The sequence below is a fragment of the Mastigoproctus giganteus genome, chromosome 11, assembly GCF_048544385.1.
Source record: "Mastigoproctus giganteus isolate SK-2022 chromosome 11, ASM4854438v1, whole genome shotgun sequence".
Taxonomy (NCBI): domain Eukaryota; kingdom Metazoa; phylum Arthropoda; class Arachnida; order Uropygi; family Thelyphonidae; genus Mastigoproctus; species Mastigoproctus giganteus.
The window spans coordinates 58145088-59238736 of record NC_143585.1 but is presented as its reverse complement, the minus strand read 5'-3'; the positions used below and the strand labels follow the sequence as shown (position 1 = coordinate 59238736).

General features: G+C 38.1%; 5 protein-coding genes across 6 annotated transcripts; 3 read left to right on the top strand and 2 right to left on the bottom strand.

Moving 5' to 3' along the window:
• Positions 1 to 24495: 24495 nt before the first annotated feature.
• On the top strand, positions 24496 to 138543 carry mRpL22 (mitochondrial ribosomal protein L22). Its single transcript, XM_090384680.1, has 6 exons — positions 24496 to 24729; positions 63606 to 63826; positions 90674 to 90739; positions 108731 to 108808; positions 122618 to 122687; positions 138237 to 138543. Exons 1-6 carry the CDS (start codon positions 24708 to 24710, stop codon positions 138452 to 138454), a joined length of 675 nt encoding a protein of 224 aa, XP_090240806.1. The 5' UTR covers positions 24496 to 24707; the 3' UTR covers positions 138455 to 138543.
• Positions 138544 to 203035: 64492 nt separating this feature from the next.
• LOC150078032 (putative phosphorylase b kinase regulatory subunit alpha) lies at positions 203036 to 811802 on the bottom strand. Of its 2 annotated transcripts, none has more exons than XM_090384728.1 (32): positions 811739 to 811802; positions 784618 to 784778; positions 760904 to 761062; positions 743213 to 743429; positions 723345 to 723427; positions 711717 to 711797; positions 676168 to 676266; positions 658270 to 658311; positions 629180 to 629284; positions 620743 to 620796; positions 611223 to 611345; positions 584961 to 585056; positions 571647 to 571754; positions 544529 to 544607; positions 536103 to 536237; positions 528985 to 529094; positions 485990 to 486134; positions 464275 to 464347; positions 459065 to 459156; positions 443817 to 443999; positions 423284 to 423584; positions 380126 to 380207; positions 358159 to 358236; positions 316562 to 316638; positions 287890 to 287968; positions 268671 to 268800; positions 250642 to 250740; positions 236167 to 236210; positions 233161 to 233322; positions 226819 to 226872; positions 212871 to 213074; positions 203036 to 203648 (listed from the first exon to the last, which is right to left on the bottom strand). In XM_090384728.1, the coding sequence occupies exons 2-32, from the start codon at positions 784693 to 784695 to the stop codon at positions 203442 to 203444; spliced, it is 3579 nt and encodes a 1192-aa protein (XP_090240854.1). In that variant the 5' UTR covers positions 784696 to 784778; positions 811739 to 811802; the 3' UTR covers positions 203036 to 203441. The 2 variants fall into 2 exon arrangements, with proteins under 2 accessions (XP_090240854.1, XP_090240853.1); XM_090384727.1 differs by lacking the exon at positions 485990 to 486134 and adding an exon at positions 496443 to 496587 and having other exon boundaries at positions 203037 to 203648.
• A 183-nt stretch (positions 811803 to 811985) lies between these two features.
• UQCR-Q (Ubiquinol-cytochrome c reductase ubiquinone-binding protein) lies at positions 811986 to 866263 on the top strand. Its single transcript, XM_090384828.1, has 3 exons — positions 811986 to 812093; positions 828521 to 828689; positions 866048 to 866263. The coding sequence occupies exons 2-3, from the start codon at positions 828536 to 828538 to the stop codon at positions 866140 to 866142; spliced, it is 249 nt and encodes an 82-aa protein (XP_090240954.1). The 5' UTR covers positions 811986 to 812093; positions 828521 to 828535; the 3' UTR covers positions 866143 to 866263.
• A 44228-nt stretch (positions 866264 to 910491) lies between these two features.
• On the bottom strand, positions 910492 to 942613 carry Nxt1 (NTF2-related export protein 1). Its single transcript, XM_090384900.1, has 4 exons — positions 942412 to 942613; positions 938595 to 938681; positions 927866 to 928010; positions 910492 to 910682 (listed from the first exon to the last, which is right to left on the bottom strand). The coding sequence occupies exons 1-4, from the start codon at positions 942424 to 942426 to the stop codon at positions 910492 to 910494; spliced, it is 438 nt and encodes a 145-aa protein (XP_090241026.1). The 5' UTR covers positions 942427 to 942613.
• Positions 942614 to 962819: 20206 nt separating this feature from the next.
• LOC150078029 (xaa-Pro aminopeptidase 3-like) lies at positions 962820 to 1086734 on the top strand. The gene is made up of 5 exons (XM_090384341.1): positions 962820 to 962881; positions 1013679 to 1014650; positions 1069759 to 1070000; positions 1079908 to 1080028; positions 1086479 to 1086734. Exons 1-5 carry the CDS (start codon positions 962833 to 962835, stop codon positions 1086634 to 1086636), a joined length of 1542 nt encoding a protein of 513 aa, XP_090240467.1. The 5' UTR covers positions 962820 to 962832; the 3' UTR covers positions 1086637 to 1086734.
• The last annotated feature ends 6915 nt before the right edge of the window (positions 1086735 to 1093649 follow it).

The following is a 1093649-nucleotide window of genomic DNA, read 5'->3' as shown; positions in this document are numbered from 1 at the left end:
CTTCGGCAGCTACTGCGATTCTTGCAACCAGCTCCTCAGCATTGTCAACAGGGGTGTCATAAACTAGCGATTTCATATGACCCCAGAAATAAAAATCAAGACATGATAGGTCGGGTGACCGAGCAGGCCAACGCACGGGACCACCACGTCTGATCCACTGTTGACCAAATGTGACATCCAGGTAGTTACGAACATCTCCGCTATAATGGGCAGGGGCTCCATCGTGTTGGAACCACATTGTCTGTTGCGTCGATGCAGAAATCTGTTCATCTCTCAAAAGTTGTGGCAATACTTGCTGCAGAAAGATCAAGTAGATAGGTCCGGTTAGACGACACGGTAACAGGTAAGGTCCGATGAGGTGATCTCCCATAATACCGGCCCATACATTGACCGAAAATCGAATCTGTGCTGCACGACGTCGTATTGCATGCGGGTTCTCGATCGCCCAGATATGGTCGTTATGCGTGTTGAAAATTCCTTCCCTTGTGAAGGATGCCTCATCGGAAAACAACACTTCAGCAGGAAAAAGGGGATTTGTAGCACATTTTCCAAGGTACCACTGTGCGAAAGCAATACGAGGTGCATAATCCTCCGGTTGCTGTGTCTGGACACGCTGCCTGGAGTATTCCAGAATGTTCGGATGTCCATGCGTCGGAGATGTGAGGCGTGCATTGTAGCCCGTGGAAGAAACTTCGAACACTTACTTTAATCCATGTACCTTTTGCTTCTTTTCATGTATTATTAAAACGATTTCTCACTTACGGTCTCTTTTCTTTATGGTGCTTCTGTGTACAACACCGCTTCAGGAAAGCATTTCCGACCCCACATTGCTATATGATTTCGAGTTGTCAGGATGTGCCCTACCCCTCTTAGAAGTTCTGAAACGTTTAACTGAAACACCCTGTATATACAAAGTCCATACACTTTTAAATCTCTGGCTTTTCCAGTCAACTGGTTCACCCACAATGTAAACTACGCGGAGATGGGGGAAACCCCTGGTGCCGCTTGACCCTAAACACACTTTACACTTAATGGTTCTGTCTACACACAACCAACTATCCACCATGCTCAACGGCAGCAAGTATGGATATAACCTCAAAGAAGGAAGGAAGAAAGAACCTGTACACCCTCACCACCTGATGCACATGGATGACATCAAGCTCTACTCGGCAACCGAGAAGCAACTCCAGCAACTACTCCGGTTCCCCCGAAGAATTCAGCAAGGACATCACCAGGGAAAATTAGTTGGCCGAAACTACCGAAGCTGCTGACTTGTTAAGAGAGAGAAGCTATCACAGAAGGAGAGACCTACAAATGCCTAGGGATGATAAACGTGAGCAGTTAGAACACAAAGAAATCAAGAAGTGTCTGACCGAAAAATATCATCAGAGACTCAGAAGACTACTGAAAGTAAAATTGATCGAGGGAACACAGTTAAAGCCATAAACACCTATGCAGCTCCAGTACTAACATACACATTCGGGGGCCATAGATTGGACTAACACCGAGCTAGAAGATATCATGCGAAAGACAGGGACAATGATGACCACGAGTCGCCAACATCACCCAAAGTCACAAGTGGAGAGAATAACAATATCCTGGAAAGAGGGAGAAAGGGGCCTGATAGACCTGATGGAACAACAGAAAACAGCGATAGTTAATCTGAAGGATTACTTCTAGAACAACACAGCACCTCCACCATAAGGAAGATAGATAAGTGGTATACCCACTCAACTTAAGCGAGGAAACTCTCCCACCCAGACGGTACAACAAATGAAGTTAGAAAGATGGGCAAAGAAGACACTCCATGGCAGACACTACAATGACCTCCATCAAGATCACATCGATAACATTGCTTCCAATGCATGGCTCACAAGCGGGACGCTCTTCCCCGAGAATGAAGGATTTGTGCTGGCCATCCTACACCAGGTAATCAACACCAGAAACTATAAAAAAAATACATCGCAAAGGAGCCCGGAAAATCAGATGACACATGTCGACGATGCCACCTGGCCTCAGAAACGATCCAACACATCAGCGCAGGGTGCAAGGTGATCACCACAGACTAAGTACACTCATAGACACGACCAGGTAGCCAAGATAATACATCAGAAGCTAGCGAGGAAATACCAGTTGACCAAAGAAAGTGTACCATACTACAAGTACGAACCCCGGGTAGTACTAGAGACCCGAACCCACACGATGTACTAAGACCGAGCCATAATAACGGATAAGACCATCCCGCACGACATACCGGACATAACCATTGTGAATAAGACGGAAAAGGCTATCTAACTGATTTACATAGAGGTGTCCAACACTAGCAATGTCCAGAAAACCCATGAGGAAAAAATTAGGAAGTACACGAACCTCAGACATGAAGTCAAAGACATGTGGCATATGCAAGAAGTATCGACCAACCACCGGTATGGTGCCAAAGAATAGCAGCCTAGCAGCAGGTCTCCTAGAGTACACCTACAAGGAACTCCAGAAAGTCACAATCCTGAACACTTGTAGGATAGTCAGAGATTTCCTCGACCAACAGTAACAAAAGACATTACAACCACCTTGTGTTCTTGGTAGCAGTACCAGTCACGGAGTGGAATCCCCCAATCAGGGTGAAATAATATAAGAGCAACAATAATAATAAGATTTATATTGTAAAAAATAATTCCTTGATAACAATGTGAAATAAGATGTCAAAAATGTTTTATGTTTTCTGACTTAAATAATAAAGTAGTAATAAAACTTTAAACTTATTCATTGTACAATAAAAATGGTATAAAAATATAATTTAAACAATTAACAAGTTAATTTTAAGTACTATATTCTTTTATATTACACGTTTTCTTGGTTTATTATTATTTTTATTATACATTTTTTATCACTAATTTAGAAAATATTTACACTGAAAATGAGGCCCCTCTTCGGGTGAGGCCTGCAGCCATAGCCTCTTTGGCTGTAGTTATCGCTGCCCTGCCACGCAATTTGTGTTTAAGTTACTTAAACTTGTTAACATTATTATTTTTTTTAATTTAAGTATTTATTTCATTATAAAAAGGTACATCCTTATAATTATATTATTATAATAACTATCATACAATATATTTTTTAATATTATGGGGCTCACATCTGGTGAGTATGAACGTGGCACACCCAATGGTCTTGAGCTGGATATCATCATTCTTCTCTTTTTTGGTGAGTTCTTTCTACTTCTCTCTCTCTCTCTCTCTCTCTCTGGGTAACTCAGAATTTTTTTTTTTTTTTTTTGGTCAGTGCAGCATAAGCCTCAGGCTTCCTTGCACCTTATGGTTAATAATAATAATAATAATTATTATTATTAATTGTAATTATTTATTATTATTAATTTGTTGATTATTAATTATTAATTTATTGTAAAGAAAAATAAATAAATATATATAATAATAATAATGTCTATATATTATTATTCTTCTTCTTATTATTATTATTATTATTATTATTATATATAAACAAATAACAGGAAACCCTCGCTAATCCGGAGTAACCAGGGAGAGATCATCCAGCGTTAAGCGATAATCCGTATTAGTGAAGAAAAAAGACAAACGACAAAAGCCCCAAAAAAGTCTCTAAAAGACACAAAAAAAAAACTTAGGACACAAATAATTGGAAAATGTAATGATATAGGTAGTGCTGATGTAAATAAATAAAAAAATATATCACTGTAGACCCTTTATTTAAAAACTTTAAAAAGACAATACATTTAGACATCAATAGATCATAAATGCATATAGTGGGATTACTTACTACTCTGTGGATAAATGTATTTTCTTTTTTACATTTATAAGGTGGCGCTGGCGTGGCACGCCACGCCACTTCATCGTTGCTGTGAACGCTAGATAAATACAGTTTCGTTTTGAAACACTTCTTTTCGCTTTTTGAATGTAGTAGTAGTAGTGGCATGTGATGCAAGAAAGCAAGCGTATGAGCTTATGCAGCATCAGCCAAAAAAAAAAAAAAAAATCACACCATTCCCTCCATATGCCTGTCCAGATCCTCCTTAAATTTATTTAACCTGTCAACTTCCACAACGACAGATGGAATTTTCTTCCAGCAATTAACCACCCGCTAGCTAAAGGCAAATTTCCGCACATCTATTCTACATCTGTCTTTTCTTAATTTGAATTTATGCCCCCTTAGGTTCGTAATCTGAACAAGTGGAAGGATCCCATCAGAATTTAGCGTGCTCAACCCATTCAAGGCCTTATACACCTCAATCAGATCACCGCGCAGATGCCTAGTCTCCAGCCACTGCAATTTGCAGAACTTTAGCCTCTCTTGGTAAGAGGATCCCTTCATTCCCCTCATCAATCTTGTTGCCCTTCTCTGTACACGCTCAAGTAAATCTACATCCTTCCTAAAATGAGGCATCCAGACCTGTACGCAGTACTCAAGGCGTGGCCTGACCATTCCCTTATACACAGGGACAATGACCTCCTTTTCCCTGCTAGCAAAATTCCTGTATATCATTGACAAAACCCCATGACCTGCCTTAGCATCCTGTCTGCATTGCTCAGAAACTTCATATCTGACCGCACAATTACTCCCAGGTCTTTTTCATTTTCTACCACCTTAAGTGTAGTACCACACAGTTGGTACATTTCTCTGGGGTTACTTCAACCATTATGCAGTACTTTGCATTTGTCAAGGTTAAACTTCAGTTGCCAATTCTTAGCCCATCTGCCCAAATTAACTAGATCCTGTTGCAGTAGCACACTGCCATTACTGTCATTAATAACCCTGCCAACCTTTGCATCATCTGCAAACTTCGACATTAAGCCAGATATACCTTCATCAATATCATTGATAAATACACAAAACAACAGTGGACCTAACACCGAACCCTGTGGGACTCCACTAATAACATTATTCCACGAAGAGCAGCACCCATTGATTACCACCCTCTGTCTTCTCCCACTTAACCATCCTTTTATCCATTGTAGCAACTTACCCTTGATACCATTCTGCTGCGATTTGTACAATAGTCTTCCATGCGCAACAGTGTCAAAAGCTTTCCTGAAATCCAAATATATGATATCAAAATTATTTTTTGCATCCAGTTCCTTTGTAACCACATCATAATATGCTATCAAATTTGTCAGACAAGACTTTCCCTTAACAAACCCATGCTGTGTCTCAATTATTGCTGCAGTCTTGTCTAGATGATCCTGCAATGCATCTTTAACCAGTGACTCCATTATTTTACCTGGAACAGAAGTTAAACTAACCGGTCTGTAATTACTCCTGTCACCCTTCGATCCCCCTTTGTGAATTGGGGATACATTTGCACATCTCCAGTCCGTGGGAACCTCCCCTGAGTCCAAGGATTCTTTCATAATTATGGCTAACGGTTTGCTTAGTTGCTTTGCCTCCTCCCCTAATATAACTGGATAGATTCCATTCACCCCAGGTGCTTTTCTTATGTTTAACTTCAACAATTTCTCCTCCACTTTGCACTCAGTTATTAGAAAATAATTAAGTATCCTGCTACAATTTGATAACCTTCTGCCATTTTCAAACCTTAATAATTCCTCATGTGTGAATGTAGATGCAAAATACTCATTCAGTTTTTTGCTATCTGAGCAGGATCATCAACAGTGGAACCATCGATGTCAAGTGGACCAATCAGATTCATCCAATTCCTTTTAGAGTTTATATAAGTAAAGAAATCCTTGCTGTTTTTCTTAGCATCTTTTGCTAAGGATTTCTCGTAATCTGCCTTCGCCTGCCTAACCTCTTTTGTGACTTGATTACAGACTAGCTTATATCTGCCATAGACTTCTGAGTCGCTTGATAATTTATATGCATCCCATGCATTTTTGTTCTCTGTTACGAGTCTCATTAGTTCTTTAGTTCATTAGTTCCATTTGTCGTTGTGGAAGTTGATAGGTCGAATAAATTTAAGGAGGAACTGGACAGGCATTTGGAGGCAATGGTGTGATTTTTTTTTTTTTTTTTTTTTTTTGGCTGATGCTGCATAAGCTCGTACACTTGCTTTCTTGCATCACATGCCACTACTACTACTACTATTACCTCCTTTGTGACCCGATTACAGACTAGCTTATATCTGCCATAGGCTTCTGATTCGCTTGATAATTTATATGCATCCCATGCATGTTTTTTTCTCTATTACGAGTCTCATTAATTCATTAGATAACCATTTAGGCCTAAACCTTGAACAATATTTCTTAATAGGTATGAAACGTTTAGTAGCTTCCACGATTAATTCCTTGAATGCTTCCAACTTAGAATTTACTGTTGGAAACATCGTCAGTTGATCCCACTGTACAGAATTGAAAAACTGTCGGAGACCACTGTACTCACCTTTACGGAAGCAAAAACCCTTTCCTTTACCCCTGATGGTAATTAAATCTTTAAGTAAGTCCCACATCAGTATACTGTGATCACTGCCATCTAGTTGTTCCTTTATCTGCAAATTCTTAATACACGAATGATCACTGCTGATAACCATATCAAAAGTATTACTTTCTCTGGTTGCCTCTCGGACATGCTGCTGCAGAAAACAATCATCGAATAAATCCACAAAAGTCTGACTAGTGTGTGAGTGACCAACCCACAAGTTCCAGTCAATATCTGGGAAGTTAAAATCCCCCATTATACGACATTCCGATTTACTAGCCCACTCTATTTCTCTGCACAATTGTTCATTGTACTTGTTCGAGTCAATAGGCCTATAACACACTCCTACTATTATTTTTGCTTTCGCAGTGCTTATGTCACACCAAACTGACTCAACAGTGCACTGTTCAACTATATCAACTGGGTGCACTTCTTTTGATTTTATGTTTTTCTTAATTAACAGCATAACACCTCCTCCCTCTCTATCCTGTCTATCCTTTCACTAGCATTCCTTATATCTGTGTGACACCACGTCTCTGCTATCCCAACAATATCCGCCTTTGATGTCTGTGTATTTGATACACTGCTATTATCACTCCCCACATCGACTTTTAAAGCAAATGTCTTTATAGATTATTATCATTTTATTTATTTTTTTAATATCTGACACAGTCTCTTAGCCAATACCAAATTGCTGACTAGGCTAGCCAGGTGATAAAGTGCCTGTCTTTTGGGAACCCAAAGGTCGCAGGTTCGAATCCCGCCTCGGGCTTGGATCAGAATTAAAATGCAAAAACTTTGCGAGGTGCATTATGGTTACAGAAGCCGATGCGCCAACAAAAAAAAAAAAAAACCAAATTCTTCAACAAACCTTTTCCAGGAACACCATTTTCAAGTTGTTCTATCATTCTGAACTTGTAAATGATGGTGAAAAAAAATTGTTTTCTTTTTATTTCACTTTTTAATTCTTTAGAACCCATAATTATATAAAATATGTTAAGTTATGCGCTTAAAGAAGTACGCAAATGAAGCGATGTAAGCAATAACATCAGTCCGACTCAGAGTCAACAACGATATTGAACAACACGTAATGTATGTTCCTTCTCCCTGTCTCTCTCTCTCTCTCTGCACAGTAAATCAGTGTGCAGTCAGAGATACTCATCTGTATTCCTAAATCCCTAATTCCCAATTCCTAAACTGTGAACAGAAATTTTCATATTTCGATCCAGATTAACTGTAACTGGGTTAGCAAGAGTTTACTATATATATATATATACAGGAACTCCTTTACTTACGTAAGGGCTGCATCCTGCGGAATGCTACGTAAGTCGGGGAATTTCTCATACTTGTGCAGCACTAGTAACTCAGCTCGCTGAATCAAATTGAATTGATTTGATTGATTGAATCAAATAATTCTATTTACATGTTCGATGAACATGTAAATAGGATTATTTATTGTATTTATTCAAATTTTTATCTGATGCGCACGAAAAATTACAAAAGCATGCAATTTAAAAAAATTTCAAAATTGAAAATTACAAAAAACGAGAGGAGACAGGCATAATGTCAGTAAGTTTTACCTCTCGAGCATTGTTGCCAGAATCGACGTCTTCAGCCGATAAGTACGCCGCTGCCGAGGTTGAAGGTTGTGGAGATTTTGAAGCCACTCAACCTTAAGAAAGAACATATTAATGGATGACTGGACGGTGGCTTTTTCCTTTTCATCGTAGATTTCTTTGTAGCAAGCAAGCATATCATTCACCCTTCTGTTAACTTTTAAGAATCGTTGGCTGTCAGGATTCATCCAAAATCCAAAAGCCGGGTAAACCAATCACATGTCCCAGAGGCTACAGGCCTATTTCTTTGTTAGGTAATTTAGGTAAGGTATTTGAAAGGTTATTATTGGTGAGATTGGACACTTTATTTCTAGATAGGTGGTTAGAGTTTCCATTTCAGTTTGGATTTATAAAGAAGTGCTCCACAGAAGACGCCATTCATAATTTGATTGATTTCAGTTTTCAATCCAGTGTAAGCATGTTTTGGCCCTCTTTATTGATTATGAGGGCGCCTTTGATACAGTTTCTCACGAGAGTGTGCTTCTATCGTTCATTGCTTTAAATTGCCCATACCTGCTGTATAAGACCACCAAAAGTTATTTGAGTCAAAGAATGATAACGGTTAGGTCTCAGCACCTAAAATATTAGCGGGAAATTAATAGGGGGTGCCCTCAAGGATCAGTGCTAGGACAAATATTTTGGAATCCTAGTTCTGAACATGTGGTTAGAAAAAGATTGTGTAGACTGCCATAAAATTGCTTACGCAGATGATTTAGTTTTGTGTGTGCAAGGCAGATCCAGACAAGATATACAAAATAAAATTGGGGTGGCTGTTGACAGTTTGGTGAAATAAACTTCTAATAATAGACTTCAGATTTCTTCAAGTAAAACTGTGATGATGTTTTACTTGAAGTAAAACTGTGATTAAGGGAAAGTTAGATTACAGGCCTCCTAGATTGGTTGTTAATGGAAAACAAATATCTCTGGTTCCTCAAGTCAAATACATAGGGATCATTTTAGACAATAAATTGTGTTTTACTGCGCATTTGGATCATTAATGTGTTAAAATTAGGAACTTTACGGCCTCAATTGTTAGGATTACAAGGAAAGACGGGGGGGGGGAATTGTTAAATGCGTCCTTAGTCTTTACTATAAGGCCATTTTTTTTTTTTTTTTTTTTTTTTACTGATTAACCGATTATGGCCTATGCAGCATCCGTTTGGTTTAGGAGGGTAAGTGTGATTAGAATTAGGAATAAAGTTAATTCAGTACAAAGATTCATGCTGCTAACTATTTTAAAAGTACAGCATGCAAAACAGTATCCCCAAATGCGTTGCAAGTCATTGCTGGTGCCTTACCTTTAGATTCGTTTATCGTATATAGGACATTTAGTTATTTTTTAAGAAGAGGTAAACAGATCACATTTATGGGTATAACAAATAATATTTTGGTTGTAGAGAAACTGAGAAAAAATATATATTGTTAATATTACGAGAAATATGGCAAGACCGATGGAATATAAGTGATACTAGAGCAATCACCAGGTTGTTCATTCCAGATGTAGGTTTTAATGTGGGGAAAAGTAATAAATGGTTTTATCCAACAATGGAAACCTCTTACTTGCTTACGGAGCATGGTTCATTAAAATCCAAATTGTGTGACTTATGTTTGGGAACAGATCCCCTGTGTTCTTGTCGGTCTCCAGAAACTTGGGAGAACGTCTTTTATGACTGCCCGATTTATGAGGGATGCAGATGTATTTTGAGAACTAATTTGTTTGAATTAAGCAGGGGTACTGTAACGCAATGGCTGTCTAGTTTTAACAACTTTGCTTTGTTTCAGGATTATTGTAGGAGAGTATTCCATAAACGGAAACGATTGTCTGTATTAATTCATGTTGTTTAAAATTAGAGTTTCATGACACTGTATATAATATATATATGTTTTTTTAATTTATTCTTTTTCTGCCCCCATCCCAGATTGAATACTGACTCTCTGGGGGGGATAGGACAATTATTTTTGTTGTTTTGTGTTTCGCACGAGTCTATATTTTTAAATATCAGGAAGATAATGTTAATATGATTTGCACTATTGCGGGTATGTATGGTGTTTTTTTTTTCTCGCAGGTGTTGGGCAGATTTTGCTGATGCGGGATATCGATCTTGCGGGTTTGTTAAACACTTTTTTTTTTTTTTTTTTTTTTTTTTTATGGCTCCTTTGGTGTGGGCATACTGCGAGCGAGATTGCGAGCACCCATCAGTCTTGCACTATTACTGACGGGTGCGGAATTGTGTGCTTACAGCGTAGAAGGTTTAGTGGACCCGGTTTCGGCTTTGCAAGCCAGGAAGGGGCGCCAGGTAATGGATGCCTTGGTGGCGTCTGCTCCCTGGTGGCTAAGTGGCCTGCCAAAAACACGAAAATTACACTACACTACATTTACACTGCAGACCTATATGTGGAAGATCCACCCGAATAAACAAGATACAAGGTGGAGACAGGCATTAGCGTGGGTGCCGCCAAAGAAAAGTTCACATACGATACGATACCCTATGCTGCTCCTGTTTGGTATAACAGAATTAAGAACGTCAAACTGAAATCAAAACTACTCTCCTTGCAAAGATCCGTGATTCTTACAATGCTCCGTGCCTGCAGGACTGTCTCAATTGATGCCTTGCAGGTCATAGCTGGAGTATTACCTTTGGACTTGCACATTTTACATCGTAACTTCTGCTACTTTCAAAAACATCAGACCTCCATGTAAATTTATGGAATACAGAATGGTGTCTTTTCAGACACCAAAGCTGAAAAAATCCGGATTTGATCTGCTTTAACAAAAATTTGGCAAGATCGTTGGAATACAACCCCTAAAGGCAGAACTACATATACATTTATACCAGACGTCTCCTTTACTGCCAACAAGAAAAATTCCCTATGGTTCTCTCCAAACCTCTACACATCATTTATCATAACTGTAAATGGATCTTTCAACGCCAAACTCTTTCAGTTCAGAATAAGAAATACCGATTCTTGCCTTTGTCTCCAACTGGAAGACTGGAACCACTTGCTCTATCACTGCCCTCTTTATTCTGACCTACGGAAATCCCTACAAGACCGTATAAACACCTTCTCACCCGACAATGAAAAACATCTAGTAGAATCTGCCTCACACCTTGAAATCATAGAACATTCTGATTTATTTGCTAGAAGAAACCTTCTGTTGGCCAATCTCGTTTCAGCTCCAAACCCTTTGGTGCCTCCAGCACCTTCAATAATGTCAGCCTCAACAGTGAGCAGTGTCTTGCAAAGATAAAATATTGTCTCCTTGAATAGTAGACAATATTTTGTCTACTATTCAAGGAGACAAAATATTGAAGTTCATATAGATCCAGTTTTTTTTTTTTTTTTTTTTTTAATCCCCTCAGGCGTGGGCAACCCGAGGATTGCTGGCACCCATTGGTATTGCATTGCCTCCAGTGGGTGCAGGATTTGTCCAATCTTAGACAATTCACTTTTATTATTTTTTCTTTCTTTTAAATTGATTTATATATATATATTTTTTTTATTTATTTATTATTTTTTTAAAAATGTATTTTATTCATTTATTTTTTCTTCTACTGTATTTTCTTTAGCTCAAACAGCTAAAGAGAATAGAAGTCTGGGCAACTGTTTTTTTTTTTATTTGTTTTTTTATTTATCTTATTTTATTTTATTTATCTTTTTATTTTATATTTACAATCATTACTTATTTATATATTATTATTTTATTGTTTTTTCTTACATTTATTTATAATTTTTTATTATAATGTTATTTATTTTATATAATTTTACTTCACTTTAATTAATTTATTTATTTATTTTATTAGTAATTTCTTTTTTTTTTTACTTTGTATCTATATATATATATATTTATATATATATCATGTGAGGTAAAAGTTAGGCAAAAGTAATAAAAATAAATAAATATGGCTATGTAGCTATCATTAGAGGCAGCAAATGCACATCCTCCACATGATGCCTAATTATATCTGATAATTAAAATAAATATGATATTTAAAATAAAAACATCAGCCAGTAGTACGGCAATAATGCAGAGCGAAAAGAAACGGAAAATAATATAAATTAAACAAACAGGGAAGGGAAAGTAGAGATAATAGGACAAAAAGGTAGTCGATAATCCCCTATATAATTTAGTCAATTAAGTCATTTAAACCCAATTAATAAAATGATGTAAATTTAAAATAATGCCAATTATAAATAATTTAGCGGTACCCCCCTCGAAGGTACCAGTTCCAAAAGACGTGAAATATCACCAAAAAAGGTTAAAGAAACTACCAAAAACTAAAATATCAAAATGATAGACTGACCATCATGCCCCATATCGACAGAGGACCACGAGGCCAATAATGGTCATGGAATCGCTGCATTTCAATCGTCATACAAATCATCGCAAAGGCAGAAATATCGAAGAACCAAACCATCCCTCCATTCTCCGATAGATCAACCAATGCAGAGGATTTGCATAGCGGTGGTCCTTATGCAGCGAAAAATAATCTATAGAACAGACAGCACTCTTGATCAGAGCCACACCACTGACATAATGCAAGCTTAACCAGCTTATATAATAGAAGCATCGCCTGTGCCGCCATCTATTCTTTTCCTTTCTATTATATAAGCTGGTTAAGCTTGCATTATGTCAGTGGTGTGGCTCTGATCAAGAGTGCTGTCTGTTCTATAGATTATTTTTCGCTGCATAAGGACCACCGCCATGCAAATCCTCTGCATTGGTTGATCTATCGGAGAATGGAGGGATGGTTTGGTTCTTCGATATTTCTGCCTTTGCGATGATTTGTATGACGATTGAAATGCAGCGATTTCATGGCCTCGTGGTCCTCTGTCGATATGGGGCATGATGGTCAGTCTATCATTTTGATATTTTAGTTTTTGGTAGTTTCTTTAACCTTTTTTGGTGATATTTCACGTCTTTTGGAACTGGTACCTTCGAGGGGGGTAGCGCTAAATTATTTATAATTGGCATTATTTTAAATTTACATCATTTTATTAATTGGGTTTAAATGACTTAATTGACTAAATTGTATAGGGGATTATCGACTACCTTTTTGTCCTATTATCTCTACTTTCCCTTCCCTGTTTGTTTAATTTATATTATTTTCCGTTTCTTTTCTCTCTGCATTATTGCCGTACTACTGGCTGATGTTTTTATTTTAAATATCATATTTATTTTAATTATCAGATATATATATATATATATATATTATTTGACTTCTTTTTTTATTATTTTTTTAATAGTTTTATTTAAAAAAAAATTTTTTTTCTACTCATCTATAAATTTTTATCTTAGTTTATTTTATTTTACTTTTTATTATGCTTTTATTTATTATTATTTTTTTTTTCTCTATGCTGGTACCCTTTTTTTGAGTAACTGTGGGTACGGAATTTGATGGCACCCAGTGGTATAGCACTATCTCCGGTAGGTGGTGGACTTTGCCCTTTTCAAGGCAGACAAAGATTGTGGCACCTCCGGAGCCAGGTGGGCAGGAGCAGCAGTGCGTAGCACACGCTTCTTGATTAGACCGGGGTTCGAGCCTGTGACCACCAAATACGGAGGATGCGGAAAGGTCAGGGAATGACCACCGCATATCCCCGGAGCAATATGGCCTTAGTTGCTAATGCTCCTAAAAACCAAAAATAACAATAACAATAACAATAACAAAGATTGTAATGGTCTATCTTCACTTGACTAAGGACATATCTAGTTGTGGCCCACCTCCTCATGGTGTAGACGGCACCGGGCACGCTTTCCAGGAGATCGCTTGCCCGGTGGCAAAGAGGCCAGAAACAACTAAACAACACATAATATATACAAACATAACACTACACGTTTCTGGCCGCTCTACAGAGTTTTGTATCATCATAGAGTAACATGGCAGAGATGAACTTATGTTCCTGGAGCCGCTGTACAGAAAATACTATACATGTCTACAATGCTGGAAGAGCTTGGAGGAAATCTGTTTCATGGATCATTAGCTAGATGGAGTGTTAACTCCAGAATGGTGGTGGAAATTCCTCTCTTTGTGCGATATGCAAGGCCATGATAAGGAGACACAGTGACAAAGTGTTTTTAACAAGCGGCACCCGTGCTTTTGCACAACCCGCATTTGGATCTCTTGTGAAGTAAGACATACTGTCAAGGCCAGATAGCATATGTTAGTGTATGTTCATGTTTGCTTAATGTGGGTTATGTTGTTCGACTGGCCGTTTAGCCTAGAGTCTGTGGAGCACCACAGACCGCTAGTTACCGTCACTGGGAGTCGGACCAGGTAAGTAGGAAGAGAACTCTGGCGGACCAACTCCGGGGTTAGCCTGAGCTTCCCAGGGAGGGCCCAAAAAAAAAAAATTTTTTTTTAAAATAGGAGAAGGGACGAGAGCCTGAGGAGAAGAAAGAGGGTGAGGTAGGCTGAGCTCCCCCCAAAGACCCTAACTCAGAAAGAGGAGAAAAGATTGTGGGGTCAAGTGACCCACAAAGTCTGGTTGCCTAATGGCATGACCCTGCATTGGACAAGTCAAATTCCAGTCCCACTCCCGGAGGAGTATTTATGTGAGTTCCTACTCAAGTATGAAAATCAGATATTGTCCTACACCTTGATGAGGAGGCGCCAGAAAGTGTGTGGATCCTACCCTGGGCAAGGGCCCAGCGTCAGCAATTAAATCTTCTTCGGCCAAGGGTAACTTGTAGGTAATGTGCAGTGTCCCACGCAGTGGATTTGGATCATCTTCTCAAGTTAGGGGATGAGAGGAGGCACAGGGATTCATGAAGCTCAAGGATTGCTTGGAGTTCTTGTGTCTATTGTAGAAAAGTCGATTTGGGTTGGTGGGTTTGTAAGAGAATTTTCTTTGTGACGTCGAGAGATTCCTGTTATGTCAGGATAAAGATTAATATCCTGTTGGTGTTTTCTTTGATTCCATTCAGGAGATGTTCTGTGAATTGAATTTTGGGTACATTATAAGAAGGGGATACGCTGAACAGTTTGCTGTAGGTGGATTTCACATAGTAGTAGTAGTAGTGATGCAAACAAGCAAGTGTATCAGCTTATGCAGCATCAGCCAAAAAAAATTACAAAACAATCCCCTCAAATTTTTGTCCAGTTCCTCCTTAAATTTATTAACCTATCAACTTCCACAACGACAGATGGAAGTTTGTTCCAGCAATTAACCACCCGCTGGCTAAATTTCAAATACAGTCTGGGCAAAAGTAGTGAAGGCTTTGTAGTTGGTTTCGTTAATTATGTAGAGATGTTCCTGCCCATAGGGTATATTTCCACTTCTGGTAATTAAGAGACTTCTGAGTAAATCATAAAGAGGGAAATTATGATTAAAATAGGGTGCGCGAAGGAATAAGAAGTAAAAACAAAAGAGGCGAAAATATCAGAGAAGAAGGAAAGCAAGAAGGTACGAATCGTCCTCGTATTACACTAATAGCCTCAACAGACGGGAAAACAAAGGATAAAAAGTGAAGAAAAGCATCTAAAGGATACTAGGCAAGCTGGGTGTGTAAATACTCAACACACCTTGTTGAGCATTTACACAACCTGTTCAGCAGGCGTTGGCTGAGAGAGTGTTAGTTGAAGGAGAAAATAAAACCAAATACCTGTGATATGTTTAAAAAAGAGAGAGAGAGAGAGAGAGAAAGCCAATTTGGTGATCAAAAGTGACAGGCAGTGGTATTGAAACGGGAAATAAAGCAAGGTAAGGGAAGGATAAATGTAGTGAAGATAAAAGAGGCGAAAATAGCAAAGAATAAGGAAAGAAAGGTTGTTCGATTCGCCCTCGTATTTCATTAATAGTTCAAAGGACGGAAGAAAGAAGAATAGAAAGCAGAAAGATAAAATGAAAAGAAAAGAGTTTAAAGGATACTAAGCAACTTACATTAAACTGTTATGTAAGAAACATAACAGTTAAATGTAAAGATGGATGTGTAAGTTACACAGAATGTCAAAAGCCGAGAAGAAAAGGTAGGTTGTATCATAAACAGGATTATGATACAACCATTCAGAAGAGTCTCTCTAACAGAGTCTCTCCACTCGCTCTCTCATAGACGTACTGTGTCTGCTGCATGCCTTTTCTACAGATACTTCCATGGGCACTATTCTGAATTGGCTTCTATGATTCCCGCTCTCTCTTTCAAAACAGTCCGAACATGTGCCGCCACCAGCCAACATCCATTTACTGGCCAACTTCAAACTACAAAACGAACTTTTCATCTCCCTCGTTTATTCATTCGACTGCAGTTTTCTGGAATAACTGTGAAAATGTCTTCATTTTCACTTAATTTGGTTCACCTTTAGAGTGAGAGCAAACGCCCCATACTTGTGTCACTGGCTGTATGTGTAAAACGATCGGGAGAAGTCTGTGTTTTACTTTCGTTTTCATGTACAATTGACACCGCACCAGAGAAAGATTCGTGAAACATTACACCACCGTTACGTGTCCGCTAGTTAGTAGCCAGAGGTCGTCATTCGTGATTGTTGTCTGCAAATAAGTAGAATTGATCAGACTTTAGATCTAGTGATTACAGCTGGACAGTCTTGAGACACAACCTGATACAAATATGAAGGTCCCCTATGCCCCTCATGAATTCCATTTTGTTTGCCTCAGATTTCCGGCACAGTAGTCTCTGGGAATTGCTTTTCCCCACGGAATTAGCCTTTTGACCAATATGAGGATTCAAAATTAGAAAAGGGGGGGACATATATATATATATATATATATTGAGGAATACAAAGAAAAAGGGGGGTAGTTGGTTGCGTATTTTGATGTCTTAGAGCGGTTGTGGAAAGTGGTAGCGCAGTTTTAGGCAGAGAAAGGCGTATTTTATGAAGGAAGAAGGGGAATATCCGATGGATCGTTGTGAGGAATCTAAAATCTCTGAGATAAGGCAGAAGCTTTTCGGTAAGTCGTCCCTCGTTGCTTGATGGCATACCAAATTAAATTGACCAACATCAAGTCCTACACTTTACTTAAATATTAAGTCCCTAACAGACATTTCTCCTCCAAGGTATACACTATGACGAATGTTGAGTTTATAGCACTTGAACCTTAAAACGTATTATTAATGCGACCCATTATTAAATGTAATATTGTTAATCATTGTTGAACCCACATGCTAATTAAACACTAGCACCCAAAACTTGAACAGCAAGATGTTTATCAGTTCCTGAGAGTACGAGTAGTAGCTGTTTACAAATGTCACAGGAATAACGCAAACCAACTGATATACTTGTACCATTTATATTTTAACCCTTAGTACGTTGTGTAACCTTCAGTATATAGTGACGAAGGTATAGAGTTATCTTCTTTTAACATGAAGATGCAATAAGTCATTCCTTATATTCATTTAGTGTAATATGTGTTTATGTTTAATAAATCGTGTTTTGTTTGTTTACTCCTGCCTCTTGACCATTCTCTAGTTACACATAAGTCACTGAATAAGTTATTGTAAAAGAACAACAATTTGCGGCCGCTCTGGAATCTAATCATCAAAAGGGACCAGAGTGGAAATCACAGCGCATCTTGATGTTGCAGTTTACTCTTTACTTCTCATAGTAAATTTAAGAACACAGGATTCAGTCCTAAATAAACCACCAGATGCTCATATAAATCCCAGCCTTTCTGGAATCCTATTTTAGTGTTTGAAGCTTGCCTAGAAATCTCGTTGTTCATATTAAACATTGTCCAGCAAGGGCCCAACACTATAACAGAAAAAGCTGTGGAACATAACCTTCTTTCATACGTATTTCCTTAAAATCACAGTCTACAGAAGTAGTAGCAGTAGTGGCTTGTGATGCAAGAAAGCATGTGTATGAGCTAATGCAGCATCAGCCAAAAAAAAAAAAAAAAAGTTCAAGTCAACAAATATCTTCTTTGTCTTCTCAACCTCCAACCCAAGCACGGTACTAAGTACTATAGGTTCTAATACCTTTTGTGTTTGGGGTTTTCATAAAAATACATATAAAAAAAATATTATATGTCTTTTTATTTAATTCACCTTTTCACAAATGTAATAATTCACAAATTATTAGAAATATATATACAAATAATCACGATTATACTCGTATTATTATTTTCAAAGTATAACCTGAAAATAATAATTAAAAATTAGTAATAATTACCTATTTCCATTATCGTTTTTATAACTATCTACTTTTATTTTTAAAATCATATTCTTATGTAGTCAGTTAATTTTTTCATTCTTTCTGAAATAAAAAAAAATCACTGCTGGTATATAGAACAATGCTAGTATCACAGATCTAGTATCTGTGGCTAGTATGTAGTCAGTGTCACGAATGCTCAATCAAGTCTGTCAGAATATGAATACGATTCACGCCAAGTAGGAGGTGGCGGTGACCTGCGGGCTGACTGTGAATCACGACACTAGCTAGCACGATTATCTTATTATTGATACAAGGTATCACTCGAACTTTTTTTTTTTTTTTTTTTTTTGGTTCAAGTTTACAGAGGTGGATTTAACGGCGGGCGCGCGCCCTGGGCCCCGACTTCTGAATGGCCCACACAAAACCCCAACAAATTAGTTGAACATATTAGTTCAAAACTTTGTGATTATTATTATGCTATTATTAATTATATTATACATATATTATATTCAAATTTTATTGGAAATAAAACATTAATAGTACATAATATTTTTTATTTATTTAAAAAAAATGGTTAACATGTATTTTTATTTTCCCTGTCTCTCTCTCTTTTTTAAGAAGCCCAATATTTTCTTCAGCGCCCGGGGCCTCAACCGACCTTAATTCGCTCCTGCGAGTTTACAATAGGGTACTGATACCCTAAATTTTCCGAGGGCGTGGCCTGATGCCGTGTTTGACAAGCGTTGCTTCTCCGACGAGGTCACGTGGTGTTTATGACGTCACTTCCGATCATGTGACCTTATCGTAATTTGGTCGTGACATACGTGAGGAGATAACTGACGAGTTTGCGCATTGCCGTAGTGAGCTGGTCACATGACTCTGTGACATCATTGGCGTTATGCCCGCGCATTTCTTCGAATTCAGCAACCGGCAGTCTGACAGAATGTATATCAATGGCGTTATTCCACTGTTGCTTTCCTCGGATGTCGGCAACAGCTGTCTGAGAAAATGCGGTCATCCTCTGGTACACATGCGGGAAGTAGCGCTAAAATGGATGCATTTTTTCCACCGGCTGCGTGCTTGCCAGGCACACGTCCACATTACTGACCAAAGTTTCAAAAGCTAGTCACGTGGTGTCACACGTCATACGCAGACTGGTCATGTGACATGCCGTTGCTGTCTCGGATTTCACAGAAAAGTAAGATACTGTATCTTACTTCTCTGTGTTCTACACCTTCGTAGAATGCCACGCAAGTGCTCTACGGTGAATGCCGTCTTTCCCCTGACTTGTTTCGTTGGCGCTAAAAGGAAAACACAACAAAGAGAATATTTACGATAAAAACACATCAAAAATCCATGGAAGGGATACCCGCTTATAAAAATTAACATTCGTAAGATAAAAAAAAAAATCCACAGGAGAAAATTATTTTCTTCGTTTTTTTCTTGCACGAAAAGCTATGCATAATCACTGCAGCTTAAAAAACTTTATTCACTGATATACACGTCAAGGTACCGTGAATATATCTCCTGTTTAGAAATATTGATTCAAAAAGGAAGTTCAATGATGATTTTTTTTAAAGAGGAGTATTTCCATTTGTAATGGGAGGCTTGCAGGTTGAGGAGTATTCCCATTACAAATTCCATTTGTAATGGGAATTTTTTTTTTTTTTTTTTTTTTATGTGAACCCCAAACACGAGAGGTATTAGAACCTATAGTACTTAGTACCGTGCTTGGGTTTGAGGTTAAGAAGACGAAAGAAGATATTTGTTGACATTGGACTTGAACTTCTGTAGATTGTAATTTTCAGAAAATACGTATGAAGGAAGGTTGTTCCAGAAAACGGCAGTTGAATGAATAAATGAGGAAGATGAAAAGTTGGTTCTGTGGGTTTGAAGTTGGACAGTAAATGGATGTTGGCTGGTGGCGGCACGTGTTCGGACTGTTTTGAAAGAGAGAGCAGGAATTATAGAAGCCAATTCAGAAGAACAGTGCCCATGGAAGTATCTGTAGAAGAGGCATGCAGCAGAAACAGTGCGTCTATGAGAAAGCGAGTGGAGAGACTCTGTTAGAGATGAATCATTAATTAACCTAACTGCCCTCTTCTGAATGGAATCAAGAAGCCGGAGAGAGGTTTTGGGGGCACCACCCCAGATATGGGAACAATATTCCATGACAGGGCGAATTTGCGATTTATACAGAGTGAGCAGCTGTTTGGAAGAAAAGTAACGCCGAGAGCGAAAGAGAAAACCAAGTTTTTTAGATGCAGAGGAAGCAATATTTGTAATTTGTAATGTGCTTGTGCCAAGAGAGATTAGAAGTCAGGGTAATCCCCAAAAGAGATATATCATTTTGCCTAGAAATCGGAGTGTCACTAAAGATAAGCATAGGAGTAGAATCCTTTTTGCGAGATATAAGACAAGACTGAGTTTTAGTAGGGTTGAAATCAACTAAGTTGTCTTTGCCCCACTGGAGAATTACCTGAAGATCGGAATTTAAGGAATTGGTAGTAGATTTTCGAGAAGTTGAAGCTGATTGAGCAGGACAAGGTTTCTCAAAATGGAAAGTTGAATGCAATGTGCTATCATCGGCAAAACTATGGATAGGATTTCCAGTCAATGGAAGAAGGTCATTGATATACAAGAGGAAAAGAGTGGGGGAAAGAACTGAACCTTGGGGGACACCTGCATTAGTGGAGAAGTTAGAAGACAGAGAGCCATCTACCATCACCCTCAGTGAGCGATCAGAGAGAAAACTGGATAACCAATTAATAAAAACAGTTGGCAAACCATAAGATGGAAGCTTGTTTAGAAGTCCTTTATGCCAAACACGATCAAAAGCCTTTGAGATGTCAAGAGCAACTACTTGTGTTTCACCGAAACTTTCCATTGAATTAGTCCATAAATGGGTAACATAAGCCAGAATATCTCCAGTGGATCGACACTGATAGAATCCATACAGGTGATCGTTGATCAGACGGAAGGTTTCTAGGTAGTTTAAGAGTTGGCGGTTAATTGATTTCTCCATTACTTTAGAAAGAGTAGAAGTAATTGCAATGGGACGATAATTGGATGGGAGGGATTTGTCACCCTTTTTAGGAACTGGCTGGATATGAGCAAATTTCCAAGCAGAAGGAAAAACACCTTTGGAATAAGAAAGTGAAAAAAGGCGGCAAAGAATAGGAGTAAGTTCAGGAGCACAGGTTTTGAGAACAAGTGGAGAAATACCATCAGGACCTGGAGCTTTCTTAGCATCAAGATTCATCAAAATCCTTCTGATATGCTTTTGACGGAAGACCACAGGAGGCATTGAATGGAGCGTGTTGGGAATGGTGGGAGGTGTTTTACCAAGATCATTAATACATGAGCTGGAAGAAAAATGGGATGCTAGCAGGTCAGCTTTATCCTTGGCTGAAGTGGCAACAGAACCATCTGGTTTGGACAGAGGTGGGAGCAAAGATGGGCAAAAGTTGCGGCCAATAGCTTTGGCAAGAGACCAGAATGCTCGGCTACCATTAGGGCAAGAAGCAAGTTTTCTACTCTTAGCCTGTTCAAACTCTAGTTTGGACTGGTTAATAACTGCTTTGCAACTGTTGCGAGCTTTGGTGTAAGCAGAAAATGAAACTGAAGAATTAGAAACAAGCCAATTACGATATGCAACATTCTTCTCTTGGACAGCCTTAGCACATTTATTGGAAAACCAAGGTTTAGATAAAGGACGAGATTTTAAAGTGGAGTGTGGGATAAAGGATTCCATTCCTGCAAGAATAATTTCACTGACACGATCTGAGCAAACGTTGACATCAGAAGTTTTGAAACAGTAATCCGACCAAGGAAAAGAAGAAAAGAAGTCTCGCAGGTCATCCCATTTTGCATTCTTATAATGCCAAACAACACGTGGTTGGGAATAGCCATGAGATAAAGGTTCCATTGGAGAAGAGACAATCACCAAGTTGTGATCTGAAGTGCCTAAAGGACCTATCACTTCGACCGTGTACTTAGAAGGGTTGTTTGTGAGAAAAAGATCAAGCGTATTGGCTGTATGATTAGGATTGTCCGGTATTCTTGTAGGTAAATGAACAATCTGTGCTAGGTCATTAGTAATTGCAAAAGCCTCGGCATCTCGACCTGCTGGGTCGGTGTGACTAGAAAACGGAAGCCAGCTGGAGTTGTGAACATTAAAATCACCAAGGAAAATTACTTCACTGTTAGGAAAGTTGGACTGGAGAAAGTAAAGTTGCAAAGAGAGGAAGTCAAAGAACTCCAAGTGATTAGTGGAGTTGGGAGAACGGTAGAGACAACAGATGAATTTGACACAATGAGGTAGAGAGATTTTTAAGCCAGAGAAGATCAAAGAGAGGAGATTCCAAATTGCCAAGTCTCTGACAGGGAATATCAGAACGGACATATGCACAAGTACCACCTTTGAGGCGAAAGGAATCATACAGCGAATAATTTGGGCATCTGAGATGAGCAGTAGATGAATCAACCGATAACTGAGATTCTGTCAGAAAAAGTATATGGGGTTTGGCAGACTGCAAGTGGAAATGGACATCGTTGAGATTAGAATTGAGACCACGTGTATTTGTGAAATGAATTAGGAAGTGCTTGGGAGGTTTAGATCTTTACGCAGATAAGCTTGCTCTATTATTTTGACAATTCATGGTGTATTCAATAGTAAGGAAAAGTAGGTGGGACATGCTGTATGAAGTAATGAAATTTTTGGATATGGCGTACATGTGGTAAGAATATACCCAGATCCTTGACATAACGTGGCCTCGACAATGCTCCCCGTATACACACTACTCGGACTCCCTCCAGTCACTATCTGGCAGAGTAGAGGCAGCAAGATTATACACTAGCTGATCCGGAAGCTTCCTAGAGAGTTACCAATAGGTTCAGTCCGGTGTACTAACTAGCGGCTGGCCTGCGAACACCGTTTTAGAGCTGTACCCTCGAAATGTAAGGAATATTGGATCTCGCCACGACGTTCATCATAACCTCAAAAGTCATCAATCATACTGCATGATGGAAGAGATAGGGAAAGGTTGACCGGAACTTAGCTCTAGAGACTAAACATGGGTTCCACCATTTCAAGCCTCCAATAAGCAAAGTGGTGGTATTTCACCGGTTGATGAGAGTCATCTACCACCTAGTACTGCCTGGTAACATAGAGGGGCGGCGTTCCTCCATGTGGTGTGGGCGCCACACCTCGACCCCTGCTTACGTTGGTTCACACCTGGGTGGTCACCCACCATGTACTTGTGGATGGAGGTTATACCCAGGATTACTAACAGTCCCACCATCGTGAAGGTGCAAGCAGAGGATTTGGCTGTCACAGACCGTCCGGACTTCGCCGAAATTGGGTCCACTTGACTTGAGTGTCACCCGAATATCAGTTCCATCAGCGTTTTAGACTCCCAGATAGCAAGTATAGCTTATCTGGCATATCTGAGAGAATGTCTGTGACAACCTGAAGGACCAACCTCAATGGGAATACATGTACAAATGGAATTTGTACATGTATTCCCATTACAAATTCCCATTACAACATGTATTCCCATTACAAATTCCATTTGTAATGGGAATACATGTACTCCTCAGCCTGCAAGTAATTTTTGGTGGTAATTTTTTACCGCCAGAAAGTGAGATTCAAGGCGTCGTGGTCACCGACTGTATGTCGGCATACCGTTTTCCATACATTCGTAAAATGCTAAATTCGTAAAGCAGGGGTGGCCAACGAGTCGATCGCGGATTTAATTTCTGTAGATCACGACCGTATCGCTAGCAGTCGGAACGCTGTACCCGATACTGAATCTCGACCCTTTGAGATGGTAGATCGCGGCACATTTTGAAGGAAAAAAGTAGATCACATCACAAATTAAGTAGGCCACTCCTGTGCTAGAGAAATGGTGCTGCCCTGATGCCGAATATCAAAGGGATTTGCACAAGGGTATACCCCTTCCGTGGATTTTTGATTTTTTTTTTCGACTGCTTACTGGAGGAGATACCCGCTTATAAAAATTAACATTCTTTTTAGATAAAAAATGCACATTTAAATAGTGCAAGATGCAGGCTACACACGTTGCAAAACTGTTACAAGGAATATAATTAGACTCCCAGATAGGTGGTCTAACCTGTGGTCTAAAAATCAATTTTAGCAAGACAGAAATGTTGTCTTCAGGATCAGGACACGTTCTAAACATCGAAGATTTCCAAATTAAATTAATTAGTCTATAAATTCAAATAATTTCTTTTTAAAAACTGTTAGGAGATATCTTCGCAATCGTTGAAATTTATACTCGTTCTTAACTAAAGCTCGCTTCGGCGTCGGTCATGTGACAGAAATTGAACAGCAGTGGGAGGAGCGAAAGTTGTCGATCAGTGCAGTGACGTACGCCTCCTCCCTCAACTAAACCGGATGTACCACTGAGAAGTAAGATATGTTACTACTCTGTGGGAGGTATTAGCTCTTAAAGATTAATTAACTAAACAATGCTTCTGTGACTGGTAAAAGTTACACAGCATTTGAAGCCCATCTATTTTGTGATTTGAAGAGCAAGATCTGTTTGCTTGATATGAAACAATGGCAACTGGAAGATGTTTAGGTGTGTTTTTATTATACGAATACGTTTTGCACCAACCCATATCAAAATAGTTTCCTTTTCAATTTCTGTATAATAGTTTAGTTATGATTAGTGAATAAAGGTTATGTTTGAACTCGACTTTGGGAGGGAATCGAGAAAAACGGTCGTTGGTTACGGCTAATGACCGGTCTTTGCTTGAATTCTATTAGTTTTATTAGTTATGCGTAATTGGAATGTGTAGTTTCAGTAACCGCAAATAATTTTTGTGTGTTATGCATAACAATACCTTCAAGTTTACGACACCAGATAATAATTAATAAAATAGCTTATTTTTAATTAAATATACAGGTGGGTTTAGTATTAGTAGAATAAATGATGCAAAAAAATTTCAGCATCAGACAAAAAAAAAAAAAAACACTCCCCATATCGCCTCTCAAACAGTTTGTCTAGATCTTCCCTGAATTATTCAAATTACCTCTTTCTAACAAGAGATGGCCTCTTTCTGTACACTGTGAGTGTGATAGTGGAGATTGTAAAAAGAATAACAGAACAACATACAGTTTTTCTGTTATTTATGGATTACAGCTACCCATATAAAACATTCTTGCATTTGACTGTGTTAAACTTTAACTGCCATATCTCAGCCAATCTGCTTAACTTACCTAGATTTTGTTGCAGTAGCATACCTTGATTACTGTTATTAACCACCCTACCAACCTTAGACAACCTTTCAAATTTAAACATTAGGCCTGATATGCCTTCATCGATATCATTAATAATAAATACCGAAAACAGCAATGGGCCCAGCATTGAACACTATGGACATTATTAAATAATGTCCATACTTTGAATAATGTCCATTGATAACAAATCTGGTCTTCTCCCACTCAACCGTCCATTTATCCATAGCAGTAGCTTGCCCTTAATGCCACATTCCCCCAATTTTTGCAGCAGTCTTTTAGGATTAGCATTAGTTGAGGCATATGATGTAAGAAAGCAAGCTTATACAGCATCAGCCAAAAAAAAAATAAACAAAACCCTTCCCATTTCACCCATCCAGTCACTCCAAATGTTTGTCTAGTTCAGCCTTAAATTTATTTAAGGTATTAACTTCCACAAAGATGGAAGTCTATTCCAGCAATCAACTACCTGCTGGCTAAAGGCAAACTTCCGCACATCTATTCTACAACTGCCTTTCCTCAATTTGAATCTATGCCCCTCAGGTTCTTACTCTGAGCAAGCAGAAGTATCCAGTTCTTTGAGCCTGCTCAAACCATTCAAGGCCTTATACACCTCGATCAGATCACCTCGCAGGTGCCTTGTCTCCACATGCTGCAACTTGCAGAACTTAAGCCTTTCTTCGTAAGCGCACCGCTTTGTTCCTCTCACCAATCTTGTTGCCCTTCTCTATACTAGTTCTAGCAACTCTACATCCTTCCTAAAATGAGGCTTCCAGACCAGTATACAGTACTCAAAGTGTGGCCTGACCAAAGGGATAATCACCTCAGTGTCTCTGCTAGCAAAATTCATTCCTATATATCATCTACAAAACTCCATGACCTGCTCTGGCAGCCCATCTGCACTGCTCAGAGAACTTCATATCCGACTACACGATTACCCCCAGGTTGTTTTCGTTCTCCACCTCCCTGAGTGTAGTACCACACAGTTGGTATGTTTCTCTTGGGTTACTGCTACCCATATGGAGTACTTTGCATTTGTCAGTGTTAATCTTCAGTTCCCACTTCTCAGCCCATCTGCCTAACTTTTCTAGATCTTGTTGCAGTAGCATACTGTCTTTATTGTCATTAACAACCCTGCCAACCTTTATCATCTGCAAACTTGGGCATTTGAAATTTCATTTATGTGAAACAGTATCAAAAGCTTTTTATCAAAACTAGGTAGATAGTGTCAAAGTTATTTTTTGCATCCAGTTTCTTTGTCACTGTGTCATTATATCTAATCCAATTGGTTAGACAAAAACCACCACTTAAATCCATGTGCTGACTTCAGTAAAATGTATATTCCTGTCTAGATGGTCCTGCATGCATTGTTAATTAGTGACTGTGTTATTTTCCTTGAAACCGAATTAAAGCTAACAGGTCTGTAATTACTGCCAATCTCTTTGTGAATTGGGATTACATTTGCACGCTTCCAGGCCCCTCAATCTAAGGATGCTATAATAATTGTGACTAAAAGTTTGTTAATCTCTGTGACTGCCTTCCATAATATAATTGGATAGATTGCATTCATCTCCAGGTGCCATTTTTTTTTATTTTGGTTCAACATTTTTCTCTTCTGCTTCTTTCTCAGTTATCACAAAATTATTTACTTCCATATTAGATTTTGATACACTTCAGGTATCCCATTCCCAAAAGCATTTCTCATGTGTGAAAGTAGATGCAAAATGCTTATTCAGTTTGTCAGTGATCTCAACAGGTTCATCAACAGTTAAACCATTTATATGAATATACCAATGTGATTCATCCCCATTCCTTCTAGTGCTGACATTTAAAAAGTATTTGCTGTTTGTTGTTGCATTTTTTGCGAGAAACTTCTCATCTGTCTTAGCTTGCTTAACTTCCTTTGTGTCTTGATTGCAGACTAGTTAGATCTAATATAGGATTCAGTATCACCTGATATTTAGCATTAGTTGAGGCATATGATGCAAGAAAGTCAGCTTATATAGCATCAGCCAAAAAAAAACCCCTTTCCATTTAAACCATCAGGTCACTCCAAATTTTTGTCTAGTTCAGCCTTAAATTTATTTAAGCTATCAACTTCCACAATTATATGCTGGCAAAGGCAAACTTCCGCACATCTATTCTACAACTGTCTTCCCTCAATTTGAATCTATGCCCCCTCAGGTTCTTAATCTGACCAAGCGGAAGTACCTGTCAAACCAATCAAGGTCTTATACACCTTGATGAGATCACCTCGCAGGTGCCTTGTCTCCAGATGTCAGCAGAACTTAAGCCTTTCTTTGTAAGTGCATCCACTTTGTTCCTCTCACCAATCTTGTTGTCCTTCTATGTACTCGTTCTAGCCAATCTACATCCTTCCTAAAATGAGGCCTCCAGACCTTTATACAGTACTCAAGGTGTGGCCTGACCATTACTTTATACAAAGGGATAATCACCTTTGTAGAAGGTGATTATACAAAACTCCATGACCTTCTCTGGCAGCCCATCTGCACTGCTCAGAGAACTTCATATCCAACTGCATGATTACCCCAGGTCTTTTTCGTTCTCCACCTCCCTGAGTGTAGTACCACTCAGTTGGTACGTTTCTCTTGGGTTACTGCTACTCATGTAGCCAGGTGGGAAGGAGCAGCAGTGCGTAGCACACGCTTCTTGATTAGACCGGGGTTCGAGCCCGTCACCACCAAATACGGAGGATGCGGAAAGGTCAGGGAATGACCACCACATGTCCCGGAGCAATATGGCCTTAGTTGCTAATGCTCCTGAAAACCAAATAACAACAACAACAAATAAATAACAACTGCTACTCATGAGGAGTACTTTGCATTTGTCAATGTTAAACTTCAGTTGCCACTTCTCAGCCCATCTGCCTAACTTTTCTAGATCCTGTTGCAGTAGCATACTGTCTTTACTGTCATTAACAACCCTGCCAACCCTTTGTATCATCTGCAAACTTGGACATTAAGCCTTATATACTTTCATTGATACCATTGAAAAATACACAAAACAACAATGGGCCCAGCACTGAACTCTGGGGGACTCGGCTAATAACATTAGTCCACATAGAGCAGTAGTAGTAGTAGTAGTGGCATGTGATGCAAGAAAGCAAATGTATGAGCTTATGCAGCATCAGCCAAAAAAAAAAAAAAAAAAAAATCACACCATTCCCTCCAAATGCCTGTCCAGTTCCTCCTTAAATTTATTCAACCCATCAACTTCCACAACGACAGATGGAAGTTTGTTCCAGCAATTAACCACCCGCTGGCTAAAGGCAAATTTCCACACATCTAATCTACATCTATCTTTTCTTAATTTGAATTTATGCCTCCTTAGGTTCGTAATCTGAACAAGTGGAAGGATTCCATCAGAATTCAGCGTGCTGAACCCATTCAAGCCCTTATACACCTCAATCAGATCACCGCACAGGTGCCTAGTCTCCAGCCACTGCAATTTGCAGAACTTAAGCCTCTCTTGATAAGAGGATCCCTTCATTCCCCTCACCAATCTTGTTGCCCTTCTCTGTACACGCTCAAGTAAATCTACATCCTTCCTAAAATGAGGCCTCCAGACCTGTACGCAGTACTCAAGGCGTGGCCTGACCATTGCCTTATACAGAGGGGCAATCACCTCCTTTTCCCTGCTAGCAAAATTCCTACATATCATTGACAAAACCGCATGACCTGCCCTGGCAGCCTGTCTGAATTGCTCAGAAAACTTCATATCTGCCTGCACAATTACTCCCAGGTCTTTTTCATTTTCTACCACCTTAAGTGTAGTACCACACAGTTGGTACGTTTCTCTGGGGTTACTTCTACCCATATGCAGTACTTTGCATTTGTCAAGGTTAAACTTCAGTTGCCACTTCTTAGCCCATCTGCCCAAATTATCTAGATCCTGTTGCAGTAGCACACTGCCATTACTGTCATTAACAACCTTGCCAACCTTTGTATCATCTGCAAACTTCAACACTAAGCCTGATATACCTTCATCAATATCATTGATAAATATACAAAACAACAGTGGATCCAACACCGAACCCTGTGGGACTCCACTAATAACATTAATCCAAGAAGAGCAGCACCCATTGATTACCACCCTCTGTCTTCTCCCACTTAACCATCCTTTTATCCATTGTAACAACTTACCCTTAATACCATTCTGCTCCAATTTATACAATAGTCTTTCATGCGCAACAGTGTCAAAAGCTTTCCTGAAATCCAAATATATGATATCAAAATTATTTTTTGCATCCAGTTCCTTTGTAACCACATCATAATATCCTATCAAATTTGTCAGACAAGACTTTCCCTTAACAAACCCATGCTGTGTCTGAATTATTGCTGCAGTCTTGTCTAGATGATCCTGCAATGCATCTTTAACCAGCGACTCCATTATTTTACCCGGAACAGAAGTTAAACTAACTGGTCTGTAATTACTCGTGTCACCCTTCGATCCCCCTTTGTGAATTGGGGATACATTTGCACATCTCCAGTCCGTGGGAACCTCCCCTGAGTCCAAGGATGCTCTCATAATTATGGCTCAGGATTTGCTTAGTTGCTTTGCCGCCTCCTTTATTTTAACTGGATAGATCCCATCCACCCCAGGTGCTTTTCTTACGTTTAACTTCAACAGTTTCTCTTCCACTTTGCTCTCAGTTATTACAAAATCATTAAGTGTCCTTTTATTACCACTCTCTGCCATCTACCACTTGTCCAACCTTTATCCATTTCAGTAACTTGCCATTAATGCCATACCGTTCCAATTTGTATAGCAGTCTTCCATGTGCAACAGTATCAAAAGATTTCCTGAAATCCAAGTATATGATATCAAAATTATTTTTTGCATCCAGTTCCTTGTTGACCACATCGTAATATCCAATCAAATTGGTCGGACAAGATTTCCACTTAACAAACTCATGCTGTGTCTGAGCTATTACTGCTGTCTTGTCTGTATTACCTATTTAATCAGTGACTCCATTATTTTCCCTAGAATGGAAGTTAAACTAACAGGTCTATAATTATTTGTGTCACCCTTTGAACCCCCTTTGTGAATTGGGGATACATTTGCATATCTCCAGTCCATAGGGACCTCCCCTGATTAAGAATTCTCTCATAATTGTGGCTATCGGTTTGCTTACTTCCCCTGCTGCCTGTTTCATTATAACTGTATAATCATTATAACTGTATAAAAAAAGGCATCTGGGGCAGATTCCATCCGCCCCAGATGCCTTTTTTAGGTTTAACTTTAACAATTTCTCCTCCACTTTGCTCTCAGTTATTGCAAAATCACTTAGCTCCCTGTTACAGTTTGATAAACTTCTGGCATTCCCTTCCTTGAATAACTCCTCATGTCTGAATGTAGATGCAAAATACTCATTCACTTTGTCTACTTTGAGCATGATCATCAATAGTCGAACCATCTATGTTAAGTGGACCAATCTGATTCATCCCCTTCCTTCTAGAGTTTACATTAATAAAGAACTCTTTGTTGTTTTTCTTTGCGTCCTTTGTCGAAGATTTCTCATAATCTGGCTAACCTCCTCTGCGACTTGATTACAGATTAGCTTATATCTGCTATAGGCTTTTGTGTTGCCTAATAATTTATATGCATCCCATGCATTTTTCTTCTCTGCCATGAGCCTCATTAATTCATCCGACACCCATTTAGGCCTGAACCCTGAAAAATATTTCTTTTTTGGTATGAAAATCTTAGCATCCTCCAAGATTAAGTCTCTGAAGGCTTTCCATTTAGAATTCACAAATTGGTAACATCATCAGTTGATCCCACTATATAGAATTTAAAAGCTGTCTGAGAACACTGTAAACACCTTTACAAAAACAAAAACCCTTCCCTTTACCCTTGATGGTAGTTACATCTTTAAGTAAATCCCACATCAGTACACTATGATCACTGTCACCTAGTGGTTCCTTTATCTGCTATTTCTTAATGCATGAATAATCACTGCTGATAATCAGATCGAGCTATTACTCCCTCTGGTTGCCCGTCGAACATGTTGCTGTAGAAAACAATCTTTCAATAAATTCACAAAATTCTTGCTAGCATCCAATTGACCAATTGCAAGTTCAAGTCAATGTCTGGAAAGTTAAAATCCCCCATTACAAGACATTCTGATTTACTGGCCCATTCTATTTCTCTGCACACTGTCCACCCATGTTGAATGGATGTACTTCCATTTCTTAACTGATGGATGTATTTCCATCAGTTAAGAAATACATAGATTTTATGTGTTTCTTAATTGATAGCATAATCCCTCCTCCCTTCCTACCCTGTCTGTCCTTTCTGTACACATTGTACTCCCCAAATTCCAATTCTGCACTGCTTATATCTGTGTGACACCATGTCTCTGATATCCCAACAATATCTGTCTTGATCAGCACTTCAAATTCATCAAGTTTATTTACTACACTTCTAGCATTCAAGTGTGACATTCAAGTCAAGGGGACCCAATTTTGGTTAAGTCCAGACGGTCTGTGACAGCCAAATCCTCTGCTTGCACCTTCAGGATGGTGGGACTGTTAGTAATCCTGGGTATAACTGTACAGTCACACTGTGGGTGACTACCCAGGTGTGAACCAATGTAAACAGGGGTCAAGGTGTGGCACCCACACCACATGGAAGAAAGCTGCCCCTCTGTGTTACCAGGCAATACTAGGTGGTAGATGACTCTCATCAACTAAGGCCATATTGCTCCGGGGGGATATGCAGTGGTCATTCCCTGACCTTTCTGCATCATCCGTATTTGGTGGGCACGGGCTCGAACCCCAGTCTAATCAAGAAGCATGTGCTACGCACTGCTGCTCACGCCCACCTGGCTACGGAGGCGCCTTGAAGTGGTGGAACCCATGTTTAGTCTCCAGAGTTAAGTTCCAGTCAACCCTTCCTCATCTCTTCCATCATGCAGTGGCGCCTCCGTAGCCAGGTGGGAAGGAGCAGCAGTGCGTAGCACACGCTTCTTGATTAGACCGGGGTTCAAGCCCGTCACCACCAAATACGGATGATGCGGAAAGGTCAGGAAATGGCCACCGCATATCCCGGAGCAATATGGCCTAAGCTGCTAATGCTCCTAAAAACCAAAACAACAACAACAACCATCATGCAGTATGACTGATAACTTTTGAGGTTATGATGAACATCGTGGCGAGATCCAATCTTTCTTACGTTTTGAGGGTACAGCTCTAAAACGGTGTTCACAGGCCGGCCACTAGTTAGTACACCGGACCGAACCTATTGGTAACTCTTTAGGATGCTTCTGGATCAGCTAGTGTATAACCATGCTACCACTACTCTGCCAGATAGTGACTGGAGGGAGTCCGAGCAGTGTGTACTCGGGGAGGGGGCATTGTCAATGCCACGTTATTAGCATTAGCATTAGTAGAGGCATATGATGCAAGAAAGCAAGCTTATTCAGCATCAGCCAAAAAAAAAACAAAAAAAAACACACACCACTCCCATTTCACCCCTCCGTTCGTTCGAAATACCTGTCCAGTTGAGCTTTAAATTTGTTTAGGCTATCAACTTCAACAACAAGTGATGGAAGTCGGTTCCACCAACCAACCACCCGCTGGCCAAAGGCAAATTTCCGCACATCTATCCGACATCCGTCCTTCCTCAATTTGAATTTATGCCCTCTGAGGTGATTATTCTGAGCAAGATGAAGAATCCCATTGGCACTGAGCATGCTCAAACCATTCAAAGCCTTATACACCTCTATCAGATCACCTCGCCGGTGCCTAGTCTCCAGACTGTAATTTGCAAAACTTAAGCCTTTCTTCGTAAGAGCAACCCTTTGTTCCATTCACTAATCTTGTTGCCCTTCTCTGTACCCGTTCCAGCAGCTCTACATCCTTCTTGAAATGAGGCCTCCAGACCTGTATACAGTACTCAAGATGTGGCCTAACCATTGCCTTATACAAGGGAATAATCACCTCCTTATCCCTGCTAGAAAAATTCCTGTATATCATTGACAAGACACCATGAGCTACTCTTGCAGCTCGTCTGCACTGCTCAGAGAACTTCATATCTGCCTGCACAATTACCCCCAGGTCCTTTTCATTCTCCACCACTGTCAGTGTAGTACCACAGAGTTGATACGTTGCTCTGTGGTTACTGTTTCCCATATGTAGTACTTTACATTTGTCAATGTTAAACTTCATTTGCCACCTCTCAGCCCATCTGTTCAACCTTTCCAGATCCTGTTGCAGCAGCATAGCGTCAGTAGTGTCCTTAACAACCCTGCCAACCTTTGTATCATTTGCAAACTTATGTCAAGGATTTGGGTATATTTTTACTATGCATTAGATAGTATGAATCACAGCTGTAATACTCAATACGTTCTACGTTGATATTAATATTTGTAAAATAATAAGAGGAGTTTACCTCAATATAGCAGGTAGAACACTTCCGTATAATACTCTCCAGAAATTAAAACGAAAAAATCGAAAACTTACATTGGAGTAAAAAATAAATAATTAAAAACCAATTTAACACATTTAAATCAATTTAACACAATTAAAAAGGATGTAAAGAAAATATTCAAAATGATTTTCCTTCCATACTATTGAATATATGGATTATCAAACCAATAATTATCAAACTAATAGAGTAAGGTTATCTGTGAAAAGATCTAAACCTCTGAAAATCGTTTGGAATATTTTTGTTAGATTCTTTTTAATTTTTAATTGTGTTAAATTGATTTGAATTGTGTTAAATTGGTTTTTAGTTATTTAATTTTTACTCTAATGTAAGTTTTTGATTTTTTCGTTTTAATTTCTGGAGAGTATCATACGGAAGTGATACTCTCTGATGTTGTAGAGCGGATATCATCTTATAAGGGCACAAAAGGTGATATAGTTGTACACGTTGGCACTAATGATATTAAGAGTAGGAGACTGGCGGAATTAGTTAACAAGTACAGGTCACTGTTGAAAAAATGCCGTGAATTAGGGTTGAATTTGAAAGTGTTTGCAATTCTGCCCAGACACGATAGGAGGGAGTATATGTTGAGAGCCTTGTCGATCAATTCGGCCCTGGAAAGATTGTGCAAGGCTCAAGGGGTAGAATTTTTTTCAGCCTGGTCTGTACTTGTTAACAGGAGAGACTGCTTCTACAGGGATGGGATACACTTAAATAGAATGGGTGAAAGAATGTTTGCTGATGCTATCGAGGCAGTGTTAGGTGGTTCGGAAAACTGCTACCTTGGGGGTGGGGATATAAGGACTAATAGATTAACAGTAGCCACTGGCAGAGGTGAAAGTGATTCTTGCACTGCTTCTATTGGAATGAGCTGCAGCCTGGAAAATAAGATGCAGGATATTTCAGAGACTGCTGGGTATCATTGGGGTACAAATAAACACATAGGTTGTGTTAGGGTAGCTAAGAAAAAGAACAGGTGCATGTATACTTGCGTGTACATCAATGCTAGGAGTTTAGTAAATAAATTTGATGAATTTGAGGTATCTGCTGACGAGGCTAGTACGGGCCAGACGTGTTCAAAGCCGCTAAGTGGATTTTTCTTATTTATTGATTTGAAATTATTGTTTTTCTAAAACTTTTGATTTAAATTTAGTAGTATAGCATTATTTTGTGATATTTCTGATTAATCTGGTGTATTTATTCTTTACTCGGCCTTGTAATTGCATAAAAGTATCGGTAAGGGTATCAAATCCATGTGTTACAAGTTACAACTCCGCTGAACGAGAAGTTTTTTTAGCCAAATTTAGCCGCTTATTGAATATCTTTTACATCAAATTATTTTTTGTAAGTAGCTTATAGACCTAGTAAGGATCGTTGGTTTATTCTGAATTGGGACAGCGAGATTTGAAAGTTAATTAATACTTAAGTGTCCATAGATTACCGTTTGTAACTTCCGCCTTTGTCTTTGTCATACGATCGTTATATATCGAACCTAGATAGCGTTAGTATAGTATACGTTATAATATTTTCAGCGATCGGTAAAATCTATTAAACTTGTTCAACTTCGTTGGCATTTAAATTGCACTTTTAACTAAATACATATACCGACTTAGATTACAAACGCAACATAATTAATTAATACATAACTGATACGGAAGTTATATAAAGGGAACTCAGAGATAATTAATACTTGACTGATTGATTAATACTTGACGCCAAAAATATATATCCCGTTATATCTGTGTTGGGAGATAAGTTAGGGTTATAAACTGAAATTGAAATTTTATTTAAATTAAAAGTAATCATGACTCAGACCAGAGCAGCAAAACAAAAGGCTCAAGCTAATGGAAGTGCTGTGGCTCAGAGGAGAACTGAGGGGGGCAGTTGCATACTGAGTCACAGCCTTCTAAAATGCACAGCTTGCATGATGTTTGTGGAGCATTCGGGTACGGGACATGATATTGCCATGGGGGATGTCTTTGTGTGTGCACGATGCAAGGAGTGTATCGAAATCAGGCAACAACTCAGCGTTCTTATGGGCCTATATGAGAGCTTGAAGGACAGGGTGGATGCCCTCGAAGGAACTAAATTGAGGGGCCCATCAGGCTCTCAGCTGCCCACATCAACGCCAGAGCTTGCACTTGGTAATCGTGAAACACAGCGGCAACCCCCAAGGCAGAATGCGCTGGTCCCAAAGGAACTAGTAGTTGTTGGTGACTCTATTGTCAGGGAAACGGGGAACATGCTTTGTAAAAAGGATAGGTGGAACAGGACCAGGATATGTCTGCCAGGGGCAAAGGTTGATGACGTTGTAGAGCAGATATCATCTTTTAAGGGCACAAAAGGTGATATAGTTGTACACGTGGGCACTAACGATATCAAGAGTAGGAGACCGGCAGAATTGCTTAACAAGTAGGCCGCGGGGCGACCTCCCACTTATGCTACACCTCTCATGTCTCTTCACAGAGTCAGACTAGACAAGTACAGGTCACTGTTGAAAAAAAGCTGTGAATTAGGGTTGAATTTGAAAGTGTCTGCAATTCTGCCCAGACACGATAGGATGGAGTATATGATGAGAGCCTTGTCGATCAATTCGGCCCTGGAAAGATTGTGCAAGGCTCAAGGGGTAGAATTTTTTTCAGCCTGGACTGTACTTGTTAACAGGAGGGATTGCTTCTACAGGGATGGGATACACTTAAATAGAAAGGGTGCAAGAATATTTGCCGATGCTATCGAGGCAGTGTTAGGTGGGTCGGAAAACTGCTAGCTTGGGGGGATACAAAGACAAATAGATTAACAGTAGCCACTGGTAGATGTGAAAGAGATTCTTGCACTGCTTCTATTGGAATGAGCAGAAGCCTGAAAAACAAGATTCAGGATATTTCAGAGACTGCTGGGAGTCATTGCGGTACAAGTAAACACATGGGTTGTGTTCGGGTAGCTAAGAATAGAAATTGGTGCATGTATACTTCGGTGTACACCAATGCTAGGAGTTTAGTAAATAAATTTGATGAATTTGAGGTATTGCTCAAAACATCAAAGGCAGATATTGTTGGGATATCAGAGACTTGGTGTCACACAGATATAAGGAATGCAGAACTGGAATTTGGGGAGAACAACGTCTACAGAAAAGATAGACTGGATAGGAAGGGAGGAGGGGTTATGCTATTAGTTAAGAAATACATAAAATCCAAGGAAGTGAAGCCAGTCGACATTGCTGGACAGTGCAGTGTCGAGTCAGTTTGGTGTGACATAAGCATTGGGAGATCAAAATTGAGAGTAGGAGTGTGCTATAGGCCTAATGACTCTGATGAGTATAATAAGAAACTGTACAGGGAAATAGAGTGGGCCAGTAAATCAGAGAGTCTTATAATGGGAGATTTTAATTTCCCAGATATTGACTGGAATTTGTGGGCTGGTCACTCACACACTAGCAAGGCTTTTGTGGATTTATTGGATGATTGTTTTCTACATCAGCATGTTCGGGAGGCAACTAGAGGGAGGAATACTCTTGATTTGATTATCATTTGATAATCACAATCTCGCACCCAGATTGTGATTATCACAATCTGGGTGCGAGGTTAGCCTGTGCGGCCATTGCTCCTTAAAGCTCTTCAAACAGAGAAGTTTTTCCTGATTTATTTTCTGCTTTATTAGTTTAAATTGTCATATTAACTTATTTTGTAGAGTAGCTTTATATTCCTAGTTACATACTTAGTTTAAAGTTTAACTTAGACAGAGATTTTGTAGATATTACTTAGTATCGGTAACGGTATCAAATCCACATGTCACAAACCAAATTTTTTTTTAACCAAATTTAGTCGATTTATTAACCAACTGTTATATCAAATTATCTTCTATAAGTAGATTATAGAGCTAGTCAGCATCCTTAGTTTATTCTAAATTGAGATAGCGAGATTTGGAAGCTAATCAATACTTACGAGTCCGTAGAAATACTGTTCGTGAATTCCCGCCATTTTTACACGATAGCATAAGCTTAGTGTCGTATAGTGCATAATATAATATTGTCAATTAATCAGTAAATCTATTAATCTTGATAAACTTTATTGTCAATTAAATTGTACTTTTAACTCTATATATATATATATATATATATATATATATATATATATATATATAACGACTTAATCTAACAAATAATTAATACATAACTATAGTGGTACACGTGATACGGAAGTTGTATAAAGGGAACTCGTAGAAAACACTAGATACCGAAAAAAATATATATATAACATAACTGTTTTGGGATATAACTTAAGGATTTAATTTTTGTTTTGAATTTTATTGAATTAAATCGGAATCATGACTCTGACCAGAGCAGCAAAGCAAAAGGCTCAAGCTAATGGGAGTGCTGTGGTTCAGGGGAGAACTGAGGGGGGCAGTTGCCCTCTGAATCACAGTCTATTAAAATGCACTGTTTGCTTGATGTTTGCGGAGCAGTCGGGTACGGGATATGATACTGCCAAGGGGGTTGTCTTTGTGTGTGCACGATGTAAGGAGTGCAAGGAAATCAGGCGATAACTCAGCGTTGTTATGGGCCTTTATGAGAGCTTGAAGGACAGGGTGGATGCCCTCGAAGGAAATAAATTGAGGGGCCCATCAAGCTCTCAGCTGCCCACATCAACGCCAGAGCTTGCACTTGGTCATCAGGCAACACAGAAGCAGCCCCCTAGGCAGAATGCGCTGGTCCCACAGGAACTAGTAGTTGTTGGTGACTCTATTGTCAGGGAAACGGGGAACATCCTTTGTAAAAAGGATAGGTGGAATAGGACCAGGGTATGTCTGCCAGGGGCAAAGGTTGATGACGTTGTAGAGCGGATATCATCTTTTAAGGGCACAAAAGGTGATATAGTTGTACACGTTGGCACTAATGATATTAAGAGTAGGAGACTGGCGGAATTACTTAGCAAGTACAGGTCACTGTTGAAAAAAAGCCGTGAATTAGGGTTGAACTTGAAAGTGTCTGCAATTCTGCCCAGACACGATAGGAGGGAGTATATGATGAGAGCCTTGTCGATCAATTCGGCCCTGGAGGGATTGTGCAAGGCTCAAGGGGTAGAATTTTTTTCAGCCTGGACTGTACTTGTTAACAGGAGAGATTGCTTCTACAGGGATGGGATACACTTAAATAGAAAGGGTGCAAGAATTTTTGCTGATGCTGTCGAGGCAGTGTTAGGTGGGTCGGAAAACTGCTAGTTGGGGGGGATACAAGGACTAATAGATTAACAGTAGCCAGTGGCAGAGGTGGAAGTGATTCTTGCACTGCTTCTATTGAAATGAGCAGAAGTCTGAAAAACAAAATGCAGGATATTTCAGAGACTGCTGGTAGTCATTGCGGTACAGGTAAACACATGGGTTGTGTTAGGGTAGCTAAGAATAGAAACAGGTGCATGTATACCTGCGTGTACACCAATGCTAGGAGTTTAGTAAATAAATTTGATGAATTTGAGGTATTGCTCAAAACATCAAAGGCAGATATTGTTGGGATATCAGAGACGTGGTGTCACACAGATATAAGTAATGCGGAACTGGAATTTGGGGAATACAATGTGTATAGAAAGGATAGACAAGACAGGAGGGGAGGAGGGGTTATGCTATTAATTAAGAAACACATAAAGTCCAAGGAAGTGAAGCCAGTCGACATCGATGGACAGGGCAGCGTTGAGTCAGTTTGGTGTGACATAAGCATAGGGAAATCAAAATTGAGAGTAGGAGTGTGCTATAGGCCTAATGACTCTGATGAGTATAATAAGATTTTGTACAGGGAAATAGAGTGGGCCAGTAAATCAGAGTCTTATAATGGGGGACTTTAATTTCCCAGATATTGACTGGAATTTGTGGGTTGGTCACTCGCACACTAGCAAGGCTTTTGTGGATTTATTGGATGATTGTTTTCTACATCAGCATGTTCGTGAGGCAACAAGAGGGAGCAATACTCTTGATCTGATTATCAGTAGTGATTCTTCATGCATTAAGAACCTGCAGATAAATGAACCACTAGGTGGCAGTGATCACAGTGTGTTGAAGTGGGATTTACTCAAGGAGGTAACTACCATCAGAGGTAAAGGGAAGGGTTTTTGTTTTCGTAAAGGCGACTATGATGGTCTGAGACAGTATTTAAATTCTATACAGTGGGACCAACTGATGATGTTACCAACAGCAAACTCAAAATGGGAAGCATTCAAGGAACTAAACTTCGAGGCTACCAGGCTTTACATACCAACTAAGAAATATTGTTCAAGGTTTAGGCCTAAATGGTTGTCAGATGAACTAATGAGACATGTGGCAGAGAAGAAAAATGCATGGGATACATACAAATTAATGGGTGACATGGAAGCCTATGATAGATATAAGTTGGTCTGTAACCAAGTCACAAAGGAGATTAGGCAGGCAAAGGCAGACTATGAAAAATCCTTGGCAAAGGATGCAAAGAAAAACAGAAAAGAGTTCTTTACATACTTGAACTCGAAAAGGAAAGGGATGAATCAGATTGGTCCACTGGATATTGATGGTTCAACAGTTGAGGATCCTGCTCAGGTGGCTAACAATCTAAACGAATATTTTGCATCTACATTCACGCATGAGGAGTTATTCAGGAAGGAGAATGATGTAGGTAAAGTAAACATTGTCAGTGAGCTGGATGATTTTGTAATAACTGAGAGGAAAGTGGAGGAGAGATTGTTGAGGATAAACATAAAAAAGGCACCTGGGGTGGATGGGATCTATCCAGTTATATTAAAGGAGGCAGCAAAGGAAGTATGCAAACCCCTAGCCATAATTATGAGAGCTTCTTTGGACTCAGGGGAGGTACCTATAGACTGGAGATGTGCAAATGTAACCCCAATTCACAAAGGAGGATCAAAGGCTGACACAAGTAATTATAGACCTGTTAGTTTAACTTCTGTTCCAGGTAAATTAATGGAGGCACTGGTTAAAGAAGCACTGCAGGATCATCTAGACAAGAATTCAGTTATAGCTCAGATGCAGCATGGTTTTGTTAAGGGCAGGTCTTGCCTGACCAATTTGATTGGATACTATGATGTAGTCACAAAAGAACTGGATGCAGGGAATAACTTTGATATTATATATTTGGATCTTAGAAAGGCTTTTGATACTGTTGCACATGGAAGACTGCTGCACAAATTGGAGCAGTGTGGCATTGGAGGCAAATTGCTGCTATGGATAAGGGGATGGTTGAGTGGCAGAAGACAGAGAGTGGTAATCAATGGACACTGCTCAACGTGGACTAATGTTATTAGTGGAGTTCCTCAAGGTTCAGTGTTGGGTCCGTTGTTGTTTTCGGTGTTTATGAATGATATTGATGATGGGATATCAAGTTTAATGTCCAAGTTTGCAGATGATACAAAGGTTGGCAGGGTCGTTAAGGACAATACTGACGCTATGCTGCTGCAACAGGATCTGGAAAGGTTGAACAGATGGGCTGAGAGGTGGCAAATGAGGTTTAACATCGACAAATGTAAAGTGCTGCATATGGGAAACAGTAACCCCAGAGCAACGTATAAACTCTGCGGTACTACACTGACAGTGGTGGAGAATGAAAAGGACCTGGGGGTAATTGTGCAGGCAGATATGAAGTTCTCTGAGCAGTGCAGACGAGCTGCGAGAGTAGCTCATGGTGTCTTGTCAATGATATACAGGAATTTTTCTAGCAGGGATAAGGAGGTGATTATTCCCTTGTATAAGGCAATGGTAAGGCCACATCTTGAGTACAGTAATACCCCGACTTACGCTACCCCGACTTACGCGAACTCGGAGTTACGCGGTTCTTGATTTTTTTCGTTTGGCAACGCTGCCGCCCACTATCTTCAAGGTCGTTTTTCATATGTTATCGATATACGGTGCGACGGCGGAGAATGAGAGCGAAAGATGAACAAAATTCAACTTTGTTGCTTTTATGTTTTTTATATCAGTGAAGGGGAAACACATTTCACCATAATAACGTAAAAACCAACACAATTCCAGCTATCGGTATAATCGCAAATGCAATTAGATCGAGTTTACTACCAGTTTATAACAGATTTCACTAGCAGAAACGCAACTGGATTTTTATTGTTTTATGGTAGTAACCCCTAGAAATGTGAGGTGTTAATAGTGTATCTCTGCCTTTATGGTGTTGTTTATTCAGTTGCTACATGCGCGCAGCTTTGTTTATGCCTATCAAGCGTGCCTCCTCGTTTTGTAATTGTGCTTTATTCCCTAAAAATGAGTAAAATACTTAATTAAAAGGTGTGAAAAGGAAGCGTCCTGGTGAAGACACTGCAGATTCAGAGAGAAAAAGAAAAGCAATTATCGATAAACAGAGGCGGACTGGGTCAAAAATTCTTACCCGGGAAAATTTATAGTGGCCTCATACTATGGTTTATGGCCAAAATCACACTGGCCCACCGGGGTTTCCCCGGTAAGGCTCATGGCCAGTCCACCTCTGTAGATAGAGAAAAAATATGAAATTGTGAAACGCTTTGAGCGAAATGAAAGACCATGTAATATTGCACGTGCTACAGGCCTAAATGAAGCAACGGCGAAAAGCACATGACAATTGCAAACTTGACAGGTTGAAAATTGAAAAGGGCTCAATTGTAAAGGGCTTAAAAATTTTAGAAAACATAGACTCCAACGAAGAACGCGTTATAGCTACAAAGCAAGGAATAAAAAAAATTATTAGCTTGCTACGAAGAAATTCTGCGTGAAAAAAAGAACGCGCTGTGTCGTCAGACGAATTTGTTAGATTTTATGAAGCCATCGACATCGAAATAACTTTTTTACGTAAGTCATTTGTTTTTTTTAATACATATTTTGTATTAATATGTATAAAGAACTGCAATTTTATTAATATTTTTCTTCTAAACTAGTGTTTTTGAGTCCTTGGTCCCAATTAAGCAAAATTTATATGTATTTATATGCAAAGTTGTACCCCGACTTACGCGAATTCGACTTACGCGATTTTCGTCGGACCCACCTATCGCGTAACTTCGGGGTATTACTGTACTGTATACAGGTCTGGAGGCCTCATTTCAAGAAGGATGTAGAGCTGCTTGAACGGGTACAGAGAAGGGCAACAAGATTAGTAAATGGAACAAAGGGTTGCTCTTACGAAGAAAGGCTTAAGTTTTGCAAATTACAGAGTCTGGAGACTAGGCACCGGCGAGGTGATCTGATAGAGGTGTATAAGGCTTTGAATGGTTTGAGCATGCTCAATGCCAATGGGATTCTTCATCTTTCTCAGAATAATCACCTCAGAGGGCATAAATTCAAATTGAGGAAGGACGGATGTCGGATAGATGTGCGGAAATTTGCCTTTGGCCAGCGGGTGGTTGGTTGGTGGAACCGATTTCCATCACTTGTTGTTGAAGTTGATAGCCTAAACAAATTTAAAGCTCAACTGGACAGGTATTTCGAACGAACGGAGGGGTGAAATGGGAGCGGTTTTTTTTTTTTTTTTGGCTAATGCTGAATAAGCTTGCTTTCTTGCATCATATGCCTCTGCTAATGCTAATGCTAGCAGTGATTCTTCATGCATTAAGAATCTGCAGATAAATGAACCACTAGGTGGCAGTGATCACAGTGTGCTGAAGTGGGATTTACTCAAAGAGGTAACTACCATTAGGGGTAAAGGGAAGGGTTATTGCTTTCGTAAAGGCGACTACGATGGGCAGAGACAGTATTTAAATTCTATACAGTGGGACCAACTGATGATGTTACCAACAGTAAATGCAAAATGGGAAGCATTCAAAGGACTTATCTTGGAAGCTACTAGACTTTACATACCAACTAAGAAATATTGTTCAAGGTTTAGGCCTAAATGGATGTCAGATGAACTGATGAGGCATATGGCAGAGAAGAAACATGCATGGGATACATACAAATTAACACATGACACAGAAGCCTATGATAGATACAAGTTGATCTGTAACCAAGTTACAAAGGAGGTTAGGCAGGCGGAGGCAGATTACGAGAAATCTTTGGCAAGGCATGCAAAGAAAAACAGCAAAGAGTTCTTTATTTATGTAAACTCTAGAAGGAAGGGGATGAATCAGATTGGTCCACTTGATATCGATGGGTCAACTGTTGATGATCCTGCTCAGGTAGCTAACAAACTAAATGAATATTTTGCATCGACATTCACACATGAGGAGTTATTTAGCGAGGGGAAAGCCAGAGGTGTATTCAACTCTAGCAGTAAGCTAGAGAATCTTGTAATAATTGAGAGTAAAGTGGAGGAGAAATTGTTGAAGATAAACACAAGAAAGGCACCTGTGGTGGATGGGATCTATCCAGTTATATTAAAGGAGGCAGCAAAGGAAGTAAGCAAACCCTTAGCCATAATTATGAGAGCTTCCTTGGACTCAGGGGAAGTACCCATAGACTGGAGAAGTGCAAATGTGACCCCAATTCACAAAGGAGGATCAAAAGCTGACACAAGCAATTATAGACCTGTGTGTTTAACTTCTGTTCCAGGAAAATTAATGAAGGCACTAGTTAAAAAAGCACTGCAGGATCATTTAGACAAGACTTCAGTTATAGCTCGGACACATCATGGTTTTGTTAAGGGGAAGTCTTGCCTGACCAATTTGATTGGATACTATGATGCAGTCACAAAGGAACTGGATGCAGGGAATAACTTTGATATTATATACTTGGATCTTAGAAAGGCTTTTGATACTGTTGCCATTGGAAGACTGCAGCACAAATTGGAGCAGTGTGATATTGGAGGCAAATTGCTGCTGTGGGTAAAGGGGTGGCTGAGGGGGAGAAGACAGAGTGGTAATCAATGGACACTGGTCGTCGTGGACTAATGTTATTAGTGGAGTCCCTCGGGGCTCAGCGTTGGGTCCATTATTGTTTTCTGTATTCATAAATGATATTGATGATGGTATATCAAGCTTAATGTCGAAGTTTGCAGACGATACAAAGGTAGGCAGGGTTGTCAAGGACACTACTGACACTATGCTGCTGCAACAGGATCTGGAAAGGTTGAGCAGATGGGCTGAGAGGTGGCAAATGAAGTTTAACATTGACAAATGTAAAGTACTACACATGGGAAACAGCAACCCCAGAGCAACGTATCAACTCTGTGGTATTACACTGACAGTGGTAGAGAATGAAAGGGACCTGGGGGTGGTTGTGCAGGCGGATATGAAGTTCTCTGAGCAGTGCAGACGGGCTGCAAGAGTAGCTCATGGTGTGTTGTCAATGATATATAGGAATTTTTCTAGCAGGGACAAGGAGGTGATTATTCCCTTGTATAAGGCAATGGTCAGGCCACACCTAGAGTACTGTATACAGGCCTGGAGGCCTCATTTCAAGAAGGATGTAGAGTTGCTGGAAGGAGGACAGAGAAGGGCAACAAGATTAGTGAATGGAACAAAGGGGTGCTCTTACGAAGAAAGGCTTAAGATTTGCAAATTACAGTGTCTGGAGACTAGGCACCAGCGAGGTGATCTGATAGAGGTGTATAAAGCATTGAATGGTTTGAGCATGCTCAATGCTGATGGGATTCTTCCTCTCGCTCAGAATAATCACCTGAGAGGGCATAAATTCAAATTGAGGAAAGACAGATGTAGGATAGACGTGCGGAAATTTGCCTTTAGCCAGCGAGTGGTTGATTGGTGGAACAGACTTCCATCCCTTGTCGTGGAAGTTGATAGCCTAAATAAGTTTAAGGCTCAGCTGGACAGGTATTTTGAACGAACAGAGGGGTGAAGTGGAAGTGGTTATTTTTTATTTATTTATTTATTTTTATTTTTTTGGCTGATGCTGCATAAGCTTGCTTTCTTGCATCAAATGCCTCTACTAATGCTAATGCTAAAAGTTTTCTATGTACTACTATGTTGAGGTAAACTCCTTATTATTTTACAAATCCTTACCATGTGTAAGCCATATCCAAAAGTTTCATTTCTTCATACAGCATGTTCCCTCCCACATTTTCTTACTATTGAATACACCATGAATTGTCAAACTAATAGAGTAAGCTTATGTGCGAAAAGATCTAACCTCTGAAACACTTCCTCGTTCATTTCACAAATATACGTGGTCTCAATTCTAATCTCAATGATGTCCAATTCCACTTGCAGTCTGCCAAACCCCATGTACTTTTTCTGACAGCATCTCAGTTATCGATTGATTCAACTACTGCTCATCTCAGTTGCCCAAATTATTCGATGTATGATTCCTTTTGCCTCAAAAGTGGTACTGTGCATATATTTGTTCCGATATTCCCTGTCAGAGACTTGGTAATTCGGAATCTCCTCTTTTCGATCTTCTCTGGCTTAAAAGCTCTCTACCTTTGTCAAATTCATCTGTTGACTGTACCATTCACCCAACACCACTAATCACTTGGAGCTCTTTGACTTCCTCTCTTTACAACTTTCCTAACAGTGAAGTAATTTTCCTTGGTGATTTTAATGTTCAGAACTTCAGCTGGCTTCCATTTTCTAGTCACACTGACCCAGCTGGTCGAGATGCTGAGGATTTTGCAATTACTAATGACCTTGCACAGATTGTTCATTTACCTACAAGAATACTGGACAATCCTAACCATAAAGCCAACACGCTTGTTCTTTTTTTCACAAACAACCCTTCTAAGTACATGGTTGAAGTGAGTGGTCGTTTACGCACCTCAGTTCACAACTTGGCGATTGTCTCTTCTCCAATGGTGCATTCATCTCATGGCTATTCCCAACCTTGTATTGTTTGGCATTACAAGAATGCAAAATGGGATGACCTTGGATATTTCTTTTCCTTGGTCGGGTTACTATTTCAAAACATCTGATGTCAACATTTGCTCAGATCGAGTCAGTGAAATTATTCTTGCAGGAATGGAATCCTTTATTCCACACTCCACTGTAAAATCTCATCCTTTATCTAAACGTTGGTTTTCCAATAAATGTTTCAAGACTGTTCCAGAGAGGAATGTTGCATATCATAATTGGCTTGTTTCCAATTCTTCAGTTTCCATTTCCAACATGCTCCATTCAATGCCTCCTGTGGTCTTCCGTCAGAAGGATATTGATGAATATTGATGTTAAGAAAGCTCCAGGTCCTGATGGTATTTCTCTATTTGTTCTCAAATTGTGTGCTCCTTAACTTACTCCTGTTCTTTTCCACCTTTTTCACTCTTATTTTAAAGGTGTTTTTCCTTCTGCTTGGAAATTTGCTCATATCCAGCCAGTTCCTAAAAAGAGTATGAAATCCCTCCCATTGCAATTACTTCTCTTTCTAAAGTAATGGAGAAATAAATTAACTGTCAACTCTTAATCTACTTAGAAACCTCTCTGATCAATGATTGCCAGTATGGATTCCATTAGTGTCGATCCACTGTGATATTCTGGTTTATGTTACCCATTTATGGAGAAATTCAATGGAAAAGTTTGGTGAAACACGAGCAGTTGCTCTTGACATCTCAAAGGCTTTTGATCATGTTTGGCATAAAGGTCTTCTAAAAAGTCTTCATCTTATGGTTTGTTGACTGTTTTTTGTAATTGATTATCCAGTTTTCTTTGATCGCTCACTGAGGGTGATGGGAGATGGCTCTCTGTTTTCTAACTTCTCCACTAATGCTGGTGTCCCCAAGGTTCAGTACTTTACTCCACTCTTTTCCTCTTCTATATTAATGACCTTCTTCCATTGACTGGAAATCCTGTCCATATCTTTGCCGATGATAGCACATTACATTCCATTTTCCCTTTTGAGAAACCTTGCCCTGCCCAATCAGCTTCAACCTCTCGAATATCTGCTATGAATTCCTTAAATGCCTTAAAGTAATCCCAGGTTATCCTTCACTGGGGCAAAGACAACTTAGTTGATTTCAACCTTCTAAAACTCAGTCTTGTCTTATATCATGCAAAAAGGATTCTTCTGCTCCTATGCTTATCTTTGGTAACTCTGATTTATAGGCAAAATGATATATCTCTTTTGAGGATTACCCTGACTTCTAATCTCCCTTGGCACAAGCACATTACAAATATTTGGTTTTCTCTTTCGCTCTTAGCGTTACTTTTCTTCGAAACAGCTGTTCACTCTGTACAAATTGCAAATCCATCCAACCATAGAATATTGTTCCCACATCTGGGGCAGTGCCCCCAAAACCTCTCTCAGGCTTCTAGATTCCATTTAGAAGAGTGCAAATAGGTTAATTAATGACTCATCTCTAACAGAGTCTCTCCACTCGCTGTCTCATAGATGTACTGTTTCTGCTGCATGCCTTTTCTACAGATACTTCCATGGGCACTGTTCTTCTGAATTGGCTTCTATAATTCCCGTTCTCTTTTTCAAAACAGTCTGAACATGTGCTGCCACCAACCAACATCCATTTACTGTCCAACTTCAAACTCACAGAACCAACTTTTCATCTTCCTAGTTTATGTATTCAACTGTTCTGCAACATCCTTTCTTGATATGTATTTCCTGAAAATTAGTGTGTACAGAATTTCAGGTGTACAAAAGTTTCGTGTTTGAGGTTTTCACAAAACCTCAAACACGAAATTTTCCATGATGACTTGTTCCATGATGACTGCCAGCAGCTCTTGAAGTCCCCAGCAACTTCTCTCTTGGCTGCTGCTTATTACAATAGAAGCAGTGCAAGAATCACTTTCGCCTTTGCCTGCGGCTACCATTAATCTTTTAATCCCTCCCCAAATCTAGCAGTTTTCTGACCCACCTAACACTGCCTCGATAGCATCAGCAAATATTCTTGCACCCGTTTTATGTTAGCAAGCACAGACCATGCTGAAAAAAATTCTACCCTTGAGCCTTGTACAATCTCTCCAGGGCCAAATTGATTTACAAGGCTCTCATCATGTACTCTATCGTGTCTGGACAGAATTGCAGACACTTTCAAATTTAATCCTAACTTGTGACTTTTTTCCAGCATTAAACTGTACTTGTTAAGTAAATCTGCAGTTCTGTTACTCTTAAGGTCATTAGTGCCAACGTATACAACAATATCACCTTTTGTGCCCTTAAAGGATGATATCTTCACTATCATCAACTTTTGCACCTGGCAAACCTACCCTGGTCCTATTCTCCCTATCCTTTTTGCATAATATATTTCCCGTCTCCCTGACAATTGAGTCATCGACAACGACTAGGTACTGTGGGATCAGTGCATTCTTGGAGATTTACTTGTGTTGCTTGATGCACAGGAATGAGCTCTGGCGTTGAGTTGGGCAGCTGAGAGCTTGGTTGGCCCCTCATATTAATTTCTTTGAGGGCATTTACCGTACTCCTCAAACTCTCATAGACTCTCATCAGAATGCCTAGTTGGCACGTAGTTTCTTCACAGTCTCTCCGTCCTTGAGGTTGGTCACAGACATTCTCTCAGATATGCCAGACAAGCTGTTCTTGCTACCTGGGAGTCTAAAACGCTGATGGAACTGATATTCAGGTGACACTCAAGTCAAAGTGGACCCAATTTCGGCGAAGTCCGGACGGTCTATGACAGCCAAATCCTCTGCTTGCACCTTCACGATGGTGGGACTGTTAGTAATCCTGGGTATAACCTTCATGCACAAGTACATGGTGGGTGACCACCCAGGTGTGAACCAACATAAGCAGGGGTCGAGGTGTGACGCCCACACCACATGGAGGAATGCCGCCCCTTACCAGGCAGTAGTAGGTGGTAGATGACTCTCATCAACCGGTGAAATACCACCACTTTGCTTATTGGAGGCTTGAAGTGGTGGAACCCATGTTTAGTCTCTAGAACTAAGTTCTGGCCAACCCTTCCCTATCTCTTCCATCATGCAGTATGATTGATGATTTTTGAGGTTATGATGAATGTCGTGACGAGATCCAATATTCCTTACATTTCAAGGGTACAGCTCTAAAACGGTGTTCGCAGGCCGGCCGCTAGTTAGTACACCGGACTAAACCTATTGGTAACTCTCTAGGAAGCTTCCGGATCAGCTAGTGTATAATCTTGCTACCTCTACTCTGCCAGATAGTGACTGGAGGGAGTCCGAGTAGTGTGTATGCGGGGAGCATTGTCGAGGCCACGTTATGTCAAGGATCTGGGTATATTCTTACCACATGTACACCATATCCAAAAATTTCATTACTTCATACAGCATGTCCCACCCACTTTTTCTTACTATTGAATACACCATGAATTGTCAAAATAATAGAGCAAGCTTATCTGCGAAAAGATCTAAACCTCCCAAGCACTTCCTAATTCATTTCACAAATACACGTGGTCTCAATTCTAATCTCAACGATGTCCATTTCCACTTGCAGTCTTCCAAACCCCATGTACTTTTTCTGACTGAATCTCAGTTATCAGTTGATTCAACTACTGCTCATATCAGATGTCCAAATTATTTGCTGTATGATTCCTTTCGCCTCAAAGGTGGTACTTGTGCATATGTCCGTTCTGATATTCCCTGTCAAAGACTTGGCAATTTGGAATCTCCTCTCTTTGATCTTCTCTGGCTTAAAATCTCCCTACCTCATTGTGTAAAATTCATCTGTTGTCTCTACCGTTCTCCTAACTCCACTAATCACTTGGAGCTCTTTGACTTCCTCTCTTTGCAACTTTCCTAATGGTGAGGTAATTTTCCTTGGTGATTTTAACGTTCACAACTCCAGCTGGCTTCCATTTTCTAGTCACACCGACCCAGCAGGTCGAGATGCTGAGGCTTTTGCAATTACTAATGACCTAGCACAGATTGTTCATTTACCTACAAGAATACCGGACAATCCTAATCATACAGCCAATACGCTTGATCTTTTTCTCACAAACAACCCTTCTAAGTACAAGGTTGAAGTGAGAGGTCCTTTAGGCACTTCAGATCACAACTTGGTGATTGTCTCTTCTCCAATGGAACCTTTATCTCATGGCTATTCCGAACCTCTTATTGTTTGGCATTACAAGAATGCAAAATGGGATGACCTGCGAGACTTCTTTTCTTCTTTTCCTTGGTCTGATTACTGTTTCAAAACTTCTGATGTCAACGTTTGCTCAGATCGTGTCAGTGAAATTATTCTTGCAGGAATGGAATCCTTTATCCCACACTCCACTTTAAAATCTCGTCCTTTATCTAAACCTTGGTTTTCCAATAAATGTGCTAAGGCTGTCCAAGAGAAGAACGTTGCATATCGTAATTGGCTTGTTTCTAATTCTTCAGTTTCATTTTCTGCCTACACCAAAGCTCGCAACAATTGTAAAGCAGTTATTAATCAGTCCAAACTAGAGTTTGAACAGGCTAAGAGTAGAAAACTTGCTTCTTGCCCTAATGGTAGCCGAGCATTCTGGTCTCTTGCCAAAGCTATTGGCCGCAACTTTTGCCCATCTCTGCTCCCACCTCTGTCCAAACCAGATGGTTCTGTTGTCACTTCAGCCAAGGATAAAGCTGACCTGCTAGCATCCCATTTTTCTTCCAGCTCATGTATAATGATCTTGGTAAAACATCTCCCACCATTCCTAACACGCTCCATTCAATGCCTCCTGTGGTCTTCCATCAAAAGGATATTAGAAGGATTTTGATGAATCTTGATGCTAAGAAAGCTCCAGGTCCTGATGGTATTTCTCCACTTCTTCTCAAAACCTGTGCTCCTGAACTTAGTCCTATTCTTTGCCGCCTTTTTTCACTTTCTTATTCCAAAGGTGTTTTTCCTTCTGCTTGGAAATTTGCTCATATCCAGCCAGTTCCTAAAAAGGGTGACAAATCCCTCCCATCCAATTATCGTCCCATTGCAATTACTTCTACTCTTTCTAAAGTAATGGAGAAATCAATTAACCGCCAACTCTTAAACTACCTTGAAACCTTCCGTCTGATCAACGATCGCCAGTATGGATTCCGTCAGTGTCGATCCACTGGTGATATTCTGGCTTATGTTACCCATTTATGGACTAATTCAATGGAAAGGTTCGGTGAAACACAAGTAGTTGCTCTTGACATCTCAAAGGCTTTTGATCGTGTTTGGCATAAAGGTCTTCTAAACAAGCTTCCATCTTATGGTTTGCCAACTGTTTTTAGTAATTGGTTATCCAGTTTTCTCTCTGATCGCTCACTGAGGGTGATGGTAGATGGCTCTCTGTCTTCTAACTTCTCCACTAATGCTGGTGTCCCCAAGGTTCAGTTCTTTCCCCCCACTCTTTTCCTCTTGTATACCAATGACCTTCTTCCATTGACTGGAAATCCTATCCATAGTTTTGCCGATGATAGCACATTGCATTCAACTTTCCATTTTGAGAAACCTTGTCCAGCTCAGTCAGCTTCAAGTTCTCGAAAATCTGCTGCCAATTCCTTAAATGCCGATCTTCAGGTAATTCTCCAGTGGGGCAAAGACAACTTAGTTGATTTCAACCCTTCTAAAACTCAATCTTGTCTTATATCTCGCAAAAAGGATTCTTCTGCTCCTATGCTTAGCTTTAGTGACACTCCGATTTCTAGGCAAAATGATATATCTCTTTTGGGGATTACCCTGACTTCTAATCTCTCTTGGCACAAGCACATTACAAATACTTCCTCTGCATCTAAAAAACTTGGTTTTCTCTTTCGCTCTCGGCGTTACTTTTCTCCCAAACAGCTGCTCACTCTGTATAAATCGCAAATCCGCCCTGCCATGGAATATTGTTCCCACATCTGGGGTGCCCCCAAAACCTCTCTCAGGCTTCTTGATTCCATTCAGAAGAGGGCAGTTAGGTTAATTAATGATTCATCTCTTACAGAGTCTCTCCACTCGCTTTCTCATAGATGCACTGTTTCTGCTGCATGCCTCTTCTACAGATACTTCCATGGGCACTGTTCTTCTGAATTGGCTTTTATAATTCCCGCTCTCTCTTTCAAAACAGTCCGAACACGTGCCGCCACCAGCCAATATCCATTTACTGTCCAACTTCAAACCCACAGAACCAACTTTTCATCTTCCTCATTTATTCATTCAACTGCCATTTTCTGGAACAACCTTCCTTCATATGTATTTCCTGAAAATTACAATCTACAGAAGTTCAAGTCCAATATCAACAAATATCTTCTTTCGTCTTCTTAACCTCCAACCCAAGCACGGTACTAAGTACTATAGATTATAATACCTCTCGTGTTTGGGGTTCTCATAAAAAAAAAAATCTAGCACACACAAAGACATGCTCCTTGGCTAGATCATGTCCTGTTCTAGACAGTTCTGGAAATATTTCATATTTAGAGCATTGTTTTAGACTGTAATGCATTTTAGAATTACGTCCTTCGGTTCTCCACGGAACTCTTCGGTTCTTCGGTGAGCCACAGCACTCTGTCTGTTCTGTGAACGCTGCTTTGCTGCTCTAGTCTGTGTCATGATTCTCTTAAGTATAATTTAATTAACAATGAACTTTAATAAGATTAATAAATTTTAATGATTAATTGATAATAATAAGCTAATCTAACAGAATTCTAATACAGTTCTATGTTTTTCGTTAAACCTTACACTATTCCATATCGTATAACAATGGGAACAAGTTACGGACGTAAAATTTACAGACACTAGCATTTTTAGCATTGGCATTAGCATTAGTAGAGGCATTTGATGCAAGAAAGCAAGCTTATGCAGCATCAGCCAAAAAAAAAAAAAAAAAAAACCACTTCCCCTTCACCCCTCTGTTCGTTCAAAATACCTGTCCAGCTGAGCCTTAAACTTATTTAGACTATCAACCTCCACCACAAGGGATGGAAGTCTGTTCCACCAACCAACCACCCGCTGGCTAAAGGCAAATTTCCGCACGTCTATCCTACATCTGTCTTTCCTCAATTTGAATTTATGCCCTCTCAGGTGATTTTTCTGAGCTAGAGGAAGAATCCCATCAGTATTGAGCATGCTTAAACCATTCAAGGCTTTATACACCTCTATCAGATCACCTCGCTGGTGCCTACTCTCCAGACACTGTAATTTGCAAAACTTAAGCCTTTCTTCGTAAGAGCACCCCTTTGTTCCATTCACTAATCTTGTTGCCCTTCTCTGTACTCGTTCCAGCAGCTCTACATCCTTCTTGAAATGAGGCCTCCAGACCTGTATACAGTACTCTAGGTGTGGCCTGACCATCGCCTTATACAATGGAATAATCACCTCCTTATCCCTGCTGGAAAAATTCCTGTATATCACTAAGTATTAACTTTCAAAATTGCTGTCCAAATTCAAAAATAAGCCACAGCTCTTGGCTAGAACTATAAAGCTACTTATAGAAAAAAAATTTAGTATAGTAATTAAGTCAATAAAACAACTAAATATAAATGAGAACTTAGCATTCACCGGAGCTTGAAAAATCTCGGTCCACGTGGTAATAACCTCATACCCAAATAAAATTTTATATGAATCCCATGTATTCTTCTCTGCTACAAGTCCCATCAGTTCATCTGATGTCCATTTAGATCTAAGCCTTGAATAGTATCTCTTAATTGGTATAAAAATTGTCACAAATGCTTCCCAACTGAAATTTACTGATTTGTAACAGGAAATTTTAAATGGGAATCTGTTAGCTTGTTTCACTGTATAGAATTTAAAAACTCGTGAGACCACTATGGTCACCTTTACGAAAGAAAATGTCCTTCCCTTTACCCTTGATGATAGTTAGGCGCCTCTGTAGCCAGGTCGGCAGGAGCAGCAGAGCGTAGCACACGCTTCTTGATCAGACCGGGGTTCGAGCCCGTGACCACCAAATACGGAGGATGCGGAAAGGTCAGGAAAAGAAAACCGCATATCCCCAGAGCAATATGGCCTAAGTTGCTAATGCTCCTAAAAAAAATAAAATAAAAAATTGATGATAGTTACATCTTTCAATAAATCCCACATCATTGTCATCTAGTGGTTCTTTTATCTACAGATTCTTAATTTATGAAGGGTCACTGCTGATAATCAGATCAATATTATTGCTTTCTCTTCTTGCCTCTCTGATATGCTGTATAGAAAATTATCATTCAGGCAATCACAAAAGTGTTTATACTAGGAGTGACAAGCTCATGATGTCTTGTCAATATGCTGATGCTATGAGGCAGTGTTAGGTGAGTCTGGAAACTGCTAGCTTGGGGGGATACAAGGACTAATAGATTAACAGTATCCACTGGTAGAGGTGAAAGTGATTCTTGCACTGCTTCTATTGGAATGAGCAGCAGCCTGAAAAACAAGATGCAGGGTATTTCAATGACTGGGAGTCATTGCAGTACAATTAAACACATGGGTTGTGTTAGGGTAGCTAAGAATAGAAACAGGTGCATGTATACTTGCATATACACCAATGCTAGGAGTTTGGTAAATAAATTTGATGAATTTCAGGTGTTGGTCAAAACATCAAAGGCAGATATAGTTGGGATATCAGAGACGTGGTGTCAAACAGATCTGGAATTTGGGGAGTACAATGTATACAGGAAAGATAGAAAGGGAGGAGCTGTTATTCTATTAGTTAAGAAACACAAAATCCAAAGTGTTGCCAGTCGGCATCACAGGACAGTCCAGTGTAGAATCAGTTTGGTGTGATATAAAGCATTGGGAGATCAAAATTGAGAGTAGGAGTGTGTTATAGGCCTAATGACTCTGATTGAGTATAATAAAAAACTGTACAGAAAAATAGAATGGGCCAGTAAATCAGAGAGTCTTATAATGGGGTATTTTAATTTCCGGGATATTGACTGGAATTTGTGGTTTGGTCACTCACACACTACCAAGGCTTTCGGTATCACTACTGAAAATCAGATCAAGGCTTCCTTGATCTGATTATCAGTAGTGATTCTTCATGCATTAAGAATCTGCAAATAAAGGAACTACTAGGTGGCAGTGTGCTGAAGTGGGATTAACTCAAAGAGTTAACTACTGTCAGGGGTAAAAGGAAGGGTTTTTGCTTTTGTAAAGGCGACTATGGTGGTCGGAGACAGTATTTCAATTCTATACAGTGGGACCAACTGATTACATTACCAACAGCAAATTCAAAATGGGAGGCATTCAAAGAATTAATCTTGGAAGCTACTAGGTTTTACGTACCAACTAAAAAATATTGTTCAAGATTTAGGCCTAAATGGATGTCAGATAAACTAATGAGACGTGGCAGAGAAGAAAAATGCATGGGATACATATAAATTAATGGGTGACATGGAAGCTATGATAGATATAAGCTTGTCTGTAACCAAGTCTCAAAGGAAATTAGGCAGGCAAAGGCAGATTATGAGAAATCTTTGGCAAAGGATGCAAAGAAAAACAGCAAAAATTTCTTTACCTATGTAAATTGTAGAAGGAAAGGGATGAATCAGAGTGGGCCTCTGGATATTGATGGTTCAACTGTTGATGATCCTGCTCAGGTGGCTAATAAACTAAATGAGTATTTTGCATCTACATTCACACATGAAGAGTTATTCAGGTATTTTAATTCACCTCTTGGAAAGCCAGAGGTGAATTAAACTCTGGCAGTAAGATAGATAATCTTGTAATAACTGAGAGTAAAGGGGAGGAGAAATTGTTGAAGATAAACACAAGAAAGGCACCTGGGGTGGATGGGATCTATCCAGTTATATTAAAGGAGGCAGCAAAGGAAGTAAGTAAACCCTTAGCCATAATTATGAGAGCTTCCTTGGGCTCAGGGTAGGTACCCATAGACAGGAGATGTACAAATGTGACCCCTATTCACAAAGGAGGATCAAAGGCTGACACAAGTAATTATAGACCTGTGAGTTTAACTTCTGTTCCAGGAAAATTAATGGAGGCACTGGTTAAAGAAGCACTGCAGTATCATCTAGATAAGACTTCAGTTATAGCTCGGACACAGCATGGTTTTGTTAAGGGGAAGTCTTGCCTGACCAATTTGATTGGATACTGTGATGCAGTCACAAAAGAACTGGATATAGGGAATAACTTTGATATTATATACTTGTATCTTAGAAAGGCTTTTGATACTGTTGCATATTTAAGACTGCTGCACAAATTGGAGCAGTGTGGCATTGGAGGCAAATTGCTGCTATGGATAAAGGGGTGGTTGAGGGGGAGAAGACAGAGAATGGTAATCAATGGACACTGCTCATCGTGGACTAATGTTATTAGTGGAGTCCCTCAGGGTTCAGAGTTGGGTCCATTATTGTTTTCTGTATTTTTAAATAATATTGATGATGATATATCAAGCGTAATGTCCAAATTTGCAGACGACACAAAGGTTGGCAGGGTTGTTAAGGACACTACTAACGCTATGCTGCTGCAATAGGATCTGGAAAGGTTGAGCAGATGGGCTGAGAGGTGGCAAATGAAGTTTAACATTGACAGATATAAAGTACTACATATGGGAAGCAGTAACCCCAGAGTAATGTATCAACTCTGTGGTACTACACTGACAGTGGTAGAGAATGAAAAGGACGTGGGGGTAATTGTGCAGCCAGATATGAAGTTTTCTGAACAGTGCAGACGTCTGCAAGAGTTGCTTATGGTGTCTTGTCAATGATATACAGGAATTTTTCTAGCAGCTATAAGGAGATGATTATTCCCTTGTATAAGGCAATGGTCAAGCCACACGTTGAGTACTGTATACAGGTCTGGAGGCCTTATTTTAAGAAGGATGTAGAGCTGGTGGAACGAGTACAGAGAAGATCAACAAGATTAGTGAATGGAACGAAGGGTTGCTCTTACGAAGAAAGGTTTAAGTTTTGCAGATTGGAGTGTCTGGCGACTAGGCATCTGCGAGGTGATCTGATTGAGGTGTATAAAGCCTTGAATGGTTTGTACATGCTCAATGCTGATGGGATTCTTCCTCTTGCTCAGAATAATGACCTGAGAGGATATAAATTCAAATCGGGGAAAGACAGCTGTAGGATAGATGTGCGGAAGTTGGTATGTAAAGCCTAGTAGCTTCCAAGATAAGTTCTTTGAATGCTTCCCATTTTGAATTTGCTGTTGGTAACATCATCAGTTGGTCGCACTGTATAGAATTTAAGTACTGTCTCAGTCCATCGTAGTCGCCTTTACGAAAGCAATAACCCTTCCCTTTACCCCTAATGTTAGTTACCTCTTTGAGTAAATCCCACTTCAGCACACTGTGATCACTTCCACCTAGTGGTTCATTTATTTGCAGATTCTTAATTAACATTAGCATTAGCATTAGTAGAGGCATGCAATGCAAGAAAGCAAGCTTATGTAGCATCAGCCACAAAAAAAAAAAAAAAAAAAAATGCTCCCATTTCACCCCTCCGTTCATTCGAAATACCTGTCCAGCTGAGCCTTAAATTTATTTAGGCTATTAAAAGATGGAAGTCTGTTCCACCAATAAACTACCTGCTGGCTAAAGGAAAATTTCCGCACATCTATCCTACATCTGTCTTTCCTCAATTTGAATTTATGCCCTCTCAGGTGATTATTCTGAGCAAGAGGCAGTATGCATGAAGAATCACTACTGATAATCAAATCAAGAGTATTACTCCCTCTAGTTGCCTCCCAAACATGCTGATGTAGAAAACAATCATCCAATAAATCCACAAAAGCCTTGCTAGTGTATGAGGCCACAAATTCCAGTCAATATCTGGGAAATTAAAATCCCCCATTATAAGACTCTCTGATTTACTGGCCCACTCTATTTCCCTGTACAGTTTCTTATTATACTCATCAGAGTCATTAGGCCTACCAATGCTTGTGTCACACCAAACTGACTCGACACTGCAAACTGTCGAGCGATGTCGACTGGCTTCACTTCCTTGGATTTTATGTGTTTCTTAACTAATAGCATAACCCCTCCTCCCATCCTATCCTGTCTATCCTTTCTGCAGACATTGTACTCCCCAAATTCCAGTTCTGCATTCCTTAGATCTGTGTGACACCATGTCTCTGAGATCCCAACAATATCTGCCTTTGATGTTTTGAGCAATACCTCAAATTCATCAAATTTATTTACTAAACTCCTAGCATTGGTGTTCACGCAAGTATACATGCACCTGTTTCTATTCTTAGCTACCCTAACACAACCCATGTGTTTACTTGTATCGCAATGACTTCCAGCAGTCTCCGAAACATCCTGCATCTTGTTTTCCAGGCTTTTGCTCATTCCAATAGAAGCAGCGCAAGAATCTCTTTCACCTCTGCCAGTGGCTACTGTTAATCTATTAGTCTTTGTCTCCCCCCAAGCTGGCAGTTTTCCGACCCACCTAATGCTGCCTCGATAGCATCAGCATATATTCTTTCACCCTTTCTATTTAAGTATATCCCATCCCTGTAGAAGCAGTCTCTGCTGTTAACATGTACAGTCCAGGCTGAAAAAAATTCTACCCCTTGAGCCTTGCACAATCTTTCCAGGGCCGAATTGATCGACAAGGCTCTCATCATATACTCCCTCCTATCGTGTCTGGGCAGAATTGCAGACACTTTCAAATTCAACCCTAATTCACAGCTTTTTTTCAACAGTGACCTGTACTTGTTAAGTAATCCTGCTGGTCTCATTATTGAAAATGAGGGAGGTTCGAAGCAGACAGATAGACAAGGTTGAACATTTTAATCCCCACCAACACTACTGTCACCTATGAGCATATACAGACATTATTATTTGTAGGTGATACAAAATGATAGTGTCATATCTACTTCGCTAAGTTGCAGTAAGATATTTATTATGGGTAAACACAAAAACCTATATATGTGGATATTGTGACAATGTGAAATTTTAAGAATTTTATCTATCCAGAATAATGTTCTATTCAGAGTAACACCCTAAATAATTGGGTGTTACTCTGGATAGAACTGTTTCATGTAAACAGCATTTGGAAAAACTGCAGCAAAGATAAGAACTCGGAATAACATTCTTCAGAAATTGTGGTTCGACATGGGGATCCTGGGCAGAGACACTCCGCAGTACCCCAATAGGCTTAGTGTTCTCTGCTGCAGAATACTGCAGCCCATGTTTGGATAAACAGTTCACATGTCAAATCAATCGACACTCAATTAAACTATACTATGCGGTTGATTACTGGGACAATAAGATCGACCCCGACTTTTGGGCTACCAATTCTAAGCCACATACCTCCTCCACATCTGTGAAGATCTGCAGCTCTTCTCTGAGAATATAAAAGGATAATGGAGATCCCAAGTTTACCAATCCACAATGATTTTGCTGATACCATAATGGAAAGACTACCTTCTAGGAAACCTTCAGTCAGAACAGCATTGAAATTGATAAGTGCAAATTTTGATCTGATTACTGAATGGAAATGGGAATGGAACTCCTACCAATCACTAGATACAGCAGCCTTAACATGCATAACCAAGAAAATGGATTTGATCTACCTAGAAGAATGTGGTCAAAAGTGAATCGAATTAGGACTAAACATGGAAGATGTGCTGATGCATTGTATAAGTGGAAATGGATTGATTCCCCGGGATGTGATTGCGGTGACAGAAGGCAGACCGTCGAACACATCATACAAGACTGCCCCTTTAGGCTTACCAAGGGGATCCGAGAGACTTCCTGGAATTAACGCCTATGTCAATTGATTATATTAATAACTTGGACAAAGAACTATAGTAGTCCATATATATTATATATAAATTTTGTACAAATGTAGTAGTAGTAGTAGTGTCATGTGATGGAAGAAAGCAAGTGTATGAGCTCATGCAACATCAGCCAAAAAAAAAAAAAAAAAAATCACACCATTCCCTCCAAATGCCTGTCCAGTTCCTCCTTAAATTTATTCAACCTATCAACTTCCACAACGACAGATGGAAGTTTGTTCCAGCAATTAACCGCCCCCTGGATAAAGGTAAATTTCTGCACATCTATTCTAGCATCAGTGCTTTCTTAATTGGAATTTATGCGCCCTTAGGTTCGTAATCTGAACAAGTGGAAGGATCCCATCAGAATTCAGTGTGCTGAACCCATTCAAGGCCTTATACACCTCAATCAGATCACCGCGCAGGTGCCTAGTCTCCAGCCACTGCAATTTGCAGAACTTAAGCCCCTCTTCGTAAGAGGATCCCTTCATTCCCCTCACCAATCTTGTTGCCCTTCTCTGTACACGCTCAAGTAAATCTACATCCTTCCTAAAATGAGGCCTCCTGACCTGTACGCAGTACTCAAGACGTGGCCTGACCATTGCTTTATACAGAGGGATAATCACCTCCTTTTCCCTGCTAGCAAAATTCCTATATATCATTGACAAAACCCCATGACCTGCCCTGGCAGCCTGTCTGAATTGCTCAGAAAACTTCATATCTGCCTGCACAATTACTCCCAGGTCTTTTTCATTTTCTACCACCTTAAGTGTAGTACCACGCAGTTGGTACGTTTCTCTGGGGTTACTTCTACCCATATGCAGTACTTTGCATTTGTCAAGGTTAAACTTCAGTTGCCACTTCTTAGCCCATCTGCCCAAATTATCTAGATCCTGTTGCAGTAGCACACTGCCATTACTGTCATTAACAACCCTGCCAACCTTTGTATCATCTGCAAACTTCGACATTAAGCCTGATATACCTTCATCAATATCATTGATAAATATACAAAACAACAGTGGACCCAACACTGAACCCTGTGGGACTCCACTAATAACATTAGTCCACGAAGAGCAGCACCCATTGATTACCACCCTCTGTCTTCTCCCACTTAACCATCCTTTTATCCATTGTAGCCACTTACCCTTAATACCATTCTGCTCCAATTTGTACAATAGTCTTTCATGCGCAACAGTGTCAAAAGCTTTCCTGAAATCCAAATATATGATATCAAAATTATTTTTTGCATTCAGTTCCTTTGTAACCACATCATAATATCCTATCAAATTTGTCAGACAAGACTTTCCCTTAACAAACCCATGCTGTGTCTGAATTATTGCTGCAGTCTTGTCTAGATGATCCTGCAATGCATCTTTAACCAGTGACTCCCTTATTTTACCCGGAACAGAAGTTAAACTAACTGGTCTGTAATTACTCGTGTCACTCCTTCGATCCCCCTTTGTGAATTGGCGATATATTTGCACATCTCCAGTCCGTGGGAACCTCCCCTGAGTCCAAGGATCCTGTCATAATTATGGTTAAGGGTTTGCGTAGTTCCTTTGCCGCTCCTTTAATATAACTGGATAGATCCCATCCACCCCCGGGTGCTTTTCTTATGTTTAACTTCAACAGTTTCTCTTCCACTTTGCTCTCAGTTATTACAAAATCATTAAGTATCCTGCTACAATTTGATAACCTTCTGCCATTTTCAAACCTTAATAATTCCTGATGTGTGAATGTAGATGCAAAATACTCATTCAGTTTGTTTGCTATCTGAGCAGGATCATCAACAGTCAAACCATTGATGTCAAGTGGACCAAACAGATTCATCCCCTTTCTTTTAGAGTTTATATAAGAAAAGAAATCCTTGCTGTTTTTCTTAGCATCTTTTGCCAAGGATTTCTCATAATCTGCCTTCGCCTGCCTAACCTCCTTTGTGACCTGATTACAGACTAGCTTATATCTGCCATAGGCTTCTGAGTCGCTTGATAAAATATATGCATCCCATGCATTTTTCTTCTCTGTTACGAGTCTCATTAGTTCATTAGATAACCATTCAGGCCTAAACCTTGAACAATATGTCTTAATAAGTATGAAACTTTTAGTAGCATCCACGATTAATTCCTTGAATGCTTCCCACTTAGAATTTACTGTTCGTAACATCGTCAGTTGATCCCACTGAACAGAATTTAAAAACTTTTTGGACCACTGTACTCACCTTTACAGAAGCAAAAACGCTTTCCTTTACCACTGATGGTAATTAAATCTTTAAGTAAATCCCACATCAGTACACTGTGATCACTGCCACCTAGTAGTTCCTTTATCTGCAAATTCTTAATACACGAATGATCACTGCTGATAACCAGATCAAGAGTATTACTCTCTCTGGTTGCCTGCGCATTATAGCCTTAGCAGCTAATGCGCCAATAAAACCAAACAAACCTCTCTGGTTGCCTCTCGAACATGCTGCTGCAGAAAACAATCATCCAATAAATCCACAAAAGTCTGACTAGTGTGTGAGTGACCAACCCACAAGTTCCAGTCAATATCTGGGAAGTTAAAATCCCCCATTATAAGACATTCTGATTTACTGGCCCACTCTATTTCTCTGTACAATTGTTCATTGTACTCATTCGAGTCATTAGGCCTATAAAACACTCCTACTCTTATTTTTGCTTTCGCAGTGCATATGTCACACCAAACTGACTCAACAGTGCACTGTTCATCTATATCAACTGGGTGCACTTTTGATTTTATGTTTTGCTATGTTATACAGTTAATTTTTTAATAATTCTTTTAATACTATAAATATGACTAATTGTGAACTTAAACAGAATTGAGTAGACTCGTGTGGTTTGAGATATTGATGTAGTGGTTGTTGTGAGATGTAAGAATTGCCATCTGATAAATAAATAAATTTAAGAATTACCTTTGAAATCTATACAAAAAATTGACTGTGAACAGTTGATATATTAGTGGAGGTAAAAATAATGTTGTCCAGTTTTATTAGAGGAGATGGACAGGTGATGTTAGAAGTGTTTTTTTTTTTTTTTGGCTGATCTGTATATGCTTGTTTCAATGTATCATTTGCCAATTCTAGTGGAGTGGTGTTAGTACTGGCAAATCATGCAAGGAAGCTAGCTTATACAGCATCAGCCAATTATATAGGCCATTCTTACAAAAAACGTTTGAGGCAGCTGCTTAAGTTTCTTTGTTTGATAATGGTTACCTGTAATGTGTTTATAATTTGCATGCAATATGTAGTGGTCATTTAAGGTCACTGTTTCATAATGTTTTTTTTTTTTTTTTTTTTTTTAGCAATTGCATCAAGCCTTTTTGATTATTTTTCTCAAGTAACACGTAACGTCTGTCTGCGTAGCACTTTCGTAAATAATACAACACGTGTTTTGGGCACACGGAGCATCTCTACTAGTACATTTCAACGTTGTTTTGAAGGACACAGCTATCCTAGGAAATGGCCAGCCAAAAATACAGAAATATTTCCTCCACAACTACCTGATGAACCAAGAAGGCCTGCTGTATGTAATGTTATTATTTAGTTATAGTTCTATTGTTTTAAGTATTACTTATTGAACTAAATAGGCATAATGTTCTTAAATAATCATATTTCTGGCTGTGACTTTAATTAACTATTTTATTTAAGAATTATAGCAGTTGTATGCAACTTGTAATTTCTTCTTAATATTTTGCATTAGCATTAGTAGAAGCATATAATGCAAGAAAGCAAGCTTATATAACATCAGCCAAAAAAAAAAAAACCCTCCCATTTCACCCATCCATTCACTGCAAATGCTTGTCTAGCTCTGCCTTGAACTTATTTAAGTTATCGTCCTCCACTAGATGGAAGTTTGTTCCGACTATCAACCACCATCTGGCTAAAGGCAATTTTCTGCACATCTATTCTACAATTGTCTTTCCTCAATTTGAATTTGTCCCCTCAGGTGAGTAATCTGAACAAGAGGAAGAATCCTGTCAGCATTGAGCTGGCTCAAACCATTCAAGACCATATACATTTCAATTAGATCACCTGGCAGGTGCTTAGTCTCCAGATTCTGCAATTTACAGAACTTAAGCCTTTCTTGGTAACACCAACCCTTTGTTCCACTCACCAATCTCGTTGCTCTTCTCTGTACTTGTACCAGGAGCTCTACATCCTTCCTAAAATGACGCCTTCAGACCTGTATGGAGTACTCAAGGTGTGGCCCGATCGTTGCCTTATACAAGGGGACATCACCTCCTTATCCCTGCTAGCAAAATTCTGGTATATCATTGACAAGAAGCCATGACTATTCTTGCTGCCTGTCTGCACTGCTCAGAAAACTTCATACCTGGCAGTACAATTACCCCATGTCCTTTTCATTCTCTGCTACCCTGAGTGTAATGGAGAATGAAACTTGGGGGGGGGGTACTCTTGGGTTACTGCTACCCATATGCAGTACTTTACATTTGTCAATGTTAAACTTCAGTTTCCACCTCTCAGTCTATCTGCTCAGCTTTTATAGATCTGTTGCAGTAGTGTACTGTACTGTCATTAACAACCCTGCCAACCTTCATATTGTCTGCAAATTTGGATATTACCCTGATATACCCTCATCAATATCATTGATAAATACAGAAAACAACAAGGGGTGATACACGAAACCCTGGGGGACTCCACTAATAACATCAGTCCACGAAGAGCAGTGTTCATTGATTACCACTCTCTGTCTTCTCGCACTCAACTGTCCCTTTATCCATAGCAGCAACTTGCCCTTAATGCCATACTGCTCCAATTTGTACAGTAGTCTTCCGTGTGCAACAATATTGGAAGTCTTCTGTAGTATTGGAGTAGTGTTCCATGTGAAACAGTATTGTAAGCTTCTATAGTATTGGAGTAGTCTTCCTTGTGCAACATATATTTGAAAGCAAATAAAAAGCTTGGGTTACTGTAGATTTATTTAAAGATTGGTTTCTGAATTGTTTTGTGCCAGTTGTGGAAAACTATTTAAAGTGGAAAAATCTAGTTTTAAAAGTTTGATTACTTTGAAAAAAGTGTTCTATTGAATAACGTGCCAGGCCAACCTAAATATTTAAATCATCCAAATGTTGAAGGAATGTTCTTACCAGCTAATACAACTTCTTTAATTAAGCCATTAGATCCAGATATTATATCTACCTTTAAAACTCATTACATCAGAAAATTGTTACAATGGATTTTGGAAGAAACTGATTCTGAACATAGTGAAATGATGGAGGGATGGAAACATTTTTCAAATTGGACTATATCGGAATCATACCTTTATCACTCAAAGAAGTAAAACCATCAACATTAAATGCGTGTTAGAAAAATGTATGGCCAGAGTCAGGAAATATGGTTCAACCGGCAGAAAATGGAATCAGTGTGATAGTGGAACTTGCTAAGTTAGTAGGAGGGGAAGGTTTTGATGATATGACTACTGAAGACATTCAAGAATTACTGGTAGAAAAAGAGGCTGGCGAAGAGAAGCAGATTTGGTGGAAATGAATTCAGAGGATGATAACACAGATGACAATTCTGAATTTTCAAATTTTATACTAAACAGCATATGGGAAGGCATAAACTTACCTGCGAAAGTAGAATCATATTTTTTGAATGCAGATCCTTTGACTGAAAGGAGCACAAAGTTCAAAAGGGAGCTTCAAAAATGCTTATCTCCTTACCATTAAATTTACAAAGATCTATCAAGCAAAAGAAAACAAAACTAGATTACTGATTTTTTTTTTTTTGGCAGAAAATATGCTGCAATAGTTCAGAAGGTGAAGATATTCTGCAACAGAGAAAAACATTCTCATTCGATTGTGCTTAGTAGCGATGAAGAGGAAGATAATTAAATGAACAAATGTTATCTGACAGGTATGTATCACAGTTTGTAAGACTTTGTTCAGTTATTAGTATATTTAATAGATATTAAGTTTCCGATAGTTATAAAAAAATGCTGTACTTTTGTTAACTTTTGGAACATAATCTCCCCTATTTGTACTGGTTCTTAGTCTGATAGTTGAAGATTAATACAACAAAGGCACCTGGGGTGGATGGGATCTATCCAGTTATATTAAAGGAAGTAAGCAAACCCTTAGCCATAATTTTGAGAGCTTCCTTGGACTCAGGGGAAGTACCCATGGACTGGAGATGTGCAAATGTAACCCCCAATTCACAAAGGAGGATCAAAGGGCGACACAAATAATTATAGACCTGTTAGTTTAACTTCTGTTCCTGGAAAATTAATGGAGGCACTGGTTAAAGAAGCACTGCAGGATCATCTAGACAAGACTTCAGTCATAGCTCAGACACAGCATGGTTTTGTTAAGGGGAAGTCTTGCCTGACCAATTTGATTGGATACTATGATGCAGTCACAAAAGAACTGGATGCAGGGAATAACTTTGATATTATATACTTGGATCCTAGAAAGGCTTTTGATACTGTTGCACATGGAAGACTGCTGCACAAATTGGAGCAGTGTGGCATTGGAGGCAAATTGCTGCTGTGGATAAAGGGGTGGTTGAGGGGGAGAAGACAGAGAGTAGTAATCAATGGACACTACTCATCGTGGACTAATGTTATTAGTGGAGTCCCTCAGGGTTCAGTATTGGGTCCATTATTGTTTTCTGTATTTATAAATGATATTGATGATGGTATATCAAGTTTACTGTCCAAGTTTGCCGACAATACGAAGGTTGGCAGGGTTGTCAAGGACACTACTGACACTATGCTACTGCAACAGGATCTGCAAAGGTTGAGCAGATGGGCTTCGAGGTGGCAAATGAAGTTTAACATTTACAAATGTAAAGTACTACATATGGGAAACAGCAACCCCAGAGCAACGTATCAACTCTGTGGTGCTACACTGACAGTGGTAGAGAATGAAAGGGACCTGGGGGTGGTTGTGCAGGCAGATATGAAGTTTTCTGAGCAGTGCAGACGGGCTGCAAAAGTAGCTCATGATGTATTGTCGATGATAAATAGGAATTTTTCTAGCAGGGATAAGGAGGTGATTATTCCCTTGTATAAGGCAATGGTCAGACCACACCTAGAGTACTGTATACAGGTCTGGAGGCCTCATTTCAAGAAGGATGTAGAGATGCTGGAACGAGTACAGAGAAGGGCAACAAGATTAGTGAATGGAACAAAGGGGTGCTCTTACGAAGAAAGGCTTAAGTTTTGCAAATTACAGTGTTTGGAGACTAGGCACCGGCGAGGTGATGTGATAGAGGTGTATAAAGCCTTGAATGGTTTGAGCATGCTCAATGCTGATGGGATTCCTCCTCTTGCTCAGAATAATCACCTGAGAGGGCATAAATTGAAATTGAGAAAAGACAGATGTAGGATAGATGTGCGGAAATTTGCCTTTAGCCAGCGGGTGGTTGGTTGGTGGAATAAACTTCCATCCCTTGTCGTGGAAGTTGATAGCCTAAATAAGTTTAAGGCTCAGCTGGACAGGTATTTCGAACGAACAGAGGGGATAAGTGGAAGTGGTTATTTTTTATTTATTTATTTATTATTATTTTTTTTATTTATTTTTATTTTTATTTATTATTATTTTTTGGCTGATGCTGCATAAGCTTGCTTTCTTGCATCAAATGCCTCTACTAATGCTAATGTGCAACCAGTGGGGAGATAATAGATGAAAACAGAAGGCCCGAAAGGACCCCTCCTTGTGGGACTCCTGCAGTGACGGATCTTGTAAGGGTGCAATCTCCTGTATGAAGCTTTATAACTCTGTCATGCAGAAGAGAGGAAAGAAAGTATAGTATGTTTCCTGTGATCTGGAAGTGGCATTCCAGGAGGTGAGAAGTTAGTACCGATAGCTGGAATTCAGTGGATTTTCATGTTATTATGGTGAAATGTGTTTCCCCTTTCGTGAAATATTCATTCATATAAAAAACATAAAAAATTTTCAGAAACTCATTACTCTGTATTTCACTTGTGCATGCTGTGTTTTTTGTTATTAATTGCTTATTATTTTTACTGTTTTAAATTTTAAAAAATGAAAAAAAAAAAAATCATTGAACAGAAATATCAATTAGTTAGTATGTATTAATTAAGCTATGTACGTAAGTGTAAATTTATTTTTATTTTGCTAACTAGAAAATATTCTTCCAATTTTCACATATCATTTAACTTTGTTAATTGGTAAGGCAGCTTGCCGACTCTTTCGGGATTCCACGGCTTCCCACCTTAATCGATATAAAGCACAAAGTTAAATTTGTGCTTTATATCTAAGCGGGGGTCCACTGTATTTTGTTGGGAGATCCCTGAGTTAGGTTTTGTGCTATTGAACTTGTGCTTGTTTGAGACCATAAAATTGTGACTTCGAAGCATCCAGAAGGTACACAAAATCTAGATGCATCAGCATCAGCCAAAAAAAAAAAAAACAAAAAAAACAACCCTTATTTCACCCATCTCCTCGCTCCAAATGTTTGTCAAGTTCTGCCTTGATTCTATTTAAGCTATCAACTTCTACAATGACAGATGGAAGTTTGTTCCAGCAATCAACCACCCGCTGGCTAAAGGCAAACTTCCGCACATCTATCCTACAACCGTCTTTCCTCAATTTGAATTTATGCCCTCTCAGGCGATTATTCTGAGCAAGTTGTTGTTGTTGTTTGGTTTTTAGGAGCATTAGCAACTAAGGCCATATTGCTATGGAATATGCTTTCCACATCCTCCGTATTTGGTGGTGACGGGCTCGAACCCCGGTCTAATCAAGAAGCGTGTGGTACGCACTGCTGCTCCTTCCCACCTGGCTACGGAGGCGCCAGTCTGAGGAAGAGGAAGAATCCCATCAGCATTGAGCATGCTCAAACCATTCAAGGCTTTATACACCTCAATCAGATCACCTCGCAGGTGCCTAGTCTCCAGACACTGTAATTTGCAAAACTTAAGCCTTTCTTCATAATAGCAACCCTTTGTTCTGTTCACTAATCTTGTTGCCCTTCTCTGTACTCGTTCCATCAGCTTCCTGTATACAGTATTCAAGGTGTAGCCTGACCATTGCCTTATACAAGGGGATAATCATCTCCTTAAAAATTCCTATATGTCATTTATAAGACACCATGAGCTACTCTTGCAGACCATCTGCACTACTCAGAAAACTTCATATCTAACTGCACAATTACCCCTGGGTCCTTTTCATTCTCTACCACCCTGAGTGTAGTACTTTAAAATGCAGTACTTTAAATTTGTCAATATTAAACTTGGAGCTTGAATTTCACTCCAATTGCAATTACACTCAGTGCTCTCTTGGCGTTAGCAAATAGTGATAATATGTAAGTAATTACTGTTGACTTTCTGTTTTTTCCAAAGTTGAATGGACTATTTATAATTATCAAGGAGTATTAGAAGGAAAGCAAATCTAGCAAACATCCATAAACCTAGCAGTGGAACCGAGCTAAATACTAAAGGCAGCAGACCAATTCACAAAAATACAGTGAAACTTCTCCTAACGGACACCTCTCGTTAACGGACATCTCTCTACAACGGACATTTTCAAATTCCCCAACTCACCTCTATTGGTTTTAACGTATTTGCAGCTTCTGTCTAGCGGACTTTCTCTGTAACGGATGCGGACAGGCAATCTGCACTGTTTCGTTTAGATTAGCACTTAATTTGATCTCCCCATAATGGACAGCGGGCGAGCTTACGGCCCGTTTTCTAGGAACTTTTCTTCCACGTATTGCCTCAATCGTGTGTTTATTTTCTATTTCCGATTCTCTGAATTTTATCAAGGTTTACGTCGCGGTTCTTAAACCCTTTTTCAAGAATTTTAAGGCACGTGTAAAACTTCTGATGAATTCGGTGTGTGCAAGGGGGGGGGGAATATGGTCGGCCTTTCGTCTTTTCAGTTTCAGTTTTGTTCAGTGTCGCATGAAGTGCACAATGTCTTCTCGTAAACATTTAACTTTAAAAGATAAAGTCGAACTCATTAATGCGTATGATTGGCAAAAAAATAGTGTTCCCACTCTCTCTGCAAAATTCAAAATCGGGAAGATGCAGGTAAGCGACATCCTAAAGAAAAAAAATGAACTGCTCAAACAATTTTGGCAACACGGAAATGATCAGGTTCAAAAATCATTCCCGAAAACTGTTGGACTTCAAATTGACAATGTTACGTATACGAGTTGTTTTGTCGCGAACGTGCTAAAAAAATTCCCATTAATGGGCCTATTATTAGGGAAAAGGCTTTGGAGGTTGCGAGATCTATGGGAGTAAATGAGTTCAAAGCTTCTGTGGGATGGCTAGACAAGTTCAAAACTCGGCATAAAATTTCTTGGAAAACCGTAAGTGGTGAAGGTGGATCTGTTGATACTGGGGTTGTAACAGAGTGGACCGTCAAATTGGAAGATTTATGTCGTGATTTTGAAGCTAAGGATATTTACAACTGTGACGAAACAGGGTTGTTTTTTAAAGTTCTTCCTGAAAAAACAATGAGTCTAAAAAATGAAAAGTGCCAGGGCGGAAAAATTTCTAAGGAACACTTGACTGTACTATTGTGTTCAAATATGTTGGGAGACTTTGAACAACCTCTTGTTATAGGAAAACCACAAAATCCTTGTTGTTTCAAGGGCATAAAGTTGAATCTTGAATGTTGATTGGAAGTCTAATAAAAAAGCGTGGATGACACGAGGTATCATGAGCGAATGGATAAGTCACTTTAACCAAAACATGATTCGTCAAAACAGAAAAATTATTCTTTTCATGGATAATGCTGCATCTCACCCGCACATTGATTTGTCCAACATTCAAATCATTTTTCTGCCACCAAACACATCTGCAGAGTGTCAGCCCTTGGATCAAGGGATAATAAAAAATTTTAAACTTCACTACAGAAAACGTGTTTTAAGACATCTCATTGCAAACATGAACTATGTAACATGTGCGAGTGACCTTGCAAAGAAAATCAGCATCCCAGATGCGATTCAGTGGATTTCCTCTTCAGTAAACGCAATTACTGTCGTGAACTGTTTTGTAAAGTCTGGCTTCTCAAACGCAAAATTTGAAGTTGTGAACAGCAATGTGGAGCACCAAGAAGAACAAGAACTTCAGCATCTATTGATAATGTACGATACTTCAGCTACAAGTGACCCTGGCTACAAAGATATAGACTCGAACCTCACTACAGAAGATGGTGCTATAGATATCAACGACATTATCATCGATATTTTTCAAGAAGTTCCTCATGAGGATGAAGAAATGGAAGGAGGTCATTATGTCAAAGAACATATTAATGACGAACTACCGATGAAAATAGAAGCGCTCATACAAATCAATCGTTTAAAAATGTTTTTTGCCGCTGAAGTATCTTACTGAAGGACTTTCGATGGTTTCTTCACTCCAAACAAATGTTGAAAACAAAATTATCAGCCGGAAGAAGGTGCAGAATAAAATAAGTGATTACTGTATGTATTTTTCATAAGATAAAGTCATAATATGCATAGCACAATTGTATGTATATTATTTACAAAAATATTGTGCAAAATCTGTATATAATTTAATTTAATTTTACATTAAATGTTTAACGATTTTTCTTTATCTCTTGTGTATGTAATTGTATATTATTTACAAAAATATTGTTCAAAACCTGTATATATTTTAATTTAATTTTACATTAAATGTTTAACGATTTTTCTTTCTTTCTTTTTTTTTTCTCCCTCAGACTTCTTGTTAGTGGACACTTCTCTATAACGGACACATTTTCGTTCCCCATGGCTGTCCGTTAAAGGGAAGTTTCACTGTATTAGCATTCTCTGAAAAGTGTGGCTGAATAATTAATGCAGTGCAACAAAAAAAAAGATAAGAGTAGAGTAGAGTGTGAAACATCTTTAGGAAGTTCCCAACAGCACCAAATATTAATCGCTTTAAACAGGCTCAGGCAAAATCAAAAATATTAGACAGACCAGCAAAAGGAAAGAATGGAAGTCCCACACTCACAAAAATGCGAATAATGGGCCAAAATACAACTGTACTCCAGAACATCTCCACTTAACCTTCCCATGCTAACTCTCACTGTTTGTGATATATTACCAAACTGGAGGAAATAGCAACTGCTTTGAGTGAATTGTTTATTGAAATTTCAGCTATGACTTCTCAGACACAAAAAAAAAGCAAACTGAAAAACATCTTATCAACTTTGAACCAGTATCTAGTTGTGCATAACACCCACAATATCAGAATTTCACAATGCCCTAGCCTTCACCAAACTCAGTGCACCAGCAACACTAAATGAAATCCATTACGTCAAGATAATTTACTGAACCAGTATGACACAACGTTACTGTTCTATAACAGAATATTTACAGGAAACACCCTCTCAGACAAATGGCTTTATACAGTTGATTCTGGTTATTTGGGACACATCGGGACTAGTGCATTTTGGCCCAATTCAGTGGCTGCCCCAATTATCCGAAGTTTCACGTAAATAATTAAAAATACAATGGATCCCCGCTTTACATTTGATTCACTGTACAATCAAATCACGTTATGGCGGACTCACCATAGTAAAGTACCATTCACTATATGATGTGTAGTAAGCGCCGTCATTGTGATCATGTTTGTGAATTGAATTTTAATTCTCTTAAACGGCAATTCTAATTAGCCAAAATAGGAGGAAATTTATCCACAGGCTATAAAAGTAAAGATATATTAAGCACAGATTTACCTTTTACAATTAAAAAATTAAATGATACGTGAAAATTGGAAGAATATATGTGATAATTGGAATAATTAATAAGTACTGTAAGTACATACGAACTAGTTGACATTTCTGTTCACTGACATTTTTGGGTGGGGATTAAAATTTAAGACAGTAAAAAAATAAGCAATCAATAACAAAGAACACAGCACACACACAAATTGCAAGTAACACGATACACGCATCGTGTTAAGTGAGAACGGAGTAAAGAGTTACGAAGCTTTAAAAATAGGAATGAAGAGAAGATTCTGAAAATTAATTTTTTTATATGGAAGTGTGAACACATTTCACCATAATAACCCAGAGAATTCCAGCTGTCGGTATTATCACAAATTCAATAAGATCGAATTTACTATCTGTTTATGATAGATTGCTGATTAACAGGTGACTGCTAATTGTTTTATGGTTGTAACCTCCAGAAATCCGACTGAACCATGTGTACGGTCGGAGACAATCGTAGGGTAATCTCTAGTGCTGCGGTCTCGTGCCCCGATTAAACGGCATGTTGTCCCAATTAAGCGAAGTAAACCCTGGCTATTTTCTCGATTGGGTTCTGTTCTTTAAGATTTTTTAAAAAGATTCCTACAGGAAAAGAAAAGATTCCTACAGATCTGCCAGGAAAAGATTCCTACAGATCTGCAATATTACCGACATATTGTACTCACCAGGTGTATGAGCAAGGTCATGGAAAAAAAATAAAACAAAATACGATGTGGATGTCACAACTCATTCCCTACTTACATTGGTTTGTTTCTGGATGATCACTTCCGGAATACTAGGTGCAGTGCTTCAGACCTTACACATGGGAGGTAAACTCAGGGTTACTAAGTCCTACAATCATGATGGTGCATGCAGAGGATTTGGTTGTCACAGGATTAGACTTCACCAAAATTCAGTCCACTTTACTCACAATTGGAACCTGAATATCAGTTCCATTGCCATTTTAGATTCTTAGGGAGCAAGCCCTAGTTGTCAAACCTGGAAGAATGTCTGTGTCAAACCTCAGCTAATAAATCAATGGATGCTCTCATATTTATCGCTGAAGGTTTGCTTACCTCTTTTGCTGCTGCTTTTAATACAATTGGATAGATTCCATCAACCCCAGATGCCTTATTTACTTTTAGGTTCAATATTATCTCTTCCAGCTTTGTTTCATTTATCATAAAATCATTTAAGTCCCAGTTAGAATTAGTATGCTTGTGTCTCCATCCCTAAAATTATCCTCACGTTTGAATTTAGATTTATTCAGTTTGTCAGAAAGCTGAAAAATATCATCAGTAATTATGTCATTCATGTCCGCTGGACTAAGTGTTGTTTATCTCTTTCATTTTAATGTTAACATAAGCAAAGAATTCTTTGCTACTTTTCTTTGCCTTCTTAGCCAAAGACTTCTCAAAATCTGTCTTAGCAACTTGATTTTAAACTAGTTTATACTTATTCTAGGCTTCTGTGTCCCCCCCTGATATAAATTATAATTTATAATCATATCATGCATTTTTCTTCTCTGCCACTAGTCTCATCAGTTCGTATGACATTCATTTAGGTCTAAACCTTGAAGATTTTCTTAGGTGGTATAAAAAGTTTGGTAGCATCTACCATTACTTTCCATTTGCATTTTGTAACACCATCAGTTGGTTCCACTGAAAAGAAATTAAATTGTCTGAGACCATTTTAATCGCCCTTGAAAAACAAAATTCCTTTATCTTTACCCTTGATAATAGTTATTTCGTTAAATAAATCAAACATCTTTAGATTCTTAATGCATGAAGAATCACTGCTGAAAATCAGATTAAAAATATTCCTTTTTTCTTGTCTCTTTAACATGCTTATATAGTGTTGGTTCACTATACGATCAAATCACTTTATGATGGATTCTCCATAATAAAATACCGTTCACTATATGATATGTAGTAAGCGCCGGTCATTGTGGTCATTGTGAATTGAATTTTAATTCTATTAAATGCCGATTCAAATAAGCAAAAATAGGCGAAATGTTATCAACAGGCTATAAAAGTAAAGATATAAAGCACAAATTTTACTTTCAATTAAAAAAATTAAATGATATATGAAACTCGGAAGAATATTTTCCACAGGTTAGCAAAATAAAAATAAATTTACACTTACACAGCTTAATTAATACTGTAATATGTACTAATTGATATATTTGTTCACTTTTTTTTTGTTGTAAAATTTAAAACAGTAAAAAACTAAGTAATCAATAACAAATAACACGGCATGCACAAATTGCAACTGACACAATATACGCAAGTGAGATAGGGAGTAACAAGTTTATGAGGCTTAAAATATAGAAACAAAGAGAAGATTCTGAAAATTTATTTATGTTTTTTATATGATTGAAGATTTTATGAAAGAGGAAACTACGTATAAATATAGTGCAAGCACATCAGAAATACATAGCTATATCTGAATAAATCAGAATATTAGTAAAATGGCATTGTTTTAAGTTATATCTCATATTGCAAATACCTTCAGAACGAGTTGCCACGATATTGCACTACTTCGAGTAAGTAACACTTCACCTAAGGAGAAGACTAATTTCTGATGTGCTTGCACTATATTTATACATAGTCTAGACTCTCCCATAGCCTGAGGCATATGCCCTGAACACTTTAGAGTCTGAATACATGATACACCATCAGGCATCTCTCATATTGTAGAGTTATACTTCATAACAGTTTTGCCATCATTGCATCACTCAGGTACCTACCCACCCACCGAAGAAGGGCCAAATAGTCCTGAAACGGTGCCGTCTGGGTGGTGGTATCCATCTGAGAATAAGTAACATTAGTCTTCTCCTTAGGTGAAGCGTTACTTACTCGAAGTAGTGCAATATCATGGCAACTCGTTGTGAAGGTATTCACGATATGAAATATAACTTAAAACGATACCGTTTTATTAATATTCTGATTTATTCAGATATAGCTATGTATTTCTGATGTGCTGCACTATATTTATACATAGTCTAGACTCTCCCATAGCTTGAGGCATATGCCCTAAATGCTTTAGAGAAAGAGGAAACACCATAATAATGTAAAACCCCACAGAATTTCAGCTATCGGTATTATTACAAATCCAATAAGATCAAGTTTACTACCCGTTTAAATAGATTACACTAACAGAAAAGTCCAGTAAACCAGAAACTGCAAAATTTTTATTGTTTTAAGGTAAAAACAATAAAAATTGTTTTTACCTGAAAACAACCTCCAGAAATGTGGTTTAGAAAAATATCACAAAGGCATTCAAAATTGATTCTTATAACCGAACATATTATAACGATGAAAGTAATAGCAATAATAGTAATAGAGGCATGTGACGCAAGAAAGAAAACGTATGAGTTTATGTAGCATCAGCCACAAAAAAAAAAAAAAATTTACACAATCATTTCCTCTAAATGTTTGTCCAGTTTTTGTTCCAGCAATTAATCACCCAATGGCTAAAGGTAAATTTCTGCACATCTATTCTACAACTCTATTGGTGGCTGGAACAACATTGGATGTTACAAATTGCAAATTTTACAGGAGAGCCAATTTAATGGGAACGCAATAAAAGCTACATAGTTGTCAAGGAAATCTCACATCCAACGTTGTTCCATTGTAATAAACGTTTTCCAAAAAAGGAAAAAAAAAAGAAATAGAATTTTTTTTTTTTTTGAAATTTTTAATAAAAACACAGAGAAAAGTTTAATATTGTCCACAATTACATTGAACACTTACATTAGAATTCAATAAAAAAGCATCGAATTAAGTGAAATGAAATTTTAAAAATTAAAATAAAAAATCAGAAATAGCACACACATCAGATCCAAACATTAAAATTGGATATTCTCATGCACTTGGAATATTTTCCTAAAACTCGCGGTGTGTAGGGTCCATTAGGTATTTTGTCATATCCATAAGATCTTTCTTCTTCACTTTTAAGATAAGAAGAGGGGCTGAGTATAATAGTGGTAGTTCACAGTACTTAATCACCTTCGGTTTTGCTGGGAAAACAGGGTCATGGTGCCATGGCCTCAACGTGTTGTGTCTCTCTCTTAAGTTGAGAGTAACTGGGTCATCTGCGGTTATCTTCAACCACACATACTGGGTGATCTTCATTTCTGTCTTGATTTTTCTGGGCGCAATATAGTTGAGATCTTTGAAGTCGGCCTGGCTCATTTCAGTGATCATGAAAGGCCTGTTTATCCTGGCATTCGCAATGACTGACTTCCAGTCTGAAGGGACAAGAGGTTTGGCCTTTTTTTTAGCACGCTCAATAAGTGCGAAGTCCCTGTCACAGGGCAAAAAACTGTGCCCTGTGATTAAAAATTTTTGATGTATCTCAGTGAAGTAACGTAATGATATCAAGCCGGTACAACTTAATGATGTTCCAGTTGTTATTCTGACCCGTGCAGCGGTCAGACGACACAATCAGTTTTCTTTCTTGGCCAATGGGTAGAGGTTCGTATGATGAGGTCACATATTTTAATATGCACGATCCAATTTCTTTAGATCCACGCTTGGCTAAGCTTTCATGCCATAAGAGCATGTTAGCCTGATTTTCTGTCATATTGTGGATGCACAGATTGTATGTTGAATATTGGCACTGATAGTAAACATCAGAGTGCGTTAACTTGGGCGTAAATAAAACCTGTTGTAAGTCAACGCAAAGTGTGACAAAATTCGCATTTTTTGAATCATTGGCAAGGGTTTTATATGCTTGGTCAGCCTTCATGTGATGAATAAGACTTTCTTTTTCAATCTTATTCCGCTCTTCTTCGTTGTGAGCTAGAATCAGTCGGGCACAGTTTTTATCACACTGTTTGCAAGTATCTGACCGTAGTGAACCAAATCGCAAATTGAACTCTCTTTTGAAAATTTTTCTGTACTTTGTGGAATTTGCCGGACTGTCGGGGTACTTTTCTTGAAATAGGCGATACATTTTAGTTAAGTTTAAGTCAGGGCTCAAAAAAAGTTTCGATGAAACATTTCTACTGTAGTGACTAACTTCAGTTGGGAAAGAAGCAATATGCTCTCTGATATTCGAGTTTACAACTGCATCAACAGCATGTGGACGGCTGAAATGCAATCCCCTTTTATCTTTCGGTGCGACCTCCCTGTCTTGCATTTTTTTTGTTGTAATATCTGTACTCGTCTCAAGGAGATAGTAAATGCTTTGCACAATGTCTTCTGGCAAACAGGCTTCCCATTGAGACTATAATCAAAACCAGCCAATTGTGTTGAAGTCGAATCTGTTTTATTTGGACGTCTTATTTTTGGCTCTCTTAAGGTAATTAACTTGAGCAGTAAACGGGTTTGTTCATTGTAACTTACCTCGTGAAACTGTCGGAATAAATCAAGGACCCATGGAAGGGTGAGGTCACTGCACCCTTACTTCTTGCATGTTGCTAAACAACCTCGAGGACTGTACAGTGGTTTTTATCCGGAACAACTTTTCCCATACGCCGATTCACATAACTTTTACCACTGTCTTTCAAGCATTTACGCTTTTTGTCTTTCCACTCCGCAATGTTCAACACCCATTTACGGTTGTTAGTACTGTCTAAATCACTATTAGATACCTGCATTTTAGCAACAAAATTGACAGAACTGAAACCAAAATGAATTGTAACCTCTGGCTCACTGTTACACATCCAACGTTGCTCCACAACTTGAAATCGAGACATGCACTCTTTAAACCGATTTATCACTATCTACCGGTGAGTTTGAGAACTAAAACTTTACACATTCCGATTCAGTGAGTCACAACCAACGTTATTCCACAAAAAAAAAGACTTTGCCAAAATAGTCACATCCAACGTTGTTCCAGCCATCAATTGTACTCAAGACGTGGCCTGAACATTGCCTTATATAAAGGGATAATCACCTCCTTTTCCCTGTTAGCAAAATTCCTGTATATCATTGACATCATCATCATCAGCCATTTTCAATCCACTGCAGGATGAAGGCCTCTCCAGCAACTTTCCAGTTCCTTCTGTTTTGAGCACTGGCCATCCATTTACTACTCAAAAACTCATGAATTTCATCTATCCATCTCCGCCTTTGTCTTCCAGGTTTTCTTCTAGCTCCTCTTGGGTACCATTCTGTTATTTTCTTAGTCCATCTGTCATCATGTCTTCGAGCTATGTGTCCTGCCCAAGACCATTTTAGTTCTTTAGTTTTGATAAGAATGTCCTTTACTTGAGTTTGCTGCCTAATCCATGTGTTTCTCTTCTTATCTAACAGTCTGATTCCCAATATAATTCGTTCCATTCTTCGCTGTGTAGTTCTTAGCTTCTCTTCCATTCTTTTGGTGAGTGCCCAAGTTTCACTTCCATAAGTCATGGTGGGGAGTATACATTGATTCATTATTTTACGTTTCAGACAAACTGGGATATTGCTCTTCAGTATGTGACTATATTTCCTGAATGCTATCCATCCAAAATTTATTCTTCTCTTGACTTCCAGCCATTTATCATTATTACAGCTAATAACTTGTCCCAGATAAGTATATGACTCCACCTTTTCAATTACTGCTCCTTCAATCATTATTTCCCTTTCCGTGGCATACTTGTTCATCATTACTTTTGTTTTAGCCATATTCATCTTTAGTCCAAAATCCTTACTAACTGTGCCTAACTGATTAAGATTTTCCTCTAATTCTTTGGGATCGTGGCTTATGACCACAATGTCATCTGCAAATCGTAAATGGTTTAGGTACTCTCCGTTCACATTGACTCCTTTCTGCGACCAGTCTAATCTTCTGAAAGCTTCCTCAAGGGCAGCAGTAAACAGCTTCGGAGATATTGTGTCTCCTTGTCGAACTCCTTTCTCGATTTTAAATTTGCTACTGTCTTTGTCTAGTCTAATAAAGGATGTAGCACTCTCATATATTTTCTTCAAAATCATAATATATGGAGTATCTATGCCTTGTCTTTCCAGTGCCCGAAACATTGCCTTATGTTGTATGGAGTCAAATGCCTTTTCATAATCCACAAATGCCAGGTATAATGGTGTTTTATATTCATTTGCTTTCTCCATTAGCTGTGATATTACATGAAGGTGATCCATAGTTGAGAATCCTGTCCTAAAGCCAGCTTGCTCTTTCGGTTGATTCTCATCAAGTATTCTTTCTAATCTGTTAGTAATGACCCTTGTGAACAACTTGTAGATGTGGGATAACAAGCTAATTGGTCTATAATTTCCAATTTCTGATTTATCTCCTTTCTTATGCAGCAAAACTATGATTGCATTATTCCACTGCTTAGGCATCGCACCTTTTCTAATGCACTTTGTGAAGAGCCTTGCCAGTTGTTGTGTTATGTCTCTTCCTCCCAATTTTAACAACTCTACAGTAACTTCATCTTCCCCCGGGGCTTTCCGATTCTTCATTTTCTTCAATGCATGTTCTACCTCATCAGGAAGAATATCGGGTATGTCGTACGTGTTGCTACTTTGCAATCCATCTTCCCCACTGCTGGTATCATTCCCTCGCTCCTTGTATAATTCTCTATAGTAGTCTTCTGCTATTTGAATTATGCCTTCTCTGCTGTTTATAAGTACACCATCGCTATTCTTCAGTTTCAGTATCATTTGTCTTTCTGTATTACTGCTCATGGCTGCTGATTTAAATCCTTTGTTTTCCCTTAATGCTTGTTCTACTTTTCTTGTGTTAAATCTTTTTATGTCCTCTCTGAGTCTCTTTCTAATGGCTTTGCATAACTCAGTATACTCAGTTTTCTCCATGTCAGTGTTTTTCTTGCTCTTCATTTGTCGTCTTTGGTTCATCATGACAAGTGTTTCTTGACTAATTTTTTCTTCTTTGGATTTCTGTTTCCCTATAGGTTTCTTGGGCTTTATCACTTTCAGAAAGTTGTAATATTCCTCATCGATATCTTGGTCCTGAGCAGTCTGCAGAAGCTCAAACTTGTTCTTAACTTCCAGTACATACTGCTTTTTCTCCTCCTCTGTTATTTCAAAGACCTTTGTATTATTTACTCGAGTCAGTTTTTTCCTTTCCTTTCCTACATCTATATCAAGTGTACATCTTACCATTCTGTGATCACTTCCAACATTTACCTTATTCAGGACGGTAACATCAGTCACAATATATCTTCTGTTAGTGAGGATGAAGTCGATTTCATTAGTTGTTAATCCATTTGGACTCTTCCATGTCCACTTTCTGTTCTCCCTTTTCTTGAAAAAAGTTTTCATTACTGACATTCCTTGAGATTCTACAAATTCCACAAGTCTTTCACCTCTTTTATTTCTTTCACCAATTCCAAAATTTCCTATAGTTCCTCTTTCTGTGCTGTTTTGCCTTTTTCCAACCTTAGCATTGAAGTCCCTCATAATAATAGTGTAGTGGGTTTTCTGCTCATCTAGAAGACTCTCAATTTCAGTGTACATTTCTTCAACCTCTTCATCATCATGGCTCGATGTTGGTGCATAAATCATTATAATCTTTAGCTTGTACCTCTTAGAAATCTTGAGTATTAGTCTTGACACCCTTTGTGATGTACTTTTGAATTCCAAAATGTTGTTTTTAAAATCTTTATGGACCAGAAACCCAACTCCACCTTCAATCCTTTCACTGTTTCCATTGGTGTACAGCAGATTTCCACTTGATAAACTTATAAGTGATTCATTTCTTCTTCTTGTTTCAGCCAAACCGATGATATTCCAATTCACACTTTCTAATTCCTTTTCCAGCTCTAATATCCTGTCTTCACCGATGAGTGATCGTACGTTATAACAGGCCAAGTTCAATTTCCGTGCAATGCAGCCTGGTCGTACCCAGAGATTCTTAGCACCCTCTGCTTCCACTCTGATCCTCTCGCTGCCGTAAGAGGGAGAGTGAAAGCTGCTGCGGACTGAGGGCCATTTGTATTGTTGTGCTCATTGCTGGAGGGTTTGGTCTTTTCCTCTTCACGCTGACCAGGCGTCTTGAAGAGAACCACTCTACACGTTCGTTGCCACCTAAGTGACGTAACAGGGCTTACCATCGAGAAGGTGTGCATGAGTGGATTTTAGGGAGGCAGGCCAACCGGACTTCTCCTAAATCTTCTGTAATAGAGAGATATTGGATCCATCAGTGTTTTAGGCTGAGTGTCTGATAACACACAGGATACCTGTTCCCCTCTAAGCCCCTATATCATTGACAAAAGCCCCTATATCATTGACAAAACCCCATAACCATATCTGACTGCACAATTACTACCAGGTCTTTCTTATTTTCTACCACCCTAAGTGTAGTACCATACAAATTGAAGAAAGACAGTTACTGTCTTTCTTCAATTTGAATTTATGCCCCATTAAGTTCATAATCTGAGCAAGCGGAAGAATCCTATCAGAATTCAGCGTGCTCAACCCATTAAAAGACTTATACACCTCAATCAGATCACCTTGCAGGTGCCTAGTCTCCAGCTGCTGCTGCTGCAATAGACTTCTTACCAAGAGACTTAAGCCTCTCTTGGTAAGAAGATCCCTTTGTTCCCCTCACCAATCTTGTTGCCCTTCTCTGTATATATTCTCAAGCAAATCTATATCCTTCCTAAAATGAGGCCTCCAGACGTGTACACAGTACTCAAGACGTGGCATGAACATTGCCTTATATAAAGGGATAATCACCTCCTTTTCCCTGTTAGAAAAATTCCTGTATATCATTGACTGCACAATTACTACCAGGTCTTTCTTATTTTCTACCACCCTAAGTATGCAGTTGGTACATTCCTCTGGGGTTATTTCTACCCATATGCAGTACTTTGCATTTTTCAATGTCAAACTGCAGTTGCCACTTCTCAGCCCATCTGCCCAAATTTTCTAGATCCTGTTTCAGCAGCACACTGTCATTAACAATCCTGCCAACCTTTGTATCATTTGCAAACTTCGACACTAAGCCTGAGGCCGACCGGGCTAGCCGAGTGGGTAAAGTACCTGCCCGGCAACCCAAAGGTCGCGGGTTCGATTCCCGCCTCGGGCTTGGATCAAAGTACTGCAAAAACCTTGGGAGGTGCAATATGGCCACAGAAGCCGATGCGCCAACAACTACCAAATCAAAAAAAAAAAAAAAAAAAAAAACTAAGCCTGATATATCTTCATCAATATCATCGATAAATATACAAAACAACTGTTTTGTATGTTTACAAAACTGTTGTAAATATACAACAGTGGGCCCAACACCAAACCCTGTGAGACTCCACTAATAACATTAGTCCACGAAGAGTGGCATCCATTGAAGTGTAGTGCATTTTAATGATTTGAAGTGTTTTTTTTTTTTTTTTTTTTTTAAATTTGAATTTATAAATGGTGATGGTTAACCGGTTCCTACTTATTTCACTTTACAGTGGACTCCAACCTTTTGTTTTTGTTTGTTTTAGTTGAAGTGATTTTTTGTGTCTTTTTTTTTTTTTTTTTTTTTTTTTTGAAAACCCCAAACACTAGAGGTATTAGAACCTATAGTACTTAGTACCGCACTTGGGTTGAAGGTTGAGAAGATGGAAGAAGATATTTGTTGATATTAGACTTGAACTTCTGTAGACTGTAATTTTCAGGAAATACCTATGAAGGAAGGTTGTTCCAGAAAATAGCAGTCGAATGAATAAACAAAGAAGATGAAAAGTTGGTTCTGTGAGTTTGAAGTTGGACAGTAAATGGATATTGGCTAGTAGCAGCATGTGTTTGGACTGTTTTGAAAGAGAGAGAGAGAGAGAGAGAGAGAGAGAGATGGAATTATAGAAGCCAATTCAGAAGAACAGTGCCCATCGACTTATCTGTAGAAAAGGCATGCAGCAGAAACAGTACATCTATGAGAGAGCGAGTGGAGAGACTCTGTTAGAGATGAGTCATTAATTAACCTAACTGCCCTCTTCTGAATGGAATCTAGAAGCCTGAGAGAGGTTTTGGGGGCACTGCCCTAGATGTGGGAACAATATTCCATGGTAGGACGGATTTGTGATTTGTACAAAGTGAACAGCTGTTTGGAAGAAAAGTAACGCCGAGAGCGAAAGAGGAAAACCAAGTTTTTTAGATGCAGAGGAAGCAATATTTGTAATGTGCTTGTGGCAAGAGAGATTAGAAGTCAGGATAATCCCTAAAAGAGATATATCAATTTGCCTAGAAATCGGAGTGTCACCAAAGATAAGCATAGGAGCAGAAGAATCCTTTTTGCGAGATATAAGACAAGATTGAGTTTTAGAAGGGTTGAAATCAACTAAGTTGTCTTTGCCCCACTGGAGAATTACCTGAAGATCGGCATTTAAGGAATTGGCAGCAGATTTTCGAGAACTTGAAGCTGACTGAGCTGGACAAGGTTTCTCAAAATGGAAAGTTGAATGCAATGTGCTATCATCGGCAAAACTATGGATAGGATTTCCAGTCAATGGAAGAAGGTCATTGGTATACAAGAGGAAAAGAGTGGGGCTAAAAAATAATCCTTGGGGGACACCAGCATTAGTGGAGAAGTTAGAAGACAGAGAGCCATCTACCATCACTCTCAGTGAGTGATCAGAGAGAAAACTGGATAACCAATTACAAAAAACATTTGGCAAACCATAAGATGGAAGCTTGTTTAGAAGACCTTTATGCCAAACATGATCGAAAGCTCTTGAGATGTCAAGAGCAACTGCTTGTGTTTCACCGAACATTCCCATTAAATTTGTCCATAAATGTGTAACCTAAGCCAGACTATCATCAGTGGATCGACACTGACGGAATCCATACTGGCAATCATTGATCAGATGGTAGTTTTCTAGATAGTTTAAGAGTTGGCGGTTAATTGATTTCTCCATTACTTTAGAAAGAATAGAAGAAATGGGATGATAATTGGATTGGTGGGATTTGTCACAAAAGGCAGCAAAGAACAGGAGTAAGTTCAGGAACACAGGTGTTGAGAACAAGTGGAAAAATACCATCAGGACCTGGAGCTTTCTTAGCATCAAGATTCGTCAACATCCTTTTGACGGAACACCACAGGAGGCATTGATTGGAGCATGGTGGGAGGTGTTTTTCCAAGATCATTAATACATGAGTTGGAAGAAAAATGGGATGCTAGCAGGTCAGCTTTATCCTTGACTGAAGTGACAACAGAACCACCTGGTTTTGACACAGGTGGGAGCAGAGATGGGCAAAAGTTGCGGCCAATAGCTTTGGCAAGAGACCAGAATGCTTGGCTACCATTAGGGCAAGAAGCAAGTTTTCTACTCTTAGCCTGTTCAAAATCTAGTTTGGACTGATTAATAACTGCTTTACAATTGTTGCGAGCTTTGGTGTAAGAAGAAAATGAAACTGAAGAATTGGAAACAAGCCAATTATGATATGCAACGTTCTTCTCTTGAACAGCCTTAGCACATTTATTTGAAAACCAAAGTTTAGATAAAGGATGAGATTTTTAAGTGGAGTGTGCAATAAAGGATTCCATTCCTACAAGAATAATTTCATTGACACGATCTGAGCAAACATTTACATCAGAAGTTTTTAAACAGTAATCCGCATGTCATCTGATTTTGTATTCTTGTAATGCCAAACAACACGAGGTTGGGAATAGCCATGAGATAAAGGCTCCATTTTAAAGCTGCTAAAGATCGTGTTACAATTCTTTTAGGCAGCAATGCAACAGATTTTAAAATGAAATCACTTGTCATCTATCATTCTGAAAATCCATGTTGCATGCGCCTCTATAAGAACAATAAAAATTTTCTTTCCATTATTTTGGAAGAGCAACCGCAAAGCTTGGTGGGTGACACAAACAATTTTTGAAGACTGGTTCAAAAATTATTTTTGTCCGTTGGTTATGGATTATTGCTCTAAAATTGGTGTTGAACCTCAAACTTTACTGTTATTAGATAATGCTCCTGGTTATATTAATTTGGAATCACTTAGTGATTTTCCATCTCAAATTGAATTCCTATCTCCCAACACAACATCAAGGAGTAATAGCCATGTTCGAGGCATACTATTTAAGGTGAACATTTCAACAGTCAATTGCAGACTCTGATGGTCAAGGCAAGGACAGTATGAGAGAGTGGTGGAAAAAATTTAGCATCCTACAGGAAGTTCGTAACATAGATGAGTCATGGAAAGAAGTTTCAACATCTTGCTTAAAAGGAGTATGGAAAAAATTATTCCCAGAAAATTAAGAGAGCTCGCTCTCAGATACAAGTCCCGGAATTCTCGAAGAGATCAGTAACATGGCAACTGAAGCAGGAATCGAAGAGCTGCAAGACCTAGAATTTAATGCGGCATTCATAGAAAAGGAATCTGAATCGACACCAGAAAAATAATTGTCAATTCAAATTCTAGAAAAGGCTATATCACTGCATGAACGGTGCATGAATTTATTAGAGGAACGTGATAGTGATTTTGCAAGGGTAGACACAATTAGACGAGGTCGCAATCAGATGATGGACTGTTATAATCAAATTTTACAAAAAAAAAACCAGGAAAGTGAGGTAAACTACGTTGGATTTGTATTTTCGGAAAAAATAAAACAGTTCAAGATATTTTGTACACTGCATTAATATGAGAAAAGGAAAAAATCAATCAATAAAACTGTCAAAAAACGTGAAAAAAAATGGTATCCCTGTTTAATGCTGAAATTCTCTTTATATGTGGTTTTCTTGGGATGCATCCCCTGTGTAATATCAGGGTTGCCTTTATTGAATTCGTGTACATATAACATTGTGTAAACTGATAATATTGGCCCCTGAAGAGGGCAGTAAGAAGAAAATTTCAACTTCCAGGGTCTTGGATCGAATTACATTAAAACAGTGTGTTATTGGGTTCACATTATGATATTTTTAAGATATAGTGGTGTCTGGAATGGATTAATATCATAAAGCAGGGGTCCACTGTATATAAAACAACCCTCCAGTAAATTCAGAAACATCATGATAATATTGAGTGAGTGAGTGACCTATCTATGAGTTCCAAATGATATTCAGAAAGTTAAAATCCCCTGTAATAAGACATTATGATTTACAAGCCGATGTTATTTGTGTTCATTATAGTTATCACAGTCACTTGATATATAACATTCTCCCACCCTTGTTATCCCAGTGTTATTAGATAATGTTGAGTCAGTCACACCAGACTGACTCAACATTATATTAGCAACCCATGTTATTTTGATATTTTGTTTTAGTCTGTTTTAGATTTCCTTGTGCCGGGCTGAGTATTATGGTCTTATCACATGAAGAAGCTTGAGTTTAGTTCCCTAATAATTGTGGAGGGTATGCAGATTCTGATCAGATCTTTTAAGCTTTTAAAATCAGAATTGCATCTGCACAATTGGAAATATTTATTCTATAGTTATACTATCTATAGATTCCTATATTACTTATGAGAGGGTTAAAAAAAAGATTTCCATTCATCTAGAAGTATTTGTGATAGAAGGTTGAAAAAACACCATGTATTACGTTTTTTCAACATAGTCACCAGACAAAATGGCACATTTTTGTCACAACTCGATACGCTTCTGTGGGCTGATTTTGTAGAAGTCTGGCTGTCCTTCGAATCACAGCTCAGCAGCAGGAATCATCTCATCATCAACAAAGTGTTTTCCGCAAAGAAAGAACTTCAGGGCAGTAAAGAGGAAGAAATTCAAGAATGCAAGGTCAGGTGGGGGATAAGCAGGATGTGGCAATATTTTAAACCCACATTCGTGAGCATACCTCACTGCAGCATGTGAGAAATGTGTAGGGGCTTTATTGTAGAGAAGGCGCGCATATGTACACACATCTTTTAACAGTTATCCTGTCTTTTTTCTTTTACAGCACATAGAGGTTGCCATCACAGTACAGCCTTTCTGACAGCATTACCTTGCCAGCACTTGGTTGTACCTTTGCCTTTTTTTGGAGGGGGGGTTATTCTGCATACCTCCATTGTTTTGACATTTGTCATGGTTATAGTGATGGATCCAGGTTCCATCCATTGGTGACTAGCCATGAAAAAACTCCTCATGCACTTCCTGGCACATTGACAACATTTCATGTGCATATTGTGCCCTTTCATTCTTCTTCTGGTAATGGTTCAAAAGTCTCGCAACATATCTAACATACACTTTACTCGTATGTAACCATTGATGGATAATGTTCTCCACAGACTCAGCACTAATCTGGAGCTCTGCAACTAGTTCTTTGATGCTAATGTGGTGATCTTCTAGGATTAATGCCTTAATTTTTGCAATACTTTCTTTCATTACAGTAGTTTGCTGGGCGTCCTAGGCTTTCTTCATCATACACTGAGGTCCTTCCACTTTTGAATTGTTTATACCAATGTGCAACAACACTGTAACCTGGACAGTCTTCTCTATAAACTGCAGCTATTTTTTTGTGGATTATTTTGGGTGTTTTTCCTTGCAGAAAGAACTGAATCACTGATCTGTATTTCACTTTATTCATTGTGACACTTCGCTTCATTCAGAGCTGCTAAGGGAAAAAAATGAATTGTCAGATCGAAACCGAAATTTGTATGGTTGCTGTAGAAATTTCAAGGTATCAAACAAAAAAAATTTCATCATGGTGCTGGAAATAAATTATTTTTAGATGCATGCTCTACTGACATTATAATTAATAGAGCATTATAATGAATAGTAAATGGTTACAGGCTGTAAGAATATACAATAAAATCCTGTTACAAAGAACTTCACGGGGAAGGGGATGCACAAATACTTTTTTTGTGGTTGTACTGAAATTTCATTCTAATGAATATTGCTGAAAATTATTTCAAAAGACTCATTATTCGTTCAAGTAAATTCTTGCAGTGTATGTAGAAGTACTAATTTCTGCTGTATTTTACTTAAATACTGATCTTTAAAATCAGTAATAAATAAATAAAAAGGAAGAAATATGGGGGGGGGATGTTTAAAAAAGATTTATATTCATCCAGAAGTAGTTGTGATAGAAAGATGAAGTTTATTTGTTCGATATCTTGAAATACTATAGCAATAAATAATTTTGATTTCAATCTGACAGGTTTTTTTTGTAATGCCAAATGAAGTAACACAATGGATAAAGTGGAATACAGATCAGTGATTCAGTTCTTTCTGCAAGGGAAAACACCCAAAACAATCCACAAAAAAATGGCTACAGTTTTTAGAGAAGACTGTCCAGGTTACAGCGTTGTTGCACATTGGTATAAACAATTCAAATATGGAAGAACCTCAGTGCCATGAAGAAATCCTAGGACACCCAGCAACTGCTGTAACGAAAGAGAGTGGAAGATCCTGGAAGATCACTGTATTAGTATCAAAGAACTAGCTGCAGAGTTCCAAATTAGTGGAACATCATCCACTAGCAGTTGCATATGAGTAAAGTGTGTGCTTGATGAGTTCCCATTCCAGAAGGAAAGGCACAATGTTGTACATGAAATGTCAATGTGTCATTTCATGTAGAGTTTTTTTCATGGCTAGTCACCATTGATGAAACTTGGATCCATCACTATGATCCTGAAACTAAACAAAAGTTAAAACAATGGAAGCATGCAGAACCACCATCCCACAAAAAAGGCAAAGGTGCAACCAAGTGCCGGAAGGGTGATGCTGTCAGTTTTTTGGGTTCAGCATGGTGTAATACTGGCAGATTACCTTTAGAAGGGCTGTATTAATGGCAAAGTACTATTCCAACCTCCTTAAAGCAATGTACTGCTATTAAAGAAAAAAGATAAAATGGGGCAAGCTGTTAAAGGTGTATGTGCTTGCTCCATGATAATACTCCTGTGCATTCCTTACATGCTGCAGTGAGGCATGCAAAATTGGGCTATTCTGAAATATTGTGGCATCCTGCCAGTTTTTGCCATGGCAGTCTGAAATGATGTTTTTATTTATTTATTTTTCACAATTTCAAAATTTTACGTTTTCTTACCCAGAATGACGAAAGAAAATCACTACACTTTGAATTTTTCAAATTGATCCAGTAAAACTCAATTTGTTACAAAACAAGGTGATGCCGGCTAGTCACCTTGAAGCATTACCTGGTGGAGACTGGTACGTGCTGTCGCAACCGTGTGGTGGGGGCAATAACATAGTTACTTTCGTCACCCAATTTTGTGACATACATGCTGTGAGTTTACTCTGTGGCAAAAATTTGGGGAGTGCATATAAAGATGTTTCCCATCAAAAAGAAGTAACTACCAGGTACTCAAATTTGTAATTACACATCAGGTGTGTGTGTGTGTGTGTGTGAGAGAGAGAGAGAGAAAGGGGCTTTGCTAGAACACTGTACCTGTTGTATGCTGCAGAGGTGTGTGTGTGGGAGACATATGATTTATTCAAAAATGTGGAAAACATAGGGTGCGTGTAATATTAAATTCATTATCCATATTTTTCTTCAAGCTAATACTCCCATAACCATATATACGATTCCAGCTACACAATGGCATTCATAGGAAAAAAGTTTTCTTTTGTTGTAAACCAGTAAATTTAGGCATTGGGGGGCCTTTAAAATTAATCCACTGTTTGTCCTGAATTTTTTTGCCAAAACTGTTTGGCAAAAAAATTCAGTCAGGACCTAAAAATATTTTTGTTATAGTGAAAATTTTATTAAAACAGTATTCATTGTAATGGGATTTTGCTGTAGTGTGTGTGTTCATATATATATATATATATGTATGTATTTTATTTATTATTATTTTTTAAATTTTATTTATTTTTTTATTTTTTGCTAGTGGGTCTGTCACATGAGAACAAATATCAAGTATTCACCAGATAAAATGTGGTATATAGCATGTTTGGTAAGGAAATATTTAGAATTATTATTTTGAGAGAGAGAGTCTTTATTGCAGAAATTGCAGGTTGTCGTTCACAGCCATAAGGCCAGCAATACTGGACAAAAAAATTATCACCTGTGTAATTTTTCAAATCATTACATGTAATCCCTCCTTTAGCATGAATTATTTCATGAATTCCCATTGGTAAGGATTCAAACTTGACCCTTAAATAGTTTGTCAGTATTGGGCTATTCTGAAAACAATTGAGTCTGTAATTCATTCAGTTTTTATGGCTGCTGTTGTGTTTTAACTTTCCGTTCAAAATAGTCTTATGTTCTCTACAAGATTTAAATCATATGACTTGGCTGGCCAATTTAAATGCCCTACTATTCTCTCATTAGTGTAAAACATTACAGGCCTGGTGAATTGGATAGATGTCATCCTAGAGTACATGAATTTTGAAATTGTGTTCAGCAAGTGGCACAACCTGATCATTCAGAAAGTCTGTATAGACAGCCTGATTGATCCTGGTTGGTATTTTCAGTAGTGGATCCAAATAAGCTCTGCAGATATTTCAGTCATCCAGAATATTTAATCAGGCTAGCTATTTGTATAGCTAGCCTGATTCATGTTGGTTGGCATTTCAAGTAGGCAATCCACTTCATAATAAAACATCCCAAAAGCATCATGACTCATCACAAGCTTGCATAACACTTTGAACACAGTCTGGATGAAATGCTTCATTGCTGTTCATTGCCTGTACTTCAATGATACCTGGCATAATTGGAGTATAGGCAAAATTTGGATATGTCAGAATGTCACTTGCTTGCTGGGTTTTTTTATGTGCCGCTGTTAATGTTAGTCTTTTTTGAAGGGCCTACTTCAGAATACTCGTATATCCATGTTATGCAATTCTGTTGTTTGAAGATAATAAAGCACTTAAATCTAAGTTGGTATTATTATGTGGACTTCCGAATTGGAAATATGTACATAATGGGGTCAAATGTTTCGTTGTATTTTCTTACTACTTCTTCAGTGACAGCTGTCTTTGCAATATCACTATCACAAAAGATCACTTCGGTCACAAGAACTTTTAAGAAAATACCACAAAACATTTGTCCCCATTATGTACATATTTCCAATTCAGAAATAAACACAATACCAGTGCAGATTTTGAGTGCTTTATCTTCTTCAAACAACACAGTTTACTTACACATCTTGTTGTTCAAGGAATACCTAAGATTATGCAATTCTCTTTGCACTTCTCTCTCAGAAATCAGCTGAGGTGCTTGGTTAACTTTTTGTTGCAGTTTTTGTCTAATCTGAAATCATTTTTATTTACCAGATGCGATATTGCCATCAGCTACAATCATTTAGCACAGACTTTCATTTGCAGCTCTGCAACTGATATCTAGTTGATTTTGGCTCATACCATTCCTTAAAAACCAGTTCTTCATTTTTCTTTCTGAAACAGCAAATTCTGCTACTTCTTTAGAAAGATGTCCTGTAGATCTACCAAATGCATGCAATTGTTGCTTTTTTTTTTTTGCCACTCTCTCTCATATTTTTTATTTTCCCTGTCTTCCACGGGAAACCTTGCTTCTTCAGCCAGATTTTCACATTTTCTGTTTAGAGGTATACCACACTTAGTGGTATACCTCTAAATAATAATAAATAAATAAAAAAACACAGTATCCGTTTTCTCTGATTTCAATGCTGTAATCAAACAGTCATAGAAGTTACATGTGTTCAATCTGTTGGATGCTCTAAATACCACAATTGACTAATTTTTTTGTCTAGTGTCTATATGCTTTTATATTTATATATGTATAAATATCCAGTCATGTATTTATATATACACATAATACCATATATATGTATACACAGCAGTAATTACAAATACAGGTCGACCATCACTAATCCTGCAGCTTTGGGACCTGTGGGATGCCGGATTAGTTAGTTTGCCAGATCACTGGCAAACTTACTAATCGCTAAACTGCCTCACTGGTGGTTATTTTAGCACATACAGTTTACCCAACAGCTAACCACCTCCTCTTGCCATTAAAATGTTGACTACCAAGCTAGTTTAAGAAAAAAATTCCCCAGGGGCCAAAAAACATTTAGGAAATAATTTGATTAGTAATTCTAAAATAAATATTGTACTGTCAGTGTTGTTGTTTTTTCGCTTAAAATATAAAAAAAAAAAAGGCTTTTTTTATGTCGCATATATGTGGCCACATATGTTGGTTACGTTATTTCTTGAGAAGCCATGTCGGCCACATACGTGTGACACTGTTACGGCATACATATGAAGGTCGTTTGTGATTAGTTTATTGTGAGCGCTGCAATAAAACTAATTACGATAAAATGAACTCTCAAACATCGCAATAAGTTTGTCAGTATTATTAGAGATTTTGTGAAAACAAGTTTGTTAGCACGCTGTATTATCCATGCTGTACCAGCACTATGCATAGTGCTGGTACAGCATGGATGTACAGCACTATGCATAGTGCTGGTACTTCAAAATTTGAAGAGCTACTTTTTAAAATCTGTAAGGTATGGACGAAGGAGCTACCCTTCTGTCTGTTTAGTTTTATCTAAGTTTGGAGCAAAATATCTTTTTATCGGAAAAGATATATAATTTTAAAGAATACAGCCATTGATATGTTTGTTTGTTATTTAGTTTCTAGGAGCATTAGCAACTAAGGTCATACTGCTCTGGGGATATGCGGTGGTCATTCCCTGACCTTTCCGCATCCTCCGTATTTGGTGGCCATGGGCTCGAACTCCGGTCTAATCAAGAAGCGTGTGCTACACACTGCTGCTCCTGCCCACCTGGCTACAGAGGCGCCAGCCATTGATATATAATTTTAAAGAATACAGCCTATACAGTCATTATAGGAAGAATGCTGATAGTGCTAACAAAGGAAGAATGCAGTTCTTGGTGTCCTCTATATGTTTATGCAGCTTCGTCTATATTACTTCTGTGTCCTCTTTTGGAAATTCCTATGGTGATATAATATCATAAAAAAAAAAAAAATTGTTTATCAAATGGAGTCAGATACACACAGGGTTGATCTCACATGTGAAAAAATTTGTGGTGTTGAATTGAAAGAGGTTGAAGGTTCTGCAAATCTTGAAAGCGGTGCTAAAGAGTGTAATCTCATTGTTGGTACGGAGACACTGTCTGCAAATTTCAAATGCAAATTAAGGAAGAATTGGAATTCTTCACATAAACTAGAATTTCAAGATCCAAGTATTCTCAAGATAAATTGTCACTGAGTCAAAGCAAACAATCTTCCGAGGCTTCCATCTCTGGAGGTGTAGGTGAGAAGATGTTGGAATGGGAGGAGGTTCTCTCGAGTAATGCTGTCATATTAGCAGAATTAGATAGTGAGGGTAATAGGGATGATAAGGACATTGCACTTTTGACACCATGTAGATTTCCTGAATATTCCATCAAAACACGTCAAAGGCAGATGTGCTATGGTGGGGTAGAAAGTGCAGTTGGATCACTGTGTTCTTCGTGCAGTAGGTCTCCCGTTTTAAGACGAAATAATAGGAGGAAAATCAAGATCAATATGCCTAAGAATGGGCGCCTCCATAGCCAGGTGGGAAGGAGCAGCATTGTGTAGCACACGCTTCTTGATTAGACCAGGGTTCAAGCTCATCACTACCAAATACGGAGGATGCAGAAAAAAGTCAGGGAATGATCACCGCATATCCCTGAGCAATATGGCCTTAGTTGCTAATGCTCCAAACAAACAACAGGCTAAGAATGATTGGGATAAGGAATTATGTAAAGTTAAGAAAAATGTTGAGTGATATGGATTTGGCTGAGAAAAATAAAAATTCTTCAGCTAAAATTGCAGTAAGGAACAACACTGAAGTATCTTGTCGTTATGTTTAAGAGAAATTAGGAACAAAAACATGAATTTTAATCCTGTTGTCCGAAAACGTGACTTCTTTAGGGGAGAGAAACTGCCTCGCGCAGATGGTGATTTCGGAGGATATAGAAATAACATTTAAATTATGCAAAGATTTGGAACATTTCCTTTTTTCCAAGGGGAGTGGTATCAATCGGAGTTCAATCAGAGGGATACTGCCTAAATGGGACCTTCTTGAGGCCATGGTTTTGGAACTTGGAATACAGAATGAGAAATTTAAGGAACTGATACAATGTATGCATGAGTCTGTTCAGAATTATAAGCAAGTTTTGGATAACCAACAGAATCTGAAACTTTATAGTGATGTAGTTAAGAGTGACGTGACGTGACGTGACTTCTACTGCCAGCAACGTTCCCTGTTAATCCACTCTATAGCGATTGTTCTTATATTTCCAAGAATAAACTTATTTACTATTCCATTTTCATGCAATATTTGAACACAATTTCCCGTCGCACACTAAAAACCCTGTAATATATATTCTTTCTGACCCCCCCTTTTTTTTGTATTTATATATATTAATTCTTACCCTATACTTATGTATATGTAAGATTACATCTTACAGTAACATGCAAAAAATAGGAAAGAAGAGAGATTCTTAAAATTTATTTATGTTTTTTTTTTATATGACTGAAGATTTCAGTGAAGGGGACACACATTTAACCATAATAACATAAAAACCCACAGAATTCCAGCTATTGGTATTATCACAAATGCAATAAGATCGAGTTTACTACCCGGTTAGTAAACTCGATCTTTTTTAATTAGATGCACTAACAGAAAAGCCTAATAAACTGGAAAGTGCAAATTGTTTTTAATGTTTTATGGTAGTGACTTCCAGAAATGTGCTTAAGTAAAATGTGAGCTTGTGTGGGGTGATATAATAGTGAGTTTTTGCCTTAACCCTGTGAAATTCTTTAGAGAAAATTTCATTTTGACTGTTATCATGATGTCGACTAAGAGAATAAGTGACAGCAGTACTAGTAAATATACCAACAAAATTAAAGTGATCGATTTGGATCAGAAAATTAAAATAATAAGGATGTATGAAAATGGTCAAACATTAACAAGTATCGTGCCGAATTCAGATTTGTCGATAATAATATAGTAGCAATATGTTATTAGTCATTCCCGAGTTACATAAAACTCGACTTACGTAAGAAGTCCTGGAATGTCGGGGACTTCTGTATTTTTGGATTAACTGGGAAATCAATTATCCTGGATTTTTTTTTTTTTTTTTTACCATCTATCCCGGAAAATCAAGAGTCTGCTGTATATAAAAAAATAAGTATAATGTGAGTAAAATAAGTAATAAGTAAAAAAAGTAAAAATAATTTCATAATAAAGTTTTTGTAGAATATTCCAAATTTTTATTAAGTTCTCATCCGACACACTATGCAGACTTCTTTTCTTCTGTTTGTGTCTATTGCTGAATGAAGTTTCCGAAGCAGCCACAAATCGACATATTTGCTGGATCAAAGTGTGTCACCGGTGGGTCTACAATTTTAAGAAATAGTAGTGAAGAAATTGTTTTTGTCATCAACGAAGCTCTGGTTGGGCTGAAGATCAGATTCATTTGTGAAAATCGTCATTCACATTCACTCGATGAAATTGGTATCGTACTCAGAGCGTTCATCGAATGCTTCTATTCTTCCAAAACAGTCTTTTCAATTAGGAATCCACAAATTGCATCTCTTTCATTTAACTGTAACCTAATTGACAATTTTCTAATTTCATTTTCACCAACATTTGACGTTTAGAGGGTTTAATAACTTAGTTGGCCTCATTTTCTTTCTCTCATCATTGATATTGTCATTAGTTCTTAAATTTGAATTTTTTCTTTTCTTTTCTTTTTTTTTTTTTTTTGAAACTGTCCAAAATGTCAGTGTCATTCCGATATTCAGGTGCTGTGGCCATGTAAACGGAGATAGGGAAAATTTATGGAAAAATGTGGATAATGTACTTCCATGAAACAACACATGATTATTTGTCAGAGTAAAAGAAAATTCCTCTCTCCTAATTCTTAAACGGGGTGCTTACAGTTGATTCACAATAGTATCCAACCTACAGCCTGTGCGAAAAGTGAACCAAAACAGCATTTTAAATTTTGTTAATTATCAAAAAAATTTTCTCATTAAATGTTTTGCTCAATAAATGTAATTGTGTATTGTACTTAATAAAATTTTAGAATAGTTTCAATTTTACTTTTATATGTAGGAAGATATGGAAAATGTAACACACTAATTTTTCTCAAATCACTCAGTGCGGCCCACGAAAGAAATCTAACTTTGACATATTTTACAGGGGCCATATTTTTAATATGGCCCCTGTACAGAAAAATTTGATGAGCTTGAAGTGCTAGTCAAGACATCAAAGGAAGATATTGTTGGGATATCAGAGACGTGGTGTCACACAGATATAAGAAGTGCAGAATTGGAATTTGGAAGGTACAATGTGTACAGAAAGGATAGACAGGACAGGAAGAGAGAAGGGGTTATGCTGTTAATTGAGAAACACACAAAAGGAAGTGCATCCAATTCACATTGGTAGAGAGTGCAATTTTGAGTCAGTTTGGTGTGACATAAGCACTGGGAAAGGGAAAATGAGAGTAGGTGTATGTTATAGGCCTAATGAATCTGATGAGTATAATGAGCAATTGTACAGAGAAATAGAGTCGGCCAGTAAATCAGAATGTCTTATAATGGTGGAATTTAACTTTCCAGATATTGATTGGAACTTGTGGGTTGGTCACGTACACTAGCAAGACTTGTAGATTTATTGGATGACATGTTTTCTACAGAATGTTCGAGAGGCAACCAGAGGGAGTAATACTCTTGATCTGATAATCAGCAGTGATGACTCATGCATTAGGAATTTGCAGATAAAGGACCACTAAGTGACAGTGATCATAGTCTACTGATGTGAGATTTACTTAAAGATATAACTACCATCAAGGGTAAAGGAAAGGGCTTTTGCTTTCGTAAGGGTGACTGCAGAGGTCTCAGACAGGTTTTAAATTCTATACAGCAGGATAAACTTATGATGTTACCAATATTGAATTCTAAATGTGAAGCCTTCAGGGACTTAATCTTGAAGGCTACTAGGCTCTTCATTCCAACTAAGAAATACTGTTCAAGTTTTAGGCCTAAATGGATGTCAGATGAATTAATGAGACTCATGGCAGAGGAAAAAAATATATGGGATGCATATAAATTATCAGGCGACACAGAAGCCTATGGTGCATATAAAATAATCTGTAATCAAGTCACAAAGGAGGTTAGGCAGGCAAAGGCAGATTACATAAAATCTTTGGCAAAGAATGCAAAGATTAGCATTAGTATCAGCATTAGTAGAGACATACGATGCAAGAAAGCAAGCTTATGCAGCATCATCCAAAAAAAAAGACGCTCTGATTTCACCCCTCTGTTCATTCCAAATACCTGTCCAGCTCAGCCTTAAATTTATTTACACTATCAACTTCCACAACAAAAGATGGAAGTCTCTTCCATCAATCACCTACCAGCTGGCTAAAGGCAAACTTCCACACATCTATCCTACAACTGTCTTTCCTCAATTTGAATTTATACCCTCTCAGGTGATTATTCTGAGCAAGAGAAACAATCCCATCAGCATGAGCATGCTCAAACCATTCAAGACTTTATACACCTGAATCAGATCACCTCGCAGGTGCCTAGTCTCCAAACACTATACTCTGCAAAACTTAAGCCTTTCTTCATAAGAGCAACCATTTGTTCCATTCACTAACTTGTTGCCCTTCTCTGTACTCATTCCAACAGCTCTACATCCTTCTTAAAATGAGGCCTCCAGACCTGTATACAGTACTCAAGGTGTGGGCTGACCATGATAAGAAGATAAACACCACCTTTTCCCTGCTAGAAAAATTCCTGTATATCATTGACAAGACACCATGAGCTACTCTTGCAGACCATCTGCATTGCTCAGAAAACTTCATATCTGCCTGCACAGTTGCCCCCAGGTCCTTTTCATTCTCTACCACTGTCAGTGTAGTACCACAGAGTTGATACGTTACTCTTGGGTTACTGCTTCCCATATGTAGTACTTTACATTTGTCAATGTTAAACTTCATTTGCCACCTCTCAGCCCATCTGCTCAACCTTTCCAGATCCTGTTGCAGCAGCATAGTGTCAGTAGCGTGCTTAACAACCCTGCCAACCTTTGTATCGTCTGCAAACTTGGACATTAAGCTTGATATACCATCATCAGTATTATTTATAAATACAGAAAACAACAATGGATCCAACACTGAACCCTGAACAACTCCACTAATAACATTAGTTCATGAAGAGCAGTGTCCATTTATTAGTGTCCCACTCAACCATTCCTTTATCCATAGCAGTAATTTGCCTCCAATGCCGCACTGCTCCAATTTGGGCAGAAATCTTCCGTGTGCAACAGTATCAAAAGCCTTTCTAAGATTCAGATATATGATATCAAAGTTATTCCCTGCATCCAGTTCCTTTGTGACCACATCATAGTATCCAATCAAATTGGTCAGAAAAGACTCCGTAACAAACCCATGCTGTGTCCGAGCTATGACTGAAGTCTTGTCTAGATGATCCTACAGTGCTTCTTTAACCAGTGCCTCCATTAATTTCCCTGGAACAGAAGTTAAACTAACAGGTCTGTAATTACTTGTGTCGCCCTTTGATTCTCCTTTATGAATTGGGGTCACATTTGCACATCTCCAGTCCATGGGTACCTCCTCTGAGTCCAAGGATGCTCTCATAATTATGGCTAAGGGTTTGCTTACTTCCTTTGCTGCCTTCTTTAATATAACTGGATAGATCCCATCCATCCTAGGTGCCTTTCTTATGTTTATCTTCAACAATTTCTCCTCCACTTTTATTAAACAATTTCTCCTCTTCAGTTATTACAAAATCATCTAGCTCACTGCCAGAGTTTAGTTCACCTCTGGCATTCCCCTCCTTGAATAACTCCTGATGTCTGAATGTAGATGCAAAATACTCATTTAGTTTGTTAGCAACCTGAGCAGGATCGTTAACAGTTGAACCGTCGATATTCAGTGGACCAATCTGATTCATCCCCTTCCTTCTACAGTTTACATATTTAAAGAACTTTTTGCTGTTTTTCTTTGCATCCTTTGCCAAAGATTTCTCATAATCTGCCTTTGCCTGCCTAACCTCCTTTGTGACTTGGTTACAGACCAGTTTACATCTATCATAGGCTTCCATGTCACCCATTAATTTTTATGTATCCCATGCATTTTTCTTCTCTGCCACATGTCTCATTAGTTCATCTGACATCCATTTAGGCCTAAACCTTGAACAATATTTCTTAGTTGGTATGTAAAGCCTAGTAGCTTCCAAGATTAATTCTTTGAATGCTTCCCATTTTGAATTTGCTGTTGGTAACATCATCAGTTGGTCCCACTGTATAGAATTTAAATATTGTCTCAGACCTCCGTAGTCGCCTTTTCAAAAGCAAATACCCTTCCCTTTACCCTTGATGGTGTAATCTCTTTGAGTAAATCCCACTTCAGCACACTGTGATCACTGCCACCTAGTGGTTCCTTTATCTGCAGATTCTTAATGCATGAAGAATCACTACTGATAATCAGATCAAGAGTATTACTCCCTCTTGTTGCCTCCCAAAAATGCTGATGTAGAAAACAATCATCCAATAAATCCACAAAAGTCTTGCTAGTGTGTGAGTGACCAATCATCACAAATTCCACTCAATATCCAGGAAATTAAAATCCCCCATTATAAGACTCTCTGATTTACTGGCCCACTCTATTTCCCTGTATGGTTTTTTATTATACTCATCAGAGTCATTAGGCCTATAACACACTTCTACTCTCAATTTTGATTTCCCAGTGCTTATGTCACATCAAACTGACTCGACACTCACTGTCCAGCAATGTCGACTGGCTTCACTTCCTTGGATTTTATGTGTTTCTTAACTAATAGCATAACTCCTCCTCCCTTCCTATCCTGTCTATCCTTCCAGTACATATTGTACTCCCCAAATTCCAGTTCTGCATTCCTTATATCAGTTTGACAGCACGTCTCTGATATCCCAACAATATCTGCCTTTGATGTTTTGGCCAACACCTTATTTATTTACCAACTCCTAACACAACCCATGTGTTTACTTGTACTGCAATGACTACCAGCAGTCTCTGAAATACCCTGCATTTTGTTTTCTAGGCCGCTGCTCATTCAAATAGAAATTGGACAAGAATCACTTTCACCTCTGCCAGTGGCTACTGTTATTTTATTAGTCCTTGTATCCCCCCAAAGCTAGCAGTTTTCCGACCCACCTAACACTGTTTCGATAGCACCAGCAAATATTCTTGCACCCTTTCTATTTAAGTGTGTCCCATCCCTGTAGAAGCGGTCTCTCCTGTTAACAAGCACAGACCAGGCTGAGAAAAATTCTACCCCTTGAGCCTTGCACAATCTCTTCAGGGCCGAATTGATCAACAAAACTCTCATCATATACTCCCTCCTGTCGTGTCTGGGCAGAATTGCAGACACTTTCAAATTCAACCCTAATTTATGGCTTTTTTTCAACAGTAACCTGTACTTGTTAAGTAATTCCACTGGTCTCCTACTCTTAATATCATTAGTACCAATGTGTACAACAATATCACCTTTTGTGCCCTTACAAAATGATATCTGCTCTACAACGTCATCAACCTTTGCCCGTGGCAGACATACTCTGGTTCTGTTTCACCTATCCTTTTTACACCAAATTGTTAACATAAATGCGTTGACTATTGATGATCATGTTCAGGTAGCTGATAAACTGAATGAGTATTTTGCATCTACATGCACACATGAGGAGCTATTCAAGGAGGGGAATGCCAGAAGTTTATCAAACTCTAATAGGGAGCTAAGTGATTTTCTAATAACTGAGAGCAAAGTGGAGGAGAAATTGCTGAAGTTAAACATACGGAAGGCACCTGGATTGGATTAGATCTACCCAGTTATATTAAAGGAGGCAGCAAAGGAAGTAAGCAAACCCATAGCCGTAATTACGAGAGCTTCCTTGGACTCAGGGGAGGTCTCCATGGACTGGAGTTGTGCAAATTTGTCACCAGTTCCCAAGTGGGTTCAAAAGGTGACACAAGTAACTATAGACCTGTTAGTTTAACTTGTCTTCCGTGGAAAATAGTGGAGTCACTAGTTAAAGAAGTATTGCAGGATTATCTAGGCAAGACTGCAGTAATAAGTAAGACACAGCATGGGGTTTTTAAACAAAGGTCTTGTCTGACCAATTTAATTGGATACTATGATGCTGTCACAAAGGAACTGGATGCAAAAAATAATTTTGATATCATATACTTGGATTTCAGGAAAGCTTTTGATACTTTTGCACATGGAAGACTGCTGTACAAATTGGAGCGGTATGGAATTAAGGGTAAGTTGCTACAATGGATAAAGGCACGGTTGAGTGAGAGACGACAGAGAGTGGTAATCAGTGGACACTGCTCTTCGTTGATGAATGTTATTTGTGGAGTTCCCCAGGATTCGGTGCTGGGCCAATTGTTGTTTTGTGTATTCATCAATGGCACTGATGAAGGTATATCAGGCTTAATGTCCAAGTTTGCAGATGATACAAAGGTTGGCAGGGTTGTTAATGACAGTAAGGACAGTATTCTACTCCAACTGGATCTAGATAATTTGGGCAAATGGGCTGAGAAGTGGCAACTGAAGTTTAACATTGACTATGGGTAGCAATAACCCTAGAGAAACGTACCATCTGTGTGATACTACACTCAGGGAAGCGGAAAGTGAAAAATACCTGGGGGGTAATTATGCCGTCAGATATGAAGTTTACTGAGCAGTGCAGATGGGCTGCCAGGGGAGGTCATGGAGTCTTATCAATGATATTTAGGAATTTTGCTAGCAGTGACATGGAGGTGATTATCCCGTTGTACAGGATAATGGTCAGGCCAGACCTTGAGTACTGTGTACAGGTGTGGAGGCCTAATTTTAGGAAGGATGTAGAGTTTCTAGAACGAGTACAAAGAAGGCAACAAGATTGGTGATGGGGAACAAAGGGGTGCTCTTACCAAGAAAGGCCTAAGTTCTTCAAATTATAGTAACTGGAGAGTAGCCAAATGCAAGGTGTTCTAATTGAGGTGTATAAGGCCTTGAATGGGTTGAGCAAGCTGAATAATGGTGAGATTCTTCCTCTTGCTCAGATTAAGAACCTGATGGGGAATAGATTCAAATTGAGGAAAGACAGTTGTAAGTTAGATGTGCAGAAATTTGCCTTTAGCCAGCGGGTAGTTTATTGGTGGAACAGACTGACTTGTTGTGGAAGTTGATATCCTAAATAAATTTTAAGGCTGAGCTGGATAGGCATTGGAATTAAATGGAGGGGTGAAATGGGAGGGTTTTTTTTTTTTTTGGCTGATGCTGCATAAGCTTGCTTTCTTGCATTGTATGCCTCTTTTAATGCTAATGTATACAGCTTACCAGCTTCACATTGTTTATTCTGTGTTTTGCTTAACATTGTATTGTTAAAATGTTCAAGAGCCTGAATCTCTCTGAGAATTTGTGTATGAACAGTTTGCAACAAAAACTGAGAGGAATAAAATTACAGTATTTACTAAATGTGTATATTTGTATTTTAGTTGAAAGATTAGTGATCAGGACAAAACTTGGGTTTCACACTTGTGCTCTATTGCCTGCATCATAAAAGTATGGGTATAACCTTCTGGGTATATAACCTCCATGCACAAGTACATGGTGGGTGACCACCCAGGTGTGAACCAACGTAAGCAGGGGTCGGGGTGTGGCGCCCACACCACATACAGGAACGCCCTCCCTCTATGTTACCAGGCAGTACTAGGTGGTAGATGACCCTCATCAACCGGTGAAATACCACAACTTTCTTATTGGAGGCTTGAAGTGGTGGAATCCATGTTTAGTCTCTAGAGCTAAGTTATGGTCAACCCTTCCCTATCTCTTCCATCATGCCGTATGATTGATGACTTTTGAGGTAATGATGAACGTTGTGGCGAGATCCAATATTCCTTACATTTCGAGGGTACAGCTCTAAAACGGTGTTTGCAGGCCGGCCGCTAGTTAGTACACCGGACCGAACCTATTGGTAACTCTCTAGGAGACTTCCGGATCAGCTAGTTTATAATCTTGCTACCTCTACTCTGCCAGATAGTGACTGGAGGGAGTCCGAGTAATGTGTATGCGGGGAGCATTACCGAGGCCACGCTATGTCAAGGATCTGGGTATATTCTTACCACATGTACGCCATATCAAAAAATTTCATTACTTCATACAGCATGTCCCACCCACTTTTTCTTACTATTGAATACACCATGAATTGTCAAACTAATAGAGCAAGCTTATCTGCGAAAAGATATAAACCTCGCACGGACTTCCTAATTCATTTCACAAATATACGTGGTCTCAATTCTAATCTCAACGATGTCCATTTCCACTTGCGGTCTGCTAAACCCCATGTACTTTTTCTGACAGAATCTCAGTTATCGGTTGATTCAACTACTGCTCATCTCAGTTGCCCAAATTATTCGCTGTATGATTCCTTTCGCCTCAAAGGTGGTACTTGTGCATATGTCAGTTCTGATATTCCCTGTCAGAGACTTGGCAAATTGGAATCTCCTCTCTTTGATCTTTTCTGGCTTAAAATCTCTCTACCTCATTGTGTCAAATTCATCTGTTGTCTCTACCGTTCTCCCATCTCCACTAATCACTTGTAGCTCTTTGACTTCCTCTCTTTGCAACTTGACTTTCTCCAGTCCAACTTTCCTAACAGTGAGGTAATTTTCCTTGGTGATTTTAATGTTCACAACTCCAGCTGGCTTCCGTTTTCTAGTCACACCGATCCAGCAGGTCGAGATGCTGAGGCTTTTGCAATTACTAATGACCTAGCACAGATTTTTCATTTACCTACAAGAATACCGGACAATCCTAATCATACAGCCAATACGCTTGATCTTTTTCTCACAAACAACCCTTCTAAGTACACGGTTGAAGTGAGAGGTCCTTTAGGCACTTCAGATCACAACTTGGTGATTGTCTCTTCTCCAATGGAACCTCTATTCCCAACCTCGTGTTGTTTGGCATTACAAGAATGCAAAATGGGATGACCTGCGAGACTTCTTTTCCTTGGTCGGATTACTGTTTCAAAACTTCTGATGTCAACGTTTGCTCAGATCGTGTCAGTGAAATTATTCTTGCAGGAATGGAATCCTTTATCCCACACTCCACTTTCAAATCTCGTCATTTATTGGAAAACCTTGGTTTTCCAATAAATGTGCTAAGGCTGTTCAAGAGAAGAATGTTGCATATCGTAATTGGCTTGTTTCTAATTCTTCAGTTTCATTTTCTGCTTACACCAAAGCTCGCAACAATTGTAAAGCAGTTATTAATCAGTCCAAACTAGAGGTTGAACAGGCTAAGAGTAGAAAACTTGCTTCTTGCCCTAATGGTAGCCGAGCATTCTGGTCTCTTGCCAAAGCTATTGGCCACAACTTTTGCCCACCTCTGTCCAAACCAGATGGTTCTGTTGTCACTTCAGCCAAGGATAAAGCTGACCTGCTAGCATCCCATTTTTCTTCCAGCTCATGTATTAATGATCTTGGTAAAACACCTCCCACCATTCCCAACTCGCTCCATTCAATGCCTACTGTGGTCTTCCGTCAAAAGGATATCAGAAGGATTTTGATGAATCTTGATGCTAAGAAAGCTCCAGGTCCCGATGGTATTTCTCCACTTGTTCTCAAAACCCATGCTCCTGAACTTAGTCCTGTTCTTTGCCGCGTTTTTTCACTTTCTTATTCTAAACGTGATTTTCCTTCTGCTTGGAAATTTGCTCATATCCAGCCAGTTCCTAAAAAGGGTGACAAATCCCTCCCATCCAGTTATCGTCCCATTGCAATTACTTCTACTCTTTCTAAAGTAATGGAGAAATCAGTTAAACGGCAACTCTTAAACTACCTAGAAACCTTCCGTCTGATCAACGATCGCCAGTATGGATTCCGTCAGTGTCGATCCACTAGTGATATTCTGGCTTATCTTACCCATTTATGGACTAATTCAATGGAAAGGTTCGGTGAAACACAAGTAGTTGCTCTTGACATCTCAAAGGTTTTTGATCGTGTTTGGCATAAATCTCTTCTAAACAAGCTTCCATCTTATGGTTTGCCAACTGTTTTTAATAATTGGTTATCCAGTTTTCTCTGTGATCGCTCACTGAGGGTGATTGTAGATGGCTCTCTGTCTTCTAACTTCTCCACTAATGCCCGTGTCCCCCAAGGTTCAGTTGTTTCCCCCACTCTTTTCCTCTTATATATCAATGACCTTCTTCCATTGACTGGAAATCCTATCCATAGTTTTGCCAATGATAGCAGATTGCATTCAACTTTCCATTTTGAGATACCTTGTCCTGCTCAATCAGCTTCAACTTTTTGAAAATCTGCTACCAATTCCTTAAATGCCGATCTTCAGGTAATTCTCCAGTGGGGCAAAGACAACTTAGTTGATTTCAACCCTTCTAAAACTCAGTCTTGTCTTATATCTTGCAAAAAAGGATTCTTCTGCTCCTATGCTTATCTTTAGTGACACTCCGATTTCTAGGCAAAATGATATCTCTTTTGGGGATTACCCTGACTTCTAATCTCTCTTGGCACAAACACATTAGAAATATTGCTTCCTCTGCATCTAAAAAACATGGTTTTCTCTTTCGCTCTCGTCGTTACTTTTCTTCGAAATAGCTGCTCACTCTGTATAAATCGGAAATCCGCCCTGCCATGGAATATTGTTCCCACATTTGGGATGGTGCCCCCAAAACCTCTCTCAGGCTTCTTGATTCCATTCAGAAGAGGGCAGTTATGTTAATTAATGATTCATCTCTAACAGAGTCTCTCCACTCGCTTTCTCTTAGACGCACTGTTTCTGCTGCATGCCTCTTCTCCAGATACTTCCATGGGCACTGTTCTTCTGAATTGGCTTCTGTAATTCCTGCTCTCTCTTTCAAAACAGTCCGAACACGTGCCGCCACCAGCCAACATCCATTTACTGTCCAACTTCAAACCCACAGAACCAACTTTTCAACTTCCTCATTTATTCATTCAACTGCCGTTTTCTGGAACAACCTTCCTTCATACATATTTCCTGAAAATTACAATCTACAGAAGTTCAAGTCCAATGTCAACAAATATCTTCTTTCGTCTTCTCAACCTCCAACCCAAGCACAGTACTAAGTACTATAGGTTCTAATACCTCTCGTGTTTTTGGGTTCTCATAAAAAAAAAAAAAAAGTATGGATGTGGCTAACTGGAAAAATTAAAGATATGCCTTTTGGTGTCCCTGTGGTACAGTGAGAACTGTGCAACCACATTGTCGATTGCTGTTTCTGTTTGACAAAAATATCAGATATTCCCAGAAAAAGGAAGCACAGCATCAAATATCTTAACACATAATGAGGCTTCTTGTGTTACAGACTTTGCTGGACTGACCACTTAGGTTTGGACTACCAACCAGAAAATTATAAAGCACAGCACTGAATTAAGGAAGAAGAGTTGAATGACTTAATAAGTGATTTAAACTTATCTAAAGAGCAAGCAGAACTCATTCATTCTAGGTTACAACAGTGGAAGTTACTTGAAGCAGACATGTTTTGTTATGGAAGTGAATATGTGTTTTTGTAAAGATATTAGTTGTCTTCAGAACAAACTGGGAATTGAACACAATCCTAATGAATGGCTTATTTAAAAGTATTTTTATTGCATGGTGGAAATGCAGTCCCATCATTTCCTCTACTTAATGCTATTTTCTTGAAAGAAACTTGAAAAGTATTTTCAAGATCCTGAGTGCAATAAAGTACCACAACATTTTCTTGGAATGTCTGTGGTAATCTTAAGGTAATTGGATTACTTACTGGTCTACAGGGAAGTTTTACAAAATTCTGTTGTTTTCTATGTTTGTGAGATAATTGTTCACAGAAAAACATTATTGTTAGCAACTTGAAATAGAATGGAATTTTTACCTATAAGACATATAAAATATGTCTCACTGGAACCAAAAAAAGGTTCTTCTTTCACCTTTGCATATAGGCCTGGATTAATAAAGAACTTTAAGACTCTGGATAAAGAGGGAAGTGGATTCTGCTACCTAAGGGAAGTGTTTCCCAGTTTAATGAAAGAAGGAATTTTCATTGGGTCTCAAATAAAGAAACTCCTCAAAGGATAATGTATTTGAAACAAAGTTATAGAATCCTGAACTAGCAACTTGGTGATTGTTTCAAGTAGTTGTGCATGTATTTCTTGGAAAAGGAAAGAAGATAATTTGAACCTCTGGTGTCAACTTTACTGCAATGTTATAAAGATATGGATGCTGAATGTCTTTGAAAATTCGTTTTCTTCATTCCTAGTTTCTTTTTTCTCAAAATTTGGGAGATGTAAGTGATGAGAAAGAGGAATGCTTTCATCAAAACATATCCACAATGGAAAAGCAGCACCAGTGTGGCTAAGATACCGCCATAATAGGAGATTACTCTTTCTTAATGGGGAAAGCAAAATGAGCTACAAGAAAAACTCTCTGAGTGGCAAAAATTTCCAAGGAAATAGAATGTATTAGTGCATGTATTAGGACACATTTGCATATCTCCAGTCCATGGGGACCTCCCCTGCCCAAGGAAGCTTTCGTAATTATGGTTAAGGGTTTGCTTACTTCCTTTGCTGCCTCACTTAATATAAATGGATAGATCCCATCCACCCCAGATGCCTCTTTTATGTTCAATTTCGACAATTTCTTCTCCACTTTGCTCTCAGTTATTACAAAATCATTTAGCTCGCTGGTATAGTTTGATAAGCTTCTAGTGCAAGAGTTATTAGAGCATTATTACTGTCATTAGATAACATTAGATTATTACTATAATGATTATTATCATTAGAGCATTATTACACATGTGAGCCTGTAGGAAAAAAACTCCAACTCTTATTGTCTATACATATTGGAAAGGAGGTGGATAAAAGTATAAATGTTTTTTTTTTTTTTTTCTATTTTTTAGATTCGAGGTATGTCAGTTGATGAAGCTGTTAAACAGTTATCTTTTATTCCAAAGAAAGGGGCACAAATAGTAAAAGAGGTACAATATTGTTATTCTTTCATTTTCCTTTTATAAAAAAAAAAAATTATGTAATAAACATAAGTTTAATACTACTTGTTTTAATTGTTGCAGATACCATAAAAGAATTGAAATATAGAAATTGAACACAGACTGGCTTTACTTCATTACTAAATATAAAAAAAAAAAAAGTATATTGAAAAATGATTTGTTTTATTTTTGGAGAAATTCAAGTTTATTGGCATATTGAAAAGGAATAGATGGTGCTCCTGTGGCATAACATAAGTGAAAACTGCATTGCCATAATCGAATATGTGGTGAATTGATGCTTTATTCAGAATAAAGCATCAAAAGAACTCAAATGCAAATAAATACTTGGAAGAACCCCTTAGTGTGGGTTCTTCCAAGTGGGCACCTGTACGTGATGAGGGGATCTCTCTCGGTGATGCTGCTAGGCTTCCAGATTAGCATCACTGAGATCAAATGCTTACAACCTAGGTTCCTGGCCAACATCATAGAAATCCAGCATGTTTGCCATATGCTGTGACATGTGGAAACTTGGAAAGGGGGATCCTGGTGGTTGGGGGGGCCCAGCTTCAATACACCACTTTGGCCCCTGCTTTGATAAGACGGGTGGTCCTGTAAGGCCTGGCCAGGATCAATCGGCTAGTAGGTTCAACTGTGAGAGTCAACCATGTTCAATGCCATTTCCCTACCCTCATGGTCCGAGGGACAGGATTCAGTTTGGCGGCAGTGCGAGTGTAGTGTCTGGGTAATGGGCATCCCATTTGGGCTCCATGATGGGTGGGGCTGAATTTTATTCAGCCCAGCTGCTGAATAAAATCCTGATATTAGGATTTTATTCAGCACCTGATATAACCCACTGATATCAGCAAAAAAGACAGAAAACAAAGACAATATCAGGTCCAACACTCCATTACCTGATAATACACACTATAAGTGAGAAAGCTATAGAAGAAATGTCACCCTTCTTTATCCAGAAGGGTTTGAAGGGTTGGCAAGCTCTTCAAAATCTGTCAAACGGCTTCACTCGGGCAACATACTTGTAGAGACTAGAAGGTGAAACACATTCAGAACAGCTCCTCTGGGCTACGTCTATGGGAGAATGCCAATCACAATTCCCCCCCCCCACTAAACTCATCCAGTGGTGTCATCTCTAAATGGGATCTCATGAAAATGCCTTAAGAGGACATCTGTTCTGAATTAAAACCCCGAGGAGTGAAAGCTACGAAAAAAATATTCATGCATAAGGATGGGAAACTTGTTTCCACAAGAAACATCCTGACATTTAACTCACCAATGTCTCCTAATGAAATCAAATCTGGCTGTATTAATTGTCCGGTGTGTCTCCATATGTACCAAACCCTCTAAGGTGCTTTATGAGCCAGAAATATGGCACTCACAAATGGCTTGTTGTGGAGCCATGGCATGTGCTCGAAGTGCTGCAAAGGACTATGAAACTACATCATGTTCAGCTACAAAACCAACCTGTATCAACTGCCAAGGAGAACACCCAGCTTATTCGTGAGCATGCCAGAGGTGGAAAGAAGAAAAAGAAATTCAACGACCTAAGGCAGAACTGAACATATATCAGGCAAGAAAAGTGGTGAAACTTTTGTGCCAGAAATGTGACACTTGCAAATGGCTTGTTGTGGAGCCATGGCATGTGCTACAAAGGACCACGAAACTACCTTATGTTCAGCTACAAAAACAACCTGCATCAACTGCGAAGGAGAATACTCAGCTTATTCACGAGCATGCCATGGAAAGAAGAAAAAGAAATTCGACTTAATGCAGAACTGAACATATCATATCAAGCAAGAAAAGTGGTGAAACCTTTGAGTATAAGCAAACCCACCTATGCTCAGAAGTTAGCAAGGAGATATTCCTTCAGAACTAAAACAGAAATGACCATCCCACCAAAAGAGTCATTCACTCCCATCACACTACTTATTAAGCTCATAAAAACCTACAGCGAAGGATCAATCAGCTGCCACTCACATATTGGTATCTCCTAATGCTCCACCAGTAAAAAAGAATAAGAACCATGAAGCATCCCCTAGTTCCCAAAAGAAAATGGATATCAGTGAGGAGGTACCTGATGAAACAGTCTTGGAACTGTTTGCCGAGGAAGAAATGAACACAGAACAGCATCTGTACTTCCCCAAAAGAGAGAAATCCAAGACAGAGAAAAGTAAGCACCTTCCCATTTCACCCATCTGGTTACTCCAAATGTTTGTCTAGTTCAGCTCTAAATTTATTTAAGCTATCAACTTCCACAACAACAACAGATGGAAGTCTGTCCCAGCAATCAACTAACTTGGCTAAAGGCAAACTTCTACACATCTGTTCAACAGCTGTCTTTCCTCAATTTGAATCAATGCCCCCTCAGGTTCTTAATCTGAGCAAGTGGAAGTATCCCATCAGCATTGAGCCTGCCTAAACCATTCAAGGCCTTATACACCTCAGTCAGATCACCTCGCAGGTGCCTAACCTCAAGATGCCGCAACTCACAGAATTTAAACCTCTCCTGGTAAGAGAACCCCTTTGTTCCTCTCACCAATCTTGTTGCCCTTCTCTGTACTCGTTCTAGCAACTCTACATCCTTTTTAAAATGAGGCCTCCAGACCGGTACGCAGTACTCAAGGTGTGGCCTGAACATTGCCTTTTACAAAGGTACAATCACCTCCTTGTCTCTGCTAGCAAAATTCCTATATATCATTGACAAGATCCCATCTGCACTGCTCAGAGAACTTAATATCCGACTGCACAATTACCCTCAGGTCTTTATCATTCTCCACCGCCCTGAGTATAGTACCACACAGTTGGTACGTTTCTCTTGGGTTACTGCTACCCATTTGTAATACTTTGCATTTGTCAATATTAAACTTCAGTTGCCACTTCTCAGCCCATCTACCTAACTTTTCCAGATACTGTTGCAGTAGCATACTGTCTTTACTATCATTAACAACTCTGCCAACCTTTGTATCATCTGCAAATTTGGACGTTAAGCCTGATATACCTTCATCGATATCATTAATAAATACACAAAACAACAATGGGCCCAGCACCGAACCCTGGAGACCACTAATAACATTAGTCTGCGTAGAGCAGTGTCCATTTATTGCTACTCTGCCGTCTCCCACTCAATCATTCCTTTATCCATTGCAGCAACTTACCCTTAATGCCATACTGCTCCAATTTGTACAGCAGTCTTCCATGTGCAACAGTATCAAATGCTCTCCTGAAATCCAAGTATATGATATCAAAATTATTTTTTGCATCTAGTTTTTTTGTGACCACATCGTAGTATCCAATCAGATTGGTCAGACAAGACTTCCCCTTAACAAACCCATGCTGTGTCTGAACTATTACTGCCGTTTTGTCTAGATGATCCTGCATCACTTCTTTAACCAGTGATTCCATTATTTGCCCCGGAACAGAAATTAAACTAACAGGTCTATAATTATTTGTGTCACCCTTTGAAACCCCTTTGTGAATTGGGGATACATTTGCATATCTCCAGTCCATGGGGACCTCCCCTGAATCTAAGGATGCTCTCATAATTATGGCTAAGGGTTCTCTTACTTTCCTCGCTGCCACCTTCAATATAACCAGATGGATTTTATCTGCTTCAGTGGATGCCTTTTTTTATGCTTAACAAAAATTTCTCCTCCACTTTGCTCTCCATTATTACAAAATCATTTAGCTCCCTGTTAGAGTTTAAAAAACTTTTGTCCTTCCTTCCTTATAGAATTCTCTTGTGTGAATTGTAGATGCAAAATACTCATTCAGTTTCTCAGCTATCTGAGCAGGATCATCCACAGAAGAACCACTAATCTCAAGTGGACCAATCTGATTCATCCCCCTTCCTTCTAGAGTTTACATAAGTAAAGCCGTCTTTGTTTTTTTTCTTTGCATCCTTTGCCATGGATTTCTTGTAATCAGCATTCACTTGCCTAACCTCCTTTGTGACCTGATTACAGACTAGCTTATATCTGCCGTTGGCTTCTGTGTCACCTGCTAATTTATATGCATCCCATGCATTTTTCTTTTCTGCCACGAGCCTCATTACTTCATCTGACATCCATTTAGGTCTAAACCTTGAACAATATTTTTTAGTTGATATGGAAAATCTAGTAGCTTCCAAGATTAATTCACTGAAAGCTCCCCATTTAGTATTCACTGTTTTTTACATCATTAGTTGATCCCACTGTATAGAATTGAAAAACTGCCTGAGACCCCTGTAGTCACCTTTACGAAAACAAAAACCCTTCCCTTCACCCTTGATGGTAGTTACATCTTTAAGTATATCCCACATCAGTAAACTGTGATCACTGTCACCTAGTGGTTCCTTTATCTGCAAATTCTTAATGCAGGAGTCATCACTGCTGATAATAACATCCTCTTGCTAGCGTGTGAGTGACCAACCACAAGTTCCAGTCAATATCTGGAAAGTTAAAATCCCCCATTACAAAACATTCTGATTTTCTCGCCCACTATTTCTCTGCACAATTGTTCATTGTACTCATCAGAGTCATTAGGCCTATAACACACTCCTACTCTCAATTTCCCTTTCCCAATGTTTATGTCACACCAATCTGACTCAACATTGCACTGTCCACCCACATCACCTAGATGCTTTTCCTTAGATTTTATGTATTTTGTAACTAACAGCATAATCCCTCCTCCCTTCCTACCCTGTCTGTCCTTTCTGTACTCGTTGTACCCCCCAAATTCCAATTTTGCACTGCTTATATCTGTGTGACACCGTGTCTCTAATATCCCAACAATATCTGCCTTTGTTGCCTTGATCAGCATATCAAATTCATCATTGTAGTAGCACACTGCCATTACTGTCATTAACAACCCTGTCAACCTTTGTATCATCTGCAAACTTCGACATTAAGCCTGATATACCTTCATCAATATCATTGATAAATATACAAAACTACAGTGGACCCAATACCGAACCCTGGGGGACTCCACTAATAACATTACTCCACGAATAGCAGCGTCCATTGATTACCACTCTCTGTCTTCTCCCACTCAACCACCGTTTTATCCATTGTAGCATCTTACCCTTAATACCATTCTTGTACATCAGTTTAAAAAGCTTTCCTGAAATCCAAGTGTATGATATCAAAATTGTTAAGGCTTTTCAGGCTTCATGTCTGAATTCGCAGATAATACGATTCAAGGTAATAAAAGGTAATATGCATCAATTGAAATTTTTAAATCTATCTTTCCTTTTAGCACTTATTTCTAAATAGTAATGAATGTCTACCAAGTATTCATCTGCTTTTACAGGAAGGCTTCCAGCTTCCTTTAATAAGATGGAACAATTTAATAAGGTGACAAGAATAGTGTATTAGCACCAAGTGCTCAATCTCCTCTTTTAAATATCTTTGCTACTCCAGCTTTTATGCTTATCATAACAGGTGCGTTAGCAAAATTAAGTTCTAGACAGTTTTTTGAAGGAATTCCACGCTTTTAGGTTAGAAGAAGATGCCCAATGTTATATCCTGTAGAGTCTCCAGTGCTGGCAATGAGAGCAAGTTGCTTTCAATTTGACTCCCATCCCCATTTTTTTTTTTTTTTCGTTCCAAAAGGTTACCATATTGGATATAGCTAGGCTTCTGTAGAAGTCAAAAATGACCCATATATCAGAGCCATCACTAGTCTTCTTTCTGTATCCATGCAATTATCTGTATTCATGTATGTTGTATTCATGGATTCTGTATCCATGCAGTCTTTCTATATCTATGCCACACCTTGAGTACTGTATACAGGTCTGTATACTTATCATTTTAAGAAAGATGTACAGCTGCTGGAACAAGTACAGAGAAGGGCAATAAGATTAGTGAATGGAACAAACGGTTGTGCTTACGAAGAAAGGTGCAGGCGTTTTGCAAATTACGGTGTCTGGAGACTAGGCAAGGTGATCTGGTCAAGGTGTATAAAGCCTTGAATGGTTTGAGTATGCTCAGTGCTGATGGGATTCTTCCTCTTGCTCTGAATAATCATTTGAGAGGATATAAATTCAAATTGAGGAAAGACAGTTGTAGGATAGATGTGCGAAAGTTTGCCTTTAGCCAGCGGCTGATTGATTGCTGGAACAAACTTCCATCTGTCATTGTAGAAGTTGATAGCTTAAATAGATTCAAGGCAAAACTAGACAAACATTTGGAGCGAGTGGATGGGTGAAATGAGAAGGGTCCGTTTTTTTTTTAATGATGAAAATAATGAAATTTCTGATTATTTTCATTAATGAAAATAAACAGAAATTCGCAATTCTTTTAAAAAAGTCAATTTAATCAAATTTTACCTTTAGTCTTTTTCTTTTCGCAAAAAAAAAAAAAAAAAAAAAAGTAAAATTGAATTTTTGCAGAAAGATGGAAAATTTCTGTCATCAACTGTATTATGATGGTGAAACAGAGGGCCAAATTGAGTGGGATTCTGTCATAGATCTGGAAAGTTAGTACTATGTTTTGAAAACAAGTTAATTTGAGAACTGTGCAGTGGATGTTGAATTTTTTTTCTATTCCTTTTGAATGTCATTGGTGACACAGATACATCCAAAGTGGGTGAGCAATGAATAAAAAAGGAAGGAAAAAACACAAACTTGTTTATACTTTAGCACAATCATATGGCGAGAGACAGGTATCAAAAACTGTGGAAAAAGAGTTAAACTCTCTAAAAGAGATCTTATAAAGAAATATTTACAAATAGGTTTCAATTTCAAGATTCAGTGGATATACACAGTTTTTTTAGTTTGTTTTAAATTAATGCACTGACTTTATAACAAAAAAAAAAAAGACATCATTGAAGGCTACAGTACATTACCATCTCTGTAATTACTGTTTGAGTTATCTTTTATATTGTTTCTGAACGTTTGGCATAAAAAAAGTGTACTATTGCACATATGTTGTCATGGTTTTAATTCAATTTTTTCTACCCAATAATTGCTATTGGGTTGACAAATTACATTAAATAATTTGTTATTATTTTAAAATTGATATATTTAGCATAAAGTATTTATCTTTATTGTTATTATTATTTACTGTATTTAGTTCTGTTGATTTTGAACGGTATGTGCATTATGTTTGTGTGAAGTTACTTACTGGTAGTATGGAACAATTACCCATAAAAATAAGATCACCACAACACAGAATGCACATAAGCCACGGTCATGAAAGTACAGAGTTACTTTGTATATTTGAATCCATGTGATATACAAAATACACTAAATGCTCAACTCACATAAGTTTTAAAATACTGCTTTTTTTTTTTTTTTTTTTAATTTTCAGGATATACGTGTGAAGGAAGGTTGTTCCATAAAACGGCAGTTGAATGAAGAAATGAGGAAGATGAAAAGTTTGTTCTGTGAGTTTGAAGTTGGACTGTAAATGGATGTTGGCTGGTGGCAGCACATGTTCAGACTATTTTGAAAGAGAGTGCGGGAATTATAGAAGCCAATTCAGAAGAACAGTGCCCATGAAGTAGTAGTAGTAGTAGTGGCATGTGATGCAAGAAAGCAAGTGTATGAGCTTATGCAGCATCAGCCAAAAAAAAAAAAAAAAAAATCACACCATTCCCTCCAAATGCCTCTCCAGTTCCTCCTTAAATTTATTCAATCTATCAACTTCCACAACGACAGATGGAAGTTTGTTCCGGCAATTAACCACCCGCTGGCTAAAGGCAAATTTCCGCACATCTATTCTACATCTGTCTTTTCTTAATTTGAATTTATGCCCCCTTAGGTTCGTAATCTGAACAAGTGGAAGGATCCCATCAGAATTCAGCGTGCTCAACCCATTCAAGGCCTTATACACCTCAATCAGATCACCGCACAGGTGCCTAGTCTCCAGCCACTGCAATTTGCAGGACTTAAGCCTCTATTGGTAAGAGGATCCCTTCATTCCCCTCACCAATCTTGTTGCCCTTCTCTGTACACTCTCAAGTAAATCTACATCCTTCCTAAAATGAGGCCTCCAGACCTGTACGCAGTACTCAAGGCGTGGCCTGACCATTGCCTTATACAGAGGGACAACCACCTCCTTCTCCCTGCTAGCAAAATTCCTATATATCATTGACAAAACCCCATGACCTGCCCTGGCAGCCTGTCTGCATTGCTCAGAAAACTTCATATCTGACTGCACAATTACTCCCAGGTCTTTTTCATTTTCTACCACCTTAAGCATAGTACCACACAGTTGGTACTTTTCTCTGGGGTTACTTCTACCCATATGCAGTACTTTGCATTTGTCCAGGTTAAACTTCAGTTGCCACTTCTTAGCCCATCTGCCCAAATTATCTAGATCCTGTTGCAGTAGAACACTGCCATTACTGTCATTAACAACCCTGCCAACCTTTTTATCATCCGCAAACTTTGACATTAAGCCTGATATACCTTCATCAATATCATTGATAAATATACAAAACAACAGTGGACCTAACACCGAACCCTGTGGGACTCCACTAATAACACTAGTCCACAAAGAGCAGCACCCATTGATAACCACCCTCTGTCTTCTCCCACTTAACCATCCTTTTATCCATTGTAGCAACTTACCCTTAATACCATTCTGCTCCAATTTGTACAATAGTCTTCCATGCGCAACAGTGTCAAAAGCTTTCCTGAAATCCAAATATATGATATCAAAATTATTTTTTGCATCCAGTTCCTTTGTAACCACATCATAATATCCTATCAAATTTGTCAGACAAGACTTTCCCTTAACAAACCCATGCTGTGTCTGAATTATTGCTGCAGTCTTGTCTAGATGACCCTACAATGCATCTTTCACCAGTGACTCCATTATTTTACCCGGAACAGAAGTTTGTTATTACTAGTCTGTAATTACTCGTATCACCCTTCGATCCCCCCTTTGTGAATTGGGGATACATTTGCACATCTCCAGTCCATGGGAACCTCCCCTGAGTCCAAGGATGCTCTCATAATTATGGCTAAGGGTTTGCTTAGTTGCTTTGCCGCCTCCTTTAATATAACTGGATAGATCCCATCCACCCCAGGTGCTTTTCTTATGTTTAACTTCAACAATTTCTCCTTCACTTTGCTTTCAGTTATTACAAAATCATTAAGTATCCTGCTACAATTTGATAACCTTCTGCCATTTTCAAACCTTAAGTATCTGTAGAAAAGGCATGCAGCAAAAACAGAACATCTATAAGACAGAGTGGAGAGACTCTATTAGAGATGAGTCATTAACTAACTTAGTTGCCCTCTTCTGAATGAAATCTAGAAGCCTAAGAGAGGTTTTGGGGGGTACCACCCCCAGCTGTGGGAACAATATTCAATGATAGGGTGGATTTGAGATTTGTACAGAGTGAACAGCTGTTTGGAAGAAATGTAACAGCAAGAGTGAAAGAAAAAACCAAGTTTTTTAGATGCAGAGGAAGCAATATTTCTAATGTGCTTGTGCCAAGAGAGATTAGAAGTCAGGGTAATGCCCAAAAGAGATATATCATCTTGCCTAGAAATTGGAGTGTCACCAAAGATAAGAATAGGAGCAGAAGAATTCTTTTTGCGAGATATAAAACAGGACTGAGTTTTAGAAGGATTGAAATCCACTAAGTTGTCTTTGCCCCACTGGAGAATTACCTGGAGATTGGCACTTAAGGAATTGGTAGTGAATATTTGAGAAGTTGAAGCTGATTGAACAGGGTGAGGTTTCTCAAACTAGAAAGTGGAAAGCAATGTGCTATCATCAGCAAAACTATGGATAGGATTTCCGGTCAATGGAAGAAGGTTATTAATATGCAAGTGGAAAAGAGTGGACGAAAGAACTGAACCTTGGGGAGGAGACACCAGCATTAGTAGAGAAGTTAGAAGACAGAGAGCCATCTACCATCACCCTCAGTGAACGGTCAGAGAGAAAGCTGAATAACCAATTACCAAAAACAGTTGGCAAACCATAAGATAGAAGCTTGTTTAGAAGACCTTTATGCCAAAACACGATTGAAAGCCTTTGAAATGTCAGGAGCAACTGCTTGTGTTTCACCAAACTTTTCCATTGAATTTGTCCATAAATAGTAGTAGTAGTAGTAGTAGTGCCATGTGATGCAAAAAGCAAGTGTATGAGCTTATGCAGCATCAGCCAAAAAAAAAAAAAAAAATTTTACAAAAAAATTCCCTCTAAATGTTTGTCCAGTTCCTCCTTAAATTTATTTAACCTATCAACTTCCACAACGACAGATGGAAGTTTGTTCCCGCAATTAACCACCCGCTGGCTAAAAGCAAATTTCTGTACATCTATTCTACAGAATGGGTAATGTAAGCCATATCACCAGTGGATCGACACTGACAGAATCCATACTGGCTATCGTTGATCAGATCGAGGGTTTCTAGGTAGTGAGTTGGCGGTTAATTGATTTCTCCATTACTTTAGAAAGAGTAGAAGTAATTGCAATTGGAGAATAATTGGATGGGAGGGATTTGATAACCTTTTTAAGAACTGGCTGGATATGAGCAAATTTCCAAGCAGAAGGAAAAACACCTTTGGAATAAGAAAGTGAAAAAAGGTGGCAAAGAACAGGAGTAAGTTCAGGAACACAGGTTTTGAGAACAAATGGAGAAATACCATCAGAACTTGGAGCTTTCTTCGCATCAAGACTCATCAAAGTCCTTTTGACAGAAGACCCCAGGAGGCATTGAATGGAGCATGTTGGGAATGGTGGGAGGTGTTTTACCAAGATCATTAATACATGAGTTGGAAGAAAAATGGGATGCCAGCAGTTCAGCTTTATCCTTGATCGAAGTGACAATAGAACCATCTGGTTTTGACAGAGGTGGGAGCAGAGATGGGCAAAAGTTGCGACCAATAGCTTTGGCAAGATACCAGAATGCTCGGCTACCATTAGGGCAAGATGCAAGTTTTCTACTCTTAGCCAGTTCAAACTCTAGTTTGGACCTATTAATAACTGCTTTACAATTGTTGGGAACTTTGGTGTAGGCAGAAAATGAAACTGAAGAATTGGAAACAAGCCAATTACGATATGCAACATGCTTCTCTTGAACAGCCTTAGCACATTTATCGGAAAACCAAGGTTTAGATAAAGGACGAGATTTTAAAGTGGAGTGTGGAATAAAGGATTCCATTCATACAAGAATAATTTCACTGACACGATCTGAGCAAACGTTGACATCAGAAGTTTCAAAACAGTAATCCAACCAAGGAACAGAAGAAAAGAAATCTCAGAGGTCATCCCATTTTGCATTCTAATGCCAAACAACACAAGGTTGGGAATAGCCATGAGATAAAGGCTCCGTTGGAGAAGAGACAATCACCAAGTTGTGATCTGACCGAGTTGTGAAAGGACCGCTCACTTCGACTGTGTACTTAGAAGGGTTGCTTGTGAGAAAAAGATCAAGCATGTTGGCTGTGTGTTTAGGATTGTCCAGTATTCTGGTAGGTAAATGAACAATCTGTGCAAGGTCATTAGGAATTGCAAAAGCTTCAGCATCTCAACCAGCTGTATCTATATGACTCTAAAACAGAATCTAGCTGGAGTTGTGAACATTAAAATCACCAAGGAAAATTACCTCACTGTTAGGTAAGTTGGACTGGAGAAAGTCAAGTTGCAAAGAGAGGAAGTCAAAGAGCTACAAGTGATTAGTGGAGTTGGGAGAATGGCAGAGACAACAGATGAATTTGACAGAATTAGGTAGAGAGATTTTAAACCAGAGAAGATCGAAAAGAGGAGATTCCAAATTACTAAGTCTCTGACAGGGAATATCGGAATGGACATATGTACAAGTACCACCTTTGAGGCGAAAGGAATCATACAGCGAATAATTTGGACATCTGAGATGAGCAGTAGTTGAATCAACCGATAACTGAGGTTCTGTCAGAAAAAGTACATGGGGTTTTGGCAGACTGTAAGTGGAAATGGACATCATTGAGATTAGAACTGAGAACAGATTAGAACAGTATATTTGTGAAATGAACTGGGAAGTGTTTGGGAGGTTTAGATCTTTTCACAGATAAGTTTGCCCTATTAGTTTGACAATTCACTATGTATTTAATGGTAAGGAAATTGGAAGGAGTTATGCTGTATGAAGTAATGAAATTTTTGGATATGGTATACCTATGGTAAAAATAAACCCAGATCCTTGATATAATGTGGCCTCGGCAATGCACCCCACATACACACTACTTGGACTCCCTCCAGTCACTATTTGGCAGAGTAGAGGTAGCAGGATTATACACTAGCTGATCCTGAAGGCTCCTAGAGAATTACCAATAGGTTCTGTCCAGTGTTCGGTCAGCCTGCCAACGCCGTTTTAGAGCTGTACTCTCGAAATGCAAATAAGATTTGTTCTTTCCATGGTGTTCATCATAACCTCAAAAGACATCAGTCATACTGCATGATGGAAGCGATGTGGAAAGGTTGACTGGAACTTAGCTCTGGAGACTAAACATGGCCACCACCACCACTTCAAGAACTGCTGACCCTGGACAGTGGTTTCAAGGTATAAACAGAATCACAGTGAATTCAAACCTTTACTTCTGTAAACACATGCTGACCACTCAGCTATGGTCATGACACTGTTGTGTTATGAAATCAATGGTCCGCATACCGACTGGGCTACCTGGGTGGGTAAAGTGCCTGCCTGGCAACACAAAGGTTGCAGGTTCGAATCCCGCCTCGGGCTTGGATATTACGATGGTGCCACACTATTTGGTTGGATCTCACGACCACGATACACTAAGGAAACAAGAAAAAACTGGTTCCTTCGTGTATTGCTCACATCATGCAATAAAAGAAAAAAAAAATGTGGTCCACATGCAGTATATTTTATGAAATTATTATAAAACTACAGAACATAAATAAAGCATATTCACATTACACATACCAGAACGTAGGACTTTTCTTGTTTAAAAAAAAAGTCTGTGATACTTTTTTTGGGTATGACAGAAACTGTTCTCTTTTTTTAAAAATGTTTCATATTTGTTTGCCACATTTTCTGGTACCTATATTTGAGAGAACGCATTCAGTGTGCTGTAATTTTTTGAAACGTTGAGAAATAACATTTTAAAATCCTCAAGGTTCTGAAAATTATAAATAATGGTTGAAAAATAAAAAATGAAAAAAAATAATAAAAATCACTTTTAGCTATGGAATTCATAGCTAAAAGTGATCACTTGTTTTGTGTTGAGCTGTAAATCACAATGGTCAACTTTCTTCATCCAGATTAGTATTTTTTTTTCTTGATGTTAAGAAAAAACTAAATATTTTGGCTCACGGCATAAAAAAACATTTCCATTGTTTGTTTGTTTATTTGGTTTTTAGGAGCATTAGCAACTAAGGCCATATTGCTTTGGGGATATGCAGTGATCATTCCCTGACCTTTCCACATCCTCCGTATTTCGTGGTCACGGGCTCGAACCCCAGTCTAATCAGGAAGCGTGTGCTGCTCCTGCCCACCTGGCTACGGAGGTGCCTTTCCATTGTTTAGTAACCTATCTCATTGTTATTTTTATTTGCACATTAGAAAATCTTCTCCACAGTCCATTTGGACTTTCTTCCTGGTAAGGAAGTAACCTGGCTTGTCAAAACAATGTAACTGTAAACTACAAAAAAAAAAAAAAAAAAAAAACTATAAAGAAAAAGCCTTCAAAATAGCAGATTTAGTATATTTTTAAATGCAAAACAGTAGCATTTAATTGCATTCAACTATTGATAAATTTACATTTATTTATTTTTCTTTTTTCTTTTTTTTTTTTTTTGTGCTTGTTGTTCTGCAATAATACAGTTTTATAATTTTTTTTTTTTTAATGGCAGATTTTATTAGAAGCACAAGAACTTGCTGTTAAAGAACATAATGTTGAATTTAAGTCAAATTTGTGGGTTGGTAAGTTTGTATGATTTTTAATATTTTTATAGATAGTGAAAACAGGATAATTACACACTACTTTAAGTATTAGTGACATGCAGCATATTGTAAAATAAAATTATTTTTAAGTTAGAATATTAATAGTGAAGTCCACTAATATGAGCTTTATATTTTATTCTTATTAATAGACTTCACTAATGACAGAAGAAAAATGAATTACACAAATTTTATTATTTGTTAGAATTTTTCAGTGAAAGATTATAAAGAATTTTGTTATGTTAGTCTTAATTTTCAAGTTTATGGTCAGTTTTACTTTAATCCTGACATATAGTTGATGAAAGCTGAAATATTATGTGGATTTGAAATTTGTATCTGTACAAGGATTTTTCTAAAAATAAGCATATTGATTGATTTTACACAAAAAGGAAGGCACACAAACAAGAAAAATTCGTATGTTTCACCAGTGCAGGAAAGGTTGAAGTGCTGTGGTCAAGATTGTCCTTTTCTGCTCTGCATAACCATGTATGAATTGCTTCTTTTACTATGCCTTTGTCACAGTCAAAGAAGAGGTGCATATTCTGGTGCCCATCTCTGGGTTGTAAAGGAGGAGGGATTAATGAGGGAACCAAATTTTCAAGTTATTATTATTACTAGCCATATAGTGCAAGGAAGCCTGAGGCTTATGCTGCACCAGCCAAAAAAAGAATTTCTGAGTTACCCTGAGAGAGAGTCAGAAGTAGAAGGTAATCACCAAGAAAGAGAAGAATGATGATATCCAGCCCAAGACCCTGGGTGCGCCAAGCCTATACTCACCAGATGTGAGCCCGTGAGGTTAAATTTATTTGCATTATCGTGTGTGTGTGTGTTGGTCATGCTTGATGCAAACAGCTTAATTTTGGCTCCCTCATTAATCCTTCTTCCTTTACAGCTCAGATTTTGCAGAAACAGAATGATTCTGCATTTCTGTTTTAATTCATCAGTAAGCAAGTGGGGAACTCATGTTAGCACAGACTTTTAATTATTCCAAGGCAATTACTATTTCATGTATGGCATAGTGTCCAACACAGCCGTGATGAGATTTCCATTGCCATCATACACCAGTCCTTTTTGATGAATATGTTGACTTTCTGCTTATTGAGTTTACTTGTGTCTGTTCTTGTTCATCAATGGTGCACAGTTGATTAACGATGTCCATATTTATTTTCATCCCTGAAATGTCTTGTATCTTCTGACAACACTTGCAATCATGCAGGCATCCCCGTGTGCATCTTGAAGCCACCCGTGCCATGTGAATGAAGGAAACTCAGCAAGTATGTCAGCTATTGGGTTCCCCCCCCACAAAGAATTCAATCACTTGATGCTCATTACTTTCATTATGCACCATGCATTGTTTCAAGATCTGCGTAAATGAAAACTACACTAAGCTCCATGCTGTACCTGCACATTTGGATGTGTCTGCCATTCACTTCAATAGCATATCAATTCCCCTTCAGCTGATATGACACACTTCATCTTTCTAGACAACAAACGGTATATTGCAGGAGATATTATCCTCCCCATCTCTGGATCATTCTCAGTGTAGCCAGACACCACCAAAGAAACAAAAATGAAGGAAAACCCTACAGAACTGTGACCAGATACTGATATGGGAAATGTTGGTCTGGCCAGACCAACATTTCCCACATCAGTAGTCGAACTTCCCAACATTCTGTTTCATCCTGTAGGTCCATCTCATTGGATTCAAATTGAAACTATTTGTTGACCATTCGACTTTTGTATACTCGGGTCCATAAATCATTTTCAAACAGCACCAGCTGTATGGCATGGGGCATGTATGACATTATCTTGTTGCAACAAACATTGTTCTGTACCAAAGAACTGCCACATTGTAGGGAGTATCCTCTTGAAAGAGGGGAGTCCTACAGTTATCGATTGGTAATTGAGGGTGCTCTGGGTGGGGGATTTTTGGCTGCTGTAAAGGGATAAGTATTTCGTTAGTTTTACCGTATTCTTCATTAATTAACATACTACATTGTGTTTTACAAAGATATTAAATAGGTTTAGTAGAATTCGTTAGCTTCTTATTTTGAATTTAACTAGTGATTTTTGGAAGTTACGACTCCCGGTGTTGGCGCCAATATTGTTGAACTAGCCGCCATGTTGTAATCGATAAGAAATAGCACAATGTATATATCTCAAACTGATAGTGTAAGGTATAATGTTAAACTAAATAATGTAATACGAAGCAGTGTACGAGGAATCTGTTAGCTTAGTATAGTATTATTAATTAATCAAAAATATTTATTAATCTTATTAAATTCCATTTTTAATTAAACTGTATTTAAACGGAAATCATTACACAGACTAGAGCTGCGAAGCAAAGATCACAGACTAGCGAGAGTGCTGTGACTCGGGGGAAAAACAAAGGGGGCGATTCTCCAATGCATCGCAGTCTCAAAAATGTGCGAAATGTGAAATGTTTGCTGAACTTTCTAAAACAGGACATGATCTAGCCAAGGAGGATGTCTTTGTGTGTACTAGATGCCAGTGTCAAGAAATTAGGTGCCAACTCAGCGTTCTGATAGGCATCTATGAGAGCTTGAGGTGTAGGGTAAATGCCTTCGAAGAAATTAATATGAGGGGGGCCCATCAAGCTCTCAGCTGCACAGCTCAACGGCAGAACTGACTCCTGTGCATCAGGCAACACAGAGGCAATCTGCAAGGCAGAACATGCTGGTACCAAAGGAACTAGTTATTGTTGGTGACTCTATTATCAGGGAGATGGGGAATATACTATGCAAGAAGGATAGGTGGACCGGGGTATGTCTGCCAGGGGCAAAGGTTGATGAGGTTGCAGAACAGATATCATCTTTTAAGGGCACAAAAGTTGATATTGTTGTACACATTTGAACTAATGACATTAAGAGTAAGAGATCTGCAGATTTACTCAACAAGTACAGGTCAATGTTGAAAAAAAGTCATGAGTTAGGGTTGAATGTGAAAGTGTCAGCAATTCTGCCCAGACATGATAGGAGGGAGTATGTGATGAGAGCCTTGTCGATCAATTCGACCCTGGAGAGATTGTGCAAGGTTCAAGGGGTAGAATTTTTTCAGCATGGTCTGTGCTTGTTGACAGGAGAGACTGCTCCTACAAGGATGGGGTACACTTAAATAGAAAGGGTGTAAGAATATTTGTTGATGCTAATGAGGCAGTGTTAGGTGTGTCGGAAAACTGCTAGCTTGGGGGGGAAACACAGACTAACAGGTTAACAGTGGCCGCAGGAAGAGGGAAAAGTGATTCTTGCACTGCTTCTATTAGAAAATAAGGAAACTATACATGCACCTGTTACTCTTAGGGTAACTAAGAGTAACAGGTGCATGTATATACACCAATGCTAGGAGTATAAATAATAAATTTGATGAGCTTGAAGTGATAGTCAAGACATCAAAGGCAGATATTGTTTGGATATCAGAGACGTGGTGTCACACAGATATAAGGAATGCAGAACTGGAATTTGGAGAGTACAATGTGTACAGAAAGGATAGGAAGAGAGGAGGGGTTATTAGTTAGGAAACAAAACACACAAAATCTAAGCAAGTGCATCCAATTGATGTTGGTGGACAATGCAATGTTGAGTCTATTTGGTGGGACATAAGCACTGGGAAAGGAAAAATGAGAGGTGTGTGTGTTATAGGCCTGATGAATCTGATAAGTATAATGAGCAATTATGCAGAGAAATAAGAGTGGGCGTAAATCGGAATGTCTTATAATGGGGGATTTTAACTTTCCAGATATTGACTGGAACTTGTGGGTTGGTCACTCGCACACTGGCAAGACTTTTTTGGATTTATCGGATGATTGTTTTCTACAGCAGCATGTTTGAGAGGCAACCAGAGGGAGTAATATTCTTGATCTGATTATCAGCAGCGATTATTCATGCATTAAGAATTTGCAGATAAAGGAACTACTGGGTGACAGTGATCACAATGTACTGATATGGGAATTACTTAAAGTTGTAAGTACCATCAAGGCTAAAGGGAAGGGCTTTTGCTTTTGTAAAGGTGACTACAGGGGTCTCAGACAGTTTTTAAATTCTGTACAGTGGGATCAACTGATGATGTTACCAAAGTTGAATTCTAAATGGGAAGCCTTCAGAGACTTAATCTTGAGGCTACTAGGCTTTTCATTCCCACTAAGAAATACTGTTCAAGATTCAGGCCTAAGTGGATGTCAGATGAATTAATGAGGCCCGTAGCAGAGAAGAAAAATGTATAGGATGCATATAAATTATCAGGTGACACAGAAGCCTATGGTAGATATAAGCTTGTCTGTAATCAAGTTACAAAGGAGGTTAGGCAGGCAAAGGCAGATTATGAGAAATCCTTGACAAAGGATGCAAAGAAAAACAACAAAGAGTTCTTTATTTATGTAAACTCTAGAAGGATGTTTGTTTGGTTTTTTTTAAGAAGCATTAGCAACTAAGGCCATATTGCTCCGGGGATATGCGGTGGTCATTTTCTGACCTTTGCGCATCCTCCGTATTTAGTGGTGACAGGCTCGAACCCCGGTCTAATCAAGAAGCGTGTGCTACGCACTGCGCTCCTTCCCACCTGGCTATGGAGGCGCCTCTCTAGAAGGAAAGGGGTGAGTCAGATTGGGCCACTTAACATAAATGCATTGACTATTGATGATCATGCTCAGGTAGCTGATAAACTGAATGAGTGTTTTGCATCTACATTCCCACATGAGGAGTTATTCAAGGAGTAGAGGGCCAGATGTTTATCAAACTCTACCATGGAGCTAAGTGATTTTGTAATAACTGAGCGCAAAGTGGAAGAGAAATTGTTGAAGTTAAAAATAAGGAAGGCGCCTGGGGTGGATGGAATTTATCCAGTTACAGTGGAATCTCTATTTTTGTCATACCCTATATTCGTCACAAAAAGTCACCCACCACATGGTCATTCTAGCCTCGCCCAATCGCCCAAGCAGTCAGCTAGCCTTGCGCAATCGCCCACGCAGTCAGCTATCCTCGCGCAATCGCCCATGCAGTCAGCCATCCTCGTGCGATCGTTCAGTGCACATCACCTGTTATTTTCTCTTTAAAATTTTTTTTAAATTTTGCAATTTTTTGCAGTTATCTTTGTAAAAAGAAGTGACCATGGCCCCAAAAAAGTGTAATGAAGGAAAACAACGAAAAAGGAAAGCTGTGAGAACCACAATTGAATTGAAAAAAAAAAAATCATAGCTAAGTTTGAAAGTGGAACACGTGTTTCCTACTTAGTGTTAGAATTTAACATGCCGAGAACTACAGTAAGCAGCATAATTAAAAATAAAGAAGCAATTAAAGAGGCTGATGTGGCAAAAGGTGTAAAAATTCTTGCTGCTAAAAGATCACAAATGTATGAAGACATGGAAAATCTTTTATTAGTATGGATTACTGAAAAGCAAATGGCTGGGGATAGTGTTTCAGAATCTATCATCTGCAAAAAAGCAAGGCAGTTATATGATGACCTGCAACAAAAGAACCCAAGAACCAGTGGTGATTTCATGGCAAGTAGGGGCTGGTTCGAAAATTTTAAAAGGCAAATGGGCATTCATGGTGTAGTTAGGCATGGAGAGGCTTCAAGCTCGAATGTAGAAGATGCTAAAAAGTTTGTTGCAGATTTCAAAAACTATGTAGACACTGAGGGATTTATTCCTCAACAAGTTTTTAATTGTGATGAGACGGGCCTGTTCTGGAAAAAAATGCCTAGAAGAACCTACATCACAAAAGAGGAAAAAGCATTGCCCGGACACAAACCAATGAAAGACAGATTAACACTCTTGCTGTGTGGTGACGCTAGTGGAGACTGCAAAATTGAACCATTGCATGTTTATCATTCAGAAAAACCGAGAGTTTTTAAGAAAAACAATATCATAAAAAGTAAAATAAATGTGATGTGGAAGGGCTAACAGTAAGGCTTGGGTAACAAGACAGTTTTTCCTGGAGTGGATTCATGAAGTGTTTCCCCCAAGTGTGAAAGCTTATCTAGAAAGTTATAATTTACCTGTAAAGGCCTTGGTTTTGGACAATGCTCCTGCTCATCCCCCTGGCTTGGAAGACGATTTGGCAGGGGAATTACAGCTTTACTCGCATTAAATATCTACCACCAAACACAACTCCTCTAATCCAACCCATGGATCAGCAGATCATTGCCTGTTTTAAAAAACTTTATACAAAAGCCCTGTTTCAAAGATGTTTTGAAGTGACATCAGAGACAGAACTTACATTGAGAGAATTTTGGAAAAATCACTTCAATATCCTCCATTGTTTGAGGATAATTGATAAAGACATAGGGGGGAAGTGTCTTCCAGGAAAATGAACTCTGCCTGGTGGAAATTGTGGACAGAGTGTGTGTCAGAAAGAAACTTTGAAGGTTTTGGGTCAGAGCCTGTTGTTGATGAAATTGTGTCTCTGGGCAGGCCCATGGGATTGGAGGTTGATTGTGAGGATGTAGAGGAATTGGTGGAGGACCATGGAAGTGAGCTCACCACAGAAGAACTGTTAGACCTTCATAATGAACAGGAAGCTGAAGCAGTGGAGGAAATTTCATCAGAGGAGGAAGGGTCAAGTAAAGGCAGCATCCCAACTGCTGACATTAAGGAATTGCTGTCCAATTGGGCCAAAACGCAGATTATGGTCGAGAAGTGGCACCCAAACATTGCCGTAGTTAATCAAAATATAAATTCATTAACTGATAATGTGATTGGCTACTTTCGGAAAATTTTTAAAAAAGAGACAGAAACAGACAACATTGGACAAGTTTTTTGCTAAATCGATTGCTAGTGAATTGTTGGGAAAGGGACAAAAAAGACATCGATCACAAGAATTGGAGTTACCTGATGATTTAATGGAAGGTGACTGCCCTTCTTAAACAATAATTCCTTTCCTCCTCCTTGAGCTTCTGCCATCATTGCTCCTCAGTAAAGGTAAAGCTCTGGTTAAATTTTTATTTATTTATTTATGTATCAGATTCGGGACTGGGAACAGATTATTCCAATTTTAGTTAATTCCTATGGAAAAAATTGATTCTAAATTCGTTCATCCCTCAGGAACGTATTAATGACGAATATAGAGGTTCCACTGTATATTAAAGGAGACAGCAAAGGAAGTAAGCAAGCCCTTAGCCATAATTATGAGAGCTTCCTTGGACTCAGGGGGAGGTCCCCATGGACTGGAGGTGTGCAAATGTATCACCAATTCACAAAGGGGATTCAAAAGGTGACACAAATAACTACAGACCTTTTAGTTTAACTTGTGTTCCTGGGAAAATAATGGAGTCACGGGTTAACACGTTTGCTGCTGGTCATGAGTCAGCATGCTATCGTAAATAGCGCAGCATAGAAGGAGGTGACTGTCGCCAGAGGCCGACTGTGTTTCCATAACGAAAAAGCTTGAAAATTGGTAATAAGGGATTGTTAGGTATACCGTATCAATATTCAAGTGTCGTATAAGCAGTTTCCAAAAGATTTTGTGATAGGAACTGGAGGTCAAATTTGGCTGTAAATGCCACATCACACGTTGGCACGTGACACAAAAACATAATAATATGGTATGTAAATAATAAAACAAAAAACATTGTAACATTATTTCATACCAAACCAATACAGATTACAAATACTATGTGTAAGAATGTTACTTAGGTATAATGTTCGCACAATCTAAGCAATAGCCGGATGATCCTTCACAAACACTGCAGATATAGATTATATCCTTACGTTTCCCTTTGGAATAGCAACGTTTGCATTGCTTCCTCAATATCTTTCCACCTTTTCTTTCTTCCCGTGGTTTGAGCACGTGTTCCAGTTCAGGTACATCATGCACAGTATGAGGGAGATCAGGTGGCTGTTTCAATAAAGATCTGATCACTGATAAACGGAAGTCATAATTTTGTAGGCCACCTAATGGTTTTCCTTTCGCAAGGATAATAGGCAAGCATTTGATCTTGCTTGTCAATGCCTGACATAAACCTATTATATTCAATTATAGGCAATGGTTTTGATTTCAGTTCGCCTCGTTTGTTCTGCATTTCCACCATATCATTTTGGTATTCTGTAAATATGTAACTGACATCTCTTCTGTCCTTCCACTTAGGCAATCATTACACCCCGGGCACACCTTGATAAAGTTTCCCATTTCTTCAGCTTTTTTTCTCGAACCTTTTTCGGAAATGTTTTCCTGTTACTTCTGATTGTCCCAGTACAATTGGTTTGGGTTTGTCTGTCAGCGAGACACTTAGTGAGTTCATAGCTATTGTAATAATTGTCCATAAATATGCTATGTCCGACATCTAACATCCCATCAAGTAAGTTCATGATGACTTTTTGTGCATGTCCTTTTACACCAGAATCATCCAACATACCGGTATATACTTGAAATTTGATAACCATGCCAGTAGGCGTTGTGATCATATATAACTTGATGCCGTACTTACAGCGTTTGTTTTTAGCATTAGCATTAGTAGAGGCATTTGATGCAAGAAAGCAAGCTTATGCAACATCAGCCAAAAAAAAAAAAAAAAAACCCCACTTCCACTTCACCCCTCTGTTCGTTCAAAATACCTGTCCAGCTGAGCCTTAAACTTATTTAGGCTATCAACCTCCACCACAGGGATGGGAGTCTGTTCCACCAACCAACCACCCGCTGGCTAAAGGCAAATTTCCGCACATCTATCCTACATCTGTCTTTCCTCAATTTGAATTTATGCCCTCTCAGGTGATTTTTCTGAGCTAGAGGAAGAATCCCATCAGCATTGAGCATGCTTAAACCATTCAAGGCTTTATACACCTCTATCAGATCACCTCGCCGGTGCCTAGTCTCCAGACACTGTAATTTGCAAACTTTAAGCCTTTCTTCGTAAGAGCACCCCTTTGTTCCATTCACTAATCTTGTTGCCCTTCTCTGTACTTGTTCCAGCAGCTCTACATCCTTCTTGAAATGAGGCCTCCAGACCTGTATACAGTACTCTAGGTGTGGCCTGACCATTGCCTTATACAATGGAATAATCACCTCCTTATCCCTGCTGGAAAAATTCCTGTATATCATTGACAATACTCCATGAGCTACTCTTGCAGCCCGTCTGCACTGCTCAGAGAACTTCATATCTGCATGCACAACCACCCCCAAGTCCCTTTCTTTCTCTACCACTGTCAGTGTAGTACCACAGAGTTGATACGTTGCTCTGGGGTTGCTGTTTCCCATGTGTAATACTTTACATTTGTCAATGTTAAACTTCATTTGCCACCTCTCAGCCCATCTGCTCAACCTTTCCAGATCCTGTTGCAGCAGCATAGTGTCAGTAGTGTCCTTGACAACCCTGCCAACCTTTGTATCATCTGCAAACTTGGACATTAAGCTTGATATACCATCATCAATATCATTTATAAATACAGAAAACAATAATGGACCCAACACTGAGCCCTGAGGGACTCCACTAATAACATTAGTCCACGATGAGCAGTGTCCATTGATTACCACTCTCTGTCTTCTCCCGCTCAACCACCCCTTTATCCATAGCAGCAATTTGCCTCCAATGTCACACTGCTCCAATTTGTGTAGCAGTCTTCCATGTGCAACAGTATCAAAAGCCTTTCTAAGATCCAAGTATATAATATCAAAGTTATTCCCTGCATCCAGTTCTTTTGTGACTGCATCATAGTATCCAATCAAGTTGGTCAGGCAAGACTTCCCCTTAACAAAACCATGCTGTGTCTGAGCTATAACTGAAGTCTTGTCTAAATGATCCTGCAGTGCTTCTTTAACCAGTGCCTCCATTAATTTTCCTGGAACAGAAGTTAAGCTCACAGGTCTATAATTACTTGTGTCAGCCTTTGATCCTCCTTTGTGAATTGGGATCACATTTGCACATTTCCAGTCTATGGGTACCTCCCCTGAGTCCAAGGAAGCTCTCATAATTATAGCTAAGGGTTTGCTTACTTCCTTTGCTGCCTCCTTTAATATAACTGGATAGATCCCATCCACCCCGGGTGCCTTTCTTGTGTTTATCTTCAACAGTTTCTCCTCCACTTTACTCCCAGTTATTTCAAGATTCTGTAGCTTACTGCTAGAGTTGAATACACCTCTGGCATTCCCCTTGCTGAATAACTCCTCATGAGGCGCCTCCGTAGCCAGGTGGGAAGGAGCACCAGTGCGTAGCACATGCTTCTTGATTAGACCGGGGTTCGAGCCCGTCACCACCAAATACGGAGGATGCGGAAAGGTCAGGGAATGACCACCGCATATCCCGGAGCAATATGGCCTTAGTTGCTAATGCTCCTAAAAAACCAAATAACAATAACTCCTCATGTGTGAATGTCGATGCAAAATATTCATTTAGTTTGTTAGTTACCTGAGCAGGATCATCAACAGTTGACCCATCAATATCAAGTGGACCAATCTGATTCCTCCCCTTCCTTCTAGAGTTTACATAAGTAAAGAACTCTTTGCTGTTTTTCTTTGCATCCCTTGCCAAAGATTTCTCGTAATCTGCCTTCGCCTGCCTAACCTCCTTTGTAACTTGGTTGCATATCAACTTGTATCTATCATAGGCTTCTGTGTCATGTGTTAATTTGTAAGTATCCCATGCGTTTTTCTTCTCTGCCATATGCCTCATTAGTTCATCTGACATCCATTTTGGCCTAAACCTTGAACAATATTTCTTAGTTGGTATGTAAAGCCTAGTAGCTTCCAAGATAAGTTCTTTGAATGCTTCCCATTTTGAATTTGCTGTTGGTAACATCATCAGTTGGTCCCACTGTATAGAATTTAAATACTGTCTCAGTCCATCGTAGTCGCCTTTACGGAAGCAATAACCCTTCCCTTTACCCCTAATGGTAGTTACCTCTTTGAGTAAATCCCACTTCAGCACACTGTGATCACTGCCACCTAGTGGTTCATTTATCTGCAGATTCTTAATGCATGAAGAATCACTGCTGATAATCAAATCAAGAGTATTAGTCCCTCTAGTTGCCTCCCGAACATGCTGATGTAGAAAACAATCATCCAATAAATCCACAAAAGCCCTGCTAGTGTGTGAGTAACCAGCCCCCAAATTCCAGTCAATATCTGGGAAATTAAAATCTCCCATTATAAGACTCTCTGATTTACTGGCCCACTCTATTTCCTTGTACAGTTCCTTATTATACTCATCAGAGTCATTAGGCCTATAGCACACTCCTACTCTCAATTTTGATCTCCCAATGCTTATGTCACACCAAACTGACTCAACACTGCACTGTTTTGAATGTGCTGTTGAAAAACAAGCCTTCCACGCCACGATATCATAGACTTATTTAAGCTAATCTCACGTCCTGGATGATATATTTCCGACATTCGTGCATTGAACGGATTCACCATTTTTCGAATTTTATATAGGCGATCCCGTGGACATACCTCTTTCTTTTCTGGATTTTTTGCAAAATGCAATGCCTGCAGTATTAATAAGAAACGATTCCTGCTCATGTTATCTGCGAACACATGTAATCCGAACAGTTTATCTGTTTTCCAATAATCTTGTATGCGGTTCAGTCGAATGGGTCCCATATGTAAAATCAATCCAAAAAATACCAGCATTTCATCTCTAGTGGTGTCCTACATGCATTCATTCGAGAATGTTCTTTATTTTCTCGGGGAAGAAGTATTTCAGGAGCATAAACATTTGTCTGTGTAATTATTTCATCCAAGATATTGTCAGTCAATAAATGACGAAAGGAATCTGTAGGATTATCACCTGACACGGGTTGCAGCAAAGACTCGGATTTTGTAAAACGAAACTGTTTCATCGATGTTACATCATTTTCCCACGTGATGTTTTCCAACTCACCGGAATCCTGCTGTGGAAGTGTAGCCTCTTCCACAATATCTTCTTCATCTACACTTTCCGAATCCAAAGCATCCTTTGGAGGGATAAAATCTTTGTCATCGTAACTGACGTCACTGGGATATACGTCAGATAACTCTTCCAACATTTTTGCAATTTCTTCATCTGTAAGGGATTTTTTATATTGCACTTTTCTTCTTTTTTGGGTGTGACAGGCCTGCTAAACTATCATCTGCACAACTCATATTACAAGGCTTTTTCGCACGTCACGTAACAAAATGTTCAACACCACATACAACTACATATAGTTTACACTCTTTACTTGACGCCGAAACAACTATACACAGCAGAAACACAATGCCAACTGAAGTTGAGAACTTCATACTAATGTCTAACAAATCCCGCGCCTGCACTTGATCGGCAGCGAACGTGTTAAAGAAGCATTGCAGGATCATCTAGACAAGACTGCAGGATTAATGTCCAAGTTTGCAGAAGATACAAAGTTTGGCAGGGTTGTTAACGACAGTAAAGACAGTATGCTACTCCAACTGGATCTAGATAAGTTGGGCAAATGGGCTGAGAAGTGGCAACTGAAGTTTAACATTGACAAATGCAAAGTACTGCATATGGGTAGCAATAACCCAAGAGAAACATACCAACTGTGTGGTATTACACTCAGGGAAGTTGAAAGTGAAAAAGACCTGGGAGTTTCTGAGAAGTGCATACGGGCTGCCAGAGCAGGGCATGGAGTCTTGTCAATGATATATAGGAATTTTGCTAGCAGGGACAGGGAGGTGATTATCCCGTTATATGCCGACCAGGCTAGCCGGGTAGGTAAAGTGCCTGCCTGGCAACCCAAAAGTCGCGGGTTGGATATCCCAGCCATGATACACGAAAGAAACATTCATACGAAATAATAATAATAATAATCCTGTTATACAAGGCAATGATCAGGCCACACCTAGAGTACTGTGTACAGGTCTGGAGGCCTCATTTTAGGAAGGATATAGAGTTGCTAGAGTTGGTAGAGTTGCTAGAGGGGAACAAAGGGGTGCTCTCACCAAGAAAGGCTTAAGTTCTGCAAATTGCAGCGCATGGAGATTAAGCACCTGCGAAGTGATCTGATTGAGGTGTATAAGGCCTTGATTGAGTTGAGCAAGCTGAATGCTGATGGGATTCTTCTTCTTGCTCAGATTAAAAACATGAGAAAGGATAGATTCAAATTGAGGAAAGACAGTTGTAGAATGGGTGTGCGGACATTTACCTTTAGCCAGTGGGTGGTTGCTTGGTTGAACAGACTTCCATATTTTGTTGTGGAAGTCGATAGCCTCAATAAATTTAAGGCTGAGCTGGACAGGCATTGTTTTTTTTTTGTTGGCTGATACTGCATTAGCTTGCTTTCTTGCATCGTATGCCTCTAATAATGCTAATGCTAAATGGTATTTACCAGTGGAACTATTGGTAAATACCATCCATTCTAAATGGTTCTATCTTTAACCATTGGAAAGCATGAAACCATTTTTAGCAATCTAAAACCATGTGATTTTAGTTGTTATTTTCTATAATTAAATGTTTCTACGTGTTTTCAGCACAAGTTGAGATTAATTATAATAAACAGATAAGCCACCTCTTAAAAGTGTTCTGCTTTTTTTTTTGAAAAGCATTTTTTAAAAATCCACTTATGTCTATGTTATTAGCATAAGTAGAGGCATATAATTCAAGAAAGCAAGCTTATATAGCATTAGCCAAAAAAAATAAAAAATAAATAAAAATACCCTTCCCATTTCACCCATCCATTCACTCCAAATTTTTGTCTACTTCAGCCTTGAACTTATTTAAGTTATTGACCTACACCACAATAGATGGAAGTTTGTTCCAACTATCAACCTGGCTAAAAAAGGCAAATTGTTGCACATCTATTCAACAATCGTCTTTCCTCAATTTCAATTTATGTCCCCTCAGGTTTGTAATCTGAGCAAGAGGAACGATCCCATCAGAATTGAACCTGCTCAACCCATTCAAGGCCTTATACACCTCAATCAGATCACCTCGTAGGTGCCTAGTCTCCAGATGCTGAAATTTGCAGAACTTAAGCCGTTCTTCGTAACAACAACTCTTTGTTCCCCTCACCAATCTTGTTGCCCTTTGTACTCATTCCAGCAGCTCTATATCTTTCCTAAAATGAGGCCTTCAGACCTGTATGCAGTACTCAAGGTGTGGCCTGATCATTGCTTTATACAAGGAGGACAATCATTTCCTTATCTCTGCTAGCAAAATTCCTGTATACCATTGACAACACCCATGACCTGCTCTGGCAGCCTGTCTGCACTGCTCAGAAAACTTCATATCTGACTACACAATTACCCCCAGGTTTTTTTTATTCTCCATTACCCTGAGTATAGTACCACCCAGTTGGTACGTTACTCTGGGGTTTGTGCTACCCATATGGAGTACTTTACATTTGTTGATGTTACACTTCAGTTGCCACCTCTCAGTCCATCCATCAGCTCAACTTTTCCAGGTCCTTTTGCAATAGTGTACTATCATTATTGTCATTTACAACCCTCCCAACCTTCATCTACAAACAGAGACATTAAACTCGATCTATCTTCATCAATATCATTGATAAATACAGAAAACAATGGCCCAGTGCTGACCCTGGGGGACTCCACTAATAACAACATTAGTCCACGAAGAGCAGTGTCCATTGATTACCATTCTCTCTCTGTCTTCTCCCAGTTGACCATCCGTTTATCCTTTGTAGCAACTTGTCCTTAATGCCACACTTCTCCAATTTGTACAATAGTCTCCCATGTGCAACATTAGCGAAAGCTTTCCTAAAATCCAAGTATATGATATCAGAATTATTTTTTACATCCAGTTCCTTTGTGACCACATCGTAGTATCCATGCTGTGTCTGAACTATAACTGCAGTCTTGTCTAGATGATCCTGCATTGCTTCTTTAACCAGTGACTCCATTATTTTCCCTGGAACAGAAGTTAAACTAACAGGTCGGTAATTATTCATGTCACCCTTTGATCCTCTTTGTGAATTGAGTACAGATTTGCACATCTCTGACCCATGGGGACCTCCCTTAGTCCAAGGAAGCTTTCATAATTATGGCTAAGAATTTGCTGCCTCCTTTAATATAACTGGATAGATCCCATCTACCCCAGGTGCCTACCTTATTTAATTCATATATTCTTAAAACAGTATCCAGACCCCCTTCCCTGTTTTTTTTATAGTCTTCTGAACCTTCCTGGATAAACAGGTTGCTCATGAATAATGAGTCTTTGTGGAAGGCAAAAGTGATAAGTACATACTTTGGATGCAAAAATTAATATTGAAGTGGTACTTTTGTAACTGACTAAGGGTTCCTGAAAGAAATTTGCAAGTGTTAGTGTAGTGACACTTATCAGTTTCCTTCATTTTTAAAATAGTTATCAGTAAAGCCAGTGGTGAATATTGTCAGTTTTTTTTTTTTTTTTTTTGCAAAGCTATAAAATAAAACTGTTAACATACAAAAATTATGGAAATTGGAAAAGAAAGGTCAGATTTTGTTAGTACATGTAGTTTATTAACCTTTTATCTTAAACCAATAAAGTGATATTTACACCTAAACAATTTATATGGCATGAAATATTTTAATTTTAGCTTTCCTATTTAATCAGATTTGTAAGTCTGTTTTTGACATATTTCTCTTTCAGGAGAATCATTTGTTGGGAAAGGAATATATATCAAAGGAATCAGGAAACATGCACGCATGCGATTTGGAAAAGTGCTGTATAAACACTGTCACTATTTTGTTCGTCTAGTAGAGGGACCACCTCCTGAGCATTATTATCCACCAGAAATGACGGGTTATGAAAAATTAAAAGATTATATAGATAGTTTAAGAGCTCGTACTATTATTGGCAGTTTATAAGTATGAATTTCATTCTAGTTAAACACTTGAATAGGGCTGCAAAAAATAAAATAGTTGTGTAATGTGTATTAAAATTATATTCTAAAATATTTGTTCTCTGTGTTAACTGTCATGATCTCAGTAGTATGTGTGTGTGTGTGTGTCCTCGTTGCAGTTTAATATTCAAGTAACATTATCTCTTGAAATATGCAAGAATTTTTATTCAGAAATTTCAGATATTTATCTTAAATATTCATTGTTTTTTCCTATTAATATTCCTAATACTCATTCAGTAGTCAGCACCATATGACTTGTGGGTCGGTTGATGAGTATAATTTGCATGCACACACATAATAATAATATTCTTTTACATTCAAATATGATTAATATTACATTGTTAGAATTCCAAGATTTACATGGTTAAAAAAAAAAACTATAGTTTTTTTAAGTTTACATTACATATTTTTAAATAAGGTTACATACATTGTACTTTTTGAATTTCCCCACTAAAATGTTTACCATAATTATAGAAAGAAATTAGAGAAATTAGCTAATGTCAAACCATGTTGTGGACAAAAGTAGTCTAATGTTTTCAGTTTTGATTTTGTAGTGAAGAGAGAAAATCTGAATGCAACAAATTTTTTGGAATTTTCCAGAAAAAAAAAATGACTAGGTATCCACGAAATCAAAATCCCTTACACCAAGTTTGACAAGCAGCTCAATTTTTAAAAATGTGATTTGATGAATTAGAGAATCAGATTATTAATATTGTCAATCTTGAGAAGTACTGTACTGACACTTACTACTTTGTTTGTCTAATACAAGGACCACCCCTTATTATCCAACAGAAATGATCTATTAAGAAAAATAAATTAAACAGTTATGGAGATACAGTCAAACTTGGTTATAATGAGCATCAAGGGACCGACAAAATTTCCTTGTTGTAACCATTACTCACTATATTAGTTATGAGTTAAATCTACCTCCTATTTTTTTTTTTAATTCTCAATAACTTAATAAAAAGATAGATTCAAAAAACAAATGAAATATTAAGAGAAAAAAATAATATAACTATATACCTGCATATTATTTATATTAATATGCTTGTATAAACTACAATACATTTAATATTGCCCCCAAGGCAGAATGCGCTGGTCCCACAGGAACTAGTAGTTGTTGGTGACTCTATTGTCAGGGAAACGGGGAACATGGTATGTAAAAAGGATAGGTGGAACAAGACCAGGGTATGTCTGCCAGGGGCAAAGGTTGATGACGTAGAGCAGATATCATCTTTTAGGGGCACATTGTAGCAACTTACCCTTAGCAGAATGGTATTAAGGGTAAGTTGCTACAATGGATAAAAGGATGGTTAAGTGGGAGAAGACAGAGGGTGGTAATCAATGGGTGCTGCTCTTCGTGGACTAATGTTATTAGTGGAGTCCCACAGGGTTCGGTGTTAGGTCCACTGTTGTTTTGTGTATTTATCAATGATATTGATGAAGGTATATCAGGCTTAATGTCGAAGTTTGCAGATGACACAAAGGTTGGCAGGGTTGTTAATGACAGTAATGGCAGTGTGCTACTGCAACAGGATCTAGATAATTTGGGCAGATGGGCTAAGAAGTGGCAACTGAAGTTCAACCTTGACAAATGCAAAGTACTGCATATGGGTAGAAGTAACCCCAGAGAAACGTACCAACTGTGTGGTACTACACTTAAGGTGGTAGAAAATGAAAAAGACCTGGGAGTAATTGTGCAGTCAGATATGAAGTTTTCTGAGCAGTGCAGACAGGCTGCTAGGGCGGGTCATGGGGTTTTGTCAATGATATATAGGAATTTTGCTAGCAGGGAAAAGGAGGTGATTGTCCCTCTGTATAAGGCAATGGTCAGGCCACGCCTTGAGTACTGCGTACAGGTCTGGAGGCCTCATTTTAGGAAGGATGTAGATTTGCTTGAGCGTGTACAGAGAAGAGCAACACGATTGGTGAGGGGAATGAAGGGATTCTCTTACCAAGAGAGGCTTAAGTTCTGCAAATTGCAGTGGCTGGAGACTAGGCACCTGCGCGGTGATCTGATTGAGGTCTATAAGGCCTTGAATGGGTTGAGCACGCTGAATTCTGATGGGATCCTTCCACTTGTTCAGATTACCAACCTACGGGGACATAAGTTCAAATTAAGAAAGGACAGATGTAGAATAGATGTGCGGAAATTTGCCTTTAGCCAGCGGGTGGTTAATTGCTGGAACAAACTTCCATCTGTCGTTGTAGAAGTTGATAGGTTAAATAAATTTAAGGAGGAACTGGACAGGCATTTGGAGGGAATGGTGTGATTTTTTTTTTTTTTTTTTTTTTGGCTGATGCTGCATAAGCTCCTACACTTGCTTTCTTGCATCATGTGCCACTACTACTACTACTACAAAAGTTGATATTGTTGTACACGTTGGCACTAATGATATTAAAAGTAGGAGACCGATGGAATTACTTAACAAGTACAGGTCACTGTTGAAAAAAAGCCATGAATTAGGGTTGAATATGAAAGTGTCTGCAATTCTACCCAGACACGATAGGAGGGAGTATATGATGAGAGCCTTGTCGATCAATTCGGCCCTGTAAAGTTTGTGCAAGGCTCAAGGGGTAGAATTTTTTTCAGCTTAGTCTGTACTTGTTAACAGGAGAGACTGCTTCTACAGGGATGGGATACACTTAAATAGAAAGGGTGCAAGAATATTTGCTGATGCTATTGAGGCAGTGTTAGGGGGGTCGGAAAACTGCTAGCTTGGGGGGGATACAAGGACTAATAGATTAACAGTAGCCACTGGCAGAGGTGAAAATGATTCTTGCACTGCTTCTATTGGAATGAGCAAAAGCCTGGAAAACAAGATGCAGGATGTTTCGGAGACTGCTGGGAGTCATTGCGGTACAAGTAAACACATGGGTTGTGTTAGGGTAGCTAAGAATAGGAACAGGTGCATTTTTACTTGTGTGTACACCAATTCTAGGAGTTTGGTAAATAAATTTGATGAATTTGAGGTATTGCTCAGAACGTCCAAGGCAGATATTATTGGATTATCAGAGATGTGGTGTCACACAGATATAAGGAATGCAGAACTGGAATTTGAGGAGTACAATGTGTACAGAAAGGATAGACAGGATAGGAAGGGAGGAGGCGGAGGAGGAGGGGTTATGTTATTAGTTAAGAAACCCATAAAATTCAAGGAAGTGAAGCCAGTCGACATCGCTGGACAGTGCAGTGTCGAGTCAGTTTGGTGTGACATAAGCATTGGGAGATCAAAATTGAGAGTAGGAGTGTGCTATAGGCCTAATGACTCTGATGAGTATAATAAGAAACTGTACAGGGAAATAGAGTGAGCCAGTAAATCAGAGTCTTATAATGGGGGATTTTAATTTCACAGATATTGACTGGAATTTGTGGGGTGGTCACTCTCACACTAGTAAGGCTTTTGTGGATTTATTGGATGATTGTTTTCTACATCAGCATGTTTGGGAGGCAACTAGAGGGAGTAATACTCTTGATCTGATTATCAGTAGTGATTCTTCATGCATTAAGAATCTGCAGATAAAGGAACCACTAGGTGGCAGTGATCACAGTGTGCTGAAGTGGGATTTACTCAAAGATGTAACTACCATCAGGGGTAAAGCGAAGGGTTTTTGCTTTCGTAAAGGCAACTGTAATGGTCTGAGACAGTATTTAAATTCTATGCAGTGGGACCAACTGATGATTTTACCAACAGCAAATTCAAAATGGGAAGCATTCAAAGAATTTATCTTGGAAGCTACTAGGCTTTACATACCAACTAAGAAATATTGTTCAAAGTTTAGGCCTAAATGGATGTCAGATGAACTAATGAGACATATGGCAGAGAAGAAAAATGCATGGGATACATATAAATTAATGGGTGACATGGAAGCCTATGAAAGATAAAGCTGGTCTGTAACCAAGTCACAAAGGAGATTAGGCAGGCAAAGGCAGATTATGAGAAATCCTTGGCAAAGGATGCAAAGAAAAACAGAAAAGAGTTCTTAACTATGTAAACTCTAGAAGGAAAGGGACAAATCAGATTGGTCCACTGGATATTGATGGTTCAACTGTTGATGATGCTGCTCAGGTGGCTAACAAACTAAACGAGTATTTTGCATCTACATTCACGCATGAGAAGATATTCAGGAAGGGGAATTCCAGGGGTGAAGTAAACTCTGGCATTGAGCTAGATGATTTTGTAATAACTGAGAGGGAGGTGGAGGAGAAATTGTTGAGGATAAACATAAAAAAAGCACCCGGGGTGGATGGGATCTATCCAGTTATATTAAAGGAGGCAGCAAAGGAAGTAAGCAAACCCTTAGCCATAATTATGAGAGTTTCTTTGGAAGCTTAATGTCTAAGTGTGCAGACGATACAAAGGTTGGCAGGGTTGTTAAGGACACTACTGACAGTATGCTGCTGCAACAGGATCTGGAAAGGTTGAGCAGATAGGCTGAGAGGTGGAAAATGAAGTTTAACATTGACAAATATAAAGTACAATAGGCTGAGAGGTGGCAAATTAAGTTTAACATTGATAAAGTACTACATATGGGAAACAGTAACCCCAGAGTAACATATCAACTCTGTGGTACTACACTGACAGTGGTAGAGAATGAAAAGGACCTGGGAGCAACTGTGCAGGCAGATATGAAGTTTTCTGAGCAGTGCAGATGGGCTGCAAGAGTAGCTCATGGAGTCTTGTCAATGATATACAGGAATTTTTCTAGCAGGGATAAGGAGGTGATTATTCCCTTGTATAAGGAAATGGTCAGGCCACATGTTGAGTACTGTATACAGGTCTGGAGGCCTCATTTCAAGAAGGATGTAGAGCTGCTGGAACGAGTACAGAGAAGGGCAACAAGATTAGTGAATGGAACAAAGGGTTGCTCTTACGAAGAAAGGCTTAAGTTTTGCAAATTACAGTGTCTGGAGACTAGGCACCGTTGAGGTGATCTGATAGAGGTGTATAAAGCCTTGAATGGTTTGAGCATACGCAATGCTGATGGGATTCTTCCTCTTGCTCAGAATAATCACCTGAGAGGGCATAAATTCAAATTGAGGAAAGACAGATGTGCGGAATTTTGCATTTAGCTAATGGGTGAGTGGTTGGTTGGTGGAACAGATTTCTATCCCTTGTTGTGGAAGTTGATAGCCTAAATAAATTTAAGGCTCAGCTGGACATGTATTTCAAACAAACGGAGGGGTGAAATGGGAGTGGTTTTTTTTTTGGCTGATGCTGGATAAGCTTGCTTTCTTGCATCATATGCCTCTGCTAATGCTAATATTAATTTATTTGTCTGTAATTTTAAAAGCATTCACTTAATACTAACAATTTATTTCTCATAATTAAAAACAATAATTAATAATAAACACAATTTCAATTAGTCTTTTTATTTATGAATCTTAAAATTGATGTTTTTTTTTTAAGATTTCACTTTGATATTTGATCGTCGTTTTTGAAACACCGAGGTTTTAACAATTTTCTGATAAAAGTTTTATTTATCAGTTCTTGTCATATTTGTGCATATGAGCACTGTCAAGAGAGTCTAATTTTTTTCCATCACATTTTCCCCCTTTGAAACTTAAATGTATTGTCAGGTGTCAAATTATAAAAAAAAGTCCTTTGGCATTGCAGATATCTTCTTCATTGATCTGCAGATCGAGATTCTCCACTAATTTTTGCCTAAACAATGTTATGTCGGTTTTTAAAACTATCCAGCTAACCATTGTTACATAAAAAATCACTGCGTCCAAATTGTTTAGCAAATTTTTCCACTTGAGCCTTCAAGATCAGACCATCTATTGAAAACCCAGCACTTCTTTGTGTAGTAAACCATTGAAGCAATGCTTCATCAACGTTTATAACCCTGCACTTTCTAAATTTTTTGTTTTTGGTTATGTTCTTTTCCAATGCTGATATGTAAACATGTTTATTCTTCCATAATGTCAATACTGTTGAAGAGGACAAAGAAAACGTTTTACACAATTCAACATTTTTTGCCTCGCGGTCTAACTTGAATAGTTTCGACTTTTTCGCAAATCAAGAGAGACATTTTTTTTTGTTAGCTGACATGTTTCTGATGGAAGGGTTTGTTTCCGATTTCACTTTAAAATAACAGTAAAGTGATCTGCATACAAAGAATTATCGTTTCCAAAATTCTTAGAAGTCCCAAAATACAGCAGGCCCTCGTTATAACATGGTTCACTTTACGCTGATTCGCTATAATGCTGTTCTTGTATTATAACCCTTATCTGACTATAACGCTGTCACAAATCACTATAATGCCCTTTTATATATTGCATTTTTGGCATATTTAACGAAATCATTTCACTTCATGGAGTTGATAGCTTGTAAATGAATAGCAAAACAGCATTAAAACGCCAACTTGAGAAATTTTCTTGCAAGCTAATTTAATTGCAGTACAGTGATTTGTTATGTAGTTCCGAGATCAGCATTTTAAAAAATTATCAAGTATATTGCTTGTAATATTTTGCATTATATGCATTTATCCGAAGCCCAGTCATCACTCAGTACAGTATTAGTCATTGTTCGTAACAGACAGTTTACTCAAACATTGTATCATAATTAATTAATGCAACCAACGCAGTTACATATTCAAAGAGTTAATAATCGCGGAGAAGAATGAAAAAGCAACATCGTATGGATGCAGTACGAAGACTACAAATGTAAGAAAAAGACGAATTTGAAAATTAAATTAGATGTTTTGAAACGAATCAATTCCGGTCAACGACAAGCAGATGTGTGCCATAATTTAGGTCTGGCAGGTTTAACTATAAGAACAATTATAAAAAATAAAGAATTAATTTTAGCACCGGGAAAGACAGCTGTTCCACTGCAAGCAACTAGGCCGGCTATTAGGATTGAAATGGAGAGACTAATTTTATTGAAGATAATATCCAATGCAGGATTCAGTTCAGTTAAATATTATAAAAAAAAAAGAGAGAATGAGAGAGATTAGCCTATATGATGATCTGAAGCAAACTCACCTTAAAAAAAAAAAAAAAAAAAAATGTGGAACCATTTAAAACTAGTAAGGGCTGGTTTAACAATACGAAATTTTTAGAAATCTTCAAGTACCGTGTTAATAGACTAGAAAAGAATAGCGAAAGCTTAAAAAGCGGTACTCACCTTGAAATTAATCTGCGATGGTTTACTTAGGTAGCGTGGTTAATGTTTAAGTTGAATTGTTGAATTGAAAAATTAAAAGGGAGGGAAGTAGGTAAAAGTTGACTGAGTTAAATAGGCGCAAGGAAATAGAAGTGTACACATCCAACCCTTGGTTGTCATCGAAATAAAGAGAAGAATAATTAAAAACTATGTAAGTGAATCCGATGAAGCCAATAGTCTTTACGAGGACTTTCGTTAGTTAGAGAATGTCTTCAGTTGGCAATGTGTGGGGAGAGAACGCGCGTGATATTTTAAGAATAAAAACCACGCTACCTAAGTAAACCATCGCAGATTAATTTCAAGGTGAGTACCGCTTTTTAAGCTTTCGCTATTCTTTTCTAGGGCTGGTTTAATAGATTTAAAATCCAGGGAGAAACCGCAAGTGCAGATTAAGGAGCCGAAACTTTCAAAAAAGAACTTGTTAAAATTATTGAAGAGGGGTATTATGTGTTATGCTTCTCAACAAGTTTTTAACATAGATGAAGCAGGACATTTTTAGAAAGGAATGCCTAAAAAGTTTCATATTGAAAGCAGTAAAAAAACATGCCAGGTTTCAAAGTGGCAAAGGATCGGTTGACTTTATTGTTGGGTGGTAACGCTGCAGGGGATTTAAAATTAAAACCCCTTTTAGTTTACCAGGAAGAGGGTCAAGGCACAACCCAAAATCAACACATTTTTCATGATTAAATTCATCAATTAAATGTAATCAATTAAAATCAATTTAGATCAATTAAATTCATGATTTTAATTGGAATTTTAAGTTTAATTTTGGTACGCAAGTAGCTACCCCATAATTATATACGTATGTAATGCAGAATATTTTATGTGTACAAATATAAAATTAAATATTTGAATATTAAATATTAAATTTGAAAATTTAATATTAAATATTAAATATTAAATTTGAAAATTGAATATTAAATATTTTGACCGATATTTGTGCATCTTTTTACTACCGTTTATTATTGATTAGGAAATATCCTATGGCACCGACCGCAACTCACAAATACATATGTTACCTTATGGGAATGTGGCGCTTGCTTAGCACGGATTCACTTAGTGCTCTGTTTTTCCAGAACGAATTATCTGTGTTAAGTGTGGGTCACACTTAACGCAGATGAGTGAACCATTCACTGAACCATAAATTTAATAAAAAAAAAAAACCCATAAATTTAATAACGTAAATTTATGGTTCAGTGAATACAAGACAATCTGTAAATAGGGTAATGCGACCATAGAAATTACAAGCAAAACGCCAATGCACTATTGTATAGCCCCATCCCCGAAAGGACAAGGTTAGGTCATAAACCAGCCCCTAATCTGATGTGGTTAGTTATAAAAGATAAATTGCCCCTTTCATTTTTGTCTATTGCAAGAATTGGGTTTTTCGACTTCCTGAGCAATTACTAATGTTTGCGTAGTTACCAGAATTTGTACTGTATATCCATGTAATATGCTCGTTATAACAGTGAGGAATTGTATGGGATTACACGTAAATTGAAATCATTATGGCTTTTTGCTCATTACAGCTGTGATCTCGTTATTTCCATGCTCATTATAACCAAGTTCGACTGTAGTTTAAGAGCTTGCACTATTTTTGTCTATTTTATGTTTATTAGAATAATTTTTGCTTTTATATCTTACTTACATACTATACTTAATATTCTAAATTAATTGTTTAATGTGTGGGAAAAATTACCAGATATCAGCAGCATAAAGAATGGGAGCATATACCTTAATACTGTTATTGCAGCCTGGTTTTTTGAACCAGACAGCAATAACAGTATAAAGGTATATCCTGAATTAAGTAAGAATCCTGGGGATTCTTTCCCAAATAATTGCATACCACATTAATTTGTCTTATTAATACATTAATATGTCTTATTAATACATTAATAAGATACAAGTATCTACTGACATAAAAGGATTATTCATAACATAGATATTACATATATAACATAGATATTAGCAACATGTTTGAGAGGCAATCACAGGGGGTAGTAATCTTGATCTGATTATCAATAGTGATTCTTCATGCATTAAGAATCTGCAGATAAAGGAACCACTGGGCAAAAGTGATCACAATGTATTGATGTGGGAATTAATTAAAGATGTAACTATAATCAAGGCTTAAGGGAAGGGCTTTTGCTTTTGTAAAGGTGACTACAGAGGTCTCAGACACTTTTTGAATTCTGTACAGTGGGATCAACTGATGGTGTTACCAGCAGTGAATTCTAAATGGGGAGTCTTCAGGGACTTAATTTTGGAGGCTACTAGGCTTTTCATTCTAACTAAGAAATACTGTTAAAGGTGTAGGACTAAATGGATGTCAGATATATTAATGAGGCTAGTGGCAGAGGAAAAAGAATGTATGGGATGCATATAAAGTATAAGGCGATACAGAAGCCTATGGCAGGTATAAACTAGTCTCATCAAGTCACAAAGGAGGTTAGGCAGGCGAAGGCAGATTATGAGAAATCTTTGGCAAAGGATGCAAAGAAAAACAGCAAAGAGTTCTTTACTTGTGTAAACTCTAGAAGGAAAGGGATGAATCAGATTGGACCACTTAACATAGATGGGTTAACTATTGATGATCATGCTCGGGTAGCTGATAAACTGAATGAGTATTTTGCATCTACATTCACACATGGGGGAGTTATTCAATGAGGAAAGTGGCAGAAGTTTATCAAACGTTAATAGGGAGCTAAGTGATTTTGTAATAACTGAGAGCAATGTGGAGGAGAAATTGTTGAAGTTAAACATAAGGAAGGCACCTGGGGTGGACGGGATCTATCCAGTTAAATTAAAGGAGGCAGCAAAGAAAGTAAGCAAACCCTTAGCCATAATTATGAGAGCTTCCTTGGATTCAGGGGAGGTCCCCATGGACTGGAGTTGTGTAAATGTATCACTAATTCACAAAGGAGGGTGAAAAGGTGACACAAGTAACTGCAGACCTGTTAGTTTAACTTGTGTCCAGGGAAAATAATGGAATCACTGGTTAAAGAAGCATTGCAGGATCATCAAGACAAGACTGTAGTAATAGTTAAGACACAGCATGGGGTTGTCAAGGGGAGGTCTTGTCTGACCAATTTGATTGCTTACTATGATGTGATCACAAAGGAACTGAATGCCAAAAATAATTTTGATATCATATACTTGGATTTCAGGAAAGCTTTTGATACTGTTGTACATGGAAGACTGCTGTACAAATTGGAGAGGTATGGGATGAAGGGTAAGCTGCTACAATGGATAAAGGGATGATTGAGTGGAAGACAACAGAGAGTGGTAATCAATGGCCACTGCTCTTCGTGGACAAATGTTATTAGTGGAGTTCCCCAGGGTTTGGTGTTGGGCCCATTGTTGTTTTGTTTATTTATCAGTGATATTGATGAAGGTATATCGGTTTAATGTCCAAGTTTGCAGATGATACAAAGATTGGCAGGGTTGTTAATGACAGTATGCTACTCCAACTGGATCTAGATAAGTTGGGAAAATAGGCTGAGAAGTGACATTAATATTGACAAATGCAAAGTACTGCATATGGGTAGCAATAACCGAAGAGAAACGTACCAACTGGGTGGTACTACACTCAGGAAAGTGAAAAAGACCTGGGGGTAATTGTGCAGCCAAATATGAAGTTCACTGAGCAGTGCAGACTGGCTGTCAGGGCAGCTCATGGAGTCTTGTCAATGATTAGCATTAGCATTAGTAGAGGCATTTGATGCAAGAAAGCAAGCTTATGCAGCATCAGCCAAAAAAAAAAAAAAAAAAAAACCCACTTCCACTTCACTCCTCTGTTCGTTCAAAATACCTGTCCAGCTGAGCCTTAAACTTATTTAGGCTATCAACTTCTGTTCCACCAACCAACCACTCGCTGGCTAAAGGCAAATTTCCGCACGTCTATCCTACATCTGTCTTTCCTCAATTTGAATTTATGCCCTCTCAGGTGATTATTCTGAGCGAGAGGAAGAATCCCATCAGCATTAAGCATGCTCAAACCATTCAATGCTTTATACACCTCTATCAGATCACCTCGCTGGTGCCTAGTCTCCAGACACTGTAATTTGCAAAACTTAAGCCTTTCTTCGTAAGAGCACCCCTTTGTTCCATTCACTAATCTTGTTGCCCTTCTCTGTACTTGTTCCAGCAGCTCTACATCCTTCTTGAAATGAGGCCTCCAGACCTGTATACAGTACTCTAGGTGTGGCCTGACCATTGCCTTATACAAGGGAATAATCACCTCCTTATCCCTGCTAGAAAAATTCCTATATATCATTGACAATACACCATGAGCTACTCTTGCAGCCCGTCTGCACTGCTCAGAGAACTTCATATCTGCCTGCACAACCACCCCCAGGTCCCTTTCATTCTCTACCACTGTCAGTGTAGTACCACAGAGTTGATACGTTGCTCTGGGGTTGCTGTTTCCCATGTGTAGTACTTTACATTTGTCAATGTTAAACTTCATTTGCCACCTCTCAGCCCATCTGCTCAACCTTTCCAGATCCTGTTGCAGCAGCATAGTGTCAGTAGTGTCCTTGACAACCCTGCCTACCTTTGTATCGTCTGCAAACTTCGACATTAAGCTTGATATACAATCATCAATATCATTTGTGAATACAGAAAACAATAATGGACCCAACACTGAGCCCTGAGGGACTCCACTAATAACATTAGTCCACGATGAGCAGTGTCCATTGATTACCACTCTCTGTCTTCTCCCCATCAGCCACCCCTTTATCCACAGCAGCAATTTGCCTCCAATATCACACTGCTCCAATTTGTGCAGCAGTCTTCCATGTGCAACAGTATCAAAAGCCTTTCTAAGATCCAAGTATATAATATCAAAGTTATTCCCTGCATCCAGTTCCTTTGTGACCGCATCATAGTATCCAATCAAATTGGTCAGGCAAGACTTCCCCTTAACAAAACCATGCTGTGTCCGAGCTATAACTGAAGTCTTGTCTAAATGATCCTGCAGTGCCTCTTTAACTAGTGCCTCCATTAATTTTCCTGGAACAGAAGTTAAACTCACAGGTCTATAATTGCTTGTGTCAGCCTTTGATCCTCCTTTGTGAATTGGGGTCACATTTGCACATCTCCAGTCTGCAGGTACCTCCCCTGAGTCCAAGGAAGCTCTCATAATTATGGCTAAGGGTTTACTTACTTCCTCTGCTGACTCCTTTAATATAACTGGATAGATCCCATCCACCCCAGGTGCCTTTCTTGTGTTTATCTTCAACAGTTTCTCCTCCACTTTACTCTCAGTTATTACAAGATTCTCTAGCTTACTGCTAGAGTTGAATACACCCCTGGCTTTCCCCTCGCTAAATAACTCCTCATGTGTGAATGTCGAACAAAATATTCATTTAGTTTGTTAGCTACCTGAGCAGGATCATCAACAGTTGACCCATCGATATCAAGTGGACCAATCTGATTCATCCCCTTCCTTCTAGAGTTTACATAAGTAAAGAACTCTTTGCTGTTTTTCTTTGCATCCCTTGCCAAAGATTTCTCGTACTCTGCCTTCGCCTGCCTAACCTCCTTTGTAACTTAGTTACAGATCAACTTGTATCTATCATACGCTTCTGTGTCATGTGTTAATTTGTATGTATCCCATGCATGTTTCTTCTCTGCCATATGCCTCATCAGTTCATCTGACATCCATTTAGGCCTAAACCTTGAACAATATTTCTTAGTTGGTATGTAAAGCCTAGTAGCTTCCAAGATAATTCTTTGAATGCTTCCCATTTTGCATTTGCTGTTGGCAACATCATCAGTTGGTCCCACTGTATAGAATTTAAATACTGTCTCAGTCCATCGTAGTCGCCTTTACGAAAGCAATAACCCTTCCCTTTACCCCTAATGGTAGTTACCTCTTTGAGTAAATCCCACTTCAGCACAATGTGATCACTACCACCTAGTGGTTCCTTTATCTGCAGATTCTTAATGCATGAAGAGTCACTGCTGATAATCAAATCAAGAGTATTCCTCCCTCTAGTTGCCTCCCGAACATGCTGATGTAGAAAACAATCATCCAATAAATCCACAAAAGCCTCGCTAGTGTGTGAGTGACCAGCCCCCAAACTCCAGTCAATATCTGGGAAATTAAAATCTCCCATTATAAGACTCTCTGATTTACTGGCCCACTCTATTTCCCTGTACAGTTTCTTATTATACTCATCAGAGTCATTAGGCCTATAGCACACTCCTACTCTCAATTTTGATCTCCCAATGCTTATGTCACACCAAACTGACTCGACACTGCACTGTCCAGTGATGTCCACTGGCTACACTTCCTTGGATTTTATGTATTTCTTAACTAATAGCATAACCCCTCCTCCCTTCCTATCCAGTCTATCCTTCCCCAAATTCCAGTTCTGCATTCCTTATATCTGTGTGACACCAAGTCTCTGATATCCCAACAATATCTGCCTTTGATGTTTTGAGCAATACCTCAAATTCATCAAATTTATTTACTAAACTCCTAGCATTGGTGTACACGCAAGTATACATGCACCTATTTCTATTCTTAGCTACCCTAACACAACCCATGTGTTTCCTTGTACCGCAATGACTCCCGGCAGTCTCTGAAATATCCTGAATCTTGTTTTTCAGGCTTCTGCTCATTCCAATAGAAGCAGTGCAAGAATCTCTTTCACCTCTGCCAGTGGCTACTGTTAATCTATTCGTCTTTGTATCCCCCCCCCCAAGCTAGCAGTTTTCCGACCCATGATATATAGGAATTTTGCTACCAGGGACACGGAGGTGATTATCCCGTTATACAAGGCAATGGTCAGGACACACCTAGAGTACTGTGTACAGGTCTGGAGGCCTCATTTTAGGAAGGATATAGAGTTGCTAGAACGAGTACAAAGGATGGCAACAAAATCGGTGAGGGGGAACAAAGTGGGTGCTTTTACCAAGAAATTCTTAAATTCTGCAAATTGTAGTGCCTGGAGAGTAAGCACCTGTGAGGTGATCTGATTGAGGTGTATAAGGCCTTGAATGGGTTGAGCAAGCTGAATGCTGATGGGATTCTTCATCTTGCACAGACTAAGAACCTGAGGGGCCATAGTTTCAAATTGATGAAAGATAGTTGTAGAATAGATGTGTGGAAATTTGCCTTTAGCCAGCGGGTAGTTTATTGGTGGAAGAGGCTTCCACCTTTTGTTGTGGAAGTTAATAGCCTAAATAAATAGCCTAAATTGTTGGGTCCATTATTGTTTTCTGTATTTATAAATGATATTGATGATGGTATATCAAGCTTAATGTCCAAGTTTGCAGATGATACAAAGGTTGGCAGGGTTGTCAAGGACACTACTGACACTATGCTGCTGCAACAGGATCTGGAAAGTTTGAGCAGATGGGCTGAGAGGTGGCAAATGAAGTTTAACATTGACAAATGTAAAGTACTACACATGGGAAACAGCAATCCCAGAGCAACGTATCAACTCTGTGGTGCTGCACTGACAGTGGTGGAGAATGAAAGGGACTTGGGGGTGATTGTGCAGGCAGATATGAAGTTCTCTGAGCAGTGCAGACGGGCTGCAAGAGTAGCTCATGGAGTATTGTCAATGATATACAGGAATTTTTCCAGCAGGGATAAGGAGGTGATTATTCCATTGTATAAGGCAATGGTCAAGCCACACCTAGAGTACTGTATACAGGTCTGGAGGCCTCATTTCAAGAAGGATGTAGAGCTGCTGGAACGAGTACAGAGAAGGGCAACAAGATTAGTAAATGGAACAAAGGGGTGCTCTTACGAAGAAAGGCTTAAGTTTTGCAAATTACAGTGTCTGGAGACTAGGCACCAGCGAGGTGATCTGATAGAGGTGTATAAAGCCTTGAATGGTTTAAGCATGCTCAATGCTGATGGGATTCTTCCTCTAGCTCAGAAAAATCACCTGAGAGGGCATAAATTCAAATTGAGGAAAGACAGATGTAGGATAGACGTGCGGAAATTTGCCTTTAGCCAGCGGGTGGTTGGTTGGTGGAACAGACTGCCATCCCTTGTGGTGGAGGTTGATAGCCTAAATAAGTTTAAGGCTCAGCTGGACAGGTATTTTGAACGAACAGAGGGGTGAAGTTGAAGTGGTTTTTTTTTTTTTTTTTTTTTTGGCTGATGCTGCATAAGCTTGCTTTCTTGCATCAAATGCCTCTACTAATGCTAATGCTAAATTTAAGACTGAGCTGGACAGGCATTTGGAACGAATGGAGGGATGAAATGGGAGGAGTTTTTTTTTTTTTTCTGATGCTGCATAAGCTTGGTTTCTTGCATCATATGCCTAATTAGTATTAAGTCTTGGAGAAGGAGCCCAGCAATTCTTAATGGCCTTAATTAAGTCTCATTTAAACAGTTTTAGCAAATCTAGGTGAGTTTTTTGCGTTCTTGAAGCAGACACGATTATTAAACAGATTTTTACGTTTCAACTGCAGTAGTGAATAGAATCAGGCACAATATGGCCTTAGCAGCCTTGTGCCATTAAACAACAAACCAACAACTTTGTTGGTTTGTTAACAACAACATAAACATTTTTAAATGTTAGTTAAAATTACAATTGTCAGTAAGAACATCATTAATAGCAATTTCAAAATCAAAAGGTTAATCCAGTAAAAAAGAAGTTAATGAGAGCTGATTTATTTGGGATTAATGAATGTCCCAAAGAATTTCAAGTAATGAACAGAGAGGAATTTTCTTTGGCTTTTTTTTCCCCTTGGAGAAGATTGGCAGTATAGACACTATCTGAAAATGAGTTGTCAAGATTTTTGAAAATAGAAACATCTTCATATCAAAAGTGGATTAAAGCAGCCAGGTTGTTAACACAACTGCATCACGCTCAGTTTGGATGTAGAATCGGTATGGTGTGAGTTTTCTGTTGATAGCACTATTCTGTATTTTAAGAAAAGTTTTCTGATGTTTTACTGCTGATAAGAAATCTGAACTGCATTTTTAATGGAAATTTCAAAAGCTTTGGGATGATGTGGAAAGGTCTGTGGAAATGGCAAATAATAAAATACTGTATATATATATTAGTGGAGGTACTGGTTTATTTTGTATTTTTATTTTACAGATTTTACAAATAGGTTATTGTTATATTAAAAAATATGTAAAAACATGTCAAAAGCTATGCATAGGTGGCTGCAAACTGAATTTCTTATGCATTAGACTGGGTTAAACTTGTGGCGTTTTAGTTCCTTAGGTAGCTAGCTTCAATTGTTCCTCTTAGCATCCAGAAGTTGGTCATATTGACATTCCATCATCCCCTTTAGTATCTTTTTTTCTATTTCTTTCTTTTTTCTGTTATTGCAGCCTGGTTTTTTGAACCAGGCTGCAATAACAGAAATTACTGCTGCCTGGTTTTTTGAACCAGGCAGCAATAACAGTATTAAATTATATCCTGAATTAAGTAAGAATCCTGAATGACCTGCTCTCTGGCAGGTCACTCAGAATTCTTTCCAAAAAATTGCTTAGCACAGTAAAGCCAGTCAAAGCATCTTTCAGTGTGATGTCTGATTCTTTCATGGATTCTTTAAATATATAGTCTAGCAGCAATTTGCAGATTTCAGGATCAAAAATTTCTGCTTTGATTTTTTTTTCTTATGTAAGTGGTGGAAATTTAGTGCAAACATACACTAAGTGGGCAAAAATAGGATACCTGCCTTGTAACGATTAGGCCCACCTTTTGCCCATATAAGGGCAGTCACACTGCAAGGCATTGAGTCCACTAGTTCATGAAATCATTCCACAGCTGTTTCCATCCATGTTTGCCACACCACTGTCCATAATTCCGTCGCATTCCTGGGTGGAGGATCCAAAGCTCAGACAGACTTTTCCACAGCATCCCAAAGCTGCTTTACAGTGTTCATGTTCGGTGAACAGGGAGGCCATTCCATGGTGGTAAAATCTGCGGAATGCTCTTCACACCATGTTCTAGTCACCACTGTGGGGAGATGGATTGTCTTGCTGGAAGAGTCCCTTGCCCTGTGGGTGCACAATGATCATGAAAGGATGCAGATGGTCTGCAAGGATGGACACGTAACCTGGACCATACAGAGATACATCTAGACGTACCAGAGGCCCTAACATGTGCCAATTGAACACACCCCAGACCATTACTGACCGTCCACCTGCCTGAACAGTTCCTTGTTGACATAGCTTTGTGCACTTTCTGCCCGATGCGCTTTCTCCTATCCACTCGAATTAACTGGAAACAGAACTCATCGGACCAGGAGATCCGTCTCCAATCATCCAAGGTCCAGTGCGGATGTTTTTTCACCCAGTTGAGGCATATTGTTATGTTAGCAATGGGACTCTGGTGGGTCAGTGGTCCCATAACCTATTGTGGCTAATGATCACCTGGCAATTGATTGACAGTGATTTTTGCCACTGTCACTCCGGTTGGCTGAAACAATGCGAGACAGACGTCAACGGCCATGTTCATCCACCACCTTTTTCCGCCCACAGCGCTGTCCACCATGAGATGTTATTCCAGAAATGGCATATTCCCAATACACCCTTGATACTGTCGAACGGAGATAGTGCGATTTCTGTATCGCCTCCACAATAGTGACCCATGCATCGGCACCCGCTAACCTCCCTCTTTCAAAATCGGTTGTCACAATGTTTATCTATACTGACATTGAATTACTGTCTATGTGCCACTCCGCCTGGATTGTTCTAGACTGGTTTGCGGAACACGAGGAAGACTTCCAGGTGTTGCCCTGGCCTCCAAATTCCCCAGACATCAATTCCATTGAGCATCTGTGGTTTGTTGGAACAGCAACTCCGATCTGCAGCATCTCAACCACGGACCTTACAGGAGTTAAAGGATTCGCTGGTTACGTGTTGAAACCAGATACCACAAGACATTTAGAAATCTTGTAGTGTCCATGCCTTGCCGGGTACGAGATGTTTTGGCTGCATGTGGAGGACTAGTATATTAGGTAGGTGGTCAATGTTTTGGCTCATCAGTGAATATAGAATGTGTATACGAGAAAAAAGCTGTACATGATATAGCACTATACATGAATTAATTTTGCACTGCTGCACATTAATTTTGGAAACATCAAAACAGTATACCAGCATAATATAAAGTTGATAGAGTATGATTGTCGGAAATTCAATAAAAATCCCTTTAGGCAACTTAAATGGCAAGAAAGAATGGGTGACTAACTTAGCCCTTATTGATTAGAATTCATCACCATTATACTTAGTAGGATCCTTGGGGTACCTACAAAAATTTCAACTGAGTAAATCTCATCAGTCATGAAAAGTGCGTCACAAAAGTGAATCATCCACAACTTTTGCCAGAGGTGTTTCCAATGCTCCCACCACTAGCCTGTGCTGGGCACTGACTACTTTTAATTAGAGTATGTGACACATTTTTCACGATCGGTAAGTTATCTTGAGCTCTAGTGAACCGATTTACAAAATTCAAATGTCATTCGTTTGAATTTTGTTAAACTCTAATAGAAAAAAAAAAATTCATGAAACAAGCTTTATTTTATATGAAACCATTCTTGGCTTGGAAGAGGTTAACGATATCCAACCCAATAGTGCAATTAGCCATGTGTTGAATAGTATATCCCAATCATCATACTTCCCACAGTTACTACTGCATGAAATACAAGTATTTGTCATATGACTAACAATGCAAATATTTGTCAACTTTTTTGTTACATTCCATTGTTACGTGCCACTATAGAAGTTTTCACATCAATAATTTTGGAAATGGTGTTCGACGATGCCAAGGTCAAGTGCAGAGGGTTCTCGAGAATATCAAGCAAGAATGAAAGCAACAGGAGCTAAGAAAATAAGGACGAAAGTGGCAACGAGTTTTTATTAGCCATATGGTGCAAGGAAGCCTGATACTTATGCTGCACCAGCAAAAAAAATTTTCTCAATTACCCTGAGATAGAGAGAGAGAGAGCGAACAAGAGTCAGAATTAGAAAGGAATCACCAGGAAAAAAGAATGATATCCAGCTCAGAACCCTGGGTGTCCCAAGCCCATACTCATTAGATGTGAGCCCTGGCGTTATTTATTTTATTATTATTTTTTTTTTTTTGAGTGAGAATGAAAAAGTCTTGAGATTGCTAAAAATAAACAGAAAATCAAGCACTGGATTTAGCAGTGCCTTCAACCACCAATACCACTCCAGGTAACTGATGTACCAAAAGTGAGTATTAATTAGGTACAATGGAACATTTCTCCAATCTTACACTCATCTTTGGACATTTCTCCAAAGATGAGTAAGATTTATGAAAAATGAAATGTTCAAAATGTTAAAAAAAAAGCCGTGAGTTAGGGTTGAATTTGAAAGTGTACAATTCTGCCCAGACATGATAACAGTATATGATGAGAGCCTTTTCAATCAATTCGGTCCTGGAGTGATTGTGCAAGAATCAAGGGGTAGAATTTTTCTCAGCTTGGTCTGTGGTTAACAGGAGAGACTGCTTCTACAGGGATGGAATACACGTAAATAAAAAGGGTGCAAAATATTTGCTGATACTGTCGAGGCAGTGTTAGGTGGGTTGGAAAACTGTTAGCTTGGGGGCATACACAGACTAATTAATTAACAGTACCCGCTGCAGAGGTGAAAGTGATTCTTTCACTAGTTATATTGGAATGAGCAGCAGCCTGAAAAACGAGCTGGGGATTTCAGAGTCAGCTGGGAGTCATCACTGAACAATTAACCACATGGGCTGTGTTAGGGTAGCTAAAAATAAAAACAGGTGCATGTATACTTGTGTGTATACCAATACTATGAGTTTAGCAAATAAACTTGATAAATTTGAGGTGTTGGTCAGAATATCACACAGATATGAGGAATTTGGGGGAGTACAATGTGTACAGGAAGGATAGGAAGGGTTATGCTATTGTTTAAAAAACAAAGTCCAAGGAAGTACAGTGAGTCCACATGGCTGAACAGTGCAGTATCGAATTATTTTGGTGTGACATAAGCACTGGGAAAGCAAAATTGAGAGGAGGAGTGTGTTATAGCCCTAACGACTGATGAGTATAATAATAAAACTGTTCAGGAAAATAGAATGGGCCAGTAAATCAGCCTTATAATGGGGGATTTTTAATTTCCAGGATGTTGACTGGAATTTATGGGTTGGTCACTCACACACTAGCAAGGCTTTTGTGAATTTATTGGATGATTGTTTTCTACATCAGCATGTTCGGGAGGCAATTAGAGGGAGTAATACTCTTGATCTGGCTATCAGAAGTGATTCTTCGTGCATTAAGAATCTGTAGATAAAGGAACCACTAGGTGGCAGTGATCACAGTGTGCTGAACTGGGATTAACTCAAAGAGGTAACTACTGTCAGGGGTAAAAGGAAGGGTTTTTGCTTTCGTAAAGGTGACTACGGTGGGCTGAGACAGTTTAAATTCTATACGGTGGGACCAACTGATGATGTTACCACAGAAAATTCAAAAATCGGAAGCATTCAAAGAATTAATATTGGAAGCTACTAGGCTTTTCATACCAACTAAGAAATATTTTTCAAGATCAGGGCCTAAATGGATGTCAGATGAACTAATTAGATGTGTAAAAGAAGAAAAATGCATGGAATACATATAAATTAACAGTTGATATGGAAGACTAGGTTAGATATAAGCTGGTCTGTAACCATGTCACCAACTCAAGAAGGCAGGGAATGAATCAGATTGGTCCACTTGTTATCGATGGCTCAACTGTTCACGATCCTGCTCAGTTAGCTACCAAACTAAATGAAAATTTTGCATCTACATTAACATGAGTTATTCAGAGAGGGGGATGCCAGAGGTGTATTAAACTCTGGCATTAAGCTAGATAATGTAATAAGAGAGTAAGTGGAGGAGCAATTGTAGATAAACATAAAGGCGCCTGTGTTGGATGGAATCTGTCCAGTTATATTAAAGAGGCAGCAAAGGAAGTAAGCAAACCATTAGCCATAATAATAGTTTTTCCTGGACACAGGGGAGTTACCCATGGACTGGAGATGTGCAAATGTGACCCCAATCCAAAAAGAAGAATCAAAAGAAGACACAGGTAATTACAGACCTGTTAGTTTAACTTCTGTTCCGGAAAATATAATGGAGGCACTGGATAAAGAAGCAATGCAGGATCATCTAGACAAGACTTCAGTTATAGCTCGACCACAGCATGGGTTTGTTAAGGGGAAGACTGTCTGACCAATTTCATTGGATACTATGATGCACAAAGGAATTGTAGGCAAAGAATAATTTTGATATATATATATTTGGATCTTAGAAAGGCTTTTGATACTGTTGCACATGGAAGACTGCTGCACAAATTGGAGCACTGTGGCACTAGAGGCAAATTGCTGCTGTGGATAAAATGGTGGCTGAGGGGGAGAAGACAGAAAGTGGTAATCAATGGACACTACTCGTCGTGGACTGATGTTATTAGTGGAGTCCCTCAGGGCTCAGTGTTGGGTCCATTATTTTCTGTATTCATAAATGATATTGATGAGGGTATATCAAGCTTAATGTCGAAGTTTGCAGACGATACAAAGGTAGGCAGGGTTGTCAAGGACACTACTGACACTATGCTGCTGAAACAGGATCTGGAAAGGTTGAGCAGATGGGCTGAGAGGTGGCAAATGAAGTTTAACATTGACAAATGTAAAGTACTACACATGGGAAACAACAACCCCAGAGCAACGTATCAACTCTGTGGTACTACACTGACAGTGGTAGAGAATGAGAGGGACCTGGGGGTGGTTGTGCAGGCAGATATGAAGTTCTCTGAGCAGTGCAGACGGGCTGCAAGAGTAGCTCATGGTGTGTTGTCAATGATATATAGGAATTTTTCTAGCAGGGACAAGGAGGTGATTATTCCCTTGTATAAGGCAATGGTCAGGCCACACCTAGAGTACTGTATACAGGCCTGGAGGCCTCATTTCAAGAAGGATGTAGAGCTGCTGGAACGAGTACAGAGAAGGGCAACAAGATTAGTGAATGGAACAAAGGGGTGCTCTTATGAAGAAAGGCTTAAGTTTTGCAAATTACAGTGTCTGGAGACTAGGCACCAGCGAGGTGATCTGATAGAGGTGTATAAAGCCTTGAATGGTTTGAGCATGCTCAATGCTGATGGGATTCTTCCTCTCGCTCAGAATAATCACCTGAGAGGGCATAAATTCAATTGAGGAAAGACAGATGTAGGATAGACGTGCGGAAATTTGCCTTTAGGCAGCGGGTGGTTGGTTGGTGGAACAGACTTCCATCCCTTGTCGTGGAAGTTGATAAGCTAAATAAGTTTAAGGCTCAGCTGGACAGGTATTTTGAACGAACAGAGGGGTGAAGTGGAAGTGTTTTTTTTTTTTTTTTTTGGCTAATGCTGGATAAGCTTGCTTTCTTGCATCAAATGCCTCTACTAATGTTAATGCTAATGCTAACTAAAATATCGGTTATCGATCGGTGGATTACCTTACGAGCTGCCACTAGTCATTGAAAAGCCGTGTATTGTCACTGCCAATACATCAGTGGACATTACTGATGGGCTCACTAATGGCACTGATGTAAATTATCAAAGACGAATAATACAAAGAGCAAGAAATACAAAGATTATGGTCCGAATTTACCACCTTGCCTAAGATCAGAAAGCTTACAAGAAGGCAGTAAGATACATGCAAGCAAACGACATCAATTCTGCAACCGTGTTGCTCTGAAGACGAACCGTACAATCTGTGCCAAAAGCAACCACTTTTCTTTCATACCGGTTTGTGCAATGATGATACATTCGATACAGTGATTTACAGGTACAAAAAAAGGGCAGGAACAGATGGTTTATGTTGGCCGTAACTGACATCAATGGACTTTATATCGTCTCACCACCAGCGACAAGAGATTCTACATCGCCCTGAGAAACGCTACATCCACCATCGATCTACAAAATGAAGTTGCCAGGCTTACGACTAATCGGCTACAAACAAGACAGTACAGATTGCTCGAATTCATCCACAATAGGAAGGAACTCTCAGTTCTCTCACTCAACTGCCAAAGCCTACTGGCGCACCATGCTGACTTCACCGACACTGTTACACAGCAATGCCAAATCTTGCTACTATCTGAGATTTGGTTAGACAATCACCTAATAGTTCAGCATTCTGAACTTCGATTCCGTGGTTCAATTCAAGCGTGAAACCAAATGGACAGCTGAGTCGCAATATATATCAACAAGGTGGACGAGGTACACATTGTTACGCCATACTTAGATGTCATTTATTGACAAATGACTCGTTCGACAGTTAGTGCTCGGCTTGTTGGCGATATACTTCGAGGTGATATGCTGTGCTTTTTGGAATCACTTCTCAGTCACAGAATACTTATTCTCCATCGGCAGCAACATACCCTATCCTGCGACATTACTGCTGGAGTACCACAGGGGGGGTGTCCTGTCTGGTGTCCTGTTCACAGCCATCATCGTGCCCATTATTGCCTCAACGAATGGTCTCCTATGCTATGCCGATGACTTCAAACTGCTGACTCCAATTAACCCTGGCGACGACCCCGCCCAGCTTAGCAACAGGATCAATTCCCAACTTAAGGATCTAGAATTGTACCTGGCAAACTTCAATCTAAAAATCAACCCTCTGAAGTCTGCTCAGGTTATATTCTCCCTTAAATCCATGCCGACAGTACTCAACGTTTCACTCGCAGGGGTACGAATACCAAACGTACCCTCGCACACAGACCTTGGCGTTCTGTTCGACCAAAAGATGTCCTTTGTCCACCAGATCGACAAACTCAGTATCAGATTTTCTCGTCTACGGTGGATCTCAAAGCAGCTGCTACACGTCCGACATCCTGCCACTGTTAAAAGGTTCATCACCTCCACCGTCTACCCTGCCATTCTCTATGGTGCAGAAATATGGGCCTCTGCTGCACATACAAACCTTAAGCGGGTGTACACTGCTGAATACTGGCTACTGAAATGGGCGAATAACAAGCTTCGGCTACCTCCCGCTACCACAACTACCATGATGGCACAAGCACTCGACATCCCGAGGTTGAAGTTCCTGATCGTTGAAAAGAGGCTGGTCTTCACAGCCAAACTCATCTCAGGCCAAATATCATCTCCAAATATTTGGAATGCTTGCTCTTGGAGGATTCCACAGCCAAGGCTAAGGTCGGTACCAGCACTTGTGGCTCACCACAACAGGCTTGTACTCACCGAAAGATTTCTGCCCAAGCAGATGTTCGCTGCCCTCAACCGTGTGGACGCCGACATCGACACCATAATAAGTAAAAAGAAGGACAGACACAAGTTTATCAAAGCTCTTGAAACCTGAATCACTGCCAACTTGTATTTGTTTTTCTTTATTTGTGTTCAGCTCCTTGTTTTTATGATGTATTTGTATTTCTTTTTGCATTTGTAATCTGTATTTTGTAGCCTTTTGTATGTGTTCGCTATATTTTGTAGCCATTTGAATTTGTACTTATGTTATCTATATGTGAACCCCTGGCGCTCGTCGCCGTGATGGGATATTGTGCTGTAAATCTACTTCACAATAAAGATTTATTTATTTATTTATATATGTACAGCAGAGCGCCTGTTTCCCAACAGCCAAGTGATACTTACGATAGTTGTCTATATTTCCCTAAGTTTAACATACAGGATATAATTGACTTCGTTTCATATTGCTGCCGTACTCAGTTCAAGGCGCATCACTGTTAAAGAAAGATTTACATAAAATACCCATGATCATAAGTAGTGATTTCAACGTTAACTTTGGGTTGGTAGAAACTAAACCATTAATTACTTTCCTGCAAGAAATATTCGATCTAACTGTAAGCACTAATCCCTCAATTTCAACTCTGTCAATCGGATACCTCAATCAATGCTGTTTTCCAGAGATGTTTAGATAAGTTGCATTCGCAACTATATGTCTCTTACTTTAGTTATCATAAATCCATTGTATCTTGTGTTCCAGTTAAAATTAAGAAATTTTTGAATAATCAATACAATATTTACGATAAGTAAAAGAAACACGAAGGACTACCTCACGTGTTTGACACGCACTCCACTTTTTGTCTTTTTTTTTTTTTTTTTTACTTATTTCAACACGTCAGAGGGAGTACTCAAACAGCCTTGACATGGTCCTCACTAAAGATCTGAGTATTATCAAAGATATGACAGCACAGGAACCATTAGCAGTTGCAGCGCCAATGTTATAAAATAGGTAGCATCCAAGAAAATGTTGGTGTTCATAAACCATTTAGATGCCAGAAACAATTTCGGTGCTATATAACTAGATTTTAGTACAGAGCTTCGTACTGATCGGAGCATGGTAGGATAACTGGGAAGATTCTTAAAGCAGATCTTCGTTTGTCAGTGTGGATTATTAACAATCTGTATGTTATACCATTGATGATTCACAGAACATTTTCTAGGATGTAATAATTCCTCTTTATAAAATGGTGAGACTGCATTTGGAATATGCAGGTCATGAAGGAATCACTAAAAAACGAAACAGAATTTCTAGACACAGTCCACTGAAGGGCAATTAGAGTAATTGGAAGAAGCACTAAGGGTTGTCCACATTTTAGAAGATGGATTGAAGAGCAACCAGCAGACTAGTTACCTCAGTGGCTACATGATATTAGTGTTTACAGCCCTTAAACGGATACACGGAATGAATAAGGGTGATATTTTTGCATTGGAAGGTGAAATTAAATTAAGGAGGCTAATTAAAATTTTTCGATGCAGTGGAAGATTATCGATATTATGAAATTCACATGAAATTTACCACTGGAATTAGTTTCCACCATTCACAATTCAGAATAAAATTGGCAAGTCTAAAATTCTTCTTCATAGCATCAACAAAAGAAAACTCAAGTTTTTTGGTCATATAGTAAGAAGGGAAAACTTTCTGTTGAAGAATATAATGGAAGGAAAATCCGAGGGGAAGAGGTGCAGAGGAAGACCTGCAACTAGGTGGAAGGATGGGATCAGTGAACTGGGCATGACGCATTGCGATGCTGCTCGTATAGCACACGATCGATGCAGTTGGAGGAATTTGTTGGTGGCCACAACAGCTGCTCAGGGAGCTATGTGACTGGAAGAAGAAGAAGAAGACGATTCAGAATTGCAGGGTTATTATTTTTTTTTCATCTGTTTTTGGAGGGTGAACAATGCAGACTAAGTTCATTTGTCCATAAGATGCGAAGGAGCTTAAAGCTCATGCTGCACCAGCAAAAAAAAGAAAGAAAAAAAGAGTAAAATAATAATAATAATAATAATAAAAGAAAAGTAAATAGACAACCTATGCATTTCCGTCCTCCAGTAGATAAACACCCCACGGACTCACATCTGCTGAGTATGGACATGGCACACCCAGGATCCTGAGCTGGATATCATCATTCTTCTCTTTCTTGGTGATTCCCTCTCTCTCTCTCTCTCTCTCTCTCTCTCTCAGGGTAACTCAAAGATTTCTTTTTGCCTGGTGCAGCAAAAGCCTCAGACCATATGGCTAATAATGATAATAACTAGCCAGCTAATCTTTGAATTTTCCCAAACTGTCAGCCTCTACCACCCACGTAGGTAATTTATGCCAGTAATTTATAACTCGCTGGCTAAAATAAAACTTCCTGCAATCCAGTTTAAACATCTTCCCCCGTAAATTTAAATTATGACCCCCTAGTTCTAGTAATTTATAATTGCGAAAATTTCGCCCTCATTTATTTTGATTTTGCCTCTTAGAGCCTTAAACACCTCAATCATCTCCTCTCCTCTAAGGTGCCTAGTTTCCAAGCTGTGCAACCCATATATTCGAAGTCTTTCTTCATATGGATGCATTTTTTCTGATCTCACAAAGAGAGCTAACGACTTTGGATCGTTTCAAGAAGTTCAATGTCTTTTTTTTCGGCGCGGCCCTCATACTTGAACACAGTTTTCCAAGTATGGTATAACAATAGCCTTATATAATTAGCATTAGCATTAGCATTAGTAGAGGCATTTGATGCAAGAAAGCAAGCTTATGCAGCATCAGCCAAAAAAAAAAAAAAAAAAAAACCCACTTCCACTTCACCCCTCTGTTCGTTCAAAATACCTGTCCAGCTGAGCCTTAAACTTATTTAGGCTATCAACCTCCACCACAGGGATGGGAGTCTGTTCCACCAACCAACCACCCGCTGGCTAAAGGCAAATTTCCGCACATCTATCCTACATCTGTCTTTCCTCAATTTGAATTTATGCCCTCTCAGGTGATTTTTCTGAGCTAGAGGAAGAATCCCATCAGCATTGAGCATGCTTAAACCATTCAAGGCTTTATACACCTCTATCAGATCACCTCGCTGGTGCCTAGTCTCCAGACACTGTAATTTGCAAAACTTAAGCCTTTCTTCGTAAGAGCACCCCTTTGTTCCATTCACTAATCTCGTTGCCCTTCTCTGTACTCGTTCCAGCAGCTCTACATCCTTCTTGAAATGAGGCCTCCAGACCTGTATACAGTACTCTAGGTGTGGCCTGACTATCGCCTTATACAATGGAATAATCACCTCCTTATCCCTGCTGGAAAAATTCCTGTATATCATTGACAACACTCCATGAGCTACTCTTGCAGCCCGTCTGCACTGCTAGAGAACTTCATATCTGCCTGCACAACCACCCCCAAGTCCCTTTCATTCTCTACCACTGTCAGTGTAGTACCACAGAGTTGATACGTTGCTCTGGGGTTGCTGTTTCCCATGTGTAGTACTTTACATCTGTCAATGTTAAACTTCATTTGCCACCTCTCAGCCCATCTGCTCAACCTTTCCAGATCCTGTTGCAGCAGCATAGTGTCAGTAGTGTCCTTGACAACCCTGCCAACCTTTGTATCGTCTGCAAACTTGGACATTAAGCCCAATATACCATCATCAATATCATTTATAAATACAGAAAACAATAATGGACCCAACACTGAGCCCTGAGGGACTCCACTAATAACATCAGTCCACGATGAGCAGTGTCCATTGATTACCACTCTCTGTCTTCTCCCCCTCAACCACCCCTTTATCCATAGCAGCAATTTGCCTCCAATGTCACACTGCTCCAATTTGTGTAGCAGTCTTCCATGTGCAACAGTATCAAAAGCCTTTCTAAGATCCAAATATATAATATCAAAGTTATTCCCTGCATCCAGTTCTTTTGTGACTGCATCATAGTATCCAATCAAGTTGGTCAGGCAAGACTTCCCCTTAACAAAACCATGCTGTGTCTGAGCTATAACTGAAGTCTTGTCTACATGATCCTGCAGTGCTTCTTTAACCAGTGCCTCCATTAATTTTCCTGGAACAGAAGTTAAACTCACAGGTCTATAATTACTTGTGTCAGCCTTTGATCCTTCTTTGTGAATTGGGGTCACATTTGCACATTTCCAGTCTATGGGTACCTCCCCTGAGTCCAAGGAAGCTCTCATAATTATGGCTAAGGGTTTGCTTACTTCCTTTGCTGCCTCCTTTAATATAACTGGATAGATCCCATCCACCCCGGGTGCCTTTCTTGTGTTTATCTTCAACAGTTTCTCCTCCACTTTACTCCCAGTTATTTCAAGATTCTGTAGCTTACTGCTAGAGTTGAATACACCTCTGGCATTCCCCTCGCTGAATAACTCCTCATGTGTGAATGTCGATGCAAAATATTCATTTAGTTTGTTAGCTACCTGAGCAGGATCATCAACACTTGACCCATCAATATCAAGTGGACCAATCTGATTCATCCCCTTCCTTCTAGAATTTACATAAGTAAAGAACTCTTTGCTGTTTTTCTTTGCATCCCTTGCCAAGGATTTCTCGTAATCTGCCTTCGCTTGCCTAACCTCCTTTGTAACTTGATTGCATATCAACTTGTATCTATCATAGGCTTCTGTGTCATGTGTTAATTTGTATGTATCCCATGCATTTTTCTTCTCTGCCATATGCCTCATTAGTTCATCTGAGATCCATTTTGGGGTAAACCTTGAACAATATTTCTTAGTTGGTATGTAAAGCCTAGTAGCTTCCAAGATAAGTTCTTTGAATGCTTCCCATTTTGAATTTGCTGTTGGTAACATCATCAGTTGGTCCCACTGTATAGAATTTAAATACTGTCTCAGTCCATCGTGGGATTATGACGTCCTTATCTCTACTAGCAAATGTTCAATAAATCATCGATAGGACTCCATGGGCCTTCCTTGCAACCTGTCTACAATGCTTGGAGAACTTCTGTCTGACCGTGTCGTAACTCCCAAGTTCCTTTCTTCCAATACTGACTTTAGTACAACTCCACCAAGTGTATGTTATTTTGGATTTACGGTTTCCTAGGTGTAAGACCTTGCACTTTGCTGGATTCAAGTAAAGCTGCCTCTTTTCTGACCATCCCTGAATCTATCTAGGTCACACTAAAGAAACTCTGCTTGGCGGTGATCATTAACTACTCTACCAAATTACATCGTCTGCAAATTTAGATATCACGCTTTTCTATCCCTCCATCGATGTTATTACAGAGAATCAAAAACAATTGTGGTCCCAATACTGATCCCTGGGGAAAACCTACTTCTTACATTAACCCAATATGAGGAATAACCATTTATCACAATCCTCTACCTCCTGGCGTGAAGCAATCCATCTAAGGATTTTCCCTGTGATTCCAAGTCTTCCATCTTATAAAGTAACTGCTCCTGTGGGACTGAGTCTGATGCTTTGCTGAAATCTAAATAAGCAATGTCGAAATTATTCCCTAAATCCAGCTCTGGAGTAAACTTCTCAAAATAGCTAGCCAGATTTGTTAAAAACGATTTTCCATGTACAAAACCATGCTATGTATCATTCAGAACTCCATTTCTATCTAAATGATTATAAATTCCTCCCTTGATCATTGCTTCCATGATTTTTCCTACTACTGAAGTTACACTGAGCTGTCAGCTATGTATATCTTAGTGCACTTGCATCATTTATACACAGCCATATATATATTAGCAAATTTGCAATAGCCGCATCGTTTAAGTTACATCTCATATTGTGAATACCTTCATGACGAGTTGCCATGACATTGCACTACTTCGAATAAGTAACGCTTCACCTGAAGAAGACTGTTGTTACTTATTCTCCGTGTCGGTAACTGTAACTGGTCAGGAGAGATTCCAATCCAACGGAATCTCTCCTGACCAGTGATGTTCTCATAATTAGCGTCAATGATTCAATGCACTCACTTGCCACCTCCCTTAAAATTATAAGGTATATGCCATCAATCCTAGCAGCCTTTCACCCCTGTAGGCTCGAAAGCTTTTTCACTAAATAATCATGTGAAATTTCAATATCAGTAATTACATATTTTTGAACCTCACTCCCATAATTTCTCATTGACATAAAGGATTTTTCTTCTGTTGTTCTGTAAACAGCGATTCAAAGTAACTGTTGAGTTCATCTGCAACATGCTGTCTTTTTCTGCTCAAGTAATCTGGCAAGTTTATTATTTATCCAACTTGGAATCCTCCTCATGGAGTATTTTTCTAATGGTATATACGTTCAAGGCTTCTGTGATTGTTTTAAAGGTATACCGTAATTCAATTGTGTGATATCTGCCCAGTTAATAGAAACCATATAGCACTTTAAGTTGTCGTAATTTCCCTGCCTGAAATTATAACCCATTCCTTTGCTTTTAACTATCGCCCACTGTATAACTTTCTGATCACTTCCTGTTACTGGTTCCTGTACTGAAAGCGCTATTATATCATCTGGTTCATGGGTGTTGATCAGGTCTAGAATATTGTTTTCCCTAGTACTTTCTCGACACGTTGATACAAATAACAGTCATCTAGTTGATTTAAAAATTTTGTCCCCCATGTAGAGTTTCCTTTCCATTTGCTCCAATAATAGCAAATTAAAATCACCCATAGTAAGACATTCATGCTTACTTGCCCATAACATTTTCATGTAGAGGCCTTCATCATAACCTTTACAATCCTACACCTTGGTGAAAAGTAATATAAGTACGTCCCCATTATATGCAGGTAGTCAATCTTTATGAATTTATAAAAATTATTATTGCAATGATCAATGATTTGCATATATTTATTAATAAAATAATTTAAACAATACAATGAATATAACAAAACAAAAATATCAAAGAAAAAGAAACTTACAAATATTCCTTTATAGCTACAGAGACTTTGTTTCTATATAAACTACAAAGAAATTAAAAATTCACAGAATTTTTAATTTCTATAACGCTATTTCTATATTTGGATAAGATTAAATTAGACAATACTGATGAATGAATGAATCGGAGATGTTGTAAAGGGGTTACAGATTTTGTATCCTGTAGAATTGATAAAACATGATTTTTGAAACTTTTGATTTCTGTTGAAATATCTGACGTATTTAAATCTTTGTTCTATTTTAATGCAAGGTTAGAAGCAGACTTCTGCATGTCAGATTTATTAATTAACGCGAGCGAAGTTTCAAACAGAAAATCAAAATCTAGAGAAATAGTATTCAGTTTTTCAAATCTAGTGCTTAAGTCATTCATCTACCTCAGGGGCTAACATCTAGTGAGTATGGGCTTGGCACACCCAGGGTCCTCAGCTGGATATCATCATTCTTCTCTTTCTTGGTGATTCCTTTCTACTTCTGACACACTCTCTCTCTCTCTCTCTCTCTCTCAGGGTAACTCGGGAATTTGTCTTGGCTGGTGCAGCATAAGCTTCAGGCTTCCTTGCACAATATGGCTAATAATAATACTAAGAACATCCAAAACGTATTTAATTTCAATACAAAATTGTTGTTCCGCAGATAAATTGAAACTGTTCGCATATTCCTAAGGAATCATTCTTTTATTCTTTCTTCTTCTTTCATCTGAAATTGTAGCTGGTATATCCATTTTTTTCTGCTGTGGTAGCAGCATATCCGAAAATATCTTGAAATGTACTTTCCAGTATTTCTTGGAGATTTTTTTTATCAATCCGCTTATTAATCGGGAAGTGTCACATATGCAAAGCTTGTTAGCTTGCAATGCTTTATTTACACAGTCAGTATTACGAAGAATTTTATTCCATATAGCCAATATGCATAAAAATAGATAGTCTATTTGTAAACGCAGACTTAGAGCGATACTGATTTCCGCATTTGTAGACTTAACTTCAATATTAAATGATCCCAGTGACTGGTCAGAGACATAGTGGCATAGTGGCATAGTGTTTAGGTTCAGGCGCCACCGGTGGTTTCCCACATCTGCACCATATGTACTCTGTGATGAAATGCAGAACTACTGCACAGACAGAAAAAAAGTGTAATGTCTGGTTAATGTAGTATTGTGCTTTGTTCTGTTGTTGTGTCTGGCTGCTTGGCCGCGGGGCCCCTACTGGGACTCCACGTTGCCCGCTACAACCACTGGGAGGTGAGCCAGGCTGCCCATTATACTCTGGCTGCCTCTGCCAGGGTTGCCTAAGCTTCCTGACAGAAGCACTGGTCAGAGACAATAAAAGATTCTATAAGTGTTGAATTAGTTCAAATAGGACCACCCAAAATAGAAAAACCAAAACTCTATCCCACTGATGCTTATCGCCGACGGTTTACAACTGAGCATTGTTTCAGGACCTTGAAAAATGGCGAAAAGCTTAAAAGGACTAAGTTGATATACTCAGAAAAAAAGGACGCTATTTTGAGATTTCGCTGCAAATTATTTTGTGGTGCAAATATTCTCTTGAAAACTACTGGGTTCCGTTTTTGGCATCATTTACAAGATTGTTTAAGCTTGCACGAGAACTTTCAAAATCATAAAATATGCATGCAACAGTGAAAGGAATTGACAGCTCCGGTTAAAATCCAATAAAATTATGGATGCTGTAAATCCAAATTTGATGGAGAAAGAAAAAAGAAAAAAAATACGGGATAATGATTATGGAATGAGCAATTGAGATAATAAATTTTTAGCTTCGCGAAATTTGGCATTGAGAGAAAGCAATAAATAATGATTTGAACCAAATGATACAAAATTAGTTTGGGATAAATAGTGTCGTTGTTTAAATTTGATCTAATACTTAATGAATATATTTATCGAGTAGAAAGTAAAGAATATACATATGCACTTATTTGAGTAGTCGAACGAAAAATGAATGGATTAATTGAATTGATAGGTGGAATGGTATTAAAATAAATTTGTAGAAAAGTTTGCTAAGTATAATATTCAATTATTTTACAATAGATTGTACCTAGGACGTGTCACGTGGTCATAATTAGATTTGTTTCTATGTCTAGCTGCACTATAAAAATTTGTGAACATTTATTGGAATACTTATTCCAATTCAGTTCCTTTATGACCAGATTACAGTATCCAATCAAACAGAAACTATACTAAAACGTTAGAAACGAACAACATCGACGTAAGTAACCGCCGTGGGCAAAGGTATGATAAGGGCAGTGTGAAAATGCAACCATTTTCACTTATGACGGGACGTTTATGAAGAGAACAAGCGCCCCATACTTTTGTGACTATGCTGTATATTTAGAGCAACACCTGCTTGCGGGGAGAAGGCGGAAATATTTCTGGTCCCCGCACGTGCAGTGAAAGTCACCCCGTGGAGCGTCAGCCCTCCGCCGGTCGCCTGTTATCTAACAGCCGGAGGTCATTTGTCCGAGCGGAGTGGACAGGCGTCCGGGCGCATTTGTTGACAAAACAGCAAAGGAACGTGATTCTCGTGTGGAGATGCGAGGCTACATCTTCCAAATGACACTTTTGGGATAAACAGAATAAGACATCCACTGGAGGTTTGTGTTTTTGAAAGTCTGGTGTGAGGAAGTGAACGAATTTGTGGCCATCAGGCCTTTGTCCAGTCTGAAGGCACAAACCCTACCAAAATAAAGCCTCCTCCACACCACCTCCATAAATCCAATATTTTATGGGAGCAGAGCTCCAAAATCGACAGTCCCAAAGTTGTTGTTGAACCGTTGAAATTAACCAGAACAAATACGCAGGGGAAAGCAAGATAAGGGGGAGATATATATACGAACCTAGGGAAAAGCACAGGGAGTTCAGGTCGTGACGAGTTTAGAGTTGGCAGTTCGGAGTTCTGAGTTTGGTTTTGTTGAAGCGAAGTCTGAAAGTAGGAGAGAAGGTGTCTGCGCTCCTGAGAAAATACAGAATCCTGTTCGAGAGAAAGCAGATCCAACCACGGATAAAAGAGTAGCAGAAATGACCGAGATTGACGATCTTCCCAGAGTATCAACTCCTGAGGATATGCAGATTGAGTCTGGTAAGTCAACTTTCCATGTCCCATTAAACAACTGAACTAGATAGTGTAAAAGGCGATCCTATTTACCCTTACATAGACTTCTCTCCTCATAATAACTTATCTTGTTAAGTATAGAGAAAAAGTGATAGTTTGAACTTAAGGAATACACATCACATTATAAGTTTAATATTATGATCGCTTTACAGTTGTTTTGTTACAAACGTCATTAGTGTCTTACATGAACCACTAAAATGTTATTACCTCGACGGGATGTACTTGGAGTTTTTCTATAACAGATAGCAAGCACGAAACTACACGAAGAACAACACTACCACTACCATTCAGCTAGTAATTTACACTAAGAAGCTAATTATATATTAACGTAACGAGGAGTAAGCCAAATGTTACATGCCCTATTCAAAAAAACTGTACTTGTTTACTGAGTGTACATCTTATTTGTCTTGTGTAATAAACCATGTTTTGTTTAACAACCTTTGCCTATTGATTACTCTCTGATGACACATGATTTCTTTGAATGATTACTGATAAAGAACTGTTAAGGCGGCGCTTTTGATTCTGATCAAATAGAAAGGAGTCAAAGGTGAATAATCACAACCTGATCTTGATGTTGCAGATTTGCTCAACGTCCATCTGAGTAAGTTTTTAGAACACGGGATTTGTCCTAACTAACTACTAGACGATTACATGAAAGCCAGGTTTCTCCGGATATAAATATTAGTGCAACTCTTGCAAAGAACATTTGATACCTAACTGACACATCACACCATAACTGAGAATTGTTGGAACCCTAGCAAGTTATACTACAACGGAGAAAAGGCCTGCGCAACAGCAGTAATATTCGCATTAGCATTAGTTGAGGCATACGATGCAAGAATGTAAGCTTATGCAGCATCAGCAAAAAAAAAAAAAAAAAAAAAACCCTCCCAACCCTTCGAAATGCCTTAAAATTTATTTAGGATATCGACTTCCACAAGAAGACATGGAAGTCTGTTCCACCAATCAACCACCTGCTGGCTAAAGGCAAATTTCTGCACATCTATTCTACAACTGTTTTTCTTCAATTTGAATCTATGCCCCGTCAGGTTTTTAATCTGAGCAAGAGGAAGAATCCCATCAGCATTCAGCTTGCTCAACCCATTCGAGGCCTTATACACCTCAATCAGACCACTCGCAGGTGCTTACTCTTCAGGCACTGCAATTTGCAGAACTTAAGCCTTTCTTGATATGAGCACCTCTTTGTTCCCTTCACCAATCTTACTGCCCTTATTTGTACTCGTTCTAGCAACTCTACATCCTTCCTAAAATGAGGCCGTCAGATCTGTACACAGTACTCTAGGTGCGGCCTGACCATTGCCTTGAACAACGGGATAATCACCTCCCTGTCCCTGCTAGCAAAATTCCTATTTATCATTGACACGACTCCATGACCTGCCCATTCTGCACTGCTCAGCGAACTTCATATTTGACTGCACAATTATCGCCAGGTCTTTTTCACTTTCCACTTCCCTGAGTGTAGTACCACACAGTTGGTAAGTTTCTCTTGGGTTATTGCTACCCATATGCAGTACTTTGCATTTGTCAATGTTGAACTTCAGTTGCCCAACTTATCTAGATCCAGTTGGAGTAGCATACTGTTTTTAGTGTCGCTAATAACCATGCCAACCTTTGTATCATCATCTGCAAACTTGGACTTTAATCCTGATATACCTTCATCAATATCACTGATGAATAAACAAAACAACAATGGGTCCAGCACCAAACCCTGGGAAACTCCAGTAATAACATTTGTCCACGAAAAGCAGTGTTCATTGATTACCACTCTCTGTCGTCACACTCAAGCATCTCTTTATCCATTATAGCAAGTTACCCTTAATGCCATACCTCACCAATTTGTACAGCAGTCTTCTCTGTGCAACAGTATCAAAAGCTTTCCTGGAATCCAAGTATATGATATCAAAATTATTTTTGACATTCAGTTCCTTTGTGACCAGATTACAGTATCCAATCAAATTGGTCAGACAAGACATCCCTTTAACAAACCCATGATGTGTCTTAACTATTACTGCAGTCTTGTCTAGATGATCCTGAAATGCTTCTTTAACCAGTGATTCCATTATTTTCGCCGCAACAGAAGTTAAATTAACAGGTAGAGCTTACAATACCGGCTTCATAAATTTTTAATTTATGAAACTGGGATATCAGTATTCCAAAAACAAACATTTTTCTCAATAAATTTCGATGACAATTAGTTGCAATGAAGTAAGGAAAAAAAACATGTTTTAAACATGTTGAATTCATGTACTCCCTTTCGGATTCTATTCCAGTACTATTGTACTGAGATAATCGTAGACGATCTCAGTCCATATTTTCTAGGCTTTGAACTTTTTTAGTAAAAATAGTATTTCATTAATTTGCGACTAAAGTTCATATTTTAAAATCTCATTGGAGTCAGGCAGTTTCTTATTTTGGAAAGAATTTGCGGAACATTGATATTCTGTTCCATGTTGGTCTTCCATGGTTGAATTATGTTCATCATTTTCTGAAGGAGAAAGATGTTTTATTAAGCGAAGTATAATTTTCACTATAGTATATTTACTGAGTCTGGGAGAGAGCAAAGAGTGGGGGGATAAAGAATAAAGAAGAGAGCAAAGAGTGCAGTTAGGGAATTCTTCACATATATAAATGCAAAGAACAGAAGGACAAATCAGATTGGACACTTATGTAATGGACGTGGGTTAGTATTAGATACCATAGCTGAAGTTGCAGATGAACTCAACAGTTACTTTGCATCGATATTTACATAAAAAAAACCCTTTATGTCAATGAGGTATTATGGAACTGACGTTGAAAAAAATGTAATTAATGATGTTGAAATTTCAAATGATTATTTAATGAGAAAACCTTTGCATCTATAGGTGAGTAAGGCTCCTGTGGTTGATGGCATATACCCTATAATCTTAAAGCAGGCGGCAAGTGAGTGCATTGAACCATTAAGCATTAGCATTAGTAGAGGCATATGATGCAAGAAAGCAAGCTTATTCAGCATCAGCCAAAAAAAAAAAAAAAAAACCCTCTCCCATTTCACCCCTCCGTTCGTTCGAAATACCTGTCCAGTTGAGCTTTAAATTTGTTTAGGCTATCAACTTCAACAACAAGTGATGGAAGTCGGTTCCACCAACCAACCACCCGCTGGCCAAAGGCAAATTTCCGCACATCTATCCGACATCCGTCCTTCCTCAATTTGAATTTATGCCCTCTGAGGTGATTATTCTGAGAAAGATGAAGAATCCCATTGGCATTGAGCATGCTCAAACCATTCAAAGCCTTATACACCTCTATCAGATCACCTCGCCGGTGCCTAGTCTCCAGACTCTGTAATTTGCAAAACTTAAGCCTTTCTTCATAAGAGCAACCCTTTGTTCCATTTACTAATCTTGTTGCCCTTCTCTGTACCCATTCAAGCAGCTCTACATCCTTCTTGAAATGAGGCCTCCAGACCTGTATACAGTACTCAAGATGTGGCCTTACCATTGCCTTATACAAGGGAATAATCACCTCCTTATCCCTGCTAGAAAAATTCCTGTATATCATTGACAAGACACCATGAGCTACTCTTGCAGCTCGTCTGCACTGCTCAGAGAACTTCATATCTGCCTGCACAATTACCCCCAGGTCCTTTTCATTCTCCACCACTGTCAGTGTAGTACCGCAGAGTTGATACATTGCTCTGGGGTTACTGTTACCCATATGTAGTACTTTACATTTGTCAATGTTAAACTTCATTTGCCACCTCTCAGCCCATCTGTTCAACCTTTCCAGATCCTGTTGCAGCAGCATAGCGTCAGTAGTGTCCTTAACGACCCTGCCAACCTTTGTATCATCTGCAAACTTAGACATTAAACTTGATATCCCATCATCAATATCATTCATAAACACCGAAAACAACAATGGACCCAACACTGAACCTTGAGGAACTCCACTAATAACATTAGTCCACGTTGAGCAGTGTCCATTGATTACCACTCTCTGTCTTCTGCCACTCAACCATCCCCTTATCCATAGCAGCAATTTGCCTCCAATGGCACACTGCTCCAATTTGTGCAGCAGTCTTCCATGTGCAACAGTATCAAAAGCCTTTCTAAGATCCAAATATATAAATCAAAGTTATTCCCTGCATCCAGTTATTTTGTGACTACATCATAGTATCCAATCAAATTGGTCAGGCAAGACCTGCCCTTAACAAAACCATGCTGCGTCTGAGCTATAACTGAATTCTTGTCTAGATGATCCTGCAGTGCTTCTTTAACCAGTGCCTCCATTAATTTACCTGGAACAGAAGTTAAACTAACAAGTCTATAATTACTTGTGTCAGCCTTCGATCCTCCTTTGTGAATTGGGGTTACATTTGCACATCTCCAGTCTATGGGTACCTCCCCTGAGTCCAAAGAAGCTCTCATAATTATGGCTAGGGGTTTGCATACTTCCTTTGCTGCCTCCTTTAATATAACTGGATAGATCCCATCCACCCCAGGTGCCTTTTTTATGTTTATCCTCAACAATCTCTCCTCCACTTTCCTCTCAGTTATTACAAAATCATCCAGCTCACTGCCAATGTTTACTTTACCTACATCATTCTCCTTCCTGAATAACTCCTCATGCGTGAATGTAGATGCAAAATACTCGTTTAGATTGTTAGCCACCTGAGCAGGATCCTCAACTGTTGAACCATCAATATCCAGTGGACCAATCTGATTCATCCCTTTCCTTCTCGAGTTCAAGTATGTAAAGAACTCCTTTCTGTTTTTCTTTGCATCCTTTGCCAAGGATTTTTCGTAGTCTGCCTTTGCCTGCCTAATCTCCTTTGTGACTTGGTTACAGACCAACTTATATCTATCATAGGCTTCCATGTCAACCATTAATTTGTATGTATCCCATGCATTTTTCTTCTCTGCCACATGTCTCATTAGTCCATCTGACATCCATTTAGGCCTAAACCTTGAACAATATTTCTTAGTTGGTATGTAAAGCCTGGTAGCCACCAAGATTAGTTCCTTGAATGCTTCCCATTTTGAGTTTGCTGTTGGTAACATCATCAGTTGGTCCCACTGTATAGAATTTAAATACTGTCTCAGACCATCATAGTCGCCTTTACGAAAACAAAAACCCTTCCCTTTACCTCTGATGGTAGTTACCTCCTTGAGTAAATCCCACTTCAACACACTGTGATCACTGCCACCTAGTGGTTCATTTATCTGCAGGTTCTTAATGCATGAAGAATCACTACTGATAATCAGATCAAGAGTATTGCTCCCTCTTGTTGCCTCACGAACATGCTGATGTAGAAAACAATCATCCAATAAATCCACAAAAGCCTTGCTAGTGTGCGAGTGACCAACCCACAAATTCCAGTCAATATCTGGGAAATGAAAATCCCCCATTATAAGACTCTCTGATTTACTGGCCCACTCTATTTCCCTGTACAATATATTATTATACTCATCAGAGTCATTAGGCCTATAGCACACTCCTACTCTCAATTTTGATTTCCCTATGCTTATGTCACACCAAACTGACTCGACACTGCCCTGTCCATCGATGTCAACTGGCTTCACTTCCTTTGACTTTATGTGTTTCTTAATTAATAGCATAACCCCTCCTCCCCTCCTGTCCTGTCTATCCTTTCTATATACATTGTATTCCCCAAATTCCAGTTCAGCATTACTTATATCTGTGTGACACCACGTCTCTGATATCCCAACAATATCTGCCTTTGATGTTTTGAGCAATACCTCAAATTCATCAAATTTATTTACCAAACTCCTAGCATTGGTGTACACGCAGGTATACATGCACCTGTTTCTATTCTTAGCTACCCTAACACAACCCATGTGTTTACTTGTTACGCAATGACTACCAGCAGTCTCTGAAATATCCTGCATCTTGTTTTTCAGACTTCTGCTCATTTGAATAGAAGCAGTGCAAGAATCACTTCCACCTCTGCCAGTGGCTACTGTTAATCTATTAGTCCTTGTATCCCCCCCCAACTAGCAGTTTTCCGACCCACCTAACACTGCCTCGACAGCATCAGCAAAAATTCTTGCACCCTTTCTATTTAAGTGTATCCCATCCCTGTAGAAGCAATCTCTCCTGTTAACAAGTACAGTCCAGGCTGAAAAAAATTCTACCCCTTGAGCCTTGCACAATCCCTCCAGGGCCGAATTGATCGACAAGGCTCTCATCATATACTCCCTCCTATCGTGTCTGGGCAGAATTGCAGACACTTTCAAGTTCAACCCTAATTCACGGCTTTTTTTCAACAGTGGCCTGTACTTGCTAAGTAATTCCGCCGGTCTCCTACTCTTAATATCATTAGTGCCAACGTGTACAACTATATCACCTTTTGTGCCCTTAAAAGATGATATCCGCTCTACGTCATCAACCTTTGCCCCTGGCAGACATACCCTGGTCCTATTCCACCTATCCTTTTTACAAAGCATGTTCCCCGTTTCCCTGACAATAGAGTCACCAACAACTACTAGTTCCTGTGGGACCAGCGCATTCCGCCTAGGGGGCTGCCCCTGTGTTGCCTGATGACCAAGTGCAAGCTCTGGCGTTGATGTCGGCAGCTGAGAGCTTGATGGGCCCCTCAATTTATTTCCTTCGAGGGCATCCACCCTGTCCTTCAAGGTCTCATAAAGGCCCATAACAACGCTGAGTTGTCGCCTGATTTCCTTGCACTCCTTACATCGTGCACACACAAAGACATCCCCCTTGGCAGTATCATGTCCCGTACCCGACTGCTCCGCAAACATCAAGCAAACAGTGCATTTTAATAGACTGTGATTCAGAGGGCAACTGCCCCCCTCAGTTCTCCCCTGAACCACAGCACTCCCATTAGCTTGAGCCTTTTGCTTTGCTGCTCTGGTCAGAGTCATGATTCCAATTTAATTCAATAAAATTTAAAACAAAAATTAAATCCTTAAGTTATATCCCAAAACAGTTATGTTATATATATATATATATATATATTTTTTTTTTTTTTTTCGGTATCTAGTGTTCCCTTTATACAACTTCCGTATCACGTGTACCACGATAGTTATGTATTAATTATTTGTTACGATTAAGTTGTTATATATATTTATAGAGTTAAAAATAGGAACTAGTAGTTGTTGGTGACTCTATTGTCAGGGAAACGGGGAACATGCTTTGTAAAAAGGATAGGTGGAATAGGACCAGGGTATGTCTGCCAGGGGCAAAGGTTGATGACGTTGTAGAGCGGATATCATCTTTTAAGGGCACAAAAGGTGATATAGTTGTACACGTTGGCACTAATGATATTAAGAGTAGGAGACCGGCGGAATTACTTAGCAAGTACAGGTCACTGTTGAAAAAAAGCCGTGAATTAGGGTTGAACTTGAAAGTGTCTGCAATTCTGCCCAGACACGATAGGAGGGAGTATATGATGAGAGCCTTGTCGATCAATTCGGCCCTGGAGGGATTGTGCAAGGCTCAAGGGGTAGAATTTTTTTCAGCCTGGACTGTACTTGTTAACAGGAGAGATTGCTTCTACAGGGATGGGATACACTTAAATAGAAAGGGTGCAAGAATTTTTGCTGATGCTGTCGAGGCAGTGTTAGGTGGGTCGGAAAACTGCTAGTTGGGGGGGATACAAGGACTAATAGATTAACAGTAGCCACTGGCAGAGGTGGAAGTGATTCTTGCACTGCTTCTATTCAAATGAGCAGAAGTCTGAAAACAAGATGCAGGATATTTCAGAGACTGCTGGTAGTCATTGCATTACAAGTAAACACATGGGTTGTGTTAGGGTAGCTAAGAATAGAAACAGGTGCATGTATACCTGCGTGTACACCAATGCTAGGAGTTTGGTAAATAAATTTGATGAATTTGAGGTATTGCTCAAAACATCAAAGGCAGATATTGTTGGGATATCAGAGACGTGGTGTCACACAGATATAAGTAATGCGGAACTGGAATTTGGGGAATACAATGTATATAGAAAGGATAGACAGGACAGGAGGGGAGGAGGGGTTATGCTATTAATTAAGAAACACATAAAGTCAAAGGAAGTGAAGCCAGTTGACATCGATGGACAGGGCAGTGTCGAGTCAGTTTGGTGTGACATAAGCATAGGGAAATCAAAATTGAGAGTAGGAGTGTGCTATAGGCATAATGACTCTGATGAGTATAATAATATATTGTACAGGGAAATAGAGTGGGCCAGTAAATCAGAGAGTCTTATAATGGGGGATTTTCATTTCCCAGATATTGACTGGAATTTGTGGGTTGGTCACTCGCACACTAGCAAGGCTTTTGTGGATTTATTGGATGATTGTTTTCTACATCAGCATGTTCGTGAGGCAACAAGAGGGAGCAATACTCTTGATCTGATTATCAGTAGTGATTCTTCATGCATTAAGAACCTGCAGATAAATGAACCACTAGGTGGCAGTGATCACAGTGTGTTGAAGTGGGATTTACTCAAGGAGGTAACTACCATCAGAGGTAAAGGGAAGGGTTTTTGTTTTCGTAAAGGCGACTATGATGGTCTGAGACAGTATTTAAATTCTATACAGTGGGACCAACTGATGATGTTACCAACAGCAAACTCAAAATGGGAAGCATTCAAGGAACTAATCTTGGTGGCTACCAGGCTTTACATACCAACTAAGAAATATTGTTCAAGGTTTAGGCCTAAATGGATGTCAGATGGACTAATGAGACATGTGGCAGAGAAGAAAAATGCATGGGATACATACAAATTAATGGTTGACATGGAAGCCTATGATAGATATAAGTTGGTCTGTAACCAAGTCACAAAGGAGATTAGGCAGGCAAAGGCAGACTACGAAAAATCCTTGGCAAAGGATGCAAAGAAAAACAGAAAGGAGTTCTTTACAGATTGGTCCACTGGATATTGATGGTTCAACAGTTGAGGATCCTGCTCAGGTGGCTAACAATCTAAACGAGTATTTTGCATCTACATTTCACGCATGAGGAGTTATTCAGGAAGGAGAATGATGTAGGTAAAGTAAACATTGGCAGTGAGCTGGATGATTTTGTAATAACTGAGAGGAAAGTGGAGGAGAGATTGTTGAGGATAAACATAAAAAAGGCACCTGGGGTGGATGGGATCTATCCAGTTATATTAAAGGAGGCAGCAAAGGAAGTATGCAAACCCCTAGCCATAATTATGAGAGCTTCTTTGGACTCAGGGGAGGTACCCATAGACTGGAGATGTGCAAATGTAACCCCAATTCACCAAGGAGGATCAAAGGCTGACACAAGTAATTACAGACCTGTTAGTTTAACTTCTGTTCCAGGTAAATTAATGGATGCACTGGTTAAAGAGGCACTGCAGGATCATCTAGACAAGAATTCAGTTATAGCTCAGACGCAGCATGGTTTTGTTAAGGGCAGGTCTTGCCTGACCAATTTGATTGGATACTATGATGTAGTCACAAAAGAACTGGATGCAGGGAATAACTTTGATATTATATATTTGGATCTTAGAAAGGCTTTTGATACTGTTGCACATGGAAGACTGCTGCACAAATTGGAGCAGTGTGGCATTGGAGGCAAATTGCTGCTATGGATAAGGGGATGGTTGAGTGGCAGAAGACAGAGAGTGGTAATCAATGGACACTGCTCAACGTGGACTAATGTTATTAGTGGAGTTCCTCAAGGTTCAGTGTTGGGTCCATTGTTGTTTTCGGTGTTTATGAATGATATTGATGATGGGATATCAAGTTTAATGTCTAAGTTTGCAGATGATACAAAGGTTGGCAGGGTCGTTAAGGACACTACTGACGCTATGCTGCTGCAACAGGATCTGGAAAGGTTGAACAGATGGGCTGAGAGGTGGCAAATGAAGTTTAACATTGACAAATGTAAAGTACTACATATGGGTAACAGTAACCCCAGAGCAATGTATCAACTCTGCGGTACTACACTGACAGTGGTGGAGAATGAAAAGGACCTGGGGTAATTGTGCAGGCAGATATGAAGTTCTCTGAGCAGTGCAGACGAGCTGCAAGAGTAGCTCATGGTGTCTTGTCAATGATATACAGGAATTTTTCTAGCAGGGATAAGGAGGTGATTATTCCCTTGTATAAGGCAATGGTTAGGCCACATCTTGAGTACTGTATACAGGTCTGGAGGCCTCATTTCAAGAAGGATGTAGAGCTGCTGGAACGGGTACAGAGAAGGGCAACAAGATTAGTAAATGGAACAAAGGGTTGCTCTTACGAAGAAAGGCTTAAGTTTTGCAAATTACAGAGTCTGGAGACTAGGTACCGGCGAGGTGATCTGATAGAGGTGTATAAGGCTTTGAATGGTTTGAGCATGCTCAATGCCAATGGGATTCTTCATCTTTCTCAGAATAATCACCTCAGAGGGCATAAATTCAAATTGAGGAAGGACGGATGTCGGATAGATGTGCGGAAATTTGCCTTTGGCCAGCGGGTGGTTGGTTGGTGGAACCGACTTCCATCACTTGTTGTTGAAGTTGATAGCCTAAACAAATTTAAAGCTCAACTGGACAGGTATTTCGAACGAACGGAGGGGTGAAATGGGAGAGGGTTTTTTTTTTTTTTTTTGGCTGATGCTGAATAAGCTTGCTTTCTTGCATCATATGCCTCTACTAATGCTAATGCTAAATACAATTTAATTGACAATAAAGTTTATCAAGATTAATAGATTTACTGATTAATTGACAATATTATATTATGCAGTATACTACACTAAGCTTATGCTATCGTGTAAAAATGGCAGGAATTCACGAACGGTATTTCTACGGACTCGTAAGTATTGATTAGCTTCGAAATCTCGCTATCTCAATTTAGAATAAACTAAGGATCCTGACTAGGTCTATAATCTACTTATAGAAGATAATTTGATATAACAATTGGTTAATAAATCGACTAAATTTGGTTAAAAGACCTCCCGTTCAATTTGTGACACGTGGATTTGATACTGTTACTGATACTAAGTAATATCTACGAAATCTCTGTCTAAGTTAAACTTTAAACTAAGTATCGTAACTAGGAATATAAAGCTACTCTAGAAAATAAGTTAATATGACAATTTAAACTAATAAAGCAGAAAATAAATCAGGAAAAACTTCTCTGTTTGAAGAGCTTTAAGGAGCAATGTCTGCACAGGCTAACCTCGCACCACTGGACTCAGGAGAGATTCCGTTGGATTGGTGTAAATTGGAACATAAAGGCGGTTCTAGGAGTGTAACGGGAAATAATCGACCGGCCAGTCTAACTTCACTAGAAGGGAAAATCATGGAGGCAATGATCAAAGGTGGTTTCAGGATCATTTAGATGGAAATGAAATTCAGTAGGATACACAGCTTGGTTTTGTAAAGGGAAAATCATGTTTAACAAATCTGATTAGCCATTTTGACAGGTCATTCCTGAGCTGGATTTAGGGAATTATTTTGACATTGTTTATTTGGATTTCAGTAAAGCATTTGATTCAGTCCCACATGAGTGGTTACTTTATAATTTGGAGCAGGCTGGAATCATAGGGAAAATCCTTAGATGGATAGCTGGATGGCTTCAGGGCAAGAGGCAGAGGGGTTGTGATAAATGGTTATTCCTCAGATTGGATTGATATAAGTAGTGGGGTTCTCCAAGGATGAGTATTGGGACCACTGTTGTTTTTGATTATCTTAAATGACATCTATGAAAGGATGCAGGGCATGAGGTCTAAACTTGCAGATGATGTAAAGATCAGTAGAATAGTTAATGATCGCCGCCAAGCAGAGCTTTATCAGAGTGACCTAGATAGACTTCCAGGATGGTCAGAAGTGGCAGCTATGCTTTAATTCAGCAAAATGCAAGGTCTTACACCTGGGGAACAGCAACCCCAAAATAACTTATACACTTGGTGGAGTTGAACTAAAGTCAGTAGTGGAGGAACGGAGGCTTAGGAGTTATATTACGGTCAGACATGAAGTTGTCCAAGAATTGTGGACAGGTTGCAAGGGTAAGGTATGTTCATCTGGGATTTCTCCCATCTCAGCGTGTGTTCGCTGTATCGAGGACAGTACACTGTCAAGCCAGGGACTTGAAAGTGTGTGGGCCCGGTCTGTGCAGTGTGATGTGCCCATTGTTTGTCCGGCTTTTTAGCCACCTTGTGGGGACTGATGTTGCTCGTACCTCGCCACATGGAGGCTAGGCGGGTATGTCCAGTATCACAAGTTGCTCTGACAGGTCCCATCGCCTAGTTTCTTGGGATTTCAGTGGTTAGGACCTAAAAAAAAAAAAAAAAAAGAAAAAAAATTAAGCGTTTGACATCAATGCTTAATGGAATTGCTGTTAGAAAATCGCTGGGTGGGGTTGAACGCTAGAGATGTGTTAAAAGACCTAATAAGTAGGGCAAAATTTCGATGTTATTAAATTTAGACATGTGAGGCTATACACTAGATAAAAGATAGTGTTAGTTGTCTTAGAGATTTACACGAAACTGGCAGAATTTAGGCGTTGATTATAATTTGGCAGCATTGTTAAGGGGTACTCAGTTGGCTTAGTGAGAGAGAGAGAGGCTCCACCAGGCAAAGTATAGGGGAAGGAGACAGAGACCTGTCTCCTCCCTCGCCTGCTTTGGGATGGGGTTTTAAAGGGAACCCAGTTCAGATCGCCAATGGCGTATCGGCAGCAAAGCCGCAGTATCTTTGTCGGCGATGGTTGTCAAGTCCACGTACTGTCGAATCCAGTAAGGTCAAGCTATCCATCCCACTCCGGGGATGGGGTATGTTAGCTGGCAGCGGGAATCTCCCAGGCAAAGGGGTGGAGAGACACACATTTACTTCATTCATAATCTGCATTCTTTTTTTTTTTTATTACTTTTTTCTTATTTTATAATTTTTTTCCCCAAGTTTTATATGTATATAAATATATATTTTTTTCCACTCACACTCATTCATCTTTTTCTCACACACCATGGGGGAGATGCATGATGTGTAATGTAAATACTAATTAAAACTGGGGCTAGTGTATTTAACTGTAGCATTTATGGTGTGTTCTTTTTCTCAAACACTTACACTTTCATTCATTCTTCTAGCTCTCATTTCATTTATTCAACTCTTGCTTTCTGCGCTGCACTCTCTGGGCACCTCAACTTACTGTCACTCTCCAGTTGTAGCGCAGGCCTAGTTTTTTTGAAAGCCACAAGTTTTTTTGAAAGCCGGGGGAGAATGCAGTGATAGTGTTTATGTGGTTAATAAATGTTTGTTAGTATATATAAAGTAGTGTAAGTTATTTTTAACTTTGTATTCTTTCGGCCAATTACATTTGCTCTTCCACTCATTCGTTCTCTCTTTCCCTCATGGTAGGAAAACTGCCATTTATTCCCTTTTACCATAATTCCTAGTTCTCAGTGCCCAACCTATTCATTCTGTCTTTAATTCTCATTCATTCATTCTTCTTTCATTCTATATTGCATCTACCAGCTTACTGATATTTTTCAGCTAATCTGCTTCCCTGGCTGCCTGTATATCTCCCTCCCCTACATAGTTATTTACATGGGGTGGGACCCCAGATTCCTACACATGGCAGGGTAGTCCTGGGGAGTTTTGTCATGTCAGGTTTCTGCCAGGGCACAGAATGCGGCTATCCTGACAGTTTAGCATTAGTAGAGGCATATTATGTAAGAAAGCGAGCTTATGCAGCATCAGCCAAAAAAAAAAAAAAAAAAAAACACACTTCCATTTCACCCCTCTGTTCATTCGAAATACCTGTCCAGCTGAGCCTTAAATTTATTTAGACTATCAACTTCCACAAGGGATGGAAGTCTGTTCCCCCAACCAACAACCTGCTGGCTAAAGATAAATTTCCGCACATCTATCCTACATGTCTATCCTCAATCTGAATTTATGCCATCTCAGGTGATTATTTTGAGCAACAGGAAGAATTCCATCGGCATTGAGCATGCTCAAACCATTCAAGGCTTTATACACCTCACCGGTGCCTAGTCTACTGACACAGTAATTTGCAAAACTTAAGCCTTTCTTCGTAAGAGCAACCCTTTGTTCCAGCAGCTCTACATCCTTCTTGAAATGATGCCTCCAGACCTGTATACAGTACTCAAGGTGTGGCCTGACCATTGCCTTATACAAGAGAATAATCACCTCCTTATCACTGCTAGAAAAATTCCTGTATATCATTGACAAGACAACATGAGCTACTCTTGCAGCCCATCTGCCCTGCTCAGAAAACTTCATATCTGCCTGCACAATTACCGGCCCCCCCAGGTCCTTTTCATTCACTAACACTGTCATTGTAGTACCACAGATTTGATACATTGCTCTGGAGTTGCTGTTTCCCATATGTAGTACTTTACATTTGTCAATGTTAAACTTCATTTGCCACCTCTCGGCCCATCTGCTCAACATTTCCAGAACCCGTTGCAGCAGCATAGCATCAGTATTGTCCTTAACAACCATGCCATCCTTTGTATCATCTGCAAACTTGGACATTAAGCTTGATATACCATTATCATTTATAAATACAGAAAACAATTATGGACCCAACACTGAACACTGAGGGACTCCACTGATAACATTAGTCCAAGATGAGCAGTGTCCATTGATTACCACCCTCTGTCTTCTCCCCCTCAACCATCCCTTTATCCATAGCCGCAGTCTTCCATGTGCAACAGTATCAAAAGCCTTTCTAAGATCCAAATATATAATATCAAAGTTATTCCCTACATTCAGTTCTTTTGTTACTGCATCATAGTATCCAATCAAATTGGTCAGGCAAGACTTCCCCTTAACAAAACCATGCTGTGTCTGAGCTATAACTGAAGTCTTGTCTAGATGATCCTGCAGTGCTTCTTTAACCAGTGCCTCCATTAATTTTCCTAGAATAGAAGTTAAAGTCACAGGTCTATAATTACTTCTGTCAGCCTTTGATCCTCCTTTGTGAATTGGGGTCACATTTGCACATCTCCAGTCTATGGATACATCCCCTGAGCCCAAGGAAGCTCTCATAATTATGGCTAAGTGTTTGCTTACTTCCTTTGCTGCCTCCTTTAATATAAGGAAGTGACGCCAGTTGACATCGCTGGACAGTGCAGTGTCGAGTCAGTCTGGTGTGACAAAGCATTGGGAGATCAAAATTGAGAGTAGGAGTGTGTTATAGGACTAATGACTCAGATGAGTATAATAAGAAACTGTACAGGGAAATAGAGTGGGCCAGTAAATCACACACTAGCAAGGTTTTTGTGGATTTATTGGATGATTGTTTTCTATATCAGCATGTTCGGGAGACAACTAGAGGGAGTAATACTCTTGATTTGATTATCAGTAGTGATTCTTCATGCATTAAGAATCTGCAGATAGAGGAACCATTAGGTGGCAGTGATCACATTGTGCTGAAGTGGGATTTACTCAAAGAGGTAACTACCATCAGGGGTAAAGGGAAGGGTTATTGCTTTCGTAAAGGTGACTACGATGGTCTGAGACAGTATTTAAATTCTATACAGTGGGACCAACTGATGATGTTACTAACAGCAAATTCAAAATGGGAAGCGTTCAAAGAACTTATCTTGGAAGCTACTAGGCTTTACATACCAACTAAGAAATATTGTTCAAGGTTTAGGACTAAATGGATGTCAGATGAACTAATGAGACATATGGAAGAGAAGAAAAATGCTTGGGATACATATAAATTAACATGTGACACAGAAGCCTATGATAGATATAAGTTGATATGTAACCAAGTTACAAAGGAGGTTAGGCAGGCGAAGGCAGATTACGAGAAATCTTTGGCAAGGGATGCAAAGTAAAACAGCAAAGAGTTCTTTACTTATGTAAACTCTAGAAGGGAGGGGATGAATCAGATTGGTCCCCTTGATATCGATGGTTCAACTGTTGATGATCCTGCTCACGTAGCTAAACAAACTAAATGAATATTTTGCATTGACATTCACACATCAGGAGTTATTCAGCGAGGGGAATGCCAGAAGTGTATTCAACTCTGGCAGTAAGCTAGATAATCTTTTAATAACTGAGAGTAAAGTGGAGGAGAAATTGGTTAGATCCTCCTTTAATATAACTGGATAGATCCCATCCAGTTATATTAAAGGAGGCAGCAAAGGAAGTAAGCAAACCCTTAGCCATAATTATGAGAGCTTCCTTGGACTCAGAGGAGGTACCCATAGACTGGAGATGTGCAAATGTGATCCCAATTCACAAAGGAGGATCAAAGGCTGACACAAGTAATTATAGACCTGTGAGTTTAACTTCTGTTCCAGGAAAATTAATGGAGGCACTGGTTAAAGAAGCACTGCAGGATCATCTAGACAAGACTTCTGTTTGCTGATGCTATCGAGGCAATGTTAGGTGGGTCGGAAAACTGCTAGATTGGGGGGATACAAGGACTAATAGATTAACAGTAGCCACTGGCAGAGGTGAAAGTGATTCTTGCACTGCTTCTATTGGAATGAGCCGCAGCCTGGAAAATAAGATGCAGGATATTTCAGAGTCTGCTGGGAATCATTGGGGTACAAGTAAACACATGGGTTGTGTTAGGGTAGCTAAGAAAAAGAACAGGTGCATGTATACTTGTGTGTACACCAATGCTAGGAGTTTAGTAAATAAATTTGATGAATTTGAGGTATTGCTCAAAACATGAAAGGCAGATATTGTGGGGATTTCAGAGACGTGGTGTCACACAGATATAAGAAATGCAGAACTAGAATTTGGGGAGTACAATGTCTACAGAAAGGATAGACAGGATAGGAAGGGAGGAGGGGTTATGCTATTAGTTAAAAAACACATAAAATCCAAGGAAGTGAAGCCAGTCGACATCGCTGGACAGTGCAGTGTCGAGTCAGTTTGGTGTGACATAAGCATTGGGAGATCAAAATTGAGAGTAGGAGTGTGCTATAGGCCTAATGACTCTGATGAGTATAATAAGAAACTGTTCGGAGAAATAGAGTGGGCCAGTAAATCAGAGAGTCTTATAATGGGGGATTTTAATTTCCCAGATATTGACTGGAATTTGGGGGCTGGTCACTCACACAGTAGCAAGGCTTTTGTGGATTTATTGGATGATTGTTTTCTACATCAGCATGTTCGGGAGGCAACTAGAGGGAGTAATACTCTTGATTTGATTATCAGTAGTGATTCTTCATGCATTAAGAATCTGCAGATAAATGAACCACTTGGTGGCAGTGATCACAGTGTGCTGAAGTGGGAGTTACTCAAAGAGGTAACAACCATTAGGGGTAAAGGGAAGGGGTATTGCTTTCGTAAAGGCGACTACAATGGACTGAGACAGTATTTAAATTCTATACAGTGGGATCAACTGATGATATTGCCAACAGCAAATTCAAAATGGGAAGCATTCAAAGAACTTATCGTGGAAGCTACTAGGCTTTACATACCAACTAAGAAATATTGTTCAAGGTTTAGGCCTAAATGGTTGTCAGATGAACTAATGAGGCATATGGCAGAGAAGAAAAATGCATGGGATACATACAAATTAACACGTGACACGGACGCCTATGATAGATACAAGTTGATCTGTAACCAAGTTACAAAGGAGGTTAGGCAGGCGAAGGCAGATTACGAGAGATCCTTGGCAAGGGATGCGAAGAAAAACAGCAAAGAGTTCTTTACTTATGTAAACTCTAGAAGGAAGGGGATGAATCAGATTGGTCCACTTGAGATCGATGGGTCAACTGTTGATGACCCTGCTCGGGTAGCTAACAAACTAAATGAATATTTTGCATCGACATTCACACATGAGGAGTTATTCAGCGAGGGGAATGCCAGAGGTGTATTCAACTCTAGCAGTAAGCTAGAGAATCTTGTAATAACTGAGAGCAAAGTGGAGGAGAAATTGTTGAAGATAAACACAAGAAAGGCACCTGGGGTGGATGGGATCTATCCAGTTATATTAAAGGAGGCAGCAAAGGAGGTAAGCAAACCCTTAGCCATAATTATGAGAGCTTCCTTGGACTCAGGGGAGGTACCCATTGACTGGAGATGTGCAAATGTGACCCCAATTCACAAAGGGGGATCAAAGGCTGACACAAGTAATTATAGACCTGTGAGTTTAACTTCTGTTCCCGGAAAATTAATGGAGGCACTGGTGAAAGAAGCACTGCAGGATCATCTAGACAAGACTTCAGTTATAGCTAGGACACAGCATGGTTTTGTTAAGGGGAAGTCTTGCCTGACCAATTTGATTGGATACTATGATGCAGTCACAAAAGAACTGGATGCAGGGAATAACTTTGATATTATATACTTGGATCTTAGAAAGGCTTTTGATACTGTTGCACATGGAAGACTGCTGCACAAATTGGAGCAGTGTGGCATTGGAGGCAAGTTGCTGCTATGGATAAAGGGGTGGTTGAGGGGGAGAAGACAGAGAGTGGTAATCAATGGACACTGCTCATCGTGGACTAATGTTATTAGTGGAGTCCCTCAGGGTTCAGTATTGGGGCCTTTATTGTTTTCTGTATTTATAAATGATATTGATGATGGTATATCAGGCTTAATGTCCAAGTTTGCAGACGATACGAAGGTTGGCAGGGTTGTCAAGGACACTACTGACACTATGCTGCTGCAACAGGATTTGGAAAGGTTGAGCAGATGGGCTTCGAGGTGGCAAATGAAGTTTAACATTGACAAATGTAAAGTACTACATATGGGAAACAGCAACCCCAGAGCAACGTATCAACTCTGTGGTACTACACTGACAGTGGTAGAGAATGAAAGGGACCTGGGGGTGGTGGTGCAGGCAGATATGAAGTTCTCTGAGCAGTGCAGACGAGCTGCAAGAGTAGCTCATGGTGTATTGTCAATGATATATAGGAATTTTTCTAGCAGGGATAAGGAGGTGATTATTCCCTTGTATAAGGCAATGGTCAGGCCACACCTAGAGTACTGTATACAGGCCTGGAGGCCTCATTTCAGGAAGGATGTAGAGCTGCTGGAACGAGTACAGAGAAGGGCAACTAGATTGGTGAATGGGACAAAGGGGTTCTCTTACGAAGAAAGGCTTAAGTTTTGCAAATTACAGTGTCTGGAAACTAGGCACCAGCGGGGTGATCTGATAGAGGTGTACAAAGCCTTGAATGGTTTGAGCATGCTCAATGCTGATGGGATTCTTCCTCTAGCTCAGAAAAATCACCTGAGAGGGCATAAATTCAAATTGAGGAAAGACAGATGTAGGATAGATGTGCGGAAATTTGCCTTTAGCCAGCGGGTGGTTGGTGGGTGGAACAGACTTCCATCCCTTGTCGTGGAAGTTGATAGCCTAAATAAGTTTAAGGCTCAGCTGGACAGGTATTTCGAACGAACAGAGGGGTGAAGTGGAAGTGGTTATTTTTATTTATTTATGTTACTTTTTTTTTTTTTTTTTTTTTTTGGCTGATGCTGCATAAGCTTGCTTTCTTGCATCAAATGCCTCTACTAATGCTAATGCTAATAGCTCGGACACAGAATGGTTTTGTTAAGGGGAAGTCTTGCCTGACTAATTTGATTGGATATTATGATGCAGTCACAAAAGAACTGGATGCAAGGAATAACTTTGATATTATATACTTGGATCTTATAAAGGTTTTTGATACTGTTGCACATGGAAGACTGCTGCCAAATTGGAGCAGTGTGGCATTGGAGGCAAATTGCTGCTATGGATAAAGGGGTGGTTGAAGGGGAGAAGATAGAGAGTGGTAATCAATGGATTCTGCTCATCGTGGACTAATGTTATCTGTGGAGTCCGTCCTCTTTTGGGTAGGGTAGGGTTACCAACCGTCCTCTTTTAACCGGAGTTGTCCAGATTTTTTGTCTAAAATTTTTGTCCGATTTTTATAAATTTGTCTAAATGTCCGGATTTTTATATTATACGTCATTTTTTTATGCAAGCTTGATGAAAACTACCAAGTTGCGTTATACAGAATCTTTTTCGGAATAGGAGATGATTCTTCAATTCGAATTTCCGTGTTGACAATTAGGCGGAAGACCCTGATGACGCTCAGTTTAGTGCATTGAGATTGTTACCAACCCACGCCTGCTTCAGAATTTATGCACATATAAATTTTACATCCATTTTGCCTAAATCTTGAACAATATTGCTTAGTTGGTATGAAAAGCCTAGTAGCATCTATTATTATTTCTATGCATGAAAATGCATGGAACTTCCAATTCTAAATGGGGAAGCCTTCAGAGACTTAATCTTGGAGGCTGCTAGGATTTTCATACCAACTAAGAAATACTGTTCAAGGCTCAGGCCTAAATGGATGTATTAATGAAGCATGTGGCAGAGAATAAAAATGAATGAAATGCATATAAATTATCAGGCGGCAAAGAAGCCTATGGCAGATATAAGCTGTAATCAAGTCACAATGGAGGCAGGCGAAAGCAGATTACGAGAAATCTTTGGCAAAGCTCACAAAGAAAAACAGCAAAAAGATCTTCGTTTATGTAAACTCTAGATGGGGAGGAATCAAATTGATCCCCTTAACATAGATGGTTTGACTATTGATAATCCTGCTCAAGTAGCTGATAAACTGAATGAGTAATTTGCATATTAACACATGAGGAATTCTATAGGGAAGTGGCGGACATAAGCTTATCAAACTATAGAAGAGAGCTAAAGGATTTTGTAATAACTGAGAGCAAAGTGGAGGAGAAATTGATGAAATTAAACATAAGAAGGGTACGGACGGGATCTATTTAGTTTTATTAAAGAGGGCGGCAAAAGAAGTAATCAAACCCTTAGCCATAATTATGAGAGCGTCCTTAGATTCAGGGGAGGTCCCCATGGATTGGAGATGTGCAAATGTATCCCCATTTTACAAAGGGGGTTCAAAGGGTGACACAAATAATTATAGACTTGTTCATTTAACTTTTGTTCCAGGGAAAATAATGGAGTCTCTGGTTAAAGCGGTGATACAGGATCACCTAGACACATTTGCAGTAATAGTTCAAAGCATGGGTTTGTTAAGGGGAAGTCTTGTCTGACCAATTTGTTTGGAGACTATGATGTGGTCACAAAGGAACTGGATGCAAAAAATAATTTTGATATCATATACTTGGATTTCAGGAATTTTGATACTGTTGCACATGGAAGACTACTGTACAAACTGGAGTGGAATGGCATTAAGGGTAAGCTGCTGCAATGGATAAAGAGATGATTGAGTGGGAGACAGCAGTGGTAATAAATAGACAATGCTCTATGTGGACTAATGTTATTAGTGGAGTCTCCCAGGGTTCGGTGCTGGGCCCGTTGTTGTTTTGTGTATTTATCAATAATATTGATGAAGATATATCAGGCTTAATGTCCAAGTTTGCATTTTATACAAAGGTTGGCAGGGTTGTTAATCACAGTAAAGATAGTATGCTACTGCAACAGGATCTAGAAAAGTTAGGTAGATGGGCTGAGAAATGGCAACTGAAGTTTAACATTGTCAAATGGAAAGTATTGCGTATGGGTAGAAGTAACCCAAGAGAAATGTACCAACTGTGTGTGTTACTACACTCAGAGAGGTGGAGAATGAAAAACACCTGGGGGTAATTGTTCAGTCAGACATGAAGTTCTCTGAGCAGTGAAGACGGGCTGCCAGAGCAGCTCATGGAGTTTTCTGAATGATATATAGGAATTTTGTTAGCAGAGACAAGGATGTGATTATCCCTTTGTATAAGGCCACACCTTGAGTATTGCATACAGGTCTGGAGGAAGGATGTAGAGTTGCTAGAATGAGTACAGAGAAGGCCAATGCGATTGGTAAGAGGAATAAAGGGGTGTGCTTACAAAGAAATGTTGAAGTTCTGCAAGTTGCAATCAGATCATTTGTGAGGTGATCTGATCGAGGTGTATAAGGTCTTGAATTGTTTGAGCAGGCTCAATGCGGATGGGATAGTTCTGCTTGCTTGGATTAAGAACCTGAGTGAGCATAGATTCAAACTGAGGAAAGATAATTGTAGAATAGATGTGCTGAAGTTTGCCTTTAGCTAGTGGGTAGTTTTTTTGCCGGAACAGACTTCCATTTGTTGTTGTGGAAGTTGATAGCTTAAATAAATTTCAGGCAGAACTAGACAAACATTTGAAGTGACGAGATGGGTGAAATGGGAAGGTTTTTTTTTTTTTTTTTGGCTGATGCTGTATAAGCTTGTGTTCTTGCATCATATGCTTCAACTAATGCTAATAACATCTGTTTTGGCTTGAGTAAAAACTTTACTCTTGCAATCTTGTAGTCTCCCAACACTTGCTGACTTGGGCACTCTTTCTGCCTGGTGGGATTTGTTGATGGCAGTGGTTTCTACCTTTGTGGGATATTTGCATTTCTTAACATCGCTTTGCTGTTCCCGAAGCTTTACTTCCAAGTGGGATTGCTAATCAGTCTTCTCCATCACCATAGGATTCTTACTAGTAGGTGCTGCTTGTGAACACTGCTGCGACTTGGCTGAATTGGATATGCTCCACATAGCAAAGCAAAGCAAATCAAAGTGGGATTTGTTGTTAACTCTGTTAATGAAATGCTATTAGATACTTTTGCACTGCTACCCAAGTATTTTGAAGTGTGACTGGGGTTCAACCTGCCTTCTATTCCAGCTCACCAGAACGTTACTCATTTGGTTGATGGTGTGGAATTTTGCTTACTGTGGTATTTATTTCTCTTCTGACTCTGGCCTTTTGGTCTGGATCCTTGCTAATGCCAGGACTTATACTCATTTGGTTGATGGTGTGGAATTTTGCTTACTGTGGGATTTATTTATCTTCTGACTCTGGCCTTTTGGTCTGGATCCTTGCTGATGCCAGGACTTATAGCAGCAGGAATAAAAACTGGAATATAAGTACTGGCATTAGCAGTTCTGTTGGAGCTGAAGAGACAGTTAAAGCAGTAAAAGAATGAAGATGAGCTGCAACAATGGCAATCTACTCATAGCAGCAGGAATAAAAACTGGGATATAAGTAGATTGCCATTGTTGCAGCTCATCTTCATTCTTTTACTGCTTTAACTGTCTCTTCAGCTCCGACAGAACTGAAGAGCCAGAGCATAGGCAGTCTTTTAAGTGTCCAACTGTACTACCTGGTTTGGCTCTCTGTGCCATGGACAGATGTTGGGAAATTTCTTTCCTGGTGATTGACCTACCCAATAACTAAGAGGCCAACATAACTTTTTTCCTCACACACCCCTGCACACAATTTTGCACTACTTTTGTAAAGTAGAGCAACATCACAATGTAATTGATATAGTTTTGTGTGAAACCACTGGAAGTGCATTGCAATTACAATATAATTTAAAATGACATGCATTGCTGTAAGTTCATACAATATTTCACTGACATATCACTTATACAGTGGGATCAACTGATGATGTTACCAACAGTAAATTCTAAGTGGGAAGCATTCAAGGAATTAATCGTGGATGCAACTAAAAGTTTCATACCTTTTAGAAAGAAATATTCTTCAAGGTTTAGGCCTAAATGGTTATCTAATGAACTAATGAGACTTGTAACAGAGAAGAAAAATGCATGGGATGCATATAAATTATCAAGCGACTCAGAAGCCTATGGCAGATATAAGCTAGTCTGTAATCAGGTCACAAAGGAGGTTAGGCAGGCGAAGGCAGATTACGAGAAATCCTTGGCAAAAGATGCTAAGAAAAACAGCAAGGATTTCTTTACTTATATAAACTCTAAAAGGAAGGGGATGAATCTGATCGGTCCACTTGACATCGAGGGTTCGACTGTTGATGACCCTCCTCAGATAGCAAACAAACTGAATGAGTATTTTGCATCTGCATTCACACATGAGGAATTATTAAGGTTTGAAAATGGCAGAAGGTTATCAAATTGTAGCAAGATACTTAATGATTTTGTAATAACTGAAAGAAAAGTGGAGGAGAAATTGTTGAAGTTAAACATAAGAAAAGCACCTGGGGTGGATGGGATCTATCCAGTTATATTAAAAGAGGCGGGAAAGCAATTAAGCAAACCCTTAGCCATAATAGAGCATCCTTGGACCCAGGGGAGTTTCCCACGGACTGGAGATGTGCAAATGTATCCCCAATTCACAAAGGGGGATCAAAGGGTGACACGAGTAGTTACAGACCAGTTAGTTTAACTTCTGTTCCGGGTAAAATAATGGAGTCACTGGTTAAAGATGCATTTCAGGATCATCTAGACAAGACTGCAGCAATAATTCAGACACAGCATGGGTTTGTTAAGGGAAAGTCTTGTCCGACAAATTTGATAGGATATTATGATGTGGTTACAAAGGAACTGGATGCAAAAAATAATTTTGATATCATATATTTGGATTTCAGGAAAGCTTTTGACACTGTTGCGCATGGAAGACTATTGTACAAATTAGAGCAGAATGGTATTAAGGGTAAGTTGCTACAATGGATAAAAGGATGGTTAAGTGGGAGAAGACAGAGGGTGGTAATCAATGGGTGCTGCTCTTCGTGGACTAATGTTATTAGTGGAGTACCACAGGGTTCGGTGTTAGGTCTACTGTTTTTTGTATATTTATCAATGATATTGAAGAAGGTATATCAGGCTTAATGTCGAAGTTTGCAGATGATACAAAGGTTGGCAGGGTTGTTAATGACAGTGTGCTACTGCAACAGGATCTAGATAATTTGAGCAGATGGGCTAAGAAGTGGCAACTGAAGTTTAACCTGGACAAATGCAAAGTACTGCATATGGGTAGAAGTAACCCCAGAGAAACGTACCAACTGTGTGGTACTACGCTTAAGGTGGTAGAAAATGAAAATGACCTGGGAGTAATTGTGCAGTCAGATATGAAGTTTTCTGAGCAATGCAGACAGGCTGTCAGGTCAGGTCATGGGGTTTTGTCAATCATATAGTAGTAGTAGTGGCATGTGATGCAAGAAAGCAAATGTATGAGCTTATGCAGCATCAGCCAAAAGAAAAAAAAAAAAAAAAAAAAAAAAAATCACACCATTCCCTCCAAATGCCTGTCCAGTTCCTCCTTAAATTTATTCAACCTATCAACTTCCACAACGACAGATGGACGTTTGTTCCAGCAATTAACCACCCGTTGGCTAAAGGAAAATTTCCGCACATCTATTCTACATCTGTCTTTTCTTAATTTGAATTTATGCCCCCTTAGATTCGTAATCTGAACGAGTGGAAGGATCCCATCAGAATTCAGCGTGCTCAACCCATTCAAGGCCTTATATACCTCAATCAGATCACTGCCCAGGTGCCTAGTCTCCAGCCACAGCAATTTGCAAAACTTAAGCCTCTCTTGGTAAGAGGATCCCTTCATTCCCCTCACCAACCTTGTTGCCCTTCTCTGTACACGCTCAAGTAAATCTACATCCTTCCTAAAATGAGGCCTCCAGACCTGTACGCAGTACTCAAGCCGTGGCTTGACCATTGCCTTATACAGAGGGATAATCACCTTTTCCCTGCTAGCAAAATTCCTATATATCATTGACAAAACCCCATGACCTGCCCTGGCAGCCTGTCTGCATTGCTCAGAAAACTTCATATCTGCCTGCACAATTACTCCCAGGTCTTTTTCATTTTCTACCACCTTAAGTGTAGTACCACACAGTTGGTACGTTTCTCTGGGGTTACTTCTACCCATATGTAGTACTTTGCATTTGTCAAGGTTAAACTTCAGTTGCCACTTCTTAGCCCATCTGCCCAAATTATCTAGATCCTGTTGCAGTAGCACACTGCCATTACTGTCATTAACAACCCTGCCAACCTTTATATCATCTGCAAACTTCGACATTAAGCCTGATATACCTTCATCAATATCATTGATAAATATACAAAACAGCAGTGGACCTAACACCGAACCCTGTGGGACTCCACTAATAACATTAGTCCAAGAAGAGCAGCACCCATTCATTACCACCCTCTGTCTTCTAGCACTTAACCATCCTTTTATCCATTGTAGCAACTTACCCTTAATACTATTCTGCTCCAATTTGTACAATAGTCTTCCATGCGCAACAGTGTCAAAAGCTTTCCTGAAATCCAAATATATGATATCAAAATTATTTTTCGCATCCAGTTCCTTTGTAACCACATCATAATATCCTATCAAATTTGTCAGACAAGACTTTCCCTTAAAAAACCCATGCTGTGTCTGAATTATTGCTGCAATCTTGTCTAGATGATCCTGCAATGCATCCTTAACCAGCGACTCCATTATTTTACCCGGAACAGAAGTTAAATTAACTGGTCTGTAATTACTCGTGTCACCCTTCGATCTCCCTTTGTGAAGTGGGGATACATTTGCACATCTCCAGTCCATGGGAACCTCCCCCTGAGTCCAAGGATGCTCTCATAATTATGGCTAAGGGTTTGCTTAGTTGCTTTGCCGTCTCCTTTAATATAACTGGATAGATCCCATCCACCCCAGGTGCTGTTCTTATGTTTAACTTCAACAATTTCTCTTCCACTTTGCTCTCGGTTATTACAAAATCATTAAGTATCTTGCTACAATTTGATAACCGTCTGCCATTTTGAAACCTTAATAATTCCTCACATGTGAATGTAGATGCAAAATACTCATTCAGTTTGTTTGCTATCTGAGCAGGATCATCAACAGTCGAACCATTGATGTCAAGTGGACCGATCAGATTAATCCCCTTCCTTTTAGAGTTTATATAAGTAAAAAAATCCTTGCTGTTTTTCTTAGCATCTTTTGCCAAGGATTTCTCGTAATCTGCCTTCGCCTGTCGAACCTCCTTTGTGACCTGATTACAGATTAACTTATATCTGCCATAGGCTTCTATGTCGCCTGATAATTTATATGCATCCCATGCATTTTTCTTCTCTGTTACGAGTCTCATTAGTTCATTTGACAACCATTTAGGCCTAAACCTTGAACAATATTTCTTAATAGGTATGAACCTTTTAGTAGCTTCCACGATTAATTCCTTGAATGCTTCCCACTTAGAATTTACTGTTGGTAACATCGTCAGTTGATCCCACTGTACAGAATTTAAAACTGTCGGAGACCACTGTACTCGCCTTTACGGAAGCAAAAACCCTTTCCTTTACCCCTGATGGTAGTTAAATCTTTAAGTAAATCCCACGTCAGTACACTGATCACTGCCACCTAGTGGTTCTTTTATCTGCAAATTCCTAATACATGAATGATCACTGCTGATAACCAGATCAAGAGTATTACTTTCTCTGGTTGCCTCTCGAACATGCTGCTGCAGAAAACAATCATCCAATAAATCCACAAAAGTCTGACTAGTGTGTGAGTGCCCAACCCACAAGTTCCAGTCAATATCTGGGAAGTTAAAATCCCCCATTATAAGACATTCCGATTTACTAGCCCACTCTATTTCTCTGTACAATTGTTCATTATACTCATTCAAGTCATTAGGCCTATAACACACTCCTACTCTTATTTTTGCTTTCACAGTGCTTATGTCACACCAAACTTACTCAACAGTGCACTGTTCAGCTATATCAACTGGATGCACTTCTTTTGATTTTATGTTTTTCTTTAAAAAGGAATTTTGCTAGCAGGGAGGAGGTGAGGATGTCCCTGTGTATAAGACAATGATCAGGCCATGCCTTGAGTACTGCGTACAGGTCTGGAGGCCTCATTTTAGGAAGGATGTAGATTTACTTGAGTGTGTACAGAGAAGGGCAACAAGATTGGTGAGGGGAATGAAGGGTTCCTTCCACTTGTTCAGATTATGAGCCTAAGGGGGCATAAATTGAAATTAAGAAAAGACAGATGCAGAATAGATGTTTGGAAATTTGCCTTTAGCCAGCGGGTGGTTAATTGCTGGAACAAACTTCCATCTGTTGTTGTGGAAGTTGACAGGTTAAATAAATTTAAGGAGGAACTGGACAGGCATTTGGAGGGAATGGTGTGATTTTTTTTTTTTTTTTTTTTTTGGCTGATGCTGCATACGCTCATACACTTGATTTCTTGCATCACATGCCACTACTACTACTACTACTACCAAAGTTACTTAAAACATCTGATTATTAGTGTATATTACTTTAGTAGTTTAAATAAATTAATTTGTATATAGTTTATTGAGAAAAGTAATTATTTCACAATATTAGCACATATTCCTAGGATTTAAAGATCTGATGGGGAGGGATGCGAGGAGAGAGAAAGGGAGGGGGTAGTCAGATGGCTTGAAATAGGGAAGCCACACTGATGAGCCAAAACATTATGACCACCTTCCTAATATGATGTTAGTCCTCCATGTGCAGCCAAAACAGCTCGTACCCAGCGAGGCATGGATGCTACAAGATTTCTAAATGTGTCTTGTGATATCTGGTACCAACACTTAACCAGCAGATCCTTTAACTCCTGTAAGGTCCGTGGTTGAGACGCAACAGATTGCAGTTGCTGTTCTAACACAAACCACAGATGCTTGATGGGAATCGATGTCTGGGGAATTTGGAGGCCAGGGCAATACCGGGAGGTCTTCCTCATGTTCCGCGAACCAGTCTCGAACAATCCGGGCGGTGTGGCATGGCGCATTATCCTGCTGAAAGATGGCACTGCCAGAGGGGGAAAACTGTTCCCACAAAAGGGTGTACCTGGTCAGCAATGATGTTTAGGTAGGTGGTAGACGTCACAGTGCCCGGCACATGGATGACTGGACCCAGGTTATCCCAGCAGAATATTGCCCAAAGCATGACACCGCCACCACCAGATTGTTTGCCACCACCAGATTGTTTTCGTTCCATGGTGCATCCAGGCGACATCACTTCCCCAGATGCACACATTCACGGCCGTCAACATGCAACAGGAAATGTGATTCATCGGACCAGACAGCCTTCTTCCAATCACTCAAGGTTCAGTTTTGATGCTTATGTGTGCCCATTGTAGGCGCTGTCGCCAGTGAACCGTGGTTAGCATGGGTAGTTGGAGTGGCCGGTAGCTACGCAGCCCCATTTTCAGCAGGGTTCGATTATCCCATCACCAGCATTCCAATTACCAGTGAGTTGCACAACAGTCACCCTTCTGTTGCCATGTGCCATCCGGGAGATCCTTCGCTCACCTCGAGCATCGATGAGCCGTGGTCATCCAACACCTTGCCGGCACTTGGTGGGTTTCCCCTCATCAGACCACTTTTGGTAGGTACTAGCCATGGCTGACCGTGCACCCCCCCCCCCGGCCGTGCCGTTTCAGATATGCTCTGACCCAGTCGTCTGGCCATTACAATTTGGCCTTTGTCAAACTCGCTTGTCCGCTGCCTTTCCCATCCGAAGAATAAGAGTAACACTGATTAATGGAACTCAGTATCAGGTGTTTTTTATACCATGTCCCGACCCACAGATGCACCACAGTTCACCTAGAGTTGCTTCGATTTGCATAATGACTCACTGGTCATAATGTTTTGGCATTCAAAAAGTTTTGTAACTCAGGTATCAATTGAGCAGTCAACCATTTAAATATATAAATATTGTAGCTAATATTTCTGTACATATTATATGTAAAAAGGAATTTTTCAATTCACAATATCTAATGAAATATTTTATTTTATTTTCTACAGATAACAGAATAACAGAACAAAAGTTTAGATCTTTCATCAAATTTTTTTATATCTGTAAGAAAAATTTCTGACCATGTTTATAATTAAGGTATCCCTTATTATACTACAATGATCAGGTGGTACAATTAATTTAAATATGGCTAGATATATAGTGAAGACAATCTGAAGACCAATATGTGGAAGACCATCTGATGCTGTCAATAATGAAACAGTTGTTGTTGTAGAAAAATTAACCATATAGTTGAAGTATGATGGTTTAAGCAATTGCTAGACAGGTGCATATATTGACAGCTAATTTGGTAGCACAGAAAAAATCATTCATGAACATTTCATGTCTAAAATGGCTGCAAGGTGGGTCCCACAAAACTTGAAAATGTGCCTATGCACAAACAGTTGTAACTTCAGCAGGCATTAAAGAATATCATTATGAGCATTTAAATTATCCACCCCAGCGACTATTGTCTGTTCAGAATTCTTAAATCTAACCTCCATGGGAAGAAGAATTATGAAATTATTTTATATTTAAAAATAAAATTATAACTGAAGATAGTTTTTGTTTTCATGTCCAAAAAAATTACAAAACTCATTGGATGTCCCTAGAATCAATAGGGGTGAGTGCGTAATATAATAAATTATGATATTTTAATGATGTTGCAGATCTAGTGTCTAAGATCAGCTAACTATAAACAGATGTATAAGGTTCCATAACAAGTAAAACACACAATAAGTATTTCTGTAACCCTCCCCACTTTCGGGGGAACTAAACATGTTTACCTGAAACTGCAGCAATCAGTAGATGACATTTATTACATAAGCATTCAGTCAAATGAATAACAATTTTAGATTTTAATTACATAATCATAATTAATTTTATTTATATATACACACACACATGCATAACAATTATTTACATAAAGAAATCAATGCATGAAAAAAAACATGCCTTCTAATTTTTGGCATCTATCTTTAGCAAACACACCAGAATCAACTAGAGATAGAAACTCTGATATATTTTGGTATAAATTTATATGATTTAGCTTATAGTACAATCCAATTCATGTTTCGGCAAACAGTCTAGAGTTGAAGCAACAGCTCGAATTAAGTAAGTCATGGTACCATAGCAGCCACTAGGAGCACTATCATAGAAATATTGACAGATACCCACAGCACCACCACAAGGAAAGTGTCTGCTTGACAATGGAGCTAAGCAGCAAAGAGTGGCATCTCCATTTACTTTTTGCTGTAAAATGAAATTGTAAAAATATATGAAATTATAATTACTTCAAATTATATATAAAAAAGAAAAGCTGTTTTCAGTATATTCAAAATTTTGGTTATTTAAGTTGAAATTATGGTTCCTCTTATACTTATTTTTTCTTAATACGCATATTATACTGCTAACTTAATGAGTGAAAATCGAACAAATATTCTTTGAAAATATCAGCACCCGTGTTAATGCGAATAATCCACTGTGCATGATATACAAAAGACTTGTGTGCAGTGCATACAGTATTCAGTAGTAGGCAAAACAAGCTTCAATGGATGGTGTGAAGTGCTCATAAGTGGTATTGCAGAAAACATATCACTAAATGAAAAAAAGAGAAGAGTAAAACATATGTTTAAGTCAGCAGGAGGGTGACAGCGGAGGAACTTGCCATACAATTTGAAAGAAGACATGAACATAGGTTATTATTATTAACCATATGGTGCAAGGAAGCCTGAGGCTTATGCTGCCCCGGCCAAAAAAAATTCCTGAGTTACTCATTCCTGTGTGTGAGAGAGAGAGAGAGATAGAGAGAGAGAGAGAGAGAGAGAGAGAGAGAGAGAGAGAGAGAGAGAGAGAGAGAGAGAGAGAGAGAGAAGTAGAAAGGAATCACCAAGAAAGAGTAGAATGATGACATCCAGCGCTCAGGACCCTGGGCATGCCAAGTCCATACTCACCAGATTGTGATCCACTGGGGTGAAGGTTTTAGGAGGGAGGGAAGATGTTACCCAACACAGCATAACTACTGTATTGAGTACACTCGCTGTTTCTGTAGGCTAGCAAATTGATAGCAAAATATGTCCCCACACATCATTTTTATTTTATTTTTAGGCTATTATAGTTCCTCTTATACATATTTTTTTAATATGCACATTACATTGGTATATATGATTTTTTCTGATTGAAAACTATGAGCATAGATGGGATTATCAAAAACCAATGGAATATTTTTCAAACTGTCACCATTTTCAAAAAATGGCATTGCATCCAAATGATACAGAAATTATATTTCCTAATAATGAATGACGTGTTGTATGTGTTTTAATTGTTAATTTGTCATTAATATGTTATTATTATTATTAACCTAATATATTTTTTTCAAATAATAGAACATATTTGTCAGCAATCCTGAATCTTGCTATACCTTTGGAAATTTCCAAAATCAGAAAAAGACTTCTTAGATAACAATCAGGTTACAACACATTTTCTTGCACTTCTAGGCAAATGGAACAGTACAGATAAAGCTGATCACTGGATTAGAAAGACATGGCCAAAAAAAAAAAGGACTAACTGCAACCCGCAAGAAAAAAAAAAATGCCATGTATGAGCTGCTTTCTCTCCAAGGAAATTGCTTCTGTCATCACTGTTTTTGCACAACTGGCATACCTAATTACCATGTTGGAACTAAAGAAACAGTTTGTTCAGGCCACAGACAAAACAGGAGGCTGTTCTTGATCTAGTTTTAAAATTTCTTGAGATAAGTGATGTTGTTTTTTCTTGTACCACAAATCAGAGACCTGATGAAAGATGATAATTTTACAATTTCCACAGCTCATAAAGCAGTAGAGGCTTGGTTAGCATTCAACAGTGTTGTAAGTGACTTTTTTAAGCAATTATAAATCAAAGGACTATGAGAAGACTGTCAACAATGTTTGCTAGCTTCTAAAAAACCAAGTGCAACATGATTGTGAAGGTTCATTTTCTGCATAGTCACTCAATACTTTCCACAGAAAATAATGAGTGCAGTGAATGAAGAGCAGAGTAAATTGTTTCAAAATTTCCTCAGATAAGAGTGATTCTAAACTCTCTGATTGAACTACAAATTGGAGCATTGCTAATTGATAATTTTGCAATTTGGCATTCAAAGGTGTTGTAAAACACTTTTTTGGCATTTATATATCAGAGGATTATGAGAAGATTATCACAGTCTTCTATGACAATTTTCACTGTTTGTTCGTTTCAAAAAACTAAGTTGCAATCTAAGTGTGAAAGTTCATTTAGTGCATAGTCACTATGAATAGAACCTTAGTGCATCTTTGGTAAGAAGAGTCACAATCATAGCAAGAAATGTTGTATACCAGGTCATTTATTTGTGCTGCAAAAGAGGAAAGGACTGAGCAATTGTTCAGGTCACAATCTTAAATTTGGTATCTTTATAAAGAATATGTTAAGCTGTTTGTGTCACTGTTCAATGTATGGGACAAAAATAAAGTATTTTCTGTTACTATTGTTGGCTGGTGTAGTTTTTTGTATCCTATCCTTAGCTTGTACCTTAATTCAGTTTGCTGTAGCAAGGGGGTAACCCCAGTTTAACAATCTGCTGGATAATATCTGTATTTCTGAGTCTAAAGCAGATTCCATCATTGAATATTTATAGGTATTGGGAAACTGATTCAAGACAATAGACCGTTTGTAAGTGAATGGGTGATAGCTGTTATAATGCAGAAACATACCGGTGTTTGTTGGTTTATGACAGATGTTAAATTGGATTTTACTCGAGTCCCGAGTAAATTTAGAAAATTTAATGATTTAGTGTCCATATTTTCACTTTCTAATATAAAATTGAGACTAGGATGAATATTAATTAAATGAATATGATTATTAAATGAATGTAAAATGTCCTGATAATAAAATACTGATAGTAGCACTTCCACGTCAGTGCTACTATCAAGTAATAACAAGAACACCACCTAAATACCTCCAACAGTATGCGATACAGGGTAAAAAAGCGTCAAATATATTTTATTAGAATACCAAGACTATATCGCACGATGTGGCAAGTGATAGTTGATTTATGCCTGAAATTTTATGATTTAAATTGACCCTGGCAAACTTCGGAACAATGTTGTTTTGAAGGCAATATAGCACTTGACCCCAATTCCCTTTTACCATACCAAATTTACCATATTTCTTTAAATATGGTAAATTTGGGCTGATATCTTAGTGTTAATTTGATATCTTAATTTTGCACCAAAATGTTTAAAAAATCCCTCATAATTGTGTGTATCAATAGGTTATGCCTGGAGCGTAAGGAAGTGAATGAAATAGTCAACAATAGTCAAGTTTAAAATCTGAATTTGATAGTATAAACCAGAGCTATGATACTCAATACATTCTGTGTTGCTTTCACTATTTGTAGAAGGAAGGAAAATAATTTTTCAAAACTTACATTATACATTTTTAAAATTTTTAAATATGTTCAACTGATTTTTTTAATCAATTTTGTGTTAATGTTATATTCGTTTTAATTTCTTGAGAGTATCATACAGAAATATTCTAAGTATCATATTGAGGTAAATTTCTCTTCTTCTACAAATATTGAAAGCAACGTAGAATGTATTGAGCATCATAGCTGTGGTTTATACTAGAAAATTTAAATGCATCTGCATTTATAAAATATGGATTGGCTTTGCAATTTTTTTTTAGCATTAGCACTAGTAAAGGCACACACACGATGCAAGAAATCAAGCTTTAGCATCAGCCAAAAACAAAAACCAAAACAAAACCACAAACCTTTTAATTTCACCCATCCACTCGCTTGTCTACTTCTGCCTTGAATCTATTTAAGCTATCAACTTCTAAGACAGATGGAAGTTTGTTCCGGCAACCAAGCAGATGTTGGCTAAAGACAAACTTCCAAACATTTATCCTACAACTGCCTTTCCTCAATTTGAATTTATGCCTTCTCAGGCGATTATTCTGAGCAAGAGGAAGAATCCCATCAGCACTGAGCATGCTCAAACCATTCAAGGCTTTATACACCTCATTCAGATCACCTCGCAGGTGCCTAGTCTCCAGACACTGTAATTTGCAAAACTTAAGTCTTTCTTCGTAAGAGCAATCTGTTATGTTGTTATGTTATTTGGTTTTTAGGAGCATTAGCAACTAAGGCCATATTGCTCCGGTGCGGTGGTCGTTCCCTGACCTTTCCGCATACTCCGTATTTGGTGGTGACGGGCTCGAACCCCGGTCTAATCAAGAAGCGTGTGCTACGCACTGGTGCTCCTTCCCACCTGCCTACGGAGGCGCGTAAGAGCAATCCTTTGTTCCATTCACTAATCTTGTGCCCTTCTCTGCGCTCGCTCCAGCAGCTCTACATCCTTCCTAAAATAAGGCTTCCAGAGCTGTATACAGTACTTAAGGTGTGGCCTGACATAATAGGGATAAGGATAATCACCTCCTTATCCCTGCTAAAAAAATTCCTGTATATATCATTGACAAGACACCATGAGCTACTCAATGTTAAACCTCAGCTGCCACCTTTCGGCCCATCTGCTCAACTTTTCTAGATCCTGTTGCAGCAGCGTATTGTCATTAGTGTCATTAACAACCCTATCAACCTTCGTATCATCTGCAAACTTGGACATTAAGCCTGATATACCATCATCAATATAATTTATAAATACAGAAAACAACAATGGACCCAACACTGAACCCTGAGGGACTCCATTAATAACATTAGTCCACAAAGAGTAGTATCCATTGATTACCACTCTCTGTCTTCTTCCACTCAACCATCCCTTTATCAATAGCAGCAATTTGCCTCCAGTGCCACACTGCTCCAATTTGTGCAGCAGTCTTCCATGTGCAACAGTATCAAAAGCCTTTCTAACTTTGATATCATATATCCAAATATATGATATCAAAGTTATTCACTGCATCCAATTCTTTTGTGACTACATCAATATCCAATCAAACTGGTCAGACAAGACTTTCCCTTAACAAAACCATGCTATAACTGAAGTCTTGTCTAGATGATCCTGCAGTGGTTCTTTAACCAGTTTCTTCATTATTTTCCCCAGAACAGAAGTTAAACTAACAGGTCTGTAATTACTTGTGTCATCCTTTGATCCTTTGTGAATTGGGGGTCACATTTGTACATCTCCAGTCCATGGGTCTCCAGTGCCTGAGTCCAAGGAAGCTCTCATAATTATGGCTAAGGGTTTGCTTACTTCCTTTTCTGCCTCCTTTAATATAACTGGATAGATCTCATCCACCCCCAGGTGCATTTCTTATGTTTATCTTTAACAATTTCTCTCCCACTTTGCTCTCAGTTATTACAAAATCATCTAGCCCAGTGGTCTCAAACTGGCGGCCCGCGGGTCGTATCCGGCCCCCGAAGCAATTTTACACTGCCTGCAAATACATTTCAATTATGTATTTGTTGTAAATACGGTGCTTACAGTTTTAGAGACATAGAGATATGGACTGAACTTATGTGTGCGACTGCTATTGAAGGAAAAAGAGATAGAATGAATAGGTTGGGGCTTTGTCTTTGTCACTGTATGCTTGTGAACAGTTTTTTCGCAGTTGAAAATTAATAAGTCTAAGAAAAGAACCCTATTGACCAATGAGCATCTACAATCCGTGATGAAGATAGTTTCTAGTAATTTTTCCCCAAGGCTACAAACTTTATCAGAATCGAAATGCCATCACGTGTCAATTTGTAGTAAGAAATAAAGAAGTTTATAATTATTTACATACAAACATATGTATTTTTTCTGTATGTGTCGAAGAAAAATTTAATAAATAAAAGAATGTTTTTTTTTTTTTTGTGGTAGTTATTGGCGCATCGGCTTCTGTGGCCATAGTGCACCTCCCAAGGTTTTTTGCAGTACTTTGATCCAAGCCCGAGGCAGGATTCGAACCAGCAACCTTTGGGTTGCTAGGCAGGCGCTTTACCCACCCGGCTAGCCCGGTCGGCAATAAATAAAAGAAAGAGAATAGGTTGTCATTATTTATTCTCAAGTTTTGTCCCACTTGGAAAGTTTTCATAATTTGTTTATTTTTAGTTGTTAAAAGTAAGTTATTTAGTGGTTAATTCAACATATTAGAATTATTTGAAATAAAGGTCAGCCTGAAAATTTAATATTTAGCTGTGGATACGTTTGAATTACAAAGTGTAACCAACGGAAATTTCTTGCAGGTACCAATCTTTAGATTTCAGATAGAAAATAAATATAAATTTGAATTTTTTACTTTCGTTATTATTATTATTGTTTATGTATGTTTTTATAAATATTTAGTAAGTGATTGGGCATCTAAAGAAAATAGAAAAGAAAATTTAACCGAAAGAAAGAGTCTCATAATTTTAGCCAGGGAGAGAAGGAGAAAAATATAAGTTTGAGAAATAAAAAGTAAGTATAGAGAAAAACATTGTAGAAAATACAACTGAACATTATTGAAATAAATTTTCAATTAAACCATGTTCGAGGCAAATTAAATTTTAAAAGTAAAATTTCCAAACTTATTATAAACTTACACGCAACACACCACACACACGCGTCACACCAGGTTATAAAGGGATGGTATCCATACATTAGGGGTAAGTACGGTGCAATATATATATATATTCACTCTCATTTTGTTAAAAAAAAATTCCAGCCTGTCAGCTGCTTTCAGATTGTGCATTCCGCCTGCATGCAATTTGAATGAGACCACTGATCTAGCTCACTGTCAAAGTTTAATTCACCTCTGGCATTCCCCCCTCCCTGAATAACTCCTCATGTGTTAATGTAGATGAAAAATACTCATTTAGTTTGTTAGCTACCTGAGCAGGATCATCAACAGCTGAACCATCAATATCCTGTGGACCAATATGATTCATCCCCTTTCTTCTAGAGTTTACATAAGTAAAGAACTCTTTGCTGTTTTCTTTGCATTCTTTGCCAAAGGTTTCTCGTAATCTGCTTTTGCCTACCTAACCTCCTTTGTGACTTTGTTACAGACCATCTTATACCTATCATAAGCTTTCATGTCACCCATTAATTTATATGTATCCCATGTATTTTTCTTCTCTGCCACAGGTCTCATTAGTTCATCTGACATCCATTTAGGCCTAAATCTTGAACAATATTTCTTAGTTGGTGTGAAAAGCCTAGTAGCTTCCAACATTAATTCTTTAAATGCTTTCCATTTTGAATTTGCTGTTAGTAATATATCATTAGTTGGCTTTAGAATAGAATTTAAATATATAGAATTTAAATACTGTATAGAATTTAAATACTGTCTCAGACCTCCATAGTCGCCTTTATGAAAGCAAAAATCGTTCCTTTTACTCCTGATGGTAGTTACCTCTGAGTAAATCCCACTTCAGCACACTGTGATCACTGCCACCTAGTGGTTCCTTTATCTGCAGATTCTTAATGCATGAAGAATCACTACTGATAATCAGATCACGAGTATTACTCCCTCTAGTTGCCTCCTGAACATGATGCTATAGAAAACAATCATCCAATAAATCCATAAAAGCCTTGCTAGTGTGTGAGTGACCAACCCACAAATTCCAGTCAATGTCTTACAAAGAAAGGCTTAAGTTTTGCAAATTACAGTGTCTAGAGAATAGGCACCTGGGAGGTGATCTGATTGAGGTGTATAAAGCCTTGAATGGTTTGAGCAAGCTCAATGCTGACGGGATTCTTCCTCTTGCTCAGAATATTGCCTGAAAGGGCATAAATTCAAATTGAGGAAGGACGGTTGTAGGATAGATGTGCGGAAGTTTGCCTTTAGCCAGCGGGTGGTTGATTGATGGAACAAACTTCCATCTGTCATTATAGAAGTTGATAGCTTAAATAGATTCAAAGCAGAACTTGACAAACATTTGGAGCGAGTGGATGGGTGAAATAAGGGTTTTTTTTTGGCTGGTGCTATATAAGCTTGCTTTCTTGCATCATGTGCCTTTGCTAATGCTAATATCTGGGAAATTAAAATCCCCAATTTATAAGACACTCTGATTTACTGGCCCACTATTTCTTTGTACAGTTGTTTATTATACTCATCAGAGTCATTAGGCCTATAACACACTCCTACTCTCAATTTTGCTTTCCCAGTGCTTATGTCACACCAAACTGAATCGACACTGCACTGTCCAGCCATGTCGGCTGGATGTACATCCTTGGATTTTATATGTTTCTTAACTAATCACATAACCCCTACTCCCTTCCTATCCTGTGTACTCCCCAAATTCCATTTCTGCATTCCTCATATATCTGCGTGACACTATGTCTCTGATATCCCAACAATATCTGCCTTTGATGTTTTGACCAACACCTCAAATTCATCAAATTTATTTACTAAACTCATAGCATTGCCGTACATGCAAATGTATATGCACCTGTTCCTATTCTTAGCTATCCTAACACAGCCCATGTGTTTACTTGTACCGCAATGACTACCAGTAGTCTCTGAAATCCCCTGCATCTTGTTTTCCATTTTGAATGCATTTGCCAGACAACTCAAATGGCAAGCGCACTCCATATTTTCGAAAGGTGCGTGAGTAAAAGAGTGCCTGATAATGTTACATATTATGCACAACAAAAGTTCAGAATCATGTTATTTTGGATAAATCAATTTAATAAGATTCACATTTTAAGTGCTAGTTTTATTCACTTTTGTCAGTTGTCTGTTTTAGTCTTTAATGTCATTTGGTAAATGTTGATCTGTTTAGATTTAATGTATTAGGTAAAAATAACTTCAAAGTTAACTTACCTAAGAGCTGTATTGCTAGTTTGAGTTGATTGACAAATAATACTATATCTTTCAACATTTTATATTATATTACTTTTCACAAATTTAGCTGACAATTATTATTATTATTTGACATATAGTACAAGGAAGCCTGAGGCTTATGCTGTACCAGGCAAGAGAGAGAGAGAGAGTATCAGAAGTAAAAGGGAATCACCACCAAGAAAGAGAAGAATGATAATATCCAGCTCAGGACCCTGGGTGTGCCAAGCCCATACTCACCAGACGTGAGCCCCTGGAATTGAAAGTATGATTACAAAGAATGTCTGATGAAATGACCTAAGCATAATTAACACAAATAAATTTATAATATAGATATTAAAAATTTACAACTGCTGCCACTAATAGCTAATAGCTCAAAATTAAAAAATATCCAAACACATATAAAATTTTATTTAAACTAGCTGATAATTCAATAATACTGAATGGTAACTGGTTAATAAAGCTGGGGATAATTGATCCCCACATTTATTTTATTGATGTAAATAACAGTGAAAGAAATAAATATTAATCCATAAAACTTTTCTACTCTTTTCCCCTCTTCAGGAACTTAAGATGGTCATCACCCACAATTAGCAGTTAGCCTTGAGCAAGAAACTTACAACTATAGGAACCAGAAAGTAAGCTTTGCATGCTATAATAATTAATTATATATAATAAAGCCAGTATATTTACCTGGTCCTCCAGAAAAATGTGATTAGCTTTGTGTACCAAATGTCCTACTTGTATTATATCACCAAGATATGGTACAGCATCATGCTCAATTAAAAGTGTAAGAACCATTAGTGCTTCTACCATTAATTGGCGATATTCAGGTTGAGGAATGCTATTTAAAACATGTTCCACTTCAAGGGCGAATTTTAATTCTCCAGGGGTCATCTAATAAGAGTAAACAGAGCAGTAGATTAATCTTCAGCAATTTTTACATGGAAGTTTTAATAGTTTCACAACCTTGACAATGTTGGGTTTGTTATTTGGTTTTTAGGAGCATTAGCAACTAAGGCCATATTGCTCCGAGAATATGTGGTGGTCATTCCCTGACCTTTCCGCATCCGCCATATTTGGTGGTCTAATCAAGATCCCGGTCTAATCAAGAAGCGTGTGCTATGCACTGCCGCTCCTGCCCACCTGGCTACGGAGGTGCCCAACCTTGACAAGAATTGATTGTTTGTTGTTTTATGGTACATGGCATCTAAGGCCACAAAAACTGATAAACTTCTCAACAGACACCAAATGTATGGAGTTGCTTCCTGTTTGTCTCTACTTAAAAAAAATGCAGTAAATTTTATATTGCAGACTGTTGCCAAACTGGAAGCATGTTTCTTTACAGAGGCTGTTAAAACATGTCACGGTTCATAGTGGTTACACAATAATAATTAAAAAAAAAAAAAAAACATATATGTAATAAGCACCCAGGACAAAATGTTAGTTACCTGTGTAATTCTTTAATTCATAATGTGTAACCCCTCTGTTAGCATAGATCACTTTATAAATTCTCATTGGTAGAGATAGAATCTTTATAAATAGTTTATATTTAGTACCAGTAGTGGCAAATGATAAAGAAAGCAAGCTTATATAGCATCAGCAAAAAAAAAAAAAAAACCTTTCCACATCACCTGTCCATCTTCTTCAGCAGTTTTTCTTGTTTTTACCTGAATTTCTTCAAACTATCCACTTCCATAACAACAGATGAAAGTTTGTTTCAACAATCAACCACCCACTGGTTGAAGTAAAACTTCCACGCACTTATATTGCAAAAATCCTTCCTCAGTTTGAATTAATGTCCCCCTCATGTGTAATTTGAGAAAGTGAAAAAAAATCCCATCAGCACTGAGCTTGCTAGATCCATTCAAGGCCTTAAACACCTCGATCAGATTATCGATCATATCACTCACACATGAGATGCCTAGATTCAAGACTAGGCTATAGACGGGAGAGCTGTAGATGTCCTATCAGCACTGAGCTTGCTTGATCCATTCAGAGTCTTAAACATCATAATCAGATTACCTGTAATCAATCCAATTACATCAATCACCTGCAAGATGCCTAGATTCAAGACTGGGCTGTAGATGAGACTAGGCACCTGCAAGGTGATCTGATCACCTGCAGGTGCCTAGTCTCCACAATCAGATCTCATTAATATCATTGCCCTCCCCTGCATTCGTTCCACAGCTAAAATAAAGCCAACAGACCTGTATACAATATTCAAGATGTGGCCTGCCCATTGCTTTTTAGCATGGGATAGTCACCATGGGACAGTAATGGAGAAATCACTTAACTGTAAACTCTTAAACTATCTAGAAACCTTCCGTCTGACCAATGATCGTCAGTATGAATTCCATCAGTGTCGATCCACAGGTGATATTCTGGCCTATGTTACCAATTTATGGACAAATTCAATGGAAAAGTTCGGTGAAACACAAGCATTTGCTCTTGACATCTCAATGGCTTTCGATCGTGTTTGGCATAAGGATCTTTTAAACAAGCTTCCATCTTATGGTTTGCCAACTGTTCTTTGTAATTGGTTATCTCTGATCAATCACGGAGGGTGATGGTAGATGGCTGTCTTCTCACTTCTCCACTAATGCTGGTATTTCCCAAGGTTTAGTTCTTTACTCCACTCTTTTCCTCTTGTATATTAATGACCTTCTTACATTGACTGAAAATCCTATCCATAGTTTTGCCGATGATAGCACATTGCATTCCACTTTCCATTTTGAAAACCTTGCCCTGCTCAATCAGCTTCAAATTCTCGAATATCCGCTACCAATTCCTTAAATGCCGATCTCCAGGTAATTGTCCAGTCGGGCAAAGACAACTTAGTTGATTTCAATCCTTCTAAAACTCAGTCCTATCTTATATCTCGCAAAAAGGTTTCATTGCTCCTATGCTTATCCTTGGTGAAACTCTGATTTCTAGGCAAAATGATATACAGCAAAACCCTGCACAGCACTGATAATTGGTACCAAAACTTTTCTGTGTTATGTGAAACCATGCTGATTGAGGTATAATTATAATGGGTTTTAATTGAATGTGTAACAGAGAAACGGTCGCTACACAAATTATAATAAATCTATAAACAATTTGCGCTTGATACCAATTAAAAGAATTTGAAATAAAAAATATTGGAAAAATTTTATTAATGAAAAGGTAACATAATGAGAGATGAGAAAAAAGCTTTATGGTTTATTTGAGTATTTCAATAATGAAGTCTGGTGAAGTTGTCTCTTCTTTTTCTCAGCATACAAGTCTTTGTAGCATCGAATCCCATCTTGTAAAATTTGCCATATCTTGATGCTACGTTCAACATTCGGATTTCCATTCATAATTGCCTCACAGGCCATGTCAACCCTCCCTCGCAAAACTTACTCCAATTCTTCTGCTGAAAGTTCTTTTGTTGCAACTTCAGTGTTATCCACTTGTTTTCCTCTTTATCATATGCAGTGTGCTCATCAATTTCAGTGAGAGTTTCACCATCTAAGTCATATGCATGTGAGTCAATGCAGTCATCACGCTGGCAGTGTCGAAAGTTTTGAATCCCAAGTCTTTTCTGATCTTCACAATGTCTTTGGCAATTGTCTGAACTTGTGGTTCACAACCAGTGAAAACCAGCCAAATGGGGCAAAACATGCTGCCAAACAGAACGCATGTTGTTGGTAGTGATTTCTAGCCAAGATACAGATATATTTTCAATTGCATGCCTGATGTTATAGTTATAATTTTTCGAAAATGTTTGTAAAGATCATGATCCCACTCCTGTTGAAGCTTCAATTGCTTGGGAAAAAGTTAGCTGCAGATAACATGCCTTGAATGTGGCAATTACACCTTGATCCATTGATTGTAAGAGAGACATTGTGTTAGGTGAAGAAAGCATATTTTTATATTTTCATTGAGATCAGAAATTTCAGGTGGATGGCCTGGTGCATTGTCTAAAAGCATCAAAATTTTGAACTCCATCCTAACGTTCAACCGTCGGACAAAAATAATTTGTGAACCTTCTGTAAACAATTCTCTTGTAATCCATGCTTTCTTATTGGATTGCCAAATTATGGACAATGCACTTTTTACACAACCCTTTAGAGCTGTTGGGTTTTCTGCTCTGAACATGAGTAGAGGCTTCAATATAAAATCTCCAGATGAGTTTCCACCCAATAAAAGTGTTAAACGATCTTTTGATGCTTTATATCCAGGTTGGGCCTTTTCATTTTCAGCTGAAAAAGTTCGTGAGGGCATATTTGTTCAGAACAGTCCAGTTTCATCGACGTTGAAAATTTTTCGTTCTTGTAGCCCCCTTCTTAAATGATGTCTTTCGATTCACTGGGAAATCTTGCAGTAGCAACTTTGTTTGCACTTTCACCCGAGATACGAACATTGTGAAGCCCAATGCAGTTTTTAAATCGGAAAAACCAACCACAACTGGTTGTAAACATTTCTTTAGCCTCCTCCTCTTAATTTTCTTCTTTTTCCTTAAGTGTGTTATAAAGGCTCGTGGCTTTCGCTTGAATGATGTTTTGACTCAAAGGAATTCTCTTTTTATTACAATCTTCTCTCCATATTAATAAAAGACGTTCCATATTAATCAATAGCAAAATGCATTGCTTAGTTATCACTTTCATCATGTAAGATGTTGTAGACCTTCCTTGCTCTTTAACCTGATCCTTCTTTTAAATAATCGTTCACACTGATGTTTCATTCATTCCATTTTCCTGCACGATTTTAGCATATGATGCACCACCTTCATGGCACTTGATAATATCAAGTTTTTTTCCTAATGTAAGCCATTTACGTTTAGTAGCTCCACCGCTTTAATTACTTTTCCTTTTTTGACTCATTGGTTCATATTTAAAGGGGTAAAAAATAAGTTGCGAAATAAAGTTTAAAAAGCTATCACCCTGTCTCATCAGGATGGAACACTGAACACTGTTGCACACTGCTGCTGACTGCCCGAGGAGAGCTATTGGCACATGTGCATGTGAGACAATAGAGTTGGCACTGCAGCATATATGTAAGCGTACCTAGGCTGCGGCATATAATTATGTAGAGTACGTGTCTAGGCTATTAGTGTAAATTTTCGACTTAAATTTAGTCATAAAGTTTATTGCTTCCTCTGAAAACTAATAAATTTATTATAAGTTAAGATACAAAAATATAAATAAACAGGAGCTTTCGGGGTGATGGAACATTATAGTCATAAAGCAATAAATTTTATGACTATTATGGAACCTGATACCAAAGGCCTTTTCACAGACTTAAACTTAATTGAAAACCATGTTATAGTGAAACCCGTGCTGTTTCAAGCCATGCTAAGCGAGGTATTGCTGTATCTCTCTTGGGGATTACCCTGACTTCTAATCTCTCTTGGCACAAGCACATTACAAATATTGCTTCCTCTGCATCTAAAAAACTTGGTTTTCTCTTTCGCTCTCGGTGTATTGTCGAGGCCACGTTATGTCAAGAATCTGTGTATATTATTACCATTTGTATGCCATATCCAAAAATTTCATTATTTCATACAGTATGTCCCCCCCTTGAACGAAGAGAGAGGGGGTTGGAAGAAGATCCTGAGTTAACTGAAGTTTTTTATTCTACAGGAATTAAAATAATGCAGATTAATGGACAACGATCGAGATTGGTAGCGGACGAGATTAGGAAGATTAGTGAGGATTTTCAAATTGATTTGGTGGCAATACAGGAACCTTATTGGGCTAGAGTTCCAGGTGAGCAAACATCTAGAATATTTGGTTATCCCTTAACGTCACGAATAATACAACCGGTGCAGGAAGAGCCTAAAACTGGAATTGTGGTCAATAATAGAGATCTAGACGTGTTGGTTGTTCATAGGTTATGTAACCAGTTCGCTACATGTGTTATGGTGGCCTCGGCAAATGTTCAATTCTATTTTATATCTCTGTATTGTGCTCCTTCAATGGACTTTAATAATTGCGTGGATTATTTAGAGTATGTGTTGCTCATTTTAAGACCTAAACAAGTGATTATTTCGACAGACGCTAATGCAAAGTCTCCATTGTGGTATAGTGCAACATCTGACATGAGAGGTTTATTGCTGGAAGAGTTTTTATCGAGCCATAATTTATTTGTAATGAACAAGTCAAATCAACTCTCTACTTTCTGTGGACCAATGGGTGAATCTAATATTGATTTAACTATAACAACTTCTGGTATTAGACATTGTATTTGTAACTGGAAGGTAATGCCTGATTGGACATCAAGTGATCATCGAGCCATATTGTTTTATGTGAAGAATGTGCCGGATTTAACTGGTACTCAAGATCGGATACCACACATTGTTCGGTTTTCGTTGAAATCATTTGATTGGTCCATGTATGAAGCTTCTATTCTTCGGGACTTTTCCTCGGATAAACAACAACAGATAGTTCGTGAATCTGCAATATATTTAGCTAATACTATAGAGGATTCAATAGTAAGAGCGGCATATAAGTCAGGTAGGAAGAAGGTTATTAAACTAAAATCCTGCCCATGGTGGACAAACGAACTGACTGTCTTACGACGGGCTGTATATCGAGCTAGGAGACAGTACCAGCGACATCGGAATTGGGGTCATTCTGAGGTAGTTAGATTGCATGACAATTATGTATCTCTTAAAAATAATTACAAGAGAACCATGGCAACTCGGAAGAGAGAAACCTGGCAATTGTTTGTAAAACAATCGGGGAGAAACGATCCCTGGGGTTTGCTATATAAGTTGTCAAGAGATAAACTGAGAAGTTTGGAGGTATTTAATACAATTCAAGAGGATTCTACTGAGACTATTGGCTGGGAGGATTCAGTAGATGCAATATTAACCAGGCTGTTCCCGGTTGACGATCCCATCTTAGACTCACAGTGCCAATTCGAACTGCGGAGAAAAAATCAATTTTATGTAGCTAGAGGCAATACCATGGCGTTTACAATAGATGAACTAGCAGGGGTGTTAAAGAAACTTAATTTTGCAAAATGTCCAGGAATAGATTTGATTGAGAACGCATTTATAGTGAGGTTTTTTAAGTTAATACCTAACATGTTACTTTTGTTATATAATAAGTGCCTAGAGGAAGGACTGTTTCCATTGAAATGGAAGATTGCTTTATTGAGGCTAATTAGGAAGCCTGGGAAACCTTTAATTGAGCCTAAGTCGTACCGTCCAATTGCTTTGTTGGCTAATCTGGGGAAAGTGTTAGAGAGGTTAATGGCAATACGTTTACAAGAATTGTTAGAACGCCATGACATGATTACACCTAATCAGTATGGTTTTACACCGGGGAAATCGTGCGAGGATGCTCTTCTGGACTTTCATACATACATTTCAAACTCTGATTCAAAATATGAACTCGCTATATATATAGATTTTGAAGGTGCGTTTGACTCAGTATGGTGGGAGGCAGCTCTTTCTCAACTGTGTCGTGCTGAGTGTTCTAAGCAGTTATACAGTCTGTTCAGGAGTTATTTTTCTGAGAGATATGTGACTGTAAGGTCTAAACATTTTCTCCTTCAAAGACAAATCACGCGAGGTTGCCCTCAGGGCTCTGTATTAGGTCCTTCTATTTGGAATTTAGTGTTACAGAACTGGCTGGTTCGACCACAAGTAAATTGTCACGTGATAGCTTTTGCTGATGATGTCACATTAATTGTGGCAGGTCGATCACGACACGATTTGGAGCAAAATGCAAACCGTGTAATAAATGATATTAATACCTGGGCACAAGGATTTAAGCTTACCATTAGCCCCCAAAAGACCAAAATGATGCTTTTTAAAACCAAACTTGATTTGGGACGACCGCCGCAAATAAAATTAAATGGGAGACAGTTGACTATGGTTTCTGAAACTAAATACTTGGGGCTCATTATTGATCACAAGTTGTCTTATTATGCGCATATAACACATCTACATAGCAAGATTAGGAAATTTGCCGGCTATATTATAAGAGTATCAAGAGGAGATTGGGGTGTGTCCAATAAAACTTTATTTTTATATTATAAGGTGGTGTTTCTGCCTATGGTTACATATGCAGCGGGAGTTTGGTCTCACAGAGTGGCTCTTGTTAGATTTCAGGCTAAATTAAACTCACTACAAAGAACGATGCTTCTCAGTATATTAAGGGTATGTAGAACTGTAGCTACGACTGCACTTCAAGTGATGGCTGGGGCAGTCCCTTTGGATTTGTTCGTGGCTTATCGAGGGCTGTGCTATGGCATTAAGAAGAAAATATCTACTAGACTTGTTGGCATAGAAGTTGACATAAATTCTGATATTAAGAGGGAGAAGAGAAGATGTTTAAATGAGATTGTTAACTTGTGGCAAACAAGATGGGACACTGTATCTACTGGTCGAGTGACAAAGAAATTTATTCCGGATGTTACCTTTTTAAGTGACAGAACAGTTCGAAGTTGGTTTACGCCAAGTTTACAAACATCATTTTTACTAACAGGTCACGGCTCGATGAAAGCGAAATTATTTCAGTTGGGTCTTTCGGATACAGATCTCTGTTTTTGTGGTGAGAGTGAAAGTTGGCACCATATATTATATGTGTGTACAATTTACGATAATGTCAGGGAAATAATCAGGGAAATCATTGCTGAAAATGAGTTAGGTCGGGAAGAGGTGCTTGTATCTAATAGGAGTGCATTTCAATTATTCCAGGATTTTGCAAAGGGAGCCTTTGAACTGAGGAAACGCCTGTTAAACAGTTGAACCAGAATAGTGTGTTGAAAAGAATATTGAAGTGGGTCCAGAATGCCCAAGAGACTATTGGTGATGATGAGGAGGATTTTATTTATTTATTATTATTTTTTTTTTATTATTTTTTTAATTTATTTATTTATTTATTTATTTTTTTTTTTTTATTTATTTTTTATTTTTTTTTTTATTATTATTTATTATTATTTTTTTTTTATTTTATTTATTTATTTTTTATTATTATTTTATATATATATATATATATATACACGTGTGTTATTTATTATTATTATTATTTTTTTTTTTTTTTTTTTTTTTTTTAAGCTCTGGATTGGGCCCCCAGAGGGTTTTTTTTTTTTTTTTTTTTTTTTTTGTTGTCTCATAACCTGAGACCTTATGCGTCCCATCTACTGGAACTGGCCCACCTTCCCGTGGTGTGGACGAGTATCTAGAAGCAGCCTTCCTGGTGATAGCTGCTTCTCGGTAGCTAAGAGGTCAGCATAACACAACAACATAACATGCATTAAACTACACGAACATTGCACTACTACACGCTGGCCTGTTTTGCAGAGTCTGTTCAACGTACAAAGAAACGAGGTGGATTTGAACGGACGTTCTAGGAGCCACCCTACCTATACACACAAAAAAAAAAAAAAAAAAAAAAAAAGTATGTCCCCCCCTACTATTTATTACTACTGAATACACCATGAATTGTAAAATAATAAAGTAAGCTTATCTGTGAAAAGATCTACACCTTCCAAACGCTTCCTAGTTCATTTCGCAAATATATGATGTGGTCTCAATTCTAATCTCAACGATGTCTATTTCCATTTGCAGTCTGGAAACCCGATGTACTTTTTCTGACAGAATCTCAGTTATTGGTTGATTCAACTACTGCTCATCTCAGTTGCCCAAATTTTTTGTTATATGATTCTTTTCGCCTCAAAGGTGGTAATTGTGCATACGTCCATTCTGATATTCCCTGTCAGAGACTTGATAATTTGGAATCTCCTCTTTTTGATCTTCTCTGGCTTAAAATCTCTCTACATAATTCGGTCAAATTCATCTGTTGTCTCTACCATTCTCCCAAATCCACTAATCACTTGGAGCTCTTTGACTTCCTCTCTTTGCAACTTGATTTTCTCCAGTACAACTTTCCTAATTGTGAGGTAATTTTCCTTGGTGATTTTAATGTTCACAACTCCAGCTGGCTTCCGTTTTCTAGTCACACTGACCCAGCTGGTCGAGATGCTGAGGCTTTTGCAATTACTAATAACCTTGCACAGATTGTTCATTTACCTACAAAAATAGCAGACAATCCTAACCATACAGCCAACAGGCTTGATCTTTTTCTCACAAACAACCCTTCTAAGTACACGGTTGAAGTGAGTGGTCCTTTAGGTACCTCAGATCACAACTTGGTGATTGTCTCTTCTCCAATGGAGACTTTATATCATGGCTATTCCCAACATCGTATTCTTTGGCATTACAAGAATGCAAAATGGGATGACCTGCGAGATTTATTTTCTTCTTTTCTTGGTCGGACTACTGTTTCAAAACTTCTGAGGTCAACATTTGCTCAGCATCGTGTCAGTGAAATTATTCTTGTATGAATGGAATCCTTTATTCCACACTCCACTTTAAAATCTCGTCCTTTATCTAAACTTGGTTTTCCAACAAATGTGCTAAGGCTGTTCAAGAGAAGAATGTTGCATATTGTAATTGGCTTGTTTCCAATTCCTCAGTTTCATTTTCTGCCTACACCAAAGTGCACAACAATTGTAAAGCAGTTATTAATCAGTCCAAACTAGAGTTTGAACAGGCTAAGAGTAGAAAACTTGCTTCTTGCCCTAATGGTAGCCGAGCATTCTGGTCTCTTGCCAAAGCTATTGGCTGCAACTTTTGCCCATCTCTGCTCCCACCTCTGTCCAAACCAGATGATTCTGTTGTCACTTCAGCCAAGGAAAAACAGCTGTTCACTCTGTACAAATCACAGTCATAAGCCTTGCAAGGAAATTTGATGTATCTGCTCAAATATGATTTGATATCATCTTAGATATCATCTTTTAAGGGCACAAAAGGTGATATAGTTGTACACGTTGGCACTAATGATATCAAGAGTAGGAGACCGGCAGAATTGCTTAACAAGTACAGGTCACTGTTGAAAAAAAGCCGTGAAATAGGGTTGAATTTGAAAGTGTCTGCAATTCTGCCCAGACACGATAGGAGGGAGTATATGATGAGAGCCTTGTCGATCAATTCGGCCCTGGAAAGATTGTGCAAGGCTCAAGGGGTAGAATTTTTTTCAGCCTGGACTGTACTTGTTAACAGGAGAGATTGCTTCTACAGGGATGGGATACACTTAAATAGAAAGGGTGCAAGAATATTTGCTAATGCTATCGAGGCAGTGTTAGGTGGGTCGGAAAACTGCTAGCTTGGGGGGAGACCAAGACGAATAGATTAACAGTAGCCACTGGCAGAGGTGAAAGAGATTCTTGCACTGCTTCTATTGGAATGAGAAGCAGTGCAAGATCACTGCAGATCACATTAAAGAAGCACTGCAGGATCATTTAGACAAGACTTCTGTTATAGCTCGGACACAGCATGGTTTTGTTAGGGGGAAGTCTTGCCTGACCAATTTTATTGGATACTATGATGCAGTCACAAAGGAACTGGATGCAGGGAATAACTTTGATATTATATACTTGGATCTTAGAAAGGCTTTTGACACTGTTGCACATGGAAGACTGCTGCACAAATTGGAGCAGTGTGACATTGGAGGCAAATTGCTGCTGTGGATAAAGGGGTGGCTGAGGGGGAAAAGACAGAGAGTGGTAATCAATGGACACTGCTCGTCGTGGACTAATGTTATTAGTGGAGTCCCTCAGGGCTCAGTGTTGGGTCCATTATTGTTTTCTGTATTCAAAAATGATATTGATGATGGTATATCAAACTTAATGTCAAAGTTTGCAGATGATACAAAGGTAGGCAGGGTTGTCAAGGGCACTACTGACACTATGCTACTGCAACAGGATCTGGAAAGGTTAAGCAGATGGGCTGAGAGGTGGCAAATGAAGTTTAACATTGACAAATGTAAAGTACTACATATGGGAAACAGCAACCCCAGAGCAACGTATCAACTCTGTGGTACTACACTGACAGTGGTAGAGAATGAAAGGGACCTGGGGGTGGTTGTGCAGGCAGATATGAAGTTCTCTGAACAGTGCAGACGGGCTGCAAGAGTAGCTCATGGTGTATTGTCAATGATATATAGGAATTTTTCTAACAGGGATAAGGAGGTGATTATTCCCTTGTATAAGGCAACGGCCAGGCCACACCTAGAGTACTGTATACAGGTCTGGAGGCCTCATTTCAAGAAGGATGTAGAGCTGCTGGAACGAGTACAGAGAAGGGCAACAAGATTAGTGAATGGAACAAAGGGGTGCTCTTATGAAGAAAGGCTTAAGTTTTGCGAAATACAGTGTTTGGAGACTAGGCACTAGCGAGGTGATCTGATAGAGGTGTATAAAGCCTTGAATGGTTTGAGCATGCTCAATGCTGATGGGATTCTTCCTCTCGCTCAGAATAATCACCTGAGAGGGCATAAATTCAAATTGAGGAAAGACAGATGTAGGATAGACGTGCGGAAATTTGCCTTTAGCCAGCGGGTGGTTGGTTGGTGGAACAGACTTCCATCTCTTGTCGTGGAAGTTGATAGCCTAATAAGTTTAAGGTTCAGCTGGACAGGTATTTTGAACGAACAGAGGGGTGAAGTGGAAGTGGTTTCTTTTTTTTCTTTTTTTTTTTTTTGGCTGATGCTGCATAAGCTTGCTTTCTTGCATAAAATGCCTCTACTAATGCTAATGCTACTTGAATTGACAACTCTTGTTTGTATTTTTGATCTGCTGTGAATAATTTTGGGACCTTCATGCTGACATCATTTTAATGGTGAGAATCTCTCTTAGTATATGGTACACACATTCAGACGATATACCCAAAATGCTAGCAATGTATTGAACTGTCACTCGTCAATCACTCATCACCAGATCAGTGATTTTCCAGGCTCTCCCCTTCTCATTTAAATTCTGCTGTTCGCTTATTGACCATGGAATAGGAAGAGCTTCCTCCCCCAAAGTTGTAACCATATCCTCATGAATTGCCTTTGGTATTAGACTGTTTTTCCCAAATACTGGATGACTTCATGGTGACTTTTTTGTCCATCTTTCTTCAGTCACCCAACTTTGTTGACTCAGGACATGCAATTAAAAAAAGACATAACTGAAACTGCACGTAACTTGGTGGGTTATTATTTAAAGTGTTATACATTAAGTAAAGAAATTTTTAACTCTGTACCACTGTCCTTTCATACTCGGGCCACAAACTTCAAATGCCCCTCGTATTAATTTATTTTATACATACTGACTGGTTACGGGTTCTGACCAGGTATAATGAATAGAAATCTAGTGGTTATTTGATAAATGAGCTTGAAGTCTCTGTCAGTGCAGAGATTTCGGTTGCCAAGTGCACTGTGCTCATTTGGCAGTGGGAAATTTTGAACAAAAACCCAAGGTAAAATCCCATATATACAAGTAAAAGTTAAATATAAAAAAAAATCTAAATGTCTCATCAACAAGTATGCAAGTTATCCATTATTGTACTTTCTTTCTTCATAATTTTTCAGCAGTGAATCTGCTTTTGCTATTTGTAGAATTGGTCATATGGCCACCTGCAGATTTAGATTTTAGATGCAAAACACTATGAAAATATGCCAGTGGTTTAAAAAACAGTGTTGACTATGACAAACAATTATGGAATAACTGTAGAGAACTGATAGTGATGGCACTTAGTTGGATGAAGGTAGACTACACGAAAGACAGGCAATATGTAGGTAATGGATGGTCTGAATGACTGAGCTTAGTTCCAGGGAAGGAAAATATGTTATATAAGTCACTCATGCAGAAAATGTTGCTTTGGTTTCTTTTCATTATTAAATTGAGCCTAATGAAACACACTGTAAAAGCCATGAATAAGGATAATGATAAATTTTTATATTTATAGAATAAATTCCTGAAAATAAGTGAACAAAAAACCACAGAAATTAGAAATTAGAAAAAATGCAAGACAACACATCTGAACCATATAAAACCTAACTGAAAAAGCAGAATGAACTCTTTTAAAATGACAGCTGCCAATTTACAAAGCATCGTGAGAAAAGAAAATTGTGGTATTATTAATAAAGAAATGCTGAATGCTGTTAAAAATTTGGCTGCAATATGTCCTTAAAAATTCATTTTTCATTTGAACTTAAGTTTTCCCATCAGATCTGGCTGCTATCAGTAATGAACATGGCAAAATATTTCATCAAGACATATCTGATATGGAAAAGTGTAATCTAAATAAGCTGGCTGACTATTTCTGGATAGTAATCAGAAACTTCCTGAGTTCAGTTGTAAAAACAGAAAACTATGGACAAAAAAAAATAAAAAAATTTTTTTTTAAAATTACATTATTAATTATGATAAAATTATATTTGTATATAAATCTTTCATTTCCTTTCCCTTGAAAATGGTGGGTTGTTACAAAATTTTTAAGATTTGGTTTAAATTTGGCACTTTCAAATTTACTAAAGTAACCTAATTCTCTTTAAAGGAGAGAAGAAAAACATTTTTAATTTTGTTATTCAGTACAGTAAAATAATTTTTTTTTTTTTTTTTTTTGCTTACCATAAGTTTTAAACACGTAAAAGTAATAAAAATATAACTTATGTAACCAAGACAACCATTAAAATATTTGTATAGCAGCCTTTTACACTATACAACTAAATTAACTTTAAAAACTTATGATCTTTTAATAGGAACAAAAATTCAAAAATTTAGAACCATCAGAATTGATATTTTTATTTTATTTTGCCTAGAAATACATACTTACTTCTCGGGTGAGCTGTTGGGATAGCATTTTATCTTCAATTGAAATCCCCTGACACTGAAATTTCAAAAGTAGAATATAATAAATAAATCTTTGATATAGCTGTTATAAGTGCATTTTTTTTTTTTAATTATGGTCCTAATATTGATAAATAAAGTACACAACTCTGTATTCTAGGTAAAACTGATTTATTTGAAATTCAGAATTTGGAAGTGTTACATATAGAATCATATGCAGAAATTTAAAAAAGGGGAGGTTTTGACCTGTTAACACATTCAGTGGTCTGCTGCATATAAGCATTCAAAAAACACCCAAGCACTAAGTCATAATGCATATAGGCAGTCTTTCTTAAGTGGTCAATAAATGAGCAATGTAAAAGTAAAGGCATATGAAATTAACAACTTCTTGATTCCGTTGGCACACTAATGCCGACAGAACAGCATTATCTTGCTACCTCTGCTCTGCCAGATAGCGACTGGAAGGGGTCCGAGCAGTGTGTATGAGGGGAGCATTGTCGAGGCCACGTTATGTCAAGGATCTGGGTATATTCTTACCACATGTACGCCATATTCAAAAATTTCATTACTTCATACAGCATGTCCCACCCACTTTTTCTTACAATTGAATACACCATGAACTGTCAAACTAATAGAGCAAGCTTATCTGCGAAAAGATCTAAACCTCCCAAGCACTTCCTAATTCATTTCACAAATATACGTGGTCTCAATTCTAATCTCAACGATGTCCATTTCCACTTGCAGTCTGCCAAACCCCATGTACTTTTTCTGACAGAATCTCAGTTATTGGTTGATTCAATTACTGCTCATCTCAGATGCCCAAATTATTCGCTGTATGATTCCTTTCTCCCCAAAGGTGGTACTTGTGCATATGTCTGTTCTGATATTCCCTGTCAGAGACTTAGCAATTTGGAATCTCCTCTCTTTGATCTTCTCTGGCTTAAAATTTCTCTACCTCATTGTGTCAAATTCATCTGTTGTCTCTACCATTCTCCCAACTCCACTAATCACTTGAGCTCTTTGACTTCCTCCAGTCCAACTTTCCTAACAGTGAGGTAATTTTCCTTGGTGATTTTAATGTTCACAACTCTAGCTGGCTTCCGTTTTCTAGCCACACCTACCCAGCAGGTCGAGATGCTGAGGCTTTTGCAATTACTAATGACCTAGCACAGATTGTTCATTTACCTACAAGAATACCGGACAATCCTAATCATACAGCCAATACGCTTGATCTTTTTCTCACAAACAACCCTTCTAAGTACACGGTCGAAGTGAGAGGTCCTTTAGGCACTTCAGATCACAACTTGGTGATTGTCTCTTCTCCAATGGAACCTTTATCTCATGGCTATTCCCAACCTCGTGTTGTTTGGCATTACAAGAATGCAAAATGGGATGACCTGCGAGACTTCTTTTCTTCTTTTTCTTGGTCGGATTACTGTTTCGAAAGTTCTGATGTCAACGTTTGCTCAGATCTTGTCAGTGAAATTATTCTTGCAGGAATGGAATCCCTTATCCCACACTCCACTTTAAAATCTCGTCCTTTATCTAAACCTTGGTTTTCCAATAAATGTGCTAAGGCTGTCCAAGAGAAGAATGTTGCATATCATAATTGGCTTGTTTCTAATTCTTCAGTTTCATTTTCTGTTTACACCAAAGCTCGCAACAATTGTAAAGCAGTTATTAATCAGCCCAAACTAGAGTTTGAACAGGCTAAGAGTAGAAAACTTGCTTCTTGTCCTAATGGTAGCCGAGCATTCTGGTCTCTTGCCAAAGCTATTGGCCGCAACTTTTGCCCATCTCTGCTCCCACCTCTGTCCAAACCAGATGGTTTTGTTGTCACTTCAGCCAAGGATAAAGCTGACCTGCTAGCATCCCATTTTTCTTCCAGCTCATGTATTAATGATCTTGGTAAAACACCTCCTACTATTCCCAACACGCTCAATTCAATGCATCCAGTGGTCTTCCGCCAAAAGAATGTCAAAAGGATTTTGACGAATCTTGATGATAAGAAAGTTCCAGGTCCTGATGGTATTTCTCCACTGGAGAAATTGATGGTATTTCTCCACTAGAGATGAATCATTAATTAACCTAACTGCCCTCTTCTGAATGGAATCAAGAAGCCTGAGAGAGGTTTTGGGGGCACCACCCCAGATGTGGGAACAATATTCCATGGCAGGGCGGATTTCCTATTTATACAGAGTGAGCAGCTGTTTGGAAGAAAAGTAACGCTGAGAGCGAAAGAGAAAACCAAGTTTTTTAGATGCAGAGGAAGCAATATTTGTAATGTGCTTGTGCCAAGAGAGATTAGAAATCAGGGTAATCCCCAAGAGAGATATATCATTTTGCCTAGAAATCGGAGTGTCACTAAAGATAAGCATAAGAGCAGAAGAATCCTTTTTGCGAGATATAAGACAAGACTGAGTTTTAGAAGGGTTGAAATCAACTAAGTTGTCTTTGCCCCACTGGAGAATTACCTGAAGATCAGCATTTAAGGAATTGGTAGCAGATTTTCGAGAAGTTTAAGTTGATTGAGCAGGGCAAAGTTTTTCAAAATGGAAAGTGGAATGCAATGTGCTATCATCGGCAAAACTATGGATAGGATTTTCAGTCAATGGAAGAAGGTCATTAATACACAAGAGAAAAAGAGTGGGGGAAAGAACTGAACCATGGGGAACACCAGCATTAGTAGAGAATTTAGAAGACAGAGAGCCATCTACCATCACCCTCAGTGAGCGATCAGAGAGAAAACTGGATAACCAATTACAAAAAACAGTTGGCAAACCATAAGATGAAAGCTTGTTTAGAAGACCTTTATGCCAAACACGATCGAAAGCCTTTGAGATGTCAAGAGCAACTGCTTGTGTTTCACCAAACTTTTCCATTGAATTTGTCCATAAATGGGTAACTTAAGCCAGAATATCAACAGTGGATCGACACTGACAGTAAATTGATTTCTCCATTACTTTAGAAAGAGTAGAAGTAATTGTAATAGGATGATAATTGGATGGAAGGGACTTGTCACCCTTTTTAGGAAATGGCTGGATGTGAGCAAATTCCAAGCAGAAGGAAAATCACCTTTAGAGTAAGAAAGTGAAAAAACGCGGCAAAGAACAGGACTAAGTTCAGGAGCATGGGTATTATGAACAAGTGGAGAAATACCATCAGGACCTGGAACTTTCTTATCATCAAGATTCGTCAAAATCCTTCTGACATTCTTTTGGCGGAAGACCACTGGATGCATTGAATTGAACGTGTTGGGAATAGTAGGAGGTGTTTTACCAAGATCATTAATACATGAGTTGGAAGAGAAATGGGATGCTAGCAGGTCAGCTTTATCCATGGCTGAAGTGACAACAGAACCATCTAGTTTTGACAGAGGTGGGAGTAGAGATGGGAAAAAGTTGCAGCCAATAGCTTTGGCAAGAGACCAGAACGCTCGGCTACCATTAGGGCAAGAAGCAAGTTTTCTACTCTTAGCCTGTTCCAAATCTAGTTTGGAATCATTAATGACTGCTTTACAATTGTTGCGAGCTTTGGTGCAGGCAGAAAACGAAACTGAAGAATTGGAAACAAGCCAATTACGATATGCAACGTTTTTCTCTTGAACAGCCTTAGCACATTTACTGGAAAACCAAGGTTTAGATAAAGGATGAGATTTTAAAGTGGAGTGTGGAATAAAAGATTCCATTCTTACAAGAATAATTTCATTGACACGATTTGAGCAAACGTTGACATCAGATGTTTTGAAACAGTAGTCTGACCAAGGAAAAGAAGAAAAGAAAATTCGCAGGTTATCCCATTTTGCCTTCTTGTAATGCCAAACAATATGAGGTTGGGAATAGCCATGAGATAAAGGCTCCATTGGAGAAGAGACAATCACCAAGTTGTGATCTGAGGTACCTAAAGGACTACTCACTTCGACAGTGTACTTAGAAGGGTTGTTTGTGAGAAAAAGATCAAGCATGTTGGCTGTATGGTTAGGATTGTCCGGTATTCTTGTAGGTAAATGAACAGTCTGTGCAAGGTCATTAGAAATTGCAAAAGTCTCAGCATCTCAACCAGCTGGGTCGGTGTGACTAGAAAATGGAAGCCAGCTGGAGTTGAAATTCATTAAAATCACCAAGGAAAATCACCTCACTGTTAGGAAAGTTGGTTTGGAGAAAGTCAAGTTGCAAAGAGAGGAAGTCAAAGGGCTCTAAGTGATTAGTGGAGTTGGGAGAATGGTAGAGAAAGAGAGAGATTTGAAGCCAGAGAAGATCAAAGAGAGGAGATTCCAAATTACCAATTCTCTGACAGGAAATATGGGAATGGACATATGCACAAGTACCACCTTTGAGGCGAAAGGAATCATACAGTGAATAATTTGGGCAACTGAGATGAGCAATAGTTGAATTAACTGATAACTGAGATTCTTCAGAAAAAGTACATGAGGTTTGGCAGACTGCAAGTGGAAATGGACATTGTTGAGATTAGAATTGAAACCACGTATATTTTTTCGCAGATAAACTTACTCTATTAGTTTGACAAATCATGGTGTATTCAATAGTAAGGAAAAGTGGGGGGGGGGACACACGCTGTATGAAGTAATGGAATTTTTGGATATGGCATACACGTGGTAAGAATATACCCAGATTCTTGACATAATGTGTCCTGGACAATGCCCCCCACATATATACTACTCGGACTCCTTCCAGTCACTATTTGGCAGAGTAGAGGTAGCAAGATTGTACACTAGCTGATCCGGAAGCCTCCTAAAGAGTTACCAATAGGTTTGGTCCGGTGTACTAACTAGCGGCCACCCTGCAAATACAGTTTTAGAACTGTCCCCTCGAAATGTAAGGAAGATTGGATCTCGCCATGATGTCCATCCTAACTTCAAAAGTCATCAGTCAAACTGCATGATGGAAGAGATGGGGAAGGGTTAACCAGAACTTAGCTCTGGAGACTAAACATGGGTTCCACCACTTCAAGCCTCCAATAAGCAAAGTGGTGGTATTGTGCCTGTTGATGAGTCATGTGCCACCTAGTATTGCCTGGTAACACAGAGGGGTGGCATTTCTCCATGTAGTTTGGGCGCCACACCTCGATCCCTGCTTACTTGGTTCATACCTGGATGATCACCCACATTGGGCTTGTGCATGGAGGTTATACCCAGGATTACTAACGGTCCCACCATTCTGAAGGTGCAAGCAGAGGATTTGGCTGTCACAGACCGTCCGGACTTTGCCGAAATTGGGTCTACTTGACTTGAATATCACCCGAATATCAGTTCCATCAGCGTTTTAGACTCCTAAGTAGTCAGTACAGCTTGTCTGGCATATCAGAGAGAATGTCTGTGACATCCTCAAGGACTAATATTGACCAAGGTTAATGACAGAAATCAGGATATACTATTCCTATAATATCTAGAAAAACTAGGCACATCACAACAGATGCAATGGATATCATTGCTTATGAGGAAGGTGAGATGTGCCAATTTCCACTTTAAAAATAATGTGGTTAATTAGTAAGATATTTTGAGTATCATCTGTGTTATCTCTATGCTTCCTCAAAATCAGTATAATAAATGGTATTTGATGTTCTTTTATACAGGGTCATTGAAAAAAGGTGTCGTGATTTCCCTTTTAATTATCATCGGAAATATTTGATCGATTGCTGTGGTCATAGCAGCAAACAGTGTGGTAATTCACTAAGTTTTATTTGACACCTCAACAATGACCTTGGCTGCGCCATGAGTTTGTATAGAGTGACTCACATGTGCACTGCCTCAAGTCAGTGTCAGTAAGATGGCCGTGCAACAGAAAGTGCAGTGTGTACGCTGAATTTCAATACTGACATATGTCGGTATTGATGTTGCACTGTTATGACAGATTTAAATTCAGCGTATCACCACAACACACACTACACTTTCTGTTGCACGGCCACCTTATTGACATTGACTGAGGCAGTGCACATAGGAGAAATTTTACACACACCCACGGTGCAGCCAATGTCATTGTTGAGGTGTCAAATAAAACTTAGTGAGTTACCACACTGTTTTCTGCTATGATCACAGCAATCAATCAAATATTTCTGAAGATAATTAAAAGGGAAATCACAGACAGCTTTTTCGATGACCCATTATTTAAAAATAAAATAAAAAAGAGAAAAAACTAAAGAAAGATGATCTGAAAAATAAAGAACAAAACTAATAAATAATGATTAACTGAAGAAACCAAACATTAAGGGAATACTCCAGAAGAAAACTATTCAAATACATCATGCCAAATCTATATTCATTACATCTAAACATTATGAATGACCACTGAAATTCTTTACAAATTCTTACTCTTTCCAAGACAGACCAAATTCTGGGGTAGAAGCCACGAGGCACTCTGTTCAGAGCACCATCTAATCGCCTTCTTCTCAACCACTGACCTTGTCGATCGCTTTCAAAACTAATTTCATCAGTTGATGTCTCTTTACCAACAAAGCTGTCAACAACACTCTTCTGAAATCCACAAATATAAATTATTATTATTTTTTACTAATGAAATGTGAGAGTCTTAGAAACAGATTTTTAAAAATATTTTTATTTTATTTTCCCATATATAAAGCAATTAAAATGTGAATGCACTTGAAATATTTATTTATTGATTACATAATACATTACAGTAGCGACTTCATTTTGGAAATTTCTTATTTATTCTGAATTTAAACTTTTTTTTTTTTTTTTTTTCAGTTGTTTCATGTTTTATCTAACAAATATTAATTTTTTGAAGTCTACAATATATTCAAAGTTGACATTTACACTATTATTTCAAAAAAATTACTATTTAATGAAATGTACACAATTTTCGATCAATATATGTCACAATATGGTGAACTCTAAAATCTGAATTTTAAAATTTTTCAGATTTTAGAGAGGTAAACCTAGTGGGAACAGCCTCTGTAGCTGAGTGGTCAGAGCGGGAGTGCAATAGCACAAGCTCTTAGAGTAGACCAGGGTTCAAGCCCCTGACTGCTAAATATGGTCGATCTGCCAACCCGCACTAGACCAGCGTGGCAGATTACGATCCAGTTTCCTCAACATGAACCATTGAGGAGGCTACCATCCTGCAGTGGTTTGATAATGGCTGCATTTTTTTTTTTTTTAAACCTAGTGGTTGAGCAGTTCTGGAGAAGCACATTTCAATAAATATCAGCACCAAAAACTGCAACTTATTTAATTTAATTACATAAGCATTTATAATGACTATTTTGTCCTTCATTCAGAAATAAAGGATAAGATAGTTATAAATGCTTACAGGCATGAATAAGTTCAGGATTTAAAGCACATGGATATTGCAATAGTCTTAACTCTTATAGCAGATCAAACTTTCTTTTGTAATGAGTTGCTCTGCTATTGCATTACTTTCAGACAGGTGACAAAAGATTAATTGGCAATTTGTTTAAAATATGAGACTGCTATGACTACAGTTTATTTCAGAGATAACTAGCCCCTCATCAGATAGCAGGTATTTGTTAGTGACAAAACAGACAGCTTCAGCTGTATTAAAAATTTGAAAACTCTGATTTCCTGTATGGCATCTCACATCAAACAACTTCTTTACCACTTTTTTCTCTGTGTGTTGTCATTAGAGATACTACCTACTACCTGATGAGACTACCTACTGCCTACTTCCCTCAGCATGAATTGTTGAGGAGGAGGTTTCCATCCTGCAGTGGGTTGATAATGGCTGCACTTTACTTTTACCTGATGAAAAACTTAGTATTAAGCAGACTGTCATAGCAGTCTCATCTTTTAAATAAATGGCCAATTAACCTATTGTTGAATCAATTGCTTGTAATAAGAGCAATATCAGGACAATTCACTGCAAGGACAAGTTGGTTTTGCTTTGAGAATAATGATCATCACATTATCTATGCAATTTAAATCCTGCTGGACGCAAAAACAGATTAAAGGACAAAGATAGTCCTGCAAGGATCTTATAAAGAAAGAAATGTCACTCTTTTGTGAATGCCTCTTAAAGAGAAATATTACTGTTGATATGAGTGCCAAATTGTTTTTTTAATATTTATTGATGATTTTATTTTATTTATTTATTTTTTTTTTGTAAAATGTATTGGATTTCAAAGTATTCCAGATTGTAACGTGTGGATTTTAGAGATTTTATTCTATTTTGTTTCTTTCACATAAGCATTTGAATGGCAGCAACATCATGATCACAGCTTGTTAGTGTCATGCCATTGCCAGTATTCATTCAGGTGCTGTTTATGTTTACTGATGCACTGCCACTATTACCGGAGGGTAAAGTTATTCTTAAAATATTTCAACCATTTTGTGTGTGACGTTTATAAAATGATGCCAAAGGCAATTATAAGAATTGACTGGTCACCTTCTAAGTTCAGCAAAGCAGTTACACCATAAGGAAGGTCACACACACACACATGAAGAAATAGCAAAAACCTTGGAGGTGGAGCTACGATGCTTAAAAGTAACTGTTTTTCAAATGTATCAAAAATTTAAATGTAACTATGTATTTTATTCTAACTATAATGAATGTAATTTAAATTTTGCTATTTAGAATTAAACCTAAACTTTTGGCCTGATGATGGGATTGCACAGTTGATCCAGAAACAGCCTGTAGCAATTATTTTGCAAATAGTTGTTGTACTAGATGTCAGGTACTGTATGCTTGATATTTGCATGAAAATAAGCTTCTCCCTTCATTTTATATTTAAATTTTATTTTACTGAATTTGGAATAGAACTGAAATAGTTGCTTTTGCATTTTTTGTCTTAATATTTCTGTAATGTAAAAATATGATACTCTATTCGTGAATAAAAATTTATTCTTATTTCAATAATGTTATTATTTCATATTGCATAATAAATGCATAATACACCTAATGTCTTGAATAAAAATAAATGATAATAATAATAATAAAAAAAAAAACCTTATGTCAGAAGAGTTACACTACACTCTTTGCTTCTCATTTTTGTGTAGTCAAAAGTAGCTTATTTTATACGTTATGAAACATAAAAGAAATTATGTCTGTTAAACTTATGTTGTTGTTTTCAGTCGCAGGTTGGTGTTCAGTCGCAGCTGACATTTGGAGACTTTATGGGTGAGCTGCTTACATGCTGTCCGGTCTTCAACAGCTTCTTTCAAGTCCTTCATGCTCGTGCCAGTGTCGCTCTTGATGGTGTCGAGTTAGCATGTTCTTTGCCGACCTTTTCTCCTTGTTCCACTGACCTTTTCTAGCATTATGAAATTCTTGAGCTTGCTCAAAGTTTTCCGGTGAAAAATACTTATGTAACTGATAATAAAAAAGAAATAATGCATACTAACCTTGGTAGCTTTGACACTTGATAAAGATACTAATCCACTCCTTGCTATAATAAAACAGAATAATGAATAAAAAGTCAGCTGAAATGTAGAACATAAAATATGTAGAAATAAATAAAAATTTGGAAAACCAAAGAATTTTTAGATCTTTTGCTAAACATTTTTATGAAAATAGTAATAATGTAAAAATATTTTAACTCGACAGATGAATATTAAACAACCAAAGATCAAACATTTTTGAAACAATATCAAAAAACAACATACATATTGTCACTTTAAGGTAATATTTGGCTGTAAATTTTTATAATAAAGTTGCATTCATTACTCAGTTCTGTCAGCAAGTCAGCTTACAGACGTTGAAAATGGCATATAGATGGAAGATCTGTGTTGCGTTTATTGCTTTCAGACTCACAGTAAGTTCTAAAAATTGGAATGGCTCTTAGCTTTTATTTTTATAATAAGTCCTTTTTGTAATAGGTCACACTAGGAATGTTGTTTTATTTTGTGACTTTTTGTTTTACCACGACTTTTTTAATGACAGGTTTTTGTTTTCTTTCTGTAATACTGGTTGGAATAATTTTCTGCTTCAAGTATTTTTTGTATTTTGTGTAGGTGTCGACAAAATAGACATAGATCTGGTAAGGTGAGCCACTATCAGTTTGACAGATGATCAAATAACACGGTTCACTTGATTTGTCATAATAGTCAGTCTGTGAATTTTATCAGAATATGAAAAAGTTTAAAGAATAAACACTTTGTTCTTTGGTAGACTTGTTTTCTAAGCAACAATTTAAAATGGTTATACAGAGAATGATTAAGTGCCGATAAGCACTCGACTTTGGTTAGTTCTACCCTTGGATATAATTTCATATCATTTTTTTTTTTATTGGTTTCTCATAATTCTATAAATGGGAGGGGCATTTTTATTTATTTATTTTTTGTTTCATATCTAAAAACTTTTCTGTGGTGAAAGAAAGGAAAATACATTCTTGATTGATAAGACAGGCCTGAAAGCCGTGATTGATTTTTTCCCCCTTCTTCTTCTTTTCAAGTTGGTTATTGTAGGAGTTTATACTGATGCTCCAATCATTCCAGACCTCTAGGAAATTTTTAAGTTGGTTGTTGGAAATCTGCAATGAATCTTAAAAAGTTCTACTTTTGATTGATTTTAATTTGATTTCTAAGTTAGCTTAACTTGGTCTTGTGTCTGGCTTTATTGAGGAATCATCAGTTCTTGGTAGGAAGAACTAATGATTGAACTAATGGAAGAACTAAAGAATGCAGGATTTTTGCTAATTGCCGCATTAACATTTTTCTCTTTTCCACTCTGATCATTTATTCTTTGCTTGTTTTTACTATTAGGTCTTTCAGCAGTTCGTTAATTTCTCCTCACCTTCAGTGGCAGGTCTTTATCAAAACAGTTTTTGCTGATAATGAAAATCAGTTGGATTTAGCTGCATTTTTATAATTATAATCCCTGGCCAATACTTGCTGCTTTGTGTATTATTTCTGCTGTTTTTGAGTTATTAATCATTTGTCTATTGTCTCTAATAATTTAAATTTTCCTTAAATTTGTTCAGACTATCCACTTCCATGAAACTGAATGGAATTTTATTTCAACAATAAATTACTCTCTGGCTGAAAGAAAATGTTCACACATATACCATAACCACAACCATCCCTTTTCAATTTAAATTTGTATCTCTCCTTATGTTTGTGATCTGAGAAAAAGTAAGAATACTATCATCATTTAGTTCACTCAATCCATTCAAGTGCTTAAACATTTGAATCAGGTCTTCTCATAGGGGCCTAGTTACCAAATACAGTCCATTCTGCTATAATGCACATTTTTGCAATGCGAATTTGGTCCAACGCAACTGATATATTAGAGAACAATGCAAGTATAATGAGATTTTCGCATTGGCTCATGCGCGATTTCATCTGTGAGTAAACCAGGTGAATGCAAAACCCGGCACCAAGCTGAACATAGCAATACATACAAGTTTATGAAGCAAAAACCCGGCACCAAGCCTGAATAGCAATACATACAAGTTTATGAAGCTTAATAAATGTCAAATGTGTGACAGCTATATTTCCCATTTACTGTAGTTGTATTAGTAGGAGACACACTGTTGTTCGCTGTATTCATAAGATAACAGGTGATATTGTAGGCAGACTCATGTTTTCAGGAGCTCACATTTTTCTGTTCGAACAGAAATTTCGTGAGGCGTGATAGCGTGAGCAGAGGAGCACATTTCTGGAGGTCACTATCATAAAATAATAAAAACAATTTGCAGTTCCTGGTTTATTGGGCTTTTCAGTTAGTGCAATCTAATTATAAACAGGTAGTAAACTCGATCTTACTGCATTTGCGATAATACCGATAGCTGGAACTGTGTGGGTTTTTACGTTATTATGGTGAAATGTGTTTCCCCTTCCATGAAATCTTCAATCATATAAAAAACCTAAATAAATTTTCAGAATCTTCTCTTCATTTCTATTTTTTAAGCTTCATAAACTTGTCTCATTTGTGTAATTTGTGCTTTCCGCATTTGTTGTTATTGATTGCTTATCTTTTTTACTGTTTTAAATTTTACAATAAAAAAAAAAAAAAAAATGTCAGTAAACATATAAATCAAACAAACTTCATATCTTGTCAAGATAAAGTGTTATATTTACTGTAATATTTATTTATTTATTAGACATTTAAGATGTTTAAACCTGTGTTAGCAATTTTATTGGATTTCTAACTTTTTTTAGTGTTTTACTTACCAGACTGAAAATTTTTTTGAGTGCTCTGTGCCTATCCCCTATTTTTCCCATAAGCCCTGTTGTTTTTAATGCACAAAATACAATAATGTGGAAATTTTTAGTAACACATGTACCACACTATAGCAGAACTGACTGTACTACAATATACAGAATCAAACTCTTTCTTGGTAAGGGTATCCTATTTGTGTCCCCTCCCCAACTAATATTGTTGCTGTAGCTGATTCAGAGCAGGATCTGTGTAAGATGTTGGAAAGGCTATCATTACAGCTACAAGATTCACATCTAAAGATAAATGCACAAAAGACTAAAACACTTGTCATCAAACACTTGAACAACCTCAAACAAACATCAAAATGGGGAACAACAAAGTGGAACAAGTGAAAGTTTTGTTATTTAGGGAATTTCATTACCCAGGACAACCGGTGCGCTACAGAGATCAGAAGAAGAATCGCCCTTGCCAAGCAAGCTTTCAGTAACAAGCAAAATATTCTAACCAGCAGACACATCGACAGGGAGACCAGGAAAAAGTTTGCCAAGTCATTCGTTTGGAGTGTGCTGCTGTATGGAAGTGAAACCTGGACATTATGCAAGCAAGATATCAAGAGACTGGAGGCATTGGAGATGTGGGTCTGGAGGAGAATGTTGAGGATTAGCTGGACCGAGCAACGATCCTGTCTTGAACGAGATGCAAGAAAAGCGGCAGCTACTCACAACAGCGGCAAAAAGACAATCTAAATTTTTAGGCCACACCCTAAGACATAAATTTTTAGTGAACATCTCAGAAGGAAAAATATTGGGAAAGAAAGGAAGGGGACGACCAAGGAAGAAAATAAACTTTAGGGGATATGAGGAAATGAAAAGTTCAGCAGTAGACAGAAATGTATGGTTGCAGCGTCAAGGCGAAGAGTTTGAGTTTGATGATGAGTCTGCATCCATTCCAACATATCCAGATCCTTCTTAAAATGAGACTTCCAGATGTGTATGCAGTACTCAAGATGCAGACCAACCATTGCCTTATATAGGGAGATAATCATCTCCTTATCCTTGCTGACAAAGTTCTCATATCATTGACAGAACTAGCAGCTTGTATGCACTGTTCAGAGAATTTTATGTAGGAACCAGCCCAGGATTATAACTAACTTTATTCACTCTCGACCATCTTCAGTGTGGTACTACCCAGTTAGTATGTTATTCTGGAATTCTGCCACCAACGTGCAGTATCTTCTATTTATTACCGTTAAACCTCAATTACTACTTCTCAGGCCATCTTTTTTTTTTCTCTGGGTCCTGTTTTGATAGCATACCCTAATTCCTGTCATTAACCACTCTACCAACCTTTGTATCATCAGTAAACTTACACATTAAACTTCATATGCTTTCATCAATGTCATTAATAAATACTGCAAACAGTATGGGACTCAGCATGAATCATGAGGGACTCCACTAATAACCACTATGTCTCCTTCCTGCCACTCAACCATCCCTTTACACACAGCAGTAAATTGCTGCTAAAGTTGCACTGCTCCAAACTGCACAGCAGTCTTTTATGTGAAATATTATCAAAAGCTTTACTGAAATCTAGTACACAATATCAAAACCCTTTCTTTGTAACTAGTGTCTTTATTATTGCATCATAGCTGTTTGATTTAACGAAATCTATCCTTTACAAATCCATATGTGATTGCCATATAATTGCATTCCTGTCAAGAACCTGCATTACTTCTTTAACCACTGATCCCTATTACTTTCTTTAGAACAGATGTCAAACTTATAGGTCTGTAATTAACTCACTTAGCCCTTTGATCCATCTTTTATGAGAGACATTTGCATATTTCCAATCTGAGGAGAACCTTCCCTGAATCCAAGGATGAGTTCACAATTGTTGCAAAATGTTTTCTTACCTTTTTTTGTTGCTTCTTTTAATATACAGTAGAACCATGCATGGGAAGCATGTATAGATTATTCTATGTATCCACCTTGTTTATCAGTATATTTTTGCCATCATTCTTTCCAACTCACCTATGCAGTGTGGTAAAAGGATGGACCCTCCAGTTGAATCTGGCTTCTCATCACACAAAAAAAGTGTTTTCCATAAAGATATCTCTACATATGTTGAAATAGAAAAAAATCAGATGGAACCAAATCTAGGCTATATGCAGAACAAACCTCCCCACCCTAGGTCTGCAATTTTTATCTGAGTCATATGGGCAAGGTATGGCCTGACATTATCGTCACCATCATGATAATGTCAGGCCATGATAATGTAATTTAGTATCCTGTTAGAGCCTTCTTTTTTGTCTGTATAGCTCAATTAAGCTTATCAAGCATTTGGCAATATCTTCCCTAATTATAATCTGACCTTTCTTTAAAAAAAAAAAAAAAAAATCAACAAAAACTGTGCTTCTCAATCCCAGAACAATGTGGTGATAATTTTTTGTGATCTGGCAATTCAAGAGTTTTTCTTCAGTAGTGATGAAAAACTCTTGAATTGATGATGATGAAGCAGAGATGTGTCAATTCCATAGACTGGCACTTAGAATAAGGATCATAACAGAAGTTCCAGGTTTCATCAACTATAATTAAGCCCTTAAAATTTTTTTAAAAGTTATTCCACTAGTGCAACAGGTCTTGGCAGAGCTTCTGCCTAAGGAATTTCATTTCTCTTGTTGGCAGCTTGAGTATCAGTTTGGCACATTTTCTTATAATATAAGATGTCTCTCTGTATATAATTAATACACTTGCCTTTGAACATCCAAGTGCTTGCATCATTGCATATACAGTTATTTACCTGTCTTTCTGAATCACTTCATCCAAAATCTTAGTGTTTTTTCCTTCAAAACATAGATTTTAGCTTCAACTCCTTGGCTAATCATAAAGGTCAGTGAATCCTCTAAAATGTGCAAGCCATCTACAACCATTGATTATATCAATAGTGCATTGTTAGTATAATTTCCTAAATTTTTTATGGACGAGGGCAGTGGAGTTTTCTCTTGCCTTGAAAAAGAAACTGTTATCACTGACTGTTGGCATTAATTTTACTGCCCATAACTTCAGATCTGTAATAGACAGAAACTTTTCTTATACTAACCGTCATATAATATCTAACTGCCATAGTGAAGGTTTTTAATTTAAAATAAATGTAAAACAGCGGTATAATCCATGATATCAGCGTAGAATTCACTTTCAAAATGATGAACATAAACAAATACGACAATCACGTGACTTGCCATTTTCTTTTTTCGGCACCACAAGACATCTGTGCTGTATATAAACATCCAATCTAAATGTGCCGTTAGCTTAAATGTTCCATTATTTGGGATGCCATTATTTCGACAGTTTACTGTATATAACAAGGCTTGACAAGTGAATGTCAATGTCTGTTATTTTTTTTTTTTTTTTGGAGCATTAGCAACTAAGGCCATATTGCTCCGGGAATATGCGGTGGTCATTCCCTGACCTTTCCGCATCCTCCGTATTTGGTGGTGACGGGCTCGAACCCCGGTGTAATCAAGAAGTGTGTGCGTCAATGTCTGTAATAACCATGTAGAATCAACATATCCTATCCCAATCCAGACAATAAAATGGGCCAAAGAAACTACACAGAATGGAAGAGGAAACCCCATTCTACCCAATAATAAAAACTTCATCTTGGGCATGGCAAGTCAATCCTAACTAAAAGCTGCCTTGAAGCAATCTAGCATCTTCATTACTAGCCTTGACCAGAGTAGGTACAGAATCCCCCACAATATGGCATATGATCTGGAACTGCCTTAAAATTAATGCGAAGGTATTCAGAAGGAAGACCAGATACACCCTCATACTCATCTTTTCAGACAGTGTGTAGCGTGCAAGATGTAGCTGCACTCCTTTACCCCCAAATATGGCCCATAGGTTCAAAGGTTAGAGAATTCTTACCAGCTGATGTTTTAAATAACATATCTAGTAGATTGTTGCATTAAAATGTTTTTAATTTTCAAGTGTATGTAAGTTTAAACTATACAATATTATGAAAATGTATAATAACAATGATGTGAGTCTGGATGGATATTAGTCCAGAAAGCACTGTATTGTATGGTTAAATAAATGAAATTGAAAAATTTATTTTCTGCCTTCACTATAGCATGCTGTTAAAAACATATTATTAATAAATTAAATCAGAATAAAAGAAATTCAAAATCTTGATTTAAAAAAAAAATTCAAGGAGGAAACTTACTTCTATAAAAATAGATGGTCTTTTGGTTGCCCTGATGAAGTCACTGGTTTCAGCTTGAAGCATTAATGCCCTTTAATACTTCCACCTTTTTTTACTTAGTATGAATCAGAGCTATAATACTCAATACGTTCTACGTTGATATTAATTTGTAAAATAATAAGAGGAGTTTACCTCAATATAGTACATAGAACACTTCCGTATGATACTCTCCAGAAATTAAAATGAAAAAAATTGACAACTTACATTAGATTAAAATATAAATAATTAAAAAACAATTTAACACAATTCAAATCAATTTAAAACAATTAAAAATCAATTTAATGCAATTAAAAGGAATCTAACGAAAATATTCAAAACGATCTTCCTTCCTGAAGCTGACAACGCTTTTCGACCGTATGTCGTGATCACAGGAATGAAAATTGGTTTTCATTCTTGTGATCACGTGATTCCTGATTCCTGTGATTCCAAAATGAATAATTTTTAATTGTTTTAAACTGATTTGAATTGTGTTAAATTGGTTTTTAATTATTTATATTTTAATCTAATATAAGTTGTCGATTTTTTCGTTTTAATTTCTGGAGAGTATCATACGGAAGTGTTCTACGTACTATATTGAGGTAAACTCCTCTTATTATTTTACAAAAAACCTTTTTTTACTGTACATCTTGATGATTCCATTTTACATTCATCTAAAGGCTGAAGCAGTTCCACTAAGCATCTTATTTTTACTCTAATACTTGTCTCCTACTATTCCGTAGCCGAGTGGTCAGGAGTGGGAGTGCAGTAGCACACGCTCCTTGGGTAGACAGGGGTTCAAGCCACTAACTGCTAAATACGGTCGATCTGCCAACTGGCACTGGACCAGCATGGCAGATTATGGTCCATTTCCCTCAATGTTAATTGTTGAGGAGGCTTCCATCCTGCAGTGGGTTGATAATGGCTGCAGTTTTATACTGAACACATCCCATTGCTTCCCCTGGGTTTTCAACAGATTAATCTTTCGATTTTGTCTCTAGAAGTCTCCAGATCCTGATAGCATTCCTTTGTTTGTTCTTAAAACCCACACTACAGAATTATGTCCACTGATGAGTAATTTTTGTAGCTTTTTTTTTGCTCACTGTTATTCTACTCGTGTTTTATCTTCTTTATGGAAATTTGCCCACTTCCAGCCCATTAGTTTGTCAACATTTCTAAAAATGCTGACAAATCCTTGCCCTTATGCTATCTTGAAACCTTCTAAATAGTTAATGATTGTCAAATGGTATCCACATTAGTGATCATTAACCCTTGTGGATCAGTGTTGATCCACTGGAGCTACCTTGGTTATGTCACTCATCATATTTTGTGTTTTAAACCATCATTTTAGCACTCGTGTAACAGAGATGTCTGAAGAAAAATATTAAATCCAATTTAATAACTTGTGCTTTTCAAGGAAAGGAAATTAAATGGCACTAAAGTCACTAAAAGGAAGCAATTTAGATCTACCAGAAAAAAGTGATTCCCACTACAATGGTATATATTTTTTGAACTGCTTTCTTTCTAAAAAACTGGACGCAATTAATAGTAGTTGCTATGCCTAGGTTAGCCAAAAAACTTAAGACTAAGGAAGGAAGGAAGGGAGGGAGAGAGAGTGAAAAATCAGATGAATTTTATTACTGTTAAAGACATCAGGTATTACAAACTATAAGGAAGAGTTGCTACTCCATACTTACGAATCACTTCTGAAAGCATGCAATAAATTTCAGTTATTATCAAAAATGGTTCAGAATGAAAATATGGGCATTCAATTTCTTTACAATCAAAATGAAAAATTAAAGCTATATGAAGTGCTTAAATAACAAAATAATAATCTGTTTCCTCTGTTTACATCTGAGGACATAAGAAAAATGATCTGAAAATAATTCTTAATCTAACCAGGAAAAGATAAAACTCAACTTAAAATTTTAGAAGCTGTTCTTTTCTGTGTTATTCTTCATAAACAACATTATAACTTTACCATTTTCAAATTTCATTTCAATTATTCATTTAGACTGTTTAGTAGTTGTTTTTAACTTTAAAACAATTGTTATTATCAATTGTTTAAATTTTAATATATTGGTTTAAGTCTTGTATGTACTGATTATAAAGAGGTAATATATAAACTAAATTAAAATATAGTTTAATACCTGGATGTATTTGTACTGTTAAAATCTTCTTAGGATTTATTCTGCTATTACAACGGTTCTCCTTAACCTAAAATCGAAGTCATCCCTTTATTCTTTTTTTTCCATTTCTTCTATCTTCCCAATCTCCATCCACCAATCCTCTTCTATTCACAGCTGCTCTCACACCTTCTATCCACATCCTTCTTGGTCTTCCTCTTTCTCCTTGGCACCCATTCCATGGCTCCTCTAGGCAATCTGTCATCGTCCATTCTCTTCACATGGCCAAACTATCCCAATCTTTCTTCCTCTATTTTATCAATGATGGTTTTTTTGGATGTTCATTATATTCCTTATCATGTAATTTCTAACTTTTTCAGTCCTAGACTTTCTTGCCGATCTTCACCAGAAATCCATCTCAACAGCCAATAGTTTACTTTTTTGTTTTTCATTTAAGGTCCAAGTCTCACATCCATATAAAAAAAAAAATAAAAAAATATTGCATTACATATTTGATGTTTAGTTTTGTTAATAATATTTTTATTCAATAGCACAGAATTGAGCATTCCTATGACCTTTCTACCTTCACCCAGTCTTCTCTCAATTTCCTGCACAGATGATCAGTCAGCCTGAATAACTGCACAGTTTCACCTGTATTCCATTTAAATTAATCTTTCACTTTGATTCATGTACTCTGTCTTATTAAATTTACTGCCAGTCCTCATGTTTTATATTCCTCTAGTAACTTTCTGCCCATGTAATTTGCATCATCGTCGTCCTGTGCTACCACAACTTGGTTGTCCGCAAACAGTATATTGTAAAGGTACTTATTTTGACCAAGGGGAATTGAAAGCTTGAACTACACTTCTCTAACCACGGTCACAGAAAAACTTCCAGGTATAGCTTAAACAAGGCAGGCGACAAACAGCAACCTTGAAGTAGTCCTTTTGAAGTCTTAAATTTACTTGATAATTTCGAACCAATTTTAATACAGCATGTATTGTTCTTGTAGATTCTTCTAATTATATCAATTAATAGCTGGCTTATTGACTTTTTTTCCGTAGCCATCCACAGAAGATTTCTTGGCACATTGTCATAAGCTTTTTCTAAGTCTATGAACAGCATACTTACATCTTGGTTTGTAGAATGACATTTTTCCAGAATTTTCTTAATAGTGAATAAATGGTCAATACATGAGGGTCCAGTCGAAAAGTCACACTTCCTCAGAAATTATAATCTCTTGTTCCAGTTTCGATTTTATCACTTTCCCAAATAGTTTAGCAATAGAGCTCATAACGCAAATTCCTCTGTAATTGGAATGTCTTCTGTCAACTTTCTTAAAAATTGATGTAATGTTTAGCATTAGTCAAGGCATATGATGCAAGAAAACAAGCTTAGCAAGCATCAGACAAAAAAAAAAAAAAAAAAAAACACCCAATTCCATTTTACCCATGCGGTCACCATATGTTTATCTAGTTCAGCCTTAAATTTATTTAAGGCTGAACAACAGATGGAAGCCTGTTCCAGCAATCAACTACCCGCTGGGCCAAAGGCAAACTTCTGCACATCTATTCTATAACTGTATTTCCTCAATTTCAATCTATGTCCCCCCCCCCAGGTTCTTAATCTGACCAAGCAGAAGTATCCCATTAGCATTGACCCTGCTCAAACTGTTCAAGGCCTTGACACCTCAATCAGATCACCTTGTAGGTGCCTAGTCTCCAGATGTTGCAACTTACAGAATTTAAGCCTCTCCTGGTAAGAGAACCCCTTTGTTCCTCTCACCAATCTTGTTGCACTTCTCTGTACTCGTTCTAGCAACTCTACATCCTTCCTAAAATGGGGCCTCCAGACCTGTATGCAGTACTCAAAGCATGGCCTGACCATTCCTAATGCTAAACATTACATCAAAGCGATAATCACCTCCTAGTCTCTGCTAGCAAAATTCCTATATATCATTGATAAAACTCCATGATCCACTCTGGCAGCTCATCTGCACTACTCAGACAACTTCATATCTGACTGCACAATTACCCTCAGGTCTTTTTCATTCTCCACCTCCACAGGTGTAGTACCACACAGCTGATACGTTTCTCTTGGGTTACTGCTACCCATATGCAGTACTTTGCATTTGTCAATATTAAACTTCAGTTGCCACTTCTCAAGCAAACAACCTAACTTTTCTAGATCCTGTTGCAGTACCATACATCATTACTGTCATTAACACCCCTTCCAACTTTTGTATCATCTGCAAACTTGAACGCTAGTGGAACTCCACTAATAACATTAGTCCATGTAGAGCAGTGTCCATTTATTATCACTCTATGCAGTCTCCCACTCAACCATCTCTTTATTCATTGTAGCAACTTGCTGTTAATGCCATACTGCTCGAATTTGTACAGCAATCTTCCATGTGCAACAGTATCAAAAGCTTTCCTGAAATCCAAGTATATGATATCAAAATAATTTTTTCCGTCTAGTTCCTTGGGGACCACATCGTAGTATCCAATGAAATTGATCAGAAAAGACCTCCCCTTAACAAACCCATGCTTTGTCTGAACTATTACTGCAGTCTTGTCTAGGTGATCCTGCATCATTTCTTTAACTGGTGACTCCATTATTTTCCCCAGAACAGAAGTTAAACTACAGGTCTATAACTATTTGCATCACCTTTTGAACCCCATTTGTGAATTAGGAATACATCTCCAGCCCATGGGGATCTCCCCTGAATCTAAGGATGCTCTCATAATTAAGATTAAGGGTTTGCTTACTTCCCTTGCTGCCTCCTTCAATATAACTGGATAGATTCCGTCTGCCCCAGGTGCCTTTTTTAATTTTAACTTCAACAATTTCTCCTCCACTTTGCTCTCAGTTATTGCAAAATCATTTAGCTGCCTGTTAGAGTTTAGTAAACTTCTGTCCTCTCCTTGCTTACAAAATTCTTCATGTGTGAATGTAGATGCAAAATACTCATTCAGTTTCTCAGCTATCTGATCAGGTTAATCAACAGTCGAACAAGCAACATCAAGTGGACCACTCTGATTCATCCCCTTCCTTCTAGATTTTACATAAGTAAAGAAATCTTTGTTGTTTTTCTTTGCATTCTTTGCCAAGAATTTCTTGTAATCAGCCTTTGCTTGCCTAATCTCCTTTGTAACTTGATTACACACTAACTTATATCTGCCATAGACTTCTGTGTCATCTGCTAATTTATATGCATCCCACACATTTTTCTTCTCTACCACAAGCCTCATTAGTTCACCTAACATCCATTCAGGTCTAAATCTTGAACAGTATTTCTTAGTTTGAATGAATAGCCTAGTAGGCTCCAAGATTAAGTCTTTGAAGGCTTCACATTTAGAATTCAATATTGGTAACATCATCAGTTGATCCCACTGTACAGAATTTAAAAACTGCCTGAAACCACTGTAATCACCTTTACGAAAACAAAAACCCCTTTCCTTTACCCTTGATGGTAGTTGCATCTTTAAGTAAATTCCACATCAGTAGACTGTGATCACTGTCACCTAGTGATCCTTTACCTGCAAATTCCTAATGCATGAGTCATCACTGCAGATGATCAGATCAAGGTTATTATCTCCTCTGGTTGCCTGTTGAACATGTTGCTGTAGAAAACAATTCTCCAATATATCCACACAAGTCTTGCTAGCATGCAAGTGACCAACCCACAAGTTCCAGTCATTATCTGGAAAGTTAAAATCCCCATCACAAAAGAGATTGTGATTTACTGGCCCACTCTATTTCTCTGCAGAATTGCTCATTTTACTCATCAGAGTCTTTAGGCCTATAACACACTCCTATTCTCATTTTCCCTTTCCCAGTGTTTATGCCACACCAAACTGACTCAACATTGCACTGTCTACACATGTCAACTGGATGCATTTCCTTTGATTTTATGTTTCACAACTAATAGTGTATGGCTTAATATCCAAGTTTTCAGATGATACAAAGGTTGGCAGGGTTGTTAATGACAGTTATGGCAGTGTGCTACTGCAACAGTATATAAAAAAATTGGGCAGATGGGATGAGAAGTGGCAATTGAAGTTTAACATTGTCAAATGCAAAGTACTGCATATGGGTAGAAGTAACATTACAGAAACATACCGTGTGGTACTAGACTTAGGGTAGTAGAGAATGAAAAATACCTGGGAGTAATTGTGCAGTCAGATATGAAGTTTTCTGAGCAGTGCAGACAGGCTGCCAGAGCAGCCAGCTTCTCTTCACCGATCAGAGCAGGACATGGAGTATTGTCAATGATTTACAGGAATTTTGCTAGTAGGGAAAAGGAGGTGATTATCCCTTCCAAACTTTGCATGATCAGGCATAGCCTGATCATGCAAAGTTTGGAAAGTTTGTTCCACCAATTAACCAGCCGCTGGCTAAAGGCAAATTTCCGCACATCTATTCTACAACTGTCTTTCATCAATTTGAATTTATGTCCCCCCCCCCTTCTGGTCTGTAATCTGAGGAAGCAGAAGAATCCCATCAGAATTCAGTGGGCTCAACCCATTCAAGGCCTCATACACCTCAAGCAGATCACTTTGCAGGTGCCTAGTCTCCAGCCGCTGCAATTTGCAGAACTTAAGTCTTTCTTGGTAAGAGGACCCCTTCATTCCACTCACCAATCTCGTTGCTCTTCTCTCTACTTCATCCACCAGGTGTACATCTTTCCTAAAACCAATTCTCCAGACCTGTAAGCAGTACTCAAGGCATGGCCTGACCATTGCCTTATACAAAGGGATAATCACCTCCTTTTCCCTGCTAGCAAAATTCCTGTATATCATTGACCTGCTCTGGCGGCCTGTCTGCATTGCTCAGAAAACTTCATATTTCTCTGGGGTTACTTCTACCCATGTGCAGTACTTTGCATTTGTCAAAGTACTGCATATGGGTAGAATATATTTCTACCCGTATGAGTAGAATATATTTTTATATTCTACCCATATGCAATACTTATAATATATACATTTTTGAGTATTGGTAACAGGTTTGGATGCCTCATTTTAGGAAGGACGTGGATCTGTTGGAATGGATGCAGAGTATTTTGTTTGAGGTAAAAAGGCTAATCTTACTAAGAAGGAGTTGGAAACTTGTAAATTTCAGAATCCAAGTCTTTCTTAGTAAGGATTCTGCTAGGCACACAAATGAGCTTTTTGTACAATAACAAGTAAAATAAGCCATGTACAATAATAAACTCTTGTGGTATTGTTATGCATGGAAACAGGGTAAAATATTATAAGTACTCTATTACAATTTGTAGAAATATATTTCAAATATAATACTGAAAAATTAATTTTAAAAGTTTTAAAAAGCAGAAAATGAAATACTCACCACTTTTTACCACAAATTCTTTACCACTAAGGATATGATGAAGGAGAGTTTTCATTTCATATGGACTTAAATTCAGTAAGTGCTCAGATGCATCATCACCTTGAAATAAAACCAAAAAAAAAAAAAGTTTTTCTTTAATTCACACGCAGTAAATATTTGATATTTGTGGGGGAGGTGTTCCTGGAAATCACAACAAATATCAAAACTACAGATATGAAGATCAAAGGCTTTTGGAAAAATGACAGGTTGGCCTGCCTTTCTTACAGAAATCAAGGTGAATTAAAATGTAATTAACAATGCTTATTATAACAAAAATAAATGTCATGAATACATTTTATGCAAAGAATAATAAATAACAATGAAAAAAAGCAAATGGATTATAAATCCCTTTGCTGAATCATTGGAGCTTTTTTGAACATTTGCATCTTTCTTTGTGGGTCTCTCCTACAAAGGCCATTTTCTCTTAAGTGGGATCCATATGATCCTCCAATCCTTTTCAAAATTTAAACAAGGTGTTTGAAATGGCCCATTTCAAACACCTTGTTAGCAGTAGTGAAACTACAAATTCTTTCAAGAATGGCACCTCCCCATAGTTTTTAAAAACCATATGAAAACCAACTTTTCAGGCCCACTGGCCCTCTGAGTTCACCACCCTGCAGTGATGAACTCTCCTGTATGCAGTTTTGCTACTGTTGTTAGCCAGACTCTCTATTTAAAATATCTGCCAGTGCCCTTAAGCCATAGCTGAGGCATTTGAATCATATAACTCTCTTCTTCCTTGCTGCTTTCAGGAAGAGAGTGATATGAGAATGCCAAAACTCTCTCTTCTTCCAACATGACAAACTCACAATTCTCCACACCTGTTCTAATGATATGACTGTCAGTTTTTTGCTGTACCAAGCAACAGTTTTCTCTAGCGCAATTCCAAATTGATGGTTGATTTCATTTCATCTGGAGATTACTTTGTATTTGTTTTATAGTCAGTGGCATTGTATTTTCAAGCAATTGCTAACTAAAAAAGAGGAACTGCTCTCTCTCTCTCTGCCCATCTAATTAAGAATTCTCATAAATGTGTGGCAGGTGTAATACCATTTGAATGTTGTGATGAGACCCTGATCCACATCTCATCTACACCTCTGTCCATAACTACATAGAGACAAGTACATATATATGCTGGAAATACATGAGGTTGGCAGTCACAGAGAGTAGATATGGGGGTAAGCGCTCCAGTATTATATTCCAGAAGACTAAAAATCGAATTAAGAGATTAGTAGAAATTTTTTTGTTTTTCCTTAATTTGTTTAAATGCTTTATAATTTTCTTTTCTTTCTGTAATTTTCTAAATTTAATTTCAGTCATTTTGTGAAGTTATTTCCTGTAATATTTCAAAAATGTAATTCTTATCTTTTCTAAAACTAATTCTGCTAAATTACATTCTTTTCATTATCTTATGGCTTAATTTTTATCATAGTAGATAAAGTTTTGTTGTTTTTAAGGAGCATTAGCAACTAAGGCCATATTGCTACGGGGATATGCAGTAGTCATTCCCTGACCTTTCTGCATCCTCCGTGTTTGGTGGTCACGGGCTCCAACCCCGGTCTAATCAAGGAGCATGTGCTACATACTGCTGCTCCTGCCCACCTGGCTACGGAGGTGCCCTATAAAAGTTAATTCTGTAATATTCTGTTAGTTTCTTACCTTAGTAACGGTTGATAAAAGGTCCATATTAAATAATTGTTTGAGGATATTGTGAATCAGTCAGAAATGTCTGAAAGCAATTCCTGTATGAGTCACCAGTTCATTGCTTGCATAACTTGTCCCCAATTTTGCTCACAATGTAAGAAATACTATGTAAGAAATACTCTTACATTAATTAATATGTAAGAATTAATTAATGGAAGAATTTGAGTGACTGAAGAAATGGGTGCTTACACTAGAGACAAATATAACTGGGTACTCAACAGGGATTCAAGTATCTAGTGACCTGCAAGGCAGTGTACCCCTGATTGGGAGCCCAGTAATAAACTACATATATACTACTCCAGTTCAAGAGGATTCAGTTTTATTGGGAGAATTCATTGTCAATGAAATGGGTAAATTTTTTTGTAATAAAGACAGGTAAACTAGAACCAGGGCATGTCTGCCAGGAGTAACAAGTGATAGTCACCAACAGATAATCATACTTTATGAGTGGTAAAGAGAGTATTATTATTCATGTACAGACTAATGATATTAAACACACATGAATTGACAATTTTTTAGATAAATATAGGACCAGGAAAGAAAAATTTCTGAGTTAGGTCAGAATATTTATTTGCAATTCAGCCCAGGCATGATATGAGGGACTCTGCATTGCTTTTTGGAAGAAATTTTTTAGAAGGAATCAATTTTGTAGAGCTGGAATACATTTGAACAAAAGTAGTGCAAGGATTTCTACTAATATCACTGAGGATACTTTATGGGATTCAGGGAAATTACTAGATGAGGAAGGGACGAGGGGAAATACAGATATGCATTTTTCTGATGATATGGGTCAAAGTAATGCTTGCATTCAATTCAAAAGCACTTGCTTATTTAACGAAACAGACATTACTGGCAAAAGATGTACCAAGGGTAGAACATTTCAAACAAATGGGAAGGTAATGGTAGATATATAATCTTAAATAACTGCAAGAGGTGTGTCAGGGTAGTAAACTACATAAGACCAATTAGTCTTAACTATTCCAACAATAATGTCAGGAGCATTGTCAATAAAATGAGTGAATCCAAACTCCTAGTTAGGACAACTAATGCTGACATAATAGAGCCAATGAAAATGTGGTGTGAAAATAAAGGATAGACAAGACAGACTGGAGATGGGTGAGAGTGGGGGGGGGGGTCATGCTTCTTATCAAAAGCAGCTTGAGCATAAATAGATGCTTTTCAAGATTCAGAACCTATGCATACCTGTACAGAATCTGTATGTTGTAAAGTAGCTGCCAAAGATTAAAATGACAGTGGGATATGCTACCAAATGGAAGATTGAGAATATGATAGTAGCCTCTATATGCAGATGGAATGGGCAAGCATGTTTGAATTTCTTATTATGGGTAATTTCAATTTGCTCCTTACTGGAGCAAATGGAAGGAAAACGAAATAGATAATTATTATTTGCATCAGGGCAAAAATATTCTGGACTTCATCATCTCCTATGAACTAGATGACATCATAGAGCACACATACAGGAATAATATCAAGAAGTGGCCACACAGTCCTTGGTTGGAAGATGAAGAAAGAGGTGCAATTGTTAAAGGCGGCATGGTGTTTAATTTCAGGAAAGCGGAACATGTCAGTTTAAGATGCTGCATGGCCTCTATCAACTGGACAAATAGCAGAGGGTTAGTTAATATATTAAAATTATGGAAATTCTTTAAAGAAACAATAATCATTGTTTCTTTAAAGACAAACTTTCAAGCCTAAAGGCAAGAAAGGTTCCTACAACTAATAGTGCATACCTAGTAATGAAGGCATCATTGGATTTAGGAAATATTTCTTTGGATTGGACTGGCACATTTCTTTGATATGCGCCAGTGTATTGCAATTACATAAAGACCTTTCTAAGAGTGAAGTGGGTTATTACAAACCATTGTCAGTCTGACTTCATTGGTAGGGAAAATATTGGGGGCAATAATAAAGGGAAATCTAAAACTTTTCTCTGTAACTCCAATATATTCCACCTTATACAGTGAAACCTCATGAGAGACCACATCAAATGCTTTGCTAAAATGAAACAAACAATGTAAGTGTGCAAAAATAGCTAAATATGATTTTTCCCTTAATAAAACCATGTTGTATACCTTCAGATAGCTTACAGGGGCAGCTGCAGGGTAAGAGGCAGAGTTTTGTGATTAATGATAACTATTCAGATTGGTCTAATGTTAGAAGCGAGTTAGAAGGATATCCCCCCCCCCACCAAGGATTAGTTCTGGGACCACTGTTGTTTCTGATTTTAATAAATGACATTGATGAAGGGATAGAGGGTGGGTTATCAAAATTTGCAAACGATGTAAAGATCAGAAGAGTAGTTAATAATCAGTCTCCAGCCACAGCACTCCTTCATGACGGCTTGAATAAGCTCCAAAGATTGTCAGAAAAGTATCAGCTATGTTTTATTTAGCAAAATGCAAGGTCTTGCACTTTGAGAATATCAACAATAACATAATATACTTGGCAGAGTTAAAATAAAATACAGTGGTACCTTGGATTGCGAGTGTTTTGCAAGATGAGCAAAAATTTTTAATAAATTTTAACTTGATAAATGAGCGAGGTCTTGCAATACGAGTACAGTCAGTCCTCGTATAACACGTTTACACTAAACGAATTTGATCATACACGATTTATAAATAGGGGAACAACGTTGTATATAACACGAACAGAATTTGCTTATGCATGATTCGCCTTCAGAATCACACCAATCGAATGCAACACGATAGGAATGAAGAGAAGATTCTGAAAATATATTTATATTTTTTATATCAGTGAAGGGGAAACACATTTCACCATAATAACATAAAAACCGACAATTCCAGCTATCGGTACAATTGCAAATGCAATTAGATTGAGTTTACTACCAGTTTATAACAGATTCCACTAGCAGAAACGCAACTGGAAATTGTTTTTATTTTTTTATGGTAGTAACCTTTAGAAATGTACTTTAGTAAAATGTGAGGTGTTAATAATGTATCTCTGCCTTTATGGTGTTGTTTATTCAGTTGCTACACGCACGCAGCTTTGTTTATGTGTATCAAGCGTGCCTCCTCATTTTGTAATTGTGCTTTATTCCCTAAAAATTGTCTGCCGAGCGTCACGTGATCACATGCTGATTGGGTAATCGTCCCACATGCTTGATCTCAGTCAGCATACCTCATTCGTATACAGTCAACATTGTAGTCAACATTGTAGTGAACATTTGTGCTAGTGTTGTAACCACGTGTATGTGCGTAAAGCATTTTTTTATTTTGTGTTCAAATGTAGTGACTGTTCTTTATTAACTGTACACTACGAAAATGGCCCCAATGAAAAAAAAGGGTTGAAAAGGAAGGCGGTAAGAAGAAGGAGATGATTACGTTAGAAATTAAGAAGGAAATCATCGGGAAGCACGAACACGGTATGAAAGTGCCCACCATCGCAAGATTTTATAAGAAGTCTACGTCAACGATTTGCACAATATCAAAGAAGAAAGAACTAAGGGGACTAGATGTAGCAAAAGAAGTCACGAGAATATCAAAGCAACGGCCACATATTCTGGAAGATGTAGAAAAGTTGCTTTTGGTGTGGATAAATGAGAAGCAACTAGCAGGTGATACTGTGACCGAGAACTTGATCTGTGAGAAGGGAAAGGCCTTGTACACCGACCTCATAAGTAAACTGCCAGGTACATCTACAGAAAACGAAGAAGGCTTCAAGGCAAGCAGGGTATGGTTTGATAACTTTAAGAGAAGTGGCATCCATAGTGTTGTGAGGCACGGACAGGCTGCGAGTTCGGAAGCTAAGGCAGTTGAGGCGTTCGTTGCCGAGTTCCAGAAGCTCATGCTTTCCGAGTGTTACCTGCCGCAGCAAGTTTTTAATTGCAATGAGACGGGGCTTTTTTGGAAAAAGATGCCAACGAGAACCTACATTACAGGAGAAGAGAATACAATGCTCGGTCACAAGTCCATGAAAGACCGTCTCACCCTCTTACTGTGTGCTAATGCAAGCGGTGATTTCAAAGTCAAGCCCCTGCTCGTGTATCATTCTGAGAATCCACAGAGTGCAGAAGAACCAATTAAACGTTATGTGGAGGTCCAACAGCAAGGCTTGGGTCACTCGTATCTTGTTTGTTGAGGGGATGAACGAGGTCTTCGGTCCTGCAGTGAAGAAATACCTTTTAGGAAAAAAACTGCCATTCAAAGTCTTGCTGGTTATAGATAATGCTCCTGCTCATCCTCCAGGCCTTGAGGATGACTTACTGGAAGAATTTGAGTTCATTAAGGTCAAGTTCCTTCCTCCCAACACTACTCCATTACTCCAGCCCATGGATCAGCAGGTCATTTCGAACTTTAAAAAGCTTTACATCAAGGCACTATTTCAGCGATGCTTCGAGGTGACCGAAGGAACTAACCTTACCCTCCGAGAGTTTTGGAAAAATCATTTCCACATCGTAAACTGCCTCAAGATCATCGATAAAGCCTGGGATGGGGTTACCAAAAGAACCCTCAATGGAGAAAACTGTGGTTTGATTGCGTTGAGGGGTTTGCTCATGAACAGGAGCTGCCAGTTGTCGATGAAATTGTGTCCTTGGGGACGACCATGGGACTGGAGGTGAATAAGGATGACATTCAAGAGCTGGTGGAGGAACATGGCCAGGAGTTTACAACCGACAAACTGATGGATCTGCATTGCGAGCAACAGCAAGAGGTTATGCAGAAGATCTCGTCTGAGGAGGAGGAGAAAAAAATGGAGCCATCCCTCTCTTCAAATGAGATGTGGCAAAATTTTGTAGAAAAGCACCACCCGAATACGGCTGTGGCAGTGCGAGCGATGAATCTGTTTAACAACAATGCAATGTCATATTTCCGTCAAATCCTTAAAAGGAGGCAAAAGCAAGTGTCATTGGATAGGTTCCTTGTTAAAGTTGCACAAAAAGAAAAAGTCAACAGATAGCAGTGATTCTCTTAGTGACAGTGAAAGTCGTCCTACCCAATAATTAATAAATTCATTGCTTTATGTATATTAAATTTAAATATTATGTATGTATTTTGTATTAATCATTTTTACAGTGTATGAATATTTTTGAGTTTTGGAACAAATCATCTGGGTTTCCATTATTTCTTATGGGGAAATTCGCTTTGATATACGAGTAGTTTGGATTACGAGCACGTTTCCGGAACGAATTATGCTCGCAAACCAAGGTACCACTGTAGTAGAGGATAATTTCACATCCCACCACATCATAACTTCCAAAAGAATTTGGAAGTTATGATGTGGTGGGATGTGAAATTATCTAGTGAAGAAAATGGGGGGGGGGGAGAGGCAAGGAATGTCCATAGTGTCCTATGGACATTCTTGTCCATAGGACACTATGGACAAGAATATTTTATTGTAGAAATAGGAGCTAATGTAGAAATATTGTAGAAATAGTAGAATGAATGTTTTATTGTAGAAATAGGAGCTCATGTAGAAATATTGTAGAAATAGTAGAATGAATGTTTTATTGTAGAAATAGGAGCTCAAAATCATACTGTAAAGTCGGTCCTTGTATAACACGCATTTACACTACACGAATTCGATCATACACAATTTATAAATAGGGAAACGATGTCACATAACACAAACCGAATTTGCTTATGCACGATTTGGCTTTGCATTTACAAGAAATGGCAGTCAAACATGGCGGAATCAACAGCTGAACGCAACATTTACTGCATTGTTTACTCAGTTGCTACATATGCACTGCTTGTTTGTGTGTATCAAACGTGCCTCCTCATTTCTGTTCTTTCTATACTTTTTTCTGATTATTATTATTTTATTTTTTTCAAAAATTTTTTTACTTTAAATTTTTTATCTCTTTAACTTTTAATTCCTTTTATTTTTATAATTTATATTAATTTACTGTTTTATTTTATTTGTTCGTATTTTGAATGGTTTGGACATTCAGTACGTGACACACTCGAGGTTTGCTGCGGTTCATGCTCAGCTGTGGTCCACCTCCTCACGGCATAGATGGGTATCAGGATGCACCTCCCTGGTGCTTGTTGCTTCCTGATAGCAAAGCAGCCAGAAACAACTAAACAACATAACACATGCATGGCACAAACATAATATTACACACATTTCTGGCTTTTCTGCAGAGTTTTTGCAACATCACAGTATACCAGAGCAGAGTTGAACTAGTGTCTGGGAGCCTTATAAATAGGGAAACGATGTCACATAACACAAACCGAATTTGCTTATGCACGATTTTTTTTTTTCTGTAATTGTGTTTTATTCCCTAAAAATACTTGAAAACAGTGTGAAAAGGAAGCATGCTGGTGAAGATACTGCAGGTTCAGAGAGAAAAAGAAAAGCGCTAAGGTAAAGAAAGCCAACACAAGAACCACAGGAAACATGCTGGGCAAACTGGTTTGCTGCTACTGCAGTTTCTCCATGCATTCTTGGTAAACAGACAGTCCGTGTTATCGGTAGTGGCAATAGAAGTTGAGAACAATATATAGATTGACATGTTGGCGTGACGGATGAAGTTAGGAAACCTTATTTCCTAACTTAACCTTTACGGTTAGGTTAGGAACTAACATAACCTAACCGCTGAGAACAATTAGAAAGAATGCAGAGAAAATAAAAGCAACCATATAAATAAATAAATAAAACTGAAACAAACACAGTTAGTATGCTTATTGCCAATTAGAAAAACTGGTTACTGGCTAAACCATCATCTTTTGTTTCCACATTCTGGAATTTCTTTAAGGTCATCTCAAACATAAAAGGCTGGTGCAGCAAATAGTGTGCTGGAACTTTGGATGAGCCTAAAGTTAGCCTGTAACCCTACTGCTCCCGTACTGCCAAACAACAGTACTGTAATTTGGTAAATCTTTAAGTATTCACTATTAGGTCATTTGCTGCATTCAGACTGCGACCTGGTTTCCTAGTATAATAATATCAATATAATATAAAAAAGTATCATAATTTTTGGATGCTAAGGTACACACCAAACCACAAGACACACCCAGATTCTGGAAGACAAATTCTGTGGGGAAAAATTGAATATATATGAAAAACAAATTCACAACTTACTAAATAAAATTCCAATGTAGAATGAAAACTTTACTTGTAGTAGAAAGTCCAAAAACTCACTTTTACTACTGTCACACTTGCAATGATTGATGTTATCTAAAATTTCTGCTTTCTTCAAAGAGTGCAGCATCTTCAGTGCCATTGAAGATTCCACATTTTTCAAAAGGCTAGGCAACTACCTTGTCTTTCCCACAAATTTTTCATCCATTTACATTGACCTATGAGACTACTAGTCAATTCATTTGTCCTGTTAGTGTTGTTGTGATTTGGAACCTCTATCCATTTGGTTCCCCTCTCCTCACGTGTGGAAGTTTTCATTAATTGAGATCTCAAAAAATGACTGCAGTTGGCTAAGGCAGTTTGGAAATAATGGAGATGGCAGAAAAGGATTCTGTTTCCTCTGTTACATTATGATCTGCATTGGTCATACACTAAAGGAGTTAGCTTTTTAGAAGGGCAATCTGGTATCCTCATCACACTTTCTCTAACCACAACTAGAGATAAAAATATTTACTGCATCAATCTAGTATTATTTTAAGGAATTCCAAGCAACGTTTTCCAGGAAAAAAAAAGGACATTTTAGTTAAGAAACATTGAAATAACTGTTTTTCACTATCAGCAAGATACAACTTATCCAATGGGTAAAACCCATATGCACAAGCAGATCACATATCTTTCAGTAGATATTGCCATTATAATGGAAAAATCTATATAAAAAAAGCAAGAATCTTAATTAAAACTTTGAATATTTAATATGTAGTCTTCTGCAATGGTATGGCAGATTTTTCCAACTTGTTTGGAGAGTTCTGGGTTAAAATGCTGTCAGATGACTAGGTTCCCCAGCATGAGTTATTCTAGGTTTTCAGCCAGTACAACATGTAAATTGGTTCATAAACACACTTATGTGGACAAAATACACACAGTGCAATGTGGCCTTAAATGCTAAATGTACTATTTAACATATAAAAAGTTATATTAGGACCTATGAAATTATTTAGTAATATTGAAGATTACCTTGTCTTTTAAGGTGTTTGGCAGTTATCAGAATTTCAACTATCATAAGTAATGCTATGATCTTAATATTCAGAACAAACATCCCTAAATATGAGTTGGCTTGGTAAGTACTACTTTCAAACAGCATCACTGAAAGGCTAGCTAATTTGCTATTTTTTTTTAAAATACGAAAAACCACTATGAGAGACTTTAGAGAAGTTTTATCTTTGAAATTTTATTCATATCTTGAATCATCTTCTAACACACAAACAACTGATTCATTAATCACAAGTCATCAGAGATGTGTATGATGATGAGAGACCAATAAGTCTTGAAACAGGCTAGGCTTTCAGTATATTATTTATATAAAAGTAAGCACTTCTGAAGGCATAAGTAAATTTGTTCTTTCTTGGATATCAAGGTTATGGTGTCACTTATAATAAAAGAAACCCTGCTGGCTGCCAAATACTCAGGAGGAGGAGGAGTTATTCTTCAATATTATTTCCGTAGCCGAGTGGTCAGGAGTGAGAGTGCAGTAGCACACGCTCTTTGAATAGACTGGGGTTCAAACCCCAGACTACTGAATACGATCGATCTGCCAACCCGCACTGGACCAGCGTGGCAGATTATGGTCCATTTCCCTCAGCATGAATTGTTGAGGAGGCTTCCATCCTGCATTGGGTTGATAATGGCTGCAATTTACTTTTTTTATTATTAAGTATCTTAATTAATTACCAAATTCCAATATGTGTGATGTAAGGCAAGTTTAATTTCTAAGCATTGTATAATATTTGATTCAACAGTTCTATTTTAAGTAATAATGACCACTATAAATTTTAAAGTTCATAACTTTTATTATTTTAATATCTTTTTTATCATGATTTGTTTAAATATACAAAACATTTTTGTTGTTATTTTCTTCTGTAGTCATAACTGCTTACTTACAGAAAGGAATATTTGCATACTATTAGTTTCATTTATTTTATTTCAGTTTTAATGTAGAGTACAGCCAAATGCTAATACTATGTTTCTGTGTGCACGTGCATTGCTTGTAGTTTTTCAACTGCTGGATCTGCTCATGCAAGTTTATGCCTATACACCAGGGATTCCCAAATTATGGCCTATGGGCTGGTTCCGGCCCATGAAAGAATTTTATCTGGCCCGCGGATATTTCAATTAAATCATAAAAATTAATGTTTATATTAGATCACAATAAAATTTATGAAAAACACATTTTGCAGATCATTTTAACATTTGTTGGTTGATTAATAGTGTTGACATCTCTGTGTCATCAGCTTAGTCTTGTTATTATTATTTTTTTATTATTATTATCATTATTATGTCTAAGGTGGCACCTAGACTTCCCTCTATCTCCACCTGATAAACCGAATTTGTGCAGAACCTCTGCGAAACAGACCTGTATGGCAGGCCTCTTCGCCACCAGGACAGCTGCTCCCTAATGGCCACCCATAGTCACTTGGTACTGGGCCTGGTCTACTATTTTAACAGTGCCTCATGCACCAAAATCCCGTACCCACCGGAAGTAGTGCTATACCGGTGGGTGCCAGCGATCCTGCTCCCAGGCTGCCCACAACTGAGAGCCAGCAAAAAAAAAAAAAAAAAAAAATTATACACACACATACATATTATACACACATATACATACAATATAAACAAATTAAAAAAAAAAACATAGATAATCAAAGTGTATATAATCAAATCTTAATTAAGAAGCATTAGATTATTCCAATGTCTTTTCCGTTGAAAAACAGTTACACAGAACTCTTGCAGTGCTTGAAATTTAGCCTGATTAGCAATAAGATCACTTTCACAGCCTCTAACTAAATTACCAATCTTCACTTTTAGTCTTTTTCTATGTTCAACATACAAACTACAATCATATAATATATGACTCCAAGTCTCAGGTTGACCGCAAGTACATAAAGGAGAGCTGACTAGACCAAAGTAATGTAGTTTAAAATTTAATGACCCATGGCCAGTTAAAATAAACAAAGTTACCATAGAAGGAAAAAACCATTTGTTGTTACTATCATAAGTAAATATAACTGTTGGAATGAACAATCTAGTCACCTCCCCAGTTACACTAAGATCCCATCTCTGTTACCACATACTAATCAACTGTGTTAGAACATATTTCTTAACTTTAGATATCTCTATAGTGACATCAGATGTAATATTCATGAAAGAAACAACTATACCTTTTTTTAAGTTAATAACAAAGGGCCCGATACACAATGTGCAAGTCTAGAGGCTAATGCACGGCCAAAACCTGCATAGCATTCATTGAGACTGTTCTGCACATACTAGAAATAACATAAAGCATTGAGCGCTGAATCGATAACAATTTCTGTTTAAATTTAACATTAGTAACTCTGAAGTACCATGCTGATGCTCCGTATGCAACTATGGATAAGAAGACTGCCTTGTAGTATAAATTTAAAACTCTCCTTTTCAACACCCCCAATCTGACGTAGTTAATCGAATTATTGCTGCACTAAATTTTTAAACTTTTTCATGTAAGTAATTTAAATGTGGAGAAAAAGATAATCTATCATCAATTCTTATACGTAGATATTTCACCTCAGATACAAGGGGAATCTGGCTCCCCTTAATTAAAGCTTTTGGCGGTCGTGCATAATTTAGTTTACCCTTAAGAAGCATCATAACAGTTTTAGTTGGTAGATATCAATAGCTTATGCAGATCAGCCCATAACACTAGACTTTCTAATATCTGGGCCACTCTTATTTCAAGCACAGACCTAGATTTACCAGTAACACATAAAACCAAATCATCTGCATAAACAATCTTATGCAGATTTTCAACTGATTGTTCTAGCCATAAATTAAGCACTAAGTTCCAAAAAAGTGGGCTCAATACAGACCCCTGAGGACACCCTCTCGAAAGATTCCTATTAAACTGTAGATGCTTAGCTTTAAGTATAATTTTCCTACCATACAAATAACTCTGTATCGTTCTATACAATAAGTCTGGACATTGCATACCCCTAAATGCAGACAAAATACTCTCATGCCACACCACGTCAAAACCTCCAGTAAAATCTATAAAGATGGCTAATACATACTTATCCTCTGCCTGGTTGGTGAAATTCATGAGATCATTAATGGCATCTTCCGTAGAATGCGCTCTCTTGAAAGCATACTGATAAGGCAGGGTCAAACCATTTTTATCCATGACTTGGTCCAGTCTTAAAAATAACAATCTTTCAAAAACTTTGCCAAGATTACCCAATAACGAAATTGGTCTATACCCTCTTAGGTCATTTGATTTTTTACCTGGCTTAACTAACAGCTTAATCAAACCAACTTTCCAGATCCCAGGAAAGGTACCTTGAAGTAAGCATTTATTATATAAGTTTAACAAGATGTTAGGATAACGCTCAATCACTTTAAGAACAGTGATATTCTCTACTAAATCGATCCCCGGACCTTTGGAAATGTTAATTTGCTTAGAAACGGCTCTCAATTCCTCTAAAGTAAATAAGCTAATATCAACAGACACAAGGTATGTTACATTAGAGTCCCTGATACCTTCTTGCTCTGTTGTCTCCCCACCTTCTTCCTCATGAGGAAACAACCCAGATGTTATTGCTTGCACTGTTGTAATCCAATCAGTTGTTTCCACACCATTGATGATTACTGTATTCATTATCTCTCCAGGTCTTACTTTATTCATACTTTGTTTATAAATTAATCCCCAAGGATCTATATTGCCCACACTAGTAACTAGACTTCTCCAAGCCTTTAATTTACTCTCATAAATAGGCGTATAATAAATTTTATTTTTATTCCTATAACATGCATGATAAAATTGAGCCTCATTCAGCCCCCACCACCTATACCTCTGATATGCCTTCTTACATAAAAATACTTCTTTCCTTAACCTGGATAATTCCGCATTCCACCAATTAACAACTCGCCTCTTAACTGATTGTCTTCTTGAGGCACTTAAAAATTCGAATTAACCATATTGTCTCCTGAAAAATCTAAAGCCACTGACCATGCAAAACTAGACCAGTTAATCTTCTTATAAGTAAATCTAGTTAATTAATTATCAAAATCTAAAGTAGTATTTAAATCAGCCAAATTAATATGAAAAACCAAAGATCTATGATCACTATTCGTATAGTCTGTTTTCACAAGCCAATGACAGATTCGTCTGGATAACCCCTGAGTAACTAAAGTCAAATCAATGTTCGACCTGCCATGAACATTGTTAAAAGTATAAGGCTGACCTGATATATTGACTACACATAAATTATTCATTAAAATAAAGTCCTCCATTAAGCGACCCTCTGATCAGTCATGTCACTAAACCATAAGTTAGACTTTGCATTGGTATGTGCAGTGTTGTATAGAGTGGCCATACCCCAAACACTTAAAACATTTAGTCACAACTGTAACATGCCTGAATTTGTGTGACATATATCCAAAATACAACCAGTCATTACACATCAAATTTTCCAACATGTGAGGAGCTACCCCAATCACCCAATTATTAAACTTTGCCTTGGAACTGTTACTAAATCTAAAAACAATGCCCTCTCTGACCTCTTGCTCCTCATATCCATAATCTTGAAGATTTTTCTTATATAAATCCCTAATGATATTTTCCTGAGTTAATTCCTTAGGTACATCATATACTAAGATGGTAGGGTTCTGTAACTTTACTTTATCCTGATTAATACCCTTTTTAAAAAATACCTCTGCCTTACTGAGTTTACCCAAATCCTTATCATTATCTGTCTCAACTAAGACTCCTTTATTTCTTATAGCTCTTAGATTTCTAATTTTTATTTCTTGAAATTTTTCCTTTAATGTGTTAACAATTACCTCTTTAACTTACTGGCTTGACTTATACTGTTCTGAGGACTCCTCAGCCCTGAAAATAGCCTTATTATTTAATCTTGCCACTTTGCTCAGCTTCCTGTTATTATCCACCATACAGATATCATTTAATATTACCTGTTTACCTAACTGAGGCTGGCTGAATCCAGCTCTAACCTTGTCCGCATAAGTCCCCTTTTGTTCTGCAACATTAGATAGAAAAGGCTGCCTTCTTACAATGTCATCTAATAAACTGGCACGCACCTCCATCTCCTCTACCCTTGTTTTAAGACTTTCATTGTTGTTGATATAGTCTCCATGTTAATCCATGTGTCAAGTAAGAAATTAGTTGCAGCTTTAATCACTTTATTATTTTCACTAGTCATGTAGTCAATGACTTTTTTCTTCAAATTTGTTAAAAGCTCAAAAATAGTAGACACGTCAGGGTACCTCTGCCTCTGGTCCTGTATGTTAGCAACAATTATTTCACTCTCATGCACATTTGTGTCTGTATGTCTTCTCCCCGATTCCAAATAAAAACTATCTACATCAGAAACCATATTATCAGGCTGAATATCCGGAAAATCAGTTATCTTAACATTTGACAAATCATTTGTCAAATCTGTTACGATATCATCTTCTTCTAACTGCACCCCCTGTTCAACCATGCAGCCAACCTTAACTACGTTTTCTACACCACCTACCTGAATATGAGAATCAGCATTGCCAGACATCCCAGGTTTAGTATTCACACTAACAGTACTCAATGCACCACTTCCTCCACTACTTAAAACACTACTTGCTTTAATATTTTCAACTTTAGACGATTTCTCAGAAGCCTTCTTTACAGAATCAGTATTGTACAGCGTGGGAACTCTGGAAGGAAGTGGGGGGAAAGCTCCAATCTTCTCTTCCACCCCCCCCTCCTTTACCAAGCTTCTTACTATGAATTCTGCCTTCCATTAACTATAATAGTCGGTTCAAAGCAACAATATTATTAACTGAAGATTAGTCTTGTTAGATATCAATTCTGTTATTTCCACACAGAGATATTTTTTGAAACATCGTTAAAATAATCTGTTAATTTTGACCCTGTCATTAAATAGCAATAGTCATTAGAGACAGCAATTATGGATTTCCTAATCCCTTACCTTGGCTTGGGTGATGCTTGCGTCCCCTCCACAGACACCTATCCCTTTCGTAGTGGGGGTTACTTTCTGCCCATCACGTTGCAAATATTTTTCTTTAGTACTAAGTTAGCAGTTCACTTGTTAAGTTATAAATCAGTGGTTCCCAAACTTTTTCGGGTTGCTGCCCCCTTGGTTCCATAAATGCATCCTCAACACTGCCCAGTCCTAGTCAGAGTGGCAGATTGCACAACCCAATGAGGAAGATAACAAAAAAATATAATTCAAAACAGTAAGGATTAATTGCACATTTATTTCAAATCCAATAAAAGTTTTATTTTATTTAATTCAACATATTGAAATTACTGGGCTAGTGATCCTAGCTTTTCAAAATCTGACAATCATTTAACAAAAGTCTTAGAACGGCATTTAGTAACAAGTTCATTTTTCTGTAAATTTTTAATGCAAGGGATGGGCTCGATGACATAAAACCAGTTTCTCAATGTTCAGTTTAAAGTCGCTTAGAAGGAGTCTTAAATCACCATGTTCGGTAATCTGGAGTCGATTTCTTTGCTTGAAGATAAGTTGAATAACCACACTAAAACCACATTCTACTAAATATGAAGTTGCAATAAATATGAATGCAATAAATAGCTTCTTAACCACTGTCCATAGTGCAGGATAGTGATCAGAAATTTTCTTCTGTAACCAAAACTCTTGATAAGATTTCTTAAACTTCAGTTTCAGCTCAATATCATTTTGTAACTCAATTAGCTCTTCCTCTAATACCTCAACTTCCTCAATATCTAAAAATGGATTCATCACCCAATCTGGAATTTCTATCGAAAGAAGAGCCTTAAATCGATCAGACATATCTTTATGCAGTCTATCCAAATGGTCACAAAAGACTTGCAGATCATCATCCTGTATCCCACCAATCTTTTCTAGCTAAGACAGAGAGGGAAATTGATATAGCACATGAAGGCCTATATTGCACTTGAATAAAGTTAACTTTGAAATAAAAGTGGATACTATAGATTTGGCCTTAATAAGGTTAATATCATTTCCTTGCAACTGTAAATTCATTTCATTGAACTTTGCAAACAGTTCAGACAAATATGCAATGTCATGCCTGATATCTTCAAGTTTATCACTGAGAAAAGCATCCAACTTTCTCTTCAAAAAACTCCACAACAGAATCAAAAATGTTATAAAAACACTTACACAGTTGCCTTTTAATAGCCAACGAACTTCGGTATGAAGCAACAAATGTTGAAAATCTTCATCATTCTCAACAAAGCCCCTGGAATAAGTCTATCATTGAGAGCATGGGCTTTGATTTTATTAACACCAGCAATGACAGTGTGTAATGCCTTGTGAAGGCGATCAAGTTTTTTTGCAACCAGATGTTGGCGAAGAATGACAACAACACGAAATCTGTTTCTAACTGCCTTTCAAACTAACTCTTGAACTACACTTTCATCTTTTATAAAGTACACATATGCTAGAAGAAGATTCATTGCCTGGCAAAGTTGACTCATCTAGCTGTAATGCAAATTCTGTAGTGCTTAGCATGCTACACAACATATCTTTCACATTCTCAGCCATTTCATCTATACATCTCTGAACTGAATTGTTGCTTAGAGGAATACTCTTAATTACTTTATGTGGTGACTTATGTAAAACAGTACTCAGAACCTCACTTACTGCTGGTAAGATGAGTTCTTCACAAATTGGATGTGGCTTTTCAGACTTGACAATTAACAACGAAATATTGTACGATGCATGCAAACCATCAGTTTTTTGTTGTGAGGCATTACAAAATATACTTGACATTGTTGGCCACTTTTGCAATTCAGCATGAAGTGATTGAAAAAATGTTAAATTCTTGTCTGTCAATCACAAAGGAAGTAGTATTTCCTGTGATTGCTATATATTGTACATTTTATACACATTCCATGTATACATAATATGTATGTATTTTCTAAGATACATTCCACATTCCATATACATGGAATGTATCTTAGAAAAATCTTACTTTTTTGTGAAAAAACTGTAAGTGGTAAGTAAAAATGTTTTGCATTTTTAGAATTAGAACTAAAAAGTACACACAGAAATACAATGAATTTTGGAAACATCAAAGTTTATGCAGACCAGTGTTATAACTGTACTGATTAATTTCAAAGTATAAATTAAAAGTATAATTATTAATTTTCAAATGTTCTTTTCATTTACCAGAACATTTTAGAGAACGTGCCAATTCAGATGCCATTACTTGAATTATAAGTCCTACTCGAAGTCTCAACATCTCAAGAAATAGCTGAGGTTCTGTCCTTATGAACATTGCCAAATATACTAAGAGCTCCTATAAATAAAACAGAAAATTTAATAAAAGTTATGAGTTGTAACTTTAAAGTAAATATACTTATACATTATATAATGTATAAGTATATTTACATTAAAATAATATATAATATAATATATTATTTAAATTTTATATTAAATTTTATATTTATATTAATAAAAAATTATATTACATTAAAATAAAAATAATATATAATTTATAAAATTTCTTTTAAATTTTAAAAACCAAAAAGAAATGCTAAAAGGGCAGATTTCACTTATTCTTAATTTTTAAAATATCATCTGATAAGTAAATATACTATCAGCTAAGATTTAGTAAGCAAGTCTGATTTTGATATCAATTTTTTTAGTATTAATAGTAGTAGTAATAGCATGTGATGCAAGAAAGCAAGTGTATGAGCTTATGCAGCATCAGCCAAAAAAAAAAAAAAAAAAAAATCACACCATTCCCTCCAAATGCCTGTCCAGTTCCTCCTTAAATTTATTTAACCTATTAACTTCCACAACGACAGATGGAAGTTTGTTACAGAAATTAACCACCTGCTGGCTAAAGGCAAATTTCCGCACATCTATTCTACATCTGTCTTTTCTTAATTTGAATTTATGCCTCCTTAGGTTTGTAATCTGAACAAGTGGAAGGATCCCATCAGAATTCAGCATGCTCAACCCATTCAAGGCCTTATACACCTCAATCAGATCACCGCACAGGTGCCTAGTCTCCAGCCACTGCAATTTGCAGAACTTAAGCCTCTCATGGTAAGAGGATCCCTTCATTCCCCTCACCAATCTTGTTGCCCTTCTCTGTACACGCTCAAGTAAATCTACATCGTTTCTAAAATGAGGCCTCCAGACCTGTACGCAGTACTCAAGGCGTGGCCTGACCATTGCCTTATACAGAGGGATAATCACCTCCTTTTCCCTCCTAGCAAAATTCCTATATATCATTGACAAAAACCCCATGACCTGCCCTGGCAGCCTGTCTGCATTGCTCAGAAAACTTCATATCTGCCCACAATTACTCCCAGGTCTTTTTCATTTTCTACCACCTTAAACGTAGTACCATACAGTTGGACGTTTCTCTGGGGTTACTTCTACCCATATGCAGTACTTTGCATTTGTCAAGGTTAATGTTATTAGTGGAGTCCCCCAGGGTTAAGTGCTGTGCCCATTATTGTTTTCAATATTTATTAATGATATTGATGAAAGTATATCACCCTTAATGTCAAAGTTTGCAGATGACACAGAGGTTAGTAGGAGGGTTAATGATAGTAATTAGGGTGGGCTACTGCAAAAAGATCTAGGAAAATTGGGTCAATGGGCTGAGAAACGGCAGTTGAAGTTTAATGTTGACAAATGCAAGGTACTGCACACAGGTAACAGTAATCCAAGAGTCATTTATCAACTGTGGTACTACATTCAGGATAGGGCAAAATAAAAAAGACCTGGGGGCAATTGTGCAGTCAGATATGAAATTCTCTGAGCACTGCAGACATGCAGGCAGAACAGCTCATATGGCTTTGTCACTGATATTCAGAAACTTTGCTAGCAGGGATAAGAAGGTGATTATTCCTTTATACAAGGCCATGGTTAAGCCACATCTTGAGTACTGTATACAGCCGGAGGCCTCACTTTAGGAAGGATGTTGTTTTGCAGGAACAGGTGGAGAAAAGGGCAACCAGATTGGTGAAAGGTTCAAAAGAATGCACTTACCTAGAAAGGCTACTCAATTCTGCAGATTGCAGCATTTAGAGACTAGGTGCCTGTGGGGTGAGGTGATTATGGCGTTGAATGGATTGAGTAAACTAAATGTGAATGACACTCTTTCCCTTGCTGAGACTGCACCATGGTCATCGCAAGTGGGTAGGCAAGGTAAGCGTGGCTTACTGGCGGCAGTTCAGGAGGGAGCCAAAAATGTTTTTGACATATATACAAATTGGACCTCTGTTTAACGAACTTCTTTATAGTAAGATTTTCTATTTGGCAATATTTTTTAGAATTCCCCTTGATAATTACATTTAAAATAGTTTCTGTAGAACAAAGAAAATTTCCATATAACAAATGCATTCCCAGATAAGTCTCTCGTAATCCATTAGCAGCATCCAGTAGCAGCATTGTTCACATCTTTGGCCTGAAGGCCAGAGATGTGAACAATGCTGCTACTTAGTGCTGCTACTAAGCATGAATTAAGAGCGAAAGGGATTATCATTCTGTAACTTAGTGGTACTTGTAAACCTATCCAACCATGTGTCCCACATACCAGAAGTTGCACTGGTCATCTAATTGGTTAACATTTACCAGTATTCAACATGACAGACAAATGATTCATTTGAAATAAATACAGTACAGTCAGTCCTCGTATAACACGTGTTTACACTACACGAATTTGATCATACACGATTTATAAATAGGAGAACGATATCATATATAACACAAACCGAATTTGCTTATGCATGATTCGCCTTTGTGTTTACAAGAAATGGCAGTCGAACGCGGAATCACCCCAACTGAACGCAACATATGAACGAAGAGAAGATTCTGAAAATGTATTTATGTTTTTTATATCAGTGAAGGGAAAAACATTTCACCATAATAACGTAAAAACCCACACAATTCCAGCTATTGGTATTACCGCAAGTACAATTAGATCGAGTTTACTACCAGTTTATAACAGATTCCACTAGCAGAAATGCAAATGGCAATTGTTTCTATTGTCAAGTGTATGAGCTTATCCAGCATCAGCCAAAATAACCCCCAGAAATGTGCTTTAGTAAAATGTGAGCTAGATAATAGGTGTTAATAGTGTGTCTCTGCCTTTACAGTGTTGTTTATTCAGTTGCTACACACGTGCAGCTTTGTTTATGTGTATCAAGTGCGCCTCCTCATTTTGTAATTGTGCTTTATTCCCTAAAAATGAGTAAAGGTGTGAAAAGGAAGTGAAGACACTACAGATTCAGAGAGAATCTGTAGTGTAATATTCATAAACAGAGGCGGACCGGGTCGAAAATTCTCACTCGGGAAAATTTGTAGTGGCCTCATACTAGCGTTTATGGCCAAAATCACACAGGCCTCCGGCCCACCGGGGTTTCCCCCCATAAGGGGAAAAAAATATGAAATTGTGAAACGCTTTGAGTGAAGTGAAAGACCATGTGATATTGCACGTGCTACAGGCCTAAATGAGGCAACGTCAAGAATTAGAAAGAATGCAGAGAAAATAAAAACAACTTTCATAGCAGGAACAACTCAAAGTGTAATTAAAATCTATTAGATCAAGACCCAAAGAATTGGAAGAGATGGAATGGCTGTCATCTGTTTGTATAGAAAATCAAATAAAGAACAAGTATGCTTACGATAGAAGCAAAAGCATTAGCAATATTTGATTACATAATAGTCGTAATAAAATACGTAAGTATTTTATTACAATTATTTATTGTGTTTGGTAATGTTTTGGTTAGAAATGTGTGTTTAATCTTGGGTGGTCGGCACCTAACCCTATTTTTCTGATAGGGCCTGTTGTTTATATTGCACAATTTTGCATTGCACGAGGGTTTCTAGGAACACAACTATTGTGCTATACGAGAACTGACTGTACATGAAATTGCAGACGTATGTTAATTTGCTTATTATCTGGATCTGTATTTCATATTTATATTTCACAGGGTTACACTCCAGAACATAGGTACAACTCCGTATTTCGGCAAAAGAGAGGAAGAAGGCAGTGATAGGACGTGAAAGCACCTTCCACTCACCGCGTTCCCCCCCCCTCTCCTGCATGTTACTGGGGGATGTCACGTGATATCACAATATGTTGGAGCTGAAATGAAGAAAAAGAAATGGCAATGGCAATATTTTTTAAACAGTTAACAAAAATTAACACCACATACAGCCACTGATTCTTCTTGCCTGTACATTACTAGACAATTTCACATGCATTAACAATGAGAATTGCTCATACATGTCAACATAAATGTTTTTTTTTTTCCTGGTGACTGCTGCCCCCACACCTCCCCTAATATAAAGAGAACCTGATACTAACAACTCATATGATTACTGCGAAAAACATCAAATCATCAAGAAACAACTTAAAAAAAAAAAAAAAAAACAGACTTCATCAGTATGCCAGCTGACACACTTCATCAAATATTCACACTGAAAAACACTTGTATTCCTAAGCTATCAAATTCACACTCATATACCATTCAATTACAGTCTTACATCCATCCTTTTGAAAACGGAATAACATGGCATAACGATAACACAAAAACCGAAGGCAGCAGAGCAGCATGACAACGACTAAACAACAGCACTATAATTTCGCATTTTCCGCTAAAATATGAAGCGAATTTGCATCCAATCGAACAATAAAAATGCAAAATGAGGTAAATAGCACATTCCCAATAATCCGCCAATCACAGAACTTCACCGGACAATCACTCCATTCTTCGGCCACGCTTGCATGGAAATATCCATGTTCTGGAGTTCAGCCAGAATAATATACAGGTAGTCATTGACTTATGACCTACGCATTTTACGACTGCTACTGCATCTCGCACCGCGATTCAGTCTGAACTGAGTTAACAGGAGAGACTGCTTCTACAGGGATGGGATACACTTAAATAGAAAGGGTGCAAGAATATTTGCTGATGCTATCGAGGCAGTGTTAGGTGGGTCGGAAAACTGATAGCTTGGGGGGATACAAGGACTAATAGTTTAACAGTAGCCGTAGGCAGAGGTGAAGGTGATTCTTGCACAACTTCTATTAGAATAAGTAGCGACCTGGAGTGAGGGGTGTTGGGGGTTTCAGGGACAGATGGCAGTCATCGTGAAACAGGTGGGTATATGGGATGTGTTAGAGTAATTAAGAATAAGAATAGGTGCATGTATACCAATGCTAGAAGTATAGTAAATAAATTTGATGAATTTGAAGTGTTGGTCAAGACATCAAAGGCGGATATTGCTGGGATATCAGAGACGTGGTGTCACACAGATATAAGGAATGCCGAACTGGAATTTGGGGAGTACAATGTGTACAGAAAGGATAGACAGGATAGGAAGGGAGGAGGTGTTACGCTGTTAATAAAGAAACACATAAAATCAAAAGAAGTGCATCCAGTTGACATAGATGAACAGTGCACTGTTGAGTCAGTTTGGTGTGACATAAGCACTGCGAAAGCAAAAATAAGAGTAGGAGTGTGTTATAGGCCTAATGACTTGAATGAGTACAATGAACAATTGTACAGAGAAATAGAGTGGGCTAGTAAATTGGAATGTCTTATAATGGTGGATTTTAACTTCCCAGATATTGACTAGAACTTGTGGGTTGGGCATTCACACACTAGTCAGACTTTTGTGGATTTATTGGATGACTGTTTTCTGCAGCAGCATGTTCGAGAGGCAACCAGAGAAAGTAATACTCTTGATCTGGTTATCAGCAGTGATCATTCATGTATTAGGAATTTGCAGATAAAAGAACCACTAGGTGGCAGTGATCACAGTGTACTGACGTGGGATTTACTTAAAGATTTAACTACTATCAGGGGTAAAGGAAAGGGTTTTTGCTTCCGTAAAGGCGAGTACAGTGGTCTCCGACAGTTTTTAAATTCTGTACAGTAGGATCAACTGATGATGTTACCAACAGTAAATTCTAAGTGGGAAGCATTCAAGGAATTAATCGTGGATGCTACTAAAAGGTTCATACCCATTAAGAAATATTGTTCAAGGTTTAGGCCTAAATGGTTGTCAAATGAACTAATGAGACTTGTAACAGAGAAGAAAAATGCATGGGATGCATATAAATTATCAAGCGACTCAGAAGCATATGGCAGATATAAGTTAATCTGTAATCAGATCACAAAGGAGGTTCGGCAGGCGAAGGCAGATTACGAGAAATCCTTGGCAAAAGATGCTAAGAAAAACAGCAAGAATTTCTTTACTTATATAAACTCTAAAAGGAAGGGGATGAATCTGATCGGTCCACTTGACATCGATGGTTCGACTGTTGATGATCCTGCTCAGATAGCAAACAAACTGAATGAGTATTTTGCATCTACATTCACATGTGAGGAATTATTAAGGTTTGAAAATGGCAGAAGGTTATCAAATTGTAGCAAGATACTTAATGATTTTGTAATAACCGAGAGCAAAGTGGAAGAGAAATTGATGAAGATAAACGTAAGAAAAGCACCTGGAGCGGATGGGATCTATCCAGTTATATTAAAGGAGACGCAAAGCAACTAAGCAAACACTTAGCCATAATTATGAGAGCATCCTTGGACTCAGGGGAGGTTCCCACGGACTGGAGATGTGCAAATGTATCCCCAATTCACAAAGGGGGATCGAAGGGTGACACGAGTAATTACAGACCAGTTAGTTTAACGTCTGTTTCGGGTAAAATAATGGAGTCGCTGGTTAAAGATGCATTGCGGGATCATCTAGACAAGACTGCAGCAATACTTCAGACACGGCATGGGTTTGTTAAGGGAAAGTCTTGTCTGACCAATTGATAGGATATTATGATGTGGTTACAAAGGAACTGGATGCGAAAAATAATTTTGATATCATATATTTGGATTTCAGGAAAGCTTTTGACACTGTTGCGCATGGAAGACTATTGTACAAATTGGAGCAGAATGGTATTAAGGGTAAGTGGCTACAATGGATAAAAGGATGGTTAAGTGCTAGAAGACAGAGGGTGGTAATCAATGGGTACTGCTCTTCTTGGACTAATGTTATTAGTGGAGTCCCACAGGGTTCGGTGTTAGGTCCACTGTTGTTTTGTATATTTATCAATGATATTGATGAAGGTATATCAGGCTTAATGTCAAAGTTTGCAGATGATAAAAAGGTTGGCAGGGTTGTTAATGACAGTAATGGCAGTGTGCTACTGCAACAGGATCTAGATAATTTGGGCAGATGGGCTAAGAAGTGGCAACTGAAGTTTAACCTTGACAAATGCAAAGTACTACATATGGATAGAAGTAACCCCAGAGAAACGTACCAACTGTGTGGTACTACACTTAAGGTGGTAGAAAATGAAAAAGACCTGGGAGTAATTGTGCAGGCAGATATGAAGTTTTCTGAGCAATGAAGACAGGCTGCCAGGGCAGGTCATGGGGTTTTGTCAATGATATATAGGAATTTTGCTAGCAGGGAAAAGGAGATGATTATCCCTCTGTATAAGGCAATGGTCAGGCCACGGCTTGAATACTGTGTACAGGTCTTTAGGCCTCATTTTAGGAAGGATGTAGATTTACTTGAGCGTGTACAGAGAAGGGCAACAAGATTGGTGAGGGGAATGAAGGGATCCTCTTACCAAGAGAGGCTTAAGTTCTGCAAATTGCAGTGGCTGGAGACTAGGCACCCGCGCAGTGATCTGATTGAGGTATATAAGGCCTTGAATGGGTTGAGCATGCTGAATTCTGATGGGATCCTTCCACTTGTTCAGATTACGAATCTAAGGGGGCATAAATTCAAATTAAGAAAAGACAGATGTAGAATAGATGTGCGGAAATTTTCCTTTAGCCAGCGGGTGGTTAATTGCTGGAACAAACTTCCATCTGTCGTTGTGGAAGTTGATAGGTTGAATAAATTTAAGGAGGAACTGGACAGGCATTTGGAGGGAATGGTGTGATTTTTTTTTTTTTTTTGGCTGATGCTGCATAAGCTCATACATTTGCTTTCTTGCATCACATGCCACTACTACTACATACAAGATTGTTGCTAGGAAGAATGCTATATGCACGTCAACCCTCTCTTAATGCAGTGCTCTCAGATTTTTCTACTACACTCACACGCTCTATCCATGTGGTCCCTGAAGCCTAATGGGAACAGTTGTGCGTGTAGTGTCAGCCCACTGCCCAGTAAAGTGTTTTTGGCATGAATAAGCTAGTCTTAATCCGTTTAGTCAGCTTTGCCATCACAGTCGAACAAAACATCTTACCGATGTATGTATGTCGTGATTCATGTGTCTCGATCTCTGTTTGCATACGTTACGTTCATTATTTTTGGTTCAGTTATATTTGTGTTACAATTAGAATTTTTTAAAACCCCTAAACATGTCAACCAAGAGGAAAGTGCCTTTGTCTACTCCTAGACCTGTCAAGAAAGAAAGAAAGGTCATTGATTTAGACACAAAATTGAAAATGATCAATCAGCATGAAGAAGGAAATGTGATGTGAATGCGATCGCACTTGATTTTAAGTTATCTCATTCTACAGTGTCAACGATTTTTAAAGACAAAAAAGGATTCGTGAAGTTGTTAAAGGTTCGGCATCCATGCGAGCAACAGTGATAACGAAACAACGTACAGGACCCATCCATGAAATGGAAAAATTGTTTCTTTGGATGGAAGATCAGATACAGAAGCGAACACCCTTAAGCCTTCTTACAGTGCAGTCGAAGGCTAGAAGTCTCTTTCAGACGCTGAAGAAACGTACCGGAAAAGATTACACTCACACATTTATAGCAAGTACAGAATGGTTCAAAAGATTCAAAAGAAGATTCAAGCTTCATAGGGTTCGAGTCACTGGAGAATCAGCAAGTGCAGATGTGGAAGGAGCTCAAGAGTTTGTTAAAAGTCTGGATGAAATAATTACGGAAGAAGGGTATCAACCAGAGCAGTTTTCAACGTGGATGAGACTGGATTGTTGTGGAAAAGGATGCCAGAACGCACTTACATTCACCAAGAAGCCAAAAGCATGCCTGTTTTTAAGGCACTTAATGATAGGCTGACTTTGCTCCTTGGCAGGAACATCGCAGGTTTTAAACTGAAGCCTTTTTTAATTTATCATTCTGAAAATCCCCGTTCAAGAATGTAAACAAGCATACTCTGCCTGTATACTTCCATTCAAGCCGAAAAGCCTGGATGACTCAAATGTTGTTTGAAGACTGGTTTCTAAATTGTTTTGTACCTCAAGTTCGCGAATATTGCTTCGAGAAAGAAATTCCTTTCAAAATTGTATTAATCTTAGATAATGCACCTGGCCATCCACCTCACCTAGACCACCTCCATCCAGCCTATGGACCAAGGGGCGATTTCCACATTTAAGGCACACTATCTTCGAACCACTTTTGCCCATGCTATAGCCGGAACAGACGCCGACCCAGAACTATCTTTGCGAGAGTTTTGGAAACAGTACGATATTTATAAATGCATCAAAAATATTGCGGCAGCGTGGGAGGCTGTGATAAAGAAATGCATGAATGGAATCTGGAAAAACTGTCTAGCGTTTTGTTAATACTATTGACCAATTTGATAGTGAACATGAACTTGAAATGGTTACAGAAAATATTGTAACACTGGCAAATGGACTTTCTTTAGAGATTGAAATGGAAGATGTTGAGGAGCTGCTAGAGCAAGAATCTGGAGAACTTACAAATGAAGAACTTATCGCTTTGGAAGAAGAAAGAATGGCCGAAGAAGAAAGGATGGAAGAAGAGAAAAATGAAGATGAGGAAGAACCAGAAAGAAAATTCACCATTAGAGGGTTATCTGAAGGTTTTTCTCTACTAATTAAACTTCTTACACATTTTGAGGAAATGGACCCAAACATCGAACGATTTGCAGGGATTGAACGAATGGTACAAGATGCTTTTTGGCCATACTGTGACATTTACGAGCAGAAAAGGAAACAAACAATTCAGAGAAATATCAACATGTTTATAAGAAAAACAACTCCCACTACATCAAGTGGTGGGATTGATGACCCGCAGCCAAGCACGAGTGGTCAGTAAAATATTTCTTATCTATTTTCTACATATGTTTTGTTTAGTTGTTAAGATAAAATATTTTTTAGGTTTTATACAGTATTTGATATCTTTTTCATATTTTTTATTTCTGTAAATAGTAAACCAAATGTGTTGTACACAGTGTCTGATTTACCTAAACTGGTCCGACTTACGTCCAGATCGCTTTACGACCGGTTGGTCAGAACCTAACATGGTCGTAAGTCGACGACTACCTGTATATGATACTATTTTTAGCAAGGCAATGTATAGCGTTCATGAAATCTTCAAAAGATTTATATGAAAATGACAATGGTAACTTTTTAAAACTTACTGAAACAATTGCCAAATTTGATTCAGTTATGGTGGAATATATTTGCCGTATTCAGTGATATGAATCGAAAAATATCGTTCATTATTTAGGTGAACAAATACAAAACTAAATTATTGTGCGTTGTAATGTTAGTATTGTAATGTTAGTATATTAGTATAATTTTTTTTTGGCAGCAAATAATTTCACTAAATATTACAGATAAAAATACTAGAAATGATTAGAGAAGCTAAATATTTTGCTATAATCACTGAAGATGAAAATAAAGATATGGATACAAGGAATTGTGCTAAACCAATTGCCTTAAAAATAACATCTTATAAATTTCTTTGTTCAATTACAATTTGGAATGATATTTTAAATAAAATTAATCCGGTAAGTAAAATTCTCCGAAAAAAAAAAAAAAAAAAAAAAGGAATTCTGATAAAAATGAAGCTGTTGAATGTTTACAAAATATCAAGGAATATTTTAAAGAAAACAGAACACAGGAAGCATTCAAAAATTTTTCTCAATTCGGCTAATAATATGGCAACTATCATTGGTTGAAGATTTGTTTCCAGAAGTAAGTGGAGGCGCGTCCGTAGCCAGGAGGGAAGGAGCAGCAGTGCGTAGCACCCGCTTCTTGATTAGACGGGGGTTCGAGCCCGTCACCACCAAATACGAATGAGGCGGAAAGGTCAGGGAATGATCACCGCATATCCCGGAGCAATATGGCCTTAATTGCTAATGCTCCTAAAAACCAAATAACAATAACAAATAACAAACCAGAAGTAAGCACTGTAAGGAAAAGATTGAAAAAAAACAAACAAAAACATCATTTTGATTATGAAAGTAGAAATAAAGCTATTCCAAAGAGCTCACCAACTGGTGAGTATGGGCTTGGCACATGCGCACACACACACACACACACACAGGATCCTGAGCTGGATATCATTGTTCTTCTCTTTCTTGGAGACTCCTTTCTACTTCTGACTCATGTTTTCTCTCTCTCTCTCAGGGTAACTCAGAAATTTTTTTTTTTTTGGCAGCAAAAGTCTCAGGCTTCCTTGCACCATGTGGCTAATAATAATAATAATTAGGAGGCTCCCTCCCCTGCTCACTTTGCTAGTCAACCCCCAGACAATATCAAACATACAAAGAAATGTCTTAACCTGCTTGGCATCATTACTAAAGCCGCTTTGGAAAGAGTTTCCTTCACATAATCGACTGATTTGATTAGATCTGCCAAGAAAAGTCTCGTACACTACTCCATTCACAGTTCTCACATCTTTGAAACACCTTACACATTTTGTTTCACATAATTTTAAATGAAACCTCTTGACACCTTGCGGTGAAAAGCTATTCAACCGAGCAACCACTTTACACATTTTTATGCCGATGGCATTTATTTCCCATTTTGTACCACGTAAAATGTAGAGGTATGACAGAGTAGGTCAAATCTAACACATCTCGTGGTGAGATGCTATTCAACTGAGCGACCACTTTACACACATTTCTACATTGATGCCTTGATGCCATTTATTGCCCGTTTTGTCCCACGTAAAATGAAGAGGTATGATGGAGTAAGTCAAATCTTCTACACCTCTCTCTCATAATTATACTAACATTACAACGCACTGATTGAAATCTAATCAGGAAATTACCTATGTAGTTATTTACGCATACATAATTGCCCCGCCAACTTCAACCAATTCACCCACATCCCTCTTCTCCCATTGGCTCAAATAAATATCACCAGGAGGATAACTTTTTTAATGTATAGAGAGGTAATATTCAGGATCCGCAACAAAATTTCAAAATTAATTTTGTCTTTCAAATTAGGGACACAACAAATAACTGAAAGGTTTACAAATATGAAAGAACATGTAGAAATATTTAAAATGTTTTATAATATTTTTGAATTAAAAAAAATGGTCAGATGATGATTTATTAAAGCAATTGCAAAGATTTACATATTAAGTTAAGTGACATTGACATTGATGGATCCAATATATTTCTATTTTAGAAGATTCAGGAGAAGTCCAGTTGGCCTGGCTCCCTAAAATCCACTCATGCAAACCTTCTCAATGGTAAGCCCGTTACGTTACTTTGGTGGCAACGAACACGTAGAGTGGTTCTCTTCAAGAAGCCTTGTCAGCGTAAAGAGGAAAAGACCAAACCTTCCAGCACACAACAACACGACAAAACAAATGGCCCTCAGTCTGCAGTGGCTTTCAATCCCCCTCTTACGGCAGTGAGAGGATCAAAGTGGAAGCAGAGGGTGCTAAGAATCTCCGGGTACTGCTATGCACAGAAACTGAACTTGGCCTGTTACAATTTAAGATCGCTCACTGGTGAAGAGGGGATATTAGCTGGAAAAGGAATTAGAAAATGTGAATTGGAATATTATTGGCTTGGCTGAAATAAGAAGATGAAATGAATTACTTACAAGTTTGTCAAGTGGAAATCTGCTGTACATCAATGTAAACAGTGAAAAGAGTGATGTTGGAGTTAGCTTTTTGGTCCATAAAGATATAAAAAACAACATTTTGGAATTCCAAAGTACATCACCAAGGTTGTCAAGATTACTGCTCAGGATTTCTCAGAAGTACAAACTAAAGGTTATAATTATATAAGCACCAACATCGAGCCATGATGATGAAGAGATTAAAGAAATGTACACCGAAATTGAGAGACTTCTATATGAACAGAAAACTCACTACACCAATATTATGGAGGACTTCAACACTAAGACTGGAAAGAGACAAAACAGCATAGAAATGGAAACTATAAGAAATTTTGGAATTGGTGAAAGAAATGAAAGAGGTGAGAGACTTGTGGAATTTTCAGAATCTCAAGGAATGTCAGTAATGAACACTTTTATGAAGAAAAAGATAAACAGAAAGAGGACATGGAAAAGCCCAAATGGATTAACAATTAATGATCCTCACTAACAGAAGATATATCATGAACAATGTTACCATCCTGAATAAGGTAAATGTTGGAAGTGATCATCATCATCATCATCATCAGCCATTTTCAATCCACTGCAGGATGAAGGCCTCTCCAGCAACTTTCCAGTTCCTTCTGTTTTGAGCACTGGACATCCATTTACTACCCACAAACTCATGAATTTCATCTATCCATCTCCGCCTTTGTCTTCCAGGTTTTCTTCTAGCTCCTCTTGGGTACCATTCTGTTATTTTCTTAGTCCATCTGTCATCATGTCTTCGAGCTATGTGTCCTGTCCAAGACCATTTTAGTTCTTTAGTTTTGATAAGAATGTCCTTTACTTGAGTTTGTTGCCTAATCCATGTGTTTCTCTTCTTATCTAACAGTCTGATTCCCAATATGATTCGTTCCATTCTTCGCTGTGTAGTTCTCAGCTTCTCTTCCATTCTTTTGGTGAGTGCCCAAGTTTCACTTCCATAAGTCATGGTGGGGAGTATACATTGGTCCATTATTTTACGTTTCAGACAAACTGGGATATTGCTCTTCAGTATGTGACTATATTTCCTGAATGCTATCCATCCAAAATTTATTCTTCTCTTGACTTCCAGCCATTTATCATTATTACAGCTAATAACTTGTCCCAGATAAGTATATGACTCCACCTTTTCAATTACTGCTCCTTCAATCATTATTTCCCTTTCTGTGGCATACTTGTTCATCATTACTTTTGTTTTAGCCATATTCATCTTTAGTCCAAAATCCTTACTAGCTGTGCATAACTGATTAAGATTTTCCTCTAATTCTTTGGGATCATGGCTTATGACCACAATGTCGTCTGCAAATCGTAAATGGTTTAGGTACTCTCCGTTCACATTGACTCCTTTCTGCGACCAGTCTAATCTTCTGAAAGCTTCCTCAAGGGCAGCAGTAAACAGCTTCAGAGATATTGTGTCTCCTTGTCGAACTCCTTTCTCAATTTTAAATTTCCTACTGTCTTTGTCTAGTCTAATAAAGGAGGTAGCACTCTCGTATATTTTCTTCAAAATCATAATATATGGGGTATCAATGCCTTGTCTTTCCAGTGCCCGAAACATTGCCATATGCTGTATGGAGTCAAATGCCTTTTCATAATCCACAAATGCCAGGCATAATGGTGTTTTATATTCATTTGCTTTCTCCATTAGCTGTGATATTACGTGAAGGTGATCCATAGTTGAGAATCCTGTCCTAAAGCCAGCTTGCTCTTTCGGTTGATTCTCATCAAGTATTCTTTCTAATCTGTTAGTAATGACCCTTGTGAACAACTTGTAGATGTGGGATAACAAGCTAATTGGTCTATAATTTCCAATTTCTGATTTATCTCCTTTCTTATGCAGCAAAACTATTATTGCATTATTCCACTGCTTAGGCGTCACACCTTTTCTAATGCACTTTGTGAAGAGCCTTGCCAGTTTTTGTGTTATGTCTCTTCCTCCCAATTTTAACAACTCTACAGTAACTTCATCTTCCCCCGGGGCTTTCTGATTCTTCATTTTCTTCAATGCATGTTCTACCTCATCAGGAAGAATATTGGGTATGTCGTATGTGTTGCTACTTTGCAATCCATCTTCCCCACTGCTGGCATCATTCCCCTGCTCCTTGTATAATTCTCTATAGTAGTCTTCTGCTATTTGAATTATGCCTTCTCTGCTGTTTATAAGTACACCATCGCTATTCTTCAGTTTCAGTATCATTTGTCTTTCTGTATTACTGCTCATGGCTGCTGATTTAAATCCTTTGTTTTCCCTTAATGCTTGTTCTACTTTTCTTGTGTTAAATCTTCTTATGTCCTCTCTGAGTCTCTTTCTAATGGCTTTGTATAACTCAGTATACTCAATTTTCTCCCTGTCAGTGTTTTTCTTGCTTTTCATTTGTCGTCTTCGGTTCATCATGACAAGTGTTTCTTGACTAATTTTTTCTTCTTTGGATTTCTTTTTCCCTATAGGTTTCTTGGGCTTTATCACTTTCAAAAAGTTGTAATATTCCTCGTCGATATCTTGGTCCTCAGCAGTCTGCAGAAGCTCATACTTGTTCTTAAGTTCCAGTACATACTGCTTTTTCTCCTCTTCTGTTATCTCAAAGACCTTTGTATTATTTACTCGAGTCAGTTTTTTCCTTTCCTTTCCTACATCTATATCAAGTGTACATCTTACCATTCTGTGATCACTTCCAACATTTACCTTATTCAGGACGGTAACATCATTCACAATATATCTTCTGTTAGTGAGGATGAAGTCGATTTCATTAGTAGTTAATCCATTTGGACTCTTCCATGTGATCACAGAATGGTAAGAAGCACACTTGATATAGATGTAACAAAGGAAAGGAAAAACTCACTCGGGTAAATAATACGAAAGTCTCTGAGATAACGGAAGAGGAGAAAAAGCAGTATGTACTATAACTTAAGAACAAGTTTGAGCTTCTGCAGATCTTCCGGGACCCCTCTCTTCTCCTCACCGATCTTTTTGCCCTTCTCTGTACTCATTCAAGCAACTCTACATCCTTCCTAAAATGAAGCTTCCAGACCTGTACGCAGTACTCAAGGTGTGGCCCAACCAAGGGGATAATTACCTCCTTATCCCTGCTAGCAAAATTCCTGTATATCACTGACAATACCCCATGACCTGCTCTGGCAGCCTGTCTGCACTGCTCAGAAAACTTCATATCTGACTGCACAATTACCCTCAGGTCTCTTTCATTCTCCATGACCCTGAGTGTAACACCACAGTTGGTACATTTCTCTGTGGTTACTGCTATCCATATGCAGTATTTTGCATTTGCCAATGTTAAACTTCAGTTACCACTTCTCAACCCATCTGCCCAACTTTTCTAGATCCTGTTGCAGTAGCACACTGCCATTACTGTCATTAACAATGCTGCTGACCTTTGTATCATCTGCCTACCATCTTGGAAATTAAGCCTGATATACCTTTATCAATATCATTGATAAATATGTAAAACAACAGTGGGCCGGCCCTGGGGGGAATTTCCACTAATAACATCAGTCCACGAAGAGCAGTGTCCATTTATTACCATTCTCTGTCTTTTCCCACACAACCTTCCATTTATCCATTGCTGCAACTTGCCCTGAATGCCATACTGGTCCAATTTGTACAGTAGTCTTGCATGCACAACAGTATCAAAAGCTTTCCTGAAATCCAAGTATATGATATCAAAACTATTTTTTTGCATCCGGTTCCTTTGTGACCACATCATAGTATCTAATCAAATTGGTCAGACAAGACTTCCCCTTAAGAAACACATGCTGTGTGTTAAGTATTACTGCAGCCTTGTCTAGATGATTTTGCACAGCTTCTTTAACCAGTGACTCTGTTATTTTCTCTAGAACAGAAGTTAAACTAACAGGTTTGTAATTACTCATGTCACCTTTTGATTCTCCTTTGTGAATTGGAGATATATTTTCACATCTCCAGTCCATGGGGACCTTCCCTGAGTCCAACAATTCTCTCATTATTATGGCTTTGCCGCCTCCTTTAATATAACTGGATAGATCCCATCCACTGTATGCCTTTCTTATATTTAACTTCAACAATTTCTCCTTAACTTTGCTCTCAGTTATTACAAAATCATTTAGCGTCCTGCTAGAAGTTGATAAGCTTCTAGCCTTCACTTCCTTACAGAATTCCCCATGTGTGAATGTAGATGAAAAACTCATTCAGTTTGTCAGCTACCTCAGCAGGATCAATATGATTCACACCTTCCTTCTAGAGTTTACATAAGTAAAGAAGTCTTTGCTGTTCCTCTTTGCATTCTTTTCCAAGGATTTCTCATAATCTGCCTTCGCTGGCCTAACTTCCTTTGTGAACTTGATTATAGACTAGCTTATATCTAACATAGGCATCTGTGTTGCCTGATAATTTATATGAATCCCATGCATTTTTGTTCTCTGTCACAAGTCTCATTAGTTCATCTGACATCCATTTGGGCCTAAACCTTGAACCTTATTTCTTAGTTGGTATGTAAAGCCTAGTAGCTTTCAAGATTAATTCTTTGAATGCCTCCCATTTTGAATTTACTGTTGGTAACATCATCAGTTGGTTCCACTGTATAGAATTTAAAAACTGTCTGAGACCAGTGTAGTCACCTTCACAAAAGCCAAACCCTTTCCCTTTACCCCTGATAGTTAAATCTTTAAGTAAATCCCATATCAGTACACTGCCACCTCGTGGTTCTTTTATCTGTAAATTCTTAATGCACGAATATGAATAATCACTGCTGATAATCAGATCAAGAGTATTACTCTCTCTCTGGCTGCCTCTAAAACATGCTGCTGTAGAAAACAATCATCCAATAAATCCACAAAAGTCTTGCTAGTATGTGAGTGACCAACACACATGTTCAAGTCAATATCCAGGAAGTTAAAATTCCGCATTATAACACTTTCTGATTTACTGGCCCACTCTATTTTTCTCTGTAGTTGTTAATTGTACGCATCAGAGTCATTAGGCCTATTACAAACTCCTACCCCTCATTTTTACTTTCCCAGTGCTTATGTCACAACAAACTGGCTCAATATTGCACTGTTAAATTTGATGAACAAAAAATTATGCTTTTGTAACTTAACAAAAAGCTTTATGTGGTGTGTGCTAAGTACAGCCAATACATCTATGTTATAACTATCATGGAGAGTCTGTAAATCACAAATTTGGAGAGAGAAAGAGAGAGGGGGGGGGGAGAGAGAGAGAGAGAGAGAGAGAGAGAGAGAGAGAGAGAGAGAGAGAGAGAGAAAAGAAACTGACTTGAACACAGCATTTTTTTTAAACATAATTATCAAAAACACTAATACACTTGTCCCATTGCTTTATCAAATTCTGAAAATCCATCACACAAAATGATGTTGGTTGCTGTTGTATATAATTTTTTTACCTCTGTATCATCAGAAAAATTTTTGCTATCAAGCTTTTAAGTGTATAAAAATCAAGAGCAAGATGATTACTATAGGGAAGGTGAAGAAGGTCTCATCCCAAATCATTAATGGCTTCTTGGGTAGTGTGCAATGAATGGCCTTTTTCTGTGAACTGGCACAGGTGTCAGCACATAACTTTGCGCATCATGGTTGATAGGTACCTAAATGGTTTCAGAAGTGTGCTCACCAGACATGTGCAATGTGGTGAAGCATTCAAGGTATGTCAAGGTTTTTAAAGATACATAAGAAGAATACCAAAAAAGTCACCATTATCTTCCTGCTGATGGTACAGCCCTAAACATTTTTTCGATGCAAACCAGGATGCTTTCATTGCACAATGGCACTTTCATGTGGCTTTGAGCTGAAAGTGTACCATTTTCAACTCAAATCTAAGATTCATGACTAATTCATGATTCTATTGAATAGAAACATGAATTAGTCACGAATTACACCCAACAAAGAGGAGTCAACAAGCTTTGAAACAGTGCCGTCTGGGTGGTGGTATCTGCTGACAATAAATAACAGTAGTCTTCACCACTGGTGAAGTGTTATTTATTCGAGGTAGTACAATACCATGGCAACTCATTGTGAAGGCATTCACAATATGAGATATAACCAAAACGATGCCAATTTAATTAATTAATTTAACTACTTTGGTATATGGCTATGTTAAAATGATGCTTTTGCACTAACCTACATGTTAGTTATTCTACCTCGTAGCATGAGGCTTTTGCCCTTAAATATTTTATAGTCTATATCACTGCACACCATCAAGCATCTCTTGTATTGTGAAGTTATACTTCGTAACTGGATTGTCACTATTGCAATACCAGGGTACCTGCCCACCCACCGAAGAGGAGCCAATAAGATTTGAAATGGTGCCATCTGGGTGGTGGAATCCGCAGAGAATAAATAACAGTAGTCTTCTCCACTGGTGAAGTGTTATTTATTCGAGGTAGTACAATACCATGGCAACTTGTTGTGGTATTCACAATATGAGATATAACCAAAACTATGCCAATTTAATTAATTAATTTAACTACTTTGGTAGATGGCTACGTTAAAATGATGCTTTTGCACTAACCTACATGTTAAAAAATAAATTAATAAAAAAATCAGTATAATTTGAGACAGAATCTTACTTGCGTCAGCATAGCAGTACTTTGATCACCACCATGAGCTTTATGAATAATCGAGCGCAATTCTTTGGAAGGTAAAGGTCTAAAAATAAATATTAAAGAGATTAGAATGCAAATAATAAAAATCGGCTGGATCACCAATACTGCATTAAAATTTTAAAAATAATAAAAACCAATAAAATTAAAAATTGTTATTTTATCAATAACTGCACTAGTGTACATACAACTGTATGAACTGGAAGAAGTGTGAAGTCATAGCTCACTGTGGTGTGATATGTAGAGAAATAAGCACCAAAACAGATAAAAAAAAAAAAAAAAAAAAAAAAAAAATCAGTGTTTCCCAGCAGAAGTCTACCAATGCACTGGGGAGGAAATGCATATTCAGCTAATGAAATTATCCATCCTCCATTAGTGTGCCAATTGTATATTAATTTTAGTTATATGAAGTGCGAGGTAGCATATTAATTTTTAAGGGCAAAACTTACTTTAATGGATACCAGTAATGGCAGGTGCAGAGAGTATACTGATTGAAAATTAAAACTTCGTGCATTCCTACATGAAATTAAATCACTGAAGAAATGGGTACACACTCGGGAAACAAAATTTGGGACATGTTAGGGATTCATTTATTTAGTGACCTACAAGTTGATTCACTTCTGATTCAGACCTCAGGGTCTATGATCATGAGCAGTCTATCATGGTTCAAAAGGGTATAGTTTTGTTGGGGAACACATTATCAGGCAAATGGGTAACATTTTTTGGAATAAAGACAAATGGACTAGAACCAGGGTATGTTTGTAAGGAGTGAACCTGCTGAGTAAAATTAATGATTTTACTCAATAGGATCAGTTTTTAAGGGGGAAAAACAGAGTATTATTATTATTACTGTGGAAACTAGTTACAGTAATAACTGCACACAGGCTGTTGATCTGTCAGATAAATATAGAACCACACATAAAAAATGCTTTAAATTACGTCAGAATGTAACTCTGTCTGCAATTATGCCCAGGAATTAAGGAAGTGTGGGCAATTAATTAGACCTGAAGAACTGTGGGGAAGGGAGAGATTTTATTGATATGGTCAGTAGGTAGAAGGAATCTATTTTATAGAGATGAAATACATCTGAATAACAATGGTACAGGAGTCTTTGCCGCTGTCATTAAAGAAGATTTATGGGCTCAGAGAAATGGCTAGATAGAGGTGGAATAGGAGTGACAGATGTGTTTATCTGATGACACAAGTCAAAGTAATACCTGGACATATATCAAGAGTTCTTGTATGAGACCACAACTGCTGATATTGGAAAAGATATGCTGATGAGAGTACTGTTAGAGCAAGAAGCATGCATGACTTCTATAAATGTGCCAGAGTAGTTAAAAATATAAAAAAGTTAATTTTATTGACAACATTGCTGTGTTTACAGCAATGTTGTCAATAAAATCAGTGAGTTTGTACCCCTGATAAAATGACTAATGCTGATATAATAAAGCAAATTAATAACTAGAACCATTAAAAATAGTAGTAGTAGAGGTATGTGATGCAAGAAGCAGGTGTATGAGCTTATGTAGCATCAGACAAAAAAAAAAAAAAAAAAGTGTGTACCCTGTATGCACGAAAGATGTTTTATTTTATGTGAAAACATCTATGGTGGCATATGGAGTAAAACCATTTAAATTTTTGAACAGTCTGATCGAAACTTACTTATGCTACTTAGAAGGTTGATGGTGATTAAAACCTTGGGAAGCAGATTTTATTAAAGTCAGCATTTTTTTCATTCTCTATGTTTTTGAACTCGTTCCTTTTCAATACAAGGGGGCTTCTTCGGTGGCTTTGAAGCTTTTATTCTTGCATAATATTACTACCCACTACTTTACTAAATCAACGGTAATGACTGAGTTGGCATCATTTAGGAAGTGATATCATTTTCATATCTTAGGACGAACTTATTCTACTGAATCAATTACTTAATCTACTAAATCAACATTAGTGACCAAGTTAGCATCATTAGCAGAATTTAGAAAGTGACGTCATTTGCTTCATTTAAAATCTAATAGCCACCTAATAGTAAGTGACATCAATTGCATCATTTCCGTAAAAAAATTTCATTAACAATCAACTGCATCATTTCCATTAAAAGAAAATTTCGTTACCAACAGATTTTACTCTAGCGTCACCATAGATGTTTTCACATCAACAAACAATTTCACATATCCATTTCCTCTAAAAGTTTGTCCAGTTCCTCCTTCAATTTATTTAAGCTATCAACTTCCACAACGACAGATGGAAGTTTGTTCCAGCAATCAACTACCTGCTGGCTAAAGGCAAATTTCCACACATCTATTCTACAACTGTCTTTCCTCAATTTGAGTTTATGCCCCTAGAGGTTCGTAATCTGAGCAAGCAGAAGAATCCCATCAGAACTGAGAGATCTCAACTCATTCAAGACCTTCTACACTTTAATCAGATCACCTCGCAGGTGCCTAGTCTCCAGCTGCTGCAATTTGCAGAAATTTAATTTTAAGCCTTTCTTGGTAAGCGGACCCCTTCGTTCCCCTCACCAATCTCATTGCCCTTCTCTGTACTTGCCCAAGAAACTCTATATCCATCCTAAAATGAGGCCTCCAGACCTGTATGCAGTACTGAAGGCGTGGCCTGATCACTGCCTTATACAAAGGGATAATCACCTCCTTTTCCTTACTAGCAAAATTCATGTATATCATTGACCTGCACTGGTAGCCTGTCTGCATTGCTCAGAAAACATTGCATCTGACTACACAATTACACCAAGGTCTTTTTCATTTCCTACCAACCTAAGTGTAGTACCATGCAGTTGGTACGTTTCTCTGGGGTAACTTCTACCCATATGCAGTACTTTGCATTTGTCAATGTTAAACTTCAGTTGCCACTTCTCAGCCCATCTGATCAACTTTTCGAGATCCTGTTGCAGTAGCACACTGCCATTACTGTCATTAACAATCCCGCTAACCTTTCTATCATCTGCATACTTGGACATTAAGCCTGATATATCTTCATCAGTATCATTGTTAAATATGCAAAACAACAGCGGGTCCAATACTGAACCCTGGGGGAGATTTCCACTAATAACATCAGTGCACAAAGAGCAGCATCCATTGATTACCACTCTTTTCTGTCATCTCCCACTCAATCACCGCATCCATTGATTACCACTCTTTTCTGTCATCTCCCACTCAATCACCCTTTTATGCATTTTAGCAACTTGCTCTTAATACAATACTGGTCCAATTTGTACAGTAGTCTTCTATATGCAACAGTATCAAAAGCTTTCCTAAAATTCAAGTATATGATATCAAAATTATTTTTTGCATCCAGTTCCTTTGTGACCACATCATAATATCTAATCAAACTGGTCAGACAAGATTTCCCCTTAAGAAAACCATGCTGTGTCTGAAGTATTACTGCAGTCTTGTCTAGATGATTCTGCAATGCTTCTTTAACCAGTTACTCCATTATTTTCTCCAGAATAGAAGTTAAACTAACAGGTCTGTAATTACTCGTGTCACCCTTTGATTCCCACTTTGTGGATTGGAGATACATTTGCACATCTTCAGTCCGTGAGTCCAACAATAAGTAATTATGGCTAAGGGTTTGCTTACTTCCTTTGCCAACTCATTTAATATAACTGGATAGATCCCATCCATCCCAGGTACCTTTCTTATGTTTAACTTCAACAATTTCTCCTCCACTTTGCTCTCAGTTATTACAAAATCATACCTGTCAGAGTTTAATAAACTTCTGTTCTCCATTTACACAGAGAATTTCTCATGTGTGAATGTAGATGCAAAATACTCATTCAGTTTTGCAGCTATCTGAGCAGGATCATCAACAGCTGAACCATCAATATCAATGGACCAATTTGATTCATCCCCTTCCTTCTAAAGTTTATATAAGTAAATAAGTCCTTGCTGTTTTTCTTAGCATCCTGTGGCAAAGATTTCTCGTAATCTGCCTTTGCTTACCTAATCTCCTTTGTGACTTGATTACAGAGTAGCTCATATCTACCATAGGCTTCTGTGTCCCCTGATATGCATGATATAAAAATGCATCCCATGCATTTTTCTTCTTTGCCAAGTGTCTCGTTAGTTCATCTGACATCCATTTAGACCTAAACTTTGAATAGTATTTTTTAATTGGTATGAAAAAAGTCACCTAGTAGCTTCCACGATTAATTCCTTGAATGCTTTCCTTGAAATCCGAAAAACTCGGCGAACTGTTCTTGATTTAAAACTGTTGTACCACATCTTCGCTGGTTCAATCTACCTGCCGGATCTTCTGTGCCATATTGACCTTCACGCTCCAGCGGTGGCTACTAGACAGAAGACTACATTCCACATCGGTAACTCTAAATTAGAAATGGATATGGCTGTGAACAAGAAACAGTTTCACAGAACTATCTGAAGTAGGTTGACCGATTGACAGATGAGTTCTGGACTAAAGATGTCCTCATTAATTTGTGTGTGTGTGTGTGTGTGTGTATGTGTGTGTGTGTGTGTGTGTTGTGTGTGTGTGTGTGTGTGTGTGTGTGTGTGTGTGTGTGTGTGTGTGTGTGTGTGTGTGTGTGTGTGTGATGATGATGTCTCCTGCCAAACTGCTTTCTGCTCTGGATTTGACGTCATGAATATCTTTTTCATTTTCGTGAATTGGACTTTTACCATTTGAATTAACTTTCATTGTACAAAGTGTATTAGTCTACCATTTATTATTATGTTTTGTACAACCTTTGCCCTGTTATACACTTTAACTGGGCGAATGCCTGTTGTGTATATTATATGTTAAAAAATAAAAATAAAATAAAAAAATAAGGGACAATGAGTTTTATCATGGGATGTAGGAAGGAGAGAAAGGTAAGGTAAAAAGTCTGCAGTTCATGCTAGCCTGAGTGTGATGCAAGCTTTCCCAGATTCAGACCCCATGCATGCCTGCATAGAATCTGTGGTGTTAGATTTTTGGAAGAAAAGGGAAAAGGAGAGTAAGGCTATGTTATGGAACAAAAGATTGTGTACATGCAGATGGAATGGGATGGGATGTGTACATGCAGATGGAAAGTGTGAATGCATTATTGGTATTAGTACTACAATAAAACCTTTCTAAAGCAGGCACCAGTGAGTCAGAAGTCGAGGTAGCCAGTTTCAATAATTCAGAAAAATGAAATTGACTGTAACTGGTCATTCACTCAGAGTTTTTTTATTATAATAGTGCATATTTGTTTCAATTAACTTTAAATAAATAACACAACTATCAGTAAACACATAATTAACTTTTAGTAAAAATTAATATAAATGGCTTTGTTTAAAGAATTTCATTCGGCATGTAATCTACTTAGGCTTTATTCATAATTTCTGCTTACATAGAAATTTTATGATGTAATAGGATTCATCCCCCTCCCTTAATGAATAAAAACACTCTCTTTTTAAATTTCTGCATACAGCCCTGCTGCAACAGCAGGAAATTTTTTTAAGAAATTTCATTTCTTAAAAAAATTAGCATATAATCAATGTAATAAAAAGGAAAATTTTGACCAGTATTCCAGGAAAAAACCTGAAAACATGAACAAATTTCACATATAGGCTACTTAAATTACCACCATTTCTTGCTGATGAGTGAAAGTGGTATGTGATGGCACAGGAAAATTGTCATCATCATCCCTCAGTCAATCTTCGCCTTCTTCAGTTTTGTGCACTCTTCATACCACCAGTAATTGAAGTGTTGTCGGGTCGAGGGATTTGATAATGGAATTGAGTATTTAACTGCGACTAAAAGATGGGATGTGATATAATCAGTGAATTTATGGGCTATAGTTGAATAGTTTTTTTTGTCCAGAGTGATTGCTGACTGAAATTTGGCCCAATTGGCTTTAAAGAATTTTCAGTTCCTGCAGGGTTGGTATAATTGGTGGTTGTGTAGTGAGCAGATTACAAACAATTGGGAAGTGATCACTACCCATGGGATCATTCAGTACATACCACTCTATGTTCAGGACTAGTACTGGAGAACAAATTGAGAGATCTATTGCTGAGGTGTGCCATTTGGGGCAATAATTACGTAATAGCTGTACATGAGTGTGTGCACCAGTATTGAGTATGGTGAGGTTTTGGGCCTCTAGAAATCTTTCAATGAGTCTACCCCATTTATCTAATTTAGAAGCATCTCATAGGGGTTATGCCCATTAAAATCCCCTAATAAACAGAGAGGTGGAGGTATCTATATGATGAGATCTTCAAGATCTTTTTAATATTGGTCACTGAGGTTGTCACAGACATTCTCTCAGATATGCCAGACAAGCTGTACTTGCTACCTGGGAGTCTAAAACGCTGATGGAACTGATATTCGGGTGACACTCAAGTCAAGTGAACCCAATTTCGGCGAAGTCCAGAAGGTCTGTGACAGCCAAATCCTCTGCTTGCACCTTCACGATGGTGAGACTGTTAGTAATCCTGGGTATAACCTCCATGCACAAGTACATGGTGGGTGACCACCCAGGTGAGAACCAACGTAAGCAGGGGTCGAGGTGTGGCGCCCAAACCACATGGAGGAATGCCACCCCTCTATGTTACCAGGCAGTATTAGGTGGTAGATGACTCTCATCAACTGGTGAAATACCACCACTTTGCTTATTGGAGGCTTGAAGTGGTGGATCCCATGTTTAGTCTCTAGAGCTAAGTTCCGGTCAACCCTTCCCCATCTCTTCCATCATTCAGTATGATTGATGACTTTTGAGGTTATGATGAACGTCGTGGCGAGATCCAATATTCCTTACATTTCGAGGGTACAGCTCTAAAACGGTGTTCGCAGGCCGGCCACTAGTTAGTACACCGGACCGAACCTATTGGTAACGCTCTAGGAGGCTTCCGGATCAGCTAGTGTATAATCTTGCTACCTGTACTCTGCCAGATAGTGACTGGAGAGAGTCCGAGTAGTATGTATGCGGGGAGCATTGTCGAGGCCACGTCATGTTAAGGATCTGGGTATATTCTTACCACATGTAGGCCATATCCAAAAAAATTTCATTACTTCATACCCACCCACTTTTCTTACTATTGAATACCCCTTGAATTGTCAAACTAATAGAGCAAGCTTATCTGCGAAAAGATCTAAACCTCCCAAGGACTTCCTAATTAATTTCACAAATATACGTGGTCTCAATTCTAATCTCAACGATGTCCATTTCCACTTGCAGTCTGCCAAACCCCATGTACTTTTTCTGACAGAATCTCAGTTATCTGTTGATTCAACTACGACTCATCTCAGATGCCCAAATTATTCGCTATATAATTCCTTTCGCCTCAAAGGTGGTACTTGTGCATATGTCCGTTCTGATATTCCCTGTCAGAGACTTGGCAATTTGGAATCTCCTCTCTTTGATCTTCTCTGGCTTAAAATCTCTCTACCTCATTGTGTCAAATTCATCTGTTGTCTCTACCATTCTCCCAACTTCACTAATCACTTGGAGCTCTTTGACTTCCTCTCTTTGCAACTTGACTTTCTCCAGTCCAACTTTCCTAAAAGTGAGGTAATTTTCCTTGGTGACTTTAATGTTCACAACTCCAACTGGCTTCCGTTTTCTAGTCACACCGCCCCAGCAGGTCGAGATGCTGAGGCTTTTGCAATTTCTAATGACCTAGCACAAATTGTTCATTTACCTACAAGAATACCAGACAATCCTAATCATACAGCCTATAGGCTTGATCTTTTTCTCACAAACAACCCTTCTAAGTACACGGTCCAAGTGAGAGGTCCTTCAGGCACATCAGATCACAACTTGGTGATTGTCTCTTCTCCAATGGAACCTTTATCTCATGGCTATTCCCAACATCGTATTCTTTGGCATTACAAGAATGCAAAATGGGATGACCTGCGAGATTTATTTTCTTCTTTTCTTGGTCGGACTACTGTTTCAAAACTTCTGATGTCAACATTTGCTCAGCATCGTGTCAGTGAAATTATTCTTGTATGAATGGAATCCTTTATTCCACACTCCACTTTAAAATCTCGTCCTTTATCTAAACCTTGGTTTTCCAATAAATGTGCTAAGGCTGTTCAAGAGAAGAATGTTGCATATCGCAATTGGCTTGTTTCTAATTCTTCAGTTTCATTTTCTCCCTACACCAAAGCTCGCAACAATTGTAAAGCAGTTATTAATCAGTCCAAACTAGAGTTTGAACAGGCTAAGAGTAGAAAACTTGCTTCTTGCCCTAATGGTAGCCGAGCATTCTGGTCTCTTGCCAAAGCTATTGGCTGCAACTTTTGCCCATCTCTGCTCCCACCTCTGTCCAAACCAGATGGTTCTGTTGTCACTTCAGCCAAGGATAGAGCTGACCTGCTAGCATCCCATTTTTCTTCCAGCTCATGTATTAATGATCTTGGTAAAACACCTCCCACCATTCCCAACACGCTAAATTCAATGCCTCCTGTGGTCTTCTGTCAAAAGGATATCAGAAGGATTTTGATGAATCTTGATGCTAAGAAAGCTCCAGGTCCTGATGGTATTTCTCTACTTGTTCTCAAAACCTGTGCTCCTGAACTAACTCCTATTCTTTGCCGCCTTTTTTCACTTTCTTATTCCAAACATGTTTTTCCTTCTGCTTGGAAATTTGCTCATATCCAGCCAGTTCCTAAAAAGGTTGACAAATCCCTCCCATCCAATTATCGTCCCATTGCAATTACTTCTACTCTTTCTAAAGTAATGGAGAAATCAATTAACCGCCAACTCTTAAACTACCTAGAAACCTTCCGTCTGATCAGCGATCACCAGTATGGATTCTGTCAGTGTCGATCTACTGGTGATATTCTGGCTTATGTTACCCATTTATGGTGCATGGACTAATTCAGTGGAAAGGTTCGGTGAAACACAAGTAGTTGCTCTTGACATCTCAAAGGCTTTTGATCGTGTTTGGCATAAAGGTCTTCTAAACAAGCTTTCATCTTATGGTTTTCCAACTGTTTTTAGTAATTGGTTATCCAGTTTTCTTTCTGATCGCTCACTGAGGGTGATGGTAGATGGCTCTCTGTCTTCTAACTTCTCCACTAATGCTGGTGTCACCAAAGGTTCAGTTCTTTCCCCCACTCTTTTCCTCTTGTATATTAATGACCTTCTTCCATTGACTGGAAATCCTATCCATAGTTTTGCCGATGATAGCACATTGCATTCCACTTTCCATTTTGAGAACCCTTGTTCTGCTCAATCAGCTTCAACTTCTCGAAAATCTGCTACCAATTCCTTAAATGCCGATCTTCAGGTAATTCTCCAGTGGGGCAAAGACAACTTAGTTGATTTCAACCCTTGTAAAACTCAGTCTTGTCTTATATCTCGCAAAAAGGATTCTTCTGCTCCTATGCTTATCTTTAGTGACACACCGATTTCTAGGCAAAATGATATATCTCTTTTGGGGATTACCTTGACTTCTAATCTCTCTTAGCACAAGCACATTACAAATATTGCTTCCTCTGCATCTAAAAAACTTGGTTTTCTCTTTTGCTCTCAGCGAAAGAGAAAACCAAGCTGCTTCCAAACAGCTGCTCACGCTGTATAAATCGCAAATCTGCCTTGCCATGGAATATTGTTCCCACATCTGGGGTGGTGCCCCCAAAACCTCTCTCAGGCTTCTTGATTCCATTCAGAAGAGGGCAGTTAGGTTAATTAATGATTCATCTCTAACAGAGTCTCTCCACTCGCTTTCTCATAGACATACTGTTTCTGCTGCATGCCTCTTCTACAGATACTTCCATGGGCACTGTTCTTCTGAAGTGGCTTCTATAATTCCCACTCTCTCTTTCAAAACAGTCCGAACAAGTGCTGCCACCAGTCAACATCCATTTACTGTCCAACTTCAAACCCACAGAACCAACTTTTCATCTTCCTCATTTATTCATTCAACTGCCGTTTTCTGGAACAACTTCCCTTCATACGTATTTCCTGAAAATTACAATCTACAGAAGTTCAAGTCCAATGTGAACAAATATCTGTTTCGTCTTCTCAACCTCCAACCCAAGCACGGTACTAAGTACTATAGGTTCTAATACCTCTCGTGTTTGGGGTTCACATAAAAAAAAAAATCCCCCAGGGCCAAAAAATATTTAGTAAATAATTTGATAAGTAATTCTAAAATAAATATTGTAATATCAGTGTTATGCCATTTTTATGCTGAAAATACCAAAAAAAAAGTTTGTTTTGTGTCACATATATGTGGCCGACGTGGCCCAATATGTTACTTTATTTCTTGAGAAACTATGTCAGCCACATATGAGTGATGCTATTATGGCATACATATGATAGTCATTTGTGATTAGTTTATTGCACATGCTGCAATAAAACTAATCCTGATAAAATAAACTCTCTAACATTGCAATAAGTTTGTTAGAGATTTTGTGTTGTTAGAGATTGTATTGTTAGAGATTTTGTGAAAACAAGTTCGTTAGTGCACTGTAGTATCCCCATCATTATTGTGTTGTGTTTCTCTGCAAATTAGTACAAGTGTGTTGTGAAAATAACGAAAAAAAAAAAAAAGAGAATAATCTAAAAAGCAATGGCTAAAAGAAAATTACTAAAAGAAGAGGAACTGAGAGAAATTGCTGAGAAACGTAATGGTAGTTCTGAAGATGAAAAAGAAGATTTTGACTCTGATGATTCGGTAAAAGATCCTGACTGGGCTATTTCTTCAAATGAAGGAGGAGGAGGAGATACTGAAATACCGGAAAATATTGAGGAAGCGCTTCAAGACTGGAGGGCAGAAGAAAACTGATGAGCAATTTGAAAAGACCGAACAACCTGAGATTGAAGCGACTGAAACAAATGAAGATATTGAATGGACTGAATAAGAAGGATGCAAAAAAAAAGATTTGATTTTACAGGCAAATCGGCACTGCAAATAGATGCATCAAGAAACATTACTCATCACAAGGCATTTTCATTATTTTTTGATGAAGAAGTAATAAATCTTATTGTAACAGAAACAAACAGATACGTTGAACAGAAAATTCGGAGTACCCGAGCTTTGCGGCAGAGTTGTCTATAAAAGTGGGTTCAACAACTGCTGAGGAGATTAGAAACGGGCTTCTTATGTGGATGGGACTAGTAAGATTGGGCAGTATTGCACCTTACTGGTCAACCAAACCTATCTATAAGAATAACTTAGCAACAAAAATTATTTCTCGCAACAAATTTGAATTGTTGTTGCACCTCATTCACTTTTCAGACATGAAACTTTTATTCCAGGGAACAGGCTCAGTAAGATACAACACCTGATAGACGTTTTACAGCTGAAATGTCAGAAAATATTTTTCCCCGGCAAAGATTTCGTCATTGACGAAACTCTTATTTCTTGGAGGGGCAGGCTGATATTCTGACAGTATATACCAAATAAAGCACACAGGTATCGAATCAGGCTGTTCAAGTTCCGTTCCACTGAAGAGTATAATACCTGGTCGAGCAAGATCTATTCAGGTAAATCTGAAAATTATATAAAATCCATAGGTTTAGTTGCAAAGGTCTGCCAAGAGTTATCGCAAGGATTTCTAAATGAAGGTTGCACCTTGTATGTAGATAATTTTTATATCAGCGACCATCTGGCTTTATCGTTTATTCATAAAAAAAAAAACTCATGTTGTTGATATATTACGAGGGAATAAAAAATTTATGCCCAAAGAAGTCATGTACTCAAAGCTAAATAAAGGGGAGATGAGTGCCAAGGAAGAAAAAAAATGGAATTATTGTTCTAAAGTGAGATACTCAAAATGTGAGACTACTAACAACAAAGCATGCCCCAGAAATGGTTGCTGGACCCTCCACCAGTAAAGGAAGACAGAGAGAAGCCAAATAAAACCCACTTCCTATTCTAGTGTATAATAAGGAAAAGGCAGGCATTGATCTGTCGGATCAAATGGGTTTGTATGCCACAATGCTAAGAAAGGGAGTAAAGTGGTACCGGAAATTAGCAATAGAATATATACTTGGAATATCAGGTGTATATGTGCACGTGGTATACAAGAGTACCACGCGAAAACAAATAAAAATAAGAAGCTTTTGGGAAGAGGTAGTTATGGATTTGCTAAAGATAGAACAGAAAGAGAAATGTGAAAAGCCAAAATGTGGTAACACTCATATACTAATGACAAAATTCAACACAAACAACAAGAAAGTTAGAAGGATGTGCGTTTTTGTTAGGCAAAATTGAAAGAGTCGGAAGGAAGATCAGTTGCTAGCAGAAAGGGAAAAAAAGTTTCAATGTATTGCCCAGACTGTATTCATCAACCTTTTATGTGTTTGGACAACACCAGAAATCTTCATAATTTTGTAATTATAAAATTCGTAATAATAAAGAATTTTTAAATAATGACTAGTTACTCGCTTATTTTTTCTCACAGCGCCATGCAAATTTCATCACATGTATCACCGGAGGCCATGCTTTCAAAAATAATGTAAATTTACAACAATCATCAGCACTACACAGCTGATGCTGCTCCCACTGAAACAGTGGGTGTCGGCAGTATATGTCCGACGCGGTGCCTGAAAAACGTAAAGGTTTCAGACATATAGGGCCAACACAGCAGTCAACGTGTTAAAGAGTAAGTATTGTTTGGTGGTAGGTAAATTGAGACAAGTGTTATGGCAGTATTGATGGTTATACAAACAGCAACAGCTTCTAAATCAGTCTGAAGAGGGTTATGTTTAGTTGGGATCTTTGAATTTATGACGACTGCCAAACCGCCATGGGCAGCATCAGCTGTATTACGATTTCTTCGATAAAGGCAATAGTTCTTTATCGAAGGAGAAATTTGTAAAGTTAGGTAAGTTTCCTGGAAACAAAGGGCAACTGTAGAAAATCAGTTAATTAGATCTTTGATATAATCTGTGTCGCAACAAAAGCCTCTGCAATTCTTTTGTAAAATGGCATGCATCATTTAGGTTTGGTTGAAGATGATTCATCTGACTGTTTTTTTGAATGAGGAGCAGTTTTTCTGGTCTTTTTTTGGGAAGGTGGGGGTGTCCAATATCCACTGTGTCATCTGCATGGAGTTCTAGTATGGGTTTCTCAAATTCTGAGTGGACATCAACTCCCATGCTGTCGGTGGGTGATTTGGTTTTCTTGCTCTCTTTAGTGGTTTTCGATTTTTCACTGTCGAGCAAAATCTTTGGAGTATTGGTAGGGATGCTAATTGGAGTGTTGGTCGCTTCACTGGTTTTAGCTTGAGGTGTGTCTTCCAGAGTTTACTAGTGTAGTTTTAACCCAGTTAGCTATAAATGTGCTGGGTGGTACTGATAACATCGGTTTGAGCTGTTCTTGAGTGAGAGCTTCGAGTGTGAGATGTATAAGAATGGCTGATCATTGTCAACATAACTTGTCTGCATGCCTCATAGTATGTCACTTTATGTTCTGTTTTATAATTTTTGTATTTTCTTCCCTGTTTTCCACATTTCACATTAGCATTAGCAGAGGCATTTGATGCAAGAAAGCAAGCTTATGCAGCATCAGCCAAAAAAAAAAAAAAAAAAAAAAACACTTCCACTTCACCCCTCTGTTTGTTCAAAATACCTGTCCAGCTGAACCTTAAACTTATTTAGGCTATCAACTTCCACGACAAGGGATGGAAGTCTGTTCCACCAACCAACCACCCGCTGGCTAAAGGCAAATTTCCACACGTCTATCCTACATCCGTCTTTCCTCAATTTGAATTTATTCCCTCTCAGGTGATTATTCTGAGTGAGAGGAAGAATCCCATCAGCATTAAGCATGCTCAAACCATTCAAGGCTTTATACACCTCTATCAGATCACCTCGCTGGTGCCTAGTCTCCAGACACTGTAATTTGCAAAACTTAAGCCTTTCTTCGTAAGAGCACCCCTTTGTTCCATTCACTAATCTTGTTGCCCTTCTCTGTACTCGTTCCAGCAGCGCTACATCCTTCTTGAAATGAGGCCTCCAGACCTGTATACAGTACTCTAGGTGTGGCCTAACCATTGCCTTATACAAGGGAATAATCACCTCCTTATCCCTGCTAGAAAAATTCCTATATATCATTGACAATACACAATAAGCTACTCTTGCAGCCCGTCTGCACTGTTCAGAGAACTTCATATCTGCCTGCACAACCAGCCCCAGGTCCCTTTCATTCTCTACCACTGTCAGTGTAGTACCACAGAGTTGATACGTTGCTCTGGGTTGCTGTTTCCCCATGTGTAGCACTTTACGTTTGTCAATGTTAAACTTCATTTGCCACCTCTCAGCCCATCTGCTCAACCTTTCCTGATCCTGTTGCAGCAGCATAGTGTCAGTAGTGTCCTTGACAACCCTGCCTACCTTTGTATCGTCTGCAAACTTCAACATTAAGCTTGATATTTCATCATCAATATCATTTATGAATACAGAAAACAATAATGGACTCAACACTGAGCCCTGACTTTTTTTTTTTTTTTTGATTTGGTAGTTGTTGGCGCATCGGCTTCTGTGGCCATATTGCACCTCCCAAGGTTTTTGCAGTACTTTGATCCAAGCCAGAGGCGGGAATCGAACCCGCGACCTTTGGGTTGCCGGGCAGGTACTTTACCCACTCGGCTAGCCCGGTCGGCCTGAGCCCTCAGAGACTCCACTAATAACATTAGTCCACGACGAGCAGTGTCCATTGATTACCACTCTCTGTCTTCTCCCCCTCAGCCACCCCTTTATCCACAGCAGCAATTTGCCTCCAATGTCACACTGCTCCAATTTGTGCAGCAGTCTTCCATGTGCAACAGTATCAAAAGCCTTTCTAAGATCCAAGTATATAATATCAAAGTTATTCCCTGCATCCAGTTCCTTTGTGACTGCATCATAGTATCCAATCAAATTGATCAGGCAAGACTTCCCCTTAACAAAACCATGCTGTGTCCGAGCTATAACTGAAGTCTTGTCTAAATGATCCTGCAGTGCTTCTTTAACTAGTGCCTCCATTAATTTTCCTGGAACAGAAGTTAAACTCACAGGTCTATAATTACTTGTGTCTGCCTTTGATCCTCCTTTGTGAATTGGGGTCACATTTGCACATCTCCAGTCTGTGGATACCTCCCCTGAGTCCAAGGAAACAAACTCTCATAATTATGGCTAAGGGTTTGCTTACTTCCTCTGCTGTCTCCTTTAATATAACTGGATAGATCCCATCCACCCCGGGTGCCTTTCTTGTGTTTATCTTCAACAATTTCTCCTCCACTTTACTCTCAGTTATTACAAGATTCTCTAGCTTACTGCTAGAGTTGAATACACCTCTGGCTTTCCCCTCGCTAAATAACTCCTAATGTGTGAATGTCGATGCAAAATATTCATTTAGTTTATTAGCTACCTGAGCAGGATCATCAACAGTTGACCCATCGATACCAAGTGGACCAATCTGATTCATCCCCTTCCTTCTAGAGTTTACATAAGTAAAGAACTCTTTGCTGTTTTTCTTTGCATCCCTTGCCAAAGATTTCTCGTAATCTGCGTTCGCCTGCCTAACCTCCTTTGTAACTTGGTTACAGATCAACTTGTATCTATCATAGGATTCTGTGTCATGTGTTAATTTGTATGTATCCCATGCATGTTTCTTCTTTGCCATATTCCTCATTAGTTAATCTGACATCCATTTAGGCCTAAACCTTGAACAATATTTCTTAGTTGGAGATTTCATTTCATTCATTTCAAAATCATTCACATGATTTTGAAAAGGCTGGATGACTTTCTTTACAGTTGGGACAAACGGGAGTTGAGGCTGTACAATCTTCTTTATGCTCCGTGGAACCACATATAGGACAAATGGTATCACCTTTACATGCCTACCATATTTCTGACATTTAAAACACCAAATGGGATTAGGGATAATTGGCCAAATTCTGCAATTTAAATAGCCAGCTTTTACTGAGGATGGCAATTCTGGGGTGCCGAAAGTTAAGATAATGGATCGAGTTGGAATGAGGTTTCCATCTTTCTTCATCATTATATGTTTGGCGCTGATTACCTTTTGATTGCTCAATTCCTGAACTAATTCCTCTTCAGACACTGTAATTAGGTCCCACCCTGTGATGACACCTCTGGACGAATTTAACATATTGTGGGGGTTATTGTTATTGTTATTTGATTTTTTGGAGCATTAGCAACTAAGGCCATATTGCTCCGGGGATATGCAGTGGTCATTCCCTGACCTTTCCGCTTCCTCTGTATTTGGTGGTCACGGGCTCAAACCCCGGTCTAATCATGAAGCGTGTGCTACGCACTGCTGATCCTGCCCACCTGGCTACTGAGGCGCCATATTGTGGCGGGTGACAAATACTGGCAACCCACCAAAAGTTGTTGTTTTGAGCAGCCAGTCAGAATGCTTGGGGGGGGGGGGGGGGCAGGAGGTCTCCGGATTGTAGACATTTAACCATTTTTGGGTGTTCCTGCAATGGATTCCAAATATCTTTGGATAACAAATGGTGATAACTTGCCTACAGGCTGGGTGGAGAGAGAGAGAGTGTATCACCAGAAACTTTGGCATCTCATTGCACTGCACTTCTCTTCGAAGTCTTTTCGGTTGACTAGTGTCACTGACATTGGACATTTCCCATCTTGAGCTTGAAGGCTCTAATGGCGGGAAAATATTCAAATCCATGCTTGCTCCTTTTAGCTCTGGGAGAGAGTGATTCTTCTACCAGCTTACCAGCCCTGCCTCATGGAGGCAGTTTTTTGAGTGAAGAGCTATTTTTGATCTAATTTAAAAAAAGAAAAGAAAAGAAAAGAGAATCCGAAGATCTGCACTTCAGCTCAAGCTGGGAGGGTGGGGGGGGGGGAGTATTTCAAGAAATGGAATAGAGTGGGAAGGTGTTTTATTAAAAAAAAATATTTTTTAAAAAATATTTATTAATACTGAAAAAATGCAATGAACATCCAATTAGGTATGAATTAATGGGACTTTTGCCGCTGAACTTCTTAAGCGAGTCTCTCAACATCAGGCAAGTATGCCGTAATTTTAATCTTTAAACACTGCGAGACTCGCACTGCTCAGATAGTTTCTTGATTTATTTTTAACATAGTTCATGTTCGAAAATTTTTTGCCTGCAGAAATACGACAAACCAAATGCTGAGAAGTCCAAATGCAAATATTTTAAACTTTATATACATGTCCGGTAAGCTACTCCATGCATTGAACACAATTTGGTCTTGCTTTTTCAACTCATCTATCACTGTCCGTTTGTGTAGAATTGCAAGGGCAGCCTTTTGCCTTTCTGAATCCTCAATTTCAGTTTTAAGGCATTTTAGTTTGCACTCCACGTGTCCTTGATTTTTTAGTCCATTTTAACTCCATTTCAAATTATGCTTCATGTGGGCTAAAAGATAAAGAGCTGCAGTTACATGTTCAAAGAACTGTAGCTTGCCGAATGATGCCTTATACAAAGGGATAATCATCTCCTTGTCTTTGCTAGCAAAATTAATATATATCATTGACAAGACTCCATGACCTGCTCTGGCAACCCATCAGCACTGCTTAGAGAACTTCATATCGGACTACACAATTACTCCCAGGTCTTTTTCATTCTACACTTCCCTGAGTATAGTAGCACACAGTTGGTATGTTTCTCTTAGGTTACTGCTACCATTATGCAATACTTTGCATTTGTCAATGTTGCCACTTCTCAGCCCATCTGCCTAACTTTTCTAGATCTTGTTGCAGTAGAATACTGACCTTACCATTAACAACCCTGCAACTTTCATATAATCTGCAAACTTGGACATTAAGCCTGATATACCTTCATCGATATCATTGATAAATACACAAAATAATAGTGGGCCCAGCACCAAACCCGGGGGGGGGGGACTCCACTAATAACATTAGTCCAAGAAGAGCAGTGCCCATTTATTACTACTCTCTGTAATCTCCCACTCAACCATCCCTTTATCCATTGTAGCAACTTGCTCTTAATGCCATACTGCTCCAAACTGTACAGCAGTCTTTCATGTACAACAGTATCAAAAGCTTTCCTGAAATCCAGCATATGATAACAAATACTGTTTGCATCCTGTTCCTTTGTGACCACATCGTAGTATCAAAGTGAATTGGTCACACAAGACCTCCCTTAACAAACCTATACTGTCTGAACAATTACTGCAATGCTTCTTTAATCCGGGATGCCATTATTTTCCCAGGAACAGAAGTTAAACTAACAGGTCTATAATAATTCGTGTCACCCTTTGAACCCCTTTTGTGAATTGGGGGATACATTTGCAGGTCTCAAGTCTGTAGGGTCCTCCTGAGTCCAATAATGCTCTTATAATTATGGCTAAGGGTCTGCTCACTTCCTTTGCCGCCTCCTTTAATATAACTGAATTAGGTCCCATCCACCCCAGGTGCCTTTCTTATGTTTAACTTCAACAATTTCTCCTCCATTTTGCTCTCAGTTATTACAATATCATTTAGCTACCTGTTAGAATTTAGTAAATTTCTGTGCTCATATTCCTTACAGAATTCTTCATGTGAGACTGTAGATGCAAAATACTCATTCAGTTCGTCAGCTATCTGAGCAGGATCATCAACGGTCAAACCATCAATATCAAGTGGACTAATTTGATTCATCCCGTTCCTTCTAGAATTTACATAAGTAAAGAAGTCGCGGAACACAGCGGCAACCCCCAAGGCAGAATGCGCTGGTCCCAAAGGAACTAGTAGTTGTTGGTGACTCTATTGTCAGGGAAACGGGAAACATGCTTTGTAAAAAGGATAGGTGGAATAGGACCAGGGTATGTCTGCCAGGAGCAAAAGTTGATGACGTTGTAGAGCGGATATCATCTTTTAAGGGCACAAAAGGTGATATAGTTGTACACGTTGGCACTAATGACATTAAGAGTAGGAGACCGGCGGAATTACTTGACAAGTACAGGTCACTGATGAAAAAAAGCCGTGAATTAGGGTTGACATTGAAAGTGTCTGCAATTCTGCCCAGACACGATAGGAGGGAGTATATGATGAGAGCCCTGTCAATCAATTCGGCCCTGGAAAGATTGTGCAGGGCTCAAGGGGTAGAATTTTTTTCAGCCTGGTCTGTACTTGTTAACAGGAGAGACTGCTTCTACAGGGATGGGATACACTTAAATAGAAAGGGTGCAAGAATGTTTGCTGATGCTATCGAGGCAATGTTAGGTGGGTCGGAAAACTGCTAGATTGGGGGGATACAAGGACTAATAGATTAACAGTAGCCACTGGCAGAGGTGAAAGTGATTCTTGCACTGCTTCTATTGGAATGAGCCGCAGCCTGGAAAATAAGATGCAGGATATTTCAGAGACTGCTGGGAATCATTGGGGTACAAGTAAACACATGGGTTGTGTTAGGGTAGCTAAGAAAAAGAACAGGTGCATGTATACTTGTGTGTACACCAATGCTAGGAGTTTAGTAAATAAATTTGATGAATTTGAGGTATTGCTCAAAACATCAAAGCCAGATATTGTGGGGATTTCAGAGACGTGGTGTCACACAGATATAAGAAATGCAGAACTGGAATTTGGGGAGTACAATGTCTACAGAAAGGATAGACAGGATAGGAAGGGAGGAGGGGTTATGCTATTAGTTAAAAAACACATAAAATCCAAGGAAGGTGAAGCCAGTCGACATCGCTGGACAGTGCAGTGTCGAGTCAGTTTGGTGTGACATAAGCATTGGGAGATCAAAATTGAGAGTAGGAGTGTGCTATAGGCCTAATGACTCTGATGAGTATAATAAGAAACTGTTCGGAGAAATAGAGTGGGCCAGTAAATCAGAGAGTCTTATAATGGGGGATTTTAATTTCCCAGATATTGACTGGAATTTGGGGGCTGGTCACTCACACAGTAGCAAGGCTTTTGTGGATTTATTGGATGATTGTTTTCTACATCAGCATGTTCGGGAGGCAACTAGAGGGAGTAATACTCTTGATTTGATTATCAGTAGTGATTCTTCATGCATTAAGAATCTGCAGATAAATGAACCACTTGGTGGCAGTGATCACAGTGTGCTGAAGTGGGAGTTACTCAAAGAGGTAACTACCATTAGGGGTAAAGGGAAGGGGTATTGCTTTCGTAAAGGCGACTACAATGGACTGAGACAGTATTTAAATTCTATACAGTGGGATCAACTGATGATATTGCCAACAGCAAATTCAAAATGGGAAGCATTCAAAGAACTTATCGTGGAAGCTACTAGGCTTTACATACCAACTAAGAAATATTGTTCAAGGTTTAGGCCTAAATGGTTGTCAGATGAACTAATGAGGCATATGGCAGAGAAGAAAAATGCATGGGATACATACAAATTAACACGTGACACGGACGCCTATGATAGATACAAGTTGATCTGTAACCAAGTTACAAAGGAGGTTAGGCAGGCGAAGGCAGATTATGAGAGATCCTTGGCAAGGGATGCGAAGAAAAACAGCAAAGAGTTCTTTACTTATGTAAACTCTAGAAGGAAGGGGATGAATCAGATTGGTCCACTTGAGATCGATGGGTCAACTGTTGATGACCCTGCTCGGGTAGCTAACAAACTAAATGAATATTTTGCATCGACATTCACACATGAGGAGTTATTCAGCGAGGGGAATGCCAGAGGTGTATTCAACTCTAGCAGTAAGCTAGAGAATCTTGTAATAACTGAGAGCAAAGTGGAGGAGAAATTGTTGAAGATAAACACAAGAAAGGCACCTGGGGTGGATGGGATCTATCCAGTTATATTAAAGGAGGCAGCAAAGGAGGTAAGCAAACCCTTAGCCATAATTATGAGAGCTTCCTTGGACTCAGGGGAGGTACCCATTGACTGGAGATGTGCAAATGTGACCCCAATTCACAAAGGGGGATCAAAGGCTGACACAAGTAATTATAGACCTGTGAGTTTAACTTCTGTTCCCGGAAAATTAATGGAGGCACTGGTGAAAGAAGCACTGCAGGATCATCTAGACAAGACTTCAGTTATAGCTAGGACACAGCATGGTTTTGTTAAGGGCAGGTCTTGCCTGACCAATTTGATTGGATACTATGATGCAGTCACAAAAGAACTGGATGCAGGGAATAACTTTGATATTATATACTTGGATCTTAGAAAGGCTTTTGATACTGTTGCACATGGAAGACTGCTGCACAAATTGGAGCAGTGTGGCATTGGAGGCAAGTTGCTGCTATGGATAAAGGGGTGGTTGAGGGGGAGAAGACAGAGAGTGGTAATCAATGGACACTGCTCATCGTGGACTAATGTTATTAGTGGAGTCCCTCAGGGTTCAGTATTGGGGCCTTTATTGTTTTCTGTATTTATAAATGATATTGATGATGGTATATCAGGCTTAATGTCCAAGTTTGCAGACGATACGAAGGTTGGCAGGGTTGTCAAGGACACTACTGACACTATGCTGCTGCAACAGGATTTGGAAAGGTTGAGCAGATGGGCTTCGAGGTGGCAAATGAAGTTTAACATTGACAAATGTAAAGTACTACATATGGGAAACAGCAACCCCAGAGCAACGTATCAACTCTGTGGTACTACACTGACAGTGGTAGAGAATGAAAGGGACCTGGGGGTGGTGGTGCATGCAGATATGAAGTTCTCTGAGCAGTGCAGACGAGCTGCAAGAGTAGCTCATGGTGTATTGTCAATGATATATAGGAATTTTTCTAGCAGGGATAAGGAGGTGATTATTCCCTTGTATAAGGCAATGGTCAGGCCACACCTAGAGTACTGTATACAGGCCTGGAGGCCTCATTTCAGGAAGGATGTAGAGCTGCTGGAACGAGTACAGAGAAGGGCAACTAGATTGGTGAATGGGACAAAGGGGTTCTCTTACGAAGTAAGGCTTAAGTTTTGCAAATTACAGTGTCTGGAAACTAGGCACCAGCGGGGTGATCTGATAGAGGTGTACAAAGCCTTGAATGGTTTGAGCATGCTCAATGCTGATGGGATTCTTCCTCTAGCTCAGAAAAATCACCTGAGAGGGCATAAATTCAAATTGAGGAAAGACAGATGTAGGATAGATGTGCGGAAATTTGCCTTTAGCCAGCGGGTGGTTGGTGGGTGGAACAGACTTCCATCCCTTGTTGTGGAAGTTGATAGCCTAAATAAGTTTAAGGCTCAGCTGGACAGGTATTTCGAACGAACAGAGGGGTGAAGTGGAAGTGGTTATTTTTATTTATTTATGTTACTTTTTTTTTTTTTTTTTTTTTTTTTTTGGCTGATGCTGCATAAGCTTGCTTTCTTGCATCAAATGCCTCTACTAATGCTAATGCTAAAGTCTTTGTTGTTTTTCTTTGCATCCTTTGCCAAAGATTTCTCGTAATCAGCCTTTGTTTGCCGAACCTCCTTTGTGACTTGATTACAGATTAGCTTATATCTACCATAGGCTTCTGTTCCCTGATAATTTATATGAATCCCATGCATTTTCTTCTCTGCCATGAGTCTCATTAGTTCATCTGACATCCATTTAGGTCTAAATGTTGAACAGTATTTCTTAGTTAGTTTGAAAAGCCAAATAGCTTCCAAGATTAATTTCTTGAAGTCTTCCCATTTAGAATTCGCTGTTTTTAACATCATCAATTGAGCTCACTGCATAGAATTAAAAAACTTTCTCAGACCACTGTAGTCACCTTTACAAAAGCAAAAACCCTTCCCTTTACCCTTGATGATAGTTACATCTTTAAATAATAATAATAATAATAATAATAATAAGTAATTCCCATGTCAGTACACTATGATCACTGTCATCCAGTGGTTCCTTTATCTGCAAATTTTTAATGCATGAATAATCACTGCTGATAATCAGATCAAGAGTATTACTCCCTCTGGTTGCCTCTTGAACATGTTACTGTAGAAAGTGGCATCCAATAAATCCAAAAAAGTCTTGCAAGTGTGCAAGTGACCAACCCACAAGTTCCAGTCAATATCTGGAAATTTAAAATCCCCCATTACAAGACATTTTGCTTTACTGGCCCACAATTGTTTGTTATACTTATCAGAGTCATTAGGCCTATAACACACTCCTACTCTCATTTTCTCTTTCCCAATGCTTACGTCACACCAAACTAACTGAATATTGCACCAATGTCAACTGGATTTTATGTGTTTCTTAACTAACAGCATAACCCCTCCTCCCACCTTCCTACCCTTTCTGAACACATTATACTCACCAAATTCCAATTCTGCACTGCTTATATCTGTGTGACACCATGTCTTTGATATTCCAACAATATCTGCCTTTGGTGTTCTGCCCAGCACTTCAAATTCATCAAATTTATTTTCTATACTTCTAGCATTGGTGTACATGCACCTGTTCTTATTCTTAGTTATTCTAACACAGCCCATGTATTTACTTGTTCCATGATAACTCCCAGCAGTTCTTGAAATCCCCAGCAACTTGCTCTCTAGGTCATTTCAATAGAAGTAGTGCAAGAATTGCTTTCACCTTTGCCAGCAGCTACTGTTTATCTTTAATCTGTGAATCCCCCAGCCTCAGTAAATATTCTTGCACCCTTTCTATTTAAGTGTACCCCATCCCTGGAGAAGCTAGTTAGTTAGTTATGTTGGTATTTAGGAGCATTAGCAACTAAGGCCATATTGCTTCGGGAATACGTGGTGGTCATTCCCTAACCTTTCCGCATCCTCCGTATTTGGTGGTGGTGACGGGCTCGAACCCCAGTCTAATCAAGAAGTGTGTGCTACGCACTGCTGCTCCTTCCCACCTGGCTACGGAGACGCCTCTGGAGAAGCAGTCTCTCCTGTTAACAAGCACAGACCATGCTTTAAAAAAATTCTACCACAAGAGCTTGCACAATCTCTCCAGGGCTGAACTGATTGAAAAGGCTCTCATCATATACTCCCTCCTATCGTGTCTGGGCAGAATTCTAGACACTTTCGGATTTAACCCTAACTTGCAAATTTTTTTCAACATTTACCTGTACTTGTTAAATCTGCAGATTTCTTACTCTTAAGGTCATTAGTGCCAACTTGTACAACAATATTACCTTTTGTGCCCTTAAAAGATGATATCTGCTCGGTCATCAATTTTTGCCCCTGGCAGCATACCCTTTTTGCATAATCTATTCCCCATCTTCCCAACAATAACCAGTTCCTGTGGGACCAGCACATTCTGCCTTGGAGGTTGTCTCTGTGTTGCCTGCTGCATAGGAGTGAGCTCTGGTGTTGAGTTGGGCAGCTGAGAGCTTGATGGGCCCCTCATATTAATTTCTTCAAGGGCAGCTACCCCACACCTGAAACTCTCATAGACACCCATCAGAACACTGAGGGTGCCTAATTTATTCCCACTCTCTGCACCTAGCACACACAAAGACATCCTCCTTGGCTAGACCATATCCTGTTCCAGAAAGTTTTGCAAATATTTCACACTTCGCACATTTTTTTAGGGAGAATCGCCCAATTCAGTTCTCCCCCAAACCACAGCACTCCCGCTACTTCGTTTCGTTGCTCTGCTGCTCTACTCTGGGTTATGATTCCATTTTAGTAAAATTTAATTAATAATGAAATTTAAAAATATTAATAAATTTTATTGATTAATTGATAATACTATACTAAGCTAACAAATTCCTAATATGGTGCTATGTATTACGCCATCCAGTTTTACTTTACAGCTTACACTATCTAGTTTGGGACATGTTATGCTATTCTGCATTGATCTAATATACTATAATAACGGCAGCAAGTTATGAACGGTACAAGGTTCTATGGGCACTAAGTATTACAATAAAAGTCCAAAAGTCCGGACCACCCGAGAATCCAGAATTTTTGAAAACTCTCAAACTTTTAAAATTTAGCGGATTTTTGTGTGTGCATGCGTGCATGTCACAGATGCCTAGCGACAACAAGCGAGCTCGCGGTCGCCATTCTGAAACGAGCAATCAAACCGTGGCAACTCTATAATTATTGTCCTACTCTTTCCATTTACCATATATAGCATATGTATTTACAGGCCCATAATAATGGCCCCTAAAATAGATAAACTTTATGGTATGAAGAGAAAGAAGAACACGTTGAAATTGAAATTGAATGACACTTGAAATAATTAAGAAAATAGAAAATGGTGTGAACATACTGTTTTAATGGAAACATACAACATCGGAAAGTCTACAATTTACGATATAAAAAAGGCAAAGAATAAAATTTTAGAATTCACAGCCTTGTCTGAGCCTTACAATAAAATTGCTGAGAGAAAAAGTTTACACTGGTCAAAATTAGAGAATCTCCATAAAGTGTTGTACGAATGGTTTTTGCTAAAAACGGAAGGTATGGAAATTTCTAGGTTGATGCTTATTGCCAAAGCAAGGTCTTTTAAGGAGCAAATAAACATTGAATCAGACTGCACATTTAGTGATGATTGGCTTAGGAATTTCAAGGCTCATCATGGTATTAGACAGTTAGATATTGCTGGAGAAAGACAGTCGACTGATACACAAGCAGCAACAGAATATAGTGCAACATTTGAAAAAAATTGTACCTTGCTATGACCATACAGCCAATCAAATTTATAATGCTGATGAAACAGTGGTTTACTGGAAGTGTTTGCCCACAAAAACATTGGCTGGAAACCATGAACAAAATGCAACAGGATTTAAGCTTGATAAGGAAAGAGTAACTGTTCTTATATGTGCTAATGATTCAGGTCAGCATAAAATTAAGCTTTTGGTGATTGGTAAATTTCAGCACCACAAGCCTTTAAAGGAATTGTGCACTTACCTGTGACCTATAAAGCCCAAAAGAATGCTTGAATGGACAAAGATATATTTTGTGATTGGTTTGTTCATGATTCTGTTCCATCAGTTCGTCAGAACTTGAGAAAATTGGGGAAGCCTGCAAATACAAAGTGCCTGCTCCTTCTCGACAATTGTAGGGCCCACCCACATGAATCAAAATTAGTGTCTGATTGCGGAAATATTTTTGCATGTTACTTTCGACCAAACATAACACCATTAATTCGATCCATGGATCAAGGAGTCATTAGGAACTTTAAATGTCACTATAAAAATGATTTTATGATGAAAATGATGCATAAGAATGTCGACTCTTCAGAATTTCAACGCAGTTTTACAATCAAAGATGCAACATTTTCACTCACGAATGCATGGAATGCAGTCAAGCCTGTAACACTTATAAGAATGTGGCAAAAGTTATGGCTGAACATGATGTTTGCAGATCTACAATCTGATCGAAACAAAGATTTTGAAGGATTTCACATAATGCTAAAGGCATCTGAAGTGAAAGAACTGATGGAAACTGTTAAATTATGTACGGAAGACTCTACGCAACTTAATGCTGATGACATAGAAGAGTGAATACACATTGAAGATGATGTTGAAGTTGCAGTGATTTCACTGATCAAGAAATTATTCAAAGCATTATAACTCCTGATAAGATAGAAGAGAATTATTCAGAAGAATCTGGTGAAGAAAACGACAAAGTTGAAGAAGAAAAGATATCTTGCGCTACTGCAGAAAAGTCCATTGAAACAGTTATTAAATTTATGGAACAGAACCATAGCTTCAGCCTTCAAGATATCATGCATGTGCACATGGTGCATAATAATTTTATCACAAAGAAATTATAAAGTTGTAAACAAGATGACATACGAAAGTATTTAAATAAAGCAATAGAAGTGTCAAGCAGATAGAGTAGAAGCTTCAAGTGTTCCATCCACAAGCAATGCAACAGACACAATAGAAATTGAGGAAAAGAATGAACAAATATTTGTCTGTTTTTCGAACTTTGTATTTTATATGAAAATGTTTCGTTAATAAACTAAAAACAAATATTTAATTTATATAAAATATATATCTTCTGCTTTCATTTATATACTGTATTTTTCTTTTACATTGTTCATTTTTAAACACGATTTCAAGCATTACAAGTTTTTTTTTTGTTTTTTTTGTGGTGAAAATTTTTATGTTTACATCTTTGTCAGGTGTTGATTTTATTTTTCATTAAAACTGCTCATTTCGATAAATGAAGATGCTTTATATGCTAATGAATAAACTATTAAAATTTACCTGGTCATTTCTCCTTTATTCCATCTTAAATTTGAATTTTAAAAGTAGTGCCTGAGCAGTCCAGATTTTTGGACTTTTACTGTACTTTCAAAATCGTTATCTAAATTCAAAATAAACTAAGTAGTGTGACTAGGACTATAAAGCTACTTCTAGAAAATAAATTAATATAAAAATTAAGCTCAATAAAACCACAAAACTATATAGCTAAGACAGCCATTTGCTGGAGCTGTAAAGTCTTCTCCTACTCGTGGTTAATCTCATTCCCAAAAGCTCCCGACTTATTATTGCATTGTGTGTGTATTATGTCACCAGAAGTGTGTGTTAAAAGGCTGATTTGAATATTATGGGAGCTGAAAAACTGGAGTAACTCAGGAGGAAAAAAATCCAACTCTCTCCACTTGATCAGTTTGAGTCCTGTATATGACTGGAGGAATTTAAGAAATTCCTCCAGTCATATACAGGACTCAAACTGAGACTTCTCCAAGCAAAAATAGTCTGGTTTTAAAAAGAGTGGTCTGCACTGAGAAAAAATTCTATTGTAAGAACCTAGCAGAACCTCTGAAGGGCCAACTTGATTAAGAAGCTCTGCAACTTGTGGCTTTTTCTAAATTTATATTTAATATCATCATTTATGGGTGGCACCAATTTGTCCTACAGACTTGGGAAGGGGGGATGAGAAAGAGCAATCTCTCCCAAGTATATATCACCAACAAATAAAGGTTGTTCTAAGAGTGAAGTGGATAACTACAAACCAGTCAACCTGACTTCAGTGGCAGGCAGAAATAACAGAAGCAAAGTGTGTAATACAGAAACATTTTGATAGAAATAGAATTCTGAAGGCTACACAATATAGCTTTGTTAAGGGACAGTCATGTTTAATTAAACTTGTTAGCTATTTTGACCCAGTTTCTCAATAGCTGGATGTAGGAAATAATTTTAACCAAGTTTGGGATTTTAGCAAAGCATTTGATCCAGTTACTCATGACAGGTTACTGTATAAGCTCGAACGTTGGAATCACAGGTAAGAGTCTAAGCTGGATCATTGGGTGGGAGGTAGAGGGGGTGATTAATAGTTAATCTTCAGAATGGTCTAATATTGGGTTCAATAAGGATTGATTCTGAGACCACTGTTTTTTCTGATTTTCATAAATTACATCAATGAAGGGATAGAGTAAATGAAAATCATGTAAAAGATAGGGAAGGGATTAATGACCAGTGCCAAACAGTGCTCCTTCAGGACATGGATAGGCCTCAAGGATGGTAAGAAAAATGGCAGCTATGTTTTAATGCGGAAAAATACAAGGTCTTATACTTGGGAAATAGAACCAAAATAACTTAACAATGGGGTTGAATTGCATGAAGTTCTTGAAAATAGCAAACAGATTATGGTATACCATACCAATCACATCAGATGTATCTGGTATTCATACATTATCCTTGAATAAAATGTATCTGGTATTCATACATTATCCTTGAGAAAAAAAATTGTATAATGTGGAAAACTTCCTTGTTCTTAGAAAATTATAAGAATGTGAGTTATTTTGTTTAATTTTTTTCAAATTAGAGGAAGGAAGCATAAGATCTAATAATATACTGATTAGGGCAAAATGTCTTTTAGGATATTTGAACTATAAGTTACGTTCAACACTTACCTTGTAATAGTATGTTCACAAAGTTGAGGCACCCCAACTGTAACTTGTTTCTGGTGGACCAGAAGGTCTGTTACAGCCTATGCAAAAATAAAAATAATAAGAATATAGCAATAATATTTTTTATCTCCATTAATCTGTTGAAAGTTGCATGAAGTCATATACTGCCAGATTTATAGCACATTTTCAACCTACTAAAAAGAAATTCATCTTTTTAACAGAGAAACTATGCAAAAGAAAAAACAATTACAATGGTACACACTTAAATTTTTTTTTTGGTTTATACATCATCAGCCATTTTCAATCCACTGCAGGATGAAGGTCTCTCCAGCAACTTTTCAGTTCCTTCTGTTTTGAGTACTGGCCACCCATTTACTACCCACAAACTCATGAATTTCGTCTATCCATCTCCGCCTTTGTCTTCCAGGTTTTCTTTTAGCTCCTCTTGGGTACCATTCTGCTATTTTCTTATTCCATCTGTCATCATGTCTTCGAGCTATGTGTCCTGCCCAAGACAATTTTAGTTCTTTAGTTTTGATAAGAATGTTCTTTACTTGAGTTTACTGCCTAATCCATGTGTTTCTCTTCTTATCTAATAGTCTGATTCCCAATATAATTCGTTCCATTCTTCGCTATGTATTTCTCAGCTTCTTTTCCATTCTTTTGGTGAGTGCTCAAGTTTCACTTCCATAAGTCACGGTGTGGAGTATACATTGGTTATTGTTTTACGTTTCAGACAAACTGAGATATTGCTCTTCAGTATATGACTATATTTCCTGAATGCTATCCATCCAAAATTTATTCTTCTCTCTTCCATTTATTATTATTATAGCTAATAACTTGTCCCAGATAAGTATATGATTCCACCTTTTCAATTACTGCTCCTTCAATCATTATTTCCCTTTCTGTGGCATACTTGTTCATCATTTACTTTTGTTTTAGCCATATTCATCTTTAGTCCAAAATCCTTACTAACTGTGCATAACTGATTAAGATTTTCCTCTAATTCTTTGGGATCGTGGCTTAGGACCACAATGTCATCTGCAAATCGTAAATGGTTTAGGTACTCTCCATTCACATTGACTCCTTTCTGCGACCAGTCTAATCTTCTGAAAGCTTCCTCAAGGGAAGCAGTAAACAGCTTCGGAGATATTGTGTCTCCTTGTTGAACTCCTTTCTCGATTTTAAATTTCCTACTGTCTTTGTCTAGTCTAATAAAGGAGGTAGCATTCTCATATATTTTCTTCAAAATCATAATATGTGGGGTATCTATGCCTTGTCTTTCCAGTGCCCGAAACATTGCCTTATGCTATATGGAGTCAAATGCCATTTCATAATCCACAAATGCCAGGCATAATGGTGTTTTGTATTCATTTGCTTTCTCCATTAGCTGTGATATTATGTGAAGGTGATCCATAGTTGAGAATCCTGTCCTAAAGCCAGCTTGCTCTTTCGGTTGATTCTCATCAAGTATTCTTTCTAATCTGTTAGTAATGACCCTTGTGAACAACTTGTATATGTGGGATAACAAGCTAATTGGTCTATAATTTCCAATTTCTCATTTATCTCCTTTCTTATACTCGTGGAAAAGGCGTCACACCTTTTCTTTGTGAAGAGCCTTGCCAGTTTTCGTGTTATGTCTCTTCCTCCCAATTTTAACAACTCTATAGTAACTTCATCTTCCCCCAGGGCTTTCTGATTCTTCATTTTCTTCAATGCACGTTGTACCTCATCAGGAAGAATATCGGGTATGTCGTATGTGTTACTAATTTGCAATCCATCTTTCCCACTGCTGGCATCATTCCCTCGCTCCTTGTATAATTCTCTATAATAGTCTTCTGCTATTTGAATTATGCCTTCTCTGCTGTTTATAAGTACACCATCGCTATCCTTCAGTTTCAGTATCATTTGTCTTTCTGCATTACTGCTCATGGCTGCTGATTTAAATCCCTTGTTTTCCCTTAATGCTTGTTCTACTTTTCTTGTGTTAAATCTTCTTATGTCCTTTCTGAGTCTCTTTCTAATGGCTTTGCATAACTCAGCATACTCAATTTTTTCCTTGTCAGTGTTTATCTTGCTCTTCATTTTCCGCCTTCGGTTTATCATAACAAGTGTTTCTTGACTAATTTTTTCTTCTTTGGATTTCTTTTTGCCTATAGGTTTCTTGGGCTTTATCACTTTCAGAAAGTTGTAATATTCCTCGTCGATATCTTGGTTCTCAGCAGTCTGCAGAAGCTCAAACTTGTTCTTAAGTTCCAGTACATACTGCTTTTTCTCCTCTTCTGTTATCTCAAAGAGCTTTGTATTATTCACTCGAGTCAGTTTTTTCCTTTCCTACATCTATATCAAGTGTACATCTTACCATTCTGTGATCACTTCCAACATTTACCTTATTCAGGACGGTAACATCATTCACAATCTTCTGTTAGTGAGGATGAAGTCGATTTCATTAGTTGTTAATCCATTTGGACTCTTCCATGTCCACTTTCTGTTCACCCTTTTCTTGAAAAAAGTGTTCATTACTGACAATCCTTGAGATTCTGCAAATTCCACGTCTTTCACCTATTTCATTTCTTTCACCAATTCCAAAATTTCCTATAGTTCCTCTTTCTGTGCTGTTTTGCCTTTTTCCAACCTTAGCATTGAAGTCCCTCATAATAATAGTGTAGTGGGTTTTCTGCTCATCTAGAAGACTCTCAATTTCAGTGTACATTTCTTCAACCTCTTCATCATCATGGCTCGATGTTGGTGCATAAATCATTATAACCTTTAGCTTGTACCTCTTAGAAATCTTGAGTATTAGTCTTGACACCCTTGGTGATGTACTTTTGATTCCAAAATGTTGTTTTTTAAATCTTTATGGACCAGAAGCCCAACTCCACCTTCACTCCTTTCACTGTTTCCATTGGTTGTACAGCAGATTTACACTTGATAAACTTATAAGTGATTCATTTCTTCTTGTTTCAGCCAAACTGATGATATTCCAATTCACATTTTCTAATTCCTTTTCCAGCTCAAATATCCTGTCTTCACCGATGAGTGATCTTACGTTGTAACAGGCCAAATTCAGTTCCCGTGACGCAGCCTGTTTATACATACAAACATGTATAAACAGGCTGCCATGCATGGTTTATACATACAAACAGGCATTCTGTGCATGGTTTACACATACAAACAGGCAAATCTGTACAATTTTTAGGTTCCTTTTCCATATCTGTAATTGATAGTAATAGTAATGGAGGCATCTGATGCAAGAAAGCAAGCATATAGCTTATGCAGCATCAGCCAAAAAAAACCAAAAAAACTCACACATATATTCCTTCTAAAAGTATGTCCAGTTCCTCCTTGAATTTATTTAAGCTATCTATCAACTTCCACAATTACAAATGGAAGTTTGTTCCAGCAATTAACCACCATTCGCTTGCTAAGGGCAAATTTATGCACATCTATTCTACATTTATCTTTCCTCAATTTAAATTTATTCCTGCTCAGGTTCGTAATCTGAGCAAGAAGAATCCCATCAGAATTGAGCCCGCTTAACCCATTCAAGGGTTACACCTCAATCAGATCACCTCACAGATGCCTAGTCTCTAGCCTCTGCAATTTGCAGAGCTTAAGCCTTTCTTGGTAAGAGAACCCCATTCATCCCCCCTCACCAATCTTGTTGCCCTTCTCTGTACACATTCAAGCAACTCTACAACCTTCCTAAAATGAGGCCTCTGGACCTGTATGCAGTACTCGAGCGTGGCCTGATCATTGCCTTCTATCACGAAAAAAAAAAAAAAAAAAAAAAACATATAGCAATATATATATATTTATCATGATATATATGTGAGATGTTTTATGCATCTCACAAAATCAATATTTTACTTGGTGGTTCAATAAAAAAAAAAAAAAAAATTTTTTTTTTTTTGAACATTCAAGGTAATGACTCTGCTGCAAGTGCCTTTATCCCAAACTATCCAAACCTATCACAGCAGGTTTCTAGGGTCCTGAAAATCTCATGGGATAAAGTGCATACAACTCCCGGGCAGGAAATTGTGATCCCTCATCTCTAGAGTGAAAACACCGGTTCCCACCTTACTATAAAGTGGACTAGTCTACTGTATTTCTTGCACTAGTTGTTATATCGGAGAAACTGGCAAAAGTATCTCAGAACACGAAAGAGCCATCTGCTTTAGCAGACACAGTTGGCCATTGCTGAGCACTTCTGGTCAACCCGACACGACATTGACCCACGGCGCGATGTTATAGCTGTCGATCGGTCCTGCCATTACCAAAGCCACGCCTGGTCGGATTTGTTACACATCACATGCTCTAATACTTCGGTCAACAGAAGCAGTGGATGTCGTGTCCACCCTATGATTGAGGCAACCATTCTCATGACTGACAAACGTTGGCAATGTTTGCATACGTCACAACCACAGGCTTCAATTTCAAACAGTTAGTTGTTGCATCACACAGTTTACTGTGCATGACTGTAAAGAGCATGCACTACATGCTCTTTAAGTTCTATATTCCTAAACTTTCAGTTCAACTGACGAAGGTTACCATAATAACGGAAAGCTTTTTGTACTGTATGTATTTAACATATTCTGTTTTACTATTTAAGATTAAACCTGTCATTTATTTTTTTTTACTTTCCATTTCTCTCTGTGCTACATAATAGATTATTCAGAATGAATCCAGAGAGCACAGGCCTCTTTACCTAATTTTTTTTTTTAATTTTATATATATATAAAAAATTACTACAGTAAGAGTGTATTAAGTACAACAGAAGTATTCAAAGTTCAAAATAGGCCAAAAGAGCAGATGTATATAATTTATTCTAAATCATCATGCAGATAAGACTAGCATGATGATTTAGAATAAAAGTATACAAAGTGAGCCATTAGGCCAAAAAAGAACCAATAAGGGCTAAGATAGCCTGAGTTGATTTAATGTGCTATACCCTATAAATAAACATATAATTAATAATAAAATAAAAAGTGAAATAATGATGAGGCTAATTATTAATAATAGGACGCATTGAATGGTGGCGCCTCTGTAGCCAGGTGGGCAGGGGCAGTAGTGCATAGCACATGCTTCTTGATTAGACCGGGGTTCGAGCCCATACCCACCAAATACGGAGGATGCGGTAGGTCAGGGAATGACCACCGCATATTCCCAGCCCGGATAAAGGATCAGGGTTGGCGTCAGGAAGGGCATCCGGCTGTAAAAATTGCATGCCAAAACAATAAAAACGCTGACCACATATAATAATGGGAAAAGGCGAGGACAAAAAAAAAAAGGATGCATTGAATGGTATGTGGATGAGGGCTAATTCTATTCAATATAACCAAGCAAGCTAGTTTAGCTAGGTCCAAATGATCAAAATTATCAGAATAATCACAATCTATATTCAAATTTAATAGTAAATTGGCAGAATAACAGCTAGCCCGACAGATAGCAGTAATATAAATAATACAGAAATTGAGAGCCAACAATAAATTTCATGTGGGATGTGAAGTATTTGAGCTATATATAGTATTAGTATTAGTAACGGCCGCATGGTGCAAGAAAGCCTATGGCTTATGCTGCACCAGCCAATAAAAAAAAAAAATAATAAAAAAAAAAAAAATAAAAAAATAAAAAAAAATAAAAAATAAAAAAAAATAAATAAAAAAAAAATAAAAAAAAAAAAAAAAAAAATAAAAAAAAAAAAAAAAATAAAAATAAAAAAAAAAATATAAATCCGAACAAAACAATGATAAAAACAAAAAAAAAAATAATAAATAAATAAATAAATAACTAAATAATAATAATTAATAAAATAAAAAATAAATAAAAAGGAAATTAAACCTATCATCCTATGTGCTTCCCTTACCCGAAAGTACTATCCAGATGACCTTTGAATTTCCCCAAACTGTCGGCCTCTACCACCCATGAAGGCAACTTATTCCAGTAATTTATAACTCGCTGGCTAAAATAGAACTTCCTGCAATCCAATCTAAACATTTCCCCCCGTAACTTGAATTTATGTCCCCTAGTTCTAGCATCATTTGTAATCTTGAAAATTTTGTCCTCATTCATTTTACTGATGCCTCTCAGAGCCTTAAACACCTCAATCAAATCTCCTCTAAGGTGTCTAGTTTCCAAACTCTGCAACCCACATATTCAAAGTCTTTGTTCATAAGGACGCCCTTTTGCCGATCTCACCAGGCGAGTTACCTGTCTTTGCACCCTTTCAAGAAGCTCAATGTCTTTCTTCAGGTGCGGTCTCCATACTTGAACACAGTATTCCAAGTGTGGTCTAACATAAGCCTTATATAATGGGATTATCACGTCCCTATCTCTACTTGCAAAAGTTCGATAGATCATTGATAGGACACCATGGGCCTTCCTTGCAACCTGTTTACAATGCTCAGAGAATTTCATGTCTGACCGTATCGTAACACCCAAGTCCCTTTCCTCCAGTACTGGCTTTAGTTGAACTCCACCAAGTGAATAAGTTATTTTGGGATTACTGTTTCCCAGGTGTAATACCTTACACTTTGTTGGATTAAAGCACAGCTGCCATTTTTCTGACCATTCCTGAAGTCTATCTAGGTCTCTCTGAAGAAGCTCAGCTCGACAGTGATCATTAACTACTCTACCAATTTTAACATCATCTGCAAATTTAGACATCACGCCCTCTGTCCCTTCATCAATGTTGTTTATGAAAATTAAAAATAACAGTGGTCCTAATACTGATCCTTGGGGAACCCCACTTCTTACATCAACCCAATCTGAGGAATAGCCATTTATCACAACCCTCTGCCTTCTGCCCTGAAGCCATCCTTCTATCCATCTAAGGATTTTCCCAGTGATTCCAACCTGTTCCAGTTTATAAAGCAACCGCTCATGTGGGACTGAGTCAAAAGCTTTGCTGAAATCTAAATAAACAATGTCGAAATTATTCCCTAAATCCAGCTCGTGAGTGACCCTTTCGAAATAGCGAACCAGATTTGTTAAACATGATTTTCCCTTTACGAAACCATGCTGAGTATCCTTGAGAATTTCAATTCGATCCAAATGATCCTGAATTCCACCCTTGATCATTGCCTCCATGATTTTCCCTACTACTGAAGTCAGACTGACAGGTCGATAATTTCCAACTTCACTTTTAGAGCCACCCTTATGTATGGGAGATACATTTGCACTTTTCCAATCCAAGGGAATCTCCCCAGAGTCTAATGATGCTCGCATAATTAGCCTCAATGGTTCAATGCACTCGCTTGCCGCCTCTCTTAAGATTATAGGGTATATTCCATCAACTCCAGGAGCCTTACTGGTCTGTAGGCTCGAAAGTTTTTTCATTAAATAATCTTGCGAAATTTCAATATCATTAATTACATATTTTTTAACTTCGCTCCCACGATTTCCCATTGCCACAAAAGGCTTTTCATTTGTAAATATCGATGCAAAATAACTGTTGAGTTCATCTGCAACGGCAGCTGGTGTATTTATTACTATCCCCTTTCCCTTACGTAAAGGTCCGATCTGGTTTGTCCTGCTCTTCTTGGCATTTATATATGTGAAGAATTCTTTATCCCCCCTCTTTGCTCTGTTTGCTAGTGATTTCTCATAAACTGCCTTTGCCTGTCGAACCTTTTCTGTGGCTCTATTACACATCACCTTGTAGCTGTTATAGGCTTCAGTACTTTTTATTGCTCTGTAACTTTTCCATGCCACCTTTTTCTGCTCAAGTAATGTGGCAACTTCACTATTCATCCAACTTGGAACCCTTCTCGTGGAGTATTTTTTTAATGGTATATACGCATTCAAGGCATCTGTGATTAATGTTTTAAAAGCGTACCACAGTTCAATTGTATTCATTCTCTGCGCGATATCTACCCAGTTAATAGAGGCCATGTAGTACCTTAAGGCATCGTAATTTCCTTTTCTGAAATTAAAACCCATTCCTTTGCCTTTTACTTCTGCTTCCTCTCTCGTCATCATCCACCGTAGAACTCCGTGATCACTTCCTGCTACTGGTTCCTCTACTGTCAGCCCTGTTATGTCATCTGATTCATGTGTGATGATGAGGTCTAGGATATTCTTTTCTCTAGTACTTTCCCTGACATGTTGATACAAAAATTTTCACATGTATATATATACATGTGAAAATTTTTTTTTAGCTATTTACCTGTGAAAAAAAAAAAAAGGCTTATGCTGAATTAATGCAAAAAGGAAGCAAGAGTAAGGAAAGTAATAGTACCTCAGGTTCCCTTGAATTATTCTAATAGACCTTGAGGTATAAAATTTAGAGTCCCTTTAGTAGGGATCCTGGTATTTCAGTAGGAAATAATAAAAAAAATGTAATAACGTCAAACGTATTATAGAATTACTTAGAGACTTGAGATCTAAGCTATTAAAATTGGACTTCCATCTAAGTTTATCTCTAGACATCTTAACAGCGTTATTATTATTAGTGAAGTCACTAGCGTAGCTACCCTTTTTCGGGCCCGGAGGCAAAGAACATGTTCAGGCCCCTACTTAATTAATGAAAATTGCAAAAACAGGAGACAGCCAAAGACGCCGTACCCCCTAAAGGGCCCGGAGGCAATTGTCTTGCCTGCCTACATGGTAGCTACACCACTGAGTGCAGTTAATAAATGCACTCAGTGGTGTAGTACTGGTATATAAATCCAAGTTATATTATAGCTAAAATATGTATTAAATAAATATTTCAGTTCTATTGGCTCTCACTGTTCTCTCTATTTCAGTTCTATTGGTTTGCACTGATTTCTCAATTGTCATTTTGAGGACTTGTACATATGTAAATAGTAGGCATTTCCCTTAGAACATTTTACATATAGCTTACACTGTTTGAAAAGTTGTACCTAAATTTTTTCTAAGGGCAGTAATTAATTTTAGTTTATAGGGATTTCATTTTAATTATTGTTTATAAGCATTTCATTTTTAATTTGTTTATAAGCATTTCATTTTTAATTTGTATATTGACATTTCATCCTAATTTATATCACTGGGTATTAATTTTAATATAGTTCAGAAATATAGAGCGTGTTTTTTTCTATAATTTTCAGTCATTTAAGTATTTATTTAGTTTTTCTTGAAGTCACCTGAACTGAAGGAATATTACTATTGCTCTTTGTTTTATAATAGGTGCATTATGGGTGAAAATTTATTTTGCCCTTGTTTCTACTGGGATAAGGAGGTAAGATTCACATCATATTCATGCATTTTGTTTTGATTTACTATTTCAGAAATGTTGATTTATTATTTCAGAAAGGTTGAAGTATTTTTATTTTATTTTAATTTTGTTTTTATTTTAATTATCCTCATAACTGGTATTTTAGCAACAGGTATCAATATTCTTACAGCTATTAATTCATTATTTATTTAATATACTACATCTGGTATTTCATTATTTCTTTAATATTCTACAACTGGTATTTCATTATTATAATTCAGCTTTGTCTTATATATATTATACTTGAACTTTGCCTTATGTAGACTATACTTGAACTACTTATCTTTATCCCTTATTTTAATTTCCTACTGAAATACTAGGATCCCCACTAAAGGGATGGGCAGTTATGCTCCAGGTGTATCTGACGTACCTTTATTAGAAGCTATTTTTTGTGCTTTTTGCTTTCTGCTTGCTAACTCTAAATTTTATATCTCAAGATCTATTAGAATAATTCGAGGGAAATTGAGGTGCCAGTGCTTTTCTTACTTTTACTTCATTTTTGCATTAATTCAGCATAAGCCTTTTCTTTTTCACAGCTCAAATACTTCACATCCCACATGAAATTTATTGTTGGCTCTCAATGTTTCCCATATTATTTGTTTTACTGCTAAATGTCAGGCTAGCTGTTATTCTGCAGTTTACTGATTTGAATATAGATTGCTGATAATTTTGATCATTTGGACTTAGCTAAACTAGCAGATAAAAACAGAAACAGATAGCTTGTGAAGCATTGATTGGGTATATTGAATGGTGCTAGCCCCCAGCCACATGCCATTCAATGCATCCTATTATCAATAATTACCATCATCATTATTTTACTTTTTATTTTACTATTAATTATTTGTTTATTCATGGGGTATAGCACATTTAAACAACTCTGGCTATCTTAGCCTTTATTCATTCTTTTGGCCCAATGGCTCACTTTATATACTTTTATTCTAAATCATCATGCTAAAGTCTTATCATACATCTGCTCTTTTGGCAGATGTATTATAAGAATAACCTTTGTATATGTCCACTTTGAATACTTCTATTGTACTTAATGCACTCTTACTGTACTAATTATTTTACAGACTGATGTAATGTTTAAACAATAATATGATGACATTAATCTAGGACACTTTTCCTTCTTTTTCTATCTTTCAATTATTATTTCATAAAAGATTACACTGCCCTACCATTAATATCAGGACACCCTCCATGGATGGGGAAACAGGTCCTGTGCATGAAACACCTCACAGAACCTGCTATAAATATGCACACTTGGCTTTGAACAGACAATTGCAAAAGTGGGCATGCAAGATAACACTTTCAACAGAATTGATCACCTCAACAAATGCTAGATGCAGTTGTTGACGTGATCAGCAGGGGTGTACCACTTTATTAGGTACACCCCTGCTGTGCACACAAATCGTTCGTTCCACAACGTTGCAAGTCACATGACCACAGTTGTGGATATAAATGCATTAGCATTAGCAGAGGCATATGATGCAAGAAAGCAAGCTTATGCAGCATCAGCCAAAAAAAAAAAAAACAAAAAAAAACGCAATCCTATTTCACCCCTCCGATCTTTCGAAATACCTGTCCAGCTGAGCTTTAAATTTATTTAGGCTATCAACTTCCACAACAAGGGATGGAAGTCTGTTCCACCAACTAACCACCCGCTGGCTAAAGGCAAATTTACGCACATCTATCCTACTTATGTCTTTCCTCAATTTGAATTTATGCCCACTCAGGTGATTATTCTGAGCAAGAGAGAGAAACCCATCAGCATTGAGCATGCTCAAACCATTCAAGGCTTTATACACCTCTATCAGATCACCTCGCGGGTGCCTAGTCTCCATACACTGTAATTTGCAAAACTTAAGCCTTTCTTCGTAAGTGTAACCCTTTGTTCTATTCACTAATCTTGTTGCCCTTCTCTGTACTCATTCCAGCAGCTCTACATCCTTCTTGAAATGAGGCTTCCAGACCTGTATACAGTACTCAAGGTGTGACCTGACCATTGCCTTATACAAGGGAATAATCACCTCCTTATCCCTGCTAGAAAAATTCCTGTATATCACTGACAAGACACCATGAGCTACTCTTGCAGCCTGTCTGCACTGTCAGAACACTTCATATCTGCCTGCACAATTACCCCCAGGTCCTTTTCATTCTCTACCACTGTCAGTGTAGTACCACAGAGTTGATAGTTTCTCTGCGGTTACTGTTTCCCATATGTAGTACTTTACATTTGTCAATGTTAAACTTCATTTGCCACCTCTCAGCCCTTCTGCTCAACCTGTCCAGGTCCTGTTGCAGCACCATACTGTCAGTAGTGTCCTTAACAACCCTGCCAACCTTTGTATAGTCTGCAAACTTGGACATTAAGCTTGATATCCCATCATCAATATCATTTATAAATACAGAAAACAACAATGGACGCAACACTGAACTCTGAGGGACTCCACTAATAACATTAGTCCACGATGAGCAGTGTCCCTTGATTACCACTCTCAGTCTTCTCCCCCTCAACCATCCCTTTATCCATAGCAGCAATTTGCCTCCAATGCCACACTGCTCTAATTTGTGCAGCAGTCTTCCATGTGCAACAGTATCAAAAGCCTTTCTAAGATCCAAATATATAATATCAAAGTTATTCCCTGCATCCAGTTGTTTTGTGACTGCATCATAGTATCCAATCAAATTGGTCAGGCAAGACTTTTCCTTTACAAAACCATGCTGTGTCCAAGCTATAACTCAAGTCTTGTCTTCAGTTAGTGAATTGGGGTCACATTTGCACTTCTCCAGTCTATGGGTACCTCCCTTGAGTCCAAAGAAGCTCTCATAATTATGGCTAAGGGTTTCCTTACTTCCTTTGCTGCCTCCTTTAATATAACTGGATAGATCCCATCCACACCGGGTGCCTTTTTTATGTTTATCCTCAACAATTTCTTGTCCTCCACTTTCCTCTCAGTTATTACAAAATCATCTAGCTCACTGCCAGAGTTTATTTCACCTCTGGCATTCCCCTTCCTGAATAACTCCTCATGTGTGAATGTAGATGCAAAATACTCGTTCAGTTTGTTAGCCACCTGAGCAGGATCATCAACAGTTGAACCATCAATATCCAGTGGACCAATCTGATTCTTCCCTTTCCTTCTATAATTTACATAGGTAAAGAACTCTTTTCCGTTTTTCTATGCATCCTTTGCCAAGGATTTCTCATAATCTGCCTTTGCCTGCTTAATCTCCTTTATGACTTTGTTACAGACCAGCTTATATCTATCATAGGCTTCCATGTCACCCATTAATTCATACGTATCCCATGAATTTTTCTTCTCTTGCGTATGTCTCATTAGTTCATCTGACATCCATTTATGCCTAAACCTTGAACAATATTTCTTAGTTGGTGTGTAAAAGCCTAGTAGCTTCCAAGATAAATTCTTTGAATGCTTCTCATTTTGAATTTGTGTTGATAACATCATCAGTTGGTCCCACCGTATAGAATTTAAATACTGTCTCGGACCTCCGTAGTCGCCTTTTCGAAAGCAAATACTCTTCCCTTTACCCTTGATGGTGTAATCTCTTTGAGTAAATCCCACTTCAGCACACTGTGATCACTGCCAACTAGTGGTTCCTTTATCTGCAGATTCTTAGTGCACAAAAATCACTACCGATAATCAGATGAAGAGTATTACTCCCTCTAGTCGTAGAAAACAATCATCCAATAAATCCACAACAGCCTTGCTAGTGTGTGAGTGACCAACCCACAAATTCCAGTCAATATCTGGGAAATTAAAATCCCCCATTATAAGACTCTCTGATTTACTGGCCCACTCTATTTCCCTGTACAGTTTCTTATTATACTAATCATAGTCATTAGGCCTATAGCACACTCCTATTCTCAATTTTGATCTCCCAATGCCTTATGTCACACAAACTGACTCGACACTGCACTGTCCAGCGACGTCGATTGCCTTCACTTCCTTGGATTTTATGTGTTTCTTAACTAATAGCATAACCCCTCCTCCCTTCCTATCCTGTCTATCCTTTCTGTACACATTGTACTTCCCAAATTCCAGTTTTGCACTCCTTATATCTGTGTGACACCATGTCTCTGATATCCCAACAATATCTGGCTTTGATGTTTTGAGCAATACCTCAAATTCATCAAATTTAAAATGGGGAAAAGGAGTGATCTAATGGACTTCGAACGTAGCATGGTAGTAGGTGCAAGACGTGTTGGACAAAGTATCTCTGAAATGGTAGTTCTCCTGAACTTTTCATGCACTACAGTTTCAGGAGTGTATCGAGAATGGTGGGATGAACAGAAAACATCCTCTCACCGGCACTCCTGTGGAAGAAAATTGCTACTTGATGATAGAGGTCAGAGGAGGATGGCTAGAATTGTGCAAGTAAACAGACGGGTCACAATGTCGCAAATCACGTCAGAATACAACCTTGGTGCGCAGAACAAAATATTGCAACAGACCACTAGTTCCACTTTGTCGCGAACGGGCTACAACACCTGATGGCCATATTGCGTACCTTTGTTATCAATGAAGAACAAGAGAGCACACCTCCTGTGGGCACACAGCAACACTAGCACTGGTCTATCGAGGATTGGAAAACAGTGCTTGGTCTGACGAGTCGAAATTCCTGGTGCATTGTGTTGATGGAAAGCTCAGATTCTTTCGAAAACGAGATGAATCCATGGACCCGTCATGTCTGACAACTACTGTGCAAGGTGGTGGGGGACAGTGTTATGTTGTGGGGAATGTTTTCTTGGCACACGTTGGGTCCATTGATACCCACAGATTCACATCTGAATGCCACATTGTACCTAAACATTGTTGCTGACCAAGTGCATCCGTTCATGTTAACAGTTTATCATCAGTCAGATGGTTACTTCCAGCAAGATAATGTGCCAGTGCACAATGCTCGAATCACTATGGAATGGTTCCAGGAACATGACAATTACTTTTCTTTGCTGCAGTGGCCCGTGGATCTCAATCCTATTGAACATCTTTGGGTTTAGCCAGAAAGGGCTGTTTGCTGTAGGCAAACAAACCTCTGTCGAATCTCAAGAAACTGTATGACACAATGGAGTACTGCATGGTACTCCATAGATGTGCGGAAGTTTGCCTTTAGCCAATGGGTGGTTGATTGCTGGAACAAACTTCCATCTGTCGTTGTAGAAGTTGATAGCTTAAATAGATTCAAGGCAGAACTTGACAAACATTTAGAGAGTGAGTGGATGGGTGAAATAAGGGTGGTGTTTTTTTTTTTTTTTTGGCTGATGCTATATAAATTTGCTTTCTTCCATCATGTGCCTTTGCTAATGCTAATGGTAGAAAAAACTTGCAACTATAAGGAATATAGATAAAAATATATAGAGTTTATAGTTGAAGGGTGGAGTGTAATCTAAAGTTCTGTTGAATCCATAGTAAAATTACAAGAAAGCACCTGTAAAGAAAATTTCAAGAAGGTACCAGTAAAAAACATGAAATTAGTAATGTGAAATTATTCATTGTTGCAATTATGATGATTTTGGCATATTCTTCAGGGGTCAGTCGCCAAAACCAAGGGAACTGCAACAAATGAGCAATGGCCTCTGTTTCGAAAACGAGATACTCAGTGTAGTGTAAATTACTGTGATAATCGAGTGAATAAATGCGGGAAAAGAGTGTGAAAGCTGATGTGTATCTCGAGGCTGACCCTACAGATGTGGAAGAAATACTACTAATAATAATAATAACAACTAGCATAAAAGAGCCGAGAACGAGTGTAGCCTGTGAGGACGTAAATTTTTGACGCTCTTGGAACAGAGAAGGTTTTTTCTGATTTATTTTCTGTTTTATTAGCTTAAATTGGCATATTAACTTATTTTCTAGAGTAGCTTTATATTCCTATTTACGATACTTAGTTTAAAGTAACTTAGATAGAGATTTTGTAGGTATTACTTAGTATCAGAAAGGGTATCAAATCCACGTGTCAACCGTTCGTAAATTGCCGCCATTGTAACGCGATACAAAATATATCGAACTAGATAGCATAAGCTTAATATAGTATAGTACAGAACATAATATTGTCAATTAATCAGATAATTAATCTTGTTGAACTTCATTGTCAATTAAATTGTACTTTTAACTATACATATAACAACTTGGGTTACGTAACATAAATAATTAGTAAAAAATAAATAATTAATACTTAACTTGATACGGAAGTTATATAAAGGAATTTCGTAGATAACACTCGATACTAAAACATGAATATAGCGTTATAACTGTGTTGGGATATAAGTTTAGGGTTTTAATTTTGTACTGAAATTGAAATTTTATTGAAATTAAATCAAAATCATGACTCAGACCAGAGCAGCAAAGCAAAAGGCTCAAGCTAATGGGAGTGCTGTGGCTCAGTGGAGAACTGAGGGGGTCAGTTGCCCTCTGAATCATAGCCTATTAAAATGCCCTACTTGCTTGATGTTTGTGGATCAGTCGGGTACGGGATATGATACTGCCATGGGGGATGTCCTTGTGTGTGTGCGTGATGCAAGGAGTGTGAGGAAATCAGGCGACAACTCAGCGTTGTTATGAGCCTATATGAGAGCTTGAACGACAGGGTGGATGCCCTCGAAGGATTAAAAGTGAGGGGCCCATCAAGCTCTCAGCTGCCCACACCAATGCCAGAGCTTGCACTTGGTCATCATGCAACACAGCGGCAGCCCCCAAGGCAGAATGTGCTGGTCCCAAAGGAACTAGTAGTTGTTGGTGACTCTATTGTCAGGAAAACGGGAAACATGCTTTGTAAAAAGGATAGGTGGAACAGGACCAGGGTATGTCTGCCAGGGGCAAAGGTTGATGACGTTGTAGAGCGGATATCATCTTATAAGGGCACAAAAGGTGATATAGTTATACACGTTGGCACTAATGATATTAAGAGTAGGAGACCGGCGGAATTACTTAACAAGGACAGGTCACTGTTGAAAAAAAGCCGTGAATTAGAGTTGAATTTGAAAGTGTCTGCAATTCTGCCCAGACACGATAGGAGGGAGTATATGATGAGATCCCTGTCGATCAATTCACCCCTGGAAAGATTGTGCAAGGCTCAAGGGGTAGAATTTTTTTCAGCCTGGTCTGTACTTGTTAACAGGAGAGACTGCTTCTACAGGGATGGTATACACTTAAATAGAAAGGGTGCAAGAATGTTTGCTGATGCTATCGAGGCAGTGTTAGGTGGGTCGGAAAACTGCTAGATTGGGGGGAGACAAAGACCAATAGATTGACAGTAGCCACTGGCAGAGGTGAAAGAGATTCTTGCACTGCTTCTATTAGAATGAGCAGAAGCCTGGAAAATAGGATGCGGGATATTTCATAGACTGCTGGGAATTATTGGGGTACAAGTAAACACATGGGTTGTGTTAGGGAAGTTAAGAAAAAGAACAGGTGCATGTATACTTCCGTGTACACCAATGCTAGGAGTTTAGAAAATAAATTTGATGAATTAGAGGTATTGCTCAAAACATCAAAGGCAGATATTGTGGGGATATCAGAGACGTGGTGTCACACAGATATAAGGAATGCAGAACTGGAATTTGGGGTACAATGTCTACAGAAGGGATAGACAGGATAGGAAGGGAGGAGGGGTTATGCTATTAGTTAAGAAATACATAAAATCCAAGGAAGTGAAGCCAGTCGACATTGCTGGACAGTGCAGTGTCGAGTCAGTTTGATGTGACATAAGCATTGGGAGATCAAAATTGAGAATAGGAGTGTGCTATAGGCCTAATGACTCTGATGAGTATAATAAGAAATTGTACAGGGAAATAGAGTGGGCCAGTAAATCAGAGAGTCTTATAATGGGAGATTTTAATATCCCAGATATTGACTGGAATTTGGGGGCTGGTCACTCACACACTAGCAAGGCTTTTGTGGATTTATTGGATGATTGTTTTCTACATCAGCATGTTCGGGAGGCAACTAGAGGGAGTAATACTCTTGATTTGATTATCAGTAGTGATTCTTCATGCATTAAGAATCTGCAGGTAAATGAACCACTAGGTGGCAGTGATCACAGTGTGCTGAAGTGGGATTTACTCAAAGAGGTAACTACCATTAGGGGTAAAGGGAAGGGTTATTGCTTTTGTAAAGGCAACTACGATGGACTGAGACATTATTTAAATTCTATACAGTGGGACCAACTGATGATGTTACCAACAGCAAATTCAAAATGGGAAGCATTCAAAGAACTTATCTTGGAAGCTACTAGGTTTTACATACCAACTAAGAAATATTGTTCAAGGTTTAGGCCTAAGTGGATGTCAGATGAACTAATGAGACATATGGCAGAGAAGAAAAATGCATGGGATACATACAAATTAACACGTGACACAGAAGCCTATGATAGATACAAGTTGATCTGTAACCAAGTTACAAAGGAGGTTAGGCAGGCAAACGCAGATTACGAGAAATCTTTGGCAAGAGATGCAAAGAAAAACAGCAAAGACTTCTTATGTAAAGTCTAAAATGAAAGGGATGAATCAGATTGGTCCACTCGATAATGATGGGTCAACTGTTGATGATCCTGCTAAGGTAGCTAAAAAACTAAATGAATATTTTGCATTGACATTCAGCGAGGGGAATGCCAGAGGTGTATTCAACTCTGATAGTAAGCTAGAGAATCTTGTAATAACTGAGAGTAATGGGGAGGAGAAATTGTTGAAGATAAATAGAAGAAAGGCACCTGGGGTGGATGGGATCTATCCAGTTATATTAAAGGAGGCAGCAAAGGAAGTAAGCAAACCCTTAGCCATAATTATGAGAGCTTCCTTGGACTCAGGGGAAGTACCCATGGACTGGAGATGTGTAAATGTGACCCCAATTCACAAAGGAGGATCAAAGGGGGACAAGTAATTACAGACCTGTTAGTTTAACTTCTGTTTCAGGAAAATTAATGGAGGCACTGGTTAAAGAAGCATTGCAGGATCTTCTAGACAAGACTTCAGTTATAGCTCAGACACAGCATGGTTTTGTTAAGGGGAAGTCTTGCCTGACCAATTTGATTGGATACTATGATGCAGTCACAAAAGAACTGGATGCAGGGAATAACTTTGATATTATATACTTGGATCTTAGAAAGGCTTTTGATACTGTTGCACATGGAAGACTGCTGCACAAATTGGAGCAGTGTGGCATTGGAGGCAAATTGCTGCTATGGATAAAGGGGTGGTTGAGGGGGAGAAGACAGAGTGGTAATCAATGGACACTGCTCATCGTGGACTAATGTTACTAGTGGAGTCCCTCAGGGTTCAGTATTGGTCCATTATTGTTTTCTGTATTTATAAATGATATTGATGATGGTATATCAAGCTTAATGTCCAAGTTTGCAGATGATACGATAGTAGGGTTGTCAAGGACACTACTGACACTATGCTGCTGCGACAGGATCTGGAAAGGTTGAGCAGATGGGCTGAGAGGTGGCAAATGAAGTTTAACATTGACAAATTTAAAGTACTACATATGTGATACAGCAACCCCAGGGCAACGTATCAACTCTGTGGTACTACACTGACAGTGGTAGAGAATGAAAGGGACCTGGGGGTGGTTGTGCAGGCATATATGAAGTTTTCTGACAGTGCAGACGGGCTGCAAGAGTAGCTCATGGTGTATTGTCGATGATATATAGGAATTTTTCTAGCAGGGATAAGGAGGTGATTATTCCCTTGTATAAGGCAATGGTCAGACCACACCTGGAGTACTGTATACAGGTCTGGAGGCCTCATTTCAAGAAGGATGTAGAGATGCTGGAACGAGTACAGAGAAGGGCAACAAGATTATTGAATGGAACAAAGGGGTGCTCTTACGAAGAAAGGCTTCAGTTTTGCAAATTACAGTGTCTGGAGACTAGGCACCAGCGAGGTGTATAAAACCTTGAATGGTTTGAGCATGCTCAATGCTGATGGGATTCTTCCTCTTGCTCAGAATAATCACCTGGGAGAGCATAAATTCAAATTGAGGAAAGACAGATGTAGGATAGATGTGAGGAAATTTGCCTTTAGCCAGCGGGTGGTTAGTTGGTGGAAAAGACTTTCATCCCTTGTAGTGGAAGTTGATAGCCTAAATAAGTTTAAGGCTCAGCTGGACAGGTATTTCGAACGAACAGAAGGGTGAAGTGGAAGTGGTCATCTTTTATTTATTTATTTTTTATTTTTTATTTTTTGGCTGATGCTGCATAAGCTTGCTTTCTTGCATCAAATGCCTCTACTAATGCTAAAAGAAAAAAAAAAAAAAAAAAAAAACTAAGAAAATAATATTCAAAGAAATAAAGAGAAGGAATTAAAATAAATTTGTGGGTCAAAGTGGTACTTACTAGCATGCCATGCTGAAGCTAGGGAGAGGGCCGTGCAGTGCTTGCCCATATGCAGTGTAGGAGATTCCAAATTAGAGAGATTCCTGCTAATTGTTGATATGTATATGTACAGATGAAGCGGCCTCATGTGTAGGAGAGTGGAAGTAATAGAATGTAGAATTATGATTGGGTGAGATTGGATTAAACGTATGTAGCATGCATCCCAGGAAAGCATAGAGAATTGATTGTAAAGTAGCGTGGTATAGATGCTGAACTTATTATAAGGCGAAAACAGAGATTATAGTAGAAAATAACACCTTGATTGCTTTCGAAAACCTAATTGCACTCAAAAAGGAAAGTAAATAGGGTAAGGATAGCAAATAGTAATAAGGAAGTTGGGGAATTGCAACCTCAAATTGTCTGAGCAGTTCGGGGTTGCAATTCCCATTCCTCTAGTAGGACCCTGAACGAAGTTCTGGGAGTATGTTACAAGTGTTTAAGTTAATTGTGTTGAAAATGGTAAAAAAATCATTTTTTACCATTTAGGGTTAAAACTGTTAATGTGTAACAAATTTTAAAATTAAGCAGATATCTAAATAGTTAAAAAATAAAATGAAAATGCGCTAGAGTTAAGAAAATATATATCAAATTTAAAATAAGTAAATTAGCAGAACTTTAGTACCACATACAAATCTATCACCAACAATAGTAGTATCATCACGAAGAAACTTATTGCTTTCAGCAAAAATTAAATATATCAATTTTACAATGTACAATTTAGTGCAAATGCATCATATTAGTAAGCAGACTCTGAATTAGCAAAAACGGCATCGTTTTAGTTAAATCTAATACGTATTGTGAATACCTTCACAATGAGTTGCCATGATATTGCGCTACTTCGAATTAGTAACACTTCACCAAAGGAGAAGAGTATTGTTACTTATTCTCAGTGGATACCACCACCGAGACTGCACCATTTCGGGGCTATTTGGGTTTTCTTTGGTGGGTTGGTTGTTACACGTGCTACACATTAACGGTACCTACTGAAACACTTTATGGGCTGAAGCCTTTAAAGTGTTTCAGTCTAAATATCAATTTTAATAATTACAACTTTCTCTACATTTATTTTATCCCAAAGTTTCATAAAAATTCCATAAGTTTCAGATTTATCACATCCTGTAAAAACAGTTATTCTCATAAACACGGAAAAGCACTAGAACACCTCCTTAAACCTATCTTAAACATTCTTCCCAACAGCCGAATAATTGCAAATAATCAGCCTGTTATAGAGGCTCTAAAAAATCAGCATATTACTCACGTATCTACTTTTGTCTTCAATAGCCTGTTCACTAGCATAGACCTATCTAACCTAAAACTAGTAATGAAAGATCTTCACTGTAAGTATAAACATATAAACTGCAAATCAGACTACTGGAATAACTTAACCAACTTATGCATATTAAACAATTACATCTTTAATGGCACCACTGTCTATCTACATTCTAAAGGTACACCTATTGGCAGTCTATCTAGCTGTATTCTAGCTAACCTTTAGCTATACTTCTCAGAAACTGCCTGACCTGCAGATTTATGCATGTATAGATGCATCAACGACCTGCTCGTTATCAACTGCAATAATTTCCTGCAAGACTTTGTTGACATCTACCCTCCAGAGCTCGCTCTAGAACATACTAATAGCAATACCTTGCTGCACATTATCTAGACTTGGATATCAATCTCCATAACGCCAAGACTACCATAAACATCTACAATAAATGTAAGCATAAAACTTTAAAGTAGTCAATTTCACACATTAGCACTCCAACATTGCAAAGAAAATTCATGCTATCATCATCCTCACACAATATATAAGAATGGAAAATATATGTAACAGCCACAACTTGGTTACCCTAAACATAAGATGCCTCTATAACAAATTGCTGGATAACAAGTTTCCAGAAAACTACCTACACTTTAATTTCATTAAAACTCTCCATATTTTATTTTACAAAAAATTAATCAGCCATCCTATTAATATAAAATGTATAATGTAAAGCATTCATCTGCACCTATTAGGCTATGTAAATATGTACAGCATATACCCCTTAGCCTCTTCGGTGTCTCACAGTCTGAAAAACTTGTGCCCACCAACTGGTTAATCAAATGGGGTTTACTTATTTTAAATTTGATATATATTTTCTTAACTTTAACAAATTTTTATTTTATTTTTTAAAACTTGTTACACATTAACGGTTTTAACTCTAAAATGGTTAAAAATTTTACCCCATTTGGTAAAAAATGGTTTTTCCACCATTTTCAACACAATTGACTTAAACACTTTGTTTTTTTTTTAGGAGCATTAGCAACTAAGGCCAGGTGGGCAGGAGGTGCGCATATTGCTCCGGGATATGCGGTGGTCATTCCCTGACCTTTCCGCATCCTCTATATTTGGTGGTCAGGGGCTCGAACCCAGGTCTAATCAAGAAGCGTGTGCTACGCACTGCTCCTCCTGCCCACTGAAGCGCCTTAAACACTTGTAACCTACTCCCAGAACTTCGTTCAGGGTCCTACTAGAGGAACAGGAACTGCAACCCTGAACTGCTCGGGTAGTTTGGGGTTGCAATTCCTCATTATACTATTTGCTATCCTAACTCTATTTACTTTCCTTTTTGAGTGCAATCAGGTTTTCGAAAGCAATCAAGATGCTATTTTTTACTATAATTTTCAACTTACAATAAGTTCAGCGTCTATATCACGCTACTTTACAGTCAATTCTTTATGCTTTCCTGGGATGCATGCTACATGCGTTTAATCCATTCTCACCCAATCATAATTCTACATTCTATTATTTCCATTTTCCTACATGAGGTCGCTTCACCTGTACATATACAAGGCAACAATTAGCGGGAAACTCTCTCTCATTTGGAATCTCCTATGCTGCATACAGGCGAGCACTCCGAGGCCCTCTTCACTCTGTGCAGCTTCAGCACGGCACGTAATTAAGAACTGCCTTGACTCACAAATTTATTTTAATTCCATCTCATTGCTTTTCTTTCTTTCTTCGAATATTATTTTCTTAGTTTTTTCACTTTTATGCCAGTTGTTATTATTATAATTATTATTAGTATTTCTTCCGCCACTTTCACCACGGTCAGCCGAGAGATATATGTCAGCTTTCACACTCTTTTCCTGCATTTATTCACTCTGTTATCACAGTAGGCCCATGCTCATTTGTTGAATTTCCTCTTGGTTTTGGTGGCTGACTCTTAAAGAATATGCCAAAATCATTGTAATTGCAACAATGAATAATTTCACATTACTAATCTCATGTTTTTTACAGGTTTAATCTTGTAATTTTACTATGGATTCAACAAATAGTTCTTTCTTTTTTTTTATGTAAACCCCAAACACGAGAGGTATTAGAACCTATAGTACTTAGTACTATGCTTGGGTTGGAGGTTGAGAAGACGAAAAAAAAAAAAAAGATATTTGTTGACATTGGACTTGAACTTTTGTAGACTGTAATTTTCAGGAAATATGTATGAAGGAAGGTTGTTCCAGAAAACAGTAGTTGAATGAATAAACGAGGAAGATGAAAAGTTGGTTCTGTGAGTTTGAAGTTGGACAGTAAATGGATGTTGGCTGGCGGCGGCACGTGTTCGAACTGTTTTGAAAGAGAGAGCGAGAATTATAGAAGCCAATTCAGAAGAACAGTGCTCGTGGAAGTATCTGTAGAAAAGGCATGTAGCAGAAACAGTACGTCTATGAGACAGCGAGTAGAGAGAGACGCTGTTACAGATGAATCATTAATTAATCTAACTGCCCTCTTCTGAATGGAATCAAGAAGACTGAGAGAGGTTTTGGGGGCACCAACCCAGATGTGGGAACAATATTCCATGGCAGGGCGGATTTGCCATTTATACAGAGTGAGCAGCTGTTTGGAAGAAAAGTAATGCCGAGAGCGAAAGAGAAACCCAAGTTTTTTAGATGCAGAGGAAGCAATATTTGTAATGTGCTTGTGCCAAGAGAGTTAGAAGTCAGGGTAATCCCCAAAACAGATATATCATTTTGCCTAGAAATCAGTGTCACTAAAGACAAGCATAGGAGCAGAAGAATCCTTTTTTTGCGAGATAGTAGTAGTAGTAGTCGCATGTGATGATGCAAGAAAGCAAGTGTATGAGCTTATGCAGCATCAGCCAAAGGAAAAAAAAAAAAAAAATCACACCATTCCCTCCAAATGCCTGTCTAGTTCCTCCTTAAATTTATTCAACCTATCAACTTCCACAACGACAGATGGAAGTTTGTTCCAGCAATTAACCACCCGCTGGCTAAAGGAAAATTTCCGCACATCTATTCTACATCTGTCTTTTCTTAATTTGAATTTATGCCCCCTTAGATTTGTAATCTGAACAAGTGGAAGGATCCCATCAGAATTCAGCATGCTCAACCCATTCAAGGCCTTATATACCTCAATCAGATCACTGCGCGGGTGCCTAGTCTCCAGCCACTGCAATTTGCAGAACTTAAACCTCTCTTGGTAAGAGGATCCCTTCATTCCCCTCACCAATCTTGTTGCCCTTCTCTGTACATGCTCAAGCAAATCTACATCATTCCTAAAATGTGGCCTCCAGACCTGTACGCAGTACTCAAGGCGTGGCCTGACCATTGCCTTACAGAGGGACAATCACCTTCTTTTCTCTGCTAGCAAAATTCCTATATATCATTGACAAAACCCCATACCTGCACTGGCAGCCTGTCTGCACTGCTCAAAAAACTTCATATCTGCCTGCACAATTACTCCCAGGTCTTTTTCATTTTCTACCATTTTGTAGTACCACACAGTTGGTACATTTCTCTGGGGTTACTTCTACCTATATGCAGTACTTTGCATTTGTCAAGGTTAAACTTCAGTTGCCACTTCTTAGCCCATCTGCCCAAATTATCTAGATCCTGTTGCAGTAGCACACTGCCGTTACTGTCATTAACAACCCTGCCAACCTTTGTATCATCTGCAAACTTCGACACTAAGCCTGATATACCTTCATCAATATCACTGATAAATATATAAAACAACAGAGGACCCAACACCTAACCCTGTGGGACTCAACTGATAACATTAGTACACGAAGAGCAGCACCCATTAATTACCACCCTCTGTCTTCTCCCACTCCACCATCCTTTTATCCATTGTAGCAACTTGCCCTTAATACCATTCTGCTCCAATTTGCACAATAGTCTTCCATGCGCAACAGTGTCAAAAGATTTCCTGAAATCCAATATGATATCAAAATTATTTTTTGTATCCAGTTCCTTTGTAACCACATCACAAGACTGAGTTTTAGAAATGTTGAAATCAACAAAGTTGTCTTTGCCTCACTGGAGAATTACCTGAAAATCGGCATTTAAGGAATTGGAAGCAGATTTTCGAGAAGTTGAAGATGATTGAGGAGGGCAAGGTTTCTCAAAATGGAAAGTGGGATGCAATGTGCTATCATCGGCAAAACTATGGATAGGATTTCCTTTGTTGGACTGGAGAAAGTCAAGTTGCAAAGAGAGGAAGTTAAAGAGCTCCAAGTGATTAGTGGAGTTGGGAGAACGGTAGAGACAACAGATGAATTTGACACAATGAGGTAGAGAGATTTTAAGCCAGAGAAGATCAAAGAGAGGAGATTCCAAATTGCCAAGTCTCTGACAGGGAATATCAGAGAGAACATATGCAGAAGTACCACCATTGAGGCGAAAGGAATCAAAAAGCGAATAATTTGGGAATCTGAGATGAGCAGTAGTTGAATCAACCAATAACTGAGATTCTGTCAGAAAAAGTACATGGGGTTTGGCAGACTGCAAGTGGAAATGGACATCGTTGAGATTAGAATTGAGGCCACATATATTTGTGAAATGAATTAGGAAGTCCTTGGGAGGTTTAGATCTTTTCGCAGATAAGCTTGCTCTATTAGTTTGACAATTCATGATATATTCAATAGTAAGAAAAAGTGGGTGGGACATGCTGTATGAAGTAATGAAATTTTTGGATGTGGCATACACGTGGTAAGAATATACCCAGATCCTTGACATGACGTGGCCTCAACAATGCTCCCCGCATACACACTACTCGGACTCTCTCCAGTCACTATCTGGCAGAGTACAGGTAGCAAGATTATACACTAGCTGATCCGGAAGCCTCCTAGAGAGTTACCAATAGGTTCGGTCCGGTATACTAACTAGCGGCCGGCCTGCGAACACCGTTTTAGAGCTGTACCCTCGAAATGTAAGGAATATTGGATCTCGCCACGATATTCATCATAACCTCAAAAGTCATCAATCATACTGCATGATGGAAGAGATGGGGAAGGGTTGACCGGAACTTAGCTCTAGAGACTAAACATGGGTTCCACCACTTCAAGCCTCCAATAAGCAAAGTGGTGGTATTGCACGGTTAATGAGAGTCATCTAACACCTAGTACTGCCTGGTAACATAGAGGGGTGGCATTCCTCCATGTGGTGTGGGCACCACACCTTGACCCCTGCTTACGTTGGTTCACACTTGTGTGGTCACCCACCATGTACTTGTGCATGGAGGTTTACCCAGGATTACTAACAGTCCCACCATCGTGAAGGTGCAAGCAGAGGATTTGGCTGTCACAGACCGTCCGGACTTCGCCGAAATTGGGTCCACTTGACTCGAGTTTCACCCAAATATCAGTTCCTTCAGCGTTTTTAGACTCCCAGGTAGCAAGTACAGCTTGTCTGGCATATCTGAGAGAATGTATGTGACAACCTGTAGGACCTTTAGACTACTCTGCACCCTTTACCTATAGGCTCTATATATTTTTATCTATATATACATAACCCCAGGGGCTCATATCCAGGTGCCTCCGTAGTCAGGTGGGCAGGAGCAGCAGTGCATAGCACACACTTCTTGATTAGACCAGGGTTCGAGCCCATGACCACTAAATACGGAGGATGCGGAAAGGTCAGCATGTGAGTATGATGCACCGAATATCCCCGGAGCATACTCACATGTGTACCCCGCCCATACTCACATCTCACATCTGGTGAATATGGGCTTGGCACCTGAGCTGGATATCATCATTCTTTTCTCTTGCTTCATGATTCTCTTCTACTTCTCTCTCTCTCTCTCTCTCTCTCTCTCTCTCTCTCTCTCTCTCTCTCTCTCTCTCTCTCTCTCTCTCGGGGTAATTCAGAAATTTTTTTTGTCTGGTACAGTATAAGCCTTAAGCTTCCTTTCACCATATGGCTAATAATAATAATAATATATATATATATTATTTATTTTTTTCCACAGGCGAATTTTGTATGTTTGAAACTCTTTTGTCTCATCCCATAAATTCTTTAATTTTTAAACACCAACAGTAGCCCACCATCACTATCTCATTTCATTTACCATGGCACCTTTCCTCCATAGTGCGATATAACCTTGATGAAACCTTTCACCCCAGCTCTTCATCAATATTCTGTGGAAAGTAGTAGTAGTAGTAGTAGAGGCATATGATGCAAGAAAACAAGCTTATGTAGAATCAGTCAAAAAAAAACCCATTTCACACATCCATTCCCTCTAAAAGTTTGTCGAGTTCCTCCTTGAATTTATTTAAGCTATCAATTTCCACAATGATAGATGGAAGTTTGTTCCTGCAATCAACCAATCACTGGCTAAAGGCAAATTTCTACACATCTATTCTACAACTGTCTTTCCTCAATTTGAATTTATTCCCCCTCAGGTTCGCAATCTGAGCAAGTGGAAGAATCCCATCAGAATTGAGACTGCTCAACCCATTCATGGCACATCAAGGTAGCTGTACACAAAATGAACCTCCACATTCATGCCAACAATATGTCAAATCACTCACTGTCACTCACATAACATATGAAATGTTTGCTAGTTTTGAAAAACTTAGTCTTTTCCAATCACTAATCATGCCGTTGACAATATTTTCACAATCCTGTAATTTGTAAATGCCTAAAATGTTTATTGAAATACTGCTGAAATTTGAAATTATCACCTTGCAACAACTCTCTTTGTGGTCTGTCAAAAATACTGAATGTAATTTAGCATCACTCGCCTAAACATTTGAAATAATGTACTGAAAACGGCCTTCACTGAACCTACAGCCTAAGAGCTGGACTGAATTCTTCAAAAGATCCAAGTCTTCTGCTAGATCATTTAGTTCAGCTTGTGCAAACAACTGTCTTCTTTGCCAAGGCTTAAACTTCATCACACCTTCAAATTCACTATACTTAATTGGGAAACAATTTGCACCAGAGTTTGTCTGTGTGGAAGTCGAAAAGTTCCGAGGTTTAGCTGGAATTTGTATATTCTTCTCATCTAATGGTAACCTGCAACCACGAGAGCAGAAACAAAGTGCCCACAATTTTTCTTGATCACCCATAGCCATTTCAAAATAGAGTACATATGCCCGGAAAAATTTGGTGCCAACAATAATGTTATGCTTCACATTCTTTCAACTTATATAATATCCACAAACATAGCAAAATGAGTCTGAAGATAACTTACTGTTAGCCCGAGAGTTTTTACCTTCCCTGTGATCCCACCCAATCCAATCTAATGCTCAGTTGTTGATATTGTAACCGAGGAACATCGAGCCTGAACTGTGAAGCTGTTGGGGAACCCGTCGGATGGAAGAATAGAGAAAATATTCCCACAGTAGCTAGGCAAAGGCTGGATTCCAGGGAATGCAAAACCCTCTCGCTCTAACTAAGTTTTTAAGAATATCTCTCCATATCTGATAAGAAGTAAGGCAAAGTTTCCCTAATCCTTACCAGATCTAGAAATGAATTAATTAATGTACAAGCAAAGAATGCAGGAGCCTGATTTCTCACGCCAAGTGCGATGCTTAAAAGTTTTATGGCCGGGGAAATGGACCGGATGGTGTGGGAGGTTTTGGAAGAACAGAAGACAGCCTGGGAAAGTAGGTGGGCATTTTTTATTAATGTCTCTGACACCATGGCACCAAATAAAACACCCAGAGATGAGGAGACCCTTTTGGGGCTGTGAGTCACCCTAGCACTGTCCTACACAAGAAACATGTGACTTCTAGTGGCCAATGAGAGAGGTTTGCTTAAGACAAAGGAGAGTACAAAATATAAAAAGGGCTCAAAAAGACATCAAACAGTGGTTGTCGCCATCATTGGCTCTGTCAGTTTGCCATCGTGTATTTGATTCCTGTGGTTGTCAATGCTGTGGCTGCTGTCAGAGTGATCATTGCCATTTTGCCGAAGCCTCTTCAGACTTTGACTGCACCGTCCGATCCGAATGAAGCAGCAGAAGTGGAAGAGCAATGCATAGAAAAAATCTTCGAGCTTGGGACAATGCCCTAGCATCTGACTGGAAGGAGGGAAGCCAAACCATTGGCTCTTGACAATAACTACTTAATCTGATAAGCATACAGTTTCTTATGTGTGAATGGAAATGTGTGAGACAGCAAAATTATGTTAAACTAAATGCTTTCTTCCTAAGGATTAAAAAAATCTGTGTCAATTCAATAATGGGTGGAATAACTATGATTTTCGAAAGTACCTGAAAGGTTTTCCTAATAAACTAAATGTCAAAAGGAATAAAAATAATATGGACCGATATTTGTCCTTTAAGTATAATGAGAATATTTGATAAAAGGTGATAGGACACCATAGCGTGATCACAAAATATTTCCCATTTACTTTAAAGATATGTAGAATAGAAAGGTTTTACGTACATCATAGTTTATCTAACTTATCGTTATTTTGTAAGTGACAAAGTCAAGGAATGTATATGTCTAGAAAGCAGAACATAGAATACTATGAAGGTACTTGACTATATGATCTTACAACTTTAAGCAAATTCTTGTAGTAATTTTAAGTTTGAACTTGGAAGCAATGCATACTTTAATCATTGTGTTAATCCAGGATGCAAGTATGTTGTGTATATGACTTTCTTTACTTGATAAATGTTGTTATGTGTTATTCTATGTCTCTCTCTGCCAATATCTTAAAACATGCCAGAACAGACAAGCAGAAATAAAAGAAAGGGTTATGTGGGGGCCGAGCAACACCAAGTGATTGCTCAGTCTTGATCACAACACGATCCAGAGCTGCAGCGATCAGGGATTAATGAATCCTTGATTGCCGAGGGCGCGGATTTTGTCCTAACAGAGCAAACACCTTGAGTAGAGACATCATAGGCACACCCCAAAGAAAAGGGAGGGGACATTACATTCATTTCATTTGGTAAGTTACAAAAAAATTTATTATAAACATACTACAGGTTCATATATACATAACAGTATAAAACAAAAACATAAAATCTTCAACTGCCACTAGGGAAACAAGACATCACTGGATTTAATGCGTACACACACACACACACACACACACACACACACACACACACACACACACACACACACACACACACACACACACACACACACACACACACACAGTATATATATATAAGAAAGAGTTAAATATAAACAATATTTTTTTCTGAGGGTAAATATCAGACTGAGACAATTATATTACAGGGTTTCGTAGTTGAGTCAGTGGATGCCATGCACTGTTACCAAAGTCTGTTAAACTGAGTCTTCATTAAATTGAGTCTACATTTACGGATTCCAATAAAGCGAGTATTAACCAAAAGGGTACATATGTGATTTTAAAAGATTTTTACATGTGAAATTCTGGAACTCCAAATTTGGCCATAGAATAATTAATAATTGATAACTGCAAATAGGTTTAATTGTGGGCCTTATCTTTTATTTAATTGTCTGTTAACTAATGCTTTCCTTCAAAGAATAAGTCCATAATATATTCTGACAGTTTTGTTGAATCTCAGAAGAACCAGGAGAGTGATTTTACTACAAATTATGGAGTTTAGAGCTCTGAGTGAAATGTAATAAGACGTGATGGCATAGCCTTAAACAGAATTCATTTACCAAATAAAAAATAAATTAGTTTTAATAAGCAAATTGTTCTGGGCTGTATGGAATTTTTTAGTCCTTAAATACACAGTTCAAAATTACAGTAAGACAATTTATTTTCAAAGTACACTATACTATGAAAGCACAATACTTTTTCTGTATCTCTTTTCAAACCTTTTCTGTACCAATATAGTTTTAGAAAATCTTTGTCATGATTTTGCACATGAACTAAGATGATCAGGGAATAATATTAGGCTGAATTTACAAACAAACTGCTACCAAACATTTTTTATTTCATGGTAATAAAACTGTATGACAGTTAGGCACGCACTGAAGCAAATGGGAGTTTTTGCATAGTGACCATATGATAACAAATACCATAACATATGCTTAAAATTCAGCTGTGTGTATCCCTGAACACTGTACAGTAAAAATTTCATAGAAGTGTTAAATGTCACTTGGCATAATACGGACTTTCACACAGAGTAACTTTTGTATGGAGGTTATTAGTCTCCAATCTTCTCCTGATAGCAATAGCAAGCATGAGTATGAAGTGGAGAAGCACAGTGAATAACTCTGAGTCACCAATTTCTGTCTATATCTGCTATTGTCAAATGATTTAAAACAACTAAGATGTAATGGTAGCAAATAAAATATGACTCATTTGAAAGAACTCGATGGTTTTATTGCCCTGCAATAAAAAAATTGTATGATAGCAGTTCATTAGAGTTATTGTGTATTTAGTTATTATTATTAAATGTGGTTTTTTTTTCAGTGGTGGCATGCTACACTGGTTGTTCTTAATTTAAGGAATAAAAAATGGTGCAATAAATTTACATATTTCACAAAACAGTGTATATCTTTTTATATAACTTGTGTGTGTGTTCCTGTCACGTTAATGAAGCTTTCAATGAAATTGCTTTATCAGAGTTTTTTTTATAGATATGGCACTGTTGGTCTGCTTCATATAAGAACCAACGTACTGATGAGAAATCTTTGTTAATTATGAGTTGTTTATGACAATCCCATGACCCTCTAACAAACAACTGAGAGAGAGAGAGAGAGAGAGAGAGAGAGAGAGAGAGAGAGAGAGAGAGAGAGAGAGAGAGAGAGAGAGAGAGATGGAGGAAAAGACCATATTAGGCAAGTATTAAGACTGTTTCATATTTTAGTGTGTAAACGAACGCACTGCATAAGGTCATGAGAAACAACTAAGAAATGGAAACCATATATGGGATAAATCTGTTTAATCATGCATTTAATTAATGCACAGAATTCAGTGCTTGCACGTATACCAGATAAATACTCAGTAGATGAAATTTTAAAAAACATACCTTTTTAAATATTAAAAGCAAGAGCAATGGACTTATTCAGTATTAGTAGTGGCAAATGATACAAGGAAGCCAGCTTACACATTATCAGCAAAAAAAGTGGGACTACTGCATCTCATATTTCCATTTCCTTTAATAATTTGGCTAATTTTTCTATAATTCATTCAAACTACCCACTTCTATGACACTAGATAGAAGTTTGCTTCAACAATCAATCCTCTATCCACTTCAATTTAAGATGACATTAGCATTTAGCAATGATAAGGATGAAAATAGCATTTAGTTTACTCAAGCTATTTGAATATTTTAACACTTCAATCAGAGCTCCGTACAGATGCCAAGTTTTGAAGCACTGCAATTTTCAGAACTGAAATCCTTTATAGTAAGAGTACTATGCTTTTAACCACTGAGTACTTGAATAATCTTGTTGCCCTTCTATGCATGTGTTCCAACAGATCCATGTTTTTCTTAAAACAAAGTTTCAAGACTTGTATGCTATACTTAAGATGTTGCCTAACCACTAACTTATACACAGGATAATCAACTCATCCCTGCTGGCAAAATTCCTGTATATCATTGAAACCCCATAAGCAATGACAAAACAATCTATCTTAGCAGATTGTCTGCACTCAGAGAGAAATCCATGCTAAACTATAAAATTTCCACCTAGGTGTTTTTCAATTTCCACCCATAAAAATATGCCAGCAGGTACTTTTGCATTTATTAATGTTAAAATTCAATTGCCAACGACAGAGCTCACTCCTGTGCATCAGGCAACATGGAAGCAATTTCCAGGGCAGAATGCGCTGGTCCCAAAGGAACTAGTTATTGTTGGTGACTCTATTGTCAGTGAGACAGTGAATATACTATGCAAGAAGGATAGATGGAACAGGATCAGGGTATGTCTGCCAGGAACAAAAGTTGATGATGTTGTAGAGCAGATATCACCTTTTAAGGGCACAAAAGTTGATATTGTTGTACATGTTGGAACTAATGACATTAAGAGTTCTGCAGATTTATTAAACAAGTACAGGTCAATGTTAAAAAAAAAAAAGTCACGAGTTAGGGTTGAATGTGAAAGTGTCGAATAACACTTGAAATGTGAAATTCAAGTCTTAACATGAAATTCTGACCAAACACGATAGGAGGGATATATCATGAGAGCTTTGTCAATCGATTTGGCACCGGAGAGATTGTGCAAGGCTCAAGGGGTAGAATTTTTTTCAGCCTGGTCTGTGCTTGTTAACAGGAGAGACTGCTTCTACAGGGATGGGGTACACTTAAATAGAAAGGGTGCAAGAATATTTACTGAGGCTGTGTTAGGTGGGCCGGAAAACTGCTAGCTTGGGGGGGATGGGAATACACAAAGTAAAAGGTTAACAGTGGCCGCAGGCAGAGGCAAAAGTGATTCTTGCATGCTTCTATTAGAATGAGCAGCAGCCTGGAAAGCAAAGCAATGGACATTTCCAGGATTGCTGGGAGTCATAGTGGGACAAATAAATACATGGGCTGTGTTAGGGTAACTAAGAGAAGAAACAGGTGATGTATACTTGCATGTACACCAATGCTAGGAGTATAGTTGATAAATTTAATGAGCTTGAAGTGCTAGTCAAGACATCAAATGCAGATATTGCTGGGATATCAGAGACGTGGTGTCACACAGACATAAGCAATGCAGAATTGGAATTTGGGGAGTACAATGTGTACAGAAAGGACAGACAGGACAGGAAGGGAGGAGGGGGTTATGTTGCTAGTTAATAAACATATAAAATCAAAGGAAGTGCACCCAATTGATGTTGGTGGAAAATGCAATGTTGAGTCTGTTTGGTGTAAGATAAATGAGAGTAGGAGTGTGTTATAGACCTAATGAATCTGATGAGTATAATGAGCAATTGTGCAGAGAAATAGAGTGGGCCAGTAAATCCGAATGTCTAATAATGGAGGATTTTAACTTTCCAGATATTGACTAGAACTTGTGGATTGGTCACTCGCTCACTAGCAAGATTTTTGTGGATTTATTGGATGACTGCTTTCTACAGTAACATGTTCGAGAGGCAACCAGAGGGGGTAATACTCTTGATCTAATTATCAGCAGTGATTATTCATGCATTAAAAATTTGCAGATAAAGGAACCACTGGGTGACAGTGATCACAATGTACTGATGTGGGAATTACTTAAAGATGTAATTACCACCAAGGCTAAAGGGAATGGCTTTTACTTTCGTAAAGGTGACTACAGGGGTCTCAGACAGTTTTTAAATTCTGTACAGTGGGATCAACTGATGATGCTACCAATGTCGAATTCTAAATGGGAAGCTTTCGGAGACTTAATTTTGGAGGCTACTAGGCTTTTCATTCCAACTAAGAAATACACTTCAAGGTTCAGGCCTAAATGGATGTCAGATGAATTAATGAGGCTCGTGGCAGAGAAGAAAAATGTATGGAATGCATATAAAGTATCACTGACACTGACGCCTATGGCAGATATAACTGACGCCTATGGCAGATATAAACTAGTCTATAATCAAGTCACAAAGTAGGTTAGGCAGGTGAAGGCAGATTACGAGAAATAATTGGCAAAGAAAACAGCAGAGTTCTTTACTTATGTAAACTCTAGAAGGAAAGGGATGAATCAGATTGTACCACTTAACATAGATGGGTTGACTTTTGATGATCATGCTCAGGTAGCTGATAAACTGAATGAGTATTTTGCATCTACATTCACACATGAAGAGTTATTCAAGGAGAGGAATGCCAGAAGTTTATCAAACTCTAACAAGGAGCTAAGTGATTTTGTAATAACTGAGAGCAAAGTGGAGGAGAAATTGTTGAAGTTAAACAAGGCACCTAGGGTGGAGACAGAATCTATCCAGTTATATTAAAGGAGGCAGCAAAGGAAGTAAGCAAACCCTTAGCCAAAATTATGAGAGCTTCCTTGAACTCAGGGAGGTCCCCATGGACAGGAGGTGTGCAAATGTATAAATAATTCACAAAGGGGGTTAAAAAGGTGATGTTTTGGGGAAAATAATGGAATCACTGGTTAAAGAAGCACTGCAGGATCATCTCACAAGTTGGCAGTAATAGTTAAGACATAGCATGCGTTTATTAAAGGGAGGTCTTGAATGACCAAGTTGATTGGATACTATGATGTGGTCACAAAGGAACAAAGGACACAAAGGAATGCCAAAAATAATTTTGATATCATATACTTGGATTTCAGGAAAGCTTTTGATGCTGTTGTACATTGAAGACTGCTGTACAAATTGAAGAGGTATAGCATTGAGCATTAAGGGTAAGCTGCTACAATGGATAAAGGGATGGATGAGTTGTTGTAGTTCAGTTTAACGACACAAGGGCTGCTAAGGCCAAATTGTGTCTCTTTGTTGTTAATTGACAAAAAGCGTGGATGGTTGAGTGGACAAGAGAGAGTGGTAATCAACGGACACTGCTCATCGTGGACAAATGTTATTAGTGGAGTTCCCCAGGGTTCGGTGTTGGGCCCATTGTTGTTTTGTATATTTATCAATGATATTGATGAAGGTATATCAGGTTTAATGTCAAATCTTGTAGATGATACAAAGGTTGGCAGGGTTGTTAACGGCAGTAAAGACTGTATACTACTCCAACTGGCAACTGAAGTTTAACATTTATAAATGCAAAGTACTGCATATGGGTAGCAATAACCCATGAGAAACGTACCAACTGGAAAGTGATTGTGCAGTCAAATATGAAGTTTCCTGAGCAGTGCAGAGGGGCTGCAAGGGCAGGTCATAGAATCTTGTCAATGATATATATATAGGAATTTTGCTAGCAGGGACAGGGAAATGACCATCCTGTTATACAAGGCAATGGTCAAGCCACACCTAGAGTACTGTGTACAGGTGTGGAGGCCTCATTTTAGGAAGGATGTAGAGTTGCTAGAATGAGTACAAAGAAGGGCAACAAGGTGTGAGGGGAACAAAGGGGTGCTCTTACCAAGAAAGGCTTAAGTTCTGCAAATTGCAGTGCCTGGAGATGAGGCACCTGCGAGGTGATCTGATTGAGGTGTATAAAGCCTTGAATGGGTTGAGCAAGCCGAATGCTGATGGGATTCGTCCTCTTTCAGATTAAGAACCTGAGCGGGCATAGATTCAAATTGAAGAAAGACAGTTGTAGAATAGATGTCCAGAAATTTTCTTTTAGCGAGTAGATTGTTGAATGGAGGAACAGACTTCTTTCTTTTGTTGTGGAATTTGACAGCCTAAATCTAAGGCTGAGCTGGACAGGCATTTGGAACAAATGGAGGGGTGAAATGGGAGGGTTCTTTTTTTTTTTTTTTTTTTTGGCTGATGCTGCATAAGCTTGCTTTCTTGCATTGTATGCCTCTACTAATGCTAATGATATATGGATAGAGTCCCCAGGTACTTTATTTACTTTTAGCTTCAAAACTTTCTCTTCCACTTTCTTCTCAGCTACCACAAAGTCAATTATCTCCCAGTTATAACTTGGTATACTTCTGGTATTCCCATCCATTGGAGTCTGGGTGCGAGGTTAGCCTGTGCGGCCGTAGCTCCTTGAAGCTCTTGGAACAGAGAAGTTTTTCCTGATTTATTTTCTGATTTATTAGCTTAAATTGTCATATTAACTTATTTTCTAGAGTAGCTTTATATTCCTAGTTACGATACTTAGTTTAAAGTTTAACTTAGACAGAGATTTTGTAGGTATTACTTAGTATCAGTAACGGTATCAAATCCACGTGTTACAAATTGAACGAGAGGTCTTTTTTTTTTAACCAAATTTAGTCGATTTATTAACCAATTGTTATATCAAATTATCTTCTATAAGTAGATTATAGACCTAGTCAGGATCCTTAGTTTATTCTAAATTGAGATAGCGAGATTTGGAAGCTAATCAATACTTACGAGTCCGTAGAAGTACCGTTCGAGAATTCCCGCCATTTTTACACGATAGCATAAGCTTAGTGTAGTATAGTGCATAATATAATATTGTCAATTAATCAGTAAATCTATTAATCTTGATAAACTTTATTGTCAATTAAATTGTATTTTTAACTCTATATATATATAACGACTTAATCGTAACAAATAATTAATACATAACTATAGTGGTACACGTGATACGGAAGTTGTATAAAGGGAACTCGTAGAAAACACTAGATACCGAAAAAAAAAAATATATATATAACATAACTGTTTTGGGATATAACTTAAGGATTTAATTTTTGTTTTGAAATTTTATTGAATTAAAACGGAATCATGACTCTGACCAGAGCAGCAAAGCAAAAGGTTCAAGCTAATGGGAATGCTGTGGTTCAGGGGAGAACTGAGGGGGGCCAGTTGCCCTCTGAATCACAGTCTTTTAAAATGCACTGTTTGCTTGATGTTTGCGCAGCAGTCGGGTACGGGACATGATACTGCCAAGGGGGATGTCTTTGTGTGTGCACGATGTAAGGAGTGCAAGGAAATCAGGCGACAACTCAGCGTTGTTATGGGCCTTTATGAGAGCTTGAAGGTCAGGGTGGATGCCCTCGAAGGAAATAAATTGAGGGGCCCATCAAGCTCTCAGCTGCCCACATCAACGCCAGAGCTTGCACTTGGTCATCAGGCAACACAGAGGCAGCCCCCTAGGCAGAATGCGCTGGTCCCACAGGAACTAGTAGTTGTTTGTGACTCTATTGTCAGGGGGAAACGGGGAACATGCTTTGTAAAAAAGGATAGGTGGAATAGGACCAGGGTATGTCTGCCAGGGGCAAAGGTTGATGACGTTGTAGAGCGGATATCATCTTTTAAGGGCACAAAAGGTGATATAGTTGTACACGTTGGCACCAATGATATTAAGAGTAGGAGATCGGCGGAATTACTTAGCAAGTACAGGTCACTGTTGAAAAAAAGCCGTGAATTAGGGTTGAATTTGAAAGTGTCTGCAATTCTGCCCAGACACGATAGGAGGGAGTATATGATGAGAGCCTTGTCGATCAATTCGGCCCTGGAGGGATTGTGCAAGGCTCAAGGGGTAGAATTTTTTTCAGCCTGGACTGTACTTGTTAACAGGAGAGACTGCTTCTACAGGGATGGGATACACTTAAATAGAAAGGGTGCAAGAATTTTTGCTGATGCTGTCGAGGCAGTGTTAGGTGGGTCGGAAAACTGCTAGTTTAGGGGGATACAAGGACTAATAGATTAACAGTAGCCACTGGCAGAGGTGGAAGTGATTCTTGCACTGCTTCTATTGAAATGAGCAGAAGCCTGAAAAACAAGATGCAGGATATTTCAGAGACTGCTGGGAGTCATTGCGGTACAAGTAAACACATGGGTTGTGTTAGGGTAGCTAAGAATAGAAACAGGTGCATGTATACCTGCGTGTACACCAATGCTAGGAGTTTGGTAAATACATTTGATGAATTTGAGGTATTGCTCAAAACATCAAAGGCAGATATTGTTGGGATATCAGAGACGTGGTGTCACACAGATATAAGTAATGTGGAACTGGAATTTGGGGAATACAATGTGTATAGAAAGGATAGACAGGACAGGAGGGGAGGAGGGGTTATGCTATTAATTAAGAAACACAAAGTCGAAGGAAGTGAAGCCAGTCGACATCGATGGACAGGGCAGTGTCGAGTCAGTTTGGTGTGACATAAGCATAGGGAAATCAAAATTGAGAGTAGGAGTGTGCTATAGGCCTAATGACTCTGATGAGTATAATAAGATATTGTACAGGGAAATAGAGTGGGCCAGTAAATCAGAGAGTCTTATAATGGGGGATTTTAATTTCCCAGATATTGACTGGAATTTGTGGGTTGGTCACTCGCACACTAGCAAGGCTTTTGTGGATTTATTGGATGATTGTTTTCTACATCAGCATGTTCGTGAGGCAACAAGAGGGAGCAATACTCTTGATCTGATTATCAGTAGTGATTCTTCATGCATTAGGAATCTGCAGATAAATGAACCACTAGGTGGCAGTGATCACAGTGTGTTGAAGTGGGATTTACTCAAGGAGGTAACTACCATCAGAGGTAAAGGGAAGGGTTTTTGTTTTCATAAAGGCGACTATGATGGACTGAGACAGTATTTAAATTCTATACAGTGGGACCAACTGATGACGTTACCAACAGCAAACTCAAAATTGGAAGCATTCAAGGAACTAATATTGGAGGCTACCAGGCTTTACATACCAACTAAGAAATATTGTTCAAGGTTTAGGCCTAAATGATTGTCAGATGGACTAATGAGACATGTGGCAGAGAAGAAAAATGCATGGGATACATACAAATTAATGGGTGACATGGAAGCCTATGATAGATATAAGTTGGTCTGTAACCAAATCACAAAGGAGATTAGGCAGGCAAAGGCAGACTACGAAAAATCCTTGGCAAAGGATGCAAAGAAAAACAGAAAAGAGTTCTTTACATATTTAAACTCAAGAAGGAAAGGGATGAATCAGATTGGTCCACTGGATATTGCTCAGGTGGCTAACAATCTAGACGAGTATTTTGCATCTACATTCACGCATGAGGAGTCATTCAGGAAGGAGAATGATGTAGGTAAAGTAAACATTGGCAGTAAGCTGGATGATTTTGTAATAACTGAGAGGAAAGTGGAGGAGAGATTGTTGAGGATAAACATAAAAAAGGCACCTGGGGTGGATGGGATCTATCCAGTTATATTAAAGGAGGCAGCAAAGGAAGTAAGCAAACCCCTAGCCATAATTATGAGAGCTTCTTTGGACTCAGGGGAGGTACCCATAGACTGGAGATGTGCAAATGTAACCCCAATTCACAAAGGAGGATCAAAGGCTGACACAAGTAATTATAGACCCATTAGTTTAACTTCTGTTCCAGGTAAATTAATGGAGGCACTGGTTAAAGAAGCACTGCAGGATCACCTAGACAAGAATTCAGTTATAGCTCAGACGCAGCATGGTTTTGTTAAGGGCAGGTCTTGCCTGACCAATTTGATTGGATACTATGATGTAGTCACAAAAGAACTGGATGCAGGGAATAACTTTGATATTATATATTTGGATCTTAGAAAGGCTTTTGATACTGTTGCACATGGAAGACTGCTGCACAAATTGGAAAAGTGTGGCATTGTAGGCAAATTGCTGCTATGGATAAGGGGATGGCTGAGTGGCAGAAGACAGAGAGTGGTAATCAATGGACACTGCTCAACGTGGACTAATGTTATTAGTGGAGTTCCTCAGGGTTCAGTGTTGGGTCTGTTGTTGTTTTCGGTGTTTATGAATGATATTGATGATGGGATATCAAGTTTAATGTCCAAGTTTGCAGATGATACAAAGGTTGGCAGGGTTGTTAAGGACACTACTGACACTATGCTGCTGCAACAGGATCTGGAAATGTTGAACAGATGGGCTGAGAGGTGGCAAATGAAGTTTAACATTGACAAATGTAAAGTACTACATATGGGAAACAGTAACCCCAGAGCAACGTATCAACTCTGCGGTACTACACTGACAGTGGTGGAGAATGAAAAGGACCTGGGGGTAATTGTGCAGGCAGATATGAAGTTCTCTGAGCAGTGCAGACGAGCTGCAAGAGTAGGTCATGGTGTCTTGTCAATGATATACAGGAATTTTTCTAGCAGGGATAAGGAAGTGATTATTCCCTTGTATAAGGCAATGGTTAGGCCACATCTTGAGTACTGTATACAGACAGGTCTAGGGGCCTCATTTCAAGAAGGATGTAGAGCTGCTGGAATGGGTACAGAGAAGGGCAACAAGATTAGTGAATGGAACAAATGGTTGCTCTTACGAAGAAAGGCTTAAGTTTTGCAAATTACAGAGTCTGGAGACTAGGCACCGGCGAGGTGATCTGATAGAGGTGTATAAGGCTTTGAATGGTTTGAGCATGCTCAATGCCAATGGGATTCTTCATCTTGCTCAGAATAATCACCTCAGAGGGCATAAATTCAAATTGAGGAAGGACGGATGTTGGATAGATGTGCGGAAATTTGCCTTTGGCCAGCGGGTGGTTGGTTGGTGGAACCGACTTCCATCACTTGTTGTTGAAGTTGATAGCCTAAACAAATTTAAAGCTCAACTGGACAGGTATTTCGAACGAACGGAGGGGTGAAATGGGAGTGGTGTGTGTGTTTTTTTTTTTTTTTTTGGCTGATGCTGAATAAGCTTGCTTTCTTGCATCATATGCCTCTACTAATGCTAATGCTAATGCTAATCCCTAAAAATTTCATACATGAATGTAGATACAAAATACTTATTCAGTTTGTCAGCACTCTGAACAGGATCATCAACAGTTATGCCATTCATATCTTGTGGGTCACCATGGTGACCCATATCTTGTGGGTCACCATGGTTCATTCCTTTCCTTCTAGTTTGGCATAAGCAAAGAACTTTACTATTTTCTTTCCATTAATAGCCCAACGCTTCTCATAATCTGTCTTACCATGGGTGGTGACTTCATTATAGATTAGTTTATAGTTACTCTATATTTTCTGTGATCTCTGATAATTTATAAACATCACAAGCATTTTCTGCTACTGGTCTCATCATTTCATCTGTTCAAGGTGAACAATATCTCTTAGTTGGTATAAAAAGCTTAATAGCTTCTATGATTACTTTCTTGATTGATTCCCATTCAGGATTTAATATTAGACCTTATATAAGACATAAAAACAGAAATAAAGTATATAGTTTTGTTTTTAATGTTTGAAATTTAATTAGATTAATACTACTGATTTAAATATACAGTACATTATAAGCTTAAACAGAATATTTATATTTTACCTTAGCAAGATCTTCCACTCTTTTACCTAACATGCCTGCAATGTGTCTTACAAGAGCCCACTTTTTTTCATGGCATGCCTAAAATAATAAAGACAAAAATTAGGGTATGCAAAAAAAAAAAAAAAAAAAAAAACCGCACACATTTTGGGATTCACATTTAAAAATTTTATTTCTTCATAGGCAAAATATGAGGTAATACAGTAATGCGCAAATTTATTGCAGTCTATGTATGAAAAAAATTTCTATATATTTCAAGATCTCAATACAAACATCACTATTCTTTATCTGAGCAAATACACTAAAAATAACATATTAAAGCTTATATGGGAAGGTACACGAACAGGGTAAGAAGAATTATGGAACAAAAACTACAAAATGTCTGTAGCACTAAAGTTTAAGTTTCGAACATGTGGCAAACTTACCTCATACAAACTATATAATAAACTATCTTGCGTTACATAATTTGTTTATGGCAATTGTGGCAACTCACTGTGAATGCCATCATAATCAGTTGCCATGGTATTGCACTACCTCGAATAAGTAACACTTCTCTAATAGTGGAGACTACTGTTACTTATTCTCGGCGGATACCACCACCCACTCAGATCTTATTGACTCTTCATGGGTGGGTGGGCAGGTACCCTGGTGTTGAAATGACAACCCAGTTACGAAGTATAACTCCACAATATGAAAGATGCCTGGAGGTGTACAGTAACTGAAAATCACATGATTTGTTTAGGGCAATAGCCTCAGGTTATGAAGAAGTTAACTAACGTACAGGTGTGTGCTGTAGCATCATGTTTATACGTAGCCAACTACTTAGTAGTTACAAAATTGGCATCATTTATCGTTTAAACTGATACTACAAAGGGTACTAGGAAAGTTTTGCAATATGACGCAACAATGAATCACAGGAAGCTGCTTGTTGCTGCATGTTGAGACATGTTCATACGTGCATAGTAGCCGCCGTGCCAAGTCGATGGGCTCAGTTATTCATTAGTAGTGAGAGTGTAAAGTGCTTGTGATGGCATCGTGGTCACGAAATGAGATAAGGACAGTTTTGCGGTATAATTTCGTGCGTGGTTTAACCATAGACCAGTGCTTAGAAGAAATGACTCTTGCACTAGATGATGATTGTCCACATCGTACAATGATATTCAGGTGGTATAGAGAATTCCAAAGGGGAAATTTCACTATGGAGGATTCTGAGAGGCCGGGAAGGCCACGAACGTCAGTTACGGAGGAAAACGTTACTGCTGTGAGGAAAATGCTTGACGAAAACAGGCGAGTGACCTACCAACAGATAGAGGATACTTTGGGCCTAAATGCACCAGCAATTCGTTCGATTCTGCAAGATCATTTGCACGTGAAGAAACTTTGTTCTCTCTGGGTGGCGCATCAACTGACTGAAGAGCAGATGACACGACGTTTGACTTGGTGTCGGGAGATGTTAAAAAAGTTTGATAAGGGACAATCTCAGTATGTGAACAACATCGTGACAGGTGACGAGACTTGGCTGTACTATTACGATCTGCCGACCAAGGCTCAAAACAAAGTTTGGGTCTTTGATGATGACGACACACCCGTAATTGTCAGAAAATCCCGATCTGTAAAGAAGAAAATGATAGCTGTATTTTTAAAATCGAGTGGAATTGTGGAACGTGTCGTTTTGGACACGCAGAAGACAGTCACAGCTAAGTGGTATACTGAACAATGCCTGCCTAAAGTCATTGGATCTATGAAGAACCTGCGGCCAAAGTCAAGAATGGACACCTGGTACCTCCATCACGATAATGCTAGAGCTCACCGCGCCAAAGCCTGCACCGAATATTTGACCACGACAGGACTGAAACTTCTCGAGCACCCTCCCTACAGTCCAGACCTTGCTCCCTGCGACTTTGCACTGTTCCCGCATGTGAAAATGAAGCTAAAAGGGAGGCGGTTTTCCAGTGATGAGGACCTTCTACGGGCTTGGGACAACAAGTGTGCTTTACTCCCTAGTGAAACTTGGCAGAACTGGTTTAAAGATTGGTTTCGGAGGATGGAGAGGTGTATTGAATGTAGAGGAAATTACTTTGAAAAAATTAAATAAACAAAGCTGTATTGCAAAACTTTCCTAGTACCCTTTGTATAGCACAAACCTATTCATTAGTTAACTATCTTGCATTGTATGCCTCAGATTTATCATATCTATGGCATATCATATTATGAGGCCACCTCATAGAAGTGAAACTATTGGCTTTGATATCTAGAGACCACCTAAACTAATACAACTATTGTTACATACAGAAATGTTAAAAAAGCTTATGTCATCAGACTGCTTCATTTATAATTTACATATAGCAATATATTTCTCTGGGATATTTTAGCATTTTATTGAAATTAGTGAAATAAAGCAGCACTAAATATTCATATGACAATATCAGCCATGTTTCTGGTGTCATATCTTTTAACGCCACTAAACACTTTTGACTTTTAATTATTGATATTATATATGTAACTATTTGTCTTGATTTCTCTGGATTAATACATAAAAGTCTAGTTTTAAATAATGGAGATAAAACTCCATTTTAAAGGAAATAAAACTTATCCCCCCCCCCCCCCCCGGAGAAAACTGTACTTGGCTGGTACAATTTTCTACATACTTACCACTTGGCAAGGCATAAAATCAAACCCATCACTCACTGGAGAAGCGTTCTTCGGGTTATTTTTGAACATTTCTAAGTTGGTCTAAGCTGGAGGTTATAAGGGCTTTTCTTTCTTTTTTCTCTTTTTAAGGTAGTTCTGATTTATCATTCCATGAAACAAGTCAAAATGACCCTTAAAATGCATAAAATTTATAGATATCATACATACAATAATTATGTATGTATATACACTGCCTGGCCACTTTATTGGACCATAAGATAATAACATGTATGATATTGTTGTTGGTCTAAATTGCTGTTCGTGGAATAGAGTCAACAGCATATTGAAAAGTGAAAATGGGACAATTCGTGTAACAAAATTGCCCTCAATTCCTGGAATGATGTGGGCAGGGAATTATTCTAATGAAGAAGCCTTTCCAAATTCAACTTATAGTGCTTAGAGGCTCAACAGGGTTAAAATCTGAGGACTAGGCAAGCCGGGACAGATGTTTTAGGCCTTCCTCATATTCCTCAAACCATTCTTTTACACAAGTCACAAAGAGGATAGCTGATGTCATCCTACAATTACCCTTGCTCGTAGGTTCAAACATGCAACACTGCCAGATGTAGTTGATCTGCAATGATGCGTAGATATGCTTTGGTGCTCATGGTGCCCACTAGTGGGATAAGCAGACCAAGAAAGTGCCATGAAAATATACTTCACATCTTATACTTCCATCAGTGCTGAAAAACTCAAATCAAACTCATAATTATTAGTTACTTATTAATACTGTTTATATGTTCACATTTACATAATTGTTTGAATATAACTATATTATTTGTTATTTCATAATTTAATTATTTGATTAGAAATTGTTTCAGGCAAGTATCCGGTGAATTACCGAAACACATTCATTGTCTACCTCGAAGGTGTATTTTACACTCCAAAAATTCTGCCACATGTGCCTCATTCCTAACTAGATCACAACAATATTTTAAGAATTGTATCAATTTACCAATTGTCCTTTGGTTACTGAAATTTACCAATTGCACTCTGGTTACCTCTAGGTAATCAGAGTAAGGAATGGGCACTGTAGATCGATGCCATTTGCCATACTAAAGATATGGAATGAGCCAAATGATAGTGATTGTTACTTTTGCAATGTGAATGTAACTGGATTCTCAGCAAAGGGTAGGCATAAGATTGTTTATCCAGACCTGGATTTGGTAATGAGACCAGTCCCTCACGAGCAGCATGCCAATTCCAGTACTTTCCAGCACAGACTAGAGTCTTTAGGAGAAGATATGGAATGCAAGATGGTGCAACCAGCAGAGACTTGAGAATATTAGCCAAATATTGAGTACACACTAAAGAAATAGACATTAGAGACAGAGCTGTTTACCCAACATGAGCTGATTGACTTCATTACAGATCTAGCTCTCTAAAGATAAAGCCAAACTTCTTGCATGAGACTAAAGTAGGCCGCCGTAGCCTAGTGGTCAGGCGCGCGGGTGCCTAAGTACACGTGCCTTGAGTGACCGGGGTTCAAGCCCGTGACTACTGAATACGGTGCTGTTTCTTGTATTCAATCTATCATGCGAACTCCTCTGACCGTTTGGTCGTCCCGGAGTATAAACAGAAAATTTATTTATTTATTTATTTATTAAAGCAGAACCATGTTAAGAAGGTGTCTATCTATCGAAAAAGAAATGCAGTTTTGGAGATATTCTTTACAGTAAATGGTCTTCTATGCTACTGCCATGATATGAATGGAGTTTTTAGGGAATTTCACAAGTGCACATGACTTGCACATGTGAAATATGAATTGCACCTCTTTTACTCCTCACAGCAAAGTATGTAAGTTGTTCTTTTGCATAATGGGATCTTATTATTATTATTATTAGCTATATGGTGCAAGGAAGCCTGAGGCTTATGCTGCACCAGCCAAGTCAGAAGTCACCAAGAAAGAGAAGAATGATGATCTCCAGCTCAGGACCCTGGGTGTACCAATCCCATTCTCACCAGATATGAGCCCCTGGGGTTAGATAGGAGCCCCTAAAAGCCATTCATCCCCACTGTAATGTGAGAGACTACTCAAAGTGGTCAATACAGCACTGATCAATGGAATTTTATTGGTATTTTAATGACTGTTAATAATTGGTATTTTAGTGCGAGAGGATTGCTCCAAGAACTTTTAGCTTAATAATGTGTCTAATCTATAGTTTAAGTATCACACTGCATTCCTACAAGAAGACAAACACCAATAGGATTGCCCTGGTGAGAAACGTTTGCTATTTAATTGGGTGTACAACCAGTTTGAAGCGTAAATATCTGTTTCCTTTGTTGTCAGGCTGCATGGTCACCATGTGGCTGATGACAGGGCAACAGAGAGGCAGCTGATATAATGCAGCTGCCATGTTTCCACCTGGCACTTGACTGGGGAGGTGCCCCATACTGTGTAACTTTGGACAGTGATCCTGCCCCAAAAATTTCAGCGATATCTCTGGCCTCTAGGAACATGGCCAGTTTCGTGGCTGACTGGAGGGTGGAGGAGGCATGGAATATTTCAGACCACCGTGCAATAACTTTTACAATATCAAGACAACTAACAAGAACAATACAAACAAACCAACCAAAAAAACAGATATGTAGTCGCCAAAGCAGACTGGACGCTTTACAGAGACCTGCTCATCATGGCTATTGAAAGCGATTCAGAGAGTATAAACCCCCTGAGCAACCCAATTGATCTGCAGAAGGGAACCACAGAGTTAATACTAAGCATCAGTGACCAGGCAATCAAAAGAAAAAACCCAAAACCTGGAGCTGTTCCCTGGTGGACTCAGGAGATAGCTGTACTCCGAAGACAGGTGCACAAAGCACGAAAAGACTTCCAGAGAGCCTGCAGGACCTATAAATGAAGTAGAGGCTTTGAGACAACGTTATCAAGAAGCCAGGAACTACTACACAGACACCATACAAAAAAGTAAGAAGCGATCCTGGGAAAACCTGGTATCCACTACTGGAAATACAGACCCCTGGGGTGTGGTTTACAAGGTAACCACAAACAAACTGCCCAGGGGGAGGTCATCAGCACTACTAGGACTCCGTAAGGAAATCTACAACCACCTGGGAGCAGTCGATGGGCAATATTCTAGACACAATCTTCAAGGAACTGGCGATGCAGACCCTGCAAGAGCAACACAAAATCTGCAAAGACAATAAAAACTACATCATTCCTGTGCTTGAGGCCCCCCTTTCACCCTCGAGATGCTCAGCGCAGTCACTACTAGGATTAGAAACCGCAAATGTGCAGGACTAGATATGATTGCACCAGATACTGAAGAAAACTGTAGAAACTGCCCCACAATTGTTACTCAACCTTTACAACAGATGTCTGGAAACAGGAAAATTCCCCGCGGCATGGAAAACCACAAATACAAAACTGATACTCAAAATCCCTACTAAAAAACCAGAATGTCCAGAATCATATAGACCCATCGTGCTGCTATCAGTGGCCAGCAAATTATATGAGAGATTGCAGCACAAGTGGATTCAAAGCCACTATGGGCTAACCTGGCGGCTAGGAACCAATTCGGCTTTAACCCGGGATTCTCCACAGTGGACGCACTTGGAAACCTGCTCAGGAAAGCACAAGAATGCATGAAAAATACCTACTAGTCATTTCGACTTACTTTGCTGGGGCGTTTGACTCACTTTGGTGGCTGAGCGTCCTGGGCAGATTGAGGGAGGCTGCAGTCCCCATCAACCTATATAAGGTAATGGAAGACTACTTATCATCCAGAAATAAATGCAAACTACCAGAAAATTACAAGAAATGTACATAAGGGCTGTCTGCAGGGGTTGTAGGGCCTCTCCTATGAAATATGGTCCTCAACGAGTTCCTGAAGTTGGACTTGGGGCTGGTTGAGGCCCAAGCCTTTGCGGACGACCTCATCCTTACTATTGAGGCGGACTCCAGAGCCTAACTGGAATGCATCGCCAACCAAGCATTACAGAAATTGCAGCACTGGACTACAAGAAACCAGCTAGAAATCTCACCGACTAAAGCCATATCTATCCTACTTAAAGGAATCCTCCAAGTACGACGTCCACCACAAATCAAAATAGATGGAGTAACCATCAAACTTGCCAACCAACTTCCCACCAAAGGAAGAATGTTGTTGTTATTTGGTTTTTAGGAGCATTAGCAACTAAGGCCATATTGCTCCGGGGATATGGGGTGGTCATCCCCTGACCTTTCCGCATCCTCTGTATTTGGTGGTCATGGGCTTGAACCGAGGGTCTAATCAAGAAGCGTGTGCTATGCACTGCTGCTCCTACCCACCTGGCTACGGAGGCGCCACCAAAGGAAGAAGAGTGAGTTTAAAGAATAACACCATGACTGGGTCAGGTTTAAATTAGATAGGGGAAGATGTAAGCTTGCATATAAAAAAGTAGTACAAGGGGCAATTGTAACTTGCAATCAATTCAATAAATAAATAAATGAGAAGGAAATAAATAAGGTGCTCGCACCAAAAGAGGGGTTTGTGGTTGTTGTTCGGAGGGGCTGCAGACTTCCAGTGGTAGTTCTGGGAGTGTCCAGCTATATAGTGAAGGTTTCAGCTGGGCATGTTCCTGTGCTGGAAGTTAATCCGGAAGTTGAATAACAAGCCAGTCAGATAGTGCCCTGGCTTCTACTACTGCCGTGGTAATTTCCTTCAGTATTAACAGAGAACTGTTCTCGAAATAAGACAGTACTGGAAAAGCTAGTTGAACTCTGCATCTCAGCAGAGATGCAGAGTTAAACTAGAGGGAATCAATGGTTAGATGTTGTCTATTACAATACACTCAGCATTAGATTAGCAGATAACTTGTTTCACTTTAAGTCAGACCACAATCCCATAGCTCTAGAGACCACGCTCAATGTTGCTGGAACCAATCAGAGGGACAGAGGAAATTTTAATGGCATGCACAGAATGACTTTTTCTTTAAAATACATCAAGCCAAAAATCATTCTCAAAAAACTTCAAGAATACAAATGGCAAGAACTAAGCAGAAAGCCGGCAGAGGAAGCTCTCCAGCTACTGGCCCTAAAGCTCAAAAAAATTGCCTATGAAGGAGTATTGAAGGTCGTAAGGATAACCAGGAAATCCAAAAACTGGTTTAATCCATATATAAAATATGTCTTTCGTAAAAAGCAAAGACTTTACAGGAAGTGGCTGAAGACAGGACATCCTAATGACTAAATTCTGTACAAAATAGAGAGTGCTCACTATAAAGACAAGCACATTATGCAGCTGTACTATCAAAGCTCAAACAAGGAAAAAGGATTGCTCGTGATAACAGAAAAAAGGGTCTCATGACTGCTGAGGTCTTTACCGAATGTTCCAAGAAGACATTTGGACAACCCCAGGGGCTCACATCTGGTGAATATGGGCTTGGCACACCCAGGGTCCTGAGCTGGATATCATCATTCTTCTCTTTCTTGGTGATTCCCTTCTACTTCTCTCTCTCGGAAATTGGTTCAGAAATTTTTTTTTGGCTGGTGCAGCATAAGCCTCAGGCTTCCTTGCACCATATGGCTAATAATAACCTCCCGCTCCCAACCAATTAGCAACCGAAGAAAACAGGAAGAGAATAACTGATCTTCACCGAATCGTAGGAAAAAAAAAGAATCCGCTTTAAACTTACTAAGAAAGACACTAACAACCATCATAATTACCAAAGAAAACCTCATGAAAGCCATAAATGAACTTCCTAATAAAGCAATTGTTGGTCCTGATAACTTCCCTCTTTTCATGGCAAAAATCAACAGCCCTTACATTATTGAGGTGTTGCATCACACTTTCAATCAAATCATTCAAAAAGGTACTCTCCCCTGTATAAGGAATAGCTACATAGTCAGGCCCATTCCCAAAATAAAGAAACCAAAAAATGCCAAAGGCTATAGACCCAAAGCCATAAGTTGCACCACCTTGAAAATTTTTGAGAAGACCCTTCTCTAAGCTCTAACGCAACACTGCTTCAGGCAACGTCCATTGCACCTACACTCCATTTTATCAGGAAGATCAACCATCACAAATCTCCTTGAGACCCTCCCTTTTCCGGATGCAGAAAGTTCTCAACAATAAGGAACAGCTCGATATTATCTTCCTAGACATATCAGCAGCTTTTGACAATATCTCGATAACGGCTCTGTAACAAATTTTATCTTTCTACTTCAAAATACAAGGCAATCTCCTGAAGATTTTATGTAACATTCTGAAGGAAAGATGCCTCATAATCTGTAATGACAATTTTATTGCCCATCACTCCATTTCACAGGGGGTGCCACAGGGAGGCGTTCTCTCCTTACTGTTATTTGCTGCAGCTCTGGAACCATTTTTTGCATTCCATAAAGGCAACTTTATTACATATGCTGATGGCCTGCAATTCTTCGTCAAATCTAAAGATCTACAAGTTAAGCAAACAAATCAGCAAGCCAATACACAAACTGGAGCATTACCTCGATTTTATTGGACTATATTTAAACCCAAGCAAATCTGCCCAGATGACAATTATAAAGAAAAAGAGCAGGAACAATATCTCTATGCTGGTAAGTGGATGCGAAGTTCCAAAGGTTAAATCGCAAGTAGAACTTGGCCTAAAATGGCATAAGCGACTAACATTCTCCAAGCACTTTGATTACATCAAAGCTAAAATATATGCAGCGCTCTGGGCTGCCAAATAGGAGTTAATTGGCATTAGAAACCCAGATCTTGTTAAAAAGTATATCTTGAAATGTATACTTCCTATCCCACTGTATGCTTCATAGATTTGGTCCTCTGTCCCACCAAGCAACCTGAAATCTTTCCTAAGTATTGAATACTGGCTCTTGAGATGGCTGAACATGATCTCGAATCACGCATTTACTATCTCTAGAGCCATCCTACTTTCCAATCTCAGCATTCCTCCCTGGAAACAGACAATTACCACAAGAAATATTTTCAAATTAGCCCAACTGCTAATAGGAAGATTAGACGCTCCCAGTATTGACGGCTTGTTTCACTCTTGTCGAGAAGCCACCAGGATTGCTGAAACAAGACATCCTCTTCAAAGCAAATTAAAAAACTTGGACAGCCTAAGTCGCTTTTTTCCAGCAAACACAATAGAACTCTTCAATCAACTAAGAATTGAACCAGAAAAGCTCTGTAACAAAAAAGCCTACAGACTGTAAGTCTTTGCCAACTCCTATCATCTCCTGTAACTGTAGTGCACAGCCACTCGGTATTCTAGATGCCAACCTAAGATGTTAAAATTTTAAATATTCTATGATGTTCAAAGATGCCAAAAATTTAAATATTCTATTATAAAATCATAATTACTCATGTATTCCAAAATTCTGTATTCAACCCTTCAGGGTGAACTTCCCATGGACTTTGTAACCTGTTGCTCATGGGTCCGCTTCACACCTTAGAATGTAACTCTCACCCTTCTAGCCAATGGCTGTCCCAGGGGTGTCTCTTCAACAGAAAAATAAATTGACAATAATAATAATAACTGAGAGAGAGAGAGAGAGAGAGAGAGACATCACCGTACTCTGTGGAAGGAATCCACACAAAGGAATCCCACTGTGAAAGAGAAGGAAGGCAAGTCCTCTGAACTGTGTTGTTTTGGAAATGGTACGTAAATAAAGTGGGAGATTATTTTAGAGTAAGGTTGAAGTTGAAGAAACACGAGAAATAAGGAAATGTTTAGTATTGAGTTGGTTTATTGGTTGAAGTTGCAAAGAAAATTGATATTGCTAAATTAAGAGAGATTACATGGAATTGTTAGCATTAAGTTAACGATTTATGGATTCTTTTCTGAAGAGAATTGATATTGGCGATTAAGAGAAATATGAGGAAGTGATTAAGAGAAATATGAGGAAGTGATTAAGATTGAATTAGTTTAGTGTTTGAGCAGGTATTGTAGAGAGTTGAGACTGTTAATTCAGAGAAATTTTATGGAAATGATAGCATGTATTAACAGATTAAATGAGAAAAATGAATAGATTAGATGTAAATGAACACCAGTTATGTATTGTAAGTAATTTTCATTATAAATGACTTTTGTTTTTTATTTTTCATTGCTCTTGAGAAACTGACAGCTCATATATAATATATATATGTATAATATATATACATATATAATAACATATAATATATATACTCGTGTGTGTGAGGTGGGGGGATATCCTTCAGCTCCTGGAAATTCTCATTTTTTAACGTAGCCAGGTAGCTTGTGGGGATTAGTGCTTGAGGGGAGCTGCTGTCCGAAAATCATAACAATGGCCACTGATGGCAATACTAAGGTACAGAGAAATAAAAATTAATAAATAAATAAATAGCCCCCACAACTTGGATTTGGTTTCCTCACCAAGCTTAACTGTCAGTCCCTTTCTTTCGTTAATACAGATATAGTGCCATAAAAAGTTAAAAAGGAAATATTTTTTTATTTTTGATAAAAAAGAAATAAGATTTGTTGAAGATGAGGGAGTATGGGGGGGGTTAAACTGCAATTTGTCTAAGACTATCTCAGTACAAAGCACCAAACAGCACAGAATCCAAAAGGACATTTTCTGCCGTTAATTAAATATGTACCAAAATTAGATTCAGTTTCTTAAGAGCTCACTTTATTCGGACAGGTAGTGTGGATGCTCATTTTTTTGTTTTTAGAATAACTGTATGTTTAATCATTTTTGCTATAATATTTATTATTGTAATAAAAGTTTGATTTAAAATGTGAATATAAGTAATTACTTGTTTTTTCCTTACTTTATTGCACCTAATTGTCATCAAAATTTATTGCGAAAATTGCTTTTTTCAGAAAACCGGTATTAATATCAGTATCTGGTTTCATAAAGTAAAAATACCGAAATACTGATAAGATTTTGACCAGTATTATAAGCCCTAGTCACAAGGAAAGACTAAAAAACGAACTCTAATGTTATATTACAGGTGTACCTTCATTACAGCAATAACTTATGCAGCGGCAGTATGGTATAACAAAATGATACTTGTAGTCAACAAAAGAATCCTGGATATGACGCAAAGGACCATCCTACTAATAACTACATGAGCATGCAGTACAGTGAGCACAGCTGTGTTGCAGGTGCTTGCTGGCGAACTCCCCGTGGACCTAGAAGCTGTAAAAGCAGGCCTACTCTTCCTGCATACCAAGGGGGTAGCGGTGCCCACCAGGAATTCACAATTAACCCAACAAGTAGTTTAAAATCAGAAAAAGCCCGATTGCAGGCCTACTTGCTTAGGGAGTGGCAACAAAGATGGAGAGAGACGACAAATGGGGAGATGGCTTGCAAATATTTCCCAGACCTCAACAATATATATATCCCGAGCAAGCCTGGTACTTCCTGAAGTTGCACCTGACTTTTCTACTAACAGGACACGGACCCTTCAATGAAAAGCTTTCAAGTTTCATCCTCACTGATGACCCCAATTGAACATGTGGGGAGGTCGGAAACTGGAACCACGTGATTTATGACTGCACACAATACGTATCCTCATAATGAAGATACAATACCTCCCAAAAGGATTGGAATCCCACTTCATTGACACCGAGGAGGAATACAGAGCACTTTCTCAGTATGCGCAGGACCTCTTCACTAGGAGAAAAGTGTTAATCGCCATACATAGTGACTGACTGAGCACCACCATAAATTACTATGTACAAGACAGAGTAACCTCAGTGAAAATTCCTGAAAAATGGAAAACAAGGACGAGGCTTGCCCCATGAGCGACCCAACTTGAGTTACACTGGAGTGAAGAACTAAAGTGCAACCTAGCTGCCTAACACCATATGGCAATCTGAAGAGGGGCCCCTTCATCTTTAAACCCACTACCCCTGGCAGGGGGGAAGGGATGGTCACCCTGTCTCCTCCCCATCCCCACCTTCTCCTCTGGTGGGGCATGGGCCCTCCCAGTGAACTGGTACACACACAATAAAACCAATGTGGAGATGGGGGAAACTCCTGGTGCCGTTTGACACAAAATACACCTTACACCAAGTTGATCAAAATAGGAATTGATGATGACCCTCACTGTGTTTGGGGAGTAGATGAAAACTGGGGACATATGCTCTACGGATGCCACTTTTACCATGCATCTAGAAGCCGCATGCTCACCTCTCTTCTGTCTCTCCCTCGTGGTGAAGAGCAGCACCACTTCCTTTCTAACGAAGACAACTACTACAAAAAGCTGTCAGCCTTTGCATAAGCTGCTTTTGAGATCAGGAGGATAATTTTATCACAGCTCAGCCAGTGGCTAGACCAGCAAACTAACAATTAAAGGAAACTTACTTGGATGAATCATTGAAAACAGCTGCCAAATGGCGACCCTCTCTATGCAGGCACTCTAGCCTTGCAACTCTATCAACTTTTCCCTGTCTACTGGGAGGGCCCCCCAGTGAAGGAAGCCTTCCTTCCTTATCTTTCTGTCTTCCTCCCATCTAAGAATCCCACTCACATGCTATCTACCTGCACTCAATCTGTCCCTCCCTTTTATTTTTTTTAGTTGGTCTCTGACCAGAAAGCCCAGGCAACCTTGGCAAAGACCAGCCAGAACATATTCCCCGGGGGCTCACATCTGGTGAGTATGGGCTTGGCAAACCCAGGGTCCTGAGCTGGATATCATCATTCTTCTCTTTCTTGGTGATTCCTTTGTACTTCTCTCTCTCTCTCCCTTTCTCTCTCTCTCTCTTCTTTCTTTTTCAGCGGGGAACTCAGGATTTTTTTTTGGCTGGTGCAGCATAAGTCTCAGGCTTCCTTGTACCATATGGCTAATAATAATAATATAATAATAATAATAATGGGCAGCCTGGTACACCTTTCAGTGGTGGTGGCAGGCAACGTAGGGTCCTACTAGGGGCCCTGCAGCCAAGTAGCCAGAAACAACAACAGAACACAATACTACATAAAGCAGACACTATACTTTTCCTCCTTCTGTCGCCTCGGTAGCCAGGTGGGAAGGAGCAGCAGTGCGTAGCACACGCTTCTAGATTAGACTGGGGTTCGAGCCCATCACCACCAAATACGGAGGATGCGGAAAGGTCAGGGAATGACCACCGCATATCCCCGGAGCAATATGGCCTTAGTTGCTAATGCTCCTTAAAAAAAAAAAAAAAAAAAAAAAAAAAAAAAACCAAATAACAAATAAATATACTTTTCCTGGTTTTTGCAGTTCATCACAGAGTACATAAGGTGCAGATGTGGGAAACCATTGGTGGTGCCTAACCCCCATCAGCCATGACTAGCCACATATGAGCCAGGAACAAGTAGTTTGCACTAAATTCCATTGGATGGCCAAATAAAGAGTTTTCTGAAATTAATATGTAAGATGAATTTCACAAGAATGCATTAAATAAGTGAGAAATTTGCAAAGATCAGTCCGATGAAAGCGAAAGAGGGAATCCATGTGGGATCTCAAATCAGAGAGCTTCTGCAGGATGCAAGCTTTGAAAAATGTCTCATTGTATTAGAATTAAAAGCATGGCAGGCTTTCAAATGATTTATGGAAACTTTTTGCTTAACTGCAGATATCCTGCATACAAAGGAGCTCAGTAACTGCTCAATGAATGTAAAGAAATGGGATGTTATATGTCACTGAAACTTCATTTCTTTCACTAGCATTTAGACTTCTTTCCTGAAAATGCTGGCAGGGTGGATGATTAAACCCCAGGGGCTCACATCTGGTGAGTATCGGCTTGGCACACCAGAGTCCTGAGATGGATATCATAATTCTTCTCTTTCTTGGTGATTTCCTTCACTCTCTCTCTCAGGGTAACTCAGAAATGTTTTTTTTGCCTGGTGCAGCATAAGCCTCAGGCTTACTTGCACAATAATAATAATAGGCACGATGGCCCAGTGGGTAAGACACTGGACTACCAGCCTGATGGACCCAGGTTCGAATTCCGCCTTGGTGAAAGCAAGCGCGGCTCTATCACGCTGGGAGACCGATATAATAATAATATTAAATGACGATAAAAAAAAAAAAAAAAAAAAAAAAATCATGAAAGTTACTGCATTAGACTTACCTTACCCAAGGTCGGAGTGACGGCTGAGGCAGATAGTGGTGCCATCTGGTGTCACTCACAAGAACTAAAAAAATAAAAATAAAAAACCACTGGACATAAGCTGAAGCTAAACAAGTCCACATCCATAGATGGATGATGACGGAGAGAAATATTATTCATACTGCATTGAGTGTGGTGCAGGATAAAGTCACTCGCATTCAGGCCTTAGGCAAACGGGTTGGTTAGAAAAGTTGGAGACAGTCTCCCGAGCAAGACAGTGGAGCAAGTGGCACTGTCGCCCGTAAGGCTACCACAAGAGAAGGGCAAGACCATCCAGCCCCACCAACTGGAAGTGCTTCCTGCGCAACTGTGCTAGTCACCACCCAGGAAGGAAGAAAATGCCAATGCTGAAGTGGAGCATTGAAATGAATATGTACATCATGTGAGCATACTATGAAATAAGCAGGCTAGAGACCTATATGACAATGTACAGGTCGCGACTACATACCAAGTGGTTGGAACGATACCCGGATATTCAGGTCACCGAACAGCGATTAGTGGTCCGCTAATCGATAGCTAAATGACATCATCACGAATATCCTTTGTGATGATGGTATGACGACAAACCATCGTCACGAAGAGCCTAATAGCTCTTGCCATCTTGGAAAAATTCAAGCAGGATCTGAGCGATCAAATATAAAGCACAAAGAATATGGTCAATATGGAACCAGAGTAACAGCATACCATGGAACCAGAGGAGGAACAACATACCATGGAACCAGAGCAAGAAGAAATACAAGGCAGAGTAGCTGAAGTGGAAAGAGACAAAGTCATGATATCCAGAATAGAAGATGAGTGGAAGAAAGCCCTAACAGAATTTGAAGGAATGGACCCCAAAAGAACCCATGTGATACCCAAGCAGAGGCCAAATAAAATCCTATGGAGAGTAATGGACCACCTCAATCGGCAAATAATGCCACATTACCTTGACAACAATGGTGCAATGCTGGAGGCTATCCACACAGCAGTATACGGTGCTGCCATAGCAGCAGATTAATGGAAAAGAAATGAGAGACCAGCAGCAGGAGAACCAAAAACAGAAGGAACCGCCAGCTTGGGAAAGAAGACTTAAGCAGAAGATAAAAGCATTAAGAATCAAGATAGGTCAGTTGACCCAGTACCAACAGGGCAATAGAAGTAAGAAATTGATTGGAAAGGTGAAGAGCATCCTCAAGAGACAGTGTCCACAGCAAACATGAGACCAGAAACCAGAGAATAGGAGAATACTTGGACACACCGAAACAGAACCTCCTTGCACTCAGCAAGAGACTACATCAATACAAAGAGAGCTCCCGGAGGAAAATAAACAACCGAATCTTCGATGAGGACCAAAAAGCCTGCTACAGGAAACTAGGTGAAGATGAGAAAGCAGGAAATGGACCACCTGAGAAGAAGACGATCGAGGAGTTCTGGGGAAATATCTGGAGCAGTGAAGTAAGACATAACAGCAGAGCACTCTGGATAGAAGTAGAACGGAAGAAATCAAGAATATACAAGAAATGAGAGAGTGAGAGATTCAAGAAGAAGTAAAACAGTCGATCAGGAACACCCACAACTGGCGAACCCCAGGAACTGATAATATCCATAACTACTTGTACAAGAAGCTCACCTGCACACACACACAAGCACCTATAGAGCAGTTCACTCGTATGATAAGGCACCCGGAGACAATCGCGAAGTTTCTCACTGAAGGAGTCACATATCCGAAGCCTAAAGATGAAGATACAAGAAACCCCGTGAAATACAGGTCAATCACCTGCTTCTCAATGATGTACAAGATCCTAACCAGCTGCATAACCAAGAAGATCTCAGACCACTTAGACAGTCAGAACATAATGGCTGAACAGCAGAAAGGATGCAAGCAGAGGAGCAAAGGATGCAAGGAGCAATTAAACATACATGCCGCAGTTATGGAGCAAGCCTACAAGAAGCACCGCAACCTATACACGGCCTACATCAATTACCACAAGGCCTTTGACTCCGTACCTCATAGCTGGCTAATAGAGACCCTGAAAATCTACAAGGTCAATCCGATAGTGACAAACTTCCTAGGAGCAACAATGGTAAAATGGAGTACCCCCATTAAGGTCGTACCCACAAGCAGGCCAATCCCAATTAGAAGAGGAATCTTTCAGGGAGATGTTCTGAGCCCACTGTGGTTCTGTGGGCTCAGAGCATCAACCATGTTGGGTGCTATCCACCATGCTTAACGGCAGCAAGTATGGATATAACCTCAAAGAAGGAAGAAAGAACCTGTACACCCTCACTCATCTAATGTACACGGATGACATCAAGCTCTACGCGGCAACCGAGAAGCAACTCCAGCAACTACTCCGGATCACCGAAGAATTCAGCAAGGACATCAGGATGAAATTTGGTCTAGCCAAATGCAAGACCCACACACTGCACTAGGGAAAATTAGTTGGCCAAAACTACCAGCTGCTGACTAGTAAAGAGATCGAAGCTATGACAGAAGGAGAGACCTACAAATACCTAGGGATGATGCAGGCTCAGCAGTTAGAGCACAAGGAAATCAAGAAGTGCCGCAACGAAAAATATTGTCAGAGACTCAGAAGCCTGCCGAAAGCAAAATTGAATGGAGGGAACACAGTTAAAGCCATAAACACCTACGCAGCTCCAGTACTAACATACACCGTCAGGGGTCATAGATTGGACTAACACCGAGCTAGAAGATATCATGTGAAAGACAAGGACAATGATGACCAAGAGATGCCAACACCACCGGAAGTCAGCATTGGATAGACTAATAATAGCTCGGAAAGAGGGAGGAAGGGTACTGATAGAGCAACAGAAAACAGCGATAGTTAAACTGAAGGATTACTTCAAGAACAACATAGCACCACTCCACCAAGACATAAGGAAGATAGATAAGTGGTATACCCTACTCAACCTAAGCGAGGAACCCTCTCCTCCAGATGGCACAAAAAATGAAGTTAGAAAGATGGGCAAAGAAGACACTCCATGGCAAACACTACAATGACCTCCATCAAGATCACATCGATAACATTGCTTCCAATGCATGGCTCACAAATGGGATGCTCTTCTCCGAGACTGAAGGATTCATGCTGGCCATCCAAGACCAGGTAATCAACACCAGAAACTATAGAAAATACATCGCAAAGGAGCCCGGAATGTCAGATGACACATGTCGACGATGCCACCTGGTCTCAGAAATGATCCAACACATCACCGCGCAAGATGCAAGGTGATCACCCAGACTGAGTACACTCATAGTCACAACCAGGTAGCCAGGATAATACATCAGAAGCTAGCGAGGAAATACCAGCTGATCAAAGAAAGTGTACCATACTACAAGTACGAACCCCAGGCATCTTAACCCACAAGCTGTACTGGGACCGTGCCATAATAACAGATAAGACCATCCCGCACAACAGACTGGACATAATCTTCGTGAACAAGATGGAAAAAGCTACCTACTTGATTGACACAGCAGTGCCCAACACTAACAATGTCCAGAAAACCCATGAGGAAAAAATTAGGAAGTACACGAACCTGAGACAAGAAGTCAAGGTGATGTGGCATATGCAAGAAGTATTGATCATCCCAATCATCATGTGAACCACCGGTATGGTGCCAAAGACTCTACATAGCGGCCTAGAAGCAATCAGTCTCCCAGAGAACACCTACAAGGAACTCCAGAAAGTCGCAATCCTGAACACCTGTAGGATAGTCAGAGATTTCCTCGACCAACAGTAACACCACACATTACAACCACCCTGTGTACTTAGTAGTTGCAGTAATGGTCATGGAGTGGAATCGACCAATCAGGGAGAAATAATATAAGAGCAACAATAATAATAATAATCTAAGCGAGGAGTCCACCCCACAACCAGGAGGCACAAATGAAGCAAGAAAGATGGGCAGAGAAGACACTCCATGGCAGATACTACAATAATCTCCACCAAGATCACATAGATAAAATTGCATTTTATGAGCTATGCATTCCAATACATGGCTTACAAGCAGGACGCTCTTCCCCGAGACTGAAGGTTTCATGCTGGCCATCCAAGACCAGGTAATCAACACCAGAAACTAAAGAAAATACATCGCCAAGGAGTCTGGAGTGTCTGATGACACATGTTGAAGATGCCACCTAGCCTCAGAAACGATCCAACACATCACTGCGGGATGCAAGGTGACCCAGACTGAGTACACTCATAGACACGACCAAGTAGCCAGGATAATACATTAGAAGCTAGCAAGGAAAATACCAGTTGATTGAAGAAAGTGTACCATACAAGTACGAACCCCAGGCAGTACTAGAGACCCCAACCCACAAGCTGTACTGGGATCGTGCCATAATAACAGATAGGACAAAATCCTGCACAACAGACTGGACATAACCCTTGTGGACAAGAAGGAAATGGCTACCTATCTGATTGACATAGCGGTATCCAACACTGGCAACCTGCAGAAAAAACCATGGGGAAAAATTCAGGACGTACACAAATCTAAGACAGGAGATCAAATAGATGTGGCATATGCAACAAGTAACGACCATTCTGATCATCGTGTCAAACACAGGTATGGTGCCAAAGACCCTACAGCAAACACCTACAAGGAAATCCAGAAAGTGTCGATCCTGAACACCTGTAGGATAGTCAGAGAGTTCCTCGACCAACAGTAACACCTGTTACTGTTGCAATACCCATCACGGGGTGGAAACCCCAATCAGGGAGAAATAATATAAGAGCAATAATAATAATAATAACAACAACAACAGGTACTGCTACCAAGTACACTACCTGTGTACTTGGTAGCAGTACCTGCCACGGAGTTGAATCCCCCAATCAGGGAGAAATAATACAAGAGCAATAATAATAATAATAATAATAAGCAGGAGATAAAATACCATTAAGACATCAAATCAATGAAATGCTACCAAAGTTTCTGGAATGAATATATGTTGGCAGACCACTGCTGGATGATTTACTATGACATTCCAGATCAGTGTACTGAAATAAATAATCTGCACAATATTTTTAAACTGTACATATCTTTTTTTCATATAGTGAAAATAATACTGTATTATTTTAATTACGTACATAAAGTGCATCCAGTTTAAACTGTAGTGATAAAAATGCAATTGCAACCAGTCTTCGCACGTGTTTTTTAATGAAATTATCAATAAAGCAAAGACAATAAGAGACTTTACTTAACAGGTATGAAGCGATATTTAGAAAAAGTGAGAGTTAAGGCTGAATTTGAAAGTGTCCAGAATTTTTCCAAGGCATGATGGGGGGGGGAGGGGAGAGAGAGAGAGAGAGAGAGAGAGAGAGAGAGAGAGAGAGAGAGAAAGAGAATTCATGATGAAAACAGCCTTATTAATCAGTTCAAACCCTGGAGAGATTGTGCAAAGAGATTGTGCATAAGGCCTTGAATGGTTTGAGCAAGTTCAATGCTGATGGGATTTTTCATCTTGCTCAGATTATGCACCTGAGGGGGCATAAATTCAAATTGAGGAAAGACAGTTGTAGAATGGATGGGTGAAATGGGAAGGTTTTTTTTTGGCTGATGCCATATAAGTTTGCTTTCTTGCATCATATGCCTCTACTAATGCGAAGTCTCTACTGACCTCCATAGCAAAATTTTAACACACTTTTCATTTCCCCATGTTAAACCAGGGGAGGGGTAAATGCTAATGTGTTCCCCCATTCACTTCTAGGTAACAAAACATATATCAATGGCTTTGTCTTGTCTACCTGCAGCTTTTAAAACCATTTTCATTACCTAACTTGCAATAGTTTTAATTTTATTCTCTAACACAATTTTTCTCTTTCTACACAGCCCTGATGTTCTTTGTCATTCAACTCCCCCCTCCAATATTTAGTCTATGGTAGAAATGTTCTACCTTCCCTTCCCTGCCATAACTTTGAACTCGCTTACCTTTAGAACTTATAGAATGCATTAACAGATTCCTCACCCCATTTTACCCCTGCTTGGACCCCTTAATATATTTTCTAACCTCCATAGCAGAATTTTAACACACTTTTCATTCCTCCCCACCACATGTTAAACTGGGGGAGGAGTAAATGCTAATGTGCCTCCTTTATTCACTTCTAGGCAACAAAACACATATCACTCACCTTTGAAAATACTCACCTTCAAAGCCTACAGACTGCATTATAAGATTCCCCATATTACCCCGGTTTGGACTACTAAATTAGCAAGAACTGTAATTTGCCACCAACACTGCACCTCCCCCCCCCCCCAGTTCTGAGGACCTGCTGGAGTGGAACACCTCTATACTTGGCACCAGAACCTATTCTATCCTCAAATGTACACTAGTATCAGAAACAAAAATAAATGTTTTTTTTTATTTATTTTTTCCATCAGAGGTTGACACTACTGTGTGCAACACATGCAACAACTTCTCTTTTACATATGTGGCATCCACTGTTGCAAGGTAGAGACTGCTATGTGCTCAGCTGCCCATGGCTACATCAATCAGTTGTTTGGTCTGATGTCGCAAACATTTTTTTTTTATTATTATTTTTATTTATTTATTTATTATTATTTTTTTCCTCTGGCCAGTAGAACAGTCATGTCTAAATCTCCTTCTTCCTTCCTTGGGCTACTGAGATGTTTGCCCAGGCAAACTCTGGGCAGCCCTGTCATAGATAGTAGTTGATGGCTTGGGTCTTCATCCCACAGATGGATGCTGAGTGGGCCCCCTCCAGGTGAGGACCCCTTCAAGTAACTAAGTGGCCAGTCAAAAGAACAGGAGAACACAACCCACACACCTCTGCACACAGAGACCTTAAGCAGAGTTGGGAGCAACCAACAGAGCCACTCAAGAACACCTAACGCTGATTATTGGGCAGTCTGAATGATTTTAAATAAGGCCTGGATAAATTATCAGAGAAGAATGAAGAAATAACCTTTGTCAAAGGCTATTTTTTTTTGGCTAATGTATAAGTATTGCTTATAAATCACACTTTGGCTATATAAGCACTACTTCTTTGCATGGTTCTGCCAATATTACTAATAATAAAATGGTGGATGCTCTGCATATTTTTAAGTTAGTACTATTTTCTGAACCTTCTTGATGGAAATGTACCAGGTTACCCAATCTCATATCAGTCAATTTTTCCATGTGCAGTGGTGATCCCAAAAGATTGTAACCTTCAATTTTTGTCTGAATTTTAGTTTTAGTTTAAGTAACAATTGTAAATATATTAGTATTTACCTTTTCATAAAGGTCCTTAAGTAAATCCTTTACTGTTACCACACTGTTTGGTTTTCCAAGACCAGTGTCCCAGTTTAGTCCTCTGCAGAAAAACAAAAATGCATTTGGTTTTAGTTACTAAATAACTTACATAGGCAATGGTTACAATCAAAACAAATTAAACAGCATACCTATAAATTTCATTTAAAAGTCTGCAGTAATAACTGTAATTAATTTTCATAAATTGTTTCAGTTTTTAAGTTTTTTAGTTTTCATTAAAATTTGGCTTTGCCGAAAAGATCTCTATGCATTTGCACACATCTGGAAAGACAAGTTGAGAGACTGATATTTTCCTGTCTTTTGCAGTCAGCAGTTGCAGTAAGATACATTGTATCACGTGTCACATTTTATTGGAAAGTTAAACATCTGAATTATTTGCAATAGCCTTTTGTGATGACATTATGAGTAGCACCTCTTTCTGTATAGTTCCATTGGTTTAGAGAAAAATAATGATAGGCCAAAAGAGTGTTTAAGGAGCCTCTTACATTAACAAAAGGATAAAACTGTGGCAGATATTTGCACTTTGCATAAAAAGGATCATCTGAATGAATTTTTATTATTCATCAGACTAAACAATTTGGAAATCAAACCTGTCTCAGCAAAGATTATATAACTGATTTGTTGGCTGAAAAGCAAAAAAGTCATACATTTGTAACACAAGATCAGCTTGTGATGAGAACTCTTCAAACATAACATATGATGAAATACACACAGTAAAACTTCCATTTAATGGGCAATATGAGGGGGCTTAGAGGAGAATAGGCATTCTGTATCAGACACTCAGTTTAAACACCGATAAATCCAATTTTTTTCTATTTTAGAAGAGTTAGGAGAAGTTCGGTTGGCCTGTCTCCCTAAAATCCACTCATGCACACCTTCTCAATGGTAACCCCTTTTACGTCACTTTGGCGACAACGAATGTATACAGTGGTTCTCTTCAAGATGCCTGGTCAGCGTGAAGAGGAAAAGACCAAACCCTCCAGCACATGACAATATGGTGAAACAAAAGGCCCTCAGTCCCCAGCAACTTTCACTCTGCCCTCTGGTGGCAGCAAGAGGAAACAGAGGGTGCTAAGAATCTCTGGGTATGACCAGGCTGCCATACATGGAAACTGAACTTGGCCCGTCACAACGTAAGATCGCTCATCAATGAATATTGGATATTATAACTGGAAAAGGAATTAGAAATTTGAATTGGAATATTATTGGCTTAGCTGAAACAAGAAGAAGAAGAAATGAATCACTTACAAGTTTATCAAGTGGAAATCTACTGTACACCAATGGAAACAGTGAAATTAGCAAAGGTCAAGTTGGCTTTCTGGTCCATAAAGATATAAAAAACATTATGGAATTCAAAAGTACATCACCAAGGGTTTTAAGACAACTACTCAGGATTTCTAAGGTTACAAACTAAAGGTTATAATGATATATGCACCAACATTGAGCCATGACAGTGATGAGGTTGAAGAAATGTACACCGAAATTGTGAGACCTAGATGAACAGAAAACTCACCACAACATTATTATGGGGGGACTTCAATGCTAAGGTTGGAAAGAGACAAAACAGTGCAGAAAGGGAAACTACAGGAAATTTTGGAATTGGTGAAAGAAATGAAAGACTTCTGGAATTTGCAGAATCTCAAGGAATGTCAGCAATGAACACTTTTTTCAAGGAAAGGGTGAACAAAAAATAAACATGGAAGAGCCCAAATGGATTAACAACTAATGAAATCGACTTCATTCTCACTAACAGAAGGTATATTGTGAGTGATGTTACTGTTCTGAACAAGGTAAATGTTGGAAGTGATCACAGAATGGTAGATGCATACTTGATATAGATGTAAGAAAAGAAAGAAAAAAAAAAAAAAAACTCATTTCAATAAATAATACAAAGGTTTTTGAGATAACAAAAGATGAGAAAAAGCAGTATGTACTAGAACTTAAGAACAAGTTTGAGCTTCTGAAGACTTTTCAGGATCAAGATGAGGAATGGAATACAACAATTTTCTGAAAGTGATAAAGCCCGAAAACCTATAGGTAAAAAGAAATCCAAAGAAGAAAAAATTAGTCAAGAAACACTTGTCATGATGAACCGAAGATAGCAAATGAAGAGCAAGATAAACACTGACAAGGACAAAATTGAGTATACTGAGTTAGGTAAAGCCATTAGAAATAGACTCAGAGAGGACATAAGAAGATTGAACACAAGAAAAATAGGGCATGCATTAAGGGAAAACAAAGGACTTAAATCCACAGTCGTGAGCAGTAATACAGAAAGACAATTGATTCTGAAACTGAAGAATAGTGAAGGTGTCCTTATAAATAACAGAGAAGGTATAATTCAAATAGCAGAAGACTACTATAAAGAATTATATAAGGAGTGAGGAAATGATGCAACAGTGAGGAAGATGGACCACAAATTAGCAACACATAGGACATACCCGATATCCTACAAAATGAGGTAGAATGTGCATTGAAGAAAATGAAGAATCAGAAAGCCCCTGGTGAAGATGAAGTTACTGTAGAGTTGTTAAAATTAGAAGGAAGACACTGGAAAAACTCTTCACTAAATACATTAGAGAAGGCGTGATTCCTAAGGAGTGGACTAATGCAATCATAATTTTGCTGCATAAGAAAGGAGATAAATCAGAAATAGGAAATTATAGACCAATTAACTTGTTGTCCACAAGGGTCATTACTCACAGATTAGAAAAAAATACTTGATGAGAATCAACCAAAAGAGCAAGCTAGCCTTAGGACAGGATTCTCAACTATGGATCACCTTCATGTAATATCGCAGCTGGGTCCTTGAGGTTGTCACAGACATTCTCTCAGATATGCCAGACAAGCTGTACTTGCCACCTGGGAGTCTAAAACGCTGACAGAACTGATATTCGGGTGACACTCAAGTCAAGTGTATCCAATTTCGGCGAAGTCCGGACGGTCTGTGACAGCCAAATCCTCTGTTTGCACCTTCACGATGGTGGGACTGTTAGTAATCCTGGGTATAACCTCCATTAGCATTAGCAGAGGCATTTGATGCAAGAAAGCAAGCTTATGCAGCATCAGCAAAAAAAAAAAAAAAAACCCCACTTCCACTTCACCCCTCTGTTCGTTCAAAATACCTGTCCAGCTGAGCCTTAAACTTATTTAGGCTATCAACCTCCACTACAAGGGATGGAAGTCTGTTCCACCAACCAACCACCCGCTGGCTAAAGGCAAATTTCCGCACGTCTATCCTACATCTGTCTTTCCTCAATTTGAATTTATGCCCTCTCAGGTGATTTTTCTGAGCTACAAAAAGAATCCCATCAGCATTGAGCATGCACAAACCATTCAAGGCTTTATACACCTCTATCAGATCACCTCGCTGGTGCCTAGTCTCCAGACACTGTAATTTGCAAAACTTAAGCCTTTCTTCGTAAGAGCACCCCTTTGTTCCATTCACTAATCTTGTTGCCCTTCTCTGTACTCGTTCCAGCAGCTCTACATCCTTCTTGAAATGAGGCCTCCAGACCTGTATACAGTACTCTAGGTGTGGCCTAACCATTGCCTTATACAAGGGAATAATCACTTCCTTATCCCTGCTGGAAAAATTCCTGTATATCATGGACAATACTCGATGAGCTACTCTTGCAGCCCGTCTGCACTGCTCAGAGAACTTCATATCTGCCTGCATAACCACCCCCAAGTCCCTTTCATTCTCTACCACTGTCACTGTAGTACCACAGAGTTGATACATTGCTCTGGGGACAGAGAAGGTATAATTCAAATAGCAGAAGACTACTATAAAGAATTATATAAGGAGTGAGGAAATGATGCAACAGTGCAAACTTGGACATTAAGCTTGATATACCATCATCAATATCATTTATAAATACAGAAAACAATAATGGACCCAACACTGAGCACTGAGGGACTCCACTAATAACATTAGTCCACGATGAGCAGTGTCCATTGATCACCACTGTCTTCTCCCCCCTCAACCACCCCTTTATCCATAGCAGCAATTTGCCTCCAATGTCACACTGCTCCAATTTGTGTAGCAGTCTTGCATGTGCAACAGTATCAAAAGCCTTTCTAAGATGCAAGTATATAATATCAAAGCTATTCCCTGCATCCAGTTCTTTTGTGACTGCATCACAGTATCCAATCAAATTGGTCAGGCAAGACTTCCCCTTAACAAAACCATGCTGTGTCCGAGCTATAACTGAAGTCTTGTCTAAATGATCCTGCAGTGCTTCTTTAACCAGTGCCTCCATTAATTTTCCTGGAACAGAAGTTAAGCTCACAGGTCTATAATTACTTGTGTCAGCCTTTGATCCTCCTTTGTGAATTGGGGTCACATTTCCAGTCTATGGGTACCTCCCCTGAGTCCAAGGAAGCTCTCATAATTATGGCTAAGGGTTTGCTTACTTCCTTTAATATAACTGGATAGATCCCATCCACCCCGGGTGCCTTTCTTGTGTTTATCTTCAACAGTTTCTCCTCCACTTTACTCCCAGTTATTTCAAGATTCTGTAGCTTCCTGCTAGAGTTGAATACACCTCTGACATTCCCCTCGCTGAATAACTCCTCATGTGTGAATGTCGATGCAAAATATTTATTTAGTTTGTTAGCTACCTGAGCAGGTCATCAACAGTTGACCCATCAATATCAAGTGGACCAATCTGATTCATCCCCTTCCTTCTAGAGTTTACATAAGTAAAGAACTCTTTGCTGTTTTTCTTTGCATCCCTTGCCAAGGATTTCTCGTAATCTGCCTTTGCCTGCCTAACCTCCTTTGTAACTTGGTTGCATATCAACTTGTATCGATCATAGGCTTCTGTGTCATGTGTTAATTTGTAAGTATCCCATGCATTTTTCTTCTCTGCCATATGCCTCATTAGTTCATCTGACATCCATTTTGGCCTAAACCTTGAACAATATTTCTTAGTTGGAATGTAAAGCCCAGTAGCTTCCAAGATAAGTTCTTTGACTGCTTCCCATTTTGAATTTGCTGTTGGTAACATCATCAGTTGGTCCCAGCGTATAGAATTTAAATACTGTCTCAGTCCATCGTAGTCGCCTTTACGGAAGCAATAACCCTTCCCTTTAACCCTAATGGTAGTTACTTCTTTGAGTAAATCCCACTTCAGCACACTGTGATCACTGCCACCTAGTTGTTCATTTATCTGCAGATTCTTAATGCATGAAGAATCACTGCTGATAATCAAATCAAGAGTATTACTCCCTCTAGATGCCTCCGGAACATGCTGATGTAGAAAACAATCATCCAATAAATCCACAAAAGCCCTGCTAGTGTGTGAGTGACCAGCCCCCAAATTCCAGTCAATATCTGGGAAATTAAAATCTCCCATTATAAGACTCCCTGATTTACTGGCCCACTCTATTTCCCTGTACAATTTCTTATTATACTCATCAGAGTCATTAGGCCTATAGCACACTCCTACTCTCAATTTTGATCTCCCAATGCTTATGTCACACCAAACTGACTCAACACTGCACTGTCCAGTGATGTCGACTGGTTTCACTTCCTTGGTTTTTATGTGTTTCTTAACTAATAGCATAACCCCTCCCCCCTTCCTATCCTCTCTATCCTTTCTGTAGACGTTGTACTCCCCAAATTGCAGTTCTGCATCCCTTATATCTGTGTGACACCACGTCTCTGATATCCCAACAATATCTGCCTTTGATGTTTTGAGCAATACCTCAAATTCATCAAATTTATTTACTAAACTCCTAGCATTGGTGTACATGCAAGTATACCTGCACCTGTTTCTATTCTTAGTTACCCTAACACAACCCATGTGTTTACTTGTACCGCAATGGCTCCCAGCAGTCTCTGAAATATCATGCATCTTGTTTTTCAGGCTTCTGCTCATTCTAATAGAAGCAGTGCAAGAATCTCTTTCACCTCTGCCAGTGGCTACTGTCAATCTATTGGTCTTTGTCTCCCCCCCAAGCTAGCAGTTTTCCGACCCAACTAACACTGCCTCGATAGCATCAGCAAATATTCTTGCACCCTTTCTATTTAAGTGTATCCCATCCCTGTAGAAGCAATCTCTCCTGGTAACAAGTACAGTCCAAGCTGAAAAAAATTCTACCCCTTGAGCCTTGCACAATCTTTCCAGGGTTGAATTGATCGACAAGGCTCTCATCATATACTCCCTCCTATCGTGTCTGGGCAGAATTGCAGACACTTTCAAATTCAACCTTAATTCTCGGCTTTTGTTCAACAGTGACCTGTACTTGTTAAGTAATTCTGCCGGTCTCCTACTCTTAATATTATTAGTGCCAACGTGTACAACTATATCACCTTTTGTGCCCTTAAAAGATGATATTCGCTCTACAACGTCATCAACCTTTGCTCCTGGCAGACATACCCTGGTCCTGTTCCACCTATCCTTTTTACAAAGCATGTTCCCCGTTTCCCTGACAATAGAGTCACCAACAACTACTAGTTCCTTCGAGACCAGCGCATTCTGCCTTGGGGGTTGTCTCTGTGTCACGTGATGCCCAAGTGCAAGCAGTACTAGGTGGTAGATGACTCTCATCAACCGGTGAAATACCACCACTTTGCTTATTGGAGGCTTGAAGTGGTGGAACCCATGTTTAGTCTCTAGAGCTAAGTTATGGTCAACCCTTCCCTATTTCTTCCATCATGGAGAATGATTGATGACTTTTGAGGTTATGATGAACGTCGTGGCGAGATCCAATATTCCTTACATTTCGAGAGTACAGCTCTAAAATGGTGTTCGCAGGCCTGCCGCTAGTTAGTACACTGGACCGAACCTATTGGTAACTCTCTGGGAGGCTTCCGGATCGGCTAGTGTATAATCTTGCTACCTCTACTCTGCCAGACAGTGACTGGAGGGAGTCCGAGTAGTGTGTATGCGGGGAGCATTGTCGAGACCACGTTATGTCAAGGATCTGGGTATATTCTTACCACATGTACGCCATATCCAAAAAAATTTCATTACTTCATACAGCATGTCCCACCCACTTTTTCTTACTATTGAATACACCATGAACTGTCAAACTAATAGAGCAAGCTTATCTGCGAAAAGATCTAAACCTCCCAAGGACTTCCTAATTCATTTCACAAATATACGTGGTCTCAATTCTAATCTCAACGATGTCCGTTTCCACTTGCAGTCTGCCAAACCCCATGTACTTTTTCTGATAGAATCTCAGTTATCGTTTGATTCAACTACTGCTCATCTCAGATGCCCAAATTATTCGCTGTATGATTCCTTTCGCCTCAAAGGTGGTACTTGTGCATATGTCCGTTCTGATATTCCCTGTCAGAGACTTGGCAATTTGGAATCTCCTCTCTTTGATCTTCTCTGGCTTAAAATTTCTCTACCTGATTGTGTCAAATTCATCTGTTGTCTCTATCGTTCTACCAACTCCACTAATCACTTGGAGCTCTTTGACTTCCTCTCTTTGCAACTTGACTTTCTCCAGTTCAAATTTCCTAACAGTGAGGTAATTTCCCTTGGTGATTTTAATGTTCACAACTCCAGCTGCCTTCCATTTTCTAGTCACACAGACCCAGCAGGTTGAGATGCTGAGGCTTTTGCAATTACTACTGATCTAGCACAGATTGTTCATTTACCTACAAGAATACAGGACAATCCTAATCATACAGCCAATACTCTTGATCTTTTTTCTCACAAACAACCCTTCTAAATACACGGTCGAAGTGAGAGGTCCTTTAGGCACTTCAAATCACAACTTGGTGATTGTCTCTTCTCCAATGGAACCTTTATCCCACAATCCACTTTAAAATCTCGTCCTTTATCTAAACCTGGGTTTTCCAATAAATGTGCTAAGGCTGTTCAAGAGAAGGATGTTGCATATCGTAATTGGCTTGTTTCTAATTCTTCAGTTTCATTTTCTCCCTACACCAAAGCTCGCAACAATTGTAAAGCAGTTATTAATCAGTCCAAACTAGAGTTTGAACAGGCTAAGAGTAGAAAACTTGCTTCTTGCCCTAATGGTAGCCGAGCATTCTGGTATCTTGCCAAAGCTATTGGCTGCAACTTTTGCCCATCTCTGCTCCCACCTCTGTCCAAACCAGATGGTTCTGTTGTCACTTCAGCCAAGGATAAAGCTGACCTGCTAGCATCCCATTTTTCTTCCAGCTCATGTATTAAGGATCTTGGTAAAACACCTCCCACCATTCCCAACACGCTAAATTCAATGCCTCCTGTGGTCTTCTGTCAGAAGGATATCAGAAGGATTTTGATGAATCTTGATGCTAAGAAAGCTCCAGGTCCTGATGGTATTTCTCCACTTGTTCTCAAAACCTGTGCTCCTGAACTTTCACTTTCTTATTCCAAAGGTGTTTTTCCTTCTGTTTGGAAATTTGCTCATATCCAGCCAGTTCCTAAAAAGGGTGACAAATCCCTTCCATCAAATTATCATCCCATTGCAATTACTTCTACTCTTTCTAAAGTAATGGAGAAATCAATTAACCGCCAACTCTTAAACTACCTAGAAACCTTCCGTCTGATCAACGATCACCAGTATGGATTCTGTCAGTGTCGATCTACTGGTGATATTCTGGCTTATGTTACCCATTTATGGATTAATTCAATGGAAAGATTCCGTGAAACACAAGTAGTTGCTCTTGACATCTCAAAGGCTTTTGACCGTGTTTGGCATAAAGGTCTTCTAAACAAGTTTCCATCTTTTGGTTTGCCAACTGTTTTTTGTAATTGTTTATCCAGTTTTCTCTCTGATCGCTCACTGAGGGTGATGGTAGATGGCTCTCTGTCTTCTAACTTCTCTACTAATGCCGGTGTCCCCCAAGGTTCAGTTCTTTCCCCCACTCTTTTCCTCTTGTATATTAATGACCTTCTTCCATTGAATGGAAATCCTATTAATAGTTTTGCAGATGACAGCACATTGCATTCCACTTTCCATTTTGAGAACCTTTGTCCTGCTCAATCAGCTTCAACTTCTCGAAAATCTGCTACCAATTCCTTAAATGCCGATCTTCAGGTAATTCTCCAGTGGGGCAAAGAGGTCTTCTAGTTGATTTCAACCCTTCTAAAACTCAGTCTTGTCTTATATCTCGCAAAAAGGATTCTTCTGCTCCTAAGCTTATCTTTAGTGACACTCCGATTTCTAGGCAAAATGATATATCTCTTTTGGGGATTACTCTGACTTCTAATCTCTCTTGGCAGAAGCACATTACAAATATTTCTTCCTCTGCATCTAAAAAACTTGGTTTCCTCTTTCGCTCTCGGCGTTACTTTTCTTCCAAAAGGCTGCTCACTCTGTATAAATTGCAAATCCGCCCTGCCATGGAATATTGTTCCCACATCTCGGGTGGTGCCCCCAAAACCTCTCTCAGGCTTCTTGATTCCATTCAGAAGAGGGCAGTTAGGTTAATTAATGATTCTTCTCTAACAGAGTCTCTCCACTTGCTTTCTCATAGATGCGCTGTTTCTGCTGCATGCCTCTTCTACAGATGTTTCCATGGGCACTGTAGTAGTAGTAGCATGTGATGCAAGAAAGCAAATGTATGAGCTTATGCAGGACCAAAAAAAAGCCAAAAAAAAAAAAAAAAAAAAATATCACACCATTCCCTCCAAATGCCTGTCCAGTTCCTCCTTAAATTTATTCAACCTATCAACTTCCACAACGAGAGATGGAAGTTTGTTCCAGCAATTAACCACCCGCTGGCTAAAGGCAAATTTCCGCACATCTATTCTACATCTGTCCTTTCTTAATTTGAATTTATGCCCCCTTAGGTTCGCAATCTCAACAAGTGGAAGGATCCCATCAGAATTCAGCGTGCTCAACCCATTCAAGGCCTTATACACCTCAATAAGATCACCGTGCAGGTGCTTAGTCTCCAGCCACTGCAATTTGCAGAACTTAAGCCTCTCTTGATAAGAGGATCCCTTAATTCCCCTCACCAATCTTGTTGCCCTTCTCTGTACACACTCAAGTAAATCTACATCCTTCCTAAAATGAGGCCTCCAGACCTGTACGCAGTACTCAAGGCGTGGCCTGACCATTGCCTTATACAGAGGGATAATCACCTCCTTTTCCCTGCTAGCAAAATTCCTATATATCATTGACAAAACCCCATGACCTGCCCTGGCAGCCTGTCTGCATTGCCCAGAAAACTTCATATCTGCCTACACAATTACTCCCAGGTCTTTTTCATTTTCTACCACCTTAAGTGTAGCACCACACAGTTGGTACGTTTCTTTGGGGTTACTTCTACCCATATGCAGTACTTTGCATTTGTCAAGGTTAAACTTCAGTTGCCACTTCTTAGCCCATCTGCCCAAATTATCTAAACAACCCTGCCCACCTTTGTATCATCTGCAAACTTCGACACTAAGCCTTATATACCTTCATCAATATCATTGATAAATATACAAAACAACAGTGGACCCAACACTGAACCCTGTGGGACTCCACTAATAACATTAGTCCAAGAAGAGCAGCACCCATTGATTACCACCCTCTGTCTTCTCGCACTTAACCATCCTTTTATCCATTGTAGCAACTTACCCTTAATACCATTATGCTCCAATTTGTACAATAGTCTTCCATGCGCAACAGTGTCAAAAGCTTTCCTGAAATCCAAATATATGATATCAAAATTATTTTTTGCATCCAGTTCCTTTGTAACCACATCATAATATCCTTTCAAATTTGTCAGACAAGACTTTCCCTTAACAAACCCATGCTGTGTCTGAATTATTGCTGCAGTCTTGTCTAGATGATCCTGCAATGCATCTTTAACCAGCGACTCCATTATTTTACCCGGAACAGAAGTTAAACTAACTGGTCTGTAATTACTCGTGTCACCCTTCGATCCCCCTTTGTGAATTGGGGATACATTTGCACATCTCCAGTCCGTGGGAACCTCCCCTGAGTCCAAGGATGCTCTCATAATTATGGCTAAGGGTTTGCTTAGTTGCTTTGCCGCCTCCTTCAATATAACTGGATTGATCCCATCCAACCCAGGTGCTTTTCTTACGTTTAACTTCAACAGTTTCTCTTCCACTTTGCTCTCAGTTATTACAAAATCATTAAGTATCCTGCTACAATTTGATAACCTTCTGCCATTTCCAAACCTTAATAATTCCTCATGTGTGAATGTAGATGCAAAATACTCATTCAGTTTGTTTGCTATCTGAGCAGGATCATCAACAGTCGAACCATCGATGTCAAGTGGACCGATCAGATTCATCCCCTTCCTTTTAGAGTTTATTATATAAGTAGAGAAATCATTGCTGTTTTTCTTAGCATCTTTTGCCAAGGATTTCTCGTAATCTGCCTTCGCCTGCTGAACCTCCTTTGTGACCTGATTACAGATTAACTTATATCTGCCATAGGCTTCTGAGTCGCTTGATAATTTATATGCATCCCATGCATTTTTCTTCTCTGTTACAAGTCTCATTAGTTCATTTGACAACCATTTAGGCCTAAACCTTGAACAATATTTCTTAATAGGTATGAAACTTTTAGTAGCATCCACGATTAATTCCTTGAATGCTTCCCACTTAGAATTTACTGTTGGTAACATCGTCAGTTGATCCCACTGTACAGAATTTAAAAACTGTCGGAGACCACTGTACTCGCCTTTTAGCATTAGCATTTGTAGAGGCATTTGATGCAAGAAAGCAAGCTTTTGCAGCATCAGCCAAAAAAAAAAAAAAAAAAACCACTTCCACTTCACCCCTCTGTTCATTCAAAATACCTGTCCAGCTGAGCCTTAAACTTATTTAAGCTATCAACTTCCACGACAAGGGATGGAAGTCTGTTCCACCAACCAACCACCCACTGGCTAAAGGCAAATTTACGCACATGTATCCTACTTATATCTTTCCTCAATTTGAATTTATGCCCTCTCAGGTGATTATTCTGAGCAAGAGAGAGAAACCCATCAGCATTGAGCATGCTCAAACCATTCAATGCTTTATACACCTCTATGAGATCACCTCGCTGGTGCCTAGTCTCCAGACACTGTAATTTGCAAAACTTCAGCCTTTCTTCGTAAGAGCACCCCTTTGTTCCATTCACTAATCTTGTTGCCCTTCTCTGTACTCGTTCCAGCAGCTCTACATCCTTCTTGAAATGAGGTCTCCAGAGCTGTATACAGTACTCTAGGTGTGGCCTGACCATTGCCTTATACAAGGGAATAATCCCCTTCTTATCCCTGCTAGAAAAATTCCTATATATCATTGACAATACACCATGAGCTACTCTTGCAGCCCGTCTGCACTGCTCAGAGAACTTCATATGTGCCTGCACAACCACCCCCACGTCCCTTTCATTCTCTACCACTGTCAGTGTAGTACCACAGAGTTGATACGTTGCTCTGGGGTTGCTGTTTCCCATGTGTAGTACTTTACATTTGTCAATGTTAAACTTCATTTGCCACCTCTCAGCCCATCTGCTCAACCTTTCCAGATCCTGTTGCAGCAGCATAGTGTCAGTAGTGTCCTTGACAACCCTGCCTACCTTTGTATCGTCTGCAAACTTCTACATTAAGCTTGATATACCATCATCAATATCATTCATGAATACAGAAAACAATAATGGACCCAACACTGAGCCCTGAGGGACTCCACTAATAACATTAGTCCACGACGAGCAGTGTCCATTGATTACCACTCTCTGTCTTCTCCACCTCAGCCACCCCTTTATCCACAGCAGCAATTTGCCTCCAATGTCACACTGCTCCAATTTGTGCAGCAGTCTTCCATGTGCAACAGTATCAAAAGCCTTTCTAAGATCCAAGTATATAATATCAAAGTTATTCCCTGCATCCAGTTCTTTTGTGACTGCATCATAGTATCCAATCAAATTGGTCAGGCAAGACTTCCCCTTAACAAAACCATGCTGTGTCTGAGCTATAACTGAAGTCTTGTCTAAATGATCCTGCAGTGCTGCTTTAACTAGTGTCTCCATTAATTTTCCTGGAAGAGAAGTTAAACTGACAGGTCTATAATTGCTTGTGTCAGCCTTTGATCCTCCTTTGTGAATTGGGGTCACATTTGCACATCTCCAGTCTGTGGGTACCTCCGCTGAGTCCAAGGAAGCTCTCATAATTATGGCTAAGGGTTTGCTTACTTCCTCTGCTGCCTCCTTTAATATAACTGGATAGATCCCATCCACCCCGGGTGCCTTTCTTGTGTTTATCTTCAACAATTTCTCCTCCACTTTACTCTCAGTTATTACAAGATTCTCTAGCTTACTGCTAGAGTTGAATACACCTCTGGCTTTTCCCTCGCTAAATAACTCCTCATGTGTGAATGTCGATGCAAAATATTCATTTAGTTTGTTAGCTACCTGAGCAGGATCATCAACAGTTGACCCATCGATATCAAGTGGACCAATCTGATTCATTCCCTTCCTTCTAGAGTTTACATAAGCAAAGAACTCTTTGCTGTTTTTCTTTGCATCCCTTGCCAAAGGTTTCTCGTAATCTGCCTTCGCCTGCCTAACCTCCTTTGTAACTTGGTTACAGATCAACTTGTATCTATCATAGGCTTCTGTGTCATGTGTTAATTTGTATGTATCCCATGCATGTTTCTTCTCTGTCATATGCCTCATCAGTTCATCTGACATCCATTTAGGCCTAAACCTTGAACAATATTTCTTAGTTGGTATGTAAAGGCTAGTAGCTTCCAAGATAAGTTCTTTGAATTCTTCCCATTTTGCATTTGCTGTTGGTAACATCATCAGTTGGTCCCACTGTATAGAATTTAAATAATGTCTCAGTCCATCGTAGTCGCCTTTACAAAGGCAATAACCCTTCCCTTTACCCCTAATGGTAGTTACCTCTTTGAGTAAATCCCACTTCAGCACACTGTGATCACTGCCACCTAGTGGTTCATTTATCTGCAGATTCTTAATGCATGAAGAATCACTGCTGATAATCAAATCAAGAGTATTCCTCCCTCTAGTTGCCTCCCGAACATGCTGATATAGAAAACAATCATCCAATAAATCCACAAAAGCCTTGCTATGTGTGAGTGACCAGCTCCCAAATTCCAGTCAATATCTGGGAAATTAAAATCTCCCATTATAAGACTCTCTGATTTACTGGCCCACTCTATTTCCCTGTACAGTTTCTTATTATACTCTTCAGAGTCATTAGGCCTATAGCACACTCCTACTCTCAATTTTGATCTCCCAATGCTTATGTCACACCAAACTGACTCGACACTGCACTGTCCAGCGATGTCCACTGGCTTCACTTCCTTGGATTTTATGTATTTCTTAACTAATAGCATAACCCCTCCTCCCTTCCTATCCGGTCTATTCTTTCTGTAGACGTTGTACTACCCAAATTCCAGTTCTGCATTCCTTATATCTGTGTGACACCACGTCTCTGATATCCCAACAATATCTGCCTTTGATGTTTTGAGCAATACCTCAAATTCATCAAATTTATTTACTAAACTCCTAGCATTGGTGTACACGCAAGTATACATGCACCTATTTCTATTCTTAGCTACCCTAACACAACCCATGTGTTTACTTATACCGCAACGACTCCCAGCAGTCTCTGAAATATCCTGAATCTTGTTTTTCAGGCTTCTGCTCATTCTAATAGAAGCAGTGCAAGAATCTCTTTCACCTCTGCCAGTGGCTACTGTTAATCTATTCGTCTTTGTATCCCCCCAAGCCAGCAGTTTTCCGACCCACCTAACACTGTCTCGATAGCATCAGCAAATATTCTTGCACCCTTTCTATTTAAGTGCCTTTACGGAAGCAAAAACCCTTTCCTTTACCCCTGATGGTAATTAAATCTTTAAGTAAATCCCACGTCAGTACACTGTGATCACTGCCACCTAGTGGTTCTTTTATCTGCAAATTGCTAATACATGAATGATCACTGCTGATAACCAGATCAAGAGTATTACTTTCTCTGGTTGCCTCTCGAACATGCTGCTGCAGAAAACAATCGTCCAATAAATCCACAAAAGTCTGACTAGTGTGTGAGTGCCCAACCCACAAGTTCCAGTCAATATCTGGGAAGTTAAAATCCCCCATTATAAGACATTCTGATTTACTAGCCCACTCTATTTCTCTGTACAATTGTTCATTGTACTCATTCGAGTCATTAGGCCTATAATACACTCTTACTCTTATTTTTGCTTCTTCTGAATTGGCTTCTATAATTCCCGCTCTCTCTTTCAAAACAGTCCGAACACGTGCCGCCGCCAGACAACATCCATTTACTGTCCAACTTCAAACCCACAGAACCAACTTTTCATCTTCCTCATTTATTCATTCAACTGCCATTTTCTGAAACAACCTTCCTTCATACGTATTTCCTGAAAATTACAATCTACAGAAGTTCAAGTCCAATGTCAACAAATATCTTCTTTTGTCTTCTCAACCTCCAACCCAAACACGGTACAAAGTACTATAGGTTCTAATACCTCTCGTGTTTGGGGTTCACATAAAAAAAAAACAAAAAAGCTAATAAAGAAGACAAATGAATATAAAACACCACTATGCCTAGCATTTGTGGATTATAAAAAGGCATTTGGCTCCATACAGTAGAAGGCAATGTTTCAGGCACTGGAAAGACAAGGCATAGACACCCCATAACATTAAGATTCTGAAGAAAATATATGAGAATGCTACCTCCTTTATTAGACAAGACAAAGACAGTAACAAATTTAAAATTGAGAAAGGAGTTCGACATGGAGACACAATATCTCAGAAGTTGTTTACTGATGCCCTTGAAGAAGCTTTCAGAGATGGACTGATTGCAGAAAGGAATCAATGTGAATGGAGAGTACTTAAACCATTTACAATTTGCAGGTGATCATAAGCCATGATCCCAAATTAGAGGAAAATCTTAATCAGTTATGCACAGTTAGTAAGGATTTTGGACTAAAGATGAATATGGCTAAAACAAAAGTAATGATGAGCAATTATACCCAGAAAGGGATATAATGATTGAAGGAGCAGTAATTGAAAAGGTGGATTCATATACTTATCTGGAACAAGTCACTGGTTGTAATAATGATAAATGGCTGGAAGTCAAGAGAAGAATAAATTTCGGATGAATACCATTCAGGAAATATAGTCACATACTGAGGAGCAATATCCCAATTTGAAACATAACATAATGAACCAATGTATACTCCCCACCATGACTCATGGAAGTGAGACTTGGGCGCTCACCAAAAGAATGGAAGAGAAGCTGAAACTGCACAGCAAAGAATTATATTAGAATTCAGACTGTTGGATAAGACGAGAAACACGTGGATTAGGCAGCAAACACAAGTAAAGGACATTCTTATCGCAACTAAAGAACTGAAATGGACTTGGGCAGGATACATAGCTCAAAGACATGATGACAGGTGCACTAAGGAAATAACAGAATGGTACCCAAGAGGAGCTAAAATAAAACTCAGACGACAAGAATGGAGATGGACAGATAAAATTCAAGAGTTCATGGATAGTAAATGAATGGCCATTGCACAAAACAGAATGCCTTCTGTTTTGTGCAATAACTGGAAAAGGCATTCATCCTGAAGTGGATTGAAAATGGCTGATGAGGGTAAAGCAAGTCTGACAATACCAATTTTCAGTTAAGTTAAATTTCAAAGAAATGCATATGGTCATTGAAACAACTAGAATATGATAAAAACTGCTATACTATGAAATAAAAAAATATATACATATTAAAAATGTAATACTATATATTACTTCACTGTTTCCAGATAGGGTAGTAGACAATTGAAACTTTGCACTGTTGTATAGTGGAAACTCTGACTCAAACTTAATTAGAATCTGAAGAACTCATGAATACCTTTTTGGGGATTCAGATGTCATCCCTGCTGATGTGTGACATGCCTATCAGACTGATGGGGGAGAGAAAATCCTGTCTTCATAGCACTTTCTACTGATGTGCATCTTTCTATATTTAGTCTTTTTTAAAGATGCTTCTAAATCTTCCGGAATGACAGACTCCAGTTCTTGATTCTGAGTTTGCAGTTGTTTGTATTCATAGTTAGTCATCTATAAACCTGTAAAATTTTCCAACCATTTTTCAGCTGGAACTGTGTTTATTTTTATACTTTGTTTTGATTCATAAATTTTAAGATTTTAAACATTATTTAAATACATTTTAGAGATGTATTTATTGCATCTGTCTCTATTTTCATTTTCTGGATTCTCTTGTATTCTATTTCTGAACTTGTAGAAGAATAAGAGAAATTTACCTCAATATTATATGTAGAACACTTCTGTAAGCTACTCTCCAGGCATTATCTATCATTAATTTCTGGAGAGTGGCATACAGAAGTGTTCTACACATAATATTGAGGTAAATTTCTCTTATTCTTCTACAAATATTGAAATCAATGTAGAATGTATTGAGCATCATAGCTCTGGTTTATACTGTCTATTTCCAAACATACTGCTTTTATTGTCTAACCATAACTTTCACTTTTGTCTTGTGCTGTTTATTTTTTATTTATTAATTCAAAAAGAAATGGCAAAGTCTCCTTTTCTTTTTCTGGTTATTTTTGAATCCTGCACACTCTCTCTGTGAAAGCCTGTATCAGGATTTCTTTCATTCTCCCATCACAAATCTTCTACCTTCTCTCTTATTTTTCACTTTTTTTTTTTTTTTTTACAGAGTGCCTTATAATTACATTGTTTAATAACATAAAAATATGTGTCCATACTTTTATTTGCCTGACCTTTGTGTTTTAGCCATTTTGGTTTAAACCTTATCTTATCTTTGTTACAACCATATAATGTTTCCAACTCAAATCCTCTGTATACTTTGGCAATTAACATTAACCTTGCTATTGAGTTTACCACAATATAATCAATTACTGATTTATAACCTCTTGCTGATCATGTAAGTTGTATATATATCTTGATGGTTGAAAAAAAGATCATAATTCTTAGATTATTATACACTGAAAAGTCAACCAATAATCTTTCTTCTGTTGTTTCTGATTACATTATTCAAATTAGCTGTTATCGATAGAGTGATAAGGTTTGAACAATATTTATAACTTTACAGTGAAATTTGGTTATTATGCTTTGCTGTATACAGATTAACATGTTTATGTCAAAATATTTCCATATTTTTACATTACATTACTTTTTGACTATTGTGTACATTTACCACATTTTGAACATGTAATGTATGAAGGATAAAAAATATTTGTTATGCAGAAGAAATGTCTTAAAAGGGAATAGAAGGAAGCATAGAAATTTATTAGAACAAATTTTATTAGAAGATGTTACAAAAGGTCTTGAAAGAGGAGCAGGTTTTGGAGGGATAGTTGCCTTGCTCTCTCTGCTTCTGTGGCTTAATTCAGTTTTGAGTGTAGGCCTCACTAAATACGATTAATTGTGTGCTCTACACGTTTTGAGATAATGGCTGATTACTTTGCAATCTCTCAATTAACATGCTCCAATAGAGTTTGTTCTAATGAATTTCTATGCTGCTTTGTGTTTACTTTTAAGAAGTTACCATATAGAACAGTTGTTGTTGTGCTGAGGATTTTTTGGCACAAGGACCTCCTGAGCCATGTTGTGCCTGCTCCTGATTAACTTATGACTGAATTTATATTATAGTTATCAGAGGTGATTATACGAGGTGATATCAAAAAGTTTGTACCCTGACCTAGATGTAGCCAAGTGGTCAGGAGTGAGGGGTAGTAGCATGCACTCCTTGAGTGGACCAGGGTTCAAGCCCGTGACTGCTAAATATGATTAACATTTGTATTGACGATTTATTATAAACTCCACTGACCTGGTGGAGAATAAACAAGAACATTTTTAGGAAGATGCCGTTTTTAATATAAGTTGTCTACATATTAAATAACTAACATGTGAAATTTCATTCCCGTAGGTAATCGTACACCAGTAGTGGAGCCCCTGAGGAAAGAAGCTATGGTTGACAAACTGTAGTATTAAGCAGTGATCAAGTTCCTGCATTTGCAGGGCAAGAAAGCTTAGGAAATCGACAAAGAAATGAAAGCTGTGCATGAGCAGAATTGTTCATCCTATGGCACTATAAAAAAGTGGAAACAGGAGTTCCAGTGTGGTCATACAAGTGTCTTCGACGAGCCAAGAGAAGGAAGGCCATCAACATCCACAGACACGAGACTGTTGCAAAGGTTGAGCAGCTGGTGCTGACTGACAGATGTATGACAATTCATTTCATCGCAAATGCAGTGGGAACTAGTTATGGGTCTGCCCACAGCATTTTACATGACTATCTGCACATGCCTAATGGCTCCGCAAGATGGGTTCCAAGATTGCTGATGCCTTTTCAGAGGCAATGTCGAATGCAATGTTCTCGCCAACTGTTGGATTTGTGTAATGTGGATATTGAGAACTTTTTTGATTGGTTGGTGACAAATGATGAATGCTGGGTGTACCAGTCTCTATCCGGAGACTAAAGACATGTCAAAGCAGTGGAAGCACACCTCCTCCACACCTCCCATAAAGGCAAAGACCACTCCATCTGCGAAGAAGGCAATGTTTTCTTTTCTGTGTTTTGGGACAGAAAAGGGGTTATCCTGACAGATTACCTACCTCAGGGTTCCACTCTTACCAGAGAATACTACAGAAATCTTTTGAAAAAGTTATGTGATGCTTTGAAAGTGAAAAGGCATGGAATGTTAACCAAAGGTGTCCATCTTCTGCTAGACAATGCACTGGCTCACACGGCTGTTGTCACTACCAACTTTGTTGCCCAGTGCAGCTTCAAACTTCTGCAGCACCTACCCTATTCTCTTGACCTAGCACTGTCATACTTCTTTTTGTTTCGAGAAATGAAGAAACCATTGCGTGGATACCACTTTGATTCATCTCAGGAAATCATCAATGAAGTGAAATCGTGGTTTCAGGCAAAAAGTGCGAACTTTATGATCAAGGCATTAAACAACTGATCCATGAATAGGAGAAATGTGTTACTATACATGGAGAGTATACAGAAAAGGATTAAAGTCCCTGTGAAGTTTCACCTTTCTAGGGCTATTATTTCTAGGTAAGGGTATGAACTTTTAGATACCCCCTCATATATATTTATGCTTATTAAGTATTGAAACAGAGTGTCAAAATCTGCATTATTGCCAAGTATGTGTAGTAAAGTTAAAGTTTCCTGTAAGTTGGATAGAGAGCAAAAACTGGATTTCCAGATACTTGAATATTGAGAGAATTCTATGAGAATATGTTTGATTGTTGATTGGGATTGACAGAAGGAACATTGAGGAGGATTCTCCCATAAGCAAGAATAGATGAGTTATATAGAAATGACCGATTCAGAGTCTTGACAAAATGACTTCTTCTCGCCTGCTTCTCCTGAAACTAGAAGTCCACAGTTTAGGTTCTTTTTTAATCTGGAATAGTTTATTATTGACTTGAGTTTGCCGTAGTTCAGACTATTGATTCCTATGTGCTATTTTAATAATGGATCTATAGTCAGTGTATGGCACTTTTAGATGGCAGAAAGATCCATTATCAGGATATTTAGCAGCACGATCTGCACATTTATTATCTGGGATGCCAACATGACCAGGGTTGCAACAGAATGCGACCATCTGGCTGGATTGATATAACTGAGACCAGATCTGTTTCTGAATGAGTAGATCGAATGGCAGTGACTGCACTTAAGGAGTCATACAGACTCCTTATACATACAGTATAAGAACTTGCTTGAATTGCTGTTTGGTTATACCTAAGGCTAGTTTTATTGCATACTTCCTGCATTCTGTAGGAAGAGACAGCTATTGAGAAGGTAGAACAAATTGATGCAGCATCTACAGCTTCATCTGTTTTTGAGCCATCAGTATAAATAAATAGTTTCTCTGAGTTTTCTAAGGTGTGGGCTTCATGTAGTTGCTGTAAGTTGTTGTTTGGCAGAGAGCCTTTTCCCCATCTTAAAAAGACATTATCACAAGGAGGTGTGGACTGAATCCAGGGATGGTTAGAGGAGTAACGTCTTTGAGGATATGAAAGTTAATATTCCAACTAGGCATCAGCTCTTGCAACTTAAGACCTGCAGGGTGGTTTTCATTAGGTTTATTATGATATAGCATTATATACTGAAGGTCAAACAGGTATTCTCGACTGGGATGAGATGGAATACTTTAAATTTTTGCAGCATAGATACATAGTAAGGATTTTCATCTGAGGTGCAGTGAGGGTTCATTTTCCTCAATATACAGGCTGTGGACTGGAGATGTTCTGAAGGCTCCTGTGGCTATCCTTAGGGCACTATGTTGAATGTTATTCAGGCATAACAAGGAACTGTTTCTTGCATAGTTTTAAAAAGGTGATCCGTAATTGAAGCAGGACCGAATTAAAGTTTTATAAAGATGTAAGAGGGAGTGTCTATTGGCAACCCAGGAATTAGCAGATACAGCTCTTAAAATGTGTAGTTTCTTTAGGAAGGCCATTATAAAGAAGGCTATGTGATTGGAAAAATTAAGTTTATCATCTAGATATAAACCCAATAAACGAAAATTGTTAGTAAGAGGAATCGGCTTGTTTTTTACGTATATTTCAGGATCCGGATGTAATTTGTGTATTTTACAGAAATGCTTTTTTTTTGTGTGTATTTTACAGAAATGCAGTCTATTTTCTGCTAAGGAATATCTATTCTGTTGGGCCCACGATTCTATTTTGGCTATGGATAGTTGAAGTTGCCTTTCAAAGATTGGTTGGTTGGTATGGATATTTTACTGGTGCATCAGCTTCTATAGCTATAGTGCACCAAACTTATGATTTATTCACTGATATCTTTCATTATGATTTTTATATCAAATTATAGAAATTTATGCACTTCAGAAACTGGAAAACTTCGGATATATTAGATTTATCTGACAATATTGTTCATAATGAAAATGTGTCCATTCCTTTGTAAGGATTTAAAGGTAATCTGACATTCTCGTGTAAATTTACTGCAGTCAAGTACATGTTGGACTGTTTGCACTGTGTGACAGTAAGAGAACTGAGGTGGATATTTAGCTTGGAGCAGGTAGAGTGGGTAATAGTGGCGTGTCCTATTCTTAATCTGCTCTGTATAGCTTCTTGTCTGTTGATTCTTGCACTGGTTTTACACTGTTGTAACCACAGTTTTATTTGTAATAATTTGTTACCAGCTTGCTCCTGCTATTTTTATTGCCACTGTCTTTCACTGCTATTTTGAATTGTAATTTTATAGTTTAGGCATGGTATTTTTATGGTATTGCTGATTGGGCTTTTTGCTTGTTTTGCTGCTTGGTCTGCCTGTTCGTTGCCATCTATTCCTACATTTCTAGGAACCCAGCAGAAACTTATGTTTTGCTTTTGCTTTGTGAGTTTTGTTAGAATGTTTTGTATTTTACATATGGTCAGATGGGTATTTATAGTGTTATCCTTTATGGCTTGCAGAGCATTGAATGAATCCGTGAAGATTATACTGCTGGGTATCTTGGTAAGCCATATATGGTTTATGGCTAGTTGTTGTTGTTGTTATGGGGATTTGATGGTGCATAAGCTGCTTTGGCTATAATGTGCCTATAGCAAGTTGTATAGTCTCCAATTCTGCAGTATAAATGCTGCACTCTGTTGGGATTACTTGGGAGATGATGGTATTTGGGAACTTGGCAGCTATTCTTACCTTAGTTTCTGTTTTCAAACCATCTGTATATATCAGAGTGGAATTGCAATGTTGGTCTTTGTAGGCTACATGTAACTGCTGGAAATTTTGTTTAAGTAAAGAATCCCTTTTCCAATTATACATATGGAGATTGCATGTTGTTTGCATGGTATGCCATGGTGGATATGGAACTTTAGGAGAAGTTGCTATCTGATTGAGATTTAATTAATTGTTATTATTAATTTTTAATTAATAATAATTACCTATTTACATTATTGTTTTGATAATTACCTACTTTTATTTTTATAATCAAATTCAGGAAATTGTAGTGGAAATTGTTTTTTATTCTTTCTGAAAATGTGTTCAAATAGCTGTTTTCCCAGATTACAGATAACAGATAAGAGCAGGCGGTGACTTGCTTGCTGAACGTGACTCAGGACACTAAATTGCAGGTCTACTGACTCGCTTTTTTTCGGACTCATTCTTCTTCAAGCTATTGTGCTGTCAGGTTGTATACATAGTGTTTCTGTGATCTCTGAATTGACGTTATTTATTAAATAATTTGCAATCCTTACAATTTAAAATGGCATTGAGTGATACAGGAGTTAAAGGAAAGCATGTGAACTTAAATGTGGCACAGAAATTAGAGCTAATTGAGAAATTAGAACAAGGTGTCTCAGTAGCACGTGTTTGTGAAATTTACAGCGTAAAAAAAAACAAACTGTTTCTGATATCCGTAAATCAAAGACCAAATTGCAACATAATTTTATATTGTACAGTACTGTATATTGTATTAAAGCTTTTTTTTTTTTTTTTTTTTACATTAAGAACAATAAAAAATGCCCCCCCCCCAGGTTATATTCGATTTAACAGACTTGCAGCATTAATGGACACCCCTTCTTCCCTATTAGTCCATTAAATCGAAGGTTTACTGTATTTTGATGTGCTCTATATACACTGGTGTTCAAAGAAAGTGCATCACTCCTTAAAACTGTAATTGTCCGAATAACGTAAGTATATGGCAATATTTCTTACAGATTACATCAGATAAGATTGATACGTGTAGGTGATGACATAATATTGCATCAGCTGTTACTTTCAGCTATATAAGCATGCTCTACAAGGGTTGCAGTCATTCCTTGCTTGTATCAGGATGGTGAGTTACGTGCAGTTGACGCCATGAAGAAAGAGTGCTACTGTTGTTTTACGTGAAGACGGATGTTCTTCCCATCATATTGCTTATAGAGTGTCTTGTAATCAGTCGAAAGTGAGTAGATTTCTTTCAAAAACTCAAGAATACTGGTTCTGCTGATAGGAAAGAAGGAACTGGACGTAAATAAGTCTCTACATGAAAACAGGACTGCATTTTGAAGTGCTTATGCCTTAAAAACTGTAAAGCGTCTTCGTCTGAGCTGAAAAGAGAATGGGAAGAACATACAGGAGTGGTAGCAGGTGCAGTAACAGTCAGAAGACACCTCTTCAAAAATGGACCTGTAGCCTATTGTCCTAAGAAGCCCATCCCTCACACGAAAAATGAAAAAGGCCTGATAAATTTCGTGTAAGGAACATGCCAAATAGATCCCTGAGCAGTGGAAGTCAGTTCTTTTCTCGGATGAGAAGAAATTCAACCTGCATGGCTCTGGCGGGAGACAATTTGTCGTAGATGTAGTGAAGAATACCATCCACACTATATGGTGTCTACAGTGAAATTTCCTACGAGCCAAATGATATGGGGGTGCATTTCATATCGCAGAGTAGGTCACTTGCAGTTTATAAAAGGTTCCGTAAATGCCAATGAATACCTGGCTATATTGGAAGGCAAATTGCTGCCAACCATTAGAGACCATTTCAACCTGCCAAGTAACTGCATCTTTCAGGACGACTCTGCTCCTTGTCATCAGGCAAAAAGTGTAAGTAGGCACTTCTGTAGTTACTTTAGCTTCATTTTTGCATTAGAGGTTCGACAGTAATGTGTTTACATTTGTTACAAATGAAAAAATGGTTGGAAGAATGGTCCATTACAACTGTTAGCTGGCCAGGAAATGGCCCGGACCTGAATTCTACAGAGAACAATTGGCATCGTGTGGAATCTGCAGTTGTCAGAAAGAAACCAAAGACCCTTCATGAACTTCAGGAAGCCATAATTCGTGTTTGGAATCATGAACTATCAGGTGATTATCTTTAGAAATTGATCTTGTCAATGCCTCGATAGTGTGTTGCTGTCATCGGGGCCAGGGCGGTTCAACTAAATATTAGTTTGCACCTGGTGAACTTTTCATTTTGTTTTCCATTTAAATGATAAACTGAAGCAAATTGAGGGCTTCTGATAACATTTCAGCCATAATTATTGTGTTTACCAAAACTGTTGTATAAAGGTTGCAAATGCTCATTTTGGAATGTTTTGAAAACTTGTCATATATTACTTAGCTTTGCCTTAACTATTAATAAATATTTTTTGTTTATATTTCTATTTGTGATGTTAGTCATTAATGTAACATACCATTGTGAAAAAGGGTTAGAAATGTGAAATTCTTAGGTGATCCACTTTCTTTGAACACCAGTGTATGTTTTCCAAACTTGGTTCATTGTCTATATCGGGTGGTCAGGTATTGACTGTATCTTTGCAGCATAGCATAACAGCAAGTTTTGTCTCCGGAGTAGTGGTGGCTCTTGAGCTTCTGCATATAGGCTCTGGACCGGTGATGTGCGACATGCTCCTAATACTGTATGTAAAGCACTATGATGCACTGGATGAAGCCATCTCAGGGCACTCGGTTTGGCTGAGTTATATATGGGTGCTCCATAATCTAGTCGAGATTGTATGAGGGCTCTGTATAATTGCAATAAAGTAACTCTATCTGCTCACCAGGTTGTTGCTGATAAGACTCTCAAAATATTTAGTTTCTTGAGGAAGTTTGTTCTTAATTGTTTTATGTGTTGTTGTTTGCGGTTTTGTGGTGCAAAAGCTGCTTCGGTTATATTGTGCTTTTTTATGTGTTCTAAAAAGGTCAGTTTTTTATTCAAGAATAAGTCCGAGAAATTTTATGGTTGATTTGATTGGGATCAACTGTTGGTTAAGTTTTAATTCTGGATCTAAATGAAGGTTTCTTTTCCTACAGAAGTGCATGCCAATTGTTTTTTTGTGTGGAGATCGTGATACCATTTTCTTGAGCCCAATTACTGACTTTGTTAATTGCACCTTGTAATTGGCATTCTATTGTTCTCATGTTTTGGGATTGGAAAGAGATACTGAAATACTGAAAGAGATAAAGAGATACAGAAAGAGATACTGAAATCATCTACATAAAGAGCTGTATTTATGGTAGATGGTATACGTTGGGTTATCGAGTTTATTTTTATTGTAAACAGGGTGGCACACCCTGTTTGCAGTAAAAGAATGCCATAGCACCAAGCTGTATTGTATGCTTTTTTGATATTGAAACATATAATGACTAAATGCCTTTTCTAATAAAAGCATTCTGTATGTCGCTTTCTATTTTAATTAGGAGGTCCAAGGTTGATGTATGTTTCCTGAAACCACACTTTACTGGGCACAAAAAAGTTATGGGGCTAAGGTAAAGAAAGCCCAAACGAAAACCATGCAAAAGTTCCATGAAATTTACTGGTAAAAGTACTTTGCCGTAACGGCATTTGCATTGTTGCTCGCTCGGTAAACAGACAGTGGGTGTTATTGGTCTGGAGTAGAAGTTGAATCCCACGGGAGCTTGAAACGCTCCCGAAGAGGAGAGGGGTAACCTGACCTTTTTTCTGTAGAATCACTAACTGAATTAACTAATTGAATCACGAACAGAGTCATACTGGAAGTTCTGGCATTGCAAAAAATGTTCGTAACGTAGTTTCACCGGAAAACTTTTTTGAAGTTTGCCATGCTTCTCGTTGAGATAAAAAAAAGGCTTCCTTTGCCTTTTTTTTATCTCAATAAACAATTTATCCACTAGTCCACCAGTGATTCTAAAGCAAAAAAGGTCAGGTTACCCCCTCCACTTCGGGAGGGTTTCAATCTCCCATGGGATTCAATTTCTACTCCTGACCAATAACATCCACTGTATGTTTACTGAGTGAGGAACAATACAAATGCCGTTACGGCAAAGTACTTTTACCGGTAAATTTATCAAACTTTTGTGGCTTTTCATGCGGGGTTTCTTTACCTTCGCCGGTTATGGTTTTCAAGGTACCACATAAGTCTAGTATTCATGATCTATTCCATTAATTTTCCTAGGCAGCTGGTGAATGCTATTGGACAATAGCCGTTCAGATTAGTAGGATCTACATCAGGTTTTGGTAAAGCGAGGACAATCGCATGATGCCACATGTTAGGAAACTCGTGCTCCGTATAAATTCTGTTTTAAAAAAATAGTAAGGATTGTAAAGATTCTTCACCTAGTTTCTTTATCATCATATAATTGATGCCATCTGGACCTTCTGCACTTATTATTTATTATTATTATTAGCTATATGGTGCAAGGAAGCCCGAGGCTTATGCTGCACCAGCCAAACAAAAAATTCCTGAGCTACCCTGAGAGAGAGAGAGAGAGAGAGAGAGAGAGAGAGAGAGAGAGAGAGAGAGAGAGAGAGAGAGAGAGAGAGAGAGAGAGAGAGAGAGAGAGAGAGAGAGAGAGTCAAAAGTAGAAGGGAATCACCAAGAAGAGAAGAATGATGATATCCAGCTCAGGACCCTGGGTGTGCCATGTAGGCAAAGGAAGTGTCTGAACCACCCTGAAAATTTCTGCTGTGTGTGGATATTTTACAACACTCAGAGAAAGAAAATCTACAAAATCTCTACCATATTGACAATTGCTATTTCTGCAACATAAAATATCAGGGATGTGCAGAACAAACAAACAAACACAGCATCAAATATCCCAATATATCATCTGCAATATGGCCTGTTCCACATAATGAAGGCCAGATTCCCCAAAATTATGGGTTAAAGAAAGCAATGATGAATACAGTAAAGACTCTTGTGTTGCAGACTTCGCTGGACCATCCACTTCAAAAGATTACCAACCAGGAAATTATAATGAGCCACACTTAATTAAGCAAGAAGAGTTAAATGATTTAGTCTGTGATTTAAAACATCTACTTGAAGCAAGAACTAAAATTAGAGTATACTGAAAACATCAAAGTGTTTTCAAACTATTTCATAATGGAAGACAGAATGCAATTATATAAACATATCAGTGGGCTTCTGAATGAACTAAGCAATCTAAGCAATTCTCATGAATAACATACATTAATTAATACCTCAAAGTTTAAAAGCAGTTTTTACTGTACAATGGAAATGTATTCACATCAGTTCCTCTACTTCGTGCCATTGGCCTGAAAGAAAAACATGAAAGTAGATATCGAGTACAATAAAGTACCATGATTTTTCTTTAATGTTTGGGTCATCTTAAGGTAACTGGATTCTTACTGGTCTACATGGTGGTTTTACAATATACCGTTGGTTTCTATATCTGTGGGATAGTCATATATTGTGCAGCAGTGGGAAAAGAAAGGAATGTTTACTTGGGAGAAAGTAATATAAAATATATTTCACTGGTTTAACTAAAAAAAGCTATTTTTCCACCTCTACATAAAGTCTGGGTTAATAAAGAATTCTGTTGATGAAGGAAATGTTTCTCAATTTAACAGACAAAAACTGAAAGAAGGAATTTTTGTTGGGCCTCAAATAAAGAAACTCCTCAAAGGTGAAGTACTCGAAACAATACTCACTGGTGTCAAATTTACTGCAATGTTATTAGCATTAGCACTTGCTTTCTTGCATATGATGCAAGAAAGCAAGCTTATTCAGCATCAGCCAAGAAAAAAAAAAAAAAAAAAAAAAAAACACCACTCCCATTTCAACCCTCCATTCGTTCGAAATACCTGTCTAGCTGAGCCTTAAATTTGTTTAGGCTATCAATGTTATAACGATACAGGCTGCTGAAAGTCTATAAAAACTCATTTTTCTTCATAATCTCAGTTTTCCCCTCAAACTTCAGAAAATGTAAGTGATGAGCAAAGGAACACTTTGATCAGGACATAAGAATATATGTAGTACATTATTTTTTTGAATTAAACTGAATAAGACTCATTTTTAATTGGAATCTTACAGGCTCTACTACATATTTTTAACTCAATACTCTTGTATCATTACTTCCCATTCCAGTGGAAGGTATTTCCTTCTACTGGAATGGGAAGGAAATACCTTCCACTCAGGTCAAGACCAAAAATCTATACTGCATAACCTGTGAAGCATTATAGGCCAATCTCAATCTCATCAAGTCTGTTGAAGTTGCCAGAAAATATACTGTTCAGTGGTCTTCATTAAATAGATTCCCCCATAAATCCCCCATGCACACTCAAAAAGATCAACAGTGACCAAATGTCTAGCAACCACTAATAGAATTTGAAAACATGGGAGAAAAAGTATGCAAACACCTGGCAGGCACCTATTTAGAAAATGAGTCAGCATTTGATGCCATGACTGTTCCCTACAACTGCTGTTGTTATAGAATTTCAGGAGCATCAACAACTAAAGCCATATTCCTCCGTATATACTGTCTGCAAATTACGTGAGTTCTGTGGTCGGTTTCCTTGTTTGCTGGATGAAAAACTTGAGTTTCTGGGAGAAAAAACAATGCTACCCTCTCCTAAGACTGACTAACTCAGCCAAGTTGTGAAAAAGGTCCTCATGTTATTGATAGGACTCAAACTTGGGTCTTTTAGCATTAGTATTAGTTGAGGCATATGATGCAAGAAAGCAAGCATATACAGCATCAGCCAAAAAAAAAAAATCCTTCCCATGCTAATGCTCCAGCCCACACTCCTAATTTGATGGAAAAATTACCAGATGAGTTCAGTTTTATCAAGGTTCACTTCTTGCCACCTAATATGATGCCTCTCCTCCAGCTTATGAACTAGCAGGTGATCACAAATTTTAAAAAACTCTACACTAAGGCACTGTTCAGGAAACGTTTTGAGGCCATTTCTTCCAGTGATGTGACTCTCAAGGACTTATGGAAGGGTCACTTCAATATAGCAGATGCTGTTTTCCTAATTATGGCTGCTTGGAAGGAGGTTTCAGTTAGGTGCTTGAATTCGGCTTGGAGGCCATTGTAGCCTGACACTATGGCTCCAAGGGACTTCGAAGGCTTTCAACAGTTGGAGAAAAAGCCTGTTGTGCAGGAAATAATGTGTCTAGGCAGTTCCATGTGCCTGGAGATCAATGAGGAGGAGGAATTGGTGGAGGACCACAGGAAGAAGCTAGCAGAGCTTCACAATGAAGAGGCAGAGGCACTGAAGAAGAAGAAAGCTTTTGAGGACAAGAAGGATGAGAACAAGGAAAAAGGTCACAGCATTCCAGCTGAGGACCTTAAAGAGATGTTCTCTTGCTGGAATAAACTGTCCAAACTTATAAAAGATTATCATTCGAATATTGCCGCTGTGGAAATGGGCCTTAATCATTTTAATGACACCTTGATGGCCCACTTTTGGAGAGTCCAAAAATCCAGGATAAAGCAGTCAATCCTGGATTCATTCTTCAAAAATGTAGACAAACTCACTCCAACTGATGAACCTCGCACAGGACAATCACTAGATGAGTAGGAATGACGACTCCTCTCCTTCCACCTCTATGTGATTTTTTATGATTTTTATTAGGGAAAGTTTGTGGCCCTTGGCCTTAGTTGTGGGAGCTTCCTTGGACTCGTGGGAGGTGCCTATGGGCTGGAGATGTGCGGGTGTGGCGCCGGTTCACAACGTGGGGTCAGGGGCTGGCACGGGTGATTGTAGACCTGTGGGTTTGGCTTCTGCTCGGGGAGGATTTGTGGGGGCACTGGTTGGGGAGGCATTGCGGGATCGTCTCGACGGGACTTCGGTTGTGGCTTGGACGCAGCATGGTTTTGTTGAGGGAAGGCCTTGCCTGACCAATTTGATTGGGTACTGCGGTCGCGGGGGAGCTGTATGCAGGGAATTACTTTGATATTATATATTTGTATCTTATAAGGCTTTTGATACTGTTGCGCATGGAGGGCTGCTGCACGGATTGGAGCGGTGTGGCGTTGGAGGCGGGTTGCTGCTGTGGATAGAGGGATGAAGATGAAGAGTGATTTGATTTGATTTGGTAGTTGTTGGCGCATCGGCTTCTGTGGCCATATTGCACCTCCCAAGGTTTTTGCAGTACTTTGATCCAAGCCCGAGGCGGGAATCGAACCCGCGACCTTTGGGTTGCCGGGCAGGTACTTTACCCACTCGGCTAGCCCGGTCGGCAAGATGAAGAGTGGTGAGTGGTAGTCAATGGACTCATCGTGGACTGGTGTTATTGGTGGAGTCCCTCAGGGTTCACTGTCGTGTCCATTGTTGTTTTCTGTGTTTATAAATGATATTGATGGTATATCAGGCTTGGTGTCCGAGTTTGCCGACGATGCAGGGGTTGGCGGGGTTGTTTGGGACACTACTGATGCTGTGCTGCTGCAACGGGATCTGGAGGGGTTGAGCAGGTGGGCTGGGGGGTGGCGGATGAAGTTCAACATTGACAGGTGTAGGGTGCTGTGTGTGGGAAACAGCGATTGCGGGGCAACCTATCAGCTCTGTGGTGCTACACTGACAGTGGTGGAGAATGGGGGGGACCTGGGGGTGGTTGTGCGGGCCGATGTGGAGTTCTCTGAGCGGTGCGGACGGGCTGCAGGAGTGGCTCGTGATGTCTTGTCGGTGATATGCGGGAGTTTTTCTGGCGGGGATGGGGAGGTGATTGTTCCCTTGTGTGGGGCAATGGTCGGGCCACGCCTTGAGTGCTGTGTGCGGGTCTGGGGGCCTCATTTCGGGAGGGATGTGGAGCTGCTGGAGCGAGTCCAGAGAGGGGCAACAACAAAAGATTGGTGAATGGAGCGGGGGGTTGCTCTTGCGAAGAAAAGCTTGATTTTGCGAGTTTCAGTGTTTGGGGATTGGGCACTGTCCGGGTGATCTGATGGAGGTGCGTGGGGCCTTGAATGGGTTGAGCGTGCTAAGTGCCGGTGGGATTCTTCCTCTTGCTCAGAATAATCACCTGAGAGGGCATGGATTCAGATTGAGGAAAGACAGATAGTAGTAGTAGTAGTGGCATGTGATGCAAGAAAGCAAGTGTATGTGCTTATGCAGCATCAGCCAAAAAAAAAAAAAAAAATCACACCATTCCCTCCAAATGCCTGTCCAGTTCCTCCTTAAATTTATCTAACTTATCAACTTCCACAATGACAGATGGAAGTTTTTTCCAGCAATTAACCACCCGCTGGCTAAAGGCAAATTTCCGCACATCTATTCTACACCTGTCTTTTCTTAATTTGAATTTATGCCCCCTTAGGTTTGTGATCTGAGCAGGTGGAGGAGTCCCATCGGAGTTCAGCGTGCTCGGCCCATTCGGGGCCTTATACGCCTCAATCAGATCACCACGCGGGTGCCTGGTCGCCGGCCACTGCAATTTGCAGAACTTGAGCCTCTCTTGGTGGGCGGATCCCTTCGTTCCCCTCACCAATCTTGTTGCCCTCCTCTGTACACGCTCAGGCAGATCTGCATCCTTCCTGGGGTGGGGCCTCCGGACTTGTGCTCGGGGCGTGGCCTGACCGTTGCCTTGTACGGAGGGACGGTCGCCTCCTTTTCCCTGCTGGCAGGGTTCCTGTGTGTCATTGACGGGACCCCGTGACCTGCCCTGGCAGCCTGTCTGCATTGCTCGGGGGGCTTCGTGTCTGACTGCACAATTGCTCCCAGGTCTTTTTCATTTTCTTTTTCATTTTCTGCCAACTTAAGTGTAGTGCCGAACAGTTGGTACGTTTCTCTGGGGTTGCTTCTACCCATGTGCAGTGCTTTGCATTTGTCAAGGTTGAACTTCGGTTGCCACTTCTTGGCCCGTCTGTCCAAATTATCTGGATCCTGTTGCAGTAGCGCACTGCCATTACTGTCATTAACGGCCCTGCCAGCCTTCGTGTCGTCTACAAACTTCGACAGTAGGCCTGATATACCTTCATCAATATCATTGATGAATATACAAAACAACAGAGAATCCCACACCAAACCCTGTGGGACTCCACTAATGGCATTGGTCCGCGAAGAGCAGCACCCATTGATTACCACCCTCTGTCCTCTGCCACTCAACCATCCTTTTGTCCATTGTAGCAGCTTGTCCTTAGTGCCATTCTGCTCCGCTTTGTGCAATAGTCTTCCATGCGCAACGGTGTCAAAACCTTTCCTGAAGTCCAAATATATGATATCAAAATTATTTTTTGCATCCAGTTCCTTTGTGACCACATCATAATAACCAATCAAATTTGTCAGACAAGACTTTCCCTTAACAAACCCATGCTGTGTCTGAATTATTGCTGCAGTCTTGTCTAGATGATCCTGCAATGCATCTTTGACCAGTGACTCCATTGTTTTGCCTGGAGCAGAGGTTGAACTAGCTGGTCTGTGGTTACTCGTGTCACCCATGGATCCCCTTTTGTGAATTGGGGATACATTTGCGCATCTCCAGTGCATGGGGGCTTCCCGAGTCCGGGGATGCTCTCGTAGTTATTGCTAGGGGTGTGCTTGGTTGCTTTGCCGCCTCCTTTAGTGTAGCTGGATGGATCCCATCCACCTCAGGTGCCTTTCTTATGTTTGACTTCAACAGTTTCTCCTCCACTTTGCTCTCAGTTATTAGAAAATCATTAATCACCCTGCTACAATTTGATAACCTTCTGCCATTTTCAAACCTTAATACCTCCTCATGTGTGAATGTAGATGCAAAATACTTATTCAGTTTGTTTGCTATCTGAGCAGGATCATCAACAGTGGAACCATTGATATGAAGTGGACTAATCAGATTCATCCCTTTCATTTTAGAGTTTATATAAGTAAAGAAATCCTTGCTGTTTTTCTTAGCATCTTTTGCCACAAATTTCTCGCAATCTGCCTTCACCTGCCTAACCTCCTTTGTGACCTGATTACAGATTAGCTTATATCTGCCATAGGCTTCTGATTCGCTTGATAATTTATATGCATCCCATGCATTTTTCTTCTCTGTCACTAGTCTCATTAGTTTATATGATAACCATTTAGGCCTAAACCTTGAACAATATTTCTTAATAGGTATGAAACTTTTAGTAGCATCCACGATTAATTCCTTGAATGCTTCCCACTTAGAATTTACTGTTGGTAACATTGTCAGTTTAAAAACTGTCCAAGACCACTGTTACCAACAGTAAATTAATGGTAATTATATCTTTAAGTAAATCCCGCATCAGTACACTGTGATCACTGCCACCTAGTGGTTCCTTTATCTGCAAATTCTTAATACACGAGTGATCACTGCTGATAACCAGATCAAGAGTATTACTCTCTCTGGTTGCCTCTCGAACATGCTGCTGCAGAAAACAATCATCCAATAAATCCCCAAAAGTCTTACTAGTGTGTGAAAGACCAATCCACAAGTTCCAGTCAGTGTCTGGGAAGTTAAAATCCCCCATTATAAGACATTCTGATTTACTAGCCCACTCTATTTCTCTGTACAATTGTTCATTGTACTCATTGGAGCCATTAGGCCTATATGATGTAGGATAGATGTGCGGAAATTTGCATTTATTCAGCGGGTAGTTGGTTGGTGGAACAGACTTCCATCCCTTGTTGTGGAAGTTGATAGCCTAAACAAATTTAAGGCTCAGCTGGACAAGTATTTCGAACGAACGGAGGGGTGAAATGGAAGTGGGTTTTTTTTTTTTTTTGGCTGATGCTGCATAAGCTTGCTTTCTTGCATCATATGCCTCTACTAATGCTAATGCTAATGCTATATTTTCACTGGGGGAATATTGTTTATGGTTTTCATGTGGAAAGATTGTTTATCCTTTTCATGTGCATTACACTGTTTATGCTTTTTATTGGGGAAAGTTTATTCATATATTTCACAAAGGAAACATTGTTTATGCTTTTCAAATTTTATGTACAATGTATAAAATTTTATTAATTTTATACATTGTATTAATACAATGTATTAATTTTATATTATTTTTCCACTTATATTTTTCATTTTGTATTATATTTTTTCTGTTTAAATCGTTGTATTGGATGGTAAATTTGCTCTAGATTGTGGGCCTGGAATGGATTATCTTTAAATAAATACATATATTTCAATGTATGCTAGAATGAAATGATGCTAGAATAAACGTGGTTCTAGAACGAATTACGTTCGTTCTAGCATACCCCACTGTATATGATATCAAAATTATTTTTTGCATCCAGTTCCTTTGTGACCACATCGTAGTATCCAATCAAATTGGTCAGACAAGACTTATCCTTAACAAACCCATGCTGTATCTGAGCTATTACTGCTGTCTTGTCTAGGTGATTCTGTATTGCTTCTTTAAACAGTCACTCCATTATTTTTCCCAGAACAGAAGTTAAACTAACAGGTCTATAATTATTTATGTCACCCTTTGAACCCCCTTTGTGAATTGGGGGTACATTTGTACATCTCCAGTCCATGGAGAACACCCCTAACACTAAGGATGCTCTCATAATTATGGTTAGGGTTTGCTTACTTCCCTTGCTGCCTCCTTCATTATAACTGGATAGATTCCATCTGTCCCAGGTGCCTTTTTTATGTTTAACTTCAACAATTTCTCCTCCACTTTGCTCTCAGTTATTACAATTTCACTTAGCTCCCAGTTAGAGTTTGATAAACTTCTGGCATTCGCCTCCTTGAATAACTCCTCATGTGTGAATGTAGATACAAAATACTCATTCAGTTTATCAGCTAGTCGAGCAGGATCATCAACAGTTGAACCATCTATGTTAAGTGGACCAATCTGATTCATCTCCTTCCTTCTAGAGTTTACATAAGTAAAGAACTCTTTGCTGTTTTTTTTTTTTTGTGTTCTTTGCCAAAGATTTCTCGTAATCTGCCTAATCTCCTTTGTGATATGATTACAGACTATCTTATATCTGCCATAGGCTTCTGTGTCGCCTGATAATTTATATGCATTCCATGCATTTTTCTTCTCAGCCACGAGCCTCATTAATTCATCCGACATCCATTTAGGCATCCAAAAGTATTAAAAGCCTAGTAGCCTCCAAGATTAGGTCACTGAAGACTTCCCATTCACTTTTGGTAACATCATCAGTTGATCCCACTGTATAGAATTTAAAAATTGTATGAGACCACTGTAGTCACCTTTACGAAAACAAAAACTCTTCCCTTTAGCTTTGATGGTAGTTACATCTTTAAGTAAATCCCACATCAGTACACTGTTATCACTGTCACATAGTGGTTCCTTTATCTTGAAATTCTTAATGCCTGAATAATCACTGCTGATAATCAGGTCAAGGGTATTACTTCCTCTGGTAGCCACTCAAACATGTTGCTGTAGAAAAAATTCTACAATAAATCCGCAAAAGTCTTCCTAGCATGCAAATGACCAACCCACAAGTTCCAGTCTATATCTGGAAAGTTAAAATCCACCATTACAAGACATTCTGATTTACTGGCCCATTCTATTTCTCTGCACAACTGTTCGTTGTACTCATCAGAGTCATTACGCCTAGAACATACTCCTACTCTCATTTTCCCTTTCCTAGTGTTTATGTCACACCAAACAGACTCAACTTTGCACTGTCCACCCATGTCAACTGGATGCACTTCATTAGATTTTTGTGTTTCTTAACTAACAGAATAACCCCTCCTCCCTTCCTACCCTGTCTATCCTTTCTGTACACATTGTACTCCCCAAATTGCAATTCTGCATCTGTGACACCATGTCTCTGATAACTCGACAATATATGCATTTGATGTCTTGATCAGCACTTCAAGTTCATCAATTTTATTTACTATACTTCTAGCATTAGTGTACATGCAAGTATACATGCACTTATTTTTACTCTTGGTTACCCTAACACAGCCCATGTATTTTCTTGTTCCACGATGACTCCCAGCAGCTCTTGAAGTCCTCAGCAACTTGCTCTCTAGGCTGCTGCTCATTACAATAGAAGTAGTGGAAGAATCACTTTCACATCTGTCTGCGGGTACCGTTAATCTTTTAGTCTGTGAATCCCACCCCCCAATCTAGAAGTTTTCCGACCCACCTAACACTGCCTCGATAGCATCAGCAAATATCCTCGCACCCTTTCTATTTAAGTGTGTTCCATCCCTGTAGAAGCAGTCTCTCCTGTTAGCAAGCACAGACCATGCTGAAAAAAAATTCTACCCCGTGAGCCTTGCACACAGGGTATAAAAATTTTTCTTCTCTCCAGAGTCGAAATGATTGACAAGGCTCTCATCATATACTCTCTCCTATCATGTCTGGGCAGAATTGCAGACACTTTCAAATTTAATCCTAACTTACGACTTTTTTTCCAGCATTGACCTGTACTTGTTAAATAAATCTGCAGATCTCTTACTCTTAAGGTCATTAATGCCAATGTGTATTACTATATCACCCTTTGTGCCCTTAAAAGATGATATCTGCCCTACAACATCATCAACTTCTGCCCCTGGCAGACATACCTTGGTCCTGTTTTACTTATCCCTTTTGCATAATATATTCCCCGTTTCTCTGACAATAGAGTCTCCGACAACAACTGGTTCCTTTGGAACCAGCGCATTCTGTCGTGGAGATTGCCGTTGTGTTGCCTGATGCACAGGAGTGAGCTCTGGCATTGAGTTGGGCAGCCGAGAGCTTGATGGGCCCCTTATATTAATTTCTTTGAGGGCATTTACCCTACACCTCAAACTCTCATACACGCCCATCAGAACGTTGAGTTGGCACCTAATTTCTTCACAATCTCTGCACCTAGCATACACATAATCCTCCATGGCTAGATCATGTCCTGTTCTAGACAGGTCTGAAACATTTCAAATTTCGCACATTGTTTTATACTGTGATGCTTTGGAGAATCGCCCCCCCCCTTCGGTTCTCCCGTGAGCCACAGCACTCTGGCTATTCTGTGAAAGTTGCTTTGCTGCTCTAGTCAGGGTCATGATTCCATTAAGTATAATTTAATTAACAATAAGATTAAGATCTTATTAAATTAACAATAATTAATTTAATAAGATTAATAAATTTGATTAATTGATAATACTATACTAAACTAACAGATTTCTAATACCATGCTACATTTTCGATAGCTAGTTTTACATTAAATCCTATGCTATTCAGCATTGTATAACAATGATGGCAAGTTACTAACGTAAAATCTATGGACACTAAGCATTAACTTTCAAAATCGCTATCTAAATTCAAAAATAAACCACGGCACTTGGCTAGAACTATAAAGCTACTTATAGAAAATAATTTAGTATAATAATTAAGTCAATAAAACAATTAAATATAAATGAAAACTTAGCATTTGCCGGGGCTGCAAAAATCTTAGTCCTTTTCTACCTGGTGCAGGGAGGATGGTGATTCTACTAACTGTGCTACCCACAAGGGTCTCCTGTGACTACTGGACAACTGCTACCAGATAGTAAGTGACTTCCTGGCTTTTCTAACATCTCTACTGCATAACTATACAGTTAAACTGATACAAAATAACTTTCAATGCTACAAATGATCTCAGCTGAGGTTCCACAGGGAGCAGCACTATCAGGCTTCCTGTTCTGTTGCTGTTATTTGGTTTTTAGGAGCATTAGCAACTAAGGCCATATTGCTCCGGGATATGCGGTGGTCATTCCCTGACCTTTCCGCATCCTCCGTATTTGGTGGTCACGGGCTCGAACCCCGGTCTAATCAAGAAGCGTGTGCTACGCACTGCTGCTCCTTCCCACCTGGCTACGGAGGCGCCAAACTTCCTGTTCACTGCTATCATTGTTCCATTGGTAATCTATAATACCTTGACTCACGCCAATGGCAAAAAAGATCCTCACACTGATCAAAGGGGTTCGAATCCCGCCTCGGGCTTGGATCAAAGTACTGCAAAAACCTTGGGAGGTGCATGATGGCCACAGATGCTGATGCGCCAACAACTACCAAAAAAAAAAAAAAAAGAAAACAATCAAAGCAAATCAAGGGGTCCACCAAGTGACAGAAGAACAAAATTCCACTCATCCATCTACCTGAAGCAATTTGTTCTGCATATCATTCCTGAGAAGTCTGAAACATGCCCTTTTTCCTTAAAACAAACAACCCAACAATAATCCAGCCAGTCCATACCTGTATTGCCATTCCATGAGGTACATTTCATCATTTTAAGAAACATATAAACACACTATCCCCAGAGCTGTCACAGTAAACATCATTTGCAATATGTAACTGACATATCCATCATGCTCAGGTACATTGAAGTCTTCCATGTGCAACAGTATCAAAAGCTTTCCTAAAATCCAAGTATATGATATCAAAATTATTTCTTGCATCTAGTTCCTTTGTGACCACATCATAGTATCAAATCAAATTTGTCAGACAAGGCTTCCATTTAACAAACCTATGCCGTGTCTGAACAATAACTGCAGTCTTGTCTAGGTGATCCTGCATTGATTCTTTAAACAATTACTCCATTATTTTCCATTGAACAGAAGTTAAACTAACAGATCTGTAATTACTCATGTTACACTCGATCTCGCTTTGTGAACTGGGGACACATTTGCACATCTCCAGTCAATGGGGTGTCCCCTGAGTCCAAGGAAGTTTTCATAATTATGGCTAAGGGTTTGCTTACTTCCTTTGCTACCTCCTGTAATATAACTGGATAGATCCCATCCACCCCAGGTGCCTTTCTTATGTTCAAATTCAACAATTTCTCCTCTACTTTGCTCTCAGTTATTACAAAATCTTAAATCATTCTGCTAGAATTTGTTAAGCTTCTGTCTTCCACTTCCCTACACACTTCCTCATGTGTGAATGCAGATGCAAAATACTCATTCAGTTTGTCAGCTACCACAGCAGATTCATCAACAATCAAACTGTCGATATCAAGTGGACCAATCTGTTTCATCCCCTTCCTTCTATAGTTTACATAAATAAAGAAGACTGTTTTTTTTTCTTTGCATCCTTTTTCAAAGATTTCTCATAATCTGCCTTTGCTTGCCTAACTTCCTTTGTGATGTGATTACAGACTAGCTTATATCTACCATAGTATTCTGTCACCTGATAATTTCTATGATGATTGGGATTCATATCCCAAGCAGTTTTCTTCACTTCCACGATTCTCATTAGTTCATCTGCCATCCATTTAGTCCTAAACCTTGGACACTATTTCTTAGTTGTGACAAAAAGGCTAGTAGCTTCCAAGATTACTTCCTTGAATGCTTTCCATTTTGAATTTGCTGTTGGTAACATCACAGTTGATCCCATCGTATAGAATTTAAAAACTGAGACCTTTACGAAAACAAAAACCCTTCCCTTAACCCTAATGGTAGTTATATCCTTAAGTAAATCCCACATCAGCACATTGTTATCACTGTCAACTAGTGGTTCCTTTATCTGCAGATTCTTAATGTATGAAGAATCACTGCTGATAATCAGATCAAGAGTATTACTCCCTCTAGTTGCCTCTCAAAAATGCTGCTGTAGAAACCAATCATCCAATAACCCCAGGGGCTCACATCTGGTGAGTATGGGCTTGGCACACCTAGGGTCCTGAGCTGGATATCATCATTCTTCTTTTTCTTGGTGATTCCCTTCTACTTCTCTCTCTCTCTCTCTCTCTCTCTCTCTCTCTCTCTCTCTCTCTCTCTCTCTCTCTCTCTCTCTCTCTCTCTCTCGGGGTAATTCAGAAAATTTTTTTTTTGACTGGTGCAGCATAAGCTTCAGGCTTCCTTGCACCACATAGCTAATAATAATAATAACAATAGTTATTATTATAATAACAACCCGAAGTTTCTCACTGAAGGAGTCACATATCTGAAGACTAAAGATGAAGATACAAGAAACCCAGCGAAATACAGGCCAATCACGTTTCCCAATGATGTACAAGATCCTGACCAGCTGCATAACTAAGAAGATATCAGATCACTTAGAGAGTCAGAACATAATGGCCGAACAGCAGAAATGATGCAAGCAGAAGAGCAAAGGATGCAAGGAGCAATTAACCATAGATGCCGCAGTTATGGAGCAAGCCTTCAAGAAGCATTGCAACCTATACATGGCCTACATCGATTACCATAAGGCCTTCGACTCCAGCCTCATAGCTGGCTAACAAGACCCTGAAGATCTACAAGGTCAATCTGATAGTGAAAAACTTCCTAGGAGCAACAATGGCGAAATGGAATACCACCATTAAGGTCGAGAACATCACAACCAGGCCAATCCCCATTAGAAGAGGAATCTTTCAGGGAGATGCTCTGAGCCCACTGTGGTTCTGTGGGCTCAGAGCATCAACCATGTTGGGTGCTATCCACCATGCTTAACGGCAGCAAGTATGGATATAACCTCAAAGAAGGAAGAAAGAATCTGTACACCCTCACCCACCTGATGTACATGGATGACATCAAGCTCTATGTGGCAACCGAGAAGCAACTCCAGCAACTACTCCGGATCACCGAAGAAGTCAGCAAGGACATCAGGATGGAATTTGGTCTAGAAAAATGCAAGACCCACATACTGCAACAGGGAAAATTAGTTGGCCAAAACTACCAGCTGCTGACTGGTAAAGAGATCAAAGCTATGACAGAAGGAGAGACCTACAAATGCCTAGGGATGATGTAGGCTGAGCAGTTGGAACACAAGGAAATCAAGAAGTGCCTGACCGAAAAATATCATCAGAGATTCAGAAGCCTGCAGAAAGCTAAATTGAACGGAGGGAACACAGTTAAAGCCATAAACACCTATGCAGCTCCAGTAATAACATACACATTCGGGATCATAGATTGGACTAACACTGAGCTAGAAGATATCGTGCAAAAGACAAGGACAATGATGACCAAGAGTCGCCAACACCACCCAAAGTCAGCAGTGGAGAGAATAACAATACCTAGGAAAGAGGATGGAAGGGGCCTGATAGACCTGACAGAACAACAGAAAACAGCTATAGTTAACCTGAAGGATTACTTCTACAATACAGCACCACTCCACCAGGCCATAAGGAAGATAGATAAGTGGTATACCCCACTCAACCTATGTGAGGAACCCCCACCCACCCAGACGGCACAAGAAATGAAGTTAGAAAGATGGGCAAAGAAGACACTCCATGGCAGACACTACAATGACCTCGATCAAGATCGTATCGATAACATTGCTTCCAATGCATGACTCACAAGTGGGACGCTCTTCCCCAAGACTGAAGGATTCATGCTAGCCATCCAAGACCAGGTAATCAACACCAGAAACTATAGAAAATACATCGCAAAGGAGCCCGGAATATCAGATGACACATGTCAACGATGCCACCTGGCCTCAGAAACGATCCAACACATCACCGCGGGTTGCAAGGTGATCACCCAGACTGAGTACACTCATAGACACGACCAGGTAGCCAGGATAATATCAGAAGCTAGCGAGGAAATATCAGTTGACCAAAGAAAGTGTACTATACTACAAGTACGATTTCCTCAATTACATTATTTATATAATTGAGGAAATATTAATATTAGATTTGCTCAATTATTATTATTTATTATATTATTTTATATTATTTCTACCTGATTGGAATCCCCCAATCAGGGAAAAATAATATAAGAGCAATAGTAATAAAAATAATAATAATAACAAATCCACAAAAGCCTTGCTACAGTGCAAATGACCAATCTACAAGTTCCAGTCAATGTCTGGGAAGTTAAAATCTCCCATTATAAGACAATCTTACATCTTACTGGCTCACTCTATTTCTCTGTACAGTTGTTCACTGTACTCATCAGGTTCATTCGGCCTATAAAACACTACTACTGTTAATTTTGCTTTTCCAATGCTAATGTCACACCAAACAGACTCAACATTGCACTGTCCACCCATGTCAGCTGGATGGATTTCCTTTGATTTTATGTGCTTCTTAACTAACAGCATAAACCCCCTGCTCCCTTCCTACCCTGTCTATCCTTTCTGTATGCATTGTACTCCCCAAATTCCAATTCTGCCTTCTCTATAGCTGTGTGACACCCTATTTATGATATCCCAACAATATCTGCTTTTGATGTCTTGACCAGCACCTCAATTCATCAAATTTATTTACTAAACTACTAGCGTTGATGTACATGCAAGGATACATGCACCTGTATTTACAGCCCATGTATTTACTTGTACCATGATAACTCCCAGCAGTCCTGGAAATCACCAGCAACTTGTTTCCCAGGCTGCTGCTCATTATAGGAGCAGTGCAAGAATCACTATTACCTCTGCCTGTGGCTACTGTTAATCTATTAGACTGTGATTACCCCCTCCCAAGATAGCAATTTTCCGACCTACCTAACACTGCCTTGATAGCATCAGCAAATATTCTTGCACCCTTTCTATTTAAGTGTATCTCATCCCTGTAGAAACAGTCTCTCCTAACAAAATTATTAAAAATAAATTAATTATTAAATTAATATAGAATTAAAATTATAAATGTTGTTTCTTTCTTACTTTGTTCCCACCAAATAATGTAATATATCTCCTCTTTCTTCTGCAAGCTCTGTTTCTTTAAGCATGATAATCAAATCCTCTTCTGTGACATGATCAAACTGTCCATCTGTCAGAGTTCGTTGTTGCTGTCCAATATCCCAAATCTCCTCTTCATCAGCATCAACAGGGGGTGAAGGACTTCGTCCCCCTGATTCAGTTGGAGAAGAATAAGGAGATTCTGAATGTGTAGACATTACTTCAATGCTAGGTGTTTGAGGAGGACTATGAATTTTCTCATATTTTTCTCGAAGTTTGCACAAATCTAAAGATAAAATAATAATTCATGATCTACAAGCTTCAGTTAAAATTATGATAACAGATAAGAAACACAGTTCATGATTTAGAATAGTATTTTATTTCTTAAACTAAAAAAAAAATAAATACTGTGGGGAAAAAGGGCAGTTAACTTATATTTTCCTCTCTCTCTCTCTTTTTTTTTTTTTTTTTTTTTGTAGTTATTGGCGCATCGGCTTCTGTGGCCATAGTGCACCTCCCAAGGTTTTTTGCAGTACTTTGATCCAAGCCTGAGGTGGGATTCGAACCCGCAACCTTTGGGTTGTCAGGCAGGCGCTTTACCCACCCGACTAGCCCGGTCGGCTTCCTCTCTCTCTCTCTCAAGAAATTCTATTTTTTGCTACCATGCTACATTAATATGTTTATTAACCTCCAGAAGTAATACTGAAAATTGAAATTGCAGAATAAATTTAGATTACTCTTGAGAGATTGCACGATTTTCAATAGGCAATAAATGTTGAAAATGTCTGCCTAATGAAATGCAAATGTTCTTTTTAATGATTAAATTTGCATACTGAAATCAGAATGTTTGACAATTAAGTTCCAAGACTGAGTTAGTTAGCATCAGTAGAGGCACATGGTGCAAGAGAGGACAATATCCCAATTTGTAAATTAATGAACCAATGTATACTCCCCACCGTGACTTATGGAAGTGAAACTTGGGCACTCAACAAAAGAATGAAAGAGAAGCTGAAAACCACAGAGCAAAGAATGGAACGAATTATATTAGGAATCAGACTGTTGGATAAGAAGACAAACATGGATCAGGCAGCAAACTCAAGTAAAGAACTTATCAGAACTAAAGAACTGAAATGGACTTGGGCAGGACACATAGCTCAAAGACATGATGACAGATGGACTAAGAAAATAACAGATTGGTATTTAATAACAGAAAAGAAAACCTGGAAGACAAAAACAGAGATGAACAGATGAAATTCAAGAGTTCGTGGGCAGAAAATGCATGGCCATTGCACAAAATAGAAGGAACTGGAAAGTTGCTGGAGAGGTCTTCATCCTGCAGTGGATTGAAAATGGCCGATTATGATGATGATGCAAGAAAGCAAGCTTATATAATTCTTCCTTGGATTTATTTAAGCTATCAACTTCCACAATAACCAATAGAACTTTGTTCCAGCAATCAACCACCTGTGAGCTAAAGGCAAATTTCCACACATCTATTCTACAACTGTCTTTCCTCAATTTGAATTTATGCCACCTCAGGTGAGTAATCTGAGCATGAGGAAGAATCCTATCAGCATTGAGCTTGCCCAAACCATTCAAGGTCTTATATGCCTCAACCAGATCACCTAGCAAGTGTCTAATCCCCAGAGGCTGCAATTTGCAGAACTTAAACCTTTCTTGGTAAGATTAATTCTTTTTGTTCCCCTCACCAATCTCGTTGCCCTTCTCTGTACTAGTTCCAGCAGCTCTACATCCTTCCTAAAAAGACACCTCCAGATCTATATGCAGTATTCATGGTGTGGCCTGACCACTATACAAAGGGATAATCACGTTCTAATCCCTGCTAACACAATTTCTGTATATCATTAACAAGACCCCCATGAGATGCTTTGGCAGCCTGTCTGTACTGCTCAGAAAATTTCATATCTGACTGCACGATTACCTCCAGGTATTTTTCATTCCCACTAACCTAATTGTAGTACTGCACAGTTGATACATTACTCTGGGGTTACTGTCACCCATATGCAGCATTTTGCATTTGCCAATGTTAAACTTCAGTACAATCGGACCTCTATATAATGAAATCAATCATTTGCTTGAAAAAATTTGTTAAACAGAAATTTTGTTTTTAAGAAATATGGCACTGTAATACAACCTTCAGATTAAAAGACAAAAAATAAATCATAAATAAGTGGGAATGAATAAATTATCTGATATTTTAAAACAATTAATTTATTAATATATATTAAGAAATGATGCACACAAATATATTAGTACACTCTAAAGAATTATTTTGTAAAATATTTTGGTTATTTTTTGTTGTACACTGGATTTTACTATACATCGTTTATAAAAATGTTTATATTTGTTTAACCACTGAAATATATTTTCTGGCACATTTTCTTCACATTCTGGCCTCGACACAAAGTTTAAAATGCTGCCATCATTTCATGTTTGGAAAGTTTAATATTGCCTTTGTTGCCATCATTTTTATCCAATAATGATGGCAACAAAGTTGTCACTAGTTATCTGAATACTCTCCAAAATGTTGGATCACTCGGATACTCAGCTACTATGACATCATTATCAAACCTCCTAAAAATTCGTCAAGAACAATTTCTCCACTGGTCAAACCTCGCTTGGAGTTCTTCCCAAAGTTGCTCGATATCTTGTGCGATATCGAGATATCTTATCTCGATATCTCTTCATCTCTCTCATTGCTGTTAATTGGCATTTTAGCTAAACCTGCTTTCTTGAAACAATTCTTAATTGTTGTTTCTGTATCATCTTGACTCCACACTTTAGCCAATTCTGATATGTACATCCACAAATCTATAACAGAATCTATAGGTTGGTTTGTTTCTATTATCAGTATAATTTTTTTTCAGTATGCACCTGCAGTAGTGCATTTTCAAATTATTGATAATACCCTGGTTCACTGGCTGCAGTTTAGGTGAGGTATTTGAAGGTTAGAAAACAAGCTTCACACTTTTAAAATTTCAAAATTGCCAAGTGAAGGTGGGCAGGGCAGTTGCCGACAATCAACACAATTTTTCTGTTTTCTTTAGTTATCTTTCTATTGAAAATTATCAGAAATTTCACTTATCATCCAAGATTTTTTGTTGTAGTTCAACTCTAACGACTTTAGTCCTCAATTTTTTTCAAAACTGTTTCTTTCCAATGGGTACAATCTTCTTCAATTACAACTCCACTTTCACCAGAAATAACTTTTTCGCTTTTTAAATTTGTCCAGCCAACCAGAACTGGCTTGGGATGTTTTATGCCCCAGAAAAGATGTGTACTCCATAGACTTTTCTTTTATTAATGGCCCTGATATTGGCATGTTTTGGTCTTGAATCAACTTCAACCACTTAAAAACAGCTTCACACAGGCATAATTTTGCACGCTTTCAACCGGGTCCCATTTCTTCAAGCAGTTTGAGAATCAAAACATGGTTTTTCAGAATGGCTGATACACTATTGGCAGGATACCAAATTTCTTCTTTTTTTTTATTTAACATCCCAATCTACACTATTAAGTACTTCTACTTTTTACACTACACTCAAGGATTTTCTTTTAGACATTATTAGGTTACTTGCACAGCAGCTAAAACAAAACTGATTTAGGGACCACTTGTATCGAGGGCTGTAGTGGAGGGTATATGCCGTATATCCTCTGGATTTTTTTTTTTTTTTTAGGTGAAAGGCATATCTTCTGGTTTTTGAAAGACTTGAAAAAAACATATATTATTAAAATATTTACTGAAAATAAATAAAATAAATTTATTGGAATTTGATTCTTAGGTAATACTTAAGAGTTTTATCAATTTTAATTTATATGCAATATATATATATGGGTATTCAATGTAATCCTTTAAAAGAAATGTTTAAAGAGTTATATAGAAAAGAGATATACAGTTGATGAAATGGTTTCAGTGAATTCAAGATTAATAAATTAGGTATGTCAGATGCACCTAAAAGCACAAAGCAGCATTAAAGGATGCAAGAGTATATATAAGTTGTATTAATATAAAATAACAAATGTTTGAATTACTAAACATGTCCCCCCCCATATCTGATGATAGCTATATCATTTTCATTTGATTTTTATTTGCATTTTATTGTACTAATTTCACTTTACAGTTCCCCCACTTTATATTGGCTTGGCAATTCAGCCCATAATTTAATTAATTCATCATAACCTCTAGGATATTAACATTCTTTCACCTTTCACAAATCTTCTTTTTCTACTTTCCTTATCCTTATAGCAAGGATTTTGGACTAAAGATGAATATGGCTAAAACAAAAGTAATGATGAACAAGTATGCCACGGAAAGGGAAATAATGATTGAAGGAGCAGTAATTGAAAAGGTGGAGTCATACTTATCTGGGACAAGTTATTAGCTGGAATAATGATAAATGGCTGGAAGTCAAGAGAAGAATAAATTTTGGATGGATAGCATTCAGGAAATATAGTCACATACTGAAGAGCAATATCCCAGTTTGTCTGAAACGTAAAATAATGAATCAATGTATACTCCCCACCATGACTTATGGAAGTGAAACTTGGGCACTCACCAAAAGAATGGAAGAGAAGCTAAGAACTACACAGCGAAGAATGGAACGAATTATATTGGGAATCAGACTGTTAGATAAGAAGAGAAACACATGGATTAGGCAGCAAACTCAAGTAAAGGACATTCTTATCAAAACTAAAGAACTAAAATGGTCTTGGGCAGGACACATAGCTCGAAGACATGATGACAGATGGACTAAGAAAATAACAGAATGGTACCCAAGAGGAGCTAGAAGAAAACCTGGAAGACAAAGGCGGAGATGGATAGATGAAATTCATGAGTTTTTGAGTAGTAAATGGATGGCCAGTGCTCAAAACAGAAAGAACTGGAAAGTTGCTGGAGAGGCCTTCATCCTGCAGTGGATTGAAAATGGCTGATGATGATGATGATGACCCTTATAGTTAGTGGCACCTTGTGCAACTTTAACATCCATTTATGCATATATAATTTAAATTAATATTAATACAACTTATATATATATAAGAGAACAAAGTGAGCCATTAGGCAAAAATAACCTATAAAGACGAGGATAACCTGAGCTGGTTTACTTCATTATATCCCATAAATAAACATATAATTAATAATAAAAAAATAAAAATATAAAATAAAATAATGATTATGGGGCTAATTATTTATAATAAGATACCTCGAATGGTACATTTTTGAGGGATAGCACCATTTAATATATCCAAGCAATAATTAGCAATGATATCTGTTTCTGTTTGTTATCTGCCTGTTTAACTAGGTCCAAATTATCAAAATTATAGGCATTAAGGCAATCTATATTTAAATCTAACAGCAAACAGGCAAAATAACAACTAGACCGACAGATAGCTTTGAAACAAATAGAGGTGTTATGGCTTTCCTTATTCTTACCTCCTTTCCCCATAAGATTTCTTTTGCACATGAATATAATAAATACGCCACAACTCAAATGATATTTATTGTTAGTTCTCATTTTCTGTATTATTTGTTTCAAAGCTATCTGTCGGGCTAGCTGTTATTTTGCCTGTTTGTTGTTAAATTTAAATATATATAGACTGCCTTAATGCCTATAATTTTGATAATTTTGACCTAGTTAAACAGCCAGATAACAAACAGAAACAGACAGCTTGCTAATTATTGATTGGATATATTGAATGGTGCTAGCCCTCGAAAATGTACCATTCAAGGTATCCTATTATCAATAATTAGCCCCATAATCATTATTTTATTATTTTATTGCTAATTATATGTTTATTTATAGGGTATAAAAAAAGTAAGCCAGCTTAGGCTATCTTAGTCTTTATAGGTTCTTTTTGCCTAATGGTTTGTTTTGTATTCATACTTTTATGCTAAAGTTTTATCATACATCTGCTCTTTTGGGTCTGTAGACACACTTTGAGCACTGATATTATACATATACACTCTTATACTAGTAATTACATTACAGACTGATGTAATGTTTAATCAATAATTTGATGGAATTAATCTGATCACTCTTTACATTTTATACTCTTCCTTTTACTAACTTTCCATTATTTCATAACAGATTAAATATATATATATATGGGTATACTCCGTATACCCTCTGTCATTTGGTTAATAAGCACTGTATATTCTTTGCATATGTAACATTCACAGAGTATACTTTCTGCTAATTTTATGACTACAGCACTGCTTGTACCTACCATGTAAACAGAGACAGGTGAAATGCACATGACTCATTTCTGCAAAACGTCAGATGAATTTCCTGGATAAAGGGAAATCACTCTCTCCTAATTCTCTAATAGGGTGCTTACAGTAGAAAACAGGTTGATCAGAGCCAAAGTTGTGTCGGGAATATGCCATAATCCTAAAAAGAATGACAAATTCCTCCCATCCAATTATCGTTCCATTGCAATTACTTCTACTCTTTCTAAAGTAATGGAGAAATCAATTAACTGCCAACTCTTAAACTATCCAGAAACCTTCCATCTGATCAATGATCACCAGTATAGATTCCGTCAGTGTCAATTCACTGGTGATATTCTGGCTTATGTTACCCATTTATGGACTAATTCAATGGAAAAATTCTGTGAAACACAAGCAGTTGCTTGTTTGGCATAAAGGTCTTCCAAACAAGGTTCCATCTTATGGTTTGCCAAATGTTTTTTTTATTGGTTATCTAGTTTTCTCTCTGATCGCTCACTGAGGGTGATGGTAGATGGCTCTCTGTCTTCTAACTTCTCTACTAATGCCGGTGTCCCCCAAGGTTCAGTTCTTTCCCCCACTCTTTTCCTTTTGTATATTAATGACCTTCTTCCATTGAATGGAAATCCTATCCATAGGTTTGCCGATGATAGCACATTGCATTCCACTTTCCATTTTGAGAAACTGTGCCCTGCTCAATCAGCTTTAACTTCTCGAAAATCTGCTACCAATTCCTTAAATGCCGATCTCCAGGTAATTCTCCAGAGGGCCAAAGAGAACTTAGTTGATTTCAATCCTTCTAAAACTCAGTCTTGTCTTATATCTTGCAAAAAGGATTCTTCTGCTACTATGCGTATCTTTCGTGACACTCCAATTTCTAGGCAAAATGATATATCTCTTTTGGGGATTACCATGACTTCTAATCTCTCTTGGCACAAGCACATTACAAATATTGCTTCCTCTGCATCTAAAAAAACTTGGTTTTCTCTTTCGCTTTTGGCGTTACTTTTCTTCCAAACAGCTGTTCACTATGTACAAATCGCAAATCTACCCCACCATGGAATATTGTTCCCACATCTAGATTGGTGCCCAGAAAACCTCTCTCAGGCTTCTTGATTCTGTTCAGAAGAGGGCAGTTAGGTTAATTAATGATTCATCTCTAACAGAGTCTCTCCACTCGCTTTCTCATAGACGCACTGTTTCTGCTGCATGCCTCTTCTACAGATACTTCCATGGGCACTGTTCTTCTGAATTGGCTTCTATAATTCCCGCTCTCTCTTTCAAAACAGTCCGAACACGTGCCGCCACCAGCCAACATCCATTTACTGTCCAACTTCAAACCCACAGAACCAACTTTTCATCTTCCTCATTTATTCATTCAACTGCCGTTTTCTGGAACAACCTTCCTTCATACGTATTTCCTGAAAATTACAATCTACAGAAGTTCAAGTACAATGTCAACAAATATCTTCTTTCGTCTTCTCGACCTCCAACCCAAGCATGGTACTAAGTACTACAGGTTCTAATACCTCTCGTGTTTGGGGTTCACATATTTCACATAAAAAAAAAAAATCTTTGCCAATGGCTGTGGGCACATAGATAGTGGTTGATGAGCTCAACTTCTTTTGGGTCAGTAGAGCTTTCTTCTTGCTTTCTAAAATATCAGCTCTATTGCCTAAAGGCCAGAGGTACGAACAATGAATACCTGGGTTTCTCAAAATCAGTTTGTTATAGTGTACATAGTGTTACGGTCAGGTGCCATCTGTGGTTTCCCACATCTGTGCCATATGTTTGCTGTGAAGAAATACAGTACTACTGTAAATTCATTATTTATGGAAATTTTCTTCATTATGCAGAAACTATTTTCAATGTAATGACCAGGAAGAAATCAAAAAATTCACTAAATAGAAAAATTTACTATATAGAAATTTGTTAAAGAGAGTCTCGATTGTATATGATATCAAAATTATTTTTTGTATCCAGTTCCTTTATGATCACATTGTAGTATCCAATTAAATTGGTCAGACAAGACATCCCCTTAACAAACCCATGCTGTGTCTGAATTATAACTGCAGCCTTGTCCAGATGATACTGCAATACTTCTTTAACCAGTGACTCCATTATTTTTCCCAAGAACAGAAGTTAAACTAACAAGTCTGTAATTACTCGTGTCACCCTTTGATCCCCTTTGTGAATTGGGTACACATTTTCAAATCTGCAGTTTGTGGGGACCTCCACTGGATCAAAGGATGCTCTAATAATTATAGCTAAGGGTTTGCTTACTTCTTATGCTGCCGCTCATGATATAACTGGAGAGATCCCATCTAACCAAGAGTCCTTTCTTATGTTCAATTTCAACAATTTCTCCCCCAATTTCTTCTCAGTTATTAAAAAATCATTTAGCTCCCTGTTAGAGTTGGATGAACATCTGGCCTCCATTTCTCCACAGAATTAAGAGTAAAATAGAGTAAATATGTGTAATGAAAAAGAAAGGTGAGTTTCCTTCCTTGTTCTTACTTGTGATTTTTCAAGTATAGAACTGAATTATAAATGAACTTCCAGTAAAAAACGATATAACTTAAAATGAACTTTTATCACTGGGAAAGATCGCTATATATTCGCACTTTGAACGCTTGACCTCGAATTCGCTTGGCACCCGGGGCCAGGATAATGAGGAACAAGAGCTGCCAACACCATTGATGTTGGTGGCTCTTGTATCTTGATGGCCACCAAGTCAGCCATCGAGAGACTGACCATAGCCAGGAAAGAGGGTGGAATGGGAATGACACCTCAATGAACATGAGAAGGTGATTAAGAATCTGTGGGATTGCTTCCAAAAAAACATAGCAAAACTCTACAAAGCCATAAGAAATATAGACGAATGACACATAACACTCAACATTAACAAGGAGACACCACTCACATGACAAAAAACAAAGAGAGAAAGATGGGTGAAGATGGAACTCCATGGCAGACAACACCATGATTACACAGATAAGATTGCTTCCAACACATGGCACAGAAACTGGAAGAAGCTGTTCTCCGAGACTGAACAATTCATATTTGCCTTCTAAGACTAGGTAATTGACAACAGAAACTACAGGAAATACAACACCCAGTGCCCTGAAGTGACAGACGACAAGTCAACAATGCCACCTGGAACCAGAAACAATCCAGCATATCACCAAGGGATGGAGGGTGATCACCTGGATGTAGTACACTCACAGACATGACCAGGTTACCAGGATGCACTAAAATACCAGTTGATCAAAGAGAGTGTACCATATTACAGAAGCATATGATGCAAGAAAGCAAGCTTATACAGCATCGGCCAAAAAAAAAAAAAAAAACTTCGCACATCCATTCCCTTTAAAAGTATGTCCTGTACCTCCTTTATTTAAGCTATAAACTTCATATGTATAAATATAGTGCAAGCGCATCAGAAATACATAGTATATCTGAATAAATCAGAATATTAGTAAAACAGCATTGTTTTAAGTTATATCTCATATTGTGAATACCTTCACAACGAGTTGCCATGATATTGCACTACTTTGAATAAGTAACACTTCACCTAAGGAGAAGACTAATGTTACTTGTTCTCAGATGGATACCACCACTCAGACGGCACCATTTCAAGGCTATTTTATATATGTGTGGGATAATAACTCAACTATCCACTTGTCCCTATTAGACTTAGAAAAGCAAAAAGGTAGAGGGAAAGTAATAGTAGGAGTGGATTTTTTTTTGTTGCTATTTTGTTTTTTTTAGGAGCATTAGCAATTAAGGCCATATTGCTCTGGGAATATGCGGTGGTCATTCATTCCCTGACCTTTCTGCATTCTCCATATTTGGTGGTGATGGGCTCAAACCCCGGTCTAATCAAGAGGCGTGTGCTACGCACTAGCTGCTCTTTCCCACCTGGTTACGGAGACACCCAGTTGGAGTGGAAGAGGAAAAGAAACAGTGTAGAAGAATGAAAGGGACAGTAACTCCTTCAACTCACACCACTCAAAAACTCCTCAAATAGACAACGCTTCCCCAGTGGAGAAGGCTGTTGTTACCTATTCTTTGAAACTCCGGACATCATCTGGCTCCCCCTGGTGCCGTTTCAGGGCTATTTTGTATTTGTGTGGGATAATAACTCGACTATCCAGTTGTCCCTATTAGACTTAGAAAAGCAAAAAGGTAGAGGGGAAAGTAATAGTAGGAGTGGAAGAGGAAAAGAAACGGTGTAGAAGAATGAAAGGGACAGTAACTTCTTCAACTCACACCACTCAAAAACTCAAAACTCCGCGAATTGGCAAAGTTTCCCCAGTGGAGAAGGCTGTTGTTACCTATTCTTGGAAACTCCGGACATTATCAGGCTCCCCCTGGTGCCATTTCAGGGCTATTTGGCCCTTCTTCGGTGGGTGGGTAGGTACCCAAGTGATGCAATGATGGCAAAACAGTTATGAAGTATAACTCCACAATATGAGAGATGTCTGATGGTGTATCATGTATTTAGACTCTAAAGCATTTAGGGCATAAGCCTCAAGCTATGGGAGAGTCCAGACTATGTATAATATACTTTGCCATCATTGCATCACTTGGGTACCTACCTACCCACCCACCGAAGAAGGGCCAAATAGCCCTGAAACAGTGCCGTCTGGGTGGTGGTATCCATTTGAGAATAAGTAACATTAGTCTTCTCCTTAGGTAAAGTGTTACTTATTCGAAGTAGTGCAATATCATGGCAACTCGTGAAGGTATTTACAATATGAGATATAACTTAAAATGAATATTCTACTAATATTCTGATTTATTCAGATATATAGCTATGTATTTCTGATGCGCTTGCACTATATTTATACATAGTCTAGACTCTCCCATAGCTTGAGGCTTATGCCCTAAACACTTTAGAGTTTAAATACATGATACACCATCAGGCATCTCTCATATTGTGGAGTTATACTTCATAACTGTTTTGCCATCACTTGATTTGGCCCTTCTTCAGGGCTATTTGGCCCTTCTTCCGCCCACGGAAGAAGGGCCAAATAGCCCTGAAACGGCACCAGGGGGAGCCTGATGATGTCCGGTGTTTCCAAGAATAGGTAACAACAGTCCTCCACTGGGGAAGCGTTGCCTATTCGAGGAGTTTGAGTTTTTGAGTGGTGTGAGTTAAAGGAGTTACTGTCCCTTTCATTCTTCTACACCGTTTCTTTTCCTCTTCCACTCCTACTGTTACTTTCCTTCTACCTTTTTGCTTTTCTAAGTCTAATAGGGACAAATGGATAGTCGAGTTATTATCCCACATATATACAAAATAGCCCTGGAATGGCACCAGGGGGAGCCTGATGATGTCCGGAGTTTCCAAGAATAGGTAACAACAGCCTTCTCCACTGGGGAAGCGTTGCCAATTCGCGGAATTTTTGAGTGGTGTGAGTTGAAGGAGTTACTGTCCCTTTCATTCTTCTACACCGTTTCTTTTCCTCTTCTACTCCTACTATTACTTTCCCTCTACCATTTTGCTTTTCTAAGTCTAATAGAGACAAGTGGATAGTCGAGTTATTATCCCACACATATACAAAATAGCCTTGAAATGGTGCTGTCTGTGTGGTGGTATCCATCTGAGAATAAGTAACATTAGTCTTCTCCTTAGGTGAAGCGTTACTTATTCGAAGTAGTGCAATAGCATGGCAACTCGTTGTGAAGGTATTCACAATATGAGATATAACTTAAAATGATGCTGTTTTACTAATATTCTGATTTATTCAGATATAGCTATGTATTTCTGATGCACTTGCACCATATTTATACATAGTCTAGACTCTCCAATAGCTTGGCGCTTATGCCCTAAACGCATTATAGCTATCAACTTCCACAATAACAGACTGAAGTTTGTTCCAGCAATCAACTACCCGCTGGCTAAATGCAACTTTCTGCACATCTATTCTACAATTGTTTCTCCTCAATTTGAATTTATGCCCCCCCCCCCTCAGGTTCGTAATCTGAGCAAAGCGGAAGAATCCCATCAGAATTGAGCATGCTCGACCCATGCAAAACCTTATACACCTCAATCAGATCACCTCGCAGGTCCTAATCCTCAGATGCTGCCATTTACAGAAATTAAGCTGCTCTTGGTAAGAGCACCCATTTGTTCCCCTCAACAGCCTTGTTGCCCTTCTCTGTACTCATTCTAGCAACTCTATATCCTTCCTAAAATAAGGCCTACAGATCTGTAAGTAGTACTCAAGCTGTGGCCTGACCATTGCGTTATACAAGAGGATAATCACCTCTTTATCCGCGCTAGAAAAATTCCTGTATATTACCAACAAGACCCAATTACCGGATCTAGCAGCGTGCCTTGCACTCCCAGGTCTTTTTCATTCTCCCCTACTCTGAGTGTATGAGATTAATTCCTCGAATGCTTCCTATTTAGAATTTGCTGTTGGTAACATCATCAGTTGGTCCCACTGTATACAGGGCATCTCAAAAATATTGGTACAAACATTTAGGGGGGGGAGGTAACATCTAAAGGAATGTGAATCACATAGGAACCCATAACCGGAAACGTCACCATAACTGGAAACGTCACCATAAGTCGGTACACGACACTGTTCATCAGTTCGCGAGAGAGGAAAATTTCTGGTTTACTCATTCGAGCAGTAGTCACCGCACGAAGAGCACGCATTGATATGCGAACCGTGAGCTGGCAGACATGCACCTAGAGTATGGATTAGCAGAAGGCAATGGATGAGCCGCTCAATGAATTTATGGAGAACGCTTCCCAGACAGACATGTACCGGACCACCATTTGTTTATGCGTGTGCATCAAAATTTGTGATTATGGGTCATTTAGAGTTAACAGGAGTAGTGCGGGCAGACCACGTTCGACGCGAACTCCCACCATGGAAGAAAGTGTGTTGAATGCTGTCCAGAATAATCCTACTACCAGCACATGTGCCATTGCCTCTGCCTTAGGAGTGTCTCGTTGCAGTGTACAGCATGTCTGGCACCACGATTCCTTACACCGCTTTCATCTCCAAAGGGTTCATCTACTGCTCCCCCAAGATAATCCTGCACATGTGGCTTTTGTGCAGTGGTTTCTCCAAGAAAGTGTTCAAGACTTGAATTTTCCAGCGTATGTTTTGTTCACGGATGAGGCTTATTTCACTCGGGAAGGCTTATTCAATTAGCACAATGATCACGTGTGGGCTCACGACAACCCACACGGTGTGCGCCTCCACACAGCACAACATCGCTTCCCAATAAATGTGTGGGCAGGTATGGTCGGTGACTGCTTAGTCGGCCCATACCTGTTACCATCCAGCATGAACTCCGCTAAATATCGGATCTTTCTTGAACAAGTTCTACCAGGGTTAGTTGACGACGTTCCAGCAAATGTGAGATGCAACATTTGGTTTCAACATGACAGGGTGCCTGCCCATTATGGAAGGTGTTTTGTGACCATTTGAACAGGCGTTTTGGGCATCGATGGATTGGCCATGGTGGACCAGTTGCCTGGCCCCCACATTCACCTGATTTATCGAACCTTGATTTCTTTCTTTGGGGGGGCCCTCAAATCTATCATGTATGAATCGCCCGTGGAGACAGAAATGGATCTTGTGGCGAGACTCGTCTGTGCTGCTGCTACTGTCAAAGAAACTCCAGGTGTGTTCGACTGTGTCCGCCAATCCATGCTGCGTCGGTGTCACGCATGCATCGCGTCTCATGGTGGAACCTTCGAGCATCTGTTGTAACATCATGAAATACATCCATTTCGTACTCCATTGTTAATATTATGTCAAATTAATGTTTGCCACTAATTACTGCCATGTTATTTCTGCTTCTTGTGCCTCTGCTACTACTTTCCCGTGATGTTTCCGGTTATGGGTTCCTATGCAATTCACATTCCTTTAGATGTTACCTACCTCCCCTAAACGTTTTTACCAATAATTTTGAGACACCCTGTAGAATTTAAAAAATGTCTAACACCACTGAAGTCACCTTTACGAAAGCAAAATCCCTTCCCTTTACTCCTGATGGTAGTTACATCTTTAAGTAAATCCCACACCTGTGATATTCCAACAATATCTGCCTTGGATGTCCTGATCAGCACTTCAAATTCATCAAATTTATTTACTATACTCCTTACATTGGAGTACATGCACCTGTTCTTATTCACCCTAACACAGCCCACGTATTTACTTGTTTCATGACGACTCCCAGCAGTTTTTGAAATCCCAAGCAACTTGCTTTCCAGGCTGCTGACCATTCCAATAGAAGCAGTGCAAATATCCCTTCCACCTCTGCCTACTATTAAACTATTAGTTTGTGAAAGAAAACTGCCAAGCTAGCAGTTTTCCGACCCACCTAACATTGACCTTGATAGCTTGTTAAGCATTGCCTTGATAGCCTCTCTCCTGTGCTTGTTAAAGCACAGACTACGCTGAGAAAAATTATATCCTATGAGCCTTGTTCAATCTCTCCACTGCCGAATTGATTGACAAGGCTCTCATCATATACTCCCTCCTATCATATCTGGACAGAATTGCAGGCACTTTCAGATTTAACCCTAACTCACAACATTTTTTCAGCATTGACCTATACTTGCTTAGTAAATCTGCAGATCTCCTAACTTTAGTGTCAAAATGTTATTAGTGTCAACATGTACAACAATATCACTTTTTGTGCCGTTAAAAGATGATATCTGCTCTATAATGTCATCAACTTTTTCTCCTGGTAGACATACAGTGGTCCTGTTCCAGCTTTCCTTTTTGCATAATATATTCCCTGTCTCCTTGATAATAGCGTCACCAACAACAATAGTTCCTGCGGGTCCAGTGCATTGTGCCTTGGAGATTGATGCTGTGTTGGCTGATGTACAGGAGTGATCTCTGGCATTCAGTTGGGTAGCTGAGAGCTTGATGGGCCCCCCCATTTTAATTCCTTCGTGGGCATCTACCATACACCTCAAACTCTCATAGATGCTCATCAGAATGCTGAGTTGGTTAAAGACCTCCTCCTTGACTATATCATGTCCTGTTCCAGAAAGGTTTGCAAACATTTCAAATTTTGCACATTTGTTTAGACTGTGATGCCTTGGAGAATCACCTCCTTCGGTTCTCCCCTCAGACCACAGCACTCCCACTACTTTGTGCACATTGCTTTGCTGCTTTAGTCTGGGGCATGATTTCCATTTAAATGCAATTTAATTAACAATGAAAATTAATCAGATTTATAAATTTAACTGATTAATCGACAATACTATACTACACTATATAGTTTTATGTTGTACCTTACACTATCAAGTTTGAGATATATTACACAATTCCTTATTGATCTAATATTCGACAATGGTTAGAAGTTTCGAATGGTACAAGGTTCTATGGATATAGTAAGTCATAACCTACAAAATCTCTATCTAAATTCAAAATAAACTAAGTAGTGTGACTAAGTAGCATATGCCAATTAAGTCAATAAAATGGCAAAAATTGAACAAAAACATCCGTTTGCAGGAGCCGTAAAATCTTCTCCCACACATGGATCACAACAGCTCATCGATGAGAAGCAAAGATCTGCCTACTTAACTAATTGACATAAGAGGTACCCAATATCAGCAACCTCTAGAAACCTATGAGGAAACAACCAGGAAGTACAGAGAGCTAAGCTAAGAGAGGAAGTCAAAGAAATGAGGAATGTGGGAAAAAGTAATGACCATCCCAAACACCAAGTCAACCAGTGGCATGGTGCCAAAGGTGCCATAAGAATCTAGCAGCAATAGGCTTCCTAGAGAATACTTACATGGAACTCAGAAAGCCACAACCAGTAATAATAATAATAGTAACCGGACAAAACAAATCACCCCATGCACTTGGTAGCAGTACCTGTCATGGGAGTGGGAAAAATCTCATAAAGGAGAAAAAGTTAATAATAATAATACCGTATTACAAGTATGAACCCCAGGCAGTACTAGTGACTCCAACTCGCAAGCTGTACTGGGACTGCACCATAATAATGTACAAGACAATCCCACACAATAGACTGGACATAACCCTTGTTGACAAGAAGGAAAAAGCTGCCTATCTGATTGACATAGTGGTACTCAACACTTGCAACCTCCAGAACACCACAAGGAGAAAATTAGGAAGTAGTAGTAGTAGTAGTAGTAGCATGTGATGCAAGAAAGCAAGTGTATGAGCTTATGCAGCATCAGCCAAAAAAAAAAAAAAATCACACAACCATTCCCTCTAAATGTTCGTCCAGTTCCTCATTAAATTTATTTAACCTATCAACTTCCACAACGATGAACAGAAGTTAAACTAACTGGTCTGTAATTACTTGTGTCACCTTTCGATCCTCCTTTGTGAATTGGGGATACATTCACAAATCTCCAGTCCATGGGGACCTCCCCTGAGTCCAAGGATGCTCTCATAATTATAGCTAAGGGTTTGCTTAGTTCCTTTTCTGCCTCCTTTAATATAACTGGATAGATCCCATCCACCCCAGGTGCCTTTCTTATGTTTAACTTCAACAATTTCTCCTCCACTTTGCTCTCAGTTATTACAAAATCCCTGCTACAATTTGATAACCTTCTGGCATTTTCCTTCCTTAATAACTCCTCATGTGTGAATGCAGATGCAAAATACTCATTCAGTTTGTTTGCTATCCGAGCAGGATCATCAACAGTCGATACATGAACCTAAGACTGGAGATCAAAGAGATGTGGCATGTGGAACAGCTAATGACCATCCTGATCATCGTATCAATCACCAGTATGGTGCCAAAGATCCTACATAACAGCCTAGCAGAAATAGGTCTCCCAGAGAACACCTACAAAGAATTCCAGAAAATAAGACACTCCTGAACACCTGTAGAATATATAGTCAGAGAGTTCCTTAACCAACCGTAAGACCAGACATAACAACTATCCTGTGTACTTGGTAGCAATACCTGTCCCAGGGTGGACCTCCCCCCCCAATCAGGGAGAAATAATATAAGAGCAGCAATAATAATAAAGAAAGTTTATGAGATATTTCTTAGAATTTTCAAAGACTATTATCCCAAGATTGCCACTCAAACACTTGCATCTGGCAGACAGAATGTGAATGTCTACTATAGTGGACAAAATATAGATGTTTACGTTCTGTATCTTGTATCCTGTGTTCAGCTGGAGCAAACAAAGCTCTACAGCAAGAGTGGACACCTGTTGCTGGCGTGTCACAGATGCCATGTGGAAATGGGAATTGCCTAGAAGAAGAATAGAAATTTTTGCTCACCTGGTGTCTGTTAAACGCAACAGAAAAAAATTAATGTTTCGTAATTCATAGTATATCGAAATGAAAACAGAAAACACTATAACCAGTTAGAGAATATCGGTAGGAAAAAGTATGAAAGGATTTTTTAAATTGTTTATTTTATTTTACTCAAGAACAGCCTAAGCCTTACAACGGAGGAATATAATAATAATACAGATCTATTTACAGTCAATCAACAAATGGAATATAATACAGCATATACAATGGAATATCATATATTACAGGCGATTTGCATTTAGGCAAAGATGGGATGACAGAGATGTGTGTATTTCTCACACCTCTTTATTATATTTTCTTGTTTGATCATAATTTACAGTTTACCCTGAGTGATTAGTATATTATATTATTATTATTATTATTGTTATGCATTTTTTGATAATTTATTGTATTATTTATTAATATTGTTTTATATATTTTATTTTATTTATTTATTGAAATATTTATAATTTTATATATATATAAAATATTTTGTATAATATTGAATATAATAATATAGAAGATAATTCAAGCAGACGATACCAAGCTGGATTTAAAGAAATGCAAGGGATATAAATATTAAAAAATAATAATAATCATAATGTTGCTTTATTAAATATATATATATATTTTTTTTAATCATTTATTATTCTCATTTTCTAGCTTCTTGATTATAGAACCTTTGTAATTCTTTTTTCACATTGATATCTTCAGCTAGAATATCAATGTTGAATTCATTTAGCAATCTTGCAGTTCTACTGAAATAGTCAAATTTTAGATTATCAGTTTTGAATGGCTCTAGTGCCAGCAGATTGTGTCTTCTCAGGGCTCTTGGAGGCAGCTAAAACTGATTAGGTAGAGCAGCTCGGGGCATCCAGCTTTCCAGCCACGAGATGCATCAGGAATTTGCAGTCCGCCACAGCCCTTCTTTGGGAGAGTGGTACCATCCCAAAGTGAGTGCATCATTCATAATAAGATTTTGTGTCCATTTCCAACCTAGACTTGTACACTAAAAATTTGACTATGGATTTCTGAATATGTTCCAGTTATTTTATGAGTATTTTGGTGTGCGGATTCCAGATCTGTGAGGTATATTCAAGTACTGGGTTGATGATCATTATACATGCTGTTTTTATGAGTTGTATGTTGGAAAAGTCAAAGCAGATTCTTTTAAGTAGTCAGAGAGATTTGGAGGCCTTTGCTGTGGTCTTATTGATATGGATATTGAAGTTTCTCTTGGCAGAAAATCATATTCCCAAATTTGAAACCTCTTGTACTCTCTCTATCTCATGATTATTGGTTTTGCAGGGATAGCTGATTTTATGTTTTTTATGATAGTCTGGAATAGAGATGGTGCAGAATTTGTCTAAGTTGAGTGTTAGGCCATTATTTTTTAATCCACAGGGTGATAGTGGCTATTCCTTTTTCCAGTATTTCACAGCCTTGTATTGATTTCATGGTTTTATATATTTTGAGGTCATCTGCATATGATGAGCATTTTGATGTCTACATGTTGCATATAGTCTTGTATGTCATTAATGTATATTGCAAATAATAGAGGACCAAGAGGAGAACCTTGTGGGACTCCCCTTTGGATAGGAAAAGTGTAGAAGTAGCTTCCATCAAAAAGAACTCTGCTTTTCCTGTTGTAAAAGAAGTTTAACATTAGTGATAAGGCATTACTTAATATCCCTATATGATTTAATTTGAGGCAAAGCAAATTGTGTGGTACCGAATCAAAGGCTTTTTGTAGGTCCAGATATATGATATCTACTTGGTTGTTATTAGGCCATTATTTTTCAAGGCCATGTTTGTTATCGTGTTCTAAGGAAAGTAGGTTGGTCACTGTTGACCTACCCATTAGGAAGCCATGATGAATATGGCTGAATTTGTTCTTCACGAAGCAACATAGCTGAGAATGTTAAAGATGGTTGTGTCATATATAAGTATACTACATATGAAGAAAAATTTTCGCTAATAAATTAAAATAATTCAAATAATTTTTTTTTTTAATGTTACCAGGAACAATTCCTCTCATTCTCAGTTCTTTTTAGGGTGAATGTGATTGATGCATAGCTAGTTGCCACAAATTTTTGCTGTGCTGTGTTTTGTTTTTAATAGTGTTTGCATTTTTTGTCGAAAGTAGTCAGAAACTGATATTAAAGTGCCTTTATTTTAACTGAAAGTGCAGTTGATAGTACTGGTAATCACGTAAGTAGCTAAGCTACTTTTCTGCTGACAACGAAGATAATTAAGATGTGGACTTTCATTACTCAGAATAAAATTGCATTTTCAAAGTTATTGTCAATGAAATAATTTTTTAAATAATTTCAAACAGTTTCAATAATTTAATATTAAGGTAAATGATAAATAGTATCTTTGATTTTTATAAAACACATTAATATAAATATTCTATTCATTTACAATAACAAAATAAAGTTTTGGATCAAAAGGTTTTGCACACTTCACCCATTTTTTTTATGCTGAAATATAGAAATTTAGGCAGCCTTAGCAATGCCCTGAAAGCATATTTTAACATTGACTTATACATAGGTCAATACATTTTTTGACTTCCCAAGGCCCAGAACTAAGTGTCGACGTACTTGAAGCAAACTTGTACTCTTGTATCTACAATACATAATTTAGCATAAAGCCTTTAAAAAGTATATTTATATGGCTTTAATATGTAAATTAATCAGTCCTTCATAAAATGATTTCAAGTTTTACATTGTTCTACATGATTCTGAATATCCCAGTGCATGCATGGATTACTGTGCAGAACAGAAATATTAATAAGAAACTTCAATACTGAACAATATTAAGATACAAAATATCTGGTATTCTTCATTGAATTCAAAATCAATGTAAGGTGGAAAAAGCAACAAAGATGAAAACAAATATATATATAATTTATAAAACTGATACATATATTTAGAACATTGGTAAAATCCTTCTTATTAATTACTGATTACTACCAACAATTAATTCTGCTTACCTGGATCATATTTATCCACTTGAATAGAACGAGTACGCCTTATAATTCCACTAATTCCAGATCGTCGGGTACGTATTGTGCTTTGTTTTCTTTTGTAGGGTGGCTTAGTTGTAGGAAGCTTTGGTTTATAGAAGCACTTGTTTAATTCCTTTTCCAGATATTCTCGTACATTAATATTCAGATCTACAGTTAAATAAAAATACAGCATTATTATCAAAGATGATGAATATGATTTTAAAAGGAATTCAAAATTCAGATTTGATCTCTAATAATATATCTATCTAATGTACTGCATTAAACCTTGTGATCTTCCTTTGTCTATTGAAGATGTCTATTCAACTCAGCATGCTAATGGGCATCTATCAGAGCTTGAGGTGTAGGGTAGATGCCCTTGAAGAAATTAATATGAGGGGCCCCGTCAAGCTCTCAGCTGCCCAACTCAACACCAGATCTCACTCCTATGCATCATGCATCATAGAGGCAATCTCCAAGGCAGAATGCACTGGTCCCAAAGGATCTAGTTATTGTTGGTGGCTCTATTGTCAGGGGGACGGGTAATATATTGTGTAAAAAGGATAGAATTTTGCTAGCAGGGAAAAGGAGGTGATTATCCCTCTGTATAAGGCAATGGTCAGGCCACGCCTTGAGTAATGCGTACAGGTCTGGAGGCCTCACCTTAGAAAGGATTTAGATTTGCTTGAGCATGTACAGAGAAGGCCAACAAGATTGGTGAGGGGAATGAAGGGATCCTCTTATCAAGAGAGGCTTAAGTTCTGCAAACTGCAGCGGCTGGAGACTAGGCACCTGCGAGGTGATCTGATTGAGGTGTATAAGGCCTTGAATGGGTTGAGCACACTGAATTCTGATGGGATTCTTCCACTTGTTCAGATTACGAACCTAAGTGGGCATAAATTCAAATTGAGGAAAGACAGCTGTAGAATAGATGTGCGGAAATTTGCCTTTAGCCAGCGGGTGGTTAATTGATGGAACAAACTTCCATCTCTCTTGTTGTGGAAGTTGATAGGTTAAATAAATTTAAGGAGGAACTGGACAAACATTTAGAGGGAATGGTTGTGTGAATTTTTTTTTTTTTTCGGCCGATGCTACATAAGCTCATACGCTCGCTTTCTTGCATCACGTGCCATGATTACTACGTGCTATCAATTAGTACTCCCAACTTCCTCTCTACAACACAATGATACAAAAATAAAAGTAAATGAGCAACAACTGTCCTAGAGTCATTCATTTAAAGCTTTGTCAAGATAGCATATAGAAAATATAATCACTGTTGTTTATAAGCACAATGTGTATTTATAATAATTGGAAAGCATGCCTTGCGCTTCAGGTTGCATATCATACAAGTTTCTAGCGACAACCGACTAACTGATTAAAATAAATTTATTAAAATAAATAAGTGATATATATCACTTATCAAACTTGTTCTTAAGTTCCAGTACATACTGCTTTTTCTCCTCCTCTGTTATCTCAAAGACCTTTGTATTATATATTCGAGTCAGTTTTTTCCTTTCCTTTCCTTTCCTACATCTATATCAAGTGTACATCTTACCATTCTGTGATCACTTCCAACATTTACCTTATTCAGGATGGTAACATCATTCACAATATATCTTCTGTTAGTGAGGATGAAGTGGATTTCATTAGTTGTTAATCTATTTGGACTCTTCCATGTCCACTTTCTGTTCACCCTTTTCTTTTAAAAGGTGTTCATTACTGACAGTTCTTGAGATTCTGTAAATTCCACAAGTCTTTCACCTTTTTTATTTCTTTCACCAATTCCAAAATTTCCTATAGTTCCTCATTCTGTGCTGTTTTGTCTTTTTCCAACCTTAGCATTGAAGTCCCCCATAATAATAGTGTAGTGGGTTTTCTGCTCATCTAGAAGACTCAATTTCGGTGTGCATTTCTTCAACCTCTTCATTATCATGGCTCGATGTTGGTATCTTGAGTATTAGTCTTGACATCCTTGGTGACGTACTTTTGAATTCCAAAATGTTGTTTTTAAAATCTTTATGGACCAGAAACCCAACTCCACCTTCACTCCTTTCACTGTTTCCATTGGTGTACAGCAGATTTCCACTTGATAAACTTATAAGTGATTCATTTCTTCTCCTTGTTTCAGCCAAACCGATGATGTTCCAATTCACATTTTCTAACAACCCTGCCCACCTTGTATCATCTGCAAACTTGGACGTTAAACCTGATATACCTTCATCAATATCACTGATAAATATAGAAAACAACAATGGGCTCAACACCGAACTCTGGGGAACTCCACTAATAACATTTGTCCACGAAGAGCAGTGTCCATGATTACCACTCTCTGTCATCTCCCACTCAACCATCCCTTTAACCATTGTAGCAACTTACTCCTAATGCCATACCTCTCCAATTTGTACAGCAGTCTTCAATGTACAACAGTATCGAAAGCTTTCCTGAAATAAAAGTATATATGTAAATTATTTTGGCATTCAGTTCCTTTGTGACCACATCATAATATCCAATCAAATTGGTCAGACAAGACCTCCCCTTAACAAACCCATACTGTGTCTTAACTATTACTGCAATCTTGTCTAGATGATCCTGCAATGCATCTTTTACCAGTGATTCATTTTTTTCCCTCAGAACACAATTTAAACTAACAGGTCTACAGTTACTTGTGTCACCTTTTCAACCTGCTTTGTGAATTGGTGATACATCTGCACACCTCCAGTCCATGGGACTTCCCCTGAGTCTGAGGAAGCTCCCATAATTATGGCTACTGGTTTGCTTACTTCCTTTGCTGCCTCGTTGAATATAACTGGATAGATCCCGTCCACCCCAGGTGCCTTTTTTATGTTTAACTTCAACAACTTCTCCTCAACTTTGGTCTCAGTTATTACATAATCACTTAGCTCCCTGTTAAAGTTTGATAAATTTCTGGCACTCCCCTCATTGAATAACTCCTCATGTGTGAATGTAGATGCAAAATACTCATTCAGATTATCAGCTACCTGAGCATGATCATCAATAGTCAACCCACCTATGTTAAGTGGTACAATTTGATTCATCCTTTTCTTCTAGAGTTTACATAAGTAAAGAACTCTCAGCTGTTTCTCTTTGCATCCTTTGCCAGAGATCTCTTGTAATCTGCCTTCGCACACCTAACCTCCTTTGTGACTTGATTACAGACCACTTTGCAGTACTTTGCATTTGTCAATGTTAAAACTTCAGTTGCCACTTCTCAGCCCAGTTGCTTAACTTATCTAGATCCAGTTGGAGTAGCATACTGCCATAGGCGTCAGTGTCACCTGATACTTTATATGTATCCCATACATTTTTCTTATCTGTCACAAGCCTCATTAATTCCTCTGACATCCATCTAGGCCTAAATCTTGAACAATATTTCTTAGTTGGAATGAAAAGCCTAGTAGCCTCCAAAATTAAGACCCTGAAGGCTTCCCATTTAGAATTCAACTTTTGTAACATCATCAGTTGATCCCACCATACAGAATTTAAAAACTGTCTGAGCGAAAGCAAAAGCCCTTCCCTTTAGCCTTGATGGTAGTTACATCTTTAAGTAATTCCCATATCAGTACATTGTGTTCAGGCGCCTCCGTAGCCAGGTGGGAAGGAGCAGCAGTGCGTAGCACACGCTTCTTGGTTAGACCAGGGTTCGAGGCCGTCACCACCAAATACGGAGGATGCGGAAAGGTCAGGGAATGACCACCGCATATCCCGGAGTAATATGGCCTTAGTTGCTAATGATCCTAAAAACCAAATAAACAAACAAACAAACAAACAAACATTGTGTTCACTGTCACTCAGTGATTCCTTTATCTGCAAATTCTTAATGCACGAATAATCACTGCTGATAATCAGATCAAGAGTACAACTCCCTCTGGTTGCCTCTCAATCATGCTGCTGTAGAAAACAGTCGTCCAATAAATCCAAAAAAGTCTTGCTAATGTGAGAGTGACCAACCCACAAGTTCCAGACAATATCTGCAAAGTTAAAATCGTCCATCGTAAGACATTCTGATTTACTTGCCAACTATATTTCTCTGCACAACTGCTCATTATACTCATCAGATTCATTAGGCCTATCATCATCATCAGCCATTTTCAATCCACTGCAGGATGAAGGCCTTCCAGCAATTTTCCAGTTCCTTCTGTTTTGACCACTGGCCATCCATTTACTACCCGAAAACTCATGAATTTCATCTATCCATCTCTGCCTTTGTCTTCCAGGTTTTCTTCTAGCTCCTCTTGGGTACCATTCTGTTATTTTCTTAGTCCATCTGTCATCATGTCTTCGAGCTATGTGTCCTGCCCAAGACCATTTTAGATCTTTTGTTTTGATAAGAATGTCCTTTACTTGAGTTTGCTGCCTAATCCATGTGTTTCTCTTCTTATCTAACAGTCTGATTCCCAATATAATTCGTTCCATTCTCGCTGTGTAGTTCTCAGCTTCTCTTCCATTCTTTTGGTGAACGCCCAAGTTTCACTTCCATAAGTCATGGTGGGGAGTATACATTGGTTCATTATTTTACGTTTCAGACAAACTGGGATATTACTCTTCAGTATGTGACTATATTTCCTGAATGCTATCTATCCAAAATTTATTCTTCTCTTGACTTCCAGCCATTTATCATTATTACAGCTAATAACTTGTCCCAGATAAGTATATGACTCCACCTTTTCAATTACTGCTCCTTCAATCATTATTTCCCTTTCCGTGGCAAACTTGTTAATCATTACTTTTGTTGTAGCCTGTTGTCATTCTGTGATTACCTCCAACATTTACCTTATTCAGGACGGTAACATCATTCACAATATATCTTCTGTTAGTGAGGATGAAGTCGATTTCATTAGTTGTTAATCCATTTGGACTCTTCCATTCATTCACATTCATCTTTAGTCCAAAATCCTTACTAACTGTGCATAACTGATTAAGATTTTCCTCTAATTCTTTGGGATCGTGGCTTATAACCACAATGTCATCTGCAAATCGTAAATGGTTTAGGTACTCTCCGTTCACATTGATTCCTTTCTGCGACCAGTCTAATCTTCAGAAAGCTTCCTCAAGGGCAGCAGTAAACAACTTCGGAGATATTGTGTCTCCTTGTCGAACTCCTTTCTCGATTTTAAATTTGCTACTGTCTTTGTCTAGTCTAATAAAGGAGGTAGCACTCTCATATATTTTCTTCAAAATCATAATATATGGGGTATCTATGCCTTGTCTTTCCAGTGCCCGAAACATTGCCTTATGCTGTATGGAGTCAAATGCCTTTTCATAATCCACAAATGTCAGGCATAATGGTGTTTTATATTCTTTTGCTTTCTCCATTAGCTGTGATATTACGTGAAGGTGATCCATAGTTGAGAATCCTGTCCTAAAGCCAGCTTGCTCTTTCGGTTGATTCTCATCAAGTATTCTTTCTAATCTGTTAGTAATGACCCTTGTGAACAACTTGTAGATGTGGGATAACAAGCTAATTGGTCTATAATTTCCAATTTCTTATTTATCTCCTTTCTTATGCAGCAAAACTATGATTGCATTATTCCACTGCTTAGGCGTCACATCCTTTTCTAATGCACTTTGTGAAGAGCCTTGCCAGTTTTTGTGTTATGTCTCTTCCTCCCAATTTTAACAACTCTACAGTAACTTCATCTTCCCCCAGGGCTTTCCGATTCTTCATTTTCTTCAATGCATGTTCTACCTCATCAGGAAGAATATCGGGTATGTCGTATGTGTCGCTACTTTGCAATCCATCTTCCCCACTGCTGGTATCATTTCCTCGCTCCTTGTATAATTCTCTATAGTAGTCTTCTGCTATTTGAATTATGCCTTCTCTGCTGTTTATAAGTACACCATCGTTATTCTTCAGTTTCAGTATCATTTGTCTTTCTGTATTACTGCTCACGGCTGCTGATTTAAATCCTTTGTTTTCCCTTAATGCTTGTTCTACTTTCCTTGTGTTAAATCTTCTTATGTCCTCTCTGAGTCTCTTTCTAATGGCTTTGCATAACTCAGTATACTCAATTTTCTCCCTGTCAGTGTTTTTCTTGCTCTTCATTTGTCGTCTTCGGTTCATCATTACAAGTGTTTCTTGACTAATTTTTTCTTCTTTTGATTTCTGTTTCCCTATAGGTTTCTTGGACTTTATCACTTTCAGAAAGTTGTAATATTCCTCGTCGATATCTTAGCATTAGCATTAGTAGAGGCATTTGATGCAAGAAAGCAAGCTTATGCAGCATCAGCCAAAAAAAAAAAAAAAAAAAAAACCACTTCCACTTCACCCTCTGTTCTTTCAAAATACCTGTCCAGCTGGGCCTTAAACTTATTTAGGCTATCAACCTCCACCACAAGGGATGGAAGTCTGTTCCACCAACCAACCACCCGCTGGCTAAAGGCAAATTTCCGCACGTCTATCCTACATCTGTCTTTCCTCAATTTGAATTTATGCCCTCTCAGGTGATTATTCTGAGCTAGAGGAAGAATCCCATCAGCATTGAGCATGCTTAAACCATTCAAGGCTTTATACACCTCTATCAGATCACCTCGCTGGTGCCTAGTCTCCAGACACTGTAATTTGCAAAACTTAAGCCTTTCTTCGTAAGAGCACCCCTTTGTTCCATTCACTAATCTTGTTGCCCTTCTCTGTACTCGTTCCAGCAGCTCTACATCCTTCTTGAAATGAGGCCTCCAGACCTGTATACAGTACTCTAGGTGTGGCCTGACCATCGCCTTATACAATGGAATAATCACCTCCTTATCCCTGCTGGAAAAATTGCTGTATATCATTGACAATACTCCATGAGCTACTCTTGCAGCCCGTCTGCACTGCTCATCGAACTTCATATCTGCCTGCACAACCACCCCCAAGTCCCTTTCATTCTCTACCACTGTCAGTGTTGTACCACAGAGTTGATACGTTGCTCTGGGGTTGCTGTTTCCCATGTGTAGTACTTTACATTTGTCAATGTTAAACTTCATTTGCCACCTCTCAGCCCATCTGCTCAACCTTTCCAGATCCTGTTGCAGCAGCATAGTGTCAGTAGTGTCCTTGACAACCCTGCCAACCTTTGTATCGTCTGCAAACTTGGACATTAATCCCGATATACCATCATCAATATCATTTATAAATACAGAAAACAATAATGGACCCAACACTGAGCCCTGAGGGACTCCACTAATAACATCAGTCCACGATGAGCAGTGTCCATTGATTACCACTCTCTGTCTTCTCCCCCTCAACCACCCCTTTATCCATAGCAGCAATTTGCCTCCAACGTCACACTGCTCCAATTTGTGTAGCAGTCTTCCATGTGCAACAGTATCAAAAGCCTTTCTAAGATCCAAGTATATAATATCAAAGTTATTCCCTGCATCCAGTTCTTTTGTGACTGCATCATAGTATCCAATCAAGTTGGTCAGGCAAGACTTCCCCTTAACAAAACCATGCTGTGTCTGAGCTATAACTGAAGTCTTGTCTAAATGATCCTGCAGTGCGTCTTTAACCAGTGCCTCCATTAATTTTCCTGGAACAGAAGTTAAGCTCACAGGTCTATAATTACTTGTGTCAACCTTTGATCCTCCTTTGTGAATTGGGGTCACATTTGCACATTTCCAGTCTATGGGTACCTCCCCTGAGTCCAAGGATGCTCTCATAATTATGGCTAAGGGTTTGCTTACTTCCTTTGCTGCCTCCTTTAATATAACTGGATAGATCCCATCCACCCCGGGTGCCTTTCTTGTGTTTATCTTCAACAGTTTCTCCTCCACTTTACTCCCAGTTATTTCAAGATTCTGTAGCTTACTGCTAGAGTTGAATACACCTCTGGCATTCCCCTCGCTGAATAACTCCTCATGTGTGAATGTCGATGCAAAATATTCATTTAGTTTGTTAGCTACCCGAGCAGGATCATCAACACTTGACCCATCAATATCAAGTGGACCAATCTGATTCATCCCTGTCCTTCTAGAGTTTACATAAGTAAAGAACTCTTTGCTGTTTTTCTTTGCATCCCTTGCCAAGGATTTCTCGTAATCTGCCTTCGCCTGCCTAACCTCCTTTGTAACTTGGTTGCATATCAACTTGTATCTATCAAAGGCTTCTGTGTCATGTGTTAATTTGTAAGTATCCCATGCATTTTTCTTCTCTGCCATATGCCTCATTAGTTCATCTGACATCCATTTTGGCCTAAACCTTGAACAATATTTCTTAATGGGTATGTAAAGCCTAGTAGCTTCCAAGATAAGTTCTTTGAATGCTTCCCATTTTGAATTTGCTGTTGGTAACATCATCAGTTGGTCCCACTGTATAGAATTTAAATACTGTCTCAGTCCATCGTAGTCGCCTTTACGGAAGCAATAACCCTTCCCTTTATCCCTAATGGTAGTTACCTCTTTGAGTAAATCCCACTTCAGCACACTGTGATCACTGCCACCTAGTGGTTCATTTATCTGCAGATTCTTAATGCATGAAGAATCACTGCTGATAATCAAATCAAGAGTATTACACCCTCTAGTTGCCTCCCGAACATGCTGATGTAGAAAACAATCATCCAATAAATCCACAAAAGCCCTGCTAGTGTGTGAGTAACCAGCCCCCAAATTCCAGTCAATATCTGGGAAATTAAAATCTCCCATTATAAAACTCTCTGATTTACTGGCCCACTCTATTTCCCTGTACAGTTCCTTATACTCATCAGAGTCATTAGGCCTATAGCACACTCCTACTCTCAATTTTGATCTCCCAATGTTTATGTCACACCAAACTGACTCCACACTGCACTGTCCAGCGATGTCGACTGGCTTCACTTCCTTGGTTTTTATGTGTTTCTTAACTAATAGCATAACACCTCCCCCCTTCCTATCCTGTCTATCCTTTCTGTAGACGTTGTACTCCCCAAATTGCAGTTCCGCATCCCTTATATCTGTGTGACACCACGTCTCTGATATCCCAACAATATCTGCCTTCGATGTTTTGAGCAATACCTCAAATTCATCAAATTTATTTACTAAACTCCTAGCATTGGTGTACACGCAAGTATACCTGCACCTGTTTCTATTCTTAGCTACCCTAACACAACCCATGTGTTTACTTGTACCGCAATGGCTCCCAGCAGTCTCTGAAATACCATGCATCTTGTTTTTCAGGCTTCTGCTCATTCTAATAGAAGCAGTGCAAGAATCTCTTTCACCTCTGCCAGTGGCTACTGTCAATCTATTGGTCTTTGTCTCCCCCCAAGCTAGCAGTTTTCTGACCCACCTAACACTGCCTCGATAGCATCAGCAAATATTCTTGCACCCTTTCTATTTAAGTGTATCCCATCCCTGTAGAAGCAATCTCTCCTGTTAACAAGTAAATCTTGGTCCTCAGCAGTCTGTAGAAGCTCAAACTTGTTCTTAAGTTCCAGTACATACTGCTTTTTCTCCTCCTCTGTTATCTCAAAGACCTTTGTATTATTTACTCGAGTCAGTTTTTTCCTTTCCTTTCCTACATCTATATCAAGTGTACATCTTACCATTCTGTGATTACCTCCAACATTTACCTTATTCAGGACGGTAACATCATTCACAATATATCTTCTGTTAGTGAGGATGAAGTCGATTTCATTAGTTGTTAATCCATTTGGACTCTTCCATGTCCACTTTCTGTTCACCCTTTTCTTGAAAAAAGTGTTCATTACTGACAGTCCTCGAGATTCTGCAAATTCCACAAGTCTTTCACCTCTTTTATTTCTTTGACCAATTCCAAAATTTCCTATAGTTCCTCTTTCTGCGCTGTTTTGCCTTTTTCCAACCTTAGCATTGAAGTCCCCCCATAATAATAGTGTAGTGGGTTTTCTGCTCATCTAGAAGACTCTGAATTTCGGTGTACATTTCTTCAACCTCTTCATCATCATGGCTCGATGTTGGTGCATAAATCATTATAATCTTTAGGCTGTACCTCTTAGAAATCTTGAGTATTAGCCTTGACACCTTTGGTGATGTACTTTTGAATTCCAAAATGTTGTTTTTAAAATCTTTATGGACTAGAAACCCAACTCCACCTTCACTCCTTTCATTGTTTCCATTGGTGTACAGCAGATTTCCACTTCATAAACTCATAAGTGATTCATTTCTTCTTCTTGTTTCAGCCAAACCGATGATATTCCAATTCACATTTTCTAATTCCTTTTCCAGCTCTAATATCCTGTCTTCACCGATGAGTGATCGTACGTTATAACAGGCCAAGTTCAGTTTCCGTGCATGGCAGCCTGGTCGTACCCAGAGATTCTTAGCACCCTCTGCTTCCACTCTGATCCTCTCGCTGCCGTAAGAGGGAGAGTGAAAGCTGCTGGGGACTGAGGGCCATTTGTATTGTTGTCCTCTCATGCTGGAGGGTTTGGTCTTTTTCTCTTCATGCTTACCAGGCGTCTTGAAGAGAACCACTCTACACGTTCGTTGCCACCTAAGTGACATAACAGGGCTTACCATCGAGAAGGTGTGCATGAGTGGATTTTAGGGAGGCAGGCCAACCGGACTTCTCCTAAATCTTCTGTAATAGAGAGATATTGGATCCATCAGTGTTTTAGGCTGAGTGGACCCATTAGGCCTATAACACACACCTATTCTCATTTTTCCTTTCCCAGTGCTTATGTCACACCAAACAGACTCAACATTGCATTGTCCACCAACATCAATTGGATACACTTCCTTAGATTTTATGTGTTTCTTAACTAGCAGCATAACCCCTCCTCCCTTTTTGTCCTGTCTATCCTTTCTGTACACATTGTACTCCCAAAATTCCAGTTCTGCACTGCTTATGTCTGTGTGACACCATGTCTCTGATATCCCAACAATATCTGCCTTTGATGTCTTGACTAGTACTTCAAGCTCATGAATTTATTAACTATACTCCTAGCATTGGTGTACATGCAAGTATACATGCACCTGTTCCTACTTTAGTTACTCTAACACAGCCCATGTATTTACTTGTTCCGCTATGACTCCAGGCAGTCCTGGAAATCCCCATTACCTTGAATTGCAGGCTGCTGCTCATTCTAATAGAAGCAGTGCAAGAATCATTTTTGTCTCTGCCTGCGGCCAATGTTACCTTTTAGTCTGTGTATCCCTTCACAAGCTAGCAGTTTTCCAACCCACCTAACACTGTCTCGATAGCATCAGGAAATATTCTTGCACCTTTTCTATTTAAGTGTACCCCATCCCTGCAGAAGCAGTGTCTCCTGTCAAGAAGCACAGACCAGGCTAAAACAAATTCTACCCCTGAAGCCTTGCACAATCTCTCCAGGGCCAAAGTGATCGACAAGGCCCTGATCATATACTCTCTCCTATCGTGTCTGGGCATAATTCTAGACACTTTCACATTCAACCCTAACTTGTGACTTTTTTTTCAACATTGACTTGTACTTGTTGAGTAAATGTGCAGATCTCTTACTCTTAATGTAATTAGTTCCAATGTGTACAACAATATCACCTTTCGTGCAGATATATCTGCTCTACAACCTCATCAACTTCTGCCCCTGGCAGACATACCCTGGTCCTGTTCCACCTATCCTTGTTTCATAGTATATTCCCCATCTACTTGACAACAGAGTCACCAACAATAACTAGTTTCTTTGGGACCAGCGCATTCTGCCTTGGAGATTGCTTCTGTGTTGCCTGATGCACAGGAGTGAGCTCTCCCATTAATCTGGGCAGCTGAGAGCTTGATGGGGCCCCTCATTAATTTCTTCATGGGCATTTACCCTATACCTCAAGCTATCATAGATGCCCATCTGAACGCTAGACACCTAGCACACACAAAGGGTTCCTCCTTGGCTAGATCATGACCTGTTTTAGAAAGGTCGGCAAACATTTCACATTTTTCGAGAGTGTGATGCGTTGGAGAATTGCCCCATTCGTTTCTCACCTGAGTCACCGCACTCTTACTAGTCTGCGATCTTTGCTTTGCAGCTCCAGTCTGGGTTATGATTTCCATTTAAATACAATTTAATTAACAATGAAATTTAATAAAATTAATATTTTTTATTAATTGATAATATTACAATAAGCTAACAGATTTCTAATACAGTGCTTCGTATTACGCTATCTAGTTTTACTTTATACCTTAAGCTATCAGTTCGAGATATATATATATACGCTATGCTATTTCTTATCGACTACAATATGGCTGCTAGTTCAACAGTATTGGCGCCAACACCGGGAATCATAGCTTCCAAAAATCGCTGGTTAAATTCAAAATAAGAAGCTAATGAATGCTACTAAACCTATTTAATATCTTTGTAAAACACAATGTACTATGTTAATTAACAAAGAATACGGTAAAAATTAAAAATACTTATCTCTTTACAGTAGCCAAATATATCTATATCCTTCTATATATCCACTGATATCATTGATAAATATACAAAACAACAATGGGCCCAACACTGTACCCTGGGGACACCACTAATGACATTAGTCCATATAGAGCAGTACCCATTGACCACCACTCTCTGTCTTCTCCTAAGTTGTTAAAAACATTTCTTGCAATTTGAAAAAGAGAACATTACTACATTGTAATGTTACAATGTAGTAATGTTCTACTAGTACATTACTACTAGTTCTACTAGTTCTACTAGTACATTGTAGTAATGTACAACTGCCTTATTCTAGTAGAGCTATAAAGCAATAGTGCAAGTAGTGCATAGCATCAGTGATCTCATGTGGAGACCTTCACCACAAGTTATCCTGGTATTATACTATGCACTTTAAATAAAAAGTACTAGCCCAATGAAGAAATGTGCAGCTATCTATTAGCATTAGTAGTATAAAATGAATGAAGCTTATACTGGATCAGCAAAATGAAAACAATAATAATAAAAAAAAAATCACAACAAGAAAACTTCCCATATTACCTGTCCATCCACTGCAATAATTTTTCTACTTCTTCCCTGAATTTATTCAAACTATCCACTTTCAAACCAACAGTTAGAAGTTTGTTCCAACAATCAACCACCTGCTGGTTGAAGGTAAACTTCTACTGATCTATCCTATAATCATCCTTCTTCAATTTTAATTTGTCTCCTAAGCTGATGGAAGAATTCCATCAGCATTCAGTTTGCTCAGTCCAACCAAGCCTTAAACACTTCAATAACATTGCCACACAGATGTGAATTTTGTTGCCCTACTCAGCACTCACTCCAGCAGATCCACATCCTTTCTAAAATGTGGCCTTCCCAATTGCCTTGTACAATGGGATAATCACCCCCTTATCCCTGTTGGCAAACTTCCTGTACATTACTGGCATTACCCAGAGACCTTCATATCAGACTTTACCATTATCTCAGGGTCATTTTCATTTTCTACTACCTTGAATGATACCACACAGTTGGTATGCTACTTTGGGATTACTGCTCATACCCATATGCAATACCTTGCATTTGTCAACAGTAAAATTCAATTGCCATTTCTCAGCCCATCTGTGCAATTTTTCTAGACCTTGTTGCAGTAGCATACCTTGATTACTGTCATCATCCACCCTGCCAAACTTTATCACATGCAAACTTATATCGAGCCTGATATACTGTCATCAATATGATTAATACATATAGATACACTATCATCTCTTTTAAGGAAAACTATCAAAAGTTTGCTGAAATCTAAGTATATGATATCAAAATTATTTTAGAGTTCCACAGTATCCAATCATATTGGCCAGACAAAGATTGCGTGTTAACATATCCTTGCTGTGATTGTAGTATAGCTACACACCTGTCTAGATGATGCTGCATTATTTCTTTAAATAGTGACTCCATTATTTTCCCTGGTACAGAAGTTAAGTTAATAGTTAATTGTAAATACTCATGTCACTCTTTGATCTTCTTTGTGAATTGGAGATATATCCACATATCTCCAGTCCACAGGAACCTCCCCTGAATCCACAAATGCTCTCATAATTATGGCTAATGGTTTGCTTACCTCCTTTAATGCTTCCCTTAATATAACTGGACAGATCCCATCTTTTCTATGTTTGGCTTTAAAAATTTCTCTTAAATTTTCCTATCAGTTACCACAACATCATTTAGCCCAATGTTAGAGTTTCAAAAACTTCTGGCATCCAATTCCTTAAAGAATTCTTCATGTGTGAATGCAGATGTAAAATACCTATTCAGTTTCAGCAATCAAAGCAGGATCATCAACAGATAAATCAATGATATCGAGTGGACCAATATGATTCATCCTCTTTCTTCTATATATGTAAAGAAATCTTTGCTATTTTTGTTTGAATCCTTTGCCAAAGATTTCTCATAATCTTCCTTGTGATTTGATTGCAAACTAATTTATAGAGTAAACCCTCGCTAACCTGGTTACAGTTAATCTGGATGTTGGATAATCCGGATCGAAATATGAAAAATTCCGTTCGTAGTTGAGTACTTTGAAAGACACACAGGATTTAGGAAAGTAGATGAGTAACTCTCACTGCGTGCTGATTGACTGCACGCAGAGAGAGAGAGAGAGAGAGAGAGAGAGAGAGAGAGCATACATTACATTGTCTTGCATGTTGTTTAGGATCATTGTTGACTCTGAGTCGGATGGACATTATTACTTATATTGTATCATTTGCATACTTCTTTATATATATACATATGTACATAAGTTAACATATTTTATATAATTATTTAACTTTAACTATCATTAATAAACTAAAAATGAAAGAACAACTTAAAAATGCTGTTCCTGGAAAAAAAAAATGCTGAAGAATTTGGTATTGGCCAACAGGCAGATATTAAAAAACAAAAAGAATCTATAAAGACATTTCTTTTAAAATTCAGTGTGGGGAGTGATAAAATCAGTGTATCAAACAGACATTAAAAAAGCCAAAAGAAGTATTTCTGGAAGAACCTGTATTTAAATGGTATACCCAGCAAAGATCAAGTGGTGTTGGCATGCGACACCAGTGCCACCTGATAAATGTATTGTCTTTTTATAGTTTTTAAAATTTATTTTCATCTGCATTAACTATCATTAATTTTTCATTTATTTGTTTTCTAAGTTTTTTTGTCTTTTAGGGCTATCTTTTGCTTCACTAATCCGGATGACCTCTCCCCCAATTACTTCGGATTAGTGAGGGTTTACTGTATTTAAAAAGTATACCATTCCAATTAAAATTATGCCAATTAAAACTGAAGCTAATGTTATAAAATAAAAAATGACTGATGGGGGCTGGGGGATGTTATGCAAAATAGCATACTTACTATCAGGATCACCTTCTTCTTGATTACCAAGAAAGCTCAAATTAGTAATACATGATGTGCTAAGAAATTCCTCAAGAGTGCCTAAAGCAACTCTAAAAAAAATAAACAAATAAAAATAAAAAATAAAACTAAAAAGAAAAAAAATTACAAAATATGAGTGCATCTACATACCAACAAAGTATTAGAATAATTTAATGGAAGAATCAGAAAAAATAAGGAAAGATAATTATAACTATCTAAAAAGTGCTTATGGCAGCCCTATATAAATATTAATGCATACATTGCAAGATAAAAAATATAGTTAAGTCAAGCAAATAACAAGACTAATGCAAAAATCAAAGAAATACACAAATGATGAAGGTCTAGAAGAAGAAGAAAGTTATATGAGTGTTGTAGAAAGTTTTAAGATTAAATGAATAAATCTTTTGTTCCAATCAAAAAATTAAGGAAATTTAGAGCAGCACTCATTGACAGGTGATAAAATGATATGAGGGAAATGTTCTTTGAATGGCACTACATCAACTTGACCAACTATAAAAAAATTAAATGAAAATAAAATATTACATCTCTTTAAAAACCCATAAAGGCTTGAGTACCTGACAGAATCATAGCATCAGACGAATGCTGTAACTGATAACAAAAAATGTCAATTCAACAATGAATCTAACTTGAAGTTTGACCATAATGCAGCGAAAGACAAAATTGAAGTAGATTGATGTCCTTGCAACACTATTTCAAAGTGATAAGAACTATAGATCCATGTATTGCATGTTTTAAATTATATTCCCTCTCAAGAGAGAAAATAAATTAGGGCATTAGATGGAACAAAAAATGCATTTAAGCAGAGTAATCTTAGAATTGTCATATTATACTAACAAAATAATGGAATAATTAAATGGAAAAATAAAGAATGAAAATAAAGTAAGCTAATTATATTTCACCTTCCCTTTCCTTTTTTGTCATTTCTTTATTTTTAGCTTTAGCATTGTTCTCTGCTTGACCTAGCCATTCTATTTTTCTTAACCATATGGTGTGTTTTTTTTATACACCACCCTACCATTAATATCCAGACACATTCACATCTACAAATAACCTTTAATTACAGGAAAAACTAATAACATGTGCTGAATATTTTAGCCTTTATGACAGCCACAGCCTAGTTTTTTTGGGCAGTCTCCTCACACATCACGATGTGAGAAGCGACTATAGAAAAATCCAGAGGTTTTCTATAGTCTTAGGGCTGTGGGCTGGTTAGTCCAAATTTTTGATTCTCATATCCTCAAACCAGTCCACCATAATGAGAGCAGTATGATATGGAGCCTTCTTTGACATGTTGCCACAATGTAGACAATAATACGTTATTGTCTAGATAGACCTCAGCATTCATGGTTTGTCCAAACCAACCAATGGGCCCAGCCCAAACCATTAAAACAGCTCCAGATCATACTGCCTCTGCAAAACTTCATTATTCAGATGATACAGTCCAGCAGTTAGCTTCCTCCAGGCATCTGCCACACCTAGGCTCAACCTGGGTGTGGCAGATGCCTGGAGACTGGCAGACCACGTACCATGACATATCACTTCAAAGCATGGCTTTCCATTGGCCTATGGTCCAAGAATGACAGGCCTTACACCAAGCTAGATGGAATAAGGCATTAGTCAGGGTAATTAGTGACTTGTGGATGGCTGCTTGACCATGGTAACCTAAATCATGAACCATCATGCAATGTACTCTGTAACAATCAACATGCATTCCAAGCAGATGGTTCCTTGCGGGGCTCTCCTTTACATTTCATCAGCTTCTGAGGTTTACCAGGTCACTTCCTGATGGTTTAAGCACCAGTCTGCTTCTACTTGCAGTTCACATTATCAATCATTGAACTAAAGATATTTAGTACCATTGAAATGTCATGTACACAGATCGATTGCTTATGTGGTACCCTATTATCATTCCACACTGGAAGTTGTTAATTCCGTCGATCATGGAATCTTGCATTCACAATCATATTAATTTCTCTCCCTGAAGGACATTATTAAATATAATAATATTTATAGTTGTGCCTAGCATGTGGTGCTTGGGGGACGGGGTAGGATATGACCAAATATTAAAGGAGAGGTGTCTGGTCATTAAAGGTAGGGTAGTGTGCTCATGTATCTATGAGGCACATAGAAAATGTTCCTGGAATTTTACTATAAGTTTATTGAGTGAACAGTGAGCTTAATAACCTAATCACCTTCAGAATACTTTCCTTCTGCGCACGCACACGTACACACACACACAATTTCTCCCTGGGTCTCCCCAAACTTTGAAACATTCTTTAAAATTTTGTTTTTTAGCATACACACATGGGCCACTTCATTATTTTCTTTGATGTCATCCACTGTAGTGTAAAAAAAAAAAAAAAAAGAAGAAGACCCTGAAGCCCCATTTTCAGTTTAGGGTACAGCCAAAAGTCAGATGGTGCAAGGTGAGTGTGTGTAGAGAGGGGGGGGGGACTGCTGCATGAATGTAACTTATTTTGCAGCCAAGAATTACTGAACTGCCATTGTCATGTGACTGGGAGCAGAAAATGGGGCTTCAGGATCATTTTTGAAGTTGTCTTCACTTCATATTCTCATGTAAAGAATCAAAACCTTAATGCAGCAAGCAGTAGTAATGTTCCTCCTCTAGTCACAAATTTTTGGTGCACTATGCCCACATCATCAAAAAATGATCAGTGTGACTTTGATGTCAAGATTTTGTTGGATGAGGCTTCTTGGGCTGTGGGGACATTTTTGCCTGCCATTTGGATGATTCCATCTTGGTCTTGGGATCATAGGTGAACACCCAACTCTCATCCCCAGTGACCACTTTTCTTAGGAAGCTCAGATCCTGCATAGATTTTTTAAAATCATCTGAGATGTCTTTCCTCCAATTCATTTGATCATCCAACAGCAAGCATGGAACAGACTGCAAGCAGTGATGCATCCCTAAATCTTGCACCAGGATTATGTGTACTGAGCATACACAGTCCAATATCGTTTGTTTTGTTTGCTGGTTATTTGGTTTTTAGGAGCATTAGCAACTAAGGCCATATTGCTCTGGGATATGCGGTGGTGATTCCCTGACCTTTCCGCACCCTCCGTATTTGGTGGTGATGGGCTCGAACCCCGGTCTAATCAAGAAGCATGTGTTACGCACTGCTGCTCTTTCCCACCTGGCTACGGAGACGCCCTCCCAGTCCAATATCATGAGCAATCTCAACAACAGTCATTTACCTATCATTTGGCATGATTCCTTCACTTTTGTGACATTTTCATCATTTCATGATGTAGAATGGCATCCATTCTGTCTATTTGTAACCCAATTAAACCATTTGTAAATCACTATTTTCTTCAAAACATCATCTTCTTAAACTTTTTTGCAATGCTTGCAGTGTCTCTCTAGCACTTTCCCCATATTTAAAGAACTTTGCTACCATATTTGAAGAACAAGCTGCAACCTTCTGCACTCAATCAGTTCTGACATACAAGCCAGTTCCCACTTGGCATTTGAGCACACAAAGGACAACATGATTGTCCCATGAAACCTTATGGCTGTAGTACAAAATATTTAAATATCAGAGTGATATTCTGGGAACTTTTTGAATGTATTATGTATATAAATGTGTGCGTGCACGCATGTGTGTATATTTTCTGTGGTAATCCCAGAAAAACATGTATGCCATATTCTGTATAATAGTGCATTACATTCCTGTATAATATTACATCAGTAAAAAAAAAAAAGTAAGCTGCAGCCATTATCAACCCACTTCAGGATGGAAGCCTCCTCAACAATTCATGCTGAGGGAATCAGTATTATACCTCAATTATCATTTTTCAGCACATCCACGTAGCATATTTTTGTTCTGCATATGTATTTGAATAACCCCACCTGCTGGTTCCACAGAATTTTTTTTTTTTTTTTTTTAATTTTTAAAATGATTTTTTATGATTTTAATTTTTTTATTTCACCTAGGTGAAATAAAAATTCCTCCCTTTACCCCTGACAGAAGTTATTTCCTAAATAAATCCCACATCAATATACTATGATCATTGTCATCTAGTGGTTCCTTTACTTTAAGATTCATTTAATGAATTATATTATGATTCTACTGACAGCAAAACCAAAAATACTTTTATAATTTGGTAATACAGAATTCTCCAGAACAGAAACAGAAAATAAAAAAAGATGTAACAAAACTTTAAGCTATAAACTTCCAATAAACTAAACTAAATTAAACTATAAACTAAATTATCAATAAAAATTCCAAACTTCAAGTGTGCAAGTCAAAAATGTCGTGGCAGCAGCACATTGTTATAAAGAGGTCACTATGTTGTTTTGGGAAAAAAAGTCGATAAATTGTTAAAAATTATGCACTTTGGAATGGAACACACTATTTTAATTATATAAACAATCAATAAATATTTACATATATTTTTTAATTGTGATGCAATTAAAGAGTACATGCACTGATGCTCAAGATTAAATATATCCTTAAAAAAAAAAAAAGAAACTGTAAATAAAGGAGACTCTTTAGTCTTAATAATTTTAAAAAAGCAATTATTAAAAAAAAAAAACAGTTATGCATAAGTATGGCCATGACATTATTATTATTACTAGCCATATAATGCAAGGAAGCCTGAGGCTTATGCCGCACCGGCTAAAGAAAATTTCCAAGTTACCCTGTGTGTGTGTGTGTGTGTGTGTGTGTGTGAGAGAGAGAGAGAGAGAGAGAGAGAGAGAGAGAGAGAGAGAGAGAGAGAGAGTGAGAGAGAGTCAGAAGTAGAAGAGAATCACCAAGAAAGAGAACAATGATGATATCCAGCTCAGGACCCTGGGTGTGCTAAGCCTAAACCTCACCAGATGTGAGCCCCTTAAATCTCTCATTGTTGGCCTATACAAAGCAACAAAAGCAAGAAATATGATTATTGTGCCTTTGCTAATGCTAATTCTTTCTAAATAATGATGTACACAGACAGTATGAAAATAATAATCAGGGAAGACTAAAGTTCGTGTGCTCACCACTTCAATTTTAGTTTCTTTTTTGGATGACAAATTTCACCAATTTGTCTACTTAACAGTTAGACATTCAAGCTCGGGAAAAACTGCATTAGGAAAATAAAATACAGATTCTTAGATACTAAAAAAAATGTAATAACTTCTGTTCTATAAATTAAAAATTATTTACCTTGTGCCACTGATATAACCACTCTTCAATTTCTTTATTGTAGATATCATAGCTAATGGAACTTTACCTAATTCTGTTTTTTTCCAAGAAAAAAAAATTTTTTTTTTACAAACATAAAACATAGTTTTAAATAATTATTAGTATATATTAAAGAAAGCAATATTAGTATTGGCAAAATGATTCAAAGAAGTAAAGAATATGCAGCATAAACCTAAAAAAATACAGACCAAAAATTAATAAAAAAAATTGCAAATTGTAACCCTTTTCCAAACATAACTTTTTATCTACTCCATTTAGTATTTATTCAATATTTCTAAATTTATATAAGTTTATTGTTACAAAGCATAGTGGAAATTTGTTCTTGAGACCAATTATTTTTGATTAAAATCAAATTATCTTGTATTTTGTTTTGTTTTTTTTTTTAATTAAAAACCTGAATGCAAATATGAAGATACTTGTTGTGAAGATACTTGTTGATGCTAGACTTGAATTAAGACAAAAGAAAGCAATAATCTTGATCTGACTATTAGCAGTGATTCATCATGCATTAAGAACATAAAGATAAAGAAAGCACTAGGTGGCAATGATTATAATATATAAATATACTTAAAGATATACAAGTTGAATGGAACTTGTGGGTTGGTCACTTGCATGCTAGCAAGACCTTTGGGAATTTATTGGAGGATTGTTTTCTACAGCAACATGTTCAAGGGGCAAACAGAGGGAGTAATATCCTTGATCTGATTATTGGCAATGATGATGCATGCATGCATTAGGAAATTGCAGATGAAGGAACCACTAGGTAACAGTGATCAGTGTACTGATGTGTGATTTACTTAAAAATGTAATTACTATCAAGGGTAAAGTTTTGGTTTTCATAAAGGTGACTACAGAGGTCTCAGACAGTTTCTAAATTCTATAGAGTGGGATCAACTGATGACGTTACTAACAGGGAATTCTAAATGGGAAGCCTTCAAGGACTTAATCTTGGAGGCTACGAGGCTTTTCATACCAACTTAAGAAATACTGTAGAAGGTTCAGGCCAAAATGGATGTTCGATGAATTAATGAGGCTTGTGGCAGAGAAGAAAAATGAATGGGATGCATATAAAATTATCAGGCAATAAAGAAGCCTGCGAAAGATATAAGCTAGTCTGTAATCAAGTCACAAGGGAGGTCGGCAGGCAAAGGCAGATTACGAGAAATCTTTGACAAAGGATGCAAAGAAAAACACCAAAGACTTCTTATGTAAAGTCTAAAAGGAAGGGGATGAATCAGATTGGTACACTTAACATAGATGGTTCGACGATTGATGATCTTGCTCAAGTAACTGAAAAACTGAATGAGTATTTTGCATCTACATTCACACATGAGGAGTTATTCAAGGAGGGGAATGCCAGAAGTTTATCAAACTCTAACAGGGAGCTAAGTGATTTTGTGATAACTGAGGCAAAGTGGAGCAGAAATTGTTGAAGTTAAACACCTGTGGCAGATGGAATCTATCCAGTTATAATGAAGGGGGCAGCAAGGGAAGTAAGCAAACCCTCAGCCATAACTTTGAGAGCATCCTTAGAATCAGAGGAGGTCCCCATGGACTGGAGATGGCAAATGTATCCCCAATTCAAAAAGGGGGTTCAAAGGGCAACACAAATAATTATAGACATGTTAGTTTAACTTCTGTTCTGGGGAAAATAATGGAGTCACTAGTTAAAGAGGTGATACAGGATCAGCTAGACAAGACAGCACCAATAGTTCACACACAGCATGGGTTTGTTAAGGGGAAGTCTTGTCTGACCAATTTGATTGGTTACTACAATGTGGTCACATAGGAACTGGATGCAAAAAATTATTTTGATATCATATACTTGGATTTCAGGAAAACTTTTGATACTGTTACATGGAACACTGCTGTACAAATTGGAGCAGTATGGCATTAAGGGCAAGTTACTGCAATGGATAAAGGGATGGTTGAGTGGGAGATGGCAGAGAGTGGTAACAAATGGACAATGCTCTACATGGACTAATGTTATTAGCAGAGTTCCCCAGGGTTCGGTGCTAGGCCCATTGTTGTTTTGTGCATTTATCAATGATATTGATGAATGTATATGGGGCTTAATGTCCAAGTTTCCAGATGATACAAAGGTTGGCAGGGTTGTTAATGACAATAAAGACAGTATGCTACTGCAACAGGATCTAGAAAAGTTAGGCAGATGGGCTGGCTGAGAAGTGGCAACTGAAGTTTAACACTGACAAATGCAAAGTACTGCATATTAGTAGCAGTAACTCAAGAGAAACGTACTAACTCTGTGGTACACTCAGGGAGGTAGAGAAAAAGACCTGGGGGGGGGGATAAAATTGCGCAGTCAGATATGAAGTTCTCTGAACAGTGCAGATGGGCTGCCAGAGCAAGTCATGGAGTTTTGTCAATGATATATAGTAATTTTGCTAGCAGAGAAAAGGAGCTGATTATCCCTTTGTATAAGACAATGGTCAGGCCACACCTTGAGTACTGTGTAGAGGTCTGGAATTCTCATTTTAGGAAGGATGTAAAGTTGCTATAATGAGTACAGGAAGGGCAACAAGATTGGTGAGAGGAACAAAAGGGTGCAATTATGAAGAAAAGCTTAAGTTCTGCAAGTTGCAGCATCTGGAGACTAGGCACCTGCGAGATGATCTGATTGAGGTGTATAAGCTCTTAAATTGTTTGAGCAGGCTCAATGCTAACGGGATACTTCCGCTTACTCAGACTAAGAACCTGAGTGGGCATAGATTCAAATTGAGGAAACACAGTTGTAGAATAGATGTGCAGAAGTTTGCCTTGAGCCAGCGGGTAGTTGATTGCTGGAACAGACTTCCATCTGTTGTTGTGTAAGTTGATAGCTTAAATAAATTTAAGGCTGAACTGGATAAACAGTGGGAGTGACTGGATGTGTGAAATGGGAAGGTTTTTTTTTTTTTTTTTTTGGCTTATGCTGTATAGGCTTGCTTTCTTGCATCATATGCCTCACAACTAATGCTAATGCTAAAAGCAGCAAAAGACCTCTTTACTTATGTAAACATAATACTTATGTAAACAATATAACTATTATCAAGAGTAAGGGGAAGGAATTTAAATTTCACAAAGGGTGACAGCAGTGGTCTTAGGCAGTTTCAGATTCCTTTCATTAGAATCAAATGATGACATCAAAAAATGCAAATTCTAAATGGGAGGCATTGATGGAAGTAATCATAAAAATTACTAAACTTTTTATACCAAGTAAGGTATGTGGATTCAAAAATGGATCAAACAAACTAGTGGTAGGCAAGAAAAATGACTGGGATAATTATTATTATTAGCCATATGGCAAGGAAGCCTGAGGCTTATGCTGCACCAGCCAAAAAAAAAATTCCCGAGTTACCCTGAGAGAGGGGGGGGGTCAGAAATCACCAAGGAGAAGAATGGTGATATCCAGCTCAGGACCCTGGGTTTGCCAAGCCCATACTCACCAGTTGTGAGCCCCTGGGGTTCATAAATTAGCAAGGCACATGCAATCCTATAGCAAGTTCAAACTGACCAGTGTGTACCTGCAATGAAGTCACTAAAGTCGTTAGGTAAGCTACGGCAGATTTTGAGTACTTGGCAAAGAATGCCAAGAAAAGTAGTATAGAATTCTCTGCTTATGTTAATATACTAGAAAGAGAGGGATCAAAAATATTGGTACACTAGATATGAATGGCATAACTACAGTTCATGTTGCTGAAAAATTAAATAAATATTTTGCATCTACATTTATGCATGAAGAAGATATTAGGGATGGGAACACCAGAAGTCCATCAAGATTTACCTGAAGGTAAATAATTTTATTATAACTCCGAAGAAAGTGGAAGACAAATTGCTAAAGCTAAAAACAAATTGCTAAAGCTTATGCTAATGGTATCTATCCAGTTATACTAAAAGAAGCATCAAAAGAGATAAGCAAATATTTCATATCGATTATGAGAGAATCTTTAAATTCAGGGGAGATTTCTATAGATTGGGGTTGCAAATTCATTTCCTATTCAAAAAGAGAGGAAATCAAAGGGTGATGTGGCCCATTATAGACATGCAAGTTTAACTTCTGTTCCAGGGAAAGTAATAGAGTTAGTGGTTAAAGAAGTACTGTGGGATCATCTTAAGAGGAAAGGATATTTACAGAAATCACAGCATGGATTTGTTAAAGGGGAGATCCTGTCTGACCAGTCTGATTAGCTATTATGATTAAATAATAAAGGAACTGGTGGCAAATAACAAGTCTGCATCATATCTTTAGATTTCAATAAAGCTTTTAACACTTTTCCACACAAATGACTGCTGTACAATTGGAGCAGTGTGGCAAGAGGAGTAAGTTACTGCCATGGATAAAGAGATGATTGAGTGGCAGATAACAAAGGCTGGTTATAAATCAGCACTACTCTTCTTGGATTAATGCTATTAGTGGGATTCCTCAGGGTTCAGTGCTGAATCTATTACTGTTTATAACCAGGGACCTATGGCTGCCTCACCACTTTGCCCAAAGTAAGGCATATTAAACATGTTCAGCCACACCAGTCTTGCACAATCAGTCTTGTGATGCAGTGAAAATATGAGCAGTCACTCAGTTAAATACAAAGCTGTTTAAAACTATATTTTATTACAATACAGTCTTTGATTTTTTTTTTTTTTTTCTGGATCATATACAAATATTTATTATTATGTTAATTGGTTTTTTTTTTAGGAGCATTTGCAACTAAGGCCATATTGCTCCAGGGATATGCGGTGGTCATTCCCTGACCTTTCCGCATCCTCCATATTTGGCAGTCATGGGCTCAAACCCCGGTCTCATCAAGAAGTGTGTGCTACACACTGCCGCTCCTGCCTACATATACAAATAGATGAAAGCTGTATCGATATTGTTTGCAATATCAATACAACACTGGATCAACCCATGCTTCACATAAGAAGCTACTGGGCTGGGAAACTTTTCTTCATAAATTAACAGTGACTCCCAAAGTCGATGACTTGAGAAATGCAATGGACAGTCCTTTGCTCTTCAGAAAACTGCCCCTGTCATAAATCAATTACAACTGCCTGAAATAATTTCTATATGGTAAAACAACTATTACACACGACTGTTTACTGTTTTAAACCTGGTTGGAGAATGCTAAGTAATTTTATGGACCTGAAGTGAAACCTTATCCTTTCAAACAAGTAAAGAATAAATGGTCAATGTTTTTTTTTTTTTGTTTTCATTATATGGTGCAATAAGTGAGTTGAAAGAACAGTTTTAAGCGGGAACGACAAATATAAAATAAGTGGAAAAGAGAGGGTTACTGTTTGCCATGAGTTTCCTTTCGTTACTTCAGTGGTCCATAGAATTCTGGTTAATGGATTGACAGGTAGACTGAATTCACTGAATTTAGGATACTAAACAAATGGAGGAAGATCACTGATTTTATTGACTCTATAATCACTGAAAATTACAGAATTATTTTTATTAATTTAATTTTTATAACAAAGTTTACATTTGTTGCATATACTTCTTTAAACTATAAATAACATTGGATTGTTTATATTGGAAAATGCTTCATAAGTTTAGAACAGATATTTTAACAAACTTCTGGTACAACCCTTCTTAAGTTGGGGACTTAGTATATATTTTATTTCTGCTGTATAATAAAGTTCCATTTAATGAATTTTCACCCTTACATTGTTGATAAATTAGGGAACAAAGCAGCAAGATCGCATAATGCTTTTAACATTTAAAAAATTTCTAAAGAGCCAAAATTTGCAAATCAATGTAGTTGTCATTTTCAAGATGTACAGCTGTCAAATTTATTTAAAAAAAATCTATAACATCGATGTTTTTTTCAAAACCATGTTTAAAATAAAATTGCAGTATGACAAGGGTTACCAGCACTGAAGACAGTGAAAAGAACACATCTAAATTGGTCTGTCAAAAATTTTAATGTAGAAGAGATGTTACATCTACAGCTGCCAGGTGATGTAAGAGAAATTTATACTGTCACATGCATATTATTTGCACGTGACAGTACCGTCACGTGCAAAGCAAGTTTATACAGGATGGGGGGGCAACACTTCCCATCCCACCTGTACATCCCTATAAGAGTTTATCCACTTCTTCCTTGAATTTATTCAGGCTACCCACCTCTAACAACACAACACCAGATGGAAACTTTTTTTCAACAATCAACTACCGTCTGGCTGAAGGTAAATTTACCCACATCGGATGAGCGTAAATTTACTTTCAACCATCACATTTGACTTGCAATGATCCTTCCTCAATCTGAATTTATGGCCCCTCATGTGTATGTGTGTAGTTTGAGCAAGAGGAAGGATTCCATCAGCATTGAGCTTATTCAATCCATTCAAGGCCTTATACACTACCTTAATTAGATATCTCTGATGGTACCTAGTTTCCAGTGAAGCAATTTGCAAAATTTAAGCCTTTCCTGGTAAGAACACCCGTTTGCTCCCACTCAAATTTTATTGCATTTTATTTCTCTGCACCCATTCCAACAGATTCATGTCCTTCCTAAAATGAGGCTTCCAGACCTGTTTGCAGTACTCAAATGTCATCTAATCAGTGCCTGATACAATGGGATAATCGCATCCTTACCCCTGCTAGCAAATTCCTGTATATCACTGACAAAACCCATGAGCTGTCCTAGCAACCAGTCTGCACTGCTCAGCAAGTTCACGTCTGACCATAATTACCACCATGACTTTTTCATTCTTCTCATTCTTCACTGCCCTGAGGGTGGTACCACACAGCTGAACCGTTAATCTGTGATTACTGATACCCATATTCAGTACCACGCATTTGTCAATATTAAACTTCAATTACTACTACTTAACCCATCTGCCTAATTTGTCTTGATCTTCTTGCAGTAGCATATCCTTATTACGGTGATAAATTACCTCTCAAAACTTCGTTATCATATGAAAACCTAAATATTAAGTCAGAAATGCCTTTGCCAATATTGTTAATAAATACAGAAAACAACAATGAGCCCCTCTTTTTCCATCAGCTGAGCAAGCTCTTGCTCACTTTGAATTCTTTCTCATATGCTTGTACTCCATGCTGGTTGTCTTAAGTCTTTCTTAGTTTTTTTAAATTGACTCCTGATAATTTCACCAGATACTGCTGTTCCTACTGCATGTCCTCGAGTGAAGCATGTGGACATGGCCTTATCCAGTGGGCTGTTGCTTGCTGTCTTAAGCCGCTTTTGCTGAAGACTTTCACTAGCATCAAAGTTATTTGTAGCCTGCCGCAGGTTAGCTTAATCTTTTATCCATCCCTAAGAGTAGATTCCACCACATTTGTTTTGAGACATCTGTTTTGAGATGCATCTTCTTTTCTTTTTTACTTTTGAGAACTTTCTATGGACATTAATTTTTTTTATTAAAAGGAAAAGAAAAGGAAATAAAAATTTGAAAACACACACTAATATTATGTAGAGTAAGCTTAGATACTTCCAAATAGCAGATGTAAACTTTGCCACTGTTGCATTTTTCGAGAACAGCTTTGAGTTTATTTGCATCACTGAACTTTCCTTCTAAAACTGTAGTAAAATCAATAAGTAAAATAAAGATAAATAAAAATAAAGTAAAATAAATATAAAGTAAAATAAAATAAAGACAAAAAAAAGAGAGAATTATTATTTTACTATTATTGTAATTTAGTCATAGGTTGCCTCCAACCTGAGCTATATTTGCCTAATACAAAGGCAAATGAAGCATTAAGATGAAACAACAAAGAAATTAAAAGTAGTATTATAAAATTTATTCATAGGACATCATTTACAGATAGTAACTGTACTAATCACTCCATAAGGCCTGTAAAAAATCAACACCTATAAATGTTCACCCGAACAGGTAAATGCACTGGAACAAATTGTGAATCATCAGCTTTGAAGCAAGAAAGGGAGGGGTGGAATTTGGGTCCAACCTTTGATCATGTTATAAGTGATTCTGCTTTCTATTGAGTCTACAGTGTACCATACTAAATTAACAGATACCTCAATATAATAATAACACTATTCACAGGTTATGCAACAATAATACATATTACACAGCAAGTTATATATAGAGGGTGATTCACTACCAGTGCGACAAAGTTCCAGGAGGTGTAGGGGGCACAAAGATGAATCGGAATCACATAGCACTGCAGGGTCCGAAATGCCTTCGTCATGCGGTAGAGGACATTGAACGGGAGGTCGCGTGAACAGCGATCCAGCTGGAAGTCAGCATTTGCGAACCAGTTCCCAAGGCAGTAGGATGGACGAGTATTCAAACGTTGAACTGGCCGACATGCACCTAGCGTATGGAGCTGCGGACTGTAATGGGCGCGCTGCTCTGCGCTTGTACCAGGATCGTTTCCCGCACAGGCGTGCTCCTCGTCATACGATTTTCACACGTGTGCACAGAAGGTTATGTGAGACTGGTTGTTTCACAAGAGGTACCATGAATCGAGAGCGAATGATGAGGACGCCAGACAATGAGGAGAATGTCCTACGCCTTGCAGAAGGCAATCCGAGTACGAGTACTCAAGCGATAGGCCAACGATTGAGTATTTCCCAATTCACTGTATGGAGGATACTGTCAACAAACCAAATGAGTTCATACCATCTGCAACGCGTCCAATCATTGGAGCCTGTGGATTATCCACTCCAGAGGACTTTTGCTACTTGGTTTCTTCAACAGAAACGGTTCGCAAATGCTGATTTCCAGCGGGATCGCTGTTCACGCGACCTCCCGTTCAACGTCCTCTACCCCATGATGAAGGCATTTCGGACCTTGCAAAGCTATGTGATTCCGATTCGTCTTTGTGCCCCCTACACCTCCTGCAAGTTTGTCGCACTGGTAGTGAATGACCCTGTGTGTGTATATATATATATATATATATATATATATATAGATATTTCAAAGTTTATGTTATATATATTACATTATACTACTATGTTCGTAAAGTTATAATCTTACTAGATTATAAAATTTCTTAGCTAAAAATAATTGATATTTGTGTAAAATCACCAATAAAAAGATTAAAATATTAAGTCATAACTTGCAAAACCTCTAGCTTAATTTAAAAACAAGTTAACAAATGTGATTACGCCTATTAAAACTCCACTGAGCACAATTTAATATATTAATTAAGTAAAAATGGTTAAAATTTTTCCAAAATCATATCTGTTTCCAAGAGTTAATAATTTTTCTACTCCACAGTTTATATAGCCTTCTTAAAAATATTGGAAATATTAATTTATTTGGGGGAGGATGATCCGTAGGGTGATGATCCTCAAGTGTTATACTGAAATAATTGTGTTCACATAAAGTAAAATATGGTACATAAATAGTTTCATATTGTAAAACAAATTTTAATATGAAGAGACCACCAACAGCAATTACCCCTCAAAGTGGCACAAGATCCACCACTAACTGGAAATGTTTCTTTTTACTATTTTCAGAGGAGACATGAACTTTAACTGAATTTAAAGATGGATGAGTTCAATACCTGACAAAAGCAATAACTGCAGAGTATAAGAATTGCAATCCTCAAAAACAGTACATGTACTTAGTCATTAAATTCCTTACCAAAACTAACTTGTCTTTTTTTGTGGCAATGCAGAAAATGTTGAATTAAAGACTGTGGTTTGTTTTTAGCTACCATGCCTCTCCTTAAAAAATTCTATCCATTCATGGGGGCAGTTTATTATAAAGTTAGAAAATTGTAGGAAAGGAAAGGTTATTTATCCAAAACTGTTTATGAATTGATAAATATATTGGCAGAAAAAGTGTCAGAAAAATATCAAGTATAACAAAGAAAATATTTCTCAATTATTGTTGACCGAACTTTTGATTATTCAAATGAAGATCAACTCTGCTAAATAATCCAACACCAAACTGAAGATGAAGAACCCGCATTATCATATTTAGGATCTATTTCTTTAGAAGAAAGGTACATTGGAAAATATTTGGCTGAAACTATTTCAAAGAACTGAAAAAAAAGAGAGGGATCAAATTAACAGACTATTGTTAATTTGATCCCTCTTAATAATTTTTCTACTGCAAATTTATATAGTTTGTATAAAGGAGCTCAGAAATACATTAGAGCAGTGGTTTTCAACCTTTTTATAATAACGGCACCCAAGTAATTTATTTTATTTTGCGGCACCCCTCTGTACACCATTTTAAATGAAATAAACATAAATTTTTAAAAAATAATAAGTTTAAGTAACTTAAACCCAAATTACGTGGCACCCCTGTTGAAAACCACTGCACAAGTAATTACAGACCAGTTAGTTTAACTTCTGTTCCGGGTAAAATAATGGAGTCACTGGTTAAAGATGCATTGCAGGATCATCTAGACAAGACTGCAGCAATAATTCAAACACAGCATGGGTTTGTTAAGGGAAAGTCTTGTCTGACAAATTTGATTGGTTATTATGATGTGGTCACAAAGGAACTGGATGCAAAAAATAATTTTGATATCATATATTTGGATTTCAGGAAAGCTTTTGACACTGATGCGCATGGAAGACTACTGTACAAATTGGAGCAGAATGGTATTAAGGGTAAGTTGCTACAATGGATAAAAGGATGGTTAAGTGGGAGAAGACAGAGGGTGGTAATCAATGGGTACTGCTCTTCGTGGACTAATGTTATTAGTGGAGTCCCACAGGGTTCGGTGTTTGGTCCACTGTTGTTTTGTGTATTTATCAATGATATTGATGAAGGTATATCAGGCTTAATGTCGAAGTTTGCAGATGACACAAAGGTTGGCAGGGTTGTTAATGACAGTAATGGCAGTGTGCTACTGCAACAGGATCTAGATAATTTGGGCAGATGGGCTAAGAAGTGGCAACTGAAGTTCAACCTTGACAAATGCAAAGTACTGCATATGGGGAGAAGTAACACCAGAGAAACGTACAAACTGTGTGGTACTACACTTAAGGTGGTAGAAAATGAAAGAGACCTGGGAGTAATTGTGCAGTCAGATATGAAGTTTTCTGAGCAGTGCAGACAGGCTGCTAGGGCGGGTCATGGGGTTTTGTCAATGATATATAGGAATTTTGCTAGCAGGGAAAAGGAGGTGATTGTCCCTCTGTATAAGGCAATGGTCAGGCCACGCCTTGAGTACTGCGTACAGACTGGAGATGTGCAAATGTGTCCCCAATTCACAAAGGTGGATCGAAGGGTGACACGAGTAATTACAGACCAGTTAGTTTAACTTCTGTTCAGGGTAAAATAATGGAGTCACTGGTTAAAGATGCATTGCAGGATCATCTAGACAAGACTGCAGCAATAATTCAAACACAGCATGGGTTTGTTAAGGGAAAGTCTTGTCTGACAAATTTGATTGGTTATTATGATGTGGTCACAAAGGAACTGGATGCAAAAAATAATTTTGATATCATATATTTGGATTTCAGGAAAGCTTTTGACACTGTTGAACATGGAAGACTACTGTACAAATTGGAGCAGAATGGTATTAAGGGTAAGTTGCTACAATGGATAAAAGGATGGTTAAGTGGGAGAAGAGAGAGGGTGGTAATCAATGGGTGCTGCTCTTCGTGGACTAATGTTATTAGTGGAGTCCCACAGGGTTCGGTGTTGGGTCCACTGTTGTTTTGTGTATTTATCAATGATATTGATGAAGGTGTATCAGGCTTAATGTCGAAGTTTGCAGATGACACAAAGGTTGGCAGGGTTGTTAATGACAGTAATGGCAGTGTGCTACTGCAACAGGATCTAGATAATTTGGGCAGATGGGCTAAGAAGTGGCAACTGAAGTTCAACCTTGACAAATGCAAAGTACTGCATATGGGGAGAAGTAACACCAGAGAAACGTACAAACTGTGTGGTACTACACTTAAGGTGGTAGAAAATGAAAAAGACCTGGGAGTAATTGTGCAGTCAGATATGAAGTTTTCTGAGCAGTGCAGACAGGAAGCTAGGGTGGGTCATGGGGTTTTGTCAATGATATATAGGAATTTTGCTAGCAGGGAAAAGGAGGTGATTGTCCCTCTGTATAAGGCAATGGTCAGGCCACGCCTTGAGTACTGCGTACAGGTCTGGAGGCCTCATTTTAGGAAGGATGTAGATTTACTTGAGTGTGTACAGAGAAGGGCAACAAGATTGGTGAGGGGAATGAAGGGATTCTCTTACCAAGAGAGGCTTAAGTTCTGCAAATTGCAGTGGCTGGAGACTAGGCACCTGCGCGGTGATCTGATTGAAGTCTATAAGGCCTTGAATGTGTTGAGCACGCTGAATTCTGATGGGATCCTTCCACTTGTTCAGATTACTAACCTACGGGGACATAAGTTCAAATTAAGAAAGGACAGATGTAGAATAGATGTGTGGAAATTTGCCTTTAGCCAGCGGGTGGTTAATTGCTGGAACAAACTTCCATCTGTCGTTGTGGAAGTTGATAGGTTAAATAAATTTAAGGAGGAACTGGACAGGTATTTGGAGGGAATGGTGTGATTTTTTTTTTTTTTTTTTTTGGCTGATGCTGCATAAGCTCCTACACTTGCTTTCCTGCATCATGTGCCACTACTACTACTACTACTACTATATACTGTAAAAATGATTAATACAAAATACATACATACCTTTTTTATATTTTTAAAAGCAATCGAATTTATTAATTATTGGGTAGGACGACTTTCACTGTCACTAACGGAATCACTACTATCTGTTGACTTTTTCTTTTTGTGAGACTTTAACAAGAAACCTATCCAATGACACTTGCTTTTGCCTCCTTTTGAGGTTTCACGGAAATATGACATTGCATTGTCGTTAAACAGATTCATCGCTTGCACTGCCACAGCCTTACTTGGGTGGTGCTTTTCTACAAAATTTTGCACTGTTTCCCACATTTTACACACCTCCCTAATCTCATTTGAAGAAAGGGATGTCTCCATTTTTTTCTCCTCCTCCTCAGACGAGATCTCCTCCATAACCTCTTGCTGTTGCTCGCGATGCAGATCCATCAGTTCGTCGGTGGTAAACTCCTGGCCATGTTCCTCCACCAGCTCTTGAATGTCATCCTTATTCACCTCCAGTCCCATGGTCGTCCCCAAGAACACAATTTCATCGACAACTGGCAGCTCCTGTTCATGAGCAAACCCCTCAACGCAATCAGACCACAGTTTTCTCCAAGCAGAATTGAGGGTTCTCTTGGTGACCCCATCCCAGGCTTTATCGATGATTTTGAGGCAGTTTACGATGTGGAAATGATTTTTCCAAAACTCTCGGAGGGTTAGGTTAGTTCCTTCGGTCACCTCGAAGCATCGCTGAAATAGTGCCTTGATGTAAAGCTTTTTAAAGTTCGAAATTACCTGCTGATCCATGGGCTGGAGTAATGGAGTAGTGTTGGGAGGAAGGAACTGGACCTTAATGAATTTGAATTCTTCCAGTAAGTCGTTCTCAAGGTCTGGAGGATGAGCAGGAGCATTATCCATAACCAGCAAGGCTTTGAGTGGCAGTTTTTTTTCTAAGAGGTATTTCTTCACTGCAGGACCGAAGACCTCGTTGATCCACTCAACGAACAAGATACGAGTGACCCAAGCCTTGCTGTTGGACCTCCAAATAACGGTTAACTGGCTCTTCTGCACCATGCATTTCTTGAAGGCTCGTGGATTCTCAGAATGATACACGAGCAGGGGCTTGACTTTGAAATCACCGCTTGCATTAGCACACAGCAAGAGGGTGAGACGGTCTTTCATGGGCTTGTGACCGAGCATGGCATTCTCTTCTGCTGTAATGTAGGTCCTCTTTGGCATCTTTTTCCAAAAAAGCCCTGTCTCATCGCAATTAAAAACTTGCTGCGGCAGGTAACACTCGGAAACCATGAGCTTCTGGAACTCGGCAACGAACGCCTTAGCGTCCGAACTCGCAGCCTCTCCGTGCCTCACAACACTATGGATGCCACTTCTCCTCTTAAAGTTATCAAACCATCCCCTGCTCGCCTTGAAGCCTTCTTCGTTTTCTGTAGATGTACCAGGCAGTTTACTTACGAGGTCGGCGTACAAGGCCTTTCCCTTCTCACAGATCAAGTTCTCGGTCACAGTATCACCTGCTAGTTGCTTCTCGTTTATCCACACCAAAAGCAACTTTTCTACATCTTCCAGAATACGTGGCCGTTGCTTTGATATTCTCGTGACTCCTTTTGCTACATCTAGTCCCCTTCTTCTTTCTTCTTTAATATTGTACAAATTGTTGACGTAGACTTCTTATAAAATCTTGCGATGGCGGCCACTTTCATACCTTGTTCGTGTTTCTCGATGATTTCCTTCTTAACTTCTACCGTAATCATCTCCTTCTTCTTACCGCCTTCCTTTTCAACCCTTTTCTTCATTGGGGCCATTTTCGTAGTGCACAGTTAATAAATAACAGTCACCAAATTTGAACACAAAAAAAAAAAAAAAAAAAAAAATGCTTTACGCACATACACGTGGTCACAACATTAGCACGAATGTTCACTACAATGTTGACTGTATACAAATGAGGTATGCCGACTGAGACCGAGCATGTGAGACGATTAAACACAATCCCCAGCAGCACGTGATCACGTGACGCTCGGCAGACAATTTTTAGGGAATAAAGCACAATTACAAAATGAGGAGGCACCCTTGATACACATAAACAAAGCTGCGCGAGTGTAGCAACTGAATAAACAACACCATAAAGGCAGAGATACACTATTAACACCTCACATTTTCCTAAACCACATTTCTAGGGGTTACTACCATAAAACAATAAAAACAGTTTCCAGTTGCGTTTCTGCTAATGGAATCTGTTATAAACTGGTAGTAAACTCGATCTAATTGCATACCGATAGCTGGAATTGTGTTGCTTTTTACGTTATTATGGTGAAATGTGTTTCCCCTTCACTGATATAAAAACATAAATACATTTTCAGAATCTTCTTCATTCCTATCGTGTTGCGTTCAGTTGGGGTGATTCTGCGTTCCACTGCCATTTCTTGTAAACACAAAGGCGAATTGTGCATAAGCGAATTCGGTTTGTGTTATATAAGATATCGTTCCCCTATTTATAAATCGTGTATGATCGAATTCGTGTAGTGTAAACACGTGTTATACGAGGACTGACTGTACTCGTATTGCAAGACCTCGCTCGTTTATCAAGTTAATATTTATTAAAAATTTTTGCTCGTCTTGCGAAACACTCGCAGACCAAGTTACTCGCAATCCAAGATACCACTGTATCAAGAAATTTATATATTTGTGCAAAATTTATATATGCTTGTGTATTATTGCAGATAATATAGAAACTTACATAAAGAGTCCAGGTACATCAGTGAAATATACCAAAGCAACAACTATTATAATTAGTTATTAAAAATTTTGTGGCCCTTTAAAAAAATTAGAAATGAGAAAAGAATCATCTGAATATGAATACAGGTAACACAGTAGTTAGGTTCCTATAAAATGTTGTGTTGTATGAAACCGTGTTATACGGGACTAAGAAAAAGTACAATAAGGGTGGTTATGGTTATCTAACAAATACACTATTTCATTAATAAGATGTTAACAAAACTAACAAAAATACACCATTCTAGATTTCGGGTATCTTCTGTCTCTTTAAAAAATCAATAATCTGATTTTGTATGCTTGGCTTGATAAATTTTTTTGAATTTCATCGTATGGAACTAAGCATTTTTGAAGCTCCCTTTTGAACTTTGGGCACCTTTCATTCCAAAATCATTCAGAATCTGCATTCAAAAAATAATATTCTAATTGCTCGGCTCACTTTATGCCTTCTCGTATGCTTTTTATGTAAAATTTGGAAGTTTAAAATTTTCATCTGCACTATCATCTTTTGAACTGATTTGGTTTTTACCTCCGATGCCATTTCCACCAAATCCACTTGGCCAGCCTCTTTTTCTACCAGTAATTCTTGAACATCTTTAGTAATCATATCTTTTTTAAGTTTTTTTAGGAGCATTGGCGACTAAGGCCATATTGCTCTGCGTATATTGTCTATAAATTGTGTGTGTTCTGAGGTCGATTTTCTGTTTTGATAGATGAAAAACCTGAGTTTACAAGAGAAAAAACCATGCTACACCTGGCTGAGCCTGACTAACTCAGCCACGTTATGAAAAAAAATAAATAAATAAAATCCCCCGTCATCGACAGGATTCAAACTCAGTTCTTTTCCACCCGGTGTGGAGAAGAGGGCGATTCTATCAACTGTGCTATCCACGAGGGCTTCAGTTGGTTGGTTGGTTGGTTGGTTGGTTATTAGGAGTTTTATGGCACATCAGCATCTAAGGTCCTTGAGGTCATTTGGTCCTTGAGGTTGTCACAGACATTCTCTCAGATATGCCAGACAAGCTGTTCTTGCTACCTGGGAGTCTAAAACGCTGATGGAACTGATATTCGGGTGACACTCAAGTCAAAGTGGACCCAATTTCGGCAAAGTCCGGACGGTCTATGACAGCCAAATCCTCTGCTTGCACCTTCACGATGGTGGGACTGTTAGTAATCCTGGGTATAACCTTCATGCACAAGTACATGGTGGGTGACCACCCAGGTGTGAACCAACGTAAGCAGGGGTCGAGGTGTGGCGCCCACACCACATGGAGGAACGCGGCCCCTCTATGTTACCAGGCAGTACTAGGTGGTAGATGACTCATCAACCGGTGAAATACCACCACTTTGCTTATTGGAGGCTTGAAGTGGTGGAACCCATGTTTAGTCTCTAGAGCTAAGTTCTGGCCAACCCTTCCCTATCTCTTCCATCATGCAGTATGATTGATGATTTTTGAGGTTATGATGAATGTCGTGGCGAGATCCAATATTCCTTACATTTCGAGGGTACAGCTCTAAAACGGTGTTCGGAGGCCGGCCGCTAGTTAGTACACCGGACTGAACCTATTGGTAACTCTCTAGGAAGTTTCCGGATCAGCTAGTGTATAATCTTGCTACCTCTACTCTGCCAGATAGCAACTGGAGGGTATTTGGTATTTTTTTTTTTTTTTTTTAGGAGCATTAGCAACTAAGGCCATATTGCTCCGGGATATGCAGTGGTCATTCCCTGACCTTTCCGCATCCTCCGTATTTGGTGGTGACGGGCTTGAACTCTGGTCTAATCAAGAAGCGTGTGCTACGCACAGCTGCTGCTCCTTCCCACCTGGCTACGGAGGCGCCCACGACTGGAGGGAGTCCGAGTAGTGTGTATGCGGGGAGCATTGTCGAGGCCACGTTATGTCAAGGATCTGGGTATATTCTTACCACATGTACGCCATATCCAAAAATTTCATTACTTCATACAGCATGTCCCACCCACTTTTTCTTACTATTGAATACACCATGAATTGTCAAAATAATAGAGCAAGCTTATCTGCGAAAAGATCTAAACCTCCCAAGGACTTCCTAATTCATTTCACAAATATACGTGGTCTCAATTCTAATCTCAACGATGTCCATTTCCACTTGCAGTCTTCCAAACCCCATGTACTTTTTCTGACTGAATCTCAGTTATCAGTTGATTCAACTACTGCTCATCTCAGATGTACAAATTATTTGCTGTATGATTCCTTTCGCCTCAAAGGTGGTACTTGTGCATATGTCCGTTCTGATATTCCCTGTCAGAGACTTGGCAATTTGGAATCTCCTCTCTTTGATCTTCTCTGGCTTAAAATCTCTCTACCTCATTGTGTAAAATTCATCTGTTGTCTCTACCGTTCTCCCAACTCCACTAATCACTTGGAGCTCTTTGACTTCCTCTCTTTGCAACTTGACTTTCTCCAGTCCAACTTTCCTAACAGTGAGGTAATTTTCCTTGGTGATTTTAACGTTCACAACTCCAGCTGGCTTCCGTTTTCTAGTCACACCGACCCAGCAGGTCGAGATGCTGAGGCTTTTGCAATTACTAATGACCTAGCACAGATTGTTCATTTACCTACAAGAATACCGGACAATCCTAATCATACAGCCAATACGCTTGATCTTTTTCTCACAAACAACCCTTCTAAGTACAAGGTTGAAGTGAGAGGTCCTTTAGGCACTTCAGATCACAACTTGGTGATTGTCTCTTCTCCAATGGAACTTTTATCTCATGCCTATTCCCAACCTCGTATTGTTTGGCATTACAAGAATGCAAAATGGGATGACCTGCGAGACTTCTTTTCTTCTTTTCCTTGGTCTGATTACTGTTTCAAAACTTCAGATGTCAACGTTTGCTCAGATCGTGTCAGTGAAATTATTCTTGCAGGAATGGAATCCTTTATCCCACACTCCACTTTAAAATCTCGTCCTTTATCTAAACCTTGGTTTTTCCAATAAATGTGCTAAGGCTGTCCAAGAGAAGAACGTTGCATATCGTAATTGGCTTGTTTCTAATTCTTCAGTTTCATTTTCTGCCTACACCAAAGCTCGCAACAATTGTAAAGCAGTTATTAATCAGTCCAAACTAGAGTTTGAACAGGCTAAGAGTAGAAAACTTTCTTTTTGCGCCAATGGTAGCCGAGCATTCTGGTCTCTTGCCAAAGCTATTGGCCGCAACTTTTGCCCATCTCTGCTCCCACCTCTGTCCAAACCAGATGGTTCTGTTGTCACTTCAGCCAAGGATAAAGCTGACCTGCTAGCATCCCATTTTTCTTCGAGCTCATGTATTAATGATCTTGGTAAAACACCTCCCACCATTCCTAACACGCTCCATTAAATGCCTCCTGTGGGCTTCCATCAAAAGAATATCAGAACGATTTTGATGAATCTTGATGGTATTTCTCCACTTGTTCTCAAAACCTGTGCTCCTGAACTTACTCCTATTCTTTGCCGCCTTTTTTCACTTTCTTATTCCAAAGGTGTTTTTCCTACTGCTTGGAAATTTGCTCATATCCAGCCAGTTCCTAAAAAGGGTGACAAATCCCTCCCATCCAATTATCGTCCCATTGCAATTACTTCTACTCTTTCTAAAGTAATGGAGAAATCAATTAACCGCCAACTCTTAAACTACCTAGAAACCTTCCGTCTGATCAACGATCGCCAGTATGGATTCCGTCAGTGTCGATCCACTGGTGATATTCTGGCTTATGCTACCCATTTATGGACTAATTCAATGGAAAGGTTCGGTGAAACACATAGTGTTGGGCATAAAGGTCTTCTAAACAAGGTTCCATCTTATGGTTTGCCAACTGTTTTTAGTAATTGGTTATCCAGTTTTCTCTCTGATCGCTCACTGAGGGTGATGGTAGATGGCTCTCTGTCTTCTAACTTCTCCACTAATGCCGGTGTCCCCCAAGGTTCAGTTCTTTCCCCCACTCTTTTCCTCTTGTATATCAATGACCTTCTTCCATTGACTGGAAATCCTATCCATAGTTTTGCCGATGATAGCACATTGCATTCAACTTTCCATTTTGTGAAACCTTGTCCAGCTCAATCAGCTTCAAGTTCTCGAAAATCTGCTGCCATTTCCTTAAATGCCGATCTTCAGGTAATTCTCCAGTGGGGCAAAGACAACTTAGTTGATTTCAACCCTTCTAAAACTCAATCTTGTCTTATATCTCGCAAAAAGGTTTCTTCTGCTCCTATGCTTATCTTTAGTGACACTCGGATTTCTAGGCAAAATGATATATCTCTTTTGGGGATTACCCTGACTTCTAATCTCTGTTGGCACAAGCTCATTACAAATATTGCTTCCTCTGCATCTAAAAAACTTGGTTTTCTCTTTCGCTCTCGGCGTTACTTTTCTCCCAAACAGCTGCTCACTCTGTATAAATCGCAAATCCGCCCTGCCATAGAATATTGTTCCCACATCTGGGGTGGTGCCCCCAAAACCTCTCTCAGGCTTCTTGATTCCATTCAGAAGAGGGCAGTTAGGTTAATTAATGATTCATCTCTAACAGAGTCTCTCCACTCGCTTTCTCATAGACGCACTGTTTCTGCTGCATGCCTCTTCTACAGATACTTCCATGGGCACTGTTCTTCTGAATTGGCTTCTATAATTCCCGCTCTCTCTTTCAAAACAGTCCGAACACGTGCCGCCACCAGCCAACATCCATTTACTGTCCAACTTCAAACCCACAGAACCAACTTTTCATCTTCCTCATTTATTCATTCAACTGCCGTTTTCTGGAACAACCTTCCTTCATACGTATTTCCTGAAAATTACAATCTACAGAAGTTCAAGTCGAATATCAACAAATATTTTCTTTCGTCTTCTCAACCTCCAACCCAAGCACGGTACTAAGTACTATAGGTTATAATACCTCTCGTGTTTGGGGTTCTCATAAAAAAAAAAAAAAAAAAAAAAAGCATCATAACAAATAAACATTGTTATTGTGCGCCAAAGGGCTTCAGTAGTCATATCATCGAAACCTTCCCCTCCTACTGATGTAGCAAGTTCTACTGTCGTACCGATTCCGTTTTCTGCCAGTTCGACCATATTTCTTGAATGAACTGACTATGGCCATACATTTTTCCACACACATTTAACGTTGATGGTTTTACTTTGTTGAGCAATAAAGCTATGATTCTGATACAGTCGACAATTGAGAAATGTTTCCATGCCTCCATTACTTCAATAGATTCGGAATCAATTTTTTTCAAAATTCATTGTAGCGATTTTCTGATATAATGAGTTTTAAAGGTGGATATAATGCCTTGATGTAATGGCTGAATGAAAGAAGTTGTATTAACCTAGTACAACTGTGGTGGTAGAAACATAACTTCAACTTTTGGATGGCCTGGCATGCTATCCAATAGTAATAAAACTTTGAAATCTAGAATTTTCCATAAGTTCAATAGCACAGAACATAACATGGGGATTTCCCAACAAAATAAAATACAGGGATTCCCCAATAATTTTTTTTTTGACTAGCAAGACAACAGCGGGGATTCAAAGAGTGGAAATGTTGAAAAATTACATCCAACACAATACAGGGTTTTCCTTGCATAAAAGCTCAAAAATACCCTGTTTGAGAAGTTTACCGAAATTCTCTAACTGTGTTAGAGTGAAACCATGTTATATAAGTACTGTGTTGTATGAGGATTGCCACAATTTATCAATCGTGTTAGAGCAAAACTGTGTTGTAGAAGTACCATGTTACACAGGGGTTTGCTTGTAATTAGATGGTTCACTAATCTAAAACAATGATAACAACACATAAAATGAAATGAATATGCATTAAAAAACATCCAATTCAAAAGGAAGTCATTGTTAATTAGTCATTTAAGTTAATTTTACAAACAAAATAATGAAACAAACATGTCAATAACAACATTAAAAGAAAAAATAAAATAAAGTATGAACTCGATAGATTTGATTTCAATTATGTGATTTAAAATTAACAATAGATCTATATATGCTAAAGAGATTTTCTTTAAAACATGAAAAGCATCAAAAATTTAAAATAAAAAAAAACACTAATTAAAACACAAAGACATATAATTCAGTAGACAAACTATGAAAAGAAATGACATAAATATCAAATATTTTGGTATTTATGTCATTAAGGGAGAAAAAAAAAGGTAAATAATTTATTGCATTTCTAAATTCAAACAAAAAATACCATAAATTGCATGATATTTCACTTGCTTATTCATTCAATTTTAAGTGATAGCAAAAATTAAACAAAATATTTGCACTAATGATTAAGCAACTAAATTTTAGTAAATAGCATGCAGCCTTTTCATAATTCAATGCCATTCTCAACAGAAAAACCTACCCAAATGATGTTTCTGGTAGATTAAGGTCATGGTTGGACGACCCAGCATATGCCAATTAGTCATTAGAAAAGCTATATCAGAACGCATAACACTGGCCAAGAGTTCTATATCATTAACAAGGTAGAAATCTTCTCGGTCGAGATTCTACATAAGGAGCAAATTAAAATGGAAAAAATCAAGCAAAATTAAGTTTTCCTAACATGCTACTGTTGGCGGTTTTCCACCGATGACTTGTTTAAAAATTTTCTAGCAACAATACATTCATTCTATTAACTGTAATTAGTCATGCACAAAATCCATGCATGATCATTAAAAATCAAACAATTAATGGTATGGTTGATAAAACAAATTAAAAACATGCAAGCAAAAAATAATTACGTAGTGAACTAATTTTCTATATGGATTCATTATACAATCACTAACAGCTCTCTCTCTCTCTCTAATTTCTTAATATTTCACAAAATGTTTCAGGGAATTTCACCTGAATTCATCAATACTAAATTTTAACAGTTACAACCTAATAGTTACTCATTGTTTATGGTTTTATGTGAGTTCTTTGATAAAGGTTACGCAATTTGAAGTTTCTAGAGTATTACACTGAAAGAATAAAATTTAAAAGCCAATTTACTCAGTAATTACAAGTTTCTTTCAGGGTTCATAGTAATGTATAATTAAAGAATACTGAAAATTTAATATGGACAGACTTTCTGCAGAAGTGAGATGCTTAGAACTATCAGCTTGTCCTGTTTTATTGGTTTTACGGAATGCATCAGTTGAAATTCTTTAAATCAACTTTTCTTTGTAAATGTGCACCAAATACTCATTCACCCTCAGGAAGGATTTTCAGCATATAAATTGATACAATCACCACCAAATGATGTTGCAACTCCTCTTTTAATATACTTGTTTCTCTCGTTTTTAGGACTACCACAAGAGGACCATTACTAACCCCTGGGGCTCACATCTAGTGAGCATGGGCTTGGCAAACCCAAGGTCCTGAGCTGAATATCATCATTCTTGTCTTTCTTGGTGATTCCTTTCTACCTCTCTCTCTCTTTCTCTCAGGGTAACTCGGGAATTTTTTTTTTTGGCTGGTGCAGTATAAGCCTCAGGCTTCCTCATACCATATGGCTAATAATAATGTCACAAATAAGCTAACACTGCCAAGCAGAGTTTTGAAAGAATCCATCATACACTGAGTGTTTGAAAAAGATGCCCAATGCTGTTCATCTTGTAGAGACATTTTCCAATGCTGGAATTGAGAGCAAGCTACTTTTGATTTGATGACTTTTATTATTACAAATGGTCACCACAGTGGAATATAGCCTGGAATCTCTTTGATTACTTCCATTTTTAGCAAGCAAAAATGGTCTATTTTTTTGATATATCACTGCTGCTTTTCCTAATCATTCAAAATCACTAACAATGCCTGTGTCTCCCCCCCCCCTTGTATTTCTACAACCATATTTTTTATTATTTCACTATTGGCAAACATACACTGAGTAATCACTGAATTATGATCACCCCTATGAAAACCGAATGCAACCCGTTGACCAAGTGAGGTTTTTTGTTTTTGTTATTTGGTTTTTAGGAGCATTAGCAACTAAGGCCATATTGCTCTGGGGATATTCCCTGACCTTTCTGCATCCTCCGTATTTGGTGGTCACGAGATCGAACCCCGGTCTAATCAAGAAGTGTGTGCTACGCACTGCTGCTCCTGCCCACTTCGCTACGGAGGAGCCGCCAAGTGAGGTAAGAGAGTGCGCAGTTAGTATACCTACATAGCATAGATAAGGTGTCAGTGGTTCAGTAGGTAGTAAAATTCCAAGCGTGATAGGCAAAAGGAAGGATTTATTGAATTTTGAAAAAGGACAGATTGTAGGAGCTCGACAAGCTGGTGCCTTGATTTCACAAATGACTGAACTGGTGGAGTGTTTGCGAGCTACCATTGTTCAAGTGTACCAGGACAGGCATAAAAATGGTCAAACAACAACCCGATGACAAAACTGCAAAGGTCAGCAAAAGGTTGATGTTAGAGGTGACACCAGGTCCGACGACTCGTACAGGCGCAGCACTGTTGAAGAGTTGACTACCCAATATAACATGGGGCAAACTCGGAACAATATCTGGCATGACCATGAATTGCATGCTCGCACATATGGGCTATACCAGCAGACGACCCCTACGGCATCCACTCCTAACCAAGGTTCATCAGCATAAAAGACTCGCCTGGTGCAAAGAGCATGCAAGTTGGACGTTAGAAGACTGGAAGAAGGTGTGCTGGTTGGATGAGTGACGTTATTTACTCCACACTGTGGATGGTCATGTACAGATTTGGCATCAACAACATGAGGCTCTTTGTCCATCATGAATGGTATCAAAAGTGCAGGCCGGTGGAGGCAGTTGTATGGTGTTGGGCATGTTTCACTGGCAGAAACTTGGACCCCTGGTGCATGTGGAACAACGTATCACTGGTCTCCGCTATCATCAACTGCTTGCTGACTGTGTACACCCCACTATGTTACACTTTTTCCCGAATGCCGATGGTGTCTTCCAAGATGACAATGCGCCAAGCCATCGGGCACTTGATGTGCAGGAATGGTTTGAGGAACACAGTTCTGACTTCTGGCCTCCGAACTCCGCTGATATCAATCCCATAGAACACTTGTGGAACACTATGGAAAGGCATATCAGGCATCTGGATACACCAATCATCTCCATACCTACATTGCTAGCTGCATTACACACAGCTTGGTTGGCCATACCTTCCGAATGCTCCGGCATCTTTTGAATCAATGCCACGTTGGATAGCTGCTGTACTGAGGGTAAAAGGAGGACCTACGAAGTATTAGGTAGGTGGTCAGAATTCGGTGATCACTCAGTGTATTTCTCAACAATGTGCCTTAATGAGCAGAGTAACTCAGAGAAAGTTATGTTCTATGAAAAAAGATGTAAACAAATTTTGGACATATTAGGACATCATTGTTACTATGAAAGGCTAAATCAATTTTTGCATTTCTTTATATGCACTACACACTGTCCTTACTCTTATTTCTTAGCAAATGTCTGATTACATCATAGTTCTTGTTGCTTGAAATATCACATTTACACAATTCAAACTTATTACCTTTTTTTTTCACATTTTATAATACAATGAAAATCCTTCATATAATTCTGAAATTTTACATCACATTTCTTACTGAAAGACATTGTTAATTAGCTTTTCACCATAAAATATACAAATACTATGAAATGATAACACATTACAGGGAACAATACCATATAGAAGAGGTTCCCAAACTTTTTCAGTTCACGGCACCCTTAGTGTCTCAGTAATTTTTTCACAGTGCCCCTAGGCCAAAAGAAATACCTAACAGTTCTGTTTATTAAGCAGTTAGGCCCAAACAACTTAATAAGTAATGTTGAAACTGTGAACTATCTCAAACTACCTCAGTGTCTGACAGATGTCGAGTATCACTGCATTTCCTTCGAAAATTTAAAATATCCTGCAGCATCCTGGGGCACCAGAGTGCACAGTTTGGGAACTGCTGCCATATAGTATTAATATTACTAATGGCAAATGATGCAGGAAATCAAGATTATGCAGCACCACAAAAAAAAAAAAAAAAACCTTCCACTTCTGCTGATCCCCTCTCAAAATGTCTAGTGTTTTTTACTAACTTTCCTTTCTATATTTAAGGACTATGGTAAACCCACAAGAATGTCTGATATAAGGCTTGCATAACAGGGCATCACTTGGTTTCTACTACAGAGGTAATTTGCTGATGGTTCTCAGCAGCTGTGTATTCCCTGAAGAACTCAGACTGCAATCAATTTTAAGTATGAGGTTGATAATCCAAGAAAAAGCATAAGAGGTGATGTTTTAACCCAATTCCTTTATAAGACACTGTGATGGACGATATGATCAATCGGTATTTTAACATACCGTTGTCTAATTTGGTCTTTTAAGCTGTTATTAGAGTCATAATACCTAGTTCTGAGTCAGGTTTCTAGATCATAGCTTGATCCAATCACTAAGTTTATTCAAACTACCTACTTCCACAACACCAGATGGAAGTTTGTACTAACAATTAAATCCCTCCAGCTACAAATAAATTTCCACACATCAGTCCTGAAAGCATCCTTTTTGAAGCAAATTTCACACATCTATCCTGCAACTATTCTTCCTCAATTTAAATATATGATCCTCCCCCATGTGTGTCATTTGGAGAATTATTCTATTAACATTTAGCCTACTCAATCAGACTTCCTTGCGGGTGCCTAGTTTCCAGATGCTACAATTTACAGAGGTAAAGTCTTTCAATGATGGGAGTAGCCTTTTGTATCTCACTGCTCTTCTTTTATAATCTCACTGCTCTTCTCTACACCCATTCCAACAGATTCTAAAATGAGGCTTCCAAACCCATATGCAGTACTGAAGAAGTGGCATAACCAATACCTTATTTCTGCTGGCAAAATTCCTGTATTGAGAAAACCACATGGGCTATATTAGCAGCCCATTTGCACTGTGCAGAGAAGTTCATGCCTGACTGCACAATTACTCCCCCCAGGTTTTTTGCATTCTTCACTTCCTTGAGTGGAATGCTACAAAGTTGGAATGTTATTCCAAGATTGTTGCTATCCATGTGCAGTACCTTGAATTTCTCAATGTTAAATTTCAATTGCCACTTCTCAGCCCATATGCCTAATTTTTCCAAATCTTGCTGCAGAATCATACCCTAATTGCTGTCATTAACCAGTAGCATACCCTAATTGCTATCATTAACCAGTAGTAGTAGTAGTAGCTGCAGCAGCATACTCTAATTGCTGTCACCTTGTCAATCTTTGTATCATCTGCAAACTTAGATAGTAAGCCTGATATGCCTTCAACAGATTAGGAGCTATATAATGCATGAACATCATATTTCATAATTAGTATCTTATATTCAGCATTTTATACTGTAGTAAACAAACAGCTCAAAGACCCTAATCTCTTAGGCTGGCATATTTTGTATTTAGCTAAGAATTTTGAAATTCAGTAGTGTCATTCAGAAATATAATAGCATGGTATGTACTGTGCAGCAAAATCAAGAGTAAACCTCAGATTTTCTAGACCAGTAAATCAGAATGTCTTATGATAAGTGATTCTAACATTCCAGATCTTCACTGGAACTTGTGGGTTGGTTACTCACACAGTGGCAAAACTTTCTCGATTTAATGGATGCCTGTTCTCTACACCAGAATGTTAAAGAGGAATGTTAAAAGAGAGAAAGCAATACTCTTGATCTCTTTATCAGCAATAATCATTCATGCATTATGAATCTGCAGATAAAGGAAACACCAGATGACAGTGATCACAGTGTACCGACGTGAGATTTACTTAAAGATATAACTACAAGGGCAAAGGGAAGGCTTTTAGTTTCATAAAGGTACCTACATCTCAGACAAGTTTTCAATTGTATTCAGTGGGACTAACTGATGATGTCACAACAGAAAATTCTAAACGGGAAGCATTGAGGGAAGTAATCAGAGAAACTACTAAGCATTTTACACAGTGCAGCAATTGGAAAACAAGACTGATGCCCAAAAAAAATGAGATCATACATATGAGTCAACTAACCTTGGTTTATTCGAAGTAACTTTCTCCCATAGTCACATGCAATGATCACAAAGTGACTGGAATAACTAGTGGAAGGCTGTAACTGGTACACTTGCTCAATGTTCTCATCACAGCTCTTTTAATGGTGTTGATGGCATGAAAATAGCAGCATTTCATTGGCACCTTGAGCTCTGTGAACAAAAATAAGTTGCACAGGACCAAGGTGGTGAATATAGTGGATGAGACAGTATGCAGAATTTTTTTACTATCCAGATATTCCTGAACAATGAAAGCCTTATGACTTGGTATGATCATGCAAGAGGAACCAACTGCTGTCTTCTGCATACTGAGGCCACACATAATGTATTTTCTGCAACAAACATTTCAAAACGTCCAGACAGTAAGCAGCAGTAATACTTTAGCCATTGGGCACAAACCCTTTGGGCATAATTCCCTTGCTTCAAACCATTTTTGGTGGGCCTGGATGTTCTTCATCTTCTAGTGATTCTCTTCCAAGGGCAAAAAGTTTATGCCACTTGAACACATGTGCATGAGACAGACAATTCTCTCCATACACTTGCTTCATCAATTGAAATGTTTTCATGGCACTTTTGCCTAGTCGAACACAAAACTTGATGTTTTTTCTTGTTCCAATTTCCCTCAACAACAGAGATACAGGAGAGACGTGCAGTTCATCTTACACTAAGTTCTGAAATAATGGCAATTTCCGGTGACCCCGACTGCAGTTCTGTAGGAACAATCACTCTTTAATTTCATGTTTACTTCTAGTAGATGTTTGTTGTTTATTTGTTATTTGGTTTTTAGGAGCATTAGCAACTAAGGCCATATTGCTCCGGGGATATGCGGTGATCATTCCCTGACCTTTCCGCACCCTCCGTATTTGGTGGGCACGGGCTCGAACCCCGGTCTGATCAAGAAGCATGTGCTACGCACTGCTGCTCCTGCCCACCTGGCTATGGAGGCGCCCCACTTCTAGTAGATGGCAGCACCAGATTTCGTTTCATAACATCACCTTCATTTTCCAATTGCTGCACCGTGTATACCAACTAAGAGATACTGTTCAAGGCTTAGACCTAGATGGAAGTTAGATGAAATTGATGAGACCAGTCACAAAGAAAAAAATATATCCCATGCATATAAATTATACGGAATACAGAAACATACAGTATATACAAACTAGTCTGCAATCAATTCACAAAAGCAGTTGAGAAAGCTAAGGCAGATTACGATAAGTTTCTGGAAAATAATGCAAAGAAAAGTAGTAAAGAATTCTTCACTTATGTAAATGCCAGAAGGAAAAGGATGAATCACATTGGTCTGCTAGATATGAATGGTGTAAATGTTTGATGGTTTGGTCTGGTGGCTGACAAATTGAATAGATATTCTGCATTTATGCAGATAAAGAATTTCTTTACATATAAGGAAATTCTTTATATGTAAACAACTATCCTGTAACCATCTTTCCTCAATTTAAATTTTTATCCCCTTATGCATGTTATATGAGACAGAGAAAAGTGAAACCAGCATTTAGCTTACTCAATAAGCATTCAAAACCTTAAACACCTCAATCAGATTTCCTCAAGATGGTATGGTTATTTTGCAAATTACAGAACTGCAATAGTAAGAATCCTATTTTTACTCCACCTTAATCTCATTTCACTTCTCTGGACCCATTCTAAGAGATCCATGTACTTCGTAAAATGAGGCTTCCAGAATTACATGCAATACTCAAGATATGACCTAACCATTACCTTATACAATGAGATAATCACCTTCTTATATTCTTATTAGCAAACTTCCTGTATATCATTGACAAAACCCCATGAGGTGCCAGTCTGCAGTGCTCAGGGAGCTTCATGTCTGACTGTAAAATTACACCAAGATCTTTTTTAAATTCTCCACTACTCTCAGTCTGATACCACATATTAGGTGCATTAATCTGGGATTATTGCTACCCTTATTTAGTACCTTGCACATATCAATGTTAAACTTCAACTACCATTTCTCAGCCCATTGACCTAATTTTCCTAGATCTTGTTGCAGTAGCTCACCCTGATTATTGTTATTACCCATCCTGCCAACCTTTGTACCATCTGCAAACTTAGACATTAAGCCTGATATCTCTTCATCAATATTGTTGATAAATATGAAAACAATAATGGGCACAGCACTTAACCCTGTGGGATTCCACTAATAATATTAGTCCATGAAGAGCAGTGCCCATTGATAACTGCTCTTTGCCTTCTTCCATTCAACCATTTCTTTATCCATAGCAGTAACTTGCCTTTAATGCCAAATTGCTCCAGTTTGTACAGCAGTCTTTGATACGAACAATATCAGAGGCTTTTCTGAAATTTAAGTGCATGATATCAAACTTATTTTTAACATCCAGTTCCTTTAGCATTAGTAGAGGCATATGATGCAAGAAAGCAAGCTTATGCAGCATCAGCCAAAAAAACACTTCCATTTCACCCCTCTGTTCGTTCGAAATACCTGTCCAGCTGAGCCTTAAATTTATTTAGGCTATAAACTTCCACAACAAGGGATGGAAGTCTGTTCCACCAACCAACTACCTGCTGGCTAAAGGCAAATTTCTGCACATCTATGCTACATCTGTCTTTCCTCAATCTGAATTTATGCCCTCTCAGGTGATTATTCTGAGCAAGAGGAACAATCCCATCGGCATTGAGCATGCTCAAACCATTCAAGGCTTTATACACCTCTATCAGATCACCTCGCCGGTGCCTAGTCTCCAGACACTATAATTTGCAAATTATCACAGCATAATAGTACCACATATTACACACAGAGAAGGTGCAGAGAAGGGCACTAGGATTAGTAAGAGGAACAAAAGGGTACTCTTACCACGAAAGACTTCACTTCTGAAAACTGCACCATCTGCAAACTAGATTCCTGAGGAGATTTTACCGAGATGTTTAGGATTTGAATGGATAATGAGCAAGCTAAATGCTAATCACACCTTATTCTATCTCAGGCATATATGGGGGCATAAGTTTAAATTGAAGAAGGCTGAAAATTGCAATATCTGAAAACTAGATTCCTGGGGAGATTTGACTGATATGTTTAAGGTTTTGAATGGATAATCAGAAAGCTAAATGCTAATTGCAACTTATTTTATCTCAGGATAGTTGCAAGATAAATGTGCAGAAATTTTCTTTTAGTCAGAGGGCAGATGACTGTTGAAACAAACTTTATCTGGTGTTATGGATGTGGGTAGGACAGGTGATGTTTTTTTATTTTTTTGCTGACACTATATAAGGTTGCTTTCTTGCATCACACACCACTACTAATACTAATTTACACTTTTCTTTTGACACAACCTATTGTTATTGATCAACATTTTCACATTTCATTATAATTAAGATGTGCCTGCAATCAAAGACACATCAAAATATATCATCTTCTCACTGAGAGCACAAGCAGACCTCAATCCAGCAGCCTCTCTGGAGCCCCCAACTGCAGGGCATCTTCTAGTCACCACTCATTCAGTTAAATCCTTAGAGGTAATAGCAGATGAAAATCTGACTTATAAGGAACACATCCAGCAATTGCAGTCAAAAGCACTACGGGCTTTCTGGGGCTTGAAACTTGACCTCTATAGATTGCATAATAAAGAAATAGTCAGGAATTTTTTCCTCTACTAATTCAGCTCCATCATCAGTTATGGTATTGAAGTCTGGTCAGCAGCTCCTTTGCCCAGCCTGAAGATGCTTTGGGATCTAGAATTCTGGGTCCTGAAGTGGGCCAACAATTGGGCTCATTATACAATATCAAAATCACAGCTCAGTAAAAATCTAAGCTACCCCAGCTCAGCACTTGGCATATGCATGGAAGCTCACAATGGCATTCAATCTGTGCTTCGTTGTTCACGACTTCATCAACATTTGGGAAGTTGTGGGTTGGAAAATTCCAGGAAGAGCTTTCATCTTCTACAGGTTTGAGCAGGGTATTGGAGGGTTTCTCAGAAACCCTCCAATACTCTGCATTAGCAAAAGTTTCAGGGCCAAATAGCCATGAAATGGTGTCGTCTGGGTGGTGGTATCCGCTGAGAATAAGTAACACAACAGTCTTCTCCTTTGGTGAAGTGTTACTTATTCGAAGTAGTGCAATATCATGGCAACTCGTTGTGGAGGTATTCACAATATGGGATATAACTTAAATGATGCCGCCTTTACATATTTTTGCTAATTCAGTTTAGCTATGTACTAATATGATGCATTTGCACTAACTTGTATGTTGTTCAATATATATACATTTAAATTTTTCGGTAAAAAATACATTTTAATTTTTTTTCATCAGCTTTAACTTGAAATCATGAATTTCTGTTCAAATGCACTAAAACTAGTGGAAGAAATGTACAAAAAGAAATAGCAATTATAAGAAACTTAAATATAAAGTAACACACAAAATATTCCAAATATCCAGATTTCTTACACTGACAATTTAGATTCAAAACAACAAGATAAAAACAGTAGTTCTTACAAGATTTTTAGAAAGGGAGGGAAAAACAAAAAGATTCCCTTAATGAGTTATCCATGCATTCATGCACACATCACACTTGTCTACTTTAAAATATCGAAAATAAACATTTAATTCAATATTAAAAACAAATAAATAAAAACCTGATTGCTTATATGCACTGAGGGAGATAAATATTAGCAAGAAAGTAGTTACAAAATTCTCTAAAGGGATGAAATGGCAAAAAAAGGATAGGATAGTGGAGTGTTGTCATTTTTCTGAATTTTAATAGATTTCTGAAGGCCTGCTGTGAAAGTAACGTACAATACAAATGGCACCTAATCATCACCCACCTAAAACAGAATTCAGCATTGTCAAAACAACCGTAGGACGGCCCAACATATGCCAGCTTGTCTTGAGGAAAGCTATTTCGGTCTTGAAAATGTCAATGAGCAGATCAGTGTCTGAAGCCAAATAGAACCGCTCCTTGTCTATAAACTGGTCAAGAATTCAGAAAAAAATATATATATATATTTAAGTTAGGATCTCTCCAAGGAAAAAAAAAAAAAAAAACCAAAAAAAAAAAACCCCCATGTTTTAAAGAAACACAATCACCCACAGATTATAAGAAACAGCATTGAAAATCTGTTCTGACAGATAAAAAAATATATATCTTTGGCTGAGATATCATATAATTAGTGAAACATATCAAAATGCTTAAAAATTAAACCATTTCAGTGCACTGCAACTTCTTTCTTCTAATCTGATTCATTAAAGATAAAACAGATATAAGAACAGTAAAATACTTTTTACTTGGTACTACTATGGAAAAACCAAATGTAATCTTCATCAGTAACAATTATTAACAATTAAACAACATGACACAATATTTCAATGAATTCCAAAATAAGGAGACAGCTCTTTTCCTACTGTTACACAGTAGCATATGAATGAGATATCCATAGAGGAATGGTTGAGTCTCTGTGAGACTAAACAATATAAGATGGTAATAATAAAATTCAACATTTCAAGATTTTTAAAACAGTTTTAAGTTGCTAGGTAGTCCAATGAATCAAACCAATTAATAACACTCTGGGAAATGCATGTAAGAAGCAAAAAGTGGGGTGCATCTAAAAATTTCAATTCATACCGTAGCTCTCTTTCAACTTTTAAACTCATCTACCACAAACATCATGGATGATCATGAGACAGAGGCTTCCTTGGAGGCTCTGTCCTGCAATCATTCTCAGCCTTTTATCATTTGGTATTTACAAAATTCCAAACAGGATGAGCTACATGATTATTATTTTTCTTTTCCTTGTCTGGGGTACTATTTTAAATATCCCCGTAATAATACTTATTCAAATCATGTTGCTGAAATTATTCTTTTCTTTCTTGTAGGGAAGAAAATCCTTTTTCTAAACTATACTTTTTTCCAAAAAACATATTAAGGCACTTTAGGAAAAGAATAAAAAGCATAACACATTTGGCTTGCACTTTTTGTCCACAAAAATCTCACAATAGTTGTGGGCTTAGGTGTACTCGCCCAACCCCAGGGGCTTATATCTGGTGAGTGTGGGCTTGGCACACCCAGGGTCCTGAGCTGGATATCATCATTCTTCTTTCCCTTGGTAATTCCCTTCTACTTCTGACTCTCTCTCTCTCTCAGGGTAATTCAGAATTTTTTTTTTTTTGGCTGGTGCAGAAAAAGCCTCAGGCTTCCTTGCACCATATGGCTAATGATGATGATGATAATAATAATAATAGCATCAACAAATATCTTCTGCCTACCTACATTATTAAGAAATCCAAAACATTTTGAAAAGTTCAAGAGAATGAAACTTGCTCCATTGTCCAAAGGGTAGTTAAGCCTTCTGGACTACTGCCAAAGCCATTACTCACAACTGCTGTGCATCCATAAGTCTATCTCTTTTACATCTTGATGGTTCTACTACATTTTCATCAAAAGAAAAAAGCTCACTTAATAGCATATTACTTTTCTTCTAATCCTTGCATTGATGATTTTGGTAAATCTCAATATACTGAATAAATATTCCAATAACATACTGAATACATATTCCAGTAAATGCCTCTAGTTTTTGATAGAAAGAAATCAGGTCCTGTTCTTAAAACCTTGTCCTTAAGATTAATTTCTGGTGTTAGCTTTTCTGCACTCTTTTACACCAGTGATATTTTTCTTTTCATAGTTTATAATGGGATATGCAGGAATGATGGTATAAATGTCCACGTGTGACTGGCAGTGTGTTAATCCATATATATATATATATACATCTCGGTTTCAATCTTAATGATATCAATTTCCACACATAGTCTGCCATGCCCCACTAACTTTTTATGACAGAAACCCAACTATGTATTGCCTCAGCCTTTACTCATCACAGTTTCCTCTAATTGTTCATTCTACAGTTTCTTTTGCTTCAAAAGGTGGCATGTGTGGAATATCAGGCATGCCTACATGCCTGATATTCCATATCAGAGACTTCCTAATTTGGAATCACCTCTTTTTGAGATTCTTTGCCTTAAAATCTCTATAGCCCATTCTGTTAAACTCATCTGTTGTCTCTATCATTTCTCAACTTCACCAATCACTTGGAACTCTTTGAATTCCTTTCTTTGAAACTCTTCTTTTTCCAGTTTAACTTTCCTAAAAGTGAGTTAATTTTTCTAGGCGATTATAATATTCATAACTCCAGCAGGCTTCAGTTTTCTATTCACTAGAAAACTGAAGCCAGCTGGAGTTATGAACATTACAATCCACTGTTGATATAATGGCTTATGTTATTCATCTATGAAAAAAATTCAATGGAAAAAGATGGTGGAACTAAAGCAGTTGCTCTTAACATGTCTAAGGCTTTTGATCATGTTTGGCATAAAAGTCTAAACAGGTTTCCATCTTATATGGACTAATAAATGTGTTTTTTTTTTTTTTTTTTGCAATTGGGTATTCGGTTTTCTCTCTGACCACTCACTGCCATAATGGCATTCTAACTTCTCCACTAATGCTGGTGTTCTCCATGGTTAGGTCCATTCTCCCACTCTTTTCCTCTTATATACCAATGACCTTCTTCCACTGACTAGAAATTCTCCCAACAATAGTTTTGCTAATGATAGCACACTGCATTCCATATTCCAGGTTTGAGAAACCTTGCTCTGCACAAACAGTTCCAACTACTTGAAAATAGACCACCACACTACTATTCCTTAAATGCCAATCTTATAAAATGCAGTCCTGTCTTATTCTCATAAAAAAGAGTCTATTGATCCTGTGCTCGTCTTCGATGACAGTCAGATTTCTAGACAAGGTCATGTATCTCTATTAGGGAATACCCTGACTTCTAATTTCTCATGGCATAAGCATATCATGAATATTCTTCTTTGTGAATACACTTCTAAACAACTCCTTACACAAATCTCAATTTTGATTTACCATGGACCACCATTTCCACATCTTTACTACACCATTCCTACATTCCCACATAATTACCTCCAAAACCTTTCTCAAGCTTCTAGACTCCATCCACAAGAGGGCAGCCAGGTTAATTAATAACCTCTCTCTCTCTCTCTCTCTCTCTCTCTCTCTCTCTCTCTCTCTCTCTCTCTCTCTCTCTCTCTCTCTCTCTCTCTCTCACAAAGTCTCTCCTTTTCAATAGATACTTCCATGGGTACTGTTTTTCTGAAATGGCATCTGTAATTCCACCACTTTTCTAAACCAGTCTCAACAATCCATTTATTCTACAGCTCGAAACTCACAGAATCAACTTTTTCCTCTTCCATCCCTTTTACTTATGTTTTCTGGAACAATCTCTCTCTCCATATGTATTTCCTGAAAATTACAATCTACAGAGATTTAGGTCTAATGTCAACAAGTATCCTCTGTCTTCTCAACCTTTGACCTATAGGGTGGTAGCAAGTAATACAGGTTCTAATACCTGTTTGTTTCATCATTTTTTTTATTATTATTATTAAAAAAAAAATGTTCAGACCCCTCCATATTTTTTTCTAATACAGTGGATTCCGGTTATTTGGGCCACCGGTTAATCGGGGGAGCCGTTTATTTGGGGCAAATCTTAAAAAACAGAACCCAATCGAGAAAATAGCCAGAATTTACTTCGCTTAATTGGGACAAAATGCCGTTTAATCGGGGCAGAAGACCACAGCACTGAAGATTACCCTACGATTGTCCCCAACCGTACCACGTAGTTCGGTTGAATTTCTGGAGGTCACAACCATAAAACAATAAAAACAATTAGCAGTCACCTGTTTATTGGGCTTTTGTGTTAGTGAAATCTATCATAACTGATAGTAAACCCGATCTTATTGAATTTGCGATAATACCGACAGCTGGAATTCTGTGGATTATTATGGTAAAATGTGTTTACACTTCTATGGAATCTTCAATCATATAAAAAAAAAATAATTTTCAGGCTCTTCTCTTCATTCCTATTTTTAAAGCTTCGGAATTTGTTACTTCTCACTTGCGCGTATCGTGTTGCTTGCAATTTGTGTGTGTGCGGTGTTCTTTGTTATTGATCGCTTATCTTTTTACTGTTTTAAATATTAACCCCCACCACAAATGACATTGAACAGAAATGTCAACTAGTTTAGTTAGTATGTACATATTACAGTACGTATTAATTATTTCGATTATCACATATATTCTTCCGAATTTCACGTATCATTTAATTTTTTAATTGGTAAGGTAATAAAGGGTAAATTTGTACTTAATATATCTTTACTTTTATAGCCTATGGATAATATTCCTCCTATTTTCGCTAATTACAATCGCTGTTTAATAGAATTAAAATTCAATTCACAAACGTGATCACAATGACCAGCGCTTATTACACATCGTGTAGTGATCAGTACTTTAAATGGTGACTCCATCGTAATGTGATTGAACAGTGAACCAATTGTAAAGGGCGGGGGATTAACTGTATTTTTAACTATTTATGTGAAACTTCGGATAATTGGGGCAACCGTTTAATCGGGCCAAAATGCACTAGTCCCGATGTGTCCCAAATAACCGGAATCGACTGTATAAGTAAATTTTAATTTAAGTTTGTACACTCCATCTATCCACCAAAGACAACCCACAAAGAGGATTAAAAATGTGTAATCCCTCTTACTGTTCATTTCACTACAACCATATTGCTCTGGTGATATGCGGTAATCATTCCCGGATCTTTCCGCATCCTCCATATTTGGTGGTCACGGGCTCAAACCCCGGTTTAATCAAGAAGCGTGTGGTATGCACTGCTGCTCATGCCTTGGCTATGGAGGTGCCAACATCTGACGAAGACTTGACACCAAGTTCTATAGAGTGGTCTCTTCTCCCTTCCCTCTAAGTTGACATTTTCTCTCTTTTTTGGCACAACCACCATAGTTCATCTACACTTCATATTTATACATGAAATATGAGGTGTAAACCATCAACATTTCATATTTCCTGTCGATTCCATTACCCACCCACCAAAGATATTAATGTTAGTCCACTGCTTTATCCTCCCCCACCTTAAACTTAGCCATTATGGTCTGGGTATAGTATTTTTAGAAAAAAATGAAAGCAAATAATGAGCAATAGTCAACAATGACTAAAGAGGGATCATATCATGCTGATTTGCTAGTTCAGTCATGACAGGTTCATTCTATTAAGGCACGGCATATAGACTGATAGTAACTTTATATAACTGAACAAAATGAAATGTGCACAAAATAGTTGAACATGTTAACATTGATGGGCTGCAGTCCATATATATTACAGAAATGTGAGGATCAAAAAGTATAAGGAACTGAACTATTATTTGGAAACAATGAAGCTTACTAGCTAGTCAGATAAATCTTCTTCAATGTAATCTTCTTCACACTGTATCAGTAGCATAGCCAGAATTTTTTGTCAGCAGGTACATTCACAAAAATAAAATGTGCCAATTGCCTAATGCTAAAAACAGCCACAATACCAGATTTCAGAGCCAGGGGGTACAATGTACCTACTGACCGTACCGTGGCTACACTGCACTGTATACATTCATTCCAACCATTCTTGATAGACTTCTTTTGGAATTGCTAATTATGTTGCATTCTGAATAATTTCCTCATTCGTTGCAAATTTTAATTTCCCAAGCTTAAGCCCCAAGGAGGCTTAAGCTTGGGAAATCACAGAAATGCAAATTTAATGAATATGGTGGTTAGGGGATGACAGTGATAGACTGCTTTCCAGTCAAGAATTTTGAAGGAATTTCTGGAAGAGAAAGGGGCATTATTGTAATGCAAGCAACAATTCTTTGAAGGTCACTTTTCTGGCCATTTTTTCTGCACTGAAATGTTTTAGCATTAGCATTAGTAGAGGCATATGATGCAAAAAAGCAAGTTTATGTAGCATCAGCCAAAAAAAAAAAAAAAAAAAAAAAAAACGCTCCTATTTCACCCCTATGTTCAATCCAAATACCTGTCCAGCTCAGCCTTAAATTTATTTAGGCTATCAACTTCCAAAAGTAGTATTCCTCATTCATAGTTTGACCAGGGAAGGCAAATTTCTAATGAACAATGGCCCGTGAGCCAAAATAATACAGTTATTTTGAATCACTGGCCATTAACATGCTAACAGGATATTAACATGATATTCACATTTGATTGAGATTGACTTTCTTTTCTGGATTTTTCCATTGAGTGGACTGGGCCTTTGTTTCCAGGTCACAGTTATACACCATCCATTTGTCACAAGTCATGATAGAAGAAATAAAGTGTGATTAAGCAGCAATACCTTGACAAAGTTTGTGACATGCAAGATCTTGACATACTCATCATTTTCTCTAATCATCAGTAAGGATGAAAGGTACAAACGAGGCTGAAATGCATTGCATTCAAAAATCTTGTGTTAAAATTGACTGACATGCCCCACAAGAAATACCAATTTTACTAGCAATTTCAAATTAACTATTCGTGATCAGTTCATGATCACCATCACATAATTGAATCAGTGATTTTTGAAGTTGAAGAGCAGAGCAAGGTTTATCTTTGATGGAAAAGTGGCCATTTTTCTTAAACGTCTCAAGCTGAAAAGTCTTTGAATGACATAGAGAATCTTCTCCAAAAGCTGTTTTTAATGTTTTTGAATTTATGTTTTTTCCTTAATTTGAAACAAAATTTAAAAAATTGTCTGCTAAGTAAAACCCAGTAAAATGTGACAAAACACATAAAATACCTTCTATTCAACATGGGCTAATTCAGACTGACTGCAGATAAATGGATGATTCCTGCATTACTATGTCTAGGTAAATCAAAAACATGTTCGTGACAAGTTGCAATTCACTATGACACCACAATTTCATTATCTCGTTAAGTAATTAATTTTTCATAAAAATGAAATACGGAGGGTTGATTCAGCCTTTTGATAACGATTTTGACATTAATCCTGCTTGTGACGTATGGCATTGCTGCCATACGTCACAAGCAGTGTCTTGTCTTCACAGTTACAGTTTTCATCCCCTTCTTATCAACATTTCTGTTACTTGGGACATCAAATTGAAGGGGGACTTCGTCCATATTTGCAATCTGTTCCAACTCAAACTGATGTGTCTTCCGACATTGAATGACAAAACGATGAAATTCAAGGACCTTCTGCTCATAGTTTTCAGGCATCTTTTGTACGCATGCTTAGTCCATTCCGTTTCATGAACTTGAAGCACCAATTGTGTCCTCCTCTGAAATCAGTAACTTCTTTTTCATCAGCAATTCTTCTTGCCTCATGCTGAACCATCTTTGTGGACACAGGAATTCCAATTGCCCTTTGCCATATCTTCAATTCCCTCTCTAAATCAGCCTGCCATTTTGCTGACTTGCCTCTCATAGCCTTCTTCTGCTGTGGCGTTTTCAGTAGGGTCTCTTCTTCCCGTAGCCAGTCTCTGATTGTTTTCTCAGTTGGAGGGGGACCAAACTTGCGTTCAGCAGCACAATTTCCATTCACTTTTCAAACTGGATCACTTTTAACTTGAATTCAGCACTGTACGAAAATCTTTTCTAAGGCAAATTCTGTGCAGAACGTGGCAAAACGTAACCTAATATACCGGTAACAAGTGCAAAACAATGAGCGCAAAGACAACAAGCGCGAAATGCAAGTAAAAAAATCTACAACCACTGTATAAGACGCACCCAGTTTTCAGACCCTAAATTTTTCGAAAAAGGGTGGTCTTATACATGGGGAAATACGGCAGTTATTTAGAAGAAAATTAATGCCAAGTGTAAATGATAAAACCCAGTTTTTTTGGTTGCAGAGGAAGCAATATTTGCGATGTGCTTAAGCCAAAAGAGAGGTTAGAAGTCATAACCCAAAAGAGATACATGACCTTGTCTAAAAATCCAAGTATCATCGAAGATGAGAAGAGGACACTTTTAGCAAGAAATAAGACAGGACTGCGTTTTAGAAGATTGAAATTAACTAAGTTATCTTTACCCCATTGGTGAATTACCTTCACCAATTCCATAAACACAATTGTTTATGCCAATCAAGAGCAACTGCTTGAATTTCACCAAACTTTTCCATTTAATTTGTCCATACGTGGATAATATAAATTAAACTATCACACCAGTGGATCAACACTGAAAGAATTCATATTGGCGATCACTGATCAGATGGAAGGTTTCTAAATAGTTCAGGTTTTGCAGTTAATGGATTTCTCCATTACTTTAGAAAGACGGAAAGTAAGTGCAATGGGGATGATAACTGGATGGGAGGGATTTGTCAACCTTTTTTAGAAACTGGATGCATATGAGAAATTTTCAAGCAGAAGGAAAAACATCAGTGGAATAATAAAGTGCAAAAAAGGCAACGCAGAACAGGAGTAAGCTCAGGAGCAAAGACTTTGAGAACAAGTAGAAAAATACCATCAGGACTTGGAGCTTTCTTGGCATCCTGGTGAGCTGGTGGAAGATAACAGGAGGCATTCAGTGGAGTGTTTTGAAATGGTAGAATGTGGTTTACCAAGATCATCAACACAAAAGTTAGATGAAGAGTTGGATGTGAGTAAGTTGGCTTTATCTTTAACTGAGGAGGCAATAGAATCATCAGGTTTTAACAGAGGTGTGAGTATAGATGGGCAAATGTGCAGCCAATATCTTTGGTAAGAGACCAGAATGTTCAACTACTATTTGGACAAGAAGCTAGTTTTCTAGATTTTGAACAGGCTAAGTTCTCTTAGACTGTCCAAAATAGAATTTGGACTATTTAATAACTGCTGCTTTGCAATTTTTGCAAACTTCAGCATAGGCAGAAAACCTAGAGACCTGGATTCCAAACAAGGTTTAGATAAAAGATATGATTTTAAGCTGGAGTTTGGAATTAACGATTTCATCCCTACATGAATAATTGTACTAACAGAATCTGAGCAAAAATTTGGATCAGAAGATTTAAAGTAATTCAACCAAGGGGAAAAAAATGAATGGAAATCATGCAGATAATCCCATTTTACATTCTTGTAATGCTAAACAATACAATGCTCAGAATGGCCCGTGATAGTCTCTTCCATTGGTAAAGAGATCATCAGCAAATTGTGATCTGAGCTGCCTAAAATAGCACTCAATTTTCCCAAGGAAAACTGCTTCACTAATAGGAATGTTGGACTTGGTGAAAGTCAAGTTTCAAAGAAAGGAAGACAGAGAGTCCCAAAATGATTAGTGGAGTTGGGAGAACAATAGAGGCATTATATGAATTTGAAAGAATGAGGTAGACAGATTTGAAGCCAGAGAAAATCAAAAAGAGGACACTCCAAATTACTAAGGCTCTGACAAGGAATATCAGAGTCAACATCTGCACAATTACCACCTTTCATGTGAAAGGAATCGCACAACAAAATAATTAGGTAGAGTGAAATAAGCACTGGTTGAGGTAACTGATAATTGGGATTCTGTCAGAAAAGTAAGTGTGGCATGGCTGACTGCAGGTGGAAATGGACATTTATTGAGACTGGAACTGAAATCCACAAATATGTAAAATGAAGTTTTTTTTGGGGGGGGGGGTTAGATCTTTCTGAAGTTAAGTTTGTTCTATTACTCTGACTACTCATGATGTATTCAGTAGTAAAGTAAAAGTAGAGGGACAATATGTTGTATGAAGTAAGGAAATTTTTGGATATGGCATAAACACACAGCAAGAAAATATCCAGCTCCTTGACATAACGTGGCCTATTCAATTTTACATGCAGTAGCCAATTTCAATATTGGCTACTGCATGTCATCTTAAACTATAAACTGTAGGCAGTTAGCTTTGCCTGTATAAGGAATGCTCATGGCTCTTTTATCTTTTGTTAAACAAGTATAAATAGACTAACATACCATTACAAATAGGAGGCCCACTTTACATGGAGCACCACATAGCACTGACAACACAGCTAATATCATCAATCAATTATATTTTCAGCATGAGATAAACTCCAACTTCAGCAAAAAGGGCTTAATGCATCCTGACTCAGAAAAATTATTTGGACTGCTGACATCAATAGGTTGCATGAAACCTACCAGGGGCACTGCTTTGTAGTCAGTGGTGTTGTAGTTAGTAATATGGCCACACAGAGATAAGTCTTAAACAGCTGAGATTGCCAATTCCTTCCAGATGCACTCTCATGCAGAAGCAGTTACAGAATTTTCTAAAAGAGAGCTAAAGCAGTAAAAATAATTCACATTATTTTGAGGCCAAATAACTTTATCTCCTTTAGCCCCACCCACCTGGGACTGCTCTAGCTCCCATGCAAGAAGAACTAAACCTTTATGTTGTAAAGTGTTTTTGCTGTTGTTAAGAGCTTGCTATGTATGCAGCCCACACCTTCTGGACCCGGGCCCAATCCCAGAAAAGTAAAAAAAAATAAAAAAAATAAAGATTTCTTCATAGATGACACTATTAAGAAATAAATGCAAAGCCAGCCAAAATGGAAGACAGAGAAGAAGGGGAGAAGACAGAGAGTGGTAATCAATGGACACTGCTCATCGTGGACTAATGTTATTAGTGAAGTCCCTCAGGGTTCTGTGTTGGGTCCATTATTGTTTTCTGTATTTATAAATAATATTGATGATGGTATGTCAAGCTTAATGTCCAAGTTTGCAGACGATGCAAAGGTTGGCAGGGTTGTTAAGGACTCTACTGACACTATGCTGCTGCAACAGGATCTAGAAAGGTTGAGCAGATGGGCTGAGAGGTGGCAAATGAAGTTTAACATTGACATGTAAAGTACTACATATGGGAAACAGCAACCCCAGAGCAATGTATCAACTCTGTGGTACGACACTGACAGTGGTAGAGAATGAAAAGGACCTGGGGGTAATTGTGCAGGCAGATATGAAGTTCTCTGAGCAGTGCAGACAGGCTGCAAAAGTAGCTCATGGTGTCTTAGCAATAATATACAGGAATTTTTCTAGCAGGGATAAGGAGGTGATTATTTCCTTGTATAAGGCAATGGGCAGGCCACACCTTGAGTACTGTATACAGGTCTGGAGGCTTCATTTCAAGAAGGATGTAGAGCTGCTGGTACGAGTACAGAGAAGGGCAACAAGATTAGTGAAAAGTGCCAAAAGTTTATCAAACTTTTGGGAGTGCCAAAAGTTTATCAAATGCTAACAGGGAGCTAAGTGATTTTGTAATAACCGAGGGCAAAGTGGAGGAGAAATTGTTGAAGTTAACCATAAGGAAGGTACCAGGGGTGGACGGAATCTATCCAGTTATATTAAAGGATGCAGCAAAGGAAGTAAGCAAACCCTTAGCAATAATTATGAGAATTTTCACACCTCCAGTCCAGTGGAGATCCACATGGACTGGAGGTGTGCAAATGTATCACCAATTCACAAAGGGGGTTCAAAAGGTGACACAAGTAACTACAGACCTGCTAGTTTAAATTGTGTTCCGGAAAAAAATAATGGAATCACTGGTTAAAGAAGAATTGCAGGATCATCTAGACAGCACTGCAGTAATAGTTAAGACACAGCATGGGATTGTTAAAGGGAGGCCTTGTCTGACCAATTTGATTGGATACTATGATGTGGTCACAAAGGAACTGAATGCCAAAAATAATTTTGATATCATATACTTGGATTTCAGGAAAGCTTTTGATACTGTTGCATATGGAAGACTGCTGTACAAATTGGAGAGGTATGGCATTAAGTGTAAGTTGCTACAATGGCTAAAGGGATGGTTGAGTGGGAGACGACAGAGAGTGGTAATCAATGGATACTGCTCTTCGTGGACAAATGTTATTAGTGGAGTTACCCAGGGTTCGGTGTTGGGCCCATTGTTGTTTTGTATATTTATCAATGATATTGATGAAGGTATATCAGGTTTAATGTCCAAATTTGCAGATGATACAAAGGTTGGCAGGATTGTTAACAACAGTAAAGACAGTATGCTACTTCAACTGGATCTAGATAAGTTGGGAAAATGGGCTGAGAAGTGGTAACTGAAGTTTAACATTTTAAATGCAAAGTACTGCATATGGGTACCAATAACCAAAGAGAAACGTACCAACTGTGTGGTACTAAACTCAGGGACGTGGAAAGTGAAATAGACCTGGGGGTAATTGTGCAGTCAAATATGAAATTCACTGAGCAGTGCAGACGGGCTGCCAGGGCAGATCATGGAGTCTTGTCAATGATATATAGGAATTTTGTTAGCAGGGACAGAAAGGTGATTATCCGGTTATACAAGGTAATGGTCAGGCCACACCTAGAGTACTCTGTTCAGGTCTAGAGGCCTCATTTTAGGAAGGATGTAGAGTTTTTAGAACAAGTACAAAGAAGGGCAACAAGGTTGCTGAGAAGAACAAAGGGGTACTCTTACCAAGAAAGGCTAAATTCTGCAAATTGCAGAGCCTGGAGAGTAGGCACCTGCAAAGTGATCTGATTGAGGTGTACAAGGCCTTGAATGGATTGAGCAAGCTGAATGCTGATGGGATTCTTCCTCTTTCTCAGACTAAGAACCTAAGGGGGACAGTTTCAAATTGAGGAAAGATAGTTTAAAATAGATATGAGAAAATTTGCCTTTAACCCAGCCAGTAGTTGATTGGTGGAACAGGCTTCCATCTTTTGTTGTGGAAGCTAATAGCCTAAATAAATTTAAGGCTGAGCTGGAAAGGCATTTGGAACGAATGGATGGGCGAAAAAGGGAGGTTTTTTTTTTTTTTTGGCTGATGCTGCATACATAAGCTTGCTTTCTTGCATTATATGCCTCTACTAATGTTAATGCTAATATTCTTTTATCCATTTTGCCTGTTATTTAAAATTTGGCAATAAGAAGCCTGCATCCTGGAAACCCATGCACAATAAAATTGCAGAGCAAATAATGACAAAACTACTTTAATAATTTTACATTAAAAAACAAGTGCCGATGATTTTATATGTAACAACTATGTTAGGCCGGAATGCATCAAAGCAAACAACAACTATGTTTCTCAGTTCACTTCTGCTCAGATCTTTTCTGTTAAAGCAATTAAGACATTAAATTTCATTAATCTCATTACTTCAAAAATTTCATTACTCTGTATGAAAATACACTATAATAAAATCTTATTTATTCACAAAAATATAAATTTTGCAACTGTGGCTTGCTTGTCCACTACACACTCAATGTACGAATGAGAACATATTATGTATGATGGTTAGCAGACTTTCTTTTGCAAATTCATAAGATTTGTTTACTGACCCAATTGAAAGTGTGATGGACACCAAACACAGAAAACATTTATTTGTAAGTCGTATAATAATTATTTACCTAACTGAAAGTCTGATGGTCACCAAACACAGAAAACATTTATTTGTAAGTTGTATAATAATTATTTACCTAACTGAAAGTCTGATGGTCACCAAACACAGAATACATTTATTTGTGTATTCTGGGTTTTCCAGAAATTCGTTCAACAGTTTGCTTCTCTATTAATGTATGGAGAAGCAAACTGCTGAACAAATTTCTGGAAGCTTCAACTTAAATATTATTAACTTTAAATTAAATGTAATTTTATTAGCAAAACTATTCAAGCTTTGCTTGAAGCAACAAAAAAAAAAAAAGAAAACAAAAAGCATTATTGCCTTAAACAATACATTGATGCAAACTCAATTTGAAAAATAAGTTTTGCCAAATAGTGGAGTTCTAGTAGAAATGCAGCATACCTAATTTTTTTAATGTCATTATCAACCCAAAAACCAAAAATTAATATACACTGAGTGATCACTGAATTATGACACCTACCTATTACTTTGTAGGTCCTCCTTATGCCCTCAGTACAGCAGCTATTCGACGTGGCATTGATTCAACAAGATGTCAGAGTGTTTGGGAAGTAGGGCCACCAAGCTGTGTGTAATGCGGTCAGCAATGCAGGTGTGGAGGTGACTGGTGTATCCAGATGCCTGATATAGTGTCCCACAAGTGCTCTATGGGATTGATATCGGCAGAGTTTGGAGGCCAATCGATATGCTGGAAGTCAGAACTGTTTTCCTCAAACCATTTCTGCACATGAAGTGCCTGATGGCTTGGCGCAATGTCATCTTGGAAGACACCATCGCCAATCGGGAAAAAGTGTAACATAACGTGATGTATACAGTCAGCAAGAAGTTGATGATAGCGGAGACTAGTGATACGTTGTTCCACATGCACCAGGGGTCCAAGTTCCTGCCAGTGAAACATGCCCCACACCATACAACCACCCCCACTGGCCTGCACTTTTGATACAGTGCATGATGGATGAAGAGCCTTATGTTGTTGACACCAAATCTGTACACAACCATCCACAGTGTGGAGTAAATAATATGACTCATCTGACCAGCACACTTTCTTTTAGTCTTCTAATGTCCAACTTGCAAGCTCTTTGCACCAGGCGAGTCTTTTACGCCGATGAACCTTGGTTAGGAAGAGGATGCCGTAAGTGTCACTGGACCTGGCGCTCACCTCTAACATCAACCTTTTGCTGACCTTTGCAGTTTTGCTGTCGGGTCGTTGTTTGACCATTTTGTTACCAATCCTGGTACTCTTTAACTACAGTGGCTCTCGAATGCCCCACCAGTTCAGCCGTTTGAGAAATCGAGGCATCAGCTCGTCGAGCACTCACAATCTGTCCTTTATCAAAGTCTGATAAATCCTTCCTTTTACCCATCATGCTCGGAATTTTACTACCTACTGAACCACTGACACCTTATCTATGCTGCTTAGGTCAACTAACACCACATTCTCGTACCTCACATGGTCAACAGATCGTCGCATTCAGTTTTCATAGGGGTGGTCATAATTCAGTGATCACTCAGTGTATATCACTGCTGGTAGTCATTCTGATTGCTGTGTACAGAATTTATAATATAGAATACTATAGTGTTCTAATGCAACAATAATGGCAATACTGTGTTGTGAAAAATATGTATTTCAACATTTTTAGAATCAGTGGATGTGTATAGTTTCATGCCTCCACCCTATATTCTTTTATAGGATGGGGGCATAAATCTCTACATTCATAGGCTTCAAATTTGCATAACCATTGAAGCAAAGAGTGGGATAAGTTTTGCACATATGCATTGCACATTGCACATATGCATATTATTTTATATCAAAAATGAAGTAAGTGTATATATATATTTTTTTAATTTAGAGACTAATAATTTTTGGGGTGGAACTTATGAGGAAACAGTTGAGAAACAAATATTTATCTATAATGTTACATAGATAAAATATCTCATTAATGGGGGGGGGGAGGGAACGAAACACAGGCTGCGGGATCGCCTGGGGGAACACAACAGAGCCCTTAAGACTGCAAATTATCGAGGTTCAGCTGTAGCGGAACATGCCTGGGAAACTGGGCATGGCATTAGTGCTAAAGAAGCCGTGATTGTGGATAAGGCACATGGCTTTTGGAATCGGAAATGGCTGGAGAGTTTAACAATATGTTCGTCTGAGTGCTACAGTCTTAATAGGGATAAGGGCTGTCGCATTCATCCACTCTTTGAAGCCCTTATCCTATGAAGAAATGAACGGTTTAGAGTGGCCCTCCATTTTCCAGTTGCAATGCATGAGAAGTGAACCGTGGTTTGGTTTGGATTTTATTGGCGCATTAGCAACTAAGGCTATAATGCGCCAGTGAACTGTGCACAGACTCCATAGTTCATGTCACAGACCTGCTGAGATGTGTGGTACATATAGATTGTCGGTCATCCTGCAACCAGTATAGCTGATGACGGCAGCCACTGCTCCCAAAAGCTCCTGTACTAGTGGTTTTGAACAACTTTTATCACTTTTAATTTTATATATTTTATTGAATTTTATGCTTGTTATACAACATTTATTTTATTTTGTTTTAATATAACTTGTATAACTATATAATATTTCATCATATAGTTATACAATCAGCACACATATATTTTATTTTATTTTATCATAATAAAGACGTTTTACAGATTCGAGTCAGTGTTATTTAGTAGCATTACAGATGAATTACAGAGTTCTGACTCCACAGGCCTTTTCAATGAATAGATAAAGTATCACTCAGGTGTAAAAAAATACCATTTGCTTTTCTTCGGTATACATTGGGAGGTAGATGATGAAATGCAGAACTATAAGCTGACATTTACTGCCAAGTGGAGTTAATCTCCAGTGAGCAGATAGGAGATAAATTGGTGTATCCAATATAAATGTAAATAACAACAATTTCTTCCTTTCTGTTTACGCATTATCTGCTTTGGAACAGGTTTTATATAGAATAATTTGTTTATTTGTTCTTGTCTCAGGTTCAGTCACTGCTTTTTACCTACCTGTTTAATGAGTTGGCAGTCTAGATACAGTTATTATTAAGCATATTGTGCAAGGAACCTTCAAGTTTTTGCTGCACCAGTGAAAAAAAAAAAAAATACCTGTTTCATTCCCCATGTAGGTACCAATACAGCTCACCTTTAGATCTATCCAATGCTGCCAGCCTTGATCTATCCAAAGCTGCCAGCCTTAATCTATTCAAATAAACTTTGTCCTCATAATTTGAAATTGTCCCCTTCTTATAATAATATGAATGATATCAGCATTAGCAGAAACACATGATGCAAGAAAGCAAGGTACAGTATATAGCATTAGCCAAAAAAAAAAAAAAAAAAAACCTTCCCATTTCACCCATCCATTCACTCCAAATGTTTGTCTAGTTTTAAGTTAACCTTGAACTTATTTTAATTGCTGACTTTCATTAAAACAGATGGAAGTTTGTTCCAACTATCAACCACCCACTGACTGAAGTCGAATTTCCACACATCTATTCTATTGTCTTTCCTCAATTTGAATTTATGCCCCCACCCCCTCAGGTGACTAATCTGAGCAAGAGGAAGAATCCCATTAGCATAGAGCTTGCTCGATCCATTCAAGGCTTTATACACCTCAATTAGATCACCTTGCCGGTGCCTAGTCTCCAGAAGCTACAATTTGCAGAACTTAAGCCTTTCTTGGTAACATCAACCCTTTGTTCCACTCACCAATCTCGTTTCCCTTCTCTGTACTCATTCCAGCAGCTCGACATCTTTCCAAAAATGAGGCCTCCAGACCTGTATACAATACTCAAGGTGTGGCCTTATACAAGGGGAATATCACCTCCTTATCCTTGCTAGCAAAATTCCTGTATAGTATATCATTGACAAGACACCATGAGCTATTCTTGCAGCATTTTTAACTCAGAAAACTTCATATCTGATTGCACAATTACCCCCAGGTTCTTTTCATTCTCCACTACCTTGAGTTTAGTACCACTCAGTTGACACATTACTCTTGGGTTACAATGTCATTGATAAATACCGAAAACAACAATAGTCCCAACACCGAATCGTGGGAAACTCCAATAATAACATTAGTCCATGAAGAGCAGTGTCCACTGATAACCACTCTCTGTCCTCTCCCATTCAACCATCCTTTTATCCATTGTAGCAACTTTCCCTTAATACCATGCTGCTCCAATTTGTACAGTAGTCTTCCATGTGCCACAGTATCAAAAGCTTTCCTGAAATCCAAGTATATGATATCAAAATTAGTCTTATCAAAAGCTTTCCTGAAATCCAAGTATATGATATCAAAATTATTCTTTGCATTCAGTTTCTTTGTGACACATCATAGTATCCAATCAAAAGTCAGACAACACTTCCCCTTAACAAACCCATGCTGTGTCTGAACTATAACTGCAGTCACATCTAGAAGATCCTGCCTCACTTCCTTAACCAGTGATTCCATTATTTTGCTTCAAACAGAAGATAGACTAACAGTGCTGCAATTACCAATGTCACCCTTTGATCCCTCTTTGTGAATTGGAGAAACATTTCAACATCTCCAGTCCGTGGGGACCTCCCCTGAGTCTAAGGAAGCTTTCATAATTATGGCTAAGGGTTTGATTACTTCCTTTGCTGCCTCCTTTAATATAACTGGATAGATATCATCCACCTCCAGGTGCCTTCCTTATGTTTAACTTCAACAATTTTGCTCTCAGTTATTACAAAATCACTTAGCTCCCTGTTAGAGTTTGATAAACTTCTGGACTTCCCCTCCTTAATTAACTCCTCATGTGTGAATGAAGATGCAAAATACTCATTCAGTTTATCAGCTACCTAAGCATGATCATCAATATTCAAAAAACCACGTTAACTGAACCAATCTGATTCATCTCTTTCCTTCTAGAGTTTACATAAGTAAAGAACTCTTAGCTGTTTTTATTTGCATCCTTTGCCAAAGATTTCTTGTAATCTGCCTTCTCCTGCCTAACCTACTTTTACAGACTAGCTTATATCTCCTATAGGCTTCTGTGTTGCTGATAATTTATATGCATCCCATGCATTTTTCTTCTCTGTCGTGAGCCTCATTAATTTATCTGGCATCCATTTAGACCTAAACCTTGAACAGTATTTCTTAGTTAGTATGAAAAGCCTAATACCCTCCAAGATTAAGGCTTCTACCTGAAGAAGGCTTCCTATTTAGAATTCACCATTGGTAAGATCATCAGTTGATCCCACTGTATAGAATTTAAAAACTGTCTGAGACTACTGTAGCCACCTTTACGAAAGCAAAAGCCCTTCCCTTTACCCTTAGATCTTCAAGTAAATCCACCAAATCAGTACACTGTGATCACTGCCACCCATTGGTTCCTTGATTTGCATATTCTTAATTCATGAATAATCACTGCTGATAATCAGATCAAGAGTATTACTCCCTCTTGTCGCTTCTCAAACATGTTGCTGTAGAAAACAGTCATCCAATAAATCCACAAAATTCTTGCTAGTGTGCAAGTGACCAATCCACAAGTTCAAGTCAAAATCTGGAAAGTTAATATCCTCCATTATACGACATTCTGATTTATAACCACAAACTTATAACCACAATGTCATCTGCAAATCGTAAATGGTTTAGGTACTCTCTGTTCACATTGACTCCTTTCTGCGACCAGTCTAATCTTCTGAAAGTTTCCTCAAGGGCAGCAGTAAACAGCTTTGAAGATATTGTGTCTCCTTGTCGAACTTCTTTCTCGATTTTAAATTTGCCACTGTCTTTGTCTAATCTAATAAAGGAGGTAGCACTCTCATATATTTTCTTCAAAATCATAATATATGGGGTATCTATGCCTTGTCTTTCCAGTGCCCGAAACATTGCCTTATGCTGTATGGAGTCAAATGCCTTTTCATAATCCACAAATGCCAGGCATAATGGTGTTTTATATTCATTTGCTTTCTCCATTAGCTGTGATATTACGTGTCGGATAACAAGCTAATTGGTCTATAATTTCCAATTTCTGATTTATCTCCTTTCTTATGCAGCAAAACTATGATTGCATTATTCCACTGCTTAGGCGTCACACCTTTTCTAATGCACTTTGTGAAGAGCCTTGCCAGTTTTTGTGTTATGTCTCTTCCTCCCAATTTTAACAGCTCTACAGTAACTTCATCTTCCCCCGGGGCTTTCCGATTCTTCATTAAATTCAATGCATGTTCTACCTCATCAGGAAGAATATTGGGTATGTCGTATGTGTTGCTACTTTGCAATCCATCTTCCCCACTGCTGGTATCATTCCCTCGCTCCCTGTATAATTCTCTATAGTAGTCTTCTGCTATTTGAATTATGCCTTCTCTGCTGTTTATAAGTACACCATCGCTATTCTTGAGTTTCAGTATCATTTGTCTTTCTGTATTACTGCTCATGGCTGTTGATTTAAATCCCTTGTTTTCCCTTAATGCCTGTTCTACTTTTCTTGTGTTAAATCTTCTTATGTCCTCTCTGAGTCTCTTTCTAATGGCTTTGCATAACTCAGTATACTCAATTTTCTCCCTGTCAGTGTTTTTCTTGCTCTTCATTTGTTGTCTTCGGTTCATCATGACAAGTGTTTCTTGACTAATTTTTTCTTCTTTGGATTTCTGTTTCTCTATAGGTTTCTTGGGCTTTATCACTTTCAGAAAGTTGTAATATTCCTCGTCGATATCTTGGTCCTGAGCAGTCTGCAGAAGCTCAAACTTGTAGTTGTAGTAGTAGTCGTAGGGGCATGTGATGCAAGAAAGCAAGTGTATGAGCTTATGCAGCATCAGCCAAAAAAAAAAAAAATCACACCATTCCCTCCAAATGCCTGTCCAGTACCTCCTTAAATTTATTCAACCTATCAACTTCCACGACAGATGGAAGTTTGTTCCAGCAATTAACCACCCGCTGGCTAAAGGCAAATTTCCGTACATCTATTCTACATCTGTCTTTTCTTAATTTGAATTTATGCCCCCTTAGGTTCGTAATCTGAACAAGTGGAAGGATCCCATTAGAATTCAGCATGGTCAACCCATTCAAGGCCTTATACACTTCAATCAGATCACCGTGCAGGTGCGTAGTCTCCAGCCACTGCAATTTGCAGAACTTAAGCCTCTCTTGGTAAGAGGATCCCTTCATTCCCCTCACCAATCTTGTTGCCCTTCTCTGTACACGCTCAAGTAAATCTACATCCTTCCTAAAATGAGGCCTCCAGACCTGTACGCAGTACTCAAGGCGTGGCCTGACCATTGCCTTGTACAGAGGGATAATCATCTCCTTTTCCCTGCTAGCAAAATTTCTATATATCATTGACAAAACCCCATGACCTGCCCTAGCAACCTGTCTGCATTGCTCAGAAAACTTCATATCTGATGGCACAATTACTCCCAGGTCTTTTTCATTTTCTACCACCTTAAGTGTAGTACCACACATTTGGTACGTTTCTCTGGGGTTACTTCTACCCATATGCAGTATTTTGCATTTGTCAAGGTTAAACTTCAGTTGCCACTTCTTAGCCCATTTGCCCAAATTATCCAGATCCTGTTGCAGTAGCACACTGCCATTACTGTCATTAACAACCCTGCCAACCTTTGTATCATCTGCAAACTTCGACATTAAGCCTGATATACCTTCATCAATATCATTGATAAATATACAAAACAACAGTGGACCTAACACCGAACCCTGTGGGACTCCACTAATAACATTAGTCCAAGAAGAGCAGCACCCATTGATTACCACCCTCTGTCTTCTCCCACTTAACCATCGTTTTATCCATTGAAGCAACTTACCCTTAATACCATTCTGCTCCAATTTGTTCAATAGTCTTCCATGCACAACAGTGTCAAAAGCTTTCCTGAAATCCAAATATATGATATCAAAATTATTTTTTGCATCCAGTTCCTTTGTAACCACATCATAATATCCTATCAAATTTGTCAGACAAGACTTTCCCTTAACAAACCCATGCTGAGTCTGAATTATTGCTGCAGTCTTGTCTAGATGATCCTGCAATGCATCTTTAACCAGTGACTCCATTATTTTACACGGAACTAACTGGTCTGTAATTACTTGTGTCACCCTTCGATCTCCCTTTGTGAATTGGGGATACATTTGCACATCTCCAGTCCGTGGGAATCTCCCCTGAGTCCAAGGACGCTCTCATAATTATGGCTAAGGGTTTGCTTAGTTGCTTTGCCGCCTCCTTTAATATAACTGGATAGATCCCATCCACCCCAGGTGCTTTTCTTATGTTTAACTTCAACAATTTCTCCTCCACTTTGCTTTCAGTTATTACAAAATCATTAAGTATCCTGCTACAATTTGATAACCTTCTGCCATTTTCAAACCTTAATAATTCCTCATGTGTGAATGTAGATGCTAAATACTCATTCAGTTTGTTTGCTACCTTAAGTTCTTAAGTTCTTATCTGTTCTTAAGTTCCAGTACATACTGCTTTTTCTCCTCCTCTGTTATCTCAAAGATCTTTGTATTATTTACTCGAGTCAGTTTTTTCCTTTCCTTTCCTACATCTATATCATGTGTACATCTTACCATTCTGTGATCACTTCCAAGATTTACCTTATTCAGGATGGTAACAGCATTCACAATATATCTTCTGTTAGTGAGGATGAAGTCGATTTCATTAGTTGTTAATCCATTTGGACTCTTCCATGTCCACTTTCTGTTCACCCTTTTCTTGAAAAAAGGGTTCATTACTGACTGTCCTTGAGATTCTGCAAATTCATTACTGACAGTCCTTGAGATTCCACAAGTCTCTCACCTCTTTTATTTCTTTCACCAATTCCGAAATTTCCTATAGTTCCTCTTTCTGCGCTGTTTTGCCTTTTTCCAACCTTAGCATTGAAGTCCCCCATAATAATAGTGTAGTGGGTTTTCTGCTCATCTAGAAGACTCTCAATTTCGGTGTACATTTCTTCAACCTCTTCATCATCATGGTTCGATGTTGGTGCATAAATCATTATAATCTTTAGCTTGTTCCTCTTAGAAATTTTGAGTATTAGTCTTGACACCCTTGATTATGTACTTTTGAATTCCAAAATGTCGTTTTTAAAATCTTTATGGACCAGAAACCCAACTCCACCTTCACTCCTTTCACTGTTTCCATTGGTGTACAGCAGATTTCCACTTGATAAACTTATAAGTGATTCATTTCTTCTTCTTGTTTCAGCCAAACCGATGATATTCCTATTCACATTTTCTAATCCTTTTCCAGCTCTAATATCCTGTCTTCACCGATGAGTGATCGTACGTTATTTAGCCAGTCTTCCATAAGTTCTGCCAACATCCATCCATTTTTTTGTGCATGCACAATAACATCTTTGGGGAAAATTCCATTCTTTGGTATGGTTTTTCAATTTAAAATTAAATATGGTGGCAACTTTTGACCATCAGCAGTGATGCATAGCATCATGGTGATATGCTGCTTTTTGTAGCCCATGCTTATAATCTTGATATCTTTTGCACCTTTAGCGTTGACGTGTAATTTCGAGAATTTGTATTCATTGTAATTTCAAAGAAGACCGGGGTTTCATCAGCATTTCTAATTTGACTAAACTCATAGGTTCTTTTTTACCTTAATTTCATCACCTGCCGCTGAAAGTTAATCAGCTTCTGTTGAAAGTCTGCAGGAATTTTTTGACAGATAGATATTCAGCACCTTAACGATAATCCACTACGATGCATGAATCTGTCGCACCAGCCACGACTGTCTTTAAAAATTATTTTCTCTATTCCGAGGGACTTGGCAATTTCGCCAGCTTTCGATTGCATGGATTGTCGAGTGATGGGCTCGACAATCCATGCGCGTGTCTCCATTACAAAACGTATCACAGCTTCATCAACTTGTGGAAATCTTCCTTTCTTAGGCCCTGTAAAGCATTTGGTTGTTGCTTTGCACGAAAATATGGAATTGTGATCATTTCTCCAACGACAAACATTTACTTCATTAATGTCAACCCACAGCTCTATTTCCATGTTCTTTTACATACACAATAACTTTTTGTTTCAATGCTGCTTCGTAGTGCAATCTTTTTGACATTTTATTTGCAATAAGGGATCAAAATTAATGAAATACAGTAACTCCACTTAAGTACTTTAGAAGATACAATCAAAACTTCCTAGTTTTCGCTGAGTGAGCTCCACTACAATGAAATAATGGTGGCTTCACATTTCAAAAGCACGTGAAATCACCCATGCCACTTTATTCTCTATTGGAATTGGAGAATGCGATAACAGTCAAACTTGAAGACGGGGTTTCCATGTAAAAACAAAACCTGTGGTGCTGTGCAAAGTGCGGGAAAATTCTAAAAAAAACCTGCGATTGTAAAATGCCATCAATTCTAAGATGCACCCCGTTTTTAGAGATGTTTATAGGGGGAAAAAAGTGCGTCTTAGAATCGAAGAAATACAGTAATATTATTAATATTCATTGCTTCTATTGGAATGAGCAGAAGCCTGGAGAGCAAGTTGCTGAGGATTTCTAGAAATGCTGGGAGTCATCATGGAACAAGTAAATACTTGGGCTGTGTTCAGGTAAGAACAGGTGCATGCAGTGGTGAGCTATAGTGGGCTCACGAGAGCCCATTGTTGAGATGATCATTCATTTTACAAATGAAATCCTGAATGCAATTGAGTATCCAGAGCCGAAACTATGATGGGGGCGAGTGGAGCCCCTATCCCCAGCATTTTAATGGTGCAATTGACCAGTTATGTAATTTAAAATTGCTTCATTTGTGATTTTATTACAGTCAGTCCTCTAATGAACTTCTTTATAGTAAATTGTTTCAAATCCACCTTGGTAATTACATTTAAAATAGGTTCTGTTGAAAGAAGAAAATTTCCATGTCACCTCTGGCCTTTAGGCAATTTAGGTAATCAGAAAGCATGAATTAAGGGTGAAAGGGATTACTATTTCGCAATGCTAGCAATGTCAGTAAAATCTATGCAGTCACATACCGAGAAGTCACACCAGTCAATATGCTTTCCATAGCCAGTCAGAGGATTAAGAAGATTCCTGACATGGATAATAGCCTCTGGTCAACTTATGTTGTGGTTCCCCTTTACTCCGACAAACGGGCATATGTTTTTTGGGGAAGTGAATGATCCTCGTCTTCCAGTAAATTTCTCCGTATATGTTTACACGGTCACAGTAGCTGAATATTCGTGTGATTCTGATATTTTGCACAGTATTCAAAGAACTAGTGACAGTAGCAACGTGGGGTGGGGATTGAGGTGACTAAGATATTACATAAACTTTACGAAGATGAAATGTTGGGAGATTTTGAAACTTCATCAAGGCTTTCACTGTACAGAAAATGTTATAAAATATAAAGGCATACAGGCAATAATAATAATAAAAAAAAAACTGTATGTATTATATCACCAATCTCCAAAAATCAGTGCAAATTAAGGATGATTGCTAAAGAACTTGATGTGGAAACTATAAAGATCGGTTGTGTGTTCGGGCCACGATGGGCAGCTTGTAGCTTGCTGACGGCAATTGCGGGTTGGAGGAATTATCCCACTTTGTGCAAACATTTTGAATTAAAAGTTAAATATTCGAGATTATTAAACCAAACTTTTAATATGGAGGACTCAACCTGCAGGAGTACTCTTACCTTTTCAGAAGCTTAACAGAATCACTATGGTAAAAGCAAATAAATTAATTATTCAAACTATCAATGCTATTGCTAATTTGAAAAAGTCTGAAGGAAATTATGAAGTTAAAATTGAGAGCATGTTGAAGTAGCAAGAATTTGAAGGAATAAAAATCGAAAGTAAGAACACATTTACACAAAATTACCTCATTACAAGTTATTAAATGTAAAGTTATTAATGCAACAGAGAGTAATATTAAATTAAATAAAGAAAATAAAAATTAAATAAAGAAACTGAAAAATAATTTCAATTTCTCATCGTCAATGATACCATTGACGATGAGAAATTGAAAGAAATTTTAAACATATTAGTATTAATATTAGTTGAGGCATATAATGCAAAAAGCAAGCTTATACAGGATCATCAAAAAAACCTTCCCATTTCGCCCATCCAGTCACTCCAAATGTTTGTCTAGTTCAGCCTTAAATTTATTTAAGCTGTCAACTTCCACAACAACAAATGGAAATCTGTTCCAGTAATCAACTACGTGCTGGCTAAAGGCAAACTTCCGCACATCTATTCTACAACTGTTTTCTCAATTTGAATCTATGTCCCCTCAGGTTCTTAGTCTGAACAAGTGGAAGTATCCCATCAGCTTTGAGCCTGCTCAACCCGTTCAAGGCCTTATACACCTCAATCAGATCACCTCGCATGTGCCTAGTCTCCAGGCACTATAATTTGCAGAACTTAAGCCTATCTTGGTAAGAGCATCCATTTGTTCCTCTCACCAATCTTGTTGCCCTTCTTTGTACTGATTCTAGCAACTCTACATCGTTCCTAAAATGAGGCCCCGAGACCTGTATCCAGTATTCAAGGTGCGGCCTCGCCACTGCCTTGTACAACGGGAGAAACACCTCCTTGTCCCTGCTTGCAAAATTCCTAGATATCATTGCCAAGACTCCATGACCAGATCTGGCAACCCATCTGCACTGCTCAGCAAACTTCATACCTGACTGCACAATTACCCCCAAGTCTTTTTCACTTTCCACTTCTCTCAGTGTAGTACCACACAGATGGTACGTTTCTCGTGGGTTACTGCTATCCATATGCAGTACTTTGCATTTGTCAATGTTAAACTTCAGTTGTCATTTCACAGCCCATCTGCCTAACTTTTCTAGATTCTGTTGCAGTAGTATACTGTCTTTAGTATCATTAACATCCCTGCCAGCCTTTGTATCATTTGCAAACTTGGACATTAAGCCATATGGTACCCAAAATTGTGGAATAGGAAAGAACTTTTGTCTTGGTGGCAAGACTGTGAAAACCAAATAAGAAAAAATAAAAACTGTGAAAACCAAATAAACTGTCTTCGACAAAATAGATATTTTGTCGAAGACAGTTTATCTTTAAAACCGAGTGAAATTCCCAAATTTCCCTTTCAATTCAGAAAGCCAGAAATATCTTTGAAACCACTGAAGCTGAGCAAGCTTTTAGCATAATGAATAATATTATTAGATAGTATGAATCAGAGCTGTAATATTTCTTGAATATTAAAGTAAACCCTTATTATTTTACAAATATGAATAATATTATATAAATGAATGAATAATGTTGACAATTAAACACATTGCAGATTATCATGACCATACATCTAAATGGAAAACAACTGCTTTAATTTGATCCAGATCATTACTTCAAATCATTCCTCTGTAATCATTGCTCAGCTATTGAGCAAAGCAGAAGATCGAAAACAAATATTAATAAAGAAGTAAATTGCATATGTCAATTTTTAGAATAAAATTTTCTTGAATATTTTTGCAATAATTTCTTTTTCATGTAATCGGTGATTTTTGTGTACCTTTTCCAGAATAGTTTGTTTTTTTAAGTAATATTTGTTTTTAAATTTAGAATGTTTTGTGATAGTTTTTATGTTATTTGTGATATAGGAAATATTTCATGTTATTTTTTATTTGCAATATTAAAATTTTATCATGAAAAAAATGTATCCATTACATTTTCCTAGTTGTTAAAAAACAAACAGATGAATAAAAAAGTTGCATGTGTGCTGAGAATGCACGGTAGATGGTTTATGTGAAAGGCCTTCATGTTTCTTTTAGGTATTTTGATTTGTATATATTGATTACGAAATAAAAGGGCCTTTTTTATTGTAAATATTTTACTCAAAAATTTTTATAATTTCTGGGAGACAAGATACAATGGATTTATGATAACTATAATAAGAGATATATACTTGTGATTGCAATATATCTGTTGTTGTTGTTTGTTATTTGGTTTTTAGGAGCATTAGCAACTAAGGCCATATTGCTCCGGGATATGCGGTGGTCATTCCTTGACCTTTCCGCATTCTCCGTATTTGGTGGTGACGGGCTAGAACCTCGGTCTAATCAAGAAGCGTGTGCTATGCACTGCTGCTCCTTCCCACCTGGCTACGGAGGCGCCGCAACATATCTAAATCTCTCCGGAAAACATTGATTGAAGTGCCAATCTTATAGTATGGACTGGATATAAATCTGTGCCGTGGTCAAGGCTATGACAATACAGCAACCATGGCAGAATTCATGGTGGAGTCCAATCTAAATCCAAGGAAATGAATCGCAAAGCACTGTTTATGCCCTGTTCAAACTACTCATTAAATTTATGCAAAGTGCATTCATTTGTATGTGCTTCGTAATGCATAACCATCTGTGGAACTTTGGAAAACCTTTATTTTTTCTTTTCAGTCTCCCCACACCATTGGGAAATAATGAAAAAGCACACAGGAATGACAGTCAAAAGACTTGCCCAGACAAGGTGGAGCGCACATTATGAATCTGTAAATATGGTCAAAATGTATTTTGAAAAAAAAAAAAAAAAAAAACTTCTGCTCTACAAACATTGTGCAAACCTCAAGAGAATATAGATACCAGAGAGACCACTGAAATTTTATTATCATCCATATGTGATTTTTCTTTTCTAAGTTATCTTTCTTTCTGGTACGGAATTCTACAAGCAGTTAACTTTACACAAAAATATTTGCAAACAGTCGATATAAGCCTGGAAAAATGTGTTGTAAAGTTACAGACCTTAAAATTATTTATTAATGAAGAAAGAAAGAAATAAAATTGTACATGGGGCTTTGAAATGCATATATTTCAAAGCTGACCAAAATTTTCAGTCAAGGAGAAATTTTATGAGAAATTGGCTGACTAAGATGTCACTTACAAGCTGCAAAAATAACTGCTGAGGAAGCAAAACAGTGGATAACTTTGCAGTTTGTAGAGTTTATTATAAAGTGGTATTTTTCAGAACTTATAGCAAATTTATTATTATATTTAAGGTTCTTTTTAACAATTGGGAAATAATGAAAAACTTTAATTTGGAAAAGCTTCCTGCAAAAGAAGCTTTTCCAAATTAAAATAAATTAAAAATTATTGCCACTCATCAATGGGTTAGACTAGATTATCAAATATAGTATATTATCTATTGAAAATGAATATGCCAGAAAAATTAATTTTGATGAGGTTGTCGATAAATTTCCCAAAATGAAGACACGAAAATTGTAACTATAAATCTTTTCTGTTATTGATTTTCGCATTTTGTATCTCTTTTTTCCTTTTTGTTATTATATTAAATACTATGTAAATACCCTATTCTTTATTCATTGAATTTTACATTCCTAATTTTTACGTTAATATTTAACGTTCCTTAGTTTTCTATGATTTTTTAAAATCGATAAAGTTTTAAGACTTTTTTTTTCCAAGTTGATAACATTATTCGGGGGGGGGGGCACCAGAAGGATTCACCCAGTACGTAAAAGACTGTAGCTATGCCACTGTTATGCTGTAAGTTAAGAAACATAAAATCTAAGGCAGTGCACTGGGAAAGCAAAAATCAGGGTAGGAGTGTGTTATAGGCCTAACGACTGATGAATACAATGAAAAATTATACAGAGAAAGAGAGTGGGCACTTAAATAAGAATGAGTTATGAGGGATTTTAAATTCGCAGATATTGACTGGAATTTGTGGGTGGGTTACTCGCACATTAAGACTTGTTTAATTTAATATGATTGTTTTTTTCTACAGTAGCATATTCAAGAGGCAACCAGGGGAGTAATAATCTTGATCTGATTATCGGCAGTGATTACAGTGTACAGATGTGGGATTTACTAAAAGATGCAACTATCAGGGGTAAATAGAAGGTTTTCATAAAGGTGACTACGGTGGTCTCAGACAGTGTTTAAATTCTATACAGTGGGACAAACTGATCATGTTACCAACAGTAAATTCTAAGTGGGAAGCATTCAAGGAATTAATCGTGGAAGCTACTAAACATTTCATACCTATTATGTATGAAAAAAATGCATGCATCCCATACATTTTTCAAGGTTTAGGCCTAAATGGTTATCAAATGAACTAATGAGACTTGTGACAGAGAAGAAAAATGCATGGGATGCATATAAATTATCAAGCGACTCAGAAGCCTATGGCAGATATAAGCTAGTCTGTAATCAGGTCACAAAGGAGGTTAGGCAGGCGAAGGCAGAAAGCTTCGTGAACAATTATATACCTTAATCAATATCATTGATGAATACACAAAACAACAATGGGCCCAGCACTGAACCTGGGGAACTCCACTAATAACACTTGCCCATGAAGAGCAGTGTCCATTGATTACCACTCTCTGTCGTCTCCCACTCAACCATCCCTTTATCCAATGTAGCAACTTACCCTTAATGCTATACCTCTTCAATTTGTACAGCAGTCTTCCATGTGCAACAGTATCAAAAGCTTTCCTGAAATCCAAGTATATGATATCAAAATTATTTTTGACATTCAGTTCCTTTGTGACCACATCATTGTATCCAATCAAATTGATCAGACAAGACCTCCCATTAACAAACCCATGCTGTGTCTTAACTATTACTGCAGCCTTCTCTAGATGATCCTATAATAGAAGAAGAAGAATTCTTTATTATATACAGAAAGCGCTTCTGAAATACTTCTTTAACAGGTGACTCCATTATTTTTCCCGGGAACACAAGTTAAACTAACAGGTCTATAGTTTACTTGTGTCACCTTTTGTGAATTGGCAATACATCTGCACACCTCCAGTCCATGGGGACCTCCCCTGAGTCCAAGGAAGGTTTGCTTACTTCTTTTGCTGCCTCCTTTAATATAACTGGATAGATCCTGTCCACCCGAGGTGCCTTCCTTATGTTTAACTTCAACAATTTCTCCTCCACTTTGCTCTCAGTTATTACACAATCATTAAGCACCCTACTACAATTTGATAACCTTCTGGCATTCTCCTTTCTTAATAACTCCTTATGTGTGAATGTAGATGCAAAATACTCATTCAGTTTATCAGCTACCTGAGCATGATCATCAATAGTCAACCAATCTACGTTAAGTGGTCCAATCTGATTCATCCCTTTCCTTCTGGAGTTTACATAAGTAAAGAATTTTTTGCTGTTTTTCTTTACATCCTTTGCCAAAGATTTCTCGTAATCTGTCTTCACCTGCCTAACCTCCTTTGTGACTTGATAACAGACAAGCTTATATCTGCCATAGGCTTCTGTGTCACCTGATAATTTATATGCATCCCATACATTTTTCTTCTCTGCCCCGAGCCTCTAATTCATCTGACATCCTAGTAAGAGACTTGACATAACCTTAGACAAAGTGACAAGCAACAGCTTACAGAAAAAATTAAATATAGATATAAAACTAAACAATAGTGGCACCTGGAAATAGATTTTCAACCAGAATCTTAGATCTTAGATTCTAGTTGAAAATTTATTTCCTGGTGCCACCGTTGTTTAGTTTTTTATCTGTATTTCATTTTTTCTTATAGTCATTGCTTGTACCTTTGCCTAAGCATTTTATCAAGTCTCTTACTCTCTTTTTTTTTTTTTTTTACTAGGTTTTCAAATCTCTTTACCTTAACTGTATTAGACTAATATGTTATGTCTCTAGAAATTTCTGTTATCAATTCTAGTTTGAATTTCTTGTTTTTATAGTGTAAACTGTAAAGTTCATAAGCCATTTTCTAAACCCCCCCCCTTTTAATCCTTGCAATTTTTATTTTGTTTACAAAATTTTATTCTTATTATTATTTATGTTTACCTTTTTACCCTTTGGCTTGTGGTTTAAATCAGAAATGAAGACACATGTCTTCATGACATATTGCTTGTTATCCTAGCAGTTGACACCTGATGAGAGGCTGGTTTTGTAAGTTGTGTAGCGACATCTTTATTTTGTCAATTTAGTAATTATTTATTTCTTATTATGCATATTTTATAAATTATTTTCTATCTCCTTTCCTTCTATCATTCTCTATCTTTTTCACTTTCTTTTTTTTTTGCTTTATATATTACAATCCCATTGTATGAATACCATTCAGCTCCTTTATTAGTAATGCTTTTGAAGTTTCGTTTGAGCAAAATAATTCTGACAAAAACTTCACTATAACTATTATTTGCAAAGTTTACTATGCCTAAAATTTATTGGTTACATATGTGAAATTATTACTGACACTATGAATTACACTCATTTAAGTTTAGTCATGATCAAATCTTATATGAGTGTCATTAATACTGAGCTTTATAGAGGAAATGCAAATATTAATAAAAATAATATGCAAATAATAATTAAAAATAATAATTAATATGCAAATACAAAATGAATGCACTGGAATACTAAATTGTTATGAATAAAGTCAAATGAGAACTAACTGAGGATGCTATTGTAGAAATAATTCCATTTCAACAAGCCATAATGGCAGTAAGCAATATTAAAGGCAGTAACAAAGGTTACTGCTTAGCATATTATTTCTTTTCACTAAAGGCCTCCATAGCTGAGTGGGCAGGAGCGGGAGTGCAGTAGCACACGCTCTTTGAGTAGACCGGGGTTCAATCCCTGACTGCTGAATACGGTCGATCTGCCAACCTGCACTGGACCAGCGTGGCAGATTATGGTCCATTTCCCTCAGCATGAATTGTTGAGGAGGCTTCCATTCTGCAGTGGGTTGTAATGGCTGCACTTTACTTTTTTTTTATTTTTTTATTTGTACTTGTGCTGTGCTCTCTGCGCACGCGTGTGTGAGTATAGCAGTAGTAGTAGTAGTAATAGTGGCATATGATGCAAGAAAGCAAATGTATGAGCTTATGCAGCATCAGCCAAAAAAAAAATTCACACAACCATTCCCTTTAAATGTATGTCCAGTTCCTCCTTAAATTTATTTACGTGTGTGCACACGCACGCACCCACAACTAGAAACTTCATAATTACAGATAATAAATTGCAGTTAAATATTATGAACAATAATTTATTCATGTGTATAATAAATGAATGAATAAATAAGCTAAATTTTATTTTTCTATCGTTGGCACCTTTCATTTATTTAGCTTGGCATTTCGTTAAAAAAGACACCAATGACAACAAAATAAAATTCAAGTGTGCAAAATGAAGGTTGACCTATGGTTTTAAACTAAGGAATTTACCTGAGGTGTAAAGGCAAATATTTTATCTTGCAGGCTATACAGTTTACTTGTGCTCAGTAATCCAACTTCCCTGGAATAACGACCTGATAATGTTAGTTTCTTGTTATAGCCTAAAAATTAAAATCATATATTCAGCATGCTTTAAATAAATTGTATAAATTCAAAATGTCAATTAGCTGAAAACTCCTTTCTCTCTTTTTTTTTGATCAATGTGTTTATGAATAAAGTGGACTTTCCTAAATATGATTAACAACAGCATATGCTGTATGCTTTATACTTTTAATTAGTTAATACATTAACTATAGGGGATACACTTCAGCATTTTGTTAACTGTTGATGCTATTGTGCAACATCAGTAATAACGAATTTCTTTGTCAGTATTCAACAGTATTCACAATCAACTGTTGTGTGTTTGTAACATTACATAGGTTTTTTACTTTGCTTGTGTTGTTTGAAAATGTTTCTTCTTTGGATACTATAAACACAACTGATAATGAAAGAGGTTCCGCAAGTAGTAAGAGGACAAATATTCAAAATATTAAAAATTGTAAGGCGACAAATATTCAAAATAAATAATATAAAATATGCAAAGTCCTTCGGGGTAGGATAAACTAGGACCTCTTCTGGGGTGTGAGACCTGCAAATCCCTCCCAGGGTGGGATTAACTACGAACCCTGCTGACAACTTCAAGTGTGGGATATCTATTCACCTGTACAATAAAAGGTGAGTCAAGTGTTACTGCCACCTTTGGGTGTGAAATACAGTTTGGTCCATTCAGAAGGGGGCAGTTAGGTTAATTAATGACTGCTCTCTAACACAGTCTCTCCACTCGCTGTCTCATAGATGTACTGTTTCTGCTGCATGCCTTTTCTACAGATACTTCCATGGGCACTGTTCTTCTCAATTGGCTTCTATAATTTCCACTCTCTCTTTCAAAACAGTCTGAACATGTACTACCACACCAAGATCCATTTACTGTCCAACTTCAAACTCACAGAACCAACTTTTTATCTTCCTCGTTTATTCATTCAACTACCGTTTTCTGGAACAACCTCCCTTCGTATGTGTTTCCTGAAAATTACAGTCTACAGAAGTTCAAGTCTAATGTCAACAAATATCTTCTTTCATCTTCTCAACCTCCAACCCAAGCACGGTACTAAGTACTATAGGTTCTAATACCTCTCGTGTTTGGGGTTTTCATAAAAAAAGAAAAAAAAAAAAAAAACCTTAAACAGGCAAACATATGTACCCTTATTTTATGCAAGTGCTATTTAGCTATGCTCCTATAAGTGCTTATGCTCCTATAAGTAGCCATAGTGATGAAGTTGAAGAATTTTAAGATGTATTGCATCTTTACAAGCAGGATGACTACCACTATAAAAACTTATTTGATTTTAATGTGAGAATTGGTTAGATCTAAAATGGAGAAAGATCTGTTGGCCTGTATGGAACCAGAAAAGGGGTGATAAAAGCACCCTACTAAATGAATTTGCAGAGGAAAAAAATTTGTTCATCGCAAACTCATTCTTCAAGAAAAAGCCCAATGAAAATGGATATGACAGAACCCTTTTGAAAATACTAGTGGAATTAATTTCATACTGACAAACAATAAAACAATATTCACAGACTTAAAAGTCATGAACCATTTTATTATTGGAAGTGACCATCGATTGCTGAGAGCAAAAATCAAAATTGATTGCAAGAAAGAACAAAATATATTGGTCAAGTCAATTAAAGCGAAGAAGATCAGCACTAATTAACTATTAAGAGGTTGTCAAAACTTTGAACTAGACCTGTCCAATTATTTTTGTGTGCTGCAAGACCTTCCCAACACACAGACATTTAAACTGATAATGGCAAAGTCATAGTCTATTGTAGACACTGCCTATGCCATTGCACCTACTATAAAACAAGAAAGACCAGAATATCACAAATTGCCATGATGAAAAAGCAACGAGAAAGGAAGCAAAGTGGTAACAAAAGAAACACGGCAGAGTATGAAGAAATTAGCATTAGTAGAGGCATATGATGCATTTCCCATTTCACTGATCCATTCATTTCAAGTGTTTGTCTAGTTTTGTCTTGAATTTATTTAAGCTATCAACTTCCACAACAACAGATGGAAGTTTGTTCCAGCAATCAACTACCCGCTAGCTAAAGGCAAACTTCTGCACATCTATTTTAAAACTGTCTTTCCTCAGTTTGAATTTATGCCCCCTCAGGTTTGTAATCTGACAAGAGAAAGAATCCCCTCAGCACTGAGCTTGATCAATCCATTCAAGCCTTATACACCTCAATCAGATCGCCTCGCAGGTACCTAGTCTCCAGAAGCTGCAATTTGCAGAACTTAAGCCTTTCTTCATAAGAGCACCTCTTTGTTCCCTTCACCAATCTTATTGCCCTTTTCTGTACTTGTTCTAGCAACCCTACATCCTTCCTTTCTAAAATGAGGCTTCCAGACCTGTACGCAGTACTCAGGGTGTGGCAACTCCATAGCCAGGTGGGCAGGAGCAGCAGTGTGTAGCACACGCTTTTTTGATTAGACCGGGGTTCAAGCCTGTGACCAACAAATACGGAGGATGCAGAAAGGTCAGGGAATGACCAACGCATATCCCTGGAGCAATATGGCCTTAGTTGCTAATGCTCCTAAAAACCAAATAACAACAACAACTCAGGGTGTGGCCTGACCATTGCCTTAAACAAGGGGATAATCACCTCCTTATCCCTGCTTGCAAAATTCCTGTATATCATTGACAAAACCCCATGACCCACTCTGGGAGCCTGTCTGCACTGCTCAGAAAACTTGACATCTGACTGCACAATTACCCCAAGGTCTCTTTCATTCTCCACTGCCCTGAGTGTAACACCACACAGTTGGTACGTATCTCTTGGGTTACTGCTACCCATATGCAGTACTTTGCATTTGTCAATGTTAAACTTCAGTTGCCACTTCTCAGCCCATCTACCCAACTTTTACAGAACTTGTTGTTGCAGCATATTGTCATTATTGTTATTAACAACCCTACCAACCTTTGTATCATCTGCAAACTTTGACATTTAGCTTGATATACCTTCATCAATATCAATGATAAATATACAAAACAACAATGTGCCCAACACCAAACCCTGAAGGACACCACTAATAACATAAGTCAACATAGAGCAGTACCCATTGACCACCACTCTCTGTCTTCTCCCACTCAACTATCCTTTTATCCATTGTAGTAGCTTGATCATAATGCGATACTGCTCCAATTTGTATAGTAGTCTTCTATGTGCAACAGTATCAAAAGCTTTCCTGAAATCCAAGTATATGATATCAAAATTATTTTTGGCATCCAGTTCCTTTGTGACCACATCATAGTATCCAATCAAATTGGTCAGACAAGACTTCCCTTTGCCAACCCATGCTGTGTCTGAATTATTCCTGCTGTCTTGTCTAAATCAACCTGCAATCTTCTTTAACCAGTGACTCCATCATTTTCTCTGGAACAGAAGTCAAACTAACAGGTCTGTAATTACTTGTGTCCCCCTTTGTGAACTGGAGAAACATTTGCACATCTCCAGTCTGTGGGAATTTCCTCCCAAAGTTCAAGGATGCTCTCATAATTATGGCTAAGGATTTGCTTACTTCCTTTGCTGCCTCCTTTAACATAATTGGATAGATCACATTCACACCAGGTGGCTTAATTATGTTTAACTTCAACAATTTCTCCTCTACTTTGCTGTCAGTTACTAATCAGTAACTTCTTCAAATAATTTTTTTATTTCTACTATTTAAATTAAAATAATTCTTTAATTTACATAAATTCAGGAATACCCATTATGCCAAAAAGGAAGTCTAAGTTTATGGATGACTTGAGGATGAAATATCCAAGTTTTTGAAAGGGAAGAGTAGATGAGGAGGCGGAATGCATCATTTACGGTCCAGAAAGATACATCTCGGTTGCTAACAAGGGTTCATGTGATTTGGACATCCATGAATTCAGAGAAATATAAGAAGAATATTAGATTTGAAAAACCTTGCAGCAAGGTAACAGACTTTTTAGTAAATGCCTCTAAAAAGCTTGATGCAAGAGTTTCTTTTGCTGAAGGAACCCTTGCCTTTCATACAGTGGCACATCACCACAGCTATAAATTGATCTCTTGTACAGCAGAATTATTAAAGTCGATATGCTCTGATTCAGATATTGCTAGGAGGATTATCTTGTGCAGAAACAAAGACTGAAGCTATAAACTCTGTCTTAGCAGTCCATTCAGTTGAAGAAGTTGTTAAGTCCCTGCAGAACGTACAGTGTTTTTGGAGTTTCCACTGATGCCACACTAATCATGGATTTCTGAAAATTTTCCCTATTCTTGTGCATTATTTTGACTAGAAAAATGGTGACTCAAAGGTTAAGCTAATAGAATTAAATAACAAGTCAGATGAGACCACAGCTACTATTTCTGGCTATGTGTATGAGACCTTGTGTAAAAGTGGCCTGGATAAGAAATGTATTGCATTTGGTGGAGATAATTGTAACACCATGTTTGGAGGAGTATGGAGATACAATGGGAATAATGTATTTTCAAATTTACAAAGATTATTTGGTCAATCACTAATAGGAGTGGACTGCCCTGCCCACATTCTGCATAACTGTATCCAGCCTGGAGCAGATGCAATTGATATAGATATTGACTCCATTGTTCTAAAAATTTTTCATTATTTCAGTGTCTACACTATACGTGTTGAAAACCTAAAAAATTCTGCAAATTTACAGAGGTTACCTATAAAAAACTTCTGTTTCATAGCAGAACACATTGGGTCAGTCTTCAATTAATATATAATGAACATTGAAAGGAACGACAATTCTTTGATAGACTTTATTGAAGCTCTTGCTTCCATAAGGGATATTCTGTCAGAAAGAAGTAAATGTCGTTCATTTCCCTCAAAGTGAAGTAAATATTGGAGAAGAGGCAAGAAGAGGGATATATAGAGAAATGTGGAGTTTTCAGAAGAAATATCCAGAACGTATATTCATCATTCACTGAATACTTGGACATGTGGTTGAAACCACTAGAAGAAGTTTCTTCATTCAGGTGGATGTCTTTAAGAGAGCCAATTGAATGGGATAGTGTGGTTTCAACAATTAGGTACCTTCATACAAAAGGAGTGTGTCTGTAGATGATGTGAAGTGCTTTGATCAGTTTTGTAATTTAAAAAAAATTGTAGCAAAAATTAAGGATACTGATGTTTCTGTTCCTTGTAAAGTAAGATGGGCTAATTATTTTAGCCACTGTAAGAATGAAGAGTTTTTTTCAGAGCTGTTAATAATTCCTCAATTTTTCTTTTCCATACCACCACATAATGCATCTATTGAAAGACTGTTTTCAATAATGGAGATGCAATGGTCTAAGGATAGAAACTCATTTACTGTGGATTTTATTAAAGGACTAATGCTTACAAAATTCAATTTCAGTGACACGCTGTGTAAAGATTTCCATTCATATTTATCCAAAAACACAGATTTACAGAGAAAAATTGCATCAGTGGAAAAATATAATAAAAGAAATGTAAAGAACAGCAAATAAATTATGCTGAGAAAAATTAAAGTATTTTTTATTCCATAAGTAAATTTTTTGTGTATCATTTTTTACCATTCTTATGAAATCTGCATAAGAATGGTAGGCACCTCCATAGCCAGGTGGGAAGGAGCAGCAGTGCGCAGCACACGCTTTTTGATTAGACTGGGGGTCGAGCCCGTCACCACCAAATACAGAGGATGCGGAAAGGTCAGAGAATGACCACCGCATATCCCGGAGCAATATGGCCTTAGTTGCTAATGCTCCTAAAAACCAAATAACAAACAAACAATAAGAATGGTAAGTGTGAATTCTGTTAATTTAAAGGACTTGAAATATTCAATTAAAATATTTAACATGTTATTACTTGGCCAGTGACTGTGTTATTACCCTATTATCATAATAAACTGTTATTAAAGGCATAGGCATTTTTGAAAAGACTAAGAGAATGTAAGGTGTTTTGATACAATAGGGAAAGGTGTTCTCAAAAGTCTAGATTTTTCTGCCCAAATATCCTCATTTTTAATTTTAGAGAGGTGGCAGTCCTACTTCTCAACCCCATTGGTTTCTCCCCCCCCCAAGGTTTACTGCACTCAGGCAGGATTTGTTGACTGACCACAGTTCAAAAACTTTGATCCCCATATATTTCCATTGTAAGTAATATAACCTACAGTTACTATTGAAACTATCCATATAAAGTCTGGCCCCTTCTGGATTATACAAAATTCTTAATTTTTAAAAAATTCTGATCCAATAACACTCACTTAACTACATATTATCTGTCCTAAAAACAAAAATATGTATCCTCAATATGAATAGAAAAGCACATACTTCACTCCATAAAACAACATTTTTCCCAAACCACTGAAATTAATTTCCAATGCACTATGAGGTTTAAAGTCATCTTGTTGGGAAGTTGTATATATGTAAAGTTATCCCACTAGGTGTAAGTTGGTTGTTATGTTGTAGAAAGGTTATACCAGTCCTTGCCCAATGGATAACATAATGATTATTTCATATTAAATTTACAAAAAGCCAGATATTCTGATGCTGACTTTACCTTTAAGTTTCTGTGTTTCATCTTGCATTTTTATTTTATTTTAATTTTTAATAGTTTCTTTTTAAATTGTGTTGTCTAGAAAATCCCTACCCTCGGGCTGTGATGGTATGGTGCAATAATGTTTTTGATAATAAAGCTTTACAATAATAAATCTTTATTTATTTTTTTTTTTTTTGTATTTTTTTTTTATAATAAATACAAGTGTCTATCATCAATTATATAGTATGGCAACATACAAAAGTAAATGCATACAAATCAATATAATTATGGAACAACCAGCCAAATTTAAAAATCATGAAGTGGGGGGGGGGGGGAGAGAGAAAGAGAGAGAGAGAGAGAGAGAGAGAGAGAGAGATTAAGGTAAAGGGAGTTCCAGTTGACATTCATCTTGTGCACACCAGTGAGTTAAGGTAAAGGGAAGGTTTAAATATCTACGCTCTACTAAACACATAAAACACAATGTATGTAAGTTAAAAATATCTGATGAATCTCTTACCTAAGTAACTATATATATGGCTGAGAACTCTAGCAGGTTGAACTTCAATGGGTGACACCTCAGAAATAGTCTGGACATGTATATCATGATTTTTTAACTTTTCCTGAACATAGTTGTCTTCAGCTAGGATCACTACTATAATTTTTATAAAATAATAACTTAATGAATGTCAGAGAAGCAAGACTGTTATAAAATAATAATAAATGAATTCAAAATCTAATAAAGATCCTGAACTGTGTAAACCACAACATACCAAAACAATTTTCTCTCCACACTTAAAAAAAAAGCTGAAACTATTTCATAGCAATATATATTATGTTAAATCAGTTAAAAAAAAGTAGGTGAACATTTTTTGTCTTCTCTTGCATTTTTTGGCTCGCAGGATTTAAATTGCCAAGTAAATGTAACAGTATTAAAGCTCACAAAACAAAATTTGCCTTCATCCAAGCTGTTGTCTAAAAAAATTACTGAAAAGTTAATTTTATAAGACGTCATGCAAAGCTGTCATGCAATAGATGAAGTTAAAATGCCGAAATTATAAAACATCAAATGCTGTTTTGGCATTTCAAAATAATTATGATAAGTCAGAGGAGTTTCTCATTCTTGTCCATATATTGAACATTTCTTATGTTATAATTTCAATGTTCTAAATCAGATGGATTTATATTTTCCAAAATAAAGGATAATTTTTAAAGCTTTTTTAAGCTTTAATTTTTAGCTGACAAGGCTAGTCAAGGGAGTCAGAAGTGTTCCAAGCCGCTGACAAGGGAGTCAGAAGTGTTCCAAGCCGCTAAGTGGATTTTCTTATTTATTGATTTGAAATTATTGTTACTCTAAAACTTTTGATTTAAATTTAGTAGTATAGCATTATTTTGTGATTTTTCTGATTAATATGGTGTATTTATTCTTTACTCGGCCTTGTAATTGCATTAAAGTATCGGTAAGGGTATCAAATCCGCATGTTACATGCAGCTCCGCTGAACGAGAAGTTTTTTAGCCATATTTAGCCGCTTTATTGACCAATTGTTACATCAAATTATTTTCTATAAGTAGCTTATAGACCTAGTCAGGATCCTTAGTTTATTCTGAATTGAGACAGTGCGATTTGGAAGTTAATTAATATTTAAGTGTCCATAGAATTACCTTTTGTAACTTGCTGCCATTGTTATACATCACAACGCTATAGCCCGAACTATATAACGTAAGCTTAGTATAGTACAGTATATAATATAATATTGTCAATTAATCAGTAAAATCTATTAATTTTGTTAAATTTCGTTGTTAATTAAATTGTACTTTTAACTAAATACATATAACAACTTAGATTACTAACGTAACATAATTAATTAATACATAACTTGATACGGAACTCGTAGATAATACTCGATACTGAAAAATATCGATACTGAATAACAGAAAGGAGATAAATCAGAAATTGGAAATTATAGACCAATTAGCTTGTTATCCCACATCTTCAAGTTGTTCAGAAGGGTCATTACTAACAGATTACAAAGAATACTTGATGAGAATCAACCGAAAGAGCAAGCTGGCTTTAGGACAGGATTCTGAACTACAGATCACCTTCACATAATATCACAGATAATGGAGAAAGCAAATGAATATAAAACACCATTATGCCTGGCATTTGTGGATTATGAAAAGGCATTTGACCCCATACAGCATAAGGCAATGTTTCGGGCACTGGAAAGACAAGACATAGATACCCCATATATTATGATTTTGAAGAAAATATATGAGAATGCTACCTCCTTTACTAGACCAGAAAAAGACAGTAGTAAATTTAAAATTGAGAAAAAGAGTTCGAAAAGAAGACACAATATATCCGAAGTTGTTTACTGCTGCCCTTGAGGAAGCTTTCAGAAGATTAGACTGGTCGCAGAAAGGAGTCAACGTGAACGGAGAGTACCTAAACCATTTATGATTTGCAGATGATATTGTGGTCATAAGCCATGATCCCTAAGAATTAGAAGAAAATCTTAATCAGCCAAGAAACTACTGTTATAGGCAGGGTAAGAAAAATTCATAGCAGCATTTTTTTTTTTTTTTTGTAAGATTCTATTAGACAATACTCATGAACAAATTGGAAAAGTTGTAAAGGGGTTACAGATTTTATATCCTGCAGATTTGATAACATATCGTTTTTTTAAATATCTGTTGAAATATCAACAGATATTTGAAAAATTGTGTTTGACCTCCAGTGGTTAGCTCTGAAGGGCAAACCAAAAAGCTCAGAAGTGTGACGTCACAAATCGGGCCATATTTTATAGAAGTTTGTAATTGGAGCTTCTCTGTTATATTTGAAATTTGTAAAACACTGTTCCACCCTGATATTTTTTCCCGTAAGTGAATAAAATATAAATCCGGAATTTATAATTTTTTTCAATCTCACAAAAAAATCACAAAAATTTCTGGAATCATAAGCAGCACTACAAGACTAATGCAGTATTTCTTTTAATAAAATTTTTATTTTTATTTTAAACAAAGAAAAGTTGACCAGAAGCTATTATCTGTGCTGGGAATATGCCTTAATCTTTTGATTGGTTATAGAAACAGTTGACTAGAATGACCTCAGTATGTGAGATAGGCTGCATATGTTTTACGTTCCACTTACATTGTGGAAAGGTAATCCCTTTAACCCTAAACAAAGCATACAAAGTTAGGACTCTCCTAATTCGTTTGTTATATGGAAGTTTTCTTCATTCTACAGAAACTTTTAAATGTAATTACCAAAGTAAATTCAAAAATTCGCTACAAAGAAGTTCATTAAACACAGGTCCAACCTAACTGTAATTAAATAAAAAATGAAGCAAATTTCAATTATATAACTGGTCGAATGTGCTCTTAAAATGCCTCACCTGGGCTCGCACCCCACCCTAGTTCCGGCTCTGCTCATAGAAGTAAGTTATTGTCGGTGACTCCATTGTCAGGGAGGTAGGTAATATATTTTGAAAAAAAGGATAGGTGAAACGGGACTAAGGTATGTCTGCCAGGGGCAAATATTAATGATGTTGTAGAGCAAATATCATCTTTTAAGGGCACAAAAGGTCATATTGTTGTACACATTGCCACTAATGACCTTAAGAGTAGAGATCTGCAGATTTACTTATCATATACAGGTCAATGTTGAAAAAAAAGTTGTGAGTTAGGGTTAAATTTGAAAGTGTCTGCAATTCTTCCCAGACACGACAGGAGGGAATACATGATGAGAGCCCTGTCAATCAATTTGGCCCTGGAGAGATTTGCAAGGCTCATGGCAGAAATTTTTTTTCAGCATGGTCTATGCTTGTTAACAGGACAGACTGCTTCTACAGGGAGGGAATACACTTAAATAGAAGGGGGAAAGAGTGTTGCTGATGCTATCTAGGCAGTACGTAGTTTGGAAAACTGATAGATTGGGGGGTTCATAGACTAAAGATTAACAGTAGCTGCAAGCAAAGGTGAAAGTGATTCTTGCGCTGCTTCTATTAGAATGACGAGTGGCCTGGGGGGCAGGGTGCTGGGAATTTCAGAGACTGGTGGGAGTCATCATGGAAAAAATAAATACATGGGCTGTGTTAGAGTAACTAAGAGTAAGAACAGGTGCATGTATATTTCCACGTATATTTCCACACCAATACTAGGAGAATAGTAAATAAATTTGATGAATTTGAAGTGTCAGTTAAGACATTCAAGGTGGATATTTTTGGGATATCAGAGACGTGGTGCCACTCAGATATAAGGGATGCAGAATTGGAATTTGGGGAGTACAATGTGTACAGAAAGGATAGGAAGGTACAGAGGCGGGGCATCCCAAGTGTGCAAGGGGTGCACTGCACCCGGTCGCCAATGTTTAATGGGCACCTGAAAACCTGAAAATTACATAGATATATGAAGAAAATTTTAAAGGGGGCACCAGATTTCAATTGCCACCTGGGTGCCATATACTCTAGAAAAACCATTGGAAAGGGAGGAGGGATTATGTTGTTAGTTAAGAAACACATAAAATCGAAGTTATTCGTTATTATTTGGTTTTTAGGAGCATTACCAACTAAGGCCATATTGCTCCGGGGATATGAGGTGGTCATTCCCTGACCTTTCTGCATCCTCCGTATTTGGTGGTCATGGGCTCGAACTCTGGTCTAATCAAGAAGAGTGTGCTACGCACTGCTGCTCCTACCCACCTGGCTGCGGAGGCACCATATAAAATATAAAGAAGCACATCCTGTTGACATAGATGGACAGTGCAATGTTGAGTCAGCCTGGTGTGACATAAGCACAAGGGGCACCTCCGTAGCCAGGTGGGCAGGAGCAGCAGTGCGTAGCACATGCTTCTTGATTAGACCGGGGTTCGAGCCCGTGACCACCAAATATGGAGGATGTGGAAAGGTCAGGGAATGACCACCACATATCCTTGGAGCAATATGGCCTTAGTTGATAATGCTCCTAAAAACCAAATAACAACAACAACATAAGGACAAGGAAACCAAAAATGAGTGTAGGAGTTTGTTATTGGCCTAATGATTCTGATGAGTACAATGAACGATTATACAGAGAAGCAGAGTGGGCCAGTAAATAAGAGTGTCTTATAATGGGAGATTTTAACTTCCCAGATATTGAATGGAACTTTTGGATTGATCACTCGCACACTAGCAAGGGCTTTTGTGAATTTATTGGATGACTGTTTTCTACAGCAACATGTTAAACAGGCAAGAAGAGGGAGTAGCACTCTTGATCTGATTATCAGCAGTGATTATTCATGCATTAAGAATTTACAGATAAAGGAACAACTAGGTGGTAGTGATCACAGTGTACTGATGTGGGATTAACTTAAAGATGTAACCACCATCAGGAATAAATGGAAGGGTTTTGCTTTTGCAAAGGTAACTACAGTGGTTTCAGAGATTCTTTTAGGTTCTATACAGTGGGACCAACTGATGATGTTACCATCAGAAAATTCTAAATGGGAAGAATTCAAGGAAGTAATTTTGGAAGCTACTAATCCATTTGTTCCAACTAAGAAATACTGCTCTAGGTTCAGGCCCAAATGGATGTCAGATGAACTAATGAGACTCGTGGCAGAGAAGAAAAATGCATGGGATGAACATAAATTGTCAGCAGACATAGAAGCCTATGGTAGATACAAGCTAGTCTGTAATCAAGTCACAAAGGAAGTTAGGAAGCGAAGGCAGATTAGGAAAAATCTTTGGCAAAGGATGCAAAGAAAAACAGAAAAAACTTCTTTACTTCTATAAACTCTAAAAGGAAGGGCATTAATCAGATTGGTCCACTTGATATCCATTTGACTGTAGATGATTGTTCTCAGATAGCTTCCTAATTAAATGAGCATTTTCCATCTACATTCACACACGAGGAGTTATTCATGGAGGAGACCTACAGATGCTTATCTAACTCTAACAGGGAGTTAAATGATTCTGCAATAACTGAGAGCAAAGTGGAAGAGAAATTGTTGAAGTTAAACATAAGAAAGGCACCTGGGGTGAATGAGATCTTTCCGGTTATATTAAAGGAGGCAGCAATGGAAGAAAGAAAACCCTTAGCCATAATTATGAGTGTATCCTTGGACTCGGGGGAAGTCCCCATGGACTGGAGATGTGCAAATGTATCTCCAATTCACAAAGGGAGATCAAAGGGTGACATGAGTAATTACAGACCTGTTAGGTTGACTTCTATTCCAGGGAAAAAGAATGGAGTCACTGGTTAAAGAAGCATTGCAGGATCATTTAGACAAGAGAGCAGTAATAATTCAAACACAGCATGGGTTTGTTAAAGGGAGGTCTTGTCTGACCAAAATAATTTTGATATCATATACTTGGATTTCAGGAACGCTTTTGATACTGTTGCACGTAGAGAGATATGGCATTAAGGGTAAGTTGCTACAATGGATAAAGGGATGGTTGAGTGGGAGACGACAGAGAGTGGTAATCAATGGACACTCTTCGTGGACAAATGTTATTAGTGGAGTTCCCCAGGGTTCGGCATTGGGCCAACTGTTGTTTTGTATATTAAACCTGATATGTTTGTTTGTTGTTTGTTATTTGGTTTTTAGGAGCATTAGCAACTAAGGCCATATTGCTCCGAGGATATGCGGTGGTCATTCCCTGACCTTTCCGCATCATCTGTATTTGATGGTGACGGGCTCGAACCCCGGTCTAAATCAAGAAGCGTATGCTACGCACTGCTGCTCCTTCCCACCTGGCTACGGAGGCGCCAAACCTGATATACCTTGATCAATGATATTGATCAAGGTATATCAGGTTTAATGTCCAAGTTTGCAGATGATACAAAGGTTGGCAGGGTTGTTAACAACAGTAAAGACATTTAAAAAAAAAAAAGGTAAACTGCAGCCATTATCAACCCACTGCAAAATGGAAGCGTATTGAACAATTCATGTTGAGGGAAATGGTCCATAATCTGCCATGCTGGTCCAGTGTGAGTTGGCAGATCGATCGTATTTAGAAGTCAAGGGCTTGAACCCTGGTCTACTCAAGGAGCATGTGCTACTGCACTCCCACTCCTGACCACTTGGCTACGGAGACTGCTACTTCAACTGGATCTAGATAAGTTGGGCAAATGGGCTGAGAAGTGGCAACTGAAGTTTAACATTGACAAGTGCAAAGAACTGCATATGGGTAGCAATCACCAAAGAGAAACGTACCAACTGTGTGGTACTACACTCAGGGAAGTGGAAAGTGAAAAAGACCTGGGGGTAATTGTGCAATGTAATATGAAGTTCACTGAGCAGTACAGACGGGCTGCCAGAGCAGGTCACGAAGTCTTGTCAATGATATATACAAATTTTGATAGCAGGGACAGGGAGGCGATTATCCAGTTATACGTGGCAATAGTCAGGCCATACCTGCAATACTTGTATAGGGTCTGGAGGCCACATTTTAGAAAGGATGTAGAGTTGCTAGAACACGTACAAAGCAGAGCAACAAGATCGGTGAGAGGAACGAAGGAGTGCTCTTATGAAGAAAGGCTTAAGTTCTGCAAATTGCAATGCCTGGAGGGTAGGTACCTGTGAGGTAATCTGATTGAGGTGTTTAAGGCCTTGAATGGCTTGAGCAAGCTGAATGCTGATGGGATTCTTCCTCTTGCTCAGATTAAGAACCTGGGGGGGGGGGGCAAAGATTCAAATTGAGAAAAGACAGTTGTTGAACAGATGTGCAGAAATTTGCCTTTAGCCAGCAGGTAGTTGATTGGTGGAACAGACTTCATCTTTTGTTGTGGAAGTTGATGGCCTAAATAAATTTAAGGCTGAGCTGGACAGGCATTTGGAACGAATGGGGAGGGGGGAGTTTTTTTTTTTTTTTTTGCCTGATGCTGCATAAGCTTGCTTTCTTGCATCTAATGCTAATGACTCTGGGGCACTCGCTTCTGAATCTGATTTTCCATCCATATTATTAACAGCTGTTCCATCTTTGATATAGCACCTGAACGCTGTTTTGTGATCACTATTGATCTTAAGTATGTTGATCCTTTGATTGTCCTTTAAAATAATATTCCCTGTTGAAGTAGCAAGACCTAACTCCCTTGAAATAGAAAACAAACTTTCTTTTGCTTCTTAATTAATCATCTTCATTTCTAAATCAATTTTGTTTTGTTTCCTGGCACTATCATCATTTGCACTCTTCCATGGTCGCTTTCCCTTCATCATTGTAATATGTAAATAGGAATGAATAGAAGTTTCTGAAAATTTCTTTTTTATATGATTGAAGATTTCAGTGAAGGAGGACACATTTCTCCATAATAGCATAAAAATCCACACAATTGCAGTTATCGGTATTATCACAAATGGAATAAGATTGAGTTTACTACCCATTTATAATTAAATTCACTAACAGAAAAGCCCAGTAAACCAGAATGTGCAAATTGATTGTGTTTTTTATGGTCGTTACTTCCAGAAATGTGCTTTAGAAAAATATCACAACACAAAGGCATTCAAAATTGATTCGTATAACGGGAACATAACGATCAAATTGAAGTGAAATTTCCATTAAAAATGTGACCTTTTAGAGGGATAAATAGCTTAGTAATATAGCTAAATTTTCAACTTCCAAAGACTTGGAATGAATTATAAAAAAAAAAAAAAAAACCAATGTGTTATTGGATTCACATGATAATTTCGCGATACCTCTTTTTTCCTATGTAATGCAAAATACGTTTTCATGATTTTTTTTTTAAGTTTGCACTGGCCGGCAAAAAGTTAGCTAAAGTCGAATTTCTGTAAGTCGAATATTACGTAAGTCGGGGAGTTCCTGTATTTGTGTACATACTTCCTAGGATTTCGACTTCTGATAACTGTGAAGTACAGTTGCTGGATTACACAAGTGTAAAAACAAAATACGTTACTGTTGATAAACAATCTTATAAAACATAATTTTCTTCATAAAACAACAACAAACCTTGAACAACAACATCTGGCTTCTTCTCTGAACTCAATCTCCTATTCAGTGGATCTAATTCACCTGGAGCCAAAAAACCCTAAATAAAAAAAAAAAACAGAAAAGAATAGCAGGGAAAAAATAGCATTTAATTTCTAAATAAATTGATTTTATTTAACATTGATATTTACATTGGAACATTTATTATACATACTTGTTTAACTGTGCACTTGATTATCCAGCAGGGCCTTCATTTCTTTAGTGTTATTTGACTTTTTTGCTTTGAAAACATTATTATTTATTTTTCTATTTAATTATTTCCCCCCTTAGAAAAAAAAATGGTTGAAAATGTTACTGTGCACGAAGAGCAAAACAACAGAAATTTCAGTAATTTATTTATTTATTTATTTATTTTTGTGTTTATAAAATATATATCTCACGGGTCCATAATGCATGAAGTTCTCTGTGCACCTTATGTGATCAATTTTGTTTAAATGGCAGTAGTCATCCTGTTTTTCTTGCTTTAAAATATGCAAAGCTAAGTTTCATATGTAAATAAATTTCTCTTATAGGGTAAGTACAAACACATGCAGATAAATATCTATTCTGTAAAACAATTCTGAATTTCTTGAGAATAAATTGTATTTTCTGATTAACTGTGTTTTTAATGGGTATCTTGCTCTTTAATATGGATAATGTGGGCTGATGATCTGGTTACGAAGATATTACCACGTTTGCCAAGATTTTTGCAACTCCAGCAAGTGCTAAGTTTTTATATATATATATATCAGGTTGTTTTATTGACTTAATTGTTATACAAAATTACTTTCTATAAGTAACTTTATAGTGCTGGTCAAGCTCCTTGGTTTATTTGAATTTAGAAAGTTCATACTTAACTTAGATCTTACAGTTCGTAACTTGACACCATTGTTATACGATACGTAATAGTGTAACGTAAATCTCGAACTTCATAGCACAAGGTTTAACGCAAAACTAAATAGTGAAATACATAGCATTGTATTAGAAATCTGTTAGCTTAGTATAGTACAGTATTATCAATTAATCAGTAAAATTTATTAATCTTATTAAATTTCATTGTTAATTAAATTATACTTAAATGGAATCAACCCAAAATAGAGCAGCAAAACAATGAGCACAAAGTAGCAGTAGTACTGTGGCTCGTGGGAGAACCAAAGGGGGCGATTCTCCAACACATCTCAGTCTAAAAAAATGTGCAAAATGTGAAATGTTTGCAGACCTCTCTAGAACAGTACATGATCTAGCCAAGGAGAATGTCTTTATGTGTGCTAGGTGCAGAGACTGTGAAGAAATTAGGTACCGACTCAGTGTTCTGATTGGCGTCTATGAGAGTTTGAGGTGTAGGGTAGATGCCCTCGAAGAAATTAATGTGAGGGCCCATCAAGCTCTCAGCTGCCCAACTCACTCCTGTGCATCAGACAACACAGTGGCAATCTCCAAGGCAGAATGCACTGGTCCCAAAGGAAGCAGTTATTATTGGTGACTATATTGTCAGGGAGATGGGGAATATATTATGCAAAAAGGATATGTGGAACAGGACCAGGGTATGTCTGCCAGGGGCAAAAGCTGATGACGTAGGGAAGATATTATCTTTTAAGGGCACAAAAAATAATACTGTTGTACACACGTTACCACTAATAATCTTAACAGCAAGAGATCTGCAGATTTACTAAATAAGCACAGGTCAATGCTGAAAAAAAGTTGCGAGTTAGGGTTAAATTTGAAAGTGTCTGCAATTCTGATAAGACATAATAGGAGAGAGTATATGATGAGAGCCTTGTCAATCAATTCGGCCCTGGAGAGATTGTGCAAGGCTCATGGGTAAGACTTTTTTTTTCAGCGTGGTCTGTGCTTGCTAACAGGAGAAACTGCTTCTATAGGGATGGGATACACTTAAATAGAAAGGGTGCAAGAATATTTGCTGATGCTAACGAGGCAACGTTAGGTGGGTCACATAACTGCTAGCTTCGGGGAAGGGGGCTTCACACACAAAAATTAACAGTACATACAGGCAGAGGCAAAACTGATTCTTGCACTGCTTCTATTGCAATGAGCAGCAGCCTAGAGAGCAAATTGCAGGGGATTTCATAGACTGTTGGGAGTCATCAGAGAATAAATAAATACATGGATTGTGCTAGGGTAACTAAGAGAAAGAACACATGGACGTATACTTGCATGCAGAAGTACAGTAAATAAATTTGATGAATTTGAATTGCTGATCAAGGAATCAAAGTTAGATATTGTTGGGATATCAGAGACATGGAGTCACACAGATATAAGCAGTGCAGAATTGGAATTTGGGGACTACAATGTGTACAGAAAGGATAAACAGGGTAGGGATTATGCAGTTAGTTAAGAAACACACAAAATCTAAGGAAGTGCATCCAGTTGCCATGGGTGGACAGTGCAATGTTGAGTCTGTTTGGTGTGACAAACATTGGAAAGGCAAAATGAGACTGGGGGTGTGTTATAGGCTAATGACTCTGATGAGTACAACAATAAATTGTACAGAGAAATAGAGTGTGGCAATAAATCAGAATGCCTTGTAATGGGGGATTTTAACTTTCCAGATATTAACTGGAACTTGTGGGTTGGTCACTCATATGCTAGCAATACTTTTGTGGATTTGTTGGAGGATTGTTTTTTAACATGTTCAAGTGGCAACCAGAGGGAGTAATACACTTGATCTGATTATGAGCATTGATTATTCATGCATAATGAATTTACAGATAAAGGAACCACTAGATGACAGTGATCACAGTGTACTGATGTGGAATTTAATTAAAGATGTAACTACCATCAAGGGTAAAGGGAAGGGTTTTTGTTTTTGTAAAGGTGACTACAGTGGCCTCAGATGGTTTTCAAATTATATAAAGTGGGATCAACCGATGATGTTATCAGTGGTGAATTCTAATTGGGAAGCCTTCAGGGTCTTAATTGGGAAGCCTTCAGGGTCTTAATCTTAATCTTTTCATACCAATTAAGAAATACTGTTCATGGTTCAGGCCTAAATGGATGTCAGATGAATCAATGAGGCTCGTGGAAGAAAAGAAAAATGCATGGAATGCATATAAATTATCAGGCAACACAGAAGTCTAGCACAGATATAAGCTAGTCTGTAATCAAGTTACAAAGGAGGTTAGGCAGGCAAAGACAGATTATGAGAAGCCCCAGGGGCTCGCGTCTGGTGAGTATGGGCTTGGCACACCCAGGGTCCTGAGCTGGATATCATCATTCTTCTCTTCTTGGTGATTCTTCTCTCTCTCTCTCTCTCTCTCTCTCTCTCTCTCTCTCTCTCTCTCTCTCTCTCTCTCTCTCTCGGGGTAATTCAGAAATTTTTTTTTTTTTTTGCTGGTGCAGCATAAGCCTCAGGCTTCCTTGCACCATATGGCTAATGATAATAATAATAATAATAATAATAATAATAATAATAATAATAAATCTTTGGCAAAGGGTGCAAAGAAAAACAGCAAAGAGTTCTTTACTTATGTAAACTCTAGAAGGAAGGAGATTAATCAAATTGGTCTGCACTTAACATAGATGGTTTGACTAATGATGATACTGCTCAAGTAGCTGATAAACTGAACGAGTATTTTGCATCTACATCACACAAGTTATTCAAGGAGGGGAATGCCAGAAGTTTATCAAACTCTAATAGGGAGCTAAGTGATTTTATGATAACTGAGAGCAAAATGGAGGAGAAATTGATGAAGTTAAATTAAAAAAAAAAGCACTTGGGACAGATGAAATCTATCTAGTTATATTGGAGGCAGCAAGGGAAGTTAGCAAACCCTTAGCCATAATTATGGGAGCATCCTTAGAGTCAAGGGAGGCCCCATGGACAAATGTATCCTCAATTCACAAAGGGAAGGGGTGTGCATGATGGGTGACACAAAAAATTATAAAACTGTTAGTTTAACTTCTGTTCTAGGGAAAATAATGGAGTCACTGGTTAAAGAGGTGATACAGGATCACCTAGACAAGACTACAATAATAATTCAAACACAGCAAACATAGCATGGGTTTGTTAAGGGGAAGTCCTGTCTGACCAATTTGACTGGACACTACAATTCGGTAACAAAGGAACTGGATGTAAAAAATAATTTTGATATCACATGAACATTCGGCTTATGAACATTCGCTTTAACGAACATCAAAATTCATTCACAATTTCTTAAAGTCACCAATAGATAGAGTTCCTTATAAAACGAAATGCCAAATGTATAGTGAACATAATTGTAAGAATTAAATAAATAAACTTTTTAAAAAATGTATTTATTACAATAATTATCAGAAAATTATTATATGATAATTAAACTGAACTGCTTTTGGTTAATAAAACTAATCTAGCCAGTAAATAAAGGCGCCTCTGTAGCCAGGTGGGCAGGAGCAGCAGTGCGTAGCACACGCTTCTTGATTAGACCGGGGTTCGAGCCCATGACCACCAAATACGGAGGATGCAGAAAGGTCAGGGAATGACCACCACATATCCCCGGAGCAATATGGCCTTAGTTGCTAATGCTCCTAAAAACCAAATAACAACAACAACCAGTAAATAAATGTTGGTTTACATGCCGCATCACGTAGAATGTTTTCTCGTGGGAAAGAAATCTGTGATTCTCCTATTATAATATAATAGGATCATCACTTGCTTTTCCTAGGTTATCTTGGACGGTCAACCGTTGGTTCACTTAGGGTCTGGAAAAGGGAGGCTTCACCATCCCTTTCTCTTCCAGTCACAAAGATATCTGAAAGGGATAATAGCAGCACTACGAACACACAGCAAAAAATGTGCCCGACCGATCTTTCATGTTGCAAACAACAAACATTGTCAGTTGTTTTATAGACACTGTTAAGTCACTGTTCGGTCCTTGAGGTTGTCACAGATATTCTCTCAGATATGCCAGACAAGCTGTTCTTGCTACCTGGGAGTATAAACGCTGATGGAACTGATATTCGGGTGACACTCAAGTCAAGTGGACCCAATTTCGGCGAAGTCCGGACGGTCTATGACAGCCAAATCCTCTGCTTGCACCTTCACGATGGTGGGACTGTTAGTAATCCTGGGTATAACCTCTAAGCACAAGTATATGGTGGGTGACCACCCAGGTGTGAACCAACGTAACCAGGGGTCGAGGTGTGGCGCCCACACCACATGGAGGAACGCCGCCCCTCTATGTTACCAGGCAGTAATAGGTGGTAGACGACTCTCATCAACTGGTGAAATACCACCACTTTGCTTATTGGAGGCTTGAAGTGGTGGAACCCATGTTTAGTCTCTAGAGCTAAGTTCCGGTCAACCCTTCCCTATCTCTTCCATCATGCAGTATGATTGATGATTTTTGAGGTTATGATGAATGTCGTGGCGAGATCCAATATTCCTTACATTTCGAGGGTACAGCTCTAAAACGGTGTTCGCAGGCCAGCCGCTAGATAGTACACCGGACCAAACCTATTGGTAACTCTCTAGGAGGCTTCCGGATCAGCTAGTGTATAATCTTGCTAACTCTACTCTGCCAGATAGTGACTGGAGGGAGTCCAAGTAGTGTGTATGCGGGGAGCATTGCCGAGGCCATGTTATGTCAAGGATCTGGGTATATTCTTACCACATGTACGCCATATCCAAAAATTTCATTACTTCATACAGCATGTCCCACCCACTTTTTCTTACTATTGAATACACCATGAATTGTCAAAATAATAGAGCAAGCTTATCTGTGAAAAGATCTAAACCTCCCAAGGACCTCCTAACTCATTTCACAAATATACGTGGTCTCAATTCCAATCTCAACGATGTCCATTTTCACTTGCAGTCTTCCAAACCCCATGTACTTTTTCTGACTGAATCTCAGTTATCAGTTGATTCAACAACTGCTCATCTCAGATGTCCAACCTATTTGCTGTATGATTCTTTCGCCTCAAAGGTGGTACTTGTGCATATGTCCGTTCTGATATTCCCTGCCAGAGACTTGGCAATTTGGAATCTCCTCTCTTTGATCTTCTCTGGCTTAAAATCTCTCTACCTCATTGTGTCAAATTCATCTGTTGTCTCTACCGTTCTCCCAACTCCACTAATCACTTGGAGCTCTCTGACTTCCTCTCTTTGCAACATGACTTTTTCCAGTCCAACTTTCCTAACAGTGAGGTAATTTTCCTCGGTGATTTTAACGTTCACAACTCCAGCTGGTTTCCGTTTTCTAGTCACACCGACCAAAAAGGTCGAGATGCTGAGGCTATTGCAATTACTAATGACCTAGCACAGATTGTTCATTTACCTACAAGAATACCAGACAATCCTAATCATACAGCCAATGCGCTTGATCTTTTTCTCACGAACAACCCTTCTAAGTACAAGGTCGAAGTGAGAGGTCCTTTAGGCACTTCAGATCACAACTTAGTGATTGTCTCTTCTCCAATGGAACCTTTATCTCATGGCTATTCCCAACCTCATATTGTTTGACATTACAACAATGCAAAATGGGATGACCTCCGAGATTTCTTTTCTTCTTTTCCCTGGTCTGATTACTGTTTCAAAACTTCTGATGTCAACGTTTGCTCAGATCGTGTCAGTGAAATTATTCTTGCAGGAATGGAATCCCTTATCCCACACTCCACTTTAAAATCTCGTCCTTTATCTAAACCTTGGTTTTCCAATAAATGTGCTAAGGCTGTCCAAGAGAAGAATGTTGCATATCGTAATTGGCTTGTTTCTAATTCTTCAGTTTCATTTTCTGCCTACACCAAAGCCCGCAACAATTGTAAAGCAGTTATTAATCAGTCCAAACTAGAGTTTGAACAGGCTAAGAGTAGAAAACTTGCTTCTTGGCCCAATGGTAGCTGAGCATTCTGGTCTCTTGCCAAAGCTATTGGCCGCAACTTTTGCCCATCTCTGCTCCCACCTCTGTCCAAACCAGATGGTTCTGTTGTCACTTCAGCCAAGGATAAAGCTGACCTGCTAGCATCCCATTTTTCTTCCAGCTCATGTATTAATGATCTTGGTAAAACACCTCCCACCATTCCTATCACGCTCCATTCAATGCCTCCTGTGGTCTTCTGTCAAAAGGATATCAGAAGGATTTTGATGAATCTTGATGCTAAGAAAGCTCCAGGTCCTGATGGTATTTCTCCACTTGTTCTCAAAACCTGTGCTCCTGAACTTACTCCTATTCTTTGCCGCCTTTTTTCACTTTCTTATTCCAAAGGTGTTTTTCCTTCTGCTTGGAAATTTGCTCATATCCAGCCAGTTCCTAAAAAGGGTGACAAATCCCTCCCAATCAATTATCGTCCCATTGCAATTACTTCTACTCTTTCTAAAGTAATGGAGAAATCAATTAACCGCCAACTCTTAAACTACCTAGAAACCTTTCGTCTGATCAACGATCGCCAGTATGGATTCCGTCAGTGTCGATCCACTGGTGATATTCTGGCTTATGTTACCCATTTATGGACTAATTCAATGGAAAGGTTCGGTGAAACACAAGTAGTTGCTCTTGACATCTCAAAGGCTTTTGATCGTGTTTGGCATAAAGGTCTTCTAAACAAGCTTCCATCCTATGGTTTGCCAACTGTTTTTAGTAATTGGTTATCCAGTTTTCTCTCTGATTGCTCACTGAGGGTGATGGTAAGTGGCTCTCTGTCTTCTAACTTCTCAACTAATGCCAGTGTCCCCCAAGGTTCAGTTCTTTCCCCCACTCTTTTCCTCTTGTATATCAATGACCTTCTTCCATTGACTGGAAATCTTATCCATAGTTTTGCGGATGATAGCACATTGCATTCCACTTTCCATTTTGAGAACCCTTGTCCTGCTCAATCAGCTTCAACTTCTCGAAAATCTGCTACCAATTCCTTAAATGCCGATCTTCAGGTAATTCTCCAGTGGGGCAAAGACAACTTAGTTGATTTCAACCCTTCTAAAACTCAGTCTTGTCTTATATCTCGCAAAAAGGATTCTTCTGCTCCTATGCTTCTCTTTAGTGACACTCCGATTTCTAGGCAAAATGATGTATCTCTTTTGGGGATTACCCTGACTTGTAATCTCTCTTGGCACAAGCACATTACAAATATTGCTTCCTCTGCATCTAAAAAACTTGGTTTTCTCTTTTCCAAACAGCTGCTCACTCTGTATAAATTGTAAATCCGCCCTGCCATGGAATATTGTTCCCACATCTGGGGTGGTGCCCCCAAAACCTCTCTCAGGCTTCTTGATTCCATTCAGAAGAGGGCAGTTAGGTTAATTAATGATTCATCTATAACAGAGTCTCTCCACTCGCTTTCTCATAGATGTACTGTTTTTGCTGCATGCCTCTTCTACAGATACTTCCATGGGCACTGTTCTTCTGAATTGGCTTCTATAATTCCCGCTATCTCTCTCTCTCTTTCAAAACAGTCCGAACACGTGCCGCCACCAGTCAACATCCATTTATCGTCCAACTTCAAACCCACAGAACCAACTTTTCATCTTCCTCATTTATTCATTCAACTGCCATTTTCTGGAACAACCTTCCTTCACACATATTTCCTGAAAATTACAATATACAGAAGTTCAAGTCCAATATCAACAAATATCTTCTTTCGTCTTCTCAACCACCAACCCAAGCACGGTACTAAGTACTATAGGTTCTAATACCTCTTGTGTTTGGGGTTCTCAAAAAAAAAAAAAAAAAAAAAAAAAAGTGTAATTCTGCATTTGGTGACTTAAAAATATATTTTTAAAAATTTAAGCAATCATGGGTCCAAAGCGAAATAGTAGTTCTGGTGCTGATAGTGTTAGTAAAAGAAAATGCAGTATTCATTTAGAAACAAAGCTAGACATCATGAAAAGGACAGAAAGAGGTCAGAAGCAGGAGGACATAGCTAGTCATTATGGTGTGAATCAATCGAGAATTGCAACAATTATTAAAGATAAAGAAAGATTACTGATTACTATTCATTACTACTCATTAAAACACGAGGAAACAACTCCTGCTTTAATGAGTAGAACAGTAAAAAATGGAAGTTTTTTGTTGCACAAGATGTAAAAAATAAAAATTAACAAGAACGACATATATATATATTTTTTATTCTTTTCATATTTTATTTTGCATTACGTATCATATACAGTAAACCATAAGGTATACATAAATCAGTGGTCTCCAAACATTTTTGGTCGTGCACCCTTATTTTACTTAAAAGGACTGGTGCACCCCAGAAAATGTTCTCAAATATTTTGACCAAGATACATTTTCAAAAATACTTTGCTACCAAATTAAAGATATGAGTAATTATTGTTAATATATATGATATATATTATCAATTTATTGCTAAAATATCACATAATCAATAAAATAACTATTGATAATTGTTTATATAACAAGCAGAATTAATAAAAGAAAACAAAGTTATTGACATATAACAAGTGGAAACATTTTTATGAATACAATGCTTGAATTTTAGTTTAGTTTGATTATTAGCAACATCTTTTGCCAGCTTCCATTTCTTTACAAAACTTCTCAAGAAACAATATTTTCAGTGTAGATTTTCCTTTGAAGTTTGAGTCTATTTGTACATATTGTGTCATATTACACAATCATTTAGGGCTCATTTACAGGAGGCATGCAAGGATCTATGGTCATAACAATTTGTTCTGACTTTGAACAACTAAGAAATATGTAGCATATATTCTACATGAATAATAGAAGAATATCATAAAAATGACGGAAATTGATGAGGAATATTGTATCTGAGGAATATCAATAAGAATATTATCTGAGGAAGTTATTGTTGTTATTTGGTTTTTAGGAGCATTAGCAACTAAGGCCGTATTGTTCCGAGGATATGCAGTGGTCATTCCCTGACCTTTCTGCATTCCTCCGTATTTGGTGGTCATGGGCTCAAACCCCGGTCTAATCAAGAAGCGTGTGCTACGCACTGCTGCTCGTGCCCACCTGGCTATGGAGGCGCCTTATCTGAGGAAGGTAAAACAGTTTTGAGCTCATGAGAATGAATAACCTTTTGAAAAATTTTGCAGTTTTAGTAAAATGACTAGGACTATAAATCACTTTATGGTCATTTTCCTTAGTCATGTTCATTAGTTTATTTTTAAATCTGGCTAGAGATTTTAGAGGATACAGCTTAATATAAGTAGAACCTTTGTATCAGTGATTTGGTGAAAATATTGTATCTCGTCACTTGTATTGTAGTGCATGGTAGGGAAATTCTAGTGTTTTCATTGTAATAAATAGGTATCTGGAAAGTAAAAATCATGTAGGATGGCATTAACAGATAATTTTATTACCTATTATAATTAACTTATAACTTTACAAGTGTAAAAAAGGTATAGCATAATACATATACCATAAAATCAATAACATAATGCATATAATGCAAACTCAATATCATAATATATATATATATATATATATATACACACAGAATTTCTCAAAAGTCACTGCATATTTTGGTGAAACAGTGTGATTATTAAATAAATTTCGTTACGACAAGTATATTTATTCTTTTTTTACATAAAAAATAAGTATTTGTAATGTGTTAGAGATGTTATTATAATTTTTATTACTTTTTTAATGTTTTCTTTTCAGGCCTATAATTCATAATGAATGTTCAAGAGTGAATTTTTGTTGTAACATTCCACATCAAAGGAATGAAGTTTTGTGAAAGTAGAGTAAGATTTTCAAGTAGATTTTATAGTCCCAGTCCTACAGACAATGCAATTTGTGCACTGGTGAATAAGTTTAAAAGAACTGTGTGTGTGTGTGTGTGTGTGTGTGTGTGTGTGTGTGTGTGTGTGTGTGTGTGTGTGTGTGTGTGTGTGTGTGTGTGTGTGTGTGTGTGTGTACAATGAGATGTGTATGCCCAAGGACAGCATGTGAAAGCATTGAATCAATTCGACAAATGTTTGAAGAGGACCCAAAATTATCAGTTAGGGAGGGACCTCGAAGACTGAACACACCCAAGACAGTTCAAAGAAGTTTGCATTCGACACTGATGAAAAAGCCCTACCACATTTAACTGTTGCATGACCTGCACAAAGAAGATTTTCCAAGTCAAGCAGCAATGTGTGCAGAACTTGTCGATCAAATCCAAAATAACAGCTTACTGGACCACATCTTGTTCAGTGATGAGGCAACGTTTCACATTTGTGGCAAAATGAATCACCAGAATTGTTGTATCTCCACTAAAGTAAATGTGTGGCTTGGAATGACAAAGTCAAAAATTTATGGACCTTACTTTTTTGCAGAAGCAACAATCACAGGAATTGTGTACCTTGATATGCTTCAGCAGTTTATTGAATCCCAACTTCTTGATGATGGTGTTATTTCGAGTGTAGTGTTTCAGCAGGATGGGGCACCATGTCATTACGCTCTAACCGTCCAGGAATACCTCAAACAGGCACTTTTCAAATCGGCAGATCCGGCATACAGGACCTAGACCTTGGGCAGCACGGTCTCTGGATTTAACTCTCTTGGATTTTTTTGCTTGGGATTTCGTAAAATCAAAGGTTTATCGCAAGAAGGTTCAAAATTAACCTGATCTTAGACAACACATTTGGGAGGCAGTACATGAAATGCTTGCAAATGCATTCTGCAACATGGCTGAGTGATTTGAAATCTGCAGGGACACTGAAGGGGCACATGTGGAAAACAATAATTAAATTCTTGACCTTTGTATGTTATAATTTTTTCTCTGTTTCAAAATTGGATATTGTGTAAAAATAAACTTGTAATTATGCTATTAAGTCATTCATCTGAAATTCACTGGATTTCACCAAAATATGCAGTGTCTTTTTGGGACACCCTATATATTTTACCATATATTTAATAATGTAAACTTCATAGTGTAATGCGTATTACTGCTGCGTAACTGGTGCATAGTGTTATTAGTGCATTTAACTAAATTAGTTTAGTGTAGTATTCTCCATTAAATTGAATTTGAATGGAAATTATACCCCAAATCAGAGAAGCAAAAGAAAGTGGCTCAAAGTAGCAGGAAAACTGAGAGGGTGGAAGCAGTTGTCCTCTAAATCAAGACATTATGAAATATATTACTTGTTCAATGTTTGCAGATAAATTTGCAATGGAACATGATACCTCCAAGATTGTGTGTGCTCGATGTAAAGAATGTGAGGATATTATGCACCAACTAAGTGTTCTGATGAACTTTTATGAGAGTTTGAAGAACAATAAAGAACCCTAGGGTTGAATACCCTCAAAGGAATTAAAATGGGGGAAATTAAGTTCTCAGCTGCCCAACTCAATGCCAGAACTCACACTTCAGCATAAGGAAACACAGTGACAATCCTCAAGGCAGAATGTGCTGGTCCCACAGGAGGTAGTTATTGTCTGTGACTCTATTGTCAGAGAAACAGAAAATATATTTTGCAAGAAGAATAGGTGGAATAGTACCAGGGCATGTCACCAGGGGGAAAAGTAGATGACATTGTACAGCAGATATCATTTTAATGGCACAAAAGTGATATTGTTGTTGTTGATATACACCCTGGCACTAATGACATTAAGAGGAAGAGATCTGAGGACTTAATTAACAAGTACAGAGCAATGTTGGGAAAAAGTTGCGAGTTAGCATTGAATTTAAAATTGATTGAAAGTGTCTGCAATTTTGCCCAGACATGATATGAGTAAGTACATGTTGAGAGGTTGTCAATCAATTTGGCCCTGGAGAGAATGTGCAAAGCAAGGGGTAGAATTTTTCTCAGCATGATTTGTGCTTGTTACCAAGGAAGATTATTTTTAAAGAGATGGGATCCACTTAAATAGGAGCATGCAAGAATATTTGCTGTTGCTATCAAGTGCAGTGTTAGGTGGATCAGAAAACTGCTTCTACTGAAACATGCAGCAGCCTGGAAAACAAAGTATCAGAGATTGCAAGGCCTGCTGGGTGTTATCTTGAAAGAAGGAAATATATGGGCTATGTTAAAGTAGCTAAGACTAAAAGATGCATGTACACCAATGTTAAGAATAGTTTATTCGAAGTGCTGGTCACGTCACCAAAAACAGACACTGTTGAGATATCAGAGATGTGGTGTCACTCAGATATAACAGATAAAGAATTTGAATATGGGGGAGCACAATGTATACAGAAAGGAGATACAGACTATGAAATCAGTTAAGAAGAACATAAAATTAAGGCAGTGCAATATTTGAGTCAGTTTGGTGTGGCATAAGCACTGGGAAAACAAAAATGAGAGAAGGATACATTATAGTCCTATACAACTATACAGAGAAATCATCATCAATCAGCTATTTTAAATCCACTGCGGGATGAAGGCCTCTCCAGCAACTTTCCAGTTCCATCTGTTTTGTGCAATGGCTATCCATTTACTACTCACCAACCCTTGAATTTCATCTGCCCAGATCATCAGGTTTTTCTTTTAGCTCCTCTTGGGTACCATTCTGTTATTTTCTTAGTCCATCTGTCATCATGTCTTAGAGCTATGTGTCCTGCCCAAGTCCATTTCAGTTCTTTAGTTTTGATAAGAATACCCTTCCCTTGTGTTTACTGCCTAATCCATGTGTTTCTCTTCTTATCCAAAAGTCTGATTCCTAATATAATTTGTTCCATTCTTCACTATGTAGTTTTCAGCTTCTCTTCCATTCTTTTGGTGAGTGCCCAAGTTTCACTTCATTAAGTCATGGTGGAGCGTATACATTTGTTCCTTATTTTACATTTCAGACAAATTGGGATATTGCTCCTATGTGACTATATTTCCTGAATGCTACATCCGAAATTTATTCTTCTCTTCACTTCCAAGCCATTTATTAATTGTTACAGCTAATGACCTGTCCAGGATAAGTACATGAATCCACCTTTTCAATTTAATTTCTACTCCAATGATTATATCCCTTTCTGTGGCATACAGAGAAATACAGTGGGCTAATAAATCAGAATGGCTTATAATTGAGGATTTTAACTTCCCACATATTGAATAAGAACTTGTGGTCTGGTCAAACTAGCAAGACCTTTGTGAATGTCATGGATGACTGCTTCCTACAGAGCAGTATGTGAGCGAGTTAAAGAGAGAGCAATATTCTTGATCTGATTATCAGCAGTGATTCTTCATACATTAAGAATCTGCAGATAAAACAACCACTAGGTGGCAGTGATTAGTGTACTGATGTGGGATTTACTCAAAGATGTGCAGTGCCTCCATAGCCAGGTGGGCAGGAGCAACACATTTCTTGATTAGACCGGGGTTCAAGCCCATGACCACCAAATACGGAGGATGCAGAAAGGTCAGGGAATGACCACCGCATATCCCCGGAGCAATATGGCCTTAGTTGCTAATGCTCCTAAAAAAACAAAATAACAATAACTTAAAGATGTAACTGCCATCAAGGATAAAGGGATTTTGCTTTCGTAAAGGTAACTGCTGTGTTCTCAGACAGTTTTTAAATTCTATGCAGTGGGACCAACTAATGATGTTAACAACAAATTCTAAATGGGAAGAATTCAGGGAAATAATCATAAAAGCTAGTAGGATTTTCATACCAATTAAGAAATAGTATTAAATGCTTAGACCTAAATGAATGTCAGATAAACCTAATGAGACATGTGGAAGAGAAGAAAAATGGAAGGGATGCATATAAATTATCAGGTGATATAGAAACCAATGATAGTTATAAACTAGTATGTATTCAAGTCACACAGAAGGTTAGGTAAGCCAAGGATTATGAGAAATCTTTGGCAAAGGATGCAAAGAAAAACAGCAGAGCTTCTTTATTTATATTAGCAGTAGAAGGAAGGGGTTGAATCACATACAAGGGGGTACAAAAGATTCGTACCCTTACCTAGAAATAATAGTCCTAGAAAGGTGAAACTTCACAGGAACTTTGATCCTTTTCTATGTACTCTCCACATATAGTAACACATTTCTCCCATCTATGGATCAGTTGTTTATTGCCTTGATCATAGAATTGCCGCACTTTTTGCCTGAAACCATTCAACTTCATTGATGACTTTCTGAGATGAATCAAAGTGGCAACTACGCAATGTGTCATATTACCATATGACACATTGTGTAGAAAGAAACCATTATAGCATATTAAAGAAACCATTATAACATATGACACATTGTGTCATATGTTATAATGGTTTCTTCATTTCTCGAAAAAAGAAGTCTGACAGTGCTAGGTCAGGAGAATAGGGTGAGTGCTGCAGTAGTTCGAAGCCACATTGGGCAATATAGTTAGTGGTGGCAATGGCCATGTGAGCTGGTGTGCATTATCTAACAGAAGATTGACACCTTTGGTTAACATTCCATGCTTTTCACCTTCAAAGCATCGCATAATTTTTTCAAAAGATTTCTATAGTATTCGCCAGTAAGTGTGGAACCACGGGGTGCTAATCTGTTAGGATAACCCCCTTTCTGTCACAAAACATGGACAACATGACCTTCTTCACAGATGGAGTGAGCTTTGCCTTTTTGGGAGGTAGGGAGGAGGTGTGCTTCCACTGCTTTGACATGTCTTTAGTCTCCAGATCATACTGGTAGACCCAGCATTCATAATTTGTCACCAACCGATCAAAAAAGTTCTCAACATCTGCATTACACAAATCCAACAGTTGGCGAGAACAATGCATTCGACACTGCTTTGGCAAAGGCGTCAGCAATATTGGAACCCATCATGCATAGACCTTAGACATGTGCAGATGGTCATGTAAAATGCTGTGAGCAGACCCATAACTAATTCCCACTGCATTTGCGATGAAATTAATTGTCACATGTCTGTCACTCAGCACCAGCTGCTCAACCTTTGCAACCATCTCACTGTCTGTGGATGTTGATGGCCTTCCTTCTCTTGGCTCATCAAAGATATACTTGTATGGCTACACTGGAACTCCCATTTCCACTTTTTTACAGTGTCATAGGATTAGTAAATTAATAAGAGGAGTTTACCTCAAATAGTACGTAGAACACTTCCATATGATACCCTCCAGATTATTAAAACGGAAAAAACGAAAAAACCGACAACTTACCGGTACATTAAAGTAAAATATAAATAATTAAATAATCAATTTAACACAATTCAAAATCAATTTAAAACAATTAAAATTCAAATTAATGCAATTAAAAGAATCTAACGAAAATATTCAAAACGATTTTCCTTCAAAACGATATTCCGATTTTGAATATTTTCGTTAGATTCTTTTAATTGCGTTAATTTGAATTTTAATTGTTTTAAATTGATTTTGAATTGTGTTAAATTGATTATTTAATTATTTATATTTTACTTTAATGTACCGGTAAGTTGTCGATTTTTTCGTTTTTTCCGTTTTAATTTCTGGAGGGTATCATACGGAAGTGTTCTACGTACTATATTGAGGTAAACTCCTCTTATCAATTTACTAATATTATTATCAACGTAGAACATATTGAGTATTACAGCTCTGATTCATACTATCTAGTGTCATAGGATGGACAATTCTGCCCATACACAGCTTTCATTTCTGCATCAATTTCTTCAGCTTTCTTGCTTTGCAAATGCAGGAACTTGATCACTGCTCGAAACTCCACTTTGTCAACAACAGTGTCCTTCCTGAGATTCCGGGCTCCAGCTCTGGTGTACGATTACCTACGGGAATGAAATTTCACAGCATCTTCCTAGTGATGTTTTATCTAGGTCAGGGTACAAACCTTCTGATGCCCCCTTCATGTCCATTTCATATTGCTGATTTAATGATCCTGCTCAGGTTGATGACAAACTGAATAGGTATTTTGCATCTACATTCAGATATAAGGAATTCTTGGAAGTGGATACCAGAAGTTTATCAAACTCTAACAGAGAGCTATATGATTTTATAATAACTGAGAGGAAAGTGGAAGGGAAATTGTCAAAGTTAAACATAAAAAAGGCACCTGGCGTGGATGAGATCTATCCAATTATATTAAGGGAGACAGCAAAGGAGGTAAGGAAACCCTTAGCCATAATTTTGAGATTCTTTTGATTCAGGGGAGGTCCCTGTGGACTGGAGATGTGCCAATGAATCCCCAATTTACAAAGAAGGGATCAAGAGTGACACGAGCATTACAAATCTGTTAGTTAACTTGTGTTCCAAGAAAATTAATGGAATCACTGGCTAAAGAAGTGATACGGGACTATCTACACAGCAGTTATACTTCAGTCAAAGCATGGGTTCGTTAAGGGAGGATGTTGTCCCAATTTGATTAGATACTATGATTCAGTCACAAAGCAACTAGATACAAAATATAATTTCGATATCATACACTTGGATTTCAGGAAGGATTCTGATACTGTTGCACACAAAAGACTACTGTCCAAATTGGAGCAGTGTGGCATTAAGAGCAAGTTGCTACAATAGATAAAAGGATGGTTGAGTAGGAGAAGAAAGGGTTTGGTTACCAATGGACATTGCTCGTCATGGACTAATGTTATTATTAGTGGAGATCCACAGGGTCCGATAGTGGATCCACTGTTATTTTCTGTATTTACTAGTGATATTGATGAAGATATATTGGGCTTACTGTCTAAGTCAGCAGATAATATGATGGTTGGCAGGGTCGTTAATCATGATCATCAGGATATGTTACTGCAACAAGATCTAGACAAATTAGGAAGAAGAGCTGAGAAGTTGCAAATAAAGTTTAATATTGATAAATCCATGATACTGCACATGGGTAGCAGTAATACCAGAGTAATGCATGAAATGTTTGGTACTACACTCATGGCAGTGGAAAATGAAAAGGACTTAAGGTAAATTGTGCCATCAGATTTTAAGTTCTCTAAGCAGTGCCAGAGAACTTCATATCTGATGAATGCCAGGACAACTCATGGGATTTTGTCAACAACATACAGGAATTTTGCTAGCAGGGATTATTCTATTATATAAGGCAATGGTCAGGCCACATTTTGAGGTACAGCATGCAGGACTGGAGGCCTCATTTTAGGAAGGATGTAGAGGTGCCGCAACAACTAAAGATAAGGCCAATGAGACTGGTGAGGGGAACAAAGAGATGATCTTACCAGTTCTGCAAATTCTCCATATGAAGACCAGATATCTGCAAGGTGTTCTGATTGAGGTGTTTAAACTTTTGAATGGCTTGAGCAAATTAAATGCTGATGAGATTCTTCCTCTTGCTGAGGCTATGCTCATGAGGGATATAAAATCAAACTGAGGAAGGATGGTTACAGAAAAGGTGTGTGGAAGTTTGCCTTGAACCAATGTGTGGTTGAATTGTGGAAAGTTAATAATTTGAATAAATTCAAGGAAGAACTAGAAAAATTATTAGAGTGGATGGATAGGTGAAATAGGATACATTTTTATGTTTTTTTTTATTTTATTTTTGTGGCTGATGATGTATAAGCTTGTTTTCTTACATCATTTTCCTCTACTAATACTAAATCCCAGTAAATAAAATTGCATCGTTCTTACATTATTAGGGGTTGGTTGCAAGGAAAGTTGGATTATTTTTTTTTTGTATTTCCTTTCTAAGCTGCTTATTTATACACCAGAAATATGTCATTTTTCCTTATTGGAGAAATTTTATGAAGAAGGAAAAAAAAGACCCTGATACTGCCTAATTCTATTCTGCTTAAACATTAGCCATGTTAAAAGCCTACTGATCTTTGGGAGAGGCTGGTAATAATGAAACAATTCTTAAAAATCAAGAACATAGATAAAAATCTTTTCAGAGATATTAATTTAACACGTATTAATTCTTGGCACTATTGAGATCACACTTTCCATACCCAGAAATGGTATAAACAAAGTTCGGCTGGCTTTGTTCAAAGTGAAGGAAACTGAAGATCTTAAATTAGCATGTAGAAACCCTTTTATGGTTCATGCGTGTCTATTCATCAGATATGCAAGAGCAAATTGAAACTATGAATCAAATAATCATAATTTCACACAGATTCTATCAGCACATATCACCTTGAGGAACCACTGTAAGTAGAGCGCACTAATACGTTTTTATCATACAGACTTTACTATATGCTGGGAGTCATAGTGGAACAAGTAAATACATGGGCTGCGTTAGGGTAACTAAAAATCGAAACAGGTGCATGTATACTTGCATGTACACCAATGCTAGGAGTATAGTTAATAAATTCGATGAGCCTGAAGTGCTAGTGAAGACATCAAACACAGATATTGTTGGGATATCAGAGACGTGATGTCACACAGACATAAACAGTGCAGAATTGGAATTTTGGGAGGACAATGTGTACAGAAAGGATAGCCAGGACAGAGAGGGAGGAGGGGGTTATGCAGTTAGTTAAGAAACACATAAAATATAAGGAAGTGCATCCAGTTGATGTTGGTGGACAATGCAATGTTGAGTCAGTTTGGTGAGACATAAGCACTGGGAAAGGAAAAATGAGAGTAGGTGTGTGTTATAGGCCTAATGAATCTGATAAGTAATAATGAGCAATTGTGCAGAGAAATAGAGTGGGACAGTAAATCAGAGTGTCTTATAATGGGGGATTTTAATTTCCCAGAGTTTGACTGGATTTTGTGGGTTGGTTACTCACACACTAGCAAGGCTTTTGTGGATTTATTGGATGATTGGTTTCTACAGCAGCACATTCAGAAGGCAACTAGAGGGAGTAATACTCTTGATCTGATTATCAGTAGTGATTCTTCATCCATCGAGAATCTGCAGATAAAGGAACCACTAGTTGGCAGTGATCACAGTGTGCTGAAGTGGGATTTACTCAAAGAAGTAAGTACCATCAACAGTAAAGGGAAGGGAAGGGTTTTTGCTTTCGTAAAGATGACTATGGTGGTCTGAGACAGTATTTAAATTCTATACGGTGGAACCAACTGATGATGTTACCTACAGCAAATTCAAAAATGGGAAGCATTCAAAGAATTAATCTTGGAAGCTATTAGGCTTTTCATACCAACAAAGAAATATTGTTCAAGATTTAGACCTAAATGGATGTCAGATGAACTAATTAGACATGTGACAGAGAAGAAAAATGCATGGGATACATATAAATTAACATGTGACACAGAAGCCCATGATAGACATAAGCCGGTCTGTAACCAAGTTACAAAGGAGGTTAGGCAGGCGAAGGCAAATTACAACAAATCTTTGGCAAAGGATGCAAAGAAAAACAGCAAAGAGTTCTTTACTTATGTTAGCGCTAGAAGGAAGGGGATGAATCAGATTGGTCCACTTGATATCGATGGTTCAAATGTTGACGATCCTGCTCAGGTAGCTAACAAACTAAATGAATATTTTGTATCTACATTCACACATGAGGAGTTATTCAGGGAGGGGAATGCCAGAGGTTTATTAAACTCTGGCAGTAAGCTAGATAATCTTGTAATAACTGAGAGTAAAGTGGAGGAGAAATTGTTGAAGATAAACATAAGAAAGACACTTGGGGTGGATGGAATCTATCCAGTTATATTAAAGGAGGCAGCAAAGGAAGTAAGAAAACCTTTAGCTATAATTATGCAAGCTTCCTTGGACTCATGGGAGGTACCCACGGACTAGAGATGTGCAAATGTGACCCAAATCCAGAAAGGAGGACCAAAGGGAGACACAGGTAATTACAGACCTGTTAGTTTAACTTGTTCCAGGAAATTAATGGAGGCACTGGTTAAAGAAGCACTGCAGGATCATCTAGTCAAGACTTCAGTTATAGCTCGGACACAGCATGGGATACAGCAAATGTAAAGTTAAGGGGAAGTCTTGTATGACTAATTTGATTGGTCACAAAGGAACTGGATGCAAAGAATAATTTTGACATCATATATTCGGATCTTAGAAAGGCTTTACTTATCTACAGCAGGTAGACTGCTGCACAAATTGGAGTAGTGTGGCATTGGAGGCAAATTGCTGCTATGGATAAAGGGATGGTTGAGTGGGAGAAGACGGAGTGGTAATCAGTGGACACTGCTGTTCGTGGACTAATGTTATTAGTGGAGTCCCCCCCCCAGGGTTCAATGTTGGGTCCATTGTTGTTTTCTGTATTCATTAATGATATTGATAATGGTATATCAGGCTTAATGTCCAAGTTTTCAGACAATACGAAGGTCGGCAGGGTTGTTAATGACACTAATGACAGTATGCTGCTGCAACAGGATCTAGAAAAGTTGAGTAGATGGGCTGAGAGGTGGCAACTGAAGTTTAACATTGACAAATGTAAAGTACTGCATATGGGAAGCAGTAACCCCAGAGTAACATATCAAGTGTGTGGTACTACATGACAGTGGTAGAGAGTGAAAAGGAGCTGGGGGTAACTGTGCAGGCAGATATGAAGTTTTCTGAGCAGTGCTGTTTGTTTGTTTGTTTGTTTGTCATTTGGAGCATTAGCAACTAAGGCCATATTGCTCTGGGGATATGCGATGGTCATTCCCTGACCTTTCCGCATCCTCCGTATTTGGTGGTCACAGGTTCGAACCCCAGTGTGATCAAGAAGCGTGTGCTATGCACTGCTGCTCCTGCCCACCTGGCTATGGAGGCGGCTTTCTGAGCAGTCAGACAGTGTGTAAGAATAGCTCGTGGTGTCTTGTCAATGATATACAGGAATTTTTCTAGTAGGGATAAAGAGGTGATTATCCCCCTGTATAAGGCAATGGTCAGTACACACCTTGAGTACTGTATACAGGTCTGGAGGCTTCATTTTAAGAAGATATAGAGCTGCTGGAATGAGTACAGAGAAGGGCAACAAGATTAGTGAATGGAACAAAGGGTTGCTCTTACGAAGAAAGACTTAAGTTTTGCAAATTACAGTATCTGGAGTCTAGGCGCCTGCGAGATGATCTGTTTGAGGTGTGCCTTGAATGGTTTGAGCATGCTCACTGCTGATGGGATTCTTCCTCTTGCCTCAGAATAATCGCTTGAGAGGGCATAAATTCAAATAGACGAAAGAAAACTGCAGAATAGATGTGCAGAGTTTGCCTTTAGCCAGTGGGTGGTTGATTGCTGGAACAAACTTCCATCTGTCATTGTAGAATTTGATAGCTTAAACAGATTCAAGACATTACTAGACAAACATTTGGAGCAATTGGATGGGTGAAATGAGAAGGGTGTGTGTTTTTTTTTTTGGCTGATGCTATATGAGCATGCTTTCTTGAATCATTTTTTTTTTTTTTTTTTTTTTTTTTTGGTAGTTGTTGGCGCATAGGCTTCTGTGGCCATAATGCACCTCCCAAGGTTTTTGCAGTACTTTGATCCAAGCCCGAGGCGGGAATCGAACCCGCGACCTTTGGGTTGCTAGGTAGGCACTTTACCCACCCGGCTAGCCCGGTCGGCTCTTGAATCATGTGCTCTTGCTAATGGTAATGCTAATAAGTGCATAAAACACTTATTATTATTATTATTAGCCCTATGGCGCAAGGAAGCCTGAAGCTTATGCTGCACCAGCCAAAAAAATAAAATTCCCCGAGTTACCCTGGGGGGGGGGAGAGGGAGAGAGAGAGAGAGAGAGAGAGAGAGAGAGAGAGAGAGAGAGAGAGAGAGAGACACAGACAGACAGACAGAGAGAAGTAGAAAGGAATCACCAAGAAAGAGAAGAATGATGATATCCAGCTGAGGACCCTGGGTTTGCGAAGCCCATACTCGCCAGATGTGAGCTCCTGGTTTCAATATAGTAAAGTCTGCCATGAACATTATGGTGTATTAATCATCAGTTTGTCATCCACTGCTCTGTTTGAACATTCACCACATACAGTCTCTGTACTCACCTCTCACTATGCTTTCATAATTGTAATTGACAATCACGGCAGCCTTCACTAATTTAGTGATGGGGAAGATACTGTTTTAGCTCATATTCTAGACTATTGGCAATGCAGTTCAAATGGTAAGAGTAGTTGCCATCCTGTACATTTATTTGCTTTGAAAATAAATCTTTGATCCTTTGCAGACCAGCATTATTTCTGCTGGCTTCCAGTTTCAGTTCAGCACAAAAACGAAAAAATGAACTCTGAATATGAATTCTTCAAACATTATTTATTTTTGAGTTTACACAACTTATTATATAAAAGTGATGAATAAAACATTAAAAAATAAATTCAGACATTTTAAATATTTGATATTTATATGATTTTAGTGTGTGGTATTTCTTAAAATATTCATTACGATGCGATCCTGGTTTTCTGGAGCATATCTTATAACACCAAACCATTTATTTTCTTCCACTGCTAACAAATTCTGTGATTACATACTGCTCAGCCGTTCTTCTTATTTGAATTTTGTTGTCACAAAATGAGGATAGCCATTCAATTTCTCATTGGAAGCTGAACTCGATCACCACTTTTTTCCCTAGAAAAGACTTTCTTATTTCAGACATCAAGCAACTTCTTTCGAAACTACTTGTGATGAAGGTTTTTTTTTTTTTTTTTTTAGTCTGGCTCCACCACCTTCATCAAAACCTGAAGCTCTTCACAACTGAAACTCCTAATAGCCAGAAAAACAGCTCTTTCCATTTCATTGATGCAGCATCCAAAATACAGGGTTGTTAAAATTAAAGTATCCCTATGTAGAGGGCTCTGGAGCGAGTTCTAAGACTTATACCGAAGAGAAATTTAGACAACAGGTACAATAAAGAATGCGCTCACCATTTAATGGGGAAAAAAAATTTGTTACAAAATTTGTCACTATATGGCGCTGTAGCAATACAAATTACTTGAACAATGCTACAATTGTTCAATGTGTCCTCCATTTTGGTCAACAACAGTTTTCATTTGAAGAACAGTATTTTCTACAGCAGAACATAACATGTCAACTGGAATAGCCAGCACATGACGTCTAATGCTGTCCTTCAGATCTGCCAGAGTTTGACATCCTTCCTGATATACCTGGTTCTTCAAAAAACCCCACAACCAGAAGTTGCATGGGGTGAGGTTCGGTGATCAAGGTGGCCAGGATGTCTGGAAACAAAGGCTAATGGCTGTAAAGTGTTGCCTTAGCAATCTTTGGACACAACGGTGGATGTGGGGTGGCACCCCATCTTGCATGAATATGGTATCCTGAAGGCACCCATGTTGTTGCAGCTCTGGTATTGCAAAATTTGCCAACATTTCATAATATCGCTGTCCAGTGAAGGAACGCGTGCAGGGTCCAGTCGTGTTACCTGTTCAAAAAAATATGGCCCAATCATGAATGTGGCCGTAAATCCACACCACACTGTCACTTTTGGGGGAATGCAAAGGGACCTCTTGGATAACTCGAGGGTTTTCTGTTGCCCAAATGCGACGGTTGTGCATATTCACTTGTCCATTTAAGCAGAAGTAGGCTTCATCACTCCAAAGGATGTTCCATGGCCAAGTGATATCCACTGTCATTCACACCAGAAACTGAAGTGCATATGTGAAACGAATATCTGCATCACCATGCTTTAGTTGCTGTAGCATGTGCATCTTGTAAGGATAGTACCACAACACCAGACACATTACTAGCCTTACAGTGGAATGCGGCATGTCCACTTCATGAGAAACAGCTGGTACACTTGTGCTACCACATGGAGATTGACTTGATAAATCCATGACAGCCATAGCCACATCTTCAACACAAGAGAAGTCCATTCGTTTATGACCTCTAACTGGTTGAACACCAAGATGTCCTGTCACTTCAAATTTTGCAATCATTTTGCGGACAGCACAAACAGTCATAGGTCCACGCCTTATGTGCTTCTGGTGTCAGAATTCTCTGATAGCCGCAGCTACATTGTTGCTGTTCTGACAGTACAGCCTCACTAATAGCACCTTTTCCTGCAATGTTGTTGGCACTGCTGCTGTAGTGCAGGCAAATATCTACTGTATGATTTTGAAGAGGCTGCTTTGCTTTTATACAGTACAGTAGAGCTGAGTAGTGGCACTGTGGCAATACCTTACGAGTATGCAGATACGTTAAGTTATTTGCATAATCATAACTAAGAAGGTTACGCACCATACAGTGACAAATCTTGTAACTATTTTTTTTTTTTTTTTTCAATAAATGGCGAGCACATTCTTTATTGTACCTGTTGTCCATATTTCTCTTCAGTACGAGTCTTAGAACTCGCTCCAGAGCCCTCTACATAGGGATACTTTGATTTTAACAACCCTGTAGATGCAGAAGTCTCTTCCTACTAAAACATTCTTGAAAAATTAGATTTTATCTGTCCATTCTTCAGATCAGTATTCCTTTTATAAAGGTCTTTTTCATTTAGTCCCTTGTTAATAATCACAACAAAAAAGACCTTTAGTTCATTTATTGAGACCAAAACCCTGTCACACCATATGGAACAATCAGGAAGTAACTTATTTGAAAGAGTTTCATTGGAATAATTATTTGTTTCATGCAAAATTTCTTGAAACAAATAATCAGTCAAAAACAGCTGAAAATATTCAAGTTCAGTTATTTGAATACTTGAATTATTCAAATGAAATCCACAGTTCGAAACAGAAAAAGTGCAAGTGTTTGAAAGAAACATTATTTACCTTGCTTGGTATCCAATTTTCCACACCAGCACTGGTTGACAGGTCATCATCAATTTCTTCATCACTGCTGCAAGATATATTGTTGGGATCGAAAATAACATCATCCTAACTATCAGACAAAAGTAAATCAAATTCTGAATTGGAAAATTCAAAAAATTTCTCAATTTCTTCATCAGAAAGGCCTTTACAAGATGTTGATGCCATGACTAAACACTTTGTTTCTGACAGAGAGTAAATACAAAGTGAACACTAAATATGAAGAAAAACTACAGCCACCAGCTGTTAAAAAATGAATGTAAACATTGAATTAGTTCATCAAATTGTATATACGAAGTATAAGTAGAAAGAAGTTTAATAATTACATCAGAAGAGTAGGAAAACAGAAATTTAAAAAATAGAAAGGCATGTCTGACGCAACACTGGACTGGAAGAGAAATTTTATGATGACATTGGACCATAAAGGGTTAATGATATTAGTGTTTAATAAAGTTTAATGATATTAGTCTTTAATAAAGTTAATGATATTAGTCTTTAAGTTCTTTTAATAATCTTTAATGCTTTATAAATTGAGAGAGAGGGCCATATTGTATGCATTGCATTGTAAATGAAAAACCTACGAACCTACGGGGACATAAGTTCAAATTAAGAAAGGACAGATGTAGAATAGATGTGCGGAAATTTGCCTTTAGCCAGCGGGTGGTTAATTGCTGGAACAAACTTCCATCTGTCGTTGTAGAAGTTGATAGGTTAAATAAATTTAAGGAGGAACTGGACAGGCATTTGGAGGGAATGGTGTGATTTTTTTTTTTTTTGGCTGATGCTGCATAAGCTCCTACACTTGCTTTCTTGCATCATGTGCCACTACTACTACTACTACTACTACCTGCAGAATAGCGTTTGCTTTATTTTTACTAAACTGAACATCTACAGCAAACTTCTCAAGTGCTTATTACAGCCACATTCATTAATAAAAAATAAAAAACTCACAGAATTTTTAAAAAATTAATGTAGTTTTACTATTTATATTTACGTCCAAGGCCATTAGCATTAGTAGAGGCATTTGATGCAAGAACAAGCTTATGCAGCATCAGCCTAAAAAAAATAAAGTAAAATAAATAAATAAAAAATAACCACTTCCACTTCACCCCTCTGTTCGTTCGAAATACCTGTCCAGCTGAGCCTTAAACTTATTTAGGATGAAGTTCCTATATTAGGAACTGTCAGTGAAATGGAGAAGGGAAAAAATCAACCAAAAAAAAAAAAAAAAAAAAAAATGGATTCTCCATTTTAAATCCACAAAAGTGGCAGCTAAGAACTTGACTGATTGTTTCCCCACGACTTTTTTCACTTTCCCAAAACTTAAAAATTATTTGAATTCATCTTATTTGGAATTAACTGTAGTCATTCAGAACAATTTATGTCACTACTAGAAGGACTTCCATAAAAGGATTTCAAGGCATAGTAGAGATAGCAACATACTCATATAAACTGAGAAAGAGAGAGAACCTGATTAGTGAGTGTGGATGTAAGATCTACTATAGACATAAAAATGAATGTAAGTCCTATTATAAATAAAAAGCCTAGTCCATTACTAAACTCTACACTTTTTTTATAGAAAAATTAGTCAGCTTACTTTGTAAATAACTAAGGAAACTTAAATTGTACTTTATAAGCATATTACTGGGTTTACCTCTTGAAGGAGTCTACCAATGATGTACAAAGACTGTGCCCATCTGGAAGGAAGTTTCCCCATAGCAACTCTCTCTTGACTATGTGGTTCTCGATATTCTTCATCAACCTGAAAAAGATTTTATACTATAAAACTTGTATTTTTCTACAGTAAGGCTGATTCCCTATAAATCATATATTAATTATCCCCTCTTGTTAATTTCATGTATTGATGCTGATTCTCATAGTTAAAAAAGTACTGTTACTAATTTACAATTGTGTGTGTCACATTCATTGTTAGTAAATAAATGAATGCATATGTGTATTGCAAAAGAAATAGCAGCTTAGGCAGAACAAAGGAAAATATATATACAGTAAAAAATATTTAATGCCATACATTAAAACATATTACATAGATCATATTAAAATATATACATACATTATATACCAATGAAGGGACTGTACCAAGCTTTAAGTAAAATTAGTTGCACTACGAAATGAAATTGAGTCACTAGATATTAACTGCACATTAAATGATAACCTGGTGGGTTAAGTATAGGGGCATGCTGAAAAAACTGAGTTAGGCCATAATGCAAGTGTCTATAATTCTGCTCATAAGCATTGTAGGAAGAATTAAATAACAAAAGATATGTTAATTCTCAAAGCTTGAAGGATTCTTCAACTTTTGAGTGGAATTTTTTTTTTTTTTTTTTTTTTATCAGCATAGCCCCCAGTAAGAAGAATGAATCCATTTTGTAAAGATAAAACACATTTGAAAAAACATGGCGTGCAAAGCTTTTGTTGATACCATCAAGAAGGTATGTTAAGAGTATGGGATAGTAAATAGTAAACACAGTAGTAAAAATAGTACACATCAGGGTAGTAAACAACATCAGAACACAGTCTGAACTGTGACTATAACAATGTCAAGAATGTTGTCAAAAAAAAAAAAAAAAAAAAAGAATGAGTTTTAACTAATAGCTGGAACAACTAATGCCAACATAATAAGTCTAACAAAAAAGATAGTGCCACTCAGAAACAGAGGATGATAACTTTCTTTACAGTATATATATTTTATTTAGGAAGAATACATAATAGAGTGGGGGGGGGGTCATATTACATGTCAAAAATAACCAGTATACAATGACAGCATTCCCAGGTTTGGAAGAAAAGCTATAGCACATGCTAGCACCGAGTATGTGTGATGCAGTAAGCAAAGGAAAAATTTGAGTCAGGTATGATACTATTTGTGAAAAGCACGATGACAGCCTCTATAGAGAAGCACACCCTTAAATCTCATATAGAGGAGTAAGGGTCTTGATTATAGCAACACTGGAAAACTTACTGTAGAGACAAAATTTCTATATCAACTAGATGACTGTTATCTGAATCAGCATGTTAGGAAATATACTTTGAGCAAGAATACTGTGGACCAGATAATAACCTATCTTCCTGATAGTATCATAGAGCTGACAGTACAGGAACCCATAGCAAGAAGTATCAGTATTGGCAAAAAATGAAAGGTAGCCATTCCAGTCTAATAATCTGTCAAATCTTCCTTTATTCAAACTACTTACTTAATAGGTTGTTTGAATAAAGGAAGTTTGTTCCAACAATAAATTACTCGTTAGCTGAGAGCAAATTTTTGTACATCTATTTTGCAGTCATCTGTTATCAATTTAAATTTATATCCCTTAGTGTGTACGATTCCACGGTCTCTAAGTTTAAAAAGCAGGACATCAAAGGTGAATATGCCAGACAAAACAAAACAAGTACCAAAGATGACATACATTTTAAAAATGTTTTTAAAATGCATCATGGCTTTTCACAATTGTTGTAAAGAAACTACTGTATTAACACAGGAGAAACAAAACAGACAAATTAAATTTTTTTTTTTTTTTTTGGAATTACTTTGTTTTTAGTTATAAATTGTAAAAAAAATTCCGACCTTTCCACATCCTCCGTATTTGGTGGTCACGGGCTCAAACCCCGATCTACTCAAGAAGCGTGTGCTACGCACTGCCGCTCCAGCCCACCTGGCTACGGAGGCATCTGTTTTTTTAAGAAGGATGTAGAGCTGTTGGAATGAGTACAGAGAAGGGCAACAAGATTAGTGAATGGAACAAAGGGTTGCTCTTACGAAGAAAGGCTTAGGATGGATGTGCAGAAGTTTGCCTTAAGTTTTGCAAATTACAGTATCTGGAGACTAGGCACCTGCGAGGTGATCTGATCGAGGTTTATAAAGCCTTGAATGGTTTGGGCATGCTCTATGTTGATGGGATTCTTCCTCTTGCCTCAGAATAATCACCTGAGAGGGGATAAATTCAAATTGAGGAAAGATAGTTGTACGATAGATGTGAGGAAGTTTGCCTTTAGCCAGTGGGTGGTTGATTGCTGGAACAAACTTCCATCTGTCATTGTAGAAGTTGATAGCTTAAATAGATTCCAGCAGTAGCGTAGCTACCTTTTTTCGGGCCCGGAGGCAAAGAACATGTTCGGGGGGCCCTACTTAATTAATGAAAGTTGCAAAAAAGAGGAGACAGCCAAAGATGGCGGGCCCTAAAGGGCCCGGAGGCAATTGCTTTGCCTGCCTACATGGTAGCTATGCCACTCGATTCAAGGCAGGACTAGACAAACATTTGTAGCGAGTGGATGGGTGAAATGAGAAGAGTGTGTGGTTTTTTTTTTTTTTTTTTTTTGGCTGATGCCATATAAGCTTGCTTTCTTGCATCATGTGCCTTTGCTAATGCTAACACTTACTGCATTGTTTACTCAGTTGCTACATGTGTGTCTGCTTTCTTTGTGTGTATAACACGTGTCTCCTTATTTCTGTTCTTTTTATACTGTAATTGTGCTTTATTCCCTAAAAATTAGTAAAATACTTGAAAATGGTGTAAAAAGGAAGCATGCTAGTAAAGATACTGCAGGTTCAGAGAGAAAAAGAAAAGCGGCTAAGGTAAAGAAAGGCAACAAGAGAACCACAGGAACTTGTCAGACAAACTGGTTTGCTGCTGCTGCTGCAGTTTAACTTGGTGTGTGTTATCGGTAGTGGCAGTAGAAGTTGAGAACGATATATTTATTGACACAACACATTCACATTGGCATCACAAACAAAGTTAGGAAACCTTATTTCCTAACTTATCCTTTAAGTTTAGGTTAGAAAATAACATAACCTAACCGTTGAGAACAATTAGAAAGAATGCAGGGAAAATAAAAGAAACTTTTATAGCAGGAACAACTCAAAATGTAACAAAAGACATTAGATCAAGACACAAAAAATTGGAAGAGATGGAACATCTGTTATCTGTTTGGATAGAAGATCAAACAAAGAAGAGATCAGGAATAAGTTTGTGTACGATAAAAGCATAAGCATTAGCAATATTTTATTACGTAAAAATCACTTAACGTATTTTATTACGATTATTTATTGCATTTGGTAATGTTTTGATTACAAATGTGTGTTCAATCTTTTTGGTGATCAGCACATAACCCTATTTTTCCCATTGGGCCTGTTATTTATATTGCATGATTTTGCATTGCATGGAGGTTTCTAGGAACACAACTACCAAGTTATATGAGTACTGACTGTAGTTGTTAATTTCATATTCCTTTATGTTTATAGCACTCACTGGTTGACTGCTTAATAATGTCTGCTCGTATGCATTATGATACACCACTTGGATGCATTTTGAATGCATTTGTGTCTTGCGGAACAACATTATTAGTGGCATTTTATGCATATATGATTGAGGCAGTGAATGTGTTAAACAAAGGACATGTGTGCAAGCATGCTTAAATCTTTTTTTACTTCAGCAGAATATATTGAAACTGTTGAAATCTATCTTTCCTTTTAGACCTTCTTTCTAGAAAGTAGTAAATGTTATCCATTATTCAATATTCATCCATTTTCACAGGAAGGCATGCAGCTCCCTTTTCAGCAAACAAATTAATAAGATTCTGAGAACAGCCTTTACCACCATGTGCTGAATCTGCTGAATGTCCTCATTTAATACCCTTGCTACTCCAGTTATTAGGCCTACTATAAGAGGGTGCATTATCAAAATTAAATCCCCCCTTCCCCCCAGAAAACCCTGGGTCTGCCCTGGGCAGACCCAGGATTTTCTTGGGGAAGGGGGGAATTGGCTAAAGCAGCATTCTGGGGATTCATTCAGTTTTAGCCATCATGTAATAGTAAAACAAGGCACATTATTTTGATCACAGGGGAGCTATAACCCTCTAGCCTCATGATAGACTTGATAAAGTCATTAACCACCCTGCTAACCGTTGTGTCATCAACAACCTTAAACTTCCCATGCCTCCATCAATATTATTCATAAACATTAACAACAATAAGGAACACAACGATGAACTCTGAGGGACCCCCACTTAACAAGAGCCCATGAAGAGTATTTTTGATTGCTAACTACTTGCTGTCTCCCATCACTCAACCATTCCTTTATTCACAGAAGTAACTTTTCCCGAACACCACAAGATAATTCACACAACAGTCATTCAAGATGAACAGTATCAAAAGTTCTACTGAAATATAGGCATATGATGTCAAAATTATTTCTGCATCCAGTTGCCTTATGAGTTCAGATTTGATAATCACTGTCAAACATTTTGCAGAAGTTGTACCTTAAGGACTGCAATTAATTGCTTTACCCTCTGATTCCACTTTGTGAGAGAGAGAGAGAGAGAGAGAGAGAGAGCCATTAAAAAACTTGAGTCTGCAAGGACATCCCTGAATCCAAGAATACCACCATAATTTGGAGGAAAAGGTTCATTTATTGCTTCTTGTAATAATTAGACAGATTCCATCAGCCTAGATGCCTCATTTATTTTAACTTTGACAATTTCTTTCACATGTTCCTTTCAGTTATCACAAGATCATTTAATTTCCAAAGATAATTAATTTCATATCTCCATTCCTATAAACTTCTGTACATGTGAATGCATATGCAAAACATTTATTGTTTGTCAGCAAACTGAATGTGATATATCCCCTTCCCTCCCATATCAGTTTGTCAGCTACCTCCTGCTGAGGTAGCTGACAAACTGAATGAGTATTTTGCATCTACATTCACAAATGAGGAGTTATTCAGGGAGATGAATGCCAGAAGTTTATCAAACTTTGCCAGGGAGGGAAGAGGGTGCTGATTCCCTTTATAAATTACAGCTGTGAATTACAGGCTCCAAAAAAGTGATGTGTTTGCTGTTTTATTTACCTAATTGTTATTTTATATTTTACTTTATAAGTAGCCTTAAAGTTCTATTTAGGCTGGTTATTTTTACTTTTAATTTAGATAAGCGTTTTTGTGGATTACTACTTAATATAAGTAAAACCGTTGTGTCGTTCGAATCTTGCAGCCATAGAAAGTGGTAGGGAATTCAAATTTTTAAATTTAACTAGGTAGCTCTAACGTAAAATTATATAGCGTAATACGCATCATTGCATTTAGAATTCTATTAGATAGTGTAGTGTTGACAATTAATTAATTAAATTTATTGATTTTATTAATATAAAATACCATGCCCCAGACTAGAAACAAAGCAACGGGCACAAAGTGGCAGGAGTGCTGTAAATCGGGGGAGAACTGAGGGGGGTGATTCTCCCACACATCACAGCCTAAAAAAATTTACAATTTGTTAAATTTTTAACCAACCCTCTGAAACAGAAGGTGGTCTAGCCAAGGAGGATGTCTTTGTATGTGCCAGGTGCAGAGAGTGTCTAGAAATGAGGAGTCAATCCAGCGTTTTGATGGGCATCTATGAGAGCTTGAGGTGTAGGGTAGATGACCTTGAAGAAATTAATGAGGGCCTGACAAGCTCTCATCTGCCTAACTAAACGGCAGAGCTCACTATTGTGCATCAGGCAACAGAGTGGAAATCTCCAAGGCAGAATGCACTGGTCCCACAGGAGTTAGTTATTGTTGGTGACTCTATTGTCAGGGAGACAGGTAATATACTGTATAAAACGGACAGATGGAATAGGACCAGGGTATATCTGCCAGGTGCAAAAGTTGATGATGTTGAGAAGCAGATATCACCTTTTAAGGGCACAGAAGGTGATATTGTTGTACACGTTGGCATCAATGCCATTAAGAGAGGGAGATCTACAGATTTGTTTAACAAGTACAGGTCAATGTTGAAAAAAAAAGTCGTGAGTTAGGGTTAAATTCGAAAGTGTCTGCAATTCTGCCCAGATACAATAGGAAGGAGTAAATGATGAGAGCCTTGTCAACCAATTCGGCACTGGAGGGATTGTGAAAGGCTCATGGGGTAGAATTTGTTTCAGCGTGGTCTGTGCTTGTTAACATGAAAGACTGCTTCTACAAGGATGGGATACACTTAAATAGAAAGGGTGCTAGAATATTTACTGATGCTACTGAAGCAGTGTTAGGTGGGTTGAAAACTGCGAGCTTGGGGGGGGGGGATTCACAGACTAAAAGGTTAAAAGTGGCCACAGGCAGAGGTGAAGGTGATTCTTGAGCTACTTCTATTAGAATAAGCATTGGCCTACAGCGAGGGGTGCTGGGGGTTTCAGGGACTGATGGCAGTCATCATGAAACAAATAAATATATGAGATGTGTTAGAGTAATTAAGAATAAGAATAGGTGCATGTATAATTGCATGTATACCAATGCTAGAAGTATAGTAAATAAATTTGATGTGTTGGTCAAGACATCAAAGGTGGATATTGTTGAGATATCAGAGAAGTAGTGTCACAGATATAAGGAATGCAGAATTAGAATTTGGGGAGTAAAATGTGTACAGAAAGGATAGACACGATAGGAAGAGATAGGAATGGAGGAGAGGTTATGCTGTTAATTAAGAAAAACATAAAATCAAAGGAAGTGCATCCAGTTGACATAGATGGACAGTGCAATGTTGAGTCAGTGAAGTGTGACATAAGCACTGGGAAAGCAAAATTAAGAGTAGGAGTGTGTTATAGGCTTAATGACTCATATGAGTACAATGAACAGTTGTACAGAAAAATACAGTGGGTTAGTAAACATTCAGATATGAAGTTTTCTGAGCAATGCTGACATACTGCAAGAGCAGGTCATGGGGTTTTGATATACAGGAATTTTGCTAGCAGGGAAAGGGAGGTGATTATCCTTTTGTATAAGGCAATGGTTAGGCCACGACTTGACTACTGCATACTGGTCTGGAGGCCTCATTTTAGGAAGGATGTAGATTTGCTTGAGCATGTACAGAGAAGGGCAACAAGATTGGTGAGTGGAATGATGGGATCCTCTTACTGAGAGAGGCTTAAGTTCGTCAAATTCCAGTGGCTGGAGACTAGGCACCTGGGATGTTATCTGATTGAGGTGTATAAGGTTTTGAATGGGTTGAGCATGCTGAATTCTGATGGGATTCTTCCACCTGCTCAGATTACAAACCAAAGGGAGCATAAATTCAAATTGAGGAAAGACAGTTGTATAATGGATGTGTGGAAATTTTCCTTTAGCCAGTGGGTGGTTAATTGCTGGAACAAACTTCCATTTGCCTTTGTGGAAGTTGGTAGCTTAAATAAATTCAAGGAAGAACTGGACAAATATTTAGAGGGAATGGTAGTGTGATTTTTTTTTTGGCTGATGCTACATAAGCTCATACGCTTGTTTCTTGCATTGCTTGCCTCTATTTCTATTACTATGATTTTGTAATAACTGAGAGCAAAGTGGAGGAGAAACTGTTGAAACTGAACATAAGAAAGGCTCCTGGGGTGAATGGAATCTATCCAGTTGTATTAAAGGAAGCAGCAAAGGAAGTTAGCAAACCCTTAGTTATAATTATGAAAGCTTCCTTGGACTTAGGGTAGGTCTCCATGGACTGGAGATGTGCAAAAGTCCCCAATTCACAAAGGGGGATCAAAGGGTAACATGAGGAATTTCAGACCTGTTAGTTTAACTTTTGTTCCAGGGAAATTAATGGAAGCATTGGTTAAGGAAGCAATGCAGGATCATCTAGACAAGAGACTGCAGTTATAGTTCAGAGACAGCATGGGTTTCTTAATGGGAAGTCTTGTCTGACTAATTTGATTGGGTACTATGATGTGGTCACAAAGGAAATGGATGCAAAAAATAATTTTGATATCATATACAGTCAGTCCTCGTATAGCACGATGGTTGTGTTCCTAGAAACCCCCGTGCAATGCAAAATTGTGCAATACAAACAACAGGCCCGATGGGAAAAATCCTTGCTGTTTTTCTTAGCATCTATTGCCAAGGATTTCTCGTAATCTGCCTTCGCCTGCCTAACCTCCTTTGTGACCTGATTACAGACTAGCTTATATCTGATATAGGCTTCTGAGTCGCTTGATAGATTTATATGCATCCCATGCATTTTTCTTCTCTGTTACGAGTTTCATTAGTTCGTTAGATAACCATTTAGGCCTAAACCTTGAACAATATTTCTTAATAGGTATGAAACTTTTAGTAGCATCCACGATTAATTCCTTGAATGCTTCCCACTTAGAATTTACTGTTGGTAATATCGTCAGTTGATCCCACTGTACAGAATTTAAAAACTTTCTGAGACCACTGTACTCACCTTTTAGGAAGCAAAAACCCTTTCCGTTACCCCTGATGGTAATTAAATCTTTAAGTAAATCCCACATCAGTACACTGTGATCACTGTCACCTAGTGGTTCCTTTATCTGCAAATTCTTAATACACGAATGATCACTGATGATAACCAGATCAAGAGTATTACCCTCTCTGGTTGCATTTCGAACATGCTGCTGCAGAAAACAATCATGCAAATTGCAATGGTTGAAGACTAGGCACCTGCGCGGTGATCTGATTGAGGTGTATAAGGCCTTGAATGGGTTGAACAAGCTGAATTCTGATGGGATCCTTCCACTTGTTCAGATTACGAACCTAAGTGGGCATAAATTCAAATTAAGAAAGGACAGATGTAGAGTAGATGTGCGGAAATTTGCCTTTAGCCAGCGGGTGGTTAATTGCTGGAATAAATTTCCATCTGTCATTGTGGAAGTCGATAGGTTGAATTTAAGGAGGAACTGAACAGGCATTTGGAAGGAATGGTGTGATTTTTTTTTTTTTGGCTGATTCTGCATAAGCTCATACACTTGCTTTCTTGCATCACATACTACTACTACTACAACCTAAATACTAGGAAACGATGGTTGTGATTGGTTACGCTTTGTTAGGATCCATATATCGCATGGTGGGATGTTTTTTGTATTTGTTTTTTATACTAATAATAATAAAGAAAGAATTTAAAGGTATTTGACCTTGAACCAAGAAATCTTTTCCCCTGCGGCACATTTACTCTTTTTTTATGTGCTATGCTAAAAATATTTAAGGGGTTCTGCTATGTTGTACAAAATATAAAAGCGTCCTATGACTAAATTTAATTGGGAAACGCTGATATAGGGCAATGGTCAGGCCACACCTTGAGTACTGTATACAGTTCTGGAGGCCTCATTTTAGGAAAGATGTAGAGCTGCTGGAATGAGTACAGAGAAGGGCAACGAGATTCGTGAGTGGAACAAAGGCTTGCTGTTACCAAGAAAGGCTTAAGTTCTTCTGGAGACTAAGCACCTGCAGCATGATCTAATTGAGGTGTATAAGGCCTTGAATAGTTTGAGCAAGCGCACTGCTGATGGGATTCTTCCTCTTGCTCAGATTACTCACCTGAAGGGACCTAAATTCAAACTGTGTGTGTGTGTGTGTTATGGGGGTTTAATTGTGCATAAGCTGCTGTGGCTATAATGCGCCTATTCACAGGAAAATGCTAAAAACAAAATTTAGGCATAACCACTTGGTTGTGTTTACAGAGATATTTTAGAATTTATCATATAGTGCAATTATTTTCAGATAAGAGAAAAACTCCTGAATGTTTGCATGATCTCCAATAAAAAAAAAAAGGTAAAGTGCAGCCATTATCAACCCATTGCAGGATGGAAGCCTCTTCAACAATTCATGCTGAGGGAAATGGACCATAATCTGCCATGCTGGTCCAGTGTGGGTTGGCAGATCGACTGTATTCAGCGGTCAGGGGCTTGAATCCCGGTCTACTCAAGGAGCATGTGCTACTGCACTCCCGCTCCTGACCACTCGACTACGGAGGCCATATGTTGTAATGTCATTGGTTCTTGTAGATTTCTAAGGGAATACAGGACAGATGTTCTGTCCTGTCCTGTTGATAGTGAGGGTCATCATTCAGAATATGTTTGTTAAATTTTCTGAACAGTATGGACACTGAGGAGGATCTTTGCCTGTGAGTAGATGGAGGTGAGTCAGATATGTGTCCAATACGTGCCCGTGAAGGTACCACTTCTCTTCGCACTGTTTTGGTGCTAGAGTGCCAACACTTTGGATCGTGTTTCAACTGGTAGAGTTTATTATTGATTTCAGTATGCCACTGCTTTTTCCACTGCATGAGACATGCTGTTTGCATGATGTGACTGTAGTCAGAGGCTGGAACCAGAACGGAGGTTAAATGAAAAGTTGATGGACTTTTAGCAGTTTAATCAGCAAGTTCATTCCCCTTTATCCCTGAATGTGCTGGGATCCAGAAAAAGGTCACTGATTGATGACATTCTTCAATTTGTAATAGGAGTCTTCTAATTTGATTTAACACAGGGTGAACCTTGTAGGAGTTTTGCATTGCTGTAATTGAGCTGAGAGAGTCCGTGTATACAACGTATTTTAAAGATGGGTAGAGATTCAATTGTCTATTGCATGAAGTTCTGCAGAGAAGCTACTATACTCAGGTGGAAGGGCGGCCGAAATGATAGTAAAGGGAAATACTGCCGCTGCTCCAACAGCTGAATGTGATTTGGAGTCATCAGTATATATTGGCAAAAATCAGAGTATTTGTGAATATGGCTTGCATGGAGTTGTTTCACATTGAGTGTTGGTAGACGATTCTTTTCCCACTTGTGAAGGTAAGTATCGAAAGATAACTGAGGAGGGGTAGTCCAAGGTGGTTGGGAGTAATTCATTAAATGTTGCTTGTTAAAAACAGGAACATTCCAACTCTGCATTAATTCAATAAGGCATAAGCCTGCCAGTCTTATTTTGCTGGGTTTATTTCTATAGAGGTTTTGTAGTGGTGGATTAAAGAGGTATAGCTCAATAGGATGCTGACAAGAACTTTGTATTCAGGCTGCATACTTAAGAAGTAGTGTTTTCCTGAAGAGGCAGAGAGGGGGCTCACAAGCTTCAATATACAGGGTGTTTCAGTTAAACGTTTCAGAACTTCTAAGAGGGGTAGGGTACATCCTGACAACTCGAAATCATATAGCAATGTGGGGTCGGAAATGCTTTCCTGAAGCGGTGTTGTACACAGAAGCACCATAAAAAGAAAAGAGACCGTAAGTGAGAAATCGTTTTAATAATACATGAAAAGAAGCAAAAGGTACATGGATTAAAGTAAGTGTTCGAAGTTTCTTCCACGGGCTACAATGCACACCTCACATCTCCGACGCATGGACATCCGAACATTCTGGAATACTCCAGGCGAATTTCGAATTTCTTCGGCAGCTACTGCGATTCTTGCAACCAGCTCCTCAGCATTGTCAACAGGGATGTCATAAACTAGCAATTTCATATGACCCCAGAAATAAAAATCAAGACATGATAGGTCGGGTGACCCAGCAGGCCAATGCACGGGACCACCACGTCCGATCCACTGTTGACCAAATGTGACATCCAGGTAGTTACGAACATCTCCGCTATAATGGGCAGGGGCTCCATCGTGTTGGAACCACATTGTCTGTTGCGTCGATGCAGAAATCTGTTCATCTCTCAAAAGTTGTGGCAATACTTGCTGCAGAAAGATCAAGTAGATAGGTCCGGTTAGACGACACGGTAACAGGTAAGGTCCGATGAGGTGATCTCCCATAATACCAGCCCATACATTGACCGAAAATCGAATCTGTGCTGCACGACGTCGTATTGCATGCGGGTTCTCGACCGCCCAGATATGGTCGTTATGCGTGTTGAAAATTCCTTCCCTTGTGAAGGATGCCTCATCGGAAAACAACACTTCAGCAGGAAAAAGGGGATTTGTAGCACATTTTCCAAGGTACCACTGTGCGAAAGCAATACGAGGTTGAAGAAACTTCGAACACTTACTTTAATCCATGTACCTTTTGCTTCTTTTCATGTATTATTAAAACGATTTCTTACTTACGGTCTCTTTTCTTTTTATGGTGCTTCTGTGTACAACACCGCTTCAGGAAAGCATTTCCGACCCCACATTGCTATATGATTTCGAGTTGTCAGGATGTACCCTACACCTCTTAGAAGTTCTGAAATGTTTAACTGAAACACCCTATATAAACTATGGGTAGGAGGTGTCCTGAAAGCACCAAGGGCAATGTTCAATGCACTATGCTGTATAGGTTCCAGCCAGCGGAGTGTACTCTTTTGGGCAAAATCATAGATTGGAGCACCATAATCCAAATGGGATCTGATCAATGCTCTATATAGGAGCAGCAAAGATGTACGGTCTGCTCCCCAACACAGGGCAGATAAAGCTTTTAGTATATTCAGCTTTCTGAGGCAGGTAGTATGCACAGATTTAATGTTCTCAAAGAAATTTAACTTCCTGCCAAGGATTAATCCCAAGAATCTGATATTGTCAGTCACTGGAATGGTAGAGTTTGATATCTGAAGTTCAGGATTTGTATGTAATTTAGTTGATTGTAAAAGTGAACTGCAACGGTTTTCTGCTGTGACAGATGACAACCATTGCACACTGCCCACCTTTGAACTTTATTCAGGGGCATCTGTAACTAAATTCAAACTAAAGAAGAAATGTTCAGAAATTTGCCTGTAGCCAGTGGGTGGTTGATAGTTGGAACAAACTTCCATCTGCTGTAGTGGACGTCAACAACTGAAATAAGTTTAAGGGAGAACTAGAAAAATATTTGGAGTGAATGGATGGGTGAAATGGGAAGGTTTTCTTTTTTTTTTGGATGATGCTATACACGCTTGCTTTCTTGCATCATATGCCTCTACTAATGCTAATGCTAAGTAGTCAATAAAATCATGGAAGAAATCACATTTCTTAACTCTTCTTTTGACAAATATCGCCGTGTAAATTTCTGTGGCCACATGTGCTAAATATAACATATTAGAATGACATCACATCTAATGTATTCATCAAACACATGATAGCTATCTAAATTTAATGCAACAACATCTACTTACGCAAAACTAATTACTTATTGTATTAGTAGATAACAGCAAAATACTCCAGTGCCAATTACTGGATCCCTTTCTTTTAGCAACAAGACAGTTATTGTTAATTTACAAATCTAACTATATATATTAATTTAAATTCGATAGATTACCCTTTCAGCTGGAACAGCATATAATTCTGGAACCAACTTCAAACCATCTTCAGTTTTAATAAGGATTTCATCTAGAGCTTCAGCATATTCCTCCATCTAAGAAAAATAATTAAAATGCCTACTATTTTTTACCCCATTGCTTAATACTAGCATATGCATAATGTTTTTTAAAAAGCAAATAAACATTCTGATTACAATAATTTTATTTGGTTACTCGAGAGTAATTTCTTCTGGTTATTTTTGTTGGCAACTATTTATGTAATTACACAGAAACTAAAAGCAACTGCATTAAGAAGTACATACCAGATAATAAGCATTTTAAATTACATGGAAAAACAGAGAACAAAGATAAAAAATGAAACTGCTAAAAAAGAAACAAAAATGAATACCTTCTAGTTTCAAAGGGCAAATTGCCTATATCAATCCAAATAACAAAGTTAATGCCTACCCACTATCTTTGACAAAATATTTCAATCTCCTCCTCTGGCTCATAATTTTTTTTTTTTTTTTTTTCATCTGAGGGGAAAAAAAGTGCGTTCCCTCAGTAATCAAAAGTTCTTCAACTTCTCTCATAAACAGGAACAATATCCAAGTTATCTTAAGTCCTCATCGTTCCAATCTTTATCAACAAATCCAATTTCACAGCTTACAGACCTATCACTATTATTAATACCTGATAAAATATTTAAAATTTCCTCTACAGCAGTGGTGTCCAATCTTTTCCAGTATTGAAAGTCAGATTGGTTTCACAGGCTGCACTGAGGAGCAATTCGAGAAAAATTAGTGTGTTTACATTTTCCATATCTTCTTACATGTAAAAGGAAGTTTCTACTTTCAAATTACCATTTTTTATTTTCAGGCGATATATAAAAAAGGCAAATTTTCAACACTTATGTGCAACAAATCTGTCAGTTATTTATTTTTTAGATTTTATTAAAATTATAAAAAGATGACTTACTTTTGTTTTTTCAAAAAATACTTTACTCTTATTTTTGCTTTTAAAATGTTTACTTTTGAAACTTTACAACCTGAAAAGGATCACTGCTTTTCAATATTAATCCCTTCATGGATTATTGCAAGATATCTCATTTTTAGTTTAAAAAGTTATTTGCAACTAGACAAAATATCTCAGGATACAATAATACCCAAAGCAAACAATAATACCTCCAAATTTAGGACTGACACGTATTTTCTCGGGCATTTGTCTGGCTAATTTTGCATTAGCCAGGTAAATCCCGAGATTTCTACGATTTTCTTACACCTGGTAGCAGATGACTGGCTTTGGTTGTACTTATAATGTACAGCAAGGTAAGAAAACAGTAGTGCATGTTCCTGTGCTGCCAGTAAGCAAAATATAATTTGCTGTCCTAAATGCAGAATACTGAACCCACAAAAATAATTCACAAAAACAATATCGAAAAATATTTCGGCGCCCTCTTGAACTGCCACCCGTAAGCGACGCTTACCTCGCCAATCCACTTGGGGCAGCCATGTGGATTGGCGATCCTCGCCAATCCTTGGGGCAGCCAAGTTAGTTAAAATTCCTTTCTTTTAGCTCAAGCGATAATTTATTTAAAAAAATCTGTATAATTTGCGCACTTTTTGGCATACACAAGCTAACTCGGGATAGCCCAAATGGGTTAATTATGCACATGTATTTTCTACGAAAAAATTAATAAAAAACACAAAAACTATACAATGAGTATTCTCATGATGCATACTTTTAATCTATAAAATAAAAAAAGTAGATCCATTACGGCACATTTTCTGGTAAAAAATGTTCCGGGAAGGGATTAAGGTGAATAAATAAATATAATGATACACCTAAATTAAAAAAATGTTGGAAAATTTTATTAAGCACAAAACATTTACTGAACAAAACTTAACATTTAATGAGATAATTGAGGCTAATTGTTTTTAGATAACTGTTCAAAATTTGTTTCAAATTTGTGATGGAATAAACATGCTCATCTGTTATTCTGTTTCTTTTAAAATATTTATTTTATTTCATGCATGAAACAATTTGTTCGAAAACATACTTTACTCTGAACAAAGTAGCCATTTTCATGGCACTTTCTTTTGTTAGAGGAAAATCTTTGAATGGGAGAGAGCCTTGTACCATTCAAGTAGTTTATTTTTGCAGTCCATATACTTATTTTTCAATCGTGTTTTGACTTGAAGATCAATAAGTTCAAGTTGCAAGCTGGGATTGTAGTTTTCAGCCATAGAAGTAAATGGATTTTCAAAAAAAATTGTCTTTTTCAGATCTTATATCAGCAAATCGACTTTCCAACTCGTCAAAAAGTAATTGTAATAACGAGAAGCAATGATTCTTTGAAAATATGTCTTTTTCTTTTAGCTCGATACAACCTTCAAAGTGAACTAAATTATCATGCTCAATTTGGGATTTAAATAATAAGAACTTATTCTGAAATGATTTGATTTCACCATACAAATCAGAGACGAATTTTTTTTCCAACTTGTAGTTTTAAGTTAAGAGCAATTAAATGACTAGAAATGTCTGTAAGAATTGCAAGATCAACCCCACTCCATATTTGATAGTTGTTTTATTGGTTTCCCTTTTTCTGTCATAAAAAGATCAATTTCATGACACAGTTTAAAGAAATGATATAACACCTTGCCATGCCTAAGCCATCTCACTGCACTATGTAAAATTACACCTTCATATTCAACTTCAGTTTCTAATTGTTGAAACATACGGTGATTAAGGCCATGTGATCTTATAAAATTTACAGTTGATATAACTACATTCATAATGTGTTGGAGATCCGGTACTTTCTCACAGAAAGCTTCTTGATCCACAATGCAGTGAATTCCAATCAGAGGTTCAACTCCAATATCTATCTATCATTTACTTGGTTATTCTAGCTATAAGTGCAATGTTTTTACCAATCATATTTTCTTGCACCACCAGTTGTGACTCTTACTAGGTTTTTAATATTTAATCCTAACTTTTCAATAGATTGGCAAAAATTTTCAAAACGATTTTCACATGTAGTTGTTCCGTGGATCAGTGAAAGATCTGTAGATCAGTGAAATCTTCAAATGGTACAAAATTATCATTAATTCCATGTATGAAGATAAGGAGTTGGTCTGTGTCATTTGCATCAGTACTGTCATTCAATGCCACATTAAAATATTTCATTTGTTTTATGTTTTTAAAAGTTGCACGAACAAATTGATTCCAATATCGTCTACTCTTTGCATAATTTTTTGTCGAGACAAACTAATGTCTTGTATCATTGTTCGTTTCTCCAGACAAATTTCTTCGACAACTTTTAGCAAACACCGTTTAACAAATTCATCATCACTGAACGGTTTACTTACATAAGCGATCAAACGTGCCACTTGATAATTAGCACTTACAGCAGATAAATTTCTTGACAGATACGTTTTCATCATCATCAGCCATTTTCAATCCATTGCAGGATGAAGGCCTCTCCAGCAACTTTCCAGTTCCTTCTGTTTTGAGCACTGGCCATCCATTTACTACCCACAAACTCATGAATTTCATCTATCCATCTCCGTCTTTGTCTTCCAGGTTTTCTTCTAGCTCCTCTTGGGTACCACTCTGTTATTTACTTAGTCCATCTGTCATCATGCCTTCGAACTATTGTCCTGCCCAAGACCATTTTAGTTCTTTAGTTTTGATAAGAATGTCCTTTACTTGAGTTTGCTGCCTAATCCATGTGTTTCTCTTCTTATCTAACAGTCTGATTCCCAATATAATTCATTCCATTCTTTGCTGTGTAGTTCTCAGCTTCTCTTCCATTCTTTTGGTGAGTGCCCAAGTTTCACTTCCATAAGACATGGTGGGGAGTATACATTGGTTCATTATTTTATGTTTCAGACAAACTGGGATATTGCTCTTCAGTATGTGACTATATTTCCTGAATGCTATCCATCCAAAATTTATTCTTCAATTGACTTCCAGCCATTTATCATTATTAACAGCTAATAATTTGCCTCAGATAAGTATATGACTCCACCTTTTCAATTACTGCTCCTTCAATCATTATTTCCCTTTCTGTGGCATATTTGTTCATCATTACTTTTGTTTTAGCCATATTCATCTTTAATCCAAAATCCTTACTAACTGTGCATAACTGATTAAGATTTTCCTCTAATTATTTGGGATAGTGGCTTATGACCACATGTCATCTGCAAATCGTAAATGGTTTAGGTACTCTCCGTTCACATTGACTCCTTTCTGCGACCAGTCTAATCTTCTGAAAGCTTCCTCAAGGACAGCAGTAAACAGCTTCGGAGATATTGTGTCTCCTTGTCAAACTCCTTTCTCGATTTTAAATTTCCTACTGTCTTTGTCTAGTCTAATAAAGGAGGTAGCACTCTCATATATTTTCTTCAAATCATAATATGTGGGGTATCTATGCCTTGTCTTTCCAGTGCCCAAAACATTGCCTTATGCTGTATGCAGTCAAATGCCTTTTCATAATCCACAAATGAAAGGCATAATAGTGTTTTATATTCATTTCCTTTCTCCATTAGCTGTGATATTATGTGAAGGTGATCCATAGTTGAGAATCCTGTCCTAAAGCCAGCTTGTTCTTTCGGTTGATTCTCATCAAGTATTCTTTCTTATCTGTTAGTAATGACCCTTGTGAACAATTTGAAGATTTGAGATAACAAACTAATTGGTCTATAATTTCCAATTCCTGATTTATCTCCTTTCTTATGCAGCAAAACTATGATTGCATTATTCCACTGCTTAGGCATCACACCTTTTCTAATGCACTTTGTGAAAAGCCTTGCCAGTTTTTGTGTTATGTCTCTTCCTCCCAATTTTAACAACTCTACAGTAACTTCATCTTCCCCCGGGGCTTTCTGATTCTTCGTTTTCTTCAATGCATGTTCTACTTCATCAGAAAGAATATCGGGTATATCGTATGTGTTGCTACTTTGCAATCCATCATCCCCACTGCTGGCATCATTCCCTCGCTCCTTGTAAATTTCTCTATAGTAGTCTTCTGCTATTTGAATTATGCCTTCTCTGCTGTTTATAAGTACACCATCGCTATTCTTCAGTTTCAGTATTATTTGTCTTTCTGTATTACTGCTCATGGCTGCTGATTTAAATCCTTTGTTTTCCCTTAATGCTTGTTCTACTTTTCTTGTGTTAAATCTTCTTATGTCCTCTCTCAGTCTCTTTCTAATGGCTTTGCATAACTCAGTATACTCAATTTTCTCCTTGTCAGTGTTTATCTTGCTCTTCATTTTTCACCTTCAGTTCATCATAACAAGTGTTTCTTGACTAAATTTTTCTTCTTTGGATTTCTTTTTCCCTATAGGTTTCTTGGGCTTTATCACTTTCAGAAAGTTTTAATATTCCTCGTCGATATCTTGGTCCTGAGCAGTCTGCAGAAGCTCAAACTTGTTCTTAAGTTCCAGTACATACTGCTTTTTCTCCTCTTCTGTTATCTCAAAAAACTTTGTATTATTTACTCAAGTCAGTTTTTTCCTTTCCTTTCCTTTCCTACATCTATATCAAGTACTACATATGGGAAACAGCAACCCCAGAGCAACGTATCAACTCTGTGGTACTACACTGACAGTGGTAGAGAATGAAAAGGACCTGGGAGTAATTGTGCAGGCAGATATGAAGTTCTCTGAGCAGTGCAGACGGCCAGCAAGAGTAGCTCATGGTGTCTTATCAATGATATACAGGAATTTTTCTAGCAGGGATCAGGAGGTGATTATTCCCTTGTATAAGGCAATGGTCAGGCCACACCTTGAGTACTGTATACAGATCTGGAGGCCTCATTTCAAGAAGGATTTAGAGCTGCTGGAACGAGTACAGAGAAGGGCAACAAGATTAGTGAATGGAACAAAGGGTTGCTCTTACGAAGAAAGGCTTAATTTTGCAAATTACAGTGTCTAGAGACTAGGCACCGGCGAGGTGATCTGATAGAGGTGTATAAAGCCTTGAATGGTTTGAGCACGCTCAATGATGATGGGATTCTGCCTCTTGCTCAGAATAATCAGCTGAGAGGGCATAAATTCAAATTGAGGAAAGACAGATGTAGGATAGATGTGCGGAAATTTGCCTTTAGCCAGCAGGTAGTTGGTGGTGGAACAGACTTCCATCCCTTGTTGATTGCTGGATCAATCTTCCATCTGTCATTGTAGAAGTTGATAGCTTAAACAGATTGAAGGCAGAACTAGAGAAACATTTGTAGTGAGTGGATGGGTGAAATGAGAAGGGGGTGTGTGGTGTGTTTTTTTTTTTTTTTTTTTGGCTGATGCTATATAGGCTTGCTTTCTTGCATCACATGCCTTTGCTAATAATAACTATCGATTGTCTCACCCACTATTCATTTCTGTTACTCTAATTCACTTTATGATTCCCGACACTTCAAAGGTGATACTTGTCATATGACTGCTCCAACATTCCATGCCAAAGAATTCTTAATTTTAAATCTCCATTTTTTTGAACTCCTCTGGCTTAAAATCTCTCTACCATGTTCTGTCAAATTCATTTGTTGAACCTATCATTCTCCCACCAATATTAATCATTGGAACTCTTTGACTTCCTTTCTCTGAAACTTGACTCTCTCTCTCTCTAGTGTATCATTAATCACAGTGAGGTAATTTTAGTTTCTGATTTTAATATTTACAATTCTATCTGGCGTCTGTTTCCTAGTTACACAGACCCAGATAGTTAAGGTTCTTGGGTTTTTATATTTACACAATTGTTCATTTACCTACCAGAAAACGAGATGATTCTAACTGCACACCCCACATTAGACCTTTTCCACACCAATAATGCTTAAAATTACACAATCAATATTAGTGGTCCTCTAGACACTGCAGATTAAAACTTGAAGATGGTCTCTTCTCCAATAGAGTCCTCTCTCTCTCACTCTATCTCTCCCCCCCCATCTCTCTCTCTCTCTCTCTCTCATAGTTATTCTCTGCCTTGTATTGTTTAGTGTCACAAGAATGTGAAATGCAATAATCTATGTGATTTTCATTTCTCTTTTCCTTGGTTGGATTACTGTTTAAAATCCTAATGTTTGCTCAGATCATGTCAATGAAATTATTCTTGTAGAGATTAAATCATTTATTACACATTTCATCCTAAATCCTCATTTCTTATTTAAATCTTGTTGTTTGTTATGTTATTTGGTTTTTAGGAGCATTAGCAATTAAGGCCATATTGCTCTGGGGATATGCGGTGGTCATTCCATAACCTTTCCGCATCCTCCGAATTTGGTGGCCCATGGGCTCGAACCCCGGTCTAATCAAGAAGCATGTGCTGCACACTGCTGCTCCTGCCCACCTGGCTACGGAGGCACCATTTAAACCTTGGTTTTCTAGTAAATGTGCAAAGGCTGTTCAAGATAAGAATGTAGCATATAGCAACTGGTTTGTATCCAAATCTCCGGCTTCATTTTCTGCATAAATTTAAGCTCATAACAATTGTAAATGGAAACTTTCTTCTCCACATGTTAATACTGTTTGGCATTACAAGAATGCAAAATGGGACGATCTGCAAGATTTCTTTTCTTATTTTCCTTGATCGGATTACTAGTTCAAATCTTCTGATGTTAACATTTGCTCAGATCATATCAGTAAAATTATTCTTGTAGGGATGAAATCCTTTATTCCACACTTCACCTTAAAATCTCGTCCTTTATGTAAACCTTGATTTTCCAATAAATGTGCTAAGGCTGTCAAGATAAGAATGTTGCATATCACATCCAAATCTCCAGGTTCATTTTCTGTCTATACCAAAGCTAACATCAATTGTAAAGCAGTTATTAATCAGTCCAAATTAGATTTTGAACAGGCTAAGAGTAAAAAACTCGCTTCTTGTCCAAATACTAGTTAAGCATTTTGGTCTCTTTCCATAGCTATTGGCTGCAACTTCTGCCAATCTCTATTCCAACCTCTGTAAAAACCAGATAGTTCTACTGCCACTTCAGCCAAAGATAAAGATGACCTGTTAGTATCCTACTTTTCTTCCAACTCTTGTATTGAGGATTTGATAAACCATCTCCTCCATTGCCAGTACACTCCATTCAATGCCTCCTCTGGCCTTCCATCAAAAGAATGTCAGAAGGATTTTAAATAATCTCAATGCTAAGAAAGCTACAGGTTCTGATGGTATTTCTCCACTTGTTTTCAAAACCTGTGCTCCTGCACTTACTCTTCTTCTGTCATTATTTTTCACTTTCTTATTTCATGTGTTTTCCCTTCTGCTTGGAAATTTGCTCATATCCAGCCAGTTCCTAAAAAGGGTGACAAATTCCTCCCATCCAATTATTGCACAAGACATTGCATTTACTACTAATTTTTCTAAATTAGAATTAAACAATCCTCTTAAAATATCTAGAAACCTTCCATTTAATCAACGATCAACAGTATGGATTCTGTCTGTGTCAATCCACTGGTACTATTCTGGATTACATTACCATTATGGACAAATTCAATGGAAATGTTTGGTGAAACTCAAGCAATTGCTCTTGACATTTCAAAGGCTTTTGATCGTGTTTGGCTTAAAGGTCTTTTAAATAAGCTTCCATCTAATGGTTTTCCAACTGTTTTTTGTAAGTGAGTATCCAGTTTTCTCTCTGACTCACTGTGGATGATAATAGATGGCTCTCTGTCCTATAACTTCTACACTAATGCCAGAATTCCGCAAGGTTCAGTTCTTTCTCCCACTATTTTCCTCTTGTATATTAATGACCTTCCATTGACCAGAAATCCTATTGACAGTTTTGATGATGACAGCACATTGTATTCTAACTTCCAATTTGAGACACCTTGCCCTGCACAAACAGCTTCAACTTCATGAATATCTACTACCAATTCTTGAAATGCTGGTAATTCTCCAGTGGGGTAAAGATAACTTAGTTGATTTCAATCCGTCTAAAACTCAGTCTGTCTATATCACACAAAAAGGATTCTCCTGCTCCTATGCTTCAATGACACTCTGAGTTATAGGCGAGATCGTATCACAATTGGGGATTACCATGACTTCTAATCTTCCTTGACATAAGGACATTACAAATATTTCTTCCTCTGCAACTGAAAAACTGGGTTTTTCCTTTCACTCTCAATATTAATTTTCTTCCAAACAGCTGTTCACTCTGTACAAATTGCAAATCTGTCCTACCAATCAAAAATCTTTTTTTATATTGTTCTCACACCTGGAGCATTGCCCCCTAAACTTCTCTCTCAGGTTTCTTGACTCCATTCATGTTAATTAGTGACCCTTCTCTAACAGAGTCTCTCTGTCTCATAGACATTCTGTTTTTGCTGCATGCCTTTTCTATAGACACTTCCATGGGTGTGCTTCTGAACTGGCTTCTATAATTCCCACTCTCTCTTCTAAAGCAGTCCGAACACATGCTGCTACTAATCAACATCCTTTACTGTCAAACTTCAAACTCACAAAACCAACTTTTCTTGTTCCTCATTTATTCATTCAACTTCCGTTTTCTGGAACAAATTTCCTTCATAAGTATTTCCTGAAAATTATAATCTATAGAAATTCAAGGCTACTGTCAACAAAGATCTTCTTTCATCTTGTCAAAACAGGTATCTTCTATCATACTGTCAAAACAAGTATCTTCTTTCCAACCTTCAGCTCATGTACGGTACTAAGTACTATAGGTTCTAATGCCGCGTGTGTTTTGGGTTTTTATAAAAAAAAAAAAAAAAAAAACACACACACACAACTACTAATCAATCCATACTCAATTTTGAACAGCCAAAGTAAAAAACTTGCTTCTTGTCCAAATAGTGGTCAACAATCCTGGTTGTATATATAATTTAATAATTGCCAAAGGCTGCACTTTCTGTATATCATTATTAGTAGTAGTAGAGGCAAGTGATGCAAGAAAGCAAGCTTAGGTAGAATCAGCCAAAAATAAAAAGTAACCATTTCGCACATTCATTCCCTTTAAAAGTTTGTCCAGTTCCTCCTTAAATTTATTTAAGCCATCAACATTCAGAATAGTTTAGGTCTAAAGCCTCAGATTAAGTAGGGAGTTAACTAGCATACAAGTTAGAGCAACTGCATCATTTCTGTACATAGCCAAATATTTAAGTAGTTAAAAATTGGCATCATTATGTATATCTCATATTGTGAATACCTTCACAACAAGTTACCATGACATTCCACTACCTCGAATAAGTAATGCTTCACCATAGGAGGACTATTGTTACTTATTCTTAGTGGATACCATTACCCATACAGCACCGTTTCAGAGCTTATTAGCTCCTCATCGGTGAGTGGGCAGGTACCCTGGTGTGGTGAAATTCTGCATTTGCACTAACTAGTATGCTAGTTAACTCCCTACATAACCTGAGGCTTTAGCCCTAAACTATTAGCATTAGTAGAGGCATTTGATGCAAGAAAGCAAGCTTATGCAGCATCAGCAAAAAAAAAAAAAAAAAAAAAAACCCATTTCCACTTCACCCCTCTGTTCGTTCAAAATACCTGTCCAGCTGAGCCTTAAACTTATTTAGGCTATCATCCTCCACCACAAGGGATGGAAGTCTGTTCCACCAACCAACCACCCGCTGGCTAAAGGCAAATTTCCGCACGTCTATCCTACATCTGTCTTTCCTCAATTTAAATTTATGCCCTCTCAGGTGATTTTTCTGAGCTAGAGGAAGAATCCCATCAGCATTGAGCATGCTTAAACCATTCAAGGCTTTATACACCTCTATCAGATCACCTCGCTGGTGCCTAGTCTCCAGACACTGTAATTTGCAAAATTTAAGCCTTCGTAAGAGCACCCCTTTGTTCCATTCACTAATCTTGTTGCCCTTCTCTGTACTCATTCCAGCCGCTCTACATCCTTCTTGAAATGAGGCCTCCAGACCTGTATACAGTACTCTAGGTGTGGCCTGACCATTGCCTTATACAATGGAATAATCACCTCCTTATCCCTGCTGGAAAAATTCCTGTATACCATTGACAATACTCCATGAGCTACTCTTGCAGCCCGTCTGCACTGCTCAGAGAACTTCATATCTGCCTGCACAACCACCCCCAAGTCCCTTTCATTCTCTACCACTGTCAGTGTAGTACCGCAGAGTTGATACGTTGCTCTGGGGTTGCTGTTTCCCATATGTAGTACTTTACATTTGTCAATGTTAAACTTCATTTGCCACCCCGAAGCCCATCTGCTCAACCTTTCCACATCCTGTTGCAGTAGCATAGTGTCAGTAGTGTCCTTGACAACCCTGCCAACCTTCATATCGTCTGCAAACTTGGACATTAAGCTTGATATACCATCATCAATATCATTTATAAATACAAAAAACAATAATGGACCCAACACTGAGCCCTGAGGGACTCCACTAATAACATTAGTCCACGATGAGCAGTGTCCATTGATTACCACTCTCTGTCTTCTCCCCCTCAACCACCCCTTTATCCATAGCAGCAATTTGCCTCCAATGTCACACTGCTCCAATTTGTGTAGCAGTCTTCCATGTGCAACAGTATCAAAAGCCTTTCTAAGATCCAAGTATATAATATCAAAGTTATTCCCTGCATCCAGTTCTTTTGTGACTGCATCATAGTATCCAATCAAGTTGGTCAGGAAAGACTTCCCCTTAACAAAACCATGCTGTGTCTGAGCTATAACTGAAGTCTTGTCTAAATGATCCTGCAGTGCTTCTTTAACCAGTGCCTCCATTAATTTTCCTGGAACAGAAGTTAAGCTCACAGGTCTATAATTACTTGTGTCAGCCTTTGATCCTCCTTTGTGAATTGGGGTCACATTTGCACATTTCCAGTCTATGGGTACCTCCCCTGAGTCCAAGGAAGCTCTCATAATTATGGCTAAGGGTTTGCTTACTTCCTTTGGTGCCTCCTTTAATATAACTGGATAGATCCCATCCACCTCGGGTGCCTTTCTTGTGTTTATCTTCAACAATTTCTCCTCCACTTTACTCCCAGTTATTTCAAGATTCTATAGCTTACTGCTAGAGTTGAATACACCTCTGGCATTCCCCTTGCTGAATAACTCCTCATGTGTGAATGTCGATGCAAAATATTCATTTAGTTTGTTAGCTACCTGAGCAGGATCATCAAAAGTTGACCCATCAATATCAAGTGGACCTATCTGATTCATCCCCTTCCTTCTAGAGTTTACATAAGTAAAGAACTTTTGGCTGTTTTTCTTTGCATCCCTTGCCAAGGATTTCTCGTAATCTGCCTTCGCCTGCCTAACCTCCTTTGTAACTTGGTTGCATATCAACTTGTATCTATCATAGGCTTCTGTGTCATGTGTTAATTTGTAAGTATCCCATGCATTTTTCTTCTCTGCCATATGCCTCATTAGTTCATCTTACGTCCATTTTGGCCTAAACCTTGAACAATATTTCTTAGTTGGTATGTAAAGCCTAGTAGCTTCCAAGATAAGTTCTTTGAATGCTTCCCATTTTGAATTTGCTGTTGGTAACATCATCAGTTGGTCCCACTGTATAGAATTTAAATACTGTCTCAGTCCATCGTAGTCGCCTTTACGGAAGCAATATCCCTTCCCTTTACCCCTAATGGTAGTTACCTCTTTGAGTAAATACCACTTCAGCACACTGTGATCACTGCCACCTAGTGGTTCATTTATCTGCAGATTCTTAATGCATGAAGAATCACTGCTGATAATCAAATCAAGAGTATTACTCCCTCCAGTTGCCTCCCGAACATGCTGATGTAGAAAACAATCATCCAATAAATCCACAAAAGCCCTGCTAGTGTGTGAGTAACCAGCCCCCAAATTCCAGTCAATATCTGGGAAATTAAAATCTCCCATTATAAGACTCTCTGATTTACTGGCCCACTCTATTTCCCTGTACAGTTCCTTATTATACTCATCAGAGTCATTAGGCCTATAGCACACTCCTACTCTCAATTTTGATCTCCCAATGCTTATGTAACACTAAACTGACTCAACACTGCACTGTCCAGCGATGTCGACTGGCTTCACTTCCTTGGTTTTTATGTGTTTCTTAACTAATAGCATAACCCCTCCCCCCTTCCTATCCTGTCTATCCTTTCTGTAGACGTTGTACTCCCCAAATTGCAGTTCTGCATCCCTTATATCTGTGTGACACCACGTCTCTGATATCCCAACAATATCTGCCTTTGATGTTTTAAGCAATACCTCAAATTCATCAAATTTATTTACTAAACTCCTAGCATTGGTGTACACGCAAATATACCTGCACCTGTTTCTATTCTTAGCTACCCTAACACAACCCATGTGTTTACTTGTACCGCAATGGCTCCCAGCAGTCTCTGAAATACCATGCATCTTGTTTTTCAGGCATCTGCTCATTCTAATAGAAGCAGTGCAAGAATCTCTTTCACCTCTGCCAGTGGCTACTGTCAATCTATTGGTATTTGTCTCCCCCCAAGCTAGCAGTTTTCCGACCCACCTAACACTGCCTCGATAGCATCAGCAAATATTCTTGCACCCTTTCTATTTAAGTGTATCCCATCCCTGTAGAAGCAATCTCTCCTGTTAACAAGTACAGTCCAGGCTGAAAAAAATTCTACCCCTTGAGCCTTGCACAATCTTTCCAGGGCCGAATTGATCGACAAGGCTCTCATCATATACTCCCTCCTATCGTGTCTGGGCAGAATTGCAGACACTTTCAAATTCAACCCTAATTCTCGGCTTTTGTTCGACAGTGACCTGTACTTGTTAAGTAATTCTGCCGGTCTCCTACTCTTAATATTATTAGTGCCAATGTGTACAACTATATCACCTTTTGTGCCCTTAAAAGATGATATTCGCTCTACAACATCATCAACCTTTGCCCCTGGCAGACATACCCTGGTCCTGTTCCACCTATCTTTTTTACAAAGCATGTTCCCCGTTTCCCTGACAATAGAGTCACCAACAACTAGTAGTTCCTTCGGGACCAGCGCATTCTGCCTTGGGGGTTGTCTCTGTGTCACGCGATGCCCAAGTGCAAGCTCTGGCGTTGATGTGGGTAGCTGAGAGCTTGATGGGCCCCTCAATTTAGTTTCTTCGAGGGCATCCACCCTGTCCCCTTCAAGCTCTCATATAGGCCCACAAGAACGCTGAGTTGTTGCCTGATATCGATACACTCCTTGCATCGCGCACACACACAAAGACATCCCCCTTGGCAGTATCATGTCCTGTACCCGATTGCTCTGCAAACATCTATTCTATAATCTAAATTACTCCACACCATCAGGCATCTCTCATATTGTGGAGTTATACTTCACAACTGGGTTGTCATCACTGCAACAACGAGGTGCCTGCCCACCCACTGATGAGGAGTCAATAAGCTCCAAAATGGTGACACATGGGTGATGGTATCCGCTGAGAATAACAATCTTCTCCTATGGTGGATTCACAAATATACGTGGTCTCAATTCTAAACTCAACGATGTCCATTTATACTTGCAGTCTACCAAACCCCATGTACTTTTTCTGACAGAATCTCAGTTATCGGTTGATTCAACTACTGCTCATCTCAGATGCCCAAATTATTCGCTGTATGATTCCTTTCGCCTCAAAGGTGGTACTTGTGCATATGTCCATTCTGATATTCCCTGTCAGAGACTTGGCAATTTGGAATCTCCTCTCTTTGGTCTTCTCTGGCTTAAAATCTCTCTACCTCATTGTGTCAAATTCATCTGTTGTCTCTACCGTTCACCCAACTCCACTAATCACTTCGAGCTCTCTGACTTCCTCTCTTTGCAACTTGACTTTCTCCAGTCCAACTTTCTTAACAGTGAGGTAATTTTCCTTGGTGATTTTAATGTTCACAACTCCAGCTGGCTTCCATTTTCTAGTCACATCGACCCAGCAGGTCGAGATGCTGAGGCTTTTGCAATTACTAATGACCTAGCACAGATTGTTCATTTACCTACAAGAATACCGGACAATCCTAATCATACAGCCAATACGCTTGATCTTTCTCTCACAATCAACCCTTCTAAGTATACAGTCAAAGTGAGAGCTCCTTTAGGCACTTCAGATCACAACTTGGTGATTGTCTCTTCTCCAATGGAACCTTTATCTCATGGCTATTCCCAACCTCGAGTTGTTTGGCATTACAAGAATGCAAAATGGGATGACCTGCGAAACTTCTTTTCTTCTTTTCCTTGGTCGGAATACTGTTTCAAAACTTCTGATGTCAACATTTGCTCAGATCGTGTCAGTGAAATTATTCTAGCAGGAATGGAATCCTTTATCCCACACTCCACTTTAAAATCTTGTCCTTTATCTAAACCTTGGTTTTCCAATAAATGTGCTAAGGCTGTCCAAGAGAAGAATGTTGCATATTGTAATTGGCTTGTTTCTAATTCTTCAGTGTCATTTTCTGTATCAATATCACTTTCTTATTCCACCAAAGCTCGCAACAATTGTAAAGCAGTTATTAATCAGTCCAAACTAGAGTTTGAACAGGCTAAGAGTAGAAAACTTGCTTCTTGCCTAATGGTAGCCGAGTATTCTGGTCTCTTGCCAAAGCTATTGGCCGCAACTTTTGCCCATCTCTGCTCCCACCTCTTTCCAAACCAGATGGTTCTGTTGTCACTTCAGCCAAGGATAAAGCTGACCTGCTAGCATCCCATTTTTCTTCCAGCTCATGTATTAATGATCTTGGTAAAATACCTCCCACCATTCCCAACACGCTCCATTCAATGCCTCCTGTGGTCTTCCGTCAAAAGGATATCAGAAGGATTTTGATGAATCTTGATGGTCCTGATGGAATTTCTCCACTTGTTCTCAAAACCTGTGCTCCTGAACTTTGCCACCTTTTTTTCACTTTCTTATTCCAAAGCTGTTTTTCCTTCTGCTTGGAAATTTGCTCATATCCACCCAGTTCCTAAAAAGGGTGACAAATCCCTCCCATCCAATTATCGTCCCATTGCAATTACGTCTACTCTTTCTAAAGTAATGGAGAAATCAATTAACGGCCAACTCTTAAACTACCTAGAAACCTTCCGTCTGATCAACGATCACCAGTATAGATTCCGGTCAGTGTCGATTCACTGGTGATATTCTGGCTTATGTTACCCATTTACGGACTAATTCAATAGAAAGGTTCGGTGAAACACAAATAGTTGCTCTTGACATCTCAAAGGCTTTTGATCATGTTTGGCATAAAGGTCTTCTAAACACGCTTCCATCTTACGGTTTGCCAACTGTTTTTAGTAACTGGTTATCCAGTTTTTTCTCTGATCGCTCACTGAGGGTGATGATAGATGGCTCTCTGTCTTCTAACTTCTCCACTAATGCCGGTGTCCCCCAAGGTTCAGTTCTTTCCCCCACTCTTTTCCTCTTGTATATTAATGACCTTCTTCCATCGACTGAAAATCCTATCCGTAGTTTTGCCGATAATAGCACATTGCATTCCACTTTCCATTTTGAGATACCTTGTCCTGCTCAATCAGCTTCAACTTCTCGAAAATCTGGTACCAATTCCTTAAATGTCGATCTTCAGGTAATTCTCCAGTGGGGCAAAGACAACTTAGTTGATTTCAACCCTTCTAAAACTCAGTCTTGTCTTATATCTCACAAATCGGAGTGTCACTAAAGATAAGCATAGGATTCTTCTGCTCCTATGCTTATCTTTAGTGACACTCCGATTTCTAGGCAAAATGATATATCACTTTTGGAGATTACCCTGACTTCTAATCTCTATTGGCACAAGCACATTACAAATATTGCTTCCTCTGCATCTAAAAAACTTGGTTTTCTCTTTCGCTCTTGGCGTTACTTTTCTTCCAAACAGCTGCTCACTCTGTATAAATCGCAAATCCACCCAGCCATGGAATATTGTTCCCACATCTGGGGTGGTTGCCCCCAAAGCTTCTCTCAGGCTTCTTGATTCCATTCAGAAGAGGGCAGTTAGGTTAATTAATGATTCATCTCTAACAGAGTCTCTCCACTCGCTTTCTCATAGATGTACTGTTTCTTCTGCATGCCTCTTCTACAGATACTTCCATGGGCACTGTTCTTCTGAATTGGCTTCTATAATTCCTGCTCACTCTTTCAAAACAGTCCGAACACGTGCCGCCACCAGCCAACGTCCATTTACTGTCCAACTTCAAACCCACAGAACCCACTTTTAATCTTCCTCATTTATTCATTCAACTGTCGTTTTCTGGAACAACCTTCCTTCATACATATTTCCTGAAAATTACAATCTACAGAAGTTCAAGTCCAATGTCAACAAATATCTTCTTTCGTCTTCTCAACCTCCAACCCAAGCACGGTACTAAGTACTATAGGTTCTAATACCTCTTGTGTTTGGGGTTCACATAAAAAAAAAAAAAAAAACTCGTGATGGTATTCACAATATGAGATATACTTAATGATGCCAATTTATAACTACTTAAATAGTTGGCTACGTACAGAAATAATATGGAAATGATTACAAAATGCAATTGCACTAACTTGTATGCTATCAACTTCCACAATGACAGATGGAAGTTTGTTCCAGCAATCAACCATCTGCTGGCTAAAGGCAAATTTCCATACATCTATTCTACAACTGTCTTTCCTCAATTTGAATTTATGTCTCCTCAGAATTGCACTTGCTCAACCCATTCAAGGCTTTATACACCTCAATCAGATCACTTCGTAGGTGCCTAGTCTCCAGATGCTACAATTTGCAGAACTTAAGCCTTCATTGGTAAGAGGACCACTTCATTCCCCTCTCCAATCTTGTTGCCCTACTCTGTACTCATTCTAGGAACTTAACATTCTTCCTAAAATTACACCTCCAGAGCTGTACACAGTACTCAAGGCATGACCTGACCATTTCCTTATACAAAGGGATAATCATCTCCTTTCCTTACTAGTAAAATTCCTGTATATCATTGACAAGGCCCCATAACCTACTCTGGTAGACTGTCTTCACTGCTCAGAAAACTTCATATCTGACTGTACAATTACACCCAGGTCTTTTTCATTTTCTACCACTCTAAAGGCGCCTCCATAGCCAGGTGGGCAGGAGCAGCATTGTGTAGCACACGCTTCTTGATTAGACCGGGGACCCATGACCACACCAAATACAGAGAATGCAGAAAAGTCAGGGAATGACCACCGCATATCTCCGAAGCAATATGGCCTTAGTTGCAAATGCTCCTAAAAAACACACAACAACAACAACCCTAAATGTAGTACCACACGGTTGGTATATTTCTCTGGGGTTACAGCTATCCATATGCAGTACTTTGCATTTGTCAATGCTAAACTTCAGTTGCCACCTCTCAGCCTATCTACCCAACCTTTCTAGATCCTGTTGCAGTAACCATCATTAACAACCCTGCCAACCTTTGTATCATCTACAAACTTGGACATTAAGCCTGATATACCTTCAACAATATTATTGATAAGTATACAAAACAACCATGGACTCAACACCGAACCTTGGGGACTCCACTAAAAACATTAGCCCACAAAGAGCAGTGTCCATTGATTACCACTCTCTGTTGTCTTCTCTCACTCAACCATCCTTTTATCCATTGTAGCAACTTGCCCTTAATGCCATACTGCTCCAAATGTGTGGTGGTTATGTTGCACCACTTGCTTCATAACTTGCACTTCTTGGCAGTGCTTCTGTGTAGGGAAGTAACCATATAAAGTGGCACTGTGAGGTCTGAGAAAATAAGTTCAGTGCTGTTCAGTTGCAAAATTTAGTTCTTCTTGAAAAGTGGAATTCTGATGCAAAATTAAATGAAATTTGCTTCTATATACATTTAATCCTTAAGCGGTTGTCCTGTACCCAGGAAGTCTGATTAGGAAAGCAGATAGCAGGAAATATCCAATATCCACAATTGTTTGCTATAAATAGTAAATGGATGTCAACATCCATTTACTATTTACTATTCTGGGATGTCACAGTCTCAGAAAATCTAATTGCAGAATTAGTTTGGAATTGAGAATTCTTATCCACAGTAACTGATACCACCTATAAGATGCTTGGGTTTAAAAGTTCGAAATGTTGCATAAGCTGTGCAGGCAAGGCAGTCTTTTTGAAGCATACCATTTGTAGATGCTGTCACAGACAGACAGCCACTTCTTCCTACAGAGTTTGTTTTCTCCAATGGGGTGATATTTATATTTATAAAAAATGTCAACAAAGCAAATATCTAGATCTGGGGCAAGGAAGTCCTCATGTAATTAGTGAGGGCTACACCAGACACCAATTTTCAATGTGTTACTCTGCATCACAGTGAAGGTTGGTGTTCGGTGTGGCTTATCATTTGATACCATTATAAGACTTGGGTTTGTATGAAGTGGAGGAATTCATGGCATAGCATCATAAATTCCTCCTCTTCACTTTGTACAAAAGGACAGAACTCCTGTTCACTATAGCAATCAAGCAAAAGCTTAGGCTTATTTGGTGTCCCTTATTTGGTGAGATCAGTATTCTACGTTACGGCAGAGTTATGATTTATATAATATCAATAGATTTTGCTCTCTGGATCTCAGACAGTAGCCTATGTACAAAATACATGGTGTCCACAAACCACTTTTACGAAACTGAACTTATTGTGTGAATAGGGTATATGATACAAACCTGAAACCACATCCAAGTGACAGAGGAATATCTTCAAATTTTAATTACAGGTGTTTTATGTGGACACCTTTAGTTACTCTGCAGATGTCAATGTGGCCTATTGTTCACAAATTCATTAAGTTCCATAATGGTTTCTGGCATAGGTACAATATACAATTGGTCTTTCACAAATCCCCAGATGGTAAAATCTATTGAAACTATACAAATCATAACTCTGCCTTAATATAGAATACTGATTTCACATCCAGGTTAGTCAGCCCAAAACTCTTCAGCTCATAAACTTTATTCAAAAGAGAGAAATCAGGTTAATTAATAACCCAGGTCTTACAAACTCACTCTCTATCACACAGACATTCACTTTTTGCTGCATGCCATTTTTATAGATATTTCCATGGGCATTGTTCTTCTGAACTGGTAATTGTAATTCTACAACTATCTTAAAAAACAGAATGAACATGTGTTGTCTCCACTAGTCAACATCCATTTACTATTCATCTACAAACACACCAAACTAACTTTTCCTCTTCCTCATTTATTTGTATGTTTCAAATTTCATTTATTTGTGGGCGACAAATAAATGAAATTTTGTCTCTGACATACATTTTCTACATGACAAACCTTCTGTCAGGATCTTCTGTTGATAAGTAACTTACTTTATTTCCCATTGCTACAGGTTTAGTACTATTATAACTTAATTCCACTGTATTCACCTATGATGAGTAGTGAAAGAACTACAACACAACCATTTCTGCCCTCACAAGTTGGAGGGGAGATAAAGAGTGGAGAAATTTTTGGGTTGGCATCCCTGTTTAACAGAACTGCAGTGGCAACCATTCAAAAGCTTCACAAGGGCCAAGAATTCGTAGTTTTGATCCACTGATCAATAATTTAATCACATTAGCATTAGCATAGGCATATGATGCAAGAAAGCAGCTCATGCAGCATCATCCAAAAAAAAAAAAAACGCTCCCATTTCACCACTCTGTTCGTTCCAAATACCTGTCCAGTTCAGCCTTAAATTTATTTAGGCTATCAACATCCAAAATGAAGGATGGAAGTCTGTTCCACCAAGCAACTACCCGCTGGCTAAAGGCAAACTTTCACACATCTATCCTACATCTGTCTGTCTTCAATTTGAATTTATGCCCTCTCAGGTAATTATTCTGAGTAAAAGGAAGAATGTCATCAGCATTGCTCAAACCATTCAAGGATTTATACACCTCAATCAGATCACAACGCAGGTGCCTAGTCTCCAGACACTATAATTTGCAAAACTTAAGCCTTTCTTCGTAAGAACAACCCTTTGTTCCATTCACTAATCTTGTTGCCCTTCTCTGTACTCGTTCCAACAGCTCTACATCCTTCTTAAAATGAGGCCTCCAGACCTGTATACAGTACTCAACGTGTGGCCTGACCATTGCCTTATACAAGGGGACAATCACCTCCTTATCCCTGCTAGAAAAATTCTTGTATATCATTGACAAGACACCATGAGCTACTCTTGCAGACCATCTGCACTGCTCAAAAAACTTCATATCTGCCTGCACAATTACCCCCAGGTCCTTTTCGTTCTCTACCACTGTCAGTGTAGTACCACAGATTTGATACATTACTCTGGGGTTACTGTTCCCATATGTAGTACTGTACATTTGTCAATGTTAAACTTCATTTGCCACCTCTCAGCCCATCTGCTCAACATTTATAGATCCTGTTGCAGAAGCGTACTGTCATTAGTGTCCTTGCCAACCTTCATATAGTCTCCAAACTTGGACATTAAGCTTCATATACCATCATCAATATCATTTATAAATACAGAAAACAACGATGGACCCAACACTGAACCCTGAGGACTCCACTAATAACATTAGTCCACAATGAGCAGTGTCCATTGATTACCACTCTCTGTCTTCTGCCACTCAACCATCCCTTTATCCATAGCAACAATTTGCCACCAATGCCACACTGCTCCAATTTCTGCAGCAGTTTTTCAGGTGCAACAGTATCAAAAGCCTTTCTAAAATCCAAACATATGATATCAAAGTTATTCCATGCATCCAGTTCCTTTATGACCACATCATAGTATCCACTCAAATTGATCAGGCAAGACTTTCCCTTAACAAAACCATGATGTGTCTGAGCTATAACTGAAGTGCTTCTTTAACCAGTGCCTCCATTAATTTTTCTGGAACAGAAATTAAACTAACAGGTCTATAATTACTTGTGTCGCCCTTTGATCCTCCTTTGTGAATTGGGGTCATATTTGCACATCTCAAGTCCATGGGTACCTCCCCTGAGTCCAAAGAAGCTCTCATAATCATGGTGGTGCCTCCATAGCCAGGAGCAGCAGTGCATAGCACACGAGGTTCGAGCCCCTGACCACCAAATATGGAGGATGCAGAAAGGTCAGGGAATGACCTCCGCATATTCCCGGAGCAATATGGCCTTAGTTCCTAATGCTCCTAAAAATCAAAACAACAACAACAACATAATTATGGCTAAGAGTTTGCTTACTTCCTTTGTTGCCTCCGTCAATATAATTGGGTAGATTCCATCCACCCTGGGCGCCTTTTTTATGTTTATATTCAACAATTTCTCCTCCACTTTCCTCTCAGTTATTAGAAAATCATCTAGCTCACTGCTAGAGTTTACTTCAACTCTGGCATTCTCCCTCCCTGAATAACTTCTCATGTGTGAATGCAGTTGCAAAATACTGATTTAGTTTGTTAGCCACCTGAGCAGGATCATCAACAATTGAATCATCAATATCCAGTGGACCAATCTGATTCATCTCTTTCCTTCTAGAGTTTACATAGGTAAAGAACTCTTTGCTGTTTTTCTTTGCATCATTTGCCAAAGATTTCTCATAATCTGCCTTTGCTTGCCTAATCTAATTTGTGACTTGGTTACAGACCAGCTTATATCTATCATAGGCTTCCATAAAAAAGGCTTCCATGTCACCCATTAATTTATATGTATCCCATGCATTTTTCTTCTCTGCCATATGTCTCATTAGTTCATCTGACATCCATTTAGGCCTAAACCTCAAACAATATTTCTTAGTTGGTATGTAAAGCCTAGTAGCTTCCAAGATAAATTTTTTGAATGCTTCCCATTTTGAATTTGCTGTTGCTTACATCATCTGTTGGTCCCACCATATAGAATTTAAATACTGTCTCAGACCACTATAGTCGCCTTTACGAAAGCAAAAACCGTTCCCTTTACCCCTGATAGTAGTTACCTCTTTGAGTAAATCCCACTTTAGCACACTGTGATCCTGAAATCACCTGAAACCAAATCACTAAACCTTTCTCTACAGAGAATTGATATTGCTAAGAAAAATTTTAAAGCTTGTAAAACTGTAAAGAAAATAAATATTATGATGAATAAAAAAAAAAATCACCCTTTAATTGATGGCCAGTAACACTCTAACAGATGTCACTGACCATCTAATATCTCAACATATATGATTATTAACATATTAAATATACACTCGGTGATCTGAATTATGACCACCCCATCCATAATAGACTATACCACATAGTGCACAGTATAAAAAGCCAATCAGCTTCGCATGCTAGAGCACTGGTAATTTGCATCTGGTTGTGCAAGTCAAATTGATGGGACACAGTCAAGATATCACAGCATCTCAAAATTTGAAATTTGGTGCATTGAGTGCTTCAATATCAGAAACGGCATGTCTTGTCAGTTGCTCATGGTCTACTATGGTTAATGTACACAAAGAATAGTGTCAAATGGGTCAAACCACCTCCTGCAAACAAAACTGTAAAGAATTATACAAAGTGAATGTCCATGGTGAGCAAAGGGTACAAGTCAAATTGATGGGACACAGTCAAGATATCATAGCATTTCAAAATTTGAAATTTGGTGCATTGAGTGCTTCAATATCAGAAACGGCATGTCTTGTCAGTTGCTCATGGTCTACTATGGTTAATGTACACAAAGAATAGTGTCAAATGGGTCAAACCACCTCCTGCAAACAAAATTGTAAAGAATTATACAAAGTGAATGTCCATGGTGAGCACAGGGTGCGGTGCACAGTTTGGGCTCAATGGCAGGTCACTGTGTAAAAGTTGACACTGCAATAGAATATAGGGAATGCAAGAATAATATCATAAAGGATGATGTGATGCACAGAGAATGTATGGGGTTCCACAGCAGATAACCCAAGAGGCATCCTCTCCTCACTGCTTATCATTTATGGTGAATGCTGTGATGTCATCAACATGCTGGATGGACACTGGAGGACTGGAAATGAGTGTGCTGGTTGGATGAGTCCAATTACCTGGCGCAATATGGTGATGCATGCCTTCGTGTGTGGCACAAGCAACACAAGCCCATGGAACAATCATGCATGGAGCCCCCCCCCATCCACGCAGGTGGCAGTGATTGCTTAATATGGGGCACATTTTGCTGGCAAGAACAAGGACACCTGGTGCATATGGACCAACATTTCACTGGTGAGATCTACTGACAGCTATAGGGAGACTATGTCCATCCTGCCATGCATTTTTTCCCAAACACAAACAGGATCTTCCAAGGTGATAACATGTCATGTTGTCGGGCCCACACCGGGCGCAAGTGGTTCAAGTAACATGAAGGTATCACTCATCTTGATTGGCTTCCACATTAACTTGACCTCAATCCACGGGATACCTATGGGATGTCCAGTTAGACTGAGGTGAGTCATACGGACAAGCAGCTGTGGAAAACCTTGCAGGCAGCATGGCTGCAGATCCCTTCAGTGGAGCAAATAGCAGCTATTATCAATGCAAAAGGGGGCCCAACACGGTATTAGGTAGGTGGTCATAATGTAGTGATCGCTCAGTGTGTGTATGTATGTATGTATGTATAGGTATATATACAGTAGACCCTCGATTTTCTGGGATAGATGGTAAAAAAACAGTTCCCGGATAATCAATTTCCCGGTTAATCCAAAAATGCAGCAAGTCCCGGCTTACGTAAGAGATACGTTCCAGGACTTCTTACGTAAGTCAAGTTTTACATAACTAACTCGGAAATGACTAATAAAATATTGCTACTATATCCCTGATATGCCAAAATACTTATATATTTTTAATTAGTTCAATTAAAAACTTTATCTGGGGACAGCAGCAAAGTAGCCGGAGTGGCACATAAGAAAAGAAAACATAAAAGGAAGAAAAAAAACACATGTTATTGTACTGTAAAAACTGATTTGTATTTCGTAGTCTTTGTTATTATAGTTAACTTCATTGGTGCCAATCACTTCACCGCTTCTCATACTCTGTCTTTCTACTTTATTATTGTGTTCACCATTGCCACTGACAAATCTGAATTCCGTGCGATACTTGTTAATGTTTGGCCATTTTCATACATCCTTAATATTTTAATTTTCTGATCCAATTCGATCGCTTTCCTTTTCTTAGTTGATTTACTAGTACTGCTGTCACTTATTCTCATAGTCGGCACTGTGATAACAGTCAAAATTAAATTTTCTGAAAAAAACTTCACACGGTTAAGGTGAATTAGACCCCACATGAACTCACATTTTACTAAAGCGCATTTCTGGAGGTCATTGCCATAAAACAATAAAAATAATTTGCACTTTCCGGGTTACTGGGCTTTTCTGTTAGTGCAATTCAATATAAACGGGTAGTAAACTCAATCGTATTGCATTTGCGATAATACTGATAGCTGGAATTCTGTGGGTTTTTACATTAATAATGTAAAATAATGAATTGTGTGCTCCCCTTCACTGAAATCTTCAGTCATATAAAAAAAAAATATATAAATAACGTAACATAAGTCCGAAGCTACGTAAGTCGGAAACTTATTGTATCGAAAAATGTTCGCCAACCTACGTAAAAAATATGGCCATAGATAATAAACAAAAAAAAAAAAAAAAAAAAAAACTTACCATGCAATACGCATTTATTTTTTACGTTGGTGATTTTAAATCTAATAGCTTCCCTTTATTTTTTACAAGGTTGCGTATGGTTTGGTGACCAATATTATTATGGTTCTTTTGAGATTTAACAGATTCACCGTTTTCAAACTTTTGAATAATTTCAAGTTTTTGTTTAATTGAAAGCCCATCATTTTCGCGATTTAAAAAAAAAAAAAAAACAATAGTTATTATAAAAAGAAAAAATTCCCGACATCCCTGACATAAATAACGAAACTAAATTTGTTCTTTAGCGGTGTGCCGGAACACAACAATCAACGCGATGCACTAAAACAAGCTAAATATTTGATATCCCTTTTTTTTTTTGTGCTACGGGTGAGAGGATAGTAGGGATTGCAATATAATAATCTCCCAATGATGACTTATAATGCGCTTATTTACGACTTGCAACACATCTGTTCATACCTATTCTAGTTATTACTTGAATTTTATGATTTTTGTTTGGTTTCTTTTTTTTTTTTTTTTTTTTAATTTGGAGTCAAAGTGTCCTAGTTAATGCAATCATGGTAAATTGAGAGTCTGCTGTATATATATATACACTATGAAAAATATATGAATAAAGAGTAGCATAGTTGATGTAAAAGGAGTGAGTGAAAAAATATATGAAAAATATACTAATTTTCATAGTCATTACTTCTCTGTCCTCTTATTATATATTTTTACAGTTTAATTAATTTTATAAAATGCTGCATTATTAAGGTTATTTCACAGCAACTTACTGCTTCTCTATCTCCACGAAAACAGGCATCTATGATAAAATAGCAAAAGAAAAGAGGCCATTCACACTCAATATTTTCAAATGCCTTTAATTCCCATGGTTCATAATACAACCTATTAGGATCCTGGGTAAAGAAAAGAAGTGATGCTGTTAAAAATCTTATCCAGATGAAATTCAATTTGCAGCACATAATAATATTAAGAATCAAATAAATATAAAATTCCAAAGTTTTATTATATTCTAGATCTACAAATATATTAAAACTTTCTAAATGTTCTTTTTTTTTTTTTACACTCCAGTATTCCTAGTTTTGAAGAGATTTTGTAAGGCACCAACAAAATGGTGCTATATACCTGTATAGATTACACCTAGTACTTACAAACAGTGCAAATTATAGGGAACAATCAATTAATTAATGAGGAACATCTGTTTGGGTACAACATGAATAAATGGAAAGAATGTAGCATTTCAATAATCACTAAATTCTACTACTGGTTAGGAATTTGGGAAAAAAATTGTGGGATCTATATTTTTGGCTATTTTTTTGATTAATTCAGACTATTAGCTTGCTCAAATTTCACACTAATCAAAGTGTTCCCCTTAAGTAACAGACAAGTGACAAGTTCTGTCGAACAGGTTTTCATGTGTTTTTTTTTTTTTTTTTTTTTTTTTTCTTTCTTGCACTCAAATTTACAATCATGCTATCAAGAATCAATTTAAAAATAGAAACAAAATGCAAATTAAAGCAAATATCTGATATCCCTACATTTATGACCCTTCAACTCCTTATAATATAATATAATATAATATAATATAGTATCTACATCACAAAATTATTCAAGTATACGAACGGTCTGAAATTTTAACAGACTGCATTGCCATCATCTACCTGTCTTTTCAACTAAGTGTAGAACTCAGTTATATATAAGTTCAAGTTCAAGTATGAACAAACTTAGAAACTTTATCAGTATGCACTGCCATCGTTTATCTGTCTTTCCAATAGTAGACTCAGTTAATGCATGGTGGCATGAAAATAGCTTTGAAAATCAGAGAAGGATACTGCACTGATCAGTCATTTTTGTTCAATTTTAGTATTAGATCAGTAGTGGAAAAATGATGCAAGCTTATACAGCATCAGCTAAAAAAAAAACACCATTACCAACTCTCATCTGCTCATCCCATCTAACAGTTTGTCAAATTCTTTAAATTTGTTCAAACCAACCACTTCCACACCACATGATAATTCGTTCCAGATGGTAGTTTTTGTTCTCAGGCTAAAAGCAAATTTTCACACATCTATCCTGAAACAATTGGTTTTCAATTTATGTCCCTTTATATATGTGTTGTCTAAGAAAAGTAAGGATATCATTATCATTTATTTACTCAATCCATTTAATTTCTGAAAACACTTCAATTGGGTCTCCTTGCAAGCGCAGAGTTTCCCAGCATTACAATTTGCAGAACTGAAGTTTTTTGTGATAACTGTACCTATTACTGATTGGTTAGGTAGGAGAAAACAAAGAGCAGTTATTAATGGGCATTCCTCTTCTTAGGCTACTGTTATTAGTGGAGTTCCCCAGGGTTTAGACTAGAGTCTATTGTTGTTTTCTATGTTTATTATGATATTGACGAAGGCATATCATGTTTAATGTCCAAGTTTGGAATGATATGAAGGTTGGCAGATTGGTTAAACGTAGTAATCCGGGCACTACCAAACAAGATCTAAAAATATTAGGCAGATGGGCTAAGGGAAATTGAAATTTAATATAGAGAAATGCAAGGTAGTCCATATGAATAGCAGCAATCACAGAATAACATACCAACTGTGTGGTACTGCACTCAGGATATTGGAGAATGAAAAGGACCTGGGGCAATTGTGAAGTCAGACATGAAGTTCTCTGAGCAGTACAGGCAGGCTACTAAAACAGCTCATGGAGTTCTGTCAATGATATTCAGGAATTTTTACCAGCAGGGATAGGGAGGTGATTAGCCCATTGTATAAGGAAATAGTCAGGCCACACCTTGAGTACTGCATACAGGTCAGGAGGCCTCATTTTAGGAAAAATGTGAATCTATTGGAACAGGTGCAGAGAAGAGCAATGAGATCAGTGATATTGGACAGATGTTTAAAGCTTTAAATGGACTGAATAAACTTGATGCTGATGGCCTCTTTCTCTTTCTCAGACTAAGGGGCATAAATTCAAACTGATGAAAGAACTCTTTCATTCTCCCCACCTTGAGTGCAGTACCACCTAAATAACATGCTGGGATTAGTGCTGCACACATTTATCAATTTTAAATCTGAATCGCCCATTTCACAGTCCCAGTACCCTAATTTTTCTAGGTCTTTCGGTAATACACCTAGTTTCTTGCCATTAACCAACCTTTGTTTCTTTGTATCTTATTTCAATAATTTTCCTATCACCCTACATTAGGTATAAGTACCTCCCCTTTAATAATAAACCTTTTCTTAGTCAGGGATCTCTCTTTGTAGTTGGACTATTCATCAACTTTTAAGACTTCTACTTCCCAATTAACCTACCAACACTATTTCCGTACTTGGCTTATCCTTTCTCCTACAGTTCTTTTTATTTATTTTTTTTTTTTATATTAAATCCACTTGCAGTCTTTAATCTTTATTAGTACAGCGAAAACTTTCTAAAGCTGACACTATTGGGTCAGAAGAAAGTGTCCACTACAGGAAGGTGTCTTCTTTGCAGAGAGCAGTTTAGCCAGTTTAAATAATTCAGAAAAATTAAAATTTACGGTAGCTAGTTGTTCAATCAGAGTTTTTTTTTTTCATAGATTTTTCATTGTACATATGTGTTTAAAATAATTCTTTTAATAAATAATACAACTTTACTAAACAAACAATTTACTTTTAGTAAAAAATAAATATAAATGGAATTTTTCAGAACATTTTACTTTCATTAAGGATTAATTAGACCACTTGCTAGTTTTAGTCCATATTCATTGTTTTTGTTCACATAGAATTTTTTTAATATAATAGGATACAACTTAACTTTGAATGTGTTGGGGGAGGTATCCTATCCCTCTCTTTTTAAATTTCTGCATGCAGCCCTGCTGCAAACAGCAAAAAATTTAATTTCTTAAAAAATCAGCATGCAATCAGTGTAATGTTTTAGCTGTATTAATGCCTAGAAAAATTTGAACCAAAATTCAAAGAAAAATTTACATACACAAACAAACTTCTTATGAAGTCACTTAAACAAACAACATTTCTCACTGTTAAGCGAAAGGTGAGTAATGGCAAGGGGAACCTGTCAAAGAACCTCACTCAAAAAAAAGCTAGGAAATGCTATCATGCAGTTATGAAAGTAAGATGTGGCTATGACAGTAGGAGGCAAAGATGACGTTGAACAGCAGATATCTTTTAAGGGCATAAGAGGTAATACCATTGTACACGTTGGCACAAATGATATTAAGAGTAGGAAATTAGAGGACTTATTTAACAAGTACAGAGAAATGTTGGGAAAAAGTTGGGAGGAGTTAAATTTGAAGTGTCTTCAATCCTGCCCAGCAATAGGAGAGAGAGAGAGAGAGAGTACATGTTGAAAGACTTGTCAGTCAATTTGGCCTTGGAGACAGACTATGCAAGGCTCAGGTGGTAGAATCTTTCTCAGCATGGTCTGTGGTTATTAACAGGAGAGAGTGTTTTTATAGGGATGGTATACATGTAAATAGAAGGGATGCAAGAATGCATTCGCTAATGCTATCGAGGCAGTGTTAGGTAAGTCAGAAAACTGAGAGCTTGGTGGAGGGGGGGGGGAGACAGAGACTAGTAGAGTATCCAGAGCTGCAGGCATGTGAACGTAATTCTTGCCCTGCTTCTACTGGAACATGCAGTTGCCAGGAAAGCAAGGTGTGGGGAATTTCAAACCATGCTGTGGGTCATGATGGAAGAAGTAAATACATAGGCTCTGTTAGGGGAAACAGATGCATGTATACTTGCATGTAAACTAACGCTAAGAGTATAAAAGAGGGGATCTTAACCTTTTGCTTTAAGCGAGAAAGATTTTGCAGCTTACAATACGTGCGAGCACCATATATTAAAATATAAATTGTTTTGCTTAAAGATGAAAAATTCATTATTTTTAATTAATTTTTTTAGCTGTATTAAGCATACAGGTATTATATTTCTCAATTAAAATTTTTGGGCGCTAATATTTATTACCTTATCAGTGTGAACCTTCACTTTGAAGAGATGATGCCAAACCTATAAAATTAATTTCTCCATTATGAAGAAATTAATTGCAAATTTTCTTCCAAATGTGATATCAACAATCTTGTCCTTTTTTTGTTTTTGATACTGTTCATTAATGAAAAATGCACTTTAACACTTGTATGTTCATCCAAACACAGAAAGTATTTTGAACGCTTCTCTTTGTAATTAAGAAAATCTTTTGCAGTCAGAAGAACCCCAGAATTTTAAAATAGTTTTGTGTTGGAATTCAGAGATTTCATAAATAAAGATGACTGCATATCAACAAGTTCTAACTCAGCAGCTGCTACTTCATTTTGATTGAAAATTTGTTCCAAGTTACTGATTTCAAAATTTCTGTAATTTATTGTTCATTCAAATTTTAGGAGGTGCCCTTTCAAGTATATAAGTTGACGGGGGATAAGAAAGTCATATAACGTAACTTGGAGATAAGGGGGATAAGAAAGTCATATAACGTAACTTGGGGATAATATTCAATACCAAAATACATATATATAGTGTTATAACTGCATTAGGATATAAGTTTAGGGTTATATTTTGTATTGGAATTTTATTGAACTTGAATAGAAATCATGACTCAGACCAGAGCAGCAAAGCAAAAGGTTCAAACTACTGGAAGTTCTGTGGCTTAGGAGAGAACTGAAGGTGGGGGGGGGGGGGGGAGTTGTCCTCTGAATCACAATGTATTGAAATGCACTGCTTGTTTGTGGAGCAATCAGGAACCGGACATATTGCCAAGGGGAATGTCTTTGTGTGTGTGCATGATGTAAGGAGTGTGAGGAAATCAGGTACCAACTCAGCATTGTTATGGGCTTATATGAGAGCTTGAAAGATAGGGTGGATGTCCTCAAAGGATTTTAATTGAGGGGCCCATCAAGCTCTCAACTGCCCACATCAATTCGGCCCTGGAGAGATTGTGCAAGGCTCAAGGGATAGAATTTTTCTCAGCCTGGTCTGTGCTTGTTAACAGGAGAGACTGCTTTTACGGAGATGGGATACAATTAAATAAAAAAGGGTGCATGAAAATTTGCTGATGCTATCGAGGCAGAGTTAGGTGGGTCGGAAAACTGCTAGCTTGGGGGGATATACGGACTAATAGATTAACAGTAGCCGCTGGCAAAGGTGAAAGTGGGTGCCTCCTTAGCCAGGTGGGAAGGAACAGCAGTGCGTTGCACACGCTTCTTGATTAGACCGGAGTTCAATCCCGTCACCACCAAATACGGAGGATACAGAAAGGTCACGGAATGACTACCGCATATCCCGGAGCAATATGGCCTTAGTTGCTAATGCTCCTAAAAACCAAATAACAAAAAAAAAAAAAAAAAAAAAAGATGAAAGTGATTCTTGTTTGCTGTTATTTTGTTTTTAGGAGCATTAGCAACTAAGGCCATATTGCTCCGGGGATATGGGTGGTTCTTCCCTGACTTTTCCGCATCCTCCGTATTTGGGGGGCACGGACTCGAACCCCGGTCTAATCAAGAAGCGTGTGCTATGCACTGCTGCTCCTGCCAACCTGGCTATGGAGGCGCCAAGTGATTCTTGCACTGCTTCTATTGAAATGCAATTGAGCAGCACCCTGGAAAGCAAAGGCAATGGGGATTTCCAAGACTGCTGGGAGTCATACTGGAACAAGTAAATTCATGGGCTGTGTTTTTTTTTTTGTTAGTTGTTGGCGCATTGGCATCTGTGGCCATAATACACCTCCCAAAGTTTTTGCAATTTACACTGATCCAAGCCCGAGGTGGGATTTAAACCCGCGACCTTTGGGTTGACAGGCAGGCACTTTACCCACCTGGCTTGCCCAGTCAGCCATGGGCAGTGTTAGGGCAACTAAGAGTAGAAACAGGTGCGTTTATACTTGCATGTACACCAATGCTAGGAGTATAGTTAATAAATTTGATGAGCTTGAAGTGCTAGTTAAGACATCAAAGGCAGATATTATTGGGATAACAGAGACATTGTGTCACACAGACATAAATAGTGTAGAATTGGAATTTGGGGAGTACAATGTGAACAGAAAGGATAGACAGGACAGGAAGGGAAGAGGGGTTATGCTGTTAGTTAAGAAATACATAAATTCTAAGGAAGTGCATCCAGTTGATGTGGGTGGACAATGCAATGTTGAGTCTGTTTGGTGTGACATAAGTACTGGGAAAGGAAAAATGACTGGGTGTGTGTGTTATAGGCCTACTGAATCTGATGAGTATAATGAGCAATTGTCCAGAGAAATAGAGTGGGCCAGTAAATCAGTGTCTTATAATGGGGGATTTTAATTTCCCAGAGTTTGACTGGATTTTGTGGATTCGTCACTCACACACTACCAAGTCTTTTGAGGATTTATTGGATGATTGGTTTCAACAGCAGCATGTTTGGGAGGAACTAAAAGCAGTAGTACTCTTGAGCTGATTATCAGTGGTGATTCTTCATGCATTAAGAATCTGCAGATAAAGGAACGACTAGATGGTAGTGATCACAGTGTGCTGAAGTGGGATTTACTCAAAGAAGTAACTACCATCAAGAGTAAAGGGAAGGGAAGGGTTTTTGCTTTCGTAAAGGTAACTATGGTGGTCTGAGATAGTATTTAAATTCTATACAGTGGAACCAACTGATGTGTTACCAACAGCAAATTCAAAATGGGAAGCATTCAAAGAATTAATCTTGGAAGCTATTAGGCTTTTCATACCAACAAAGAAATATTGTTCAAGATTTAGACCTAAATGGATGTCAGATGAACTAATTAGACATGTGACAGAGAAGAAAAATGCATGGGATACATATAAATTAACATGTGACACAGAAGCCTATGATAGACATAAGCTGGTCTGTAACCAAGTTACAAAGGAGGTTAGGCAGGCGAAGGCAGATTACAAGAAATCTTTGGCAAAGGATGCAAAGAAAAACAGCAAAGAGTTCTTTACTTATGTAAGCTATAGAAGAAAGGGGATGAATCAGATTGGTACACTTGATATCGATGGTTCAACTGTTGATGATCCAGCTCAGGTAGCTAACAAACTAAATGAATATTTTGTATCTACATTCACACATGAGGAGTTAGTCAGGGAAGGGAATGCCAGAGGTGTATTAACCTCTAGCAGTAAGCTAGATAATCTTGTAATAACTGAGAGTAAAGTGGAGGAGAAATTGCTGAAGATAAACATAAGAAAGGCACCTGGGGTGGATGGAATCTATCCAGTTATATTAAAGAAGGCAGAAAAGGAAGTAAGCAAACCCTTAGCCATAATTATGAGAGCTTCCTGGACTGGAGATGTGCAAATGTGACCCCAATCCACAAAGGAGGATTAAAGGGAGACACCAGTAATTACAGACCTGTTAGTGTAGCTTCTCTTCCAGGGAAATTAATGGAGGCACTGGTTAAAGAAGCATTGCAGGATCATCTAGACAAGACTTCAGTTATAGCTTGGACACAGCATGGGTTTGTTAAGGGGAACTCTTGTCTGACCAATTTGATTGGGTACTATGATGTAGTCACAAAGGAACTGGATGAAAAAGAATAATTTTGATATCATATATTTGGATCTTAGAAAGGCTTTTGACACTGTTGCACATGGAAGACTGCTGCACAAATTGCAGCGGTGTGGCATTGGGGGAAAATTGCTGCTGCTATGGATAAAGGGATGGTTGAGTGAGAGAAGACAGAGTTGTAATCAATGGACACTGCTCTTCGTGGGTTAATGTTATTAGTGGAGTCCCTCAGGGTTCAGTGCCAGGTCCATTGTTGTTTTCTGTATTTATAAATTATACTGATGATGGGATATCAGGCTTAATGTCCAAGTTTGCAGATGATATGAAGGTTGGCTAATGACACGTGTGTGTGTGTGTGTGTGTGGTACTAATATTTAATATCTTATAAAGAAGCCGATAGTGCTTGAAGAATTAGTACTCTCTTTCTGCGCCCCTACCCCCATATGTATAGGCAGTTCCTGCTTTACAAGTTCCCGGGTTTACGAGTGTTCTTTTTCAAATATCAAGTATCAACAGAATCGAAAATATGAACATTAATTGCAATAAATAAATGCTAAACTTTCATAAAAACGGCATTTCAAACCATGTGCGTTGCTATACATACGTTACTGATCTGCTTCAAACTACAGTGTGTGCGTTTATTTGTTCAGGTACAGATAAGGAGGGAGGTGCAACCTTAAAGAATTTTGGAAAGAATTCCATATTTTAGATGCAATCAAAATAATAAAATAAGCCTGCGACAAAATTACAGAGAAGCTAATGAATGGTGTTTGAAATAAACTCTGTCATCAGTTTATTAATAATTTTGAAGGATTTCAAGAACCAGCAGAGATCGTACAAAATGAAAGAAACAGTCATTAATAATGCTAACCAATTGCAACTTGAGGTTTCTACAACAGACGTCACTGATCTGCTTCAAACACACAATGGAGAGTTCACAAATGAAGACCTCATTGAAATGGCAAAATGTGAAGAAGCTAAGGAAGAAGAAGATTTAAAGGCTGAAACTCCTGTTTGTTTCTTCACTCTCAAAGGGCTTGGCAAAACTTTTCAACAAATAGAAAAGCAATTGAGATTTTCGAATCACAAGATTCAAATTTCGAGCACACTAGAAAATTTGCTACAGATTTAAAAATATGCTTAGGTATGCTATCATGAAATTTATAAAGAAAAGGGAAGACCATCTTGGAAACAAACGACTCTTGAAGCATTTCAGAAGAAGACAACTCTTCTTCTGAAATGCTTCAAGACAACTCGTTGGTTCAACAAACCAACGAGTGCCGAGGCAACAATGAGTGAAGAACCATCAATGAATGGGCACTTAGTCGATGATGATGAAGAATAAACATTCTTTAATATTTGTATGACATAAAGAATTTCTTTATTATTATAATTTGCTTGATTTTAAAGGTTATGTTTTCATTTCTTTGGATAAATAAAGCATTGTTTATGCATAAACTATTGTTTTGTTGACCTTAATTTAACATTACAACGATCAAATTTCATTGTTGAGAATGCAACCACTGGTTTTAACATTATATCTAGGGGGAATGAATTCATGCTTTATGAGTTTTCGCTGTACGAGGGCATGCACTAGAAACGAATTAACTCGTAAAGTTGGGAACTACCTGTACTATCACCATAATCTCGTGTGATAGATCTCTAAGCAGAATAAATCCACATGTGTGCACACACATCACAAAATGCAAATTAAAATAAAGAAATGTTCATTTTCCTCAATTAAATAAATGCAGCATCAGTAAAGCACAAGGTCAGAAATTAAAAACAAGCTCACCTCTTTTGCAGTCCTGTGGCCATCTCTCAAAAACCGTCTACAACCATATTTTCCCTAGTTTAGAAATATAAAAATGGTATTTGTATTATCATCACAGCTTTTATTTTTTAATTCATATTTATAGACATGACTTTACCCTATCCACTAACAATACTACTAGAATATCCACCAATGATACAAGTATATTATACCTGCAAGTGCTTTTATACAAGTATACATACAAATGTGTTGCAACTAAATCCACAATAAAATTAATTCAACATGTTTCTTAAAATCTATGTTAAACCTCTAATGAATTACTGTTATGGACCTAACATTTAATTTAACAGCCCTATTGCTATTTATGGGAATGGTTCCATTAACTGTGATCATGGAGTAATCGTTCAGAGTGGTTACTGAAATTTATTAATTACAGTAATATATAGCCCATCCAACATTATATAACAGGAAAATTTTGTGCATAAAAATGCACTACAATGGGCCCTGTCTTTTATTACTTTTATTAAAGTAATAAAAGACAGGGCCCATTGTAGTGCATTTTCTTTACATATATTTAATCTGCAAAATGCAGTTATGTGGCTGTCCTGGAAGGGAGTGGGTAGGAGGCCAAATTCTTTAATTATTTCCCACAGACTCTCCACATGATTACACTACACTACTCAGCATATGACTACTCATACAATGCTCCACGTGTATTGCAAGTTCTAATGTTCACTTGGAAAATTCGTCACTTTCTTAAATCTTCAAGCTGCAATCAATGCTGTTTGGTGTCACTTTTTTCTTCTCTTAACACATTTTTTATCCTTCTATTATTATTATTATTATTAGCCATATGGTGCAAGGAAGCCTGAGGCTTATGTTGCACCAGCCAAAAAAAAAAATTTCTGATCTACCCCAAGAGAGAGAGAGAGAGATAAAAGGGAATCACCAAGGAAGAGAAGAATGGTAATATCCAGCTCAGTACCCTGGGTGTGCCAAGCCCATACTCACCAGATGTCAGCCCCTGGGGTTATTCTTCTTAAAATACTGTTGTGTGAAATTGTATTGAAAAAGGAAAAAAATAATTACTGGAGGATACCTGAATATGAAGGGTGCAAGAACGTTTGCTGATGCTATCGAGGCAGTGTTAGGTGGGTCGGAAAACTGCTAGACTGGGGGATACAAGGACTAATAGATTAACAGTAGCCACTGGCAGAGGTGTGAGTGATTCTTGCACTGCTTCTATTGGAATGAGCCGCAGCCTGGAAACTAAGATGCAGGATAGTTCCGAGACTGCTGGGAATCATTGGGGTACAAATAAACACATAGGTTGTGTTAGGGTAGCTAAGAAAAAGAACAGGTGCATGTATACTTGCGTGTACACCAATGCTAGGAGTTTAGTAAATAAATTAGATGAATTTGAGGTATTGCTCAAAACATCAAAGGCAGATATTGTGGGGATTTCAGAGACGTGGTGTCACAAAGATATAAGGAATGCAGAACTGGAATTTGGGGAGTACAATGTCTACAGAAAGGATAGACAGGATACGAAGGGAGGAGGGGTTATGCTATTAGTTAAGAAATACATAAAATCCAAGGAAGTGAAGCCAGTTGACATTGCTGGACAGTGCAGTGTCGAGTCAGTTTGGTGTGACATAAGCATTGGGAGATTAAAATTGAGAGTAGGAGTGTGCTATAAGCCTAATGACTCTGATGGGTATAATAAGAAACTGTACAGGGAAATAGAGAGTCTTATAATGGGGTATTTTAATTTACCAGATATTGACTGGAATTTGGGGGTTGGTCACTAGCAAGGCTTTTGTGATCTGTGGCAAGAATGGGTTAAGATGCAACTTCTCTAATTTATCCAAGTTGCATCAGTGGACTCAATGCTGAGTTACACTTGGATAAATTAGAGAAGTTCAGAGTCGAGTAAAACAACACAATGCTTCAGTTCGGGCAGGTCGATCAAATGCATCGGAACTGTCATTTCATGCAATAAATGAACAACATGTATTCAGTTTTAATGAAGCAAAAATAATAAATATCCAGCACATTTACTATAAATTACATATTGCAGAAACACTTGATATGAAGTTATGTATAAATTCAATTAATATTCATAGACCATTTCTACTATCTGATGATTGGTCATTTATGAGCATGCGTGAAGAACAAAAAAAAAAAAAAAAAAAGTACTACATAAGACAATTTTTCTGGTTAACTTTTTTGGTTTGCTCTTATTCCTGTGAACATGTAGTTTCAAAAAGCCTTAGTCCAATTTAAGGAAAGAACAGAATATTGCTCTATATGCAGTTAAGTCTATATGCATTTTTATATCAATTTTAATTTTAGTTTTAATGATGTTGGACCTGATGTTTTCCTTACTGGCAGGGGGGGGGGAGTGTTGGTTGAAAACCTGGGTTGAGTTGGGTGCCCAATATTGATACCATGGGGTTGTCTCGCTACTGTTCTGACAGTGGGGAAGACGTTTAATTAATCTTATAATTATATCACAGTTACAAATTAATCGTTAACGCGTTGGACTAGGAGAGCTGGTCGAAAGAAGCCATCATATAGCAAAAAAATAAAGGTAATCCATTTTGCATCTCATAAGAAAATAGAATATAGGAATAATTCAGTATTTAATAGCTCTCGATTGTCAAATTTATTTATTAAGAACACACGTTTATTAGAAGAGAATTTTTTGCATAGTTAAGAAACATCTTCAATTTTTGTAATAATCCCAGAAAATAAACTATAAAAATAAACTATCAAAAGCAGATATTGTTGGGATATCAGAGACGTGGTGCCACACGGATATAAGCAGTGAAGAATTGGAATTTGGGGAGTACAATGTGTACAGGAAGGATAGACAGGGTAGAAGGGGAGGAGGGGTGATACTGTTAGTTAAGAAACACAAAATCTAAGGAAGTGCATCCAGTTGACATTGGCAGACAGTGCAGTGTTTGTTCGGTTTTATGTAACATAAGCACGGGGAAAACCAAGTTGGGAGTAGGAGTGTGTTATAGGACTAATGACTCTGATGCATATAATGAACAATTGTACAGAGAAACAGAGTGGGCCAATAAATCAGATTCTCTTATAATGGGGGATTTTAACTTCCCAGCTATAGACAGGAACTTATGGGTTGGTCATTCACACACTAGCAAAGCTTTTGTGGATTTATTGGATGATTGTTTTCTACAGCAGCATGTTCGGGAGGCAACCAGAGGGAGTGATTCTTCATACATTAAGAATTTACAGATAAAGGAACCACCAGGTGGCACAGTGTGCTGATGCGGGATTTACTCAAAGAAGTAATTACCATCAGGGGTAAAGGGAAGGGTTTTTGCTTTCGTAAAGGTGACTACAGTGATCTGAGACAGTATTTAAATTCTATACAGTGAGACCAACTGATGATGTTACCAACAGCAAATTCAAAATGGGAAGCATTCAAAGAATTAATCTTGGAAGCTACTAGGCTTTTCATACCAACTAAGAAATACTGTTCACAGTATAGGCCTAAATGGATGTCAGATGACCTAATAAGAAGACTCGTGACAGGGAAGAAAAATGCATGGGACGCATATAAATTATCAGGAGACACAGATGCCTATGGTAGATATAAGGTAGTCTGTAATCAAATCACAAAGGACATTAGGCAAGCAAAGGCAGATTATGAGAAATCAGTGGGAAAAGAGTAAAGAATTCTTTACTTAGGTAAACTCTACAAGGAATGGGATGAATCAGATTGGTCCACTTGACATCAACAGTCCAACTATTGATGAACCTTGCAAGGTAGCTGGCAAACTGAATGAGTATTTTGCATCTACATTCAGAAATGAGGTGGTCTGTAGGGAAGTAGAGGCCAGAAACTTATAAAATTTTGGCAGGGAGCTAAATGAGAGCAGAGTGGAGGAGAAATTGTTGAAATTGAACATAAGAAAAGCACCTGGGGTGGATGAGATTATATTAAAAAAAGTTATATTAAAAAAGCAGCAAAGGAAGTAAGCAAACCCTTAGCCATAATTACGAAAGATTCCTTGGACTCAGCGGAGGTCCCCATGGACTGGAGATGTGCAAATGTGTCCCTAATCCAGTAAGGAGGATCAAAGGGAGCCACAGGTAATTACAGATGTTAATCTAACTTCTGTTCCAGGGAAAACATTAGAGTCAATGGTTAGGGAAGCAATGCAGGATCATCTAGACAAGACTGCGGTTATAGTTCAGACACAGCATGGGTTTGTAAGCGGAAGACTTGTCTGACAAATATGACTGGATACTATGATGTGGTCACAAAGGAATTAGATGAATGAGATACGTGGATTTAGTAAAGCCGTTGATAATGTGGAACAGGGAAGACTACTGTACAAATTGGAGCAGTATGGCATTAAGGGCAAATTGCTACAATGGATAATAGGATGATTGAGTGGGAGAAGGCAGAGAGTGGTTATCAATTGGACACTGCACTTTATGGACTAATGTTATAAGTGGAATCCCCCAGAGTTCGTTGTTGCCCATTGTTGTTTTTGGTATTTATCAATGATACTGATGAAGGTATATCAGGGTTAATGTCTAAGTTTGCAGATGATACGAAGGTTGGCAGAGTTGTTAATGACAGTAATGATAGTACACTACTGCAACAGGAGCTGGAAAAGTTGAGCAGATGGGCTGAGGGGTGGAAACTGAAGTTTAACATTGAGAAATAAAATGTACTGCATATGGGCAGCAGTAACCCCAGAGTAAAATATCAACTTCATGGAGCTACACTCAGGGAAGTGGAGAATGAAAAGGACCTGATGGTAATGGTGCAGTCAGATATGAAGTTTTCTGAGGAGTGCAAAAAGGCTGCAAGAGTAACTCATGGTGTCTTTTCAATGATATACAGGACTTTTGCTAGCAGACATAAGGAGGTGATTGTCCCCTTGTCCAATGGTCGATCCACACCTTGAGTACTGTATGCAGATAAGGAGACCTAATTTTAGGAAAGATGTAGAGCTGCTGGAATGAGTACAGAGAAGGGCAACCAGATTGGTGAGTGGAACAAAGGGTTGTGTTACCAAGAAAGGCTTAAGTTCTGCAAATTGCAGCTTCTGGAGACTAGGCACCTGCGAGGTGATCTAATTAAGGTATATAAGGTCTTGAATGGATTGAGCAAGCTCAATGCTAATGGGATTCTTCCTCTTGCTCAGATTAATTGTCTGATGCAACATAAATTCAAATTGAGAAAAGACAATTGTAGAATAGATGTGCAGAAATTCGCCTTTTGCCAGCAGCTGGTTGATAGTTGCAACAAACTTCCATCAGCCGTAGTGGACATTAGAAGCTTAAATAAGTTCAAGGCAGAACTAGACAAACATTTGTAGTGAATGAATGGGTGAAATGGAAAAGGCTTTTTTTTTGGTTGATGCTATATAAGCTTGCTTTCTTGCATCATATGTCTCTAGTAATGCTAATAAAACTACAAATCCTTTACCTTTTTTTAATATATATTGTAGTTGTATTAAGAAGATATTTTATAATATTTTGCCAATTATAGTTATTGATCTTATTTATAATTCTGTGGTCAGCTTCTTCATAGCATGTTCGTTTCTGTAAATGTTCTTGGCTGGGAATAATTCTTTCGAAATCTATATTTAAAATTATTTGAATTTTCCTTAATTTATCTACAACAATCCACAAAATAGGGTTAGCAATACTACTACTGAAAGCTAATTGTAGTTTGCAATGGCAAGCTTCAGCAAAATTGTTTGTTCTATCGCTTTCATTTAATGTTCGTTGGTATACAGACCAAATATTAGAGGAAAACGTTAGTATAGCTCTGGTACCATTGTTTCGGAGGCTTATTATATGTGTATTGGTAAAACCATTCTAAAATTGGTTCAAACTCTTCTGGTAAAGATTGTTTTTATTGTTATTTGGTTTTTAGGAGCATTATCGAACCCCGGTCTAATCAAGAAGCATGTGCTACGCACTGCTGCTCCTGCCCACCTGGCTACGGAGGAGCCTTCTGGTAAAGAATTTTCTACACTGGTAATTACATGCATAATGTCTCCTTGAGAAACAAAAGCAATAGACGTGATTACTTTTGAATGCAATGCAAAGTCTACAGCCATATTGTATCTTCCTAGAAGATGGCATGATGCCAAGTGTTTCCGAAGATTTTTAATTAAGCGAAATAAGAAACTGTTAATGTTTACTTCTGGAAACACTACACGAATAGCTGATGCATTGCAAGTTAGAAATTGACATTTATGCTTTCTGGATTCAGTTGAGGCCAAAGTTCTCATATCATGTTAAATAATTTTATATATATGTTTCAGCTATTTTATCCAGCAGCAAACCAAACAATACAGGAAAAACTGTACCTCCATCTTTTCTAGATAGTATGACGAAAATTTGAGAAAAAAGAGGAGAGAGCAAAAAAGTGCCATCCATAAATAATTCCTTCATATGTTCACTCCATGTTGAGTGATATTCCCTACCATATATCAGGATGCGCTGTGGGTCAGACTGGTCTCTTCCTGAATCTGCTAGAAGAAAACGCTCAAAATTTGTTATGCTGTAGCCATAACGGGAATACTTCTCAGGTATAATTATTGACTCGTGAGATTCTGGATTGGCCAGTGCTCTTATTAAAGTTTTAGGATTGTTAAAAAAAAAAAAAAATCAAAGATGTATACTTAACTACATGATAAATTCTTCTAATAAACATGTGTCCTTAATAAATAACATATTGCACTAATATATTTGGTTTAACAAATTTCCATTAATAAATTTATAATAACCTAAATGAAAACATGTACAGTGGTACCTTGGTTTGCGAGCATAATTCGTTCCGGAAACGTGCTCGTAATCCAAAGCACTCGTATATCAAAGCGAATTTCCCCATAAGAAATAATGGAAACCCAGATGATTTGTTCCAAAACTCAAAAATATTCATATACTGTAAAAATGATTAATACAAAATACATACCTTTTTTATATTTTTAATTAAATTTAATATACATAAAGCAATCGAATTTATTAATTATTGGGTAGGCCGACTTTCACTGTCTCTAACGGAATCACTGCTATCTGTTGATTTTTTCTTTTTGTGCGACTTTAACAAGGAATCTTTCCAATGACACTTGCTTTTGCCTCCTTTTGAGGATTTCACGGAAATCAGATTCATCGCTCGCACTATTACAAAACGAGGAGGCACGCTTGATACACATAAACAAAGCTGCACGCGTGTAGCCCGGTGGGCCGGAGGCCGGTGTGATTTTGGCCATAAACCGTAGTATGAGGCCACTATAAATTTTCCCGGGTAAGAATTTTTGACCCATCCGCCTCTGTTTATCGATATTGCTTTTTTTTTTTTCTCTCTGAATCTGCAGTGTCTTCGCCAGGATGCTTCCTTTTCACACCTTTTAATTATTTTACTCATTTTTAGGGAATAAAGCACAACTACAAAACGAGGAGGCACGCTTGATACACATAAACAAAGCTGCGCGTGTAGCAACTGAATAAACAACACCGTAAAGGCAGAGACAACTCTATTAACACCTCACATTTTACTAAAGCACATTTCTAGGGGTTACTACCATAAAACAATAAAAACAATTTCTAGTTTCTTGCGAGTGGAATCTGTTATAAACTGGTAGTAAACTCGATCTAATTGCATTTGCGATTATACCGATAGCTGGAATTGTGTTAGTTTTTACGTTATTATGGTGAAATGTGTTTCCACTTCACTGATATAAAAAACCATAAATACATTTTCAAAATCTTCTCTTCATTCCTATCGGGTTGCGTTCGGTTGGGGTGATTCTGCGTTCGACTGCCATTTCTTGTAAACACAAGGGCTAATTGTGCATAAGCGAATTCGGTTCGTGTTATATAAGATATCGTTCCCCTATTTATAAATCGTGTATGATCGAATTAGTGTAGTGTAAACACGTGTTATACGAGGACTGACTGTACTCGTATTGCAAGACCTCGCTCGTTTATCAAGTTAAAATTTATTAAAAATTTTTGCTCGTCTTGCAAAACACTCGCATACCAAGTTACTCGTAATCCAAGGTACCACTGTATATAATTTTCTTTTCAAAACAATTTTTGTCGTCGAGTTTATCGTTGCTGAGTTGCCATTGTAGAGTTGACTTTGTCCGTCATATACTCCCTCCTATCATATCTGGGCAGAATTGCAGACACTTTCAAATTTAACCCTAACCCCAACTGTTTTTCAACATGTACTTGTACTTGGTAAGTAAGTCCACAGATCTCCTACTCTTAATGTCATTAGCGCCAACGTGTACAACAATATCACCTTTTGTGCCCTTAAAAGATGATAACTGGTCTACAGCATCATCTCCTTTTGCCCATGGCAGAAATTTTGACCATTCCAAATGAAAACTGAAATTTATTTATTTACTTGATTTATTTGTAATTATTACATTTAAGAATAACTTACCTGCAATTTTTCTTGAATGGTATCCCTAGTCAACTTTATAATTTCTGGATTTTCAACAGCAAAAGCAGGAAAACTGACAACAGATAACAGTGCAGCATCAACTTCCTGTAAAATAAAAGAGGAAAAATGGAAAAGTGAACTTATTCGTATAAGTATTAGAATTAAGCCATGTGATGCAAAGGTAGCTGGTGCTGCAAAAGCACTTTTGCAGCACCAGCCAACCAAAAAATCAAATAATAAATACATTAGCATTAGCAGAAGTATATGATGCAAGAAAGCAAGCTCATACAGCATCAGACATAAAAAAAAATTAAAAAAAAAAAGAAACTTCCCATTTCACCCATCCATTCACTCCAAAAGCTTGTCAAGTTTTTCACTGATATTATTTAAGCTATTAACTTCCACCATGACAGATGGAAGTTTGTTGCAGCAATCAGCCACTCACTGGCTAGCGGCAAATTTCCACACATCTATTCTATAACTGTCTTTCCTCGATTTGAATTTATGCCCCCTCAGGTGTGTGCAATTTGAGCAAGAGGAAGAATACCATCAGCACAGGGCTTATTCAAACCATTCATGGTCTTATACACCTCAATCAGATCACCTTGAAGGTGCCTAAGTCTTCAGACCTTGCAATTTGCAGAACTTAAGCCTTTCTTGGTTAGAGCAACCCTGTGCTCCACTCACCAATCTGGTTGCCCTTCTCTGTACTCATTATGGTAGCTATACATCCTTCCTAAAATGAGGCCTCCAGACCTGTATGCAGAACTCAAGGTGTGACCTGATTAGGGAAGTTGTGGTTGTGTTAGCCTCTTGTTTCCTGGCAATATGTCCTGCTCACAATCATTTTAAAGACTTAGATGTCTTGATGGCACCATTGATTTTATTTTTTTGTCTCATAGAAGTAGATTTTATTCTTCTTTTTTAGTTATATATTTTATTCAATTGCACGTTGGCATGTTCTAAGTTTATTTACTTGTTCTGCTATAAGAGAATATGCTTGGGCTGCTTATAAAATAAAGTGGTTAATATGATTGTATTGTATAACTTAAAGGGATAATCACCTCCTTGTCCCTGCTAACAAAATTCCTGTATATCATCGACAAGATTCCATGAGCTGCTCTGACAGCCAAAAAAAAAATAAAATAAAATAAATAAATAAATAAATAAAAATAACCACTTCCACTTCACCCCTCTGTTCATTCGAAATACCTGTCCAGCTGAGCCTTAAACTTATTTAGGCTATCAACTTCCACGACAAGGGATGGAAGTCTATTCCACCAACCAACCACCCACTGGCTAAAGGCAAATTTCCTCATGTCTATCCTACATCTGTCTTTTCTCAATTTGAATTTATGCCCTCTCAGGTGATTATTCTGAGCAAGAGGAAGAATCCCATCAGCATTGCGCATGCTCAAACCATTCAAGGCTTTATACACCTCTATCATATCACATCGCCGGTGGCTAGTCTCCAGACACTGTAATTTGCAAAATTTAAGCCTTTCTTCGTAAGAGCGCCCCTTTGTTCCATTCACTAATCTTGTTGCCCTTCTCTGTACTCGTTCCAGCATCTCTACATCCTTCTTGAAATGAGGCCTCCAGACCTGTATACAGTACTCCAGGTGTGGTCTGACCATTGCCTTATACAAGGGAATAATCACCTCCTTATCCCTGCTAGAAAAATTGCTATATATCATCGACAATACACCATGAGCTACTCTTGCAGCCCGTCTGCACTGCTCAGAAAACTTCATATCTGCCTGCACAATTACCCCCAGGTCCTTTTCATTCTCCACCACTGTCAGTGTAGTACCGCAGAGTTGATACATTGCTCTGGGGTTGCTGTTTCCCATATGTAGTACTTTACATTTGTCAATGTTAAACTTCATTTGCCACCCCGAAGCCCATCTGCTCAACCTTTCCACATCCTGTTGCAGTAGCATAGTGTCAGTAGTGTCCTTGACAACCCTGCCAACCTTCATATCGTCTGCAAACTTGGACATTAAGCTTGATATACCATCATCAATATCATTTATAAATACAGAAAACAATAATGGACCAAATACTGCACCCAGAGGGACTCCACTAATAACATTAGTCCACGATGAGCAGTGTCCATTGATTACCACTCTCTGTCTTCTCCCCCTCAACCACCCCTTTATCCATAGCAGCAATTTGCCTCCAATGCCACACTGCTCCAATTTGTGCAGCAGTCTTCCATGTGCAACAGTATCAAAAGCCTTTCTAAGATCCAAGTATATAATATCAAAGTTATTCCCTGCATCCAGTACTTTTGTGACTGCATCATAGTATCCAATCAAATTGGTCAGGCAAGACTTCCCCTTAACAAAACCATGCTGTGTCTGAGCTATGACTGAAGTCTTGTATAGATGATCCTGCAGTGCTTCTTTAACCAGTGCCTCCTTTAATTTTCCAGGAACAGAAGTAAACTAACACATCTATAATTATTTGTGTCACCCTTTGATCCTTCTTTGTGAATTGGGCTTACATTTGCACATATCCAGTCCATGGGTACTTCCCCGTAGTCCAAGGAAGCTCTCATAATTATGGCTAAGGGTTTTCTTACTTCCTTTGCTGCTTCCTTTAATATAACTGGATAGACCCCAGACCACCCCGGGTGCTTTTCTTTTATTTATCTTCAACAATTTCTCCTCCACTTTACTCTCAGTTATTACAAGATTCTCTAGCTTACTGCCAGAGTTGAATACATCTCTGGCATTCCCCTCGCTGAATAACTCCTCATGTGCGAATGTCGATGCAAATATCATCAACAAATATCATAAAATATCATGCAAATAAGGATCATCAACAGTTGACCCATCGATATCAAATGGACCAATCTGATTCATCCCCTTCCTTCTAGAGTTTACATAAGTAAAGAACTCTTTGCTGTTTTTCTTTGCATCCCTTGCCAAAGATTTCTCGTAATCTGCCTTCGCCTGCCTAACCTCCTTTGTAACTTGGTTACAGATCAACTTGTATCTAGCATAGGCTTCTGTTTCACGTGTTAATTTATACGTATCCCATGCATTTTTCTTCTCTGCCATATGTCTCATTAGTTCATCTGACATCCACTTGGGCCTAAACCTTGAACAATATTTCTTAGTTGGTATGTAAAGCCTAGTAACTTCCAAGATAAGTTCTTTGAATGCTTCCCATTTTGAATTTGCTGTTCGTAACATCATCAGTTAGTCCCACTGTAAAGAATTTAAATACTGTCTCAGGCCATCGTAGTCACCTTTACGAAAGCAATAACCCTTCCCTTTACCCCTAATGGTAGTTACCTCTTTGAGCAAATTCCACTTCAGCACACTGTGATCACTGCCACCTAGTGGTACTTTTACCTGCAGATTCTTAATGCATGAAGAATCACTACTGATAATCAAATCAAGAGTATTACTCCCTCTAGTTGCCTCCAGAACATGCTGATGTAGAAAACAATCATCCAATAAATCCACAAAAGTCTTGCTAGTGTGTGAGTGACCAGCCCCGAAATTCCAGTCAATATCTGGGAAATTAAAATCCCCCATTATAAGACTCTCTGATTTACTGGCCCATTCTATTTCCCCGTACAGTTTCTTATTATACTCATCAGAGTCATTAGGCCTATAGCACACTCCTACTCTCAATTTTGATCTCCCAATGCTTATGTCACACCAAACTGACTCGACACTGCACTGTGCAGCAATGTCGTCTGGCTTCACTTCCTTGGATTTTATGTATTTCTTAACTAATAGCATAACCCCCTCCTCCCTTCCTACCCTGTCTATCCATTCTGTAGACATTGTACTCTCCAAAATTCCAGTTCTGCATTCCTTATATCTGTGTGACCCCACGTCTCTGAAATCCCCACAATATCTGCCTTTGATGTTTTGAGCAATACCTCAAATTCATCAAATTTATTTTCTAAACTCCTAGCATTGGTGTACACGCAAGTATACATGCACCTGTTCTTTTTCTTAGCTACCCTAACACAACCTATGTGTTTTTTTGTACCCCAATGATTCCCAGCAATCTCTGAACTATCCTGCATCTTATTTTCCAGGCTGCGGCTCATTCCAATTGAAGCAGTGCAAGAATCACTTTCACCTCTGCCAGTGGCTACTGTTAATCTATTAGTCCTTGTATCCCCCAGTCTAGCAGTTTTCCGACCCACCTAACACTGCCTTGATAGCATCAGCAAACATTCTTGCACCCTTTCTATTTAAGTGTATCCCATCCCTGTAGAAGCAGTCTCTCCTGTTAACAAGTACAGACCAGGCTGAAAAAAATTCTACCTCTTGAGCCTTGCACAATCCTTCCAGGGCCGAATTGATCGACAGGGCTCTCATCATATACTCCCTCCTATCGTGTCTGGGCAGAATTGCAGACACTTTCAAATTCAACTCTAATTCACGGCTTTTTTTCAACAGTGACTTGTCCTTGTTAAGTAATTCCGCCGGTCTCCTACTCTTAATATCATTAGTGCCAACGTGTATAACTATATCACCTTTTGTGCCCTTAAAAGATGATATCCGCTCTACAACGTCATCAACCTTTGCCCCTGGCAGACAGACCCTGGTCCTGTTCCACCTACCCTTTTTACAAAGCATGTTTCCCGTTTCCCTGACAATAGAGTCACCAACACTACTAGTTCCTTTGGGACCAGCGCATTCTACCTTGGGGGCTGCTGCTGTGTTGCGCGATGACCAAGTGCAAGCTCTGGCATTGGTGTGGGCAGCTGAGAGCTTGATGGACCCCTCACTTTTAATGCTTCGAGAGCATCTACCCTGTCCTTCAAGCTCTCATATAGGCCCATAACAATGCTGAGTTGTCGCCTGATTTCCTTACACTCCTTGCATCGCGCACACACACAAAGACATCCCCCATGGCAGTATCATGTCCCGTACCTGACTGCTCCACAAACATCAAGCAATTAGTGCATTTTAATAGGCTGTGATTCAGAGGGCAACTGCCCCCCTCAGTTCTCCCCTGAGCCACAGCACTCCCATTAGCTTGAGCCTTTTGCTTTGCTGCTCTGGTCAGAGTCATGATTTAGATTTAATTTCAATAAAATTTCAATTTCAGTACAAAATTAAAACCCTAAACTTATATCTCAACACAGTTATAACTCTATATTTATGTTTCAGTATAGAGTGTTATCTACGAAATCCCTTTATATAACTTCCGTATCAAGTTAAGTATTAATTATTTATTTTTTACTAATTATTTATGTTACGTAACCCAAGTCGTTATATGTATAGTTAAAAGTACAATTTAATTGACAATGAAGTTCAATAAGATTAATTATCTGATTAATTGACAATATTATGTACTATACTATACTATATTATGCTTATGCTATCTATTTCGAGATATTTTGCATCGCGTAGCAATGGCGGCTATTTACGAATGGTAAACACGTGGATTTGATACCCTTTCCGATACTAAGTAATACCTACAAAATCTCTATCTAAGTATCGTAAATAAGAATATAAAACTACTCTAGAAAATAAGTTAATATACCAATTTAAGCTAATAAAACAGAAAATAAATCATAAAAAACTTCTCTGTTCCAGGAGCGGTAAAAATGTACTCCGCACAGACTACTCTCGTTCTCAAAATCAAAATCTTGTTAAACTTCATTGTCAATTAAATTGTAACTGCATTCCTTTAACTAAATACATATAACGACTTAGATTTTACAAACGTAACATTATTAATTAATACATAACTTGATATGGAAGTTATATAACGAAACTCGGAGATTTTTTTTTTTTTTTTTTTTTTAATGAGAACCCCAAACACGAGAGGTATTAAACCTATAGTACTTAGTACCGTGCTTGGGTTGGAGGTTGAGAAGATGAAAGAAGATATTTGTTGATATTGGACTTGAACTTCTGTAGATTGTAATTTTCAGGAAATACGTATGAAGGAAGGTTGTTCCAGAAAACGGCAGTTGAATGAATAAATGAGGAAGATGAAAAGTTGTTTCTGTGGGTTTGAAGTTGGACAGTAAATGGATGTTGGCTGGTGGCGGCACGTGTTCGGACTGTTTTGAAAGAGAGAGCGGGAATTATAGAAGCCAATTCAGAAGAACAGTGCCCATGGAAGTATCTGTAGAAGAGGCATGCAGCAGAAACAGTGCGTCTATGAGACAGCGAGTGGAGAGACTCTGTTAGAGATGAATCATTAATTAACCGAACTGCCCTCTTCTGAATGGAATCAAGAAGCCTGAGAGGGGTTTTGGGGGCACCACCCCAGATGTGGGAACAATATTCCATGGCAGGGCGGATTTGCGATTTATACAGAGTGAGCAGCTGTTTGGGAGAAAAGTAACGCCGAGAGCGAAAGAGAAAACCAAGTTTTTTAGATGCAGAGGAAGCAATATTTGTAATGTGCTTGTGCCAAGAGAGATTAGAAGTCAGGGTAATCCCCAAAAGAGATATATCATTTTGCCTAGAAATCCGAGTGTCACTAAAGATAAGCATAGGAGCAGAAGAATCCTTTTTGCGAGATATAAGACAAGATTGAGTTTTAGAAGGGTTGAAATCAACTAAGTTGTCTTTGCCCCACTGGAGAATTACCTGAAGATCGGCATTTAAGGAATTGGCAGCAGATTTTCGAGAACTTAAAGCTGATTGAGCTGGACAAGGTTTCTCAAAATGGAAAGTTGAATGCAATGTGCTATCAACGGCAAAACTATGGATAGGATTTCCAGTCAATGGAAGAAGGTCATTGATATACAAGAGAAAAAGAGTGGGGGAAAGAACTGAACCTTGGGGGACACCGGCATTAGTGGAGAAGTTAGAAGACAGAGAGCCATCTACCATCACCCTCAGTGAGCGATCAGAGAGAAAACTGGATAACCAATTACTAAAAACAGTTGGCAAACCATAAGATGGAAGCTTGTTTAGAAGACCTTTATGCCAAACACGATCAAAAGCCTTTGAGATGTCAAGAGCAACTACTTGTGTTTCACCGAACCTTTCCATTGAATTAGTCCATAAATGGGTAACATAAGCCAGAATATCACCAGTGGATCGACACTGACGGAATCCATACTGGCGATCCTTGATCAGACGGAAAGTTTCTAGGTAGTTTAAGAGTTGGCGGTTAATTGATTTCTCCATTACTTTAGAAAGAGTAGAAGTAATTGCAATGGGACGATAATTGGATGGGAGGGATTTGTCACCCTTTTTAGGAACTGGCTGGATATGAGCAAATTTCCAAGCAGTAGGAAAAACACCTTTGGAATAAGAAAGTGAAAAAAGGCGGCAAAGAATAGGAGTAAGTTCAGGAGCACAGGTTTTGAGAACAAGTGGAGAAATACCATCAGGACCTGGAGCTTTCTTAGCATCAAGATTCATCAAAATCCTTCTGACATCCTTTTGACGGAAGATCACAGGAGGCATTGAATGGAGCGTGTTAGGAATGGTGGGAGGTGTTTTACCAAGATCATTAATACATGAGCTCAAAGAAAAATGGGATGCTAGCAGGTCAGCTTTATCCTTGGCTGAAGTGACAACAGAACCATCTGGTTTGGACAGAGGTGGGAGCAGAGATGGGCAAAAGTTGCGGCCAATAGCTTTGGCAAGAGACCAGAATGCTCGGCTACCATTAGGGCAAGAAGCAAGTTTTCTACTCTTAGCCTGTTCAAACTCTAGTTTGGACTGATTAATAACTGCTTTACAATTGTTGCGAGCTTTGGCGTAGGCAGAAAATGAAACTGAAGAATTAGAAACAAGCCAATTACGATATGCAACGTTCTTCTCTTGGACAGCCTTAGCACATTTATTGGAAAACCAAGGTTTAGATAAAGGACGAGATTTTAAAGTGGAGTGTGGGATAAAGGATTCCATTCCTGCAAGAATAATTTCACTGACACGATCTGAGCAAACGTTGACATCAGAAGTTTTGAAACAGTAATCAGACCAAGGAAAAGAAGAAAAGAAGTCTCGCAGGTCATCCCATTTTGCATTCTTGTAATGCCAAACAATACGAGGTTGGGAATAGCCATGAGATAAAGGTTCCATTGGAGAAGAGGCAATCACCAAGTTGTGATCTGAAGTGCCTAAAGGACCTCTCACTTCAACCTTGTACTTAGAAGGGTTGTTTGTGAGAAAAAGATCAAGCGTATTGGCTGTATGATTAGGATTGTCCGGTATTCTTGTAGGTAAATGAACAATCTGTGCTAGGTCATTAGTAATTGCAAAAGCCTCAGCATCTCGACCTGCTGGGTCGGTGTGACTAGAAAACGGAAGCCAGCTGGAGTTGTGAACGTTAAAATCACCAAGGAAAATTACCATACTGTTAGGAAAGTTGGACTGGAGAAAGTCAAGTTGCAAAGAGAGGAAGTCAAAGAGCTCCAAGTGATTAGTGGAGTTGGGAGAACGGTAGAGACAACAGATGAATTTTACACAATGAGGTAGAGAGATTTTAAGCCAGAGAAGATCAAAGAGAGGAGATTCCAAATTGCCAAGTCTCTGACAGGGAATATCAGAACGGACATATGCACAAGTACCACCTTTGAGGCGAAAGGAATCATACAGCAAATAATTTGGACATCTGAGATGAGCAGTAGTTGAATCAACTGATAACTGAGATTCAGTCAGAAAAAGTACATGGGGTTTGGAAGACTGCAAGTGGAAATGGACATCGTTGAGATTAGAATTGAGACCACGTATATTTGTGAAATGAATTAGGAAGTCCTTGGGAGGTTTAGATCTTTTCGCAGATAAGCTTGCTCTATTATTTTGACAATTCATGGTGTATTCAATAGTAAGAAAAAGTGGGTGGGACATGCTGTATGAAGTAATGAAATTTTTGGATATGGCGTACATGTGGTAAGAATATACCCAGATCCTTGACATAACGTGGCCTCGACAATGCTCCCCGCATACACACTACTCGGACTCCCTCCAGTCACTATCTGGCAGAGTAGAGGTAGCAAGATTATACACTAGCTGATCCGGAAGCTTTCTAGAGAGTTACCAATAGGTTCAGTCCGGTGTACTAACTAGCGGCCGGCCTGCGAACACCGTTTTAGAGCTGTACCCTCGAAATGTAAGGAATATTGGATCTCGCCACGACATTCATCATAACCTCAAAAATCATCAATCATACTGCATGGTGGAAGAGATAGGGAAGGGTTGGCCGGAACTTAGCTCTAGAGACTAAACATGGGTTCCACCACTTCAAGCCTCCAATAAGCAAAGTGGTGGTATTTCACCGGTTGATGAGAGTCATCTACCACCTAGTACTGCCTGGTAACATAGAGGGGCGGCGTTCCTCCATGTGGTGTGGGCGCCACACCTCGACCCCTGCTTACGTTGGTTCACACCTGGGTGGTCACCCACCATGTACTTGTGCATGAGGGTTATACCCAGGATTACTAACAGTCCCACCATCGTGAAGGTGCAAGCAGAGGATTTGGCTGTCATAGACCGTCCGGACTTCGCCGAAATTGGGTCCACTTGACTTGAGTGTCACCCGAATATCAGTTCCATCAGCGTTTTAGACTCACAGGTAGCAAGAACAGCTTGTCTGGCATATCTGAGAGAATGTCTGTGACAGCCTCAAGGACCAATACTCGAGACTGAAAAAAAAAATATATATATAATGTTATAACTGCATTGGGATATAAGTTTAGGGTTATAATTTTGTATTGAAATTTCATTTGAAATTGAATTGAAATCAGGACTCAGACCAGAGCAGCAAAGCAAAAGGCTCAAGCTAATGGGATGCTGGGGCTCAGGGGAGAACTGAGGGGGACAGTTGCCCTCTGAATCACAGCCTTTTAAAATGCACTGCTTGTTTGATGTTTGTGGAGCAATAGTACGGGACATGATATTTCCAAGGGGAATGTCTTTGTGAGTGCGAGATGTAAGGAGTGTGAGGAAATCAGACGACAACTCAGCATTGTTATGGGCCTATATGAGAGATTGAAGGACAGGGTGTATGCCCTCAAAGGATCTAAATTGAGGGCCCATCAAGCTCTCAGTCACCCACATCAACACCAGAGCTTGCACTTGATCATCATGCAACACAGCGGCAACCCCCAAGGCAGAATGCGCTGGTCCTATAGGAACTAGTAGTTGTCGGTGACTCTACTGTCAGGGAAATGGGGAACATGCTATGTAAAAAGGATAGGTGGAACAGGACCAGGGTATGTCTGCCATGGACAAAGGTTGATGACGTTGTAGAGCAGATATCATCTTTTAAGGGCACAAAAGGTGATATTGTTGTACACATTGGCACTAATGATATTAAGAGTAGGAGACCGGTGGAATTACTTAACAAGTACAGGTCACTGTTGAAAAAAAAAAGCCGTGAATTTGGGTTGAATTTGAAAGTGTCTGCAATTCTGCTCAGACACTATAGGAGGGAGTATATGATGAGAGCCTTGTCGATCAATTCAGCCCTGGAAAGATTGTGCAATGCTCAAGGGGTAGAATTATTTTCAGCCTGGTCTGTACTTGTTAACAGGAGAGACTGTTTCTACAGGGATGGGATACACTTAAATTAAAAGGGTGCAAGAATATTTGCTGATGAATATTTCCCAGTGCTTATGTCACACCAAACTGACTCAACATTGCACTGTCCATCTATGTCAACTGGATATACTTCCTTAGATTTTGTTTTTCTTAACAGCATAACCCCTACTCCCTTCCTATCGTGTCTATTCTTTCTCTACTCCCCAAATTCCAATTCTGCATTCCCTATATTTGTGTGACTCCACGTCTGATATCTCAACAATATCTGCCTTTGATGTCTTGACCAGCACTTCAAATTCATCAAATTTATTTACTATACTTCTAGCATTGGTGTACATGCACCTATTCTTATTCTTAGTTGTCCTAAGGCAGCCCATATATTTAATTGTTTCATGATGACTACCATCAATCCCTGAAACCCCAAGCATTCTGCCCTCCAGGCTGCTGCTCATTCTAATAGAAGTAGTGCAAGAATCACCTTCACCTCTGTGTGTGGATACTTTTAACCTTTTAGTCTGTGAATCCCCCCCAAGCTAGCAGTTTTTTGACCCACCTAACACTACCTCGATAGCATCAGCAAATCTCTTGCACCCCTTCTTGCACATGTATAAACAATTTAGACTTATTGTTCTTGTATAGTTAACTACCCTGACACACCCCTTGAAGTTATTTAAGCTTGCCACCCTGGCATTAGCTACCACTCATTTGAAACATTTCTGCCCTCAGAACATGCTTCTAATATGATCTGTTGCAGTAATAAAGAAGAACTCTTGAGTTATGTGCAAGCATTACTTTGAACAATATTTTCAGATAAGCGCGTATCTATATTACTCTTGTCCCCCAAAACTAGCTCTTTCCCTGAACCTTTAAGGTATCCTCAATGATACTGACAAAAACCCTTACACTACCATTGTTTAAATGTACCCTATTTCTACAAAACAGATTCCTTCTACCTACAAGTGTGGGCAAATACGATGGAAATTTCCTCAAGACAGGAAGAGTCCTTCCTGTCTTGAGTTAATCCGCAAGGCTTTCAGCATATAATCCCTCCTATCAGGCCTGGGCAGAATTGCAGACACAGACATTCTGACCTAACTCACAGCATTTCTTCAGCATGGTCCTATAAGGCCTGACGTAGCAGAGTGTTCAGGAGCGAGAGTGCATAGCACGCGTTCCTTGAGTGGACTGGGGTTAAAGCCCATGACTACTAAATACGATAAATATTTGTATTGACAATTTATTGTAAAGTCTACTGGCTTGGTTGTCGTGCCGGAGTCTAAACAGAAAATTTTAGGCCTGACGTAGCCGAGTGATCAGGAGTGAGAGTGCATAGTACACATTCCTTGAGTGGATGTTTGTTATTTGGTTTTTAGGAGCATTAGCAACTAAGGCCATAATGCTCCGGGAATATGCGGTGGTCATATCCTCGACCTTTCCGCATCCTCTGTATTTGGTGGTGACGAGCTCAAACCCCGTTCTAATCAAGAAGCGTGTGCTACGCACTGCTGCTGCTGCTCCTTCCCACCTGGCTATGGAGGCGCCTCCTTGAGTGGACCGGGGTTCAAGCCCATGACTACTAAATACAATAAATATTTTTATTGACGATTTATTGTAAAAACTCTACTGACTTGGTTGTCATGCCAGAGTATAAACTGAAAATTTATTTATTTATTTATATTTGTTTAACAAATCATTGGATTGTGTATACTTAATATCATTAGTCCCCACATGAATAATAATATTCTCTTTACCCTCCTTTACATCTGACAGTCTGTTGGTGACTTCATCATTAATTGTTGCTACTGGCAGACATACCCTGGTTCTACTTCACCTATCCTTACTACAAAAAATATTTCCCATTTCCCTGACAATGGAGTCTCCTAACAGAACTAAGTCCTTCTGAATCAGAGAGCAGTTTCCACTTGGTTTTTCTGCACCGGGGACCAAATCAGGAGTGCATCACTTGGTAGGTTACGAGAGTCTTGAATCCCTAACGAGATCCCAGTTGCATTTTTCTCGAGGGCCATCACCTGTTTTTTTCAGTGACACAAATTGTTCTAGCAATGCATCAAATTTTAACTTTAGATCAGTACACCCTGTACAATGGTGACAAAGAAAAGAATCACCAGGTGAGCTATGATTATCCATAGGTTAACCTTGGAATACATGCCACAGGTTTCAAAGGATGAAATCATGACTTACCCGGAAATCGCCATCGGCTATTTCTGTATGAGTCATGATACCCTCTGAAAAACTATTCAAGATGGATCTTGTTACAATCATTGTTAAATTTACTAATTTTTAAAATTTATATATATATTTATAATATAAAAATTAAATTCACAAACTACTACAGTAAGGAAAAAAAAAACATATTAAAATAAACTTTACAATATATTAAATAAATTATCTAAAAGCAATTATCTAACCTTCTCTAATCACTATGCTCTCCCTGCATTTAAAAATACGTCTGCCCACTACCTAATTATAATAGATAATAAATTTATCTAACTAACACCAACCTATGTGATTCGAACTTTTGACTTACCTGCTTGCTACAATTAACACACCAGAATTTCCCTGAACAAAATGAAATAATATAGCAATAATAACAATGGTGGCATAATTTGAATGTTCTTATCAATACAATACAAATTTTGGCAGAAGTCGTATGTGGTTCCTTAAGCAATTATAAACTATAATTGCTATAATTGCCAAACAAATTCACCAACATTTTTTTTTTTTATGTGAACCCCAAACACGAGAGGTATTAGAACCTATAGTACTTAGTACCGTGCTTGGGTTGGAGGTTGAGAAGACGAAAGAAGATATTTGTTGACATTGGACTTGAACTTCTGTAGATTGTAATTTTCAGGAAATACGTATGAAGGAAGGTTGTTCCAGAAAACGGCAGTTGAATGGATAAATGAGTAAGATGAAAAGTTGGTTCTGTGGGTTTGAAGTTGGACAGTAAATGGATGTTGGCTGGTGGCGGCACGTGTTCGGACTGTTTTGAAAGAGAGAGAGAGAGCGGGAATTATAGAAGCCAATTCAGAAGAACAGTGCCCATGGAAGTATCTGTAGAAGGGCATGCAGCAGAAACAGTGCATCTATGAGAAAGCGAGTGGAGAGACTCTGTTAGAGATGAATCATTAATTAACCTAACTGCCCTCTTCTGAATGGAATCAAGAAGCCTGAGAGAGGTTTTGGGGGCACCACCGCAGATGTGGAAACAATATTCCATGGCAGGGCGGATTTGCGATTTATACAGAGTGAGCAGCTGTTTGGAAGAAAAGTAACGCCGAGAGCAAAAGAGAAAACCAAGTTTTTTAGATGCAGAGGAAGCAATATTTGTAATGTGCTTGTGCCAAGAGAGATTAGAAGTCAGGGTAATCCCCAAAAGAGATATATCATTTTGCCTAGAAATCCGAGTGTCACTAAAGATAAGCATAGGAGCAGAAGAATCCTTTTTGCGAGATATAAGACAAGACTGAGTTTTAGAAAGGTTGAAATCAACTAAGTTGTCTTTGCCCCACTGGAGAATTACCTGAAGATCGGCATTTAAGGAATTGGTAGCAGATTTTCGAGAACTTGAAGCTTATTGAGCAGGACAAGGTTTCTCAAAATGGAAAGTGGAATGCAATGTGCCATCATCGGCAAAACTATGGATAGGATTTCCAGTCAATGGAAGAAGGTCATTAATATACAAGAGGAAAAGAGTGGGGGAAAGAACTGAACCTTGGGGGACACCGGCATTAGTGGAGAAGTTAGAAGACAGAGAGCCATCTACCATCACCCTCAGTGAGCGATCAGAGAGAAAACTGGATAACCAATTACTAAAAACAGTTGGCAAACCATAAGATGGAAGCTTGTTTAGAAGACCTTTATGCCAAACATGATCAAAAGCCTTTCAGATGTCAAGAGCAACTACTTGTGTTTCACCGAACCTTTCCATTGAATTAGTCCATAAATGGGTAACATAAGCCAGAATATCACCAGTGGATTATTATTATTATTATTATTATTATTATTAGCTATATGGTGCAAGGAAGCCTGAGGCTTATGCTGCACCAGTTAAAAAAATCCCCAAGTTACCCTAAGAGAGAGAAAGAGAGTCATAAAAGGGAATCACCAAGAAAGAGAAGAATGGTGATATTCAGCTCAGGACCCTGGGTGTACCAAGCCCATACTCACCAGATGTGAGCCCCAGGGGTACCAATTTATAAGAGTATTAGCATTAGCATTAGTAGAGGCATTTGATGCAAGAAAGCAAGCTTATGCAGCATCAGCCAAAAAAAAAAAAAAAAAAAACCCACTTCCACTTCACCCCTCTGTTCGTTCAAAATACCTGTCCAGCTGAGCCTTAAACTTATTTAGGCTATCAACCTCCACTACAAGGGATGGAAGTCTGTTCCACCAACCAACCACCCGCTGGCTAAAGGCAAATTTCCGCACGTCTATCCTACATCTGTCTTTCCTCAATTTGAATTTATGCCCTCTCAGGTGATTATTCTGAGCTAGAGGAAGAATCCCATCAGCATTGAGCATGCTCAAACCATTCAAGGCTTTATACACCTCTATCAGATCACCTCGCTGGTGCCTAGTCTCCAGACACTGTAATTTGCAAAACTTAAGCCTTTCTTCGTAAGAGCACCCCTTTGTTCCATTCACTAATCTTGTTGCCCTTCTCTGTACTCGTTCCAGCAGCTCTACATCCTTCTTGAAATGAGGCCTCCAGACCCGTATACAGTACTCTAGGTGTGGCCTGACCATCGCCTTATACAATGGAATAATCACCTCCTTATCCCTGCTGGAAAAATTCCTGTATATCATTGACAATACTCCATGAGCTACTCTTGCAGCCCTTCTGCACTGCTCAGAGAACTTCATATCTGCCTGCACAACCACCCCCAAGTCCCTTTCATTCTCTACCACTGTCAGTGTAGTACCACAGAGTTGATACGTTGCTCTGGGGTTGCTGTTTCCCATGTGTAGTACTTTACATTTATCAATGTTAAACTTCATTTGCCACCTCTCAGCCCATCTGCTCAACCTTTCCAGATCCTGTTGCAGCAGCATAGTGTCAGTAGTGTCCTTGACAACCCTGCCAACCTTTGTATCATCTGCAAACTTGGACATTAAGCCCGATATACCATCATCAATATCATTTATAAATACAGAAAACAATAATGGACCCAACACTGAGCCCTGAGGGACTCCACTAATAACATTAGTCCACGATGAGCAGTGTCCATTGATTACCACTCTCTGTCTTCTCCCCCTCAACCACCCCTTTATCCATAGCAGCAATTTGCCTCGAATGTCACACTGCTCCAATTTGTGTAGCAGTCTTCCATGTGCAACAGTATCAAAAGCCTTTCTAAGATCCAAGTATATAATATCAAAGCTATTCCCTGCATCCAGTTCTTTTGTGACTGCCTCATAGTATCCAATCAAATTGGTCAGGCAAGACTTCCCCTTAACAAAACCATGCTGTGTCCGAGCTACAACTGAAGTCTTGTCTAAATGATCCTGCAGTGCTTCTTTAACCAGTGCCTCCATTAATTTTCCTGGAACAGAAGTTAAGCTCACAGGTCTATAATTACTTGTGTCAGCTTGACACTGACGGAATCCATACTGGCGATCGTTGATCAGATGGAAGGTTTCTAGGTAGTTTAAGAGTTGGCAGTTAATTGATTTCTCCATTACTTTAGAAAGAGTAGAAGTAATTGCAATGGGACGATAATTGGATGGGAGGGATTTGTCACCCTTTTTAGGAACTGGCTGGATATGAGCAAATTTCCAAGCAGAAGGAAAAACACCTTTGGAATAAGAAAGTGAAAAAAGACGGCAAAGAATAGGAGTAAGTTCAGGTGCACAGGTTTTGAGAACAAGTTGAGATTAGAATTGAGACCACGTATATTTGTGAAATGAATTAGGAAGTCCTTGGGAGGTTTAGATCTTTTCGCAGATAAGCTTGCTCTATTATTTTGACAATTCATGGTGTATTCAATAGTAAGAAAAAGTGGGTGGGACATGCTGTATGAAGTAATGAAATTTTTGGATATGGCGTACATGTGGTAAGAATATACCCAGATCCTTGACATAACGTGGCCTCGACAATGCTCCCCGCATACACACTACTCGGACTGCCTCCAGTCACTATCTGGCAGAGTAGAGGTAGCAAGATTATACACTAGCTGATCCGGAAGCCTCCTAGAGAGTTACCAATAGGTTCGGTCCAGTGTACTAACTAGCGGCCGGCCTGCGAACACCGTTTTAGAGCTGTACCCTCGAAATGTAAGGAATATTGGATCTCGCCACGATATTCATCATAACCTCAAAAATCATCAATCATACTGCATGATGGAAGAGATAGGGAAGGGTTGGCCGGACCTTAGCTCTAGAGACTAAACATGGGTTCCACCACTTCAAGCCTCCAATAAGCAAAGTGGTGGTATTTCACCTGTTGATGAGAGTCATCTACCACCTAGTACTGCCTGGTAACATAGAGGGGCGGCATTCCTCCATGTGGTGTGGGCGCCGCACCTCGACCCCTGCTTACGTTTGTTCACACCTGGGTGGTCACCCACCATGTACTTGTGCATGGAGGTTATACCCAGGATTACTTACAGTCCCACCATCGTGAAGATGCAAGCAGAGGATTTGGCTGTCATAGACCGTCCGGACTTCGCCGAAATTGGGTCCACTTGACTTGAGTGTCACCCGAATATCAGTTCCATCAGTGTTTTAGACTCCCAGGTAGCAAGTACAGCTTGTCTGGCATATCTGAGAAAATGTCTGTGACAACCTCAAGGACATAATCAGAGAATAACAAATAATAAGTACACTTCTAATTTTAAATCAAAAATAAATTCACTAGTTATGCAGTAATAAAGGTGCATTATAGCCAAAGCAACTTATGTGCCATCAAACCCCCACAACAACAACAACAACAGTAATAATACTACCATGCTATATGTATGAGGCTACACCCAGTGGTGAGCTGTGAATATTTTAACAATGGGCTCGCAGTTTTTCCGACTTTCTACTGAGTAAATATGATCAGTCACGGAAGTGACATCATCCGCGGCTTCCACTAGAGGCGCTTCCCACACTCACACTACTAGTAGTGTGATTAGAGCGCGTGATGCACTCTTTGTGACCGGTATGATATCTCAAGTCAGGAGCGGATTTAGGGGGGTGGTCAGATGCGTCTTATTACCCCCTTAATCATGCATATAAGTGAATGTGTAAAACGTTCCTAGGTCTATCTAAAAAAAAAAAAACTAGTTGTCATGCCTTGCCTTACGATGATAACTGGATATGACAGTGTCTGGAGTTCTAACTTTTTAGAATTTTTGAATAGTATGACGTCACAATCATGCTTCCTGAAGTTAGTATGATTGTAACAATACAAATATTTGTTAACAATTACTTTTTTCGTTTCGCATTTTCATTACATTCCATTGTTAGGTGCCCCTAACACTTGCTTCAACTACAAGATCGGTACATCGATTAGTGCTATTTTACAGAGATATTTTGATATGTTGCACTCGCAAGTATACATCTCTTACTTTAGTTATCACAAATCCATTGTATCTTGTTTTCCAGAAATTATGAAAATCTGTGAATGATCAATAAAATATTTACAATAAAAAAGCTCTTTTATTTCATAATCGATATATATAAATCAAAATACCTAAAAGAAACACAAAGGATGTTTCGCATAAACCATCTACCGTACTTGCTCGGCACACGCCCAATTTTTTTTATTCATATTTTTTTTTAACAACTAGGGAAATATAATGGATACATTTTTTTCATGATAAAATCATAATATTGCGAATAAAAAAATAACATGAAATATTTCCCATATCTCAAATAACATAAAAACTATCACAAAGCATTCCACAATATAAAAACAAATATTACATAAAAAAAAATATTACATAAAAAACAAACTTTCTAGAAAAAGTACACAAAAAAAAATCACAGATTACATGAAAAAAAATTATTTCCCAAATATTCAAGAAAAATTTATTCTAAAAATTGCCACATAGAATTTACTTCTTAATATTTGTTGTTGATCTTCTGCTTTGCTCAATAGCTGAGCGACGATTACAGAGGAATGATTTAACGTAACGATCCGGATCAAATTGAAGCAATGGTTTTCCATTTAGATGTATGGTCATCATAATCTGCAACATGTTTAATTGTCACGATATTATTCATTACGCTGAAAGCTGAACTCAGCTTCAGCACTGGTAATTGCAATGGTTTCAAAAATATTTTCTGGCTTTCTTAATTGAAAAGGTAATTTCACTCGATTTTAAAGATAAACTGTCTTCGACAAAATCTCTAAAATCATTAATTTTTATTCATATGTTATTAGAAAACTTAAATTTCTTATTTGGTTTTCAGCGTCTTGTAACCAAGACGAAAGTTCTTTCACATTCCACGATTTCGGGTAGCATATTTTTAAAATTTCTTTCAATGGTACTGTTATTTAATTTAAAATCACCCGGTTGCATTAATAACTTATCCTTTAAGGATAAAACAATGCATTTAATAACTTGTCACGAGGTAATTTTTTTACTTTCAATTTTGATTCCTTCAAATTCTTTCCACTTCAACATGCTCTCAATTTTAACTTCATAATTTCCTTCAGAATTTTTCAAATTAGCAATAGCATTGATAAAGTAAATTTAATAATCCGGAATATTTAACTTCTGATTCAAAATGTGCACAAAACGGGATAATTCCTCCAACCCGCAATTGCCATCCGCAAGCTACAAGCTGCTCATCGTGGCCCGAACACACTACCGATCTTTATAGTTTCCACATCAAGTTCTTTAGCAATCATCCTTAATTTATACTAGTTATTTGGAGATTGGTGAGACAGTTTTTTTTTTTTTTTTTTTAATTATTGCCTGTATGCCATTATATTTTAGAACATTTTCTACACAGTGAAAGGCTAGACAAAGTTTCAAAATCTTCCAACATTTCATCTTCGTAAAGTTTATATAATATCTTAGTTGCCTCAATCCCCATCCTCCCTCTACGTTGCTACTCACTAGTTCTTTGAACACAGTGCAAAATGTCGGAATCACACGAATATTCAGCTACTGTGACCATGTAAACATAGACAGGAGAAATTTACTGGAATGGATCACTCACTTCTCCTAAAAACATATGCCCATTTGTCGGAGTAAAGGGGAACCACAACACAGGTTGAGCAGAGGTTATAATCCGTGTCGAGAATCTTCTTAATTCTCTGACTGGCTATGGAAAGCATATTGATTAGCGCGACTTCTCAGTATATGACTGCATAGGTTTTATAGACACTACTAACATTGTGAAATGGTAATCTCTTTCATGCTTAATTCACACTTTCTAATTACTTAAATTGCCTAAATGCCAGAGGTGAGAACAATGCATATACAACTGACTCTCCTAATCTGTTCGTTACATGGAAATTTTCTTTGTTCAACGGAAACTATTTAAATGTAATTACCAAGGGGAATCAAAAAAATTTGCTATAAAGAAATTCGTTAAACAGAGGTCTGACTGTAATTAAATCAAAAATAAAGAAATTTTAAAACACATAACTGATCTATTGCCCCATTAAAATGCTGGGAATGGGGCCCCGCTTACCCCACCATAGTTTCGGCTCTGGATACTAAATAATTGTTCAGGATTTTATTTGTAAAATAAATGATCGTCTCAACAATGGGCTCACTAATTTTCAAAAAAAATAACAATGGGCTCTCGCGAGCCCATTATAGCTCACCACTGGCTACACCGTTAACAGCTTATAACTTGAAAGTTATAAGTTAATTCTAGTATTGCACCCTGGTATTGCAGACATGACAATCCAGTTGTGAAGATAATCACACAATATAAGAGAGATGCCAGAAGGTGTACATGATAATTTGAAAATGAAGATTGATGCAATAAAGCATCATTATATAGAATATTTACACTCTTAAACATATGATGCTTTATTGCATCAATCTTCATTTTAATATTATCATGTACACTTTTTGGCATCTCTCATATTGTGTGATTATCTTCACAACTGGATTGTCATGTCTGCAATACCAGGGTGCCTGCCCACCCACCGATGAAGGACCAACAAGCCTTGAAACGGTGCCATCTGGGTGGTGGTGCCCACCAAGAATAAGTAACAATAGTCTTCTCTTTTGGTGAAGCGTTACTTATTGGAGGTAGTGCAATACATGACAACTCATTGTGAAGGGGGCGCACAATATGAGATACAGATAAAATGATGCCCCTTCGAAATACAAACGTAGTTTTTTCGTTTAAGAGTTTTCTATGGTGTATTTACACCAATATTACATAGAATAATTAATGTTAATAAAAATGATATAAATGGCTTTATTTATTAGTATCTCACTTGGCTATTTCATCTTTATCATAGATAATTAGATCACTTACTAGTTTCAATTGATATTCATTGTTTTTGGTCACATACAATATTTTTAATGTAATAGGATCCCCACACACACACACTCCATCACTTAATCCATCAAAACTCAACCTGTTTTTTAAATTTCTGAATACAGTCTTTCCACAAACAGCAAGAAAATTGCTTAAAAAATTAACATGCAATCAATGTAATTTCCATGAAAATTTTGACCAATATTCCAAGGGAAAATCTGCATACACAAAATAACTTTGCATGTGGCTACTTAAACAACCAACCATTTCACACAGCGAAGTGAAAGTGGTAAGTGAAGGCACAGGAAAACTGTCATTGTCCTGCAGTCAAAAAGCTGCAAACCACTGTAACTAAAGCAGTTATAAAAGTAATGTCAAGCATTACTTAGCATTTTTTTTTTTTTTATCAAATATACAAGAATGCCAAGTGTATCTTCACAAAACCTCCTTTACAAAACTAAACCATTATTTAGTGAATAGGGTACATGATTCCTTAAGTGTACAGCTTCCCTAAGTGTAGTACCAACTCTGTGGTACTACACTTAGGGTTGTAGAAAATGAAATGACCTGGGGATAATTGTGCAATTAGATATGAAGTTCTCTGGGCAGACAGGCTGCCAGAACAGCTCATGGAGTTCTGTCAATGATATAGAGGAATTTTGCTAGCAGGGATAAGGAGGTCATTATCCCATTGTATAAGGCAATGGTCAGGAGGCCACGCCTTGAGTACAGGTCTAGAAGTCTCATTTTACGAAGGATGTAGAGTAGCTTGAGCGAGTACAGAGAAGGGCAACAAGATTGGTGAGGGGAACGAAGGGGAGGTCTTACAAAGAAAGGCTTAAGTTCTGAAAACTGCAGCATCTGGAGACTAGGCATCTGTGAGGTGATCTGATTGAGGTGTATAAGGCCATGAATGAGTTGAGCAGGCACAATTCTGATGGATTTTTTCCTCTTGCTCAGATTATGAACCTGAGGGGGCATAAATTCAAATTGAGGAAAGGCAGTTATAAAATAGATGTGCAGAAATTTGCCTTTAGTCAGCGGGTTATTGATTGCTGGAACAAACTTCCATCTGTTGTTGTGAAAGTTGATAGCTTAAATAAGTGGTAGATGACTTTCATCAACTGGTGAAATACCGCCACTTTGCTTATTGGAGGCTTGAAGTGGTGAAACCCATGTTTAGTCTCTAGAGCAAAGTTTCGGGCATCCCCCTCCCCTCATACTTCTCCTCCAACCCATGCACGGTACTAAATACTATAGGTTTTGATACCTTTCGTGTTTGGGGTTTTCATAAAAAAAAAAATAATAAAAAATAAATTCAAGGAGGAACTGGACAAACGTTTAGAGGGAATGGATGTGTGAAATATTTTTTTTTTTTTTTTTGGCAGATGCTACATAAGCTTGCTTTCTTGCATCATATGCCTCTACTAATGCTAACGATACAATTCTGAAACCACTTCCAAATGATGGGGATAGCATCCAAGTTTTTATTCACAAATCAGAAAACATGTTAGCTGCAGTAGATGACAGCATAATCGCAAAACTGTAATTGTGAAGAAATTTCGTTTGGTCACTGATCAACAGCTTTCATTCTCATATGGTTCCATCATCAGATAGCTGTTGTTGTTATTTGGTTTTTAGGAGCATTAGAAACTAAGGCCATATTGCTCCAGGGATATGCGGTGGTCATTTCCGCATCCTCCATATTTGGTGGTCACGGTCTCGAACCCCGGTCTGATCAAGAAGCGTGTGCTACGCACTGCTGCTCCTGCCCACCTGGCTACGGAGGCACCTCATCAGATAGCAACATAGCAGGTTACACACATTACTGATCTTGACATGTTGAGCTCACAACTGGAACGTCATATGGATTTCCCTGACCTTTGCATGAAACTTCCTCAAACCAGCTCCACTGTGCTTTCACTGTATTTTGTTCAGCCACCACCTCGGCCAAGATAACTGCACAAACAAGCATCCTTTATGAATTTTACGTTGCAGAATTGTAGGTCTATTTGGTGGCTTCTTTTTAAAATCTGTTTGAAAGTGACACATAACAGCTGCAGCTCACTGAACCAAAGTATGCACTGTGCCTTCTTGGGGTTATTAAATTCCACCATGATTACAGTTGTATGAAAATACTGTCTTCTACTACACAGTGCATTTTTCTGGTTGGTGAGTAAAACTTGAAGATATTTCTTATCATCTTGGAAGTAGTTTCAATTTGTATCATGTGCTCTATTAATAGAATAATGTTTTAGTTTAGTAAAGGAGTTTTGTGATATCCTGTATTTATGGAAGTGGAAAATCCTCATGGGCTATTGGTGAAAATTATCTATGCAGTCCATTAGTAAAGGGTTTTTTTTTTTTTTTTTTTATACCTACATACCACAAACTTAATCCTGTATACAGATTTGATACAGTACTTTTTTTTTTTTTTTTTTAATTCTGAAAACAGCATCTTCCAGTTTGGCAATTTTATTGCCTTGCTAAGTGATGTACAACAGTGGAACTACATCTGACAGCCCACATAAGTTTTCAAGCATTCTTTACTAACAATGGTGTGCATATTAACAACATTATGCCACCTGCTCTGTGAACAATCTATGGCAATCACAACTCTAATTAGTATTACTGTAATAATGAGCTTAATTTTCACTTGCCTTCACTGCAAATGCCTGTTGACCAATGAAAATGCATACGCATGTCAATTACCCTTGAAAGTATCCCATCTAGGGAGGAAGAAAATAGCAAAAAAAAACCTCTATTAAAGTGCCTGCATCCATTTTACAGAATTTCCATTTTGGAGAGGTCATCTAACATTGTAATTTCAAATACTTCTGGCCAGGACCCAAACCTGTGTTTCCACAATAAAAGATATTCCTTTTAGAGAGGTGTCCATTAATGAAGGTTTCACTCTACAGTAGAACTTCGATTGTCCATCAGGGTATGGGACCAAGGCCATGATGGATAATCAAATAGACGGATAATAGAATGTGTACGATAAAAACATTATACATAATATAGATCGGGTCATCTAACTTGTCTATTTTATTACATAATCTAATGAAATCTAATTAAACTTTAATTATTGTTTATTTTTTACCAGGTCATCAAAAAAATCATAGTACAGATATCTACATACATAACTATTTTTAATATTTTGGCTTACATTGGTCTAGTAATGTCATAAAAAAATTTAAAAGAAAAACATATTACTTAATGTTGTATGTACGTAGAAAAACTTTATTACATACATAGAACATTAATGTCATTAATGAAATTTAAAAGAAAACAATATTACATAATTAAATTTCTTTTCTAAAAAATTAGTCAATTTCTTTTGTTTCATTACCCCCCCCACAAGCATTTTGGGAGGCTATGTTATGAATTTTACGCAAAAGTAACACTTATATAGCATCTGCTTCTTCTTGTATATAGCATCTGCTTCTTCCTCGAACCACTCAATGCACTTTGACAACATAGTTTCAGCTTCACAGTGGATAATTATGTTTGTTGTTCCATCAGCAGCAGCTTTTTCTTCTTCTTCGGTTTCAGAATCATCTGAAATTGTCATCTCTCTTTGTACAATTTCATTGTCGTCTAAAATTTCACATCTGACATCCATTTTGTCCATATCGAGCCAACCATTTACTTCCTCCATTGAAATATTTTTAAAACCAGGAACATTTGAACATAAATGCAAAATTTAAGTTTCTTTTGGAATGGTTTCTGTATCACTTGAATATATTTCTGGCCACAACTTATTACAGCTTCTTTGTATTGTTTGAACTGGAACATCATTCCAGATATCACTGACATTGAAAATTGTCTTTTATAGTGTAGCTTTTCCAAAACTATCACATCTAATTTATTTTCTGCCGAAACAAGTTTTTGAATGAACATTTTGCGATAACGACGTTTCATATCGGTAACGAAGTTTCAATCATGCCTTGGTTCATCGGTTGAATGAGAGATGTCGGGTTTGCTGGCAGAAAGTGGCATGATATTTTGCCATCATTGTTTTTTAAATCACATTCATGTATGGAATGAGTAGGCACATTGTCCATCAGTAGCATTGCATATTGTGGTAAACCTTTTGATGCCAAATATGATCTTACATAAAATATTTGATCTTCAAATATTTTATGAAACCAATATATCTTGGCTCATCCACATGTTGTTTTTTGAGAAATATTTAACTGGCAAAGCATTTAAATTAATATTTTTAAATGATCTAGGCTTTTTTGGTTTTCTTATAACAGCCGAAGGCAATTTATGACTACTGCTGGCATTAGAACATAACATTATATTGATGTGATCATTTTGCATCTTATATTCTGGTGCCATATGTTCAGTCATTGAGGCCAGTGTCTTTTCAGGTAGTGCCTTCCAATTAAGGCCAGTCTCATTGCAGTTGTATATTTGGTCTTTAACCAAACTTCAATCAGCTATTTCCTTCTGTAGTTTTTCACGTTAAACAGAAATTGTTGCGCTATCAACAACTGTCAAATACCATGATGAAACTTAAATTTGTCCAACCATCCGATGCTAGCCTTAAATGAAGGATCTCCGCCTAGTTTTTTATTGATTTCAATGACTTTTTCAATTATTAATAGGTCCTGACAATGGAATTCTTGGCTACGTTTTTGAACAAACCATTGAAACATTGCAGTATCGAATTGTTTATTTTTAGCAAGCTTCAATGTTTTACGACTTTTAACATTAAAGTCTGTGGTTTCCATTTTCAACACATGGTTTTTCAATTTTGTCTGCATCATGCTTTATATCATTTACTGTTCTTCTTCCTATTCCATAAACCAATGCAATACTTGTAGCACTTTCACCTTTTCTTAGACAATTGATTATTTCAATTTTTTGTGATAATCCCAACACTACTTGCTTACGTTTCTCTGTCATTTCAATGGGTTTACTAATTAAAAATTATTAAAATATGAAACAAGAGGTTAAAGTACAACTGTATAGAGTGAGTTGTAAACAAAGACTAAGTGACACTTGGCACCAATATCACAATGCATTACGGAGTAGTGTGGTTAACAGCTGACAGCAAATAGGGTGACAGACAATTGAAGTTCTACTGTACTTAAATTTCAGAAAATATTTCAATACTGTTGCACATAAAAGACTACTGTACAAATTGGAGCAGTGTGGCTAGGGGCAAGTTACCTCTATAGATAAATGGATGGTTGAGTAGGAGAAGACAGAGAGTGGTTATCAATGAGCACTGCTCTTATTGGACTAATGTTATTAGTGGAGTCTACCAGAGAGTTTGGTGCTGGGCCCATTGTTGTTTGTTATATTTATTAATGATATTGCTTATTGTGGAGAATGAAAAATACCTGAAGTAATTGTTCATATATAAAGTTCTCTGAGCTGTCTAGATAGGCTTCCATGAGGAAGAATTTTGCCAGCAGGGAAAGGTGATTATCCCATTGCATATGGAAATGGTTAGGCTACATCTTGAGTTCTGCATGCAGGTCTGGAAACCTCATTTTATTAAGGATGTGAATCTGATGGTACAGGCAGAGAAGAGCAACGAGGGGAATGAAAGAGTGCTCTTACCAGGAAAGGCATCAGTTCTGTAAATTATGGCATCTGGAGACAAAGGCACCCATAAAGAAATCTGATTGAAGTGTTTAAGGCTTTGGATAGATGAGTAAGCTCAATGCTGATGGAATCTTTCCATATAAATTCAAACTGAGAAAGGGTGGTTGCAGGATATGTGCATGGAAATTTGCTTTCAGCCAGCAGTTATTTGATTGCAACAAATTTCCATGTGGTGTTGAAGTGAATAGTTTGAATAAATTCAAGGAAGAATTAGACAAATGGATAGGTGATATGAGAAATTTTTTTTTTTTTTTTGATTGGTGTTGTATGAGCTTCTGTTTTGGCATTGTTTTCAACTAATAATACTAATACATCCACATGAAACAGTATATATACAGCAGTACTGACAAGTGTACCATTGAAAAGGTAGAGTATAAACAAATTCTATATTTGTTTATACTCTACCTCAATACCTGAGATAATGAGACCCCTCAATATTTCAGGTATTGAGGGGTCTCTCAATACCTGAGAGACCCCTCCCGCCCATGATCTGTATTGTGTTCTTTCGTTTAAGGATGACTGGACTGAACTGTTTATTGGGGAAAAAAAACAACAGATTATAAAATTTTAGCATACAAATATATTATCTCAAATCCATAGTTAGATAGGGATTACTACAATTCCTCAAACTGAATTGCATCTTGGAAACCCAAGCCACCTTCTTTCCTGCACAATCTTGCATTAAGAGTAGAATTTATAACTGTTGAATTTGAAATAGAGAGATCTTCCTGTATATCACTGAACCAAGTTTCAGACAAACAGACCACACCAAAAAAATAAAAAGAGAAAGAATGTCATGAAGATTATGAAACCTATTGATTAGGCTCTATGCATTCTGATAATAAACTATGAAATTATTAAAACCAACCAAAGCAGCAAACTAAATCCTTACAACAAATAAAACAAAGAACAAACCAAATCCTTAAACAAATAAAACAAAGAACAAACCAAATCCTTACAACAAATAAAACAAAGAACAAACCAAATCCTTACAACAAATAAAACAAAGAACAAACCAAATCCTTGGAAAAAAAAAAGTAACAAATCAAGTGTTGAAACACACGTACAGACAACAGATAGAAATCTTTATCCAATTATTGCTATGGAACTGATACTTGATGTCATTCTCACAGGAATAAGCAAAAAGGTCCATCTTACAGTTCTGTGATGGTCTGATGTAGGCTGATAGAGTGGACGTGGACTGCTTTTATTATTTCAGTGTTTCATACTATACTAGATCTCTTTCCATGAGGTCTTTTCATAAGATGAAACTATATGGCAGTTAAATATACTGGCAATCTTGACACACCACAGATTTTGATATACCACAAGTATAATCACAACTCCAAGATGGAAAAAAAGAGGACACTGTTTCTATATATTCTGTATATGAAAACAGTCCTGCTACAATTATAGCAGAGGGACTTTGCACTGTTAGCTTCTAATAAAGATTTTGAGAAGAAATTGTAAAATAAGCTTGGTTGGTTTGGTTTTATTGGCGCATTAGCTACTAAGGCTATAATGCGCCAAGACCATGTCATTTATAAAAAAGTTTAAACTTTCAGTGACCTAATTAGTTAGGTCACTATGTCCAAAGGTATAACAAATATATAAAGGAAAAATGTAAACTTTATATTCGATTAAAGATATTTATTGATTTTAAAAAGCTAAAAACAGCAGACACATTGTCATTGTCGGATAAAATCTCACTGAGTGTATATGGCTCAGTCAGATGACTAAAAGCTGTAAAACGGATATTTCTAAAATCTGGACAATCAATTAAAATGTGTCTCATGGATAAAACTGTGCCACAGTTCTCGCACATAGGACAGTCATCTGCCCTCAGCAGAAAAGAATGTGTAAGATGACCGTGTCCTATGCGGAGACGAGCTAGAACAACTTCCTCCTTACGATTCCTGCGCAGACTAGACTGCCACGGTTCAATTACAGGCTTTATACGATATAATTTATTCGCAGTCTGTCTATTCCACGAATCCTGCCATTGGGAGTGAATCTTCTCGTGTATTATTTGCCTGTAGTCTGTATAAGGGACTAACAGGCAGCGGTTATTATTGGGAATTGCTGATTTGGCTGCAGCGTCAGCCAAATCATTTCCCCTAATCCCAATGTGGCTGGGAATCCTTAAAATAAGCAAACTATTGCAAATTATTAAATATAAATTATTTATTTAAATGTATTTAACTCAGTATCACATTCAGTTAAGTGTTTTCACTCCAAAGGTTGGGATGAATAAAAATTCTATGTTGAGAACTGAGTAACATTTCCTTCAATTTTAAAACTTTCCCACATACTTCAACTCTTACATATGTATTAAACCATACGATTTTACCAGTCAACACAACATAAACTCCAGCTCACAAATAATTACAAATAAAATACCATTTAGCACAATTTATGTATGCATCCTTATAATGAACATATGAAGTAGGTGCCTTAGCTTCACAGGAGATATGTTTGTATCACTATTAAAACAAAGCAGCTTACCTTAGAATTGGATTCTCTGGGTAGCATGGATTGCAATACAGCCTATATAAAACATAAAACAACAAATTACATTCTTTTACACTATACGTAACATTATATATCATTCCAAAGGAATATCTTTCCAATTTTGTGAGCATTTTTTTAAAACTTGGTGTATCGTCTTTGTAAAATTCTTAATATTAATTTTAAAAAAAAATAATAAATTAAATAACTCTAACTTGTTGTTTTAAAAGCAGAATGTAATTAAATGGAATACTCATTTGACTTTTGACTGATTTGGAATAACTAATTTGACTCTATCTACATTTGTACACCTTCACGTATACAAACGGAGATAAAGTAAAATGATCAAAACCAAATAAAAGCACACCTAATAAATTTCTCTTTAAAAGTTCTCAAAATACACTATCCTAGAAATTTATTAGCAAATCCAGCATTCTGATATCTGCACACTTCCTTTCATTAGCAAATGAAATAGCTCATGATGTGTTGGGTCATGTGGCAGACAGTTCTTCCTCTTAAAACAGTAGCTGCAGCACATCCTCAACAAAGTTAATAAAAGTGACTAGAGGGAAAAATATGCAACATCAGACCTCACAAAAAGCATGAAGTAAATATGCTATTGTCTCATAAACTTAGAAAATCTGATGCGAAACAAGCAAAATGCTTCTTTTTTTGGAGATTCGCTATATTGTTAGAAAACCAGATATTATTATTACATATTATATTAGCCATATAGTGTGCAAGGAAGCCTGAGGCTTTTGCTGCACCAGCCAAAAAAAAAAAAAAAAAAGTTACTCTGAGAGAGAGAGAGAGACTAGAAGGGAATCACCAAGAAAGAGAAGAATGATGATATCCAGTGCTCGGGTCCCCAGGTGTGCCAAGCCCATACTCACCAGATGTGAGTCCCTGAAGTTAATATGATACATGAAATCTTTCACAAGTTGAATAAGGTGAAAGGGTAAAATTTACAACGGAAAATGAGGAAAATCAGAATTTAAACTTCTTAAATTTAACTCTAATGCAAAGAGATAGTAACATATCATAAGCCTATAAATAAGGATAATTACCTTCATTTTCATAGTTAAGGTCTAATATTGCATAAGAAATCAACTGAAATAGCTCATTTACAAATGCATTGCAATAGCCCAGTTTACAAGTATATTTAAATCATTCCTACAGGATGATTTAAGAAAATCTTTACATACTTAAAGAATGTGAGAGACAGAGTTAAGAATCTGACTTCAATTAGAAACTAATGTAATATATGCTGTTCCTTGCAAAGAAGGATGTAAATGCATATACACTAATAGTATATGCAATTACAAAAATGTATATACACTTGATTACAAAAACATAATAGCTCATTAAAATGTATCCCATAATAAGAAATTTAGTAACTCATCTGAAGGAGGTTCTAAATTAGTTACAAATTATTTAGAAATAGGTCATCATCAGATACTTTAAAATATGTTAATATTAGAAAGACAGCCAATGAAGCTTTAGCTGCAAACCAGCAAATCCTCAGCAATTTAATCAACTAATACATCTAACAACACCTAGAGACTGATAAGTTTATCAGAAGACTGAGATTTGCACAGGTTTATTACAGTTTGAAGTTTAGTAATTACAGTATAAGTTCATTCTATCTCCCCCCCTTTCCCAATCTCAATGAATTAGTAATTACAGTATAATTTTATTCTAACCCCCCCCTTCCTCATTCTCAATGAATATTGTTCCTTTACCGTTCCAACAGACAGTAAAGACCAAGATTTCTGAGTGAAATATAAATTTTTTCTTCAAAATACTTTTAACCTTTCTTAATTTCTAATGTTTTTTCTGCCCATAACCTATTACTTTCTACAAGGGGCTTCTCCTACTTTCTTTTTTATTTATTTTTTCTTGTTCCGTTTTGTGTTCTACCTTTCCCTTCCTCCCTCCCTCACCCTATAAATTAAGGCAATTGAACTTTCCATATAAATAAACTGTGGAACTTCACTGCTTGCTTGCCCCTTTGAAGATGGTATTCCAAATATTACACTTTGGGTTAACTTACATTTCATTAGGATGACTTATTTAGTTATGCAGGTTCAGAGGATTAATAAAACTTCAGTGTTCTTGGTTGAATTTTTTTTTTATTTTCATCAGAGGTTTGAATCTCTACTGATGGGAAAGTTTTTTAAAGGTCTTTGATTCTTAAAGATGGATGTAGTAGTACTAGTAGTGGCATGTGATGCAAGAAAGCAAGTGTCAGCCACAAAAAAAAAAAAAAATTTACATTATGAAATATAGACATCTCAAAAAAGAAGAATTTTTTTCATGTCAACCCTAAGTTGATACTGTACCCAGAAGGAGATAATTTTCCAAGAAAACAATGCCACAGCCCATAATATACAATTGTGCAGGAATGGTACACAGAGTAATATGGCCAATCTACTATGACTAACACAGCAACTAGAATCATCTGGAACAATTCATCCAAGATTGGCCTTATCAATCAAGAAATCAGAAGATCATAAACATTAATGGAATAGCAATACTAGGGACACCTGTGCAGATCTAGTCATAACTAGGAATTTTACACTTTGGTAACGAATGGGCCTGGAGTACTGGGGTCCATAGTTCACAAATACATATAGTTATTACTCAGTTTATTAACAAAACAAATTATAATAAAATAGAATAAGATAAAACCAGTAGCTTTCGGGACGCGTGTCCCTTTGTCAACTGACAAGTTAATACAAATTTTGAATACAATACAATGAGCAAAGTGTACCATTAATCATGCGTCATTGTTGTTGCACGGACGTGTGCTGCTTCTACGCCACTGATCATCCAGCAATAAAACGGTAGTTTCCAGGATGGGATGTAGACACATGCCTTTCTGGCGATTTAATGCCTTAGAATTGTTTATTATGTTGAGTGACTCTAGCCATAGGCGGTGGCGAAAGTGTTGTGAGTGGTCCACTATCTCAAAGTCGCGTTTGGGGTCAAGATCGTGGTTGGTGGCCCAAAAATGTTCTGCGACCGCGGACTGGTCAGTTTCGGCAAGCCGGATTGAAGAAGAAATCTTTATTGCATACAAAATGCATATGCCGTACACAATACCCTTCACGGCTACAAGCCAGGGGTTTACAGTAAAGGTTAATACAAAGTAAAAGTCTAATATAAAGGTTACAAAGGCTAATACACTGCAATAAACAAGAATGAGATAGGAGAAAAAATAATCTTATTACTAATTATACAAGTGTAATGAAATGAAAGCAAATGGAAAATTTACATATGAACGTATATACACAACAGCATGTTATCATGCTAATTTATCCTCCAGGGAGCAGTCCTCTTACAGTGTTGGAGTCATCTGAGCAGGTGCAGAAAGTTGGAGCAATGTAGTGAGGGATCCATGGGAGTGATGGACAGGTCCTTGGGAGCAGGTTCTAATGCCCTGTGACATGGTCCTGAGAAGGAAGTCGATGGAGTAAGTTCTGCCTGTATTTTTTATCCAATGCGAACTTGTAGAGGTCGCCATCCAAGGAGTATACGTACTGCAGCATTTGCACGGGTATGAAGCGATTGGATAACTTTAACCGGTTTGGGGTGGCCTGGAGGACTGGATTGGCCCGAAGGCTTGGGACCGGGATCCTCCAACCGCAGTTGGCCCAGAAGTCTGGGTGCGAAATAATGCCAACCATCATTTTTACAGAAAAGACGAGTTTTCTCTCATGGATAATGGCAGGAAGACATCTGATGTTTAGAGATGCTGCCATCTGGGTAGTCCTTCGTGCAGGGGGAAGTCGGAATTTCCATATGGCCCACTTCAATAGCCAAAATTCGCCTGCAAAAATCCGTCTTAGATGCGTTGCGGCAGTTGAGGTCCAGACTTCTGCTCCATAAAGAATGACCGGATAGACACACGTCTTAATATACCTGCACCAACGGCCTGGTCATGGACATGCATAAGTTGTTGCTTAAGCATCCACCAGAGTCGACAGAATTTTTTTTGCAGGTGGTCTATGTGTGGTATAAAGGAGAGCTTCTGGTCAAAAATAACGCCCAGGTCGGTGTGTTGCTGCACAGCAGAAATCGCGGATCCTCTTATATTGGGTTGCACCATCGTTGGGTTCCGTTTGAGCGAGAAAGTGAGCTGTTTCGACTTCTCAGGATTGATGTGAAGGCCGAAACCGGAGAGGAAGGCCTCGAGGTTCTGGATTTTATGTTCGATTACGACATTTGTGTAGTCAGCAGTGTCTCCGGGGTTGATAACAGTGAACAGCTTTATATCATCGGCGAAGGTGATAATATCAGTTCGGCCCGTCACGAAAGGTTGAAGAACGGCTGAGAACAAAATACCAGAGAGGACCCCACCTTGTGGGACTCCAGTTGTAATATTTCTGGTGTAGCGTCGATTGACATCGCGAACAATAATCGTCCTATTCTCAAGCATTGACTGAATGAACCAGAGCACGTCTCCGCCAATGAAGTAATACTCACGTAATAGCCTTATCAACGCGTGAACGGATACGGAATCAAATGCTGCCTGGACGTCGATATAAGTAATGGTGATTTCCGAACCGTGCTCAAATGCGTCGAGGATCTTGGTAGTGGTACTGACTAGATTTGTAGCGGTGGATCTTGACCGGGTGGCATAGTGGATCTGCGGTGGCTGATGTGGCATTATTTGTGTGGTTAACGTTTTCAGAAGAGATTTCTCAAATAGCTTTAGTAGGCTTGATGCAGAAGAAATAGGACGGAAGTGACTGGGCTGAGAAGCAGAGGGTATTTTTGGCAGCGGTCTTACTAGATTGCTCTGTCGTGTTCTGTGAGGCGATCTTGGAGACGTCTTGATGTCTCCCCTATGTAGCAACTGTTACAGTCTCTGCAGGTGATACGATACACCACATTGCTGCGTAAGACAGGTGTGACAGCGGTCTTCACGTTGGAAACAAGTGACCGTAGGTTCCTGCAGGGTAATTGCACACATTTGATGTTGTAGCTTCTAAGGACCTTCGAGATGCGTCCTGACACTCCTGGATAATACGGAATGTAGGCGGAAGATATACCGACCTGCTTCGGAGGTCTTGGGTTGGATGTGAGTTCTTCTGCCTGTAACAGGCATCTGTTTAGTACATGGGGTGGATAACCGCATCTGGTTAGGTCTGTCTTCACGCGGGAGATCTCATTATGCCTAATTGTGTTGGTGCTGGAATGGCTCCAAGCCCTGGAGAATAGGGTGCGGGCAGTGCTATTGAGATGGCTTGGTGCGTGGCCGGACCCGAAGAAACTGCCAACGAGATCCGTTTCAAGACTGCCGCAATCCTCTGCAGCACTTGAAAAACTTACTCAAACCTCAACCATCGTCAGCGTGCCGCCCTATCATCTATAAGAAAAGACAACTCCATCGTTGTACTTCCTGCGGATAAAGGGCGCCGGACCGTTGTGTTAGACCGATCAACCTACCGAGAGAAAGCCTTGACCCTACTACTAGACCCAAACGTATATGAACCTCTACCTGATCCACCCATTAAAGTCTTGAAATGTCTAGAGACACATGTCAATAAACTAGTGCATGCATGGCTTAAAGATAAGAAGATCTTGACCACAACTCAGCATCTTCTACGTGCTACTGGCTGCCAACTACCGCAATTCTACGGATTACCAAAGATCCACAAACCGGATATTCCCTTCAGACCTATATAGTGTCTTGCTGCAGTACCCCAACGTATGAACTGTCCAAACATATCGCGCGCCTCCTCTCACCTCTTATAGGTAATACATCGCACACCGTTAAAAACAGCAGTGAGTTCATCCACCTCATTAAGGACATCTCAATCCCTGACAACTCGGTCATGGCATCATTTGACGTGGTTTCTTTATTCACTTCAATTCCCGTCCAACAGGCCGTGCACTGCGCCAGAAGGCTCCTCGAGAACGACTTAAGCCTCCAATCCAGGACATCACTATCCACTGATGACATCTGTACCGCTCTCAACCTATGCTTATCAAGCAGCATCTTCACCTTTGAAGACTCACTCTACAAACAAGTACATGGCACTGCTATGGGTGCCCCTGTCAGTTCCGTAGTAGCTAACATCGCCATGGAAGACCTGGAGGAGCAGATACACCAGAACCCACCCACACCTATTACAACATGGTGTAGATACGTTGACGATATCTTTACCGTAATACCACAGGGTTCTGAAACTACACTGCTGGAATATCTCAACTCCCTATCTAATTTCATCAAGTTTACCATAGAATCAGAGGTGAACGGTTCGCTCCCGTTTCTAGACGTCCTGGTACATCGCGTAGGCCCACGTCTAGAGACCTCAGTATACCGCAAACCCATGTGGTGCGGTCAATTCCCCAACTACGGGTCCGGCCACACACCAAGCCATCTCAATAGCACTGCCTGCACCCTATTCTCCAGGGCTTGGAGCCATTCCAGCACCGATACAATTAGGCGTAACGAGATCTCCCGCGTGAAGACAGACCTAACCAGATGCGGTTATCCACCCCCATGTACTAAACAGATGCCTGTTACAGGCAGAAGAACTCACATCCAACCCAAGACCTCCGAAGCAGGTCGGTATATCTTCCGCCTACATTCCGTATTATCCAGGAGTGTCAGGACGCATCTCGAAGGTCCTTAGAAGCTACAACATCAAATGTGTGCAATTACCCTGCAGGAACCTACGGTCACTTGTCTCCAACGTGAAGACCGCTGTCACACCTGTCTTACGCAGCAATGTGGTGTATCGTATCACCTGCAGAGACTGTAACAGTTGCTACATAGGGGAGACATCAAGACGTCTCCAAGATCGCCTCACAGAACACGACAGAGCAATCCGGCTTGCCGAAACTGACCAGTCCGCGGTCGCAGAACATTTTTGGGCCACCAACCACGATCTTGACCCCAAACGCGACTTTGAGATAGTGGACCACTCACGACACTTTTGCCACCGCCTATGGCTAGAGTCACTCAACATAATAAACAATTCTAAGGCATTAAATCGCCAGAAAGGCATGTGTCTACATCCCATCCTGGAAACTACCGTTTTATTGCTGGATGATCAGTGGCGTAGAAGCAGCACACATCCGTGCAACAACAATGACGCATGATTAACGTTCCACTTCGCTCGTATTGTATTCAAAATTTGTATTAACTTGTCAGTTGACAAAGGGACACGCGTCCCGAAAGCTACTGGTTTTATCTTATTATATTTTATTATAATTTGGTTTGTTAATAAACTGGGTAATAACTATAACTATATATGTATTTGTGAATTTTACACTTTCTTATTTTTATGAAACTCGTTTACAAATTGCTGGATTGCATGCTTAACCCTCTAGTTGACATGCCTGATGAATCTCTTGAGAGAGAGACAGAGAGAGAGAGAGAGAGAGAGACTTAAATTAATATATCTGTTGGAATTATGCCATTGTGAATTTTAATATTTTTCCAATACAGCATTTATTTTCAATCTGTGCTAGTGATTATTTTTTAACCAGAAAAGTATAACAATAAAAATATTCTTTACAGCTCCACATGTGTGTACAAAATACAGCCATTCTCTGACTTACGTAATGCTCGGCTTAAATAAATTTGATTTTACATAAATTTTTGCCAGCCGGTGCCAGCTTAAAAAAAATCATGGAAATATTGCATAGGAATTAGGTCTCACTATTTCAACAGTGAATACTATCTTAAAGGTCAGTGCATGTATAAAAGAACATGGTAAAGGTTCAACGCATTTATGATCAACAGTGATCAAATACAATGTTCAGGTGCTGTATCGAAGATGGAAAAGCTTTTAATAATATGAATGGAAAATCAGATTCGAAAGCGAGTGCCTGAATCTAATGGCCATTCAAGCAAAAGAAAGAAGTATTTATGAAGACATTAAGGATAAATACAGCGAACACCAAGCCAAGTTTGTGGCAAGCAATGGGTGGTTTAATAGGTTCAAGCATCACGCTGGTTTCCACAAAGTTAAAGTATGTGGTGAAGTGCCAATTCTGCAGCTGTAGAGAAATTTCGTGATGTGTGGGAAAAAATTATTGATAAAGGTGGCTCAATGCAGCAAATTTTTAATGTTGGTGAGACTGATCCGTATTGAAAAAAAAAAAAAATGCCGGATCACACATACATTGCCAAAGAGGAAAAGACAATGTCAGGTTTCAAGGCTACAAAAATTATGGCAATGCTCTTGCTTGCGGCTAATGCAGTGGGAGATTACAGATTGAAACCACTGCTTGTGTACCATTCAGGAAATCTTCGTGCATTTGAGGGCATCAATAAAGCCACCCTACCCATGCATTTCAGATCGAACCAGAGAGCATGGATAACAATATTTTTCTTTGAGGATTGGTTGAAATGCAGTTTCATGCCAGAGGTTGAAAAATATTATAAAAACAATGGCATTCCTTTCAAGATTTTTCTTCTATTAGATAATGCTCCTGGACATCCTACGTACCTAAATGATTTCAATTTGAACATTAGTGTTATATTTCTACCACCAAACACGACTTCACTCATCCAACCTATGGATCAAGGTGCTGTTTTAAATTTCAAAGCATACTATTTAAGCACAACATTTGCTCAGGCATTGTGTGCAGTAGATGTTGAGAAAAATTTGATGTTAAGAGACTTTTGGAAATCTTACAATATAGACCATGCCATCTTAAACATTAATAAGACCTGGGTGGAAATTACTAAGAGTTGTTTAAATGGCGTATGGAAGAAAATATGCAGCATGTAAAAGGCTTCGAAGGATTTGAAAAAACAAATCGTATGAAAAGGTTACAGATAAGATTGTAAAGGTTGCAGAGCTACTTCAGTGGGAGGTTGATGGAAACGATACGGAGAAGTTAATAGAGGAAGAAGAGAAGGAATTATCTAATGAAGAACTTATTGACTTGCAAGCAGCAATAGGGGAAGAAGAAAATGCTGACGAGACTCAAGATGAACCAAATGAGGAGCCAAGACACTTCATCACCAGAGAGATGGCAATGGCATTTTGTGAAATTGCATCAGCAATGGCAAGGTTTGGGAAGATGGATCCTGACAGCGAACGATTCTTAAAGGTTAACAGAAGGGTGAATGATATGCTTGCTAGCCTCAAAGAACTCTACGAAGAAAAGAAAAAAGCTATTATCCAGTCACCCATTAATATGTTTATTCATAAGGTTGAGCAGCCGCCCCTTCTAAATCTCTGCAGCGGCAAACTTCAGCTGAGATGTTGATTTGAAGAACACGTTTGTAATTTTTCCCGATGTGAGATAAAAAAAAAAAAATTGAATAAATAATTCTATTTACATGTTCAAACATTTCTTTTTTGCTTCAGTGAAATTCAGCAAGCATAGTTTTGAGGCTGCATAAGCATTTAGGGAAATTCCGACTTACGTAAAATTCGACTTGCGTAAAGTTCCAAGGAGAGCAACCTTTATGTAAGTCGAGGAGTGGCTGAAATGTTTTATAGATAACTAATGACATTATTTGTTCTTATCATCCAAGAGTCAGAATATAAAATAAAATTATAAAGTTTGCCATTTTTTTTAACTATTTCTTGCTTTTTTTTTTTCCCACAAAAATACCAAATAACATACAGCCTAATGCCATCATGGCTGCTGTTGTGAAATGTTTTACCAGACTCACAAGATGAGTGGCAAAAAGATGAAAATGAATCCCTCTAACAAGCATCCATTTTCACACCAAAACATTTCTCTTCAAATTTAAATATCTGTTCAAATTACATCAACGAGAATTTCAGTAGTATTATTAATATCAATCCCCTAGTTATGGTATTCACTTTAAATCTGCATCATTTATCATTTTTTAATTGGAAAATTATGATCTTAAAAATATTCTTTTTTGGTACCATGTTCAGAAGTGCCAGTTGCCTGCTCCTACTAGTTTCTGTAGAAGCAGGCAAATTTTTTTTTTTTTTTTTTTTTTCACTCACTCTGCATTATTCAGTATTGGAAGTGCAGTAGATAGGATGTATAATAAGATTGTTGTTAATAATGACATTACTTGTTCTAATTATCCATAATAGTATCCCAATAAAAAAATAAAAGGCTAGCAGGGCCCTTGCCAGAGTGCCATTCTTTAAGGGGCACCAAATTTTGCAAATTATGAAGGTGCCTCCATAGCAGGAGCAGCAATATGGACTTAGTTGTTAATGCTCCTAAAAAACCAAATAACAAACAAACAAATTATGAAAAAATATCTATATCTTTGTAAAGAGGGCACCGAAAAATCTTTCTTATAACAATGGCGGAAAGTTAAGAACAGTTAATCTATGGAAACGAGGTATTATTTACTTTCCAAATCGTGCTATCTAAATTCAAAATAAACCATGGAGCTTGACTAGGTCTATAAGCTACTTATAGAAAATAATTTAATCTAACAATTAAGTCAATAAACCGGCTAACTATAATTAAAAACTTTTCATTCGTGGGAGCTGCAAAACCTGTCCACACATGGATTTGATACCCTTACCGATACTAAGTAATAACCTACAAAATCTCTATCTAAATTCAATTAAACTGAAGTATTAGGAATATAAAGCAACTCTAAAAAATAAATTAATATGCCAATTTAAGTCAATAAAAAAGCAAACACTTCTCTATTTGCTGGAGCTGTAAAAACTTCACCTGTTCACATGTACTCTCACACCCACTCTGATCTCTTCCCACACAAACTTGGAAAGACCAGTTGGCTAAAAAATTTTCAAAAAAAACAGTGAGATGGTCCCTAAGACCAAGGCTATGCAAATCTTTTAAGATGCCAAATCTCCAAGTTATGTCATATGCTTTCTCCATATCAAAAAAACATAAGATATTCATGTTTTAGGAAAGCATCCAGTATGGATGTTTTCAGTCTAATAAAATGGTCCAGAGTGGACTTCCTTCAGAAGCTGCACTGCATGCTGGAAAGAAGGTCATTTCATTCTAAATACTATATTAAACGAAAATTAACCATTCTCTCCAAGATTTTGCATAGACAGCTATTCAGAGAAATAGAACAATAATTAGGATTTCCTGGCTTCGCAAAGGCAAGGACAACTGCTATGTGCTCTTCAATAAAGATTCTGTTATATAGAAAGAGCAGGTGATCCATAGATTCTGGCAAAAGGTGTTTAATCATTTCATAATGGATGGCATCTGCCAACAGCACTTACCTTAGAAAAGGTGAAAGCTCTTTTTAGTTCCTGTGTACTGAATGGCCCATTGTAGGAATAAAGGCCCTTTAATATGAAATTAATGCCTGTTCTTCACTTTTATTTCAGGACCAGGACTCTGGGAAATAGGAAGATAATACAGTGTTTGAAAATGTTTCCCCAAGAGCATTAGCTATTGTATTGGTTCTGCAATAGTGCACTGATTATATTCTATAATCGATGAAGTGTGAGATGTATATTTTCCTTTAATTTTCTGGATTTTATCCTAGGCCATGTTAGTGCTGGTGGACTGGGTAATAGATGACATGAAACGGATCTATGATTCCTTTTGACTTTGGGAAATATAGCATGCTTTGGCTCATGCACATTTAAAAGATATTAGACTGGCCATGGTAGGATATCATCAGAATATCTCCCAAGCTCTGTTTTGAGCCTTTTTGCTGCTGTGCATTCTGAATTCCACCACTGTTTGGGAAAAGGTGGAAACCAGGTTTTTGGAATAGCATTCACAGCTGCTTGGACAATATTTTCTGTGATGTACATGACTGCATCATTCGTAGGCTGCAGTGATGTCAAACTCTGCGAGATATTGAAAGGCATTCCTGTCAGCCTGATCAATCTTTTACCACGGTAAGCTAAATGGAAGACATGGTCTCCCACTGTGTAAGCAGGTTATCACAGGAAAGTGATCACTTCTATATGGATTCTCCTCCACTTCCCAAAGGAGTGAAAGGAGTAGAGAAGGGGAACAGAAATATTAATGGCAGAAAATGTACAGGTAGGCATGTGAAAGAAGGTGTTAGTTCCCACATTTGGAAGGAAAAGGTCAGTGTCAGTGAGCAGTGTTCTCCACAGAAAATTTTGCCAGCCAGGTGGCATTATGAAGTAGTTGGGTGGGGGAAGTGTAAATACTTCACATATTGATCAAGCCGATGTGAGCAGTACAATACGGTACTGTGAGAATTGCTTAAATTTTAGCTGGGCGGTAGTTAAATTCACTAGGCGATGCGCATTTGAAAGGTCCTGGGGGTGAACGCTGGGTGAGCATATGCTCTATGACATATCTCCTTCCATTAATGTCAGGTATTCTGTCCGTTGAAATCCCTAAGAAGTAGGACAGAGACGGAAGCTGCACTATGAGATCATCAAGGTCTGTCTGGGAGATATCAGCCCCAGGTGGCAAGTATATTGAACAGACAAAAACCCAACCATAAGGCAAATGCTACAGCTTCTAAGTTAGTGGAAAAGCAGCACAGGTTGGAATGAGGTCTGGTTACCCACAAGGATGGCAACTCCTCCATGGGCAGGCACATCGCCAATTCTGTCCTAACATACTTAGTAATATTACGACTTGATGATTTTTCTTTAGCCTTTAAATATGTCTCCTGCAAGCAAAAGTAGACTGGTTCGTGCTTATGCAAGAGGGTCTTGATGTCGTCAGTATTTCGCCAGAATCCATAATTCCACTCTAGAAATTTAGCCATTATTTGGGCTTGGTGGATCCATTATAAGGAGGTGATTATCCCCTTGTATAAGGCAATGGTCAGGCAGATTACGAGAAATCCTTGGCAAAAGATGCTAAGAAAAACAGCAAGGATTTCTTTACTTATATAAACTCTAAAAGGAAGGGGATGAATCTGATTGGTCCACTTGACATCGATGGTTCGACTGTTGATGATCCTGCTCAGATAGCAAACAAACTGAATGAGTATTTTGCATCTACATTCACACGTGAGGAATTATTAAGGTTTGAAAATGGCAGAAGGTTATCAAATTGTAGCAAGATACTTAATGATTTTGTAATAACCGAGAGCAAAGTGGAAGAGAAATTGTTGAAGTTAAACGTAAGAAAAGCACCTGGGGTGGATGGGATCTATCCAGTTATATTGGGGGAGACGGCAAGGCAACTAAGCGGACCCTTGGCCATAATTATGAGAGCATCCTTGGACTCGGGGGAGGTTCCCACGGACTGGAGATGTGCAAATGTGTCCCCAATTCACAAAGGGGGATCGAAGGGTGACACGAGTAATTACAGACCAGTTAGTTTAACTTCTGTTCCGGGTAAAATAATGGAGTCGCTGGTTAAGGATGCATTGCAGGATCATCTAGACAAGACTGCAGCAATAATTCAGACACAGCATGGTTTTGTTAAGGGAAAGTCTTGTCTGACAAATTTGATAGGATATTATGATGTGGTTACAAAGGAACTGGATGCAAAAAATAATTTTGATATCATATATTTGGATTTCAGGAAAGCTTTTGACACTGTTGCGCATGAAAGACTATTGTACAAATTGGAGCAGAATGCTATTAAGGGTAAGTTGCTACAATGGATAAAAGGATGGTTAAGTGCGAGAAGACAGAGGGTGGTATTCAATGGGTGCTGCTCTTCTTGGACTAATGTTATTAGTGGAGTCCCACAGGGTTCGGTGTTAGGTCCACTGTTGTTTTGTATATTTATCAATGATATTGATGAAGGTATATCAGGCTTAATGTCGAAGTTTGCAGATGATACAAAGGTTGGCAGGGTTGTTAATGACAGTAATGGCAGTGTGCTACTGCAACAGGATCTAGATAATTTGGGCAGATGGGCTAAGAAGTGGCAACTGAAGTTTAACCTTGACAAATGCAAAGTACTGCATATGGGTAGAAGTAACCCCAGAGAAACGTACCAACTGTGTGGTACTACACTTAAGGTGGTAGAAAATGAAAAAGACCTGGGAGTAATTGTGCAGGCAGATATGAAGTTTTCTGAGCAATGCAGACAGGCTGCCAGGGCAGGTCATGGGGTTTTGTCAATGATATATAGGAATTTTGCTAGCGGGGAAAAGGAGGTGATTATCCCTCTGTATAAGGCAATGGTCAGGCCACACCTTGAGTACTGCGACAGGTCTGGAGGCCTCATTTTAGGAAGGATGTAGATTTACTTGAGCGTGTACAGAGAAGGGCAACAAGATTGGTGAGGGGAATGAAGGGATCCTCTTACCAAGAGAGGCTTAAGTTCTGCAAATTGCAGTGGCTGGAGACTAGGCACCTGCGTGGTGATCTGATTGAGGTATATAAGGCCTTGAATGGGTTCAGCACGCTGAATTCTGATGGGATCCTTCCACTTGTTCAGATTACGAACCTAGTGGGCATAAATTCAAATTAAGAAAAGACAGATGTAGAATAGATGTGTGGAAATTTGCCTTTAGCCAGCGGGTGGTTAATTGCTGGAACAAACTTCCATCTGTCGTTGTGGAAGTTGATAGGTTGAATAAATTTAAGGAGGAACTGGACAGGCATTTGGAGGGAATGGTGTTTAATTTTTTTTTTTTTTTTTTTGTTGGCTGATGCTGCATAAGCTCATACATTTGCTTTCTCGCATCACATGCCACTACTACTACTACTGTATACAGGTCTGGAGGCCCCATTTTAAGAAGGATGTAGAGCTGTTGGAACGAGTACAGAGAAGGGCAACAAGATTACTGAATGGAACAAAGGGTTCTATTACGAAAAAAGGCTTAAGTTTTGCAGATTAGTGTTTGGAGACTAGGCACCTGCAAGTTGATCTGATTGAGGTGTATAAAGCCTTGAATGGTTTGAGCATGTTCAATGCTGATGGGATTCTTCCTCTTGCTCAGAATAATCGCCTGAGAGGCATAAATTCAAATTGAGGAAAGACAGTTGCAGGATAGATGTGCGGAAGTTTGCCTTTAGCCAGCAGGTAGTTGATTGGTGGAACAGACTTCCATCTTTTGTTGGAATCAGAAAAAAGGGGGTGAAATCAGAGCCTTTTTTTTGGCTGATGCTGCATAAGCTTGCTTTCTTGCATCGTGTGCCTCTACTAATGCTAATGAAGCAGATTCCTAAGTGCCGAGGGCTTACTTTTCGAAGTTGGATTTATCTTTTTCGGGGAAGTATGGATGCCGTCCTGTGTCCCTTTCCTCCACTACAAAGAGTTCCAAGACTGTTTTGTCAGGTACCTCCTTCTCCTCGACATCCATTATTTCTTGGAAGCTAGGATGTACATTATGTTTCATATTCTTTTCTCTGGCGATTTCTTTTGTTACCAGCGGAGCATTAGGAGGTATGGATATAGGAATGGCAGCTGACTGATCCTTCTGTGCAGGTTTTATCGAACTTACCAGGTAGCGTGCGATGGGAGTGAATGACTCTTTTGGTGGGATGGTCATTTCAGTCCGAGTTCCGATGAAACATCTCCCTGCTACCTTCTCAGCGTAGGTTGGTTTATTTGCATTCATAAGTTTCACCATTTTTCTTGCCTCCTGATATGATACTTTCAGCTCTGCCTTAAGTACCACAAATTTAAACATATACACCAACCGTTTATAACTGATTTAATAGTAAAATAAAATAAAATAAAATGATACAAAAGACTGTAAAATAATATTTACAAAAATATGATTATTTACAAAAAACTAATTTACAACAAAAATAAAATAAAATAAGTAAATAAGTTAAAATGCATTAAAATATAAATTTAAAAGCGATAAAAATACTATTGAAGCTTTCGGAGGTGTCTGCCTCCTTCCTCAGCAATAATGAAATTTAAGCGACACATCCTTAAGTACCAGGTTCACGGCACACGTGGATGACCAGGTGCATACTCGGTATTCCTTTCACTTGTACCAGAACCGAAAGTGGTCTGGGGACGTGGAAAACTAAAACGTTTATCTCTGGCAAAAACCACCGCCTCAAAAAGTGGGTGAAGCCTGACTCCCCTGTCTCTGTTCATGCTATTGTTGCCAGAGGATCCAATCCACCAGACTTTCCAGCCACTTGCGGTCCCAGAATCTATGCGCCCGGTTTTTGAGGCGGTGGTTTTTGCCAGAGATAAACGTTTTAGTTTTCCACGTCCCCAGACCACTTCCGGTTCTGGTACAAGTGAAAGGAATACCAAGTATGCGACTGGTCATCCACATGTGCCATGAACCTGGTACTTAAGGATGTGTCGCTTAAATTTCATTATTGCTGAGGAAGGAGGCAGAAAGCTTTAATAGTGTTTTTATCGCTTTTAAATTTATATTTTAATGCATTTTAACTTATTTACTTATTTTATTTTATTTTTGTTGTAAATTAGTTTTTTGTAAATAATCATATTTTTGTAAATATAATTTTACAGTCTTTTGTATCATTTTATTTTATTTTATTTTACTATTAAATCAGTTATAAACAGTTGGTGTATATGTTTAAATTTGTGGTATGAATAATCCCAACCTTAGAGGCCTTATTGCAGATCTGCCTTAAGTCTTTATTTCTTTTTCTTCTTTTCACTTCTGATGCTCGTGAGTATGCAGGGTGTTCTCCTTGGCAGTTAATGCAGGTGGGTTGTGTAGCTGAACACAATGTAGTTCCATGGTCCTTTGCAGCACATCGAGTGCATGCAATTGCTCCATTGCAGGCCATTTGTGAGTGTTCATATTTCTGGCACTTAAAGTACCTTAATGCATTCGGAACATATGGATGCAGTAACCAGTGCTGTCCAATGCATCCACATAGCCAGATTTGATCTAGTTAGAAAACGTGGGTGAATTAAAGGACAGGATGATGTTTCTAATGGGAACAAGTTTCCCATACCTATGCATGAAGATTTTTTTTCTCAGCTGCCACTCATTGGGATTTTAATTCAGAACAGAATTCTTCCTCTGACACTCATCCATGCACAAAAGTAGCATCAATCAATATCATCCTCACACAAACTAACACTAACTCAACTTCCTGCAACTGCCATAAAAACAGTGTATAGGGCATCATACAGAGCAATCATCAATACTGCCATATGACAGATTATCACAAATAGCACCAGGCTTGTATGTCAAGTCCCAATGGAACAGTCAATCACTGATCAATATGAAGTACAACATAATGTTATTTGGTTAGGGTAAGCACCCACCTTTACTCGAAACAGTTACCACATATCCTATGCTTACCCTGCTCTCTAAAAACTGCCATTTCAAGATTAATCCCCTAAACGATCTCCCTAGGGGTCACCAAATCAGCCAATAGTCCATATCCAACATTACATGAGGTCATTCTCCTACTGCAATTTACAAGATCAAAAATGCAAGTTCATAACACCTGTTGCATTCTGCACAGTACATTCACCACATGGATTAAGCATACATATTAACCATAGACAAGACCATAATCAGCTAACAATTCTGCTTGGAGATGACACCATCATAGATAACTGATTTGCACAACATAAGGAGATGTGTGGTAACATGAAAATGAGGTTGATGCATCAGAGAACCTTCCTGATAGTGCTCCAAGGAACGTCGACAATTCAAAAGGCGAAGTCTGTAAGTGTTGGAGGCAGCCTGTATGTTGATAGATTCAATTATCTATCTAACAAGTTCTGGTCAAACTGGAGGATGCCCAACTCATGACCTATTGCAGAAATTCTCTGTTTTATCAAAACTCATAATCATGTTATTGAAGATTTATTTTGAACATGGAAAAGTGTTACACATTTTAAAGGATAAAAACAGTGGAAATCCATAATAACACTTTTTATTATCTTATTATTTTTATAAAAAAGATCAGCTATTAAGGCTTAGTCCTGCAGCAACAGCATCTGCTGCTTTGTAAAGTTTTTTATCTGATGCTCTACTTTACAATTTTTATTTTTTATAAATAGCTAAAAACTTTATAACCACACTGTGCTTTACTAATCCTGGTTTAGTTTAGTTAAATAATAAATACAACTTACATGGCATTTCTGGGCTTCATCAGCAAGTACATGAATTACAGAAGAAGGGCCTCCCCTTCCACCAAACAAATCCAGTTCATTCATAGCTTCAAGAGCAGCCTAAAACACAATTTCAGATCTAAGCTAATTCAGCTATAAACAAGGGGTCAGTAAAGTTATGCAAACTAAAACAAACAGAACATATTTACAGTTGCAAAATAATGCAGTGGAATAATCATCATTACTGTTAGCTAAGACACTTTGTACCAATATGATATATACAATATATACCAAGATGATACAATAAATCAACCTATTAGTGACGATAGTAATGTTTATTGTTTTACAACAAAGATGCCATTCATATATACTGTAATTAACATATTACTGATACTGTATTAACATATTAATGATACTGTATTTGATATTGTGGCAAATGTAAGGCCTTGAATGGGTTCAGCACGCTGAATTCTGATGGGATCCTTCCACTTGTTCAGATTACGAACCTAAGGGGGCATAAATTCAAATTAAAGGACAGATGTAGAATAGATGTGCGGAAATTTGCCTTTAGCCAGCGGGTGGTTAATTGCTGGAACAAACTTCCATCTGTCGTTGTGGAAGTTGATAGGTTGAATAAATTTAAGGAGGAACTGGACAGGCATTTGGAGGGAATGGTGTGATTTTTTTTTTGGCTGATGCTGCATAAGCTCATACATTTGCTTTCTTGAATCACATGCCACTACTACTACTACATGGAAGACTACAGTACAAATTGGAGCAGTATGGCATTATGGGTAAGTTGCTACAATGGATAAAAGGATGGTTGAGTGGGAGAAGACAGAGTGGTTATCAATGGACACTGCTCTTCATGGACTAAGGTTATTAGTGGAGTCCCCCGGAGTTCAGTGTTGGGCCCATTGTTGTTTTCGGTATTTATCAATGATGAAAGTGTATCGGGCTTAATGTCTAAGTTTGCAGATGATACAAAGGTTGGCAGGGTTGTTAATGACAGTAATGATAGTACGCTACTGCAACAGAATATGGAAAAGTTGAGCAGATGGGCTGAAAGGTGGCAACTGAAGTTTAACATTGACAAGTGTAAAGTATTGCATATGGGTAGCAGCAATCCCAGAGTAACGTATCAACTGGGTGGTATTACACTCAGGGTAGTGAAGAATGAAAAGGACCTGGGGGTAATTGTGCAGTCAGATATGAAGTTTTCTGAGCAGTGCAAAAAAGGCTGCAAGAGTAGCTCATGGTGTCTTGTCAATGATATACACAAATTTCACTAGCAAGGTAAGGAGGTGATTGTCCCCTTGTATAAGGCAATGGTTAGGCCACACCTTGAGTACTGTATACAGTTCTGGAGGCCTCATATTTTAGGAAAGATGTAAAGCTGCTGGAACAAGTACAGAGAAAGGCAACAAGACTGTTGAGGGGAACAAAGGGTTGGTGCCAAGAAAGGCTTGAGTTCTGCAAATTGCAGCTTCTGAAGAATAGGTATCTCCGAGGTGTTCTAATTGAGGTGTAAGACCTTGAATGGATTGAGCAAGCTCAATGCTAATGGGATTCTTCCTCCTGCTCAGATTACTCACCTGAGGGTGCATAAATTCAAATTGAGGAAAGACAATTGTAGAATATATGTGCAGAAATTTGTCTTTAGTCAGCGAGTGGTTGATAGCTGGAACAAACTTCCATCTGTTATAGTGGAGGTCAACAACTTAAATAAGTTCAAGGCAGAACTAGACAAATATACAAATATTTTGGGTGAAATGGGAAGGGTATGTTTTTTTTTTTTTTTTTGGCTGATGTTATATAAGCTTGCTTTCTTGCATCATATGCCCCTACTAATACTGTCTGAGAGATCATATCACTGGCAATATGATCTCTCAAACAGTACCAATTTTTTTTCAGAAATTTGAAAATGTTTAGCATTCAATTACAATGATTCGACAAATTATTCGGAGGTTTACAGAGTGGAAGATAGCAAAAATAAGAATGTGCATTCAATTATTCAGTAATTAAAGGGAAGTGATGAAGGAGCTGCACAATGATTTTGATGTTCCCCTAGGAAATTTGCAAATTTACTGTGCTTGTGTGCATTTGACACAGTAATTACATATAGGTAACATCTCCATACAAAACATATAAAATTTTTCACATCTGTACCCAATGCTTACTCTATACAATAAGCACTGTGTGCTTATTGTATAGAGTAAGCATTGGGTAAACTGTTTGTTTGTTTATGGATTTTATAGTGCAAGGGCAACAATGCCAAAATACAGCTAATCATGGTAAAGATGGATGTGCATTTTAATCAATATTATCTGCTGTTGAAGTTTAGACTGCATTGTAGAGTTTTTATCTAATTCAGAAAGGTAGAAATTTTAGTATTTGTATTAATAGTAGAAAATTATGCAAGAAAGCAAGCTTATACAGCACCACCCAAGAGGGAAAAAAAATCCCATTTCACCTATTTATCCCCTCCAGTAGTTTGTCTAATTCTAACTTGAATTCATTCAAGCTATCCACTACCACAACAATGGATAGGAGCTTGTTACAGCAATCAACCACCTATTGGCTAAAGACAAACTCCTGCATTTATTCTGCAATCATCCTTCAATTTGAATTTAAGCCCCCTCGTGTGCATAGTCTGAGAGGAAGAATCCCATCAGCACCAAGTTTGCTCAAGCCATTAAAAACCTTAAACACCTCAATCAGAGGTGTGATATCTCCAGACACTGCAAATTGCAAAACTGAAGCCTTTCTTGGTAAGGGCACCCCCCCCCTTGTTCCACTTGCCAATTGTGCTGTCCTCTGTACCAATTCCAGCAGCTCTACATGCTTCCTAAAATGAGGCCTCCAGACCTCTATGCAGAACAAGATGTGGCAAGCCCATTGCCTTTATACAATGGGATAATCACCTCCTTATCCCTGCTAGCAAAATTCCTGCATATCACTGACAAAACCCAATGAGCTGTCCTGGTCAGAGAACTGCTTATCACATTGCACAATTATTCCCAAGTCCTTTTCATTTTCCCCTACTCTGAGTATAGTACCATGCAGCTGATAAATTATTCTGGGATTACTGTTACTCATATGAAGTACCTTGCATTTTTTTTTTTTTTTTTTTTTAAACTTCAATTGCCATTTCTCAGCTCATCTGCTCAATTTTTCTAGATCTTGTTGCAGCAGCATATGTTCATTACTATTGTTAACTAACCAGCAAGCTTTTTTATCATCTGCAAACTTAGATATTAAGCCCGATAAACCTTCATCAATATCATTAATAAATAGAAAAAATAAAAATGAGCCCAGCACCAAACCCTCTGGTATTCCACTAAAAACATTAGACCAAAAAAGAGCAGTGTCTACTGATAACCACTCTCTGTATTCTCCCACTCAACTATACCTTTATCCACAGCAGCAACTTTCTGCAACTTTCTCTTAATGCAACTCAAATTTGTACAGTAGTCTGTTTTATGCAACAGTATCAAAATCTCTCCTGAAATCTAAGTACAGTCAGTCCTCATATAGCATGATAGTTGTGTTCCTAGAAATCCTCATGCAATGCAAAGTCGTGCAATATAATTAACAGGCCCTATGGGAAAAATAGGGTTATGTGCCAACCACCCAAGACCGAACACACATTTGTAACCAAAACATTACCAAACACAAATAATCGTAATAAAATACGAAAGTATTTTATTAAGACTATTACGTAATAAAATATTGCTGATGCTTTTGCTTCTATCAAAAGCAAACTTATTTTTTTGTTTGATTTTCTATCCAAACAGATGACAGCCGTTCCATCTCTTCCAATTCTTTGTGTTTAGATCTAATGGATTTTAATTACACTTTGAGGTGTTCCTGCTATGAAAGTTGTTTTTATTTTCTCTGTATTCTTTCTAATTCTCGGCGTTGCCTCATTTAGGCCAGTAGCACGAGCAATATCACATGGTTTTTCATTTCACTCAAAGCGTTTCACAATTTCATATTTTTTCTATATCGACAGAGGCGGACTGGCCATAAGCCTTACCAGGAAAATCACGGTGGGTCGGAGGCCGGTGTGATTTTGGCCATAAACACTAGTATGAGGCCACTTCAAATTTTCCCGGGTAAGAATTTTTGACCCAGTCTGCCTCTGTTTATCGATATTGCTTTTCGTTTTCTCTCTGAATCTATAGTGTCTTCAGCAGGATGCTTCCTTTTCATACCTTTTAAGTATTTTACTCATTTTTAGGGAAGCACAATTACAAAATGAGGAGGCACACTTGATACACATAAACAAAGCTGCGCGCATGTAGCAACTGAATAAACAACACCGTAAAGGCAGAGACACACTAACACCTAACTAGCTCACATTTTACTAAAGCACATTTCTGGGGGTTACTACAATAAAACAATAAAAACAATTTCCAGCAGCATTTCTGCTAGCGGAATCTGTTATAAACTGGTAGTAAACTCGATCTAATTGCATTTGAGATAATACCGATAGCTGGAATTGTGTGGATTTTTATGTTATTATGGCGAAAAACATTTCCCCTTCACTGATATAAAAAACAAATACATTTTCAGAATCTTCTTTTCATTCCTATCGTGTTGCGTTCAGTTGGGGTGATTCCACTTTCAACTGCCATTTCTTGTAAACACAAAGGCAAATCGTGCATAAACAAATTCAGTTCGTGATATATACAATAGCGTTCCCCTATTTATAAATCATGTATGATCGAATTCATGTAGTGTAAACACGTGTTATACGAAGACTGACTGTATATGATATCAAATTTTTTTTTTTTGCATCTAGTTCCTTTGTCACTACATCCTCTTAACAAACCCCTGTCGAGACTGAATTATAAGGGCACTCCTGTCTAGATGGTCCTCCATTTCCTCTTTAATCAGTGACTCCATTATTTTTCCCCAGAAAAAAGTTAAGTTAACAGGTATATAATTACTCAAGTTTGCCCTTTGATCAATCTTTGTGAATTGTGGATACATTCACACATCTCCAGCAACATCCCATGAATTTGAAGATGCTCTCATAACTATGGCTAAGGATCTACTTACCTACCTTGCTGCCAATCAGACAGATCTCATCTATCCCATGTGCATTTTTTTAAAGTTTAACTTCAACAATTTCTCTTCCACTTTCCTGTCAGTTATCAGTTATCATTACAAAATCATTAGCATTAGTAGAGGCAGGTGATGCAGGAAATAAAGCTTATATAGTATCAGCCAAAAAAAAACTTCTCATTTCACTCATCCATTCGCTACAAAACTTAAGCCTTTCTTGGTATGAGTAAATCTTTGTTCCCTCACGAATCTCGTTATCCTTCTCTCTCTCTACTTGTTCCAGCAGCTCTACATGCTTCCTAAAATGAGGCCTCCATGCAGGACTCAAAGTGTGCCCTGACCAGTGCATTATACAAATGGATAATCACCTCCTTATCCCTGCTAGCAAAATTCCTGTTTATCATCTTTAGAAAGTAAACTTATACAGCATCAGCAGAAAAACAAAAAAAAAGAAAAATCACTTCCTATTTCACCCATCCATTTTCTCCAGTTTGTCCAGTTTTTCCTTGAAAAAATTTATGCTATCAACTTCCACAACAGATGGAAGTTTGTTCCAACAATCAACCACCCAGTGGCTAAAGGCAATTTTCTGAACATCCATTCAACAACTGTCTTTTCTTAATTTAAGTTTATGACCCCTCAGGTTCGTAATCTGAGCAAGAGGAAGAATCCCATCAGCATTGCACCTGCTCAAACCATTCAAGGCATTATACACCTCAATCAGATCACCTCGCAGGTGCCTAGGAGACTGTCTGTGAATACCAAATTTCTGGCACTTAGCATTAGTAAAGGCATATGATGCAAGAAAGCAAGCTTATGCAGCGACAGCCAAAAAAAAAACTGCTCCCACTTCACCCCTCTGTTCGTTCCAAATACCTGTCCAGCTCAGCCTTAAATTTATTTAGGCTATCAACTTTCAAAACAAAGGATGGAAGTCTGCTACACCAACCAACTACCCGCTGGCTAAAGGCAAACTTCCGCACATCTATCCTACATCTGTCTTTCCTTAATTTTAATTTATGACCTCTCAGGTGATTATTCTGAGCAAGAGGTAGAATCCCATCCACATTGAGCATGCTCAAACCATTCAAGGCTTTATGCAAATCAATCATATCACCTCGCAGGTGCCTAGTCTCCAGACACTGTAATTTGCAAAATTTAAGCCTTTCTTTGTAAGAGTAACCCTTTGTTCCATTCACTAATGTTGTTGCCCTTCTCCGTACTCGTTCCAATAGCTCTATATCCTTCTTAAAATGAGGGCTCCAGACCTCAAGGTGTGGCCTGACCATTGCCTTATACAAGGGGATAATCACCTCCTTATCCCTGCTAGAAAAATTCATTCCTGTATATCATTGACAAGACACTATGAGCCACTCTTGCAGACCATCTGCACTGCTCAGAAAACTTCATATCTGCCTGCATAATTACCGTCATATCTGCCTGCACTCACTTCGATCGAGTACATGGACGAAGTGAGTGGTCCTTTAGGCACCTCAGATCACAACTTCGTAATTGTCTCTTCTCCAATGGAGCCTTTATTGCAAGGCTATTCCCAACCTCGTATTGTTTGGCATTACAAGAATGCAAAATGGGATGACCTGTGAGATTACTTTTCTTCTTTTCCTTGGTCGGATACTGTTTCAAAACTTCTGATGTCAACGTTTGCTCAGATCTTGTCAGTGAAATTATTCTTGTAGGAATGGATTCCTTTATTCCACACTCCACTCTAAAATCTGGTCCTTTATCTAAACCTTGGTTTTCCAATAAATGTGCTAAGGCTGTTCAAAAGAAGAATATTGCATATCGTAATTGGCTTCTTTCCAATTCTTCAGTTTCATTTTCTGCATACACCAAAGCTCACAACAATTGCAAAGCAGTTATTAATCAGTTCAAACTAGATTTTGAACAGGCTAAGAGTAGAAAACTTGCTTCTTGCCCTAATGGTATCCAAGCATTCTGGTCTCTTGCCAAAGCTATTGTCTGCAAATTTTGCCCATCTCTACTCGCACCTCTGTCAAAACCAGACGGTTCTGTTGTCACTTCAACCAAGGATAAAGCTGACCTGCTAGCATTTCATTTTTCTTCCAACTTGTGTATTAATGATCTTGATAAAACACCTTCCACCATTACAAAACGCTCTATTCAATGCCTCCTGTGGTCTTCCATCAAAAGGATGTCAGAAGGATTTTGAAGAATCTTGATGCTAAGAAAGCTCCAGGTCATGATGGTATTTCTCCACTTGTTCTCAAAACCTGTGCTCCTGAACTTACTCCTATTCTTTGCTGCCTTTTTTTTTTTCACTTTCTTATTCCAAATGTGTTTTTCCTTCTGATTGGAAATTTGCTCATATCCAGCCAGTTCCTAAAAAGAGTGAAAAGTCCCTCCCATCCAATTATTGTTCCATTGCAATTACTTCTACTTTTTCCTAAGAAATGGAGAAATCAATTAACCGCCAAATCTTAAACTACCTAGAAACCTTCCATCTGATCAATGATCACCAGTATGGATTCCATCAGTGTCAATCCACTGATGATATTCTGGCTTATGTTACCCATCTATGGACAAATTAAATGGAAACGTTTGATGAAACACAAGCAGTTACTCTTGACATCTCAAAGGCTTTTGATCGTGTTTGGCATAAAGGTGTTCTAAACAAACTTCCATCTTATGGTTTGCCAACTGTTCTTTGTAATTGGTTATCCAGTTTTTTCTCTGATCACTCACTGATGGTAGATGGCTCTCTATCTTGTAACTTCTCCACTAATGCTGGTGTCCCCCAAGGTTCAGTTCTTTCCTCCACTGTTTTCCTCTTGTATATTAATACCCTTCTTCCATTGACTTGAAATCTTATTCATAGTTTTGTAGATGATAGCACATTGTATTCCACTTTCCATTTTGAAAAACCTTGCCCCGCTACCAATTCCTTAAATGCCACTCTCCGGGTAATTTTTTAGTGGGGCAAAGACAACTTAGTTGATTTCAATCCTTCTAAAACTCAGTCTTGTCTTATATCTCGCAAAAAGGATTCTTCTGCTCCTATGCTTATCTTTAGTGACACTCCAATTTCTAGGCAAAATGATATATCTCTTTTGGGGATTACCCTGACTTCTAATCTCTCTTGGCACAAGCACATTACAAATATTGCTTCCTCTGTATCTAAAAAACTTGGTTTTCTCTTTCGCTCTCAGCATTACTTTTCTTCCAAACAGCTGTTCACACTCTGTACAAATCACAAATCTTCCCTACCATGGAATATTGTTCCCACATCTGGGTTGGTGCCCTCAAAACCTCTCTCAGGCTTCTAGATTCCATTCAGAAGAGGGCAGTTAGGTTAATTAATGACTCCTCTCTAACAGAGTCTTTCCACTCTATCTCATAGATGTACTGTTTCTGCTGCATGTCTTTTCTACAGATACTTCCATGGGCACTGTTCTCTCTTTCAAAACAGTGAGAACATGTGCTGCCACTAGCCAACATCCATTTACTGTCCATCTTCAAACTCACAGAATCAACTTTTCAACCACCTCGTTTATTCAGTTAACTGCCGTTTTCTGGAACAACCTTCGTTTATAAGTATTTCATGAAAATTACAGTCCAACCAAGCACGGTACTAAGTACTATAGGTTCTAATACCTCTTATGTTTGGGGTTTTTATAAAAAAAAATTAATGTGGTCATCAAAATTAAACGTTTTTTTCCGTCAAAGTTGCAAACACCCTTTTCTAAAAAAGTTCTGAATGGCGATTTCAAATTTTCTTGGATATTCTAGAATATATATTGGTTTCATAATATGACTGCTGATAATATCAATATAAGTTAGCATTAGTAGAGGCATATGATGCAAGAAAGCAATTATTCAGCATCAGCCAAAAAAAAAAAAAAAAACCACTACCATTTCACCCCTCCGTTCGTTCGAAATACCTGTCCAGTTGAGCTTTAAATTTGTTTAGGCTATCAACTTCAACAACAAGTGATGGAAGTCGGTTCCACCAACCAACCACCCGCTGGCCAAAGGCAAATTTCCGCATATCTATCCGACATCCGTCCTTCCTCAATTTGAATTTATGCCCTCTGAGGTGATTATTCTGAGCAAGATGAAGAATCCCATTGGCATTGAGCATGCTCAAACCATTCAAAGCCTTATACACCTCTATCAGATCACCACGCCGGTGCCTAGTCTCCAGACTCTGTAATTTGCAAAACTTAGGCCTTTCTTCGTAAGAGCAACCCTTTGTTCCATTCACTAATCTTGTTGCCCTTCTCTGTACCCGTTCCAGCAGCTCTACATCCTTCTTGAAATGAGGCCTCCAGACCTGTATACAGTACTCAAGATGTGGCCTAACCATTGCCTTATACAAGGGAATAATCACCTCCTTATCCCTGCTAGAAAAATTCCTGTATATCATTGACAAGACACCTTGCAGCTCGTCTGCACTGCTCAGAGAACTTCATATCTGCCTGCACAATTACCCCCAGGTCCTTTTCATTCTCCACCACTGTCAGTGTAGTACCGCAGAGTTGATACGCTGCTCTGGGGTTACTGTTTCCCATATGTAGTACTTTACATTTGTCAATGTTAAACTTCATTTGCCACCTCTCAGCCCATCTGTTCAACCTTTCCAGATCCTGTTGCAGCAGCATAGCGTCAGAGGTGTCCTTAACAACCCTGCCAACCTTTGTATCATCTGCAAACTTGGACATTAAACTTGATATCCCATCATCAATATCATTCATAAACACCGAAAACAACAACGGACCCAACACTGAACCCTGAGGAACTCCACTAATAACATTAGTCCACGTTGAACAGTGTCCATTGATTACCACTCTCTGTCTTCTGCCACTCAACCATCCCCTTATCCATAGCAGCAATTTGCCTCCAATGCCACACTGTTCCAATTTGTGCAGCAGTCTTCCATGTGCAACAGTATCAAAAGCCTTTCTAAGATCCAAATATATAATATCAAAGTTATTCCCTGCATCCAGTTCTTTTGTGACTACATCATAGTATCCAATCAAATTGGTCAGGCAAGACCTGCCCTTAACAAAACCGTGCTGCATCTGAGCTATAACTGAATTCTTGTCTAGATGATCCTGCAGTGCTTCTTTAACCAGTGCCTCCATTAATTTACCTGGAACAGAAGTTACTCTAACAGGTCTATAATTACTTGTGTCAGCCTTTGATCCTCCTTTGTGAATTGGGGTTACATTTGCACATCTCCAGTCTATGGGTACCTCCCCTGAGTCCAAAGAAGCTCTCATAATTATGGCTAGGGGTTTGCTTACTTCCTTTGCTGCCTCCTTTAATATAACTGGATAGATCCCATCCACCCCAGGTGCCTTTTTTATGTTTATCCTCAACAATCTCTCCTCCACTTTCCTCTCAGTTATTACAAAATCATCCAGCTCACTGCCAATGTTTACTTTACCTACATCATTCTCCTTCCTGAATAACTCCTCATGCGTGAATGTAGATGCAAAATACTCGTTTAGATTGTTAGCCACCTGAGCAGGATCCTCAACTGTTGAACCATCAATATCCAGTGGACCAATCTGATTCATCCCTTTCCTTCTTGAGTTTAAATATGTAAAGAACTCTTTTCTGTTTTTCTTTGCATCCTTTGCCAAGGATTTTTCGTAGTCTGCCTTTGCCTGCCTAATCTCCTTTGTGACTTGGTTACAGACCAACTTATATCTACCATAGGCTTCCATGTCACCCATTAATTTGTATGTATCCCATGCATTTTTCTTCTCTGCCACATGTCTCAATAGTTCATCTGACAACCATTTAGGCCTAAACCTTGAACAATATTTCTTAGTTGGTATGTAAAGCCTGGTAGCCTCCAAGATTAGTTCCTTGAATGCTTCCCATTTTGAGTTTGCTGTTGGTAACATCATCAGTTGGTCCCACCGTATAGAATTTAAATACTGTCTCAGACCATCATAGTCGCCTTTACAAAAACAAAAACCCTTCCCTTTACCTCTAATGGTAGTTACCTCCTTGAGTAAATCCCCACTTCAACACACTGTGATCACTGCCACGTAGTGGTTCATTTATCTGCAGATTCTTAATGCATGAAGAACCACTACTGATAATCAGATCAAGAGTATTGCTCCCTCTTGTTGCCTCACGAACATGCTGATGTAGAAAACAATCATCCAATAAATTCACAAAAGCCTTGCTAGTGTGCGAGTGACCAACCACAAATTCCAGTCAATATCTGGGAAATTAAAATCCCCCATTATAAGACTCTCTGATTTACTGGCCCACTCTATTTCCCTGTACAATATCTTATTATACTCATCAGAGTCATTAGGCCTATAGCACACTCCTACTTTCAATTTTGATTTCCCTATGCTTATGTCACACCAAACTGACTCGACACTGCCCTGTCCATCGATGTCGACTGGCTTCACTTCCTTGGACTTTATGTGTTTCTTAATTAATAGCATAACCCCTCCTCCCCTCCTGTCCTGTCTATCCTTTCTATACACATTGTATTCCCCAAATTCCAGTTCCGCATTACTTATATCTGTGTGACACCACGTCTCTGATATCCCAACAATATCTGCCTTTGTTGTTTTGAGCAATACCTCAAATTCATCAAATTTATTTACCAAACTCCTAGCATTGGTGTACACGCAGGTATACATGCACCTGTTTCTATTCTTAGCTACCCTAACACAACCCATGTGTTTACTTGTACCGCAATGACTCCCAGCAGTCTCTGAAATATCCTGCATCTTGTTTTTCAGGCTTCTGCTCATTTCAATAGAAGCAGTGCAAGAATCACTTCCACCTCTGCCAGTGGCTACTGTTAATCTATTAGTCCTTGTATCCCCCCCCCAACTAGCAGTTTTCCGACCCACCTAACACTGCCTCGACAGCATCAGCAAAAATTCTTGCACCCTTTCTATTTAAGTGTATCCCATCCCTGTAGAAACACTCTCTCCTGTTAACAAGTACAGTCCAGGCTGAAAAAAATTCTACCCCTTGAGCCTTGCACAATCCCTCCAGGGCCGAATTGATCGACAAGGCTCTCATCATATACTCCCTCCTATCGTGTCTGGGCAGAATTGCAGACACTTTCAAATTCAACCCTAATTCATGGCTTTTTTTCAACAGTGACCTGTACTTGCTAAGTAATTCCGCCGGTCTCCTACTCTTAATATCATTAGTGCCAACGTGTACAACTATATCACCTTTTGTGCCCTTAAAAGATGATATCCGCTCTACAACGTCATCAACCTTTGCCCCTGGCAGACATACCCTGGTCGTATTCCACCTATCCTTTTTACAAAGCATGTTCCCCGTTTTCCTGACAATAGAGTCGCCAACAACTACTAGTTCCTGTGGGACCAGCGCATTCTGCCTTGGGGCTTGTCTCTGTGTCACGCGATGCCCAAGTGCTCTGGCGTTGATTTGGGCAGCTGAGAGCTTGATGGGCCCCTCAATTTATTTCCTTCGAGGGCATCCACCCTGTCCTTCAAGCTCTCATAAAGGCCCATAACAACGCTGAGTTGTCGCCTGATTTCCTTTCACTCCTTACATCGTGCACACACAAAGACATCCCCCCTTGGCAGTATCATGTCCTGTACCCGACTGCTCCGCAAACATCAAGCAAACAGTGCATTTTAAAAGACTGTGATTCAGAGGGCAACTGCCCCCCTCAGTTCTCCCCTGAACCACAGCACTCCCATTAGCTTGAGCCTTTTGCTTTGCTGCTCTGGTCGGAGTCATGATTCCGATTTAATTCAATAAAATTTCAAAACAAAAATTAAATCCTTAAGTTATATCCCAAAACAGTTACGTTATTATTTTTTTTTTTTTGGTATCTAGTGTTTTCTACGAGTTCCCCTTTATACAACTTCCGTATCACGTGTACCACTATAGTTATGTATTAATTATTTGTTACGATTAAGTCGTTATATATATATAGAGTTAAAAATACAATTTAATTGACAATAAAGTTTATCAAGATTAATAGATTTACTGATTAATTGACAATATTATATTATGCACTATACTACACTAAGCTTATGCTATCTTGTAAAAATGGCAGGAATTCACGAACGGTACTTCTACGGACTCGTAAGTATTGATTAGCTTCCAAATCTCGCTATCTCAATTTAGAATAATCTAAGGATCCTGACTAGGTCTATAATCTACTTATAGAAGATAATTTGATATAACAATTGGTTAATAAATCGACTAAATTTGGTTAAAAAAAAAAAGACCTCTCGTTCAATTTGTGACACGTGGATTTGATACCGTTACCGATACTAAGTAATACCTACAAAATCTCTGTCTAAGTTAAACTTTAAACTAAGTATCGTAACTAGGAATATAAAGCTACTCTAGAAAATAAGTTAATATGACAATTTAAACTAATAAATCAGAAAATAAATCAGGAAAAACTTCTCTGTTCGAAGAGCTTCAAGGAGCTACAACCGCACAGGCTAACCTCGCACCCAGATTTAAGATAATTTCATTGCATAAGTTAAGATAATTTCATTGTAAAACATACAAGCCATGAAAATTACACTTTCATAGTTTAAACCCAATACACTTTATATATACACAGTTAAAATAAACAGTACACTAGGGTTAAAAAAGATATGTATAATTTAAAAATGTTGTGCAGATGATTTCCTTTAGCACACATTAACATAACATCTTTATGGAATCATTTGCCTCCTCATTACTCACAATACCAAAATTTTCAGTAAAGAAGTCTAAATGCAAATCAAGAAATGAATTTGCACCGACATACAATGTCCCAGTTCTTTATATTATATACATTGGGAATATACATTTCATCTTTGTATATGGAGGACCTGTTGTTACCCAAAATGTTTCCACAAAGCCATTTTAAAGACTACCATACTAGCACATATATTCTAGGCCATTAAGTCATTTTTCAAAGATTTCATCCTGCAGAAGCTCTCTGATTTGAGAACCACAAAGATTCACTTTTGAGACGACCTTTGGAAATTTCTAACTTAAGTAAAGAAAACCTCTCAAATTCACCTTACCCACTGTATTAAAACAGTCTTCATTATGCCAAGTTTAATGCGGAGAGGTGTAAGGCAAATCTTCACTGGTTCCATTAATGGAACACAATACTTGTTACTGGCTGATATGTGTTTATGGCTCATTGTAGTAGCAGTAGTAGTACAGTACACATTCAGAATAACGGCACCTTCAGGGATTCAAGATGCCATTATTTCGATTTTGCCGTTATCTAGAAAATTTTATTATTAATATATTGAATGCAGAAATAATGAAGCAAAATAAGAAATAGAGAAATTAAGAATGCAATTTTATTAACTGCACATAAAAAACAATAAACATGTTAACAATCCAATGTTATTTTCTGCCATTAATACATTCCTACTTACACCCGTTCTATTTTCTATTATTATATCAAGTTTGTCACTAAGCTTTAATGTTCTCAATTATTCTTTTTTGATTCTCTGTATGAGGTTTATTAACTTTAGGAGCCATGGTGAGGGGGTTTTAATTTAAAATAAATGTAAAACAACACCATAATGCATGATATCAGTACAGAATTCACTTTCAAAATGGCAAATTTAAACAAAAAAGTAATCACGTGATTTGCTGTTTTCTTTTTTTCCCGGCACTACAAGACGTCTACAACGTACATAAACATCCAATCTCAATGTGCCATTATATCAAATGTGCCGTTATTTCGACAGTCTACTGTAATTACAACTGATGCAAGACAATGGGCTTATATAGCATCAGCAAAAAAAAAAAAAAAAAACACCTACATGGTTCACTAAACTGCACACGCCAAGCATTTGTCTAGTTTTTCTTTGAATTTATTTAACCCATCCACTTCCACAACAACAAATGGAAACCTGCTCCAACAATCAACCTCCTGCTGGCTGAAGGCAAACTTCCACACATCTAACTTGCAAACATCCTTCCCCAACTTGACTTTATGCCCCCTCATGAGTGTAGTCTCAGCAAGTGGAAGAATGCCATTAACATTCAGCTTACGCAATCCATTCGAGGCTTTAAATACCTCAATCAGATCTCCCCATAGGTGTCCAGCCTCAAGACTGCAATTTGCAGAAGTGAAGCTTTTCTAGGTAAGAGCACCTTTTTTGTTCCCTTCACCAGTCTGGTTGCCCTTCTCTCCTCCTGTTCCTGCAGATCAACATACTTTCTAAAATGGGGCCTCCAGACCTACATGCAGAACCCAAGATGTAGCAAGACCATTGCTTTATACAATGGGATAATCACATACTTACCCCTGCTAGAAAAATTCCTGCACATCACTGACAAAACCCAATGAGCTATCCTAGTAGCCTGTCTGCACTGCTTACAGAACTTCTTATCAAACTGCACAATTACCCCCAAGGCCCTTTCATTTTCCACTACTCTGAGTACAGTACCACACAGCTGATAAGTTACTCAGGGGTTATTACTACTACTACCCACATGGAGTACCTTGCATTTGTCAAGGTTAAACTTCAACTGCCATTTTCTCAACCCATCAACCCAATTTTCTTAGATCTTATTGCAGTAGCTCACCCTGATGACTTTCATTAACTACCCTGCCAACCTTTGTATCATCTGAAAACTTAGACATTAAGCCTGATATACCTTCATCTTTATCATTGAAAAATACTGAAAACAACAATGGACCCAGCATTGAACCCTGGAAAACTCCACCAATAACATTAGTCGAGGAAGAGCAGTGCCCAATAATAACCACAGACACTTTAATGTTTTATTTTTTTTTTTTTTATGTGAACCCCAAACACGAGAGGTATTAGAACCTACAGTACTTAGTACCGTGCTTGGGTTGGAGGTTGAGAAGACGAAAGAAGATATTTGTTGACATTGGACTTGAACTTCTGTAGATTGTAATTTTTCAGGAAATACGTATGAAGGAAGGTTGTTCCAGAAAACGGCAGTTGAATGAATAAATGAGGAAGATGAAAAGTTGGTTATGTGGGTTTGAAAGTTGGACAGTAAATGAATGTTGGCTGGTGGCAGCATGTGTTTGGACTGTTTTGAAAGAGAGAGCGGGAATTATAGAAGCCAATTCAGTATCTGTAGAAGAGGCATGTAGCAGAAACAGTACATCTATGAGAAAGCGAGTGGAGAGACTCTGTTAGAGATGAATCATTAATTAACCTAACTGCCCTCTTCTGAATGGAATCAAGAAGCCTGAGAGAGGTTTTGGGGGCACCACCCCAGATGTGGGAACAATATTCCATGGCTGGGCGGATTTGCAATTTATACAGAATGAGCAGCTGTTTGGAAGAAAAGTAGCGCCGAGAGCGAAAGAGAAAACCAAGTTTTTTAGATGCAGAGGAAACAATATTTGTAATGTGCTTGTGCCAAGAGAGATTAGAAGTCAGGGTAATCCCCAAAAGAGATATATCATTTTGCCGAGAAATCGGAGTGTCACTAAAGATAAGCATAGGAGCAGAAGAATCCTTTTTGCGAGATATAAGACAAGACTGAGTTTTACAAGGGTTGAAATCAACTAAGTTGTCTTTGCCCCACTGGAGAATTACCTGAAGATCGGCATTTAAGGAATTGGTAGCAGATTTTCGAGAAGTTGAAGCTGATTGAGCAGGACAAGGTTTCTCAAAATGGAAAGTGGAATGCAATGTGCTATCATCGGCAAAACTATGGATAGGATTTTCAGTCAATGGAAGAAGGTCATTAATATACAAGAGGAAAAGAGTGGGGGAAAGAACTGAACCTTGGGGGGGGGACACCGGCATTAGTGGAGAAGTTAGAAGACGGAGAGCCATCTACAATCACCCTCAGTGAGCGATCAGAGAGAAAACTGGATAACCAATTACTAAAAACAGTTGGCAAACCATAAGATGGAAGCTTGTTTAGAAGACCTTTATGCCAAACATGATCAAAAGCCTTGGAGATGTCAAGAGCAACTACTTGTGTTTCACCGAACCTTTCCATTGAATTAGTCCATAAATGGGTAACATAAGCCAGAATATCACCAGTGGATCGACACTGACGGAATCCATACTGGCGATTGTTGATCAGACGGAAGGTTTCTAGGTAGTTTAAGAGTTGGCGGTTAATTGATTTCTCCATTACTTTAGAAAGAGTAGAAGTAATTGCAATGGGACGATAATTGGATGGGAGGGATTTGCCACCCTTTTTAGGAACTGGCTGGATATGAGCAAATTTCCAAGCAGAAGGAAAAACACCTTTGGAATAAGAAAGTGAAAAAAGGCGGCAAAGAATAGGAGTAAGTTCAGGAGCACAGGTTTTGAGAACAAGTGGAGAAATACCATCAGGACCATCAGGAAGAATTGCAGACACTTTCAAATTCAATTCTAACTGCTAACTTTTGTTACCAGCTGATATGTGATTAGCAATAAAATGGCTGTCCCACAGGCAGAGGAAACAACAATATTTTGTGAATCCTCCTTGCATACCCATTAACATACATTTGACTTTGAGGTTGCCACAGATAATCCATTGATGAGGGCTGCAATGAATTGTTTAGAGTGTGTCTTCATGTTACAGTATGTTTCCTTTAAAGGAATATGTCTCCTTCATGAATGAGAAATTGAGATGGATGGCTTTAAGTTCCACTTATGCAAGAGAACACAAAGTCTGTTGTGAGCAGTCAATGAAGAAGTGCCATTCAGATGTCATATGTATTTGTGACAATTCCCTAAAAACTTCATTAATATCATGGCAAAGTAGACCATTTACTGCAAATAAAGTTGCCAAATATGTTTCCAATAGTGACAAAAAATAAAGTTGCCAAAACATTTTTCAATAGCGAGACAAAGATGTTGTGCTTATGTGTTTCTGCTTTAGTCTAGAAGTTTCAGAAGGTGTCAAACCACCTTTGTGTTATAAAAGGAAGGGTAAGATGTAAATGAATAAAGTCTTGGTGGTTATAAGTGAAGTATAATTTTATTTATCAAAAGCCGATGATGGGAGAAGTAAGATACATATGGCATAGTATTTACATCGATGTTTCTTACAAAGGTTAAAGATATACAAGTGTTGCCCAGAGTAGTGGGTGATGTAGAAATGTACTTCAAGTTAAACTCACGTTCAACTTTTGAATTTTTCTTTCCAATGATATACGTTTCTTACATTTCTGTTCATATTTCCTTTGCAATTTTTAATTTTTTCAACATTATGAAAAATTTTTTCAACTCGGCACACTTATCGGCTTATAACTTTACAAATTTTATCGGTTATTATTGCTAAATAATATTGTAGATCCTGTTATTCTCTACAAATTGACACCAATTTCAACGTCCTATCTCTTTGCAATCCAAAGTTACACTGCCCAAACGTCGCGCAGCGTCACCATTTTCAGTGTTCATGCGCAAGCGCTACCCCTCACAGCTGCACACCCCCACTACCCACCATTTTAAATACGGACATAAACCCTCTATTCAACAAAATTTAAATCATTAGATTATTATTTATAGTTTACGAGATATAAGTGCGACAAATCTTGCCATTTTTTGGTCCCTAGAGTTTTCGTAGAGACCCCCCCTATACCGGACTGAATTTAAAGACTTATTCACGTCAAAAAAGTCACCAGTTAAGGTTAAATTTGAAAAGGGTCTGCAATTGTGCCGAACACGACAGGAAGAAATATATTATGAGAACCTTATGAATTAATTTTTCCCTGGAGAGATTGTGCAAGGCTTCTGAGATAGAAATTTTCTCAGCATGGTCTGTGCTTGTTAACAGAACAGACTATTTTTACAGGGTTGGGATACATTTAAATAGAAAGGGTGCAAGAATATTTGATAATGCTATCAAGGCAGTGTTAGGTGGGTTGGAAAACTGCTAGCTTGGGGAGATTCATAGAATAATAGATTTAGCAGCAGCCTGGAAAGCAAGTTGCTGGGGATTTCAAGGACTGCTGGGAGCCATCAGGGAACAAGTAAATACATGGGCTGTGTTATGATAACTAAGAGTAAGAAATATATAATATAATATAATAAGAAAAATATAATAACTAAGAGTAAGAACACTTGCATGTACACCAATGCTAGAAGTATAGAAAATAAATGTGATGAATTTGAAGTTTTCGTCAAGACATCAAATATGGACATTGTTGGGATATCACAGACCATGCTATTTCTCAGATATAAGAGATGTGGAATTGGAATATGGAAAGTACAATATCTACAGAAATGACAAACAGGATGGGGGGAGTTATACTCTTAATTAAGAAACACAAAATCTAAGGCAGTGCATCCAGTTGCACAAGTGGCCAGTGCAATGTTGAGTCAGTTTAGTGTGACATAAGCAAGGTCTCCATAGCCAGGTGGTCAGGAGCGGGAGTGCAGTAGCACATGCTCTTTGAAGCCTCCTGAACAACAAATTGTTGAGGAGGCTTCCATTCTGCAGAGGGATGATAATGGCTGCAGTTTAGCTTTACTTTTTTTTTTTAAGCACTGGGAAAGCAAATATAATGGCAGAAGTGTGTTATAGGCCTAATGACTTTGAAGAGGACAATGAACACTGTACAGAGAAATAGAGTGGGCAAGTAAATTGAAACATCTTATATGAGGGAATTTTAACTTTTCAGATATTGCCTGGAACTTGTGGATTGGTCACTCACACACACAAAGACTTTTATAGATTTACTGGATGACTGTTTTCTACAGCAGCATATTAGAGAGGAAACAAGAGAGAGCAAAACTCTTGATCTGATTATCAGCGCTTCCAGTGATCACAGTATAGTGTTGTCAGATTTACTTAAAGACACGCCAAAGGTAAAAAAAGCCTGCATGAGAAGCATGCAAAAGTTTGATGAAATTTACTGGTAAAAGTACTTTGCCATAACAGCATTTGTATTGTTTCTCGCTCAGTAAACAGATGGTGGGTGTTACCAGTCAGGAGTAGAAACTGAATCCCATGGGAGATTGAAACCCTCCCAAAGTGGAGGGGGTAACCTGACCTTTTTTCTTTACAATCACTGGTGGACTAGTGGATAAATTGTTTATTAAAAAAAAAAAAAGGCAAAGGAAGCCCACACAAGAAGCATGGCAAACTTTGAAAAAGTTTACAGGTAAAACTACATTTTTTATACGATGACAGAACTTCCAATATGACTCTGTTCGTGATTCAATTAGTTAATTCAATTAGTGATTCTAAAGAAAAAAGGCCAAGTTACCCCTACTCTCCACTTTGGGAGGGTTTCAAGCTCCCATGGGATTCAACTTATACTCCAGACCGATAACACCCATCTGTTTACCGAGCAAGCAACAATACAAATGCCATTACGGCAAAGTACTTTTACCAGTAAATTTCATCGAACTTTTGCATGCTTCTCGTGCAGGTTTTCTTTACCTTAGCCAAAGACACAACTACCATCAAGGGTAAAGGGAAGGGTTTTTGCTTTTGTAATGGAGACTACAGTTGTCTAAGACAGTTTTTTAAATTCTATATGGTGGGCCATCAACAACAAATTCTGCATGGAAAGATTTCAGGGAAAAATTCAGAGGCTACTAGGCTTTTCGTACCAACTAAGAAATAACATTCCAAGCTTATATCTAAATGGATATGTCAGATGAACTAATGACATGAACTAATTGAGGCAGAGAAGAAAAATGCACAGGATGCATATAAATTATCAGGTGATAAAGTTGCCTATGGTAGATATAAACAAGTTTGCAATCAAGATACAAAGGAAGTTAGGCAAGCCAAGTTTACAAAATCCCTGGTAAAGATTGCCAAGATTTATTTTATAAGCACTAGAAGGAAGGGGATGAATCACATTGGTCCCACTTGATATCGATATTGCAACTGTTGATGATCCTGCTCGGGTTGCTGACAAACTAAATAAGTATTTTGTATCTACACATGAGGAATTCCTTATGGAGGTAGATGCCAAGTTTAGCAAATTAATATGACGGGTTCACATCTGGTGAGTGTGGGCTTGGCACACCCAGGGTCCTGAGCCGGATATCATCATTCTTCGCTTTCTTGGTGATTCCTTTCTACATCTCTCTCTCTCTCTCTCTCTCTCTCTCTCTCTCTCTCTCTCTCTCTCTCTCTCTCTCTCTCTCTCTCTCTCAGGGTAACTTGGGAATTTTGGATGGTGTAGCATAAGCTTCAAGCTTTCTTGTGCCATATGGAAAAAAATAATAATAATAGAGAGAACTGAATGATTTTGTATCAACTGAGAGGAAAGTGGAACAGAAACTGCTGAAGTTAAACATTGGAAAGGTGTCAGGGATGGATGGGATCTATCAAATTATATTAAGGCAGGCAGCAAAGGAGAGAAGCAAACCCTTAGCCATAATTGTGAGAACACCTTTGGACTCAGGAGAAGTCTCTACACACTGGATATGTGGAAATATATCCTGAATTCACAAAGGGTGATCACAGTGTAATGAAGTAATTACAGACCTGTTTGTTTAACTTCTGTTCCAGAAAAAATAATGGAGTCACTGGTTAAAGGAGCATTGTAGGATCATCTAGACTGGAATACAGTTATAGTTTAGACACAGCATGGGTTTGATGATCCTGATATCACAGACTTGGATTTCAGGAAACCTTTTGATACTGTTGCACATGGAAGACTGCTGTACAAATTGGAGCAGTATGGCATTAGCATTAGCATTAGCATTAGTAGAGGCATATGATGCAAGAAAGCAAGCTTATTCAGCATCAGCCAAAAAAAAAAAAAAAAACAACCACTACTCCCATTTCACCCCTCAATTCGTTCGAAATACCTGTCCAGCTGAGCCTTAAATTTGTTTAGGCTATCAACTTCAACAACAAGCGATGGAAGTCTATTCCACAAACCAACTGCCCGCTGGCTAAAGGCGAATTTCCGCCCATCTATCCGACATCCGTCCTTCCTCAATTTGAATTTATGCCCTCTCAGGTGATTATTCTGAGCAAGAGGAAGAATTCCATCGGCATTGAGCATGCTCAAGCCATTCAAAGCCTTGTACACCTCTATCAGATCACCTCGGCGATGCCTAGTCTCCAGGCTCTGTAATTTGCAAAACTTAAGCCTTTCTTCGTAAGAGCACCCCTTTGTTCCATTCACTAATCTTGTTGCCCTTCTCTGTACTCGTTCCAGCAGCTCTACATCCTTCTTGAAATGAGGCCTCCAGACCTGTATACAGTACTCAAGGTGTGGCCTGACCAATGCCTTATACAAGGGAATAATCACATCCCTGTCCCTGCTAGAAAAATTCCTGTATATCATTGACAAGACACCATGAGCTACTCTTGCAGCTCGTCTGCACTGCTCAGAGAACTTCATATCTGCCTGCACAATTACCCCCAGGTCCTTTTCATTCTCTACCACTGTCAGCGTAGTACCACAGAGTTGATACGTTGATCTGGGGTTACTGTTTCCCATATGTAGTACTTTACATTTGTCAATGTTAAACTTCATTTGCCACCTCTCAGCCCATCTGCTCAACCTTTCCAGATCCTGTTGCAGCAGCATAGTATCAGTAGTGTCCTTAACAACCCTGCCAACCTTTGTATCGTCTGCAAACTTGGACATTAAGCCTGATACACCATCATCAATATCATTTATAAATACAGAAAACAACAATGGACCCAACACTGAACCCTGAGGAACTCCACTAATAACATTAGTCCACGTTGAGCAGTGTCCATTGATTACCACTCTCTGTCTTCTGCCACTCAACCATCCCTTTATCCATAGCAGCAATTTGCCTCGAATGCCACACTTCTCCAATTTGTGCAGCAGTCTTCCATGCGCAACAGTATCAAAAGCCTTTCTAAGATCCAAATATATAATATCAAAGTTATTCCCTGCATCCAGTTCTTTTGTGACTACATCATAGTATCCAATCAAATTGGTCAGACAAGACCTGCCCTTAACAAACCCATGCTGTGTCTGAGCTATAACTGAATTCTTGTCCAGATGATCCTGCAGTGCTTCTTTAACCAGTGCCTCCATTAATTTTCCCGGAACCGAAGTTAAACTAACAGGTCTATAATTACTTGTGTCAGCCTTTGATCCTCCTTTGTGAATTGGGGTTACATTTGCACATCTCCAGTCCATGGGTACCTCCCCTGAGTCCAAAGAAGCTCTCATAATTATGGCTAGGGGTTTGCTTACTTCCTTTGCTGCCTCCTTTAATATAACTGGATAGATCCCATCCACCCCGGGTGCCTTTTTTATGTTTATCCTCAACAATTTCTCCTCCACTTTCCTCTCAGTTATTAGAAAATCATCTAGCTCACTGCCAATGTTTACTTCACCTACGACATTCCCCTTCCTGAATAACTCCTCATGTGTGAATGTAGATGCAAAATACTCGTTTAGATTGTTAGCCACCTGAGCAGGATCCTCAACTGTTGAACCATCAACATCCAGTGGACCAATCTGATTCATCCCTTTCCTTCTTGAGTTTAAATAGGTAAAGAACTCTTTTCTGTTTTTCTTTGCATCCTTTGCCAAGGATTTCTCATAATCTGCCTTTGCCTGCCTAATCTCCTTTGTGACTTGGTTACAGACCAACTTATATCTATCATAGGCTTCCACGTCACCCATTAATTTGTATGTATCCCATGCATTTTTCTTCTCTGCCATATGTCTCATTAGTTCATCTGACAACCATTTAGGCCTGAACCTTGAACAATATTTCTTGGTTGGTATGTAAAGCCTGGTAGCTTCCAAGATTAGTTCCTTGAATGCTTCCCATTTTGAATTTGCTGTTGGTAACATCATCAGTTGGTCCCACTGTATAGAATTTAAATACTGTCTCAGACCAGCATAGTCTCCTTTACGAAAGCAAAAACCCTTCCCTTTACCTCTGATGGTAGTTACCTCCTTGAGTAAATCCCACTTCAGCACACTGTGATCACTGCCACCCAGTGGTTCATTTATCTGCAGATTCCTAATGCATGAAGAATCACTACTGATAATCAGATCAAGAGTATTACTCCCTCTAGTTGCCTCCCGAACATGCTGGTGTAGAAAACAATCATCCAATAAATCCACAAAAGCCTTGCTAGTGTGTGAGTGACCAACCCACAAATTCCAGTCAATATCTGGGAAATTAAAATCCCCCATTATAAGACTCTCTGATTTACTGGCCCACTCTATTTCCCTGTACAGTATCTTATTATACTCATCAGAGTCATTAGGCCTATAGCACACTCCTACTCTCAATTTTGATTTACCTATGCTTATGTCACACCAAACTGACTCAACACTGCACTGTCCAGCGATGTCAACTGGCTTCACTTCCTTGGATTTTATGTGTTTTTTAACTAATAGCATAACCCCTCCTCCCTTCCTATCCTGTCTATCCTTTCTGTAGACGTTGTACTCCCCAAATTCCAGTTCTGCATTCCTTATATCTGTGTGACACCACGTCTCTGATATCCCAACAATATCTGCCTTTGATGTTTTGAGTAATACCTCAAATTCATCAAATTTATTTACTAAACTCCTAGCATTAGTGTACACGCAAGTATACATGCACCTGTTTCTATTCTTAGCTACCCTAACACAACCCATGTGTTTACTTGTACCGCAATGACTTCCAGCAGTCTCTGAAATATCCTGCATCTTGTTTTTCAGGCTTCTGCTCATTCCAATAGAAGCAGTGCAAGAATCTCTTTCACCTCTGCCCGTGGCTACTGTTAATCCATTAGTCTTTGTCTCCCCCCAAGCTAGCAGTTTTCCGACCCACCTAACACTGCCTCGATAGCATTAGCAAATATTCTTGCACCCTTTCTATTTAAGTGTATCCCATCCCTGTAGAAGCAATCTCTCCTGTTAACAAGTACAGTCCAGGCTGAAAAAAATTCTACCCCTTCAGCCTTGCACAATCTTTCCAGGGCCGAATTGATCGACAAGGCTCTCATCATATACTCCCTCCTATCGTGTCTGGGCAGAATTGCAGACACTTTCAAATTCAACCCTAATTCTCGCCTTTTATTCAACAGTGACCTGTACTTGTTAAGTAATTCCGCTGGTCTCCTACTCTTAATATCATTAGTGCCAACGTGTACAACTATATCACCTTTTGTGCCCTTAAAAGATGATATCTGCTCTACAACGTCATCAACCTTTGCCCCTGGCAGACATACCCTGGTCCTGTTCCACCTATCCTTTTTACAAAGCATGTTCCCCGTTTCCCTGACAATTGAGTCACCAACAACTACTAGTTCCTGTTGGACCAGCGCATTCTGCCTTGGGGGCTGCCTCTGTGTTGCAAGATGACCAAGTCCAAGCTCTGGTGTTGATGTGGGCAGCTGAGAGCTTGATGGGCCCCTCAATTTATTTCCTTCGAGGGCATCCACCCTGTCCTTTAAGGTCTCATATAGGCCCATAACAACGCCGAGTTGTCGCCTAATTTCCTTGCACTCCTTGCATCGTGCACACACAAAGACATCCCCCATGGCAGTATCATGTCCCGTACCCGATTGCCCCGCAAACATCAAGCAAACAGTGCATCTTAAAAGGCCGTGATTCAGGGGGCAACCGCCCCCCTCAGTTCTCCCCTGAATCACAACACTCCCATTAGCTTGAGCCTTTTGCTTTGCTGCTCTGGTCAGAGTCATGATTTCGATTTAAATGTCAATAAAATTACAATTTCAGAACAAAATTAAAACCTTAAACTTGTATCTTAACACAGTTATAACGCTATATTTATTTTTCGGTATCGAGTGTTATCTACGAGTTCCCTTTATATAAATTAGGGACAGATTGCTGCTATGGATAAACGGATGGTTGAGTGGGAGAAGACAGAGAGTGATCATCAATGTGTACTGCCCTTCATGGTCTAATTGGTTCATTCCTGGGCACACTTTTGTTTTCCATATTTATTAATGATATTGAAGATGGCATATCAGGCTCAGAGAACTTCATATCTGACTATGCAATTACCCACAAGTCTTTTTCATTCTCCACCTCCCTGAGTGTAGTACCATACAGTTGGTACATTTCTCTTGGGTTACTGCTACCCATATGGAGTACTTTGCATTTGTCAATATTAAACTTCAGTTGCCACTTCTCAGCCCATCTGCCTAACTTTTCTAGATTCTGTTGCAGTAGCATACTGTCTTTACTTTGTCTTGTCTTTACTAACCCTGGCAAACTTTGTATCATCTGCAAACTTGGACATTAAGCCTGATATACCTTCATCAATATCATTGATAAATACACAAGACAACAATGGGCCCAACACTGAACCCTGGAGGACTCCTCTAATAACTTTAGTCCACGTAAAGCAGTATCCATCCATTTATTACCACTCTCTGCCATCTCCCACTCAACCATCCCTTTATCCATTGCAGTAACTTGCCCTTAATACCATACCACTCCAATTTGTACAGCAGTCTTCCATGTGCAACAGTATCAAAAGCTTTCCTGAAATCCAAGTATATGACATCAAAATTATTTTTTTCATCCAGTTCCTTTGTGACCACATCGTAGTATTCAAATGAGATTGGTGAGGGGAACAAAGGGAAGGAAACAATAAATTTTCAGAACTGAAGTCTTCTGTGTTGCCCTTACCACGAAGACTTCAGTTCTGCAAATCTCTAGGAATCTGCAAGGTGATATTATTGAGGTGTTTAAGGCTTTGAATGGATTAAGCAAGCTCGCTGCCAATGGGATTCTTCCTCTTTCTCAGACTACACACATGAAAGGGCATAAATTCAACCTGACGAAGGATGGTTTCAGAACAGATGTGCAGTAGCTTGCCTTTAGCCAGCTGGTTGTTGATTGCTGGAACAAAGTTTGTTATTTGGTTTTTAGGAGTATTAGCAACTAAGGCCATATTGCTCCAGGAATATGTGTTAGTCATTCCCTGACCTTTTCGCATCTTCCGTATTTGGTGATGATGGGCTCGAACCCCGGTCTAATCAAGAAGTGTGTGCTACTCACTGCTGCTCCTTCCCACCTGGCTACGGAGGCACCAACTGGAACAAACTGCCGATTGTTGTTGTGAAAGCAAATTGTTTAAATAAATTCAAAAGCTATAAAAAACTATTAGAGGGAATGGATGTGAAATGGGAAGTTTTTTTTATTTATTTATTTTTTTTTTTGGCTGATGCTGTATAGGCTTGCTTTCTTGCATTGTTTGCCACTACTAATACTAATCTTGGTAGAGTGTATTCCAGCCTCTGATTTCTCTTTCATCACATTTCATCACTCAGGATCGGATGAAGTTCTCAGGTCTCTGCCAATCGCATTTTCATTATGTTTTCTAAAGAATCTAGTCTGTAGTGTGGAACAATGCTCTCTCTCTCTCTCTCTCTCTCTCTCTCTCTCTCTCTCTCTCTAAGCTATGCACACATGCACGAACACACAGGTTTTGAAATCAGCGCACATAGGAAATGGAACTGCAAACAAAAAATTAAATTCTAAAAAAAAATAAATAAAATAATAATAAAACAAACATGGTCATCAATTTTAAAATGCAAAACTGACCACATAACGCTGGATGTGAGAGGCCCAGCATGGCTGTCTGCATTATTTTTGCCACTCTACTTTTAGCATTCTATTTGGAGACATTCGAGTGATGTTTGTTGGCAACACTCTCTATGCTTCACAACAGTCTTTTCCTTTTCTAGTTTGATGGTGAGCATCACTGAACATTGATATCATAGAAACATAGACTAATTGTTTTCAAATTTTTATTATTTACATAAAAGTGCATCTTAACGAAATAGTAGAGACTGCTACTCTTTAAAGTCATGACTGGATATATGTTCTGTTGCAAGAAATATTTATGTTTGATTCAAAAAATGGTGTTTGTTTGTATTGTCATGATGCAAAAGTTTCAGGAGAATTTGCTAGTGGAAAGAGGTGGGACAAGGTTTAGAAACTTGTTATTTTAAAGTGCTATCTCACAAGCAAATCACGTGTCAACAATGTACAAAAACTCAGACACCAAAAATCCTTCACTACCAGTTATAGGGGTACTGTTTATGAGTGAATGTCCAGCTGAATGAGAATGAAAACATTCAAACCCAGAGAAGATTAAAGTGCTTATCTACAGTGTTCTGTTAACCATTAAAATGGATAATGTTTACTCTCAGTCCAAGACATTAATGAACATATGACAAAGTATGTGAAATTTTCTAATAGTTGGCAAAGCAAAAATTGTGTTTGAATTTTTGGAGATTATCAACAGCATTGTTCTAAAAGAAAAGACTGAGTAAATAGCTTGAGCAGATTTTCATATGTTAACAGTTGATGAAAGCACTGATATATCTGTCAAAAAATGCCTCAAATACTGTACTTCAAATGTAGGCCTAAAAATTCTATGTGTAAAAAAACTTATTTTGGTGAAATAGTGCAGCTTCAGGCATATGATGTGTCAATTGTTCTGGCAACTGAGCAGTTCTATGCTGCTTCTGCAGGGATGGGATACACTTAAATAGAAAGGGTGCAAGAATATTTGCTGATGCTATCGAGGCAGTGTTAGGTGGGTCGGAAAACTGATAACTTGTGGGGATACAAGGACTAATAGTTTAACAGTAGCCGTAGGCAGAGGTGAAGGTGATTCTTGCAAAACTTCTATTAGAATAAGTAGCGACCTGGAGCGAGGAGTGTTGGCGGGGTTTTAGGGACGGATGGCAGTCATCCTGAATTAGGTGGGTATTAGTATTAGTATTAGTAACGGCCGTATGGTGCAAGAAAGCCTATGGCTTATGCTGCACCAGCCAAAAAAAAAAAAAAAAAAAAATCCGAACAAAACAATGATAAAAACAAAAATTAAATAATAATTAATAAATAAATAAAAATAATAAAATGAAATTAAAAATTAAATAAAAAGGAAATTAATCCTATCATCCTATGCGCTTCCCTTACCCGAAAGTACTATCCAGATGACCTTTGAATTTCCCCAAACTGTCGGCCTCCACCACCCATGAAGGCAACTTATTCCAGTAATTTATAACTCGCTGGCTAAAATAAAACTTCCTGCAGTCCAATCTAAACATTTCCCCGCGTAACTTGAATTTATGTCCCCTAGTTCTAGCATCATTTATAATCTTGAAAATTTTGTCCTCATTCATTTTACTGATGCCTCTCAGAGCCTTAAACACCTCAATCAAATCTCCTCTAAGGTGTCTAGTTTCCAAACTCTGCAACCCACATATTCGAAGTCTTTCTTCATAAGGACGCCCTTTTGCCGATCTCACCAGGCGAGTTACCCTTCTTTGCACCCTTTCAAGAAGCTCGATGTCTTTCTTTAGGTGCGGTCTCCATACTTGAACACAGTATTCCAAGTGTGGTCTAACATAGGCCTTATATAATGGGATTATCACGTCCCTATCTCTACTTGTAAAAGTTCGATAGATCATCGATAGGACACCATGGGCCTTCCTTGCAACCTGTTTACAATGCTCAGAGAATTTCATGTCTGACCGTATCGTAACACCCAAGTCCCTTTCCTCCAGTACTGGCTTTAGTTGAACTCCACCAAGTGAATAAGTTATTTTGGGATTACTGTTTCCCAGGTGTAATACCTTACACTTTGTTGGATTAAAGCACAGCTGCCATTTTTCTGACCATTCTTGAAGTCTATCTAGGTCTCTCTGAAGCTCAGCTTGACAGTGATCATTAACTACTCTACCAATTTTAACATCATCTGCAAATTTAGACATCACGCCCTCTATCCCTTCATCAATGTCGTTTATGAAAATTAAAAACAACAGTGGTCCTAATACTGATCCTTGGGGAACCCCACTTCTTACATCAACCCAATCTGAGGAATAGCCATTTATCACAACCCTCTGCCTCCTGCCCTGAAGCCATCCTTCTATCCATCTAAGGATTTTCCCAGTGGTTCCAACCTGTTCCAGCTTATAAAGCAACCGCTCATGTGGGACTGAGTCAAAAGCTTTGCTGAAATCTAAATAAACAATGTCGAAATTATTTCCTAAATCCAGCTCGTGAGTGACCCTTTCGAAATAGCGAACCAGATTTGTTAAACATGATTTTCCCTTTACAAAACCATGCTGAGTATCCTTGAGAATTTCAATTCTATCCAAATGATCCTGAATTCCACCCTTGATCAATGCCTCCATGATTTTCCCTACTACTGAAGTCAGACTGACAGGTCGATAATTTCCCACTTCACTTTTAGAGCCACCCTTATGTATGGGAGATACATTTGCACTTTTCCAATCCAAGGGAATCTCCCCAGAGTCTAGTGATGCTCGCATAACCAGCCTCAGTGGTTCAATGCACTCGCTTGCCGCCTCTCTCAAGATTATAGGGTATATTCCATCAACTCCAGGAGCCTTACTAGTCTGTAGGCTTGAAAGTTTTTTCATTAAATAATCTTGCGAAATTTCAATATCATTAATTACATATTTTTTAACTTCGCTCCCACAATTTCCCATTGCCACAAAAGGCTTTTCATTTGTAAATATCGATGCAAAATAACTGTTGAGTTCATCTGCAACGGCAGCTGGTGTATTTATTACTATCCCCTTTCCCTTACGTAAAGGTCCGATCTGGTTTGTCCTGCTCTTCTTGGCATTTATATATGTGAAGAATTCTTTATCCCCCCTCTTTGCTCTGTTTGCTAGTGATTTCTCATAAACTGCCTTTGCCTGTCGAACCTTTTCTGTGGCTCTATTACACATCACCTTGTAGCTGTTATAGGCTTCAGTACTTTTTATTACTCTGTAACGTTTCCATGCCACCTTTTTCTGCTCAAGTAATGTGGCAACTTCACTATTCATCCAACTTGGAACCCTTCTCGTGGAGTATTTTTTTAATGGTATATACGCATTCAAGGCATCTGTGATTAATGTTTTAAAAGCGTACCACAGTTCAATTGTATTCATTCTCTGCGCGATATCTACCCAGTTAATAGAGGCCATGTAGTACCTTAAGGCATCGTAATTTCCTTTTCTGAAATTAAAACCCATTCCTTTGCCTTTTACTTCTGCTACCTCTCTCGTCATCATCCACCGTAGAACTCCGTGATCACTTCCTGCTACTGGTTCCTCTACTGTCAGCCCTGTTATGTCATCTGATTCATGTGTGATGATGAGGTCTAGGATATTCTTTTCTCTAGTACTTTCCCTGACATGTTGATACAAATAACAGTCATCTAGTTGATTTAAAAATTTTGTTCCCCATGTCGAGTTTCCTTCCCATTTACTCCAATCAATTAGAGGCAAATTGAAATCACCCATAATAAGGCATTGACGCTTACTTGCCCATTCCATTTGCATGTAGAGGCTTTTGTCATAGTCTTCACAATCACCTGGTCTGTAGATTACGCCTACTCGCATTGTACCTTTGTTTCCAACTATCTCACACCATACAGACTCTATACTAGCATGTGAAATGTCTGAATCTGGGGAAGCTATCGTCGCACTCAGGCTGCTTCTGATAAGAAGCATTACCCCACCACCCCTTCTATCTACTCTATCCTTCCTAAATACATTATACAAGCCGTACTGAAACTCATCATCCCCAATTTCCGGGTGGCACCACGTCTCCGTAAGCCCTATTATGTCCGCGTTACTTGTTTTAACCAGCAGTTCGAATTCGCTCATTTTATTGACGACACTTCTAACGTTACTGTATAAACAATTAAGATTTACTGTTCTCGTATATTTAATGGGTATATGGGATGTGTTAGGGTAACTAGGAATAGGAGCATGTATGCTTGCATGTATACCAATGCTAGAAGTATAGTAAATAAATTGGATGAATTTGAAGTGTTGGTCAAATTTATTTATCAAAAGAAGCGCATCCAGTTGATACAGATGAACAGTGCACTGTTGAGTTTCAGTTTGGTGTGACATAAGCATTGCGAAAGCAAAAATAAGAGTAGGAGTGTGTTATAGGCCAAATGACTCGAATAAGTACAATGAAGAATACAGAGAAATAGAGTGGGCTAGTAAATGAGAATGTCTTAAAATGGGGGATTTTAACTTCCCAGATATTGACTAGAACTTGTGGATTGGTCTCTCACACACTAGTCAGACTTTTGTGGATTTATTGGATGATTGTTTTCTGCAGAAGCATGTTCGAGAGGCAACCAGAGAAAGTAATACTCTTGATCTGGTTATCAGCAGTGACCATTCGTGTATTAAGAATTTGCAGATAAAGGAACCACTAGATGTTAGTGATCACAGTGTACTGGATTTACTTAAAGATTTAATTACCATCAGGTGTAAAGGAAAGGGTTTTTGCTTCCATAAAGGTGAGTACAGTGGTCCCCAACAGTTTTTAAATTCTGTACAGTGGGATCTACTGACGATGTTACCAACAGTAAATTCTAAGTGGGAAGCATTCAAGGAATTAATCATGGAAACTACTAAAAGTTTCATACCTATTAAGAAATATTGTTCAAGATTTAGGCCTAAATATTTATCTAATGAACTAATGAGACTCTTAACAGAGAAAAAAAATGCTTGGGATGCATATAAATTATCAAGCGACTCAGAAGCCTATGGCAGTTATAAGCTAGTCTGTAATCAGGTCACAAAGGAGGTTAGGCAGGTGAAGGCAGATTACAAGAAATCCTTGGAAAAAGATGCTAAGAAAAACAGCAAGGATTTCTTTACTTATATAAACTCTAAAAGGAAGGGGATGAATCTGATTGGTCCACTTGACATCGATGGTTCGACTGTTGATGATCCTGCTCAGAGAGCAAACAAACTGAATGAGTATTTTGCGTCTACATTCACACATGAGGAATTATTAAGGTTTGAAAATGGCAGAAGGTTATCAAATTGTAGCAGGCTACTTAATGATTTTGTAATAACTGAGAACAAAGTGGAAGAGAAATTGTGATCTGATTGAGGTGTATAAGGCCTTGAATGGGTTGAGCACACTGAATTCTGATGGGATCCTTCCACTTGTTCAGATTATGAACCTAAGGGGACATAAATTCAAATTAAGAAAGGACAGATGTAGAATAGATGTGCGGAAATTTGCCTTTAGCCAGCAGGTGGTTAATTGCTGGAACAAACTTCCATCTGTCATTGTGGAAGTTGATAGGTTGAATAAATTTAAGGAGGAACTGAACAGGCATTTGGAGGGAATGGTGTGATTTTTTTTATTTTTTTTTTTTTTGGCTGATACTGCATAAGCTCATACACTTGCTTTCTTGCATCACATGCCACTACTACTACCATCTCTGCACTCACTGCTTCCAAGGGCCTCTTTCCATTGTTTCAGAGTCCATGAATGATGGACAATGCATTACTATGCACAACGTTTGACAATCACTGGTTTAATCTGAAATCTGTGATCTGGAGGTCAGCACTCGCTTTACTAAGTCACAGCATAAGGTTCAGACACATCTCAGGTGGAGAAATAACACTTCTTTAAAACTTGATGACCTGTAGCAAAGGCTCATTTTTAGCATTATTCATTCTTAGAGTGAATCTAATTTCATGCATAACTACACTAAAGATTGTAACACAATGTTACATTAAATAATTAGGCAGATTATGAGAAATCCTTGGCAAAACATGCTAAGAAAAACAGCAAGGATTTCTTTACTTATATAAACTCTAAAAGGAAGGGGATGAATCTGATCGGTCCACTTGACATCGATGGTTCGACTGTTGATGATCCTGCTCAGATAGCAAACAAACTGAATGAGTATTTTGCATCTACATTCACACGTGAGGAATTATTAAGGTTTGAAAATGGCAGAAGGTTATCAAATTGTAGCAAGATACTTAATGATTTTGTAATAACCGAGAGCAAAGTGGAAGAGAAATTGTTGAAGTTAAACGTAAGAAAAGCACCTGGGGTGGATGGGATCTATCCAGTTATATTGGGGGAGACGGCAAGGCAACTAAGCGGACCCTTGGCCATAATTATGAGAGCATCCTTGGACTCGGGGGAGGTTCCCACGGACTGGAGATGTGCAAATGTGTCCCCAATTCACAAAGGGGGATCGAAGGGTGACACGAGTAATTACAGACCAGTTAGTTTAACTTCTGTTCCGGGTAAAATAATGGAGTCGCTGGTTAAGGATGCATTGCAGGATCATCTAGACAAGACTGCAGCAATAATTCAGACACAGCATGCATTTGTTAAGGGAAAGTCTTGTCTGACAAATTTGATAGGATATTATGATGTGGTTACAAAGGAACTGGATGCGAAAAATAATTTTGATATCATATATTTGGATTTCAGGAAAGCTTTTGACACTGTTGCGCATGGAAGACTATTGTACAAATTGGAGCAGAATGGTATTGAGGGTAAGTTGCTACAATGGATAAAAGGATGGTTAAGTGCTAGAAAATAGAGGGTGGTAATCAATGGGTGCTGCTCTTCTTGGACTAATGTTATTAGTGGAGTCCCACAGGGTTCGGTGTTAGGGCCACTGTTGTTTTGTATATTTATCAATGATATTGATGAAGGTATATCAGGCTTAATGTCGAAGTTTGCAGATGATACAAAGGTTGGCAGGGTTATTAATGACAGTAATGGCAGTGTGCTACTGCAACAGGATCTAGATAATTTGGGCAGATGGGATAAGAAGTGGCAACTGAAGTTTAACCTTGACAAATGCAAAGTACTACATATGGGTAGAAGTAACCCCAGAGAAACGTACCAAGTGTGTGGTACTACACTTAAGGTGGTAGAAAATGAAAAAGACCTGGGAGTAATTGTGCAGGCAGATATGAAGTTTTCTGAGCAATGCAGACAGGCTGCCAGGGCAGGTCATGGGGTTTTGTCAATGATATATAGGAATTTTGCTAGCGGGGAAAAGGAGGTGATTATCCCTCTGTATAAGGCAATGGTCAGGCCACGGCTTGAGTACTGCGACAGGTCTGGAGGCCTCATTTTAGGAAGGATGTAGATTTACTTGAGCGTGTACAGAGAAGGGCAACAAGATTGGTGAGGGGAATGAAGGGTTCCTCGTACCAAGAGAGGCTTAAGTTCTGCAAACTGCTGTGGCTGGAGACTAGGCACCTGCGCGGTGATCTGATTGAGGTATATAAGGCCTTGAATGGGTTGAGCACGCTGAATTCTGATGGGATCCTTCCACTTGTTCAGATTACGAATCTAAGGGGGCATAAATTCAAATTAAGAAAAGACAGATGTAGAATAGATGTGCGGAAATTTTCCTTTAGCCAGCGGGTGGTTAATAGCTGGAACAAACTTCCATCTGTCGTTGTGGAATTTGATAAGTTGAATAAATTTAAGGAGGAACTGGACAGGCATTTGGAGGGAATGGTGTGATTTTTTTTTTTTTTTTTTTTGGCTGAAGCTGCATAAGCTCATACATTTGCTTTCTTGCATCACATGCCACTACTACTACTACTTAATCAAACTTGAAACTTGCAATTGCTTAATGACCACTATATATCTATCTAAAGAACAACTAACTGCTCCCAGAAAAACTCATCATGTTAGAAGAAAACCAAAATTCAATACTCATTCCATTTAAAAGTCTATATATATATTTTAATAACTATAATTTTAAGATATAATATTATATGTAAACATTATATGTACACTTTGAACATTATCACTATACCTTTGCCATTCCTACTGAGCTTGCATTTAATTCTGGAAGCCCATGATTAGTTTTATCTCCACGTTCCCAGATCCCATAGTCCTGAAATTATAAAAACACTAAATTTAATAAATATTTGCTGCAATGAATCTTGATTACAAGCTAAATGAGATAAAAACAGCCCCCAAAAAAACTCTTGTTGCTTTAGAAAAATGATTTTTACAGGGTCTGCCAAATCTGGTGTATCAATGGGTTTTTTTTTTTTTTTTTGGTTTTTTCCCCCCAAATTTAAATAGTGAAAAGTGAATTTCTATCATGGAGGGGTGGATAATCAATCAACATTTTCCATATGTAGTATTTAAAAACAATTCCTCTATTAACAAATTCTCTTCAGTATGCCCAAAGAGCATACCGAAAAGAATTTTGCTCCCATAAACATATTAGTATTAGCATTACCAAAGGCACATGATGCAAGAAAGCAAGTTTATATAGCATCAGCCAAAAAAAAAAAAAAAAAAAACCCTTATTTCACCCATCCACTCGGTCCAAATGTTTGTCAACTTCTGCCTTGAATCTATTTAAGCTATCAACTTCTACACCGACAGATGGAAGTTTGTTCCAGCAATCAACCACCCACTGGCTAAAGGCAAACTTCCACACATCTATCCTATAACCATCTTTCCTCGATTTGAATTTATGCCCTCTCAGGTGATTATTTTGAGCAAGAGGAAGAATCCCATCCGCATTGAATGGTTTGAGCATGCTCAAACCATTCAAGGCTTTATACACCTCAATCACATCACCTCGCAGGTGCCTAGTCTCCAGACACTGTAATTTGCAAAACTTAAGCCTTTCTTCGTAAGAGCAACCCTTTATTCCATTCACTAATCTTTTTGCCCTTCTCTGTACTCATTTCAACAGCTCTACATCCTTCTTAAAATGAAGCCTCTAGACCTGTATACAGCACTCAAGGTGTGGCCTGACCATTGTCTTATACAAGAGGATAATCACCTCCTTATCCCTGCTAGAAAAATTCCTGTATATCATTGACAAGACACCATGAGCTACTCTTGCAGACTGTCTGCACTGCTCAGAAAATTTCATTTCTGCCTGCACAATTACCGGCAGGTCCTTTTCATTCTCTACCACTGTCAGTGTGGTGCCACAGAGTTGATACATTACTCTGGGATTATTGCTTCCCAAATGTAGTACTTTACATTTGACAATGTTAAACTTCACTTGCCAACCCTCAGCCTATCTGCTCAACTTTTCTAGATCCTGTTGCAACAGTGTACTGTCATTAGTGTCATTAACAATCCTGCCAACCTTCGTATCATCTGCAAACTTGGACATTAAGCCTAATATACCATCATCAATATCATTTATAAATACAGAAAACAATAATGGACCCAACACTGAACCCTGAGGGACTCCACTAATAACATTAGTCCACAAAGAGCAGTGTCCATTAATTACCACTCTGTCTTCTTCCATTCAACCATTCCCTTATCCATAACAGCAATTTGCCTCCAATGCCACACTGCTCCAATTTGTGCAGCAGTCTTCCATGTGCAACAGTATCAAAGGCCTTTCTAAGATCCAAATATATGATATCAAAGTTATTCTTTGCATCCAGTTCCTTTGTGACTACATCATAGTATCCAATCAAATTAGTCAGACAAGACTTCCCCTTAACAAACCCATGCTGTGTCCGAGCTATAACTGAAGTCTCGTCTAGATGATCCTGCAATGCTTCTTTAGCCAGTGCCTACATTAATATCTGTTGGTATATGGAAAGATTTGAATAAAGTAGAAAAGTCAGTAACAGGCAACAAACAGAAATCAGATTTGCAAAAATAGAGGGCAATAGTGAACTTATGTACCTATTTTGAACAGCCTGAAAAAAAATCAATCAGAACATTGAATTTCTGAAACATTTCTGAGGTGAATTGAAGGGCCAATGTGCAATCCCTATAAAGTACAGCTTGTACAAGAAATCTGTTCAAATGACAAGGTTTACTCAGTTGTTAATAACAACAAGTCTGAAGGAATCATTCAGTTGTGATGGTTAGATTTCAAAACTGATAATGTCTGATACCGCGCATTTTCACTTAAGTGGTTTCCAGAACAAACTAGGTTCTGGAAACCACTAAAGTAACTGTTATCCATGGGTTACAGTTGATCCACAAGATGTGCAACAGAGAAAGCTGCACCCACAAAGTGGGGCTGTGTGGTGTGGAATTATGCAGAGCAGAGAAGTAAACCATCTAATTAGAAGGTGATCATAGTAAGAAGACAGGTATATATGCAGCAATCCAGTGTAATGCATCAGAGCTACCAGCAAAAACAAGCCCTAAATGCTCTGAATATTCTTATATAGAATTAATAAAATTAATCATAGGAGCTCTAAAATCGCTATCTAATATCTAAAATTTGCAGCAGGAGCCACAAGAGCTACAATACCGATCAAGATATTAATATTCATAAATGGAAAAAAAAAAAAAAAAAAAACCCCTTCCCACTCATCTATCCTGTAAACATCCTTCCTCCTAATTTGGATTTATACAACCCGCACATTGTGTGTGTGTGTGTGTGTGTGTGTGTGTGTGTGTGTGTGTGTGTGTGTGTGTGTGTGTGTGTGTGTGTGTGTTTTCCAAACAAAGGAAAGATCCCATCAGCAATTCACTTACTCAATCCATTCAAAGCCTTAAACATCTCAAACGGACTTCCTTGCAGGTGTTTATTCTCCAGAAGTCACAATTTGCAAAACTGAAGCCATTCTTGCAAGAGCACCCTACATTTCACCACTAATCTTATTGCACTTATCTGCCCCTCATCCAACGCATCCTAACTAAAGAAGAATGTACTGAAGATGTGGCCTAATCATTGCCTTATACAACAGAATACACTCCTAATCACTATTGACAAAATTCATTTATAGAATTGACAAAATTCATTTATAGAATTGACAAAATTCATTTATAGAATTGACAAAATTCATTTATAGAATCGACAAAATTCCATGAGCTGTCTGCACTGCTCAGCTTGTATCTCACAACACAATTACCTGCAGTCTTTTTCATTCCCACTATCATTAATGTGGTAGTACACAGTTGGTACATTAATCTGGAATTACTACTACCCATTTGCAGTACCTTGTATTTGTCAATGTTTGTAGTGGCATTTGCTGATTACTGTCATTAACCTCCCTGTCAACCTTCGTATAATCAGCAAATTAGATATTAAGCCTAATATCCCTTCATCAATATAATTAATAAATATTGAAAACAAAGGACCCAACACTGATCCCTGGAGAACTCCAATTTGTAGAGCAGGCTTATGAACAACAGTATCAAAAGATTTCCTGAAATCCAAGCATATGATATCAAAATTATTTTTTGCATCCCGTTTCTTTGTTACTGCATCATAGTATCCAATAAGATTAGTCAGACAAGATTGTCACTTAACAAATCCATGTTGCAACTAAGTATAACTGCATTCAGGCAATTATACTGCATTCTACCCTGGTTGAGAAGTCGACTGAACAGGTCTGTAACACGTCACCCTTTGATCCTCTTTGTAGATAAGAGAAGCATTAGCACATCTCCAATTCATAGGTCCGCCTCTTTAATCCAAGGATGCTCTCATAATTATTGCTAAGGGTTTGCTCTTATCCCTTGTGCTATCTCCCTTAATATAACTGGATAGATTCCATCCACCTCAGGTGCCTTTTTTACATTAACTTCAATAATTTCTCTTCAACTTTCCTTTCAGTTATCACAAAATCATTCTGCTCTCTGTCAGAATTTAATACACTTCTGGCATGTTCATGCAACCTGAGCAGGTTCATAATCAGTTAAACTGTTACTATCAAGTGGACCAATATGATTAATCCCCTTCCTCTGAATGTGTACATAGTCAAATAAGTCTTTGCTGTTTTTCTTAGCATCCTTTGCCAAAGACTTCTCATAATCTGCCTCAGATTATGAAATTATGTTGGTGCATGGCACGCACCAACAATAATCACCTGATCTGGCCTAGTGAATGACTGAGCACTCACGCTCATGTATTTGCTCTCCCAGTCATCTGATCATGTACAGCATATTTAGTATGATTTTTTCCATTTCTAATGATTTATGTCATGATTGCATTTCTGTAGGTACTTGTTGAATTTCAAAATGTAAGAGCAATGAAGCTCAGTTTTTCCTACTTTAAGTACTCTTGCTTAAATATAAGATCAATATCATACCTTTATTGTAGGAAATCTTAACCCGGCGCTCACATCAAACTAATCCGATTAATGTAATATAAAATCTTTAAGTATTAAAATCTATAAAACCGCAAACATATCCCTATTGAAGTATTGTTGAATTATATGATATTATATGAAAAACTAAACTTGTCTTCAATTCACATGGTCTGCCAGCTGCCACCAAGGAAGAGCCAAGCGTAGCCGATGCACATCAACTTACCCCAAACTAAACCCATTAGCATTGATAGATCAGAAAGAGAAGACAATTGTCAAACTGTGTTAAAACTATATTAAATTAAAACTGTATTAAAATATTCTAAGGTTGAACTTCTTAATACATGACCAGGTATTTCAGTCGCAAACCGTGCTCACAAGAAGTAACGAGTTAAAAAACAATATCCACTCTCTTATATTTTAAAATAGGCGCATCGCAACAAGATTATTACCATTAACCAATGTGAATCATGCTATTCACACATGCGCATGAAGGTCCACGAGTCTGAAATACTATATGGTCTCAGTACATTTATAGAACAATTTCATTTCATTTCAAGTGACTCAGCTATTATCAGTTTTATGTATTCTTTCTGTGAATTAATTACATTAGCTTTGTTAAACAGAAAAATGTGGTTCTCCTGAATGGTGTGAAAGGAAAGTTCAGATGCACCTGTCCTTTTCGCCCTCACAGATGCCTTGTGTTGTTGTAAACGCATCGAAAGATAATTTTGGGTAGAACCGATATAAAAGGAGTTGCACTCCCCAAAAGCAACGTTATAGACGATACTGGTTTGCTCCATGTTAGAGACAGAGGTTGGTTTCCTTGCCCTCAATATTGTCTGAAGTTTGCTTATCGGTTGTGCAACTAATTTTAATTCTGTATTTTTAAAAATGTTAATAAACTGCTCATACTATTGTTGTACATAAGGAACTTTAATAAAATATTTGTGTGTGGTGATTTTAATCACTGGAACCGATACGAATTTTAGTTTTGCCTATTGCTGAATGTTCCTAATTATACCCAGTGTATATCCCCTGTTTAAAAATCTTGTTGTAAATTCCCTGAGTTCTTCATTAAGGGTTTCTTGTGTAGAACTTATCTATACGCATTGTGAAATTGGTTGAAAATGATATTCATTTTCAACCAATTGGGTAGCTCAACAATGTAAAAATTTTCCTGTATTAGTAGGTTTCCGATATATTTTAAAGTGTATGTTATCATTAACCCTTCTTAACGTAAAGTTAAGAAAGTTTATCAAGTTCTCACTTGATTTTTCTTATTCCAAAGTGAATTTAAATGTTGTGTGTATATCATTAAAAGAACTCTAAGGTTATTTACGTTGTTTTCATGTGAAATAACAAGGATATTATCTAAATACCTACCATAAAATGTTAACCTGGGAATATACAGATTTAAGTGTAACTGTTCAATAGTATTGAGATAAATTTCAGCTACTAAACCACTCAGACAAAGCCCCATGGGAAGGCAAAAAAATTTTCTGTAAATATCCGATTAAATTTTTCTATAAATGTACAGAAATATCATATACTATTTTGGACTCGTGAACCTTCACGCGCATGTATGAATAGCATGATTCACATTAGTTAACGGTAATAATCTTGTCGCAATGTGCCTATTTTAAAATATAAGAGAGTGGATATTGTTTTTTAACTCGTTACTTCTATATTTTTATACAGTTTTAATTTAATATAGTTTTAACACAGTTTAACAATTGCCTTCTCTTTCTGGTCTATCAATGCTAATGGGTTTAGTTTGGGGTAAGTTGATGTGCATTGGCTGCGCTTGGCTCTTCTTTGGTGGTAGCTGGCAGACTATGTGAATTGAAGACAAGTTTAGTTTTTTATATAATATATAATTCAACACTCCTTCAATAGGGACATGTTCACGGTTTTAAAGATTTTAATACTTAAAGATTTTATATTACATTAATTGGATTACTTTGATGTGAGCGTCGGGTCAAGATTTCCTACAATAAAGGTACAATATCAATCTTATATTTAAACAAGAGTACTTGCTGAAGAAGGAGTTCGTTACTCTGAAAGCTACTTGTCATATTAAAACTTATTAAATTTAGTTAGTTACTGCTTCCACTGGCTCTGGTGTATTCTCTTCTTCTAAACCATGGAAACCAGTGACACAGGCCCATTCTCTTTCATATATATATATAGGCCTTGACACTGAAATCCTTGGAAATTAGGTTGCAGGGCCTGCCAGAGTACTTAAATAATCTACTGGGTGCCTGACCTGCTTCCTCATGGCAAAGTGTGGGCGACGGTGGGTCCCTATAGGGGACCAATGGCTAAATGGTAGAGAAACAACTGAACACAACAAACCACTCACCACATACTTTTAAATTTCTGGCCTCCACAGAGTTCTGTGTCGCAAACTGACTATACAGCGTGGAGTTGTTGGGGAACCCCTGGTGCCGTCAGACAATTAACATACCATGACAAGGTTTTACCTCAGGTGCCACAAACACTAGCACCGGCCCCGTTATTAATTAATAGATACATTTTCACATCTCCAGTCCAGGGGAAATCCCCACAGCCTGGAGAGGTGCAATTGTATCTCTAATTCACAAAGGGGAATCAAAGGGTGACACAAGTAATTACAGACCTGTTAGTTGGACTTCTGTATCATGGAAAATAATGGGGTCACTGGTTAAAGAAGCATTGCAGGATCATTTAGACAAGACTGTAGCAATAATTCAGACACAGAAAGGGTTTGTCAAGGGGAAGTACTGTTTGACCAATTTGATTGGATACTATGATGTGTTAGCCGACCGGGCTAGCCGAGTGGGTAAAGTACCTGCCCGGCAACCCAAAGGTCGCGGGTTCGATTCCCGCCTCGGGCTTGGATCAAAGTACTGCAAAAACCTTGGGAGGTGCAATATGGCCACAGAAGCCGATGCGCCAACAACTACCAAATCAAAAAAAAAAAAAAAAAAAAACTATGATGTGGTCACAAAGGAACTGGATGCAAAAAATAATTCTCATATCATATTCATGGATTTCGGGAAAGCTTTTGATACTGTTGCATATGGAAGACTACTGTACAAATTGGAGCAGTATAGCATTAAGGGCAAGTTGCTACAATGGATAAAAGGTTTGTTATTTGTTATTTGGTTTTTAGGAGCATTAGCAACTAAGGCATATTGCTCCGGGATATGCGGTGGTCATTCCCTGACCTTTCCGCATCCTCCGTATTTGGTGGTGATGGGCTCGAACCCTAGTCTAATCAAGAAGCGTGTGCTATGCACTGCTGCTCCTTCCCACCTGGCTACGGAGGCGCCTATGGATAAAAGGATGGTTGAGTGGGAGAAGACAGAGAGTGGTGGTCAATGAGTACTGCTCTACATGGATTAATGTTATTAGTGGTGTCCCTCAGGGTTCAGTGTTAGGCCATTGTTGTTTTGTATATTTATCAATGATATTGATGAAGGTATATCAAGCTTAATGTCCAAGTTTGCAGATGATACAAAGGTTGGCATGATTTTAATAACAGTAATGACAGTATGCTGCTGCAACAGGATCTGGAAAAGTTAGGTAGATGGGCTGAGAAGTGGCAACTGAAGTTTAACATTGACAGATGCAAAGTACTGCATATGGGTAGCAGCAACCTCAGAGAAATGTACCAACTATGTGATGTTACACTCAGGGTAGTGGAGAATGAAAGAGACCTTCGGATAATTGTGCTGTCAGATATGAAGTTTTCTGAGTCATGGGGTCTTGTCAGTAATATACAGGAATTTTGCGAGCAGGGATAAGGAAGTGATTATCCCCTTGTATAAAGCAATGGTCAGGCCACACCTTGAGTACTGTATACAGGTCTGTAATTCTCATTTTAGGAAGGAGGTAGAGTTGCTAGAACGAGTACAGAAAAGGGCAACAAGACTGGTGAAGGGAACAAAGGGTGCTCTTATGAAGAAAGGCTTAAGTTCTGTAAATTGCAGCTTCTGGAGACTAGGCACCTGCGAGGTGATCTGATTGAGGTGTATAAGGCCTTGAATGGATTGAGCTGGCTTAATGCTGATGGGATTCTTCCTCTTGCTCAGATTACAAACCTGAAGGGGCATAGATTCAAACTGAGGAAAGACAGTTGTAGAATAGATATGCGGAAGTTTGCATTTAGCCAGTGTGTAGTTAATTGCTGGAACAAACTTCCATCTGTTGTGGATTTTTTTTTTTTGGCTGATGCTGTATAAGCTTGCTTTCTTGCATCATGTGCCTCTACTAATGCTAATAATTATGAGATAATTTTGATTATTAAAATCTCTTGGTTACTAATCGTTTAATTATGAATATCATTTGATTATGCCCATCACTAGTTATTAGTGGAGTCCCTCGGGATTCAGTACTGTGTCCCTAACTGTTTTTATATTTATTAAAATTACTGATGAAAGCATATCAAGTTTATTTTCTAAGTTTATAGATTAAAGAATGTTAGCACAGTGGTTAATCACAGGAATCAAGGCATACTTTGGTTTGGGAAATGGCAGTTAACCTTTTTTCGACTTCCTGTCCGATATCATGTGTTGGACATTACGGAATGTTTCCCAGCTATGCTGTTGCAATTATTGTACTACCATCTATTTACATTTTATATATAAACAATCTGAAAAGCTAATCCATGTTTAGTGATGTTTATATTCAATTATTAAGTGCATTCAGTGTTGTTTTTCTCAGTCCTCTTTTAGTCAGATATTTATAAAATTTCTTTTCCCACCATATTGTCATATATTTATACTTCATATAAACAATGTACAAAACTAAATCAATGTTTATATTCAGTAGTTAATGGCAGGTGGTGTTTTTTATTTTTTTTCCTGTCTATCTGAAGTCCAATGTTAACCGGCACAAATGTCTGTGTTTCTGATAATAAAATCTGTTTTCCTGCTGTAGTGTCATACGTTTATACTTAACATAAATGATCTGAAAAACTAAGTGGATGTTTATATTCAATCGTTAACAGCAGGCAGCCAGGGCCGGATTTCCCATTAGGCACTGTGCCTAGGGCCTACAAAGGAAGGGTTAAAAAAAAAAAACAAAAAAAACCAGTCCACTCTTTTCACTGTGACTAACGAAAAATAAGCTGAGAAAACATGTACACAATCGACTCTAGGAGCTTCAATTCAATCCGCACATGCTATCCAGCGACTGTTCTCAAAACTAGAAGAAGTGATGGTCACTCAGTCAGTTGAGGTGGTTTATTATTTATATAGTTGAAACTCGAGACACATTAATTGATGTGATTCTCAGTCAAAGTGTTAAAATAGAAGAAACATTTTACCCCCCCCCTCTTTTTAGCACATTTGGAAAAGTGCCTAGGGCCTACGAACGCCAAATCCCAACCCTGCAGCAGTTTACTTTTTTTGTCAGTGTAAAAGTCACACAGTAACTAATACTCTTTGTTAGAGTGAAGTATTTAGACATGACATCAAGATCTAACAAAGGGCCTTCCTGATGGAAAATTGAGAAATTGCTAGACCTTCTTGAAGAAAGTGAGGGGAGGAAATAAGGAAATTCATACAAATAAGATAGTTTCTGACTATTCCATATGGTATGACTGGGTTTATGTTTCACTAAATGAACTAAAGGAGTTTTTCAGAGTTATTATCAACATGGGACTAAATGAAAAAAAATCAATATAAAGAAATATTGGTCTGAAGAACGGAATTAAATTCCGTTCTGAAGAATTTAATTTAATTTAATTTAAATTTAACTGAATTAAATTTAAAGAAAAATTTAATTCCTTCTGAAGAAGGAATTAAATTTTTTATTAAATGTATTTAGCTGACAGAGATTTCTGCTGATATTTTGGATGTTGCATCTCTGCTCTCCCAAAAAAAAAAAAAAAGACAAACAAGGAATACAGTGGGGGTCTAAAGTAGAAAAATTTGTCAATTAAAAGGATGGAAAGCTCTGTGAATATATTCTTCCAGCAAGAAATATTGCATTAGAGCTTTTAAACTGTTTTGTCATGCTGTTTTATATATTAATATAAACCCAAAAATAAATAATTTTTCAACATTACATATCAACTAGTCATTTGTTTGAATGATTGAGCTGGACTGCAAGGACACAGTGAAAATAATGCTGGACTGCAAAGAGTTAAAATTTAACAGTGATAAATGCAGGGTACTGCATATGGGTAGCAGCAGACCCACAAAAGCATACCAACTGGGTGGTCCTACACTCAAGGTTGTGCAGCAGAATGAAAAAAACATGGATAATTTTACAATCTGACATGACGTTCTCTAAGCAATGCAGATGATCTGTTAGGACAGTTCATGGAATTCTGTCAATGATATGCATGAATTTTGTCAGAAGAGGTGAGCAGGTGGTTATTCTGTTACATAAGCCAATGGTTATGCCATATCTGGTGTACTGTATTCAGGTCTGGAGGCCACATTTTAAAAGAACATGGATCTGTTGGAATTAATACAGAGAAGAGCAAGAAAGTTAGCCAGGAACAGAAGGTTCCTATTATCAAGAAACACTGCAGTTCTGCAAATTGCAATGCTTGGACACTAGGCACCTGCAAAGAAGTGTAATTAGCATTAGCAGAGGCATATGATGCAAGAAAGCAAGCTTATACAGAATCAGCCACAAAAAAAAAAAAAAAACCCCTTCTCATTTCATCCATCCAGTTCTTCCTTGAATTTATTTAAGCTATTGACTTCCATAACAGACAGAAGTTTGTTCCAGCAATCAACCACCCGCTGGATAAGGCAAATTTCCACACATCTATTCTGCAACTGTCTTTCCTCAATTTGAATTTATGCCCGCTTGGGTGCATAATCTGAGCAAAAGGAAGAATCCTATCAGCGTAGACCTTGCTCAAACCATTCAAGGTCTTATACACCTCAATCAGATCATGTCAGATTTTCGGAAAACTTCTCTAGGGGAACAGAAACAGATTTAGGAACAGGCAGAGTAACCAAATAACTACAGGCAGCCTGAGGCAACTGTCTGTATTTTTGAATAGCTTAATAGGATAGACAGATGTTTTTGTGATGTCCACATTTCTCAGGATGACCAAGAACATAAACCTAGATCTAGTACTGGCACAAATGTGTAAGGGTGTTAAGCAAGTTAGTATTTTTCAGGTAGACATTAGTAAACTAAAATTGCATTAATGAAAGCAGCAGCATATGCTTCATCTAGATTCTACAACTGATATATGGCATTTCCTCATCATTACTGTTATGATTATAAATATAAATAAATGATATGAGATTAGATTTTTTTCTTATTCATCTCACCATTGTGTATAAATTAAAGTATGTATCACCTAAAAGGGATATTATAAATGATTTTAAGTGTTCTTATAAACATTAAATTATAAAATAAACATTAAATTATCTTGAGAAACTTACTGGAATACAATATGATGACTCAATATAAAAGACCAAATTCTGAACAAAGGCAACTTCATCCAAGTTAAAGACAATCTGAAGACCTATAAAGATCATTTTCTCAAATGTTAAAAATAAATTTAGAAAAAAAAAAAAAAAAAAAATTTCATTAAGATATTAAAACTTAGCACATCACTTTCAAAGTATGTAAAAAATAAGTCATACAGTATATCCCCATTAATTCACAATAGATTACTTGAAATCAGCATAATTTAAAGTTGCTACCATTCCCCAACCAATAATATAGGATTTTATATTAATTTTATTATGGATTATTCAAATTAATTTGAAGACTGTATTGAAAATACTGCCAAAACCCTACAGGTAAACACTATTATAACAAAACTGAATGGTGTTATAATGAAATTTTGCTAGCTATACCATTTAAGGCACCTTGAGGAAGTGAACAGAAATTTTTATTTGTAAATTAAAATTTTGTAAAAAAAAAAAAAAAAAAAACCCTGATCACTAATGATTTCCCAACATGTAGGTGCAGTGTATCTTCAAGTCACTACATGCGCACACTTGATTTGGAATAAAATGTTAATAAATGTGTTTTAGAGAAAAAAAATTGTTTTACACTGAAAGATTTTTTAAAAAAAAAAGCTATTCTTAAGGCAGTCATAATAGAATCATTTATAATTTTGCATTAATAACAAAGAGTATTGCCAAAAAAAAAAAAAAAGAATTAACTAGTCTTCTGTAGATCCTGTCTACCAATTTATCAAATTGATTCTTAATTCGAACAACTCGCCTCCACAACACCACATGAAAGTTTTCTTCAACAATCAGTTATTCACTGAAAGCAATTTTTTAATGGCTATCTGGAAACCATTCTTTTTCAATTTAAATTTGTCACCTCATGTAGTCTAAAAGAGTAAGGATAGCATCGGTAATTTGTTTACTCAATCCATGCAAAGCTTTAAACACTTCAATTGCATCTCGTTGCAGGTGTCTAGTTTCCAAACACTGCAATTTGCAGCACTAAAGTCTTTCCTGATTGGCAAAAGAACCCATGTGTCCTCACTAGCCCTGTTGCTTTCTCTGCACTAATTCCAATAGCTCCACATTGTTCTTAAAATGAAGCTTCCAGCCCTGTATGCATTACACAAGATGCAGCTTAGCCATTGCTTTATAGAATGGAATAAAAATTTCCTCAGCTGACAAAATTCATGCATATCATTGACAGAACCACATAACCCCTATCCTAAAAGACTATTTGCACTGCTGAGAACTTCACGTCAGAGTTTGTAAAATTATCCATAGATTTTTTAAACATTGTGCACAACTTTGAGTATAGTACCACCCAATTAGAATTGTAGAGGCAAGAAAGCAAGCTTACACAGCATCAGACAAAAAAAAAAAAAAAAAAATAATATCCAATTTCAAACATCCATCACTCTAAATCTTTGTCCAGTTCTTCCTTGAATTTATTTAAGCTATCAACTTCCACAATGACAGTTGTTGTTATTTGGTTTTTAGGAGCATTAGCAACTAAGGCCATATTGCTCCGGGAATATGCAGCGGTCATTCCCTGACCTTTCCGCATCCTCCGTATTTGGTGGTGATGGGCTCGAACCCCAGTCTAATCAAGAAGCGTGTGTAACGCACTGCTGCTCCTTCCCACCTGGCTACGCTACGGAGGCGTCTTACAATGACAGCTCGAAGCACAAATTTCTGCACATCTATTCTACAACTGTCTTTCCTCAATTTGAATCTATGCCCACCTCAGGTTCTTAGTCTGAGCAAGAGGAAGAATCCCATCAGCATTGAGCCTGCTCAACCCATTCAAGGTGTTATTCACCTCAATCAGATCAACTCATAGGTGCATTGTCTCCAGACACAGCAAATTGCACAACTGAAGTCTTTCTCGGTAAGGATGCCCCCTTTGTTCCCCTCACTAATCTTGTTGCCCTTCTCTGTACTCTTTCTAGCAACTCTACATCCTTCCGAAAATGTGGCCTCTAGATCTGTATGCAGTACACAAGGCATAATAACCTTTTCCCCCCACTAGCAAAATTTCTGTTTTCTCTCAGTTTTCTGAATTAAGAAAACTGAGATTTAAGAATGTTAACAGGAAACAAGAAATGATAAATGTTAAACTTTAACTGCTACTTTTAGCAAACCTGCATAATTTTTTCTAGGTCTTTTTTGTAGAAGTATGCCCTGATTCCTGTCATTAACCACTCTGCTAACCTTTGTATCATTGGCGCCTCCGTAGCCAAGTGGGCAGGAACAACTGCGTAGCACACGCTCCTTGATTAGACCGGGGTTTGAGCCCGTGACCACCAAATACCGAGGATGTGGAAAGGTCAGGGAATGACCACTGCATATCCCCTATCCCTATCCCTGGAGCAATATGGCTTTAGTTGCTAATGCTCCTAAAAACGAAACAACAACAACCACCTTTATATCATTTGTAAACCTAGAAAATAAACTTAAAATGCCTTCATCAATATAACAAATAAATACTGAAAACAGTAAAGGAACAGCACTTCACGAATAATATTAGTCGAAGAGCAGTGCTCATTATAAACAACTTTAAACAATCTTTATCTTTGATCAATCAACCATTCTTTTATCATAACAGTAATTTGTTTCTAATGACATACTGTTCTAATTTATACAGTGGTCTTTCATATGGAACAGTGCTGATAGCCTGATAAAATCTAAGTGTATGATAGCAAAATTATTTTTTGCATACAGTTCCTTAGTTACTGTATCATAGTAGCTTACAGGTCTGTTAATACTCAATTTGTCCTTTAACCCCTTCATGGATTATCCCAAGATATCTCATTTTTAGTTTTAAATGTTATTTGGAACTACACAAAATATCTCAGGATACAATAATACTCAAAGCAAACAATAATATCTCCAAATTTAGGACTGAAACGTATTTTCTCTAGTATTTATCTGACTAATTTTGCATTTGGCAGGTAAATCCTGAGAAAACTCAGGATTTTCTTACACCTGGCAGCAAACGGCTGGCTTTCATTTTACTTATATTGTACAGCAATGTCAGAACAGTAGCACACATTCCTGTGCCACCAGTAAGCAAAATATAATTTGCCATCCGAAATGCAGAATACTGAACCCACGAAAATAATTCGCAAAAACAATATCGAAAAATATTTCCGAACCCTCTTGAACTGCTGCCCATAAGTGTCATGTGTCAGAATGTAGTTAGTTCGTGATTACTGTTTGTGGCGGGAGGTTACTGCTTATGCGGTCCACTTGATTTTTTAAATTTATATATAATGAGTAAATGAAGACTTTTTCTGTGCCTTTCTTTTAGCTCAAGTGCTAATTTATTAAAAAATCTGTATAATTTGCACACTTTTTGGAGGTGCCTCCGTAGCCAGGTGGGAAGGAGCAGCAGCAGTGCGTAGCACACGCTTCTTGATTAGACGGAGGTTCCAGCCCGTCACCACCAAATACGGAGGAGGCAGAAAGGTCGGGGAATGACCACCACATATTCCCAGAGCAATATGTCCTTAGTTGCTAATGCTCCTAAAAACCAAATAACAAACAAACAAACACTTTTTGGCGTACACGAGATAACTCAGGATAGCCGAAGTGGGTTAATTACTCCCATGTATTTTCTACGAAAAAATTAATAAATAACATAAAAAACTATACAATGAGTATTCGCATGATGCATACTTTTAATCTGTAAAATAAAAAAAGTTGATCCATTATGGCACATTTTCTGGTAAAAAATGTTCCTGGAAAGGGTTAATTCCCATTTGTAAATAGGAGAAACATTTGCATATCTCCAATCCGTAGGTATTCCCCCCACTCCCCAAACTCAAGGATGTGCTCATAATGATGAGTAAAGGTTTTCTTACCTATTTTGCTGTTTCTTATAATATAATTGGATAGAGTATTAAAAAATTTAATCTCTATGTATTTGCATAATTTAATATCTATTGTATTCCAAACTTAGAATTATTTATTTGCAAATCAAAATTGTAATTGTAAAATCATAATATTGATAACTGTAATGGTAATAATGGCAATTGTAATCATAATATTGATAACTGTAATTGTAATATTAGCAACTCTATCCAAATTTGTAACCCTTTCTATTTTTGTTCCCCCCGACAGCACAGTGTGACGATGGGTATCGGTAAGATACCTGAAACGTTGCCTTAATGTATAGTAGTTTAGGCGAATAGCTTAATAAACTACATTAATTTCACGTGGTATAAGAGTTGTATTAAAAATAGTAATAATCTTATTGTAAAACAACCACATATCATCCTTCCCTAACTACATTGGATAAAGTATGTTAATACCAAGTGCTTCCACTTTCATCTCTGTTACAGCAAAATAATTTTGCTCCCAGTTAACTTGGTATACTTTTGATATCTCACCCCTGAAATCTTTCTGCATGAATGCAAATATTTACTGTTTGTCAGCAACCTGAACAGGACCAATGTAGTTCATCCAATTCCTTTGTGAATCAACATAAACAAAGAATTCTTTGCCATTTTTCACCATCAATTCTTTACCATTTTTCTTAGCCACCAAAGACTCCAAACGATTTGCCTTTGCTTGCCTAACTCCTTTAGTGATTTGCCTGCAGACTAATTCATAGAGTAAGTTTCTCCCCCGATAATTTCTAATCATCTCATGCATTTTTCTTCTCTACCACTAGTTTTATCCGTTCATCAGACAACCATTTAGATCAAATGGATATCTCTTTGTTGGTATAAAAAACATTGCACTTGTTCTCACTGATAAGAATTTAAAAACTGCATAAGACTGTCTATATCTTTTCTTAAAGACACAGCTGAGGCCTCTTCTTTTGTGATGTATGTTCACCTCGGCATTCTTTTCCAAAAGAGGCCCATTTCTTCTGTATTACAGACTTGTTGAGGAAGGTAACCCTCTTTCTCAACAAGCTCTTGAAACCCAACCTTAAAGTTTTCAGCTGTTTCCTGATCAGCACTGCAAGCCTGATCCATGCCTTATGACACTTTTAATATCATACCTTTTTCTAAAATGGCCGAACCAACTTTTGCTGGCTTTAAAGTCCCCATATCGCATATCACTAGTTGAAGGTGTTTTAGCCTTTAAGTCCTGAAAAATCTGCTTTGCACGTTTGCAAATGTATTGTCCAGGAACTGTATCACCCTTCATTAATTTTGATTTTTTTTCTTTTATACACACCAATAAAAGCCTTTCTATTTCTACAATCAGTTATCTGCCTTTTTGGTATTAAATTCATCATTTACTTTAACTTTTTCAAAGTTTTCTTTTTGTTTCACTATGGTAGAAATAGTTGACTGGGAAAAACCGTATTCACACCAGCAATGAACTACTTTTAGCACCATCATCATGTTTTTTCACTATTTCCTGTTTAATTTTAATTGAAATTTTCTTCTTACTGCGCTCTTTAGGGGCCATATTATCAGTTTACACAATGCTGTACGTTCAAGAATTCAATACATTAAATTTATGGAAAGTAAGCAGAGCATAAAAAATCAGTTCAACTAAAGGATACAAAATAAAAAAAAAAAAAGACTTGCCCAACACGTTTACAAACAGCTATTGGCTGAGAGGAAAGGACCACATAGTCTGGTCAGAGACACTCGTAAGTCATCGTAAAGTGAAATAAATAGGCGCCAGTGATCACTGGTTAGTAGAATCAGCAGCTTTATAGAGTCAAATTTCAAAAAAACCAATTCAAATCATTAAAATGTACTACACTTTCACCGTTTATTGCTATGTTTTGTTATAAGAATCAATTTTGAACACATTTGTGATATTTTTCTAAAGCACATTTCTGGAGGTCACTACCATAAAACAATAAAAACAATTTGACGTTTCCATTTTTTGGGGCTTTTCTGTTAGTGCAATCTATTATAAATGGATAGTAAACTCGATATTACTGCATTTGCAATAATACCGATAACTACATTTACTACATTACTGCATTTGCAATAATACCGGGTGGCTGATTGCTGGAAATGTGTTTCCCCTTCACTGAAATCATATAAAAAACATAAATAAATTTTCAGAATCTTCTCTTCATTTCTATTTTTTAAGCTTCGTTTAATAGAATTAAAATTAAAATTCAATTCGCAAAAGTGATCCTGCACTTACTACATATCGTATAGGGAAAGGTATTTTATTATGCAGAGTTCAGCATAAAGTGATTTGATCGTACAGTGAGTCCATCATAAAGCGGGGGTTTGCAGTATTTATTACGATACTGATGAAAGTATACCAAGCTTAATGTCCAAGTTTGCAGATGATACAAAGGTTGGCAGGGTTAGCATTAGCATTAGCATTAGCATTAGTAGAGGCATTTGATGCAAGAAAGCAAGCTTATGCAGCATCAGCCAAAAAAAAAAAAAAAAAAAAAAGTAACATAAATAAATAAAAATAACCACTTCCACTTCACCCCTCTGTTCGTTCGAAATACCTGTCCAGCTGAGCCTTAAACTTATTTAGGCTATCAACTTCCACGACAAGGGATGGAAGTCTGTTCCACCCACCAACCACCCGCTGGCTAAAGGCAAATTTCCGCACATCTATCCTACATCTGTCTTTCCTCAATTTGAATTTATGCCCTCTCAGGTGATTTTTCTGAGCTAGAGGAAGAATCCCATCAGCATTGAGCATGCTCAAACCATTCAAGGCTTTGTACACCTCTATCAGATCACCCCGCTGGTGCCTAGTTTCCAGACACTGTAATTTGCAAAACTTAAGCCTTTCTTCGTAAGAGAACCCCTTTGTCCCATTCACCAATCTAGTTGCCCTTCTCTGTACTCGTTCCAGCAGCTCTACATCCTTCCTGAAATGAGGCCTCCAGGCCTGTATACAGTACTCTAGGTGTGGCCTGACCATTGCCTTATACAAGGGAATAATCACCTCCTTATCCCTGCTAGAAAAATTCCTATATATCATTGACAATACACCATGAGCTACTCTTGCAGCTCGTCTGCACTGCTCAGAGAACTTCATATCTGCCTGCACCACCACCCCCAGGTCCCTTTCATTCTCTACCACTGTCAGTGTAGTACCACAGAGTTGATACGTTGCTCTGGGGTTGCTGTTTCCCATATGTAGTGCTTTACATTTGTCAATGTTAAACTTCATTTGCCACCTCGAAGCCCATCTGCTCAACCTTTCCAAATCCTGTTGCAGCAGCATAGTGTCAGTAGTGTCCTTGACAACCCTGCCAACCTTCGTATCGTCTGCAAACTTGGACATTAAGCCTGATATACCATCATCAATATCATTTATAAATACAGAAAACAATAAAGGCCCCAATACTGAACCCTGAGGGACTCCACTAATAACATTAGTCCACGATGAGCAGTGTCCATTGATTACCACTCTCTGTCTTCTCCCCCTCAACCACCCCTTTATCCATAGCAGCAACTTGCCTCCAATGCCACACTGCTCCAATTTGTGCAGCAGTCTTCCATGTGCAACAGTATCAAAAGCCTTTCTAAGATCCAAGTATATAATATCAAAGTTATTCCCTGCATCCAGTTCTTTTGTGACTGCATCATAGTATCCAATCAAATTGGTCAGGCAAGACTTCCCCTTAACAAAACCATGCTGTGTCCTAGCTATAACTGAAGTCTTGTCTAGATGATCCTGCAGTGCTTCTTTCACCAGTGCCTCCATTAATTTTCCGGGAACAGAAGTTAAACTCACAGGTCTATAATTACTTGTGTCAGCCTTTGATCCCCCTTTGTGAATTGGGGTCACATTTGCACATCTCCAGTCAATGGGTACCTCCCCTGAGTCCAAGGAAGCTCTCATAATTATGGCTAAGGGTTTGCTTACCTCCTTTGCTGCCTCCTTTAATATAACTGGATAGATCCCATCCACCCCAGGTGCCTTTCTTGTGTTTATCTTCAACAATTTCTCCTCCACTTTGCTCTCAGTTATTACAAGATTCTCTAGCTTACTGCTAGAGTTGAATACACCTCTGGCATTCCCCTCGCTGAATAACTCCTCATGTGTGAATGTCGATGCAAAATATTCATTTAGTTTGTTAGCTACCCGAGCAGGGTCATCAACAGTTGACCCATCGATCTCAAGTGGACCAATCTGATTCATCCCCTTCCTTCTAGAGTTTACATAAGTTGTTAATAATGACAGTATGCTATTGCAACAAGAACTGGAAAAGTTGAGCAGATGGGCTGAGAGGTGGCAACTGAAGTTTATCATTGACAAACACAAAATACTGCATATGGGTAGAAGTAACCCCAGAGGAACGTACTACACTTAGCGTGGTAGAAAATGAAAAAGACCTGGGAGTGATTGTGCAGTCAGATATGAAGTTTTCTGAACAGTGCAGACAAAGCAGGTCATGAGGTCTTGTCAATTATATACAGAAATTTTGCTAGAAGGTAAAAGGAGGTTATTATCCCTTTGTATAAGGCAATGATCAGGCCACGTCTTGAGTGTGCATGGGTCTGAAGGCCTCATTTTAGGAAGGATTTAGAGTTGCTAGAACAAATACAGAGAAGGGCAACAAGATTGGTGAGGGGAAAGGAGAGGTCCTCTTACCAAGAAAGGCTTAAGTTCTGCAAAGTGCAGAGTCTGGAGACTAGGCACCTGTGACGTGTATAAGGCCTTGAATGGGTTAAGCAGGCTCAATGATGGGATTCTTCCTCTTGCACAGATTACAAACCTGAGGGGGCATAACTGAGGAAAAACAGTTGTAGAATAGATGTGCAGAAATTTGCCTTTAGCTAGTGGGTGGCTGATTGCTGGAACAAACTTCCATCCGTCATTGTGCAAATTGATAACTTAAATAAATTCAAGGAAGAACTGGACAAACATTTAGAGTGAATGAATTGAGAAATGGGTTTTTTCTGGAGACTAGGCACCTGTGAGGTGATCATGTAAATACACCTAAAACATTTCTCTTCTAGAGCCACATTCAGTAAAGTTGCTAATATAGTGCTAAACCATTCTCACTTATTCCAGCTACAAAAGCTTGTCAGAATATACTTGTGTGAACTGATTGCCAGTTTACTGTTACTTTAGAGCAGCCAGAGAAGAGAAAATGCCCAGTGTGTGGGTAGCACTTTAAAAATGTATGTTTGATTACAGTTCTAAAAGTTTACCTGAGCTGTGTGGAATTAAATCTATTTTTTGTGTGAATAAAATCAAGTTATCACTCTTTTTTTTGGCCTGGATTGCAAGTATGGACACTCTCTCTCTCTCTCTCTCTCTCTCTCTCTCTCTCTCTCTCTCTCTCTCTCTCTCTCTCTCTCTCTCTCCATTAATAAATTATACAGTGCTTGTTTTAATGTATGCACAGCATGTATACAATGATACTTGACATTAAGTATATATATCATACTTAATGTCAAGCTGATGACTATTGTGGAAGCAAAAATGACACAATCTTGATATCATGTGAAAGAAATTAAAGAATTTCTCCACAGCATAATTGTTGTCTTTCTCATATTGTTTAAATTAATACATTTTAGTATACTAGAGTGTTGTCAGATACAGAAGTGTAGCCTCTGGCTGAGAGAAGCATCTAAATGCTTGATGGATGGGGCCTTCATGTTAACACAGTGAACTGACTATTCATGAATGTCTATTACAACAAAACTAAAAGATTATTAATATTCTAATAAGAAGTAAAAAAAACTCTGCACAGTGTTAGTAAATTCTTTCTAGCACAGGTGCAGAGTGTTAGTAAGAATCGAACTACAAATTTCTCATAATTAATTAATACCAACATGTTGCCAAATTTGTACAGTATTTCCAACCATATATTCACAAAATATATATTATTTATATATTTCACAAAATATATAAATTATGTTTTGTTGACAAAAATAATATATGTTTTGTGAATAAATTGTTTTGTATATTATGAAAAATGCCCAGTGTGTGGGTAGCACTTTAAAAATAACACAAAGGCACACAATCACAAAGGCTTTTGATAGAGTTAAAATAAAAGATGTAACAGAAATCTTAAAGCTGCACAAAGTTCCTAAACACAATTAATAGAAGTAATCAGATATTATTATTATTAGCCATAATGCTGCACCAGCCAAAAAAAAAAATTTCTGCATTACCCTGAGAGAGAGAGAGAGAGAGAGAGAGAGAGAGAGAGAGAGAGGTAGAAAGAAATCACCAAGAAAGACAAGATTGATGATATCCAGCTCAAGACTCTGGGTGTGCCAAGCCCATACTCACCAGATGTGAGCCCCTGGGGTAGTAGAACCCAGATAAGAAATTCCTGCAGAGAAGTTTTTCCCTGTACTAAGTTTGGCTTCTTAATTCCCAATTTCAACTCTACATATTGTAATGTATTAGTTTCCTGCGCAAGAAGTTTCCTGGGTAAAAAGCTTTCCTGCATAAAAATTATGTGATAAAGAACACACAGTGTATTATTATTATGTGTTTCCCCACTTAATACATTTTTTTAAATATGGAAATTCTTTATTTTTATATTAAAAAAATATAAAATATAAACATTTTGGTAATCGAACAAATTAGTGCACAGCATTGTTTTAGTTCGTAATAAACCACCAAAGTGAAATGGCATCATTTTTTTACATCTCATATTGTGAATGCCTTCACAACAAGTTGCCCTGATATTGCACTACCTCCAAAACCAACGCTTCGCCACTGGAGAAGACTAATATCACTGCCAAGAATCCACTGGTGAAGTTTGCCTATACGAGAATCCGCTGTCTAAGGTAGTTCAATATCAGAGCAACTCGTTGTCCTAATATTGAACTTACTTACCATTTCACTTAATTTGGTAACTTACTACAAACTAAAAAAAAATACTAACTTGTTCGATTAGTGAATTTTCCATAGTTAAAAGGTAGTTAAAGGCTCTCAGTGCTAAAACCTTGTTAGTATAAAGGTTTTGATTTTTTCACTGATATCTAAAATTGGATATGTTGACCATGCTAAGCGCTAAGTTCTGATGGTTGTGAACAGTTCTGAATTACTTAGTGAATTGTTTCTGTCTTATTATAATTGTGACCTTTTAAGGTATGTTGAAACTCCAAAGGAGCTCATTCTTCTAACTTGATAAGGAGTTTAATGAACAGAATGTTAAACAATTATAAATCCTCAGTTTAAAAATGTTTCTCATAGGCACAGTAAAATATTTATAAATTCTGAAATAGTACTTAAAAATGATCTTTAACTTATGTATGTGTATCTTTTCATTTTTATTTGTGTACTTTATATTTCATATCCTTAAGGTCATTTTCCCTATCTCAAATACACTGATTAAGATTTTGCCTAAAAAGAAATATGACACCACAATCTTGGGTAGATTTTACGACATATAATGAAATACGTATAACAGCTGCTATTAAAGATATCGAACTTAGACATAACAGGAAATGGAGAACCCTCACACAGAAACCTCACACACCCCAAAAGTCTTTCACAGTAAACATTTCATCATACTCCTTTTCCCCTACCGAACTCGCTAGCCTCGATTACAGTTTTAATTTTGCCATCAAAGGTGACTAATATCCATATAAAGAATGTATAATAGAACTACAAACTAAATTAAATAACCACCCGGATAAATGGAGATTAATAATACACTAAAGCAATTCAATTCTTAATTCTAGACTTAAATTCCAACCCAACATAAATAAACAACAGTTAAGTAACTTACAAAAAATACATAACAACCCAAATATTATAGTTCCAAAAGCCAACAAAGGCGACACCATAATAATAATTAATAAAAATAAATACATAGAAAAAATGGAATTGATACTCTGACTCAGAAACATATAAACTAGACAATACATATACAGTGGATTCCGGTTATTTGGGCCACCGGTTAATCGGGGCAGCCGTTTATTTGGGGCAAATCTTAAAAAACAAAAACCAATCGAGAAAATAGCCAGGGTTTACTTCGCTTAATTGGGACAAAATGCCGTTTAATCAGGGCAGGAGACAGCAGCACTGGAGATTACCCTACGATTGTCTCCGACCGTACCACGTAGTTCGGTCGGATTTCTGGAGGTCACAACCAAAGAACAATAAAAACAATTAGCAGTCACCTGTTTATTGGGCTTTTCTGTTAGTGCAATCTATCATAAACGGACAGTAAACTTGATCTTATTGAATTTGCGGTAATACCGACAGCTGGAATTCTGTGGGTTATTATGGTAAAATGTGTTTACACTTCCATGAACTCTTCAATCAAATAAAAAAATTAATTTTCAGATCTTCTCTTCATTCCTATTTTTAAAGCTTCGTAATTTGTTACTCCATTCTCACTTGCGCATGTTGTGTTACTTGCAATTTGCGTGTGCCGTGTTCTTTGTTATTGATTGCTTATCTTTTTACTGTTTTAAATTTTAACTCCCACCCACAAATGTCAGTGAACAGAAATGTCAACTAGTTTAGTTAGTATGTACACATTATTACAGAACATATTAATTCTTCCGATTTTCACGTATCATTTAATTTTTTAATTGGTAAGGTAATAGAGTAAATTTGTGCTTAATATATCTTTACTTTTATAGCCTGTGGATAATATTCCTCCTATTTTCGCTAATTAGAATCGCTGTTTAATAGAATTAAAATTCAATTCACAAACGTGATCACAATGACCGGCGCTTACTACACATCGTATAGTGAACGGAACTTTACTGTGGTGAATTCGTCGTAACGTGATTTGATTGTACACTGAACCAATTGTAAAGGGGGGGGGGTGCACATTGTATTTTTAACTATTTAGCTGAAACTTCGGATAATTGGGGCAGCCGCTTAATCGGGCCAAAATGCACTAGTCCCGATGTGTCCCAAATAACCGGAATTGACTGTATTTCTAAACTTAAAAATAAACTAAACATCATTCTAAGAAAATTAAGGTCAAATAATGAAATCAACTTATACATCTTACAACAAATTGGCATCTGGAACAACATTTTACAACATATGTTTGGAATTACCAAACTTCATAAACCCAACCACCCACTACGACCTATAATATCTTTCAGTAAATCAGTCTTCACTAATTTATCTTCTTTCCTAGTTAAAATCATCTTCCCCCCCCCCCACCAGATTTTCGAAATTCAAAGTAAACAATACCTCCCAAACATTTGATAAAATAAAACATATTACAATAATCAACAATGATATAATAGTATTGTTCAATGTAATCTCATTGTACACTAATGTACATTTACCTTCAACATTGCAAACTCTACGTAATTTTTAACAGACGATAATACCTTACCCAATCGCACTTCCCTTTCAATTAATAGTGTATTAGAACTTACAACCTTTTTATTATATGCTAGATATTTTCGATTTCTCAATCACATATACAGTGGTACCTTGGATTACGAGTAACTTGGTATGCGAGTGTTTTGCAAGACGAGCAAAAATTTTTAATAAATTTTAACTTGATAAACGAGCGAGGTCTTGCAATACGAGTACAGTCAGTCCTCGTATAACACGTGTTTACACTACACGAATTCGATCATACACAATTTATAAATAGGGGAACGATATCTTATATAACACGAACCGAATTCGCTTATGCACAATTAGCCTTTGTGTTTACAAGAAATGGCAGTCGAACGCAGAATCACCCCAACCGAACGCAACCCGATAGGAATGAAGAGAAGATTTTGAAAATGTATTTATGGTTTTTTTATATCAGTGAAGGGGAAACACATTTCACCATAATAACGTAAAAACCAACAATTCCAGCTAGTATAATCGCAAACGCAATTAGATCGAGTTTACTACCAGTTTATAACAGATTCCACTAGCAGGAACGCAACTGTAAATTGTTTTTATTGTTTTATGGTAGTAACCCCTAGAAATGTGCTTTAGTAAAATGTGAGGTGTTAATAGTGTATCTCTGCCTTTATGGTGTTGTTTATTCAGTTGCTACACGCGCGCAGCTTTGTTTATGTGTATCAAGCGTGCCTCCTCGTTTTGTAATAGTGCGAGCGATGAATCTGATTTCCGTGAAATCCTCAAAAGGAGGCAAAAGCAAGTGTCATTGGAAAGATTCCTTGTTAAAGTCGCACAAAAAGAAAAAATCAACAGATAGCAGTGATTCCGTTAGAGACAGTGAAAGTCGTCCTACCCAATAATTAATAAATTCGATTGCTTTATGTATATTAAATTTAAATATTAAAAATATAAAAAGGTATGTATTTTGTATTAATCATTTTTACAGTATATGAATATTTTTGAGTTTTGGAACAAATCATCTGGGTTTCCATTATTTCTTATGGGGAAATTCGCTTTGATATACGAGTGCTTTGGATTACGAGCACGTTTCCAGAACGAATTATGCTCGCAAACCAAGGTATCACACTGTACCAGCGAATATACGGATTACCTATGGGATTAGGGATCTCAGCCCCCCTTTCTGAAGGCGCCTCCGTAGCCAGGTGGGAAGGAGCAGCAGTGCATAGCACACACACTTCTTGATTAGACCGGGGTTCGAGCCCGTCACCACCAAATACGGAGGATGAAGAAAGGTTAGGGAATGACCACCGCATATTCCCAGAGCAATATGGCCTTAGTTGCTAATGCTCCTAAAAACCAAATAACAACAACAACTCCTTTTCTGAAATTTACCTAGCTTCAATAGAAAACTATGTACTACAACCATACCCCCCATCCTTTTAATAGGACCAAAATCCACAATAGATGATCTCTTCATTAAATTTAACTCAGTACACAATAGATTAAAATACACCCTAGAACTTGAAGAAAATGGACAAATTAATTTTCTGAACCTCACCATATATAGGAATGACACCAAACTAGGAACAAGAATTTTTAGAAAAAATACCCATACTAGCAAGAATGGGTATTTTATGGGTAAAAATACCCATACTGGCATTTTGATTCACACCACCCCTTAACATAAAAAAAGCCATTCTTTATAATCAGATTTACAATGCTATAAAATACAGTTCTACACAAAACGATCTCAACTATGAACTTCAATATCTTACAACAAAATTCATATCTAGAAGGTACCCCACTCAATTAATTCAACAAACCATTTTCACCTTCCAAAAATAATATTAACAATCCACCCAAACACACCTCTAATAATAATTTAGATGTTATCCTACCTTACCATAGTAATTTTTGCAATCAGTTCCAACGCATATTCAAAGGTACTGACATCACCCTCACATTCTCAACTTATAATAAACTTGGCTCATTATTTAATTCATACAAAGACACACAAAAATGTCACATCAGCAATATGAACAATATTATTTACTTAATAAAATTTACTTAATTATTTACTTAATAAAACCTAACTGCAATGCATGTTACATTGGTAGCACAACTTAAAAATATGGTTCTATTAAAACATCAAACACGTGCGTTATACCACTACAATAGTTTTAAGACAGGCCAAACCAACACAGAACTAGCATCACACGTTCAATCTCACAATCACACCCCCTTAGTAGACTCATCATCAGCCATTTTCAATCCACTGCAGGATGAAGGCCTCTCCAGCAACTTTCCAGTTCCTTCTGTTTTGAGCACTGGCCATCCATTTACTACCCAAAAACTCATGAATTTCATCTATCCATCTCTGCCTTTGTCTTCCAGGTTTTCTTCTAGCTCCTCTTGGGTACCATTCTGTTATTTTCTTAGTCCATCTGTCATCATGTCTTCGAGCTATGTGTCCTGCCTAAGACCATTTTAGTTCTTTAGTTTTGATAAGAATGTCCTTTACTTGGGTTTGCTGCCTAATCCATGTGTTTCTCTTCTTATCTAACATTCTGAGTCCCAATATAATTCGTTCCATTCTTCGCTGTGTAGTTCTCAGCTTCTCTTCCATTCTTTTGGTGAGTGCCCAAGTTTCACTTCCATAAGTCATGGTGGGGAGTATACATTGATTCATTACTTTACGTTTCAGACAAACTGGGATATTGCTCTTCAGTATGTGACTATATTTCCTGAATGCTATCCATCCAAAATTTATTCTTCTCTTAACTTCCAGCCATTTATCATTATTACAGCTAATAACTTGTCCCAGATAAGTATATGACTCCACCTTTTCAATTACTGCTCCTTCAATCATTATTTCCCTTTCCGTAGCATACTTGTTCATCATTACTTTTGTTTTAGCCATATTCATCTTTAGTCCAAAATCCTTACTAACTGTGCATAACTGATTAAGATTTTCCTCTAATTCTTTGGGATCGTGGCTTATGACCACAATGTCATCTGAAAATCGTAAATGGTTTAGGTACTCTCTGTTCACATTGACTCCTTTCTGCGACCAGTCTAATCTTCTGAAAGTTTCCTCAAGGGCAGCAGTAAACAGCTTCGGAGATATTGTATCTCCTTGTCGAACTCCTTTCTCAATTTTAAATTTCCTACTGTCTTTGTCTAGTCTAATAAAGGAGGTAGCAATCTCATATATTTTCTTCAAAATCATAATATATGGGGTATCTATGCCTTGTCTTTCCAGTGCCCGAAACATTGCCTTATGGAGTCAAATGCCTTTTCATAATCCACAAATGCCAGGCATAATGGTGTTTTATATTCATTTGCTTTCTCCATTAGCTGTGATATTACATGAAGGTGATCCATAGTTGAGAATCCTGTCCTAAAGCCAGCTTGCTCTTTCGGTTGATTCTCATCAAGTATTCTTTCTAATCTGTTAGTAATGACCCTTGTGAACAACTTGTAGATGTGGGATAACAAGCTAATTGGTCTATAATTTCCAATTTCTGATTTATCTCCTTTCTTATGCAGCAAAACTATGATTGCATTATTCCACTGCTTATGTGTTACACCTTTTCTAATGCACTTTGTGAAGAGCCTTGCCAGTTTTTGTGTTATGTCTCTTCCTCCCAATTTTAACAACTCTACAGTAACTTCATCTTCCCCCAGAGCTTTCCGGTTCTTCATTTTCTTCAATGCATGTTCTACCTCATCAGGAAGAATATTGGGTATGTTGTATGTGTTGCTACTTTGCAATCCATCTTCCCCACTGCTGGTATCATTCCCTCGCTCCTTGTATAATTCTCTATAGTAGTCTTCTGCTATTTGAATTATGCCTTCTCTGCTGTTTATAAGTACACCATCGCTATTCTTCAGTTTCAGTATCATTTGTCTTTCTGTATTACTGCTCATGGCTGCTGATTTAAATCCTTTGTTTTCCCTTAATGCTTTTTCTACTTTTCTTGTGTTAAATCTTCTTATGTCCTCTCTGAGTCTCTTTCTAATGGCTTTGCATAACTCAGTATACTCAATTTTCTCCCTGTCAGTGTTTTTCTTGCTCTTCATTTGTCATCTTCGGTTCATCATGACAAATGTTTCTTGACTAATTTTTTCTTCTTTCGATTTCTGTTTCCCTATAGGTTTCTTCGGCTTTATCACTTTCAGAAAGTTGTAATATTCCTCGTCGATATCTTGGTCCTGAGCAGTCTGCAGAAGCTCAAACTTGTTCTTAAGTTCCAGTACATGCTGCTTTTTCTCCTCCTCTGTTATCTCAAAGACCTTTGTATTATTTACTCGAGTCAGTTTTTTCCTTTCCTTTCCTACATCTATATCAAGTGTACATCTTACCATTCTGTGATCACTTCCAACATTTACCTTATTCAGGACGGTAACATCATTCACAATATATCTTCTGTTAGTGAGGATGAAGTCGATTTCATTAGTTGTTAATCCATTTGGACTCTTCCATGTCCACTTTCTGTTCACCCTTTTCTTGAAAAAAGTGTTCATTACTGACAGTCCTTGAGATTCTGCAAATTCCACAAGTCTTTCACCTCTTTTATTTCTTTCACCAATTCCAAAATTTCCTATAATTCCTCTTTCTGCGCTGTTTTGCCTTTTTCCAACCAATTCATTGAAGTCCCCCATAATAATAGTGTAGTGGGTTTTCTGCTCATCTAGAAGACTCTCAATTGCGGTGTACATTTCTTCAACCTCTTCATCATCATGGCTCGATGTTGGTGCATAAATCATTATAATCTTTAGCTTGTACCTCTTAGAAATCTTGAGTATTAGTCTTGACACCCTTGGTGATGTACTTTTGAATTCCAAAATGTTGTCTTTAAAATCTTTATGCACCAGAAACCGAACTCCACCTTCACTCCTTTCACTGTTTCCATTGGTGTACAGCAGATTTCCACTTCATAAACTTATAAGTGATTCATTTCTTCTTCTTGTTTCAGCCAAACCGATGATATTCCAATTCACATTTTCTAATTCCTTTTCCAGCTCTGATATCATGTCTTCACCGATGAGTGATCGTACGTTATAACAGGCCAAGTTCAGTTTCCGTGCATGGCAGCCTGGTCGTACCCAGAGATTCTTAGCACCCTCTGCTTCCACTCTGATCCTCTCGCTGCCGTAAGAGGGAGAGTGAAAGCTGCTGGGGACTGAGGGCCATTTGTATCGTTGTGCTCTCATATGCTGGAGGGTTTGGTCTTTTCCTCTTCACGCTGACCAGGCGTCTTGAAGAGAACCACTCTACACGTTCGTTGCCACCTAAGTGACATAACAGGGATTACCATTGAGAAGGTGTGCATGAGTGGATTTTAGGGAGGCAGGCCAACCGGACTTCTCCTAAATCTTCTGTAATAGAGAGATATTGGATCCATCAGTGTTTTAGGCTGAGTGTCTGATAACACACAGGATACCTGTCCCCTCTAAGCCCCATAGTAGACTCAGCCATTCCCATTATCAAATTAAAATCCAGTTTTAAAATTTTCCAATATGAAGTCCTAGTCATAGAATGGTTCCGCCGCCATTCCAATCTGCAAGTATTAAATACCAAACTATCTAACAACATTGCACCAGCTTGGAATCTCATGCACCTGAGATTTCCACACGTAACCAGGAGCATCATGGGAACTTAGCTTTCTTAAATACACGCGTTCACTCTCAACCCATCATTGCCAACTGAAGACGTGGATAACGAATGCCACTTGTTATGGCTATTGGCCTCCAGTAACCATTTATTTTCAACTTTAATATTGACAACCAAGGACAAAGACGTGCATTTCTACTTCCATGCGCATATTTTAACTTCTGTTTTTAAACCCCAACTTACTAACTCCCAATTTAAATTAAAATTATCATCCACCCTATTCAAACATCAATTGCAGATTATAAAAAAAAAAAGGTGAGTACCATAATAAATTAAGCTATGCTATCATATTAAGGTATTTTTCCCTTCTAAGAAGTTTCCCCTCATAAGAAGTTCTAAACCTCCACTCTCTTGGAAAACTGCTTATCTGGGTTCTACTGCAACACACGCATGCATGCACAATAATTAAATAAATAAATAAAAAATGCATAATTAAAACAGATAAAAAAACACAATAGAAATAACTAAAGGAAAAGACAAGGAAACTTGCTGAGTCCAGCTCTCTTCAGCTTGTGAATTAATTAATAAACTAATTGGCAGAAAATGAAAATAATTTGCAAAGAGTGCTACATATTCTAAAAAAAAGTAAAAGAGTATAATATGGAAATACTCAAAGGGTTGTTGTTGTTATTTGGTTTTTAGGAGCATTAGCAACTAAGGCCATATTGTTCCGGGAATATGCTGTGGTCATTCCATTGACCTTTCCGCATCCTCCGTATTTGGTGGTGACGGGCTCGAACCCCGGTCTAATCAAGAAGCGTGTGCTACGCACTGCTGCTCCTTCCCACCTGGCTACGGAGACGCCCCTACTCAAAGGGATAACAGGGAGGCTAACAATAGCAAGAGAACCACTCAGCTGTAAATCAGAACTAGAAGGAAAAATGACAGAACAAAAAATAATTAAAATTATTAAAATGAAATAACTAAAATATTATACACACTATTCTTTTAGTTTTACCTGAAGCAGTCATCTGAGAAAGAATCAAAAGATAAAGAGAAACAGAATCCAACTGGAGATGTCCCCATTCATTATCACCAACTACTGTTCCACCAGTTACAGAACTATATTTTGCATGTAGAGAATCCAGAGTACCTTGTGTTTCTTTAAATCGCTCCACCTTTTCTTTTTGCCTCATCATGGCCATTAAAAGCCCTCGCATTAATTTTACACAACTCTGTAATAAACACATTGTAATTTAATTTTTTATTCAATAAGAGTAAAAACAATTTATTCCTATTGATAACAAAAAAATTTTAAACATTTATGAATTAGAGAATTTCAACATATCCAGATGCCAGAAAAGCAGCTATTCAAAAATAGCAATTAAATACTAGTGCTTAATTCAAACATTTAAACACTAAAATATCAGAAAAAGAGAATATACAGAATTAAATAGCTTACCACAAATTATTCCCAATACCTCTTAAATGGTAAGCAGTATATAAGAAACCTTAAATTGCCATAAAAAAAAATTTCAGGTCCTGAGAATGGCTGATAATCTTATGAACTAAAAAATTTAACTCCATTTGCTTAGTTCAAGATACTAAAAAAAAAAAAAAAAAAAGGGACAAAAAAAAACGAAAAAAAGTTATTTATAAAAATACTGACATTCTTTTTAAGGCATTATAGTGTTACAGTTTGAAAAAATAAATGCCTTCTTTCACAAAATTTTAAAAACAAATGACTTCTATCACCACTCTGTTAGCATTTGTTGAGGCATATGACGCAAAAAAAAAAAATTCCATTTCGCACAACCACTTACCTTAAAGTTTGTCCAGATCTTCTTTGAATTTATTTAAGCTATCAACTTCCACAGCGACAGATGGAAGTTTGTTTCAGCAAGCAACCACCAGTTGGCTAAAGGCAAATTTCCAAACATCTATTCTATAACTGTCCTTCCTCAATTTAAATTTATGCCCCATCAGGTTTGTAATCTGAGCAAGAGGAAGGATCCCCTCAGCACTGAGCTTGAACAACCCATTCAAAGCCTCATACACCTCAATTAGATCACCTCACAGGTGTCTACTCTCCAGACACTGCAATTTGCAGAATTTAAGCCTTTCTTGTTAAGAGCATCCCTTCGTTCCCTCACCAATCTTGTTTCCCTTCTCTGTACTCATTCTAGCAACTCTAAAATCTTCCTAAAATGATGCATCTAGACCTATACACAGTAGTGAAGATATGGCCTGACCACTGCCTTATACAAGGGAATCCCAGGGGCTCACATCTGGTGAGTTTGGGCTTGGCACACCCAGGATCCTGAGCTGGATATCATCATCCTTCTCTTTCTTGGTGATTCCCTTCTACTCCACTCTCTCTCTCTCAGGGTAATCGCGGAATTTTTTTTTTTTTTTGGCTGATGCAGCATAAGCTTTAGGCTTCCTTGCACCATATAGCTTAATAATAATAATAATAATCACTCCTTCTCCCTACTAGCAAAATTCCTGTATATCACTGACAAGACCTCATGACCTGCTCGGCACGCTGTCTGCACTGTTCAGAAAACTTTGTATCTGACTGTACAAATACCAAGATCTTTTTCATCCTCTACCACTCTGAGTGTAGATGCACACAGTTGGTACATTCCTTTGGAGTTATTTCTAACCATATGAAGTGCTAATGTTATGTGTGGAGTCCCCCAGGGTTCGGTGCTAGGTTCATTGTTGTTTTGTGAATTTATCAATGATATTGATGAAGGTATATTAGGCTTAATGTCCAAGTTTGCAGATGACACAAAAGGTTGGCGGGGTTGTTAATGACACTACAGACAGTATACTACTGCAACAGAATGTACAAAAGTTATGCAGATGGGCTGTGAAGTGGCAACTGAAGTTTAACATTGACAAATGCAAAGTACTGTAATATGGGTAGCAGTAACCCAAGAGGAATGTACCAACTGTGTGGTACTACACTCAGGGAGGTGGAGAATGAAACAGACCTGAAGGCAACTGTGCAGTCAGATCTGAAGTTCTCTGAGCAGTGCAGATGGGCTGTCAGAGCAGGTCATGGAGTTTTGTCGATGATATATATAGGAATTTTGCTAGCAGAGACAAGGAGGTGATTATACCTTTGTATAAGGCAATGTTCAGGCCACACCTTAAGTACTGCGTACAGGTCTGGAGGCCTCATTTTAGGAAGGATGTAGAGATGCTAGAACGAGTACAAAGAAAGGGGTGCGTTTACAAAGAAAGGCTTAAGTTCTGCAAGTTGCAGCATCTGGGGACTAGGCACCTAAAAGGTGATCTGATTCAGGTGTATAAGGCCTTGAACGGTTTGAGCAGGCTCAACGCTGATGCAGTACAAATTGCAGTACAGTGACTTGTTACGTAGTTCCGAGATCAACATTTTAAAAAAATGATCAAGTATATTGCTTGTAATATTTGCGCTATATGCATTTATCCGAAGTCTAGTCATCACTCAGTACAGTATTAGACATTGTGCGTAACAGACAGTTTACTTGAACATTGTATCTTAATTAATGCAACCAACGCAGTTACATTTTCGAAGAATTAATAATGGCCGATAAGAATGAAAAAGCAACAACCTCTGGGCGCAGTACGAAGACTATAAATGTAAGAAAAAGACTGAATTTGAAAATTAAATTAGACATTTTGAAGCGAACTGATTCTGGTCAAAGACAAGCGGATGTGTGCCATAATTTAGGACTTCAAGTTTAACTGTAAGAACAATTATAAAAAAAAATAAAGAATTAATTTTAGCAGCGGGAAAGATAGCTGTTCCACTGCAAGCAACTAGGGCTAGGCCGGCTATTAGGATTGAAATGGAAAGACTTTAACTAATTTTATTGAAGATAATATCCAATGCAGAATTCAGTTAAGTTAAATATTATAAAAAAAAAAAAAAAAAAAAAGAGAGAAGAGAGATTAGCCAATATAATGATCTGAAGAAAACTCACCTAAAAAAAAAAAAATGTGGAACCATTTAAAACTAGTAAGACCTAGTTGAATAGATTTAAAATCCAGGGAGAAGCCGCAAGTGCAGATCAAGGAGCCGAAACTTTCAAAAAAGAATTTGTTAAAATTGAAGAGAGATATATTATGTATTATACTTCTCTACAAGTTTTTAACATAGATGAAGCAGGGCTTAAGTGGAAACGAATGCCTAAAAGAAGTTTCATATTGAAAGAAGAAAAAAACATGCCAGGTTTCAAAGCGGTGAAGGATCGGTTGACTTTATTGTTGGGTTGTAACGCTGCGGGGAATTTAAAATTAATACCCCTTTTAGTTTATCTGGAAGAGGGCCAAAGTTCAACCAAAATGACACATTTTTCATGATTAAATTTATCAATTAAATTAAATCAATTTAGATCAATTAAATTCATGATTTTAATTGGAATTTTAAGTTTAATTTTGATACGTAAGTAGTTACCGCATGATTATATACGTATGTAATAAAGAATATTTTATATGTACAAATATTTGAATATTAAATATTTTGACCAACATTTGTGCATCTTTTCACTACCATTTATTATTGATTAGGAAATATCCTATGGCACCGACCGCAACTTACAAATACATATGTTACCTTATGGGAATGCGGCGCTCGCTTAGCGCGGATTCACTTAGCACTCTGTTTTTCCGGAACAAATTATCAGCGTTAAGTGGGAGTCACCTGTATACAAAACAACAATGGGCCCAACACCAAACCCTGGGGAACTACACTAGCAACATTAGTCCAAGAAAGCAGTGTCCATTAATTCGCACTCTGTCTTCTCCCACTCAATCACCCTTTTATCCATTGTAGCAACATGCCATTAATGCCATACTGCTCCAATTTGTACAGCAGTCTTCCATGTGCAAAAATATCAAAAGCTTTCCTAAAATCCAAGTATATGATATCAAAATTATTTTTTGCATTCTGTTCCCTTGTAAGCACATCATAGTATCCAATCAAATTGGTCAGACAAGACTTCCCTATAACAAACTCATGCTGTCTGAAGTATTACTGCAGTCTTGTCTAGATGCTCCTGCAATGCTTCTTTAATGTGATTAATTCTTCACTGACTCCATTATTTTCACCCTAACAGAAGTTAGTCTAACTAACAAGTTTGTAATTACTCGTGTCACTCTTTGATCCCTCTTTGTGAATTGGGGATATATTCGCACATCTCCAGTCTGTAGGGACCTCTCCTTAGTCCCAGGACACCCTCATAATTATGGCTAAGGGTTTGCTTACTTCCTTTGCTGCCTCCTTAATATACTAGATAGATCCCATCCACCTCAGGTGCTTTTGTTATGTTTAACTGCAACAATTTCTCCTCCACTTTGCTCTCCGTTATTACACAATCATTAAGCTCACTGTCAGAGTTCATAAGCTTTTGTCCTCCACTTCCCTACAGAATTCCTGTGTGAATGTAAATGCAAAATACTCCATTTTGTCAGCTATCTGAACAGAATCATCAACAGTCAAACAATCTATATCAAGTGGACCTAATACATCCCCTCCATTATAGATTTTATATAAATACAGAAGTCTTTGCTGTTTTTCTTTGCCTCCTTTGCCAAAAATTAGTTATCTGACATCTCATTAGTTCATCTGACATCCATTTAGGCCTAAACCTCAATCAGTATTTCAAGAAAAAACAGTTTCTTCTGAAATTCTTCTTCTTCTTCTTTGGTCCTTAGCTGGCAGCTGGGGGAGGCGGTTGGCCACGCAACCAGTATGCTGCTGTAGGTGCCGCAGGGTTTCGGACTTGCTCTGTGATGTTCTTCCATACCTTACGATCCATGGCTTCAGTCCTGGCCTGGTTAAGGTCGAGACGTCGGCTCTTCAAGTCATCTTCCACTTGCTTGGCCCACGTTTTCCTAGGCGCGGTCCGTTGGATGCTCCATTGGGTGGGTCGTTGTCTCCAAAGGAGTGTGGATGGTATTCTGTTCGTGCCCATTCTACATACGTGGCCAAACCATCTGAGCCTTCGCTTCTGGATTTGGTCGGCAATGGTTGGTTGCTGTTGGCATCTGGCGCGGATGGTATCATTAGTGATGCGGTCGCGAAGAGAGATGCCCAAGATCTGCCGCAGGCATCGCATTTGGAATACCTCAAGTTTGTTCAAATCTAACTTGAGACAAATCCATGTTTCCGATCCGTAAAGAAGAATGGGCAGGATCAAAGTCCGGAAGAGTCGGATTTTAGTCTTTGTGGAAATGTTGGTCCTCTTCCACAGACACCATTTGAGCGAGGCGAACGCAGTGGCCGCCTGTCCAATTCTGCTGTGGATTTCCATGGTGGATGCAACTTTCTTCTCCTGGACCAGCGACCCAAGATATTTAAAGTCCTGCACTTGCTCGATCTGGACGCCTTCGAGATAGATGGTGGCTTGCGACCCATCTGTTGTCAGGGCCTTTGTCTTACCAGCATTGATCTTCAAACCGTATGGCCGGGCAATGCGGGCAATGTCGTAGAGGATGTCCGTGGCTTCAGCGTCGTTACCGGCAAGGATAGCACTATCATCAGCAAACATCAGGTCAGTCACATAGTGATCCTTGTCATATTGTATGCCCTGTCTGTTTCTGAATGCTTGCCTCATAATGGCGTCAACCACGATGTTGAAAAGCAACGGGGAGGCTACATCCCCTTGGCGGACTCCAGTTTGGATGGTAAATTCCTCTGATAAATCGTTCTGGATGCGCACCTGGCTGGTTAAACCGTTGTATGCAGTTTGGAGGAGTGTGATGACTTTTCGAGGTACATGTTCAACCTCTAGTAGTTTCCATAAGGCAGGCCGGTGGACACAGTCGAAAGCAGACTTAAAGTCAATGAAAACAATGACAGTTCGCTGTCCACACCGGATCCTCTCCTCCATCAGCTGACGAATGGCAAAGATTTGATCACAGCATCCTCGCCCGGGTCTAAATCCTGCCTGTTCTTCTCGACTGGTTTGCTCGCGATGTTTTTGCAGTCTTGACTGGATGACCTTCATAAAGACCTTTCCGATGATGGAAAGGAGGCTGATGCCACGGTAGTTCTTGCAGTCCCGGTTATCACCTTTCTTGTGGATCGGTACGATAATGGCTTTCCTCCATGTTAACGGAATTTGTTCAGTGCACCAGATGGTTTTGAGGAGTGAGTGTAGTCGGCGAAGCAGTACATCTCCCCCGGCTTTGATCGCTTCTGTGGTGACTTGGTCCACTCCTGGTGCCCTGCCATGCTTCAGGGATTGTATGGCTGCTTTCACTTCTTCTACTGTAGGCTCAACATCGACCATGGAGACCTCAGGGGGGTCGATCGAGAGTGCTGTTGCTGGCGGTCCCTGAGGTGGGTCGTGATTATACAAAGCTTTGAAGAATTCACTCCACCGTTGCAGGCGTTCGGATGGTGATCGCACGAAGGTCCCATCAGCATTCTTGATGTTGTCACTAGTCAATTTGGTCTTTCCACTCAGACATCTGAGGGTGCGGTAGAGAGTGCGGTACTCGTTTTTGGATGCCGCCACTTCAAGATCGTCTGCCACTTGGTTCCAGTATGCTTCTCTTTCTGCTGTCATTCTTTGTCGGACTTCTCGGTTTAGCTGCCGGTACCGTTCAAAGTCGACCAACTTTGCCTGTTTCCGTTTGTCCACGAGGTCGAGGCACTCGTCTGATATCCATGGTTGCGTTCGACGTCGGGCAGGTGGACATAGGGGCTTGGCACATTCCAGGATTGCATCAGAGATCTGCTTTTCTTCTTCATTTATATCCTCGGGCACGGCCAGCATCTCGAAGCGGTTGGATAGGGCGATCTGATATGCCTGTTTGTTGGCAGCATTCATTAGCTGCCTCCAGTCCAGCTTGGCTGACCGAGATGATCTTTTTGCATGCCGTAATTTGAGCTGCACCTTAGCCCGGATGAGGTAGTGATCAGATCCGCAATCAGGTCCCCTCATGGCACGAACGTCCATGAGTGATGAGCGAAATCTGGCATTGATCAAAATGTAGTCCAGGATTGCTGAGTCCTTGCCAGATGGATTTCGCCATGTAAGTTGATGTTTTTGAGGGTGCTGGAAATGGCTGTTTCCAATGATCAGGTTGTTAGATGCGGCAAAGGACAACAAACGTAAGCCGTTGTCATTGATCTTCCCATGGCCAAACTTGCCCATTGTTGTCTCCCAACCAGATCTGTCCACGCCAATATGGGCATTAAAGTCCCCTGTGAGGATGATCACTTCTGTCTGCGGAATTGAATCCAGCGTATGTTGGAGCTGGTTGTAGAAGTCATTCTTGGTCGGGTCCAGGCTAGTCTCAGTTGGCGCATAGGCGGAGATAATATGGGTCTTGATGGTGCCCTTGACAGTAAGGACTGCCAGGCGGTCCGATATTGGTTGGAAAGCGATCACACTACTGGTGGCCTGAGCATCGACCATAAAGCCCACTCCTGCTTCTCGTTTCTCACCACCAGAATAGAATAGCATAACCGCTTCATTAGGTGCTGGTGGTTGGATGATCATTGTTCCAGACCTGGTGAGCCTTAATTCGGATAATGCCGCGATTGATATCTTGCACCTAAGTAGTTCTTGGGCAATGATTTCCTTTTGTCCAACGTGGTGCCCCGTTCGAACATTCCATTCGCCAATGTTAATTGTCCTTTTTGGCGTAGTAAGCTTATTGCTGTGGCCAGTGATCCACTTCACACCAGCACCCTGGGTCCCCAGTGCTGGCGCATCGGCTACCCCGAAATTCTAAAATATACAAATAATCCACTTATAATATTGTCAACTATTCACAATGGTTGTAAGGGGTTGGATTTTTTTAAATTATATTTCACAGTAATTAAACTGGAATTTGGGGAGTACAATGTGTGCAGGAAGGATAGACAGGATAGGAGGGGAGGAGAGGGTATGCTGTTAGTTAAGAAACACATAAAATCTATGGAAGTACATTCAGTTGACATGGGTGGACAGTGCAATGTTGAATCAGTTTAGTGTGACATAAGCACTGGGAAATGAGAGTAGGGGGATGTGTGTTATAGATGTTATAGTAGGAGTGTATTATAGAGTGTGTTACTGAGAGTAATGGTGTGTTATAGGCCTAATGACTCTGATGAGTATAATGAACAATGTACAGGGAAATTGAGTGGGCCAGTAAACCAGATTGTCTTATAATGGGGGATTTTAACTTCCCAAATATTGACTGGATCTTCTGGGTTTGTCACTCGCACATAACAAGTCTTTTTTGGATTGAATGGATAATTGTTTTCTACAGAAGCATGTTCGAGAGGCAACTAGAGAGTAATACTCTTGATCTGATTATCAGTAATGATTCTTCGTGCATTAACAATCTGAAAATAGAAGAAACACTAGGTGGCAGTGATCACAGTGTGCTGATGTGGGATTTATTGAAAGATGTAACTACCATCAGGTGTAAAGGGAAGGGTTTTTAATTTTGTAAAGGTGACCACGGTGTTCTGAGACAGTTTTAAAGTCTATACAGTGAGACCAACTGATGATGTTATCAACAGCAAATTCTAAATGGGAAGCATTCAAAGAAGTAATCTTGGAAGCTACTAGGCTTTTTGTCCCAACTAAAAAATACTGTTCAAGGTTTAGGACAAATGGATGTCATATTAACTAACTGGACCCGTAGCAGAGAAGAAAAATGTATGGGATGAATATAAATTATCAGGTGACATGGAAGCCTACAGTAGATATAAGCTGGTGGGTAATCAAGTGACAAAGGAGGTTAGTGAGGCAAACACAGATTACGAGAAATCTTTGGCAAAGGATGCAAAGAAAAACAGCAAAAAGTTCTTCACTCATGCAAACCCTAATAGGAAGGGGATGAATCAGATTGGTCCACTTGATATCGATAGTTCGACTGTACTCTTAAGGATCCTGCTCAGGTAGCTCACAAACTGAATGAGTATTTTTCATCTACATTCACACATGAGGTGTTATTCAGGGAGGGGAATGCCAGAAGTTTATCAAACTCTGGCATGGAGCTAAATGATTTTGTAATAACTGAGAGCAAAGTAGAGGAGAAATTGTTAAAGTTAAACATAAGAAAGGCACCTGGGGTGGATGGGATCAATCCAATTATATTAAAGGAGGCAGCAAAAGAAGTAAGCAAACGCTTAGCCATAATTATGAGTGCCTTGGACTCAGACGAGGTCTCCAGCATATGATCCAAATACCAAACACGAGCTGATATCCAAACCTCTGAACCAAGAAGCCAAGAATGAGACAGGCCCACCCAGGGGACCAGGATACCACAAATAGAGACAAATAAAAGCAACAAACCGGACCAACACAAGGACATAACAAACAGAAAGGGAACACTAGAGATATGGCTGTCTCTCGAGAAACAGCCATATCTTGAGAGACAGCTCCAATGTAACAATCTCCCAAAACACAGACGTGAACATCAAGGAAATGACTGCAAAACTCTGAACTAGTGACCACCTGAAGTAGATACATAACACAACGCATGAACGTGATGAATTGGAGCTGACTTCTGGACTTGGACCTCCACTGGACTAACGTAAAGATGAAGACTGCATCTTATGGTGCCAAACAGCCATAAAGTGCCCCTCGCTGGGCACTGCCTAGCCTGCTGTCCCCTCCCCTTTTGCCACCCCTTTCTCTGGGGGCATGCCCATGGAGCATGGGCATGCCCCACTGTTTCAACAGGGGTCATCTTCCCTGTCGACCTCTTACTTCCAATTTCCAACCCCTCACTCTTCCATCTCCCCTCATCTCTTTTCCCTTACCACAAGTCCAAATTTAAAACACCAAAATTCATGACTGACCTATTAGGAAATCTTATCACTTCCAGCATATGTCCCTTATAGCCCCTCTAAACAGCGTATAATATACCATCCTAACTGCGCCCAAAAGAAAAGAAGAATTTTTTTTTTTTTTTTTTAGGCCCTAGCCACTAAAATCTCAGGAAAGTAGGTGGCAGGACCTGCCAGAGCAAACTTTAAGGGAACACCTGGCTGGCCTTCCCGTGGCGGAGTACGAAAACGTCGGGTCCCATCAGGGGCCCGACAGGTAACAAGCACAACATATTACACAACACATGACCCACACACTTTTAAACCTCTGGCCTTGACAGCGCACGGTCCTCGATACAAAGAACATACACAGAGATAGAACAAATCCCCGGATGCCATTAGACCAGAAAGTACTCTGTACCTAAACATCACTGCTGACCAGGTACACCCTTTCATGACAACGGTCTTCCCCTCTGGGGGTGCTGTCTTTTAGCAAGATAATGCACCATGCCGCACTGCCCGGATTGTTCGAGACTGGTTTACGGAACATGAGGAAGACTTCCAGACTTCCCTGGCCTCCAAATTCCCCTGACATCAATCCCATCGAGCATCTGTGGTTTGTGTTGGAACAGCAACTCCAATCTGCAGCATCTCAACCACAGACCTTACAGCAGTTAAAGGAGCTGCTGGTTACGTGTTGGTACCAGATACCACAAGACACATTTAGAAATGTTGTAGCATCCATGCCTCGCCGGGTATGAGCTGTTTTGGCTGCAAGTGGAGGATCAACATCATATTAGGTAGGTGGTCATAATGTTTTGGCTCATCAGTGTATATATACACACCAGTGGTGTCCAACCTACGGCCTGCGGACCGGATCTGGCCCACGAATAATTTTTATACGGCCTGCCCGGAAAGTGAACTAAAACAGCATTTTAGAGAGTCACGCCGCTGCATGTACTACAGGCATGCAAGTGTCAAGCTTGACTAAATACAGTTATGTACGCATCAAGTTTTTCATATTGTGAAATTCTATTTTGATATAACTTGTTATTTTATTGAATTATTATTAATTTGTATTGAATTTGTTCCAAAAGAGGAACGTTATTTTGATTGTTGTGTTTTTAATCAAAAGTGGACTGACGACTATTTCTTCACTGAGTACGACGAAAAAGCAGTATGCTTGTTGTGTAAGGATACTGTATCACATTTTAAAAAACATACTGCAGTTTGTCTTGACAAACAATTATGCGAAGAGTAGAAGATAGTGGAATTAAGAAAACAACAAAACACACGGAAAACATTTATCTGCTGTAAGTGTAAATTATCAAGTTATACATTTGTTCGCTTTTGAAAGTAAACCATTCATTGATGCTGAATTTGTTAAACGTTTTTAAAAGCTACGGAAGAAACTTGTCTGGTGAAACAAGCAATGATACAAGACATTGTTTGTCTCGACAAACAATTATGCGAAGAGTAGAAGATATCAGAAAGAATTTGTTCCAACAACTTTTGGAAAGCATAAAACAAATGAAATATTTTAGTGTATCACTGGATGACAATACTGATGTAAAGGACACAAGCCCAACTCTTTATTTTCATAGGTGGAATTAATGATAATTTTGTACCAGTTGAAGATTTAGCTGATCTATAGAGTATACACGGAACAACAACAGGTGAAAATCGTTTTGAAAAATTTTGCCAATCTATTGAAAGGTTAGGATTAAATATTGAAAACCTGGTAGGAATCATGACTGATGATAAAAAAAAAATATGATTGGTAAAAACATGGACTTAAGGGTAGAATAACCAAGAAAATTATAGATATTGGAGCTGAACCTCAGATTGGAATTCACTGCATTGCGCATCCTGTGGGAATGTATTGGATCTCCAACACATTATGAATGTCGTTACTTCAACTGTAAATTTTATCAGATCACATGGCCTTAATCACTGAATGTTTCAACAGTTAGAAATTGAAGCTAAATATGAAGATGTAATTTTACACAGTGCAGTGAGATGGCTTAATCGTGGCAAAGTGTCATATCATTTCTTTAAACTGCATCATAAAATTGATATTTTTATGACAGAAAAAGGGAAATTGGCAAAAAAACAACTATCAAATATGGAGTGGCTGTTTGATCTTGCAATTCTTATAGATATTTCTAGTCCTTTAAATGCTCTTAATTTAAACTATAAGGGAAAGGAAATTGGTCTCTGATTTGTATGGCAACATCAAATCATTTCAGAATGCATTGTTATTATTTAAATCCCAAATTGAGTAGGCAATTTAGTTCACCTTGAATGTTATACCAAGCTAACAGAAAAACACATATTTCCAAAGAATCATTGCCTCTCATTATCACAATTAGTTTTTGACGAGTTTGAAAGTAGATTTGCTGATATGGGATCCCATGAAATAAGCTTGTTTGAGAATCCATTTACTTCTATGGCTGAAAACTACAATCCCAACTTGCAATTTGAACTTATTGATCTTCAAGCAAAAACAGGGTTCAAAAATAAGTAGATGGACTGTGAAAATAAACTACTTGAATTCTACAAGGCTCTCCCATCTGAAGGTTTTCCACTAATAAAAGAAAATGCCATGAAAATGGCTACTTTGTTTGGATCAATGTATGTTTGCAAGCAAATTGTTTCACAAATGAAATCAAATAAATATTTAAAAAGAAAGAGAATAGGAGATGAGCATCTTCATTCCATATTGAGAATTGATGTCACAAATTTTGAACAATTATCTAAAAACATTTAGCCTCAATCATCTCATTAAATGCTAAGTTTTGTTCAGTAAATGTTGTGTATTCTACGTAATAAAATTTTTGAATATTTTCCATTTTAGGGGTATCATTATATTTATTTATTCACCTTAATACTGAAAAGCAGTGATCCTTTTCAGGCTGTAAATTTTCTCAAGTGAACATTTAAAAGCAAAAGTATGACATTAAAAATAAAAGAAAAAAAAGTAAAGTATTTTTTTTAAAAAAGAGGCAAAAGTAAAGTATTTAAAAAACAAAAGCAAGTCATATTTTTTAATTTTAATAAAATCAAAAAAACAAATCACTGACAGATTGTTGCACACAAAAGTGTTGGGAATTTCCATTTTTTATATATAGCCTGAAAATAAAACATGGTAACATGAAAACAGAAACTTCGTTTTACATGTAACAGGGTAGGGAAAATGTAACACACTAATTTTTCTCAAATCACTCAGTGTGGCCCGCAAAAGAAATCTAACTTTCAATATGGCCCTTGTACTGGAAAAGGTTGGACACCACTGATATACACACATACATACAACACTTGCATACTCCTAAATGCCCCCAAAGTGTCCTCAACACACTTTGATATGGGTATGCATGTTGGTCATACCTTATTGAGATTTTTCTGCCACCTAGACTCAATATTCAGAAACAGGAGATGAACTAGTGATGTATTTTTTTTGCTAATGCTTTATAAGCTTGCTTTCTCATATCATTTACTAATAGTAATACTAATATGAGCAACAGCAATCAGTTATATTCTGTTAAATAAAGTATTTGTGTATACTGCTCACATGTGTGCATCTTTGTATTATATTATGTGTACATCTTTTGTATTAAAGTGTGCACCCATAAGTGCATTGCAACAGAAGCAAATTATAATATATTTGCTTCTGTTGGATTGCAGCTACCTCGCACCAATTCACATAGCATCAACACCTTGCAATAAAATTAATTCTTAACCCAGCAGTGGTCACCCCTGATCATAACAAACACAGCAACATTCCATCTGATAGGTGGTCAAATTATTTTATTTATTATTATTTTTTTTTTATTTCCAGAAAAAGGTTTTGGTTTTTTGAATTCTGCTTCATTGAAGTGCACCAATACTTGATCTTTTTCAAGAGAAATGAAATACAGTAAACCCCTCACTAATCTGGATTAACTGGGGGAGAGATCATCCAGATTAAACGATAATCTGGATTAATAAAGCAAAAGATAGCACTAAAAGACAAAAAAACTTAGAACACAAATAAATAAAAAATTTAATGATTAGATAGTGCTGATAAAATAAATAAATAAAATATTACTGTAGAGCAGGGGTCATCAACCTTTTCATGGTGGTGGTGGGCTACTTTTGATATTAATTAAACGTGGGCACCAGAGAATAATGCATTTATTAAGGGTTTTACATTCAAAGATATAAACTAGAAAATTAATACATAGATTACATACTCTGTCTTACATAGTGTTATTTTATAATTTTACTTTTTTTAAATAATAAAATAAAATTTAATTAAAATTAATGTGAAACTTGTGATTGCATTTCTCCAGTTATTGAACAAAAATCTAGAGTATAAGATTGCTCGCAAACAATCAATTAGATGCACATCTTTAAGTCTAGATCTATTCTTTGACTTTATGAACTTCAATGCTAGAAAATAATGACTTACGGAGGTGCATCAAACTAAAGCAAGAGTTCACCATGAGCGCTACATTTTTTAACAAAGAAACCCGAAAAAGACTGAAACAATTGGAAAAGCCCCAAAGAAAACATTTTATAAACTCTTTGCCTATTACACTTGGAAGGTTATTGCTGCAAGACATAAATATAACATCCCGTCCTAGTGTACCCGAGGTTAGCGGTGACCAGACAATCCAACACGGTCTGGGGATCTATGGGGCGATTGCTCCAATTTTTCACATGGGCACCTTGGTGCCCATGGGCATATGGTTGGCAATCTCTGCTGTAGAGCCTTTATTTAAAAACTATAAAAAGACAATACATTTATCCGTCAACAGAAAACTCAGAAGTTGTACAGCATATTCTCGATTTACTGGGACATTTCAAGACTCCAAAGTAAAAAAATATATATATATCCACTGGAAATCATAAAATTCAAGTTTTTATGTCAGGAATGTCGAAATTTTTTTTTATAGTAAATATATATATATTTTTTTGTTTAGAAATCACAAAAATGATGGGTTACAAATCAGATGCAAAAGAGTTGTGCTTTCAATTGAACAAATACTTGAAATTATTCAAGTTTGAAAACAGTGCATCCATTACATCTTTAATGAACCATTATAATGTTGGTAACAAACCATACACTACATCGTAAAAAATAAACAGAAGCTATGATAGCATTAAAGGCATGAATATCAGAAAAACAATGAAACCATTTACATATGAGGACCTCGACAAGACAATGGTGTTGTGGTTTAGCCAACAATGAATCCACAATATATAAAATATGTTAAGTTACATATATACGTATATAAAATATGTTAAGTTACGTATATACATATATGTGTATAAAGAAGTACGCAAATGAAGCGATATAATCAATAACACCCATCCAACTCAAAGTTAACAGTAATACTGAACAACACAGAAGACAATGTGATGTATATGCAGGCAGGCAGTCAGTCTCTCTCTCTCTCTCCACAGTCAGAGTGACTCATCTGCCTTCCTAAATCCCATGTGTCTTTCCAAGTACAGTCTGTCCTCGTATAGCACTATAGTTGTGTTCCTAGAAACCCTCGTGCAATGCAAAATCGTGCAATATAAACAACAGGCCCTATGGGAAAAGTAGGGTTAGGTGCCGACCACCCAAGATTGAACACACATTTGGAACCAAAACATTACCAAACACAATAAATAATCGGGTAATTTTAATCGTTATAAAATACGTAAGTATTTTATAACGATTAAAATACGTAATAAAAAATAATATAATAATTTTTTTTATTTTAATATAATAAATAATAAAAAATATTTATGTTACAATAAAGTATTTTTAGTATTTTTTACGAATAAAATACGTATTTTATTCGTAAAAAATTTATTATATTAAATAAAATAGTCGTAATAAAATACTTACGTATTTTATTACGACTATTACGTAATAAAATATTGCTAATGCTTTTGCTTCTATCGTAAGCAAACTTGTTTTTTGTTTGATTTTCTATCCAAACAGATGACAGGCGTTCCATCTCTTCCAATTCTTTGTGTCTTAATCTAATGGATTTTAATTACACTTTGAGTTGCTCCAGCTATCAAAGTTGTTTTTATTTCTCTGCATTCTTTGTAATTCTCAGCGTTGCCTCATTTAGGTCTGTAGCACGTGTAATATCACATGGTCTTTAATTTCGCTCAAAGCGTTTCACAATTTCATATTTTTTCTATATTGACAGAGGCGGACTGGCCATAAGCCTTACCCAGGAAACCCCGGTGGGCCGGAGGCCGGTGTGATTTTGGCCATAAACCGTAGTATGAGGCCACTATAAATTTTTCCGGGTAAGAATTTTTGATCCAGTCCGCCTTTGTTTATCGATATTGCTTTTTTTTTTTTCCTCTCTGAGTCTGCGGTGTCTTCACCAGGACGCTTCCTTTTCACACCTTTTAAGTATTTTACTCATTTTTAGGGAATAAAGCACAATTACAAAATGAGGAGGCACGCTTAATACACATAAACAAAGCTGCACACGTGTAGCAACTGAATAAACAACACCGTAAAGGCCGAGATACACTATTAACACCTCACATTTTACTAAAGCACATTTCTGGGGTTACTACAATAAAACAATAAAAACAATTTCCAGTTGCGTTTCTGCTAGTGGAATCTGTTATAAACTGGTAGTAAACTCCATCTAATTGCATTTGCGATTATACCGATAGCTGGAATTGTGTTGGTTTTTACATTATTATGGTGAAATGTGTTTCCTCCTTCACTGATATAAAACACATTAATACATTTTCAGAATCTTCTTCATTCCTATCGTGTTGCGTTCAGTTGGGGTGATTCCGCGTTCGACTGCCATTTCTTGTAAACACAAAGGCGAATCGTGCATAAGCGAATTCGGTTCGTGTTATATAAGATATCATTCCCCTATTTATAAATCGTGTATGATCGAATTCGTGTAATGTAAACACGTGTTATACGAGGACCGACTGTACAGTACTTAACTGAAAGAATTTTTCGCATTTCGATCTGGATTATCCGACATTCGGATTAACTGTAACCAGATTAGCAATAGTTTACTGTACTTATTAAACGTGTTTTAATTTTTTATGAAAAATGAGAAAATTCAAAAATGCATTTTTTTATGAAACAAAACTTTTAATTCCACTGAAATTGGAAAATAAGTTATTTTTATAATATAAAATCATGAAACTATTACTCACCTCCATTTTTGCAGTTCAGAAGACTATTAAGCAAGTTAAAATTCAAACTTATGCATGTGCAAATATTAATAATGTGTTATCAAATAAAAAAAAGGAATAAAATGGTTAATAATAATCAAAACGAGGAATCATTTTACACCAATAATAATTGTGATAAAAAAATATTTTTTTTTTATAGAAAAGTAGCAACTGAATTTTAAAATGAAGTTTGAGAATCCCCTTTTCCCATCACTAGATCTGATTTATATGATTCACACTAGATTTGATTCACATTTTTTACAACAAATAAATATGAAACAGAGTATCTAATTTCTGCAGCAGAAGCATCAACCAATCATGTATCTGCTTATATAATTTGTTTTCATTATACTAAAATTGAAAGCAACACAATGAAGTTGAAGACAAAAATTGTTACATAAATAGCCAAGTTGGACCAAACAGGCACTGTACAGGTGCATCTCCAAATAAACAATAATTGTTTATTTACAAAACTGCTCAAATAAAATTTTGTCTATAGTTAGGAAGATACTGAAAAGTTCAACCATCAACCTTAACCCAAAATTAATGTGCAACTATTATTTTGAAGAGGAACTTTTCTCATTCAATACAAACACCAAAGGGTTAATTAATATTATATCTAAAAGTACCAAAATGCATCTGGACTGCATGAAAAACTATTCCGAACACAAAGAAAACACGGTGCAAAATTTACACGTATGCTTTTACAACAAAAAAAGTAACAGTTCCACTCACTTGTTCCAATTCGTATGTTTTGGCTCTGTCCTCATCTAAATCAGCATTTTTTTTATATGCCATTGACAAAGCCCACACCGACATAATTGAATAAACACTATCTCGGATCCAGGAATGGTCATTTTCTGGTGATGAAGGCAAAAGGCCAGTAACAGGATTCTGCAATAGATTTAGAAAATATACATGAACACATAGAGCACATATTAAATTAAGATAATTTTTTTATGGATATATCACTAAAAACATCTTGTTTTCTAAAACTAAACTATTTCTAAGAGATAAGTCAAAATGAGGGAGAGTAATAATAAATCCTGCATTGTGCATATTTCTATTCAGGATTTATAATAAATAATAAATCCTGCATTTCCAATGCTGGTAATGTGTAAGTACCACCTACTTACATGTAAACCCAGGAGCCACCCACTATCCCATATAAATCAAATCTAGTGGTGGGGAAAAGAGGATTCTCAAACTTCATTTTAAAATTCAGTTGCTACTTTTCTATAAAAAAAAGTGAAAAAAAACCCCATAAAACTTTAACATTACGATTTTAAAAGGAGTCAATAATCTCTCTTTCCCAACTGATCCATTCTGGTGCCATATTTTTGCTAAATGAAAGAAATTTAAATTAATCATAGCAATCAATTATATTCTGTTAACAAGGTATCTTTGCATGAGTGTGTGAATGTATGTAGGAAGACATGCATGATTAGTGTGTGTGTGTGTGTGTGTGTGTGTGTGTGTGTGTGTGTGTGTGTGTGTGTGTGTGTGTGTGTGTGTGTGTGTGTGTGCACGCCTTCAAAAATCCTTCCATCCTTGAAGGATTGCTTCAAGCAAGCAATCCTTGCATGCCTTCAAGCAAGCAATCCTTGCAATCCTTCAAGCAAGCAATCCTTCCAGCAGTTGCACTGCTGAAGCCATCAACAGTTGCAGAAAAATGAAGTCCTATTCTTCCCTCTTAAGCCAGCTTTCCAGTCAACCATCCATCTCCACTAGCACCAACCCCAATGGCCTTCCAGCTCGTTTGCTTTGTAGTTTGCCAGTTAAAGTTTTGATTGATCTTTTCCATATTTTCTTGTAGACTGACTCTCCCAGATTCCCTTCTGCCCACTTATGCTATTGTGATTACAAAAAAGAAAAACCCTTCCTCACCTGGCAACTTCCACCATATGCTGCCTCCTTGGTTCTCCATTGTGCCTATCATAAGGTCTTGGTTCGATGTATTCAGGCTGTTGTCCATTTTGACCAATGGCAGAGGGCCTTCCAGCTAGCCAACCGATGGCTGTGCTGAGAACATCTTTCTCTTGTCCATTCTTCTGCCCGAGTGTCGTTCCAAAATAAAATTGCTCTTAATGGCATCTGTTGACTTGCAAAAGGCCTTTGATCAGGTTTCCTTTTCTGTTGTCAGGGCTTTGGTTCATAAGGGCCTTCCTTGCTCATTCACGAAACATCACTCTTTTGCAGTCTAAATGCTTCACCAATTTTAAAGTTGCAGGGTCAGAAGTTCCATATTCAACCTACTCATAGTGTCCACCAGGACGATCTGCTTTCTCCATTTCTTTCCAATGCTATCGTAGATATTTTGCTTCAGTCACTTCCATCTTATATTGGCTTTGATCTTCAAGGTTTAATAATTAATAGTATTGCTTTTGCCAATGATTTATTCCTAATCACTTCTACTTTGATGAATCTGGGTCACCTTCTGGAAATCTCTAATCAGTTCTTCCCATCACATGGTCTTGCTATAAATTGCTCTAAGTAGTGGACTCTTTCATTAGTTTCATCCGGTAGGGATAAAAAGGCTAAGGTCAAGGATAAGGTTTTCCCTCTTGGCGCTGGTGCTGTCAATTGTTGTGATGAATCATCCTTGTGGAAGTACCTTGCCACAGAATTTTCTCGAGGGTCATTAAATCCACTTCTTTTGATCTTAATGTTTACTTGGATCGTCTTCACAAAGCTCTGCTGAAGCCTCAACAGTGACTCTTTATTCTGAGGTCGTTCCTCCTCCTCCTCCTCCCTCATCTCTACCGTAATTTGTTTTAGGGAGGACCACTGCAGGGCTGCTCAATTGTCTAGACCTCCAAAGTTAGGGCTGTGATTTGTTTGTGGCTTTGGCTACCTAAGGATTTCCCTATGTCGTTCTTCCATGCCAACGTGCTCGATGGTCTTGGAATTCCTTCACTCTGCAGGGCAGTTCCCCTTTTCAAATTCCAGCATCTTCTAGACCTCGTCTTTGCCTATCATCCAAGTTCTCCTCTACTCCTGCCCTTCAAAGAGATCTTCAACAAACCTCTTCTCTTCTTGCGGATGGTTATCTGTCTATTTTTTCTGTCTCCTCTCTTAAGAATCAGTGACGCTCTTTCCTACATAGTTCTTGTGATAGTCAGGCTTTCTCTGGTTCACATTCTGTCCATTCTCAACATCGAGAATGGACAGAATGTGAACTGATGATGAAGACTCTTCTCAATGCCCTTCCTATGCTTGGCTGATTTTCTCATGGTCAGACTGCCGTGAAGAATTGCTAAGTTGGCTGTGATGCTTGCAAGTCCCTGGCCCACATCTCTTAACAATGCCACAGAACACACGCAGCCTGTATTCGGAGACATGATGCCATTGTCAACATCATTGCGAATTGGCTGACAGAGGATGGACAGTCCTTGTAGAGCCCATTACCATACTTCCGATGGTTTAGGAAAGCCTGACATTGTCTGTCACTGCGATAACTGTCTTCGTACTGGATGATCAAGTCATGGAACATAAGCCGGACCTGGATGTGGCTCACCATCTGAAGGTTCGATGCTATGACTAATTCCAGCTTGAAGCAAGTAATCTGTCAAGAATTTTATCAACCTCCTGTTGTGTCCACCATTACAGTTTCCTTCCATGGAGTGTGGAGTCCTGCCTTTGCCTCTCTGTTCTCTACTTTGGGAATCACTGCTTACAATCTGATAATCCTCTCTGTCCATACCCTGCAAGGGACTCATATGAATCACCAAACTAGGACCTCAGTTGTTCCTGACTGATGACTTTGTAATGATGTTTTGCTGGTTTGAATTATGTTGGCTACTATGGCCTTTAACATGGAAATTTAATATATACTATATTAACGTTTGTTGCCTAAAATAATTAAAAATTTAAAACAATTTTTAATTTATAAAATAAACTTAATATACTTCAACATATAAATGTAAACAAGCATTTGTCCTTACAGAATTTATGTCATAAAGCGCTCACTACCATCCCTACCCATTTTCACTAAACTAATTCTAAAAATGTGGCAAAAACATGAACTGCAAGTTTGTAACCCAATCGTACTGAAACCAGTCATAATTTCTTGCAACAAAAGTGACATTTACATTGTATGTGTTTATCTTCATATCTTATTTTTCAAATCAGCTGAATAATTTTTTATGTAACTTTTTTTCCACATTGGGAGGAAATTTTTTCATCATACCCCTGACAAGAGCTGCATGTGCTACAAGCAGCACACATATGGGTTGGCCACCTCTGAATAAATCCATTAAAATCTACCATTCTCGGTAACTAAAGATGGATATTTAATTAATAAATTTTGAAGAACTATTTTTAATAAGAAGAAACAGTAGTAAACTAAGTAAATTCTACATAATATAATTTTGTGTACTCTACTAATGTTTCTTCTTATTAACAGTTCTTTAAAATTTATTACTTAAATATATGTTTTTAGTTTTAAAATGCAAATTTTTAGTTTTAACATGATTTTAGTGGATTTATTCAGGAGTTGGCACTTGTGTAACAGTTGTTAAAAGTTATTAAAAGTGAGCTTTCAAGTATATCCTTACTCAACACAAAACTTATTTAATAATTTGGCAACTATTACCATGTGAAATTATTTACTCATATTCATGAAATGTTTAAATTTACATTTATAACTTTCATACAGGTCAATAAGAGTGGAATTTAAAGTGCATGTATTAGTTTTCATTTTTGATTTTTCAAATCAGTTATATAAATTTTATGCTACTTTTTCCAAATCAGAAAAAAAAAAAAAAAAAAACTCCATGCAGCATGTATAACACAAATGCCATGTACAGTTGTTGTTGTTATTTGGATTTTAGAAGCATTAGCAACTAAGGCCATATTGTTCCAGGGATATGCGGTGGTCATTCCCTGACCTTTCCGCATCCTTGGTATTTAGTGGTCACAGGCTCAAACCCTGGTTTAATCAAGAAGCGTGTGCTATGCACTGCTGCTCCTGCCCACCTGGCTACAGAGGCGCCGTCATGTGCAGATTGGCCACCCTTGCACTATTAGTGACCATATTATGAAAACTGATTTTTTTTTTTTGTTTAATGATGACCCCAAACACGAAAGGGGTTAAAAACTATAGCAGTTATGTATAGCTTGAAGGTGGGAAGTCAAGAGAAGAATAAATTAAACGTAAAATAATGAACCAATGTATACTCCCCACCATGACTTATAGAAGTGAAACTTGGGCACTCACCAAAAGAATGGAAGAGAAGCTGAGAACTACACAGCGAAGAATGGAACGAATTATATTGGGAATCAGACTTTTAGATAAGAAGAGAAACACACAGAGCAAACTCAAGTAAAGGACATTCTTATTAAAACTAAAGAACTAAAATGGTCTTGGGCAGGACACATAGCTCGAAGACATGATGACAGATGGACTAAGAAAATAACAGAACAGTACCCAAGAGGAGCTAGAAGGAAACCTGGAAGACAATGGGGGAGATGGATAGATGAAATTCATGAGTTTGTGGGTAGTAAATGGATGGCCATTGCACAAAACAGAAGGAACTGGAAAGTTGCTGTAGAGGCCTTCATCCTGCAGTGGATTGAAAATGGCTGATGATGATGATGAAGGTTAAGAAGACAAAAAAATACTTGTTAATATTGGAACTTGAATTTCTGTAGATTAATTTTCAGGAATTACAGGTATATCTCACTAAACAAAAGAGTTAAGTTTCTCGATGTAATTTTTTTTTTTCTCAAAAATGAGTCATTAACTGAAATGTCATTAAGCAAATGGCAATTTTCCATATACTCCAATGTTACTAATGACAGATGCATTCCCTGAAAAAAAGGGAGTACTAATATTTAAATTTAACAGTTTGTTAGAGTGTAACTGAGTCATGGTAGACATCTCAGTTTTGCATAAGTAAATACAAAATACATAAGCTAGTAATAACAACTGAAACTTCATGGATTGATGGGTTTATTTAATGTGGAATCATCTCAATTAGGTCTGCAATCATGAAAGAAAAGAAATTTTCATAATAAAAAAAAAGAGTGAACATTTCTGTTGTTATTGTTAATCTTTGTGAGAGACAATGAATTATTTTCCTGTCAGATGTGCCAGCAACTGAGGTTGCTTAAAAATCAAGGCATTTTCAACCTCAACTTTTTACTGACCAGTGACATAACTATACTGATGTAGGGCATTAGGGCCCACCATGAAGTGGATGGAAGCATTTTTTTTTAAGTAACAAAAAAATAAATAAAATCAAATCATTGTCTATTTGCAAGTAGCAATGAGCAGGTTCATTGCAATAACAGACATAGTAGAGCATCAATAATCCAAACTAATTGGGACAGGAGGTAGTTCGGATTTCTGATTTGTTCAGATTTTTAACTTATCTAAAACACTGTTCTGGAGACTAACAAAAAAAAGAGTTAAAGTTAAAATGCAGGCTACCCTTTCCGATTGATTGTTGAAAGTAGCAGCGATTGACATGCCTAACCTGCTATGGTTAGTCTTAGGATGTTTAATCCCCCACCACAGTTTTAAATTCAGAAAACAAGTTCCCAATTTTAAAACAGTGGCAAGGAAAACTGCTAGCTTGGGGGGATTCACAAACTAAAATATTAACAGTAGCCAGAGGCATAGGTGGAAGTGATTCTTGCACTGCTTCTATTAGAATGAGCAACAGCCTCGAAAACAAGTTGCTGGGGATTTCAGGAACTGCTGGAAATCATCATGAAACAAATAAATATATGAGCTGTGTTAGGGTAAATAAGAGTAAGAACAGCTGCAAGTATGCTTGCATATACAACAGTGCTACTAATATAGTAAACATATTTGATGAATTTGAAGTGCTGACAAGACATCAAAGGTAGATATTGTTGGGATATCAGAGATGTGGTGTCACACAGATATAAGGAATGCACAATTCAAATTTGGGGAGTACAATGTGTACAGAAAGGATAGACAGCATGGAAAAGGAAGAGGGATTATGCCGTTAGTTAAGAAACACAAAAAATCTATGGGCAGTGCATTTAGTTGACATTGGAGGAAAGTGCAATGTTAAGTCAGTTTGGTGTGAAATTACAACTGAGAAAGCAAAAATGCCAGTAGGATTGTGTTATAGGACAAATGACTCTGATGAGCACAACAAACAATTGTACATGGAATTGTACATAAATAGTAGGCCAGTAAATCAGAATGTCTTATAATGGGGTATTTTAACTTCCCAGATATTGATCAGAACTTGCAGTTTGGTCACTCACACACTAGCAAGACTCATGTGGTTGTTGTTTGCCTCTGATTGCCTCTCGAACATGTTTTCTACAGCAACATGTTCAAGAGGTAACCAGAGGGATAATACACTTGATCTGATTATCAGCAGTGATTATTCATGCATTAAGAATCGGCAGACAAAGGAACAACTAGGTGGCAGTGATCACACTGTACTGATATGGGATTTACTTAAAGATGTAACTACCATCAGGGGTAAAGAGAAATGTTTTTCTTTCATAAAAGTGACTACAGTGGTCTCAAGAGATTTTTTAAATTCTAAACAGTGGGACCAACTGATGATATCACCAACAGCAAATTCTAAATGGGAAGCATTCAAACAATTAATCTTGAAAGCTACTAGGCTTTCTATCCCACCTAAGAAATACTGTTCAAGGTTTAGGCCTCAATGGAGGGCAGATGAACTAATGAGACTCGTGACAGAGAAGAAAAATGCATGGGATGCATATAAATTATCAGGTGACACAGAAGACTGGTAGATTGTTGAGGCATATAATGCAAGAAAGAAACCTTATAAAGCTGATGCTGTATAAGGTTCTGCCACAAAAAAAAAAAAAAAAAACTTCCCATTTCGCCCATCTGGTCAACCCAAATGTTTGTCTATTAGAGCCTTAAATTTATTTAAGTTATCAACTTCCACAACAACAGATGGAAGTCTGTTCCAGCCGTCAAGTACCTGCTGGCTAAAGGCAAACTTCCGCACATCTATTCTACAACTGCCTTTTCTCAATTTGAATCTATGCCCCCTCAGGTTCTTAGTTTTAGCGAGCGGAAGTATCCCGTCAGCATTAGTATTAGTACCGGCCGCATGATGCAAGAAAGCCTATGGCTTATGCTGCACCAGCCAAAAAAAAAAAAAATCAGAACAAAACAATGATAAAAACAAAAAATAAATAAATAAATAAAATAAATAACTAAATAATAATAATTAATAAATAAAAAATAATAAAATAAAAAATAAATAAAAAGGAAATTAAACCTATCATCCTATGTGCTTCCCTTACCCGAAAGTACTATCCAGATGACCTTTGAATTTTCCAAAACTGCCGGCCTCTACCACCCATGAAGGCAACTTATTCCAGTAATTTATAACTCGCTGGCTAAAATAAAACTTCCTGCAGTCCAATCTAAACATTTCCCCCCGTAACTTGAATTTATGTCCCCTAGTTCTAGCATCATTTATAATCTTGAAAATTTTGTCCTCATTCATTTTACTGATGCCTCTCAGAGCCTTAAACACCTCAATCAAATCTCCTCTAAGGTGTCTAGTTTCCAAACTCTGCAACCCACATATTCGAAGTCTTTCTTCATAAGGATGCCCTTTTGCCGATCTCACCAGGCGAGTTACTCTTCTTTGCACCCTTTCAAGCAGCTTGATGTCTTTCTTTAGGTGCGGTCTCCATACTTGAACACAGTATTCCAAGTGTGGTCTAACATAAGCCTTATATAATGGGATTATCACGTCCCTATCTCTACTTGCAAAAGTTCGATAGATCATCGATAAGACACCATGGGCCTTACTTGCAACCTGTTTACAATGCTCAGAGAATTTCATGTCTGACCGTATCGTAACACCCAAGTCCCTTTCCTCCAGTACTGGGTTTAGTTGAACTCCACCAAGTGAATAAGTTATTTTGGGATTACTGTTTCCCAGGTGTAATACCTTACACTTTGTTGGATTAAAGCACAGCTGCCATTTTTCTGACCATTCTTGAAGTCTATCTAGGTCTCTCTGAAGAAGCTCAGCTTGACAGTGATCATTAACTACTCTACCAATTTTAACATCATCTGCAAATTTAGACATCACGCCCTCTATCCCTTCATCAATGTTGTTTATGAAAATTAAAAACAACAGTGGTCCTAATACTGATCCTTGGGGAACCCCACTTCTTACATCACCCAACCTGAGGAATAGCCATTTATCACAACCCTCTGCCTAGTGCCCTGAAGCCATCCTTCTATCCATCTGAGGATTTTCCCAGTGATTCCAACCTGTTCCAGCTTATAAAGCAACCACTCATGTGGGACTGAGTCAAAAGCTTTGCTGAAATCTAAATAAACAACGTCGAAATTATTCCCTAAATCCATCTCGTGAGTGACCCTTTCAAAATAGCGAACCAGATTTGTTAAACATGATTTTCCCTTCACAAAACCATGCTGAGTATCCTTGAGAATTTCAATTCGATCCAAATGATCCTGAATTCCACCCTTGATCATTGCCTCCATGATTTTCCCTACTACTGAAGTCAGACTGACAGGTCGATAATTTCCAACTTCACTTTTAGAGCCACCCTTATGTATGGGAGATACATTTGCACTTTTCCAATCCAAGGGAATCTCCCCAGAGTCTAGTGATGCTCGCATAATTAGCCTCAATGGTTCAATGCACTCGCTTGCCGCCTCTCTCAAGATTATAGGGTATATTCCATCAACTCCAGGAGCCTTACTAGTCTGTAGGCTTGAAAGTTTTTTCATTAAATAATCTTGCGAAATTTCAATATCATTAATTACATATTTTTTAACTTCGCTCCCACAATTTCCCATTGCCACAAAAGGCTTTTCATTTGTAAATATCGATGCAAAATAACTGTTGAGTTCATCTGCAACGGCAGCTGGTGTATTTATTACTATCCCCTTTCCCTTACGTAAAGGTCCGATCTGGTTTGTCCTGCTCTTCTTGGCATTTATATATGTGAAGAATTCTTTATCCCCCCTCTTTGCTCTGTTTGCTAGTGATTTCTCATAAACTGCCTTTGCCTGTCGAACCTTTTCTGTGGCTCTATTACACATCACCTTGTAGCTGTTATAGGCTTCAGTACTTTTTATTACTCTGTAACGTTTCCATGCCACCTTTTTCTGCTCAAGTAATGTGGCAACTTCACTATTCATCCAACTTGGAACCCTTCTCGTGGAGTATTTTTTTAATGGTATATACGCATTCAAGGCATCTGTGATTAATGTTTTAAAAGCGTACCACAGTTCAATTGTATTCATTCTCTGTGCTATATCTACCCAGTTAATAGAGGCCGTGTAGTAGCTTAAGGCATCGTAATTTCCTTTTCTGAAATTAAAACCCATTCCTTTGCCTTTTACTTCTGCTACCTCTCTCGTCATCATCCACCACAGAACTCCGTGATCACTTCCTGCTACTGGTTCCTCTACTGTCAGCCCTGTTATGTCATCTGATTCATGTGTGATGATGAGGTCTAGGATATTCTTTTCTCTAGTACTTTCCCTGACATGTTGATACAAATAACAGTCATCTACTTGATTTAAAAATTTTGTTCCCCATGTCGAGTTTCCTTCCCATTTACTCCAATCAATTAGAGGCAAATTGAAATCACCCATAATAAGGCATTGACGCTTACTTGCCCATTCCATTTGCATGTAGAGGCTTTTGTCATAATCTTCACAATCACCTAGTCTGTAGATTACTCCTACTCGCATTATACCTTTGTTTCCAACTATCTCACACCATACAGACTCTATACTAGCATGTGAAATGTCTGAATCTGGGGAAGCTATCGTCGCACTCAGGCTGCTTCTGATAAGAGGCATTACCCCACCACCCCTTCTATCTAACCTATCCTTCCTAAATACATTATACAAGCCATACTGAAACTCATCATCCCCAATTTCCTGGTGGCACCACGTCTCTGTAAGCCCTATTATGTCCGCGTTACTTGTTTTAACCAGCAGTTACAGCTGCGAGTTACAGGCTCTGAAAAAAACGATGTGTTTGCTTTTTATTTACATAATTGTTATTTTATATTGTACTTAATACGTAGTCTTATAGTTCTAATTACGCTGGTTATTTTTATTTTAATTTATATAAACAGTTTTTGTAGATATACGTAATACTTTTTAAAACCGTTAGTCCGTTTGAATCTTGCAGGCATTGTTTTTTCTTTATAGTGATAGGGAATTCAAATTTTTAATTGAGGTAACTAGGTGGCTCTAACGTATAATTATAGAAACAGTAATATGCTTCACTGTTTATATAACTTCACTGTTTATAAACAAGATAGCTTAGTACTGACATTTAATTTAATTTAATTTATTGATCTTATTAATTTAAAACATCATGCCACAAACTAGAGCAGCAAAGCAACGGGCACAAAGTGGCAGGAGTGCTGTGACTCGTGGGAGAACTGAGGGGGGGTGATTCTCCAACGCATCACAGCCTAAAAAAATGTGCAACTTGTGAAATGTTTGCCGAACTATCTGGAACGGAACATGATATTGCCATGGGGGATGTTCTTTGTGTGTGCGTGATGTAAGGAAATCAGGCGACAACTCAGCGTTGTTATGGGCCTATATGAGAGTTTGAAGGACAGGGTGGATGCCCTCGAAAGATCTAAATTGAGGGGCCCATCAGGCTCTCAAGCTGCCCACATCAACGCCAGAGCTTGCACTTGGTCATCGCGAAACACAGTGGCAACCCCCAAGGCAGATTGCGCTGGTCCCAAAGGAACTAGTAGTTGTTGGTGACTCTACTGTCAGGGAAACGGGGAACATCCTTTGTAAAAAGGATAGGTGGAACAGGACCAGGGTATGTCTGCCAGGGGCAAAGGTTGATGACGTTGTAGAGCAGATATCATCTTTTAGGGGCACAAAAGGTGATATAGTTGTACACGTTGGCACTAATGATATTAAGAGTAGGAGACTGGCAGAATTAATTAACAAGTACAGGTCACTGTTGAAAAAAAGCCGTGAAATAGGGTTGAATTTGAAAGTGTCTGCAATTCTGCCCAGACACGATAGGAGGGAGTATATGATGAGAGCCTTGTCGATCAATTCGGCCCTGGAAAGATTGTGTAAGGCTCAAGGGATAGAATTTTTTTCAGCCTGGACTGTACTTGTTAACAGGACAGACTGCTTCTACAGGGATGGGATACACTTAAATAGAAAGGGTGCAAGAATATTTGCTGATGCTATCGAGGCAGTGTTAGGTGGGTCGGAAAACTGATAGCTTGGGGGGATACAAGGACTAATAGTTTAACAGTAGCCGTAGGCAGAGGTGAAGGTGATTCTTGCACAACTTCTATTAGAATAAGTAGCGACCTGGAGTGAGGGGTGTTAGGGGTTTCAGGGACGGATGGCAGTCATCGTGAAACAGGTGGGTAAATGGGATGTGTTAGAGTAATTAAGAATAAGAATAGGTGCATGTATACTTGCATGTATACCAATGCTAGAAGTATAGTAAATAAATTTGATGAATTTGAAGCGTTGGTCAAGACATCAAAGGCGGATATTGTTGGGATATCAGAGACGCGGTGTCACACAGATATAAGGAATGCCGAACTGGAATTTGGGGAGTACGATGTGTACAGAAAGGATAGACAGGATAGGAAGATAGGAGGTGTTATGCTGTTAATAAAGAAAAACATAAAATGAAAGGAAGTGCATCCGGTTGATATAGATGAACAGTGCACTGTTGAGTCAGTTTGGTGTGACATAAGCACTGCGAAAGCAAAAATAAGAGTAGGAGTGTGTTATAGGCCTAATGACTCGAATGAGTACAATGAACAATTGTACAGAGAAATAGAGTGGGCTAGTAAATCAGAATGTCTTATAATGGGGGATTTTAACTTCCCAGATATTGACTGGAACTTGTGGATTGGTCACTCACACACTAGTAAGACTTTTCTGGATTTATTGGATGATTGTTTTCTGCAGAAGCATGTTCGAGAGGCAACCAGAGAGGATAATACTCTTGATCGGGTTATCAGCAGTGATCATTCGTGTATTAAGAATTTGCAGATAAAGGAACCACTAGGTGGCAATGATCACACTGTACTGATGTGGGATTTACTTAAAGATATAATTGCCAGAGGTAAAGGAAAGGGTTTTTGCTTCCATAAAGGTGAGTACACTGATCTCAGACAGTTTTTAAATTCTGTACAGTGGGATCAACTGACAATGTTACCAACAATGAATTCTAAGTGGGAAGCATTCAAGGAATTAATCATGGAAGCTACTAAAAGTTTCATAACTATTAAGAAATATTGTTCAAGGTTTAGGCCTAAATGGTTATCAAATGAACTAATGAGACTCGTAACAGAGAAGAAAAATGCATGGGATGCATATAAATTATCAAGCGAATCAGAAGCCTATGACAGATATCAGATATAAGCTAGTCTGTAATCAGGTCACAAAGGAGGCAGGCGAAGGCAGATTACGAGAAATCTTTGGCAAAGGATGCTAAGAAAAAAAGCAAGGATTTCTTTACTTATATAAACTCTAAAAGGATTTGGTTTGGTTTTTAATGGCGCATTGGCAGCTAAGGCCATAATGCGCCAAGTCAAATTTAAAATGCTATTAAACATTTTGGTAGCCAAGGCTGCCACGTCAAACAATTAATTATTATGTTAAAAGGGTATAAAAGTAAAAGCATAAAACTTAGATCTTTGTATAAAAATTAATAAATTGTAAAAAGTTAAAAACGTCGGACATATTGTGTCTGTCACTTATAATCTGACTGAGTGTAAATGGCTCGAATTCTAATTTCATGAGAGAGAGAAAAGAATCTGCCGGATCCTGGACATGATCGGATGAGGCTAAAACTCACCGATACCAGGGCCTGTAACACGCTCGATGAATCGCAATAAATCATATACCTCTGGTAGTCGCGATTTTTAATGTGATCTAGGGCTGTTTGTATTGCATGCAACTCTGCAGTATAAATGCTAGTTTCTTGTGGGATCTTATAGGATAATGTTTTGTGAGGGAACACAACAGCAGATCCGACATAACGTTCTAACTTTGAGCCATCTGTGTAGACTGGCAGAAAGTCAGAATACTGCTGTCTATGTGATGCAAAGAGTTGCTGGTAGACAGATGTCGGTGTAGTAGCCTTCTCCCAGATCTTAAGGGAGAAGTCGCAAGTTGGAAAATAAGCATGCCAGGGTGGAAAGAATTGCCTTGGTGACTGGGCAACGTTGTCTACCGTCAAGTTTAGCTCATTCAACAGCCCTTGAATGCGAATACCAAAAGGTCTGTTGGCAGTCCGACGGGTGTTGTAGAGGTTTTCCCAGCGCGGCTCAAAAACGGATGGCCATGTGGGATGATCGGGCAGGGATTTTAATTTGAAAGCGTACTGTAAGGACAACTGCTTACGTCGAAGAGACAGAGATGGTTCATTTGCTTCAACGTAAAGGCTTTGGACAGGAGATGTGCGAAATGCTCCAGTGGCTGTCCGGATGGCGGATTGGATTTAACCAACGAAGTGCACTATCTCTAGCAGAACCATAAACCTGAGACCCATAGTCGAGTTTGGAACGGACAAGTGCCCGGTAGAGACAAAGAAGGGTAGCACGATCTGCACCCCATGAGGTTGACGAAAGGGCACGAAGGATGTTAAGCCCTTTGACACATCTTGTGCTCAGCTGACGAATATGTTGTAAAAATGTCAGCTTTTTGTCGAAAATAAGTCCAAGGAATTTGAATTCTGCTACAACTGGGATGTTATTTTGCCCAAGCCTTAATTCTGGGTCAGGATGAAGATTACGTTTGGGACAGAAGTGTACACAAACAGTCTTCTGTGATGAAAATCTGAACCCATTAGCCAAAGACCAAGCTGTAAGATGATCAATGGTTTTCTGCAGTTGCCTTTCAACGACCCTCATATTAATCCTAAACGGACTTGAAATTGGCGATTCGAAAGAAAGTTTTTAATAAAAACAGGAAGGTTACCCCAAAGTTATAGAGGTCTTTTAAAATTCCAAATCGCCAGGCTGTGTCGTACGCTTTTTCAATATCAAAGAAAACTGCTACCAAATGCTCGGATTTAATAAAAGCATCACGAATGGACGTTTCCAATCGGATTAAATGGTCCAGAGTGGACCTATTTCTTCGGAAGCTGCACTGTGTCCTGGAAAGCAGACCGTTGGTTTCTAAATACCATACCAGTCGTGCATTAACCATTCTTTCCAGGACTTTGCACAAACAACTTGTCAGAGCAATAGGACGATAGTTACTTGGATTGCTAGGATCTTTTCCTGGTTTTGGGAAAGCAAGGACGATAGCCCTTTGCCAGGAATCCGGAAATTGTTTGTAAATAAAAATTCTGTTAAACAGAATTAAAAGGTGATCCTTAGATTGAGGTGAAAGGTGTTTTAACATTTCGCAGTGGATGTCATCGGACCCCACAGCACTTGCATGCGTGAGAAAGAGTGCTGCATTTAACTCTTCCTGTAAAAAGGGCTTGTTATTTAAAGGCAAATCAATCCCTTTTGAAGAGAAGTTCGGTGGGTTTTTCTCAACTTTCTTTTTTAGGGCCAAAAACTCTGCGGGAAAAGATGTTATCGCAGAGATTTTTGCAAATGTTTCCCCTAGACTATTTGCAACTGCAGTTCGATCTGCAATTGGACATCCGTTGTGCTCGAGGATCACTGAAGGGCATGGTGAATATTTTCCCTTCATTTTCCGGATCTTATCCCAGACTACTTTTGAGCTAGCAGCCTGAGTTATGGAAGATGTAAAACGAATCCAAGATTTCCTTAGGCTCTGACGTCGTACATAACGTGCTTTCGCACGTGCACGTTTGAAAGATATTAAATTTTCAGTCGTGGGATATCGACGGAATACTCCCCAGGCTTTGTTTTGTGCTTTTTTGGCTGCCGTGCATTTTGAATTCCACCAAGGTTTAGGAAATAGTGGGAACCGGCTGGATGATTTTGGGATTGCAATTGCAGCTGCTGGGACAATCCTTTCTGTGACATACATGACTGCTTCATTGATTGGCTCCTGACTGACTGTAGCGATGTCAAGGTTTGCCAGATATTGAAAGGCATTCCAGTCAGCCTGATCAATCTTCCACCGCGGTAAAATAAAGGGCAGACAGGGTCTACCACTAGTTAGGGTGGTTATCACAGGGAAGTGATCACTTCCATATGGATTTTCTTCTACCTCCCAAGTAAGTGAAGGAAGGAGAGAAGGGGAGCAGATAGAAAGATCAATGGCAGAGAATGTACGGGTAGGCACGTGGAAGAAGGTGTTAGTTCCCACATTTAAGAGGGAGAGGTCATTGTCAGTGAGCATATGCTCTATGACTCGTCCCCTTCGATTGATGTTAGCACCACCCCACAGAGTATTATGTCCATTGAAATCCCCAAGAATTAAACAAGGGGAAGGCAATTGCATGATAAGATCATCAAGGCCTTTCTGCGGGATGTCAATCCCAGGTGGCAAATAAACGGAGCAGACAGTTAATAAGAACACCACTGAAAGGCGAATTGCTACAGCCTCAATGCTAGTTGTAAGCTGCAAAGGCTGAAATGGGATCTGGTTGCTGATGAGGATTGCGACTCCTCCGTGAGCAGGACCATCCACAATTCTATCCTTACGAATGATGGTAATGTTATGTATAGTGGGGTCATCATTTGCCTTTAAATAAGTCTCCTGTATGCAAAAGCAAGCTGGTTTGTGCTTTTGAAGGAGTGCCTTGATGTCATCAGTATTTTGCCGGAATCCACGACAGTTCCACTGTAGGAATTTAGCCATTATTTTAGCTTGGTGGGTCCATCAGGCGGCTTCCGAGGTGCTGAGGGCTTACCTTTTTCAGTTCTGGCTTTCTCCTTCCTGGGGAAGTATGGACGCTGTCCAGTGTCCATTTCCTCCTCAGCAAAGAGCTCCAAAACTGAGTCTTCTTGTACCTCCTTCTGCTCGACATCCATGTTTTCCTGGGTATTAAGGGATGCTTCACCTTTCTTATTCTTTTCTTTTCCAGTTGCTTTTGTTACTTGTGGAGCATTAGGAGGTACCGATATAGGAGTGGCAGCTGATTGGTCCTTCTGTGCAGGTTTCTGGGAGCTTAAGAGATAACGTGCGATGAGAGTAAATGATTCTTGTGGAGGGATGGACATGTTCGTCTGAGTTCCAATGGAACACTTCCCTGCTACCTTCTGGGCGTAGGTAGGTTTGTTGATGTTTAGAGGTTTCACCGCTTTCCTTGCCTCCTGGTACGATATGTTTAGCTCTGCCTTCAGCCGTTGAATTTCTTTTTCTTCTTTCCACCTCTGGCATGCCCGTGAATAGGCTGGGTGTTCTCCCTCACAGTTAATGCAGGTGGGTTTTGTGGTTGAACATGCTGTTGTTTCGTGGTTCTTTGCACCACATCGAGCGCATGCAAGGACTCCACGGCAGGCCATTTGAGAATGTCCATATTTCTGGCATTTAAAACACCATTAAGGGTTTGGAACATATGGACGCACTGGACAGTTGATGTAGCCAGCTTTAATTTCATCAGGAGGTTTGGGCGAGTTAAAAGTCAGGATAATGCTCCTGGTTTTAACAAGTTTCCCATCCCTATGCGCACTAATTCCCTTGACGGCAATAACTCCCTGTGGTTTCAATTCCAAGCAGATTTCCTCCTCGGTTACGTCGAGAAGGTCCCATTCGGAAATGACACCTCTAGATGAATTTAGTGTTCTATGTGGTGTCACTGTTATGGGTACTCCTCCGACTGATGTTTCTCGGAGTAGCTGCTCAGATTGCCTGTCAGTTTTAGTCTCCAGAACGGAGCCTCTTAACTGATTTGGGTGACCCTGCTAACCCATCTAAACCTTTTTGTATAAAAAAGGGTGACATTTTTCCAACCGGTGTTTCATTGGTAGAATGTATAATTAGAAATCTTGGAACAGGCCCTGATGATATTTCTGTTCGCTACTTCTCTTTTTATAAATAATGCTATCTGAATCTTTATCTATGTTTTCAGATAGGGACCGGGTTGGGGCCCCAGAAGAAATATGTTTATCAGGATTCATGAAGTTTTGAAGTGGTTCAGTGCCCGGGCTCCCCACCCACCACGAAGCCCAAAGGGACGCCCACTACCCGGCACGCAATAAATGCGCTCAGGAGTGGAACGCCAGGGCTACCCAGACACCATACCTGCACCGCCGCCAGCCTGAATCCTGTCCCTCGGACCATGAGGGTAGGGGCATGGCATTGACACGGTTGACCCTCGCAGGCGAGTCTACTACCCGATTGATCCTAGCCAGGCCTTCAGGACCACCCGTCTTGTCGAAGCAGGGGCCAAAGTGGTGTATTGAAGCTGGGCCCCTCAACCACCAGGATCCTCCTTTCCGAATTTCCACGGGTCGCAGCGCATGGCAAACACGCCGGATTCCATTGATGTAAGCCTGGAACCTGGGCTGTGGGCATTGGATCCCAGTGATGCTAGTCTGGAAGTCCAGCAGCGTCACTGGGAGATCCCCTCACCACGTACAGGTGCCCATGTCGAGGGGCTCTAAAAGGAAGGGGATGAATCTGATTGGTCCACTTGATATCAATGGTTCGAATGTTGATGATCCTGCTCAGATAGCAAACAAACTGAATGAGTATTTTGCATCTACATTCACACATGAGGAATTATTAAGGTTTGAAAATGGCAGAAGGTTATCAAATTGTAGCAGGGTGCTTAATGATTTTGTAATAACTGAGAGCAAAGTGGAGGAGAAATTGTTGAAGTTAAACATAAGAAAGGCACCTGGGGTGGATGGGATCTATCCAGTTATATTAAAGGAGGCAGCAAAGCAACTAAGCAAACCTTTAGCCATAATTATGAGAGCATCCTTGGACTCAGGGGAGGTCCCCACGGACTGGAGATGTGCAAATGTATCCCCAATTCACAAAGGGTGATCAAAGGGCGACATGAATAATTACAGACCAGTTCTGTTCCGGGTAAAATAATGGAGTCGCTGGTTAAAGATGCATTGCAGGATCATCTAGACAAGACTGCAGCAATAATTCAGACACAGCATGGGTTTGTTAGGGAAAAGTCTTGTCTGACAAATTTGATAGGATATTATGATGTGGTTACAAAGGAACTGGATGCAAAAAATAATTTTGATATCATATACTTGGATTTCAGGAAAGCTTTTGACACAGTTGTGCATGGAAGATTATTGTACAAATTGGAGCAGAATGGTATTAAGGGTAAGTTGCTACAATGGATAAAAGGATGGTTGAGTGGGAGAAGACAGAGGGTGGTAATCAATGTGGGTGCTGCTCATCGTCAACTAATGTTATTAGTGGAGTCCCACAGGGTTCGGTGTTGTGTCCACTGTTGTTTTGTATATTTATCAATGATATTGATGAAGGTATATCAGGCTTAGTGTCGAAGTTTGCAGATGATACAAAGGTTGGCAGGGTTGTTAATGACAGTAATGGCAGTGCGCTACTCCAACAGGATCTAGAAAATTTGGGCAGATGGGCTAAGAAGTAGCAACTGAAGTTTAACCTTGACAAATGCAAAGTAGTAGTAGCAGCAGTGGCATGTGATGCAAGAAAGCAAGTGTATGAGCTTATGCAGCATCAGCCATAAAAAAAAAATAATAAATAAAAATCACACCATTCCCTCCAAATGCCTGTCCAGTTCCTCCTTAAATTTATTCAACATATCAACTTCCACAACGACAGATGGAAGTTTGTTCCAGCAATTAACCACCCGCTGGCTAAAGGCAAATTTCCGCACATCTGTCTTTTCTTAATTTGAATTTATGCCCCCTTAGGTTCGTAATCTGAACAAGTGGAAGGATCCCATCAGAATTCAGCGTGCTCAACCCATTCAAGGCCTTATACACCTCAATCAGATCACCGTGCAGGTGCCTAGTCTCCAGCCACTACAATTTGCAGAACTTAAGCCTCTCATGGTAAGAGGATCCCTTCATTCCCCTCACCAATCTTGTTGCCCTTCTCTGTACACGCTCAAGTAAATCTACATCCTTCCTATAATGAGGCCTCCAGACCTGTACGCAGTACTCAAGGCATGGCCTGACCATTGCCTTATACAGAGGGACAATCACCTCCTTCTCCCTGCTAGCAAAATTCCTATATATCATTGACAAAACCCTATGACCTGCCCTGGCAGCCTGTCTGCATTGCTCAGAAAACTTCATATCTGACTGCACAATTATTCCCATTTCTTTTTCATTTTCTACCACCTTAAGTGTAGTACCACACAGTTGGTACGTTTCTCTGGGGTTACTTCTACCCATATGCAGTACTTTGCATTTGTCAAGGTTAAACTTCAGTTGCCACTTCTTAGCCCATCTGCCCAAATTATCTAGATCCTGTTGCAGTAGCACACTGCCATTACTGTCATTAATAACCCTGCCAAGCTTTGTATCATCTGCAAACTTTGACATTAAGCCTGATATACCTTCATCAATATCATTGATAAATATACAAAACAACAGTGGACCTAACACCGAACCCTGTGGGACTCCACTAATAACATCAGTCGACGATGAGCAGCACCCATTGATTACCACCCTCTGTCTTCTCCCACTTAACCATCCTTTTATCCATTGTAGCAACTTACCCTTAATACAATTCTGCTCCAATTTGTACAATAGTCTTCCATGTGCAACAGTGTCAAAAGCTTTCCTGAAATCCAAATATATGATATTTGGATATCAGGAAGTACTGCATATGGGTAGAAGCAACCCCAGAGAAACGTTCCAACTGTGTGGTACTACACTTAAGGTGGTAGAAAATGAAAATGACCTGGGAGTAATTGTGCAGTCAGACATGAAGTTTTCTGAGCAATGCAGACAGGCTGCCAGGGCAGGTCATGGGGTCTTGTCAATGATATATACGAATTTTGCTAGCAGGGAAAAGGAGGTGATTGTCCCTCTGTATAAGGCAATGGTCGGGCCATGCCTTGAGTACTGCGTACAGGTCTGGCGGCCTCATTTTAGGAAGGATGTAGATTTACTTGAGCGTGTACAGAGAAGGGCAACAAGATTGGTGAGGGGAATGAAGGGATCCTCTTACCAAGAGAGGCTTAAGTTCTGCAAATTGCAGTGGCTGGAGACTTGGCACCTGTGCGGTGATCTGATTGAGGTGTATAAGGCCTTGAATGGGTTGAGCACGCTGAATTCTGATGGGATCCTTCCACTTGTTCAGATTACGAACTTAAGGGGGCATAAATTCAAATTAAGAAAAGACAGATGTGCGGAAATTTGCCTTTAGCCAGCGGGTGGTTAATTGCTGGAACAAACTTCCATCTGTCGTTGTGGAAGTTGAATAGGTTAAATAAATTTAAGGAGGAACTGGACAGGCATTTGGAGGGAATGGTGAGATTTTTTTTTTTTTTTTGGCTGATGCTGCATAAGCTCATACATTTGCTTTCTTGCATCACATGCCACTACTACTATGTTAAAGCACAAAAAATAGCAATTTAGTGAAATGACTGAATACCTATACATCATCATTTCTCCTTAATACTAAGTACTGAAACAGTAGTTTCAGTACTAAGCTGATTGTTTGAAGTACATGTATGTTTTGCTAACATGCAGTATATTTTTTATTTTTCATTTTATGCAAAAATACTGACAAGATAGAGCAAAAGAATGTTTGGAAATAACATATAAATATTGTACAAGTTGACCTATTTCAATTAAAAAAATGCAGAAAAATCAAAAATCTACAAGGTGTTTTTCTAAATATCCCTCATTTACTAAATTAGATGATTTTTGTATGTAATAATAGCAAGCATCACTTCAAGGGGTAGCCATTAGCTGAAGTGTAATCCCCCCCCCCTTTACATGTGGAAAAAGCCACAGTTTGGATTCGTATATGGCATACCCATATAGCTTGGATGGGAGGAGGGGGACATTCCATACCCATATAGCTTGGATGGGAGGAGGGGGACATTCCAAAAAATTAGCATTAGCTGAGACATATGATGCAAGAAAGCAAGCTTATACAGCATCAGCCAAAACAAAAAAAAAAAAAAACTTTCCATTTCACCGATCCAGTGACTCCAAATGTTTGTCTAGTTCAGCTTTAAATTTATTTAAGCTATCAACTTCCACAGCAAAATATGGAAGCCTGTTCCAGCAATCAACTACCCGCTGGCTAAAGGCAAACTTCCACACATCTATTCTACATAACTGTCTTTCCCAATTTGAATCTATGACCCCTCAGGTTCTTAATCTGAGCAAGCGGAAGTATCACATCAGCATTTAGCCTGCTCAAACCATTCAAGGCCTTATACACCTCAATCAGATCACCTCGCAGGTGCCTATTCTCCAGATGCTGCAACTTGAAAAACTTAAGCCTTTCTTCATAAGCGCCCTTTGTTCCTCTCACCAATCTTGTTGTCCTTCTCTTTATTCGTTCTAGATTCTTCCTAAAATGAGGCCCCCAGACCTGTATACAGTACTCGGGTCTGGAGGCCTCATTAAGATCAAACATTAACATTCAAACAAACATTAAGATCAAAGATCTTGCGGGGGGGGGGGGGGGAATTAGATGGACTTTTCTTGTCGTGATTAATAAGAATAAACACGTAATATATGTAATAACCAGCATACAATAAAAATAAATATAAACATTATGAATATGTTTTATATGAAGAATAAACATGTAATATACGTAATAGCATACAATAAAAATAAATATAAACATTATGAATATATTTTATATGAAGAATACATAAAAAATAAAATGCAAAAAAACTTAAACTCCATTATCTTTTTAGTATTATCATCATCTGATAATACTGAAAAGATAATGGAGGGTGGCTGTGATATAGAAAGGTAGATTAGAGATGCCAGATCCACCTGAAAGTCTTTCTAAGAAGGCAACTTACAAGAATGCGTAAAGGAAGGTGTAGTTGCAATGTTCGTAAAAATCTCGTTATGGAGGTTTTCCTCAGTTTTTGTTACAAATCTCTGTTGATTCTGCTTGTAACAGCCTCCAATCCTCTTTTAAAATGTGCACTGTCATAGGATCCATTTCAAACAACTTTTCAACCACAGCATTAGGCATGTTCAAAATCCTTTACCAGTGCCTTAAGAGACAGCTGAGGCTTTTGAGTATGTGGGCGAGACAAAACGACGGCTCAAGGATCGTCTGGGGGAGCATGCAAATGCTATAAAAACCGCTGATTACAATAAGTCTGCTGTGGCCGAACATTTTTGGGAGAAGCAGCATCAAATCTCCCCAGAGGATGCGGTTATCGTGGATCGAGCGCATGGGTTCTGGAACCGTAAATGGCTCGAGAGCCTACGAATCTGTTCATCCGACCACAATATTATGAATAGGGACAGAGGTATGCGTATGCATCCTCTGTTTGAAACTATCATCCTAAGTACGGATGAACGGTTTTGCTTAACACGTTCCCGAGCTATTTCCGCTTCCAGTTCAGACCATGCGCCGACTGCACCACGTGTATAAGTACCGTGAGCCTGTTATATATGGATGTGCTGCAGGAAGTTTTGTTATTGCTGAGGAAGGAAGCCGGTGCTTCCGAAAGCTCCAGAGATTTTTATTGCTTTTAATCCGGTTTATTTTAGTGTATTTTATCTCAAGGATTTTATCATAGTTTTAATGTCTTTTACATGTATATAATCTAATTTAATATAATAGCAGTTTTTGTAAATATTTATTTTATTTTAATATGTAAATATTTTAGTTACAGTAAATACTTATTCTTATGGTTGGTGTGTGAGCTGATTTAATGCTAAAATATGAATTTGCCCAACCTCAGAGGCCTTTTTCAGGAGGCTTTTGAGTGACAACACTCTTTTCTTCCTCAGTGATTTCACTTTAAACCCTCTCCTCCCACATAATTTGTGAAACTTCCCTACACTCCTTCACAACCCTTACCAATGAGAGGCTTTTCAGGTCTTTCATGACATCAGGAACAGCTTCCATCAGGAGCATCAAGAATTTTTAGCTGATGGTTGATTTTATCTAGAAATCTCTTTAAATTTGTTATGTCAGCAATGTTATACTTTTCACAACAACCACTGAATGTCATAGAGAAATCGCTCTCCATCAGGACAAGAATTCTTGCAAATGTGCAGCAGGTGTAATAAATGTTTTGATGAGACCCTTATCTATCAGCTGGATCAAGGTCTCACTGCACTCCTTCAGTAAAATTATGTATATACAAACATGTATATAGATAATTTTCATATATATTTGAGTATTATGTATATACAAATATATATATATATAAATAATACTCAGGGCCAAATGGATGTCAGATGAACTAATGTGACTCACAGAGAAGAAAAATGCATGGGATGCACATAAACTGCAAATATTGAGAGTTTACTGTAACATTAAAAGTAAAAACAAGCATAAAGTTAATCGAATAATATAAACAAAATAGTAATAAGTATCATATATGTATTTTGAGAAAATATTCATAACTTGCCTGATGGTCCAAAATAGTTCTGTAAACTAACCGCTGATAATAATCTAAGCGAACTCCCGAATTGCTTCTACTCCGCATTATGAATTAAATCCACAGAACCGAATATAGAATGCAAACACTTGGGTTAAACTGAAGAATGAATGATTTAGTCACATGAGCATCTGAAAAAGAACATAATGGTACACATCTCAGGGAAGTATTCTTAATAGTAGTTTTAATGAATTTAAGCTTGGGACACAACCCAAAGAGTGGTATTCATTCATGCTACAAAATTCATAACTGAGAAAGGTTATTATAATTAGTAGCTCAGCAACAGAGGAGCAGGAAGGAGTAGCCAATGTTGGACACAGCTGTACTGGAATTGCAAAATTACCTCTCAACTTCAAATTTCTGCCAAAAAATAAGGGAAGGAGAAGAAGGGCTAGCACTTAACTCTTGCCCACAGATACTGTGAATCCTCACTATACTGATGACTATAGAGATGACAGTATGAATTTACAATACATTTTCTGTGCACAGAAAACATTCCCTTCTGCTATATTCAATGTTCTCTCTAATTTTTTTTTTATGCCAACCTGCCACTGCTCTGAGCAGAAAATTTTCACACCCTGACGTCTGTGCAGCACTTTAAAAGTTTTCTGTAATATACATAATAAGAATATTTACATTGAATAACTTCATATTTTGTATTTTATTTATTAATTGAATGGTACAATAAAAATCAGCACAATAAGGAAAATTATTTCACGTTTCGAGAACCTTTTCTCGTCTGCCCTTATTAGAACTCCGTTGACTATAAACACTATCTACATTAATTTTTCACCCAGATGAAAAATAAGTTTTAATCATCATCAGATCATCCAAATGTTCAACTTACAGTCTGTTTCTAGATGTACATTTGATGGAATTCATGATACTGAATCCACATTCGCATTCAGCACTAAAAGCTTGTAATGTTCCACAGATGTCAAGAAGAATTGACAGTTCTTCAAATTCTTCATTTCTGAGCATGTAGTTCAGCATATCAGTGAATGACTTAATTGAATCACTCTTAACTTTCTTGAAAATGATGAATTTCAAATCACAATACTGATGTGATATTATTATGGCAATGCTTTCATTTATTGTACTGGTAGCCGAGTATTTTTTTTATTAGTTGTTTAACATTCTCTTCTCCAAATTCAAAGTTGGTTGCATTTGCCACAGCAATTGGGTCAAAAGCTTGCCATCTCAACTCATTATCAGGAAATCTATTGTCCAAGTGATTACACACACATTTAATGAATAGAATAATAGGCATAGTATCAATGTCAGAACTTATAGATGAAAGCAAATCTTTTATTAGTCACTCCAATAAACAGCATGACCAAGATACTGTGACCTTATCTTGTTAATTTTTGCTTTTGCATACTTCAGTGCTTCAATTGTATTCAAACAACTTTTCTGAAGGAATTTACAGAGAGAGGTGCCAGATCTTCTAAAACATCATTTAGAGCAATTAACGCTACTCAATATTGTGGATTACTCAAAATCTTCAGGCAGTAGTTACTGGTTGGATTGTTACATTCGTTAACTTGCTCTTTACAATATTAGATTAAAACTTCATAATTTCTCATTAAAGCAGTTATGAAAAAATGTCTTGGCAGCATCTCACTTCATTCAGTGGTTAAAATGACAAAACATCACATTCTGTGACATTGGCTAATTCTTCTAGCTTTCCTTTTTTAATAGACAGCCTATCGAACATTGTATAAACAGTGTTTCTATATCCTGCATGACTGACACTTTTCCATGCGTCATCTAATCCCGGGTCTTCTCTGTGGACAACACAATGTTGTTCAGACAGATGCTTTATTTCTCGTCGAAGAATTGCTGCCACACCATTATTCTTTCCAAGAATAACACGTGCTCCGTCTGATGTAAACATCACCATCTCTTGAAGATCAAGATTGTTCTTGATATAAAATGTTCTTATTGCTTCAACAATAGTTATACTGCATGTGACAGTATAAATATTGTTGAAGCAATAAGAACATTTTATATCAAGAACAATCTTGATCTTCAAAAATAACTGTCACTGCATGTGACAGTTAGTTTCAAAATACCTGTAAACAGTCATATAGGAAATTTCATTTTCTGGTCAAAACTTAAAATACAAAATTAACATTTTCTGTATAGAAATGTCTGTATTTTCATCAGCAATTAATGTATAGAAAGCAGACTTCCGCAATTCTCCCATTATTTGTTTCTGCAGTACAAAGCTGATACACTCAACAAATTCAAATGCATAGTTCTTGCTGTGCCAACTCTCTGGTATGTTTACGTATTTGGATACATGCGCATGAATTTCTTGCACGGAATGAAAGGAACATTAATTTTAATTGCTAAGAAAATGTTATCCATCAGCATCTTGACCATATTAAAGTCAGACTTCTTTCGTGCATCTTGTTCCCCTCTTGCTTCACACTCTTAACAGTTGCAAAATTCCAATTTTCTTATGGTTGCATAATTTGGTAACTGCATCTACATGAATTCTCTGGTTGAGATGCCATTTTAAGTAATCTAACTTCCATTCTTCCCATATTTTTTCACTACCGAACTCGGCCTCAACTTTCGCTTCCACACAAATGGTGCATACAACATTGCCAGTATCTCGATATTTAAAAATATCACCAATTGTTATTTTTTTGTTTTTGATGCGAAGATGGTAGTTCAGTTTCTATGAGCTGCAAAAGCCATTCCTTCTTAAATCTTGCACAAGCTTTGTTCTTCAAAACATTTAACTCTCCTTCAACCTTTCTTTCAAACATCATAAGGATACTAAAAATAATAATTATTATTTGGCAATACCAAACAAAAATTAATTATTAAGTGAAGAAACTTATAATTTTATCAAAACAACTACTGTCATACAAATAATTTTATAGAAACTAATTTTTACCTTGTTCTAGCAATTTTTAATAAAAATTAGTATTTTCGGTGCAGGGTGCACCTTACACAGCTTCTACATTATTATCATCCAGTTTTGTATGCATTCCTTGCAAATGTTGATGGTGTTTCCAGCAGCGTTTTTAAAAGAAATTTTCAGCTGCACAGCAACAATTAGCAGTGCATGGCAGCATTTCAGTTACTGCATGGCCATGTACCCACGCAGCTTAGAGGGAACACTGACTGTATTTCAACTTAATTCTTTTAATAACAGGGGTCAAAATACCTGGTTAAAACTGCAAACAAAGAAAATTTCATAACGTGATTTATCCTGATAATTTCTCTTTAATTTACAGAATATATTCCAGACTATCTACACATTTTTACGAAACATGCTGACTGATAGTGAAAAAACCACATTAATAATACCATTCATTTCTGTGCTAAGCCAAAATTATCACCACTCAGCATTATTTTCGATGTTTATGCTGATTTAAGAAATGTTATTCCTTTTTTTCTATCCCATACTGTTTTTTTTTTCAAATTACTTAATTCAATGTCATGAGCTATATTACTCAATGTATTAAGTTAGAAGTAAATTCTGGGAATTTCTAAACTAAATCTTCACATATTGGCAACATCGACGTCAGTCATTAATTTCTTGACCTTAAGAACCCCATGAAGCAATGTTTATCGGTATGAGCCCAATTTATTTTTGAGATTATCGGGTCAAACTTGTGCTGAAAAGTGAATAAAATGTCTTCATGCAAGTGCCAACACTCCAAATTTATTTTGTTATATCTGTGAAAGTTATGTAGTCCTCAAGCAAAGACAAGATATTAGAGAATTCATAAAAAATGTGTATTGTGCTTATTTTGGAGTGAAACTCTGTAACCAAGATAAACAATGGATGCCACATAAAGTTTGCTGAACCTGTGTTGAAGCACTGAGATGTGAAAAAATGGTAAAAAGGAGGCTATGCTGCCATTTGCAATTCTCATGATTTGGCAGAAGCCTACGAACCACTGTGACGACTGTTACTTTTGCTTAGTTAATGTACAGGGATACAATGCAAAGAGTAAGACAGGGCATTGTGCATCCTAATATTCCATCTGCAATTAGACCAGTCCCACATGGAGATAACTTGATGATTCCATGCTTTTTTTTTTTTTTTTTTTGGTAGTTGTTGGCACATCAGCTTCTGTGGCCATAATGCACCTCCCAAGGTTTTTTGCAGTACTTTGATCCAAGTCCAAGGTGGGATTCAAACCCGCAACCTTTGGGTTGCCAGGCAGGCACTTTACCTACCCAGCTAGCCCGGTCGGCTGATTCCATGCTCTCCACTTATATTGGAGAATGTAGCAGCAGAGAGTGCTGAAAGTGAAACTTCTGAAGATGAAACTGAAGTCTACACACCTGGAGACATTGAGTCCAGCTCTCAACTGTTTTCACAGCATGAACTTGATGATCTGATAAGAGATTTAAATTTACCAAAGGAATCTGCAGAAATCCTTGGTTCTAGACTTATCAAAAAATCTTCTATAACACGGCAAGTTTTTCTCATAGTACAGACACAGAGAATGAGAACTAGTCTCCTAATTTTTTGAGGACAATTCATGGTTTTTTGCAGTAATATCAATTACTTAATGAACTATTTAGGAATTGGTTATAATCCTAACCAGTGGAGACTTTTTATTGACTCATCAAAGAGGAGTCTCACAGATGTGTTGCCCCACAATGGAAATAAATGTGGGTCAATTCCAGTAGTTCACTCTGTGTATCTGAAAGAAACATATGAGAACTTGAAGCTGTTGACAAATATTAAGTATGAAGAACATGCTGACTTTAAAGTGATAGGCATGTTACTTGGACAGCAATCTGGCTACACAAAAATGCCTTGCTTTTTGTGTGAGTGAGACAGTCAGGCAAGAAGTAAGCACTGGGCAATTTGTTGCCAGGATCAAAAAAAAAAAAAACCACTGATAGACCGCAAAACTGTCCTCCTTCCACATCAAACTGGATTTGATGAAACAGTTTGTGAAAAGTTTACCTCAGGAAGGTAAAGTTTTCACTAACTAGCTCTGAACTAAATTCATATCACCCAAGAGAGTCTAAAACAAGGTATTTTTGTTGTACCTCAAATGATGAAGGACTCTGAATAAAAGAGATAAACAGGCATGGTTTAGCTTAAAGTCTGTTGTTGAGTACTTCTTAGGAAACAAGAATCCAGACTACAAAAAATATAGTTATTATTATTATTAGCCATATGATACAAGGAAGCCTGAGGCTTATGCTGCACCAGCCAAAAAAAAAAAAAATTTCTGAATTACCCAGAGAGAGAGAGAGAGAGTGAGGGGGGGGGGGGGGGGGGTAGTTGAAAATATGTTGACAAACTTCAAAAAGCTATGCTGCAACATGAGTGTCAAGGTACATTTTTTTACACTCCCAGAACATTAAAGACATGGAGATGAAGTAAAGGGACTGTAAAGTAAAAGGATCTACATGAAAATCAAAGAAACAAAAATTTGACCCATCATAGATCAGTTTTTAAAATGAGGCGTGTGCTTTTTTACAACAGTGCCCTTTTTAATAGTTTTTAACATGTATTTAAATATAAAAAACTCTGGTAAAAGTAACATTTTGTTATAATTCAGTGCACAAATTCTGCTAAAATTATTAAAAATCATAAAGAAAAATCAATTTTCTTCATGATTTTTGAAGAAACCTGATGTGATGGAAACAAACAGAAGTCATTTTTGAAATCAGCATTAGAAAATTATTCAGAAACACCCTTTTCTAAGAAAACATCAGTGATTTTTTTCAAAATGCAGAGTAGTGTTGTGGGTGCCAATACTTTACAGGCACAATATTGTGTACTCTATGTCACTTTTCCTGGTTTTCTCTACAGAAAATCTGGTAAGGAACCACGAAACCATACTGAAACTGACTAACTTGGCCACAGCATGGAAAAAAAAGAACCATAACAATTCTTACAATCATTGATGGGATTCAAATTTAGGTCTTTTCCATATTCTTGGAAATGCATAATGTAGATATACAGGGACCTTAACCACTATGCTACCTATTCAGGTGCTGTAGTACTAATATGAACACAGTCACCTGATTGAAGATAATCAGTAGTGCAGAATACTTACATAACTATATTAGCATGAATAAAAGATATGTGAAATTGCATCTGCATATAATATTTACAGTATTTATATTTTTTTTTGTAAAAAATTAATGCTGAAAACTGTACTACATAATTTGCAAATATATACTGTATACACTTGCCATAAACTCTCCAAGCTTAAGTCAGGTTTACCCCAACTAAAGTTTTATTTTCTATCAATTTTATTTTATCAGTCTGTCTTATGCAAACCCTTCTGGATTTACATAAGACAGAAGGGTTTACACAATAGTTTGCAGAAAATTCTTCAAAAAAAATTCTAAAAAAAAAAAAAAAAAGGCAATACAATCAACTCTCTTCAAAAAAAAAAATTCTTTGAAAAAACAAATTGTTCAAAACACAATTCTTATAAAAAATTGTTTAAAAATACTGAGAAAACTGAAATTTTAAATTTTCAAAAAAATAATTTAAAAAAAATAAAAAACTTCTACACAAAGTAAGCAAAAAACCAACCTTCTTCAGTAAGCAAAGAGATCACACATATTCAGTTCATATAGTCAGTTCATATTTACAATTGGTAAAAAAAGTAATCACATTATAATCCTCTCTCTTTTACTCTTATTTATTACCAAGTAACATTTGCATCTAAATGGCTCATTTTTAGTATTAAAAACTTTTCCATTCATGCTCCAGGATAACCACATAAGGTCTGAGGAATTCACAAAATGGAAAGAATTTGCACTGAACAAGGTCAATAAAATGTATATACTACATACCATTGCACTTGACCACTGGCAACGTGATGTAATGAACCGAGGCTTGTACAGCAGCAGCCAAAATATTACCCCATTTTATTTGCTCCTTCCTTCCAATAATTAATCCAAATCTTTAAATTTATTCGAAATACCCATTTTCACGACACTAGCTAGAAGTTTATTCCAACAATCAATAATTCTGGTTGAATGCAAATTTCCATACTTTATTTCTACAACTATCCTTTTCCGATTTAAACTTAAGGCCCCTTCAGTGTGATCTGAGAAAGAGTAAAGATGCCATGAGCATTTAGTTTACTTAAATGTTTACTTACTTTACGATTTACGATTTAAAGCCTTCTACACTTCAATTAGGTCACGATGCAGTTTTATAGTTCCTGAGACTGCAAAAAAGAACCTTGGTCTTTTTTTGGAAAGAATATACTTTTGTATCCTCAATTAATCTTAATTCTGTTCTCTACAGCCTTTCCAACAGATGTATGTCTTTCCTAAAATGAAGTTTCCAAACCTATATGCTGTATTCCAGAAGGCCTAACCATTGTCTATATTATAGCTCAATACCTGCTGGCAAAATTCCTGTATATCACTAACAGAACCCCCAAAAGCTATTCTAGCAACCTTTGCACTACTCAAAGAGGACATAAACTGAAACTGAGGAAAGACCGTCGTCAAATAGATGTGTGGAAATTTTCCTTTAGCCAGCAAGTAGTTGGTTGCGGGAACAAATTTCCATCTGTTGTTGTGGAAGTTGATAGCTTAAATAAATTCAAGGAAGAAAGGAAGAAGTGGATAAACTCATTCCCAGTGGCTCACATCTGGTGAGTATGGGCTTAGCACACCTAGGGTCCTGAGCTGGATATCATCATTCTTCTCTTTCTTGGTGATTCCCTTCTACTTCTGACTCTCTCTCTCTCTCTCTCTCTCTCTCTCTCTCTCTCTCTCTCAGGGTAACTCAGAAATTTTTTTTGGCTGGTGCAGCATAAGTCTCAGGCTTCCTTGCACTATGTGGCTAGTAATAATAATAAAACTTTCAGAGCGAATGGGTGTGGGAAATGGGAAGTTTTTTTTTTTTTTTGCTGATGCTGTATAAGCTTGCTTTCTTGCATCATATGCCTCTACAATGCTAATGCTAATTTCAGAGTTTACAATTACCCCTAGGGGCTTTTTTAATACTTCATTAATGTGAGTAGTATTAAAACTATTGTGAGTACAATCAAAAAATCAAGTCATTCTGGGATTACTGCTACCAAAATGCAGCACTTTGCATTCATTGATTTTAAACTCACTTGCCACCATTCAACTCTGCTTATTTTATCTAGACCATCTAGATAAAATAAGCTGAGTCATTAACTATGCCTTTCATCAATGAAACGGCTACATCAATACATTTAAAATTATATTAAAAACAAAAAGGGGGTCCCAACACCAACCCCTGTGGTCAGAAGCAGATCCAGGTTTTGTGGGACCTGAAGTTTATAAAATTTTTGGGGCTCTCTTTAAGAAAAAAAATACAAAATTTCTTTGTTCTTTAAGAAAAAAAGAATACAAAATTTCTTTATTTTTTTTTTCTTAAAGTTGGCGGCCACTCCAACACCACCCAACACGAGGAGAAGTGTGAGAGAGGGGGAAATCAAAGTGAAAAGGGACAGTAGTCTTAACTGATTGTGGTTAAAATATTTTACTTTTCCGAATTTTATAAAAACACATTGCTAAGGCCCCCTCCCAGGGCCTTGAACGGGCCTGTGCAAGTAGGGGGCCCTGAAGCTTAAGGTTCATTAACTTCACAGTAAATCTGCATCTGCCTGTGGTAACCTATTCATCATATTAGTCCATGAATGAGGCTCATGGCAGAGAAAAAAAATGCATAGGATGTATATAAATTAGCAGGTGACACAGAAGCCTATGGCAGATATAAGCTATTCTGTAATCAAGTCACAAAGGAAGTTAGGCAAGCGACGGCTGATTACGAGAAATCCATAGGCTTCTGTGGCAAAGGATACAAAGAAAAGCAACAAAGAATTCTTTATTTATGTAAACTCTAGAAGGAAGAGGATGAATCAGATTGGCCCACGTGATGTTGGTGGTTCGACTGTTGATGATCCTCAGATAGCTGACAAACTCAATGAGTATTTTGAATCTACATTCACACATGAGGAATTCTGTAAGGAAGGGGAGGACAAAAGTGTACTAAACTCTAACAGGGAGCTAAATTATTTTGTAATAACGGAGAGCAAAGTGGAGGAGAAATTGTTGAAGTTAAACATAAAAAAGGCACTTGGAGCAGATGGAATCTATCCAGTTATATTGAAGGAGGCAGCAAGAAAAGTAAACAAACCCTTAGCCATAATTATGAGAGCATCCTTAGATTGAGGGGAGGTCCCCATGGACTAGAGATGTGCAAACGTATCTCCAATTCACAAAGGGGGATTCAAAGGGTGACGCAAATAATTATAGACCTGTTGGTTTAATTCCATTCGGGAGAAAATAATGGAGTAACTGGTTAAAGAAGTGATGTAAGACTACCTTGACAATACTGCAGTAATAGTTCAGATACAGCATGGGTTTGTTAAGGGGAAGTCTTGTCTGACCAATTTGTTTGGATACTACGATGTGGTCACAAAGGAACTGGATGCAAAAAATAATTTTGATATCATATACTTGGATTTCGGGAAAGTTTTTTTACTATTGCAGAAGAAAGACTGCTGTACAGATTGGAGCACTATGGCATTAAGGGCAAGTTGCTGCAATAGATAAAGGGATGGTTAAGTGGGAGACGGCAGAGAGTGGTAATAAATGGACACTGCTCTATGTGAATTCAGGTTCGGTGCTGGGCTCGTTGTTTTGTGTATTTATTAATGATATTGATGAAGATATATCAGGCTTAATGTCCAAGTTTGCAGATGATACAAAGGTTGGGAGGGTTGTTAATGATAGTAAAGACAGTATGTTACTGCAACAGGATCTAGAAAAGTTAGGTAGATAAGCTGAGAAGTGGCAACTGAAGTTTAATATTGACAAATGCAAAGTACTACATATGGGTAGCGGTAACCCAACAGAAGCGTACCAACTGTGGGGAACTACACTCAGGGAGGTGGAGAATGAAAAAGACCTGGGGTTTAATTGTGCAGTCAGATATCAAGTTCTCTGAGCAGTGCAGATGGGCTGCCAGAGCAGGCCATGGAGGTTTGTCAATGATATATAAGAATTTTGCTAGCAGAGACAAGGAAGTGATTATCCCTTTGTATAAGGCAATGGTCAGGCCATACCTTGAGTACTGCATACAGGTATGGAGGCCTCATTTTAGGAAGGATGTAGAGTTGCTAGAATGAGTACAGAGAAGGGCATCAACATTGGTGAGAGGAACAAAGGGGAGGTTCTCTTACCAGGAGAGGCTTAAATTCTGTAAGTTGCAGCATCTGGAGACTAGGCACCTGCAAGGTGATCTGAATGAGGTGTACAAGGCCTTTAATGGTTTGAGCAGACTCAATGCTGATGAGATACTTCCACTTGCTGAGGGGACATAGATTCAAATTGATGATTTGGTTTAAATGTTTCATTTACACTTAATTATCCTAATTTATATTTTGCGTGGTTCTCTAATACCACATTTAGGTGTCACCATCCTGCCTACAGGAAAAAAATAAATGCTTTTTTCCTTTCTTCATTCCTCTGTTATATAAAATTAGAGAGATGGATCATAAAGTAGAATATTTTATGTTCTTATCAAATAGAATTTAGTCAAAGTGCTAACAGTATATTTATATTTACAAATTTATAAATCAATATATTTAACTGATTTATAAATTTGTTGACCCTAGACAAAATGTCAGTACAGGAGGTCCATACAGAGATATGTTTATGGCTCCTTTAAACATATAGGGACAAGGGGAATATGGAAGGAAATTTTCAAATGATGACATGTGGAATAGTAATTTATGGAGGTCTAGAAATTTGTTTTATTTGTGCAACGAAACATTAGTATGTAGTAACCCACCAATTTTTTTTTTTTAATTTTTTTTTTTTTTTTACTTTTTCATGGGCAAGCATCAATAGATAATAAACCTGATCTTAAGAATTGCTATGCTTATCAGTAGCAAATATGTACAACCCTGAAATGAATCAAAGTGAATGCATTTTTAAATACTATGCATACAATTTTGTTGCTAAATTTACATTTGAGACCATGTGTATAATTATTCAAAGATTCATATTATGGAACCCTGTAATGGGGGTTAAGCATAAAGTTTATTCAGAGCATATGTCAACAGTGTATTAGTGGCTTGCTTGCTGCTGAATGCCGAAGGGTAGCTAAGTGAAGGTAGTTAAGTTACTAGAGTGGGCTGTAGTTGTGATCACAGTCTAGTACGTCTGAGGGTGATGGATCTGCAAAAAAGAGTTGTTCTTGGCCACCCAGCAGAGATGTGATCTGTGTGAATAGAATTCTTCTGGGTTGGACAGAATTCGTCTAACGTTGTGTAGACTGGGTTATGGTTGTTTTCTGGCTGTTAACCCATTTGACTTGCCAGATTTGTAGGAATTTGTCCCTTATGGCCTTCTTTTCTCTATTTAGATTGTTGGTAAGGTTGATGTTGATCCTAGCAATTTGTACAGGCAGTAAGAAAGGCCCAGTAAATATGCTTGAAGTCAAAGGTGCCCACAAAGTCTGTGGCGATGGCTTGTGGATATTTGTTGGGCATGTACTTTGGTATGGAGACAACTTTGTTAATGGCATCCTCTGTATAGTGTCTTGTATTGGTGGTCAGATGTCAGATTGTCTTCTAGCTAGTGTGGTTGCTCTATAAAGGACGAGGTGTTCCAGCAGCTTACCTAGCACTGATAATAAAGCTATTGGTCTATAGGACCTGGACTTGTCAAGGATTTGCCTGTGTCCTTGGGTAAAAGATGCAGATAGAGGTTTTCCAGGTGTTCAGAAAGGCACTTGCAGCAAGCCTGTGTTGTATAGTTTCTACAAATGTCTGAATGTTGCACCCAAAATTTCTTTATTACTTCAACATCTGGCAAGTTATGACTTGGAATTTTCTTTATAGCCAAGTTTGTTAAAAATTAAGTCTGCAAGACTTAATTCTTCCATAATGAAGGGTGGCTGTAATGCATCAGTGGTTTCTGCTGCCAGCAGTATATACTGCATTGCTAGCAATGCAGCATAAGCTTCTTTGAATGTTGGCTTTGTTGAATGTTTGGATTTGATAATTTTATGTAAATGTTAGTGTTGTTGTGCATCTAGAAATTTTATTTGGGTAGGCTCGTATATTCCACATTACTAGCTTTATAAAAATGTTCCTGGAGAACCCCCCTTTAGGTGTGCCCATGTTTTCATTTTATTGACACTTTTGGTGGTAGCAGTTTGTTGTTTGTTATTTGGTTTTTAGGAGCATTAGCAACTAAGGCCATATTGCTCCGAGAATATGCGGTGGTCATTCCCTTGACTTTTCCACATCTTCCGTATTTGGTGGTGACGGGCTCGAACCCCGGTCTAATCAAGAAGCAGTGCTACACACTGCTGCTCCTTCCCACCTGGTTACGGAGGCGCTGGTGGTAGCAGTGTTGAAATAATTAAGCACATAAATAATGTCATTCAATAACTTTTGTTATTGTTATCCTTAATTAAAGAATAAGTGCATTCTAATACTATTGGATTTCTAATCCCAGTTTTTGGTCAGATTTAACAGAATTATCCTTGTAGGGGTGAAATCCTTTATTCTGTATTACACCTTAAAATCTCATCCGTTATCTAAACTTTGCTTTTCCAAAAAGTGTGATAAGGTTGTTGTTCAAGATATTGGTGTCAGGTCTGGTATCTATGGGAAAAAGTGTTGTCAGGATGTTTTCCACAGTGTCTTCCCAACTAAAGGTAATGTTTCTGTTCAAATCCTGGGAGGTTGCTTATGTCAACACCATCTGTGTCACCCTGTAGTAGTTTGTTGCATACAGTTGTACCCCAAGGTAGCAAAGTTACCTGTGGTGGCCACCAGATTCTGTTTGGTTTTCTGGTTCTGATGAGTTTTGTGTATTCATTTCTTAGGTCTTTAACTTGTTTCTCAAAGCTTCTGCTTTTGTTGGAGGACAAGGCAAATGTTGAAATGTTTTCTTGGTGGCATTGTCTTGTTTGCAAAGCATGGTGTTATCTGGCATACACCAGGAGATAGCCCTGTAGCTTAATATCTTCTTCTACATGTAGCTATTTTAGGGCTTCAGGCGGATCTACCGGATGTAGCTGATTCTGGTTGTGGAATCGCATCCAGTGGCTTGAGTCCTGATGTCCGTGTGTTCTTCCTGGAGGGAGCTAGCAAAATATCCCACTTTATGGGATATTTTGCTAGAAAATACAGCTGCGAGTTACAGGCTCCGAAAAAAAATGATAAGTGTTTGCTTTTTATTTACTTAATTGTTATTTTATATTGTACTTGATACGTAGTCATATAGTTCTAATTACGCTGGTTATTTTTATTTTAATTTATATAAACAGTTTTTGTAGATATACGTAATACTTTATAAAACCGTTAGTTTGTTCGAATAGTGCAGGCATTGTTTTTGTATATAGTGATAGGGAATTCAAATTTTTAATTGAGATAGCTAGGTAGCTCTAGCATATAATTATAGAAACAGTAATACGCTTCACTGTTTCTATTAGATAGCGTAGTATTGACATTTAATTTAATTTATCGATCTTATTAATTTAAAATATCATGCCCCAAACTAGAGCAGCAAAGCAACGGGCACAAGGTGGCAGGAGTGCTGTGACTCGAGGAAGAACTGAGGGGGGCGATTCTCCAACGCGTCACAGCCTAAAAAAATGTGCAACTTGTGAAATGTTTGCCGAACTATCTGGAACGGAACATGATATTGCCATGGGGGATGTCTTTGTGTGTGCGCGATGTAAGGAGTGTAAGGAAATCAGGCGACAACTCAGCGTTGTTATGGGCCTATATGAGAGTTTGAAGGACAGGGTGGATGCCCTCGAATGATCTAAATTGAGGAGCCCATCAGGCTCTCAGCTGCCCACATCAACGCCAGAGCTTGCACTTGGTCATCACGCAGCACAGCGGCAACCCCCAAGGCAGATTGCGCTGGTCCCAAAGGAACTAGTAGTTGTTGGTGACTCTATTGTCAGGGAAACATCCTTTGTAGAAAGGATAGATGGAACAGGACCAGGGTATGTCTGCAAGGGGCAAAGGTTGATGACATTGTAAAGCAGATATCATCTTTTAAGGGCACAAAAGGTGATATAGTTGTATACGTTGGCACTAATGATATTAAGAGTAGGAGACCGGCAGAATTACTTAACAAGTACAGGTCACTGTTGAAAAAAAGGCGTGAATTAGGGTTAAATTTGAAAGTGTCTGCAATTCTGCCCAGACATGATAGGAGGGAGTATATGATGAGAGCCTTGTTGATCAATTCGGCCCTGGCTCAAGGGGTAGAATTTTTTTCAGCCTGGACTGTACTTGTTAACAGGACAGACTGCTTCTACAGGGATGGGATACACTTAAATAGAAAGGGTGCAAGAATATTTGCTGATGCTATCGAGGCAGTGTTAGGTGGGTCGGAAAACTGATAGCTTGGGGGGATACAAGGACTAATAGTTTAACAGTAGCCGTAGGCAGAGGTGAAGGTGATTCTTGCACTACTTCTATTAGAATAAGTAGCGACCTGGAGCGAGGGGTGTTGGGGGTTTCAGGGACGGATGTCAGTCATCGTGAAACAGGTGGGTATATGGGATGTGTTAGAGTGGCTGGGAATAGGAATAGGTGCATGTATACCAATGCTAGAAGTATAGTAAATAAATTTGATGAATTTGAAGTGTTGGTCAAGACATCAAAGGCGGATATTGTTGGGATATCAGAGATGTGGTGTCACACAGATATAAGGAATGCCGAACTGGAATTTGGGGAGTACAATGTGTACAGAAAGGATAGACAGGATAGGAAGGGGGAGGTGTTATGCTGTTAATAAAGAAAAACATAAAATCAAAAGAAGTGCATCCAGTTGATATAGATGAACAGTGCACTGTTGAGTCAGTTTGGTGTGACATAAGCACTGCGAAAGCAAAAATAAGAGTAGGAGTGTGTTACAGGCCTAATGACTCGAATGAGTACAATGAACAATTGTACAGAGAAATAGAGTGGGCTAGTAAATCTGAATGTCTTATAATGGGGGATTTTAATTTCCCAGATATTGACTGGAACTTGTGGGTTGGGCACTCACACACTAGTCAGACTTTTGTGGATTTATTGGATGACTGTTTTCTGCAGCAGCATGTTCGAGAGGCAACCAGAGAAAGTAATACTCTTGATCTGGTTATCAGCAGTGATCACTCATGTATTAGGGATTTGCAGATAAAAGAACCACTAGGTGGCAGTGATCACAGTGTATTGACGTGGGATTTACTTAAAGATTTAATTACCATGAGGGGTAAAGGAAAGGGTTTTTGCTTCCGTAAAGGCGAGTACAGTGGTCTCCGACAGTTTTTAAATTCTGTACAGTGGGATCAACTGACGATGTTACCAACAGTAAATTCTAAGTGGGAAGCATTCAAGGAATTAATCGTGGAAGCTACTAAAAGTTTCATACCTATTAAGAAATATTGTTCAAGGTTTAGGCCTAAATGGTGTCAAATGAACTAATGAGACTCGTGACAGAGAAGAAAAATGCATGGGATGCATATAAATTATCAAGCGACTCAGAAGCCTATGGCAGATATAAGTTAATCTGTAATCAGGTCACAAAGGAGGTGAGGCAGGCGAAGGCAGATTACGAGAAATCCTAGGTAAAAGATGCTAAGAAAAACAGCAAGGATTTCTTTACTTATATAAACTCAAAAAGGAAGGGGATGAATCTGATTGGTCCACTTGACATTGATGGTTTGACTGTTGATGATCCTGCTCAGATAGCAAACAAATTGAATGAGTATTTTGCATTTACATTCACACGTGAGGAATTATTAAGGTTTGAAAATGGCAGAAGGTTATCAAATTGTAGCAGGGTGCTTAATGATCTTGTAATAACTGAGAGCAAAGTGGAAGAGAAATTGTTGAAGTTAAACGTAAGAAAAGCACCTGGGGTCGATGGGATCTATCCAGTTATATTAAAGGAGGCGGCAAAGCAACTAAGCAAACCCTTAGCCATAATTATGAGAGCATCCTTGGACTCAGGGGAGGTTCCCACGGACTGGAGATGTGCAAATGTATCCCCAATTCACAAAGGGGGATCGAAGTGTGACATGAATAATTACAGACCAGTTCTGTTCCGGGTAAAATAATGGAGTCGCTGGTTAAAGATGCATTGCAGGATCATCTAGACAAGACTGCAGCAATAATTCAGACACAGCATGGGTTTGTTAAGGGAAAGTCTTGTCTGACAAATTTGATAGGATATTATGATGTGGTTACAAAGGAACTGGATGCAAATCCAGTTCCTTTGTAATTGATATCATATATTTGGATTTAATCTTGATATCATATATTTGGATTTGAGGAAAGCTTTTGACACTGTTGCGCATGGAAGACTATTGTACAAATTGGAGCAGAATGGTATTAAGGGTAAGTTGCTACAATAGATAAAAGGATGGTTAAGTGGGAGAAGACAGAGGGTGGTAATCAATGGGTGCTGCTCTTCTTGAACTAATGTTATTAGTGGAGACCCACAGGGTTCGGTGTTAGGTCCACTGTTGTTTTGTATATTTATCAATGATATTGATGAAGGTATATCAGGCTTAATGTCGAAGTTTTCAGATGATACAAAGGTTGGCAGGGTTGTTAATGACAGTAATGGCAGTGTGCTACTGCAACAGGATCTAGATAATTTGGGCAGATGGGCTAAGAAGTGGCAACTGAAGTTTAACCTTGACAAATGCAAAGTACTGCATATGGGTAGAAGTAACCCCAGAGAAACGTACCAACTGTGTGGTACTACACTTAAGGTGGTAGAAAATGAAAAAGACCTGGGAGTAATTGTGCAGGCAGATATGAAGTTTTCTGAGCAATGCAGACAGGCTGCCAGGGCAGGTCATGGGGTTTTGTCAATGATATATAGGAATTTTGCTAGCAGGGAAAAGGAGGTGATTATCCCTCTGTATAAGGCAATGGTCAGGCCACGCCTTGAATACTGCATACAGGTCTGGAGGCCTCATTTCAGGAAGGATGTAGATTTACTTGAGCATGTACAGAGAAGGGCCACAAGGTTGGTGAGGGGAATGAAGGGATCCTCTTACCAAGAGAGGCTTAAGTTCTGCAAATTGCAGGGGCTGGAGACTAGGCATCTGCGTGGTGATCTGATTGAGGTATATAAGGCCTTGAATGGGTTGAGCACGCTGAATTCTGATGGGATCCTTTCACTTGTTCAGATTACGAACCTAAGGGGGCATAAATTCAAATTAAAAAAAGACAGATGTAGAATAGATGTGCGGAAATTTGCCTTTAGCCAGCGGGTGGTTAATTGCTGGAACAAACTTCCATCTGTCGTTGTGGAAGTTGATAGGTTGAATAAATTTAAGGAGGAACTGGACAGGCATTTGGAGGGAATGGTGTGATTTTTTTTTTTTTTGGCTGATGCTGCATAAGCTCATACATTTTCTTTCTTGCATCACATGCCACTACTACTACTACTACTGTCTTCATGGAAAATCTGGTTGTACAGGTAGTGGAGTCCATAAGTCTAAATGTTATTGCTTAATGGTCACTTTCCCTTCTTTTGTCATAGTCTATCCAGGCCTGTATCTTTCCAGTGAAAAATGGTGTTGCCAAGTTGATGTCAACTTCTTATGGGTGTTGCTTAAGATTGCTGGTTGGCTCAGGTGATTGAGAACAGCAAGTCCTGTCACCAGGATGAAATCTTTAAGGTGTGATGTTTGTTGGGTACTGGTGTGATTTTCATTTGACTGTGTCAAAGCTGGGAGCTACAGTTGGTATCCACAATTATGATTAGCTTATTGGTTGGTAACAGATCTATTACTGTTAGGGACATTGGAGTGTTTATTATTATTATGGTGGTCATATGAGTTGTCATATAATTTACTGATGCTATCAAGAATCAGCAAATTATATTTGTTATATTTGTGGGTTGGAAAACTGTTAGTTTGGAGGGATACACAGACTAATACTTTAATGAAAGCAATCATAAGAACAGTAGACTTAATTCTTATATTTCTTCTATTGTGATATCCAGTAGCCTGAAAAATAGGAAAGGAAGCATTACAAATTATAGCCCATATAATTACTAGTCTACATGGGACTAGCAATTACATGGGCTGTGTAAATTACTTAAAACAAATACGTGCACAATTACTTGCTTATATGCTAATGATAATTTTTTTTTTATGCTAATAATAGGAGTTTAGTAAATAAATTGGATAAGTTATTAATGTTGACATTAACAGAAATATGGGGTCACTCTAAAATTGGGAATGCAGAATTTGAAGTTGACAATTTTAATGTGTGCAGAAAGAATTTATTTTTTAATTTATTATATTAAGTAGTCCCAGCCAATATTTTGGCATTTTGACAGAACTGAGAACACTGTGACAATCACAGTGAACTGTATGTAAATTTCTGTAGTTGACTCTCTAAGCAGCACCTGTAAGAAATAATTGAGCAGAAGAAGGGTGAGGAAGTTATTTACATCACAGTACAAAGTTGCATAAATGATTTGTAAATTAATCAAGCTTATTTGCCTTGCAGCAGCATAGGCTTCATGGAATAGTCTTGCACCATAAGGAACTGCATGAATGGTCATTAATTACAATGCAGCAGAAGGAGTCACATGAAACATTAAGAATCAATAGCCATAGTGAAGCAGAAGGAGCTGCTAACAGGAGCAGTTTAAACATGTAATTTATAAGCTATCATGATTTAGCATATAAGGAGGAAGCTGCAGATTAGGCAAGTTGTAGGCTTAATAGTGCTATAGTGTGAAACTGGACACCCATAGGAACAGATTACCACAAATCCTTGCCTACTTCCATTTGTAACATGGTCAGTTCCCAGGAACTTGTATACAAGATACTCAGTCATGGATAATATTCATTTTTTGGAGAAACTCTTCCTCAGAGATAGAATTCAAGCTCACTGCGGCATTCTACTACACTGCTGAGAACCCCTATTTTCTCATAAGCAAGCAGCCAATTTTCAACAATTCCCAATATTTTCATAAGCAAGCAGTTTATAATCCACTCAAGGATTTAGCATTAGCATTAGTAGAGGTATATGGATGCAAGAAAGCAAGCTTACGCAGCATCAGCCAAAAAAAAACCAGGTCCCATTTTACCCCTCCGTTCATTCCAAATACCTGTCCAGCTCAGCCTTAAATTTATTTAGGATATCAACTTCCATAACAAAAGATGGAAGTGTGTTCCACCAATCAACTACCTGCTGGCAAAAGACAAATTTCCACACATATATTCTACAACTACCTTTCCTCTCAATTTGAAACTACTGCCACTCAGGTGATTATTCTGAGCAAGAGAAAGAATCCCATCAGTATTGAGCATGCTCAAACCATTCAAGGCTTTATACACCTCAATCAGATCACCTTGCAGGTGCCTAGTCTCCAGACACTGTAATCTGCAAAACTTAAGCCTTTCTTCGTAAGAGCAACCATTTGTTCCATTCCCTAATCTTGTTGCCCTTCTGTATACTCGTTCCAACAGCTCTACATCCTTCTTAAAATGAGGACTCCAGACCTGTATACAGTACTCAAGGTACTGACCATTGCCTTAAACAAGGGGATAATCACCTTCTTATCTCTGCTAGAAAAAAAAATTCCTGTATATAATTGACAAGACACCATGCGCTATTCTTGCAGACGGTCTACACTGCTCAGAAAACTTCATATCTGTTTGCCTGCACAATTACCCCAAGTCCTTTTCATTCTCTACACCTGTCAGTGTAGTACCACAGATTTGATATGTTACTCTGGGATTACTGCTTCCCATGTAGTACTTGACATTTGTCAATGTTAAACTTCATTTGCCACCTCAGCCTATCTGCTCAACTTTTCTAGATCCTTTTGCAGCAGCGGACTGTCATTAGTGTCCTTAACAACCTTGCCAACCTTCATATCGTCTGAAAACTTGGACATTAAGCTTGATATACCATCATCAATATCATTTATAAATACAGAAAATAACAATGGACCCAACATTGAACCATGAGGGACTCCACTAATAACTTTAGTCCACAATGAGCAGTGTCCATTGATTACCACTCTCTTATCTTCTCCCACTCAACCATCCTTTTATCAACAGCAGCAATTTGCCTCCAATGCCACACTGCTCCAATTTGTGCAGCAGTCTTCCATGTGCAACGGTATCAAAAGCCTTTCTAAGATCCAAATATATGATATCAATGTTATTCCCTGTATCCAGTTCCTTTGTGACCACATCATAGTATCCAATTAAATTGGTCAGGCAAGACTTTCCATTAACAAAACCATGCTGCATCCAAGCTATAACTGAAGTCTTGTCTAGATGATCCTGCAGTGCTTCTTTAACCAGTGCCTCCATTAATTTTCCTGGAACAGAAGTTAAACTAACAGGTCTATAATTACTTCTGTTGCCCTCTGATCCTCGTTTGTGAATTGGGGTCACATTTGCACATCTCCAGTCCATGGATACCCGAGTCCAAAGAAGGTCTCATAATTATGGCTAAGGGTTCGCTTACTTCCTTTGCTGCCTCCTTTAATATAACTGGATAGATCCCATCCACCCCAGGTGCCTTTTTTATGTTTATCTTCAACAATTTCTCCTCCACTTTCCTCTCAGTTATTATAAAATCATCTAGCTCAGTGCCAGAGTTTAACTCACCTCTGGCATTCCCCTCCCTGAATAACTCCTCATGTGTGAATGTAGATGCAAAATACTCATTTAGTTTGTTAGCCACCTGAGCAGGATCATCAACATTTGAACCATCAATATCCAGTGGACCAATCTGATTCATCCCTTTCTTTCTAGAGTTTACATAGGTAAAGAACTCTTTGCTGTTTTTCTTTGCATCCTTTGCCAATCTGCCATTGCCTACCTAATCTCCTTTGTTACTTGGTTACAGACCAGCTTATATCTATCATAGGTTTCCATGTCACCCATTAATTTATATGTATTCCATGCATTTTTCTTCTCTGCCACTTGTCTCATTAGTTCATCTGACATCCATTTAGGCCTAACCCTTGAACAATGCATCCCAGGGGCTCACATCTGGTGAGTATAGGCTCAGCACACCCAGGGTCCTGAGCTGGATATCATCATTCTTCTCTTTCTTGGTGATTCCCTTCTACTTCTGACTCTCTTTCTTTCTTTCTTTCACTCTCTCTCTCTCTCTCTCTCTCTCTCTCTCTCTCTCTCTCTCTCTCTCTCTCTCAAGGTAATTCAGAATTTTTTTTGGCTGGTGCAGCATAAGCCTCAGGCTTCCTTACACCATATGGCTAATAATAATATTTCTTAGTTGGTATGTAAAGCCTAGTAGCTTCCAAGATTAATTCTTTGAATGCTTCCCATTTTGAATTTGCTGTTGGTAACATCATCAATTGGTCCCACCGTATAGAATTTAAATACCGTCTCAGACCACCATAGTCGCCTTTCCGAAAGCAAAAACCCTTCCCTTTACCCCTGATGGTAGTTACCTCTTTGAGTAAATCCCACTTCAGCACACTGTGATCACTGCCACCTTGTGGTTCCTTTATCTGCAGATTCTTAATGCATGAAGAATCACTACTGATAATCAGATCAAGAGTATTACTCCCTCTAGTTGCCTCCTGAATATGCTGATGTAGAAAACAATCATCCAATAAATCCACAAAAGCCTTGTTAGTGTAAGTAACCAACCCACAAATTCCGATCATTATCCGGGAAATTAAAATCCCCCATTATAAAACTCTCTGATTTACTGGCCCACTCTATTTACCTGTACAGTTTTTTATTATACTGATCAGAGTCATTATGCCTATAACACACTGCTACCCTCAATTTTGATCTCCCAATGCTTATGTTACACCAAACTGACTCGACACTGCACTGTTCAGCGATTATAAAATCATAATTCCTCACCACCCCTCCTGTCATGGTTACTAGTCATTTATGTGTTTCTTAACTAATAACATAACCCTTCCTATCCTTTCTGTACACATTGTACTCCCCAAATTCCAGTTCTGCATTCCTTATATCTGTGTGACACCACGTCTCTGATATCCCAACAATATCTGCCTTTAATGTTTTGATTAACATCTCAAATTCATTTACCAAACTCCTAGCATTGGTGTATATGCAAATATACATGCACCTGTTCCTATTCTTAGCTACCCTAACACAACTCATGTGTTTACTTGTACCGCAATAACTTCCAGCAGTCTCTGAAATACCCTGTATCTTATTTTCCAGGATGCTGCTCATCTGAATAGAAGCAGTGCAAGAATCACTTTCACCTATGCCAGCGGCTACTGTTAATCTATTAGTCCTTGTATTCCCCCCCCCAAGCTAGCAGTTTTCTGACCCACCCAATCACTCACTCGATAGCACACTTTAGTTTCAGGGCCTCCAGGATGGATTTGACAAACTCTTTGACTCTATGATCTTTTCCTTCCGACAACTGGTCCATTAATTTCAAGTATGCTTCCCACTGAAGTTTCAGAATGTACCACACATCTGCATCTATTCTAATAATTGCATTTCCTTTCTGAATCTCTATTCGTCCCTCAATTCTTCATAGCCTAGTAGGACACAGTCCTTTGAAACACTGACCTAGCAGTCTGAAATGCTATGAAAGTTGTCAGTTGCAATCAGAACGCTCAGCAATAGTATATGACATACATGCTCACATGCTTCTTCCAGTCAATTAAAATATGTAGTTCTAGTTGAAATACCCAACTGGTTGAGTTTTTCATTAAATAAGCCATATCCAATTAGCAAGAATATACAATGTAAGTTAGGTTTAAACCATAGTGTCTTTATATGCTATTCTACTTACATTTGGAAAAAATTTCAGGGTAATAGCACTTATTTCGCATTCAGTCCAAATCCCTTGCAATTTATCCATTAACTGATCCCAAGGCTTTTCTTCCTCCTACTGGGGATCATTGGCTTTAACAAAGCTAAGGCCTTGAAATCGATGTTCAACACTCTGACATATGGACAGACCTTTAAAGGCTACATAAAGATCTGATGGCATTTTTCCACCAAATCATAATTCCTCCTTCTCCTCCTTCTCAGGGGCTGAGGAGGAGGAGGAATTATGATTTTGGTTAAAAAAAATATAAATGCTCAAGGCATAATCTATTATGAGTTTAAAATACACTATAAAATATTGGTGTGAATACACCATAGTGAACTCATAATGAAAACTACATAAGTAGTAAAGGCATCCATTTAATTGTATCTCATATTGTGACTACCTTCACAACGAGTTGCCATGTATTGCACTACCTCGAATAAGTAATGCTTCACTAATATAGAAGACTACTGTTATTTATTCTCAGTGGGCACCACTGAGGATAAGCCTTGAAACAGTGCCACCCAGATGGCACTGTTTCAAGGCTTATTGGCCTATCCCTGGTGTTGCAATCATGCCAACCCAGTTGTGAAGTTATTTCCACAATCTGAGAGATGCCTGATGGTGTATAGTAATTGAAAATAACAATTTGTTTAGGGCAATAGCCTCAGGTTAACTAATGTATAGGTTTGTGCTATAGCATCATGTTAGCCCCAGGGACCCACATCTGGTGAGTATGGGCTGCACACTCAGGGTCGTGAGCTGAATATCATCATTCTTATCTTCCTTGGTGATTTCCTTCTACTGCTGACTCTCTCTCTCTCTCAGGTATACTCAATTTTTTTTTTGGCTGGTGCAGCATAAGCTCAGGCTTCTTTGCACCATAACCCCAGGGACTTGCATCTGGTGAATATGGGCTTGGCACACCCAGGGTCCTGAGCTGGGTATCATCATTCTTCTCTTTCTTTGTGATTCCCTTCTACTCTCTCTCTCTCTCTCTCTCTCTCTCTCTCTCTCTCTCAGGCTAACTCGATTTTTTTTTTTGGCTAGTGCAGCATAAGCCTCAGGCTTCCTTGCACCATATAGCTAATAATAATGTCTGATTGGCTACTCTGAGTTTGCCACAGAAGAATATATTTATATTTTGCTGAAGCCTTTGATACTAAAATGTATAAGAACAATGAAGTTCAATTTGTTTTACATTATAAATAATTAAATTGAATGAAGAGGCTTACCTCAATATTATCTTATGAAACCATTCAATTCTTATTCTCATTAATTATTTAAGGAGAAATAATAATAATATAGAAATATTATATTAAAATTTTATAAATTACTTAAATGAATTTTTTTCAGCACTCGAAAGAAAACTTATTTGTATTTGGGATGATTTGTTATAGTTCCGAATGTCAAGGGTGAACCTTTAATTGTTGATAACGGATATTCAGGACCAAGATATCGATGAGGAATATTACAACTTTCTGAAAGTGATAAAGCCAAAGAAACCTATAGGGAAAAAGAAATCCAAAGAAGAAAAAAATCAGTCAAGAAACACTTGTTATGATAAAAGATGACAAATGAAGAGCAAGAAAAACACTGACAGGGAGAAAATTGAGTAAACTGAGTTATCCAAAGCCATTAGAAAGAGACTCAGAGAGGACATAAGAAGATTGAACACAAGAAAAGTAGAACAAGCATTAAGGGAAAACAAAAGATTTAAATCAGCAGCCACGAGCAGTAATACAAAAAGACAAATGATACTGAAACTGAAGAATAGCGATGGTGTACTTATAAATAGCAGAGAAGGCATAATTCAAATAGCAGAGGACTATTATAAAGAGTTATACAAGAAGCAAGGGAATGATGCCAACAGTGGGGAAGATGGATCGCAAATTAGTAACACATGCAACATACCTGATATTCTTCCTGATGAGGTAGAACATGCGTTGAAGAAAATGAAGAATCAGAAAGCCCCGGGGGAAGATGAAGTTACTGTAGAGTTGTTAAAATAGGGAGGAAGAGATGTGACACAAAAAGTGGCAAGACTCTTCACAAAATGCATTAGAAAAGGTGTGATGCCTAAGAAGTGGAATAATGCAATCATAGTTTTGCTGCATAAGAAAAAGAGATAAATCAGAATCTGGAAATTATAGACCAATTAACTTATTATCCCACATCTACAAGTTGTTCACAAGGGTCATTACTAACAGATTACAAAGAATACTTGATGACACTCAACCGAAAGAGCAAGCTGGCTTTAGGACAGGATTCTCAACTATGGATCACCTTCACATAATGTCACAGCTAATGGAGAAAGCAAACAAATATAAAACACCATTATGCCTGCCATTTCTGGATTATGAAAAGGCATTTGACTCCATACAGCATAAGGCAATGTTTCGGGCACTGGAAAGACAAGGCATAGATACCCCACATATTATGATTTTGAAGAAAATATATGAGAATGCTACCTCCTTTATTAGACTAGACAAAGACAGTAGGAAATTTAAAATTGAGAAAGGAGTTCGACATGGAGACACAATATCTCCGAAGTTGTTTACTGCTGCCCTTGGGGAAGCTTTCAGAAGATTAGACTGCTCGCAGAAAGGAGTCATGTGAATGGAGAGTACCTAAACCATTTACGATTTGCAGATGACATTGTGGTCATAAGCCACAATTCCAAAGAATTAAGAGGAAAATCTGAATCAGTTATGCAGAGTTAGTAAGGATTTTGGACTAAAGATGAATATGGCTAAAACAAAAGTAATGATGAACAAGTATGCCACAGAAAGGGATATAATGATTGAAGGAGCAGTAATTGAAAAGGTGGAGTCATATACTTATCTGGGACAAGTCATTAGCTGTAATAATGATAAATGGCTGGAAGTCAAGAGAAGAATAAATTTTAGATGGTGAGCATTCAGGAAATATAGTCACATACTGAGGAGCAATATCCTAATTGTCTGAAATGTAAAATAATGAACCAATGTATACTCCCCACCATGACTTATGGAAGTGAAACTTGGGCACTCACCAAAAGAATGGAAGAGAAGCTGAGAACTACACAACGAAGAATGAAACAAATTATATTGGGAATCAGACTGTTAGATAAGAAGAGAAACATGTGGATTAGGCAGCAAACTCAAGTAAAGGACATTCTTTGCTGTGTAGTTCTCAGCTTCTCTTCCATTTCTCTTAGCTCCAAGAGGAGCTAAGAGAAAACCTGGAAGACAACAACGGAGATGGACAGATGAAATTCATGAGTTTGTGGGTAGTAAATGGATGGCCATTGCACAAAACAGAAGGAACTTGAAAGTTGCTGGAGAGGCCTTCATTCTGCAGTGGATTGAAAATGGCTGATAATGATGATTTTGGATCATCTGTTTCCTTTTGAGTGCTGAAAAAAATTCTTTTAAAATTTAATGCCATTAAATCACTCATATGAGTGATTTAATATGTTATATGATTAATGATTAATAAATGTTATATGATTAATAAATGAATATATAAATATAATGCTTTAAATTTAGTTAAATTATTTAATTAAGATTATTTTAAATACTCTTCTGCATAAAAAAAAATTATGCTTACTATTTTATGGCTGGATAGGCCTAATGTATTTCTGCTCTTATGTTCAATAAACTTAAATGAGTTCTATTCATTTATCTATATTATTCATATATCTATATGCTTACTATTATTATTGTACATACTTGTTGTTATTTATTTATGCATTTGGTATTACATATTGTATAAATACATCCAAAATATTCAATGTAACAAATATTTATAAACGTCAGTTTGGTAGTTATTTACGTGGAAGCTACTAGACAACAGGGGAAGAACAACCAAAAAATTTTTATATAGAGCGGGGAACGATCGTGGGAAGCATTGCTTTGGATTCCAGAAAATCTGGATTCGTCAGATATACAGTACCCAAATAGTAAGATACTACTCTGCGCGCATAGGTATACGGACAGGTAGATAAACGTATGCGTGTTTTGCCAGTAGTAGTTATTTACTTAAGTTATATTGCATACATTTATGCTAAGTATGTGATCACATTTTTCATTTTTTAACAAATACCAAATATTATAGTTCTTTCTGCGTAAGAACTATAATATAAATCGTTGATTGCCAACTTACAGCTCAGTCTAATTTTAGGAAGTTGTTTAATTTAACCTCACGGATCACCAGGAAAAAGAAAATAAACTATTGTTGCTGGATAAGAAAATATTTAACACATCGATAGACATTTCCCTGTTTTAGGATTATAATATAAATCGTTGACTACTAACTTGCAACTCAGCCTAATTTGAGAAAGTTATTTTATGTGACATCACAGAACACCAGGAAGAAGGGTGAAAAAAAAGTAACACATCGATGGACATTTATTTCTCTCTTCTTTTTTTTTTCAGTGTTTAAAAATTTTATTCATAACCCCGCCATTACCACATTTTTTAATTCCCTCCAATACAACGACCCACAATGATAACAAATAATAATATTTATGATAAGGTATTATATGAGGATATAATAAAGGTGGCGCTATTATTTCTACGTGGTCGACAAGGTTATAGTTGGGGCACTCTTGAATATAGAACGTTAAAACCAGATTTGTACGATTCATTCTGTAGCGTTTTCGGAAATATTGTAAGTAACGTTCAGCGGGCTTGATCATAAGTTCGTAATATATAATTGCTGTGGGCATATACCTATGTTTATTTTATTTTATTATTTTCTAGTGCATACTGATGTTTCGTTGCACTGTAATCGAATGTATGCAAACGGGAGTAATACCTTGAAAAAAAGAAAGAGAGAGAGAGAGAGAATGGAACTTGAGCTGCCATAACTTTGTTATATTATTATTAGCCATATGTTGCAAGTAAGTCTGAGGCTTATGCTGCACAAGCAAAAAAAAAAAAAAAAATTCTGAATTACCCCCAGAGAGAGAGAGAGAGAGAGAGAGAGAAATAAATAAAAGGGAATTACCAAGAAAAAGAAGAATGATGATATCCAGCTCAGGACCCTGGGTGTGCCAAGCCCATACTCACCAGATGTGAGCTCCTGGGGGTAATGTTGATCTGATTATCAGCAGTGATTCTTCATGCATTAAGAAACTGCAGATAAAGGAACCACTAGGTGGCAATAATCACAGTGTACTAATGTGGGATTTACTTAGATATAATTACCATCAGGGGTAAAGGGATGGGTTTTGCTTCCATAAAGGTGACTACAGCGATCTCAGACAGTTTTTAAATTCTATACAGTGGGAAGCATTTAAGAAACTAATTGTGGAAGCTACTAGGCTTTTCATACCGATTAAGAAATATTGTTCAAGGTTTAGGCGTAAAAAGGATGTCAGATGAACTAATGAGACTCGTGGCAGAGAAGAAAAAAATGCATGGGATGCATATAAATTATCAGGTGACAGAAGCCTTTAGTAGATATAAGCTAAAGTAGTAGATATATATAGTAGCAGTAGCATGTGATGCAAGAAAGCAAGTGTATGAGCTTATGCAGCATCAGCCAAAAAAAAAAAAAAAATTACAAAACAATCCCCTCTAAATATTTGTCCAGTTCCTCCTTAAATTTATTTAACCTATCAACTTCCACAATGACAGATGGAAGTTTGTTCCAGAAATTAACCACCCACTGGCTAAAGGCAAATTTCCGCACATCTGTTCTACATCTGTCCTTCCTAAATTTCAGTTTATGCCTCTTTATGTTCGTAATCTGAACAAGTGGAAAAATCCCATCAGAATTCAGCATGCTCAACCCATTCAAGGCCTTATACACCTCAGACAGATCACCTCGCAGGTGCCTAGTCTGCAACTGCTGCAATTTGCAGAACTTAAGCCTCTCGTGATAAGAGGATCCCTTCATTCCCCTCACCAATCTTGTTGCCCTTCTCTGTACACGCTCAATCAAAAGGTTAGGCAAGCGAAGTCAGATTACGAGAAATCTTTGGCAAAGGATGCTAAGGAAAACAGCAAGAACCTCTTTACTTATATAAACTCTAGAAGGAAGGGGAGAATCAGATTGGTCCACTTGATGTTGGTGGGTCGACTGTTGATGATCCTCCTCAGATATCTGAATGCGTATTTTGCATCTACATTCGCACGTGAGGAGTTATTAAGGGAGGAAAATGCCAGAAATTTATCAAACTTAACAGGGTGCTTAATGATTTTTTAATAACTGAGAACAAAGTGGAGGAGAAATTGTTGAAGTTAAACATAAGTGCCCCAGGGGCTCACATCTGGTGAGTATAGGCTTGGCACACCCAGGGTCCTGTGCTGGATATCATTCTTCTTTTTCTTGGTGATTCCCTTCTACTTCTCTCTCTCTCTCTCTCTCTCTCTCTCTCTCTCTCTCCCCTACCATTGTTTGGCACATAATGGCCTTTAGCTGCCGTTGCGTCATAAAATCTCTAATATCAGCAACTCTCTCTCAGGGTAACTTGGAAATTTTTTTAGCTGGTGCAGCATAAGCCTCAGGCTTCTTTCATTATATGGCTAGTAATAACAAAGGCACCTGGGATGGATGGAATATATCCAGTTATATTAAAGGAGGCGACAAAGGAAGTAAGCCATAATTATGAGAGCATCCTTGGACTCGGGAGAAGTCTCCATGACTGGAGATGTGCAAAGGTATCCCCAATTCACAAAGGGGGATCTAAGGGTGACATGAGTAAATATAGACTAGTTAGTTTAACTTCTTTTCCAGCGAAAATAATCGAGTCAATTGTTAAATATGCATTGCAGGATCATCTAGACAAGACTGCAGTAATAATTCAGACAGCAAGGGTTTGTTAAGCGGAAGTCTTGTCTGACAAATTTTATTGGATACTATGATGTGGTTACAAAGGAACTGGATGCAAAAAATAATTTTGATATCATATACAATAGACTTGGGAATGACTAAAAAAATATTGCTACCATATGCCAAAATTACAAAAACCACATAATATCATCAAAAGAATGAAGAAAAATATTTATATATTTTTAATTAGTTCAATTAAAACCTTTATCTGGGGACAGCGATTTGTTTGGTTTTTAGGAGCCTTAGCAACTAAGGCCGTATTGCTCCGTGGATATGCGGTGGTCATTCCCCGACCTTTCTGCATCCTCCGTATTTGGTGGTCACGGGCTCGAACCCCGGTCTAATCAAGAAGTGTGTGCTACGCACTGTTGGCACCTCCGTAGCCAGGTGGGAAGAAGCAGCAGTGCGTAGCACACGCTTCTTGATTAGACTGGGGTTCGAGCCCGTCACCACCAAATACGGAAAGGTCAGGGATTGACCACCGCATATCCCGGAGCAATATGGCCTTAGTTGCTAATGCTCTTAAAAACCAAATAATAAATAACAGCTACGCACTGCTGCTACGGAGACGCCTTGGGACAGTGGTGAAGTGGCCAGAGTGGCACATAAGAAAATATAAAAGGAAGAAAAAATGAATGTTATTGTACTTTAAAAACTGATTTGTATTTCGTAGCCTTGATTATTATAGTTGAATTCATTGGTGCCGATCGCTTTACCGCTTCTCGTATTCTATCTTTCTCCTTTATTGTGTTCACCATTGCCAGTGACAAATCTGAATTCCACACGATGCTTGTTAATGTTTGGCCGTTTTCATACATCCTTATTATTTTAATTTTCTGATCTAACTCGATCGCTTTCCTTTTCTTGATAGATTTACTAGTACTGCTGTCACTTATTCTCTTAGTCGGCACCATGATAACAGTCAAAAGTAAATTTTCTGAAAAGAACTTCACGAGGTTAAGATGAAAACTCACTATTATCACTCCACATGAACCCACATTTTACTAAAGCACATTTCTGGAGGTCACTGCCATAAAACAATTTGCACTTTCTGGGTTACTGCACTTTTCTGTTAGTGCAATTAATTATAAAAGAGTAGTAAATCGATCTTATTGCATTTGCGATAATACCAATAGCTGGAATTCTGTGAGTTGTTACATTATGGTGAAATGTGTGTCCCTTTCACTTGAAATCTTCAGTCATATAAAAAAATTATAAATAATGTAATGTAAGTCCAAAGCTACATAAGTTGGGGACTTGCTGTATCGAAAAATGTTCAGCAACCTACTGAACTTTTCTGTTAGTGCTGGGTTACTGGGCCTTTCTGTTAGTGCAGGGGTGGCCAACAAGTCGATCGCGGCTTTAATTTTGGTCGATCATGACGAATTTTAAATATATATAAAAAAAGATCCCCAGGGGCTTACATCTTGTGAGTATGGGCTTGGCACATCCAGGATCCTGAGCTGGATATCATCATTCTTCTCTTTCTTGGTGATTCCCTTCTACTTCTGACTCTTGTTTTTTCTCTCAGTGTAATTCAGAAAGTTTTTCTTTTTTGCCTGGTGCAGCAGCCTCAGGCTTCCTTGCACCATATGGCTAATAATAATAATAATAATAAATAGATTAGTCGAAATGTAAATGTTTTATTATTATTAAAGGCCCCACTGCATACGATTATCACCAATCCGTTGAACCACGTGACTGCTCTTGTTGTCACGCAGCCACTAGGCTTGTCTTGTGAAAATTCACGTAGTTCATTGTGCAGAGCTTAGTGTATGTGTGGAATTCTTATTTAGCTTACTTAATATTAATAACTAAACTGTACTTATACATTAATTTGATTTGATTTAAAATTAATACTACGAAAAAAAGAGTAAAACGTATCGTTTTCATCAGGAGTGGGAACTAGAATACTTTTTTGTAATGATAAAAGAAAAATGTTGTTTGATTTGCAATGCTTCCGTGGCTATACCCAAAAAAGAGAAATTTAGAAAGGCACTTCAACGCACTCCATGGTAAATGCTAATCGGATTTTCTGATTAATAGCGACCTTAGAAAAAATAAATTAAAAGAAATTAAATCTATATTATTCGCACAACAAAATTTCTTTGTGACACCTAATTTACAATCTAAAGCAGTAACTGTGGCATCATTTAAAGTGAGTCATCTTCAAAAAAATGCAAACCATTTTCTGATGGTCAATTCATCAAAGACATTTTTAGAAATAGATTCTCTTTTTGAAAATTTTAAGAACAAAAATGAAATTAAAAATGCTCTTCAAGATCTGCAATTATCGCGAAATACTGTGATGCGATGCATTGTAAAAATGTGAGCATGCATGCTCATATTGCTAATGGTGTGTCCTTTTCTTTACAACTGGATGAATCTACAGACATCAGTGATACAGCTCAATTGCTCAATTTTATTCGTATGGATTTCGTTAAAAGAAAGAACTAGAGGTCTTGATATATTTAACGCATTCAAAAATTTTATTGAAAAAAATTTAATTACCACTATTTAAGCTTGTATCAATAACAACAGATGGAGCTAAAACAATGATGGGGCATCTTAACTGATTCATCGCATTGTGCCAAAAGGATGATGAATTCCCATATAATTTGAGTTACCACTGTATCATCCACCAACAAGTGTTAGCCAGCAAAAGATTAAATACTAAAAGTGTTTTGGACATAGCTTTCAAAATCGTGAATTCCATCGGAGGACAATCTCTTCAAAGGAGACTTTTTGAAATGCAGCTCAATGAAAATGAACCAGATCTGATATTACACACAGAATGTGTCCCCCCTTCAAAACATTGAGGTGTCTGAGTCGGAGTAAGTTTCTACAGAGATTTTGAAATTTGCTGAATGAAATTAAAAAATTTGTTTAACAAAGGGGATATGATTATCAGCAGCTGCAAGATAGGAAGTGGTTGTGTAATCTGGCTTTTTGGCAGATTTTACCAATATAGTTCAATATAATTCTTATCCATTTAATATCGACTTAGAGACGAAACAAACTGCAGAAAAAAATCACTGAGATTTTTCACACGGAGGAAATATTACTTGAAAATGAAATTATTATATTGCAAAACGATATCTTCCTAAAAGCCAGATCATTAGAAAAAGAGTTTTGGAAATACGTTTGCCGAGAAAAGTACTCAAATATGAAAAAAAAATGCAGTGAACTTTTAAATTCTTGTTTTGGTTCCACATATCTATGTGAATCCATCTTTTCATATTTTAAACAAAAAGACGAAGAATCGCTCTACTCTTACAGGCTCACATGCAGAAGACTCTTTACAGTTGGCCTTATCACAGTATATATCAGATTTTGATAGCTTGGCAGATAACATAACACACAAACTTCACATAAATTAAAAATTTAAATACATATGAATTTAAAATAAGAATTCTGAATTGTATTAAATTTTAAAATTTATAAACAACATTTTTCAATATGTGTTGATTAACTTTTTTAACCATGTGCAATGAAATTCTTGAGATGGTAGATCGCAGCACATTTTGAAGAAAAAATGTAGATCGCATCACAAATTAAGTTGGCAACCCATGTGTTAGTGCAATTAATTATAAACGGGTAGTAAATCAGTCTTATTGCATTTGCAATAATACCAATAGCTGGAATTCTGTGAGTTGTTACATTATGGTAAAATGCGTGTCCCTTCACTTGAAATCTTCAGTCATAAAAAAATTATAAATAATGTTATAAATAAAAAAAAATTATAAATAATAATAAATAATTATAAATAATGCTCAATGCTGATGGGATTCTTTCTCTAGCTCAGAAAAATCACCTGAGAGGGCATAAATTCAAATTGAGGAAAGACAGATGTAGGATAGACGTGCGGAAATTTGCCTTTAGCCAGCGGGTGGTTGGTTGGTGTTGTTATTGATAGCCTAAATAAGTTTAAGGCTCAGCTGGACAGGATTTTGAACGAACAGAGGGGTGAGGTGGAAGTGGGTTTTTTTTTTTTTTTTGGCTGATGCTGCATAAGCTTGCTTTCTTGCATCAAATGCCTCTACTAATGCTAATGTAATGTAAGTCCGAAGCTACGTAAGTCGGAGACTTGCTCTATCAAAAAATTTTCAGCAACCTACGTAAAAAGTATGGCGATAGATAGAAAAAACTTACCACATACTACTCGCGTGTCCAATGCTTCCCTTTATTTTTTACGATGTCGATTTTAAATCTAATAGCTTCCCTTTATTTTTTAAAATGACGTGTATGGTTTGCACCAACATTATAATGGTTCTTTACAACTTTAACGGATGCACAGTTTTCAAACTTTTGAATAAGTTCAAGTTTTTGTCTAATTCTCTTGTGTTTACCCATCATTTTCGCAATTTCTAAACAAAAAAAAAAATAGTTACTATTAAAAAAAAAAAAATTCCGACATTCCTGACTTAAATAACAAAACAAAATTTGTCCTTTTGCGGTGCGACGGAACACAACAATCACCGCGACGCACTAAAACAAACATTTCGTCTCCTTTTTTTTTTTTTTTTTTTTTTTGAGCTACGGGTGTAAAGCTAGCGGGTGTTTCAAGATAATAGACACAATAATCTCCTAATGACAACTTATAACACCGCTTCTTGTTGCTTATTTACAACTTGCAAAACATCTATTTATACCTATTCTAGTTATTACCAGAATTTTATGATTTTTTGTTGATTTCTTTTTTTTTTTTTTTTTTTTAATTTGGAGTCTTGAAGTGTCCTGGTTAATCCGATCCCAGTAAATCAAGAGTCTGCTGTACCTCATGGACTAATGTTATAAATGGAGTCTCCTGGGGTTTGGTGTTGGGCCCACTGTTGTTTTGCATATTTATTAATGATATTGATGAAGGTATATCAGACTTAATGTTGAAGTTTGCAGTTGATAAAAAGGTTGGCAGGGTTGTTAATAACAATAATGGCAGTATGCTATTGCAACAGGATCTAGAAAATTTAGGGCGATAGGCTGAGAAGTGGCAACTGAAGTTTAACACTAACAAATGCAAAGTATTGCATATGGGTAGAAGTAACCCCCAGAGAAACGTACCAACTGTGTGGTACTACACTTAGGGCGGTAGAAAATGAAAAAGATCTGGAAGTAATTGTGCAGTCAGATATGAAGTTTTCTGATCAATGCAGATAGGCTGCCAGAGCAGGTCATGGGGTATTGTCAATAATATACAGGAATTTTTCTAGTAGGGAAAAGGAGGTGATTATCCCTTTCTATGAGGCAATGGTCAGGCCAAGTCTTGAGTACTGTTCAGGTCTGGAGGCCTCATTTTAGGAAGGATGTACAGTTGCTTGAGCGTGTACAGAGAAGGGCAACAAGATTGGTGAGGGGAACAAAGGGGTCCTTTTACCAAGAAAGGCTTAAGTTCTACAAATTGCAGCGGCTGGAGACTAGGCACCTGCTAGGTGATCTGATTGAAGTGTATAAGGCCTCGAATGGGTTGAGTACACTGAATTCCAATGGGACTCTTCTGCTTGCTCAGATTATGAATCTAAGGGACATAAATTCAAATTGAGGAAAGATAGTTGTAGAGGCCTCCATAGCCGAGTGGGCAGGAGTGGGAGTGCAGTAGCACACGCTCTTTGAGTAGACCGGGGTTCAAGCCCCTGACTGCTGAATACGGTCGATCTGCCAACCCGCACTGGACCAGCGTGGCAGATTATGGTCCATTTCCCTCAGCATGAATTGTTGAGGAGGCTTCCACCCTGCAGTGGGTTGATAATGGCTGCACTTTACTTTTTTAGTTGTAGAATAGATGTGTGGAAATTTGCCTTTAGCCAGTGGGTGGTTAATTGCTGGAACAAACTTCCATCTGTCGTTGTGGAAGTTGATAACTTATATAAATCCAAGGTGAGACTGGAATAACCTTTAGAGGGAATTGATGTATGAAATTGGGTTTTTTTTTTTTTTTTTGGCTGATGCTACATAAGCTCATCCGCATGCTTTCTTGCATCACATGCCTCCATTACTACTATTGGCAGGTGAAGGCACCTCGCACTCATTACTTTTTTCCTTCTCCTCCTCACTCGCATGTTACATGTGGATGTCACGTGACATCACAAACTGTCAGAGCTGAAAGGAAGAAAAATAAATGGCAATAGGGAACAAAAATTAGGTGAATATAAATGCAAAATTTTTTAAAACAAGTAGCAAAAATTAACTGCAGACAACCACTGATACTTTTTGCCCATACGTTGCTGGATGATTTCAAGTGCATTAAAAATCAGAATTTGCTCACGCATGTCTACAAAAATGCTTTTTGTTTATTATTTTATTTTTCAGTGCTGCCACCCCCAAATCCGTGTTTTTGTGACTAGTCGATTCCATGTGTATTAGTAAAGAGAATTTCTCATGCAAGTCTACAAATATGCTTCTTTTTTTTACTATTTTTCTGGTGGGGGCTGCTTCCCCCACACTTCCCCTGCTATCAACAGAATCTTTTTAATAACTAATTCAATAACTATGAAACACAATCAAATCATTAAAAAACTACTACTTGAACACAAAGAAAACTCATCTCGTCAATCCTGGCATGCCGGCTCGTCCACTTCATAAACTCCAATTACAGCCTTACATCCATCCTTCTCCAAACCATACAACATTTTCGCAGTCACTCGCTCCATTGGGTTGAACACAATAATAAATAAGAAAAACGCAGAATTTTGACAGCAGCAGAGCAGAATATATGATAGTAGTACGACGGCAATGACAAACCATAACCAAGCACGATAATGACTAAACACAACGAAACAAAGCAAATGATATTTTCACAATTACTGCTAAAATCAGCGAATTTGCATCCAATCAGATAATCAGAAAGGCAAATTACGCATTCATTATAATCACCCACTCACAGAATTCGACCAGACAATCACTCCGTTCCCTGGCCATGACCGCAATGCGGTGACTAGGTATACCCATAAAATGGAGTATAACTAAATAAATATTTTTAATAGAATGAGTAGTAAAATTTATGATCCAACAGTATTACCCTTAACAGTGTGGGGTCTCAGCATCCCAGCAGAGCTCAGAATGGACATTAGAATGTCCTTCCATTGCATTACTTTGCATTGTGTACTTTTTGATTGCTAAGGGTAAGATATTTTATTAACCAATGATCCATTTAATAAAATGTTCCCTTTTGACCCCTGGATTCCAGCCAGATTTCTTTCTCCCACAATTTTTGTCTGTGTTATACTTTCCTTCTCTCCTCCCTATTCAGATACAGTACAAGGTAACATCAAGTCAGACCAAAACTTGCCTAGGAAAGTATCAGTACTGTATACCCATTCTGTGTATAGTTTACAGCAATATTAAACCTTACTATGGGGACTGACTCATACAGTCCCCATTTTTTTTTTTTTATTATTATTATTATTAATTTTTGTAGTACTTTTTGTTTATATTTTATTTTAGTTTCTCCATCAAACAAAATATAACATGACTTCATAAATTTTGGCTGGTGATCAAGCATTCCAGAATTTGATGAAGATAGTGGAAGATTAGCATTAGTAGAGGCATATGATGCAAGAAAGCAAGCTTATGCAGCATCAGCACAAAAAAACCCCTCCCATTTCACCCCTCCATTTGTTCCAAATGCCTTTCCAGCTCAGCCTTAAATTTATATAGGCTGTTAGCGTCCACAACAAAAGATGGAAGCCTGTTCCACCAATCAACTACCCGCTAATTAAAGGCAAATTTCCACACCTTTATTCTACAAATGTCTTTCCTCAATTTGAAACTGCCCCCTCAGGTTCATAGTCTGAGCAAGAGAAAGAATCCCATATGAATATGATAGTATTTTAAATTCAAAATACACTTTAATAAAGCTTTTAAAACCAGAAGTGATGTGTTACATCACAAAAGTTGGCACTAATTTAGTGCACCACGAGTCACCATTGATTCATCAGTGTAACTTACATAAAATTAATATTGATCTGTGTATTACTGTTTTCAGCATAGAGAGACAATCCACCAGTGGATTGTCTCTCTCTCCCTCTCTCTCTCTCTCTCACCAACTGATTTTCTTGGAAGATCTTGGGAGGCAATTTGTTGAATCATAAATGGCCAACCGGGCTAGCCAGGTGGGTAAAGTACCTGCCTGGCAACCCAAAGGTCTCGGGCTTGGATCAGAGTAAAATGCAAAAACTTTGGGAGGTGCATTATGGCCACAGAAGCCAATGTGCCAACAACTAACAAAAAAAAAAAAAAAAATCATAAATGAATGAATAATTTAATTCCAAGCTTCCCAGCTTTGCATAACCATCAGCCACATCTAAATAGATAATTGTTAAAAAATGAAGGTACTCAGAATAACTTCAAGGCAGAACTAGACAAACATTTGGAGTGAATGAATGGGGGAAGTGGGAAGTTTTTTTTTTTGGCTGATGCTAATAAGAGAAAGAAATGTGTAATGCATCCATGAAATAGGAAAACTCTAAAATTTCAGTGTTCGTTGCTTTCCAAAACAAAGATTCTGTCAACTTCAAATGGAAGATATTATCTAGTAGGAAATCCAAAAAATTTATTTGCCTACAACTATTGAAGAAACCAAAAAATTGCATAAATTACTTTCCTTTGATTGTATTCCCTGATGATAGTTATCTGCAGAGCCAGCAGAAGGGTTTTGAGCACCCTAGGCGAGACTTAAAATTTGCGCCGCAGTTCTATTCTGTTCATAATGTCGTAAAACCATAAAGAGAATTATGTTATAAATCAATCTCTTTTTCATTAAATATATTCTTAATATTTGATAAAATATTTAGATAATGTTATTTCTTTATTTAGAAATAATTATTACCTTATTTAATTTAAATAATTATTTTTTTTAACCACTAAAAAAACTAACATTTTGTTGGAATGCACCCCTAGAACCTTTGCATCTTAGGCGACTGCCTAGGTTCGCCTAATAGACAGACTGGCTCTGGTTACCTATACTCATCGCTTTGAATAATATAAAGTTTGTATGTGAGAGATGAATAATTTTAAATGTACATATTTTATACTAGACTATGTTAAAATATGAAATTGCTTTCTGCTTTTCCAATTTCAGCACTGTGGTATAAACAATGCACATATTATGAATAAGAAAGTGTTTAATCCGTGTCTTATCTTGGGTTGTGGATTGATCATCTGTTTAATTGTTCAAATATACAAGTTCAGGTAACCCTCGTATAACACGGTAGTTTGGTTCCTACAAATTCTCGTGTAATGCAAAACCATGTTATACGGGAGTAAGAACCAGTACAAAAAAGGGGGGTTTATGTTCCAAAAGCTAACAAAAATACACCTTTTTTTTTTTTTTTTTTTATAACCATCGGAAACTTGATTTTTATAATAGTAATAACTGAACAAATGTCTAACCTTACAAACGGTGATACATATATCTCAGATAATTTACGTTCATTTAATTTTCTTCCTCTTCATTGCTGCTAAGCACGTTCAAACGAGAACATTTTCTCTGTTGCAAAATATCTTCACCTTCTGAACTTTCTTCTGCAGCATCTATATTTCGTGTATCTTCTGCTCTCTTTAAAAAATCAGTAATCTGAGTTTATTTGCTTTTGCTTGATAGATCTTTGTAAATTTCTTGGCATGTGTCTAAACAATTTTGAAACTCCTTTTTGAACTTTGTGCTCCTTTCAGTAGAAGGATCTGCATTCAAAAATAAGATTCTAATTGCTTGGCTAAGTTTATGCCTTCCCATATGCTTTTTAGTGTAAAATTTGGAACTTCAGAATTTTCAACTGCGCTATCATCATCTGAATTGATTTAGTTTTCCTCCGATGCCATTTCCACCAAATCCGCTTCACCAGCCTCTTTTTCTTCCAATAATTTGTGAACATCTTCAGTAGTCATATCATCAATACCTTCCCTTACTACTGACTTAGCAAGTTCTACTATCACACCGATTCCATTTTCTGTCAGTTCAACCATATTTCCTGAATGCATTGACTCTGGCCATACATTTTTCCAACACGCATTTAATGTTGATGGTTTTGCTTCTTTGAGCGATAAAGCTATGATTCCGATACAGCCCACAATTGAAAAATGTTTCCATGACTCCATCACTTCAATAAATTTGGAATCAATTTTTTTCAAAATCCATTGTAACGATTTTCTGATGTGATGAGTTTTAAAGGTAGATATAATGCCTTGATCTAACGGCTGAATTAAAGAAGTTATATTAAGTGGTAAGAACATTACTTCAACTTTTGGATGACTTAAACCTTTTGGATGGCCTGGCGTATTATCCAATAGTAATAAAACTTTGAAATCTAGATTTTTCCACTTTTAATACTTTTCCACAAAGCTTGCACAAAACAATTTTGAAACTAGTCTTTAAACAAATTGGTAGTTACCCAAGCTTTTTTATTTGCTTTCCAATATACCAGTAACACATTTTTATTTACACTTTTCATTACACAAGGATTAGAGGATCTATAAACCACCATAGATTTTATCGTGTAATCTCCTGATGCATTACTGCACATAATGTTACACAATCTTTTGATGCCTTTAAAACCTGGTACAGTTTTCTCTTTTTGAAATAAACGTTCTGTTGGGTATTTTTTTCCACTATCAAAGACCTGTCTCATCGGCATTGAAAACTTGATGTGGTGTGTATCCTTGCTCTTCGATAATTTTTTGAAATTCCTCTGCATACTTCTTGGCAGCTTCATTATCAGCTGATGCACTTTCACCTTGAATTCTTATGTTATGTAACAAGAAGCAGTTTTTAAATCGCTCAACAAACACGATATGCAAGTGAGATGTGGAGTAAAGAGTTTCTGAAAATTTATTTATGTTTTTTATATGATTGAATATTTCATGGAAGGGGAAACACTTTTCACCATAATAACGTGAAAACCCACAGAATTCCAGCTATCAGTGCTATCGTAAATGCAATAAGATCAAGTTTGCCTGTTTATAATTGATTGCACTAACAGAAAAGCCCAATAAACCGGAAACTACAAATTGTTTTTATTGTTTTATGGTATGGTAGTGACCTCCAGAAATGTGCTTTAGAAAAATATCACGAAGGTGATAACGACTAGCCAGTCAACAGCAGAGATTCACAAAAAGGAATTGAAACAGAAAAATTACATCCAACATAATAGCAGGGTTTTTCCAGCACAAAAGCTCAAAATGCTTATGGTAATGACCCAGAAATGTGTCCTTTAGAAAAATATCACGAAGGTGATAACAACTAGCAAGTCAACAGTGGGGATTCACAAAAAGGAATTGAAACATTGAAAAATTACATCCAACATACACTGATGAGCCAAAACATTATGACCACCTACCTAATATGATGTTGGTCCTCCACGTGCAGCCAAAACAGCTCGTACCCGGTGAGGCATGGACGCTACAAGATTTCTAAATGTGTCTTGTGGTATCTGGTACCAACCTGTAACCAGCAGATCCTTTAACTCCTATAAGGTCCATGGTTGAGACTCAGATCAGAGTTGCTGTTCCAACACAAACCACAGATGCTTATTGGGATTGATGTCTTGGGAATTTGGAGACCAGGGCAATACCTGGAAGTCTTCCTCAAGTTCCCTGAACCAGTCTTGAACAATCTGGGCAGTGTGGCATGGCGCATTATCCTGCTGAAAGACAACACTACCAGAGGGTAAGTCAGTTGCCATGAAAGGATGTACCTGGTCAGCAATGATGTTTAGATAGGTGTAGACGTCAGCGTGCCTGGCACATGGAAAACTGGACCCAGGGTATCCCAGCAGAACATCGTCCAAAACATGACACCACCAGCTTGTTTTCTTCCCACGCTGCATCCAGGTGCCATCACTTACCCAAGTAAACGATGAACATGTACCCGGCCGTCCACATGGTGCAACAGGAAACATGATTCATCGGACCAGACAACCTTCTTCCAATTACTCAAGGTCCAGTTTCGATGCTCACGTGCCCATTGTAGACACTTGCCGGTGAACCGTGGTTAGCATGGGCACTTGGAGCGGCCTGCAGCTACGCAGCCCAATTTTCAGCATGGTTCGATGTACTGTGTGTTGTGACACATTACTCCCGTCACCAGCATTCCAATTACTGGTGAGTTCCACTGTCGCCCATCTGTTGCCATGTACCATGTGGGAGAGCCTTCGCTCACCTCGAGCATCGATGAGTCATGATCATCCAACACCTCGCCGGCTGTTCATGGGTTCCCCCTCCTCGGACCACTTTCGTTAGGTACTGACCACAGCTGACCATGAGCATCCCACCAGCCATGCCGTTTCGGATATGCTCTGACCCAGTCATCTGGCCATTACAATTTGGCCTTTGTCAAACTCGCTTAAGCCCACTGCTTTTCCCATCTGAAGAACAAGAGTAACACTGATTAACTGAGCTCGGTATGAGGTGTTTTTTATACCGTGTCCCAACCCACGCACGCGCTGTATTTCACCTGCAGTTGCTTCGATTTGCATAACGACTCGCTGGTCATAATGTTTTGGCTTGTCGATGTAATAGCAGGGTTTTCCCAGCACTAAAGCTCAAAAATACTGTGTTATGCAAGGTTTCCCACAATTCTCTAAGAGAATTGTGGGAAATTATTCTGACCATGTTAGAACGAAACAGTGTTATATAAGTACCGTGTTGTGTGAGGATTGCCACAATTTATCAATCGTGTTAGAGCAAAACCATGTTGTTAAGTGCCGTTTTACAGTGGTTGCCTATATATCTATCTTGCAATGTGAATTGTTCACTTTCTTGTTTTCTTTTATTGATTTTAAGGATAAGATAGTAGATCCTTAATGAAATAGCAATTAATATCTGAGCAAGAGCTACAAAAACAAATTGAACATCATACATAATCTTAAAAGATAAATGATTGTGGATATTCTTCCAGTGATGAAAGCTAAGGCTGCCACTTGGCAGTCTAAAATACTGATGGAACTGATATTTGGGTCCCCACTTATTAGTTAAGTACATCAAATTTTGACAAAATCTGGTTGTTCTTTGGTAACTAGATCTGCTTGAAACTTCACACACTTGTAGGACTATTTGCAGCCCAATTATATTTCCCATGTGCAAGATAAAAAAATACTGTGTGGAATGACCAACCAGGAATTTGTATTAGAAAAATGATGCAAGGAAATGTGCTTATGCAACATCAACTAAAAAATAATAAAATATAAAAAGGAACCAGCATCACTTTTCCTCCTTTAATTTACCTATTTCTCTGAAGTATTTAATCCCTCCTTAAATATAGATACTCTTTCAATTCCAGAATAGTAGAGAGGAGTTTATTCCAACGTTCAAGCACGCTCTCATTAACCTGGTTGCACCAGCGAATTTCTGCTCCAAAAGTTAGACATCTTCACATACAGTTATTATGGCTAAGGGCTTTTCTTCCCAATCAGTAATGCTTTCTGGCTTTGTAACATTGAAGCATCATCTGGAATCAAACTGTCAACATGCGTGTTTTGCATTTCATCCAGTGGCACTCATGTTAGTGACAAGTTGGTGTCCAATTGCATGCATTTGTTGAAGTGTGAGGGTTTTGATTAAAACTAAAGGGATTTTAACTTCAAAAATGAATAAAAAATTGATTTTTCACAGTTGCGTTTAGAAAAGATTGAAAATAAAGGTGGCATCAAAAAGTGAACAATTTGAATTATTTTTTTGTTGATTTTTCAAATGCCGTGAAAAATAAACAAAAAATATATCTGGGGTTAAAGTGATCCCACCCACCAACACACATACAGAGTAAGAACAACCCTTCGCACTACTGGTGAACTGGTTAATGATATCTGAAAAACTCAACCTTTGAAATGCAGAGTTTTTCCATTGGACTTGACACATGTTCTGTGACTGATTCATTTCTAATGTCCCTTTCCCCCCCCCCCACTGGTTGTTGACCTGCTTTCCTATAAACTGGGATCGGCACCATTAGCCAGACCACATAGGCATTGTAGGTATAATTTTTAGCTCTGAGACATCGAGAATTAGTTATCAAACATTAAGTAATGATGATAATTGGATGATGATAATTGAAATTTTGTATTATTATTTACTAGGTAATCAGAATAAAATCTTACCTTCTTTTGGAAAAATTAGCAATATCACCTTTATTCTGAACAAATAATATATTTATTAATTTAATTACCAAATCTGACAGAAAAAAAATTATGTACTTATTTTAGCAAACTACAGTGTTCAGAGTTCTTTTTATCTTAAAAAAAAAAATGTTATTCTAATTTCTTCCAACAATTGAGGTTACCTGAAGGAAGATGGGAGTACAGTTTGGTCATCTAACCAAGATTAAAGGAATGATCTATTATAGATTGTCACCATATGAGCAAAAGGCATTTGCTGGATTCTTTTCAAAAGGATTTCCTAACTTGTTAAGAAGAATTAGAAGCGAGATATTCTATATTGCACCTCGTACGTAAGATTTACCTAATACTTTTGTGTTGGTTAAATTCAAACAAACTTGACTTCATATTTTTTGTTAAATATTATAATTTTATAAGATCTTAATGTAATTTGAGTGTGGAAGTATTATAAAAATAGACCAGAGAATTGAGTAAACATTTATTGGTATATACAGTAGTTGAAATGTATGTTTATAGTTGTTGTGACATTTGTTCTCTAAGTAGTGCTATTATGTAAGCACTACTATATATATAAGCAGTATGGCAAATAAGTAATAGTGCTATTATATATAAGTAGTATGGTGAATTGGTTTTCAAAATATGATTATATTTAAAGCATTTGTTTTGAATAACAACTATAATATTTAAATAGTGCTTCAGAAACTCATTATAAACATTTTACTTTTTGTAGACAGCAGGCTTTCAACAACCACTAATAAATGCCAGGGCCTTACATTCTTTTATAGCATTAGCATTAGTACAGGCATATGATGCAAAAAAGCAGGCTTATGCAGCATCAGCCAAAAAAAAAAAAAAAAAATACTCTCATTTCATCCCTCCGTTTGTTCCAAATATCTGTCCAACTCAGCCTTAAATTTATTTAGGCTATCAACTTCCACAACAAAGGATGGAAGTCTGTTCCACCAACCAACTACCTGCTGGCTAAAGAAAAACTTCCGCACATCTATCCTACATCTGTTTTTCCTCAATTTGAATTTATGACCTCCCAGGTGATTATTCTGAGCAAGAGGAAGAATCCCATCAGCATTGAGCATGCTCAAACTATTCAAAGCTTTGTGAACCTCAATCAGATCACCTCGCAAGTGCCTAGTCTTGGGAAACTGTAAGTTGCAAAACTTAAGCCTTTCTTTGTAAGAGCAACCCTTTATTCCATTCACTAATCTTGTTGCCCTTCTCTGTACTCGTTCCAACAGCTCTACATCCTTCTTAAAATTAGGCCTCCAGACCTGTATACAGTACTCAAGGTGTGGCCTGATCATTGCTTTATACAAGGGTATAATCACCTCCTTATCCCTGCTAGAAAAATTTCTGTATATCATTGACAAGATACCATGATCTACTCTTGCAGACAGTCTGCACTTCTCAGAAAACTTCATATCTGCCTGCACAATACCCCAGGTCCTTTTCATTCTCTACCACTGTCAGTGTAGTACCATAGAGTTGATACATTACTCTGGGGTTACTGCATCCCATGTAGTACTTTACATTTGTCAATGATAAACTTCATTTGCCACCTCTCAGCCCATCTGCTCAACTTTTCTAGATCCTGTTGTTGTAGTGTCCTTAACAACCCTGCCAACCTTCATATCGTCTGCAAACTTGGATATTAAGCTTGATATACCATCATCAACAGTAGCATAGCTACCCTTTTTCAGGCGTGGAGGCCAAAAACATGTTCGGGCCCCTACTTAATTAATGGAAATTGCAAAAACAGTAGATAGCCAAAGACGCTAGGCCCTCTAAAGGACCAGGGCCCGGAGGCAATTGCTTTGCCTGCCTACATGATATTGATGATCAGTAGCGTAGCTACTGATCATCAATATCATACTATAATAATTAATGATAGACACCAGCCAGGAATTAAACTAAAAATTTACTATACAATGAAATAATATACAATGAAATATGATGCAAATAAAATAAAACACTGATTAAATTATAGTTAAAATATAGTTAAAAACAATAAAATTAATTAAAATAAACTAGGTTAAAAGCGATAAAACAATACAATCTGGAGCTTTCGGAGAACTGCCGTCTCCTTCTTCAGCATACTACCAGTGCTACAACACATCCTTAAGTAGCCGGTCCATGGCACTCATGCACGTGATCATCAGACACATGATCTACATTCTCCATGCGCGTATCGGAAATGGAAGTGGCTCGGGAGCGTGTCAAACAGAAACGGTCATCCCTTCTGAGGACAACTGCCTCAAACAGGGGGTGTAAACGGATCCCCCTGTCCCTATTAATAGTATTGTGACTGGATGAACCGATTCGCAAGCTCTCGAGCCACTTGCGTTCCCAAAATCCATGGGCGCGGTCGGTAATGACCGCGTCTTCAGGGGAGATCCGATGCTGCTTTTCCCAGAAATGCTCTGCCACAGCAGACCTCGCATAGTTAGCAGTCTTGATAGCGGTCGTGTGTTCCCCCAGACGGTCCTTTAAACGTCGGCCCGTTTCCCCCACATAACACTCCTCACAATCCGGGCACTTAATCTCGTAGACCACATTGCTAGTATGGTCCTGGGCTACGGGATCTTTAACTTGGGATATCACTGTGTGCAACCTCCGACCCGGAAGTTGCACACAGCGAGTCTGGCACTCCCGCAATGCCCGTACAATATGTTCTGAAAGGCCCGGATAGTAAGGAATGTATGCAGTAGCCACAGGGGCAGGCCACTCCCTACGATTGGACTCAACCCTATGAATATATTTGTCCAAGACCCTCTGGGGGTATCCACATTTCCTGAGGTCTGCCGTGACTTTGCAAATTTCTATTTCCTTTTCTTCAGGGGTACTACAGTGGGTCCCCACCCTATTCAACAATGCCCTGGCTACACTGTTCTTATGATGACAAGCCTGTGCTGAGCTATAATGAACAAATTGGCCACGGCACATAGGCTTTCTATAGATCGTTGTTTTTAATCTAGATCCATCTCTGCTCACCAAGACATCCAGAAACGGGAGGGACCCAGCTTCTTCCACCTCCGAGGTAAATTGTATAAATGTGCTACTTAAGGATGTGTTGTAGCACTGGTAGTATGCTGAAGAAGGAGACGGCAGTTCTCCGAAAGCTCCAGATTGTATTGTTTTATCGCTTTTAACCTAGTTTATTTTAATTAATTTTATTGTTTTTAACTATATTTTAACTATAATTTAATCAGTGTTTTATTTTATTTGCATCATATTTCATTGTATATTATTTCATTGTATAGTAAATTTTTAGTTTAATTCCTGGCTGGTGTCTATCATTAATTATTATAGTATGGAAATTCCCAGCCCCATAGGCCTGTTTCAAGATATAGTGAATAATTATGGCCATTTGATGCTTCGACACATCCGCGAGTACCAGAAAATTAGCATAGCTGAAGCTAAACAGAAGCAACATCTGAGATTTGCTCATAGGTGCAAAACACATGAGCTGGTTCCACATGGCTTTCGGGTGAGAATGCCTTTCAATGATGACCATCTGGGGAGAGTTACTAAGATCTATCAAAGAAAAGTTCTAAGTATTTGGATTTCTAAATTACATAATGATCTGAGAGGTATTAGAAGTCGTATTGGACTGAAGTTGGAATACATCAGTACCAATTTAACCCCAGTGCATGGTGCGTTGGTCTTGAGAGTAGTGGCAGATAAAGCAACTAGGGTTGCTGAGGTTTACAAGCGCAGGCAAATCAACAAATTTAATAGATTGTTAGAGGAATCCGTGGTGGTGCGTAACAGGGATACTGGCAACTTTATTCATAATCTTAGTGGCAAACAATTTACTAGAGAACAGGAGGAAGTATTGAGCCTGGGTCCAAAGTTTGCTTTGGTTCCTGCCAGACCTCCCATTGCAGAGATAGCTATGGGAGTGGAAAAAGCCATCAACAAGTTACCTGTTACCCAAGCTGATGAGATACGGGTTAGGGTTGCGGCTATTTTGAGTCAGACCAGGACAGCACATTCTAATCTCAGACATAAACATGAAAGAGCATTAAGACAACTCAGAAAAGATGAGGATATCATAATGTTACCTGCCGACAAAGGCAGATCCACAGTGGTACTGAATAAGGATGATTATTGTGCAAAAGCTCTGGATCTTTTACAGGACAGCAACATATATAAAGTTACCCATCGAAATCCGTTAGCTGGTTTGGAGAGACAAGTCAACAACATTATACAGGGATGGCATAAGGCTGGTAAAATAACCAAAGAAGTTTATTGGTCTCTTCATGCCTCAGGTTGTCGATTACCTCGGTTTTATGGCCTCCCAAAGACGCACAAGGTGGGCATTCCGTTGAGACCTATAGTATCATTTGTGGGTAGTCCCACTTATGCTTTATCTGGATTTTTAGCTGGAGTCATCTCTCCTATAGTGGAACGCTCCAGTTTAGTAATCAGAAACAGCAAGGAATTTGTGAACTTTATAAGAAGCCAATCTATAGGTGAAGACGAACTCATGATTTCGTTTGATGTGGTATCCTTGTTCACATGTATCCCCATTGAACATGGGGTGCATTGTGTAAGATCGGCCTTGGAACGAGATGATTGCTTTAGTGCTAGATCTTTACTAAGCATTGATGATATTTGTAAAGGTGTGGAATTTTGCCTCGCAAGCACTACCATGGTGTTTCAAAAAGTTATGTATAAGCAGGTCCATGGCACGGCCATGGGTTCCCCCATCAGTGCCATTGTGGCCAATTTGGCAATGGAGGAACTGGAAACTAGGGTGTTTCATCAGTTGAATTTCCCCATGCGCGAGTGGAGGAGATATGTGGACGATACCTTCACTATTTTAAAAAAGGGAAAGGAAGATGAGGTGCTCAATATGCTCAACAGCTTTTCCACATTTATACAATTTACCTCGGAGGTGGAAGAAGCTGGGTCCCTCCCGTTTCTGGATGTCTTGGTGAGCAGAGATGGATCTAGATTAAAAACAACGATCTATAGAAAGCCTATGTGCCGTGGCCAATTTGTTCATTATAGCTCAGCACAGGCTTGTCATCATAAGAACAGTGTAACCAGGGCATTGTTGAATAGGGTGGGGACCCACTGTAGTACCCCTGAAGAAAAGGAAATAGAAATTTGCAAAGTCACGGCAGACCTCAGGAAATGTGGATACCCCCAGAGGGTCTTGGACAAATATATTCATAGGGTTGAGTCCAATCGTAGGGAGTGGCCTGCCCCTGTGGCTACTGCATACATTCCTTACTATCCGGGCCTTTCAGAACGTATTGTACGGGCATTGCGGGAGTGCCAGACTCGCTGTGTGCAACTTCCGGGTCGGAGGTTGCACACAGTGATATCCCAAGTTAAAGATCCCGTAGCCCAGGACCATACTAGCAATGTGGTCTACGAGATTAAGTGCCCGGATTGTGAGGAGTGTTATGTGGGGGAAACGGGCCGACGTTTAAAGGACCGTCTGGGGGAACACACGACCGCTATCAAGACTGCTAACTATGCGAGGTCTGCTGTGGCAGAGCATTTCTGGGAAAAGCAGCATCGGATCTCCCCTGAAGACGCGGTCATTACCGACCGCGCCCATGGATTTTGGGAACGCAAGTGGCTCGAGAGCTTGCGAATCGGTTCATCCAGTCACAATACTATTAATAGGGACAGGGGGATCCGTTTACACCCCCTGTTTGAGGCAGTTGTCCTCAGAAGGGATGACCGTTTCTGTTTGACACGCTCCCGAGCCACTTCCATTTCCGATACGCGCATGGAGAATGTAGATCATGTGTCTGATGATCACGTGCATGAGTGCCATGGACCGGCTACTTAAGGATGTGTTGTAGCACTGGTAGTATGCTGAAGAAGGAGACGGCAGTTCTCCGAAAGCTCCAGATTGTATTGTTTTATTGCTTTTAACCTAGTTTATTTTAATTAATTTTATTGTTTTTAACTATATTTTAACTATAATTTAATCAGTGTTTTATTTTATTTGCATCATATTTCATTGTATATTATTTCATTGTATAGTAAATTTTTAGTTTAATTCCTGGCTGGTGTCTATCATTAATTATTATAGTATGGAAATTCCCAGCCCCATAGGCCTGTTTCAAGATACATCAATATCATGTAGGCAGGTATCATGTATCATGATCATCAGTATCATTTATAAATACAGAAAACAACAATGGACCCAACACTGAACACTGAGGGACTCCACTAACAACATTAATCCACGATGAGCAGTGTCCATTGATTACCACTCTCTATCTTCTCCCACTCAACCATCCCTTTATCTATAGCAGCAATTTGTTTCCATTGTCACTCTGCTCCAATTTGTTCAGCAGTCTTCCATCTGCAACAGTATCAAAAGCCTTTCTAAGATCCAAATATATGATAGCAAAGTTATTCCCTGCATCTAGTTCCTTTGTGACCACATCGTAGTATCCAATCAAATTGGTCAGGCAAGACTTTCCCTTAAAAAAACCATGCTGTGTCCGAGCTATAACTGACGTCTTGTCTAGATGATCCTGCAGTGCTTCTTTAACCAGTGCCTCCATTAATTTTTCTGGAACAGAAGTTAAACTCACAGGTCTATAATTACTTGTGTCGGCCTTTGATCCTCCTTTGTCAATTGGGGCCACATTTGCACATATCCAGTCTATGGGTGCCTCCCTGAGTCCAAAGAAGCTATCATAATGATGGCTAAGAGTTTGCTTACTTCCTTTGCTGCCTCCCTTTAATATAACTAGATAGATCCCATTCACCCCGGGTGCCTTTTTTATGTTTATCCTCAACAATTTCTCCTCCACTTTCCTCTCAGTTATTACAATATCATCTAGCTCACCGCCAGAATTTAGGTGGGTCGGAAAACAGCTAGCTTGGGAGATACAAGGACTAATAGATTAACAGTAACCACTGGCAGAGGTGAATGATTCTTGCACTGCTTCTGTTGGAATGAGCAGAAGCCTGAAAACCAAGATTCAGGATATTTCAGAGACTGCTGGGAATCTAGCTCACCGCCAGAGTTTACTTCACCTCTGGCATTCCCCTTACTGAATAACTCCTCATGTATGAATGTAGATGCAAAATACTTTAGTTTGTTATCCATCTAAGCAGGATTCTCAACTGTTGAACCATCAATATCCAGTGGGACAATCTCATTCATCCCTTTCCTTCTAGAGTTTACATAGGTAAAGAACTCTTGTTTTTCTTTGCATCCTTTGACCAAGGATTTCTCATAATCTGCCTTTGCATGCCTAATCTCCTTTGTGACTTCATTACAGACCAGCTTATACCTATCATAGGCTTCCATGTCACCCATTAATTTATACATATCCCATGCATTTTTCTTCTCTGCCATATGTCTCATTAGTTCATCTGACATCCATTTAGGCCTAAATCTTGAACAGTATTTCTTGGTTGGTATGTAAATCCTAGTTGTTTCCAAGATAACTTCTTTGAATGCTTCCCATTTTGAATTTGCTGTTGGTAGCACTATCAGTTGGTCCCACTGTGTAGAATTTAAATACTGTCTCAGAGCACCATAGTCGCCTTTACGAAAGCAAAAACCCTTCCCTTTATCCCTGATTGCAGTTACCTCTTTGAGTAAATCACAATTCAGCACACTGTGATCACTGCCACCTAGTGGTTCCTTTATCTGTAGTTTCTTAATGCATGAAGAATCACTACTGATAATCAGATCAAGAGTTTTACTTCCTCTAGTTGCCTCCTGAACATGCTGATGTAGAAAACAATCATCCAATAAATTCACAAAAGCCTTGCTAGTGTGTGAGTGACCAACCCACAAATTCCAGTCAATATCTTGGAAATTAAAATCCCCCATTATAAGACTCTCTGATGTACTGGCCCACTCTATTTCCCTGTACAGTTTCTTATTATACTCATCAGAGTCATTAGGCCTATAGCACACTCCTACTCCCAATTTTGATCTCCCAGTGCTTATGTCACACCAAACTGACTGACTCGACACTGCACTGTCCAGTGATGTCGACTGGCTTCACTTCCTTGGATTTTATGTGTTTCTTAACTAATAGCATAACGCCTCCTCCCTACCTATTCTGTCTATCCTTTCTGTAGATGTTGTACTCCCCAAATTCCAGTTCTGCATTCCTTATATTTGTGTGACACCACGTCTCTGATATCCCAACAATATCCGCCTTTGATGCTTTGAGCAATACCTCAAATTCATCAAATTTGTTTACCAAACTCCTGGCATTGGTATACACACAAGTATACATACACCTGTTCTTATTCTTAGCTACCCTAACACAACCCATGTGTTTACTTGTACCGCAATGACTCCCAGCAGTCTCTGAAATATCCTGCCTCTTGGTTTTCAGGCTTCTGCTCATTCCAATAGAAGCAGTGCAAAAATCATTCACCTCTGCCAGTGGTTACTGTTAATCTATTAGTCCTTGTATCCCCCAAGCTAGCTGTTTTCCGACCCACCTAACACTGCCTTGATAGCATCATTCTTATAGTTGAATGTCTGTTAGTGGCCAAACTAAGTCCACAATTTACCAAATTTATTTCTAAAAACAACAGCTGTGTGAAAAGCACACAATAATCTTTATGATACAATGTTGACAGGCATCTTAAATAAAGATGGACATGAAAAATGCACATAGGTGATACCTTGAAAATTGGCTGCTTTTTGATAATTAAAAAAAGACTAGTTGCTGTCTTTTTTGCTAGACCCCAAAACATCCAAATAATGATGGGTATAAGGGAGGATATATGCTGCTTTTATGCCCATCATTTTACTTATATCTCTACTTTGTTCTACTCTAAATTTATTCCCTCTTCATTTCCCTTAATTCACCTTATTAATTTTACTTTGCTATACTTCATGTTAGAGCATGTACTTTATGTTAGAAACAGAGGGCACTATATTGTCATTTTTTCGTGCAAATCTGGTGGTTGATACTTGAAGAGACACCGTGATTGTTCAGTATGTGACAATATACTTATTTGTGTATATATTTCTATCTTATATTTAAAATGTATTATAATGTCTTTTTCTTTTTCAATTTCTATATAATCTTTACTTTTTTCTATAACCATACTACCTCTCATCTTTCCATTTTGTCTTCCCCTTCCCCCACTTTTTCTTTTCTTTTTTATTCTCCACAACTTTTAGGGCCACTGATAGTCAAAAAGAACCCAATCTTATAATGACCAAAATGAATATTAGTTAATTCTGTAAAAGAGGAAAGAAATATAGAAAAAGAGTAAAGAAATATGTGTTAAATCTACATATAATATATACACAAAAAAATACAAATAAGAGTATTTTTGGAAAATCCTTTTCAAATTCTTCGTAGCCTTTTACATGTTGTGGACATATTTTCTTCCATGCACCATTTAAACAACTTTTAGTAATTTCTGCCCAGGCCTTATTAATAATGGAGTGGTAAATATTGTAAGATTTCCAAAAGTCTCTCAACATAAAATTTTTCTCATCATCTACTGCAGACAATGCCTGAGCAAATGTTGTGCGTAAATAGAATGCTTTTAAATTCAAAATAACGCCCTGATCCATAGGTTGGATGAGTGAAATTGTGTTTGGCAGTAGAAATATGACTCTCACATTCGAATTGAAATCATCTAGATGCATAGGATGTCCGGGAACATTACCTAATAGAAGCAAAATCGTGAAAGGAATGTTGTTGTCTTTACAATATTTTTCAACCTCGGGAATCAAGCAGTATTTAAACCAATCCTCAAAGAGAGAGATATTGTTATCCATGCTCTCTGGTTCGATCGGAAATGCATGGGTAAGGGCGCCTCAGTTGGGCAGGAGCAGCAGTGCGTAGTACACGCTTCTTGATTAGACCAGGATTCGAGCCCGTGACCACCAAATATGGAGGATGCGGAAAGGTCAGGGAATGACCACTGCATATCCCCTGAGCAATATGGCCTTAGTTGCTAATGCTCCTAAAAACCAAATAGCAAACATAACAAACAGCATAGGTAAGGTAGCTTTATTAATGCCCTTAAATGCACGAGGATTTTCAGAATGGTACACAAGCAGTGGTATTAATCTATAATCTCCTGCTGTTTTAGCCCCAAGCAAGAGCGTGGCCCTATCTTTTGAAGCCTTGAAACCTGCCGTTATCATGCCGTTGTATTTTCCTCTTTTGCAGTGTATATTCAATCTGGCATTTTTTTCCAATACAGAATAGTCTCATCAACATTAAAAATTTGCTGCGTTGAATAGCCGTCTTCATCAATATTTTTTTCCAACACATCACAAAATTTCTCTGCAGCTGCAGAATTGCCACTGGCAACTTCACTGCATACTTTAATGTTGTTTTGGAAACCAGCGCGATGCTTGAATCTATTAAACCACCCGTTGCTTGCCATGAACTTGGCTTGGGGTTCACCGTACTTATCCTTAATATCTTCATAAATACTTTTTGCTTTTGCTTTGAATGGCCATTAGACTCAGGGGTACTTCCTTCTGAATCTGATTTTCCATCCATATCGTTAATAGCTGTTCCATCTTCGATATAGCACCTGAACACTGTTTTTGATCACTGTTGATCACAAAATAGTCTTCAGGTGTATTCACTGTTGAAGCAGCGAGACCTAATTCCCTTGCTATAGGTGACAAACTTTGTCCTGCTTCGTACTTCTTAATCATTTTCATCTTCATTTCTAAATCAATTTTGTTTTGTTTCTTGACACTGCCAGCACTTGCACTTTCCGTTGGTCCCTTTCCCTTCATCATTGTAATACGGAAATAGGAATGAAGGGAAGTTTCTGAAAATTTGTTTTTTATATGATTGAAGATTTCAGTGAAGGGGAACACATTTCACCATAACGTAAAAACCCTCAGAATTCCAGTTATCGGGATTATCACAAATGCAATAAGATCATCGAGTTTACTACCTGTTTATAATAGATTGCGCTAACAGAAAAGCCCAATAAACCGGAAAGTACAAATTGTTTTTTGGCTATGATCTCCAGAAACGTGCTTTAAAAAATATCACAATGGCGTTCAAAATTGATTCTTATAACAGAACATATGATAATGATGAAAGTGTAGTGCAATTTCCATTATAAAAATGAACTTTTAGAGAGATAAATAGCTTAGCAATATAGCAAAATTTTTAACTTCTAAGGACTTGGAATGAATTACAAAGAAAAAGAAAAAAAAAATCAATATATTATTGGGTTCACATTACAATATTTTCACAATACCTATAGAATTTATCCCTATAAATGCAAAATATATTTCCATATTTTTTTCAGTTTGCACCGGCTGGCAAAAATTTACATAAAGTCAAATTTGTGTAAGTCGAGTATTACATAAGTCAGGGAGTTCCAGTATATATATACAGTAAACCCCCGCTATTCGTGGTTTCGCGTATTCGTGATCGCCGATTTAATATAAAATGAAACCTAAAAAAATGTGAATTTTAAAGTGCTGTGAATATTTTCCACCATAAAAAAACATGGGCGTGGCTAAAATTATCTTTCCCGGTCAAAACAGCGCTCAGTGGGTGGGGGGAGAGGAGTGACAAAATCGCGAGCGTGGATGTTTCTCGCTAATCCTTGTTCAGTATGTGTTATGCGCTTGTCATGGAAGGTTTCGTCATTTGCTTTTAATTTATGTTTATAAATTGAATAAATTGATATGCTTACAAAAATGATAGATCTACCGTTTTGCAGTGTAAAACAGACTTTTTCGAGTGTGTTAACGGAAGAAAGTGACTTTATTGTGGACAAGGTCTTTTTAATCCCTACAAAAATATGGGCCGACCAGGCTAGCCGGGTGGTGAAAGTGCCTGCCTGGCAACCCAAAGGTCGCGGGTTCAATTCCTGCCTCAGGCTTGGATCAAAGTACTGCAAAACACTTGGGAGTTGCATTATGGCCACAGAAGCTTATGTGCCAACAACTGCCAAAAAAAAAAAAAAAAAAATGTGGCTATGAATAACAAGAGAAATGTGAAAATATCAAAGAAGGTGATGACATTAGCGAATAAAATTGAGTTATTAGATAAAATTTCTAATGGTGAAAGTGTCTCCTCAGTGGCAAAACATTATAAAATGAATGAGTCAACGATACGATCAATCAAAAAATCGGAAGAATCCGCCGTAGTGTCCGTGAAAACGCGCTAATTGCTTCAAAAATTTGCTCTGTAACTCGTGATGTTAAATTAGAAAAAATGGAAAAGGCTTTAAATCTGTGGATAGAAGACCGAACTCAAAATAAAATTCCGTTAAGTTCACTCATCATTCATGAAAAGGCAAAACTCCTTTATCAACACTTTAGCGAAACTGGTGATGGCACTGGCGGGATAATTTTTTAGCTAGCAAAGACGCTGGTTTGAAAGATTTGTTTGAAATTTCTAATAAATATTACATTTAATATTAAATTGTTTCTTATTTTCATTTCGATGCCATACGCTTGCATTTCACTATGTACTGTCATATTATGAAATCATATACATAGTCATATTATGAGGGTACATATAATACATACATAGACAAATGTTTAGACTAGTTTTTCTTATATATTTCATACTTTGGAACGGAACCCCTTTATTACTATGGGAGCCATAACTCAGTATTCGCGTTTTTGGTATTCGCGAAATTTCTCAGGAACGTAACCCCCGCGAATAGCAGGGGTTTACTGTATATAAAATATTCAAATAAAAATAGATGAGAATACAGTTGTATAACACACAACTTTGCTGTCATTATCAAGAGTCAACCATAAAAACTGAACGAAAAGACAACAATATAAAGTCTGTTTCTGATGTAAAAAGCACATGACGGGAAATAATGATAAAACAAAAGATTAAGAAATTAATGCATTTAGATTGAATTTAATGAATTCAGAATTTATGAGGTTAAGATCAAAAGGACTATATACAGATAACATTAAAAAGGACTATATACAGATAATTACAGAATGCGATCAATAGGCATGCGGATTATGGTTGATTACTGCTTTCCCTTTTTTGTTCCTCTATAGAGGAACAAAAAAAGGGAAAGCACAAAAAAAACAGAAAGGAAAGTAGTAAAAGTGCTCACTGCAAGCAACTAAAGTGAAAAAGTTAGACAATAGAGACCAAAGTGAGAAGGGGGGAAAAAGAAGTATGTAGTAAAATTCGTGATAAATACAGCCCAGAATAGGAAGTAAATAATACACAAAGTAGCAAGAAAAGGGCTAAAACTTTGAGAAGCAGAAAACAAATATAGGCCGACCGGGCTAGCCGAGTGGGTAAAGTACCTGCGTGGCAACCCAAAGGTCGCAGGTTCGATTCCCGCCTCGGGCTTGGATCAAAGTACTTCAAAAAACCTTAGGAGGTGCAATATGGCCACAGAAGCCGATGCGCCAACAACTACCAAATCAAAAAAAAAAAAAAAAAAAAAACAAATATAGTTTCTCACAATGCATTCATAAAACTAATGGCTCTCATCAGAAATAAAAAGTACAATATAGGAAAGTAAAGGAAATGTAGAAAAGAAAAAAAAATTGGACATCTCAGGCAGTTTGGAGTTGCAAATCCTGTTCCTTTAGATAGAACTTTGAATGGAGTTCTGAGAGTATGAATCACAAATTTAAAGCCAGTTACATGTAAATAAGAATTATATATATATACAGTGAAACTTCCCTTTAACGGACAGCCATGGGGAACGAAAATGTGTCCGTTAGAGAGAAGTGTCCGCTAACAAGAAGTCTGAGGGAGAAAAAAAAAAGAAAGAAAAATCGTTAAACGTTTAATGTAAAATTAAATTAAAATATATACAGATTTTGCACAATATTTTTGTAAATAATATACATACAATTGTGCTATGCATATTATGACTTTATCTTAAGAAAAATACATACAGTAATCACTTATTTTCTTCTGCACCTTCTTCTGTCTGATAATTTTGTTTTCAACATTTGTTTGGAGTGAAGAAACCATCGAAAGTCCTTCAGTATCTTCTTCAGCGGCGAAAAACATTTTTAAACGATTGATTTGTATGAACGCTTCTTCTATTTTCATCGGCGGTTCGTCGTTAATATGTTCTTTGACAGAATGACCTTCTTCCATTTCTTCATCCTCATGAGGAACTTCTTGAAAAATATCGATGATAATGTCGTTGATATCTAGAGCACCATCTTCTGTAGTGAGGTTCGAATCTATATCTTTGTAGCCAGGGTCATTTGTAGCTGAAGTATCGTACGTTATCAATAGATGTTTAAGTTCTTGTTCTTCTTGGTGCTCCACATTGCTGTTCACAACTTCAATTTTTGCGTTTGAGAAGCCAGACTTTACAAAACAGTTCACGGCAGTTTGTTTACTAATTGCGTTTACTGAAGAAGAAATCCATTGAATCGCATCTAGGATGCTGATTTTCTTTGCAAGGTCACTCGCACATGTTACATCGTTCATGTTTGCAATGAGATGCCTTAAAACACGTTTTATGTAGTGAAGTTTAAAATTTTTTATTATCCCTTGATCCAAGGGCTGACACTCTGCAGATGTGTTTGGTGGCAGAAAAACGATTTGAATGTTGGACAATTCAATGTGCAGGTGAGATGCAGCATTATCCATGAAAAGAATAATTTTTCAGTTTTGACGAATCATGTTTTGGTTAAAGTGACTTATCCATTCGCTCATGATATCTCGTGTCATCCACGCTTTTTTATCAACATTCAAAAGATTCAACTTTATGCCCTTGAAACAACGAGGATTTTATGGTTTTCCTATAACAAGAGGTTGTTCAAAGTCTCCCAGCATATTTGTACACAATAGTACAGTCAAGCATTCCTTAGAAATTTTTCCGCCCTGGCACTTTTCGTTTTTTAGACTCATTGTTTTTTCAGGAAGAGCTTTAAAAAACAACCCTGTTTCATCACAGTTGTAAATATCTTTAGCTTCAAAATAACGACATAACTCTTCCAATTTGACGGTCCACTCTGTTACAACTCCAGTATCAACAGATCCACCTTCACCACTTACGGTTTTCCAAGAAATTTTATGCCGAGTTTTGAACTTGTCTAGCCATCCCACAGAAACTTTGAACTCATTTACTCCCATAGATTTCGCAACCTCCAAAGCCTTTTCCCTAATAATAGGCCCATTAATGGGAATTTTTTTAGCACGTGCGCGACAAAACCACTCATACGTAACATTGTCAATTTGAAGTCCAACAGTTTTCGGGAATGATTTTTGAGCATGATCATTTCCGTGTTGCCAAAATTGTTTGAGCAGTTCATTTTTTTTCTTTAGGATGTCGTTTACCTGCGTCTTCCCGATTTTGAATTTTGCAGCGAGATTGTGAACACTATTTTTTTGCCGATCATACGCATTAATGAGTTCGACTTTATCTTTTAAAGTTAAATGTTTACGAGAAGACATTTTCACTTCACACGACACTGAACAAAACTGAAAACTGAAACTCAAAAGATGAAAGGCCAACCAAATTCACCCCGCCCCCTGCACACACCGAATTCATCAGAAGTTTTACACATGCCTTAAAAATTCTTGAAAAAGGGTTTACAACCGCGACGTAAACCTTGATAAAATTCAGAGAATCGGAAATAGAAAATAGATTGAGGCAATATGTGGAAGAAAAGTTCCTAGAAAAAGGGCCGTGTGCTCTCCCGCAGTCCGTTATGGGGAGATCAAATTAAGTGCTAATCTAAACGAAACAGTGCAGATTGCCTGTCCGCGTCCGTTACAGAGAATGTCCGCTAGACAGAAGCTGAAAACACGTTAAAACCAATGGAGGTGAGTTGGGGAATTTGAAAATGTCCGTTGTAGAGAGATGTCCGTTAACGAGAGGTGTCCATTAGGAGAAGTTTCACTGTATATTAAATTTTATATTAAAAAACTATAAATATACACTTATTTTTGGAGCAAATCAATGAATGAGTACAAACTTTCTACACTGTAAGACACCGAAATGATGAGGTGTATATTTACAGAATGTACAAACCAAGAATATGAGATAGGGAGAAGGAAATAAATTGGACAAAAAACAAAACGTAACAGAAGCAAGACAGAAATTTCATTTATATAAATATAAATCAGGTAATAATTTTTTAAAAATGATAATATTTTGAGAGCCTCATGAATGTAATATGCAGATGAGTCGAGGGAAATAGGTTGCCAATAAGTTTAAGATAGAATTTTCTAACGTTAGTAATAGCAATATTGGAATAACTACAAATAGTGGCAATCCTGATACACTGAGAAAGAATGATATTGGAAAGAATGATTTTCGAAATATTAGATAGTCAATGTGAAAAGTTAACCATGTCAAAAGTAAAAATTAAAGGGATCATGTTTATTATAAAGGTTAATAATTGCATGAAGGTTAATAATTGAAGTATGCAGCATTGCATTTTTATTAGGTAACATTGCCAAGTTAGGTTTAAGTAATTGCTTAATGTTTTTCCAGGTATCTGAACATAACTATTTCTGCAGGAGGCTATAAATGTGAAATTTACAGGTGTCTTTGTGAAATTCAGGAATAAAATATACATAATTATTTATGATTATTATAATGTATTTATGAAAATTATAATTATTTATGTGTAATTTCAATTTCTTGTTTAATGTCAATATTTGTTTTGGTAATAATACTGAGAGAGGAGAAAAACAGGTTTATAAATATCATTGGACTGAAGCGCTCTGTTTTTTTTTAATGTAGAAGCATAAAAAGCTTCACAGTTAAAATCATTCCAGATAAAAGCATAATTATCAGAAGCTTTGTCTATGGGAGTAATAATAAAATGTTCTTGCAATTCCTGCATTTTAGCTTTATAAAAATTCTGTCTAAAAGATTTGTGAGGGAAAGATTTGAAGTACACTTTTAAATAGTTTTTAGTATTAGTATTAGTAATGGCCACATGGTGCAAGGAAGCTATGGCTTATGCTGAACCAGCCAAAAAAATAAAAAAATAATAATAAAATAAAATAACAAAAATTAAAATAATAAGAATAGAAACAAATTAATAATAAGAAGAAGAAAATAAAAATTTAAAAAAAATAAATAATAATAACATTTTAAAAATATAATAATAATAAGAAAATTTTAAAAATATAATAATAATAAGAAAATTTTAAAAAATAATAAGAAGAAATTTAAAAAAAAAGAAGAAAATTAAAAAAAGAACAATAATTAATAAGAGCAAATGAAATGGACATCCTATGCATTTCCCTCCTCCCTTAGGTAATCCGGCTGACCTTTGAATTTCCCCAAACTGTCAGCCTCTACCACCCATGTAGGTAACTTATTCCAGTAATTTATAACTCGCTGGCTAAAATAAAACTTCCTGCAATCCAGTCTAAACAACTCCCCTCCCCCAATTTGAAATTATGGCCCCTTGTTCTAGAATCATTTATAACCGTGAAAATTTCGTCCTTATTCATTTTGCTTATGCCTCCCAGAGTCTTAAACATCTCAATCAAGTCTCCTCTAAGGTGCCTAGTTTCCAAGTTCTGCAATCCACATATTCGAAGTCTTTCCTCATATGGATGCCCTTTTTGCCAATCTCTTCAGGCGAGTTACACGTCTTTGGACCCTTTCAAGAAGCACAATGTCTTTCTTCAGGTGCGGTCTCCGTACTTGAACACAGTATTCCTAGTGTGGTCTAACAATAGCCTTATATAATGGGATCATAATGTCCTTATCTCTACTAGCAATTGTTTGATAAATCATCGATAGGACACCATGGGCCCCTCCTTGCAACCAGTCTACAGTGCTCGGAGAACTTCATATCTGATCGTATTGTAATACCCAAGTCCCTTTCCTTCACTACCAGCTTTAGTTCAACTCCGCCAAGTGTATAAGTTATTTTGGGGTTACTGTTCTCCAGGTGCAATACCTTGCACTTTTCTGGATTAAAGCATAGCTGCCATTTTTCTGACCATCTCTGAAGTCTATCTAGGTCATTCTGAAGAAGCCCTGCTTGGCAGCAATCATTAACTACTCTATCAATCTAGAGAGATGGATTTTGTGAAATTGCATCGGCAATGGTGAAGTTTGAGAAGATGGATCCTGACAGCGAACGATTCTTAAAAGTTAACAGAGGGGTGAATATATGCTTGCTTGCTACAAATAAATCTATGATGAAAAGAAAAAAGCAACTGTCCAGTCATGCATTAATATGTTCTTTCGTAAGGTTGAGTGGCCGACGCCTTCTAAATATCCACAGCCCTCAACCTCCGCAGCGCCGTACTTATCAGCTGAAGATGTCGATTCTGGCAATGATGCTCGAGAGGTAAAACTTACTGACGTTATACCTGTCTCATCTTTTTTTTTGTAATTTTATAATTTTGAAATTTTTTTTTAAATTGCATGCTTTTTTAATTCTTCCTGCGCATGAGATAAAAAATTTAATAAATACAATAAATAATTCTATTTACATGTTCGTCAAACATTTCTTTTTTGATTCAATCAATTCAGCGAGTACAGTTGCAAGTGCTGCACAAGCATGGGGGAAATTCCGACTTATGTAGAGTTCCATGGAACACAACCCTTACGTTAATCGGGGAGTGGCTGTACATAAAATAAATCATATGTCATAAGATAACATTAAAGGGGAGGGGGGAAAGGAAACATTCCTAAAATAATTTAGAACAAGCCAAAAGTTACAATATTACATAAATTAATTTAAAATCTAACTGAAGGTAATTAAATTGTACCCCCAGAATGGCACCCTTTTCCAAATTATGTGAAATATCGCTTAAAAATGAAATGAAAGCCAACTACAATATTGGACCAAATAAAATCATTAACAAAATGAAAGACTGACCATTATTCCCCATCTCGACAGAGGACCACAAGGCCAGTAATGGTCAGGGAATCACTGCATTTCGAACATAGACAAATCCAAGCATACATGAACCAATACACTGATTGATCTGAGATGCAATGGATTTGAATAATGGTAGTCCTTATACAGTGAAAAATTGTAACACTCAAGTGGCAACACCATACCACTGACACGGTAACTGTTGAACTGAAACATAAAACAAAACTTAGAATATAGAGAGCAGAATGAGCGTGCCTTTACTAACAGACTTACTACTACCTTATAAAATATATTGATTAATTATAATGTTAAGAATATTAAGAAAATTGGGAAAATTAAATTTAAAAAATAAGAATAACAAACATCGGGACAGCATTAATGCCTAAACTACCGCATATCGCTTAAAATACAAAATAAACTAATTCAATGCCAGTAGCATGGCAAACCAAATGAGCGAAAATAAAATAAACCATATATCATAAGATAACATGAAGGGGGGGGGGGAAGAGAGAAAGAGTATTGCAGAAGGAAACATTCCTAAAATAATTTAGAACAAGCCAAAAGTTACAATATTATGTAACAACTTATAATTTAGTATTAAAATTGAAAATAATTTAATGGTGCCCCCAGAATGGTACCCTTTTCTGAAAGACTAATAGATTTTAACAGTAGCCACTGGCAGAGGTGAAAGTGATTCTTGCACTGCTTCTATTGAAATGAGCAGAGGTCTGAAAAACAAGATGCAGGATATTTCAGAGACTGCTGGTAGTCATTGCGGTACAAGTAAACACATGGGTTGTGTTAGGGTAGCTAAGAATAGAAACAGGTGCATGTATACCTGCGTGTACACCAGTGCTAGGAGTTTGGTAAATAAATTTGATGAATTTGAGGTATTGCTCAATATTGTTGGGATATCAGAGACGTGTTGTCACACAGATATAAGAAACGCAGAACTGGAATTTGGGGAGTACAACGTCTACAGAAAGGATAGACAGGATAGGAAGGGAGGAGGGGTTATGCTATTAGTTAAGAAACACATAAAATCCAAGGAAGTGAAGCCAGTCGACATCACTGGACAGTGCCGTGTCGAGTCAGTTTGGTGTGACATAAGCATTGGGAGATCAAAATTGAGAGTAGGAGTCTGCTATAGGCCTAATGACTCTGATGAGTATAATAAGAAACTGTACAGGGAAACAGTGGGCCAGTATATCAGAGTCTTATAATGGGGGATTTTAATTTACCAGATATTGACTGGAATTTGTGGGTTGGTCACTCACACACTAGCAAGGCTTTTGTAGATTTATTGGATGATTGTTTTCTACATCAGCATGTTCAGGAGGCAAATAGAGGGAGTACTACTCTTGATTTGATTATCAGTAGTGATTCTTCATGCATTAAGAATCTGCAGATAAAGGAACCACTAGGTGGCAGTGATCACAGTGTGCTGAAGTGGGATTTACTCAGAGAGGTAACTACCATCAGGGGTAAAGGAAAGGGTTATTGCTTTCGTAAAGGCGACTACCATGGTCTGAAACAGTATTTAAATTCTATACAGTGGGACCAACTGAAGATGTTACCAACAGCAAATTCAAAATGGGAAGCATTCAAAGAACTTATCTTGGAAGCTACTAGGTTTTACATACCAACTAAGAAATATTGTTCAAGGTTTAGGCCTAAATGGATGTCAGATGAACTAATGAGACATATGACAGAGAAGAAAAATGCATGGGATACATATAAATTATCACGTGACACAGAAGCCTATGATAAATACAAGTTGATCTGTAACCAAGTTACAAAGGAGGTTAGGCAGGCAAAGGCAGATTACGAGAAATCTTTGGCAAGGGATGCAAAGAAAAACAGCAAAGAGTTCTTTACTTATGTGAACTCTAGAAGGAATGGGATGAATCAGATTGGTCCACTTGATATCGATGGTTCAACTGTTCGTGATCCTGCTCAGGTAGCTAACAAACTAAATCAATATTTTGCATCTACATTCACACATGAGGAGTTATTCAGGAAGGGGAATGCCATAGATGAAGTAAACTCTGGCAGTAAGCTAGAGAATCTTGTAATAACTGAGAGTAAAGTGCAGGAGAAATTGTTGAAGATAAACACAAGAAGGGCACCTGGGGTGGATGGGATCTATCCAGTTATATTAAAGGGAGCAGCAAAGGAAGTAAGCAAACCCTTAGCCATAATTATGAGAGCTTCCTTGGACTCAGGGGAGGTACCCACAGACTGGACATGTGCAAATGTGACCCCAATTCACAAAGGAGGATCAAAGGCTGACACAAGTAATTATAGACCTGTGAGTTTAACTTCTGTTCCAGGAAAATTAATGGAGGCACTGGTTAAAGAAGCATGGCAGGATCATCTAGACAAGACTTCAGAAATAGCTTGGACACAGCGTAGTTTTGTTAAGGGGAAGTCTTGCCTGACCATTTGCATTAGCATTAGTAGAGGCATTTGATGCAAGAAAGCAAGCTTATGCAGCATCAGCCAAAAAAAAAAAAAAAAAAACCAACTTCCACTTCACCCCTCTGTTCGTTCAAAATACCTGTCCAGCTGGGCCTTAAACTTATTTAGGCTATCAACCTCCACCACAAGGGATGGAAGTCTGTTCCACCAACCAACCACCCGCTGGCTAAAGGCAAATTTCTGCACGTCTATCCTACATCTGTCTTTCCTCAATTTGAATTTATGCCCTCTCAGGTGATTTTTCTGAGCTAGAGGAAGAATCCCATCAGCATTGAGCATGCTTAAACCATTCAAGGCTTTATACACCTCTATCAGATCACCTCGCTGGTGCCTAGTCTCCAGACACTGTAATTTGCAAAACTTAAGCCTTTCTTCGTAAGAGCACCCCTTTGTTCCATTCACTAATCTTGTTGCCCTTCTCTGTTCTCGTTCCAGCAACTCTACATCCTTCTTGAAATGAGGCCTCCAGACCTGTATACAGTACTCTAGGTGTGGCCTGACCATTGCCTTATACAATGGAATAATCACCTCCTTATCCCTGCTGGAAAAATTCCTGTATATCATTGACAATACTCCATGAGCTACTCTTGCAGCCCGTCTGCACTGCTCAGAGAACTTCATATCTGCCTGCACAACCACCCCCACGTCCTTTTCATTCTCTACCACTGTCAGTGTAGTACCACAGAGTTGATACGTTGCTCTGAGGTTGCTGTTTCCCATGTGTAGTCCTTTACATTTGTCAATGTTAAACTTCATTTGCCACCTCTCAGCCCATCTGCTCAACCTTTCCAGATCCTGTTGCAGAAGCATAGTGTCAGTAGTGTCCTTGACAACCCTGCCAACCTTTGTATTATCTGCAAACTTGGACATTAAGCTTGATATACCATCATCAATATCATTTATAAATACAGAAAACAATAATGGACCCAACACTGAGCCCTGAGGGACTCCACTAATAACATTAGTCCACGATTAGCAGTGTCCATTGATTACCACTCTCTGTCTTCTCCCCCTCAACCACCCCTTTATCCATAGCAGCAATTTGCCTCCAATGTCACACTGCTCCAATTTGTGTAGCAGTCTTCCATGTGCAACAGTATCAAAAGCCTTTCTAAGATCCACGTATATAATATCAAAGTTATTCCCTGCATCCAGTTCTTTTGTGACTGCATCATAGTATCCAATCAAGTTGGTCAGGCAAGACTTCCCCTTAACAAAACCATGCTGTGTCTGAGCTATAACTGAAGTCTTGTCTAAATGATCCTGCAGTGCTTCTTTAACCAGTGCCTCCATTAATATTCCTGGAACAGAAGTTACGCTCACAGGTCTATAATTACTTGTATCAGCCTTTGATCCTCCTTTGTGAATTGGGGTCACATTTGCACATTTCCAGTCTATGGGTACCTCCCCTGAGTCCAAGGAAGCTCTCATAATTATGGCTAAGGGTTTGCTTACTTCCTTTGCTGCCTCCTTTAATATAACTAGATAGATCCCATCCACCCTGGGTGCCTTTCTTGTGTTTATCTTCAACAGTTTCTCCTCCACTTTACTTCCAGTTATTTCAAGATTCTGTAGCTTACTGCTAGAGTTGAATACACCTCTGGCATTCCCCTTGCTGAATAACTCCTCATGTGTGAATGTCGATGCAAAATATTCATTTAGTTTGTTAGCTACCTGAGCAGGATCATCAACAGTTGACCCATTAATATCAAGTGGACCAATCTGATTCATCCCCTTCCTTCTAGAGTTTACATAAGTAAAGAACTCTTTGCTGTTTTTCTTTGCATCCCTTGCCAAGGATTTCTCGTAATCTGCCTTCGCCTGCCTAACCTCCTTTGTAACTTGGTTGCATATCAACTTGTATCTATCATAGGCTTCTGTGTCATGTGTTAATTTGTAAGTATCCCATGCATTTTTCTTCTCTGCCATATGCCTCATTAGTTCATCTGACATCCATTTTGGCCTAAACCTTGAACAATATTTCTTAGTTGGTATGTAAAGCCTAGTAGCTTCCAAGATAAGTTCTTTGAATGCTTCCCATTTTGAATTTGCTGTTGGTAACATCATCAGTTGGTCCCACTGTATAGAATTTAAATACTGTCTCAGTCCATCGTAGTCGCCTTTATGGAAGCAATAACCCTTACCTTTACCCCTAATGGTAGTTACCTCTTTCAGTAACTCCCACTTCAGCACACTGTGATCACTGCCACCTAGTGGTTCAGTTATATGCAGATTCTTAATGCATGAAGAATCACTGCTGATAATCAAATCAAGAGTATTACTCCCTCTAGTTGCCTCCCGAACATGCTGATGTAGAAAACAATCATCCAATAAATCCACAAAAGCCCTGCTAGTGTGTGAGTAACCAGCCCCCGAATTCCAGTCAATATCTGGGAAATTAAAATCTCCCATTATAAGACTCTGATTTACTGGCCCACTCTATTTCCCTGTACAGTTCCTTATTATACTCATCAGAGTCATTAGGCCTATAGCACACTCCTGCTCTCAATTTTGATCTCCCAGTGCTTATGTCACACCAAACTGACTCAACACTGCACTGTCCAGCGATGTCGACTGGTTTCACTTCCTTGGTTTTTATGTGTTTCTTAACTAATAGCATAACCCCTCCCCCCTTCCTATCCTGTCTATCTTTTCTGTAGACGTTGTACTCCCCAAATTGCAGTTCTGCATCCCTTATATCTGTGTGACACCACGTCTCTGATATCCCAACAATATCTGCCTTTGATGTTTTGAGCAATACCTCAAATTCATCAAATTTATTTACTAAACTCCTAGCATTGGTGTACACGCAAGTATACCTGCACCTGTTTCTATTCTTAGCTACCCTAACACAACCCATGTGTTTACTTGTACCGCAATGGCTCCCAGCAGGCTCTGAAATACCATGCATCTTGTTTTTCAGGCTTCTGCTCATTCTAATAGAAGCAGTGCAAGAATCTCTTTCACCTCTGCCAGTGGCTACTGTCAATCTATTGGTCTTTGTCTCCCCCCAAGCTAGCAGTTTTCCGACCCACGTAACACTGCCTCGATAGCATCAGCAAATATTCTTGCACCCTTTCTATTTAAGTGTATCCCATCCCTGTAGAAGCAATCTCTCCTGTTAACAAGTACAGTCCAGGCTGAAAAAAATTTTACCCCTTGAGCCTTGCACAATCTTTCCAGGGCCGAATTGATCGACAAGGCTCTCATTATATACTCCCTCCTATCGTGTCTGGGCAGAATTGCAGACACTTTCAAATTCAACCCTAATTCTCGGCTTTTGTTCAACAGTGACCTGTACTTGTTAAGTAATTCTGCCGGTCTCCTACTCTTAATATTATTTGTGCCAACGTGTACAACTATATCACCTTTTGTGCCCTTAAAAGATGATATTCGCTCTACAACGTCATCAACCTTTGCCCCTGGCAGACATACCCTGGTCCTGTTCCACCTATCTTTTTTACAAAGCATGTTCCCCGTTTCCCTGACAATAGAGTCACCAACAACTACTAGTTCCTTCGGGACCAGCGCATTCTACCTTGGGGGTTGTCTCTGTGTCACGCGATGCCCAAGTGCAAGCTCTGGCTTTGATGTGGGCAGCTGAGAGCTTGATGGGCCCCTCAATTTAGTTTCTTCGAGGGCATCCCCCCTGGCCTTCAAGCTCTCATATAGGCCCACAAGAACGCCGAGTTGTTGCCTGATATCGATACACTCCTTGCATCGCGCACACACAAAGACATCCCCCTTGGCAGTATCATGTCCCGTACCCGATTGCTCTGCAAACATCAAGCAAACAGTGCATTTTATAAGGCTGTGAGTCAGAGGACAACTGCCCCCCTCAGTTCTGCTCTGAGCCACAGCACTTCCATTAGCTTGAGCCTTTTGCTTTGCTGCTCTGGTCTGAGTCATGATTCTATTAATTTATTAATTAATTATAATTAATTATGTTATGTTATGAATTATGTTAAATATAATTAATTATATTATGTTTGTAATCTAAGTCGTTATATATATTTATTTAAACTTACAATTTAACTGCTAACGAAGTTCAACTAACGCTATCTAGTACGGTATATAACTGTCGTATCACAAGGGTGGGAAAATTACGAAAGGTAGCAGAGTTGAAACACGTGGAAACCTTTACCGATACGTTTATGCAATTACAAGGCCGAGTAAAGAATAAATACACCAAATTAATCAGAAAATCACAAAATAATGTTATACTACTAAATTTAAATCAAAAGTTTTAGAAAAACAATAATTTCAAATCGATAAATAAGAAAAATCTGCTTAGCGGCTTTGAACACGACCGTCTCTAGTAGCCTCGTCGTACCAATTCGATTGGATACTATGATGCAGTCACAAAAGAACTGGATGCAGGGAATAACTTTGATATTATATACTTGGATCTTAGAAAGCCTTTTGATACTGTTGCACATGGAAGACCGCTGTACAAATTGGAGCAGTGTGGCATTGGAGGCAAATTGCTGCTATGGATAAAGGGGTGGTTGAGGGGGAGAAGACAGAGAGCGGTAAGCAATGGACACTGTTCTTCCTGGACTAATGTTATTAGTGGAGTCCCTCAGGGTTTTCAATGTTGGGTCCATTGTTGTTTTCTATATATAAATGATATTGATGATGGTATATCAAGCTTAATGTCCAAGTTTGCAGACGATACAAAGGTTGGCAGGGTTGTTAAGGACACTACTGGCAGTATGCTGCCGCAACAGGATCTGGAAAGGTTGAGCAGATGGGCTGAGAGGTGGCAAATGAAGTTTAACATTGACAAATGTAAAGTACTACATATGGGAAACAGTAACCCCAGATCAACGTATCAACTCTGTGGTACTATGCTGACAGTGGTAGAGAATGAAAAGGACCTGGGGGTAATTGTGCAGGCAGATATGAAGTTCTCTGAGCAGTGCAGACTGGCTGCAAGAGTAGCTCATGGTGTCTTGTCAATGATATACAGGAATTTTTCTAGCAGGTGTAAGGAGGTGATTATTCCCTTGTATAAGGCAATGGTCAGGCCACACCTTAAGTACTGTATACAGGTCTGGAGGCCTCATTTCAAGAAGGATGTAGAGCTGCTGGAACGAGTACAGAGAAGGGCAGCAAGATTAGTGAATGGAACAAAGGGGTACTCTTACGAAGAAAGGCTCAAGTTTTGCAAATTACAGTGTCTGGAGACTAGGCACCAGCGAGGTGATCTGATAGAGGTGTATAAAGCCTTGAATGGTTTGAGCATGCTCAATGCTGATGGGATTCTTCCTCTTGCTCAGAATAATCACCTGAGAGGGCATAAATTCAAATTGAGGAAAGACAGATGTAGGATAGATGTGCGGAAATTTGCCTTTAGCCAGCGGGTAGTTGTTTGGTGGAACAGACTTCCATCCCTTGTCGTGGAAGTTGATAGCCTAAATAAATTTAAGGCTCAGTTGGACAGGTATTTCGAACAAATCTAGGAATGAAATTTAAAGTGTGTTTTTTTTTTTTTTTTTTGGCTGATGCTGCATAAGCTTGCTTTCTTGCATCATATGCCTCTACTAATGCTAAGGTGAGATATCACTTAAAAATGAAACGAAAGCCGACTGCAATATTGGACCAAATAAAATCATTAACAAAATGAAAGACTGACCATTATGCCGCATCTCGACAGAGGACCACAAGGGCAATAATGGTCAGGAAATCACCGCATTTCGAACATTATACAAATCCAAGCATACCCGAACCAGTACACTGATTGAGCTGCAAATGCAGTGGATTTGAATATGGTGGTCCTTATGCAATTAAAAATTATAAATTATGATTTGTTACGTAATATTGTAACTTTTGGCTTGTTCTAAATTATTTTAGGAACATTTCCTTCTGCAATACCCTTTCTCCTTTCCTTCTCCCACCTCTTATGTTATCTTATGATATATGGTTTATTTTATTTTGTATTTTAAGCAATGTGCGGTGGTTCAGGCATTAATGCTGCCCTGATATTTGCTATTTTTATTTTTTTTATTTACTTTTCCCAATTTTCTTAATATTCTTAACATTATAATTAGTCAATATATATATATTGACTAATTATAATGTTATACAGGATGTCTCAATAATATTGGTACAAACATTTAGGGGAGGTAGGTAACATCTAAAGGAATGTGAATCGCATAGGAACCCATAACCGGAAACGTCACGGAAAAGTAGTAGCAGAGGCACAAGAAGCAGAATTGACACAAGACAGTAATTAGTGGCAAACATTTATTTGACATAATATTAACAATGGAGTACAAGATGGGTGCATATCATGATGTTACAACAGATGCTCGAAGGTTCCACCGTGAGACGCGATGCATGCGTGACACCGATGCAGCATGGTTTGGTGGACACGGTCGAACACACCAGGAGTTTCTTTGACAGTAGCAGCAGCACAGACGAGTCTCGCCACGAGATCCATTTCCTTCTGCACATGCAATTTATACATGATGGATTTGAGGCCCCCCCCACAGAAAGAAATCAAGGCTCGATAAATCAGGTGAGCGTGTGGGGGGCCAGGCAACGGGTCCACCACGGCCAATCCATTGACGCCCAAAACGCCTGTTCAAATGGTCACAAACCATAATGGGCAGGCGCCCCGTCATTTTGAAACCAAATGTTGCATCTCACATTTGCTGGAACATCGTCAAGTAACCCTGGTAGAACTTGTTCAAGAGAGATCCGATATTTAGCGGAGTTCATGCGGGATGGTAACAGGTATGGGCCGACTAAGCAGTCACCAACCATACCTGCCCACACATTTATTGCGAAGCGATGTTGTGCCGCATGGGGCACAACATCGCTTCGCTCAGGGCTCACGACAAACCACACACAGTGTGGTTTGTCGTGAGCCCACACATGAGCATTGTGCTGATTGAATAAGCCTTCCCGAGTGAAATAAGCCTCATCCGTGAACAAAACACATAGCCTGGTAAATTCAAGTCTTGAACACTTTCTTGGAGAAACCACTGCGCAAAAACCACACTTGCAGGATGACCTTGGGGGAGCAGTAATTGAACCCTTTGGAGATGAAGGGGGTGTAAGGAATCGTGGTGTCAGACACGCTGTACATTGCAACGAGACACTCCTAAGGCAGAGGTAACAGCACGTGTGCTGGTAGTAGGATTATTCATGACAGCATTCATCACACTTTTTTCCATGGCGGGAGTTCGCGTCAAACATGGTCTGCCCACACTACTCCTGTTACCTCTAAATGGCCCATAATCGCACAAATTTTGATGCACACGCACAAACTAGCGGTGGTCTGGTACATGTCTGTCTGGGAAGCGTTCTCCATAAATTTATTGAGCAGCTCGTCCATTGCCCTCTGCTAATCCATACACTAGGTGCATCTCTGCCAGCTCACAGTTCACATATCGATGCATGCTCTTCGTGCGGCAACTACTGCTTGAATGAGTAACCCAGAAATTTTCCCTCTCGCGAACTGATGAACGGTGCCGTGTACCGACTTACGGTGACATTTCCGGTTATGGGTTCCTATGCGATTCACATTCCTTTAGATGTTACCTACCTCCCCTAAACATTTGTACCAATATTTTTGAGACACACACACACACCATGATTTCTTTCATTCCTTTACTCTTTTTTATATCTCTTCAAACTGTTACATCACTTAACTGAAAATATACCGTATTTCCCCATGTATAATACGCACCTTTTTTCGAAAAATTTGGGGTCTAAAAACTGGGTGCATCTTATACAGTGGTTGTAGATTTTTTTACTTGCATTTCCCGCTTTTTTGCGCTTGTTGTCGTTGCGCTCATTGTTTCGCACTTGTTACCGGTATATTAGGTTACGTTTTGCCACGTTCTGCCCAGAAATGGCTCAGAAAAGATTTTCGTACAGTGCTGAATTCAAGTAATGAGGAGTTGTATGAATTTTATGATGAATAAAACTTGAGTTCAATAACTTTATGTAATACATTTTTTTTTTTTTTTTTTTTTCAAATTTCGGGCCCCAAAATTAAGGTGCGTCTTATACATGGGGAAATACGGTATATATTACAAACACATAAAATATATATATCACACACACACTGCATAGTGCTACAATTTTACAATAATTTTTTTGAATAGACAAAATAAAATACAGAGAAAGGGCAAAAAACATACTGCATCTAATAAAAGTAACAATACAAATCACTGGTCGACAAAAACATTTCATGTTGCTGAACACAAAAATCACATTGAAATTTGTCGATTGGCTCTTGTTTTCAAATTAGTTGAAGTCTCATATTAGTGAATTACTCTACATTCTCAATTATAGCTCTCAGCAGAATGCATGGCAACACCACAGTTTCAGTAGCACCATGTCCTTATCATGTGATCGCCAACTGACACCTTGCTCTTCACACGTGATAAGTTGTCACCTCAACTCTGTTGCAGTAATCCTCAAATACGACTAGGTACTGGGTGATTTGTTCTCTGTGAGATTCCTCCTTTTTGCACAGTATTTGTGTCATGTAAGATTAAAATGCCCTGTAATTATGTAAATAGTCTGGATGACTTCTGTTACGTATGTGCAAATCACGTTAACTTCAAGAAAGCATCCCTTAACTCGAGCCTTAAAAGCCTACTTCTTGTACTTTACACCTAAAGTACAAGTAGCCTATTTCTTGTACTTTAGGTGTAAAGTTGGCGACCAGGACAAGAACTTGGCTCCACACATATGCTGCACTACCTGTTCATCAAAACTCAATGTGTGGGTGAATCAAAAGAGATATTTTATGCCTTTCATAGTGCCCATGATGTGGAGGGAGCCAATAAATCATGTCACAGACTGTTACTTCTGTATGATGCCTCCTGTTAGAAAAGGGATGACAATGAAGAAAAAGTGAACAGTAATGTGCCCATATATACTATCTGCAATTCATCCCATGCCTCACGGTGAAGTACTACCTATTCCTGAACCATCTGCCTGTTTTTCTGTACACTCTGATGAACATCAGCTTGATATACGTGAACAATACAGCGCTGTCTATATCAAGGGATCCACCAATTTGTCCAAACTTTTATCCTGAACCACATAAGATCACAGAAAGGAAGCTTTATGACCTCATCGGGGATCTCAAACTGCTGAAGAATAAGACAGAGCTTTTGGCCTGGTAGAAAAACTGGAGTGCGACATGTCAATGAAGATGCATTTCTTGCACTCACACCTGGATTTCTTCCCACCAAACTGTGGTGCCGTCAGCAATGAACATGGTAAGCACTTACATTAAGACATAGCGATGGAACAAAGATACAAAGGCAGATGGAGTACCACCATGTTAGCCGATTGTTGTTGGATGATGAAAACTGATGCTCCCGAAGCTGAATACGAGTGAAAGGCTAAAAGGTCCCATGTTTGATACAGGTATGTTCGTAGCTACATCTTACTGCCATATATAAAATTAAAAAAAAAATACCTTATATACAAAGGGTACTAGGAAAGTTTTGCAATACAGCTTTGTTTATTTAATTTTTTCAAAGTAATTTCCTCTACATTCAATACACCTCTCCATCCTCCGAAACCAATCTTTAAACCAGTTCTGCCAAGTTTCACTAGGGAGTAAAGCACACTCATTGTCCCAAGCCCGTAGAAGGTCCTCATCACTGGAAAACTGCCTCCCTTTTAGCTTCATTTTCACATGCGGGAACAGTGCAAAGTCGCAGGGAGCAAGGTCTGGCCTGTAGGGAGGGTGCTTGAGAAGTTTCAGTCCTGTTGTGGTCAAATATTCGGTGCAGGCTTTGGCGCGGTGAGCTGGAGCATTATCGTGATGGAGGTACCAGGTGTCCATTCTTGACTTTGGCCGCAGGTTCTTCATAGATCCAATGACTTTAGGCAGGCATTGTTCAGTATACCACTTAGCTGTGACTGTCTTCTGCGTGTCCAAAAAGACACGTTCCACAATTCCACTCGATTTGAAAAATACAGCTATCATTTTCTTCTTTACAGATCGGGATTTTCTGACAATTACGGGTGTGTCGTCATCGCCAAAGACCCAAACTTTGTTTTGAGCCTTGGTCGGCAGATCATAATAGTACAGCCAAGTCTCGTCACCTGTCATGATGTTGTTCACATACCGAGATTGTCCCTTATCAAACTTTTTTAACATCTCCCAGCACCAAGTCACACGTCGTGTCATCTGCTCTTCAGTCAGTTGATGCGGCACCCAGAGAGAACAAAGTTTCTTCACGTGCAAATGATCTTGCAGAATCGAACGAATTGCTGGTGCATTTAGGCCCAAAGTATCCTCTATCTGTTGGTAGGTCACTCGCCTGTTTTCGTCAAGCATTTTCCTCACAGCAGTAACGTTTTCCTCCGTAACTGACGTTCGTGGCCTTCCTGGCCTCTCAGAATCCTCCAGAGTGAAATTTCCCCTTTGGAATTCTCTATACCACCTGAATATCGTACGATGTGGACAGTCATTATCTAGTGCAAGAGTCATTTCTTCTAAGCACTGGTCTATGGTTAAACCACGCACGAAATTATACCGCAAAACTGTCCTTATCTCATTTCGTGACCACGATGCCATCGCAAGCACTTTACACTCTTACTACTAATGAATAACTGAGCCCATCGACTTGGCGCGGCGGCTACTGTGCACGTATGAACATGTCTCAACATGCAGCAACAAGCAGCTTCCTGTGATTCGTTGTTGCATCATATTGCAAAACTTTCCTAGTACCCTTTGTATATATAAAAAACTTCTTTTTTCGAAAACAAGACCCAATCTGCCATTTTAAGCACTATTTCTGTGTTTAGCACCCCAAAATCTATAACTTATTATTGACTTACTTTCATTTTATCCATAAAGTATTACTAACTTACTTTTATAACAAGATTACCCCAGGGGCTCACATCTGGTGAGTATGGGCTTGGCACACCCAGGGTCTGAGCTGGATATCATCATTCTTCTCTTTCTTGGTGATTCCCTTCTACTTCTCTCTCTCTCTCTTAGGGTAACTTGGGAATTTTTTTTTTGGCTGGTACAGCATAAGCCTCAGGCTTCCTTGCACCATATAGCTAATAATAATAATAATAATAATAAATATGACCCAAAATTTGTTGTTCAGTGTAATAAATAATAGCATTTTTTTAGCATTAGTAGAGGCATTTGATGCAAGAAAGCAAGCTTATGCAGCATCAGCCAAAAAAAAAAAAAAAAAAAAACCACTTCCACTTCACCCCCCTGTTCGTTCAAAATACCTGTCCAGCTGAGCCTTAAACTTATTTAGGCTATCAACCTCCACCACAAGGGATGGAAGTCTGTTCCGCCAACCAACCACCCGCTGGCTAAAGGCAAATTTCCGCACGTCTATCCTACATCTGTCTTTCCTCAATTTGAATTTATGCCCTCTCAGATGATTTTTCTGAACTAGAGGAAGAATCCCATCAGCATTGAGCATGCTTAAACCATTCAAGGCTTTATACACCTCTATCAGATCACCTCGCTGGTGCCTAGTCTCCAGACACTGTAATTTGCAAAACTTAAGCCTTTCTTCGTAAGAGCACCCCTTTGTTCCATTCACTAATCTTGTTGCCCTTCTCTGTACTCGTTCCAGCAGCTCTACATCCTTCTTGAAATGAGGCCTCCAGACCTGTATACAGTACTCTAGGTGTGGCCTGACCATCGCCTTATACAATGGAATAATCACCTCCTTATCCCTGCTGGAAAAATTCCTGTATATCATTGACAATACTCCATGAGCTACTCTTGCAGCCCGTCTGCACTGCTCAGAGAACTTCATATCTGCCTGCACAACCACCCCCAAGTCCCTTTCATTCTCTACCACTGTCAGTGTTGTACCACAGAGTTGATACGTTGCTCTGGGGTTGCTGTTTCCCATGTGTAGTACTTTACATTTGTCAATGTTAAACTTCATTTGCCACCTCTCAGCCCATCTGCTCAACCTTTCCAGATCCTGTTGCAGCAGCATAGTGTCAGTAGTGTCCTTGACAACCCTGCCAACCTTTGTATCGTCTGCAAACTTGGACATTAAGCCCGATATACCATCATCAATATCATTTATAAATACAGAAAACAATAATGGACCCAACACTGAGCCCTGAGGGACTCCACTAATAACATCAGTCCACGATGAGCAGTGTCCATTGATTACCACTCTCTGTCTTCTCCCCCTCAACCACCCCTTTATCCATAGCAGCAATTTGCCTCCAATGTCACACTGCTCCAATTTGTGTAGCAGTCTTCCATGTGCAACAGTATCAAAAGCCTTTCTAAGATCCAAGTATATAATATCAAAGTTATTCCCTGCATCCAGTTCTTTTGTGACTGCATCATAGTATCCAATCAAGTTGGTCAGGCAAGACTTCCCCTTAACAAAACCATGCTGTGTCTGAGCTATAACTGAAGTCTTGTCTAAATGATCCTGCAGTGCTTCTTTAACCAGTGCCTCCAATTAAAATTAAATTAAAATCTCCCATTATATCTCCCATAAAATCTCCCAATAGTAAGGTAATTATTTAATAATAATGAGGTAGCACTCAACACAAAATATCATACTAAATAATAAAAAATACGCAATAAATATGAATTTAAAAATTGAATTACATAAATAAAATGACAAATGACATTACTGTGAATGCTGAATTGTAAAAACGTATTTTTACTAACCAAATAGTAAGAGGGAATATCATCAGGCTCATTTTTATTTATTATTAAACTAGGCAGTTCCAGCCAGCTTTTCTGGCAACCCCACCGCTATACAGCCACTACTTGGTCACCATGGCACATTATGGCCACAGATGCCGATGTGCCTAATAAATCCCCAAACAAACAAACTATTTGGTCGCCATCTCTGGCAAGTGAAGTCAGGCCAGGAGCTTACCATCGATCAAACAATTCGGATATATACACAATTCAAATACATGCCCTCGACCATTAAAAGCCATGTAGTTCTGCTTTTAAGAGGCTGACAGTTTGGAGAAATTCAAATGTCAGCTGGATAGTTACCTACTAGAGGAGGGAAATGCATAGATTGTCTATTTCCTTTTGTTCTTTTATTTTTTTTTTATTATTTATTTATTATTTTTTTTTATTGGTTGCTACAGCATAAGCCATAGGTTTCCTTGCACCATGTGCTCACTGCTAATACTAATACCCTCAGAACATCTTATCACCATCAGCTTTTATTGCAACAAACAATAATTCTTGAATACTATTATTATTACTATTATGTTTTATGTTGAAAAATTCAATTGTTACTAATATCTAGAGATAAATAAGTAAAACTGCATTATGAAAGTATTGACAGTATACTATAATTGTTTAATTTATTAAATGAAAGCCAGAAGTGTGTACAGGGCCTCAACTTAGGATGACATCGACATCCGATATTCTCAGGAACCGATATAGCTCGAACGATACCTGGATGAAAATTTTCAGATGTGTGCTACATGGAACATCGCTCGTATGATTGTTTCAGATCTATGACAATCTAAAACTTAAAGCTAAGCTCCATCAACCAGTGACATTGCTGTGTGCTTTGAAGCCAGCAGAGGCTGGTTCGAGTGCTTCAAAAAAAAGGGCGAATATATCAAAAGTTTGAAAGGCATGGGGAGGCATCCAGTGCTGATAAAAAAGCAGCTGAGACCTTTAAAATTGAATTTCAAGAGTTTGTTGATCAGGAGGGTTATTTTTCCCAGCAGGTTTTTAACATTGACGAAACCAGCCTCTTCTGGAAGCGAATGCGCAAGAGAACGTACATCACTAAGAATGAGGATAGTTTTCCTGGCATAAGCCTATGAAAGATAGGCTCACTCTCCTGTTGGGTGCCAATGCCTCTTGAGAGTTTAAGCTGAAGCCTTTGCTTGTGTATCAATCTAACACCCCCAGAGTATTTAAACAACCAGAGGTCGGCAAAGGCATGCTGGGAGTGTTTTGGTGCAGTAACAAGAAGGCCTGTGTTACAGGATATGTCTTCAATGAATGGTAGCTTGAAGTTTTCTGTCCTTCAGTGAAGAGTTATCTTGAGAAAAATAAGCTTCCTGTGACGGTACTGCTCCTGCTGGATAATGTGCCAGGCCGTGATCTCAACACCTTGTTCAATCTCTTGAGGCACAATTGAACTTTGTTCAAGTCAAAAATTGGACCAGCAGATGATTGCAAACTTCAAGAAAATCTACACCACAAAAATGTTTGCAAGTTGCTTTGCAGCGACCTCTGGTGAAAATCCTATCACCCTCAAAGATTTTTGGAGGCCGAAGTTCAACGTGCTGGATTGTGTGAGGCTGATTGTAAGTTGTTGGAATGATGTTCTACCAGGTGCTTAAATTCACCCTTGAAAAACATATGGCCTTTAATTATCCATAATGTTGATTAATTTGAAGATGATGGTGCTTTGATAAATGATATTGTAACTCTTGATAAATCAGTGGGTCTGGAGGTTGGCAAAGAGGATGTGGAGGACCTTATTGGCGCTCATGGGCCGAAGCTAACAGCAGAGGGGCTACAAGAGTTGGAGAGAATTACGGAGAGTGACACTGGAGAGGAAGAAAAAGACACCCAAAAAGTGTCAGCTGAAGAGTTAAAGACTGCCATTTCTGTTGGGAGCATTTAAGAGAAGTAAAAAAAACACCCTGACATTGAAAACACTGAACTCATGATGTGCAAAATCGAAGACAAAGTCATTTTTTACTTCAGGAAGCTACAAAAAAGTCATAAAAAACAGTCCACTTTGGACAGTTTCTTTGCCAGTAGCAGCAAAAGACTGAAAAGACACCTGACGCTTGATCTAGTCCCACCACTACCACTATGCCACCATTGATTTCATCAGCTGTGCACTCTTCAAGTCTAAGGGAAATGCTAATTTATTGTTTGTTTTTTTATTTTAAGTTGTTTTATGACCATTTATTAAATAATTTTCATTTTTAATCATCTTCGTTTTTAATGTAAAGATGAAGTATAACATGTATAACCTGAGAATGAATTACAAGAAATCAATGTATTATTGGTTTCAACTTATGATATTTTCAACATACAATGGGTTTTGTGGAACGAATTATCATCGGATGTTGGGGCCCCACTGTATTGCAGTTATGACGGGAGGCATGTGTAGTGAAGTGAAAGCAGTTGCTTTTTTTTATTGTCAGTTAATCAATTAGTAATTAGCTGCTAACATGATAATTAGTTATTTACATTTTGCTTCTGTTAATCACAAAAAAAATTAATTAATTTAAGAAATTAAATATAATGCACCTGAATGCACTGCTTAGATTAACTAACTTGTTTCTCTTCCTTTGACCAGTTCCAACAAATCTGCTTCTTTCCTAAAATGAGGTTTCCAAACTCCTATGCATTATTTAAGGTGTGACCTTTAATAATGCAATGGTCAAAAGTAATAATACTTTTGACCATTGCTTCATACAGTGGGATAATCAGCCCTTTGTCCCTGCTGGTAAAGTTTCTGTATATCTTTAACAGAATTGCAATAGCTGTTCTAGCAGCTTGTCACTGTTCTGAGAACTTCCAGGTGGATTGTACAAACTTAAAGTAGTTAACAGTTGACTACCTTAAGTTTTGCTCTATTAAAATTGTTATTCCAGGATTAGTGTTATCCAAATGTTAGTACCTTGCCTTTATCAATTGCAATTTTTTGTTCCGTCTGTCTAGTACATCTGAATTTTCTTGGAGTAGCATATCCTTCCTATCTTTGTATGATGGCAGGCTTAGGCAATAAACTTGAAATACAGTATAATGACTGCTTACTGCTGTCTTTTTTTTTTCTTGAAGAACAGTTTATCCCATTAATCCAAAATGTGTGTTCTGGTCTCAAATAAGCTAAGTCATTTTAGCCATCTACATCATTATTACCAAAGTCGCTTTACCAAAAACAGATAAGCAATATCTGTTTGTGTTTAATCAGGTAGCAGTTTAATCAAGATTTTCACATTCCTATTATTAAATAGTTTATCACATGCAGTGTTTTTCAAACTTGTTTAGTTATGGCACAACCTTAATATCTTTAATACTGGTAAATAATGCATTTTACAAATTAAATAAAAATTCAATAATAAAAAAAATTAAGAAACATTTGCTGTGAACTCCTTAAAACACTTTGCTGAACCATAATAATTCACAAAACATAGGTTGAAAATCGCTAGTTAAGTGTGTGCAAACAAAGAAACTATCACATCTGTAAAAATATATAATACGACAAATTAAGCCATACCTATGAACCAGTCTTTGAATCATATTAACTAAGCAATGGGAAAGATGGCCAGAATTTTATGTGGCAAATAGCTGTTATGTGTCAGATAGAAATTGAAGAGACAATAAAAAGTATGTTTTGAAGTGTTTAATTTTACCCACATTCTCAAGGTATATCCCAGTACAAAATATGATGTAATGTGAAATTTTTCTTTTTCAGCATTTATAATAGCATATATGGTTTATGACTGGGCAGAAAAGGAACATGTACGGCTAAGTCGAAAAAATCCTTCTGATTATGCAAATGATGAGTGAAAAACCAAGGAAATAACTGTAGCACAGTTTCAAGTATAAAAGTAACTTTTGTGGCAAAATATATGAGCATTGTAGTCAACCATTATGTAAATATAAATAATAAAAAAGTGAAGTAATCAAATTGTTTTGAGCTTTTTATGCATTTAAAAACAGAAAAGAAAATGCTTATCAGATGCTTTGAAAAGATATGCGACTTTTCACAAAACATTTAATGAAGATTATCCATTTAGCTTAATGTTTAACTACAGAAATTGCTTATCTGATCTTTTGATATCTTCTTGGTATTTTGAACCAAGAAAGATGAACCTGGAATATTGGCTATTCTCATTGCATAAGTTCCATTAGTAAGTAACAGTTTGCTATCTTTCTTCTTTTCTGGAGTCATCCCAGCAGTAAGTAGAAGATCAGATTTAAAATTCATGAAACTTTAATTATTATTATTATTATTATTAGCCATATGGTGCAAGGAAGCCTGAGGCTTATGCTGCACCAGCCGAAAAAAAATAAAAAAAATTCTGAATTACTCAGAGAGAGAGAGAGAGAGAGATAGGTAGAAGGAAATCACCAAGAAAGAGAAGAATGATGATATCCAGCCCCAGGACCCTGGGTGTGCCAATCCATACTCACCAGATGTGAACCCCTGGAGTTACTATCCATCTTGAAATTATAATATTGCATTGAGTATTTCAGAAGTTATTACTCATAATAAAATTCACAGCTATATGATTGTTTTTGCTGTTTCAGGTAATTGAAATGAATGAGTGTTTTTGTACAGCTGATATTATTAGTCTAAGTTATCTTTCTTGGTCTACCAATAGGCCCCACACTGTTGAATGGCTGAAGGAAACTATTGAGCATGAATGCACCTTGATTTACTTCAGATGCCCTTAATCATGTTCGGTTATCCTTCCACAGGAGAATGCTTAAACGTAAGCAGTACAGTCAGTCCTCGTATAACACGTGTTTCCACTACACGAATTCGATCATACACAAATTTATAAATAGGGGAACAATATCTTATATAACACGAACCAAATTCGCTTCTGCACGATTCGCCTTTGTGTTTACAAGAAATGGCAGTCGAACGCAGAATCACCCCAACCGAACGCAACACGATAGGAATGAAGAGAAGATTCTGAAAATGTATTTGTTTTTTATATCAGCGAAGGGAAAACACATTTCACCATAATAACGTAAAAAAACCAACACAATTCCAGCTATCGGTATTGTCGCAAATGCCATTAGATCGAGTTTACTACCAGTTCATAACAGATTCCACTAGCAGAAATGCAACTGAAAATTGCTTTTATTGTTTTATGGTAGTAATCCCTAGAAATGTGCTTTAGTAAAATGTGAAGTGTTAATAGTGTATCTGCCTTTACGATGTTGTTTATTCAGTTGCTACACGTGCGCAGCTTTGTTTATGTGTATCAAACGTGGCCTCATACTATGGTTTATTGTCAAAATCACACCGGCCTCCGGCCCACCGGGGTTTCCCCGGTAAGACTTATGGCCAGTCCGCCTCTGTCGATAGAGAAAAAATATGAAATTGTGAAACACTTTGAGCGAAATGAAAGACCATGTGATATTGCACGTGCTACAGACCTAAATGAGGCAATGCCGAGAATTACAAAGAATGCAGAGAAAATAAAAAAAACTTTCATAGCAGGAACAACTCAAAGTGTAATTAAAATCCATTAGATTAAGACACAAAGAATTGGAAGAGATGGAATGGCTGTCATCTGTTTGGATAGAAAATCAAACAAAAAACAAGTTTGCTTACGATAGAAGCAAAAGCAGTAGCAATGTTTTATTACGTAATAGTCGTAATAAAATACGAAATTGTGTTTGGTAATGTTTTGGTTACAAATGTGTGTTCAATCTTGGGTGGTCGGCACCTAACCCTATTTTTCCCCGTAGGGCCTGTTGTTTATGTTGCACAATTTTGCATTGCACGAGGGTTTCTAGGAACACAACTATCGTGCTGTAAGATGACTGACTGTATCAATATGACATGTGATTTGTATATGCAATTTTCCTATGAGTAAAGTATTTTTGAAATACCCAGAATCCTGTTGCAGTAGTGTCATTAACAACCCTGTAACATCTGCTGGACATTAAGCTTGATATACCTTCATTAATATGGTATACTTTCATTAATATGACTGACTAAATACAAAAAACAACAATGGGCCCAACACCGAACCCTGGGGGGGGGCTCCACTAATAACATTAGTCTACGAAGGGCAGTGTCCATTGATTACCACTCTGTCTTCTCCCACTCAGCCATCCCTCTATCCATAGCAGCAACTTGCCCTTAATGCCATACTGTTCCAATTTGTACAGTAGTCTTCCATGTGCAACAGTATCAAAAGCTTTCTTAAAATCCAAGTATATCAAAATTATTTTTTGCATCCAGTTCCTTTGTCACGACATCATAGTATGAAATCAAACTGGTCAGACAAGACTTCCCTTTAACAAACCCATGCTGTGTCTGAACTATTGTGTGGTCTTGTCTAGGTGATCCTGCAATGAATATTTAACCAGTGACACCATTATTTTCCCTGGAACAGAAGTTAAACTAACAGTAATTACTTGTGATCCGCCTTTATGAATTAGGGATAAATTAGCACATCTCCAATCCATGGGAAACTCCCCTAAGTCCAATTCGCTTTCATAATCATGGCTAAGGGTTTGCTTACTTCGTTTGCTGCCTCCTTTAATATAACTGGATAGATCTCATCCACTCCAAGTGTCTTTCTTATGTTTAAACTCCTTGTGTGAATTTAGATGTAAAATACTCATTCAGTTTGTTGGCCACCTGAGCAGGATCATCAACAATCAAACAACTATCGATAACAAGTGAACCAATCTGATTCATGCCCTTCTAGAGTTTACATAAGTAAAGAAGTCTTTGCTGTTCCTCTTTACATCCTTTGCCAAAGATTTCTCGTAATCTGTCTTCGCTTGCCTAACCTCTTTTGTGACTTGATTACAGACTAGTATATATCTACCATAGGCATCTGTGTTGCCTGATAATTTATATGCATCCCATGCATTTTCTTCTCAGCCACAAGTTTCATTAGTTCATCTGATACCCGTTTAGGCCTAAATCTTGAACAGTATTTCTTAGTTGGAACAAAAAGTCTAATAGTTTTCAAAATTACTTCCTTGAATGCTTCCCATTTACAATTTGCTTTTGGTAACAGCATCAGTTGGTCGCACTGTATAGAATTTAAAAACTGTCCAAGACCACTGTAGTCACCTCTATGAAAGCAAACACCATTTCCCTTACCCCTGATGGTAGTTACATCTTTGATTAAAACCCACAGCAGTACACTTTGATCCCTGCTGATAATCAGATCAAGAGTTATTACTTCCCCTGATTGCCTTACGAACATGCTGCTGTAGAAAACAGTAGCATGTTCGAGAGGCATGTTTTACCATCCAATGAATCAAAAGTCTTGCTATTGTGCAAGTGATCAACCCACAAGTTCCAGTCTGTATCTGGGAGTTAAAATCCCCAATTATAAGACGATTGATTTTCTGGACCACTCTATTATCAGCATAATCCAGAGTTCTACCAAAATTCCATAAATGTCCATTTTACTACAGGTTGACCCTCACTAATCCGGCATCTGGTAATATGATTCCACCGCTAAACTTGCTTGCATTTGGCCCCAGCCATGGTTCGAGTGCATAAAGGAAGTGCTTCTCATGGTGTAAAGTGCAAACACCATACATTGTCCATAACAGATAAAGTTGAACTTCTGAAAAACTCGACAGCGGTTGCCTGTGAGAAGTTTAACTCTGCTTAGTTGTAAATTCCAGCAACTTCTCTCAGTTCCTCTTATTAGTAATTTTCTTTTAACCATTCCTTTTTAGATTTTTTTTTTACAACGCACTTGTACAAACTTCTGGAAAAACAACACAATATGATGGATAATATGGTGCGCTAACGAACTTGTTTTAACAAAATCTAACAATACTGACAAACTTATTGTGATGTTTGAGAGTATTTTATCGCAGTGCTTCCTGCGTGTGCAAAAAAAGCTAATCACAACCGACCTTCATGTGTGTGCCATAATAGTGTCTCACGTATGTGGGCCACGTCAGCCACATATAGGCAACACAAAAGACACTTTTTTATATATATTTTAAGCGAAAAAATGACATTTACATTACAATATTTATTTTAGAATTACTAAAATTATTTGCTAAATATTTTTGGCCCCTGGGGAATTTTCTTAAACTAGCTTGGCAGTCGATGTGTTAAAGATAGGATGAGCTGCTTAGATGTTGGGTAAACTATGTGGAAATTTAACCACCAGTGATCTGGCAAACTCACTAATCCAGCACCCCATGGGTCCCAACGCTGCTGGATTAGTGACTGTTGACCTGTGCTTGTCAATGGAAGGGACACTTATGAAATATAGATAAATGCTTATGTCAGCTTCCTCTTTGGAGATTGAAAAACATTTGAAGTTTTTCGGAAACATACAATTGTGCCCCCTCCCCCCCATATCTGCTGATTCAGTTAGTCATAGAAAAAATGTGGAATATTCCTGAAATAAAACGGTTCCTAAGTTTCAAACCGCTCAACAATTGGGTACAGGCTGTAATGTGGTGAAGTCTGCCAGCCCAGTACATGACTCATCTCCCTTTGTCCCCATACCCATGCTCCTATGCAAACCTTTCCCCCAATCTGCCTTGAATATTCTCGCTGATTGCATTCGTTGTTGCGTTATTGCAGTGCCTTTGTTTAAAAAAGCCCTTATTTACTGTAATAATGGCACCAAAGTGCAGGAGTAGTGTTGTTGGTAGTGCTTCTAAGCCAAAGAGAAGCCATGAAGTGCTTCCCATTAGTGAAAAAGTAAAAATTCTTGATATGATTGAAAAAGAAAATCGTATGCGAAGATTGCTAGATTGTATGATAAAAACGAATCGTCGATTCATGGAGTGGTGAAACTTAAAGAAGAGGGCAATGCTTGTGTGCCATTGTAGGCATTCACTGTGAACCATGGTTAGCATGGGCAATTGGAGCAGCCTGCGGCTATGCAGCCCCATTTTCAGCAGAGTTCAATGTACTGTTGTAACGCATTACTCCAATTACCAGCAAGTTGCACCAGTCGCCCTTCTGTTGCCACATACCATCTGGGAGAGCCTTTGCTCACCTCGCACATCGATGAGCCGTGGTCATCCAACACCTTGGCGGTGGTTCGTGGGTTTCCCTCGGACCACTTTCAGTAGGTACTGACCGTGAGCATCCCACCAGCCATGCCGTGCTGTTTTGGATATGCTCTGACCCAGTCGTCTGGCCATTACAATTTGGCCTTTATCAAACTTGCTTAAGTCCGCTGCCTTTCCCATCTGAAGAACAAGAGTAACACTGATTAACTGAGCTCGGTATCAGGTATTTTTTATACCGTGTCCCGACCCAAGCACACGCTGTAGTTCACCTGCAGTTGCTCCAATTTGCATAATGACTCGCTGGTCATAATGTTTTGGCTCATCGGTGTATTGGTGGATGCCACCACCTAGGCAGCACCGTTTAAAAGCTAATTGGCTTCTCATCGGTAGGTGGGCAGGTATCCTGGTATTGCAAGTAAAGCGTTTCTTATTTGAGGTAGTGCAACACATAGGCAACTCAGGTAGGATGAGTAGATATGGTGTATCTACACCAATATATACAGTAATGTTTATATGTACTTGTACACAGTAAAAAATGGATTCAGGAACTGAAAGATCAGAAAATTATTTTATTAGACTTTATTATGTTACACAATGTAAGGTTAAGTAAAGTTTTTTTTTTTTTATGTAACCCCAAACACGAGAGGTTTTAGAAGCTATAGTTTTTAGTACCGTGCATGGGTTTGAGGTTGAGAAGACGAAAGAAGATATTTGTTGACATTGGACTTGAACTTCCATAGACTAATTTTCAGGAAATACGTATGAAGGAAAGTTGTTCCAGAAAACGGCAGTTGAATGAATAAACGAGGAAGATGAAAAGTTGGTTCGGTGAGTTTGGAGTTGGACAGTAAATGGATGTTGGCTGGTGGCTGCACATGTTCGGACTGTTTTGAAAGGGAGCTGGAATTATAGAAACGAATTCAGAAGAACAGTGCCCATGGAAGTATCTGTAGAAGAGGCATGTAGCAGAAACTACATCTATGAGACAGTGAGCGGATAGGCTGTTAGAGATGAATCATTAATTAACCTAACTGCCCTCTTCTGAATGGAATCAAGAAGCCTGAGAGAGATTTTGAGGGTGCCACCCCAGATGTGGGAACAATATTCCATGATAGAGCGGATTTGCGATTTATACAGAGACCAGCTCTTTGGAAGAAAAGTAACGCCGAAAGAGAAAACCAAATTTTTTAGATGCAGAGGAAGCAATATTTGTAATTTGCTTGTACCAAGAGAGATTAGAAGTCAGGGTAATTCCCAAAAGAGATACAGTATATCATTTTGCCTAGAAATCAGAGTGTCACCAAAGATAAGTATAGGAGCAGAAGAATCCTTTTTGCCAGGTATAAAACAAGACTGAGTGTTAGAAGGATTGACATCAACTAAGTTGTCATCCCACTGGAGAAATACCTGCAGATCGGCATTTAAGGAATTTGTAGAGGTTATTCAAGAAGTTGAAGCGGATTAAGCAGGGCAATGTTTCTCAAACTGGAAAGTGGAATGCAATGTGCTACCATCAGCAAAACTATGGATAGGAGTTGCAGTCAATGGAAGAAGGTCATTAATATACAAGAGGAAAAGAGTGGGGGAAAGAATTGAACCTTGGGGAACACCAGCAGTAGTGGAGATTTTACAAGACAGAGCCATCTATCATCACTCTCAGTGAGCGATCAGAGAGAGAAAAGTGGATAACCAATTTAAAAAAAAAACAGTTGGCAAACCATAAGATGGAAACTTGTTTAGAAGACTGCCAAACACGATCGAAAGCCTTTGAGGTGTCAAGAGCAACTACTTGTGTTTCACCGAACCTTTCCATTGAATTAGTCCATAAATGGTAACATAAGTCAGAATACCACCAGTGGATCGACACTGACGGTATCCGTACTGGCGATCGTTGATCAGATGGAAAGTTTCTAGGTAATTTAAGAGTTGGCGGTTAATTGATTTCTCCATTACTTTAGAAAGAGTAGAAGTAATTGCATGGGAAGGATTTGTCACCCTTTTTAGGAACTGGCTGGATATGAGCAAATTACCAAGCAGAAGGAAAAACACCTTTGGAATAAGAAAGTGAAAAAAGGCGGCAAAGAATAGGAGTAAGCTCAGGAGCACAGGTTTTGAGAGCAAGTGGAGAAATACCATCGGGAACTGGAGCTTTCTTAGCATGAAGATTCGTCAACATCCTTTTGACAAAAGACCACAGGAGGCATTAAATGGAGCGTGTTGGGAATGGTGGGATTTGTTTTACCAAGATCATTAATACATAAGTTGGCAGAAAAATGCGATGATAGCTGGTCAGCTTTATCCTTGGCTGAAGTGACAACAGAACCATCTGGTTTGGACAGGGGAGGGAGCAGAGTTGGGCAAAAGTTGCGGCCAATAGCTTTGGAAGATACCAGAATGTTCGGCTACCATTAGGGCAAGAAGCAAGTTTTCTACTCTTAGCCTGTTCAAACTCTAGTTTGGACTGATTAATAACTGCTTTACAATTGTTGCGAGCTTTGGTGTAGGCAGAAAATGAAGCTGAAGAATTAGAAACAAGCCAATTACGATACGCAACATTCTTCTCTTGAATAGCCTTAGCACATTTATTAGAAAACCAAGGTTTAGATAAAGGACGAGATTTTAAAGTTGAGTGTGGGATATAGGATTCCATTCTTGCAAGAATAATTTCACTGACACAATCTGATCAAACGTTGACATCAGAAGTTTTGAAACAGTAATCCGAACAAGGAAAAGAAGAAAAGAAATATCGCAGGTCATCCCATTTTGCATTCTTGTAATGCCAAACAATAAGAGGTTGGGAATAGCCATGAGATAAAGGCTCCATTGGAGAAGAGACAATCGCCAAGTTGTGATCTGAAGTGCCTAAAGGAGCTCTCACTTCGACCGTGTCCTTAGAAGGGTTGTTTCTGAGAAAAAGATCAAGCGTGTTGGTTAGGATTGTCCAGTTTATTGAAGTTACACTATTTTTAAGTTTTACGAATAAAGAATGAATCCACAGTTCGTTTTTTTTTTTTTTTTTTTTTTTTGTCATATTTTTTCAGATAAAATTGTGTAATATCATTTAGTTATGTCTTTAACTTCGCGCTTAACATTTGTTGCACGAATATGAAAAAGATCGTTCTCACAAAAAAAAAAATTGGTCAATTTTTTCAAGGGAAAAAGGTTTATTAATTTTCAAATCCTTTAACTGTCGGGACTTGGATAATAAATACTCGGATACCGGGGACCCCCTGTTTTACAAAATTATATTTTATATCCTTCCACCTGGAAGTGTTATGGGAGTGGGTGTGCTCACTAGTGGATTTCAATTAACTCAAGTTTATTAGTGCTGTTTACAAAACTTCTCCGGGAACTATTTCTTCCAGACAAGGAGACTCCTTCGGCTGCACACCACCCAGCAATGCCATTTCCAGTCCAGTCTGATTTTTGGTCAGTTCTGGTCCCAATTATTTAAGAGCTCAATGGGAATGCCACCTTTGTATCGGCACTGATCAGGTGACACTTCTTGATGCCAGTGTATCCCGACAACTATAATGTCTATCATTAAGATGTGCCATGCCACAAAGTGAGGGATGTTGTTAAGTGGTTTCAGGTACATGAGAATGAATCCTCCATCCTGTCATGGCCACCCAACTCACAGCTTTCAACTCAGTGAAGCATATTTAGGAGCTGCAGAAAGCGAACATTCAATGCTACGACAATTCACTTGACAGGTGTGAATTAATGGATGCATTACAAAAGGTAACTGTCGGGACTTGGATAATAAATACTCGGATACATGGGTAGCTTTACCGCAGGAGATTGGAAGCACCTTGTGGAGTACATACCAAAATGTATATGGACTATATTGCCACTAAAAGATGGCTCCATGATGTATCAGGTAAACGTTGCTAAAGCAAAACGAACATGGTATATATATCAAAAAAAGTCCTACACCAATGAAGGAAACAAATAATAAGGAATAGGAATGGAATGGATCTCCTCAAGACCCACAACATATCAAAGTAGAGACCAATCAACCTTGTGGCAAGCACCAACTACCTCAGTCAGTGAATAATACTGGATTACTTCAACAAAAACGAATTAACACTAGGCAACATCCACACAGTCATTACTGTGCCACTGTAGTAACCACCAGGATGAACAGAAGAGAAACTAGAGACCAACACACACAACTTTAAAAAAAACATAAAGAAAAGAAACCACCGAGGCTACAGCAAAAGAAAAGAGATAAGAGCCAACGGATCCAGTTGGTCTATCTTCACACTTTGTATTCTTAGTTCAGTACCAATGAGGTAACAGAAATAAGCGCATCAGTTTACCTTACAGAAGTAAGTTCGTAAGTGAAGACCATCAAGAAAGACAACATCCACAGCAAACATGACACCTGTAATCAGGAAGAATATCTTGAAACCCTCAAGCAGAAACCCTTGGCACTCAGTAAGAGACTTTGCTATCAGAGGGAGAGTGCCCAGAGCAAAACACAACTGGATATTTGATGAAAACCAGAGAGCCTTCCACAGGAAAATCGGAGAAGAAAGGCAATGGATCCCCCAATCAAAATACATTAAAGGAGTTCTGGAACAACTTGTGGGAAAGGGAAATTAGTCAACATGGCCAATGGAAGAAAATCGAGGAAATACAACATATAACAGAATAGGAGATCCAAGAGGAAGAAGTACAACAGTCGATCAGTAAGTCCCACAACTGGTGAACCTCAGAGATAGACAACATCAACAACTACGGGAACAAGAAATTCAGCTGCACACAAAGGCACACAGCAGGCAGTTCACTCAGATGGTAAGACCCGCTGACACAATCCCAGAGTTTCTGACTCGAGGAGTCACTTATCCGAACGCTAAAGACAAATTCACAACAAACGCAGCGAAGTATAAGTCAATCCTCCCAACAATGTACAAGATCCTGACAAGCTCTATAATCAAGATATCAAAAAAAAAAAAAAAAAATTATATTAGTATCACACCTAAATGATTACCTCTACCCATATATTTATTTTGTCTGTAAATTGCGTGTGTTCTACTGTCGATTTGCCTGCTGCTGGTCGAAAAAAAAAATAGTTTCTGGTGGTGGGAGAAACCTTGCTATATACACCTGAGACCGACTAACTCAGTCACGGAGTGAAAGAAGCCCATTAAAGTTCCTCGCATCTTCAACAGGATTCGAGCCTGGGCCTTTTCACCCAGTGTGGGGAGGACGGTGACGATACCACTGTGCTACCGCGCTGCCATAATCAAGACTTCAGACCAATTGGAGAGCCAGAAAGTCATGGCTAAGCAGCAGAAGGGTTGTAAGCAGGGCTGTAGTGGAGGGTATATGCGGGTATACGTATATTCCTCTGGATTTTTTTAAGTGAATAGCGTATGCCTTCTAGTTTATGAAAGACTTGAAAAAACAAATATTATTAAAATATTTAACATTAAACATTATAACAATTATAGAGTATACCTTTTGATAATTTTACGACTACAGCACTGGATGTAAGCAGATAAGCAAAGGATGCAAGGAACAGTTGACCATTGATTCAACAGTTATGGAGCAGACCTACAAGAAGCACTGCATCCTGTACACAGACTACATTAACTATCGCAAGAACTTCAACTCAGTGCCCCATACCTGCCTAATAGAGACACAAACGATCTACAAAGTAAACCCAACTGCGACACACTTTCTAGAAGCAACCGTGGCGACATGGAAGCCCATAATGAAGTTCAAGAACATTACGACCAGACTGATACCCATCAAAAGAGGAATATTCCAGTGAGATGCCCGAAGCCCACTAAGGTACTGTCTAGCACTGAAACCAGTGTCGTTCATGCTCAATAACAACAAGCACAAATATAAACTAAAATAAGGGAAGAAGAACCTGTACACCCTCTCTCATCTAATGTACATGAATGACAGCAAACTCTATTCCACAACCAAGAATCAACTACTCCGGATGACCAAGAGCAGCACTGCCATCAGGATGCAATTTAGTAGACAAATGCAAGACCCATGGTTTGCATCAATGACATTCAGTAGGTTGAAACAACAACGGAAGACCAATGAAGAGATTGAAGCAAAGTAAAAACCTTTCTAGAGATGATACCAGCTCACCAGTTAGAAAACAAGAATATCAAGGCCTGGCTGACTGAGATATATTGTCAGAGGCTGAGAAGCGAGCTAAAATCATGCCCTAGGTGCTAATATGGGGCAGCGCTGATCGTTGGTGAGTAAATTGACAAATTTTTGATTTGTGATATTGTTGATTGTTCACATTTTTGTTGCCAAGTGGGATCAGTCGGGCAGCAAGAGTTCAGGAGGAATAATTAAAAGGAAACGAACTGACCATAGCAAAGAAAGATCAAAGTTACCAAGAATTTGAACATGTAAAGTAAATTAGAAGTAGGATGAAGGCATATTTATTCGATATACACAGCAAGATTCCAACTGCCGCGATGTGGACAATCCTGGATTTGTGGGATGTGTTAGAAACTAAGGCTGTTGGTATGCATATGGAAAATCTGTTATTAAAGCAAAGATTGGAAAAAAAGTCTCGAGATGTAGTAACATATGTCACTGTAGTGCAAGAGAAACTTAAAGAAGTGAAGAAGGGTTCAAAGGTTGTCATGATCAAAGCTGCCAATGAAAAGTTTAAAACTAGCAAAGAGGTGAAAAGAGAAGTCCTAAAAGAAGTAAGACCGTTGTTAAAGGAAGTGAGAGTGAAGGATATTAGGACTTCAGGGATTGCAGTGTCCTGGTGGAGAGAGGGGATAATGACATTAACAAGATTAGAGGTTGCTTACGTATTTACAGTGCCAGAACTAGGCAATCCTACACCTCGGCAAAAGTGTTATGTGTACGCCCCCATTATATGCAGGTAGTCAACCTTTCGGTCGCGTAACTAGGGTCGTGGATGCTGGGGGAATCTATGCCTTCCTAGAACCCCTGATTGTGACAGATAATTCCTTCTGTTTGCACCCTGAAGCTCGACGGCCGTGGGGGGGGGGGATGTCTCCCCCATGCACCCCCTTGCTAGGCCTCTGCAATCTTTATGAATTTATAAAAATTACTATTGCAACGGTCTACGATTTGCATATAATTATAAATAAAATAATTTAAATAATACAATGAATATAACAAAAAATATATCAAATCAAAAGAAACTTACAAATATTCGTTTATATCCACAAAGAATTTAATTCTATATAAACTACAAAGAAATTAGAAAACCAGACAGTTTGTTTATATATTCGTTATAAAATCATAGAAACAAAATATTGCGAAATATAGTACTTTTAACATTATAACATAAACTAAAATTATGCAATGAAGGTATGTAACTGAATTTTTCTCGCTTTGAAAGACCTTTCACGGGATGGACCTTGACGCGATGATCGGGATGGTTGTCACTTGTTGCATATGCCACATCTCTTTGATCTCCTGTCTTAGGTTCGTGTACTTCCTGATTTTTTTCCCATGTGTTTTCTGCAGGTTGCCAGTGTTGGGTACTGCTGTGTCAATCAGATAGGTAGCTTTTTTCCTTCTTGTCCACAAGCGTTATGTCCGGTCTGTTGTGCGGGATTTTCCTATCCGTTATTATGGGGCGGTCCCAGTAAAGCTTGTGGGTTGGGGTCTCTAGTACTGCCTGGGATTTGTACTTGTAGTATGATACACTTTCTTCAATCAACTGGTATTTCCTTGCTAGCTTCTGATGTATTATCCTGGCTACCTAGTCGTGTCTATGAGTGTACTCGGGCTGGGTGATCACCTTGCACCCCGCGATGTATTTTCTATAGTTTCTGCTGTTGATTACCTGGTCTTGGATGGCGAGCATGAATCCTTCAGTCTCGGGGAAGAGTGTCCCGCTCGTGAGCCATGCATTGGAAGAAATTTTATTTATGTGATCTTGATGGAGATCATTGTAGTGTCTGCCGTGGAGTGTCTTCTCTGCCCATCTTGCTAGCTTCGTTTGTGTCTCCTGGTTGGGAGGACTCCTCGCTTAGGTTGAGTGGGGTATACTGCTTGTCGATCTTCCTTATGGCCTGCTGGAGTGCTGCTGTGTATTTCTGAAAGTAATCCTTCAGGTTAACTATCGCGGTCTTCTGTTGCTCAATGAGCTCTATCAGCCCCCTTTCTCCTTCTTTCCAGGCAATTGTCAGTCTCTCCACGGCAGATTTCGGTGGTGTTGGCATCATTGTCCTTGTCTTTCTCATGATATCCTCCAGCTCGGTGTTAGTCCGATCTATGACCCTGAAGGAATATGTTAGCACTGGGGCTGCATAGGCGTTTATGGCTTTAACTGTGTTCTCTCCGTTCATCTTTGCTTTCAGCAGGCTTCTGAGTCTCTGATGGTATTTTTCGGTCAGGTAGGCCTTAATTTCCGTGTGCTGTAACTGCTGAGCCTGCATCATCCCCAAGTATTTGTAGGCCTCTCCCATTGCCATGGCTTCGAGATCTTTACGAGTCTGCAGCTGGTAGTTTCGGTTAACTAATTTTCCCTCGCTTCATTGCCAGAGAGATGGCAATGGCATTTCGTGAAATTGCATCCGCAATGGCGCGGTTTGAGAAGATGGATCCTGACAGTGAACGATTCTTAAAAGTTAAAAGAGGGGTGAATGATATGCCTTGCTTGCTAGAAAGAAATGTACGATGAAAAGAAAAAACCAACGTCCAGTTATCCATTAATATGTTCTTTCGTAAGGTTGAGCGGCCGACCTTTTTAAAATCTCCACAGCCCTCAACCACCGCAGCGGCGTACTTAGAGAGAGGAAAAAAAATCTTTATTGCAACTAAATGAATACAATGTACATATATAGATTTAAGTGAAGTTGCACTTGTCCCGTCACGGCCAACGACCAGGGGCTCACATCAGAATAGATAATTAGTTAATAAATAAAAGATAATGCACATAGATAATAGATAATGCTCACATCAGAATAGATAATGCTCACATCAGAATAGATAATGGTCACATCAGAATAGATAATGGTCACATCAGAATAGATAATGCACACTGTAAAATTAAAATGTAAAATGTAAACATGTCATTACACTTCCTCACATTATGCAGTATTAACTATATTTACAAGTTACATCATACGGTTATATTTACAATGAAATTTACAATAAAAATATCTTATTTACAATTTTATTATTTAAAAATTTTATTTACAATAAAATATCTAATATACATGAATGAAATTCAAACGAATTTCATCGTGGCACAGGAGAGCTTGGCAGATGGTGTGGAGGGCGCACGAACTTGCTCTTATTCGATTTTGGGATTGGAGCGAGTTGCTAACACTTGTTTCCTGTAGGTTTTATTGCTGCAAAACCTCTGCAAGTCAGCGTCGAGGTGCTGTACTTCCGGTAGCATTTGGCTTGGAAGGAAGCGGTCTGAGATATGAAGCCTAGTTATCAGGTGAAGACGTCGATTCTGGCAACGACGCTCGAGAGGTAAAACTTACTGATGTTATGCCTGTCTCATCTCTTTTTTTTGTAATTTTATAATTTTGAATTTTTTTTTTAAATTGCACGCTTTTGTTGTTTTTCCTGTGCATGAGATAAAAAATTGAATAAATACAATAAATAATTCTATTTACATGTTCGTCGAACATTTCTTTTTTGATTCAATCGCTTCAGTGAGCAGAGTTGCGAGTGCTCACAAGCTTTGGGGAAATTCCCCGACTTACGTAGCGTTCCACGGAACGCAACCCTTATGTAAGTCGGGGAGTTCCTCTAATTTTTTTTTTTAGGCCCTTGCCGCTGAAATCTTCGGAAATTAGGTGGCAAAGTACTTAAGCGATCCCTCTTCTGCTTGACCTACCTCCTCGAGGCTAAGTGTGGGCAACGGGGGGTCCCACTAGGGTACCCCTCGTTGCCCACACCAATAAATGATCAGAAGAGCAACATAACACGACCCTACACAATGCTAACACACACATTACACTTTTTAAACCTCTGGCCTCCACAGAGTTCTGTTATAGAGTACACAATGAGGTGATGGGGAAACCCCCTGGGGCCTTTACACATCGAACACTTTACACTTTATCGATATTTACCCCATCAGAAATTAAAACTGAAAAAAAAAATGTAATATTTATTTAAAAATAACAATAATAAACTCATTACATCTTAACATAAATAACATTTTTTTATGAAAAATAACTATATTTTCCAAAAGAAAAAAAACAAAATATAGTGAGAGCAGTAGCATTCTTTTATATTTTTTCAAATCTCTTTAGTGAATAGAAAACAGCTGGATCCTCATGTCTGCTTCTTCATTCAATCTGTTGCGATGTGTTGTTTTGGTTGAAGTATATGAAGAAAATCCGGCCTCACACAGATATGCAGTTGGAAAAGAGAGAATTTTAATAGCCTTTTCAGATAATTGTGGATATTTCTTTGATACTTCTCAGATAATTCTTTGATACTATACCAAAACTCGTGGTTGTTTCTTAAAGGTTAGTTGCAATGTGGAATCTGAAACCATATCAATGAACTTTTCATACATACTCTGTTACATTAAAATCCATTGGTCTTTCTTGCACTTTGAATGGATCTTTTACCCAAGCATGATTTTGTAACATCATGCATTGGCCATTTGGAAAATATTGGTTCATTGAGTTATGCAGATCTTCCAAATTTGACACAATTCATTATACAACATCAAAAAACCACATCCCTTAATGTCACCACCGATGTCATCAGAAAAGTCTATAAGTATTGGGAAGCTGCTAAGCTCGCTTTGGCGGATACAAGTTTTCCAAAATTCTAATTTTTGCTTGAAAGCTCGAATTTTGTTATTGTCAACAAATACTGTCAGTTGTTTTCCTTGAAGTGACAAGCTCTCTTCGTTCATTTTCGAGAAAATGTCTGCCGAATACCAAAGTCTGAATAACCATAATCTGTCTGTCTGTCAGTCGTTCTTTCAAGTAAAAATGATGTTCCATGAAAAAAGCGGCTAGTTCAGCCTGCAACTCACACAGTCGCACAAGTGCTTTTCCTCAAGACAACCGTCGTACTTCGATATGCAGCAGAAGTGTTTTATGCGTGCTTCCCATTTCGTCACACAGAATATTTGATTTAATAAAATTAATAATTTTTATAGCTTCATCAAAGACATTCTTAAGTGAAACTGACATTTTTTTTTTACTGACAGTGCATGGCGGTGAAGAATACAATGACTACTATATTCGTGCTAAGGCACCAGCAGTTTTTATCCAGCAACAGTTTTTTTTTTGTTGTTGTTGTTTTTTTGCAGGGACTCAGTAGGGTTTTTCCCCCTCTGAGTGCGGGATGATTTTATTTATTTATTATTTTTTAAATTTATTTATTTTATATTATTTTTTATTATTTATTTATTTATTATTATTTTTATTTATTTATTTTTTTTTAATTAATTTATTTTTTTAATTTATTTATTTACAGATGACGAAATGGCGCCCTTCTATGATGTCGAATCAAGATGAAAGGGCGGGGTGAAAATTAATTTTCACACGGCGATTCAAGCCTGCCTGCATCCTTACATATGAGTACATACTGCATAGCATCATAGATCTATTTGCTGTCTAGAATGTAACTTTGAAGGGACCAATCAGGCGATCGCTTCATCAGGGCATGCTCGAATGCATAGTAGTTGTTCGCAATCCAGGCATTGTGTACAAACTGAATAAGTTATAGGTTATAACTTATTCAGTGTTTTTGAGATTTCTGTACAAACAGGTAATAGTGAATATTGTGATTTATGATTTAAATAAAACAATGAAGGCCAAATTAATTTTAGACATGCCGCCAAAGAAAAAAAGTGGACATCAGTATCACGTAAAAAGACTACATAAAGAGAAAATTACAAAAAACATTCCGCTAGTTTACAAAACTAGCGGAACAAAACAAAGAAAACGAACATGATTCGAATGAAGATAAAACAAATGATGATGCCACTGAAATGGAAGTCCAAGAAAAAGCTCAAACAGTTGAAGTTATTTTAAAAGAATTAGAAAGTGTGGACAATAAGCAACAACAGTTGGCAGAAGAAAATGATGGCAGCAATAACATTAACATGGAACATGTAAGTGTGAATTTTAATGATCCGACCACATGGAATTTTAATACCCATAAAAACAGATCTCTTGTGGTGCAACACGGTCCCGAACATATAGTCTTGAATATGTATCCTGTCACTAATGGCCAATGTTTCAATAATTTTTGGAAATACAAAAATGAAGGTATTGAAAAAAAAGAGAGTAATTGGTTATTTTATTGCAAAAACAAAGATGCAATATATTGTTTTCCGTGCCTCTTATTTGTATTTGGCACAAATAACTTTCCATTTTGCAGCTCAGATTGATTTAAGGATTGGAAACATCTAAATCCAAACATTCTTTTTCATGAGAATTCATTACAACACAAACAATTTCACAAATGGAAATTATTAGAAAAGGGTCTTCAAAAAGGTGGACTAATTGAGGACGCTGCACAAGCAGCAATAAGAAGCGAAATTTTGAAATGGCGTCATATATTGAAATATATATTGTTCTGTGCTGAAAATAATTTGGCGTTTTGTGGACATGCTAGTAATATCGATACAGAAATAAAAAATTGTGGCGTATTTTTAAACTTGATAAAATTTGTCAGCCAATTTGATAACGTTGGTATGAAAAATGCTCTGGTATCGCATATAAACACCACACTAATTATTTATCTCCAAAAATTCAGAATGAATTTATTAATTTGTTAGCCACAAAAGTACGAAGTGCTTTTATATAATAAAAGTAAATATTTTTTTTTATTAAAAATAATAAAAGAAATCAAAATCGCTAAATATTATAGTGTAATATTTGATAACACTCCAGATGTATCACACAATGACCAATTAACGGAAATTATTAGGTATGTAAAATTTTCAGACGATAAATATATAATTGAAGAAAGGTTCATTATTTTCATAAACACAACAGCAAAAACGGGAGAGGGAATTGCATCAGAAATTAAGGAAAAATTAATTCAAGACGGCCTATTCATTGAAAATATAGGTGGTCACAGCTATGATAATGGCGCCAATATGTCAGGAAAGTACAAAAGTGTTCAAAAGGAGAATTCCCTTGCTCGATATATTGCATGTTGTGCACATGCAGCCAGCATTAATGCAGATGTCACATTTTTCAGAACTGTACAGTCATTGTACAATTTCTTCTCTTCGTCCACTAGCAGATGGGAAAAACTATCATCGGTCAAAAAATCAGCCCAAAGAGACATACCGATACAAGATGGTATTCGAAAGTAAATGCCATACGTGCCGTTTATGGGCAACTCAAAGAAATTATTTTAATATTAGACCAAATGAAAGATGATTATTTACTTGGTGACGCATTATCTCTTGCCAAATCATTGCACAGGATTGAAAAAGGAAAACTTCCTGTATATCATTGACAAAACCCCATGAACTGCTCTTGCAGTCTGTCTGCATTGCTCAGAAAACTTCATATCTGACTGCACAATTACTTCCATGTCTTTTTCATTTTCTACCACCCTAAGTGTAATACTACACTGTTGGTATGTTCCTCTGGGGTTACTTCTACCCATATGCAGTACTTTTCATTTATCAATGTTAAGCTTCAGTTTCCACTTCTCAGCCCATCTTCCAAAATTTTCTAGATCCTGTTGCAGTAGCACACTGCCATTAGTCATTAACAACCTTGCCAACCTTTGTATCATCTGCAAACTTCAACAATAAGCCTGATACACCTTCATCAATATCATTGATAAATATACAAAATAACAGTGGACCCAACACCAAACCTTGTGGGACTCCACTAATAATATTAGTCCACGAAGAGAAGCGTTCATTGATTATCACCCTCTGTCTTCTCCCACTCAGCCATCCTTTTATCCATTGTAGCAACTTACCCTTAATACTATTCTGCTCCAATTTGTAGGGTAGTCTTCCATGTGCAACTGTGTCAAAAGCTTTCCTGAAATCCAAATATATGATGTCAAAATTATTTTTTGCATCCAGTTCCTTTGTACCCACATCATAATATCCAATCAAATTTGTCAGACAAGGCTTTCCCTTAACAAACCCATGCTGTGTCTGAATTATTGCTGCAGTCTTGTCTAGATGATCCTGCAATGCATCTTTAACCAGTGACTCCATTATTTTTCCCGGAATAGAAGTTAAACTAACTGGTCTGTAATTACTTGTGTCACTCTTCGATCACCCTTTGTGAATTGGGGATATATTTGTACATTTCCAGTCCGTGGGGACCTCCCCAGAGTCCAAGGATGCTCTCATAATTATGGCTAAGGGTTTGCTTAGTTCCTTTGCCACCTCCTTTAATATAACTGGATAGATCCCATCCACCCCAGGTGTCTTATCATTATTATTATTATTATTATTATTATTAATATTAGCCATATGGTGCTAGGAAGACTGAGGCTTATGCTGCACCACCCAAAAAAAAAAAATTTATTTTGAATTACCCAGAGAGAGAGAAAGAGAGAGAGAGAGAGAGAGAAGGGAATCACCAAGAAAAAGAAGAATGGTGATATCCAGCTCAAGACCCAGGGTGTGCCAAGCCCATACTAACCAGATGTGAGCTACTGGGTTTATTCTTTTTGTTTAACTTCAACAATTTCTCCTCCACTTTGCTCTCAGTTATTTCAAAATCATTAAGCACCCTGCTACAATTTGATAACCTTCTGCCTTTTTCAATCCTTAAAAACTCCTCATGTGTGAATGTAGATGCAAAATACTCATTCACTTTGTTTGCTATCTGAGCAGGATAATCAACAGTCGAACCATCGATATCAAGTGGACCAATCTGATTCATACCCTTCCTTTTAGAGTTTATATAAGGAAAGAAATCCTTGCTGTTTTTCTTAGCATCCTTTGCCAAAGATTTCCCGTAATCTGCCTTCACTTGTCTAACCTCCTTTGTGACTTGATTAGAAACTAGCTTGTATCTGCCATAGGCTTCTGTATCGCCTGATAATTTATATGCATGTTTCTTCTCTGCTTCTCCCATGCATGTTTCTTCTCTGCTACGAGTCTCATTAGTTCATTTGATAATCATTTAGACCTAAACCCTGAACAATATTTCTTAATAGGTATGAAACTTTTAGTGGGTTAATTCCACGATTAATTCCTTGAATGGTTTCCACTTAGAATTTGCTGTTGGTAACATCATCAGTTGGTCCCACTGTATAGAATTTAAATACTGTCTCAGACCACCGTAGTCACTTTTACGAAAGCAAAATCCCTTCCCTTTACTCCTGATGGTAGTTACCTCTTTGAATAAATCCCACATCAGTACATTGTGATCACTGCCACCCAGTGATTCCTTTATCTGCAAATCCTTAATACACGAATGATCACTGCTGATAACCAGATCGAGTATTACCCTCTCTGGTTGCCTCTCGAACATGCTGCTGCAGAAAACAATCATCCAATAAATCCACAAAAGTCTTACTTGTGCGCAAGTGACCAACCCACAAGTTCCAGTCAATATCTGGGAAATTAAAATCCCCCATTATAAGACATTCTGATTTAGTAGCCCACTATTTCTCTATACAATTGCTCATTGTACTCATTCGAGTCACTAGACATATAACACTCCTCTTATTTTTGCTTTCACAGTGCTTATGTGACACCAATTTGACTCAACGGTACGCTGTGCATCTATATCAACTGGATGCACTCATTTTGATTTTATGTTTTTCTTAATTAACAGCATAACCTCTCCTCCTTTCCTGTCCTGTTTATCCTTTCTGTACACATTGTACTACCAAAATTTCAATTCTGCATTCCTAATACAAATGTATCTGTGTGACACAACATCTCTGATATCCCAACAATATCTGCCTTTGATTACTTGACCAACACTTCAAATTCATCAAATTTATTTACTATACTTCTAGCATTGGTATACATGCACCTATTCTTATTCTTATTGTTACACTAACACATCCCATATACCCTCCTGTTTCACGATGACTGCCATCAATTCCTGAAACCCCCCAGCTTCCCTCCTTGCAGGCTACTGCTTATTCTTAATAAAAGTAGTGCAAGAATCACATTCACCTCTGCCTGTGGCTACTTTTAACTTTTTAGTCTGCGAATCCAATCCCCAAGCTAGCAGTTTTCCAACCCACTGAACACTGCCTTGATAGCATCAGCAAATATTCTTGCACCCTTTCTACTTAAGTGTATTCTATCCCTGTAGAAGCAGTCTCTCCTGTCAACAAGCACAGACCAGGATGAGGAACTTTTTACCCGTTGAGCCTTGCACAATCTCTCCAGAGCCGAACTGATCTACATGGCTCTCATCATATACTTCCTCCTATCGTGTCTGGGCAGAATTGCAGACACTTTCAAATTTAACCGTAACTCACGACTTTTTTGCAACATTGACCTATACTTGTTAAGTAAATCTGCAGATCTCCTACTGTTAATGTCATTGGTGTCAACGTGTACAACAATATCATACTTGGTGCCCTTAAAAGATGATATATGTTTCACAACATCATCAACTTTTGCCCCTGGCAGATATACCCTGGTCCTATTCCATCTATCCTTTTTACACAATATATTATCCTGACAATAGAATCACCAACAATAATTAGTTCCTTTGGGACCAGCGCATTCTGCCTTCTAGATTGCCGCTGATTCCCAGGAGTGAGCTATGGCGTTGAGTTGGGCAACTGAGAGCTTGACGGGCCCGCTCATATTAATTTCTTCGAGGGCCTCTACCCTACACCTCAAGCTCTCATAAACGCCCACTAGAATGCTGAGTTGACGCCTAATTTCTAGACACTCTCTGGAACTGGCACACACACACACGCACACACACGCACACACACGCACACACACGCACACACACGCACGCACACGCACGCACACACACGCACGCACACACACACACACACACACACACACACACACACACACACACACACACACACACACACACACACACACACACACACACACACACACACACACACACACACACACATCCTCCTTGGCTATATCATGTTCTGTCCCAGAGAGTATGGTAAACATTTCACAAGTTGCATATTTTTTTAGGCTGTGATAAGTTGGAGAATCGATCCCCTCAGTTCTCCCCCGAGTCACCACACTCTTGCCACTTGGTGCCCATTACTTTCTGCTATAGTGTGGGGCATGATATATTAATTTAATAAGATCAATAAAATTAATTATTTAATAAATAAATGAATTTTCTGTTTATACTCCAGGACGACCAAACGGTCAGAGGAGTTCACAAGATAGACAGATTACAAGAAACAGTGCCGTATTTTTAAAAACGAACCTAGTTACCACAATTAAAAATTTGAATTCCCTACCACTCTCTATGCAAAAACAATGGTTGCAATATTCGAACGAAACAACAATTTTATGTATATTAAGTAGTAATCTACAAAAACTCTTATCTAAATTAAAAATAAAAATAAGCAGTATAACTAAGTCTACTTATCAAGTACAATGTAAAATAACAATTAGGTAAATAAAACAGCAAACGCTTATCGCTTTTTCGGAGCCAGTAATTCACAGCTGTAATTTTTAAGAGTCAGCACTCTGTTTTTGGGTAAGTCTCTCTTCCCACATATTTAACTATGGTTCACCACTGTTCTCTAGCACATATAACGATCCCCCTCTCTTTCGGCCTGCCAGCCGACCGGGCTAGCCGAGTGGGTAAAGTACCTGCCCGGCAACCCAAAGGTCGCGGGTTCGATTTCAGCCTCGGGCTTGGATCAAAGTACTGCAAAAACCTTGGGAGGTGCAATATGGCCACAGAAGCCGATGCGCCAACAACTACCAAATCAATCAAATCAAATTCGGCCTGCCTGCAAAGAGAGGGGATAAATATGCCATTAAAAATCCTAACAAATGAAACTTAAAGTAAAGCTGCACTTACTTGTCCATCAACTCTAATCTTTAGTTCTCCAAACCCTTTTTGGATACACTACTGTTCTCTTAAAAAGCGATTTAGTATTTATATTCATAAGAATAAAGATAGGGAACTAACTACCTTATTTACCTTTGATTGGAAGTGTGTGTGTGTGTGTGTGTGTGTAGTGACCCTCATTGATTCAAAGTGGAATAAAGTCAAATAAATGAAAGTAAACAGAACTCATTCTGCACTAGTTGTCCCCACTCATAAAATCTTTTTCTGTAATGTTAGCTTTGTCAGTTAAGAAGCATTGCCATATTTCACAACTACCTATACTTTCTTTTATCTATTAAACTTATGTTTGTAGTTACAGCTATTGTTTCTGTTGTCTTATTCAGCACAGAACTCGAATTTTAATAATTTAAATTTTAATTGAATGATAAGGCTAGACACAAACTAAATAAACCTTGACACCAAACAAGCACAAGGAAAATTAATAAGTTATGTAGTCAAACTGACCAGGAAATCTATATTTTAGAACCTTGAAATTATCTGGGTTAATACAGGCTTTATGAACCGGGACTAGGGCAAACCCCCGTAACACAGAAAAAGGGATAAAAAGACAATGCCAAACTTATGAATCTGAACCTCCAAGGAATACTAGGACTCTTCTAATGGGGAGCAGATTCGTCCCAAACTCAAGTGCAAGTTAAAACCACTGTCCCGCTGTTGCAGGTTCGTTTTTGCCGCTTTTTAGTCACGCCACCTCAAAATAATGATTTAACAAGTCAAAACTAAACAAACAGGCATCTATCAAGCCCCCGAACCTCCCAACATTTGTACATGTTGGTGAGTCTTTTTTACTTGAGCACTCTGAGCAGTGCCTAAAATGGGCACAATGCCTGCATGAAGGGTCCTCTTTGCATGTATCTGATGTACAGTATATCCATACAGTAGACAACACAAACAATCGGTTGCAATTAGTTATGTTGCTATTAGTTAAGAAACACATAAAGTCGAAGGAAGTGAAGCCAGTCAAAATCGCTGGACAGTGCAATGTCGAGTCAGTTTGGTGTGACATAAGCATAGGGAAATCAAAATTGAGAGTAGGAGTGTGCTATAGGCCTAAAGACTCTGATGAGTATAATAAGAAACTGTACAGGAAAATAGAGTGGGCCAGTAAATCAGAAAGTCTTATAATGGGGGATTTTAATTTCCCAGATATTGACGGGAATTTGTGGGATGGTCACTCACACACTAGCAAGGCTTTTGTGTATTTATTGGATGATTGTTTTCTACATCAGTATGTTCGGGAGGCAGCTAGAAGGAGCAATACTCTTGATCTGATTATCAGTAGTGATTCTTCATGCATTAAGAATCTGCAGATAAAGGAACCACTAGGTGGCAGTGATCACAGTGTGCTGAAGTGGGATTTACTCAAAGAGGTAACTATCATCAGGTGTAAAGGGAAGGGTTTTTGCTTTCGTAAAGGCGACTACGATGGTCTGAGACAGTATTTAAATTCTATACAGTGAGACCAACTGATGATGTTACCAACAGCAAATTCAAAATGGGAAGCATTCAAAGAACTTATCTTGGAAGCTACTAGGCTTTACATACCAACTAAGAAATATTCTTTAAGGTTTATGCCTAAATGGATGTCAGATGAACTAATGAGACATATGGCAGAGACAAAAAATGCATGGGATACATATAAATTAATGGGTAACATGGAAGCCTATGATAGATATAAGCTGGTCTGTAACCAAGTCACAAAGGAGATTAGGCAGGCAAAGGCAGTTTATGAGAAATCCTTGGCAAAGGATGCAAAGAAAAACAGAAAAGAGTTCTTTACATATGTAAACTCTAGAAGGAAAGGGATGAATCAGATGGTCAACTAGATATTGATGGCTCAACTGTTGATGATCCTGCTCAGGTGGCTAACAAACTAAACGAGTATTTTGCATCTACATTCACACATGAAGAGTTATTCAGGAAGGGGAATGCCAGAGGTGAAGTAAACTCTGGCAGTGAGCTAGATGATTTTGTAATAACTGAGAGGGAAACGGAGGAGAAGTTGTTGAGGATAAACATAAAAAAGGCACCCGGGGTGGATGGGATCTATCCAGTTATATTAAAGGAGGCAGCAAAGGAAGTAAACAAACTCTTAGCCATCATTATGAGAGCTTCTTTGGACTCAGGGAGGCACCCATAGACTGGACATGTGCAAATGTCACCCCAATTCACAAGAGAGGATCAAAGGCTGACACAAGTAATTATAGACCTGTGAGTTTAACTTGTGTTCCAGAAAAATTAATGGAGGCACTGGATAAAGAAGCACTGCAGGATCATCTAGACAAGACTTCAGTTATAGCTCGGAAAACAGCATGGTTTTGTTAAGGGAAAGTCTTGCCTGACCAATTTGATAGGATACTATGATGCAGTCACAAAAGAACTGGATGCAGGGAATAACTTTGATATTATATATTTGGATCTTAGATAGGCTTTTGATACTGTTCACATAGAAGACTGCTGCACAAATTGGAGCAGTGGGGCGTTGGAGGCAAATTGCTGCTATGGATAAAGGGATGGTTGAGGGGGAGAAGACAGAGTGTGGTAATCAATGGACACTGCTCATCGTGGACTAATGTTATTAGCGGAGTCCCTCACGATTCAGTGGTGGGTCCATTATTGTTTTCTGAATTTATAAATGATATTGATGATGGTATATCAAGCTTAATGTCCAAATTTGCAGATGATACAAAGGTTGGCAGGGTTGTTAAGGACACTACTGACGCTATGCTACTGAAAAGGATCTGGAAAGGTTGAGCAGATTGGTTGAGAGGTGGCAAATGAAGTTTAACATTGACAAATGCAGCAAAGTACTACATATGGGAAATAGTAACCTCAAGCAACGTATCAACTCTGTTGTTTCATTCTCTACCACTGACAGTGGTAGAGAATGAAAAGGATCTGGGGGTAATTGTGCAGGCAGGTATGAAGTTCTCTGAGCAGTGCAGACGGGCTTCAAGAATAGCTCATGGTGTCTTGTCAATGATATACAGGAATTTTTCTAGCAGGGATAAGGAGGTGATTATTCCTTGTATAAGGTTATGGTCAGGTCACACCTTGAGTACTGTATACAGGTCTGTAGTCCTCATTTCAAGAAGGATGTAGAGCTGCTTGAAGGAGTACAGAGAAGGGCAACAAGATTAGTGAATGGAACAAAGGGTTGATCTTACGAAGAAAGGCTTAAAAATTTCAAATTACAGTGTCTGGAGACTAGGTACCGGGGAGGTGATCTGACCGGGGTGTTTAAAGCCTTGAATGGTTTGAGCATGCTCAATGACAATGGGATTCTTCATCTTGCTCAGAATTATCATCGGACAGAGCATAAATTCAAATTGAGGAAAGACAGATGCAGGATAGTTGTTCGGAAATTTGCGTTTAGCCAGCGGGTAGTTGGTTGGGGGAACTGGCTTCCATCCCTTGTTGTGGAAGTTGATAGCCTAAATAAATTTAAGGCTCAGCTGGACAGATATTTCGAACGAACTCAGGCGTGAAATGGGAGTAGTTTTTTTTTTTTTTTTTTTTTTTTCTGGCTGATACTGCATAAGCTTGCTTTCTTGCATCATATGCCTCTACTAATGCTAATGCTAATGCTAATGCTAAATGTCAGTGAAGGAGCGGTATTTGTGACCATTCCAGCCCATATAAATTCTGTGGTTCCCATGACAAAATTCCACACAGAAAAAAACCCCACTGTCATAAATGATCACAAGAAAAATGCCCACCTTGAAAATTGCTCACACGGATAAATGCTCACCTAGAAAAAATGCTCACCTTATTTTTAGTATACAAAAAACAAATGATTTCATATTTCAAAATGCAACAAAATGTTGAATTTATATATTTTATTTCTACTTCTATGCGATGTATTTTAATATAACTTTTGATTTTTATATAAAAAAGAATATTTGGATGGAAATATTTGTAAGGGTATTTACAGGAAATAAAATTCTCTGGTTTTATTTCAACTAAAGCCTTTTATTTTGTTTATAAAAATAAATTATTTTTTCTCTCTCTCTCTTACAAAGCCAACGCTTTTTGATTTTTTTTTATCAACAAGTAATTCAGACATATTTCAGTGATTTGTTTGTTTGTCAAGGATTTGAATATAATTTTCATTACTGTAAGTTAGCCAATGTCTGCAAGTGTTTGTAGTGAAATTAGGAATTAAATGTTGCGAAATCCCTCAACGTTCAACAGCTGCATCATCATGATGCCATATTCTTATTGGAAACTGGGGATTTCTACCTGCACCCTTAATTGTCATTCAGTTATGAAAACTGAAGATGCAACATAGTACAACAATCAACCTAACACTGTTCTCAAAAAGCAGAAGCCAATGTTGCCAGAAGCAAAATGAGGCAATACATGAGTAGTTAGTTCTACTCCTCGCCGTGTGATGGGGAATGTGTTTTCAGAGTTGAGTAACGATGGACTGGCCCATATGCCCTTATTAGAAATTTTCTCAATCACAGAAAAGACTGTCATTTGCCTAATCCAACAACAAATTTTGACATTCCTGAGAAGTACGGTCAACTGATACTTCATGATTCAGGTGTGGATGATCCAGACAGAATTCTGGTTTTAGTTGATAAAGAACTCTTAGTTGAATTTAACAAAGATACAATTTATGGAGATGACACCTTTGATAATGTTCCAAATGTGTTTTACCAACTGTATACGTGGCATGCCAAGGTGGGTTACTTATATCCGCCATGTATTTACATTTTGTTACAGAAAAGGACTTGGATACTTATAATAGAATGTCTGAAATCATGAAGCTGTTGGTTCTAAATCTGGTGCCTCAAAAGGTTTTAGTGGATTTTGAGAAGGTTTGCATGAATGCAGTGAGGATTGCCTTTCCACATACTGAGGTCAAAGGGTGCTATTTCCATCTGTGTCAATGTCTCATCAGGAAACTCAGCAATGTTGGCTTGAAGAATGAATTTGAAACTGATATAAATATAAGACTCAAGCTGAAGTCTCTTGTTGCATTAACCGTTGTCCCAGTCCATGATGTGAGGGTCTTTGATGAGCTTGTCGCCCCATTTCCAGACGAAGATAGTTACAATGAGGTGCTCACATACTTCTTTTCCACATACATTGAGGGTGCAGCAGGTAGAGATCCCCAGTTTCCAATAAGAATATGGAATCCTCATGATGCAGCTCTTGAACGGTCGCCGAAAACTACAAACTGCTGTGAGGGATTTCACAATGCACTTAATTCCCTATTCCATTGCAGTCAGCCCAGAGTGTGGTTTTTGTTTGATGGACTGAAGAGGAACCTGGCTTGCCACAGATTGACACTGGCTAATGCAAACGGAAGGTCGTCTAGAGGTGAAAAAGAGAAGCACTGCATGATATGGTTGCCACTTTTGTGCAGGAATATGAGCAGGTAGAAGACAAACTGAAATACTTGCAGAGATTGGCTAACTTACAGTAATAAAAATTCTATTCAAATCCTTGACAAATAAATAAATGACTGAAATATGTCTGAGTTATTTGATTGTTGATAAAAAAACAAAAAAGTGTTGACTGTTCACTTTGTAAGACAGAGAAAAAAAATATTATTTTTATAAATAATATAAAAGGCTTTAGTTGCAATAAAACCAGAGCATTTTAATTTCTGTAATTTCCTTCACAAACATTTACATCCAAATATTCTATTTTATATTAAAATCAAAAGTTTTATATCAAATGTTATATTAAAATACAGAGTTGTTAAAATTAAAGTACGTATCCCTATGAAGAGGGCTTTGGAGCGAGTTCTAAGGCTCGTACTGAAAAGATATTTGGACAACAGGTACAATAGAGAATGCACCATTTATTGGGAAAAAAAATTAGTTATAAAATTTGTCACTGTATGGTGCATAACTATCTTAGTTATGATTATACAAATAACTTACGTTAATTGGAATCTCTTCCAAATCATACAGTAGATGTTTTTTTTTTTCTTGCACTACAGCAGCAATGCCAACGTTGCAGGAAAAGGCACTGTTAGTGAAGCTGTACTGTCAGAACAGCAAAAATTCAGCTGCGGCTATCAGAGAATTGCGGCATCAGAAACGCATAAGGCGTGGACCTATCACTGTTTGTGCTGTCCGTAAAATGATTGCGAAATTTGAAACGACAGGACATCTTGGTGTTCAACCAGGTAGAGGTCGAAAATGAGTGAGCTTCTCTCGCGTTGAAGATGTGGCCATGGCTGTCGTGGATTTATCAAGTCAATCACCATGTGGTAGCGCAAGTGTGCTAGCTGTTTCTCGTGAAGTGGACATCCCGTATTCCACTGTAAGACTATTGATGCGTCAGGTGTTGCAGAACGATCCTCACAAGATGCACATGCTACAGCAGCTAAAGCATGGTGATGCAGATATTCGTTTCTCATACGCACTTCAGTTTCTGGCACGAATGCCAGTGGATATCACTTGGCCAGGGAACATCCTTTGGAGTGATGAAGCCCACTTCTGCTTAAATGCCAAGTGAATACACCCGACTGTCGCAGAAAACCCTTGAGTTATCCAAGAGGTCCCATTGCATTCTCCAAAAGTGACAGTGTGGTGTGGATTTATGGCCACAATCATGATTGGGCCATATTTTTTTGAACAGGTAACACCGACTGAACCCCGCATCTGTTCCGTCACTGGACAGCGATATTATGAAATGTTGGCAAATTTCGCAATACCAGAGCTGCAACGTGGGTGCCTTCAGGATACATATTCATGCAAAGTGGTGCACCACCCCACATCCACCGTTGTGTCCAAAGATTGCTAAGGCAACACTTTACAGACGAACGAGTCATCAGCCTTTGTTTCCAGACATCTTGGCCACCCCGATCACCGAACCTCACTCAATGCAACCCCACAACTCCTTGTCTGTGGGGTTTTTTTAAAGAACCAGGTGTATTGGGAAGGATGTCAAATTCTGGCAGATCTGAAGAAAATGCTGTTCTTCGAATGGAAACAGTTGTTGACCAAAATGGAGGACACATTGAACAATTGTAGCGCTGTTCAAGAGATTTGTATTGCCACAGCGCCATATAGTGACAAATTTTGTAACAAAAATTTTTTTTTCCAATAAATGGTGAGCGCATTCTTTATTGTACCTGTTTTCCAAATTTCTCAGTTCGAGCCTTAGAACTCGATCCAGAGCCCTCTACACAGGGATACTTTAATTTTAACAATCCTGTACATCATATAGAAGTAGAAATAAAATGTATAAATTCAACATTTTGTTGCGTTTTGAAATATGAAATAATTTGGTTTTTTTGTAAACTAAAAATAATGTGAGCATTCTTCCGTGTTAGTATTTTTCATGTGAGCATTTATGATAGTGGGGGTTTTTTTGTGGAGAATTTTTGTGGGCTTTTTTCATGTGCACATTTATTTGGTCACCAAATTCTAACCACTGACATGAATATGGAAAAAATTCGAAAGATATCCCCTAAACTAAGTTAGATTAGATCCGGAAATGGGATTTAGTTTTGGAAAAAAAAAAACAGAAATATCCATTTCTTCCCTTGTAAATTCTTATAAAAGATATCATTCAATATTTCTTTGATAAGATCTTATCTGCATCACATGTCAATATGGTAAGAGGAAATTCTTTTGGAGCTACTGATGAAAGGCTATTATCATTAAATACCTGAGATGAGGAAATCGAATGTAGCTTTTCCTCACTTTGTCCGTATAATTATTCCTTTATTTTAATGAAGGTTAAAGTTCTGATTTTAATTGATTTGATCTAACTTTTCAAGTCTTTAACCTCTTTATGCAAGGCTAGTTGCGATTGTAGTTTTCAGAATTGAGTTGTTTCTAAATAGGTTTTGGAAATTTGAGAATCCTGATGTTTGTGATACGAGGTGTGGAAGTGAAGTTCCCGGAGTGGTGGAATAAAAAGAATATAAAGTGCAGAACATCAAAAAAAATTTTTTTTCATTCAAAGTAAACACCACCTGATTGAATGCATTTATCACAGCGATTTAAAAGTACCTGAAAAGAGCCAGCAAAGGCCTCCAAGTATTCAGTTCAGCGGTTGTTTTTCTTTATGTCCACAACATCCTGAAATAAATTTTTCATTTGAGGGTAGCTTTCATCTTGGGAGAGAGGAAGAAGTCCCCTGTTGTGGGGTTTTAGGAGCTTTGGCGACTAAGGCCACGTTGCCCCATGTACCGGGTGGTTATAAAATAAGTTTCCCTATTCAGGAGATCCTAGTGTCAAAACGGTTAGAGTTAATGCTATGAAAATCGGTGGGTATGTCATTTAGGGTATGGGGAAGCGATTTGTATAGTATCTTATGTAGGACAGCACCTGAATGGCTGTTCAACTCCACCTTTGTATACTGATGAATACAGAGTACTGTAAAAGGCCAGAAATGTGTGTATTTGTGCTGTGTGTTTAGTTGTTTCTCGCCGATTTTTCACCAGGCAGGCGATCACTTGGAAAGCCTGCCCAGTGTCTGTCTACATCACGGGGAGGCAGACCACAACTACGTATGTACCGGGCCCGGCCTTGGAACCCTTTGGCTTACCTGCTCTTACTGCCCTAATATCAGAGAAAAAAATAATAATAATAAAAAAATAAAATAAAATAAAATAAAAAATAAATAAATAAAAAAAGACCACGTGAGGTACAAGAGTGTGCAGTTAGTCGACCTACGTAGCAGACATATAGTTGGTTCAGTATGTAATAAAATTCTGAGCATGATGGGTAAAAGGAAGGATTTATCGGACTTTCATAAAGGACAGATTGTGGGAGCTCGACGAGCTGGTGCCTCGATTTCCTAAATGGCTGAACTGGTGGGGTGTTCGAGAGCTGTTGTTGTTAAAGTGTACCAGGATTAGCATTAAAATGACCTGACGGCAACACTGCAAATGTAGCGAAAGGTTGATATTATAGGTGAGCGCTGGGTCCGATTCATGCAGGCAAACAGATGCAGCACCGTTGAAAAGTTAACTACTCAGTACATGGGTCAATCCAGAACAATATCTGGCATGACCATACGTCGCACGCTCGCACATATGGGCTATACAAACAGATGACCCCTATGGCATCCTCTCCTAACAAAGGTTCATCAGCATAAGAGTTGCCTTGTGCAGAGCATGCAAGTTGGACATTAGAAGACTGAAAGGTGTGCTAGTCGGATGAGTCGTTATTTACTCCAAACCATGGATGGTCATGTACAGATTTGGCATCAACAACATGAGGCTCTTCATACATCATGCATGGCATCAAAAGTGCAGGACGGTGGAGGGGGTTGTATGGTGTGGGGCATGTTTCACTGCCAGGAACTTGGACCCCTGGTGCATGTGGAACAACATATCACCGGTCTCCGCTATCATCAACTGCTTGCTGTGTACATCCTGCTACATTACACTTTTTCCCAAATGGTGATGGTGTCTTCTAAAATGACAATACACCAAGCCATCGGGCACTTGATAGGCAGGAATGGTTTGAGGAACACAGTTCTGACTTCCAGCATATTGATTGGCTTCTGAACTCCCCCGATATCAATCCCATAGAGCACTTGTGTGACACTATCGAAATGCGTATCAGGCATCTGGATACACCAATCACCTCCATACCTGAATTGCTAGCCACATTACACAACTTGGTTGGCCATACCTCCCACACGCTTCCAACGTCTTGATGAATCAACGCCACGTCAGATAGCTGCTGTACTGAGGGCAAAAGGAGGACCTACAAAGTATTAGGTAGGTGGTCATAATTCAGTGATCACTATGTGTGTGTGTGTGTGTGTGTGTGTGTGTGTGTGTGTGTGTGTATATTAAAATAAAATAATAAATTTAAATAAATAAAAACAAATAAATATATAAATAAATAAAAACAAATAAATATATAAATAAAAACAAATAAATATATAAATAAATAAAATATATATATGTAAGCAAATAACAGAAACTAATAAAATTCCATTCCTCAGGTGGTCCAAACCCACAGTACCAGACAAAGTAAATACAGTAAATAAAAATAAAAATAAAAATAATAAAATAAAAATAAAATAAAATTAGAAAAAAAAGGAGAGAGGGGAAAACATAGTGTCTTTAGACATACACTATGCTGCTACTTTATTAGGTGCAACCCTGTTGTGCACACAAATGGTTTGTCCCACAACACTGCAAGTCACACGACCACAGTTGTGGATATAAATGCAGCAGAACAACCTTTCTAGTATCAGTTAAGTGTACAAACCGTAGCAAGAATGGGGAAAAGGAGTGATCTAGCAGATTTCGAACATGGCATGGTAGTAGGTGCTGGACAAAGCATCTCTGAAACGGCAGTTCTCCAGAACTTTTAATGCACCACAGTGTCAAGGATGTATCGAGAATAGTGCAACGAACAGAAAACATCCTCAATGGCACTCCATGGAAGAAAATCGCTGGTTGATGAGAGAAGTCAGAGGATGACTAGAATTGTGCAAACAAACAGATGGGCCACAATGTCGCACATCACGTCAGAATACAACCTTGGTGCACAGGACAAAATATCGCAATGGACCACTAGTCGCGAATGGTCTACAACAGCCGACGGCCACATTGCGTACATATTATCGATGAAGAACAAGAGAGCACGCCTCCTGTGGGTACAGCAACACCAGCAGTAGACTATTGAGGATTGGAAAACAGTTGCTTGGTCTGACGAGTCGAAGTTCCTGGTGCATCATGTTGATGGAAGACTCAGAATTTGGCGAAAACAACATGAATCCTTGGATCCATCATGTCTGACGACTACTGTGCAAAATGGTGGGGGAAGTGTTATGGTGTGAGGAATGTTTTCTTAGCACATGTTGGGTCCATTGATATCCATAGATTCATGTCTGAATGCCACATCGTACCTAAACATCGTTACTGACCAAGTGCATCATTTCTGTTTACAGTTTATCCTCAGTCAGATGGTTACTTCCAGCAGTATAATGAGCCGGTGAATAAAGCCCGAATTGCTATGGAATGGTTCCAGGAACACGATAATGACTTTTCTTTGCTGCAGTGGCCCGCTCAGTCCGCAGATCTCAATCCTATTGAATATCTTTGGGATGAGCTGGAAAGGGCTGTTCGCTGCAGGCCTACACCGCCATCGAATCTCAAGTAACTGCGTGACACTCATGTCTGCATAGTACTCCATTCCTACATCTTGTACAGTCCATGCCTAGACGAATTCAGGCTGTTTTGAAGGCTAAAAGAGGCACAAAATGCTACTAGGTAGGTGTACCTAATAAAGTGGAAGCACAGTGTATATATATATCTCTAATTCCGCAGGAGTCTCAACTAGGAAGTATTCCGTAGTTGTTGAGTGAGAAGGCATGACGAGCAAATTCTTGCAGGGACTGGAAATTTTCTCTGGTGCTCAAGGAAGTCCGGCTCATTTCCGGGGACAGTGACACTAGTGGAGAGAGAAGGTTCTGTCGAAGGTCTAGGTATTCCTGGCAGGGGTATAAAATATATTCCCAGTCTTCTGGAGTGCCACAAGAACAGAGAGGTGATTCAGCAAGGTTGAAAGTTGGAAGTTTGGCATTAGGGGAGCCATGCCCAGAAAGTAAGTTGAGTGTACAGACCAGGGTGAAACCATTTCTGAGAGGACTCTAACATGGTGACATTAGGGATGAACTTTAAAGTAACAAGACCCTTAGAGGTAGCAGACCATGTTTTGCCAATGCTGCATCAAATTTCAACAGCGTGGTTTCTCAGCTTTGGGATCCAGTGACAATAATAGTAATAACCGGGAAGGTCACAGGGATAGCTTGCCTAATGTAGGATTTGTAGAAGAAGCAAAAATTTGTTCAAATTTCCGAAACCAATGGAAAAACGGCACTGCACATATGTAAAAGTTGGCATTCCACACTGCTTACACAAATGACATCTTGTTAGATAAATGCAGAAAGACCATTGCCATCAATAACCATTGTGGCTCTTAAAAAAAGGAACGTGCTCTTTTAGTAAAACTACCAGAATAATAGTAACACTAATGCATCCCTACGTGAATATCGGAAACCTGAAGGTTTGTGTAAAGGACCTTTGACATCAGTGGGGCTTCGAAAACTAATAAAAAAAATTTGAAGCGACTGGGGAGTTCGGTGTAATTCCAGGCAGGGGACGACCATGTATCGGGGCGGAGGTAGTGGATGAAGTGGCGGCTGCAATGTCCTCAGGTCAAAATGCGAAACACTACCAGTCAGTAGTTAGCGCCAGAGGATTGAACCTTACTTGGTCTACTGTACGTAAAGTGCTTTGAATAATTTTACGCTGGTTCCCTTACAAGATTCACATAGTGCAAGTCTTGTGATCAGCAACAACGAATAGACTGCTCTATGATTTCTGGCTCGTATGGAACTTGACGATACGTGGGCTCGAATGATCTTGGGTCTGATGAGGCACATTTCACTCTTCGTGGGGCTGTAAATGCACAAAACGGCTGAATATGGGGAACTTCTCATCCATCTGCTGTGCATGAAAGACCACTACTACATGCACACATGAAAGTAGCTGTCTTTCATGCAGTGTTTTTCTTTGAAGTCTACACTCATGGCCTCATAAGGTGTACAGTAACTAGTGCATGGTACTGCACTCTTCTAAGAGATCACATTATTCCCACTCTGCAAGAAAAGCAATGCTTGGAAACTGTAGTGTTCATGCAAGATGGTGCCCCTCCCCACGTTGGTCAACAAGGAACTGCTCCATTCAACATTTGGAAACGAACACATCATTTCTAGAGGCTTTCCGCAGTTCTGGCCAGCCTGATCACAGATCTCAATCCTGTGATTTCTGGCTATGGGGATAACTGAAAGACAGAGTTTACTGTGGCAGCACACAGATGCTTGTCGATTTGAAAGCAAGCATTAAACAGCATGTAGCCAATATCCCCAATGAGATGCTACGCGAAACTGTCGCACACAATCCTGTTTTCAGAATGTCATCTCAAGTGCAACATCTGTCGATTTCTAAGTTCTGATATTAAAATCTAATCCTAAGTATTCCATCTCATGTTTACAGTGCCAATTTCTCCCCTAGTGGCAGAAATTTGAACAAAATTTTTTTCCTTCTGCAAATCGGTTCCCCCTACCCGATTCAGCACTATCTCTAACCGTTTTGACACTAGGGTCGGAATAGGGAAACTTATTTTATAACCACCAGGTATATTGTCTAAATGGCATGTTCTAAGGTTAATTTTCTGTTTGCTGGATAAAAAACCCGAGTTTCCAGGAGAAAAAACCATGCTACCCTAGTCTGAGACCAACAAACTCTGCCACATTGAAAAAGGGCGCCTCTGTAGCCAGGTGGGCAGAAGCAGCAGTGCGTAGCACACGCTTCTTGATTAGACCGGGGTTCGAGCCCGTGACCATCAAATACGGAGGATGCGGATAGGTCAGGGAATGACCACCGCATATCCCCGGAGCAATATGGCCTTAGTTGCTAATGCTCCTAAAAAAAAACAAATAACAAATAACATTGAAAAAGATCCATAAAAATTCAACCTACCATTGTTGGATCTCAACCCGTCTTTGCCACTGGTATGGGGAGGATGGTGATTCTACCAATTGAGCTTCCCACGCGGGCTGAGTCCCATTGCCAGATCAGGAGAATATGCTAGATGGTTCATCTGTACAATGGCATGTTTTGTTTTAGAGTGGGACGTTGTCATGCAACAAGGACCAGCTGCCTCTCCAAATTGTGGTCTCACCCAGGAAATGCATTTCAGTTACATTTGAGGTTCCTGCACATAGAACACAGTATTCTCTCTTGAGGTACAAATTTACTTGTGAATTACACCATTTGTCAAAAAAACATGATCAGCATTGTCTTGATTGTGGGCTTCTGTAAACAAACTTTTTTGAGTCTTTATGATTTTGAAGTCCATTGCATTATCTGACACCTCTTCTCAGCTTCACATTAAAACACTCAACTCCAGTAACAATAGGCAAGGAAATTAGAAATTTCTTGACAATTCTGGATGAAGTCCTCAAACAATGACTCTTCATTGCTTCTGCTCATTCATGAGGCTGTGTGTGACATGATCGCCTTGTAATCTGGGTAATTAGTTTCCCAAAAAATTACCTGAGTTAAAAGCCAGTCCAAGCATCTCATCTCTTCCAAGCTAGCCCAAGGATTCTTCAAAATAATCTAGCGGCAACTTGCAGAAATTTGATGTCTAAGAAAAATTTCTTCCATTTTTTTTGTAAGCGATGGGAATTTAGTGCAAGCAGCTTAAACAATTTCCTGCATCCCACATTTGGACAAACTATCGCATTAAATCTTTCATTATGCAAAAGAACAGCATTCTTTCTACTAGTGTTATAAATTACTGGAATAAGTTGCCTTCATGGGTGGTAGAGGCCGACAGTTTGGGGAAATTCAAAGGTCATCTGGATAGTACTTTCGGGTAAGGGAAGCTAATAGGATGATAGGTTTAATTTCCTTTTTATTTATTTTTTATTTTATTTTATTATTTTTATTTATTAATTATTATTATTTAGTTATTTATTTATTTTTTGTTTTTATCATTGTTTTGTGGGGATTTTTTTTTTTTTTTTTTTTGGCTGGTGCAGCATAAGCCATAGGCTTTCTTTCACCATGCGGCCGTTACTAATACTAATACTAATGCACCCGTTTTTTGAATCTGGTGTCAAAGAATGTCATGGTGGCACACTTTCCTTTCCCAATGCTCACTTCTTGACTATTTAAGTTGCACAGAAAGTAATGCATTTTTGCATACCAAGTTGTTGGCTGAGAAACAGCCCAATAACTTTAAAATCTCCACACACAACCATGATCCTTGCAATTTTTTCCAAAAGAATTTTTAACAATTTATTTTTTTAAGTGTGCTGAATGGGCTACAGGAATTTACGTATACTTGTTTCCATTACGCAAAACTCCTTAGGCCTTTTCTTTAATGAGTCAATAATGGCCTCTATTCTGTTGATTGGGAAAAAATTCCAAAAACATTTATAACTGCAGGAAGGTTGTTGCAATATCATTTGGAGTTCAGAAAAATGGGAAACCAATTCTTTTTCACAAGGACTGGTTCCAGGATTGGCAGATAATTGGATTTCATTTCTGACCCTAAAAGCCTTTGGATAGATTTAAATCTCCCATCAGATTGGATTCACTTTATCTAAACAGTTGTGGTTCAGAGTTGAGAATTTCATCACAACAGTTTATACTGTTCTCTAGATCTCAGATTCAGATGGCAAATGTTCAAGAACAACAGTAGTTTAGGTGCAATTGGGTGCTAGCCTTACAACTGAAGTTATGTTGTAGGGATATGCAATTCTCTGCTTGTTCTTCATATAACCTACATTTTAAAACAAAATTGGCAGTCATTAAATGTTACCTCCATACCATGGGATTGGCAAATGTCTTTCTTTTTATATTTATACAACTGCAAGCCCTCAGCACACAATGGGGGGAAGTAAGGGAGAAGGGGTTCAAACTTTTATCTTGGTCACCAAATTTAATTCCAACATATGCAGTACATACATTTTTCACAAATGTTGCTGTATCCTTTCTTTTTTTTCACCCCAAAACAATTCTGCATACGTAAAAAAAATATTTGGATTGCTCACACGAATTGCCATTGTCAAAAACAATGTGAAAATCATGTTAGAAGCAAATACTCTTGGCACGACTGCACCAGAAAACTGAATGTGGAAGAAACAATTTGCAGATTCACATAACCTAACTTGCAGGTCTCGACACATCTAAATACATACTGGCACATCTATATCTATCACAAAGGAAGTAGTAATATGCAAAACTAAGAAAACAATTTTGTAAAGAACATTGTCCATGATATATAAAAATGTTTGGATTTTTACAATTAACACCAAAAGTATATTGAATTTTGAAAATATCAAAATCTATGCAGATGTATTATCAAGAGCAAATCTTCATGCATTGAGAATCTCCACATAAAGGAACCACTAGTTAGCAGTGATAAGATATTTATGTGGGATGTGCTTAAATATAACTACTGTCAATGGCAAACGTGATTTTTATTTCATAAAGATCTGTCTAAAATGGCTATGTAGGTGTAAATACTTTAACAGGTTCAACTGTAAATTCTAAAGCATTCAGGGGAAACAATCACTGAAGCTATTAATCATCTCATACTAATTAAGAGACACTGTTCATGGTTTAGACCTAAATGGTTGCCAGAAGGTGAACTAAGGAATCACATTAACTCACTTGACATGAAAGGCATAACTATTGGTTCCATTCAGGTTGTGGACAAACTATTTTGCATATACGAGTACATTCTCATAACAAAGTTTTTAATCGTGGGAATACCAGAATTATACTAAGTTAAAACTGGGAACTAAATGATTTTGTGAAAGTGGAGGAGAAATTGTTGAGGACAAAAGTACACCAATGTGGTACAATGGCTGATAGAATCTATCCACCTTCTTGCATGACAGACGGCTCTACAAGCTGGAACCAGCATGGCACTAGGGAAAGTTACTGCTGTGGATAAACAGATGGTGGTGAGAGAGGGTGGACTTAAACGGGCACTGCTCTTCTTTAACTAATGTTTTTAGTACAGTCTCTCAGGGTTCTATACTGGTCCATTTATTGTTTTCAATATTAATAATACTGATAAGATATATAAATCTTATTTTCTAAGTTTACATGTAACATAAAACGGTACATATTCTCTGAGCAGTACAGACACTACTAAACAGCTCGGGGGGATTCTGCAAATGATATAAAGAATTTTCCAGCAGGGATAAGGAGGTAATTATTCCACTGTATAGAGCAACAGTTAGGCCATATCTTGAGTACTACATAAAGGTCTGGAAGTTTCATTTTAAGAAGGGTGTGGATTTGTTGAAACGAGTGCAGAGAAGAGCAACAAGATTAGTAGGAAAGAAACAAAGGGTACTCTTACCAAGAAAGACTTCATTTCTGCAAAAAAGCTGCATCTGTAAACTAGACACCTGAAAGAAGATCTGAGCAAGGTGTGTAAAGCTTTGAATGGATTGAGTAAACTAAATTTTGGCATTGTTACTCTTGTTCAAACAACACAGACATAAGGGGGTCATAAATTGAAATTGAGGATGATTTCATCCGTCCTCAAATTCAATTTAGATGTGCAGAAATTTGCTTTTAAAAAGGACAGTTAATTTTAGAAATACAGTGAAACTTCTCCTAATGGACACCTCTCTACAACCGACATTTTCAAATTCCCCAACTCTCCTCTATTGGTTTTAACGTGTTTTCAGCTTGTCTAGCGGACATTCTCTGTAACGGACGCGGACAGGCAATCTGCACTGTTTCGTTTAGATTAGCACTTAATTTGATCTCCCAATAACGGACAGCGGCCGAGCTCACTGCCCTTTTTCTAAGAACGTTTCTTCCACGTATTGCCTCAATCGTGTGTTTATTTTCTACTTCCCATTCTCTGAATTTTATCAAGGTTTACGTTGCGGTTCTAAACCCTTTTTCAAGAATTTTAAGGCACGTGTAAAACTTCTGATGAATTCGGTGTGTGCAGGGGGGGGGAATTTTGTCGGCCTTTTGTCTTTTGAGTTTGTTTTCAGTTTTGTTCAGTGTCGTGTGAAGTGCACAATGTCTTCTCGTAAACATTTAACTTTAAAAGATAAAGTCGAACTCATTAATGCGTATGATCGGCAAAAAAATAGTGTTCGCAATCTCGCTGCAAAATTCAAAATCGGGAATACGCAGGTAAGCGACATCCTAAAGAAAAAAAATGTACTGCTCAAACAATTTTGGCAACACGTAAAAAATGATCAGGTTCAAAAATCATTTGGACTTCAAATTGACAATGTTACGTATGAGTGGTTTTGTCGGGCACGTGCTAAAAAAATTCCCATTAATGGGCCTATTTTTAGGGAAAAGGCTTTGGAGGTTGTGAAATCTATGGGAGTAAATGAGTTCAAAGCTTCTGTGGGATGGCTAGAAAAGTTGAAAACTCGGCATAAAATTTAAACCGTAAGTGGTGAAGGTGGATCTGTTGATACTGGGGTTGTAACAGGGTGGACCGTTAAATTGGAAGATTTATGTCGTGATTTTGAAGATAAGGATATTTACAACTGTGATGAAACAGGGTTGTTTTTTAAAGCTCTTCCTGAAAAAAACAATGAGTCTAAAAAAAACAAAAAGTGCCAGGGCGGAAAAATTTCTAAGGAACGCTTGACTGTACCGTTGTGTACAAATATGCCGGGAGACTTTGAACCTCTTGTTATAGGAAAACCACAAAATCCTCATTGTTTCAAGGGCATAAAGTTGAATCTTTTGAATGTTGATTGGAAGTTTAATAAAAAAAAGCGTGGATGACACGAGATATCATGAGCGAATGGATAAGTCACTTTAACCAAAACATGATTCGTTAAAACAGAAAAATTATTCTTTTCATGGATAATGCTGGATCTCACCCACACATTGAATTGTCCAACATTCAAATCGTTTTTCTGCCACCAAACATCTGCAGTGTCAGCCCTTGGATCAAGGGATAATAAAAAATTTTAAACTTCACTACAGAAAACGTTTTAAGACATCTCATTGCAAACATGAACGATGTAACATGTGCGAGTAACCTTGCAAAGAAACTCAGCATCCTAGATGTGATTCAATGGATTTCCTCTTCAGTAAACACAATTAGAAAACAAACTGTCGTGAACTGTTTTGTCAAGTCTGGCTTCTGAAATGCAAAAATTGAAGTTGTGAACAGCAATGTGGAGCACCAAGAAGAACAAGAACTTCAACATCTATTGATTATGTACGACACTTCAGCTACAAGTGACCCTGGCTACAAAGATATAGACTCGAACCTCACTACAGAAGATGGTGCTCTAGATATCAACGACATTATCATCGATATTTTTCAAGAAGTTCCTCATGAGGATGAAGAAATGGAAGGAGGTCATTCTGTTGAAGAACATATTAACGACGAACCACCGATGAAAATAGAAGAAGCGCTCATACAAATCAATCGTTTAAAAATGTTTTTCGCCGCTGAAGAAGATACTGAAGGACTTTCGATGGTTTCTTCACTCCAAACAAATGTTGAAAACAAAATTATCAGCCGGAAGGTGCAGAAGAAAATAAGTGATTACTGTATGTATTTTTCTTAAGATAAAGTCATAATATGCATAGCACAATTGTATGTATATTTACAAAAATATTGTGCAAAAGCTGTATATAATTTAACTTAATTTTACATTAAACGTTTAACGATTTTTCTTTATCTCTTGTGTATGTAATTGTATATTATTCACAAAAATATTGTTCAAAATCTGTATATATTTTAATTTAATTTTACATTAAACGTTTAACGATTTTTCTTTCTTTTTTTTTCTCCCTCAGACTTCTTGTTAGCGGACACTTCTAACGGACAAATTTTCGTTCCCCATGGCTGTCCGTTAAAGGGAAGTTTCGCTGTAAACTTCCATCTGGTGTTGTGGAAGGTGGGTAGTGTGAATAAATTTAAGGAAGACTTAAGATTATTAGAGGGATGGAAAGGTGATGTGGGAAGTTTTTTTTGCTGATGCTATTTAAGCTTACTTTTTTGTCATTTGCCAATACTAATATAAATACGAAGCCTAACAAGTTGGCTCAACTTTGATTTCTTAGAGACCTCAGAAATGTTGCCATCTGCGCAACAATGTTCAGTAATTTGTGTAATGGATTTCTACCCATATAGCAAATATATATTATTAGTAGAGCCATACAATTCAAGAAAGCAAGCTTATGCAGCATCAGCCAACCCCCCCATTTCATCCCTCCATTCGTTCCAAATGCCTGTCCAGCTCAGCCTTAAATTTATTTAGGCTATCAGCTTCCACAACGAAAGATGGAAGTCTGTTCCACCAATCAACTACCTGCTGGCTAAAGGCAAATTTCTGCACATCTATTCTACAACTATCTTTCCTCAATTTGAAACTGTGCCCCTTTGGGTTCTTAGTCTGAGCAAGAGGAAGAGTCCCATCAGCATTCAGCTTGCTCAACCCATTCAAGGCCTTATGCACCTCAATCAGATCACCTCATAGGTGCCTACTCTCCAGGTGCTGCAATTTGCAGAATTTAAGCCTTCCTTGGTAAGAGCACCCCTTTGCTCCCCTCACCAATCTTGTTGCCCTTCTTTGTACTCATTCTAGCAATTCTACATCCTTCCTAAAATGAGACCTCCAGACTTGTACACAGCAGTCTAGGTGTGGCTTGACCATTGCCTTGTATAACAGGATAATCACCTCCCTGTCACTGCTAGCAAAATTCCTACATATCATTGACAAGATTCCATGACCTGCCCTGGCAGCCAGTCTGCACTTCAGTGAACTTCATATTTGAATGCACAATTACCCCAGGTATTTTTAACTTTCCACTTCCCTGAGTGTAGAACGTTTCTCTTCAGTTACTGCTACCCATATGCAGTACTTTGCATTTGTCAAGGTTAAACTTCAGTTGTCACTTTTCAGCCCATTTTCCCAACTTATCTAGATCCAATTGGAGTAGCATACTGTCTTTACTGTCGTTAACAACCCTGCCAACCTTTGTATCATCTGCAAACTTGGACAATAGACCTAATATACCTTCATAAATATCATTGATAAATACTAAAAACAACAATGGGCACAACACCGAACTCTGGGGAACTCCACATTTGTCCACAAAGAGCAGTGTCCATTGATTAGCACTCTGTAGTCTTCCACTCAACCATCCTTTTATCCATTGTAGCAACTTACCCTTAATGCCATACCTCTCCAATTTGTACAGCAGACTTCCATGTGCAACAGTATCAAAATGTTTCCTGAAATCCAAATATATGATATCAAAATTATTTTTGGCATTCAGTTCCTTTGTGACCACATCATATTATCTAATCAGATTGGTCAGACAAGACCTCCCTTTAACCAACCCATATAGCATAGCCAATTAATTTAATTTCCATCATTAAATGTGGTGTCGAGCATTTCCTTTAATTAAATTTAATTTTTGCAAAACAGATTTGATGGCTATCAATAATATCAATATTCTATCAAATAATTTAGAATAAAAAATGTATACAAAAATAGCAGTTTATTCAAACAAAATGTTTTAAAAGAATCATGCTATCATTATTAATATATTATAGGCTGTTAAAAGCAACCATTTTTACATATGTAACTGAAGAAATACAAAGTAAAAAAAAAAATAAATAAATGCAGTTTATACAGCTTGGTCACTAATAGGTTCATGAAACCTTAAGCAATCTGAGGTTATTTTCCAGACAATCTCTTGGGGTGAGTGTTGCCCTATTAATATAAACGATTCAGAGAAAAGATGCTGATCCCTTGAATTGAAATTGATGTAGCCAGAGGTGGTAACCAACACTGAAGTCTGATTCTGGAGAAATTCATCTATAGAAAAATAAAACAAAATCTCAATTATTTATTCTTTTCATTCAAAACTATATAATAGAGAAATCTACAAGAAAAAAAAATTCTGAAGCTTGTGATGCATAAATTTTTAAAACAGTTTTGGTGACCTATTAGAAACTAGTTTTCACTAAAAAAAATTCTTCCTGAAAAAAAAAAAAAAAGACAAGCTAGTTCCTAAGTGACAGGCAGATTGTGGAGGGGAAGGAAATAGAAAAAAAAAAGTGTAGAAGAGATGGGAAAGGTTTAAAAATATAGTAGTAGGAATAGCAGAAAGCAAATTAGGTACAGTAGATCAGAAAAGGATAAGGGAACCATGGATCACAGAAGAAATGATAGATAAAATGGAAGCACCATAGTTCAGAAGAGGCAATGATTAAATATAGGAGTTTAAATAATGAACTTAGAAGGGGCAAAAGATGAAGAGAAAAATGGTGGGAAGAACAGTGCAGGAAACTAGAGGAAATGACAATAAGAGGAAGAAGTGATCTAATGTATGAAAAAGTCAAGAGCTTAACGAACAAGAAGAATAAGACTAGTGGTAGTAGGCACTGGTCGGGGTTTAAGGCAAGGATGTTTCATGTCCCCTTTACTATTTAATATATATGTAGAAGCATTCAAGAAAGAGTATAAAAAAAGGAAGTGTAAAAGTAGGAGGGGAGAACATAAAAACAATAAGATTTGCAGACAACCAGGTTTTGATTGCGCATTAGCATTAGCAGAGGCACATGATGCAAGAAAGCAAGCTTATTCAGCATCAGCCAAAAAAAAAAAAGTGTCCAGTTGAGCTTTAAATTTGTTTAGGCTATCAACTTCAACAACAAGTGATGGAAGTCGGTTCCACCAACCAACCACCCGCTGGCCAAAGGCAAATTTCTGCACATCCGACATCCGTCCTTCCTCAATTTGAATTTATGCCCTCTGAGGTGATTATTCTGAGAAAGATGAAGAATCCCATTGGCATTGAGCATGCTCAAACCATTCAAAGCCTTATACACCTCTATCAGATCACCTCGCCGGTGCCTAGTCTCCAGACTCTGTAATTTGCAAAACTTAAGCCTTTCTTCGTAAGAGCAACCCTTTGTTCCATTTACTAATCTTGTTGCCCTTCTCTGTACCCGTTCCAGCAGCTCTACATCCTTCTTGAAATGAGGCCTCCAGACCTGTATACAGTACTCAAGATGTGGCCTAACCATTGCCTTATACAAGGGAATAATCACCTCCTTATCCCTGCTAGAAAAATTCCTGTATATCATTGACAAGACACCATGAGCTACTCTTGCAGCTCGTCTGCACTGCTCAGAGAACTTCATATCTGCCTGCACAATTACCCCCAGGTCCTTTTCATTCTCCACCACTGTCAGTGTAGTACCACAGAGTTGATACATTGCTCTGGGGTTACTGTTACCCATATGTAGTACTTTACATTTGTCAATGTTAAACTTCATTTGCCACCTCTCAGCCCATCTGTTCAACCTTTCCAGATCCTGTTGCAGCAGCATAGCGTCAGTAGTGTCCTTAACGACCCTGCCAACCTTTGTATCATCTGCAAACTTAGACATTAAACTTGATATCCCATCATCAATATCATTCATAAACACCGAAAACAACAATGGACCCAACACTGAACCTTGAGGAACTCCACGAATAACATTAGTCCATGTTGAGCAGTGTCCATTGATTACCACTCTCTGTCTTCTGCCACTCAACCATCCCCTTATCCATAGCAGCAATTTGCCTCCAATGCCACACTGCTCCAATTTGTGCAGCAGTTTTCCATGTGCAACAGTATCAAAAGCCTTTCTAAGATCCAAATATATAATATCAAAGTTATTCCCTGCATCCAGTTCTTTTGTGACTACATCATAGTATCCAATCAAATTGGTCAGGCAAGACCTGCCCTTAACAAAACCATGCTGCGTCTGAGCTATAACTGAATTCTTGTCTAGATGATCCTGCAGTGCTTCTTTAACCAGTGCTTCCATTAATTTACCTGGAACAGAAGTTAAACTAACAGGTCTATAATTACTTGTGTCAGCCTTTGATCCTCCTTTGTGAATTGGGGTTACATTTGCACATCTCCAGTCTATGGGTACCTCCCCTGAGTCCAAAGAAGCTCTCATAATTATGGCTAGGGGTTTGCATACTTCCTTTGCTGCCTCCTTTAATATAACTGGATAGATCCCATCTACCCCAGGTGCCTTTTTTATGTTTATCCTCAACAATCTCTCCTCTACTTTCCTCTCAGTTATTACAAAATCATCCAGCTCACTGCCAATGTTTACTTTACCTACATCATTCTCCTTCCTGAATAACTCCTCATGCGTGAATGTAGATGCAAAATACTCGTTTAGATTGTTAGCCACCTGAGCAGGATCCTCAACTGTTGAACCATCAATATCCAGTGGACCAATCTGATTCATCCCTTTCCTTCTCGAGTTCAAGTATGTAAAGAACTCCTTTCTGTTTTTCTTTGCATCCTTTGCCAAGGATTTTTCGTAGTCTGCCTTTGCCTGCCTAATCTCCTTTGTGACTTGGTTACAGACCAACTTATATCTATCATAGGCTTCCATGTCACCCATTAATTTGTATGTATCCCATGCATTTTTCTTCTCTGCCACATGTGTCATTAGTCCATCTGACAACCATTTAGGCCTAAACCTTGAACAATATTTCTTAGTTGGTATGTAAAGCCTGGTAGCCACCAAGATTAGTTCCTTGAATGCTTCCCATTTTGAGTTTGCTGTTGGTAACATTATCAGTTGGTCCCACTGTATAGAATTTAAATACTGTCTCAGACCATCATAGTCGCCTTTACGAAAACAAAAACCCTTCCCTTTACCTCTGATGGTAGTTACCTCCTTGAGTAAATCCCACTTCAACACACTGTGATCACTGCCATCTAGTGGTTCATTTATCTGCAGGTTCTTAATGCATGAAGAATCACTACTGATAATCAGATCAAGAGTATTGCTCCCTCTTGTTGCTTCACGAACATGCTGATGTAGAAAACAATCATCCAATAAATCCACAAAAGCCTTGCTAGTGTGCGAGTGACCAACCCACAAATTGCAGTCAATATCTGGGAAATTAAAATCCCCCATTATAAGACTCTCTGATTTACTGGCCCACTCTATTTCCCTGTACAATATATTATTATACTCATCAGAGTCATTAGGCCTATAGCACACTCCTACTCTCAATTTTGATTTCCCTATGCTTATGTCACACCAAACTGACTCGACACTGCCCTGTCCATCGATGTCAACTGGCTTCACTTCCTTTGACTTTATGTGTTTCTTAATTAATAGCATAACCCCTCCTCCCCTCCTGTACTGTCTATCCTTTCTATATACATTGTATTCCCCAAATTCCAGTTCCGCATTACTTATATCTGTGTGACACCACGTCTCTGATATCCCAACAATATCTGCCTTTGATGTTTTGAGCAATACCTCAAATTCATCAAATTTATTTACCAAACTCCTAGCATTGGTGTACACGCAGGTATACATGCACCTGTTTCTATTCTTAGCTACCCTAACACAACCCATGTGTTTACTTGTAACGCAATGACTACCAGCAGTCTCAGAAATATCCTGCATCTTGTTTTTCAGACTTCTGCTCATTTGAATAGAAGCAGTGCAAGAATCACTTCCACCTCTGCCAGTGGCTACTGTTAATCTATTAGTCCTTGTATCCCCCCCCAACTAGCAGTTTTCCGACCCACCTAACACTGCCTCGACAGCATCAGCAAAAATTCTTGCACCCTTTCTATTTAAGTGTATCCCATCCCTGTAGAAGCAATCTCTCCTGTTAACAAGTACAGTCCAGGCTGAAAAAAATTCTACCCCTTGAGCCTTGCACAATCCCTCCAGGGCCGAATTGATCGACAAGGCTCTCATCATATACTCCCTCCTATCGTGTCTGGGCAGAATTGCAGACACTTTCAAGTTCAACCCTAATTCACGGCTTTTTTTCAACAGTGACCTGTACTTGCTAAGTAATTCCGCCGGTCTCCTACTCTTAATATCATTAGTGCCAACGTGTACAACTATATCACCTTTTGTAATGAGGAATTATAGAGCTCCTTGGATATCTTGAACAGCAAAGTAAAGGAGTACAATATGAAGATTAACAGCAAGAAAACCAAGATAGTGTTAATATCCAAAGTGGTCAGGAAGAAGAATAAACGTAACATTAGATGGAATAAGATTGGGACAGATATTTGGAAAGCATAATGACACAAAATGGTAAACCTGGAAGAAATAAAAACAAGAATTGCAAAGGGCAAAGAGGCATTTAGTAATAGAAAAGAACTATTGAGAAGTTTCAAAAAGGCATTAAGAAAGCAAATGGTGAAAACATTAATATGGACTGTTGTACTTTATGGCTCAGAGACATGGACATTGGGAAAAGAGGAGATCAGACGGCTAAAAGCTTTTGAGATGTGAGTGTGGAGGACAATGGAGAGGATGATATGGGTGGACAGAGTGAGTAATGAGGAAGTTTTCAGGAAAGTAAGTAAAAGAACCAAGAAGACAAAAGAACTTTATAGGACATTCTTAGAAGAGAAAGCATGCTGAAAAAATTGATAGAGGGGAAGATGTGTGGGAAGAGAGCTGTTGAGAGAAGAACTGGAATGATGGATTGGATGGGAAAAGGAAATTATGCAGGAATTAAAAGGAAAGCACAAGATAGAGAAAAAATGGCATCAGTGGAGCCCTGAACCTGCCTGTGGGCAGAGAACTCGAAGAAGAAGATAGGGGCATAGTCTGAGCAACAGGAAGAATCTCATTTGCAATTTGTACAGAGTGAAGGGCAGATTTGCGATTTGTACAGAGTGAACAGCTGTTTGGAAGAAAAGTAATGCTGAGAGCGAAAGAGAAAACCAAGTTTTTTAGATGCAGAAGAAGCAATATTTGTAATGTACTTGTGCCAAGAGAGATTAGAAGTCAGGGTAATCCCCAATTACAATGAGATTGCTCAATCAATTCAAAGTCTTAAACACTCCACAATCAGATCAATTTGCAGAACCTTTGTCTCCAATGTGGCAATTTTTAGAAGCTTTGTCTCCAATGTGGCAATTTTCAGAACTGAAACCATTCTTGGAAAAACCACCCTTTTGTTCCCTTCACCAATCTCGGTGCCCTTCTATGCATCGGTTCTAGCAGATCTACATCCTGCTTAAAATGATGCAAATGATGCCTCTGGACCTGTATGCAGGTCCAGAGGCATCAAAAGATGTGGACTAACTATTGCCTTGAACCAGCGTTTCTCAAACTGGGGTCTGCAAACACCTTGGGGGGTCTGTAGACCAGTTCCAAGGGATCCCAAAACAAAACCCCTGCACCCAGTCAAATTATTCATTCTATGTATAGCAAATTAATGATAAAGTAATTATTATATATTTATGTAAAAATAATAATAAAGTTGAGTTGTTTTAAACACGAAACTCTGAATTTTCTTTTCAGAAAACCCAGGGTTCATACATATATACAGACACAGAGAAACATACGCATATTTTATTATTTTTTTTATGAAAACCCCAAAAACAAGAAGTATCAGAACCCATAGTACTTAGTACTGTGCTTGGGTTGGAGGTTGAGAAGACAAAAGAAGATATATGTTGACATTATACTTGAACTTCTGTAGACTAATTTTCAGGAAATACGTAAGAAGGAATGTTGTTCCAGAAAACGGCAGTTGAATGAATAAATGAGAAAGATGAAAAGTTGGTTCTGTGAGTTTAAAGTTGAACAGTAAATGGATGTTGGTTGGTGACGGCACGTGTTTGGACTGTTTTGAAAGAGAGAGAGAGCGGAAATTACAGAAGCCAATTCAGAAGAACAGTGCCCGTTGAAGTATCTGTAGAAAAGGGAAGCAGCAAAAACAGTATGTCTATGAGACAGGAAGTGGAGAGACTCTGTTAAAGATGAGTCATTAATTAACCTAACTGCCCTCTTCTGAATGGAATCTAGAAGCCTGAGGGAGGTGTTGGGGGCATTGCCCCAGATGTGGGAACAATATTTCATGGTAGGGCAGATTTGCGATTTGTACAAAGTGAACAGCTCTTTGGAAGAAAAGTAATGCTGAGAGCGAAAGAGAATACCAAGTTTTTTAGATGCAGAGGACGCAATATTTGTAATGTGTTTGTGACAAGAGAGATTAGAAATCAGGGTAATCCCCAAAAGAGATATCATTTTGCCTAGAAATCGGAGTGTCCCTAAAGATAAGCATAGGAGCAGAAGAATCCTTTTTGCGAGATATAAGACAAGACTGAGTTTTAGAAGGTTTGAAATCAACTAAGTTGTCTTTGCCCCACTGGAGAATTACCTGAAGATCGGCATTTAAGGAATTGGTAGAGGATATTCAACAAGTTGAAGTGGATTAAGTAGGGCAAGGTTTCTCAAACTGGAAAGTGGAATGCAATGTGCTATCATCAGCAAAACTATGAATAGGATTTCCACTCAATGGAAGAAGGGTATTAATATACAAGAGGAAAAGAGTGGGGAAAAGAACTGAACTTTGGGGGACACCCCATTAGTGGAGAAGTTAGAAAACAGAGCCATCCACCACCACCACCCTCAGTCAGTGGTCAGAGAGAAAACTTGATAACCAATTACAAAGAACAGTTGGCAAACCATAAGATGGAAGCTTGTTTAGAACACCTTTATGCCAAACATGATCGAAAGCCTTTGCGATGTCAAGAGCAACTGCTTGTGTTTCATCAAACTTTTCCATTGAATTTGTCCATAGATGGGTAACATAAGCCAGAATAGCACCAGTGGATTGACGCTGACGGAATCCATGCTGGTGATGGAAGGTTCCTAGGTAGTTTAAGATTTGGCGGTTAATTGATTTCTCCATTTCTTTAGAAAAAGTAGAAGCAATGGAATGATAATTGGATGGGAGGGATTTGTCACCCTTTTTAGGAACTGGCTGGATAGGAGCAAATTTCCAAGCAGAAGGAAAAACATCTTTGGAATAAGAAAGTGAAAAAAAAGGCGACAAAGAACAGGAGTAGATTCAGGAGCACAGGTTTTGAGAACAAGTGAAGAAATCCCATCAGGACCTGGAGCTTTCTTAACATCAAGATTCGTCCAAATCCTTCTGACATCCTTTTAATGTTTTTTTTTTTTTTTTTTTTTTTTTTTTAGGAGCATTAGCAACTAAGGCCATATTGCTCCGGGGATATGCGATGATCATTCTCTGACCTTTCCGCATCCTCCGTATTTGGTGGTCACGGGCGCGAACCCCGGTCTAATCAAGAAGCGTGTGCTACGTACTGCTGCTCCTGCCCACCTGGCTACGGAGGCACCATCCTTATGATGGAAGACCACAGGAGGCATTGAATGGAGAGTGGTAATGGTGGAAGGTGTTTTACCATGATCATTAATACATGATTTGGAAGAAAAATGGAATGCAACAGGTCAGCTTTATCCTTGGCTGAAGTGACAATAGAACTATCTGGTTTTGACAGAGGTGGGAGCAGAGATGGGCAAAAGTTGTGGGCAATAATAGAATGCTTGGCCACCATTAGGGCAAGAAGCAAGTTTTCTACTCTTAGCCTGGTCAACATATAGTTTGAGCTGATCAATAACTCCATTACAATTGTTGCGAGCTTTGGTGTAGGCAGAAAATGAAACTGAAGAATTAGAAAAAGCCAATTACGATATGCAATATTCTTCTTCTGAACAGCCTTAGCACATTTATTGGAAAACCAAGATTTAGACAAAGGATGAGATTTTAAAGTGGAATGTGGAATAAAGGATTCCACTCCTACAAAAATAATTTCACTGACATGATCTGAGCAAACGTTGACATCAGAAGTTTTGAAACAGTAATCAGAACAAGGAAAAGAAATCTCGCAGGTCATCCCATTTTGCATTCTTGTAAGGCCAAACAACATAAGGTTGGGAATAGCCATGAGATAAAGGCTCCATTGGAGAAGAGACAATCACCAAGTTGTGATCTGAGGTGCCTAAAGGACCACTCACTTCGACCGTGTACTTAGAAGGGTTGTTTGTGAGAAAAAGATCAAGCGTATTGGCTGTATGATTAAGATTGTCTGGTATTCTTGTAGGTAAATGAACAATCTGTGCTAGGTCATTAGTAATTGCAAAAGCCTCAGCATCCCAACCAGCTGGTCGGTGTGACTAGCGAATGGAAGCCAGCTGGAGTTGTGAACATTAAAATCACCAAGGAAAATTACCTCACTGTTAGGAAAGTTGGACTGGAGAAAGTCAAGTTGCAAAGAGAGGAAGTCAAAGAGCTCCAAATGATTAGTGGAGTTGGGAGAATGGTAAAGACAACAGATGAATTTGACAGAATGAAGTAGACTTTAAGCCAGAGCTGACGGGGAATATCGGAAAGGACATATGCACAAGTACCACCTTTGAGGCGAAAGGAATAGAGCGAATAATTTGTGCAACTGAGATGAGCAGTGGTTGAATCAACCGATAACTGAGATTCTGTCAGAAAAAGTACATGGGGTTGGCAGACTGCAAGTGGAAATAGACTTCATTGAGATTAGAATTGAGACTACGTATATTTGTGAAATGAACTAGGAAGTGTTTGGGAGGTTCAGATCTTTACTCTATTAGTTTGACAATTCATGGTGTATTCAATTGTAAGAAAGAGTGGGGGTATGCTGTATGAAGTAATGAAATTTTTGGATAGGGCATACACATGGTAAGAATATACCCAGATCCCTGACATAACGTGGCTTCGACAATGCACCCCGCATACACACTACTCGGACTCCCTCCAGTCATTATCTGGCAGAGTAGAGGTTGCAAAATTATACACTAGCTGATCCGGAAGCCTCCTAAAGAGTTACCATAGTTTCGGTCCAGTGTACTAACTAGTAGCTGGTCTGCGAACACTGTTTTAGAGCTGTACCCTCAAAATGTAAGGAAGTTTGGATATCACCATGATGTCCATTATAACCTGAAAAGACAGTCATGATGAAAGACAGTCAAGACTGGAAAGGTTTGACTGGAACTTGGCTCTGGAGACTAAACATGGGTTCCACCACTTCAAGCCTCCAATAAGCAAAGTGGTGGTATTGCACTGGTTAACGAGAGTGTCATCTACCACCTAGTATTGCCTGGTAACACAGAGGAGTAGCATTCCTCCATGTGGTGTGGGTGTCACACCTCGACCCCTAATTACATTGGTTCACACCTGGGTGGTCACCCGCAGTGTGTTTACGCATGAGGATTATACCCAGGATTACTAATAGTCCCACCATCGTGAAGGTGCAAGCAGAGGATTTGGCTGTCACAGACCGACCACACTTCGCCGAAATTTGGTCCACTTGACTTGAGTGTCACCCAAATATCAGTTCCATCAGTGTTTTAGACTCCCCCAGGTAGCAAGTACAGCTTGTCTGGCATATCTCAGAGAATGTCTGCGACAACCTCAAGATCTATATATACAGTCGAACCTCTGTTTAGCGAACTCCATATAGCGAATTTTTCTACGCAGTGAACTTTTTCGATTTCCCCTTGATCGTTACATTGAAAATAGTTTCCGTATAACGAAGAAAATTTCCGTATAACAAACCGATTTAGAGAGACCTGGGTGTGCATTGTTTGCACCTCTTTTCTGGTCTTTGTCTCTGGCCTTTAAGAAATAGAGCTCATGCTGTAGAAAGCATGAATTAAGAGCTAAAATGATTAAGAATCACTTTAGTTTTAATAGTTAAAGGGTTTAATTCTTATGAGCATTTCAAAATTTAGTGTTGCCCGTAAAGCATTTACTGTACCAAGAAATCACACTGGGCAACTGCTATCTATGTGTCTACAGTCGTTGACAAAGTTTAAGGAATATTCCTGACGCGGACATTGGTTCTGGTCAACCTGTTTTCTATTGCAAGATAATTAGGAGAGAGTGATTTTCCTTTATCCCGGAAATTCATCTGTTGTTTCACAGAAATGAGTCATCTATACTTTCACTAAATTTCACCTGTCTCTATATGGTACGTACAAGTTTTCTGTAAATCAGTTTTGTTTTAGTTGCTGTGCAAGTAACCTTACGATGTCTAAGAGGAAATCCTTGAGTGTAGTGGAAGTGCATAATAGTGTAGATGGGATGTTAAAAAAAAAGTAATCGCTATAAAATTCGGTATCACTGCCAGTAGTGTGCCGACCATTCTGAAAAACTGTTTCAATTCTCAAACTGTGTGAGAAAACTGGACCCAGTCGGAAGCGTGCAAAATTATGGCTGCATGACGATGTAGAACCAGTTTTTAAGTGGGTGAAGTTGATTCAAGACCAAAACATGTGATATCAAGTCATTAATAAAAGAAAAGGCTATGGAGTATGCATCTTTTCTGGGGCATAAAACTTTCCAAGCCAGTTCTGGTTGGCTGGAAAAATTTTAAAAACGCCACAGCTTACTCGGAAAAGTTATTTCTGGTGAAAGTGTGGTTGTAATCGAAGAAGACGGTACCCATTGGAACGAAACAGTTTTGTAAAAAATTATGGAGGACTACCTCACTGTTAGGAGTCTATTTTTTAACTGTTTGTCGAACAGAACATTGATTTTTAAAGGTGAGAAATGTGCAAGTGGTAAAAATAGTAAGGAAAGAATTACAATCTTGGTTGGTGCAAATATGGCTGGTAATGAAAAACTGAAGCTTTTGGTAATAGGCAAAAGTAAATAACTCTGATGTTTCAAAGGAGTAAAGTCGTTAGAATTGGACTACAACAAAAAAGCTTGAATGACAAGTGAAATTAAAATTGCTTTGATTGTCGACAACTACCCTGCCCACCTTCACTCAGTAATTTCGAAACTTGTTTTCTTCCTTCCGAATACCTCATCTAAACTGCAGCCAATGGACCAAGGCATTATCAAGTATTTGAAAATGCACTACTGAAAGTGCATACTGAAAAAAATTATACTGAGAATAAAAACCAACCAACCTATAGATTCTGTTATAGATTTGCGGATGTGCATATCAGAGTTGGCAAAAGTGTGGAGTCAAGATATGATGGAAACAATGATTAACTGTTTTGCAAAAGCAGGTTTTGCTAAAATGCCAATTAACAGCGATGAGAGCATTGAACTGCTACAAGACATTGAGCAATGTTGGGACAAACTCCAAGCAAGAGGTTTGATCAGTGGAGAAATTATTCTTGAAGAAATTTTAGGAGTTGATAACGATGTCATAGTAGCTAAATATCTGAGTGACTCCAACATTTTGGAGAGCATTCAAAGAACTAGTGAAAATATCGATGATGAGTTGCATAAAATTCAGGACAATGAAGGCGAGCGAGCGATGAGGGCAATAATTAAACCTTCCAAACACAAAATGTTGGAAGCATTTGAAACTTTGCATCGAAGCCTTCAGTGTGAAGAAAATGTGTCAGAATATATATTTGAGTGCTTAAACAAATGCTTACATTTTTATGAACGATGTACAGTAAAATCCAGCGTAAGACAAAAAATAACCAAATATTTTACGACATAATTTTTAAAAGTTTACTAATATATTGTGCACATCATGTAAGTAGTCATTTCCTAATATGTGTGTACTATATTAATAAATTAATTGTTTTAAAATGTTAGAAAATTTATTCATTCCCACTTATTTCCCATATTTTACTGTATTTCTGAGTTGAATTACAGTATTTTTCATTGTTGAAAAGGTCATATTTCTTTATAAAGAAAAACAATTTTTGTATAACAAAATTTTTCAAGCAAATGATTGATTTTGTTATATAGAGGTCTGACTGTGCATGCATGTGCGCGCACACACACACACACACACACACACACACTCGCGCGTGCGTGCGTGCGCGCACACACAGGTGTTCAAAGAAAGTGCATTGCCATTAAAATTGTAATTGTCGTCCGAATAATGTAATTATATGGCAATATTTCTTACAGATTGCATCAGATAACATTGACATGCGTAGGTGGTGACGTAATATTGCATCGGCTTTACTTTCAGCTATATAAGCACACTCTGCAAGACTTGCAGTCATTCCTTGACTCTGTCAGGATGGTGAGTTACATGCAGTTGATGCCACGAAGAAAGAGTGCTATTGTTGCTTTATGTGAGGAAGGATGTTCTTCCGTCATATTGCTTATAGAGTGCCTTGTAATCAGTCGACAGTGAATAGATTTCTTTCCAAACAAGAGTACTGGTTCTGCTGATAGGAAAAAAGGAACCTGATGCAAACAAATCTCTATGCCAAAACGGGACCGCATTTTGAAGCGGTCCTGCTTAGAAATCGTAAAGCTTCTTCGTCTGAGCTGAAAAGAGAATGGGAAGAACATACACGAGTGGTAGCAAGTGCAATAACAGTCAGAAGACGACTCTTCAAAAATGGACTTGTAGCCCATTGTCCCAAGAATAAGCCCCACCTCACACAAAAAATGAAAAATGCCCGATTAATTTGGTGAAAGGAGCATGTCAAATGGACTCTCGAGCAGTGGAAGTCAAGTTTTTTTCTCAGATGAAAATAAATTCAACCTGCATGGCTGTGATGGAAGATAAACGATTCGCCGTAGACATGAAGAATACCATCCAGACTGTATGGTGTCTACAGTGAAATTCCCTACCAGCCAAGTGATATGGGGGTGCATTTCATATTGCAGAGTAGGTCACCTGCAGTTTATAAAAGGTTCCGTAAATGCCAATGGATACCTGGCTATACTGGAAAGCAAATTGCTGCCAACCATTAGAGCCCATTTCAACCTACCAAATAACTGCATCTTTCAGGACGACTGTGCTCCTTGTCATTGTGCGAAAAGTGTAAGTAGGCACTTCTGTAGTTACTTTAGCTTCATTTCTGCATTAGAGGTTCAACAGTAACGTGTTTACATTTGTTACAGGTGAAAAAATGGTTGGAAGAATGGTCCATTACAACTCTTAGCTGGCCAAGAAACAGCCCAGCAATGAATCCTATAGAGAACTGTTGGCATCGCGTGGAATCTGCAGTTGTCAAAAAGAAACCAAAGACCCTTCGTGAACTTCAAGTAGACATGATTCGTGTTTGGAACCATGAACTATCAGTTGATTATATTCAGAAACTGGTTTTGTCAAAGCCTTGACGGTGTGCTGCTGTCATCAGAGCCAGTTCAGCTAAATATTAGTTTGCACCTAGTGAATTTTTCGTTTTGTTTTCCTGAAGCAAATTGAGGGCTTCTGATAATATTTCAGCCATAATTGTTGTGCTAACAAAAACTGTTGTATACAGGTTGCAAATGCTCGTTTTGGAATATTTTGAGAGCACATATCAAATATTACTTAGCTTTGCCTTAACTATTAATATATTTTGTTTATATTTCTATTTGTGATGCTAGTCATTAATTTAACATACCATTGTGAAAAAAGGTTAGAAATTTGAAATTTCTAGGTTATGCACTTTTTTTGAACACCAGTGTATTTTTTTTCCAAATTTTCTTTTAATTTTTCTGTTTTTCTATCTTACTATATATTTATTTAATGTTTAATTTATTTTACATGTCAGTAGTGAGTTGATATCCTAATGGGCGCTTATATTGGCATCTATATCATGGTTTTTCATTATATATTGTAGCTTAATAGAGGCTTTGTCAGTGGTGTGGTGTTGCTAAGAACGTGCTACGATCTGTTCTATTATAATTTTTCACTGCGTAAGGACCACCATTATTCAAATCATTCACATTTTCGGTTTGATACAAGAAAGCAAGTGTATGAGCTTATGCAGCATCAGACAAAAAAAAATTTTCACGCATCCATTCCCTCTAAACGTTTGTCCAGTTCCTCCTCGAATTTATTAAAGCTATCAACTTCCACACCGACAGAGAAAGTTTGTTCCAGCAATAAACTACCTGCTGGCTGAAGGCAAATTTCCGCACATCTATTCTATAATTGTCTTTCCTCAGTTAGAATTTATGCCCCTCAGGTTCGTAATCTGAGCAAGAGTAAGAATCCTATCAGAACTGAGCCTGCTCAATGTATTCAAGGCCTTAACACCTCAATCAGATCACCTCACAGGTGCCTAAGTCTCCAGATGCTGCAATTTGCAGAACATAAACCTTTCTAGGTAAGAGGACCCCTTCGTTCCACTCACCAACTCATTACCCTTCTCTGTACTCGCTCAAGCAACTCTACATCCTTCCTAAAATGAGGCCTCCAGACCTGTATGCAGTACTCAAGGAGTGGCCTATTCATTGCCTTATAGAAAGGGATAATCACCTCCTTTCTACTAGCAAAATTCCATCTGTATATCATTGACAATACCCTATTGACCTACTCTGGCAGCCTGTCTGCATTGCTTAGAAAACTTCATATCCGACTGCACAATTATTCACAAGATTTTTTCATTTCCTACAACGCCAAGTGTAGTACGACACAGTTGGTATGTTTCTCTGGGATTACTTTTATCCATATGCAGTACTTTGCATTTGTTAATGTTAATATTCGAGCGCCGCTTCTCAGCCCATCTGCTCAACTTTTCTAGATCTTGTTGCAGTAGCATACTGCCATTATTGTCATTAACAAAACTGCCAACCTTTGTATCATCTGCATATTTGGACATTAAGCCTCTGTAGCCGAGTGGTCATGAGCAGGAGTGGAGTAGCACACGCTCCTTGAGTAGACAGGGGTTCAAGCCCTTGACTGCTAAATACGGTTGATCTGCCAACCCACACTGGAGCAGCTTGGCAGATTATGGTCCATTTCCCTCAACATGAATTGCCGAGGAGGCTTCCATCCTGTAGTGGGATGATAATGGCTGCAGTTTACCTTTTACCTTCATCAATATCATTAATAAATATATAAAACAACAGCGGGCCCATCACTGAATCCTGGGGAACTCCACTAATAAACATTAGTCCACGAAGAGCAGCATCCACTGATTACCACTCTCAGTCGTCTCCCACTCAACCATTCTTTTATCCATTGTAGGAACTTGCCCTTAACACCATACTGCTCCAATTTGAACGCAACCTTCCATGTGCAAAAGCTTTCCTGAAATTCATGTACATATATAATATCAAAATTATTTTTTTTGCATCCAGTTCCTTTGTAACCACATCATAGTGTAGCCAATCAAATTTTTCAGACAAGACTTTCCCTTAAAAAACCCATGCTGTGTTTGAATTACTGCAATCTTGTCTAGATGATCCTGCGATGCATCTTTAACCAGTGACTCCATTATTTTCCCTGGAACAGAAGTTAAACTAACAGATCTGTAATTACTCGTGTCACCTTTTGATCCTCCTTTGTGAAATGGGGGATACAGCAGCACATCTCTATTCCGTAGGAACTTCCTGAGTCCGAGGATGCTCTCATAATCATGGCTAAGGGTTTGCTTACTTCCGTTGCCGCCTCCTTTAATATAACTGGATAGATCCCATCCAACCCAGGTGCCTTTTCTTATGTTTAGCTTCAACAATTTCTCCTCCACTTTGCTCTCAGTTATTACAAAATCATTAAGCTCCCTGTTAGAGTATAATAAGCTTCTGTCCTTCACTTTTATAAAGAATTCCTCATGTGAACATAGAGGCAAAATACTCAGTCAGTTTGTCAGCTATCTGAGCAGGATCATCAACAGTCAAACCATCGAAATTAAGCGATCAATTTGATTCATCACCTTCCTTCCAGAGTTTATATAAGTAAAGTCCTTGCTGTTTTTCTTAGCATCTTTTGCCAAAGATTTCTCATAATCTGCCTTCACTTGCCTAATTTCCTTTGTGACTTGATTACAGACTAGTTAATATCTATCATTAGCTTCTGTGTCACCTGATAATTTATACGCATCCCAAGCATTTTTCTTGTCTGCCACAAGTCTCATTAGTTCTTCTGACATCCATTTAGGCCTGAACCTTGAGCAGTATTTCTTAATCAGTATGAAAAGCCTAGTAGCTTCCACAATTAATTCCTTGAATGCTTCCCATTTAGAATTTGTTGTTGGTAACATCATCAGTTGGTCAAACTATACAGAATTAAATTGTCTGAGACTACCGTAGTCTTAGATAGTCTGTAATGTTCGAAATGCAGTGATTCTTTGACCATTAGAGGCCTTGTAGTCTCTGTATAATTGCTTTAGTCTGGGTGCTGCTAATTTTTATTGGATTGGCATATTTTAAAATTCTGTTAATTGGTACTGTATATGTCAGCCTTTTCTAAATGATTTCGGAGCCTCCCTTCTACACTACTTTTTTCTTCATTCCCCCTTTTTTATTTTATTATGTATGGGTTTAATTTACTATTTTCTGTACTGCTTTGCCATGCTCCTGGCAATTGATTTATTTATATATATATATAGGGATCTGCAAACTTTTTTTAATTGTTGAAAGGGTTCGTAGAAGTCAGCGGTACATTGCCTTGTACAATGGTATACTCACTTCCTTAGTTCCTGTATATCATTAACAAAACCATATGAGCTGTCCTGGTAGCTTGTCTGCATTGCTCAGAGAACTTAATATCTGATTGCACCAAAGTCTTTTTCATCTTCCATTAACCTGAGCATAGTAGCACACAATGGTACATTAATTCGGGATTACTGCTACCCACGTGCAGTTCACATTGCATCTGTCAATGCTGAACTTTAAACTGCCATCAGTCAGCTCATTTGCCTAATATTTATCAATAATAAATATTATCATTAGCAGAGGCATATGATACAAGAAAGCAAGCTTTCAGGTGCAAAAGACACTTCAGCACGTTCACCGGGTCAACGCATATAAGCATTCAACGGTAACCCAAGTGATATGTAGTACTTGCAGGCAGTCATTCTTAAGCAATCAATATGTGACTGGTATGAAAGTAAAGGTACATTGAACTCTAGACTATTAGCATAAATGATTTTATTTTGTTTATAGCTTGGTACACATTTTTATTTGTTTGTGCTGAAGTCAGTTTATGTACATAGAATAAACTTCAATTAAATTTTGAGTTTCGTTCTGATTTACAGCACTCGGCCCAAAAGTAAGAGTTCACCTTCGGCTATAATGTCTAGACATTTACTTTTCAACCATTATTTTTAAATTTTCAGAATTTTTTTATTTCTCAACATTCTGAAAATTGCAACACAGTGAACAGGACACCTCAAATGTAGGTGGCAGCGAACGAGTTAAAATGGTTAAAAACTCTCAATCAAAACAATGTCTCATGAAGAAATTTAAAGTCAAAGCAATGCAATACAAAAAAAATTCCTTACCTAAAACAGGATGTGCATCAATGGTATGCAACTGGCATTCACTCGTAGGGAGTGTTTCAAAAAACTTTCCTATATTTTGTTTTCCTGTCAAGGGATTTCCATTCCAAACTACAGTAGCACCTTCCAAATATAAATTGGAAAGAAGCTGTAAAACAAATTGCAAAAATATTTATGCTAATTAGGAACTATTTAAAAAATTTTATTCATTTAGCAGAGTTTATAGTACTGTTCACAAAAAATAATTAAATCTGCAATAATTAAAATATTACTCAAATATTGTATAACAGAATCCTAAAATGCAGTCATATTCTGTAATATTTATTTATAGTACTTTCTTCAGTCACTGTTTCTGTAATACTTTTAGTAACCATACCAGTTACTTCATAAAGATTATGGTCAGTGCAAAAAAATTAAATGATCTATGTACAGTTTCTACCACAACTAATCTCTCTCTCTCTCTCTCTCTCTCTCTCTCTCTCTCTCTCTCTCTCTCTCTCTCTCTCTCTCTCTCAATCAATCACAGCATTTTTTAAAAAGGACCACTCCCCCTCCTTCACTGCAGTTATATGGTCTTCCATTAAAGAGAGGGTAATTTTAGTATCTTACAGGCAAAATAAAAACTAAAAAATATTCGACACATGCCACATTTAAGTAACAAATTATTCCCATTACACAATAATAACACTTAATATTTACATAATAACTATTTATTTAATTTTACAATTTTAACAGAATAACTTGGATTTGAGTTCAACTGTAAAACAAATTCATTCACCTTATTGCTTTGTTGTACTTAGAGTTAAGGCCTGACCGTTGTGTTCTTTTATTGCTACATAATCTTCTCCAATCAATTTTCTTCGTAGTTTGTTATTTATTGCTTTGAGTAATGGGGCAATGTAGGTTAAAATTTTAAGTGCACTTTATGCAATAAGTACCCATACCTGCCAACTTTCAGAAATCAAAACAGGAAGACTTTTTAAAGAGATAAAAAAATTCTTTACTACAGGGTACAAAGGTACAGCAAAGTACCATGCCTTTACAAAACCCTTCAATGGCAACAAGCCAGGGAGTTATCAAGCAGTATAGAAGTATTATATAGGGTAACATATTAGAGCTATAATAAAATAAAAATGAAAGGAAGAAAAATAATATGAATCAGATTAAAATAATTAAAATTCCTCTATATACAAGATCTCATATTTCAGGATTATGAGTTCCATTATGGTATATATACTGTATTTTGGAAAGATAAGGAAGATAGAAGGGGTAGTGGGGTTACGCTTCTTATCAAAAGCAGCCTAAGCATGAAAAGAGCTTTTGCTGAGCCAGAAGTTACTTCTGCTAGCATAGAATCTGTGTGGTGGAAGTAAAGGTATAATGGGAGTGGGAGAATCTATAGCCCAGAAGATTGTGAAGAGTATGACAAGTCTCTGGCGCCTCCGTAGCCAGGAGCAGCAGTGTGTAGCACATGCTTCTTGATTAGACCGGGGTTTGAGCCTGTGACCACTAAATATGGAGGATGCGGAAAGGTCAGGGAATGACCACCGCATATTCCCGGAGCAATATGGCCTTAGTTGCTAATGCTCCTAAAAACCAAATAACAAACAAACAGACCAGTCTCTACATGCAAGTGGAATGGGCAAGCCAATGTGAATGTCTTATTATGGGTGACTTCAATCTGCCACTAACTGACTGGAATAAGTGGGAGGGAAACTCACCATGGTGAACAAAATTTTTAAATAAATTAGATGATTATTATTTGTACCAGCATGTTAGAGAAAATACTAGAGGTAAGAATATTCTTGATTTTATCATTACTCATGAATCAGACAATATCACAGGCTTAAAGTACAGGAACCAATGGCAGTAGTGATCATGTTGTTGTTAGTCGGAAGATGAAGAACAATGTTGCAGTAGTTAAAGGCATGAGTTTTTATTTCAGAAAATGGGACTATGGTAGAAACACTACATGGCATCTATTAATTGGGTGAATTGCATAGGGAGGGCAAATACATTAGAATCATGGAATACCTATAAGGCATTAATTGCGGAAGCCATGACCGCATATATACCATTAAGAAAACAGCACAAGGAAGATGGTGGGGGTGTATAAATACAGAACTGGCCAGTTTAATAGAGCAGACAAAGCTAGCATGGGAAAGAATAGAACGATGTAAAGTATTAAAGCCTACAAGAGCTACAAGTTGATCTATAATAGTACCAGAGAAAAGGTTATGGCAACCAAGGCTAAGTATAAGGAAGCACTGGCTATGAGATCAAAGATGGGGATAGAAAGAAGTTTATTATGTACATGATCTATGTACAGTTTCTACCACAGGATGATGAGTTCCATTATGGTATGTATACTGTATTTTGGAAAGATAAGGAAGATAGAAGGGGTAGTGGGGTTACACTTCTTGTCAAAAGCAGCCTAAGCATAAAAATACAAAGAAGAAAACAAATCAGAGTGGACCTCTGTGCAGTGGGTTTGGGAAAGTCTCAGATAAACCTGCTGCTGCTGATGATGAACGGAATAGGTACTTTACATTGGTCTTTACCGAGGAGAGGCCGAGCGATATGAAATAGTGATTTTGAAATTATAGATGACTGTTTATAAGAAAAACTTGGGCCTAAAGGCAAGTAATGCAACCAGAGAGTGTACGGAACCATTTATTGAGGTTAATTATGAGGGCATCTTTGGACAAGAGAGAGATTCCTTTGGATTGGAGAAGTGCCAATGTATCACCAATATATAAAGGCAGTTAGCATAGGCATATGATGCAAGAAAGCAAGCTTATGCAGCATCAGCCAAAAAAAAAAACAAAAAACTTCCACTTCACCCCTCCGTTCATTCGAAATACCTGTCCAGCTGAGCCTTAAATTTATTTAGGCTATCAACTTCCGAAATAAATTTAAGGTTCTAAGAGTAAAGTTGGTAATTTAGCCTGACCTCAGTGGTAGGTAAAATCTTAGAGGCAATGATTAAGAGTGCAATCCAGGTACATTTAGATGGAAATAGTATTCTGAAGAACACACAACATGCATTTGATAAGGGAAAATCATGTTTAACTAGCCCAGTAAGCTATTTTGACATAGTTACTCATGAGCTATATGTAGGGAACAATTTCGACACACAGTGAAGCCTGTCTAAGACAACCACCTTGGGTTCCACATATATTTGGCCTTTTATAGAGGTTGCCACTTTGCAGAAATATATAAAAAATCAGATATATCATGACATAACAAAAATATTAATAGGATTATACAAATAAGTCTTATTTTAAAAGCATTTTGTTTGAAACTATAATTATGTTTTTATCTTAATTATAAAACTAAAAAACTTTACTTTAGTCTTAAAAATAAACATAAAATTAATTATTTACTTATAAATATTATTTAATATAAATATCTTAAATCTTAAAACTAAAGAGATAATATAAAATATATATTTTTATTTTTTTAAATATTTGGGTAACAGTTTTGTCTGGATGATTATTTTTGCAGAATTATTTCCTTTTATAAAATAGTTTCAAAATCATTTAATGATTGTAAAATTTCATTACCTAAATCACAAGATAAATTGATAAATTTTTAAGTCCTAAAATAGTATTTAAACTTTCTTCTATTGGAATTTTAATTTCTTCAACATCTGATCCATTTTATATTCATATTTTGACATAAATTGTCATTGTTATCAATGTTTCTAGCAGAATTATAAAGTTCTTCTTCCCAGTTTTCAGTGTCATTTTTAGATTTGAATTTGAAGAATGAATCTTCTTCAAATTCCATATTGATGTTTAAATTTATCTGCTGTCTAAGTTCTTTTTGTACTTTATAAAATCGTTTCTAACAACAACCTCCATGTTGGTATCACAGTTAATTCCACATTTACTGAAACACTTTTGTAATGTATTTTCACTAACACTATTCTAGGCCAATTTTAAGTATTCGACGTCTGCTAATGAAATTTTTTCACTAGCAGACATTGTTGAATGCACTGAATACACTTTGGAAGAAAAGTAACAGCGAGGGCGAAAGAGAAAACCAAGTTTTTTAGATGCAGAGGAAGCAATATTTGTAATGTGCTTGTGCCAAGAGAGATTAGAAGTCAGGGTAATCCCCAAAAGAGATATATCATTTTGCCTAGAAATCAGAGTGTCACCAAAGATAAGCATAGGAGCAGAAGAATCCTTTTTGAGAGATATAAGGATTGAAATCAACTAAGCTGTCTTTGCCCCATTGAGAATTACCTGGAGATCGGCATTTAAGCAATTGGTAGCGGATATTCAAGAGGGGCAAGGTTTCTCAAAATTGAAAGTGGAATGGCATGTGCTTTCGTTGGCAAAACTATGGATAGGATTTCCAGTCAATAGAAGAAGGTCATTAATATACAAGAGGAAAAGAGTGGGAGAAATGAACCTTGGGTGACACCAGCATTAGTGGAGAAGTTAGAAGATAGCCATCTACCATCACCCTCAGTGAGTGATCTGAGAGAAAACTGGATAACCAATTACAAAAAACAGTTGGCAAACCATAAGATGGAAGCTTCTTTAGAAGACCTTTATGCCAAACGTGATCAAAAGCCTTTGAGATGTCAAGAGCAACTGCTTGAGTTTCACCAAACTTTTCCATTGAATTTGTCCATAAATGGGTAACATAAGCCAGAATAGCACCAGTGGATCGACACTGATGGAATCCATACTGGTGATCGTTGATCAGATGGAAGGTTTCTAGGTAGTTTAAGAGTTGGCGGTTAATTGATTTCACCATTAATTTAGAAAGAGATGTAACTGCAATGGGACGATAATTGGATGGGAAGGATTTGTCATCCTTTTTAAGAACTGGCTGGATATGAGCAAATTTACAAGCAGAAGGAGAAACACCTTTGGAATAAGAAAGTGAAAAAACAGGCAGCAAAGAACAGGAAAGTTCAGGAGCACAGGTTTAGAGAACAAGTGAAGAAATACCATCATAACCCAGAGCTTTCTTAGCATCACGATTCGTAAAAATCCTTCTGACATCATTTTGACAGAAGACCACACGGGGCCTTTAATGAATGGGGAGTGTTGGGAATGGTGGGAGGTGTTTTACCAAGATCATTAATACATGAGTTGGAAGAAAAATGGGATGCTAGCAGGTCAGCTTTATCTTTGGCTGAAGTGACAACAGAACCATCTGGTTTTGACAGAGATGGGAGCAGGGATGGGCAAAAGTTGAGGCCAATAGCTTTAGAAAGAGACCAGAATGCTCACCTACCATTAGGGCAAAAAGCAAGTTTTCTACTCTTAGCATGTTCAAAATCTAGTTTGAACTGACTAATAACTGCTTTACAATTGGCGTGAGCTTTGGTGTAGGCAGAAAATGAAACTGAAGAGTTGGAAACAAGCCAATTACGATATGCAACGTTCTTCTCTTGAACAGCCTTAGCACATTTATTGGAAAACCAAAGTTTAGATAAAGGATGAGATTTTAAAGTGGAGCATGGAATAAAGGATTCTATTCCTACAAGAATAATTTCACTGACACGATCTGAGCAAACGTTGACATCAGAAGTTTTAAAACAGTAATCTGACCAACGAAAAGAAATCTCGCAGGTCATCCCATTTTGCATTCTTGTAATGCCAAACAATATGAGGTTGGGAATAGCCATGAGATAAAGGCTCCATTGGAGACGAGACAATCAGCAAGTTGTGATCTGAGGTAGCTAAAGGACCACTCACTTCAACCATGTACTTAGAAGGGTTGTTTGTGAGAAAAAGATCAAGCATGTTGTCTGTATGTTTAGAATTGTCTGGTATTCTTGTAGGTAAATGAACAATCTGTGCGAGGTCATTAGTAATTGCAAAAGCTTCGGCATCTTGATATTATAGTCGTTTTATAGTCTTTGTGACTATAAAACGGAAGCCGGTTGGAGTTGTGAACATTAAACTCACCAAGGAAAATTACCTCACTGTTACTAAAGTTGGACTGGATTGTTGTTTGTTGTTTGGTTTTTAGGAGCATTAGCAACTAAGGCCATATTGTTCCGGGAATATATGATGGTCATTCCTGACCTTTCCGCATCCTCCATATTTGGTGATGACAGGCTCGCACCCCGGTCTAATCAAAAAGTGTGTGCTACGCACTGCTGCTCCTTCCCACCAGGCTATGGTTAGACTGGAGAAAGTCAAGATGCAAAGAGAGGAAGTCAGAGAGTTCCAAGTGATTAGTGGAGTTGGGAGAACGGTAGAGAGAACAGATGAGTTTGACAGAATCAGGTAGAGAGATTTTAAGCCAGAGTAGATCGAAAGGAGGAGATTCCAAATTATCAAGTCTCAGGGAATATCGGAAAGGATATATGCACAAGTACCACCTTTGAGGCAAAAGGAATCATACAGCGAATAATTTGGGCAACTGAGATCAGCAGCTGCACTTCTCAGACCACCTGCCCAACTTTTCTAGATCCTGTTGCAGTAGCATTCTGTCATCAACAAACCTGCGAATCTTTGTATCATCTGCAAACTTCAACATTAAACCTGATATACCTTCATCAATATCACTGATAAATATACAAAACAAACAATGGGCCCAACACTGAATCCTGAGGAACTCCACTAATAACACTAGTCTATCTACAAAGAGCAGTGTCCCTTGATTACCACTCGTCTTTTCCCACTGGACCATACCTTTATCCCTAGCAGCAACTTGCCTTTATGCATACTATTCCAATTTGTAGAGCAGCCTTTTATGTGCAAAAGTATCAAAAGCTTTCCTAAAATCCAAGTATATATTAAAACTATTTTCTGCATCCAGTTCCTTTGTGACCACATAATAGTATCCAATCAAATTGGTCAGACAAGGCTTCTTGTTAACAAATGCACTCAGTGTCGGAATTATTACTGCAGTCTTGTCTAGATGATCCTGCAATCCTTCTTTGACCAGTGACTCCATTATTTTTCACACAATAGAAGTTAAACTAACAGGTTTTTAATTATTTGTGTCATCCTTTGTGAATTCGAGATACATTTGCACATCTCCAATCCGTGGGACCTTCCATGGAATAATGACTAAGGATTTGCTTACGTCCTTTGCTATCTCCTTTATTATAACTGGTTAGATCCCATTCAGCCCAAGTGTCTTTGTTATGTTTAACTTCAATAATTGCTCCTCTACTTTGCTCTCAATTATTATAAAATCATTTAGCTCCCTGTTAGTTTGATAAACTTCTTGTCTTCATTTCCCCATAGAATTCCTCATGTGTGAATGAAGATGCAAAATAATCATCCAGTTTGTCAGCTACCTGAGTAGGATCATCACCAGTCGAACCACTGATATCAAGTGGACCAATCTGATTCATCCCCTCCTAGAACAGGGGTGAGCAACCTCTGGTTCGCGGGAGCAACTCTGGCTCACGAATGTGCATAATCCAGCCTGTGGTTGTTTTCAATATATATATATATATATATATATATATATATACACACACACACACACATATATATACATACTATAAAATATTTAAGGGTAAAGGCCCATGCTACGAGGTAGAATGACTAACATGTAGGTTAGTGCAAAAGCATCATTTTAACGTAGCCATCTACCAAAGTAGTTAAATTAATTAAATTGGCATCGTTTTGGTTATATCTTCTTGATTATGTTTTCTCCACTGGTGAAGTGTTATTTATTTGAGGTAGTCAATACCATGGCAATCGTTGTGAAGGAATTCACAAAGTGAGATAAAACCAAAACGATGCCAATTTAATTTAAATACTTTGGTAGATGGCTATGTTAAAATGATGCTTTTGCACTAACCTACACACACACACACACACACACATATATATAATAAAGAGCCTGCCAAAGAATATATATATATACAGTGGATTCCGGTTATTTGGGCCACCGGTTAATCGGGGCAGCCATTTATTTGGGACAAATCTTAAAAAACAGAAACCAATCGAGAAAATAGCCAGGGTTTACTTTGCTTAATTGGGACAGCATGCCGTTTAATCAGGGCAGGAGACCGCAGCACTGGAGATTACCTTACGATTGTCTCCGACGGTACCATGTGGTTCGGTCAAAATTCTGGATGTCACAACCATAAAACAATAAAAACAATTAGCAGTCACCTGTTTATTGGGCTTTTCTGTTAGTGAAATCTATCATAAACGGACAGTAAACTCGATCTTACTGAATTTGCGATAATACTAACAGCTGGAATTCTGTGGGTTATTATGGTGAAATGTGTTTACACTTCCATGAAATCTTCAATCACATAAAAAAATTAATTTTCAGATGTTCTCTTCATTCCTATTTTTAAAGCTTTATAATTTGTTACTCCATTCTCGCTTGCACGTATTGTGTTACTTGCAACTTGTGTGTGCCGTGTTCTTTGTTATTGATTGCTTATCTTTTTACTGTTTTAAATTTTAACACCCCCCAACCACAAATGTCAGTGAACAGAAATGTCAACTAGTTCGTATGTACATATTACAGTACGTATTAATTATTCCGATTTTCACGTATTTTTTTTAATTGGCAAGGTAATAAAGGATAAATTTGTGCTTAATATATCTTTGATTTTATAGCCTGTGGATAATATTCCTCCTATTTTCGCTAATTAGAATCGCTGTTTAATAGAATTAAAATTCAATTCACAAACATGATCACAATGACCAGCGCTTACTGCACATCGTATAGTGAACAGTACTTTACTACGTTGAGTTCGTTGTAACGTGATTTGATTGTACAGTGAACCAATTGTAAAGGGGGGGGTAAATTGTATTTTTAACTATTTACGTGAAACTTCGGATAATTGGGGCAGCCGCTGTTTGTTTTGTTTTTTTGTTTTTAGGAGCATTAGCAACTAAGGCCATATTGCTCCGGAATATGCGGTGGTCATTCCCTGACCTTTCCGCATCCTCCGTATTTGGTGGTGACGGGTTCGAACCCCGGTCTAATCAAGAAGCGTGTGCTACGCACTGCTGCTCCTTCCCACCTGGCTACGGAGGCGCCAGGGGCAGCCGCTTAATCGGGCCAAAATGCACTAGTCTGATGTGTCCCAAATAACCGGAATGGACTGTATATCATTAAATAATGTTTATTGTAATTTTTATCATATTTGCTGTTGTTAAATTGTTTTTAACATTGTGATTGTGCGATGCCTAATGAATCATTTGAATTTATGCAATATAACACGACTTGAGTAAGCAGCAGTGTTGCCAAACGGTAAGCAAACGTAGACATTGATTTATAAGACATTGATTTACTGGCCCACTATTTCTCTGTATAGTTCATTGTACTCATCAGAGTCATTAGACCTATAACACATCCTACCCTCATTTTTGCTTTCCCAGTGCTTATTTCACACCAAACTGACTCAACATTACACTGTCCACCAATGTTAATTGGATACATTTCTGTACATTGTGTTTCTTAACTAATAGCATAACCCCTCCTCCCTTCCTACCCTATCTATCGTTTCTATACACATTGTACTCCCCAAATTCCAATTCTGCACCACGTCTCTGATATCCCAATAATATCCTCCTCTGATGTCTTGAACAGCACTTCAAATTCATCAAATTTATTTACTACACTTCTAACATTGGTATATATGCAAGTACACATGCACCTGGTTCTTACTTTTAGTTACCCTAACACAGCCTATGTATTTGCTTGTTTCATGATGACTCCCAGCAGTTCTTAAAATCACCAACTGCTTGCTTTCCAGGCAGCTGCTCATTCCAATAGAAGCAGTGCAAGGAAAGGATCACTGCCACCTCTGCCTGTAGCTACTGTTAATCTATAAATCTGTGAATTCAACCAATCTAGCAGTTTTCCCGACTAACCCAACATTGCCTCGATAGCATCAGTAAATATTCTTGCACCCTTTCTATTTAAGTGTATCCCATCCCTGTAGAAGCAATCTCTCCTGTTAACAAGCACAGACAATGCTGAGAAAAATTCTACCCCATGAGCCTTGCATAATCTCTCCAGGGACGAACTGATTAACAAAGCTCTCATCATATACTCCTTCCTATCATGTCTGGACAGAATTGCAGACACTTTCAAATTTAATCCTAACTCATGACTTTTTTTTTTTTTTTTTTCAACATTGACCTGTACTTGTTAAGCAAGTCCACAGATCTCCTACAATTAATGTTATTAGTGCCAATGTGTACAACATATCACCTTTTCTGCCAATCTCTGATATCCAGCAATTTTCATTACAAATGGAATAACTACTTACATAAGAAAAACTCAAACACACTACTCATCTTATCATTTTAAAATAATCACATAACAAAAGCAAATATACCAACACCAGTCAAAGAAACTGTCCCCTGTGCATTTTCATGAAAAATAAAGCACATGTTACATTAGTGATAGTATGAAAACAGTCAACCGAAGAGCAGCCAAATTGTGGTAATATAGAAAAAAAAATCCCTTTACAGGTAAACCACATAACATAATTCACTTCATTTGCATCCAAAACAAAATCAAAACGCTGAAACATGCTCTCGATGTGGCAAGTCAATTTGAAAACTGACATGTTGGTTTGTATTGTTTGCTTCTGATATTTGAAAAGTAGTGGACAACACATCAAAATTTATCACAGCTGATTAATTACAATCAGCATTTATCAAAAGTGCTCAATCAAATTTACAAAACAAAATTTAACGAGTGAAAAGTTGAAATTAACTATCCAATCATATGACGTTGGATGAAAATTTTCTTATATACTCACATGCCGTCTCTTATCAAATGTTTCATAGAAGCGTTTTGCAAATTCTTCTCCTGCTTGACAGGCTTGGTCAATTTTTGCTCTCTTATCCTTAGAGAAAAAAATAAAAATTTATATCATTATTAACAAAAGTTTTATATATACAGCAGCCAATTTATCAATACCAGAAAATTTTATATACACAGCAGCCAATTTATTAATACCATTGAAAGAGCAATGCCAGTTTGGATAAACTGGAACTATACATTAGAATACATGTCCATGCCTACTGATGTTATATTATTATAGAAAGCTAAGCTTTTGCTGCATCAGCAAAAATAAGTAAAATACAGTACACACATACACAGTATTTATTCATCTTAAACATACTCTCCCCACTAACCAAAGAGATAGACTTCCTCAAGTCCAATGTTTAATATAATAAATTTGTTAATTAATATTTCATTGTGAAAATTAGTCAGTTCCCAATCCCAGTACCTTATACACTACAAGAAAATCTTGTCCTGAGATGCCTAGTTTGCAAGTTCAATGACCAACCTCTCCATAATCTTACCTAAAATGACAGTCCTGTTCAAAAAATTCAAGATCATTCTTTAGATATAGCCTTCAGGCATGAACACAACATATGGAACTCCACGACTTGCATACACTGCATATTAACCTCCATGTCTGTCTGTATGACACCCAAATCTCTCCTCATTTATATCCTTCATTTCTACCTGACCCTTGCCCAAGTGTATGTTATTCTCAGGTATTTTTCAAATGCAGAATCTCACATTTAGCAGCATCAAAATATAACTACCAGTTCTCTGCCCATACATGAAGCCTGTCCAAATCATTCTGAAGCAGCAAGACTAAACCTTGAGATATGCCACTTGCTAATCATGCTGATATTCAACAACTCAAATTTCTAGACATTATGACATCTTTAATGGGAATAATTGTGACTTCTAACATTTCCCGGTATAAGCATATCACAAATATTGCTTCTTCTGAAATATAAAAAAAAAAGGCTTTTAATTATAATTTATAACCACTCTTATACCATATGAAATTAATAATATGGTTTATTCAGCTTATACCCCAAACCACTATACATTTAAAGTGATGCCTGAGGCATCTTACCAATACCCATCGTCAGACCATGCTGTTAGGGATGGAAAATAAAAAGGGTTACAATTTGGGAACATTTGTAATTAATTATATTCCAATAAATATTAATTGTGAATTGTAAGTCTAAAAGGATTTTAGGTTAAATTTCAATTTGGGTTACACTAGAAAATGGAGATTAAAAATAAGTAAATACATATGGATAAACATACGTACAAATAAAATTCTTACCTGCTGTCAGAATCCTCTTTGCCAATGCTTCCAAAACCTAATGTGGATACTGGTAAGAGGTGCCAACAGTTAATTTATGGGTGAGGGATTAAATCTATTGACCAACAGAAGTCAAGATTTACAATCCTGGAATGAGTAGTTCTTGTTGGAGTGGAAGTTTTGGGGTGAACTTTACCCTCATACTCCGATCATCTGTGGTTGTTGCTCTGGTGGGGTTGGAGGGTGGGTTGTACGTGGGCTGCTCTTCCGGATATCTGGACTATTTTCTTTTGTTTTTTCCCATTAACTCTATTTTCTTGTTGAATAGATGGAAATATTTAGGGTTGAATTTGATTCCTTGTTTTCTGTTAACTGATGAGGCTCCAAACATTTTTATGAAGAAATCTTCATTCAATTTTCTTCTGTTGTACTGGTTGTCTATCGAGAGGATTCTAGTATTGTTGAAGTTATTTGTTATTTTTTTGTTGTTTTATTTATTTATTTTTTTTTAGGAGCATTAGCAACTAAGGCCATATTCCTCCGGGAATATGCGGTGGTCATTCCCTGACCTTTCCGCATCCTCCGTATTTGGTGGTGATGGGCTCGAACCCCGGTCTAATCAAGAAGCATGTGCTACTCTCTGCTGTTCCTTCCCACCTGACTATGGAGGCACCATCAACTGGATGCACTTCCTTAGATTTTGTGTTTCTTAACTAACAGCATACCACTTCTATTCTGTCTATCCTTTCTGTACACATTGTACTCCCCAAATTCCAATTCTGCATTCCTTATATCTGTGTGACACCACATCTCTGATATCCCAACAACATCCACCTTGATGTTTTGACCAGCACTTCAAATTCATCAATTTTATTTACTATACTCCTAGTTAGGGTAATTAAGAGTAACAGCACATGCACCTGTTCTTACTCTTAATTACCCTAACACAGCCAACCAGGTATTTACTTGTTTCATGATGATTCCCAGCAGTTCCTGAAATCCCCAGAAACTTGCTTAACAGGCTGCTGCTCATTCTAATAGAAGCAGTGCAAAGATCACTTTCACCTCTGCCTGTGGCTACTCAATCTATTAGTCTGCGAGTCCCCCCCAAAGCTAGCAGTTTTCCAACCCACCTAACATTGACTTGATAGCATCAGCAAATATTCTTCGACCCTTTCAATTTAACTATGTCCCATCCCTGTAGAAGCAATCTCTCCTGTTAACAAGCACAGACCATGCTGAGAAAAATTCTATCCCATGAGCCTTGCACAATCTCTCTCTCTCTCTCTCTCTCTCCAGGGTCGCATTGATTGACAAGGCTCCTATTGTGTCTGGGCAGGATTGTAGACACTTTCAAATTTAACCCTTTTAAGACTTTTTAAGTGCTTTTTTTTAGACTAATACATTGGAGAATTGCCCCCTTCGGTTCTTCAACAAGCCACAGCACTCCCGTTACTTTGTGCATGTTGCATTGCTGCTCTAGTCTGGGGCATGATTTCTGTTTAAATACAATTTAATGAAAAATAAAAATTAATAAGATTTATAAATTTAATTGATTAATTGACAGTACTATACTAAGCTAATAGATTCCCAGTACAATGCTTCGTATTACGCTACCTACATTATACCTTAACTATCAAGTTTGAGCTATACGTTAAGCTATTCTGTATCGATCTAATACACTACACAATGGCAGTTTCAAATGGTACAAAGTTCTTCTGATACTAAGTAATAACCTATAAAATCTCTATCTAAATTCAAAACAAACCAAGTGGCGCAAGCAGGACTATAAAGCTATTTCCAGAAAATAAATTAATGCTTAGGCTTGAGATTTGGGAGTAGGACTTGAAGGAGAAAAAGGCTTTTCCTACAAACTGTTCAATGATCTCTAATTTCTCTGAGACTGGCAATGGTCTTGGGTTTCCAAGGTAGATGTAGCTATCTATGACTTCTTGGAGACATATTTACTTCATTCAAAAATACTGTTGCAAACATACAGTCAATGTCAAAAGATACCAAGATGTCTTTTGTATTAATTTGCACATTTTTTTAATCTGGAGATTAAATATTGACTGTTCTTCAAGGTGTGGCTCCTCATCTATGTATTTATGGTCAAGCATTGATATTGGCTGCTTTTGTGTAGCTTATTTTCTATCTGATTGGTTCTATCTCCGTCAAAGTCGGATAGGCTTCAATTCCTTTAAACAAATTTGTCCAACTTTCATTCAATTTATTCAAACTAGCCACCTCCACAACGTTAAGTGGATGTTTATTCCAACAACTCATGTGCACAACGTGAATTTCCACACATCTATTCTGTAACTAAACTTTTTCGGTTTAAATTTATACTCCCTTTATGTGTTTCATCTGAAAACGGGTAAAAATGCCATAGGTGCAATACAATGCAACTTAAAATATTTACGGCTCTAGAAATAACCTTCACATTTAAATAAATATATAGTCATAAGCCCATTACGTGTACTATTAGGAAAACACTCACTTGTAGCGTCGACATATAAACTTACACTACAAGCAAAACTTCAAATATCAACACCAAGTAGCATCAATCAGCACACAGAGTAATAAGGTCTTAGTACTCTGTAAATCATCAGCAACATGACATTATTTCCCAGTACTCCTTGCGCTTCAGCTACTCTGTGCTTCGAGCTGTGACTGAACCTGTGATTGCTGAGGTAGTCACACTGCACAGTGTGATCTAAATTACTACTCTGTGACTCGCTGTTACGAAAACGGTCCAGGGCCGGCGGAACACGGTAAACCGACTAAGCAGGACATAAGGGATACAATGTCCGTGGACGCAGAAGTTCAAAATTTTGATTATTATAATATTTAATAAAAATATTATTAAATATTAATTTGTGGATTTATTGGGTGATTGTTTCTACAGCAGCATGTTCGGGAGGCAACTAAAGGGAGTAATACTCTTGATCTGATTATCAGTAGTGATTCTTCATGAATTAAGAATCTGCAGATAATGGAACCACTAGGTGGCAGTGATCACAGTGTGCTGAAGTGGGATTTACTCCAAGAGGTAACTACCATCCGGTGGGTAAAGGGAAGGGTTTTTGCTTTCGTAAAGGACTCTACGGTGGTCTGAGACAGTATTTAAATTCTATACGGTGGGACCAACTGATGATGTTACCAACAGTAAATTCAAAATGGGGACGCATTCAGCGAATTAATCTTGAGTGCTACTAGGCTTTTCACACCAACTAAGAAATATTGTTCACGATTTAGGCCTAAATGGATGTCAGATGAACTAATTAGAAATAGTAATCGCGCCATGTGATGCAAGAAAGCAATGGGCTTATGTAGCATCAGCAAAAAAAAAAAAAAATTCACAAAACCATTCCCTCTAAACGTTTGTCCAGTTCCTCCTTAAATTTATTTAATCTATCAACTTCCACAACGACAGATGGAAGTTTGTTCCAGCAATTAACCGCCCGCTGGTTAAAGGCAAATTTCCGCACATCTATTTTACAGCTGTCTTTCCTCAATATGAATTTATGCCCCCTTAGGTTCGTAATTTGAACAAGTGGAAGAATCCCATCAGAATTCACGGTGCTCAACCCATTCAAGGCCTTATACACCGCAATCAGAAAGAAAGGCTTAAGTTTTGCGAATTACAGTGTTTGGAGACTAGATACCTGCGAGGTAATCTGATCGAAGTGTATAAAGCTATGAATGGTTTGAGCATGCCCAATGCTGATGAGATTCTTCCTGTTGCTTAGAATAATTTCCCGAGAGGGCATAAATTCAAATTGAGGAAAGACAGTTGTAGGATAGATGTGCGAAAGTTTGCCAGCGAGTCGTTGATTGCTGGAACAAACTTCCCTCTGTCGTTGTAGAAGTTGATATTATTATTACAATATTATTATTGTTTTTCTAAAACTTTTGATTTAAATTTAGTAGTATAACATTATTTTGTGATTTTCTGATTAACTTGGTGTAATTATTCTTTACTCGGCCTTGTAATTACATAAAGGTATCGGTAAAGGTTTCCACGTGTTTCAACTCCGGTACCGTTCGTAATTTTCCCGCCATTGCGATACGATAGTTGTAAGCCGTACTAGATAGCGTTAGTTGAACTTCGTTAGCAGTTAAATTGTACGTTTAAATAAATACATATAACGACTTAGATTACAAACGTAATATAATTAATTATATTTAACATAATTAATAACATAACATAATTAATTAATAAATTAATAGAATCATGACTCAGACCAGAGCAGCAAAGCAAAAGGCTCAAGCTAATGGAAGCGCCGTGGCTCAGAGCAGAACTGAGGGGGGCAGTTGTCCTCTGACTCACAGCCTTATAAAATGCACTATTTGCTTGATGTTTGCAGAGCAATCGGGTACGAGACATGATACTGCCAAGGGGGATGTCTTTGTGTGTGCGCGATGCAAGGAGTGTATCGATATCAGGCAACAACTCGGCGTTCTTGTGGGCCTATATGAGAGCTTGAAGGGGACAGGGTGGATGCCCTCGAAGAAACTAAATTGAGGGGCCCATCAAGCTCTCAGCTGCCCACATCAACGCCAGAGCTTGCACTTGGGCATCGCGTGACACAGAGACAACCCCCAAGGTAGAATGCGCTGGTCCCGAAGGAACTAGTAGTTGTTGGTGACTCTATTGTCAGGGAAACGGGGAACATGCTTTGTAAAAAAGATAGGTGGAACAGGACCAGGATATGTCTGCCAGGGGCAAAGGTTGATGACGTTGTAGAGCGAATATCATCTTTTAAGGGCACAAAAGGTGATATAGTTGTACACGTTGGCACTAACGATATTAAGAGTAGGAGACCGGCAGAATTACTTAACAAGTACAGGTCACTGTTGAACAAAAGCCGAGAATTAGGGTTGAATTTGAAAGTGTCTGCAATTCTGCCCAGACACGATAGGAGGGAGTATATGATGAGAGCCTTGTCGATCAATTCGGCCCTGGAAAGATTGTGCAAGGCTCAAGGGGTAGAATTTTTTTCAGCCTGGACTGTACTTGTTAACAGGAGAGATTGCTTCTACAGGGATGGGATACACTTGAATAGAAAGGGTGCAAGAATATTTGCTGATGCTATCGAGGCAGTGTTAGGTGGGTCAGAAAACTGCTAGCTTGGGGGGAGACAAAGACCAATAGATTGACAGTAGCCACTGCCAGAGGTGAAAGAGATTCTTGCACTGCTTCTATTAGAATGAGCAGAAGCCTGAAAAACAAGATGCATGGTATTTCAGAGACTGCTGGGAGCCATTGCGGTACAAGTAAACACATGGGTTGTGTTAGGGTAGCTAAGAATAGCAACAGGTGCAGGTATACTTGTGTGTACACCAATGCTAGGAGTTTAGTAAATAAATTTGATGAATTTGAGGTATTGCTCAAAACATCAAAGGCAGATATTGTTGGGATATCAGAGACGTGGTGTCACACAGATATAAGGGATGCAGAAATGCAATTTGGGGAGTACAACGTCTACAGAAAGGATAGACAGGGGGGAGGGGTTATGCTATTAGTTAAGAAACACATAAAAACCAAGGAAGTGAAGCCAGTCGACATCGCTGGACAGTGCAGTGTTGAGTCAGTTTGGTGTGACATAAGCATTGGGAGATCAAAATTGAGAGTAGGAGTGTGCTATAGGCCTAATGACTCTGATGAGTATAATAAGGAACTGTACAGGGAAATAGAGTGGGCCAGTAAATTAGAGAGTCTTATAATGGGAGATTTTAATTTCCCAGATATTGACTGGAATTTGGGGGCTGGTTACTCACACATTTTTTTGTGGGGGCTTTTGTGGATTTATTGGATGATTGTTTTCTGCATCAGCATGTTCGGGAGGCAACTAGAGGGAGTAATACTCTTGATTTGATTATCAGCAGTGATGCTTCATGCATTAAGAATCTGCAGATAAATGAACCACTAGGTGGCAGTGATCACAGTGTGCTGAAGTGGGATTTACTGAAAGAGGTAACTACCATTAGGGGTAAAGGGAAGGGTTATTGCTTCCGTAAAGGCGACTACGATGGACTGACACAGTATTTAAATTCTATACAGTGGGACCAACTGATGATGTTACCAACAGCAAATTCAAAATGGGAAGCATTGAAAGAACTTATCTTGGAAGCTACTAGGCTTTACATACCAACTAAGAAATATTGTTCAAGGTTTAGGCCAAAATGGATGTCAGATGAGCTAATGAGGCATATGGCAGAGAAGAAAAATGCATGGGATACTTACAAATTAACACATGACACAGAAGCCTATGATAGATACAAGTTGATATGCAACCAAGTTACAAAGGAGGTTAGGCAGGCGAAGGCAGACTACGAGAAATCCTTGGCAAGGGATGCAAAGAAAAACAGCAAAGAATTCTTTACTTATGTAAACTCTAGAAGGAAGGGGATGAATCAGATTGGTCCACTTGATATTGATGGGTCAACTGTTGATGATCCTGCTCAGGTAGCTAACAAACTAAATGAATATTTTGCATCGACATTCACACATGAGGAGTTATTCAGCAAGGGGAATGCCAGAGGTGTATTCAACTCTAGCAGTAAGCTACAGAATCTTGAAATAACTGGGAGTAAAGTGGAGGAAAAACTGTTGAAGATAAACACAAGAAAGGCACCCGAGGTGGATGGGATCTATCCAGTTATATTAAAGGAGGCAGCAAAGGAAGTAAGCAAACCCTTAGCCATAATTATGAGAGCTTCCTTGGACTCAGGGGAGGTACCCATAGACTGGAAATGTGCAAATGTGACCCCAATTCACAAAGGAGGATCAAAGGCTGACACAAGTAATTATAGACCTGTGAGCTTAACTTCTGTTCCAGGAAAATTAATGGAGGCACTGGTTAAAGAAGCACTGCAGGATCATTTAGACAAGACTTCAGTTATAGCTCAGACACAGCATAGTTTTGTTAAGGGGACGTCTTGCCTGACCAACTTGATTGGATACTATGATGCAGTCACAAAAGAACTGGATGCAGGGAATAACTTTGATATTATATACTTGGATCTTAGAAAGGCTTTTGATACTGTTGCACATGGAAGACTGCTACACAAATTGGAGCAGTGTGACATTGGAGGCAAATTGCTGCTATGGATAAAGGGGTGGTTGAGGGGGAGAAGACAGAGAGTGGTAATCAATGGACACTGCTCATCGTGGACTAATGTTATTAGTGGAGTCCCTCAGGGCTCAGTGTTGGGTCCATTATTGTTTTCTGTATTTATAAATGATATTGATGATGGTATATCAAGCTTAATGTCCAAGTTTGCAGATGATACAAAGGTTGGCAGGGTTGTCAAGGACACTACTGACACTATGCTGCTGCAACAGGATCTGGAAAGGTTGAGCAGATGGGCTGAGAGGTGGCAAATGAAGTTTAACATTGACAAATGTAAAGTACTACACATGGGAAAAGCTACCCCAGAGCAACGTATCAACTCTGTGGTACTACACTGACAGTGGTAGAGAATGAAAGGGACTTGGGGGTGATTGTGCAGGCAGATATGAAATTCTCTGAGCAGTGCAGACGGGCTGCAAGAGTAGCTCGTGGAGTATTGTCAATGATATACAGGAATTTTTCCAGCAGGGATAAGGAGGTGATTATTCCATTGTATAAGGCAATGGTCAGGCCACACCTAGAGTACTGTATACAGGTCTGGAGGCCTCATTTCAAGAAGGATGTAGAGCTGCTGGAACGAGTACAGAGAAGGGCAACAAGATTAGTGAATGGAACAAAGGGGTGCTCTTACGAAGAAAGGCTTAAATTTTGCAAATTACAGTGTCTGGAGACTAGGCACCAGCGAGGTGATCTGATAGAGGTGTATAAAGCCTTGAATGGTTTAAGCATGCTCAATGCTGATGGGATTCTTCCTCTAGTTCAGAAAAATCACCTGAGAGGGCATAAATTCAAATTGAGGAAAGACAGATGTAGGATAGACGTGCGGAAATTTGCCTTTAGCCAGGGGGTGGTTGGTTGGTGGAACAGACTGCCATCCCTTGTGGTGGAGGTTGATAGCCTAAATAAGTTTAAGGCTCAGCTGGACAGGTATTTTGAACGAACAGAGGGGTGAAGTGGAAGTGGGTTTTTTTTTTTTTTTTTTGGCTGATGCTGCATAAGCTTGCTTTCTTGCATCAAATGCCTCTACTAATGCTAATGCTAATGCTAAAAGGCTTAAGTTTTGCGAATTACAGTGTTTGGAGACTAGATACCTGCGAGGTAATCTGATCGAAGTGTATAAAGCCATGAATGGTTTGAGCATGCCCAATGCTGATGAGATTCTTCCTGTTGCTTAGAATAATTTCCCGAGAGGGCATAAATTCAAATTGAGGAAAGACAGTTGTAGGATAGATGTGCGAAAGTTTGCCAGCGAGTCGTTGATTGCTGGAACAAACTTCCCTCTGTCGTTGTAGAAGTTGATAGCTTAAACAGATTCAAGGCAGAACTATACAAACATTTGGAGCGAGTGAATGTGTGACATGAGAAGGGTGTGTGGGTTTTTTTTTTGTTGTTGTTTTTTTTGGCTGATGCTATATAAGCTGCTTTCTTGCATCATGTGCCTTTACTAATGCTAACATGGGAAAGAATATCTCAAGGGCGCCAAATGCATTTCTATCTAGGGACACAAAAATCCCTAGGGTTGCATCTGCAGAAACCTATTGTGACCATCAATATTAGATAGAATTAAAAAACAAATCAAGTACAAATTTAAAACTAAAGTAACGACAAGTAAATACAGTCACTCCCCGACTTACGTAAATCGGAATTTCCCTAAATGCTTGTGCAGCACTCCAACTATGCGCGCTGAATTTGATTGAAGCAAAAAAGAAATGTTTGACGAACATGTAAATAGAATTATTTATTTAATTTTTTTCTCTCATGTGCAGGAAAAATTATAAAAGTGTACAAAATTACAAAAATTTCAAAATTATAAAATTATAAAAAGAGAGAGGAGAAAGGCATAACGTCTGCACGTTTTACCTTTCGAGCATCGTTGCCAGAATTAATTCTCCAGCTGATAAGCACGCCGCTGCTGAAGTTGAGGGCTGTGGAGATTTAGAAGGTGTTTTTTCCAACACATCACAAAATTTCTCTGCAACAGCAGAATCGGCACTGGCGAATTCACCGCATACTTTAATGTTTTAAAAACAAGCGCAATGCTTGAATCTATTAAACCACCCGTTGTTTGCCACGAACTTGGCTTGGGGTTCACGTACTTATCCATAATGTCTTCATAAATACTTCTTGCTTTTGCTTGAGTGGTTATTAGACTCAGAGGCACTTGTTTCTGAATCTGCTTTTCCATCCATATTATTAATAGCTTTTCCATCTTCGCTATAGGACCTGAACGCTGCTTTGTGATCACTGTTGATCTTAAATACGTTGATCCTTTAAGATGTTCTTTTATGTGCGCACTGTTCCTTAAAATAGTATTCACTGTAGAAGCAGCAAGACATAATTTTGTTTCGTACTTCTTTATCATCTTCATTTCTAAATCAATTTTGTTACGTTTCCTAGGCTAGCACTGTCAAGCACTTGCACTTTCTGTTGGTCCTTTTCACTTCACCATTGTAATAAGTAAATAGGAGTGAAGAGAAGATTCTGAGAATTTATTTATGTTTTTTTATAGGATTGAAGATTTCATTGAAGGGAACTAATTTCACCATAATACCATAACGTAAAATGTAAAAATGTCTTGATTTTTACTTTTCGTTTGCCTTTGAGGGCTGTTACTTCGTCAAGTCACCTCATACTTTTTGCCACTACTGTACTTGTACTGTGATATTCACTCCGTGTAGAAGGCTGTTTTTTTTTTTTTTTTTTTTTAGCGTACGCCCGTTGGCGCAGCGCTTGGGAAAACAGCAGTTGAAACACTATTCCATCTTTATGAGTCCGGCTGATACACAGCAAGGGATCGTTACTCGATCGGATCGGACGAACATCGTGGATATAATATTTATAAAACTATGAGAAAGTATATGACTTTTCGTCGGAGAAAAGAGAGTAATGACAATTAAGAAGCATACTTCAGTATGAAATCTGAACCTTATAACTGGAAATTCCTTGCGTAGGAACGAACGGACTTTAGATCTAGTGACTACCACTGGGCAGTCTGGAAATTCCATCCCATGCAGATGTGAAGTTCCTCTTTCTCGTCATAAATTCCATTTCTACTGTGTCAGGTCTCCAAAATAACAGTCCCTGGGATTTTAATTTCCCCACGAAATTAGCCTTTTGACCAAAAGCATTGGAAATTCTAAAAGGGGGAATATCTATGAGGATCGGAGACAAAGAGAGCACGGACGGTGGGGACGGACAGGACAAAAAGATCGGAGAAGAGAGGTCGAACGTACCGGAAACGAAGACACACAGGAGGACAGAAATAGAACGGTGAAAGGTACACAGAGAGACATGGAGAAACGCATAGAGAGACGAAGAGAGTCTTGTCCTGAGCGAAGCACTTCTTTTTCTTGAGACTATCTCGTCAAAAACGTCATGAAAATCTTTTGCTGTTGGCTCCTGTTCCTAGACATCTATCCCTGAATATTGCAAAGTTTATTCTGATAAGTCTCATCCTATATTTACAACACGATAGTTAATAGAATGAAAGTATCGGACGTTAATACATAACTCTTTATTTAATAGAGTCTACTGAGAAACAATCCTCCTCATAGGAACACTCACTAAGGTAGCGTCTATCTTACAATATTTAGAAACTAGAGTTTAAGATTAGCAAGATCCATTTGTATTAATGGAATACCATAAGTTATGACTGTTAAACCTGTATAGTACACTTACACATACACCCAGGTACTCGAACTGGAGGATGATTGTTGGCTTCAGAGAGTATGGGCAGCAGTGCCAACTGAAGATCACATTACGAACACAGGCGTGTTTATACACATGTATCATTAACCTTATATCGTTTTTTTATCCTTTTTGATAAGAGATAGAGCTCTTATATAATCATATAAAAGTATATAACTATATCATTTTACACCTGTTTGTATGCTAAAGTTAATAAACCATATTTTGTTTAATCATCCTTGCCTCTTAGCCATTCTCTTGCTACACGTTACCCACAGCACGAGTTTTATGGTAAAAGAGCCATAGTTCTGCAGCATTCTGAGGTCTAACTTATAGGAGGATTTCAGAGTGAATAAATACAACGCCGATTTTGATGTTGCGGATCTATTCTGCACGTTTCAGAATAGATCTTGAGAACACGAGATTGCTGTCCTAATATATAAACCTCTAGTCGATCATATAAAACACAGGCGTTTTCTGGAACATCAATATTAATGAATAAACTTGCCCGGAAACGTCACTACACATTGCATTTTGAATAATATTAAGAGTCGATTGTCTTAATCTCCATTTGAAGAATGATGTCCAGGTGAACCCCTGTGGAACAAAAAACCCAAACAATTCCAGTTATCTGTATCATCTCAAATGCAATAAGGTAGAGTTTATGATCCGTTTATAATAGATTACACTGACAGAAAAGCCCAATAAACGGAAAGCACAAATTGTTTTTATTGTTTTATGGTAGTGACCTCCAGAAATGTGTTCTAGAAAAATAGCAGAAAGCCGTTCAAAATTGATTCTTATAACGGAACATATGATAACGATGAGAGTGCAATTTCCATTATAAAAATTTACTTTTATAGAGATAAATAGCTTAGTTATATAGCGAAACTTTCAACTTCCGAGATCTTGGAACAATTACCAAAAATAAAAAAAATAAATAAATAAAATAAAATAAATAATAATAATAATAAAAACAGTGTTATTGGGTTCACATTACGATATTTTCACGATACCTCCATTTATTCGTACGGGATGCAAAATAAGTTTCCACGATTTTTAAGTTTGCAACGGCCGTAAAAAACTTACGTAAGGTCGAATTTCCGTAAGTCGAATATTACGTAAGCCGGGGAGTGCCTGTATTACCTATTCTAACCTTGATATTTCTTCAATTTCAATATTCTCTCTTATAGCAGCGATAAGTACTCGTTCTCCAACAGATAGACCAATCAATCAATATAAATTTATTGCCAAACTCTAAATACAAGTACAGGGATACACATATGCACACAAGCAACAGTAATGGAATGTATTTGATTTGGCGAACATAACAAACCAAGTATTCAGTATTCCCAGAGTAAACTCAAGGTACAGATCATACCAGTTAGAAAAGGAACGGCAGTCACAAGCAAGATGGCAGAAGGAAAAGCTTTGTTAAAGCCAACAATAAAAGAAACAGAAACAAAGAAAATAATGAGGATACACATTAACGAAAAAATCTCTTAAACAAATGTCTTCTCTCAGGTATTTTTCCCCGTCTCTGGAAGAATACACTACAACTACTAAGAAAACCCAATAAGCGAGCCCCCATCATACCCAAGAGCCTTCCGTCCCCCTTTCTCTCCTACCGAATATGGGTAAACTCTACAAACAACTACTTGCCCTAAGAACCTATGATCATTTTCAAGCTCAAGACATATTTTCACTTCACCAGTATGGATTCGTTAAGGGCAAGTCTTGTCAAGATGCACTTCTTGCGTTAAAAAATTACATCCAGAATTCCACATCAAAATATGAAATGGCCATCTTCATAGACTTTGAAGGTGCTTTTGACTCCCTCTGGTGGGAGATCGCCCTCACAAGTCTTCGGAACATCTCATGCTCCTCTCAGTTGTACCAAGCTATCTGAGCCTACTTCGATCACAGGTTTATATAAGTTACTTCAAAAACCTGAAGCATAACACGGTATGTCAATAGAGGATGTCCTCAGGGCTCTGTTCTGGGGCTGCTCTTCTGGAACATTACACTGAATACCTGGTTAACCAGACATTTTGATTTTGCTACTCCATTCGCATATGCCGATGACCTTGTCATTGTCTTCTCAGGCAACTCCAGGCAACGAATTCAAGAAAGGGCTTTTCTGGTCTTAAGGGATCCCATAGAATGGGCAACTGCCAACAAATTTAAAATATCTCCATCCAAAACACGGCTCATTATCTTTAAAGGTCAACTAAATATTCATCGTCCTTCTATCTTGAAAACAGCAAACAAGCAAATACCATATGTCAAACACCTAAAACATCTTGGTGTGATTATTGATGATAGACTCAATTTTACTTTCCACTTAAATCACCTAATAGATAAAAATCAAGAAATTTACTATGGCTGTTGTTCGAATTACAAGAACTGACTGGAGGTTTGGACGCAGAGTTCTTCTCTTATATCACAAGGCAGTACTCATACCTATTGCAACCTATGCTGCTCCGGTTTGGTATGACAGAATTAAGAATGTCAAACTAAAATAAAAAGTACTACTCTCCTTGCAAAGATCCGGTGATTCTTACAATGCTCCTTGCAAAGATCCGATGATTCTTACAATGCTCCTTGCAAAGATCCGTTGATTCTTACAATTGTCCTACAGGTGTTTCCGTTATAGTGTGCTTGCCGGACATCATTCTCCACATGATGATCAAGGCAATCAATTCTTACTATTATTCAACATTCAATGTGTACAATAAGGTCTCCGGGCAAGTTCAATCACTAATATCGATGTTCCTGAAAACGCCTGTGTTTTATATGATCGATTAGTGGTTTAATCTTAGGACAACAATCTCGTGTTCTCAAGATCTATTCTGGGACGTGGAGAATAGACTCGCAACATCAAGATGGCTTTGTGTTATTCACTCTGAGCTCCTTCCAGAAGTTAGACCTCGGAGTGCCGCAAAATTATAGCTCTTTCATTATAACTTGCTGTGGATAATGTGTAGCAAGAGAATGGCTAAGAGGCAATGATGAATAAACAAAACATGATTTATTAAACATATTGTACAGATTAGATAAAAGAAATAAATTGTTGTGTCTTTAATATAGAAAAACAAAACTCTATACCTTTATTACTAAATAACTGTAGGTTAGTATGTTTATCATACATGTATGCCAATTGGTCTATGTTCTTCGTGTAGCCTTTGGTCGACACTATTGCTTGTACTCTACAGAACCGACAGACATCTCGCTGTCCAAGTATTTGGGTACCAGTGTAAGGATGGTATGTAAGTTTGACCATCACAACTGATAATAATACATTTGGTAGTGGGTCTTGTCAATGGCTCACTCCTACACAATCTTACATTCTAGGGTCTAAGCGCGATAAAATAGACACATCATAGTGTGTACTTAGGAGGAGGGATGTCTGTTAATGACATCAGTAAGTAAAGGGTAGATCTTATTGTTTGACAGTTTCACTCAGTCACTATCAGAAAACTAGGGTGAACTTACCAGCACACTCCTGGGTACGTTCGGGTTTTGGTAATTCAGAGCAGGAACCACGACATCAAATTCTTGAGACGTCCTTTTTTCGTCAGTTGATCTCACCAGAAAACTCTCTCAGGGTTCGGCTCTCTTGGTTTCTTAGTCTCTCTCTAGATTTTCCTCCTTGTGTCCTTCTGTCCATCTCTGTTCTCCCTGTGTCCGCACACCCCTTTCTTTCTCCCCTCTCTCTCTCTCTATATATATATATATATATGTCTCCCCTTTTTGAGCTTCCAGAACTCGTATTGGTTCACAGGTTAGTTTTGCGGGGAGAAGAAAAACCCGGGGCCTGTCATCTTGGAGACCTGACACAGCCAAAATGGGATTTATGAGGAGCAGGGGGAACTTCATATCTGCATGCATCTCCAGACTGCCCAGCGGAGGTTACCAGACATAAATTTGGCTCACTCACTCCTACACAAGAAATCTCACAAGCACACCGTAGTTACCTGGTTCAGATTACACTAAAAAGTATGTTCCTTAACTGACGAAAGTCACATACTTTCTCACCGTTTTTATAAATATTAGTCCGCGACGTTCGTCCGATCCGATCGAGTCACGATCCCTTGCTGTGAACCAGCCGGACTCAAAACGGTGGAACAGCGTTTCAGATGCTGCTTTCCCTAGAGCGGCGTCAACGAGCGCATGCTAGAGCGAAAGAAAATAGCCTTTCACAGGAAGTGGATGTTATTCTACAAATATAGTGGCAAAAGTATAGGGTGACTTGGAGCGGTGATTGCTTCTTAAAGGCGAGCCAGGAATAAAAATGAAGACATTTTTACACAATGCTCCATGCCTGCTGGACACTCTCAACTCCCTGCAGGTCATAGCTGGAATATTACCTCTGGACTTGCACATTCTACATCGTGCCTTCTTCTACTTTAAAAAAGATTAAAGAATAATATTCATTACGCTGAATGAATATTATTCATTCAGTGTAATGAATAATATTGAGTGAATGAATGAATATTGTTGACAATTAAACACGTTGCAGATTATGACATCTAAATGGAAAACTATTGCTTCAGTTTGATCCAGATCGTTACGTCAAATCATCGCTCATCTATTGAGCAAAGCAGATCGACAACAAATATTAATAAAGAAGTAAATTGTATGTGGCAATTTTTAGAATAAATTTTTCTTGAATATTTGTGTAATCATTTTTTTTAATGTAATAAATATTGTGTAATGCTTTGTGATAGTTTTTATGTTATTTGTGATATGGGAAATATTTCGTGTTATTTTTTATTCGCAATAATAGAATTTTATCATGAAAAAAATGTATCCATTATATTTCCCTAGTTGTTAAAAAAAAGACGAATAAAAAAGTTGCGTATGTATGTACCGAGCACGCGCGGAAGATGGTTTATGTGAAACAACCTCCGCGTTTCTTTTAGGTACAGTATATCATTTGTTTATTGATTACGAAATAAAAGAGCTTTTGTATTGTAAATATTTTATTTAACATTCGCAAATTTTCATAATTTCTGGAAGAAAAGATACAATGGATTTATGACAACTAAAGTAAGAGATATATACTTGAGAGTTGCAAAATATCTAAATATCTGTAAAATAGCACTGATTGATGTACTGATCTTGTAGTTGAAGCGCCATACGCAACTGTAAAGGGCACCTAACAATGGAATGTAACGAAAATGCGAGACGAAAAAAAGAAATTGTTCACAAATATTTGTATTGTTACAGTCATATGATAAACACTTGTATTCTCGCAGTCTTATGACAAATACTTGTATTGTTGTAATCATACTTACTGCAGTAGCAACTTCAGAAAGTATGATTGTGACGTCATACTATTCAAAAATTCTAAAAAGAACTCCAGATATCATCGTAAGGGAAGGCATGAGGACCAGGCTTTGTTTTTTTTTTTTTTTTAGATAGACCTTAAACGCATGGTTAAGTGGATAACAAGCCCCATCTGTCCACCCCCCGAATCCGCTCCAGACTCGAAATATCATCATATACCGGCAGACACGAAAAATGCGTCACGCGCACTACCACGAGTGCAAGCGTGGGAAGCGCCTCTGGTGGAAACCGCGGATGACGTCGCTTCTGTGACCGATCAAATTACTCGGTAGAAAGTCGGAAAAACTGCGAGCCCATTGTTAAAATATTCACAGCTCACCACTGGAGGTACCCATGGGCTGGAGGTGTTCAAATATATCACCAATTCACAAAGGGGATTCAAAAGGTGAACAAGTAACTACAGACCTGTTAGTTTAACTTGTGTTGCTGGGAAAATAATGGAATCACTGGTTAAAGAAGCATTGCGGTATCATCTAGACGAGACTGCATTAATATTTAAGACACAGCATGGGTTTGTTAAAGGGAGGTTTTGTCTGACCAATTTTATTGGATACTATGATGTGGTTACAAAGGAACTGAATGCCAAAAATAATTTTGATATCATATTCTTGGATTTCAGGAAAGCTTTTGATACTGTTGCACATGGAAGACTGCCATACCTATCCAAGGAAATTGGAAAGGTATAGCATAAGTTGCTACAATGGATAAAGGAACTGTTGAGTGAGTGACGACAGAGAGTGGTAATCAATGGACACTGCTCTTCGTGAACAGATGTTATTCATTTAGACAAGACTTCAGTTATAGCTCAGACACAGCATGGTTTTGTTAAGGGGAAGTCTTGCCTGACCAACTTGATTGGATACTATGATGCAGTCACAAAAGAACTGGATGCAGGGAATAACTTTGATATTATATACTTGGATCTTAGAAAGGCTTTTGATACTGTTGCACATGGAAGACTGCTACACAAATTGGAGCAGTGTGACATTGGAGGCAAATTGCTGCTATGGATAAAGGGGTGGTTGAGGGGGAGAAGACAGAGAGTGGTAATCAATGGACACTGCTCATCGCGGACTAACGTTATTAGTGGAGTCCCTCAGGGCTCAGTGTTGGGTCCATTATTGTTTTCTGTATTTATAAATGATATTGATGATGGTATATCAAGCTTAATGTCCAAGTTTGCAGATGATACAAAGGTTGGCAGGGTTGTCAAGGACACTACTGACACTATGCTGCTGCAACAGGATCTGGAAAGGTTGAGCAGATGGGCTGAGAGGTGGCAAATGAAGTTTAACATTGACAAATGTAAAGTACTACACATGGGAAAAAGCAACCCCAGAGCAACGTATCAACTCTGTGGTACTACACTGACAGTGGTAGAGAATGAAAGGGACTTGGGGGTGATTGTGCAGGCAGATATGAAGTTCTCTGAGCAGTGCAGACGGGCTGCAAGAGTAGCTCATGGAGTATTGTCAATGATATACAGGAATTTTTCCAGCAGGGATAAGGAGGTGATTATTCCATTGTATAAGGCGATGGTCAGGCCACACCTAGAGTACTGTATACAGGTCTGGAGGCCTCATTTCAAGAAAGATGTAGAGCTGCTGGAACGAGTACAGAGAAGGGCAACAAGATTAGTGAATGGAACAAAGGGGTGCTCTTACGAAGAAAGGCTTAAGTTTTGCAGATTACAGTGTCTGGAGACTAGGCACCAGCGAGGTGATCTGATAGAGGTGTATAAAGCCTTGAATGGTTTAAGCATTCTCAATGCTGATGGGATTTTTCCTCTAGCTCAGAAAAATCACCTGAGAGGGCATAAATTCAAATTGAGGAAAGACAGATGTAGGATAGACGTGCGGAAATTTGCCTTTAGCCAGCGGGTGGTTGGTTGGTGGAACAGACTTCCATCTCTTGTGGTGGAGGTTGATAGCCTAAATAAGTTTAAGGCTCAGCTGGACAGGTATTTTGAACGAACAGAGGGGTGAAGTGGAAGTGGTTTTTTTTTTTTTTTTTTTTTGGCTGATGCTGCATAAGCTTGCTTTCTTGCATCAAATGCCTCTACTAATGCTAATGCTAATGCAAATTAGTGGAGTTCTCCAGGGTTCAGTGTTGGGCCAGTTGTTTTGTATATTTATCAATGATATTGATGAAGGTGTATCAGGTTTAATGTCCAAGTTTGCAGATGATTCAAAGGTTGACAGGGTTGTTAACGATAGTAAAGAAAGTATGCTACTGCAACTGGATGTTGATAAGTTGGGCTGAGAAGTGGCAACTGAAGTTTAACTTTGAAAAATGCAAAGTACTGCATATGGGTAGCAATAACCGAAGAGAACCGTACCAACTGTGTTGTACTACACTCAGGGAAGTGGAAAGTGAAAAAGACTTGAGGGTAATTGTGCAGTCAAATATGAAGTACGCTGAGCAATGAAGACGGGCTGCCAGGGCGGGTCATGGAGTCTTATCAATGATATATAGGAATTTTGCAAGCAGAACAGGAAGGTGATTATCCCGTTATACAAGGAAATGGTCACGCCACACCTAGAGTACTCTGAACAGGTCTGGAGGCCTAATTTTAGGAAGGATGTAGAGTTGCCAAAACGAGTAGAAAGAAGTGGAACAAGATTGGTGTTGAGAAAAAAAGAGATGTTCTTACCAAGAAAGGGGCTTAATTTCTGCAAATTGCAGTGCCTGGCAAGTAGGCACCTGCGAAGTGATTTGATTGAGGTGTATAAGGCCTTGAATGGGTTGACCAAGTTGAATGCTGATGGGATTCTCTTGCTCAAACTGAGAACCTGATGGGGCATAGTTTCAAATTGAGGAAAGATAGTTGTAGAACAGATGTGCGGAAATTTGTCTTTTGCCAGCGGGTAGTTGATTGGTGTAACAGCAGGCCATCTTTTGTTGTGGAAGTTGATAGCCTAAATAAATTTAAGGCTAAGCTGGACAGGCATTTGGAACGAATGTAGGGTGAAATGGGAGGGGTTTTTTTTGGCTAATGCTGCATAAGCTTGCTTTCTTGCATCGTATGCCTCTACTAATGCTAATGGATTAAGAACTACACGGACATTCCACAATTTAGGGGTGTCCTTCTTCTACGGTTACCCCTATTAGGGAATTAGGAGCGATTCGTTTTACTTTATTCTTAAAATTAATCTGTTCCTTCGCAGAAATGAGTCATCTATAGTAAATTTCACTTGTCTGTTTCGTGTAGGTACAAGTGGGCCATAGTTTATATTAGGTGTAACAGACGTTATAAAAAAGAAATCGCTTTAAAAATTTGAGATTGCAGAGGGATGCGAAGCCCCTTACATATTCTTGTTCATTCCTCAGGGGTTCACATCTTATGAGTATGGACTTGGCACACCCAGGTTCGTGAGCTGGATATCATCAATCTTGTCTTTCTTGGTGATTTCTTTCTAGTTCTCTCTCTCTCTCTCTCTCTCTCTCTCTCTCTCTCTCTCTCTCTCTCTCTCTCTCTCTCACTCTCTCTTTTTCTCTCTCGCTCTCTCTCAGGGTAATGCAGGAATTTTTTTTTTGGCTGGTGCAGCATTAGCCTCAGACTTCCTTGTACCCTATGGGGAATTAGTCCCAGCGGATCACATCTGGTGAGTTATCATTATTCTTCTCTTTCTTGGTGATTCCCTTCTATTTCTCTCTTTCAGGATAACGCAGGAATTTTTTTTTTTTTGTCTGGTGCAGCATTAGCCTTAGGCTTCTTTGAACCATATGGCTAATCAACCCTAGGGGTTCACATCTGGTGAATATGGGTTTGGCAAACCCAGTGTCTGGAGCTAGATGAGCCCCAGGCTTCATTACACCATTTGCTAATAATAATAATAATAATAATAATAATAAGTACGGCCCTGCATACATGCTCAATTATCTTTAAAGTCAATGAGGTAGGGTAAGTTGCTACAATGGATAAAAGGACGGTTGAGTGGGAGAAGACAGAGGGCAGTAATTAATGGGTGCTGCTCTTCGTGGACTAATGTTATTAATGGAGTCCCAGAGGATTCGGTGTTGGATCCTCTGTTGTTCTGTATATTTATCAATTATATTGATGAAGTTATATCAGGCTTACTGTCGAAGTTTGCAGTTGATACAATGGTTGGCATCGTTGTTAATATCAGTAAAGGCAGCGTTCTACTGCAACAGAATCTAGATAATTTGGGCATATGGGCCAAGAAATGGCAACTGAAGTTTAACCTTGACAAATGAAAGTACTGCATGTGGGTAGAAGTGTATTCAACTCTGGCAGTAAGCTAGAGAATCTTGTAATAACTGAGAGTAAAGTGGAGGAGAAATTGTTGATGATAAACACAAGAAAGGCACCTGAGGTGGATGGGATCTATCCAGTTATATTAAAGGAGGCAGCAAAGGAAGTAAACAAATCCTTAGCCATAATTACGAGAGCTTCCTTGGACTCAGGGGAGGTACCCACAGACTGGAGAAGTGCAAATGTGACCCCAATTCACAAAGGAGGATCAAAGGCCGACACAATTAATTATAGACCTGTGAGTTTAACTTCTGTTCCAGGAAAATTAATGGACGCACTGGTTAAAGAAGCAATGCAGGATCATCTAGACAAGACTTCAGTTATAACTCGGACACAGTATGGTTTTGTTAAGGGGGAGTCTTGCCAGACCAATTTGATTGTATACTATGATGCAGTCAGAAAAGAACTGGATGCAGGGAATAATTTTGATATTATATACTTGGATCTTAGAAAGGCTTTTGATACTGTTGCACATGGAAGACTGCTGCACAAATTGGAGCAGTGTGGCATTGGAGGCAAATTGCTGCAATGGATAAAGGGGCAGTTGAGGGGGAGAAGACAGAGAGTGGTAATCAATGGACACTGCTCATCGTGGACTAATGTTATTAGTGGAGTCCCTCAGAGTTCAGTATTGGGTCCATTATTGTTTTCTATATTTATAAATGATATTGATGATGGTATATCAAGCTTAATGTCCAAGTTTGCAGACGATACAAAGGTTGGCAGGGTTGTCGAGGACACTACTGACACTATGCTGCTGCAACAGGATCTGGAAAGGTTGAGCAGATGGGCTGAGACGTGGCAAATGCAGTTTAACATTGACAAATTTAAAGTACTACATATGGGAAACAGTAACCCCAGAGCAATGTATCAACTCTGTGGTACTACACTGACAGTAGTAGAGAATGAAAAGGATCTGGGGGTTATTGTGTAGGCAGATATGAAGTTCTCTGTGTAGTGAAGACGGGCTGCAAGTGTAGGTCATGGTGTCTTATCAATGATATACAGGAATGTTTCTAGCAGGGATAAGGAGGTGATTATTTCCTTGTATAAGGCAATGGTCAGGCCACACCTTGAGTACTGTATACAGGTCTGGAGGCCTCATTTCAAAAAGGATGTAGAGCTGCTTTAACGAGTACAGAGAAGGGCAACAAGATTACTGAATGGAACAAAGGGTTGCTCTAACGAAGAAAGGCTTAAATTTTGCAAATTACAGTGTCTGGACACTAAGCACCGGCGAGGTGATCTGATAGAGGTGTATAAAGTCTTGAATGGTTTGAGCATTCTCAATGCCGATGGGATTCTTCCTTTTGCTCAGAATAATCACCTGAGAGGGCATAAATTCAAATTGAGGAAAGACAGATGTAGGATAGACGTGCGGAAATTTGCCTTTAGCGAGCGGGTAGTTGGTTGGTGGAACAAGCTTCCATCCGTTGTCTTGGAAGTTAATAGCTTAAATAAATTGAATGCTCAGCTTGACATGTATTTCAAACGAACGGAGGGATGAAGTGGAAGTGGTTTTTTTTTTTTTTTTTTTTTTTTTTTTGGCTGATGCTGCATAAGCTTGCTTTCTTGCATCATATGCCTGTACTAATGCTAATGCTAAAATGCTAAAGTCATCCCAGAGAAAAGTACCAACTGTGTGATGCAACACTTAAGGTGGTAGAAAATGAAAAAGACCTGGGAGTAATTGTGCAGTCAGATATGAAGTTTTCTGAGCTATGCAGCCAGCTGCCAGGGCAGGTCATGGGTTTTTTCAATGATTTATAGGAATTTTGTTAGCAGGGGAAAAGGAGGTGATTGTGATTGTCCCTCTGTATAAGGCAATGGTCAGGCCATGCGTTGAGTACTTCGTACAGGTCTGGAGGCCTCATTTTAGGAAGGATATAGATTTGCTTGAGCGTGTACAGATAAGGGCAACAGGATTGTTCAGGGGAATGAAGGGATACTCTTACCAAGAGAGGCTTATGTTCTGCAAATGGCAGTGGCTGGGGACTAGGCACCTGCACGGTGACCTTATTGAGTTGTATAAGGCCTTGAATGGATTAAGCACGCTGAATTCTGATGGGATCTTTCCACTTGTTCAGATTACGAACCTAAGGGGGCATAAATTCAAATTAAGAAAAGACAGATGTAGAATAGATGTGCGGAAATTTGCCTTTAGCCAGCGGGTGGTTAATTGCTGGAACAAATTTCCATCTGTCGTTGTGGAAGTTGATAGGTTAAATTAATTTAAGGAGGAACTGGACAGGCATTTGGAGGGAATGGTGTGATTTTTTATGGCTGATGCTGCATAAGCTCATATACTTGCTTTCTTGCATCACATGCCACTACTACAACAACTACTACTACACTACTAATGTGCAATAAATATAATTGTGAATTGTTGTTTCGCTCTGGCAATCTAATCACTACATCGACTATTGTAGATGGCGGTTTGTCCTTTTTTTTCCTCTTATTTCTTAGAATGGCTTTTGTTTACTATTGGACGAATTTGATATATAGAAATAAATTAGGTATGTAAATTAATATTTCATTTATCTGACATTTTCAAGGTTACTTGAATAATGTTAATCTTAAGTGAACTCCTTTAGCAGTGTATTTCATCAAGTGCTTAACTGTATCATTTGCTATTGCAATATTTAGCAAATAAGCACGTGTACAAAGTGATACAGTAAAATTTGTTATGTGATGTATTCCGTAAGTGGTTCTTGCCGCAAGCTTCATGGTCTTTATTGGCAATCATAGCTAATTTTCTCAAATTTTCATTGTCTTGCTTAATCATACTACCAATCCAGAAAGGTTTCAGGTTGAATGTTTTTCTAGAAGTAACGTGTTTACTCATATGCGAATAACTGCGATTTCTTCGGTTTGGTGGCATGACTATCCACCGGTATGGGCGCTTCATTCTGCCCTACCCAACCTCAAGTTAGAGAATGATTCACAGAATTTACGTATATATTATGAAAACTGCCCAGTAATGTCAACGGAATTGAAGACAAAGTCTAGTGTATATCATGGGTTTCGGCTGTGCTTCAACTACTATGACCAAAAGTATTTAGCATTAGTTAAAACATTGAAGTGAAGTAATTTTGTTTTGGAAATTAAATAAAAAAACCAGCAATTATCATTTAAGATATCTTAAAGTATAACCACATTCAGATATCGTAAAGTATAATCACATTCAAATGTGGTTATTCATTTGGATTAACCCCGGGGCTCACATCTGGTGAGTATGGGCTTGGCACACCCAGGGTCCTGAGCTAGATAACATCATTCTTCTCTTTCTTGGTGATTCCCTTCTACGTTTGACTCTCTCTCTCTCTCTCTCTCTCTCTCTCCCAGGGTTACTCGGGAACTTTTTTTTTTTTCCTGGTGCAGCATAAGCCTCAGGCTTCCTTGCCACATATGGATATTAATAATAATAATGACCACATTCAAATGCCTCATTAGAAAGAATTTTCAGCTTAACGAAAACTGTTTGGCGGAAAGAGAGAAACCATCTTTTATTAGAAAATTTAGAAGCTGAACTTATGATGAAAGAAAATTATAACATGCCCTGTTCAGAATTTAAAAACTTTTTTTGAAATCTTCGGAAGGAGAAGACATTTTGAAACTAACAAAATCTTAAGAAAAATATGTAAAAGTAGTCTTCCTCACTATTTTTAAAATAACTGTTATAAATAATGTAGTTTATATAAGACAAATACATATTAACAACAGTCATATAACAAATAAATTCTATGATTGATTGATTGATAAAAAAATGTATTTTAATTGTAATTTTATATTTTTATTTTCTTTTTTGAATAAAAAAAAAAAATGCTATACTACACATTTCGTTTCAAATTGTCCCACTTACCAATTTTTCAAAATATGGTCACCCTGATCCTATACATGCATCTTGGCTCAGTATACCCAGTAATAAATCTTGTGTGTGGTCTGCCTGTGAAGCAGGTATATTATGAATAAGTATTGGTTGTGGATCACAAGTTACAGATTTTCTGTGTGGAATGGTGATGTCATATCACTGTGAAAAAAACACTGTAGAGCAGAAATCAAGAGGCCAAAAGAACATCTGTCAGTGCATTAATCATCTGTAGGGGACCACATAATCTAGGTTCATCAGTAGGGATGTCGAGTATCACAGTCGCTAATTTCAAACAGCATTTGGAATGGTATTCTTTCAGCTGGTTGACTGTTACGCCAGTAGCAGAAGGTGTAGAGTGACAACTCTTGCTACTCATTGTTTCATCACATAAATGTGTGGTGAGTGAAGATTGCCCAGAGAGCAGTTTTCCTGTCAGAGTGTTGTCTTAATAGAAAGTTTGTTAGAGGCTGCCTGACAGTATGAGACTGTTTCAACTGGTGTGTATTTGGTCCATTGGTAGTAGAACTTGAAACTATGTAGTTCATGACTTCTTGGATTTTTGGACACGTGAGGAATCCCAGTACTTTTGCCATAATAGTATGCGTTGTCTGTATTTATTGGTCTTGTTATCCATTGGGTTTCATTGTTTACTTTGTATTTGCATTGACAGAGGCTTTAATGTTGTCTGTTTTGATGGATTTCTTTTCTGAAAGTTTTAGTGTGCATATAGATCCTCAGTAAAAAATGGATTTATTTTTCTGATAGTGTAAAGATGTTTATTGAAATTATAAAGAATGAAAAAGAACTTTTTTGAAATTGTTAGTATTAGTAGTGGTAAATGATGCAAGAAAGCAAGTATGTGGCTTCCACACCTCTATGTATTAAACAAGATTACAAGTACCTCTTTTAATTTATTTTTTCTAAGGTCACTATTAGGCAGAAAATCCGATTGATATTTACCATGGAGTGCATTGAAGTGCCTTTCTAAATTTCCTTTTTTAGGTTTAGCCACGGAAGTGTTGCAGATCAAACAACATTTTTCTTTTATCATTACAAAAAAGTATTCTAGTTCCCACTCTTGATGAAAATGATACGTTTTAATCTTTTTTGTTGTATTCATTTTAAATCAAATCAAATTACCGTATAAGTACTGTACAATTATTAATCTAAAGTAAGCTAAATAAGAATTCGACGCATACATTATGCTCTCCACAAACGTAACTGCGAGGATTTTCACTAGATAAGCCTGGCGGCCGCAGGCGACAGGAGCAGTCACGTGATTAAATGGATTTTAATAAGTGTATGCAGTGGGTGTATAATAATAATATTTAGATTTTAACTAATCTATTTATTATTACTATTAGCCATATGATGCAAAGAAGCCTGAGGCTTCAGCTGCACCAGCCAAAAAAGAAAAAAATTTCTGAATTACCCTGAGAGAGAGAGAGAGAGAGAGAAGTAGAAGGGAATCACGAAGAAAGAGAAGAATGATGATATCCAACTCAGGACCCTGGGCGTGCCAAGCCCATACTCACCAGATGTGAGCCCCTAGGGATCTTTTTTATATATATTTAAAATTCTTTGTGATCAACTGAAATTAAAGCTGTGACCACCCCTGCTGTATATCATTGATAGACCTCCATGAACTGTCCCAGCAGTTGTCTGCACTGTTTGGTGGACTTCATGACAGACTGTACAATTACACCTATGTCCTTTCATTCTCCACTAGCTGTGTTGGTATATTATTTTGTTTTTATTGCTGATTTGTATTTATTGGTGGTAAGTCTCAATTCTATTTTTCTTCTCTGTTCTCCTTTTCCTTGGCTGGATTACTGTTTTAAACCTAATGTCATTGTCATATCATGTCAGTGAAATTATTATTGTAGGGATGAAATGTTTTATTCCACTCTCTAAATTTAGGTTTGCCAATAAATGTGCTGGGGCTCTGTGCAAGATAAGAATGTTGCTTATTGTATTTGGCTTGCATCCAGATCTCCAGGTTCATTTCCTGCCTACACCAAAACTCACAATGAATGTAAAGCAGTTATTAATCAGTCCAAACTAGATTTTGAACAGGCAAACACTAGTTGAACATTTTGGGATCTTGCCAAAATGCTATTGGCCTCAACTGGGCAAATTATATTGGTTATATAATTTGCCCATTTATATAACCACTTCTGTTTAAACCTGATGGTTCTATTGCCACCTCAACTAAATATAAAGCCGACTTATTAGCATCCTACCCAAATCTTGTATTGGCGATCTTGATAAACCACTCCTACCGTTATCAGTACACTCCACCAAATGCCTCCTGCAGTTTTCCGTGAAAAAGATGTTAGAAGAATTTTGAACATTCTTGATGACAAGAAAGCTCTAGGTCCTGATGGTATTTCTCCACTTGTTCTCCTGTTTCTGTGTTGCCTTTTTACCCTTCTTATTCCATGTGTATTTTTCCATCTGTGTGGAATAAGAAGTGCAATAAACCAGTTCATATACAGGCCTAAAAAAGGCTAATAAATCCCATCCATCCAACCATTATCCCATTGAACTTACCTGTACTCATTCCAAAGTAATTGAGACCTCCAACTCATAAACTGTCATGAAATCTTTTCGTCTGATTGATTACAAATATGAATTCCTCAGTGTTGATCCACCTGTGATGTACTGGTTAATCTTCCACAAAATTCAGCTGAAAAGTTTGGTGAAATTCAAGCAGTTGCCCTTGATATTTCAGAAGCTTTTGATTATGTTTGGCATGAAGATCTTCTAAATAAGCTTCTAATTTCAATTTTCTCTCTAAGTATTAAGTTCACTAAGTGATGGTAGATGGCTTTTTTTTCTAACTTCTCCACTGATGCTTTTTTCATAAGGTTCAGTTCTTTCTTCCACTCTTCCTCTTTTAAATTAATGGCCTTCTTCCATTGATTGGAACTCCTATCCAGAGTTTTGCTGATGATAGCATATTTCATTCTGCCTTCCAGTTCGAGAAACCTTGCCCAGGACAAACAGCTTTAACTTCTCAAATATCCACTACCAATTCCATAAATTCTGATTCAAGGTAATTCTACAGTGAGCCAAAGATAACTTAGTTAATTTCAATCCTTCTAAAACTCCTTCCTGTCTTATATTTTGCATAAATGATTCTACTGCTCCTGGCACTCAGATTTCTCGACAAAATCGCATATCTCTATTAGGGATTACCCTGACTTCTAACCTTTCTAGACTTCCCCTATATCTAAAAATTGCTTCCTCTGTATCAAAAAATTCCTTCTTCTTCATCTAAAAAACTGGGTTTTCTTGTTTGCTCTTGGTGTTACTTTCTAAACAGCTACTCACTCTGTACAAATCTCAAATCTGTCCTACCATGAAATATTGTTCCCACATCTGGGGACCTTTTCCATAGATACTTCCTTGGATACTGTTTGCCTGAATTTGTTTCTATAATTCTTCCAAACAAGTCCAAACACATGCTGCAACAGTCACATCTATGTACTGTCCAACTTCACTCTCACAGAATCAACTTTCTTTTCCTCATTTATCTATCCCTATAATTTCTGTTTTCTGGAACATCCTCCTTCATATGTATTTTCTGAAAATTATAATTTACAGAAATTCAAGTTTAATGTCAACAAGTATATTCTTCTGTCTTCTCAACCTTCAACCCTTGCATGGTACTAAGTACTATAGGTTCTGCATTGTTTGTGTTTTGGATTTTCATAAAAAAAAAACAAAAAAACTGACACTTCTTAGCCAACATTCCATTCATTGACCACTCTGCTAACATTTCTATCATCTGCAAACTTAAAAAAATACACTCCATATGCCTTCATCAATAACATGAATAAATATTTTAAACATTAAGGGGCACAGCACTGAATTGCTGATGGACACTATTAATAACAATAGTCCAAGAAGAGCAGTGTCCATTTATAAACACTGTCTTCTGCCACTTAACCAATATTCATATCAATAACTTGCCTCCAATGATACACACTACTCAAATTTGTACAGCAGTCTGTGTGGAACAGTATCAAAAGCTTTGCTGAAATTTAAATACATGATGTCAAAATTATTATTTGTATCCTAACCCCATAACAAATCCATACAGTGATTTCCATATAATTAAATTCCTCTTAAGATGATCCTGTAATACTTCCTTAACCAGTGATTATTTTGCCCAGAATGGAAGTCATACTTATATAATTGTTACATTGTTCCTTGATCTCCCCTTTGTGAATAGGAGAGACATTATTATTATTATTTTCATTTGTATTGTAAACAAATTCAAATGATAAATAAATTTGTGTTGTATTGTATTGTGTTGTGTTATATTATTATTATTATTTGTAGTAGTAGTAGTAGAGGTCCACAATCTCTTATCTAAAATTCTGAAAACCAAAAGTTTTTCATGGAGTGTCACTCGTGTGCACTGCATGACTGAAGCAGGTGAGAGGTGTCAGTTGCATAGACAATATACATACATTCAATTATAGATAGGGCACAGTAATAAAATAACGTGGACGATATTATATACATAGTTTCATTTTATGTTATATATGTCGCCACATTATGATAATTATTTGGTGAAATTTTCAAATATTTGTTAAATATCGATTTTGGAGAATTGTACATTTATGACTCTTCTAAAATTTAAAAATTTCAGTGTTAAAAATATTTTTATTAATTATAAAACTTTTATGTTTTTAAATGTTAGAAAATAATAAAGATTATTTTTAATATAAAACAGTAGGTTTTAAATTCTTGACGTACATAATTAAGAAATAAACGTGTTAACAGTATCTTATCAATGACATTAGACAAGTTGATATAAGCATAGCATGGTCAGTTGTCTCAGAACTGCTACTAGTTACACATGCGTTTGCTGCGCTCTGATTTTGATTTTTTGTGGTTTTTAGCTTAATTTCAATGTGAAAATGTCAAAGAGCTGCAATACTCCTATAGACAACAGTAAGAAGAGAAAAAGGAAGTGTTCCTCATTATCTATAAAGCAGAAAGTGGAGTTATTGCAGAAGTTTGATCATGGTCTGTCTCTGTGACACTTATGAAGAATGTGATGTGGACTACCACAGTATATGACTTAAAGAAACAGAAAGACAAATTGTTGAAGTTTTACACTGACAGTGATGATCATAAACTAATGAAAAATACTCAAGCCTTGTGTATGGCAAAAAATAAAGATCTTGATCATGTGTTGAGAGTGGATTTGACAATGAAGAAGTAGAAATATGCCACTAATTGGTTTGTTGATCATGAAACAAGCTAGAATATATGAAGAACTGAACATTGAAAGTGGTGTGAATTTTGCCAAATTTACCAAAATAATATCTGTATTTGCTACGTTCTTAGAAAAGCATTAACAGTGGCCAATGAGAGAACACCAACAGGTGTTAAGGATGCCAAGGACAGGTTGACTGTTCTTGTGTGTGCCAGTGCGGCAGACACACAAGTTAAAGTTGGCAGTGATTGGAAAAACCATGGACATGTGTGGACATGTGTTTTTGTAATTGGCGGCTCCTAGAACGTTAGTTCAACTCCGCCTCGTATCTCTGTGAAGAACAGTATCACTACAAATGGGCCAGATATGTGTGTGACGAAGGTTTGTGTGTATTATGTTTGTTCTGTTGTTCTGTTCTGGCCGCTTGGCTACCCAGAAGCATCAGTCACCTGGACAGATGATTCTGGGTACTCGTCCACACCACGGGAAGGTGGGCCAGTCTCAGCTAATCACGCACTGTCTCAATACGAGACTCTGATCCACCTGATGTTGCCAAAAGGTGGGCCAGATTCCTCTAGGGGCCCACTCCAGAGGAGAGAAAAAAAAAAAAAAAAAAAAAAAGAAACATATTTATTTAGATTTTCCCGTGGTGCAAAAGAAAGGAAAAAAAAAAAAAAAAAAAAATGATATCACTGTAAAACGCAAAACAAAAAAAAAAAAAAAAAGTGACAGCAACCCTGAAGAACGCAAAAAAAAAAAAAAAAAACCAACCATGTGACTGATTGTAGAACGCGAAGAGAAAAAAATAATAAATAAATAAAATAAATTAATTAAATAATTAATAAAATAAAATAAAATAAATAAAAAAAAACATGACTGATTGTAGAACGCGAAGAAAAAAAAAAAAAAATATATATATATATATATAATAATGATAATAATAATAATAAAAAAAAACAAAAAAACAGCCATGTGACTGATTGTAGAACGCGAGAAAAAAAAAAATATATATACATATATATCTATTAAAAAAAAAAAAAAAAGAGGGGGGGGAAGAGAAAGAGAGAGAGATGTTTTCCTTCCTGAGCACAGGCCGCAGAAACAAGCTCCACAGCCCATGCAGCAGGATGGGGGGGGGGAAAATACATGGTCGGTTTCAGTTCACTGCTGGGTCATCGATGTTTGCCACTGGTGGTCTGTCAATCCTTCTTCTGCGCCTAAAGACTTCAGCTGAGTAGGCTTGCAGTGCAGGGAGGTTGTTAGGGTTCTGTAGGAAGAGCTTTAGATGCTCGCCAGAGATCTGTGTACAGCTGACAAGGTTGTGTCTCAGCATACGCAATGCACTCGAATAGTACATGCCACCAGTTCTCTTTGGCTCCACAATGGCAGAGATCTGTTGGGTGGAGACCCAGATGGTGTAATTTTTCATTCATGGATCCGTGTCCGGTAATTAGGTATGACGTTTCTAGTGAAGGGGTGAACCAAGACTGTACAGATTTAGTAGCAGTGTAGGTTACATCAGGTAGGAATCTTTTTGTGACAATACCCAGTGTTGAATTATGCCATCGAGTTTGCCAAATGTTGAAGAGCTCGTTGTAGCAACGCGTCATCTCAGCCTTGGGGTCAGCATCCAGATTAACCTTAATGTCGAGGATCCTTGTTGGGATATTTTTCGTAATTCAGAAGCACAACCCTCGGAAGATGACATATAGATCGAGCGGAAGTGCTCCCGCAATGACCTGAATGGCAGGAGTGGAGACCGTTCTACACACTCGGCAGATTGCCATTAACATTGATCTCTGGATGGTTCCGAGCTTGTCTCGCATCTTTACAAGAGTTACCCAATGGAACCAGGCTCCAGCTGCATAGGTCACAATTGGTAAAAATACTGCGTTGTAATACAACCGCAGGGACCTTTTGGAGAGTCCCCAATCATTCTTAGAGATGCGTATGATGGTTCCTGAGAATCTCTTAACTTTGTTTCTTAAATTAACAAGATGTGGAAGAAAGCTGAGTTTGTGGTCAATAATCACTCCAAGTACTTTGGTTTCGGTGACGATTGGCAGTTGAGCATTACATATCTTTACCTGCGGTGGGCGCCTGAGATCCAGTCTATTCTTGAATAGCATCATTTTAGTTTTTGTTGGGTTGATATGCAACTTATTAAATGCGGCCCACATTGAGAGATCGTCGAGGACTTGGTTTGCATTTTCTTCAATGGCCTTCCGCGAATGCCCTGACACCACAACTGTGAGATCATCGGCAAAGGCCACAATTTTTGTATTCCTGAAGGCACGGGAGAGCCAGTCTTGGAGGACTATGTTCCAAATGAGGGGTCCCAGGACTGACCCTTGGGGACAACCTTGATTTACTGATCTGGTGACTTGTTGGAATTTTGACTTGAGAATAACTGCTCGGTCGGAAAAATAATTCTGGAAGAGGCTGTATAATTGTTGGGGGAAGCGGCAGTTCGAAGGTGTGCCAAGGCACTATCCCACCAGACGGTGTCAAAGGCTCCCTCGAAGTCTATGAAGATGGCCAATTCGAATTTTTCTTCAGAACTTTCAATATGTAACACCAAATCGAACAGAGCTTCTTCACACGACCTTCCACGGGTGAAGCCATACTGGCATGGTGAGACCAAATCATGCATTTGTAGCATGGAGACAACCCTGAGAGCCATGAGTCGCTCAAGGACCTTACCAAGGTTATCCAGCAGGGCAATAGGCCGGAAGCTGCGGGAAGCTGAGGTTTCTTGATGAGGCGAATGAGGGCAAACTTCCATTCTTTTGGGAAGCATCCTTCTTCCAAGCATTTATTGAAGAGAAGGAGTAGATGGTGCGGCCGCAGTGTATGAAAGCGGATGATGAAGATGTATTCTATTAGGTCAAGGCCTGGACACTTTTTGGCATTAATGTTTTTAAGGACTGCTCCCAGTTCTTCAATTGTGAATGGGTTGGCTTGCTCTTTTGCTATATAATTGCTGTTGGCAGCTCTAATTGCTAAATGTTCTGGATGATCCTCAGAGATGTCATCAGGTGGAAACAGTTTGTCTAGAATAAGGTTGGCAGAATCTTTCCAACACTTAGTTTCCTTAGTGTCTACTGAAACAGTGTTGAATATTTCTGGGGAGAAGGTTTTCTCTCTCAAAATCTTATATGCCAGGCCCCATGGATTTGTACGGTTGGTTTCTTTTATGAAATTTGCCCACGTTTCTCTCTTTCTGGCTGCAATTGCCTTGGTATACTCATTCTTTTTGGCGATATAATCCCTATGAAGGCGTTCGACATCAGGAGCTGGCCAATCACGGTGCCGCTGGTAGTTCCTGCGCGCAGAGTGGACTGCCTTACGAAGGATGGTAAGTTCCCGGGTCCACCATGGGCAGATTGCTGGGCGGAACACCTTCTTCCTTGAGGACTTGTATGAGGCTCTCAGTATGGAGTGCTGGATAAAGGTGGTCAAGTCCTGTGCATTTAGCGAGTCCATCTGTGATGGGTCTGGGTTTGGAAAGTCCAGTTCTATGGAGCTGTCATATGCTTCCCAATTGACGTTTCTCGAAGAGAATCTAATGAAGTCAGTTGGCCTTGCTCTGTTGTTGTTTCTCGGTGGAACCAAGTCAAGATGGAACAGTATGGCTCTATGGTCGCTAACAGTCAGATCCGGAGTTACCTCCCAGCAACTAACTGACTGACGTAGGTCTTTTGTAGAGAGGGTTAAGTCAATATTAGATTCACCGGTGGAGCTAGAGTAAGTAGTGAACTGGCTAGGCTGGTTATGGATAATAAGATTTTGGCTGAGGATGAAGTCCTCAAGAAGCTGGCCACGGCCATTGGCAACTGCACTGTGCCAGAAGGGAGATTTTGCGTTCAAGTCAGATGCAACCAGGAGTTGTTTGGAGCCAATAAAATTCAGGGCAAATTCCAAAAAGTTTAGTGCTTCATTGATGTTACTTGAGGGAGGGCTGTAGAGTGACATCAGGTAGAATGATTGATCTGTACGTGTAATCTGGATACAGGTGGAGAACTGATTGCAGAGGCCCTGGACAACCAGGACATCGAGATCCCTATTTATGACTGCTATACATGTTTTTGGGTCCACTGGGACAGGTTGAATGACTCGCGTGTGTATGGAAAAGCCAGTAATTTTAGAGGTTGGATGGGGTTGTATTCTTGCAGCATACGGCTCTTGAATCAGAACAACATCAATTGAATGCTGCTCAGTGGCCTGGCGTATTTCATCCGCAACTGTGCGGGACCTTTGCCCATTTATTTGCATCATTCGCAAATATTTAGTTTGAGATACAGAGGCTCCTCTTAGGCTTCCAGAAAGAGTGGGCAGGACTGGAGCGGGGACACAACTGGTATTTCTTGTTGGTTTAGGCATCAGCGGTCCTTAGTCTTACGAGTTCCAGAGCCCTTTGGTATTCTGGGCATAAAATATCCCAGAGGGAATGGTTATGTGCTCGCCTGTTCCTTTTACAGTTCACACAAGAGGGCTCTTCGTCAATGTAGGGACATACTGCTTGGACATGCCCACTCCTGGCACAATGCCTGCAGGATGGAGATTTGTGGGAGCAGCGTTGGGAGGTATGCCCATATCCCAGACATAGGAAACACCTTGTGACAATTGTAAACGGGCGAAATCGGTGTGCACTGCAACCAAGGAATAATCTATCAGTAGAGAGGACAGTTCTATAAATCCGTGGAGAGAAGCTGATTACTTTGTGTTCTGTAGAGTTGGATTTTGATTTTGTTGCAAACCTAAAAGTGGTCTCAGCCTTAACTTCCTCCCAGGAGAATCCCTGGTCCTGTAGGTTTCTGTGGAACAGATCTTCAAGTAATTCGTCGTTCGAACTGTGCTTTGGAACATCGTACACTATGATTGACGGATTTGACTTTTTAGGAGGAGCTATGACCACTCCTGCATTTGTGAGAGTACCACATGTGGCAATACTTGTTAGATCTTCTTTTGTTGCGGTCTCCAGTAGGACTCCTTTGTTCCTAATGGGTCTCAGGTATTTCACTTTTAGATTCTTATAATCAACCCTTATAGTGCTTTGCACCAGATCTTTGACGTCATGGCTAGTCTTGAGCTCTGAGGTATCACTTGCTCTCAACAGTAGTAGATGCTGTGGCTTCTTCTCTGGGTGGTGCACATGGAGAGTTTGTATAATGCCATGGGCAAGGGGCTCTTGTCCCGACTTCACTGCATCAGCATAGGAAGTGACATCCGCAGCAGGCCCAGGGGAGCACGGAGTCTCAATATAGTCAGGGTCAGCATTAGTACAATTTTGGGGCCTGCCAATAGCATCAATGACCTTTTCCAGGACATCAGTTTTGGATCGAAGTTCTTCATTCACAGCTTTGAGCCTCTCATTGTCAATGAGGAGCTCAGTTGTAATTGACTCAAGGGTGGACCACAACTCCTGCACACGGTTACCTGCACTTCTGGTGAAGCGACTGGAGTCATGGTAGGAATGCGATCAACTGCCTACGAAGTCGAGAGATTGTTTGCTGAAGGGTAGCTGGCTCTGGAGTGGGTTCACCTTCTGGGACACTAGATGGAGGAGGTATCCCCAGTCTACGAGAGGGTTTTAACCCAGCTGTGATAGCGTTGGCAAGGGCTGTCGGTGTGATAGTTTGGGAGACGCTTTTAATCTCTGTATGGGTGGAGGCCATTGCCCCAGAAGGAGGAGCAGCATCGGTGGGTTCAGCAACAGGGCTTTGGTCAGGGGCCAATGCCAGTGGTTGTCCCTCATCTTGGGTCACAAATTCCGAGCAGAGGAGAGCAGCCCATGTCTCCATGGTCTCCTTAGTTTTCTTGTTGGCCTTCTTCTTTTTCTTTTCTTTTTTCATTGAGAGATATCCACTTTTGAGCTGAGTCTTTGGCGGGGTACTAGTTGGAGGGGGATTCTCTGGAACTGTTTCAGGCTCCTCCTCACTAGCAGAACTGGAACTTTCCCTCTCGCTCATGTCAGGTGAAGGGAGTGCAGGATGAAAAGCAAAGCACAAGTGTAGCGATGAAGTGTAGCATTGACAAAAACCAGCAGCTTGTTGGGCTGGAGGTTGGACTGTCTGAGGAGATAATTTTTAATTTGCACTTGAGGAGCAAGTTCGCAGCAAGTTGTTAGGGGGCACTGCGAATAGCGCACTGTTACAATCTGAAGGTTTTGATCAAGTTTCCAAAGCACTAATTAACTATACTGATTGTGGAGACAATTGAATTAATTCCACTCATTATATTGTATAACACATTATGAAATAAGTGGATTATAAATTTAAGAAAATAAGCAGCAGCATAATTAAAATATAGGTTCGTGGCAGTTTTCAAATGCAGGAATTCCAGCAACCAATCACAGGAGAAAGCACTGTTCACGTGACTTGTTCCCGGAAGAAGCAATGGCCGACTATTTGCTAATTAATTTATCGCTAAATGTGGCAACAATAGTAAGAACCCCATAGTCTTCTTGGTAGTGAGTATAAATTATATAGAAATATTCCCCAGTGTTCCAAAAGTACAGTTAATCAAACTAACAAGCAGCAGGAACAGTATTAACTGACACTATAGAAATCATTACAAGACATACCATAGGCAGAACTACAGTGGGAGCGGCCATTACATACAAACAACAACGAGGTAGCATGTCTCTACAATGCCAAATTAGAAAAATGTTAATATCTTCTCACTCACTTAAAATTTAGCCACAAAAATACATGCACCAACTCACCAACTAATATGGAGTCGACGACACTACTTTAAAATTGCTAATTCCAAAAGTAATCCAGAATTTGAACAAACTTTTGAAGAGCTTCACAAACACAACATAACTATATAATTCGCCGCTAGAAAAAACAGACATCCAAGGTTTGAAAGGTAAATTACCTGTGTGTTATTATGTCAACAAGAAAGCATGGGTAACCAGAGAAGTGTTAGGCACATTATGGCCTTTGCTGCTCTTGCGGTGTAAAGCCTACAGACAAACAAACCAGAGAAATATTTTCTGACTGGTTCAGTAACCACTTTGTACCAGCAGTATGAGCTTATTGCAGGCAAGCTGGACTGTAAGAAAATTGTAAACTTTTATTGTTCCTGGATAGTTGCTCTGTACATTCCCCTACTGAACTTGTTGTGAAAAGTAATGATTTTGACATTTATTTTCCCACTAATGTAACATCTTTAATACAGCCTTGTACCAAGGAATTTTGGCTCCATGAAGAGCCAGTTTAAAGACATTTGTTTTGAACTCTATACTTAATGCAGATGCATAGGAATCCAAGGCTTCTCAAAAGAGTTCAGTTTGAGGATGCCATTTACGTAGTTGCTAATGTTTGGAACAATATTGATAAAGCAACATTAACAAATGCTTGGCACAGACTGGTCTGCAACAATGTTTGATGAAAATGAACCTGCAGATGAAAACTGTGAAGGATTTAGTGTCGCTAAGGAAAAGAAGATGATATCAGTCCTTATTTATGCCAAAAATTTATCATCCAAAAGCGTAAATAATTTAGAGGAAGCTGACAATGATGCCCTTGTTATGCATTCGTTGAGTGATGGGAAAATTGCTAAAATAACATTAAATCAAGATAAGCATGAGGATAGAGATGATGATGACATTATGAACATAGGTAAAAAACTTCATAGATGATATGGTGAATGTGTGATCAGTTAACTGAAGGCCTTAAACAACATGCATTTATCAGTGAGCAATAGATTATGGCAATTTACACAATTAAAGAGAGATTGTTTAGACAGAAACCATTGCTAATGACGTGGAAAAAGTTTGAAAAGGCTGTCTGTTGCACTACTGCTTCATCACTTGGGAACCCAGTTTCTTGCCCATCTTCAGATGTTAGACTGCAAGCTAATGATGACAACACTGATGTGCCCTCTTATGAATGTTTCTCTTATGAATAAACTGTACTAGATTATTTATCATCTATATTTATCCATTATTTCATTTATGAAATTATTGCTGCACAAATAAACTAATACTATTTATAGTCTTTATTTATCCCACTCAGTGTGAATATTCATAAGTTTTGCTGATGAAATATTGTTTGCTTACGAGGTGCTGCCACATACCCTGCTAGGGTGTTACAGTAATATATTAATCTTATTAAATTTCATTGTTAATTAAATTATACTCAAATGGAATCATGACCCAGACTTGAGCAGAAAAGCAATGGGCACAAAGTAACAGGAGTGCTATGGTTCGGGGGAGAACTGAAGGAGGCGATTCTCCAATGCATCAAAGTCTAAAAAAAAAATTGTGTGAAACATGAAATGTTTTCAGACCTTTCTAGAACAGGGTATGATCTAGCCAAGGAGGATGTCTCTCTGTGTGCTAGGTGCAGAGACTGAAGAAATTAGGCACCAACTCAGCGTTCTGCTGGGCATCTATGAGAGCTTGAGGTGCAGGGTAGATGCCATCGAAGAAATTAATATGAGCCGATGAAGCTCTCGGCTTCCCAACTCAACATCAGAGCTCACTCCTGTGCATCAGGCAATACAGTGGCAATCTCCAACGCAGAATGTGCTGATCCCACAGGAACTAATTATTGTTGGTGACTCTTGTCAGGGAGATGGGGAATATATTATGTAAAAAGGATATATGGAACAGGACCAGGGTATGTCTGCCAGGGCCAAAACTTTATGACGTTCTAGAGCAGATATCATCTTTTAAGGGCACTAAAGGTGATATTGTTGTACACATTGGCACTAATGACCTTAAGGGTAAGAGATCTGCAGATTTACTTTACAAGTAGAAGAGCTGACCGGGCTAGCTGGGTGGTTAAAGTGCCTACCTAGCAACCCAAAGGTCGCGGGTTCGATTCCCGCCTCGGGCTTGGATCAAAGTACTGCAAAAACCTTTGGAGGTGCATTATGGCCACAGAAGCCTATGCGCCAACAACTACCAAAAAAAAAAAAAAAAAAACAAGTAGAAGATCAGTGCTGAAAAAAAGTTACGAGTTAGGGTTAAATTTGAAAGTGTCTGCAATTCTGTTCTGACAATAGGGGGAGTATATGATGAGAACCTTGTCAAATCAGTTCGGCCCTGAAGAGGTGTACAAGGCTCACGGTGTAGAGATCTTTTGAGCGTGGCCTGTCCTTACTAACAGGAGAGACTGCTTCTACAGGGATGGGATACATTTAAATAGAAAGGGTGCAAGAATATTTACTGATGCTATCGAGGCAGTGTTAGGTGGGTCGGAAAACTGCTAGCTTGAGAGGGGGGAGATTCACGAACTAAAATATTAACAGTAGCCACAGGCAGAGGTGAAAGTGAGTCTTGGACTGCTTCTATTGTAATGAGCAGCAGCTTAGAGAGCAAGTTGCTAGGGATTTCAAGAGCTGCTGGAAGTTATCATGGAACAAGTAAATACATGTATACTTGCATGTATACCGCTGCTAGAAGTATAGTAAATAAATTTGATGAATTTGAAGTGCTGATCAAGACATCAAAGGCAGATACCGTTGGGATATCCGAGACACGGTGTTGGACAGATATAAGCGGTGCAGAATTGGAATTTGGGGAGTACAGCTTGTACAGAAAAGAAAGACAGGGTAGGAAGGGAGAAGGGGTTATGCTGTTAATTAAGAAACACAAAGTCTAAGGAAGTGAATCCAGTTGACATGGGTCAACAGTGCAATGTTAAGTCTGTTTGGTGTGACATAAACAATGCGAAAGGGAAAATGAGAGTAGGAGAGTGTTATAGGGCTAATGACTCTGATGAGTACAATGAACAGTTGTGCAGAGAAATAGTGGGCCAATAAATCGGAATGTCTTGTAATGGGGGATTTTAACTTTCCAGATATTGACTGGAACTTGTAGATTGGTCACTCGCACACTAGCAAGATATTTAGGGATTTATTGGATTATTGTTTTCAACAGCAACATGTTTGAGGGGCAACCATAGGGAGTAATACTCTTGATCTGATTATCGGTAGTGATTATTCATGCATTAAGAATTTGCAGATAAAAGGACCCACTAGGTGACAGTGATCACAGTGTACTGATGTGGGATTTACTTAAAGATGTAACTACCATCAAGGGTAAAGGGAAGGGTTTTTGTTTTCGTAAAGGTGACTACAGTGGTCTAAGAGAGTTTTTAAATTCTATACAGTGGGATCAACTGATCATATTACCAAAGGTGAATTCTAAATGGGAAGTCTTCAGGGACTTAATCTTGGAGGCTGCTAGGCTTTTTATACCAACTAAGTTCAAGGTTCAGGCCTAAATGGATGTCAGATGAATTAATGAGGCTTGTGGGATAGAAGAAAAATGCATGGGATGCATATAAATTATCAGGCGATACAGAAGCCTACAGCAGATATAAGCTAGTCTGTAATCAAGTCACAAAGGAAGTTAGTCAGACGAAGGCAGATTACAAGAAATCTTTGGCAGAGGATGGAATGAAAGACAGCAAAAAGTTCTTCAAAAAGTTCTTTTAACGCTAAAAGGAAGGTGATGAATCAGATGATCCTGCTCAAGTAGCTGATAAATTGAATCAGTATTTTGCATCTACATTCACACATGAGGAGTTATTCAAGGAGGGGAATGCCAGAAATTTATCAAACTCTAACAGGAGCTAAGTGGTTGGTAATAACGAAGAGCAAGTGGAGGAAAATTGTTGAAGTTAAACATCAAAAAGGCTCTTGGAGCAGATGGAATCTATTCAGTTATATTGAAGAAGGCAGCGAGGAAAGTAAGCAAACCCTTAGCCTTAATTATGAGAGCATGCTTAGAGGCAGGGGAGGTCCCCATGGACTGGAGATGTAAATGTATCCCCAATTGACAAAGGGGGTTGCAAAGTGTGACAGAAATAATTATAGACCTGTTAGTTTAACTTCTGTTCTGGAGAATATAATGGAATCACTGGTTAAAGAGGTGATACAGGATCATCTAGATAAGACTGTAGTAATAGTTCAGACACAGCATGGAAGTCTTGTCTGACCAATTTGATTAGATACTATGATGTGGTTGCAAAGGAACTGGATGCAAAAAATAAATTTGATATCATATACTTGGATTTCAATAAAGCTTTTGCTACTGTTGTACATGAAGACTGCTGTACAAATTGGACAGTATGGCATTAAGAGCAAGTTGCTGCAATTGCTAAAGGGATGGTTGAGTGGTAATAAATGGACACTGCTCTACATGGACCGATGTTATTAGTGGAGTCCCTCCAGGGTTTGGTGCTGGGCCCATTGTTTTGGGTATTTATCAATGATATCAATGAAGGTATATCAGGCTTAATGTCCAACTTTGCAGATTATACAAAGGTTGGCAGGGTTGTTAACGACAGTAAAGATGCTACTGCAGCAGGATCTAGAAAAGTTAGTCAGATGGGCTGAGAAGTGGCAACTGAAGTTTAACATTGACAAATGCAAAGTACTGCATATGGGTAGCCGTAACCCAGGAGAAACGTACCAACTGTATGGTATTACACTCAGGGAGATGGAGAATGAAAAAGACCTGGGGTTAATTGTGCAGTCAGATATGACGTTCTCTGAGGTGCAGACGGGCTCCCAGAGCAAGTCATGGAATTTTGTCAATGATATACAGCAGGCCCTCATTATAACACAGTTCGCTTTACGCTGATTTGCTATAACGCTGTTCTTATATTCTAACCTGTATCTGACTATAACACTGTCACAAATCACTATAACGCTATTTTAAAGATTGCGTTATTGGCTTATTTAACGAAATCATTTCATTTGATGGTGTCAATAGCTTGAAAATGAATAGCAAAATAGCATTAAAACGTTTCCCACGCTCAGTGAAATTTTCTCGCATGCTAATTTAATTGCAGTACAGTGACTGTTATGTAGTTCCAAGATCAACATTTTAAAAAATGATCAAGTATATTGCTTGTAATATTTGCATTATTTGCATTTATCCGTAGTCTAGTCATCACTGAGTACAATATTAGACATTGTGCATAACGGACAATTTACTCGAACATTGTCCCCTCGACGTGGGCACCTGTACATGGTGAGGGGACCTCCCAGTGATGCTGCTGGTTTTCCAGATTAGCATTACTGGGATCTAACACCCATACCTTGGTTCCAGGGTTACATCTTTGGAATCTGGCGTGTGCAGCCATGCGCCCCGACCCGTGGATTTCAGAAAGGGGGATCCTGGTGGTTGAGGGGCCCAGCCTTAATACACCACTTTGGCCCCTGCTTCAACAAGACGGGAGGTCCCGGCCCGGCCCGACTGGGATCAATTGGCGGGTGGTTTTTTACTGCTAGGGTCAACTGCGTTCCAATAAGTCTCCCTCCCTATGGTCCTGGGATGGGATAAAGACTTACTGGTAACGTGGGTATGGTGCTCCTAAGCGAACTCGGCGTCCCATTCGTGTACGCAGTACCTGCTAGTTCACGAGTGGGCGTCCCCTCGTAGGGCTCCGTGGTGGCTGAGGTACTTAGGCATCAGACACTTTCTCTTTACTCATATGAGTAATTTAAATCCCATTTCTTCTGGGGGGCCCCAACAAGGCCCCTACCTAATCGATCAGATGAGAAAGAGCAATTCTGCAAAAAGAGCCAGAACTGAGGATAAAATACCATCTATAACACCGCTTTTCCTCATTCTCCATTCTACCGGAGAGCAGTCAATTGGGAAGATGTCACCCTTCTTTATCCAGAAAGGATTAGAAGGGTTGGCGGGATCACCAAAATCCGTAAAACGGCTGCGTTCTGGTGATCTTTTACTCGAAGCTTCAAGTACAAAGCAAGCAGAAAGAATCCTGAATGCGACATGCATAGGGGGAATACCGATCAATGTAACACCCCACAAAACTTTGAACTCTTCATGCGGTGTCATTTCACAGTGGGATCTTTTTCATGTCTCTGAAGAGGAGATCTGCTCTGAACTAAAAGACAAAGGAGTAACAGCTGACAAAAGAATATCAATGCGGAAGGAAGGGAATCTCGTCCCTACCCGAGTTCTCATCCTAACATTTAACACCCCACGGCCTCCTAGTTCCATCAAGGCAGGGTATTTAAACTGCCCAGTGAGGATCTATATTCCAAACCCACTGAGGTGCTTTAAATGCCAAAAATACGGTCACTCACAAACGGCTTGTCGTGGTAACCCTGCCTGTGCTTGATGTGGTGCGAAAGACCACGAGAGCAAGGAATGTTCAGCTTCTAAACCGATCTTTGTAAATTGCCAGCAAGATCATCCTGCCTACTCTAGAGCATGCCAGCGGTGGAAGGATGAAAAAGAGATCCAAAAATTGAAAATGGAGCTGAATATCTCCTACCCAGAGGCTAGGAAACGTATTCAACCAATAAATAGCGGGAAGCCTTCATATGCCCAGAAGGTTTCTGCAAAGTGCACTATCGGTACGCAAACTGATATGATTGTACCACCACCAAGAGAGTCATTCACATCGATTGCCCGCTATTTATTGAGTTCACAAAAGCCCACCAAATAAACACAGTCAGCTGCCACTCCTATATCCGGTGAAGCACTAGGAGGTACTCCTGTACCTCCTAGTGCTCCACCACTACCAAAACCAAGTGGTAAAGAGCCTCCAGTAATAACAGAAAAAATGGATGTAGAGGACAAGGAGGTACCGGATGAATCAGTCTTGGAACTCTTTGCGGAGGAAGAAATGGACACGGGACAGCGTCCATTCTTCCCCAAAAAAGATAAATCCAAGACTGAGAAAAGTAAGCCCTCAGCACCTCGGAAGCCGCCTGATGGACCCACCAAGCCAAAATGGCTAAATTCCTACAATGGAATTGTCGTGGATTCCGGCGAAATACAGATGACATCAAGGCCCTCCTGCAAAAGCACGAGCCAGTTTGCTTTTGCTGGCAGGAAACTTACCTAAAGGCAAATGATAACCCCACCATGCATAACATAACATTTTTTTGTAAGGACAGAATTGCGGATGGTCCTACTCATGGAGGAGTGGCTATCTTTGTGGGAAACCAGACCCCAGTTCAGCCCTTGCTAATTACAACTAGCATTTTAATAGCATAATTACGTATTGCAACAACTGTTGCAATACGCCTTACAGTGGGATTTTTATTATCTGTGTGCCCTATTTATTTGCCACCTGGGACTGACATCTCCCAGGAAGACCTTGATGATCTTGTAATGCAGTTGCCTCCCCCTTTCTTACTTTTCGGGGATTTTAATGGACATAACACCCTGTGGGGTAGTGCTAACATCAATGGAAGGGGACAAGTCATAGAGCGTATGCTAAATGACAATGACCTTTCCCTTCTAAATATTGGAACAAACACCTTTTTCCACATGCCTACCCGTACTTTTTCTGCCATTGATCTCTCTATCTGCTCCCCTTCTCTACTCCCTTCACTCACTTGGGAAGTGGAGGAGAATCCATACGGAAGTGATCACTTCCCTGTGATAACCTCGTTACATAGTGCGAGACCGTGTCTTCCTTTCAGGTTACCACGGTGGAAGATTGATCAGGCTGATTGATCTGCCTTCCAACATCAGGCAGATTTTGAACTCAGTACCGTCAGTCAGGAGCCTATCAATGATGCAGTAACTTATATCACAGAAATTATTGTCCAAGCAGCTGTAACTGCTGTTCCAAAAACATCTGCCCGGTTTCCACCATTTCCCAAACCTTGGTGGAATTCAAAATGCACAGCAGCAAAAAAGGCTCAAAACAAAGCGTGGGGGATATTCCGCCGATATCCTACCACGAACAACCTTATAGCCTTTAAACACGCATGAGCCAAAGCACGCTATATCCGCCGTCAGAGTCAAAAGGAATCGTGGATCCGTTTTACATCATCTATTAACCAGTCTACTAATCAAAAGTAGTCTGGGATTAAATCCGGAAAATGAAGGGAAAATATACATCCCACCCTTCTTCAATCCTAGATTATAATGGATGCACTATTGCAGATCCAACTGCGATAGCCAATTCTCTTGGGGAAACATTCTCGAACATATCTGCAACATCTTCGTACTCCCCAGAGTTCCTGGTCCTGAAACACAAAATTGAAAAACAGGCTCTTAATTTAAAGTCTAAGAGCCTTAATCCCTACAACGGAGCATTCACTATGGAGGAACTGAAAAGAGCTCTCACTCTTTCCAAAGCAAGTGCTGTCGGACCAGATGGCATCCATTATGAAATGATTAGTTAAGCATCTTTCACTAAATTAAGCATCTATCACCTGAATTAAGCATCTTTCACTAAAATCTATGGATTATCTGCTCCTTCTGTATAACAGAATCTTTATTGAAGGGCAGTTGCCGGATTCCTGGTGCAAGGCAATCGTTCTTGCCTTTGCTAAGCCAGAAAAGGATCCAAAAGTCACTTCTAACTATCGTCCTATTGCTCTGACAAGCTGTCTGTGCAAAATCCTGGAGAGAATTGTAAATTTTCGTTTAATCTGGTATTTAGAATCAAATGACCCTTTCTCCAACATCCAGTGCGGCTTCCGAAGGAACCGGTCCACTTTGGACCATCTTATTACACTGGAAACATCCATCCGGGATGCTTTCCTAAAATGTGAACAGTTAGTGTCTGTATTCTTTGACATGGAAAAAGCGTATGACACAACTTGGAGATTTGGCATCTTAAAAGATTTGCATAGCCTTGGTCTTAGAGGGCAACTCCCCGTTTTTATTAAAAACTTTTTAGCCAATCGATCTTTCCAAGTTCGTGTGGGATCCTCACTCTCTCGTTCCTTCACCCAAGAGGAGGGAGTACCACAAGGATCTGTTCTAAGTGTCACGCTTTTTGCCATCAAAGTAAATTCCATCACAGAACAACTTCCTCCAACTGTAAATAGTGCCCTCTATAAAGACAACTGCAAAAACCATCGATTGCCTTAATTCCTGGGCACTTGCTAATGGCTTCAGGTTCTCGCCGGAGAAGACCATTTGCCTACATTTTTGTCGTAAGCGTAATCTTCATCCTGAACCTGAATTAAGGCTCGGACAAAATGCTATTCCAGTAGTGACGGACACAAAATTCTTGGGACTCGTATTCGATAAAAAACTGACCTTTCTGGATCACATCCGTCAACTCCGCACAAAGTGCACAAGAGGGCTGAATATTCTGCGCTTTCTTTCCTCAACATCTTGGGGTGCGGATCGATGCACCCTACTATGCATCTACCGTGCACTTGTACGTTCCAGACTAGATTACGGGTCCATGGTATACAATTCGGCCAGAGACAGTGTACTTCAATGGCTGGATCCTGTCCATCATCAAGCTCTCCGTATCACTACTGGAGCATTTCGAACATCTCCTGTCCAGAGCTTATACGTCGAAGCAAACGAACCACCGTTATCACTTCGATGTAAGCAGTTGTCTCTCAAGTATGCCTTGAAACTGAAATCCCTGCCAGACCATCCTATGTGGCCATTCGTTTTTGTGCCACGATGGGAAAATTTGTACAACACCCATAAGACTGGCAATCGTCCTTTTGGTATTCGTCTCCAAGAGCTACTCAAAGAACTTAATATCAAGGTAGACAAGGTTGCCCAAGCACCAAAGCAACCCCTTCCACCCTGGCATGCTCATGTTCCAACATGTGACTTCTCCCTTAGAAATTGGGGAAAGTTGGACACTCCATCATCTCTCTACCTGCAGCTTTATTCAGCATACCGTACTGAACATTCTGACTTCGCGCCAGTTTACACAGACGATTCAATGTCGGAATCATATGTAGGATCTGCTGCTGTCTTTACAGACACCACTAAATCAGAGCAGATTCCCTCTGAATGCAGCATATTTACTGCAGAGCTGTACGCTATAGAGTTAGCCTTGGATCACATTAGTAAATGCCAATACCAACGGTTCAATTTATATTCTGACTCTCTCAGCGTTTTACAGGCTTTAATAACTGTGAGATGATAGTGAAATTATAGTAGTCTTATAATACCGTGACAAAACTGACTAAAAAAATTGAATGGCAAATGCCTAAAAAACGGTACTCACCTTGTATAAATCTGCAATAAATTTATTGGTAAATGGTGGCTGAATTTAGTTTGGAAGAAGCATTAAAAAGAACTAAGGCAGAGAATGGGGTAAAAATATTTTTAAACAAATTTTAAAATGAGCTCAAGGAAGTAGAAGTGCAGATCTCCAATCCTTGGTTGTCATAAAAAGGTTGAAGGACGCGAATGAAAGAATGAAATAAAAGAGAAGACCGGTGGTGCCACTAGTCGTTGCGAGAGACTTTTGTTAAATGAACTGTCATCAGTTGGCAAGTGGAAGATAAGTGAGCGCGTGTTGTATTTAAAGTTGGTCTATACTCTCGTGATGCTCTTTTTGACACGTGGGAACTTTAGCTGCGAGAGGTTCCAAGCCGGTGAGAGGTTGAAGGGAAGTTTTGCGTTAATAATATTGAGATCGGAATGGTGTCGGTACCATTCGATGGTGAGGGCTTCATATTGAAGAATTCTGTAGCTTGATCTAAGTTTAATAATAGTGATGGCAGAGTCAACAAGGGGGGGGTGTGGTTGTGGTTTTGAGCATGGGTTGTTAACTCAGTGCAGGATTGACTTGTCCTGAAACTGTTGAAGTGGTAGTATGCGCGGGTGTTGGAAGTTGTGGAGGAACCGAATTTGGAGGTAGTGCTGCCAATGTAACAGATGTCGCAGTTTGGTTGGCATTTTATGAGATATATTATATTATTGAGCTCATTGATGGGATACTTGTATGTTTCTTTATAAGAATTAAATAGGGAACCTAGTTTATTATAAGTAGAGAAAGTGAGGGAGATGTCGGTATCTTTGAATGTACGTCGGAATTGTGCTGCGAGTTCACTATGGTAAGGGAGAACTATGCAAGTATTTGTCTTGTTACTGTGTCTGATGGGGTTATTAATGTTGTTTTTAACGGTGGATATTGTGTGTTGGATGAGTTGAGGGGGATAGCTCCTGGCTATGAATTTATCAGTAAGGTATTGAAGTTCATTGTGTAGATAGTTTTGTGAAGAGCTGAATTTGATAGCATTGTAGATTTGGTTGTATAGGACGGCTTTTTTGGTACTAAGGGGATGATGTGAAGTGAAAATCTTGGTATTTAAATTTGTGTCTGTTGTATAAATAGTGAGATTAAGAAAATTAATTTGGTTGTCCGTTCCGATTTCGAGGGTAAGCTTTAGGTGGTAGATGACTCTCATCAACCGGTGAAATACCACCACTTTGCTTATTGGAGGCTTGAAGTGGTGGAACCCATGTTTAGTCTCTAGAGCTAAGTTCCGGCCAACCCTTCCCTATCTCTTCCATCATGCAGTATGATCGATGATTTTTGAGGTTATGATGAATGTCGTGGCGAGATCCAATATTCCTTACATTTCGAGGGTACAGCTCTAAAACGGTGTTCGCAGGCCGGCCGCTAGTTAGTACACCAGACTGAACCTATTTGTAACTCTCTAGGAAGCTTCCGGATCAGCTAGTGTATAATCTTGCTACCTCTACTCTGCCAGATAGTGACTGGAGGGAGTCCGAGTAGTGTGTATGCGGGGAGCATTGTCGAGGCCACGTTATGTCAAGGATCTGGTGATATTCTTACCACATGTACGCCATATCCAAAAATTTCATTACTTCATACAGCATGTCCCACCCATTTTTTCTTACTATTGAATACACCATGAATTGTCAAAATAATAGAGCAAGCTTATCTGCGAAAAGATCTAAACCTCCCAAGGACTTCCTAATTCATTTCACAAATATACGTGGTCTCAATTCTAATCTCAACGATGTCCATTTCCACTTCCAAACCCCATGTACTTTTTCTGACTGAATCTCAGTTATCAGTTGATTCAACTACTGCTCATCTCAGATGTCCAAATTATTTGCTGTATGATTCCTTTCGCCTCAAAGGTGGTACTTGTGCATATGTCCGTTCTGATATTCCCTGTCAGAGACTTGGCAATTTGGAATCTCCTCTCTTTGATCTTCTCTGGCTTAAAATCTCTCTACCTCATTGTGTAAAATTCATCTGTTGTCTCTACCGTTCTCCCAACTCCACTAATCACTTGGAGCTCTTTGACTTCCTCTCTTTGCAACTTGACTTTCTCCAGTCCAACTTTCCTAACAGTGAGGTAATTTTCCTTGGTGATTTTAACGCTCACAACTCCAGCTGGCTTCCGTTTTCTAGTCACACCGACCCAGCAGGTTGAGATGCTGAGGCTTTTGCAATTACTAATGACCTAGCACAGATTGTTCATTTACCTACAAGAATACCGGACAATCCTAATCATACAGCCAATACTCTTGATCTTTTTCTCACAAACAACCCTTCTAAGTACAAGGTTGAAGTGAGAGGTCCTTTAGGCACTTGAGATCACAACTGGGTGATTGTCTCTTCTCCAATGGAACCTTTATCTCATGGCTATTCCCAACCTCTTTTTGTTTGGCATTACAAGAATGCAAAATGGGATGACCTGCGAGACTTCTTTTCTTCTTTTCCTTGGTCTGATTACTGTTTCAAAACTTCTGATGTCAACGTTTGCTCAGATCGTGTCAGTGAAATTATTCTTGTAGGAATGGAATCCTTTATCCCACACTCCACTTTAAAATCTCGTCCTTTATCTAAACCTTGGTTTTCCAATAAATGTGCTAAGGCTGTCCAAGAGAAGAACGTTGCATATCGTAATTGGCTTGTTTCTAATTCTTCAGTTTCATTTTCTGCCTACACCAAAGCTCGCAACAATTGTAAAGCAGTTATTAATCAGTCCAAACTAGAGTTTGAACAGGCTAAGAGTAGAAAACTTGCTTCTTGCCCTAATGGTAGCCGAGCATTCTGGTCTCTTGCCAAAGCTATTGGCCGCAACTTTTGCCCATCTCTGCTCCCACCTCTGTCCAAACCAGATGGTTCTGTTGTCACTTCAGCCAAGGATAAAGCTGACCTGCTAGCATCCCATTTTTCTTCGAGCTCATGTATTAATGATCTTGGTAAAACACCTCCCACCATTCCTAACATGCTCCATTCAGTGCCTCCTGTGGTCTTCCGTCAAAAGGATATCAGAAGGATTTTGATGAATCTTGATGCTAAGAAAGCTCCAGGCCCCGATGGTATTTCTCCACTTGTTCTCAAAACCTGTGCTCCTGAACTTACTCCTATTCTTTGCCGCCTTTTTTCACTTTCTTATTCCAAAGGTGTTTTTCCTTCTGCTTGGAAATTTGCTCATATCCAGCCAGTTCCTAAAAAGGGTGACAAATCCCTCCCATCCAATTATCGTCCCATTGCAATTACTTCTACTCTTTCTAAAGTAATGAAGAAATCAATTAACCGCCAACTCTTAAACTACCTAGAAACCTTCCGTCTGATCAACGATCGCCAGTATGGATTCCGTCAGTGTCGATCCACTGGTGATATTCTGGCTTATGTTACCCATTTATGGACTAATTCAATGGAAGGGTTCGGTGAAACACAAGTAGTTGCTCTTGACATCTCAAAGGCTTTTGATCGTGTTTGGCATAAAGGTCTTCTAAACAAGCTTCCATCTTATGGTTTGCCAACTGTTTTTTAGTAATTGGTTATCCAGTTTTCTCTTTGATCGCTCACTGAGGGTGATGGTAGATGGCTCTCTGTCTTCTAACCTCTCCACTAATGCCGATGTCCCCCAAGGTTCAGTTCTTTCCCCCACTCTTTTCCTCTTGTATATCAATGACCTTCTTCCATTGACTGGAAATCCTATCCATAGTTTTGCCGATGATAGCACATTGCATTCAACTTTCCATTTTGAGAAACCTTGTCCAGCTCAATCAGCTTCAAGTTCTCGAAAATCTGCTGCCAATTCCTTAAATGCCGATCTTCAGGTAATTCTCCAGTGGGGCAAAGACAACTTAGTTGATTTCAACCCTTCTAAAACTCAATCTTGTCTTATATCTCGCAAAAAGGATTCTTCTGCTCCTATGCTTATCTTTAGTGACACTCCAATTTCTAGGCAAAATGATATATCTCTTTTGGGGATTACCCTGACTTCTAATCTCTCTTGGCACAAGCACATTACAAATATTGCTTCCTCTGCATCTAAAAAACTTGGTTTTCTCTTTCGCTCTCGGCGTTACATTTCTCCCAAACAGCTGCTCACTCTGTATAAATTGCAAATCCGCCCTGCCATGGTATATTGTTCCCACATCTGGGGTGGTGCCCCCAAAACCTCTCTCAGGCTTCTTGATTCCATTCAGAAGAGGGCAGTTAGGTTAATTAATGATTCATCTCTAACAGAGTCTCTCCACTCGCTTCCTCATAGACGCACTGTTTCTGCTGCATGCCTCTTCTACAGATACTTCCATGGGCACTGTTCTTGTGAATTGGCTTCTATAATTCCCGCTCTCTCTTTCAAAACAGTCCGAACACGTGCCGCCACCAGCCAACATCCATTTACTGTCCAACTTCAAACCCACAGAACCAACTTTTCATTTTCCTCATTTATTCATTCAACTGCCGTTTTCTGGAACAACCTTCCTTCATACGTATTTCCTGAAAATTACAATCTACAGAAGTTCAAGTCCAATATCAACAAATATCTTCTTTCGTCTTCTCAACCTCCAACCCAAGCACGGTACTAAGTACTATAGGTTATAATACCTCTCGTGTTTGGGGTTCTCATAAAAAAAAAAAAAAAAAGCCTGTCATGTATTGTTTTGAGTTTTAAAAAAAGATTGTCTATGGTTGTTCTGTTGCCTATTATTAAGACATCACCAGCGTAGCGGATGTATAATTTAATTTCAGAAGGGAAAGGTTGTGAGATATACTTGTGAGATAAAGTAACTGTGAGATATAATTCTCATCCAGTTGTGTCTAGCATTCAGCAGAAGATTCACCTCCTCCGTGAACGTGAATATGATATCCACTTCTGCTGGATTCCTAGCCACGTTGGGATTAGGTGAAATGATTTGGCTGACACTGCAGCCAAATCAGCAATTCCCAATAATAATTGCTGCCTGTCAGTCCCCTACACAGACTACAGGCAAATAATACACCAAAAGATACATTCCCAATGGCAGGATTCATGGAATAGACAGACTGCGAATAAATTATATTGTATAAAGCCTGTAATCGAACCGTGGCCGTCTAGTCTGCGCAGGAATCATAAGGAGGAAGTTGTTCTTTCCCGGACCCGCATAGGACATAGTCATTTGACTCATTCGTTTTTGCTAAGGGCTGATGATCCTCCTATGTGTGTGTCCTGTGGCACAATTTTATCAGACACATTTTAATTGATTGTCCAGATTTTAGCAGTATCCGTTTTACCGCTTTTAATCATCTGACTGAGCCGTATATACAGTAATACCCTGAAGTTACGCGATAGGTGGGTCCGGCGAAAATCGCGTAAGTCGAATTCGCGTAAGTCGGGGTACAACTTTGCATATAAATACATATAAATTTTGCTTAATTGGGACCAAGGACTAACAAAAACACTAGTTTAGAAGAAAAATATTAATAAAATTGCAGTTCTTTATACATATTAATACAAAATATGTATTAAAAAAACAAATGACTTACGTTAAAAAGTTATTTCGATGTCGATGGCTTCATAAAATCTCACAAATTAGTCTGACGACACAGCGCGTTCTTTTTTTCACGCAGAATTTCTTCGTAGCAAGCTAATAATTTTTTTATTCCTTGCTTTGTAGCTATAACGCGTTCTTCGTTGGAGTCTATGTTTTCTAAAATTTTTAAGCCCTTTACAATTGAGCCCTTTTCAATTTTCAACCTGTCAAGTTTGCAATTGTCATGTGCTTTTCGCCGTTGCTTCATTTAGGCCTGTAGCACGTGCAATATCACATGGTCTTTCATTTCACTCAAAGCGTTTCACAATTTCATATTTTTTCTCTATCGACAGGCGGACTGGCCATAAGCCTTACCGGGGCCGGTGTGATTTTGGCCATAAACCATAGTATGAGGCCACTATAAATTTTCCCGGGTAAGAATTTTTGACCCAGTCCGCCTCTGTTTATCGATAATTGCTTTTCTTTTTCTCTCTGAATCTGCAGTGTCTTCACCAGGACGCTTCCTTTTCACACCTTTTAATTAAGTATTTTACTCATTTTTAGGGAATAAAGCACAATTACAAAACGAGGAGGCACGCTTGATACGCATAAACAAAGCTGCGCGCATGTAGCAACTGAATAAACAACACCATAAAGGCAGAGATACGCTATTAACACCTCACATTTCTAGGGGTTATTACCATAAAACAATAAAAATCCAGTTGCGTTTCTGCTAGTGGAATCTGTTATAAACTGGTAGTAAACTCGATCTAATTGCAGTTGCGATTATACCGATAGCTGGAATTGTGTTGGTTTTTACGTTATTATGGTGAAATGTGTTTCCCCTTCACTGATATAAAACACATAAAAGCAGCAAAGTTGAATTTTGTTCATCTTTCGCTCTCATTCTCCGCCGTCGCACCGTATATCGATAACATATGAAAAACGACCTTGAAGATAGTGGGCGGCAGCGTTGCCAAACGAAAAAATCAAGAACCGCGTAACTCCGAGTTCGCGTAAGTCGGGGTATTACTGTACTCAGTCAGATTTTATCCGACAATGACAATGTGTCTGCTGTTTTTAGCTTTTTAAAATCAATAAACATTTCTACATATATATATAAAGTTTACATTTTTCTTTTATACCTTTTATACATATGTTATACATTTTGACATATGAGGTATGAGGTATATTGAGGGTCTAGCGGCTCCTGGGATTTCTCCCATCTCCGCGAATGTTCTATGTATCGGTGACAGTACCCCGTCAAAGCCAGAGATTTAGAAGTGTGTGGGTTATGAGTAGTGTTATATGTTGTGCCCATTGTTTATCCGGCTTATTGGCCGCCAGGCCCCTAATGGGACCAGACGTTGTCCATACCTCGCCACGTGGAGGCTAGCCGGGTGTTACCATTGAGTCAGTTGTACTCTGGCAGGTCCTGCCACTTACTTTCCTGGGATTTTAGTGGCTAGGACCTAAAATAAAATTGGAACGACCGCGGTTGATTTAAATCACTTACATTAAAGCACTAATATTGGGTTTGACACTGAAAGCCTGTTTCTGAAGTGCCTAAAAGGTTGGGCGAAATTTTTTGGTGTATTTAAATTTGGACGTGTAGGGCTATACGCTGTGCAAGAAAAAGTGCTGGGAGGGGAGAATGAAGGCTGGTGGGTGAAATAGGAAGAAGAGGGTCGATAGGGTAGGTGACCCCCAATTTTTCAGTGAGGTATGCCCATGCCCCACCAGAGGGAAGAAATGGTGTGGCAGGGAAGAGAGGCAACAGCAAGCCGTCACCTCCCTCCCCTGCCGGGTGTGGGAGTAAAAGAATTGCACTGCACAAGAGAGTGCAGAGCATAGAGCCAATATGGCTCCGTTGAGGCAGCAACTTGGAGTTTCTCTATCTTCGTTGGTCTTCTCTGTCATTGGTAGCCATATTTTTCCTCAGCTATGAACACTGGTCAGGTCCATTGTTGGTCTGTTAGCTATGGCTGTGGTTCTCTTCATCATGGGAAGATCCGCAGCTCCATGGGGTTATTCTTGCGATCGCTGGTTTTAGATGATTAGTAGTAAGCAGGTTCCTGGGCGAGGTTCTCCTTGAGTCCTCTCCACGCATGTTCTATGTTTTTTTTTTTTTTTTTTTTTTTACCTTCTGTAGATGGCTATCAATGTTTTACGCCTACCAAATAGTTTTTGGGCATATTCCTTTAGCTCCCTGTATTCCTCAAGTGAGCCCAATAGATGTGATTCCAAGTTCTTGGGGAGGTAGTGTATTGCAGTGATCAGTCTGCACCTGAGGTCCTCATAATGGGTGCAATCATACATAATGTGCTCCCAGCACTCAAGCTCCCCACAGGCACATCTCGGATCCACCTCAATCCCCAGCGCTGCCAGCTTGGCTGTAAAGGCCCCGTGACCAGTCAATAAATAGGTGGTGTATAAGCCAGGTTGAAACCAAGTTGGGGGACTGGGGTACATCCTGTCGATGTTCGGAATGAATTTCCTGGTGATATTTCCCTTATTTGAGTTGGCCCAGCGCTCCTGCCAAACTTGCATCAGGTGTTTTTGCAGCCTTGTCTTTTCATTTTTTTGTGGTGCATTAACGTCCACAGTATAGCCATGGTATGTACAAGGTATTCCTTTCTCTATGTGGTAGTTCATTCTCCTACACATGATCTCTAAGTCAAGGGGAAGAGCTCCGGCCAAGACCTGCAGCGCGTGGGTACTGGTTGTCCTACAAGCACGTGTAACTGTCAGTAGGATTGTTCTTTGCGTTGCATCAAGGATGCGTCGGTTTACTACAGTTCCTGTTTTGGAAAACCATATTGCTGAGGCGTAAGTGATGATCGGTAGGAAGGTTGTTTTATAAAACAATGACAGGGTGCGTTGGTTTAACCCCCAGTCCCGCCTGACGATCCTAGCCACCAATCCAGAGTATCTTTTGATTTTGGCTCTGATATAAGTTAGATGGTGTTTAAAAGTAAGATTACCATCCAGTATAACTCCTAAATATTTTAACTGGGTCACTAATTTTATTGTGGTAGGTCCCACCTTTATTTGTGGCGGTCTACGTATATCAAGCTTGCCTTTTAGCAGGACGGAGGACGTCTTTGTTGTTGATATCGTCAGGCAATGGGTTCTGGTCCAGTTTTGCAATATCAGCATTGCCTGATTGGCCTTTTCCTCTAGCTGGGCCCGGCTATCTGCAGCAATGGTGAGGACCAAATCATCAGCAAAGGCCTGGGAGCGCACATCACCAAGGTGCAAAGCCAAGAACCCATCCAAAACCATATTCCACAGGAGCGGCCCCAGAACAGAACCCTGGGGACAGCCTCTGTGGACATCACGATTCACTCTACCATAAGGTGCTTCCACGATGATGCGTCTCTCGGAGAGATAAGACCTAATTATGGAATATAAGTTGATCGGCACATGTGCCAGCCTTAGTCTTGCCAGTACGCTCGGCCACCAAATGGTGTTGAACGCCCCAGCGAAGTCAACAGAGATGGCTAGAAGATATTTATTATTGCAGTTTGCTGCTGATTCCGATAGGCACATTTTGACATAGTGACCTAACTAATTAGGTCACTGAAAGTTTAAATTTTTTTATATATGACCTGGTCTTGGCACATTATAGCCTTAGTAGCTAATGCACCAATAAAATCAAAACCAACAACAACAACTCGAACATTGTATCATAGTTAATGCAACCAATGCAGTTACATTTTTGAAGAGTTAATAATGGTGGATAAGAATGAAAAAGCAACAACGTCTGGACACAGTACAAAGACTACAAATGTAAGAAAAAGACTGAATTTGAAAATTAAATTAGACGTTTTGAAGCGAATTGATTCCAGTCACTGACAAGCGGATGTGTGCCATAATTTAGGACTGGCAAGTTTAACTGTAAGAACAATTATAAAAAATAAAGATTTAATTTTAGTAGCAGGAAAGACAGTTGTTGCACTGCAAGCAACTAGGGCTAGGCCGGCTGTTGAAATGGAGAGACTTTAACTAATTTTATTGAAGATAATATCCAATACAGAATTCAGTTAAGTTAAATTTTATAAAAAAAAGAAAAAGTGAGAGAGAGAGAGAGAGATTAGTCTATATAATGATCTGAAGAAAACTCACCTAAAAAAAAAAAAAAGTGAAACCATTTAAAACTAGTAAGGGCTGGTTGAATAGATTTAAAATCCAGGGAGAAACTGCAAGTGCAGATCAAGGAGCTGAAACTTTCAAAGAAGAACTTGTTAAAATTATTGAAGAGGGGTATTATGTGTTATACTTCTCAACAAGTTTTTAACATTTTTAACATAGATGAAGCAGGACTTTTTTTGGAAAAGAATGCCTAAAAGAAGTTTCATATTGAAAGAAGAAAAAAACATGCCAGGTTTCAAAGTGGCGAAGGATTGGTTGACTTTATTGTTGGGTGGCAACGCTGCAGAGGATTTAAAATTAAAACCCCTTTTAGTTTACTAGGAAGAGGGCCAAAGTACAACCCAGAATTGACACATTTTTCATGATTAAATTCATCAATTAAATCAATTAAAATCAATTTAGATCAATTAAATTCATGATTTTAATTGGAATTTTAAGTTTACTTTTGATACGTAAGTAGTTACCACATAATTATATACATATGTAATGCAGAATATTTTATATGTACAAATATTTGAATATTAAATATTTTGACTGACATTTGTGCATCTTTTCACCACCGTTTATTATTGATCAGAAAATATCCTATGGCACCAACTGCAACTCACAAATACATATGTTACCTTATGGGAATGCGGCGCTCGCTTAGCGTGGATTCACTTAGCGCTCTGTTTTTCCGGAACGAATTATCTGCATTAAGCGGCGGTTCACCTGTATAGGAATTTTGCTAGCTGAGACTGGGTTGTGATTATCCCCAGAGTACTCTAGCTACAGTGGTACACCCGGTCAGCCTCCCCGTGGCATGGTGTGGTAACGTCGGGTCCCACTAGGGGCTCGGCGGCTAATAGACCGGAGGAACAAAGGGCACAACACAATATACAGCACATGACCCCCACACACTTCAAATCTCTGGCCCCGATACAATGTACACCCGCGGAGATGGGAGAAATCCCAGGAGCCGTTAGACACTAACATACCTTATACCTTATCCCCTTGTATAAGGCAATGGTCAGGCTGCACCTTGAGTACTGCGTACAAGTCTGAAGGCCCCATTTTAGGAAGGATATAGAATTGCTAGAATGAATACAGGCAACAAGAAGGGTAACAAGATTGGTGAGAGGAACAAAAGGGTGGCTTACGAAGAAAGGTTTAAGTACTGAAAGTTGCAGCATCTGGAGACTAGGCACCTGCGAGGTGATCTGATCGAGGTGTATAAGGTTTTGAATGGTTTGAGCAGGCTCAATGCTGACAGGATACTTTCACTTGCTCAGATTGAGAACCTGAGTGCGCATTTTTTTTTTTTTCTTTCTTTTCTTTTTTTTTTTTTTATGAAACCCCCAAACATGAGAGGTATTAGAACCCATAGTACTTGGTACTGTGCATGGGTTGGAGGTTGAGAAGATGAAAGAAGATATTTGTTGAAATTAGACTTGAACTTATGTAAACTAATTTTCAGGAAATTAGTCTACATAATATAAAGGAAAGTTGTTCCAGAAAACAGTAGTTGAATGAATAAACGAGGAAGATGAAAAGTTGGTTCTGTGAGTTTGAAGTTGGACAGTAAATGCATGTTGGCTGGTGGAGGCATGTGTTCAGACTGTTTTGAAACAGAAAGCGGAAATTATAAAGCCAATTCAGAAGAACAGTGCCCATGGAACTATCTGTAGAAAAGGCATGCAGCAGAAACAATACGTCTATTAGACAGCAAGTGGAGAGACTCTGTTAGAGAGGGAGTCATTAATTAACCTAACTGTCCTCTTCTGAATGGAATCTAGAAGCCTGAGAGAGGTTTTGGGGGACACTGCCCCAGATGTGGGAACAATATTCCATGGTAGGGCAGATCTGCAATTTGTACAGGGTAAACAGCTGTTTGGAAAAAAAGTACACTGAGAGCAAAAGAGAAAACCAAGTTTTTTAGATGCAGAGGAAGCAATATTTGTAATGTGCTTGTGCCAGAAGAGATTAGAAGTAAGGGTAATCCCCAAAAGAGATATATCATCTTGCCTAGAAATCAGAGTGTCACCAAAGATAAGCATAGGAGCAGAAGAATCCTTTTTGCGAGATGTAAGACAGGACTGAGTTTTAGAAGGATTGGAATCAACTAAGTTGTCTTTGCCCCACTAGAGATCGGCATTTAATTAAGGAATTGTTAGTGGATGTTCGAGAAGTTGAAGCTGATTGAACAGGGCGAGGTTTCTCAAACTGGAAAGTGGAATGCAATGTGCTATCATCAGCAAAACTATGGATAGGATATCCCTTCAATGGAAGAAGGTCATTAATATACAAGAGGAAAAGAGTGAAGGAAAGAACTGAACGTTGGGGGGGAACAAGTTTTAGTAGAGACGTTAGAAGACAGAGAGCCATCTACCATCACCCTCAGTGAGCGGTCAGAGAGAAAACTGGATAACCAATTACAAAAAACAGTTGGGAAACCATAATATGGAAGCGTGTTTAGAAGACTTTTATGCCAAACACAATCGAAAGTCTTTGAGATGTCAAAAGCAACTGCTTGTGTTTCACCGAATTTTTCCATTGAATTTGTCCCCAAATGGATAACATAAGCCAGAATATCACCAGTGGATCGACATTGACGGAATCCATACTGGTGATTGTTGATAAGACGGAAGGTTTCTAGATAGTTTAAGGGTTGGCAGTTAATTGATTTCTGCATTACTTTAGAAAGTGTAGAGGTAATTGCAATGGGATGATAATTGTATGTGGGATTTGTCACCCTTTTTAGGAAATGGCTGGATATGAGCAAGTTTCCATGCAGAAGGAAAAACACCTTCGGAATAAGAAAGTGAAAAATGGCGGCAAAGAACAGGAGTAAGTTCAGGAGCACAGGTTTTGAGAACAAGTGGAGAAATACCATCAGGACCTGGAGCTTTCTTATCATCAAGATTCGGCAAAATCCTTCTGACATCCTTTTGATGGAAGACCACAGGATGCATTGAATGGAGCATGTTGGTAATGGTGAGAGGTGTTTTACCATGATCCATGAGTTGGAAGAAAAATGGGATACTAGCAGGTCAGCTTTATCCTTGGCTTAAGTGACAATTAGGGCTTACAATACCGGTATTTCAGTATTTTTAATTTATGAAACCGGGATACCGGTATTCCAAAAACAAACGTTTTTCTCAATAAATTTTGATGACAGTTAGGTGCAATAATGTAAAGAAAAAACAAGTACTGTAATTACTTGAATTCAAGTTTTAAATAAACATTTATTACAATAATAAATATTCTGAAAAAAATCATTAAAATACAATTATTCTAAAAACAAAAAATACATGTTGTTACTGCAAAGTTTAGTTATGTTTAAGCATCCATACTACCTGTCATAGTGAGCTCTTAAGAAATAATAAGCAATCAATAGTATGATCATTTAAAATGTATCTAATTTTGGCACAAGTATTTGATTAGCGGTAGAAAACTCCCTTTTGGATTCTATTCTGGTACTATTGTACTGAGATAATCGTAGACGATCTCAGTCCATATTTTATAGGCTTTGAACTTTTTTAGCAAAAATAGTTAAAAAAAAGTACTTCATTAATTTCCGACAGAAGTTCATCTTTTAAAATCTTATTGGAGTGGGCAATTTCTTATTTTGGAAAGAATTTGTGGAACACTGAAGTTCTGTTACATGTTGGTCTTCCATGGTTGAATTATGTACATCATCATTTTCTGAAGGAGAAAGAAGTTTTATTCAGCGAAGTATAATTTTCACTATAGTATCTTTACTGAGTCTGGGAGAGAGCAAAGAGTGGGGATAAGGAATAAAGAGATCAAAGAGGAATTCTTCACATATATAAATGCAAAGAAGAGAATGATAAATCAGATCGGATGCATATGTAATTGTGTGGGATAGTATTGGATAACCGAACTGATGTTGCAGGTGAACTCGACAGTTACTTTGCATCCATATTTACAGAAGAAAAACCCTTCACGTCATGAGAAATTATGGGAGTGAAGTTGAAAAAAATGTAATTAATGATGTTTAAATTTCACATGTTGATTTAATGAGAAAACTTTCGTGCCCACAGGCGAGTAAGGCTCCTGTGGTTGATGGCATATACCCTATAACCTTAAAGGAGGTGGCAAGTGAGTGCATTGAACCATTAAGGCTAGTTATGAGAGTCACTGGACTCAGAAGAGATTCTGTTGGATTGGTGTAAATTGGAACATAAAGGCGGTTCTAGGAGTGTAATGGGGAATTACCGACCGGCCAGTCTAACTTCAGTAGTAGGGAAAATCATGGAGGCAATGATCAAAGGTGGAATTCAGGATCATTTAGATGGAAATGGAATTCTGCAGGATACACAGCATTGCTTTGTAAAGAGAAAATAATGTTTAACAAATCTAGTTAGCCATTTTGACAGGTCACTCGTGAGCTTGATTTAGAGAATAATTTCGACATTGTTTATTTAGATATCAGCAAAGCATTTGACTCAGTCCCACATGAGCAGTTACTTTATAAGTTGGAGCAGGCTGGAAGCATAGGGAAAATCCTTAGATGGATAGCACGATGGCTTGAGGGTACTGGGCAGGGGGTTGTGATAAATGATTATTCCTCAGATTGGGTTAATATAAGAAAGGGGGTTCCTCAAGGATCAGTATTGGGACCACTGTTGTTTTTGATTATCTTAAATGACATCTATGAAGGGATATAGGGTGTGATGTCTAAACTTGCATTGTCTTGGTGCATTATGGCCTTAGCTGCCAATGCGCCATTAAAAACCAAACCAAACCAAACTAAACTTGCAGATGATGTAAAGATCAGTAGAGTAGATAATGATCGCCGCCAAGCAGAGTTTCTTCAGAGTGACCTAGATAGACTTCCGGGATGGTCAGAAAAGTGGCAGCTATGCTTTAATTCAGCAAAATGCAAGGTCTTACACCTGCAATTATTTCCTTCTGTGGAACAGCAACTCCAAAATGACTTATACATTTTGGTGTTGGTGGAGTTGAACTAAAGTCAGTAGTGGAGGAATGGGACTTGGGAGTTATGATACGGTCAGACATGAAGTTGTCCGAGAATTGTGGACAGGTTGCAAGGAAAGCCCATGGTGTCCTATCAATGATTTATCGAACGTTTGCTAGTAGAGATAAGGACGTCATAATCACATGAAGGTGATTTTATAACCTTTATGTGATTAAATTATAAACTATTTTTTTTTAATTAGTACCGAAAAACCGGTATTTTTGTATCAATACCAGTATTTGAATACCGGAAAAAAATGACCGGGATCTCGGTATTGTAAGCCCTAGTGACAATAGAACCATCTGGTTTTGACAGAGGTGGGAGAGAGATGGGCAAAAGTTGCGGCCAATAGCTTTGGCAAGCGACCAGAATGCTCGGCTACCATTAGGGTAAGAAGCAAGTTTTCTACACTTAGCCTGTTCAAAATGTATTTTGGACTGATTAATAACCGCTTTACAATTATTGCGAGCTTTGGCTTAGGCAGAAAATGAAACTGAAGAATTGGAAACAAGCCAATTACGATATGCAACATTCTTCTCTTGAACAGCCTTAGCACATTTATTGGAAACCAAGGTTTAGATAAAGGACGAGATTTTAAAGTGGAGTGTGGAATAAAAGATTCCATTCCTACAAGAATAATTTCACTGACACGATCTGAACAAATGTTGAAATCAGAAGTTTTGAAGCAGTAATCTGACCAAAGAAAAGAAATCTCGTAGGTCATCCTATTTTGCATTCTTGTAATGCCAAACAACACTAGTTTGGGAATAGCCATGAGATGAAGGCCCCATTGGAGAAGACAATCACCAAGTTGTTAAACTTGGTGATTTAAACTTTGTGAGAAAAAGATCAAGCGTGATGGCTGTATGGTTAGGATTGTATGTTATTCTGGTAGGTAAATGAACAATCTGTGCAAGGTCATTAGTAATTGCAAAAGCCTCAACATCTCGAACAGCTGGGTCTGTGTGACTAGAAAACGGAAGTCAGCTCTGGAGTTGTGAACATTAAAGTCACCAAGGAAAATTATCTCTCTGTTAGAAAAGTTGGACTGGAGAAAATCAAGTTGCAAAGAGAGGAAATAACAAGTTCTAAGTGATTAGTGGAGTTGGGAGAAAGGTAGAGACAACAGATGAATTTGACATAATGAGGTATAAAGATTTTAAGCCACAGAAGATTGAAAAGAGGAGATTACAAATTACCAAGTCTGTGACAGGGAATATCGGCACTGACATATGCACAAGTACCACCTCTGAGACAAAAAGAATCATACAGCGAATAATTTGGGCAACCAAGATGAGCAGTGGTTGAATCAAACGATAATTGAGATTTTGTCAAAAAAAGTACATGGGGATTTGGCAGACTGTAAGTGGAAATGGACATCATTGAGATTGGAACTGTAACCATGTATATTTGTGAAATGAACTAGGAAGTGTACCATAGATTCAAATTGAGGAAAGGCTCAACTAGACAGACATTTGGAATGACTGGATGGGTGAAATGGGAAATTTTTTTTTTTTGGCTGATGCTGTATAAGCTTGCTTTCTTGCATCATATGCCTCAACTAATGCTAATTTATCTTATACAATGGGATAATTACTTCCTTCTCCCTTACTTGAAAAATTTCTGTATATCATTGACAAAACCGCATGAGCTGCCCTAGCAGTCTGTCTACAGTGCTCAGAGAACTTCATATGTGACTGTACAATTACTCTCAGGTCATTTCATTTCCACTGCCTGGAGTCTGTATCACACAAAATTAATCTGAGATTACTGTTCCCCATAGAAAGTACCCTGCATTTGTCATTTCAGTTGCAACTTCTCAGCACCTTTGTCTAGATGGTGTTGCAGTCTAGATGTATCCTGATTACTGTGATTAACTACCCTACCATCCTTTGTATCATCTGAAAACTTAGACATTAAGCTAGATGTGTCCCATCGATATCATTAATAAATATTGAAAATAAGAATTGGACCTGCACTGAATCCTTGGGGACTCTGCTAATAACATTTCTCCAATAAGAGCAGTGCTCGATAACTACTCTCCATTATCTCCCACTCAGCCATCTCTATCTATAGCAATAACTTTCCCTTAATACCACACTGCTCCAATTTGTACAGCAGTCTATTATGTGCAACACTATCAAAAGCTTTCCTGAAATCCAGTATATGATAAATCCTGCAAATTGCGCCATCTGGAGATTACTCGTTCTAATTTAGGTATTTAAGGCGTTGAATGGATTGAGCAAGGTCAGTGCTTAAGGGGTTCTTCCTCTTGCTCAGACTACATACACGAGGGAGCATAAATTCTAATTAAGCAAGGATGGTTGCAGAACAGATGTATAGAAGTTTATCTATAACCAATGGGTAGTTGATTCCAATTCCACATCAGATGGAACAAATCTCTATCTGATGTTGTGGAATTGGATAGCTTGAATGAATGAATACAAGGAGGAATTAGACAATCCTGTGGAGGGGATGAATAGGTAGAATCAGATTTTGTTTTTAGCTGATGGTTTATAAGCTTGCTTTCTTGCATCATTTGCCACTACTAATTTTGATATCAGAATTATTTTTTGCATCCAGCTAAACTTTGTTATTATGTTATACTATCCAATCAAATTGGTCAGTCAAGGTTATCCCTTGACAACTCCATGAAGTATAACTGCACTCCTGTCTAGATGGCCCTGCATTACTTCTTTAACTAGTGACTTATTTTTCTTGGAACAGAAGTTAAGCTAACAGGTCTGTAATTACTCATGTCACCCTTTGATACCACTTTGCAAATTGTGGATACATCTGCACATATCCACTTCATTAGGACTTGAATGATTATGAGAGCAACCTTGAATCCAGGGATGCTCTCATAATCGTGGCTAGAGGTTTACTTACCTCTTCTGCTCTTTTTTTAATATAACTGGATAGATCCCATCCATCTAAGATGCCTTTTTTTGCATTTAGCTTTAACATTTTCCCATCCACATTCCTTTTAGTTATTACAAAATCATTCCCTGGTATAATTTGACTCAATTCTGGCATCCCTATCCCTAAAAAGTGACTTATGTGAGATGCAAAATAACCATTTGGTTTATCCACAACTTGAGCAAGATCATCCCCAATTAATCTCTTCATATATAGATGACCAATTTGATTCAGCCCCATTTCTTTTACTATTTATGCAAGTAAAGAAGTCTTTGCTGTTTTTTCTTTGCCAGACACATGTCTGGCAAAGAAAAAATATATATTCCATATCTCTGGCAAATGAGATGCCCCTGTCATAGACTTCTCCTAATCATTAGGCCTAGCTTTCCTGACCTCCTTTGCGTTTTGATTGCAGAGTAGTTTATATGTAATGCAGGCATCTGTATCATGTAATAATTTTATGTATCCCATGCATTTTTATTCCCTGCCACAAGTCTCGGTACATCTGACATCCATTTAGATCTATGCCTTAAACCAGTGGTTTTCAACCTTTTTTTAATAACGGCACCCCTAAGTAATTTATTTTATTTTGCAGCACCCCTACTCAATTTTCTGCTTGTTAGATCCGATTCTCTCTCTGTGTATATATATAAAATATTAAAAAATATACGTTATATGGGTTATTACAATAATATAATTATAAAAATTACATTTCGTAATACAAATTATATATATATACAGTATATAATAATTTTATTCTTTATATAGAGGTACTAAGTAAACATCAATTATAGATCACAAAATTAAAAAGATACTACACCTTTTATAATGAAATAAACATATAAATTTTAAAAAATAATAAGTTTAAGTAACTTAAACCCAAATTACGTGGCACCCCCGGAATGTTGTTGCGGCACCCTACGGTGCCGTGACACCCCTGTTGAAAACCACTGCCTTAAACTATCTCTCGGTATCAAAAAGCCTAGCTTACTAGGAGCATTACTAGTAATGCAGTAGGAGTAATGCCTGTATGGGTGCATTACTAGGAGTAATGCTATTTTTTATTTTTTTATTTTAGCCCTAACAGAACCCATTTATTTGCTTGTTTCTTGAAGACACCCAGCACTCCTCTTAATCTCTGACATCTGGTTTTTCAGGTTGCTATATGTTCCAATAGAAACAGTGCAAAAATAATTTTCACCTTTGCTTACAACCTCTGTTAATCCATTAGTGTGTGTGTCATCCAAGGCTAACAGTTTTCCCACCACTGCCTTAGTAGCATCAGCAAATATTCTTTCAAACTTCTATGTAAGTGTATCTCATCTATAAAAACTGCTTCTTCCATTAACAAGCACAGACCATGCTGAATAAAATTCTATCCTATGAGCCTTGCACAGCTTCTCAAATTGTTTCTGGGCATGCCTTACAGTACTGAAGGTGTGGCCTAACTGTTGCCTTATAGAACAGGATAAGCACCTCCTTATCCCTGCTGGAAAAAATCCTATATGACAAAATCCCAAAAGGTATCCACACTGCTCAGAGAAGTACAGGTCTTTTTCATTCTTCATTACCCTGAATGTGATACAACATAGTATGTTTTTCTGGGATTACTGATACTCCTGTTCAGTACCTCCCATTTGTTAATGTTAAACTTCATTTGCCACCTCAGCCTATCTGCCTAATTTTTCTTGATCTTGTTGCAATAGTGTGCCTTGTTTACTGTCATTTATCACTCTTCCCCCCCCCCCATCATCTTCAAACATAGACATTAAGCCTGATTGCCTTTATCATTAAGGATATTAGTAAATTGATAAGAGGAGTTTACCTCAATATAGTACGTGGAACACTTCCGTATGATACCCTCCAGAAATTAAAACGGAAAAAACGAAAAAATCGACAACTTACCGGTACATTAAAGTAAAATATAAATAATTAAAGTGAAATATAATTGTTTTGAATTGATTTTGAATTGTGTTAAATTGATTATTTAATTATTTATATTTCACTTTAATTATTTATATTTTACTTTAATGTACCGGTAAGTTGTCGATTTTTTCGTTTTTTCCGTTTTAATTTCTGGAGGGTATCATACGGAAGTGTTCCACGTACTATATTGAGGTAAACTCCTCTTATCAATTTACTAATATTATTACCAACGTAGAACATATTGAGTATTACAGCTCTGATTCATACTATCTAATTAATTTTCATACTCTTATTGACTATTTCATTCACTTCCTGTCTCTCCAGTAGTATACAATCGATACACACAATTATGGGAGATTTTTTGAATGGCTTGGTACAAAGTTACATTAAATCTACACTAAGGTACTCGGCCCAAAGTTACCATATTTCTTTCCTAAAATATTGCCTTCAAAACAACATCGTTCCGAAGTTTGCCAGGGTGAATTTAAATCAAAAAATTTCAGGCATAAAACAACTATCACTGGCGACATCACGTAATATTGTTAAGCTTGCCTTAAAATCTCGATATTCGGATAAACAAAAATACCTTTCCCAGGTTAGGAAGCTTCGCGATAAATTAAAAAATTATCTACATCCGAACGATTGGTCTGTATTGAAGACCTCCATAGATTTGCGACGGGAAGCACAAGCCTCAGAAATAAAAAACAGACACGTTAATAAGTTGCAAACATTATCGAATAGTTCTAGACACGTTCATACGAATTCTAACACATTGTCGCGAGCCTGCGACCAAGTTCACACGAGTTGGGTGACATCCCCCCCACAGACACATAACGCACTACCACAGAATATGTCGGCTAGTTCACGAACACCCCCTCACCCAGTATCCAACGAACCGACATATAAACAGGTTACAAATCTTTCCTCGTGTACACTATCGCAGGACCAGATTTCACTTTTATCCAAAGGATTAAATTATAATTTACCACCTCGAAAGCTGCCAAAAAAACAATGCGTAATTGATTTTGAATTTGGACTTCGTAGTGTTCCACAAAAAGATGTATTTATTCAACAAGTTAACCAAGTAGTGAATAACATAAAAGAAACACGACTTCCTAAATTGAATACACATGACAGTTCAGCTTTACGAGAACTTCGAGAAAATAAGGACATTATTATACAGAGGGCAGATAAAGGAGATACAGTGGTAATACTAGATAAACATGATTATATTAATAAGTTAGATTCAGTTGTATCTGATACCTCCACTTATTGTGAAGTGGACCCGACACTGTTTACCAATTTGGTAAATCAATACAATAAAACGTTAACCACATATCGTAAAAACGACTACATTACTATGGTTCAGTTGAAGGAATTGAAGTCCAGAACATACAATATTCCTGCACTTTTTGGTCAGGTAAAATTACACAAGCCTGGATTTCCGATTCGACCTATTGTTTCCTACAGGAACTCGGCATTTTCAGCCTTAGCCACACATGTATATAACATTATAAAACCTTTTAGACAGGTTATACAATTTGGGATTAAGAATTACGATACATTATTTAATAATCTTAAAGACTGTAAACTCGGTGACAATGACAATTTATTCTCATTAGATGTTACATCATTATATACGAATGTAAACGTTGAATACACATTAGATATTATTTGGGATATGTTAAATAAAAACTCGACACCGATTAATTATACGAAGCTGCCTATAAAGGAGATTTTTCACTTAATTAAACTATTAGTTGAGGCTAACTACATCACCTTTCGAGACAAGGTGTATAAACAAATTTTTGGATTACCAATGGGTTTGAACCTGAGTGGCTTAATGTCAGAGATCTATCTCTCAACGATTGAGCAGATACATTTGACACCTTTTCGTCCCCGTATCACATACTATGGGAGGTATTTAGACGATGTTCTAGTTATTACCGATAGTAGTACTATCCAAGATATTTTACATTCGTTTAACAATATTCATTCTAGACTCAAATTTACATTGGAAAGGGAAGATACGGATACTAAGTCATTAAACTTTCTAAATTTCACGCTTACCCGGGACTCGAACAAAATACAATTTAGCATCTATCGAAAACCCACTAACACCGGTATGCTTCTACATTATAATAGCTACCACCCGTTCACCTACAAAAGATCGATTATCTTTAATCAATTTCTAAATGCCTATAAATATTCAACGACGGATTCTGCTTTAGACTCAGAAATACAAATATTAACTAGCAGATTCTTGAACAGGGGTTATCCCATTAACACAATAAATCGAATTATGGTACAAGCTAAGGATAGGATACAAAATACTGCACCAATCAACAATAGTAATATCAAAAAATACTTTATTTCTGTCCCATATGTTGAACAGTGGCACAAACAGCTTAACAGATTCTTTAAAGATTCCGAATTTAAAATTATAGCTAGGCCTATACGGAAGTTACACACTATACTGAACAATCGCTCGGTTCTTTCGGCGTTCGCAACACAAATTAATGATCTTGTATACAACATTTCTTGCGGTGATTGCGACTCGTCTTATCAGGGTTCCACGCGGTTTTCTCTTAATATCCGTGTAAATCAACACGAAGCCTCTGTTCGTGCTTCTCGTTCAGCAGCGTCAGAATTAGCCTTTCATGCCATTAACGAAAAACATACTTTTTTATTTAACGAGGCCTAAATACTTAACGTTCAACGTAATTATACGCGACTATTAATTGCAGAAACCGTTGAAATTAAATTACACGAGAATTCTGTTAATGTTCGGCGGCCATATTTGATCTCCGATGCGTGGACCTTCACGCGCATGCGCGAAGACACATAATCACTATTTAAGTTGCAGGTTTAGCCTGATTCGATAATTTTCATTCCTGTGATCACGACAGTCGGTCGAAAAGCATTGTCAGCTTCAGGAAGGAAAATCGTTTTGAATATTTTCGTTAGATTCTTTTAATTGCGTTAATTTGAATTTTAATTGTTTTGAATTGATTTTGAATTGTGTTAAATTGATTATTTAATTATTTATATTTCACTTTAATTATTTATATTTTACTTTAATGTACCGGTAAGTTGTCGATTTTTTCGTTTTTTCCGTTTTAATTTCTGGAGGGTATCATACGGAAGTGTTCCACGTACTATATTGAGGTAAACTCCTCTTATCAATTTACTAATATTATTACCAACGTAGAACATATTGAGTATTACAGCTCTGATTCATACTATCTCATTAAGGATATTGAAAACAACCCAGGGCACAGCACTGAACTCTTGGAATTTCCACTAACAACATTAGGCCAAGGACAGCAGTGCCCATTGATAACTGCTCTCGGTCTTCTCCCACTAAACTGTTATCCTTAACAGTAACTTTTCCCTAATGCCACATCTCCAAATTGTACGGCAGTGTCTTATTAGCATTAGTAGAGGCATATGATGTAATTTCCCACTGCACTCTTAGTACCGCCCTTATGTATTGGAGTACATTGTCACTTTTCCAGTTCAACAGAATCTCTCCTGAGTTCAGTGATGCTCTCATAATTAGCCTGAATGTTTGAATACACTCACTTGCCGCCTCCCTTAAAATTGTAGGGTATATGCCATCAACCCCAGGAGCCTTACTCGCCTGTAGGCTCGAAAGTTTTTTCATTAAATAATGATGTGAAATTTCAATATCATTATTTACATATTTTTCAACTTCACTCCCATAATTTCTCTTTGACTTAAAGGGTTTTTCTTTGGTGAATATCGATTCAAAGCAACTTGTGTTCATTTGCAACATCAGCTGGGGTATCTAATCCCACGTCCATTATATAAGGGTCTAATCTGGTTTGTTCTTCTTTTCTTTGTATTTATATATATGAAGAATTCCTTATCCGCACACTTTATTATCATAAGTTATTGGACACCACACAGTCTCATAATTTCAGACAGATGATGAGACAGGTGATGACACTACACAGTCTCATCATCTGTCTGAGATTGGTCTGTCACTTGAAACAGTCTGGTTGTTTTCAGGCAAGCAGTTTTCATTTGTGTCTCCCCCACCCCATTCACAGTTAGTTCTATATATATCAGTTAGTTGACCAGATTAAAAGCTGAAATTCATTTAATTTAGAGTATTCTAGCATTACTGTATAAAAAAATTAAATTCTGGTTTTTATTGCAAAATTTTTTAAACCTGCATACAAGCAGGTTTTAAAAATTTTACTCATTTTGTTTTTTTTGAACACATCTGTGAAAAATCTATGATAATAAAACATTTTTAATTAATTTTTGAAAATGAAAACTCCCTTTAGACTTCTCTTCAAATGAATGCAAATTGAAAAATCAAGCTTTTCAATGAATAGTGTGATTAGATGCCAGCCTGCCGGTAACAGGAGTGCTTGCTGCATGAAATGTGAAGTGCACACATCAACAATTTGTTTCCATACAGTACATTGTCACGAGGCCAGAAGCATTGCTTGTTGAAGGAAATTGCATGGCAGTAAAGCAAACTTTCTATCAATCACTCTAACAGCATTAGTACAGGCATATGATGCAAGAAAGCAAGCTTATATAGCATCAGCCAAAAAAAAAAAAAAAAAACCGTCTCATCCATTCACTCCAAAAGTTCGTCTAGTTTGGCCTTGAATTTATTTAAGCTGTCAACTTCCACAACAACAGATGGAAGTTTGTACCAGCAATGAACCATATGCTGGCTAAAGGCAAATTTTTGCAAATCTATTCTGCAACTGTCTTTCCTCAGTTTGAATTTATGTTCCCTCATGTGCAGAATCTGATCAAGAGGAAGAATCCCATCAGTGTTGAGATTGCTCAAACCATTCAAGGCCTTATACACCTCAATCAGATCATCTCGCAGGTGGCTCATCTCTAGACTGCAATTTGCAGAACTTAAGCCTTTCTTGGTTACAGCAACCCTTTGTTCCACTCACTAATCTTGTTGCCCTTCTCTGTACTCATTCCAGAAGCTCTACATCTTTCCTAAAATAGGCCTCCAGACCAGTATTCAAGGTATGGCCTGACCATTGCCTTATACAAGGGGACCATTGACAAGTCCCATGAACTACTCTTGCAGCCTTTTTGCACTGCTCAGAAAACTTCATATCTGACTGCACAATTACCCCCAGGTCTTTTTCATTCTCCACTACCCCAACCCACAGTTGGTTGTTACTCAGGGGTTACTGCTGCCTATATGCAGCACTTTGCATTTATCAATGTTAAACTTCATTTGCCACTTCTCAGCCCATCTGCTCAACTTTTCCAGGTCCTTTTTCAGTAGCATACTGTTTTTACTGTCATTAACAACTCTACCAACCTTTGTATTTTCTGAAAACTTGGACATTAAGCCTGATATACCTTTATCAATATCATTGATAAACACCGAAAATAGCAGTGGGCCCAACATAGATCCCCTGGGGAACACTACTAATAAGATTAGTCCATGAAGAGCAGTGTCCATTGATTACCACTCTGCCTTCTCCCACTCAACCATCCCTTTATCCATAGCAGCAACTTGCCCTTAATGCTATACCACTCCAACTTGTACAGTTGTCTTCCATGTGCAACAGTATCAAAAGCTTTCCTGAAATACAAGTATATGATATCAAAATTATTTTTTGCATCCAGTTCCTTTGTGACCACATCGTATTATCCAATCAAATTGGTCAGACAAGATTTCCCTTAACAAACCCATGCTGTGTCTGTACTAACTGCAGTCTTGTCTAAATGATCCTGCATTGCTTCTTTAACCAGTGACTTCATTATTTTCCCCCGGAAGAGAAGTTAAACTAAGAGACCTGTAATTACTCATGTCACCTTTGGGATTTTGTTTTTGGCTGTTCCTGTTCTGCCTTGGAAAATCTCCAAGGCAGAATAGGACCAGCGTATTCTGCCTTGGAGATTGCTGATGTGTTGTCTGCACAAGTGTGAGCTCTGGTGATGAGTTGGGCAACTGAGAGCTTGATGGTCCCCCATTTTAATTCATTTGAGGGCACCTACCCTACTCTTCAAACTCTCCTAAACACTCATCGCATTGCAGTGTTGGCACCTAATTTCCTGTTCCAGAAAGCACTTCAAACATTTCACACAGTGCCCTTTCTTGCTTCTCTTGTCTGGGCATTATTTCCATTTAAATACAATTAATTGATTAACAATGAAAATTAATAAAATTAACAAATTTAATTGATTAATTGACAATACTACACTAAGATAATAGATTCCTAAATGCAGTGATACATATTACACTATCAAGTTTTACATTATACCTTATGCTATCAAGTTGAAGATATACATTATGCTATATCTTTATGATTGCAGTGTTAAATTAGTTATATCCTTACTAGAAAGAAAAATTCCTTAGCTAAACACAAAAATATATATGCCCAACAAGTGATTAGAACCTTTGAGCTACTTATTTATCACAATTAAAACACTACTATTCCACTGCACTACTCGTTATGTGCTATGATATTCGTGGAAAAACACTGATACAATAGCAGCACAAATAGTAAATTGTAACTTACAAAATTACCAGCTAAATTTAAAAATAAGCTAATGAATGTGACTAAGACTATTTAAACTATTTGTAAAACACAATTTAGCCCCATTGATGAAGTACAAATTGCTAAAATATTGTTGGGGTTGAATCAACCCCACACAACTGATTTAGAATTAAAAATAGTAAAATTTTTAACTTTACCTTCTTTGTTTTTTTTTTGTTTTTTTTTTAAATTAAATAATCTTTTGGCGAAGGAATAATTTTTTAAAGAAAGCCAACATGAGAACCATAGGAAATTTCGGGAAAACTTACTGGGCAAAATCATTTCCTGCTACTGCAGTTTCTCCCTGCATTCTCGGTAAACAGATGGTGCGGGTTATCGGCAGAAGTTGATAATGATGTATTGATTAGTTTTTTCTTATTATTAAAAGCAGATTAATGGAGTTCATGAGTGTAATGCCTTTGTGGCTGAAATTTACTTACAGGTATGCCCTCCAGACTGTTTAGGGTGGTTAACCCCCTTCCTGCTGTTTTAACCTGATAGGAAATTGATTTCTACTGCCACTACCGATAACATGCACCATCTGTAGAAGTCGTTTTCATATCAAATCTTGAGCAATGAGGGAATGTCTAAATTCATGTAGTCATGAATTTAGATATTCCTTCATCATTCATCAATTTAACAGAATTTCTGTTTTGTGTTTTGTGTGAAATTTCACTATTGCTTCTGCTTTACAGTAAAATAATCTAGCATTATGGAGTTAAAATAACTTCATAATTGCCAGATTATTTTTAAAAAAGAATGCTAATTTATTTACCAAATTATAAAGCATGCCAATCTGCAATTAAGATTATACTTGGCAAGGTGTAATTCTTCTACCTAACTACTAAGATACTATACTATAATATTCAAAATAAAACCATAAGATTAAAAAACTTTAATAGGTTGATTGTTTAATATTGCATTTTTTTTTCATAATAGCCTTGAAGACATAACCACATTCTGTGTTTGTAATTAAGTTACTTCCATAATATAAGTTTCAACTGTTACATATTCTTAACAGTATCTCTGCTTCTAAATTTAATGCTGTAATTTCAGTATTAAACCAGTTTTTCTAATTTTTGTCCTTTTAGTAGAAGATGAAATATTAATAAAGATTAAAAACTTATTATTTTTTTAAATATAAATATTGTGATAATAGAAATTCTAATTAATTTGGCTTATAGAATTTTATTTTCTTAATAGGACTTCTTTGCAGTAACAGATTACAAAAACAGCTCTTAAGTGGCATAATATGTAGGCATTGCCAAGTAATAGCTGCTTCTTCGCAGAAGAGTAGACCTGTTCGCCTTTTTGGACAGCCCACACCTTTAACACATCCACATCTATTACAAAATGGACAAATAGTACCAGGAATTACACATGAGGAATTTCAGGGAAGAAGATTCAGGCTTATGGAACTGATTGGTCAGCAGTCTCACAAAAGTGGAACTGATGCAAAAAATCATCTCGTGGTAATACCATCTGGCACAAGAGTGTTCATGTCAGATAAGATTCCTTATCCTTTCCGCCAAAACTCAGACTTCCTGTATCTTACAGGCTTTCAGGAACCTGATAGCGTTCTGTTGTTGTACACTAATCATCAGAAAGATATACCTGAACATATTTCTTCATTATTTGTTCCTAGAAAAAATAGTCATACAGAGATGTGGGAGGGACCACGAACTGGAATGGATGGTGCAGTTGAATTACTTGGTGTTGATGAGGCACATAACATTGATGAATTAGAGATGTTTCTTGAAACATTCATTAATAATCATCCTAAAGTCTTTGTTTGGTATGATTGTGTAAACCCTTTATGTTCACCTTCTGTTAATGAAACATTGAGAACTTTTATTAAGAAAATTCATTCTTCAGTTGAATCTCCAAGATTTTTGATTCACCAGCTTCGAATGATAAAGTCAGATGCAGAAATCAAACTAATGCGGCAGAGTGCAAAAATTGCTGCTGATTCAATGAAAGAAGTGATTAAAACTTCACATCCTCTGGTTTTAGAATCTCAGCTCAATGCCAAGATGGAATATGAATGTCGAATTCGAGGAGCTGATCGTTTAGCCTATCCACCTGTTGTAGCTGGGGGTTCACGGTCTAATACAATCCACTATATTGCAAATAACCAAAGGATCCTTTCTGGAGAGACTGTATTAATGGATGCAGGTAAAATATTCTTTAATGGAAATTTAGGTTGAGTAGTTTACAGCATGGTTTCTTAACCTATGGGTCGCGACCCAAAATTTGTTCGGATGGCATATTGAGTGGGTCGCAAAATATTTTCAACAATAACAATATTTTTGCCTAATAACATACAATACGTTACAATTGTACAAAAATCATTTTAAAAACTTTTTGAGCCACTACGTGTCGAAAGTAACAGCTTCTCGGTTAACAGCTTCAGAATTTGCTGAAACTTATCATAAACAAGCCGAATATAAACTGGTTTGTGTATATGTCGATAACTGAGCTGCAAAGAGCACTGCTCAGTCGACATGTTACCATACGGTGGTGCACCGAGCTGAAATAATTTCTTGCGGGATTACGTTGGTGTTCTTTTATACAAATGTTGGCATTATTTTTGTATACATATAGATTCTTAAAATTTAACCTACCCATAATGCCAAAAATTAATACAAAGAGCTAGGTTTCACCTGCATTAATGATTGCGGAGTAGACAAATCACAGTGTGTACTATATTGTGAAGTATCAAGTAATAAATCATTGAAGTCAAATAAACTTAAAAGACATTTTGAAACAGAATACAAAATGTTTACATTTACTGGTAAACGCCACCATTTTTTTGAAATAAAAGAACAAATCAAAAGACGGTGTTTGGATGCTCGAAACAACAGTATTGTATATTCTGCTTGACAAGCTACATTGGCTTCCTATCATGTTGCTTTGTGGATTGCAAAGAATAGAAGTCTCATACCATTGGGGAAAATCTTATAAAACCAGCTGCTATTGATACGGTGCATATTACCTGTGGAGATGAAATTGTGAAAAAAAGTGCAACAGATTACCCTGTCAAATGATACAATTCGTGTGCGCATCATAGACATGTTGAAAGGTATTAAGCAACAGCTAATTGCAGTTATAAAAATTGGTAGTATTCAGCTTGATGAATCGACTGATGTAAGCAACGACACTACTCACGGTTTATGTACGATACCCAGGTGTAAAAGATATGGAAGAAGACATCTTATTTTGCAGACCAATGACCACTACAACAACAGGAGAAGATATTTTTACTCATGGTTTATGTATGATACCCAGGTGTAAAAGATATGGAAGAAGACATCTTATTTTGCAGACCAATGACCAGTACAACAACAGGAGAAGATATTTTTCAAATGGTAGATTCTTTTTTAAAGGAAAAAGGATTGAATTGGAATCAATACTTCAGGATATGCACCGATGGTGCACCAGCAATGCTAAGGGCTCGGCAAGGCTTTTGTGCAAGAGTAAAAGAAGTTAATCTGCAGGTTAAAACCTTTCACTGCTTCCTACGTAGACAAACTCTTTCTTCAAGAAATCTGTCACATGAGTTGTGCACTGTGTTAAATGAGATAATTCAAGTGGTCAATTTTATTAAATCAAGTACTCTCAGTTGTCGAATTTTTAACCAGATGTGTTCCAATTTTGGCGCTGAATATGAACACTTGCTATATAACTCTGAAGTCAGATAGCTGTCTTGCGAAAAAGTGCTTCAGCGAGTTTTATCATTACTCAATGAGATCGAAATATTTTGGAACGAGAAAAATCACCCTCTGGTATCAAGGTTCTCCGATTCAAGGTGGATTCTTCAAGCAACTTATCTTTCAGATATTTTTTCTGAAATTAATAACTTAAATACATCTATGCAAAGGTGCAATCACACTCTTATCGAATTAGCTGAAAAGATAACATGCTTCAAAGGTAAGCTGAAATTATGGAAGAAAAGAAACGCCTCTTTCCCGACCCTTAATCAACTTATATTGAAGATAAAAAGCATTAATTTTGCTGACGCTGACATGCAAGAAATTATTGTCAGACATTTAGAAAACCTAATAGTAAAATTTATCGGTATATTCCCGAAGAAGATATCTTCAAATATAATTGGGTACGGATGCCATTTAATTTTGAAGTAAATGACTTGCGTGAAGATTCTGTCAATATTAATAACCTACAAGAGCAACTCATTGAAATACAAAGTGACGAGGCACTTCGCTACACTTTTAACAAAAGCACCGAGTCTTTGTGTGTATTCTGGTTGAAATTAAAAAGCAAAAAGCCAACATTAGTAAACAAAGCACTGAAAATACTGCTTCCCTTTGCAGCGACATACATGTGTGAGTCAGGGTTTTCAACTCTAACTATAACAAAAACCAAATTGCGAAACAGACTGCAGCCTGAAGATGACCTAAGATGCAGCCTATCTAATATAACACCAAAATTTGATGAGCTTTCAAAACTTATTCGAATTCAAGGTTCACATTAATAAGATTTAATGTTGTTACCAATATAAGTAATGTGTTTTGTATTATTAAAATAGTATGAACCAGAGCTGTGATGCCCAATACGTTCCACGTTGATTTCAATATTTGTAAAATAATAAGAGAAGATAACCTCAGTATAGTATGTAGAACACTTCCGTATGATACTCTCTAGAAATTAAAATGAAAAAATCGGAAAACTTACACTAGAGTAACAAATAGTTTAAAAAATAATTAAAAATCAATTTAACACAATAAAACTCAATTTAACAGAATTAAAAATCAATGTAACGCAATTGAAAATAAGAAAATTAATTAAAAGAATTTAACGAAAAAATTGCTAATGATTTTCCTTCTTGAAGCTGACAACGCTTTTCGACCTTATGTCGTGATCACAGGAATGAAAATAGCATTGTCAGCTTCAGGAAGGAAAATCATTAGCAATTTTTTCGTTAAATTCTTTTAATTAATTTTCTTATTTTCAATTGTGTTAAATTGATTTTTAATTATGTTTTAAACTATTTGTTACTCCCTTGTAAGTTTTTCGATTTTTTCGTTTTAATTTCTGGAGAGTGTCATACGGTGTTCCACGTACTATATTGAGGTTACCTTCTCTTATTATTTTAGAAGTATTATTAAAATATAAAATTATTTAATTGTTATCTGTATCTGTTATTTTATTAATTTTTGAAACCAAAACTATTACCGTAAACTAGGTCATGGCTCAAAAAGGTTAAGAAACACTGGTTTACAGTTTCTCAAATCTGTCATTCTGAAATCAGACAGTGCCAGATCCATTAGCATTTTGCAAAAATTTTTGTTAGGTTAGTTGAGTGCTAGAGCTCTGAAAGGTCCCCAAAATTAGTTTTACAGTCCAGCACATGCATTTATTAATTTTTCTCATTGATTTTTTAAAAACCAATTCAGTAATAATTTAAGCACTTTGAATTATCATATCACAATGACAGAATTATCACAATGACCATAGTTATTGAACTTTCATAACCTATTCAGTTGTATGAACTTTTTATCAAATGTTTTTTCTTTGAAATACCCTTAAAAGGGAGAAAATTTAATCACAAATGTTTTCTAACCTGGTGGTGGCAGTGGAGGCACACACTTTGTTGCAAACACAGTGGCATAGCATTTGATAGATGCCAAATTTTCTTTTTGATATTTGGAAAATCTTTTTTGCTTATTTCATCTCTTTTTATGGATTGTAGTATTGTGTGTGACTTACTGTTTAAAAAATGCTTTTTATTCCTGTTATTTTCAGAAAAAAAAAGGGAAAAAAAATATTCTGCTGAAAATTAAAAAGCTTTAGGCATAAAATGTAATGTCCTTTTTTTCATGGATCTATCGGTCTTCCATTTTTCAGTTTAAAAGACCATTAAGAGTGAAACATTTAAATAAGCGCATGTGTATGTATTTTGGCAGAGCATCTGACTGTATGAAATTTGTGATGTTTGGAAAACCTTTTAGGATTTTTTGAATTCCGCTTGGACAGTACCTGTGTTTCATTTTTTCTTAACCCAGTAGTTGTGATGCAAGGTTTTACAGGTGCCTCTGAAAAATAATGCTCCCACATTACCCTTTAATGATTAAAGTATTTCAAGTTTCCTAAATATAGGACATAGAGTTACTAGTCATGCAAACCCGCAGCCCCACCAACTCTGCAGTTAATAAGTTTTCTGTTTATACTCCCATGTTGACCAGGGTTCAGAGGAGTTCACAAGGCATACAAGAAACAGCACCATGTTTAGAAATCACGGTGGGGGGTGAGCCCTTATCATTCAAATATTTCACTTGACTACTTGGCTATGGCAACCTAATGTAGCAAAACTTTTGCAGCTTTTCTTTTTTTTTTTTTGAAGAGGAAATTCAAGAAAACAGTTGCACTTAATAAATGCCAACATAAAAGTGAAGTTTCAGATTACAGCAGGCCCTCGTTATAAAGCGGTTCACTTTACGCTGATTCGCTATAACACTGATCTTATATTATGACCCTTATCTCACTATAACGCTGTCACAACTCACTATAAGATGGAGACTCAGCATGGGTTTGTTAAGGGGAAGTCATGTCTGATTAATTTAATTGGATACTATGATGTGGTCACAAAGGAACTGGATGCAAAAAATAATTTTGATATCATATACTTGGATTTTAAGAAAGCTTTTGATACTGTGGCACATGGAAGACTACTATACAAATTGGAGCAGTATGGCATTAAGGGCAAGTTGTTGTAATGGGTAAAAGGATTTTTGAGTGGGAGAAGACAGAGTGGTAATCAATGGACACTGCTCTTCGTGGACTAATATACAGAGCGCTAAGTGAACTAATAGATGTACGGAAATTTGCCTTTAGCCAGTGGGTAAAGTTGATAGTCGTAAGAAACTTCTATCTATTATAGTGGAGGTTAACAACTTAATAAGTTCAAGGCAGAACTAGACAAACATTTGGACTGAATGGATGGAAATGGGAAGTTTTTTTTGCCTGATGCTATACAGCTTGCTTTCTTGCATCATATGCCTCTACTAATGCTAATGTTAATAATGCCCTTTTACCAGCATACAGATTGAATTTTTGGCATGTTTAATGAAAACGTTTCATCTGATTTAGTCGATAGCTTGATAATGAATAGCAAACCCGGCATTAAAGCGTTTCCTGTGCCGACTTGAGAAATTTTCCCACGCTCAGTGAAATTTTCAGCAACGCTAATTTAATTGCAGTACAGTGACTTGTTATGTAGTTCTGAGATCAACATTTTTAAAAATGATCAAGTATATTGCTTTTAATATTTGGGCTATATGCATTTATCCAACGTCTCGTCATCTCTCAGTACAGTGTTCGAGTAAAATGTAACGGACAGTTTACTCAAACATTGTAACATAATTAATGCAATGCAGTTACGTTTTCAAAGAGTTAATAATGGCAGATAATAACGAAAAAGCAACAACATCTGGATGCTGTACGAAGACTACAAAGGTAAGAAAAAGACTGAATTTAAAAATAAATTAAACGTTTTGAAGCAAATCAATTCCGGTCAATGACAAGCGGATGTGTGCAATAATTTAGGACTGCAGGTTTAACTTTAAGAACAATTATAAAAAATAAAGAATTAATTTTAGCAGCAGGAAAGACAGCCGTACCACTGCAAGCAACTAAATTGACTAGGGCTAAGCCGGCTATTATGATTGAAATGGAGAGACTTCTAAATAATTTCATTGAAGATAATATCCCACACAGAATTCTGTTAAGTTAAATATTATTTAAAAAAAAAAAAGCGATTAGCCTATATGATGATCCGAAGAAAGCTCACCTCAAATAAAAGTGTTGAAACATTTAAAGCTAGTAAGGGCTGGTTCGATAGATTTAAAATCCAGGGAGAAGCCATAAGTGCAGATCAAGAAGGAGCCAAAACTTTCAAAAAAGAACTTGCTAAAATTATTGAAGAGGGGTATTATACTTCTCAACAAGTTTTTAACATAGATCAAACAGGATTTTTTTTGTAAATGAATGCCTAAAAGAAGTTTTATATCGAAAGAGAAAACAAAATATACCAGGCTTCAAAGCGGTGAAGGATCAGTTGGCTTTATTGTTGGGTAGTAACAATAAAGCCAATTATTGACTTTATTTTAAATTAAAACCCCTTTTAGTTTACCAGGAAGAGGGCCAAAGTACAACCCAAAATCAACACATTTTTCAGTCCAAAGATACAAAAACTCTACAGCTCAGGGCCATCGGATTAATAAATTAATGATTTAGTTGGCATTTCAAGTTTAATTTTGATACGTAATATAGTTACCACATAATTATATACGTATATAATGCAGAATATTTTATATATACAAATTTTTGAATATTAAATATTTTGACCAACATTTGTGCCTCTTTTCACTACCGTTTATTATTGATTAGGAAATATCCTATGGCACCACAACTCACAAATTATCTGTTATGTTACCTTATGGGAATATGGTGCTCACTTAGCTCTGTTTTTCCGGAACGAATTATCAGTGTTAAGCAGGGGGTTACCTGTTTGTGTTTTTCTGAAGTCCAAGGTTAATGCACTCTACTTTCACAAATTAAATAATTAGTGTCCCATGCTTTGTTACTGAAAGATTTGTTATTGCTTTTGCATAAATAAAGAAAAATAAAGACAACCACATTTTCAGCTCCATTGTTCATTGCATGTAATTGTCTATGATGGCACCTAGACAAGTGTTCATGGCCGACCGGGCTAGCCGAGTGGGTCAAGTACCTGCCCGGCAACCCAAAGGTCACGGGTTCGATTCCCGCCTCAGGCTTGGATCAAAGTACTGCAAAAACCTTGGGAGGTGCAATATGGCCACAGAAGCCGATGCGCCAACAACTACCAAATCAAAAAAAAAAAAAAAACAAGTGTTCATCTCCACCATATATCCTGTATTAAATGGAACATCTACGAAATGGGCCTGTAATGTAATGTATGTGTTTGTGTATGCATTAAATAATGTGTAAAGAAAAAAAACAAAAAAAAAACCAGGCCACTCTGCCACTAGTGGGGGGGCGTGTTTGCCACATGGTTCCCCATTCCTAGACTTTTAGGACTGGACTTGGGTCTACTTTACTAACTGTGCATCAAGCATCAACTCTGCTCCCAATGGATCAAGTACAATACCATTGGGAGCTATCATCACCACCCCCGGCTACCCACACAAGGAAGAAAAAAATAAATAAATAAAAAAATTCATCTGACATCCATTTTGGCCCAAATCTTGAGCAGTATTTCTTATTTGGTATGAAAAACCCCTCCAAGATTAAGTCTCCCAAGGCTTCCCATTTAGAATTCACCATTGGTAACCATCACCATCATTAGTTTATCCCACTGTATAGAATTTAAAAACTCTCTGAGACCACTGTAGTCACCTTTGCGAAAGCAACCCTTCCCCTTAGCCCTGATGGTAGTAACATCTTTAAGTAAATCCCACATCAGTACACTGTGATCACTGCCACCTAGTGGTTCCTTTATCTGCAGATTCTTAACGCATGAAGAATCGCTGCTGATAATTAGATCAGGAGTGTTACTCCCTATAGTTTGCCTCACGAACATGCTGCTGCTGCTGCTGCAGAAAACAATCATCCAATAAATCCACAAAAGTCTTTCTAGTGTGCGATTGACCAATCCACAAGTTCCAGTCAATATCTGGAAAGTTAAAATCCTCCATTATAAGACATTCTGATTTACTGGCTCACTCTATTTCTCTTCACAATTGCTCATTGTACTCATCAGCCTCATTAGGCCTATAACACACGTACTCTCATTTTCCCTTTCCCATTGCTTATGTCACACCACCAGCGGCACGTTATGGCTTCATGGGACCCCGGGCAAATTTGAATTTGGGGGCCCCATGTATAGTGTTGAATTTTTCTTCGAGGGGAAATCCCACACCTCCAGTATACTCTTACCCATGCAAAAAGCGAAATAATAATTGTAGATATAATTTTATTAAAAATAAAACAAAATTACATGCATGACATTTATAAAGAACTTTCATATATAGATTAAGTATAATCCACAAGAAAAGGTCATAAATGAACTCAATTAATATTTAAGTACTTTTATTTCATTAAATAATAAACTAGATTAATTAAACGAGAATTAGAATAATATATATTTAATATAACAAAACAAACTTTCTATAAATTAAAAATAAAAATAATTCTTAATGGAACATAACAAATTACCTAATAAAAGTCGTAATTAGAATGAAAATTTTAAGAACATTATTATACGTTCACTTTCCCTGCTTTTTGAGCTGCAAAATTATCAATCAGCTCATTATAATCAACCCCACTGGTAATGTCATTTTAAATGCATAATATTGAAAATTGCATAATTTTTCTTGGCCTAAAGAATTTCTAATGTAATTTAATTCTTTTAAGTACATTGAAAGAACGCTCTGCCGATGCGTTAGAAACAGGTATGGTTAAATATATTTTTAAAATTATGTCCACATTAGGAAACATAGAAACTAGCCCTTCTTGAATTGCTTTATAAAGGAGAATTTAAATATTAATAAAGGAGAATTTAAATTTTCATTTTTTGTAAAATGTACAAAGTGGGTAAGTTCTTCCTTAAAAATACTAACGTTGATGTCGTTTGAATACTTATTTATTAAATTTAAAATACATTCATCGTACTCGTTTGGCGAAATTTCTTTTAAGTTGATATTTATTAATATGGCAAAATAATTTAAAATATTTTGATAAGCCTCAACATGTCTTTGAATGTCTGGTACCAACTGATTGCAGATAACATTCAAACAATTCACTATAAATCCTTGTTTGCCTGCCAATTGCACATCCTCATCTCCATCCCTTTTCTCATCAAAATGTAATTTTCTTTTGCATTTTCTCCCCTTGTCTGACTCATTTATATTGTTTGTTAATGCAAAACATTCTGACTCTGTAGTATCAAAAAATTCATTATTGTTTTGAATGTCTTCTGATATGTACAAAGATAATGATTTTAAAAGATTTACGGCATTGTGTAAATCGGAATTTTTATTTTGAAGACTTTTACTAGTTGCATTCAATCTTTGTAGAATTGCATTCCATATGAAAAGTAAGTGTTGTTTCAAAATCTTCAAAGTTTCATATAGCTTTTTTGCTTCTAATTTTGTTACAGGTTTTTCATTATAATCTTCAAAAATTTTAAATAAAGATTCTTTTATGGCCAAAAAATTCATCTTAACAGCTAAAATTGCATCTGCTCTTGAGGACCATCTTGTAGAACAATTTTTTTTAATGTTACATTTCCTTTTGTAGTTTGCTTTCATTAAAATATCCCATCTCTTTGTAGAAGAAGAGAAAAATACAAATAAATTTGAACAAAATCGAAGAAATGGAGTGCTTTTGGACAAGCTTCTGCAGCAGAATTTCCCACTAAATTTAGGCTATGAGCCGCACAAGGGACATAAAATGCAGTTTTACTATGGCTCTTAATCTTCACTTGTAACCCGTTGTATATCCTGGACATGTTGGCTGCATTGTCGTTAAGATTGTCCTTGACAGTTTTGGATATCTAAACCATATTCCGTTAATTTTTAAGTTATAATATTTTCCAAGTAGCTAGCATCATGCTTTTCAGCATGTAGGAAAGACAAGAAACGTTCCTGAATTTTATTTTCTTTATCTAAATATCGTATAATAAATGATAATTGATCTGTGTGACTTATGTTGGGAGTAGAGTCAACAATAAGTGAAAAGTATTTAGCCTGTTTGATTTCATTAATAATTGTATTTCTTATGTTAGCGACCATTAAATGTATGAATTCGTCACATGTAGTATTAGAAAGATAATTCACCTGTCCTTTACCACATTTACCATAAGTTGCTAAGTGAGTTTTCAAAAACATATCAAAATTAGCTAAGTATTCTAAGCAACTCATAAAATTTCCTGCACTACTATCATGCCCTCGAAATCCCAACCCTAATGAAGCTAACAGTTTCACAGTTGCAGCAACTCTTTTTAGAACCTCACGCCAATAATTTGTTTGTTTTTCATAAGCTTTTATCAACTCTAAATCAATTCTTCTTACACTTTTCAAGCGCTTTACATACACACACATATTTTCCTTATGTTCTTTAGACTCATTATGCATTTTTAAAATATCAACAATATGTTTCCAATCATTACATCCAGTAATTAATAATTTTTTTGATTTAACTGAAAACAATTTGCAAATAAAACAGTACACAGATTTTGTGGTTTCTGAAAATATTAACCACTCTTTTTTTCTGTGGTACCATTAGCTCTACTTAAATAGAAATGGGATTTGTTTAATTTTCTTGTAATGATTTTTCCATCACAATTAAAATTTCGATTTGAATTTTTAATGTTTCCAAAATTTTGCAGTTTTTCGCGAAGGCAAAACTCAATAAAATCATTTGTGATGGGCCTTGGCCATAAAGCAATATCTTTAGTGTATGTTTTATGTTTGATATTATTTGTATGTATTGCATTCTGTGCAATACAAACAAATTTTATCATTATTATCGTTGTTATTATTTGTATTAATATTTTGATCATTATTATCATTGATATTTGTATTAATATTTTTATCATTGTTATCATTAATATTGTAAACAGTTGCATTGTTGGTATTGTTTTCAATTTGATCAATAATAACGCCGGCTGATACTGCAGAGTTGGAAGGTTCATTTTCTATCCGATTTTCTTCTGTTTTGCTGCTGTCATCTCGATTTTTTTTTATTGCTACAAAATCCTGTAATGAGGTTTGTTTCTTTTTTAATTCCGCCACTCTAATTTTCTGCTTCTTTCTTTTTTGAAACCCAGATTCGTACATTCTTTTCATCGCCCTAAAATATTATTTTTATATTCGTATATTGTATAATTTATTATTTTTTACTTATTCATGTAATTGTTTTTCATAATTAAGTAAAATAATATTTGAATGTACAATGTAAAATAGAAATCCAGTATTCTACCCCAATTACAGAAAATAAAATGAAAGAAAATTTGTTTAAATTAATTGTACATTATCGTGGAAAGAGCCCGCACCAAATCATGTGTTAGAATTAATATAAAATAAATATTTTAACAAACAAAACATACAAAATACTAGTATTAATACCTACCTCAAATTTTCTCTTTATTTATTAAACAACATTTGTAACTTATACACTTATTGTTAATGACAATAATACACAATACACTTGTTGGCACACACTATGTTGATATCAGCGATCAGCCATATGTACTGTCTGTACCACGGGGATGACACGGTCCGTTATAGTTGTCAATCTTAAAATCCCATTCGGTCCTAAGGACCTCCAGCAATGAAATCAGTGCGGTAGTAAATGATATCTACTACTTATCAACAATAACCAGAGCAAATGTAACTGAATTTTATTCTTCTAACCGTGTAAGGTGATATAAGATTTTAAGATCAACTATAATGGCCCGTTTCACGGAGATGGTTTCTATTTTGAATAAAAACAATAAAATTCAGTTATACATTTGCTCTGGTTACCGTTGATAAGTAGTAGATATCATTTATTACTGCGCTGATTTCGCTGCTGGAGGGCGCTGGAAGTCCTTCAGCCCTCTTCAGCAGAATAGGGGCAGAATGAGACTCTAAGGTCCTGTAAAATACATTATGGGAAAGGGTCGTTGCAAAGGGCTGGTCTGTACACGGCAATGCGCTCTGCCCTGCGCCAAGGTGTTTATATTTCATATGTTGCCATACGCCTGCATCACACCTGCAATCTAGGGTCCCCAGATATGGGACCAAAATTAATTTCCGATTTTTTTACTACAAAAATGAGTTTATAGAATATTGATTTGGGGACTTTGGGGCCCCCCTGTTGATGGGGCCCTGGGCAATTGCCCTTTTTGCCCATAGGATAACGCACCGCTGCACACCACACTGACTCAACATTGCATTGTCCACCAATATCAATTGGATGCACTTCTTAGATTTTGTGTTTCTTAACTAACACATAACCCCTCCTCCCTTCCTGTACACATTGAACTCCCCAAATTCCAATTCTGCACTGCTATATCTGTGTGGCACTATGTCTCTGATATCCCAACAATATTTGCTTTTGATAATTCTTGTGCAAGGAATATATTTTGGTTTCTTAATCTATGTTTTCATATGGTGTCTGATCTATTTAATGATGTGCATAATTGAGAGTCGTAATCAAAATAAGTGATGGACATTTTCATAATCACATATATGCAGATTAGTTGATTACAAAATAAATAAGAAAAAAAAAAATTGATGGATTTGATGTGAAGTTATTAAAATTAAGACTAGGCTACTGTTACCACTTGGCTAATAATTCCGTTCAGCAAATGTATATATATATATATATCTGATAATTAAAATAAATATGATATTTAAAATAAAAACATCAGCCAGTAGTGAAACCACTCAACAGGGAGGATGTGCATTTGCTGCCTCTAATGATAGCTACATAGCCCTATTTATTTATTTTTATTACTTTTGCCTAACCTTTACCTCACATAATATATATATATATTTATATATATATATATTAAGGATATAAGGATTCATTAATGTACTGAGTTGTTTTACACCTACTTAAAACCTTATGGGGCCACCTTTTGCCATTAATACAGCCAATACATGTGTTGGCATGGGCTCCACAGTGTTCCTGCGGTAGTGCTATCCACGCATTGCACAATGTTCCAGTAATGCCCACATGTTGTTAGGAGTGTCATGGCATTGAATGTACTTTCAGTATACCCCAAACATTTGAGTTGAGATGAAGGGAGGATAGTGAATTCATTGTTATGTCCCTGAAACCACTCAGCAACTTGCATGGTGCTTAGTGGCATGGCACATTATCTTGTTGATAGACTGTTACACTGTCATTGTGAAGGGGTGTACTGGTCAGTGGTGATAGAAAGGTGGGTATTTGGGCATTCCCATTGAGCTTTTGAATAACTGTGATCAGAGGGTCCAGGACATTATTATTATTGCTCTTATATTATTTCTCCCTGATGGAGGTTCCACCAGTGACAGGTATTGCTACCAAGTACACAGGATGGTGGTGGTTATGTCTAGTGTTACTGTTGGTCAAGGAACTCTGACTATCCTACAGGTGTTCAGGATTGCGACTTTCTGGAGTTTCTAGGTGTTTGCTGGAGACCTATTGTTGCTAGGCTGTTAAATAGGGTCTTTGTCACCATACCGTACCGGTGGTTGAATAAAGTTTTTAAATAAAGTTAAATAAAGTTTTTAATTGAACTAATTAAAAATATATAACTATTTTCTTCATTCTTCTGAGGATATTATGTGGTTTTTGTAATTTTGTATATCAGGGATATAGTAGCAATATTTTGTTAGTCATTTGCAAGTTACGTAAAACTCGACTTATGTAATAAGTCCTGGAATGTATCTCTTACATACGTCAGGGACTTACTGTATTTTTGGATTAACCGGGAAATCAATTATCCGGGAATTTTTTTTTTTTTACCATCTATTCCGGAAAATCGAGTCTACTGTATATGATATCAAAATTATTCTTTGCATCCAGTTCTGATTACTAACAGATCTGTAATTGATTGTCACTCTTTGATCCTCCTTTGCACATCTCCAAACCATGGGTACTTCCCCTGAGTCCAAGTAATCCCAGGGGCTCACATCTGGTGAGTGTGGGCTTGGCATACCCAGGGTCCTGAGCTGGATATCATCATTTTCCTTTTTCTTGGTGATTCCCTTCTATTTCTCTCTCTCTCTCTCTCTCTCTCTCTCCTCTCTCTCTCTCTCTCTCTCTCTCTCTCTCTCTCTCTCTCTCGGGGTAACTGGGAAATTTTTTTTTTTTTTTTTTTTTTTGGCTGGTGCAGCATAAGCCTCAGGCTTCCTTGCACCATATAGCTAATAATAATTGCTAAGGGTTTGCTTATTTTCTTTGCTGCCTCCTTAATATAACTGGATAGATCCAAGTGCCTTTCTTAAGCTTATCTTCAACAATTTCTCCTCCACTTTGCTCTGAGTTATTACAAAATCATTTAGCTCACTGCCAGAGCTTAATACACCTCTGGCATTCCCCCTTAAATAACTCCTTATGTGTAAATGTAGATGCAAAATATTTATTGTTTGTTAGCTACCTGAGCAGAATCATAAACAGTTGAGCCATCAATATCAAGTCGACCAATCTGATTCATCCTTTCCTTCATAAGGAAATAACTCTTTTCTGTTTTTCTTTGCATCCTTTGCCAAAGATTTCTCGTAATCTTCTTTTGCCTGCCTAACCTCCTTTGTAACTTGATTACAGACCAGAATTCATTAGACCAGACAACAGATTTCCACACATTGGTGGTCCAGTATTGGTGCTGATGTGCCCATGCAAGGTGCAGTTTCTTGTGTCTTGCAATGATTTCCAGCACATAGTCCATGTGGATATTGTTCTTGCTATTTTATGTTGTACAAGGTGGTTAGCTGGGCTTTTGTGCTGCATCCCTGCTGTGTTATGAGATGAGACACGCATTGCTCACTGTGAGGATCAACCAGTTGTCCAGAGATGGAACTAGGCATCCTATGCCGGTAGTTAATTTTTATGAATTTATAAAAATTACTATTTCAACGATCTGTGATTTGCATATATTTATTATATAAAATAATTTAAATAATACAATGAATATAACAAAACAAAAATATCAAAGAGAAAGAAACTTACAAATATTCATTTGTATCTAGAGACTTTCTATATTAACTGCGAAGAAATACATATATCTAAAAGAATAAAAAAATCACAGAGTATGTTTATATATCTAGAATAAAATCATAGGCCGACCGGGCTAGCCGAGTGGGTAAAGTACCTACCCGGCAACCCAAAGGTCGCGGGTTCGATTCCCGCCTCGGGCTTGGATCAAAGTACTGCAAAAACCTTGGGAGGTGCAATATGGCCACAGAAGCCGATGCGCCAACAACTACCAAATCAAAAAAAAAAAAATAAAATAAAAAAATAAAATCATAGAAAGAAAATATTGAGAAATATAATATACGGTACTTTTAACATTATAACATAAACTAAAAATATGCAATGGAGATGTATTATTTTAATGGACTTTTGTCACTTTTGCCAAAGCAAAATCATCAATAATTTTATCATAATTTGTTTTTTTCAAAGTGAATTGATATGTTGGTTAGTCATTCTTGTCCATTTGTTGATCTAAAGTGATTTTTAATCAATTTAAGTTTACCGATGGACTTTTCACAAGAAGTTACCATTACAAGCAGGGTAAGAAAAATTCATAAAGCTACTTCTATGTTTGGGCAGGATTCTGTTAGACAGTACTCATGAATGAATTGGAAAAGTTGAAAAAGGGATTACAGATTTTAAATCCTACAGAAGTGATAAAACATTATTTTTGAAACTTTCAGTTTCTGTTGAAATATCTGATGCATTTAAATCTTTGTTATTTTAATGCAACATCATGAGTAGCCTTCTGAAAGTCAGATTTATTAATTAATGAAAGTGAAGATCCAAATAGAAAATCAAAATAATTATGAAGAAATAGTATTCAGTTTTTCATAAGAACAACTAAACGTATTTAATTTCAATAAAATTGTTTGGCAGATAAACTGAAATCCTCCGAATATTTGTAAAGTGTCATTCTGTTTTTTTTTCTTTCTTCTTTCCTCTGGAAATGTAGCTGGTATATCCATTTTTTTCTGCTGTGGTAGCAGCATATCCAAAAATATCTTAGCATTAGCATTAGCATTAGTAGAGGCATATGATGCAAGAAAGCAAGCTTATTCAGCATCAGCCAAAAAAAAAAAAAAAAAAAACACACACCACTCCCATTTCACCCCTCCGTTCGTTCGAAATACCTGTCCAGTTGAGCTTTAAATTTGTTTAGGCTATCAACTTCAACAACAAGTGATGGAAGTCGGTTCCACCAACCAACCACCCGCTGGCCAAAGGCAAATTTCCTCACATCTATCCGACATCCGTCCTTCCTCAATTTGAATTTATGCCCTCTGAGGTGATTATTCTCAGCAAGATGAAGAATCCCATTGGCATTGAGCATGCTCAACCCATTCAAAGCCTTATACACCTCTATCAGATCACCTCGCCGGTGCCTAGTCTCCAGACTCTGTAATTTGCAAAACTTAAGCCTTTCTTCGTAAGAGTAACCCTTTGTTCCATTCACTAATCTTGTTGCCCTTCTCTGTACCCGTTCCAGCAGCTCTACATCCTTCTTGAAATGAGGCCTCCAGACCTGTATACAGTACTCAAGATGTGGCCTAACCATTGCCTTATACAAGGGAATAATCACCTCCTTATCCCTGCTAGAAAAATTCCTGTATATCATCTTGAAATTCATTTTTCTGTATTTCTTGGAGGTTTTTTTATCAATCTGCTTATTAATGGGGACTACGGCATAGGTTTACCAGAGGCTATTATCCATTGGGAATATGCCTTAATCTTCTTAGTGGCTGTGGAAAGCAGTTGGCCAGTGTGACTTCTCAGCATATGGGATAGGTGGCTGCATAGGTTTTAAGGGCACCGCTTACATTGTGGAATGGTAATCCCTTTAATCCTTAATTCACACTTTCTAATTGCCTAAAAGCCAAGGTGGGAACAGTGCATACAAAGTTGTCACTCGTAATCTGATAATTATATGGAAATTTCCTTTGTTCTACAGAAACTATTTTAAATGTAATTACCAAGAGGAATTCAAAAAAATTCACTATAAAGAGGTTCATTAAACAGTGGTCTGACTCTAATTAAATCAAAAATGAAGTAATTTTAAAATACATAATTGACCCAGTGTGCCCTTAAAATGCTATGCCTGGGCCCCTGCTCACCCCCATCATAGTTCTGGCTGTGTTGTTGTCCCATATGTGACCTATGGCTGGTTGTTCGACTGCTGTTGAGCCAGTCATAGTAGATTCATGACCCCACAGAACAGGAGCATTTAACCACATTGTGGCTGTCGTCAAGATACTGGCATCTGCACATCTTCCCTACACAGTCATTCCGTGTTCAAGCAAAGTTGGGAAGATCTTGATGCCAACCCATACTTCCTTGCAGACATTCAAAAACTGACCTCCAGTATGTATAAACTAAAATTTAATAACACTCATTCCCAACTCTGAGCCTTCACAAGCTTCATAGACCACTCCATTCCTACACAAGAGGGAGTTGCTGATGCAAAGACAATTCAATGTATATTAAGGAAAGAGTACTGTTACCACCCAGTTCATAATTCCATTCAGTGAATATGTTGTATATATGTTGTTCAGTGAATGTATATGTTGTATGTATGATCGAAGCAAATTTTGAACAAACAGTTCAAGATGTAAAGAAATATAAATGAAGAATAAACACACACACATATATATAGAGAGAAGTAGCAATAGTAATGGCAGATGATGCATTAAAGCATATATAGCATCAGCCAAAAAAAAAAAAAAAAAAAACCTTCACAGTTCACCCATCTGTACCCTCCAAGAATTTTTCTAGTTCTTCCTAGAATTTATTCAACCTATCCACTTCCACAACAACAGATGGAAGCCTGTTCCAACAGTCAACCACCTGCTGGCTGAAGGCAAACTTCTGCACATCTATCCTGTAACGATCCTTTCTCAACTTGAATTTATGCTCCTTCGTATGTAGTCTCAACAAGTGGAAGAATGCCATTAAATTCAGCTTACTCAATCCATTCAAGGCCTTAAACACCTCAATTGGATCTCCCAGCAGGTGCCTAGTCTCGAGATGCTGCAATTTGCAGAACTGAAGCCTTTCTAGGTAAGATCACCCTTTTGTTCCCTCGCCAATCTAGTTACCCTTCTGTGCACCCATCCAGCAGATTTGCATCTTTCCAAAATTGAGGTCTCCAGACCTCGACAGTACTACAGATGCGGCCTAACCATGGCCGCATCTGTAGTATATTATTGACAAAACCCCAAGAGGTGCCCTGGCAGCATGTCTGCACTGCTCAAAGAATTTCATGTCTGACTGCACACTTACCCCCAGGTCTTTTTCATTCTCCACTACCCTGAGTATACTACTACACAGTTGATAAATTACTCTGAGGTTACTGCTACCCACACGCAGTACCTTGCATTTGTCAATGATAAACTTCAACTGCCATATCTCAATCCATTGACCCAGCTTTCCTCGATCTCGTTGCAATAGTAACTCACCCTGATTATTGTCGTTAACCTTTGTATCATCTGCAAACTTGGACATTAAGGCTGATATGCCTCCATCATTGATAAATATTGAAAACAACAATGGGCCCAGGCTCAGAATTCTGGGGAACTCCAATAATAACATTAGTCCGTGAAGAGCATTAGTCCATAGCAATAACTTGCCCTTAATGCCACATTGTTCCAGTTTATATAGCAATATTTTATGTGCAGCAGTATCAAAAAGGCCCAGAGTGCCAAGCGAATTTTTCTAAGTGATATATAGAGATCTTTCTAAGTGATTTAGTTCTGTTTTCTTTCCAGTGCTTTTCTCATTCTCAGTTCTTTGTAAGGGTTCTGTACTTAACAGACCTTGAGTAAGAACCCAGAAAGTAAAATCACCTTTCTTTTCCTAGTATATTTATTAATATTTACACTAAAAAACTAACTTTTCTAGCCTCTTGGTGACTAGATGGCACAGCTCCTGCCTCCCTGTGACGGAGCCAGAAACCTGGGAGGAAAAGCTCTCACTCCCAGGGTTAAAGGAGACAATGGACTGCTATTCATGTCCACCACTACAGCCAACTGGCTCTCAACATACTGAGACCCGCAGAATGGAAGACGATCTGTCTTCCGAAAAGAATGAAAAAGGACTCTAACAAATTAGAACAACCAGCTTTTCTGATAATGCATTCGCTACCCACTCAGCTGGTAAGCAAACTCTCTCCCTTTGTCATCAGGCGCCTCTGTAGCCAGGTGGGAAGGAGCAGCAGTGCGTAGCACACGCTTCTTGATTAGACCGGGGTTCGAGCCTGTCACCACCAAATACGGAGGATGCGGAAAGGTCAGGGAATGACCATCGCATTTCCCAGAGCAATATGGCCTTAGTTGCTAATGTTCCTAAAAACCAAATAAGAAAGAAACAAACAAACCCTTTGTCATCTAAAGATGTTTCGAGAATGCAGCAGGCACACACCAAAAATGGTGAAAAGGCTCCAGTTGGAAGATCTTTTACTTGAGACCATGCAGCACAGCATTTTGAATTATTATTAAAAATGTCCTCTATAAGTGGAATCCCAATGAAAGTCACACCACATAACACACTGAACTCCTCAAAAGGGTGATAAGTGAATGGGATTTATTGAATGTCACCGAAGAGAAGATAGTCATGGAATTACTAGAACAGAAAGTAACTCAAGCAAGACGAATTATGGTATGGAAGGACGATAAGCTGTTCCCAACATGTGATATTATATTGACGTTTAGTACACCACATCTGCTGACCACAGTTAAAGCAGGCTACCTGCACTGCCATATCCAGCCATACATTCCAAACCCTTTAAGATGTTTCAAGTTCCAAAAGTTTGGTCACTCCCAGACAACATGCAGAGGCGAAACCACTTGTCCTAACTGTGGGTCAAAAAATTATTCACAAACAGATTGTACTGCAAAGGCTCCGGAATGTCCAAATTGCAAGAGCAACCATCCAGCATATTCAAAATCATGCGACCTCTGGAAAATTGAAAAAAGAATACAAAAGTATAAGATCGAGAATAAGGTCACATATCAAGAAGCAAGAAAGCAAATAAAGCCAACAATCCCGATACGCACATACACTTCCACTACACTAAAGTGCCACACTGTTTAAACCCAAACTGAGGTATCAATTCCGCCCAATACATCCATTGTGAAATGGGCACAATCTATTCTATCAACACATCAACCCACAAAACCTGTTCTAGTTGATGAAATAAGTAATACCCCTATCTCAGTTCCGCCTAAAATTCCATCATGTGATAAAATGTCCAATAAATCACGAAGGCAACAAGACACTGAATTGCAAAAGCCAAACTCAAATAGAATGGACTCAGAAAATATAGCTACACACAATAAAACAGTTCTTGATCTTCATGCAGAAGATGATGTGGAGACTGGATTTTCACCTGATCAAACTGATGATGTAGAAGAGAGTACAGATTCTGGATGTCCCAATTTTTCTAGAAAAGATAAAATGAAATATGACCGTCGAAAGCAAACCACTCACAAGAAACAGACTCACCTTCCGTCCTCAAACCCAGATAATGCAGAACATTGTACAATGGAATTGTAGAGGTTTACACAGAAATACCGATGACATCTATGATTTAATCTCCTGATATGGTCCTGTAGCCGTTTGCATACAAGAGACTAATCTAACTCCACAAGTAACTCCATCAATCAAAAATTTTACATTTTACAGAAAAGATAGAAATTCTTCATTATCCGCACGTGGAGGCGTCGCAATTCTAGTTGACTGTAAAATACCTTCTAGAAACATTCCGCTTCAGACACACTTAGAAGTTGCTGTACGTGTATCAATTGGGCAAATTCTAACTCTAGTATCTCTGTACCTTCCACCTAACAAGATGTGCACATTCAAAGAACTAGAAGACCTCATAACACAAATACCACCACCTTTTTGTATCCTTGGAGACTTCAATGCACATCATCCATTGTGAGGATCAGACCACATGGACAATAGGTAATAGAGACGATACTAGACCAACTGAATCTAACATTATTGAACAGCAGTGAAAATACTTATACTCACCTTCCCATTGGACCTGTCAGCAATTTATTTAACTCTGTTTCCCCATATTGTATCCCAGTATAGAATGGACAGTTTTAAACGACCCACACAATAGTGATCACTTTCCCATCATATGCAGAATCCAAACGCTACAAACCCCATGTCCTGATTATCGGGTAAAATGGAAATTCTCCAGAGCAAGATTGGGGAAAGTTTTCAACCCGCCTTTCTTTTGATAGCCAATTGATCAGACTACAACCTATTGATGATGTCACAGAGCATAAAAAAAAGTAAAGTGCAGCCATTATCAACCCACTGCAGGGTGGAAGCCTCCTCAACAATTCATGCTGAGGGAAATGGACCATAATCTGCCACGCTGGTCCAGTGCGGGTTGGCAAATCGACCGTATTCAGCAGTCAGGGGCTTGAACCCCGGTCTACTCAAAGAGCGTGTGCTACTGCACTCCCGCTCCTGCCCACTCGGCTACGGAGGCCCACAGAGCATATTACCTGGCAAATACTGAACATATCCTCAGAAGAGCAATACCTTAAGCCCTCCACACGTAAACAAAATCCTTAAACACTGGTGGAATGAAGCTTGTACCAATGCCAAAAAGGAAAAAAATAAAGCTTGGAACCTGTTCGGGAAGTTCCCAACTACCAACAACCTAATTCAATATAAAAGGCTCAAGTCAAAAGCTAGACAAATTAGAAGAAAAGCCAAAAAGGAATCATAGATACAGTTTGCCCTTCACTATTACAAAGGATACTAGCAGTCGTCTCATCTGGAAAAAGATTCGACAATTAAATGGGAAATATCCACCTCTTCCTTCTCCCATCTTAATCAAAAATGGAAAAGAAATATCTTCTGAAAAATAGCTAATGCCCTTGCAGAGACTTTCTACCAAACATCTGCAACTCCTTTCTTAAAATCAAAGCTTTGGCTGAAAGGTACAAAATAAAATTCTATACTACCCAATATATTGCCTGTAATCAACCGTTTAACCTATTTGAACTGCAAACAGCATTAAACATATGCACCAAACAGTGTAGCTGGACCTGATGGAATATATTATGTAATGCCGAAACATATAAACAGTACGGCCTTGAATTTACTATTAATGTTCTATAATTGAATTTTTCTTGAAGGTACATATCCATCTTCCTGGCATCACTCCATTATTTTAGCCTTTCCTAAACCAGGAAAAGATCACTCACTTCCAGAAAATTACCGACCTATTTCTACTAACCAGCTGCCTAAGTAAAATCCTAGCAAGAATGATACACATATGGCTCACCTGGGTTCTTGAAACTAAAGCACCGATGAACAACAATCAGTTTGGATTCCGACAAAACAGAACCACTTTGGATCGAATGGTGAAAGCCAAGACTAACATCCGTAATGGTAAGTCTCGATGTAGAAAAGGCTTTCGACACTACCTGGAGGTATGGCATATTGAGAGAACTTCATTCCATAGGATTGCGAGGGCACTTATCAGAATTCATTAGAAATTTTCTTCAACACAGAACCTTTCAGGTTTGCTATCAATCTGTACTTTCTCGGAAAGGCGCCTCCGTAGCCAGGTGGGAAGGAGCAAAAGTGCGTAGCACACGCTCCTTCCCACTGGGGTTAGATTAGACCGGGGTTCAAGCCCGTCACCACCAAATACGGAGGATGCGGGAAGGTCAGGGATTGATCACCGCATATCCTCGGAGCAATATGGCCTTAGCTGCTAATGCTCCTAAAAACCAAATAATAACAACAACAACAACTTTCTCGGAAGAAGTATTTTCTAAAGAAGAAGGTGTCCCACAAGAATCAGTACTGAGCTCTACCCTTTTTTCACTTTGACTGAACACTATAACACACAACATCCCCAATACTGTAGAACTATATATGTATGCTGACGATCTTACTGTATCTTGTTGTTCACAAAATATTCATACCATTGAAAGACAGCTGCAACTTTCCATAAATAAGTTGGAGACATGGGCACTGCAGAATGGATATCGTTTATCAGAACAAAAAACAACTGCAGTTCACTTCTGCAAAAAACGTAAGCTACACCCAGAACCAGAACTAAGATTAAAAAAACCATTTGATCCCTCTCACTAGTAATCTTAGTTTCCTAGGTTTAATATTGGACACCAAATTTAACTTGGTTTTGCATATCACATACCTCTGAACTGTTTGTCTAAAGAAACTTAATATACTTAAGTCCATTTCTGCTATGACATGGGAAGCTGATAGAACTAAAATTCTCTATTAAATAAAACACACTATTACATTTGTATCTTGCTATTATCAGATCTTGTTTAGACTATGGTGCTATTGTATATGATTCAGCTAGGAAAAATGCATTAATCAGACTTAATACCATCCAACACAGTGCCCTTCGTACTGCTCTGAGTGCATTTAGAACATCCCCTGTTCAGAGTCTGTATATAGAGGCACATGAACCTCCACTTCACCTTAGAAGGAAAATGCTGCTTCTAAATTATGCAGCTAAAATTCAAAGCCTTCCAGTCCATCCTGTTTGACCATTGCTTTCCAACCCTGAATGGACATTGATTGAAAGATTTGTTTCACACCTGGAATATTGATTTTGATACCATACTTCAAGAGAGCAATGTTTCTGATCTACCCTGGTCTCTAAATGTCCCTCACTGTGATACCCACTTTCAGCAATGGGGAAAGAAATTCCTAGCAGATGAAAATATCAGACAACTACATAAAGGACATGCCTCCAACAATAGGCACATTATAGCTGTAGCAGCTTATGTGCCATTAAACCTCCATAACAACAACAACAGCCTTCAACAATATACAAAGCTGCCAAATATATACAGATGGCTCAAAAACAGATTCTGCCGTTGGTGCCGCAGCTGTCTTATATCAGCCTCCATATCACTACCGGTTGAATGTAGCAGTTATACTGCAGAATTATATGCAATAAAACTAGCCTTACAGAATATTAACCCTTTCCACAATGCTAGCAGTGTAATATACACTGATTCATTAAGTGCAGTGTCTGCTTTGGGAAATCAATTTTCAGTATCAGAACCAATCAAGAAACAAATCATTTGCTGTTTAAACCATCCACAAAGTAGGAATCATTTAGTGAAATTCTGCTGGATTCCAGGGCATTCTGTTATCTTAGGCAATGAGAGAGCAGATCGGGCAGCCAAAAAACCAAACTTGTACAGCAAATTACCAAGTACCATATAGAGATTATTTGAAGCATATAAAAAAAGCCTGTACGTTTCAGTGGACAGAAATATGGAAGTCACAAAGTAATAACAAATGCTTACTTTGTAACCTTTTACATTCTACTTGACTTCTTTTTTATTTCATTGTAAGGGCGGAAACACACTACTATCACTTCACAAGACTTCACTTGTATACATGTCTAACATCAAATGTGGGGGAGCTATATTTACCAATTAGTTTATTGCTCAGAGACGCATTGTTGTCATTGGCTATATTCACAAGATAACACGTCGGGCTTCATGGCCGAATGACATTGTCAGGAGCTCAGATTTTTCACGCGGTCATGCCTAACGAAATTTCGAACAGAAGTTTCGTTAGGCGTGACTGCGTGATAAGAGGAAAATGGAGGAAATGCTAATAGAAAATTAAATTACAAGTAAATAATCTGTTTTGAGCGCACAAGTCAGAATATCCAAAAACAAATAATATCAAGGACGTTGCTCCTGTGTCTATTCCAAAGCACCCTCTTCGACCAGCTACTGCAAATGTCCAGTCACAGGGACACTCAAATATGGCCAAAGGAGGAGAATAGATCAACAGAATTACAATTAACAAATTGAGAGAGGACGAACAAGTCAATCATTTCAATTTGCACCACTCATAACAATTTCAAACAGGTTCAATTTTTAGGGTTGAGAAGTAGTTTTTTGTTGTAATTAAATTTCATTAAAAATTTTTGTTTCGTATTTTGACAGAATAAATCCTTATTCAAAATTAAACTTGCAGTATTTCAACTTTCCTTAACATACAACTAATTTTTCCTTACCGCTCACTGAATTTCAAAATCGCGTATTTTGCCCTTGAATGTCGTCTTTAATTAGATTATATAAGAAATTAAATTATTTATTTATCCGTAAGTACATCTTGAAATGATTTTCATCATCTTCTAAGTCCTGCAGTAAATGATGGAATTTGCCTTTTTCTGTTCTCTTCCAGTTTATGTTGTGTATCCATTGCATACTCTCTTTTGTTTTCTCGGCTAATAGAAAAGCACATGCATTTTCTAATTTGAAGAAGATTTTCTAAATCTTCTTCAAATTAGAACCATGGAAATTCATTTCGCTTCAGCTTTCCTCAAAGAGAATGACACATATACAATGTTACAAATTGCCAGACATACTCCATTTCGGGGTATAATACCCCTGTTTGGAATTATAATAAATTTCCAAGATACCCCTTATTTACAATTTTAAATGAGGAATTTGAAAAAAGCAGAAATCATAAAACACCCTGTTGAGATGATTATTTAGGAAGAAAGAAAGAATTAGCTGACGATAAAGTAGTTGTTGAAATGCATCCTTAAAGACTCAAAAATGATATTCTATCCTATTTACAAAGGGGGTTCCAGAATACTTATATTATGCATACTTTGTAACCTTTTACATTCTATTTGACTTCTTTTAAACCATTATAATGATTTAAGGCTCGGCCAACAAACTTTTTTTTTATTATTTAAAATTCCCAATATCAATATCGATTTAGTGTATGAAGAATATGTTGTGTTGAAATCATTCCGTAAAAATATTGAGATAAAAGACCTCAAAAATACCACAGATATTTTGATAAAATTTTTAAATGCATACTAAGTATGTAATACATAAAAAAATATTAATTTTGTTTTTGCTTTGCCCCATTCAAATGAAATGAGTGAGTGAGTATTTAGCTCAATGTTTAGCATTAGCATTAGTAGAAGCATATGATGCAAGAAAGCAAGCTTATGCAGCATCAGCCAAAAAAAAAAAAAACATTTCCACTTCACCCCTCTGTTCGTTCGAAATACCTTTCCAGCTGAGCTTTAAATTTATTTAGGCTATCAACTTCCACAACAAGGGATGGAAGTCTGTTCCACCAACCAACTACCCGCTGGCTAAAGGCAAATTTCCGCACGTCTTTTCTCAATTTGAATTTATGCCCTCTCAGGTGATTCTGAGCGAGAGGCAGTATCCATCAGCATTGAGCATGCTCAAACCATTCAAGGCTTTGTACACTTCTATCAGATCACCTCGCCGGTGCCTAGTCTCCAGACACTGTAATTTGCAAAACTTAAGCCTTTGTTTGTAAGAGCAACCCTTCGTTCCATTCACTAACCTTGTTGCCCTTCTCTGTACTCGTTCCAGCAGCTCTACATCCTTTTTGAAATGAGGCCTCTAGACCTGTATACAGTACTCAAGGTGCGCCCTCACCATTGCCTTATACAAGGGAATAATCACCTCCCTATCCCTGCTAGAAAAATTCCTGTATATCATTGATAAGACACCATGAGCTACTCTTGCAGCCCGTCTGCACTGCTCAGAGAACTTCATATCCGCCTGCACAATTACCCCAGGTGCTTTTCATTCTCTACCACTGTCAGTGTAGTACCACAGAGTTGATACGTTGCTCTGGGGTTGCTGTTTCCCATATGTAGTACTTTACATTTGCCAATGTTAAACTTCATTTGCCACCTCTCAGCCCATCTGCTCAACTTTTCCAGATCTTGTTGCAGCAGCATAGAGTCAGCAGTGTCCTTAACAACCCTGCCAACCTTTGTATTGTCTGCAAACTTGAATAAGCTTGATATACCATCATCAATATTATTTATAAATAGAGAAAACAACAATGGACCCAACACTGAATCCTGAGGGACTCCACTAATAACATTAGTCCACGATGAGCAGTGTCCATTTAATTACCATTCTCTGTCTTCTGCCACTCAACCATCCCTTTACCCATAGCAACAATTTGCCACTAATGCCACACTGCTCCAATTTGTGCAGCAGTCTTCCATGTGCAACAGTATCAAAAGCCTTTCTAAGATCTAAAATATCAAATATTCACTGCATCCAATTCTTTTGTGACTAGATCATAGTATTCAATCAAATTGGTCAGGCAAGACCTTCCCTTAATAAAACCAAAACCATCTTGTCAAGATGATCCTCCAGTTGTTCTTTAACCAGTGCCTCCATTAATTTTCCTGGAACAGAAGTTAAACTCACGGGTCTATAATTACTTGTGTCAGCCTTTGATCATCCTTTGTGAATTGGAGTTACATTAAGGAAGCCTCTCATAATTAATGCTAACGGATTGCTTACTTCCTTTGCTGCCTCCTTTAATATAACTGGATAGATCCCATCCACCCCAGGTGCCTTTCTTGTGTTTATCTTCAACAATTTCTCCTCCACTTTACTCTCAATTATTACAAGATCATCTAGCTCACTGCCAGTGTTTACTTCATCTATGGCATTCCCCTTCCTGAATAACTCCTCATGTGTGAATGTAGATGCAAAATATTTATTTAGTTTGTTAGCTACCTGAGCAGGATCATGAACAGTTGAACCATCGATATCAAGTGGACCGATCTGATTCATCCCCTTCCTTCTAGAGTTCACATAAGTAAAGAACTCCTTGCTGTTTTTCTTTGCATCCCTTGCCAAAGATTTCTTGTTATCTGCCTTCGCCTGCCTAACCTCCTTTGTAACTTGGTTACAGATCAACTTATATCTATCATAGGCTTCTTTGTCACGTGTTAATTTATATGTATCCCATGCAGTTTTCTTCTCTGCCATATGTCTCATTAGTTCATCTGACCTCCATTTAGGCCTGAACCTTGAACAATATTTCTTAGTTGGTATGTAAAGCCTAGTAGCTTCCAAGATAAGTTCTTTGAATGCTTCCCATTTTGAGTTTGCTGTTGGTAACATCATCAGTTGGTCCCACTGTATAGAATTTAAATACTGTCTCAGACCATCGTAGTCGCCTTTACAAAAGATATAACCCTTTACTTTACCTCCAATGGTAGTTACCTCCGTGAGTAAATCCCACTTCAGCACACTGTGATCACTGCCACCTAGTGGTTCCTGTATCTGCAGATTCTTAATGCATGAAGAATCACTACTGATGATCAAATTAAGAGTATTGCTCCCTCTAGTTGCCTCCTGAACATGCTGATTTAGAAAACAATCATCCAATAAATCCACAAAAGCCTTGCTAGTGTGTGAGTGACCAACCCACAAATTCCAGTCAATATCTGGGAAATTAAAATCCCCCATTATAAGACTCTCTGATTTACTGGCCCACTCTATTTCCCTGTAGAGTTTCTTATTATACTCATCAGAGTCATTAGGCCTATAGCACACTCCTACTCTCAATTTTGATCTCCCATGCTTATGTCACACCAAACTGACTCGACACTGCGCTGTCCAGCAATGTCGACTGGCTTCACTTCCTTGGATTTTGTGTGTTTCTTAACTAATAGCATAACCCCCTCCTTCCTTCCTATCCTGTCTATCCTTTCTGTAGACGTTGTACTCCCGAAATTCCAGTTCTGAATTACTTATATCTGTGTGACACTACGTCTCTGATATCCCAACAATATCTGCCTTTGATGCTTTGAACAATACCTCAAATTCATCAGATTTATTTACCAAACTCCTAGCATTGGTGTACACGCAAGTATACATGCACCTGTTCTTTTTCTTAGCTACCCTAACACAACCCATGTGTTTACTTGTATCCCAATGACTCCCAGCAGTCTCTGAAATATCCTGCATTTTATTTTCCAAGCTGCTGCTCATTCCAATAGAAGCAGTGCAAGAATCACTTTCACCTCTGCCAATGGCTACTGTTAATCTATTAGTCCTTGTATCCCCCCAATCTAACAGTTTTCCGACCCACCTAACACTGCCTCGATAGCATCAGTAAACATTCTTGCACCCATTCTATTTAAGTGTATCCCATCCCTGTAGAAGCAGTCTCTCCTGTTAACAAGTACAGACCAGGCTGAAAAAAATTCTACCCCTTGAGCCTTGCACAATCTTTCCAGGGCCGAATTGATCGACAGGGCTCTCATCATATACTCCCTCCTATCGTGTCTGGGCAGAATTGCAGACGCTTTCAAATTCAACCCGAATTCACTGCTTTTTTTCAACATTGATATGTACTTGTTAAGTAATTCCACCGGTCTCCTACTCTTAATATCATGTGCCAACGTGTACAACTAGATCACCTTTTGTGCCCTTAAAAGATGATATCCGCTCTACAACGTCATCAACCTTTGCCCCTGGCAGACATACCCTGGTCCTGTTCCACCTATCGTTTTTACAAAGCATGTTTCCCATTTTCCTGAGAATAGAGTCACCAACAACTACTAGTTCCTTTGAGACCAGCGCATTCTGCCTTGGGTGCTGCCGCGTGATGCCCAAGAGCAAGCTCTGGCGTTGGTGTGGGCAGCTGAGCGCTTGATGGGCCCTCACTTTTAATCCTTCGAAGGCATCCACCCTGTCCTTCAAGCTCTCATATAGGCCCATAACAACACTCCTTGCATCGCGCGCACACACACAAAGACATCTCCCAGGGCAGTATCATGTCCCGTACCCGATGCTCCACAAACATCAAGCAAGTAGTGCATTTTAAATGCATTTTAATTTTAAGTAGTGCATTTTAATGTGTGGAAAAAGGATAGAAATAAGAATGTTGAAGGAGAACTGTTGCTGAAAACCAATCACAATATGTCATGCAAAGAATTTTATGCATGTACACTAAAAAATGAAAAACTGTTAAAGAAAATTCGCTCAAATGAAAAGTATTGCTAGATAAAAAGTATTGCTAGATGGAATAGGACCAGGGTATGTCTGCCAGGGGCAAAGGTTGATGACGTTGTAGAGCGGATATCATCTTTTAAGGGCACAAAAGGTGATATAGTTGTATACGTTGGCACTAATGATATTAGGAGTAGGAGACCGGCGGAATTACTTAGCAAGTACAGGTCACTGTTGAAAAAAAGCCGTGAATTAGGGTTGAACTTGAAAGTGTCTGCAATTCTGCCCAGACACGATAGGAGGGAGTATATGATGAGAGCCTTGTCGATCAATTCTGCCCTGGAGGGATTGTGCAAGGCTCAAGGGGTAGAATTTTTTTCAGCCTGGACTGTACTTGTTAACAGGAGAGATTGCTTCTACAGGGATGGGATACACTTAAATAGAAAGGGTGCAAGAATTTTTGCTGATGCTGTCGAGGCAGTGTTAGGTGGGTCGGAAAACTGCTAGTTGGGGGGGATACAAGGACTAATAGATTAACAGTAGCCAGTGGCAGAGGTGGAAGTGATTCTTGCACTGCTTCTATTGAAATGAGCAGAAGTCTGAAAAACAAGATGCAGGATATTTCAGAGACTGCTGGTAGTCATTGCGGTACAAGTAAACACATGGGTTGTGTTAGAGTAGCTAAGAATAGAAACAGGTGCATGTATACCTGCGTGTACACCAATGCTAGGAGTTTGGTAAATAAATTTGATGAATTTGAGGTATTGCTCAAAACATCAAAGGCAGATATTGTTGGGATATCAGAGACGTGGTGTCACACAGATATAAGTAATGCGGAACTGGAATTTGGGGAATACAATGTGTATAGAAAGGATAGACAGGACAGGAGGGGAGGTGGGGTTATGCTATTAATTAAGAAACACATAAAGTCCAAGGAAGTGAAGCCAGTCGACATCGATGGACAGGGCAGTGTCGAGTCAGTTTGGTGTGACATAAGCATAGGGAAATCAAAATTGAGAGTAGGAGTGTGCTATAGGCCTAATGACTCTGATGAGTATAATAAGATATTGTACAGGGAAATAGAGTGGGCCAGTAAATCAGAGAGTCTTATAATGGGGGACTTTAATTTCCCAGATATTGACTGGAGTTTGTGGGTTGGTCACTCGCACACTAGCAAGGCTTTTGTGGATTTATTGGATGATTGTTTTCTACATCAGCATGTTCGTGAGGCAACAAGAGGGAGCAATACTCTCGATCTGATTATCAGTAGTGATTCTTCATGCATTAAGAACCTGCAGAAAAATGAACCACTAGGTGGCAGTGATCACAGTGTGTTGAAGTGGGATTTACTCAAGGAGGTAACTACCATCAGAGGTAAAGGGAAGGGTTTTTGTTTTCGTAAAGGCGACTATCATGGTCTGAGACAGTATTTAAATTCTATACAGTGGGACCAACTGATGATGTTACCAACAGCAAACTCAAAATGGGAAGCATTCAAGGAACTAATCTTGGAGGCTACCAGGCTTTACATACCAACTAAGAAATATTGTTCAAGGTTTAGGCCTAAATGGTTGTCAGATGAACTAATGAGACATGTGGCAGAGAAGAAAAATGCATGGGATACATACAAATTAATGGGTGACATGGAAGCCTATGATAGATATAAGTTGGTCTGTAACCAAGTCACAAAGGAGATTAGGCAGGCAAAGGCAGACTATGAAAAATCCTTGGCAAAGGATGCAAAGAAAAACAGAAAAGAGTTCTTTACATACTTGAACTCGAAAAGGAAAAGGATGAATCAGATTGGTCCACTGGATATTGATGGTTCAACAGTTGAGGATCCTGCTCAGGTGGCTAACAATCTAAACGAGTATTTTGCATCTACATTCACGCATGAGGAGTTATTCAGGAAGGAGAATGATGTAGGTAAAGTAAACATTGGCAGTGAGCTGGATGATTTTGTAATAACTGAGAGGAAAGTGGAGGAGAGATTGTTGAGGATAAACATAAAAAAGGCACCTGGGGTGGATGGGATCTATCCAGTTATATTAAAGGAGGCAGCAAAGGAAGTATGCAAACCCCTAGCCATAATTATGAGAGCTTCTTTGGACTCAGGGGAGGTACCCATAGACTGGAGATGTGCAAATGTAACCCCAATTCACAAAGGAGGATCAAAGGCTGACACAAGTAATTATAGACCTGTTAGTTTAACTTCTGTTCCAGGTAAATTAATGGAGGCACTGGTTAAAGAAGCACTGCAGGATCATCTAGACAAGAATTCAGTTATAGCTCAGACGCAGCATGGTTTTGTTAAGGGCAGGCCTTGCCTGACCAATTTGATTGGATACTATGATGTAGTCACAAAAGAACTAGATGCAGGGAATAACTTTGATATTATATATTTGGATCTTAGAAAGGCTTTTGATACTGTTGCACATGGAAGACTGCTGCACAAATTGGAGCAGTGTGGCATTGGAGGCAAATTGCTGCTATGGATAAGGGGATGGTTGAGTGGCAGAAGACAGAGAGTGGTAATCAATGGACACTGCTCAACGTGGACTAATGTTATTAGTGGAGTTTCTCAAGGTTCAGTGTTGGGTCCGTTGTTGTTTTCGGTGTTTATGAATGATATTGATGATGGGATATCAAGTTTAATGTCCAAGTTTGCAGATGATACAAAGGTTGGCAGGGTCGTTAAGGACAATACTGACGCTATGCTGCTGCAACAGGATCTGGAAAGGTTGAACAGATGGGCTGAGAGGTGGCAAATGAGGTTTAACATCGACAAATGTAAAGTGCTGCATATGGGAAACAGTAACCCCAGAGCAATGTATCAACTCTGCGGTACTACACTGACAGTGGTGGAGAATGAAAAGGACCTGGGGGTAATTGTGCAGGCAGATATGAAGTTCTCTGAGCAGTGCAGACGAGCTGCAAGAGTAGCTCATGGTGTCTTGTCAATGATATACAGGAATTTTTCTAGCAGGGATAAGGAGGTGATTATTCCCTTGTATAAGGCAATGGTAAGGCCACATCTTGAGTACTGTATACAGGTCTGGAGGCCTCATTTCAAGAAGGATGTAGTTCTGCTGGAACGGGTACAGAGAAGGGCAACAAGATTAGTAAATGGAACAAAGGGTTGCTCTTACGAAGAAAGGCTTAAGTTTTGCAAATTACAGAGTTTGGAGACTAGGCACCGGCGAGGTGATCTGATAGAGGTGTATAAGGCTTTGAATGGTTTGAGCATGCTCAGTGCCAATGGGATTCTTCATCTTTCTCAGAATAATCACCTCAGAGGACATAAATTCAAATTGAGAAAGGACGGATGTCGGATAGATGTGCGGAAATTTGCCTTTGGCCAGCGGGTGGTTGGTTGGTGGAACCGACTTCCATCACTTGTTGTTGAAGTTGATAGCCTAAACAAATTTAAAGCTCAACTGGACAGGTATTTCGAACGAACGGAGGGGTGAAATGGGAGTGGTTTTTTTTTTTTTTTTTTGGCTGATGCTGAATAAGCTTGCTTTCTTGCATCATATGCCTCTGCTAATGCTAATGCTAAATATTTTCTTTTTGATAAAATAAATCAGGTTTATTGAATGTGTATTGTAAACAATTATGTAAAACATTTCATGTTAATATTTATAAAAAGTTTCCTTTAGTGTTTATAACTCTTGCAATAAAAATTTCCAAATTAAACGAATTTAAGCATAGGCGATAATTCGGTTAATTTTATTAAAATTTGAGTAATTTTGCATTCCACGAACTTGTAAAAATCAACAAAATATAGAAATGAAATGGTTGTTATTAAAATTGTTCGGTTTTTTTTGTTCAGATATAATGCGAGTACCTCAAGGTAAAGGAATGAATACCCCAAACATAAGCATGAATACCCTGAGATCAAATTTTTAATCAGGTCACCCTGCATTACTTCTTCTCTGACCGACTTCACAGTTTATACTATACAGTGACATGATGAGAGTCCCATGACGTGATAATAGTGTGTTTCTGCCTTAAGGATAGAACATATGCACCTAACCCAGTGGTTTTCAACCGGGGTGCCGCAACAACATTCCAGGGGTGCCATGTAATTTGGGTTTAAGTTACTTAAACTTATTATTTTTTAAAATTTATATGTTATTTCTTTATAAAAAGGTGTACAGTATCTTTTTAATTTTGTAGTGATCTATAATTGATGTTTACTTAGTACCTCTATATAAAGATTAAAATTATTATATACTGTATACAGGGTGTCTCAAAAATATTGGTACAAACATTTAGGGGAGGTAGGTAACATCTAAAGGAATGTGAATTGCATAGGAACCCATAACTGGAAACGTCACCGTAAGTCAGTAGGCGGCGCTGTTCATCAGTTTGCAAGAGGGAAAATATCTGGTTTGCTCATTGAAGCAGTAGTCACCGCACGAAGAGCATGCATCGACATACGAACTGTGAACTGGCAGACATGTACCTAGTGTATGGATTAGCAGAGGGCAATGGACGAGCTGCTCAACGAATTTATGGAGAATGCTTCCCAGACAGACATGTACTGGACCACCATTTGTTTGCACGTGTGCATCAAAATTTGTGCGATTATGGGTCATTTAAAGGTAACAGGAGTAGTGCGGGCAGACCACGTTCGACGCGAACTCCCGCCATGGAAGAAAGTGTATTGAATTCCGTCCAGAATAATCCTACTACCAGCACACGTGCCATTGCCTCTGCCTTAGGAGTGTCTCGTTGCAGTGTACAATGTACAGTGTGTCTGGCACATTTCCTTTCATCTCCAAAGGGTTCAGTTACAGCTCCCCCAAGATCATCCTGCACGTGTGGCTTTTGCGCAGTGGTTTCTCCAAGAAAATGTTCAAGACTTGAATTTTCCAGCCTATGTTTTGTTCACGGATGAGGCTTATTTCACTCCGGAAGGCTTATTCAATCAGCACAATGCTCATGTGTGGGCTCACGACAACCCACACGGTGTGCGCTCCCATGCGGCACAACATCACTTTGCAATAAATGTGTGGGCAGGTATGGTCGGTGACTGCTTGGTCGGCCCATACCTGTTACCATCCTGCACGAACTCTGCTAAATATCGGATCTTTCTTGAACAAGTTCTACCAAGGTTACTTCACAATGTTCCAGCAAATGTGAGACGCAACATTTGGTTTCAACATGACTGGGCACCTGCCCATTATGGAAGGTGTGTTCGTGATCATTTGAACAGGCATTTTGGGCATCGATGGATTGGCCATGGTGGACCCATTGCCTGGCCCCCACGTTCACCTGATTTATGGAGCCTTGATTTCTTTCTGTCAGGGGACCTCAAATCCATCGTGTATGAATCACCTGTGGAGACGGAAATTGATCTCGTGGCGAGACTCATCTGCGCTGCTGCTACTGTCAAAGAAACTCCAGGTGTGTTCGACCATGTCCGCCAATCAATGCTGCATCGGTGTCACGCATGCATCGTGTCTCATGGTGGAACCTTTGAGCATCTGTTGTAACATCATGAAATGCATCCATCTCGTACTCCATTGTTAATATTATTTCAAATAAATGTTTGCCACTAATTACTGTCTTGTGTCATTTCTGCTTCTTGTGCCTCTGCTACTACTTTCCTGTGACGTTTCCAGTTATGGGTTCCTATGCGATTCACATTCCTTTAGATGTTACCTACCTCCCCTAAACGTTTGTACCAATATTTTTGAGACACTCTGTATATATAATTTGTATTATGAAATGTAATTTTTATAATTATATTATTGTAATAACTATCATATAACATATATATATTTTTAATATTATATATATATATATACACACATACAGAGAGAGAGAGAGAATTGGATCTAACAGAAAGAAAATTGAGTAGATTGAGTAGGGGTGCTGCAAAATAAAATAAATTACTTAGGGGTGCCGTTATTAAAAAAAAGTTGAAAACCACTGACCTAACCCATATGTTTCTACTCATGGGGGATGACCCACCTTGATGCGTGCATTGTACACTACCACTTACAGTCAAGCATATACTTTTAGATTGTCCTCACTATTCCCATTTCAGAAGAAGTACTTTCCATTCTCAATCACAACTGCAAGAACCATTATCACTTACCCACATGATTGGAAATAGTGCTAACCTAATTAAACTCTATACCTTTTTGAAGCAAATACATATATATATGATTTCCTCTGATGCCAAAATGGAACAAATTATATTACTTCAGGATAATGATATAGGACCTGGTACATTTTGGCCTCAGCTGCCTTTGTGCCCTTAAACACCAATACCAGTATCAAAAGCCTTCCTGAAATCCAAGTATATGATGTCAGAATTATTTTTTGCATCCAGTTTCTTGGTCACTGCATCATAGTAATCTATCAGATTGGTTAGACAAGACCGCCCCCTTAAAAATCCATGCTGTGATTGAAGTATAATTGCATGCCTGTCCAGATAGTTCTGCATTAGTTCTTTAACCAGTGTTCCATTATTTTTCTGGAACAGACGTTAAGCTGATAGGGCCGTAATTATTCATGTCACCTTTTGATCGCCCTTTTATGAATTGGGGATACATTTGCACATCTCCAGTCCATAGGGACCTCCTTTATTTGCCTCTCTTAATATAATTGGAGAGATTCCATCCACCTCAGTTGACTTTTTTATGCCCATCTTCAACAATTTCTCTTCCACTTTCCTTTCATTTATCACAAAGTCATTTAGCTCCTCATTAGAGTTTCATAAACTTCTGGCATCCCCTTCCCTAAAGAAGTCCTCATGTGTGAATGTAGATGCAAAATACGTATTCAGTTTGTCTGTAACTTGAGCTGGGTCATCAACAGTTAACCCATAGTCATCAAGTGGCCCAATGTGATTCAACTCCTTCCTTATACCATTAATATAAGCTTTGAAGCAACTGTTTTTCTTTGCATTCTTTGCCAGAGACTTCTCATAATCTGCCTTAGGTTGACTAACCTCCTCTGTGACTTGATTTCAGACTAATTTATATCTACCATAGGCTTCTGTGATAATTCACTTAATAATTTATATGCATCCCATGCACTTTTCTTCTTTGCCACATGTCTTAATAGTTCATCTGATATATATTGGTACAAAATGCTTAGTAGCATCTTTGATTTCTCACTGAATACTTCCCATTTAGAATTTGCTGTTGGTAACATCATCAGTTGGTCCCACTGCACAGAATTTAAAAACTGTGTAGTCACCCTTATGAAAGCAAAGCCTTTCCCTTTACCCTCGACAGTAGTTATGTCTTTAATTAAATTCCACATTAGTATACTGTGATTGCTGCTGCCCAGTGGTTCTTTTACGTGTAGATTCTTAATTCATGAAGAGTCACTGTTGATAACAGATCAAGAGTATTTCTTCCTCTTGTTGCCTCTTTGACATTCTGCATTAGAAAACAGTCATCCAAGGAATTCCTAAAAGTCTTGCTAGTGTGTGTGAGTGACCAACCTAGAAATTCCGGTCAACATCTGGAAAGTTGAAATTTCCATTATGAGACATTCTGATTTGCTGGCTCACTCTATTTTTCTGTTGTTTTGTATGCTCATCACAGTCATTAGGGCTGTAACTCAATTTTGTTTTCCCAGTGCTTATATCTACTACTGATCACTGGTATACTTATCACAGTCATTAGGCCTATAACTGAATTTTTATTTTCCCAGTGGTTATATCACATCAAAGTGATTCAACATTGCACTCATCATCCATGTAAATTGGATGCACTGCCTTAGATTTAATATGCTTCTTAACTAAGAGCATAACCCCTCCACTTCTCCTGTCCTGTCTATCCTTCCTGTATACATTGTACTTCCCATATTCAAATCCAGCATCACTTACATCTGAGTGACCCCACATTTCTGCTATCCCTACATTGTCTGTAGGATGACTTAATCAGTACTTCAAATTCATCAAATTTATTTGCAATGCTCCTAGCTTTAGTGTTTATGCCAGCACGTGTTCTTACTCTTAATTACCCTAACACTGTCCATGTATTTATTTGTTCCTTGATGACCCACAGCAGTGCCTGAAATCCCAGACACTTTACTTTCCAGGCTGCTGCATGTACTTGTGATTCTTGTACTGCTATGATTATAAGCAGTGCAAGAATCACTTTCTCCTCTGCCTGCAGCTCTAGTTAAGCTATCAGTCTGAGGTGTGTGTGTGTGTGTGTGTGTGTGTGAGAGAGAGAGAGAGAGAGAGAGAGAGAGAGAGAGAGAGAGAGATATATATATACAGTTGGACTTCTATGTAACTTGGAAAAAATTCGTTAAATAGAAATTTTGTTATAAAGAAATACGACCTTTTCAACAATGAAAAATACTGTAATTCAACATTCAGAAATATAGACACTCCCCGACTTACGTAAGGGTTGCGTTCCATGGAACTTTGTGTAAGTCAAGTTTTACGTGTCGGAATTTCCCTAAAGGCTTATGCGGCACTTGCAACTATGCTTTATGCTTGCTGAATTTGATTGAAGCAAAAAAGAAATGTTTGACGAACATATGTATAGAATTATTCGTTCAATTTTTTTTTCATCTCACGCATAGGAAAAATTACAAAATTTCAAAATTATAAAATTACAAAAAAAGGAGGCGAGAACCATAACGTCAGAAAGTTTTACTTTTCGAGCATCGTTGCCAGAATTAACGTCTCCAGCAGATAAATTGTACGCTGCTGCAGAGGTTGAGGGCTGTGGAAATTTAGAAGGGTTTTTTTTTTTGAAAACATCACAAAATTACTCTGCTGCTACAGAATCGGCACTGGCAACTTCAATGCATATTTTAACATTGTGTTAACCAGCGTGATACTTGAACCTATTAAACCACTCGTTGCCTGCCACGAACTTGGCTTGGGGTTCACCATACTTATCCTTAATGTCTTCATAAATACTTCTTGCTTTTGCTTGAATGGCCATTAGACTCAGGGGCACTCACTTCTGAATCTGATTTTCCATCCACATTATTAATAGCTGTTCCGTCTTCAATATAGCACCTGAACGCTGTTTTGGGATCACTGTTGATGTTAAATGCATTGTTCCTTTAACACGTTTTATACATGCACTGTCCTTTAAAATAATATTCACTGTTGAAGCAGCGAGACCTAATTCCCGTGCAATAGATAACAAACCTTGTCTTGCTTCTTCTTAATCAATTTTGTTTGGTTTCCTAGCACTGCCACCACTTGCACTTTCCATTCGTCACTTTCCCTTCATCATTGTAATAAGTAAATAGGAATGAAGAGAAGATTCTGAAAATTTATTTATGTCTCTTATGTGATTGAAGATTTAAGTGAAGGGGAACACATTTCACCATAATAACATAAAACCCAAAGAGTTACAGTTATCGGGATTATCACAAATGCAATAAGATTGAGTTTACTGCCTGTTTATAATAGATTGCACTAACAGAAAAGCCCAGTAAACCAGAAAGTGCAAATTGTTTTTATTGTTTATTGGTCGACCTCCAGAAACGTTCTTTAGAAAAATTTTAACAAAGCCGTTCAAAATTGATTCTTATAATGGAACATATCAGGACGATGGAAGGGTAGCACTCCATAATAAAAATGACCTTTTAGAGTGATAAATAGCTTAGTTATATATCAAATATTTCAACTTCTGAGGTCTTGGAACGAATTGGGTTCCCATTGCGATGTTTTCACAATACTCCCATTTATTCCTATGGGATGAAAATGCGTTCCCACGATTTTTTTAAGTTTGCACCAGCCAACAAAAACTTACGTAAAGTCGAATTTACAGAAGTCAAATATTGCGTAAGTCAGGGAGTGCCTGTATAGTATAGTAAGAGATGGGTAATTAAGTTATCAGTATGTGCATATTAAGAATTGAGTACATTTTTAAGAATTGTTTCATAAAATATTTGGTTATTTTTTGTTGTACGCTGGATTTTATTGTACATCATTCAAATATTTGCATTTGTTTAAACATTCAAATTTTCTTCGTTATGTGGAAACCACTTTCATTGTAACTAACAATGGGAAATCAAAAAATTTCGCTATATGGAAAGTTGTTGAAGAGTGGTCCGACTGTGTGTGTGTAGTATGGATAGAATGAGTAGGAGTGACAATTATGGAGGTATAAGCAAATTATATTTTAAAAGTTAAAAAGGTTATACGGCAATTGCACCTATGTGCACTAAGTAGCAGCAAGGATAAAAAAGTTTTATTTAAACTAGAAGTAATAAAGCAAGAGACAAAGTGCAAACAGGTGGAATTGTAAAGAACAGAAGCTGCCAAAACTAGTATGAAAAGGAAAGTAGGAAATAGAAAAATTAAGGTTGTAGATAGGAAAAAATGTGAAGAACCTAAAAGATGCGTTGAATTATCTGAAATTAAGGACTGAATTAATAAGCCAATTAGCAGGAAAGAAGCTATAAGGGAAAAAAATATGAAATGATTAATAAATTACAAAGAAATAGTAAGCATCAAATAGAAGGTGAGAATATAATTTGATGTTTAAAAATCTAATAATAAGGGAAAGAAAAATAAAGTTTGAAATATTTGATGCTTGCTATAAAAGATAATTCAATGCATCTTTTAGGTTCTTCACATTCTTCTCCTATCTTTCACCTTAATTTTTCTATTTCCTACTTTCCTTTTCTACTAGTTTTGGCATCTTGTGTTTTTTACAATTCCAGCTATATATAGAGAGAGCGAGAGCGATAGTAACCATAATAGTGAACAATAGTTCACTATTATGGTTACTATCGCTGTTGATTTCATAATCAACTAACATGCATATAATTCATTATGAAAATCACTTTTTCTATCAGTGTTATTTTGACATTCTGAAGCAATGACATTTGTTTCTGGTTCATATTCTACAATTTCTGCTTCATGTACAAAATTCGATACAGAATTTTCCTATTTAGGATTATCAAAAGTTTCTAATTCATTGACTTGACTGTATGTTATAGGATGATGCTGATTAGAATGTTGAGGATATCTGATAAACCTCACTAAGTTTCTTTCTCAGAAGAAATGGAATTTATATCATTCACCATATCTGCAAGTTCATAATAATTTTTTGGCAGATGAGTTTGGTTTTAAAAAGCTTGTAGAGACATGCCTGAGATGAGAGTAGTTCCAGGGGCCACTAAATATCTTTTGATATTCTACGTTAACTACTTGCTCTTTGCAGTGTGGAGTAACAGCAATAAAACCTTGATTTATCCACAAGTGATAGCTTCTCTTAATTCTTTATTAAAACTAGATCCCTAACTCTGATCAATCGAAGATGTCTGGTTCTGTCGATTCTATACTATTCAGTCAATTCGGTCCTGGAGAGATTGTGAAAGTCTCAAGAGGTAGAATTTTTTTTAACCTCGTCTGTGCTTGTTGACAGGAGAGACTGCTTCTACAGGGATGGGATATACTTAAATAGAAAGGGTGCATGAATATTTGCCGATGCTATTGAGGCAGTGTTAGGTGGGTCAGAAAACTGCTAGCATGGCGGGATACACAGACTAAAAGGTTAACAGTGGCCGCAGGCTGAGGCAAAAGTGTTTCTTGCACTGCTTCTATTAGAATGGGCAGCAGACTGGAAAGCAAGGTAATGGAGATTTCCAGGACTGCTGGGAGTCATAGTGGAACAAGTAAATACATGGGCTGTGTTAGGGTAACTAGGAACAGGAACAGGTGCATGTATACTTGCATGTACACCAATGCTAGGAGTATAGTTAATAAATTTGATGAGCTTGAAGTGCTAGTCAAGACATCAAAGGCAGATATTGTTGGGATATCAGAGGCATGGTGTCACACAGATATAGGCAGTGCAGAGTTGGAATTTGGGGAGTACAATGTGTATAGGAAGGATAGACAGGATAGGAAGGGAGAAGGGGTTATGCTGTTAGTTAAGAAACACATAAAATCTAAGGAAGTGCATCCAGTTGATGTTGGTGGACAATACAGTGTTGAGTCTGTTTGGTGTGAAATAAGCACTGGGAAAGTAAAAATGAGAGTAGGTGTGTGTTATAGGCCTAATGAATCTGATCAGTACAATGAGCAATTGTGCAGAGAAATAGTGGGCCAGTAAATCAGAGTCTTATTATGGGAGATTTTAATTTTCCAGATATTGACTGGAACTAGTGGGTCGGTCACTCACACACTAGCAAGACTTTTGCGAATTTATTGGATGACTGTTTTCTACAGCAACATGTTCGAGAGGCAACCAGAGGGAGTAATACTAAGAAATACTGTTCAAGGTTTAGGCCTAAATGGATGTCAGATGAATTAATGAGGCTAGTGGCAGAGAAGAAGAATGTATTGGATGCATATAAAGTATCAGGCGATACAGAAGCCTATGGCAGGTATAAACTAGTCTGTAAATCAAGTCACAAAGGAGGTTAGGCAGGCAAAGTCAGATTATGAGAAATCTTTGGCAAAGGATGCAAATAAAAACAGCAAGGAGTCCTTTACTTATGTAAACTCTAGAAGGAAAGGGATGAATCAGATTGGACCACTTAACATAGATGGGTTGACTCTTGATGATCATGCTCAGGTAGCTGATAAACTGAACGAGTATTTTACATCTACATTCACACATGAAGAGTTATTCAATGCCAGAAGTTTATCAAATTCTAACAGGAAGCTAAGTGATTTTGTAATTGGTCAGAGCAAAGTGGAGGAGAAATTGTTGAAGTTAAGCATGAGGAAGGCACCTGGGGTGGACGGGATCTATCCATTTATATTAAAGGAGGCAGCAAAGGAAGTAAGCAAACCCTTAGCCATAATTATGAGAGCTTCCTTGGACTCAGGGGAGGTCCTCATGGACTGGAGGTGTGCAAATGTATCACCAATTCACAAAGGAGGTTCAAAAGGTGACACAAGTATCTACAGACCTGTTAGTTTAACTTGTGTTCCGGGGAAAATAATGGAATCACTGGTGAAAGAAGCATTGCAGGATCATCTAGACAAGAGTAGTAACAGTTAAGACATGGGTTTGTCAAAGGGAGGTCTTGTCTGACCAATTTGATTGCTTACAATGATGTGGTCACAAAGGAACTGAATGCCAAAAATAATTTTGATATCATATACTTGGATTTCAGGAAAGCTTTTGATACTGTTGCACATGGACAACTGCTGTACAAATTGGAGAAGTATGGCATCAAGGGTAAGCTGCTACAATGGATAAAGGGATGGTTGAGTGGGAGACAACAGAGAGTGGTAATCAATGGACACTGCTCTTCGTGGACAAATGTTATTAGTGGAGTTCCCCAGGGTTCGGTGTTGGGCCCATTGTTGTTTTCTATATTTATCAATGATATTGATGAAGGTATATCAGGTTTAATGTCCAAATTTGCAGATGATACAAAGGTTGCCAGGGTTGTTAACGACAGTAATGACAGTATGCTACTCCAACTGGATCTATATAAGTTGGGAAAATGGGCTGAGAAGTGGCAACTGGAGTTTAACATTGACAAATGCAAAGTATTGCATATGGGTAGCAATAACCGAAGAGAAACATACCAACTGGGAAGTGGAAAGTGAAAAAGACCTGGGGGTAATTGTGCAGCCAAATATGAAGTTCGGTGAGCAGTGCAGACAGGCTGCCAGGGCAGGTCATGGAGTCTTGTCGATGATATATAGGAATTTTGCTAGCAGGGACAAGGAGGTGATAATCCCGTTAAAAAAGGCAATGGTCAGGCCACACCTAGAGTACTGTGTACAGGTCTGGGGCCTTGTTTTAGGACGGATGTAGAGTTGCTAGAACGAGTACAAAGAAGGGCAACAAGATTGATGAGGGGAACAAACTGGGTGCTCTTACCAAGAACGGCTTAAGTTCTGCAAATTGTAGCACCTATAGAGTAGGCACCTGCGAAATGATCTGATTGAGGGCATATAAGGCTTTGAATGGGTTGAGCAAGCCGAATACTGATGGGATTCTTCATCTTGCTCAGACTAAGAACCTGACGGGGCACAGTTTCAAATTGAGGAAAGATAGTTGTAGAATAGATGTGTGGAAATTTGCCTTTAGCCAGCGGGTAGTTGATTGGTGGAACAGGCTTCCATCTTTTGTTGTGGCAGCTGATAGCTTAAATAAATTTAAGTCTGAGCTGGACAGGCATTTGGAATGAATGGAGGGATGAAATGGGAGGTTTTTTTTTTTTTTTTTTTTTGGCTGATGCTGTATAAGCTTGCTTTCTTGCATCGTATGCCTCTACTAATGCTAAATGCTATTAACTGGACGGATTGCAGAAGGAGGGCAATAACATTAGAATTATAGAATACCTTTAAAAGCAATAATTACAGAAGCCATAAATACATATAACCCCAGGGGCTCACATCTGGTGAGTATAGGCTTGTCACACCCAGGGTTCTGAGCTGGATATCATCATTCTTCTCTTTTTTGGTAATTCCCCTCCTACTTCTCTCTCTCTCTCTCTCTCTCTCTCTCTCTGGGGTTCGAGCCCATCACCACCAAATACGGAGGATGCGGAAAAGTCAGGGAATGATCACCGCATATCCCGGAGCAATATGGCCTTAGTTGCTAATGCTCCTAAAAAAAAAAAAAAAAAACCCAAAAAAAATCTCTCTCTCTCTTTCAAGGTACTCAAATTTTTTTTTGGCTGGTGCAGCAGAAGCCTCAGGCTTCCTTGCACCATATGGCTAATAATAATAATAATAAGTTCTGTCTAGCACTCAATCTGCTATCCACCATGCTTAACAGCAGAAAGTATGGATATAACCTCAAAGAAGGAAGAAAGAACCTGAACACCCTCAACCACCTAATGTACATGGATGATATTAAGCTCTATGCGGCAACCGAGAAGCAACTCCAGCAACTACTCCGCATCACCAAAGAATTCAGCAAGGATATAAGGATGGAATTTGGTCTAGACAAATGCAAGACCCATGTGTAGCAGTACCCGTTACGGAGTGAGTGATCAAGAACAAAGAATATAGTCAATATGGCACCAGAGAAGGAACAGCAACTATGGAACCAGAGGAGGAACAGCAAGAAGAAATACAACCCAGAGTAGCTGAAGTGGAAAGAGACGAAGTCATGATATCCAGAGTAGAAGACAAGTGGAAGAAGGTCCTAACAGAATTCAAAGGAATGGACCTCACAAGAACCCGCGTGATACCTAAGCAGAGATCAAATAAATCGTGTGGAGAGTAACAGACCACCGCAATCGGCAAATAATACCACATTAACTTGACAACAAGGCTATCCACACAGCCATAGTAGCCACTAGGGTTAATGGAAAAGGAACAGGCGACCAGCAGCAGAAGGAACCGCCAACTTGGGAAAGAAGACTTCAGTAGAAGATAGAAGAATTAAGAGTCAAGATAGGTCAGTTGACCCAGTACCAACAGGGTAATAGAAGTAAGAAATTGATTGGAAAGGTGAAGCGCAGCCTCAAGGGAGACAGAGTCCACAGCAAACACGAGACCAGAAATTAAGGATAGGAGAATACTTGGACACACTGAAGCAGAACCTGTTTGCTCTCAGCAAGAGACTCGCCAATACAAAGAGAGCTTCCAGAGGAAAATAAACAACCGAATCTTCAATGAGGACCAAAGAGCCTTCTACAGGAAACTGGGAGACATTGAGAAAGAAGGAAACGGACCACCCGAGAAGAAGATGATTGAGGAGTTCTAGGGAAATATCTGGAGCAGTGAAGTAAGACATAACAGTCATGCCCCCTGGATAGAAGTAGAACGGAAGAAAACCAAGTATGCACAAGAGATGAGAGAGCTGGAGACAATCCCGAAGTTTCTCACCGAAGGAGTCACATATCTGAAGCCTAAAGATGAAGATACAAGAAACCCGGCGAAATACAGGCCAATCACCTGCCTCCCAACGATGTACAAGGTCCTGACCAGCTGCATAACCAAGAAGATATTAGACCACTTAGAGAGTCAGAACATAATGGCCGAACAGCAGAAAGGATGCAAGCAGAGGAGCAATTAACCATAGATGCCGCAGTTATGGAGCAAACCTACAAGAAGCACCGCAACCTATACACGGCCTACATCGATTACTGCAGGCCTTTGAGTCCGTACCTCATAGCTGGCTAATAGAGACCATGAAGATCTACAAGGTCAATCTGATAGTGACAAACTTCCTAGGAGCAACAATTGCAAAATGGAGTACCACCATTAAGGTCGAGAACATCACAACCAAACCAATCCTCATCAGAAGAGGTATCTTTCGTGGAGATGCTCTGAACCCACTGTGGTTCAGTCTAGCACCTAACCTGCTATCCACCATGATTAACGGCAGCAAGTATGGATATAACCTCAAAGAAGAAAGAAAGAATGAACCTGTACACCCTTACCTACCTAATGTACATGGATGACATCAAGTTCTACGTGGCAACCGAGAAGCAACTACTCCGGATCACCGAAGAATTCAGAAAGGACATCAGGATGGAATTTGGTCTAGACAAATACAAGACCCATGCACTGCACCAGGGAAAATTAGTCGGCCGAAACTACCAGCTACTGACTGGTAAAGAGATCGAAGCTATGACAGAATGAGAGACTTACAAATACCTAGGGATGATGCAGGCTCAGCAGTTAGAACACAAGGAAATCAAGAAGTGGCTGACTGAAAAATATCAGAGACTCAGAAGCCTGCTGAAAGCAAAATTGAATGGAGGGAACACAGTTAAAGCCGTAAACACCTATGAAGCTCCAGTACTAACATACTCCTTTGGGAGTCATAGATTGGACTAACACCAAGCTAGAGGATATCATGAAAAAGACAAGGACAATGATAATCAAGAGCTTCCAGCACCCCCTGAAGTCAGCAGTGGAGAGACTAACGATAGCTTGGAAAGAGGGAGGAAGGGGACTGATAGACCTGATAGTGCAACAGAAAACAGCGATAGTTAACCTGAAAGTTTACTTCGAGAACAACACAGCACCATTCCACCAGGCCATAAGGAAGATAGATAAGTGGTATACCCCACTCGAGCGAGGAGCCCCCTCCCACCTAGATGGCACAAGAAACAAAGCTAGAAAGATGGGCAAAGAAAACTCCATGGCAGACACTACAATGACCTCCATCAAGATCATATTGATAACATTGCTTCCAATGCATGGCTCACAAGTGGGACGCTCTTCCCCAAGACTGAAGGATTCATGCTGGCCATCCAAGACCAGGTAATCACTCCAGATACTATAGAAAATACATCGCAAAGGAGCCTGGAATGTTAGATGACACATGTCAACGATGCCACCTGGCCTCAGAAATGATCCAACACATCACAGGGGGAATGCAAGGTGATCACCCAGACTGAGTACACTCATAGGCACGACCATGTAGCCAGGATAATACATCAGAAGCTAGCAAGGAAATACCAGTTGACCAAAGACCTAGAGATTCCAACCCACAAGCTGTACTGGAACCGCACCATAATAACGGATAAGACTGTCCTGCTGAACAGACCGGACATAACCCTTGTGGACAAGATGGAAAAGGCTACCTACCTGATTGACATAGCAGTGCCCAACACTAGCAATGTCCAGAAAACCCATGAGGAAAAAATTACAAAGTACATGAACCTGAGACATGAGGTCAACGAGATATGGCATATGCAAGAAGTAACGACCATCCCAATCATCGTGTCAACCACTGGTATGGTGCCAAAGACCCTACATAGCAGCCTCGCAGCAATAGGTCTCCCAGAGAACACCTACAAGGAACTCCAGAAAATCTCAATCCTGAACACCTATAGGATAGTCAGAGAGTTCCTCGACCAACAGTAACACCAGACACTACAACCACCCTGTGTACTTGGTAGCAGTACCTGTCACGGAGTGGAATCCCCCAATCAGGGAGAAATAATATAAGAGCAACAACAATAATAATAATAATAATCTCTCTATACATTAAAAAAGTTTTCCTCCTAGTGATATTTATTCAAGCCAATAGGAGAAGAGAGCGAGGCAATTACGTCACTACAAATGCAATTAATTATTGACAACTGCCTCCACAATGTTCACCAACCTCGTGCACATGCTTTCCTGCCTAACATTTGATGTTCCATTGCTGCATATTAATGAATATTGTATACAATATTTGTAAATATTTTAAATATTTGTATAGTTTGTAAATATTTCAGTTAAATACAATGAAACTTCCCTTTAACGGACAACCATGGGGAACGAAAATGTGTCCGTTAGAGAGAAGTGTCCACTAACAAGAAGTCTGAGGGAGAAAAAAAAAAGAAAGAAAGAAAAATCGTTAAACGTTTAATGTAAAATTAAATTAAAATATATACAGATTTTGCACAATATTTTTGTAAATAATATACATACAATTGTGCTATGCATATTATGACTTTATCTTAAGAAAAATACATACAGTAATCACTTATTTTCTTCTGCACCTTCTTCCGGCTGATAATTTTGTTTTCAACATTTGTTTGGAGTGAAAAAACCATCGAAAGTCCTTCAGTATCTTCTTCAGCGGCGAAAAACATTTTTAAACGATTGATTTGTATGATCGCTTCTTCTATTTTCATCGGTGGTTCGTCGTTAATATGTTCTTCGACAGAATGACCTCCTTCCATTTCTTCATTCTCATGAGGAACTTCTTGAAAAATATCGATGATAATGTCATTGATATCTAGAGCACCATCTTCTGTAGTGAGGTTCGAGTCTATATCTTTGTAGCCAGGGTCACTTGTAGCTGAAGTGTCGTACATAATCAATAGATGTTGAAGTTCTTGTTCTTCTTGGTGCTCCACATTGCTGTTCACAACTTCAATTTTTGCGTTTGAGAAGCCACACTTTACAAAACAGTTCACGACAGTTTGTTTTCTAATTGCGTTTACTGAAGAAGAAATCCATTGAATCGCATCTAGGATGCTGATTTTCTTTGCAAGGTCACTCGCACATGTTACATCGTTCATGTTTGCAATGAGATGTCTTAAAACACGTTTTCTGTAGTGAAGTTTAAAATTTTTTATTATCCCTTGATCCAAGGGCTGACACTCTGCAGATGTGTTTGGTGGCAGAAAAACGATTTGAATGTTGGACAATTCAATGTGCGGGTGAGATGCAGCATTATCCATGAAAAGAATAATTTTTCTGTTTTAACGAATCATGTTTTGGTTAAAGTGACTTATCCATTCGCTCATGATATCTCGTGTCATCCACGCTTTTTTATTAGACTTCTAGTCAACATTCAAAAGATTCAACTTTATGCCCTTGAAACAACGAGGATTTTGTTGTTTTCCTATAACAAGAGGTTGTTCAAAGTCTCCCAGCATATTTGTACACAATAGTACAGTCAAGCGTTCCTTAGAAATTTTTCCGCCCTGGCACTTTTCGTTTTTTAGACTCATTGTTTTTTCAGGAAGAGCTTTAAAAAACAACCCTGTTTGGTCACAGTTGTGAATATCCTTAGCTTCAAAATCACGACATAAATCTTCTAATTTGACGGTCCACTCTGTTACAACCCCAGTATCAACAGATCCACCTTCACCACTTACGGTTTTCCAAGAAATTTTATGCCGAGTTTTGAACTTGTCTAGCCATCCCACAGAAGCTTTGAACTCATTTACTCTCATAGATTTCGCAACCTCCAAAGCCTTTTCCCTAATAATAGGCCCATTAATGGGAATTTTTTTTAGCACGTTTGCGACAAAACCACTTATACATAACATTGTCAATTTGAAGTCCAACAGTTTTCGGGAATGATTTTTGAACCTGATCATTTCCGTGTTGCCAAAATTATTTGTGCAGTTCATTTTTTTCCCTTTAGGATGTCGTTTACCTGCGTCTTCCCAAATTTGAATTTTGCAGCGAGATTGCGAACACTATTTTTTTTACCGATCATACGCATTAATGAGTTCGACTTTATCTTTTAAAGTTAAATGTTTACGAGAAGACATTGTGCACTTCACACAACACTGAACAAAACTGAAAACTGAAACTGAAAAGACGAAAGGCCGACCATATTCCCCCCCCACACCGAATTCATCAGAAGTTTTACCCGTGCCTTAAAATTCTTGAAAAAGGGTTTAGAACCGCGACGTAAACTTTGATAAAATTCAGAGAATCGGAAATAGAAAATAAACACACGATTGAGGCAATACGTGGAAGAAAAGTTCCTAGAAAAAGGGCCGTGAGCTCTCCCGCAGTCCGTTATGGGGAGATCAAATTAAGTGCTAATCTAAACGAAACAGTGCAGATTGCCTGTCTGCGTCCGTTACAGAGAATGTCCGCTAGACAGAAGCTGCAAACATGTTAAAACCAGTAGAGGTGAGTTGGGGAATTTGAAAATGTCCGTTGTAGAGAGGTGTCCGTTAGGAGAAGGTTCACTGTATTTTAGTCCTGCTCTTTGTGATGCAACAATATTCCTCATGCATTATGGGAACCCGAAGCAAAAGGCCTTTTTCTAAGTGACCTCTTTGAACGCAGGTAAATAATTACATAATTATATTTATTTGACCTTAAAATGACGCGCACTACAAATGCACAGGTAAATAATTACGTGTCATTTCCTGATTAGATGTCGATCACAGTGACATTGTTTTTTTATCGGGTGGCACTGGGGTCACCCCCAACTCCGCATTTTCACTCTGCATAAGGCCAGGGTGTGTGTTAGTGTGGGTTGCATTGTTCCTCTGGCCACTTAGCCTGGGGGCTGTGGAGAGCCACTTACAGCCCCAGTTTCCATCACTGCGGTGGGGAGGCAGGTCAGGACACATTAGGAGAGAAGAAAGTTCTGGTGGGGTGAACCCTGGGTAGCCTAGGCATCCAAGGAGAGCCCAAAAAAAAAAAAAAAAAAGAAAGAAAGAGAAAAAAAAATTATTGGAAGGGAGATAATGGGGAGATAGGAATAGGGTGGGATAAAAGGGGTAGAGAACAGGGGGGGAAGTGTTGAGACACTCGCCTGATTTAAAAGGGGAGACAGTAGGGGGATCCCTGGTACAGGACACCCATCCTGGTCCAGAGGGTGGGAGTTGAAATTGGGTTGTAGGGTGAGCTACCAGGCAAAAGGGGTTAGGGACCACATAGGGTGGGGGGGAAGGGGATTGAGACTCAACCACCCCAGGTGGTAGGAATAAAAGAACATAGGGAGATTCTTATGGTGGAGAGTGCTTTTTGCAGCTTTCCCACATTGGCCTGGGGGTTACCTTAGTGGCCATTGTCAGCATCCCACATCATGCCAGCTAGGAAAGCTACAGCATGGTGTCAGCTTGGATAACCATGAGGGTCTGCCTGCATAGCCATCAGTCTGTCCGGTGAAGAGGCTAAGATAGAACATGAAGTTAATAATAACTTTCATTCACTTAGCATTCACACAGATTTACTTTTTATAGTATTTTCTTACACTTGCTATTTTCTTTTATATATTAGATTAGATATCGATCAGTGCATTTCGACAGGTGTGTCATTTACATAGAAAGGATTTGACTTACTCCGTAATACCTCTACATATTATGTAGAAAAGCGTGCACAGGGGTTGGTGAGCAGGGGACAGAGCTCCCTAGTATACCATTAAGAAAATACAGCACAAGGAGGATGCTGAGGTAGATGAATACAGAGCTGGCCAGTCTTAATAGAACAGAAAAAAATAGCGTGGGAAAGTTAGAGTGAGGAAAAGTACTGAAGCCTACAATAGCTACAAGTTGATCTGCAGTAGTACTCAGTGGTGAGCTGTGAATATTTTAACAATGGGCTCGCAGTTTTGCTGACTTTTTGATGTGAAACATCTTTGGGGATTCCTGCCGCGGATGACGTCATCCGCTGTAGGCTTCCGTCAGAGGCGCTTCCGATGTTCTCACTAGTAGTGTGATTAGAGCGCGTGACGCATTTTTTGTGACCCGTATGATATCTTGAGTCAACCTGGTCATCACCCTTTACGATAATACCTGGATACGATAGTCTCTCGAGTTCTAAGTTTTTAGAATTTTTGAATAATATGACGTCACAATCATACTTCCTGAAGTAAGTATGATTGCAACAATACAAATATTTGTCAACAATTTATTTTTTGTCTCACATTTTTATAACATTCCATTTTTCTAGACATTTAGATACATTGCAATCCAAGTATACATCTCTTTAGTTATCATAAATCCATTGTATCTTGTCTTCCAGAAATTATGAAAATTTGCAAATGATCAATAAAATATTTACAATACAAAAGCTCTTTTATTTCATAATCAATATACAAATCAAAATACCTAAAAGAAACGTGAAGGATTCGCTAAAAACCATCGACCACTTTTTTATTCATCTCTTTTTTTTTTTTACAACTAGGGAAATATAATGGATACATTTTTTTCATGATAAAATTTTAATATTGCGAATAAAAAATAACATGAAATATTTCCCATATCACAAATAACAAAAACATTGTACAATATAAAAACAAACTCTCCTAGAAAAGTACACAAAAATCACAGATTACATGAAAAAAAATTATTATAAAAATATTCAAGAAAAATTTATTCTGAAAATTGCCATTTGCAATTTACTTCTTTATTAATATTTGTTGTCCATCTTCTGCTCTGCTCAATAGCTGAGCAATGATTTGATGTAAAGATCTGGATCGAATTGAAGCAGTGGTTTTCCATTTAGATGTATATAGTCTTCATAATCTGCAACGTGTTCAATTGTCACAATATTATTCATTTATGCTGAAATCTCTCTCAGCTTCAGACTGCTAATTGCAATGGTTTCAAAGATATTTCTGGCTTTCTTAATTGAAGAGGGAATTTCACTCGATTTTAAAGATAAACTGTCTTTCACAAAATCTCTAAAATCATTAAATTTTTATTTCATATTTTATCAGAAAACTTTAATTTCTTATTCGTTTTTCACCGTCTTGCCACGGAGACTAAAGTTCTTTCATATTCCGCGATTCCAGGTAGCATATGTTTAAAATTTCTTCCAATTCCTCATCGTCAGTAGTATCATTATTTTCTTTATTTAATTTAAAATTACTCTGTTGCATTGATAACTTATCCTTAATAACCTGTCACAAGGTAATTTTTTTAAATGTGTTCTTACTTTTGATTCCTTCAAATTCTTTCAACTTCAACATGCTCTCAATTTTAGCTTTATAATTTCCTTCAGAATTTTTAAAATTAGTGATAGCTTTGATAGTTAGAATAATTAATTTATCTGCTTTTACTGTAGTGATGCTGCGACACAGTAAAGCTTCTGAAAGGTAAGAGAGCAGGATGTCGATCATTAGTGCTACATCGTTAAGAAATTCCAGATTGAAAAGTTGGTTTAGTAATCCAGAATATTTAACTTTCTGATTCAAAATGTTTGCACAAAGGGGGATAATCCCTCCAATCCTCAATTGCCGTCCGCAAAGCTGCCCATCGTGTCCCGAACAAATCCCGGAAAAAATATCCCCGGTAAAAATGTTCCATTTTCTTGTTATTATTATAATAAGATTAATTAAGTAGGTAAAACTCCAGATCAGTGATTACAGGTACCACTCACTGCTTTCCCCACTCACTGTGCTCCTACTTTGATATGAGTAGGGTGTTTTCCCCCCACTTGATGATGTTTTTAAATTGCAAACTAGTTTACCGATTTTAAAACAGCTGGATAGGAGGGAAAACACCCTACGTCAGCTAAGACCTTCCCCCCACCCACAACACAACACAAATCAATCAGAAAGAAAACGCCTTCACAATAATCGCCTTCACTGAATCACAAAATTCGACCATACAATCAATCCATTCTACAACAACGCACAATGCACATAGACAAGTGTTACCCAAATAATGGAGTTTAGCCTTTAAGTATTATTATTAAGATTATTTAAAGTATATTAAGATTATTATAATACTTAAAATGTTTGATTATGATTTTTTGCAAATTTTAATTTGTGATTTTGATATAATTAAACTGTGATTGCTGTCAGTAATGTGGTGTTTGTGAAATAATTGTATACTGTCATGATTTTAGCATTAAAAAATGTTTCCTTTTGTTTTCTCATTGCCGTTTGCAGGCTAAAGCTGCCCATTGTGGCCCTAACACACGACTGATCTTTATACGATCCTTAATTTGTGCTGATTTTTTGGAGATTGGTGATATAATGCATACAGTTTTGTTTTTTTTTTTTTTTTTTTTAATTATTGTCTGTATGCCATTATATTTTGGAACATTTTCTTCACAGTGAAAGCCTCGACGCAGTTTCCAAATCTGTCAACATTTCATCTTCGTAAAGTTTACCTCAAAGTTGCCTCATTCCTCCCCCACCTCTCGACATCATCACTGTCACTAGTTCTTTGAATACTGTGCAAAATATCGGAATCACTCGGATATTCAGCTACTGCGACCATGCAAACATAGACACGAGAAAGTTACTGAAATGCCTGGATCACTCACTTCTCTGAAAAACATATGACTTCTTGTCAGAGTAAAGGGGAAATCATAACACAGGTTGGCCAGAGGCTATTAACTGTGTCGGGAAGCTTCTTAATCCTTTGACTGGCTATGGAAAGCATATTGACTAGTGCGACTTCTCGGAATGTGGCTCCATAGGTTTTATGGACACCAGTAACGTTGTGGAACAGTAATCCCTGTCACCCTTAATTTGCACTTTCTAATTACCTAAATTGCCTAAAGGCCAGAGGTGAGAACAATGCGTACAAAGTTGTCTCTCATAATACATCATTCTACGGAAATTATTTTAAATGTTTCCGTAAAAACCAAGGAAAATTAAAAAAAATCGCTATGAAGAAGTTCGTTAAACAGAGGACCGCCTTTAAATGATGCAATTTTAAAATATATAACTAGTCAATTAGGCGATTAAAATGCTGGGGGTGGGTTCCCGCTGTCCTCACTATAATTATTGAGTATCCGGCTCGGGATACTCAATAATTAAATTCAGGATTTCATTTGTAAAATAAATAATCGTTTCAACAATGGGCTCTCGCGAGCCCACTATAGCTCACCACTGGTAGTCCTGCAGAAAAGGTTACAGTGACCAGAGCTAAGTATAAGGAAGCACTGGCTAAGAGTGCAAAGAATGGGGACAAGGGGTGTTTTTATGAATGTGAATACAAAGTGAAAAGAAACAAGATTAGTTGTGGGCCCAAAAGGATGTTCTTACTGAGATAAGACTGGAGTTCTATAAATTGCGGCATCCAGAAACTGGGCTTGTGCATGGTGACTTAATTGAAGTGTATAATTATTTCAGTGGCTAAGTAAATTAAATGCTGGTGGCATTGTTACCCTTTCCAAAATGAAACAGAGGTAAATTAAATTGGAAAAAGAATTTTGCAGAATGGGAATTACTTAATTCCCATTCTGCAAAATTAATTATTGGAATGCACTTCCATCTAATGCTGTGGAGGTAAATAAGTTTAGGAAAGTTTGGACAAATTATTGGAAGGAATGGGGAAGTGAAGCTGGTTTTTTTAGTTGATGCTGGAAAGCATCAATTAAAATGTGGTACAAGGAAGCAAAGCTCCCTTCCATCACATTGCCTATACTTATACATAACTTATAAATTGTGAGTGAATTCATCTGATTTCCTTACCCTATGCTAAAACTGACAAAACAGATATTTGGACAGGTTCAGAAGTAGAGGTAAAAAAAAAATAAAATAAATAAAAATCTGTTTTACCAACAAATATGGCACTGGCTTACCATCTCCAGCTTAGTATAAACTAAACAAGCACAATGCTAACAATAACAGATACAGTATATAGATTTTATAGAGAGAGAGAGAGAGAGATATTAATATTTTCTAGTTGTTCCAAAACTTATGTTAAATAATGTCTTTTTCTAGGTTGTGAATATCATGGGTATTGTAGTGATATGACACGTACATGGCCAGTCAGTGGCTCTTTTAACAGTTTTCAGAGGGAGTTATATGAGGCAGTGTTGACAGTACAAGAGGAAATAATTGAACTGTGTGCAAATTTTCCCTCACTTGATCATCTTTTTCATGCAATGTGTCAATTAGTTGGAGCTAAACTACAAGAATTACACATTGTTCCAGATAATATTGGAAAGATAGAATTGAGTAAGGTATGTATGGTGTAGAATTAAATATAGATATGAAATGATATTTAATCTTATGAGGTTGTTTCTTGTTACTTGAATGTTAACACTGATCATATCAGAAAACGGTTATTAAAGTAAGGATAAATGTACTTATCTTGGTGGTGATTTTAATGCCATCTCTGATAGATTAATCTATAATTGTTATTTGTAAAGCACATTTGTTTTGATTGAGAAGGTATGCTCACACTTCATTGTAGTGTGAGCATACCTTGTGATGTCATAATGATGTCAAAGACATCAGTATGAGACTTAATATCACGAGAGCACCTTGGTAAAAAGAGGATAGGGAATTAAATAAAAATAATAATGTAGGGAGGAATTGTTATGTAACTGTAATATAAAGTATAGATGCTTGGAAAATAGTAAGCAATTAAGTAATGAATAAATGAGTTAAAAGTTTGAACAAAAATATTTAAGTAAGTCAGTGAGTTGGTGTATTGTGTTTTCCTAATAGTACACATAATGGGCTTATGACGCTGTACTGCATGGTACTGCTCACTGATCTCAATCAGTATTAATTCAAACATACTATGCAATTGAGTTAAATGCGACTTGACATATAATGTTAAATTATGTAATTAATTTTTACTTTGGATTGTTTACGTCACATTTATAAATAACAGAAAATTTTATAATATTGGTAGGGAAGGGAAGGGTAGGGAAGTATTACACTTCCCTATCCGGCTATTTCATAATGCCACCTGGCTGGCAAAATTTTCTGAGGAGAACACCGTATATGCATATGTTTTATATATATATATATTTGAATAATGTTTGAAATTATTGAAAACTGAATCTTTCATAATAAAAAGATAAAGCAAACATCAAAGGCAGCAAAAAGCATATTCCTCTACATGATGGTTGAAATATAAAAGTAAAGTAAATTAGAATGATAATAATTAAAAAAATAAAAATAATGCCAGTAGCATGGCAAGACAGAAGAGTGAAAATAGTCAAAATTAAACATAACGATCAAACCAACAGGGAGGGAAGAGAAGGGTAACAAGAGTAAAAATATTGCAGCAGAAACTCTCCAAGATAATTTAGAAATTCTAAATACGAAGATAAAAACAAAATAGATTGTCTTGCCATGCTACTGGCATTATTTTTATTTTTTTAATTATTATCATTCTAATTTACTTTACTTTTATATATATATATATATAGATGTCTGCAAACTTTTTTTAAATTTTGAAAGGGTCCGTAGATCTCAGTAGCTTGGGAACCACTGTGCTAATTTATCCAGCTCTTGTTGGAGTAGTATATCTTGATAACTGTCATTAAACATCCTGCCAACCTTTGTATCATTTACAAACTTAGACAGAAAAGAGCCCTGCACAAACCCTGAGGGATTCAACATTAGTCCATTAAAAGCAGTGGCCGTTAATAATCACTCTATCCCCTACCATTTGACATCCCTCTATCCTTATCATGGACTTATCTCTAATTCCACACTGCTCCAATTTGTACAGCAGTCATTTGTGAGGAACAGTATCACAATTTTTACTGAAATCAAAGTACATAGTGTTTAGGGTAAAGTGGCACTGGTGATTTTCCACAACTCTGCTATCAGTTCTCTTGTGTTGAATACAGTACCCTGTAAATTGTGCATTATATCTTTAACCAGTGACTCCATTATTTTCCCTGGAACAGAATTTAAACTGACAGGTCTGCAATTATCCCTGTCACTCTTTGATACCCCTTTGTGAATTGGGGATACATTTGTAGTCTGTGGGATGTTCCCTAAATCCAAGGATGCTCTCATAATTATGGCTGTTTGCTTACTTCCTTTGCTGCCTCCCTTAATATAATTGGATAGCTCCCATCCACCCAGGTGCCTTTCTTATGTTTTAACTTCAACAATTTCTCTTCCACTTTACTCTCAGTTATTACAGAATCATTTAGCTCTTGTTAGAGCTTGATAAACTTCCAGTATCCCAAAATGGAATTCCCTAAAGAATTTCTCATGTGTGAATGTAGATGCAAAGTACTCATTCAGTTTATCAGCAACCTGAGCAGCAGCAGCATCATCAACAGTCAAACCATCAATGTCAAGTGGACAAATTTAATTCAACCCCCTTAATTCTAGAGTTTGCATAAATAATGAATTCTTTGCTGTTTTTCTTTGTATCCTTTGCCAAAAATTTCTCGTAATTTGCCTCTACTTGCCTTGACCGCCTTTATGGCTTGATTACAGATTGTAACTACCATAGGCTTCTGTATCGCCCGATAATTTATAGGCATCTCATGCACTTTTCTTCTCTGCCACGAGTGGCATGAGTTCATCTGACATCCATTTAGGCTTAAACCTTGAACAGCATTTCTTATTTGGTATGAAAAGCCTAGTAGCTTCTATGATTAATTCCTTCATCACTTCTCATTTAGAATTTTCTGGTTGTAACATAAGTTGATCCCACTGTAGTCATCTTTACGAAAGCAAAAACCCCTCCCTTTACCCTTGATGGTAGTTACATCTTTAAGTAAATCCCCAATAAATACACTGTGATCACTGCCACCTTATGGTTCTGTTATCTGCAGATACTTATTGCCTGAATAATCACTGCTGATAATTAGATCAAGAGTATTACCTCTTGTTGCCTCTCTAACAAACTGCTGTAGAAACGTCATTCGATAAATTCACAAAAGTCTTGCTAGTCTGTGAGTGACCAACCCACAAGTTCCTGTCAATATCTGGGAGGTTAGAATCCTCCATTATAAGACATTCTGATTTACTGGCTGACTATTTTTCTCTGTACAGTTGTTCATTGTACTCATCGATCATTAGGCCTATAACACACTCTACCCTCATTTTTGCTTTCCCAGTGTTTATGTCAAACCAAACTGACTCAACATTGCACTGTCCACCCATGTTAACTTGAGTTCTCTGCCTTAGATTTTATGTGCTTTGAATATTGAACATAATGGTATCTACAAACCTCCTTTCATCATCATCATCTCTGAGTTTGAAGGTTCATAATTGTGATTCACCAGAGCTTGTCTGTCTTGGGCAAGTCTCTTCAGTTCTTAGTACTTCTTCATGTTGGACAATTCTTTTAAGTTATCTAGCTATTCTCTTCTTGGCTTCTCAACGTTTTTCTCTCTCCGTCATCCATCTCTCTAATGCTGTAACTAGTCTGTTTCGAGAGGACCCTCTCGTAATACGTCCAGCATACATCCACTTTCTTTTCATTACTTCTTTCAATAAGCTGTAATCACTTGCCATTCTTCTACAAACTTCTTCATTTCTTGTCTTATCAGTCCATTTAAATTTCAATATTCTTTTAGCACACCACATATCAAAAGCATTGATCTTATCTTTGCTTTATTTTGCCAGAGTCCATTTTTTGCACCTGGAAAGACAGACCAAGCTTAACATCTCAACATTTTTAGTTTTATTTACATGCTCACATTCCTTCTCATCAACCCTTTGTGTTTCCAAAAACCTGCCTATGCCATTCCAAATCTTGAACGAATCTCTTTGTTGCTCTTTCCATCTACTGTTGTCAGTCTTGCAAGGTATCTAAATTGTCTCGCTTTTACTAAACTTCCATTTATTTTAAATTTTCATTTTTACTGAATACCATTATTTTTGTTTTGCTCACTTTTAATCTCATTCCATATTCTTCTCACCTAGTATGAATTTTGTTAAGGGCTCTAGTGATTTTAATGATGTCTTCTGCATATCTAATCCTATTGGAATTAGTTCTGCCTATTCTTATCCTTCTAATGTCTTCTAATATTAATTCCTCACTGTGAAGGTTGAAGGACAAACGTCCTTGTCTTATGCTGACTTGACCTCAAACCAATCAATCATTTCGTTGTTTATTCTGAAAGCCAACTTTTGCTCTTGATATAAATTTCTTATAATTTTTAAATCCTTTCCCTCCACTCCTATTTTCTTAAGCATATTGAGCCATTTACCATGCTAAACTCTGTGAAAAGCTTTTTCAGAATCTTTTGAAAAAGCTTTTCACTAAAAGGATAATAAAGGATCAGAAAACATTGTTTTCTGATCCTTTATTATCCTCTTAATTTATTCTCAATGTTTTCAAATCCTCTTTTTTATCCTCTTAAAAAGTGTATCCCATCTTCCAGCAGCTCTCCTGTCATGTAAATATCATTCACAAGATCTCTGAATGTCTTCAAAGCATCGTTATTCATATTCTTGTAAAAGTTCTATTGGAATATCATGTATTCCATGAGTCTTTCCATTCTTTATTCACTTTATTGCTTCTTCTGTTTCTTCCTCCATAATTGGTAGACCAACTTTCAGGATTTCCATTTTTATCAGCATAGCATGTGCTAGTTAACAGGAGAGAATATTTCTACAGGGATGGGATACACTTAAATGGAAAGGGAACCAGAATATTTGCTGATGCTATCAAAGCAGTGTTAGGTGGGTCGGAAAACCGCTGGCTTGGGGTATACACAGACAATATCTGCAGGCAGAGTTGAAAGTGATTCTTGCACTTCTTCTATTGGAACAAGCAGCAGCCTGAGAGCAAGGGATCTCAAGGACACCTTGGAGTCACGGAACAAGTAAATACGTTGGTTTGGTAGATAACTAAGAGTAAGAACAGGTGCATGTATACTTGAATGTACACCAATGCTAGGAGTAATGGTATATAAATTTGATGAATTTGAAGTGCTGGTTAAGACACCAAATGCGGACATAGTTGGGATATCAGAGATGTGGTGTCACTCAGATTTAAGGGATGCAGAATTTGAATATGGAAAATACGTGTACAGAACGGACACATAGGTCAGGAGGTGGGGAGAGAGGGGTTATTCTCTTACTTAAGAAGCACATAAAATCTAGGGCGGCACATCCAGGTGATCTGGGTGGCAGTTTAATGTTGATTCAGTTTGGCATGGCATAAGCATTGGGAAAGCAAAAATGAAAGTAGGATCGTATCATAGGCATAATGATTCTGATGAATACAATAAACAAGTGTACAGAGATATAGAGTCCTGTAATTCATTGTCTTATAATGGAAGATTTTAACTTTCCAGGTATTGACTGGAACTTGTGAGTTAGCCACTCGCACACTAAAAATATTTTTGTGGATTTATTGGATGACTGTTTTCTATAGCAGCATGTTCGAGAGACAACCAGAGGGAGTAATACTCTTGCTCTGATTATCAGCTGGTCTTGGCGCATTGTAGCCTTAGTTGCTAATGCGCCAATAAAATCCAAACCAAACCAAACTGATTATCAGCAATGATTATTTATGCATTAAGAATCTGCAGATAAAGAAACCACATGGCAGCAGTGATCACAGCTTACTGATGTGGGATTTACTTAAAGATGTAACTATCATCGGCTAAAGGGAAGGGTTTTTGTTTTCATAAAGGTGACTGTATTGGTCTCAGACAGTTTTTAAATTATATAGAGTGGGATCAATTGATGCTACCATCAGCCAATTCTAAATGGGAAGCATTCAAGGAATTAATCATAGAAGCTACTAGGCTTTTCATTCAAACTAAGAAATACTGTTCGAAGTTTAGGCCTAAATGGATATCATGAACTAAAGAAACTCTTGTGTCAGAGAAGAAAAATGCATGGGATGCATATAAATTATCGGGCAACACAGAAGCCTATTGTAGATATAAACTAGTCTGTAATCAAGTCACAAAGGAGATTAGGCAAGTGAAGGCAGAGTATGAGAAATCTTTGGCAAAGAATGCAAAGAAGACTTGATATCGATGATTTGACTGATGTTAATCCTCCTCAGGTTGCTTACAAACTGAATTAGTATTTTGCATCCACAATCGCAAATGTGAAATTCTTTAGGGAAGTGGAGGCCAGAAGTTTATCCAACTCTAACATGGAGCTGAATGATTTTGTAAGAACTGAGAGGGAAGTGGAAGAGAAATTGCTGAAGTTAAACATAAGAAAGGCACCATCCACTGCCTGCAGTGGATTGGATTTATCCAATTATATTAAGGTAGACAGCAAAGGAAATAAGCAAATCTTTAAGCATAATTATGAGAGCATTCCTGGGTTTAGGGGAAGTCCCCCATTGATTGGAGATGTGCAAATGTGATCCAAATTCACAAAGGGAGATCAAAGATTGGCACGAGTAATTACAGGATGTATTAGTTTAACTTCTGTTCCTGAGAAAATAAGAAGCAATACAGGATCATTTAGACAAGACTGCAATTATAGTTCAGACACAGCATGATTTGTTAAGGGAAAATCTTGTCTGACCAATTTGATTGGATACTACAATGTGGTCACAAAGGAACTGGATGCAAAAAATAATTTTGATATAATATACTTTTGGATTTCGTAAAGCTTTTGATACAGTTGCATAAAAGACAAATTGGAGCAGTATGGCATTAAGGGCAATTAAGGGCATGAAGAGTGGTAATCACTCTTCATGGACTAATGTTATTAGTTGAGTTCCCCAGTGTTGGGCCCATTGTTGTTTTCTATATTTATCACTGATATTGATGAAGATATATCGGGCTTAATGTCCAAGTGTGATACTACTATTGTCAGGTTTGTGAACAATATAGGAATTTTGCTAGCAGGGATAAGGAGGTGATTATCCCATTGTATAAGGCAATGATCAGGCCAAATCTTGGGTATTGTGTACAGGTCTGGAGGCTTCATTTTAGGAAGGATCTGGAGCTGTTGGAATGAGTACAAAGAAGGGCAGCAAGATTGGTGAGGGGAACAAAGGGATGCTCTTACCAAGAAAGGCTTAAGTGCTGCAAATTTCAGCATCTGGAAATTAGGCACCCGTGATGTGATATTATTGAGGTGTATAGGGCTTTGAATGGGTTGAGCAAGCTCTGGGCTTATGGGATTCCTTCCCTCGCTCAGATTACGCATTTGAGGGGGCATAAATTCAAATTGAGGAAAGACAGTTGTAGAATAGGTGTGGAAATTTGCCTTTAGCAGTGGGTGATTGATTGCTGAAACAAACTTCCATATGTAATGAATTTGAGAAAGAACTGGACAAACTTTTGGAGTGAATGGATAGGTAAAATTGGATTTTTTTTTTTTTTTTTTTTTTTTGCTTATACTCTATAAGCTTGCTTTCTTGCATCATATGTCACCATTAATACTTTTCAGGAGTCCCTTAGGAGTGAGATTTTTTTTTCCAAAACTTTTGAAGATCTGTAAATTTGAAATATTTGTACATAAATGCTTTTAAATATTAATTTGTTCTTATTTTGACTTGGGTGCCCAATCATAGAGTTAAATTAGTTCAGAAATAAAGCAGAATTTTTAAAAAAATTGCATAAAGAGATTTTTTTGTAAGCCAGAATTGGACAACAGGTCCAATTCCTCCCCCCCAGTGCCGTATGTGTACCCAATAAGATACTCCCTTGTATTATACCTATTTTCCAAGCTCTGCAACTCATGTGCTTGTAGTCTCTCACCATGTGTGCTTAATGTCTCTTTGCTATTCTCAGTAGACAAGTAATCCATCTTGGACCTTTCAAGAAGCTTAATATCTTTCTTTAGTGCAACCTCCAGACCTGAGCACAGTATTCCAAATGTTGGTTCACCTGTTTTTAGTTTCGGAAAATTCTGCCTGTAATTTTTTCATTAACCTTAGATTGTCAAAAATACCCTTAGCTTCTGTTCTATCAAAATGCAATTCACATTAGCAACCTTAGTTTGCTAAATCGGAAATCTAAATTAATAACAGTATCTCTGATTCTGAAACATTTAATTTCATTAGGCGTTGCTAAGTTTTGAACATCTTTTTATGTTTGTTTATCATCTATGATTATTGTTATTGTTGTGCATAGTATTCCAAGTTCCTCAGATTTCGACTGCACATTTGCCAGCTTATTCTAAAAAGACAAGTTATTCTTGTCTTTTTAGCATTTGTATTTGACCTCACAGAGGCACTGAGTTTGTTTTAAAAACAAAGTAAATAAGACAAAATTGGCAGAGAACTAGTTTAAGAACTTCTGAACGGGAGTGTCTTACATAGATTGATGCTACTAAGTGATTAGAAGTAACATATCAATACATAGCATGTAAGATAGGTGCTCATATGATGACAGATAAGCAGATTGATGTTGGATACAAAAATAATGCTGTTAAATAGTGGATGATGAATATGAGTGATGATGGTTGGGAAATCAGTGTTTTGAGGGCCTACTGTGCAAATATAATCTGTTGATGTGTTGAAATAACCTTCAAAATGTATATATACATTCATACTCTTCAGAGCCACACATGAAAAAGATGTATACAGGATGGTTCAATTAAGAAGTGCCAGGATCTATTTCACTTATTTTTTAAGTTGAGAGTACTTGTCTGGATAAATTTTGTTTAGTCAGTTGCCTTTTATCTCAGTGGGAAAATTATTCCCTACCTTCAGTTTAGTCTAAAAATGTCATCTGTTTACTTCAGAAATGAATATAAACAAACCTTGTTTCATATTTTATATGAAACAAATAAAAACAAATATAACAGTTGAACCATAAGGAGACAAGACACAACTACACTCCTTGCCTGCCATTTATACATAACCGTCAACATTTCAACATTTGTTGTGTTTGTGCAGTAATACTTAAGACATGTTTAATTTAATGCACTAAAATATTTTTAAAAAATTTTCACTTTTTTTAAGCAAAAAAAAAGGTGTAAGGTGACAAAAATAAAGCATAGTATATTAAATATTATGCAGATTTTCAATTAAAATAAACTTTTTCCTCATGAACCTGCAAAAAAGCTAAAAAAAAAAAAAAACAGTATTATCCACAAAAATAGATAAAAAAAAAAAAAAAATAGCCTCCAAAAAGAGAGGTCCTGCTTATAACACATTCTGCTTATATGCAGAATGTATTAAAAGCTCTTTGCAACCTTAACAGGAGTTTGCTGTACATTGGGATTTCCTTTTACAATTCTTTCAAATCTAAATGTGCAGTCATTGTGAACACAAACATTCCCAACTCCAATTCTTCCTATTTTTGTTTCATTTAATATCATGTAATGAGTATGTAGCATTGGTCCATTGTATGTTTATCAGTATTCACTACAGGTTTCAGATTAGAAGTTTGCTTGGAATAATTAAAATAATACAAGAAATTACATGCTACTCTGAACTATATTCAGAGAGTGAAGATGCAGGAGAGTTTTACAAAGCACTGAAACTGACCAGTTACTGTGGGATATTAAGTGACTGGAATAAATCTTTTTCACTGTAACAGAAATATATATTTTTTTAAGTTTTTTCACTCATAGCTGTACGGGTGCCCTCCCTCAGTTCATGTTAATCCTATTCTTCCACAATTGCCTTGCTCACCAAACCTAGAACCCTACCAAATACTTGCTTCCAAGAATGAAACAACTCCGGGAGGGATGTAAGTTCAAATTGCATGGAAGTGGAACATGCATTTATGGATACAGTGAGGGAAGTTGCTGGGAAAAGGCTAATATAGGAATATGTACTTCTAACAATGCTCTTTCTGCTAACAGGAGTGTGTGGCAGCAAAACTCAAATACTCAGTATGCTAGTAAGTTCCATAAGTGCTGTAAGTTCTAAAAATATTAAATTTTTATTTTTAAAAATTAAATTTTAAATAAAATTAAAAAATTTTTTCAATAATAAAACACATGTGATACTGAGATTGGAGAATGTGCTTCTTTGCTTAATACACCAAGTTTCAGAGGGGAATTGAAAATAAATTGTTGATGTTTTGAGGCAACTTTCTCATTTTAAAATTGTGGTTTGTCAGGTTGGTATGAGTTAAATCATTCATAAATGTGGTTTAAATCATATCTGTTATTACTGTTATAACTTTGTATCAATTTTTAACTGTCTTGAATGTTCAGGAAAAAATGTAGAATAAAAAATCTCTGATTTTAGTTTTAATAGGTTTCATTTTTTATATCCAGGTGGCATACTACTTTTGTCCTCACCATGTAGGGCACTATTTAGGTATGGATGTCCACGATACAACATTAATTCCACGAAGCATTAAAATAAGACCTGGAATGATAATCACAGTTGAACCAGGTGAGTATGTCTTCTCTAAATTAATTTCTATAGTTAGTAAGCTTTATTGTAGTTGGAGCTCCCCTCCTTGCAATGTCAGCACACAGTTAAAGCTTAAAATTTAGAAATATTTGATAGTGTGCTTACCTTATAGATTAAAAGCTGATGACATGAAATAGTACTAATGGCAGCACAATGCAAGGAAGCAAAGCTTATCAGCACCATCCAAAAAAAGGAAAAATAAAATTACACATTTCACTTGCCCATTCCTGCCAATAATTTTTCCAAATCTTTAAATTTATTAAATGTATCCACTTCCACGTACACTAGATGAAGAGGTTTATTCCAACAATTATTCTGGCTGAATGCAAATTTTCCAAACAGCAACCATCCTTTTTCAGTTTAAACTTATACTCCCCTTTCATGTCCCATCCGAGAAAGAGTAAAGATGCCATAAGCAGTTAGTTTACTTAACCCTCTTAAAGCTTTATATATTTCAGTTAGGGCAGGGGTCCCCAACCTTTTTCATCAGAGGGCCATGTAGAAAATTCATAACAAATGGTGGGCTGGAGTCGGTGCAAAAATTATAAACAAGGGATATTTATTGTAAATAAAGACATAGTCATATTAAAAATCACAATTTTTATTATTATAATCACATTTGATATTACAGAAATAGGAAATCAATGAGATGTTTGTAGTTGTTTTGATTTAGCAATAATTGAAATGTTAGGTTTAATAGTAGAAGTTCCCAATCTTAAAAAGTCTTGCAAATGTTCATCTGTCATTCTTGATCGATGTTTGGATTTTATATATTTCATTTTTGAATATGTTTGTTCACATAGGTAAGTGCTACCAAAAATAGAAATTATTCTTCTTGCTAATTTTTTTAATTCTGGAAATTCATTTTCTGTCAAAGTTTTATAAAAGTTAATTAATGTTTCATTTTTCAATAATGTTTTCAGGTTATCATTACTTTGAAGATCTATGATTTCTAATTGTAGATCTTTATCTATTTGTGAAACATTTACATCAAATGGATTCTGAAATAATGTAAATAATTTTCTATTGTTTTCGAAATCAACAAATCGATCAACAAATGCTTCCATCAATAATTCAAGATTTCGGACAAAATTGTCGGTAGAAAAATCACAATTGGGCATATTATTATATAAACTTTCACAACACAAAAAAATGGGAAAAATTATTTTGTTCAATTTGATTTTTAAATAATTCTAATTTTGTCTGAAATGCTTTAATATTGTAGAACAAGTCATTTACAAGTATATCGCGACTTTTAAGTTTTTTATTCAATGTATTCAAATGTTCACAAATATCTGTTAAAAATGCAAGTTCCCATAACCATTTAGAGTCTGTTAATTCTGGGACGGGTTTTAATTTTTTGTTCATGAATATGTCTATTTCTGTTCTGAGTTGAAAAAATCTTTTTAACACATTACCGCAACTTAACTATCACGCCTCCATATGATACAACAAATCACCATATTCGCTTTCAATTTCCTCCAAGAAAATTTTAAACTGACGATGGTTCAGGCCATTTTTGCGTATAAAATTCACAAATGCTAATTATAGTCGACATGATTGAGTTTGAAGACAAAAATTTACCGCACAATGATTGCTGGTGAATAACACTATGAAATTGCATAGGTCTTTGGGTGTTTTTGGAATCAAAATATTTATTAACATGGCCGATGAAACCAATATTTTTTCCAACCATTTTCTTTGCACCATCGGTCGTAATTGCTGTCAACAATTCCCAATCAAGCTGCAGGTCTTCAAACACTTTTGATACGCTATAAAATATGTTTTCACCAGAGGTTCTATTCTTCAAGCTTTCAAGTGCAGCCAGTTCTTCTGTGACTTCAAAATTTTGATTTATACCACGTATGTAAATGAGTAACTGTGCTGTGTTGGTAATATCTTCACTTTCATCAATTGCAATCGAAAAATTTATAAAATCTGTAACTTTTTGTTTCAGCTGATCTTTAACAGTAGTAGACAAGTCTTCGATTCTTCTTGCTAAAGTTGACTCTGATAAACTTATAGCAGCGAAGTGCTTAACTTGATCAGGGCATATTTCTTCTGCAATTGATGGGCACACCCTTTTCACAAACTCGCCATCAGTAAAAGCACTCCCTTATTCAGCAATGATTTGAGATGCTCGCAAACTAGCTCTAATTAAATTTAAATTCTGATTAGTGAAACATGTCATTTGTTGTTGTTGCCTCTTGAAATCAAAGCTCAGCTCTTGTAATTTCTTGTTTCGCAACTCTCCTTGAAGTTTATCATAAGTTGAGGCATGTTTTATCGTATAATGCCGTTTAAAATTATATTCTTTCAACACAGAAACTGCTTCCTTACATATAAGGCAGGTACATCGGTTATTGTCCCTTATAAAAAAATAATTAATCGACCAAAGTTCATTGAAGACACGACATTTGGAATCAATTTTTCTTTTCCTTGACATCTAGATTTGCTAAAATTAAAATTAAATCAAAGTTAAATAAAATTAAAAATAATATGCATTTATACAAATAGCACTAATAAATTGTTGCGCATGATAATCGGTGCAGCGGCCCGAAGACTATGGTCTGAATGAAAATAGCTGACCAGGAGAAAGATTAATACACGTACCCATCTTTACATTGCAAACTGCAAAGAATGCATTGCATACAATTCTTTCACTAATACTTACTTGATTAATATTTAGATTAGTGTTTAGCAATTGTTTTAACAGTCGCTTATTTTAACTTTACTATTTCACTTTTTGACAACTCGTGTTTGCCGGAAATACTCGAGGTTATAAATTTATAGCCTTGGGCACTCGTACTGTTGGGATTTTCCGACATCGCAAGAAACACTGCTGCCAAGTGGAAGTGCACAGAGTTGCAACAATGTTACAAAATTATATTTGGACGCATTTACATTATATTTTGATTAAAAATATCCTTATATACGATATGTAGCAAACAAAAAAGATTTCTATAGAATAAATTTCATGAGGTGGATGAAATAGTCTTTCCGGGCCAGATGAAATCATCTGGCGGGCCGGCCCGTGGGTCGTAGGTTGGGGACTCGTGAGTTAGGGCATTGTGCAGTTTCCTAATTCTAGACTGCAATTTACAGAATCCCAGTTATTGGAGGAATATCCTTTTGTGCCCCCCCCCCCCCCCACCAGCTAATCTTGTTGCTCTTCTCTGTATTCTTTCAACAGATCTGTGTCCTTCCAAAAATGAGGTTTCCAAACTGCTATGCAGTATTCCAAATGTAGCCTAACCATTGCCTTATACAGTAGGATGGTAACCTCTTTATTCCTTCTGGCAAAGTTCCCATATATTATTGACAGAATCCCATGGGCTGTTCTAGCAGCCTATTTACACTGCTCAAAGAATTACGTATCAGGGTGTACAATTACCCCAGGTCTTTTTCCTTTTCAGCTACCTTGAGTTTAGTGCTACCTAAATTGTATGTCATTCTGGAATACAGCTAGCCAGATGCAGTACCTTGCCTTTATCAATGTTAAACTTCAATTACCACTTTTTAGCCTATCCACTTTGAAGGAGTCACTTTGATTTTGGTGTTTACATAGGTTACATTTTGTACAAATTTTTTGGTTATGGCACCTTTACTCTCAGTGTTCCAGCAGATTTTCCAAATATTTATTAGCGAATTCTTTACACTTCCTTTTTGATCTCAGTGGCTAGCTTCAGCAGTGCCAAGAATCTGAGCAGGTATTAGTCAGGAGAGTTGATGAAGTATGACCATAAGGAGGCTTACTAGCAACACTTCAGTGCTGGTTTGGAGACAGTGCAGTAGACATGCATGATGAGAAGTACTATCTGCCTTTATATGGAGCCCAACTTGTCCTTGTTCGTGCCTGTGTGGTTTTTGTGGTACCAGATACCAGCTGTTTATGTGACAGTGGTGGTAGTGAAAAGCAGTAACACCTTTCCCTTTATGCTGCACTGAGTGTCATATCTCTGTGAATTTTTAAACTTTATCTGCTAAATGTACTAGGGATTGAAGAGTAGTTTATCATCTAAGATAACTCTTAAGTGCTTTAACATTGGGTATTGAGTAATCTCAGTGATTGAGTGATTTATCACTGAGAGCTGGTTTAGATTATCTTTCCTTTAACATAGTTTTAATTTTGTCAAGGGGAACTGTTAGTTTGTGTCATATGCTATGTGAATTCTTTTAACTTCATTTGAGGTGTTTTCTATTTCTCTTCAAATTTCCAGTAACAAGGAAGAGCATCAAACCATCAGCATATATAACTGTGCTGTTAAGCAAAGTTTTTATTAAGCCATTCTTTGAGTACTAGATTTCAAAGGAGCAGGCCCAAAACAGAATTCCAAGGATAGCAGTTATTGGTAACTCATTCAGTTCTGTGATATTTATTTTTTTATAATTGTATGGTATTCAGTGATGTTTCATTGAATATGCCTCTTGTAAATTTGTTGAGAAACAGTTCTTTCACACATGCTTTAGGATGCAGTCCCACCAGAGCTGGTCAAATGCAACTTTTGAAAGTCATTGAAAATGCCTAGTGCATTTTTGTTGCATTGCAGCCCATATCTGAGATCCTGTAGCGGGTATCTTCAGAGCCTGAGTCATAAGAGTTTCTATTATTCTTTGGAGTGTTATTATTTAATGTTTTTCCAAGCAGTGGGGGTTTTCAAGTTTGAAGCTTACTAGAAAAAATGAGAGTAGGAGTATGACATATGCAAAATGAGAGTATAATCAATGGCTATACAGACAAATAAAATGGGCCAGTAAATCAGAATGTCTTATAATGGGGGATTTTAACTTTCCAGGTATTGATTGGAATTCATGGTCATAGTCACTTACAGTAGCAGAGGCTTACTGGATGTATTGGATGATTGTTTACTGCACCAACATGTTAGAAAGGTGGCAAGAGAAAGCAATACTCTTGATATGATTATCAGCAGTGAATCTTCGTGTTTTAGCAAAGAATTCTTTGCTTCTGTTCTGAAGGAAAAGGATAAACTATATTGGCCAACTAGATATGAATAGCATAAAATCTGATCATTCTGTTCAGGTTGCTAATAAGCTGAATAAATAATTTGCATCTAAATTCATGCATGAAGTTTATACTTGGAAAGCCTTGGCATAGCCTACAAAAAATCCTCACCAAAAATGCAGTGTGCTCTCTTTATATTGTAAATTGTTGTATCAGAATTTGAACCCAAGAACCATAGGTAGAAATCTGTTATGTTTATCACAAGAAAACCAAGGCCAGAATCGATTGTTAAAATTAAGAGAATTAGCTTATATCTGTTAAAATAAATCGGTATGTCATACATTACTGGCTAGATTATGCGAAATTGGAATATTTTGGTAAAACGTAACTCCCTCTATGTTTAATAACTGTGACCTGATGTGAAACTATCATGATTATTTTCGAAATCTACGCATAAAAATTGGTTAAAAACAGCATTTAAATTCTTGGAGGTAAAAATCGTGTTGGCTAGTATTATTAGTAACAGGAATATGCGGGATCCAGAAACTTTATTATATACCATGATTCTTATTCTTTCTTTTCCTATTTTATGCACAGGTGCTGTTGACCTTTTACTTGATACCATTCTTTGGGATAAAGATTTACAAAGTTCAGTTTCATTGGCATTATATACATTTCCCCCCCGCCCCCCCACACACACACATATCCTTCTTCAATTAATGGTAGAAATTTATCATAAAATCCTCTGATACTGGATTGGCAGTTATTTTGCCTTGAATTTCTAACTGGCAGAAGCCACAACACAATTTGAAATTTTTAAACAACCAGTTTAAACAGTCCTACAGAATTTAATGCATGCATTAAATTCTGTAGGACTGTTTAATCTTCTATTCAAATTGTGGAAAGATGGTTAGATTAAATTATATTATATTGTTAAAATGAATGGCCATATCTGAATATAGTGTTCCAAAAATGGACACATTGCTATTGTCTCTTCTATAATATGTTATAACTTTCAATAAATTCTTATTATGAAATTTTGATTATTAGATTATCAAACTTAACTGGTGATATACTTAAACTGTCTTTTTGTTTTGCTAAAAAAAAATCTCTGTACTTATTCTGTGGCATGCATTTTGTTTAGCTGGGAGATAAAATGGCTGCCACTTGCTGTAAGGACTATTATACACACATGAACATGGCACAGCTCCAAATGTTTGATAGCTGTTGCTAATAACAGAATGCAAAAGGAGAGTTTCCTAGGTGAGAAAGGAATTGAAGCTTACTAGAAATTAAGTTGAAGCCCCAAAGTTTGTTTGTAGTTATGAATAATGTGCATAATGGAGCTCTCCTTACTTTCAGTTTTTCAGATCCAATATTTTCATATTATTTACTGCATTTATTATATTTATTAATATGGATTGGAAATCATGTTTCATTTTTTAAAATGAAAACTTATTTTTAAGGTATCTACATAAGAGAGGACAATAACAGAGTACCTTCTAAGTATAGAGGATTAGGAGTAAGGGTAGAAGATGATATTCTCATTACAGATGCTGGACCAGAAGTTCTCACTGCACAATGTTCCAAAACAGTAGAAGATATTGAAAAACTTTTTGGCTAAAGAACTATGTGTATTAATATAGCCAGAATATGTTTTTTATTACATTTTTTTTACCTGCATTTTATTTTCCCATCATTGTAAAAAAAATGGCCATTGAAATCAACCCTCAATCATCTGAGAAACTGGGTAGGAAATAAAATGAATAATGTAATATATAATAACTCACTTTTGTTGTATACTCATTTTGTAGCCTGTACATAACATAATTAAAATGATTTTAATGCATTAAGTTCTCTGATGTACAAGTGATAGTTGCATACCTGAATGTAGAAAAGTAATTTAAAATTTATTTTACTCTTAACTGTTACTAACTTGTTTACAGTAGTTCCAAGAAAGTTTAAAGATGCAAAGATAATTATGAAAAGTAGAACTTCAACCCCTCTTATGTTTTTGGCCAGCAGGGACCACCTAGTAAATGCAATAATGGTCTTAAATAATGCAAAAGTAAATAAAAAAGGACAAGGAAGGCTACATGTTTTTTTTTTTTTTTTTGATAATTTTGAAATGGCAACAACAGCATGCTATTTTATAATTTTCATATTTTAGGGCAGCATCAGAAAAGAGTAGAAGATATCGAAAACCTTTTTTTTTTGGCTAAAGATGTATACTCTGCAATTAAATGTCATGCAGTTTATGCATGAGGTTTAATTGTGGAGTTTGACAGGAAACCTTGTGTTCCTGTTAGTTGTTTCATATTGTTCTTCTTGTCTGGCATAAAAAATTTATTTTTAAAAATTTAATGGAGGGGAGAAACAGCAGGTGAAATCTTTAAGCTACTACTGCAGCAAGATCTGAAAAATCAGGCATATGAGTTGAGAGGTGGCAATTTAACTTTAATGTTGGTAAATATAAGTGGCAACTTTATAGGCAGCAGTAATCCCAAAGTGGCATGCCAACCTTGGAGTGGTGGAAAATGAATGTGACCTATTTGTAATTGTGCAGTCCGATGTGAAGTTTTCTGAGCAGTGCAAATGGGCTGCTGGAGCAGCACGTGGTGCTCTATCAATTGTGTATGGTAACTTTACCAGCAGGGATAAGGAGGTGATTGTTCCATTGTGTAGGGTGATGGTTAGGCCACATCCTGAGTGGTACATATGAGTCAGGGGTGGCATCAATTTGAGAGAGATGTGGATCTCTTGGAACAGCTGTAGCAAACAGCAACTAATTAGTCAAGTACTTACCACAAAGGGTTACAGTTCTGCTGATTGTAGCGCTTGGTAACTAGGTACTCACCCACGATGAACCTGATTGGCTTTAAGTGGATTCAGTGCGCTTAATGATGATGGTGTTCTGGCTGTTTGTTGGACAACACGTGTGCACGTACACACACGCACGTACACTCACGCACGTACACACACACACACACACACACACACACACACACACACACACACACACACACACACACACACACAGGGACATGAATTCAAAAAGGATAGGTGTGCAGGCTACCATTTGATGTTGTAGAGATGGATAGTTTGAATAAATTTAAGGAAGAATTAGACATAATATTAGAGGGGATGGGCAGGTGAGGTGGTCCCCCCCCCCAGAGGCTGCGTAGTCCAACTAGCTTGTTTAGTACATGCACTGAATTACTGTTTAGCATCTACACACTTTTATTTGTGAATAATGGAGCCTATTTCAGTCTTATTTTATGATAGAAGATCAAAATTGAAAACAAAAAAATCTTCAGGGCACCTTAGGGTTTCACCCATGTCCTATAATATTTGTTTGTAAACAAATTCTAAATAGATAAATTTCAGAGTGGCAGATGAACTCAAAATAACTCCATATGGACGCCTCAGGATCCCCCCTCCCCCTTCCAAGTACCGGAAATTTGGGATGAGATTAAAGGTTCTAATAGGTAGTGCTCATAATTTGAGTGGCAGTTATCTTGTTTCAGGAATGAAACAAGATGAAATAAAAATCATCCCATCAGGATGTCCTTAGATCTACAAATTTGGTTTCTATCAGAATATGTCACGTTAATACTATAGCTATCAACATTTTGGGTTTATGATGGAGAATTTTTTTTTTTTATTTTTTACTTGATTTTTGACCCCTTCACCTCACCATTGCAATGACAAAGAGTTTTTCTGTCTTTTTACAAAACCTCAGCCTTTTCTGTTTGCAAAAAAAATTAAGGCTATTTTAATATTGGAATTTTAAAAAAGTTTATTTCGGTTTGTTTTCATTAATAAATTGGCTCTCAGATGCAAAACATTGCAAAATATAGGGTGTTTCATAAAGGACGCAACCGTATTATAGGAATTTTACCTTTATAAACGGAAAGAAATTACACAACCTTTACAACAAGTGTTGGAAATGGTTTCCATTCACCTGGATGCAGTTTCGTATCCTTTTTCATGAAATGTTTCCAATCTCTTTTTCAATGTTAGCCTTCAATTCGTCAAGAGTATGAGGATTGTTGTGAAACACTTCACCTTTTAATCGTCCCCAAAGAAAAAAATCTGGAGGTCTTGGAGGCCACACGTTTTTTGAGATCAGGTGATCTCTGAAAAATTCCTGTAACATGGCCATTGTTTCATTTGTTGTATGGGAGGTCACACCATCTTGTTGAAACCAACATTCTCATTCATTCACCTCCAACAATGCAATAAACTGGTGGATTATGTCGTGATAAACTTCTCTATCCACAGTTTTGTCAAAAAATATAGGCCCTATAACATGACGGTTCAAGATGGCACACCAAGCCCCAGTTTTCAGGGTATGTAATGATTGTTTGTGATACACATGTGCATTTTCACTGCTCCATATTCGGCTGTTCTGACTGTTCACATAACCATCCAAGTGGAACCAAGCCTCATCACTAAAATAAACACGATTCAACACCCCAATTTCATTTTCATCAACAAAAGAATGAAACCGACGACAATACCATACATTTTTTTTATGGTCAGGTCCCTTTCAGTTCCTGAACGACACCAATACAGTAAGCATGCAATTTTAACTTCTTTGTAGCTCTGAAAACAGTAGTTGGTGACAGTCCGGTTTGAGAAGATAACTTCCTAAGCAATTTTCTTGGTGAGCGGGTTAAACAATCATTCAGATCATCCAGAACGTTCGCAGTTAACAGTGATGACCAGCCTGGGCTCTTTGTCTCCACACTCCCAGTCTCGCACAGTTATATGCGATATTGTTGACTTGTTGGGGACAAACAACTGAGGAAATTTCACCTGAAACTCGTCTTGCACACATTTATAAGATATATATAAGATATATAGGGTGGAAAACGACATGGCTGACACACAACAATGGACTGGATGCCTTACTGAGACTAATGCATATTACGTTCATTCAACTGCTAACCTTGAGTGCAGTGCTTCAAACTTGACATAACATTTGCCTACCCGTAAGTTCTACCTTCTTCATTTTAGTGTTGTGTTCTTTATGAAACACCCTGTAGAAATATAGTTCTCTGTAATATGTGATCATTTTATTGTACTTGTGGGCAAAAAAAGCTAATTAACAGTATATCAGTAAGATACCAAAGAAATACAACGTAAAATTTCAAAATACACATATGCAGGATTTTCCATGTATTGTAAAATCTGAAAAAAAAAAAAAGGCAACGTGATTGATTGCCTTGTGTACTGTATATAGATGTGATTTTTTGATTTCAAGTAGAAGGAAATGTAGTGTAACTAGGCATTTGCAAAAAATTAAGCATAAGGACTCCATGGAGTTCATAGAAAGAAGTGTAAAAATAGAGCATTTCATAGTGATGATCTCATATGCTGAATGTTTATTTGCATCTTTTGTCATAGAACATAATCTTCTGGGTTGTGCTGATTATGGCATATCATTTGGAAATATGTTTCCCAATAGTGAAATAAGAAAAAAAAAAAAAAAAAAAAAGGTTGTCAAAGGACAAAAGCAACAGACATTGTTAATGAAATTGTATGGCAAGGAAAGAAGAGATTGTAATACCTTGAAAAATGGGCCATTTTCGATTGCTACAGATGGTTGTAATCAATAATAAAATTACTTGAACCAACTGCCTGAACTTTATTAAAATAAATATACAAAAATAAGTAAGTTAAAAATTAGTTTTTACTTATTTTTTATATTTATTTTAATAAAGTTCAGTTGGTTATTGCAAGTAATTATATTACAGCTACAGCCATTGTGGCAACAATCCATCGTAATAATAATAAAAAGTCAAATCAAAAAACAGCATGCTTTCATTGCTAGCATTGGAAGGTGACTCTATGGGGTACCACACTGCACATCTTTTGAACAATCTGAAAGCATGTGGGATTGCTTCAGAAAACTGGCTGTCACTTAGGTTCAAAATGTGCCTACTAGAGCAGGCCTAAAATCCAGAGTAGCAAGGTTATTAAAAAGAGGAGCTGCATACCTTGTGAAAGTGATATGCTTGGTGATCATTTACTATCTAGAAAAAAAAAGTGCTAAAAAGAAAGATTTCAGCAATTCCAATTGATGCATGCCACTGAAGCAAAAAACATTTTGAAGCATGTGCATCCACATCGGCTATCTTGGTTAAGTGTGTAACTAGACTTGTATAATAGTGAAAACCTTCGACAAGTCTATTTAAAGAAGTTAGAAGTGATGAGAAAAGCCACCACTTTTAACCATGACCAAATGCACTTCATGATCCAAAAGAAGTTTTGAAAGATGACAAATAAATGAAATCCCCAAAGAAAAGAACTTTGAATTGCAAACTTTTGAAAGCACTCCTTAATAGGACAAGCAAGCTGATAATTCTTGCTGAGTTATCCTCACTTGTGCAGAAAGCCTGTTCATATTCCTCTCTTCTGGCTTGAATGATGCAATTTGTTTGTTTGTTTTTTAAATGTTTATGCCAACATTTGGAAATCCGAATATAGCTCTTCAGTCCAGTGTACCTCACATCCATGTATTGAAGTCATTATTCCTAGGTAGATGAACAAATTTTAAATCTTATGCTTCCATTTGGAAGTTGATTACCATAACACACTAAAGCAAAGGATGATTCTGACTAGTCACAGGCATCTCTGTTGTCAAGGTCATGGAGAGCCTAAAACAAGAGAAGATCTTTATGCTTTTATCAGTGAGGAAGTACTTTATTGTTGCATGAGACTACATGGTGCACGAGTTCCCATTGAGAACTGATGTTCTTATAAATGCTGGGCAGCACAAATTTTATCAGTTGGCAATGCATCATTTTCAAATTTTATAAATTTGGATTAAATTGGACTGTGAATGCAAAAAGTACTAGGAGGAAGTCATACACAGATGTGATCTCATGTTTGTTTTTCAATTTTTGGAAATTAATTGGGCTAAAGACGCAACATTATGCATTTTATCTTTATGGATATTGATGCTGTCATGAGTATATACCCATGAAGAGCTATAAGAGAAGTGAACAATTACTTTTTGTCTTGTTGGGTGTGGGAATATTTGGAGAGGTCTGAATTTGAGTTCCGTTGGTGACTGGAGAGATTCTTTATTCTGGGTTGCTTGTGTGGTGTCTCACAGCCACTTCTTTTTTAAATAAAATCAACTCTCCCCATGTACCTTTCTCAACCAATATTCTCTAAGTATTTTCTGTTTTCATTTTGATTTACTATAAATTACAATAGATTAAATTTTCATTTGGTGTTTGGGAGGGTTGAGAGTGAAAGCAGATGGGTTAGCCTGCTGCCCTGGACTCAGACATTGTAGGAACAGGCCCCTACAGGGGAAAGGTGGGCCAGCCTATTAAGGCTGTTTGGTTCTCATTGTCCCTAAACCTCTTTACAAATCATGAATGAAAATATTCAACAGAAGATAATCCAGTAGGATGATCTGATTGTTTATAATCAAAATGCGCACCATGCAGTTAACCATTGTCAGGAACAGACTCAAGAAACTTTGTAGTTACATGAAGAATTTAAATTTTTCAATAGAGAAAAGAAATGTTGCAATTTAAGAAAATAATTTTTATTATCACTAACAAATATTTTCCACAATTTACAACCAATTATTTTAATAATAGCCTATGCACAAATTTATTTTTTTCTCATAATAATTGCACGGATACCAAAAGAAAAAGTAGCTTGTGTATGAGTAAATAGAAATATTGCCATATTATTTTATTAAGGAATAAAAATGAACTGTATAATTTTCAAGTAAAACTTCAATTTAAAACTTCTTAAACAATGTTTATGAAGGATCTGATGCAAGTTTAATTATGCTTTTATAGGAGATTACTGGCACACAAACACAGTTTACACACAGTGCAAACTTCTATAGTCAGTTAAACTATCCCATTATGTTTACATTGTAGATAAATAACAAATGCTTCAGCTTGCATTTAAAATTGCATTGCAACTTTTTTGTAGTAATGCATCAAGAAACAAAGATTTTTCTATATAGTTTTACAAATAACATATCTGATATATATATTCTTATTTAATATAAAACATGAGAAAGAAAAATATCAATGATTCAGGATCAGATATTTGCTTCATCAAATATGTATAAATACACTTTCAACAATTATAATGTAAAATAAACTGTAGTTAGTCAGTAACATGTTCCATAATATTAACATTTGTAATAACATCTTATTTTACATTTCACAAGTACATATTGTACTCTGGTATATGGCCGTGTGCATGCGTGCACATTATTTTTATCACCTATCATTTGATATGTTAACAATTAAATATATTGACAAAAAAAAAAAAAAAAATGAAGAGCGAACATTTTCTGTGTAGTTACTAGACTTTCCACTGTTGCCTTCACATTTGATTTGTGTTTCATCACTGGTGCCTATTGGTCAAACCAATAGGTCATCAATCAGGTTATTTCATTTACTGAGTATTAACTTTAATACGAAATAGTAAAGATATTAAATTCTGACCATTGTGAATTATTTGTAGGCAGTACTACACAAATTTGGTCAGAGTATATATTGTGACAGAAGCACAGAAGAGAATAAATATACCATTCAGATACTATTCTTAACTCTCTGCGCCATGTGTGCCCTAAGTGGAGCAAATATG

Excerpts from the sequence above, each read along its gene's own strand:
- mRpL22 (XM_090384680.1), top strand. The coding sequence starts at position 24,708 with ATGGCAACTGGAAGATGTTTAG. Across the intron at positions 24,730-63,605 it reads GGCAACTGGAAGATGTTTAG|CAATTGCATCAAGCCTTTTT; the intron begins GTGTGTTTTTAT and ends TTTTTTTTTTAG. Across the intron at positions 90,740-108,730 it reads TGTGGTATATAGCATGTTTG|ATTCGAGGTATGTCAGTTGA; the intron begins GTAAGGAAATAT and ends TCTATTTTTTAG.
- LOC150078032 (XM_090384728.1), bottom strand. The coding sequence starts at position 784,695 with ATGCGGAGTAGAAGCAATTCGGGAGTTCGCTTAGATTATTATCAGCGG. Across the intron at positions 711,798-723,344 it reads AGTCATCATATTGTATTCCA|GACTATGGGATCTGGGAACG; the intron begins GTAAGTTTCTCA and ends TTATAATTTCAG. Across the intron at positions 423,585-443,816 it reads AGTGGATAAATATGATCCAG|ATTTGTGCAAACTTCGAGAA; the intron begins GTAAGCAGAATT and ends TTTTATCTTTAG.
- UQCR-Q (XM_090384828.1), top strand. The coding sequence starts at position 828,536 with ATGGGAGTACAGTTTGGTCATCTAACCAAGATTAAAGGAATGATCTAT. Across the intron at positions 828,690-866,047 it reads GATATTCTATATTGCACCTC|CATTTATAATAGCATATATG; the intron begins GTACGTAAGATT and ends TTTCTTTTTCAG.
- Nxt1 (XM_090384900.1), bottom strand. Across the intron at positions 928,011-938,594 it reads CATTTGATAAGAGACGGCAT|CTTCTTTCCAATTTATATTT; the intron begins GTGAGTATATAA and ends TTTGTTTTACAG. Across the intron at positions 910,683-927,865 it reads TGATGCACATCCTGTTTTAG|ATGAATTTCTCCAGAATCAG; the intron begins GTAAGGAATTTT and ends ATTTTTCTATAG.
- LOC150078029 (XM_090384341.1), top strand. The coding sequence starts at position 962,833 with ATGGCTTTTGTTTACTATTGGACGAATTTGATATATAGAAATAAATTA. Across the intron at positions 1,014,651-1,069,758 it reads GACTGTATTAATGGATGCAG|GTTGTGAATATCATGGGTAT; the intron begins GTAAAATATTCT and ends GTCTTTTTCTAG. Across the intron at positions 1,080,029-1,086,478 it reads GATAATCACAGTTGAACCAG|GTATCTACATAAGAGAGGAC; the intron begins GTGAGTATGTCT and ends CTTATTTTTAAG.